The following is a 1,153,433-nucleotide window of genomic DNA, read 5'->3' as shown; positions in this document are numbered from 1 at the left end:
TCATAATGATGGCGGCTGCGCGAAAAGCACGCTGCCGCGCATCATATGGTGATGACACACACGGAGCTGTTAAGTGCCTTTTGCGCACGCAAGACGCCGCGTTTTTTTGCGTGCGCAAAACGCACACGCTCGTGTGAACCAGGACTAAGGGTGTTAGACGAGCAGAATAATATTTAGTGAGATTCGGTAAACCCAAACCCCCAGAGGCCTTAGGAGCATATAGAGTGCTTTACGGGACTCTACAACGTTTAGGATCCCACACGAAGGACAACAGAAGTTTTTGGAGGTCTTTTAAAAAAAGGGCAGGGACATCAATTGGTCAATTGGTAAAGTGCGGAAATAATATAAGATCCTGGGGAGGACCGTCATCTTAACTGCGGCTATCCTGCCAAAGCAGGAAAGAGGAATAGAAGCCCAGTGTAACAGGTCTATTTAAATTTTTTGTTTGAGAGGGAGGAAGTTGGTGCGAAAAAGGGCGGAATAGCAAGGAGTTATATGGACTCCTAAATATGATATTTTGTTTTCCCTCCATCTCAGTTCAAAGTTTAATTGTATAAGTTCGGCCATGGAATATGGAACGCTGATGTTCAAAACCTCAGACTTGTCATGATTGACCTTTAGTCCAGAAACGTGGGAGAATTGGTCTAGAACGTGATTCGGGAGGGACGTCAGGGGGGATGATAATACCAATAAGATATCATCCGCATACAGCGCGCATTTGTGTCTGACCCCTAACCTCAATTCCCATAATGTCTTTATTCTGCCTGATCAGGTGGGCCAGGGGCTCGATCACCAAAGCAAAAAGGATAGAGGTGAGAGGGCACCCGTTTCATTCCCCGGGCTATGGGTATATGGTCTGAGAAAAAACCCTTGATCATCACCTGGGCAGATGGAGTCGAGTAAAGGCTACTTAAAAGAGTAATAAATTTATCGCCAAAGCCCCATTTCCGTAATACAAAAAATAAGTAGTCCCAGGTCAGGGAATCGAAGGCTTTATGCAGGTCTAGTGACAGGCACAATGTTCTCGACCTCTGCGATCCATCCCACAGGGAACGAACAAGGGAGATAAGATCAATGATCTGTCTCGTCTGGTCAGCCGCTTGTCTATTTGGAACAAAACCCACCTGATCAGTGTGAATGTATTGTTCTAGAAAGGCATTAAGTCAGGTAGGCAGAATTTTAGTGAGTATTTTCATATCAACATCAATTATATTGGTCAATAATTCTGACAGGAAGAGGGGTCCATACCAGGTTTGGAGATCACCAAAACGTATGCCTTAAGGGCTTCAGGTCCAGGAGTGCCCCATCTCTCAAATCATCAAACAGGGTGACCAAGTGAGGGGCTAGAACATCTGCAAATTTTTTATAGTAAAGATCAGGGAACCCATCTGGCCCTGGAGATTTAACTGATTTGAGGGATTTAATCGCATCCAAAACTTCTTGAAGCAACATAGGGGCCTCCATATTATCTCTGTGAGGTTCTTGCAATATGGGCAAAGAGATATCCTGAAATAACGCGTCTTCTTTCACCGTACCTAAATGGGGAGCAGATTTATATAGAGAAGAGTAAAATGCAAAGAAATTTTGAGAACCTCTTTAGGGTGTTCTGTGAGATTACCGTTCGGGGTTTGGCCAGGAAAACAATATTTTCTAAAAAGTGGCCCCCAGCCATGGTTTGCCTTCCCTAAAACCCCCTACATACTTTCTAACCAGTTTCTGTTTGATCTCAATTGTCACTGCTGCTCTTCCTGTTTATTTACATCCCTTGCTTCTGTTCCTGTCTGTTTCCTGTCTGTTTCCTGTCTTGTAACCCACTATACCCATGATCCCTTGCTGCATCTGAGGAGACAGTTTACATCCCCCTTCCTCCCTCCACAGCATCTCAGCTATTTGCATACTGCCACGCCCCTCTATGTTCACAGGTCTTTCCCTGCCCTAATTACAGTCATCCAGCTCCCTGCACTGTCACACACACCCAGTAATAATGACACAGGGGGGGTGGAGGTTATATACAGGGATGTTGAGGGTAATAAATAGGAATGATATAACTCCATCATACCTGTATACAACCTATATATAACCCCCATCATCCCTGTGTATTACCTCATCATCCCTGCATATAACCCTGATCATCCCAGTGTATTACCTCATCATCCCTGTATATAACCCCATCATCACTGTATATAAACCCCATCATCCCTGTATATAACACCCATCATCCCTGTGTATAACCCCCATCATCCCTGTGTATAACCCCCATCATTCCTGTGTAATACCTAATCATCCCTGTATAAAACCACCATCATCCCTGTGTATTACCGCATCATCCCTGTATATAACCATCATCCCTGTGTATTACCTCATCATTCCTGTGTATAACCCCTATTATCCCTATGTATTACCTTATCATTCCTGTATATAACCTCCATCATCCCTGTGTATTACCTCATCATCCCTGTATATAACCCCCATAAACCATGTGTATTACCTTATCATCCCTGTATATAACCCCCATCATCCCTGTATTACCTCATCATCCACAGGGATGATGAGATAATACACGGATGGTGAGGTAATACACAGGGATGATGGGGTTTATATACAGAGATGATCAGGGTTATATATAGGGATGGTGGGGTAATACATAGGGATGTTGAGGCTAATACACAGATATGATGGGGTTTGTATACAAACAAGAAGAATTCCACAGCACCGGACCACAAGTGGGTGCACACCACAATAGGACAAGGTCCACGGTCCTCAATACTAGACAATCGAAAAAAGAACAGGGAGGCAGCACCTCCGAAAAAAGACAGCTTTTAATCACCCGTGCGACGTTTCAGTACAACAGTACCTTTCTCAAGCATAGTGAACACATCAACTTGCAGGTATATAAGGACTCACAGAGTCAATAGGAATAAAAAACTAATAAAAACAAAAACATATACATGTGTCCATATAATGTGTAGTAATATAATTTAAAACCACAAATCACAAGAATAGGTGATGCTATATAAATACCCAAAATTGTTAAGGGACTGATGCAACAATAAGCAGTCCAATGTACACAAACAAGTTAATAATTAATAACTCACCCAAGTGTGTGTGTCTAATGAGGTAGATTGTAGAATACTATTTGCAGATGCTGAAAGGACTCACTCCTCGTGGATTGCGGCGTCCATGCATTCTAAATGCGCATGTCACACACATTTTTGAGAAGAAAATCAGTTGCTGAGTTACCTACTCCAAGCAGGCAGCGAAATCCCGCGAGACTACGCAAGTACTTCCTGCGCATGCGTAATGGATCACACTATGTGCGGCGGCCATCTTGGAGACTGGCAAAAGATCGCTGTAAATGACAAAACTAATAATACTGATAATATAGTAAGGAAAAACATGTAGGAGAATGTGGGAATTGTGTCTAGGACCAATAGAAATAACAATTGGTCTACGTAGGATTGCACAATAAATCTAATGTGTGTCAATCCAATATATACACCAACCTAGTCATAAAAAAAATCATATCCAGCATGTGTTACCCATATAAGTATAATAAATGTGTTGTCACAGGAAAGTGATCAAACAATCTTAGCCAATGTAACAAATCATTCGCCCAGTCAATGAATTGTAGTATTTCGGCAAATAATAAAATATAGTGAATGTTGAATACATAAAGAACTCCGGAGACCCGAGGAGGCAGTCCATTCAGCGAGGTATATCTGCCGCAAAACATATATAATAAAAAATAAAAATATATATATTAAAAATTATGACATGCCCATGGGCCGTCAGGCTCACTCACCTCCTGACGCACGCAGCCATGGATCTGTGAGCGCAGGGCCGCATCTCCTCCTCAGGAGATGCCAGCGCTCACTTCCGCTTCTCTCGGCCGGGTCCCGTAGGGTGCGCGCGCACGCTCGTGCCCCCTCTTAATGGGCCAGTGTGCGCATCTGAATTCAGTACAAAATTAGCCCGTGAGCACCCTGGACTATAAGAGGGGACTAGCCACTTCCTGCCTTGCCTGAGCCTTGTTGTCGTTACCCTAGTCTGTCTATGCAAATTGTCTCCTAAGTGTTTTCCAGTTCCCAGTGTTTCCAGTTCCCAGTGTTTCCCGTTCCTGCTACCTGTAAACTGTATCCCGTGCTATCCTGGTCAAGTGCTGTGTTGAGCTGAAGTCGTGCTGTGCTGTGTACCATGCCTGTCCTGCTACACCACGCCTGGCTCCTGCCTGCTGCCTAGTCCCAGCCGAGCCTGTCTTGCTACTGTCTGAGCTACCACAGGTACACTATACAAACTATAGACTGTGACAGGAAACAAAGGGAGAAGTTCTCCAGCTCACCTGACACAAGGATTGGGTGTCGCTGTCAGCGCCTGGATCTTTTTCGTGTCGGCACACGATGCAGGAAGAGAAGTAGCAGAGAGAATATGGTCCAGCGCTTGGTTAGAGGTAAAATAGAAAAAATATTTTCCAAGTTTAATTAAGTAGCGTTTAAAAAGTCCATTGTAGTATGGTCTCGGTGTGTTGGTAGAAGGAAAGGATGATCCTGTTTAGCCTTTAGCCTACGCGTTTCGGACGAGGCACCGTCCTTAGTCTTGGCTGTAGTGTGCAGCCAAGACTAAGGACGGTGCCTCGTCCGAAACGCGTAGGCTAAAGGCTAAACAGGATCATCCTTTCCTTCTACCAACACACCGAGACCATACTACAATGGACTTTTTAAACGCTACTTAATTAAACTTGGAAAATATTTTTTCTATTTTACCTCTAACCAAGCGCTGGACCATATTCTCTCTGCTACTTCTCTATAGACTGTGACCTGTTGGCCAGCTGCCATACCGTTAAGGCGGTATGGCCCAGTGGGTCCACGTACCCAACGTGACAGTAGGCTCAGGCCATGAATCACGCTGGTCAATCCAAGACCATGATGACGTTACAAAAGATGCGGGTGGATTTGCTAGACCTTCGGTCTCGACAGGACCTACTCCTCCAGACTTTGAACATTATTGCACGTCGGCTGGAGGTGCAAGCTGCTGTTCCTCCTACTACACCTCAAGGCAGTACTGATCCTCCGACTACACCTCCTGGCAGTACTGATCCCTGATTTTCTTTGCCACTTCCTGATCACTATGATGGAGATGCGAGGACCTGCCGTGGATTTTTGAACCAGTGCCAGATCCACTTTAGCCTGTATGCAAGGGCATTCTCGTCTGATGACGCAAGGGTCGCTTTTATCGTCTCTCTCCTCACTGGCAGGGCCCTTGCATGGGCGAACCGTATCTGGGAGAGACAAGGACCAGAGACCCGTGACTTCAAGGGGTTCCTACGCACATTTTGCATGGTGTTTGAGGAGCCTGGACAAGTCTCGTCTGCAGCCGCCTCCTTGCTGAACCAAAGCCAGGGAGACACCTCCGTGGGCGAGTACGCCATCCACTTCCGCACCCTGGCGGGAGAACTGTTGTGGAACAATGAGGCCCTGGTGGCTACATTCTGGCAGGTGTCACGTAGGGTCTGTGGACCCACTGGGCCGTACCGCCTTGGCGATATGGCAGCTGGCCAACAGGGCGCAGGTCAATGTCTATAGTTCGTATAGGGTACCTGTGGCAGCTCGGACAGTAGCAAGGCAGGGTCGGCTGGGACTAGGCAGCAGGTAGACGTCAGGCGTGGTGAAGCAGGTCAGGCGTGGTATGCAGCACGGCACGACTTTGGCTCAGCACAGTACTCGACCAGAATAGTACGGAATGCAGGGAACAGGAACACACTAAGAGACCATTGCATAGACAAACTAGGGAAACAACAACAACGCTCAGGCATCGAAGCAGGGGGCCCTCTTATAGTCCAGGGTACTCACGGCCTGATGCTTCTTCAAAGTCCGGTGCACGCGCTGCCCCTATGGGATCCGGCTGAGGTGAGTGGAAGCGAGCGCTGGCATCTCCTGAGGAGGAGACTGGGGCCAGTGATCGCCGACTCATTGCTGCGGCTGTCAAGGGGAGAGTAGCGCTGATGGCCCGCAGCCACGGACATGACAGCAGGGACTGTCTCCTAAGATTAAGGAAGAGCTTGCCGCCCGAGATCTACCGTCTACCCTGGATGACCTCATCCTTCTGGCCACCCGGATTGATAAAAGGATCCGAGAACGACTCCAAGAAGCTCGTCAGGAGGGAGGACTCCCTAGTCCGGTTCCTACTTTGCAGCAACCCCTGCTGTCCTCAGATGCTGATCCTCCTAAGGAGTCTGTGAGGACGGACCAGGTTAAGCTTTCCACCCAGGAGAGACAACGCAGATGCACCTCGGGATTCTGTCAATATTGCGGCCTCGGAGGCCATCTTGTGCGTCTGTGTCCCTAAAAATAGTGTGGGATTTGGTGCACCCACTGCTGGACCAGGGTTATCACCAAATCGCACACTATTTTTCCACTAACTCCCAGGACAGGGGGGCATTCTGGAGTTCTATCCTGGTGTCCTTCCTTTAATAAACCCTAAACCTGTAGGTGTACCCTGAGCTGCTCTCTCAAACAGCTTGTACATTTTAATTCCATACCTCGCCCTCTTGCTTGGCAGGTATTGGCAGAATTTTAGTCTCCCCTTAAAATGTACAAGGGACTCATCTATTGCAATGTTCCTTTCGGGGGTGTAAGGTTCTTGAAATTTGGTGCAGAAATAATCAATATGTGGGGTCATCACTGGGTGGGCACTGTGCATTATCATTATAATGCAAAAATTTCAGAATTATTTCAAAACGTATCCGTATCATTGCCATGCGGTATAATGGGGTGTTGTATAAAATGTCCGTACTCCAGTATTGCCTAATCTCTGGCTTTTTTACTAAGCCCATATGTAGGACAAGGCCCAAAATTTCATCATCTCCACTGCCTCTATGGGGGTCCACCTAGCAAATGAGGACGTTGGGTTTTGGGCTAAAAATTGCTGGTCGTATAAATTAGTCTGGGCCACTATTAAATTAACAAACTCCTCAGAGAAAAAGAGCTTGAAATAGTCAATTTCTGCGAGGCCTACAGTCTCAAATCAAATTCCTAAGCTGCCTATGAAATCTGGAGTGTGAGGCTCATAATTCTCAGGGGGTGGGTTCAACATGGTATCACTCATTTGGGGGGTTGCCTCAGCTGATGTCCTGGGGCATCTTTGTGGAGGTTCCTCATCACTGAATGAGGATGATGATGTCAAGAGGAATGGGGCAATTTCCTCTTCTCCCTCGCTGGCCGATTCAGTGTCAGAGGCCAGGATGGCGTATGCCTCTTCGGCTGAATAGACCCTTTGGGATGATTGGGACATTTTTATTTGGGGCCTATGTAGTGCTTCAACACATGTAATACTCAATTTATTTTTATAGAGGTGGTTGTGTGTGTGTTGTGCTTTTACATGTGTATATGAAATTTATAGGAAAAAAAAAAAACGAAGAGAAGAAAAAGAAGAAAAGAATAAGAAAAATTTAGGAGAAAGAAACTTATTGAACGTCCAATATAGAACTGCAAAATCAATTGAGCTACAACTGTGTCACTACGCTATAAAAAATGTAGTGACCGAACTTCAGTTAACCCCTTAGTGTCCTTGTGGACACAGCCGATTTTTGCAAATCTGACATGTGTTACTTTATGTGGTAATAACTCCAGAATGCTTTTGCCTATCCAAGCGATTCTGAGATTGTTTTCTCGACACATGTTGTACTTTATGATACTGAAAAAATTTTGTCGTTAAATTCAATATTTATTTGTAAAAAAACACCAAAATTTAGAGAAAATTTGACAGGATATCATGGCCCGCCTTTCATCAAACTCTTCAACATATTGGACTAGGACCTTCCCTTATGAGTAAAATAATGGCCCTTTATCGGTCCCCATCCGCCCAATTGAAAATAAATGGTTCCCTCTCTGCGCCATTTGCTATTCATAATGGCACCAGACAGGGCTGCCCTTTATCCCCACTGTTGTATGTCCTCGTTATGGAGCACCTCATGGCCTCGATTCGGAACAGCACGGATATTAAGGGTGTTCTCATAGGCGGGACAGAATACAAGTGTTCTGCGTTTGCTGATGACCTATTGGTTTATCTCACGAACCCGCATATATCTCTTCCCTCATTGATGTCCGAGTTGTCCCGTTTTGGAACAGGGTCCAATTTTAAATGGACTTTTCCAAGTCTGAGGCTTTAAATGTCTCCCTCGCACTCTCGACGTTATCACTCAAAAGTAATTTCCCCTTCTCCTGGCCTGCTAGGGGTATAACATATTTGGGTGTGCGAGTAAGCTCGGATCTCTCACAGTTGTTTACCAATAATTTCTCCCCTTTACTGCCAAATTTCGCACGGACCTTGCCTCTTGGCAAAAAAGGGAATTCTCCTGGCTTGGTCAGATTAATATTATTAAAATGTCACTCCTCCGCAGACTGTTGTATCTCCTGCTGACGATCCCTATCTCCATCCCATCCTCATATTGGCTACGTATCCAACAATGTTTTGGATCCTTCATATGGCCAACGGGTCGTCCCCGACTGAGTAGGACAATCCTTACTCGTTCAAGGGATGGCGGTGGGGTTGGTCTGCCGGACTGTTGTCTTTATTATCTGGCGTCGACACATGCTCGTGTCCTTGACTTTTTTCTTAATCAGGATTCTAAACTCTGGTTCGTTTGGCCCAACAACTTTGTACTTGTACCCTATCTACTCTGCCATGGACCCTGCCTAGGAACAGACCGGCTCCAGCCTCCTTCGTTGTCTTTCATACCCTCTTGGCACTGCAGTCCTCTGGGATAGGGGGCTCCCTCATTGATCCACTGGGTCCATTGACCCCTATTACTGAAAACCCTGCCTTTCCCGATGGGGGGGGGGGGGGCACGTCTCTCCTTCCTGGGCATGTCTTCCACCAAACCCATGTACTTCACTCAGGTTCTATCGGACTCCTCTCTACTCCCATTGACCACTATCTGTCCGGCTAATACGCCTTCATACGCCATCTCCACACTCTATAAACTAGTCCCCTCCCAGTGATCCCCTAGTCTCCCATCCTTTTGTAGGGCGTGGGAGGCTGAACTGAACAAGACATTCTCTGATGCGCAATGGAGACGTTGTTTTTCCCTTTCCCAGAGGCCCTCAATAGCCGTACGAGCGCAGGAAACTAGCTACAAAATTGTCTCTAGGTGGTATTGGGTCCCCACTGCCCTGCATAAACGGTACCCGTCTGTACCGGACACGTGTTGGCACTGTGGTGCATCGGGGTGATCCATATCTCACATTTGGTGGAGTTGCCCCTCCTTGTGGAGTTTTTGGGAGACCGTTGTTAAAATTATTTTGGAAGTCACTGGGTTCTCGGTCCCTAGTTCTCCCGATGCGGCCCTTTTATTTATGTTCACCATGCCACTACATATTTACAAACGCTCCCTAATTAGACACCTTCACCAAATCGGTTATCGCCTGCAAGTGGAAAACGGCTGTCCCTCCTCTGCTGGATGAGTGGTTTCAGGAGGTAGCTTTTATAGTGTATGGAGCACCTTCTGGCTCATTCCTCGGCTGCTTCTTTGAGATACAGGGACACTTGGTCTCAGTGGCTCACGTTCCTCTCCTCTTCCACCTTCCGAACTGCAGTGACTTGAGACACAATGCATATCCTCTTCCATGAGACTTCCTCTGAGCTGGGTCTACATACAGGTGAGTGGGGGTTTACTTGCTCTGATCACATATATAAACTTCCTACAGCTCCAGGGCACGGCAATGGGGGCGACTTGTGCGCCTTCATATGCCAATCTTTTCCTGGGGCTGTGGGAGAGGGACACTGTCCAGCAGACTCCGGGTCATGATTCGGTGCTCCTGTGGTCGAGGTATATAGACGACATTCTATTCATCTGGCAGGGCTCCGCGTCGCATTTGGAATCTTTTCTCACTTCCCTCAATGCGAATGACCTTAACATCAAACTTACATGGCAATATAGTCAGACTCGTGTTGATTTTTTTGGACATCTGTATTACAAAAGATGACAGGGGTTTTATTTCCACTGACATTTTTAGGAAAAAAACCTCCACAAATGCCCTCCTCAATGCCACATCCGCACACTACCCGAAGGTCACCAAGGCTATACCTGTGGGCCAGTTTCTAAGGGCAAGGCGTATCTGCTCCAATGACAGTAACTTTGAGCGACAAGCATCTGATATGACGGCGAGGTTCAGAAATCGTGGCTATAGTCAGAGGGATATTAAAAGGGGCAACCTTAGAGCTAAAAATTCAACTCGTGACGGACTCCTGGTGAGTAGGCCTAAAAAGAGTAACACGGATCAGAATGTTAGATTTATTACCACCTTTAATCCACATTGGACCAAGATTCGCGATATTCTACAAAAACACTGGAGGGTCTTACTTACCGATCATGATTTGGCAGGGATTCTACCTAGTTACCCCCCCCATTACTTGGAGGCGTTCTAAGAACCTGAGGGACCTCCTGACATCCAGTCATTATATCCCCAGTGCCCCCCCTAATCCGTTTGGTAGTAAGGGCCCTCCCTGGGTTTCATTCAATTGTGGTAAATGTTCTGCGTGTAAGTATATTCCACGGGCCTTTAACTTCTACAGTTCAGATAGAGGCAAAGAATACAAAATTGTTTATAACATCACATGCAATACAGCAGCTGTGGTATATTTTGCCACTTGCCTCTGTGACCTCATCTATGTTGGCATGACCAGCAGGCCCTTGAAGGTGAGGGTGTTGGAACATGTCAACAAAATTAAATCAGCTTCTAGTGCACTAGATTTGGATAAACTCCAGAGGTACGTGGAATTGATAGAATTTCCCTAGGGTGTAGAGGTGGGGATGTACGCCTGGCACTATTAAGAAAATAAATGAAATGGATCACGTTACTCAATACTGTGGCATCATTTGGTTTAAATGAGGCCACCAGTTTCAGGCCTTTCTTGTAATTTTCAATTATGCGTGAATTTTATTTTTCTAGGTTTTTTTTTCTTGTTTTTTATATCTATTTTTTATGTTACAGTGTATCCTTTCCAGTGAGTGGGTCTACTTTCCTGTATATTGAAGAAGATTCTGTATGGTCTCAATTTGAATTCAGGAGTGGAGAAGATAAAGATGTCTATTATTCAAGCTTTTCCGATGTATTAAGACCTTCATATTACTGCTCGTGATTGTATTTATTGTATATTTGTACTTTATTAATTTCTTTTCACTTGATGGGCATTGTAGTGTCGTAGTCTTATATATTTAATTGTATTATACAATATTATATTTCTATTTTATTTATTTAGTTTTATTTATTGTTTTTCTTTTGCTTCTGTCTGAGCTTTCATGAGTATTATTAAATTCACAATTATTATATCTTATTTCGGCGACCTTTCTTTTTTTTTTTTTTAATGTCTCACATTTTTTCACTACCGATTAGTTATGCATATGTGTACACCTTTTTGTGTATATATTTGCATGGCGTTTATACATAATTATATGTTGTGTCCTTTATCACTATTTCACTTTATTATGTATTCACTTATAATTTATATATTAAAAAAAAAATTTTTTTCAATAATTTGTATATATATTTATTTCTATTTCACTATTTATTTTATCACAATTAAATGCTTTGATCAATAATTACGGTGCACGTTTTTGTTTTCTCACCTTTATTATTATTTTTGTTCACATTGCACTTTCTTCACTTTGCTTTGCACAGTTCATGCATTTTCGTAATATATGTGCCGCCGTTTATATTAATATATTCATACCACTATATTTTAGATCTGTTCGCTCCATTATTGTTTTTGTAAATTATTTCCTACCTCTCCTGACCTCATAGTAGTTTCCACCTCTGTTGTTATCATCTGTTTAGTCTTGTCTTTGCCATCTCTATTGCCTCTCCTGCGGTGTGTGTACATATGCTCGATCGCGCGTGCGCGGTGGGACCCACATCCGGGAGTGCCGCTTAAGCGTCTGGCGTTGTCATGGTGATGTTGTCATCATGCGGCGCCGGGACAACTGACGCGCGGCGCGTCCTGTGATGTGTGCGTCGCCGGGCGGGCGTGTCGAGCGCCGATTTGCATCCATCACAGGTGAGTCTAACTCCACTTCATTACTTTAAAAACCCTTAGAGTTTTATTACATGTAGCCTCCTGACGAAGCCGGTCTACAGGGCGAAACGCGCGTCGAGGCGTTCACCCATCCATCCGTTTGTGATCTCCTGTATCGCTCCTCACTATGTCCCAGGGTATGTGTTGGCCTCTAGTACTCGCATGATCTCCCCATTGTGTCTAGCTATTTTTAGCCTTATCTTTCCGGCCACTTGAGCCTGTATGTCTTTAGGACTTTCATAGTCTATTTTTGTACATTGTTGTACTAGATAGGCAGCACTGCATTATATGTGGGTTTGATTACTTCATGCCCATGGTTTACTCTTTTTTCCTGTGGGCTACTTGAGCGTGGTCTGGTTATCCTTGGATGGTTGACTCTGTTTGTCCATGGTCTGTTCCATCTGACCTTGTTGTATATATCTCCGTGTATGGTGTATCCTTTTTATTCCATATTATGTTATTGTTGATTATATTTAATAAAGATTTTTTTATACTCTTGTATATTATTTAGTATACTATTTCTTTAAGGGTTATGTCCCTTTTTGGTTCGCTTTTAGGTTGTCTACTTATAATAAGGGACCCCAGTATACGCAGTTTGTTTGGTGTGAGGTTTGTTTAGGTTGTTAAATTATTTTTTTTGTTCTGATCACATATATGCCAGGTATGTAGCTGTTTCCTCTTCTTTATCCATGATAGATCCGGAACTGAAGTCCAAATTCACCATGAACTTCCCCTGTCTCTCCTTTGTCCTTGTTTGTTTTCCTTTCTATGTTTTCCTTCCTTTTTTGTGTCCGTCTTGTATGGTCATTTGCTTCCTGTGAATATGCTTACCTACTATTTCCACTGCATTTTAGGCTGCGTAGGAGGCCGAATTGTTGTATTTGTATTTTAATTATTATTTTCTTTTTCAAGTCATGCTTCTTGCCATTATGCTTATTCAGTTTGCTGTTGTATCTTACGCTATTTACGGGTGGTGATGTTCACCCTTATGTTTGGGCTGTGCCCTAATTTGTCACGTTCTGCTTATTAAGGGGACACATCTTCCCCAATTGTGTTTGTATTGTTTGTATTCAAATCAATAAAAAAATGTGAATATGAAAAAAACCAAACTGAATGTCCGTCACTAAACGGACGCTAACTATAAGCTGTAAATTTATACTAAAACTGTTGCTATGCTATCACATAGCATAGCAAATTGACACTAACTGTCGCTACGCTATCAAAAAATTAGTGAACGAACTTCAGTTAAAAAAGACGGAATGTCCATCACTAAACAGACGCTAACTATAAGCTGTAAATTTATACTAAAACTGTCGCTACCCTATCAAAAATGTAGTGAACAAACTTCAGTTAAAAAAACTGAATGTTCGTCACTAAACGGATGCTAACTATAAGCTGTAAATCTATACTAAAACTGTCGCTACGCTATCAAAAATTTTGTGAACAAACTTCAGTTAAAAAAAACTGAATGTCCGTCACTAAACAGATGCTAACTATAAGCTGTAAATTTATACTAAAACTGTATAAAAAATATATAGCTATAGCTTTTATATATATTTTTTTACAAAACGGACGTCAGTAAACTTCCGCTACTCAAAAAAGCAAAAAGCAAAAAAAAAAACCTGCGTAAACAAATTACCACTGAGGCTGATTATAGACTCAGCACTGAGTGGTGATAGGCAAAAAAAAAGTGTAGTAAAAAAAAAGGCCAAAAAACCTGCGCCAATAATTGAGCACAGATGCCGATCACTGATCAGCGCTCAGCGGCCACAGGATGTAGACAGTGAATTAGCGCGGGTAGAAAAAGATGACAAAAAAACTTGTGTTAAAAAAATTACCACGGATGCTGATCAGTGATGGCGGTCACTGATCAGCACTCAGTGGCCGCAGGGCGCACACAGGGAGATGCAAAAAGAAAAAAATCCTGTGCCAAAAATTGGCGGTCAGTGTTGGCGGTCACTGATCCGCACTCAGCAGCCACAGGACGTAAAAAGGGGAAGAGGGGGAGAGATAAGAAGTTTAGAGACAAAACAAGTGATGCTGCAAAAAAAAAAAAATCAGCAGCAGCACAGATGATGATGATGATGATGACTGTTCACTCAGCAGCAGGAAGCAGTCGGATGCAGACGTCTCAGCAGGATCGCAGCGCAGAAGGCCTCAGAACCAGTAAGCATCAGCTCACGGACCGCAACACCAGCTCTGCTCACCGTTCCTAACCGGATTGAGGTGGGCAAAGCTGGTGGACGACGGTGCTTCAAACACCCAAAATGGCTGCAATTGGTCAGTGCAGATCGACCAATCGTAGCGATTGTGGGCGATGGAATCACCGCCACCTCGTCATCAGTACATGGAAGGCCACCATATCACTGTGCCCTGTGGCACAGTGATTGGCGAAAGCTGCAAACGGCCTCAATTGGCCAGTCTGAATTGACCGGCCAATTGCAGCGAACGCCGATGCGGGGCAGGTGAGCTAACACCCTGGCCCTTGTGTAACGATGGCCTGCTGTTATGAACAGCAGCCATCTTCACTTTGTAACTTTTATTTTTTACACTGTAACCCATCCTTCATTTGTGGTATGGATGCGGCAAATTGCGGGAACACATGGCTTTCCATGACGTATCCATACGACAAATGTCGGGAAGGGGTTAAGAGTTTGGTCTCTAGTTTTTTTTTTAGACGTGAGGCAAGCTGAATGAGTTTTCCTTTAAGGGTAGCTTTTATGGGCCTTCCAGTTGGTAGCTGGGGAAGTGTCAGTCGCACAATTAATTTGGAAGTAGTGTTCAATTTCATTTACAATTTCTTGGGAAATCTGGAGATTTGTCAGAAGGGACTCGTTCAATAGCCATGAACAAGACCGAGGCTTAAGCCAGAAGAAGTCCAGTGTAAACAAAACCAAGTCGTGATCTGACCACGAAATGGGGTGAATTTTGGCATGGAGTAGAATATTTAAGAGCTGAGACGGAAGGAAGAGGTGATCTATGCGAGAGTAAGATGAATGGGCATGAGAATAAAAGGTGTAATCCCTGGTGGAAAGATTCACGGATCTCCAAGCATCAACAAAATCATGGGAGTGTAAGAGTTTGGCTAATTGCAACCCCTGTTTAGGAGGGGGGTATGGAGATAGTACCTGCAATCATTTTATCAAGGAGGTGATCAAGTGCTACATTAGAATCCCCACCTAAAAACACTTTACCAAGGAAATGTGGAAGTAATTTTTTTGAACATGGCATTGAAAAAGCTTATTTGGCCTTCATTTGGTGCATAATAGGAAATAAATGCGACCTTGGTGTCCTGGAGTGTACCATTTATGAGCAAATACCTTCCCTCAGGGTCTGCCACCGTGGTTTGATGTGTGAAGGAAAGGTTTCTTTTGAAAAAGATGCCCACTCCTCTCTTCTTTTCTGCAGCTACTGCTAGATAATACAAAGGATAATGATTATGCATAAATTTAGGACAAGAGTTAGTGAAAAAATCAATTTCTTGTAGAAATACAATATCACAATGCAAGGATTTATGTTTGGAATGCTTGATACTGTTTAGTCAGCGAGTTGAGACCTTGAACATTGTGAGTGACAATTTTAAACATGGATGGAGTGTCAGCCATGGCCAAAATGTTCACAGAAAGCACAATTCCTAGACATTACTGTGGGAGTGACAGCACAGCGTGATCTCGCGAGATCACGCTGTGCTGAGTACAGCTGGACATGAATGAAGAGAAGTGTATAACGCCTATTTAGAACGGATTGGGCCTTCCCGATTGTAAAAAATATTATTTCGCTTCTGTCCACTCCCGTGTAGGGGACTTCTTTCATGGCCACAAACATAAACTTTGGATACAGATTGCACAGACGATCTGCCCCTTAAGCTCGGTCCACACTTCCATGGTCCAAATATTGGGCTGACATTTCCTTGCAATCCATGTCCTACAGTACATATCACACTCTTATGACTTTTAAAATATACACGCTAAGCCCTGATTTTCCCCCGGGTCTCTCTTCTAATCGCTTTATAAGTTTACCCCTTTGCATTTCACACACGTTTTGTCAGGTACTACCTTAGCCACCTTACAATCTCTGCCCCTGGAGGGTCAGGGCTCGCCAAGGGCCCCTTATGATTATACCCAACTTAGACGTTTTTATCTATCAGTAAAATCAAGTACACAGCTCTATAGAGCTCTTTCAGATTTTGATCAATTGTGTCTGGCATCGTCACCGCCCTCCCACTCTGTATCTGAGCTGTATAACCTCCTACTGACAAATCATTCTGATGCGCTCCCCATTTTGTAAGGCTTGAGAAGGAACTGGGAGTCTTTTGATGATTCCCAGTGCCTCCGATGCTTTCAGTTCGCTCATGAGGCACTCATAGCAAACAAGGCACAGGAGACCTCATTTAAAATTACTCAAGATGGTATAGGGTTCCAGTCTTGTTGCATCGTTGGTATCTGAATGTACCCGACACCTGCTGAAGGTGCGGGATGGGAGAGGGGACGATGACACACATTTGGTGGGAATGCCCTACGATAAAAAGCTTCTGGACTCAAATTCTTTCATTGATTACCGAATCCACTGGTATCCCTATACCAAATACACCAGAAGCTCTCCTTCTTTTTATCAAAGAGAGGAAAACTGCAGCACACGTGTATTGAAGGTATTAAAAAGGCACAGGAAGTTTTATTTCACCATGACAGCGATGTTTCAACCCTAGTGTGGGTCTTTTTCAAGCAATTAAACAAAGTGCAATATATATAGTGGATATGACATCATCATTACAATCAATAATGCAAATCCACAAGTGAAACAATTACATAATATAAACAGTTAGATAATAAAAAATGTACAACAATAGACATACAGGCATCAAAAATGAATGGAGTCACTTACATGACTCAAACAGATGGAAGACCGGACTCTTACTCCAAACGTAGCTCACGATCGTAAACACGATCAGCTCCGGACTGTTGGCATTCAACAAGTCCCACTGCGCATGCGCGAACCTCCTCCCCTTCTGGGAAGTTTCTCCGTCGCTTAGAAACCGTAGTCACCTGAGCACACAAGCCAGTGCATGGATTGTAATGATGATGTCATATACCCTATATATATATTTCACTTTGTTTAATTGCTTGAAAATACCCACACTAGGGTCGAAACGTCGCTGTGATGGTGAAATAAAACTTCCTGTGCCTTACTGATACCTTTAATACACGTGTGCTGCAGTTTTCCCTTCCTTAATATAAACATATGTCTCACAGGGAAAATTACTATACGCGCTAGGTCACCAGCAAGTGCGGATTTAGACCTCCCCAATGTCAGAATAGAAACTCCAAAATACATTAGGAAAACACAGAGAATAAGGAGTCATGTACTATTAAAGTATGATTTGCCAAAAGCATATAAAAAATTTAATTTTATTTGACAATACAGATTACATATAGATTAAAAGGTAGACTACAAATCGGACAACTGTATACCTCCAGTAGCGTCGGAGGACAATAAGAAACCACTACTATATAGCACAAGAATGAAGGGAGGAAAAAACCTTCCAACAGAAGAAGCTGTGTGAACTGCTCTAAGGCAGGAGTCAAATAACAGTATATGACACAGAGCAAGAAAGCAAGATAAGGCATCTAAGTAGATCGTAGCACAGGTACAGTCAATCTCACAGTAGCATTAAAGGGAATGTGTTGCCAGCAAAACATGTTTTGTTTTTTTTTTAATTAAACAGTTAGTGTATAGGTGATTAAACATTGTTCTAATTTTTTTTCACGAGTCAGGAAATATTATAAATTGGATTCAATTTATAATATTTCCCAGCACTGGTCACTGGGACTGGAGCTGCCGTATTCCATGTCTGTATGTGTCGTTAATCGACACATACAGAAATGGAAAAAAAAATGGCAGCCCCCATAGGGAAGAAAAAGTGTAAAAATAAAAAAAAGTAACACACAAACACACAAATTAATCCAAACGTTTTTAATAAAGCACTAACATCTTTAACATATTAAAAAAAAAATTGTGGTGACACTGTTCCTTTAAATAAGAGACAAAGTAAGAGATGAGTGCTTCCAGTTACATTAGCCATGCTTGTATGTATATAGGGTGTCAGTCATTAGGTTCAAACTGTCTAAGCCTCACTGAAGCACACAAGATCTTCCCAGAGTATAGGTAAAAAAAAGAGTACGTTTTATAGGACACAAGTAGCATTACTAACCCATGTGGTTCCTATGATCCAGTGACTTCCCAGGTATGGAGAGACCCCAGTTTTCCTTTCTTTGATGTCTGTTTGGAGTTGATGGGCTACAACTCCCATACTGCGTGCACCGGATGCTTGAAGCATTGGTAGAATTACCCTCCATGAATGCTGGAATTGTGATGCGCTGCTGTTCTCTCTTTCTTCTATGTCTCAGCCTGGAAGCTTGTACTCACCAATAATGGATTCAAATAATGGTACGTTACAAATGACTTCACCTAATACCTTCACATGTGGCCGCCCCAGTCCCCGACCATCACTACAGATGGTCGGGTACTGGATCGTACATGGCTCTTCCCGATACCCCTGGTGGTGGTGGGTACCGGGGTAATAATTTGGGTTAGTGCTAGCCGTTTTACTGGCTAACACTAAACCCTGCCTTAGTAATGTACGTCGTCAAACAGACAACTGCCATTATCCAGGCGCGAACAAAGTATTAAAAAAAACAGAGACATAAGAAAATATTTTTATTGAAATAAAAACTCCCACACACAATCCTCGATAACCATTTTATTTAAGCAAAAACCGTAGATCATCACAGTATCATCCACCGAATCTACGACGTAGTCCAATAGGTCCAGTGGAACCTATAAAAAAAATAAAGTTAGGTCTCAAACACACTTCAGTGAAATGCTTCAGTGTGCTATCCGTTTTTTTAACGGATAGCATACTGACCCATTCATTTCTATGGGGCCATACACAATTCCTTTTTTTTTTTTTTCTGCTGGGTTTTCTTGCGGTTCTTGCACGTTTTTGGGCGCGTAGTTAGGACTCCCACTGATTCTGGGAACATTTGGTTGATTTTATGCACCAAAGAATTGATCCAACGCTTCTTTTTTACACCACACGTTTTTTAAAAACGCTTCCGTAAAAAACTAAAGGCTCACTTTCCCATTGATGTAAATGGGAAGCTTATTCAAGCGTTTGACGCTTTTGTCTTTTGACGCATTTTTTGTGTGCTTTTTGCACGTTTTTTGGCACATAATTAGGACTCCCATTGACTTTGGGAACATTTGGCGTGTTTTACGTGCAAAGGAATTGACTCGACACTTCTTTATTTACACAACGTATTTTTTTAAAAATGAGTGTGTAAAAAAAACAGCGTTGTATGTACTTTATAATTTATGTAAATGAAAAGCGTAATCAAGGGTTTTTTATGCGGTTTTGGCACGTAAAATGCGCCAAAAAACCGCGTCTAGTACACGCCATGTGAACCTGTCAACTGAAAAGCTATTCACCACAGGGTCTCCCTCTTGACGTTCATCATTCTTAGCCATTTGATGTGTCCTATAGCTTCTACCAGCTGCCATTGTAAAAGCACTCCCAAAATGGGAGCCGTACAATGCTTAGCAATTTGAAGACACCGTTTCCTGGCTTGTAGCAAAAAATAGGGAGGGGGGGGGGGGTGAGATTCCCTCCCACATTTACAGCAGCTGTAGGTCAGGCTGCTCTGCCTCATTCACCTTGCTGTAATTTTGGGAAGTGCTCCCTCTGGTGGCCAACATAGGAAAACATGTCAAATTATTATTTAATTTTTAATACTTTCCAACTTGAGGAAGAAAAAAAAAGACAGCAAAAAAAAACTTTAAAAATATAATAAAAATAAGTAACTTACTTAAAAAAAAAAAAAATATTCCCTTTAAGACCGATTTTATTTTCAAATAATACTTTGTTTTGTGAAAAGTTCCAACATATTTCCAACAGATACTCTATGGATATTATCCCCTTGAACATGGAATATCTACAGAAGGAGATCTCTGAGAGTATAAGGATTGAGGCACAGGAAGAACTGAAATCAATTTCCAATCAGGACTTTTCCACCTTACAAGAAAAGGTATTGGTTAGTTTGACTAAGCATCGATCTAATATTGAAATAACAAAGCGACAAAAGGGGTATAGGGACCTAGAAGACTACAACAAAGGGTTTATCTATAATTGGCAATCCTCGATTGGAAAACAGGGAGGCCTGGTGAAAAGTTTCCAACTAAGGGAAAAAAGACCAAAAGGCCCTATGATCAACTTTACGGAAACAGAGTCATCAGATGAACCAAGCGGAAGCTCCTCTTTTTTAGGACAAAGATCAACAGTAAGGAGATAAATCTCAAATACAACAGACGAGGAGGACGCAAACATCACAGATGGCGAAAGACCCAGGGTGACCAGGTCAAGGAGGTTACCGACTGGGGTGAACACTCAAATAAGATCGGGTCCAGAGAAGGACCTACACAGACAAGGGAATACCCAAGAATATTTCCCCAATTTAATTATCCCCCACAGATTTAATTTTGCTGAAAAGAGGACTTTGTTTTTGCCTTGGAGCAGAGGTTGATAAGTTTAAATAGGAGATTGATTTAAATGCTTTTATTTTAGAAGATTACATTCTTTTGAGAATGAGAGAAAGAAGGGTATTGTCGCCTGTGTCCCTAGGGAATGTGATTCTGCTGTATTAAGTCTTATTTACACCTAATCTAGTGAAATCAGAAATTAAATCTTTAAAGAATTTATGTGATAACCATAATCTTGTGTTTAGACCCGCAGATAAGGGGGAGCTATCGTTGTTATGGATACTCTGAAATATGTTTCGTAGATAGAAAGTCAACTGAGTGATGTAGGTGTATATGAGAGGGTCTCTGCTGACCCAAAATTCGAGATTATGCAGAGAATAAAATTTCTGGTAGACGATGCGTTTGCAGCGGACGTAATAGATAATAAACTCCATGATTACTTGATAAGTTTGCCCTCTAACACCTATACTATATACCCTCCCTAAAATACACAAAAATATGAAGGAACCACTGGGTCGTCCGATTGTCTCGGGAGTGGGTTCAGTATTTACTCCAATAGCGACTTTCTCTGATAAAATGTTTGGAGAACATGCTGTGGGGGCTCAATCATACGTCCGGGATATGACTGATTTTATTCTGAAATTACAGTACTTGGATGTCCAAGCTCAGGATGAATACTTGTGGCCAACCTTCGATATTATGAGCCTTTATACGACTTAGATCATGATAAGCGGATTGACTCTGTAAGACGTATCTTGATTGACTCTGGCCTGGATGAGGAGGGTAGGAATTTTCTCTTGTCACTACTTGTATTGGTATTACGGAGTAATTATTTTTTATTCCAGGTTAGCCACTATATTCAACGAAGAGGAACTGCGATGGGGTTCAATGTGGCCCTAACGTATGCGAATATCTTTATGAGATTGTTTGAACAAGATTATATATACCCATTCAGCCCTTTTAAATTTGTGAAGGGCTGGATGAGCTATATTGACAACATTTTTTTCTTGTGGTAAGGTACGGAGGAACACCTCAAGGAGTGGCTGAATTTTCTCAATGGTATTAATGGAGAATTACAATTTACCTGTAATGACGGGGTAGAGAGACAGACAGGTGAGCCCTAATCTACCTGCCACTCAGTCCCTGCCTACTTGCACAGCCCGTCCTAGGCAACAGCGTACAACTGGGCGACGGTCCCTACGCTCAATATGTGCATGACAGACAAACAGACAAGGGTACACAGAAGCTAAGGGAAATGGGGCAGTTGCCCACGGCAACACCGTGAGCAACAGGCGTAGTGAACGAGCCGAGTCAAACCAGGAGTGTACGAGGTACCAAACGCAGAGCAGGAGCGTAGTCAGTAAAGCCAGGGTCAAAATAAAGCAAGGTCAATAATAATAGCAGGAGCAGCAGAGCCAGGAAACAGGACAGAATCACAGGCAAAGACAAGCAGGAAATGACGGTATAAATAGACCGAGGGCGGGAGCTAGAACCGTCTGGCCCCGCTGAGCAATACCCCAGCGTGAACATCCCGGGCGGGTACCCAAGTCCTCTCCTCAGGCCCATATCCTCTCCAATGGACCAGGTACTGGAGGGAGCCTTGGACCATCCTGCTGTCCACAATCTTGGCCACCTCGAATTCTACACCTTCAGGGGTGAGAACAGGGACAGGAGGTTTCCTCGAGGTAGCCAAGGACGGGGAGCAGCGTTTCAGGAGGGAGGCATGAAACACGTTGTGTATTCGAAAAGACGGGGGGTAACCCCAGTCGGAAGGAGACAGGGTTAAGGACCTCAATGACCTTGTATGGCCCTATATACCGGGGAGCAAATTTTTTGGACTTGACTTTAAGGCGCACATTTTTTGAAGACAGCCACACTAGATCCCTGACCACAAACAAGGGGTTAGCAGAACGTCTTCTATCTGCCTGAGTCTTTTGTATGCTCTGGGACGGCACTAGGTTCTTCTGAACCTGGGCCCAGACTGTGCACAGTTCCCGATGAACGACATCTACCTCGGGATTGTTGGAACCACCAGGTGACCCAAAATTACAGAAAAAGGGGGAGACCCCTGACGAGTTACTGACCCGGTTGTTAAGGGAAAATTCGGCGAGGGAAATGAAGGAGACCCAATCATATTGACAGTCAGAGATAAAACACCTTAAATATTGTTCTAGAGACTGATTAGTCCTCTCGGTTTGGCCATTAGTTTCAGGATGGAAGGCCGAAGAGAAGGACAAATAGATCAATCTCCAAAATTTTACAGAAAGCTCTCCAAAACAATGAAACAAATTGTACCCCTCTGTCAGAAACAATATTGACAGGAACCCCATGGAGACGCAGGATGTGTTTGACAAACAAGGTAGCTAACGTCTTAGCATTGGGTCGTTTCTTGAGAGGCACAAAGTGGCACATCTTACTGAAGCGGTCTACTACAACCCACACCACCGACTTGCCTTGAGATGGAGGCAGATCGGTGATAAAATCCATGGAGATATGGGTCCAAGGTCTCTGGGGAATGGGCAAAGAACATAGTAAGCCCGCTGGTTGGGACCTGGGAGTCTTGGACCTAGCACAAATTTCACAAGCGGCGACGTAGGCCTTAACGTCTTTAGGCAACCCAGGCCACCAATAGTTTCTGGCAATGAGGTGCTTGGTACCCAGGATGCCTGGATGCCCAGATAGTGCAGAGTCATGATTTTCCCTGAGTACCCTTAGCCGGAATTGCAGGGGAACAAACAGCTTGTTCTCAGGAAGGTTCACGGACGCTGAACCTTGATCAGCTGCAATTTCGGAGACTAAGTCAGAATCAACAGAGGAAATGATTATACCTGGGGGCAAAACACAAGCAGGATCTTCCTCCGAAGGAGGGTTGGCCATGAAGCTACGCAACAGTACATCAGCTTTAATATTTTTAGACTCAGCCCTATAGGTGACCAAAAAGTTGAATCTAGTAAAAAACAACGCCTATCGAGCTTGTCTCGGGTTTAGCCTCCGGGCGGATTCTAGGAAAACCAGATTCTTTTGGTCGGTAAGGACCGTTACCTGGTGCCTAGCCCCCTCCAGGAAGTGGCACCACTCTTCAAATGCCCATTTAATGGCTAAGAGTTTGCTGTTGCCAATGTCATAGTTACTCTCAGTGGGCGAGAAGTTCCTGGAGAAGTAGGCACAGGGACGGAGATGGGTGAGGGACCTGGTACCCTGGGACAAGACAGCACCCACTCCCACCTCGGAGGCGTCAACCTCCACGATGAATGGCTCCATTTGGTTAGGCTGAAAAAGCACTGGGGCCGAGATAAAGCACTTCTTAAGGACCTCAAAAGCCTGGACCGCCACCGGAGGCCAGTGGAGATAAGCACCTTTGCGAGTAAGATCCGTAAGAGGCTTAGCGATGACCGAGAAGTTAGTAATAAATCTCCTGTAATAATTAGCAAACCCCAGGAAGCACTGTAACGCCTTCAGGGAGGCAGGTTGGACCCATTCAGCCACAGCCTGAAACTTGGCAGGGTCCATGCGGAATTCATGAGTGAGAATTTGACCCAAAAATGGTATCTCCTGCACCCCAAACACACATTTTTCGGATTTAGCAAAGAGTTTGTTTTCCCGAAGGGCCTGGAGCACCTTCCTGACATGCTCAATGTGGGAGAACCAGTCCTTGGAAAACACAAGTATGCCATCAAGGTACACTACAAGAAATACCCCCAGGTAATCTCTTAAATCTCATTTATGAAATTCTGGAAGACCGCAGGAGCATTACACAACCCAAAGGGCATGACGAGGTATTCGAAATGACCTTCGGGCGTGTTAAACGCAGTCTTCCACTCATCCCCCTCTCTGATGCGGTTAAGGTTATAAGCCCCCCGAAGATCAAACTTAGAGAACCATTGGGCCCCCTGAACCTGATTAAAGAGATCAGGAATCAAAGGAAAGGGGATACTGGTTCCTTACAGTGACCTTATTCAAGTTTCGGTAATCGATGCACGGCCTAAGACCACCATCCTTCTTCCCTACGAAGAAGAAGCCAGCACCTACCGGAGAAGTAGAGGGGCGAATGTAACCCTTGGCCAAGCATTCCTGGATATACTCTCTCATGGCTTCACGTTCGGGACAAGAGAGATTAAATATCCTACCCTTAGGGAGCTTAGCTCCTGGTACCAAATCGATTGCGCAATCATATTCTCTATGAGGAGGTAACACTTCGGAGGCCTTTTTAGAAAAAACATCAGCAAAGTCCTGAATAAACTCAGGTAGAGTGTTCACCTCCTCAGGGAGAGACATAAAATTAACAGAAAAACATGACGTCATGAATTCATTACATCATTTGGTAAGATCCCCAGTATTCCAGTTAAACGTGGGATTATGCATCTGCAACCAGGGAAGGCCTAAAATCAAATCGGACGATAATCCCTGCATCACCAGTACAGAGCACTGCTCCAAATGCATGGAGCCAACAATGAGTTCAAATACAGGGGTATGCTGCGTAAAATAACCATTAGCAAGTGGAGTGGAGTCGATACCCACTACCGGGACAGGTTTAGGCAAATCAATCAATGGCATAGCTAGAGACATAGCAAATTCCACAGACATAATATTAGCAGAAGACCCTGAATCCACGAAGGCACTGCCGGTAGCAGACCTACCCTCAAAAGAGACCTGAAAGGGAAGCAAGATTTTATTAGGTTTCATATTTACGGGAAATACCTGTGCGCCCAAGTGACCTTCCCGATGCTCACTTAGGCGCGGAAGTTCTTCCGGCTGCTTATTCTTACGCCTAGGACAGTTGTTCACTTGATGCTGGTCATCCCCACAGTAGAAGCAGAGACCATTCTTCCTGCGGCGCTCTCTACGTTGTTGGGGAGACACGGAGGCCCCGAGTTGCATTGGTTCATTCGAGTTTTCCGTGGAAGAACGAAGCAACGGAACCTCGGGAGCCATCATGGAGGAGCCAGAGGAGAAAGCACAAAAACGTTCAAGTCGTTGTTCCCTGAGACGTCGGTCAAGCTGTACTGCTAAAGCCATAACCTGAACTAGAGAGTCTGAAGAGGGATAGCTAACTAAACAGGTCTTTCAGGGCGTTCGACAGACCCAATCTAAACTGGCACCTCAAGTTAGGGTCATTCCACCGAGAAGCTACACACCACTTCCTAAAGTCAGAACAGTACTCCTCAACGGGTCTCTTACCCGGACGTAAGGTCACCAGCTGACTCTCAGCAAAGGCAGTCGTCAGTCTCGTCATATATGAGCCCGAGAGCAGAAAAAAAAAAAGAACAGAGGAAAGTTCAGGGGCTTCAGGAGCCAAGGAGAAGGCCCATTCTTGGGGCCCGTCCTGGAGCCGGGACATAATTATACCCACTCGCTGGCTCTCAGAACCTGAGGAGTGGGGCCTTAGTCGGAAATAGAGCCTACAACTCTCCCGAAAGGAGAAAAAAGTCTTCCGGTCCCCTGAGAACCGGTCAGGCAACTTGAGGTGGGGTTCAAGAGGTGAGGTGGGGGGCACTACCAGGGTAGCATCACGCTGGTTGCCCCTCTGAGCCAGGGCTTGGACCTGTAGGGAGAGGCCCTGCATTTGCTGAGCCAGGGTCTCAAGGGTTGTCCATAGTTGTGTCAGGGACCAGGGTAGAATAGGTATATGGGCCTGTGATTATGTAATGACGGGGTAGGGAGACAGCCAGGTGAGCCCTAATATACCTGCCACTCAGTCCCTGCCTACTTGCACGGCCCATCCTAGGCGACGGCGTACAACTGGGCGACGGTCCCTACGCTCAATATGTGTACGACAAACAGACAAGGGTACACAGAAGCTAAGGGAAATGGGGCAGTTGCCCACGGCAACACCGTGAGCAACAGGCGTAGTGATCGAGCCGAGTCAAACCAGGAGTGTACGAGGTACCAAACGCAGAGCAGGAGCGTAGTCAGTAAAGCCAGGGTCAAAATGAAGGTCAATAATAATAGCAGGAGCAGCAGAGCCAAGAAACAGGACAGAATCACAGGCAAAGGCAAGCGGGAAATGAAGGTCTAAATAGACCGAGGGCGGGGGCTAGAACCGTCTGGCCAGGGTGTGATAGGTTCTCCCACTCCTGAGCCTACCAGACTGAGTGGTAGCAGATCGAGTCACTCTATCAGACCTAGGAGCAGGTGCAGACTGATTAACCACGGGCGTCGAAAACAGAAGCTGTGTCTGGCAGATCCTTTACATTACTCTGGTTTATTCCAGGGAGTATATTCAATTTTTGGACACCAAGGTTTATTTGCAGGAGGGTCATCTGGTGACGGACCTTTTTGTCAAGCCCACTGACAGGAATAGTACATTGAGGTTTGAAAGTCAACATCCCAACCGTTTGATTGAGTCCGTTCCTTTCAGTCAACTTTTAAGAGTGAGGAGAATTGTATCTGAGGAAGATATGCTTGATGAACATCTTGACGATATGTGCAGATGTTTCCTTGAACGGGGTTACCCGAAAAGATTGCTACATGGGTAAAGAGGTAAGGTTAAAACCTATACACGAGATGAAACATTGACTAGGAGACAAAAGATTGGCCATAATACGAGAATTGCGTTTGTGTTCACTTTTTCAAATGCGAGCAAGGAGATAGATAGGATTCTTAATAAGAACTGGTCTATCCTACCACGGTCATTTCAAAATGTTGTGGAATTTAATTCCCCACCATTAATGTCCTTTAGGAGATCAAGAAATATGAGAGATCGGTTGGTTAAAATGGACACTTTGGGTTAAAAAAAATTCACCTACATAAGAAATCGGGTTGCTTCCCATGTTTGGGCTGCTGCAATTGTAACAGTGTGCAAAAGGGGAATAGTTTTGTACACCCAAGAATGGGTAAACGATATTCAATTAAACAGAATTTTACATGTAAACCGGATTATGTCGTTTACCTGCTACAGTGCCCATGTGGGTTACTGTATGTAGGTGAAACTATTCACGAATGTGGGAGCAGACTGAACCAGCATAAATATACTATCCGTAAACGTACAATGGATCTGCCTGTTCCATTCCATTTTGATAGCCATCGACATAATGTCTCCCAGTTAAAGTTTAGTATTATTGATGGAATTTTTATATTGCGTAGAGGAGGAGACAGGGAAGCTATGTTGAAGAGACTAGAGTTACGTTGGATCTATGAATTTGATTGCTTGGAACCCAAATGGTTAAATCGTGAATTTAAAATAGGCTCTCCCTTTTAGCTATTCACTCGAATTGTGCTTATATTGGATTGCTGTAGGTTAGTTTCTAAAAGCGCTTAACTTAAAGAGGCTCTGTCACCAGATTTTTCAACCCCTATCTGCTATTGCAGCAGATCGGCGCTGCAATGTAGATTACAGTAACGTTTTTATTTTTTTAAAAAGAGCATTTTTGGCCAAGTTATGACCATTTTTGTATTTATGCAAATGAGGCTTGAAAAAGTCCAAGTGGGCGTGTTTAAAGTAAAAGTCCAACTGGGCGTGTATTATGTGCGTACATCGGGGCGTTTTTACTACTTTTACTAGCTGGGCGTTCTGACGAGAAGTATCATCCACTTCTCTTCAGAACGCCCAGCTTCTGGCAGTGCAGACCCACAGCGTGTTCTCGAGAGATCACGCTGTGACGTCACTCACTTCCTGCCCCAGGTCCTGCATCGTGTCGGCACCAGAGGCTACAGTTGATTCTGCAGCAGCATCAGCGTTTGCAGGTAAGTAGCTACATCGACTTACCTGCAAACGCCGATGCTGCTGCAGAATCAACTGTAGCCTCTGGTGCCGATGTGTCCTCGCTCGTCCGACACGATGCAGGACCTGTGAGTGACGTCACAGCGTGATCTCTCGAGAACACGGCTGTGTCTGCACTGCCAGAAGCTGGGCGTTCTGAAGAGAAGTGGATGATACTTCTCGTCAGAACGCCCAGCTAGTAAAAGTAGTAAAAACGCCCCGATGTACGCACATAATACACACCCAGTTGGAATTTTACTTTAAACACGCCCACTTGGACTTTTGCAAGCCTCATTTGCATAAATACAAAAATGGTCATAACTTGGCCAAAAATGCTCGTTTTTTAAAAATAAAAACGTTACTGTAATCTACATTGCAGCGCTTATCTGCTGCAATAGCAGATAGGGGTTGCAAAATCTGGTGACAGAGCCTCTTTAAGTTGGGACCTAACGGATCATTCTAAGAAAAATGGTTCGTTATGCTGTTTTTATATATTAGAATAAATATTTTTTTCTTTTTATTATAGATTATACTATGAATGAAGAATATTTGTAAGGATGGAATCCCGGACTGGATTATAGTATCGAACTGAATCAAATGATGCTTATTTCCCTGCCATGTGAACCTCCCGATGAGAGGTCAAAATGAAATTTATCAATAAATATGATTAAATATTAATCAATAAATGATATAGTAATCGATCAATCCTTGATTGCTTTTTATACGGTGGGTAAGTTGAGGAGGCTAGCAATATTTATAGTATTCCTATCCTGGTCATTGATGCCCATAATTATGGGACTGGTAAATTCCCTTAATGGGTTTTGATTTATAACAGGAAATTGTGTAATATGACCATAATGAATTGGTGTATTTATTAATGAAAAAATGGGATTAGCGGGATTGTAACATTGTATGTCCCGTTGATTTATTACCTTTACTCATTTGGATTTCCGTGGGTTTGATACGCGATACCATAGCCCTACTGTTCCTTGTAGATGTTTGGTGTGCAACCAGTGTGCCGAAGGCATCTACGTGATGATGCGATGCACTGACTTGTGTACTCACAGGACCACGGTTTCTAAGCGATGGAGAAGCTTCCCAGAAGGGGAGGAGGTTTGCGCATGCGCAGTGGGACTTGTTGAACGCCGATACTCCGGCGGTGATTATGTTTATAATTCAATACAGGTGTGCTGCAGTTTTCCTTTCTTTGATGTCTGTTTGGAGTTAATGGGCTACATGAATGCTGGAATTGTGATGTGCTGCTGCTGCTCTCTCTTTCTCCTTTTTATGATACCAACTGGCTTCTCAAAATACAAAAGGTCATTGGCGAGCTTCCTCCTTCAGGCAGCAAAACCGGTCATCCCTAGATGGAAGAGTTCTGATCCTCCTACCATAGAGGAATGATACACAGTGGTTTCTCACCTTTACAGAATGGAGGACCTCATAGCACATACTCCTGAATTAAGGGAAAAGTTTGTCCCCACTTGGGGCGCCTGGATTGAGTTCCAGCATTCTGAGAAATTTAGGGAACTAACGCTGCTTTAATATCCGATTGATTCAGGTTCCAGGGAGATGTGCAAGTGAGTCGGTGGTTTTGATCTCTTCTCCGGGGCTTATATTCCTTTTTCATTTGCCCTGAGAGGTGAGGGTCCGTCTTTCTCCGCCATTATTTGCCACTGGAGAGTTCTTCTAACTTGTTAATAATTTTCTAATTTTTCTAGGAATATGTTGAAATACGATGCTGTGACTTCCTTTCCATCCTTCCCTCTCCCTTACTCCCGTATTCCCCCACCCTCTCCTTCACCAGGCATGTTTTCTGCTTCAACAAACTGCTGTTTGATCATACCAGTGCCAAATGATCCTCGTCTGGATGTCTGTTATGTTTTATATTGAAAAATTAATAAAACATTGAATTTGAAAAAAACAGCCAAATACTGCACAAAAAAAACCTGCATCAAAACTGTGTGATCCGTCCTAAAACAGCTAATAAATGTGGAGCACGACATGTGTACCAGAATTATTTACATATTTTTAATAGTAAATCGGCCCCATTGAGTAGAACTCTAAAATTTTTGGCCTTGAGGACAGAGCAATTTTTTTAGATTTCCCTCTTTACATCCCGACGCTCATAACTCTTATTTTTTCTACGACGTAGCTGTATGAGACTTTGTTTTTTGCGGGACGAGTTGTACTTTATGTAGGTACCATTTTTTGGTACAAATACATTATCGTTTAATTTCTATACATTTTATTTTGGCGAAAATGCAGAAAAAAAGCAGTTCCGCAGCAGTTTTAATATTTTATTTTTTTTTTTACACCATACACCGATAATCATAAATAATGTTATACATTTATTGTACAGGTTGTTACGGTCATGGCAATACCAAATATGCCTATATTATTTCATGTTTTGGGACTTATATTTTAAAAAGTTTATTTATTATAAAAAATGTGTGTTTCTGTGTATTTTTTGTACTTTTTTTTATCCTAAAAAAAAATTGAGACTCATTTTACTTTTTTTTTTAATCCCATAAAGGGATTGATCATTTTGATTTTGTAGCTGCAATGTATTGGCATAGATCTATATGCCAGTACATTAGCCTGTTACTGATCGTACACAGGCAGTTGTTAGGGCATACCTCAGTACGCCCTAACAGGAAATATGTTCAGACAGCCCTGTGGTCCTTCAATGGACCCTGGGCTGTCTGGACATACGAGTTGTGGGCTTTGATCGCGTCACAGTTATTTTCTGTGACGCGATCAATGTGCAGTCCCCTCTCCTTGAACGCCGCGATCAGCTTTGATCACGGCATTCAAGGGGTTAACGGCGGAGAGAAGATGTTTCTCTCCTCTCCGCTGTCAGAGCGGGGCCGTGACTGTGTATTACAGCCGTTGCCCCGCTCTTGATCGCGTGCAGGGACGGCTGTCACACAGGACGAGAATGCTCGTCCTAATGCGCGAAGAACCCGCCGCTCAGGACGAGCATTCTTGTCCTGTGTCGGCAACCAGTTAAGGGATTGTGTCTAACATGTCTGGCAAGATGTGCCAAAAATTATACAGTGTCATTATGGTAAAAAAATTGGCGCAACTTCTGACTACCTTGTCACGCTGTCTAAATCTTACACATAATTACCAAATCTGCCCCATTTTCTACTTATTTCCAGAAACAGCTTTTGGAAGAAAGCAGCAATGTGCGATTTTTAATCTCAGCCAAGCAGGCACGTTGAAGATAAAATAGTCGGGCGAGATAATGGTGGCCGGATTAGCGTTCGGATAAGAGCTCTTACATGTGTATGGCGAGCTTATGAAGTGATTAAATTACAGTCCTCGAATACAGTACTGAATCTAATTAGTATAAAATATGCCATACACCCATCAATCGAGAAATACGATGCACAGGGGTTATTTTTGATGTTTTTTTTCCCTTAGGCCTCATGCACACAAACGTGTTTTTGCAAATCTGCGGGTGAATTGTGGACTCATTCATTGCTATGGCAACATGAACACTACCGTCGTTTTCACGGTTCCTTCCAGGACCGCAAATATGGGCTGCAGAAACTCAGGACGTGTCTTATTATGGTACGCAAATTCGCTACGGACTTGCCCATAGAAGTCAATGGGCCCGTGGAAACAATTGAGTGTGACATCTGTAATTTTGCGGAACTATTGCTAAGCGATGATAGGAGGATTTCCTTGCACTACTTTTTTTATACGATACGCATTTTACAGATGACACACGGATGACATTTCATCCGCAAAATACAGACCACGGGTCAGGAATTTGGAAATATCGAACATTTCTTAACATCACCTTTAACCCCTTAGTGACCAACAATACGCCTTTTCACGTTCATCACTAAGGAGCCTTAGGCTAGGCTGACGCCTTTTCACATGAGCCTAGTCCAAGTCCTGCACGGGTCTCCCGTCTGATGACAGCTGGGCTCCTGCTCCAACGCCCGCGATCGACGTTAACTTAGATCGCGGCCGTTTAACCCGTTAAATGCCGCCGTCAATAGCGACTGCGGCATTTATCTTGTTTACAGAGGGAGTGAGCTCCCTCTGTCAAACATCGGCGGCCCGCAAATGAAATCGCGGGTCTCCGATGGGTTGTCATGGCAGCCGGGGGCTTGATAAAAGCCCCCAGGTCTGCCCTGGACATATGCCTGTTAGGACGCGCCAGAGGCACGTCCTAACAGATTGCCTGTCAGATTTACACTGACAGGCAATAATGCTCTGGTATACGAAGTATACCAAAGCATTATAGCAGCGATCTGAAGATCGCACAGTAAAGTCCCCTAGTGGGACTAGTGAAAGAAGTAATCAAAGTGAAATAAAGATTAATAATAAAAATTACAGTAAAAAAATAAATAAAACCATTTTTTTCCATAAAAAGTGGTTTTATTTAGTAAAAGTGTAAAAAGTAAATAAAAGTACACATATGTGGTATCGCCGCGACCGTAATGACTCCATTAATAAAGTTAATATAGAATTTAAACCGCAAGGTGAACACCGTAAAAAAAAAACGCAAAAAACAATGGCGAAATTGCAATTTTTTTTCCATTGCCCCCAAAAAAGTCATAATAAAAATGAATCCATAAGTCCCATGCACCCCAAAACAGTACCAATCAAAACTACGTCTCGTCCCGCAGAAAACAAGCCCAAAAAATCACTACATTGATGGAAAAATAAAAAAGTTACGGCTCTTGGAAAGAGACGATGCAAAAACAAATAATTTTAGTTCATGTGTTTTTATTGTGCAAAAGTCGTAAAACATAAAAAAACCTCTACACATGTGGTATCGCCGTAATCGTACCGACCCATAGAATGAGGGTATGTGCACACACACTATTTACGTCCGTAATTGACGGACGTATTTCGGCCGCAAGTACCGGACCGAACACAGTGCAGGGAGCCGGGCTCCTAGCATCATAGTTATATACGATGCTAGGAGTCCCTGCCTCTCTGCAGGACAACTGTCCCGTACTGTAATCATGTTTTCAGTACGGGACAGTAGTTCCACGGAGAGGCAGGGACTCCTAGCATCGTACATAAGTATGATGCTAGGAGCCCGGCTCCCTGCACTGTGTTCGGTCCGGGACTTGCGGCCGAAATACGTCCGTCAATTACGGACGTTATTAGTGTGTGTGCACATACCCTAAAGGTAACATGTTATTTACGCCGCACAGTGAACGCCGTCAATTTAAAAACGCATAGAACAATGGTGGAATTTCAGGTTTTTTTTATAATCCCCCCCAAAAAGGTTAATACATTTTTTTTTATATGTACCTTAAAATGGTGCTATTAAAAAGTACAACTAATCCCGCAAAAAACAAGTCCTCATACAGCTATGTAGACGAAAAAATAAAAAAGTTATAGCTCTTTGAATGCGACTATAGATAAACGAATAAAATAGCTTGGTCATTAGGGCCTAAAATGGGCTGGTCACTAAGGGGTTAATAGTCATATATAGCTAAAACAAAGGTTGGACAAATCAGCTAGAAATAAAAACACCTTTAGAAACCAGAACATTCTTAGAACCACCCGAGAACATTGAATTCTCTGCAGCCGTCAGCAAATAAGAGATATTCTTTAGGCATCATTTACACGAGCGTAATATACACGCGTGCGACGCACGTGCTTTTCACGCGTGTCGTACGCACCTATATTACTCTATGGTGCAGTGCAGACAGTCCGTGGGTTTTGCGCAGCGTGAGTCCGCTGCGTAAAACTCACATGTTCTATATTTCAGCATTTTTCGCGCATCACGCACCCATTGAAATCAATGGGTGCGTGAAAACCACGCAGGTCGCACTTCCGTGCGAACTGCGTGAATCGCGGCACAGCTGTCAAACTCTGAATGTAAACAGAAAAGCACTGCTTTTCTGTTTACAAACATCCAAACGGAGTGTCATAATGATGGCGGCTGCGCGAAAATCACTCAGCCGTGCATCATACACTGACGACACACGTAGCTGTTAAGTGCATTTTGCGCACGCAAAACGCAGCGTTTTTTGCGTGCGCAAAACCCACACTCTCGTGTAAATCAGGCCTTAGACTGACGGATCTACGAGGCATTTGACATTCCCTGCAGATACATATAGTTGTCTGGTAATAACATTACTCAGGGGATCGCTACTTATGCGACTGGATCTTACAGTATATTGAGCTTCGCCATGAACAGGCTCATGTCTCACACAGCGGCTGCTTCCTCCACTACCACAGGGGGGCAGACATACTGTATACCAGAGCAGGCCGGTGACATCTGCTGGGCAGTGGCCCTTCAGTCACCAGAGTAACTCGCACTGCTCTGATTTCCCGCGGGAGCCCGCGTGCAGCGTTCCCGCTTATTTGTGCGCATCCCGCCGCCAATGCTGTCACGTGCGCTCGCCTCTGGCAGTGGAATAAATCTAGCGGTATTCCTTTTTCATACGTGATATATATATAAAGGTGTTAATAGAGCTCCATGCCAATCACTACATCCGCCATGCTGCTCATACAGTGCCACAGGCGTGAATGGCGCCCCCGCCCCAGTATTGGGCTGTCCTGTGCCTGCGCAGCGCGCCCTCTCCCCACGGCGCATGCACAGGAGTCTCACAAAGACGTGCACAGCTCACATACCCTGCCCGCTGTAGTTTCCCCGTCATAGAGCGGCTCACGGCCGGCCAAAAGGTAAGCGCTCCCGCCGCAAAATGGAGGACGCGGTTTTGGCCGCTGACTGACACAGGTGGCTGTGCGCGCTCTCGGTGAATTGACGCTCATTAAAAGCAGCTGTCGCTTGAGCTCGTAATTCCATGTTCTGTTCTATGTTACTGACAGAATGAGAAATAACGGCGGGGATACGAGAGCGGGCTCGGCGGCAGAAGCCGCTGCTATGAGCATGCGCTGCCGCTGTCATGGCGAACGCCCGTCCGTGTGTGCGGATGCGCGGGTCCATGTTTTGTCGGTAGGGGCGCGCAGCAGTGCGGGAGAGTGAACCAGAGTGCGAGGACGCCTCACGTTACAGCTTCACGCCGCCTCACTATGGTGTGTGGAGAGAGACGACCCGCGGCCTGCTCACCTCTACAGCTGTGCACGGAGCCGGGGGGCGCTCATCAGCGCGCATTCAGCTGTGTAGAGAACTGTACACGTGTTCCTCGTCCGTACTTCATACGTGTAGAGCGCGGTCTGGACATGTTACGGGGCTTTTCTTGCTATGTAAATAAATATTTTACACAGAGCGATTTCAGTGTTAAAAAATTGTTATATTGAGCAAATTTTCCCAAACACCATGAAGTGTAACCGCGTTGAGCGATTGCACGTGAGAATTTGCACGATCGTCATTGAGCAAATATTTTATGATAGCCTAAAAATTTGTGTTGGCATCATATGCCCTCGTGTAAACAGGCGCTGTATCTGCTTGTCGTTAGCTTAAGAAAGACAAGCGATTAAAAATCAGAAAAAAAATGTGTTACATATAAGCAAAAAAAAGCTAATACCCCTGTCAAAGTGACGTCCATCTGTTCTCAATGCAGCCTGGGATCATTCTGCAGCCTATGATTGGCTGCAGCAGTCGCACGGGACGAAACATCATCCCAGGAGGCCGGCCTGGACGGAGAACAGAAAAGAGTTGCTATGACAACAAACCGAAAAAAGTTTTTTTTTTTTTTCTGACTTGCGATATTTGCGGCGGAATCGCAGCTTTTCCAAATATATGCTTGCTATTTGTTGCGGGTTTTACCTGCCCATTGAATGCAACGGCGAAATCGGCAACAGCGGAGCAGCGATTCCGCAGCATAAATTGATATGCTCCGGATTAAAAAATACACATCACATGGAGGTTTATGGAGGTTTTTTTGGCAGATTTTTTTCCTCAGCATGTGGATGAGGTTTGTTAAAATATCCCCTCTATTGCTACTGTAATACGCTGCTGAAAATCTGCAGTGTTTACGCAGCCTTAGGACTCTGTGTTCCCATAATTTGGTGGCATAACAATAAAATGTAAAATAAAGCACTAGTAAGCATTCATTAACGCACCATGACTTAACTGCACATCATGGTCCGGGGGCTGAAGTATGGAGCGGGCTCGCCCTGAGCCTTCTCCATATGCTGGGGGTGTCAGCTGTGTATAACAGCTGACACCCTGCACTAACCGCCAGGAGCAGCGATTGCGCCGTTCTTGGCTGTCTAACCATCCAAGCCATTAGAAAAAGGGGGATGGCCCCCTCCAAAAGCCCATCGCCCCCTCTGCAATGCGATCGCAGGGTGCCTATGGTTGTCATGGCAGTTCAGGGGTACAATGAAGGTCCCCAGGTCTGCCTTTCTTCTGTTAGTATCGCTGGTACAATACACTGCAGTACTAATGTATTGTAATTTTTACATGCACCTATTAACCCCTTCCCGACATTTGACATATCCATACGCCAAAGTCGGGTAGGGGGAAGTATGGAACAGGCTCACAGAGTGAACCCGCTCGTTACGATGCAGGTGTCGGCTGTTTGTTACAGCTGACACTTACACTTCGGAGTAACTAGCTGGAGCGCGATCCCGCTCGTTTAACTCATTAAATGCTGCGGTCAAGAGTGAGCGCAGCATTTTAATCGTTCGAAAGAGGGGGGCGACCACCTCTAACAGCTCATCGCGCCCCCTCGCAACGCAATTACCGGGGGCGATGGTTGCTATGGCTGCCTGGGGGCCTAATGAAGGCCCACAGGTCCGCCATCTTTGTGCCTCCGGCAGGGCTTAATAGATGCCTGTCAGAATCACGATATACTGCAATACATTAGTATTGCCGTATGTCGTGCAAGCTGGTTGAAGTCCCCTAGGGGGACTAATAAAAAATAAAAATCAGTTAAATAAAGTTTGTTTTTTTTAATGTAAAAAAACAAAATTACAAGTTAAAAAAAAAACATTTTCCTCCTAGAGCATAGTAATAAATAAACATAATTGGTATCGCCACGTCCGCAAAAGTCTGAACTATTACAATGTATCATTGTTTAACCCGCACGGTGAACGCCGTACAAAAAAAACGACAGAATCTCTATTTTTTGGTCACCTAATCTCCCACAAATTTTTTTTAATACAAAGTGATCAAAACATCGCATGTACCCCAAAATGGTATTATTAAAAACTACAGCTTATCCCGCAAAAAATAAGCCCTCATACCACTTAAGCGACGGAAAAATAAAGTTCTGGCTCTCGGAATTTGGCGACACAAAATACATTTTCTTTTTTACACTTAGGTTTTTACATGTTAAAGTAGTAAAATATAGAAAAAACAATATATATTTGGTATCGCCGTAATCGTATTGACCCGCCGAATAAAGTTAACATGTTGTTTTAATTGCACAGTGAATTCTGTAAAAACAGCGCACAAAAAACCATGTAGGAATCGCTGTTTTTTTAATTTTCTACCCCACAAATAGTTTTTTTCCCATTTCCTAGTCCATTTTATAGCAAAATAAATGGTGCTACAGAAAACTACAACTCGTCCCGCAAAAATCACGCCCTCATAGTACTATATCGATGGAAAAATAAAGATTTTATGGTTTTTAGAAGGTGGGGAGGAAAAAACTAAAATGAAAATCTGAAAAATGGCTGCGGCGGAAAGGGGTTAAAAACGATATAAACCTTTTGAAAGGGGTTGTTTTTTTTTAAATAAAAATGTCAATCAGTATGTTTGGTGCAACTTTGATTTAGTTTTAATTTAAAATTATTTTTAGTTTTTGAGACAGAGCTGCTTTGTATACAGAACAGCTGTATCTTACACTGAATCCTATACCCGTCAGGTCCGCAGGACTGACAGGTCAAGTGACCGTGAGAGACACGCAGGATCTACCTGTTATCCATCATATCTAAGTACGTAACTTAGACAGGACCCGCAGACACTGAACCCGTCAGTCCCACGGACCTGACTGATTCAGGTCTTCGCGAACGATATAGCTGCTCTGTATACACGATACAGAGCGTCTGAAACTCAAAAAGTAAAAATATTTTTTAATAAACTAATTATAAAGTTTCACCAAACACAGTGATACACCTTTTTATTTAAAAAAAAAATCCCTTTCAAAGGTGTACATAGTCTTTAACAGGAGCCGGTAGAAATGACAATACACTGCAATACATTAGTATTGCAATCTATTGTACCAACGATCTCACGATCGCTAGTTCAAATCTCCTAGGGGGACTAATAGAAATTGTAAAAAAAAAAGTTAAATAACGTTTTCAGTAGTGCAATTTTATTTTTTAAAAATTTGCCATTTTTCCTGTAATGTAAAAAAAATTGGTATCACTGCTTCTGTAAAAGTCTGAAATATAACATTATTTAACTCGCACTGAACAGCGTAAAAAAAATGATACTGCCAGAATCACTGTTCTTTTTCCGTCACCTTAGCGCTAAAAAAATATTAATAAAAACTACAGCTCGTCACGCAAAAAATAAGGCCCCATGCACACGACCGTAAATAATCTCCGTAATTACGGTCCGCAATTACGGACCCATTCAGTTTTATTGGCTGCGGACACCTTTCCGTATCGCTACGAATAGGTGTCTGTGCCGGGAATTATGGAGCATGTCCTATTTTTCGTATTTTACGGGCCGTGCTCCCATACTTTGTATGGGAGAACGGCCCGAAAATGCGGGCCGCTGCTAGCCGTGATTACGGGCACGGCCGTGTGAATGAGGCCTAAGACCTCACACCGCTCAGTCAACGAAAAAATAAAAAAGTTATGGCTCTCAGAATATGGCAACACAAAACAAATTTGTTAGAAGAAATATTTTTTTCTTTGTAAAATATAAAAAAAATCCGATATAAATTTAATATCGTCGTGACTAGCAGAATAAATTTATGTGGATGTTATTGCTCGGTGAAAGCTGTGAAAACGAAACCCAAAAAACCATGGAGGAAACAGTTATTTCCAATTAAACCACAAAAAGATTTTTATTTTCAGTTTCCCAGTACATTATATGGTACTTTAAATGGGTCCAATAAAAACGACAACTCCTCCCACAAAAAATAAGCCCGCTCACAACTCCATTGACATAAAAATAAAAAAAGTTATGGCTTTTGGAAGGCGGGGAGTGAAAAACGAAAAATGTCTTGGACGTTAACGGGGTTAACAATTGTGTGAAAAATGCGGACGCTGATGTCCAGTGTGATCGCGTCACATGTTGTCTGACGTGCGGAAAGACATGCTACTTGTTGACTATGTACCCCCTCATTCAGAAGAACCAATCATAGACTTTTAAGGAGTTGTCTGCTTTCTTTAGATCTATTTTATTAGAAGGATCCCATAATAAGCTGATTGCTGGTGTTTCACTGCAAGGTAGCCAAGATGTAGGTCCCTGTTCACACGGTGTGTATTTGATGCAAAAATGCGACTCAGGGAATGCTTGGTTGACCTTCCCATTGATTTCAGCGTGCCAGACGTACATACACTCACGTAAAACAGCGCGTTGTATTTAAATTACGCGTCGTGTAAAAAAAAAAAAAAAGCGTCATGTCTATTCTTTAGCACGCCGAAAATGCAGCAAAAGTTTCCACAGTCAATGGGAGTCCTAATTACGCACAAAAAGCGTAAAAAAACCACGGAAAATGCATCGAAAACATGTATTTTAACCCCTTCCCGCCGCAGCCATTTTTAAGATTTTCATTTTTGTTTTTTCCTCCCCACCTTCCAAAAGCTATAACGTCTTTATTTTTCCGTCGATATAGCACTATGAGGGCTTGATTTTTGTGGGACGAGTTGTAGTTTTTCGTAGCACCATTTATTTTGCCATATAATGTACTAGGAAACGGGAAAAAAATATTTGTGGGGTAGAAAATGAAAGACACATTATAAGTGCCCTATCTCCTACATAAGGAGATCGGCGCTATAATGTAGGTGACAGTAATGCTTTTTATTTAAAAAAAAAAGATCTATTTTTACCACTTTATTAGCGATTTTGGTTTATGCTAATGAGTTTCTTAATGCCCAAGTGGGCGTGTTTGTACTTTCGACCAAGTGGGCGTTGTAGAGAGGAGTGTATGACGCTGACCAATCAGTGACCAGTCAGCATCATGCACTCCTCTCCATTCATTTACACAGCAGCATCGTGTTCTTACTAGAACATGATCTGCAGCCACATACACAGACATTAACGTTAATCAAGTGTCCTGATAATGAATATACAGGACCTCCAGCCTGGACGTCATGTGTATTCAGAATCCTGACACTTCTGAATCTTTTTTGTGGGATTTCCAGCAAGGGAAACGAAATCTCGTTTACCTCGTAATCTCGCGAGATTACGCGTGGCTTGCTGGAATCTCACAGAAAAGATTCAGAAGTGTCAGGATTCTGAATACACATGACGTCCAGCCGTAGGCACAAATATGGCGGACCTGTGGGCCTTCATTAGGCCCCCAGGCAGCCATAGCAACCATCGCCCCCCCGCGATTGCGTTGCGGGTGGCGCGATGAGCTGTTAGAGGGGGTTGCCCCCCACTTTCTAACGATTTAAATGCTGAGGTTGCTATTGACCACAGCATATAATGAGTTAAATGAGCAGGATCGCGCTCGAGCGCGATGCCGCTAGTTACTCTGAAGTGTCGGCTGTAACAAAAAACAGACACCGGCATCGTATAGAGCGGGTTCACTCCGTGAGCCCGTTCCATACTTCCCCTACCCGACTTTGGTGTATGGATACGTCAAATGTCGGGAAGGGGTTAAAAAGCGCTAGCGTATTTAACACGTTTACACGTCTGGTTGTTTTTTGAGCATCGTATGAACATGCTCGAGTTCAATTCCCCTGTAGTGCCACCACAGAAGAAGTAAAGCATTACATTTTGCCTATTAATATCAAATCTGCACATCTGGGCACCCAATAATGATTAACATTTTCTGTGTAGTGCTTGTACAATGTGAAGAGGACATGGTACGTTGTCTTGTTGAAAGTCCTCCGGAGCATATAACCCAGACACTAAGGCCTCATGCACACATACTTCACCGTTTAAAACTGATCCGTGTGTCCGTTGTGACATCCGTGTAGTTTCTGTTGTCACTCCGCATCCGTTCCGCTTTTAACACACGTGTTTCCGTTTGTCTTCTGTTTTATACAGTCCGTTAAAATCCGTCTTGTGTGTTGAATGCAGGGAACTTTGGCACACCCTGCAGTTGCTTGGCAGCGGATCCATGAAAAACGGAGTGCACACATGTGCCGTCCATTGTTTTGACTGACCCATGGGCTTCAATGGGCGAGACGGACACTGAACAATGGACAGAAGTAGGGCATGTTCTACCCTTAACGGAACAGATGCACGGAACCGTTAAAAAAACAAACTGGAGTGCATGGCCCCATAGAAATTAATGTCCGTGTGCTATCCGTTAAAAAAAACGGATAGCACAAATATCTGAAGTGGGCATGAGGCCCAAGGCATATTCACACGACAGTGAAAAACTCAACTGTCAGTTTTTCATGGCCATTTTGCATCAGTGTGTCTCCAAATTTTCATCCATTTCCAGTCTGTTTTAATGCCTGCTTGCCATCCGTTTTTCCTGTCCGTTAAAAAAAAGGATTGATTTAATTTGTCAATGGTTTTTTTCCCAACCCCCTGAAAACACAACAGTGCCCACTGTAGATAATTCCCACATTGGGCCAGGGCCCACATAGTGCCACAGTGCCCACTGCAGATAGTGCCACAGTGCCCACATATAAAGTAACAGTGTCCACTGCAGATAGCGCCATAGTGTCCCCTGTAGATAGTGCCACACCCCCTATATAGTGTCACAGTGCCCATGTAGATAGCGCCACAGTCTCCCCTGTAGATAGTGCCACACCCCCTTGTAGATAGCACCATCCGCCTCGCCTTTAGATAGCGCCACTGTAGGAGCTGAATCCCTCTGGCGGGGGATTCCTCTTAGACGGAACCCCTGACATCTCTGTCCATATATGGACAGTGACGTCAGGAGAGCGGAATCCTCTCCCAGAGTGGGCCAGGGATTACGCTCATAGATGGAGCCCCTTACGTCTCTATCCGTATATGGACAGTGACGTCAAGAGTGGAATCCCCTGCCAGAGCGGGCCGGGGATTCCGCTCCAGGAGTAACTCCTTGACGTCTCTGTCATTATATGGATAGTGATGCTGGGGATTACTCCAGGAGCAGAATCCCCGGCCAGAGCGGGATCTGGCCGCTGGGGATTCCGCTCCCTCCTAGAGCTATAGTGGTGCTATCTACTGGTGATGGGGGGTTGCTGTCTACAGGCAGGGGGGGTGCTATCTACATGGAGGGGTGATATCTACAAGACAGGAGTCCCCGGCTCAGAGATCTTGTGATTCTCTGGCCGGGGATTTCATTGTTGAAAGCCCCGAATTCAAAGTTAAGGGCTTCCTCAGGCTCAGCGCTCAAAGTAGCGCTGTGTGCGGGGAGTTCTCTGCCAGGATCAGTTTTTACCAGCGGTTGCAAGGATTGTTTCCTGAAAAACGGCCGGTAAAAACGGATCCATTGACTTCTATGGGAGCCATCTGGCCGTGAAAATAGCAAAAATTAGGACATGTCTTATTTTTTGCCGGCCAGTATTCATGGGCCGTTAAAAAAAATGGGCGTGTGAATACACCTATAAAACTTCATTGTTCTGAAAACTTACAAAAACTATACATCGTTATCCGTGGTTTGGACGAAGGAGTGTATGCCATCCTGATCAAAATTACGCCGGAGCAGAGGAAAGATATTTGGGCCAAAGCTTGGCTGTTTTTTGTCAAATACCGCATGCAGTGTCTGTAATTCAGTTATGCACCACTGGGATCGGCCACATCTATATGACTTTTTGCTTTAATTTCAGCTCCGAGACAAATACCATTTATATATGTTCCTTTACCAGTGAAATGCAAGACTGTTTAGTCTCGTATGAGTTTTTAAGTGTGAAGGTTTCTCTACTGTTGTTTTCTTGTTTGACATGTGTTGCACAGGATAAGTATAGCAGCAGGCATGGATGATGAATGACTCAGACCGTTATTGAGTTGGCGGAGGCTAACCGGGTTTTGCGGAGACTAAGGAATCCTCTGTTCTTCACCGGTAACTCCGACAAGGAGGTGTGGACTTGGCAGGTACGATTCCCAGTTCACAGTCCCCAGTAGACATTCAAGCAGCAGATAGCTGGTATGAACAGTTTAATGCTCCAATAAATCCAGGTTGGCAACAGGCGGGCAACGTCAAATCCAGTAATCCTTTTCAGGTGGCAAGGTCAGGCCGGAAGTCTCTTGTCAGAGCCAAAACAAAAGTCAGGACAAACAGAAACACAGGGAATAACTGAAACAAATTCAAGGAAACACCAACATGGCTGATAACCAACCACTTAATTTAATAATAAGGCCACGCGTTTCAACGCTGGACCACCGTCTTCCTCAGGCCAAACATAAAACAAACAGTGATGCTCATTAAAGAGGCTCTGTCACCACATTATAAGTGCTCTATATTGTATATGATGTGATCGGTGCTGTAATGTAGATTACAGCAGAGTTTTTTTATTTAGAAAAACGATCATTTTATGACCTATTTTAGCTTTATGCTAATGAGTTTCTTAATGGACAACTGGGCGTGTTTTACTTTTTGGCCAAGTGGGTGTTGTGGAGAGAAGTGTATGACGCTGACCAATCAGCGTCATACACTTCTCCATTAATTTACACCGCACATAGCGATATAGCTATATCGCTATGTGCAGCCACATACACTAACGTTACTGCAGTGTCCTGACAATGAATATACATTACCTCCAGCCAGGACGTGATGTCTATTCAGAATCCGAGATTACACTGTAAACTCGCGAGATTACACTGTAAACTGTCATTTAAAACGAGATTATGCTTGCCTTGCTGTAAATCTCACAGAAACATTAACGAAGTGTCAGGATTCTGAATACACATGACGTCCTGGCTGGAGGTAATGTATATTCATTGTAAGGACACTGCAGTAACGTTAGTGTTTGTGTATGTGGCTGCACATAGCGATATAGCTATTACGCTGATTGGTCACTGATTGGTCAGCGTCAAACACTCCTCTGTACAACACCCACTTGGTCTAAAAGTAAAACACGCCCAGTTGTCCATTAAGAAAGTCATTAGCATAAAGCTAATATAGGTCATAACTATAAATGATCGTTTTTCTAAATAAAAAACACTGCTGTAATCTACATTACAGCACCGATCATATCATGTACAATACAGGCCACTTATAATGTGGTGACAGAGCCTCTTTAAGTAAACTGAGATATTTGAAAAAGAACCGCCAATGTATAGGGTTCAAAGAGCGGCCATGACGTCATTGCAAGATGAAAACAATATAAATAGCTGTTCAACCATCACATTGATAGAACAAAGCATCAAAGTTATTGCACAAATATTTGCATAGAATGAATACAACCAAAAGTAAATGAAACATCAAAGGTAAAAGTGCCAGAAATTGGTAAAATAAGAAAACCTTTTCTATGTTTCCCTCTAAAGTAATGTAAAAAAGAAACAAAATTGGTATTGCCGTATTCGTAAAAGTCTAAACTATTACAATAGAACATTATTGCGGTTTCTTGGTCAAATTAGCGCTAAAAAAGAATGTAATTAAAAGCGATCAAAAAGTCGTAAGTACCAACAAATGGTACCAATAAAAACTATAGGTAATCCCGCAAAAAATAAGCCCTCACATCGCTCAATCGATGATAAAAATTGAAAAGTTATGGCTTTCAGAGTATGGGGACAAAAATGTTAATTTTTTTTATTTTAGCAAATAGTTTTTTCTTTGTAAGGGCCAGTTCACACTGAGTTTTTGGATGCGGAAACTGCGCCAAAAATCGGCCGAAAATTCCTCCCATTGATTTCAATTAGAGGCGGAGGCGCTTTTTTCCCGCGAGCGGAAAAACCGGCTCGCTGGAAAAAGAAGCGTCATGCCCTATCTTTTGGGAGGCAGAGAAAGCGTATTTTGCGACGTTTTATGCCCGCTGTGCTCAATGGCAGTGAAAATCGGCGTGCAGGTAGAGGAAAATCTGCCTCAAAATTCCAAACGGAATTTTGAGGCAGATTTTCCTCCTGCAAAAAACTCTGTGTGATCCCAGCCTGGCCAAGTAGTAAAACATAATAAAAACTACATTAATTTGGTATCGCCATAATGTTATTGACCAGAAGAATAAAGTTGTGACATTTTTATCGCACAGTGAAAGATGTAAAAAGAAGGCCCCCCCCCCCCCAAAATAATATTTTTCAGTTTTCCAGTACATTACGTGGTACTTTACATGGTGCCAATAAAAACTACAAAAAATAAACCTTCACACCACTCCATTGACAGTAAAATAAAAAAAGATACGGCTCTTGGAAGGCCGGGAGTGAAAAACGGAAAATGTCTGTTGAGTTAAACTCCAGGAAGAGTGAGTTCATACGGTCCTGCAGCTGGAGCCGCGCATCACAAGCAGTGGTGTCCTTTGAAGAGAGGAAACACCTTGGCTGCTCATGTCGGCCCACGGCTGACAGATGTTGTGTGTGTTCTCTCCCCTGCAGTTTCTGAGGTGGTTCCTCTCCTTAGGGCTTGACCACATATAACGGATCTGCTCCATATTTTCCTTTCGGAATTGCGGACGGAAAATATGCAGTGTAATACAGTAGTAGCAAAGTGGCTGTGATTTAACAAATGTCATCCACACGCTGCAGAAAAATTCAGGCCGTCCGCTGCATGTCAACTATTGCTGGAAAAAAGTGAACTGATTTCCTGCATTGTACTACGGAAGCCCTTGGGGAAAAAAACGCACCAAAAAAATGCAGCAAAAATGGCACAGATTGTCTGCTAGTTTCCGCAGCAAATCCGTTACGTGTGGACAAACCCTTAGGTTCCCACAGGTCAGATACGCTGCGTGAACACTGCGCAGCGTATCCAACCTGGAACCTGCAGTACATTCTGTCTGAAAAATCGCATCACATTGTGGTGCGTTTTTTTTTAACAGAATTTCCGGAGCGGAAAGAAGTTCTGGGGAGAAGAGAAAAACTATCATACTTACCCCCTCCCACTTCTCTGCGCGTAGTCCGGCCTCCTGGGATGATGTTGCAGGCCATGTGACGCTGCAGCCTGTTTGCTGCAGCGGTCATATGGGATGAAAAGTCATCCCAGGAGGCCGGACTGCAGGAAGAAGGAGAGACGTCTGGACAAGTATGATTTTTATTTTTGTTCCCGAGTTGCAATTTTTGCGGCGGAATCGCTGCGACTCCGCCGCAAAAGTCGCAACACTTGGCTTTTTGTTGCGGGTTTTGCATCCCTATTTAATTCAATGGGGAAAATCTGCCACAGAAAATCAACAAAAATGCAGCATTTAATTAATTCTATTTAAATTCCGCACTGCAGGACAATTTATTAACGTTGACGCTATGGTTTTTTTCCGCAGCGTGGCCATGAGATTTTCTAAATCTCATCCGCTTTGCTGCTACTGTATATGCTGTGGAATTTCCGCACAGATCTCCATTGCGGAAATTCTGCAGCGTTTACACTATGGGGGAACCTGGCCTTACACTGATTCTGCCTGTGTGATCTCTTCCCTGGGTAACCTCCTCTCCTCCCTGCCAGTATCTCTTACAATAAGAGAAGGGAGAGAGTGCAAATGATGCAAGACCTATTTATAAAGTTGCTTAATTTTGCATTTAGGAAGCAAATGATAATAATAAAAAAAATCTGTGTTTTATTTAGTGTTTTAATTACCAGTCTTGCATATACACTTTATAGTATTTATAGAAAACAACAGTAACTACACTTTCTGTTTATTTTATACAGGTTACTTATCATTTGAATTGCCAGCCCCCAGGAAGGACATCGTCATCTTTGTTCATGGTATGAGTGAAAAATGACTTCTTATTTGAGAAAGAAATAAACCCACTTGTTCAGTAAAGTAAAATGAACAAATACCAGCGTCTAATGGTGCATGTACCCTTAAAAGAGTTTATAAACAAATATAGGTCCGAATTCCAAAAAGCATCCAAAACCCTCACTGTAAGGGTATGTTCACACGGCAGCGTCTGTAACGGCTGAAATTACGGGGCTGTTTTCAGGAGAAAACAGCACCGTAATTTCAGCCGTAATGGCATGTTGAGGCGCTTTTTGCTGCGTCCATTACGGGCGTTAAATGGAGCTGGTTTTCCATGGAGTCCATGGAAAACGGCTCCATTTACGTCTGAAGAATTGACAGGCACTTCTTTGACGCGGGCGTCTTTTTTACGCACCGCCTTTTGACAGAGGGGCGTAAAAAAAATGATCGTGTGCACAGAACATCGTAAGACCCATTCTAATGAATGGGCAGATGTTTGCCAACGCTATCGAGGCGCATTTTCAGACGTAAATCGAGGCGTAAAACGCCCGAATTACGTCCGTAAATAAACCGTGTGAACATACCCTAACAAGTGCAAAAAAAACTTTTATAATTCAGTATTTACTATGGAGAAACCCCTGAAATTTTTTGGCACTCCCGTGGAACTGCTACTTCCATTCCTACCCCAAAGAAGCTTTGTGAAGGGGGGTGTAGCAATTTATAATTATTCAAAAGATAGAAGATATCGAGGCACTCACTAACTTTGCAACAAATTACTTTTATTCCGGATCTTGGTCTAGGATGTGGAATAAGCCTACGGCCGTTTCGCGTGCGTACACTCTTTTTCAAGGTCTTGAAAAAGCGTGTACGCACGCTAAACGGCCATAGGCTTATTCCACATCCTAGACCAAGATCCGGAATAAAAGTAATTTGTTGCAAAGTCGGTAAGTGCCTCGATATCTTCTATCTTTTGATTTCAAGTTGTTTGTGCTGTACTGGTCGATGAGCACCTCGATGGGCAATTTGACTGCCGTGATCCATCAAAGCAGGCCATTGAAAAACTCCATTCAAATATTTACTGGTTCAACAGTGCCAGCCTATTCCTTTTTTCTTCTATCTATTTTATAGTTATTGCCCAGTGCTATAATGTGGTGCAGATTTACGAACTGCTTTGCCAAGGATCTTTAGCCCCTTCACGCTGCAGCCATTTTTCAGATTTTCATTTTTTCCTCCCTACATTCCAAAAGCCATAACTTTTTTATTATTCTGTCGATATAGTCCTATGAGGGCTTTTTTTTTTTTTTTTTTTTGCTGGGTGAGTTGTAGTTTTTCATGGCACCATTTTATTGTACCATATAAAGTCTTAGGAAAGGGGGAAAAAATTATTTGTGGGGTAGAAAATGTCAGCGATTACCCCATTGTTTTTTGCGCTTCGTTTTTACGGCATTCACCGTACAATTAAAATGACATGTTAACTTTATTCTGTGGGTCAATACAATTACGGTGATACCAAATTTATATAGTTTTTTTTAATATTTTACTACTTTTACAAGGAAAAAAACTAACGAAAAAATAACATTTATTTTGTCACCATGTTCTGAGGGCTATAACATTTTTTTATTCTTACATCTATTGAGCAGCATGAGGGCATATTTTTTGCGGGACGAGCTGTAGTTTTCAATGGTACTATTTTGAGATACATGCGAGGTTTTGATCACTTTCTATTTCATTTTTTTGATGAGAGATGAGGCATGTAAAATTATGACATATTGTAATAGTTCAGAGATTTACGGACGCGGCAATACCAATTATGTTTATTTTTTACAACGCTTTAGGGAGGAAAGGTTTTTTTTTTTCAACTTTTAATATTTTTTTTTGCACTATATACTGCAATAGAGGCCGGGCTTAATAGGAGCACGAAGAGGGCAGATCTGGGGGCCTTCAGGCTACCATATCAACCATCGGCACCCCGCGATTGCCCTCGCTTTTGACCGCGGCATCGCGCTCGAGCACTATTCCGCTCATTAGTGTGAAGTGTCGGGTGTCGTAACATACAGCCGACACCCGCTTTGTATGGAGCGGGCTCAGCCTGTGAGCCTGCTCTATACTTCCCCTACCAGGCTATGACATAACTGTATGTCATAAGTTGGAAATGGGTTAAGCAGGTTTCTTTATAATTTGTCCATCCCTACTATGAAAGTAACTGCTCTTCCTGCTGCTTTCTTCTGAGGGACCTCTGACCAGGTTCTGGTTGGGAAATACCAGTTTATAGTATTAACATCTCAAATGCGTCAAGAAAATTACGTAAAACTGCATTTTTTATTAACAATCCACAAGTGATTGGAAATGAGAGCAAACATAAGATCATATCCATATGTTTACACTATGTGCACAGTGCACGTTTGGCGTACGACATGCAATTGCATATGTCTGCCATTGACTTCCATTGTAAAAAAAAAAAAAAAAGGATGCCACACAATTGTTTTTGCTGGTTGACTTGTATTGGGAATCGCAGTTGATTTCCAATCCAGTTAAAAAAAAAAAGTATGCTAACACACACTGCCTAGACATATGGTAAAAGGACACCCAGGGCATACGTCCAGTCAACATAAATCTATGGATATTTTTGGCGCATACGCCGAATGTGCTCTATGAACGGGTTGTAAACATAGCCTAAAGTGCTGGTACATAGTGCAGATTGACACTTCTGATTATAGTGTTTAAGGTTATCTAGTGCTTGTGCCATATTTTAGGGTTACTATTTCCTTGGGGCTACTAGAATACTCTGACGCAGAGTACCGCATATGTATAAATGCTACAGCTTATCATTGGGGAAAAATAAAATCTGCATATATTAAAGGAATATTCTCATCCCAGATATTTATGATCTATCTGCAGGATATGCCATAAATGTCTGATTGGTGGCGTTCCACATCTGGAATCCACACATATCTGAAGAATGGGGGTCCACTGTGTGGCCTTCTGGGGTGGCTGCCGCCTCCATTCAAAGGTGGCCATGCATGTGCGCTGATATTCACTTCTATGTGTGTTACGGACAGCCGCACAGATGTTCCTCTCGAGGCAATTCGGGGGGCACAGATGTGGACCTTGCAAAGATAATACATTTATGAGATAGCCTATGGATAAGCTATAAATTTATGAGATGGGAAAAGCCCTTTAACACCCTGAGAGAGCTAACAAGTGGTTCACGAGCCACTGATTGGGACACCCTGCACTACATTATTACTTTAGATTAAATAAGACTGCTCCTCATACACTTTGGATATTGTTTGCCCAACAGCTATTCCTCCTGACTCCCCCATACACTTGTACGCTTGGCTGAGTGTGCAGGTGGTTTTAATGGAGAGGGTAATAAGCAGCTGTCAAATCCTTCTGACAGCAGCTTATCTCCAGTGTGAACAAAGGATTTGGAAATTTTAGCACGCTTAAAGAGGCTCTGTCACCAGATTATAAGTGCACTATCTCCTACATAATCTGATCGGCGCTGTAATGTAGATAACAACAGTGGTATTTATTTTTAAAAACGATCATTTTTCAGCAAGTTATGAGCAATGTTAGATTTATGCTAATTTGTTTCTTAATAGACAACTTGGCGTGTTTTTACTTTTTACCAACTGGGCATTGTACAGAGGAGTGTATGACGCTGACCAATCCGTGTCATACACTTCCCATTGTTCCAGCCCAGCTTCTTTCACTGCACAATCACACTGTAACAATGGGCTGGGACAATGAGAAGTGTATGACGCTGATTGGTCAGCGTCATACACTCCTCTGTACAACGCCCAGTTGGTAAAAAGTAAAAACACACCCAGTTGTCTATTAAGAAACTAATTAGCATAAATCTAAAATTGCTCATAACTTGCTCAAAAAGAATCTTTTTCCAAAATAAAAACCACTGCTGTGATCTACATTACAGTGCCAGAAAAATCTGACGGCGAAATGTACGTCGGGGTGTCTGGTTGTGGTTTGTGGTCGGTGTACTGAGGGGCAGACATGCAAAATACGGGTTGGTATTCGATATGAATTTGATCTTTGATCATATTTTTACCTCTTCACCTGTACTCCCTATCCAGTGACTACATATTTATGTATTGGCAATTTATGAGGTGTTTTTGTACAGCGTTGTTAATACATATATACTATACTGCCCTATCACATGTATATGTAATTGTGACGTATATGGCCAAGGGACGTCGTTCAGACTTACCCTCTGACGGCCCCGGCCATGGACATCTGTGTTCTCGGCGGAATCTCCCTCCAGGGAGATGCCGGCACTTGCTTCCGGGTTCTGGGACTGTTTCACGCAGAGCGCCCTTAAAGGGCCAGTACGCGTCCAGCTGTCATTAATCAGTATTAGCCCAGAATGCTGCTGGACTATAAAAGGGGCTCTGCCCACTTGATCCTTGCTTGAGCGTTGTTGTATACCTAAAGTTTGTCTTGTAAATGGTCTCCTAGTGTTTTCCAGTTCCCAGTGTTACCCGTTCCTGCTGCCTGTACCCTGTATCCCGTGCTACCGTGCCTCTGTGCCATCTACAGTGAAAGTCAGGTCGTGTCTTCCGATGCATCTACTGAGCCATCTACAGTGAGAGTCAAGTTGTGTCACCGCTACTGTCTACATTGCCTCAGGTACCCTTTCTGGACTATAGACATTGTTTTGTACCTAGTTGGCCAGCTGCTATCCCGCTACGCGATACGGCCCAGTGGGTCCACAACCGCGTCGTGACAGTACGCTCAGGCCATGGGCCCCGCTGGTCAATTCAAGGGCCTATCACCCTTCCAAGCCATGCAGGCAGACCTGCAGGATCTGCGAGCACGACAGAATCAACTTCTTGTGGCAGTTGACTCCATGGCACAGCAGCTAGGGGCGCTAGCAACTTCCTTCTCCACTCCTATTCAAGCTCCTCCGATCGACCCTCCTGCTACAACTCCTGTCAGCTCCAGTTTGGATCCATGGAGATGCAAGTACGTGCAGGGGGTCTCTGAACCAATGCCATATCCACTTCACTCTGCACGTCCGAGCATTTCCTTTGGACGGAGACAGGATCGCCTTCATTATGTCTCTACTTGCCGGCAAGGCCCTGGGGTGGGCGAATCCAATCTGGGAACGACAGGGACCCGAGACTTCCAGGGGTTTGTGCCGTTATTCCGTACCGTATTCGAGGAGCCTAGACGAGTCGTGTCGGCAGCCACTGCTATCTTTAACCTTCGCCAGGAGGACGCCTCCGTGGGCGAATACACCTTCCGGTTCCGGACCCTGGCAGGAGAACTGTCCTGGAACAATGAGGCCTTGGTAGCATCCTTCTGGCATGGCCTATCGCCCGAGATCAAGGACGAACTTGCTGCTCGAGATCTAACATCTGCCTTGGACGACCTGATTCTACTTGCTACTCGAGTGGACATAAGGCTCAGAGAGAGATCTCAAGAAATTCGACAGGAGAGACGGCTTCCTACACTGGCGCCCAACTTCCAGCAACCCCTCTTGTCTTCTACTGCTCCACCCGAGGTTCCGATGCAAGTGGATCGGCTTAAACTTTCCGTTCAAGTGAAACCGCGCAGGCACACCTCAGGACTCTGTTTATATTGCGGCCTCGCTGGCCATGTCGTGCGTCTGTGTCCCCAGAAGCCAATAAACCCCAACGCCTAGGATTGGTTGGAGAGACAACCCTGGGCGATACAGCATTTAATAGTGAACTCTCCTCTAAACTGTTCATTCCTGTGACCATCGTCGCTGGCGAGAGGCCCCATCCAGTCTCTGCCTACTTGGACTCTGGCTCTGCAGCCAATTTCATCTGCCAAGACCTTGTGGATCTTCTTCAGTTGCCCACTGTTCTGCTGGAAAGGCCATTGATCGTTGCCTCGGTAGATGGACTGCCTTTGCCTGACCCAGTTTTGTCTGTGACCAAGCCGTTAAGACTCCAAGTGGGAGTTCTTCACTCTGAACTCCTCTCCGTTTGTCCTGACAAGGCCGTCAACCCTGTGCTGCTGGGTTTGCCTTGGTTCCGTCTACACGCCCCAGTCCTGGATTGGAACTCTGGAGAGGTTCTCCAGTGGGGTCCCAAGTGTCTCGACCGCTGTCTGGTGCAGGTCAATCCCTCTCAGTCTCCTCCGCAACAGTCACTGGCAGGGTTGCCTCCTTGTTACTCTCAGTTCTCAGATGTCTTCAACTAGTTGGAAGCAGAGACATTGCCACCACATAGAGCGTATGATTGCCCTGTCGACTTGGTTCCTGATTCATCCCCTCCTCCCGGTAGTCTGTAGTATACCCTCTTTCCTTGCCTGAGACCCAATCTATGTCAGCCTACATTAAGGACAATCTGGAGAGGGGCTTCATACGTAAATCCTCAATCCCGGCCAGAGCCGGGTTTTTCTTTGTCAAGAAGAAGGATGGATCCCTCCGACCCTGTATTGACTACCGAGGTCTCAACCAGATTACGGTGAAGAACAGGTACCCATTGCCTTTGATTTCGGAACTGTTTGGTCGCATACGAGGGGCAAAAATATTTTCTAAACTAGACCTACGGGGGGGCTTACAATCTAATCCGGATTCGTCAGGGTGACCAGTGGAAGACTGCATTTAATACACGTGATGGACACTACGAATTTCTGGTCATGCCCTTCGGGCTGTGTAACGCCCCCGCGGTGTTTCAAGAATTTGTCAATGACGTTTTTCGTGATCTTCTCTATGTCTGTGTTGTAGTGTATCTCGATAACATTTTGATTTTTTTCCCCAGATCTTGTGACTCATCAGGGTCATGTCCACCAGGTGTTGCTTCGATTAAGGGAGAATCATATTTATGCCAAGCTCGAGAAATGCGTGTTTGAAAAGAAGTCTCTACCCTTCCTGGGCTATATCATCTCCGATCATGGTCTCAAAATGGACCCTGAGAAGGTAAAGGCTGTCCTGTAATGGCCATGCCCCCAAGGCTTAAGGGCCATACAGTGCTTCCTGGGATTTGCCAACTTCTACCTGCTGTTCATTCCCAACTTCTCTTCATTAGCCCCTTCCCTCCGCAGCCATTTTTCGGATTTTCACTTTTGTTTTTTCCTCCCCAAGTTCCAAAAGCCATAACTCTTTTATTTTTCCATCAATATTACCATATGAGGGCTTGTTTTTTGCGGGATGAGTTGTAGATTTTCACAGCACCATTTTTTGTACCATATAATGTAGTGGGAAACGAGAAAAAATATATATGTGGGGTAGAATAGGAAAAAAACAGCGATTCCTCAACATTTTGGGTAGTTTTGTTTCTACGGCGTTCACCGTATGGTAAAAACGGCATGTTAACTTTATTCTGCGGGTCAATACGATTACAGCGATACCAAATTTATATAGTTTTCTTTATGTTTTACTACTTTTACAAGGAAAAAACTTATTGTTAAAAATAAAATTTGAGTTTTGTCGCCACATTCTGAGAGCCATAACGTTTTTTATTTTTCTGTCGATTTAGCCGTGTGAGGGCTTATTTTTTGTGGAGCGAGCTGCAGTTTATATTGGTACCATTTTGGGGTACATGAGACTTTTTGATCACCTTTTATTTCATTTTGTGTGGGAGAAGAAGGGACCAAAAAACAGCAGTTCTGACGTTTTTAATTTTTTACTTTTTACGGCGTTCACCGTGCGGACTAAATAATGATATATTGTAATAGTTCAGACCTTTACGGACGTGTCGATACCAGTTATGTTAGCTTTTTCATTTTTTTACATTGTGCTTGAGGGAAAATGGGAAAAGGGCGGTTTTTTGAGCTTTTAATTTTTATTTTTTATATTTTTTTTGATAAGAAAACTTTATTTTACTGTTTTTTACTTTTTTTTTTTACTTGTCCCCCTAGGGGACTTTAACCAGCGATCGTTAGATCACTTGCACGATATACTGTTTTTAGTCATTTAAATGTCGCGATCGCTAATGAATGCGGCATTTAACGGGTTAAAAAAGCAGGATCACCCTCGAACGGGATCTCGCTCGTTACCCGGAAGTGTCGGCTGTAACACACAGCCAACACACCCGCTCTATGGAGCGGTCTCAGCCCGTGAGCCCGCTCCATATTCCCCCAGCCGGCGTGCGCCGTATATATACGGCGGATGTCGGGAAGGGGTTAATATCTCCCATCTCCACCCTCTCTAAAAAGGGCATGAATGCCAAGGTGTGAAATCCAGAAGCAGAAGTCACATTTAAAACCTTAAAAAAAGCCTTCTACAGTTTTCATTAGAGGTGGATGCTTCCTCTGTTGGTGCCGGTGCACTTTTGTTCCAGAGAGGTTCGAAAGGCAAGACTGTGGTATGTGACTACTATTCTAAGCTGTTTTCTCACGCAGAGCGCAACTACTCGATTGGGGATCGGGAGTTACTGGCCATCAAGCTGGCCCTGCAGGAATGGAGACATCTACTGGAAGGCGCAGCTCATCCTATCCTGGTCTTCACGGACTACAAGAACCTGACCTATCTACAGACTGCTCAACGGCTGAATCTTCGTCAAGCCAGGTGGTCGTTGTTCTGTGCTCGGTTCCGGTTCAAACTCCACTACCGACCTGCTGACAAGAATGTTAGGGCCGATGCCTTGTCTAGGTCGTTTGAAACAGAGGACACTGTGGAGTCCCCACAGAATATCATCAACTCTTCATGCATCTATTCTGTTAACCCTCTGCAAGTTAGAGACATTCCTCCGTGAAGGACTTTTGTACGTCTGGCAGACAGAGGAAGAATCCTTTGCTGGGACCACAGTTCCAAGCTGGCAGGTCACGCGGGGGCCTGTAAGACCCGAGACCTAATTGCCCTTCTGTTCTGGTGGCCCACGCTGCCCAAAGACGTCATGGACTTTGTCTCCTCCTGTACGGTGTGCGCAGCAAATAAAGTTGCACACTCTAGACCAGCCGGTCTGCTCCAACCTCTGCCTGTGCCCGATGCCCCCTGGCAGCATGTTGCTATGGACTTTGTCACAGATCTGCCTCTCTCTGCTGGATGCAGTGTGATCTGGGTGGTGGTGAATTGATTTTCTGAAATGGCTCATTTTGTTTCCCTGACTGGTCTGCCTTCTGCTGCTTGACTGGCCGACCTCTTCATTCAACACATCTTCCGTCTGCATGGCTTCCCTCTGCATATTGTCTCGGATCGAGGGATCCAGTTCACCTCGAAGTTCTGGAGAGCACTCTGCGGCCTCCTCGGTGTAAAGTTGGACTTCTCCTCGGCTTATCATCCTCAGTCCAATGGACAAGTCGAAAGTGTTAACCAGATTATGGAGAACTATCTGCGGCACTTTGTCTCTAGACGGCATGATGACTGGGTACAGCTGCTCCCGTGGGCTGAGTTCTCCTATAATAACCATACTAGTGAGTCCACCACCTCCAGTCCGCACTTCATCGTCTACGGCCAACATCCTCGTATACCTCTTCCTGTTTCTAATATGTCCCAGGTGCCTGCAGCTGACTCTACCTTCAGGGACTTTCTGCAGATATGGCAACAGACACAATCTTCTATTCTGCTGGCGGTGGACCGCATGAAGAGAAAGGCAGACACTAGAAGACGAGAACCTCCCCAGTTTCTTCCAGGTACGAAGATCTGGTTGTCTTCCAGGAATATCCGGCTGAGGGTGCCGTCTTGCAAGTTTGCTCCCAGGTTCCTCGGACCCTTTGAGATTCTGCTACAAATCAATCCTGTGTCTTACAAGCTTCGGCTGCCTCCTACCCTCAAGATCCCTAACTCCTTCCATGTCTCCTTTCTGAAGCCCGTGGTCCTGAACCGCTACTCCAGGACTCCTAGTTCCGCAGTGGCTCCTGGCGGTTCGTCAGGGACTTTCGAAGTGAAGGAGATCCTGGCCACCAAGAAAGTGTGAGGAAGAACGTTTTATTTGGTGGATTGGAGGGTATTTGGTCCAGAGGAGAGCTCTTGGGAGCAAGAGGTTTCTCTCCCGCTCTGGCCCAAAGAAGAGGGGGCGTAAGATGGGGATACTGTAACGTCTATGGCCAAGGGCCGTCGTTCAGACTTACCCTCTGACGGCCCCGGCCATGGACGCTGGCACTCACTTCCGGGTTCTGGGACTGTTTCCCGGAGGTCGTGCGCACCCGCGCGTGCACAGCCTTAAAGGGCCAGTACGCGTCCAGCTGTCATTTATCAGTATTAGCCCAGAATGCTGCTGGGCTATAAAAGGGGCTCTGCCCACTTGATCCTTGCTTGAGCGTTGTTGTATACCTAAAGTTTGTCTTGCAAATGGTCTCCTAGTATTTTCCAGTTCCCAGTGTTACCCGTTCCTGTTGTCTGTACCCTGTATCACGTGCTACCGTGCCTCTGTGCTATCTACAGTGAAAGTCAAGTCTTGTCTTCCGCTGCGTCTACTGTGCCATCTAAAGTGAAAGTCAAGTTGTGTCACCGCTACTGTTTACATTGGCTCAGGTAGCCTTTCTGGACTATAGACATTGTTTTGTACCTAGTTGGCCAGCTGCTATACCGCTACACGGTACGGCCCAGTGGGTCCACACCCCGCGTCGTGACCGTAACGTGATGCATTTTGACTCCTCATACCACTACCACATTTTTATTATGTGTTGTTTTACATCTTGTGTGATGGTCTATGTATGTTTTTATAAAAATATTTTCTAAATAAAGATATTTTTTTATATACTGGTTAGTGCTATACTTGTACTACTGGTCATTTATATTCTGGATTTATTGTCTATATATATCTTGATGGGTATTCTATTTCCAGTGTTGATATATATGGACGTTACTACTGAAACAGGTTTTCTGTCTGGCTTGGAGTTTATAGGTATTGATACATTACAGCGCCGATCAGATTATGTAGGAGATAGGGCACTTATAATCTGGTGACAGAGCCCCTTTAAATCAATCTTCTTTCCCTGATATCTGCTGTCCGGTGAGGGTCGGGACATTCGCATACACTTTAGATAATCAGATGATTTTCCACTAAAGTATATGGGCATCCGTAGACTTTTGACAACATTTTCTGATTAATTATGATAAACTAAAGCTATTGTATTTTTTTTTAAACTCTTTCAGTTGTAAACTAGTTTTTAAGCTTTTAGTCAGAATAATAACATTGAACTCTTTTTATTATAATTTCTGTTTTGAGGAACTGGATGTTACAGGAGATGGCTACATATAGAAAAGCATATATATGTTAATAATTGTTTTCTATTTTTTTTTGTAGGATTTTTTTATAAGCATGTCTGAAACCGTGAAATATAATGATGACGATCATAAGACTGTATTTTTAAAGACGCTCAATGAGCAACGATTAGAAGGTGAATTTTGTGATATTGCCATTGTTGTTGAAGATGTGAAGTTCAGGGCACATAGGTGTGTACTTGCAGCTTGTAGTACATACTTTAAGAAACTTTTCAAGAAACTGGAAGTTGATAGTTCATCTGTCATAGAAATTGATTTTCTGCGGTCTGATATATTTGAGGAAGTTCTCAACTATATGTATACATCAAAAATTGCTGTCAAGAAGGAGGATGTGAATTTGATGATGTCTTCTGGCCAGATACTTGGTATAAGGTTTTTGGATAAGCTTTGCTCTCAGAAACGTGATATTTCATCAGCTAATGCGCATCCTTCATCTCCAAAACATAAATATGCTTATGAGACAAGCCTGAAAATAAGTCGTCAAGTTGTTGAGCCTAATGACAATCAAGATGATGAAGTAGAAGAGATTGGAGATCATGATGATAGTCCTTCAGATGATACCGTTGAAGGGGCTTCTCAGGTACGTGTGGAGGAAAAGTTGCCTACATCTACACTGCGAGTTCAGGAAGCAATCCTCAAAGAGTTAGGAAGTGAAGAAGTGCGAAAAGTTAATTGCTATGGTCAGGAAGTTGAAGGGATGGAGACAACTGAACCTAAAGAGTTGGTAACACAAACCCCACAAGCTCTGACTTTTAATGAGAGCATTAATGAAGTAAAAGATGAGCAAGCACCGGCATGGACCACTGCAACAGGTGATATGAAATTTGAGTATTTGCTTTATGGTCACCGGGAACAATTTGCATGTCAAGCATGTGGTAAAACATTTACTGATGAAGCGCGTTTACGAAAGCATGAGAAATTGCACACAGCTGAAAGACCATTTGTGTGTGAAATGTGTGCCAAAGCGTTCACTACACAGGCTCACCTAAAGGAACACCTAAAAATCCACACTGGTTACAAGCCCTACAGTTGTGAAGTATGTGCCAAATCTTTTATTCGAGCACCAGATCTTAAAAAGCATGAAAGGGTGCATAGTAATGAGAGGCCATTTGCATGTCACCATTGCGATAAAGCCTTTAAACATAAATCTCATCTCAAAGATCACGAAAGAAGACACCGCGGAGAAAAACCATTTATTTGTGCTTCCTGCACAAAAGCATTTGCCAAGGCCTCGGATCTAAAGCGCCATGAAAATAATATGCACAGTGAACAACGCAAGCAAGTGACAACCAGTGCCATACAGAGTGAGACAGAGCAATTACAGGCAGCAGCAATGGCTGCTGAGGCAGAACAGCAACTGGAAACTATAGCTTGTAGTTAAAAATCAAGTATGTTGTTATTGTATTGCTATGTTTACATTACGCTGTTTGGATACAGATATGTCTGCTTCCTGTTTTTAGCAAAAAATGTTAGACAGTGAAGGGCAGAGGAGTCATTATGAGTCTTTTTATAATTGATTTTTACATATTTTAATATGGATGCATAGACCAACATACTTTTGTTTGATCCAACGGAGAAAAAAAAAATGTAGCAAATAAAATACATTCTTTACTTTTCTTTTATTAAAACAAGAAACAAATAGTCATGTACTAACAGTGAAATGTTTATATAGTTTATGGTTGTTTTGTGTTTTAACCATTTAATTAATTTGATTGCTAGTACCAATATTTTTACTGTGTAAACAAGAATCATAGTATTAGAATATGCTTACTAATATTTCAATTCGTTTTGTAAATTTACAAATTGGTACTAAATATAGATAAAATATGTTTAAACTATAAGAAAAATAAAGGCCATAATGAATAAAAAGTAAGTGAATCCTATATGGTAACATGCAGTCTTCTATGTAGGTTTTGACAGAAACATTGACATTGCTGGTGAGATGGTTTCAATTTTGTGCTTTATATTTTGTTATATTGTAACTTTCAAGGTACATAAGTAAATGTCCATTGTGTTTTACAATAAAATTCAAATATGTAGGCAGAAATGACGGATGAGCACGCTAAAAGTTTATTAAGATCTTAGTGTATGGGACATGTCTAAAATCAAAGCCATACTGGGTTGTAGCATGTTTATCATCACAACTACAGTAATCTGGCATGTTGAATATTGTCTGTATGGCTCCATTTAAAGAGGCTCTGTCACCAGATGATCAAATCCCTATCTCCTATTGCATGTGATCGGCGCTGCAATGTAGATAACAGTAATGTTTGTTTTTTTTTTAAAACTATCATTTTTGGCCAAGTTATGAGCAATTTTATATTTATGCAAATGAGCCTTTCTAATGGACAACTGGGCGTGTTTTCTCTTATTTCCAACTGGGCGTGTATTGTGTTTGTAACATCTGGGCGTGTTTACTTGTTTTACTAGCTGGGCGTTGTGAATAGAAGTGGATGATGCTGACATATGATGCTGACAAACACTTCTATTCACAACGCCCAGCTAGTAAAACAAGTAAACATGCCCAGATGTTACAAACACAATACACGCCCAGTTGTCCATTAGAAAGGCTCATTTGCATAAGTATAAAATTGCTCATAACTTGGCCAAAAATGATCGTTTTTAAAAAAACAAAACGTTACTGTTATCTACATTGCAGCGCCGATCACATGCAATAGGAGATAGGGATTTGATAATCTGGTGACAGAGCCTCTTTAAGGGAATTTTCTCAAGACAAACATATATGGATGTTGATTGGATATGCCATGGATACCGGATTAAGGGCAGTCCAACCTCGGGGGCTCCCCTTTTTATCCTTTTTTCCAGGCCACTGTCTTCTGTGGAGAGGTTGCACTGCATTTAATGCTAGAGCTACACTGCAACTTTAGCTGCGAGCAGAGGTTGCATGACCATAGATCGCTATGTTAATGCATTGTCGTGCTGGCTGCATTGCAGTAATAAAAGTGAATGTGGCCACTCGACCCGCCGGTTCCCGCAACCGCGACACGAGAGTCGCAAGAAATCCATAAAATTTTGGATTTATTGCGACTTGTATCGCATTCACTTTCATAATGAAGCATGCACAACACTGCGATGACACTCAGATCTCTGGCCGTCCGACCTGTATCTTCTATAGACTTTTTTTTTTTATTATTGTTCTAAAAACTACAATTACAATACATATAATTCAATTACAACACAGAAAACATACCGTGCTTTATTAAGCACATGTCCAATATCATGTCAGTCCAGCTAATTTTAAGAAGGGGGGGGGGGGGCAATTGTTTGTGGTATGACTCAAAAGCAAGGATGCTTGAAATAAACAAACACCTAGAAAGGATTACACAGTGTAAAGTTTAGAATAACAAGATAATCTATCCAATCGATAGATTTAATCTTTTCTGCCCAGCAAGCCCATTTCTCATTCAAATTAGGCACTTTAGAGACCTATTATTAAAGAGGTTTTCCTATCCGAGACATTTATGACATATCCACAGGATATGTCATGAATGTCAGATAGATGCGGGTCCCACCTCTGGACATCACGCAGTCTTGTCGTCCTTGTCTGCCGAGAGCGTGCACGCCTGTGCGCACGACGCCGCTACTGACTATACTCCCACCGCCATGGAACAGAAGAAGAATTCACATTCTTTTTCTCCTCTTCTGTTCCGTGGCGGCGGCGTTCACGCTCTCCTCTCCATCACTTGTCAGACAGTGAAGGAAACACTGATCTCGCGAGAGAGATCACAGCATAAGCAGCTGTGACTGTCAGTAGCTGATTGTACAGTGTTACAGTGATAGTAATACGCCCACATGCCATTTACACTCCCCATTGACAGTTAAGGGGGTTATTTACATATCGGGCACCAAATATAATGGCACCGATATCTAAATAATGGAGGAGGATATGATTTTTTTTAAAAAGGGAGACAGGGTTTGTGCAGCACTGCCTATTACATGCTGCATATGTATGGGCAGGTGAAAGGTTTTCTTTAATCCTAGGTATAATATCTTATTTCCAATTAGAGGTCACTTCAGATCTAGCAGCTACACAAATCATATTAACCACCCATCTATATTCTGGGGGAGAGATCTTCACAAGCTAAGCCTAACAGAGCAAGTACTGGCATAAACTTAACCTTCGTTTCACATGTCTTAGGCCTCATGCACACGACCGTAGCCGTGTGCACGGCCGTGATTTTCGAGTCGGCCGGCTGCGGACTGTCAGCCGCAGGCTGCCCGCAAATCGCAGGACATGCACATGGCCGCCGCCATTGTTTTCAATGAGCCCGGACCGCAGAACAGGGCCGTAATAAGACATGCCCGTTCTTTCTGCGGTCCGGGCTCCCGGGCCGTGCAAGGACCGCAAAAACTACGGTAGTGTGCATGGCCCCATAGAAAAGAATGGGGCCGCAATTCTCCCGTGGATTTTCGGGGGAATTGCGGCCGCAAAAACACGTTCGTGTGCATGGGGCCTTAGAGATTAAGTTTGAGACTTCCTGCCAGAAACTGTTTTAGAGCACCCCAACCATCGGCAGGGTCATAGTGGCGCAAACATCTGTCTGAGTAGTCCAGGCAAGACCTAGTGAGTCTTGCTGGGGTTAGGTACCAACGCATCTGAAGTTTTCTCAGAGCTTCCATATGATTCTTTAGAATTTTTAATAGGGAGTGATTGCACATGGCACCCCTGTTCTCAGGATCAATGTTTGTCATGGGAAAACACTTTCACTGGTTGCTATAAATAAACATTGCATTTATTCATTATACCGTATACTATACTAGTAGCCGTTTTCAGGATTTTTCCTTTTATCTACAAATCTGTGCAAGGATTATAAATTTAAAGGCAATTTTTTATTTTTTTTTAATCAATGTTTTTATTTCATTTTGAACAAATTTTTAATATTTTTTTTTTAAATTAAAACTTTATTTTACTCTTCAGCTACAGCTTCTATGTATCCTGTATACATGGTAGCTGTATCTTGCCGTCAAAACCGAACCTGTCAGGTCAGCAGGACTGACCGCTTCAGTGAATGCCAGAGACACGCTTTATCGATCATATCTAATTTCATGAACTTAGATGTGATTGATAATAACTGGATCAGTGTTCACTGAAGCCATCAGTACTGCAGACCTGACAGATTCGGCTTTGATCACAAGATACATCTTCTATGTATACAAGATACATAGTCGCTGTATCTCAAAAAGTAAACTTTTTTTTTTAATAAAGAGCAATTCAAAAGTTGTTCAAAATGAAATAAAAATTGTTTATATATAAAAAAAAAATTGCCTTTCAGCTAGATTTAGGCACACAGTTTTGGCTCCCAATCGGATCAATACATATCAAATTGATGTGTAAATGGTCAACTTATCTGATGAAACCAGTCTCCTATTCTATATTGTGGTGTATAAGCAGTGGTGTAACAGATAACTCAGTCATGGGGAGTAACATTTTATTTTGCTCAGATCTGTGTGTGTGAAAGGGCCAGCTCAGACCTACCATATATTGATATTGGTCCAAGTGGCCTAAAGGTTACATGGAACAGTTTTTCAAATCCCTTACAAACGATCAGAGATTTGAAAAATTGGTCTGAGAATCTGATGGAAATTTTCTATCAAAAGCAATCATCGAAGTAGGAGATGCATTGTAAATTTCCCACAAGTTGCATTTGCCGATAACTCGGAAGGCAATCATTTTGTATGTTTTTACAAACTGATTTAAGATCAATGATAAACAAATTGTAATGATAATTGACCAATGTATACAAACCTTTAGTCTAGGGTATGTATTCAAGAGGTGTGTATTACAAGATATTTGTTTGAATTGAGCAGAAGGCATTTTCCCTTTTCTGTGTTGAACATAATGTATGTTTAAACCCAATGATCAGAAATCCCTTTCAGCATGTTCTTTCTAAGTTCTCCAGTGCTTAGTAGGTAAAGTACAAGTAGTTCCAAAACCTTTCATGGTGAACCTCTTCTATTTTCGCTATAACTTTTTTTCTTTATGACTTTTACATGGACTGGTGTATATTTTATGCACATCTAAATTATGAGCAACTCTGTATAAAAGTTGAAATAATTGTAATATTTTCTTGTATTTTTATGTAGCTTGGAGATTTTAATGTATTTAGTTAAAAGGCCTCTTTATTGTAAGTATGAAATGCCAATCTTCAATCAAACTGTAGAACTTGTTTATCTTGTGGCCATAGTTCCTTTTAGACGATGGCTAATTAAGTTCACGTTACAATTTGATTTAAAGCGTTATACTTATCTCCTAAAGTGATGGCATGTTGCGAAGAATCACTTTCTGACTTCTGGGGAACCCAATAATCTGAGGAATGTATAAAACTGCAGCACTGCTTTAGTTCTACAACTTCTTCACTGTTCTTTCCTGCACAGCCAGTGGCTGGGAGCATGGACAACTTTGAAGGGGACGCAGCAATAAAGCAGCCCCTTCATTTTTAGGGTCAGTGGGTTTCCAAGAGGTCGGAATCCCTCCGGTCAGAAAGTTATGGTCTTTAGTTAGATGCTGTATTTTTATGAAATGGAAAGCTTTAAGCTGCTGATGTCTGATTTGTGACACCGTGGTAGATCAAGACACCGTTTTGGAGGAATTGTATACGCTCACATACAGTAGAGTTAAAAAAAATAAAAAATAGCAGTTAGTTTAAAAAAGCAAATAAAGCGCAAAATCATTAATTTTTATTTGCCTAAATGCAAATGCACTGGAAATACTACACATCCAATTCCAAATCAAAACAATAACAACATTTATCCAGTTTGTGTACAGGAAGTAAAGAAAAAGGGATATTAGGCTGTTCAAAAAAATAGCAGTGGCAGCATTTTTATTTAAAAACTCAAAAATGTAATGTATAAACTGAAAAAATGTTTCAGATTTCACTTTATTAAATTAATATTTAGTGGCATAAGCATTGTGTCTGAGAACTGCTTGATATCTGTGTTGCATGGAGTCGACCACCTTCTGGCACCTCTGAACAGGTATTCTAGTCCAGGAAGATTGGACTACATTCCACAGTTCTTTTGCATTTTTTTGTTTTGCCTCATAAACCGTATTTTTTATGTCACTCCACAAGTTCTCTATGGGATTGAGGTCAGGGGCTTGGGCTGGCCACTATTACCTCAATCCTGTTTGTAACAGAGGTGTTGTTCGCTTACTGATGTGTTCTGGATCAATGTCGTGTTGAAACACCTCATTTCGAGGGCATTTCTTCTTCGGTATAAGGCAACATGATCATCTCAAGTATTTTGATATATTCAAACTGATCCATGATTCCTTGTATGAGATATATAGGCCCAACCAACACCATGGTATGAGAAACATCCCCATATCGTGATTTTTGCACCACCATGCTTATCTGTCTTCACAGTGTACTGTGGATTGAATTCAGTGCTCGGGGGTCGGTTGACACTGTCTGTGGCCACTAGACCCAAAAATAAAAATTTTGCTTTAATTAGTCCACAAAATGTTGCGCCGTTTCTGTTTTTTGGGCCAATCAGTGTGTTCCTTGGCAAATTTGAACCTATTCAGGACATGTCTTTTTTTTTTTCAACAATGGGTTGTTACGGGGAGTTCTTGCTGGTAACTTGGCTTCACTTAATCGTCTTCTGATTGTAGCAGTACTCACTGGTAACTTCCGATCTTTGATCTTTCTGGAGGTGATCATTGGCTGAGCCTTTGCCATTTTGGCTATTCTTCGATCCATTCGAACAGTAGTTCCCCACTTCCTTTCAGGTTTTGGTTGCCACTTCAAGATATTTGAGATCATTTTAGCTGAGCAGCCTATAATTTGCTGCACTTCTCTATATACAGTGAAGGAAATAAGTATTTGATCCCTTGCTGATTTTGTACGTTTGCCCACTGTCACAGACATGAACAGTCTAGAATTTTTAGGCTAGGTTAATTTTACCAGTGAGAGATAGATTATATAAAAAAGAAAATCACATTGTCAAAATGATATATATTTATTTGCATTTTGCACAGAGAAATAAGTATTTGATCCCTTTGGCAAACAAGACTTAATACTTGGTGGCACAACCCTTGTTGGCAAGCACAGCAGTCAGACGGTTTTTGTAGTTGATGATGAGGTTTGCACACATGTTAGATGGAATTTTGGCCCACTCCTCTTTGCAGATCATCTGTAAATCATTAAGATTTCGAGGCTGTCGCTTGGCAACTCGGATCTTCAGCTCCCTCCATAAGTTTTCGATGGGATTAAGGCCACTCCTTTGTTGCCTTGGCTCTATGTTTCGGGTCATTGTCGTGCTGGAAGACCCAGCCACGAGCCATTTTTAATGTCCTGGTGGAGGGAAGGAGGTTGTCACTCAGGATTTGACGGTACATGGCTCCATCCATTCTTCCATTGATGCGGTGAAGTAGTCCTGTGCCCTTAACAGAGAAACACCCCCAAAACATAATGTTTCCACCTCCATGCTTGACAGTGGGGATGGTGTTCTTTGGGTCATAGGCAGCATTTCTCTTCCTCCAAACACGACGAGTTGAGTTAATGCCAAAGAGCTCAATTTTAGTCTCATCTGACCACAGCACCTTCTCCCAATCACTCTCAGAATCATCCAGATGTTCATTTGCAAACTTCAGATGGGCCTGTACATGTGCCTTCTTGAGCAGGGGGACCCTGCGGACACTGCAGGATTTTAATCCATTACCGCGTAACGTGTTACCAATGGTTTTCTTGGTGACTGTGGTCCCAGCTGCCTTGAGATCATTAACAAGTTCCCCCCGTTTAGTTTTCGGCTGAGCTCTCACATTCCTCAGGATCAAGGATACCCCACGAGGTGAGATTTTGCATGGAGCCCCAGATCGATGTCGATTGACAGTCATTTTGTATGTCTTCCATTTTCTTACTATTGCACCAACAGTTGTCTCCTTCTCACCCAGCGTCTTACTTATGGTTTTGGAGCCCATTCCAGCCTTGTGCAGGTCTATGATCTTGTCCCTGACATCCTTAGAAAGCTCTTTGGTCTTGCCCATGTTGTAGAGGTTAGAGTCAGACTGATTAATTGAGTCTGTGGACAGGAGTCTTTTATACAGGTGACCATTTAAGACAGCTGTCTTAATGCAGGCACCAAGTTGATTTGGAGCGTGTAACTGGTCTGGAGGAGGCTGAACTCTTAATTGTTGGTAGGGGATCAAATACTTATTTCTCTGTGCACAATGCAAATAAAGATATATAATTTTGACAATGTGATTTTCTGTTTTTTTTAAAAAATATAATCTATCTCTCACTGGTAAAACTATCCTAGCCTAAAAATTCTAGACTGTTCATGTCTTTGACAGTGGGCAAACTTACAAAATCAGCAAGGGATCAAATACTTATTTCCTTCACTGTATGTGTTTCCATCTCCAATCAACTTTTTAATCAAAGTACATTTTTCATTAGAACAATGTCTGGAGCGACCCATTTTACCCTGTATTTCAAAAGGAAATGCACTATAACCAACATGTGCAACATTTGCCACCCTCCTATCTTAAATAAGGGCCAAAATTTACACCTGTTATTCTACTGAATGAATAACTTCACCAATTTAACTCCTCAATGCTATTATTTTGAACAAGCCCCTTTCAATTAATGATTCAATTACTCAGAATGAGCGGCATGCATGTCCTAATTGTTGGCTCTGTTTTCTACTACTCTACTACACTTAAAAGTAAATTATTTGCTATGTAGAAATATAACTTTTACCACAAACATTGATTTATCAGGTTAATGATGTTGGACTGCTATTTTTTTTTACACTACTGTATATGGTAAAATTACTTAAAGGCTATATACACCTTTTTTTACGGGTTCAGTGTCAGCAAGTCCTGCGTGTCTCTGACCCACAGGATCCAACTATTATTGATCACATCTAAGTTATGAACTTAGATGTGATCGGTAATAGCTAAGAAAAACAAAACAAAAAAAACATTTTCAAAGGTGTGCATATCGTTTAAAAACGGTATTAACAAGACATGATAGGTGGCAGATTACAAAATGTTGCTATCATGTTGATTTTAAATTAAAGGGATAGGTGATAGATGTGTTTTATGGGAAACCATAATTAGTTATCTCTCGTCTGTCTTCCAAAAATAAGTGCAATGGTGAAAGTTTTTGGACTGCTGAATTAAAGACATTTTATTTTCCTCTGTACTTTTCCTATCAACAATCATCTGATGGAGGTTTCATATGAATAGTTAGGTGACGGTTAGTGTCTAATCTGCCAATACGAACCATTTAAGTCCGTATGTCAAATGAACACGTTTGGTTATATTCTGTGTGTTTTTGTTTTTTATGGAACTAAATTGGAAAAAATTATCTTATTTACTATTTAAAGCTCATAGTTAGTGCATTAACTATCATCATATTATTGTATACTAGCTAAAATTCTCACATATATTTAGGAATGTTTTTTTCAGATTTCCCTAGCATATATTGTGGTTTCATTTTGATATGGATGCTCTAAATTCCTTGTATATTTTGAAATAAAACTAGATTATTTGCAAATTGTGTCTACTGATTTAATTACATGTATGGTTCATATAATCTCTAGAAGAACATTCTATGTGTTAAGTTATTGCCTAATGTTGCTTTTCTTAATAGTAATATTTATTAATACTTTATGTAAATCTTTCAGTGTTATATTGATTTCCATAGACCTGATTTTAGTGTAATTGAGTGTAGGCATTCACTTTAATGCTGATGGGACCCCAAAAGGATACTGCAAACTAAAATCTCCAGAGATGGTCTGTAGGTCTCCAGCCTAGGGTAATGATTATACACATACCAGAACTACACTTTTACCCCAACTGAACAAAGATATGACACACCAGTAATCATACAGTCTAATAGCAGTCCTCAACCAGGAGTACTCTCCGAGATACATCTTGCCAGATATTTTAAGACTCCTATCTAAGCCTTTTGTTCAATACATTCTGGGAGAATGTAAATCATAGTAACTCATTTAACCAAAATGCACCTACAACAATGCATTTAACAAACTGTTAACTTCCTTAATACCTCTATAACGAAAACCAATTTCTGTCTTTCTAGAGTTCTTACAGTATTTAAAACGAATGTCATCCTACTATGATCCCCTGGTTAAGAACAGAATGGTGTGGAGACCAGTCCGCTCTCAGCCCAAATGGCATAAGAAAATATTGTACTGTTTAGGTAATAGCTATCAAGAAATATAGTGGACTCCTAATTATAGTTTACAAAACCCCATACACCTGCTGCATAAAAGGATTTGCAGATTTTCAAAAGTGCTGCAGGCCCATCTGTTGCAGGTTTTTGCAGCACTTTATAACGATTGCAATGCAAAGGGTGAAATCTGCAAGCACAATTTGCATGTAACACAGCAGATTTTGGTAGGAAATATAATTTTTCTGTGTTGAGAAACAAGTTAGAGAGAATTTTTTTTTCTCATGTCCATTAATAAATATTCTTTGGTCCCTGCATGCATTGTGAGTTTAAGTTCTACCCACCGATATCCAATAAAACAATGAAAGTGCAAGTGTTTAACCTCCTAAAAAGTCAACAGGTTTAACTGGATTACAAATTAATTCCGGGGATGTGACGCTGATGTGACCGATGTCACACGCTGCGCAGGAACTCCGTCGTTAGGCCTGATCTCCCTTAACGTGACACGGTACGATTAGGCCATCGAGCGGGGCTTAGCATTCATTTAGACCACGTGCAAAATATAGTGATGGTAGTGCCTTACACACACCACAGCCCGGGAAAAAGAGTTAGGCCTAATTGTTGAAGGCTTATTCTATTATGATAAAGGAAACAGGCTCTGAATGGGAAAGTCCCTCTTGGGGCGTTTACCCCACATGGTCAGGTAGATGTAGGCTCATAATAGGGCATAATAGGGAATTATTTATGACCCTCTCCAGCTGTGACCCCAGACCATTCCATTGATCAGGCGATCTGCAGAAATCGGTAAGACTTCCAATATTTCTTTTGCTATACCTTGATGTTTAGATTTGTAGTTATGCACATGATGTTTAAAAGCTGACACCGTGGCTATCACCTTTTTCCTAAATTAGGTTGTTTCCTTCCAACCTGCATGGATATATTTGCACATACGCATGTTTTTTATATGACTTCTGGTTATTTATTTATTATATTCATCATCAATTAAAAGTTACGTTTTAACTGTATTTTCATTCACACCCTTGAGATGTATGGCTTACAAATAGCACACAGATTTTCCGACCACCTTCAATACCCAGGATGGGTACTATAAAACTGCAACAGTTTGGGGAAGTCCATTTTTTTTTCTCCAGCATGACTGTGCCCCTATGCACAAAGCGAGGTCCATAAAGACATTGTTTGACGAGTGTGGAGGAACTCGAGTGGCCTGCACAAAGCCCTGGTCTAAACCCCTTGAACACCTTTGGGATGAAATGGAACGCTGATTGCAACCTCGTTCAACATCATTGCCTGATCGCAGAAATTTTGGCTGAATGAGCGCGTTTCCACAAACACACTACAAAATCTTTTGGAAAGCCTTACCAGGAGAGTGGAGTATTGTCTCAAATGGGGGCCAACTTATAGTGTACCCTTTTTCATACTGTAAATCTGAAGGAAAGCTTTGGAAATGAGGACAAAAGAGCATTGTAAAGGGAAAAAAAATACTTTATAGAGGTGCACAAGACAGGAAATTGCTTCAAAATAAAGTCAAGTATTTGAATATCCCAGTTATCACTGTTTGATTGTAAGGAAATGCATTCTGGGTCAACCAACTTTGCAGTACCTAGACAAACGTATTGCTTTTTTACTGTATACATAGCTGTATCGTTCTCTCTCAGCCAATTCCATTCTTTCAGCTTAATTGACTGCTTGGCTAAGCGCAGGTCCTGCATATCCCTGACACACAGGAATCAACCTAATATCGATGACTAAGCCTGTCCATGCCTTGCATGGTTGGCCATTTATTTGAATTGCTGCCATATAAGGCTATGTTTCCCTTGCCAGTGTAATGTATAATGAATAAATCCATAGCAATCCTCAACTACAAGATGTCACGTACTGTACATGGCTTAATCTTTGAGACAAGCATATGCATCTGGCAGGTATCAACTAGATGTAAGCAACGGTAATGAAGGCCAAACTTATCTTCTGCTGGCAATAAAAGCTGAATCCTGGGAGTTCGAGAAGTTTCATTCACAGCAATCAGGTGAATGCCAGGCTGGCCTAATGTGAAGAGTGTTTGACTGGGTGGACCCTAAACACTAAAAATGTGCACAGGGCACTGGAAACGACATTGTAAAGCAGTAGTGGCCGAAAAAAAAATAATCATCCCCCAAAATAAAGTTAACCAGATATTCCATCACAAAAGCTTCCAATCTATTCCAAATGGACAAGGTTGAGTCTATCGTTCACTAGGAATAAAAAGTCAAACAGTTTGGGAAAGCTTTGTACAGATACATTCAGTCACTCCAATGCAAATTAAGGAGAAAAAAAAAATACACTTCCAAGCCCCAACTTGACACATCTAAATGGTGTTAAAATTGGAGTGAGTCAGAGTCCAGAATCAAACGCTCCCTATTCCTTTTCTTCTTTTAGGAGCACATCTTCAATATTCCTCTCAGTTGGAAACATGGAGTTAAAGTCCCTATGGATTATCTTCTCAAGGAGTTTAGAAAATTCAAGCTCTCCTTTCCTGTACATATACTGTTTATGTTCACAGACAATACAGTCTTTATTGGCTTGTTGCAAAGCTTACGATCTTAGCATTGTTAAAAATGGCATACAGTACCACACTCCATTGTAATAATTACTTTCCTGACCGTGTGTAGCGTTGTTCCTTTTATAATCTATAAGATGAAAAATAAGTACGTTGGATCACATTTATGAAATTGTCACTGTTTTTTGTCACCATGAGAAGTATTTGAAGCAGGTAAGGATGTTATTCATTGGAGCCAGCTCACAGTAGGCAAAACACATCTATAAAGCACTCAAATTAACATTAGTCATTATTAGTATGGCTATAATATTATAAATAAAAAGCTAGTTCTAAAATGTTGGTCATATACATGATAGAAAAGGTAGTTTGGTTAAGAGAAACATTGAAAAGGCAGAGCTATTAAATCTGTGCGCAAAAGAATAGTCTAAAAAGATTTTTGCGGGACGAGTTGTAGATTTTATTTTTCCATACTAGCAAACGGGAAAAAAAATATTTTTGGGGTAGAAAATGAAAAAAACATTGATTCCTCCATTGTTTTTTGCGCTTCGTTTTTACGGAATTCTCTGCAATTAAAACAACATGTTTAACTTTATTCTGTGGGTCAATACGATTATGGCGATACCAAATATATGAATTTTTTTCTATGTTTTACTACTTTTACAAGAAAAAATACTAAGTAAAAAATAAAATTTTATTTTGTGTCGCCAAATTCTGAGAGCCATAATTTTTTTTATTTTTCCGTCGATTAAGTGATATGATGGCTTATTTTTTGCGGGACAAGCTGTAGTTTTTAATTCTACCATTTTGGGGTACATGCGAGGTTATGATCACTTTTTATTCCATTTTTTGTTGGAGATGAGGTGACCAAAAAATAGCGATTCTGGCGTTTACATATTTATTTATTTTTTTTACAGCGTACACTGTGTGGGTTAAATAATGATATATTGTAATAGTTCAGACTTTTACGGATGCGGCGGTACCAATTATGTTTATTTTGTTTATTTTTTTTTGCAATGCTCTAGGGGGAAATGGGAAAAGGTGTTTTTTTTTTTTGTTTTTTTTTTAACCCCTTCAGGACTGAGCCTGTTTTGGCCTTCAGGACGAAGCCGATTTTTCAAATCTGATGTGTCACTTTGTGGTAATAACTTCGGAATACTTTTACCTATCAAAGTGATTCTGATGTTGTTTTTTCGTGCCATGTTGTACTTTCTGTTAATGAGAAAATTTGGTGGATAAATTCAATATTTATTTGTAAAAAAAACGCCAAGATTTGGAGAAAATTAGCAAAAATTAGAATTTTTCTACATTTTAATGTATCTGCTTGTAAAACAGAGTAATACCACACAAAATAGTTACTAGTTTACATTTCCCATATGTCTACTTTATGTTTGCATCGTTTTTTTGAACATTCTTTTATTTATCTAGGACGTTACAAGGCTTAGAACTTTAGCAGCGATTTCTCAAGAAAATGTCAAAAGGCTATGTTTTCAGGGACCAGTGCAGTTCTGAAGTGGCTTTGAGGGCCTTATATATTAGGTAAGTCCCCATAAATCACCCCATTTTGAAAACTTCACCCCTCAAAGTATTCAAAACAGCATTAAGGAATTAAAGCAAAGTAGAGGTCAAATTTACAAATTTCATTTTTTTTTGCCAAAATTCATTCAAGGAATTTTTTCAGGGGTAAAGTTAGCATTTTGACCCCACAGTTGTTTTGCTGAATTCATTGGAATTAGTCTGTAAAGGTAAAAATCTACTTTTTTTTCTGAAAAAACGTTGCCATTTTTAATTTTTACAAGGAATAAAGGAGAAAATGCAGCCCATCATTTTTAAAACAATTTCTCCCGATTACGGAAATACGCCATATGTGGTAAAAAAACAAAACCTGCTGTTTGGACCCACAGCGGGGCTTAGAAAGGAAGGAGAGTTATTTGGCTTTTGGAGCTCAAATTTAGCTGAAATGGTGTTCGGGTGCCATGTCACATTTGCAAAGCCCCTGCGGGACCAAAACAGTGGAAACCCCCCAAAAGTGACCCCATTTGGGAAACTACACCACTTAAGGAATCTATCTAGGGGTATAGTGAGCATTTAGACCCCACAGGTCTTTTGCAGAATTTATTAGAATTAGGCCGTGAAAATGAATATCAACATTTCCACTAAAATGTTGAATTCTTTCAATATCACAAAGGATAAAGGAGGAAAAAGCACCCAACATTTGTAAAACAATTTCTCCCGAGTACGGCTATACCCCACATGTGGTCATAAATGTTTCTTCATTAGAAAGTAATTAACCCTTTCCGGACAGAACCATTTTTTTATTTTTCGTCTTTCCCTCCCCGCTTTCCAAGATCCATAACTTTTTTATTTTTCCGTCAATAGAGTGGTGTGAGGGCTTATTTTTTGCTGGACGTGCTGTAGTGTTTATTGGTATCATTTGTTTTTGCGGGACGTGCTGTAATTTTTATTGGTATCATTGTTTTGTACATACAACTTTTTGAGCACTTTTTAAACAGCGATTTTTTGCCATTTTAAATTCTTTATTTTTCACGGCGTTCACCGTGCGAGTTAAATAATTGTATATTGTAATAGTTTTGACTCTTACGGATGCAGTGATACAAATTTTGTGTATTCTTTTAAATTTTATTACATTACTTTAGAGAAAAAATGTGAAAAGATTTCTTTTGGGACTTTAAATATTTATAAAAAAAATTTCACGAATGACTATTTACTTTTGTTTTTATACATTTTATTAGTCCCCCTAGGGCACTTGAACCAGCAATCAGTAAATCACTGGTACAATACACTGCAATACTAATGTATTGTAGTATATTGTCATTTTTACAGGCTCCTGTAAAAGTGCGACCGCTGTTCCTGTCCGTTAGTCCTGGGTGTCAGCTCTAATAAACAGCTGACAACTGCAGCGTATGGCTCGGGCTCAGCACGTGAGCCCGCTCCATATATCACACACCACGCATGTCGTGGTGCGCGAAGGGGTTAATGCACAGCGAATGGTGCAGAGTGAAAATTAAAATTTTCCACTGATATTCCATTTTAGAGCACAATATGTTGTGCCCAGTTTGTGCCACTGAAGAAAAATACCTCATAAAATGTTAACCAGGCTCTCCCAGGTATGGTAATGCCAGATCTGTGGGTGTAAACTCCTGTTTGGGCACGCTGTAGGGCTCAGAAGGGAGGTAGTGGCATTTGGCTTTTGGAGCGCAGATTTAGCTTGTTGGTAGTCCTGTTTGGCGTTTTGCTGGTACTTCAGTTTATAATGTGGGGGCATATGTAATCTGTGCGGAGAACATCCGGGCATAATAAGAGGGTATAATAATGGGGTAAATAAATAATAATCTGCAGATATGTGGCCGGTATTGCACTGATAAATGGTGCCCAATCTTATCCGCTTTTGGAACACTGCACATTTTACATCGCCATATTCTAAGAGCCAGAAATTCTTTTGTTTTTCTTGACCGGAGCTGCGTGAGGACTTATTTGTTGCGGGACAATCTGGAGTTTTCATTGGTACCATTTTGTGGTACATGCGATTTTTTTTTTTGGATTACTTTTTATTCCATTTTTTGGCAAGCAAGGTGACCAAAAACCATCAATTCTAACAATATTTTTTCTTATCTTTTTCTTATGCCGTTCACCCTGGGCTATAAATGACCATTTTGCTTTATTCTGCAGGTCAATATTATTACGGCGATACCATTTGTATATAGGTTTTTTATGTTTTGTAGCGTTTGCGCAATAAAATAACTTATTTATAAAATAATTTATTTTTTGTGTCACCATATTCTGAGAGCCATAACTTTTTATTATTTTTCAGTCAAAAAAAGCTGTGTAAGGGCTTGTTTTTTGCAGGACGGGTTGTAGTTTTTATTGGTATCATTTTTGGGTACATGGGACTTTTTGATCACTTTTTATTGTATATTTTGGGAGCAGTGGTGACCAAAAAATAGTGAGTCTAGCGTTGTTTTTTTAATTATTTTTTTGCGGCGTTCACCATGCAGGAAAAATAATATTATAGTTTTATAGTTGGGGTTGTTACAAACACGGCTATACCAAATATGTGTACTTTTTTTAAAATGTTCATTATTTTCCTTTAATAAAAGGCTTAAAAAAAATAGAAGTGTATGACGCTGACCAATCAGCGTTATACACTTCTCTACATTCATTTATTCAGCACATCGCGATCTTGCTGGATCATGATGTGCAGTCACATACACCCACATTAACATTACTGAAGTGGCTTGAGAGTTAATAGACATCGCTTCCAGCCAGGACGCGATGTCTATTCACAATCCCGACACTTCGGTAACGTTTGTGTGGGACTTACAGCACAGCAAGTGTAACCTCGCGAGATCACACTGTAAACTGTCATTCACAGCGTGATCTCGCGAGATTACGCTTGCTGTGCTGTAAGTCCCACACAAACATTACTGAAGTGTCGGGATTGTGAATAGACATCGCGTCCTGGCTGGAGGTGATGTCTATTAACTCTAAAGACATTTCAGTCACGTTAATGTGTGAGTATGTGACTGCACATCATGATCTAGCAAGATCACAATGTGCTGAATAAATGGATGGAGAGAAGTGTATGACGCTGATGGGTCAGCGTCATACACTTCTCTTTACAACGCCCACTTGGTCAAAAAGTAAAAACACGCCCAGTTGTTTGTTAAGAAAGTCATTAGCAGAAATCTAAAATAGGTCATAACTCCGTCAAAATTGATTGTTTTTGTAAATAAAAAACACTGCTGTAATCTACATTACAGCGCCGATCACATTATGTAGGAAATAGGGAACTTATGTGGTGACAGAGCCTCTTTAACCCCTTCCCTCTTTGGCCACTTTTGACCTTCCTGACAGATCCTCATTTTTCAAATCTGACATGTTTCACCTTATGTGGTAATAACTCCGGAATACTTTCACCTATCCAAGCGATTCTGAGATTGTTTTCTCGTGACACATTGGACTTTAAGTTACTGGCAAAATTTGCTCGATATATTCAGTATTTAATTGTGAAAAACACCAAAATTTAGCCAAAAATTGCAAAAATTTGCATTTTTCTCAATTTAAATGTATCTGCTTGTAAGACAGGCAGTTATAACATCACCCATATGTCTACTTTAGATTGACATAGTTTTTGAACATCCTTTTATTTTTCTAGGACGTTACAAGGCTTTGAACTTTAGCAGCAATTTCTCACATTTTCCAGAAAATTTCAAAAGGCTATTTTTACAGGTGCGAGTTCAGTTGTGAAGGGGCTTTGAGGGCCTTATATATTAGAAATCCCCAAAAAGTCACCCCATTTTAAAAACGTATCCCCTCAAAGTATTCAAAACCGCATTTAGAAAATTTCTTAACCCTTTAGACATTTCACAGGATTTAAAGCAAAGTAGGGGTGACATGTACATATTGCCTATTTTTTTGCAGAAATAAATTTTTAATACAATTTTTTTTATAACACAGAAGATTTTACCAGAGAAATGCAACTCAATATTTATTGCCCAGGTTCTGCAGTTTTTGGAAATATCCCACATGTGTTCGTAGCATGCTACTGGACTGAAGCACCGGCCTCAGAAGCAAAGGAGTACCTAGAGGATTTTGGGGCCTTATTTTTATTAAAATATATTTTATTCACCATGTCAGGTTTGAAGGGCTCTTGCGGTGCCAAAACAGTGAAAATCCCCCAAAAGTTACCCCATTTGGGAAACTACACACCTCAAGGAAATTATCTAAGGGTATAGTGAGCATTTTGACCGCACAGGTTTTTTACAGAAATTATTGGAAGTGGGCCGTGAAAATTAAAATCCAAATTTTTTTCAAAGAAAATGTAGGTTTAGCTAATTTTTTCTCATTTCCACAAGGACTGAAGGAGACAAAGCACTGCAAAATTTGTAAAGCAATTTCTCCCGAGTAAAACAATACCCCACATGTGGTAATAAACGGCTGTTTGGACACACAGCAGGGCTCAGAAGGGAAAGAGCGCTATTTGGCTTTTGGAGATTTAGCAGGAATGGTTTGCGGAGGCCATGTCACATTTACAAAGCCCCTGAGGGGACAAAACAATGAAAACGCCCAAAAATAGACTCCATTTAGGAAACTACACCCATTGAGAAATTCATCTAGGTGTGTAGTAAGCATTTTGACCCCACAGATGTTTCATAGAATTTATTAGAATTGGGCAGTGAAAATAAAAACAATCCTATTTCTTCAATAAGACGTAGCTTTAGCGCAAAATTTGTCATTTTCTCAACAAATAAAGGAAAAAAAGAACCCAACATTTGTAAAGCAATTTCTCCCAAGTACGGCAATACCCCATATGTGGTCATAAACTGCTGTTTGGGCACACGGCAGGGCTCAGAAGGGAAGGAGCGCCATTTGGAGTGCAGATGTTGCTGGATTGGTTTCTGGGCGCCTGTGGGCCGAAAACAGTGGAAACCCCCCAGAAGTGACCCAATTTTGGAAACTATACCCTCAATGCATTTACCTAGGGGTGTAGTAAGCAGTTTAACCCTGCAGATGTTTTGTAGAAATTAGAGTGCACTCGATGTTGTAGAGTGAAAATGGGATTTTTGTCCATAGATGGTGCCAGCTTGTGCCACCATAACAAGACAGCTGTCTAATTATTATGCTGTGTTTTCCAGTTTTAGAAACACCCCTCAAGGCATTTATTAAGGGGTGTAGTGAGCATTTTCACCCCACAGGTCTTTTCCATAAATGATTGCACTGCGGATGGTGCAATGTAAAAATTTATATTTTTCCCTAGATATGCCAATTCAGTGACAAATATGTTGTGCTCAGCTTATGCCACTGGAGACACACCCCAAAAATTGTTTAAAGGGTTCTCCCGGGTATGACGATGCCATATATGTGGAAGGAAACTGCTGTTTGGGCACATTGTAGGGTTCAGAGCGGAGGTAGCGCTATTTGGCTTTTGGAGAGCGGATTTTGCTTGGTAGTAGATTTGTTTGATTATTGCTGGTGTTTATAATGTGGGGGTATATGTAAGCTGGGCAGAGTACATCAGGGGCATAGTCAGGTGGCATAATAATGGGGTAAACAAAACAATAAAATAATCCATAGATGTGTGTTACGCTGTGAGGCAATCCTTTCTGCACAGGCTGGTGTCGCACTGATATTTGGCGTCCTTTCTTATGCCCCTTTTGTTCCACACTCCGCAACTTTGCAGTTTGGGAAATTTTGCTGGGAAAGTATTGTCCTGGTATAATACGAGCACCGTTGCTTCCAGCAGATATGTTTGGACCCTCCCCTTCCTGGTTCCCTAATTTTAGGTCCTTGATAATTTGCCTCTTGAAACACAAGAAATGTTCCCCTCGGGCCGGCACAACTGCATATTTTTTATTTCCTGACTTATTGGAGCCTTAACTAATTTTATTTTTTCATAGACGTAGTGGTATGAGGGCTGTTTTTTTGCGGGACGAGCTGTAACGATTATTGGTACCATTTTGGGGTACATGCGACTTTTTGATCACCTTTTATCCTCTTTTTTTTGGGAGAGCAGTTAAACAAAAAAACGCAATTCTGCCATAGTTTTTCTTATACAGCGTTCACCATGCGTTATAAACTACATGTTCACGTTATTCTGCGGGTCAGTACGATTCTGGCGATACCTAATTTATGGAACTTTTTTATGTTTTACAACTTTTTGCACAATAAAATTACTTTTGTAAAAATAATGTATTTTTTCTGTCGCCAAGTTGTGAGAGCCATAACTTTTAAATTTTTTTGTCGACGGAGCTGTATGAGGGCTTTTTGTTTTGCGAGGCAAGCTATAGTTTTTATAGGTACCATTTTTGGATATGTGCGACTTTTTGATCACTTTTTATTCCAATATTTGTAGGGCAAAGTGACCAAAAACCATAAACTCTGGTATGGTTTTTTACTGTTTTTTTTTTACGCTCTTCAATAAATAATAGGATATTTTAAAACCTCAGGTCGTTACGGTCGTGGCGATACCAAATACGTATGGTTTATTATTATTTTTTCAATAATAAAGGACTTGATAAGGGAAAAAGGGCGATTGTGTTTTATTTTATTACTTGAAACTTTTATTGTTTTCAAACATTTATTTTTTTCACTTTTTTTTTACACTTTTTTTCAAGTCCCACTAGGGGACTTGAAGTTCCAACTGTCTGATGTTTTTTTTCTAATACATTGCACTACCTACCTACCGTTTTCCGTGCTAGGGGTTCCAATGAGCTGCAAACAGCTTAAATGTAGCGATCACGTTTGAACGCTGCATTGAAGAGGTTAATTGCGGGGATCGAAGCTAATTTCGGTCCCCGCCATTACAGCCGGATTTCAGCTGTAAGATACAGCTGAGATCCGGTGATGATGGCCCCGGCTCAGCTTCTGAGCCGGTGCAAAACATTTGTTGTAAGTAACATTTGTTGTAAGTATACGACATTTTGCGGGAAGCACTGGCTTTCCATGACGTATACTTACGACAAATGTCGGGAAGGGGTTTAACGGGTTAAACGAGCGGGATCGCTCTCGAGCGCCATCCTGCTCGTTACTGTGAAGAGTTGGCTGTAACACAGCCGACACCCGCATTGTATGGAGCGGGCTCAGCCCGTGAGCCCGCTCCATACTTACCTTACCCGGCTATGACGTAGCCATACGTCAAATGTCAGGAAGGGGTTAAAGCATACCTAACTTTTCAGTTGACTTAAGAATAAGCTGTCGTGTGTGCATAAGTAATAACACTATTTCTGGCCATTATATGACTTGTATTCTTCATTTTCTGGCAGTTTCAGGCTCTATTTCTAAGGCCTAATTCACACGAGCATGTTTGGTCCGTGATATACGGTCCGTATGTCTGCAGCATTTCCCGGACCGAACACACTGCAGGGAGCTGGGCTCCTAGCATCATAGTTATGTATGACGCTAGGTGTCATTGCCTCGCTACGGGAAAACTGTCCCGTACTGTAATCATGTTTTCAGTACGGGACAATAGTTCCGTGGAGAGGCAGGGACACCTAGCGTCATAGATAACTATGATGCTAGGAGCCCGGCACCCTGCAGTGTGTTCGGTCCGTGAAATGTGGCCGACATACAGACCGTATATCACGGACCGAACACGCTTATGTGAATTAGGCCTAATTCTCAGTTGTCTCAAAGCTAGTGGGCAGAGTCTAACTGCTATTAGGTCTTCTATACACTGCATACAGAGAAGAGGAGAATCCTGCTCTCCTATTACTATCACATATATACAAGCAGCCACAGAAGCATGGAAGAGATTGTACAGCAGTAAAGAACTGTAGCTAAGAATCCAGCACTAGGGTGAAATAGAAATTTTACCAGCAGCCTGTGTCTTTCTCACTGCTCCTGCTTTCTACAACTTGCTCCCCCCTCCATAGACTTGTATGCAGCGTATGTGTTGCTGACAAATTCTCTCTGCTCCATCTTCCGGCTTTCCCCTCTGCTCTCCATAGACTTGTATAGTAGGCAGTGAAGAGACACATCCCCACCTTCTGCAGCCCATCAAATCTGCTCTGTAACCAGGGACGGACTTTGCTTGACAACAGGGGGTGATCAGCAGATTACAGGAAGGGAGACATCTAGTGGCAGTAGCTTCACATAGAATTTGCACGGATAAACAACTTTAATTTTAATAGTAAGTAAATTCAAAGTTGTTCTATATCAGGTGTACTATTAGATCAGCATAAATTGTTTGAAAAGTTAGTGTCCATTTAAGGCTCTGTTTACACCACGTTTTGTGTGTACATTCGGTGTAAACCACCAGGCATATACGTAGACTATGGACCAAGCATATGCCAACAGTGTGCCCTTTTGGCATACATTTGGCCGATATGCATCAGCCTAACTTTTTTAAAAAAAATTGTATTGATAGATAAAAATAATCATTGCTTTTGCTAATAATCAGTTGCTAGTATTATATGCTTTTGCTAACTAAATGTATACTTTGCCTCTGAAATGTTTTTTTTTTATCATCTTGCTAGCTAAGGTTTGTTCTTAAACCTTATTCTCTGAATATCAGACTGCTGGCCTCCTTACCAGGCCTTCAAGGCAGTTCTGATATAAGACTATCAAGTTTACTGGGGACAGACATGATATTCAGACAACATAAAGCTTGTTAATAGAATGATGTGTCATTAGTATGTATTTCTAGTGTGGCCAATAACTTGTAAGACTGTTCCTTGATGGCGGTTAGCCAGAAATTACCCTTTAAAAGGTTAATCTAGGAGTCAACCTTTTAGGTCTATTGTCTAACTTGAGAGGATCTCCATGACCATGTATTTTTTTTATTTCTTATATCTCTCTATCTCTAATTATTGTAATTTTTTTCTTTCTTAATAAACTTTTATTTAATTGCACCGTGAGACAAGAGAGTTTGTTCAAGATTTCTTTATCAGCTTGGTGACCCTGGCAGGAGGATTTTCAGGGGAGACTAGGCGACTGCAGCTGAAAATTCTTACCAGACTCTCCACTTGTACTTTGTATGTTTGGCTTCTGGTACTCTGCCTACAGGCAACATTGCCGATCTGTCTCTCACAGGTGATCTTTTTTTACTTTCCCTTTTAATTGTTTGTCTTTGTGTCTCACTAACTTGGTTGCAAAGTGTGGAGTTGGGACAATCCTCACACATACTGGCTGTCTAGGACATCTGGCTGTGTTTTGGCAAGCGGTCTCGGGCGATCCTGAGATGTTAGTGAAAGGCTAATTTCAGAAGATATTAGGAACACTTGGACTACAGCATTAGTGAGCCAAGTCAAGGAGCACATTGCTTATAGTTCCATAGAACGGAGTCCTTCTGACCTTATCAAACCTGATATCTTTTTTTCAATTGTATGAATTATGTAACTATCATAGTAAATTACACTGTATATAAGTTAGCCTTGCTGGGACACAGTGCCTCAGCAGCAGTGTGATAAGGGACAGGAGGGAGAGGACGGCTGCGTGTGAGTCTTCAGCAGCCAAAGACACTCAAAAATCTACATTATGCAGTGTACATTTTATTACAGAAAATAGGCAAGCAAACACTGAGATTACCTAGCTATGGCAGACTTTTCTTTGTATGTGTTTGAGATTAACCATTTAGTCCAAGCCATTTTTTTTTTTTTTTTTTTTTCGTTTTACACTCTCTACCTCCTATGAGCCATAACTTTTTTTATTTTTCTGTCAATCGAGTGGTGTGAAGGCTTGTTTTTTTGCTAGAGGAGTTGTAGTTTTATTAACACCATTTAAAGTACCATATAATGTACTGAGAAACTAAAGAAAAATTGTATGTGGAGTGGAATTGGAAAAAAAACGGATTCCTCCATTTTCTTTCGGGTTTCTTTTTTATGTCTTTCACCATGCGGTAAAAATGACAAACTTACTTCTGCTGGTCAATACAATTACGGTAATAAATTTATATAGGTTTTTTTTTAATGTTTTACTCCTTTTACAAAGAAAAAAACTGTTAGAAAGAAAAAAATTTTGTTTTTTCCATATTTTGAAAGCTGTAACTTTTTTTTTTTTTCGTTGATTGAGCGGTGTGGGGGCTTATTTTTTGCAGCACGAGCTGTGTTTTTTATTGGTACCATTTTTTGGTACATTCAACTTTTTTTTATAAATTTTTTTATTACTTTTTATTTCACTGCTAAGTTGACCAAAAACTGGTGTTTTTTATATTTTTTCTTTTTACGGTGTTCACCGTCCGCATTAAATAATGCTTATTGTAATAGCTCGTACTTTTACGGATGCAGCGATAGCCATTTTGTTTATTGTTATTTTTTTTTACATCCAGGGAAAAACGGGAAAAGGTGTTTTTTAACTTCTTTTTTTAAAATATTTTTTCACAACTAAATACTTTTATTTTTTTTATTTTTTTTACACATTCTTTTAGTCCACACAGGGGACTTAAACCAGCGATCATTAGATTGCTGGTACAATACACTGCAATACTAATGTATTGCAGTGTATAGTCGTTTCTATCGACTTCTGCCACAGGCAGGGTTTAACAGCGGCAGAGTGAAGGCAGTCCTGTGGGCCTGCATTAGGCCCCTGGGCTACCATGACAACCATCGGCACCCATGATTATATTTTGGGGGCGCCGATTAGCTGTCAGAGGGGGCCGCCCCCTCTCTAAAGCCTCAGATGCTGCGGTCGCGATTGACTTCAGCATTTGAGGTGTTAACCCCTTGAAGACCAAGCTCATTTTGGCCTTCAGGACCAGACCCATTTTTTCAAATCTGACGTGTCACTTTATGTGGTAATAACTTGGGAATGCTTTTACCTATCAAAGCAATTCTGAGATTGTTTTCTTGAGACTTATTGTACTTTATGATAGTGGAAAAATTTGGTCGATAAATTCAATATTTATTAGTGAAAAACACCAAAATCTAGTGAAAAATTGCAAAAATTTGCATTTTTCTAAAGTTAAATGTATCTGCTTGTAAGACAGATAGTAATACCACACAAAATTGTTGATAATTAACATCCCCCATATGTATGTCTACTTTAGATTGGCATAGGTTTTTGAACATCCTTTTATTTTTCTAGGACGTTACAAGGCTTAGAACTTAAGCAGCAATTTCTCACATTTTCAATAAAATTTCAAAAGGCTATTTTTACAGGGGGAAGTTCAGATGTGAAGCGGCTTTTAGGGCCTTATATATTAGTAACCACCAATAAGTCACCCAATTTTAAAAACTTCAGCCCTCAAAGTATTCAAAACCGCATTTAGAAAGTTTCTTAACCCTTTAGACGTTTCACGGGAATTAAAGCAAAGTAGAGGTGAAATTTTCAAATTTCATTTTTTTTTCTCCAGAAATTCATTTTTAATCTAGTTTTTTTGTAACACAGAAAGTTTTACTAGAGAAATGCAACTCCGTATTTATTGTCCAGATTCTGCAGTTTTTAGAAATATCCCACATGTGGTCCTAGTGTGCTAATGGACTGAAGCACCGGCATCAGAATCAAAGGAGCACCTAGAGGATCTTGGGGCCTCATTTTTATTAAAAAATATTTTAGGCACCATGTCCGGTTTGAAGGGCTCTTGTGGTGCCAAAACAGTGAAAATCCCCCAAAAGTGACCCCATTTTGAAACTACACCCCTTGAGGAAATTATATAGGGGTACAGTGAGCATTTTGACCCCACAGGTTTTTTGCAGAAATTATTGAAAGTAGGCCGTGAAAATGAAAATCTACATTCTTTAAAAAAAATTTTAGGTTTAGCTAATTTTTCCTAATTTCCAAAATGTCTAAAGGAGAAAAAGCACCACAACATTTGTAAAGAAATTTCTCCCGAGTAAAACAATACCCCACATGTGGTTATAAACGGCTGTTTGGACACACGGCAGGGCTTAGAAGGGAAGGAGCGCCATTTGGCTTTTGGAGCTGAAATTTAGCAGCAATGGTTTGCGGAGGCCATGTCACATTTACAAAGCCCCTAAGGGACTAAAGCAGTGAAAACTCCATTTAGGAAGGGAAGTGTACCCCTTGAAGAATCCATCTAGGGGTGTAGTGAGCATTTTGACCCCACAGGTGTTTCATAGATTTTATTAGAATTGGTCAGTGAAAATAAAAAAAATCCTTTTTCTTCAATCAGATGTAGTTTTAGCTCAAAATTTTTCGTTTTCTCAAAAAATAAAGGAAAAAAAGAACCCCAAAATTTGTAAAGCAATTTCTCCCGAGTACGGCAATACCCCACACGTGGTCATAAACTGCTGTTTGGGCACAGAATAGGGCTCAGAAGGGAAGGAGTGCCATTTGCTTTTGGAGTACAGATTTTCCTGCATTTGGTTTCTGGGCACTATGTCGCATTTGCAAAGTCTATGTGGGACCAAAACAGTGGATCCCCCCCCCCAGAAGTGACCCCATTTTGGAAACAACACCCCTCAAGGTATTCACCTAGGGGTGTAGTGAGCATGTTAACCCCGCAGGTGTTTGGCAGAAATTAGTGTGCAATCGATGTTGCAGAGTGAAAATTGGATTTTTTTACATACATATGCCAATATGTGGTGCCCAGCTTGTGCTACCAAAAAAAGACAGCGCCTAATTATTATGCTGTGTTTCCCGGTTTTAGAAACACTCTACATGTGGCCCTAATCTTTTGCCTGGACATTTGACCAGGCTCAGGAGTGAAAGAGCACCATCTAAAATTGAGGCCTAATTTGGCGACTTACACAGTATTGGTTCACAATTTCAGAGGCTCTGATGTGAAATAATAAAAGAAACCCCTGACAAGTGACCCCATTTTAGAAACTGCACCCCTCAAGGCATTTATTAAGGGGTGTAGTGAGCATTTTCACCCCACAGGCCTTTTCCATAAATTATTGCGCTGCGGAAGGTGCAAAGTAAAAATTAACATTTTTCTCTAGATATGCCAATTTAGTGGCAAATATGTTGTGCCCAGCTTGTGCCACTGGGGACACACACACCAAAAATTGTTAAAAGGGTTCTCCCGGGTATGGCGATTCCATATATGTGGAAGTAAACTGCTGTTTCGGCACGCTGTAGGGTTCAGAAGGGAGGTAGCACCATTTGGATTTTGGAGCGTGGATTTTGCTTGGTAGTAGTTTTGTTTGGAGTCTTACTGGTGTTTCAGTTTATAATGTGGGGCATATGTGAGCTGGGCAGAGTACATCAGGGGCATAGTCAGGAGGTATACTAGTAAGGTAAAAAAAAAGAATAAAATAATCAATAGATGTGTGTTACGCTGTGAAACAATCCTTTCTGCACAGGCCGGTGTCGGGCTGATAAATGTTCTTCCTTATCCCCCTTTTGGTCCACACTCTGTACCTTTGCAGTTTGGGGAATTTTGCTGGGAAGTGTTGTCCTGGTTTAATACGGGCAACCTCGCTTCCAGCAGATATGTTTGGGCCCTCCCCTTCCTGGTTCCCTAAATTTAGTGCCTTGATAATTCGCCTCTTGAAACAGAAGAAATGTTCCACTCGGGCTGCACAACTGGATATTTTTCTTTCCTGACTTATTAAAGCCTTAACTAATTTTATTTTTTCATAGACGTAGTGACATGAGGGTTGTTCTTTTGCGGCATGAGCTGTAGTTATTATTGGTACCATTTTGGGGTACATGCGACTTTTTGATCACTTTTTATCCATTTTTTTTGGGAGGCAAGGTGACAAAAAAACAGCAATTCTGCCATAGTTTTTAGTTGTTTTTTTTATACATGCATTATAAACTACATGTTAACTTTATTCTGCGGGTCAGTACGATTCCGGCGATACCTAATTTATAGCACTTTTTTATGTTTTACAACTTTTTGCACAATAAAATTACTTTTGTTAAAAGAATGTGTTTTTTCTGTCGTCATGTTGTGAGAGCCATAACTTTTTTATTTTTTCATCGATGGAGCTGTATGAGGGCTTGTTTTTTGCAAGACGAGTTATAGTTTTTATAGGTAACATTTTTGGATACAAGCAACTTTTTGATCACTTTTTATTTCAATTTTTGGAAGACAGTGACCAAAAAAACAGCAATTATGGCAGTATTTTTTAGGTTTTTTTTACGGCGTTTTTATAGTTCAGGTCGTTACGGTCGCAGCGATACCAAATATATATGGCTTATTATTTTGTTCAATAATAAATGACTTGATAAAGGAAAAAGGGGGCGATTGTGTTTTATTTTATTACTTGAAACTTTTATTGTAGTTTTTTACAACTTTTATTTTTACTTTTTTTTTTTGTACAATTTTCTTTAGTCCCACCAGGGGACTTGAGGATCCAACTGTTTGTTTGATGTTCTAATACATTGCACTACCTATGTAGTGCAATGTATTGGAACTGTCAGTTGTTCAATGACAGCAAGCCTGTAAGGCTCAGCCGCCGGGCGGGGCCTAATCGGCTTCCGTAATGGCATACAGGAGGCCATTGTTAGGCCTCCTGCTGCCATAGTATCAGTTGCCAGCCTTGCCATCATATGGCAGGCTGCCGATTTGCTACAAACCGCTAAGATGCAGCGATCGCAATGGATCGCTGCATCGAAGGGGTTAATGGCAGAAATCGGAGCTAGCTCCGGTTCCTGCCGACACATCGGGGTGTCCGCTGTCCAATACAGCAGACACCCATTGCTGATGACGCCGGCTCAGCTTCTGAGCCCGCGCCATCTTGCTGATGGCACCGGAAGCCTTTTAGGCCCCGCTGCCAAGCGGGGCATAGGAGGCTTCCGTTGCTGGCAGACCGGGAGGTAAGTATTGGGCCTCTGATCGCCTTTGCAGCCACCGGCAAACCAGCGATCATGTTGCTGGGGTGCCGGTGGCTAAAAACTCGGATAGGATGCTAGCTCCGGTCCTGGCCGATACATCAGGGTGCCAGCTGTAAAATACAGTGGGCACCCGGCGGTGATGGCGCTGGCTCAGTACAGTTACAAGCAGGGTTGGCCCTAGGATAGATGGCGCCCTGTGCGAAATGATCTTTCGGCACCCCACCCCATCATTAATAAAAAAATGCCCCATAAAAAAATTATTGTGCCCCCATACAGTATAATATATTACAACCCCTTCAAGGACACCGTATTTTGTCCTCTAATTGTGCCCACAGTATTATGCCACCTGTAGTACCCCTACACCGTATAATGTCCGCTTATTTGCCCCCACACAGTATAGTGCCCCCCTGTAGATTTTGCCATATAGCCTCCCTGTAGACAATGCCATAATCCCCCACCTCCTTTTTGTAGATCGTGCCATACAGCCCCCCCACCTCCCCCTTGTAGACAGTGCCCCCAAACAAAACCAAAACTTGTACTCACCTAGGCCCCGTTCCCATGACTAACTGAGCTGCTCTATGACGGGATCCTGTAGCCTAGTACAGAGTTTCCCAACCTTTTCGGACTCGAACCCCCTTACCAAAACTTGTTTCGAGAAAGACAGAAAATGGCTAAGAACAAGCACTCCACTCGTAGGGTATGTTCACGCACGTATTTTGTAAGGCAAAAAACATCTGCCTCAAAATTCCTTCAGCAACTGGCAGGTTGTTTGACCTTTTTTTTGTATTTTTTCTAAAGCTGTTGAAGCGAATGCAAAAGACGCAGGAAAACAAGCTCCAAACGAACACCGCAGGTGTTTTCTGCTTCCTATTAATTTCAATTGGAGGTCAGAGGCGGAAATCACTTGAAGACCATCAGCCCCCTACTCACAGTAAAATGACCATCAGCCCCCCACTCACAGATTCCCCCTGTAGGTAGCACCACACAGGCCCTTGTGGGTAGCGCCAGACAGCCCCCTTGTAGGTAGCGCCAGACAGCCCCCTTGTAGGTAGCGCGCCAGACAGCCCCCTTGTAGGTAGCGCGCCAGACAGCCCCCTTGTAGGTAGCGCGCCAGACAGCCCCCTTGTAGGTAGCGCGCCAGACAGCCCCCTTGTAGGTAGCGCGCCAGACAGCCCCCTTGTAGGTAGCGCGCCAGACAGCCCCCTTGTAGGTAGCGCGCCAGACAGCCCCCTTGTAGGTAGCGCGCCAGACAGCCCCCTTGTAGGTAGCGCGCCAGACAGCCCCCTTGTAGGTAGCGCGCCAGACAGCCCCCTTGTAGGTAGCGCGCCAGACAGCCCCCTTGTAGGTAGCGCGCCAGACAGCCCCCTTGTAGGTAGCGCGCCAGACAGCCCCCTTGTAGGTAGCGCGCCAGACAGCCCCCTGCTAGGGAGTGCCGCACAGCCCCCTGCTAGGGAGTGCCGCACAGCCCCCTGCTAGGGAGTGCCGCACAGCCCCCTGCTAGGGAGTGCCGCACAGCCCCCTTGTAGGTAGTGCAAGGACTACGAAATGACCCTGATAGACATTCAAAAAAGGACAACTGTGCAGTAGCACACAAAATACCCAGCGTTCCCAGCTACCAAATAAATGTGTGGAAATAAACTAAGATATGACTTTTATTTAGTCTAGCTAAAGGATTAATCATTTTAGCTAGATAAAATAAAAGTTATATCTTAGTTTATTTCCACACATTTATTTGATAGCCGGGAAAGCTGGGTATTTTGTGAGCACCTGCATAGTTGTCCTTTTTTTTATGTAGGGCCACACAGCCCACAGCCCCCTTGTAGATTGCAAACCCCCCCTTCCAGTATAGATAGTGCCACTGTAGCTCCCTGAAGGAGCGGAATCCCCGTGTGGCCGGGGATTCCGCTCCTGGAGCGCTCCTTGATGTCTCTGTCCATATATGGACAGTGACATCAGGGGAAACTCCTGAAGCGGAATCCCCGTCCACAGAGTTGCCGACGCTGTGACTGTCGATTCCACTCCAGGAGAAGCTCCTGTCGTCTGTGTCCATGAAGTAATTGGCTTCTCCTGGAGTGGAATCCCCGGTCATAGCGTCTGCAATGCTGTGACCGGGGATTCCGATTCAGGAGTTTCCCCTGATGTCACTGTCCATATATGGACAGAGACATCAAGCAGTGCTCCAGGAGCGGAATCCCTGGCCACATGGGGATTTCGCTCCTTCAGAGACCTACAGTGGCGCTAGTAGATAACAGATCAGAGAGATACCTCCCTGCTCTGCTATAGTGGCATAGCTACCGCTATAGCAGCCACAGCGGCTGCTAGCGGCGCCACCGCCCTCATGCCCGGTGTCGCCGCTAGCAGCCTGCTATGTTTGCTACAGCGGTAGCGATGGCCACTAAGTGAAGAAGCGCCCGGGTGGAAAGGCGACTGCCTAAGGCCGGCCCAGGGTGCAGCTAGCGAGTGGCACCTGACCCGCTGGTAGTTGCAACGGCGCGGGGATACACACACCCCCTGGCACCCCTCTTGCAGTGTGGCAGTTGGCGCCCTGTGAGACCGCACTGGTCGAACGTATCTAAGGCCAGCCATAGTTACAAGTACAGTTACGTGGAAATGCGATAAGACAACAGTTCCCATCACGTAACTACGTGATTGGGCGGGAAGGGGTTAAATGGCCAGGAACAGTGTGATTGCTTTTCCTGGCCGTTATTGCCGGGTATCAGCTGCAATGCACAGCTGAGACTTGCAGAGTATGGAGCGCGCTCCATACTTCTCCCCCTGTACCATGAAGTGCACTTACGTCATGGTGCGTGAAGGTGTTAATAATCATTTCCTATGTACCCAAATGGCAATGGGGGAAACAGTGATAACCCTCTTATTTGTGATAGTTCACTATTCTGCAGTGTTAGATAGTTGAGTCTTTACAGACTTAGATGGGGAGGAGGTGATTATTACCTGAACATTGTTAGTTTTATTCAGAATTTTAGTAACACAATTGTTTGTTTTTTTTTTGTATTAATTAGGCATTTACAGGACCTGATAGGGTAGGATTATCAAATGTTTTGGCTTATCAGATGATCACGGAGAAGTATATAAAATTTACTTTTCTATTGAAAATAATAAATAGTTCACCCCTTTGAACAACAGTCCATCCATATGCAGGAAGTTTTCCCAAAGCAAACTGGTTGTCACATTGGGTTTGTGGACCCACTGGGCTGTACCGCCTTGACTGTATGGTAGCTGGTCAACAGGGCGCAGGTCACAGTCTATAGTTCGTATAGTGTACCTATGGTAGCTCGGACAGTAGCAAGGCAGGCTCGGCTGGGACTAGGCAGCAGATAAACATCTGGCGTGGAGTAGCAGGACTTGCATGGAATACAGCACAGCATGACTACAGCTCAGCACGTCACTTGACCAGGATAGCACGGGATATAGGATACGGGGAACACTGGGAACTGGAACACACTAGGAGACCATTTGCATAGACAAAGTTTGGGTATGACCACAACGCTCAGGCATGGGAGGAAGGGGCACAGCCCTTCTTATAGCCCAGCGTGCTCTGGGTGCAATCAGCTCAATCTCCCACCTGCGTGTGCTTTGGCTTAAGTCTGGACTGAGCTCGCGAGCGCACCCTGGTGGTCATTGTGGAACAGGATGGCCGTATGTGCAGACATATCTGGAGAGAAGGGTGTCAACCGGATGGAAGGAGTTCGTGGTCAGCGACCACGGACGTTACAGTGGTAACACAGAGATACTTAATCAAATACAGTATGTATAAGTCGGGTACATTTCTAGTCCCTTTTAGTCATGTCCAAAAGAAACCTGATGAAGTGTGTGTGTGTGTGTGTGTGTGTGTGTGTGTGTATATATATATATATATATATATATATATATATATATATATATATATATATATATATAAAAGAAAATCAGTTTGCATATATTATATTAAATATACTTCTCAATGTTAATGTATAAATTAAAGTTGTCGTTAAAGTTTTCCATCAGTTGAACTATCTGATAAAGACCAATTAATGATTATGCTGCAAAAATATTATTCTCCACAGGAGGTGTCCAAGAGGGAACAGAAGGCGTGAAAGCCTGATTCTATTAGACTGTGGACAGATAAGGAAGGTAAACTAGTAGTACACAGGGCATTCTTGATGGCATTTGTATTGATGGTGTGTGGCCTCACCTATGCCTCCAAGACTGCAAAGATCGATTTGATAAGATCTAATTGGTATGCCCCAGGTTTTACAGCTGTTGCTGCTATATTCTGTTAGAGCTGTCTGATTTGCCTACAGAAGAGCCCTGGCAGATCCGTGCCAACCTTATCATCATGCCTGCCTCCCACAGAGAGGCTTTCCCAGGTATTATACATTTTCATTCAGCTTCCTAAGATTAAGAATGTGTATAAGTGTGTGTTCATTTTTTCTTATAGTAGGTAAAAAAAAAAAAGGTCTAGCCACATTACATTTAAAGAGGCTCTGTCACCAGATTTTGCAACCCCTATCTGCTATTGCAGCAGATAGGCGCTGCAATGTAGATTACAGTAACGTTTTTATTTTTAAAAAACGAGCATTTTTGGCCAAGTTATGACCATTTTTGTAGTTATGCAAATGAGGCTTGCAAAAGTCCAAGTGGGTGTGTTTAAAAGTAAAAGTCCAAGTGGGCGTGTATTATGTGCGTACATCGGGGCGTTTTTAATACTTTTACTAGCTGGGCGCTCTGAAGAGAAGTAACATCCTCTTCTCTTCAGAACGCCCAGCTTCTGACAGTGCAGATCTGTGACGTCACTCACAGGTCCTGCATCGTGACGGCCACATCGGCACCAGAGGCTACAGTTGATTCTGCAGCAGCATCAGCGTTTGCAGGTAAGATCGACTTACCTGCAAACGCTGATGCTGCTGCAGAATCAACTGTAGCCTCTGGTGCCGATGTGGCCGTCACGATGCAGGACCTGTGAGTGACGTCACAGATCTGCACTGTCAGAAGCTGGGCGTTCTGAAGAGAAGAGGATGTTACTTCTCTTCAGAGCGCCCAGCTAGTAAAAGTATTAAAAACGCCCCGATGTACGCACATAATACACGCCCACTTGGACTTTTACTTTTAAACACACCCACTTGGACTTTTGCAAGCCTCATTTGCATAACTACAAAAATGGTCATAACTTGGCCAAAAATGCTCGTTTTTTAAAAATAAAAACGTTACTGTAATCTACATTGCAGCGCCTATCTGCTGCAATAGCAGATAGGGGTTGCAAAATCTGGTGACAGAGCCTCTTTAAAAAATATATGGTATATGTGAATATTTATGTGGGTACGAGCTGTCACTGATAATTAGCTCAGATCAAGGTACAAATCCAACTAGAAGGTGTTACAAAACACCCAGTAGCTGCACATTTCTTAGATACCTTGTCCAGTGGGAAAGATATAATTTTATGAAGGGCTTGCCACTTTTATCACATTCACTTAGAACATTTTTTTTTGGGCATGTTGTTGTCGTTATCACAATATAAACATTTTTTAAAAAAATTAACAAAGGTTGGGTCCCCAAAGACTTATCAAAATTATCAACTCCATCACCTAGATGTATAGAGCCACCAGGCAGACACAGCCTGAGCCAATGCAACGTGTTTTTCATGAACTTAACCCTTTAAGGACATGGACTAGTTGGCACGTTCAGGACGCAGCACCATTTTTCAAATCTGACGTGTCACTTTATGTGGTAATAACTTCGGAATGCTTTTACCTATCCAAGCAATTCTGAGATTGTTTTCTCGTGACACAGTATACTTTGTTAGTGGTAAAATTTTGTCGATACATTCAGTATTTTATTGTGAAAAACTGCAAAAATTTGCATTTTTCTAAATTTAAATGTATCTGCTTGTAAGACAGAAAGTAATACCACACAAAATAAATGCTAATTAACATTTCCAACATGTCTACTTTAGATTAGCATCGTTGTTTGTACATCTTTTTATTTTTCTAGGACGTTACAAGGCTTAGAACTTTAGCAGAAATTTCTCACATTTTCAAGAAAATTTTAAAAGGCGCTTTTTACAGGGATGAGTTCAGTTGTGAAGTGGTTTTGAAGGGCCCATACAATGCAAACCCCCATAAATCACCCCATTTTAAAAGCTGAACCCCTCAAAGTATTCAAAACTGCATTTAGAAAATGTATTAACCCTTTTGGCATTTCACAAGAATTACAGCAGCGTAGGGATGAAATTTACAAATTTAATTTTTTTTTGCAGAAATTCATTTTTAATCCTTTTTTTTTTTTTGTAACACAGAAGGTTTTACCAGAAAAAAGCAGCTCAATATTTATTGCCCGGATTCTGTAGGTGTTAGAAATATCCCTCCTGTTGCCCTAGTGTGCTAATTCACTGAAACACAGACCTCCGAAGCAAAGGAGCGCCCAGAGGATTTTGGGGCCTTCTTTTTATTAGATATATTTTAGGCACCATGTCAGGTTTGAAGAGGTCTTGCGCTACCAAAACAGTGGAAACACCCTCAAAAAGACATAATTTTGAAAACTACACCCCTCAGGGAATTTATCAAGGGGTATAGTGGGCATTTTGACCCCATGGGTTTTTTTTGCTGAATTTAGTGGAATGAAGCCGTGAAAATGAAAATCTACATTTTTTCCAATAAAACGAATAAATTTTCTATTTTTGCAAGGCATAAAGGAGAAAAAGCACCCCAAGATTTGAAAAGCAATTCTCCCGATTACGGCAATACCCCATATGTGGTGATAAACTGCTGTTTGGACACACGGCAGGGCTCAGAAAGGAAGGCGTGCATCATTTTGCTTTTTGAGCTCAGGATTTGCGGCAATGATTTTTGGGTGCCATATTGTATTAGCAAAGCCCGTGAGGGACCAAATCAGTGGAAACCCCCCAAAAGTTACCCCATTTGGGAAACTACAGCCCTGAAGGAATTTATTGAGGGGTATAGTGAGCATTTTGACCCCGCAGTATTTTTGCTGACTTTAGTAGAATTAGGCTGTGAAAATGAAAATCTATATTTTTTTCTAATAAAATGATGACATTTTTAATTTTTACAAGGCATAAAGGAGAAAAGCACCCCAACATTTGAAAAGCAATTTCTCCCGATTACGGCAATACCCCATAAGTGGTCATAAACTGCTGCTTGAACACACGGCAGGGGTCAAAAGGGAAGGGTCACCATTTGGAGCTCCAATTTAGCTGGAATGGTTTTCGGGTGCCATGTCACATTTGCAAAGTGCCTGCGGGACCAAAACAGTAGGAACCCCCCAAAAGTGACCCCGTTTTGGAAACTACACCCCTTAAGGAATCTATCTAGGGGTATAGTAAGCATTTAGACCCCACTGGTCTTTTGCTAAAGTTATTGGAATTTAGGCCGTAAAAATTGCATATCAGCGTTTTTTCCACTAAAAAGTTGCATTTTTTTCATTTTCACAAGGGATAAAGAGGAAATTTATAAAGCAATTTCTCCAGATTACGGAAATACCCCACATGTGGTCGCAAACTGCTGTTTGGACACATGGCAGGGTTCAGAAATGCAGGAGCGCTATTTGGCATGCAGATTTTGCTGGATTGGATGTGCCATTGGGTGCCATGGCGCATTTGCAAAACCCTGAGGTACCAGAGTACAGTGGAAGCCCCCAAGAAGTGACCCCATTTTGGAAACTACACCCCTCAAGGCATTTATCGTTTGCTTGGACATATGACCGTGCTCAAAAGTGAAGAGTACCATGCGATTTGAGATCCATTTTGGTGATTTTCACAGCATTGGCCCACAATTGCAGGGCTCTGAGGTCAAATAGCAAAACAAACCCCCAAGTAGTCACCCCTATTTTGGAAACGACACCCCTTAAGGCATTTTAGGGGGTGTAGTGAGCATTTTTCCCCCACGTGTTTTTCCATTAGTAATTAATGCACAGTGGATGGTGCAAAGTGAAAATAGCAATTTTCCACTGATATGCCATTTTAGTGCGCAATATGTTGCGCCCTGTTTGTGCCACCGAAGATACACACCTCTTAAACTGCTAAGCTAAGGGGTTTTGCTGGTATTTCAGTTTATAATGTGGGGGCATATGTAATCTGTGCGGAGAACATCAGGGCATAATAAGAGGGTATAATAATGCGGTAAATAAATAATATTTCAGAGATATGTGGCTAGTGTCGCACTGATAAATGGTGCCCCATCTTATCCGCTTTTGTACACTCTGTGTCGCTATATTCTGTGTGTCGCTATATTCTGAGAGCCAAAACTTTTTTTTTATTTTTCAGTCAAAAATGCTGTGTAAGGGCTTGTTTTTTGCGGGACGGGTTGTAGTTTTTATTGGTACTATTTTGGGGTACATGCAACTTTATGATCACTTTATTCCATGTTTTGTGAGGGGTGGTAATAAAAAAAATTGTGATTCTGGTGTTTATTTTTTATTTTTTTTGCGGTGTTCACCGTGCGGGAAAAATAATATTATACTTTTATAGTTTGGGTCGTTACGGATGCGGCGATACCAAATATGTGTACTTTTTTTTTTATTTTAATTTTTTTCCAATAATAAAAGTTTTATTATAGGAAAAAAGGCAGTGTTTGTTTTTATTAACATTAAACTTTTATTTTTACACTTTTTTATTCAACTTTTTTATTAACTTTTTTCAACTTTTTTTTTTGTTCCACTAGGGGACTTGAGGTCCTGCACCTCTGATCTTTACTCTAATGCATTGCACTACCCATGTAGTGCAATGCATTAGAGGTGTCAGTCATTCACTGACAGCAAGCAAGCCTATTAAGTCCCATCTGTGGCTGGGGCCTAATAGGCTATCGTACGTGGCAGACAGGAGGCCATTGTTAGGCTTCCGGTCTGCCGGAGCAGTCATCGGAACCCCGCGATTTCATTGCAGGGTTCCGATCGGCTTGTAAACACCATAGATATGGCTCTCGGTTTTGAGGGCTGCATCTAAGGGGTTAATCGGACCGGTCAGAGGCTAGCTCCGGTCCTGGCCTTGAAGCAGTGATAGTGTTAAGCTATCACTGCTTTAAATCTGTGTCTGCAGACGTGTCTACCGACACAGTGCCCTGTTAATGCTGTGACGTAATAGTCAGTTTGCGTTAACAGGACAACTCCTGTGACAGACTATTACGTCACATAGCGGGAAGGGGTTAAGACAGTGTCACAAATCCAAGCAGCCTTGCATACAAGTAACTTACCGGAGGAAGAGGACTTAGAGGCAGAGGGTTTGTGGCAGTTATAATAAAACTCCACTAATCCACCTACGAGGGAACTCGCCCCAGGCTCACAGTATGAGGTGCTGTGTACAGCCCAGTGACGTACACTAACAAGTCAAACTGACATGAGAAGGTCCATACCAAATTCTGCTGACATCAATCACAATCAAGGTAAAGGAGAAATCCACCTGGATCCACATTTCACACTTCAAAAAGGTCAAACACCCGAGTGAAAGCGAGGAGCCAGGTAGCCAATTCTCCGTACAGTCTCCACAATAAAATGGTTTACCCCAAGTGTGACAGTCAGCGAAGCACAGAAGAGGATGAAGATGTACAGGACTTTTCTATGGCAGTGTTGGGACTCAAACATGTGAGGGAAATACTGAGATTGTTGATAGCAGGTTTTATTTTACTAGTTGTGACCCTATTCATATTGTTTGAGGTTTATAATCATAATATATGTAAATATTTCAGAGTGCTTCAAACTACAAAGTTTTCAAAAGTGTTTTATTATTTGTTGTAATGAGAGGAAGGTCACTAGTTGTCACTCATAAGCAAGAAGTACATGGCAGCTTTGAGGACCCTGAAGTTATGTTATTCCAGTTCGTTCTTTGGCGCAAAATTAAGTGATGCAAATCGCAAATGCCAAAGCTTCATTTACCACCTTCACTGTTGGAATATTCTAAGAATGAAAAAAAAGTCACTTTGTTAGTTATAAAAATTTATGAAGAGCCAATTTCAAAAACATTGGCTTTCGTGGTAAATATACACATTCAATTCACTTTATTATGACCACCAGCTAATATCCAGACTAACCGCTGTGTGCAGCGCGAACAGCAGCTAGACAGGCTGGAAGTAACTCAATATGGTGCGGGTAGGTTGTCTGATGTATCTGGAGCCATGCTGATTGCAGTGCATCCCACATTTGCTGGAGTCTGCTTGGGGAGGATCCATAGGGTGAAAAAGACAATTGAGGTGGTCCCACAGATGCTCAATTAGGTTTAAGTCTGGCGAATTAGGGGGCCAGGGAAGTACTTGGAAATCTTGGTTGGGCTCTTCCAACCACTGTCGGACATTTCCAGTCATGTGACATGTCGCATTGTTTTGCTGGAAGATTCCATCTGCCCCATGGAAGACAAACAGCATGTATGGGTGGACATGATCTGCAACGATGGATTCATACCCAATTCGGTTCAGAGTGCCTTCCACATGGATGAGTGGGCCCAGGGAATGCCATGAAAAAATTCCCCAGACCATAACCCTGCCGCCACCAGCTTCTCTTCCTGCAAGGGTTTTTGTTGCAGGGTTGCAGGGTTTTTGTTCTCAAATGTTTCTCGCCTGACACACCAACGCCCATCCGTTCGGTGAAGCAGAAAACTTAATTCATCGGAGAAGGCAACCCTTTGCCAATCATCGGTGGTCCAATTCCGATACTGCTGTTCAAATGTAAGCCTTTTTTTCCAATGCACCTTTGTTAGCATAGGAGAAGTGAACATGCATCTGCTTCGGAGCCCCATACACAGTAGGCTGAACTGTTGTTTCAGAAATACGTCTGGTAGCCCTCTGGTTGTTTTTTTCTCGGTGAGCTGTTCCACTGTAGTGTGTCGTTTGACCCTCGCGCACCTTCGGCACGTGGTGCTCTGCAGTTTCCATGTCGGTTATTCAAAATGGTGGCATTTGTCCACTCGCGATACACTTTCACCACAGCAGCATGTAAACCGTTCACAAACGGCGCTGTTTGAGAAATACTGCCACCCTTGGCCCGAAAGTCAAGAATCATCCCTTTTTGCAACTCTGATAAATCGCCCCTTTTACCCATGGCAACAATGAGTGATATGTTGCCATGGGTAAGACAGCCTATTGCACACCTTATATATCCACCTAGCCAGCCCACGACACATCATTTCCTTTATGGGCTACGCGTTGAAAGTAGGACGTGGTCATAATAATGTGACTCGACTGTGTATATTCAAGCAACCTCCTTGTCTGGGAAGCAGAATTTTTGCTATGTAATAAACCACTACTGAATATAACAAACTCGCTGTTTTTCTTTTCTTTTAGAAGTATAAATTAATTTAAAAAAAACTAATATAATAAAATATAAAGATTTTGAAATATAGAATTCAGCAGCGCCTTAATACCCGGCAAAAAATGTTTTTTGTTTCTTTCAGAGCCATTAATTTTGCCCAGTGACTTTTAAATTACTGTTCTTCACTGGATGAACATGAAATATATTAAAGCTAGTGAAATATTAATGAAGGCTTATGTTGCTTGTTCATGATGGTACAGCCAAGGCCAGGGTGTTCGACTTTTATAAATCTTATATCATTGGAAGCTTTGCTCTGTTACTCTAAAATTGCTTTTTTGCTACTGTATTCTTTAAATTAACCATCTGACATGTGTCCAGGAAAATCATTTAGGATGTCAAATTGTACCCAGTTTTACATTTCTAGTTTAAAGCAGTGGACACTTATAATTGAATATTGTGCAATTCATTTAGATGGCAGATTTTTAATGTTCTTGCATGTTAACCCGCTAGTGACCACTAATACGCCTTTTCACGTCGGTCCCAAATGAGACTTAGGCTAGGCTGCCGCCTGTTCACGACGGCCTAGTGTAAGTCCTGCACAGGTGCCTGGCTGTCCCAAAACAGCTGGGGTCCTGCTCTAACTGTAGTGACATTAATTTCCTTTGATCACTACGGTTTAAGTCCTTAGATGCCGATATCAATAGCAACCACGTAATCTAAGTGGTTTACAGAGGGACGGGACTCTATCACCCATTGGTGGTGCGCAAATGTGATTGCGGGCCTCCAATGTGTTGCTATGGCAGCCAGGGGCCTAACAAAGGTCACCAGACCTGCCCTGCCTATATGTTATTAGGCCATGCTAAGTATACTAAAGCATTAAATAAGCGATCAAAATATTCCATAGTGAAGTCCCCTAGTGGGATTAAAAAAAATAAGTAATTAATGTGAAATAAAAATTATTAATAAAGGTGCACCGTGAAAAACTTATTTTTTCCATACAAAGTGGTTTTATTTAGTAAGTGTAAAAAAATAAATAAAAATACACCTATATCGCATCGCCACGACCGTAATGACCTGAAAACTAAAGTTAACGTAATTTAAACTGCAAGATTAACGCCATAAAGAAAAACAATGCTAACTACAATGCCGGATTTGCTGTTTTTTCCATTGCCCCCAAAAAAAGTGATAATAATCATTAATCAAGAAGTCCCATGTACCCCAAAATAGTACCAATGAAAACAATGTCTCGTTCCCCAAAAAATCCTTATATAGCAACATTGATGGAAAAATACAAAAGTTATGGCTCTTGAAAAGCGACTATGCAAAAACAAATAATTTGAGTTCAAAAGTGATTTTATTGTGAAAAAGTAGTAAAACATAAATGCCTATACATATGTGGTATCACCGTAATCTTACTGACCGATGGAATAAAGTTAACATGTTATTTACACCGCACGGTGAACGACGTAAATTTTAAACGCATAGAACAATGGTGGAATGGTTGTTTTTTTTTCTATTCCCCCCCCCAAAAAAAAAGTTTATAAAAGTTAATCAAAAATTATATGTATCCCAAAATTGGACCATTGAAAAATACAACTAATCCCACAAAAAACAAGTCCTCATACAGCTATGTAGACGGAAAAATAAAAAAGTTATCTCTTTGAATGCAATGATAATAAAACCCCAAAAAATTCTTGGTCATTAAGGCCTAAAACAGGCTCGTCACTAAAGGCCCTATTACACAGGCAAATGAGCGTCCATATGAACGCTCGTTCCAGATCATTGCCCTGTGTATACTCATTCATTGGCTGAGCTGCATTTTTAGGCCCCATGCACACGACCGTAAATTTTATCCATAATTACGGACCCATTAGTTTCTATTACCATCAGACACCTTTCCGTATATTCACAGGAAGATGTGCGGGCCGTCGAAAGCTTCCGTAAAAAATAGGACTTGTCCTTTTTTTTTTTTTTTTTTTTTGTACATGGACCGTACTCCAATACTTTATAATGGGAGCATGGCCCGCAAATGCGGACGACTGTCTGCAGCTGACTGACGCCATAATCAGACCGGGATTACAACTACGGTCGTCCCCATACGTAAGCAATCATTGTGAAAGTATCAAACGAGTGTAGATCGACAAGCTGTCTCATTTATCAGCGCTCGTTTTCACAGCCCATATCGGGCCGTGTAATAGTACCTTAAGGGGTTAAAACACTAATCCAAAAAATGTTTCTGAATGTTCTGCATATCCTCTGTTTCTAGCTGTACATATATCTCTACTTTGATAATGCAATTTGCAAACCTCCAAAGAGTGTTTTGTTTGTGTCGGTGGGGATTCAGAATGTGTGTAAGACAATTTCTTTAATCGAGGCAGAGATTGCTACGGAAAGTTTAGAGTGCTGTGAAAAGTAGTGTATATTTTGTTTCCATTTAATAAAATGAACATTTTGTTCAACTGAAATGCCGTGGGATAAGTACTGGAAACATAGCATGTGAGCCAGGATTTTAACTTTCATTTAACAATGTAACTGTGGGTACACATGCACGTGCTAAAGCATACCTCCCAATTGTCCCGGATTCCGGGCGGTGTCCCGCTCTCCCGGGCGGCCTGGGGTATGTCCTGCTGTCAAACTAATTCTGAAGCAGGGAACCATCGGCTCCCTGCTTCAGAATTAGTTCAGGGCGGATGAGCAGAGTGAGCTCCTCCGCTTGCCGAGGACTCTGCAGGCACAGCTCTACTGTAAGCGCTGTGCTCGGGGAAGCCCTTGATGTTATTGTCCATATATGGACAGTGACGTCAGTGCTACTCTTGGAGCGGAATCCCCAGCCAGAGTCGGCAACGGGGATTCTGCTCAAGGAGTAGCCACTGACATCACTGTTCATATATGAACAGTACCGTCAAGGGCTTCCCCGAGCACAGCGCTTACAGTAGCGCTGTGCCTGCGGAGTCCTCGCCGAGCAGAGGAGCTCCCTCTGCTCCTCCGCTCTGAACTAATTCTGAAGCAGGGAGCTGATGCTTCCCTGCTTCAGAATTAGTGGCTACTCCTTGAGCGGAATCCCCATTACCGATGATCTGGCCAGGGATTAGAGGAAACACCTGAGGTTACTGTCCATATATGGACATTGACGTCAGTAGCTTCTCCTGGAGCGGAATTCCCGGCCAGAGTTGGCAACGGGGATTCCGCTCAAGGAGTAGCCACTGACGTTACTGTCCATATATGGACATTACCGTCGTGCACAGCGTTTACAGTAGCGCTGTGCCTGGGGAGACTTCGGTGAGCGGAGGAGCTACCTCTGCTCCGCCGCACTGAACTAATTCTGAAGCAGGGAGCTGATGGTTCCCTGCTTCAGAATTAGACTATGTTCACACTGAGTTTTTTGCAGGCAGAAAATTCTGATTTTGATCTGCCTGCACGACGTTTGCTCGTTTTTTGCGGTGTTTTTCGCCCGTGGCCATTGAGCGCCGCGGGCAAAAAACGCAGTGAAATACGCTGTCTCTGCCTCCCATTAATGTCAATGGGAGGTCAGAGACGTAAACGCCTGAAGATAGGGCATGTCACGTCTTTCTCCCGCGAAACGGTTTTTCGAAAAATTTTCGGCCGTTTTTGTGAACTGGCCCCTAGTGACATCGGGGCTTCCATCTAGGAGCGGAATCCCAGGCCTATGCTCTGGTTGGGGATTCCGCTCCTAGAGGGAGTCCCAATGGTGCTATCTTTGCGGGGGGCTGGCTCTATCTTCATGGCGGTGTGGCACTATCTACATGGACATTGTGGCACTATATAGGGGCACTATCTACAGGGGACACTGTGGCGCTAGGTACGTGGGCACTATATACATGGGCACTGTGTCACTATTTGCAAGGGCACTGGTACTAGGGGCAGTTAAGGGGGCATTATACTGTATTGGGCAGCTAGGGGGGCATTATTCTGTATGGGGGAATTTTGGCATTATACTGCATGGGGGCATCTGTATGGGCATTATACTGCATGGTAGAATATGTGTTGGCATTATACTGTATGGGGGCATCTGTGTTGGCTTTATACTGTAAGGTGGCAGCTATGGGGGCATTATACTGTGTGGGGGCAGCTAATTGGTATTATACTGTGTGGGAGGCACTATGGAAGCATGATACTGTGTGGTCTGAATCGGGTGTGTATGGGCGGGGATTGGGTGGGATTAGAGGCTTGGCTTAAAAGAAAAAAAATTGTCCCTCTGTGTTTCTTGAAAGTTGAGAGGTATGGATAAAGTAATAATAATAAGAGATATAGTATTTATAGTTTTATTTCAAAATTATTCCTCTCTCACTACACTGCTATGAAAATGTATATACCATATTTTTCGGACTATAAGACGCCCCCAGGTTTTAGACAGAAAATAGGGGGAAAAAATTCATATTTTACTACTTTTACAAAGAAAAAACTATTGGTTAAAAAATTTATTTGTGTAGTTTCACCACATTCTGAGAGCCATAACTTTTTATATTTTTTCATTGTTTGAACGGGGTGAGTGCTTATTTTTTGTGGCACGAGCTGTCGTTTTTATTAGCACCATTTTTTGGTACATACGATTTTTTTTTAATCACTTTTTATTTAATTCTTTTTAGTGCTATGGGGACCAAAAACCAAAGATATTGGGGGTTTAAATCAGTTCACCGTGCGAGTCAAATAATGCGATATTGTAATAGTTTTGGACTTTTGGACTTTTACGGACGCAGCGATACCAATTTTTTTTTTTTTACTTTTGGAATTTTTTACACTCCTGAAAAAGTTAACTTTTTACACGTTTTATTAGTTCCCCTAGGGGACTTGAACCGGCAATCATTTAGATCGCTGGTACACTACACTGCAATACATGGATGAGTTATGGAAACAGCGTAACTCGCTGAGCTACGCTCTTTCTGTAACTCCCAGTAGTGAATGGCAGTTACAGAAGCAGCGTAGCATGCTACGCTGCTTCCGTAACTACTATTCAGTTCTATGGGAGTTACGGAAACAGCGTAGTTCAGCGAGTTACGCTGTTTCCGTAACTCGACCATGTACGCTGTTATCGTAGCCATCGAGTTCTGGAAACAGCGTAGCGCGCAGTGCTGTTTCCGTAACTCCCATTCACTTCTATGAGAGTTACGGAAACAGCGCTGGGTAATATAGAACGGGGTTTAGGGGGCCCCATTCTATAGATAGGTGCGGGTCCCAGTGGTGGGACCCGCATCTATCTGACATTTAGGACATATCCTGTGGATATGTCCTAAATGTCCTTCATGGGAAGACCCCTATAAATGCTGCACTCGCTATTGACCGCGGCATTTAACTAGTTAAATGGCCAGGAACAGTGCCATCGCTGTTCCTGATCGTTAGAGCAGCGTGTCAACTGTAAAACACAGCTGACATCTGCAGTGTATGGAGCGGGCTTCAAACATCATCCACTCCCCGCTCCATAATGTGTCGGCAGATCATGGGTCGGGAAGGGGTTTAGTAAGAAGCGGTCAGGGGGCCCGGCACTGCCGGATCCCTTGACTGCCAACTATAAGACGCATGGACTTTTTAGCAAGATTTATTCTTGCTAAAAACTGTGGTTTTTTTTTAGTCCGAAAAATACGGTAACCCTTTACAGGTGTCGTCTATTATGCATATTTGTTTTAATCAATGGCTTCTGATCTTGTATGTAGTATTAGACAAAGGGACAGTAAGTGAATATGTAGCAAAGTTTTTGAATATTTACAGCATTCAATTAAGTAAGGGTATGTTCACACGGCTTATTTACGGACGTAAATCGGTCGTTTTACGCCTCGATTTACGTCTGAAAATGCGGCTCGATAGCGTTGGCAAACATCTGCCCATTCATTTGAATGGGTCTTACGATGTTCTGTGCACACGGTCATTTTTTTTACGCCCCGCTGTCAAAAGGCGGGGCGTAAAAAAGATGCCCACATCAAAGCAGTGCCTGTCACTTCTTCAGACGTAAATGGAGCCGTTTTCCATGGACTCCATGGAAAACCAGCTCCATTTAACGTCCGTAATGGATGCAGCAAAAAGCGCCTTAACATGCCATTACGGCTGAAATTACGGTGCTGTTTTCTCCTAAAAACAGCACCGTAATTTCAGCCGTTACGGACGCTGCTGTGTGAACATACCCTTAGAAAGTTATTTAAAGAGGCTCTGTCACCAGATTTTCAAACCCCTATCTCCTATTGCAGCAGATCGGCGCTGCAATGTAGATAACAGTAACTTTTTTTTTTTTTTTTTAAAAACAAGCATTTTTGGCCAAGTTATGACCATTTTTATATTTATGTAAATGAGCCTTTCTTAAGTACAACTGGGCGTGTTTAAAGTTATGTCCAAGTGGGCGTGTATTGTATGTGTACATCTGGGCGTTTTTACTTGTTTTACTAGCTGGGCGTTGTGAATGGAAGTGTATGATGCTGACGAATCAGCATCATCCACTTCTCTTCGTTACCACCCAGCTTCTGGCAGTTCACAGACACACAGCGTGTCCTCGCGAGATCACGCTGTGACGTCACTCACTTCCTCCCACAGGAACTTCATTGCGTCGGATGAGCGAGGACACGCTGTGTGTCTGAACTGCCAGAAGCTGGGTGGTAACGAAGAGAAGTGGATGATGCTGATGCGTCAGCATCATACACTTCCATTCACAACGCCCAGCTAGTAAAACAAGTAAAAACGCCCAGATGTACACACACAATACACACCCAGTTGGACATAACTTTAAACACGCCCAGTTGTACTTAAGAAAGGCTCATTTGCATAAATATAAAAATGGTCATAACTTGGCCAAAAATGCTCGTTTTAAAAAAAACAAAACGTTACTGTTAGGGCAGATACACACGAACGTTGCGTTTTTGCGCGCGTAAACAACGCTGCGTTTTGCGCGCGCAAAAACCATTTGACAGCTGCGTGTGTCATCCGTGTCTGATGCGCGGCTGCGTGATTTTCGCGCAGCCGCCATCATAGAGATGAGGCTAGTCGACGGCCGTCACTGTCCAAGGTGCTGAAAGAGCTAGCTCTTTCAGCACCCTCGACAGTGAATGCCGAACACAATATCGCAAAACCTGTAGAAAAAAAAGAAAAAGTTCGTACTTACCGAGAACTTCCCGGCCGTTGCCTTGGTGACGCGTCCTTGGTGACGCGTCCTTGGTGACGCGCCTCTCTTGACATCGGGCCCCACCTCCCTGGATGACGCGCCAGTCCATGTGACCGCTGCAGCCTGTGCTTGGCCTGTGATTGGCTGGAGCTGTCACTTGGACTTAATTGTCATCCCGGGAGGTCAGACTGGAGGAAGAAGCCGGGAGTTAGCGGTAAGTCAGAACTTCGTTTTTTTTTCTACAGGTTCATGTATATTGGGATCGGAAATCACAGTCCATGGTGCTGAAACAGTTTAACTCTTTCAGCACCATGGATAGTGACTATCTCCTGACGTCGCGTACCGATAATTTTTTTGCCGGGTTCGGCCAAAACGAGTTCGGCCGAACCCGGTGAAGTTCGGTTCGCTTGTCCGGCTTCGCTCATCGCAAAGACACTCCGTTTGGATGTTCGGAAACAGAAAAGCACGTGGTGCTTTACTGTTTTCATTCATCCTTTTCACTGCTGTTGCGCGAATCACGCTCGTCCCACGGAAGTGCTTCCGTGTGGTGCGCGTGATTTTCACGCACCCATTGACTTCAATGGGTGCGTGATGCGCGAAATACGCAGAGTTATTGAACCTGTCGCGCTTTTTGCGCAGCAGACAAACGCTGCGCAAAAAGCACGGACTGTCTGTACTGCCCCATAGACTTGTATTGGTCCATGCGTGCCGCGTTAAAACCACGCGGCCCGCACGGACCGAATACACGCTCGTGTGAATCCCCCCTAATCTACATTGCAGCGCCGATCTGCTGCAATAGGAGATAGGGGTTTGAAAATCTGGTGACAGAGCCTCTTTAACACCCATGTAAAAAAGTAACTACACCATTAACCCCTTCCCATCGCAGCCCTTTTTCAGATTTTCATTTTCGTTTTTTCCTCCCCACATTCCAAAAGCCATAACGTCTTTATTTTTCCATCGATCTAGTACTATGAGGGCTTGATTTTTGCGGGACGAGTTGTAGTTTTTCGTAGCACCATTTATTTTGCCATATAATGTACTAGGAAACGGGAAATAAATTATTTGTGGGGTAGAAAATGAAAAAAACAGCGATTCCTCCATGGTTTTTTGCACGCCGTTTTTACGGAATTCACTGTGCAATTAAAACAACATGTTAACTTTATTCTGTGGGTCAATACGATTACGGCGATACCAAATATATATAGTTTTTTCTATATTCTACTACTTTTACAAGTAAAAACCTAAGTATAAAAAAGAAAATTTATTTTGTGTCGCCAAGTTCCGAGAGCCACAACTTTTTTATTTTTCCGTCGATTTAGTGGTATGAGGTCTTGTTTTTTGCGGGATAAGCTGTAGTTTTTAATAATATCATTTTGGTGTAAATGCGACGTTTTGATCACTTTTTATTTCATTTTTTGTGGGAGATTAGCTGACCAAAAAATAGAGATTCTGGCGTTTACAATTTATTTATTTTTTACGGCGTTTACCGTGCGGGTTAAATAATGATATATTGTAATAGTTCAGACTTTTATGGACGCGGCGATACCAATTATGTTTATTTATTTATTTTTTTACTATTCTCTAGGGGGAAAATGGAAAAGGGTTTTTTTTTGAACTTTTAATATTTTTTATTTTTTTTTACACAAAATGTTTTTTTTATTTAACTCATTTTTACTTTTTTTATTAGTCCCCCTAGGGGACTTCAACCAGCGATCATTAGATCACTTGCACGATATACTGCAATACTAATGTATTGCAGTATATCGTGATTCTGACAGGCAATGGCAGGGCTTAATAGGTGTACAAAGATGGTGGACCTGGGGGCCTTCATTAGGCCCCCAGGCAGGCGTAGCAACCATCGCCCCCCCGCGATTGCGTTGCGGTGGGCGCGATGAGCTGTTAGAGGGGGTCGCCCCCCTCTTTCTAACTATTTAAATGCTGCGGTCTCTGTTGACCGCGGCATTTAACGAGTTAAACTAGTGGGATCGCGCTCGAGCGCGATGCCGCTAGTTACTCTGAGGTGTCGGCTGTAACAAACAGCCGACACCGGCATCGTATGAAGCGGGTTCACTCCGTGAGCTCGCTCCATACTTCCCCTACCCGACTTTGGCGTGTGGATATGTCAAATGTCGGGAAGGGGTTAAACATTAATTATGTAGTACTTTTAGCAGCAAAAATTGCAAATGCTTTCTAACATTGGATATCAGTCTTTTACATCCCTGTTAGGGTATGTGCACACACAAAATCAAAAACATCTGAAAATACGGTTTTCCCTTGAAAACAGCTCCTGATTTTCAGCCGTTTTTTAAGCAAACTCTCGTTTTGCTGTGTTTTTTATGGCCGTTTTTGGAGCTGTTTTTCTATAGAGTCAATGAAAAACGGCTCCAAAAACGGCTCAAGAAGTCATATGCACTTCTTTTTTGCGGGCCTTTTTTTAAGTGGCCGTTTTTCAAAACAGCCACACAAAAAAAACACTCAGAACGCTGTTTTTCCCATTGAAATCAATGAGCAGATGTTTGCGGCCTGAAAAACGGCCGAAAATTGCCCGTGTGAACATAGCCTAACACTCTCTCTTAAGGTGAGAGAGACCGGCCAGAAGAGACTAGTAATCACACAGAATTGATGTTCAAATGAGTCTCTGCCATGAGTGGCAAGACGTATCTTTATTTAAAAGTGTCATGAATTTTTTTGTTTTTTATTAATTTATGTGTTTTTATTTAATACAATTTTATATGTACTTTAGTTATTTTTTCACATGAAATGTTTTTTTTTTAGTAATACTTTTTTAATTTACTGGGGGTTGCCGTGTTTTATTTAATCTGTGTATGTGTCCCTTAGGGAGGATTTACACGAACGTGATATACGACCGTGCAACGCGCGTGATTTTCACGCGCCTCGCATTGACCTATGTTAGTCTATGGGGCCGTTCAGACAGTCCGTGATTTTCACACAGGATATGTCCGCTGCGTGAAACGGACGACATGTCCTATATTTGTGCGTTGTGCGCGCATCACGCACCCATTGAAGTCAATGAGTGCGTGAAAATCACGCGAAGCACACGGAAGCACTTCCGTGTGACGCGCGTGATTCGCTCAACAGCAGTCAAAACTATGATTCAAAACATAAAAGCACCACATGCTTTTCTGTTTACAAACATACAAACAGAGTTTCATAATGATGGCGGCTGCGCAAAAATCACGCAGCCGCACATCATATGGTGATGACACACGGAGCTGTTAAGTGCCTTTTGCGCTCGCAAAACGCCACGTTTTTTGTGCGCGCAAAACGCACACGCTCGTGTAAATCCAGCCTTAACGACACATACACAGATGGAATACGGCAGCTACAGGGCATAGGACATAACTTATGGGAATGTTCATTACGTCCTCTGCCATCTCACTCTGTACTGCGCATGCTCGATGGGGGGGTGCTCGATGGAGCAGCGGTGCTTACTGCTGTTCCTTCAAAGCAGCTGATTGGCGGCTATGAAAGATCAGCGGTACACTATTGTTATCCTTCACAACCGCTGCTTCGTCGAGTGCCCCCCACCACACACACAAACCCCCCCAAATATGCAGGTAAGGTATGTGTGTGTGTGTGTGTGTGTGTGTGTGTGTGTGTGTGTGCGTGGTCTTGTGTGTGGCGCGGTTGCATGTTTGGGGGAGGTTAGTGTGTGTGTGGGGGGGCTCGACGGAACAGCGGTACTCGCGGCTGTTTGGGGGGGTTGTGTGTGTGTGGACAGATGTGCTCGCTGCTGTTCCTTCAAAACAGCTGATTGGCGGCTACAAACGATCAGCGGCACACTATTGTTATCCTTCTCAGCCGCTAATCATCGGCGAGCACTGCTGCTTCGTCGAGTGCCCCCCCACCACACGCACTAACCCCCCCAAATATGCAGGTTTTGTGTGTGGCGCGTTTGCATGTTTGGGGGGTTAATGGAACAGAAAAAAGGGAGGATTCCTCCAGCTCACCTTATCACAGGTATAGTGGTTAGCACACGGATCCTCGTGTCGGCACACGTACTTGCATAGACAAATAAAAAGAAGGATTGAATCCAGGGCTGGAGATTGGTGCATCTGATAAAAACCGGAAACTTCTTCCAAGTTTTATTTTCTTAAGTTTAAAAGCAGTGAAAAAATGATGAAAGCGGGTTCAGTCCAAAGTACAGAGGATGATTAGATGATAGGCTGTAGCCTACGCGTTTAAGACGCCTGCTGCGTCCTTAGTCATGGGGGTTAATGTGTGTGTGTGTGTGTGTGTGTGTGTGTGTGTGTGTGTGTGTGTGTGTGTGTGTGTGTGTGTAGGGGAGGTGGGCTCGACTTATTGGCATACTGATTGGCAGCTGTTTTGAAGGATCATCGGCGAGTACCGCTGCTCCGTCGTTCCTTGCTCCTACTGTGAACCGCCGTGTAACTACATGGCGATTCACAGTAGGAGCAAGGAATGAAGAAGCAGCGGCATATTACTAACTTTTATTTCTTTTGTTTTGCAGGTTCCACTGGACCGTTTGGATTATGTCGCAGATTTGTTGGATTATGTCGATGATCTACTTTTTTTTAAATAAAATGGTGAAAGAGGGTTGTGGGGGAGTTTTTATTTCAATAAAAAATGTTTTTCTTATGTCTGTGTTTTTTTTTTTTAATACTTTATTAGCGCCTTAGTAATGGCAGTTGTGTGTTTGACGACGTTCAATACTAAGGCAGGGCTTAGTGTTAGCCAGTAAAAACGCTGCAACTAACCCACCATTATTGCCCCGGTACCCACCGCAACCAAGGGTATCGGGAAGATCCGGGTACGATCCAGTACCTGACCATCTGTAGTGATGGACGGGCACTGGGGCGGCCGTAGGCTGGGAAGGGCCAAAAACAGTGGCCCTTCCCACCCTGCTAATTCTAGGCTGTTTTATTGTATCTGGCTGGTTATGAAAGTGAAGCGACCGCCATGTCGTTTTTCCTTAAAAAAAATAAATAATAATAAACTGACGAAAACTAGATGGGGCCCCCCATTTTCATAACCAGCCAGATAAAATAAAACAGCCGCAGCGCTGATTTTGATGCGGAAATCAAGTCGGAATCAGCACCATAAAACCTCCGAAATTTCCACGCATTGATTTCAATGAGAGACAGAGGCAGTTTTTTCTCGGGTGGCTTTTGACCGATAACAGGGAAAAAAAGTGTAGTTTCCTTTCTTGCGGCTTCTGCCTCTGACCTCCCATTGAAATCTTTTCGGAGGCGTTTTTCCCCATGGTTCTTGAATTGGCTTCAATGGCAACGGAAGAAAAGTGCAGGCAGTTTAAAATTGTCTTCAAAATTCCTGATGTAGTTCTGAGGCACATTTTTTTTTCTGCCTGCAAAAAACTGTGTGAACAGGGCCTAAGGGTGTATTCACACAGCGCAGTTTTGCTGCGTCTTTCCCGTGTGGCACAATTTTTGCTATGTGGTTTTCGGCTGCGTGGTGAAAATGCGGCAAAACCGCACTATTTGAATACACCCTAAGAAAATTCATGACGGGGTCTTTCCTCTTTACTTTCATAATTCTTAGCCTTTTGGTGTGTCCTAGAGCTCTGCCAGCTACCATTTGTAAAATCACTCCTTGCTTAGCAATTTGAAGACACCTTTTCCTGGCTTGTAGCCAAAAATAGGGAGGGGGTGAGTCTCCCTCCCACATTTACAGCAGCTACTGTAGGTCAGGCTGCTCTGCCTTATTCACCTTGCTGTAATTCTGGGAAGTGCTCCCTCTCGTGGCCAACATAGGAAAACATGTCAAATTATTATTTAATTTTGAATATTTTCCACCTTGTGGAAGAAAAAAAAAATACAGCAAAAAACTTGAAAAATATAATAAAAATAAGTAACTTACTTAAAAAAAATAATTTATTTGGCGACACATTCCCTTTAAGACAATACTAGAGTAAGCGTTACTCTCATACTTACACATATACATTCTACATATGGTATTCTACAGAATCGTCCAATCTCGTCAGTATGAATCTTTAGCCTTACGTTTCAATGGAATACAAACGTCATTGGGTTGTTAACATGTCATTAGCCTTTGTAATCTATTTAGCAGAATATAAAGGTCATTGGTTCAAATACCATAGGTCTTGAAACTTAAAAACAACTTAAAGAGGCTCTGTCACCACATTATAAGTTCCCTATCTTCTACATAATGTGATTGGCGCTGTAATGTAGATTACAGCAGTGTTTTTTATTTAGAAAAACAAATTTCGACAGAGTTGTGACCTATTTTAGAATTATGCTAATGACTTTCTTAATAGACAACTGGGCGTGTTTTTACTTTTTGACCAAGTGGGCGTTGTGGAGAGAAGTGTATGATGCTGACCAATCAGTGACCAATCAGCGTAATACACTTCTCTCCATTCATTTACTCAGCACATAGTGATCTTGCTAGATCACGATGTGCAGTCAAATACTCACACATTAACGTTACGGAAGTGTATTGACAGTGAATAAACATCGCTTCCAGCCAGGACGCGATGTCTATTCACAATCCCGGCACTTCCGTAACGTTTGTGTGGGACTTAATGACACTGTAAATCACGAGATCACGCTTGCTGTGCTGTAAGTCCCACACAAACGTTACCGAAGTGTCGGGATTGTGAATAGACACCGCGTCCTGGCTGGAAGCGATGTCTATGGTCCATATCAATATAGTATACATGTGAAATTTAGGGGACATTACTAAGTGTAGTGTGTAGGGGTCAGGGCTGTGAGTCATACAAAGATGTGAATGCAGTGTGTAAAACATGGAGGTATAGTGTTTGGATAGTGAGGCACAGCATATATCGCCAAATAGCAGCCTATTTAGAATGCCCACACTGTAAGATAGAGCGGGCTGCCCTGCATGCAATGCCAAACACCTGCACACCATGCTCTCCCAGCACCATAAGACATGGCCGCGTCCTGAAAAAAAGTATGTACAGTGTAAGTAACCATGAAAATACATGTGGTATTGGTTGTCGTTTTGGCCAAAACAACGCAAGCACGCAATCTTCGTCACGGATCCCCACACTTGCGAGTCCCTACCTGGAACTTTTCATTCCAAAATCTAAGATATGCAAAAAAATTGGGACATAGAATATAATTAATTGTGATTACGGGCATGGCCATGTGCATGAGGCCTTATTGTCTGTGACCACAACATTTAGACATTTTGTAGTACTACATAATTGATTTTAGCTTATGAGCTACAGCTGAAGTACATTGAGCTGTCACTCAATAGGTAAAATCAGTAATGTCGTACTACATAAATTCTAGGTGTAGCCTCTGTGGTTACTGAGACAGGAAGTCATATGATTGACAGAATAAGACAGTAGGACATTATTTGGAACAGAAGAGGTCATCACACAGGACAATTACTGCATCATGTTACATGGCATGTTTTATCTGTTACTTAAGTAAAATGATGTTTTCTGACTGAATTGAGGCTCTACGTAGACTTCAGTTAGAGATCCAAGCATTGTCAACTGAGCAATATTCAATTCATTAGCTCTTTACTTTAAAACTTGAGCTTATGATAACTCACCTTTGCTAAAATTAATTGAAATAGAAGTTCCTAGGTCGTAAGCCGATGTAATTAAATTGTTTAATTGGTTTTCTACAAGATAATCATAAAATTAGGCTAGCCAGCTTATGGAAGCTTTGTAAGACCAATAACTGTCAAATGAACTGTGATCCTTTACTTCACAGGTTCCTAAACAACCACACATCAACCCGATGTGTTGGCCATGAAATATTTTAACAATGAAAATACAAACCTTTTATTTTCAATACTTTAATCAACACCAACCTCAGAAAATCTAAAACAGTCTAATCAATTAAGCCCCATGGGCACAGCCGGCCGTGGACAGTCACCCGTAAATTATAAGAGCATGGTCGGTAACAAAAAAAATAGGATATGTCCTATTTTTTACAGAGGCTTTCTACGGCCCAGACACCTTCCTGGTAAGATACGGTAAGGTGTCTTTCAGTCATAGAAATGAATGGGTCCGTAATTACGGATAAAATCTACGGTCATGTGCGAGTATTTCACTGACAATCAGGCAAACAGGGAACTTATGTTAGGTTGGGTTCAGATTGTGCATTTTTGCTAGGCATGAGTTTTTTGAATACCCATGATTTTTTAACAACATTTTTCAACTGTACCATGAAATTTAAACCAGCCTACAGCTGAAACATTTAAAAAGCAGAATAAATGAAAAAGATGCACCAAAATAAGCACAAAAATGCACATGTGAAAGTACCCTATGGCTGGGATCGCGTTGTCTATTTTTGTTGCGTTTTTAAACGCAGACAAAAAAAAATACATAATGTGATCCCAGCCTTAGGGTATGTTCCCACACATATGCTGCCGAAAATCTGCACCAGAATCTGTAGAAAAACGCTGGTAAATCTGTCACAGAAATCCGCACCAAATAGTGTTTTTTTACTGCTTATATTGCTGCGGAAACGCTGCGTTTTTCTGCAGCGGTTTTACCTGCGGATTTAGTGTTAAAAATTGGTTATAGCAAAGTATATGTGCACCTGCGGATTTACAGAGGTTTTTACTGCGTTTCCGCTGTGTAAGCGTTGTAAAAACCGCAACAACATAAATCTGTTGCGGAATTTCTGCTCCCATTGAAGTCTATGGGCAAAACAGGCAGCATAAATTGACATGCTGAGGAATTGAAAAATGCACTGCACAACACTTTCCGCACTACTTTTTTTTTTTGGGGGGGGGGGTTTCCGCAACGTGGGCATGAGATTTTCTAAATCTCATTCACTTTGCTGCTACTGTAAATGCTGCGGAATTTCTGCACAGAATTCCATTGCGGAAATTCCGCAGCGTTTACGCTACGTGGGAACCCAGCCTTAGGGTACTTTAAGGGTATGTTCACACGGCCAAATTTCAGACGTATACGAGGCGTATTTTGCCTCGTTTTACGTCTGGAAATACGTCTCAAATACGTCGTCAAACATCTGCCCATTACTTTCTATGGGTAGAACGCTGTATTGTCCACACGACGCGTAATTTTACGCGTCGTACGGCAATTACGACGCGTAAAATTACGCCTCGTAAAAAGAAGTGCAGGACACTTCTTTGGACGTTTTTGGAGCTGTTTTCTCATAGACTCCAATGAAAACAGCTCCAAAAACGGACGTAAAAAACGCAGCGAAAACGGCGTGAAAACGCAGCGAAAAATGCGAGTTGGTCAAAAAACGTCTGAAAAGCAGGGTCTGTTTTCCCTTGAAAACAGCTCTGGATTTTCAGACGTTTTTGTTGACTACGTGTGAACATACTGTTAGGGATCTGCCAGGTACTTCATCTAGGTATACTCCTGGGATTAATCAATCCACACCTGAGGCCAGACCTGTTCGACTGACACCATCTCCCACCAACCAGGGTGGCAGGCTCAGGAGTGGGAGAGCCTATCGCGGCCTGGTCTGTCGGAGTTAGCTCCGCCCCCTGTCCTTTATTACCTGCCCTGTTCTCTCCCTCAGTGCTTGTAATTCTTTTGGATTCCTGGCCCCACTGCTGCTTGCTCCAGCCTGCTTCTGCCGTGCTTCTGCCTTGCTGCAGTTCTGCTTGACCTGCTTTGCTTTGCCCCTGGCTTGCTTCTGTCTCCTTGCCCGCTTGGGTGTACTCACTTCGTCCTGGTCCTGACTGTCCGTTCGCCGCTCCGTTTCCTCGTGGCGTTCCGTGGCTACTGCCCCTTCCCTTGCATGTTCCCTGTTTGTTTCCCTGTGCACTTAGACAGCGTAGGGACCGCCGCCCAGTTGTACCTCGTCGCCTAGGGCGGGTCGTTGCAAGTAGGCAGGGACAGGGCGGTGGGTAGATTAGGGCTCACTTTCCCTTCACCTCCTTCCGGCCATTACATAATTACAAGCCCTTACCTAGTCTACCATTTCTCCTACGCTGACGCTATCATGGACCCCCTTGAGACCCTGGCCCAGCAGATGCAGGGCCTCTCCCTACAGGTCCAGGCCCTGGCCCAAAGGGTCAATCAGGGTGACGCTGCTTTAGTAGTACCCCTCACCTCACCTCTAGAACCCGACCTCAAGTTACCTGACCGGTTCTCAGGGGACCGTAAGACGTTTCTCTCCTTCCGGGAGAGTTGCAGACTGTATTTCCGCCTAAAGCCCCACTCCTCAGGTTCCGAGAACCAGCGGGTGGGTATCATCATATCCCGACTCCAGGAAGGGCCCCAAGAGTGGGCCTTCTCCTTGGCTCCTGACGCCCCTGAACTTTCCTCTGTTGATCGTTTTTTCTCTGCCCTCGGCCTCATTTACGACGAGACTGACAGGACTGCCTTAGCCGAGAGTCAGCTGGTGACCTTACGTCAGGGTAGGAGACCGGTTGAGGAATACTGTTCTGATTTTAGGAAGTGGTGCGTAGCTTCTCAGTGGAACGATCCGGCCCTAAGGTGCCAGTTTAGGTTAGGATTATCTGACGCCCTGAAGGATCTGCTGGTTAACTACCCCTCGTCTGACTCCCTTGACCAGGTTATGGCCCTAGCAGTACGACTTGACCGACGTCTCAGGGAACGTCAGCTAGAACGCTTCAGTGTGCTCCCCTCTGACTTTTCTGCGATCCCCCCCGAGGTCCCTTCTCCTCGCCCCTCCACGGAGGACTCGGAGGTACCTATGCAACTCGGGGCCTCCATGTCCCCTCGACAACGTAGGGAGTTTCGCAGAATGAATGGTCTCTGCTTCTACTGTGGGGACGACAAGCATCTACTGAACACCTGTCCCAGGCGCAAGAATAAAAAGCCGGAAAACTTCCGCGCCTAAGTGATCATCGGGGAGGTCACTTGGGCGCACAGGTATTTCCCGTTAATGTGAAACGCAATAAAATTTTGCTTCCCTTTCAGGTCTCGTTTGCTGGCCGGGCTGCCACGGGCAGTGCTTTCGTGGATTCAGGGTCATCTGCTAATATCATGTCTGCGGAATTTGCTATGTTTCTAAAGATGCCTTGTATTGATTTACCTTATCCTATCCCTGTAGTAGGAATCGACTCAACTCCCCTTGCTAATGGTTATTTTACTCAGCATACTCCTGTTTTTGAACTCCTTGTTGGCTCCATGCATTTGGAGCAGTGCTCTGTACTGGTGATGCAGGGATTATCGTCTGATCTGGTTTTAGGCCTTCCCTGGTTGCAGTTGCATAATCCCACGTTTGATTGGAATACTGGGGATCTCACCAAATGGGGTAATGAATGTCTTATGTCATGTCTTTCTGTTAACTCTATTTCTCCCCGGGAGGAGGTAAACACGCTTCCTGAGTTTGTTCAGGACTTCGCCGATGTGTTTTCTAAGGAGGCCTCCGAGGTGTTGCCCCCCCATAGAGATTACGATTGCGCTATCGATTTGGTGCCTGGTGCCAAGCTTCCTAAGGGTAGGATATTTAATCTTTCATGTCCTGAACGTGAAGCCATGAGGGTGTATATCCAAGAATGCCTGGCCAAGGGTTTCATTCGCCCCTCGACTTCTCCTGTAGGTGCTGGCTTCTTCTTCGTGGGGAAGAAGGATGGTGGTCTTAGGCCGTGCATTGATTATCGTAACCTGAATAAGGTCACCGTAAGGAACCAGTACCCACTTCCTTTGATTCCGGATCTTTTTAATCAGGTTCAGGGAGCCCAATGGTTTTCTAAGTTCGATCTACGGGGGGCATATAACCTTATCCGCATCAAAGAGGGGGATGAGTGGAAAACTGCGTTCAACACACCCGAGGGTCATTTCGAATACCTGGTCATGCCCTTTGGGTTGTGTAATGCCCCTGCTGTCTTCCAGAATTTTATTAATGAAATCCTGAGAGAGTACCTGGGTAATTTTCTTGTTGTGTACCTTGATGACATACTGGTGTTTTCCAAGGACTGGTCCTCCCACGTGGAGCATGTCAGGAAGGTGCTCCAGGTCCTTCGGGAGAATAATCTGTTTGCTAAGACTGAAAAATGTGTCTTTGGGGTACAGGAGATACCATTTTTAGGGCAAATCCTCACTCCTCATGAATTCCGCATGGACCCTGCCAAGGTTCAGGCTGTGGCGGAATGGGTCCAACCTGCCTCCCTTAAGGCGTTACAGTGTTTTTTAGGGTTCGCCAACTATTACAGGAGATTTATTGCCAACTTCTCGGTCGTCGCTAAGCCTCTTACGGACCTTACCCGCAAGGGTGCTGATGTCCTCCATTGGCCCCCTGAGGCCGTCCTGGCCTTTGAGACCCTCAAGAAGTGCTTTATCTCGGCCCCCGTGCTGATTCAGCCCAACCAAGAGGAGCCATTTATTGTGGAGGTTGACGCATCCGAGGTCGGAGTGGGGGCCGTCTTGTCCCAGGGTACCAGCTCCCTCACCCATCTCCGCCCCTGTGCTTACTTCTCTAGGAAGTTTTCGCCCACGGAGAGTAACTATGATATTGGCAACCGCGAACTTCTAGCCATTAAATGGGCTTTTGAGGAGTGGCGGCACTTCCTGGAGGGGGCCAGACACCAGGTAACGGTCCTTACGGATCACAAGAATCTGGTTTTCCTAGAATCGGCCCGGAGGCTTAATCCTAGACAAGCTCGGTGGGCACTATTCTTTACCAGATTTAATTTCTTGGTTACCTATAGGGCTGGGTCCAAGAATATTAAGGCTGATGCTCTGTCACGTAGTTTCATGGCCAATCCTCCTTCTGAGAAGGATCCTGCTTGTATTTTACCCCCTGGTATAATCGTCTCTGCCACGGATTCTGATTTAGCTTCTGATATCGCGGCTGATCAGGGTGCAGCTCCCGGGAACCTCCCTGGGGACAAACTGTTTGTTCCCCTGCAATACCGGCTGAGGGTACTCGGAAAACCATGACTCCGCTCTATCTGGTCATCCTGGCATCTTGGGCACCAAACACCTCATTACCAGAAACTATTGGTGGCCTGGGTTGCCTAACGACGTTAGGGCTTACGTCGCCGCTTGTGAGGTTTGCGCTAGGTCCAAAACCCCTAGGTCCCGACCTGCGGGCCTACTACGTTCCTTGCCCATTCCCCAGAGACCTTGGACCCATATCTCCATGGATTTTATCACCGATTTGCCTCCATCTCAGGGCAAGTCGGTGGTGTGGGTGGTAGTCGACCGCTTCAGCAAGATGTGCCACTTTGTGCCCCTTAAGAAGCTACCTAACGCCAAGACGTTAGCTTCTTTGTTTGTGAAACACATCCTGCGTCTCCATGGGGCCCCAGTCAATATCGTTTCTGACAGAGGGGTACAATTTGTTTCCTTATTTTGGAGAGCTTTTTGTAAAAAGTTGGAGATTGATCTGTCCTTCTCCTCCACCTTCCATCCCGAAACTAATGGCCAAACGGAAAGGACCAACCAATCCCTGGAACAATATTTAAGATGTTTCATCTCTGACTGTCAATTCGATTGGGTCTCATTCCTTCCCCTTGCTGAATTTTCCTTGAATAACCGGGTCAGTAACTCGTCAGGGGTCTCCCCGTTTTTCTGTAATTTCGGGTTTAACCCAAGATTCTCCTCCGTCTCCCCTGGTTGTTCCAATAATCCTGAGGTAGAGGATGTTCATCGGGAACTGTGCACTGTCTGGGCCCAGGTTCAGAAGAACCTAGAGGCGTCCCAGAGCGCACAAAAGATTCAGGCGGATAGTAGACGTTCTGCTAACCCCCGGTTTGTCGTCGGGGATTTGGTCTGGTTGTCGTCCAGGAACTTGCGCCTTAAGGTCCCGTCCAGGAAGTTTGCTCCCCGATTTATTGGACCTTATAAGATCATTGAAGTCCTCAACCCTGTATCCTTCCGTCTGGAGCTCCCCCCATCATTTCGCATACATGACGTCTTCCATGCCTCCCTCCTTAAACGCTGCTCCCCGTCCTGGTCCCCCTCGAAGATACCTCCTGTTCCCGTTCTCACCCCTGAGGGGGTGAAATTCGAGGTGGCCAAGATTATGGACAGTAGGATGGTCCAGGGCTCCCTCCAGTACCTGGTCCATTGGAGAGGATACGGGCCGGAGGAGAGGACTTGGGTACCTGCCCGTGATGTTCACGCTGGGGTATTGATCAGGAGGTTCCACCTTCTCTTCCCCACTAAACCGGGTCCCCTTAGTAAGGGTCCGGTGGCCCCTCATAAAAGGGGGAGTACTGTTAGGGATCTGCCAGGTACTTCATCTAGGTATACTCCTGGGATTAATCAATCCACACCTGAGGCCAGACCTGTTCGACTGACACCATCTCCCACCAACCAGGGTGGCAGGCTCAGGAGTGGGAGAGCCTATCGCGGCCTGGTCTGTCGGAGTTAGCTCCGCCCCCTGTCCTTTATTACCTGCCCTGTTCTCTCCCTCAGTGCTTGTAATTCTTTTGGATTCCTGGCCCCACTGCTGCTTGCTCCAGCCTGCTTCTGCCGTGCTTCTGCCTTGCTGCAGTTCTGCTTGACCTGCTTTGCTTTGCCCCTGGCTTGCTTCTGTCTCCTTGCCCGCTTGGGTGTACTCACTTCGTCCTGGTCCTGACTGTCCGTTCGCCGCTCCGTTTCCTCGTGGCGTTCCGTGGCTACTGCCCCTTCCCTTGCATGTTCCCTGTTTGTTTCCCTGTGCACTTAGACAGCGTAGGGACCGCCGCCCAGTTGTACCTCGTCGCCTAGGGCGGGTCGTTGCAAGTAGGCAGGGACAGGGCGGTGGGTAGATTAGGGCTCACTTTCCCTTCACCTCCTTCCGGCCATTACACATACCCTTACATGTGCTTTTTTTTTGGTGCATCTTTTTAATTGATGCTGCTTTTTGAGTTTTATTGTCTAATTGAGAAAACATGGTGAAATTCTGTGCCTTAATGAGGGTGCATTTAGGCCAGAGCTATACTGAGACTTTGTATAGTGCATCTGATTTTAACTATTGCGCTACAGCTTTAGTTCAAACGAATACATTGAGTTGCATGCATCTTGTGAACAGCAGCTGTCGCTCAAGAGAAAAAATCAATCAGTAGTACTACAAAATTCGAGGTGTAGCCCTGGCCTTACACATGGCTTATAGATTGTTGTTTTTTTTTAATGTAGTTTTTGAGGCCAAAACTAGAAGTGGTAGTTTTGACTTTAACAACTGCATCAAAACGACACGTGAAATCACCGTCCTTAAGGCTAAGTTGCTCAACTTAGATATGATCGGTAATAGGGCCATAGAAGGTATCAGAGGGACACATAAGCGCTAATAGCCAAGCCGCCAGTGCAGTTCACTGATGGATGCGGCTGAAAGTGCCGAGATGCAATCCCAAAAATTAAACGCAATTTTCCATAAAGTATATTCAAAACTTGTTTTGTTAATAAATATGTACTTTTATAAAAAAAAAATAGCTTTACAGTTGACTATGGGCCACTTGGCTAAGGGCCACTTGGGCTTGAAACCGGCCAGCTTCTGTTCTATGCGTTGTCCCTGATTTTATGGAACCTCAATAAAAGCCGCATTTTGTTCAAGATATTGATGCTGGACTTCTTACCTTTTCTGCTACAATTTGGTGCAGTCCTGCACCCTCCGCGCATCTATTGGTTGGTGAGCTGGATAAAAATGAACTGTTTCTGCTTTGTATACTGCAACTGTAAACCGTAATAAAATAGATATAAAGTCAGCGAACCCAGGGAGGAGTCTTTGCCTTGTTCATCTCGTCCGGATAATAGAAGGAGGCTGCACAGACAACTTGATGAGTTCCAAAGTCTTTGATAGTCCAACACGTCAATTAAATCTTTGCTTTTATTTCTATCTATTCACCGTTTAGCCACAACATTAAAACCACTAATCGGTGCAGTGAATAACATTAACTATCTCATTACAATGGCACCTGTCAATGCGTGGGATATATTAGGCAGCAAGTGAAAAGCTAGTTCTTGTCAGTCAGTTGTGTTGGAAGCATGAGAAATGGGCAAGCGTAAAGATCTAAGTGACTTTGACAAGGGCCAAATTGTGTTGGCCAGACAACTAGTTCAGAAAATAGCATTTCTTGTGGGGTGTACCCGGTATGCCACGGTTAGTGTCGGTGGGTATGTGGACCCACTGGGCCGTACCGCCGTAGCAGCTGGCCAACAGAGTACCAAGTCAATATATAAATAGTCCAAGCACAAGGATACCTGTAGTGGTTCAGAGAGTAGCATAGTCTAAGCACAGATGGGACCTTGACAGCAAACACCAGACGTGGTGTAACACAGCAGGCGGAACCGGTGGCACAACATGACTCCAATAGGTTCAAGGCACAGGAACAAATAGTACGGGATACAGGGCACAGGTAGCAGGACACGGGAATAATGGGAACAGGATAACACTAAGGAACCATTTGCAAGACTAACATAGGAAAACACAACAACCCTCAAGCAATGAGCAAAGGGGCAGGGTCCTTCCTATAGTCCAGGGTGATCATGGGCTAATTAATGAAGATTCCCATGTGCGCATTCTGGCCCTTTAAGGCCGGGCAGGAGTGGGCGCTTGAGCGCTGGCGTCTCCTGTGGAGGAGATGCGGGCCAGCGCTCACATATCCATGGCTGCGGCCATCGGGGGTGAGTAATCCCGACGGTCGGCGGCCATGGACGCCACAGTTAGTATCAGTTAGTATCTACCAAAAGTGGTCTAAGGAAGCAAAACTGGTTAACCGGCAATAGTGTCATGGGTGTCCAGGGCTGATTGATGCGTGTGGGAAGCAAAGGCTAGTCCATCTGGTCTGATCCCACAAAAGAGCTACTGTGGCACAAATTGCTAAAAAGTTAATGTTGGGCATTATAGAAAGGTGTCAGAACACATAGTGTATTTACATCATGTGGATGGCCGGGTGCGTATGCGTTGCTTACCTGGAGAAGAGATGGCACCAGGATATACTTTTGAAAAGAAACAAGCTGGCGGAGGCAGTGTGTGATACTCTGGGCAATGTTCTGCTGGAAAACCTTGGGTCCTGGCATTCATGTGGATGTTACTTTGACACATACCATCTACCTAAAAATTATTGCAGACCAAGTATGCCCCTTCAGGCTGGGTTCACACGACCATGTTACGTCCGTAATGTACGGAACGTAATTCGGCCGGAAGACCCGGACCGAACACAGTGCAGGGAGCCGGGCTCCTAGCATCATAGTGATGTCCGATGCTAGGAGTCCCTGCCTCTGCGTGGAACTACTGTCCCGTACTGTAATCATGATTACAGTACGGGACAGTTGTCCTGCAGCGAGGCAGGGACTCCTAGCATCGTACATCTCTATGATGCTAGGAGCCCGGCTCCCTGCACTGTGTTCGGTCCGGGTCTTCCGGCCGAATTACGTTCCGTACATTACGGACGTAACATGGTCGTGTGAACCCAGCCTCATGGCAACAGTATTCCCTAAAGGTTGTGGCCCCTTTCAGCAGGATAATGCTCCCTGCCACGCTGCAAAAATTGTTCAGGAATGGTTTGAGGAGCATAACAGGGACTTAGCTTCCAAATTCCCCAGATCTCAGTCTGATCAATCATCTGTGCGATGTATAGGCAAAACAAGTCCAACCCATGAAGGCTTCACCTTGAATCTTACAGGATTTAAAGGATCTACTGCTAACACCTTGGTGGCAAATACCACAGGACCACAAAATCAGCACAACTAATTAAACTCTTATTGTAAAAAGTTCAGCTGGAGCAGGTAAAATAAAGGCACAGTCCAGTTTACCTTAGAACAAATTATAATATAAAAATTTTACCGCTCATACGTACACCTTAGGTTGACGGTCCAAGTTTTTTTTTCCCAAAGGTATCCTTTTCCCCAATGCTATGCCATAGATGGGATGAAAATAGTTTACAGGACACCAACAGAGTTCTTGTGGCGTTCATGCCTATATACAGTTTATATGCCTAAGTATCTACTATGAGAATATCCTCTGAGAATTTGTCAAATGATGTACTCCTGTATATTTTAATACATTGGAATATGTTCACAAATAACATATTCTGGGAGTGAAATACGTCCCATTAATTTTAATAGGGTTAAGATGAGTTGAGCATTAGTAGTGTTACTAACTTCATTAAAATGTATGGGACAGATTCCAGTTGTAGAAATTTCTGCAATGGAAATCCGCCATGTGTGTACTTTAAGAAGGCAGGGAGACATACCTTCTAGTGGTAACTCATTCATTTCAAAGCCACAATCAACATGGAATCCCATGATCGTACATAAAATATCTTCTAATGTGTCCACTATGGATATTTAAGAACTGTAAGGGTATGTGCACACGATGAGAGGCTTTTACGTCTGAAAAGACAGACTGTTTTCAGGAGAAAACAGCTGCCTCGTTTCAGACGTAAAAGCTCCTCCTCGCATTATGCGAGGCATCTGTGACGCTCGTATATCTTGAGCTGCTCTTCATTGACTTCAATGAAGGACGGCTGAAATTACGTTGCAAAAAAGTGCCCTGCACTTCTTTGCATAGGCAGTCAATTTACGCGTCGTCGTTTGACATCTGTCAAACGACGACGCGTAAATTACAGGTCGTCTGCACAGTACGTCGGCAAACCCATTCAAATGAATGGGCAGATGTTTGCCGACGTATTGTAGCCCTATTTTCAGGTGTAAATCGAGGCATAATACGCCTCGTTTACGCCTGAAAATAGGTCGTGTGAACCCAGCCTAATGCATGCTGCACCATTTTGCAGCCTGTAAAATAAAGTATAAAGACTGTAATAAACTAAAATCCCCCCTGATAACATAACAGTTCTGTCTGAGAGCAAAGCCCCTGACCTTGATTTTCCCAGGCTTACAACCATTAATAAATTCACCGTCTGAGCAATGGCTGGTGACTACGATAAATTACCCCAGAATACTGATATCATATTGAATTCAATGTAGCGTACAAAGAGGCATATGCTGCATAATTGGAAGTATTTCTTTACCCAAAAAAGTATTTACCAAATTTTAATAAAAGTGTCTGTTTAGTCCTAAATAAATGATTTATATTAGTTTTCTTAAAGTGACTTAAAGGCTAATAACACGTTTTATTGCTTCCTAAATAAAAATAAAGTAAGCAACTTTCTAAATAGTCTACATTTAAATTTTCTACGAATGTGCTGCTATAGAGTCTATGTAACTACTTTACCTAGCTGGCTGTGCTGCTGATTTTGACATAGCTCCATCAGCACACTGCGCCTCGCTATGTCAGCCCACTTTGCTCTCCCCCTCATTTCTCTCAGTATTCGAGATTGCAGGGAGGGAAAGGAGGTTGTACAAAGTTGTACAAAATCAGAGTGTAGATAGTTAGGAATTCACACAGCAGGAAAGGGTTAATCACACAGGTTGTGTATCAGTATATATATATGACCCCATTAAATCTCACCAAATTTCAACCCTCTACCTCGAACCGTTCAAAAATTATGAGGGTGTTCCGGAACTTTTGGTGGGCGCTGTATATATATACATATATATATATATATATATATATAGAGAGCATCTATGGCAGACTGTGCAGGGGAAGTGTATGGGGGGGGGGGGCAAACACCTCTCAGCATCAGTGTCTGTCAGGACAAGGAAGAAGAGATACTTCATGGGCTGTAGAAGGATAAATCAGTATAGGAATTAAGCTGTGATAATACATGTAAGCTTGTGAAGGCAGCAGCAACATCCTGGACTCCCAGAACTCACATCCAGCATGTATTACTGGGAGTGACATGCCCAAATGAGAAAAGTCTGAAACTAGGAGACGGTTGCAAACTGCACATCAGGGTGTAACGTCTATGGCCACGGCTCGTTGTTCTGACTTGTTCCTGTATCCCGTATCCTGTTTCCGTGCTATCCTATTCTAGTGCCGTGCTGAGCTGTTGCCATGCTGTGCTACAGTCTACGCTTGCTCTGCTACGCCTCACCTGACATCTTCCCGCCGCCTGGTCCTGGACATGCCTGCCTCACTACTGTCTACGTTGCATCAGGTATCCTCATTGAACTATTGTACTCTGTAGTTTACCTCTTTGGCCAGCTGCCATCCCGCTACGCGGTACGGCCCAGTGGGTCCACGCCCGGCTTCGTGACAGTACGCTCTGGCCATGGACTCCGCTGGTCAATTCAAAGGCATGTCACCCTCCCAAGCCATTCAGGCGGACCTGCTGGATCTGCGAGCTAGGCAGGACCAACTCCTTGTGGCAGTGGACTCTATGGCGCAGCAGCTAGAGATGCTAGTTGCTTCTCTTCCTGCCTCTAAGCAAGCTCCTCAAGCCGATCCCCCTGTTACTCCTCCTGGCAGTTCTGGTCTGGATCCTCGGTTCTCGCTGCCATTGCCCTCTCGGTTCAATGGAGACGCCAGTGCATGTCGGGGGTTTCTGAACCAATGCCACATTCATTTTACCCTGCACTCCTGAGCATTCCCGTCGGACAGAGACAAGATCGCATTTATCATATCCCTTCTGACTGGCAAGGCCCTGGCATGGGCTAATCTTATCTGGGAACGTCAGGGACCAAGACCCCAGATTTCCAGGGGTTCGTACGAATATTCCGGACTTCTTTCGAGGAGCCAGGTCGAATCTCGTCGGCAGCCACTGCCATCTTCAACTTACGCCAAGAGGACACCTCCGTGGGCGAATATATACGATCCAGTTCCGGACTCTGGCAGGAGAGCTATCCTGGAACAATGAGGCCTTGGTGGCATCCTTTTGGCATGGCCTGTCGTACGAGATCAAGGACGAACTGGCCGCTCGAGACCTGCCTCCTGCCTTGGATGACTTAATTCTGCTTGCTAGTCGGGTAGACATAAGGCTGAGGGAGAGATCTCACTTGATTCGTCAGGAGCGACGGCCTAGACAGGCGCCCAGCTTCCAGCAACCCCTCTTGCCCGCTGCTATGAATTTGCCCGAGGTCCTGATGCAAGTAGACCGACTAAAACTATTGGTCCAGGAGAAACAGCGCAGGCACACCTCTGGACTTTGCTTATATTGCGGCCTCGTTGGCCATGTTGTGCGTCTGTACACTCAGAGACCATAAAACCCCAGCGCCTAGGTTTGGTTGGAGAGACAACCCTGGGCGTCAACACATTGAATCAAGAACTCTCTTCCAAACTATTCATTCCCGTAACCATCATAGCTGGTGAGAGGCCCCATCCGGTCTCTGCCTACCTGGACTCCGGCTCTGCAGCCAACTTCATCTGTCAAGACCTGGTGGATCTTCTTTAGTTGCCTACTATCCTGCTTGAAAGGTCGTTGATCGTTGCCTCGGTGGATGGACTGCCATTGCCTGACCCAGTTGTGTCCGTAACCAAGCCGTTGAGACTCTAAGTGGGAGCTCTTCATGCTGAGCTCATCTCCCTGTTCGTCCTGTCCAAGGCCATCAACCCCGTGCTGCTGGGTTTGCCTTGGCTCCGCCTGCACGCTCTCGTCCTGGATTGGAACTCTGGAGAGGTTCTCCAGTGGGGCCTGAAGTGTCTTGACTGCTGTCTGAGTCATATGCAGTCGCCACAGTCTGCTCCTCTTCAGCCATTGACAGGGTTGCCTTCTTGTTTCTCCATGTTCCCCAATGTCTTCAATAAAATGGAGGCTGAGACGTTGCCGCCACACCGGAAATATGATTGTTCGATCGACCTGGTTCCTGAATCGTCTCCTCCTCGTGGTAGAGTGTACCCTCTCTCCTTGCCAGAGACCCAGTCCATGTCGGCCTATATTAAGGAGAACCTGGAGAGGGGTTTCATTTGTAAATCCTCATCCCCGGCCGGAGCGCGTTCTTCTTTGTTAAGAAAAAAGATGGATCGCTATGACCTTGCATTGACTACCGAGGCCTAAATCAGATCACGGTGAAAAACAGGTACCCTCTGCCTTTGGTCTCTGAACTGTTTGATTGCATATGGGGGTCTAAAAAAAATTCTAAACTGGACCTGCGGGGGACCTACAATCTGGTTCGGATTTGTCGAGGTGACGAGTGGAAGACTTCCTTGAATACTCGTGATGGGCACTACGAATACTTAGTTATGCCCTTCAACCTGTGTAACGCCCCCGCAGTATTTCAAGAATTTGTCAATGACATTTTCCGTGATCTCCTTTATGTTTGTGTTGTGGTGTATCTCGATGACATTTTTATTTTTACCCCAGATCCAGTAACTCATCAAAGTCATGTCTGCCAGGTGTTACTCTGTCTAAGAAAGAATCGCCTTTATGACAAGCTGGAGAAGTGTGTGTTTGAGAAGAGGTCTCTATCCTTCCTGGGCTATATCATCTCCGATCAGGGCTTCAAGATAGACCCCAGAAGGTAAAGGCTGTCCTGGAGTGGCCACGCCCCCAAAGTTTAAGGGCCATACAACGCTTCATAGGATTCGCCAACTTCTACCGGCTGTTCAATCCCAACTTCTCATCTTTGACAACCCCCATCTCTACTCTCACTAAGAAGGGTATGAATGCCAAAATGTGGACTCCGGAGACTGAAGCCGCCTTTGAATCCTTAAAAAAAGCCTTCACGTCTGCCTCCATTCTGCACCATCCTGATGTACCCCTACAGTTTTCGTTAGAGGTGGACGCTTCCTCTGTTGGTGCTGGTGCACTGTTGTTCCAGAGAGGATCGAAAGGCAAGGCTGTGGTATGTGGCTACTATTCCAAGCTGTTTTCTTCCGCAGAGCGCAACTACTCGATTGGGGATCGGGAGTTACTGGCCATCAAGCTGGCTCTGCAGGAGTGGAGACATCTACTGGAGGGCGTGGTTCATCCTATCCTGATCTTCGCGGATCACAAGAATTTGACCTACGGACAGACGGCCCAGCGGTTAAATCCACGTCAAGCCAGGTGGTCGTTGTTCTTTGCTCGGTTCCGGTTTGAACTCCACTACCGACCCGCCGACAAGAATGTGAGGGCCGACGCCTTGTCTAGATCTTTTGAAATTGAGAACACTTTGGAATCTCCACAGAATATTATTGATCCATCCTGCATCTTCTCTGTAAATCCCCTGCAAGTTAGAGACATTCCTCTGGGAAGGACTTTTGTGCGTCTGTCAGACAGAGGAAGAATTGTTCGCTGGGGTCACAGTTGCAAGCTGGCAGGTGACGCGGGTGCTCGTAAGACCCAAGATCTAATCACCCGTCAGTTCTGGTAGGCCACTCTACCCAAAGACGTCATGGACGGTATGCACAGCAAATAAAGTTGCTCACTCTAGACCTGCTGGCCTGCTCCAATCACTGCCTGTGCCCGTTGCCCCCTGGCAACATGTCGCTATGGACTTTGTCACGGATCTTCCTTCTTCTGCGAGTTGCTGTGTGATCTGGGTGGTGGTGAATCGATTTTCCAAGATGGCTCATTTCAACCCCTTGACCGGCCTGCCGTCTGCTACCCGATTGGCTGACCTCTTCATCCAACACATATTCCGTCTGCACGGCTGGCCCCTGCATAGTGTCTTGGACCGAGGGGTCCAGTTCTCCTCTAAGTTTTGGAGAGCACTCTGCGGCCTCCTCGGTGTAAAGTTGGACTTCTCTTCGGCCTATCATCCCCAGTCCAATGGGCAAGTTGAGAGAGTTAACCAGATTATGGAGAACTATCTACGTCACTTTGTTTCCAGACGGCATGATGATTGGGTGCAGTTGCTCTCGTGGGCAGAGTTCTCTTATAATAACCACACCAGTGAGTCGACCACTTCCAGTCCATTCTTCATCATCTATGGTCAGCAGCCTCATATACCTCTTCCTGTCCCTACTATGTCCCAGGTTCCTGCAGTTGATTCGACCTTCAGGGACTTTCTACAGATTTGGCAACAGACCAGATCTTCTATCCTGTTGGTGGTGGACCGCATGAAGAGAAAGGCAGATACTAGAAGACTCCTCCACAGTTCCTTCCTGGGACTAAAGTCTGGTTGTCTTCTAGGAATATTCGGCTGAGGGTGCCGTCGTGCAACTTTGCCCCTAGATTCCTCAGACCATTCGAAATCCTGCTACAGATCAATCTGGTATCCTACAAGCTGAGACTCCCCCCTACCCTCAAGATTCCTAACTCCTTCCACATCTCCTTGCTAGTAATGAATGATGATGAAAGATAAAGTCCACCATCCAGACTTCTTTTTAATGAATTCTCCGTAATATAAATAGAAAAGAAAAGTAGATCCGGAGTTTTTTTGTATATAAAATATAGCTTTTACTTGTTTCTCTTAAAAAATTACTTTAGAAAAAACACAATTGTACAGACAATATATAAAAAAATGTACTGAAGTTTTGATGCTCATTCAAAGCCTGTATCCAGTATCGTGAGGTGATACGACATTAACAGCAGTTCATGCGTGTGTATAATGAATAAAGAGTGTTCATCAATTTTCGTGTCTAGAGATCCTTTCAGGTTAGTGACCAACAGGTAATAATAATGGGTGACCAACAGGTACAAGAGTATGGGGCTCAGTGCCCCCCTACCCGTATGGATGTCATCCGTTTTCTCTGACAACCTTTAGAGCTTGCTGTCCGATGGATCAGGAAAAGGCTCTCCTTATCTGTATAAATGATCTCCTCTGTGAACTCTCTTAGTGTAGTTACAATCTCCCAACGCGTTTCCTCACGGCCACATGATTCTTCAGGGGAGAAGGGCCATATCCAGCTAGATCCAAGTTTTCAGGAGTGCTAGAGCAAAATAAACAGGCTGTGTGTCTGCAGGCGTGCTTGCAGTGGCAAGAAATCGTTCAGGTACGTCTGTAGTTCCTTATCTGGCGCCTGTTTCCTGTTTGCTGTTAATGTCGTATCACCTCACGATACTGGATACAGGCTTTGAATGAGCATCAAAACTTCAGTAAATTTTTTTATATATTGTCTGTACAATTGTGTTTTTTCGAAAGTAATTTTTTAAGAGAAACAAGTAAAAGCTATATTTTATATACAAAAAACTCCGGATCTACTTTTCTCTTCACATCTCCTTGCTGAAACCTGTGGTCCTGAACCGCTACTCCAGGACTCCTAGTTCCGCAGTGGTCCCTGGTGGCTCATCTGGGACTTTCGAAGTAAAGGAGATTCTGGCCATCAAGAAGGTGGGAGGAAGGACGGACATTTTATTTAGTGGATTGGAGGGGGTTCGGCTCAGAAGAGAGGTCTTGGGAGCTAGAGGAGAACATCGATGCTCCTGTTCTCGTGAGGAAGTTTCTCTCCCGCTTTCGTCCCAAGAAGAGGGGGGATACTGTAACGTATATGGCCACGGCTCGTCGTTCTGACTTTAACCTCGACGGGCGTGGCCATGGACATCTTACCTCTGTGCAGCGTCGTCCTCCTGTGAGGCGCCGGCACTCACTTCCGGACTTCGAGACTGTCTCCGGAGGGCGCGCGCGCCCGCGCATGCACGGTCTTAAAGGGCCAGTGCACACATTTTGCAGGAAGTCTGCAAACTAGCCCAGGATGCCTTGGGCTATAAAAAGAGCTCTGCTCTCTTGCTCTATGCCAGAGTGTTGTTTGTTACCCATAGTTTGTCGTGCTAATGGTCTTCCAGTGTCTTCCAGTTTCCCAGTGTACCTTGTTCCTGTATCCTGTTTCCGTGCTATCCAGTTCTAATGCTGTGCTGAGCTGTTGCCGTGCTGTGCTACAGTCTATGCTTGCTTTGCTACGCCTCACCTGACGTCTTCCCGCCGCCTGGTCCTGGACGAGCCTGCCTCACTACTGTCTAAGTTGCATCAGGTATCCTCACTGAACTATTGTACTCTGCACTTTACCTGTTTGGCCAGCTGCCATCCCGCTATGCGGTACGGCCCAGTGGGTCCACAGCCTGAAACTTAGTGCATTTTTTTTTTATCTCTAGGTAACCATTAATCTATGTTAAAAAAAAAAAAGAATTCCATGTGAAAGGTGTCCATAGCCTTTCAGAGGTTGCTGTTTGAAACGACTTTATTATGTCAGGGAATTACAATCTGAGTAATCCTCTATTACAGTGTTATTATAGTCACTCATTGCTTTTTGTCATGTTGGGTACGTGGACCCACTGCGCCGTACCGCATTGACGGAATGGCAGCTGGCCAACAGGACGCCGGTCACAGTCTATAGTTCGTATAGTGTACCTGTGGCAGCTCAGACAGTAGCAAGACAGGCTCGGCTGGGACTAGGCAGCAGGCAGACGTCAGGCATGGTGTAGCAGGTCAGGCATGGTATACAGCACAGCATGACTTCAGCTCAGCGCGGCACTTGACCAGGATAGCGCGGGACACAGGTACATGAACAAGGGAACACTGGGAACTAGAAAACACCATGAGACCATTTGCTTTGACAAACTTTGGGTATGACAACAACGCTCAGGCATAGCAGGAAAGGGCTGGACCCTTCTTATAGTCCAGGGTGCTCATGGGCTAATTTGTACTAATTTCAGGTGCGCGCTGGCCCTTTAAGAGCAGGCACGAGCGTGCGTGCGCACCCTACATTACCCGGCTGGGAGAAGCTGAAGTGAGCGCTGGCATCTCCTGAGGAGGAGATGGGGACCAGCGCTCACAGTTCCATGGCTACGGGCGTCAGGAGGTGAGTGAACCTGACGGCCCGCGGCCATGGGCCATGACGCTTTTGCAGTGTACAGTACGTTTGGTCTAATGTGAAGAAATGCTCTGCAGACTTCTATAAACCCGACGTATGCAACATTGTCCTTTTGGCACACAATTGTTTTTTAAATGCATTAAAAAGCCATTTGGACTAAATCTCTATTCACATTGCGTTTATAGTGTATATGCTGTGTATGCGCTGGGAAAATCTTATACACCGAATGTATAATCTGGAGGTATGAAACTGTATGTAATTGTCTTTTTTGCAGGATACCTTTATTAAAAAGCGCAGTCAACTTCACTTTTAAATACAGTTAAAAAAAAGGTATGTCAACGCATACCGCCCCAATGTATGCCAAAAGGACATTCTTTTGGAATATGTTGTGTCCATACATACTTATGGGCAGGTTCACCATATACACCAGAAGCTTTTTCTGGTGCATGCACCAAATATGCACTGCAAATGCAGTGTGAATAGAGTCGATGTTTCTCAATACAAAGGCATCTTGCAAAAAAACAAAACAAAACAAAACACCTTATAACTTGTGGTATACTGAGATCAGTACAAGATAAGTAATGTAATATATTTACAAAGTTACTTAACTTTTTTTGGGGATAATTCTATATGTAAACTGTAAAATAGTGTCCAAAGTTGGATGTACAGATTCATTCTAGTGAATGGAACTTTGTTTGGATGTATGGAAGTTTTCTTGAAAGTATGAGGCCTCCATCACAAATCTGATACAGGGACAAGGCATTTCTAATACTATAACTGAACTGAAGTTTTCTGTATGAATTTGCTTCCTTTAAAGATTATGGAAAAGATTAGGAAAGTGTGATAAAGCATTTATTCTTACAAAACAAAAATCCTAATTCCTTTTAACCCTTTATATTTAGTCCCTTTTTTCCTTCTGCTGATTTGTGTAAATGCACATTTTTTTCACTCCATGCCCGCTGACTGGGCAGGCTCTTCCTGGTATGATGTCAGTGCTGTGCTGTATGCTCTGGGCTAATCAGATCTCTTTCTTCTACCCTCTCCCCATCATGCAGTCGCATACACAGGCTGAGATAGAGAGACTGTAACATGATTCCCCTCCCTGCCCTCCCCTCTCACAGCTTGTGTAAAGCCATGTTCGCAAGGTTAGAATTTGCAGAAACAAATCCATTGTGAACATTCAGGTAAATCCACGGCAGAAATCCATGGCTGAAGCTCAGGAATTTTGCACTGGATTTGCATGCGGATTTACACACAGATTAGTTCTATTGAAGATCAATGGAGCTAATCCACAGCTTTTTCAGCACGAAATCTGTGGTAATAATGAGCATGCTGTGGATTATAAGATTCATGAGGTCTTTATTTTGTGCTGAAATTTTTCTAGAGCATGTAAAATCTGAATAAAAATCCTCATTAAAATGCTTTACTGGCAATTCTATCTACATATATGTGCAGAATCCGCACGTAAATCCAGACAGAAATTCACAACAAGTGAACATAGCCTAAGGGTATGTTCACACGAGGGCGTCCGTAACGGCTGAAATTACGGGGATGTTTCAGCCTGAAAACATCCCCGTAATTTCAGCCGTCACGGCATGTGCAGGCGCTTGAACGCCGCGTCAATTACGGGCGTAATTAGCGCTGCTATTCATTGGAGTCAATGAATAACGGCTCCAATTATGGCCAAAGAAGTGACAGGTCACTTCTTTGGCGCGGGCGTCTATTTACGCGCCGTCTTTTTACAGCGGCGCGTAAATTACGCCTCGTGTGAACAGACAAACGTCTGCCCATTGCTTTCAATGGGCAGATGTTTGTCAGCGCTATTAAGGCGCTATTTTCGGACGTAATTCGGGGCAAAAACACCCGATTTACGTCCGTAAATAGGCCGTGTGAACATACCCTTAAGGCTGAATGCACACGTTGCGTATTACGAGTGGATTTTCTACGCAGATTTTCATACGGCAAATCCGCAGTGTAATACAGTACCAGTAAAGTAAATGAGATTTTAAGAAATCTCATTTACACAATGCAGATTTAATTTTTTTTCTGCACGTAAATTGACCTGCGATGCTTATTTTAAAATCCGCAGCATGTCAATTTATCCTGCGTTTCTGCTTGTGAATGGTATCTGGCTAGTTTTAAAAGAAAACACATCAAAATACGCACTTTTTTCCGCATCAAAATGTAAATACCGCACCTTAAAACGCATCAAAAAACGCACCCGTCGGTGCTTTTTAGCTGCGGAATTACATTCGTACACCTGCGGTTTTCCTCATCAAATTACGCAACGTGTGCATGTAGCCTAAAGTCTCATTGCTGCTACTTCCACTCTAGTATTTACTATTTTAATCTAAATGGATTTTTTTTCGGTGAATGAAGATGTTTTTGAATGTGCAGAAAACTACAGGCTGCTGGAAGGTGAGAAAGATGTCACTTTCGCCGTAATCCTATTTATTACAAAGATTTATATATTCAAATGTACTTCTAAATTATTAATATGGAATAACATGATAGGTACACTTTAAAAGCACACAGCTTTTGCACACAGCTTTTGCTCTTTCTGAGCTTGGTGCAGTGGCGTAACTACCGCCGTAGCAGCAGTAGCGGCTGCTACGGGGCCCGCGGCATGAGGGGGCCCGTGTCGCCCGCCGGCACGGGCCCCCACCATGGCCGGAGGCTCCGCTAGCAGCCGCTATGGCTGCTACAGCGGGACGCCACTGAACACTACGGCAGAGCAGGGAGGTATCTCCCCGCTCTGCCATTAACTGGTTCCCGACCGCTGGCTGAATTTTTACGGCCAGCGGTCAGGGTCCTTAAAACCCGAGCCATAGACTTTCTACGGCTCGGGTTTTAACTTGCTGCCCGCGCGATCGGGCAGCTGAATGTCGGGTCTCCGGCAGTCAGTGACTGCCGGGGACCCTGAGGAGAGGATAGAAGCAGCTTTCGCTGCTTCTGTCTTCTCCGATCACTTGCACACAGCGTTCAATGAACGCTGTGTATAGGAATAGAGACAGCAGCAGCGGCGCTGTCTCTATTCCTCCCGGTGATCATATGACTGGTCACATGATCGCCGAGTGCCGTTAGTGGCAGGCTGCTGCTGGGTCTAACTAGACCCAGCACAGCCCAGTTAGTGACAATCGTCACTATGAGAGGGCTGATTTCCCCTGTAACTGGGGTTGCTGTGCAGCTCCAATTACAGTGGAAAGACATGGTGTGAAAGAAAGAAAAAAAATATATAAAGTTCCCCAAAGGTCTTCTTTGACCTTTGAGGGACAGACCATAGTAATAAAAAAATAATAAAGTAAAGTGCAAAAAAAATGTAAATAATAAATACACATAAAATACCCACCCCAAAAAAAAACGTTCCCCCCCCCGCCAATCATTGTTGTAATGCTAGCGCTGACCCAATTACCCTAATATAGACATGTAATATATAAAAATTTACGGTAGACAATGGCGATCACAAATAAAAGGTCTATTTTAGGGTAAAACTATGTTATTACCAAAAAAAAAATTGCTGAAATGTAAAAAAGCTTATTTTTTTACTATTATTTTCAAAGTTTATGAATAAAAATTCTAAAATAGCAAAAAAGGTGTGTATAAAAACGATAAAAAATGAAACCTGCATTGTCTACGGAAAAGACGTCGCAAAAATCACGTCATTAGCCCAACAAATAAAAAAGTTATAGCCATTTAACTAACATGTGCTAAAAATGGCTAAACGGTGTCTGGTCCTGAAGGCGCAAAATAGAACAAAATACATGTATCCCCTCTCCACAGGATATCCACAGGACAGGGGATACCTGTGTGATCGCTGGCAGTGATAAGGAGAACGGGGGACTGAAAGTCCCCTGAAGTTCTCCATCACAAACCTCGGACTTCCGGGGTCTGTGTCGGCAGCTCCGTAGAAATGAATGGAGCGCCGGTCGTGCTTGTGCGCTTGTGTGACCAGCGCTCCTTTCATTTTTATTGAGCTGCGCAGACGCCGGAAGTCAGAGGTTTGTGATGGAGAAGTTCAGGGGACTTTCAGTCCCCCGTTCTCCCTATCGCTGCCAGCGATCACACATGTATCCCCTATCCTGTGGAGATCCTGTGGATAGGGGATACATGTATCTTGTACGGCACACTGTAGGTCGCATTTTTTTGGGAGGGGGGACGCTGTATGGCGTTCCCTACAGGGGGGAACGTTGTATGGCGTTCCCTACAGGGGGGGGGTGACTGTATGGCATTCCCTACAGGGGGGGAGCTGTATGGCGTTCCCTACAGGGGGGGGGCTGTATGGCGTTCTCTACAGGGGGGGGCTGTATGGCGTTCCCTACAGGGGGAGCTGTATGGTGTTCTCTACAGGGGGGGCTGTATGGTGTTCTCTACAGGGGGGGGCTGTATGGTGTTCTCTGCAGGGGGGCTGTATGGCGTTATCTGCAGGGGGCTGTATGGCGCTATCTACAGAGGGGGGGCTGTATGGCGTTATCTACATGGGGGGCTGTAAAAAAGGCACTATCTACAAGGGGGGGGGGGGGTTGTGTGACACCCAGGGGAGGGGGGGCCCCAGTCAAAAGTTTGCTATGGGGCCCAGTCTTTCCTAGTTACGCCCCTGGCTTGGTGGTTTAAGTGGCTTGTGAACTAAGTGGAGTTCTAAAACCGGATTGTGTTGCTGTAGTTCTGTATTGTGTTGCTGTATTTCTGTGTTTGTGAATCTGTTTTGATTGCTAGCAAATAGAAGATAGCAAAAACTCACACAATTTAAAAAAAAAAATTTGTAAATTTTTTTTTTTTTTTTTCCCTTGCAGATTCGTTCCAGCTGAGCAGTTGACGAGGGGGAAGGGGTTAACTGGACACAGGTGGTATAAATTAGTCATCAGACCTCATTTTGAGCTTGCTCTTTCTGAGCTTGGTGGTTTAAGTGGCTTGTGAACTAAGTGGAGTTCTAAAACCGGATTTGAAAAGAGGAGTTGAAGCCCCAGTAAGTACTCTTCTTTTTCTTTGACAATTGTTCGCTGTTTTGGTGTAACTTGGATAATGGATAGCAAGATTGGAGGTTTTCTTCAGTGCACAGTTTGTCATATGTATACACGACTGGAGCCGGAGTTCCAGGGTGAATATCTCTGTGGCAGATGTGAGCATGTTGTTCACCTGGAAGCTCGTATTAGAGATCTGGAGGAGCAGAATGCAACACTGAGGAGGATAGACAATTTTGAGCGGAGCTTGCTGCTCACAGAGCATGCAGTTAGTGGGTTAGAACTGGAGGGTGAAGACATGGGTGAGCAGGATCAGGTAAGTAGCTGGGTTAATGTAGTTAGGGGCAGTAGAAAGGGGTCAAAGACAAGGAAGGCCGATCCGGTTTCTGGCATTCCAAGCAAAATTGCCAGGTTGGGTGATGATGCGAGGGTGTCAGTCTCAGAAAAGGCAGCCCTAGTGGATACTGATCTCCCTAACAGCCGGGAGAACAGCCCAGCTAGTAGTCGGCGGGATGGTAATGCAGGCAAGCCAAGACAATTGATAGTTGTAGGGGATTCTATAATCAGGAAGACGGATAGAATAATTTGTCGCCAAGACCGCCTCAACCGAATGGTTTGCTGTCTCCCTGGTGCCAGGGTTCGGCATGTGGTGGAACGGGTGGACAAATTGCTGGGAGGGGCTGGTGATGATCCAGCTGTCGTGGTCCATGTCGGTACCAACGACAGAATAAATGGTAGGTGGAGGAGCCTTAAGAATAATTTTAAAGAACTAGGCTACAAGCTGAAGGGAAGGACCTCCAAGGTTGTATTCTCAGGAATACTGCCTGTGCCATGCGCATCACAGGAAAGACAGCGGGAGCTTAGGGAGTTAAATGCATGGCTGAAGTCTTGGTGTAGAGGAGAAGGATTTGGGTTCCTAGAGCACTGGGCTGACTTTTCATTGGGGTACAAACTGTATTCTGCAGATGATTTGCACCTAAATGGAAGGGGGTCCGCTGTGCTGGGGGAGAGAATTCTAGCTGGGGTGGCGGAGTATTTAAACTAGGGCTGAGGAGGGAGGTCAATGTAGAAAAAAAAGGGGTAGCCAGGTTAGAGAGGGGTCAGACTATATTGGTGGGGGGAGAAACAGAATGTGGGGAGAGGACTAGACAACAAGATAAGGAGATCCTTTCGTTACAAAACATCAGTGTAAATAAAAAGGACCGATTAATGTCAAATCACATTTCTGATAATAAAAGTGAAAAACTGACAGGCAAGTTAAAGTGTATGTTCACAAATGCCAGAAGTCTAGCAAGCAAAATGGGGGAGCTGGAGGCCTTGATACTGGAAGAAAATATAGATATAGTTGGTGTTGCTGAAACATGGCTGGACTCTTCACATGACTGGGCTGTAAATCTACAGGGTTTTACACTTTTTCGTAAAGACAGGACAAATAGGAAAGGTGGTGGTGTATGTCTGTATGTGAGAAGTGATATGAAGGCGAGTGTGAAAGAGACAATAGTGGGTGAAGACTGTGAGGAGGTTGAAACCTTGTGGGTGGAACTAGAAAGGGAGGTAAACACTGAAAAAATTACTTTTGGTGTAATCTATAGACCCCCCAATATAACTGAGGAGATGGAAGGTCAGATATATAAACAGATGGAGCGGGCTGCACAGGCGGGTACTGTAGTGATAATGGGAGATTTTAATTTCCGGGATATTAATTGGTGTCATGGTTCGGCTTCAACTGCAAAGGGGAGACATTTCCTCAACCTGTTGCAGGAAAATTTTATGGGCCAGTTTGTGGAAGACCCGACTAGAGGTGAAGCTCTGTTGGATCTGGTCATTTCTAATAATGCAGATCTTGTTGGGAATGTCAATGTTCGTGAAAACCTCGGTAACAGTGATCATAATATAGTTACATTTTACCTATACTGTAAAAAACAAACGCAGGCTGGGAGGGCAAAAACATTTAATTTTAAGAAAGCCAATTTCCCCAGGATGAGGGCTGCAATTCAGGATATAGACTGGGAAGAACTAATGTCAAATAATGGAACAAATGATAAATGGGAGATTTTCAAATCTACTTTGAGTTATTATAGTGCAAAATTTATTCCTACAGGTAATAAGTATAAACGACTCAAATTAAACCCCACATGGCTTACACCTTCTGTGAAAGGGGCAATACATGACAAAAAAAGGGCATTTAAAAAATACAAATCTGAGGGTACAGCTGTAGCCTTTGTAAAATATAAAGAGCTTAATAAAATCTGTAAAAATGTAATAAAATTAGCAAAAATACAAAATGAAAGGCAGGTGGCCAAGGATAGTAAAACAAATCCTAAAAAATTCTTCAAGCATATAAATGCAAAAAAGCCAAGGTCTGAACATGTAGGACCCCTAGATAATGGTAATGGGGAGTTGATCACAGGGGATCAAGAGAAGGCAGAGTTACTAAATGGGTTCTTTAGCTCTGTATATACAACAGAAGAAAGAGCAGCTGATATAGCCGGTGCCAGTGCTGTTAATATATCAGTTGATATACTGAATTGGATGAATGTAGAGATGGTCCAAGCTAAATTAAATAAAATAAATGTGCACAAGGCTCCGGGACCAGATGGGTTACACCCTAGAATTCTTAAAGAGCTTAGTTCAGTTATTTCTGTCCCCCTTTTCATAATATTCAGAGAATCTCTAGTGACAGGTATAGTGCCAAGGGACTGGCGCAGCGCAAATGTGGTGCCTATTTTCAAAAAGGGCTCTAGGTCTTCCCCGGGTAATTATAGACCAGTAAGCTTAACATCCATCGTGGGGAAAATGTTTGAGGGGCTATTGAGGGACTATATACAGGATTATGTGACAATAAATAGCATTATAAGTGACAGCCAGCACGGTTTTACTAAGGACAGAAGTTGTCAAACTAACCTAATCTGTTTTTATGAAGAGGTGAGCAGAAGTCTAGACAGAGGGGCCGCTGTGGATTTAGTGTTTTTGGACTTTGCAAAGGCATTTGACACTGTCCCCCATAGACGCCTAATGGGTAAATTAAGGACTATAGGTTTAGAAAATATAGTTTGTAATTGGATTGAGAATTGGCTCAAGGACCGTATCCAGAGGGTTGTGGTCAATGATTCCTTCTCTGAATGGTCCCCGGTTATAAGTGGTGTACCCCAGGGTTCAGTGCTGGGACCACTATTATTCAACTTATTTATTAATGATATAGAGGAAGGGATTAATAGCACTATTTCTATTTTTGCAGATGACACCAAGCTATGTAATATAGTTCAGACTATGGAAGATGTTCATGAATTACAGGCAGATTTAAACAAACTAAGTGTTTGGGCGTCCACTTGGCAAATGAAGTTTAATGTAGATAAATGTAAAGTTATGCATCTTGGTACCAACAACCTGCATGCATCATATGTCCTAGGGGGCGCTACACTGGCGGATTCACTTGTTGAGAAGGATCTGGGTGTTCTTGTAAATCATAAACTCAATAACAGCATGCAGTGTCAATCAGCTGCTTCAACGGCCAGCAGGATATTGTCGTGTATTAAAAGAGGCATGGACTCGCGGGACAGGGATGTAATAATGCCACTTTACAAAGCATTAGTGAGGCCTCATCTAGAATATGCAGTCCAGTTCTGGGCTCCAGTTCATAGAAAGGATGCCCTGGAGTTGGAAAAAATACAAAGAAGAGCAACGAAGCTAATAAGGGGCATGGAGAATTTAAGTTATGAGGAAAGATTGAAAGAATTAAACCTATTTAGCCTTGAAAAAAGACGACTAAGGGGGGACATGATTAACTTATATAAATATATTAATGGCACATACAAAAAATATGGTGAAATCCTGTTCCTTGTAAAACCCCCTCAAAAAACAAGGGGGCACTCCCTCCGTCTGGAGAAAAAAAGGTTCAAGCTGCAGAGGCGACAAGGCTTCTTTACAGTGAGAACTGTGAATTTATGGAATAGCCTACCGCAGGAGCTGGTCACAGCAGGGACAGTAGATGGCTTTAAAAAAGGGTTAGATAATTTCCTAGAACAAAAAAATATTAGCTCCTATGTGTAGAAATTTTTCCTTCCCTTTTCCCTTCCCTTGGTTGAACTTGATGGACATGTGTCTTTTTTCAGCCGTACTAACTATGTAATACTATGTAATACTATGTAGTCTGATGTGTAAGAAGTAAAAATAGAAATCCTTTTTTATAATATTATTTTGGGAAATGCACAATTTTTATAAGTGAAAATGATCCAAATATAGCCTCCGGGTTCTGTGAAGAATTGTAAAATTTAATTAAAATTTAATTATTATTATCATTGTTTATTTGCATAGATCAGTCATGCATGTGAATATATAAAACTTTATCATATATGTTATTATATTACAATGGCATCTTCCCCAACAGTTTGTATTTTCCTTTTTTCGACTTGCAGACTCTCTGTACATGTCCCCACAGATTGCATTCCACAAGAAACCTTCTTAGGGATGAGTTCATAGATAGTGACCATAGCAAGGCCACAATGTGGCCAAAAACCGCGTTAACATGCAGTTTTTTTAATTTAAATTGATTTTGATGGTCACGCGGTTTACTTGCAAAATCACATAACCATTAACAATCAAATTTAAATCTGCACCGTTTTGCTATGAAACCGCATGCCGCCACAGTTTTCAGCCACACTGTGGCCTCTATGTGTGAACCCTTCACAGGATATCCTATAAATGCCTCCTCTGGGATACTCAACTATTGGGAGAACGGGTTCCACTGACTTAAAGGTGTTTTCCCATGAGAGACATTTATGGCATATCCACAGGATATGTCATAAATGTCAGATAGATGGGGGTCCTACCACTGGGACCCGCACCTATCTCCAGCACGGTGCCCCCTAAACCCCATTTTGCTGCTCTGTGTTGCGGCTGAATCAGGCGAATTACGACCATGAAAATGGTTATATGGTCGTGAGTTACGAAAACAGCGTAGCTCGCTGAGCTACACTGTTTACGTAAGTCCCATAGAACTAAATAGCAGTTATGAAAACAGCGTAGCTCACATGCTACGCTGCTTCCGTAACTGCCATTCACTACCATGGGAGTTACAGAAACAGCGTAGCTCAGGGAGCTACGCTGTTTTCGTAACTCCCAACCATAACCAGGAAGTGGCCGAGAGGCAGCGAGATCAGACAAAGCTAGAACGGGGTTTAGGGGGCCCCGATCTAGAGATAGGTGTGGGTCCCAGAGTTGGGACCCGCATCTATCTGACATTTACGACATATCCTAGGTCTGCTAATGTAGGTTATTTTCGGAGCTGTTTTTTTATGCAATTGTCTAATTGTCTAATCTGCCTAACCCAGGGCTTCAATTGAATAACATCATATTTGTTAAAATAATATGAAGAGGGAACACAATATCATATCATATGCATGTGGATTAATTATCTAAATCTGACATTCCAGTTCTTTAGATGACTACGAGACTAAAGGTCAGTGCACCACACACAGTAATGACATATTAATAATTAATATGCTCAATCTATACATGCATCTAATAAGTAATGTTAAGTCAAGCTAGGGTGTTAAACATTTAAATGTCACAATTCTGGTGCCTTGGTATAATTAGAAACAATTAACTGCTTGCCTACTGTGGTATCTCTGCACTCAACATAAGCTTGTGTTACAACTTAATCTTCTCCATCATTCAGAGAAGATGTGCGCTCTCTGCCTATGTAATGTGATGGTGCTGACAGCTTCAGTAACGTTCCCCAGAGCGCAGTGAGTCAGGGAAGTGCTGGAGCAGGCTGAGCGGTAGAGGTGTAGCTGTATTTCTGGGAACTGTCCGAGGTGCTGAAAGTCACTTCTAGGTACCAGAGGCTCCCTTCCTCCTTGTGAAGGTCTCTTTCCTCCTCAGTCTCTTGCTTCCAAGATAACCATGGTCTATTCTCCAGGTAAATGCATTTTCATCGTGGCCTTTGCATTTCTATTCTCTTTTTTTAGTGCCCCGGTAGAGGAACAAGGCAGTGAAAGGCAGATACAAGAGGAGAAGGGGAGTTAACCTTTTGCAGACTTAGAAGCTATAAGCTTGTGATCTTCCGGACTCCCAGTGGAGGGAGGAGAGCACAGCAGAAAACCAAAAACAAGAAGCCTATCAATATCACGGGAAGAAAGACTGGGACTGCTGCTGGGGAAAGATATCTCTTGCCTGCTCACCAATGTATAGGAGTAAGTCTATCACTAGCTGTGTTATGAGATCTTGGCAAGGGTTAATATGCTGGGAAAATACATAGAGACATCAGATCATAATAAAAATCTATTGTATTTAATAATATTTTATGGGGATTTATGCAGAGCCGAGTTTGTTAATTAACTCTTTGCAGTTGTGTTGGCTCTGCGATAAAGCAATTTGTTTACTTGCAGTCCTATGCAAAACCACTGATAACAAATCATAAGATCACAATAAGTAGGACCGCATGACTAAGTCAGATCTGCTTGTTACGTCTGCGCCCTATAGGTCAGCTTTTTACATCTGTGACCTAAAAAGTTGCACAGAAGATAGATTATATTACTATTGAATAGCAAAGAATTTACACATAATATTCTCAACATTACAATTTGGGCTTGTTATCGGTGAAGGTGACTACTCTGCAAATAAACTTTATTTATTGAAAAGGAGATGAATAAGTACTGTAAAATTTGTATTGTAACTGGTATACAGATAAAATCAATGTTATACAAAACAGGGTTTTATGTGCTTTGCTGGCATTTGTAGAAGACAAAGTTTGCTGCCATTGTCAGGTCACTATGTTTTGTATTGCTGCTTTTATGGCTAATGAGGAGCTTCCTGTAAAATAACTATCTATGGATATCAAGGTCATAATGAATGTTGTTTATTGCATAATAGCATGCTTGTAGCATAGATTTTAGATTAAAACTAATTGTTTGTAGGTAAAGATCTTCTAGATTCTACCACTTTGCACAGTGACTATGTAATCCGTCTTATCTGCAAGCCCAGATGTTTCTCACATTTAAGCACAGCGATTGTGCTTACTTTTTACAGAGTATTTTTTTTACCACTTCACAGAATAACATTTGAAATATGAAACCTCTACATATGGTGCTGCAAACTTTACTTTTTGATGCATGCTCAGAGTCATTTAAAAGAAAAAAAAAACATAAAAGGAAATTACAATTATTTTTTGTTGCTAAAATACATATCATGTGATGGGCTTATATATGCTTTTATTTTCTGAGCCTAACAGTACACTGGTTAAATGGACAGTTTTTTGTTGTTTTTTTTGCTTGCTTATACCTTGTAGGATTGAGATCCCAATGCATAAACATAAGATTCTAGTTATAGCTTTCCCATATTCTAAAAATTGTTGAGCAACCATATATAAACATGTACTATGTCACTATTATTTTGGGCATTATTGGTTTTTAAATTACATATATCAAGATATCACAATAAGTGATCATGAAGGACATTAACTTTGTCTCTATGTGTAGTGCAGTAATGGAAAGTTACAAGAGTGCCCAGTCCTAATGATAGGATAAATTCTAATGTATTAACACTATTGGTATGTATGATCGTGTGCATACAGTTATAGTAACTATTAAAGAAACAATTATGGTGGAAGGCTTTAATTTTTAAAGGGGTTGTTTCAAGACGAGAATTCATTTTTATATTAAAGCTGGCCCGGCAATCAACTGTTATTGCCTTAATATACGCGGAAGGGCAGAGTCTGCTAGAGCGTGCTGTTTGCAGTAGCTCTTCACTCTTGCTCATAGACATCCTAAAAGAGTATATGGATAAGGAATGTCGTAGTAATGAGAAAATCCATCAAAAGCAGGGCTTCTCAATCTTTTTTTTACTGGGGCCTTTACAGCTAGAACATTGTGATGCCTGAGCCTCATCATTAGTCGTAGTCCATGCAAAAAAAGTGCCTCAAATGTGTCACCTGAGACCAGCAGAACAATAGAGGCATACAAGAAGTCAGTTACAGTATTTTGCTGAACCAGAGATTGGTGCAACCATAGAAAGGCATTTGCAGCCAATAATCACTTCTGTCAAAACTGACTCCCCAGCTGTGCCTCACCAACAATTGGGGTGCGACCCACCAGTGATCCCGCTTAATAGTTTGAGAAGTAATGCCTTAAAGTATCGGCCATTGTGATTTGGTCCTAGTGCTCCCATTCATATAGCCAAGGTCATTTAATAAGACAATAGTAACAGGACAGTCCATAAAATACTGAAATTTTTTCTAGTGTCCCTTATTAAAAGAAATGTGTCCGTGATTTTTTTATTTATTTTTTTATCTGGTGAAGTCTATTGTGGCTATAATTATCATCATTTTATAGTGGACAGCAAATGCTTCTAATGTGATCATTCTAATACTAGTATCTGAGCAATAGATGTATTACTTATAATCTTTATCATTAATTTTTTTTTTCATTTTCCAAATGTGTCTGTAAAAGATTTTGTCTGTCTAGCCTTATTGTCCATAAACATTCAAAAAGGATGTTGGTACCCCGATGACTGATATAAGAGGTTAGTCATTTGTATAACATATGCAAATAGATCTGAAGTGACAGTCAGCCATAATGAATAAATCTTCCATCCCACATTTTCTCAATAATACAAGTAAATTGTCAGCAATTATAGTGTCTTCATGTATTCACGCACTATGGATTTTTCACATTTTATTCTGTAACAACATGGAATCACAGTGAATTTAAAAAGGCATTTTAGACACTCAACAGAAAAAGGGCAAACTGCTATGAATAGATCTACATGTGGACACGTATCATGTTGCATCAGGAGTGTGAGGAAACAGATCTTTTCAATTCCATTCATAAATTCTTAATTGGATTGAAGTTTGGACTCTGACTTTTAGGGCATGACCACACATGGCGGAATTCCTCCGCAACTGTCCGCATCGATGCCGCACAGAATCTGCGTTGCAGATTCTGCAGCGGATCTGCACAAAATGTGCAGTACATTGATGCGGACTAGCTGCTGCAGACTGCGGGAAAAGTGCTTCCCTTCTCCCTATCAGTGCAGGATAGAGAGAAGGGACAGCACTTTCCCTAGTGAAAGGAAACGATTTTCATACTTACCGGCCGTTGTCTTGGTGACGCGTCCCTCTTTCGGCATCCAGCCCGACCTCCCTGGATGACGCGCCAGTCCATGTGACCGCTGCAGCCTGTGCTTTGCCTGTGATTGGCTGCAGCCGTCACTTACACTGAAACGTCATCCTGGGAGGCCGGACTGGAGACAGACGCAGGGAGTTCTCGGTAAGTATGAACTTATATGTTTTTTTACAGATACATGTATATTGAGATCGGTAGTCACTGTCCCGGGTGCAGAAACAGTTACTGCCGATCGCTTAACTCTTTCAGCACCCTGGACAGTGACTATTTACAGACGTCTCCTAGCAACGCTCCCGTCATTACGGGAGCCCCATTGACTTCCTCAGTCTGGCTGTAGACCTAGAAATACATAGGTCCAGCCAGAATGAAGAAATGTCAAGTTAAAAAAGCAAGACGTATCCGCAGCACACATGACATGTGCATGACAGCTGCGGACTTCATTGCGGAACTTTGAATCTCCATTGAAGTCAATGGAGAAATTCCGCCATGAGTCCGCCACTGCTCCGCAACAGACAGAGCATGCTGCGGACACCAAATTCCGCTCCGCAGCCTATGCTCCGCAGCGGAATTGTACGCATCGTGTAAACGAACACTGCTAATTTAAAGTGAAAGTCAATGGAGAAACGGCTCCGCTGCGGATTAACGCTGCGGAGTGTCCGCAGCGGAATTTAAGTGGAATTCCGCCATGTGTGAACCCGCCCTTACTGTGTAGCTTTGATTTATAAGGGTTGTTGTCTTCCAGACCGAAGAAGTTTCTTCCCATAAGGGCATGACCACACATGGCGGAATTCCTCCGCAACTGTCCGCATCAATGCCGCACAGAATCTGCGTTGCAGATTCTGCAGCGGATCTGCACAAAATGTGCAGAAAATTGATGCGGACTGGCCGCTGCGGACTGCAGGAAAAGTGCTTCTCTTCTCCCTATTCAGTGCAGGATAGAGAGAAGGGACAGCACTTTCCCTAGTGAAAGTCAAAGAAATTCATACTTACCGCCCGTTGTCTTGGTGACGCGTCCCTCTTTCGGCATCCGGCCCGACCTCCCTGGATGACGCTCCAGTCCATGTGACCGCTGCAGCCTGTGCTTGGCCTGTGATTGGCTGCAGCCGTCACTTACACTGAAACGTCATCCTGGGAGGCCGGACTGGAGACAGACGCAGGGAGTTCTCGGTAAGTATGAACTTATATTTTTTTTTACAGATACATGTATATTGAGATCGGTAGTCACTGTCCCGGGTGCAGAAACAGTTACTGCCGATCGCGTAACTCTTTCAGCACCCTGGACAGTGACTATTTACAGACGTCTCCTAGCAACGCTCCCGTCATTACGGGAGCCCCATTGACTTCCTCAGTCTGGCTGTAGACCTAGAAATACATAGGTCCAGCCAGAATGAAGAAATGTCATGGTAGTAAAAACAATACGCTCCGCAGCACACATAAGATCTGCGGACTTCATTGCGGAATTTTGACTCTCCATTGAAGTCAATGGAGAAATTCCGCCATGAGTCCGCAACCAGTCCGCCACTGCTCCGCAACAGACAGAGCATGCTGCGGACACCAAATTCCGCTCCGCAGCCTATGCTCCGCAGCGGAATTGTACGCATCGTGTAAACGAACACTGCTAAATTAAAGTGAAAGTCAATGGAGAAACGGCTCCGCTGCGGATTAACGCTGCGGAGTGTCCGCAGCGGAATTTAAGTGAAATTCCGCTATGTGTGAACCCGCCCTAAATGTCCCTGTATTTTGTTGCACTTGTTTTGCTCTGTACATCCACAGACAGTTCAGGTCCTGCTTTAGAGAAACACACCTACAGGATAAGTCTCTGTTCATATTGTGTTTGAAATTTTCATTCAGCAAGAACATTTTCCTGAAACATGCCCCAAATGTAGAGCCCTGATGTATGCAACTCTATAAGGTACAGTTGCATATGTTGTCCATAGGCTCCCATGTAAAAAAAAAAAAAAGGAATCAAGACTATGCCTTTCCTATGTAGACCCCTTTTGTGTTTTAAACTTCAACTTATACCACTCCGTCAGTCAAATCATGTTTTCCCAGTGGACCCAGGTTCTGACATAGTAATGGGGCCAATCTACTGAGTACTAACAACCCCATCTGAACCAGACTTTTGGAGCAGATAATTTTCAGATTGGTTCTACCACTTTTTGGCTTATTTCACAATGAATCTATTATTCACTGATAATAACATTGAGGCAATTAAAGAGGTTAGGTGGAGAGGTGGCCATACATGCATACATGTTTTCCCAACTCCCACAAAGTACAACAGAGGGAGTCGCACAGTTTCGGGTCTCCTCATCTCGAGTTCCACACAGAGAAGCAAGGGACCCCCATTTTTCCTATGAGTGGGCATCCCATGTTAGACATTTATGACATATAATGTTGATATTACAGATAGGAATACTTCTTTAAGTTTTATTGCAGCTCTTGGGAGCGGTACAATTAGACAATGTGGCCTTTGGGTCAGAAAAGGTTGTGCACCCCTGTTCTAGATAATAGATTAAAATATAATTCAAGATTGTTTGCAGTCATTTTCCTGCTTGGAGCCCCCTACTGCTGATGTCATCCTCTTAACCAAATAAATATAATAAGGGCATGGGAGAGACCAGGGCAGGGAGGCTCCACCCATATAGAAGCAGTTATACAGGGTGGGCCATTTATATGGATACACCTAAATAAAATGGGAATGGTTGGTGATATTAACTTCCTGTTTGTGGCACATTAGTATATGTGAGGGGGGAAACTTTTCAAGCTGGGTGTTGACCATGGTGGCCATTTTGAAGTCGGACATTATGTATCCAACTTTAGTTTTTTCAATGGGAAGAGGGTCATGTGACACATCAAACTTATCGAGAATTTCACAAGAAAAACAATGGTGTGCTTGGTTTTAACGTTACTTTATTCTTTCAAGAGTTATTTACAAGTTTCTGATAAAGATAGTGGGGCCATTCTTCATCAATGGAAACCTCAAGGCCATGGGATATCTGAAATTGCTACATGATTATGTGTTTCCCTCTTTATGCACTGAAGCTGGCACGTTCCCTGAGTTTTTCCAGCAAGATGGTGCACCACCACATTATGGGTGTCAGGTCCGAGCATTCCTAGATGAACAGTTTCCTGGAAAGTGGATTGGTTGTCGTGGGCCAGTTGAATGGCCCCCTAGGTCTCCCGATCTGACCCCCTTAGACTTTTGTCTTTGGGGTCATCTGAAGGCAATTGTCTATGCTGTGAAGATACGAGATGTGCAGCAACTGAAACTACGGATACTGGAAGCCTGTGCTAGCATTTCTTCTGCGGTGTTGCTATCAGTGTGTGAAGAGTGGGAGAAGAGGGTTGCATTGACAATCCAACACAATGGGCAGCACTTTGAACACATTTTATAAGTGGTCAGAAACTTGTAAATAACTCATGAAAGAATAAAGTAACGTTAAAACCAAGCACACCATTGTTTTTCTTGTGAAATTCTCAATAAGTTTGATGTGTCACATGACCCTTTTCCCATTGAAAAAACTAAAGTTGGACACAAAATGGCCGACTTAAAAATGGCCGCCATGGTCAACACCCAGCTTGAAAAGTTTCCCCCTTCCCATATACTAATGTGCCACAAACAGGAAGTTAATATCACCAACCATTCCCGTTTTATTTAGGTGTATCCATATAAATGGCCCACCCTGTAGAAGATACAGTGGTGCTTGAAAGTTTGTGAACCCTTCAGAATTTTCTATATTTCTGCATAAATTTGACCTAAAACTACATCAGATTTTCACGCAAGTTCTAAAAGAAGATAAAGAGAACCAATTCAAACAAAGGAGTCAAATATATTGGACTTAGTCATTTATTTATTGAGGAAAATGATTCAATATCACATTTCTGTGAGTGGCAAAAGTATCTGAACCTTTAGGATTAGCAGATAATTTAAAGGTGAAATTAGAGTCAGGTGTTTTCAATCAATGGGATGACAATCAGGTGTGAGGGGGCGACCTGTTTTATTTAAAGAACAGGAATCTATCAAAGTCTGATCTTCACAACACATGTTTGTGAAGATCAATTGTTCCAAGTGACATCAGATAGATGTGGCTTCCAGTGGGCTCCTGAGATCTAATATTACACTAAAAATTTATTTCGTGATTCTTCATGTTTATGTTTGAGATTCGTGATTCTTTATTGTTCATGTGAACCTTGTATGCTGTAAAATGGCCAAACACATGACATATTTTTAGAATAATATTAGAGGAGTTGTCCGGTTTAGAAAAACCCATTGACAAATACCCTATTAGTGCATTCTGAGCTAATAGAGAGCAGTCCTGTTTTAGATCTCCATCAATTAACCTGAGTGTAAAGTGGCTATAAAGAGTGTCTCTCTTTCTCTCTTACTCTTGATTCTTTACATGTGACATCATGGCCTTGCAGCAAAGACATTATTTCCAGTGAGTTGATACACTAGACATTGATTCAAAGATTTTATATGCTATTGTGAACCCTATATGCTGTAAAATCACAGCACGCAGTACACATTTTTGGAATGGGGATTGTCTGGTTTAAAAGTCCAGTGTCAAATACCCTATCAGGCGATTATGAGTGAATAGAGTCCCTAAATTGGGACCACCATCAATTTAACCTAAGTGAAGAGTGGCTGCAAAAGTATCTCTCTCTTTTTAAGTGCCCAGCACGTGCATTTTACAGGTGTGTCCACCTCTAGCTTTTCTTGAATTGTGTTAAGTTATACAATATATCATGATACCAATTCAATACAATCCTGCACCATCCAGAAAAAAGAATGTATACGTTAATGTATGCATCCATCCATCAAAAGCATCTGTTGTAGGTTTATGCTTTTTTACATGTTTGTTTAACATCTCACGCCATACATCTCAGGATATGTTGAGTTTAGAGATAAGTTAGGGTCTTTTCACAACTGCTTCAAAGTTTTCTGTTGTACTGCTTTGTCACATTAGCAGAACAACAAGAAAAAGGAAGTGCGGAATCTGTTGCATGAGGGGCACCAACGGTAACCGACAAAACCCATTGACTTTAATTGGCTCCTTTGGCTTTCCATCATGTCTGTTTTGCCAGACAAAATAGCGTTGCATGTTGCGCTATTTTGTCAGCCAAAAATGACAGAGCCTCAAACGCAGATGTAAACCGAGCCCAAGGGAGGACACATTTATATATGGACAGCCCATTGAATTAAATGAGCAGCATGTAATGCTTCATTTTCCCTGTGGTGTCGCTGTTGAAGAATAGAACACTTGTTGCAGATTACTGCTCATTGCTGGGGGTTTAAGCACTCGATTATTATCGAGGGACCTTTCTAACAAATGTGGACAACTCCTTTAATTGCAAAATAATTTGTTATTCTGCTACTAACTCCCTTTGACAGGATTAACACGTTGTGTAATTGTCTCTGATTTTTTTGCAGATATTGATGCAGATTTTTGAGCCAAAGCCAGAAGTGAATCCAGGAGGAAGGAGAAGTATACGTTTTTCCTTTTTCCTATTTGTTTTGAAACCAATTTTGGCTTTGGCTAAAATATTTGCATAAAAATGTGCAACAAATACGCTATGTGTGACTTCACCCATTTCCTTCTGAGCTATTTTTGAACGCAAAGGCTATTTGCATCACATCATGTATATTTCTTCTAAATCTGTTCCATTTTTATCTTTCAATATAATTTTTTTCCTAGGAGAGAAACTTGGAAAAGGACCGGAAGAAGTAAAGCTACAAAATGCCAGTAAACAGATTGTAGAAACTGTAATTTTACAAGCAGTCCAGCAAATATCTGAAGAAGATAAGAAAGAAGAAAATAAACAAAATAGAAGTGTGAATCAAACACTAGCACCAAGAAGAGTCAACGCAAGTCATGCAAAGTAGATGAGCATGGCCATATCTCAAGGCTGCAACCTGTTAGTATCAGAGAAGCTTGCCTCTTCCGTAGTTACAGAAGCACCTGCAGAGCTATTGTACCCTCCAGCAAACCAAAGCATTATTGGAATGTCATAGTTAAAAGCAGAACTCTGCTGTGAAACATTTTTCTGTATATATAAGGAGAACAACTCCCTGATGACTTTGTGCCTCTTAGAACCAGCTAAAAGAAATGTAATAGCTCAAGATTATGAGTTCTAGTTTGATTTGGAAGACTTTCTAGCAAATCCTATATTATAATCTTATAAATTTCATATTTTTGTTTAAATCTAGAGTCCTAGAATTTAGAATTTGTCACATTAATAATCGATTTATTGCAAATATAGTGTCAAGTTGCGACAATCAATATTTGTTAGACTCCATGTCAAAACCGAGACATTTGTATATTTTCCAGAATAAGTATGAATTTATTGTCTTCCATATTTAATTTAGCACCAATCCCATTTGATAAAAAAAACCTTATATTATGTTTTTACTCCAAGAACTTGTCAGGGTGAATCAGTAGTTTGCGAAATGAAAAATAGCTTAAAAGAGATGAATGCCCTCTATCAATGTAACTGGAATACTAATAAATGCTAGCTAATACATGACATTTAACTGTAAATTAATTGCACATACATTTTCCTTTTTTTAATCTCATCCCTCAAGTTGTACCATGAAAGCTAAATGTTTTTCCCATCAGCCATAAATGTATGAAAGGTAGGAATCCTACCTCTGGTACCCCAGCCTATTGGGAGTAAAGGTGCCATTCAGCAGTTGTTCCATCCAGTTATGGTCTATGTAACTGTTGACGCAATCATGGCCCAAAATATATTAGACTGAAATACGTAATGGGTATATCAACTGATACCCCCAGTGAATTTATCCAGATCCAAATCAAAGGTCAAAGGTTATATCGATATATTGGAGAGAAGGAAGACACAGAGACCATGCTTGTATACTCAAATATCCTTCTATGACTTTTATTCATCAAACAATTACAATAATATGTTTCAGAAAAGGAGCAGCTTGATTCCATTCAATCATTTACAATGTGATGTTAATTTTGATTTGATTTAGCCAATAGCATACAATGACAATATGACTTGTCCTGAACCAATCATAGGCTTAGAAGACTTTTTAAATGTAAAACCATGTTTTTCCAAAACCCCCTCCCTTACAGTAAACAAAACTATTTTCCAGACTCTCAAGGATAATAAGGCTATGTTCACATCTGCGTCAAGGCTCCATTCGGAGCTTTCCAACTAGTCGACTACGGTATTCATCCCATCAAAATGACGGAATCCTTGCACAACGGAGACAAATGGAAACCATTTGCACCGGATTCGTCACCATTGAAATCAATGGTGATGGAAACGCAAACCTTTGGTTTCAGTTTGTGTCAGTCAGGGCTCCGTTCCGACGGAAAGCAGCGTCGGAACGGAGCCCTGATGCAGATGTGAACGAAGGCTAAGCTCCTTTTCACACAAAAAAACATAAATATTTATCCATATTCTCCATAGCAAGGAAGACTAAATATAAACATGCAGCTCAAGCAACAAAAAACATAGAATTACGCAGCAGAATATAGTAGCAGCAAGTGGGTGATATTTAGAAAATCTCATCCACATGCTACATAAAATTTCCGTGCAGAAATTGACCTGCGATGCGTATTTTCCGTACTGCAGCATGTCAATTCCTGTTGCGAAAAGTGGACTGAATTACTGGGTTTTTCAGAGGAGATGTCACCATCTTCCAGCATTGAAAAAAACGCAGCAAAATACGCACCATTTTCTGCAGTACAAAACGCAGGAAATGGTGCAGTTTTTCCACAACTGGATTTCTGCTAGTTTCTGCGGAATTGCTACAGAAATTTTCTGCAGCAATTCCGTTACGTGTGGACAAGCCCTTACAGTAGAAGCAAAGTGGATGAGATTACACGCACAGAGATGACGGAGGGGGTAAGTATGAGCGCTTCCATGGTTGTTTCTGCAGCAGGTGCATGGATTTCTCAAAATTCCATTCAGATGAATGGAACTGATTTTCAGTCGCAGAAAATTTCTGCAACAAAATCTGCCTCATTTGATTGCAGCCTTAGGTTCAGTTCACATGTTGACTAAATACTGTGGTTTTTCCCGGAATTTGTTGCGGAAAATCAGCAACAGATACATTGACAGCAAAGTGGATGAGACAAAACAATCTCATCCACATGCTTCGTAAATACCAAGCAGAAAAACTGCTCAGAAATTGACCTGCGGTGTGAAATTTTATTCCGCAGCATGTGAATTGTATTCGTGTAAATGCTGCTTATTTGTTGCAGGAGTTACCCATTGAATTCAATGGGGATGTAAATCGCGCAACAAATAGCAGTGGTTGCATTTTTTGCGGTGGGTTCGCAGTGATTCCGCCGCAAAAAACGTTTGTTTAAATTTAATAAAAATGTCCGAACGTACTTCCCTGGCATTGTCATAGCTATGGAACCTTGTTCCTCTGTCTGTTCTACGTGCTGGCCTCCTGCCATGACGTTTCATCCCATGTGACTGTTGCAGCCAATCACAGGATGTAGTGGTCACATGGGCTGCAGCATTATCACAGGCTGCTAGGAGACTAGAGGTGAGGAGCAGGCACTCGTCCCTATGGCAACGCCAGTGAAGATAAGTTTTATTTTTTTCGTCTGCTTTCCACAGCGACGATTCCGATCCAAAATCTGCACTACATTTTGGTGCGGTCTTTCGACCAAAATTCCTTTCGGGTGTTAGTTCGCATACGCTGCTTACTTTTCTGCAGCGCATCCGACCTGTGTGCACATACCCTTAGAGCAAAAGATCAAAGATGTTTGTGACAGAATTCTGGGGATCTTGTAATACTAAACTTGTCATATCGCTGTAATATGCCTGTCTCTCTTTTAATTTCTTAACCTTTGGAGTCTCTATCAAATGAAGTTGACTGTTAAGGTCCTAGTTAGATTAAGGCCATGTTCACACGCAGTGTAAACACTGCAGAATTTCAGACCAGATTTTTTGTGTGGAAATTCGAAAGCGTATTACAGACTAAGGCCTCATGCACACGACCGTATTTTTTCCCACCCGTAAATACTGGCGTAAATATGGGTCCGGTGTCACACGTATTCGACCCATTTTGCACCAGTATTTACGGACCCGTGCCTGTAAATACGGGTCCGGTGTCACCCGTATTCCACCCGTATTTACGGGCACGTTTTCGATGCAAAATTGCACTGCACTAATCAGCAGCCCCTCCTCTCTATCAGTGCAGGATAGAGAGAAGGGGCAGCCCTTTCCGAAGTAAAAGTAAAAGAAATTCATACTTACCCGGCCGTTGCCTTGGTGACGCGTCCCTCTCTTGACATCCAGCCCGACATCCCTGGATGACGCGGCAGTCCATGTGACCGCTGCAGCATGTAATTGGCCTGTGATTGGCGGCAGCGGTCACATGGGCTGAAACGCCATCCAGGGGTGTCGGGCCGGATGTCGAGAGGGACACGTCACCAAGTATGAACGTCTTTTTTTTTTTTTTACAGGTTGCTCTATATTCTGATCGTAATTCACTGTCCAGGGTGCTGAAAGAGTTACTGCCGATCAGTTAACTCTTTCAGCACCCCGGACAGTGACTATTTACTAACGTCGCCTAGCAACGCTGCCGTAATGACGGGTACACACATGTAGCCACCCGTCATTACGGGAGCTCCATAGATTTCTATGAGCTGCCCGTGCCGTTATTACGGCCTGAAATAGGACATGTTCTATCTTTTTCAACGGCACGGGCACCTTCCCGTAAGAAAATGGGAAGGTACCCGTGGCCAATAGAAGTCTATGAGCCCGTTATTACGGGTCGTAATTACGACCCGTAATAACGGGAGTTTTTACGGTCGTGTGCATGAGGCCTAACTAATCTCATCCAAACGCTGCATATAAAACCTGAAAAAAAACGGTCTGAAATTGAAATTCTAAACAGAATTTCATTTTTCAGCATACTGTTGTGAAAATGCAGCAGAATTTTCGCACAGATAAAACGTTCGGAAATTCCACAGTGTTTACGCAATATGTGAAAATAGCCGGGTGCAGTCATGCATGCCAGATTTTGTTGCAAAAATGCAGCAACATAATCTGACGCCTGTGAATTTTACCTTCAAGGCTGTGTTTCTTAACCCCTTAAGGACGCAGCCTAGTTTTGGCCTTAAGGCTCAGAGCCCATTTTTCAAATCTGACATATTTCACTTTATGTGGTAATAACGTCGGAATGCTTAAACCTATCCAAGCGATTCTGAGATTGTTTTCTCGTGACACATTGGGCTTCATGTTCGTGGTAAAATTTGGTCGGTATATTCAGTGTTTATTGGTGATAAATTGCAAAATTTTGTGAAAATTTGGAAAAAATAGCATTTTTCAGAATTTTAATGCATCTGCTTGTAAAACAGACGGTTATACCACCCAAAATAGTTACTATTTCACACTTCCCATATGTCTACTTTAGATTGGCATCGTTTTTTGAACATTCTTTTATTTTTCTTGGACGTTACAAGGCTTAGAACCTAAACAGCAATTTCTCATATTTTTAAGAAAATTTCAAAATCCTTTTTTTTAAGGTACCTCTTGAGTTCTGAAGAGGCTTTGAGGGGCCTATGTATTAGAAACCCTGATAAAACACCCCATTTTAAAAACTAGACCCCTCAAAGTATTCAAAACAGCATTTAGAAAGTTTTTTAACCCTTCAGGCATTTCACAAGAATTAAAGCAAAGTGGAGGTGAAATTTGCAAATTTCATTTTTCTTGCTGAATTTCAATTTTATTCATTTTTTTTCTGTAACACAGAAGGTTTTACCAGAGAAACACTACTAAATATGTATTGTCCATATTCTGCAGTTTTTAGAAATGTCCCACATGTGGCTCTACTGCGCTCATGGACTAAAACACAAGCCCTAGAAGCAAAGAAGCACCTAGTGCATTTTGAGTCCTCTTTTTTATTAGAATATATTTTAGGCAGTATGCCAGGTTTGAAGAGGTGTTGAGGTGCCAAAACAGTAGGAATCCCCCAATAGTGACCCCATTTTGGAAACTACACCCCTCAAGGAATTCATTTATGGTTGTTGTTACCATTTTGACCGCACAGTTTTTTCACAGCACCTATTTGAATTGGGCTGTGAAATTAAAAAAATGTCATTTTTTCCAATAAGATGTCATTTGTGATCAAAATTTATTATTTTCACAGGGAACAAAATACCCCATTTTGTTGCCCAATTTGTCCTTAGTGCGGCAATACCCCATTTGTGGTAATAAACTGCCGTTTGGGCCCATGGGAGGGCTCAGAAGGAAAGGAGCGCTATATGTTTGTTGGAGTCCAGATTTTGCTGGATTGGTTTTCGGGTGCCATGTTGCATTTGCAGAGCCCCAGAGGTATCAAAGCAATGGAAACCCACAGAAGTGACCCCATTTTGGAAACTACACCCCTCAAGGAATTCAAATATGGTTGTTGTTACAATTTTGTCCGCACAATTTTTTCACAGCACCTATTTGAATTGGGCTGTGAAATGAAAAAAATTTCATTTTTTCCAATAAGATGTCATTTTTTATCAAAATGTCTTATTTTCACAGGGAACAAAATACCCCATTTTGTTGCCCAATTTCTCCTGAGTGCAGCAATACCCCATTTGTGGCGATAAACTGCAGTTTGGGCCCATGGGAGGCCTCAGAAGTGAAGTAGCGCTGTGTGTTCTTTGGAGTGCAGATTTTGCTGGTTTGGTTTTCGGGTGCCATCTCGCATTTGCAGAGCCCCAGAGGTATCAAAGCAATGGAAACCCACTAGAACTGACCCCATTTTGGAAACTACACCCCTCAAGGAATTCATTTATGGGTGTTGTGACCATTTAGACCCCATAGTTTCTTCACAGAACTTATTTGAATTGGGCTGGGAATTTAAAAAAAAATTATTTTTTCCAATAACATGTCGTTTTAGCTCAAAAATTCTTATTGTCTCCATAAATAAAATACTACATTTTGTTGCCCAATTTGTCCTGAGTGCGGCAATACCCCATTTGTGACGATAAACTGCTGTTTGGGCCCATGGGAGGGCTCAGAAGGAAAGGAGCGCTATGTGTTGGTTGGAGTACAGATTTTGCTGGTTTGGTTTTCGGGTGCCATGTCGCATTTGCAGAGCCCCAGAGGTATCAAAGCAATGGAAACCCACCAGAAGTGACCCCATTTTGGAAACTACACCCCTCAAGGAATTCATTTATGGGTGTTGTGACCATTTTGACTCAATAGTTTTTTCACAGAACTTATTTGAATTGGGCTTGGAATTAAAACAAAATTAATTTTTTCCAATAATATGTAGTTTTGGCTGAAAATTTCTTATTTTCACAAGAAATAAAATACCCCATTCTGTTGCGCAATTTGTCCTGAGTGCAGCAATACCCCATTTGTGGTAATAAACTGCCGTTTGGGCCCATGGGAGGGCTCAGAAGGAAAGGACCACCATTTGGCCTACTGGGGATTTTCTCGTGCAAAGTCATGTGTGCAGAAGCCCCAGTACAGTTGAAACCCGCAAGAAGTCACCCCGTTTTAAAAACTACACCCTTAAGGCATTCATCTAGAGGTGTAGTGAGCATTTTGACCGGAGAGATACACCCCATAAACTGTAATGTGGGTTCTCCCGGGTATGGCAATACCCTCAATGTGGCTGTTATCAGCTGCTTGGGCACACAGCAGGGCTCAGAAGGGAAAGATAAGGGGGGATAAGCTGTGCGGAGTGCATCAGGGTAAATAGAATTGGGGTAAATTATAAAACAAGGGATGTATGATAAATGTTAAAACACTTTTTCATAGAGAGCTCTGGTTTTTCGGGACACGCGTTACATTGATATATTGTGTCCTCCCTTATACCCCTCTTATAGCAGACTTTGCACCTCTTTTGACTTTTTCCCTTCTTGCCAGTTTGGGGAACTTCTCCTGGAAAGTGTTGCCCTGGTACGATGCGTGTGGCCTCGCTTCCAGAAGTACTGGGTGCCCCCCCCCCGTTCCTGGTCCCTAAAGATTAGGTTCTTGATAATCACCTCTTGAAATTCCAGGAAAGTTCCCCTCTGGCCTGTACATCGACGTAGCACGTACACATTGTACAATGCCATCTGTATGATGTGCCCGGCCAGCTTCTTATACCACAGCGCATGGCGCTGTAGGGCTTCGGGACTTGATCTGACAAGTCCACCCCTCCCATGTACCTATTGTAGTACAGGATGCAGTCTGGTTTAGGGGTCGCTGTACTGGTACCTCGTACAGGTACATGGGTACTGGTGTGACATCTCTCTTGTCCTTGTACTTGACACACAATATGTTGCTGCTAGAATGTGCCCTGCGCTCACCCCTTCTTGTTTGCCCTGCAGAGTCTTAGGGAGGCCTCTCAGATTTCTTCTAGCAGTGCCGCATGCCACAGGACTGGAAGCGAGGCAGTTGAAGAGTGGGACGCCGGTATAAAAATTATCCAGGTAGAGGTGGTAACCCTGGTCCAGCAGTGGGTGCACCAAATCCCACACAATTTTTGCATTAACTCCCAGTAAGGGGGGGCATTCTGGGGGCTGAGCACTGGTGTCCTTCCCTTCATATATCCTAAACCTGTATGTATACCCTGATGCATTCTCGCACAGCTCATACATCTTCACGCCATACCTTGCCTTCTTACCCGGCAGGTACTCGCGGAATTGAACCCTCCCTTTAAAATCCACCAAGGACTCATCAATAGAAATACACTTCTTGGGGGTGTATGCTTGGGAAAACCGGGCACTGAAACGGTCTAATATTGGTCTCCGTTTATACAAACGGTCAAAACTGGGGTCATCTCGGGGTGGGCACGGCTCATTATCAGTATGATGTAAGAAGCCAAGTATTGCCTGATTTTTTATTTATTTTTAGGTTACAGTTCAGTTTTGAAGTTGCTTTGATGGACCTATATATTAGAAACCCCTATCAAACACCCCATTTTAGAAACTAGACCCCTCAAAGTATTCACAACAGCATTTAGAAAGTTTATGAACCCTTTAGGTGTTTCACAGGAATTTAGAGCAAAGTAGAGGTGAAATTAAAAAATTTTTTTTGTCAGAAAATCCTTTTTATACCATTTTTTTTATAACACAAAAGGTTTTATCAGAGAAACGCAACTTAATACGTATCGCCCAGATTCTGTAGTTTTGAGAAATATCCCATATGTGGCCCTAGTGCGGTAATGGACTGAAGCACCGGCCTCCGAAGCAAAGGAGCGCCTAGTGGATTTTGAGGCATCCTTTTTATTAGGCACCATGTCCGCTTTGAAGAGGTCTTGTGGTGCCAAAACATTGGGAACCCCCCAAAAGTGACCCCAATTTGGAAACTAGACCCCTTGAGGAATCCATTGTAGTTTTCATGGGGTGCATGCGGCTTTTTGATCAGTTTTTATTCTATTTTTAGGTGGCGTGGTGACTAAAAAACAGCAATCCTACTATTGTTTTTTTAATCTATTTTTTTTTACAGCGTGCACCGTGCACTATAAATGACATATTCACTTTATTCTGCGAGGCGATACGATTACGGCGATACCAGATGTTTATAGTTTTTTTTTATATCTTATGGCGTTTACACAATAAAATACGTTTTGTAAACAATCATTCACTTTTTGTGTTACCTTATTCTAAGAGCCAGAACGGTTTTATTTTTCCATCAATAAAGCCGTGCGAGGACTTATTTTTTGCGTAACGAACTGTAGTTTCGAACAGTACCATTTTTAGGGACATGCGACTTTTTGATCTCTTTTTATTCCATTTTTTGGGAGGTGAAGTGACCAAACAATTGTTATTGTGGTACGGTTTATTATTATTTTCTTTTACGGCGTTCACCGCGCGGGATAAATAACGAAATAATTTTGTAGTTCAGGCCGTTACGGACGCGGCGATACCAATTATGTATAGTTTATTTGTTTGTTTATATATTTTTATTAATAATAAAGGACTGATAAGGGAAAAGGGGGGATTTTTACTTTTAAAACTTTTAAAACTTTTATTTTCTTATTTTTACACATCTTTTTTTAACTTTTTTTTAACTTTATTACTTTGTCCCATTAGGGGACTTGAGGGCAGGAGGCCCTGATCGCTATTCTAATACACTGCACTACATGCGTAGTGCAGTGTATTAGAACTGTCAGCTACTCACTGACAGCAAGCATAGTGGGTCCTGACGTTGTCAGGACCCACTAGGCTTCCGTCGATGGCAGAGCCGGACGCCATTGTTTGGTGTCCGGTTGCCATAGCCACCATCGCCAGCCGCTATCGCGTAGCAGGCTGGCGATTGTAGCTTAACCCCTAAAAAGCCGTGATCACTATTGAACACGGCTTTTAAGGGGTTAATCAGCGGGGACACAGCGATCGGTCCCCGCTGTAGGAGCTGTGACAGCTGCTGTACGAGACAGCAGCGTCACAGCTCCTGTATGTGTCGGGAGGACGGCCGAAATGGCCGTTATCCCCGCGACGTAATAATCCGTCGCTGAGCGCTAACGATACAGTTAGCGCGACGGATTATTACGTCGCTGAGCGCGAAGGGGTTAAGTGATGCAGCACAGCAAGCAGGTACTACCTAGATTTATGCAGGCATGCAGTGGTACCATAAATGCTTTCAAATAATTACTATTAGGCTGGATTTACACGAGCATGTGTGTTTTGCGCACGCAAAAAACGTGGCGTTTTACGCGAGCAAAAGGTACTTAACAGCTCCGTGTGTCATCACCATATGGTGCGCGGCTGTGTGATTTTTCCGCAGCCGCCATCATTATGACACTCTGTTTGTATGTTTGTAAACAGAAAAGCACGTGGTGCTTTTCTGTTTTCAATCATACTTTTTACTGCTGTTGCGCAAATCACGCGTGTCACACGGAAGTGCTTCCGTGTGCTGTGTGTGATTTTCACGCACCCATTGACTTCAATGGGTGCGTGATGCGCAAACAACGCACAAATATAGGACATGTCGTGAGTTTTACGCAGCGGACACACGCTGCGTGAAACTCACGGACAGTCTGCACGGCCCCATAGACTAACATAGGTCCGTGCGAGGCGCGTGAATATCACGCGCGTTGCATGGACGTATTACACGTTTGTCTAAATAAGACCTAAGGGTGTTGTGTAGGCTTTTATTATGAATAGAACCCATCATCGACATAAATTTAAAAAAACAATTGCTCATTAAGGTAAATTAAAGGGGTTATCCCATCCGGACAACCCCTGTCCATTTACCCAAAGTAGGGGACCCCCTCTATGTTCCAGAATAATAGACCAGATTCTGGTGGACTTGGCAGGTTCTTGCAGGATGGCACAAGGCCCAATTCATGCAATTTAATAATAACAAAATTAACGACACCAGACACAAAATATGTGGATAAAAAGGCTGCAATGTTTTTTATTAAGGACTACCAAAATATTAATAATTGAATCAATAAAATAATCAATACTTTAACCAAAAATTAAAACCATTATAAATTATAATCACCATAATAATAATAATAATAATAATCCAGTTATAAAATCAGTCCACCCTGGGAGACAAAAACCTCACTAATAAAAAATTGCGACAGCATAAATATTCATAAAATCGGGAGGGAGGGCCGGGACGCTGGTCCAAGGAAATCCGGAACTGACAGCGAAGCTGCGGGAAAGCTGGGTATTTGAAGCAAATTCTTCCCGCTGTTCACACTGAACGGCCAATCAGCGACAGAGTCCAGGTGCTGGACAGAAGTATAGAAACATCCAGAATCACCCAGGTAAGTGGAAATCCAATCAGCGACGGTATCCAGGAGCTGGGCAGACGAACAGAAACTTCCAGAAGGATAGGTAAGTACCAACTGCAAAAAATAAGGGAAAAGGGGGGACGGACCAGACCCCCTAGAAAAAACTAAATATTAAATAAGCCGCAATACAACTAGATAATCGGAATGCCCCGATGCCATCATCGGTCCCGCAAGCAATACTGCTCTGTGGGGCCCTATCATGATGGCACAAGGCCTAATTCATACGATTTAATAATAACAAAATTAACGACACCAGACACAAAATGTGTGGATAAAAAGGCAGCAATGTTTTTTATTAAGGGTTACCAAAATATGAATAATTGTATCAATAAAATAATTAATACTTGAACCAAAAATTAAAATCACCATAATAATATTAATCCAGTTAAAAAATCAGTCAACCCAGCAATAACTGAGAGATAAAAACCCCACAAGCCTTGACTTAGCAAGGCAAGGCCCCCAAAAAACACTGCAGCGACATTTCCACCATATTTTGAAGGCTAAGATTAAATATATCTATTCTGACATCAGATAAATGTACTCTGTAAAACCCAGGCAAAAAACTTTCCAAATCTGTATGCCTGTAGCTAAAACCACCTATGCAGTGAAGATATTTTGCGAACACTCTATTTACGCGTTTCCTGATTCAAGGAAAAAATTATCCCTGTTCGACCATAAAAATCTAGGAATTATTTCAGAGAAAACCAAAACAGTGTCAGGAAACATGCATTTGAATACGGCCAGATCCCTTTTAGTATTCCATAACAGATCCAAAGTTTCAACTTCTCCTAAATCATTACCTCCCACGTGAAAAATAATAACATTAGGGTTAGACCAATAAACAGAAAGCTTCTTAATCTCTCCCATAACTCGGCTCTAAAGGAGGCCCCTGATTCCGCACCAGAAAATATGAACGGTCTTGCTATCAAATGATAAGTTCTCAGTGAAGATTTGTCTTTTAGCGTTCTTTGGAGCCCAATATAAAAACGAATGGCTAAGCATCCAAACAACTAAAGAAGAACCTAAAGAAAAATAAATCAAAAAGTGAGCAATAAATCAGGCCTGACATAAATTCTATATCTTTTAGACTCCCCTCTACCAACTCGTTTTATTACTTCTTCATCTAGACCCAATCTAGCTGCTTCGGTTGCAGCCCCGATCCTAAAGGAGTGTGAAGATATTTTAAATGTAATAATGATAAACACTTTTTTAAAACAGAATTGAACTGGTACTTCGTTAATAGACACAAATTCTCGTGTAATAAAAAGGGGCCTTGAACAACTGGTCTAATATCCAACCAATTTTTTATATTTAAAATTGGACATAAAACAGAACCAGCTAAAGAATATAAAGAAATAAAAGAGCCTCTTTCCAACTGATCAGTCTTTTATTTCTTCAAATGAATAGACATGACAGAAACATCTACTCTAATGTCAGAAACAGGAAAACCAGAACAGACAGACTTATTAGCGGCGACTAACTCACCTATTCTCATAGCTGCAAAAAATGCAACTACAAAAGCTGTTCGAAATAAACATAACTCAAACTTATTAACACAAACTTTCTCTAGGTTCACCCAAAGCTGACCTAATAATTCAAAAGAGATAGGTCTTCTCATATCCGGATGTGCAAAAGCTTTACGATACCCTTTCAACACTTGTTTTACCGGAAAGAAACTAGAAAACGATTGGGTACCAAAAAGCTTCAAAAAGAAAGAAATACCAGCTAAAGTCTTGGACATATACGAAGCAGAACAATTCTTGTGAATTAAGTCAGATAAAAATAATAAGCACAAACTAATATCAACTTGAAAATGATTAACTTGAAGAGAGGAACAAAATTGTGTCCATATTTTCTATGCGGCTGAATAATCAACCCATGTTCTAGGGGAGACAGAAGCCCGAATATTATCAAACACTAGTCCCAGATTAAATCCCCTAAGTGTACAGGGCATTTCGTGCCAACAAGGTCCGCCTCTGGACCCAGCTCCCAAAATCACAACCACTGAGAACGAGATAAACAGTCAGCCAAAACGTTAAGCTTACCTTCAATATAACTAGTCGAAGTAATTTAACAACTAGATCAGATTTAGAAGAAAGGGTATTAATAGCAAAGCAAACACCTTTGTTATCTGAAAAGCAGAACAGGTTTAATTCGGAAATAAGAACCCCAAATTACAATACCTGCAACCACTGGAAACAACTCAAGCGAAACAATATTCTTTGTAACGCCATTCGTGATAAAGGCCACTGCTCTGCAGACCACTTACCCCTCCAATATGCTCCATATACAATACTGTCTGCTGCATCCGTGAATAGCAAAAGCTAATAAAAATCTTGAAAATCAAACTGCCAACAGCTATGTCCATTAACATTTTCAAAAAAATCATACCATAAATTCAAATCTTCTTTCAAATGCTTAGTAATCCTAATATGAGAACCAGGAGATTTAAGCCCTCTAGTGGAGAAATATAATCTTTTAGAGAAAACCCGTCCCATAGGAATTACTCTGGAGGCGAAATTTAACAGACCCAATAACGATTGCATCTCCTTTAAGTATAAAAGAGTATCCGGCACACCAATTTTAAAACAAAGGTATTTTTATTTTGTTTTTGTTTTTAATGCCAGTGGCAGAGTGCAACGTTTCGGTCTAAGTGACCTTCATCAGGCACTGAGCCGTGCTGGAAAACTACATAGACGAGCCGCTATCAGCACCACTAGCGCTCGTCTATGCAGTTTTCCAGCACGGCTCAGTGCCTGATAAAGGTCACTTAGACCGAAACGTCGCACTCTGCCACTGGCATTAAAAACAAAATAAAAATACCTTTTGTTTAAAAATTGGTGTGCCGGATACTCTTTTATACTCATATTTGGGTTGGGCCCCTATCCGTGCAAAACCCCATTCTTCCACGTGGTGCTGTCTTAACATATAGACAAATTCATCTCCTTTAAAGTACATTTCTTCTTCGACAACATACAAGATAATATTGCTCTGATTTTGTCCAACTTAGCCACAACCTAAACGCCATTTTATTAGAATCAATGCCTATACCTAAAAACTCTAAACAAGAACAAGGAAAAACTGTTTTTTCTTCAGCAATTGGGACACCAAAAAAACTTCAAAACACTTTTCTAATAACTTAAAACAAACAATAGAATCAGAGGGACCAACAAATAAAAAGTTGTCAAGATAATGTAAAACTTTACCACCTAATAACCCCGATTCAATTACCCAATGAAGAAAGCTAGAAAATGCTTCAAAATATCTGCAAGACATAGAAAAACCCATAGGTAGACATTTATCAAAGAAAAAATTATTATCAAAATGAAAACCAAGAGAATTAAAAACTCTTGGATGAACAGGTAATATACGATATGCTGAATTTATATCAGCTTTTGCCAAAAGCGCACCCTGATCACAACTTTGTAAAATACTAACTGCCTGATCGAAGGAGGCATAATCCAAGGAAAGAACCTTACTAACCTCATCATTAAGAAACTTCTTTGAGTAAGATAAGCGGTGAATTAATCTGAACTCTCCAGGTTCCTTTGTTGGAACTATACCCAAAGGAGATAATCTAAATTTTTAAAAGGTGGAGCTGAAAAAGGATCGGCAATTCTCCCTAAATCTAACTCCTTCTGAATTTTAACTCTAACAATATCCTTGTACATATCTATTGTTTTTAAATGATTTACCCAATAACAGCCTGGACCTTCATATTGAGGTATTTCAAAGCCTTCTGAAAATCCTGTAAAAATTAAATCAGCTTTCTCCCTGTCGTTGTAATGCTCTAACCACGGGAGAATTCTTTGTATTATCACCGAAGTTGGTGGTTTTGGATAATTGCTCTTTAATATTGAGCTGTTGTTGATTTGATTGTTCCTTTTGAAACACCTTGACATTGGATGAGTTCCCCCACAAAAGGAACACTCATGCTTGTACTTATAATTATGCAACCATTTACAACCATTTACAAGTCGCCTCATTGTAGGCAAAACAAAACCCCTTTTCTCATTGAACCCTGAAGGGGAGTGCTTTGTTTAACCGCCACCGATCTTTGTGGCAACATCAAGTTGATCCAAAAACCAACGTCCTTCACACCCCATTTTATCTTCGGGTGTACTGCTAATTTCTGACGCAAAGCTTGTCATAATTAAACCATGCTAAACCACCAAAATTACGATAAGCCTCCAAAATGATATCAATGTGCTGAAATAAACCAGAACAAAATTCAGGATGACGCTCTCCCAACACAGAAGGATAGATACAGAAAGCCTCTAACCAATTGTTGAAAGATCTTGAAAAAACACGCTTTCTATCCTCATCAACTTTGTCGTCCTTTTTTAGCACTACGAATGACATGATCCTTCGCTGAAGAGAGCAAGGATAATATATCAATAAATTCATTCTTCCAAATACGATCCTTTATGACCACAGTTAAATGAAAACCCAGAGGAGAAATTTCACAGGAAATTGCCTCTTTACAGCAGGTTTCAACAACACCAACACCTTTATCTAATAATGGCAAATATCTATTGTCCTGACCTACAACTAAACTAACAGGAACTGAAGTAACATCCTTACAAACATTAGCACTAACAGAAATAGGAACAACTGGCGGTGTAACCCAAATATTAGAAAAAAAAGGAGAAATCAAAGAAAAATTCATTAAAAAAACCTGAAGACAACTAGACATAACATCAATGTTAACCGGTTGTGGTACATTTTGAATCTCACCACTCCTAGATGATGCCTCCTGGGAAGATCCAGAGGATGAATGGCTGCCTTGAAGTAATCCAGGTACCAGGCCGATATTCTGTACTGGATACTGTGACTGAGGTAAATCCATAGACATCGGTTGCTGCTGGGTCAGATGAACGTCACCACTGTCCAGAAAAGATTGTTGCTGCTGCTGCTGACTTGAAACTGCAGACGAAGATCCTGGAATAGCGACATCCCGAAGAGAAGGCTGGCTTTGCTGACTAGACGTCGGAGCAGCTGCCCGAAAAACAGCTGATCGCCTGCTCCTGCTCCTCGCCGACCACACTCCAGTGCCTCTGGAATGAGAAGAGGGGCTCCAACGTCTGCTGGTAACAGGAGGTGGAGTGTCGGCAGCCCGGGTCCTCCTCTGCCTCTTAGATGGCAGATCACAATGTCCTTCATCAGCGACATAGCTTGAACGTGATGACGCCTCCCGGATGTCATCATCGACGGTGGAAGCAGTCATCTCTGGCGCCAGCTCCTCTTCCTGCGTCAGTGCTGCGAGTGGCTCCGGTTGTTCGCCAGTCTTCTCCATCAACTGACTCTGCCCGAACGATGTGCTGCCGCAGGAAATCCTTCATGACGCTGGTCCAAGGAAATCCAAAACTGACAGCGAAGCTGCGGGAAAGCTGGGTATTTGAAGCAAATTCTTCCCGCCGTTCCAACTGAATGGCCAATCAACGACAGAGTCCAGGTGCTGGGCAGAAGTATAGAAACTTCCAGAATCACTCAGGTAAGTGGACATCCAATCAGCGACGGTATCCAGGAACTGGGCAGACGAACAGAAACTTCCAGAAGGATAGGTAAGTACCAACTGCAAAAAATAAGGGCAAAAAAGGGGGGACAGACCAAACCACCTAGCAAAAACTAAATATTAAATAAACCGCAATACAATTAGATAATCTGAATGCCCCTATGCCATCATGTGTCCCCCAAGCAATACTGTTCTGGGCGGCCCTATCATTACACGGACAACCATTCATTTGAATGATCTACGTGTCATGCTACATTTGTGTGGCTGGCCGCAGCTTCCCCCGGTGATAGCAGCTGATCGCCAAGCCTGAGAGAAGCCCAACCCTTTAAGAAAAGGTGTTGTCTTCATAATATAACCCCTTTAAGACATGTGTATTTCACCATAACACAGATTGAAACAAAGGTGCAATGACCTGTATTGACATGTGCAGGACAGGTGCAGTCTTTCTCAAACGTGTTGAAAATGTCTATGTGACATCAGGATGTGCACAGTAAACAGTGAGTACCATAATTTGAACAGGTTTCCAAGGCATATATCTCTTTATTCATATAGAGAATATGCAATAGTCACTACACACTGCATTTAGGATCCCGGTAAACAAAAGTTTGTAGCGCAGCTCGGCTTCACAGCATTTCCATAGTTCTTAGTATGTTAGTATGTTTCCAAAAAGACACACAATAGCCCACATTTACTAATGCTGCCTAATAGAAAGACAGCGCAAACTTAGACTCCGCAGTGGTGCACGCTGCATGATAATTTTGGTGTATTTGGCATTAACAGTTACACACTTTTCTCTTCCTTATACCAATTTTGATTTGGTTTATTCTGCACCAGAATTTTGTGCCATTTTTTTCTGCGTAGTTTTGGTTCACTTTAGCACATTTCAAGCCACACCTCTTTCCAATAGGCCACTCCTTCTTTTGGAGAAATTTTTACAAGTGCCAAGTGAGATACAGAAGACAAAGAAGTAAATCTGCTCAAATGTATCAAAGTAGCAAGCCAGAAGAAAGAAATATTACGGCGCTTACTGAATCTTTTTGAATTTATTTTTGGTACTTCATATAACAAACAGACACAAGTTTAGGACTATCACAAATCTCCTTCTCTTAGAGTCTGTTATTTTTTTTTTCTGCATTGCTTGCAGAGTCAAATTGATTTTAAACTCCTATACTTGGTATAGTATTACAGTAACACGTACATAAATAGTTTTATGCTTCCCGGTCTACTAAACTGCGCAGGGACCCTAAGGGGCTAACTATTGTTATAAAATAACAATGCATCCTACTGTCTACGTGACTGCATGTAAAGGCCTATTAACCGTTGTCCTGGCTGATAATTACTGGTGGTTAACAATGCACATGAGGAATTGGCACATCATTCAAGGACTCTATGACAAGCACCTTACTCTCAACAAACTAGATACTACATGACAATGGGCCCATATCTATGTCTACCTCTGCAAATGACCATATGTTGATATTGTCAATGACAGGTCATTCTTTTTTCAAACAGAAAAAACATAACATTGCACATTCCTATTTTGTGAGGTGTTTGAAACAAATTTTCTAACTTTAAGGCCTCATGCACACTTCCGTCGGCTGTTGTATGGCCGTTAATGACGCTTCCGTGTGCAGTCCGTTGTTTCACAGACCAAATTAAATGCAAAGGCCGAGACTGTTCCGTCAAAATCGGCAGGAGTAGGACCTGCACTACTTTTGACAGAACGGCCGCATGGTTCCGTTAAAACAACGGAAGTGTGCATGGCCCGATTGAAATTAATGGGTTCAGGGTGTTATCCGTGACAAAAACGGATAGCACCCTGAAGGAAAAAACTGAAGTGGGCATGAGGCCTAAAGAGGAACTGTCACTCTCCTAACATATTCGTTTTAGTAAATAATTGCATTCCCTCTGAAATATTCTGAAGCATCTTTTCATAGAAGTCTTTGTTGTGCCGTTTCTCTATTATTCCAAATAGAAATGTATTAATACATTGACAACTGGGTGTTACCAGTTAGTGGTGTGACCCTAGACAGTCTTATTCAGACGAGCGCATTTTACGTCCGTGTGCTGTCTGTTGAAATAACTGATGGCACACTGACCAATACAAAACAATGGGGCTATTCACACGTGTGTTTTTTCATGCAGCGTGTGTCCGTTGCGTTAACTGACTGCATGTGAGGTCTGCTTTTCCGGAACACGTCGCCCATTGAAGTCTATGGGTGCGTGAAAAACACCGGACAGCACACGGATGACATCAGCACACGGATGAAAAAAATTCAAGAAGTGCCTGAAGAGGAGAAAGACGTGAAAAACTGATGCCACATGAAAAGCACACTGACACAACACGGAAACCACCCTGATGCCACACGGAACTGAAATGCATGTGATACATTTTAAATGGACATACTCATCTGAATAAGGCGTAACACTGCCAGCAAATCAATCAGCAATTTTTTAAGTATTGATCATCTATACTGAGAAGAAATTTGTGTATTTAGATATAAAGGCTACAAATAGTAAATAATAACTTCCTATCTAATATTGTTTGCTTATCTCCTGACTACATACTAACAGAATCACACAGGAGTTTTATAATAATGCATTATTTAGAGGCTTACAATATTGGGTTTATAAAAGAAAGAACAATTGTGCCATCTAGTGTTCAGATGTGTTAAGACAGGATTAATCTGAAGAGTACTATCAATTAATGAAATGAGCAAAATGCATAGACAGCAATCTTCAAACAGTCAGTCAAATATAGATACATAAAGGCAGATATAAACCTTAGACATTTATATTACGATTTTCACCTTCGAACACCATTTTACAGTTTACACATAGATATAATCTATTTGTGGACACTTTGACAAAGTTGCATGATAGTCCAGAGTTAATTTTACAATTCTGCATGCTTCAGATCTTACATATCCCAGGTTTCTTGATGGTTCAATGTCTGCATAGAGCTTGCACTAGTGATTTACATTCTAGGAAGTTTAGTGGCACGGTACAGTAATCTCATAGGGACTAAACGTATGCTTTTTTCACAATTAACATACGCCAATGTATCCATAGACTGTAATGGATAAAGTTATTCCAATCATATGTCCTTTTGGGCATACGTTTAGCCAGTATACGTCGAGATACTGATACCCCAACTGTATTGAAAAGTTGTTGACTGCATTTTCCAATACAACTGTATACAAAAAACACTATACCGTGAGGTACTGTATACTTTTTTTTAATGGCAGACATATGCAACCATATGGCTATATGGTTGCCTATGTCTGTTCATATATATATATATATATATATATATATATGTATATATATATATATATATATACATATATATATATATATATAAAGATATTTAGAGGGCACAAGGGGCATATGCATCTATCTATCTATCTATCTATCTATCTATCTATCTATCTATCTATCTATCTATCTATCTATCTATCTATCTATCTATCTATCTATCTATCTATCTATCTATCTATCTATCTATCTATCTATAATGTCCACCATCCAGCAGCACCAGTCAGGAATAAAGGTGGGTGCACGTCCCAGGAGCTCGATCACTGCTCCCAGATCCCAGATCCTCATCCTCTATCTATCTATCTATCTATCTATCTATCTATCTATCTATCTATCTATCTATCTATCTATCTATCTATCTATCTATCTATCTATCTATCTATCTATCTATCTATCTATCTATCTATCTATCTATCTATCTATCTTCATTTTTTAATAATGCTCTGTCACTGTTTATATGGGTAGTGTATACACTTTTTACCTCTGTGACCCCCACCTTTCAGAAAAACGGAAATTCCCTGATTGCAGTTCAGTAATCTATCCAATTCCAAGGAGCAGGCTTTGATGCCTCTTCTATAAGGGGCTGCTATAATGGATCAGGTGGTCCGGGTTCCAGAAGGTGGGATGGGGCCCCATCAACCTTATCCTGGCCATGTATTTATATGTTAAGTGGTAACACTTCAAATGGCCCTGCCGAATGTAAATAGTGAACGTGCTGAGAATTTAGCCCAAGGCTTCGTTCACATCTGCGTCAGGATCCCGTTCTGACGTTCCGTCTGAACTTTCCGTCAGAACGGAGCCCTGACTGAAACAAATGGAAACCATAGGTTTCCGTTTCCATCACTATTGATTTCAATGGTGACGGATCCGGTGGCAATGGTTTCCGTTTGTCTCCGTTGTGCAAGGGTTCCGTCATTTAGACGGAATGAATAGCGTAGTCGACTACGGTATTGATTCCGTCAACCCTTGCATAATTGAGACAAACGGAAACCATTGGCACCGTATCCGTCACCATTTAAATCAATGGTGATGCAAACGGAAACCTATGGTACGACGGAACGTCAGAACGGGACCCTAACGCAGATGTGAACGAAGCCTTACTCACTCTCTGCTTTACAGGACCTCAGAAAAGCTGTTAACGATGTGTGTTGACAAGCTTTGGAATGCAGCTCTAGACTACCACACCTGCTGTAACTCAGAAACAGTTCAAAATAAGTTCAAATAGTAAAATGAGTAGAATTAAAACAAAAATAAGCCTTTAACCCCTTGAACAATTTTTTTTATTTCGCCACTTCGCATTCCGGTGATCATAATTTTGGTCAACGTAGCTGTACGAGGCCTTGTTTTTTGCAGGACAAGTTGTACTCTATGTAGGTGCCATTATTTGGTACATATACAGTGTTGTTTAATTTATATTAATTTATATTATTTTCATTTTAGGAGATATGCAGAAAAAAGAAATTCCACTAAAGTCTTTATCAGTACTATTATTTTTCTGCGTCCTACCCTGATCATCATAAATTAGGTTATAAATTTACTGTAAAGTTTGTTACGGTTGTGGGGATACCAAATATCAATGACAGATTTTCATCATCCTATGTTATTTGCATTAGTCTCAGAGCCTTCTTTCCAGTGTTCTGTATATGAGCCAGTGGCGTAACTACCGCTGTAGCAGCCATAGCGGCGCCGCTAGCAGCCGCCACGGCTACTACAGCGGTAGCGATGCCACATTTAATGGTACCTGCGTCCTTACGAAGCAGATACTATTGTACATTATGGCAGAGCAGGGAGGTATCTCCCCGCTCTGCCGTTACAATGTTACCCCCTATCCATAGGGTAAGGGGTAACTCGCTGATCGATGGGTGACGACAGCTGGCACCCCCACCATTTATGAGAACGGGATCTCGAACCCCTCGTTTAAATCAAGAGGCAGGTCGCTTCTCTGCTCTGCCGCTCTATTCATTCTCTATGGGAGCAGCAGAGATGGGGCTGTATGGCACTGTCTACAAGGGGGAGGGGACACTATTTACGAGGAGGTGTTACACTGTCTACAGAGGGGGCTGCATGGTACAGTCTACAGGGGGGCTGTATGGCACAATCTACAGGGGGGCTGTATGGCACAATCTACAGGGGGCACTATTTACAAGGGGGACCCAGTCAAAAGTTTGCTATGGGGCCCAGTCTTTCCTAGTTACACCCCTGACATGAGCTATCTGCCTCTTTGCAAAAGTGAAGTCGGTGAACTCAGACTTCCGATGATTTCTTGATTGAAAGGGCTCTATGTAGACAAACAGTGCCCATATGTCCTACGTCACAGAGAAGTCCCCCCTTTATGAAACAGAATTATAAGACAACTAACCCTAATTTCCACACTCCTAACAGAAGGTATTGAATTGTTTTATTCACATAATTCCTAATAATAATGATACCCTTTATTAAAGGCACGTAGCCTATATTCTAAAAACAGCCCATGAGCCCAGAAACTTTATCACTCATACAGATGTAATGGTCAGTCTCTGCTAACAGCAGTAGAATTAATATATTGTCTATACTAGAGGGAAGCGTCTGCAGATCGTATCGCAGAATTGATTCTGAGTTGATGGTATGTTAAAAACATTCAACAAAGCCCCCCCCCCCCCAACATGTTTCACCATGATGGCGTCCTCAGGGGTACAATAGGGCAATGGCGACGGAAACAGCAAGTCTGAGGCTTATAAGTGTTGCTCCCACTCTGGCGAATCCAAGTGGTCCATGTATTTTATCGATGGCCATTCAGGTCCTATCCACTGGCCATTGAGAAGCAATAATGTAGCTCTGCATGCTCTGTAAATGTGGACAGGTATTAATTCATTCGGTATTCATTTAAGAAAGTTTTTACGTCTCTGCATTTTAATCATGAAACCACTTTGACAAAACATATGATATAATTGCATATAACTGTTTTTTTTTGTTTGGATCCTAACAATAATTGTAAAAGGAAATTCCATTTGCTTTTATGATTGAGTGACAGCTGAATTTAGCAATTAAAAGAATTGTTGCCAGTGAATTAGAAAGCTTTGAGGGAGCACAAATACAGTAATCATCCTGAAGCAGAAAAAATACATGAATACACACCTGCATGTTGCTGCATACCTCAGGAGAGACTCCCAATAGGAAAAACTGAAGTAAAACAACCTGTTATAGGGATTCATTCAGATAACAAAAAAACATTTTGCAAATTCAGATTCTTAAGCACATTGGTTTTTAATGCATTTAAAACTCATGGATAAAAAAAAAAAGTAGAACAGAATATCTAATGTGTAGCAATTCATATTTCATTCCATTTAATTTTAATGTAATATATTGCATTAAACGGTTTCCTTACTTAACGTGGAGATCCAGTCAAAATGATCTTCTCTGATATGTCAAAAAATGAAAACATCAAATTGTTGAAGACTTGAACATCACTGATTTCTAGAAGGAAATGTCTCTATGAGGTGCACAGAAAGGAAAGGCAGAGCATTATTTTCTAACATTGGTCCTAAATTAGTAACACCTATATTTGTATATGTATTTATGAAAATACAGTCATGGAGCCACACTGACTATTCACTGCATACAGCGCACAGATGGTGCCATATACTGCCCATATTCATTGTGCATTGCCAAAAGTACCATACTTTTCCCAGCTAGTGACCATATAAAGACACAATAACTAATGTCATCAAACCTTGTGTACATAGAGCCATAGGCAGGGACGTAGCTAAAGGCTCATGTGCCCCGGTGTAAAAGTGGTTCTTGGGCCCACTCAACTTCTATTGGTGGCCGACGACTCGCAGCTGTTAGCCAGGGGTGCTAAGGTCTTAAAACATCAGAGGCTCAAGCCCTAAGACATATATCTTCCCCCAAAAATGTATATATATCGGAGACAACATATCTATAAGACTATGACCCCTATAGCTCTGCCACTGGATAAGATTAGATACAGCGGCTCATCAGACAGTATCACAAATGATAGGATTAGATATAGCAGTCCAGAAGAATATATTGCACATCATAGGCTTAGATACAGGGTACAGCAGACAGTATCATGCATGATTAGGCTTAGATACAGGGCCTGGCAGACAGAATCACACATGATAGGCTTAGATACTGGGACCAGCAGACAGTATCACACATGATAGGCTTGGATACTGGGCACCAACAGACAGTATCATACATGATAAGCTTGGATACCGGGACCAACAGACAGGAAGACACATTATATGCTTAGATACAGGACCCAGCAGACCGTATCACACAGGGTAAACTTAGATACAGGGCCCAGCAGGCAGTATCATACATGGTAGCCTTAGATACAGGGCCGTCAGACAGTCTCACACATGGTAGGCTTAGATACATGGCTCAGCAAACAGTACCCCACATGGTGGGCTTAGATATATGGCTCAACAGACAGTATCACACATGGTGGGCTTATGTACAGGGCCCCAGTTACTACAGTAACAGTGAAAAGACGAGGTGCGGGGGGGGGGGGGGGGCATGGGCCCCCTGGATTCAGGGCCCGGGCGCAATTGCGGCCATTGCGACCCATAGCTGTGCAACAAGACAAGATGAGCCTTGAGATAAATGAGCATCTTAGGAGGTGCTCAACCAGGACTGCAGGGTGCTGCAGTTTAACCTCCAGCACAGCACTTCTGCACAGCCCCGCACACATTTGTGCCTTTAACCCCTTGTCACCACAGACATTGTTTGGTTTTTCATTTTAGTTTTTTCCTCCCTTCCCTTGAAAAGCCATAACGTTTTTATTTTAGTCAACATACCCATTTGAGGGCTTGTTTTTGCGGAACGAGTGGTAGTTTTTAATGGCACCATTTAATGTACCATTATGTGTACTTGGAATCTGATAAAAAAAAAATTCTTGGGTGGAATGGGAAAAAAACAGCGATTCCAAAATATTTTTTTAGGTTTCGTTTTTACGGCATTCACCATACGTTAAAAAATGACAAGTTAACTTCTACAGGTCAATATGATTACAGTGATACCAACATTATATTGTTTTTTTTAATGATGTACTACTTCCATAAGGAAACAACTTTTTGCAAAAAAAGAAAAATGTGTTTTGTGTCGCCATATTAAAAAAAACCATAAAAATATTTTTTTTCCATTGATTCAGCAGTATGAGGGCTTGTTTTTAGCAGGGCAAGCTGTAGTTTTTATTTTGTGTTTTATGAAAATTCTTTATTTTTGAGTACATATGACTATTTGATTCATAATTATTATTTTTTTTTTTACAGTGTTCATCCTGTAGGTTAAATAGTGTTGTATTGTATTAGTTAGAAATTTTACGGACGCAGCAATACGAACTATGTTTTTTTTATGTGTTTTTTTTTACATTACGTAAGGGGAAAAATTGGAAAAGGTTTTTCTTTTCGCTTTTTGTATTTTTTTTTGGAGTCTACTAAAAACTTTATTTAACTATTTTCTTTAATCATCCTATGAGACTTGAACAAGCGATCATTTGATTGCTGGTACAATACACATCAGCACCTATGTATTGCGTGGTATTGTAATTTTTACCGCCTTCTAGTAAGCTCTGCCTCTGTCGGGGCTTAATAGTAGCACCAAGATGACTGCCATGACAGCCATCAGCACCCCAGGACATCAAAGCAGGGAAGGGGGGGGGGGTGATAGGATGATGGAGGGCCTCCGCCTTACTAACGCCCTAAATGCCGCAGATACTGTTGACAGTGGCATCTAAATACGGTTAAACGCTCAGGATCGGAGCTCACTCTGATCCGGGCCGTTAGGCCAGATTCACAAGAGCATGTTCAGTCTGTGATATACGGACCGTATGTCGGCAGTATTTCCCGGAAGGAACACAGTTCAGGGAGCTGGGCTCCTAGCATCATAGTTATCTGTGACGCTAGGAGTCCCTGCCTCGCTGCGGGAAAACTGTCCCGTACTGAAAACATGATTAAAGTATGGAACAGTTTTCCCGCAGCTAGGCAGGGACTCCTAGCGTCATAGACAACTATGATGCTTGGAGCCAGGCTCCCTGACCTGTGTTCAGTCCGTGAAATGCTGCCTACATACGGTCCATATATCACGGACCGAACATGCTCATGTGAATCCGGTCTAACAGCAGAGTGATGGCTGTAACATACAGCCGACAACCATTGAGAATGGACCGCATTAGTCTGGCAGTCTTTGGGGGCATAGCCTATACACATGTGAAGGCATTTACGTCAAAAGGCAAGTTTAGTGTGTATAAGTCAATGTGTGTACACCATATACTTGAATCTGTATTGCAGCTATTAACCCATGCACTTCCATAGGCAGGGATGTAGCTAAAGGCTCATGGGCCCTGGTGCAAGAATTCATCATGGGCCCCCCTACCCCTTCCCAACACCACAAGACCCCTGCCGTGCCTATGTCCAGCCGCCTTGCTCAACAGCCCCGACAGTATAATGCCCCTTATAGCTGTCCCCACACAGTATAATGCTCCCCGTAGCAGCCCACATACAGTATAATGCTCCCCGTAGCTGCCGCCATGCAGTATAATGCTCCCCGTAGCTGCCCCCATACAGTGTAATGCTCCCCATAACTGCCCCCATACAGTATAATGCTCCCCATAGCTGCCCCCCACAGTATAATGCTCCCATAGCTACCCCCACACAGATTAATGCTCCCCATACAGTATAATACCCCCATAGCTGCCCCACACAGTATAATGCCTGCATAGCAGACCCCATACGGTATAATGCCCCCATAAATGCCCCCATACAGTATAATGCCCTCATACAGTATAATGCCCCCATAGCAGACCTCATACAGTATAATGCCCCCCCATAAATGCCCTCATACAGCATAATGCCCCTAATATCTGCCCCACACAGTATAATGCCCCCTTAGCTGCCCTCCCACAGTGTAATGCCCCCATAGCTGCCCAGCATAGTATAATGCTCCTCATAACTTCCCCCAAACAGTATAATGCCGCCATACAGTATAATGCCCCCATTGCAGCCCCATACTGTATAATTCCCCTCATAGCTGCCCCGCACACAGTATAATGCCCCCTTAGCTGCCCCCACACAGTATAATGCCAACATATCAGCCCCACATAAAGTATAATGCCCCCCATAAAGTATAATGCCCCCATAGCAGCCCTATACAGGATAATGCCCCTCATAGCTGCCACCAAATCAGGCCCCCCCTTATACAGTATCATTCCCCCATATGTGCATAATAGAAAAATAATAAAATTACTTACCTACCCCCGTTCCCATGACAGGTGGAGGAGGAGATCCTTCTCCTCCTTTTCCCTGTGTTATGAGTGACTCAGGACAGACAGGCACGATGACATCACTAAATCGCGCTGGTCTGCGCCGAGCCGCTAATGGCTCATGGCACAGTGAATGCTGGAGGAAGGAGCTGTCAGCTCCTTGCTCCAGCATTAAAGCCAACTGTATCTGCATCCTGAGGATGCAAATACAGTTGGAACTGGGACCTCAGTGAGTGGCTCGCGACCCCCTGGAGGTCGCGACCCAGTTTGTAATGTATTGTATCATGCAGTTTGTGTTTGCGGTGGAGAGAGGAGATGGGGACCTGTAATTTAAAGCCCCCCTCTCCTCTCTCCACTGCAAACACAAACAGTACAATACAATACACATACATTACGGGCACCCACTGCAGCCTACCTGGAGTCCTCCATGCTCTTCCACACAGGCTCTTCCTCAGTGGCTGGAACACCACTTGACGTCACGGTCACATGGTGTACTGAGTGTACCATATGACTGTGATGTCTAAAGGAGCCCTGCCCGTAACCAGGAAGTACTGGCATGACGGCACATAATTAGTATTAGCGCACTGTGTGGCAACGGGAGCCCCCCAGACTTAGGGGCCCGGTCGCAAATGCGTCCGCTGCAACCCCTATAGCTATGCCACTGTCCGTAGGCCCCCAGGAATTTTACCATTAACCCCTTCACTACCAATTACCACCAAAGATATTACCACATGCAGCAGAATTTTTCTGCTGTGGACAAGCTCCAAATATCTGCAATGTGTTACCTGTGGGTTTTGACATGGATTTTTCCCCAAACTTGACTATGCATTGCAAAGAGTGAAATCTAAGGCCATATCTGCAGCAAAATTCCACAACATATAGAACATATACTACACTGTATTCTGTGGATTTATTCTACCATATCTGAACAGGATCTATTTAAATCCAAATTTACGTGCGTGGAACGAATCATGACATGGAGGTTGTCATTTCACTATTTGTCTCAGGTAGCAGAAAGGATAGGTACAACCCTTCCCCAGTAAGTGCCTTACTTTGATAGATTCATACTGTGCCTACATAGAGCCAAATTGATTCCACAATGTACCCACATAGTACCAAACGGTGCCCATATAAAGTCATACAGTGCCCACATACTGTAGTGTCATACATGCCCACATAAATCCAAATAGTACCCACATACTGCCCAACAGTGGCTGTGTCAATCCAAACAGTACCCAAATAATGCTAGACAGGGCCCAGAGTGCCATGCTTTGATAACATAGTCATCCAGTGCCTATAAAGTGTCAAACAGTGCCTACATGGAGCCAAACAGTACCCACAGTGCCAAATATTGCCTAGAGTTTCATACTTTGCCCAAATAGTCATACGGTGATCACTTATTGCCATACTTTGTACAGAAAGAGCTAAAAATTGCCCATACAGTGTCAAATAGTGCCCAGAGTATGTTGGAGCCTTTAGGCCTTGGCAGCACAACGGAACACCAGGAACAGCACCTGAGTTACACACATATATAAATAAACAGACTCCTATACAGATACCACATGCACTGCATTGTGTGAAATGCATACATATATATACAGTGAAACCTCCTGAGATTACCACCGCTTTGAGAAGACCCTTACATCCGAACTTTTCTGTGACTGATTTTCTCATCATTATAGTCTGTTTAAGCCTCCCCTCTATAAGCAGACTACCCCTTATTACGACCAAAGACCACTTTTTGAGCAAATTTTGAAGTGAGAATTCCTTTGAAAAGACCACAAATTGAACTTACATTTGCTGTGAATCATCTGGACGCAGGATGCGCCCAGGTTTGCCAGCTGTCCCTTAATTTTTGGATAATTCATACAAATAGGGGACTTTATTCCAGTGTCTGAAAAAAAAAGGATGCTTCCATGATTTGTTTGAAATTAGTGGAGCTTGTACAGATTATTGGGATTGTAATAATCATAATTTTAGAGGTCACAGTACATCTTGCTATTGTGTTCATATTAATATTCTAAGCTATAGACATATATTAATAATAATGTTTATCATTCATTATGGGTCTCTAATTTGTCTGTAAACATTTTTGGCTATGTTGATTTTCAGATAAATTGTCCTAAAAAAAAAAAAGTCAGTTTGGCAACCATGTCTGTGCCATACCATGCTGTATCACTGGACTGGAGAGAGCAGGAGGAGAAGACTTGCATGGCACATCAGAGGAAAATAGCTGCCAGCAATGTGCCGCATCATCGAAGCAGAGAAAACAGGAGGAGGAGCATTACCAGCACCAAGGAGGGGGAGGAGGAAGAGGGAGAGCGAGAGGAAGAGGGTGCAGCACTGAACAGCCTGGGCAATTGCTAAGCAATGGAGCCTGCAGACTGCCACTGAGGTGTCAAGGTTAGCAGTGAGGGTGCGGTATGGAGAGTGGAGCCTGACTGGGGTCTAAGAATGAAGGGAACATTGGTAAGTTTAGGGCGAGCCCTGCTGGTGTACTGTACTGTATAGGAATGAGCGGGGAACCATGCTGGGGACCAAAAGGGGATCCATGCTGGGGAACGAGAATTTGAGGGGTGCCATGCTGGGGACTAGGAATTAGAGGGGTAGCCATGCTGGGGACCAGAAACAAGAGAAGAACAGTGCTTAGAACCAGGAATGAAAGTGGAGCCATGCTGGGGAGTGCCACTGAGATGTCAAGGTTAGCAGTAAGAGGGATATGGAGAGGGGAGCCTGACTGGGATCTACTGATGAGGGGAGCCATGTTGGTGTACTTTACTATATAATAATTAGAGGGGAGCCATGCTTGGAACTAGGTATGTGGGGGAGCCATGCTGGGTACCAAAATTGAGAGGGTGCCACCCTGGGGGTCAATAATTAGAGGGGTGCCATCCCGGGGACTGAGAATGAGAGCGGGAGCCATGCTGGGGTCCAAGAATGAGATGGGATGTCATGCTGGGGATGAGAAACAAGAGAGGAGCAGTGCTTAGGACCAGGAATGAAAGTGGAGCCATGCTGAGGCCTGCCACTGAGATGTTAATGTTAGCAGTAAGGAAGATATGGAGAGTGGAGTCTGACTGGGATCTTAGAAAGAGGGGAGCCTTGCTGGTGTACTGTACTGTATAGGAATGAGAAGGGAGCCCTGCTGGAGATTAAAAATGAGACTGGAGCCATGTTGGGGACTATGAATAGGAGGGGAGCCAATTTTTTTTCAGTTTTCCAGTACATGTTATGGTATTTTAAATGATGTTAATAGAAACTACAGCTCTTCCCGCAAAAAATAAGCCCTCACATCACTCTATTGATAGAAAAATAAAAAAGTTATGGCTCTTGGAAGGCGGGGAGTGAAAAACGAAAATGAAAAAGCAAAAAAGGATGAGTCCTGAAAGGGTTAATGAATTTCTAATTAAAAAAAACCATTTATGATCACATGTGGGTTATTTCCGTGCTCGGGAGAAATTGCTTTACAAATGTTGGGGTGCTTTTTTTCTTTTATCCCTTGTGAAAATTAAAAAATTTTACATTTTAGTGGACAAAAATGTTGATATTCATTTTCACGGACTAATTCCACTAAATTCTGCAAAAAACCTGTGGGGTCAAAATGCTAACTATATGCCTAGAAAAATTCCTTGAGGGGTGTAGTTTCCAAAATGGTGTCACTTTTGGGGGGTTTCTAGTGTTTTGGTCCCTCCAGGGCGTTGCAAACCCGACATGGCACTGAAAACCAATCCAGCAAAATCTGCGCTCCAAAATCAAAAAGGTGCTCCTTCCCTTCTGAGCACTGCTGTGGGTCCAAACATCAGTTTATGACCACATATAGGGTATTGCCGTAATCGGTAGAAATTGCTTTACAAATACTTTGCAGGTTTTTCTCCTTTATTCCTTGTAAAAATGAAAACATTCTATGTTTTCGTAGAAAAAAAGGTGATTTTCATCTTCACAGACTAATTCCACTAAATTATGCAAAAAAAAACTGTGGGGTCAAAATGCTAACTATACCCCTAGAAAAATGCCTTGAGGGGTGTAGTTTCCAAAATGGGGTCACTTTTGGGGGGTTTCAACTGTTTAGGCAACACAAGATCTCTTCAAACCTGACATGGTGCCTAAAATATATTCCTGAAAAAAGGAGGCCCCAAAATCCACTAGGTGCGCCTTTGCTTCTTACGCTGGTGCTTCAGTCCATTAGGACACTAAGGCCACATGTGGGATATTTCTAAAAACTGCAGAATCTGGGCAATAAATATTGAGTTGCGTTTCTCTGGTAAAATCTTCTGTGTTACAGATTTTTTTTTATTACAAATGAATTTCAGCAAAAAAAATGTGTAAATTTCACCTCTATTTTGCCTTAATTCCTGTGAAACGCCCAAAGGGTTAAAATACGTTCTGAATGCGGTTTTGAATACTTTGAGGGGTGCAGTTTTCAAAATGGGGTGATTTATGGGGACTTTCAAATATATAAGGCACTCAATGCCACTTCAGAACTGAACTGGTCCCTGAAAAAAATCGCCTTTTGAAACTTTCTTGAAAATATGAGAAATTGCTGCTAAAGTTCTAAACCTTGTAACGTCCTAGAAAAATAAAAGGACGTGAAAAAAATGATTCAAACATAAAGTAGACATATGGGGGATGTTAACTAGTAACTATTTTGTGTGGTATTACTATCTGTTTGACAAGTAGATACATTTAAATTTAAAAAATGTTAATATTTGACCAAATTTTTTCACTAACATAAAGTACAATATTTAACGAGAAAACATTCTCAGAATCGCTTGGATAGGTAAAAGCATTGTAGAGTTATTACCACATAAACTGACACATGTCAGATTTGAAAAAATCATCTGTGTCCACGAGGCCAAAACAGGCTCAGTCCTGAAGGAGTTAAATCACCGCATATTTTTTATTTATTTTTTTGATACAGAAGACAAAGTGAAAACAAACCTCTACAAAGCGAACTACATTCATAACAATTACTAAACAAAATCATTTTTTATTGCATTATTATTCATCCTATAGTGCACAAATGTGGAGAGTATCATGCACAATTAGTACACAAATTTCCAGTTTGTACTGTCAGGGATCATTACTGTAAAGGATCTGCCAGGCACAGCTTCGGGGTTAACTCCCTTAATTAATCAGTCAGCACCTGAATCTACATCCCTGAGACTGACTCCAGCTTCCACCACTCAGGCTGGCAGGCTTAGGAGTGGGAGAGCCTATCGCAGCCTGGCCAGACTCAGCTAGCTCCCGCCCTCTGTCTATTTATACCTGCATTTCCTGTTCCTCCTTGCTTGTTATTCTTTTTCGTGTGGTTTCCTGGCCCAGCTACAGCTCCTTCGATTTTGTTCCTGCTCCATACTGACCCTGGCTTACTGACTAGTCTTCTGCTCTTCGTTTGGTACCTCGCACACTCCTGGCTTGACTCGGCTCGTTCACCACTCTGGTTGCTCACGGTGTTGCCGTGGGCAACTGCCCCTTTCCCTTGCTTGTATTCCCTTGTATGTTTGTCGTGTTTGTCGTGCACTTACGGAGTGCAGGGACCGCCGCCCAGTTGTACCCCGTCGCCTAGGGCGGGTCGTTGCAAGTAGGCAGGGACAGAGTGGCGGGTAGATTAGGGCTCACTTGTCCGTTTCCCTACCCCCCGGTCACTACATAATAACAAGCCCATACCTAGTCTACCCTGGTCCCTGACACCACTATGGACCCCCGTGAGACCCTGGCTCAGCAAATGCAGGGTCTCTCCCTACTGGTCCAGGCCCTGGCTCAGAGGGTCAACCAGCCTGATGCTACCTTGGTAGTTCCCCTCACCGCACCTCTTGAACCCCACCTCAAGTTGCCCGACCGGTTCTCAGGGGACCGGAGGGCTTTTCTCTCCTTTCGGGAGAGTTGTAGGCTTTACTTTCGTTTAAAGCCTCATTCCTCAGGTTCTGAGAGCCAGCGGGTGGGTATAATTATGTCCCGGCTCCAGGAAGGGCCCCAAGAGTGGGCCTTCTCCTTGGCTCCTGACGCCCCTGAACTTTCCTCCGTTGATTGTTTCTTTTCTGCTCTCGGACTTATTTATGACGAGACTGACAGGACTGCCTTTGCCGAGAGTCAGCTGGTGACCTTACGTCAGGGTAAGAGACCTGTTGAGGAGTATTGCTCTGACTTTAGGAAGTGGTGCGTAGCTTCTCGGTGGAATGACCCTGCCTTAAGGTGCCAGTTTAGGTTGGGTCTGTCGAATGCCCTGAAAGACCTGCTAGTTAGCTATCCCTCTTCTGACTCCCTAGACCAGGCTATGGCTTTAGCGGTACGACTTGACCGACGTCTCAGGGAACGACAACATGAACGTTTATGTGTTTTCTCCTCCGACTCCCCCATGATGCCTCCCGAAGTTCCGTTGCTTCGTTCCTCCCCGAAAGACACAGAGATACCTATGCAACTCGGGGCCTCCGTGTCCCCCCAACAACGTAGAGAATTCCGCAGGAAGAATGGTCTCTGCTTCTACTGTGGGGATGACAAGCATCAAGTGAACAACTGTCCTAAGCGTAAGAATGCAGCCAGAGAACTTCCGCGCCTAAGTGATCATCGGGGAGGTCACTTGGGCGCACAGGTATTTCCAGTAAATAGGAAACGTACTAAGATCTTGCTTCCCTTTCAGGTCTCTTTTGGTGGTAGGTCTGCTACCGGCAGTGCCTTCGTGGATTCAGGGTCCTCTACTAATATTATGTCTGTGGAATTTGCTATGTCTCTTGCTATGCCTCTGATTGATTTGCCTAAACTTGTCCCGGTAGTGGGTATCGACTCCACTCCTCTTGCTAATGGTTATTTTACACAGCATACCCCTGTTTTTGAACTCCTTGTTGGCTCCATGCATTTGGAGCAATGCTCTGTACTGTTGATGCAGGGATTATCGTACGATTTGGTTCTAGGCCTTCCCTGGTTGCAGTTGCATAATCCCACGTTTGACTGGAATACCGGGGAGCTAACCAAATGGGGTAATGAATGTTGTACGTCATGTTTTTCTGTTAATTCTATTTCTCCCCCTGAGGAGGCGAATACGCTACCCGAGTTTGTTCAGGACTTCGCTGATGTTTTCTCTAGGGAGGCCTCCGAAGTGTTACCTCCTCATAGAGAATACGATTGCGCTATTGAATTGGTACCAGGAGCTAAGCTTCCTAAGGGTAGGATATTTAATCTTTCTTGTCCCGAACGTGAAGCCATGAGAGAGTATATCCAGGAATCCCTGGCCAAGGGTTACATTCGTCCCTCTTCTTCTCCGGTAGGTGCTGGCTTCTTCTTCGTGGGGAAGAAGGATGGTGGTCTTAGGCCATGCATTGACTACCGTAGCCTGAATAAGGTCACGGTAAGGAACCAGTATCCCCTTCCTTTGATTCCTGATCTCTTTAATCAGGTTCAGGGGGCCCAATGGTTCTCTAAATTGGATCTACGGGGGGCGTATAACCTTATTCGCATCAAAGAGGGGGATGAGTGGAAGACTGCGTTTAACACGCCCGAAGGCCATTTCGAATACCTCGTCATGCCCTTTGGGTTGTGTAATGCCCCTGCGGTCTTCCAGAATTTCATAAATGAGATTTTGAGAAATTACCTGGGGATATTTCTTGTAGTGTACCTTGATGACATACTGGTGTTTTCCAAGGACTGGTCCTCCCACATTGAGCATGTCAGGAAGGTGCTCCAGGTCCTTCGGGAAAACAAACTGTTTGCCAAAACTGAAAAATGTGTGTTTGGGGTACAGGAGATACCATTTTTGGGTCAAATCCTCACTCCTCATGAATTCCGCATGGACCCTGCCAAGGTTCAGGCTGTGGCGGAATGGGTCCAACCTGCCTCCCTGAAGGCGTTACAGTGTTTTTTGGGGTTCGCTAATTATTACAGGAGATTTATTGCTAACTTCTCGGTCATCGCTAAGCCTCTTACGGACCTCACTCGCAAAGGTGCTGATCTCCTCCACTGGCCTCCTGAGGCTGTCCAGGCTTTTGAGGTCCTTAAGAAGTGCTTTATCTCAGCCCTGGTGCTGGTTCAGCCCAACCAAATGGAGCCATTTATCGTGGAAGTTGACGCATCTGAGGTGGGAGTGGGGGCTGTCTTGTCCCAGGGTACCAGGTCCCTCACCCATCTCCGCCCATGTGCCTACTTCTCCAGGAAGTTTTCGCCAACTGAGAGTAACTATGATATTGGCAACCGCGAACTCTTAGCCATTAAATGGGCATTTGAAGAGTGGCGCCACTTCCTGGAGGGGGCTAGACACCAGGTAACGGTCCTTACCGACCACAAGAATCTGGTTTTCCTAGAATCTGCCCGGAGGCTAAACCCGAGACAAGCTCGATGGGCGTTATTTTTTACCAGATTCAATTTTTTGGTTACCTATAGGGCTGGGTCTAAAAATATTAAGGCTGATGCCCTGTCGCGTAGCTTCATGGCCAGCCCTCCTTCGGAGGAAGATCCTGCTTGTATTTTGCCTCCAGGTATAATCATTTCCTCGATCGATTCTGATTTAGTCTCTGAAATTGCTGCTGATCAAGGTTCAGCTCCCGGGAACCTTCCTGAGAACAAGCTGTTTGTTCCCCTGCAATTCCGGCTAAGGGTACTTAGGGAAAATCATGACTCCGCACTATCTGGTCATCCAGGCATCCTGGGTACCAAACACCTCATTACCAGAAATTATTGGTGGCCTGAGTTGCCTAAAGACGTTAAGGCCTACGTCGCCGCTTGTGAGGTTTGTGCTAGGTCCAAGACTCCCAGGTCCCGACCAGCGGGCTTACTGCGTTCGTTGCCCATTCCCCAGAGACCTTGGACACATATCTCCATGGATTTTATCACCGATTTGCCTCCATCCCAAGGCAAGTCGGTGGTGTGGGTGGTGGTAGACCGCTTCAGTAAGATGTGCCACTTTGTGCCCCTCAAGAAACTACCCAACGCCAAGATGTTGGCTACCTTGTTTGTCAAACACATCCTGCGTCTCCATGGGGTCCCTGTCAATATTGTTTCGGACAGAGGGGTACAATTTGTTTCATTGTTTTGGAGATCCTTCTGTATGAAGTTGGGGATTGATCTGTCCTTCTCCTCTGCCTTCCATCCTGAAACCAATGGTCAAACGGAGAGGACTAATCAATCTCTAGAACAATACTTAAGGTGTTTTGTCTCTGACTGTCAATATGATTGGGTCTCATTCATTCCCCTTGCCGAATTTTCCCTTAATAACCGGGTCAGTAACTCGTCAGGGGTCTCTCCCTTTTTCTGTAATTTTGGGTTTAATCCACGGTTCTCCTCCGTTTCACCTGGTAGTTCCAACAATCCCGAGGTAGAGGTCGTTCATCGGGAACTGTGCACAGTCTGGGCCCAGGTTCAGAAGAACCTAGAGGCATCCCAGAGCGTACAAAAAACTCAGGCTGATAGAAAACGTTCTGCTAACCCCCTGTTTATGGTCGGGGATCTGGTGTGGTTGTCGTCTAGGAACTTGCGTCTCAAGGTTCCGTCCAAGAAGTTTGCTCCCCGGTTTATTGGGCCGTATAAGGTCATTGAGGTCCTCAATCCTGTCTCCTTCCGGCTGGAGTAACCCCCGTCTTTTCGTATACACGACCTGTTTCATGCCTCCCTCCTTAAACGCTGCTCCCCGTCCTTGGCTCCCTCGAGGAGACCTCCTGTTCCCGTCCTCACCCCTGAGGGGGTGGAATTCGAGGTGGCCAGGATTGTGGACAGCAAGATGGTCCAAGGCTCCCTCCAGTACCTGGTCCATTGGAGAGGTTACGGGCCCGAGGAGAGGACTTGGGTACCCGCCCGGGATGTTCACGCTGGGGTATTGGTCAGGAGGTTCCACCTGCGTTTCCCCAGTAAGCCAGGTCCACTTAGAAAGGGTCCGGTGGCCCCTCATAAAAGGGGGGGTACTGTAAAGGATCTGCCAGGCACAGCTTCGGGGTTAACTCCCTTAATTAATCAGTCAGCACCTGAATCTACATCCCTGAGACTGACTCCAGCTTCCACCACTCAGGCTGGCAGGCTTAGGAGTGGGAGAGCCTATCGCAGCCTGGCCAGACTCAGCTAGCTCCCGCCCTCTGTCTATTTATACCTGCATTTCCTGTTCCTCCTTGCTTGTTATTCTTTTTCGTGTGGTTTCCTGGCCCAGCTACAGCTCCTTCGATTTTGTTCCTGCTCCATACTGACCCTGGCTTACTGACTACTCTTCTGCTCTTCGTTTGGTACCTCGCACACTCCTGGCTTGACTCGGCTCGTTCACCACTCTGGTTGCTCACGGTGTTGCCGTGGGCAACTGCCCCTTTCCCTTGCTTGTATTCCCTTGTATGTTTGTCGTGTTTGTCGTGCACTTACGGAGTGCAGGGACCGCCGCCCAGTTGTACCCCGTCGCCTAGGGCGGGTCGTTGCAAGTAGGCAGGGACAGAGTGGCGGGTAGATTAGGGCTCACTTGTCCGTTTCCCTACCCCCCGGTCACTACAATTACCATGTATATTGTTTGCAAAAATATTATCCTTACATATATGTAGTATATATATATATATATATATATATATATATATCAGTGTATTTCACAAAGAGATTGGATCTATGGAACACGAAGGAGTCTGCATGACGGACACGCATATGGAAGACAACGCCCCTGGAATGCAAGAGGAGTGTACAGAAGAACTTACAGCTGAGTAGAGCCAATGGGGCTTAAGCACGTCCCACCTTCCTACAGAGAAGATTTTCTTTATGTTCTTTGTTCAAATAAAGTTAGTTCACTTCCTACTGGACTGAGGGAAAGATGTCTACCAACATTTGTCTGTGTGGTGTACTTTTTTCCATGAATGCATTCAGCTTTCAATTTACAGAGGTGGTTATTCGGTGTGAGATAACAGGGAGAAGGAAGCTACCCTGACAATTGGCGCCCAACGTGATGGGACACACTTGAGGGGATATCGGAATCCGGACAACCGACAATCACAGGGTAAAACAGACGACCCAGGGCTGCCCACTGACGGAGCATGATCACCTCCATAATAAACATGACACGGTAAGTCAGTTGATTTTATAAATCTTCGACTTATCTGTGTTAGTGGACGGTCTTGTGGGAGTCTATAGAACCCTTGTCGATTAGCTGGATTATCTCAGGCGACAGAGGCGACATCCCCGCTGTGTGGTCACGAACCCGTAAGAAATTAGTCGCGGCCGACTAACCATCCTCTGGGTAATTAGGGACTAGATAGAAAATACGCGAGCACAATATACATGTGTGATAAGACGTGGATAGTATTATAACCTGTCCTATACGCGGGCATGCGGGTTGCAACGCACTGATAAGATGTGTGATAAGACGTGGGATAGGCGCACGCGGGGTGCAATGCACTGATAAGACGTGTGATAAGACGTGGGACAGGCGCACGCGGGGTGCAATGCACTGATAAGTCGTGTAATAAATTGTAGGTAATATGTTGGCCAGACCTAGAAACTAGAAGGTTGTAGACCAAAATTGTTATATAAATTACGTGTATAATATAGACTGTTAGAATGGATGGTTTACGGTCCATATTCAAATCATCAGGATCACCCGTACCCGGACGACCTATTCGTATGATTTGGTGAAGCGAATGGAAGTAAGGAATAAGAAAGGTATTGTATGTTATATGTATTAGAAAACACAGGACCAGCCGACGCCCGGTAATGGCCGCCGTACCTCATGTTGAGTGTGTCCTCATTGTGTCTCCCCCCCACCCCTGATGAGGTCACGCCCGGCCCAACCAAATCAGTATGAAATGATAGCTTTGTTAAGTTTGTCATTTCCCTCAGTAACATATGCTGCAGTATTTTTTTGTTTTTTTTCTATTTTAGCTTCTGTCCCAGTGTGCAGGACGCTGTGCACTGGTGAGAAGACACGTCATCATAATATAGAGATGGTGGCCGACAGATTGGACACTGTTACAGATTATGTGTTTAATGTTTTGAACGTAGATAATTAAATGATTGCAGATACGTACGTTGGTTTGCCGGCATTGAAATTGTTAAGATTGTGAGAATAGAAGCTGTGAGGAGTGAGTGTGTGACCCCCTCCTGTAGAATTTGGTGGGGAGGGGGAGGGGGGCTGTGTGCTGTGGGCGGTGTGCTGTCTGCAGTGGTATATTCTATGCTCTTATTGTTAACAGAAGTAATGTCTAAAAACAAAAATTCTTAGTGTTTTGTGTTATGAGGTTAAAATCAGTTTCCTTTTTTTTTTTTTTCTCCTGTGTACAAGAATGTTTCTTATATTTGCGCATGCGCTGTTGTTGATTACAGTTACGCTTCATATTTATGTGTTATGATGTGATAAGATTTAATGTGTTTTGATGTTAATTCAAATGTATTAAACTACAGATATTGTGAGACACGGGGTCTTGAAAATGTATGTGCCCCCACTGTTCCCTATTTTTATATACAGTCTATTGGTTTGCAGTAATTAATATTACCAGATATAATATTTTCCGTTTTATTAAATAACTAATTACAATTGTTTTGTTTTCACACATGAGGCATGTGCTATAGTGCGGCCTAAATGTTATTTTGGAAAATGTGAGATGTTTTACAGGTAAATGGTTGCAAGTCATTTTAAAGATAAAATGTATTTTTGTCAGGAGAAAGTTATTTTTGTTCCAGGCTGTTGTGTATTACAGGGGGTTAAACTAGTGACCCCCAGATAGAGTGCCCGACCTTCTTATGTTGAGATGTAGTTTTGAACTCTGCTACATTTCTTTCGCAGAGTCCACAAAGGGGGGAATGGTGAAGGAACTGATCAGGTACAATTTTGGTTTGTTTTGAATTAATGAATTTGGTTCCAGGAGATCTATAAAATGTGTATGAGACCCCAATGAGTAATTCAGATTAAATGTGTATGACAGTAACCTACATTTTGAGGCATTTCTGTATAGATGGTTCCAGATCCTTCCAGAACGTTGAATTTGGCACTGGGTATGCTGTGCTGTAGTCTCCACCCAATATGAGGTATTATGTAAAAGACCATCCCCCTCCAGCAAATTTACACAGGAGGCAGAGGTGACGTCACTCACAAATGAGTCTTCATAGATTTAGATGGGGGAGAATGCAAAACAAAAAAAAAATATATAAAAATTGTCTGAACATTGTTTATTTTATGCCAGATTTCAGTAACAGATTTTTATTTGTTTTTGTATTAATCAAGTATTTACAGACCCTGATAAAAGTGGAATTCTCAAAGTGTTCTGGATTATCAGATGAGTGTGGAGAAGTGTATAAGATTTGTTTTTATTTTAGAGAATGAAGACGCCACACCTTTGAGATGTTCTATCTATATGTGACATGGGTTTTTAATGTAAATTTGTAATGTAGAGATACTTGATTATGTATAGTATGTACAAGACAGGATACGAGGCACAAGGTAAATCATCCAGAAACCACTCTCACCTTCTTGTGCATTTCAAGGAGCAGAGCTGAAGGTGCTCATTGAGGCTGTAACCTGGCAGAAGGTAAGACGGCCGACATTTACACTGACTCTAGGTACGCTTTTGGCATCGCCCACAATTATGGGCCCATTGGTAGTAGGAATTTTATTGGATCATCGGGTAAGCCAATTGAGAGAGCGAGAGAAGACAGGCCAGACCACAAGGGTATGTGCAGCCAGGTGTCAGTAAATTGGCTTGTCCCTGAATACAATAATGCCACCACTAGGTTTGTAGCAGCCGGCATGATGTGCGCATGGCATGACATAGGTAAAACAGCAAAGGTACCTGTGAATAGTGCAGCCTGGCCAGATTACCCGTCCCAGCGACTGCAGAACATACAACTACCCGAAGTAGAAGTGTATGACAATGTGCTCGTGTGTGTAGACCTGTTCTCAGGGGGGCATGAAGCCCGGCCAGTATCTTCAGGGGAATAGTGTTATCCCAAGTATTGAACTGGTGTTTGTACAATGATAAGATGTCAGCAGTTCTCCAGATGTTGTCCCAAAGTTAGTTTGTTTAATAACTGTATTTAAGAAGTGTTGTGGGAATATTAAATACTGAGGTTAAGTTTATGTAAAGTTCTGGATCAGCCTTAGCATTAGATAAAGGCACAGAAGTGGAATATTCCCATTTGAATTTTTTTTTATTTATTTGTTTTTTGTTGTTGTTATTGTGAAAGGAAAATTTTGTGCAGTGTATATATATATATATATATATATATATATATATATATATATATATATATATATATATAAAAAGAAGAAAAATGAGTTTGCATGTATCACTTCTAGTTATTGCTCAATGTGAACATTTGATATAAAGATATTATTTGTTAATGTTTTTTTTCCAAGTTAATTATTTGATTAAGATCAATTAATGTTTATACAATGAAAAGCTTGTTCTCCACAGGAAGAGTCCAACTCCGAATGGAGGCGTGAGAACCAGATTCTGACAGAATGTGGACGGATAAAGGAAGGTGAACCGGTAACACCCAAGGCACTCTTGATGGCACTTGTATTGATGGTGTATGACCTCACATATGCCCCAAGACTGCAAGGATCGATTTGGTAAGATCAAATTGGTATGTCCCAGGCTTTACAGCTGTTGCTGGTAAATTCTGTTAGAGCTGTTTGATTTGCCTACAGAACAGTCCTGGCAGACCGGTGCCAACCTTATCATACCCGCCTCCCACAAAGAGAACCGACCTTGAGAGGCCTCCCCATGCAATACAAATTAGAGTAAGAAAAATTGGTTTGCGACATTGGTGAGATAAACATGTGGAATCTGTGTATATTTCTGTGGGTAGAAGATGCTCCAGGCAATCAGCTCAGATCAAGTTACAAATCCTGCTGGAAATAGTGACACCAAGTGCAAATGAAATGTACCCAGTAATTACACATCTTCTAGGTGCCATGTCCATTGGAACAGAGAAGTTTTTCTTATATAAAGGTGTTTGTTTGATTTAGTTTAAGGGCCTGACATTGTTATTGTATGTACTTAGAACGACTTTTATATTACGTAGATGATATCACCAGATTAGTATTTATTTTAACAATTGACAAGGGTTGGGGGTCCCCAGCAAGTGCCAGTAAATATGAACTAAAAGACTTTTAATACGATGAACTCCATCACTGAGATGCGGCAGGCGCAGCCAGAGCCAATACAACGCGTTTGTCATGAACTGTCGGCAGTGTCACAATTCCAAGCAGCCGCCCAGACAAGTAACTTACCACAGGAAGAGGATAGATGCGGAGGGTTTGTGGTAGTCACCATAAAACTCCACTAATCCGCCTACGTGGGAACTCACCCCAGGCTCATAGTATGAGGTGCTGTGTACAGGCCGGTGACGTATACTAAAAGAGACGGCGTCTGACAGACGAGAAGGACCAAACCAAGTCCTGATGACATCAGCAAAGATCAAAGTAAAGACCAAAGACCTGAGTGAATCCGTCAGCAGTATCCAGTGTTTTAATAAGTAAGTGACCAGGTGGAGGATAGTAATAAATCCCCCGCTGGACACCACTGTGCAGTCTGACTCGACAGAAGACAGGAGAAGAAGAGGACGATGATATACAGGACTGGCAATGAACTGATGGGACCCAAAGCCTGAGGGTGATAGCATGAGATTGGTGATAGCATTATATTATTAGTTGAGGCCCTATTGTTTATATCGTCTGAGGTTTATAATTATAATGTGTGTAAATATGCCACGGTACTGTGAATTCCAATCTGAGGAGTTTTATGTGGAGGTGTGAGGTGAAGGTCACTAGTTGTTGTCACTCATATGTAAGAAGTACATGGCAGCAATGAGAGCCCGGAGGTTATGTTATCTGGGTGTCTTTAGGTTTGGGGAAGATGCTGCCCATGACCTGTTATATCTGCAGGGGTAAAAGTCCCATTAGGACAGTAAGTGACAGTGCGACAATTATTACCATTAATAAAAATGTGGACTGGATTAATTATATATATATTACAACCAGCAGCGGTTTGTGGATTATACCAAGACAACCATCCTGTATCCTGAGGAGAATAGGGACAGTTAGGACCACTCCGAAACCTTGGAAGTCCAGGTACAAAGGGGGGTTACTCATCAGGAGTAGCTCGTCTCAAGCTGGTGAAGAAATCAAAACCCCTACCCGCCTGGTTTGAGTGGTCAGTGGTAGGTTGATAGGCAAGACTCAGGGATAGAGTAATAATATTTTTAGGGGGGACTGTCAAGGATCATTACCATGTATATTGTTTGCAAAAATATTATCCTTACATATATGTAGTGTATATATATATATATCAGTGTATTTCACAAAGAGATTGGATCTATGGAACACGAAGGAGTCTGCATGACGGACACGCCTATGGAAGACACCGCCCCTGGAATTCAAGAGTGTACAGAAGAACTTACAGCTGAGTAGAGCCAATGGGGCTTAAGCACGTCCCACCTTCCTACAGAGAAGATTTTATTTTGTGTTCTTTGTTCAAATAAAGTTAGTTCACTTCCTACTGGACTGAGGGAAAGATGTCTACCAACATTTGTCTGTGTGGTGTACTTCTTCCATGAATGCATTCAGCTTTCAATTTACAGAGGTGGTTATTCGGTGTGAGATAACAGGGAGAAGGAAGCTACCCTGACAGTACCTTATATTTTCCAAATACACAGTGCATACTACTTCTCACAGAGCACCATAATTGCCTAGATAAAGCTAAAGAGAGCCAACACAGTGCTAAACAGTGCCCAGAGAGTGTTGTGGTTTGTCTATAGTGCTTTAACAGTGCCAAGTTGTGGCCACATAGACAAAGAGAGAAAAGTAATAATTAAAGATGAGCGAATTTCCCGATATTTCTATTGAACTGGCCAACAGATTCGATTCAGTCTGAATACATTTGTTGTGAGTCAAAATTACCCTGAATGCCCTGAAAAGTCATGTATGACAGTCTGAGGTCTTCTTCTTGAAGAATATTTGTGAATGATTTAATGAAGATTGGTGATTTAGTTAATTGAAGTATTATATAGCACTCACTCACAGCAATGGCTGCATGTGCCTGCATAACTATCACATTGACACTGAGTGACTTCTATCTCTCTCTAAAATCTTATCTCTCTATCAAATTATTGTAAATCTATCTATTCTCTTCTCCTCACTATGATACACTCTGACACTAATCCACTTTCTATCTGTATTCTGTGTTACTATCTCTTACTCTCAGTCTGATGTCCTCACCTATCTGTATCCCCACAAGGCTCTAGCATTTAAAAGTTGGGTTATTTATAGAGGCTATTACTCTCCTTTTGAAATTCTTTATTTTATCATTGCATTTTACAAAGAATTAAAACAGTACATAAAATTAAAAAGGTATAAATAAAAAAAGAAAACATTTCCTCCATATTCAAGCTTTAGAGGTGTGAGCCCTCAAGATAGATGGATCAAAGTGGGAGGTCAGTCCAATCATGTTTCACGGAGATATCCCTGTAAGGGCTTATTCAGACAAATGTAAATGTTGTCCGTATGACGGCTGTATTTTTAATGGCCTTCACACGGCTGCATGTTGTTCGATGGGGCTGTTCACACGGCCGTTGTTTTGAAGAACCGTGTGAAGGGCCCGTGAAAAAATTGGACATGTCCTATATTTGTCTTATTTTTGTCCATTTTCATGGATTCCTCAATAGACTCAAGTCGAAGTTAATGGTCGTGCCAGTAACTTCACGGATCACACATATAACTCCTTCCCAAAAGGAAGATAACATTGGACAGGATCAGAAAATATGAAAGTACCCTCCGCCACACTATATCTCCAGCAAATGGGTGATATTCTTGGAAAAATGGAATGTAGAGGTGTGGGAACTCTGTACCATCGGGTCAGCAATTTATAGCCCGCTTCTTGATAGCGGGAGCTAATAGGTGTCTTGTGTGCTAGCGTAAGAATACGAGTCTGTTGTGTGGGGGATAGAGTGGCTATGACTCATGTGACTGTCATCAGTGACTCACACATTAACCCCTAGCTAGGCTAGAGGCATTATGGGAAAGTCCGTGGGCGGCCACCCGAGCGGATGTGATCCTTCTTCTCTGTTTTCTTGTTTTCTTCTGATCTATAAAATGGCAGCTGTCATTTTTAGCGTTTCGTGCGGGACGAAACCCAAAAGTTTTGGATTTGCTAAAATCAGAAACCCTTAGAAAATTTGTAACAAATTCGATTTGTGTAGAATTGATTCGCTCATCTCTAGTAATAATGAAAGTATTTTATATTATTGCTTTCAACCACTTCAGGAATGAGCCATTTTTTGCTTTTTCATTTTTGTTTTTCACTGCCTGCTTTTCAAGAGCCATACAGTTTAAATTTTTTCATCAATAGAGTGGTGTGAGGGATTATTTTTTTTAGTGGGAGGAGATGTACAGGGAAACTGAAAGAAAATTCTTTGTGGGCTAGAAAAAAACTGATTCCTCCATTGTTTTTTGGGTTTCGTATTTACGTCTTTCACGTGAGGTAAAAACGTCAACTTAACTTCATTCTGCGGCTCAATACAATTACGGTGATACCAAATTTATATAGTTTACTACTTTTCCAAATAATAAACTACTTGTTAAAGAAAAAAATTTGTTTTACCACATTCTGAGAGACATAACAAAATTTTTTTATCGATTGGGTGGTGTGAGGGCTTATTTTTTGCAATACGAGCTGTAGTTTTTATTGGTACCATATTTTGGTACATGCAACTTTTTGATTAAATTTGTTTTAGAGCTAAGGTGACCAAAAAACCTTTTTTTTTTTATTTTTATTTTTTTATGGCATTCACCGTTTCCATTACTTTAGAGGAAAATGGGAAAAGGGTTTTTAAAAAAACCAAAAACTTTTAATATTTATTTTTCACTACTAAAAACTTTGTTAAACTGTTTTTTTTTTACACATTTTATTCGTCCCCCTAATACACTGCAATACTAATGTATTGCGGTATATTGTCATTTTTACAGGCTTCTGTTTACTTAACTGTTGGGCTTAACAGAGGCAGGGTGAAGGCAGATCCTTCTTCATTAGGCCCCTGGGCTGCCATGACAACCATCGGCACCCCGCGAGCGCAATGCGAGGGGGACGATGAGCCGTCAGAGGGGGCCGTCCCCTTTGTTTAAGGCCTTAGATGCCACGATCATGATTGACTGCGGCATTTAAGGTGTTAAACGGCCAGGTACAGCATGATCTCTGTTCCTGTCCATTAGTTCTGGGCGACAGCTGCAATACATAGCTGACACTCGTAGCGTAGGAAGCGGTCTCAGCCTGTGAGGCCACCTCATATATCACCCCCCCCCGCACCAGGACATGCTATTATGTCCAGGTGCACAAAGGGGTTAAGCCACTCACTGTTCACCATGTGTTAACTTTATTGTTCAGGTTGCTATGAGATTACTAAATATTTATAATATTTGAGACATATACTGTACTTAATTATCATTTTTTTTATATATTTTCTTTTGCAACTTTTTTAATTGTGAAAGCACCTGAGGGGGCTTCTAGGGCAACAAGGCACCTGGGGGACCACAAGGGCAGCAAGACACCTGGTGTCTTTGTGTCTATTTTTTGGGCAAACATTTACTTTCAGATTTTCTATTTTGATGTGAATTGAAGTTGCACTTTTTAAACTATTTAGAAACTGCAGTGACCAGGCATTATTTTTTTTGCGATATGTTTGTTAACAATTCACACTTTCTGTTTTGAAAAAAATCAAGTCTACAAATTTTTCACATTAGGGCAAATTTTCAAGGCAATTATGCTAGTGTTCTGCTGTATTTTCATTGGAAAGGTTGTCAATCATGCTGCTAGAGTACCAACCACTTTTTCCAACATTGACAATATTTTTGTACTTGAAAAAAGGTATGTGACTGATTTCTACAAGTTTTACACTACTTATCCATGCACTTCACAGTTGAAGAATCACATTAGTTTTTACCACCTTGTAGATAGGGCCACACAGCCCCTCTTGTATAAAGTGCCAGGCAGCCTCCCTTGTAAATAGCGCCACACTGCTCCCCCTCATAAATAGTGCCACACTGCCCCTTTTGTAAACAGCGCCACACAGCCCCCCTTGTAAACAGCACCACACAGTCCCCCCTTGTAAACAGCGCCACACAGCCCCCTTGTAAACAGCATTACACAGCCTCCCTTGTAGAGAGCGCCACACACAGCCCCCCTTGTAAATAGCGCAACACAGCCCCCATTGTTGACAGTGCCACACACAGCCTGCTTCCCCCCTTGTAGATAGCAGCACACTCCATCCGTTGTAAATAGTGGCACACTCCCCCCTTGTAAATAGCGCCACATTTCCCTCTTTTAAATAGCGCCACACTCCCCCTTGTACTTAGCGCCACACTGTAAACAGAGCAGCAAGCCGTAGCCTACCGTTACCGCTCTCCGCTCTGCCTGACATGACTTACCGGAGGAGCCGAGGAGGTCAAGCGCCGCAGGCAGCGGCGGAGTTCCTTCTGACGAGGGTCGGTGACAGCCCGGGAGTGGACCAGTCCAGTCACCTGACCTGAGTCATCAGACCTCATGTTACTGACGTGAGGTCAGGTGACAGGTCAGGTGATTGGACTGGTCCACTTCCTGGCCATCACAGACCCCAGTCAGAATGCCGCTGCATGAACTCCTGGCTCCTCCTAAAGCTTATCGCTGCTGCAGTTGTCTGATATCTGCCATGGTGCCCCCCTTCCCTACCACCTAGTTGCGCCCGGGGCTCATGCACCGCATGCCCCCCTAGCTACGCTCCTGTTTTATGCTTTATAATGGGAGCACGGTCCGTAAAAATGGCCTGCTGTCCGCGGCCAGCCAAGCCTGTAATTACGGGTCGTAATTACAGGCACGGTCATGTACATGAAGCCTAAATTATTATTTTTTTAAATATATATATATATATATATATATATCTATATATCTATATATATATATATATCTATATATATACACTACCGTTCAAAAGTTTGGGGTCACCCAGACAATTTTGTGTTTTCCATGAAATCTCACACTTATATTTATCAAATGAGTTGCAAAATGACTAGAAAATATAGTCAAGACATTGACAAGGTTAGAAATAATGATTTTTATTTGAAATAATAATTTTCTCCTTCAAACTTTGCTTTAGTCAAAGAATGCTCCATTTGCAGCAATTACAGCATTGCAGACCTTTGGCATTCTAGCTGTTAATTTGCTGAGGTAATCGGGAGAAATTTCACCCCATGCTTCCAGAAGCCCCTCCCACAAGTTGGATTGGCTTGATGGGCACTTCTTGCGTACCATACGGTCAAGCTGCTCCCACAATAGCTCTATGGGGTTGAGATCTGGTGACTGCGCTGGCCACTCCATTACAGATAGAATACCAGCTGCCTGCTTCTTCCCTAAATAGTTCTTGCATAATTTGGAGGTGTGCTTTGGGTCATTGTCCTGTTGTAGGATGAAATTGGCTCCAATCAAGCATTGTCCACAGGGTATGGCATGGCGTTGCAAAATGGAGTGATAGCCGTCCTTTTTCAAAATCCCTTTTACCTTGTACAAATCTCCCACTTTACCAGCACCAAAGCAACCCCAGACCATCACATTACCTCCACCATGCTTGACAGATGGCGTCAGGCACTCTTGCAGCATCTTTTCAGTTGTTCTGCATCTCACAAATGTTCTTCCGTGTGATCCAAACACCTCAAACTTCGATTCGTCTGTCCATAACACTTTTTTCCAATCTTCCTCTGTCCAATGTCTGCGTGCTTTTGCCCATATTAATCTTTTCCTTTTATTAGCCAGTCTCAGATATGGCTTTTTCTTTGCCACTCTGCCCTGAAGGCTAGCATCCCGGAGTCGCCTCTTCACTGTAGACGTTGACACTGGCGTTTTGCGGGTACTATTTAATGAAGCTGCCAGTTGAGGACCTGTGAGGCGTCTATTTCTCAATCTAGAGACTCTAATGTACTTGTCTTGTTGCTCAGTTGTGCAGCAGGGCCTCCCACTTCTCTTTCTACTCTGGTTAGAGCCTGTTTGTGCTGTCCTCTGAAGGGAGTAGTACACACCGTTGTAGGAAATCTTCAGTTTCTTGGCAATTTCTCGCATGGAATAGCCTTCATTTCTAAGAACAAGAATAGACTGTCAAGTTTCACATGAAAGCTCTCATTTTCTAGCCATTTTGAGAGTTTAATCGAACCCACAAATGTAATGCTCCAGATTCTCAACTAGCTCAAAGGAAGGTCAGTTTTATAGCTCCTCTAAACAGCAAAACTGTTTACAGCGGTGCTAACATAATTGCACAAGGGTTTTCAAGTGTTTTCTAATCATCCATTAGCCTTCTAACACAGTTAGCAAACACAATGTACCATTAGAACACTGGAGTGATGGTTGCTGGAAATGGGCCTCTATACACCTATGTAGATATTGCATTAAAAACCAGACGTTTGCAGCTAGAATAGTCATTTAGCACATTAACAATATATAGAGTGTATTTCTGATTCATTTAATGTTATCTTCATTGAAAAAAACTGTGCTTTTCTTGCAAAAATAAGGAAATTTCTAAGTGACCCTAAACTTTTGAACGGTAGTGTATGTTAAATTGAAAAAAAATATCTCGGCCCTGAAAAAATAGAAGCAGGATGGGGTTAACTTGCTGAGTGATTGAAAGTCGCTGGCCAGTGACGGGTTGATGCGCCTATATACTCTCAAATGTGTGTAGTCCTTGGTGCAACTGTGACAGAATCTGACAGGAGCTCTGAGCGACAATGACTCTCTCTGAACACTTCTCTAACAGAAATGAAGCGATCAGAGGGACTTGTGCCACCAACCCAGACTCCTGCCCTCCCCTGTACTCTGATTAGTTTGTGAATTCTCATATACCAATCAGAACAATTGCCAACCCAAGACTGTTTTGATTAGTCCTGGGCTGGCAATCCGTGAGTGGCAGCTGTCTGTGATAGCTGCTAATCACAGCTGTCACCGTCTACATTAGTGCATAGTGCTCTGATTGGTCCGTGGGAATTTACGGACCAATCAGAGTGATTGCCGACCCCGGACTGCTAGCTGTACCCCTCTGCTGTCTCTGGCAGCCGAGATTACATCTCCCGTTCTCCCACCACCTCATTTGAATAGGACAATGCTCTGATTGGTCTGTGAGAATTCACGGACCAATCAGAGCGATTGCTGACCCTGGACTGCTCTCATTGCTCCCCGGTCGACTAGCAGTAATGGTCAGCTGTCTGTGACAGCTGCCATCCCAACTCTGTCACTGTGCCCTAAGACACGGTGATGGTTTGATGCCATGATGAATAGATCCGTCATGGATCATTAAGTAACGCTGCTCCATGACGAATATATTCGTCATAGAGTGTTAAGGAGTTAAAGACAATGGAAAAGTCTTATTAGTTCAAATATAACACCCATACGGCTGTATTCGCATTTTCCAATTTTTCCTCATTTTCTGACAAAAGAACACTGCAAAAATTGCTAGAAAAAAAGGAAACGTGGCAAAAATGTCAAGTGTATATATAGCCAAAGGTGTATTCACATGGTGCGGAAACCGCACTGCAAAACCACATGCACTGCGTAAAAACACATGCGTTTTTGCAGTGCTTTTTTTGGCCGCATCATGTCAATATACCCTAACTAGACAAGATTTCAGTTAATCAGTGACTAAAGGGGTTTTGCGGGGACTGAAAAGTATTAGCACTTTAGTATGTGAGTACACTCGCTAATATACATTCTGGTCCCCGTCGCGCTAATTATGAGATTTTAATAGATTTTTGTAGCGCTGGCGGGGGGCCTGAAGTTTAGTTGCACAGTCTTCCTTTATAACGACACGACACTTCTTCATGTGACCGGACCCCGCAGTACCCCGTGTATTCATTGTACTACTGCTACAGCGAGTGAATGGAGTACAGCGGGGCTGGTCACATGACGAAGAGTCATGTCGTCATCAAGGAAGACTGTGCAACTAGACTTCCGGTGCCCAGCCAGCGCTATAAAAATCTATTAAAATATCATAATCAGCGCAACGGGGGACCAGAATGTATATTAGCGAGTGTACTCACATACTGCAGTGAGTACACTCCGAATACTTTTCAGTCCATGCATAACCCCTTTAAGTATTTGATTTGTAATGTGCCTTTTCTTTTTAAGCACCTGTCTATAAATGAATCTCAATCACAATAAAAGCTGACTGTGTGCTGACTTCGAAGATTGGCTATATTGTTCGTGGTCACTTCAAGAATCTTTTTGTTAATTTTACCAAACACTACATGCTGTTAAACTGAAATAAATTGCTGATTCAGAACGTACTTTCTTCATTTGCACATGATCAACGCTAGCTTGTTGATGACTCTGTCATTATAACTCTATTACTATTCTTCAAAACAATGATGCAATCAGATGCCTTTCGTATTTTGATTGGGCAGCAATTTGTCCTTCATGGTAATAACCATATATGTGTAAAAGGTACAAAAAATAAATAAAGTATATTATGCATATGATTCCGTTTTCATGAGAAACTAGAAAGTGACTATAGTGTATTACTCATGCCATTAGTTACCATGTACTCATGCAATAATCTACTTATTGGAATGTATTTAATTAATTCAAAATGAAAGGCAGACTAATCAGACATAAAGAAGAGACTTTTGGTTACAAAATACTTACACAAACTTGTTGAATAGAGTGGCTTACCTGTGGGAGAAACATTCTGCCAAATTTAGCTTTTTATAGCGAGGTTCCAAACGAGTGGTTTACCAGTAGTCATCATTGTGTTGGTGAGTGCTAGGTTACAGAATATCAGCATTGTCCACCCCTTACTTTAAAGCCTTGTTCACACAGTGCAGATTTGCTGCAGATTTTGTATGCATTTTTTAAGCATAGGATTTTTTAAAGAACCTTTTCCTATATTGATGTCTGAATGTCTGAAACCTCTGAATGTCCCCCTGGTCCTTTGTAGAGTTCTTGGAAAGAACAGTTTATGTACTAGTTCTTTGTATTGACCACACATACATTTATACATGTTAATAAGATCGCCCTCTAAGGCGTCTTTTTTCCCTCAAAATTAACATGCCTAATTTCTCTAGCCTTTCATTGTAAGGGACACCTCCCATCCCATTTAATAATCTAATCTCCCACCTTAGAGCCCTCTCTAGTCTCCTATATCCTTTTTACAATTTGGAACCCAAAACTGAATTTCAAACGCAAGATGTGGCCCTACAAGGGATTTATAGAGGGGTAATATTACATTTCAATCCAGGTTTTTATCTCACCCTAAAATTCTATTTGCTTTTTCAGCTGCTGCTTGACATTGAGTGCTGCTGCTTAGCTTATTCGTAACCAAAAAACCCAGGTCCTTCTCTTGTTCCGTTTTTCCCAGTTTAATTCCAATTAATGTACATGCATGAATACTATTATTTCGTCCTAGGTGCATTACTTTACATTTATCAATATTAAATTTCATCTGCCAGGCAATTGCCAATGCTGCCAGTTTATCTAGGTCTTTCTATATTATTTTATAGTCAAGCTGAGTTTTAAGTATCCTACAAAGTTTTGGTATTGTCAGCAAAAACAGACACCTTACTATCCATTCCATCCACAATGTTATTAATAAAGGGATTAAAAAGAATTGGACCTAACACTAGTCCTTGTGGTACTCCGCTGTTGACTTCAGCCCATTTTGAGTAAGTATAATTTATAACGACTCTTTGTTTTCTGTCCCTTAACCAATTCTTTAGCCACGTACATACATGGTCCCCCAGTCCATACCTCTGTAGCTTCAGGACAAGACAATTGTATGGTACAGCATCAAATGCTTTTGCAAAATCCAAATATATTATATCAGTTGCATGACCAACATCCAGATTTACACTTACCAACCCATAGAATCATAGAAAAGCATGTTGGTTAGGCATGACCTGTTTTTCATGAATCCATGCTGTTATCAGTTATTAGATTATTCACCACTATATACTTTTGCAGTTCATCTCTTAGAAAACCTTCAAATATTTTACATACCACAAATATCAGACTTACTGTATGGTAGTTACTCGGTTACACCATTTTACCCATCTTAAATATTGGTTCAACATCAGCCGTCCTCCAATCCTGTGGCACTGATCCTGTTACCAGAGAGTTTAAGAAGATGAGATACAATGATCTGTCCTTTACTGAGCTCAATTCCCTTAATACTCGTGGATGTATGCCGTCTGGGCCAGGGGATTTATCAATATTTCATTTGCTCAGACACAACTGTACTTCCTCCTGTGTTAAAGAGGCTCTGTCACCAGATTTTGCAACCCCTATCTGCTATTGCAGCAGATAGGCGCTGCAATGTAGATTACAGTAACGTTTTTATTTTAAAAAAACGAGCATTTTTGGCCAAGTTATGACCATTTTTGTAGTTATGCAAATGAGGCTTGCAAAAGTCCAAGTGGGTGTGTTTAAAAGTAAAAGTCCAAGTGGGCGTGTATTATGTGCGTACATCGGGGCGTTTTTAATACTTTCACTAGCTGGGCGCTCTGATGAGAAGTAACATCCTCTTCTCTTCAGAACGCCCAGCTTGTGACAGTGCAGATCTGTGACGTCACTCACAGGTCCTGCATCGTGACGGCCACATCGGCACCAGAGGCTACAGTTGATTCTGCAGCAGCATCAGCGTTTGCAGGTAAGTCGATCTTACCTGCAAACGCTGATGCTGCTGCAGAATCAACTGTAGCCTCTGGTGCCGACACGATGCAGGACCTGTGAGTGACGTCACAGATCTGCACTGTCACAAGCTGGGCGTTCTGAAGAGAAGAGGATGTTACTTCTCATCAGAGCGCCCAGCTAGTGAAAGTATTAAAAACGCCCCGATGTACGCACATAATACACGCCCACTTGGACTTTTACTTTTAAACACACCCACTTGGACTTTTGCAAGCCTCATTTGCATAACTACAAAAATGGTCATAACTTGGCCAAAAATGCTCGTTTTTTAAAAATAAAAACGTTACTGTAATCTACATTGCAGCGCCTATCTGCTGCAATAGCAGATAGGGGTTGCAAAATCTGGTGACAGAGCCTCTTTAAGCAGGTAATATTGGGCGGAGAACCTTTATTATTGTCCTCCTGATTATCTGGCTCTGGCAGCTTATCATTGAATACAGAATATCTCAGCCTTGCCTTTGTCCCCTACAAGTATATTCCCATGGTCATGTTTAAAGGGCCAATACTATCAGATATTTTCTTTTTGGCATTAATATATTTATAAAATGTTTTGAGATTCATTTTAATGTGGTTAGCGATTTATTATTCTGTGGATAACTTTGCTAACTTGATTTCATTTTTACATTTCCTATTGAAATCTGTGCAAACCTTGAAAGCTTTTTCTGAGCCCTCAGCCTTCAATGTTTTGAATGCTTTTTGTTTTTGTCTTTCTATATTTAGTACTTTCCTATTCATCCATATTTTTCTCCTTTTAGTCCTAGACATTTTGTTACCAGTGGGTATAAGCTTACTACACGATTCATGTAATATATTTTTAAAAACTCCCTCTTTATCTTCAGTATTGCTATTTACCATTACATGATCCCATTCAACAAGACTAAGTTCTTACCTTAGTTAATTAATTTTGTTTTCCTAAAATTACAGGTTTTTGTAGCTCCTCTTCGTATTGTTTTATTAAATATTATATTTAAACTTATCATATTATGATCACTGTTGCCCAAGTTCTCCCGGACCTCCACATCTGATATTGTATCTGGTCTATAAGATAAGACCAGATCTAGCACATTATTCCTTCTGGTTGGTAATATCTGCTTTAACCTCTTCCCTCCTCCATTTTTCGGATTTTCACTTTTGTTTTTTCCTCCCCACATTCCAAAAACGATAATTTTTTTTATTTTTCCATCTATATAGCCATACAAGGGCTTGTTTTTTGCAGGACAAGTTGTAGTTTTTCATGGCACCATTTATTCTACCACATAATGTACTGGGAAGCTGTAAAAAAAAATACTACATATTCACATTATTCTACAGGTTGATACAATTACGGCGATACCAAATTTATATGTTTTGTTTTATGTTTTACCACTTTTAAAAAAATAAAACTATTTGCTAAATTAAAAAAATCTTTTGTGTCGCAATGTTCCGAGAGCCATAACATTTTCATTTTTCCACCAATTTAGCAATGTGTGGGCTTAAATTTTGCGGGGTGAGCTGTAGTATTCACTGATACCATTTTGTGGTATATATGACTTTTTGATCACTTTTTAATACATTTTTTTTGGAGCGCTAGGGTGACCAAAAACCATCAATTTGCATGTTTTATATATATATTTTTTTACAGCATTCACAGAGCGGGTTAAATAACACTATATTGGGATAGTTTGGACTTTTATGGACACGGCAATACCAGTTATGTTAACTTTTATTTTTTTAACCTTGATTTAGGGAAAAAATGGGAAAAGGGGGGGTTTTTGAACTTTTAATACTTTATTTTTTTGTAACATAGCAAAAAACTTTAACTGTTTTTTACTTTTTTTATTAGCCCCCCTAGGAGACTTGAAGCAGCGATCGTTGGATCGCTTGCATGATATACTGCAATATTGCAGTATATCGTGATTCTGACAGTCTCCATTGAAGCCCTGCCGGAGACAGAGCTTCAAAGGAGTACAAAGATGGCAGACCTGGGGTCCTTTGTTAGGCCCCCAGGCTGCCATAGCAACCGTTATTACAGCCCAATCGCGAATGGGGGAGGGGGGGGGGCGATGGTGTGTTTGAGGGGCGCCCCCCTGATTCTAACAATTTAAATGCCGCGGTCGCAATTGACTGCGGCATTTAAGGTGTTTAACTGGCGGAATCAAAGTGAACTTTGATTCCGCCCGTTGCAGTGAGGTGTCGGCTGCGTGTAACAGCCATCAGCCGCTGTATAAAGCGAGCTCAGCCCATGTGCTCGCTCCATACTTCCCCTTAACCCTTATCACGTACAGTTACGTGATTCGGCAGGAAGGGGTTAAAACAAATATGAGGAAAGTAATACGTAGGGTCTTCTGGAGCCCCATGGTGTCATCATAAAGCAAAAAAAAAACAAAATGAAAAAGTTGTCTTAGCTGTAGGTGAAAAACATGAAGTGTCTGTCACTCAATTGACACTTCATAGGAGAGAAGGATCCATTAAACACACTGTGGTTTTGTTTGCCAGGTCAGTGGTGGTGGTGGTGGTAGTGGGGTAGGTGGCCTGTGTGTCAGTTTTTAAATTGCTGTATATATAATTAAAAATTATTAAATAAAAATAAAAAGGGGGTGAAGATACAGATGGGAAAAATATAGTTAGTTGTAAATCTCAAATTTCTGATGTTTTCTTTTTTCTTCTGCACTCCTGACCCAGTTCTATCCTGGTACTACAACTCAGCTCCGTTTACTTGAGTGAGCATAAATGCAGTTTTCTGCACATCTCAGCCAATAAAGGCTGTAGAGTTCAACCTTGGTTATTTTCCACACAGTCATCACCAAGAGAAGGACTTGTATTGTGTATAAAAATAATTTTATAAGTCATATTTTTAAAAGAATGCTTCATGTTTTGCCCAGTTCTACTAACATTCAAAGAAATTACATTTTTGCATATGCGTGCCCACATACTCTTTTTAAGAAACATACATGCAGAATTAGTATGGGACCAATCCTGTTTGGTATTTCCAGTTTGTATAGATGTATTACTAGACACAATTTATATGAATGCCTAAAATAACACGAGTACATACTGCCTATGCAAGGTAATGGATTTATGTGCAGACTGTGTTCTCACTATTTAAATCCAGTGTACATATAAAACAGATTAGATATTACAATTTCAGATATTGAATGAATAATAAAAGCTGATGATGAAACTGACAAATGCAACAGGAACAACACCTACAGCGTCCTAAGTTCTCATTTCTCAATGCTGTAATTATGCTTTGTATATTGCGTGTAGGATTGTTAAGTGTTTCTCTTTAAGAATGACTGATAGCATTAAAATATAAAAAATATTGGAAAATAGCAAGAGCCCAAACTAATAAGGAAGTATTTGACATAAATCCTTTTACAATTCTTTGTTTTTCCTTTCTAGGTGTCTTTTGATTTATAGGTGGAATCTCATGTGACCACTCTTTTACTTTTGTTTCCAGTTTTTGACCGAAATAGAGAACATTTTCTCTTAACCCACAGAAGTGCTGCTCATTGCTTCTTCGTACAGGTTTATCCATAGCTTGCTCAGAAACTATGCCATCATAGATAGTCCTTACATGAAGTAGATACATACACCTCTCCTTCCTCCCCTTTAATGTGTCTGTCTTGCATGATGCATAGCAGAGCACTTCATACTATTGGTAATTAATCTGTTACTTATTTCGTGCTGCTTTTTGGCAATGATGCATTGCAGAACACACAGAATGTATGGTTGTGACAGACGATTGTTAATAATGAAGCAATGAATATTAGAACTGCTAAATACACCTAGGATTAAAATCCTCTGAACTTAACAATGTTATGAAATCACTGGTTGAGCCATTTCCAAGGTGGAAGTTTATGGAATTGCAGGAATTTATGGAGTTTATGGTTTTCGCCAGAGCCCACCACAAGGTAGGTTGGATTTTGCGGCGTAGAACCCAGGTTGCTTTAACAGAGTTCAGTGTTGGATAATAAGTGCAATGCAGGCAAAACCAGAACAGATAACAAGACAGACAGAGGGTAAACAGAAAGTCTAAATAACAAAGCTAGTGGATATCAGAAATTGCAGAGGTCAAAACCAGCTGGGAACAGAAAGTCCAAATCAGTTAGCAAAGGGTAATCCAGAGACAAACCGAGGTCCAGTTCCAAAAAGTCCAAATAGTCAAAGGTATATGGTATAGTTAGTAGCTTGATCAAACACATGCAGCAAGGCAAATCTCAGGCAAAGAAAACAGAACCAACCCAGCTTTAAATACTCCACCCTTAAATCAGATAGGAAGAAAGACAGAGAAGTGGGATAGGCTCAACAACTAAAACCAAAACTGCCCAGAAGCTAGACTAGTAGTCATGGTAATAGGGACAGGCGTTTCCTAATAATAGACTGTATATCTGGCCACAGGGGTATAAGGAAACAATTTTTATGTCTTGCTAAGTACAGCTGTAGCAAAGTTTTACTTGACATTTTATGAATTGCATACCATGATACAGCAAACTTTATCCTCTTAAAGGGATTATCCAGTTTTTAAATTTGTGCGCAGATGGTTTACATGCAGTAGGATCTATCACTTACTAATGAACTGTCTGTAGCTGAAATATCTCTGTACTTTAGTCTCACATGCAGTCACGTGACCAGGCTCCTGGTTCTTATCTCCTACTTTTGTGAGGTTATGTATTCTGACCATCTGGTTATCTCCCCTCTTCTCCTCCCCTCCCCTCCCTGAAGAATGGTACATCACACATCACATGACTGCTATATCCTTTGCTCCCTGCTCTTCCCCCTCCCTGTCGTATTCCACATACAGTGTCAACAGCAGAACCTACGTTGTGTGTGTGAAGACAGTGAATAAATACAGCCATACCTCCCAACATTTTTTCCCTGTTAAGCCACACCTCTAAACCCCCCCATACACACTCCATTCAGCCCACACAGAATAATGCTACCATAGTGTCCCCACACAGTATAAATCCCCATAGTGCCTCCCACACTGTGTAATGCTCTCACACAGTATAACACCCACAAAGTCGCCTCCGCACAGTATAATGCCCCCATAGCTGCCCCACCACACTGTATAAAGCCCCATAGTGCCTCCCACACACATTATTAGTGCTCAATAAAAAAAAAGTTATTCTCACCTAACTAGACTTTTCAAAGGTGTTCGATACTGTTTCGCATAATAGGTTGGTATATAAAATGAAAATTCTGGAACTCTGGAAAAATATGTGTAATTGGGTTAACAACTGGCTCAGTGATAGAAAACAGAGGGTGGTTAATAATGGTACATCCTCAGATTGGGTCACAGTTACCAGTGGGGTTCCACAAGAGTCAGTATTGGGCCCTCTTCTTTTAAATATGTTTATTAATACACTTGTAGAGGGTTTACAGAGTATAATTTCGGTATTTGTAGATGATACTAAGCTTTGTAAAGTAATGAACCCAGAGGAGTATTATGTAGTACTACAGAGGGATTTGAAGAAGTTGGAGGTTTGGACAGAGAAATGGCAAATTAAGTTTAATGTCGATAAATATAAAGTTATGAACTTGGGCCGAGGAAACAAATTTTACAATTATATATCACATGGTAAAACACTAGGTAAAACAGCTACTGGAAAATATTTGGGGATATTGGTGGACAGTACATTTACCTTCAGCAACCAGTGCCAGGCAGCTGATGCCAAGGCAAATAATAACATGGGATGCATCAAAAGAGGCTTAAATACTCATGACAAGAGTTTTGCCTCTATACAAAACACTTGTCAGACCACACATGGAATATTGTGTACAATTTTGGGCACCTGTGTATAAGAAGGTCATGGCTGTACTAGAACGAGTGCAAAGAAGGGTGACCAAAGTAATTAAGGGAATGGGTGTATTGCAGTACCAAGAAAGGTTATCAAACATACCATCGGCCACCCGGGGCAGCGGGACACCACCTAGAATCCGGGACTGTCCCACTGGATCTGGGATGGTTTGGAGGTATGATTACAGCACCAACTTACACCTTGTAATAAAGGGGCATGCAGGCAGCTGTAAATATAGGCGATGTCTAAAAGGCGGGAGAGGATTCATTGGAACTGCAGTACTTTATATGATAATCCAACCCACAGTCTTGCCAGTATAAAAACTGCAGTACTGCACAGAGCTGGGTAATGAAAATGAAAAATAATTACTGCTGAGCTCTGGTAACCATGAAGACACATTAAGGTACTTTGTATTTTTCATAATCCCGGATAACCCCTTTAAGGAAGGAGCCTATTTTGGACTTCTGAAAGCAGCCCCATTTTTCAAATTGAACATGTGTCACTTTAGGTGGCAATAAATATGAAGTGCTTCTACTTATCTAAGTGATTCTAAGAGTCTGAGTTTTGAGATTATTAATAAATAAACTCCTAAATTGGCCAAATATTTGGCAGCTCTTAAAGTTTAAAAGCTGTCATGGGGTCCGTGGATATTCTGTCACGGGCCAGCAGTGGGTAGTGTAAACCCACGGGATTTGACGTGGGGTTAAACCGGGTAGTGGAATCTAAGGGAATCCCTGGTATTCATCCTTTAACCCCTATACAAGATCTGTATTTCACTGCAGGGGCACCACAGGTTGCTACCCCAGAATAGTCTCTTTTTGTGATAGCCAAAGTAACATGTAGGGCACATTCAGACATGGCGGAATTTTTTCGCTGCAAATGTTGGTGCAGATTTGGGGCAATTACGCAACGAATCTGCACCAACATTTGCATATTTGAAATGTAATTCAGACGTTGCAGAAACACAGCGGATCTGCCACATATTTCAGTTTTTGCATTGCAAAGGCTGAAATATGCAGTGAAATTCAGCTTCTTCTCCGCAACAGACTGAACATTCCGCACCGCAGCCTATGGTCCGCAGCAGAGTTTTCCGCAACATTTGCACGAAGATAACTAAAAAGGTGTGGAAACAAATGGACAAACTGTCTGCAATTTCCACTGTGGACTGTCCGCAGCGGAATTCCACAGCAATTCCGCCACGTCTGAATGTGCCCGTATAGTGACAGTAAGCATGGTTTGGTATAGCAAGTGATCAGGCGGCAAGGTTTGTAACGGGTCACGTAGCAAACCATCAGGGCAGGTGGCAGAGGTTAGTCACGGGTCACTTAACAAGAGGTCAAGGCAGACAAGGATACTGAAAGGTACAGACAGGTCAAAACACAGGAATACAAAAGTTGATACAGCTGAGAAACACTAGGAACACAAGGAACACGGGTATGAACCATATTGCTCTGGGAAGGAAGGGAGGGAGGGCAAGAACCTTTCTAGACAGGGAAAGCTGAGAAATACAGCCGCATTCTGCCATTTTAAGAAAGCGAGGGTCAGCACATGCACTAGGACCTGGAAGCGAGCATCTGCGGCATTGGAGGCTGGCAGTAGAGGAACAGCGATGCCGTGATTAGGTATATATAGATCGGGGAGTGGCTGGCATTACAAAGGATATGTACACCTTTGTAAGCGAATTCTGTTTTATTAAAATAATGTATTTTGAGTTCTTAAGCAACTTTCAAATTCACTTTTATGATTTCGTTTTTTTACTTTTTAAAATACAGCTTCTTGTATCTTGTATAAATAGAAGCTGTATTGTTCTAATTCAGCCGATTCCGTCAGTATAGCTGAACTAACGACTCAGCCGACAGTTGGTCCTGTGTGTTTCTGACACACAAGGTCCAGCGAATATCGATTACATCTAAGTTATGAGTTCAATGGTAGAGTCAGTTCACACGTTGTGTAAATACTGCGGATTTTACGCAACCGAATTTGTTGCGGAAAATCCACAGCTAATACAATAGCAGCAAAGTTGATGAGATAGAACAATTCTCATCCACACGCTGTGTAAATACTGAGAGGAAAAATGCTTAGAAATTGACCTGCGGTGCAGAGTTTTATTCTGCGGCATGTCAATAGTATTTGCGTAAACGCTGCTTATTTGTTGCGGGTATTCCCCATTGAATCTTTTACTTATCCTGAAGTCTGTGTTCCTCCCTCCAGAGCGTCCTCCTGGGATGGTGCACTGTGTAACTGGCACTGTAGGTGACACGATCTACAGGGGTCACTGTATGTAACACTATTTTCTGAGTGCACATGTGCGGCACTATTATATTCTGGGGCACAGTATGTGGTACTATGATAAATTTGTGTTAGTATATACACTACCGTTCAAAAGTTTTGGGTCACCCAGACAATTTTGTGCTTTCCATGAAAACTCACACTTATATTTATCAAATGAGTTGCAAAATGACTAGAAAATATAGTCAAGACATTGACACGGTTAGAAATAATGATTTTTATTTGAAATAATAATTTTCTCCTTCAAACTTTGCTTTGGTCTTGGAATGATCCATTTGCAGCAACTACAGCATTGCAGACCTTTGGCATTCTAGCTGTTAATTTGCTGAGGTAATCAGGAGAAATTTCACCCCATGCTTCCAGAAGCCCCTCCCACAAGTTGGATTGGCTTGATGGGCACTTCTTGCGTACCAGATGGTCAAGCTGCTCCCACAACAGCTCTATGGGGTTGAGATCTGGTGACTGCGCTGGCCACTCCATTACAGATAGAATACCAGCTGCCTGCTTCTTCCCTAAATAGTTCTTGCATAATTTGGAGGTGTGCTTTGGGTCATTGTCCTGTTGTAGGATGAAATTGGCTCCAATCAAGCGCTGTCCACAGGGTATGGCATGGCGTTGCAAAATGGAGTGATAGCCTTCCTTATTAAAAATCCCTTTTACCTTGTACAAATCTCCCACTTTACCAGCACCAAAGCAACCCCAGACCATCACATTACCTCCACCATGCTTGACAGATGGCGTCAGGCACTCTTCCAGCATCTTTTCAGTTGTTCTGCGTCTCACAAATGTTCTTCTGTGTGATCCAAACACCTCAAACTTCCATTCGTCTGTCCATAACACTTTTTTCCTCTCTTCCTCTGTCCAATGTCTGTGTGCTTTTGACCATATTAATCTTTTCCTTTGATTAGCCAGTCTCAGATATGGCTTTTTCTTTGCCACTCTGCCCTGAAGGCCAGCATCCCGGAGTCGCCTCTTCACTGTAGACATTGACACTGGCGGGTACTATTTAATGAAGCTGCCAGTTGAGGACCTGTGAGGCGTCTATTTCTCAAACTAGAGACTCTAATGTACTTGTCTTGTTGCTGAGTTGTGCAGCGGGGCCTCCCACTTCTCTTTCTACTCTGGTTAGAGCCTGTGTGTGCTGTCCTCTGAAGGGAGTAGTACACACCGTTGTAGGAAATCTTCAGTTTCTTGGCAATTTCTCGCATGGAATAATTAATTTCTAAGAACAAGAATAGACTGTCAAGTTTCACATGAAAGCTCTCTTTTTCTAGCCATTTTGAGAGTTTAATCGAACCCACAAATGTAATGCTCCAGATTCTCAACTAGCTCAAATGAAGGTCAGTTGTATAGCTCCTCTAAATAGCAAAACTGTTTACAGCGGTGCTAACATAATTGCACAAGGGTTTTCAAGTGTTTTCTAATCATCCATTAGCCTTCTAACACATTTAGCAAACACAATGTACCATTAGAACACTGGAGTGATGGTTGCTGGAAATGGGCCTCTATACACCTATGTAGATATTGCATTAAAAACCAGACGTTTCCAGCTAGAATAGTCATTTAGCACATTAACAATGTATAGAGTGTATTTCTGATTAATTTAATGTTATCTTCATTGAAAAAAACTGTGCTTTTCTTTCAAAAATAAGGAAATTTCTAAGTGACCCTAAACTTTTGAACGGTAGTGTATGTACGGATATGTTGGAGAAGAGTGGAGCCGAAGACATCTGAGTGGCAAACTCTGCAGAGATGAGTTGTGGCCAGGAGAAGTCATCATGAAGTTTTGGGTCAGATGGAGAAGAAAAGAGAAAGTGAATGAGTACAATTAGACAAAACGTCACCTGTGAATCACAGAATGTAAATGTATATTCTCCCCATGACTGATCAGTATTGTAGTCACGGTATGATCTGCAGTGAGATTCTGGAAGGTACCATTCTTTTTTTGAAACAGCAGCTCACAGCATATACTTACCATTGTTCAGGCCGTACTGGGAGCTGTAGTATCATATGGTACAAATGTATATGGCAGGGGTTAACCTGTTATTGCAAATGATCTCTCTACTGTGCTGTATGTGTGCTGGTGCTGTATATATATGTACTAAGCTTTTTTCTGGTGCTGTATATGTTATGAGCTTCGTTCGGGTGCTGTGCATATGTACTGAGCTTAATTCTAATGGTGTATTTATGTGCGAAGCTTCGTTCTGGTATTGTATTTATATACTGAGCTTGGTTCTGGTACTATATGTACAGTGCTTTGTTCTAGTATTATGTTTATGTTCTGAGCTTGGTTCTAGTGCTGTATTTATGTCATGAGCTTGGTTCTGGTACTATATTTATATATTGAGCTTTGTTTTGCTGCTGTATTTATTTCCTGAGCTTGGTTCTGGTGCTATATTTTTATACTGAGTGCAACGTCCACGGTCGCGGCCCGTCGTCCTTACTCACCCCTCGACGGCTGTGACCGCAGACCTCCGTGTTCTGGCCGGCATCTCTCTCCTAGGAGACACCAGCACTCGTTTCCGCTCTGCTCTGCAGTATCCTCTAGGGTGCGTGCGGACTCGTTACCAGCCTTAAAGGGCTAGCGCGCGCACATGAAAATAATTACAAATTATCCACAGATCACCCTGGACTATAAAAAGGGCTCTGCCCTTTCACTCCTTGCCTGAGCGTTGTTGTGTATTCCCCTGTTAGTCTTAGAAAATGGTCCCTTAGTCGTATCCTGTTCCCACTGTTCCCGTGCCCTGCTACCTGTGTTTATCCCTGTGCCTCTTCTAGTGTTGGAGTCGTGTTGTGCCATCTGCCATGTCTGCTGTCATACAGCACATCCAGTGTCATCTGCCACGCCTGGTATCATCCGCCATGTTTGGCACCATCTACCTTTAAGTTCCATCTGTGCCTAAGCCTCTGCTACTGTCTGGAATATTACAGGTACTCTTGTGCTAGGACTTTGCATAGACTGTTGTTTGGCCAGCTGCTACTCCGCTATGACAATGTAGCCTCTACATACCCATGGATCACGACCGTATGCTCAGGTCATGGACCCCGCTGATCAACCCAAGACCTTGACGACATCAAAAATCATGCAAGCAGACATGCGAGACCTCCGGTCACGTCAGGACCAACTCCTCCAGGTGATGAACACCATTGCACATCGGCTGGATGCGCAAGCTGTAGCCTTCATGGCACCTGCTCCTATTGCACCTGTTGCTCCTGTGGTTAATCCTGCTACACCTCCTGTCAGCACTGATCCCTGATTCTCCCTGCCACTACCTTCTCACTATGACGGAGACGCGAGGGGATTTCTAAATTAATGCCAGATCCACTTCAGACTGCATGCAAAGGCATTTCCTTCTGATGACGCAAGGATTACCTTCATACTCTCTCTCCTTACTGGCAAGGCCCTGGCATGGGCAAACCCCATTTGGGAACGTCAAGGACCAAAGACCCGTGGTTTACAGTGTTTCCTGCAGACTTTTGACACAGTATTTGAGGGACCTGGTAGAGTCTCTTCAGCAGCTGCAGCTCTTTTGACCCTTCACCAAGGAGATGCCTCCGTGGGCGAGAAAGCAATTCGGTACCGTACCCTTGTGGCAGAGCTGACCTGGAAAAACGAGGCCTTGGTGGCTACCTTCTGGCAGGGACTGTCTTCCAATATTAAAGACTAACTTGCCACTCGAGATGTGCCACCTACCTTAGTTGATCTAATTTTTCTGGCTACCCGGATTGACATAAGGATCCAGGAATGGTCCCAAGAGGGACAGAAGATTCCCTAGGCTGGCTCCTACATTTCATCAATCCCTGCTGCCTTCATCAGCTGTTCCACCACCTATGCAGGAGGACTTCGGGACTCTGTCTGTATTGCGGCCTCGGAGGCCATTTTGTGCGTCTTTGTCCCCAGAAGCCAAAAAACTCTAGCGCCTAGGATCGATTGGAGAGACAACCCTAGGTGAATAGTGCTACATAAGAAATACTCTCCCAAACTGTCCATTCCCGTGACTATTGGGTCACTGCCTACCTGGACTCAGGCTCCACGGCAAACTTTATTCTACAAGACCTAGTGGATCATCTCCAGTTGCCCAGAGTCCCTCTGGAGACGCCTCTGGCTGTTGCCTCGGTGAATGGACTTCCTCTGCACGATCCTATCGTGTCTGAGACCAAGCCACTGAAGCTCCCTTCACACTGAACAAATTGCATTTCTCTTGCCTAAAGCCATCAATCCTGTTTTGCTGGGTCTGCCTTGGCTCTGGTTTCATTCCCCAGTCCTTGACTGGAATTCCGGAGAAGTTCTTTAATAGGGCTTCAATTGTCTCCACTGCTGCCTGTTACAGATCCGTTCTGTCCAGCCTCCTCTGCCTCAGACATTAGCGGGATTACCTACTCATTTTACTCAGTTTGCAGACATCTTCAGCAAGAAGGAGGCTGAGATGCTTCCTCCACACCAGTCTTACGACTGTCCAATTGAACTGGTTCCAGATGCTTCATCTCCCCGTGGACGGGTATATCCCCTCTCCTTGCCAGAGACTCAGTCCAAGTCAGCCTATGTCAAGGAGAATCTGGAGAGGAGTTTCATACAAAATTCCTCCTCCCCGGCCAGAGCCGGTTTCTTCTTCTTAAAGGGAATGTGTCGCGAATTAAACCTTTTTTTTAAGTGTCGTTACTTATTTCTATTATATTTTTTTACGTTTTTTGCTGTATTTTTTTTTCTTCCATACGGTGGAAAGTATTAAAAATTAAATAATAATTTGACATGTTTTCCTATGTTGGCCACCAGGGGGAGCACTTCCCAGAATTACAGCAAGGTGAATAAGGCAAAGCAACCTGACTTACAGCTGCTGTAAATGTGGGAGGGAATCTCAGCCCCCCGCCCACAAGCCAGGAAAAGGTGTCTTCAAATTGCTAAGCAGTGTCCGGCAGCCATTTTGGGTGTGATTCTGCAGCTGGCAGAAGTTATAGGACACACCAAAAGGCTAAGGGTATGTTCACACGCTTATTAAACAAAGGGAAAACAGCTCCTGATTTTCAGCCATTTTTTAATCAAAGTCGCGTTTTTTAACGGCCGTTTTTGGAGCTGTTTTTCTATAAAGTCAATGAAAAACGGCTCCAAAAACGTCCCAAGAAGTGATGTGCACTTCATTTTGGTGGGCGTCTTTTTACGTGCCGGTTTTGGAAAACGACCACGTAAAAAACGCCCTGTCGGAACAGAACACCGTATTTCCCATTGAAACCAATAGGCAGATACTTGTAGGCGTTTTGCTTCCGATTTTTCAGCTGTAAACATTGTGTGTGGCCTTACCATTAGGGCTTATTCAGACGAACGGGATATACGTCCGTGCAACGCGCGTGATTTTCACGCGCGTTGCACGGACCTATATTATTCTATGGGGCTGTGCAGACAGTTGCGTGATTTTTACGCAGTGTTAGTCCGCTGCGTAAAAGTCACGACATGTCCGTTCTTTGAGCGTTTTTCATGCATCATGCACCCATTGAAGTCAATGGGTGCGTGAAAACCACGCATGTCACACGGAAGCACTTCCGTGGGACGCGCGTGATTCGCGCAACAGCAGTGAAAAGGATGAATGAAAACAGAAAAGCACCACGTACTTTTCTGTTTACAAACATCCAAATGGAGTGTCATAATGATGGCGGCTGCGCGAAAATCACACAGCCGCGCATCATATGCTGCTGACACACGGAGCTGTTAAGTGCCTTTTGCGCAGGCAAAACGACACGTTTTTTGCATGCGCAAAAAGCACACGCTCGTGTTAATCCAGCCTTAGGCTCCATTTTGTATGGAGCCATAATAGGGCTCCCATAGAGGTACATGAGGCCTCTTCTGTACCTCTGTATTCTTCTGATTTCATATGGAGGCATACAAAGTTTTAATTCTGTTGGATACCCAAAAAAATTGTGCATGCTCCATCAAACTCTGTATGCATGGGGATTATAGCTCCCTACATATCGGCACCCGACCGAGCCTATACGGCAGCTTATAAATCCCGTGAACCGTACGACCACTGTGCAGTGCCGCACAGGCTCTGTGCTCATGTCTCTGCCACGTGCATGAGCCCTAAAGGCAGTTTCTAGTTTCGTAAAGTTTTTAAAGCTTGGCAAAGTACATCAAAATATGTAGTGCTAATGAAGTTTAACAATCACACTTTTCATTCTCTACGTCGCTAGTGACAAGAAATGTACTGCAGTATGTTACAAAAACGTTCACAGTAATTAAATATTTGTGATTCAATGTATTAAAAGAGAAAGTTAAAATAATATATATATATATATATATATATAAATATATATATATATATATATATATATATATATATATATATATATATATATATTACTTAACAGAATGATCGAACTTCTATTAACTTCTTCCAGTTAAAAAGTAGTATCGAACCCTGCAACACAGAAGGATCTATCTTAAGGTGTGATATCAACAGGAGGTATAAGAGAGACATCTTATTATCCAGTTAGGTCAAGAATTATTTGGACAGTGACACAAGTTTTGTCATTTTAACTGTTTACCAAACATATTGAATATTCAGTTATATAATCAATATGGGCTTAAAGTGCAGACTCTCCGCTTTCATTTGAGGGTATTCACCTCCTAATTTGAGGATGGGTTTAGGAATTACAGCTCTAATATGCTGCTGCCTCTTTTTCAAGGGCCCAAAGGTAAATGGACAATTATCACAAAAGCTATTTAATGGGCTGCATGGGCTATTTCCTCATTAATCCATCATCAATTAAGCAGGTAAAAGGTCTGGAGTTGATTCCAGGTGTGGCATTTGCATTTGGAAGCTGTTGCTGTGAACCCACAACATGAGGTCAAAGGAGCTCACAATGCAAGTGAAACAGACTATCGTTAGGCTGAAAAAAATGAAGAAATCCATTAGAGAGACAGCACAAATGTTAGGAGTGGCCAAATCAACAGTTTGGTACATTCTTGAAAAAAAAAAAAGAGCGCACTGGTGATCTCGTGAACTCCAAAAGGCCTGGACGTCAACGGAAGACAACAGTGGTGGATGATCGCAGAATACTTTCCATGGTGAATAAAAACCCCTTTACAACATCTGCCCAAGTGAAGAATACTCTCCTGGAAGTAGGTGTATCAGTATCTAAGTCTACCATAAAGAGAAGACTTCATGAGAGCAAATACAGAAGATTCACCACAAGATGAAAACCATTAACCCCTTAATAACCAGCCTATTTTAAACCTTAACCCCTTCCCGCTCCTGGACGTACTATTAGGTCATGGCAGCTGTATTGTTCGTGCTCCACGACCTAATAGTACGTCACGGGAGTAACGGCAATTTTGGCCGTCCTCCCGACACAGACAGGAGCTGTGACAGCTGCTGTCTCGTACAGCAGTTTCCGCAGCTCCTACAGCGGGGACCGATCGCTGTGTCCCCGCTGATTAACCCCTTAAAAGCCGTGTTCAATAGGGATCGCGGCTTTTTAGGGGTTAAGCTACAATCGCTGGCCTGCTACACAATAGCGGCCGGCAATGGTGACTATGGCAACCGGACACCAAACAATGGCATCCGGATATGCCATCGACGGAAGCCTAGTGGGTCCTGACAAAGTCAGGACCCACTATGCTTGCTGTCAGTGAGTAGCTGACAGCTCTAATACACTGCACTGCAATGTAGTGCAGTGTATTAGAATAGCGATCAGGGCCCCCTGCCCTCAAGTCCCCTAGTGGGACAAAGTTCTAAAGTAAAAAAAAAGTAAAAAAAAGATGTGTAAAAATAAGAAAATAAACGTTTTCAAAGTAATAAAAGTGAAAATCCCCCTTTTTCCCTTATCAGTCCTTTATTATTAATAAAAATAGATAAATAAACAAATAAACTATACATAATTGGTATCGCCGCATCCGTAACGGCCTGAACTACAAAATTATTTCATTATTTATCCCGCGTGGTGAACGCCGTAAAAGAAAATAATAATAAACCGTACCACAATCATAATTCTTTGGTCACTTCGCCTCCCAAAAAATGGAATAAAAAGAGATCAAAAAGTTGCATGTACCTTAAAATGGTAATGATTGAAATGACAGTTCGTTACGCTAAAAATAAGTCCTGGCACGGCTTTCTTGATAGAAAACTAAAAAAGTTCTGGCTCTTAGAATAAGGTAACACAAAAAGTGAATGATTTTTTACAAAACTTATTTTATTGGGCAAACGCCATAAGACATAAAAAAACTATAAACATATGGTATCGCCGTAATCGCATCGCCCCACAGAATAAAGTGAATATGTCATTTATAGCGCACGGTGAACACTGTAAAAAAAGTAGAATAAAAAAGCAATAGTAGCGTATAGCGTTACCTACAGGGGGGGCTGTATAGCATTACCTACAGGGGGCTGTATAGCGTTACCTACAGGGGGTGTCTGTATAGCGTTACCTACAGGGGGGCTGTATAGCGTTACCTAGAGGGGGGCTGTATGGCGTTAACACCATACAGCCCCCTCTGTAGATAACGCCATACAGCACCCACTGTAGTTAACGCCATACAGCCCCCTCTGTAGATAACGCCATACAGCCCCCACTGTAGAGAACGCCATACAGAGTCCCCCCTGTAGATAACACTATACAGCCCCCCCTGTAGATAACGCTATACAGCCACCCCTGTAGGTAACGCTATACAGCCCCCCTGTAGATAACGCTATACAGCCCCCCTGTAGGTAACGCTATACAGCCCCCCTGTAGATAACGCCATACAGCCCCCACTGCAGAGAACGCCATACAGAGTCCCCCTGTAGATAACGCTATACAGCCCCCCTGTAGATAACACTATACAGCCCCCCCTGTAGGTAACGCTATACAGCCCCCCCTGTAGATAACGCTATACAGCCACCCCTGTAGGTAACGCTATACAGCCCCCCCTGTAGGTAACGCTATACAGCCCCCCTGTAGATAACGCCATACAGCCCCCACTGCAGAGAACGCCATACAGAGTCCCCCTGTAGATAACGCTATACAGCCCCCCTGTAGATAACGCTATACAGCCCCCCCTGTAGGTAACGCTATACAGCCCCCCCTGTAGATAACGCCATACAGCTTCCTCTGTAGATAACGCCATACAGCCCCCTGTAGATAACGCCATACAGCCCCCTCTGTAAATAACGCCATACAGCCCCCCTGTAGATAACGCCATACAGCCCCCTCTGTAGATATCTACAAAGGGGGCTGCATGGCGTTATCTACAGGGGGGACTCTGTATGGCGTTATCTACAGGGTGTCTGTATGGCGTTCTCTACAAGGGGGGCTGTATAGTGTTACCTACAAGGGGGCTGTATGGCATTATCTACAGAGGGACTGTATGGCGTTATCTACAGGGGGGCTGTATGGCATTATCTACAGGGGGCTGTATGGCGTTATCTACAGGGGGGGCTGTATGGCGTTATCTACAGGGGGGGCTGTGTGGCGCTATCTACAGAGGGGGCTGTATAGCGTTATCTACAGGGGGACTGTATGGTGCTATCTACAGAGGGGGCTGTATGGCGTTATCTACAGAGGGGGCTGTATGGCACTATCTACAGAGGGGGCTGTAGAGCGTTATCTACAGGGGGACTGTATGGCGTTATCTACAAAGGGGCTGTATGGCGTTATCTACAGGGGGGGCTGTAAAAAAGGCACTATCTACAAGGGTAGATACCCAGGGGAGGGGGGGGCTCCAGTCAAAAGTTTGCTATGGGGCCCAGTCTTTCCTAGTTACGCCCCTGCCTACAAATTTAGGATATATGAAGGGAAGGACACCAGTGCTCAGCCCCCAGAATGTCCCCCCTTACTGGGAGTTAATGCAAAAATTGTGTGGGATTTGGTGCACCCACTGCTGGACCGGGGTTACCACCTCTACCAGGATCATTTTTATACCAGCGTCCCACTCTTCAACTGCCTCGCTTCCAGAAGTCCTGTGGCATGCGGCAATGCTAGAAGAAATTTGAGAGGCCTCCCTAAGACTCTGCTTGGGCAAACACTCAGAAGGGGTGAGAGCAGGGCACAATCTAGCAGCAACATATTGGGTGTCAAGTACAAGACAAGAGAGATGTCCTTCTATTGACAACAATACATGGCCACACCTTTACCCATGTACCGGTACGAGGTACCAGTACAGAGACCCCCAACCAAGACTGCATCCTGGACTACAATAGGTACATGGGAGGGGTGGACTTGTCAGATCAAGTCCTGAAGCCCTACAGCGCCATGCGGTGTGGTATAAGAAGCTGGCCGGGCACCTCAAACAGATGGCATTGTGCATTGCGTACGTGCTACGTCGATGTGCAGGCCAGACGGGAACTTTCCTGGAATTTCAAGAGGTGATTATCAAGAAACAAATTTTTAGGGACCAAGAAGGGGGGGGGGGGTTACCCAGGACTTCTGGAAGCGAGGCCACACGCATCGTACCAGGGCAACACTTTCCAGGAGAAGTTCCCCAAACTGGCAAGAAAGGAAAATGTCAAAAGAGGTACAAAGTCTGCTATAAGAGGGGGATAAGGTAAGACACAATATATCAATGTGATATGTGACAAAAACTAAGGCTCCGTATGAAAGAGTGCTTCAAAATTTATCATACATCCCTTGACTTTTAATCTACCCGAGTTTTACTTACCCTGATGCACTCCGCACAGCTTATCCCCTTCATCTTTCCCTTCTGAGCCCTGCTGCGTGCCCAGGCAGCTGATAACAGCCACATTGAGGGTATTGCCATACCTGTGAGAACCCACATTACAGTTTATGGGGTGTATGCCTCCGGTCAAAATGCTCATTACACCTCTAGATGAATGCCCTAAGGTGTGTAGTTTTTAAAACGGGGTCACTTCTTGGGGGTTTTAACTGTACTGGTACCTCAGGGGCTTCTGCATACATGACTTCGCACCAGAAAATCCCCAGTAGACCAAATGGTGGTCCTTTCCTTCTGAGCTCTCCCATGGGCCCAAACGTCAGTTTATCACCACAAATTGGGCATTGCTGCACTCAGGACAAATTGGGCAACAAAATGGGTATTTTATTTCTTGTGAAAATAAGAAATTTTCAGCCAAAACTGCATATTATTGGAAAAAATTTATTTTGTTTGAATTCCCAGCCCAATTCAAATAAGTTATGTGAAACAACTATGGGGTCAAAATGGTCACAACTGCAATAAATGAATTCCTTGAGGGTTGTAGTTTCCAAAATGGGGTCACTTCTGGTGGGTTTCCATTGCTTTGATACCTCTGGGGCTCTGCAAATGCGACATGGCACCCGAAAACCAATCCAGCAAAATCTGGACTCCAAAGTACAAATAGCGCTCCTTTCCTTCTGAGCCCTCCCATGGGCCCAAACGGCAGTTTATCACCACAAATGGGGTATTTCTGCACTCAGGAGAAATTGGGCAACAAAATGAGGTATTTTGTTCCCTGAGAAAATAAGAAATTTTTATAAAAAATGACATCTTATGGAGGCGCACGCGCGAAGCACCACGAACAGGACGCACCTGATGTGAGTTCCACTCCGGCAGCACTGATCAAGCCGTATTAGCGCTGTTTTACACAGCTCCTTCGCAGCCAAAAAGTCCGGTAATGTGCAGTATGACCCGGACCAACAAATCAAAGCCTCGGGGACCGGCGACTTCAGCTCCTTCACAAATTATACCGGAGATCTTCCACACCACGAGGCAATCCATCATGACCGACCCGGCCGCAGCTCAGGTCAGTGAGAGTTCATCAGCGGTGGATACATCCCTGCCGCCCTCACCTTCAGCGACCACTACTCACACTGACACTGATGATTTATTCAGGAATATTGCAGCATTGTTCCGAACTGAACATCTTACCTCTTGTGAAGAAGTTGGCCTTGACTTTACCAACCTTCTTTCCTGGCTACAGATCAAAGATGTGACGGATCTCCGAGCCTCCCTAAGATACCTTCCCATAAGATACATTCTTGGACGCCTGCTAAAGATCACTCCAGCTGTAGAAGCATTACAACTCCTGGAGATTGAGGGGCTTCAAACCTTAGAGAACTGGTTGGCGTCTTTACCTGCAAGGTATAACCTGGGGACTATCTGTTCTGTATTTTTGTTTCACAAACACTAAATTATTTTACAGGTTCCTTATTTTTGTGGTATTATTTGTAAGCATTTAGTTAGCTTATGCAAGTTTTGGGACAATGACATTGCTGGGCCTTCCACAGTAGTTCATTGTAGTATGGCTCTATTTTCATAGGTTTTCTAACCAAAAGCATTACAGTATCTAGCTACAGTGAGATATTGTGTTTATCCACTCACTCTGTTATTTATCAACACGACACAAGTTTGTTTGTTATCTCTACTGATCCTGACTAGTTCATACTACTTTGGTTTGCACTTGTGCCATTTCCCAAAAGCTGCTGTACTTTTCCTTAAGGGCCTTTTACACCTGCCGCTATTCGGCCGTTGCAGCGAGCGCCGATCAACCAGACATTGTTTGCTCCTGTCACACGGAGCAATGTATGGGGACGAGCGGTCGTAGCTCCGATCGCTCGTCCCCATACGTTATTATTATGTCGGCAGCGTGTCTCCCTGTTTACACTGGGAGATGTGCTGCTGACAATGATAATATTTCACTTTCTTAAAATGATATGATCAGCAGATGATCAAGCGTTTGCTCGTTCATCTGCTGATCGCTGCCCTGTTTACACAGGTCAATATCAGGAATGAGCGTTCTATGAATGCCCAGTGTAAAAAGGCCTTTACGCTTCTAGTTCAACTGTTTGCTATATTTAGGTTCACGATGTCCACAATTAATGCAACCACTTGGAATGTGAAAAGAATGAACTCTCCCACGAAACGGTCAAGACACACAGATATTGCCACCCCACAAGAAACCCACTTTAAAGCGGGCAAACTTCCAAAGCTTCCCTCCGCCTATTTTTTAAAATAGTTCAATGCGTGTCACCACTCTTCTAAAATTAGAGGTGTCAACATAGCATTAAAAAAAATCTAAAATTGCATCTAGCCAACACAGAAAGTACATTTTTATTCTTGAAAGGTCACATAGAAAATACACCTATTGCATTGGTGGCATTATATGCACCAAATACACCTCAAACTCAATATTTCATTGTTTCAAAGAAGGAATATGTATTATTGGGGGCGATTTTAAATTTCACATTAGAACCCCAATTGGACTTATACACTAGATCTTTCCAGAAATCATGCAAAAATGTAAAAGCACTTTATAGAATCTGCCCTGACATGCATCTGAGAGATGTATTGCAAACCATTTCAAGCCCACTCCCCAACTATTCCCCACCCCCTACACAAATTTCCCATCTTTCTGCTACCCCCAATGCTGCAACAAAAATATTGATGTCAACTACAGTTACCCCAAAAATAATACTGTCGTACAGATAGTGCCCATAAAAATAACAGTGCCAGATATATAGTGCCCCAGACCATAGTAATGTCCCAAACAATAAAAGTGCCCATTTTGTTCCCCACACAGTGATAGTGCTTCCTTTTAGGCCTCACAAAGTAATAATGCCTACTTTGTGCCTCACACAGTTAATGCCCCCTATGTAATTCCTCCACACAGCAATAATACCTTTTTTTGTGCTCCCCACAGTAATAGCTGTCACCCTGAAATGAAAAACAAACAACTGATACTCACCTAACCACATTCCCGCAATAAGTGGATTGTGAAGTAGCTGGGACATCTTTAGGCCTGCGGTGGAGAGAGCTTAGGTGTAGTGAGCCCCAGTTGTCTAGGCCCGAGGCAGGTGGCATGCAACAAGATGCAGTGATGTCATCATGCTGCATATGATGGGCTACAGACATTTTGCACGACCAGTGGCCTGGCACAGGTGACACAGTGTTGTCAATGCATCACGCTGCCTTTCCCATGCCCATGTGGACTAATATAGAGAATAGCAGAGCAGGAAGCCGATGGCTGCCTGCACCGTTGTTCTTATTTTGGAGAATATTGAGAAAAGGATAATCTCAGTGTCCTCTCAGAAGGTAGATGGTACTGGCTCTAGATGTTTATGCGATGCTGTGGCATCATCGGTTTGATAGCATAGCACAGAGGAAGAGAATGCAGGGTGAAATCTAAAATTGAAGATGGTGTCTGATTCAAAGCAGACTTGAGGCTGGATTGCAGGGAAGTAAGTACAATATACATAAAAGAAGTCCAGAGCTGGATAGACAATTGGGAAGGAACGTTATGATCGAAAGTTGTGCTTCTACTGGAGGTCTTGTTTAAGATTTTTTTTATTTTGGATAGTCACAAAAGAAAATAAAAATAAAGAAAATGTGTTAATAATATAAACCTGATTTAAATCATATATAATTTACTGATGATATATTCCCCTTAACCTATAGTTATATATTTGGCAAAAGAAAACAAAAAAGATTTACATAAACCTGATATATACAGTACTGTGCAAAAGTTTTAGGCAGTTGTGGAAATATGCTGCAAAGTTAGAAAGCTTTCAAAAATAGAAGTGTTAAAAGTATTTATCAATTAACAAAATTCAAAGTGAATGAACAGAAGAGAAATCGAAATCAAATCAATCAATATTTGGTGTGACCACCCTTTGCCTTTAAAACAGCATTAATTCATCTAGGTACACTTGCACAAAGTCATGGATTTTGTAGGATTATAATCTGGTGTATGATTAACCAATTATACCAAACAGGTGATAATAAGCAATATTTTCAAATGTATGTTGAAACACAGTCATCAACTGTAACAGAAACAGCTGTGTAGGAGACTTAAAACTGGGTGAGGAACAGCCAAACTCTGAACTCTGTTACAAAGGTGTAGTTGTGGAAGACTGTTTCATGAGCACAACAACAAAACACAAGGTATACTGCATCAGCAAGCTCACTCCCAAAGCAGAATGGGGTTTCAAGATATGGTGTGCAAGCTCTTTTGAAGAAGCACAAAGAAACGGGCAATGGTCGGCCAAGGAAATAGTGTGGCAGATCAAAGACACATCATGAATACTTCCCTTCGAAATCTGAAGATGTCCAGCAGTGCCATTAGCTAAGAGCTGGTGGAAACCAGTGGGATCAAGGTACACCCATCTACTGTTTGGAGAAGTCTGGCCAGAAGTGGTCTTCATGTAAGAATTGCGGGTAAAAAGCCATACCTTCGACGTGGAAATAATTAAACTATGTACGAAAACATAGGAACTGGGGTGCAGAAAAATGGCAACAGGTGTTTTGGAATGATGAGTTGAAATATTTGGCTGTAACAGAAGGCAATTTATTCGCCGGAGACTTGGAGAACAATAATGAGTGTCTGCAAGCAACAGTGAAGCACAATGGAGGCTCCTTGCAAGTTTGGGGCTTAATTTCAGCAGATAGAGTTGGAGATTTGGTCAGGATTAATGGTATCCTCAATGCTGGGAAATACAGGCAGATACTTATATCATCATGCAATACCATCAGAAAGGTTTCTGATTAGCTCCAAATGTATTCTGTGCAGGACAACGACCCCAAACATACAGCCAATGTCATTAAGAACTATCGTCAGTGTAAAGAAGAACAAGGAGTCCTGGAAGTGATGATATGGCCCCCAGAGAGCCCTGATCTCAACACCATCGACTCTGTCTGGGATTACATGAAAAGACAGAAGGATTTGAGAAAGTCTACATCCACAGAAGAACTGTGGCTAGTTCTCCAAGATGTTTGGAACAATGTTCTTGACAAGTTCCTTCAAAAACTGTGTGCAAGTGTACCTAGAATAATTGATGCTGTTTTGAGGGCAAAGGATGGTTACACCAAATATTGATTTGATTTAGATTTCTGTTCCGTACATCCACTTAGTTGTTTTTTTTAATCAATTAATAAAATGCAATTAACACTTCTATTTTTTAAATCATTCTTACTTTGCAGCATTTTTCCACAACTGCCTAAAACTTTTGCACAGTATTGTATTTTCTAAAATGAATTAATAAGCGCAATGTGACTGGAATGTATTTTAAGGAAACATTTACTTCTTCGTATCAGGAAATAGGGTAATGAAACATGACATGGAGCTAATTAATTTGGCATTCTATAATCTGTAATATTTTATTAACTCTGAATTATTGAAGTTAGAAAATCACTCTGCGTAATGGGGTTCAGTCTTTATAATATGCCTATGAAAGATTTACCAGTAACTATGAAATATGATATAATATTGCTGTACTTTCGTTGTAGTGACAGAGTTGCTGATAAATATGATGGCTCATCTGCCTCAAGAGGACAATTTAAGTAATATGTTTGTTCAATAACAGATCATGTCACTTTAATATTTATTTTTGCTGGTAAAATAAATTGAGCCCTGCTGAGCTATTTCCTTGCCTTGAGCTTCTCCGGAGCCAGCTGCTACTGAAATGGATAGGAGAATAATCCTATAAATATAAAAAAATACAAACATATTTTAAAATAAGTATTTAACTTTTTGTCAGGATGGAGGAAATAACTCCACATTTTCTTGCTGGTCAGTTTAAGAAAAATGTTTAGGTCTTTATACAATTACAGTGCTAATTTAAGGGCTTGTACTGTACATGATTTGAAAACATGGATGTTATCTTTAAAATACAGTGTCACAACTGTCCACAGGGCTGCCATCAGGAATTTCTGGGCCCCAAAAAGCCAAGATGCCTGCCCCCCCCCTCTATTACGGGGGGTGGGCAACGGAAAGTGTGGCACTCACGTTTGTACGTTATACGCATTAACTGATTTTGGTGCTGATGTTAATTACAGTGAATGAAACTATGGAGCAGTCAGTGACCAGTTAATGGACATTGATCTTTTTAGCCAATACGTATCCGACTGTATGGCATATAGTGGGATACGTCGCCCGGGGAATGGCCCAGGGGAAAATCCTGAAGTCGCTGTCCATGTCCAGGGCTGGAGCCTTCTACTAGCGCTCTGCCCAGGGACAATGGTTCTGTTCCTGATGTCCATATATGTATCAGTGATGTCCGAAGCTTTGCAAAGCCTGAGTACACAGCCCGAGCGTCGGCAATGCTCTGGCCAGGGACGCCGGCCCTGGAGAATCCCCTGACCTCACTTTACATATATGTTCAGCGATGTCAGGAGCTTTCCCAGGGACAAAGTCCACGGATTGAGCACTTGTCATGCTCTGTCTGGGGGCATTGGGAAGCTCCTGACATCACTGTCCGCATAGTAATGTCAGGAGCGGTATACGTTTTTTTGTGGAATCTCTCAGGATGGAATAGCAAAATCTACTACGCTATTCCATCCTTCAAAAATAAGGTATACCGATGTCTACCAGCCCGACGGAGGCTAATAAAACGTAATGGAGACCTATGAATTATCGTTTACGTTGTTTATAGTGTACGATAGGATATTTCCTGTCGTACACGATAAACTTATGGCAACAACATGATGTGAAGGGGGCCTTAAGGGAGGGGGAAGCGCTTTTCAGGATGTAAGGAGAACTAATACTCCGTTCTTACGATGCCATTAAAGTTCAATGTGTGTTAAAACAGCAAAAATCAGAGGCTTTCCCTTTGATTTCTGACGCAGATGCCACAGCGTGTAACAGATCCGCACGAGAATAAGGCCCTGTTCAGACAGAGTTTTTTGCCTTGTCTTTTTGCAACTGTGGCAAAAAACTGCCGAAATTGCCTTCTTATGATTTCAATGGGAGGCAAAGGTGTTTTTTTCCCGCGAGCGGAAAAAAAATGCTCGCGCGAAAAAGAAGCAACATGCTCTTTCTTTGGGTATTTTCGTCTCTGACCTCCCATTGACATCAATGGGAGGCAGAGAAAGCCTGAAGGAATTTCGAGGCAGATTTTTTTGCCTGCAAAATACTGTGTGAGCAAGGCATAAGTCCCATTGTCATTCAAAGTTGCTTATCCTCGGCTTTTCCATGCAAAAATAATAATAATTAGCACGCTACTTATTGTTGTGGTGGATTTCTTGTCATGGTGCGGACAAAAATACATGTGGAAAATTTTTCGGAGCATGTGAACTGGGTTGCGGAAACCTCATATGCCTGGGATGCAGAATCATCGGCATGTCATCGAAATCCGTATCAAATCCAAAATAGGAGACAAGTAAGTGGCCTTATTCAGACATCCATGTTCAGTTTGTGATATACGGACTGTGTATCGGCCATATTTCCTGGACCGACCACAGTTCAGGGAGCAGGGTTTCTAGCATCACAGTTATCTATAATCATAGCAGTCCCTCCCTTCCCGTGGAAACACTGTCCCCGGTCCTATACTGAAAGCATCATTACAGTATGGGACAGTATTCCCGCGGAGAGGCAGGGACTCCTAGCAGCATTGATAACTGTGATGCTAGGAGTCCGGGACCATGAATTGTAGTCGGCCTGGGAAATACGGCCGATACACAGTCCATATATCACAAACCAAATACGGCTGTCCGAATAAGGCCTTAGTCTAGTTACACAGTGTGGTCAAATCCCATTTTTTTGCCACAATTTTTGCTAAATCGCGGCAAAAACGTGATTTGAGTGCACTGTGAGACTATAGCCTAACAGCACTATTTTTTTAATGTTTTGCATCCTTTTTTTTAATGCAATTTTCGTAATCGTGGCACAAATCACACGGTTCTGATGTGATTTTTATATAATCGCGGCAAAACTGCCCCATTTTTGACACGAGTGTGGAAATCGCGGCAAAAAACGCTATGAAAACGAAAAAAAACAAAAACATTTTAACATACTTTATATATTCTACAAGTGGGGTCAGGAGGAATGGGAAGCAGGATGGAGAGCGGGGGACACACCAGCCTGCAGGTCCAGTGGGCTGTGTAGAGCAGGACGTATCTGGAGGGTGGGATCTCCACATGGAGCTTCTGCTTCTCATGCTGCATCTTCCCCTTCTATTATTCCTCTACGATGCTGAAGTTAGTTTCTTATTCGTCCAGTTCGTGAAGTTACAATAGGTCTGTGGGGGGCAGGAGGGTTGCGACGGGGGGCCTGCGAGGGTTGCGATGGGGGGCGACAGTCCGGGGGGCGGTGACGATAGCCTGGCGGGCCCCTTTTCTTCAGCTATGTAGCCGGGCCCCTGACGGGAGTACCACTAGTACTGCCCTGATGGCGGCCCTGACTGTCCATAAGTTGTGTGTATTATTGCAGCTCAGCGATACATATTCACTTTAATAAATCTAGGCTGTAGGTGTGGCCCTGTTTCTACAGGAAAGCAGCCATGTTTTTCTAATCCTGTACAACACCTTAAATTATTCTATGCCCTTGGTGTGCACATTACTTCACTTACTATAGAAGCAATCCGCGCTTCCTCATTCAAGCTGGGACAGAAAGATGCACAATTTGTTACATAGAGCGTTCTTTGGTTACTTGGTCACCCAGGCTAAATAAAAGTATTCATAAGCACCTTTTTGTTTGCTCCTCCCTCTCCTCTTCTCCTCTTAGGCCATATTCACACGAACGAGTGCAAACTTGGACGTGAAAAACGGATCCTTCATAAACTTGAATCTATCGAGGGATCCGTGAAAACTGAAGAAAATAGGACATGTTGTTTGGGATTGTCTTTTCTATTCTGTAATTGTAGAGGTTTTCTGTATTTATTTATTTTTTAAAGCTTGTATTAACAGAAAATGAAAACATCAGAAACGTTATCAGTCTTCCACTAACATTATTGATTCTTGGCTGTTCCACCACTGATGGTTTCCTGGGTCCTTGATGCTTCTTTTTTTATAACTTGGTGTCATAGTGTATTGTCCATAACATTGCCTGTCACATTACCACTGTGTGATGTGACACTGTTATGGATGACAGACATGACTCCAGATTATAAATAGAGGCGCCTCAGGAAACCATCAGTGGTGGACCCGTCAAGAATCAGTAACATAAGTCTATGGTATGTATATCATGCACATACAACATTTATCCCAAAAAAATCCAGAAACCCCTTCAATGAATGCAAGTCTCCCTGTAGATAGTGCCACACACAGCCCCCTGTAGCCTGTAGATAGTGCCACGCACAGCCCCCTATAGATGGGGTTATACACAGCCCCCTGTAGATGGGGACACAAACAGCCCCCTTGTAGATGGCACCACACAGCCCCCCTTGCAGATGGTGCCCCCCTTTGCAGATGGTGCCACACAGCCCCCTTGTATATGGTGCCACACAGCCCACCCTTGTGGATGGTGCCACACAGTCCCCCTTGTAGATGGTGCCACACAGTCCCCCCTTGTAGAAGGTGCCACAATGCCCCCCTTTGCAAATGGTGCCACACAGCCCGCCCTTGTAGATGGTGTCACACAGCCCCCCTTCGTAGATGGTGTGACACATTCTCCCCTTGTAAATACTGCCACACAGCCCCCCCCTTGTATATGGTGCCACACAGCCCACCCCTTGTAGATGTTGTCACACAGCCTGTCCTTGTAGATGGTGCCACACATCCCCCTTGTAGATGGTCTCACAAACCCCCCTTGTAGATGGTGCGACACATTCTCCCCTTGTAGATGGTGCCACACAGCCCCCCCATGTAGATGGTGCCACACAGCCCCCCTTGTAGATGGTGCCACACAGCCCCCCTTGTAGATAGTGCCGCACTGGTATACTGAGTATACTAAATCATTATATCAAATTAGTGCTAGTGAAAACTACAACTTGTTCCACAAAAAACAAGCCCACATATGGCTACGTCGACTAAAAAATACAAAAGTTGTGGCTCTTCTAAATAATTTTTGTTTAAAATTGTTTTTATTGTGCAAAAGTACTAAAAGATAAAAAACCTATACATATTTGAAATCGCCGTAATCGAACCGACCCATAGAATAAAACGTAAATGTTATTTATGCTGCATAGTGAATGTCGTAAATTTATAATGCTAAAAACAATGCAGAAATAGCTGAGTTTTCAATTCCCTCCCCCAAAAAAAAGAATGAATGTAAATTAGTATATTATATGTACCCAAAAATGGTGCCATTAAAAAAATAACTCAACTTGTCCAGCAAAAAACAAGTCCTCTTGGAATGCCACCATAAAAGAATGGAAAAAAATGCCTGGTCATTAAAGCCAAAATAGGCCTGATCGTTAAGGGGTTAAAGAAAATCGTGCAGACTGACAACCACCATGTGCAACTTTTCCTGCTGTCTACATTTATCATTCATTTTAATGTCCAGTGCTCAGTTAACCCCTTCCCGACATTTGTCGTATGGATACGTCGTGGAAAGCCAGTGCTTCCCGCATTTTGTCATATCCATATGACAAATGGTGGACACCTGCTCAAAGGCTGAGTCGGTGCCACCATCCCCGGGTGTCGGCTGCATGTTATAGCTGACACCCTGGGGTAATGGCAAGGACCGAAGTTTGCTCCGATCCCCGCCATTAACCCCTTAAATGCAGCGGTCAAAAGCGATCGCTGCATTTAAGGTGTTTGCAGCTCATCGGCACCACAGCAATGAAATTGCCGGGGTTCCGGTAGCTGCAACGTCAACCGAAAACCTAACACTGGCCTGCCTAGTATGGAAGACTTTCAGGCCCCGACCGGAGGTGGGGCCTAAAAGGCTTTCGTAGTCGTGGGCAAGATGGCGCTGGCTCAGGAGCTGAGCCAGCGTCATCAGCGGTAGATGTCAGCTGTATGTTACAGCTGATATCAACCTGTTATGGCGAGGACCGAAGTTTGCTCCGATCCCCGCCATTAACCCCTTAAATGCAGCGGTCAAAGGTGATCGCTGCATTTAAGGTGTTTGCAGCTCATCGGCACCACAGCAATAAAATTGCCGGGGTGCCGGTGGCTGCAACGTCAACCGAAAACCTAACACTGGCCTGCCTAGTATGGAAGACTTTCAGGCACCGACCGGAGGCGGGGCCTAAAAGGCTTTCGTAGTCGTGGGCAAGATGGCGCCGGCTCAGGAGCTGATCCAGCGTCATCAGCGGTAGATGTCAGCTGTATGTTACAGCTGATATCAACCTGTTATGGCAGGAACCGAATATAGCTCCAATTCCTGCCATTAACCACTTAGATGCAGCGATCAAAAGCGATCACTGCATCTTTGTGGTTGGTAGCAGATCGCCAGCCCTCCATGCTACAGCAGGGTTGCCGACTGCTGCTATGGCAACAGGAGATCTAACAATGGCCTCCTGCTCTGCCATTACAGAAGCCGATTTAGGTAGTGCAATGTATTAGAAAAATAATCTGACAGTTGGACCTTCAAGTCCCCTAGTGGGACTAAAGAAAAGTGTAAAAAAAAGTAAAAAAAAAGTGTAAAAAAAGTGAAAAAAAAGTTGTAAAAAATATAATAAAAGTTTCAACTAATAAAATAAAACACAATTGCCTTTTCTCACTTATCAAGTCCTTTATTATTGAAAAAAGTAAATGAACCATACATATTTGGTATCACCGCTTCTTTAACGGCCTGAACTATAAAAATATAATGTAATTTATCCCACGCGGTTAACGGCGTAAAAAAACCCCGTAAAAAACAATGCCAGAATTTCGTTTTTTTGGTCACTTTGACCTACAAAAATTAGAATAAAGAGTGATCATAGAGTCGTATGTATCCAGAAATAACACCTGTAAAGACTATAGCTCGTCTCGCAAAAAACAAGCCCTCATACAGCTCCGTCGACTAAAAAATGTAAACCTTATGGTTCTTACAACATGGCGACAAGAAAATCTATTCATTTTACAATAAAGTTATTGTGCAAAAAGTTGTAAAACATAAAAAAGTTGTAATGACAGGGGTAGGGAAACGGACAAGTGAGCCCTAATCTACCCGCCACTCTGCCCCTGCCTACTTGCAACGACCCGCCCTAGGCAACGGGGTACAACTGGGCGGCGGTCCCTATGCTCAGTAAGTGCATGAGACAAACAGACAAGGGTACACAAAGCTAAGGGAAATGGGGCAGTTGCCCACGGCAACACCATGAGCAACAAGAAAGGTAAACGAGCCGAGTCAAACCAGGAGTGTACAAGGTACCAAACGCAGAGCAGGAGAGTAGTCAGTAAGCCAGGGTCAGTATGGAGCAGGATCAAAGTGTTAGAAGCTGTAGCTGGGCCAGGAAACCACACGAGAAGAATCACAAGCAAAGGAGGAACAGGAAAGGCAGGTATAAATAGACAGAGGTCGGGAGCTAGCTCCGTCTGGCAAGGCTGCGATAGGCTCTCCCACTCCTAAGCCTGCCATCCTGAGTGGTGGAAGATGGAGTCAGTCTCAGAGACATAGACTCAGGTGCAGACTGATTACCTATGGGCGTATCCACAGAAGTTGTGCCTGGCAGATCCTTTACAAAAGTGCTATAAATTTGGTATAACCGGAATCATACTGGCCCACTGAATAAAGTTAACATGTAATTTATAATGCATGGTGAACGGCGTAAAAAAAATAATGTTAAAAATTATGCCAGAATTGCTGGTGTTTGGTCACCTTGCCTCCCAAAAAATAGGATAAAAAGTGATCAAAAAGTCGCATGTACCCCAAAATGGTACCAATAATAACTACAGCGCGTCCAGCAAAAAAATAGCCCTCATGCCACTTCGTCTATGAAAAAATTTGTTAAGGCTCCAATAAGTCAGGAATGAAAATATATGCAGTTGTGCAGGCCTGAGGGAAACATTTCTTCTGTTTCAAGAGGCGATTTATTGGGGCCCTAAAATTAGGGAACCAGGAAGGGTAGGACACAAACATATCTGCTAGGTGCAACCGTGCCCGTATTATACCAGGACAACACTTTCCTAGCAAAATTCCCCAAACTGCAAAGGTGCGGAGTGTGTACCAAAAAGGGGATATGTAAGGACATAATTTATCAGTGTGACACTGGCCTGTGCAGAAAGGATTGCTTCACAGCGTAATACACATCTATGGATTATTTTATTCTTTTTTTTTTCCACCCCATTATAATACAACCGGACTATGCCCCTGATGTACTCTTCCCAGTTTACATATGCCCCCAAATTATAAACTAAAATACCAGTAAAACTCCCAACAAAACCACTACCAAGCAAATCCACGCTCCAAAAGCCAAATGGGGCTCCCTCCCTTCTGAACCCTACAGTGTGCCCAAACTGCAGTTTACTTCCACATATATGGCATCACCATACCCGGGAGAATCATTTTAACAATTTGTGGCCAGCACAAGCTGGGCACAACATATTTGCCACTGAAATGGCATAACTGGGGAAAAATGTTAATTTTTACTTCACACCATCCACAGTGCAATAATTTATGGAAAAGACCTGTGTGGTGAAAATACTCACTACACCCCTTAATAAATGCCTTGATGGGTGTAGTTTCCAAATGGGGTCACTTCTTAGGGGTTTCTTTTATTATTTCACATCAGAGCCTCTGCAATTGTGAACCAATACTTTGTAAATCGCCAAATTAGGCCTCAACGTCACATGGTACTCTTTCACTCCTGAACATGGTCGAATGTCCAGGCAAAAGATTAGGGCCACATGTAGGTTGTTTCTAAAACCGGGAAACACAGCATAATAATTAGTGAGCTGTCTTGTTATGGTGGCACAAGCTGTGCACCACATATTGGCATATCTATGGAAAAAAATCCCATTTTCACTCTGCAAAATCGAGTGCACACTAATTTCTGCAAAACACCTGTGGGGTTAACATGCTCACTACACCCCTAGGTGAATACATTGAGGGGTGTAGTTTCCTAAATGTGGTCACTGCTGGGTAGTTTACACTGTTTTGGTCCCACAGGGGCTTTGCGACATAGCGCCCAGAAACCAATCTGCACTCCAAAAGCCAAATAGCACTTCTTCCCTTCAGAACCCTACCGTGTGCCCAAACATCAGTTTATGACCACAAAAAGGGTATTAACGTACTTGGGAGAAATTGCTTTACAAATGTTGGGGTTCTTTTTTTCCTTTATTTGTTGAGAAAATGAAAATTGTTTAGCTAAAGCTACATCTTATTGAAGAAAAAGGATTTTTTTTTATTTTCACTGCTCAATTCTAATAAAGTCTATGAAATACCTGTGGGGGTAAAATGCTCACTACACTGCTAGATTAATTCTTCACATGATGTCGTTTCGTGAATGGAGTCACTTTTGGGTAATTTCCACTGTACTGGTACCTTATGGGCTTTGCAAAAGCGACATGATGCCAAGAAATCAATCCAGCAAAATCTGTACTCCCAAAGCCAAATGGCGCACCTTCTCTTCTGTTCCTTGCCGTGTGCCCAAATAGCAATTTATGACCACATATGAGGTATTTCCGTACTCCAGAGAAGTTGCTTTACAAATGTTTGGGTTCGTTTTTTCCTTTATTTGTTGAGAAAATGAAAAATTTTGAGCTAAAGCTATGTCTTATTGAAGAAAAAGGATTTTTTTTATTTTCACTGACCAATTGTAAAGGATTTGCCAGACACAGCTTCTGTGTCTACGCCCGTGGGCAATCAGTCTGCACCTGTTCCTGTGTCTGTGAGACTGACTCCATCTTCCACCACTCAGGATGGCAGGCTTAGGAGTGGGAGAGCCTATCACAGCCTGGCCAGACGGAGCTAGTTCCCGCCCACTGTCTATTTATACCTGCCTTTCCTGTTCCTCCTTTGCCTGTGATTCTTCTATGCTTGTTTCCTGGCTTGCTGCTGCTGCTTGTACTACTCATCCTCTGACTCTCCCATGATGACTCCCGAGGTTCCGTTGCTTCATTCTTCCACGGAAAACTCGGATGAACCTATGCAACTCGGGGCCTCCCTGTCCCCCCAACAACGTAGAGAGTTCCGCAGGAAGAATGGTCTCTGATACTACTGTGGGGATGACAAGCATCAAGTGAAAAACTGTCCTGGGCGTAAGAATAAGCAACCGGAATAACTTCCGCGCCTAAGTGATCATCGGGGAGGTCACTTGGGCGTAAAGGTATTTCCCGTAAAGATGAAACCTAATAAAATCTTGCTTCCCTTTCAGGTCTCTTTTGGTGGTAGGTCTGCTACCGGCAGTGCCTTCGTGGATTCAGGGTCTTCTGCTAATATTATGTCTGTGGAATTTGCTATGTCTCTAGCTATGCCATTGATTGATTTGCCTAAACCTGTCCCGGTAGTGGGTATAGACTCCACTCCTCTTGCTAATGGTTATTTTACACAGCATACCCCTGTTTTTGAACTCCTTGTTGGCTCCATGCATTTGGAGCAGTGCTCTGTACTGGTTAGGCCTTCCCTGGTTGCAGTTGCATAGTCCCACGTTTAACTGGAATACTGGGGATCTTACCAAATGGGGTAATGAATGCATGACGTCATGTTTTTCTGTTAATTCTATTTCTCTCCCTGAGGAGGTGAACACTCTACCCGAGTTTGTTCAGGACTTCGCTGATGTTTTCTCTAAAGAGGCCTCCGAAGTGTTACCTCCTCATAGAGAATATGATTGCGCTATCGATTTGGTACCAGGAGCTAAGCTCCCTAAGGGTAGGATATTCAATCTCTCTTGTCCCGAACGTGAAGCCATGAGAGAGTATATCCAGGAATGCCTAGCCAAGGGTTACATTCGCCCCTCTACTTCTCCGGTAGGTGCTGGCTTCTTCTTCGTAGGGAAGAAGGATGGTGGTCTTAGGCCGTGCATCGACTACCGGAACTTGAATAAGGTCACTGTAAGGAACCAGTACCCCCTTCCTTTGATTCCTGATCTCTTCAATCAGGTTCAGGGGGCCCAATGGTTCTCTAAGTTTGATCTACGGTGGGGGGCTTATAACCTTATCCGCATCAAAGAGGGGGATGAGTGGAAGACTGCGTTTAACACGCCCGAAGGTCATTTCGAATACCTCGTCATGCCCTTTGGGTTGTGTAATGCTCCCGCGGTCTTCCAGAATTTCATAAATGAGATTTTAAGAGACTATCTGGGGGTATTTTTTGTAGTATACCTTGATGACATACTTGTGTTTTCCAAGGATTGGTCCTCCAACATTGAGCATGTCAGGAAGGTGCTCCAGGTCCTTTGGGAAAACAAACTGTTTGCTAAGACCGAAAAATGTGTGTTTGGGGTGCAAGAGATACCATTTTTGGGTCAAATCCTCACTCCTCATGAATTCCACATGGACCCCACCAAGGTCCAGGCTGTGGCGGAATGGGTCCAACCTGCCTCCCTGAAGGCGCTACAGTGCTTCCTGGGATTCGCTAATTATTACAGGAGATTTATTGCTAACTTCTCGGTCATTGCTAAGCCTCTTACGGATCTCACTCGCAAAGGTGCTGATCTCCTCCACTGGCCTCCTGAGGCTGTCCAGGCTTTTGAGGTCCTTAAGAAGTGCTTTATCTCGGCCCCAGTGCTGGTTCAGCCCAACCAAATGGAGCCATTCATCGTGGAGGTTGACGCCTCCGAGGTGGGAGTGGGTGCTGTCTTGTCCCATGGTACCAGGTCCCTCACCCATCTCCGTCCCTGTGCCTACTTCTACAGGAAGTTTTCGCCCACTGAGAGTAACTATGATATTGGCAACCGCAAACTCTTAGCCATTAAATGGGCATTTGAAGAGTGGCGCCACTTCCTGGAGGGGGCTAGGCACCAGGTAACGGTCCTTACCGACCACAAGAATCTGGTTTTCTTAGAATCTGCCCGGAGGCTAAACCCGAGACAAGCTCGATGGGCGTTATTTTTTACTAGATTCAATTTTTTGGTCCCCTATAGGGCTGGGTCTAAAAATATTACGGCTGACGCACTGTCGCGTAGCTTCATGGCCAGCCCTCCTTCGGAGGAGGATCCTGCTTGTGTTTTGCCTCCAGGTATAATCATTTCCTCTATTGATTCTGATTTAGTCTCCGAAATTGCGGCTGATCAAGGTTCAGCTCCCGGGAACCTTCCTGAGAACAAGCTGTTTGTTCCCCTGCAACTCCGGCTAAGGGTACTTAGGGAAAATCATGACTCTGCATTATCTGGCCAACCAGGCATCCTGGGTACCAAGCACCTCATTGCCAGAAACTACTGGTGGCCTGGGTTGCTTAACGACGTTAAGGCCTACGTCGCCGCTTGTGAGGTTTGTGCTAGGTCCAAGACTCCCAGGTCCCGACCAGCGGGCTTACTATGTTCTTTGGCCATTCCCCAGAGACCTTGGACCCATATCTCCATGGATTTTATCACCGATTTTCCTACATCTCAAGGCAAGTCGGTGGTGTGGGTTGTAGTAGACCGCTTAGCTACCTTGTTTGTCAAACACATCCTGCGTCTCCATGGGGTTCCTGCCAATATTGTTTCTGACAGAGGGGTACAATTTGTTTCATTGTTTTGGAGAGCCTTCTGTAAAAAATTGGAGATTGATCTGTCCTTCTCCTCGGCTTTCCATCCTGAAACTAATGTCCAAACGGAGAGGACTAATCAGTCTCTAGAACAATATTTAAGGTGTTTTATCTCTGACTGTCAACATGATTGGGTCTCATTCATTCCCCTCGCCGAATTTTCCCTTAATTACCGGGTCAGTAACTCATCAGGGGTCTCCCCCTTTTTCTGTAATTTTGGGTTTAATCCACGGTTCTCCTCCGTTTCACCTGGTAGTTCCAACAATCCCGAGGTAGATGTCGTTCATCAGGAACTGTGCACAGTCTGGGCCCAGGTTCAGAAGAACCTAGAGGCGTCCCAGAGCATACAAAAGACTCAGGCAGATAGAAGACGTTCTGCTAACCCCTTGTTTGTGGTCGGGGATCTGGTGTGGCTATCTTCTAAAAATTTGCACCTTAAAGTCCCGTCTAAGAAGTTTGCTCACCAGTTTATAGGGCCGTACAAGGCCATTGAAGTCCTTAACCCTGTCTCCTTTCCGAGTGGAGTTGCCCCCGTCTTTTCGAGTGCACGACGTCTTTCATGCCTCCCTCCTTAAACGCTGCTCCCCGTCCTTGGCTCCCTCGAGGAAACCTCCGGTCCATGTTCTCACCCCTGAGGGGGTAGAATTCGAGGTGGCCAAGATTGTGGACAGCAGGATGGTCCAAGGCTCCCAACAGTACCTGGTCCATTGGAGAGGATACGGGCCTGAGGAGAGGACTTGGGTACCCGCCCGGGATGTTCACGCTGGGGTATTGCTCAGCAGGTTCCACCTTCGTTTCCCCAATAAACCAGGTCCACCTAGAAAGGGTCCTGTGGCCCCTCATAAAAGGGGGGGTACTGTAAAGGATCTGCTAGACACAGCTTCTGTGTCTACGCCCGTGGGCAACCAGTCTGCACCTGCTCCTATGTCTGTGAGACTGACTCCATCTTCCACCACTCAGGGTGGCAGGCTTAGGAGTGGGAGAGCCTATCACAGCCTGGCCAGACGGAGCTAGTACCCGCCCACTGTCTATTTATACCTGCCTTTCCTGTTCCTCCTTTGCCTGTGATTCTTCTATGCTTGTTTCCTGGCTTGCTGCTGCTGCTTGTACAACTCATCCTCTGCTTGTTATCGACCTTGGCTTTCCGACCACTCTCCTGCTCAGCGTTTTTTACCTCGCTCTCTCCTGGTTTGACTCGGCTCGTTCACTACTCTTGTTGCTCACGGTGTCTCCGTGGGCAGCTGCCCCGTTTCCCTAGCTCCTGTGTACCCTTGTCTGTTTTGTCTGTCTTGCACTTACTGAGCGTAGGGACCGTCGCCCAGTTGTACCCCGTCACTTAGGACGGGTCGTTGCAAGTAGGCAGGGACTGAGTGGTGGGTAGATTAGTGCTCACCTGTCTGTCTCCCTACCCTGTCATTACACCAATCCTAATAAAATCTATGAAACACTGGTGGGGTCAAAATGCTCACTACACCCCTAGATGAATTCCTCAAGGGGTGTAGTTTCCTAAATGGAGTCACTTTTTTGGTGTTTTCACGATTTTGGTCCCTCAGGGGCTTTGCAAATGTGACATGGCCTCCGCAAACCATTCCTGCTAAATTTGAGCTCCAAGAGCCAAATGGCACTCTTTCCATTCTAAGCCCTGATGTGTGTCCAAACTGTTGTTTATGACCACATGTATTGTTTTACTCTGGAGAAATTGCTTTACAAATTTTGCAGTGCTTTACTCCTTTTAGTCCTTGTGGAAATGAGAAAAAATTAATTTTCATGGCCTAATTTCAATAATTTCTGCAGAGTACCTGTGGGGTCAAAATGCTCACTATACCCCTAGATAATTTCTGCAAGGGGTGTAGTTTCCAAAATGGGGTAACTTGTGGGGGTTTCCACTGTTTTGTCCCCTCAGGGGCTTTGCAAATGCGACATAGCCTCCGCAAACCATTCCTGCTAAATTTGAGCTCCAAAAGCAAATGGCGCGCTTTCCCTTCTAAGCCCTGCCGTGTATCCAAACAGCTGTTTATGACCACATATGGGGTACTGTTTTACTCGGGAGTAATTTCTTTACAAATGTTGTCATGCTTTTTCTCCTTTAGTCCTTGTGGGAATGAAAAAAAATTAGCTAAACCTACGTTTTATTGGAAAAAATTTAGATTTTCATTTTCTCTGCCTACTTCCAATAATTTCTGCAAAAATACTGTGTGGTTAAAATGCTCACTATTCCCCTTAATTTCCTCAAGGGGTGTAGCTTCCAAAATGGGGTAACTTGTGCATGGTTCCCACTGTTTTGGCATCACAAGACCTCTTCAAACCTGACATGTTGCCTAAAATATATTCTCATAAAAAGGAGGCCTCAAACCCTACCAGATACCCCTTTGCTTCTGAGGTCGGTGTTTCAGTCCATAAGCACACTAGGGCCACATGGGATATTTCTAAAAACGTCAGAATCTGGGCAATAAATATTGAGTTGAGTTTCTATTGTAAAACTTTTTGTGTTACAAAAACAAAAATAGATACAATATGAATTTCTGCAAAAAAAATAAATTTAAAATGTCACCTCTACTTTGCATTAATTCCTGTGAAATGTGTAAAGGGTTAAGAAACTTTCTAAATGCTGCTTTTTGAATTCTTAGAGGGTTCAGTTTTTAAAATGGGGTGAATTATTGGGGGTTTCGAATATATAAGACCCTCAAAGCCACTTCACAACTGAATTGGCCCCTGAAAAATAGCCTTTTGAAATTACTTGAAAATGTGAGAAATTGCAGCTAAAGTTCTAAGCCTTGTAACGTCCTAGAAAAATAAAAGGATGTTCAAGAAATGATGCCAATGTAAAGTAGACATATAGTGGATGTTAATTAGCAACTATTTAGTGCGGTATAATTGGTTGTCTTACAAGCAGATACATTTAAATTTAGAAAAATGTATGCAATTTTTCGCAAAATTTTGGTGTCTTTCACGATTAAATACTGAATGTATCGAACAAATTTTGCCAGTAACATAAAGTCCAATGTGTCACGAGAAAACAGTCTCAGAATCGCTTGGATAGGTGAAAGCATTCCAGAGTTATTACCACATAAAGTAATACATGTCAGAATTGAAAAATGAGGCTCTGTCAGGAAGGTAAAAAGTGGCCAAAGAGGGAAGGGGTTAAAAAACTTTCTGTAATGTGTAATGTGGAATGAAAATCTAAAGTCCCAGTTTATTATTTGTGATTCTCTGGGTGTTGCACAATGAACCACCAGGGGTGTAGCTAGGGGAGGGGGGCAAGCGGGGCATGTGCCCCGGGTGCAGTTCAGAGGGGGGCGCCAGCACCACCTCCTCCTGCACTATAATTGTACCTGTGTTGCAAGGACACAGGTACAATTAGAAGCAATGAATGACCGGGCACGTTCCGTGCCCGGCCATTCAGCGCCTCTCCACGAATGAAGCGACTGGTACCTTTTTCCCATGACGCTTCCGTCGATGAAAGGCGCTGACTGACTGGCAGGGAAAGTCATCCTGCCCAGCCAATCAGCGCCTTTCATAGACGCTGCGTTCAACCCCCTGGAGACCTGCGCAGAAGAGAGCAGGTCTCCAGGGCTGCCGGACGGCGTGGGAGCGGGAATAAGGTGAGTTTGAAATATTTTTATTTTATTTTTATTTTTAATTGTAATAGAAGTGTGTGGCAGTATCTGCGGGGGGGACGGACGGACGGGACTTTGTCTGCACGGGGGACTTTATCTACGGGGGGTGTCTATCTACAGGGGGACTATATCTACAGGGCTGGGCTATATACAGGGGGACTATATCTACAGGGCTGGGCTATATACAGGGGGACTATATCTGCTGGGCTATATACAGGGGGACTATATGTACAGGGGGCAATATACAGGGGGGCTATATACAGGGGGACTATATCTACAGGGGGGCTATATACAGGGGGACTATATCTACAGGGGGGCTATATACTGGAGTGGGCTGTCTATAGAGCACCATATACAGGGGTGGGCTATATAGTATATAGCCCCCTGTAGATATAGCCCACCCCTGTATATGGTGCTCCATAGATAGCCCACCCCAGTATATAGCCCCGCCTGTAGATATAGTCGCCCTGTATATAGCCCATCCCTGTAGATATAGCCCAGCCCTGTAGATATAGCCCCCTGTAGATATATTCCACCTGTATATAGCCCACCCCTGTATATAGCCCCCCTGTGTATAGCCCACCCCTGTAGATATAGCCCCCCTTTGTATAGCCCACCCCTGTATATAGCCCCCCTCTGTAGATATCGCCCACCCCTGTAGATATAGCCCCCCTGTGTATAGCCCAGCCCAGTAGATATGGTCCCCCTGTAGATATGGTCCCCCTGTAGATATGGTCCCCCTGTAGATAGCCCACCCCTGTATATATAGTCCCCCTGTATATATAGTCCCCCTGTAGATATAGTCCCCCTGTAGATATAGTCCCCCTGTAGATAGCCCATCCCTGTATATAGTCCCCCTGTAGATTTAGCCCCCTGTAGATATAGCCCACCCTGTATATAGTCCCCCTGTAGATATAGCCCACCCCTGTATATAGTATCCCACAAATAGCTCCCCCTATAGTGCTCCACAGAAAGCCCACCCCTGTATATAGCCCCCCCCTTGTACATATAGTCCACCCCTGTATATAGTGCTCCACAGATAGCCCACCTTTGTATATAGTATATACAGGGGTGGGCTATCTGTGGAGCACTATATACAGGGGTGGGCTATCTAGTGGAGCACTATATACAGGGGTGGACTATATGTACAAGGGGGGCTATATACAGGGGTTTGGGTTCGTTTTTTCCTTTATTTGTTGAGAAAATAAAAAATTTTGAGCTAAAGCTATGTCTTATTGAAGAAAAAGGATTTTTTTTATTTTCACTGACCAATTGTAAAGGATTTGCCAGACACAGCTTCTGTGTCTACGCCCGTGGGCAATCAGTCTGCACCTGTTCCTGTGTCTGTGAGACTGACTCCATCTTCCACCACTCAGGATGGCAGGCTTAGGAGTGGGAGAGCCTATCACAGCCTGGCCAGACGGAGCTAGTTCCCGCCCACTGTCTATTTATACCTGCCTTTCCTGTTCCTCCTTTGCCTGTGATTCTTCTATGCTTGTTTCCTGGCTTGCTGCTGCTGCTTGTACTACTCATCCTCTGACTCTCCCATGATGACTCCCGAGGTTCCGTTGCTTCATTCTTCCACGGAAAACTCGGATGAACCTATGCAACTCGGGGCCTCCCTGTCCCCCCAACAACGTAGAGAGTTCCGCAGGAAGAATGGTCTCTGATACTACTGTGGGGATGACAAGCATCAAGTGAAAAACTGTCCTGGGCGTAAGAATAAGCAACCGGAATAACTTCCGCGCCTAAGTGATCATCGGGGAGGTCACTTGGGCGTAAAGGTATTTCCCGTAAAGATGAAACCTAATAAAATCTTGCTTCCCTTTCAGGTCTCTTTTGGTGGTAGGTCTGCTACCGGCAGTGCCTTCGTGGATTCAGGGTCTTCTGCTAATATTATGTCTGTGGAATTTGCTATGTCTCTAGCTATGCCATTGATTGATTTGCCTAAACCTGTCCCGGTAGTGGGTATAGACTCCACTCCTCTTGCTAATGGTTATTTTACACAGCATACCCCTGTTTTTGAACTCCTTGTTGGCTCCATGCATTTGGAGCAGTGCTCTGTACTGGTTAGGCCTTCCCTGGTTGCAGTTGCATAGTCCCACGTTTAACTGGAATACTGGGGATCTTACCAAATGGGGTAATGAATGCATGACGTCATGTTTTTCTGTTAATTCTATTTCTCTCCCTGAGGAGGTGAACACTCTACCCGAGTTTGTTCAGGACTTCGCTGATGTTTTCTCTAAAGAGGCCTCCGAAGTGTTACCTCCTCATAGAGAATATGATTGCGCTATCGATTTGGTACCAGGAGCTAAGCTCCCTAAGGGTAGGATATTCAATCTCTCTTGTCCCGAACGTGAAGCCATGAGAGAGTATATCCAGGAATGCCTAGCCAAGGGTTACATTCGCCCCTCTACTTCTCCGGTAGGTGCTGGCTTCTTCTTCGTAGGGAAGAAGGATGGTGGTCTTAGGCCGTGCATCGACTACCGGAACTTGAATAAGGTCACTGTAAGGAACCAGTACCCCCTTCCTTTGATTCCTGATCTCTTCAATCAGGTTCAGGGGGCCCAATGGTTCTCTAAGTTTGATCTACGGTGGGGGGCTTATAACCTTATCCGCATCAAAGAGGGGGATGAGTGGAAGACTGCGTTTAACACGCCCGAAGGTCATTTCGAATACCTCGTCATGCCCTTTGGGTTGTGTAATGCTCCCGCGGTCTTCCAGAATTTCATAAATGAGATTTTAAGAGACTATCTGGGGGTATTTTTTGTAGTATACCTTGATGACATACTTGTGTTTTCCAAGGATTGGTCCTCCAACATTGAGCATGTCAGGAAGGTGCTCCAGGTCCTTTGGGAAAACAAACTGTTTGCTAAGACCGAAAAATGTGTGTTTGGGGTGCAAGAGATACCATTTTTGGGTCAAATCCTCACTCCTCATGAATTCCACATGGACCCCACCAAGGTCCAGGCTGTGGCGGAATGGGTCCAACCTGCCTCCCTGAAGGCGCTACAGTGCTTCCTGGGATTCGCTAATTATTACAGGAGATTTATTGCTAACTTCTCGGTCATTGCTAAGCCTCTTACGGATCTCACTCGCAAAGGTGCTGATCTCCTCCACTGGCCTCCTGAGGCTGTCCAGGCTTTTGAGGTCCTTAAGAAGTGCTTTATCTCGGCCCCAGTGCTGGTTCAGCCCAACCAAATGGAGCCATTCATCGTGGAGGTTGACGCCTCCGAGGTGGGAGTGGGTGCTGTCTTGTCCCATGGTACCAGGTCCCTCACCCATCTCCGTCCCTGTGCCTACTTCTACAGGAAGTTTTCGCCCACTGAGAGTAACTATGATATTGGCAACCGCAAACTCTTAGCCATTAAATGGGCATTTGAAGAGTGGCGCCACTTCCTGGAGGGGGCTAGGCACCAGGTAACGGTCCTTACCGACCACAAGAATCTGGTTTTCTTAGAATCTGCCCGGAGGCTAAACCCGAGACAAGCTCGATGGGCGTTATTTTTTACTAGATTCAATTTTTTGGTCCCCTATAGGGCTGGGTCTAAAAATATTACGGCTGACGCACTGTCGCGTAGCTTCATGGCCAGCCCTCCTTCGGAGGAGGATCCTGCTTGTGTTTTGCCTCCAGGTATAATCATTTCCTCTATTGATTCTGATTTAGTCTCCGAAATTGCGGCTGATCAAGGTTCAGCTCCCGGGAACCTTCCTGAGAACAAGCTGTTTGTTCCCCTGCAACTCCGGCTAAGGGTACTTAGGGAAAATCATGACTCTGCATTATCTGGCCAACCAGGCATCCTGGGTACCAAGCACCTCATTGGCAGAAACTACTGGTGGCCTGGGTTGCTTAACGACGTTAAGGCCTACGTCGCCGCTTGTGAGGTTTGTGCTAGGTCCAAGACTCCCAGGTCCCGACCAGCGGGCTTACTATGTTCTTTGGCCATTCCCCAGAGACCTTGGACCCATATCTCCATGGATTTTATCACCGATTTTCCTACATCTCAAGGCAAGTCGGTGGTGTGGGTTGTAGTAGACCGCTTAGCTACCTTGTTTGTCAAACACATCCTGCGTCTCCATGGGGTTCCTGCCAATATTGTTTCTGACAGAGGGGTACAATTTGTTTCATTGTTTTGGAGAGCCTTCTGTAAAAAATTGGAGATTGATCTGTCCTTCTCCTCGGCTTTCCATCCTGAAACTAATGTCCAAACGGAGAGGACTAATCAGTCTCTAGAACAATATTTAAGGTGTTTTATCTCTGACTGTCAACATGATTGGGTCTCATTCATTCCCCTCGCCGAATTTTCCCTTAATTACCGGGTCAGTAACTCATCAGGGGTCTCCCCCTTTTTCTGTAATTTTGGGTTTAATCCACGGTTCTCCTCCGTTTCACCTGGTAGTTCCAACAATCCCGAGGTAGATGTCGTTCATCAGGAACTGTGCACAGTCTGGGCCCAGGTTCAGAAGAACCTAGAGGCGTCCCAGAGCATACAAAAGACTCAGGCAGATAGAAGACGTTCTGCTAACCCCTTGTTTGTGGTCGGGGATCTGGTGTGGCTATCTTCTAAAAATTTGCACCTTAAAGTCCCGTCTAAGAAGTTTGCTCACCAGTTTATAGGGCCGTACAAGGCCATTGAAGTCCTTAACCCTGTCTCCTTTCCGAGTGGAGTTGCCCCCGTCTTTTCGAGTGCACGACGTCTTTCATGCCTCCCTCCTTAAACGCTGCTCCCCGTCCTTGGCTCCCTCGAGGAAACCTCCGATCCATGTTCTCACCCCTGAGGGGGTAGAATTCGAGGTGGCCAAGATTGTGGACAGCAGGATGGTCCAAGGCTCCCAACAGTACCTGGTCCATTGGAGAGGATACGGGCCTGAGGAGAGGACTTGGGTACCCGCCCGGGATGTTCACGCTGGGGTATTGCTCAGCAGGTTCCACCTTCGTTTCCCCAATAAACCAGGTCCACCTAGAAAGGGTCCTGTGGCCCCTCATAAAAGGGGGGGGTACTGTAAAGGATCTGCTAGACACAGCTTCTGTGTCTACGCCCGTGGGCAACCAGTCTGCACCTGCTCCTATGTCTGTGAGACTGACTCCATCTTCCACCACTCAGGGTGGCAGGCTTAGGAGTGGGAGAGCCTATCACAGCCTGGCCAGACGGAGCTAGTACCCGCCCACTGTCTATTTATACCTGCCTTTCCTGTTCCTCCTTTGCCTGTGATTCTTCTATGCTTGTTTCCTGGCTTGCTGCTGCTGCTTGTACAACTCATCCTCTGCTTGTTATCGACCTTGGCTTTCCGACCACTCTCCTGCTCAGCGTTTTTTACCTCGCTCTCTCCTGGTTTGACTCGGCTCGTTCACTACTCTTGTTGCTCACGGTGTCTCCGTGGGCAGCTGCCCCGTTTCCCTAGCTCCTGTGTACCCTTGTCTGTTTTGTCTGTCTTGCACTTACTGAGCGTAGGGACCGTCGCCCAGTTGTACCCCGTCACTTAGGACGGGTCGTTGCAAGTAGGCAGGGACTGAGTGGTGGGTAGATTAGTGCTCACCTGTCTGTCTCCCTACCCTGTCATTACACCAATCCTAATAAAATCTATGAAACACTGGTGGGGTCAAAATGCTCACTACACCCCTAGATGAATTCCTCAAGGGGTGTAGTTTCCTAAATGGAGTCACTTTTTTGGTGTTTTCACGATTTTGGTCCCTCAGGGGCTTTGCAAATGTGACATGGCCTCCGCAAACCATTCCTGCTAAATTTGAGCTCCAAGAGCCAAATGGCACTCTTTCCATTCTAAGCCCTGATGTGTGTCCAAACTGTTGTTTATGACCACATGTATTGTTTTACTCTGGAGAAATTGCTTTACAAATTTTGCAGTGCTTTACTCCTTTTAGTCCTTGTGGAAATGAGAAAAAATTAATTTTCATGGCCTAATTTCAATAATTTCTGCAGAGTACCTGTGGGGTCAAAATGCTCACTATACCCCTAGATAATTTCTGCAAGGGGTGTAGTTTCCAAAATGGGGTAACTTGTGGGGGTTTCCACTGTTTTGTCCCCTCAGGGGCTTTGCAAATGCGACATAGCCTCCGCAAACCATTCCTGCTAAATTTGAGCTCCAAAAGCAAATGGCGCGCTTTCCCTTCTAAGCCCTGCCGTGTATCCAAACAGCTGTTTATGACCACATATGGGGTACTGTTTTACTCGGGAGTAATTTCTTTACAAATGTTGTCATGCTTTTTCTCCTTTAGTCCTTGTGGGAATGAAAAAAAATTAGCTAAACCTACGTTTTATTGGAAAAAATTTAGATTTTCATTTTCTCTGCCTACTTCCAATAATTTCTGCAAAAATACTGTGTGGTTAAAATGCTCACTATTCCCCTTAATTTCCTCAAGGGGTGTAGCTTCCAAAATGGGGTAACTTGTGCATGGTTCCCACTGTTTTGGCATCACAAGACCTCTTCAAACCTGACATGTTGCCTAAAATATATTCTCATAAAAAGGAGGCCTCAAACCCTACCAGATACCCCTTTGCTTCTGAGGTCGGTGTTTCAGTCCATAAGCACACTAGGGCCACATGGGATATTTCTAAAAACGTCAGAATCTGGGCAATAAATATTGAGTTGAGTTTCTATTGTAAAACTTTTTGTGTTACAAAAACAAAAATAGATACAATATGAATTTCTGCAAAAAAAATAAATTTAAAATGTCACCTCTACTTTGCATTAATTCCTGTGAAATGTGTAAAGGGTTAAGAAACTTTCTAAATGCTGCTTTTTGAATTCTTAGAGGGTTCAGTTTTTAAAATGGGGTGAATTATTGGGGGTTTCGAATATATAAGACCCTCAAAGCCACTTCACAACTGAATTGGCCCCTGAAAAATAGCCTTTTGAAATTACTTGAAAATGTGAGAAATTGCAGCTAAAGTTCTAAGCCTTGTAACGTCCTAGAAAAATAAAAGGATGTTCAAGAAATGATGCCAATGTAAAGTAGACATATAGTGGATGTTAATTAGCAACTATTTAGTGCGGTATAATTGGTTGTCTTACAAGCAGATACATTTAAATTTAGAAAAATGTATGCAATTTTTCGCAAAATTTTGGTGTCTTTCACGATTAAATACTGAATGTATCGAACAAATTTTGCCAGTAACATAAAGTCCAATGTGTCACGAGAAAACAGTCTCAGAATCGCTTGGATAGGTGAAAGCATTCCAGAGTTATTACCACATAAAGTAATACATGTCAGAATTGAAAAATGAGGCTCTGTCAGGAAGGTAAAAAGTGGCCAAAGAGGGAAGGGGTTAAAAAACTTTCTGTAATGTGTAATGTGGAATGAAAATCTAAAGTCCCAGTTTATTATTTGTGATTCTCTGGGTGTTGCACAATGAACCACCAGGGGTGTAGCTAGGGGAGGGGGGCAAGCGGGGCATGTGCCCCGGGTGCAGTTCAGAGGGGGGCGCCAGCACCACCTCCTCCTGCACTATAATTGTACCTGTGTTGCAAGGACACAGGTACAATTAGAAGCAATGAATGACCGGGCACGTTCCGTGCCCGGCCATTCAGCGCCTCTCCACGAATGAAGCGACTGGTACCTTTTTCCCATGACGCTTCCGTCGATGAAAGGCGCTGACTGACTGGCAGGGAAAGTCATCCTGCCCAGCCAATCAGCGCCTTTCATAGACGCTGCGTTCAACCCCCTGGAGACCTGCGCAGAAGAGAGCAGGTCTCCAGGGCTGCCGGACGGCGTGGGAGCGGGAATAAGGTGAGTTTGAAATATTTTTATTTTATTTTTATTTTTAATTGTAATAGAAGTGTGTGGCAGTATCTGCGGGGGGGACGGACGGACGGGACTTTGTCTGCACGGGGGACTTTATCTACGGGGGGTGTCTATCTACAGGGGGACTATATCTACAGGGCTGGGCTATATACAGGGGGACTATATCTACAGGGCTGGGCTATATACAGGGGGACTATATCTGCTGGGCTATATACAGGGGGACTATATGTACAGGGGGCAATATACAGGGGGGCTATATACAGGGGGACTATATCTACAGGGGGGCTATATACAGGGGGACTATATCTACAGGGGGGCTATATACTGGAGTGGGCTGTCTATAGAGCACCATATACAGGGGTGGGCTATATAGTATATAGCCCCCTGTAGATATAGCCCACCCCTGTATATGGTGCTCCATAGATAGCCCACCCCAGTATATAGCCCCGCCTGTAGATATAGTCGCCCTGTATATAGCCCATCCCTGTAGATATAGCCCAGCCCTGTAGATATAGCCCCCTGTAGATATATTCCACCTGTATATAGCCCACCCCTGTATATAGCCCCCCTGTGTATAGCCCACCCCTGTAGATATAGCCCCCCTTTGTATAGCCCACCCCTGTATATAGCCCCCCTCTGTAGATATCGCCCACCCCTGTAGATATAGCCCCCCTGTGTATAGCCCAGCCCAGTAGATATGGTCCCCCTGTAGATATGGTCCCCCTGTAGATATGGTCCCCCTGTAGATAGCCCACCCCTGTATATATAGTCCCCCTGTATATATAGTCCCCCTGTAGATATAGTCCCCCAGTAGATATAGTCCCCCTGTAGATAGCCCATCCCTGTATATAGTCCCCCTGTAGATTTAGCCCCCTGTAGATATAGCCCACCCTGTATATAGTCCCCCTGTAGATATAGCCCACCCCTGTATATAGTATCCCACAAATAGCTCCCCCTATAGTGCTCCACAGAAAGCCCACCCCTGTATATAGCCCCCCCCTTGTACATATAGTCCACCCCTGTATATAGTGCTCCACAGATAGCCCACCTTTGTATATAGTATATACAGGGGTGGGCTATCTGTGGAGCACTATATACAGGGGTGGGCTATCTAGTGGAGCACTATATACAGGGGTGGACTATATGTACAAGGGGGGCTATATACAGGGGTTTGGGTTCGTTTTTTCCTTTATTTGTTGAGAAAATAAAAAAATTTTGAGCTAAAGCTATGTCTTATTGAAGAAAAAGGATTTTTTTTATTTTCACTGACCAATTGTAAAGGATTTGCCAGACACAGCTTCTGTGTCTACGCCCGTGGGCAATCAGTCTGCACCTGTTCCTGTGTCTGTGAGACTGACTCCATCTTCCACCACTCAGGATGGCAGGCTTAGGAGTGGGAGAGCCTATCACAGCCTGGCCAGACGGAGCTAGTTCCCGCCCACTGTCTATTTATACCTGCCTTTCCTGTTCCTCCTTTGCCTGTGATTCTTCTATGCTTGTTTCCTGGCTTGCTGCTGCTGCTTGTACTACTCATCCTCTGACTCTCCCATGATGACTCCCGAGGTTCCGTTGCTTCATTCTTCCACGGAAAACTCGGATGAACCTATGCAACTCGGGGCCTCCCTGTCCCCCCAACAACGTAGAGAGTTCCGCAGGAAGAATGGTCTCTGATACTACTGTGGGGATGACAAGCATCAAGTGAAAAACTGTCCTGGGCGTAAGAATAAGCAACCGGAATAACTTCCGCGCCTAAGTGATCATCGGGGAGGTCACTTGGGCGTAAAGGTATTTCCCGTAAAGATGAAACCTAATAAAATCTTGCTTCCCTTTCAGGTCTCTTTTGGTGGTAGGTCTGCTACCGGCAGTGCCTTCGTGGATTCAGGGTCTTCTGCTAATATTATGTCTGTGGAATTTGCTATGTCTCTAGCTATGCCATTGATTGATTTGCCTAAACCTGTCCCGGTAGTGGGTATAGACTCCACTCCTCTTGCTAATGGTTATTTTACACAGCATACCCCTGTTTTTGAACTCCTTGTTGGCTCCATGCATTTGGAGCAGTGCTCTGTACTGGTTAGGCCTTCCCTGGTTGCAGTTGCATAGTCCCACGTTTAACTGGAATACTGGGGATCTTACCAAATGGGGTAATGAATGCATGACGTCATGTTTTTCTGTTAATTCTATTTCTCTCCCTGAGGAGGTGAACACTCTACCCGAGTTTGTTCAGGACTTCGCTGATGTTTTCTCTAAAGAGGCCTCCGAAGTGTTACCTCCTCATAGAGAATATGATTGCGCTATCGATTTGGTACCAGGAGCTAAGCTCCCTAAGGGTAGGATATTCAATCTCTCTTGTCCCGAACGTGAAGCCATGAGAGAGTATATCCAGGAATGCCTAGCCAAGGGTTACATTCGCCCCTCTACTTCTCCGGTAGGTGCTGGCTTCTTCTTCGTAGGGAAGAAGGATGGTGGTCTTAGGCCGTGCATCGACTACCGGAACTTGAATAAGGTCACTGTAAGGAACCAGTACCCCCTTCCTTTGATTCCTGATCTCTTCAATCAGGTTCAGGGGGCCCAATGGTTCTCTAAGTTTGATCTACGGTGGGGGGCTTATAACCTTATCCGCATCAAAGAGGGGGATGAGTGGAAGACTGCGTTTAACACGCCCGAAGGTCATTTCGAATACCTCGTCATGCCCTTTGGGTTGTGTAATGCTCCCGCGGTCTTCCAGAATTTCATAAATGAGATTTTAAGAGACTATCTGGGGGTATTTTTTGTAGTATACCTTGATGACATACTTGTGTTTTCCAAGGATTGGTCCTCCAACATTGAGCATGTCAGGAAGGTGCTCCAGGTCCTTTGGGAAAACAAACTGTTTGCTAAGACCGAAAAATGTGTGTTTGGGGTGCAAGAGATACCATTTTTGGGTCAAATCCTCACTCCTCATGAATTCCACATGGACCCCACCAAGGTCCAGGCTGTGGCGGAATGGGTCCAACCTGCCTCCCTGAAGGCGCTACAGTGCTTCCTGGGATTCGCTAATTATTACAGGAGATTTATTGCTAACTTCTCGGTCATTGCTAAGCCTCTTACGGATCTCACTCGCAAAGGTGCTGATCTCCTCCACTGGCCTCCTGAGGCTGTCCAGGCTTTTGAGGTCCTTAAGAAGTGCTTTATCTCGGCCCCAGTGCTGGTTCAGCCCAACCAAATGGAGCCATTCATCGTGGAGGTTGACGCCTCCGAGGTGGGAGTGGGTGCTGTCTTGTCCCATGGTACCAGGTCCCTCACCCATCTCCGTCCCTGTGCCTACTTCTACAGGAAGTTTTCGCCCACTGAGAGTAACTATGATATTGGCAACCGCAAACTCTTAGCCATTAAATGGGCATTTGAAGAGTGGCGCCACTTCCTGGAGGGGGCTAGGCACCAGGTAACGGTCCTTACCGACCACAAGAATCTGGTTTTCTTAGAATCTGCCCGGAGGCTAAACCCGAGACAAGCTCGATGGGCGTTATTTTTTACTAGATTCAATTTTTTGGTCCCCTATAGGGCTGGGTCTAAAAATATTACGGCTGACGCACTGTCGCGTAGCTTCATGGCCAGCCCTCCTTCGGAGGAGGATCCTGCTTGTGTTTTGCCTCCAGGTATAATCATTTCCTCTATTGATTCTGATTTAGTCTCCGAAATTGCGGCTGATCAAGGTTCAGCTCCCGGGAACCTTCCTGAGAACAAGCTGTTTGTTCCCCTGCAACTCCGGCTAAGGGTACTTAGGGAAAATCATGACTCTGCATTATCTGGCCAACCAGGCATCCTGGGTACCAAGCACCTCATTGCCAGAAACTACTGGTGGCCTGGGTTGCTTAACGACGTTAAGGCCTACGTCGCCGCTTGTGAGGTTTGTGCTAGGTCCAAGACTCCCAGGTCCCGACCAGCGGGCTTACTATGTTCTTTGGCCATTCCCCAGAGACCTTGGACCCATATCTCCATGGATTTTATCACCGATTTTCCTACATCTCAAGGCAAGTCGGTGGTGTGGGTTGTAGTAGACCGCTTAGCTACCTTGTTTGTCAAACACATCCTGCGTCTCCATGGGGTTCCTGCCAATATTGTTTCTGACAGAGGGGTACAATTTGTTTCATTGTTTTGGAGAGCCTTCTGTAAAAAATTGGAGATTGATCTGTCCTTCTCCTCGGCTTTCCATCCTGAAACTAATGTCCAAACGGAGAGGACTAATCAGTCTCTAGAACAATATTTAAGGTGTTTTATCTCTGACTGTCAACATGATTGGGTCTCATTCATTCCCCTCGCCGAATTTTCCCTTAATTACCGGGTCAGTAACTCATCAGGGGTCTCCCCCTTTTTCTGTAATTTTGGGTTTAATCCACGGTTCTCCTCCGTTTCACCTGGTAGTTCCAACAATCCCGAGGTAGATGTCGTTCATCAGGAACTGTGCACAGTCTGGGCCCAGGTTCAGAAGAACCTAGAGGCGTCCCAGAGCATACAAAAGACTCAGGCAGATAGAAGACGTTCTGCTAACCCCTTGTTTGTGGTCGGGGATCTGGTGTGGCTATCTTCTAAAAATTTGCACCTTAAAGTCCCGTCTAAGAAGTTTGCTCACCAGTTTATAGGGCCGTACAAGGCCATTGAAGTCCTTAACCCTGTCTCCTTTCCGAGTGGAGTTGCCCCCGTCTTTTCGAGTGCACGACGTCTTTCATGCCTCCCTCCTTAAACGCTGCTCCCCGTCCTTGGCTCCCTCGAGGAAACCTCCGGTCCATGTTCTCACCCCTGAGGGGGTAGAATTCGAGGTGGCCAAGATTGTGGACAGCAGGATGGTCCAAGGCTCCCAACAGTACCTGGTCCATTGGAGAGGATACGGGCCTGAGGAGAGGACTTGGGTACCCGCCCGGGATGTTCACGCTGGGGTATTGCTCAGCAGGTTCCACCTTCGTTTCCCCAATAAACCAGGTCCACCTAGAAAGGGTCCTGTGGCCCCTCATAAAAGGGGGGGGGTACTGTAAAGGATCTGCTAGACACAGCTTCTGTGTCTACGCCCGTGGGCAACCAGTCTGCACCTGCTCCTATGTCTGTGAGACTGACTCCATCTTCCACCACTCAGGGTGGCAGGCTTAGGAGTGGGAGAGCCTATCACAGCCTGGCCAGACGGAGCTAGTACCCGCCCACTGTCTATTTATACCTGCCTTTCCTGTTCCTCCTTTGCCTGTGATTCTTCTATGCTTGTTTCCTGGCTTGCTGCTGCTGCTTGTACAACTCATCCTCTGCTTGTTATCGACCTTGGCTTTCCGACCACTCTCCTGCTCAGCGTTTTTTACCTCGCTCTCTCCTGGTTTGACTCGGCTCGTTCACTACTCTTGTTGCTCACGGTGTCTCCGTGGGCAGCTGCCCCGTTTCCCTAGCTCCTGTGTACCCTTGTCTGTTTTGTCTGTCTTGCACTTACTGAGCGTAGGGACCGTCGCCCAGTTGTACCCCGTCACTTAGGACGGGTCGTTGCAAGTAGGCAGGGACTGAGTGGTGGGTAGATTAGTGCTCACCTGTCTGTCTCCCTACCCTGTCATTACACCAATCCTAATAAAATCTATGAAACACTGGTGGGGTCAAAATGCTCACTACACCCCTAGATGAATTCCTCAAGGGGTGTAGTTTCCTAAATGGAGTCACTTTTTTGGTGTTTTCACGATTTTGGTCCCTCAGGGGCTTTGCAAATGTGACATGGCCTCCGCAAACCATTCCTGCTAAATTTGAGCTCCAAGAGCCAAATGGCACTCTTTCCATTCTAAGCCCTGATGTGTGTCCAAACTGTTGTTTATGACCACATGTATTGTTTTACTCTGGAGAAATTGCTTTACAAATTTTGCAGTGCTTTACTCCTTTTAGTCCTTGTGGAAATGAGAAAAAATTAATTTTCATGGCCTAATTTCAATAATTTCTGCAGAGTACCTGTGGGGTCAAAATGCTCACTATACCCCTAGATAATTTCTGCAAGGGGTGTAGTTTCCAAAATGGGGTAACTTGTGGGGGTTTCCACTGTTTTGTCCCCTCAGGGGCTTTGCAAATGCGACATAGCCTCCGCAAACCATTCCTGCTAAATTTGAGCTCCAAAAGCAAATGGCGCGCTTTCCCTTCTAAGCCCTGCCGTGTATCCAAACAGCTGTTTATGACCACATATGGGGTACTGTTTTACTCGGGAGTAATTTCTTTACAAATGTTGTCATGCTTTTTCTCCTTTAGTCCTTGTGGGAATGAAAAAAAATTAGCTAAACCTACGTTTTATTGGAAAAAATTTAGATTTTCATTTTCTCTGCCTACTTCCAATAATTTCTGCAAAAATACTGTGTGGTTAAAATGCTCACTATTCCCCTTAATTTCCTCAAGGGGTGTAGCTTCCAAAATGGGGTAACTTGTGCATGGTTCCCACTGTTTTGGCATCACAAGACCTCTTCAAACCTGACATGTTGCCTAAAATATATTCTCATAAAAAGGAGGCCTCAAACCCTACCAGATACCCCTTTGCTTCTGAGGTCGGTGTTTCAGTCCATAAGCACACTAGGGCCACATGGGATATTTCTAAAAACGTCAGAATCTGGGCAATAAATATTGAGTTGAGTTTCTATTGTAAAACTTTTTGTGTTACAAAAACAAAAATAGATACAATATGAATTTCTGCAAAAAAAATAAATTTAAAATGTCACCTCTACTTTGCATTAATTCCTGTGAAATGTGTAAAGGGTTAAGAAACTTTCTAAATGCTGCTTTTTGAATTCTTAGAGGGTTCAGTTTTTAAAATGGGGTGAATTATTGGGGGTTTCGAATATATAAGACCCTCAAAGCCACTTCACAACTGAATTGGCCCCTGAAAAATAGCCTTTTGAAATTACTTGAAAATGTGAGAAATTGCAGCTAAAGTTCTAAGCCTTGTAACGTCCTAGAAAAATAAAAGGATGTTCAAGAAATGATGCCAATGTAAAGTAGACATATAGTGGATGTTAATTAGCAACTATTTAGTGCGGTATAATTGGTTGTCTTACAAGCAGATACATTTAAATTTAGAAAAATGTATGCAATTTTTCGCAAAATTTTGGTGTCTTTCACGATTAAATACTGAATGTATCGAACAAATTTTGCCAGTAACATAAAGTCCAATGTGTCACGAGAAAACAGTCTCAGAATCGCTTGGATAGGTGAAAGCATTCCAGAGTTATTACCACATAAAGTAATACATGTCAGAATTGAAAAATGAGGCTCTGTCAGGAAGGTAAAAAGTGGCCAAAGAGGGAAGGGGTTAAAAAACTTTCTGTAATGTGTAATGTGGAATGAAAATCTAAAGTCCCAGTTTATTATTTGTGATTCTCTGGGTGTTGCACAATGAACCACCAGGGGTGTAGCTAGGGGAGGGGGGCAAGCGGGGCATGTGCCCCGGGTGCAGTTCAGAGGGGGGCGCCAGCACCACCTCCTCCTGCACTATAATTGTACCTGTGTTGCAAGGACACAGGTACAATTAGAAGCAATGAATGACCGGGCACGTTCCGTGCCCGGCCATTCAGCGCCTCTCCACGAATGAAGCGACTGGTACCTTTTTCCCATGACGCTTCCGTCGATGAAAGGCGCTGACTGACTGGCAGGGAAAGTCATCCTGCCCAGCCAATCAGCGCCTTTCATAGACGCTGCGTTCAACCCCCTGGAGACCTGCGCAGAAGAGAGCAGGTCTCCAGGGCTGCCGGACGGCGTGGGAGCGGGAATAAGGTGAGTTTGAAATATTTTTATTTTATTTTTATTTTTAATTGTAATAGAAGTGTGTGGCAGTATCTGCGGGGGGGACGGACGGACGGGACTTTGTCTGCACGGGGGACTTTATCTACGGGGGGTGTCTATCTACAGGGGGACTATATCTACAGGGCTGGGCTATATACAGGGGGACTATATCTACAGGGCTGGGCTATATACAGGGGGACTATATCTGCTGGGCTATATACAGGGGGACTATATGTACAGGGGGCAATATACAGGGGGGCTATATACAGGGGGACTATATCTACAGGGGGGCTATATACAGGGGGACTATATCTACAGGGGGGCTATATACTGGAGTGGGCTGTCTATAGAGCACCATATACAGGGGTGGGCTATATAGTATATAGCCCCCTGTAGATATAGCCCACCCCTGTATATGGTGCTCCATAGATAGCCCACCCCAGTATATAGCCCCGCCTGTAGATATAGTCGCCCTGTATATAGCCCATCCCTGTAGATATAGCCCAGCCCTGTAGATATAGCCCCCTGTAGATATATTCCACCTGTATATAGCCCACCCCTGTATATAGCCCCCCTGTGTATAGCCCACCCCTGTAGATATAGCCCCCCTTTGTATAGCCCACCCCTGTATATAGCCCCCCTCTGTAGATATCGCCCACCCCTGTAGATATAGCCCCCCTGTGTATAGCCCAGCCCAGTAGATATGGTCCCCCTGTAGATATGGTCCCCCTGTAGATATGGTCCCCCTGTAGATAGCCCACCCCTGTATATATAGTCCCCCTGTATATATAGTCCCCCTGTAGATATAGTCCCCCTGTAGATATAGTCCCCCTGTAGATAGCCCATCCCTGTATATAGTCCCCCTGTAGATTTAGCCCCCTGTAGATATAGCCCACCCTGTATATAGTCCCCCTGTAGATATAGCCCACCCCTGTATATAGTATCCCACAAATAGCTCCCCCTATAGTGCTCCACAGAAAGCCCACCCCTGTATATAGCCCCCCCCTTGTACATATAGTCCACCCCTGTATATAGTGCTCCACAGATAGCCCACCTTTGTATATAGTATATACAGGGGTGGGCTATCTGTGGAGCACTATATACAGGGGTGGGCTATCTAGTGGAGCACTATATACAGGGGTGGACTATATGTACAAGGGGGGCTATATACAGGGGTGGGCTATCTCTGAAACACTATATACAGGGGTGGACTATATGTGGAACACTATATACAGGGGTGGGCTATATCTACAGGGGGGCTACATACATGGTTGAGCTATCTGTAGAGCTCTATATACAGGGGTGGGCTATATCTACAGGGGGCTATATACAGGGGTGGGCTATCTGTAGAGCACTATAGGGGGAGTTATTTGTGGGACACTATATACAGGAGTGGTCTATATGGGGGCACTATCTACAGGGGGCTCTATGGCAGGCACTATCTACAGGGGGCACGGGGTGTGTGTGTGTGACACGGTGTATGGTGCTATTATAATTAGAGGTGCAGTGTATGGCGCTATTATATTTAGGGGCGTAGTGTGTGGTATAATGATAACTTTATACTTATTTATAGGTGCAAAAATGTTGGTAAAGTGAGAAGCTGAAGACATGTGAGCGGCAAACTGCAGAAATGGTCCGGGAGAATTCATCATAGAGGTCTGGACCAAATGGAGAAAAAGAACTAGAATCTGAGACGTCACCGGTGAGTCACTTAATGTAAATGTTTATTCTGCCTCTAATCAGTAATGTGGTCACTGTATGATCTGCAGCGAGATGATGGGTGGTATTATTATGATATGATTTATTTTTTGTGAAATGGCATCTCCCAGCAGATCCTTATCATTGTTCGGGCCATGCTGGGAGCTGTAGTTTTACGCCGTACAAACCTATACGGCAGGGGTTGCACTAAATTGAGCTGTATTTGTTCTGGGGCTGTATATACGTATTGAGCTTGCTTCTGGGGCTGTATATATGTACTGAGCTTGGTTCTGGTGTTGTGTATAGAACCATATTGCTTGTGAAATGTACAAATAATTTTATGCTCGCGTTACATAAAAAGAAATGACACGTCATTGATTGGTAGAGAAAACAAACACGGCGAGGGGGAAGGAGATGTCGGGAAAGAGGTTGGGGGGGCGCCAAACTGAATCTTTGCCCCGGGTGCTGGAGAACCTAGCTACGCCTCTGTGAACCACATGGTTAGATCTGGAAATTTGCCGCTGAAGTCAGTTCTGAAATATTTGCTCATCTCTATCCAGGAGTGTTCACCTACAAATTTCTTTCAGTGAGCGGGTGACAGAAATAGCCCCATATCTCTGACAGAATATTGGTGACTGAAAAAAAGCTAGTGTCAGATACTGCAGCTAGCAGAAGCCTGGAGAACAAATGACTTACCGCTTACAAGAGCTTACAAAAGGAATACTGCACAAAGTTATTGGGGTGTATTCACATGTGCAGATTTTGATACGTTTTTGTCCAGGTTTTTGAATGCAGTTTTTGAAGCCAAAACCATGTCTGGATCATGAAGGGAGAGAAATTAATTAATGAGGACATATTGTACTTCTCATCCTTTTTGAACCCACTCCTGGTTTTGGCTTCAAAACTGCATAAAAAAAACCTTGCTATGACCCATAGAGTCAAATCTATGCCAGCTAGGACCTGGCGTACATTTCCATTATAATTTACACCAGTTCTCTGGCGTAAATAATAATTTGTGATGGTCAATGTGACCGTGTTCTTTTTCCAAAGCCACGGCCCCTTTCCACCAAAAGTGGCAAGAGTGGTGCTAAAAGGTCAAAAGTCACAATTTGCACCGCAAATAGAAAGGTTGATACATTAGCCTCATAGGCTTTCTATGGAGCCTGTACACCACTCACTCTGTTTTCCGCGGAGAGCCGAGGAAAGTTGAACAGAAACTAAGGGGTACGTTGCACACCTGAGCGCTTACATAGTTACATAGGTTGAAAAAAAGACACAGGTTCATCAATTCCAACCTTTCTCAATTAATTATACGTCATACATTGCTAGATTAATTATAACCCTCAATGCCATTCGTCAATAAATAATAATCTAACCTGTTTTTACATGCTGACATCGTATTTGCCATTACTACCTCTTGGGGTAGAGCATTCCATAGTTTGATTACTCTAACTGTAAAGAACCCTTTCCTATACTGATGTCTGAAACGTCTTTCTTACACACGCAATGAATGTCCCCTTGTCCTTTGTAGAGTCCTTGGAACTAACAGATTATGTACTAGTTCTTTGTATTGACCACACATATACTTATACATGTTAATGAGATCATCTCTAAAGCATCTTTTTTTCCAAGTCGAACAAGCCCAATTTCTCTAGTCTTTTATTGTAAGCGACTCCTTCCATCCCATTTAATAATCTAGTGTTATGCCTTTGAACTCTCTCCAGTTCTCCTATATCCTTTTTGCAGTGTGGAGCCCGAAACTGAATTCCATATTCAAGCCTGGGCCTTACAAGGAGCTCCTGCCCCGTAGTTTTAGAGATCGGTGGGGATCTCAGCACCCGGATCCCCACTCATCAAAACTTCTAACAAGTGACTATGTTACACCTTAAGCAAGGAATATACAACAGCTAATTTAAACATAGGTGAGAAAAAGTAATTGAAATAATAAAGCATCTAATATATCCCCAGGAACACAGATTAATAACTTTCACTGAAATATGTGCCAAGTGCAGCTTTCAAGCAAACCAATTTTTACAATATTGTTATTTATAAAGCCTTTTAGAATTGAGGTTGATAAACTTGCCCAAAGTGTATACAGTAAACAGCATGTAGTAGGTGCTGTACCTCCCGAATAAAATCCTCACTATCTGTATTATACCTTAAAGTTAGGGAAGTTCCTGTTCACACAGACAGCCCAAATATATTCTAAAAATGGGCCAGGGAATTTGAGGACCCAGATATGCTACAGAAAATTTACAACGGAGAGAGCCTAGTGAGACAGGCAGTAATAAATGATAGGTGGTGTGAATCACATTATAAGTTAAAGGCTATGTACACCTTTGAAAGGCAATTGTTTTTTAAGTTCATAACTTAGATGTGATATATTACAGGTGGATCCTGCATGTCAAAGACATGCAGGACCCACTGTCACTGAACCCATCAAGTCCGCGGGACTGACGGATTCAGTGAATAGCGCTACATATAGCTGTTCTGTATAGAGAATACAGAGCAGCTGTATCTCAAAAAGTTAAAAAAATATTAATAAAAAAACCACCAAACACACTGACTGACCTTTTTATTAAAAAATAAAATAAATTGCCTTTCAAAGGTTTACATAGCCAATTGTGCCATTAATTGCTTTAACTGGTTGCCGACACAGGACGAGTATACTCGTCCTGAGCGGCGAGCACTTTGCGCATTAGGACGAGCATACTCGTCCTGTGTGACAGCCGTCCCTGCGCGCGTCTGTGCGCGCGATCAAGAGCGGGGCAACGGCTGTAATACACAGCCACGGCCCCGCTCTGACAGCGGAGAGAAGAGAAACATCTTCTCTCCGCTGTTAACCCTTTGAACGCCGCGATGACAGCTGATCGCGGCGTTCAAAGAGAGGGGACTGCACATTGATCGCGTCACAGAAAATAACTGTGACGCGATCAAAGCCCACAACTCGTATGGCCAGACAGCCCAGGGTCCAGTGAAGGACCCCAGGGCTGTCTGAACATATTTCCTGTTGTTAGGGCATACTGAGGTATGCCCTAACAACTGCCTGTGTACGATCAGTAACAGGCTAATGTACTGGCATATAGATCTATGCCAGTACATTACAGTTACAAAATAAAAATAAAAATGATAAATCCCTTTATGGGATTAAAAAAAAAAAGTTAAATGAATGTAAAAAAAAATAATGGTAAATAAATAAATAAAAAGTAAATAAAATACACAGAAACACACATTTTTTATAATAAATAAACTTTTTAAAATATAAGTCCCAAAACATTAAATAATACAGACATATTTGGTATCGCCACGACCGTAACAACCTGTACAACAAATGTATAACATTATTTATGATGATCGGTGTATGGTGTAAAAAAAAAAATATTAAAACTGCTGCGCAACTGCTTTTTTTCTGCATTTTAATCTAATTAAAAATGTATAGAAATTAAACGATAATGTATTTGTACCAAAAAATGGTACGTACATAAAGTACAACTCGTCCCACAAAAAACAAAGTCTCATACAACTACGTCGTACAAAAAATAAAAGCGTTATGAGCGTCGGGATGCAAAGAGGGAATTTAAAAAAAAATTGCTCTGTCCTCAAGGCTAAAATTGGCCGTGTCCTTAAGGGGTTAACCTCTTGCCGACACAGGACAACAATACTCGTCCTGAGCGGCGGGTGCTTTCTGCATTAGGACGAGCATTCATAGACAGCTGACCGATCACAGCTGTCCCCAGAGATGGCTGTGATTGGTCAGTCAATCTAGACTGACCAATCATAGCCAAAATGTGAAAAAACCGCCTTCCCCAGCTCCGATCTCCTCATTCCTATCACAGTTGTGAGGAGATCGGAGAGAACAGCTGTACTTTAGTGTGTCCCAGTGTCAAAATCGGAAATAAACCCTCTAGAGGCCTCTATAATCCCCCTGAACTGCTCCTTGACCTTTGGGGAGCTGTTTAGGAGCTGTCAGTTCTTTTGTACTGGTAAAAAAAAATAAAAAAAATGTAAACAAATATTTTAACTGGTTCACGACCGCTGGCTGTGTTTTTACGGCCAGTGGTCAGGTTCCTTAAAATCCAAGCCATAGACTTTTTACGGCTCGGGTTTTAACTTGCTGCCCGAGCGATCGGGCAGCTGAATATCGAGTCTCCGGCTGTCAGTGACTGCCGGGGACCCTGAGGAGAGGCTAGAAGCAGCTTTCGCTGCTTCTGTCTTCTCCGATCACTTTTACACAGCGCTCAATGAACGCTGTGTATAGGGATAGAGGCAGCGGCTGCGCCGCTGTCTCTATTGCTCCCGGTGTTCATATGACTGGTCCCAGCACAGACCCAGCACAGCCCTATTAGTGACAATGTCACTATGAAAGGCCTGATTTCCCCTGTAACTGGGGCTGCTGTGCAGCTGCAGTTACAGTGGAAAAACATGGTGTAAAAGAAAAAAAAATTATATATAAGGTTCCCCAAAGGTCTTTTTTGACCTTTGAGGGACAGACGATAGTAATAAAAAGAAAAGTAAAGTAAAGTGCAAAAAAATGTCATAATAAATACACTGAAAATACCCACCCCAAAAAAAGTTCCCCTCCCGCCAATCATTGTCGTAACGCTAGCGCTGAGCCAATTACCCTAACGCTAGCGCTGACCCAATTACCCTAACATAGACATGTAATATATTAAAATTTATGGTAGACAATGACGATCACATTAAAAGATCTATTTTTGGGTAAAACTATGTTATTACCAAAAAAAAAATAGCTGAAACGTAAAAAAGCTTATTTTTTTTACTATTATTTTCAAACTTTAAGAATAAAAATTCTAAAATAGCAAAAAGGTGTGTATAAAAACGATAAAAAAAAAAAGAAACCTGCATTGTCTACAGAAAAAAACATTGCAAAAATCATGTCGTTAGCCCAACAAATAAAAAAGTTATAGCCATTTAACTATCGCGTGCTAAAAATGGCTAAACGGTGTCTGGTCCTGAAGGCGCAAAATAGCCCGGGCCTCAACTGGATAAAAAAAATATAAAAAAATATATATAGATAGTAGCGTTATATATCACTTCAATGGGAGAAGGCTGCAATACTGTGAATCGCTGCTACATCTTTGATCTTTGTTCACGATACACAGTGAGCAAGTAGAAATGAAGGGGAAGCAGCGCACGTACGAACACTGCACCCCTTCAAAACAACTGATTGGCGGGGGGTCCCAGGAGTCGGACCCCGACCCATCATCTGTTAATGGCCTATCCTGAGAGAGAATTTGCTTCCTTTTTTTAGAACTATTTTGTATAATTTTGAGTCGTGTAAACAACATAACAATGCTTGTAAATTATTTATTGTGTGCACAGAATCTTGTTAAAAGTCCAGTTTAACAGAATTCACAACATAATGCATTAAAAAACGGTATAATTGAACACCGGCTGAAAGCTTTTTTTCCCACTGTATGTCAAAGTGGTCCTAATAGAACCGCTTTCCTTTTAGGTACCTAGATGTGCTCTTTGTACAATAAATAGCATTTGCTAAAGGGAGACCAACCCATTTTTTATTTTTTTTTCCAAATATAGTTTGACTATGACATTTAGAATAATTGGCACTTACGTGAGAACTTTCATGGCTACATGCATATGGATAAAAAGGGACTTGGTTGCTTACTGTGCTAAACAAGACTTAGCATGAGTCAAATGGTATATATGAGAGAAATGTGATCCTCAGGAAGAAAAGTGAGAGTAGGTCTATGGCAGCCATGCCTCTGTATGCAGACATTGAAATGATGTGTTGGGATCAGAGTTCTGAAGTACTGTACGAAATGTCAATGGAATAAATATAATTGAATTATTTAATACTGTATATTAATTTTTAAACATTGTACAGCTACAGATAAAACCCACTAATAATAGTATTGTTCTCCATACTAATGAAATGGGGCACTGACCCCTAAAGTATATTGAAAAAAAATATCTTCTAATTTATAAAATAATTGATACTTTTAGCAAAGTACCATAACATTAATCGGAAACTATAGTCAATGGCAAAATGTCTTTAGATTTTTTTTTTATTTCTCTATTCATCAAAATTTACGATTCTCGAAGAGTCCTCCAATGGCAGCAATGGCAGCTTTTGCAGACATTTGACATTCTAGCTGCTAATTTCTAAGTATTTAAATAAATTTTCCACTCACAAGTACTATAACTCTTCCTAGAGATCTGCTTGGTGTTTAGGACATTCTTCGCTGACCTTACCTGAAGCCCATCTCCCATCTGATATGGTTATTGTGCTGCCAGGCCATCAAACACTGTTCTCCCGCTCCTGGTCTTGTAGAATACCACTCACGATTAACTGACTCTTCAGGAACTTTAAGGTTTATTCACGACCAGCCAGGAGCATTAACACATCTAGCACGTTTCAATGAAATGCTCACAGAGGGGGAGGGCCCCCTCTACTTTTATTCATTTACACCTTGAGTTGTACATCAAATCCTTACCTCGATTGGGTGGCTAACATCAATACCTCTATCCCATTGGACACATAAATGTGTGCACAGGTCGTGATTCTCTAGTGATCTTATCATGGTCAACATCTAATTGTGTACATCAGTGCCACTAGCCCAAACTCCTTTGTCCTGTCCAAAGTCCAACTAATCATTGTTGTTGAAGTAGTCTACCCCCAATCTTGGAATGTGGCTGATTGTATATGTAACCTAAGAATGTAACAAATTGCATAACAGGCGTCTAAAATCGAATTTTCCTCCTCGCTGGTTTCTTCACCAATTAGATTTTGCATTGCTTATGCTTTGGATTGTTGTGCTGCTGGTTGATGGAATTTCTGCCACTGAAGCTCAGACACCAGGGGATGTTAACCTTTCTGGTTCATTATTTCCTGTATGACCTTAATTGTAATTGTATCCGTTTAACAGATATGTCATTAAAAGGGTCATGAGAGTTCATGATGTATCTGTTAGAAGGATAAAATTGTAGACCAACAAAAAAAAACTTGATATGAATGGGGTCTTAGGCTTCTATATCTTGTTTCGTCCCAGTTAGATGCAGTTTACTCTCTTAGGTCAAACACACAAAATGCATGACAAATCATGAAGTTTAAGTTTTTTTACGGCAGTTTTTTGGTGGCATTTACGTTTAAGGGTACGGCCACAGGGAGCGGCCCTGACACGGTCGGAATGCGGCCAACAACTGCGCTGGCACTACATGAATGGCTGTAAAATACCTCGCTAGGGGTATTTCGGTTACATGCTCATGCGCACTGCCGCTCCATTCCTTCTCTATGGGAGCGCCGGAGATAGCCGAGTGCAGTGTTCAGCTTTTTCTGGCGCTGCCATAGAGAATGAATAGGGGGTAAGTTGTAATTTGCAAAATCATGCGGCCACAAAGGGTGTATTAAATCATGGCCGCACGATTTTGCTGATAAAGGGACGGTTTACCCACGTTAACATGTGGCCACTAAGAGGCTGTTTGACAGCTGTACCGAACATGGTGCCGGCGCGGTTGTTAGCTGCGTTGCGACCTTGTCATGGGAAGAATGCCAGAAAAAACACCATACCCAGAGCATGTTGTGTTTTGAAAAAAAAGCCACTGAACCCAAAAACAGCACCAAAATGCCAAAAACAAAAACGACTTTTCAATATGTCATTATAGACCGTAAAGTAACATCTGGCGGCAGTACTTTTTTTTTTTCAAAATACTGTATTGTTTGGCCATTTTTTTTTTAACCCAAACATGAATTTTACAAATGCCAGTGAACTACATACCTTAAGATTAAACTTTACAGTCATATGTGAAAGATACATCATAAATGAGTCATAGCCATTAACAAGATTTGCCATATACAAAAAGTATATGTTGCAAAAAAGGTCAAAGTAATTATAGTATGTCCTGCAGTACAAACATCAAAAAAATTCAAAACAATTATAGTGTGTTCTGCAGTACAACATAATTCTGTATAGCAATGTAAATCATGCATAGTTACAGCATAGAAAGTTTTGCAATCCACAAGGGTAAATACTTTTTTATTCTTCTAGTCTTGCTTGTTGGCTTTTTGTAATTCAGGAAAGTACCCAATTAGCAAGATCAACGTGTATTATAAAGCTTGCTGATCTGCTAAACTGCAGCCAGCAAAAGTGAAGTTAGATACTAAGTAGCAAACTGTTTAATGATTTTCTGTTTTGATACCAGGAGAGCGTTAATTAACCTTTACAGAATTGATGAACCATGGCAAAGATTTCTAATATGTTAAATTGAAGATATTTTTTCATTTGTTGTGAAAAGGAGCTATGAAAGTGTTATTGACCCCTTAATACCAAAGGTATTTGAAACGTTAATGACCGAGCAATTCTTTTAAGTTTTTCCATCGTCTCATTTAAAGAGCTATAACTTTTTTATTTTTCCGTCTACATAGCTGTATAAGGTCTTGTTTTTTGTGGGACAAGTTGTAGTTTTTTAATAGCACCTTTTTGGGTACATACAATTTATTTATTAACTTTTATTAACTTTTTTGGTGGGGGTAATGGAAAATAAACCCTGAAATTTCCCTAGACTGTTGTGCGTCTTAAATTTACGCCGTTTACCGTGTGGTATAAATATCATAATAACTTTATTCAGTGGGTTGTTACGATTGCGGTGATACCAAACGTATATTGTATTTTATGTTTTACTACTTTTACACAGTAATTAATTACTTGTAAATGATTTGGTTTTGTGTCGCCATATTTTAAGAGCCATAACTTTTTTATTTTTCTGCTGACATAGCTGTATGAGGATTTTTTTTTTTCTGGGACAACTTGTAATTTTTATTGGTATATTGGTACCATTTTGGAGTACATACGACTTTTTGATCACTTTTGATCACTGAACAGAAAACAGCAATTCTGGCATTGTTTTTGTTTTATTTTTTCCGACGTTCATCGTGTGGGTTAAATAATGTCATAATTTTATAGTTGTTACGGATGTGGCGATACCAAATATGTGTACAGTTTTTACTTATTGTTTTTTCATAATAAAGCATTTTGTAAGGGGAAAAGTGGGTTTTTTATTTTTTTTTACTTGGGATTTTTATTTATTTATTATAAACTTTTATAAACTTTTTTAACTTTTATTTTGAGTCCCACTAGGAGACTTTACTATGCGATCATTTGATCTCTTTTGTAAAACTTGGCTGGGTAAATGGGCCGCATATAGAAAAAAATTGAAGTTGACGGGCCGCATTACTTTCAAATTTGATGCAATACAAGTTATTGTTAATCAATTAGTTATTTGAACTACTATAACAATACCACATTACTATAATAATACTACATTACTATAACAATACTACATTACTATAATAACATCGCTAGGTTTAAAGTTATCGAAAATTTGCGCGTTTACTCCACCTGCTTATTTTAACAATCCAGTTTTCCAGTTTAAATGTCGCTAAATGCAAACCTTTTTAGATAGTGCCACTGTGCCCTCTGTAGATAAGGCCACAGTGCCCTCTGTAGATAGTGCCACAACCCCCCTAGATTATGCCACAGTGCCCTCTGTAGATAATGCCACAGTGCCCTCTGTAGATAGTGCCACAACCCCCCTAGATTATGCCACTGTGCCCTCTGTAGATAATGCCACAGTGCCCTCTGTAGATAGTGCCACAACCCCCCTAGATTATGCCACATTGCCATCTGTAGATGGTGCCACAGTGCCCTCTGTAGATGGTGTCACAGTCTCCTTTGTAGATAGTGCCACAGTGCACTCTGTATATAAGCCACAGTGCCCTCCGTAGATAATGCCACAGTGCCCCCTCGTAGGTACTGCCACACAGCCCCCCTCCCAGGTAGTGTAACACAGCTCCCCTCCCAGGTAGTGCCACACAGCCCCCTTCCCTGGTAGTGCCACACAGCCCCCCTCCCTGGTAGTGTCACAAAGCCCCCCTCCCTGGTAGTGCCATGCAGCCCCATCCCAGGTAGTGCCACACAGCCCCCCTCCCTGGTAGTGCCACACAGCCCCCCTCCCTGATAGTGCCACACAGCCCCCCTCCCTGGTAGTGCCACACAGACCCCCTCCCTGATAGTGCCACACAGCCCCCCTCCCTGATAGTGCCACACAGCCCCCCTTCCTGGTAGTGCCAGCCAGCCCCAATCCCTGGTAGTGCCACACAGCCCCCTCCCTGATAGTGCCACACAGCCCCCCTCCTTGGTAGTGCTACCCAGCCCCCCTCCCTGGTAGTGTCACAAAGCCCCCCTCCCTGGTAGTGTCACAAAGCCCCCTCCCTGGTAGTGCCACACAGCCCCTCCCCTTGGTAGTGCCACACAGCCCCCCTCCCAGGTAGTGTAACGCAGCCCCCATCCCAGGTAGTGCCACAGAGCGCTCCTCCCTGGTATTGCCACACAGCTTCTCTCCCTGATAGTGCCACCCAACCCCAATCCCTGGTAGTTCCACAAAGCCTCCTCCCTGGTAGTGTCACAAAGCCCCCTCCCTGGTAGTGCCACACAGCCTCCCTCCCTGGTATTGGCACACAGCCCCCCTCCTTGTTCGTGCCACACAGCCCCCCTCCCTGGTTGTGCCACACAGCCGCCATCCCTGTAGGTTGCGCCTTTGTTGCTCCCTCTAGGTGTGAAATCTCCAGCCAGAGCACATGGGTAAGGACATCAGGGGCTTCTCCAGGAGCGGAATCCCGGGCCAGAGAGTCGGCAATGCTCCGGCTGGCCGCAGATAACAGACTCAGGCCGCAGGTGACAGCCGTAGATGACAGCCTTAGGGGCCGCATGTGGTCTGTGGGCCGCGTGTTTGAGACCCCTGTGTTAGGCCTAACAGGCATTCACACAAGGCAGAGCTGGGGGCCTTTATAAGGCCGCCAGCTGCCATAAAAACCAACAGCACCCGATGGGTTGAGAGAGGGAGCCCCCTCCCTCTAAAACCACTGAGATGCCGCGGTCGCTATTGACCACCCTATCTGAGGGGGTTAAACGGGCTCACATGACCGGAGACCACTACTATTGGTCTCCGATCGTTGCCCTGAAGCCTGAGGCTGTTAGCAACAGCCTGGGCTTTAGTAACAGAGCGCCCGATTCAGGGGAAACAGCTTCTGAAGTGCCACTGTGAAAACACGGCGCTTCAGAAGAACTACCCTGAGCGGCCGCCGTATAAACTTTATACGGCGGTCGTTAAGGAGTTAATACTTTAAAATCTTTCAATATTTTAATCACTCGCAAAATAATTTCTTTTTATAGAAGGTTATTTATAACTAATCTTAAATTTGTCCCTCTCCTGCTGAGTCTTCATCACCTTTTAGGCTCAATGCACATGGCTGTATTATGACACCGTACGTAAGCCTTGTATTTTAGAAAAAGGCAATGACGGGATCGGAACATTCCTTTCCATTGAGTCCATCAGCCTGCATCAGTTATGTCAGTTTTTCTTTACAGGATCCATCATTATTATTATTTATTTTTAATGAATAAGGCTGAATTCACTTCTCCTATGCATGCATTCTAACGTACAGCCATTTTGTTATTTCCTGTGGTGTAAAGGACCTAAATGTTAAAGAGCACCCTAGAAACTTGCATTTATGGGAACATAGTAAAAAACATTAACACTCCCGTTATGTTACATGAGTAGTTTCATTTGACTAATTATGAAGATTTGGCCAGAAATTCACTTTAAGTTTAAGTATGGTCATGCATGTATATAGTAGTCATATATACAACTGATCAATACTAATAGACAGTACCATACAGAAATATCATGTAAGGTTTCATTCTTAAATGTATACAAAAAGCAAATAGATCATAAAGGATTACAATTTCAAAGATTTATTTTTTTGTATATTTTAATTGATGGTATCATGTGTTGACCTAGTGTAACGCACAAAATGTATTGATACAATTAATTATTTTGTTACTTATAAAAATTGTTCCGTTATCAACTGCATGAGAAGCTTAGATATAATAATAGGGACATTATTCATATATAAATATCTCAACGACTTACTAAATCAGCTGGTGCTCTGCAGGAAGCTGGAAAGGTACATGATAATTGTATCCCACTAGTAAAATATATTATAAATAAGTAAATTGTTCTATCACAAATCAGAAAGAGTTATTCCTTCATGTTTAATCAGATCAGGAATCCAAACTGCGTCCAGACACACACACATCATATACTGTGATTTATATACTATATGATTAAAAGAGCTGCTGAACAGAAGTATATACTGGGCATTAAATCCAGAAGTCTGCCAGGCTGTAACTCAGTTTTAGTGTATATTCATCAATGTTCCTGGCAGTACTAACTTACTAGATCTGGTTAAATGTGATGTACTGAAAGCTCTCACAACATTCCGTAATTAACCATTTCTTAATATGAAGATTTATTGGTTTCTGATTAAATTTACAAGCAAAATCTAGGTAATTGACAAATTGTTAGATTTTAGGTATTTGTAGATGTTTTATATTGCATTTCTGAAATGCAATAATTATTGATTATTCTACATCAAGCTAACCTGACCCTGGCTAAATAAGAGAAAATGTAGCCACAGTGAAAACATAACAGGGTAAGTCATAGTTCCCCCATGACAATAATGTCAAAAGAGCCCACATAACAGAACCAGCCACAGTGTCCCTATGAGAGAAAGCCAAAGGGTCCCTTTTTGAGAGACACAGGCAGCTACAGTACCACCATTAAAGATAGTCACAGTGCCCCCAAAAGAGAATCAATCAGTGCCCCTCACAACAACATCAGCAAGTAGCATCATAATAGTGTCAACCGCCTTTATATATTTAGTCTTTTGAACATTTCCAGGAACTACTTTGACCATGACTTTGTCTCATACTTGCACACTTTTGGTTGTGTTCTCTGCTTCGTATAATTGTGTTTGATTAGTTGCAATGCCAACGGAAAACCAGATAGCTGGCCTATGCCCCCTGCATATAACTTTTTTCCCCTAACAATACAACTTAATTCAATTCATGGTGAAATGCGTAAGGAGGAATGCTTTGATGAATAAGATTCAGTTATTAGCTACTTTACTAGTACCCAACTTTCCCTGAAAACTGCTTGCACTTTGTATGAGATACACTGCAATCTATGAAGTGATAAGTCTGTAACATTTACTATTTATTCATCTGTTTGGTTATGGCATCAAACATTTAGCACTTATCCAATGTGATATATCTATGTACGCTAGATGCTTATTCAACCTACTGTGTTCAGTATACTTATTGTACATTGTTCCCTAGATTTTACTAAGAACTTAGCCCACTTTGTTTCTTGAGTGCATTTTTATATTCTGTGATTTAATGACTTAACATTTTTTTGGAATTGAAAAATGGGTTTTAGGACTGATGCAACAATTCCCCATTAGACTTTTTCTTCATTTTTATTTTTAAATTCTTATTAGTACATTCTGAGATAGGGAATGGAAATGCTTGACCAATGCTAAATTGATATTATTTACAGTGCTTCCATCTTTCAACTGAATAGCTGATGCATTTGTTCCAGACTAGTTCCAAAGAAATAATTGCCAAAGAATTGCAGCATTTGAAATAGTTTTATCAACCAGTATGCTCCAAGCAACTAGATCAGTTTGGCCCTGGGATAACAGCAGAGAAGTATGAAGGAGGCTTATCTATGAACACAAATGCTTAAGGAGTTGTCTCATGAACATGCCGTCTAAGCAGTTAGAACACGTGGCATCTAAGTAATTAAATAGAGGGGTGCGACCCCCTACAACATCCCATTGCCCCCCCGCGACCGGGTGGCGATGGTTGTCATCGCAGCCTGGGGGCCTAATGAAGGCCTTCATGTCTGCCATCTTTGTGCTCCTATCAACCCTGCCATACGCAGGGCTTAAGGAGGCTCTGTCACCAGATTATAAGTGCCCTATCTCCTACATAATGGGATTGGCGCTGTAATGTAGATAACAATAGTGTTTTTTAATTTGAAAAACTATCATTTTTGAACAAGTTATGAGCAATTTTTGATTTATGCTAATTAGTTTTTTAACCCCTTAGTGACCACTAATACGCCTTTTTACGTCGGTCACTAATGGGCTTTAGGCTAGGCTGACGCCTTTTCACGTCAGCCTAGTCTAAGTCCTGCACGGGTCTCCCGTGCAGGCAGGAGCCTGGCTCTGCTGTCTAATGACAGCTGAGCTCCTGCTCCAACGCCCGCAATCGAAGTTTACTTCGATCGCGGCCGTTTAACCCGTTAAATGCCGCCGTCAATAGCGACCGCGGCATTTAACTTTGTTTACAGAGGGAGTGCGCTCCCTCTGTCACCCATCGGCGGCCCGCGAATGCAATCGCGGGTCTCCGATGGGGTGTCATGGCAGCCGGGGGCCTGATAAAAGCCCCCAGGTCTGCCCTGGACATATTCCTGTTAGGACGCGCCGGAGGCACGTCCTAACAGATTGCCTGTCAGATTTACACTGACAGGCAATAATGCTCTGGTATACGAAGTATACCAGAGCATTATAGCAGCGATCGGAATATCGCACAGTAAAGTCCCCTAGTGGGACTAATAAAATAAGTCATCAAAGTGAAATAAAGATTATTAATAAAAAGTACAGTAAAAAAATAAATAAAACCATTTTTTTCCATAAAAAGTGGTTTTATTTAGTAAAAGTGTAAAAAAAAAAAAAAAAGTACACATATGTGGTATCGCCGCGACCGTAATGACTCCATTAATAAAGTTAATATGTAATTTAAACCGCAAAGTGAACACCGTAAAAAAAAAACGCAAAAAACCATGGCGAAATTGCAATTTTTTCCCATTGCCCCCCCAAAAAAGTCATAATAAAAATGAATCAATAAGTCCCATGCACCCCAAAACAGTACCATTCAAAACTACGTCTTGTCCCGCAGAAAACAAGCCCAAAAAATCACTACATTGATGGAAAAATAAAAAAATTACGGCTCTTGGAAAGCGACGAGGCAAAAGCAAATAATTTTAGTTCAAAAGTGTTTTTATTGTGCAAAAGTCGTAAAACATAAAAAACCTCTACATATGTGGTATCGCCGTAATCGTACCGACCCATAGAATAAAGGTAACATGTTATTTACGTCGTACAGTGAACGGCGTCAATTTAAAAACGCATAGAACAATGGCGGAATTTCAGGTTTTTTTTATAATCCCCCCAAAAGGGTTAATAAAAGTTAATATAAAAATTATATGTACCCAAAAATGGTGCTATTAAAAAGCACAACTAATCCCGCAAAAAAGAAGTCCTCATACAGCTATGTAGACGAAAAAATAAAAACGTTATAGCTCTTTGAATGCGACTATAGAAAAACGAATAAAATAGCTTGGTCACTAGGGCCTAAAATGGGCTGGTCACTAAGGGGTTAATAGACAACTGGGTGTGTTTTTACTTTTGACCAAGTGGGCGTTGTACAGAGGAGAGTATAACACTGACCAATCAGTGACCAATCAGCGTCATACACTTCTCATTGTTCCAGCCCAGCTTCTTTCACTGCACACACAGTGTGATTCTTCTCTATACAACGCCCAGTTGGTCAAAAGTAAAAACACACCCAGTTGTCTATTAAGAAATTAATTAGCATAAGTCTAAAATTGCTCATAACGTGCTCAAAAATGATAGTTTATCAAAATAAAAACCACTGTTGTTATCTAGATTACAGAGCCCATCAGATTATGTAGGAGATAGGGCATTTATAATCTGGTGACAGAGCCTCTTTAACAGGAGCCTGTAAAAAATCACGATATACTGCAAAACATTAGTATTGCAGTATATCATGAAAGTGGTTTGCTGGTTCAAGTTCCCTAGGGGACTAATAAAAACCGTAAAATACAGTTAAAATAAAGTTTTTTAAATATATAAAAAAAAAATATTACAAATTCAAAAGAACCTGTTTTCCCATTTTCCTCCAAAAGCAATGTAAAAAGAAAAATTAACATAACTAATATCACCATGGCCGTAAAAGTCCAAACTATTACAAAGTAACATTATTTAACCTAAAAGAATCCCTGTCTTTTTGGTCATTTTATCTCCCACAAATAAATGGAATAAAAAAATGTATCAAAAAATCTTTTGTACCCCAAAATGGTATCAATAAAGACTACAGCTGGTTCTGCAAAAAATAAGCCCTCACTCGACCGCTCAATCGACGGAAAAATTAAAAAGTTATGGCTCTCAGAATATATTCCGACACAAAATAAATTTTATTTTTAACGATTAGTTTTTTCATAAATGTATATAAATTTGGTATCGCCATAATGGTATTGACACGAAGAATAAAGTTAACATGTCTTTTTTACAGCACAGTGAATACCGTAAAAAACGAAATCCAAAAAACAATGGAGGAATCATTGTTTTTTTTCCATTCCACCCCACAAAGATTCCAGTACATTATATGGCGCAAGAAATGGTGCCGTGAAAAACTACAACTTGTGCCGGAAAAAATATACCCTCATATGGTTATATCGACGGAAAAACAAAAAAAAGTTATGGCATTTGGAAGGTGGGTAGGAAAAAGCAAAAATTTAAAACTGAAAAATGTGTGCGGAGGAATGGGATTAATGGCATGCACTAAATACATATGTAAAGTTTGCAACACATCATGTGGCATATGAAAACTAAAGTGTCTAACATGTCTAGCGAGTTGTGCCAAGTTTATCATACTGTTTATGCCATTGCACAAAATTATTAATCTTATGACACTCTTGATAAATCTCCTACAATATTTTTTGTGCCTTTAGGCTTCGTTCACATGTACTGAGAAACATTATAAAAATTATTTCTGGAATAAAATGGAAAAAAACAGCAATTTCTCCATTGTTTTTTTGGGATAATATAAAGAAACATGAAGGCTGGATACACACACACACACACACACACACACACACACACACACACACAAACACACACACACACACACACACACACACACACACACACACACACACACACACACACACACACACAGCGTTTTGCTGCTATTTCATGCATTTTTGGTGACGTTTTTAGTGGTGTTTTTATTAGCGTTTTTGTAGTGCTTTTTTTGGTGCAGCAAAATGTTACATTTAGGCTGGATTCACACGAGCGTGGCGTTTTTGCGGACGCAAAAACCACTTGACAGCTCCATGTGTCATCCGTGTATGATGCGCGGCTGCGTGATTTTCACGCAGCCGCCATCATAGAGATGAGGCTAGTCGACGTCAGTCACTGTCCAGGGTGCTGAAATAGTTAACTGATCAGCAGTTAACTCTTTCAGCACCCTCGACATTGAATTCCGATCACAATATCGAGCAACCTGTTAAAAAAAACAAAAACGTTTGTACTTACCGAGAACTTCCCTCCCGGCCGTTGCCTTGGAGACTGGAGGAAGAAGCCGGGAGTTAGAACTTACTTTTTTTTTTACACGTTCATGTATATTGGGATCGGAAGTCACTGTCCAGGGTGCTGAAACAGTTTAACTCTTTCAGCACCCTGGACAGTGACTATCTCCTGACGTTGCGTACCGGAAATTTTTTTGCCGGGTTCGGCCAAAACGAGTTCGGCCGAACCCGGTGAAGTTCGGTTCGGTTGTCCGGGTTCGCTCAGCTCAAAGACACTCCGTTTGGATGTTTGTAAACAGAAAAGCACGTGGTGCTTTTCTGTTTACATTCATCCTTTTCCAAGCTCTTGCGCAAATCACGCAGTTCACACGGAAGTGCTTCCGTGCGGCATGTGTGGTTTTCACGCACCCATTGACTTCAATGGGTGCGTGATGCGCGAAAAACGCCGAAAGAACGGACATGTCGTGACTTTTTTTCAGCGGACTCATGCTGAGGAAAAATCACGGACATGTCAGCACGGCCCCATAGACACATATAGGTCCGTGCAACGCGAGTGCAAATCACGCACGTTGCATGGACGTTTTTCCCGTTCGTCTGAATAAAGCCTAACCCCTTTAGTCACCAGCCTATTTTAGGCCTTAACCCCTTCAGGACCCAACCTGTTTTGGCCTTCAGGACACAGCCGAATTTTTCAAATCTGACGTGTTACTTTATGTGGTAATAACTTCGGAATGCTTTAACTATCCAAGCGATTCTGAGATTGTTTTCTCGTGACATGTTGTACTTTATGTTACTGAAAAAATTTGGTCGATAATTTCGGTATTTATTTCTGAAAAACACCGAAATTTATAAAAAATGTGCAAAAATGATCATTATTCTAAATTTAAACGTATCTGCTTGTAAAACAGATAGTAATACCACACAAAATAGTTACTAGTTACATATGTCTACTTTATGTTGCCATCGTTTTTTGAACGTTTTATTTAAATAAATAATAATTCATAGATATGTGGCCTGTGTCGCACTGATAAATGATGCCCGATCTTATCCGCTTTTGGAACACTCTGCACATTTCGTCATATTCTGAGAGCCAGAGCTTCTTTAATTTATCTCCATTGGAGCTGTGTGAGGACTTATCTACGTAGTGTAATGTATTCTAACTGTCATTGTGACGTGACAGTCACACTGACAGGAAGCCTCAGAGGACCGGCCGGAGGCTGCTCCTCCGAGGCTTCCATACATGGCAACCCGGAGGCCATTGTCTGGCCTCCGATTGCCATGACAAGCATCGGCAGCCCCCACAATCACTTCGTGGGGGCTGCCGATGTGCTTCAAACCCCTTAAATGCGGTGATCGCAATCTGTCGCCGCATTTTTGGGGTTAATTGGCGAAATCAGCTGCGATGGTCCGCTGACCGGCAAGACTGGAGTCTCAGCTGTCGGGGACAGCTGACCTCCCGGTTCCAGGACACTGTCCGTTAGGACAGTATGCGCCGGGAACTGCTCCGCAACTGTACGTCCTGATGCAGAAAGCAAACCCTCTGCAGGACGTACAGTTGCGGCGCAGCGCGGCAAGAGGTTAATGACCAAGCCATTTTTTAAGTTTTCCATTGTCCCATTCAAAGAGCTATAACTTTTTTATTTTTGCGTCGACATAGCTGTATAAGGCCTTGTTTTTTGTGGGACAAGTTGAATTTTTTAATAGAACCATTGGGGTACATAAAATTTATTGACTAACTTTTATTAACTTTTTTTTGTTGGGAATAGAAAAAAAACCAGCAATTTCGCCGCACTTTTTAATGTCCTAAATTTACGCCGTTTACCGTGTGGTATAAATAACACAATAACTTTATTCAGCGGGTTGTTACGATTTCAATGATACCAAATTGATATAGATTTTGTATGTTTTACTACTTTTTTTTCTAAATGATTTGTTTTTGTGTCTCCATATTTGAAGAGCCATAACTTTTTTATTTTTCCGTTGATACAGTTGTATGAGGGCTTTTTTTGTTTGCGGGCCGACTTGTAGTTTTTATTGGTACCATTTTGGAGTAGATGCACAGAAAACAGCAAGCTTTGCATTGTTTTTTATTTTATTTTTTATGGCGTTCACCGAGCGGGTTAAATAATGAAATAACTTTATATTTGGGTTCGTTACGGACATGACGATACCAAATATGTGTAACTTTTTTAGTTTTTTTTTAAATAATAAAGCATTTTGTAAGGAGTAAAAGTGGGGTTTTCATTTTTTTATTCTCTTATTGTTTTCTTTATTAACTTTTTTAAACTTTTAACTTTTTTATTAGTCCCACTAGGGGACTACACTATGCGATCCTCCGATCACTTTTAAAATACACTGCAATACTTTTGTATTGCAGTGTATTACTGCCTGTACGTGTAAAACGGACAGGCATCTGCTAGGCCTAGCAGGCATAACTAGTGGCAGACCTGGGGGCCTTTATTAGTCTCGGCTGCCATGGAAACCACTGACACCCTGCGATCCTACTCCCTCCCTCTCTCCAAAACCACTCAGATGCGGCGCCCGCTATTGAGCGCCACATCTGAGGGGTTAAACTGGCGAGATCGATACTGATATCGATCTCGCCCGTTCGAGCAGGACTGCTCCCAGCCCTCAGCTACCGGAGGTAGCTGAGAGCAGGGAGATTTAACGGCTCCCTGCTCTGTTTATTTATTCTGATGCAGCGCCGTGAAAAGGCGTACGCATCGGAATAAAGCCCATTAGTGGCCACCGTAAAAAAGACATATTGGCGGTCACTAACAGGTTAAAGTCTATAGTAAAACATCACAAGCACTACATCCACAGCGGTTTTGTTTGTGGTGTTTGAGGCAATTGTGGTCATTGGCGTTTTTCTCCAAACGCAGCATACTCTGTGTGTGGCGTTTTTTCAGGCATTTTTCCCATAGGCTTCTCTATAGAACTTAAAAAATTGCAAAAATATAGCATGTACAAAATTACACTAAATGAAAAACGCCACCAAAAACGCCATTAAAACCGCAATTCACATTTCAATAACGCTAGCGTACGTGTTTTTCGATGCAGTTTAAATTGCCAGAAAAATTCTGTGTGTGATGGAGGCCTTAATAGTACTTACAAAGACGCAATTAACAACATGAATGACTAATTTCTTCATTTAGTTGTGTGGTAATTAGAGAAGCATAGCCGAGAGTACAGACCACTGACGCAATGACTAATTATCAAATCACCATAGCAACACAGAATTGCAGAAAATGTATGCTGGATGTAGTGCTCCATTAAGTAATCATTTCTTATGCGTGAGATGTTCCAGGGATATGACATAAAAAGTGCATTCATAGAGAAATACTCAGAAACATTCAAAACAAATGTAAGTCGCAGAATCCAACTGAACGTTTCCAGCAACTAATGATTAAAAATTCAATTATGTAATAGATTTGATTTCACATGCATCGCTTTGCTGCATTATTACGTTTCTATTTCTTACCCATTGTCTGTAAGCAAGAAATATACAGTATATTGCAATGCGCTCAAGATATTATAGCATTGTTATTGTACCAATAACTTCTCACTGACTTACATGTACCATAGGGCTCATGCACACAGCTGAGCTATGCAAGGAGCCTGTGCTTCAGTGCATAGAGGCCTTAGGAATCCCTAGCAAGTCGCGCGGCCACCTTGTATTGCCATACAGGCCCTGTTGGGTGTCACATGTACAGAGCTATTCTCCTTTAGAAGCAATGCTAACATGGCACCATTTTATTTCTGTTGGATTTCTATGGAATCCAACATTAAAAACTCTATGCAAATACAGTAAGGGACCATACACTTGTGTAAGTGTTGTATTAAGGATGCCTACAACATAAAGGTTGTACAAAGTTGTAATACGATAATGTGCGTGAGCCCTGATGATAAGCTATGTCTCCGCTGCTATGCATACTCTGACTCTTTTAATGGATTGGTGTTAAAGTCTTAAGCTGGCCGTAAACACGCAACAGCTATTTTCTCGGACTCCCCCATAAACATGAATGATCAGATAGGCCTAGCTTACATGTTGTCTTCCACAATTAGGCTGGGTTCACACGACCTATTTTCAGACGTAATGAAGGGGTTTCACACCTCGAATTATGTCTGAAAAAACGCCTCCAATACATTGGCAAACATCTGCCCATTACTTTCAATGGGCTTTACGATGTACTGTGCCGACGACCTGTCATTTTACGTGTCGCTGTCAAAAGACGGCGCGTAAAATTACAGCCTCGTCAAAGAAGTGCAGGACACTTCTTGGGACGTAATTGGAGCCATTTTTCATTGACTCCAATGAAGAACAGCTCCAAATTACGTCCATAAAAGACGCCCCGCAAAACGCCAGTACATGCAATTACATCTGAAATTCAGGAGCTGTTTTCTCCTGAAAACAGCTCCGGAATTTCAGACGTAATTGTAGTTATCGTGTGCACATACCCTTAGAGGGGTATAAGCTGTTGTCAGACACATTAGGCAGACACATTGTCAGACACATCTCTAAAATAAAGGATCGGCATGTTAAAATCCAAGATGCCAGATCTTTGGCAGTAGACATCTAGCTATATCATACTCAATGGGGCAGATTTACTACTGTGTCTGAGTCCAGAAATTGTGGAAATGTGGGCACGGTTTAGCGGGAAAGGGGTGTAGCTTGGCAGAAAGGGATGTTGCTTAAATGCGCTAATGTGCGCCAAAAATGTGCCAAAGAAATGGGACAAAGATCTGTCTCAAAATAAGGTAAATCAAAAGTGATATAAGCAAGAGAAAAGTCTAACAGGTCATGCAAGATGCGTCAAAATTATCATGCAGCGGGCACCACTGGGAAACATTTGTTTAGTTTTGTGCCTGCCTAGTGTAAGTTTACGTTCCCTAACTATTACACAGCATTAATCAATGTGGGCCATTATATTGTCACTGGATCCTCCTAATATTTATCTAATGTGTACTGTATTTCCAACTTTACAGTTACATAGTAAAATTGTCACAAGACACACATCAATCAAATAAAAACGATTAACTTATTTTGTGTTGAACCAGAGGAAAACCAAATGTTCTTTAAAGTAATGGAAAAATCCCCCATGGCTCTATAAATCTCCATACAGGAGAAATATGAAAAATCGAAAAAATCCTCAAAAAAAGTCGCTCCTTTCTGAGCCTTTGGCGTCTAATGCTTGAAATTTAGTAGGCTATATAGAGGTCTTTAGGAATTTTAACATAAATCTATCTATCTATCTATCTATCTATCTATCTATCTATCTATCTATCTATCTATCTATCTATCTATCTATTTATCCCGCAGTCCCACTCTCCCTCGTTAAGGCCCTATTACATGGACCAATAATCGGGTAAACGAGCATATCTGAACGCTCGTTCTCGATCATTGCCCTATGTAATAAGGGCAACGATCAACCAATAAACGAGCAAATGCTTGTTCATCGGCTGATTTCCTCTGTTATGCAGAATTGAAAATCATCGTTGTCGGCAGCACATCTCTCTGTGTGATCGTAGTAACGAGCGCTTGTCCCTATACATATCCAATCATTGCTCCGTGTGAGCAGTCTCGTTGATCTGCGCTCGTTTACACGGCCCATGTCGGACCCTGTAAAAGTACATTAAAGGTACTTTAGTTAAATATCATATTTTTTATTTATACATCGCCATAAACCTCCATAGTGCTTTACATGCAGTAGCATAATCGATATGTATATTATGCACGAGATACATCAATTAGAAACCCCACAAGCTTACAATCTATAAGGAATAGGGAAAAGAAACAGGAGGTCAGGGAAAGGATTAAGCAGCTCTAGGCATGTCAGGTCGAGGCAGTGTTGGAATACCAGTTTAGGACTCTTTAGGCCAGGTTATATGCGACATCGGAAGAGGTATGTTTTCAGTAAGTATCTGCATGTCCAGTCAATAAAAAATAGCAATAGTTAAAAAAAGAAAAGTATGGTAAATGGATTATGAGTTGTCAGCTTTGGCAACCAGTGTTCAGAAAATAAATTTTTTATGCTAGAAATGGAAGTCATTCAGTCTCTGGCTCATTCCAGCCTGAATTTCATCCAGCCCACACTCAGAAGCTAAATTGTTTTTGGAAGTGAGAAGGGAGCTTTCCTATTCCCTTGGCAGTGGTTGTTGGAGTTTGGACTGGTTGACGGTGCGGCGGTGGACCTATTAAATACACAGCAAGTAGTAATGATAATAGCACAACATAAGCCAGTTTGTTTTGAATTTAGAAAATTGAAAATGTATTTGTTTAAAAAGAAATACATTGGGGATATTGGTAAAACAAGCATACTGGTAAATGTCCCAAAAAGATTATTGATGTTTTAAGACAAAACAAGCAAATATAAACACAATGAAATAACTATACAGTAGAGTCTGTAGCAGGGAATGGCTGTGCTACATTTTTTATGAAGCTAATTAACCCATTTTTACTGACAGATGTGGTAGCCAATGACAAAACTTTTACATTCTCCATTAATCTTTGTGGTTTTGACTTTAATTGACAACGGATAATGGGGTGTCCTGCTACTAAACCTCTGCAAACAGTTGTTTTCACCAGGAAACCTGGAAACGGTTCAATTTCCGTGCTGCAAATAGAATTGCAGCAAGATTCATTACAACAATAAAGACAATGTAGAAGCTGAGTGGATTTGATAAACACCTGATTAAAATGTAATAGATCCTTAATATGGTTTTCACATCATGCACAGATATTTACATGAATAGCATATAGCATATCCACAAGATCAATCTTCCGACTGAATGCAGCCAGCAACTGTTATCTTGCCTTATGGAACGGAGTCAGGGGACCTCCACCAATTAGACATTTATGGCATATCCCGTGGATATCCCATAATTATCTAAAATAGGAAAACCCCTATATAATACAGGGATAAATCATTGATTGCCACAAAAAAACACATAATGTAATCCAGATGTCTCAGATTTATAAGAAGGTTGAACAGAAACTTTAACAAACACAAAGAGGAGTACAGCTCGAGGATCCATATTTATGGATGATTTGTTTTATATCAGGGGGGAAAAGCCCATAGCTTTGATATCAAGATTCTTAATAACTTAGTCATCAAGTACTTAAAAATCATCAAACAAACTACTTGTATTAAAAAAAATAACGAAATATTAGCACTTTTAAAAGAAACGTTAGAAACGCAGTCCAATCTGCGGACAGCATGTTAAACAGCAGAAGTAGGTGAGCAGGTTAATGTGTATTACAGTAGCAAAAGATTTAGTATAACTTTTGATATCTTAAACGCTGCTTAACCTGAGAGCTTAGGAGTCCAGGGGGTGGTAACAACTTATGCTTAGTGATTAACAGCCTTGCCTGTAAGAGTGCGAAGGCAGAGATAGCTGTCAATCAGTGATTACAACCACCCACTGGACTCCTAGGCACAGAATGAGATGAGGTTTTTTATGAATAAATTACAAGTTATACAGAATTTTTGCTGCAAAAAAAAAGAATAAAAAAATAAATAAAAAATAAATAAATAAAATAAATAAATAAAAATAAAAAAATATATATATATAGCTTGCTGCCCACAGTTTGGTCTGCATTTTCAACGTGACAGGTTCTCTTTAGACTGTTGACCAGTGGAAAAAAAAGTGTTGGGTTCTTTGCTGTACATTATTATTGAATATGCTTGAGGACAACTTATACTAATGTAAATGCTTATTTAACGTTATTGAAACTCCTAAGTAGAATAAAATTGACACATTCTGCTCTGGGAATGAAATGTGCTTGGATTTGTCACTTTCTTTCCCACTCATTAGTAAGGGAACAAAGTATTACTAATTTCGGTGGATGCATGCCAGAATGATCCCAACTATGAGGACAAAAAGATGTATTTAGGGCGACATGTGTTTTTTAAAATCACATGTAGAAAACAGTTCACCACAGGCATTGAATCCTGTGTACCAGAGTGTCAGGGAGCACTGGGAACAAAGAGTAGAGAAGTCCAGCACCAGTGGATATCAGTAAAATCTTAGACTTTATTTTATGGCACATGGTTAAAAGCCAAACAGCACAACAGGACATAGTGAAAAAGTCTGCTAGCGCGTTTCAGTCATGCAGAGTTGCCTTAGCCATAGTATAGCTGAGAAGAAGGTTCATTGAGGAATAAATGAAGTACGGCTATTGAACAGGTATATAGCATGAAGTTAATACCCAAGTAAGGACAAGTAGATTCAAAAATACAAATAAGTATGATATAAAAGTAATTGGAAAACATTTACAAGGAATTATAACAATACATGTTTAATAAGATTATTGATCACCTTATGACTGTTACAAATAGTTTTATTAAAAAGTTGAAATATCAAAAATATAAGAAAGCAGCAGACATGTTGATGATATTGTTACTATTGACATCTTCCAAGTGTCTCCTGAGCCTAGTTTTTAACCCCTTAATGACCGAGACATTTAGATTTTTCGTTTTCGTTTTTCACTCCCCGCGTTCCAAGAGCCATAACTTTTTTATTTTTCTGTCAATGGGGCAGTGTGGGGGCTTATTATTTGCGGGAGGAGATTTAGTTTCTAATGGCCTCATTTAAAGTACCATATAATGTCCTGGGAAACGGATTTTTTTTTATTTGCGAGCAGAAATTGGAAAAAATTCAGATTCCTACATTGTTTTGGTTTTCGTTTTTACGGCTTTCACTGTGTGGTACAGACAACAACTTAACTCTAATCTGTGGCTCAATACGATTACAGTGATACCAAATTTATATAGGTTTTTGTATATTTTATTACTTTTAAAACAAAAACTTTTGTAAAAAAAAAATTGTTTTGTTTCACCACATTCTGAGAGCCATAACTTTTTTATTTTTCCTTTAAATTGAGCGTTGAGAGGGCTTATTTTTTGTGGGACGAGCTGTAGTTTTTATTGGTACCATTCTTTGGTACAGAAAACGTTTTGATCACTTTTTATTATATTTTTTTTGCAAGCTAAGGTGACTAAAAAACAGCGATTTTGGTGTTTTACATGTTTTATTTTTTACGGCGTTCACCGTGCGCTTTAAATAACGCTGTATTGTATTAGTTAAGACTTTTATGGACACAGCGATACCAATTTTATTTATTTTTTACATTACTTTAGAGTTGCCAACGCTGTGATCGAAACAAATGCAGGTAAAAAAGTGGATCTTTTTGATGGCGCTGCTGTGTGGTGAGATGATGTGGAACGGAGTCCCGAGTTATTAATAAGTTCAGTTTATTGAAAGTGGCTACGCGTTTCGACGATGAACAATCGTCTTCCTCAGGCCATGTACATATCAGAAAGGACACAACTTATATAACATGTAGGTACAAATTAACATAATTGAAAAAAACCGCCAAATCTGACGGGGTCAAGGTGCGATCTTGACGTCACTCCCGGTTTTTTTACACACTTCCACAATGTTCACATCGCGGGGCTATAATTGCATAATGTATTTCAACATACAAGTTAGATGTTTATTCATAAAATGGGATACAATTAAAAGAATAAAAGAGATAAGTGAAGAATGAATAAAAGACAAAGATGAAAAATATAGCTGAGTTTGGAGTGAACGAAGCCGGGACGCGGCCTCGTTGCCAGGACAACCAAGCAGAGATCATAGCAAATGAGCGAATTGATAGAACACTACTTGCCGTGTGTAAGATATTGAACCCATTGAAAGCTGCTTAAAGGCATGTATTATTTAAATGAAAGAATGCACTTGAATGCCGTATCAGGCATAAGCATTATTATATAGCTGCGCTGATAAAACATTAGGTAACTCAATTTAGCGTGGTTAGCAACCTGGTCCCGTCTTGATTATAACTGGAGTATGCAGCATATTTTTAAGAATTGGAATGTAAATTTTAATTAGAGTATGCAGCATATTTTTAAAAGCTGGGATGTAAATTAATATGAGTGAGTTCGTAGTGGACGAAGCCGGGACGCGGCCTCGTTACCAGGACAACCAAGCGGAGAACATAGACAAGGAACGGATTGGTAGAACTATGCTTGCCGTGGGTAAGATATTAAAAATATTAAAAACCGCTTGAAAGACATATATTGTTTAGATAAGAGAATGCACATGAATGCCGTATCAGGCATAAATTTGGAGATCATTTAGCCTCAAATATTTTCTTAAACGTTTGGGGTGTAGGTTAGTCCAATGATGATTCGGAGATATCATTCAAGCCTCTTGGATGTAAAGTCTGTAATTTAAAAATCCAAAAATGTTCCCTCTGTTTGAGTTTATTAAATCTGTTGGGAATGTCGTGATGTATCTCTTCAATGGGTGTAACTGTAATTTGATTGAATTGGCATTTATGTATGTGAGTGAAATGACGAGACACACTATGTTTCAAAAAACCTGTGTTCACATTAGATCTATGTTTATTTATTCTGGATCTGAGTTGTTGTGTCGTTCTCCCTACATATTGGAGTGGGCATGTACATTCCAATAGATAAATCACATATGTACTACTACAGCTTAGGGATGATTTGATTGGAAAGGACTCTTTAGTAACTATTGATGTGTATGAGTATTTTTTGTTATTGATACTATTACAGCATAGGCATCGTGGGTGGCCACATTTGTAGGAGCCATTGGGTATGGAAAGAAACGTTGCAGCTATTGTTTTGGGTTTGCGAATTCTGCTGGGTGCCAGAATGTTTTTCAGAGTTAGTGATCGTCGAAAAGTGATGCTTGGATGAACGGGTATCGCATCTTTGAGGTAAGGGTCACTTTTTATGATGTGCCAATGCTTGTGCAATATTGACCTGATTGTTTTGTTCCCTTGGTTAAACGTTGTGATGAAATTGGTGTTATATTTATTTACTACTGGTTTTCTCTGTGCAGGGATCAGGCAGGAGTCCTGGGATAATAGTGAAGCTTTTTGTCTTGCATCTTTAATAAGTTGTGGAGGGAAATGCTTCTCTCTAAATCTCCCCTCTAAAATGTTGCACTCTGTTTTAAAATTTTCGTTGGTACTACAATTTTTACGTACTCTTCTAAATTGACCGAAGGGTACATTGGTTAACCACGGGCGATAGTGGGCACTTTTGAAGTCGATATAGCTGTTTACATCGACGGATTTGAAATGGGTTTTTGTGATAAAATGTTTGGTCAAGGTTGTCATAGCTGATGGTTAGGTCCAAGAAATCGATTGAGATGTCAGAAAAAGTGTGCGTAAAAGAGATATCATAACTGTTAGTGTTTAAAAGTTTTATAAAACTGGAAGCTTCGTTTTCTGATCCTGTCCACACGAAGAACAAGTCGTCGATATAACGCCTATATAAAAGAATGTTTTTTTTAAAAGAATGTTCCCCTAAGATGTATTCCTCTTCGAAGGCCCCCATGTACAGATTTGCGTAGGCTGGTGCGAACCTGGTACCCATCGCACAGCCTCTAATTTGATTATAAAAACTGTTATTAAAAGTGAATGTGTTATGATGAAGAATAAAATCAATGCAATTGGTTAGGAAGGAAACTTGATTATCAGGGATTAGGACATTAGATGATAGGAATGATTTGGTTACCTGCATGCCTTTATTATGTGGGATATTGCTATACAAGGAGGTTACATCTGCTGTTAAAAAGTGTATACTGGATGTGGATACGTCAGTTTTGAGATTAAAAAGATCACTGATTAGTTGAGTAGAGTCTTTGAGATAAGATGGTAACGTGAGTACAAATGGCTGAAGGTGTAAGTCTACAAAGTGAGAGAGGTTGCTGGTTAATGAGCCGATTCCTGAAATGATAGGACGTCCGGGGGGGTCTGTGAGTGTTTTGTGGATTTTGGGGAGATGATAGATAAAAGGTATGTTGGGGAAGGGTACATGTAAAAAACTTTTTTCTTTTTTCGTGAGTAGGCCCTCCTGGAATGCTTTCTCCATCATAGACGTATACTTACATATATAGGCGGGAAGGGGATTGGACACTAATTTGCAATAAAAAGTGTTGTCATTTAAAATCCTACTCGTTTCCTCGAGATAATTGACTCTGTTCTGGATCACTATTCCTCCTCCTTTATCGGCAGGACGAATGACTACGTCTTCATTATTTTGCAGGGATTTAATGGCCCTTCTTTCATGTGAGGTTAAATTATCTTGGTAGAGATGGGGAGTCTCTAACGTCCTGAAATCATTACTCACTAGTGTTGAAAAAGTTTCGATGAGGGGACCCTGGTGATAGATAGGGTAAAATTCGGATTTGGGGTAGACTTCCACTGGAATGGCTTTTACATTTGGGGGAGGTGTCTGTGGATCCTCTAATGTAATGGATGGTAAACTAGGTTTCTGTAAAGCAAAGTGTCTGATGAGGGTAAGCTTTCTAATAAAACGGTTGAGGTCCATAAATAAATCAAAATCATTGGATGAGGATGTAGGGCAAAAGGACAGTCCTTTGTTAAGCAGATTTGTCTCATGGGTGTTTAGTGTATAAGATGACAGGTTGAATATTTTTATTGTTTTATTCGGTTTTTCTTTGGGTTCAATCTCGGACATTGGTTTATTTCGTTTCCTGCCTCCTCTCCGTCCTCTGTGTCTGTGTTTAATTTTCTTTTTATGGAGATTTTCTGTATTTTCGGAAAAAAACGGGTGATGGTTTGTGCTTTGGGGCTCATTAAATATGGTAGGAGAATGTCGTTGCTGGTAACTGTGGGGGTTAATGGGGGTCTGGTGAGTTCTGAAGGAAGGCCCAAAAAAGAAGTCGCTGCATAGGTGATGTCAAGTGAGGATGTTGCTAAATCCGTACTGGAGGGGTTGTCTATGAGAGGTAGAGATGTGGAAAGGCACCTACGAGGGCTGGTATGTGTGCCCGGAGGGGAGGACTGGGGGGTGCTGTGCACTGATAATTGAAGTAGGGAAAGTATGCTATCTTCCATGGAATCATTGTGTGAAGAGGAGGGGGAGTCAGGAATGGTCAGCACTTCCATCGGTTCTGGTAAAGAAAAAAACTTGGAGAGGTGATAATCCAAATCAGATGCCCTAAAGGCATTCAAGGGAATTTCGGTAATTAGTCCTTTGTTAGGTAAGGGACCAGGTTGTGTGGAAATGCAATCCTGATCTGAGTGTTGGGGAAGGGATTTAGTTGTCATTAATGAAATGAGTATGGGATGTATCTCAGCAAGAATACTGTTAGGTACTCTTGTCGAGGGGTTATCGTTGATTGATCTCTGATGAGGTCTTGAACTATTCTTGAAGGACCTACTAAAAGTGTTCCCCTCGGCAATGGGTGCCCGAGGCTTGAAGGGGGCCCTGAACCTTGAGGAATTATCAAAAGGTGTTAAAGAGGTTCTATGTGGGGTATTGTATTTGGTTGCGACATTGTCTGTTTTGGATGTCTGTGGTACAGATGATTTCCAATCTCCCAGATCGTTTAGGGTATAATCATCGCGGTCTCTTTTGAGTTTCTTCACCTTTTTTAAAATAATATCTTTTTCATATATATTTATTCTATTACTGGTAGAGGTTTCAAGTTTCAGAAAGTCACGATGTTCAGTGAATTTAAGGAGTTTCTCTTTGATTAACGTAATTTCCAATTTATACGATTCACTAAGTGTATTGCGCTTTTTGAGAAGTCTTTCCAAGAGACCTAGAGGGCATTGGTCTAGAAAAGTCTTCCAGTCATTACTGAAAGGCAAATCAGTGGGATAAGGATTGTTGATGGAAAACCTTAAACCCCTTGGGGCAATATTTTAATTAATATAAATTTGTAAAAAACGGCAGTCTATGCTCTGCAGAGCTTCCTTTTTAAGGGCATCCTCCAGTGACAGATACAGATCGGTCATTAGTTTGGTCAGTTCGGGGGAAGCATCGTTACTCACTGTCTGGAGTGCCCCCATCGTGGTGTCAGTTCCAATCAATTGCATGATCAGGTTTTCTCGTAGGATATTCCTTTCATCTGTGAAATCCAGCATTATGAGTGTTGGTTGTAGAGATGTGGTAAAACGGGATCAAGTACCCACAGCGATATTCCAATAGAAACGGGTAGATCTATACACGCGGCTGCCGGTGCAGGAAAGATTCCTGATGTTGGAGTGCTGATCCCAAAAGGGGGCACTTTGTTGCAGTCCAACCTAAAATGAAATAAGAACAAAAAGACGGCGCCACCTTGTGTAGATCAGTAGGTCGAGGTGAGGAAACAGTGACAAGAGATGTGCTCACCAGAAAACTGAGGTTTCAAAGCGTATAATATCCACAGTGCTGCTGCCAGATCCGAGTCGGTGTCCAAGATGGGACCGCTTAGGTAGAAACAAATGCAGGTAAAAAAGTGGATCTTTTTGATGGCGCTGCTGTGTGGTGAGATGATGTGGAACGGAGTCCCGAGTTATTAATAAGTTCAGTTTATTGAAAGTGGCTACGCGTTTCGACGATGAACAATCGTCTTCCTCAGGCCATGTACATATCAGAAAGGACACAACTTATATAACATGTAGGTACAAATTAACATAATTGAAAAAAACCGCCAAATCTGACGGGGTCAAGGTGCGATCTTGACGTCACTCCCGGTTTTTTTACACACTTCCACAATGTTCACATCGCGGGGCTATAATTGCATAATGTATTTCAACATACAAGTTAGATGTTTATTCATAAAATGGGATACAATTAAAAGAATAAAAGAGATAAGTGAAGAATGAATAAAAGACAAAGATGAAAAATATAGCTGAGTTTGGAGTGAACACCAAGGCCATGCAGCATGTTTAAAGTTTCAAGCAATTGAACTCATTAGACCCCCAAAAAGAGGAGGTGACTGGGGCAATTTAATTCTACGCAAAGAAGCCCAATTGATCCATAGACTGGCATGCATACAACCAGCGGGTTTAAACGAGCAGACTAATTATACGTGTTTTATCTAATATGCAATACCATTCCTCTTTAGGCGGCCAATATTCACCCTGGGTTGCCTTTTTGGTGGGTGGTTTTATTCTGCATAGTGTACTATGTTTGATATGGCCATATTGGCCAGCCAACATATAAAGAGATCTTTTGTCAGAAATTCTAAATGGGAGGGATTCCGTAATCTTGTCTACCTAATATGTGTTTATAAACTAGAGAGTTGCTTTTTGAGGTAGTCCACTTGCGGTGGGTAACTGTCCCGCAAGACATACTTACAAACAAATTATCGTTTTGCTCTTACCTTCCTCTTACTTGGCAGTCCGGGCGATACGTCCTTGGCTTCTACTGCGCCTGCGCGTTCGGCTTGATGCGGTCGATGATGACCCCTGGCTGTCAGCTGACGGCGGGGGGTCACATGGGCAGGTGTCACGAATCGAGAGGGTGCTGTGATTGGTCAGTTCATGTAACGCCGCCAAATACGAGGGGTGGAGTTTTGGTGCTTATAGTAACCCAGCGCCTGCAATGAAGTATGCCGTTGACATCGATACGAGCATCTTCCCGTGACGCACAGCAGAATATCTGCTGTTGAATATTATTATCGCTGGTGATGAGGCCAGAGTGACCAAGATACGGACCCCTGAGGATGAGTATCTGAAACGCGTAGGGTCGTTCATTGTACATGGAATGTCTGCATAGGGGACAGTAGCATTGTGTTACACCCAGCGCTAGGAGATCCGGTGTTTGTTCACGGACACTGGTGCATTTTGGGGATTGTACTACTGTTGTGCCCAAGATAAATGCTGGTTCCAGTGAAACATTGTTACAAACACTGAGATATATTTATCATAATGACTCAGTGTTTCTTGTTTAATACGTTTTTAAATTTTCACGGTGGGGCTTACTTCACAGTGGTGTGTTACCCCTGTTTTTAAAACGAGTTACTATTAAAAGGTATATTTTACTCAGTTGTCACTTCAGTGAACCTTCTAATTTTCTCATATTGTGGGAGCACAATTATATTTATATCAATTTATACAGTGAATTTGTATTTAATCCATACAGTTATTACTTTCATTATATCTGGGTATGGCAGCCTTTGCACTCTCTGATTTAAACACGGAAGGGTGGATGAGTGAGGCAAAAAGTGTCTTTTCTGAATGTGAACTGATGTATACAGCACAGGGTGCATCTCTCAAATCTACCTTTAAAAACCTTAATAGATTACATAAGGATTATACTAGAAGCTGGTGGGAGATCCAGAGTCTGGAAAACTATCTTAAAGGAACAGTGTCATGGCAAATAATTTTTTTTATATGTTAAAGATGTTAGTGCTTTAATAAAAACGTTTTTATTCATTTGTGTGTTTGTGTTTTACTTTTTCTTATTTTTACACTTTTTCTTCCCTATGGGGGCTGCCATTTTTTGTTCCATTTCTGTGTGTGTCGATTAACGACACACACAGACATGGAGTACGGCAGCCACAGTCCCATAGGGACTGCGAACGGCTCCCGTCCCATTGACTGCCGTGTACGGCGTCTGTGTGGGAACTGCGCATGCGCCGCTCCCACACAGTCCTATTCGAAATTGGCGCCGTCCGGCGCCATTTTCCTGTGGACCGGAAGTCGCGGCCGGACTGTAATATTACTACTTCCGGTCGCGGCTTCCGGACTTGTGCACATGGAACAGCGGCAGCAAACGGAGCGGACGGGCCAGAGGGAGCCGCGGCGGCAGGAGCAGGTAAGAGATTTCAATGTATGTTAGTGTTTGTGTGTGTTTACTACTATATGTAAACCTACTACACTGTGGGTTACCTCAAAAAATGGCGACACGCAGTGTAGCAGGTTAAACCTTTCAAACCCCTCGTTTATCCCGGCACTAGCCAGGATAAAGGAGGGGGGGATGCTGAGAGCTCACTAGAGCGAGGGCTTTTAACCCAATGTTGCAATGCTGCAATTTTGGGAACAGCCCCATCTAGTGGCCAAAAATGGGTAGTATTATAAATTAGAAATAATTTATAATATTACATGGCTCGTGCCAAAAAAAAAAATAAAAATTTGAACAATGTTTAATCACCCACACACTAAATGTTTAATTTTTAAAAAAAATACATGTTTTTAGGGCAACACCATGCCTTTAAAAACAATATAGTTCCCAGAGGCCTTAGGGTCCCCATTGTTCCAGCATCAAGATTAAAAACCACTAATATAAAAGAAAGGTGGGAACAGGAGATCACAGGGAGTTCACTTAGGCTGATGCAGATTTTAGTGGAGGAAGAGAAAGTCCAGTTTGACTTTATTAGTGCGGAGCTCAAAAAAGAGATTGAGGCAGCTAAGTCTTTGGTAGATACCCCTGGTTTTGATAAAAAAGACAAAATCCTACAACAAACTCTAGAAAGGTTCACTAATTATTTAAAGGAACGTAAACACTTCCAGTTCCAGAGAGACCTACAGGAATTTAGGGAGAAAAAAGCTTACGACTTTGTTAATACCCAACAACAGCAATATCAACAGACTAATAGGGGGCCGAGGGAAACTGACCCTTCCACATCAGAGAGTGAAACAACAGACTCTGAAAGAGTGGGCCCTTTCTTTGGTGGTAGTGGTGGGAAACAAAAATACAGGGGAGGAGCTAGAGGTAGAAATAGAGGCCGTGCTAGAGCCTCTTCTAATAGTGGCAATAATTTTTTAGCCAACAATCCCCCCATTTCCCGCTACATGCTGAGGGGACAAAACGATTAGTGAAGGGAAGTAATATGGATAGGCTACGAATCATAAACCTATCTGAATACATTTTGAGTGCATCAGAGAGTACGCTATTAGAAAAGGGACTTTCCTTTGTCCCCACAGTAAAGTTTGACTCATTTTCTTGGATAAAGGATCTTAATTTGTTTGCTCGCAAACTCAAATGGATCAAATTCTTCAAACACCATAATAGAAAAAAATGCATTGAATTGGGGTTAGAAGAATCTGATATGGAAGGCCTGGTGGCCTTAGAGGGGTTACTAGAGGAATCTGGTAGAACCCCAGGTTTAGGTCCTTTCACCAATCTTAAATTGAAGAGTAGGAAGCTGCCACCTATAGGAGATTTTACCAATGTGGATTTATTTGTGGAGATGGTGGGAGATGAGATCAAAAATCTTAGTCAGGACAATAGGAGCATAGACAACAACCTGTCCTGGTCCGAACGAGTAGCTCTGACCACTTTAGAGAAAAAACAAAATATTGTTCTAAAGGCATCTGATAAAGGTGGGAACATCGTGGTCATGAGCAGAGATGACTATAAAAAAATGTGTGAGGACATTTTACTCAATCCTGATTGTTACACCATTTTAAAGGACAACCCCACAGCACTGTTCAAGAAAGAGTTGCTGGGCATTCTGAGTGATGCAAAGAGCAGATCTTTGATCAGTGCAAGCGAGTTTGGGTTCCTGTTCCCAAAATTTCCCATCATGGCGTGTTTTTATAGCCTGCCCAAAATCCACAAAGGGTATCCCCCCTTACGTGGCAGACCTATTGTTTCAGGCATTAATAATCTAACTCAAAATGTGAGTACATATGTTGATCAGGTGTTGCGCCCCTTTGTCTTGAGTCTCACATCATATGTACGTGACACTATGGATGTTCTGAAACAGATTGACGGTATCACTTTGGAGAAAGACACACTGTTGGCTAGCCTGGATGTTGAGGCGTTGTATTCATCCATACCTCACAAATTGGGTTGTAAGGCGATCGAGTACTTCCTTGGATCAAGGGGCACTCAGTTTGCAGCCCATAACCAATTTGTTTTGCAGTTATTACAATTTGTTCTTGAAAAAAATATATTTATCTTTGAAGACAAGATCTTTCATCAGCAATGTGGCACTGCAATGGGGAGTCCTGCCGCTCCCACCTATGCAAATTTATTTCTTGGCTGGTGGGAGGAGACAATTGTCTTTGGGGACAAATTTGCTAAATGGACTTCGTCCGTTGGACTATGGATTAGATATATTGATGACGTGCTGCTTCTTTGGAACTCTACAGCAGAGGAGTTCCATAGTTTTGTAGCAGCCCTCAATACAAATGATATAGGGCTAAGGTTCACATGTGAGATCAGTGAAAAAGAATTGTCTTTTCTGGATTTGAAAATTATAAAAACAGGAGAAGGCACAATTCGTACCAAGGTACACCGGAAAGAAACAGCAACCAATAGTTTCTTGCAATGGAACAGTTGTCATCCTTATCCCCTCAAACGTGGCATTCCAAAAGGCCAATTTATGAGAGTACGCAGGAATTGTAGCTCCATGGGTGATTTTGAGTGTCAGGCTCAGGAACTCAAGACAAGATTGAAGGATAGAGGTTTCCCCAAGGGTGTAATCAGAAAGGCCTATGAGGGAGCAAGGGACGCAGACAGGCAATGTCTTCTGGTTCCTAAAAAACGTAAAGAAGAACAAGTTACGAGACTCATAGGCACCTATGATTCTAAACAAAATGATATTATGCAAATCCTGAAAAGGTACTGGCGTATTCTCAGTTCTGATACAGATTTGGTTGATCAGATCACACAGTGGCCCTCTGTCACGTATCGGAGAGGGAAGAACATCAGGGACAGAGTCATGCACAGTTGTTTTGACCCCATTTTACCTAGGGGTACGTGGCTGGATAGACAAATACCAGGCACTTTTAGATGTGGTAGCTGTAAAGCTTGTGACTTCATTCTCAAAGGGAATAGCTTTACCAGTGTTGCAACACAGGAAAAGTACAATATTCGGGATTTTGTCAATTGCAAAACAGCGGGGGTGGTTTACCTTATTACATGCCCATGCCCCCTAAATTATGTGGGTAAAACGGCACGACAATTTCGGCGCCGGATAAGGGAGCATGTTGGAGACATTATCCATGCTAGAGACACCCCAATATCTAAGCATGTGCATGCTAAACACCAAGGCCATGCAGCATGTTTAAAGTTTCAAGCAATTGAACTCATTAGACCCCCAAAAAGAGGAGGTGACTGGGACAATTTAATTCTACGCAAAGAAGCCCAATGGATCCATAGACTGGCATGCATACAACCAGCGGGTTTAAACGAGCAGACTAATTATACGTGTTTTATCTAATATGCAATACCATTCCTCTTTAGGCGGCCAATATTCACCCTGGGTTGCCTTTTTGGTGGGTGGTTTTATTCTGCATAGTGTACTATGTTTGATATGGCCATATTGGCCAGCCAACATATAAAGAGATCTTTTGTCAGAAATTCTAAATGGGAGGGATTCCGTAATCTTGTCTACCTAATATGTGTTTATAAACTAGAGAGTTGCTTTTTGAGGTAGTCCACTTGCGGTGGGTAACTGTCCCGCAAGACATACTTACAAACAAATTATCGTTTTGCTCTTACCTTCCTCTTACTTGGCAGTCCGGGCGATACGTCCTTGGCTTCTACTGCGCCTGCGCGTTCGGCTTGATGCGGTCGATGATGACCCCTGGCTGTCAGCTGACGGTGGGGGGTCACATGGGCAGGTGTCACGAATCGAGAGGGTGCTGTGATTGGTCAGTTCATGTAACGCCGCCAAATACGAGGGGTGGAGTTTTGGTGCTTATAGTAACCCAGCGCCTGCAATGAAGTATGCCGTTGACATCGATACGAGCATCTTCCCGTGACGCACAGCAGAATATCTGCTGTTGAATATTATTATCGCTGGTGATGAGGCCAGAGTGACCAAGATACGGACCCCTGAGGATGAGTATCTGAAACGCGTAGGGTCGTTCATTGTACATGGAATGTCTGCATAGGGGACAGTAGCATTGTGTTACACCCAGCGCTAGGAGATCCGGTGTTTGTTCACGGACACTGGTGCATTTTGGGGATTGTACTACTGTTGTGCCCAGGATAAATGCTGGTTCCAGTGAAACATTGTTACAAACACTGAGATATATTTATCATAATGACTCAGTGTTTCTTGTTTAATACGTTTTTAAATTTTCACGGTGGGGCTTACTTCACAGTGGTGTGTTACCCCTGTTTTTAAAACGAGTTACTATTAAAAGGTATATTTTACTCAGTTGTCACTTCAGTGAACCTTCTAATTTTCTCATATTGTGGGAGCACAATTATATTTATATCAATTTATACAGTGAATTTGGAGCTCAAGTTTAGCAGGAATGGTTTGTGGAGGCCATGTCACATTTACAAAGCCCCTGACGGGACAAAACAGTGGAAACCCCCCACAGGTGACCCCATTTTGGAAACTACGCCCATTGAGGAAATTATCTAGGGGTATAGTGAGCGTTTTGACCAAACAGGTTTTTTGCATAGATTATTGGAAATAGGCCCTGAAAATGACAATCTAAATTTTTTCAAAGAAAATGTAGGTTTAGCTAATTTTTTCTCATTTCCACAAGGACTGAAGGAGAAAAAGCACCGTAAAATTTGTAAACCAATCTCTCCCGAGTAAAACAATGCCCCACATGTGGTAATAAACGGTTGTTTGGAGACACGGCAGGGCTGAGAAGGGAAAGAGCGCTATTTGGCTTTTGGAGCTCAAGTTTAGCAGGAATGGTTTGCGGAGGCCAGGTCACATTTACGAAGTCCCTGAGGAGACAAAACAGTGGAAACCCCACACAAGTGACCCCATTTTGGAGACTACACCCATTGAGGAAATTATCTAGGGGTATAGTGAGCTCTTTGACCCCACAGGTTTTTTGCAGAAATTATTGGAAGTAGGCCCTGAAAATAAAAATCAACATTTTTTCAAAGAAAATGTAGGTTTAGCTTATTTTTACTCATTTCCACAAGGACTGAAGGAGAAAAAGCACCACAAAATTTGTAAAGCAATCTCTCCCGAGTAAAACAATGCCCCACATGTGGTAATAAACGGCTGTTTGGAGACACGGCTTGGCTTAGAAGGGAAAGAGCGCTATTTGGCTTTTGGAGATCACATTGAGCAGGAATGGTTTGCGGAGGCCAGGTCACATTTGCAAAGCCCCTGAGGGGAAAAAACAATGAAAACGCCCAAAAAGTGACACCATTTAGGAAACTACACCTCTTGAGGAATTCATCTAGGGCCGTAGTGAGCATTTTGACCCCACAGATGTTTCATAGAATTTATTAGAATTGGGCAGTGAAAATAAAAACAATCCTTTTTCTTCAATAAGACGTAGCTTTAGCGCAAATTTTTTCATTTTCGCAACAAATAAAGGAAAAAAAGAACCCAACATTTGTAAAGCAATTTCTACCGAGTACGGCAATACCCCATATGTGGTCATAAACTGCTGTTTGGGCACACGGCAGGGCTCAGAAGGGAAGGACCGCCATTTGGAGTGCAGATGTTTCTGGATTGGTTTCTGGGCGCCTGTGGGCCCAAAACAGTGGAAACTCCCCAGAAGTGACCCCATTTTGGAAACTACACCCCTCAATGCATTTACCTACGGGTGTAGTGAGCATGTTAACCCTGCAGGTGTTTTGTAGAAATTAGTGTGAACTCGATGTTGCAGAGTGAAAATGGGATTTTTTCCACAGATATGTGGACAATATGTGGTGCCCAGCTTGTGCCACCATAACGAGACAGCTCTCTAATTATTATGATGGGTTTCCTGGTTTTAGAAACACCCTACATGTGGCCCTAATCTCTTGCCTGGACAGTCGACCAGGCTCAGGAGTGAAAGCGTACCATGTAAAATTGAGGCCTAATTTGGCGATTTACAAAGTATTGGTTCACAACTGCAGAGGCTCAGATGTGAAATAATAAAAATAAACCCCTGGGAAGTGACCCCATTATGGAAACTGCACCCCTCAAGGCATTTATTAAGGGGTGTAGTGAGCATTTTCACCCCACAGATCTTTTCCATAAATGAATGCGCTGTGGATGGTGCAAATTAAAAATTTATATTTTTCCCTAGACATGCCATTCAGTGGCAAATATGTCGTGCCCAGCTTATGCCACTGGAGACACACACCCCAAAAATTGCTAAAAGGGTTCTCCCGGGTATGACGATGCCATATATGTGGAAGGAAACTGCTGTTTGGGCACACTGTAGGGTTCAGATGGGAGGAAATGCCATTTGGCTTTTGGAGCGTGGATTTTGCTTGGTAGTAGTTTTGTTTGGAGTCTTACTGGTGTTTCCGTTTATAATGTAGGGCATATGTAAGCCGGGCGGAGTATATAAGGGGCATAGTCAGGTGGTATAATAATGGGGTAAAAAAAAACAATAAAATAATCCATAGATGTGTGTTACGCTGTGAAGCAATCCTTTCTGCACAGGCAGGTGTCGCACTGATAAATGGTGTCATTTCTTATCCCCCTTTTGGTCCACACTCTGCGCCTTTGTAGTTTGGGGAATTTTGCTGGGAAAGTGTTGTCCTGGTATAATACGGGCACCGTCGCTTCCAGCGGATATGTTTGGGCCCTCCCTTTCCTGGTTCCCTAATTTTAGGTCCTTGAAAAATCGCCTCTTCAAACAGAAGAAATGTTCCCCTCGGGCACAACTGCATCTTTTTTTATTTCCTGACTTATTGGAGCCATAACTAATTTTATTTTTCATAGACGTAGCGGTATGAGGGCTGGTTTGTTGCGGGACGAGCTGTAGCGATTATTGGTACCATTTTGGGGTACATGCGACTTTTTGATCACCTTTTATCCTATTTTTTGGGATGCCAGGTAAACAAAAAAACGCAATTCTGGCACAGCTTTTTTCTTTTTTTTTTATACAGCGTTCACCATGCGTTATAAATTACATGTTAACTTTAATCTGCGGGTCAGTACGATTCCGGCGATACCTAATTTATAGAACTTTTTCATGTTTTACAACTTTTTGCACAATAAAATTACTTTTGTAAAAAGAATGTATTTTTTCTGTCGCCAAGTTGTGAGAACCATAACTTTTTAATTTTTTTGTCGACGGAGGTGTATGAGGGCTTGTTTTTTGCGGGACGAGCTATAGTTTTTATAGGTACCATTTTTGGATACGTGCGACTTTTTGATCACTTTTTATTCTAATATTTGTAGGGCAAAGTGACCAAAAAACAGAAACTCTGGTAACGTTTTTTACGTTTTTTTTTACGCTGTTCACCGCGTGCAATAAATAATATAATATTTTGATACCTCCGGTCGTTACGGTCGTGGCGATACCAAATACATATGGTTTATTATTATTTTTCAATAATAAAGGACTTGATAAGAGTAAAAGGGGGATTGTGTTTTATTTGATTACTTGAAACTTTTACTGTTTTCAAACTTTTATTTTGTGCACTTTTTTTTACACTTTTTTATACTTTTTTTACACTTTTTCTCAAGTCCCACTAGGGGACTTGAAGTTCCAACGGTCAGATTTTTTTTTTTCTAATACATTGCACTACCTATGTAGTGCAATGTATTAGATCTGTCAGTCATTCACTGACAGCAAGCCGATTAGGCTTCGCCTCCCGGCGGGGCCTAAATCGGCTTCCGTAATGGCAGAGCAGGAGACCATTGTGTCTCCTGTTGCCATAACAGCAGTCGCCAGTCCCGATTGCCTGTCAGGGCTGGCGATCTGTTAGTAACCGCTACGATGCAGCAATCGCTTTCGATTGCTGCATCGAAGGGGTTAATGGCAGGGATCGGAGCTAGCTCCGGTTCCTGCCGTTACAGGTGGATGTCAGCTGTACAGTACAGCTGTTTTCCACCGCTGATGACGCCGGATCAGCTCCTGACCCGGCGCCATCTTGCCGGCAGCTACGGAAGCCGATCAGGCTCCGCCGCCGGGCGGATCTTGACCGGCTTCGGTGCTAGGCAGACCGGGAGGCCAGTATTAGGCCTCCGGTTGCCATTGCAGCCACCGGAACCCCGGCAATTTCATTACTGGGGTTCCGATGAGCTGCAAACACCTTAAGTGCAGCGATCGCGTTTGAGCGCTGCACTTAAGGGGTTAATGGCGGGGATCGAAGCTAATTTCGGTCCCCGCCGTTACAGCCGGATGTCAGCTGTAAGATACAGCTGAGATCCGGTGATGATGGCACCGGCTCAGCTTCTGAGCCGGTCCCAAACATTTGGCGTACATGTACGGCAAGATGCGGGAAGTCAGTACTTTCCATGACGTACATGTACGGCAAATGTCGGGAAGGGGTTAACCAAGGGAACAAAACAATCAGGTCAATATTGCACAAGCATTGGCACATCATAAAAAGTGACCCTTACCTCAAAGATGCGATACCCGTTCATCCAAGCATCACTTTTCGACGATCACTAACTCTGAAAAACATTCTGGCACCCAGCAGAATTCGCAAACCCAAAACAATAGCTGCAACGTTTCTTTCCAGACCCAATGGCTCCTACAAATGTGGCCACCCACCAGTGGCGTAACTACCGCCGTAGCAGCAGTAGCGGCTGCTACGGGGCCCGCGGCATGAGGGGGCCCGTGTCGCCCGCCGGCACGGGCCCCCACCATGGCCGGAGGCTCCGCTAGCAGCCGCTATGGCTGCTACAGCGGGACGCCACTGAACACTACGGCAGAGCAGGGAGGTATCTCCCCGCTCTGCCATTAACTGGTTCCCGACCGCTGGCTGTGTTTTTACGGCCAGCGGTCAGGGACGGGTCCTTAAAACCCGAGCCATAGGCTTTCTACGGCTCGGGTTTTAACTTGCTGCCCGTGCGATCGGGCAGCTGAATGTCGGGTCTCCGGCTGTCAGTGACTGCCGGGGACCCTGAGGAGAGGATAGAAGCAGCTTTCGCTGCTTCTGTCTTCTCTGATCACTTGTACACAGCGCTGAATGCGCGCTGTGTACAGGAATAGAGACAGCAGCAGCGGCGCTGTCTCTATTCCTCCCGGTGATCATGTGACTGGTCACATGATCGCCGGGTGCCGTTAGTGGCAGACTGTTGCTGGGTCTTACTAGACCCAGCACAGCCCAGTTAGTGACAATCGTCACTATGAGAGGGCTGATTTCCCCTGTAACTGGGGCTGCTGTGCAGCTCCAGTTACAGTGGAAAACATGGTGTAAAAGAAAGAAAAAAAATATATAAAGTTCCCCAAAGGTCTTCTTTGACCTTTGGGGGACAGACCATAATAATAAAAAAATAATAAAGTAAAGTGAAAAAAAAATTTAAATAATAAATACACATAAAATACCCACCCCAAAAAAAAAACGTTCCCCCCTCCAATCATTGTTGTAATGCTAGCGCTGACCCAATTACCCTAATTTAGACATGTAATATATAAAAATTTACGGTAGACAATGGCGATCACAAATAAAAGGTCTATTTTAGGGTAAAACTATGTTATTACCCAAAAAAAAAATAGCTGAAATGTAAAAAAGCTTATTTTTTTACTATTATTTTCAAACTTTATGAATAAAAATTCTAAAATAGCAAAAAAGATGTGTATAAAAACGATAAAAAATGAAACCTGCATTGTCTACGGAAAAAACGTCGCAAAAATCACGTCGTTAGCCCAACAAATAAAAAAGTTATAGCCATTTAACTAACGTGCGCTAAAAAGGGCTAAACGGTGTCTGGTCCTGAAGGCGCAAATTAGAGCAAAAGACATGTATCCCCTCCCCCTCTCCACAGGACACGTATCCCCTCTCCACAGGACACGTATCCCCTCTCCACAGGACATGTATCCCCTCTCCACAGGATATCCACAGGATAGGGGATACATGTGTGATCGCTGGCATTGATAGGGAGAACGGGGGACTGAAAGTCCCCTGAAGTTCTCCATCACAAACCTCGGACTTCCGGGGTCTGTGTCGGCAGCTCCGTAGAAATAAATGGAGCGCCGGTCGTGCTTGTGCGCATGCGTGACCAGCGCTCCTTTCATTTTTATTGAGCTGCGCAGACGCCGGAAGTCAGAGGTTTGTCATGGAGACGTTCAGGGGACTTTCAGTCCCCCGTTCTCCCTATCGCTGCCAGCGATCACACATGTATCCCTTATCCTGTGGAGATCCTGTGGAGAGGGGATATATGTATTTTGAAGGACACACTGTAGGTCGCATTTTTTTGGGAGGGGGGACGCTGTATGGCATTCCCTACAGGGAGGAGCTGTATGGCGTTCCCTACAGGGGGGGCTGTATGGCGTTCCCTACAGGGGGGGCTGTATGGCGTTCCCTACAGGGGGGGGGCTGTATGGCGTTCCCTACAGGGGGGGGCAGTATGGCGTTCCCTACAGGGGGGGGGCTGTATGGCGTTCCCTACAGGGGGGGGGCTGTATGGCGTTCCCTACAGGGGGGGCTGTATGGCGTTCTCTACAGGGGGGCTGTATGGCGTTATCTACGGGGGGGGGGGCTGTAAAAAAGGCACTATCTACAAGGGGGGGTTGTGTGACACCGAGTGGAGGGGGGGCCCCAGTCAAAAGTTTGCTATGGGGCCCAGTCTTTCCTAGTTACGCCCCTGCCACCCACGATGCCTATGCTGTAATAGTATCAATAACAAATAATACTCATACACATCAATAGTTACTAAAGAGTCCTTTCCAATCAAATCATCCCTAAGCTGTAGTAGTACATATGTGATTTATCTATTGGAATGTACATGCCCACTCCAATATGTAGGGAGAACGACACAACAACTCAGATCCAGAATAAATAAACATAGATCTAATGTGAACACAGGTTTTTTGAAACATAGTGTGTCTCGTCATTTCACTCACATACATAAATGCCAATTCAATCAAATTACAGTTACACCCATTGAAGAGATACATCACGACATTCCCAACAGATTTAATAAACTCAAACAGAGGGAAAATTTTTGGATTTTTAAATTACAGACTTTACATCCAAGAGGCTTGAATGACATCTCCGAATCATCATTGGACTAACCTACACCCCAAACGTTTAAGAAAATATTTGAGGCTAAATGATCTCCAAATTTATGCCTGATACGGCATTCATGTGCATTCTCTTATCTAAACAATATATGTCTTTCAAGCGGTTTTTAATATTTTTAATATTTTTAATATCTTACCCACAGCAAGCATAGTTCTACCAATCCGTTCCTTGTCTATGTTATCCGCTTGTTTGTCCTGGTAACGAGGCCGCGTCCCGGCTTCGTCCACTACGAACTCACTCATATTAATTTACATCCCAGCTTTTAAAAATATGCTGCATACTCTAATTAAAATTTACATTCCAATTCTTAAAAATATGCTGCATACTCCAGTTATAATCAAGACGGGACCAGGTTGCTAACCACGCTAAATTGAGTTACCTAATGTTTTATCAGCGCAGCTATATAATAATGCTTATGCCTGATACGGCATTCAAGTGCATTCTTTCATTTAAATAATACATGCCTTTAAGCAGCTTTCAATGGGTTCAATATCTTACACACGGCAAGTAGTGTTCTATCAATTCGCTCATTTGCTATGATCTCTGCTTGGTTGTCCTGGCAACGAGGCCGCGTCCCGGCTTCGTTCACTCCAAACTCAGCTATATTTTTCATCTTTGTCTTTTATTCATTCTTCACTTATCTCTTTTATTCTTTTAATTGTATCCCATTTTATGAATAAACATCTAACTTGTATGTTGAAATACATTATGCAACTATAGCCCCGCGATGTGAACATTGTGGAAGTGTGTAAAAAAACCGGGAGTGACGTCAAGATCGCACCTTGACCCCGTCAGATTTGGCGGTTTTTTTCAATTATGTTAATTTGTACCTACATGTTATATAAGTTGTGTCCTTTCTGATATGTACATGGCCTGAGGAAGACGATTGTTCATCGTCGAAACACGTAGCCACTTTCAATAAACTGAACTTATTAATAACTCGGGACTCCGTTCCACATCATCTCACCACACAGCAGCGCCATCAAAAAGATCCACTTTTTTACCTGCATTTGTTTCTACCTAAGCGGTCCCATCTTGGACACCGACTCGGATCTGGCAGCAGCACTGTGGATATTATACGCTTTGAAACCTCCGTTTTCTGGTGAGCACATCTCTTGTCACTGTTTCCTCACCTCGACCTACTGATCTACACAAGGTGGCGCCGTCTTTTTGTTCTTATTTCAACGCTGTGATCGGGGATTCCACTCCAGGAGAAGCCCCTGACGTCTATGTTCATATATAGACAAAGACATCAAGCGGAGTTAACCTGGAGCGGAATCCCCGGCCACAGGGGTATTCCACTCCTTCAGGGAGCTACAGTGTCGCTACATACACTTTGCTGCTACTGTAATATGCTGCAGAATTTCCACATGCAAATCAGCTATGTGTGAACATTACCTAACGGAATAGACAAAGCAGTCTACCCAATAAAGAAATCACATGGAGAAAACAGCTCACTACAACATTGAATCCTCTGTGCACAAGTGTCTCAGATAAAACTGGGATCACATGGTTCAGAGTAGAGAAGTTCAGCACCAGAGCATACCATTAAAATCTTCTGCTTTTTTTAAATGGCACATGGTTAAAATCAAAGCAGGATAACAGGACATAGTGCAAAAGTCCACTTACGCGTTTCAGTTACACGGAGGGTCCTTAGTCTCAGAATAGTTGAGTTAAACAAACATTATATATTTAAATGTCCAAACAGCTAACAGGAAGGTTTATTGGAGGTACACATGATGTACGGTGATTGAAAAGGTATTTGGCATCCGGACAATACCCAAGTAAGGACAAATAGCCAATAAGAACATGAGAATCAAACATGATCAGAGTGAATCAAAGTATGATACAAAAGTCATTGGAAAAAGGTATTATTCGAATACATGTTTGATAACAATATTGATCACCTTATGACTGATATAAATAGTATTATTAACCCCTTAAAGGCAGGCCTATTTTAGACCTTAATGACCAAACTATTTTTTACGTTTTTCCATCGTCGCATTCCAAGAGCTATAACTTTTTTATTTTTGCGTCAACATAGCTGTATAAGGTCTTGTTTTTGTTTCTTGTGGGACAAGTTGTATTTTTTAATATCACCATTTTTGGGTACATACAATTTATTCATTAACTTTTATTAACTTTTTTGGGGGGTAATGGAAAAAAACCCATACATTTTGCCACTCTTTTTTGCATCTTAGATTTATGCCGTTTACTGTGTGGTATAAATAACATCATAACTTTATTCAGTTGGTCATTATGATAGCAACGATACCAAATTGATATAGATTTTGTATGTTTTACTACTTTTACACAGTAATAACACTTTTTTCAAAATTGTTTGTTTTTATATCGTCATGTTCTAAGAGCCAAAATGTTTTTATTTTTCACCAATGCAGCTGTATGAGGGCTTGTTTTTTGCGGGACGACTTCGAGTTTTTATTGGTACCATTTTGGAGTACAACTTTTTATCACATTTTTTTGAAGGCAGGATGAACAGAAAACAGCAATTCTGACATTGTTTTTTATTTTATTTTTTACGGCATTCACCGTGCGTGTTAAATAACGTAATAGCTTTATAGGTGGGGTCGTTATGGATGCGGCGATACAAAATATGTGTAATGTTTTCATTTATTTTTATTTTTTTCATATTAAAGTATTTTATAAGGGAAAAAGTGGGTTTTTCATTTTTTAAATTTGGGATTTTTATGTATTTATTATTAACTTTATTAAACTTTTTGATAACTTTATTTTTAGTCCCACTAGGGGACTTCACTATGCGATCTTCTGATCGCTCTTATAATACACTGCAATACTTCTGTATTGAAGCCAGTGGCAGATTAAGTAGACCATAGGGCCCTGGGCTGTTCCCCAAACTTGGGCCCCCGTTCCCCACTGCCGCTCTGCCGTGTCTATAGTGAACACCACTTTTTTCTGCGAGCATTGACAAATGGGTGTTACGATTCCCCTTGTCAAAGGGCTGTGTCCCTACATACTGACAGTCTCCAACCATCGCTGGCAGTATCGCACTTCCTCTTGGCAATGGGAATGGTAACACACATTTGTCTATTAGTCCTACAGACCCCATAAATACAGACCCCAGACCCCTAAATACAGACCCCCTAAACACAGACCCTAGACCTGACCTCCTACACTAATAATGTCCCCAGGCCTCACTCCCTTAAGTAATACAGACCCCAGACCAGACCCCCTAATCTAATACAGACCCCCAGACCAGACCCCTAAATACAGACCCCTAAATAAATACCTCTAAACTAATACAGACCCTAGACCAGGCCCCCTAAAAACAGACCCCATAAACTAATACAGACCCCAGACCCCTAAGTACAGACCCCAGACCTGACCCCCTACACTAATAATGACCCCAGACCTGACTCCCTTAAGTAATACAGACCCCAGAACAGACCCCCTAATCTAATACAGACCCCAGACCAGACCCCTAAATACAGACACCGAAATAAAAACCCCTAAACTAATACAGACCCTAGAACAGGCCCCCTATATAGACCTCATAAACTAATACAGACCCCAGACGTCAAACTAATACAGACTGCCTAAATACAGACCCTAGACCCCTTAAAGGACCAGTGTCACGGCAAAAAAATGTTTTAGATCAATTTGATTTTAGTGTTTTATTAAAACATTTTTTATTTATTTGTGTGTTTGTGTTTTATTTTTTTTTATTTTTCACTTTTTCTTTCCTATGGGGGCTGCCATTTTTTTTCCCATCTCTGTATGTGTCGATTAACGACACATACAGACATGGAATACGGCACATACAGTCCCATAGTGAATGCGAACGGGGCCCGTTCCATCCACTATGCTGTACGCCGTCTGTGTGGGAACGGCGCATACGCCGCTCCCACACAGTCCAAATTGAACTGTGCGCTGTCCGGCGCCATTTTCTTGTGGACCGGAAGTCGCGGCCGGACAGTAAGATTACTACTTCCGGTCGCGGCTTCCGGACTTGTGCACTTGGAGCGGAGGTAGCAGACGGAGCGGACGGACCGGAGGGAGCGGCGGCGGCAGGAGCAGGTAAGTTAGGTCTGTGTATGTACGTGTTTTACTGTGTGTTTACTACTGTATGTTAACCTACTACACTGTGTGTTAGCTCAAAAAATGGCGACACACAGTGTAGGAGGTTTGACCGTTCAATCCCCTCGTTTCTCCCGGCACTAGCCAGGAGAAAGGAGGGGGGGATTCTGAGAGCTCACTAGAGCGAGTGAGTTCTCAAATTTTGCAGCATAAAGCAATGTGGTTGCTTTACCACATGCAATGCTGCAATTTTGGGAATTGCTCCATCTAGTGACCAGCGCTGGGAAATATTATAAATTAGAATCAAATTTATAATATTTCCTGACTCGTGAAAATACATTTTTTTTTTCTAGCGACACATTACCTTTAAACTAACACAGACCCCTAAATATACAGACCCTACAGACCCTAAACCCCTTAAACTGATACAGACCTCAGACCTCCTAAATACAGACCCCAGACCGCTTAAACTACTACAGACACCAAACTTCCTAAATACAGACCAGACCCCCTAAATACAGTCGCCAAACCAGACCCCCTAAATACAGTCCCCAAACTAGACCCCCTAAATACAGTCACCACACCAGACCCCCTAAATACAGACCCCTTAAACAAATCCATCCACTTATACTTACATAGCAACTCACCTCAGTCTTCTCTGTGGAGTCTTGCTGCTGTTCATGGATCTGCGGTCATGTGACCAGCAGGTCCCTAAACAGTAGTAAGAACTTCAGAGATGATGTCATGTGACCTTATGTCTAAAAGTCCTTTTGCAGGACATATACAATGCCGTTACGTCGCGGTTTTTGCCTCAATTAGCGGCAAAAACGCGACAAAACTACATGTTTTTTGGGTGGCCATGGGCCCCCGGGAGTGTCGGCCGCCAGGCAGCACCCCAAAACACCCTATGAAGATTCCGCCATCGATTGCAGCGTATTATTGCCTGTCAGTGTAAAACTGATAGGCACCTGCTAGGCCATGCCTAAGGCATGGCCTAGCAGGCATCCACTACAGACAGACCTGGGGGACTTTGTTAGGCCCCCGGCTGCCATAGAAGCCACCAGCAACCTGCGATCGCCATTGCAGGGTGCCGGCGGGGTGAGAGAGAGAGCCCCCTCCCTCCAAAACCACTTGAATGCGGCACTCTGGCATAAGTACCCTCAACAGTCGCCGAGAAAAGGAGTATTGGCAGTCATTAAGGGGTTAAAATGCTGAAAAATCACACTGAAAAAAATTCACACATATCGTATACTCTGCAGAATTTCTGGACGGATTTTTTGTGCGGAAATTGCGCAGCGTGTTACAGTGCGAAAAGACATGCGAACAGTTGACGTGCTGTATGGATTTTTAATTCGCAGCATGTCAAATTTTTTTGCGAAAACCCTGCACAATTTCCACGCAGATCTGTGACAGAATACTGCGCAATCGAAAATCACGCATACGTTTTTCAGTTCAGTTTGCGGCAAAAAACAAGGCAAAACCGCATCGTGTGAATTCGCCCTCAAGGTTGGAAGGTAAATAATTAAGGCCATGTTCACACAGGGCGGATATGCTGCGTAAAAGTACACAGTGTATCCGACCTGGAACCCGCAGGGAATTCCTGCCGAAAAACTGCACCAGCAATGGATTTCTCCCCCTTTACTCTTCTTCCCTTTCCCCCTCCATCTTCCACTCACCTTCTCTCTTGTTTGTTGGTTTACGCAATCACATAGTTAAAGGCATGTAGCGTAAGGGCGCATTCAGACGTGGCGGAATTGCTGTTGAATTCCGCTGCGGACAGTCCGCAGTGGAATTCTGCAGCAGCCGTTTTTTACATGTGTTTCTATACATTTTTAGGAAACTTAGTTCAGACGTTGCAGAAAATAACTGTGTGGAAATTAGCCTGCGGTGCAGAATTTTCTCTTCACAGCATGCACATTATGTTGCGGAGAAGAAGCGGAATTTGACTGCAGATTTCAGCCTTTGCAATGCAAAAACTGAAATCTGTGGCAATATCCGCAATGTCTGAATTACCTGTTAAATATGCAAATGTTGGTGCAGATTCGTTGCGTAATTGCCCAGAATCTGCACCAACATTTGCAGCGGAGAAATTCTGCCACGTCTGATAATGGCCTTAGGCTACATGAACACATTGTAGAACTTGATGCAGAATTTGATGCTGACAAGCCACATCAAAGCCGCAGATAAACGCAAGTAATTTGCAGGTAAAATCCAAATTACATGTTGCAATTTTTAATGTGTTTTTGGATGCGTATTTTAAATTTTGATGCAGAAACAGGTGCAGACTGTCCGCTGTGGGTTTTGCTTTTTCTTTTTCGAATAAACTTGTCAGATACAATTCCGAGACGGAAGTGAAAGATAAATTGAAATGCTGCAGATTTTAAAATCTACACTGCAGGTCAATTTACAAGCAGAAAAATTCTTCAATGTGTAGATATGATTATTTGAAATCTCCTTTACTTTGCTGGCACTGTACTTTGACAGGCAAATCTGCACGTAATACGCATGATGTGCATGTGGCCTAAGGCATGATTCACACTATCGCTGCTCATCTCAGACGTGAAAAACTGCAGTTTTTCACGTCCGAGGTGCATCCGTGCTCAGCGCTGCGGGACGCGATATCACGCATCCCCCATAGTTGAGAGTCTATGGAGGGATGCGTGATGCGTGAAAAGATAGGACATGTCCTATTTTCGCACGGACCCTTCACACGTTCCGTTGAAACAACGGCTGTGTGAACGGCCACATTGAATAACATAGGTCCGTGGGACGGCCGCTGTTTCAACGGCCGTCCCACGGACGTTTAACATGTTCGTGTGAATCAGGCCTAAGTGTGTAAACTGGAATTTTATATTAGGAATAAATTGTATGTGAACAATCTTTCTTAGCCACTCCTCTCTCATTGTCTTTTCCAAGCTGACTAATCCAAATTCTCATGACTCTAGCCTTGCATATAGCCGGAGATGTTGTATAATATGTCTTTAAGGCCTCCACACAGAAAATTTTTGGTGTTTTAAACTGCATAAAAATGGCTTCTAAAAACGCTAGCGTTATTAAAATGTAGCATGCATTTTTTTTAAGACGTTTTTCATTTGGTGTCAATTTGTACATGACTTTTTTTGGGCGTTTTTCAAATGCTTTAAAGAAGCCTATGGGAAAAACACCATAGCTAGAGCATGCTGCATTTGGAAAAAAATGACACTAACCTCAAAATCGCTTTAAAAAAACTGCCACAAACTAAAACGCAGTAATGTGTAGTGCATTTGATATTTTTCTATAGACTTAAATGTAACATCTGGGTGCACTAAAAACGCATTGAAAAACACCTTCTGTAGAGAAGAATGATCCGCTAGAAAGAAAAGTTCATCTAAAACGTTTCACCACCACCACCACCACTATGGCACCCTTGTGTGGAGATTACCGGGTCTCAGTTTCCTTAGGGTTTATTTTATAAACTTTAGACTGATCTAAAGTTACCAATTCTCTTTTCTGAAGCTTTCAATATCTTTTGTATGATATTGCTCAAGGTAGGATGTCTGGATAAGACTTTTTGTAACCTCCACTCGGTTGTGGACCCTCTGGACTACTCCACAGATGAGAGCAGCAGTTGGCAAAAGACAACAGGCCACATGCTGGTACTTGGTAGCTGGATACAGGCAGGTAACAGGTAGCTGGATACGGGCAGGCAACAGGTAGCTGGATACGGGCTGGCAACAGGTAGCTGGATATGGGCAGGCAACAGGTAGCTGGATACAGGCAGGTAACAGGTAGCTGAATACGGGCAGGCAACAGGTAGCTGAATACGGGCAGGCAACAGGTAGCTGAATACGGGCAGGCAAGAGGTAACTGAATACGGGCAGGCAACCGGTAGCTGAATACGGGCAGGCAACAGGTAGCTGAATACGGGCAGGCAACAAGTAGCTGGACACGGGCACGTAAGCGGTAGTTAGATACAGGCAGGTGCCGGATTACTGGACATGGGCTGGTGCCAGATTTCTGGACACGGGCTCGTGCCGGATAACTGGACACGGGCTCGTGCTGGATAACGACACGGGCTGGTGTCGGATTACTGGACACGGGCTGGTGCCGGATTACTGGACACAGGCTGGTGCCGGATTACTGGACACAGGCTGGTGCCGGATTACTGGACACGGGCTGGCGCCGGATTACTGGACACGGGCTGGCACCGGATTACTGGACACGGGTTGGCGCCGGATTACTGGACAAGGGCTGGTGCTAGATTACTGGACATGGGCTGGTGCCGGATTACTGGATAAAGGCTGGTGGTGGATTACCGAACACAGGCAGGTCCTGGATTACTGGATATAGGCTAGTGCCGGATTACTGGACAAAGGTAGGTGCTGGTTTATTGGACACAGGCTAGTTCGGATTACTGAATACAGGCCTGTGCTGGATTACTGGATACAGGCTGGTGCTGGATTACTGGACACAGGCTAGTGCGGATTACTAGATACAAGCATGTGCTGGATTGCTGGACACAGGCTTGTGCTGGATTACTGGACACAGGCAGGTGCTGGATGCGGATACAGGATAGGGGAAATAGGATACAGGAAACTTCGCAGGATAAGGTGGTTCAATGTTGCTCAGGCAGGGTGTGTCCAGTGAAGCAGACTAATATACCTGGTCAGGGGCGGATTAAGGGTACCATGGGCCCCGGGCACTTTTTCAGGTCTGGGCCGTATATATTTGCAGATTTCTGTTTAGGCGGCCACAGATCTGGCACGGTTTTAATTTAGCTGTAAAAGCAGAATGAGCCATGTAGAAGAAAGAAAGCAGAATACTTTGAGACACTGAAGTGGTCAGGAGCTTTAGAACTTTTTTATTTTTACGTCAATGGAGTGGTGTGTGAAGGATTATTTTTTTTGCGGGAGGAGTTATAGTTTTTATTGCCACCATGTAAAGTACCATATAATGGGTGAATTGGAAAAAAACTGAGATTCCTCCATGTTTTTTTGGGTTTAGTTTTTACTGTATATATTTACCTTCTCTTAAGGTAAAAGTAGATTTAACATATATGTAAATATATACAGACCCAGAACCAAGCTCAGCACATATATACAGCCCCAGAACCAAGCTCAGTACATATATACAACACCAGAACCAAACTCAGTACATATATACAGCACTATAACAAAGCTCAGTACATAAATACAGCCCCAGAACCAAGCTCAGTACATAAATACAGCACCAGAACCAAGCTCAGTACATATATACAGCGCTAGAACCAAGCTCAGTACATATATACATCCCCAGAACCAAGCTCAGTACATATATATAACTCCAGAACCAATCTCAGTATATATATATATATATATATATATATACATATATATATATATATATATATATATATATAGAGCACCAGAACCAAGCTCAGTACATATATACAGCACCAGAACAAATACAGTTCAATACATAGATCATTTGCAAACTCAGTTTAACCCCTGCTGTATAAATTTGTACGACATAAAACGACAACTCCCAGTATAGCCTGAACAATGGTTAGTATATGCTGGGAGTTGCTGTTTAACAAAAAAGAATGCTACCATCCGTCATCTCGCTGCAGATCATACAGTGACTACAGTACTGAACAGTCACAGGGAGAATAAACATTTACATTGAGTGACTCACAGGTGATGTCTCAGATTCTTTTTCGTTCTTTTTCTTATTTCATCTCCATCCGGTCCAGACCTCTATGATGACTTCTCTCGGGCACGGCCCATTTATGCAGTTCACAGCTCAGATGTCTTCGGCTCCTCACTTTTCCAACATTTCCGCACCTGTAAACGAAGATAAAATTCTCATGATGCCACACTCTATGCTTCTAAATATAATAGTATCATACAATGAATATAATAGTACTATACCCTGTACTCCTGAATATAATAGTATTATACACTGCGCCCCTGAATATAATAGTACTATACACTGTACTGCTGAATATAATAATACTATACATTGTACTCCTGAATATAATATTACTATGCACTGTGCTCCTGAATATAATAGTACTATACACTGTGCCCCTGAATATAATAGTACTATACACTGCGCTCCTGAATATAATAGTACTATACACTGCACCCCTGAATATAATAATACTATACACTGTACTCCTGAATATAATATTACTATACACTGTGCTCCTGAATATAATAGTACTATACACTGTGCCCCTGAATATAATAGTACTATACACTGCACTCTTGAATATAATAGTACTATACACTGTTCTCCTGAATATAATAGTACTATACATATATATTGTGAGACAGTGACAGGTAAAGTCATTGAGGGAAGGTATATTTCCCCTAGAATCCTGTCATATGTATCCTAGGCTCCAGGGAATGAGTAGTTCTTGCAATAGAAAGCTCTAGTTTTCCAATCTCGGCTTAAGGAAAAGCCGGAAAAAAGGGCCTGGAGTTGGATTGGAGAAGAGCAGGGCGGGTTCCCCAATCCCTAGTCCATCTCTGTTTGTAGGACAAGGTTGCTGCTCAATTAGCTGCACCTGTAGCCTGTGTATAAAAAGGTGCAGACACAGTGTGTGGGAGTCTCACCCCTGACTCAGACTGGAGACTACTAAGGCTGGAGTAGCCTGTATTCTATGTGAGTAAAGACCTGTGTTACTTTGTGTCCAGTGCCTGGTAGGAAGGCACTCGGTATAGTTAGATAATATCTTGTTTAGTTAGTGCTCAGACGAGCAGGATTTATTTTGTATTTTGCCTTGTTGTACAAGAGGCTGTTTCTTTGACAAGAATAAAAACACAGGCAAAGCCCTGTTATGACTTTTAATGCACGGTGTCCCTGTCTCTGGCTCCAAAGAAACCGCTGTACCAACCTCTCCTGATGCTAAACCCTCACATATGGTGGCCGATGCGGGCACGGTCTTAAAGAGACATACACCTATTTAAAAGGACTTTTGCTGCTCCAAGTGGAAAATCGTTGCTAGGGGCAACAACACAATTTTTTCTCCCCGAGAGTGCTTGGAAGTGTATGTCTTGGGTGAAGGCGGCAACAGGGCTAAAAGAGACTGTTAAAATGGATGAAATACTTAAACAGCTGATTCAGGCTAATATCAACCAGGGGAAGATAAGCACAGCTCTGCAAGAAGCCAGCGCGACTCAGCGAATGGTGCATGAGGAAGCCATGCGTGCACAGGCTGAAACCAATATTCTGCTGGGTGAAGCCCACAGACTGGCCTTAAAAGAACAGCAGCAAATTAATCGCTATTTGCAAGACCAAATTCAGGCCTCAGTGGAGAGGTCAGCGGGGCCTCATGGTTTGCGCCAATCCACCGACGACGTTGAGGCCTATCTCATGGTGTTTGAGCGAGTGGCAGAACGAGAGAAGTTACCTTCAGATCAGTGGGCAGCAGTGGTGGCACCTTTCCTAACCGGAGAGCCGCAAAAGGCGTACTTTGATCTCAATGAGCAGGATGCCAAGGATTACTCCAAGCTGAAGGGTGAGATCCTTGCCCATCTGGGTGTTAATATGAATGTGCGTGCTCGACGGGTGCACAACTGGACTTTCGTGGAACACCTACCTGCGCGATCACAAATGTATGATCTTGTCCATCTTGCAAGGAAATGGCTACAGCCAGAGGAATCAACCCCTGCGCAGATCGTGGAGAGAGTGGTGCTTGACAAATACATCCGCTCCTTACCACCGAAGGTTCAGCGTTGGGTCGGTAAAGGAGATCCTACAGATGCGGAACAGCTGGTGAACCTGATTGAAAGGTACAGAGCTACTCAGGATCTACTCTACTTTGCTGTTCTAACCCCAGGAACAGCAAATCGTGCGGAGCACCCTGTAAGACTGTTCCATTTACTAGAGGGGTGAGAAATGTCTTTAAGGGAGGTGGCTCAGAAGGGGAGCAGACGGAGGGAGGAAATCCCATAGAGACACTGAAGGCCAGACCAGGGTCTCAAGTTGGGTACCGGGGCCGCATACAGTGCTGGCGGTGTTATGGACCTGGGCATATTGCTGCCAATTGTCCCCTGACTACTGAGCCAATGGACTGTGATGCAGCAAGGCGAATATCCTTGTTTGCACGTCCTGTTTGTTCTGCTGAGACTGTTTACGAGACTGAGCAACAAATGTGTGTCGTAAAAGTGGAAGGGTGTACTGTGAGTGCCTTGCTGGATTCTGGGAGTCTGGTTACCCTGGTGCATGCCAGCCTGATAGACCCTGGAACATTCAGCGGACATAGTATAGGGGTCCTGGGCATACATGGGGACACTAAAGAATACCCCACCGCTTTGGTCACTCTAGAGACTTCCTGTGGAACCGCTTGCCATGAAGTGGGTGTGGTCAAGTCCCTGATGCACAGTGTGATCCTGGGGAGAGACTTCCCAGTGTTCTGGGACTTGTGGAGGAAGAAAGATGTAACCTCCACTGTAAATGTTAATGATGGTATTAATGTGTGCGCTGTGATTAGCCCAGAACCCTTTAACGAAGATGCTGAGGTGCCAGCAGTTGGGGTGACCACTGAGCCTGATAAATTTCCTCTGTCTGTTTTTGCTGGTGAAACAGATGCGTAGGAGGAAATTTCTGAGATACCAGAGTTAAATGTATCACGTAACAATTTTGGGACCGCTCAACTTAGCGATCCCACATTGGTAAAAGCCAGGGAAAATAATAAGGTATTAAATGGAGTGCCTCAACATCCAGGGGCTTATAAGTTGTTTCCACACATGGCGGTTAACCAAGATTTGCTGTATCGGATAGATAACGTACGTGGGGAGGTTGTTGAACAGCTGGTGATACCCCAACCGTATCGTAGAACGGTGTTGGACCTGGCTCATAAACACGTGCTGGGTGGACATCTAGGTTGCGAAAAGACAAGAGAGCGTATCTTACAACGATTCTTCTGGCCGGGGGTATATACGGAAGTTCAGAGGTATTGCGAGTCCTGCCCGGAGTGTCAGATAACGGTTCCTATGCCACATTTTAGGAGTCCGCTGGTGCCTTTGCCTATCATTGGGATCCCTTTTGAAAGAATTGCCATGGATCTGGTCGGCCCTTTAGTCAAATCCTCTAGAGGACATCAATATATCCTAGTGGTGTTGGACTATGCCACACGCTACCCTGAGGCAGTCCCTTTGCGAAATTCCTCTTCAAAAGCCATTGCAAGAGAGTTGTTTTACATGTTTTCCCGTACTGGTTTACCTAAGGAAATCCTTACCGATCAGGGAACTCCCTTTATGTCCAAAATCACCAAGGAATTATGTAAACTGCTGAAAATTAAACACCTGCGTACCTCTATATATCACCCTCAAACTGATGGTCTTGTCGAAAGATTCAATAAGACATTAAAAGGCATGTTGAGGAGGGTGGTTAGTAAGGATGGGAAGGATTGGGACTGTCTTCTGCCCTATTTGATGTTCGCTGTACGTGAAGTTCCTCAATCATCCACAGGGTTTTCTCCTTTCGAACTTGTATACGGCAGACAACCCCGTGGTCTCCTGGACATAGCCAAGGAAACCTGGGAGCAAGAGTCCACACCTTATAGGAGTGTAATTGAGCATGTCACGTTGATGCAAGACCGAATCGCTGCAGTCAATGGCGATAGTTAAGGAACACTTGGAGCAAGCTCAGGATGCTCAGAGCAGGGTGTATAACCGAACGGCTAAAGTTAGAAATTTTAACTCTGGTGATCGAGTGTTGGTCTTAGTGCCAACCGTAGAAAGCAAATTTCTTGCTAGATGGCAAGGGCCGTATGAGATAATTGAAAAGGTGGGGGATGTAAATTATAAAGTTTACCAACCAGGTAAAAGGAAGACAGTGCAGTTATACCATGTAAACTTAATTAAGCCATGGAAAGAAAGAGAGACCCTCGTGGCAGTAAGGACCCCCTATAGTCCTAACCCAGATGTGTATGTGTCAGAATCCCTCGCAAAGCCACAGAAACAGGAGACAAAAGAGTTTGTGCAGAGAAACACAGACGTGTTTTCAGAACTGCCAGGACAGACCAGTATAATAAAACATGACATTGTGACCGAGCCTCAGGTTCGGGTCCACTTGAAACCCTACAGAGTCCCTGAAGCTCGTAGACAAGCCATATCTGAGGAGGTCAAGAAAATGCTAGACCATGGGATTATTGAAAAGTCAAAAAGTGAATGGTCAAGTCCCATTGTATTGATTCCGAAACCAGATGGGTCATTGCGTTTCTGTAACGACTTCCGCAAGTTAAATGAGATGTCAAAGTTTGACGCATACCCAATGCCAAGAGTTGACGAGTTAATAGAGAGACTGGGCCATTCAAGGTATTTTTCAACACTTGATTTAACCAAAGGCTATTGGCAAGTACCCCTCACGGAGGGCGCCAAAGAGAAAACTGCGTTCATCACCCCGGATGGTCTGTTTCAATATATTTGTTTACCATTTCGGCTACATGGGGCTCCAGCGACCTTTCAAAGGTTAATGGACATAGTCCTCAAACCCCATCGTCGGTATGCTTCGGCATATCTGGACGACATTATAATCTTTAGTGATGACTGGGAAAGCCACTTACCAAAAGTACAAGCAGTACTAAACTCCCTCAGAGCTGCGGGGTTAACAGCAAACCCAAAGAAATGTTCCTTAGGCTTGGAGGAAGCACGGTATCTGGGGTACATAATTGGGAGAGGGGTGATAAAGCCACAGGTCAACAAAGTTGAGGCTATCCAAAACTGGCCCCAGCCCTCATCCAAAAAGCAGGTCAGAGCTTTTCTAGGAATTGTAGGTTATTACCGCAGGTTCATTCCAAACTTTGCCAGCACAGCAGCGCCCCTGACAGATCTTACCAAGGGAAGTAAGTCTGTCATGGTCAAGTGGGACACGAAGGCTGAAAGCGCCTTTCAAGAGTTGAAACTGGCCCTGTGTAACCAACCAGTCTTAGTCACTCCTGACTTCAAAAAGGAGTTTGTTGTCCAAACTGATGCTTCTAATGTGGGGCTCGGAGCAGTTCTGTCACAAGAGGTGGGTGGTGAGGTACATCCTGTGACCTATTTGAGCAGAAAACTTACCTCGGCTGAGAAAAACTATAGCATAGTTGAACGGGAGTGCTTGGCAATTAAGTGGGCACTTGAGTCCCTGAGATATTATTTATTCGGTCGTCGGTTTAGGTTGGTTACAGACCACTCTCCTCTTACGTGGATGTGTCAAGCTAAAGAGAGAAATGCAAGTGTTACACGGTGGTTTCTTACTTTGCAGAACTTCAAATATACTGTGGAACACAGAGCAGGAAAACTGCAAGGCAATGCTGACGCTTTGTCTAGGACACACTGCCTTGTAGCTAAATGTGTCCGATCCCACGGGCTCGAACAGAGGAAGAGGGTATGTGAGACTGTGACAGGTAAAGTCATTGAAGGAAGGTATATTTCCCCTAGAATCCTGTCATATGTATCCTAGGCTCCAGGGAATGAGTAGTTCTTGCAATAGAAAGCTCTAGTTTTCCAATCTCGGCTTAAGGAAAAGCCGGAAAAAAGGGCCTGGAGTTGGATTGGAGAAGAGCAGGGCGGGTTCCCCAATCCCTAGTCCATCTCTGTTTGCAGGACAAGGTTGCTGCTAAATTAGCTGCACCTGTAGCCTGTGTATAAAAAGGTGCAGACACAGTGTGTGGGAGTCTCACCCCTGACTCAGACTGGAGACTACTAAGGCTGGAGTAGCCTGTATTCTATGTGAGTAAAGACCTGTGTTGCTTTGTGTCCAGTGCCTGGTAGGAAGGCACTCGGTATAGTTAGATAATATCTTGTTTAGTTAGTGCTCAGACGAGCAGGATTTATTTTGTATTTTGCCTTGTTGTACAAGAGGCTGTTTCTTTGACAAGAATAAAAACACAGGCAAAGCCCTGTTATGACTTTTAATGCACGGTGTCCCTGTCTCTGGCTACAAAGAAACCGCTGTACCAACCTCTCCTGATGCTAAACCCTCACAATATATATATATATACAGTGAAGGAAATAAGTATTTGATCCCTTGCTGATTTTGTAAGTTTTTCCACTGTCAAAGACATGAACAGTCTAGAATTTTTAGGCTAGGTTAATTTTATCAGTGAGAGATAGATTATATTTAAAAAAAAACTGAAAATCACATTGTCAAAATTATATATATTTATTTGCATTGTGCACAGAGAAATAAGTATTTGATCCCCTACCAACCATTAAGAGTTCAGCCTCCTCCAGACCAGTTACACGCTCCAAATCAACTTGGTGCCTGCATTAAGACAGCTGTCTTAAATGGTCACCTGTATAAAAGACTCCTGTCCACAGACTCAATTAATCAGTCTGACTCTAACCTCTACAACATGGGCAAGACCAAAGAGCTTTCTAAGGATGTCAGGGACAAGATCATAGAACTGCACAAGGCTGGAATGGGCTACAAAACCATAAGTAAGACGCTGGGTGAGAAGGAGACAACTGTTGGTGCAATAGTAAGAAAATGGAAGACATACAAAATGACTTTCAATCGACATCGATCTGGGGCTCCATGCAAAATCTCACCTCGTGGGGTATCCTTGATCCTGTGGAAGGTGAGAGCTCAGCCGAAAACGACACCGGGGGAACTTGTTAATGATCTCAAGGCAGCCGGGACCACAGTCACCAAGAAAACCATTGGTAACACATTACGCCGTAATGGATTAAAATCCTGCAGCGCCCGCAAGGTCCCCCTGCTCAAGAAGGCACATGTACAGGCCCGTCTGAAGTTTGCAAATGAACATATGGATGATTCTGAGAGTGATTGGGAGAAGGTGCTGTGGTCAGATGAGACTAAAATTGAGCTCTTTGGCATTAACTCAACTCGCCGTGTTTGGAGGAAGAGAAATGCTGCCTATGACCCAAAGAACACCGTCCCCACTGTCAAGTATGGAGGTGGAAACATTATGTTTTGGGGGTGTTTCTCTGCTAAGGGCACAGGACTACTTCACCGCATCAATGGGAGAATGGATGGAGCCATGTACCGTCAAATCCTGAGTGACAACCTCCTTCCCTCCACCAGGACATTAAAAATGGCTCGTGGCTGGGTCTTCCAGCACGACAATGACCCGAAACATACAGCCAAGGCAACAAAGGAGTGGCTCAAAAAGAAGCACATTAAGGTCATGGAGTGGCCTAGCCAGTCTCCAGACTTTAATCCCATCAAAAACTTATGGAGGGAGCTGAAGATCCGAGTTGCCAAGCGACAGCCTCGAAATCTTAATGATTTACAGATGATCTGCAAAGAGGAGTGTGCCAAAATTCCATCTAACATGTGTGCAAACCTCATCATCAACTACAAAAAAACGTCTGACTGCTGTGCTTGCCAACAAGGGTATTGCCACCAAGTATTAAGTCTTGTTTGCCAAAGGGATCAAATACTTATTTCTCTGTGCACAATGCAAATAAATATATATAATTTTGACAATGTGATTTTCTTTTTTTTTTTAAATATAATCTATCTCTCACTGGTAAAATTAACCTAGCCTAAAAATTCTAGACTGTTCATGTCTTTGACAGTGGGCAAGCTTACAAAATCAGCAAGGGATCAAATACTTATTTCCTTCACTGTATATGTGTGTGTGTGTGTGTATGTCTGTGTATATGTGTGTATAGGAGACATCATATCTATAGCACTACGACCCTATAAACTATGGATAGGATTAGATACAGGGTCTCAGCACAGTATCACCCATGATAGGATTAGATACAGTAGATCAACAGACAGTATCCAACATTATAGGATTAGATACAGTAGCTCAACAGACAGTATCACACATGATAGGATTAGATACAGTGGCTCAGCAGACAGTATCACACATGATAGGATTAGATATAGGGACAAGCTCGCTGACATTGCGGTTCCAGCGCTGGACCCAGAAAAGGTAAATATAAGAATTGTTTTGCTTTTTTATGTGTTACTAATTATTTTTGTGTGTTTGTGTTATTTTACAGTTTCGGTTGTTGGACTACGTTGGATTCGGGGACTACTTCAATGATAGCGTTTTATTTTTATTTTCAATAAAATGGTTAATGAGGGTTGTGTTTGTTTTTTTATTTCAATAAAATATTTTTTCTATGTCCTTGTATTGTTTTAAACTTTATTATTACCGCCTTATTAATAGCTGCTGGCTGATTGACAACATCCATTACTAAGGCAAGGCTTAATGTTAACAGGCAGAGAGGCTAACACTAACCCCCATTACCCCGGTACCCACCGCTACCAGTGGTACTGGGAAGAGCCGGGTACGAAACAGTACTCGACCATCTGTAGTGATGGTCAGGTACTCAGCCACAGGCTGGTAATATCCGCCTGGGAAAAGCCTAAAACAGTGACCCTTCCCCCCCTGGTAATGCTAGGCTGCTGCTGTTGTATCTGGTGGGCCCCTCCCCATTTTTGATAACCAGCCAGATACAAGAAAGCAGCAGCAGGTTAACATTACCAGGGGGGAAGGGCCACAGTTTTTGGCCTTTCAGAGCCTAATAATACCAGCCTGCGGCCACCCCATTGCCCGACCATCACTACAGATGGTCAGGTACTGGATCATACCCGGCTTTTCCCGACACCCCTGGTGGGGGTGGGTACCGGGGTAATAATGGGGGTTAGTGATAGCCTCTGTATCGGCTAACACTAAGCCTCGCCTTAGTAATGGACGCTGTCAATCAGCCGGTGACCATTACTAAGGCGGTAGTAATAAAGTTTAAAAAACAAATAAAGACATAGAAAAAATATTTTATTGAAATAAAAACCCCCCAGACAACACTCATTAACCATTTTATTGATAATAAAAATGCCATCTTCGAAGTAGTCCTCGAATCCGACGTAGTCCAACAACCAAAACTGTAAAAAAACACAAACACAACAAAAATGATTAGTAACACATGTGGTAGGCTTAGGTACAGGGCCCATGTGTGATACTGTCTGTCAAGGCAGGCTTAGATACAGGGTCCAGCACAGTAATCACAGTAATCTTATACAGTACATGTGGTAGGCTTACATACAGGGCCCATCAGACAGGATCACACATGGGCCATGTATCTAAGCCTACCATGTGCTTATGTAAGATGCTTAGATACAGGGCCCAGCAGACAGGATCACACATGGGCCATGTATCTAAGCCTACCATGTGCTTATGTAAGATGCTTAGAAACAGGGCCCAGCAGACAGGTTCACACATGGGCTATGTATCTAAGCCTACCATGTGCTTATGTAAGATGCGTAGATACAGGGCCCAGCAGACAGGATCACACATGGGCCTTGTATCGAAGCCTACCATGTGATTGGCTTAGATACAGGGCCCAGCAGACAGCATCACACAATCTGTGATCCTGTCTCATGGGCCCTCTAAGCCTTCAACATCGTAGGCTTAAAGGGATTGTCCAGTCCCTAAACATTGATGGCCTATCCTCAGGATAGGCCATCAATAGCTTATGGGTCGGGGTCCGTCGCCCGGGACCCGCCAATCACCTGTTTTGAAGGGGCCGCAGCGCTGGTACGAGAGCTGCTTCCCCTTCATTTCCCTTACTGGCTCACACTGTGAATCGCTGACACGGATTCACAGTGTGAGCAAGTGACCGGAATGAAGGGGAAGCAGCTGTCGTACCAGCGCTGCGGCCCCTTCAAAACAGGTGATTGGCAGGGGTCCTGGGAGTCGGACCCTGCCAATCAGCTTCAAGCAGGCAGGGATCTTAAACTTACCCTCCTCTTCAGCCTCGGCATATGTCCTGACTCTGAACTACAGGATGGTAGTGACGTAATGCGCTGCGCACCGGAAACAGGAAGGTAAGTACTGTAGTTACTATAGTAACAAGCCTGCGGCTCCCGTTACTATAGTAACTTTTTATTGATGTAGTGCGGCCCCTATAGCTACGCCACTGGTTGGGTGAGCGGTCCCGCTTCACTCCGGTTCTCTGAACCGGCTGTAATTTTAAAAGCCGGTAAGGGAGAACCGGGGCGAACTAGACCCAGTTCCATTCTCGGGCCCCCGGGGACTTGCCCAGATTGCCCTCATTATAATCCGCCCCTGTACCTGGTGATTGACAGGGATAGGCTGGGGAAGGATTTGGGTGCGCACTGACCCTATAAGATGTTGGAAGTGAGCAATCGCCCACCCTATCGTGAGACCCAGCAACACCAGCGGCAGAAGGAAGTGCACATGCATGGCAGTGTGCACAAAAGGTATCCTGGGAGTTGTGCATGCTGGGAGAAGTAGTACGCTAACGAGTGCAGAGCGCTGGTATTACAATTTTGCATGTTATTAGGAAAATGGAATAGTCAGAGGAGTCATGTTCACACGTTCAGGATTCTTTCAGGATTTAGGCATGGATCGATGTTTAAATCCTGACAGAATCCGCTTACATCATAGTTATGTTTGATGCTAGGAGTCACTGCCTCTCCACGGAAATACTGTCCAGTACTGTAATCATGTTTTGAGTACGGAACAGTATTTCCGCGGGAAGGCAGGGACTCCTAGAATCATACATAACTACGATGCCAGTACCTCCGGCACCCTGAACTGTGTTGGGTCTAGGAAATGCGCCCGACAAACGGTCTATAAATCACAGACCAAACACGGTCATGTGCATGAGGCCTAACTCTAGCTGTTCCCTCTTTGATGCATTCTAAACAGGTATCACAAGTCTTCTGAAGGGGTTTGCTCCAATTATCACTAAGCCTATGTTTTGACTTCCTTTCTCCAGAATTGGAATCAGAGGAATTGCTGGACATCTAAAATAAAAGGTAATAATAGAAATCTGATATCCCTGATGAAGCCTCGATGGAAAAATGCATAGAAAAGCGTTGATGGGCTGTTTGAGGTCATGTGACCATTAAAACATTTTGAGGGTAACCTTTTTAATTTGTTTTTTTTTTGCGCTGATTTGTTTAAATCGGATCTCCCATTCTGTCTCTAGTGGTCCATATGACCATTGAGAAATATTGAGAAGAGTTTTGACCATAATTTCCATGTGCAGGGAACAGCTGAGCAGTTAGGATTGGAGTCAGAATTCCATGTAAAGGTTATTAGGTGGCTGCACACAGCCTTCCTATGAATTTTGTTATTTTAGAATGTATCTCCATTTTCTATATGTCCTTTCCTATATGAGTATATTACCATAATATTGCTATGTTTAAGGGACTTGCCTGTTTATCAAATGTCTTTTATTATAAGACTTAATTATATATTCTATGTATTGCTATGTCCTCCCCTTTATCATCTTTACAATGTTAGTTTACAGCCTGTGTCAATACTTTTATTATAAAATCACTATAGTTGAGGAGATTTCCTTTGGGTATGTGGACCCACTAGGCCGCATCGCCGCAGCTGGCCAAACAACAATCTATAAAGTCTATGCAAATCCTAGCACAAGACTACCTATAATAGTCCAGACATTAGCAGATGCTTAGGCACAGATGGAACTTGATGGTAGATAACACCAAACGTGGCGTATGATACCAGGCTTGGCAGATGACACCTGATGTGGTGTATGACAGCAGGCCTGGCAGATGGCACAACACGACTCCAACACTAGAGAGTGCACAGGAATAAACACAGTACGGGATACAGGATACGGGTAGCAGGGCACAGGAACAATGGGAACAGGATACGACTAAGGGACCATTTGCAAGACTAACATGGGAATACAGAACAGCGCTCAGGCAAGAAGTGAAAGGGCAATGCCCCTTTTATAGTCTAGGGTGATCTGGGGATGATTTTATGATTAATTACATGTGTGCGCGCTGGCCCTTTAAGGTTAGTGCAGAGCCGGGCGGATGTGAGCACTGGCGTCTCCTGGGAGGGAGATGCCGGCCTGTATACGGAGGTCTGCGATCATGGCCATCAGGGGGTAAGTGACAGCGACGATCCGCGGACGTTACAGCATCAACCCTTACGCCCCCTCTTCTTGGGTTCACAGCGTGAGAGGAATTACTTAACCCCTTAAAGACCAGGCCAATTTGTGATTTTCATTTTTGTTTTTTCCTCCCTGCCTTCCAAAAGCCATAACTTTTCTATTTCTTCGTTGACATAGCCATATGAGTTCTTGTTTTTTGCGGGACTAGTTGTAGTTTTTCATGGCACCATTTATTGTACTGCAAAATGTACTGGAAATCTGAAAAAATATATATTTGTAGGGTGAAATGGGCAAAAAACAGCGATTACATCATTTTTTTGGGGTGTTTTGTTTTTACGGTGTCCATCAGGCGGTAAAACCCACATATTCACCTTATTCTACAGGTTAATACGATTACAGAAATAACAAATTTATATGTTTTGTTTTATGTTTTACCACTTTAAAAAAAATAAAACTGTTTGCTAAAAAAAACAAATGTTTTGTGTCACCATTTTCTAAGAGCCATAACTATTTTATTTTTCCATCAATTTAGAGGTATGAGGGCTTAAATTTGCGAGCTGTAGTTTTCACCGATACCATTTTGGGGTACATGCGACTTTTTGATCACTTTTTATTCCTTTTTTTTTAAGAGCTAAGGTGACCAAAAAACAGCAATTTGGGTGGTTTTTATATATATATATATATATATTAAATAACGCTATATTGTGATTATTCTGACTTTTACAGACGCGGCGATACCAGTTATGTTAACTTTAATTTTTTTTAACATTGCTTTAGGGAAAAGTTTTTCTTTTTAACTTTTAATATTTTTTTTTTTTGGAACATTATAAAAATCTTTATTTATCTGGTTTTTTTACTTTTTTTTATTAGACCCCTAGGGGACTTGAAGTAGCGATCGCTTACATGATATACTGCAATACTAATGTATTGCAGTATATCGTGATTCTGACAGTGATCGTCCGGCAGGGCTTCAATTGAGTACAAAGATGGCAGACCTGGGTGCCTTTATTAGGCCCCAGGCTGCCATAACAACCACTGTAAATGGCCCAGCGCGCTCGGGGGGGGGGGGGGGGGGTGCAATTGAATGCTCGAGAGGGCGCCCCCCTGATCCTAACAATTTAAATGCTGCGGTCGAGATTGACTGCAGCATTTAAGGTGTTAAATGGGTGGAATCAAATTGAACATTGATTTCGCCCCTTTCAGTGAGGTGTCGGCTGTGTAACATAGCCGTCACCCGCTGTGTACAGAGCGAGCTCAGCACGTGAGCTCGCTCCATACTTCCCCTTAACGGCTGCCGCGTACCAGTACGTGACATGTCGTTAAGGGGTTAATGAGGGTAGGGGCATTAAGGTTTTCTTTTGGCTCCCAGGAACTCTCCTCAGGAACAAACCCTCTTCAATCCACAAAATAAAAAGCTTATAGGAGACAGGGTTTATCTGTTGCAGGATCTCAAAAGGTTCGAGGAGTCTGGGAGCAAATTTGTATGAGGGCACCTTCAGGCGAATATTCCTTGAGTGCAGCCAGACTTTGGTACCCGGAAGAAAAAGAGGCGGCTCTCTTCTTCGTGAATCTGCTTTTCACTTCATGCGATCGTCTGCCAGCAGAATAGAGGACCGGATCTGCTGCCAGATTTGTAGAAAGTCCCCAAATGCAGATTCAGCTGGGGGTACCTGAGATGTAGACAGAACAGGAGGAGGGATTCGTGGATGTTGGCCTTAGACAATGTAGAACGGTGTGGAAGTAGTGGACTCACTTGTGTGACTGTTGAATGAGATCTCGGCCCATGGAAGAAGCTGTACCCAGTCATCATGCTGCATGGAGATGAAGTGACAAAGATAATTCTTTGTGATTTGGTTAATACTCTCGACTTGACCGTTGGACTGGGGATGGTAGACTGAGGAAAAGTCCAATTTCACATCCAGGAGTTTACAGAGGGCTCTCCAGAATTTTGAGGTGAACTGAACCCCCCCGATCAGACACAATATTAAGGGGCAAGCCATGCAAGCGGAAGATGTGCAGAATGAAGGGATTTGCCAGTCGAGGAGCAGAAGGTAGGCCGGTCAGCGAGATAAAATGTGCCATCTTCGAGAACCGGTCCACCACCACCCAGACAGTAATGCATCCTGCTGAGGGGGGAAGATCTGTGATCGGCAGAAGGTGGAGCAGGCCAGCAGGCTTGGAGTGAGCAACCTTGTTAGAAGCACAGACAGTGCAGGAAGACACAAAGTCCACAATATCTTTGGGCATCGTGGGCCACCAGAAATTACAAGCTATCAGATCTCGAGTTTTACAAACTCCCGTGTGACCAGCGAGTTTGGAGCTGCGTCCCCAGAGAAGGATTCTTCTCCTGTCTGCCAAATGAACAAAAGTCCTCCCCGGAGGGATGTCTCTATCTTGCAGGGGATTAGCAGTAACAATGCAGGACAGGTCTATTATACATTGAGGGGTCTCAACAGTGTCCTCGGTTTCAAATGACCTGAACAGGGCATCGACCCTCACGTTTTTGTCAGCGTGACTGTAGTGGAGCAAAAACTGAAAGTGGGTGAAGAACAGCGACCACCTGGCTTGAAAGGGGTTTAGCCGTTGAGCCGACTGAAGATAGGTGAGATTCTTGTGATCTGTGTATATCCGAAGGGGATGAACTGTGCCCTCTAGCAGATGTCTCCACTCCTCCAGTGCCAACTTGATGGCCAGTAAGTCCCGATCCTCAATAGAGTAATTGCGCTCTGCGGGAAAAAAAAGTCTAGAGTAATAGCCACATACTACTGCCTTTCCTTTGAACCTTCTCTGGAATAGAAGTGCACCTGCACCAACAGAGGAAGCGTCCACCTCCAACGAGAACTGCCGAGACACATCAGAATGATGGAGGATCGAGGCTGAAGTGAAGGCACTCTTGAGGCTCTTAAATGCTGATTCTGCCTCTGGAGTCCATACATAGGCGTTCATACCTTTCTTGGTAAGGGGAGAGATAGGAGCCGTCAGTGGCGAGAAATGCGGAATAGACTGCCGGTAGAAGTTAGCGAATCCCAGAAAACGCTGTATGGACCGCAGGCCCTGAGGACGTGGCCATTCCAGAACGGACTTTACTTTCTCCGGATCCATCTTTAGGCCTTGGTCCGATATGATGCAGCCCAGGAAGGGCAGGTAATTTTTTTTTAAAAATGCACTTCTCCAGCTTGGCATACAGACGATCCTCCTTTAATCGCAACAGACCTTGATCGCAACAGACCTTGACGGACATGCGTCCGATGTGTCGTCGGATCTGGGGAGAAGATCAAAATATCATCGAGATAGACCACAACACGGACATAGAGGAGATCTCAGAAGATGTCATTCACAAATTCTTGAAGACCGTGGGAGCGTTACACAGACCGAAGGGCATCACCAGGTATTCGTAGTGACCGTCTCAAGTGTTCAATGCCTTCGTCCACTCGTCAACTCGATGGATTTGGATCAAGTTGTAAGTCCAGTTTAGAAAAGATTCTGGCTCCTCGTATACAGTAAAATAATTCGGAGTTTAGTGGCAATGGGTATTTAGACCACATTAGTCAATGCACGGTCGAAGAGATCCGTCTTTGTTTTTAACGAAGAAGAACCCGGCTCCAGCCGGAGAGGAGGACTGTCGAATGAAGCCCCTCTCCAGATTCTCTTTGATATAGGCTGACATGAACCGGGACTTTGGCAGGGAGAGAGGATATACCAGTCTACGGGGAGTTGAAGCATCTGGAACAAGCTCAATCGGGCAGTCATAGGACCGGTTGCTGAAGATGTCCGCAAACTGAGTATAATGAGTGGGTAATCCTGTTAATGACTGAGGTAGAGGAGTCTGGACAGGATGGATCTGTAACAGGCAGCGGTGGAGACATTTGGGGCCCCATTAGAGAATTTCTCCGGAACTTCAGTCAAGGACTGGGGCATGTAGCCTGAGCCAAAGCAGACCCAGCAACACAAGATTGACTGATTTAGGCAGGATAAGAAACGCAATCTGTTCAGTGTGAAGGGCTCCAACTTGGAGCCTCAGTGGCTTGGTCTCAGACATGATAGGGTCAGGCAGAGGAAGTCCATTGACCGAGGCAACAGCCAGAGGTGTCTCCAGAGGGACTGTCGGCAACTGAAATGATCCACTAGGTCCTGTTGTATAAAATTTGCCGCGGACCCGGAGATCAGATAGGCAGAGACCCAGTGTGTCTTGTCGCCGGACACTATAGTCACACAAATGGGCAGTTTGGGAGAGAATTTTTCATTTAGCGCCGTTCCACCTAGTGTTGGCTCTCCAACCAGCCCTAGGCACAGGAGGTTTTTGGCTTCTGGGGGGCACAAATGCAGAAAATGGTCTTTCAGGCCGCAATACAGACAGAGTCCCAAAGTGTGTCTGCGTTGTTTCCCCCGGACTGACAACTTGAGTCGGTCCACTTGCAAAGGTTCCTCTGGTGGAACAACTGATGAGGGCAGCAGGGGTTGCTGGAAAGTAAGAGCCAGCCTAGGGAAACCTCTTGGGACCGTTCCCGGATCCTCATGTCAATCCGGGTGGCCAGAAGAATGAGATCATCCAGTGTAGGTGGCAGATCTCGAGCGGAAAGCTCGTCTTTAATAGTCCCTGCCAGAATGTAGCCACCAAGGCCTCGTTGTTCCAGGCTAGTTCTGCAGCCAGTGTATGGAACTAAATGGCGTACTCGCCCACGGAGATGTCTCTCTGATGAAGGGTCAGCAGAGTTGCAGCTGCAGAATACTGTACGGTAAGTATGTAAAAAACACTGTAAGTCACGGGTCTCTGGTCCCTGACGTTCCCAAATGGGATTCATCCATGCCAGGGCCTTGCCAGTAAGTAGAGAGATTATCAAGGCGATCCTTGCGTCATCAGAATGAAAGGCCTTTGCATGCAGTCTCAAGTGGACCTGGCATTGGCTCAAAAATCCCCTGTAGATCCTCGCGTCTTCGTCATTGCGAGGAGGTAGTGGCAGGGAGAATCGGGGATCGGCACTGGTACTGACGGAGGTGTAGCAGGAGGAACAGCAGGAGCAACAGGAACAATAGGAGCAGGTGTTGTGAAGACTGCAGCTTGTGCATTCAGACAATGTGCAATGGCGTTCACCTCCTGGAGGAATTGGTCCTGTCGTGACCGGTGGTCTCGCATGTCTGCCTGCATTACTTGTGACATTGTCATGTTCTTGGGTTGACCAGCGGGGTCCATGGCCTGAGCGTACTGTCACGATCCGTGGGTACGTGGAACCATTAGGCCGCACCGCTGTAGCGGAGTAGCAGGGCCAAACAACAGTATACACAGTCTATACAAAGTCGCAGTACAAGAGTACCTGTAATAGTCCAGACAGTAGCAAAGGCTTAAGCACAGATAGAACTTGTCTGTAGATAACGCCAAACGTGGCGGATGATACCAGGCTTGGCAGATGACTCCAGACGAGTTGTATGACAGCAGGCGTGGGAGAAGGCAACAACAACACTCCAAAACAAGAAAGGGCACAGGAGCAAACACAGCATGGAATACAGGATACAGGTAGCAGGGCACGGGAAAAATGGGAACAGGATATGACTAAGGGACCATTTTCAAGACTAACATGGGAATACACAACAATGCTCAGGCAAGGAGTGAAAGGGCTGAGCCCTTTTTATAGTCCAGGATGATCTGGGGATGATTTTGTGATTAATTACATGTGAGCGCTGAGCCATTAAGGCCCGGGCACAAGCGCGCACACCTTAGAGGTTAGTGCAGAGCCGGGTGGATGCGAGTGCTGGTGTCTCCTGGGAGGGAGATGCTGGCCTGTACACTGAGGTCTGCGGTCGCGGCTGTCGGGTGGTAAATGACAGCGACAGTCCTCGGCCACGGTCGTTACATGTGGTAATTGCATTTATTTTGTTTTCATTTATATTTGATGACATTTTATTTTTTAGCATTTTTTTTTACATCTTTTAATATTTTTTTTTATATTTGTTTTTCTTTCTGCTCATTTTTAATAATTTTTTTTGTGTACCTGTTAATAGACCTACTTTTATGTCAGAGCGCTGACATGAAAGAGCAAGAGTTGCATTACCAGCTGTAGACACAAGGGGGCAGCAGCATTCTATAAAAAAACAATGGAGCTAACCTTAAAGTAAATGATCATCTTTTAACACCATGTCATTTTTTGGGGTCCAAATTTTGTTTTGAATTTACAATATATCTCTTTAATGGGCAGAGCTAAGTTTTTTTAATATAGAGATCCAAATCTCTTGCATACAGCGTTAAGTTATAAAATTATTTCTTCCTGCAACTGCCACAAGAGGGAGTACAGGAGCTTACTGCAGACAGTTTTATTATTGAGTTCAATGTCTAAAGGGAAAGTGTTTCACATACAGTTCATGTATACATATATATATATATATACACACACACGCACGCACGCACGCACACACACACACACACACACACACACACACACACACACACACACACACACACATACACACACACACACACACACACACATACTGTATAAAAAAGAAATAAGCACAACTCAAAAAATATAGCTGAAGTAAGTGCTGGCAAGCAGACCTGATCCACAGTTAGTTCAATACAAACAATTTAATTGCAGCACTTCTTCCAAAGATATCCAAAAAAGTGTTTTCTTCTTTATTTAGATCATAAGGTGCAACATTTCAGTCGTCACAATGGGACTTTTTTCAAGCATAGTGATACATACAAATGTGCTGGTATACACCCAGTAAAACATTTACATAATTAATAATCAACGGTGTACAGACAAAAATATACAAAAGTGACATGTTAAAAGATATGTAAATCCATGTAGGGTATACATATAATAACATATTTTACATCATATACATTTCATAATGATGATAAGTGTGAAAAGTGCAAAATATACATTAAAATTATATTATATAAAATTACATATATACATCGGCTGTGCGAAGAGAAAGGTAAGAATCACAATCACCAATGACAAGGAACTAAAAAAATGCAGGTAATGAATTTGTATAGTAATCAGCATTTATATCTACTTACTGCTCATGCTCAATGCTGAGCCAATGTATATGAATAAAATAAAACGAAGACCTCCAACTAGCCAATCGTGTTGTAGATAACAAAATCGGCTACATGGAGGAAATTGGTCATCTAACGAGGAGTGACACAAACTGTCATATGATGAATAAACACGCCCACAGTAGGGGAGGGTCTGGTGTCTAACATGGTGTAGTCTTATACTCGGTGTCATGGTAACTAAGTTACAAATCATGTGACCAGTGATGTCACAGGCGTAACAATAGAAACCAAATACCATTTAAAAAAGTTAGCGCCTAATAACAGAAATAGTTATTAATATGGGGGATCTGAGAGTCACGCAACTGAAGAAAAGGGGCCCATTCCAGTACATGAATACAACAGCAAACAATCGCATACCAGGGATATGAAATGTACAGCACATCTGTGTGATTTAAAGGGCATAATGTTATAAGATTATGAGATAACGCCAGGGACTGGTATATTAAGGAAATCAAAGGGTATATATTGTAGAAATAAATAATTATATTATAAACAGGCAGAACACATAAAAGCTGACAACCACCATTATGTGGCGGCCAGTCTCAGGGTAAATGACCACGCACATCGTGTGCAGGCGGCATGTCAAGGACCTCACAAAACCGCCAACTGAGGGGTGCAAAGCTACCGAGCAGCACTCATCTGTGTAGGTTGTATAAAAATAAAGTCTTGTCACCTATAATATCAGCCTATCAACCTCTTAAATATACCCCCAAAAAATATGCTTATGGCGAGTGGTACTCTCATTCACCTATAAAAATAACACACTGGTAAAAATATAACAAAATGAATAGTATTAGAGATCATGTACTATAACAAAAAATTAAAGACATGTAATATCCAAAAATGTATATACGTTAATACACTTGAAAAAATAAAATAAAAATACTAATATTAGCACAAATAAAAAAATTAGCACATTCGTCATGGATGCTAGAGGTCAAGTCACAACCCAACATATCGTGGGATGTAAAGTTAACTCAACACTGAGACCTTTTGGTTTCAAGCAATCCAGCTGGTAAATCCATTTTACTTCATATTTTTTTATGCACAGGAGGCAATCACCTCCCAGTTTTTGTGGTGGCACATAATCCAACAAGATAAATCTGACATCTTTCTCTGTGTCTCCCAAATCCAAAAAGTGATTTGGGACTGAAAAATCCCTCCGCTTTTTTTAAAATTGTGTTTCTATGGTTGTTGATATGTGTTTTAAAGTCACATGTTGTGTATCCCACATAAAGATGTTTACAAGGACACCATAGAACATATATGACCAATCCGAGTTACAGGTGAGAAAAATATTAATTTTAAATGATTTACCCGTATTGGGATGTATGAAACTTTCAGCTTTATGCATCAAGGAGCAATTAAAGAGAACCTTTCACCTGCCCATACAAGTGCAGCTGAGGGCACCATGTAATAGACAGTGCTGCACAAACCCTGTCTCACAAAAAATAAAATTCCTATCTTCCCCCGTTATCTAGATATCGGTGCCGATATATTTGGCGGCCGATATGTAAATAACCCTCTGAACTGTCAATGGGGCATGTTACTATCGCTGTGACACTGTTCAATCAGCTACAGACAGTGTCACAGCCTCTTGTGCTGTGTGATCTCTCTCGCGAGATCACAGTCTTTCCTTCACTGTCTGACAAGAGCTGGAGAGAGGAGAGGGTGTGCGCGTGCACACAACTCCACTGCCACAGAACAGAAGAGGAGAAGAAGAATGTGAATTCTTCTTCTTCTGTTCCGGGATGGCGGTAGTATTGTCGGTAGTGGCGTCGGAGCTGTTCACGCGCGTGCGCACGCTCTCACTCTTCAGTACTTCTTCTCAATTCACATACTTCTTCTCTTCTGTACCGTAGCCACGGCGGAGCTGTGTGTGTGTGTGTGTGTGTGTGTGTGTGTGTGCGCGCGCGCACATGCTCTCCTCTCCAGCTCTGGTTAGGCAGTGAAGGAAAGACTGTGAGATCACACTGTAATGACGGGGTAAGGAGACAGACAGGTGAGCCCTAATCTACCCACCACTCAGTCCCTGCCTACTTGCACGACCCGTCCTAGGCGACGGCGTACAACTGGGCGACGGGCCCTACGCTCAATATGTGCCTGACAGACAAACAGACAAGGGAACACAGAAGCTAAGGGAAAAGGGGCAGTTGCCCACGGCAACACCGTGAGAAACAAGAGTAGTGAATGAGCCGAGCCAAACGCAGATCAGGAGCGTAGTCAGTAAAGCCAGGGTCAGTATGAAGCTGAGGTCAATAGTAAGGCAGGGTTCACACACCCTATTTACGGACGTAATTCGGGCGTTTTAACCTTGAATTACGTCCGAAAATACGGCTCCAATGTGCCGGCAAACATCTGCCCATTCATTTGAATGGGCTTTACGATGTTCTGTGCCGACGTTATTTTTTTTTTACGCGCCGCTGTCAAAAGACGGCGCGTGTAAAAGACGCCCGCATCAAAGAAGTGCCTGTCACTTCTTGGGACGTAATTGGAGCCATTTTCCATTGGCACCATAGAAAAACAGCTCCAATTACGTCCGTAATGGACGCAGCGAAAAATGCCGGCAACATGCCATTACGTCTGAAATTCAGGAGCTGTTTTCTCCTGAAAACAGCTCCGTGATTTCAGCCGTAATGGACGTGGCCGTGTGAACATACCCTAATAGCGGGAACAGCAGAGCCAGGAAATAGGAGAGAATCACAGACAAAGACAAGAAGCAAATGAAAGTATACATAGACCAAGGGTGGGAGCTAGAACCGACTGGCCAGGCTGTGATAGGTTCTCCCACTCCTCAGCCTACCAGCCTAAGTGGTAGCAGATCGAGTCACTCAGACCTAGGAGCAGATGCAGGCTGATTAACCACGGGCGTCGACACAGAAGCTGTGTCTGGCAGATCCTTTACACACACAGCACAAGCAGCTGTGACACTGTCCATAGCTGACTAGACAATGTCATAGTGATAGTAACACACCCACTTGCCATTTAGATGCCCCGTTGACAGTTCAGGGGGTTATTTACATATCGGGCGCTAAATATAACGGCACCAATATCTAAATAACGGAGGAGGGTAGGAAAAAAAATTAAAGTGAGACAGGGTTTGTGCAGCACTGCCTATTACATGGTACACTCAGCTGCACATGTATGGGCAGGTGAAAGGTTCTCTTTAATGCAATTGACACATGGGTAACTACCCGTTTTTCTAAGCCATAGATAGGGTTGTTGTCCCCTTTTAGATTTGGTTGACAGATCAGTTTTGACCAGTTCTCTCTTCCACTTTTCTCTCCCTCCTCCTTCTCTCTTATTTATATTTTACAAGCTTTGTAGTATTAACCCCTTCCCGATATTTGTCGTAAGTATACGTCATGGAAAGCCAGTGCTTCCCGCAAAATGTTGTATACTTACGACAAATGTTTGGCACCGGCTGAGTCGGTGCCATAATCGCCGGATCTCAGCTGTATCTGACAGCTGACATCCGGCTGTAATGGTGGGGACTGAAATTAGCTTCGATCCCCGCCATTAACCCCTTAAGTGCAGCGCTCAAACGCGAGAGCTGCACTTAAGGTGTTTGCAGCTCATCGGAACCCCAGCAATGAAATTGCGAGGGTTTCGGTGGCTGCAATGGCAACCGGAGGCCTAATACTGGTCTGCCTAGCACGGAAGCCGGTCAAGATCCGTCCGGCGGCGGAGCCTGATCGGCTTCCGTAGCCGCCGGCAAGATGGCGCCGGCTCAGGAGCTGATCCGGCGTCATCAGCGGTGGAAGTCAGCTGTATGTTACAGCTGACATCCACCTGTAACGGCAGGAACCAGAGCTAGCTCCGATCCCTGCTATTAACCCCTTCGATGCAGCAATCGAAAGCGATTGCTGCATCGTAGCGGTTACTAGCAGATCGCCAGCCCTGACAGGCAATCAGGACTGGTGACTGCTGCTATGGCAACAGGAGACACAATGGTCTCCTGCTCTGCCATTACGGAAGCTGATTTAGGCCCCGCCGGGAGGCGAAGCCTAATCGGCTTGCTGTCAGGGAATGACTGACAGATCTAATACATTGCACTACGTAGGTAGTGCAATCTATTAGAAAAAAAATATCTGACCGTTGGACCTTCAAGTCCCCTAGTGGAACTTGATAAAAAGGGTAAAAAAAAGTATAAAAAAGTGTAAAAAAAAAGTGCAAAAAATAAAAGTTTGAAAACAGTAAAAGTTTCAAGTAATAAAATAAAACACAATCCCCCTTTTACTCTTATCAAGTCCTTTATTATTGAAAAATAATAATAAACCATATGTATTTGGTATCGCCGCGACTCTAACGACCTGAGGTATCAAAATATTATATTATTTATTGCACGCGGTGAACAGCGTAAAAAAAAACCGTAAAAAACGTTACCAGAGTTTCTGTTTTTTGGTCACTTTGCCCTACAAATATTGGAATAAGAAGTGATCAAAAAGACGCACGTATCCAAAAATAGTACCTATAAAAACTATAGCTCGTCCCGCAAACAACAAGCCCTCATACAGCTCTGTCGACAAAAAAATTAAAAAGTTATGGTTCTCACAACTTGGCGACATTCTTTTTACAAAAGTAATTTTATTGTGCAAAAAGTTGTAAAACATAAAAATTTATATAAATTAGGTATCACCGGAATCGTACTGACCCGCAGAATAAAGTTAACATGTAAATTAAAAAGGCATGGTGAACTCTGTATAAAAATCTAAAAAAGCTGTGCCAGAATTGAATTTTTTTGTTTACGTGGCCTCCCAAAAAATTGGATAAAAGGTGATCAAAAAGTCGCATGTACCCCAAAATGGTACCAATAATAACTACAGCTCGTCCCACAACACACCAGCCCTCATACCACTACGTCTATGAAAAATAAAATTAGTTATGGCTCCAATAAGTCAGGAAATAAAAAATATGCAGTTGTGCAGGTCCGAGGGGAACATTTCTTCTGTTTCAAGAGGCGATTTATCAAGGACCTAAAATTAGGGAACCAGGAAGGGGAGAGCCCAAACATATCCGCTGGAAGCGACGGTGCCCGTATTGTACCAGGACAACACTTTCCCAGCAAAATTCCCCAAACTGCAAAGGTGCGGAGTGTGGACCAAAAGGGGGATAATTAAGGACGCCATATATCAGTGCGACACCGGCCTGTGCAGAAAGGATTGCTTCACAGCGTAACACACACCTATGGATCATTTTATTGTTTTTTTACCCCATTATTATACCACCTGACTATGCCCCTTATATACTCCGCCCGGCTTACATGTACCCCCACATTATAAATGGAAACACCAGCAATACTCAAACAAATCTACTACCAAGCAAAATCCGCTCTCCAAAAGGCAAATGGTGCTCCCTCCGCTCTGAACCCTACAGCGTGCCCAAACAGCAGTTTCCTTCCACATATATGGGATCGTCATACCCGAGAGAACCCTTTTAAGAATTTTTGGGGTGTGTGTCTCCAGCGTCATAAGCTGGGCATGACATATTTGCCACTGAATGGCATATCTAGGGGAAAATATAAATTTTAATTTGCACTATCCGCAGTGCAATCATTTATGGAAAAGACCTGTGGGGTGAAAATGCTCACTACACCCCTTAATAAATGCCTTGAGGGGTGCAGTTTCCATAATGGGGTCAATTTTCAGGGGTTTCTTTTTATTTTTTCACATCTGAGCCTCTGCAGTTGTGAACCAATACTTTGTAATCGCCAAATTAGGCCTCAATTTGACATGGTACGCTTTCACTCCTGAGCCTGGTCGAATGTCCAGGCAAAAGATTAGTGCCCCATGTAGGGTGTTTCTAAAACCAGGAAACCCAGCATAATAATTAGAGAGCTGTCTTGTTATGGTGGCACAAGCTGGGCACAACATATTGGCATATCTATGGAAAAAATCCCATTTTCACTCTGCAACATCAAGTGCACACTAATTTCTACAAAACACCTGCAGGGTTAAAATGCTTACTACACCCCTAGGTAAATGCTTTGAGGGGTGTAATTTCCAAAATTGGGTCACTTCTGGGGGGTTTCCACTGTTTTGGGCCCACAGGCGCCCAGAAACCAATCCAGCAACATCAGCACTCCAAATGGCGCTCCTTCCCTTCTGAGCCCTGCCGTGTGCTCAAACAGCAGTTTATGACCACATATGGGGTATTGCCGTACTCGGGAGAAATTGCTTTACAAATGTTGGGTTCTTTTTTTTCCTTTATTTGTTGAGAAAATGAAAACATTTGCGCTAAAGCTACGTCTTGTTGAAGAAAAAGGATTGTTTTTATTTTCACCGCCCAATTCTAATAAATTCTATGAAACATCTGTGGGGTCAAAACGCTCACTACACCCCTAGATGAATTCCTCAAGAGGTGTAGTTTCCTAAATGGAGTCACTTTTTGGGCGTTTTCATTGTTTTGTCCCCTCAGGGGATCTGCAAATGCGACCTGGCCTCCGCAAACCATTCCTGCTAAATGTGATCTCCAAAAGCCAAATAATGCTCTTTCCCTTCTAAGCCCTGCCGTGTGTTCAAACAGCTGTTTATTACCACATGTGGGGTATAGTTTTACTCGGGAGAAATTGCTTTACAAATTTTATAGTGCTTTTTCTCCTTCAGTCCTTGTGGAAATGAGCACAAATTAGCTAAACCTACATTTTCTTTGAAAAAATTTAGATTATCATTTTCAGGGCCTACTTCCAATAATTTATGCAAAAAACCTGTGGGGTCAAAACACTCACTATACCCCTAGATAATTTCCTCAATAGGTGTAGTTTCCAAAATGGGGTCACTTGTGGGGGGTTTCCACTGTTTTGTCCCCTCAGGGGCTTTGTAATTGTGACATGGCCTCCGCAAACCATTCCTGCTAAACTTGAGCTCCAAAAGCCAAATAGCGCTCTTTCCCTTCTAAGCCCTGCCGTGTGTCCAAACAGCCGGTTATTACCACATGTGGGGTATTGTTTTACTCGGGAGAAATTGCTTTACAAATTTTGTGGTGCATTTTCTCCTTTAGTCCTTGTGGAAATTAGAAAAAAAATCGCTAAACCTACATTTTCTTTGAAAAAATGTAGATTTTAATTTTTACGGCCTACTTCCAATAATTTCTGTAAAAAACCTGTGCGGTCAAAATGCTCACTACACCCCTAGATAATTTCCTTGAGGTGTGTAGTTTCCCAGATGCGGTCACTTTTGGGGGATTTTCACTGTTTTAGCACCGCAAGAGCCCTTCAAACCTGACATGGTGCCTAAAATATATTCTAACAAAAATAAGGCCCCAAAATCCACTAGGTGCTCCTTTGCTTCTGAGGCCGGTGCTTCAGTCCAGTAGCACACTAGGACCACATGTGAGATATTTCCTAAAACTGCAGAAACTGGGCAACAAATATTGAGTTGCATTTCTCTGGTAAAACCTTCTGTGTTATAAAAAAAAATTGTATTCAAAATTTATTTCTGCAAAACAATATGAAATTTGTACATTTCACCTCTACCTTGCTTTAATTCCTGTGAAATGTGTAAAGGGTTAAGACATTTTCTAAATGCTGTTTTGAATACTTTGAGGGGTGAAGTTTTTAAAATGGGGTGACTTTTTGGGGGTTTCTAACATATAAGGCCCTCAAAGCCACTTCACAACTGAACTGGCCCCTGTAAAAATAGCCTTTTGAAATTTTCTTGAAAATGTAAGAAATTGCTGCTAAAGTTCTAAGCCTTGTGATGTCATAGAAAAATAAAAGGATGTTCAAAAAACGATGCCAATCTAAAGTAGACATATGGGGGATGTTAATTAGCAACAATTTTGTGTGGTATAATTGCCTGTCTTATAAGCAGATACATTTAAATTGAGAAAAATGCTAATTTTTGCAATGTTTCGCAAAATTTTGGTGTTTTTCACAATTAAATACTGAATATATCGAGCAAATTTTGCTAGTAACTTAAAGTGCAATGTGTCACGAGAAAACAATCTCAGAATCGCTTGGATAGGTGAAAGCCTTTCGACGTTATTACCACATAAAGTGAAACATGTCAGATTTGAAAAATGAGGCTCTGTCAGGAAGGTCAAAAGTGGCTAAAGAGGGAAGGGGTTAATATATGAATAAAGATGGAATCTGGGATAAACCTGAAGTTTAAAATAACTATATTAGATATTAAGGACTGGTGGGCTATGCTTGGGCCTGCTTTATGTAATAATATGTAAGTGTTTCCATACTTCCCTGTTTTTTAAGTGATTGCTAAATGTGTATTTTTTTAAAAAGTGAAAATAATAAAATAAAAAATGTAAATAAAAAATGATTTCACAATGGTAATTGCATTCAATTGTGATGATGTCACAATAGTGATTGTTGTGATGATTTTCCAATGATGATTGTTTGTTACAAGTAAAAATATTTTTCATTAAATTGCCAATTATCCTTATAGTATCAATGGTTTACATCTGACAACTAACGCATAAAGATCATAATATGTGGACGTTGTGATCCTTCCAGAATAATAAGAGTAATAAGATATAGAGGTTGGGATGGCTGACCGTCTAGAGTCCTGTCTCAGCTTCCTGCAAGCACAAAAGAGCAAATATGGATCGAGCAGAAAATACAGGGAGAGGTTTGTAGTCAGTGCTGCACATACGTGACTCACGGCAGCTGCTTTTACAAGCAACACAATGTTAACATGCAACACAGGGACATGGTGCATAGGTAATTTAATAATTGTGTAATGATATAATTGATTTAATGTGATATATGATTATTTTTAGAAGATCTATTGAATGACCCATATTTATATTAGTATGGAAACCCCTTTAAGTCATATTTAGTAATCTTCTAATCTCACCCTAATGATTCCAGCAGGCATCCATCATTTTATCATTTGACTCTATGGCTATGGAGATTATTTAAAACCCTGTATCAGCAAAACATAGTTTTGACCCCTATAAAGATATTTTCTGACATTAATCAGCACAGAATTTTGGACCTATTTAGCTTCCACAAGATATCGCCCTCCAACACACCAGGTCTGAAGGTCAGCAGAGGCAGGTAAAGCACCTACATACCCACCAATCCATACTGCAACCAATCCTTAATGCAAATATGAGTATGAAACTGATACCTGCTAAAAGAACAAACACAAGTATGGAATATAATAAACACAAAGTGATTGTTCATGTCTTTTAAACTGGATTCATACATCATGTTTGTTGGGGATTTTCAGTGGAGGATACACACAGGACAATAAGTGATCAGCACCGGATTGAAGGCATGCGGCAGATTTTCAAATCAGCAGTATCCCCTATACGTTTGAGGATAGTATGTATATATATATATATATATATATATATATATATATATATACTGTGTGTATATATCTATATATATATATATATATATATATACATACACAATGGAAAAGCAGCAGCACTCACAATGCAATTCCAAGATGGTCTCGGGTGCAAGCAGGTAATCCCGATCCAGGGGATATACAGTAGATCAATATTGAAGAAAGTCCCACAGCACTCCGTGTTAGTGAAAAAAATGGTGGTTTATTAAGCCAGCACATGCTGGAACTTTTGCCGTCCTGCTATAGGAGCTTTATCAACCATTGATAAAGGTCCTATAGCAGGACGGAAACGTTGCAGCTTGTGCTGGCTTAATAAACCACAATTTTTTTCACTAACACGGAGTGCTGCGGGACTTTCTTCAATGTATATATATATAGCAATCCAAGAAAAGGCAGCACACCGTAGCATAAAGTGAAAAAGAGGGTACTTTATTGCCCCATGTGCGACGTTTCAGCTCCAAGCACTAGAGCCTTTCTCAAGCAAAAGACATGTGAATACACAGCAGTATAAAACAAAGTGCCAAACAACCTAAAAAAACCTCACACCAGAAAGATGGCGTATATTGGGGTCCCTTATTGTAAGTAGACAACCTAAAATTGAACCATAAAGGGACATAGCCCTAAGAAAGATAGTATACTCAAATAATATACACAAATGCAAACAAAATACTTTATTGAATATAATCGAAAATAACATATAATGAAAAGAGAATGGGATACATAATATACAGAAATACAAACAGCAGGGTCAGATGGAATAGACCAAGACAGCAGAGTCAATCATCCAAAATATTGACCAGACCATGCTCCAATAGTGCATATAGTATAATAGTGCACCTATAAATATAGATAGCAAAGTCCACACAAGGTAAATAACTACCAGCTGATGATAGCGATACAAAAAAGCAGACAATGGATAATATCCATGCCCACTATAACCTGCAAGATATGCAAAGGAATGAAGTGTCAAGAAAACTCAAATAGTTTTCAGAAGATCGCCAGAATATAAATAAAACACTGACTGAGACACAATCAAAACAAAAGCTAACAGCTAACACATACCCTGGGACATGATGCAGAGCGCAGAAGGTCAAAGAAGATGAATGGCTGAATGAACGCCTCGACGCGCGTTTCGCCCTGTGACCGGCTTCGTCAGGAGGCTACATATATTAAAACTCTAGGGGTCTAAATAATAAATGGACAAGGTTAGGCTCACCTGCGGCGAGTGAAAATCGGCGCTCGACACGCCCACCGGGCGGCACACGCATCACGGGACGCGCCGTGCGTCATGTGACGGGCGCCACGTGATGAATCATCACCATGGCAACCCTAGACGCTAAGCGGCACTCCCGAATGCCTGCCCCACCACAGGCGCGCGATCGAGCGTCTGTGCAGACACCGCAGGAGAGACAACGCAGAATAGCAAGGAAAAAATTAAAAATAAGAAATTGACAGATAAAGTCATGTGGAGTACCTGCAGAGAAGAGACCAGCTAGCAATATTTATATGTAAGTGAGACAGGTATAATAGATATAAAAAAGCAAATATATAAATATACAAATGTCAGTAGTAGATGCATATATTAAAAATATAGTGTAAAGAATATACAGCAATAATTGACAATTATTAATAATAAACGTTGATAGAAACATACAAAAATAAAGAAGACATCAAAAATAATGGTGATGAAAGTGATAAAGTGAATAATAAATAAAAAAATAATAAATAAAAAATAAAAAAATAAAAAATAAAAAACGTGCACAGATGACATACACCAAAAAGATGGTAATGAAAGTAATGAAGTGCAATAAACTAGATAAATATAAAAAGTAGTAAAAAAAAAATAATAAAAATGTGAATATAAATATATGAATATGAATCGAAGTGAAAAGAGTGAAATAGTGTTATAATATATGAACCATACAGAATAAGTTAAAATATAAAAATAAATATATTTACATGAAGAGTATAAATATATACACATATATATATATATATATATAAAAAACACCTCTCATGAAGAGCACAAGTATATACACATAAATATAAAACAAAAGCATCATACAATACATACATAAATTCATATAAAATCACATACAGTCTCACAAATAGAAAACAAAAACTGGATGATACAATATACAATATACAGAGTCAAATACATACATTTAAAATATAATAATAAACGTATAAGACTCCACGGTACAGATAATAGTGATAAATATACAGACAAATATAGAGCCAAATATATAGAATTCTCAATTAACATAATTACACATTATTATCTTCTCCAGTCCTGAATTCAGATACAACCAGTCTTCTCCAATATACAGGGGAAATATGTCCACTCACTACAAAGAACTCACTGAAATACAAAAAATAAATATTAAAAACAAGAAGAAAACCCTAGAGGAGATAAAATTCACGCAAAGTTACAAAAAGGGCCTAAAACTGGTGGCCTCATTGAGGCCAAATGGCGACACAGTATTGAGAAGGGTAATCCATTTCATTTCTTTCCTCAATAACGCCAAACGAACGTCACCGCCTCTACAACCCAAAGAAACTCTGTCTATTCCACGTACCATGAAACCCTTTGGATTACAAGAATGGAACTCACGAAAATGGCGAGCAACTGGCGAGCAAGTGGCTTACGTTTGCAGGTGTTTCCAACCTTAGACACAGAAGATCCCACATTTGTCACAAAATGGGAAGACTCCCTTACAAAATGCTCACGCACGCTTATTGAGTTGCTCATTGGGGCAGATCGTAGAGCCCTTGATTGTTTGGAAAAGGAAATCGATTCCCTCAAAGAAAAAATTCAGCAGTCCCTTGGTAAAGAGGAGCTTGAAGCTTTCGATAAAGCATTGGAGGAGGAATTAATCAAATGGGAAAGAGAGATACAAGATCTCAAAATTAGAAAGTTTCAGCGCGATCTGAGTGACTTTCAGTCTAATAAAATCTACCGCTGGCATTTCAAAAGAGATAGAGCTCGCTCCCTGTCCCGTTCTGTCTCCTCTACCTCCCTTGTATCAGAAGAGGAATGTGGCGGTTTTTTAGACAAACCTCAGGCCGCAGGAGACGGAGACCCTATGTTCAATCTCAGAACACCGGCAGTCAAAAGAAAGACCAGGGGGGTGTTCAACAGGGACAAGAGAAACAGGAGGCTCTGAAGGTAATTAATCTTTCTTCCCATACCCTGTCATCTCCCCAGATTAATGTCTTACAAAGGGGTTTATCTTTTTCCCCTACGGGTAGATTTGATCTTTTTTCTACCATTAAAGATCTGGCTCTGTTTTCCAGGAAACTAATTTTTAAGAAGCACTTTGGCAAAAGGGACTGCAGTGTCTTAATGTGTTCCCCGGCGGAGCAACAGGCATTTGATGCCCTTACTTCATTATTGGAGGAGCAGGAGGTTAAGACTGATCCCAGACTTCCCATGCATCTGTGCCGTCGTTCTCAACATTTCCCCCCCTTCACATTATGCCCTTCTGTGGATATTTTTTTCAAACTAGTTAAAAAAGATCTGGAAGCTATTTCTGACTCCAGAACATCTTACAATCTTAACTACAAAGAAAGGCAGGCTATCTTGGAACTAAAAAAACTGAAGGATGTGATTATTAAACCAGCTGATAAGGGGGGTAATGTTGTATTATGGCCGGCACAGATGTATGAATGTGAGGCCTTTCGCCAACTCAATATGAGCCACTGTTATCGTAGATTACCATCAGATCCGACGTTAGCTTTTAAAGGGGAGTTGGACACGTTGCTACAAAGGGGCGTGGATGCACAAATTATCAACTCTAAATTGAGGGAGGGTCTATCTGTAGATTTCCCTATAAAACCCACATTCTATCTATTGCCAAAAGTGCATAAAAATGCCACAAACCCCCCCGGTCGTCCAATAGTATCGGGGATTGGAGGTCTATGTGAGAACATCTGTAGATTTGTGGATTTTTATTTGCAGAAATGTGTAGAAACTTTGCCGTCATACATTAGGGATACCACAGACATGTTACAACGTCTTGATGGATTACATCTTGAGGATGACATGTTTCTGGTTACATGTGACGTGGAGTCCCTGTATACGTCTATATGCCACGACCATGGGATACGAGCATCAAGATATTTCTTGCAGATGACTAATCATGACCCGGATCTTATTGAATACATATTGTGTCTTCTCACGTTTGCATTGACGCATAATTTTTTCGTATTCAAGGACCGTCTCTTCCTACAGCTCCAGGGTACAGCAATGGGGGCGACTTGTGCACCCTCATATGCTAACCTTTTTTTGGGGCTGTGGGAGAGGGACACTGTACAGTACATTCCGGGCCATGATTCAATTCTCCTATGGTCGAGGTATATAGACGATATTCTATTCATTTGGCAGGGCTCCACGTCTGACCTCGATTCTTTCCTTACTTCCCTTAATTTAAATGACATTAATGTGAAGCTTACGTGGCATTATAGCCAGACTCGTGTTGATTTCTTGGATATCTGCATTACCAAAGATGATAGTGGTTTTATTTCAACCGACATCTATAGGAAAAAAACCTCCACTAATGCCCTCCTCCATGCTACATCCGCTCATTATCCGAAGGTTACAACGTCTATACTGGTGGGTCAATTTTTAAGGGCTCGGCGTATCTGCTCCAATGACAGCAACTTTGAGCGCCAAGCACTGGATCTGACAACAAGGTTCAAAAATCGCGGCTACAGCCAAAGGGTTATCAAAAGAGGTTATCTTAGAGCTAAGAATTCAACTCGCGATGGACTTCTGGTAAGTAGACCGAACAAAAAGAACAGTATTGATCAGAAGGTTAGATTTATTACCACGTTTAATCCCTACTGGACAAGAATTCGTGATATTTTACAGACACATTGGAGTGTTCTTCTCACCGATCGTGACTTGGCAGGGATCTTACCCAGTTACCCCTCTATCACCTGGAGGCGATCCAAAAACTTGAGGGATCTTCTTACAGCTAGCCACTACATTCCTAGTGCTCCCCTTAATCCGTTTGGCAGTAGGGGACCTCCTTGGGGTTCATATAATTGTGGCAATTGTGCTGCATGTAAATATATCCCACGTGTTTTCAACTTCTACAGCTCTGACAGAGGCAAAGACTATAAAATTGTTTACAATATCACATGTAACACAGCATCTGTGGTTTATTTTGCCACTTGCCCCTGTGACCTTATTTATATTGGCATGACCAGCAGGCACTTAAAGGTACGGGTGTTGGAACATGTCAGTAAAATTAAGTCTGCTTCTAGTGCTATAGATTTGGAAAAACTTCAGCCAGTTGCTCGCCATTTTCGTGAGTTCCATTCTTGTAATCCAAAGGGTTTCATGGTACGTGGAATAGACAGAGTTTCTTTGGGTTGTAGAGGCGGTGACGTTCGTTTGGCGTTATTGAGGAAAGAAATGAAATGGATTACCCTTCTCAATACTGTGTCGCCATTTGGCCTCAATGAGGCCACCAGTTTTAGGCCCTTTTTGTAACTTTGCGTGAATTTTATCTCCTCTAGGGTTTTCTTCTTGTTTTTAATATTTATTTTTTGTATTTCAGTGAGTTCTTTGTAGTGAGTGGACATATTTCCCCTGTATATTGGAGAAGACTGGTTGTATCTGAATTCAGGACTGGAGAAGATAATAATGTGTAATTATGTTAATTGAGAATTCTATATATTTGGCTCTATATTTGTCTGTATATTTATCACTATTATCTGTACCGTGGAGTCTTATACGTTTATTATTATATTTTAAATGTATGTATTTGACTCTGTATATTGTATATTGTATCATCCAGTTTTTGTTTTCTATTTGTGAGACTGTATGTGATTTTATATGAATTTATGTATGTATTGTATGATGCTTTTGTTTTATATTTATGTGTATATACTTGTGCTCTTCATGAGAGGTGTTTTTTATATATATATATATATATATATATATATATATATATATATATATATATATATATATATATATATATATATATATGTGTATATATTTATACTCTTCATGTAAATATATTTATTTTTATATTTTAACTTATTCTGTATGGTTCATATATTATAACACTATTTCACTCTTTTCACTTCGATTCATATTCATATATTTATATTCACATTTTTATTATTTTTTTTTACTACTTTTTATATTTATCTAGTTTATTGCACTTCATTACTTTCATTACCATCTTTTTGGTGTATGTCATCTGTGCACGTTTTTTATTTTTTATTTTTTTATTTTTTATTTATTATTTTTTTATTTTTTTATTTATTATTCACTTTATCACTTTCATCACCATTATTTTTGATGTCTTCTTTATTTTTGTATGTTTCTATCAACGTTTATTATTAATAATTGTCAATTATTGCTGTATATTCTTTACACTATATTTTTAATATATGCATCTACTACTGACATTTGTATATTTATATATTTGCTTTTTTATATCTATTATACCTGTCTCACTTACATATAAATATTGCTAGCTGGTCTCTTCTCTGCAGGTACTCCACATGACTTTATCTGTCAATTTCTTATTTTTAATTTTTTCCTTGCTATTCTGCGTTGTCTCTCCTGCGGTGTCTGCACAGACGCTCGATCGCGCGCCTGTGGTGGGGCAGGCATTCGGGAGTGCCGCTTAGCGTCTAGGGTTGCCATGGTGATGATTCATCACGTGGCGCCCGTCACATGACGCGCGGCGCGTCCCGTGATGCGTGTGCCGCCCGGTGGGCGTGTCGAGCGCCGATTTTCACTCGCCGCAGGTGAGCCTAACCTTGTCCATTTATTATTTAAACCCCTAGAGTTTTAATATATGTAGCCTCCTGACGAAGTCGGTCACAGGGCGAAACGCGCGTCGAGGCGTTCATTCAGCCATTCATCTTCTTTGACCTTCTGCGCTCTGCATCATGTCCCAGGGTATGTGTTAGCTGTTAGCTTTTGTTTTGATTGTGTCTCAGTCAGTGTTTTATTTATATTCTGGCGATCTTCTGAAAACTATTTGAGTTTTCTTGACACTTCATTCCTTTGCATATCTTGCAGGTTATAGTGGGCATGGATATTATCCATTGTCTACTTTTTTGTATCGCTATCATCAGCTGGTAGTTATTTACCTTGTGTGGACTTTGCTATCTATATTTATAGGTGCACTATTATACTATATGCACTATTGGAGCGTGGTCTGGTCAATATTTTGGATGATTGACTCTGCTGTCTTGGTCTATTCCATCTGACCCTGCTGTTTGTATTTCTGTATATTATGTATCCCATTCTCTTTTCATTATATGTTATTTTCGATTATATTCAATAAAGTATTTTGTTTGCATTTGTGTATATTATTTGAGTATACTATCTTTCTTAGGGCTATGTCCCTTTATGGTTCAATTTTAGGTTGTCTAAAACAAAGTGCCAATCAGAAATTACAAAATTAGTAATTAGTTACATACATTATCAAAATGCAGGATAAATGTGAAAATGACATTCATTATGTACTCCCATAGGAGTGAATTAGATGCAATAGTGACCAAACAGTAGTAAATATAAACATATCCAACAGGAACGTGTAAGTAGTGTAAAGTATCAATAACCATCGATACCTACACCTGTGAAATAAAAGTGAAAAATAGTGTTTAAAATGATATCACCTGAGGAGACTACATCATAGCGCCGCACGAGGCGCTTCTGCGCATGCGCGGAAAATGGCTGAATACTATGGTGTTCCGGTTGTGTAGCACGAATTCGCGCATGCGTACTAAGTCGATAGATAATGCGGGCGCCATCTTGAGAAATGGCAAACAAGAGGGCACATACGCAGTCTTCAACCACCAAAGAGAGGGATAGCACCGACACTTATATGCGTACAGGACCCCTGTACTTTATGTACTTCCTAAAATTCACAAGACGTTGACCAACCCCCCAGGTCGTCCTATTGTGTCTGGCACAGATTCCATTTTTTGCCACATTGCCAAGTTTCTGGATAGAATCCTCAGACCCTATGCCTTAGAGGCTAGTTCATATATCAGGGACACTTCTGATTTTCTGAAAAAATTAGGGGAGGTCTCTGTGTCGAGAGCGGAAAGCATTTTACTTGTGTCCTTTGATGTCACTAGCCTGTATACGGTTATAGATCACACCAGGGGGCTGAAAGCTGTCAATTTTTTTTAGATATGTCAAATTTTACATCTGATTGTTGCATATTTCTCTTACAGCTCCTGGAGATAATACTTAGACGTAATTACTTTTTGTTCGGGGATGATTTTTATTTGCAATTACAGGGCACGGCGATGGGGTCCAATATTGCCCCTACGTATGCCAATATCTTTATGCGTACTTTGGAGGAGACATTTGTCTATACATCGCGCCATTTTGAACATGTTGTCAAATGGTGGCGATATATTGACGATGTCTTTCTGATATGGACCGGTGATCTTGCACAACTAAAGGAGTTTCATACTTACCTGAACTCAATAGATGACGGTGTTAAATTTACCGTAGTTTACTCTGACACAGAAATACAATTTCTTGACGTACTGGTTAGGCTTAAGGATGACATCTTTACTACTGAGCTCTTTGTCAAACCAACTCACTGTAACAATTTGCTCCCTTACTCAAGTAGTCACCCACGGAGGATGGTAGAGAGTTTACCCATCAGTCAGTTAATGCGGGTCAAAAGAGTTGTCAGTGATATTGCCACTGGACATGATGATCGATCATTTCAAGAGACGAGGTTACCCGACAAGACTTCTAAACAAGTATAGATCTATGGTTACGGACCTAGATAGAGAGACACTCCTTGAGTTAGGACGTTCTCGCTCTGGTATACAACGTATACCTTTTGTATCAACCTATACTGAACACAGTAAGGACATTGCTAATGTCATTAGACGTCAGTGGCCTACGTTGGGAAATTGTCTCCCTCAGGTTAGTGAATTTACTAATCAACCTTTATTTTCGTACCGTAGACCCCCGAGTCTCAAGGACAAATTAGTCAGAGCAGATGTGGGTCCAATTAAAGCAAGAAAACAAACGTTTTTGACTAAACTTAGAGTTGGCTGCTTTCCGTGTTTATGCTGTGTCAATTGCAAACTAATGCATAAGGGCTCCCACTTGGAGCACCCCACCACAGGCAGACTGTTTCAGATTAGACATTATCTTACATGCAATAACGATTTTGTTATCTATGTTCTCCAATGTCCCTGAAAATTACTTTATGTGGCTGAAACCACCTTGGACCTTAAAACTAGACTCAATCAGTATAGGTACACCATTAGGAAGAAGAAATTGGACCTCCCTGTATCTAAAGACTTTGCCGAATTTGGTCACACTGAGCAACAAATGAGATTTTGGATCTTAGACCACATCCCGCCACTTAGAAGGGGAGGTGACAGGACCAAACTCCTGAAAATTAGGGAGTTAGAATGGATAGGGAGGCTCGATACTCTAAAACCTAAGGGTTTGAATGTGGATTTCGCATTGGGTGGATTAGTATAGGTCCCCCTGACACTGACTCTCAGTGGAGATATGGGTTAACATCAATTTCCGTGTATATATTTATATATTTGACATGATGATTGTATTTTACTTGATTGATATTAATTGTTCTTTTCTATTTTAGATGATGTCCCATCTATCAGGATATCACCCCTGTGGACACATTGAATCATTGCTTCTTATCTTCTATATGGCTGGTTACCCTGCGATTGTGTTTTACTGTACTAAATTTTAATTATCTGGATGCTATCTAATCATGAGTGAGTAAGGAGTTGGCTATAGGCATACATAGTCTCGTTTGCCTGGACCCTATGTGACACTTGTGCTCTCCAACACTTCTTCCTACACGCTCACGAATATGGCAGGGACTTTTGGGAGCGCACTACTACACATATGTGTGACATTCACGCATATAAGTGTTGGTGCTATCCCTCTCTTTGGTGGTTGAAGACTGCGTTTGCGATTTTCTAACCTCCTACTGTCCCTTGCGCTATATGAGTGTGATTTCCCCCTATTGGATTGTAGCCATCTTTTGTGTACGGGTCCCGGTGATTTAATTACACTTTAGTGCCTACCTCCCTATACTATCCTCAGTGGGTATGCATTCATCTTTCGCTATTAAAATTGTTTCATGTAAATTGGCACTTACTTAGTGGTTCGCCGGGGTATGTGCCCTCTTGTTTGCCATTTCTCAAGATGGCGCCCGCATTATCTATCGACTTAGTACGCATGCGCAAATTCGTGCTACACAACCGGGACACCATAGTATTCAGCCATTTTCCGCGCATGCGCAGAAGCGCCTCGTGCGGCGCTATGATGTAGTCTCCTCAGGTGATATCATTTTAAACACTATTTTTCACTTTTATTTCACAGGTGTAGGTATCGATGGTTATTGATACTTTACACTACTTACACGTTCCTTTTGGATATGTTTATATTTACTACTGTTTGGTCACTATTGCATCTAATTCACTCCTATGGGAGTACATAATGAATGTCATTTTCACATTTATCCTGCATTTTGATAATGTATGTAACTAATTACTAATTTTGCAATTTCTGATTGGCACTTTGTTTTATACTGCTGTGTATTAACATGTCTTTTGCTTGAGAAAGGCTCTAGTGCTTGGAGCTGAAACGTCGCACATGGGGCAATAAAGTACCCTCTTTTTCACTTTGTGCTGCCATTTTTTGGATTGCTGTATTACTGGGAACTTGGTCTGTCCCCATGGGCTTGCACCCATGCACCCACATCGCTAAGCCGGTGCTGCTGGATCTTCGGTTTCGCTGTGTGTATATATATATATATATATATATATATATATATATATATATATATATATATATATATATGTGTGTGTATGTGTGTGTGTCATCCGGTTTCAGTTTCCTCTGGCACCATAAGGGCAGGTTCAGACGTGGCGGAATTGCTGTGGAATTTCGCTGCGGACAGTCCGCAGTGGAATTCTCCAACCGCCATTTTTTACATTTGTTTCAATACATTTTTAGGCAAGTTAGTTCAGACATTGCAGAAAACTCTGCTGCGGACCATAGGCTGCGGTGCAGAATTTTCCCTCCGCAGCATGCACTGACTGTTGCGGAGAAGAAGCGGAATTTCACTGCGGATTTCAGCCTTTGCAATGCAAAAACTGAAATCTGTGGCAAGTCCGCTGTGATATCTGCAACGTCTGAATTACCTGTCAAATATGCAAATGTTGGTGCAGATTCGTCGCGTAATTGCCCCAAATCTGCACCAACATTTTCAGCGGAAAAACTCTGCCACGTGTGAACGTGCCCTAATACTTGCATTATGCTTTTCCCCCTTTTATATGCACTTTGATTCTATGTATGCACTGCCATGCGCTGTGTAATATTTTCTGTAGACATTGCATTCTGTCTGTCCATGTGTCATGCCTGTGATACACGTGGCTTATCAATGTCACACTGTCTTCGAATACACAGACAGTCTTGACTACACAAGCATTGTTACATGATTTGCTGTCTTATTATATAGCACATGATACAATTGCAGGCTTAGCTTTAATAATGTTACACTTTCCAAGGCTGTTGCACCCAATGAGGCTCTGATTTGCTGTCTCAATTGCATGGGAATTGGCTGAGGCTGCTAGTGGTGTTGTGTAGAAAAAAAATAAAAAGACACATTAGCGTCGCCTTCTCCCAGGGAGCTGCAGCTGCTGCTCCTCCTCCAGCATCACCATTCACTGACTGGACTATTACAGACTTCTTGCCTTCTCCATACAACCCTTATACATCGCTTGCTGGAATCAAAGGAGCTCACGCCAGATCAAGAGGAAGCAGCACTCGTACCAGCTCCCTGCTCAGCTCCAGCCGCCTCATTCCATGCAGGATTAGCCAGGCATTGGCTTCATTATTGGTTTACATCGGCTGCTACGCTGTGTCCACCAGGTACGACTATGTATTACTGCTCATTGTACGATCAGAGGCTGCAGTCCCATAGTCCTAGCCGCTCATGTCATAATGCAAGCGAAGATTTCAGCACCTGTCGCTGTCCACTGCTGCTCATTAATGTAGTATAGTGCCAGACCAGGCTCCGCAAACTCTGCCTGCACTCCCGCAATATCATCATATTTTATTGTGTGCATATATATGTATATATATATATATATGTATATATATATATATATATATATATATATATATATATATAGCTATATATATACAGTGTCCAATGCTCACTCATTAGCAGCGCTTGTATACGCTGTAACTGTTCTTTCTATGTTTTATGCCTTGTATTGTAAGGACAGCAAGGCCATTGGTGTGCATATCTGTATTACAGACTATATATATATATATATATATATATATATATATATATATATATATACATATATGATACGCTGGAAATGACTGTTGTGCACTAAGCCATAGTAAGAATAGTGAGAATAGTGAGCAGAGTTAGTTGGTATGGATATGAGCTCTGCAGTATGATGCCACCACATTTGCAATCTAGTCTATTCGCAGCTTCTGTTTCTTCTTGTGTCTGGATTACATGAATATAGGAGGCTGCATGTTATTCCAATGACAAGTATTTGAATGGCTGTCTCAGGCAATGAAGCATTTGCATTTTCTATAATTCTGAGCATGCTCTACAGTCAGATTATAATAGAAGCTGTGATGTTGGGTTACCAGGCTGCAGGCGTGCATTGCTCTCTATGTGTTTGCCCTGTGGCAGTAATTGGATAATGTCAAGATCTCCGGAGTTGACCCCAAAGGATTGTATTGCTGTAAAGCAGGAAGAATTACAGATGAATTTGTAACTGTAATGTTAAACACGGAATAAAGTTGCGGGTCTCATAGGTATCGTTGTAACTATGGAAGCTGCCTGTTCTATTCTAGCTGAGTACGTCTCACGATCGATCATGTATGTTCATATTACCTACGCTGAAATCATTGTGTGTGTGTGTGTGTGTGTGTGTGTGTGTGTGTGTGTGTGTGTGTGTGTGTGTGTGTGTGTGTGTGTGTGTGTGTATATGTATACCCAAACACATATTTTCGACACAAGACCTGTACAGATTTAGCAACTCATCACTTTAATCTCTCCATTGTTATATGGCTGTAAGGAATTGCATGCAGGGCTGTAAATTAACGTATCCCACATTTGTGGTCATAAATCAGAAAGCTACTTCCCTTACAGCATTACACAGACATGTAAGGGGTGACTACAACTACAAAGGTGGAAAATCATAAGCAAGCTTTATGAAGTTTGAACTTATACCAACTGTGAACGGAGTGTGGCACTGGAGATCCCTGGGCGATCTAAACAATTAAAAAAACAAACCCAGAGGCTTCTTGAAGCATCTAACAGTGGCCTGGAGTATGTCGTGCAATGATCAGAGATCTAATTACTAGATGAGGTGTCTTTTTTTAACATCATATGACACCTAACACTGGCCTTCCTCTAGTAACACTGACACTGGCAGAAATCATGTGCAAACTCAGCAAGATAATTCTGCAAACACACTTAAGGCCGTCAGCATGTCAACATTTTATAAAGGTTTTGTAATAATATGTTACATCTTCTCAAACTGCACATAATCTCATGCAGGGCATTTCAAGATAAAAATTGATTCAGATAAGTTTATATTTTAATAAAATGTTGTTCTATGTACAGTATCCTATCTATCTATCTATCTAGCTATCATCTATCAATCTATCTATCTATCTATCTATCTATCTATCTATCTATCTATCTATCTATCTATCTATCTATCTATCTATCTATCTATCTATCTATCTATCTGTCTGTCTGTCTGTCTGTCTGTCTGTCTGTCTATCTATCTATCTATCTATCTATCTATCTATCTATCTATCTATCTATCTATCTATCTATCTATCTATCTATCTATCTAGCTCTTATGCACCTATTGTTAACAGCTTGAGCTCGCTTGACATTACAATCTTTTGTTTTGTTAGGAAGCTTTCAGTATTTCTTCCCTTCAGTTTTCAGCTGCACTGAAGTTAGGACACTGACCCAAGGTCACACATTGCAGGTCTTATAGGGAAATTGTATATTGAGCTAAAAGGTGCAGACACTGAATTTTAATTGGAAAAACCTGATAATCTCAGACAATCTGACTACCTCCATTGTTTCCAAGAAATTATTTTCTTCACTGTTAAAAAGCAGATTGAAAAGCTTTGTCTACCTAACCTTTCAGTTATTTACATATTTTATGATACTATAAAAAAAGGCCCTTTTACACCGGCCAATAATCAGCCAGTGCAGCGAGCGGCGGTCAATGAGACATCGTTGATCGGCGCTCGTTTGCTCCTGTCACACGGAGCTATGGATGGGGACGAGTGGTCGTTACTTCGATCGCTCGTCCCCAAACGTTATCATCATGTCGGCAGCTCGTCTCCCTGTTTACACAGGGAGATGTGTTGCCGACAACGATAATATTGTGCTTTTTTAAAACGATACGACCATCAGATGATCGAGCGTTTGTTCGTTCATCTGCTGATCGCTGCCCTGTTTACAATTATCAAGAACGAGCGTTCTATGAACGCTTGTCTGCCCGATAATCGCCCAGCGTACAACCCCCTTAAGCAATGTAGAGTGGTGCGATTTAAATTACATATAACGATGGCCATTATATTAATGGATCTAATAAAACCTGAAATTCCAGCAATATTATATCAAACACTTTTTATTCAGTTATTTCAGTTTAGATGCACAAAATAACTTAAGTAAATAGTAAAGTGGATTTTATGCTGAACCTCTCTTAAACTGCATAGATGAAACATTTTTTTTATTTTTTATATAATATCAACATATTCTGAGAGTAAACTTTCATCTGTCCCTATCCCCAGTCTCCTATCTTGTGCTCGCACACACTCCAGGACCAATTTGATAGGAAACCTAGTATATATTTCGAAACATTGGAGACAACTGATTTATTCAAAGGAAAACAAAACAGAGGCAAAAATGCAAATATCTGGTTTGATTCAGTGGTTTCTACATGCATTAGAATTAGACTTGTAGAAATTTGCCCAGAACTGGCGACGAAACATAATGGCAGAGGTTTATTAGTATTATCTAGGAAGCATACATTTAGAAGTTGGCAGAAGTGAATCAAATGGTGCCATATTTGTAGAAACGGCACATGTGGCAATATAAATTTGGTGCTTACTAGATACACAAATTTTGATACACATTGCAACATTATTATGTCACATTTTACTTAGTAAATTTTCCCGTAATCTGTATAAAATAAACTTCCTGTGTCATACTCGATAGAAATAATTGGTATGAATACAGTATCATGGTATTTACAGTACTTTTTAATAGCTTACCTAAGTATAATGATCTTTGTGTGTAAGGAGTGTGAAATGAAAAGGCAAGCTATATATATATATATATATATATATATATATATATATATATATATATATATGATCCATCATACAGCATTATGTGTTGATAGACTCATGGGGAGATCATAGGGAATTTTGTGTTCATAATTGCTTTAGTGCAGTCAAGTATAATCTGCATGGACATCCCTGTCCATCAAACCTGTGATGCTAATGTGTCTGTAATAAATTGCTTGCTAAAGACAAGTTGAAATGAAAATTTGTGCGCCTATACAGTATTTAAAACACTAAGAGATTCAAGGCAGCTTTGTCACTCACTTTAGTGGAAACCTAGTTTGTTTCTACATATAAGATATGTGTAAAAATACTAAACTGACCGAATAATAGAGCAGGATCAGTCCTCAGTAAATTGTAATGTAATAACTGTACATTATGTCATGATAACAATAACAATAGAAGTGATAATAATGGTTATTCCTGACCAACTGAGGTATCAAGAAAGCCATACAGACTTCAACTTGAATGGCTCACAACAGGTGCTTTTTAACTCAATAATGACCAAGTGAAGAAATTGAGCTTCTTGGTGTTATATTTCATTATGTTATGTGTACTGCATGAATGACATACTCTACTGTATACGGTATAAAACACAGGTCACCGCTGATTCAATATAAACCCTTACATTCTGATTTTATATTCTATTGTTTATATGCATCATTTCAAATGTGATCACCTGATTTACAGGTGGAAAATACTTTAAGGTAGCATCAACTTTGACAGTAACGGCAATCATTAGGAAGCAAAAACGATTCAGGCTATCTCAGGCATTGCATGTCTTTGTCATACTAAGTTTTCAGGTCTTGCCGAGTGCCCAAGGCCTCATATGTCTAGGACCAAAAATGACCTACTAAACTGTTAGCAAATCTAGACAATGTTAGTAGCGATGCCAACTAGTTCATTAATTGGCCCTGATGTACAGAATTTATATATATATATATATATATATATATATATATATATATATATATAATTTTTTTCATAAAACAGTAGTGAATGTGAATATCTCATATAATACTTTATATGGGTAAACTCGACTTCTAGCAGCCTGCAGTTTCTAGATTCTGCTGTCATTTGGATCTATATCACAATGTGCCAAAATATGTATTGGACCATTTTTTACATAGTTTTACAAAAAGTATTTTCTTTTGGATTGTGTGAGGAAAAAAAAAAAGTGACATGCTCCAATGCAAACTGAATTATGGAGAATATTTTTCCCTGGATAGCGCATCTAAAGTAGAAATTCGTACCTCATGGTGCACATGTACAGTGTAAAGTAGGCAGGGGGGGAAGGAGAGGAAGGTAAAATAGCGGCATTTTCTCTTTCTCAGTGTTTTAGTGAAACAACATGATGCTGAACAATAATTTCTCACTCAGCAGGCATGCGGGGAGAAAATGGGCATTCTCAGAAGACATGCAGAGGGATGGAAAAAGACCCAAAACACGTTAGACATACAATGTCCGAGTGCACCATATCTTATATATATATATATATATATACACACACATCTGTAGCTGTTTAATGAATGATTGGGAATTAGAGATTTCCATGGGACAGTAAGGGCATGTTCACACGTGGCAGAGTTTTTCCGCTGCAAATGTTGGTGCAGATTTGGGGCAATTACGCAACGAATCTGCACCAACATTTGCATATTTGACAGGTAATTCAGACGTTGCAGAAAACACAGCGGACTTGCCACAGATTTCAGTTTTTGCATTGCAAAGGCTGAAATCCGCAGTGAAATTCCGCTTCTTCTCCGCAACAGACAGTGCATGCTGCGGAGGGAAATTTCTGCACCGCAGCCTATGGTCCGCAGCAGAGTTTTCCACAATGTCTGAACTAACTTGCCTTAAAATGTATTGAAACAAATGTAAAAAACGGCTGCTGGAGAATTCCACTGTGGACTGTCCGCAGCAGAATTCCACAGCAATTCCGCCACGTGTGAATGTGCCCTAACACTGTTTAGTAAGGGGAATATATTATATTTTTACTGAGATGGAATGGCATTCCAACTGCATCAGCTCTAGTTACTTGTATAAATATGTTGCCACAAATAGGCCATTCAGTGACAAAATCAGATATGGTTTGATCATTTTTTTTTTCACATTGAATCATCAATGAATCATCCACAGCTTTAGTGTACGCGTCAGTATGACGAGAAGATGAGAGTTGACACATACTTTATTTGCTTTCTATAGAATGTGACTATAAAGGTTTGGACATGGGCTGGAATATTTTGTCATATGGGGTCTGCTCAAAACATTAAATAGTCTCAGAAATCAGTAATTAGGGGATTGTGTTACATTTGCCAATATGTAAATATATAATATGTAAATACTTTTCATCAGTACCTATTTTTACACTTGTTATACTGTATACAGTTCTGAATTGTGGGATGTGTACAATTTCAGGATCGGATACTTCTCTTTTATCTTCACAACTGTGTTTGTTGCTTGCTTTTTAAGTTAGAACTTTGCATAATATTCACTAACAGTAAGGAGTAAAGTTGGTTTTACAATAGAGGTAGATGCCTGTGTTGGCATGTGGCCTGAGGATTCTTGTCATTGATGAAGTAAACTGCCTGGACAAAATATAGGGCATCATTATTTAACCTGCACTTAGGAGATGTAATACAGCAAACCTAACAGATCCGACAATAGTTGGTAAATTCTAGTGCGTACAAAATGTTTTTATTGTATGTGAGTCTACTATCCTATGTCTCGTGTTTTGTTCTACATATTTGCCTGGTGTTTTCTCTGTGTATGTTTTCACTTACCTACTGGCACTGGCATGTCAGTGGTAATTCTATGCTAGTGTCTTATTAATATAGCTGAATCTAATCGCTAAGATGTCACTTCTTAATGTAGCAAAACCTTCAAAATGATACTAGTATTTAATATTAGCAGATAATAGACTATTGACACAATCTGCAGTAAAAAGGTAATGACGTACCAACTCATTGTAGGCAATAAGGCTGTCTGCAGTTTTCTTTTCTTGTGCCTTAAACATCCATTTTGTTAATTTAATAAAAGCTAAGAAGAGATCTATAGAATTAATGTGTTTAGCCAAGAACCTCAACCTTATTCCACTCCCAATAAAGTAGAGGGAAGAAATGATACAAATCTCTTTTCCAACTGTATGTGGTAATGTACATGAACATTTTACTCTCTAGTTCATTCCCTAAAGGTATAAGGAAACTACGGTACATGGCTGTAGGCGGACATTACTGATTTATCACATTTATTAGAAAAATATAATGGTGTGATATGTATTTTCTGGTACTGGCTGCATCTAGGAATCTTTGTTTCAAAAATGTACCTTTAAAATAATTTGAAACAGTAGCACATTCCAGGGAGACTCACATTTTCTTCTTCATCGACTATCACATGCTATTAATTGATAAAGATGAGCTCTGTTGCGCATAGACTAATGTAAATTGCCAGCTTGAAATTTGCATAGCTTTCTTGGATTCTTGTTTAAGGGACCCCTTTCAAGACGCACACATTTCAATTTGACTGAAGGTGAACATAATTTTACTAAGCAAAGTATATCACTCTCCGACATTTACTAACAGGGGTCCCATAGGCTCAGATCTGGTGTGTTGCATACAGTTCCTGGCCTGAAGGGTTGTTTTAGGCTATGTTCACATGGGTCGGATTGGCCATAGGCACCTATTTATTGCAGGATCCGCCTAAGAAATCCGAGGCTTATTTTCTATTTCTACTGCGGATGTACAGTTTGATACACTACGGAACCTTACCGGGATTAATTCAACAGCTATTTATTTTCAAAGTTCTCTTTTTCCAAACAGAAGTTTTCTGCAAAATGTGAATGGGAATTTCTGGTTACATCTGACACGAGTGAACTGGGGCTTATCTGTTGATGGGATTAGTTGTGGCATAAAGGAAAACAAAGTAGTCACCATGGATCTTTATTCCCGGACTACAGGTGGCTACACACTAGTAAAGCAGTCAGCTGAGCCCTCTTTTGGCATGACTCTCTTATAAACATGCATGCTCTGGTCAGATGAGCTAGCGTGTTTATATAAATGAGGAAAGGTAGATAAGTCGATGCCAGAAACTACCATGGAAGCATTTCCCAGGGATGGAGGATTGGACATTTTTAAATCCAACATGCTCGATCCTTCGTGCTGCCACCAAACACAATAGATTGTTGGCCAATTGCTCCGAAATCAGTTAGTTTGGACAACATTTACCTAATCTATGGGTCTAGCTTAACAAAGTTAACAAATCAATGGTGGCTGTATTCTACCCTCATTATTACCTGTGCAGGTACAGCGAGAGCTAAAGGAGCCCTTCAGTGCACAGACATATAGTACAATGGCACCATAATGTAGATCTCTACTTCCCAGACTCCAGAAACTATGTTTTGAGGCAGAGAGGCAAATAGGTGTTCACTGCAGCTAAACACACTTTTTCAAGTTTTATTGGAGGTGTATTTTTATAGCTTTTTTTATTATAGATATGAAATAGAAAATTCTAAAGGTTATTAGAAAGCTGTAAGACATAAAGCCAAACACAGCCTGTTATATTGTGATTGAACAGCAATACCTACAAATAGAATGTCTATCAATGTACGGATTTCACAGGGAGATGACTACCATCAAATGGGTTTGAACAGAGAGTTTCCAATGGGCTGACAATTTTGTCATAATTAATGGGGCATCAGATGTCTCCTCTTTTTCCCTTCTGATTGTTGCAGCCTTAGATATCTTTCTTTGCACTGTTCTATTGTTGGTAAAGTGATGAGAATCCACCATCACCAGACAGAGTTTGTTTTACAGCCTTCATTTTTGAGTTCATTCATGAACAGCAGCCTGCAGTCTGCACATGGAATTTGACAATGGCAGAAAATAGGAGATGTGTATGACCAAACTGCTCATGGGGCTACTGAAAGTTAGCCCAATAATAAATATATTCTGTTTTTTTCTATTTAAACAATTTTCTAAAAGATACGAGAAGGTTTCACAAAATGACAACAATAACCAGCCAAAATGGCGCGTGCAATATTTGCTTCTTGTAATGATATAGACCTAGCTGAACAAGTCCCTGTAACCAAGTCTTGGTCTCTGACAACCAAACATCTTTTATTAAGCAAATTATGTTCTCTGGCTTCAGACAAAAAGTTTTCATGTGATATATGGGGATGCGTTTGGATTTGCAGAGCAGGACAGCAGTGACTGCAAATGTAAAAAAAAAAAAAGGATATGGATATGATACAGGAATCAGGATGCTTATTATTTATTCTATTTTCTATTCTATTCATTATATTTATTTAGTGCCAATATATGCCACACTCCTGTACACAGAACTTACAAGGACATAGAAACTTCACGCATGTGGTTTATGTTCAGATTGAAATCCATGGCTTCAGTGCTTTAAGGCGATAGTGCTAACTATACTGCCACGGAATAGAGATGGAGCACGTTTGTATCTGCTACTACTCTCATCGTTTCAGAATGGGGTTATTTAGGGTCTAGTCTATTTATTTAGGCTCTATTAGCAGGTAATGCTTTGACATTTTCACATAAAAGGAGTTAATTTTACATTTCTTTACACGCATTATGAATGAAATAAGCATGTAAGTTGTAAAGAAATGCTTTCTGTAGGTGCGGACATAGACTGACGAGGTTCCATAGAAATAACAAAATGAAGTGTTCTAAGGGTGGTTAATGTGGCCATGCCATCCTGGTAAGAGGAAGGTCTGGTGCTACTTAATTCTCATACCCATCTTTTGCAGAAAAAAGGGTCTTGTAGCCCTCGGGCTGCTTTCACATTCCTGAATTTGCTCATGTGGATGTCTCAGTAAATAATTTTTATAGATTTTTCTAAAAATTAGAATTAAGTATGTTTTTGGTACAACTTTAGACATTCTGAATTATGATATTATAATACATGATAAACATTTCTATAATATGTATGTTATGGAAATAACAGTTAACTTTTGTTATGTGTCACAACAAAGTTTTTATTGAAATACCCTACATGGCTTCTAGAAACCGATGTGAACATGCCTGGTATCCTCAGGACTGGGTTTTAGCTGCTTCATCTGCACCCCATATAGCTATGCCCCTTCCCAGTATTATGCACAGTACCTGAAATTCATACCGTACGATTAGGCCCCATGTACATGACCATAAAATCGCCCGTAATTACAGGTCGTAATTACGGGTACGGTCGTGTGAATGGGGCCTTACCATATATTTCTGGTAACGGATAAAGAATCCTGTGTGACTGTGCAGTTTGTTCAGATAGATATGCCAGAAGTGACAGCCTGATTGGAAACGCATTTTATATAAATAGCGCTGTTATTTTTTCTCCCTGAGACAACATGTTGCCATAGCTACCAGCAGGATGGTATATTAATTCTAGACATTTTCTTCTAAATAAATTGTTGGGTATTTTAGGCTGTATAATATTAAATAAAAGTTCAATTTGATAAGATTGTTCCCACTTTTATTGTTTTTTTTCACTGTTCATTGAAAGCGATGGCATATCTCTAGGATATGCCAACACTTTGTAATCGGGGAAGACCGACTGCAGAGAGACCTTCACCAATCCTCAGAATGAAGGCTCCTTCAGAGTTTTTTTTCCTGCGCTCGTGAGCTCTGTCGCAGTGACCTGCACATTGGGTGGAGTAAGCACCGCTGTGTAGGAGAAATGCAAAAGTGACTGATCTCGGTCCCTACATTTTTGTGATCAGTGGGGTCCCTTGAGGTCGTTCCCCTATCGATCATAATGTTATGATATATCTAGTGATTTGCCATAATATTAGAAGTTGAGAATACTCAAACAAGTGACTTTTTGCAGATCCAGAGAACAAGATGATAAGACTGATAATTGCCTGATTCCTTCCCACACCCTGCATATGCCAGCAGTGCTAGGCAAGGTTGGGCATAATTTTTCTTGTCGTACTCTTCTCCAGTGCTGGTGACAAGAAGGATTTACATTGGTCACATAATTTGTGGTCATTTTCAATCCTGAGTCCTTGAGTCCAGCTGCCCGTCATTCTGCATGTAGCTCATATGTGCTATTTATAGGTCAATTTTAAAATGTGCAGTGAAACTTTAATTATTACATGAGTACAAAATGATGGAGTTTTGCTAAGACAGATGTAGGACTCAATGTTGGCGTCATTTAATAAGACCTCTAATAGCACCCACCAACCAGTAAATGCTTCTAATCATTTGTAAATGCAGCACATAGCATTTCCTCTTCTCCTTGGTGTTTCCTTCCTGGATAAGTTGTCTGCTGTGTGATTCGATTACATTTCTGAGCACTCAGTAGAACCTGAGGTTAGCAAGGAAGACGTGGTAATATGTAAAATAGGAGAAAGAGTTGCCATGCATATTTATTTTCACAAAAGAACAATCTTGCATCCATGTGAAGGATTCAATGTTATTTCAAAAAATTTCATATAGTGGGGGGCATAAAAGATATTAAAAATAAAAAATGAGGCCCCTTTCAGGTGCTGCTTGACAACGCCACACTCATTAACACCTTCAGCAGGAGGTTCTAGTGCACCCATCCGTTTTTCATGACCATATTTATGTGCAGGTTCTCACCACCCATTTAAATGGGGATTGCACCAAATCAGAATGGACCCCTCTTTGGAGGGCCCCATAGCAGCAGCATTGGCCCTCTTTATGGTATGTACGCCCTTGATTGTATATCATGTATTAGGGGATGTTTACACAGGGCGGATACGCTGCGAAAAAGTACACAGCCTATCTGCCCTGGGAATTCCGGCCCGAAAAAATGCACCAAATTGAGTGCAGTTTTTTGGTCGGAATGTCATCAGGTAGAAAAAAAATGCTTACTCGTAGTCATGGCGATGCGTCCCTCTGACGTCCTGCAGCCCAGCCCCCTGGGATGACGTTACATTCCCTCTGACGTCCTGCAGCCCAGCCCCCTGGGATGACGTTACATTGGATATGACCGCTGCAGCCTGTTACATGGGATGAAATGCCCTACCTGGAGGCCGGGCTTGGTGCAGAAACATAGAGATCTGGGTAAATATTGTATTTTTTAATACTGTCTTTTTTTTTTTCCTGTGTTCCGGTATAAAAATCTCAACATCTGCTGTTTATTGCAGGTTTTACCTCTCCATTAAATTCAATCCGTAACACAAAATCAGTGATTCCGCAGCATAATTTGAAATGCTGCGGATTGAAAAAACGCATCGCACGTCAATTTATGAACGGTTTTTGGGCTGATTTTTTTACGCAGTGTATGGATGAGATTTGTTTAAATCTCACCCACTGTGCTGCTACTGTAATACGCTGCGGATGTTCCGCAATGAAATACATTGCGTAAAATCCACAGTATTTATGCTACATGTGGACATACCCATATACTTCAATATGGCAAATGGATTATTCTCAGTGCAATATACATTATAGTTCATCATCTATCTACTATCCAACAATTTGTTATAAGTCTGAAGTCCGTTAACTTTTTTATTTAAGATTTTATGTCTAAATGCCTATACACCTTTATCTTTGCTTGAATTTGGTTAAGGCCTCCAATTTCTCATGAAACCAATTCAATACAATATCGCGACATGCTAACAAAACTCTTGACAGGCTGCAATTCATATCACAAACACTGGGTGGTTACAAGTAGATATATATAGCATGGACATCTCGTGACAAAGTATTACAAAATCATATTATTTTTTCGAAGCTGGTCATCTCATGCCGCACATCTTGGGATATGTTGAGCCAAGAGCAAAAGTAAGGAAGTACACAACTGTATGAGTATCATCATGGTAATAGCCTAATATTAAAGGTAAATCACTTGACCTTTTCCATCATAACGAGGCAAGGATTTGTGTTAGCTAATATATTATTTAGTGATTGTATTGATCTTTATTAGCACAACTGTTATGTAATTACAGAACACACATTTTACGTTCCGTGCACTATATATCGTTCAGTTATTAGTATGCTCCAATGGTCTTCTATATGGAGCCTAAGGCGATCATTATCCACTTAGATGGAAACTGAATTCTAAAATGAATAACTGCACCATGTAATTGGGAGAACATCTAATCTATGTACATGTATTCACCACTCTGATTTATTGGTGGTCCTATGACACTTTATATCTGTTTTCAGGGGCATTGATCTCAGTGTCAATATTATTAAAGCCATCCTTTATTTATTGTATGGGTGATCACTTTCTTCTTTTCTGCTTCTAATGTTTTTCTATTACTATATCATAAAACACAGGGAAAACACTCCTTTATTTTTGTATTAGTAAATGATTATGTTTTTCCTTTTTCTGCTATATTGCTTTATAGAAATATTCATATTTACATGTATTGCCTGGTAAATGTGTTGTTTTACGTGTATTTGTATTAATGCATTATTCTTCCTGACATCATTTTACCTTTACATCTTGATCTACAAAGAAACCACCTTATGAAAATATGTCAGCTCACTTTTGTGTCAAATGTTGAATTGTAAACCATTAAAAGCGTTATTGTAGTACAGCTAATAAATTATGATTATTGTTTTTCACAATGATTGTTGACAGTTATTGTTGGCATTACCAATCTCCCTGACAATGGAGATCTCTTTTGCAAGCTGACAAAATCATTTGGATGAATTAACATTTGAATGACAGTTTAAATAGACTCTGGAAAATAGCATTTGTATACAGACCAGTGTTTGTTTAATGAAGCCTCAATAATAATATGTAATCAGGCCCTGTTCATACCGAGTTTTTTTTCCGCAGTTCTTGCCGCGGAAAAACGCTGGAAAAAACACCTTGCCTTCAGGTAGAGGCATTTTTTTCCCACGAGCGAAAAAAAACGCTCACGGAAAAAGAAGCAGCATGCCCTATTTTGAGGTGTTTTCCGCATCAAAATCAATAGGAGATGGAGAAAAACGCAGCGAATGGCCGCGCCGTTCTTTGACGCGTTTTTTACGTGTTTTATGGCAAAAAATGCTCTTGTTTTTTTCCTTTGCCTGTTGAAGAAAGAGGTAAAAAACGCCTCAAAAAACGCTGCAAAAAAACGTCTGTGGTGCAAAACCACTTAAAAAAAAACGGAGCTGATTTTTCCAGGCAGAATTTTCTTAATGGACTGTAGATTACACAATTTAAATACTTCTCCTCTTAATTTCTTGTGACGTGTTAAATGTAAAATGAAGACTGGCTTTTTTACCTAGATATTTGGCCAATGTCATGGTCAATGCGGAATGCACTTTAATGTAGTAAAAGTAATAACTGTATAATACTCCTAAATGCCTGTAAATAATATTTAACCCCTTGGAGACACCGCCAATTTTGGTCTTGTGGACACAGCCCATTTTTTTAAAATCGGACATGTCAATTTATGTGGTTATAACTTTGGAATGGTTTTATGCATCGTGGTGATTCTGAGATTGTTTTCTTGCGACACTGTACTTTGTTAGTGGAAAAATGTTGTCAATAAATTCAGAGTTTACTTGTGAAAAACATCAGCATTTAGGTAAAATTTGCAGTTTCAAAATTTTAAATCTATCTGCTTGTAAGACAGACAGTTATACCACACATAATAGTAACTAGTTAACATTTCCCATATGTCTTCTGTGTTGGCATCGGTTATTGAACATCCTTTTATTTTTCTAGGACGTTACAAGGCTTATAACTTTAGCAGCAATTTCACACATTTTCAAAAAGATTTCCAAAACCTATTTTTTTAGGGACCAGTTCAGTTCTGAAGTGGCTTTGGGGGCCTCATACATTAGAAACCCCATGAATCACCCCATTTAAAAAAAAAACTGCACCCCTCAAAGTATTGAAACAGAATTTAGAAAGTTTCTTAACCCTTTAGGCTTTTTACAGGATTAAAAGCAAGTGAAGGTAAACATTTACAAATCACATTTTTTTTTGTTGCAGAATTTCAATATTAATCCATTTTTTTTCTGTAACACAGAGGGTTTAACCAACTCAAAATTCATTGCCCAGAATCTGCAGTTTTTAGAAATATTCCACATGTGGTCCTAGTATGCTACTTGACTGAAGCACAGGAATGAAGGAGCACCTAGTGGATTTTGAGGCCTCCTTTTTATTAGAATATATTTTAGGCACAATGTCAGGTTTGAAGAGGTCTTGTGGTGACAAACCATAGGAAGCACCCCCAAAAATACCCTCCCAATGAATTTATCTAGAGGTATAGTGAGCAATTCGACCCCACAGGTTTTTTCCAAATGTCATGCAATTAGGTTGTGAAAATCAAAATCTCCATTTTTTTTCTCAGAAAATTAAATCTTTAGCTCAGTTTTTTTGATTTTTATAAGGTATAAAGGTGAAAAACACCCCAACATTTGTAAAGAAATTTCTCCCGAGTACAGCTATACCTGACATGTGGTCATAAACTGCTGTTTACGTACACAGCAGTGCTCAGAAGGGATGGAGCGCCATTTGGCTTTTGGGGCTCAAATTTTGCTGTAATGGTTTTTGGGTGCCATGCCGCATTTGCAAATATGTTTTCTTCCAATAAAACGTAGAATTTTTTCATTTCCACAAAGTAAAAAGGAGAAAAAGCACCCTATTTGTAAAGCAATTTCTCCCGAGTACGGCAATACTCCATATGTGGTCATAAACAGCTGTTTGGACACATGGCAGGGCTCAGAATGGCAGGAGCAATATTTGGCATGTAGATTTTGCTGGATTGGTTTTTGGTTGCAATGTTTTAGGTGCCAGAGCCACTGAGGTACCAGAATAGTAGAAATCTCTCTATTTTGGAAATTTTGTGTGAGCAATGTGACTCAACAGGTGTTTCATAGATTTTACTAGAATTAGGCTGTAAAAATGCAAAAATATTTTTTTACAAAAAGATGTCGTTTTACCTCCCAATTTTTCCTTTTCACAAGAGTAATAGGAGAAAAAACACCACAAAATTTGTTACTCAATATCTCCCGAGTATGACAATACCTTATATGTGGTCATAAACTGCTGTTTCGGCACATGGCAGGGCTCAGAACGGAAAGAGCGCCATTTGGCTTTTGGAGCGCAGATTTTGCTGGCTTGCTGTTCGAGCACCATGCCACATTTGTAAAGCCCCTGAGGTACCATAGAAACCCCTGACAAGTGACCCCATTTTGGAAACTACACACCTCAAGGCATTTATCATTTGCCTGGGCATATGACAGGGCTCAGAATTGAAAGCGCACCATGCGCATTTGAGGTCTATTTTGGCGTTATTACAGCATTGGCTCACAATTGCAGGGCTCCGCGGTCAAATAGTAAAACAAACCCCCCAGAAGTGAACGCATTTTGGAAACTCCACCACTCAAGGCATTTGTTAAGGGGTGCAGTGAGCATTATAACCCCACAGGTGTTTTTTATTAGAAATTAATTCATAGCGGATGGTGCAAAGCGAAAATTAAATTTTTTCCATATATAATTAATTTCAGTGCCCAATATGTGGTGCCCAGTTTGCGCCACTATGAAAAGACAGCTGTCTAATTATTATTCTGTGTTTCCTGGCTTTAGATACACCCTACACGTGGCCCTAATCTTTTGCTTGGACATATGACAAGGTTCAGGATTGAAAAAGCGCCATGCGCATTTTGGCGATTTATGCAGCATTGGCCGACAATTGTAGGACTCTGAGGTCAAATCGTAAATCAAACCCCTAAGAAGTGACCCCAATTTGGAAACGACACCCCTTTAAGAAATGTATCAAGAAGGGCAGTTAGCATTTTTTTCTCACATGTTTTTTTTTCCAGGAATTCATGCGCAGCGGTTAAAGCAAAGTCAAAATTTTTATTTTCCGTTGATATGCCATTTTAGTGCACAATATGTTGTGCCCAGTTTGTGCCACTGAAGACAAATACCTCATAAACGGTTAAGTGTGTTCTCCCGGGTTCAGCAAGGACACATATGTAGACGTAAACTGATGTTTGGGAACACTGTAGGGAGAGTGGGAGAGAAAGGATTTTACCTGGTAGTTCTGTTTGGGGTTTTATTGGTATTTCAGTTTATAATGTGGGGGCATATGTAAGCTGGGCAGAGTACATCAGGGCATAATAAGGTGGCATTATAATGGGGTAAATAAATGATAATCCATAGATGTGTGGTCAGTGTCACACTAATAACTGGTGTCTAATCTTATCCCCATTTTAGAACATATTCTGCACCTTTTGTGTCACCATTTTATGAGAGCCAGTACTTTTTATTTTTTTATCGACGGAGCAGTGTGAGGGCTTATTTTTTGCGGGACTAACTGTCGTTTTTATTGCTACCATATTGGGGTAAATACGATTTTTTGATCACTTTTTATTACATTTTTGGGGAAGCAATGGGACCAAAAAAAAGCAATTCTGGTATGTTTTTTCATTCTTTTTTTTACGACATTCACCAAGCTATAAATGACATATTAACTTTATTCTGCGGGTCGATGCTATTATGGCGATACCAAATATATATCGTTTTACAGCGTCAGCACAATATAATCACTTTTTTTAAATCAGAGCTTCGACAAGGTTGTGTAAGGGCTTGTTTTTTGTGGGACGGCCTGTGGTTTTTATTGGTAACATTTTGGGGTACAAATTTTGGGGTGCATGCCACTTTTTGATCACTTTTTATAACATTTTTAGGGAGGTGTGGTGACCAAAAAACAACAATTCTGCCATTGTGTCTTCTTTATTTTTTTTGCGGTGCTCACTGTGCGTGAACAATAACTTTATAGTTTTATAGTTTGTGTTGTTACCAATCCGGGGATACCAAATATGTGTACTTTTTAATGTTTTTCTTTTTTTTCCTATAATAAAAGGCTTATTATGGGAAAATAGCCATTTTTTGTTATTTTAACTTTAGAATTTACTTTTATACAACATTTTTATTGTCTCACTAGGGGACTTGAAGGCATGAAGCCCTGATCGCTATTCTAATACAGTGCACTACCTACGTAGTTCAGTGTATTTGAGCTGTAAGTTATACACACAAGGCCTAATAGGCTTCCGTACTTGGCAGACCAGGAGGCCATTGTTAGGCCTACAGTTGCCATAGCAACCATCAGCACCCCTGCAATTGCAATCGGTTACAGACCACCTAGATGCCACAGTCGCAATTGACCATGGTATCTAAGGGGTTAATCAGTGGGGATCGGACCTCTGTCCGGTCACTGCCATTACAGCAGTGTCAGCTGTAATATACAGTTTCTGAGCCTGCTCCATCACGGTCACGTAGTTACAGGACGATGCGCTAACCCCATGGCGGCAGCGTTGTAAGGGTCCTATTACACGGCCCGACGTGGGCCTTGTAAACAAGCGACGATCAACGAGACAGCTCTTTGATCGGTGCTTGTTTGCTCCTTTCACAAGGAGTCATGTATGGGGATGAGCGCTCGTTACTGCGATCACACGTCCCCATACATTTCTAACATGTCGGCAGGATATTTTATTCTGCAGAAACTATACGAACAGCCAATGAACATGCGTTTGCTCGTTCATCGGCTGATCGTTACCCTGTACAGGGCAATGATCGACAACGATGTGAGTGCTCATTTGCCCGATAATTCGCCCGTGTAATAGGGCCGTGTACGTGAGATGTCGCCGAAGGGTTAAATAAAAATCACATTATGATGTCAGAATCAGATGATTATACAAAGATGTATTAGCCCTACATAGGCCTCTTCCTGCTGCTCTTTCAGAAAGTTCCTTCTCCACTGATTGACTGATATGTAGTTCTCCCTCTTTTTTTTAAAAAAAAGAGAATCTTCAGCAACTGCACTGTGTATTAAAAACAGTACCGTATCCCTGCTGCTGCAAAACAACATATAGAAATGAACAGCTCAGATGCTGTAGTCCTTTATTTTTTTTTATTTTTTTTTAAAGAGTGTTGTTTCATATCTGCCCTTACTCTTCATAAAGCAGTTCTGCAGCAGCTGAGGTATATTTGATAAAGAATAAAGTACCCCCTACTGTAAATTACAGTATAAAAAATATTAAAAAGTCATCTCAGAGTTCCAGGATTTTGGACAGATTTTTAATTTTGTTTTTTATTAGCTGAGATGCAGTTTTATTTTTGTGTTTTCGTTTGTTGCTGAAAACCAATTACACATCAGTTTATGGGCAGATGGCTGGACATTCTTGTTAGGAATATTTGGGTACACTATGGAAATCATGGATCCTTCAGTAACGGAACGTTGTCCCAGTGCTGAGGCAGAAAAGCATCCCTACATTATCATATTAGAAACACAAGTCTTGACTGATTTTCTTACTGCTATACTCCAGACAACATAAGGCATATGTTATTCAATGGTTCCTTGTTTGACTCATTTATCCATAGATGATTACCATGAATGGCCAAAGGTGTTTTTTACTTTTTTTGCAATTGTAAGGCAAGCATTGTTCTCACTCTTGGATAGTAGAAGTTTTTGCCTTGCTACTCAACAACCTACTCAACATGCTAAGGGTCCTTTTACATGGGCCAATATGGGCCATGAAAACAAGCGCAGATCAATGAGACAGCTCGTTGATCGGAGCTCATTTGCTCCTTTCACAAGGAGCAATAAATGATTGTGTGGGGATGAGCGATCGTTACTACGAGATGGTGAACGAGCATTCATATGAAGGTTCGTTTGCCCGATTATTGGCCCGTGTAAAAGGTCCTTAAAGGAGTTTTCCACTGCCAGACAGCTGATGACCTATGCACCAGATAGTTTATCAGTATATCATTGGTGCAGGTCCGACAGCCGGACACCACACCGTTAAGCCGCTCCAGCTGCCTGCGGGCACAGGATGTTGTTGTCCATTATGCAATGTATGGAGCCGGAAGCAGCACTGCAGCTCGGCCGCTATTCAGTGGTCGAGGCCAACTGCTTCTGGCATGTAGGTCCAGTGCTCGGAGGCAGCCGGAGCAGCTTAACGGTCTGGGTTCCAGGTGTCGGACCCCCACAGATCATGTACCGATGACCTATCCGGTGGATAGGTCATCAGTTGTCCAGTGGAGGACAACCCCTTTAAGAGAAGATTCACAAATGTTCCAAGTTTTAGCGATGTAATGATAATGGATTATATTTTGCTTTGATGGAGTCCTAAAAATGGTGTTTAACACTTCCAGACCGATACATGTAAAAATCACAATCTTGGTAACAAAGATCTCATGTAATGAAGGCCAGGGGAAGAGAATTGTGACATACACTCTCATGCTAAACAATATTTTCATATTGCAATTACAAATGAATATAAACTTGTTTTTTTTACATACAATACATAAATATCATATTTACTGTGACGGTTGAATAGATTTTTAATTGAATATGCTCTAAACAGATGTGGTAAAAAGAACCCACACCGTGTACCCCCCTAAAATAATAAGCACATGCAGTAAATACATTTTTGTTTACAGTACTATATTAAAAAATCCACTGCAGACAATAATGAGCTAAAGATTTCAAGTAAAAAAATATGACTAACAGTAGCAAATACACATCAGTCTAAGCCAGAGGTGCACAAACTTTCTTGTCTGGGGCCCAAGTTGTCAGATTGTGCCATTTCTGAGGGCCGCAATAAAACTTAATGGGGTATACTGATCAAAGTTTGTCATGTAACATTTTGGATTTGCATCAACACAAATGAGCCGCATTCTGCTTTGCTACTTTTATATAAGAATATTTATGTACAATAATGATTATAAAATTCTGTATGCTGTAATATAGTAAAAATCTTTTGACCAGGTGATCAGCTCACCATATGTTCTCGTTGAGAGAAAGCCAGGGTTATTGTTTCATGGTATGATATGAACAAAATGATGTGTCTGCCAAAAGTGTGCTGTCACAGCAGTTTTGCAACAGAGTTACTAACCTGGTGAGCTGCAAGGGATGCGGAGGGAAACATTTAATCACAGCGCCATATTCAGCATTCATAAGCATTGACTTAATTCATAATTTTTACATAACTCACACCTGAGGCAAAAGCAGAAGAACACAACTGAGGCCACCACTAACAGATGCAGAACACACTCATTGATAGCTTTGGTTATTCTGTGTACTGATTTTGAGATTTTGAAGTTACCAGGTAAGTATATGTCTTTGGTTTATCTATTTCTATGTTGGTGCTTTCGGACTTAAGTTCTTTATATTTTATGTCCAAAACCACTAGATAAATTGATTTAGATGTGCATAGATGTATAGTAGTATACAGAGTCCCTCAACTCCATGTTCCACGTAGGGTCATTTTAACACTTTGGTAAGACCAGTTCAAATGTATCATGAGCAGGCCCCCCTCCTGCACATTGTTCATTGTTTTACAATGTCTACACATTAAATTTTTTGACACATTGTTGGGAAGGATTTGGACTTACAGGTGATGTCTTTTCTGATTGGAGACCTTATTTGTCCCTTGTCTTCTCTACCTGACCCAGACCCCCATGATGATTTCCTACAGCCATGACTTGATAGTGCTCCTGAAAACAAAATTTCCAGATAGATAGTTACCCAAACAGTAATAGTGGCCCAGACGGTAATAGTGCTCTCTTTTAGGCCCCACACATTAATAGTGCCCCCTTTTAGTCCTGACACAGTAATTGAGCCTCCTTTTAGGCCCCCTACAGTAAAAGTGCCCCTTTTTAGGCCCCACACAGCAATAATGCCCCCCTTTGTGCTCCCTACAGAACAATAATACAATATTCATGCCCCCACATACACAATGAATGCGTTTTGTGTTCCCCTAGAGTAAATTAAATGTATTTAATAAAACCACAATAAATATTTGCATAACACCATTCCCACGAAGAGCAGAGTGGCTGGGGTCTCTTCAGGCCCGTACCGGTAGCTGCCTGGCGCAGGCAGAAGATGCGCAAGGATGCAGATACTGTCTAAAGTAGTGCAGCTATCAGGGGACCTGGTGCAGTAGCAATATTTGGGCCTATGATAAAAGCGTCCTTAATGCTTCCATATGACACTGTATTATTAAGATATTCTCCCCTAGAAGCATAACTCAGAGGTTAGTTTAAAAGTAGAAATAATGCACGACACTCACCCTTAAAGATCAATTGCAGCTGTTTATTTGCAAATTCAAAGCCATTTCACATCCTCCAGGTGCTTTCTCAAGGCTTTCTGGGATCAAGCATGCTCACGCTTAAATAAACCCCCAGACATGCGTCAGCAGTAACAATTAGAAATTGTTTAGAAATAGCAAGAAAAAAGAAAACTCCTGGCGGAGGTGCTCCTCTGTTCATGATGTCTATCTGGAGGCCTCAGTTGGTGAAGACAACTCAGATTGGATGAAAAAAATATATCTGCAAGGAGGGAAGGTGTAGTGATATATACAGCGGTTGTGCATGGCACTATCTACAAGGGTGTGTGTGTGTGTGTGTGTGTGTGTGTGTGTGTGTGTGTGCGTGCGTGCGTGCGTGCGTGCGTGCGTGCGTGCGTTTGTGTGTGTGTGTGTGGCACTGTCTACAAGGGGGTTTCTTTGGCACTGTCTACAAGGGGTTGTATGTGTTGCACTATCTACCGGGGGCTGTGTGCCATTATCCATATATGGACAGGGAAGTGAGGTACAGTGACGCACTGTGGCATTATGTACAGGGGGTTTGTGGCACTATCTACAGAGGGCACCATGGTACTATCTACAGAGGGCACTATGGCATTATCTACAGAGGGCACTGTGGAAATTTCTACATGGGCTGTGTGTGGCACTATCTACAAGGGGGTGTGTGTGGCACTTTATACAAGGGGTTGTATGTGTTGCACTTTCTACAAGGTGGTGTGTGTGGCACTATCTACAGGGGGCTGTGTGGCATTATCCATATATGGACAGTAAGGTCCAGTGACGCACAGAGGGCACTGTGGCATTATCTACAGGGGGTTTGTGGAACTATCTACAGAGGGCACTGTGGCTCTATCTACAGAGGGCACTGTGGCATTATCTACAGAGGGTACTGTGGAATTTTCTACATGGGCTGTGTGTGTGGCATTTTCTACAGGGCACTGTATATATGGGGGCACAAACTAGGGGCCTAACTTCTATATGGGGACATAAAGGGGGCCTAACTTTTATATTGGGGCACAAACAGGGGGCCTAATTTCTTTATGGGGACATAAATAGGGCCTAACTTCTATATGCGGGCACAAACTAGGGGCCTAACTTCTATATAGGTGCACAAATTGCCGTTGCATGCCGTTTTACTGCAGCTGTGAGTTCCCCTGGAAAGGGGCCCACTAAGTCTGTGTCACCCAAGGACCCACATAAACCTGGAGCCGGCTCTGGTCCTAGCACCTCTATTCTAATAATCCAATTAGCTTCACATCTCAGTAGGCTGACATACCTGTCACTGCCATCTAATGGAGTGAACAATTGCTGTAATCCCACCAATGCTATAAGAGTTTTGGATTGACCGATGCACATCCCTCATATGGCTTATCAATTTTAGTTCTTCCTTTCCTGTGCCCAGAGAGTGCATATGTACGCAAAATCTCTTAAATAATGGGCGGATGATATAAAAGAATTTACTGGGACAAAAAATTGCATACATAATGTGATCAGATTTACAAGTCATAAGCTGTGAGATATTGTAAGAATTGCTCCTACACGCACTACTTTACCTGTGCACATATATGTACAATAGGTTATACAACTCAGAGGTTATACAAAGCGTAATTAACCCATGTGCATGAACCTTTACTGTTTCTCATTCAGATTATGAAATCTACTTCCAGAACATTACATGCCAAAATTCCATCTTTTAGAGGAAAATAGTCATAGAAGATCACAGTTTCTCCTGATCTAATAGAAATCAAAGAAATGGTATAGCAGATACTAGCAGATTTTTTTGTCATATGCGATGGTTAAACCTGTTGTATCCCCGCTAGCATCTACTCTGATTGAAGTTACGTGCTTACAAAACACATTTGCTTTTTAATATTAGTTTTTTTGTAAAAGTAGTAAAAGAAAAAGAAAAGAATATCAATTTGGTATATCCGGAATCATATTGACCCACATAATAAAGTTAACATGTTATTTTTACTGCTTAAAATTTAGGAATTGCTGTTTTTTTTCCATTCCACCGCCCAAAATAATATTTAAAAATTTCCCATTACATTATATGGTATATTAAATGGTAGAATTTGTCCAACAATGAAAAAGAAAGGCTTTGCATACACCTTTGTCGACGGCAAAAGAAAAAATGTATGGCTTTTGGAAGGCGGCGAGGAAAAAAGAAGGCGGCAAGGAAAAAAGAAAATGTTGGTGTTTTTTAACCATTTTTCCAGAAATATAATATTATCATGTAATACCTAAGAAATAAAATTAGGTTCGATAGCCCAAACTCTAGGCTAGCGAAGGAAATGTCTGTTGTCATGTTATAGTAACTATGTAACGCATCTCCTGTTAGTATAGGTTTAAGAATTATTCTAGCCTTTGAAGCGATGGTCCCTTACCCATTTTCAAAGGCAACTTGATAAAGTAACTTATATTATGCTGATGTTTATCTCGGCTTCTATGCGAAAAGCAAGAAAATTTTGGCTGCATCCTCATATAATCTATAATGGCAATGAGCAAGTATTTTTGCCACCATGATGCACAGAGCACATCTCCCTCTCTCTCTCTCTCTCTCTTTCTCTTTATCTCTCTCTGTCTCTCTCTCTCTCTCTCTAGGTGTAATGGCCGGAAGGAGGTGAAGGGAAAGTGAGCCCTAATCTACCCACCGCCCTGTCCCTGCCTACTTGCAACGACTCGCCCTAGGCGACGAGGTACAACTGGGCGGCGGTCCCTACGCTGTCTAAGTGCACAGGAAAACAAACAGGGAACATGCAAGGGAAGGGGCAGTAGCCACGGAACGCCACGAGGAAACGGAGCGGCGAACGGACAGTCAGGACCAGGACGAAGTGAGTACACCCAAGCGGGCAAGGAGACAGAAGCAAGCCAGGGGCAAAGCAAAGCAGGTCAAGCAGAACTGCAGCAAGGCAGAAGCACGGCAGAAGCAGGCTGGAGCAAGCAGCAGTGGGGCCAGGAATCCAAAAGAATTACAAGCACTGAGGGAGAGAACAGGGCAGGTAATAAAGGACAGGGGGCGGAGCTAACTCCGACAGACCAGGCCGCGATAGGCTCTCCCACTCCTGAGCCTGCCACCCTGGTTGGTGGGAGATGGTGTCAGTCGAACAGGTCTGGCCTCAGGTGTGGATTGATTAATCCCAGGAGTATACCTAGATGAAGTACCTGGCAGATCCCTAACACTAGGTACTCTTAAGGGGGTTTTACACAGGACGATTATCGGGTAGACGATCATTCATAGAACGCTCATTGCCGATAATTGCCCTGTGTAAACAGGGCAGTGATCAGCATATGAACGAGCAAATGCTCGATCATCTGCTGATCGCATCGTTTTAAAAAAGTCAAATATTATCGTTGTTGGCTTCAGATTTCCCTGTGTAAACAGCGAGACGCGCTACTGACATGGTAATAACGTATATGGGGACGAGCGATCGGAGTAAAGACTGCTCGTCCCCATACATAGCTCCGTGTGACAGGAGCAAATGAGCGCCGATGAACGATGTCTCGTTGATTGGCGCTCGCTGCACCGACCGATTATCGGCCGGTGTAATAGGGCCTTTACACCACCCGACGTGGGCCGTCTAAACGAGCACCGATCAACGAGACAGCTCGTTGTTCGGTGCTCGTTTGCTCCTTTCACAAGGAGCTAGTATGGAAACGAGCGCTCGTTACTGCAATCTCTCTTCCCGGTACATTTCTATCATGTTCGCAGCACATCTCCATGTTTGCACAGGGAGATGTGCTGCCGACTAAGATAATATTTTCTGCTGCATAAACGATACAATCAGCTGATGGACGGGCATTTGCTCGTTCATTGGCTGATCGTTGCCCTGTTTACACAATGTGAACGCTCGTTTGCCTGATAATTGGCCCGTGTAAAAGGGCCCTCTCTCTCTTTATCTTCATCTCTCTAACTTTATCTCTCCTTCTCTCCTTTTTATCTCAATCTTTCCCTTGTGTTTATCTTACCTGAAATGCAGTTGCATGTCCTTTTGCCGGTGTAACTAAGTGGCTGTTATCGGTGAACCAGGGAAGACTTCCAGTTATGCATCTTAAGACCATCAATAACACAGTAAAACATCTGAGCTCTTGAACTAATTCCCTGCAAGACTCTGCCTGACTAATGACCTTTAATCATAACCCTCTGTGCTCTTGTCAATATTAAGTTAGATAAACATCTGTTATATCTGAAATCCTATCTTTTAAAACTGTGAAGTAAATGTACGGGGACTGCTTCAGTCAATCATGAGCAGATGCTCAAGAGAAGTAATTCATTAAAGTTTGTATCAAATATATTCTCTTGCCAAAAAATACATAGTTAGGGTTCCCATTTGATATAATGTTTCAACTCTGGTTTACCAGTTACCAATGGAACATGTCAATGCTAAACAAGACAAAATTACTTTGTAAAATTTACAAAATATAACGAAATAAAAGTTTTTCGGTGCTCGTTAAGGTTAATTGATCAGCAGATGAGTCTTTTAATCTATCACACGAAAACCATAGTAATTCTTTGATAATTAGAAGGGGTACACAATCCACTGAATCACTTTCAGACCTATGCTGACAACAATGGCACCTGATGGGAGAGAATTGTCTGGAGACTTAAGAAAGAAAATTATTTCATTGCACAGAAGAGGACAAGGGTAATGTCACGAGGTGGGGTGTGGACCCACTGGGCAGTACCGCATAACGGGATGGCAGCTGGCCAAACAGGTATGGTACAGAGTCTATAGTCCAGAAAAGGGTACCTGAGGCAATGTAGGCAGTAGCACGGCAGGCACGGCAGGGACCTGGCAGCAGGCAGACGTCAGGCGTGGTGCAGTAGAACAGGCATGGAGATGCAGCAAAACACGACAACAGTTCAGCACGGCAGTAGACCGGGATGGTACTGATAGCACGGGAAACAGGATACAGGATCCAGGTACTGGGAAGCTGGAAGACACTTAGGAGACCATTTGCAAGACAGACTAAGGGAAACAACAACAACGCTCAGGCGAGGATTAGAGGGGCAGTGACCCTCTTATAGCCCAGGAATTCAGGAGTTTATGATGAAGATGATTTCCAGGTGCGCGCGCTGGCCCTTTAAGAGCAGGCACGTGCACACCCTCTGGGATACAGGCTCGATACCCAGAAGTGAGTGCCGGCACCTCACAGGGGGACGACGCAGCACAGCAGCAGGACGTCCATGGCCGTGGTCGTCGAGGGGTAAGTTAGAACGACAGAGGGTGGCCATAGATGTTACAGGGACATAAAGATAAGCAAATCATTGTTATTAAGTCAGAACAAAGTAATACAGATATTCCAAATAGGTGGCCTTATGACAAGCTCTCTTAATCGTTCAGGCCGTTGTAAGCTTTCACCTCGTTGCTGAGAGAAGCGCAGGAGAATTACCAAGCAAGTGCCTCTACCATCTAGATATAGAAATAGATATAGAAATATGTCACAGATTTATGCTGTGGACTGTATTTTATGTACATGTATATATTTATTTATTTCTATAAACAGATGCAGCAGAGCTAGCAAATATACTTAATTATTTTACGCCAGTCAGTCACCATGTCGATATGTGTTAGAAGATCCCTTAAATCCTAATTATCGTAACCTTACAAACTAAAGCATGTTTTACAATTCCATTATATGGCGACAGTTTATTTTATGTGTTCATGGTCCTTTAAAATTTCTTATTTTAAAACATTTCTAAACGGACTGATGGACAAGCCTGTTAAATGACATGATCACCCTGTAGAGAAGTGTCCAGTGAGCTGATAACACTATTTTCTGCTCCATCTGAAGCATCTGCTTACTCTGAGCTTGCCCTGAGGACACCTGCGTTACACTCTGAAAGGTACAGTACCTAACCCACAATTCCCATCTGCCGAAGGAAAATTAATTGTACTTGCTGCTGTTTGTTTGCATTCTCTTTCTAGGGTGAGATAAGTTACAAGCACAAAGATATTAAATATTTTACCAAATAGAAATCCAGAAATTATATAATGCTGCGCAGATTCTGTGACTGAGGCCCCTAATGGGCCCTCCAATGCAGATATGAACAGCCCCTTGTCTCTTACCTTTTCACCCTACTATAAGTTTATGTTTTCAAAATATTAGAAGAACCAATTAGAAAATCACTAATGTCATTGTATTAAGATTATATGTGCAGTCGGAAAGCAAAACAGCCTAGAATTGGACACAATTACATTTTTAGGACCCTGGACAAATGTCAGTTACTTAATTGGAATCAAATATTCCTTGTAATTATAAAAAAAATTATAATAATAGTAATCTTTATTTATACTCAGCAGCACTTTTCAATTCAGAGGGTACATGTGAACACAAAATCTAACATTACAGAGTAACAAGTAAGTAACAATTAAAACAAGAGGAGTAAGGACCCTGCTCGCAAGAGCTTACAATCTATGAGGAAGACACATAAAGCTGCATGAGCCAGTCACCCATCTGTGCAGATAGACATATGAAGTGTATTAGTGTGCATGGAGTATGAGAAAAATTGCTAAATTAAATTAAGATATCGGGAGAAATAATGTAGAGGGCATGCTAAAAGGTAGAGGAATCAAAATAGGAAATGTGATAGGACTCACTAAATGTTTTTAGGGCATGCTTAAAACTGTGGATGTTGGGAATTTATTTGATTGTCTGGGATGGCACATTCCAGAGAACTGGTGCAGTACAAGAAAAATTCTGGAGACAGGAGTGGGAGGTTTGCCTTATAAAGGTTATTAGTCTAAGATTATTTTAGAACGTATAACTTGGAGAGCCGTTGATGAGGATGAGGAAAGAGATGTAAAAAGGTGCAGCACTGTGGAGAGCTTTGTGAATGAGAGTTTGAATTTAATTCTAAATGGAATGGGTAACCAGTGCAATGGATGGCACAGGGTAGAGTATAGTGGCTGGATAGAAAGATAAGCCTAGTTACTGCATTCAGGATAGATTGGAGAGATTGGTGAAAGGATGAGCGATTCGTTTTGAGTTTCAGTGGTCAACGTGAGAAAGAATCAGAGCAACAATTAGAGTTTTTGCCATTTCCACAGTGAGGAATGTTCAAATTTGGGAGATGTTTTTGAGCTGTAAGTGACATGAGCCTGTAAGTATATAGGTAGTACAAAGGTAGTAAAGGACAGATTTTAGTCAAACATAACCCCAAGACAGCGGGCGTTCTGTCTAGGAGTTATGGCAGTGCCACACACTGAAATGCAGTCATCAGGTTTAGGTAGGTTAATAGATGGGGGAACATAAGGCCTCATTCACACGACAGGTTTTCCCGGCCGGGCGCCGGCCGTTCATAAATCGGACGGCACCCGGCTGCATTAGGAATAATAGACCCCTAATGGGGCTATTCACACGACCGATTTTTTGACGGCCGGAAAAACCGACCGTCAAAAAATAGGACATGCTCTATTTTCGGCCAGGTACCCGGCCGCCCGGCTCCCATAGAAGTCTACGGGGCCGGGTAATACACGGCCATCACCGGAATGTGTCCCGAGCGATGACCGGGTTTTCCGTGGCTTGCGCTCTATCTCCTCCTCCTCACAGAGCAGAGTGCATGTGAGGAGGAGGAGTTGATGCCATTCGGACGAATGGCTGTACACTGTGTGGCAGGGTCGGGTGTACAGCAGGTGGAAGGGAGCGCTGCGCTGGCTCCCTTCCCCTGCTTGTTTTAAAAGCGCCCTGGCCCGGCGACACCTTCCATGGTGCCGCTAGCAGCAGCAGCTGCTGCTGCGGCTGCTACTACTGTAGTGACGCCACTATAGCAGAGCAGGGAGGTATCTCCCCGCTCTGCTATGTGCTAGCCGCACTTTAGCTCCTTGAAGGAGCGGAATCCCCGTGTTTTCGGGGATTCCGCTCCTGGACAGAGCGCTTGATGTCTCTGTCCATATCTGGGCAGTGACATCAGAGGAAACTCCTGAAGCGGAATCCCCGAACACATGGGGATTCCCCTTCAGGAGTTGCCGATGATGTCACTGTCCACATCTGCATGGCCCGGAACGGATGCAAAACTTTATGCAAACCGGCCGGGCAAAATGGACGATTTTACCGGCCGATACTCGGGCTCGGGTGGGACCCGGTCGTGTGAATCCCGCCTAAGAAGATCAGTTATTGAAATAAAAGCAAACAAAATATCAAAATAAAACGGGAAGATCATTGTGCTTATTAAGGCTAGAAGACATAGAGTAGCAGAAAACTTTAACCCTGTAGTTATCACCCACTGTTTTTTTCTAAAAAGTTTTTCTTTTTGCATCGCTGCTTTAGAGGTTTCTACTAAATTGTGGGTAAGGAGAAGATAGAAGTGGTTTATAACCGCTTCTGTCTACTCTTTTGAAGTCTACAGCCAGCAGACCATTGCACAGAGAATCATACTGACTGCACCAACTTCTTTCCATATTGCATCCTGGTGCCATCTCTTCCCTAGGTAAACACACAAATGGTCGTCCACATTATGTCATAGAAAACATGATCCATCAGATCAGGCCACCTTCTTCCACTGCTCTATGGTCCAGTTTTGTTGCTCACATTCCCATTGTAGGCTCCTTCGACGGTGGACAGGGGTCTGCATAGACACTCTGACCGGTCTGTGACTACGCTGCCCCAAACGCAGCAAGCTACAATTCACTATGTTCTTTCAACATTAGCCAACATTAAGTTTTTCAGCAATTTGTGCCATGGTAGATCTTTTGCAGGATCGGACCAGACAGCTAACCTTTGCTACCCACGCACATTACTAAACCCTGTTCCCTGGTTCCCCCGATTGTCCTTCCCTAGACCACTTTTGATCGGTACAAACCAGTGCATACTGGGAACACTCAAGGCCTGTCGTTTTGGAGATGCTTTGGCACAGTCGTCTAGCCATTATAATTTGGACCTTGTCAAAGTCATTCAGATTCTTATGATTGTCTATATTTCCTGCTTCCAACATATCAACTTCAAGAACTGACTGTTCACTTGCTGCCTATTATATCCCTTTGACAGGCGCCATTGTAACGAACGAATAAACGTTATTCACCTGTCAGTGGTTTTAATGTTATGGCTAATCGGTGAATACACATATACACTACTGTTCAAAAGTTTAGGGTCACTTAGAAATTTCCTTATTTTTGAAAGAAAAGCACAGTTTTTTTCAATGAAGATAACATTAAATTAATCAGAAATACACTCTATACATTGTTAATGTGCTAAATGACTATTCTAGCTGCAAACGTCTGGTTTTTAATGCAATATCTACATAGGTGTATAGAGGCCCATTTCCAGCAACAATCACTCCAGTGTTCTAATGGTACATTGTGTTTGCTAACTGTGTTAGAAGGCTAATGGATGATTAGAAAACACTTGAAAACCCTTGTGCAATTATGTTAGCACCGCTGTAAACAGTTTTGCTGTTTAGAGGAGCTATAAAACGGACCTTCCTTTGAGCTAGTTGAGAATCTGGAGCATTACATTTGTGGGTTCGATTAAACTCTCCAAATGGCTAGAAAAAGAGAGCTTTCATGTGAAACTCGACAGCCTATTCTTGTTCTTAGAAATTAAGGCTATTCCATGCGAGAAATTGCCAAGAAACTGAAGATTTCCAACAACGGTGTGTACTACTCCCTTCAGAGGACAGCACAAACAGGCTCTAACCAGAGTAGAAAGAGAAGTGGGAGGCCCCGCTGCACAACTGAGCAACAAGACAAGTACATTAGAGTCTCTAGTTTGAGAAATAGACGCCTCACGGGTCCTCAACTGGCAGCGTCATTAAATAGTACCCGCAAAACGCCAGTGTCAACGTCTACAGTGAAGAGGCGACTCCGGGATGCTGGCCTTCAGGGCAGAGTGGCAAAGAAAAAGCCATATGTGAGACTGGCTAATAAAAGGAAAAGATTAATATGGGCAAAAGCACACAGAAATTGGACAGAGGAAGATTGGAAAAAAGTGTTATGGACAGACGAATCAAAGTTTGAGGTGTTTGGATCACACAGAAGAACATTTGTGAGACGCAGAACAACTGAAAAAGATGCTGGAAGAGTGCCTGACGCCATCTGTCAAGCATGGTGGAGGTAATGTGATGGTCTGGGGTTGCTTTGGTGCTGGTAAAGTGGGAGATTTGTACAAGGTAAAAGGGATTTTGAATAAGGAAGGCTATTACTCCATTTTGCAACGCCATGCCATACCCTGTGGACAGCGCTTGATTGGAGCCAATTTCATTCTACAACAGGACAATGACCCAAAGCACACCTCCAAATTATGCAAGAACTATTTAGGGAAGAAGCAGGCAGCTGGTATTCTATCTGTAATGGTTTTTATTTAGAAAAACGATCTATTTTCACCAAGTTATGACCTATTTTAGCTTTATGCGAATTAATTTCTTAATAGACAACTGGGCGTGTTTTTACTATATGACCAAGTGGGCGTTGTGGAGAGAAGTGTATGACGCTGACCAATCAGTGACCCCTCAGCATCATACACTTCTCTCCATTCATGTACTCTGCACATAGTGATGCTGCGTTGTTCACTATGTGCAGCCACATACTCACACATTAACGTTACTGAAGTGTCTTGACAGTAAATAGACATCGCATCCAGCCAGGACGCGATGTCTACTCACAATCCCAACACTTCGGTAACTTAAACCACTGCTGTAATCTACATTACAGCGCCGATCACAAGATAGGGCATTTATAATGTGGTGACAGAGCCTCTTTAAGCTTATTTGCAAAGTTGTTTAATTTGTAATTTTATATTTATTGGAGCAATAAAAGCAAAATGGTTTGCAAGGTGGACATAGTCTTTAAAGTGATCTTTGTCCTTGGAGCGACATTTTGATTGTTAAATTCGAGTGTACTTTTGCCAATTTTTATGCACAGTACTCTATATGGGAAGAATGCAAATAACATGGATTTTATTTAGGATTATTTTAAACCTTTTATTAAAGATTTGTATTTAAATTCTATTGACCAGTAGAGAACAAGTTAGAGGCAGAAAGGAAGAGATGTTTGTATAAGAAGAAAATGGTTGGGAATGTATGTAGGTGGGCGTGCTGAGTGGCAGAAGTGACAGAAAATGTAGATTTTGCTAAGTGTAATGGAAAGTACTCTGTCTTCGGTCAAAACAGGTTGAGCAAATTTTAACAGGGGAGACTTAAAATAATGGTATACTTTCATTCCAGGAGCAACACCAATGTTGTCCGTAGCTTGTGTCTGGTATTGCAGCTCAGCCCCGTTTTCTTGAATGGGAGTGAAATCCCAGGTGTAGCCTATTGGCTTCTTAATAAGCCCATTACTTGTCTACATGGAGATTCCGTAATAGAATTACCATCCGTCATTGGTAACATATAAAGTATTGTTTAAACATCAATTATTCTGTTTATGGAAACCAGTATTTGATGGTCATTCCCATCTTATATACCTGTTATAAGCCATTACTTTATGATCAGTAGGGGTCTCACCTCTCGGATAGGGAATTTAGATTGTAAGTTCCACTGGGGACAGTGAAGCTCCTCTTACATGGCCCGACATGGGCCGTATAAACGGGTGCCGATCAACAAGACAGCTCGACAACTTTAACAAGAAGCTAGTATGAGGACGACCGCTTGTTACTATGATCGCTCATCCCCTTACATTTCTATCATGTCTGTAGCACGTCTCTCTTTTTTCACAGGGAGATGTGCTGCCGACAATGATAATATTTTCGGCATTTAAAACTATACAATCAGCCGATGAACGAGCGTTTGCCAGATAATTGGCCGGTGTAAAAGGGCCCTGACTGATGACGGCTCATTTGATTAAATCATAAATGTGTATTTAGTGAATGGCAATACAATCACTGTGCAGCATTTTGTAGGGCTGCTAAGTGTGCTTCAAGAAAAAATGGATTTTTTAAGTTATTTAAAGAAAGATATCCTTGAAGCAGATAAGATTGCCTACTTATCACAGTTTGAGGAAGCGTTTGAAATTAGCCTCCTGTAGGTGGCTTTTGACTTCCCAGAATTGTAATCATTAATGTGGAAAATGTGTGCACAACATCTGATGTAGAGCAGTACCAGATTTAAATCATCCGTTGTTAATTGCAAGTCCAGACCAACATCAATTATATGGAAACTTTCATGCTATAATTACAGCTTCATTGGCGCATATACTCAGTTCAAACAGTATTAACATAAATAGTGGTTGATTTATATATAGAGATAAGTGAATAATTTCTAAACAAATCAAATTCAGTCCAAATTTACCAAAAGTTTCAGATTTGGCGAAAGACGAAACTTTTGGGGTTTGCGGTGCACAAAACACCAATTTTACAGATTATAAATAGGGGAGAAGAGGAGATACAAAAAAATACAATACTCACTTGGTCTACCGTAGCAACGCTTTCCTGCTGGCCTCCTAAGATGATGTAGTTTTGTCCCAAGTGACCACTTCAGCCAATCATAGCCATAGTGGACATCAAAGAGTCAGACAGGGCAATCAGGGCACTTGTAATTTGCAGCAAATATATTTGGAGTAAATCGAATTGGACTGTCGATTCAATAGAACCGGCTGTCACAAACACCACTCCCGGCACACATGACTTGGATGCTATAATAAAGGGGAACTCTGCTTGTCCACATTCACCCTTACATACGCCAATCGCAACAGGCTAACAATGAGTTAAGCGCACCCCAAAACCAGTTCACACATCCACACAAAACGCTGCCATCACTTGCCGTATTAGGTCATCAAGAGCCTCCTTCTGGTAATGCACGCGTTCACACAGGCACACACAATCTAAATAGCATTCAACAGGTTACGCTCTTCGAGGTTGTGGGTAGGTTTAGAGCAGCAAGGAACAAACTTATTAATTTTAAGATTTAATATACAATGTACAGTGCTTACAGAAAAGGTTACAATAATGATGTAACAAAAACGACATACATATAAGCAAAACAGTTACAAAATAAAAGGGACTAAAGCAAAGAATAACAGACCTTTTACGTATTTGAACAACAACCTAAAAATAGAGTCAAAACCAAAATCAACAAATTATATATTTTATTGATACATAACAAAACAATAAATACAAATACTCTCATATTAAAATCAAGGATGACTACGACAGTGTGGAAGAAATGGAGGCCAGACAACTGTATATGATGGGCTATGTAATGGCATATGCATGAGGTGAATAGTACATACGTACAAGAGTAAATAAATAAATTACTAACACCTGGAAAACCATCAGAGGGTATGCACTTGTTCAGAGGACTATACAAGGTCCCAAGTCATGATATAAAGTACAACCCTTGGTTCAATTTGGCACCTATCTCACATAGGTTACTAATGGAGAAAACACATGCAACTGGATGTTAATAGCGTACCCATATTGTGTAGCACTGTTATCTGGCGTCACACCCAAAAGGGGAGTAGTTGCCGATGGTAACCAATCAGATTTCACCTAATTTTTCAGACACTTTTTGGAAAATGAAAGTAGCAACCGAATTGGTTGCTATAGGCAACTACTCCAATTTTCCTTTGCACCAGTTTTGATATACCTCCCCTTTTGTCTTATACCTGTTTCATTGTCACAATGTTCATGGATGTGGATTATGGTGCTCAGAAAATAGAAGTATAGAGAAATATGCTAAATGCTTGAAGTAAGGGTAATTATACTGCCTAGAAAAGTATTGGTGGCATAGTTAGTAATATATAGCTAGTACAACATTTCGTAGCTCTGTAGAAGTCTTGAAAGGCATGAGTTGGGGTATGGTACATGAAAAATAGGGAGGATAATTGAAGTTCAAAGTATAGTGAGAAAATAGGATAAGACACTGAGCTTGACACAAATGGGTTAATTCTATGCATGGGTTGGTTTTTGTGCCAACCCAGTGCTAAGTGTCGGTTTTGTATTCAGATAGTACAGTATGTGCAAAGTAAGTACAGAATGTACTATGTAATAGTCTGGTTGACAGGCTTTATTGCATACTGTACATTATGGTATCCATGTGTGATTTATACACGAGACTATAAAGGAAATATGGGCCAGTTTGTGGACCCAGAATAGACTTTACTTTTTTTTACCCAGGAGCTTTTCAGTCAATCACATAGAGTTAAAGTATTATACAGAGTTCTACTTATTTTGTGTATCTTTGTATTCATTGTTTAATAATAGCAATATTACATTTCTTATTATTAGAAAAGCCCTTTAGTATCTGCTTCTGTTGTTGTAGTTGTTGTTTTATAGTAGCACAAGTCTGTAAAACTAATTTTATTAAGACAACTCTGGCAAATATATTCTAGGTTAAAGATATTAACTAAAAATCGAACGCTTCATTTGAACTAAAATTTAGGCTTTTCTGCTCTATAAAGAATTTCTTAGTACACATAAGATGATAGCTTTCCCATGTAGAATGATTTCTAGAACCCTTCGAAAATTACATACTCTTCTTTCCCTTTTTACAAATATGCCAAGATTAATTTTATGCTCTATAGAGCACAGCTAGTGAGACAGCGAAGCAGAGTGACATTTCACACAGCCTGAGTCAACTCGCTGCTATGCCTGCTGGGAAGCATTGCAAAAGCTAAAACTGTAGCACAGAAGTCAACGACTGGTGATCAAAATAGGTTATATAAGCATTTCTCAAGCTCTTCTCCTTTATTGCAAACGAAAAGAAGGAGGCTTTCACATTATTTAGCCAAACCAGTTTCTTCTCTCCCACATGAAGCACTAAAATAGAAATCTCTCAAAATGGCATAATGAACAGTATGGGTAATAACCATCCACAGATGAAATTTTTATTACTATCATTGCTATGTACAGATGTAGCAGAACACAATTTATCATTTAACTATGTCTTTTGTGGACTGTGATAACTCACTGAGTTATGTTATGTCATTAGATTTAGTTGTAGTCCCATGGCAAACCACTGACAGCACACTGTAATATCATGATCATTTAAATGACAGCTCAGCTACATCAGCATGTGCATGTAAAAAAATAAATAAAAAAAGACCAGTGCAGACTCCGTTATTAAGTGAAACAATAAGATTGGGTAGGTAGATTGCAAGCTAGTGAAAGTTTTCAAAAAACAGAATTTAATAGAGTAAGAGTTGACTTGGATATGGAAAAAATGGCATTCCTTGTGTCCACAAATGGTTATTCAGAGTGAGTTGAAAGTGCGAGCCTGCGAAAACAAATGAATAAGAACCAAAGCAACATTTATAAATATTTTTACACCATTAATTGCATTTTAATTCAGCATGATCGAAACTAGAGATAGGTGTGGATTATAGATCCCAATTAATCACATTGCAATTTCTTAACTACAAAGCAGTTCTTCCCCACATTCAGGACCCATCGGCTAATACAATATAAAAGGGAGCCATTTCGAGCACCTATAAGGAGTTTTCAGTTGCCCCGCACCCTTCCATCAGAACCAAATGGCATCATCCAGGACAATTTGGAGTTTTTTTTCTTTTTTTATGTTTTCTCAATGCGTAAAGACAAATTAACTGAAATAAGTGACGTCATATAAATAAAATAGATCAATATTAGTAGTTAATATGTTATGTGAACCACATAACACATCAGGGGCTCCTCCAGGAGCGGAATTCCCGGCCATAGTATTGCCGACGCTCTGGCTGGGGATTCCGGCATAATAAAGTTTCTAACGTGACAGTCCACAAATGGACAGTGTCGTCAGAGGCAGCTCCAGGAATGGAATCCCCTGCCAGGGTGTTGCGGATGCCCTGGCCGGGGATTCCAGGATCTTAAAGCTCCTAATGTCCCTATCCATACATGGACAGTGACGTCAAGGGTTTTCCCAAGACAGAGTCCCTGACCAGAGCGCTTGTGATGCTCTGGCCGGGGACTCCAGCTTTGTAGTTCCTGACATCACCATCCATATATGGACAGTATAGCAGGAGCTTCCCTGGGCACAGTGCTTCAAGTAGCACTGTGTATGCCTATACAGTTGGAAATGTCGCTACCTTATGTCGAAAGGTATAAGTCACGATTTATACCTCCGATGTAAGGAAAAAAACGTGATGTGAACCAGGCCGTAATATCCCTTTATCTTCCAACTGCTGCCTTATACTGTAGCTCTGCACTGGAGGCAGGTATGACATGTATTCCAGAATTAAGAATGACCGCAAAATGGAATACATGACAGCAAGCTTGAACAACCTGCTAGACTGATTCTGTGCTGTTTGGGCCCCATAGGACAATTTTTTTTCCCCAACGGACCTGATATAGTGATATGCCCATTCCTTCCTCTGTATTTATATGTAAGGTCAGCACAGCTTTTGTATTCTTTTTTTCTCCCCCACCTGCCTCCAGTTCTTTCTAGTTCTTACCTATTATGAAACACGTTTATCTGTCATATGATATCATTCTGTATTATTTAAAAAACTACTCAGCAATACGTTCTTTGAGAAACAGAAGAATGCTTATCCATCGCTTTATAGGTCTTTACTTATTTAGTCAACAGCATTTAGTACTGTTACTAGCCTGTAACTACAGGCTATGTTTATTCCATCATATGTTTTTGTTTTTATTGAAAATATTATTTTTGCTGTTTTTTCTATTGTGAAAATTTAATAAAACAGACAATAAAAAAAAGATATGTCAAGAAATTAAAGAGTATATCATTTTGAACCTATTATATTTTGAAAAAAGGAATAATTTCAAGGGTGGACATTCACTTTAAAGGGGTGTTCTGGTCTTCCCCTTTGTCCTGCAGTAACTGACACAGCAACATCCATGTCTGTGTGGCTGTAGGACTGCAGATTAGCCCAAATAAGTGAATAAAAAGAGTGTCCCTGTGTCAGGTACTTTGCTCCAGCGATTACCGCAGACCATTCTTTCTGCTTACTAACTAATGTTATATTCTGGAAAACCCATTAAGTTAGGCCCCATGCACACGACCGTAAAACTCTCTGTAATTGCGGACCGTAATACCTTTCCATATCGCTATGGATGGGTGTCCGTGCCGTAGAAATGTTCAGAAAATGATAGAACATGTCTGTTCCTTTGCATTTTACTTTGTATGAGAGCACGGCCCAAAAATGCCAGCTGTGCCTGCAAACATTGGGCCGTGTGCATGTGACCTTAATTATGATTATTTGGAGCAATTGCAATTTGATTTTAAAATATGTAACCACTTCATTCCATATTTTGTGACTTTGTATCACTAAAAATTTGTATATTCTCAATTTCATTTTAAGAAAGTCTCATGCTAAATTTCAAAATGCTGCTTATTCTGTCTTTGCCCACCAGTTATTAGGATCACTTTGGTTATGAGTTACTTTTATACTTTCTTATGAATTTAGAAAGATCTCACATTTTATTGTATTTATTTTTTAAATTCAGTGTAGATTCTACATATTATATTACCATTTATTCATAAAACTTTATGGTCTGTTATCTTTTTTGACTTTGTGGTATGGTATATGCAAACTTAGCTTAAATTGAATTGATTAAAAATATGATTTTTTTTTTACCATGACAGGATCATTTAAAAAAAAAATAATTCTGTCATTTCTGGCTGAGACCCATGCACACGATCATAGTTTTCATCTGTAATTACGGACCATAATTACAGACCCATTCATTTCTATGGGCTACGGACACCTTTCCGTATTTTTACAGATGGGTGTGAGTGCCGTAGAAATGATAGAACATATCCTTTTTTTGTCCGTAATTACGGCACGGACTCCCGATAGACATCTATGGGTGCTTCCGTAATTACGGAAGTTTTTTGTGGATCCGTAAATATGAATGCATTACGGATGTACTACGGACCATATTTACGGACACCCTCCTGTATATGCGGATTACTTATAGATGACTATGGCAGCTACGGGGCCCGCGGCGTGAGGGGGGCCCGAGTCGCCTGCCGGCACGGGCCCCCACTATGGCCGGAGGCTCCGCTAGCTGCCGCTATGGCTACTACAGCGCGACGCCACTAAACACTATGGCAGAGCAGGGAGGTAACTCCCCGCTCTGCCATTAAAGGGGTTGTTCCTACAAAAGACATGTATCCCCTATCCACAGGATAGGGGATACATGTGTTATCGCTGGCAGCGATAGGGAAAATGGGGAACTGAAAGTCCCCTCAAGTTCTCCATCACAAACCTCGGGACTTCCGGGGACTGTGTCGGCAGCTCCATAGAAATGAATGGAGTGCCGGTCACGCTTGTGCGCATGCGTTACCAGCGCTCCTTTCATTTTTATTGAGCTGCGCAGACTCCAGAAGTCAGAGGTTAGTCATGGAGAACTTGGGGGGACTTTCGGATCCCCATTCTCCTTATCACTGCCAGCGATCACACATGTATCCCCTATCCTGTGGATAGGGGATACATGTCTTTTGTAGGACACACTATACGTCGGATTTTTTTGGGGGGGGGGGCTGTATGGCGTTACCTACAGGGGGGGCTGTATGGAGTTACCTACAGGGGGGGCTGTATGGCGTTACCTACAGGGGGGCTGTATGGCGCTATCTACAGGGGGGGCTGTATGGCGCTATCTACAGGGGGGGCTGTATGGCGCTATCTACAGGGGGGCTGTATGGCGTTATCTACAGGGAGGCTGTATGGCGTTATCTACAGGGGGCTGTATGGCGTTACCTACAGGGGGGCTGTATGGAGTTAACTACAGGGGGGCTGTATGGCGTTACCTACAGGGGGGCTGTATGGCATTACCTACAGGGGGGCTGTATGGCGTTACCTACAGGGGGGCTGTATGGCATTATCTACAGGGGGCTGTATGGCGTTATCTACAGGGGGCTGTATGGCGTTATCTACAGGGGGGCTGTATGACGTTATCTACAGGGGGGGCTGTATGGCGTTATCTACAGGGGGCTGTATGGCGTTATCTACAGGGGGCTGTATGGCGTCAGCTACAGCGGGATGTATGGCGTTCTCTACAGTGGGGGCTGTATGGCGTTATCTACAGGGGGGCTGTAAAAAAGGCACTATCTACAAGGGGGGGTTGTGTGACACTCAGGGGAGGGGGGGCCCCAGTCAAAAGTTTGCTATGGGGCCCAGTCTTTCCTAGTTACGCCCCTGGACTACGGGTCCGTATTTACGGATGGATGAAAAATACGGTTGTGTGCATGGGGCCTGAGAGTTGAGCATGTATAGGATGTAGCTAGGGGTAAGTTGGGAACCTACAGTACAGTTTATAGATATAGTCTCCTACTACAGTTTCTTGGGTACCTTGCACAATTCTATAGCTGCTGTAATGACGGGGGGTAGGGAAACGGACAAGTGAGCCCTAGTCTACCCGCCACTCTGTCCCTGCCTACTTGCAACGACCCGCCCTAGGCGACGGGGTACAACTGGGCGGCGGTCCCTGCGCTCAGTAAGTGCACGACAAACACGACAAACATACAAGGGAATACAAGCAAGGGAAAGGGGCAGTTGCCCACGGCAACACCGTGAGCAACAGAGTGGTGAACGAGCCGAGTCAAGCCAGGAGTGTGCGAGGTACCAAACGAAGAGCAGAAGAGTAGTCAGTAAGCCAGGGTCTGTATGGAGCAGGATCAAAATAGAAGGAGCTGTAGCTGGGCCAGGAAACCACACGAAAAGAATCACAAGCACCGAGGGACAGGAAGGGCAGGCTTAAATAGACCGAGGGCGGGAGCTAGCTGAGTCTGGCCAGGTTGCGATAGGCTCTCCCACTCCTAAGCCTGCCAGCCTGAATGGTGGAAGCTGGAGTCAGTCTCAGGGATGTAGATTCAGGTGCTGACTGATTAATTATGGGAGTTAACCCCGAAGCTGTGCCTGGCAGATCCTTTGCAGCTGCTTTCTCATGGCTCCTCTCTTTTAACAGAGAGCCTACTGTCAATGGCTTTTTTATTGCAGTCAGTTACCTATCAGCAAAAGAGTTGACTTGGCTAACCACAGCAACTAGACCATCCATAATATAAAAAATAATATGATTAAATAATGCAAATTATAAACTATTGTTTCACAGTATTATATAAATAAAGCTTAACTATTGTATAATGAAAAGTAATGCATTTTTCTAATATAATTCCACATTATGTTTAAGATCTCTGTTTACAATCAGTGATTGGGAACACTATTGCTTAAATTCAGAGGCAGGAACTACCTTAAAGATCTTTACTTTGCACAGCTGATTGTTTGCTTCAATAGTGTTCAGCCTAGTTAATAATTTGAGGACTGGAAGCTTATGGGTATGTTCACACAGGGCGTATGCGCTGCGTAAAAGCACACAGCGTATCCACCCTGTGCGCCGCAGGGAATTCCGGCCGAAAAACTGCACCAAATTGTATTGCATCATTTCGTTTAGAGCTCCATTTTATTTTTATACAGCATATGCAGAAAAAGATTTAAACCATAAAATGCTGGCTACCTTCAGCTGCAGCTAGAGGGAGCATGGGAGCTGACTGAATACTGTTATATATTGAACCCAATAAAAAAAAAAAAGTAAGCTCGCTCTCATGCATCCTCTAGTGGCCACTGTGGGTAGCTAGAATTTTTATGTCCATGTAGGGGATTTGGAGCTCTGTATCAGGAAAATATAGCTCCAAATGTTATAAAGAAATACTAAGAAATTAATCTGCACAGAAATTAGGACCTAAAAAAAATATATAATTATGAAAGGTGGAAGCTTATTTTAAGCTTAATTTGTGCTTAGAGAAAAAAATATACAAGAGCTTTAACTATCATTGAATTCTACTTTTAATAGAGAAATAAAATAAATGGCCCATACTTTGCTCTATTTCAGTATAAAATGTATCTTTTTTTAAGGACTTGAGAGCTCCTGGGCTCTATTCCAAAACCCTAAAATTAGTCCTCAACTTTTGTATTTTTAAACGTAAGCGTAGACTGACGTTCAGAGAAGATAAGAAAATTAATAAGAAGGAAATACTTGAATTGACATGAAAAAATTAAACAGAGAAGTCTTGATGAGTATGAACATAGAAAGAATCACACAGTAAGAACGTGAATAAAGAAATGTCTTTGTAGCTATGGCACTTATTACAATCTTTTTCTTGTTAGGTAACCATCTCTTGTTAAGCAAATATGACAGTACAATAACATAAAAAATTCAAGACACCAGTTTATGGACTTGTCAGACTTCCAAGTATGCTTAAATTAGTAAGATGCTTAGCACATGCGCTATTAAGCTGAAAATCAGCAATTAAAGGGGACATTGAAAAGGGTTTTCCAATATACGACTTTTTTTGACATTTTAATCAGACAGGAGGGAATTACCGACTACTGAATCCATGTTCTTATGGAAAGCAAGAGCCTCTCATTATTTTTCCTAAATGGAGAGTTGGCCATAGATGCCTTAAAGAGGCTCTGTCACCAGATTTTGCAACCCCTATCTGCTATTGCAGCAGATCGGCGCTGCAATGTAGATTACAGTAACGTTTTTATTTTGAAAAAACGAGCATTTTTGGCCAAGTTATGACCATTTTTGTATTTATGCAAATGAGGCTTGCAAAAGTCCAAGTGGGCGTGTTGAAAAGTAAAAGTACAACTGGGCGTGTATTATGTGCGTACATCGGGGCGTTTTTACTACTTTTACTAGCTGGGCGTTCTGACGAGATGTATCATCCACTTCTCTTCAGAACGCCCAGCTTCTGGCAGTGCAGACACAGCGTGTTCTCGAGAGATCACGCTGTGACGTCACTCACTTCCTGCCCCAGGTCCTGCATCGTGTCGGACGAGCGAGGACACATCGGCACCAGAGGCTACAGTTGATTCTGCAGCAGCATCAGCGTTTGCAGGTAAGTAGCTACATCGACTTACCTGCAAACGCTGATGCTGCTTCAGAATCATCTGTAGCCTCTGGTGCCGATGTGTCCTCGCTCGTCTGACACGATGCAGGACCTGGGGAAGTGACGTCACAGCGTGATCTGCCAGAAGCTGGGCGTTCTGAAGAGAAGAGGATGATACTTCTCTTCAGAGCGCCCAGCTAGTAAAAGTATTAAAAACGCCCCGATGTACGCACATAATACACGCCCACTTGGACTTTTACTTTTCAACACGCCCAGTTGTACTTTTGCAAGCCTCATTTGCATAAATACAAAAATGGTCATAACTTGGCCAAAAATGCTCGTTTTTTAAAAATAAAAACGTTACTGTAATCTACATTGCAGCGCCTATCTGCTGCAATAGCAGATATGGGTTGCAAAATCTGGTGACAGAGCCTCTTTATGTCAAGTGGAGTTATGAAACCTATACGATTGCACAGGGTGCAACATGGAGGGTTTTCCACTTGGCTAATCCTGCCATTGTTTAAACCAGTATTCTTATTTTGCACCTCCCCACAAGCTGTTTTTTTATTTTAGAATTTTTGGATCCTGACTTAGCAAAGTGTAATGTTTGCTTGGGTGGATGATCATGTGCATGAACGAGCACCTGAGTAGATATCCAGGTAGGTAATTCACACAAGTGCAGGCATCTTGCCATTCTGTTTGGATGAGTGAGCATACATCTGACTGGAGTGCATGCATTTCTGACTCTTGCTGGCAAGATGAGTAAGTGGTCTCCAGGTCATGGCTATCTGGTTGAGTGTGCAACTCCCTGTCGACAGCTGCCTGGATGGCAGGGCAAGCATTTACCATATATAGGGAAAAGAGTTAAAAGATTAGTGTCACACAGGGTCTCATCTAACCTAACGGTCTTATTAGACTGGCAGATGTACTTTCATAAACTAGCAACGAGCGATGATTTAGCGAGTCGTTTGCGTTTGAAAGATGGTCTATTACATGCGACAATAATTTCTAAAGATTTTCTCTGTTCTGTCGTTACCGTGGGCGCATTACATACAAAGATTATTGAGGTTGTAGGTAGATGGCAAAGGACTGATCTGATAATGACTGGAAGATTTCTGATTAGACGGAGATGTGGCAGCGACAAATAATAATCTTTCACCCAGAAAGATGTGGCCGATACGCAGAAACCCAACGATTTATCGTTTGATCGTTGCACGCTATTACACATGGTTATCTCTTACATTTGTGCGATTATGCAAGAATTCGTCCAATAATCGCTTAGTCTACTAAGGCATTAAGGCTAGCCCTGCTGAGCTACAAGACAAACGTTTTTCCACCAAAGATCCCTTTAAGTATTTAGACATCAGAGAAGCCTTGCGCACATAGCATAGTCCAGCTGATGGACTGTATAGAAGAAGAACAACCATAAGTAAAAATTTACATTGATAAAATTGTTGAATTTCCTTTCATATTGCTTTCATGTAAATTCTAAGAGTCATTATTTATTTTAAAGAATAGCTGCCTTGCCTTACAATCTATAGTTTATTGTCTTAGGGGCTGTTCACATCAGCGTTCGGGTTCCGTTCATCGGTTCCGTTTAAACTTTCAGTCAGAGGAACCGATGAGCGGAAAGCCGAACGAAAACTATCGCTTCCGTTTGCATTACCATTGATTTCAATGGTAATGCTTCCATTTCAGTTAGTTTCAGTTTGTTTCCATTCTGTAAAGTTTCCATTTTTTTCACGGAAACAGTAGCGCTGTCGACTGCACTATTGTTTCCGGAAGCAAACTGAAACCAACTGAAATGGAAGCATTACCATTGAAATCAATGGTAATGCAAACGGAAGCGATAGTTTCCGTTCGGCTTTCCGCCCATCGACTCCTCTGATGAAAAGGTTGAGCGGAACGGATGAACAGAACCTAAACGCTAATGTGAACAGACCCTTAGTCAGGGTTACATTTTTAAACAGATATAATTAAACAGACACTTCACCCTCTTTTAACTATACTTTTCCCACTTGTTCCATAAACAATATGTCGCAAAACATTACAAAAAAACGAAAAAAAGTTTTAAGTATTTCTTTTTTAATACTGTTTCAGTTAATCCCCAAGTACCCTGCCAATTCACTGCTGGAATACAGTACATCTATAAAATAGCTTTCTCTCCACTCAATAACTCTGTTTAAAGGCTATATACACCTTTGAAAATGTTGTGTTTTTTTTTGTTGTTTTTTTTATAAAACAGTGTATCAGTGTGTTTGGTGCAACTTTGTAATTACTTTTTATTAAAAATGATTTTTACTTTTTCAGATATAGCTGCTTTGTATCTTGGATACACAGCAGCTGTATCTTGCACTGAGACCTGATTCCGTCAGGTCAGCGGGACTGACGGGTTCAGTGACAGCGGATCCTCCGTGTCCAGGTTCCACCTGTTATTAATCACATCTACGTTATAAACTTAGGTTTCAGCGCACGATCTGCTGTGTATCCAGGATACAAAGCAGCTGTATCTGAAAAAAAATAATAATAATATCGTTTTCAAAGGTGTTTTCATGGCCTTTAAAGGGGTTGTTTCATGAAGAAAACTCCTTTCCATATGCCCTATTAACACTATGGAAAAAGTTAATTTTAAAATGTCATAAAATACATTCCTTGTAGTGTTAATGAAATCTATTTGCCCTTCTATTTTCTATGCAAATGAAATATTTCACCTTGAACTGGGGATATTTTGGCTATGCACTTTTAAAGCCATAAATATTTTAGTGAATCTACTTTAACTTTCTTCTACTTTCAAGATTTGTGTTTGTGCACATTTATGCTTTGCTGGTAAAACCCTAGGTTGTGATTTACAGAGGAAAACATAATTACATTTAAACTTTGTTTCAAGATTTCTCTGAATCTAATAGGTCAGCATCACAAAGGTTTCTAAATACTGGGTCGTAGTTATGTGCTCATTCATAAATCCTTCTATTTTCCCAGTGTGCTTTGCCCTGCAGCTGTGATAATAACTGTAATAAGCTTTGGGAGATATTGTCTCAGATGCCTCATTTAGATTAGCAGTGTAGCACATCACCAGATGGAGCCTTTATAGAACTGAGGGAAAGTACACAATCATATTTGGACAATGCTTTCTGGGATTCCGGAAGGGCAAGTTGTAATTCATGCCTTGTATCTGTAGAATGAACTTATTTACGTATGTTTTGTGCATATACAGGGGGGGCCATTTATATGGATACACCTAAATAAAATGGGAATGGTTGGTGATATTAACTTCCTGTTTGTGGCACATTAGTATATGGGAGGGGGGAAACGTTTCAAGCTGAGTGTTGACCATGGCGGCCATTTTAAAGTCGGCCATTTTGTATCCAACTTTAGTTTTTTCAATGGGAAGAGGGTCATGTGACACATCAAACTTATCGAGAATTTCACAAGAAAAACAATGGTGTGCTTGGTTTTAATGTTACTTTATTCTTTCATGAGTTATTTACAAGTTTCTGACCACTTATAAAATGTGTTCAAAGTGCTGCCCATTGTATTGGATTGTCAATGCAACCCTCTTCTCCCACTCTTCACACACTGATAGCAACACCGCAGAAGAAATGCTAGCACAGGCTTCCAGTATCCGTAGTTTCAGTTGCTGCACATCTCGTATCTTCACAGCATAGACAATTGCCTTCAGATGACCCCAAAGATAAAAGTCTAAGGGGGTCAGATCGGGAGACCTAGGGGGCCATTCAACTGGCCCACGACGACCAATCCACTTTCCAGGAAACTGTTCATCTAGGAATGCTCTGACCTGACACCCATAATGTCACCCATAACTTGTAAATAACTCATGAAAGAATAAAGTAACGTTAAAACCAAGCACACCATTGTTTTTCTTGTCAAATTCTCGATAAGTTTGATGTGTCACATGACCCTCTTCCCTTTGAAAAAACTAAAGTTGGATACAAAATGGCCGACTTCAAAATGGCCGCCATGGTCAACACCCAGCTTGAAAAGTTTCCCCCCTCCCATATACTAATGTGCCACAAACAGGAAGTTAATATCACCAACCATTCCCATTTTATTTAGGTGTATCCATATAAATGGCCCACCCTGTAGATTAAACATATCTGTAACCGGATACATTGAAGGAATTCTCATTGCATTACTGACTAAAGGGCCTTTAACAGCGAGCGGCAATCGACGAGACATCATTGATCGGCGCTCGTTTGATCCTGTCACACGGAGCTATGGATGGGGATGAGCCGTCGTTACTCAGATCACTCGTCCCCATACATTATCATCATGTCGGCAGCGTGTCTCCCTGTTTACACAGGCAGATGTGCTGCCGTCAGCGATAATATTTTACTTTTTTAAAACTATACGATCAGCAGATGATCGAGCATTTGCTCGTTCATCTGCTGATCGCTGCCCTGTTTAAAAAGGACAAATATCGGCAACGAGCGTTCTATGAACGCTCGTCTGCACGATAATCGCCCAGTGTAAAACCCCCTTAACCCTCCAATAAAGACTATCTATTGGTATGGATTGTTATCTATTTGTTCCTATTTGGGTCATTATACTAGTTACAGATGGCAACAGTGTTAAATGATAATCCTTAGTGATACGATAGTAGAGAAAAAGCCAATGTGCTGGATATTTTATCTTGAATTGTCGTACCCTAATTTTATCTAGAAGGTCACATCACAAAATTACACATTTCATTTTTTATGTAAACATAAATCAGGAATGACATATAAAATAGGTACAAGTGTGAGATGTGCTGTCAAGGAACCTGCTATCTAAAAAAGAAACGTCATATGTACATGTTTTAGTAATAGCTTTCTAAAGGTCCTTTGACACGGGCCAATGATTGGGTGAATGAACGTTAATGTGAATGCTCATACCCGATCATTGCTTGTGTAAACAGGGAAAAGATCAGACGATGAATGAGCAAGCGCTCGTTCATCAGCTGCTCGCATCTCTTATACGATCCAAAAATGGTCACTAATTGGCAGCACATTTCCCTGTGTAAACAGAAAATGTGCTGCCAACATGATGCAAATGCATGAGGACGAACGATCGTAGTAACGATTGTTCGTCCCCATCTATTACCGACGATTGCTCCTTGTGAATGGAGCTAACGATTGCCTATCGACATACTGTATCGGGCCATCTTAAAGGACCTTTATGCAAACATGTCAACAATACAGATTCCTAAGGTCCAGGACGTTTTTCTTTTTCAGAACTTAGCTTTCAATTAACGGACTTTTCTGGTTTAAGGGTCGAAAAATGTGCCAAATTCTGGAGCAGTTTTGCGAAATTTGGCGCAATTTTGATGTTTCCACCTCACTAAACACGTTTTAAAAGTGTTCTGAAAAAGGTGCATGACTAAGTGGGGAAGGAGTATGGTTTGCCAATAAAGGGGCGTTACCTAACATGCGTCAATGCGCACCGAAAATGCACCAGCAAACGGCAAACACCTTCTGGCACAAAATAAGCCAAATCAAAACTTGTATAAGAACGAGAAAAGTGTCTAACAAGTCATGCAAGAAGCGCCAAAATTATAATGCAGCATGCACCACTGTGATAAATTAGTATTTTGTACCTGTACAGTCCTAGTATGGCTGTCAGCTCTATGACAGCCTACAGTAGACTGCAGAATAATACATTAAAGCAAACTATTAGGGCATGTTCAGACGTGTCGGATAATTTCCACAACAGATTTTGCGAATGTTTACAAATTTTGTTGCAGATTTTGTCATAGATTTCAGCCTATGTATTTCAAAGACTGAAATCTGCGGTGAAAATCCGCTGCTTCTCTGCAAATGAATGAACATGCTGTGGATTTGGAAATTCGGAGCACGCTCTGTTTTCATTTTGTAATTTTTTTCGCTACATGTGACAGGGTTTTGAAAAGCCTATCCATTTGTATTGTACTGTAAATGGCGGCGGATTTGCGATGCAGTATCCGCACCGCAAATCCGCAGTTAATCCACCACGTCTGAATTTCCCCTTTAGAAAGATTTGTGCAGTTGCTGATGTATTTTGCTCACAGAGCATTGCCTAGACGGAATACAACTGTATCCATTTCTCAGCTGAGAGCAGAACTAGGTTTGTACAGGTTTGTTGCCTCTGAATGTAAACAAGAGTGTTGTCATTCACTGACAGCAAACAAATACTGTATCTTAACCCGTTAGTGACCGCCAATACGCCTTTTAACGGCGGCCACTAACGGGCTTTATTCTGATGCATATGCCTTTTTACGGCACTGCATCAGGATGAGTAAACAGAGCAGGGAGCCGTCAAATCTCCCTGCTCTCGGCTGCTAGAGGCAGCGGAGGGCTGGGGGCGTCCCTGCTCTGCCGTGTGAGATCGATATTAGTATCGATCTCACATGTTTAACCCCTCAGATGCGGTGCGCAATAGCGTGCTCCGCATCTGAGTGGTTTTGGAGAGAGGGAGGGAGCTCCCTCTCTCTCCCACCGACACCCAGCAATAAGATCGCCGAGTGTCTGTGTCTTCTATGGCAGCCGGGGGCCTAATAAAGGCCCCCAGGTCTCCCTGTCATGAATGCCTGCTAGATCATGCCTCTGGCATGATGCCAGAATTATTGCAGTGTATTATAATAGCGATCGGAGAATCGCATATTAAAGTCCCCTAGAGGGACTAGTAAAAAAGTTTCATAAAGTTAATTTAAAAAAAAGTGAAAAAAAATGAAAAACCCACCTTTTCTCCTTACAAACTCCTTTACTATTAAAAAACCAAAATAAATTAAAAAAGTTATGCATATTTGGTATCGCCGCGTCCCTAACGACCCCGACTATAAATCTATTACATTATTTAACCCGCACGGGGAACGCCGTAAAAAATGTAATAAAAAACGATGGAAAAAATTGCTGTTTTCTGTGAATCCTGACTTAAATTTTTTTTTTGAAAAAGTGATCAAAAAGTCGCATCTACTCCAAAATGGTACCAATAAAAACGACAAGTCTTCCCGCAAAAAAAAAGCCCTCATACAACCGCATCGGCGAAAAAATAAAAACGTTACTGCTCTTCAAACATGGAGACACAAAAACAAATAATTTTGAAAAAAAAAGCATTTTTCCTGTGTAAAAGTAGTAAAACATACAAAAACTATACAAATTTGGTATCGTTGCAATCATAACAACCCGCTGAATAAAGTTATTGTGTTATTTATATCACACGGTAAACGGCGTAGATTAAAGACGCAAAAAAGTGTGGCGAGATTTCAGGTTTTTTTCTATTCCCCCCCAAAAAAAAGTTAATAAAAGTTAAATCAACAAATAATATGTCCCCCAAAATGGTGCTATTAAAAAATACAACTTGTCCCGCAAAAAACAAGACCTTATACAGCTATGTCGATGCAAAAATGAAAGAGTTATAGATCTTGGAATGCGACGATGGAAAAACGTAAAAAATGGCTTGGTCATGAAGGTTTAAAATAGGCTGGTCATTAAGGGGTTAAAAATGGTGAAGAATTAAGACACAATGTAGATGAAAAAGTTGAAGAGTTTTTCATTTGTCCATAAAATTGGAAAACCCCTTTATCTTCTGTTACACTACAAGTCAGTTTACAATATTTTATGGGTTACGTTAATAAAAGGGTTTTCTGGGGATAGAAAAATCTTTTAAATTAGCTCAAAATGCTAAAATACTAAACTTTTAAATATACCTACTCACTATTCCTCCATTGCCACTGTTTGGGTCCCCTACCATACCACTGTCTATGGACCTGAAAAATTACATGTTGTCCAATCACAGTCCACTATGGGAGCACTACTATGCATGACAAATCTCTGCAGTGGGACATGATTGGCTGGACCACTCACACACTGCGTTGTGTTAATGGATGGAACATTATTAGATGTGACAGAGATGTAGCGAGGGAACCAAACGTGCGTGGAGTGGAGAGGAACCCTATACGTAAGTATATTGGCAAATTTAGTATTTTAAAAAGTAAAATTTTCAATGTCTTTTGTTCTCTAAAAACAAATCCGTAAATCATATCAATTACTTAAATTATATGTTCCACAAGAATATCACCTCAGAGATAATGCAAAAAACTTTTGCAAGCATTTATCTCATTTGCCTTATCCTTTCTGTTCTCTTTGATTGTTCCCCAAACCCTACTTCATCAATCTCTGGTTCCATTTCTTGCACTGATATTTGGCCAACAAATCAGAAGCATCTGCATGAAAGTTAGAATAAATCTGTATTATGGATCATTTGGTGCCACATGCCACATCTTTTTCTCACAGATTTCATATGTATCTGTAGGAAAAGCCTATGTCTGCTCTATATAAAATCGAAGGTATACAAAGGTACAGTATGGGACCAAATCAGGGTATGAGCGCTATATCACGGGTTCATGCAACACGGATCCTTAACCCCTCGCTGACATTTAATGTAGTGTTAGGTCATAGCCGGCAAGTGGGAGTATAAAGCGGGCTCACAAGCTGAGCATACGCCATGCTCAGTGGGTGTCGGCTGTATGCTACAGCCAACACCTCACTGCAACGGCTGGGTCTCGGATATAACTCTGATCCCAGCCATTTAACCACTTAGATGCTACGATCAATAGCATCTGTGACAACTAAACCGCTGTAAAGAGTGGGCTGGCCCCCTCCAACAGCCCAAACCCCCTCCCCGCACTACGCGATCGAGGGGTGCCAATGGTTGTCATGGCAGCCTCGGGGCCTCATGAAGGCCCCAGGTTTTCCATCCTTTTGCTTCTATTAAGCCCTGCCAGAGGAAGGGCTTAATAGGAACTGGTAAAAAAAAACAATACACTATACTGCAATACATAAGTTTGGAATCCAATGATTGCTAGCTCAAGTTCCCCAGGGGGACTAATAGAAAAGTAAAAAAAAAAAGTTAAATAACGTTTTTATAATATACTAAAAATTATTTCAAGTAAAAAGAAAAACCTTTTCCCATATTTCCCCAAAAGTAATGTAAAAAAACATAATTAGTCTCACCGAATCTGTAAAAGTCCTAACTATTGTATCATTATTGAATCCCCAGGTGAATGGCGTAAAAAAATTGAAATGCCAGAATTCCTGTTTTTTTAGTCACCTGGTCTCCCACAAAAATTGGAATAAAAAGTGATCAAAAAGTCTTATGTACCCTAAACTACAGCTCGTCCTGCAAAAAAACAAGCACTCACACTGCTCAATCGATGAAAAAATGAAAAAGTCTGAGAATACGGCGACACAAAACAATTTTTTTCTTTGTAAAAAAAGGAAGACATTAAAAAAAGACATATATTTGGTATCGCCAAAATCATATTAACCAGCATAATACAGTTAACATGTAGTTTTTACCGCACAGTAAATGCCGTAAAAATGAAACCCATAAAACAATGGCAGAATCACTGTTTTTTTCCCCCATTCCCCCCTACAAAGAATTTTTTTCTAGTTTCTTAGTACATTATATGGTACAATAAATGGTGTCGGGAAAAACTACAACTCGTCCCGCAAAAAACAAGCCCTCACATGGCTATCGATGGAAAAATAAAAAAGTTACGGCTTTTAGAAGGGGGGAGGAAAAACCAAAAATGAAGAACAGAAAAATGGCTGCGGCGCAAGGGGATAATTTGGCCATGTGCCCAATGGGCCATTAGTCTGTATCTGTGCTTTACAACAGCTGTGCTTTATACAGGAACAAAAAGGAACAAAAACCCTTGTTTTGTACTGGTAATGCAAGTGATGACGTCATAATTTCTGTGCTTGATGATAACTTTTTCTGTAATTGTAACAAACCTCCATATTCAATTCTAACAATAAACATGAGCCACATTTATTTTATAAATGACTCTATAAACCTTTATTTTGCATATTGAGAAAGGTATTAATTGTAACATATTGTGCAAATGGAAAACACTTGTAACCTTGTAGCCGAAATAATAGAATGTTTCATGCTTTAAAATTCTAATTGTTTTCAGTATCATTATTACTAAATTAAATATGATTTCCTGTAAGGAATAGAAATGTCTACAAAGTATCATTTGATTATAAAGCGGCTTTAGTTGGGTTCACCTGTATCTCTTATATAATTTATATGGCTGCAACAAAAAATGATAATAAAACAGCAACTTTTTCCCTGTAACGTTATCTTTGTGGCTTCCAAAAACATCTGATTTTACAATATACAACTGCTGGATATATTAATATATATATATTAACAAATTATTTGTAAAATGTATTTTATGACTGATAATATAAAAAAAACGTGCAAAATGGTAAATATGTCTGGTTAATCTCTTGTTGAGTGAAAATGGCTAATTAAATTTCAAGGAATTTGTACATATAATTGAAAGCGCTTGAAATCTATCACAAACTGAGCACAGATAATGGCTCCCAAAGCTGCGATAGAAAAGGGAATCACTTGCTGTGGATTCCTTTTTTGTTATATATGGAAAGTCAATGCCACTAAATAGGTTCAGTTGTTGGAAGTCAATGAAAAGACATAAGTAAATGAGGACTGCAAGTACATTCAAAGAAATGTGTTTGTTTTTTTTTCCTGCTTTGCCATCCTGGGTGGAAAACAACTCTTCTCATTTAGAAATAGAAAAATATTATTTTAAATAGCTAATTGTTCAATTGAATTTTCCATATTCAGGCTTCTACAGTAGCTGTTTATTGCATGCCATAAAACAAAAACAAATACTGAATTATGCGGATGTAGAGTAATGTGCAAAATGGCTCACAAAGACAACCCCAGTAAATAGTCCTTATAAGGGCATATGAATGTCTTAGTGGGAGATCCCTCCCTCGGGAACCCTCTCTATGACCCAGAGTGAGGACCCCCTAAGTGAAAGCAGCTTCCAATCAGACGGACCCGGCCCGTCCATGTAATGCATGATTGGCTATTGATATGAATAGCTAGAATGTAATACAACATTTGCCCTGCAGTGGTCGCTCCAAGGAAAATGTATGATCAGTAGTAACTTCCCATGGCGGTTAATTCAGGAGCCGAACCCGCAGTGATCAGCTGATCACCAGGGTGGCTATCTTTAGAGTGGGGGCTGTATTCATGAGATAACTCCTTTTATGTATTTTGACCATATTGTCATTAGCAGCACCAACTCTGAATAATGTCTTGTATTGAATTGTATTGATTTTCATTCGTTTTCAGTGAATTATTCTTAAAAATGCATGTTGGTATTTTCTCACTTCAGAGAAGGTTTGAAAAAAAATCTAAGGGTATAATATATGAGTAATATCCATCCAATTGGCAATTAAGTGTTTCACCCTCAACCCTAAAATTAAGCACTGATTTCTGTTTTTTCTAACTCAATGGACATCTACATGCCCAATTTGCCAAAACGGCAAATTCCACAGAACAATATTTAAAATAATCCATTTCTATTTCAACATTATAAGTGAAATATACTCACAAGGAAACTTGGTGTTGTATAATATCTTGCACCATATTCCTCAACAGGATTGTGCATGTGCACTACTACACACTACACTACTATCACAGTCTGGTCCGTTTTAGTAAACATCACTCACTGTGCTTAGAATATCACACATACACTATATGGCCAAAAATATGTGGACACTTGACCATCACATCTATGTGAGCTTGCTGGACATCCCAGATACTTTCTGCCATTTAGTATATGAAAATATATGTATATTTGAGGAACTATATTATTGAATTTATTAACACTCAAAACTCAAAAAGATATAGTAAAAAAAACTCTATACTTCTTTTCTATGCCATTTTATATTGTGCCATATTATATTGTTCATATGAGTAAATGGTTTCTAAAATTCTTGCAGCTGTTGAGTTTATTGATCTGTTTGTTTTATCACTCACATTCCCCCAACCTGGTGTCATCAACTGCAGTTACATGTTCATCCCCCACGGGTGCATGCTAGTGATATAATCAAATACATTGTTTACCTTTATTTCTTACTTGAGTAACAATTCTTATCATTGACAGTATTGTTTGATATATATTTTCTTTTATCCCGTAGCTGTTTTCTGGTTATTCTGTTTTTGGCTTTATTTTACTCTATTTTAGTTCATTCTTGATCCTGTAGTCCAGAACCCCGACATACTTATGCAACTTCATATGATTTGATAATAAATCATCCTGTGCTGACATCATTCCATTAGATTTTAAATATAGGTTTTTCTCTAGATCTTGCATCCTTTTTATTTTTTGGTCTGTTTTGGGGCGTATCTGAGGGCTGTGATTTATGAGTTTCTGGTACATTTCTATGTGCAGAAAATTTTACTGAAGACCAAACCCCTGCTTATAATCCAAGCTCATGGATATCCGTGACTATCGCTTTTTACACAGAAGTTCCTCTTCCTCACAACTGGAAAACTGATCTTGGAAAGTGTAAACTGGGTTCAGCATGAGAAGAACATGGGCTTTTATTTTAAATTGAAATATGTTAGTCCCTATTCTCCAAACAGCATTGTGTTATGGATTATAGATCACATATTGCGACATTATACAAAATCAAATAAAATTAAGTATGTAAAAAATAAAGTGCAAACTCACTAAAAAAAATAAAATAAAAATAGTTGGTGCAAAAATTGAACATGCGTTAAGACATATTAAATTATGTACAAAGTTGGTCAGATGGTGGAAATCGTAAGGCTCATGTGCACAAGTATATTATGGCTCACTACAAACTTTAAGTTGTACGCATCCCTTATGCAGTGCACGTAGACGTCTATGATTTCATACAGAGATTTTGTTCTGTCAGATTCCATAAGAATCCAACAGAAAAAAATGTCGGCATGCTCCATCTAACGGCGTATTCTCTCCAATAAGGACTTTGTGTGCCCCCCGTACAGCCTCTGTGCACAAGACTCTGACATGTACATGATATCTAAGAACCCCTGTTTAAACATTCTTCAGATTTGACCCAGGCTATATAGTAGCTTTCACTTTATCTAATGGTTTTATTTATTTTTTGAAAATTATTAAGTATATAGTACATATTATCATTTGGCTAAAAGAGGAGTCTTATGACTATGAAATGAATGTTGTAAAGAATGCATGTTGTATAGTACCAAGGTATTGTAGCTCAACTTGCTGGCTTATGGGCTAAAAACGTCTAAGGGTATATTAAGTTGTGTCAGAATACCAAGGAACATCTTGAATCTGGGAGACGAGCTCTGGATTCCAATGCATGTTTCCATGGTTATATAGATTTTAATGACTGTCAGTTATTAACAACAAGTGCTGCGAATGGTTAAGCAGCCATGTCATCATCTTCCATGTCCTTGTTCAAGTCGGCAGTCATTCAAGTAAGTGACAGTACTCAGGATAATGATGCTTTTCAGAGCAGAAAAGATGAGGTTTGAATTCAAATTCTATATGACAAGAAGTTCAGGCAAATATTTTGTGTTTCTCTCTCTTTTAGTTCTGTGGCTGGTAACATGTCATTACATGTATTTTATCTTTTCAGAACAATTCAATAATATCTAAAAACAAAATGTTCTGTATAATGACAAGTAGCATTATTGCAATTAAAATCCTCCAAAGTCAAGCCTTAGTTTACCAATTTTGTCTTTCCCTAGTACGTGTTTACTGTCTCTTAACCCCTTCTTGTATTTGGGCATACGCATATGCCCTCAGCGGGAGCTATTGCCCATATGTATACAAACATGTATGCCTGAGTGATGTTCCCTTTGCGCCCCTCCAGTGAACCCCGGCATTGGTTTTGACAAGTTTTACTTCTTTACAAGGACAGCCTGGGGCATAAATGACGCCCCCAGGGCTGTTCTATTACCTGTTCACATCACGTTTTATGGCCTACACTTGACGTAAACGCTGGGAAAATCTCTCTCGACATACAGGCTGTGATGAATACCTAACAGTTGTAGCATCTTAACAGTAGTAGTATCCGTCAACCATAGACTACAATGCTATCCATTTAATGAATATGTCGTGAACTCTCGTGACCACTTTTAATGATGTATCTATTAAATGGATACCATTATAGCCTATTGGTGACAGATGCTACTGTTAGGGATCTGTCACAGGCATCCGTCACCCATAGGCTGTGATGGCATCCGTTTAACGTATACCGCATGATAAGCTGTTGAAAAGCCTATGACATATATGTTAAATGGATATGTGTAGCATGTGACATACGTCACTCATAGGCACCCATGTTAAAAAAAAAACTATTATACTTATGTTTTGGCCACTCTGGATATATGACTGTTTGTCATATATCCAAAGTAGCCAAAAACAAAGCAAAAACTACTAGTCTACAGTATAGCTGTTCTATTTTACAAAAAAAAAAGTAACAATGAAGTAAAAGAAAAGAAAAGAAAGTCCAATTAAGTGGGAGAGCTGTAAAGAGATATTCTTGCTCTAAAACTACTCTGTAAGACTGCATACGCTACACTTTATTCACATGAATGCACAATAATACATTTAGAATAATACAATCAATTAAACCATACATTCAGGCAAAATGTAAAATTCACTGAAGGGAATTTATTAATACTGACATTTCATACGCCTTAATATGAAGAGCGCTGGAGTAAAATGTGCCCAATTTATTAAGTGGTGGACGCCTCTTAATAAATTAGGCGCATCTCTCGTTGTCTGGGCTCCACATAGTGAAATCTCCGCCAGCTGGCAGCTGGCGTAGATTTCTGCTATATTTTATTTCCATGTAAATTATAGTAAATGTGTTGAGCCGCTTCTGGTCCTGCCCCTTCCACTAAGCACCACCCACTTTTTAGAAAAGGTCGCAATTATTTCCACAAATTGCGACTTTTGTGCTGTTTGTGATATTTCTACACAAGAAAACTGGCTTATAAAAGTTAATAAATCCCCCCCCCCCCCACTGAATTGCTGAATTCTTATGTCCATTAATTCTGTATAGTCTTTCTCTTGTAATTTCACTTGTTTATTCTCCAGATTTCTTCATCTTTCAGTTTCTTCAACATAAAGTAGCTTCCTGACACCTACCACTATACATTTCTGATAAGGCTAATTCCTCTTTCACACAGTCACCCAGGCGGTTCTCCTTTGGATTGGGCAGAGAAGTGATTGATTAATTTATCCTCTTAGAGTGGGAAACATGATCCGGTATCAGTGACTATATGTCTATTAGGGACATGTTAGACCAGAGCCTCTATCTATCTATCTATCTATCTATCTATCTATCTATCTATCTATCTATCTATCTATCTATCTATCTATCTATCTATCTATCTATCTATCTATCATCTATCTATCTATCTATCTATCTATCTATCTATCTATCTATCTATCTATCTATCTATCTATCTATCTATCTATCTATCTATCTATCTATCTATCTATCTATCTATCTATCTATCTATCTATCTTAAAGGCAGTTCCATTGTGCCATTAATGAGAGAGGAAGTAGCTAGCTTCTCCTACCTGATAAAAATCAACATAGCTGTAAGTTTAGGACATAACTGCATAAAAAGAAATGAAAGATATTGGATTTTGAACAAATAACTGTAGCACTTGTATTGCACAGCCTAAGAGCTTTAAATGTTACTTATATGAAATAAACAAATGCAGCAGTATGGACTATGAGTATAAATGTGATTTGGTTATTCTTAAAAAGATTTGAGTTTACTAATGATTTTTATTTTATGAGTTCATACTTAATAATATAAAAGAAGACCTTGTTTGGATATCACAACTAATGAAACAGGAGGCCGAAGGATGGACGCATCCTTCGGCCTCCTGTTTCATTAGTTGTTTAGCACAATGTCTTCCCACAGTGTTTTCCTGGACCTTGGCAATCCTGCTGAGTTTTAATTGGTTAATACCAGACTTTTGTCAGATTGTGCTTATATATCATGCAATCAGTACATCTAATTTATGATTAATGAATGAAATGTCCTTGAGGGTTCAGCATCTTAAAATTCTCCTCCGTATGTTGTGAACACTGGGTACATGTAACTCAGAGGTCTGCTGAATAGTTGGGTGATCAGGTAGCAATGATAACCCAGTTTATCGCCAGACTGACACATTATTCTTCTGATTACTATACACCTTCACACTGTATTATTATTATCATTTAAGGCTTAGTTCACATCTGCGTCAGGGCTCTGTTCTGGCGTTCTGTCTGAGCTTTCCGTCAGAACAGAACCCTGACTGAAACAAATGCAAACCATAGGTCGACTATGGTATTGATTCCGCCAAAACCACGGAACCCTTGCACAACGGAGACAAACGGAAACCAATTGTAATGACAGGGTAGGGAAACAGACAGGTGAACCCTAATCTACCCGCCACTCAGTCCCTGCCTACTTGCAACGACCCGTCCTAAGCGACGGGGTACAACTGGGCGACGGTCTCTACGCTCAGTAAGAGCAAGACAGACGAACAGACAAGGGTACACAGAAGCTAGGGAAACGGGGCAGCTGCCCACGGAGACACCGTGAGCAACAAGATTAGTGAATGAGCCGAGTCAAACCAGGAGAGAACGAGGTACCAAACGCTGAGCAGGAGAGTGGTCAGAAAGCCAAGGTCAATAACAAGCAGATGATGAGTAGTACAAGCAGCAGCAGCAAGCCAGGAAACAAGCATAGAAGAATCACAGGCAAAGGAGGAACAGGAAAGGCAGGTATAAATAGACAGTGGGCGGGAGCTAGCTCCGTCTGGCCAGGCTGTGATAGGCTCTCCCACTCCTAAGCCTGCCATCCTGAGTGGTGGAAGATGGAGTCAGTCTCACAGACATAGGAGCAGGTGCAGACTGATTGCCCACGGGTGTCGACACAGAAGCTGTCTGGCAAATCCTTTACACCAATTGCACCAGATTCGTCACCATTGAAATCAATGGTGATGCAAACCGAAACCTGTGGTTTCTATTTGCTTCAGTCAGGGTTCTGTTCTGACGGAAAGCTCAGACAGAACGCCAGAACGGAGCCCTGGCGCAGATGTGAACGAAGCCTTAAATGTATTAAATTCCAATTTATTTAAAACCAATCCTTATGGAACATGTAAAAAAAACCTGATGCATTTTGTTATATCTAATGTAGGGAATAAATATATGGTGTTTTTCATATCTCGTCGGGCCTCTCAGGCCCTGCACAAGGCATAACACAGTTTAGGATCATATTTATATAAAGTTGCCCCCACTTACCATTGCTGGTCTGCTTTATTTGTTCTCACTAGTTGAATATATGTTCCTACTTTGAGTGCATGGCTGCAATTCTGGTATTGACAAAGTGTAATACAATGTATCCGTTTTTCCTGGAATGGTCCTTTCAAACTTATTGGATATATACATAGTCGAGTCACATTATTATGACCATCAGCTAATATCCAGAGTAACCGCCGTGCCTCAGGTATCTGGAGCCATGCTGACTGCAGTGCATCCCACATTTGCTGAAGGGTGCGTGGGGGAGGATCCATAGAGCGAACAAGATGATCGAGGTGGTCCCAAAGATGCTCAATTGGGTTCAAGTCTTGCAAATTAGGGGGCCAGGGAAGTACTTGGAAGTCTTGGTCGTGCTCTTCCAACCACTGTTGGACATTTCTAGCCATGTGACATGTCGCATTGTCTTGCTGGAAGATTCCATCTGCCCCAGGGAAGACAAATAGCATGTATGGGTGGACGTGATCTGCAACGATGGATTCATACCCAAATCAGAGTGCCTTCCACATAGATGAGTGGGCCCAGAGAATCCCATGAAAAAGTTCCCCAGACCATAAAACTGCCGCCACCATCTTGTGTTCTTCCAGCAATGGTTGCAGGGTGTTTGTTCTCTGATGTTTCTCACCTGATACGCCAAAGTCCATCCGTTCGATTAAGCAGAAAACGTGACTCATCGGAGAAGGCGACCCTTTTCCGATCATCGGTGGTCCAATTCTGTTACTGCCGTGCAAATTGAAGCTTTTTTTTCTGATGCATCTTTGTTAGCATAGGAGCAGTGATCAACCGTCTATTTCGGAGCCACATACTCAGTAGGGTTCGCTGAACTGTTGTTTTAGACACATGTTTAGTAGCCCCCTGATTGATTTTTATTGTGAGCTGCTCCACTGTAGCGTGTTGTTCGGCCCTCGCGCACCTTCGTAGCCGACATTCACCTCGCACATCAATGGCACGTGGTGCTCCGCAGTTCCTATGTCGGTTATTCCCAATGGTGCAATTTGTCCACTCACGATACAATTTCACCACAGCAGCACGCGAACAGTTCACAAATTGCGCTGTTTGAGAAATACTGCTACCCTTGACCCAAAAGCCAATAATCATCCCTTTTTGCAACTCTGATAAATCGCCCCTTTTAAAAAAAAATTTAAGTGGTTGAATACAGTCCTAGAAGACATCAGAGCGTCAGACACAAGTTTCCAGGGCAATAGGGGCACTTTTTATTTGCAGCACACTTATTCAGACTGAATCGAATCTGAGGGTTGATTCTACCAAATCGGACCCAAAACGAAATTTGCTCATGACGTTAGCAGCAGAACCTTTAAGTCCTGGAAGTTGTGAGGTGGGGCCACCATGGATTGGACTTATTTTACCAGCACATCCCACAGATGCTCAATTGCATTGAGATCTCGGGAATTTGGAGGCCAAGTCTTAAACATCTTGAACTCTTTGTCATGTTCTTTAAACCATTCCTGAACAAGTACTACAGCTATGTTCACAGCTATGTTCTTTTCCATCATGTTTCCATTGCTTTTTAAGGGACAGCAAGCTATGCTATTCTATTCACTAAAAAATAAGGCTAATGGAAATTTGAAAGATTCATTATAATTCAATGGGAGTAAAAAATAAAAGGTATCATAACTATCATTACGGATCATATCGGATGTAAAAACAGAAAACATGACACAAGTGTAAAAAAAAGCCTTAAAAAGTCCACTGACTTTAGGGAATAATATTGTGGCAATGTTTAGGTAGGTGGTACGTGTCAAGCAAACAACTACATGAGTGCAAGAACCAAAGGTTTCCTAGCAGAACATTGTCCAAAGCATCATACTGCCTCCGCAGGGTTACCTTCTTTCCATAGTGCATCCTGGTGCAATCTATTTCCTAGGTAAGTGATGCACACACACCCGGCCATCTACATCATGTAAAATAAAACTTGATTCATCAAACCAGGCTACGTGCCGATATTTACTAACCCATTGTAGGCTCTTTCAGACTTGTACAGGAGTCAGCACGGGCACCTTGACTGATCTGCGGCTACGCATTCCCCATAATGGAAAACACTAAGAACAAAGGAGTCATACACTATTGGGATGAAGTTTGCCAATGGCATAGAAAAATAAACTTTATTAGGACAATACAAATGACATACAATTTAAAATTTGACTGCAAATCCAAGACCTGTACACCTCCCAAGTGGCATGAAAGAACATAGAGGAACCACCTCTTATAAATGCAGCTACGAGAAGAAAGAGGTCTTTATAACAGATAATGCCATATCAGCTAGGGCTCAAGCAAAAAAATATAATTAAATATGATTGAGGCCTCATTTACACGAGCGTGTGCGTTTTGCGCGCGCAAAAAACGCTGCGTTTTGCGCGCGCAAAAGGCACTTGGCAGCTCCATGTGTCATCCGTGTATGATGCGCGGCTGCGTGATTTTCGCGCAGCCGCCATCATAGAGATGAGGCTAGTCGACGCCCGTCACTGTCCAAGGTGCTGAAAGAGCTAACTGATCGGCAGTAACTCTTTCAGCACCCTCGACAGTGAATGCCGAACACAATATACACCAACCTGTGAATAAAAAAAGACTTTCATACTTACCAAGAACTTCCTGCTTCCCCCAGTCCGGGCTCCCGGCCGTTGCCTTGGTGACGCGTCCCACTCTTGTCATCCGGCCCCACCTCCCAGGATGACGCCGCAGTCCATGAGACCGCTGCAGCCTGTGATTGGCTGCAGCCTGTGCTTGGCCTGTGATTGGCTGCAGCTGTCACTTGGACTTAACTGTCATCCCGGGAGGTCGGACCGGAGTTATCGGTAAGTCAGAACTTTTTTTTTTTTTTACAGGTTCATGGATTTTCGGAGCGGAAGTCACTGTCCATGGTGCTGAACCAGTTTAACGCTTTCAGCACCGTGGACAGTGACTGTCTCCTGACGTCGCGTACCCGAACATTTTTTACCGGTTTCGGTCAAAACGAGTTTGGCCGAACCCGGTGAAGTTCGGTGCGCTCATCTCGAATTTGACACTCCGTTTGGATGTTTGTAACCAGAAAAGCACGTGGTGCTTTTCTGTTTACATTCAGGAGTTTGACAGCTCTTGCGTGATTTTCGCGCATGCAACGCAGGACCGTCAGTGTGGCATGCGTTGTTTTCACGCACCCATTGAAGTCAATGGGTGCGTGTTGCGTGAAAAACGCAAGAATATAGAACATGTCGTGAGTTTTACGCAACGCACTCACGCAGCGCAAAATTCACGCATCGTCTAAACAGCCCCATAGACTATTATAGGTGCGTACGACACGCGTGAAAAGCACGCGCGTCGCACGCGCGTATAATACGCTCGTGTAAATGAGGCCTAAGTATCAGTAAGGGCAAAAAGCCAAAATATGTAATTTGAATGAATTATATCATATATCCAGCCAGACTCATGGTAACATTCTAAGTAAATAATTATATGTTGGACTCAAGTGCTTCCATAAGCCCACATCAAGCAAGACAGGTCTTCCCAGCAAGATCTCATTGGCCAACCCGTATCAGCTGACTGGATTAAACAGTGTATTTAAGGTAGAAAGACTAGGTAGAAGATAGTATACACCTCTGAAAAAGACATCCACGCGAAACGCGCGTCGGGGTCTCTCCGTACTCGGGAAGTCACTGAACTACAGGAACCATATGGGTTAGTAATACTTTATGCTGCACCCTATACCTTTTTACTTGCCTTTTTTTCTTGTGGCTTTACTTGCTGGGAAGACCTGTCTTGCTTGATGTGGGCTTATGGAAGCACTTTTTTGTCACTACTTGAGTCCAGCATATAATTATTTACTTAGAATGTTACCATGAGTCTGGCTAGATATATGATATAATTCATTCAAATTACATATTTTGGCTTTTTGCCCTTACTGATACTTAATCATATTTAATTATATTTTTTTGCTTGAGCCCTAGCTGATATGGCATTATCTGTTATAAAGACCTCTTTCTTCTCGTAGCTGCATTTATAAGAGGTGGTTCCTCTATGTTCTTTCATGCCACTTGGGAGGTGTACAGGTCTTGGATTTGCAGTCAAATTTTAAATTGTATGTAATTTGTATTGTCCTAATAAAGTTTATTTTTCTATGCCATTGGCAAACTTCATCCCAATAGTGTATGACTCCTTTGTTCTTAGTGTTTTCCATAATTATTTTGGAGTCTCTATTCTGACAGTAGGGAGGCCTAAATCCGCACTTGCTGGTGGTCTAACCTTGATAACCACTTTCCTGTTGAGACATATGTTTATAGCATTCCCCATAATGCACAAGCTGAAGTGCACTGTGTTCTGACACCTTACTTTCATTGCGAGTATTAATGTTTTAAGCAATTTGTTCTTTTGTGGGATAGGACCAGATGGGCTAGCCTTCGCTCCCCGCGTGCATTATTGATCCTTGGGCCCCCACGACCCTGTCGCTGAATCCCCGATTGTAACCTGATTGCCGCTTTGGAGATGCTTTGACCCAGGTGTCTAGCCATCATAATTTGGTCCTTGTCAAAATCTCTCATATTCTTAAACTTGCCCATTTTTCCTGCTTCCAACAAATCAACTTCAAGAACTGACTGTACACTTGCTGTCTAATATATCCCACCCCTTGACAGGTGCCTTTGTAATGAAATAACCAATGTTATTTACTTCACCTGTAGTAGTTTTAATGTTATTGCTGCAAGGTGTACTCAAACATAGGTATTAGGTCACTCCTCAACCGTCTTCTTTTCAAATGAAATAACCCCGATTTTAATAACCTTTTCTGGGTACTATAATCTTTCTGGGTACTGAGACTCATGAGACCACTTATCTGTTCCATGCACTAGCTCTATAGCTCCTTGTCACATCCCTCTCTGTTTAGGCACACTCCTGCCTTTATTTTTAATCATTTTTATGGGTCGCAACATTAGGGTGCAGTCACATGTTGCATATTTGCCATGTACTTCTGCAGAGTAAAAAATGTCCAACTGGAAAAATATTCCACAGCTCGGATAGATTTCTCAATTTCTTACGTTGCAGAATATTTTTCCCATAGGCTAACTGTGTGTAGTTTGCCACAGCGTAAATACAAGACAAAGACGCTACGTGTTACTGCACTCTAAAAATTCAGAGCAGCCAAATGACATCAACTGCCTTTTACTATATATTTCTGCTCCGTACTGTGGCCTCAGCAATAAGATTTTGCAGGACTTTCTTAATGCCCAACTGGGCGTTTTTTAGCTTTTGACCAAGTGGGCATTGTGGAGAGAAGTGTATGACGCTGACCAATCAGCGTCATACACTTCTCTCCATTCATGTACTCAGCACATAGTGATCTTGCGAGATCACAATGTGCTGTCACTTACTCACATATTAACTTTACTGAAGTGTCTTGAGAGTGAATAGACATCGCTTCCAGCCAGGACCCGATATCTATTCACAATCCCGACACTTCAGTAACGTTTGTGTGGGACTTAATGACAGCAAGCGTAATCTCGCAAGATCATGCTGTAAATGACAGCACAGGGTGATCTCGATGTGCTGTGTGAGTAAGTGACACACAAACGTTACCGAAGTGTTGGGATTGTGAATATACATCGCGTCCTGGCTAGAAGCGATGTCTATTCACTCTCAAGACACTTCAGTAAAGTTACTGTGTGACTAAGTGACAGCACATCGTGATCTCGCAAGATCACGATGTGCTGAGTACATGAATGGAGAGAAGTGTATGATGCTGATTGGTCAGCGTCATACACTTCTCTTAACAACGCTCACTTGCTCAAAAGCTAAAAAACGCCCAGTTGGGCATTAAGAAAGTCATTAGCATAAATCTCAAATAGGTCATAACTTGGTCAAAATTGATCGTTTTTCAAAATAAAAAAACACTGCTGTTATCTACATTACAGCGCCGATCACATTATGTAGGAGATAGGGCACTTATAATGTGGTGACAGAGCCTCTTTAAATGAACTGTGCCTGAAATGATCTCAGGCTCTAGATTGAGCTTTGTCCGCTCTAAAAACTTCTATGAACATGGCTCTGCCTTTCTTCTTGGTATGTAACTTTTGACTGTATTGTTTTTGAGTATTGCACCTGTTTGTGGATCATACTTTGTCACATAGCAACATGGGGAGCTTTGTTTAAGCCTATTGCTCCATTTTCACAGAACAGGTCACTTTTTTATGCAGCAAAATTGATGCTGCTTGATGAAAAAGGGTCATGGTCACAATGGAAAGGGCCAAACAACAATGGTGCATGGCTCACCAAACACAGAATCACATTACTCTAATGCAATGAGGTAATACAATATGAAAGCGACCTTTTAGAGATGGTAGGATCAATTTGCCAAATCAAGATGCACAGGTATGATTTGCATTTTAGCGAATCCTTTAACTAGAGAATTTTTAAAGGTTTGCTCATCTCTACATATGGTAGAATAAAGCTGCCAGCTTTGAGTTTTACAGCGAATCAATTGTTCTGCATTTCAAAGAATCAATGATGTTCATAATTTTTAAATATTCACATATTTCCACACCTGCCATATCTAGGCAAGCCCTTTTCCAAATGGGGGTATGCTGGCAATGAGCTGATTCCTGCAGTTGAAACTCCCGATGATGATCTGTTATCACTGGGGGTAAGTGGTGTCTGCACATCTACCTAGTAGTGACCACTAATGGAAAAATGTGGAATTACATTCAAATGAAAGGGTGACCATATAAAACATGGTCCCGCTGAGTCTTCCAGAGTGAGAGATGCTTTTTAAAGCATCTCTCTATTCTGGCAGGGTAGTACCGAGTCGAGGACCCCTCTTTATGATGCAGACGTTGTCCCAATGGGATAGCACCTTTAAGGATTACAATGTGTAATATGGAAAGAGTTTATCCTTACTTGTGTCATCTTTTTTCCCATTTGATTTTGATCAAGAAATAAATTGCATGCATTTTATCTACTGGGCACATTAGAAAATATTTTTACTTTTCTTTCTTTCATTACCATGCCTGTCTTTCTGAATTCTATTTTAAAATGTGATTACACAGCAACATCTAAAGCTTTCAGATATTCTACTTTTGTAGACATAAAGCAAAGAATAATAATTTATCCAGAACTGATGTTTTTCACTATTTGATGTATTCCTTATCAAGCGATTTCGAAATCACAGAACTGTGTTAACAATGACAAGATCTGAAAAGAGGGAGATTTATTGACACGGTTACAGTTTAGATGATAAATGTAGACGTTCAGGCTCAGATGTATAAAGATGGCTTTATCATTACAAAATCGGAATTACACTGCATAATTTAAGAGAAAAAACTTAATAGTAGATGGTAATAATTAATCTTTTTTTTGTTTGACTATTTCCATAGTACTGTAACTTGCTTTTTCTTGATTCTAAATTTTATTTCAATTCTTTAACCGTTACAATATTATATAATGAAAAACAGACACTTTACTGCGTACTGTACTTTACTACATACTGCGGAGTTGTAGGCACTACATGTGATCTGGTATGGTGCCTTAGTACTGTACCGTAGTACGAAGGGATTCATTCCTAGAAGCAAGATGGAATTTGACACAATGTTTTTCCTGTATAACTCAATAAAAAAATCTTCTGCATCCAATATGAAATTGGAGGCATATGGAGATACGGTATGCACTCGGAACTTGTACGGAGCCAGATTACCTTGAAAAATAAGTTATATCATCGGAAATGGTCTACTTATATGGCTAACATTGCAGTTTCATCTGGGGCTGACACACAGCTTGCCTAGACAGCTAGTAAATGTCCCATATTTCTCTTCATTATGTAGATTTCCTTTATGTCTTTTATGATGGACTGGGGAATAAGACATAATAAAGAAAGCGTTAGCCATGAGTTAGTCTATAAATATAACAATGAAAATGAGCGACGTTAATCACATTATACGCTTATTTCTTTTGTTCGGGTTTGTAGAACACCCACTTTATGGTCAGAGCCACTCTGCAAAATGTTATTTGTAATTCAATTTCCATACACGTTTTTGAAGTACAGTAAAATTGCTGTGCTGGGTATTGATTTATAACCAACACACTTCCTTTCTTCCATTGTTAAGGCTACATAGGGACACAATGATTGCTTGGCAGCAGCATCCGACCTCTCTTGAGACAAAAACAAAAGAACATAGCATTTACATTTCTTGTTTAATTGCGTGGTTTTCTGCAAAATTACTTATGGACTGTGTAGAATGGAGTAACATCTTGAAGTGGTCTATTTGAAGAAATACTGTATTTAGCACACAGCATATTTTTTGTTTTAACATTGCACACCAGTTTGAAAAGTTCACAGTAAGTGACCCATTTAGTAAAGGTTAGTTTCCTAAATGCCACACATTTATTTCCCTTCTGTTTAGAAGCTACACAGTGTAAAAAGCATATAATATAAATTAGCTTTGTGCCAAAATAAAAGGTTGTGCTAATAATTTTATGATGGACACAGTAATAGATGACATATTCAGTTCCTTGATAATAATTCAGGCATACTTGGGTAATTTTCAACAGTACAGTGTAACAGTACGCTATAAAACAAAAAGAAAAACATCACAGAAAAAAAAGCTTATTAAATGGGAAATGTACAAATTCCAATTCACTTGTACTGCACATTTGGTATAATTTTGTACACCTGCATCATAATACTCCACATATGCTGACACTTATGAACTAACGTCTACACTATCATCTCAACATGTAATGAAAATGTATTACTCCCACGTATTACAGTACTTCCTTCTCTCTGTTTTTCTTTTTCTTAAACTGATGGCTAGATGCCCCACCATCACCTCTTCCCATGCGTATGAAATCTCGTTCCTGATCATTGCCCTGTGTAAACAGGGCAACGATCAGCCAATGAACGAGCAAATGCTCGTTCATCGGCTGATCGTATCATTTACACAACAGAAAATATTATCGTTGTCAGCAGCACATCTCCCTGGGCAAACAGGGAGATGTGCTGCCGACCCTATGGAAATGCATGGGGACAAGCGATCGTAGTAACAATCACTCGTCCCCATATATTACTGATCATAGCTCCTTGTCAACGAGCTGTCTTGCTGATCGGCGCTAATTTTTACGGCCAAAATATGACAACTTATATGTCCCAATTATCAAAACAATTGTCTTATTAGGTGCCTAAATTTTGTCAACTATGGCTAGCTTAACGGGTTAGTCTGGCTTAGAAAACCCACTTTTAAGTATCCTGGTAGGGAATTCTGAGTGAATAGAGGAGGTTTCTTTATCAGGACCTCACCTATTAGCTAGAACTGAGAGAGGCTATAAACAGTGTTTCACAATCTGGAGGACTTTGTCTTAATGGGTCCTGTGTAATGCTTAATTTCCACTGTGGTGGTGCTGCAGGGGAATTGAACACTTGCTGACAGATTACTCTACAAATTACAGCTAATCACTTGGGGCCCAGCAGAAGACACAACATTAAGGGGGTCAAACTGTGCATTTGCTAAGGACCCTTCCCCCAAAGGAGCTCCCTGTTTCAGCGCTACCAGGCTCGAAATGACCCATAGGTGAGCCAGTGAAACCCCCATTGGGTCCACTGAACTAGGATTGTGCTCAAGGAGCAGTAAGCATGACTGCAATAACTCACCGCTCCCCACTCCTCTACATAGCATCTTCACATATACAGTCTGTCACGATCTGGGGGTATGTGGACCCACTAGGCCGCTCCGCCATAGCGAAGAGGCAGCTGGCCAAGTCACAGTCAATTTTGTCACGATCTGTGGTTGTGTGGACCCACTGGGCCGCACTGCCATAGTGGGATGGCAGCTGGCCAAACTACAGTGTACCAAGTTAATATATATACAGTGAAGGAAATAAGTATTTGATCCCTTGCTGATTTTGTAAGTTTGCCCACTGTCAAAGACATGAACAGTCTAGAATTTTTAGGCTAGGTTAATTTTACCAGCGAGAGATAGATTATATAAATAAAGAAAATCACATAGTCAAAATTATATATATTTATTTGCATTGTGCACAGAGAAATAAGTATTTGATCCCCTACCAACCATTAAGAGTTCAGCCTCCTCCAGACCAGTTACATGCTCCAAATCAACTTGGTGCCTGCATTAAGACAGCTGTCTTAAATGGTCACCTGTATAAAAGTCTCCTGTCCACAGACTCAATTAATCAGTCTGACTCTAACCTCTACAACATGGGCAAGACCAAAGAGCTTTCTAAGGATGTCAGGGACAAGATCATAGACCTACACAAGGCTGGAATGGGCTACAAAACCATAAGTAAGACGCTGGGTGAGAAGGAGACAACTGTTGGTGCAATATTAAGAAAATGGAAGACATACAAAATGACTGTCAATCGACATCGATCTGGGGCTCCATGCAAAATCTCACCTCGTGGGGTATCCTTGATCCTGAGGAAGGTGAGAGCTCAGCCGAAAACTACACTGGGGGAACTTGTTAATGATCTCAAGGCAGCTGGGACCACAGTCACCAAGAAAATCATTAGTAACACATTACGCTATAATGGATTAAAATCCTGCAGTGCCCGCAAGGTCCCCCTGCTCAAGAAGGCACATGTTCAGGCCCGTCTGAAGTTTGCAAATGAACATCTGGATGATTCTGAGAGTGATTGGGAGAAGGTTCTGTGGTCAGATAAGACTAAAATTGAGCTCTTTGGCATTAACTCAACTCGCCGTGTTTGGAGGAAGAGAAATGCTGCCTATGACCCAAAGAACACCATCCCCATTGTCAAGCATGGAGGTGGAAACATTATGTTTTGGGGGTGTTTCTCTGCTAAGGGCACAGGAGTACTTCACTGCATCAATGGGAGAATGGATGGAGCCATGTACCATCAAATCCTGAGTGACAACCTCCTTCCCTCCACCAGGACATTAAAAATGGCTCGTGGCTGGGTCTTCCAGCACGACAATGACCCGAAACATACAGCCAAGGCAACAAAGGAGTGGCTCAAAAAGAAGCACATTAAGGTCATGGAGTGGCCTGGCCAGTCTCCAGACCTTAATCCCATCGAAAACTTATGGAGGGAGCTGAAGATCCGAGTTGCCAAGCGACAGCCTCGAAATCTTAATGATTTACAGATGATCTGTAAAGAGGAGTGGGCCAAAATTCCATCTAACATGTGTGCAAATCTCATCATCAACTACAAAAAATGTCTGACTGCTGTGCTTGCCAACAAGGGTTTTGCCACCAAGTATTAAGTCTTGCTTGCCAAAGGGATCAAATACTTATTTCTCTGTGCACAATGCAAATAAATATATATAATTTTGACAATGTCATTTTCTTTTTTTTTTTTATATAATCAATCTCTCACTGGTAAAATTAACCTAGCCTAAAAATTCTAGACTGTGCATGTCTTTGACAGTGGGCAAACTTACAAAATCAGCAAGGGATCAAATACTTATTTCCTTCGCTGTATATAGTCCAAGCACAAGGGTACCTGTGATAGTCCAGACAGTAGCAATGGCTAGGCACAGATGGGATCTTGATGGCAGGTGATGCAGACGAGACAGATGACACCAGACGTGGTTTAACACAGCAGACGTGGCAGATGGCAGAACTCAACTCCAACACTGTAGCAGGCACAGGAACACCTACAACACGGGACACAGGATACAGGTAGCAGGGCACGAGAACAATGGGAACAGGATAACACTAAGGGACCATTTGCAAGACTAACAGGGGAATACGAACAACGCTCAGGCAATGAGCAAAAGGGCAGGGCCCTACTTAAGTCCAGGGTGATCATGGGCTAATTAATGATGTTAAACATGTGTGTGCACTGGCCCTTTAAGGCCGAGCATGAGCGTGTTCGCGCACCCTATGGGACACAGCAGAGTGGAGCGAAAGTGAGTGCTGGCATCTCCTGGGGAGGAGATTCGGGCCAGCGCTCACAAGTCCATGGCTGCTACAAATGCACAAGTCTATACAATGAGTTCACAGCACGAAAGTACCTGAGATAGTCCAGACAATGGAAGAGGCTTTAACACGGATGGGGCTGGATGTGGCAGGTTGCGCCAGACGTGGCGGATGTCAGTAGGTGCAGCAGGTTGTGCCAGAGGTGGCAGACGACAGTAGGTGCAGCAGGTTGCGCCAGACTTGGCAGATGGCAGTAGGTGCAGCAGGTTGCGCCAGATATGGTGGACGACAGTATGTGCAGCAGGTTGCGACTCCAACACTAGACAGGCTCAGGAACAAAGCACAGCACGAGATACAGGGTACAGGTAGCAGGGCACGGGAACACTGGAAACATGATAACACTATGGGGCCATTTGCGATACAGACATGGGAAGACTACAACAATGCTCAGGCAAGGAACGAAAGGGCCCTATTTTATAGTTCAAGGTGATCTGGAGCATAATTAATTAATTAATTACATATGCGTTTGCTGACACTTTAAGGCCAGGAACCAGTGTGCGCCCGCCCTCTAGTGGACACTATGGGACAGAGCGCCCGCATATGATAATATCTCCGGGGAGGGAGACGCCGGCAGATAGAGAGAGGTCTGCGGACGGAAGATCAGTGGAGGTTGCGGTCCGTGAACCGTGGCCGTAACACAGTCTACTAAAATATATTCACAAAACTTGAAGTTCAATGAACTGTATAATGGACTCAACCTGCTGCCTCTAGATCATGGAAGTCCTTGGCAACTTCTAATATTTCAACAATTTACAGTCGGGTATATATTATCCCCAATATATATTATCATTAATTCATTCATTGGTTGAATGAATAGATTTATTGAAACAAATATTGTCACCATGATCAAAGTCCTGCATGCCAAATATGGATGTTATCTTTACTTCAAGACAAAGATGAGAATGTGTAATAGTAAATACAGAAATATACTTGAGGCCAAACTGAAAAAAGAAGTAGTATTACAAACTGGTAATTACTTTATATAAATGTAAAGACAGAATAATAATCCTTCCAGAAAAATAAGTGTTAAAAAGTTGACAAAATGAATCTAGTGTCTGAAACTGCAGCAGTTTATTGAACAGACTACCTCCAATATGTTTGCATCCAAAATCCAGCCCACCACCCTGCTCCTGAGCCGAGTGAAGTGGGTAACACAGTCTGCCTGAAAATACTCACATATGCTTGCGGTGAACACCAACTCCAAGAAATAGTGAATCATTCGCTTTATGCAAAGGCTGCCAGAAAATAAAGTGAATAGAACTTATTTAAAAAACAAAAAATCTTGCATAGCAAAAATAATTTTAACTATGAAAATCTAAACTCATCAATAAAGTTGGGATTCTGGGATCATTAATAAGGGTGACTCTTTCATGCTCTTGGGAGATTTCTATAATTTGGATTCTCTCAACAAATAACTTTTTAGGTGCTACTTAAATCTCTGCTCAGTGCTAAAGGTTTCCAGGAGAATTACAGAATACCTAGATTGGCATTGGTGAGAAGTCCATCTCATATACACTAAATGTTGTGGTCAGACATGCATTAAATACAAGGTAGACTATGGCTTGTCACTAGCATATAATTCTATACTATTAATACCTCTGGGTGTATTGCATTAATGCATACATGTCTATTATGGCTCTGTGTAAGCTCTGAATTACATGGAGCTATAATACAGCACTCATAGCAGTCTATGGGAATATACTGTATATCCGTAAGACTCGTATTCCAAAGAGAAAAAAAAAATCTGGATGACGTATGACAGCGTTATTCTCTCCTAGAAGCATTATTTCTAGGGGAGAATATCTCCATGATACAGAGTGGAGCCGTATGGAGTGTCATTTAACCTCAAGATTGAATCGGATATCATTTCATGTGTTTCTGAGGCACAATGAAGACGTGTCAAAACCCACTGAGCTGGTGAAACTGAATAAAAGAGAAAATATATGTTTCCCGTAATAATTGTACATAAGCTCGGTAACTACGGTACTTTTTTAATCCACTTCAATGCAGCAACCATCCAGCTGTACTATATCCATGTAATTACTTTTAATGGAGCCATATTTTTTGGTCATGAAGAGATGTGAAGATGTACCTCCTCACTTTCACCCTCGGTATAATTCATAACATTTAAAATCCTTTAGGGGAATTTATCAACCTTTCTGTGACAGTTTTCTGGTGTAGAAAAGTTGCAAAAGGGGTGTGGTTTGCCTAAAGGGGCAGGGCCATTGCGGCCAAACAAATTTATTATAAGTTTACGCCAGAAAATTGACGTAAATTATAGTCGAAATTTATAGCTAGGAGCTAGTGTAAATTCCACTCTGTGGGGCATAGCAGGGTCGCTATACCTTACACCCAGATCGGAGTGACACCCCCCATAAGACTACCCCCCCCCCCTTGGACATTTATTATGAGGTGTTTGCCTCTTAATAAAAGTGTTGCATCTTACTCCAACTCTCTTTATATTAAGACTGGCGTATGAAATGTCCATCTTAATAAACCCCCACCCCCTTGTGTTGTTTTTATTTTATCTTTTTGGACAGAATATGTACCCTCCATGATCATGAAGAGCAGACTGGCCAATTGCTCCTGCAGTAACACATGGTAACAATTCCTGCAGCTTTAGCTCCGAGAATGTAATTCTGGGTCTGAATCTTAGCAACATATATTTAAGTATTAGATTCTGTTTCTACATGTTACATGATGTAGGTGACAGATCCATTTTGATTCTTTTTCCAATAAATTCTGGCAGATCCCTTTTGACCTCCATCAAGTTCTGGAGGTTTAGTATGTAGGAAAAACAGTCTATTGCATCAAAGTAGCAACATTGTTGGACTAGCCAAAAAAGTAGAAATGCTAGAGGATTTCCCTCTAACATGACACAATCTTTAAAGGGGTTGTCTGGGCATTTTTTTATTCATGGCCTATTCTTAGAAGAGGTCATCAATATCAGATAGGTAGAGGTCCACCTCTCGACACCCCCACTGATCAGCTGACTGTTTGGCGCCACAGCCTTTTCCCAGTTTATAAGCACAGCGCTGTACATTTATTTAGCGACTGTGCCAGGGATTACAGTTCTGGTCCCATTCTGGGGCCTTCAGTCAGCTAATCAGTGGGGGTGATGGGAGTCGGACCCCCACCGATCTGATATTGATGGCCCATCCTAAGGATAGGCCATGAATAAAAAATGCTCGGACAACCTGTTTAACTAATAGGCTCAATTTTAGATTAGTATATATGTCTAGCATGCACTATACAATTTCTAAACACCTGGCATGAGCCAATGTAAGGCAATTTAGTTGTGAGCTTTGTTTCCCCTGTTTAAATTTAAGGGACACTGTTTGTTTCTGTTCTCAGGAGGACTATGTTTGCCACGTTTGGGTGCGTGGACCCACTGGGCCATACCGCCTTGACGGTATGGCAGCTGGCCAACAGGACGCAGATCACAGTCTATAGTTCGCATAGTGTACCTGTGGCTGCTCGGACAGTAGCAATGACGGCCTCGGCTGGGACTTAGGCAGCAGGCAGACATCAGGCGTGGTGTAGCAGGACAGGCGTGGAATACAGCACAGCACGACTACAGCTCAGCACGGCCCTTGACCAGGTAGCATAGGATACAGGTACAGGAACGGGGAACACTGGGAACTGGAAAACACTAGGAAACCATTTGATAGACAAACTTAGGGTACGACAACAATGCTCAGGCATGGAAGGAAGGGGCTGGGCCCTTCTTATAGTCCAGGGTACTCATGGGCTAATTTTGACATTAAACTCGCGCACCCTACGGGACCCGGCCAAGGTAAGCGGAAGTGAGCTCTGGCGTCTCCTGAGGAGGAGACTGGGGCCAGCGCTCACAGACTCATGGCTAGGGCCGTCAGGAGGTGAGTGAACCAGACGGGCCGCGGCCATGGAGATGGCAATGTTTACTTATGTATTCCCATATAAAAGTTTATATGAACACAGTTTTGCGGATTTACCATTCAAAATGTGCCAGAATTCTGTGCCACATTTACTAACTGTTTTAGACACTTTTTGCCCCTTGCTCGACAAGAGAGGGGCTTATGGGAAAGGGCGTGGTATGGTGAAAAGGGGCATGGCTTTAAATGCGCCACATTGCGCCAATATTTATATTGGAAAGTGTGAGGTATCGAGGTATGGTGAAAAGGGGCATCTTTCAATGTGCCACGTTGCGCCCATATTTTGGCACTAAAAGTTGGTCTAAAATAAGCCAACCAAGAGGTGACATATTGTTAGAGAGAAGTTAGACAGAAGTGTTTACAGTTGCGCCAAATTTATCATACAATATGAACCACTGTGAGAAATTTGGCGCATCTAATCTAGTTCTAAGCTGTCTAAATGTAAGACAGTATTAATAAATCTTCCCCAGTGTGTATATAGATATTAATGCACACACCATGTTCATGTACACTGCCATACAAACACAGCCTGTGTTTGCGGCTGTTAACTTAGGCGTCATGCATACAGCACATTTGCGTACAGAGTCTGTATGAAGGCACATAGAGTCCCAGTTCCTCGAAACAATAAGCCATCAGTACTTTGTGTGCCACCATATGGTAAGCAATGCTCGGGGAGAGTACCTCCATTATTCAGCAACCAAAGAAGCATGCCACTTTTTTTTCTATTGGACACATATGGAATTAGACAGAAATCACATCCGTTTGAAATCAGAGGTATAAAAGACTATCACTATGGGTGCTGAATTATCGCTCTGTACTACTCAGAGATTCTTCAGAGCTGGAATTGGCCCTATATTACATTTAGTGATCAGTTATATGAGCTCTGTATATAAGAACTATATAATATCATATATTGGAAGGGACAGTTATGTTGTCTTGGGCAATATAATAAAATATGAGGAGTGTGTAAACCATGTGTAAACACCCATGGCCATGGGCCGTCGGGATTACTCACCTCCCGACGGCCGCAGCCATAGATCTGTGAACGCTGGCCCGCATCTCCTCCTTAGGAGACGCCAGCGCTCACTTCCGCTTCATTCTGCGGTATCCCGTAGAGTGTGTGCGCACGCTTGTGACCAGCCTTAAAGGGTCAGCGCGCGCACATGAATTTAATATGTAATTAGCCCATACTCACTCTGGACTATAAGAAGGGCCCTGTCCCTTCCCTCATTGCCTGAGCATTGTTGTGTTTACCCGTGATAGTCTTTGCAAATGGTCCCTTAGTGTTTTCCAGTTCCCAGTGTTCTCGTACCTGCTACCTGTATCCTGTGCTACCTTGTTCCTGTGCGATAGAGAGTTGGAGTCGTGTTGAGCCGTATACTATGCCTTCTGTGTTACACCGCGCCTAGTGTCTGCCTGCTGCCAAGGTCCCATCCCAGCTTACCATCGCTACTGTCTGAATTACCACAGGTACCCTTATTCGAATTATAGACATTGACTTGTATCCTGTTGGCTAGCTGCCATCTCACTACCCTGGTCCACATACCCACAGATCGTGACACCATGGCAAGTGTAATTGTGCTACATGCAGACTTGTCTTATACTAAGCTTTTTTTTTTGGGGGGGGACGACTATCCTCTTCTTACAGTCATCAAACATAATTCTCTACTTAACTTTAGGATTCTTAAGCCAACGCATCTTCAACCATTTCATTTTCTTCAAGTAAACTCTCTTTAGTTTAAGTCCTTGAGGAAAAAAAATTTGCTTCTGCAATTCACTGTAAAGTTTAGTCAGTAACATTTTAATAAGACTGCCAGAAATAGATGAATGCTTCCTGCTTTCTTCATAGAGCATGCAAAGTGTTGTGCTAGGATTTCTTCATCCATGAAAGATGGCTTTGTGAAATACTTGATAAATTATGCATGATTGATGGTGGGTTATGACTTACACAATCAAGTGTCTTGATTCCGCAGGGCACAGAGTGAGCTCTCATTTTCAGACCATTACCAGGATTGGTTCAGCTCTTACTGTTGTCATGGATACAACAAATCCTTCATCTACCTAATTATTTTAACAATAGGTGCTCAGTATACTATACATAGTGATTGCAACAAAACTTTTCATTTCAACAGAAACATAATTATTCATATTTATTTTAAACATATAATCTGAGTCATAATAATAGGTCTAATGCTGTTCTTGCACATCAGATAACGCCATCCCTTGAGCTTCTAATTTCACATTAGCCATTTTGGGAATGTTGTAGTATTCACTTCAAGATGCCCAAAAATTTTTATTCTCTATGGAGAGGATGCATGTAAAATGAAATTATATTAATTATAACATGGTATATCATGCAGCATAAACGTTGTTATTGTTCTCAGTGTGAATTATTTGATTTCCTGAATTAGGGCATTCATCTGAATGGGCACCACATACTGCTACATTATCCTTGCAGGGCAACATGGGCCACACAGAGCTTCCCTCAGCGACACCTGCTGATTGCTGGGGGTTGGAGAAGCTGGACCCAAGACGATCAGTGGATTGCTGGTGTAGCGTCACTCTAAGATGTTGTCCATATGAGACAATACCTTTAATGGGCTTCTGTCTTCAAACATTTACACTGTAAGTACACATAGGATGTCATTAAAGAGCCTTTTTGTATGTTTTTGAAAAAATAATTCGATCTAATTTAAAAATATATTTTATTGCGGCTCTCTTGAATGTCCAAGGTATTGAATTACAGCTTCCATTACATACTGCTTCGTCATGGAAATTCATATTCACCCCTGGATATAGAGTATGTCATTGTTTATAACCTTATCTGGACAGGTCTAAAATCTCAGCAACATAGAATTGATCAGATATGTACCGAATACACTATCTTAGAATTGTATGTTTCTGGGGGAAAAAATGGGATTAAAAAGTAAGCAACATTATTTAAATTTATTTAAAAAAAACAACTAAACTAAACGCTTATCAGTGTGGGTCTGACTGCTGGGTCTCCCACATGGACAGTCCCTCCTTATTAAAATGAATAGTAGTTACAGTATCTAAACTGCTGAAGAAAAACATATGGCACTCCCATAACCCCTATACATTTCAACAGTGACTGCAAACTATAGTATGGAGTATTAGCCTTTGTTAAATGGCTTAAATTTATGATTATTTGTTTTTCTTAAAAATTATTACATAGCAGTTTGCACATAATGCTACTATGTATTCATGCATTTAGCTCAGTAGTGGTAAAGCAGAAACATTGAAGTGGATCTCCTGTCTCTTTTATAGCGGATCTCTCAGATATTTAGGGCTTGTCGAAAAGTAACAGAAGTGCTGCAGAAAAATTCTGCAGCAGTTCCGCAGAAACTAGCAGAAATTACGCTGTGGAAAACCGCACCATTTCCTGCAGTTTTTACTGCAGAAAATAGTGCCGATTTTGCAATTCAGTTCACTTTCCTCAGCAGAAATTGACATGCTGCGAAACGAAAAATACGCACCGCAGGTGAATTTTTGCTAGGAAAATTCCCGCGGAGTGTGGATGAGATTTGTTAAATCTCACCCACTTTGCTGCTACCGTATTCTGCTGCACATTTTCTGTCTGCCTTTCTGGACGGAAAATATGCAGCAATTCTATTACGTGTGGACAAGCCCTTATGCTGTCCTGTCTGAGGACAGCACACACAAGTAACAGACACGCTGATTTAGGCGTGCTGTGACTTATTAGGTAATGTGACATAGTTTCTGATTGACATTTTTCTCCCAATTACTGTGCATAGGTAGAAAGTATCAATCAGCGGGTAAAGGGTGGGGTGAGGCAGGGGGAGCATGAATATATGAATATACTTGGACTCAAGCTTGCAGCACTGGACGCAAGTATAAATTCTTAATACCCAATAACTACTTAACATTACCTAATAAGTGACAGCACGCTACAATTGGCATGCCTGTCACTACTGTATGCTGCACTCAGACAGGGCAGCATAAATATCTGACCGATTTGTTTTTAATGAAGATTTGTTTTGTATTTAGATTTGATTTACATAATACAATATAAGCTAAAAAGAATATAAAAAAGCAAAACAACAAAAAAACCTTACATTGTATATGTATTTGGAGTCTAATAACAGACCAGTAGAAAAACTGTGCTGATGTCTAGTGTAGAAGTTTTCAGTCTCTCTTCACCCATGTACAATGAAAGGAGGGGGGATGTCGTCTTAAACATAGTACACTCTGCTGCCATGACTACAGATGCAACCATGCTGGCAGCTATTTTTATAAAGGTATTTTGATAAGGTTCAGAAGGCAAGTGTTTTTTAATAACAAAACTAAACATGAGAAAAAGGGGGTATAATCTAAAATTAGTTGGGGGGAAATTTAGGAGCAATGTCAGAAAATATTATTTTACTGAAAGAGTAGTAGATGCTTGGAACAAACTTCCAGTAGATGTGGTTGGAAAATAAACAGTAAGTGAATTTGAATATGTCTGGGATGTATATATATATATATATATATATATATATATATATATATATCTAATGTGTTATGCCGATGGTGGTGCTCAAGACCGCAATAGCAGACAATCGCTATCACATGGGTGAAGCAAACATCAATACTGACACAAAACAAAAGGCACAAGTTACTCACCAGTTGATGCGCTGTACCGAATACTGAAAAGGTAGTAGAATATGGAGATGATGCTTAAATGGGGTGGATGGTTGATGAATAGCATGCAAGCAGTTAATAGATGAATAGACAGTGGACAAGAATTAACAGCATCCGACAGGAGGGTAAGACAAAAGCTTGGCAGCAGAGCAAACGCACAGGAAATGCAAACAACCCAGTGGAAGTACTGATCCCAGGACACACATTAACCACTATACAAAAACTAGATCTCTCAGAGGACCAACAGGACCCACAGTACGAACAAACACATAGACAAGAACTAAGTAGAATCTGGAAAGTGTTCAGCACATGCCAGAAACAGTATAACCAGTTCCTAGGTAATCCAGGCCTTAAGTATATATAAGCCCAAGAAAAGTACTCTGTACTAATTAATTAGGCAAAGCTAAATTATGACCAAATCCAGACTCAGACCAAAGGCATTGCCTAGCAACGCCCAAACACAGAGATAACGGAAATAACTGATTAGCAGCAGTCCTGCTGCTAATCGTAACATAATGAAAAGGAAATAAAATTAGGACAGACTAGATGAATCGTGCGGTCTTTTTCTGCTATCTATCATCTATCTATCTATCTATCTATCTATCTATCTATCTATCTATCTATCTATCTATCTATCTATCTATCTATCTATCTATCTATCTATCTATCTATCTATCTATCTATCTATCTATCCATCTATCTATCTTTTCATCTATCCATCTTTCCATCTATCCATAAATCTTTTAGCAGCTAGCACAATTACTGGGCAAATAAAGTGTCAGGACTGAATTTAACTATGTGTACCCTAAATGTTATCAGTTGTGACACCTTTCTAACTCCCTGGAGATCTGCTTTAATAAATCATCTCACTCTCCTTGTTAACCTGTATTGATATTTTATTCTTCCTTTGTAAATTGGGGAACACTCAGTGGACATCAGAACTACATTATTCAGAGATGCTATTACACGTAGGCATTATTTTATTTGCATCCAGATGACATGGATATAAAATAGTCTTATTGCAATAAGAATGGGCAATCTCTGATGAGAAGTAAAGGTTTCAGGTAGAAATAGCAATCTGTCTTTACCATTGATACAGAAGAAAACAGGATATGTTGCATTTTCCTGCTGCTCTTCTGTAGTATTTTATTCTGCTGTCATTATAATGCAGCATCATGAAATTACGGTACATATAAGTGAATGAAATGATTTATTTCTTGATTTTTTTTAAACTGCAGCTTTAATGGGAAAACAAGCTAGGAAATACAAATGTAAAGGGGTATTTATAGGAATGTGTATTCAGTAAAGTATTGTTTATTTTTTTTTTACTGCGATTTAAATTTTTTTTTTTTTGCGTGGAACAATAAGGATGTTGCTTTCTGTTGTACCATTACTTTGTGAGAGAGTACTCCTTGTTGTACAAAGCTATAATATGGCACTCAAGGAAGTGCATAGGTCTAGAACCATTATGTACCTCTGTATGCCTTATACAAAATCCGACAGAAAAAAAGATTGTGGTATGTTCTATTAGATGCTAGATTACATAAGCATTATTCCCTAGAAGCATTGTTCCGTAATATAGTGACATACAAAGGTTCTTATAAATGACCCTTAAGGCATCTCTGTCAGGTCTCCTATGCTCCCCTATATTAGGACAGTATAGGATAGAGGGGGAAATAATGATATTATCAGTTTGTAAGAGGGTTGAATTGAAACAACCAAAGCTGTATTGAAAATCAAGTTTCAAAAACAACACTTTCAAGGAGGTACAAAGGCATGCACATGTAAGGGGGTACTGCCAACCAGAAACCAGCATAAATAACAGATTTCAAGAGAGCTTAAAGAGACTCTGTCACCAGATTATAAGTGGCCTATCTCCTACATAATCTGATCGGCGCTGTAATGTAGATAACAACGGTGGTTTTTATTTTGAAAAACTATCATTTTTGAGCAAGTTATGAGAAATTTTAGATTTATGCTAATGAGGTTCTTAATGACCAACTAGGTGTGTTTTTACTTTTTACCAACTGGGCGTTGTAAAGAGGAGTGTATGACGCTGACCAATCAGTGACCAATCAGCGTCATACACTTCTCATTGTTCCAGCCCAGCTTCTTTCACTGCACAATCACACTGTGCTGTGGATCATGCTGGGCTGGAACAATGAGAAGTGTATGACGCTGATTGGTCACTGATTGGTCAGCCTCATACACTCCTCTGTACAACACCCAGTTGATAAAAAGTAAAAACACACCCAGTTGGTCATTAAGAAACTAATTAGCATTAATCTAATATTGCTCATAACTTGCTCAAAAATGATAGTTTTTCAAAATAAAAACCACTGTTGTTATCTACATTACAGCGCCAATCAGATTATGTAGGAGACAGGGCACTTATAATCTGGTGACAGGGCCTCTTTAAGGGTAGAGACAGTATATCCTCGTCTGGCCTTTTGGAAATGATGCAGGCAGGAAAAGGGGAGATGATTATTGAGAATCACAGTTTGCTAAATGATAAACAAACTTGATAGAATAAGGGCCTGTTCAAATCACTGTTGCCCTTCCATTGAGGTGCTCCGTCAGAGGTTTCCGTTGGGTTAACCCCTCAATGGAAAGGCAAACGGAAACCTAAGCTTCCATTTCCCTCACCATTGACATCAATGGTGACAGAAACCTAGATAATGGTTTCCGTCTGTCACCGTTGTGACAGGATTCCATTGTTCTTGACGGAACCAATAGCGCAGTCGACTGCGCTATTTATTCCGTCACAACGACGAAACCCTGTCACAACGGTGACAGACGGAAACCATTATCTAGGTTTCTGTCACCATTGATGTCAATGTCAATGGTGAGGGAAATGAAAGCTTAGGTTTCCGTTTGCCTTTCCATTGAGGGGTTAACCCGACGGAAACCTCAGATGGAACACCTCAACGGAACACAGACGGTGATGTGAACACAGCCTTAGCACTAAAAGTGGTGTCCATTATTGGCTTCATACTCACAAGTTTTTTCACAGGCTATGCAAAAATTTCCTATGTTTTCCGAGCAATCTGCTGGGCACTATGCCAGCATGCCACATCCAATAACTCTGTATAAAGGTCAATGATATATTAAAACCACTATATGAAGATATCTAATAATAATCTGCACAAAGGTTAATGACACCGAACGATAAAGGTAATAAAAATAAGTTTAGGAAATTCTTTGAAGTAGCAGAAGAAATCAAATATAAAATCAAATAAAATGTTAAGTTATATCAGTCAATTGATTACATAGCTTCTATGGTTTCACTGGAAAAGATGAATGGGTTTCTCTAAAACTATTTGCAATCCATGACAACCACACTGTGAGGATATTATATCATATAATATCATATTGTATCGTATCATATTGTTTTCTATCATATTATTTATTCTTGGTCAGGCTGCTATTCCAACAGGTATTCTATTAAACTGTTGTGCTAGTTTCCATTTATTATTTTATTTATTCTGTTTATTATTTATTTACATTTACAAATGTAAATCTAAGGCTTTGTTCACATCTGCGTCAGGACTCCGTTCATGTGTTCTGTCTGAGCTTTCCGTCAGGGGAACTCATGAACGTAATCCAAACTGAAGCAACGGAAACCATAGGTTTCCGTTTGCATCACCATTGATTTAAGTGGTGACGTATCCGGCACAAATGGTTTCCGTTTGTCAACGTTGTGTAAGGGTTCCGTTATTTTGACTGAATGAATAGCGCAGTCGACTACTGTATTGATTCGATCAAAACAACGAAACCCTTACACAACGGTGACAAACTAAAACCATTTGCACCGGATCCGTCACCATTGAAATCAATGGTGATGCAAACAGAAACATATGGTTTCCGTTTGGTTCAGTTTGGATTCCGTTCATCGGTTCCCCTGATGGAAAGATCCGATGGAACCCATGAACGGAGTCCCAGCGCAGATGTGAACGAAGCGTAAACTTGATGTTTCCACTTTTGTAGTACATTATTAAGGCCTTATGCACACATATAATGGAGCTGTAGTAGGGCTCCCATTTAAGTGCATGGGACCTCTACTGCACCTCTGACGGACTCTATACAGCCACGTGTCTCTGTACTACGGAGCCATACAGTCTCTGTGCACTGCCATACAGGCTCTATGCACATGGCCCTGCTGGATTCACACATGCAGATGTGTCCTTTTTTCGATGTGATGTACCACTAAGGCCTCATTTACACGAGCGTGTGCGTTTTGCGCGCGCAAAAAACGCTGCGTTTTGCGCGCGCAAAAGGCACTTGGCAGCTCCGTGTGTCATCCGTGTATGATGCGCGGCTGCGTGATTTTCGCGCAGCCGCCATCATAGAGATGAGGCTAGTCGACGTCCGTCACTGTCCAAGGTGCTGAAAGAGCTAACTGATCGGCAGTAACTCTTTCAGCACCCTCGACAGTGAATGCCGAACACAATATACACCAACCTGTGAATAAAAAAAGACTTTCATACTTACCCAGAACTTCCTGCTTCCCCCAGTCCGGGCTCCCGGCCGTTGCCTTGGTGACGCGTCCCTCTCTTGTCATCCGGCCCCACCTCCCAGGATGACGCGGCAGGCCATGAGACCGCTGCAGCCTGTGATTGGCTGCAGCCTGTGCTTGGCCTGTGATTGGCTGCAGCTGTCACTTGGCCTGAATTGTCATCCCGGGAGGTCGGACTGGAGGAAGGAGCCGGGACTTATCGGTAAGTCAGAACTTCTGTTTTTTTTTACACGTATATGTATATTGTGATCGAAAGTCACTGTCCATGGTGCTGAACCAGTTTAAGTCTTTGAGCACCGTGGGCAGTGACTGTCTCCTGACGTCGCGTACCCGAACATTTTTTGCCGGGTTCGGTTAAAACGAGTTCGGCCGAACCCGGTGAAGTTCGGTGCGCTCATCTCTAATTTGACACTCCGTTTGGATGTTTGTAACCAGAAAAGCACGTGGTGCTTTTCTGTTTACATTCATCCTTTTGACAGCTCTTGCGTGATTTTCGCGCATGCAACGCAGGACCGTCAGTGTGGCATGCGTTGTTTTCACGCACCCATTGAAGTCAATGGGTGCGTGTTGCGTGAAAAACGCAAGAATATAGAACATGTCGTGAGTTTTACGCAACGCACTCACGCAGCGCAAAATTCACGCATCGTCTAAACAGCCCCATAGACTATTATAGGTGCGTACGACACGCGTGAAAAGCACGCGCGTCGCACGCGCGTATAATACGCTCGTGTAAATGAGGCCTAAGTTTGTGATTATGGTGATCCTAAAGATAACTATTTACCACCAAAATATTAGTTGCTTATTTTTAGAAGCCCATACCTCAGTGGAGATAAATTTTAAATGATCCTCCTCAAGCCACATTCACACTTGGTATACAGTATAGAAAGAGCCATGAGCTGCTTTGAAGAGCATTTCCCCGTAAAAACAAAACAGCAAATTATCTATAAGGGTTCATACCCATGGCCGTATTACAGCTCTGTGCAAGCTCTGAGTTGTACAGAGCCGTGATATGAACCAATCAAAGTCTATGGGGCCATACTATATTTATACTAATTTCATACGGGGGCATACAGAGTTTTTTTCTGATGGATTTTTCCATCACATTGCTTCTAGGGAAGAATACTTTTATTATACAGTGCTGTACAGAGGCACCATATGGTGGCACATGGAGTGCCTATGGCTCATAATACAGAGTGAGGGTTGCCACACAGATTTTCTAGTGTCTTAATTGGCTAATCTGCCTAGTTTTACACAATATGGGCAAGAAGGCTATATCACTGTATAAATAGGCAAGCTGGTGGCTGTCAACCCAGTGTGGGAATTGATATTTACATTCAAAGGTCAGTTGCCCCTACTGTGAGGTGACGTCCATGTATACTGCATAAGTCCTTGATTCCAATAATTCTATTGTTAGTCCGATACCAACTATCATATGAATCCATTATAATCTGTTTCTGGCGTTTTACAATAAAATACTATAAAGAGAAGAAACAAAAATGATATAAAGGTTCATATACGGTGTATTTCAGAGAAAAACCTTGTGCAGTTTCTATAGCAACATCCAATGTTATAAAAGAAGAGATTGCTTCTGCCTGAGTGAAAGAGTAATCTACAGTGAACTATACACAGTTATAATATGGTGCATGGACAATACCTTGACAAATTTAGGATTTAGCTCGAAAGAGACAGGGAGCCTTTAGTAAGAAGCTGAAAGAAGTACATGCAAAATGGCCTATACTACATGAAATAACATTACTGTAAGAAGAAATACAAGAAAACAGGAAAAGGCAAAGTCAGAAAACATTCAGGGATTGTGTATATAATAGTATCTATCTATCTATCTATCTATCATGTACTAGTATATACTGGTTCACATAAGGTTCATTAATAGAACATTATGCAACTTAGTTACTATTCAAAGGAGTCAGGATTGAGTTTTGGAAGTTTCAAGGAAGTTTATGAATCTGGGTTAGGCTCTGGTCGGTGAGATATACTAGTACGTATCAATATTTTTCATGATAAAATGAATACATAAAAATATAAATGACCTTAAAATTGCAATTTGTGTCTGGTTTGAAGTAAGACCAGCTCTTTTTATGATAATCCATACCTCCTTTTTGTACGCTGGTGGTATAAAGTCGCTTTAGTATGGTGAATACCACCGCTGTGTACACCCCTGCAGAATATGTTGACACTGTATAAGTAGTGTGTAATTCAATACATTAGAAAGCTCTCTAAATTTGTGTGCTTATATTGTCATAATCATATCTGAATTTACGTAAGTGTGAGGCTGGGTTCACACGAGCACATTACGTCCGTAAAGGACGGACGTATTTCGGCCGCAAGTCCCGGACCGAACACACTGCAGGGAGCCGGGCTCCTAGCATCATAGTTATGTACGACGCTAGGAGTCCCTGCCTCGCTGCCGGACAACTGTCCCGTACAGTAATCATGTTTTCAGTACGGGACAGTAGTTCCACGGAGAGGCGGGGACTCCTAGCGTCGTACATAACTATGATGCTAGGAGCCCGGCTCCCTGCAGTGTGTTCGGTCCGGGACTTGCGGCCGAAATACGTCCGTCCATTACGGACGTAATGTGCTCGTGTGAACCCAGCCTAACACAAAGACAAATGATAAATAACAAATTTAATAAACAGCTTCAGTAAATTAATGGGAAAAGCTTTGCAGTCAACACGAGCCAATGTTCACGCAGTCTTTGTGCTGCTGCATCTGCCCACGTTCTCTTTCCTTTTTATCTACTATCCACAGTGGATTTCCTGCTCATGGAAGAGATTTCCATTGCTATTGCAGTGATTATTTCTTTTTATCAGTAGAGGACTGAACATGTAATAAAAAGGACTATTAATAGCAGAGCAGCAGATAATTGTTATATACTGTGACCGATATTCTTCAACATTTTCCAGTATTGTGTGACACCCTTTAAACTGATAAGGCTATATTTACATCACACTATGTCGGCATTGCTTTTTTTTTTTAATGTATGGGAAAGTGCAGCAGACTGCCCATTCCTATACAGTGGGCCAAAAATAAGACTGCACAGTGTATGTTTTTTTTTTTAACATTGTGGCCAATTGCTAACGAATACTGTATTACTAATATTGTATGGCTATACAGTGGCACATGTTGTAGGAAGACATTGGGGAATACGCTTGAAGTTATAGCAGAAAAACGTTGAAAACTCTGCTAAAAGCTGTGTGTCAAACCGGCCTTAGGTGGTGAAAAAATTAGGGGGAGAAAGTCCAAGGAGATAACATCCAACTGAGTAGGCTTTACATGAGGACACACATTAGGCCATAATCACACACACAGTTTTGATGCAGTTTTTAATGCATATTCTAATCACTTTCAATTTTTTGGAGCCAAAGCCAGAAGTGGATCCAAAAGGAAAGAAAGGTATAAAGAAAAGACTAATGCATCTCCTTCCTTTTGTGTCCACTTCTGTGTTTTTCTCAAGAAACTGAGACAAAGATTGCCACAAAAACTGCATCGAAACAGCCGCGATACAGCCAATAACTGCGCTAGCACCATGTTTGGCGCTATTTTCAAATTGCCTGTTAATGGCCACACATTGTTGCGGGTAGAACGACCCTTTACCTGCAAAAACGTGCGGCCATTAATTAATACACCCTTTATGGCCGTACAATTTTGCAGTTAAAGGGCTGTGTTTCCTGATACAACGCGTGGCCATTAACAGGCTATTTGTCAGCCGCATCAAACATGGTGACGGCACGGTTGTTGGCCGCATCGATGCTGTGTCAGTGTTGCTCCGTGTGGCCTTACCCTTCAGAGAATAAATTGTAGTATGTCTACTAGTGATATGTGAGTACATCTCAAAGATCTTTGTACAAAAGGGTTGAAGAAGGGAGCCTAAAATTTGGTGTTGTTTCAAATTCCCTCAACCTAATCCATCTTTTGGGGGTCTCAAAAATGTGGCATGCTACATTTCTTTTCCAGCTTCAGTCTGTTAAAGGACGCCATTGAATTGTATAAGATTGAAGTCACACGCGGCAGATTTTGTTGCAGAAATTTTCTACGACTGAAAATCAGTTCCATTTATCTAAATGTGATTGTTTGTACAGTAGGTGCATGGATTTCTGCATTTCAATTCAGATGAATGGAACGGATTTTCAGTCGCAGAACATTTCTTCAACAAAATCTTCCGCATGTGACTGCACCCTAAGGCCATGTTGACACAGTGCAGATTTGATGCAGATTTTTCATGTTTTTTTTTAAAGCCAAAACGAGAAACGATACCTGTACAGAAGAAACATATAAAGTAATGGCTGCTCTTCTGGATCCGATTCCGGTTTTGACTTGTAAAAGTGCACGCAAAATTTGCCGCAAATCTGCACTGTGTGAGCAAGGCCTTACAGCTGGTAGAAAATGTATTGAAAATCATTAAACACTAACCATCAGTTATTACTTTTTTTCCGGAATGTACGTATTAGACAATGAATCTATTTAGGAGCAGTACCGATAATTATGCAGTTGTTCGTTCATTTATTCATTGAAGTAGCTGTTAAGTGAATAACAAAATGCAGCTGAATATCAGCATTTCCCATTATAATTATCATGTAAATATCTGCAATTGAGGGGGTAATATAGATTAAACACCAATGTGTAAGACATAACAATTGATGCCAAAAATAGAAGCATTTACCATGTTGCCTGATAATGGTGGTGACTCCCTGTGTGAATGAGTGCAAGCTTGCAAAAGGACAACAGGAATTCGTCAAGCTTGTATAAATAAACTGCCAATAAATTATTTAAGTGAATGTGAAGTATAACAACAGTAAGGCTGGGTTCCCATGTAGCGTAAATGCTGCGGAAATTCCGCAGCATTTAAAGTAGCAGCAAAGTGGATGAGATTTTGACAATCTCCAGTCCACCCTGCGAAACCACAGCAAAAATTTTAATAATTTGACCCGTGGTGCGGAATTTAAATCTGCAGCATGTCAATTTATGCTGCATTTTCGTTGCTTTTCTGTTGTGGGTTTCCCCCATTGACTTCAATGGGGTTGCAAAACCCGCTACAGAGAGCCAAGTGTTCCAACTTTTGCAGTGAAATCTCAGCGTTTCTGCCGCAAAAATCGCAGCTCAGAGAAGAAAAAAAATCATACTTACCCAGAACTCCCTGCTTCTTCCTAAAGACCGGCCTCATGAGATGACGCTTCATCTAATGTGACTGTTGCAGTCAATCACAGACTGCAGCGGTCACATGGGCTTTAGTGTCACCTAGGGAGGCCACATCAGACAGCCACAGAGGGACGCGTCACCATGACAACAGCCGGGGTAATTATGGGCGTTTATTTTATTTTATTTCCACGCTGCTTACCACAGCAGAAATTCCGGCCAAAAAAACACAATGTGGTGACGTTTTTCAAACAGAATGTGCTGAGGGGGTAGGGTACCAGTTCGGATACACTGCATGGTTTTTACACAATGTATCCGACCCATGAGAATCCGGCCTAACAATAGTATAGTAATATAAATCTAAGGTCTTGTGCACACGTTTTGTGAACGGATTCTGTATAGAGGAAAGCAGAGACCCTTTGTTGCTCCGTACTATGGCATCATAGGCAAACCATGTGCCAACAAATCGGGCCCCTGAAAGGCACTGTATGAAGAAGATATTATTGCCTAGAAACTAAATCTCCGTAATGTGGAATCCCATGGAACATACTATGATTTTTTTCGTTCAATTCCAAATCAACCTGACAAAAAAACCCTCTGTATTTCTCCATATGAATGCCAAGGCATATGGAGGTACAGTATGGCCCCATAGACTTCTATTCCGAGCTTGTACAGAGCCATATTAATGCTGTTCGCATAAGCCCTTGGTTTAGATTTACATTTGAATACATTTTTTTATTTTTTTTGTGAAGGGGGATAGTTTCCCTATTATTTCACAAACAAAGAATTTTGTGAATTCTTTCAAACCTGTTGAAAGCAATTGAATGTATTGATGGATGTATTTCATTACTTTTTTTTTAAATAAAAACATAAGTAAAGAAATTAGCGTTTAGCCTCCCAGGGAAATTATATTTTAGCCTCCCAGGAGTTGGAGCCAGAGGCGTAGCTAGGGGTTAAGCACAGGGGGGGGGGGGGTAGGTACATATCTGAGTGGTCCACAACACAATGGGCCATCCCTAACGCATGTTTACAACTGAAGAGGCGCATTATAATTATATACCAGCCATCATCCCTGTATGTAACCCCATAATCACTGTATATAACCCCCATCATCCCTAAATATATACCAGCCATAATCCCTCTATATACCAGCCAACATCCCTGTATATAACCGCCATCATCTCTGTATATAACCCCTTCATCCCTGAATATACCAGCCATCATCCCTGTATATAACCCCCGTCATCCCTGTATATACAAGCCATCAACCCTGTATATAACCTCTAACATCTCTGTATAAAGCAGCCTGGCTAGTATATACAGGTAAAATGGGGGTTATAAATGGTGATGATGATGGCTGGTATATACAGGGATGATGGGGGTTATATAAGGGGATGATGTCTGGTATACACAGGAATGATGGGGTTTATGCAGGGATGATGGCTGGACTATCCATCATCCCTGTATATAACAACCATTATCTCTGTATATAACAATCATAATCCCTGTATAAAACAATCATAATCCCTGTATAAAACAACCATAATCCCTGTATATAACAACCATCATTTCTGTATATAAACCCCATCATCCCTGTATATACCAGCCAGGCAACCCCTGCCGTATAGATTTGTACGGCGTAAAACTACTGCTCCCAGCATGACCAGAACAATGGTAAGAATATGCTGGGAGTTGCTGTTTAAAAAAAAATTATAATCATACCACCCATCATCTCGCTGCAGATCATAAAGTGACTACAGTACTGATTAGAGGCAGATTAAACATTTACATTAAGTGAATCACTGGGGACGTCTTTTCAGATTCTAGTTGTTCTTTTTCTTCTCCATCCGGTCCAGACCTCCATGATGACTTCTCCCGGCCACAGCCCATTTCTGCAGTTTGCTGCTCAGATGTCTTCAGCTTCTCACTTTTCAAACATTTCTGGACCTATAAACGAAGATAAGATTCTCATGATGCCACACACTACGCCCCTAAATATAATAGCACCATACACTGTGTCCCTGTTTATAATAGCACAATACACTGTGTCCCTGATTATGATAGCACCATTCACTGTGTCCCACACTCACACACAGTGCTCCCTGTAGATAGTGCCCCCATCGATCCCCCTGTAGATAGTACCCACATACATGGGGGGGATGGGAATAAGCCTTTAATGTTTTCAGCTAATGGATTTTTGTTTTATTAATATGTTTTCCAGACCATTCTCAATTTGTTCACGATCTCGATTTGTTCACCGACCATTTTGTTTTTTTTTGGAGAATAACAGCTTTGTGAAAATGAGAGCAGCTAAGAACTGGAGGTTTTGCCTATAGCAACCAATGTGGTAATTTCTTTCATTTTCAGAACTACTTCGACTTAATAAAAGCTGAATTCTGATGGGTTGCCATGGGCAACACCTCTAGTTGTTGTCAGTATGAGTTTCATACATGAAACCATATATGTGTAGTTTTCGAGCATGAGTAATTTTGTAGAGGAGTTAGAGTACCCACACACGTTGCGTATTTGTTTCAGATTTTACACAGCGTATCTGCACCATTTCCACGTTGCTGCAGATTTTGAGGCAGATTACACCTCTTCTACATTGAACAGAGTGAAATGTGCAGTGAAAATCCAGAACAGAATGAGCATGGTTAGGATTTGAAGACCTGCAGCATGCTCTCATTTCCAGGCAAAAAATGTTCAGCAGCATGTGGATGAGAGCTTTTAAATTGTCATCCACTTGCCTATAATAGTCTTCCGCTGTAGATTTTCCAACCACAAATCCGGACAGAAAATCTGCAATAAATGCGCTACGTGTAAAGGGGATCTTAATCTTACAATATTCTCTCCACTGATTCTCCAAAATGTTAATCTTGCTATGATTTGCATTGAATCCACTCTATTATCCCTACTCTTTAGTGACTTTCCCCTATGGATTCCATAGTGGGTGGGACACTTGAAACGGAAAAAGAAGTGTCAATATACAGTACTTTTCATACATGACTTATTTTAGTTCAATCCAAAAGAAATTTAGAAAAAGTTAAAATGGCAAGGTTGCCTTTTATTTTGCAAGTACTTTTGAAAATTTTACCTATGTAAAAAAAGTTGTAATAAACAAAACAAGGGAAAAAAACGTATATTTTATGTCCAATGAAAACTCTTTCAGCTACAGTAAGGCTGGGTTCACACGACCTATTTTCAGACGTAATGGAGGCGTTTTACGCCTCGAATTACGTCTGAAAAAACGGCTCCAATACGTCGGCAAACATCTGCCCATTACTTTCAATGGGTCTAACGAGGTACTGTGCCGAAGACCTGTCATTTTACGCGTCGCTGTCAAAGGACGGCTCGTAAAATTACAGCCTCGTCAAAAGAAGTGCAGGACACTTCTTGGGACGTTTTCTCATAGACTCCAATGAAAACAGCTCCAAAAACGGCCTTAAAAAAACGCTGATAAAACGCCGCGAAAAACGCGAGTTGCTCAAAAAACGTCTGAAAATCAGGGGCTGTTTTCCCTTGAAAACAGCTCCATATTTTGAGACGTTTTTGACTCTACGTGTGAACATACCCTAATTCACTCTGTGTCCAAATATTAAATGAAGTAGCTAAATGTCTCCTTCACCAATTTCTCCTTCACCATCTAAACCACCAGTCCGCAGATGAATTACATCTATCAACTAAAGCATACAGTTACTTCTTAATGTCCCTGTACATGAGGAAACTCAATCAATCCCATGATTATTACTTCCTGTACCGAAACAGCATTGGCAGTAGTATTCAGTCAGCATCTGTTTAGTGAAAGGAAGTTACATTTTGACTCATAGAATCAGGTGTACAATTTGCAATACACAAAAAGTCACTGTTAATCTGACTGCTGACAATCTTTTGCGTCCAAATATTACTCATTGTCACACTAAATTATCCCACTAAAACCCACAATGTATATTAAATGTAGAGTTATAATATGAACTCAAGCCCATTGATCATACTGGGTCGTGCTCACTTGATGAGCTTTTTGTTATAGGTGATAGATATCCAGTGGTAGTTGGGATATGGGATACCCATAAAAAACATAGTTGCTCATATATTTTATTAATACCAATTAATGCCCTGGAGATAAAACATTTATCCAATGTAATCTAAAAGGAATTGTCTTGTTTGGATGACTTCTCATTTTACAGAACCTTCTCAAGCCCATTGATCATAGTGGGTTTTGCTGCTGGAAGTCCTCGTGATTAGTTGTTTGTCATAGGGAACTGCAGTGTCAGGGGTGGTTTTCCCCCTCATGTCTTCTATAAGGAAAAAAGCTTAAATGGATGGATACCCATCAAAAGCAATGCTTGGTAATTTATTTCAGTGGGTGCCCTGCGGTCCAGTATTTAGGCCCTATCCAAAACAGGGTTGCCAACCTGATTTTTATTTCTTTCCTGGACTTATCCTAAGATCACAGACAGCCAACATATTTTATGGACAACTGCAAAACAAAAAAGTGATATATGTATATAGCTCAGTAACTATGAACTGTAAAATTATAATAATTACTCCTACAATACCCTGCACAAGCTCCTTCAGGTTAAAAAAAATCACGGACGCATCAATTTGTTTTTACAAACACTGGAAAATAATGCATTTCTAGCAACTGTTTACTCTATATGGCTTTAGATAATAGAGGGAGTCCCGAGTGGGGTATTCCGCTTTATTAACTAAACATGACTAGGAGTTGCACATTAACCCATTATGACTCCCTAAAGCTCTTTTTTTTTTAGAATGTTTTGTGTATTCAAATTGCATTCCATTCTATTCTAAGCAATATTCTAGAATTCCTATTGACTTAGATGACACATCAGTCAGAAAAGCTGTCATGTCACTGATTGTGTCATTTTGTATGCATCCAGCAATCCAAATAGTACTTTCTACTGCGACATAGACCTATCAGTAGGATTGCTGACATGCCGAGATACAAAACTATTACAATTCGAGTCTTAGATCCTGGTACAAAGACCAAAACAACAAACATTTCAGTAATTTCAGATGGTTGATCTCAGTAATGCACATACTTAGACCTTTTTATTTATTTTTTTATTATTATTTTTATCATCAACCAGTGGCTTTACTTCCTCTTTGAACTATTACATGTCAATTCTAATACCGCATGATAGAAAATATATTATTTATTTGTTTCCAGCAAGGAAAGTCCTCTAATTGAAAAGTGGAAAATCTTCAAGCTTTATACCGGAAGCGACCATTTTTTTTTTCCATTGATAATTCAACGCTTAAATAGGAATTCTGTGTCTCCATGGTAACTTGGTTCTGTAGACTTTGTGCACAGTAAAAAAAACCTGTATGTAATGCATTCATGTTGATATGAAGATGAAGAAATTTGAGTGATGATGTAAATGCAATGGCTTTCCTCCCAATTCTCTGAAAGCTATGAACAGTCTGTATATTGTCATTGCTGATTTATCTTCCTTTTCAGTGCATAAAATAACATGGAAAAGCTTTGAATGTAAGTAAAGGATTTCCTCCTTCTGCAGTTATAGTTACTGGTTATATATACTATTGAACATACAGCACAGGACACTATGATAAATGATTGTCTTTCAAGTCTTGTTTTTACTCAACCCCTATTTTGTGACTTACGCTATTGACATTTTATTTATGTTACACTCATAACATGTTTTTATTATTATTGTATCCATAGAGGTGCCATCTTCTGCCTTCATTACGTATTCATAATGTTATATAATGTTTATGTTATGTATTCTTTACGTTACATACATTCTCTTGCAGCTTTAGACCTCAGAAGCTTGTAGGGTGGCACCCAGAGTTTTCTGCGGCTTCGTACTACCTTCATATGCCTCCGATTTCATATGTGACATGCTTCATCAGGTGCCGTATGTGGACGATATAGCTTAGCTTCCATACACCGAAAATCTCCATACATATGACACCTGGAGCATGCCACGTATGAAATCAGGTGCATATGAAGGTAAGAGGCCCCATGCATGGCCGGCCTTGGATACGTTCGACCAGTGCGGTCGCACAGGGCGCCAGCCGCCACACTGCAAGAGGGGCGCCAGTGGGTGTGTGTATCCCCGCGCCGTTGCAACTACCAGCGGGGATACACACACTAACTGCAGTCGCCTTTCCGCCTGGGCGCTTCTTAACTTAGTGGCCGTCGCTACTGTTGTAGCAGCCATAGCGGCTGCTAGCGGGGACACCGGGCATGAGGGCGGTGGCGCCGCTAGCAGCCGCTGCAGCTGCTATAGTGGTAGCGACGGCACTATAGCAGAGCAGGGAGGTATCTCCCTGCTCTGCTATCTACTAGCGCCACTGTAGCTCCATGAAGGAGCGGAATCCCCATGTGGCCGGGGATTCCGCTCCTGGAGCGCTGCTTGATGTCTCTGTCCATATATGGACAGTGACATCAGGGGAAACTCCTGAAGCGGAATCCCCGGTCACCTTAGTACACATTATACTGTGTACTACAGGTGGCATAATACTGTGGGTACAATTAGAGGACAAAATACTGTGTTCTTGAAGGGGTTGTAATATATTATGAAATATTATTATTATACTGTATGGGGGCACTAAAGGGGCATTATAATTTTTTTATGGGGCTTTTTTTTTTTAATGATGGGGTGAGGCACCGAAAGATCATTTCGCACAAGGCACCATCTATCCTAGGGCCGGCCCTGGCTCCATGCACCTCTAATAGGGCCATCTGCATGACACTGACTCTCAAAACCTCAAAATCCAAGAGAGACCGCTAGTTCAACAATATCTCTCTATATCTTTCCATATTTATTGTCGTCCAAGTAGCTGAGAAAGGAAGATTTGTCTCGTAGTGGTCACATATTGTATTCTTTACTTGCCTAACAAAATAGCATCTCTGAAAGAGACACAAATACATATATATTTTGCTTAACTGTGTAGAGTCAATTTTTTTTTTCAGGAAATCAGCAAAAGAAAACCACTGGTGGCCATTAACGTTGTAGACCCTGCCAGACAAATTCCCACATCTCAGCTTTTTTCTACTGTTCTGCGCCTATGCATAATACAAATAATATAAATCTTTTTTTTTATTTGCCACAGGCAATAAATTATTATGCTATTTGAATCACTGAAGAATTTTGAGGAAAAATCGATTTTCCTCCATACAGAAGTTAGTTGGAAACCACAGAAGCTATTGTTGAGCCAAAGTACTCATATTTTTACGATAAAGAGATAAAGTCAGATCATGTCAGCTGTCATATTTCAGAGCCCATTGTATGACATAGTCAACAACATTTAAAAATTTGCTCCAAGGCCTGTGTATGTACGGCTGTGTTCACACTGCGTTTAAGCCATTCAGTCAGCATTATGCTTATACTTTGGCAAATTCTCCCGATGTATATGTCTAAAGTGCCCATAAGCATTTATTAGTCAGACATATAGTAAAAGAGTGTACTTTTATTGTATAATTGGCCTGTATATGGATACCTTTATCTCAACTGTATTGAAAAGCGTAGTCAACTGTTCTTTTACCAGTACAACTGTATGCAGTAAAAAACAGATACCGCATTGTTTACTTTGTTTACTATGGGAGTTAATGGCAGATATATGAACTGTAAAGGCATACGGTTACATACATCTAGAACTTACGTTTAGCAGCACGCTGCACATGTTCTCGCTAAACATAATGACTGATCGCAGTGGGTACTTAGGCTATGCCTGCAATTCTTCACTGTACTGGAGACACATACAGCACTACAGTTTTATTATTGAATGGCTAAAGTAAAATATTTTTGAATTTTAAATATACCCCTGTAAAACAGAACTATAAAACTATATCACAGTAAAAGGTGTATTTAATGGAAAAACTGAATATTTTTGTGCTATCGATTAATATTACAAAAACAAGTAAATCTTCAGGGACACCATCTATCCATGTAAATCTTGGGGACTGTTGTCTTAGGTTAGGGACATTTAAGCTGGCCATACACTTTAGATTGCTATCAGCCGAATGATCGTTCAGCCAACAGCTATTCCTTCTGACTCCATTACACACATCTATGATCGACTGAGCTGAATATGCATGTGTTACCAGTAGGGGGAAAGGAGAAAGTCGCTGCCAGAATCCTTTGGCAATGGCTTATTTTCTAACAAACATAAGGATTAAGTATATTAAAATTCAACATCCTGACATCTGACATCGGGGGAGAGTCAGGACACCGCCATACCAATTAGATGGTCTCCCTCCTCCCATAAAGCTGAAAAGATCAACTGCAGCTTTGAGGTAGACATTTACAAAAAGTCGTACTAAACACCCAAGAAGCTGTGAAGGGGACCATAGTTCTGTGGCCTGGGTAAAGGATTAGTCCACCATTTGGCAGTCTCCATCATAACTCTTTGCTACTGAATTCTTTTCTAAATCCGTAAGTCCAGCAGCTAAAACTTCCAGCTAATATCATCGGGGGAAGCTGCTGAGGGCCAAAATATCTGCATATTAAAAGAAATGATGGACAATATAATACATGGTCACGTCAAGTCCTCCAGAGCAAATGCCACATTATCTAGTGCCCCTTTCAGCTAATGCAGAGACCATGAAGTCCATGATCCGTAATAGGGCATATGAAAAGTGGTTGTCGCTTTTGGCAACTTCTTTGATTGATGATAATTTAAGTAGGCATCTACTACATTCATGTCTTTACGATCAGCTCAAGGTTTAGTTGACTTTATTGTTGTTATAACTGCTATTTTCTTAATAGTTAATTTAAGTATCATCTTTAATTTACTCTACCTAGATAGGAATCTTTAGATCTTGTATTTTTTTTTTTTATCTAAAGCCATAGTATCGTCCAAGGTTGCTGATATTTTTTGCAGCTCTTGCAGACTTGAATCCTTCATCACCTCCCCAAATGATTAGAATGTCTAGTTTACAGGCTGATTGTGTATGAATTACGTAACCTCGACAAACTAAAAACCCTTTTACACAGGCCAATTATCGGGATAACGATAACTGTCTAAACAGGGCAATGATCAGCCGATGAACGAGCAAACACTTGTTCATTAGCTGATCATATTGCTTCTGTAGCAGAAACTATTATCGTTGTCGGCAGCACATCTCCCTGTGTAAACAGGGAGATCTGCTGCCAACATGATAGAAATGTATGGGGACGAACGATCGTAATAACAGTCCTAATAATAATAATCGTCCTCATACATTACTGATAATAGCTCCTTGTGAAAGGAACAAACGAGTGCTGATCAACGAGCTGTCTCATTGATCGGCGTTAGTTGTTACGCCCAAAATGGGCCAGTATAAAAGGACCCTAAGTTGCCAATCTTAGTAATTCCATTTTCTGCCATGACTGGGGTATGTGGATCAGAAGGGCTGGCCTTAGGGGTGTGCGACATGTGCGAGTACACAGGGTTCTGCACCTTCCCAGCATGTAGGGGCGCCACTGGGCTCTGCCTCTGCTCTGTCCTCTGCTCTTAGTTACGCACATGGAGTAAACAAGAGTCAAAGCAAAGCAGAAGAGGGAGCTCCACCCACAGCTGGTCCCTGCAAATAACCTGTGAGCCTGTCAGCAAGGAGAGATGGTAAGTGTCTTTGTGTGTCTATGTGTCTCTGTATATAAGTCTCTGAGCTTGTATGTGTATATGTTCCAGTATGTGTGTATATGTGTGTGTGTGTGTGTGTGTGTGTGTGTGTGTGTGTGTGTGTGTATACAGTTAGGTCCAGAATTATTTGGACAGTGACAAGTTTTGGCATTTTGGCTGTTTACCACAACATGTTGAATATACAGTTATACAATCAATATGGGCTTAAAGTACAGACTCTCAGCTTTCATTTGAGGGTTTGAATTTATTATGCAGCTGCTTCTTTTTCAAGGGACCAAAGGTAATTGGACAATTATCTGAAAAGCTATTTAATGGTCTGCATGGGCTATTCCCTCATTAATCCATCATCAATTAAGCAGGTAAAAGGTCTGGAGTTGATTCCAGGTGTGGCATTTGCATATGGAAGCTGTTGCTGTGAACCCACAACATGAGGTCAAACGAGCTCTCAATGCAAGTGTAACAGATCATCGTTAGGCTAAAAAAAAATGAAGAAATCCATCAGAGAGATAGCACAAATGTTAGGAGTGGCCAAATCAACAGTTTGGTACATTCTTGAAAAAAAACAAAGAGCTTGTGAACTTCAAAAGGCCTGGACGTCCATGGAAGACAACAGTGGTGGATGATCACAGAATCCTTTCCATGGTGACGAAAAACCCCTTCACAACATATACCCAAGTGAAGAATACTCTCCTGGAAGTAGATGTATCAGTATCTAAGTCTACCATAAAGAGAAGACTTCATGAGAGCAAATACAGAGGGTTCACTACAAGGTGCAAACCATTAATCAGCCTCAAAAATAGAAAGGCCAGATTAGACTTTGCCAAACAACATGTAAAGAAGCCAGCACAGTTCTGGAACAACATTCTTTGGACAAATGGAACTAAGATCAACCTGTACCAGAATGATGGGAGGAAGAAAGTATGGAGAAGGCTTGGAACGACTCATGATCCAAAGCACACCACATCCTCCGTAAAACATGGTGGAGGCAGTTTGATGGTATGGGCCTGCATGGCTGCCAAAGGCACTGGGTCATTAGTGTTTATTGATGATGTGACTGAAGAAAGAAGCAGCCGGATTAATTCTGAAGTGTTGAGGGATATACTTTCTGCTCAGATACAACCAATTGCAGCAAGGTTGATTGGACGTCGCTTCACAGTACAGATGGAGAATGACCCAAAATGTACTGCGAAAGCAACCCAGGAGTTTTTTATATTTATATATTTATTTGCCTCTGTGTGTGTGTGTGTGTGTGTGTGTGTGCCTGTGTGGGTATAGTTATCAGAGTGTGTTATCTGAGGTGTTACATACGACTGCAGGTAACACTACTACATTATCTGTACTCAGAGAGTTATCACTGTGTTATTGGTGGTGTTACATAAGACTGCAGGTAACACTACTACATTAGGATTTATTCACATCTGCTCTAGGGCTTAGTTCTGACGTTCCATCGGAGCTTTCCGTCGGAACGGAGCCCTGACCATCACCATTGATTTCAATGGTGACAGATCCGGTCCCAATGGTTTCCGTTTGTCTCAGTTGTCCAAGGGTTCCGTCATTTTGACGGAATCAATAGCGTAGTCGACTATGATTTCTGTTTGTGTCTGTTAGGGCTCCGTTCCGACGGAAAGCTCCAACGGAACATCAGACTGGAGCCCTAGCGAAAATATGAATGAAGCCTTATCTGTACTCACTATGTGTGTTATCTGTAGTGTTACATAGGACTGCAGGTAACATCTACTGTATTATATATAATCAGAGAGTTATCACTGTGTGTTAGCTGTAGTGTTACATAGGACTGCAGGTAACACTACTACATTATCTGTACTGAGAGAGTAATCACTGTGTTATTTGTGGTGTTACATAGGACTGCAGGTAATTTTTTTTACATTATCTGTACTCTGAGAGATATTACTGTGTTATTTGTGGTGTTACATAGGACTGCAGGTAACATCTACTGCATTGTTTGCACTGTGTATATATGTGCCTGTGTGGGTATACATGACTTTTAATGCATTACATAAACAATGGCTAGATCTCTTATCTTGACTTTTTCAATGACTTCTCAATGGCTTTTGTTGTGTGATATCACGCTGCAGCAACAAGTTATCAGAATTAAGTTAAAGGTGGCTACATCCGTATATGGGTCTGTATGTGAATGTGTCTTTGTGCTTGTATATATGTGCCTGTATGTATTTGTATATGTTCCTGTCTGTGTATTTATGGGGCTGTGTGTGTAACACCTTTATTTACATACCTAACTGCCACCCACACCTCTCTTTTTCTAAACCAGTAAGAAATATTGTAATCATGTGTCTGCTATTCATTGGAGAGCTGGAATTGTGTTTGTACTAGCTGTGCAGAGTCTGTATGTTAGGTATGACTCCTCAAAGGAACTTATCATTAGATTTTGCATGTCACTCTACTGCTGGGGAATAGCGTCCTATAAATGCCCATCTCTAAACTGTCTGTGTTATCATTATGTCTAAAATGAAGATATAATAATACGTGCACAGAAGGTATATTACCGGAGAAGAGTCTTGAGATCCAATTACATCCTGCACATGCGCAGTGCTCAGATGCAGTTGAGACCATTACACCTGGACCAGGGGCGTAACTAGGAAAGACTGGGCCCCATAGCAAACTTTTGACTAGGGCCCCCCTCCGCTGGGTATCACACATCCCCCCCCTTGTAAATAGTGCCTCTCTATAGATTCCACCACACAGCGCACCCTATATATTGCACCATACAAAGCCCCCTGTAGATAGGTCTTACAACCCCAACCCTCTCTGTAGATAACGCCATACAGCCCCCTGTAGATAACGCCATACAGCCCCCTGTATATGACTCCATACAGACCCCCCTGTAGATAACGCCATACACACCCCCTGTAGATAACGCCATACAGACCCCCCTGTAGATAACGCCATACAGACCCCCCTGTAGATAACGCCATAGAGTCCCCCCTGTAGAAACCGCCATACAGAGTCCCCCTGTAGATAACGCCATACAGAGTCCCCCCTGTAGATAACGCCATACAGACCCCCCTGTAGATAATGCCATAGAGTCCCCCCTGTAGATAACGCCATACAGAGTCCCCCTGTAGATAACGCCTACAGAGTCCCCCCTGTAGATAACGCCATACAAAGTCCCCCCTGTAGATAACGCCATACAGACCCCCCCTGTAGATAACGCCATACAGAGTCCCCCCTGTAGATAACGCCATACAGAGTCCCCCTGTAGATAACGCCATACAGAGTCCCCCCTGTAGATAACGCCATACAGAGTCCCCCCTGTAGATAATGGCATACAGACCCCCCTGTAGATAACGCCATACAGACACCCCCTGTAGACAACACCATACAGACCCCCCTGTAGATAACGCCATACAGACCCCCCTGTAGATAACAGCATACAGAACCCCCCTGTAGATAACGCCATACAGACCCTCCCCTGTAGATAACGCCATACAGACCTCCCTGTAGATAACACCATACAGACCCCCCTGTAGATAACGCAATACAGACCCCCCTGTAGATAACGCCATGCAAACCCCCCTGTAGATAACGTCATACAGAACCCCCCTGTAGATAACGCCATACAGACCCCCCTGTAGATAACGCCATACAGACCCCCCTGTAGATAACGCCATACAGACCCCCCTGTAGATAATGCCATATAGACCCCCCCTGTAGATAACGGCATACAGACCCCCCCTGTAGATAATGCCATACAGACCCCCCTGTAGATAACGTCATACAGACCCCCCTGTAGATAACACCATACAGAACCCCCTGTAGATAATGCCTCACAGACCCCCCCTGTAGATAACACCATACAGAACCCCCCTGTAGATAACGCCATACAGACCCCCCCTGTAGATAACGCCATACAGACCCCCCCTGTAGATAACGCCATACAGACCCCCCTGTAGATAACGCCATACAGACCCCCCCTGTAGATAACACCATACAGAACCCCCCCCGTAAATAACGCTATACAGACCCCCCCTGTAGATAACGCCATATAGACCCCCCCCCCCCAAAAAAAAAAAACGGCCTATAGTTATTCCCCCTATCCACAGGACACAGGATAGGGGATACATGTGTGATCGCTGGCAGCGATAAGGAGAACGGGGGACCGAAAGTCCCCCCAAGTTCTCCATGACTAACCTCGGACTTCCGGAGTCTGTGCAGTTCAATAAAAATTAAAGGTGCGCTGGTCACGCATGCGCACAATTCATTTCTATGGAGCTGCAGACAGACCCCGGAAGTCCGAGGTTTGTCATGGAGAACTTCGGGGGACTTTTGGTCCCCCGTTCTCCTTATCGCTGGGCGTCCCAGCGATCACACATGCATCCCCTATACTGTGGATAGGGGATGCATGTCTTTTGTAGGAACAACCCCTTCAGTGGCGTCGCGCTGTAGCAGCCATAGCGGCTGCTAGCGGAGCCTCCGGCCATGGGGGCTGCTATAGCGGTAGTTACGCCACTGACATTGACTCATCTCAGGACTCTTATCCAGTGATTTATAGCTTCTTTTTGGACAAAATGCTAAAATTAACAGTTTTGAGAAGGTCATGTTTAGGACGGTAAACCCCAGTAATATAATAACATGGTGGTGGTTTAGTTCCCTAAAATCTAGTGACAGGTTCTCTTTAACACCCTGGCGTATAGTCACGTACATGCACGGCATGGAAAAGCAACCATCCGCGCATTTCGCCATGCATGTACGTGATTGTGTCTGTGCGGGAGCCTGGCTGTGGATGACAGCCCGGCTCCCGCTGCAACGGTTAGGATTGGAGAAACCTCCAATCCTGAATGTTTAACCCCTTAAATGCCGTGGTCAATAGCGACTACAGCATTTAAGTGGTTTGACAGAAGCAGAGGGCTACTTCTGTCACCGATTGGTGGCCCACAAACTCGATCGCCGATGGGTTGTCATGGCAGCCGGAGGCCTAACAAAGGCGCCCATGCCTGCCCTGGCTATAAGCCTATTAGGCCATGCCATAGGAATGGCCTAATAGATTGCCTGTCAGTTTTACAAAGCATTAGATTTGTGAGCATAAGATCACATTGTAAAGTCCTCTAGTGGGACACAAAAAACCATGAAAACAGTTAAATAAAGTTTATTAAAAAATGAAAAAAAATATTACAGTAAAAATGAAAATAAAACCACATATTTACATAAAAAGTGGCTTTATTTATTAAAAGTATAAAATACTATTATACTAATAATAATATTTAATAGTGTTTCAATTGTGCAAAAGTAGTATCGTCACACCAGGTAAGGCTTTGTTCACGTCTGCATCAGGGCTCCATTCTGTCTGAGCTTTCCATCGGAACGGAGTCCTGACTGACTACGGTATTCATCCGGTCAAAATGACGGAACCCTTGAACAACGGAGACAAACTGAAACCATTGGCACCGGATCCATCACCATTGAAATCAAGCCCCGATTGAATGACGGAACGGAGCCCTGACGCAGATGTGAACGAAGCCTTAGGGACAGAAATAAACTTAAAAACGCACTAAGCAAGGCCACTCACTGATACAGGAGCAGGTTAAAACACCACTTCCCAGCAGGATGCAGACAGGCCAAAATTGCTCACAGGTACAGATACTGATAAAACAGCCACTCTCATGCCTACTATTCATGAGGGGGGTGGCTGCTTAGTATAGCCATTGCACACAGATAAGGCTTCTATAAGTGTGCCAGTCGCACGGTTGTGTGTAGTGCACCATGCTGGCTCATAGCCTATTAGTTACGCTCATTGTAATCCATCAGGCAGGCTGCCCAGCACATATCAGGCGCACCACAGCAAGCGCTGACAGACTATTCTCCCCCAGCATTCACAAGGTCTGCATCCTGAGTAGTAAAACATTAAAAAAAGCTATATATATTTGGTATTTTCGTAATTGTACTGAACCATAGAATAAACGTAACATATTATTTACACCGCATAGTGAATGGCGTCAATTTGAAACCCGAAAAACAATGCTGGAATAGATTTTTTTTTGCAGTCCCTTGCCAAAATGTTTTTTTATAAAAGTTAATCAATATAATATATATAAACCCAAAAATGGTGCAATTGAAAAATACAACCCTTCCCGCTAAAAACAAGCCCTCATATGGCTATGTCGTCTTAAAATTAAAAAGTTATGACTATTGAAAGGCGGGAGGAAAAAACAAGAAAGAATGCTTGGTCATTAAGGCAAAAATAGGCCTGGTCCTTAAAGCGACCCTCCGGTCCCGTTACAACATTTTAAATATGATGGGGTATATGGAGTAATATTACCTGGTGCTCTCCAGTTGCGCCCCTCTGCTGTGGATCCATTGCTTTGGGTTCCCTTCTGTGCTGTCCCAACAGGGCTGCAGCACTTCTTAGACTATGTGTAACGTCGATGGCTGCGGCCAGTCATTCTGACTTATCCTCCGACGACCACGGCCATGGACACGTGAGTTCCCTGCAGCGTCTTCCTCCTGTGAGACGCCGGCACTCACTTCCTGGATCTGAGACTGTTTCCCGCAGGGCCAGTGCGCGCACAATTGCAGGAAGTCTGCAATAAGTCCAAAATGCTGCTGGACTATAAAAAGGGCTCTGCTCTCTTGATCTGTGCCTGAGCATTGTTGTGTACATAAAGTTTGTCTTGCAAATGGTCTCCTAGTGTTTTCCAGTTCCCAGTATTACCCATTTCTTCTGCCTGTACCCTGTGCTACCGTACTACCGTGCCTCTGTGCTGTCTAGAATCGAAGTCAAGTTGTGTCTTCCGCTGCATCTACTGCGTCACACCCCGCTGGGTGTCCGTCTACTGCCGGAGCCTAATCTTCAGCCTGAATCACTGCTACTGTCTGCATTGCCTCAGGTACCCTTTCTGGACTATAGACTTTGTAAGGTACGTGTTTGGGGAGCTGCTATCCCGCTACGCAGTATGACCCAGTGGGTCCACACATTGCGCCGTGACACTACAAGTCTGAGAGACTCCCACTTTTCTAGGATTGGCCAGAGCTGCTTACGTGAGCAGTTCTGGCCATTCTGAGAACAAAGGGAGTGCCTTAGACTCCGTTTGTGAAGCGCTTTGGCCATTTTGGGACAACACAGAGAGGACCCCAAAGCTGCGGATCCATGACAGAGGGGCGCAACTGAAAGGCACCAGGTAATATAACTCCATATACCCCATCACATTTATAATTTTGTCTTGGGACCGAAGGGTCGCTTTAAGGGGTTAAACTGGCAGAACCATTGTTCTGTTAGTCAAGAAAAGATATTACCCAGTGACCACTAGTTATCTTGAAGTGTAAACTCTACATAAGAATACCTAATTCTTATCTTCAGTGCACCTACGAGTTTAATTTGTGGGGGAGTTGTAAATTATACTTACGCCTCATGCACACGACCGTTGTGCCATTCCGGACGTTTTTGATGGCATCCTAGTGGCACCCGATAGTCTTCACGAAGCCATTCACTTTAGTGGTGAATCGGGTCCGTGAAAAATGATCCGAGTCTCCGATCCGAGGAAAGATAAGACATGTTCTATCTTTCATCGGATCACTGATGAGGCTTTAATTCCAGGAGTCTGATTCCAACAAAGACATGCATACATTAACAAACAAAAGCCAGATTTTGAAAAAAAGCTGCTGTAATGAAGTCAATCTAAAATGTAATCAAATGTATTACCTTGCTAAGGATTATTTCTATATTCCCTAAACCAACATTAACTTTGCCATGCTATCCCTAGTCCTTAGAACGTAGCCTTTGACAAATGTTCCTTTTTTGCTTTCAGAAGAAACCATTTTTTTCAACACTGTCTGACGTTATCTTACATCAAATTGTATTTCACAAATTAACTAAAAGGCCTTCCGCACAAAATTGCTCTTGGCTTGTAAAGTGTTCTCCAAAGAAATACATACTGTAAAACTATTCAGCTGGAGACAGGAACCATCTTATTGAATGTAGGTCATGAGCAGCGCCTGAGTTCTATGTAAATGCTGGAATTATTTTTTCAAATCATAAACTCAGTATGAAATAGCTGTGATCTGGAGAGGATCATGGTTCACATATCTGAAGTATTCACACAGTGATGATTATCTTGCAAGTTTACTGGAATAGTTGTTGAATTACATTGCTTAGAATGCAGATTGGCAAATGCACCTGCATCATCTGAACAGTCATACCATGAATATGTAAAATAGGGCCATTTGCTTAAAGGGAAACTCTTTCTTGAGAAATTACCCAATTTAATATTATTTTTGGAACCACTTCTTTTTAAGGGGTTGTCCTATCTATTTGGACATATGTACGGCATAGAGGGGGTACTCTTACTCAGGACTTCTTTTATGAACCAGAGCAAATTTCTGCTGCAAAGATTTGCTTTAGGGGCTGAATACAACCATATGTTACATGCTTGGCCATTCATTTAAATGTGGCATGTACTATTACATTTCTCCGGCAGTGTCCGCTATATGTAAAACGAGCAGCTGTATAAAGTTTCCTCCAGCGATAACAGTTGATGACTGGAGATTCGAGATGGGACAGATGGGGCAACCCCTTTAAGTACCCTGCTGGTTACTAGTGTATTGCCCTCACTTGTAAAAAGGGGCAGTTACTGGTAACATATTTTGTGATAAACTTGCATTCCAAAGACTCTTCACATATGACTGCATGACAATAAACATACTTGTCTTTGTAGTTTGTATTGTCAAGTGGCTAACTATCAAAGTCCTTGTTCATCTTCTTAATTTATATTCAACAGACCATAAGTAGTCCCGGCACAAAAAAAATCACAATCACAAAGCTGATCTTTTCTTGAACTGACCTGTAATTTTTACGGTAACATTCTTGTGATTGATTCGTGTCTAAGTAACTTATGAATTAGAGGGAATGAGATTGGAAATGCTTAACCTATCAGTAAACATTGTATTCCAGTGCCATGATCTGGCTCTCTGTATAACATTATAGTCTGGGCTAGTGAGCCAGGAGAACTACATTCCCCCTCCCAGAATTTTTTCAGAATTTTTTTTGACTAGATAAACAAGGTTTCACTTTCATTTAGACGTCCTTACACATAAACACACAAAAACGAAAAAATTGGTCATGCAGGCAGTTTTGGGTATTGGTAAAGTTTCTATGGGTGCAAAACATCTTAAAAAACACAACACTACGGGCTTGTCCACACGTAACGGAATTACTGTGTATTTTCCGTCCGGAATTGCGGATGGAAAATACGCAGCAGAATACAGTAGCAGCAAAGTGGGTGAGATTTAACAAATGTCATCCACACAATACGGAAAATTTTCGAAGAGAAATCCACCAGCAGTGCATATTTTTCATACCGCAGCATGTCAGTTCCTGCTGTGGAAAGTGGACTGAACTGCTGCGTTTTTCAGAGGAGATGTTACCATCTCCTAGTATTGAAAAAACACAGCAAAATCTGCACCATTTTCTGCAGTAAAAACGGCAGGAAATGGTGCGCTTTCTCCACTGCAGAATTTCTGCTAGTTTCTACGTAATTGCTGCGGAAATTTTCTGCAGCAATTCCGTTACGTGTAGACAAGCCCTTAGAGCGTGATGCATTTTGGAAACAAACACCACTGGGCTCAAAGATGCCAAAAAACAAACTATGCTGTGTCTAAGGAATTCATACTGTACTATTGTCTACAAACAAAACTTTGGCAACCAAAAAAACTGCCGAAAAAATGCCATGACCTGCCTAAGTAGAGTCGTGTGTTAGTGCACCTTCCCTTATCCCTACCAATCCCTTCACCCCCACCTTTAGGAAAAAGACACGTGACACCGAGGTTGGATGTGAAATGGCCACAGCAGCCGTTTTATTAATTTCACAGTTTTAAAACCAAATTAAATCCGAAACATTCGGATAACTAATTAGGAATCCACCAGAGAATTCCTCCTAATAATTCACATGACCCAACATGGGTCAGAATCATAAATAACAATTTAACGTTAACATTAGACCGAGCAGGGGCAGTCCTTGAAGCCATTTTAGATATTCCTTTTTTACACACCTCGAGTTAGCCATCTGCAAACCACCAATTACCTCCAGCCGTAAACCAGCTCGGAGGCACCACTGACCTCTGCAGATGGCTCCAACCACCAGAAGTCCACTTCAAGGGGATAACACCCGATGAAGCCTTCAAGTGCTATACCGACCACTAGAAGTCCACTTCAAAGGGATAACACCCGATGAAGCCTTCGAGTGATATACCTTCCACCAGAAGACCACTTCAAAGGGATAACACCCGATGAAGTCTTCAACCATGTACCTTTTTTGGGGGACGCATACCCCCGATGCGACCCCCCCACCAATTTTGTACTGACTGGCCTCAAGGACTCCCCCCGCCAGCTGCCATGACACCAGGACCTACTCCGAATGAAAAGAAAAAAAAAAAAAACATGTTAAATAAGCACACAATAAAATTGCCACACTCATAAACAGAATTAATAAATACCACAAGGGATAACACCAAATGGGAGGGAGGGTGGGAGCTTACTTGTGTGAGTGTTACTTCTCCCGCTGCTTCCGGCTCACTGCCGAAAAACAGCGGGAAGCTCCGTAACGGCCCCCTAACTCCTCCCTGTCCCTCCTCCACCTCTAACTTTCCCTACGAAGTTAACCCTTTCCCTCCTAGGGCTGTCATGGAGGCTTCCCTCCTAAGCCCTGCAGGCTGCGTCCAGCCTCGTCTTGACCTGCCTAAGTAGAGTCGTGTGTTAGTGCACCTTCCCTTATCCCTACCAATCCCTTCACCCCCACCTTTAGGAAAAAGACACGTGACACCGAGGTTGGATGTGAAATGGCCACAGCAGCCGTTTTATTAATTTCACAGTTTTAAAACCAAATTAAATCCGAAACATTCGGATAACTAATTAGGAATCCACCAGAGAATTCCTCCTAATAATTCACATGACCCAACATGGGTCAGAATCATAAATAACAATTTAACGTTAACATTAGACCGAGCAGGGGCAGTCCTTGAAGCCATTTTAGATATTCCTTTTTTACACACCTCGAGTTAGCCATCTGCAAACCACCAATTACCTCCAGCCGTAAACCAGCTCGGAGGCACCACTGACCTCTGCAGATGGCTCCAACCACCAGAAGTCCACTTCAAGGGGATAACACCCGATGAAGCCTTCAAGTGCTATACCGACCACTAGAAGTCCACTTCAAAGGGATAACACCCGATGAAGCCTTCGAGTGATATACCTTCCACCAGAAGACCACTTCAAAGGGATAACACCCGATGAAGTCTTCAACCATGTACCTTTTTTGGGGGACGCATACCCCCGATGCGACCCCCCCACCAATTTTGTACTGACTGGCCTCAAGGACTCCCCCCGCCACAGCGAAACAGGCCTTGACCACCTTAAGCCTGTGAGTTCCGCCACACCACCACCGCCCTTTCAATTCCTTCTGCTATTGCCAAGCTCCACAGATCAATCCCAACCTCGGTCAAATGAACCCCATCGCTCCTCCAGTAGTTCCCCACTCCTGACTCCAAGTCCCTGTGCCGAACACAAATGCCCCCGTTTTTGGCTACAAATCGGGACACCGCGCGATTAACCTTAATGCGAGCCTTATTGACTCTTTCCACTGACCTAGCCAGCCGCCAATGTTTTCTTGGGACAATGTCCGACCACACAATTACCAACCTGGGATAAGAAACCCACAAACACAACATATCGTGTTTAATATCCCGCACCAACTCACGAAAAGGGCGGACACCCAAATCGTTCCCACCCACGTGCAAGACCAAGATCTCCGGGACCCTATCAAGCCGGGCATATGTCTGGAATTCCGCTAACACCCTACTCCACGACATACCTCTAAATCCCAGCCAATGCAAAACCGCATCCTGTCGCGGAATGCGCAACTGGCGACCGTCCGGGCGGACGTCCGCCCTCAAAGCCCCCCAATGCACGTAAGAGTGGCCCAGCAACCACACCAAACACGGAGGCGGATCTGAAACGGAAAAGCAAGTTAAATACCACCACACAAAACATTCTTATAAGTGCAAACGGCAAAACTCATAACAGATGGGGGCGGACATAAGACCTAAATCTGTTGGACTCCCAACGACCGATGCGCCGCACCCCCTCATCATCCAACCCCCAGCGCCCTGCTTCCGTTGCTGCGCCAATCCTGAAGGAATGAGATGAGTACGCGTCCGCCGCAACACCGACCGCCGCCAAGCATTTTTTGAATACAGCTCTAAATTGAAATCTAGACAAAAATAACCCGTCCTCGTGACATAGCAATGGCAACTCCGGAGACCCCACTTGTGGCTTAAAACCCTGCCTGCACGCCACCGGGCACATAGCCGAACCCGGGAGAGCGAACAACACTATCAGCTTCCCCTTTCCTAATTGGTCAGTCTTTGACCGACGCAACCATACCTCCAACCGATCTGTATATAGGCTCACGTCTCTCAGTCTCAACCCCCCAGCTTGCTTGGTACTCGGCGAAACCAACTCGCCGATTCTAAATGCCCCAAAGAACGCCAAAGAAAAAGCTAACCGAAACAACCTCATCTCGGCCGAAGAACGACAGACCGATGCTAATGATCCGCCCAAAGAGCTCAGCAGAGAAAACGACACAGGCCTTCTACGATCCGCCTCGACCCTACCTCGGCGCAAACCCTTCAAAGCCTGCCCCACTAAGAATTCCTTAGACACATCCCTAAAGCCCCGTAACTTGAAACCAAACGCCACCGCCGACATGAAACGGTTAACCTTTGCCAATGAAAACCCCGCCTCCCAGGCGTCCCCTAACCAGTACAAAAGTGCCACCAACCTGTCTCTATCCGTGTTGACATCACCCAACTCTCTTACCCACTCCTCCCACTGCCTCCAGCAAGCAGAATAAGCACTCCACGTTGAGCGCGCCAAAGACCTTTTCACCAATCGTTCTACGGGACCGAGACCAGATCCCAAAGATGTTCCGGGCAGACCAAACCGAGACGTTCCGCTCCCGGTGCCAATTGCCGAAACCGGTCCCACTGCGAGCGAGAAAGAGCATCAGCGATACAATTCCGTACCCCCGGCACGTGCACCGCCACCACCCACGCGTTCAATGACAAGCACACCAACACTAAATGTCGCAACAACTGAATTACCGGAGGAGAGGACGCCGTGATGTTGTTAATGGCCAGCACCACCCCCATGTTGTCGCAGTAAAAACGAACCTTCTTATCCCTGAGCCTGTCCCCCCAGATGGTCGCCGCAACCACGATGGGGAACAGCTCGAGCAGGGCCAGATTCCGCGTGAGTCCACTGGACACCCAGCTAGCCGGCCATTGACCCGCGCACCACGGACCCCCCCCATAAGCTCCAAAACCGCCCGCTCCAGCTGCATCCGTAAAAATATTCAAATCACTCGTATCCTGCGCTGGAGCCATCCATAGCGACCGACCGTTATACTGGCCCAAGAAGTCATCCCATACCTGCAAATCAGCCCGATGCTCCTCCTTGAGCCGTACGAAGTGATGTGCCGCACGCACTCCCGCCGTAGCCGCCGCCAACCGTCTACCGAACACCCTCCCCATTGGCATAATCCGGCAGGCGAAATTCAACTTCCCCAGCAACGACTGAATCTCCCGCAGCGTAATTTTCTTTAACTTGCAAGCCCGACGTACCTCCTGACTCAAAGCCCCCAACTTATCCATCGGAAGACGACACTCCATAGCCACCGAATCTATCTCAATTCCCAAAAAACAAATCGTCGTTACCGGGCCCTCAGTCTTTTCTGGCGCCAAAGGGATCCCAAAATCCCTCGCAACCTTCTGCAGTGCGTGAAGCAGATTACCGCAAACGGGCAAACCCCCCGGGCCGACGCACAAGAAATCGTCTAAGTAATGTATCAACGAATCGACCCCGGCTACACCCTTCGTCACCCACTCCACGAAGCTACTAAAAGCCTCGAAGTACGCGCAAGAAAGGGAACACCCCATCGGAAGGCACCGATCCACGTAAAAAGCCCCATTCCAAAAACAACCCAACAGCCGTTGGCTTTCTGGATGAACTGGCAACAACCTGAACGCCGCCTCGATGTCGGTTTTTGCGAGCAGCGCGCCTGGACCCGCAGCACGAACTAACCCCACCGCTTTATCGAATGAGGTATACACTACGGAGCACAACTCATGATCAATCCCGTCATTTACCGACAAACCCTTGGGAAACGATAAGTGCTGAATCAACCGGAATTTTTGGGGCTCGCGCTTTGGAACAATACCCAATGGGGACACGACTAAATCCTTTATTGGCGGATCAATAAAAGGCCCCGCCATGCGGCCTAACGAAACTTCTTTAAACAACTTTTTTGACACGACCTCAGCATGCAAGTAGGCCGATTTAAGGTTCCTCCGCGTAACCGGGACCTCATAAGGAGGCGGAGGAATAATAAAACCAACACTAAACCCTTCGTAAAGCAACTTCGCCGCAGCCCTATCCGGATACTCATTTAGATAGGGGGCCATCCTTTCCACCCTCACCGGTGACAACCCCTTGACCAGCCGAGGAGGACTGGTTCCCTGACCTCTTTTTTCGCATACATTTTGCCGCCCCATGGGATGCACCATTACACTCCGAACACACGTGCTTGAACTTGCACGTGGCCCCAAACTTACACTGGCCATCGTTGAATTGCCAGCAGAATCCCAACTTTGCCCCACCGCCCTGTCCGACCTGACTGGACTGGCCCCCTTGGCCAACGCTCCCGGGAAAGGGCTGCCTAACCGGAGCCGTGACCCTTAACCAGAGAGCAATATCCTTCTGGTCCCACTGAATCGCCGGCCGAACCGCTTTTCGCTGACGGAATTGCTCATCGTATCTGAGCCAAGCCTGCCCCCCGTACACCCGATGAGCCTCCCCAATGGCGTCAAAATAACAAAACAACGCCGAACAATTTTCCGGCGCCTTTTCTCCTATTACACTGGCTAAAATGGCGAACGCCTGCGACCAATTAACGAACGTCTGCGGGATAAGCCTATACCGCCGACGCTCCTCCTCGTCCTTCTTGCTCTCATCCCGCTTGCTCCTATCCAAATTGAATTTAGCAAGCGGCAGAAGAGAAAAAATCTCAACGTATTCGTCCTTCCAAATACGCTCACGCACCTCCTGCTTTAAGTGCGCCCCCAACGGACCTTCAAAGCAAACATACACCTCCCCGCGAGCACGATCATCAATACGCACCCGATCGCCGTCTTTTTGGGCCTCGGTCTGTACCGACACCGCGACCGCCTCCGTAGCCGCCATTACGGGACGCGCCTGTAACAGTCCCACTTCCCTGGGGCCTTCCCAAACTACCGCCGGGGACACCTCCGTAACTACTGGCGCCGCCGCCCTATCTAGACGCCCGACCAGCTCCCGCAAGCAACCCACCAAGTCCGCTAGACCCGCGCCGTCGCGCCCGCCCGCGCCACTACCGGCCACCGATGCGACGCTAGCAGCCCCCCTGCCGACACCCGACATAAAAATCGCTGGATACGACAAAGATGGAGTTATGCACTCACCGGGCTGCACAGGCGCTGTGTTCCCGTCAGCCGGACCATCCTGCCCTCGCCGATACACGTCTATTTCACCGTCTTCCAGCTCCTCTCTCGCCGACGACTGGCCATCCCACCGACATCTCCGAACCGGGGATGATGACGCGCTGGCAGATGGGCCGGCAACCTGCCGCCCGACCGCTGGGATCCAAACTTCCGACCGGACCTGTTGCCTCGACGTCGCTGCAGGTCTAGGCGTCCGTCTCGACGATCCTGATGAAGCCTGCCCCCTGGCCGGAGCATCACCAGGCGGGGCGGCCGTAACCAGTCTTCCCGATCTTGCATCTGATGGGGGGGGGGTGACAGGGAGCCCGGCCTGCGACTCCCTGAGAACCGCCGGACCCCGTCGCGGCCTGGGATTCCTGCCAGGACGCAGGGCCTGGGAAGGGACGGTCCTCCCAGCTGCCTGGCCTGCAGCGTCCATATTAGGGCTCCCCCTGCGACGCCGTGTCCGCGGGACCACCTCAGGGCTGAGGCGTTCTGGAGGTCGGGACCGCCGGGAGCGACGGGCAGACCCGGCCTGAGTCGCCGTCACCCCCGGCGACGCTCTCTGCCTCCTCTGAGCAGGAGCGGGTGTTGTAGACTCCCCCCCCGCCGCCATATTACTGCCAGGAAGGGGGCCGGGGGAGGGGAGCCTGTCCCCCACTGCAACAGACCTCATATGCCGTGCCTGACGTGGCGAATCGGCGTCGGGGATCATTGTAAGTGCAGCCACGGTCTCCTCCAACCAACCGGGACCGTGGTGCACAGCAGCGGCACGCAGCCGCGCAAGAATCTCAGCCTCAGACATGCAGTACAGAGCGGGGCAACGGGAGCTTACTTGTGTGAGTGTTACTTCTCCCGCTGCTTCCGGCTCACTGCCGAAAAACAGCGGGAAGCTCCGTAACGGCCCCCTAACTCCTCCCTGTCCCTCCTCCACCTCTAACTTTCCCTACGAAGTTAACCCTTTCCCTCCTAGGGCTGTCATGGAGGCTTCCCTCCTAAGCCCTGCAGGCTGCGTCCAGCCTCGTCTATATAAACACACAAAAAATCTGACCTAGACGTGTGCGTGTGAATCCAGCCTTAAACCACAGTTTATGGCTTATACACTTAGATAAGTAACTATATCCATAAAATATCTTTTTATGTCATCTATCATATTCACACCTTAACAGTAGAAGTCAATATCAGTCCCTTTAACTGATCTCACCATGCCTACTGTCACATCTAGAATGAATTCGCTTGTTTAAGCCTTTGAAATCCAAAAAGCTTTACTCTGAGATATTTCACCTCTAACACATAAAACTCTTGTTTCCATACCTGAACAGAGAAATATTGTCTGTCGGTGTTCAACATACATCCCATGGAGTTCTAAGACTAGTGCAGACTATTGTGGAGGGTGAATTTGCCACTGAACATTATCTACTTTTTTTTATAACTTGCGCCGCCTATCATTTTACATTTCCCTATCATCTGACACAGAATTCAATAGATATAGAGTGTGTGTGTGTGTGTGTGTGTGTGTGTGTGTGTGTGTGATGAATAGAAAGATACACTACATGGACTAAAGTATAGGGACACCTACACATTACACCTACAGGAGCTTTCATAATATCCCATTCTAAATCCATAGGCATTAATATGGTGTTGGTCCCCCCATTTGCAGCTAAAACTGCTTCCACTCTTCTGGGAAGGCTTTCTACAATATTTTGAAGTGTGTCTGTGGGAATGTTTGCCCATTCATCCAGAAGGATTAATTTGTGAGGTCAGACACGGATGTTGGATGAGAGGGACTGACTCGCAATCTCCATTCTAGTTCATCCCAAAGGTGTTCAAAGGGGTTGAGGTCAGGGCTCTGTGCAGGCCAAACAAGTTCTACCACACCAAACTCACCCAACTATTCCTTTATAGACCTCGCTTTGTGCACTGGGGCACAGTCAGGCTGGAACAGAAAAGGGCCGAACCCGAAACTCTTCCCACAAAGTTGGAAGCATACAAGTGTTCAAAATGTTTTGTTATTCTCAGGGCCGCCATCAGGAATTTCAGGGCCCCCTACAGCTACATTTTCTGGGCCCCCCTACCGTGGCACCGCCTGTTAACGGTACTCCGTCCAGTACTATATCATGGTACCCAGGGCCGCCATCAGGGGGGGTATTATGGGTACTGATGCGAGAGGCCCGGCCAAACCTAATTGAAAGGGGGGCCCGGCAAACTGCCGCGACTTGCCTTTGGTAGAAAAAAAACAGGCCCCTGCAATGGGGCCCGTTTTTTTCACCAAAAGAATGTCATGAGCTGCGGGCCCCCCTTTCAATTAGGTTTGGCCGGGCCTCTCACATCAGTACCCCTAATACCCCCCTGATGGCGGCCCTGGGTAGCATGGGGGCCGTCAAACACCGCCGCCTGTGCGACCGATCACGCGCACCCGCAAACTCCCGCGCATGCGCACCGGCGACCGGCTGGAACCGCGCACCGAATTTTGAGGCAGATTTTGACCTGCCCACACTATCTTGCCGCGTTTTTTGCCCACGGCGATTGAGGACAGCAGACAGAAAACGCAGCGAAAAATGCATTTTCTGCCTCCCATTGATTTCGATGGGAGGTCAGAGGCAGAACCGCGGCAAGAAAGGACGTGCTGCTTTTTCTTTTTTCCGCGACTGGCTCCCATTGATTTCAGATTAAATCAATGGGAGGCGGTTTTGGAAGTTTTTTGGTGCTGATTCTGACGCAGTGTCCGAGTCAATATCAAGGCCCAAAAACTCTGTGAACTGGGCCTTATTGTTAGGGCTTATTCAGACGAACGTGTAATACGTCCGTGAAACGTGTGTGATTTTCACGCGCCTTGCACGGACCTATGTTACTCTATGGTGCCGTGCAGACTGTCAGTGATTTTCACGCAGCGCGAGTCCGCTGCGTAAAACTCACGACATGTCCGATATTTGTGCATTGTTCGCGCATCACGCACCCATTGAAGTCAATGGGTGCGTGAAAATCACGCCCAGCGCTTCCGCAGCCGTATAAACTATGAATGAAAACAGAAATGCACCACGAGCTACAAACATACAAACAGAGTGTCATAATGATGGCGGCCGCGCGAAAATCACGCAACCGCGCATCATACGCTGCTGACACACGGAGCTGTTATGGACCTTTTGCAAGCGCAAAACGCCACGTTTTTGCGCGCGCAAAAAGCACACGCTTGTGTAAATCCGGCCTTAGGGTAGGAACACACTAGGCATGAACGCTGCGGATTTTATGCAACACATTTTATTGTGTAAAATCCGCAGCGTATTACAGTCGCAGCAGAGTGGGTGAGGTTTGAACAAATCTCATCCACACGCTGCAAAAAAAATGGACCTGCAGTGTGACTGCAGTCGCATGTCAATGTATTCTGTGGAATCGCCGCTCCTCTGTTGCGGAAATGCTGCGGTTCTGCCGCAAAAATCACAAATGAGAAAAAAAAAAAAAGGCACTTTTTTAAATTTATAAAAAAGTTTAGACTTACCCCGGCCGTAGTCCTGGTGACGCGATCCTCTATTCTTAGCGTAGCCCCGCCTTCTGTCATGACGTTTCATCCCATGTGACTGCTGCAGCGGTCACATGGTCTACAGCGACATCCCAGGAGGCGGGGCTACGTTCAGAAGAGAGAGATGCGTCGCTTAAACTACGGCCGGGGTAAGTCTAAACTTTTTTTTCCCTGCAGGATTCCCGCAGCGGACACGCCTCACGAAACCTGCGCCACTATTTGGTGCGGTTTTGCTGGCGGAATTCCCTGTGGCTCCCGGGATAAGCTGTGTCGTTTTACTCAGCATATCCGCCTAGTGTGTCCCTTATGATGTCGCTCCTGGAGCTGCTGCCGCTCTCTAAATAGGCAGTTGGTCCAGTAGAATTTGGAATTATTTTTTTTTGTGAACCAGCTTAAAAAAATACAAAACTTTTGTGTTAGGGCCTGTTCACATCACCGTTCGCTTCCGCTCCGGGGTTCCGTCTGAGGTTTCTGTCGGGTGAACCCCGCAACGGAAAGTGAAAGTGATAGCACAGCTTCCGTTTCCATCACCATTAGCGCAGTCGACTGCGCTATTAATTCCGTCCGAAAACCAGCCGGAATGGTGACGAACGGAAACCATTAGCGATGTTTCCGTCACCATTGAGATCAATGGTGACTGAAACGGAAGCTGTGCTGTCACTTTCACTTTCCGTTGCGGGGTTCACCCGACAGAAACCTCAGACGGAACCCCGGAGCGGTGGTTCGTCACCATTCCGGCTGGTTTTCGGACGGAATTAATAGCGCAGTCGACTGCGCTAATGGTGATGGAAACGGAAGCTGTGCTATCACTTTCACTTTCCGTTGCGGGGTTCACCCGACAGAAACCTCAGACGGAACCCCGGAGCGGAAGCGAACAGTGATGTGAACAGGCCCTAACACAAAAGTTTTGTATTTTTTTAAGCTGGTTCACAAAAAAAAATAATTCCAAATTCTACTGGACCAATTGCCTATTTAGAGAGCGGCAGCAGCTCCAGGAGCGACATCATAAGGGACACACTAGGCGGATATGCTGAGTAAAACTACACAGCTTATCCCGGGAGCCACAGGGAATTCTGCCAGCAAAACCGCACCAAATAGCGGCGCAGGTTTCGTGAGGCGTGTCCGCTGCGGGAATCCTGCAGGGAAAAAAAAGTTTAGACTTGCCCCGGCCGTAGTCCTAGTGACGCATCTCTCTCTTCTGAACTTAGCCCCGCCTCCTGGGATGACGCTGTAGACCATGTGACCGCTGCATCAGTCACATGGGATGAAACGTCATGACAGGAGGCCGAGCTGCGCTAAGAATAGAGGATCGCGTCACCAGAACTACGGCCGGGGCATGTCTAAACTTTATCAATTTAAAAAAGTACCTTTTTTTTCTTCTCTTGTGTGATTTTTGCGGCAGAACCGCAGCATTTCCGCAACAGAGGAGCAGCGATTCCACAGAATAAATTGACATGCTGCGGCTTAAAAAGCCAAAGTCACACTGCAGGTCCATTTTTTTTGCAGCGTGTGGATGAGATTTGTTAAAATCTCATCCACTCGGCTGCGACTGTAATACGCTGCGGATTATCCACAATAAAATATGTTGCATAAAATCCGCAGTGTTCATGCCTAGTGTGTTCCTACCCTAAGGCCGGATTTACACGAGCTTGTGCTTTTTGCACGCGCAAAAAACGTGGCGTTTTGCGCATGCAAAAGTTCCATAACAGCTCCGTGTGTCATCAGCGTATGATGCGCGGCTGCGTGATTTTCGCGCAGCCGCCATCATTATGACACTCTGTTTGTATGTTTGTAGCTCGTGGTGCTTTTCTAATTTCATTCATAGTTTATACGGCTGCGGAAGTGCTGGGCGTGATTTTCACGCACCCATTGACTTCAATGGGTGCGTGATGCGCGAACAATGCACCAATATAGGACATGTCGTGAGTTTTACGCAGCGGACACACGCTGCGTGAAAATCACTGACAGTCCGCACGGCACCATAGAGTAACATAGGTCCGTGCGAGGCGCGTGAAAATCACGCGCGTTGCACGGACGTATTACACGTTCGTCTGAATAAGCCCTAACAATAAGGCCCAGTTCACAGAGTTTTTGGGCCTTGATATTGACGCTGCGTCAGAATCAGCACCAAACAACTTCCAAAACCGCCTCCCATTGATTTAATCTGAAATCAATGGGAGCCAGTCGCGGAAAAAAGAAAAAGCAGCACGTCCTTTCTTGCCGCGGTTCTGCCTCTGACCTCCCATCTAAATCAATGGGAGGCAGAAAATGCATTTTTCGCTGCGTTTTTTGTCTGCTGTCCTCAATCGCCGCGGGCAAAAAACGCAGCAAAAAAACGCGGCAAGATAGTGTGGGCAGGTCAAAATCTGCCTCAAAATTCTTTAAGGAATTTTGAGGCAGATTTATTTTTGCCTGCAAAATACTGTGTGAACAGGGCCATACATAAACAACACTTTGAGATAATTTACTCACTGTCAGAAGAGCTGCTCCCACTCCAGTCCTCTTCCGGCGATGTCTTCCAGGGGAGGTCTTCGGTCCAGACGTCCAGTCCTTCACCTCCAGCCAGGCTCCAGGTAAGTTTTGTCCATGTGGGTCCGCGGCTGCGCGCGCTTCGTTCGCGGGTGCGCGCGCGGCCGGTCGCGGGTGCGCGCGCGGTCGATCGCGGGTGCGCGCGCGGGCGGTCTCCAGTGCGGGCGTTCGTGGATGCGCACTCGCGAGTGCGCACGCGCGGGAGTTTCATGTGCGCGCGATCGGGTGCGCGCGCGCGGGCGGACGGTTTGACGGCCCCCCATGACGAGGGGAGGGGGCCCGCAGCCGCAGCAGCAGCAGCTCACGACATAATTTTGGTGAAAAAAATGGGCCCCATTGCAGGGGCCCGTTTTTTCCTACCAAAAGAATGTCGAGGCAGTTGCCGGGCCCCCCTTTCAATTAGGTTTGGCCGGGCCCCTCACACCACTACCCCTAATACCCCCCTGATGGCGGCCCTGGTTATTCTGCAGCATTAAGACTTCCCTTCACTGAAACTAAGGGGCCTAGGCCAATCCATTGAAAAACAACCCTATAGCATTATGCCTTCTCCATCAAACTTTACAGTTGGCACAATGCAGTCAGGCAAATAACATTCTCCTGGCATTTACCAAACCCAGACTCGTCCATCAGACTGCCAGAAAAAGAAGGATTTCATCACTCCACAGAACATGTTTCCACTGCTCCAGAGTCCAGTGGGGGCATGCTTTACACCACTCCATCCAATGCTTGGCATTGTGCTTGGTGATGTAAGGCTTGCATGCAGCTGCTTGGCCATGGAAACCTATGTCATGAAGCTGCCAGCGCACTGTTTTTTTGCGGTTGTTTATGCCAGAGGAGGTTAAGAACTCTGCAGTTATTTACTCTGCAAAATTACTTTTATGCGCTATGTGCCTCAGTACTCGGCGACCCTGCTCTGTAAAATTATGTGGTGTGTGACTTCATGACTGAGTTGCAGTGGTTCCTATTCCACTTTGCATTAATACCACTCACAACTGATCAAGGAATATCTGGGAGGGAAGAAATTTCACGAACTGACTTGTTGCAACGGTGGCATCTAATTACAGTACCACTCTCGAATTCAATGAGTTCTTTAGAATGACCCATTCATTCAAAAATGTTTGTAAAGGCAGACTGTATGGCTTGGTGATAGATAGATAGATAGATAGATAGATAGATAGATAGATAGATAGATAGATAGATAGATAGATAGATAGATAGATAGATAGATAGATAGATAGATAGATAGATAGATAGATAGATAGATAGATAGATAGATATGAATGATCAGTCCTGCAGCTATGTCTTAAAGGGGTTTTACATAGGACGATTATCGGGCAGACGAGCGTTAATATAACACTCTTTCCCGATAATTGCGATAAGCAGATGCTGGTCGTATCGTTTCAAAAAACTAAAAGATTATAGTTGTCGGCAGAACATCTCCCTGTGTAAAAAGGGAGACGCGTTGCCGACATGATAATAATGGATGGGGTCGAGCGATCAGAGTAACTACCGTTCGTCCCCATCCATAGCTCCATGTGACAGGAGCTAGCCTTAGGCTGGATGGAAGTTTGTTTTTTTTGGCACCCCCCACCAGTCATAAGAAAAAAGGGATTATATATATAATACAGCTTTAATTCTTGCACAACTTTTTTGAAGGAACTATGCAGGGAGGTTGTTCCAAACATCTTGGAGAACTAACCACAGATCTTCTGTGGATGTACGTTTCCTCCAACCCTTCTGTCTCTTCATCTAATCCCAGACAGACTCTTTGATGTTGAGATCAGGGCTCTGTGGGGGCCTTACCACTGCCAGGGCTCCTTGTTCTTCTTTACGCTGAAGATAGTTCTTAATGACATTGGCTGCATGTTTGGGGTTGTGGTCCTGCTGCAGAATAACTTTGGAGCCAGTCAGATGCCTCCTTGATGGTATTGCATGATGGATATGTATCTGCCTGTATTTCTCAGCATTGAGGACACCATTAATTTTTACCAAATCCCTAACTCCGTTTGCTGAAATGCAGCCTCAAACATGCAAGGAACCTCCACCATGCTTCACTGTTGTCAGCAGGCACTCATTATTGTACCGATCTCCAGAGCTTTGGCGAACAATCATCCTTCTATTACAGCAAAATATTTCAAATTTTGACTCGTCAGTACAGAGCAACTACTGCCAGTTTTCTGCACTACAGAAAAATATTTTTTGTGCGTAGCTGAGTCACTTGGCCTTGTTTTCACGTTGAAGGTATGGATGCGGTATAACTACCTTGTGTCTTGTTGCTATGCTCAGTCTTGCCATGGTGTACCTGTGACATGAAACTGTCTTCCACGACCTTACCTTTGTAGCAGAGTTTGGCTGTTCCCTACCCAGTTTTAAGCCTCCTACACAGCTGTTTCTGTTACAGTTACTGACTGTGTTTCAACCTACATATGAAAATGATGATCATTATCACCTGTTTGGTATAAATGGTTAATTATACACCTGACTATAATCCTCCAAAAATCCATGACTTTGTGCAAGTCTACCTAGAAGAATTGATACCGTTTTAAAGGCAGAGGTTGGTCACACCAAATATTGATTTAATCTCGATTTCTGTTCATTCACTTTGTATTTTGTTAACTGATAAAAAAACTATTAACATTTTAATTTTTTAAATCATTCTTACTTACTATAATATGTTTCCACAACTGCCTAAAACTTTTATACAGTACTGTATATACTTTGTGACTGCATTAAAATGCACAATGCAATGGTGACAATGGACCACTCTTTTGATTGGTTAGATCCACACAGGTCATCATCCGACATTAAATGTTTATTGGTATTCCAATATGACAGTAATGTCAGATATATATTTTACATCCAGTGACTCACAGGTAACGTCTTCTCTGATAAAAGTCATTCTCTTTTATTCCATCGGTCCCAAACCGCCATCACAACTTCTACCAGGTACAACTTTTATCTGCAGCGTTTACTACCCACGTGTCTTTAACTCCTCACATCTGCTGCACATCATTGTGCTTTCGACCTACACAAACTTCTTATCATGCTTCCCTCTTTAAAAGAGACACTGACCTATATATAAATCTAGCCTGCTGCCCCGCTGAGCATTCACCAGGCTATGTAAAAAATATGTCTGGGGGCACACATGATGGCCGAGTCACAATAAAAAATACAACTCTGAAAAGTACAACTCCCAGCATGACTTAACAAATGTTGAGAGCATACTGGGACAATAGCACCACACATACTCAGCCACATAGGTAGTAAATGCAGGATGGAACAGGGGAGGCATCGAACCCTAAACCTCATAATAAATTAATAGTCCATAATAAATTCAGACCTCAGGACAGACCCCAAAATGTTAATTTTAATCCTAGACCAGACCAGCAATATTTACATCGTCACATAAATGTCATGCATATCAACAACACAGCATACTATAACTTGCTTTAGGCCTCATGCACACGGCCGTGACAATAATCACTGCCCGTGATTGCGGGCATGGCTGGCTGCAGATGGCCGTGGACTGCCACCCGCATTTTCAGCCCATGCTCCCATACATACTAGTCCTTCTCAATGAATTAGAATATCATCAAAAAGTTAATTTATTTCAGTAATTCAATTTCTATAATTTTTTTTCTTTTAATGTTGATGATTATGGCTAACAGTTAATGAAAATCCAAAATTTAGTCTCTCAGAAAATGTGAATATTGGGTAAAAGTTGAAGATTGTAGACTCATGGGGTCACACTCTAATTAGCTAATCAACACAAAACACCTGCAAAGGTTTAAAAGCCTAAGCGTTTAAAAGGACTGGTCTGTTGCTCAATGGTCCAAAGTCCTGTTTTCAGATGAGAGGAAATTTTGCATTTCATTTGGAAATCAAGGTTCCAGAGTCTGGAGGAAAAGTGGAGAGGCATCAATCCAAGTTGTTTGCGTTCAAGTGTGAAGTTTGCACAGTCAGTGATGGTTTGGGGGGCCATGTAATCTGAGGGTATTGGTCCACTGTGTTATATATCAAGTCCAGAGTCAGCGCAGCCGTCTACCAGGACATTTTAGAGCACTTTATGCTTCCCTCTGCTGACAAGCTTTATGAAGATGCTGATTTCATTTTCCAGCAGGACTTGGCACCTGCACACACTGCCAAAAGTACCAATACCTGGTTTAATAACCACAGTATCACTGTGCTTGATTGGCCACTAAAATTGCCTGACCTAAGCCCCATAGATTCTGGTATCGTCAAGAGGAAGATGAGACGCCAGACCTAACAATGCAGACGAGCTGAAGGCCGCTATCAAAGCAACCTGGGCTTCCATAACACCTCAGCAGTGCCACAGACTGATCACCTCCATGCCACGCCGCATTGATGCAGTAATTCATGCAAACAGAGCCCCGACTAAGTATTGAGTGCGAGTGCATAAACTGTACAGACTTTTCAATAGGCCAACAATTCGGTATTAAAAATAATTTTTTAAATTGGGCTTCAAATTAATTATTCAAATATTCTGAGACACTCAATTTTGGGTTTTCATTAACTGTTAGGGTATGTTCACACGTAGTGACCAAAAACGCCTGAAAATACGGAGCTGTTTTCATGCGAAAACAGCTCCTGATTTTCAGACGTTTTTTAACAACTTTTTCGCTGTATCTTTTATGGCCGTTTTTGGAGCTGTTTTTCAATGGAGTCAATGAAAAACGCCTCCAAAAACGTCCCAAGAAGTGTCCTGCACTTCTTTTGACGAGCCGTCATTATACGCGCCGTATTTTGACAGCGACTCGTAAAATAAAGGCTCGTGGGAACAGAACATCGTAAGTCCCATTGAAAGCAATGGGCAGATGCTTGTAGGTGTATTAGGGGCGTTTTTTCAGGCGTAATTCGAGGCGTAAAAAGCCCCGAATTATGTCTGAAAACAGTGTGTGTGAACACACCGTTAGCATCAATATTACAAGAAAAAAAATTCTGGAAATAGATCACTCCTTGTGTAGTGAATCTATATAATACATGAGTTTCACTGAGAAGGACTAATAGTATGGGAGCACGGCCTGTAAATAGCAAACGATAGGACATGTCCTATCTTTTGCTGCGGCTTTCTATGGCCCGGACACCTTCCCGTAAATATACATGAAGGTGTCCGTGGTCAATAGAAATGAATGGGTCCATAATTACCAACCGCAATTACAGCCCGCAATTACACACAAATTCTACGGTCGTGTGCTTGGCTCCTTACACAGTCCCATCAGGGGCTCTGAGTGCTACCTCTGCATCCCCCTATTGTATAACTCCTGATCCCAGAGTTATAAAAGTGAATACAGGGAACACTCTAGAAGCATCCAATCCTGGTTTTTTTTTATATACAGGTATATATACAAAAAAATCAAGAAGAGACCAAATATAGTAGAATAAAAAACAGACTTTGTTGAAACAGAAAATGATTATCATGACTACATTCTCTATTGTGACATGACTGTATTTATAATATTTGGTTGCTTCTTTAACATTTACTAAACATCCTTGTTTCCTGCTACTGTATATTTTATATCTACTATTGTACAAGACAAGGAGAATTGGAAGACATGGCTAGTGCCTGCACACCAGAAGGGGTAGTCATAGTAATGCAGATCTACTACACTGAACTGTCAATCACACATCTGAGCTATGTTTAACATTCACTCTCTGGCATTTAGGAATTCAGTTTTCATTTAGTGGTAATACAAATATTCTTCATGATGTATTCTGTATCTACTTTCCTGATATCATTAAAGCAGCCCTGTGTAGGAGTATATTTGAGGGTATATTTTTTAATGCTTATGCAGTAGTAGCAGCGGTTGTCATGCTGTCATTTTTGTTGCTATGGAATTTTTTTTATGCGTGCTCCAGTAGAACATGATCTGCCAGCTTAACGCTCACATATATTTGATGAAGATGTTTATTTTGAGACTGACATCATTTGAAAGGTGGGCGTGGCCACGCCTACCAGCTCCAGGTGAGATGAGAGAGCAGATAACAACTCACCTGGAATGAATTTACCTATGAAAGGTAAGCAAATCTTGCAATCGCTAGCATATGAGATACAATTAAAGTGCATTGTGTATCTGGAGTGTGTTGCGAGTACATATTTGTTAGCATTGTGTTACTACAGATGTATAATAACATAGTGCACGTTGAACTCCTGCTGTTTATTAGAACTTTAAGGGAACACTGTGATTCATAGAACCGTGCTGTAGGGTAGGTACTGATTAAGAGATTGCATGCACTAAATGGTGCAAAATGTATAGCATTCTGTAGGTGTACTGCTATGTAGAAATTGAATATGTCATTTGTTTAGGAGGACAAAGATACGACCTTTGTCGGCCAGTATAAATATTCTCGTTATGGGGATTTTGCATGTCAAATATGTGCTGTAAAATCATTAATATGTGTTCTCATCTGGACTCGATTTAACAAGAAATGTAATGAATTGTGATATAATCTATATAAAAAGTTGAGTTACTTTAGGAACACATTGTATTACTTATTACTGAATCACAGCTTGTATTATAATTCAGAGCGGCAGTCACAATTTTATAGGATGCTGAGCTTAAGGCCAGGGCTACACTGATACTTTTCGTAGTTCTACTGATTGATTGTAACTATTGAGTGATGGCTGCAGTCCAAATGAATACATTGAGTTGCAGGCAATCTTGTGGACTACAGCTGTCACTCAATCAGTAGTGCTACAAAAAGTCTCAGTGTACACCTGGGATAAATTGGATATTTTGCTAACCAATCAGACTCTATTTTCACCTTTAAGCCGGGTTCCCACAGGACGCATACGATGCGTTAAAAAAACACGCAGCCTATCCGACCTGGAACCCACAGTGCATTCCATCCAAAAACCACAACCCATTGTGGTGCATTTTTTCCGGATGGAATTTCCGCTGCGGAAAGCAGCGGTAAAAAACGCTCATACTTGCGTAACCTGTAGTTATGGCGACACGCGTCCCTCCTGTGCAGTCCGGTCCGGCCTCCTTGGATGACGCTGCAGCCCATCTGACCGTTGCAGCCTGTGATTGGCATCAGCAGCGGTCACGTCTTCACGGGAGGCCGGCTCAATGATGTCATCCAGGCCGGCCTCCTGGGATGATATATCATCCCATGTGACCACCGCTACAGCCTGTGATTGACTGCAGCGGTCACATGCAGGGCCGCCATCAGGGGGGTATTAGGGGTACTACTGTAGGGGGCCCGGCCAAACTTAATTGAAAGGGGGGCCCGGCAACTGCCGCGACTTGCCTTTGTTAGAAAAAAACAGGCCCCTGCAATTAGGCCTGTTCTTTTCACCAAAGCAATGTCGTGAGCTGCGGGCCCCCCTCTCATCAAACACCGCTGTGAGCTGCGGGCCCCCCTCTCATCTAACACTGCCGCGAAACACCGCGCGCGACCGCGCGCGCGAACGACCGCAAGCGCGCGCCGGCGCACTCGTTACCGCAAACGCGCGCTCACGCGCGAACGACCTGGGGAAGGCTGGAAAGCAACCCGCTCGTGCCCGCCGCCGAGAGGGATGCGGTGCGCACGCACCAAAAGTACAGCGACCAATCAACTGGGAAGAACAGCGGCGCACAGTCTAATTACCTGCTGGCCCGCCTCCGACTCCTCGTCCTCCTCCTCCGCCTCCTCGTCCTCCTCCTCGGCCTCCTCGTCCAGCGCCTCCTCGTCCGACTCCGCCTCCGCCTCCTCCTTCTTCTCCTCCTCCAGAGCGTAGCTGCGTAAGGAGAGGGGGAGGAGTCCAGTTCTTGCGCGACGGCAGGAGTTCTTCGATCCCCGCAATTTTCTGGAGCCTGGAGGTGAAGGACGACATCTGGACCGAAGACATCGCCTGACGAGGACTGGAGAGGGAGCAGCTCTTCTGACACAGTGAGTAAAGTGTCTGAAAGTGCTGTTTATGTATGGCCCTGTTCACACAGAGTATTTTTGCAGGCCAAAAAAATCTGCCTCAAAATTCCTTAAAGAATTTTGAGGCAGATTTTGACCTGCCCACACTATCTTGCCGCGTTTTTTGCTGCGTTTTTTGCCCGCGGCGATTGAGGACAGCAGACAAAAAAGGCAGCGAAAAATGCATTTTCTGCCTCCCATTGATTTAGATGGGAGGTCAGAGGCAGAACCGCGGCAAGAAAGGACGTGCTGCTTTTTCTTTTTTCCGCGACTGGCTCCCATTGATTTCAGATTAAATCAATGGGAGGCGGTTTTGGAAGTTTTTTGGTGCTGATTCTGACGCAGTGTCCGAGTCAATATCAAGGCCCAAAAACTCTGTGAACTGGGCCTTATTGTTAGGGCTTATTCAGACGAACGTGTAATACGTCCGTGCAACGTGTGTGATTTTCACGCGCCTCGCACGGACCTATGTTAGTCTATGGGGCCGTGCAGACTGTCAGTGATTTTCACGCAGCGTGTGTCCGTGTGTCCGCTGCGTAAAACTCACGACATGTCCAATATTTGTGCATTGTTCGCGCATCACGCACCCATTGAAGTCAATGGGTGCGTGAAAGTCACGCCCAGCACATGGAAGCACTCCCGCAGCCGTATAAACTATGAATGAAAACAGAAAAGCACCACGTGCTACAAACATCCAAACAGAGTGTCATAATGATGGCGGCTGCGCGAAAATCACGCAGCCACGCATCATACGCTGCTGACACACGGAGCTGTTATGGACCTTTTGCATGCGCAAAACGCCACGTTTTTTGCGCACGCAAAAATCACGCGCTCGTGTGAATCCGGCCTTAGGGTAGGAACACACTAGGCATGAACACTGCGGATTTTATGCAACACATTTTATTGTGGAAAATCCACAGTGTATCACAGTCACAGCCGAGTGGATGAGATTTGAACAAATCTCATCCACACGCTGCAAAAAAAATTGACCTGCAGTGTGGCTTTTTAGGCCGCAGCATGTCAATTTATGCTGCAGAATCGCCACTCGTCTGGTGCGGAAATGCTGCGGTTCTGCCGCAAAAATCACAAAAGAGAAAAAAAAAAGGCACTTTTTTAAATTGATAAAAAAGTTTATACTTACCCCGGCCGTAGTCCTGGTGACGCGATCTTCTATTCTTAGCGCAGCTCCTGGAGCTGCTGCCGGTCTCTAAATAGGCAGTTGGTCCAGTAAAATTTGGAATTATTTTTTTTTGTGAACCAGCTTAAAAAAATACAAAACTTTTGTGTTAGGGCCTGTTCACATCACCGTTCGCTTCCGCTCCGGGGTTCCATCTGAGGTTTCTGTCGGGTGAACACCGCAACGGAAAGTGAAAGTGACAGCACAGCTTCCGTTTCAGTCACCATTGATCTCAATGGTGACGGAAACATCGCTAATGGTTTCCGTTCGTCACCATTCCGGCTGGTTTTCGGACGGAATCAATAGTGCAGTCGACTGCGCTAATTGTGACGGAAGCTGTGCTGTCACTTTCACTTTCCGTTGCGGGGTTCACCCGACGGAAACCTCAGATGGAACCCCGGAGCGGAAGCGAACAGTGATGTGAACAGGCCCTAACACAAAAGTTTTGTATTTTTTTAAGCTGGTTCACAAAAAAAAATAATTCCAAATTCTACTGGACCAACTGCCTATTTAGAGACCGGCAGCAGCTCCAGGAGCGACATCATAAGGGACACACTAGGCGGATATGCTGAGTAAAACTACACAGCTTATCCGCCCCGGTAGCCGCAGGGAATTCTGCAAGCAAAACCGCACCAAGTAGTGGTGCAGGTTTCGTGAGGCGTGTCCGCTGCGGGAATCCTGCAGGGAAAAAAAAGTTTAGACTTACCCCGGCCGTAGTCCTGGTGACGCATCTCTCTCTTCTGAACGTAGCCCCGCCTCCTGGGATGACGCTGTAGACCATGTGACCGCTGCAGCGGTCACATGGGATGAAAAGTCATGACAGGAGGCCGAGCTGCGCTAAGACTAGAGGATCGCGTCACCAGGACTACGGCCGGGGCAAGTCTAAACTTTTTTATAAATTTAAAAAAGTGCCTTTTTATTTTTTCTCATGTGTGATTTTTGCGGCAGAACCGCAGCATTTCCACAACAGAGGAGCAGCGATCCCACAGAATACATTGACATGCGACTTAAAAAGCCAAAAGCCACACTGCAGGTCAATTTTTTTTGCAGAGTGTGGATGAGATTTGTTCATATCTCATCCACTCTGCTGCGACTGTGATACGCTGCGGATTTTCCACAATAAAATGTGTTGCATAAAATCCGCAGTGTTCATGCCTAGTGTGTTCCTACCCTAAGGCCGGATTCACACGAGCGCGTGCTATTTGCGCGCGCAAAAACATGGCGTTTTGCGCATGCAAAAGGTCCATAACAGCTCCGTGTGGCAGCAGCGTATGATGCGCGGCTGCGTGATTTTCGCGCCATCATTATGACACTCTGTTTGTATGTTTGTAGCACGTGGTGCTTTTCTGTTTTCATTCATAGTTTATACGGTTGCGGAAGTGCTGGGCGTGACTTTCACGCACCCATTGACTTCAATGGGTGCGTGATGCGCGAACAATGCACAAATATAGGACATGTCGTGAGTTTTACGCAGCGGACACACGCTGCGTGAAAATCACGGACAGTCTGCATGGCCCCATAGAGTAACATAGGTCCGTGTGAAAATCACGCGCGTTGCACGGACGTATTACACGTTCGTCTGAATAAGCCCTAACAATAAGGCCCAGTTCACAGACTTTTTGGGCCTTGATATTGACTCGGACACTGCGTCAGAATCAGCACCAAAAAACTTCCAAAACCGCCTCCCATTGATTTAATCTGAAATCAATGGGAGCCAGTCGCGGAAAAAAGAAAAAGCAGCACGTCCTTTCTTGCCGCGGTTCTGCCTCTGACCTCCCATCGAAATCAATGGGAGGCAGAAAATGCATTTTTCCCTGCGTTTTTTGTCTGCTGTCCTCAATCGCAGCGGGCAAAAAACGCGGCAAGATAGTGTGGGCAGGTCAATATCTGCCTCAAAATTCGGTGCGCGGTTCCAGGCGGTCGCCGGTGCCCATGCGCAGGAGTTTGCGGGTGCGCGCGATCGGTCGCACGGGCGGCGGTGTTTGACGGCCCCATGACGACCCCCATGCTACCCAGGGCCGCCATCAGGGGGGGTATTATGGGTACTGATGTGAGAGGCCCGGCCAAACCTAATTGAAAGGGGGGCCCGCAGCTCACAACATTCTTTTGGTGAAAAAAACGGGCCCCATTGCAGGGGCCTGTTTTTTTTCTACCAAAGGCAAGTCGCGGCAGTTTGCCGGGCCCCCCTTTCAATTAGGTTTGGCCGGGCCTCTCACATCAGTACCCCTAATACCCCCCCTGATGGCCGCCCTGGGTACCATGATATAGTGCTGGACGGAGTACCGTTAACAGGCGGTGCCACGGTAGGGGGGCCCAAAAAATTTAGCTGTAGGGGGCCCTGAAATTCCTGATGGCGGCCCTGGTCACATGGGATGCAACGTCATCCCAGGAAGCCGGAGTGCAGGAAGAAGGAGGGCATTCTGGGTAAGTATGATTTATTTTTTTCCATAGTTGCGATTTTTTCGCTGCGAATACACTTGACTTTCTGTTACAGGTTTTGCATCCCCATTGAATTCAATGGGGAAAACCCGCAACGGAAAATCAACAAAAATGCAGCATGAATTGACATGATGCGGAATTAAATTAAAATTAAAATTAATTCCACACCACAGATGAATTTATTAAGGTTTACGCTGCAGTTGTTTTCTGTAGAATGGCCATGAGATTTTCTAAATCTCATCCACTTTGCTTCTACTGTAAATGCTGCGGACTTTCCGCACAGAATTCTGCAGCTTTTACACTTGGTGGGAACCCGGGCTTAATTTTATCGCACAAACGGTTCTCGACTGCAGTCCAAAACTTATGTTTGGAGGATTGCACTTCCCCCAGTCCATGTGCAATAGGCAATCGAAATCCCAAACTGTGTACGCTGAGTCCTCCTGGGTCCCATAGTACTACAAGGAAGCATCGTTTCCCTGACACTGACTTCTCCGATATTCCCACAGGACAAAAGATCTATACCTTAAAGATGTCTGTAAGATATAGTGCAACCCTTATGGGATAAATTTCACTCAACGTTGTTTATTCTATATTTACAAAGTCTAAAAGAATTTAAGCGTTTCAAAAAGATAAAAGCATGCGGCATGCCAAAACTCCTGCCCAACCCTGGATTTCGCCCTTCCGGCTTCCTCCGGGGTATGCTCTTATTCTGTGGGAATATCGGAGAAGTCAGATTCTGGGAACTGATGCTTCCTCTGTAGTACTACAGGACCCAGGGGAATTTAATGTACACAGTTTGGGACTTCGATTGCCTATCACACACGGGCTGGGGAAGTGCAATCCTCCGAAGATAAGTTTTAGACTGCTGTCAAGAACCATCTGAGCGGTAAAATTTATCTTTTCTTGTGTCAATTTTGGGTCTTGTGGATTTCACCCCTTTACCTGCTCCGGTTTGGACTTTTGAGAAGTATGCAGAAGGACTCTAGTATATGTTTTCAGTATTTTTCCCTTTAGGCTTGCTTCACGTGTTCGGTCCGTGAGACACAGGCCGTATGCCGGACACATTTCCCAAACCAAACGCAGTTCAGGGAGCCGGTCTCCTAGCATCATAGTTATCTATGGTGCTGTGAGTCAAAGTCTCCCTGTGGGACTATCGTCCCGTACTGAAAACATGATTACAGTACGGGCCTGTATTCCCGCGGGGAAGCAGGGACCCCTAGCATCATAGATAACTATGATGCTAGGAGTCTGGTTACCTGGACGGTGTTTTGTCTGGAAAATACGGCTCAGCATACGGTCCATATCTTACAGACTGAACATGGCCGGGTGAAGCAACCCTTAGAGCTTGTCCACACGTAGCTGAATTGCAGCATTTTTTCCATCCTGAATTGCGGACGGAAAATACGCAGCAGAATACAGTAGCAGCAAAGTGGGTGAGATTTAACAAATCTCATCCACACGCTGCGTAAAATTTCTGAGCAGGAGTTAACCTGCGGTGCATATTTTTCGTACAGTAGCATGTCAATTCCAGCTGCGGAAAGTGGACTGAATTGCTGCGGTTTTCAGAGGAGATGTCACCACCTCCCAGCATTGAGAAAAACGCAGCACGTTCCACACCATATTTTGCATTAAAAAAAACGCAGGAAATGGAACGTTTTTTTCCGCAGCGGAATGTCTGCTAGTTTTAACGGATTTGCTGCAGAAACTTTCTGCAGCAATTCCGTTACATGTGGACAAGCCCTTACAGGCACAGAGCATTACAATATAGGAGCTAAGCTACATGAGGCTCACATGTCTGTCAACAAGTCTGTCTCCTATAGCAACCATCATGTTATGAATAAGAGCCATGTGGGCTCAAAATGTGTATTCTGGGATACATGGATGTATTTTACCTGATTGCTCAATAAACAAAAGGGTTTTATGCTACAAGAATTCTGGGCACTCTTCGAACTATGAATGCAGCTGTGGACTATAAGGCTGGGTTCACACGACCTATTTTCAGATGTAAACGAGGCGTATTATGCCTCGTTTTACGTCTGAAAATAGGGCTGCCATACGTCGGCAAACATCTGCCCATTCATTTGAATGGGTTTGCCGACGTACTGTGCAGACAACCTGTAATTTACGCGTCGTCGTTTGACAGCTGTCAAACGACGACGCGTAAATGGACTGCCTCGGCAAAGAAGTGCAGGGCACTTCTTTGCCACGTAATTTGAGCTGTTCTTCATTGAACTCAATGAAGCACAGCTCAAGATTTACGAGCGTCTCAGACGGCTGGCAAAATACGAGGAGGAGCTTTTACGTGTGAAACGAGGCAGCTGTTAACAGTCTGTCTTTTCACACGTAAATGACTCTCATCGTGTGAACATACCCTAAGGGCTCATCATGCACATGACCGCATTACTTTCATAGAGATGCATGGGGACTTTACTGTACCACTATTTATACGGAGGCATACAGAGCTTTTTTCTGTTTAAATCTGACAGAAAAACAATTGTGTCATGTTCCATCGGATGCCATATGTATGGAGGTATGCTCTCCTAGAAACATTGCTTCTAGGGGAGAATATCCCCAGACATTTAGTATAATACAGAGCGTGCTGGACTATAAGGGTATGTGCACACGCACTAATTACGGACATAATTCGGGCGTTTTTGCCCCGAATTACGTCCTAAAAAATGACGGCGCGTAAATAGACGCCCGCGTCAAAGAAGTGACCTGTCACTTCTTGGGGCGTAATTGGAGCCGTTATTCATTGACTCCAATGAATAGCAGCGCTAATTACGTCCGTAACTGATGCGGCGTTCAAGCGCCTGCACATGCCGTTACGGCTGAAATTACGGGGATGTTTCCTCCTGAAACATCCCCGTAATTTCAGCCGTTACGGACGCTGTCGTGTGAACATACCCTAAGGCTGGATTCACACGAGCATGTTACGTCCGTAATGTACGGAACGTATTTCGGCCGCAAGTCCCGGACCGAACACACTGCAGGGAGTCGGGCTCCTAGCATCATAGTGATGTACGACGCTAGCAGTCCCTGCCTCGCTGTGGGACAACTGTCCCGTACTGTAATCATGTTTTCAGTACGGGACAGTAGTTCCACGGAGAGGCAGGGACTCCTAGCATCATGCATAACTATGATGCTAGGAGCCCCGCTCCCTGCAGTGTGTTCGGTCCGGGACTTGCGGCCAAAATACGTTCCGACCTTTACGGACCTAACATGCTCGTGTGAATCCAGCCTTATGCTGGGCTCTGCAATAAAAGAAAAAAGCAACAAAGTTACTTAAAGGGACAAGGAGAACGGGGAACTGAAGGTCCCCGAAGTGCTCCATGAGAAACATGGGACATCCAGGGTCTGTGTCCGGCAGCTCCATATAAATTAATGGAGCGCTGGTTGAGCTTGTGCGCATGCGTTACCGGCACTCCATTCATATCTATGCAGCTGCCGGACACCCGGATGTACCCAGGCTTCTTATGGAGCACTTCGGAGGACTTCCGGTTCCCCGTTCTCCTTATCGCTGGGGTCCCAGAGGTCGGACCTACAGCGATCACACATGTATCCCCTATCCTGTGGATAGGGGATACATGTGTTTTGTGGGACAACCCCCTTAACTGTTGCATTGAACTGTTATTATAAAGTTTAGAAATCTTTATTTCTTTCACATGTTAATATAAATTCTTGAGTTGTACTCCTCTCTCACATTGTGAACAATTTAAACATGTATGCTTCTAATTTCAGAGGAGAGATGGTCAGATCACTGTATGGCCCCTGGACACGCTGCAGATTTTTTTGCTCGCTGCAGAAACAACCCCATTCATATTAATGGAACTGATTTTCAGTCACAGAAATGTCTGCAACAAAATCTGCCACGTGTGCACGAGGCCTTAAACTAGAAAAGTGAGTACAGGGCCAGCATCAGAAGGACCCACTCCTGCCTGCCCTGCTGTGTTTTGACGTCCTATATAGTTTCTCCTACACAGTACAGTGGGGGAGGGCTCCTCCCGACAAACCAATGTTAATTAACCACTTCTATGACTGTGCTCGGAGCAACCTATATATATTGAATTATTTCACCGTTTCTATTTATTTCACAATTTATCAATAATACAGCAGAGGAACGACTACTATAATTGTGGTGGTTTTCATTTTCGGATAAAATACTCTTTAAACAAGAGCTATAATATTTTAATATGATTCCATAAAAACAAATACATTCAGCACATTTTTTTCGTTCAGGAATTCCCTATATTAAATATCAGCCATTCTAGGTAATGAATCTTAAGAAAAAATAATATAATTTAGAGAAATTTAGCATGTCAATTTTTAGCAGTAGAGAATTGACCATGTACTGAACATAAAAGCATAAAAATTCAACTGGGAATAGAGCGGTTATATGAAAATGAAACACTACTAGAAGTTACATTAATCTGAGTTAGCACACTTTGAAGCTTCACCATTTAATAGACCAAATTGCCATTCGGGCATAAGGTAATTTGTTGCATAATCTCTTAAAGCTGCTGAGGTCTCTTTCTTTAAAAAAATATTTGAAATGAATACTTGTTTTACATATTGTAATTATGTCTGTACGCAGGACAGTAATTATTGTATTATAATAATTGTATATAGAGCTGCTCCTAGTACAAGCTTGCAAAATATTGATCCTCTAGGGAATCAATCGTTGGAGATTTCTTGCATATAGTCCACAACAAGAAATTGTCATGTCAGCCATATAAAATATCAAGCAGGTACACGTTCTGTGACTGTAAAGAGTATGTGGATGATATCATCAAAGTGTTACTCTGTAATATGTAATGGTTAACATATGATGGTCAAATATGATTGTAATGGTTTGTGATGGCCACACAGGGACATATTTAACCCCTTCCTGCTGCAGCCATTTTTCAGATTTTAATTTTCATTTTTTTTCCTCCCCACCTTCCAAAACTATGAGGGCTTGATTTTTGCGGTATGATGCACATTTTTTGCGGAACGAGCTGGAGTTTTTATTGGTACCGTTTCGGGGGACATGCGTGTTTTTGATCACCTTTTAGTCAATTTTTTTAAAGGAGATGAGGTTATTATAATGGAGTCTATTAAAAGGGTTTCCCATCTGTCAGATGTTTGTTTCCAAATGTCAGAAAGATGCAGGTCCCACCTCTTGGACCCGCACCTATCTCTGGAACAGGACCCCATAAATTCCGTTCTACCTCTCTGTGCTCCGGCTGACTCATGTGATTCCCGACCATGAAGAAGAAAACAGCGTAGCTCGCTGAGCTACACTGTTTCCGTAAGTCCTATAGAACTGAATGGTAATTATGGAAACAGAGTAGCTCGCATGCTATGCTGTTTCCGTAACTGCCATTCACATTTATGGCATATCCTATGGATATGCTATAAATGTCTCTGACGGGAAAACCCCTTTAAATATCCAATAATAACCTGTACTTGTGTATACTGTTTTGTAATCCCCCAAGTGAATTTAAAAATAGATGGGGCTGATATAAAGAACTTCTACTACTGGCAAATGAACATATTGTAGCATGACAAGATATGTTCACCATTTAGTGTCTAGTGACATCTAAACATCTTATCAGTGCACTGCTCAGATTTTCTGTCCAAACATGATATGATGTTTTTATGTGTTGAACGCAGATGAGTGAAAAAGCTTTCTACAGAACTTTACCCACTATGCAAATATAAGTTTCACTAGACGATATGAGGAAAGACGCTATGCAAAACCATACACTAAAATTGTATTTCCATGCAAATTGTGTGTAAATCACCATATCACAATTCAAACTGCTGAAGAATCTTGACATATCTGACATATCCTGACACGAGAGGATATTTTTTACGCAAATGTGACAGAATTCTGGCAAAATTGTGCCAAAAAAGTGACGTACATGAAGTGCACCGAATTTATTACCTGTTTTAAACACTTTTTGCTCTTTCCTCAACAGTTTTGAAAAATGTCTAGGAAAAAGGGTCTTGACTAAGAGGAGTTTTGAGGTGGCATTAGGGCATGACCACACGTGGCGGAATTTCACTTAAATTCCGCTGCGGACACTCCGCAGCGTTAATCCGCAGCGGAGCCGTTTGTCCATTGACTTACACTTTAATTTAGCAGTGTTAGTTTAGACGAGGCGTAAAATTCCGCTGCGGAGCATAGGCTGCGGAGCGGAATTTGGTGTCCGCAGCATGCTCTGTCTGTTGCGGAGCAGTGGCGGACTCATGGCGGAATTTCTCCATTGACTTCAATGGAGATTCTAAGTTCCGCAATGAAGTCCGCAGCTGTCATGCACATGTCATGTGTGCTGCGGATGCGTCTTGCTTTTTTAACTTGACATTTCTTCATTCTGGCTGGACCTATGTATTCCTAGGTCTACAGCCAGACTGAGGAAGTCAATGGGGCTCCCGTAATGACGGGAGCGTTGCTAGGATACGTCAGTAAATAGTCACTGTCCAGGGTGCTGAAAGAGTTAAGCGATCGGCAGTAACTGTTTCTGCACCCGGGACAGTAACTACCGATCCCAATATACAGCAACCTGTAAAAAGTTCATACTTACCGAGAACTCCCTGCTTCTGTCTCCAGTCCGGCCTCCCAGGATGACGTTTCAGTCTAAGTGACGGCTGCAGCCAATCACAGGCCAAGCACAGGCTGCAGCGGTCACATGGACTGCCGCGTCATCCAGGGAGGTCGGGCTGGATGCCGAAGGAGGGACGCGTCACCAAGACAACGGGCGGTAAGTATGAATTTCTTTGACTTTCACAAGGGAAAGTGCTGTCCCTTCTCTCTATCCTGCACTGATAGGGAGAAGGGAAGCACTTTTACCGCAGTCCGCAGCAGCTAGTCCGCATCAATTTCCTGCACATTTTGTGCAGATCCGCTGCAGAATCTGCAACGCAGATTCTGTGCGGCATTGATGCGGACAGTTGCGGAGGAAATCCGCCACGTGTGGTCATGCCCTAAGGCAGAGAAAAGTGTCTAACATGTCTAGCAGGATATGCGAAATTTCTCATACAGCATGCAGATGATAAATCTGTCAGTCTGATTTTTTTTCCTGTTTAAGGCTAGGTTCCCACGTAGCATAAACGCTGCAGAATTTCCGCAATGGAATTCTGTGTGGAAATTCCGCAGCATTTACAGTAGCAGCAAAGTGGATGAGATTTTGAAAACCTCATGCCCACGCTGCGGAAAAAACAACGCAGCGAAAACTTTAATAAATTGATCTGTGGCGCGGATTTAAATCTGCATGTCAATTTATGCTGCGTTTTCGTTGCTTTTCTGTTGTGGGTTTTCCCCGTTATGTTTAATGGGGATGCAAAAATAACAACAATTGTTGTGACTTTCCGCTGCAAAAGTCGCAACTCGGGGAAAAAAAAAGTATATACTTACCCAGAACTCCCTGCTTTTTCCTCCACTCCGGACTCCTGGGATGAGGTTTCATCCCATGTGACTGCTGCAGCCAATCACAGGATGCAGCGGTCACATTGGCTGCAGCGTCATACATGACAACGGCCGTATGAATGGTTTTTTCTTTTTTTTTTCTACCGCTGCAGTTTTTTGTACGGAATGTACCGCGGGTTCCAGGTCAGATACGCTGCATAGTTTTACCCATGGGTATGCTCCCACCCAAAGGGTACGCTGTAGATTTTCTGCATCAGAAAATTTGCTGCAGAATCTCATAAAAACATTGGTAAGGCTAGATTTTTATTGGCATTTTTTGCAACGTTTTTTTTGCAGCGTCTTAGAGCGGCCAGATGTTACATAATAGTCCGTAATAAAATGCACTACACACAACTGCGTTTTGGTTTGTGGCATTTTTGAGGCAATTTTCTGGTCAGCTGCATTTTTTTCCAAATGCAGCATGCACTGGGTATGGCATTTTTTCAAGCGTTTTTCCCATAAGCTTCACTACGGGCATACCTCCCAACTGTCCCGGATTCAGAGGGACAGTCCCGGATTACAGGCGGTGTCCAACTGTCCCGGGTGGCTAGGCGTATGTCCCGCTGTCAACTGTATCTGCGTCCTCAGGTGGGTCTAAAATTGTAGGGGGACATGAACCTAAGACCTCCCCCGAAATACACTATGTATAGGCACTAGAGAATGCTGCTTGCTGAGGCTCCCTTGCTAATACTAGAGAATGCTGCTTACTTATTTGTGCTTGTTACCTGGGCCAACAATGTCAAGTCCTTCCCTAATTTGTTTTACCCCTTATGTTTAGGGTATTTATTGTGCTTATTACTTGAGTTTAGCGCTAAACAATTTGCTATTTGGATATAATCAGAATGCTAAAGGTGATTTTAGACGGGCCCATATTCTGCCGTTAAAATGAGCACTGATCGACAATACAGGTTGTCGATCGGCACCCATTTGCTCTATTCAAGCAGGGTAATGATCACAAGTATGTGGACAAACGAACGTTAATACGATCGTTTGTTCCCATACATTTGTATCTAGTCGGCAGCACATTCCCTCTTTACATAGGGAGATGCGCTGCCGTCAAGTGACCGTATTTTGGGCTGCATAAAAGACGCGATCACTTGCCGAATGAAAGTGTGCTCTGTTATCGGCTAATCACTCTGCCCTGCTTACACAATTTGCCTGTGTAAAAGGGCCTTGACGAATTACTACATTTGCTCCAGTTTTTGTTTTTTTTCAAGAAAGAAAAAAAACGTATATAAAGTAGACCGATAAAAGAGCCACTAATTATTTTTACATTTCACTACTTGTGCTGTGGTTTACAACTCAACATATATATTAAGGGTAATATGAAACATAATAATGGCTTCAATATCATAAATCACATAATAAGTAAGAGTTCCATCAATTTTAAGCTCAGTGACTTAGGGAACTTTTTTCCACTTAAGGTTGTTTGTACCTTGAACCCAATGCTACATGAAAGGTAAAAAGCCAAAGCAGACAAAGGCGCCATGCACAGGACCGTGCATTGCGGTCCGCATACTATCTGCAATTTTGGAGCCGCAATTGCAGATAGTATAGGACACATTCTATTCTATGGGCCAATACACAAGACCGTGCTTTCCACTATATGTGCATTGTCCGGGAGCCCAGACCGCAAAAAAATAGGACAAGTAATTTTATGGGCCGCATTTGTGGTCTGGGCTCCTTAAAGTCAATACACATCTTGTGTGTGCACGGTCCGTGATTGCGGATGGCCCACGGATGACACTCCTCGTGCTGTCCGTGCCGTAAAAGTCCCTCTTTCCCATAGAGGTGACCAGTACTATAAATAACATGTCATAGTTCGGGGCCCTGTCACAGATTTTGCATTAGAGCCTAAAAACTTCAAGTTACCATGTCTCTAGGAGTTCAATCCTATTGGCCAACTGATTTCTCACTTGATAAATGATATGTTTTGATTCATTAGAAACAGAAACATTGATGCTAGTGTGTACAGAGTTTTACAAACTGATCTCTGCTACATATTGTATGGGAAATTACATTGTAGGGACTGATACTTTATATGGGATTATTGATTATTGATTACCTACCTGAATGTAAACTTAGTGTTCTAGAGGGATACTGGCTGTAAGGTATTGTAAGAGGTTATGAAGGTATATTACATATATGATGGTATGGCACTCTCTATTGGGATATTGGATGTATGGTGCTATGGTGGGATTTCTGGAGGTGATTTGAACTGTGCTACTACCTGAAGCTATATGCTGGCTAGACATTCATGGTCTGCTTCTACTTTTTGATCCTAAGTGCCTACACAAAATGGTGTTATAAACTCCCCCATCCTTTCTCTGCTACATCCTATATGATGCCGCAGAGGTAGCATTTCTTTCTTTCAATTGTTTTTTTAAATTAATTTTCAAATCGGCAAGAAACTGGGTTTACAGACATTTCAAAGGATCAAAAAAAATAACAATTTTTACACCATAGTCCGAACAGAAAGCAAACAAGGAAATTATATATAATGCAGCCTATTAATATCTTATCTGTCTCCACGTGTATATAGCATAGGAAGTGAAGGCGAATGAAGAGGGTTAGCATAGGCTGTATGCAACACAAGGTGTTGAAATGTCTTGAAGTAAGTCAAACATAAAGAGCAAAAGGGGAATGATAGGGATGGGAATAATAGAAAGGGAAGGAGGAAGGGGGGAGAGAGAGAGAGGGATGATCAAATATAATTACACTGGCTAGTTTCTAGTACAGGAAAGATATAATATTAGTATGTAACAGTCGTGGAACTTCCGAAGACAAGGAAATCACTGGGAATCTGAAGCAAGTTTGATGAATTTTTCTGAGGCATGGAAAGAAATTCCTGAGAAGCAAGCATGGGAGCAGTTAGAGAGGGCCGCTGTCTCTTCTATATGATAGATTTGGTCTACTTTAATCATCCATTGCTTTAATGTAGGTGAATGAGTCGATCTCCAGTTTGGGGAGATTAAAAGTTTTGCTCCAGATAGAAGATGTTGGATCAGTTTATTGGACCGTTTACAAAGATTCGGGATAGGAATATTCAAAAATATAGTGGATGGTGCAATTTGGTCTATTGTGTTACATATAGATCTGATGAGGTCTAAAACAGATTCCCAGAAACTCCTTATCTCGGGGCATAGCCACCAAATGTGAATATAGGAGCCCCGATCACTCAGGCATCTCCAGCACGTGTCTGGGATGGATGGAAACCAGAGGTGTGTTTTTTCCGGTGTGGTGTACCATCTGGATATGATTTTGTAAGTGTTTTCCTGTATTCTAATACATTGGGATGGACCATGCGAGTTTCTGCATAGCGTATTAATTTCTGGTATAAAGAGAGTCAGAGAAAGATCCTTCTCCCAAAGCGACACATAGGATCTTTTCAAAGGTACTTCACCAGTCAGTAATATTTGATATATCTGGGATAGGATTTTCTTTGGGTATTTGGTTTGTCCCAAAAGAGACTCAAAGGCAGTCAAAGATTGATCCAGGGAACCACCTTTAAGATATGGGGAAACCGCCTTTTTCAGGGACATGTATTATAGGATATGTAGTTTCGGGAGATGATAGTTGTCTGTCCCATCTATCAAAAGTGAGTCTAAAGTGTCGTGAAGCTTAGTGGAGGGATTGTCATATTGCCCTCTTGGACCTTCTAGATATAGGTCAATCAAGTCAGATACCAAGGTTAATGGAGATGGGGACGGGATTAATTTGTGTCGATTTAGAGAAAAGATCTTGATTACATTTTTCGTGAGATCATTCTTAACCGCAAGCTCAGAGACACTTTTAGGGGATGCGAGTAACATAACTCTAAGAGGGACAGGAGTGAGGGATTCCTCAACTGTGATCCATAATTTAACTTCTGGTTTACGGAACCAGTCTACTGTTCGCGAGAGAGTAGCTGCGTGGTAATAGGTTCGAAAATCGGGGGCCCCTAAGCTCTTAGGTAGGGATAATGTAGCCGCAGTGATTTTAGGATGTGCATTATTCCATATATAGTGAAAAAGCATGGATCTTAACTTTGAAAAGAAAACTTGTGGAACAGATATAGGTAGCATTTGGAACAGGTATATAAATATGGGGAGTATCAGACCTTTAATTAAATTCTTCCTACCCATCCAGGAGATAAAAGGAGCCATCCAGGAGGTTATGATATTTTTAGAGGCCAATAGGAGTGGATAATAGTTTAAGGCTAGATGATCTGGCCAGTGTTTGCAGAGTTTAATTCCCAAGTATGTGATGTATTTTGGGGGCCATTTGAAGGGATACCTAGACACAAGCAGACTAATCATGGCGGTAGAAGACGTTGATCCCCAAGGCTTCGGACTTCTCCAAATTAATTTTGAAGTTAGAGAGAGTGCTAAACTCGGAAAATATGTAATCGACCACCGGGAGTTCCGTTATCGGTTTGGACATAATAATGAGTAAATCATCCGCAAACGCGGTCGTTTTGTGTTGAGTGGATTGTGTAGTGAACCCCCTAATGTCAGGGTGTTGTCTGATTTTCTGGATCAACGTCTCCATCACCAGGACAAACAGAAGCGGTGATAACAGACAACCCTGTCTGGTACCATTTAAAATGTGGAAATATGGGGACAGCGTCCAATAATCCGGATTCTAGCTGATGGGTTCGTATACATTTGGAGAATCGTCTGACTAAAAAACGTTGGGATACCGAAGTGTGCTAAAGTCCTCTCCATGAAGGTCCAGTCCACCCTGTCGAAGGCCTTCCCTGCGTCAGTGCTAAGAAACACTAATGATTGCCTCCTCACTTTGGCCAGTTGCATTAGGTGTAAGAGTCGCAAAGAATTATCTTTCCCTTCCCTTTCCTGTACAAAACCAACCTGTTCTGGAGCAATAAGAGTTGGAAGAAGTGGACCTAACCTGTTAGCGAGAACCCTCGCAAAGATTTTCATGTCTGTATTTAGCAGGGAAATAGGGCGGTAATTGCTACACATTTCTGGATCCTTTCCTTCTTTATGGATAAGTGTTATATGTGCCTCCAACATTTGCTTAGGGAAACTGGATCCAGTCAAAATATTATTACAAAGGCTAAGCAGGTGAGGAAGCAACTCCTTCTGAAAGGTTTTATAGTAATGTGTTGGAAGACCATGCCTGGGCTCTTACCTGAGGGACACTTCGACAAGATGGACTGAAGCTCCGAGGCCGTGATCGGTGCGTGTAGGGTGGTTTGCTGCGATGGGGAGAGTTGTGGCAGTTTCAAATTTGTAAGAAAAAGGTCAATGTCTCTTTTTCGTCTATTTTTTCGCCGTCTGTTTCTTGAAGTCGTATTTGATAAAGGGAAGAATAATATTGCACGAATGCCTCTGATATTAACTTAATGTCGCTCGATTTTGAGCCATTAGGGAGATTTAGGGAATGAATATACGATCTAGTTTTCCTCTTTTTGATTAACGAAATCATGAGTTTGGAGACCTTGTCTATGTGAATGAATAATTGATTTTTCCAATTAGAGTAAAATTTGGCTGAGTTTTTATTCAATAAATCTTTAACGGATTGGCGCATAGATGTAAGCAAGGCCAAAGTATCAAGGGATTGTGATTGTTTATGTTTCGTCTCCAACTCAGTAATTTCTTCGTATAATATCGCTATTGTTCGTTTCCTTAGTTTGCTATGGTAAGAACCTATAGAGATCAGTTCTCCTCTGATCACCGCTTTGTGGGCTTCCCATATCACCGAAATGGATGAGTGTTCAGAAGTATTAGTTTGGTTATAGGAGGTCAGGGAGGTTGCAGTACGTTTCCTAGTCTCTTCATAGTTTAGAGGAGGTAGGAGCTGGGGAGGAGCTATTACTAACGGTTGTGGATGTTAATATAACTAAAATAAGAACAGTGAATCCAGTCACTGTAAACATTGTATGATAGGGAAAAAATCGTCATATGACATGAGAGAACTCTAGAGGAATTTCAGGGTGAGAAACATTAATAGAAAAGCAGGTTACCAAAGTCATCAAGTGAGAAAGAACAATAAACAAAAATATGACAGTGAGAGTGCTGGGTATCACCAGTCACACTCACGTAACCTACATTATCATGATCAGGAAGAACTCCTTTGAAAACAATTTGAGTCTCATACAGGAAATACATTAGATAAAAATGAAAATGATAAGTTAACATAAAACCTCATTGAAGCTCGACCTTAGTGGACTGGGTCAAGGCAGAGAGTCTTTAACCATTAACTGCATGGAGAAAAATTAGACATAAAGGAATTTTGTCAACATTCGGTACAGATTTTAAAGGATATTACTTCTCTCAGCTTCTCAGGATTATTTGAGAAGGATGTCCAGCATGGAAGACTTTTCAAGTCAGGTTGGGTCAGATGATGAAGGTCTGATTCTTTGGGATTTCGGTGTATGGACCGTTTCCCATGGTGTCAGTTGAAGAAGGGGCTGCAGGCGTGACGCCCTATGAAGTGACTTCAAGTCAGGGTATTCATCCAGAGCAATGCCCAGATCTGTGCTAATATTCAGGATATCTTTTGAGGTCCTGGCAGTATATCATTTGCCGTTAGCAGAAATCGATTGTTTAAATAGAAAAAGCCAACGGAATTGGAATTGTTTTTGTCTCAGCGCCAACGTGAATGGTTTCAGAAGTTTCCGTTTGTACAACGTAGAAGGTGCAAGGTCTTGGTAGATGGAAATCTGTGCATCTCCATATTGGAGGTGTTCGGAAAGACAGCTTTTTTGCATAATAGAGTCCTTGATCCTATAGTCTAGGATTCTGAAAATTACATCCCTCGGCAGTTCTGTCGGAGAAGGTTTGGGCCAAAGTGATCCATGTGCTCTCTTGATTGCAAGGTTTGGGATCTTGGCGGGATCTAGAAAGTCCTGGAAAATTTCAGCTAGGACTTTGGGGAGCACTTTGTTGGCAAATGACTCAGGGAGGCCCTTAATTCTAATATTGTTCCTTCTGTCACAATTTTCATGATCCTCAAGGATTAAATACATTTTGTTAATGTGTTCTTCTTCTGACGGGAGGCAAGCAGTTGGATTGGTGGAGGAAGCAATAACCGCCTCTTGAGTTTTTTCGAGTGCATCAACTCTGTTACCTACTTGCAAAAGTTCTTGTTTGATGTCGGATAGGTCATTAGCTAGTAGTTCTAAGGCTTTAGCCAAGATCCTATTCATGAAGGACCTGGAGACTGGTAGTTCCCTCACTTCAGTGGTCTGTTCATCTTCGCTAGGTTGTTCTGAACCTGAATCTCCATTTTTAGTGCAGTCTTTTCGGAGTGAAGATGGATTAGGGGGGTTAGACTTCCCATCTGTTTTTTTGAAGAATTTATCCATGTCTGCTTGTGTAGGTTGTATTTGCGTTCGAGAGCTTAAGCCTTGATTTTGATTTTTGGGGCCTATTTTCACCAAGATGAAAGCGTAGTGTCTGTGCAGATATATTCCTCTAGTTGGTCCTCTACGGTCACGGAAACCAGCAGAGGTAGTATTTAATAGCACAGATGGCAGTCTGGCTCATGACACTGCTCTGTGTAATAAGCACTATGGGTGATATGTTATGGAGTAGCAGGAAGAAATAAGCCCCAAAATTTGCTTATGAAGGAACTTAGGTCAATAAAATGTTCAAAATCTTTCAAAATGGTTAATAGCCAATAGACAAACACTCCATTTTCCTATGTTAAAAAAAACACTGGCTATATATATATATATATATATATATATATATATATATATATATATATATATATATTATTATTATTATTTTTAATTCTGAGGTTAATCTAAAAAAGAAAGAGTACAGAATGATCTGTTAATATGAAAATAAGGACAATTTGTAAAGAATAAGATAAATGGTTTTGACTTTATGAAGAATAAATGGTACTTAATGTACTGATCAATGTACTTTATGTGGAAAACATCCTTACTATGCCGTTAAATCTCGTATTACTGCTGAGGCTGTTATCAATCTCATACAGTTTTCTGGTATTCAACAAGCAGAGGATGCCACTGGCAACGGTGACGTAGATCTTCAGCATTATTTTAGGAAATCCATTCTCTGTTCCGTGTAACAGGCAAGATGCAGTTCTTTTATGATTCACATATCAGGACAGATTGGGAAAAAGCATACAAAACACAAGCTTACACATGGCACATAATGACTTCATATTGATGGCTGAAAATAGCGCAATTAGCAGGGCTCCATTTAAAGGTCTGATCACTGCTGCTTCCTGTTTAGTATCAAATTAAATCACAGTTGTATCATAAAGGACAAATCGTAGAACAGATACAAAAGAAAAGACATGGAAAACCAATTCTAATGCTCGGATATATCCGCCAATCACTAATCAATGGTGTTTAAATATTTTTCCTAAAATTTTGTGAAATGTGTCTTGGCAGGTATCCTATAATGAAAATGTATCCTAGTTATAAGCAAGCATTGAGGGATCTTGTTAAGTCTAGGAATTTGTATCTGGTATGTTTTTACTTATATTCGCTGCTATAAACAGTGAATACAATTCCACATTATTTGCAGTGCCAGGGCAAATTGTCATATCTTTCAATGAAAACATCTAGTGGCATTCTGTGATTATAACAATGAGCTGCAAACACATTTTTTCTTGCGTTGTTACCATCCATTTCTACAGATTGCTTGTTAGTGGGTGGCATTGGCGGACATGCTTTTCTGTAGATGATGACATTAATGGACCAAAACTGTCAGTGACAGCCAGAGGATAAAGAATAAAAGGAGTTGGCTGGAGCTGAGTAATTCATTTGCAAGCTGCTCTGAAATATGATCAGTAAATTCACTAATCTTACTGCACAAGGGATCTGGTGAACTACTATTTTCTATAGAAAGCTTGTAAGGAACAGCATTGCCCCCTTGAGCAGCAGGTATTTACATATTATTTATTTAAGGACAATGGACAGAGCCATGCAAATCGTTCCTTAGATTTAAACAAGGCAGAATTGTACTTCATAGCATTTCAATGATGGACTATTTGGTTTCTTGCATCCCATCATTGAACAACCTTACTGATTATATTGTCTTGTTGATCCCCAAGCCCAACTCTTAGGCCCCATTCACACGAGCGTGAATCAAGTCCTTGTGCTGTGCCTTGAAACAACGCACAGCACACGGATCCATTGATTTCAATGGCGCCATTCACACATGCATGATTTTTCACGCAGCGAGAGTCCGCTGCGTGAAACTCACTGCATGTCCTATATTGGTGCGTTATCATGCACCTACGCGCCCATTGAAGTCAATGAGCGCGTGAAAACCACGCAACGCACACGGATGCACATGCGTGTGCGTTGCGTGATTTGCCCATCAATTCAGTTGAAAATAATAATAAAAAAAGAAAAGATGTGCTTTGCGAGTGCGTGAATAACGCGTGACACTCACAAAGCACACTGATGCATAACGCAACACACACGGACCAGATTCACGTGCGTTTTTCACGCGTGAATCGGATACGCTTGTGTGAATGAGGCTTGAAGTGCAAAGATCTTGCAGTAGTGAAGACTAAGTAGCAGTTGCTACTAAGTGAAGCAGTTGCATGCACGTTGAAATAAATTTTTATACAATTTTAGTCAGTATCTGTTCTATAAACCACTGGTTCTGGATGCATATACAGCTATAAGCGGAATTATCTGCATGGCTCTACTCATCACTTTATGATAAGAAAAATACCCCTTGTTTCGGGATTTGGGAAGTAATTGATGACCTTAAGGTTTCTTTAGGGCATATTTGCTAATATGTTAACAGGGCATCATTGGGGCATATTCATTGAAGTATGAACATAAATAGGGCGCACGCTGTGCTGATGAATACAGTGCAGCTACTGAGTTGCGTCAGGTTTCCCTGTCCTAAGCCCAATATACAATGCTACATTTCACAGTTTTATACTGGAGGGGGGGTGCTTTTTTATTACTTTCCCCCTACCACAACAAAACCTCTCTGGTTATTGGGTTTATAAGAAGCTTTAACTGTATAACGTTGCTATAGTGGCAAAAATGTGCTGGCTGTTTACATAACACTGACAAAAACTTTAATGCAGTAAATGATAATGGTATTTATATTTCTGACGTTGCCTAGAAATACAATTCTATGATACTAAACCGGGCCATTCCATGCACCTTCTTCACGCTATGCCCTTTTTTTTAACCTCTGTAATTGTATAATAGTGACTACGTAATTATCTTTCAGTCAAAAAATTCCCCAGTCTTTGTGTTTGTGTAGCCTACCAGGAATATAGAGACTTTTCAGTTATAAAAAAATGGGAGGATGTGCCAAGCTAGTAGATTCTACAGTTATGACAAATACATTGCAATAAATAATGGAAACTACATCAAATGATAATGATATGACTGTACTTAACCATAAACATATAACAATTGTGCTGACAGCCACATATATGTGAACAAGTGTTTTATTCTACTAAAGAGGTCACATTTAATTAAGATAATTGAAAAATAGTTTTTTTTGTATGTTTTTTATTGGAATATAATACAGATAACACAGAATATAAAGATAAAAAGGAAAGAAAAATCAAGAAAATAAATAGAAATCAATATAATGATTTTAGGCTTCGTTCCCATCTGCGCCGTTCCGACTTTCCGTCTGAGTTTTCCGTTGGGACCCTGACTGACACAAAAGGGAAACCATAGGTTACGCTATTGATGCTGTCAAAACGACGGAACCCTTGCACAACGGAGACAGACAGAAACCATTGGCACTGGATCCGTCACCATTGAAATTAATGGTGATCGAAACGGAAACCTATGGTTTCCGTTTGTGTCAGTCAGGGCTCCATTCACGGAAAGCTCAGATGGAACGAAGCCTAAGCTACAAAAATGTGCATACAGAGCTGCAACGTTTCGGTAGGCAAGCCCATGCTTGACAAAGGTGGGTTTGCCTACCGAAATGTTGCACTTCTTTTGATGTACCTGTCTGAATAAATCTACAGCAACTTTTTTACACTGCTAAAGAGTCTCTGTCGTGCTGTGTCCTCCTTGACCAGATAGATAGATAGATAGATAGATAGATAGATAGATAGATAGATAGATAGATAGATAGATAGATAGATACTGCAGGCATCAGCAATTATACAGCAGGTTTTTCCAATTGTTAAGACAAGTACAATCAATATATTGTGTATGTAGGAAGTGTGAGCGTGTTAATTTATTATATATCTATGTAAGAAGTGAGCGTGGGTGCTATATTTTTTGCATTTGGTTGGCCCATGGTAAAGGTGTTGAAATTACTTGATTAGGGCAATCAGATCTGGGGGGGATGGAGGGAGAATACTGTGTCCAAGATTTTCTGACATTTATTATGGGTTCCCCCTCTTAAGGCCATTTGTTTTTCATTAATCATATAATAAATCATCTTTCCTTTGACTTCTAAAAATTCAAAGGTAGGATGTTCTAATGTGCAATTATTCACTTTGTCACTAGAAAGAAAAAATATAATTTTATTTTTTGGGGGGACTCCCTCTAGTTCTTTACCAAGTAGTGACTCCCAAGGATTTTTAATTAAATTGTGTCCTGTAACTGCATGGACTATACAGTACATGTTGGAACTAAATGCCATCTGAGTAGTACCTTAATGGACATTTCTAACATGAGGATCTTAATGTAGCTTCTAATCATACTTTCCCAGATTTTACTCCATTGCCACTGATGCTCCTATTTATTTGCAACCAAGCCTGAAAAAGGGTATTCAGCTGAAACGATGCTACACAGTGGTGTTTTTGTCTAACATGGACGCCTAAAAAAATAAATGTGAAGGATGTCACATAAATTTGGAGTGCTGACCCTTTTCTTCTGCTCTCGCATACTGGTGGTTAAGAGGTTTGGCCACCAGGGTTTGTGCACCCATCATAAAAATTATTAATATTTAATGGGTTTTTCCAGCCGATAAAAATGGAAGGCCTATCCTCAGGATAGGCCATAAATGGCTGATGGGTCACGGTCAGAATCCCAGGACCCCCGCGGTTCAGCTGTTTTGAAGGGGCCGCAACGCTCGCACGAATAGGTGAATAAGAGAAAAGGCTGCAATACCTGTGAATTGCCACTAAATATGTGTCGACGATTCAGTGTGCAAGAAGAAATGAAGGGAAAACAGCGCTCGAACGAGACCTTCAGCCCCTTCAAAAGAGCTGATCGGCGGGGGTCAAGGGAGTCGTATCCTCACCCATCAGCTATTGATGGCCTATCTTGAGAATAGGCCATCAAATTTTATCGGCTGAAAAACCCCTTAAAGAAATTGCTGCCTGATCCCTTATGAAGACTTTGACTCTTTTGTGTGTCTGAAAGGGTAGAACCTAACTCTTCCACCCAGCAAGTGGTATAGACTAGGGAGCTAGGAGTTGGTAAGATAGTAGATTCGAATAAAGAAAATAAATAAGACCAGGAACATGGTGGTCGGTTTTGCATCTGTGCTTGAAACAAGGAAGGGACAAAGATTAAGTAGTCTTTTTGAGGAGGAGACATGCTGAATATTTTACATTGTCCCAGAGTCTAACAGAGTTGTGGATTATAGGGTTAGTTATGCATGGATGGTCTTTTTGAGGGGTCTAGAGGACAGCTGATAATATACATAGGCCACAGTCTGGTGTCTAAAATGTAAACCATAGAGGAACTTCTGAAGTACAGTAGCTTGGTATTTTTTTAGGAGGGCTAGTTGGACTACTTATCAATATTAATAATGTCTTGGACCCCAAGACGCCTTTTTAAAAGATATATATGTAATAGGGTTCTGATGATTCAAGGGATAGAGCCATTCCATATAAATTTTATTAGAATGCGTTGGGCTGTGCGTAGATAGTTTCCTGGAATGAGGATGGGTAGAACTCGAAAATAGTATAGTAATTTTGGGAGAAGTGAATTGTTTTTTAATTTTGGGAGCAGCATCCCTTTTACTACTGCAATCCGGCCCAGCCACAAAATATGGGGAGACACCGGCAATCACTTCCGGGTCCTCGGACTGTATCCTGCAGGGCATGCACGGCCTTAAAGGGCCAGTACGCGTCCAGCTGTCATCCATCAATAATTAGCCCAAATGGCTGCTGGACTATAAAAATGGGCTCTGCCCACTTGTTCCTCACCTGAGCGTAATTGTATACCTAAGTTTGTCTTGCAAATGGTCTCCCAATGTTTTCCAGTTCCCAGTGTTACCCGTTCCTGCTGCCTGTACCCTGTATCCCGTGCTAATGTATCTACAGTGAAAGTCAAGTCGTGTCTTCCGCTGCATCCACAGTGCCACCTGCTGAGAAAGTCAAGTCGTGCCTCCAATACTGTCTACAGTGCCTCAAGTACCCGTTCCGAACTATAGACATTGTTTTGTACCTTGTTGGCCAGCTGCTGCCCCGCTACGCGGTACGGTCCAGTGGGTCCACACCCCGCACCGTGGCAGTACGCTCAGGCCATGAACCCCGCTGGCCAAGTCAAGGGCCTGTCATCCTCCCAAGCCATGCAGGCAGACCTGCAGGATCTGCAAGCACGACAGGATCAACTCTTTGTGGCAGTAGACTCCATGGCACAGCAGCTAGGGGCGCTAGCTACTTTCTTCACCGATCCTATTCAACCTCCTCCGATTGACCCACCTGCTACACCCCCTGGCAGTCCCAGTTTGGACCCTTAGCTCTCACTGCCATTGCCACCTCGGTTCCATGGAGACGCAAGTTCGTGCAGGGGGTTTCTGAATCAATGCCAAATCCACTTCACTCTGCAAGCCCGAGCATTTCCTTCGGACGGAGCCAAGATCACCTTCATTACATCTTTACTTGCCGGAAAGGCCCTGGCATGGGCGAATCCAATCTGGGAATTACAGGGATCCGAGACCCGAGACTTCCAGGGGTTTGTACGGTTGTTCCGTTCCGTATTTGAGGAGCCTGGACGAGTCTCATCGGCAGCCACTGCTATCTTTAACCTGCGTCAGGAGGACGCCTCTGTGTGCGAATACACCATCCAGTTCCGGACTCTGGCAGGAGAATTGTCCTGGAACAATGAGGCCTTGGTAGCATCCTTCTGTCATGGCCTATCGCTCGAGATCAAGGACAAACTGGCTGCTCGAGATCTCCCAGCTGCCTTGGACGACCTGATTCTACTGGCTACCCGTGTGGACATAAGGCTCAGGGAGAGATCTCAAGAGATTCTACAGGAGAGACGGCTTCCTAGACTGGCGCCCAACTTCCAGCAACCCCTCTTGCCTTGTTCTTCTGCTGCGCCCGAGGTTCCGATGCAGGTGGATCGGCTTAAACTGTCCGTTCAAGAAAAACAGCGCAGGCGCACCTCTGGACTCTGCCTATATTTCGGCCTCGCTGGCCATGTCGTGTGTCTGTGTTCCCAGAGGCCAATGCCTGGGATTGATTGGAGAGCCAACCCTGGGCGCTACGGCGTTTAATAGAGAACTCTCTTCCAATGTTTATTCCTGTGACCATCGTCGCTGGCGAGAGACCTCATCCGGTCTCTGCCTACCTGGACTCTGGCTCTGCAGCCAATTTCATCTGCCAAGACCTTGTGGATCTTGAATTGCCCACTGTTTTGCTGGAGAGACCGTTGATTGTTGCCTCGGTAGATGGACTGCTTTTGCCTGACCCAGTATGGTCTGTGACCAAGCCATTAAGACTTCAAGTGGGAGCTCTTCATTCTTAGCTCATCTCCCTGTATGTCCTGTCCAAGGCCGTCAACCCCATGCTGCTGGGTTTGCCTTGGCTCCTTCTACACGCCCCAGTCCTGGATTGGAACTCTGGAGAGGTTCTCCATTGGGACCCCAAGTGTCTTGACCGCTGTCTGGTGCATGTCCATCCATCCCAGTCTTCTCCACATCAGTCATTGGCAGGGTTGCCTCCTTGTTACTTTCAGTTTGCTGATGTCTTCAACAAAAAGGAAGCAGAGACATTGCCACCACATCGAGCATACAATTGCCCTATCGACTTGGTTCCTGATTCGTCTCCTCCCCGTGGTAGAGTATACCCTGTCTCCTTGCCAGAGACCCAGTCTATATCAGCCTACATTAAGGAGAATCTGGAGAGGGGCTTCATACAAAAGTCTTCATCCCCGGCCGGAGCTGTGTTTTTCTTTGTCAAAAAGAAGGATGGATCCCTTCGACCCTGCATTGACTACTGAGGCCTCAACCAAATCACGGTGAAGAACAGGTACCCATTGCCGTTTATTTTGGAACTCTTTGATCGCATAAGGGGTGCGAAAAATTTTCCAAGCTAGACCTGCGGTGGGCTTACAGTCTAATCCGGATCCATCAGGGTGACGAGTGGAAGACTGCATTTAACACACGTGATGGACACTACGAATATTTGGTCATGCCCTTCGGCCTGTGTAACGCCCCCGCAGTATTTCAAGAATTTGTCATTGACATTTTTCGTGATCTCCTCTATGTCTGTGTTCTGGTGTATCACGATGATATCTTGATTTTTTCCCCAGATCTTGTGACTTATCAGGGCCATGTCCGCCAGGTGTTGCTTCAATTAAGGGAGAATCATCTTTACGCCAAGTTGGAGAAGTGCGTGTTCCAAGAGAAGTCTCTACCCTTCTTGGGCTATATCATCTCTGATCAGGGTCTCAAGATCGACCCAGAGAAGGTCAAGGCTGTCCTGGAGTGGCCACGTCCCCAAGGCTTAAGGGCCAGACAACGCTTCCTGGGATAAGCCAACTTCTACAGACTGTTCATTCCCAACTTCTCTTCTTTGACAGCCCCCATCTCCACCCTCACTAAAAAGGGTATGAATGCCAAGGTATGGACTCCAGAGACAGAAGTCGCATTTAAAACCTTAAAAAAGGCATTCACGTCAGCCTCTATTCTTCATTATCCTGATGTATCCCTATAGTTTTCGTTAGAGGTTGGCGCCTCCTCTGTTGGTGCTGGTGCACTTTTGTTCCAGAGAGGTTCGAAAGGCAAGACGGTGGTATGTGGTTACTACTACAAGCTGTTTTCTCCCGCAGAGCGCAACTACTCGATTGGAGATCGGGAGTTACTGGCCATCAAGCTGGCCCTGCAGGAGTAGAGACACCTACTGGAAGGCGCAGCTCATCCTATCCTGGTCTTCATGGACCACAAGAACTTGACCTACCTACAGACAGCTCAACGGCTGAATCCTCGTCAAGCCAGGGGGTCATGGTTTTTTGCACGGTTCCGGTTCGAACTCCACCACCGACCTGCCGACAAGAATGTGAGGGCTCATGCCTTGTCTAGGTCATTTGAGACAGAGGACACTGTGGAGTCCCCACAGAATATTATCGATCCTTCCTGCATCTACTCTGTTAACCTTCTGCAGGTTAGAGACATTCCTCCGGGAAGAACTTTTGTACGTCTGGCTGACCGAGGAAGAATCCTTCGCTGGGGTCCAGTTCACCTCAATGCTCTGGAGAGCACTTTGCGGCCTACTCGGTGTAAAATTGGACTTCTCCTCAGCTTTACCATCCTCAGTCCAATGAACAAGTCGAAAGGGTTAACCAAATTATGGAGAACTATCTGTGGCACTTTTTCTCCAGACGACATGATGACTGGGTGCAGCTGCTCCCGTGGGCAGAGTTCTCTTATAATAACCATACCAGTGAGTCCACCACCTCCAGTCCGTTCTTCATAGTCTACGGACAACATCCTCAAATACCCCTGCCTGGCTCTACTGCTGGCGGTGAACCGCATGAAGAGAAAGGCAGCTACAAGAAGATGAGAACCGCCCCAGTTTCTTCCAGGTACTAAGGTCTGGCTGTCTTCCAGGAATAACCGTCTGAGGATGCCATCTTGAAAGTTTGCCCCCAGGTTCCTTGGACCCTTTGAGATTCTGCTACAGATCAATCCTGTGTTGTACAAGCTTCAACTGCCTCCTACCCCCAAGATCCCTAACTCCTTCCATGTCTCCTTGCTGAAACCCGTGGTCCTGAACCGCTACTCCAGGACTCCTAGTTCTGCAGTGGCTACTGGCGGTTCATCCGGAACTTTCGAAGTGAGGGAAATCCTGGCCACCAAGAAAGTGGGAGGAAGGACGTTTTATTTGGTGGATTGGAGGGGATTTGGTCCAGAGGAGAGGTCTTGGGAGCCAGAGGAGAACATCGATGCCCCCGTCCTGATGAAGAAATTTCTTTCCCGCTCTGGTCCCAAGAGGAGGGGGCGTAAGAGGGGGATACTGTAATGTCTATGGCCGGGGGCTATCGTTCAGACTTTCAGACTTACCCTCTGACGGCCCCGGCCATGGACATCTGTCTTCCCGGCATCAGCTCCCTCCAGGGAGACGCCGGCACTCACTTCCGGTTCCTCTGACTGTTTCCCACAGGGTGCGCGTGCCCGCGCATGCACGGCCTTAAGGGTCAGTATGCGTCCAGCTGTCACCCATCAGTAATTAGCCCAAATGGCTGCTGGACTATAAAAAGGGGCTCTGCCCACTTGTTCCTAGCCTGAGCATTGTTGTATACCTAAGTTTGTCTTGCAAATGGTCTCCCAGTGTTTTCCAGTTCCCAGTGTTACCCGTTCCTGCTGCCTGTACACTGTATCCCGAGCTATCGTATCTACAGTGAAAGTCAAGTCGCGTCTTCCGCTGCATCCACGGTGCCACCTGCTGAGAAAGTCAAGTCGTGTCTTCCCCTGCATTCACGGTGCCACATGCTGTGAAAGTCAAGTCGTGCCTCCGCTACTGTCTACATTGCCTCAGGTACCTGTTCCAAACTATAGACATTGTTTTGTACCTTGTTGGCCAGCTGCTACCCCGCTACGCGGTACGGCCCAGTGGGTCCACACCCTGCGCCGTGACACACAGTAGCAACAATAAAATTATTCCCATTGGTTTTTTAATGATTGACTTATATTCTTCAGAGGATATTCATAGACTTGGAATTTTGGAAATGGATTTATCCGCAGATACAAGTCTTTGTATAGGAGAATCGCTTCAAAATTAAACTACATTTGCCATTTTTCTGCCCAAACCTCCTGCTTCCCCAAATCCCTCTTTACTATTATATTATCCTCCTCTGAATTGATTACTTTTTAGAGCTTAGTATCATCTGCAAATAATGAAATTATACTCTGTAAACCCTCGACAACGTAATTAATAAACATGTTAAAAAGAGGAGAGCCCAATACTGACCCCTGTGGAACCCCACTGGTAACTGTGACCCAATCTGAGGATGTACCATTAATAACCACCCTCTGTTTGCTATCACTGAGCCAGTTGTTAACCCAATCACAAATATTTTCCCCAGTCCCAGAATTTTCATTTTATATACCAACCTTTTATGCGGCACAGTATCAAACGCCTTTGAAAAGTCTGGATAAACCACATCCACTGCCTTACCCAGGTCCAGTATAGAACTTGCCTTCTCATAGAAGCTGAGCAGATTAGTTTGAAAGGACAGGTATCTCAGAAACTCATGCTGATGCTGCGTTAACAGTTTATATTCATTGAAAAACTCCAGGATAGCATCTCATAGAAAACCCTCAAATATTTTACCCACAGCTGAGGTTAAACTTACTGACCTATAGTTTCCAAGCTGACGTTTTGAATACTGGCACCATATTTGAATATTGACCCTGTCATGATAGCATCCTTAAGGGGTACCCGTCATTTCATCCAAAATCCAACTTAGTTTATAATCTAGTAGTTGTTATGTTACCTGTGTAATACTGTTGGTTTTTATCGTTCCATGTTGTATTTTACAGTGTCCCCGGTGCCAGAATCATTTGTCAATACATGCATTCTTCTTTTGAACGGGAGAGTTTTAGAATTCTAAATCGACGTCCGATCCCTTACTACCCATAATGCATAGCGCCTTCTCGGGAGCGCACATTATCACTGTCTAACCTCAAGCTGTCTGGTCCGAAACTCCTCCTCTCTGTTAGCAGGCATTGACAGAGAGGAGAGTCGGACCATACAGTCACAGTACACTACAGCACATTGAAGCGCTCATCACCTTCACAATAGTCAGAGTGATATACACGCCCATTTCCTGTTTTCCGTCCCAGCTTGTCTGTAACTAGAGACGGAAGGAACCTGATGACGGGGAGTGGACTGCGAATAGTTCAGTAGTGAGACACCAAGTGGCAGTGTGTTCAGAGTGATTTTTCACAACAGATTGGGTATTAATAATATGTTACACTTTTGATTGTGGTAACTGGGTCTAAAAAATTAGCACAAGTTACTTGAAATGTAAGTGACCATTTCAATATTAGAAATAATGGAGAAAACTAGAAAATGGGAAGGAGGCATACATTTTCTATGCAGTCCTGGGCCCACGATATCCTTGACAATGGGATTCCAGAGCTCGTCCAGTCAATATGTTTTATATCCTATTACTATAACTATGGCCCCCTTTGTGACACCAACTTACCCCACCAATAAAATACACTGTGACATTAGGTTGGATAAATTCGGCCACAGCAGCCATTTATTAACAAAAACATACATAAAATAACAATCCTTTTGTATAAATAAAACAATGAGAAAGGAGAGTCCTTGGAGCTACAAAAATCTGGCGCCAAACTGCCCACCATATAGTATATTTACCCCCAGCCGTTTCCCCACAGGCTCAGGAGCACCGTTATAAACCACAGTTGGCTTGTAATGAGTGTGAACCACTCCCCGGGAAACCACCCAACAGGAGCCCAAAATAAGCCAGACTATGAAGCAATTGTATAATTTGGGAGGGACCATACCCACGATGATACCCGCCATACCAATTTACCACCAACTCCAAGGACCCCCGATCCGCCACCCAAACATACTCAGAACACCTTTAAGTATGAGAGCCCCCACCAATAAACAAGACCCGCTCTATCCCCTCCTGGATCCGCAGGGCCCAAATGTCAAAGCCGACGGCGTTCAGATGATCCCCATCCCCAACCAGAAATTTCCCAGCCCGTCTTCAAAATCCTAATGGCAGAAGAACATGCCGTCACTCTTAACTACAAAACTCGAGACAGCCCAAATAATTTTCCCTCGGGCCTTGTTGAGACGCATCACGGAACGAGCATGCCTCCACACTTTACGAGGGACAATTTCGGACCACACTACTATCACCCCGGGAAAACAGGACCAGAGACGCTGCAAATCGTACTTTAAATCCCTAATCAATTCCCGGAAGGGCCGTGTCCCCAGGTCATTACCCCCAACATGTAGAACCAATACATACGGCACCCTGTCTAGCTGGGCATAACTATGGAAGTCAGGGAGAACCCGATTCCAAAACATACCTCTAAAGCCCAGGCAAAAAATTATGACAGCAGACCTCAGAAAACCCAATTGTATCCCATTTCGGCGGACATCAGCCCACACAGCACCCCAGTGCACATAAGGGTCCACTAGTATCCACACCACCCTAGGGGTGCGATGTACAATGAAAAGATGTAAAAATTAATAATGGGGGAGGGACACAAAGACATGGATTCAAACAAAAAACTTGTACAATCACACAAAATGAGGACGGACATAAGACTGAAATCGCCTGTACTCCCAGCGACCTATCCATTTTACTACCTCTGGCTCTAATCCCCAAGCAGCCGCCTCAGTAGCAGCCCCAATATGGAAGGAGTGAGGAGAAAAAGCAGACCTGTCCAACCCCATAGCAACTACGCATTTACGAAAAACTGGTAGCGAGACAAAAAGGAACCATCCGCATGACACAAAAGCTGCCCCCGAGCATCTCTCCTAACAGTACCATAGCAAGAAAAACAAGAGACCAGTCACATACGTGCCGCAGGAACCGCCCCCAACACCACCCATTTCCCCCTATCCCCTTGATCCGTTTTTGACCGCCTAATCCAAAACTCGACCCTTCCGTCAAATAACAGCACATCCGCCGCCTGCAACCCTCCCGCCCTACCAGTACTAGGCGCCACCAGTTCCCCCACCTGCAGGGCCACAAAAAATGCACACGAAAAAGCCAATCTGTACAAAGTCACTTAAAATTCAGGGAAACAAACTCCAAGCAACACTCCCATAACCGTTCCAACATCAAGAAAGAAACCGGATGACGCTCATCTGGCACAACCCCGCCTCTACGGTACCCCCTCAGGGCCTGGACCACCAAGAAACCTTTTGTGACATCTCGAAGACCTCACATTTTAAAGCTGAAGGGTAGAGCTGATACAAAACGCGTTACCTTGGACACGATCGCTGTCCTCCTCAACCCCTGACTGCCCTCCTAACCACGCCTCCCAGTCCTTCCACGTCGCATCGTACGCCGACCACATACCAGGCACTTGAGAAGACCATACTAATCCTCCTGCTGCTCGTAAACCAGCCCCCAAAGTCGGTCCGGGCAGGCAATCCCCTCCAAGTCCGCTTCCGGAGCCAGTCGCCAGAACCGGTCCAGCTGCAGGCGAGAAAGAGAATCTGTGATGTCATTCTGCACCCCGGGTACATGTACTGCAACGATCCACGCATTAAGGGATAAGCAGCGCAACACCAATTGACGCAACAGTCGCACCACCTGAGGTGAAGACGCCGATACATTATTAATGGCCAACACCACCCCCATATTATCACAATGGAAGCGCACCTTGCTATCCTGGAACCACTCACCCCAAATCTCATTCGCCACTAAAATAGGGAAAAGATCCAAGAGAACAAGGTTCCTCGGTAATCCAAGTTCGACCCAGTCCGCCAGCCACCACGCCGCACACCACTGTCCCTTACATTATGCGCCGAACCCGATGCTACCAGAAGCGTCAGTAAACAGCTCCCACTCAAAATTATCTACCACCGGGGACATAAGAAGTGACCTTCCGTTGTAAATCTGCAAGAACTCCAATCAAATGGCCAAATCCTCCCTGTGCTCCCTGTTCAACCTCACATAATGATGCGGCACCCGAACGCATGCCGTCGCCCCTGCAAACTTCCTACAGAACACCCTCCCCATGGGAATAATCCGGCACGCAAAATTAAGTTTGCCTAGAAGGGAATGTAACTCCTTGAGCACTATCTTCTGCAAGTGTCTAGCTCTCTCAATATCAACCTGCAGGGACTCTAACTTGTCAACCGGAAGGCGGCACTCCATTTTAAACGAATCAATGGTGATAACCAGAAAAACTAAGAAATTCGGAGGGCCCTCCATCTTATCAGCTGCCAGCGGAACACCAAAATGAGCTGCTACCCACTCCACTGTGTGCAGTAGAGTAGAACACACCGACGAACCCGTGGGGCCGACACACAGGAAGTCGTCCAAGTAATGGATAACCGACCGGACACCCGCAACGTCACACACCACCCACTCCAGGAAGGAGCTGAAGGCCTCAAAGTAAGCACAGGAAATCGAACAGCCCATTTTTCTAAGCTGTCTTCCTGATAATGGCGCTCAATTCCCCCACTCACCCTATATATCCCCTGACCATGCCCCTTAAAGTCACCCCCCTAACTCATCCCTAACTCACCCTCCTACTCCTCCCACTTAAAAATTAACCCTTTCCTCCCTGTCCCCCTGGTCATCGAGGCATCGCCTGAGGCTTTCAGCCTGTGTCCGGCCATTACTTTATCCACATCTGAATGGGGTCTTGGCATTCATGCTGTAGGGATTTACAGGACTTGTGATAAAAGTCTTAAATGAAGTCATGTGTAATGCAACATAACTTACTAATGGCCAATATTTATTTGGAATTGTTTTGTTGTCTCCAGCCTTCCATAACACAAGTTAGTATTATCCACCTGTTTGATAAAAGTTCAGTCCAGCAGGGGTTATTATTTAGCAGTGGGGTCCAAGAGTATGTTGTTGTACAAGGTTTGAAAGAGAAACTCATTTCCCTCAGCAGACTGTGCACAGACAAATAGATTTGTAGGTCACATCTTGAGCACCTCTAGTATTTCATGACTTTGAACGGTAAATGCACATTGGCTATGGAAAGCGGTGTCTTCATTTGTGTAGGATTTAAATTATACATAATGCACTTCAGAAAGCTTTAGAGCACTTTGCAGACACAAAGCCTTCTTTCTTGCTTTTGTTTAAAATGACAAAAAAATATGTAATTTGGTTTTTTTCGTCTGTGAGCTACATTGTATCATTTTTTAACTACAAATTCCAGAATTCAGGAATGCCAGCTTGTAGGTTTACCCAATTGACCAACTACTACTGGACATTATAGTTGGTAGAGAGGACTATGGAGCGGCCGGGATCAAAGATAACTTTGATCCCGGCTATTTAATCACTTAGATGCCATCAATAGCAACTGCATCATCTCAGCCATTAGAATGAGGATGGGACCCCCCTCTGTCACTACATTGGCCCTCTCATGACTCAGTAATGGGAGCTGGTAAAAATTACAATACACTGCAATACATAGGCATTTCAATGTATTGTATCAGTGATCAAAGTTTGCTTGTTCAAGTCCCCAAGGGGGAATAAAAAAAAGTTAATTTTTTTTTTGTAATGTACAAAAAAAAATAATATTAATAGTTAAAAAAACCTTTTTAGCATTTTCCCCCTAAAGTATTCTTATTTGGTATCGCCACATCCGTAAAAGTCCGAACTATTACAATATAACATTATTTAACCTGCAGGATGAATATCTTAAAAAAAAATTTGGAATTCAAATTAAACAAAAACAGAAATGCTATTTTTTAGTCACCTTAGTGCTCCAAAAAAATGGAAGAAAAAGGTTTCAAAAAGTCGTAAGCACCCAAATATAGTACCAATAAAAACTACAGCTTGCCTCACAAAAAACAAACCGCTCCATTGATGGAAAAATAGAAACTAAAGCTATAAAACAATGGAGGAATCACTGTGTTAGTTCCAATTTCACCTCACAAAGAATTTTTTTCAGTTTCTCAGTAAATTATATGGTATATTAATTAGTACCATTAAAAACGTCAACTTGTCTCGCAAAAAATAAGCCCTCGTACGACTATGCCGATGGAAAAATAAAAAAGTTATAGGTTTTAGAAGGCGGGGGGAAAGAAACGGAAAATAAAAAACAAAAAAATGGGTCCCTGCATATGTTATATAAAATTCAGTGCATTTGATTAGAAAATGTATCTTCTTAAGTTTCTCAAGCGTGACTGACTAGAAAGCTGCTCTACTGGTCAGATCAATGGCACTCTGCACTTAATGGCATGTGGTCCCTATTTCAGAAAATGAAGCACTATGATCTTGGACTATGACCGGATGCTGATATTTGCTCATTGACTATGCATTTGTGGTTTAAGTTACTGTTTGGGTTGTGTGAAATCATAATTTCGCTAATCTTATTTTATCGTGCTATTTAATCCTTCTCTTTAAATGTATGAGAACACTTTATGTAGGAACAATGGACATTTGAAACTTGTAAAAATATACCCTTCATATGTCTATAACAGATGACTGCATATATTAGAGTGCCAGTCTTGTGCAGACAAAATATATCTACATTTCTCTTCCACATGATACTTTACAAAATTACTGTAAGAAATGTTATTACTAGGTATATGATAATTCTTTAAAGCAGGCCTGTCTTCTCTCCAGTGAATGTAGACAGCGTTGTTGGTAATAGCTGCCTCGTATTATATTTACTGGAATCAGCTGTCACATTTAGTCACTTGTGTTCCCTAATGTGTCTGAGTGATATATAATTTCACTTAAAGGGGAGGAAAGGAGAGCTAAATAATTTATGAGCAGTGAAAAGGTCTTTGTGATAGATATTTTTTATGATATATATTTTTTTGTGAGGAAGGTACATAAGATGCTGATAAGCTTCCTATTAATCTTATCTTGATAAAAATTAAAACTAAATGTATAGAAGTATATGTTTTTTTTATTTAAATGTTTGACTTTAGACAAATGACTCACTATAAAATAAACTTTCAGATGTCTTGACAAGTATTCCCACCTTTGGGCCTCATGCACACAGAGCTGTAGGCACTCTGTGTGCCACTTTCTGGTGCCTCTGTATGGCTCTATATTACTGAGATATTCTGCCAATACCACCATAATACTGTATCCAATGGAACATACCACTAGTGTTATATCTAGGTATGGTATGGCCCCATAGACTTCTATGACTGCCATGTTACGGCTCCGTACAACTTAGGTCTTGTATGGAGCTATAAAATGGCCATGTAGATGATTCACACATGCCATTTTTGTTTTGCCATGGTTTTTGTAACAAGTTTTGACAATTTTTTTTAACAGAGTAAAATAATTGACTAATTAAAAAAAGGCATTACAAATTGCAGAAAAAAGGTGACAAAAACTACAGCAAAATTGTAACAAAAGCAGCACGTGCAAATACAGCCTAAGGGCATGTTTAGACGTGGCGGAAATTGTTTTGCTGCGCGTCAGTTACGCAACGTATCTGCCTCAAAATTTGCATATGTGAGGGTTCATCTAGACATGGCGGATGTTGCAGTAGACTTGTCACAAATTTCAGCCTTTGCATTGCATTGCAGTCCGCAGTGAAAATTTTCTGCATGCTACGAAATGTATTATTCCACAATGCACTGTGCAAGCTATTTTCCACAATGTCTGCATTAATTAAACTAAAAAGCTATAGAAACCATAGAACTAAATAAATAAAAGTCTTGTGCGGATTTCCACAGCGGCATAAGGAATTCCCATGTAAATCTGCCACGTCTGAACATGCCCTAGACTGTAAGCTGGACTCGATCATAAAAAAGATTGTCCAGCACTTGTTTCCAGGACAGAACTACAAAATAATCTGGAATCTTTATATATATATATATATATATATATATATATATATATATATATATATATATATATATATATATATATTTATATATATATTTATATATAAATATATATATAAATATATATACATGTATATATAAATATAAATATATATTGTGAGACAGTGACAGGTAAAGTCATTGAGGGAAGGTACATTTCCCCTAGAATCCTGTCATATGTATCCTAGGCTCCAGGGAATGAGTATTTTTTGCAATAGAAAGCTCTAGCTTTCCAATCTCGGCTTAAGGAAAACCCGGAAAAAGGGCCTGGAGTTGGATTGGGGAAGAGCAGGGCGGGTTCCCCAATCCCTAGTCCATCTCTGTTTGTAGGACAAGGCTGCTGCTCAATTAGCTGCACCTGCAGCCTGTGTATAAAAAGGTGCAGACACAGTGTGTGTCAGTCTCACCCCTGACTCAGACCAGAGACTACTAAGTCTGGAGTAGCCTGTATTCTATGTGAGTAAAGACCTGTGTTACTTTGTGTCCAGTGCCTGGTAGGAAGGCACTTGGTATAGTTAGATAATATCTTGTTTAGTTAGTGCTCAGACGAGCAGGATTTATTTTGTATTTTGCCTTGTTGTACAAGAGACTGTTTCTTTGACAAGAATAAAACACAGGCAAAGCCCTGTTATGAACTTTAATGCACGGTGTCCCTGTCTCTGGCTACTAAGAAACCGCTGTACCAACCTCTCCTGATGCTAAACCCTCACAATATATATATATATATATATATATATATATATATACATGGTGGAATGAATGGAAAAAGCAACTCCACTATAATGTTTTCATTTTTTGTTTTACACCATTTACCTAAATTGACAAAAAAACTTTATTATATCCGTTTTTATGATTGCGGGGAAACCCAATATGTGTATGTTTATCACTGTTTAATAATTTATATTAAAAAATATGTTTATTGTACTTTTATTTTTTGTGTTATTTTATTTAATCATAAACTTTTTTTTTACTATAATGTAATGTCATAAGTCTATATGTGAAATCTGCATCCATCTGTTAGGGAGCACCTAAGCATTGCCCTAACAGGATGGCTCTAGTGTTGTCCAGAGGGCGATGGTCCCAGGGCCGGCTTCTTGTTTATTTAAGCCCTTGGGATATAGAGACACAGTGAACCCCACTACACCTCAATTTTTTTCACCCATCCGGTATACCATCTACAAATAATGCCACCAATAATAAGAATATGTTTTCCTGCTGATTATACAAAAGGCAAGCAAAAACACCATGTGTGAACGTACCCTTAGGCCTGATTCACACGAACGTGTTAAACGGCCGTTGAAACAGCGGCCGTCCCACGGACCTATGTAAGTCAATGTTGCCATTCACACAGCCGTTGTTACAACGGACCGTGTGAAGGGTCCGTGCGAAAATAGGACATGTCCTATCTTTTCACGCATCACGCATCCCTCCATAGACTCTCAACTATGGTAGATGCGTGACATCGCGTCCCGCAGCGCTGAGCACGGATGCACCTCGGACGTGAAAAACTGCAGTTTTTCACGTCCGAGATGCGCAGCACTCGTGTGAATCAGGCCTAATGCTGAGTTCACACGTAGAAAATTTGTTATAGGAATTTCAGGAAATGAAAATCCATTCTATAGATCTGAATAGGGTCTGTTTTAGCAGCATGTGCATGTGGTGCAAGACCTATACAGATAAATAAGACAATTTCTGCAACAAGTCTGCCATGTGTGAATACATCCTAAGGGTGTATTTATTGTTTCTTTATTTTTGCGTCGACATAGCCACATGAGGGCTCATTTTTTTATTGCACCATTTTGGGGTACATATAATGTATTGTATATCTTTACTAAAAAGTTTTCTGATGGGGTAGAAAAGTAAACAGCAATGCTGCAATTACCATGCGGTATGACATGTTAACTTTACTCTGGGCGTTGATCAATTACGTAGACACCAAAGTTATATTGTTTTTCTATGTTTTACTACTTTTATACAAAAAGAACATTCCAATACCTTTTTTTTTACCCGTTGCCATAGCCATATGAGGGCTTGTTTTTTGCGGGATGAGTTTTATATTTTAACCCCTTCCCGACATTTGCCGTACATGTACGTCATGGAAAGCATTGACTTCCCGCATCTTGCCGTACATGTACGCCGAATGTTTGGGACCGGCTCAGAAGCTGAGCCGGTGCCATCATCACCGGTTCTCAGCTGTATCTTACAGATGACATCCGGCTGTAACGGCGGGGACCGAAATTAGCTTCGATCCCCGCCATTAACCCCTTAAGTGCAGCGCTCAAACGCGATCGCTGCACTTAAGGCGTTTGCAGCTCATCGGAACCCCAGTAATGAAATTGCCGGGGTTCCGGTGGCTGCAATGGCAACCGGAGGACTAATACTGGCCTCCCGGTCTGCCTAGCACCGAAGCCGGTCAAGATCCGCCCGGCGGCGGAGCCTGATCGGCTTCCGTAGCTGCCGGCAAGATGGCGCCGGGTCAGGAGCTGATCCGGCGTCATCAGCGGTGGAAGTCAGCTGTACTGTACAGCTGACATCCACCTGTAACGGCAGGAACTGGAGCTAGCTCCGATCCCTGCCATTAACCCCTTCGATGCAGCAATCGAAAGCTATTGCTGCATCGTAGCGGTTACTAGCAGATCGCCAGCCCTGACAGGCAATCAGGACTGGCGACTGCTGTTATGGCAACAGGAGACACAATGGTCTCCTGCTCTGCCATTACGGAAGCCGATTTAGGCCCCGCCGGGAGGCGAAGCCTAATCGGCTTGCTGTCAGTGAATGACTGACAGATCTAATACATTGCACTACATAGGTAGTGCAATGTATTAGAAAAAAAAAATCTGACCGTTGGACCTTCAAGTCCCCTAGTGGGACTTGAGAAAAAGTGTAAAAAAAGTATAAAAAAGTGTAAAAAAAAGTGCAAATAATAAGTTGCAAGTGCAAGTAATCAAATAAAACACAATCCCCCTTTTACTCTTATCAAGTCCTTTATTATTGAAAAATAATAATAAACCATATGTATTTGGTATCGCCGCGACCATAACGACCTGAGGTATCAAAATATTATATTATTTATTGCACGCGGTGAACAGCGTAAAAAAAACCGTAAAAAACGTTACCAGAGTTTCTGTTTTTTAGTCACTTTGCCCTACAAATGTTAAAATAAAAAGTGATCAAAAAGTCGCACGTATCCAAAAATGGTACCTATAAAAACTATAGCTCGTCCCGCAAAAAACAAGCCCTCATACACCTCTGTCGACAAAAAAATTAAAAAGTTATGGTTCTCAAAACTTGGCGACAGAAAAAATACATTCTTTTTACAAAAGTAATTTTATTGTGCAAAAAGTTGTAAAACATAAAAAAGTGCTATAAATTAGGTATCGCCGGAATCGTACTGACCCGCAGAATAAAGTTAACATGTAGTTTATAACGCATGGTGAACGCTGTATAAAAAAAACGAAAAAAGCTGTGCCAGAATTGCGTTTTTTTGTTTACCTGGCATCCCAAAAAATAGGATAAAAGGTGATCAAAAAGTTGCATGTACCCCAAAATGGTACCAATAATAACTACAGCTCGTCCCGCAACAAACCAGCCCTCATACCGCTACGTCTATGAAAAATAAAATCAGTTATGGCTCCAATAAGTCAGGAAATAAAAAAATATGCAGTTGTGCCCGAGGGGAACATTTCTTCTGTTTCAAGAGGCGATTTATCAAGGACCTAAAATTAGGGAACCAGGAAAGGGAGGGCCCAAACATATCCGCTGGAAGCGACGGTGCCCGTATTATACCAGGACAACACTTCCTAGCAAAATTCCCCAAACTACAAAGGCGCGGAGTATGGACCAAAAGGGGCATAAGAAAGGACGCCATTAATCAGTGCGACACTGGCCTGTGCGGAAATGATTGTGTCACAGCGTAACACACATCTATGGATTATTTTATTGTTTTTTTTTACCCCATTATTATACCACCTGACTATGCCCCTTATATACTCCGCCCGGCTTACATATGCCCTACATTATAAACGGAAACACCAGTAAGACTCCAAACAAAACTACTACCAAGCAAAATCCACGCTCCAAAAGCCAAATGGCGTTTCCTCCCATCTGAACCCTACAGCGTGCCCAAACAGCAGTTTCCTTCCACATATATGGCACCGTCATACCCGGGAGAACCCTTTTAGCAATTTTTGGGGTGTGTGTCTCCAGTGGCATAAGCTGGGCACGACATATTTGCCACTGAATGGCATATCTAGGGAAAAATATAAATTTTTAATTTGCACCATCCACCGCGCATTCATTTATGGAAAAGACCTGTGGGGTGAAAATGCTCACTACACCCCTTAATAAATGCCTTGAGGGGTGCAGTTTCCATAATGGGGTCACTTCCCAGGGGTTTATTTTTATTATTTCACGTCTGAGCCTCTACAGTTGTGAACCAATACTTTGTAAATCGCCAAATTAGGCCTCAATTTTACATGGTACGCTTTCACTCCTGAGCCTGGTCGACTGTCCAGGCAAGAGATTAGGGCCACATGTAGGGTGTTTCTAAAACCAGGAAACCCAGCATAATAATTAGAGAGCTGTCTTGTTATGGTGGCACAAGCCGGGCACCACATATTGTCCACATATCTGTGGAAAAAATCCCATTTTCACTCTGCAACATCGAGTTCACACTAATTTCTACAAAACATCTGCAGGGTTAACATGCTCACTACACCCCTAGGTAAATGCATTGAGGGGTGTAGTTTCCAAAATTGGGTCACTTCTGGGGGGTTTCCACTGTTTTGGGCCCAGAAACCAATCCAGCAACATCTGCACTCCAAATGGCGGTCCTTCCCTTCTGAGTCCTGCCGTGTGCCCAAACAGCAGTTTATGACCACATATGGGGTATTGCCGTACTCGGGAGAAATTGCTTTACAAATGTTGGGTTCTTTTTTTTTTCCTTTATTTGTTGCGAAAATGAAAAAATTTGCGCTAAAGCTACGTCTTATTGAAGAAAAAGGATTGTTTTTATTTTCACTGCCCAATTCTAATAAATTCTATGAAACATCTGTGGGGTCAAAATGCTCACTACGCCCCTAGATGAATTCCTCAAGAGGTGTAGTTTCCTAAATGGTGTCACTTTTTGGGCGTTTTCATTGTTTTTTCCCCTCAGGGGCTTTGCAAATGTGACATGGCCGCCGCAAACCATTCCTGCTCAATGTGATCTCCAAAAGCCAAATAGCGCTCTTTCCCTTCTAAGCCAAGCCGTGTCTCCAAACAGCCGTTTATTACCACATTGTTTTACTCGGGAGAAATTGCTTTACAAATTTTGTGGTGCTTTTTCTCCTTCAGTCCTTCTGGAAATTAGTAAAAATAAGCTAAACCTACATTTTCTTTGAAAAAATGTTGATTTTTATTTTCAGGGCCTACTTCCAATAATTTCTGCAAAAAACCTGTGGGGTCAAATCACTCACTATACCCCTAGATAATTTCCTCAATGGGTGTAGTCTCCAAAATGGGGTCACTTGTGGGGGGTTTCCACTGTTTTGTCTCCTCAGGGACTTCGTAAATGTGACATGGCCTCCGCAAACCATTCCTGCTAAATTTGAACTCCAAAAGCCAAATAGCGCTCTTTCCCTTCTCAGCCCTGCCGTGTCTCCAAACAACCGTTTATTACCACATGTGGGGTATTGTTTTACTCGGGAGAGATTGGTTTACAAATTTTACAGTGCTTTTTCTCCTTCAGTCCTTGTGGAAATGAGAAAAAATTAGCTAAACCTACATTTTCTTTGAAAAAATTTAGATTGTCATTTTCAGGGCCTATTTCCAATAATTTATGCAAAAAACCTGTTGGGTCAAAACGCTCACTATACCCCTAGATAATTTCCTCAATGGGTGTAGTTTCCAAAATGGGGTCACTTGTGGGGGGTTTCCACTGTTTTGTCCCCTCAGGGGCTTTGTAAATGTGACATGGCCTCCGCAAACCATTCCTGCTAAACTTGAGCTCCAAAAGCCAAATAGCGCTCTTTCCCTTCTCAGCCCTGCCGTGTCTCCAAACAACCGTTTATTACCACATTACGGGAGAAATTGCTTTACAAATTTTATGGTGCTTTTTCTCCTTTAGTCCTTGTGGAAATGAGAAAAAAAATCGCTAAACCTACATTTTCTTTGAAGAAATGTTGATTTTAATTTTCACGGTCCAACTTCCAATAATTTCTGTAAAAAACCTGTGCGGTCAAAATGCTCACTGTACCCCTAGATAATTTCCTTGAGGTGTGTAGTTTCCCAGATGGGGTCACTTTTGGGGGATTTTGACTGTTTTGGCACCGCAAGAGCCCTTCAAACCTGACATGGTGCCTAAAATTTATTCTAACAAAAATAAGGCCCCAAAATCCACTAGGTATTCCTTTGCTTCTGAGGCCGGTGCTTCAGTCCAGTAGCACGCTACGGCCACATGTGGGATATTTCCTAAAACTGCAGAAACTGGGCAACAAATATTGAGTTGCATTTCTCTGGTAAAACCTTCTGTGTTATAAAAAAAATTGTACTAAAAATTTATTTCTGCAAAAAAATATGAAATTTGTAAATTTCACCTCTACTTTGCTTTAATTCCTGTGACATGTGTAAAGGGTTAAGACATTTTCTAAATGCTGTTTTGAATACTTTGAGGGGTGAAGTTTTTAAAATGGGGTGACTTTTTGGGGGTTTCTAATATATAAGGCCCTCAAAGCCACTTCACAACTGAACTGGCCCCTGTAAAAATGGCCTTTTGAAATTTTCATGAAAATGTGAAAAATTGCTGCTAAAGTTCTAAGCCTTGTAACGTCATAGAAAAATAAAAGGATGTTCAAAAAACGATGCCAATCTAAAGTAGACATATGGGGGATGTTAATTAGCAACAATTTTGTGTGGTATAACTGCCTGTCTTACAAGCAGATACATTTAAATTGAGAAAAATGCTAATTTTTGCAATTTTTCGCTAAATTTTGGTGTTTTTCACAATTAAATACTGAACATATCGAGCAAATTTTGCCAGTAACTTAAAGTCCAATGTGTCACGAGAAAACAATCTCAGAATCGCTTGGATAGGTGAAAGCATTCCGGAGTTATTACCACATAAATTGACACATGTCAGATTTGAAATATGAGGCTCGGTCAGGAAGGTCAAAAGTGGCTAAAGAGGGAAGGGGTTAATGTTACCATTTGGGGTATAATGTATTGTGTAGCTTTTATTAAAAAAAAAAATGGGATGTGGGTAAAAACACTGCAATTCTGACTTTGTTTTTTGGGTTCTATTTTTACAGTGTTTACTGTTCAGTATACATGACATGTTACTGTTATTCTGTCAAGTATTCATATAAGGGGAAAGGGAAAGAAGAAGTGTGTGTTCTGTTAAATAATAAATAACTTTTATTGATTAGTCTAAAATGAAACAAATAGGATTAAAATACCTGATGTGCAAGAGTGGGTATGTGTGAGTGACCACCAAACTCACATACCCCAGGCCGATTTATTCCAACATGTAATCTGCCAAGTGGATTAGGCTGCTATGTAAAAGCAGGGAAGCTGTCTGTCGTGTGCCTTGTCAGTTGACACTTTGATCCAATAAAGCAAAGCCCAAAGGATGAATGGGACTTTGCTATAGTAGATACATTCGTTATGAACTTGCTAGCAGACAGACCCCGATGATCAGCTGGGTATGAGCGCTATCCACTACACCCGGTTCGGGTGCCGTATCAATTGACACTATGATTCAATAAAGCAAAGCCCAAGAAATGACTGGGACGTTGCCATAATAAATGCATGAATTATAACCTTTGCAGGGGACAGGCCCCGAAAGTCAGATGAATATGAGTGCTGTCAACTCCACCCAGACTGGGCAGAGAACGTAGCAGAGGGATTCCTGGTTATGCAGTGGGAGGGACAAAGGAGTTGTCCCGTATGTGAAGGAGCAGCGCTCAATTGGCTGTCAAGTACAATTATGGTAATATTACATTTATAGCTTTTTTTATGTTTTTCCTACATTTACAAATTAAAAAAACTTTCTAAAGACGGTGGGGAGAGGAATAGAGAACAGGATAAGGAGATCCTTTTGTTACTAAACAGCAGTGAAAATAAAAAATGCCCAAATAATGTCAAAAAATCACATTTCTGATAATAAAAGTGAAAAACTGAAAGGCAAGTTAAAGTGTATGTTCACAAATGGCAGAAGTCTAGCAAGCAAAATGGGGAGCTGGAGGCCTTGGTACTGGAAGAAAATATAGATATAGTTGGTGTTGCTGAAACATGGCTAGACTCTTCACATGACTGGGCTGTAAATCTAGAGGGTTTTACACTTTTTCAGAAAGACAGGACAAATAGGAAAGGCGGTGGTGTATGTCTGTATGTGAGAAGTGATATGAAGGCAAGTGTGAAAGAGACAATAGTGGGTGAAGATTGTGAGGAGGTTGAAACCTTTTGGGTGGAACTAGAAAGGGAGGTAAACACTGAAAAAAATAGCTTTTGGTGTAATCTATAGACCCCCAATATAACTGAGGAGATGGAATGTCAGCTATATAAACAGATGGAGCGGGCTGCACAGGCGGGTACTGTAGTGATAATGGGAGATTTTAATTACCGGGATATTAATTGGTGTCATGGTTTGGCTTCAACTGCAAAGGGGAGACATTTCCTCAACCTGTTGCAGTAAAATGTTATGGGCCAGTTTGTGGAAGACCCGACTAGAGGTGAAGCTCTGTTGGATCTGGTCATTTCTAATAATGCAGAGCTTGTTGGGAATGTCAATGTTAGTCAAAACCTCGGTAACAGTGATCACAATATAGTTACATTTTACCTATACTGTAAAAAAACAAACACAGGCTGGGAGGGCAAAAACACTTAATTTTAAGAAAGCCAATTTCCCCAGGATGAGGGCTGCAATTCAAGATATAGACTGGGAAGAACTAATGTTAAATAATGGGACAAATGATAAATGGGAGATTTTCAAATCTACTTTGGGTAATAATAGTGCAAAATTTATTCCTATAGGTAACAAGCATAAACGGCTAAAATGAAAACCCACATGGCTTACACCTTCAGTAAAAAGGGCAATACATGACAAAAAAAAAAGGGTATTTAAAAAATAAAAATCTGAGGGTACAGCTGTCTTTTTAAATTATAAAGAGCATAATAAAATCTGTAAAAATGTAATAAAATTAGCAAAAATACAAAATGAAAGGCAGGTAGTCAAGGATAGCAAAACAAATCCCAAAAAATTCTAGTATATAAATGCAAAAAAGCCAAGGTCTGAACATGTAGGACCCCTAGATAGTGGTAATGGGGAGTTGGCCACAGGGGATCAAGAGAAGGCAGAGCTACTAAATGGGTTCTTTAGCTCTGTATATACAACAGAAGAAAGAGCAGCTGATGTAGCTGGTGCCAGTGCTGTTAATATATCAGTTGATATACTGAATTGGATGAATGTAGATATGGTCCAAGCTAAATTAAATAAAATAAATGTGCACAAGGCCCCGGGACCAGATGGGTTACACCCTAGAGTTCTTAAAGGGAATGTGTTGCCAGAAAAACATGTTTGTTTTTTTTTAATTAAACATTTAGTGTGTAGGTGATTAAACATTGTTCAAATTTTTTTTATTTTTTTCACGAGTCAGGAAATATTATAAATTAGATTCTAATTTATAATATTTCCCATTGCTGGTCACTAGATGGAGCTATTCCCAAAATTACAGCATTGCAAAATTGGGTAAAAAGCCCTCGCTCTAGTGAGCTCTCAGCATCCCCCCCTCCTTTATCCTGGCTAGTGCCGGGATAAACGAGGGGTTTGAACGGTCTAACCTCCTACACTGTGTGTCGCCATTTTGTGAGCTAACACACAGTGTAGTAGGTTTACATACAGTAGTAAACGTACACAAACACGAACATACATTGAAATCTCTTACCTGCTCCTGCCGCCGCGGCTCCCTCCGGCCCGTCCGCTCCGTCTGCTGCCGCTGGTCCAAGTGCACAAGTCCGGAAGCCGCGACCGGAAGTAGTAATCTTACTGTCCGGCCGCGACTTCCGGTCCACAGGAAAATGGCGCCGACGGCGCCAATTTCAAATTGGACTGTGTGGGAGCGGCACATGCGCAGTTCCCACACAGAAGGCGTACACAGAAGTGGATGGGACGGGAGCCGTTCGCAGTCCCTATGGGACTGTGGCTGCCGTATTCCATGTCTGTATGTGTCGTTAATCGACACATACAGAAATGGAACAAAAAATGGCAGCCCCCATAGGGAAGAAAAAGTGTAAAAATAAGTAAAACACAAACACACAAATAAATATAAACGTTTTTAATAAAGCACTAACATCTTTAACATATGAAAAAAAAAATTGTGATGACACTGTTCCTTTAAAGAGCTTAGTTCAGTTATTTCTGTCCCCCTTTTCATAATATTCAGAGATTCTCTAGTGACTGGTATAGTGCCAAGGGACTGGCGCAGGGCAAATGTGGTGCCTATTTTCAAAAAGGGCTCTAGGTCTTCCCCGGGTAATTATAGACCAGTAAGCTTAACATCCATCGTGGGGAAAATGTTTGAGGGGCTATTGAGGGACTATATACAGGATTCTGTGACAAAAAATAGTATTATAAGTGACAGCCAGCACGGTTTTACTAAGGACAGAAGTTGTCAAACTAACCTGATCTGTTTTTATGAAAAGGTGAGCAGAAGCCTAGACAGAGGGGCTGTTGTGGATATAGTGTTTTTGTACTTTGAAAAGGCATTTGAGACAGTCCCTCATAGACGTCTAATGGGTAAATTAAGGGCTATAGGTTTAGAAAATATAGTTTGTAATTGGATTGAGAATTGGCTCAAGAACCGTATCCAGAGAGTTGTGGTCAATGATTCCTACTCTGAATGGTCCCCGGTTATAAGTGGTATACCCCAGGATTCCATGCTGGGACCATTATTATTCAACTTATTTATTAATGATATAGAGGATTGGATTAATAGCCCTATTTCTATTTTTGGAGATGACACCAAGCTTTGTAATATAGTTCAGTCTATGGAAGATGTTCGTGAATTGCAAGCGGAATTAATACGCTGAGTGACAGCCGCATTTTCGGGCCGTGCTCCCATACAAAGTACGGGAGCACGGCCCGCAAAATGCGAAAGAACGGACATGTTCCATAATTCCCGGAACATTTCCACGGCACGGACACCCTTCCGTAGTGCTACGGAAAGGTGTCAGTGTTCAATGAAAGTGAATGGCTCCGTTTTTGCGGACCGCGATTGCGGTCCGCAAAAACTGAGGTTTTTTACGGTCGTGTGCATGGGGCCTAAGTGTTTGGTCATCCACTTGGCAAATGAAGTTTAATGTAGATAAATGTTAAGGTATGCTTCTGGGTACGAACAACCTGCATGCATTATATGTCCTAGGGGGAGCTACACTGGGGGATTCACTTGTTGAGAAGGATCTGGGTGTACTTTTAAATCATAAACTAAATAACAGCATGTAATGTCAATCAGCTGCTTCAAAGGCCAGCAGGATATTGTCGTGTATTAAAAGAGGCATGGACTCGTGGGACTGGGATGTAATATTGCCACTTTACAAAGCATTAGTAAGGCCTCATCTAGAATATGCAGTTCAGTTCTGGGCTCCAGTTCATAAAAAGGATGCCCTGGAGTTGGAAAAAATACAAAGAAGAGCACCGAAGCTAATAAGGGGCATTGAGAATCTAAGTTATTAGGAAAGATTAAAAGAATTAAACCTATTTAGCCTTGAAATAAGACGACTAAGGGGGGACATGATTAATTTATATAAATATATTAATGGCACATACAAAAAATATGGTGAAATCCTGTTCCATGTAAAACCCACTCAAAAAACAAGGGGGCACTCCCCCCGTCTGGAGAAAAAAAGGTTCAACCTGCAGAGGCGACAAGTGTTCTTTACTGTGAGAACTGTGAATCTATGGAATAGTCTACCGCAGGAGCTGGTCACAGCAGGGACAGTACCTTCCCTTTTCCCGTTCCTTGGTTGAACTAGATGGACATGTGTCTTTTTTCAGCCGTACTAACTATGTAGCTATGTAACTATGTAAAAAAAAAAAATGTAAAAAAATTATGTTGTTGTGTTGCTGCCTACAAAACTCCATTAACATTTTAATTTTTCCGGCAATAGAGCTATATGAGTATTTGCTTCTTGTGGGATGACTCGTAGTTTTCATTGGTACCATTTTGGTCACTTTTTATGAATGCAAAAATAGGAATTCTACCTTTTTTTTAAAAAAAATTACACCAATCACCATGCAGGATAAATAATAATTCCAATTTTATATGGTTTTATTTTTTCTTGGTTTTTTTTATCATAATAAAATATTTTTCATTATAAAAAAAGATTTTCGTGTTGTTTTACTGTCTTAACCCCTTCCCGCTCCTGGACGTACTATTACGTCATGGTAACTATAGCGTTCGCGCTCCATGACCTAATAGTACGTCTCGGGAGTAACGGCGGTTTCGGCCGTCCTCCCGACACATACAGGAGTTGTGACAGCTGCTGTCTTGTTCAGCAGCTGTCACAGCTCCTACAGCGGGGACCGATCGCTGTGTCCCCGCTGATTAACCCCTTTAGAGCCGCGTTCTATAGAGATCGCGGCTTTTTAGGGGTTAAGCTGCCATCGCCGGCCTGCTACACGATAGCGGCCGGCGATGGTGACTATGGCAACCGGACACCAAACAATGGCGTCCGGCTATGCCATATACGGAAGCCTAGTGGGTCCTGACAACGTCAGGACCCACTATGCTTGCTGTCAGTGAGTAGCTGACAGTTCTAATACACTGCACTACGCATGTAGTGCAGTGTATTAGAATAGCGATCAGGGCCTCCTGCCCTCAAGTCCCCTAGTGGGACAAAGTAATAAAGTTAAAAAAAAGTAAAAAAAAGATGTGTAAAAATAAGAAAATAAAAGTTTTAAAAGTATTAAAAGTAAAAATCCCCCTTTTTCCCTTATCAGTCATTTATTATTAATAAAAATATATAAACAAACAAATAAACTATACATAATTGGTATCGCCACGTCCGTAACGGCCTGAACTACAAAATGATTTCGATATTTATCCCGCACGGTGAACGCCGTAAAAGAAAATAATAATAAACCGTACCACAATCACAATTGTTTGGTCACTTCATCCCCCAAAAAATGGAATAAGATGAGATCAAAAAGTCGCATGTACCGAAAAATGGTACTGATCGAAACTACAGTTCGTTACGCAAAAAATAAGTCCTCGCACGGCTTTATTGATTGAAAAATAAAAAAGTTCTGGCTCTTAGAATAAGGTAACACAAAAAGTGAATGATTGTTTACAAAACGTATTGTATTGTGCAAACGCCATAAGACATAAAAAAAACCTATAAACATCTGGTATCGCCGTAATCGTATCGCCCCGCAGAATAAAGTGAATGTGTCATTTATAGCGCACGGTGAACGCTGTAAAAAAAATAGAATAAAAAAACAATAGTAGAATTGCTGTTTTTTAGTCACCACGCCACCTAAAAATAGAATAAAAACTGATCAAAAAGCCGCATGCACCCCAAGAAAACTACAATGGATTCCTCAATGGGTCTAGTTTCCAAATTGGGGTCACTTTTGGGGGGTTTCCAATGTTTTGGCACCACAAGACCTCTTCAAACCGGACATGGTGCCTAATAAAAAAGAGGCCTCAAAATCCACTAGGTGCTCCTTTGCTTCGGAGGCCGGTGCTTCAGTCCATTACCGCACTAGGGCCACATGTGGGATATTTCTCTAAACGGCAGAATCTGGGCAATACGTATTAAGTTGCGTTTCTCTGATAAATCCAATTGTGTTGTAAAAAAAATGGTATAAAGAGGATTTTCTGACAAAAAAAAAATGTAAACTTCACCTCTACTTTGCTCTAAATTCCTGTGAAACACCTAAAGGGTTCATAAACTTTCTAAATGCTGTTGTGAATACTTTGAGGGGTCTAGTTTCTAAAATGGGGTGTTTGATAGGGGTTTCTAATATATGGGCCCCTCAAAGCAACTTCAGAACTGAACTGTATCCTAAAAAAATAAATAAATGAGGCAATACTTCGCTTCTTACATTATACTGATAATGAGCCGTGCCCACCCCGAGATGACCCCAGTTTTGACCGTTTGTATAAACGGAGGCCCCTATTAGACCGTTTCAGTGCCCGGTTTTCCCAAGCATTCACCCCCAAGAAGTGTATTTCTATTGATGAGTCCCTGGTACATTTTAAAGGGAGGGTTCAATTCCGCGAGTACCTGCCGGGTAAGAGGGCAAGGTATGGCGTGAAGATGTCTAAGCTGTGCGAGAGTGCATCAGGGTATACCTACAGGTTTAGGATATATGAAGGAAAGGCCACCCCCAAACCAGACTGCATTCTGGACTACAATAGGTACATGGGAGGGATGGACTTGTCAGATCAAATCCTGAAGCCCTACAGCGCCATGCGGTGTGGTATAAGAAGCTGGCCGGGCACATCATACCGATGGCTTTGTACAATGCGTACGTGCTACGTCGATGTACAGGCCAGACGGGAACTTTCCTGTAATTTCAAGAGGTGATTATCAAGAACCTAATCCTTAGGGACCAAGAAGGGGGGGGCACCCAGTACTTCTGAAAGCGGGGCCACACGCATCGTACCAAGGCGGCAACACTTTCCAGGAGAAGTTCCCCAAACTGGCAAAAAGGGAAAAAGTCAAAAGAGGTGCAAAGTCTGCTATAAGGGCGATAAGGGATGACACAATATATCAATGTGACACGTGTCCCGAATAACCAGAGCTCTGTATGAAAGAGTGTTTTAAAATTTATCATACATCCCTTGGTTTATAATTTACCCCAATTTGACTTACCCTGATGCACTCCGTACAGCTTTTCCCCCCTTGTCTTTCCCCTCTGAGCCCTGCTGTGTGCCCAGGCAGCTGATAACAGCCACATGTAGGGTATTGCCATACCCGGGAGAACCCACATTACAGTTTATGGGGTGTAGGTCTCCGGTCAAAATGCTCACTACACCTCTAGATGAATGCCTTAAGGGTGTAGTTTTTAAAAAGGGGTCACTTCTTGCGGGTTTCAACTGTACTGGTACCTCAGGGGCTTCTGCATACATGACTTCGCACTAGAAAATTCCCAGTAGGCCAAATGGTGGTCCTTTCCTTCTGAGCCCTCCCATGGGCCCAAACGGCAGTTTATCACCACAAATGGGGTATTGCCGCACTCAGGACAAATTGGGCAACAAAATTGAGTATTTTATTTCTTGTGAAAATAAGAATTTTTGAGCTAAAATTACATATTATTGGAAAAAATATATATTTTTTTTCATTCCCAGCCCAATTCAAATAAGTTCTGTGAAGAAACTATGGGGTCTAAATGGTCACATTACCCATAAATGAATTCCTTGAGGGGTATAGTTTCCAAAATGGGGTCACTTCTGGTGGGTTTCCATTGCTTTGATACCTCTGGGGCTCTGCAAATGCGACATGGCACCCGAAAACCAAACCAGCAAAATCTGCACTCCAAAGAACACACAGCGCTCCTTCCCTTCTGAGGCCTCCCATGAGCCCAAACGGCAGTTTATCACCACAAATGGGATATTGCTGCACTCAGGAGAAATTGGGCAACAAAATTGAGTATTTTGTTCCCTGTGAAAATAAGAAATTTTGATCACAAATGACATTTTATTGGAAAAAATGAAATTTTTTTCATTTCACAGCCCAATTCAAATACGTGCTGTGAAAAAACTGTGCGGTCAAAATGGTAACAACTACAATAAATGAATTCTTTGAGGGGTGTAGTTTCCAAAATGGGGTCACTATTGGGGGATTCCTACTGTTTTGGCACCTCAACACCTCTTCAAACCTGGCATGCTGCCTAAAATATATTCTAATAAAAAAGAGAACTCAAAATGCACTAGGTGCTTCTTTGCTTCTAGGGCTTGTGTTTTATTCCACGAGCGCAGTAGAGCCACATGTGGGACATTTCTAAAACTGCAGAATCTGGACAATACATATTTAGTAGTGTTTCTCTGCTAAAACCTTCTGTGTTACAGAAAAAAAAATGAATAAAATTGAAATTCAGCAAGAAAAATGAAATTTGCAAATTTCACCTCCACATTGCTTTAATTCCTGTGAAATGCCTGAAGGGTTAAAAAACTTTCTAAATGCTGTTTTGAATACTTTGAGGGGTCTAGTTTTTAAAATGGGGTGTTTTATCAGGGTTTCTAATACATAGGCCCCTCAAAGACACTTCAGAACTCAAGAGGTACCTTAAAAAAAAGGCTTTTGAAATGTTCTTAAAAATATGAGAAATTGCTGTTTATGTTCTAAGCCTTGTAACGTCCAAGAAAAATAAAAGAATGTTCAAAAAACGATGCCAATCCAAAGTAGACATATGGGAAATGTGAACTAGTAACTATTTTGGGTGGTATAACCGTCTGTTTTACAAGCAGATGCATTTAAATTCTGAAAAATGCTATTTTTTCAAAATTTTCTCTAAATTTTGCAATTTTTCACCAATAAACACTGAATATATCGACCAAATTTTACCACGAACATGAAGCCCAATGTGTCACGAGAAAACAGTCTCAGAATCGCTTGGGTAGGTTTAAGCATTCCGACGTTATTACCACATAAAGTGAAATATGTCAGGTTTGAAAAATGGGCTCTGAGCCTTAAGGCCAAAACTAGGCTGCGTCCTTAAGGGGTTAATATGGTGGAAATGGAGCTAACTGTATGTTACAGCTGATACTTGATGGAGTGGGCTCAGCTCCAGAGCCCACGTCTTGTGAACACCTTACATGTACTGAGGCTCGCGTTAAGTACCTCCCACCCATGCCGTATAAATATGTTTTGTGTTATTTATTTCATCAAGTATATTACAAAAAAAGTATTTCTTGTATTTTTTTGCCATCGTTATTAATTTACAAAAGTTAACGTTATCAGAAAGATACTTTACTTTTTATCGTGCCATTTAGGAAATCTTACTTTCTATATTTTTTCTCTATCTGTAATGTACTGGCAAATATCTATATATCAGTACATTATGCTTTTGAATAATACTACTACTGAGGTATAAAGGCAGAGAAAATCCTTTCATACATAACAGTGCAGCCTGTGGCTCACTGGTAGCGTACACGCCTCCCATTCAAGGAAAGGCTGAGAAATAATGATATACATAGAGTTGTCCTCCTAGCACCTTCAAAGAAGAGAGACCTGACCAGACAGCGCCTCCCCCAATGTCAGATACATCGTCAGAGCAGTGTTTGGAGGAGAGCAGTGAATGTATTTTACTTAAACACATAAATAATTCCGCCATTATGACAATAATGTACATTTTAGGGAATAAATGGAATCGAGCTTCACTTGGTTATGAATGTCTTAGCACCTTCAGCGAAGAGAGAAGTGACCTGAGGGTCCTTCCCCAATGTCCGATACATGTCGGAGTAGTGTTTAGAGAAGAGAGAAATAAAGCAGACCCTTCTGCAATGTATGTAGTCTATTGTTGAGTGACCATAGATAAATATGGTCACTCAACTGACCATAGATACACACGAGCGCTTCAGCGGCTTCGTGCTGGCGATTGGTGGGGGTCTCAGTGCTCGGACCCCCACCAATCCAAACTTCTAACATGTCACTATGTCAGAAGTTTGTCAAACATTTAGCTACACTTTAAGATTTTTCATCGAGTGAATATCCACCTTTGAATACAATTATCAAAGCAAACTGCAATGCTTGGGGATTTCTGCAGAATTGTGAATGCAGCTTTGGAGTCTAACACAGGCTGTACATGATCAGAACAAGATAAATAACTTCACATATAAAATATATGTAAATATATGATTTGCATTTACTAAAAGATTTGCATTTGCTACACAAGATTTCGAATCTTTTGATAGACGGGATGTATGCATCAATAAGTATGTTGGAATATAAAACCACTCAGAACAATTCAAAGGTGACTGAGTGGGAATTATATAATAATAATAAACCACAAATGGCCATTTAAAGCCACTGGGGAAAATCTTAAAGTAAAGTAGATCTGATATCCATTTATATAAAAGTCCACAGAGACTAAAATTGATCATTTAGCCCTCTATGTGGCAAAGTTATATTGTAGGATTGTTCAGTTAAGAGTCTATAGCATATCTCTAATCATTAATGTGGTGGAATAGTTTTATTTTGGGCTGCAGAAACAATTATTAAACATCGTTTTTACCTTTTAACATAGTCCGAGGTTACAGGCTAAAAGCATTGTGATGCAACTAATGTAATAGACTTAAGTAATAGCATAACATCTAGCTGTGTTCTAATAACGCTTCACATAAACGTAAACAGGCTGTCAATGCTCAATTATTTATGGGAAATTGAAGACCATTTAAAATCATTACTATTTAAATTCTATTCAGCCATTTCTTAGTTATATTCGTCTTTTGGAAAGCTGGGGGACAACCAATGTGAGCTCCATTACTGCTCTTACAGAGGTTGTCACCCATCAATCCCACACTTGTGATTGGTTTATCTGCCTAGTTTTGCAGCAAGACAGGAATGCATCACTACGTGGTTTAGGAGATTTGAAATATGGGTGACAATTTAAGAAGTGTAATGGCAGTCATTCACAGTTGGTACGTTTTGTATTTAAAGGGCAAAATCAGTAAAGATGATCTTCTAATGTCAAAAAACATGTGAGAAGATCACATTGGTGAGGTCTGTGATCTCAGACCACCATAAACCCCTTTGGCACTGCTTAAAGATCTCTGTTACTAAATACCTGACACAATATTCTAAGCCTTGTCGGTGTGCGCAGATTATTGGCCCATCTTTACGAATACTGTTTAATAGTTAGACAGCATAAACCTAGGCCAGACAGGCACAAAATGCACCAAATTTATCTCAGTGGTGCATGCTGTATGATAATTTTGGCTGTTAGAATGACCTGTTAGACACTTTTCTCTTCCTTATACCACTTTTGATTTGGCTTATTTTGTGCCAGTTTCTTTGGCGCATTTTAAGCTCCAATTGGCACAATTAAAGCCATGCCTCTTTCCTACTAACCCACACCCCTATTTGGGAACACTTTTTAAAAAGTGTCTAGTGAGAAGCAAATATCAAAATTGCACCAAAATGGATCGCATTTTTCAACTATTTCTAGACCCAGAGACAGTAGTAAATCTGCTCCATTTTGTCAGGATTCCAATATCCGAAATCCATGAGTAGCATTAAAAGGGATTTAAACTTTCTAGCCCCTTAACGCATTGTCATGTACATGTAAACATTTGAAGGACAATTTTTTTTTTTTAATAATAATAAAAAGTCTAAATAGTTTTTTATTAAAAATTAGTTTTACTTTTTCAGATACAACTGCTTTGTATTCTCTATACAGAGCAGTTGTATCGTTCGCTATCACCTGAATCCGTCAGTACCGCGGACCTGACGGGTTCAGTGTGAGCGGGTCCTGCGTGTCTCTGACACACAGGATCCACCTGTAATCTATCACATCTAAGTCATGAACTATGATAGATTACAGGTAGATCCTGCCTGTCAGAAACACGCAGGACACACTGTCACCGAACCCGTCAGTCCCGCGGACCTGACGGGAACAGGATTTAGCACTAGATACAGCTGCTATGTATAGAGAATACAAAGTAGCTGTATCTCAAAAAGTAAAATTTTTGGGGATAAAAACTATATAGAAAGTTTCACTAATCACACTGACTGCCCTTTTTATTAAAAAAAATAAAATTAAATTGCCTTTCAAAGGATTACATATTCTTTAAGGGAAAGTATGGAGCACGCTCCATACTGAGCGGGTGTTGGCTGTATGTTACAGCCGACACCTCACTGCAACGGGCGGAATCAAAGATCCCTTTGATTCCGCCCCTTAACCCTTTAGATTCCTCGGTCAATAGCAACCGCGGCTTTTAAACTGTTAGAAAGAAGGGGGTGCCGACGCGATCGCGTGGTACCGATGTTTGTCATGGCAGCATGGGGGCCTAATGAAGGTCTCCAGGTCTGCCATTTTTGTGCTCATATTAAGTCTTGCCAGAGGCAGGGCTTAATAAGAGCCTGTAAAAAGCTTGTAAAAACACGAGCCTGTAAAAATCATGATATACTGCATTACATTAGTATTGCAGCATATTGTGCAAGCGATCCAAAATGGTTCCAATAAAAAACTACAGCTCGCCTGCAAAAAATAAGCTCTCGTACCAATGAAAAAATAAAAAGTTATGGCTCTCAGAATGTGGCAACAAAAGACAAATGTTTTTCAAAAATAGTTTTTTCTTTATAAAAGTAGTAAAACATGAAAAAACTATATAAATTTGGTATCGCCGTAAACAACTCAACCCTTAGAATAAGTTCACATGTCATTTTTACTTCACAAAATCCAAAAAAACAAGAATCAAGTCCTCATACGGCTATGTCAATGAAAGAATTAAAAAGTTATGGTTTTTGGAAGAACATAAAAAAACAAAAATTGGCCTAGTCATTAAGGGGCTAGAGAATTCATTTGGAAATGAGTGGTGGTCTGAGACTTGATCATCTTGACTAAAATTCCTCTTCAAGCATCTGCTGGTTTAAAATTATATATGGCTAAATTCAATATTAAAAGATTTCATACTTTGATTATCCAATACTGCCTGCTATTTCCTCCATAATGTGCTGGATTCTGAGAAATATCTTGGAGGAACACTTTAAATTAACATACTACCTCTTTTTTATTACTATATTGAATACAAATCATGCCATAGAAAGCCCACTTGACAGTGTCATACCATGAACACTTACATACAAATAAATCTATGCATGCACACTAGATACCTACATGTTCACATGCCTATGCTCACAATCTATATGTACGCAAACTACATGTACGCAAGCACACATACACACACGTACATATACACATACACTCATGCAAATATATGCAAACTCGCTATATTCATGTATGTAGCTGTCCCACTCAGCATGTAGACAAGGAAATCTATTGATGTTCCGTTGGGGAAAACTATTGATATTCCCCCTCCCCCACCTTCTCTCACCGCCACCAGATGTGATAAAGAGTTTTGCGGCATTCCCCTTCCAAAGAAATAAATAAACAAGGTTTGCATGGGTAAATAAATATGGCCATGCATGTATGGCAATGAAATTAATATTTTCGAAAATTATTTTTATAGGTTGATTTATATTCATTAACCACAAAATTATGCAGTGTATTTTCCAGGCTGTTATTTGGATTTGGAACCAGATGGTATAAGCTAGATTTAAATATTAAAGTAATGTGTGAGGAAAAAAATGTAAGCTTATGTTCTACCTGATTTGTATTGTAGTCTGATACAGTTATTTTTACCACTAAGACTCAAACTAGATGGCAACACAACTGCAATGTGACTTTATTGTCTTCAAAGGAGTATTCCATGAGTTCAATACTGATGGATTAACCTTCGGATAGGTCATTAAAATATGATCAATGTGGGTCCGTCTCCCATTACCACTGCCGATCATCTGGACATTTAAAGGAAAAAAAAGTCACAAGCGTGTTGGAAATTCCATAAGGAGTCACATTGATATAAAAAAAATACCAGCAATTCCTTAGTTAATATTTTCTTTCTTCTCTCTTTTTTTTGTGATTGCTTTATTCTTAAGTACGATGTATGCTTTTTTTTTTTTTTTCTTTTAAATAAATTGTATTCCATTTCTTCAAATAATATCTATAAAAATGTCTTGGTCTCCCAAACATTTTGTATACAATTAACAAAGTTACAATACTTTATCTGTAAAGCACCTTCCCCCCTCCACTCCTCTCCCTCCCATTCCATGGGTTTGCCGTCCTTTCACCCACAATCTTTTAGGAAAAGTTCATTATCTTTCAATACATTTATAATTGTCTGGTTTCCATTTCTGAGAACAATTTATTAATCATTCCCCTCCATTTTTTTCCCACTCTTCTTTTCCCCTTCCATCCAAAGCTCTCCATTCTAAGTATATTAGCGATTTCAATATGCCATATTGTAATCATAATTCTTAAATACATAAAGAATTCTACAGTTCTTTAAGATCAGTTATCTTCTTCCTCTTCCTCCTCCTAACAATCCTGTGTCTAGTTGTAAGTCAACTGACTGCAGAAGGAATCTTCTCCTTTCCCCATCTGGAAAAGGAGACTAAGAATACTGAACCCTTCCCTATAGCAAGCCCCCCAGTCGCCTATCAGCCAAAAATTGTTCTTTGAAGGATTTCGACAAGACTGTTTTTTTCAGGAGCATGCAGAAGATTCTGTAGACTGAAATTTACTTGTTACTAGATATGTTTAATATTATAGGAATACACAATAAAGTATTTATTGCAGTGCGTGTGTGTGTGTGTGTGTGTGTGTGTGTGTGTGTGTGTGTGTGTGTGTGTGTGTGTGTGCAAAACAGCAGATAGTCTGTGCACACATGAAGAGTGAAACATTTCTGTGGCAATATTTCGAAGAATAAACAGTAATTATTAGGGTTGCATTTTGGAGGAGGTAATATTGTTAAGACATTTTATGAATTAATTAGTATTAATATTTTTATTTCTTTTTATTACAGTACAGTCTAACATCACTGATCTTGCCAACGCATTTCACTTCACATCTGCACATCAACAATGAAAATCTGACACAAAAGAGGTATGCGTGCTCTTTATTTTTTATGTAATAATTAAATCTACTGCAAATTTTCCAATTTATTTTTGTGTTTTATCTGGCTATATTTAAGGATGTTGATCCTCTAGTCACAGTAAGTGTGCTCACTACATTAGTATAGTGCTCTTTACATGATTAAAGGGAATCAGATTTGACCCCCATTAACACAGCTAAAAAGGTGCTGGGGAAACAAGTTCAAACATCACCATGTTTGCTTTCATAAACCAAGTATACCGGAGAAAATTATCTTTTATTCTATCAAGCGCTATATGCTAGGGGATCATTAAGTATTCGCTGGGAGTTCTTTCATCTGTGTAGTGTCCTGCTTTATTGGCCGCAAACGCCTCCCAAACTTGTGCGCTCTTGATTGAGGTCTCCTGCCTAATCTGGTGTCCTTTCCAGAAGATGTCAATCAAGAGCAGAGGGGTTTAGGAGAAGTTGCCAACGATAATTCTAAAGACTTCAAAAATTAAATAACGCCAAACAAACACTTAATGATTAATTACCATACGGTGTGTGAAAATATAATTTTCTCCTGTATACTTAGTTTATGATAGCAAACATTTGGATGATTGAACTTGTTTCCCCAGAACCTATTTAGCTGTGTTAAGAATTTATGGGGGTCAAACCCCCTGACAGATTCCCTATAAACCTCTACTGTATAACATTTTTGTGTAAATAAATTGATTGATAAGACCAAACAGTAAAAAATAATAAAAATAATTTTTTTTATCCTGTACTGGTCCCTAAACGTTTGCTGCCATAGGCACTTGCTTAGAATTATATGTGTATTTTGGAGTTTATGTATTATATATATGTATTTTGGAATTTACTATACAAGTTATATTTTTTAGTCACTGTACAATCAGTATGCTGGGGTCTTAATATTTTATAAATGCATGTAATCAGAAATTAGATATGTGAGTTTTTATTTTATTATATTAAAGCATATTAAGTAAGAAGGTTAAAAGAGCTGTCCAGGATTAGAATTTTATTTTTTTTAGCTGCAATATCACACACTGCTCATAGACAAGAGTGGTGCTGATTCTAAGCTGCTCCTCCAAAATAAAGAACATTATTTTATAGAAAGTGAAATTATTATCTGAAGATGACCCTAATATTTATAGGGATGTCATACACCCTCATAAATTCCTTTCCCACAATAAGTCAAATAGAAGTAAAAACATAAGCACTGTTTCTAATACCCAAGGCTATTGATGCTGTAATTATTTTTGAGGTGCTATATTTCATGCTATAATTTGCCCATGTGGAAATATATTTTAGGATTGTATTAAAATTTTTAAGGTATTGATTATATTGATGCTTTTTCATTATCTAAATTAAATTAATCTTTGACTCAGCCGAGTACTTTATAATTTCTGAGAACATATAACATTTCAAATTTATTGCAACCTCTCCCGCAATATATATAATTATTAAGAAAGATGCTGGAGCAGTAATGGAATTCTAAAGCATCAGAATCTAGGTCATTTTTTGTGTGTAATTGAACGATATTCATAAATCCAAAGTGGTTTATAAATATACATTAAGTTTTGCAGAAATTTAATAAACAAAGTTATCATGAAACATGACATAAATGCTCCAGTCACGTACAATGATCATATATTTCTGATAACAGCGGGTCTTCAATAGTTGATGCAAAATGTTTTACTGCACAAAACAAATTTATAATAAAAACCATAAGGGCACATAATATATTTAAATAGGCCAGAATTATTAGCTATCAAATAATGACTTTCTTCTCACAGTGCTTCCACCTACTCAGCTTCCTTCACTTCTGTAAAGCAGCTATATTTGGCCATAAGAATTTTTACCTGCTGGTGAAGATACCTCATAGGGTTCACAGACAAAGCAGCCGGCAGAAAGTTTACTTTGCATTTTAAAGGCTACTATTTACCAGCCAAGGCAATCAAATAGGTACAGCAGTAATACAGTGCTGCACATATAGAACATGATGTGCTTTTTTCAATTGAATATGTTCAAATTGAAAGCATATGTAGCATTTACTGCCACCGTTTTTGTTAAAACCTCGTTACATTGTATATAGCTATTGTACGATGAATGCTACATAATCGGCAAGGACAAACAGCTGCAAATGGCGAAACGTAGCAGTCATTGCCCAACCACCCCACGACACGGGAAAAAATGACTGATCACCAGCATCATGGAGAAAGGGAACAATCAATAAATGTACATGACTTCTAACCGGATGAGTATTATAATGCTCAATGAGATGTTCTGATTTCCCTGTCAATAGCCTATTTAATACGATAGTCAGTCTTCTAACTGTATTTACTGGAATACCCCGTATAACACTGTGCAGCAGAAATATCTAACATTTTTACAACATATACAGTAGTACTACCTTCCGATCTCTCTATATAAATGTGATATGCACAGATAGTGCTGTCCCCTAATCTTTCTGGTATGAGGTCATCCTGCAACCTATCTCATTCATTTATACAGCTTTAAGACATTAGAAAAAAAAATCTTGACGGGGGAGTGAGCCAGTGATAAAAAAAAAAAACGAATCATACATCAAAATATGTTGTATATGTTGTATATGTATGCCCTTACAGTAGTGCACAGTTAGTAACAGCAATATTCTGCGCTACTCTCAGCCATTTATCAGGCTGTATTCAATGAACGCTCCCGAAGATGTACTAAACAAGAAAAATAAACCTATGCAGAACATTTCACGGATTGCTGTCTTCATATTTTGATATATGTTTAGTAACTACACAGGTTATGAGGAGGTGCACCCAAAATGATTTCAAGTGTGTTTTGCTGTGCCCCACTCCCATACAGTATTTCACAGTGTAACTGCTAACTGGCAGGATTTTACTGTAAGGGGCGGTCTCATCACAGAAAACTCCTTTCATCTGAAAGTCGACATGGCTTTAGCTCCAAAGACAGCTGATTTTGCCATGGGAAGTTGGCTGGCTGGCTATGTATTGGCTGTCCATGTAAAATATACATAGCTCAAGTCCGCCAGAGTGAGAGCCGCTGCTTGTCACTAGCTCTCTGCTCTGGCTTATAAAGGGGGTCCGGAGCGGGAAATCCGCCTCCATGACATTCATATGCCCTAATAGGGCATATAAACAGGAATTTTCTTGCTCGAGCAACCAATTTAAATTGGGTTTTCCTGCCATAGACATTTATGTTATATCCACAAGTATAAAATAAATGTCCTTTGAGCACCATTACGCAAGGTGTGGTGGATGCCGCAAAGTTGAATAGAGAGGTAGCCAAATATGTGTGGCTCTGGCTCTCTTTTCAAGTTAGAAAAACAATCAAACCAATATTTATGAAAATATTTGTTTAAATGGCAGTGTTTTCAGAAAGGCCTCACCTTTAGTTACGACTTATTACTGCATAGAGGGAGTTCTACAACAGATTCTTATATGTTAAAATGGGAAGGAGAGTTGGGTAACTCATTTTCCTCAGAGCAGTGGATTACAGCTGCTAACTGGATTTTCAAGCATTCTAGATTGAGCTAGTAAAGAAAATACATTTAACGTGGTACTTAACCTCCTTCCAGATTTTCCCATTTTGGAGGGGGCCGTTCCAATACATGCTGGAGAGGATGTGAGAATAAAGGTTCCAAATTACATATGTGGTGGGCCTGTCCAACTATTAGTTTACTATGGAAGGAAGTTTTTCAACTGATCTCTGAAATTTCAGGCATACCTCTTACGGGGTCCCCAGAATTAGCTATATTAGATATCGGCCTGGAAGAAATTACACATATGGTTAGATTAATATCTCACCATATTCTTATAGCTGTGAGAATGTCAATAGCTAAAATGTGGAAGTCTCCTATATCACCTTCCTTGTCAGAGGTCATTAGACAAGTAAACATAGATTGTAGCCATGAAACTTCTTTATCTTATTACTTTAGTGCTCCTCAAACTAAGGTGGCAGAATGGAATTTATGGAAGGAATCAAAATATTTGAAGTAATTCGTGACTGTATATTTGTGGAGACACAGTATGTACAGGATTTGTTTTCTGTTATGTTATTGATGACACTCTTTAGGCCTTCTCCTATTGGGAGACCTTTGGGTGCTGACTTTTTGATGCATTTGTTTTCTGTATGTGTTTGGAAAATCTTAATAAAATTTTTATTGATTTAAAAAAAACAAAAAAACAATCAAACAAGCTCCATATCCTATGGATATACCATAAAAATTCTACAAATACATGTTACATTAAATAACAACTGATTTCAAACAAGAACAAGTAAACCAACCAAACATCTTCAGTGTGAAATAATGTTAAATAACAGTGATATTGCGCAGACATATAGTTAACTTGTTCAATGCATTCTACAATGTCCAGCACCTGTTATATAATATCCTTACCTTAAAATCACGTGATATGTGAGTTAGACTAATGTGTCTGCTGCTAATAATAAATAGTTCCTATATAGCTAGTAATAATATAGTTATGGCTCTGGTTCCAAGTGTCAGAGATACTAAGAAACCCCTCTGTGATAACATGACGCGCCATGTACCAGTGATGCTGTGCAAGTGTGCCATGTTTACCCTAGACTCAAGTCAAGCTCTTTTAGGGTATGTTCACACACTCAGGATACACTGTTGCGGAATTTATTCTCCCCATTGAAGTCTACGGGCCAAACACGCATCATCTCCGCATAGAACCTGCTGCTAAATTGACATCCTGCGGAATTGAAAGTCGCACCGCATAAAAGTTTCTGCGTTTTTTTTCCACAGCGTGGGCATGGGATTTTCTAAATCTCATTCACTTTGCTGCTACTGTAAATGCTGCGGAATTTCCGCACAGAATTCCATTGAGGAAATATTGCAGCGTTTACACTACATGGGAACCTAGCCTTAAACTTATGGCAGAGAACTTATGGAAGGTCCATACCAGGTACAATCCTACCTTGCCACCTCATTAATATGTATAGAATCTAGAGATTGAGGAGTAGAAAAAAAATTGTAAATTTAGGTTTTTGAACCTGGTTTTCTCCTTATGCTACTAACTAATGACTCGTTCTGTTCTTTGTGCTGCCAGCTTCAGATTTCTAGGAAGTCATTTCTTGTTCCATACATGCAGCTGACTTCCGTTCTCATGTTACTGTAAATGACAAGCAGCAAGCTTGTGGAGATAGAAAGACTTCACATTGTGAGTGTTTATAGCTACCATTCGCTTTAGTATCCAGGAATATGAAATACTGGGTGGAGAATATTGCTAAATAGTATATTACCTATTATTATCACATAATAAATATTAAGTGGGGTTACTGAGAAATGTAAAAGAAAACGTTATTTTATTTCAATAAATTGATGGTGCCAGCATGTAGGGTCAGCTGTTAAAAAAATTTAGATTCAGATTTCTACCGATCCACTTTCAGTTGCATAGGTGACAGTTAACCCCTTAATAACTGCCCATACGCCTTTTTTTTTTTCAAATATATTTTTTATTCAAAGCCAGAACAGTTACAAGTATGCAATGTGTGTCACACATACAATAATACGTACATCAAATAGCAATGTGTCCCAGCTTCAAAATTATTTTCCATTTTCCTTGTCATCATTAAGTTACAAAGTAATTAATAATACAAAACAAAGCCAACAATTCCCTTCCCTCCCCCCAACTTCTACCCCATCTCGGTGAACATTTTCTTAACTAGCCACCAGAATGCCTAGCGTGCCCTGGATACTCTGTGAACTATACCATGATGTGTGTCGAAATGTGCGCATGAACACCCCTATCTCTGCTGTGGGATAATGTTGCTCGATGAATGTACGCCAAGTTTTAAAAAATTGTTCTGTAGACCTTTCTTTGTGTCTTTCTAGGTCCGTTTTATCATATCCCAATAAAGTCTTGAGAGTGGTCACGACCTCCGCAATTTCCGGTACCGATGCCTGTAACCAGTGGCGCAAGATGCACTTCTTGATAGCCAATAATGCCATATGTACTCCTTTCCGGGCCACTATAGGTGGTCCCTCCCCCCCTGGATCCAAAGGGATATAGTGAAACAACACTGCCTGTGGGTTTGCGTGCACCTCTTCCCCCCAGGTGTCTTTAATAAATTGTAGAGCCCGATCCCAAAACGTGCGAATTTGTGGGCACAACCACATCCCATGAAGTAAATTAGCTTTGTGTAAGTCGCATTTAGGACAACTACGCAGATAGTGTGCTGGAGCGTCCCTATAGGATAAATTAAAGGCGTATGTCGCTCTGTGCATAAGCCGGAAGTGCATCTCACGCCACTGTTCATTTACCATGACCTTCCTCACCCTCTCCCATCCATCTCGAATTTTGCTGGAGATTTCTGGATCCTCCAGCTCCACCTCCCACGTTCTAAAGCAAGAAGTACTAAAGGAATCAAGATGAGCATTCCGAAGTTTACCATATAAACTTGCAAGACTTCTCCCCGTACCACCCTGCGGCACCAACCCATCAAATGCTCCCCGTATCTCCACTCCATCAATATTGCAGACTTTGGTTTTACATAACCCTGTTACTTGAGCATATTGCAAATACTGGTTTCCCCTCAAATTATATTTGCTAGAGACCTCCTGCCACGTAAGCCATCTCCCCTCCTCAACATTCATGAGTTGGCCCAGGACATTGATCCCTTCATCTCTCCACTGCGAAAACAATTTATTCTGACTCCCCTGTGGGAACATGGGGTTATCCCACAACGGCCAGAATTTAGAAAGACCATACGGAAGACCAAAAAGCTTCCGCACCGCCTTCCAGGCACCGATTGTATCTTTCAGCAACAGACTTGACTTAACATTATTAGGCAGTTGAGCATACGGCAGATGTAGCAGGGCCTGCAGCGGAACCGATCCCGCCAAATCCTGCTCCAGCTGAACATTGGAGTACATATTAGTGTTATGTATCCAATCCCCTATATGCCTGCAGATGGCCGCTAAATTGTAATATCGTATAAGTGGCAACTGAATGCCTCCATCCACTTTGGGTAGAGCCAATTTTTTATATGCAATCCTAGGTCTCTTCTTTTGCCACAAGAATTGTAAAAATGCTGTCTGTAATTTCTGGTTATCTAGATGCTTGATCAATATGGGTATGGTTTGCATTGGATATAGCAGACGAGCAAAGCTTATAATTTTTAAAAGAGCAGCTCTCCCAAACAATGACAATGGCAATGACGCCCATCGATTTAGTTCCTTATGAATTTTTTCAAACAAGGGTGAATAATTTAGCTTATAGAGGGAAGAGGGAAATTTGCCTATTTTAATCCCCAGGTATGTGATATAAGATCTGGCTATTTCCACCGTACCCTGCAAGGGTGGTCTTGCCCCTGATTCCTTCAAGTAAAGTAATTGTGTTAGGGATCTGCCAGGTACTTCATCTTGCTATACTCCTGGGATTAATCAATCCACACCTGAGGCCAGACCTGTTCGACTGACACCATCTCCCACCAACCAGGGTGGCAGGCTCAGGAGTGGAAGAGCCTATCGCGGCCTGGTCTGTCGGAGTTAGCTCCGCCCCCTGCCCTTTATTACCTGCCCTGTGCTCTCCCTCAGTGCTTGTAATTCTTTTGGATTCCTGGCCCCACTGCTGCTTGCTCCAGCCTGCTTCTGCCGTGCTTCTGCCTTGCTGCAGTTCTGCTTGACCTGCTTTGCTTTGCCCCTGGCTTGCTTCTGTCTCCGTGCCCGCTCGGGTGTACTCACTTCGTCCTGGTCCTGACTGTTCGTTCGCCGCCCCGTTTCCTCGTGGCGTTCCGTGGCTACTGCCCCTTCCCTTGCGTGTTCCCTGTTTGTCTTCCTGTGCACTTAGCCAGCGTAGGGACCGCCGCCCAGTTGTACCTCGTCGCCTAGGGCGGGTCGTTGCAAGTAGGCAGGGACAGGGCGGTGGGTAGATTAGGGCTCACTTTCCCTTCACCTCCTTCCTGCCATTACATAATTACAAGCCCTTACCTAGTCTACCTTTTCTCCTACGCTGACACTGTCATGGACCCCCTTGAGACCCTGACCCAGCAGATGCAGGGCCTCTCCCTACAGGTCCAGGCCCTGGCCCAGAGGGTCAATCAGGGTGACGCTGCTTTAGTAGTACCCCTCACCTCACCTCTAGAACCCGACCTCAAGTTACCTGACCGGTTTTCAGGGGACCGTAAGACGTTTCTCTCCTTCCGGGAGAGTTGCAGACTGTATTTCCGCCTAAAGCCCCACTCCTCAGGTTCCGAGAACCAGCGGGTGGGTATCATCATATCCCGACTCCAGGAAGGGCCCCAAGAGTGGGCCTTCTCCTTGGCTCCTGACGCCCCTGAACTTTCCTCTGTTGATCGTTTTTTCTCTGCCCTCGGACTCATTTACGACGAGACTGACAGGACTGCTTTAGCCGAGAGTCAGCTGGTGACCTTACGTCAGGGTAGGAGACCGGTTGAGGAATACTGTTCTGATTTTAGGAAGTGGTGCGTAGCTTCTCAGTGGAACGATCCGGCCCTAAGGTGCCAGTTTAGGTTAGGATTATCTGACGCCCTGAAGGATCTGCTGGTTAGCTACCCCTCGCCTGACTCCCTTGACCAGGTTATGGCCCTAGCAGTACGACTTGACCGACGTCTCAGGGAACGTCAGCTAGAACGCTTCAGTGTGCTCCCCTCTGACTTTTCTGCGATCCCCCCCGAGGTCCCGTCTCCTCGCCCCTCCACGGAGGACTCGGAGGTACCTATGCAACTCGGGGCCTCCATGTCCCCTCGACAACGTAGGGAGTTTCGCAGAATGAATGGTCTCTGCTTCTACTGTGGGGACGACAAGCATCTACTAAACACCTGTCCCAGGCGCAAGAATAAGAAGCCGGAAAACTTCCGCGCCTAAGTGATCATCGGGGAGGTCACTTGGGCGCACAGGTATTTCCCGTTAATGTGAAACGCAATAAAATTTTGCTTCCCTTTCAGGTCTCGTTTGCTGGCCGGTCTGCCACGGGCAGTGCTTTCGTGGATTCTGGCTCATCTGCTAATATCATGTCTGTGGAATTTGCTATGTCTCTAAAGATGCCTTGTATTGATTTACCTTATCCTATCCCTGTAGTAGGAATCGACTCAACCCCCCTTGCTAATGGTTATTTTACTCAGCATACTCCTGTTTTTGAACTCCTGGTTGGCTCCATGCATTTGGAGCAGTGCTCTGTACTGGTGATGCAGGGATTATCGTCTGATCTGGTTTTAGGCCTTCCCTGGTTGCAATTGCATAATCCCACATTTGATTGGAATACTGGGGATCTCACCAAATGGGGTAATGAATGTCTTATGTCATGTCTTTCCGTTAACTCTATTTCTCCCCGGGAGGAGGTAAACACGCTTCCTGAGTTTGTTCAGGACTTCGCCGATGTGTTTTCTAAGGAGGCCTCCGAGGTGTTGCCCCCCCATAGAGATTACGATTGCGCTATCGATTTGGTGCCTGGTGCCAAGCTTCCTAAGGGTAGGATATTTAATCTTTCATGTCCTGAACGTGAAGCGATGAGGGTGTATATCCAAGAATGCCTGGCCAAGGGTTTCATTCGCCCCTCGACTTCTCCTGTAGGTGCTGGCTTCTTCTTCGTGGGGAAGAAGGATGGTGGTCTTAGGCCGTGCATTGATTATCGTAACCTGAATAAGGTCACCGTAAGGAACCAGTACCCACTTCCTTTGATTCCGGATCTTTTTAATCAGGTTCAGGGAGCCCAATGGTTTTCTAAGTTCGATCTACGGGGGGCATATAACCTTATCCGCATCAAAGAGGGGGATGAGTGGAAAACTGCGTTCAACACACCCGAGGGTCATTTCGAATACCTGGTCATGCCCTTTGGGTTGTGTAATGCCCCTGCTGTCTTCCAGAATTTTATTAATGAAATCCTGAGAGAGTACCTGGGTAATTTTCTTGTTGTGTACCTTGATGACATACTGGTGTTTTCCAAGGACTGGTCCTCCCACGTGGAGCATGTCAGGAAGGTGCTCCAGGTCCTTCGGGAGAATAATCTGTTTGCTAAGACTGAAAAATGTGTCTTTGGGGTACAGGAGATACCATTTTTAGGGCAAATCCTCACTCCTCATGAATTCCGCATGGACCCTGCCAAGGTTCAAGCTGTGGCGGAATGGGTCCAACCTGCCTCCCTTAAGGCGTTACAGTGTTTTTTAGGGTTCGCCAACTATTACAGGAGATTTATTGCCAACTTCTCGGTCGTCGCTAAGCCTCTTACGGACCTTACCCGCAAGGGTGCCGATGTCCTCCATTGGCCCCCTGAGGCCGTCCAGGCCTTTGAGACTCTCAAGAAGTGCTTTATCTCGGCCCCCGTGCTGATTCAGCCCAACCAAGAGGAGCCATTTATTGTGGAGGTTGACGCTTCCGAGGTGGGAGTGGGGGCCGTCTTGTCCCAGGGTACCAGCTCCCTCACCCATCTCCGCCCCTGTGCTTACTTCTCTAGGAAGTTTTCGCCCACGGAGAGTAACTATGATATTGGCAACCGCGAACTTCTAGCCATTAAATGGGCTTTTGAGGAGTGGCGGCACTTCCTGGAGGGGGCCAGACACCAGGTAACGGTCCTTACGGATCACAAGAATCTGGTTTTCCTAGAATCGGCCCGGAGGCTTAATCCTAGACAAGCTCGGTGGGCACTATTCTTTACCAGATTTAATTTCTTGGTTACCTATAGGGCTGGGTCCAAGAATATTAAGGCTGACGCTCTGTCACGTAGTTTCATGGCCAATCCTCCTTCCGAGAAGGATCCTGCTTGTATTTTACCCCCTGGTATAATCGTCTCTGCCACGGATTCTGATTTAGCTTCTGATATCGCGGCTGATCAGGGTGCAGCTCCCGGGAACGTCCCTGGGGACAAACTGTTTGTTCCCCTGCAATACCGGCTGAGGGTACTCAGGGAAAACCATGACTCCGCTCTATCTGGTCATCCTGGCATCTTGGGCACCAAACACCTCATTACCAGAAACTATTGGTGGCCTGGGTTGCCTAAAGATGTTAGGGCTTACGTCGCCGCTTGTGAGGTTTGCGCTAGGTCCAAAACCCCTAGGTCCCGACCTGCGGGCCTACTACGTTCCTTGCCCATTCCCCAGAGACCTTGGACCCATATCTCCATGGATTTTATCACCGATTTGCCTCCATCTCAGGGCAAGTCGGTGGTGTGGGTGGTAGTAGACCGCTTCAGCAAGATGTGCCACTTTGTGCCCCTTAAGAAGCTACCTAACGCCAAGACGTTAGCTTCTTTGTTTGTGAAACACATCCTGCGTCTCCATGGGGCCCCAGTCAATATCGTTTCTGACAGAGGGGTACAATTTGTTTCATTATTTTGGAGAGCTTTTTGTAAAAAGTTGGAGATTGATCTGTCCTTCTCCTCCGCCTTCCATCCCGAAACTAATGGCCAAACGGAAAGGACCAACCAATCCCTGGAACAATATTTAAGGTGCTTCATCTCTGACTGTCAATTCGATTGGGTCTCATTCCTTCCCCTTGCTGAATTTTCCCTGAATAACCGGGTCAGTAACTCGTCAGGGGTCTCCCCGTTTTTCTGTAATTTCGGGTTTAACCCAAGGTTCTCCTCCGTCTCCCCTGGTTGTTCCAATAATCCTGAGGTAGAGGAGGTTCATCGGGAACTGTGCACTGTCTGGGCCCAGGTTCAGAAGAACCTAGAGGCGTCCCAGAGCGCACAAAAGATTCAGGCGGATAGTAGACGTTCTGCTAACCCCCGGTTTGTCGTAGGGGATTTGGTCTGGTTGTCGTCCAGGAACTTGCGCCTTAAGGTCCCGTCCAGGAAGTTTGCTCCCCGATTTATTGGACCTTATAAGATCATTGAAGTCCTCAACCCTGTATCCTTCCGTCTGGAGCTCCCCCCATCCTTTCGCATACATGACGTCTTCCATGCCTCCCTCCTTAAACGCTGCTCCCCGTCCTGGTCCCCCTCGAGGATACCTCCTGTTCCCGTTCTCACCCCTGAGGGGGTGGAATTCGAGGTGGCCAAGATTATGGACAGTAGGATGGTCCAGGGCTCCCTCCAGTACCTGGTCCATTGGAGAGGATACGGGCCGGAGGAGAGGACTTGGGTACCTGCCCGTGATGTTCACGCTGGGGTATTGATCAGGAGGTTCCACCTCCTCTTCCCCACTAAACCGGGTCCCCTTAGTAAGGGTCCGGTGGCCCCTCATAAAAGGGGGAGTACTGTTAGGGATCTGCCAGGTACTTCATCTTGCTATACTCCTGGGATTAATCAATCCACACCTGAGGCCAGACCTGTTCGACTGACACCATCTCCCACCAACCAGGGTGGCAGGCTCAGGAGTGGAAGAGCCTATCGCGGCCTGGTCTGTCGGAGTTAGCTCCGCCCCCTGCCCTTTATGACCTGCCCTGTGCTCTCCCTCAGTGCTTGTAATTCTTTTGGATTCCTGGCCCCACTGCTGCTTGCTCCAGCCTGCTTCTGCCGTGCTTCTGCCTTGCTGCAGTTCTGCTTGACCTGCTTTGCTTTGCCCCTGGCTTGCTTCTGTCTCCGTGCCCGCTCGGGTGTACTCACTTCGTCCTGGTCCTGACTGTTCGTTCGCCGCCCCGTTTCCTCGTGGCGTTCCGTGGCTACTGCCCCTTCCCTTGCGTGTTCCCTGTTTGTCTTCCTGTGCACTTAGCCAGCGTAGGGACCGCCGCCCAGTTGTACCTCGTCGCCTAGGGCGGGTCGTTGCAAGTAGGCAGGGACAGGGCGGTGGGTAGATTAGGGCTCACTTTCCCTTCACCTCCTTCCTGCCATTACAAATTGACTCTTTTGCGCATTGACTTTATAGCCTGAGAATGACCCAAAGTATTTTAGCTTCTCCAGCACTCCCCCCAAATGATCCCCAGGCGATTTCAGAAACAACAGAAGATCGTCAGCAAAGCATGTTAGTTTGATCTCCTGACTGCCAACCATAATCCCTTCAAAATCCCTAGAGGACAAAAGATGTCTCGCTAGCGGTTCCAGGGCCAAGTCGAACAGCAATGGAGACAGGGGGCATCCCTGTCTTGTTCCCTTCTGTAAATGTATCGGTGCTGACAGAAAACCTGCAGTGAACACCCTAGCTAGAGGTTCTGAATATAATGCTTCCAGGTAATTCCTGAACAATCCTTGTACCCCAAATCTATCTAGAACTAACCTCAGCCAATCCCAGTGGACATTATCGAAGGCCTTTTCGGCATCTAGCGTTAAAAGTGCTGGCGAATCATGTCCCTCCATGTTAGAAGTCCTCATTGCGTCTTGTACCGCCAAAACCGTGCGTATGTTTTTGACCGCCGACCTCCCCTTGACAAACCCCACCTGGTGTGGCCCAATCAAATTCGGGAGAAACATAGCCAGCCTGTCTGCCAGTATCTTCGACAATATTTTAACATCCTGATTTATCAAAGAGATTGGTCGATAAGACCCCGGGTTAGCCGGGTCTTTCCCTTCCTTATACAAGACTTTGATATAAGCTACATTGCCCGATTTCAAGAATTCCTTATTTAACAGCATATGATTATACACCGGCAATAAAATGGGCGTGACTTCCTCCCTCATAAGTTTGTAAAAATCGCTAGAAAATCCATCTGGCCCTGGCGCTTTGTTATTCGTCAATGATTTAATGGTCGATATGATCTCTTGTTCCGTGATCAATGCATTTAATGCTTCTCTATCAGAGTCCGAGAGAGACGGTAACGTTAAGGAATCCAGAAACTCCCTCCCCTCAGTCCTCTCCGAATTGTCCTGTGCATATAGCGCAGTGTAATAATCTCCCAGTATATCATTGACGATCTTTGGATCTTTCTGTACTTCCCCGTTCCCATCTCTCAACCCCCCTATGTGAGTCGGGCGAAATTGTCCTTTCGCCATTTTGGCCAGCAGGGAGCCTGATTTGTTCCCATATCTGAAAAAATGCGCAGTTGTTTGTTCTCTCTGGAACCTTTCTTTTTTATCCAGCCACCTTTCAAACTCTGCCTTAGCCGTGAGCCAGTCCCCCCTAAGCGCTAGTGTCGAATTTGCCAAGTACGCTGTGTATTTCATGCGAAGATTCCTACTAGACTCGTTGTAATGCTTGTTGGTTTTTCGTTTAAGCGACGCCACATAAGAAATGATCCTCCCCCTCAGCACTGCCTTGGCTGTGTCCCAAAACAAGTGGCTGTTCTCTCTATGAGCTTGATTTTCCTGACTATATTCCCCTAACCACCCCTTCAAGCATGATTGAAAGGATTCATCAGTTGCCAGAAACGACGGAAACTTCCACAATATATCCGACCCCCTTTTAAATGTATCTGCCAAGATCAGAGAAACCGGTGAATGATCTGAAATCACCAAGTCCTCTATTCGAGCACTAAGGATCCTAGAGAGGAGCACCGGAGAAGCCATAAAATAGTCAATACGCGACCATGCGGTATGCGCATGAGAAAAATGAGTGAATTCTCTACCTAATGGAAATTGTGTTCTCCATACATCTACCATGCCCGTGGAAGACATTAATGGGGCCAAGACCTTATCGTGTGTTCTTTCAACCAACACCCTACCATCTCCCCTTCTCCTATCCTCTGTTGTGCATAAGACTGAGTTAAGGTCCCCTCCCAGCAGAATCTGAGGTTCTTTATCCGCTAAAAGTTTTCCTTCCAGAAATTTAAAAAAGACCCGATTGTTGTCATTTGGTGCATATATACAGTACAAACTCACTCTCCCCATGGCGCCCTCTAAGATCACATGCAAATATCTGCCCCTCTCATCCCGCTCATAAGTAATCACAGAACATTCAATTCTTTTGTGTATGAGCAGTAAGACGCCCGCCTTGCCATTAACTGCTGGAGAACCCATTACTGTGCCCACCCATAATTTACTCATTCTCTGGAAATCACGTTCCAATAGATGGGTTTCCTGTAAAATCGCTATATCCGCTTTCAGCTTTTTCAGGTGGCGAAGAACCATCATGCGTTTATGTGGGGACTGCAGCCCCTTCACATTCCATGTTATTACCTTAGGCATCTCACAGTAATGGCAAAGCAAACCTCATCCACCGAGACAGTTTCCCCCCCTCCTTCCCCCTCCCTAAACATAAAACAGAATTGAACCCCCAACAACAGATCATTACTAATTTCAGACTTCTCTTTTTTCGCACATTTTAGCGTGAAATCTCTGTACATTCCACCACTAGAAACCCCTTGGTATACCATGAACTCCCTGCATACCCGGAAAGTATCAACAGCGCCTTACACTCCCACCCGACTCCTTGCAAAAATTTCCTCAAGCCTCACTCAGCTCCCCTACCATTACCATCAGTAAACCTCAACCTCCGATGCACCGATAGGTATAACAATTTTGTCTCAAACAATGTGGGACTTAAAATAACATGAGTCTCCTTCCATCACCGCCTGGGCAGCTCCCTTCAATCCGGGGAAGAAGAGGTGAGACCCCTCCTGATACTCCTGTTTCTGGAACGTCCCCTGCGAGGCAGTCCGTCCCTGTGTGTCTGGCTATCACCATTGTTGTCTTTGGACAAGCTTTCCACAAATTTAGCCGCCTCCCCTGGAGAAGAAAATGATTCCACCCCACCACCGGGTTCGAAGATCCTGAGAATGGCGGGAAACATCAAAGAGAACCGAATGCGTTTCTGGACCAGTAGAGAGCACACCGTGCTAAAAGCCCGCCGCTTACGTGTAACCTCAGCCGAGTAATCTCCAAACATTAAGATTCTGCTGCCTCGCACTCTCACTTGTGCCGATGACCTTCGGTAGGCCTGTAACACATTCGTTTTATCCACATAGTCCAGGTACTTCACAATGACTGGTCGCGGCCGTGCTGGGGCGCCATCTTGGGTCACACTTCGCACCGGTCCCACTCTTTGAGCTCTCTCCGCTCTCAGCGGGGCTGGCAACCCCAGCGCCTGAGGCAACTCCACCGCACACAACTTTAGCAGCTGGCCTGCTGGTATAGACTCTGGGAGCCCAATAATACGTAAATTGCTCCTCCTCGAGCGATTCTCCAGGTCATCCACTTTATCAACCAGCTGTAGATTGCAAGCTATCACCTTCTTCACCTCCTCCTGTGTTCCCGCTAGCTCATCCTCCAATAAACTGAACCGTTGTTCCAAATCGTTAAGTCGTTCCGCCTGAGCTGAAACATCCGACTGAATTTGGTGCAATAATTTCGACACCGTCGCCTCCAGAGAAGCTGTGATATCTGGGGCTATAAGTTTCGCTACTTCCCTGGCCAAGACTCGACATGAAATGTCCATATTGTGAAACATAGTCTCAGGCTCACCTTCTTCCCCATCTGGCTGCACCAGAGGAGGTTGTGATGCCGAGCGCGAGCTCGTACTCCTCGTGTTCCTGGCCGGCTCAGGCGCCATTTTCCCCAGCGGCAGCATGTCGTCAGTCTGCAGGGCCTGTGATTTTAATCCTGGGGTCCCGGTTTTCACCAGATATCTCTCCATACGCCGGAGAGAAGCCTGTACGTAGGGTTGTCTGCCAGCAGCCTCAGATCAGGTATCAAAGCCTCGGGACCCCGGTTTTTGAGTCGGGTTAACGGAGCTCTCCTTACTCGCGTCTACTCATGTGCGCGCCGGAACCGGAAGTCCCCATACGCCTTTTAACAGCGGCTATTAAGCGTATTTATGCCATAGCGCCACCTTTTCACAACAGTGTGTTATAAATCCATCACAGGGGCCGGACTGTGTAATGACAGCCAGGCTCCTGCTCTAACGGTCGGGATCAGAGTTACCTCAATAGCGACTGCGGCATCTATGTGATTTCAGAGGGAGGGCGCTCGCTCTGTCATTCCTGTAACGTCCGTGGTCGCTGACCACAAACTCCTTTCATCCAGTCGACGCCCTTGTCTCAAGAGATGTCTGCACATACTACCGTCCTGCTCCTCAGTGACCATCAGGGTGCGCTCAGGAGCTCAGTCCAGACTTAAGAAGCCAGAGCGCACGCATGTTGGAGATTGAGCAAATTGCTCCAGAGTACCCTGGGCTATAAGAAGGTCCCAGCCCCATCCCCCACGCCTGAGCGTTGTTGTCGTATTTCAAATCTGTCTTGCAAATGGTCCCCTAGTGTTTCCTGCTCCCAGTGTTCCCTGTTCCTGTATCCTGTAACCTGTATCCTGTTCTAGTGCCGTGCTGAGCTTTAGCCATGCTGTATACCACGCCTGTCCTGCTTCTCCACGCCTGACGTCTACCTGCTTCCTAGTTCCTGCCAAGCCTGCCTTGCTACTGTCCGAGCTGCCACAGGTACCCTATATGAACTATAGACTCTGTCCTGCGCCCTGTTGGCCAGTTGCCATTCGGCAAAGGCGGTACGGCCCAGTGGGTCCACGAACCCTACTTAACAATTCCATTGTCCCCCTTTCGTTGTGATCAGGGGCAACGGTTTTCATGGCAGCCAGGGGTCTAACAAAGGCCCCCAGGTCTGCCGACAATGTATGCCTCTTAGGTCCTGCCTAATAGGATGCCTGTCATTTTAACAATGACACGTATAAAACATTTCAATAGAGAAGTATTGCAGTGTATTATAATAAGACTGCATACTGAGGTCCATAGGAGGCTTTACAAAAAACTTGAAAATCCCCCCAAAAAAAAGATGAAAAACAACTTTTTTCCCCTTCCAAAATGCTTTAATATGAAAAAAACAAACAAAAGAAAACCAGAAAAAAATCCTACACATAATTGGTAGCACTGTGTCCGTTACAACCGGAACTATAAAACTCATTATTTAACCCGCATAGTGAATGCTGCAAAAAAAATTCCGGAATTGCTGTTTTTTCTTCATCCTGTCTTCCAAAACAACGCAATAATAATTGATCAAGAAGTCGTATGTGCCCCCAAAATAGCACCAGTAAAAACTACAAGTCATCCCTCTAAAAATAAGCCCTCATACAGCTAGTCAATGGAAAAATAATATGATGAAAGAAAACAAATACTTCAGAAAAAAATCGGTTGTTTACTGTGCAAAAGTAGTAAAACACAAAAAATTATGTTTTTTTTTTTAATGTGATGATGAAAAAACTGAAAAAAATCGCTTGGTCCTTAAGGCCTAAAATAATGAGCGTCTTCATTATACATTAGAGAACCTACTTCATCCTTACCATTCACTGGGAAGTGTTAAAGATGCTTTAAGATTGCACACAATTGAAATTTTTTGTTCGCCACCACTTTAGAAAAATGGAGACTGTTTAATAAATTAGTAGCTCATTTCCCACCTTTTGGCTTGTGGGGGAAACCTTCATACATACCGTATTTTTCGGACTATAAGATGCAGTGTTTAGCAAGAATAAATCTTGTTAAAAAGTCCCTGCGTCTAATAGTCCGCAGTCAAGGGACCCGGCATCGCCGGGCCTCATGACCGCTTCATTACTTAACCTTTTCCTGACCCATGATGTGCCGGCACATCATGGAGCGGGGTGGGGTTGATGTATGGAGCGGGCGAACGCGCTGAGCCCGCTCCATACACTGCAGGTGTCAGCTTCTGACACGCTGCTCTAACGGCCAGGAACAGCAATTTCGCTGTTCCTGGCAGTTTAAAGGGGTTGTGCCATAAAACACATGTATCCCCTATCCACAGGATAGGGTATACATGTGTGATCGATAAGGAGAACGGGGACCCAAAGTTACCAAGAGCGCTGCATGAGAAGCTGTGACTTCCGCGTCCTGTGTCTGGCAGCTTCATAGAGATCAATGGGATTCTTCTGCGCATGCGCGAGCGGCTCTCCATTGATCTCTCTGGAGCTGTGGAACAGATAAGCCGGACACAGAACCCAGATGTCCAGGCTTCTCATGTAGCGCTTTGGGTGACTTTCGGTCCCCTGTTCTCCTTATCGCTGGGGGTCACAGCGGTCGGACCCCCAGAGATCTCACATATAGCCCCTATCCTGTGGATAGGGGCTACATGTGTTTTATGGCAGACCCCTTTAACTAGTTAAATGCCGCGGTCAATAGCGACCGCGGCGTTTATAGGGGTTTTTCTATGAAGGACATTTATGACATATCCACAGGAAATGTCATAAATGTCAGATAGATGCAGGTCTCACCTCTGGGACCCGCACCTATCTCTAGAACGGTGCCCCCTAAACCCCGTTCTAGCTTTCTGTGCTCTCACGGCCACTTGATTGCACGTGGAGTTCATGAAACAGTGTAACTCGCTGAGCTACATTGTTGCCGTAACTCCTATAGAACTGAACAGTAGTTACGGAAACAGCGTAGCTCGCATGCTACGCTGCTTCCGTAACTGCCATTCACTACTATGGGTGTTAGGGAAACAGCGTAGCTCAGCGAGTTACGCTGTTTCAGTAACTCCACATGTAACCAAGTGGCTGCTGGTTCAGGTCCCCTAGGGGAACTAGTAAGATGTGTAAAAAAAGAAAAAAAATAGTAGATACATTTTCAGGAGTGTAAAAAAAATATATATATATATATATTAAAAGTGAAAAAAAAAAAAAAACTTTTTCCCCAAGCACAATGTAAAAAATAAAATAATTTGGTATCGCTGCATCCATAAAAGTCCCATCTATTACAATATACAATTATTTAACTCGCACGGTGAGTTTAAAAATTGAAACCATCAAAATAGTTTTTTGGTCAACTTAGCGCTTAAAAAATAAAAAAATGGTGCCAATAAAACTACAGCTCGTCCCACAAAAAATAATCCCTCACACCGCTCAATCGATGAAAAAAATATAAAAAAAGTTTTGGCTCCCAGAATGTGGTGAAACAGAATAAATTATTTTTTAAGAAATAATTTTTTTCCTATTTTCTGTTGTCTAAAACCTGGGTGCGTCTTATGGTCAGGTGCGTCTTATAGTCCGAAAAAGACGGTATGTTTGTGTCGAAAGTCATTTTTTCAATTAAATAGTTAAATGTTAGTGACTTTTACCCATCTTCTTCTGCCAAACACAGGCAAGCTCTAAGACAGGCCAGTAATATGTGCTACCAAAACGTCTATAGTGCAGAAAGTGGTCGGGTTAGTGTGCAAAAATATTTGTTTCATTACTACTAAAATAATAGCTTTTATATAATATGTTGCTATATATGTTGCTGTGTAAATTTGTGCGCATCCCCATATTGAATTAAGAGGCAGTCATATTTTATTTTTTACTCAAATTATATGCTTTTATTGTAAAGGATCTGCCAGGCACAACTTCTGTGTATACGCCCATGGGTAATCAGTCTGCACATGGTTCTATGTCTCTGAGACTGACTCCATCTTCCACCACTCAGGATGGCAGGCTTAGGAGTGGGAGAGCCTATCACAGCCTGGCCAGACGGAGCTAGCTCCCGCCCTCTGTCTATTTATACCTGCCTTTCCTGTTCCTCCTTTGCTTGTGATTCTTCTCGTGTGGTTTCCTGGCCTTGCTGCAGCTTCTAGCTATTTGACCTTGCTTCATACTGACCCTGGCTTACTGACTACTCTCCTGCTCTGCGTTTGGTACCTCGTACACTCCTGGTTTGACTCGGCTCGTTCACCTCTCTTGTTGCTCACGGTGTTGCCGTGGGCAACTGCCCCATTTCCCTTTGCTTGTGTCCCCTTGTCTGTTTGTCTGTCGTGCACCTACTGAGCGTAGGGACTGTCGCCCAGTTGTACCCCGTCGCCTAGGGCGGGTCGTTGCAAGTAGGCAGGGACTGAGTGGTGGGTAGATTAGGGCTCACTGTCTGTTTCCCCACCCCCCTGTCATTACATTTATGCTGAAAAATTCAGTTATATCTATAGATGCCAATGGCCAATTCATTGTGCTGATTTACCAATATATATTAGTTAATAAAGATATGCATTGATCTCTAAGATTCAGTGTTTATATTCCATGAATAGTCACCTATGCTAGTACAGAAATTCCCTCAAAAATGTTTTAGGCTATGCAAACTTGCATGAAATTGTAGAAGTTTTCATCCAATACCAATTAGGAAGGAGCGCACAGAAGACATGTTATGAACAAAATTTTTGTCTTATAAAATTGGAAATTCCTTGCTTCACTGGCCTCCTTCTGTGTAAACATCTTACATAAGACTTCAGTGCACTCAGCTGTCATGGAATTTATTCTCAAATTAAAGCATTATGTGGAACATTTTCTACAGTATTTATTGTGCTTTGCTCTCTGATCATAGCTTTTATAGACATCTAAATAATAGCTCTGTACCTAGCACCCGAGATTCCAAAAATTCAGCCAGTGCCCACAATGGTCCTAAACTAAAATTTAATCTGGAATAATTTGACAGTCTAAAATGTTCAGAATAAGTCACTGTACACACTGATAGTATATTCCATTCATTAAATTCTAAAGTCACCGCCTGAAAAGAACGATTAAAAGTATTTTTATTATTGATTAAATTCTAAAACTGGCTCTAAAAGCCCAAATATAATAAATACAGGCACAAGCAAGTGGTCTGAGAAATGAGAAATGTCTGTGGGTGATAGGAATCCACTCATAGACCACGATCTCTCCTTAATTATAAAATAGATACACTGAAACCACTTGCTGCAGAATATTCCTACGCGTTTCAGTATCACAAATTTTAGTGATGCATCATCAAGGATTAAGTATTAAAGCCAGTTAGCACTTTTTTTGTGCCAATTCAACCTCCCGACGTGTGCACGACACTAATGTAATGGCCGCACACGCGCCGGCGAGACACCGGCCATACAAAGGCTTCAGCCCTCCTCCTCTGTTGACGTCATCTCGGCCAGCCGCCAATCCGAAATCGACACGTCACTTCTGATGTCCTGGATGGCGGCAAGCCTCCATTTTCCCAGCCAATCTGAGGCAGCCAGATGGCAAAGCTTTCCTAGTAACCCTGGGGATCCCAAAGCGGATATATACACATCTTAGGATAAATACAGTAGGTAAGTATTGCAGAAACTCATAGAAAGCCATATAACCACGATTAAAAAACCTAAAGATCATGAATCCATTAGGACATAGGTTAATAAGGACACTTAAGAAAAGCACAATTCATTCTGATTTGGATATATCAAACGCAGATATCTAATGAGGTACGTATTTTGAAGTTAATCCCCTGCAGCCAAGTTGATTGACATCGCTCTACAAAGGGGGGAGGGGGAGCGATATTAGATGTAATAGTCCCCCAAAAGAAGAAAACATGTTCTATTTTAACAGATTACAAGCCACAGCTATAGCGATATGTAGTACAGAGGATCAGCCAGAACTAGGAATACACAATTGGTGCATTTAATCACCTGTAGAGAACGATGTCCTCAAAGGAAGCAGGAATAGGAGATCTGTTCATTTAGACCTGATGGATTAATGGACTGCACCCGGAAGATCTATTGTGCTTCCTTTTGTAGGATCTTCCTGTCCAAGTTACCACCTCTCACTGTCGGTCTAATGTGCTCAACACCTTGAAACTTAAGGGTCATAGCATCCCCCTTGTGACATTCCCATACATGGCGTGACATCGGGGGGTCATCTTTCCTTCTAATGTCTCCTACATGATCACAAATCCTTATTCTAAATTCCCTTTTAGTTTTGCCAATATATTGTAATTGACATCCACATGTAATTAGATATACAATCCCCTGGGTTTTACAATTAATACAGTCAATAAAGGATCTTCCAGGTGCAGACCATTTTCGCAGTGCACATGCCGCCGGAAAAACTGCACCACAATTTCGTGTGATTTTTCGGATGGAATTCCCTGCGGCTTCCAGGACGGATACACTGTGTACTTTTAGGCAGCATATTCGCCCTGTGTGTTTCTACCTTCGAGTGGCTAGGGAGGACCTGGGTAGGATATTTGGGGCGGTTGTTAGTCCAGACGTTATGTTTTCTACCGTGTGCTAGTCCAACATCTCCCTAGCTAAAGATGAAAAATCAGCTGTGGGGCAGCAAGGTGGGCCATGATCTTTTTTCTGCTGTCTATGTTCGTCTCTGTGAGGACAATTATACATTAAAATGTATAAACATTCTATTAGGCCTCATGCACACGACCGTAATGGTTTTTACTGGCAGTAAATACGTATCTGACAGCTACGGATACACATCCGTATTCGTCCGCAATTGCGGAAGCACCCATAGACTCTCCTGCCGGAATTCCGAACAAAAATAGGATATATTCTATATTTTGCATATCATTTCTACGGCATGGACATGCATACGTAAATATACGGAAAGGAGTCTGTGGCCAATAGAAATGAATGGGTCCACAATTTCATCCGTAATAACATATTATTGTGACATCTACATCCATATGACATTTTCTGGGTCATCTAAAGCATTGCCAACGCTGGTTTTGTTGTATAACTGTACTTTTATATTCCAGATAGCCATGATACCTCATAACACTACACTTAGCAGATCTTGCTGTTAAACTCAAACATAAAGTAACCCACTTTAGATGAAGTTCCTTTTTACATGTCTGTTATGTTTGATTGACTATGACATGAGTTTCATTAGACTGGGTTAGGCTGTAGCAGGACAAATTACTTCAATCTCCTGAAATAATAAAATCTGACATAACAGGGACATTTTGCTATTCATCTACAATCATTTTGGTTTCAATGATTTAGAAACACAGAAAAGCACAGGAGAGCACATAAAAGCTCTAAACAGTAACATGGACAAGGTTTGGATTTTCTATCCATTTGTGAAAGCCTAATGTGTTTCCACTCAGCTTGGCACATTTATGTACTTTCTAACCATTGTCTTTGTATTTATTTCATTACTTAAACTGTAACCAGAGACCATAGAAACATTTTAACATAAATAGAGTGGAATATATACAGTAAGTATTGGATCTTTGAGGACACATTATTATATTTGGGTTTGCAATTATGTCCCTTATATAAAACTTTGATTTCAAACAAAGAAAGAAAACAGTTTCCCATTGAATGTTATCAAAAGAGTATTAAACCTCTCCTTACACTGAATAGAATTACTAAATTTCAGCCTAGGAGGTATCATTTTAGTCCCTATTCACATATTGCTTTTCATCGAGGTCTAGAAAGCTCCAGACGTACACACTGGACACATCTATAGGGCTCCATTAGCCCAACAGAGGTCAAAACAGTGTCCCTTTGGAATCCGTCAGGCTGGTATACCTTGGTATACATTTTTTTGTATGTGTGGAATAGCATAGTTGACTACGCTATTGCATAGGGCAGGACTCAGCAAAAATAACGTATACTGCATTTTATACCATGGGAGCCTAGGGGTAACTTATGTCACTTTATGACATACAACACAGGCATCAATTTAACTTATACGTCATGTGCTTTTCAAAAGCTTTTCATGACGTATGTATTAAAGGAATACAATAATAGTCTATGGGCGACGGATGCTTTTCACAGATGCCTAACAGTGGCAAATATCTACAATCACAGCCTACGTATAATGTACAGTATGCGTTGGGAGCTTTTCCTGGCGAATGAGTTAAACGTATGAAAAAAACGACATGTAAATGGGGCCTTACTTTGCCCTTGGGTGTATTCTGTTAGACGTGTCCTTCCATTAGGTTTGTTATGTTTAGAGTTATCTAACAAGATTTTGGGATTTGATAAATATCCCTAACTGGAAGCACTACAGAGTGCTAAACTAGCCACCCTACCCTTAAAGCAACCCTCTGGTCCGAGGATAACCTTTTTAAATATGATGATGTATATGGAGTAATAATATCTGATGCCCTCCAGTTATGCCCCTCTGCCATGGATCCGGCGTTTTAGGGTCCCCTTTGTGCTGTCCCAAAATGGCCACAACGCTTCTTAGACTACGAGTCTGAGTCACCCCCACTGTTCTCGTATTGGCCAGAGCTGCTCACATGAGCAGTTCTGTTCAACCCGTGAACAGAGGGAGTGTCTTAGACTCAGTCTGAGAAACGCTGTGACCATTTTGAGATAACACAGATAAAAAGGCAAAAAACCACGGCGCCACTTGGTGTGGATCAAAGAAGGTGGAGGTGAGAAAAAAGGAGGATAATAAATGCTCACCGTGAGGTTATGAGAGTTGAATTTGAAGGGGTCCACAAGATAGCTGCTGCCAGATCCTGGCCGGTTACCGAGGTGACCGCTTGGGTATACTGAATGTACGGAGGAAAATATGGATCTGTATTGGCGCTGCTGAGTGGTGAAGACAGGATGAATCCAGAAGTCGGGTGATAGTAAAATATTGGTATTTATTGCTATGCAACGCGTTTCAACGCCGAACTGGCGTTTTCGTCAGGCATGGGGAACACAGAAAAAAAGGGGACATGTATATATACACACAGAAGGGGTCATCTGATTGGAGCCCATTCAGACTGGGCAAAAAAACCGCCAAAAACTCAAGAAGGTCAGAGTTCAAACGGTGCAATCAATTCTAATGACATTTCATAGTAATTACACAGTAAAACACATTAAGAACCATAGGAAAGGTAAAAGGTGAGTTGTCACTGTAGGGAACTCTCAGTTTATTCATAAATAAAAGATGTGTGTAAAATATCGGGTGATAAAAACATTATATGTGAGGGACGGCAATGTTTTGTTATTGCATGGTAAACTGATAAAATCAGAAGGGAAATAAATGGTGAGCAAGTACTGCATGTTTTGTTTTAGGTGGTTTGTTTATTTATTTATTTCTTTTATTTCAATCGTGGGACGTTTGTATAACTAGGATATGAGAAGTTACGTGTGCGGATTGGGTTTGTTACCGGTTGTCAAGGAGACCACCTACGCTACGGTGGCCGGTGCGGTCCAAAGCGAGATGGAACGCACGGTGAACCGCAAAACGCCAGAGAAAGCTGGTCTATGCAGCAAGAACAGTAGGACAGGAGAGGAGAATGTGTTGCCGTGAAGGGATAGGTAGATAATGAAACATAATGTGAGTAAAGAAATCTAATGCTTTCAATGACACAGTATAACGGTAGTTTGTTTCAATGTTTGTTTTAATCATTAGAATTGGTTTACGTCTCTTGGGACAAATGGAAGGTTAGGGGGGGGTGTGAAGTTGGCATAGATGAGTGTTATTGGGGGCAATGTCTAAAAGGGTGGTTTCTTGCCTGGATGGACAATGCATAACGTATATATTGTATTAATATTAATATTAACTCTTATGGTTGCTGCGAGGAAGCCCTAATAGCAAAAATTGGGACATTGCGGTTTAGGACATGAAAACGCAAATGCAAATGGGGGGGGGGGGGAGGGTGGGGGGAAAAAAGTGGGGGTGGTGGCTGTTGGTGGGAAATACGGCAACAAATTGTGTCAGCCGGGTCTCGTAGTTACATATTTGGATCGTTGTACTGTACTGTATTTTTGGAGAGATCCATAGGTATCCCGAGGTTTGTCTGAGGGATGTTTGAGAATTAGTCTAAAGATGACTCTGTGATGTCGTTTAGACCAAATGGGTGTAGTGTGTTCATTTTAAAAATCCAGAAATTTTCTCTTTGTTTTAATTTGTTAAATCTGTTTGGGACGTCGGGGTGAATGTGTTCAATGGGTGTTACTGTAATTTTATTGGCCTTGCATTCGTGTGTCTGAGAAAAATGACGAGATACACTATGTTTGGGGTACCCAGTGTTAATATTGAAACGGTGATTATTGACTCGGGTTCTTAGGCATTGGGTGGTTCTACCAATATACTGTAGTTGGCACGGGCATTCTAAGAGGTAAATGACATATGAGCTGCCGCAGTTAAGGAGTGTTTGAATTTTGAATGTCTCGTTGGTGACAGTGGAAGTGTAGTTGTATTTTTTGTGGCTTATGGAGTTACAGCAAAGGCAGCGTGAATGTCCACATTTGAAGGAGCCTTTGAGGTTAGAAAGAAAGTTTGTATGTGTTGTCAGATGTTTCTTTGTTCTGCTTGGAGCAAGTATATTTTTGAGGGTTAGGGAGCGTCTGAATGTAATATTAGGTTTGTCTGATAGTGTGTCTTTTAAGTGCGGGTCATTTTTTAGGATGTGCCAATGTTTGGAGAGAATGTTTCTGATCATTTTGTTGCCTCTATTGTAGGTGGTGATGAAGTTGATTTTGGAGTTACTAGGGCCAGACTTGGGTTTCACCGTAGGGGGATTTAGACAGGAATTTTGTGTGAGTTCAGAGGCTTTGGATTTAGCACCTTTTATAAGATTTATTGGAAAATATTTGTCTTTGAATCTTTTTTCTAAGATTGCGCATTCTTTGTTGAAATCCGTATCTGTGCTGCAGTTCTTCCTAATTCTCCTAAATTGGCCAAAAGGGATGTTTTTGAGCCAGGGGCGGTGGTGGGCGCTTCTGAAATCGATATAACTATTGACGTCTACTAGTTTAAAGTGTGTACTTGTCGTGAATTTGTTGATGTCATTGTCGTACTTGATGGTGAGATCCAGAAAATCTATGGAGGTGGGGGAAAAGATGTGAGTGAATGATAGGTCGTAGTTATTATTGTTTAGGGTTCCCATGAAGCGAGCGGCTTCCTCTTCAGTACCTTTCCATACTATAAACAGGTCGTCAATGTACCGTTTGTAAAGCAATATGTTGTTTTTATAGGGGTGTTCACCGTTTATGTGTATTTTTTCGAAGGATCCCATGTAGAGATTGGCGTAGGAGGGTGCAAAACGGGTGCCCATAGCACAGCCTTTGATCTGGTGGTAAAAATTATTATTAAAGCTGAAGATGTTGTGTTTGAGGATGAAATCGATGCAGTTGGTTAGAAAATCTAACTGGGATTCGGGGATTGTGTTGGTGGATGAGAGGAAAGAAAGGGCTACTTCAATGCCTTTATTATGAGGAATGTTACTATACAATGTGGTAACGTCTGCTGTTAAAAAACTGATTGGGGATGTTGAACGGTCAAAATTTAGGTCATTTAAATCTCTAATTAGTTGTGTGGAATCTCTGAGGTAGGATGGTAAGGTTAGGACAAATGGTTGGAGATGAAGATCAATGAAGTGTGAAAGGTTGCTTGTGAGGGAGTCTATTCCCGAGATGATGGGGCGTCCGGGCGGATCGATTAATGATTTGTGGATTTTAGGAAGGTGGTAAATGAAGGGCATGTTCGGGAATGGGACAGTTAGAAAACGTTTCTCTTTTTTATTTATCAGTCCTGATTTGGCAGCTGACTCAATAAGGTCTTTATATTCTTGTGTATAAAGGGATAGTGGGTTGGTGGTGAGTTTTCTGTAGAACGTGATGTCGCTTAGGATTCTTGTGGTCTCTTCAAAATACTTGTGTCGGTCCTGGATAACTATGCCCCCCCCTTTGTCAGCTGGGCGAATTATGACTTCTTGGTTTTTTTGGAGATTTTTCATGGCTCTTCTCTCGTGGTTAGTTAGATTGTCAATATACTGAGATGGAAGTTCTAGTGTTCTAAATTCGTTACTGACCAGGGACGAGAATGTTTCAATCATTGGGCCCTGGTGGTGGGTCGGGTAAAAGTTGGATTTGGGGTGGACTTCCACTGGGATGGCTGAGGGTGTAGGAGAATCTATAGGTAATTCAATTGTTGGGCCTGGTTTAGTGGTGTATTTGGTCATAGCGAAATGTCTGGTGAGTGTAAGTTTTCTTACGAACCTGTTGAGGTCCATAAAAAGTTCAAAGCTGTCAATTGGTGCCGTGGGGCAGAACGAGAGGCCCCTATTCAAAAGGCTGTGTTCAGAACTGTTTAGAATGTGTAGTGATAAGTTGAACAATTTTATTGTTGGACCAGATTCCTCTTTTTGTTGAGTGATGGATGTTGTTTTGGTCTGTTTTCTGCCTCCTCTCTGTCCTCTAGGTCTATGTCTAATTTTCTTTTGGTTGAAATTTTTTGTATTCTTGGGAAAAAGTGAGTGATGGTTTGGGCTTTGGGACTTGTGATGTATGGAATCAGAATGTCTTTGCTCACTACGGTGGGAGTTAGTGGCTGTCTGACCAACTGGGAGGGGAGTCCTAAAAAAGACGTTGTTGCGTATGTAAAATCAAGAGCAGATGTGGCCAGGTCTAAATTGGGGTTTGTAAACCCCTGGGTTGTGTTATGGTCCTCTGGTGGACTGCGGAAGTGGTCCTCAGGTGAAGTCGGATTGGTGAAAAAGGGGGTGTTGTGTACTGATAGTTGGAGTAGGGATGAGAGACTGTTGCCGTCGTCCTCATCTATGTTGTCTATGGAGTCATTGGTCAAGGATAGGGGGGACTGGACGGTGGAGGGTGGGGGGACTTCCATAGGTTCAGAAGTAGAGGGTAGTCTAGATAAATGTATAGCTAGGTCAGAGGATTTAAAGGCATTCATAGGTACCTTAGGGCTGAAAGGTCTATGTGAGGAAGGGTGAGAGGGTAATTGGGTGGGGTTCAGGGTGGGGACTGGAGTTGTGTGGTGACAAAAGGACTTGGGGACTTGGGGAGTCTCTGAAAGATTCCCTTGTTTGTTATGTGGTGCTGTCTCGTTTGTTTGGTTGATGGGTCTGGATTTGGAGTTGTTCCTGAAGGACCTACTATAGGTCATGACTCTATTCTGTGGGGTTGCAGGATTTGATTTGCCCAAATAGTTCCTATTTTGGGTATGAGTATGGTCGGGTACAATGGCATCTTTGTAAGGGATAGGTATGGTGCTGGATTTCCAGTCACCTGCAGGATTGAGGGCATAATCAGCCTGATCTCTTTTTAATTTTTTCACTTTTTTTGAAATGAGATCTCTTTCATAAGTGATGAGTCTCCTGCTGGTGGATTCCTCTAACTTGGAGAAATCACAATGATCACTGAATTGTGATAGTTGCTCCTTGATCATAAGGATATCAGAAAGGAGGGCATTACTAAGCATGGTGCGTTTAGCGTGCAACCTTTCTAGGAAACCTAGATGGCATTTATCTATAAAAGACTTCCAGTCAGTACTGAAAGTGAGGTCTGTGGGGTAAGGGTTAGTGATAAGTAACCTTAGACCTCTAGGGGTGATGTTACCAGAAATATACAATGATAAAAACTGACAATCGATGTTCTGCAGGGCCTCCTTTTTTAAGAGGTCTTCCAACGATAGGTATAAGTCAGTCATCCTTTGAGTTTCTTCAAGTGATAAATTGTTACTCACTATGTGAGAGTGTCCTGGCAGGGTGTCAATCCCAATGGTTTCACGGATGAGTCGTTCGCGAAGTAAGTTCCTTTCGTTGGTAAAATCCAGCATCGTGGTTTGTAGATTCCAGACGCTTGTATGGTGTTCCAAGGAGTTGATTTGAGATGTGGTAGATCCAAAGTAGCGGCTGCCAGTGCAGGAGTCGACTTTCCAACCAAAGAACTCCGGTGGAGAACACCAGGAATTGGTGGTGGGATGCTCCTGGTATCGGAGTATCGGCTTGGCAAAGCGGATAAAATCCGATCTGAAGTAGATAAAAAGGCAAAAAACCACGGCGCCACTTGGTGTGGATCAAAGAAGGTGGAGGTGAGAAAAAAGGAGGATAATAAATGCTCACCGTGAGGTTATGAGAGTTGAATTTGAAGGGGTCCACAAGATAGCTGCTGCCAGATCCTGGCCGGTTACCGAGGTGACCGCTTGGGTATACTGAATGTACGGAGGAAAATATGGATCTGTATTGGCGCTGCTGAGTGGTGAAGACAGGATGAATCCAGAAGTCGGGTGATAGTAAAATATTGGTATTTATTGCTATGCAACGCGTTTCAACGCCGAACTGGCGTTTTCGTCAGGCATGGGGAACACAGAAAAAAAGGGGACATGTATATATACACACAGAAGGGGTCATCTGATTGGAGCCCATTCAGACTGGGCAAAAAAACCGCCAAAAACTCAAGAAGGTCAGAGTTCAAACGGTGCAATCAATTCTAATGACATTTCATAGTAATTACACAGTAAAACACATTAAGAACCATAGGAAAGGTAAAAGGTGAGTTGTCACTGTAGGGAACTCTCAGTTTATTCATAAATAAAAGATGTGTGTAAAATATCGGGTGATAAAAACATTATATGTGAGGGACGGCAATGTTTTGTTATTGCATGGTAAACTGATAAAATCAGAAGGGAAATAAATGGTGAGCAAGTACTGCATGTTTTGTTTTAGGTGGTTTGTTTATTTATTTATTTCTTTTATTTCAATCGTGGGACGTTTGTATAACTAGGATATGAGAAGTTACGTGTGCGGATTGGGTTTGTTACCGGTTGTCAAGGAGACCACCTACGCTACGGTGGCCGGTGCGGTCCAAAGCGAGATGGAACGCACGGTGAACCGCAAAACGCCAGAGAAAGCCGGTCTATGCAGCAAGAACAGTAGGACAGGAGAGGAGAATGTGTTGCCGTGAAGGGATAGGTAGATAATGAAACATAATGTGAGTAAAGAAATCTAATGCTTTCAATGACACAGTATAACGGTAGTTTGTTTCAATGTTTGTTTTAATCATTAGAATTGGTTTACGTCTCTTGGGACAAATGGAAGGTTAGGGGGGGGGGTGTGAAGTTGGCATAGATGAGTGTTATTGGGGGCAATGTCTAAAAGGGTGGTTTCTTGCCTGGATGGACAATGCATAACGTATATATTGTATTAATATTAATATTAACTCTTATGGTTGCTGCGAGGAAGCCCTAATAGCAAAAATTGGGACATTGCGGTTTAGGACATGAAAACGCAAATGCAAATGGGGGGGGGGGGAAGGTGGGGGGAAAAAAGTGGGGGTGGTGGCTGTTGGTGGGGAATACGGCAACAAATTGTGTCAGCCGGGTCTCGTAGTTACATATTTGGATCGTTGTACTGTACTGTATTTTTGGAGAGATCCATAGGTATCCCGAGGTTTGTCTGAGGGATGTTTGAGAATTAGTCTAAAGATGACTCTGTGATGTCGTTTAGACCAAATGGGTGTAGTGTGTTCATTTTAAAAATCCAGAAATTTTCTCTTTGTTTTAATTTGTTAAATCTGTTTGGGACGTCGGGGTGAATGTGTTTAATGGGTGTTACTGTAATTTTATTGGCCTTGCATTCGTGTGTCTGAGAAAAATGACGAGATACACTATGTTTGGGGTACCCAGTGTTAATATTGAAACGGTGATTATTGACTCGGGTTCTTAGGCATTGGGTGGTTCTACCAATATACTGTAGTTGGCACGGGCATTCTAAGAGGTAAATGACATATGAGCTGCCGCAGTTAAGGAGTGTTTGAATTTTGAATGTCTCGTTGGTGACAGTGGAAGTGTAGTTGTATTTTTTGTGGCTTATGGAGTTACAGCAAAGGCAGCGTGAATGTCCACATTTGAAGGAGCCTTTGAGGTTAGAAAGAAAGTTTGTATGTGTTGTCAGATGTTTCTTTGTTCTGCTTGGAGCAAGTATATTTTTGAGGGTTAGGGAGCGTCTGAATGTAATATTAGGTTTGTCTGATAGTGTGTCTTTTAAGTGCGGGTCATTTTTTAGGATGTGCCAATGTTTGGAGAGAATGTTTCTGATCATTTTGTTGCCTCTATTGTAGGTGGTGATGAAGTTGATTTTGGAGTTACTAGGGCCAGACTTGGGTTTCACCGTAGGGGGATTTAGACAGGAATTTTGTGTGAGTTCAGAGGCTTTGGATTTAGCACCTTTTATAAGATTTATTGGAAAATATTTGTCTTTGAATCTTTTTTCTAAGATTGCGCATTCTTTGTTGAAATCCGTATCTGTGCTGCAGTTCTTCCTAATTCTCCTAAATTGGCCAAAAGGGATGTTTTTGAGCCAGGGGCGGTGGTGGGCGCTTCTGAAATCGATATAACTATTGACGTCTACTAGTTTAAAGTGTGTACTTGTCGTGAATTTGTTGATGTCATTGTCGTACTTGATGGTGAGATCCAGAAAATCTATGGAGGTGGGGGAAAAGATGTGAGTGAATGATAGGTCGTAGTTATTATTGTTTAGGGTTCCCATGAAGCGAGCGGCTTCCTCTTCAGTACCTTTCCATACTATAAACAGGTCGTCAATGTACCGTTTGTAAAGCAATATGTTGTTTTTATAGGGGTGTTCACCGTTTATGTGTATTTTTTCGAAGGATCCCATGTAGAGATTGGCGTAGGAGGGTGCAAAACGGGTGCCCATAGCACAGCCTTTGATCTGGTGGTAAAAATTATTATTAAAGCTGAAGATGTTGTGTTTGAGGATGAAATCGATGCAGTTGGTTAGAAAATCTAACTGGGATTCGGGGATTGTGTTGGTGGATGAGAGGAAAGAAAGGGCTACTTCAATGCCTTTATTATGTCATAATTCGCCCAGCTGACAAAGGGGGGGGCATAGTTATCCAGGACCGACACAAGTATTTTGAAGAGACCACAAGAATCCTAAGCGACATCATGTTCTACAGAAAACTCACCACCAACCCACTATCCCTTTATACACAAGAATATAAAGACCTTATTGAGTCAGCTGCCAAATCAGGACTGATAAATAAAAAAGAGAAACGTTTTCTAACTGTCCCATTCCCGAACATGCCCTTCATTTACCACCTTCCTAAAATCCACAAATCATTAATCGATCCGCCCGGACGCCCCATCATCTCGGGAATAGACTCCCTCACAAGCAACCTTTCACACTTCATTGATCTTCATCTCCAACCATTTGTCCTAACCTTACCATCCTACCTCAGAGATTCCACACAACTAATTAGAGATTTAAATGACCTAAATTTTGACCGTTCAACATCCCCAATCAGTTTTTTAACAGCAGACGTTACCACATTGTATAGTAACATTCCTCATAATAAAGGCATTGAAGTAGCCCTTTCTTTCCTCTCATCCACCAACACAATCCCCGAATCCCAGTTAGATTTTCTAACCAACTGCATCGATTTCATCCTCAAACACAACATCTTCAGCTTTAATAATAATTTTTACCACCAGATCAAAGGCTGTGCTATGGGCACCCGTTTTGCACCCTCCTACGCCAATCTCTACATGGGATCCTTCGAAAAAATACACATAAACGGTGAACACCCCTATAAAAACAACATATTGCTTTACAAACGGTACATTGACGACCTGTTTATAGTATGGAAAGGTACTGAAGAGGAAGCCGCTCGCTTCATGGGAACCCTAAACAATAATAACTACGACCTATCATTCACTCACATCTTTTCCCCCACCTCCATAGATTTTCTGGATCTCACCATCAAGTACGACAATGACATCAACAAATTCACGACAAGTACACACTTTAAACTAGTAGACGTCAATAGTTATATCGATTTCAGAAGCGCCCACCACCGCCCCTGGCTCAAAAACATCCCTTTTGGCCAATTTAGGAGAATTAGGAAGAACTGCAGCACAGATACGGATTTCAACAAAGAATGCGCAATCTTAGAAAAAAGATTCAAAGACAAATATTTTCCAATAAATCTTATAAAAGGTGCTAAATCCAAAGCCTCTGAACTCACACAAAATTCCTGTCTAAATCCCCCTACGGTGAAACCCAAGTCTGGCCCTAGTAACTCCAAAATCAACTTCATCACCACCTACAATAGAGGCAACAAAATGATCAGAAACATTCTCTCCAAACATTGGCACATCCTAAAAAATGACCCGCACTTAAAAGACACACTATCAGACAAACCTAATATTACATTCAGACGCTCCCTAACCCTCAAAAATATACTTGCTCCAAGCAGAACAAAGAAACATCTGACAACACATACAAACTTTCTTTCTAACCTCAAAGGCTCCTTCAAATGTGGACATTCACGCTGCCTTTGCTGTAACTCCATAAGCCACAAAAAATACAACTACACTTCCACTGTCACCAACGAGACATTCAAAATTCAAACACTCCTTAACTGCGGCAGCTCATATGTCATTTACCTCTTAGAATGCCCGTGCCAACTACAGTATATTGGTAGAACCACCCAATGCCTAAGAACCCGAGTCAATAATCACCGTTTCAATATTAACACTGGGTACCCCAAACATAGTGTATCTCGTCATTTTTCTCAGACACACGAATGCAAGGCCAATAAAATTACAGTAACACCCATTGAACACATTCACCCCGACGTCCCAAACAGATTTAACAAATTAAAACAAAGAGAAAATTTCTGGATTTTTAAAATGAACACACTACACCCATTTGGTCTAAACGACATCACAGAGTCATCTTTAGACTAATTCTCAAACATCCCTCAGACAAACCTCGGGATACCTATGGATCTCTCCAAAAATACAGTACAGTACAACGATCCAAATATGTAACTACGAGACCCGGCTGACACAATTTGTTGCCGTATTTCCCACCAACAGCCACCACCCCCACTTTTTTCCCCCCACCTTCCCCCCCCCATTTGCATTTGCGTTTTCATGTCCTAAACCGCAATGTCCCAATTTTTGCTATTAGGGCTTCCTCGCAGAAACCATAAGAGTTAATATTAATATTAATACAATATATACGTTATGCATTGTCCATCCAGGCAAGAAACCACCCTTTTAGACATTGCCCCCAATAACACTCATCTATGCCAACTTCACACCCCCCCTAACCTTCCATTTGTCCCAAGAGACGTAAACCAATTCTAATGATTAAAACAAACATTGAAACAAACTACCGTTATACTGTGTCATTGAAAGCATTAGATTTCTTTACTCACATTATGTTTCATTATCTACCTATCCCTTCACGGCAACACATTCTCCTCTCCTGTCCTACTGTTCTTGCTGCATAGACCGGCTTTCTCTGGCGTTTTGCGGTTCACCGTGCGTTCCATCTCGCTTTGGACCGCACCGGCCACCGTAGCGTAGGTGGTCTCCTTGACAACCGGTAACAAACCCAATCCGCACACGTAACTTCTCATATCCTAGTTATACAAACGTCCCACGATTGAAATAAAAGAAATAAACAAACCACCTAAAACAAAACATGCAGTACTTGCTCACCATTTATTTCCCTTCTGATTTTATCAGTTTACCATGCAATAACAAAACATTGCCGTCCCTCACATATAATGTTTTTATCACCCGATATTTTACACACATCTTTTATTTATGAATAAACTGAGAGTTCCCTACAGTGACAACTCACCTTTTACCTTTCCTATGGTTCTTAATGTGTTTTACTGTGTAATTACTATGAAATGTCATTAGAATTGATTGCACCGTTTGAACTCTGACCTTCTTGAGTTTTTGGCGGTTTTTTTGCCCAGTCTGAATGGGCTCCAATCAGATGACCCCTTCTGTGTGTATATATACATGTCCCCTTTTTTTCTGTGTTCCCCATGCCTGACGAAAACGCCAGTTCGGCGTTGAAACGCGTTGCATAGCAATAAATACCAATATTTTACTATCACCCGACTTCTGGATTCATCCTGTCTTCACCACTCAGCAGCGCCAATACAGATCCATATTTTCCTCCGTACATTCAGTATACCCAAGCGGTCACCTCGGTAACCGGCCAGGATCTGGCAGCAGCTATCTTGTGGACCCCTTCAAATTCAACTCTCATAACCTCACGGTGAGCATTTATTATCCTCCTTTTTTCTCACCTCCACCTTCTTTGATCCACACCAAGTGGCGCCGTGGTTTTTTGCCTTTTTATCTACTTCAGATCGGATTTTATCCGCTTTGCCAAGCCGATACTCCGATACCAGGAGCATCCCACCACCAATTCCTGGTGTTCTCCACCGGAGTTCTTTGGTTGGAAAGTCGACTCCTGCACTGGCAGCCGCTACTTTGGATCTACCACATCTCAAATCAACTCCTTGGAACACCATACAAGCGTCTGGAATCTACAAACCACGATGCTGGATTTTACCAACGAAAGGAACTTACTTCGCGAACGACTCATCCGTGAAACCATTGGGATTGACACCCTGCCAGGACACTCTCACATAGTGAGTAACAATTTATCACTTGAAGAAACTCAAAGGATGACTGACTTATACCTATCGTTGGAAGACCTCTTAAAAAAGGAGGCCCTGCAGAACATCGATTGTCAGTTTTTATCATTGTATATTTCTGGTAACATCACCCCTAGAGGTCTAAGGTTACTTATCACTAACCCTTACCCCACAGACCTCACTTTCAGTACTGACTGGAAGTCTTTTATAGATAAATGCCATCTAGGTTTCCTAGAAAGGTTGCACGCTAAACGCACCATGCTTAGTAATGCCCTCCTTTCTGATATCCTTATGATCAAGGAGCAACTATCACAATTCAGTGATCATTGTGATTTCTCCAAGTTAGAGGAATCCACCAGCAGGAGACTCATCACTTATGAAAGAGATCTCATTTCAAAAAAAGTGAAAAAATTAAAAAGAGATCAGGCTGATTATGCCCTCAATCCTGCAGGTGACTGGAAATCCAGCACCATACCTATCCCTTACAAAGATGCCATTGTACCCGACCATACTCATACCCAAAATAGGAACTATTTGGGCAAATCAAATCCTGCAACCCCACAGAATAGAGTCATGACCTATAGTAGGTCCTTCAGGAACAACTCCAAATCCAGACCCATCAACCAAACAAACGAGACAGCACCACATAACAAACAAGGGAATCTTTCAGAGACTCCCCAAGTCCCCAAGTCCTTTTGTCACCACACAACTCCAGTCCCCACCCTGAACCCCACCCAATTACCCTCTCACCCTTCCTCACATAGACCTTTCAGCCCTAAGGTACCTATGAATGCCTTTAAATCCTCTGACCTAGCTATACATTTATCTAGACTACCCTCTACTTCTGAACCTATGGAAGTCCCCCCACCCTCCACCGTCCAGTCCCCCCTATCCTTGACCAATGACTCCATAGACAACATAGATGAGGACGACGGCAACAGTCTCTCATCCCTACTCCAACTATCAGTACACAACACCCCCTTTTTCACCAATCCGACTTCACCTGAGGACCACTTCCGCAGTCCACCAGAGGACCATAACACAACCCAGGGGTTTACAAACCCCAATTTAGACCTGGCCACATCTGCTCTTGATTTTACATACGCAACAACGTCTTTTTTAGGACTCCCCTCCCAGTTGGTCAGACCGCCACTAACTCCCACCGTAGTGAGCAAAGACATTCTGATTCCATACATCACAAGTCCCAAAGCCCAAACCATCACTCACTTTTTCCCAAGAATACAAAAAATTTCAACCAAAAGAAAATTAGACATAGACCTAGAGGACGGAGAGGAGGCAGAAAACAGACCAAAACAACATCCATCACTCAACAAAAAGAGGAATCTGGTCCAACAATAAAATTGTTCAACTTATCACTACACATTCTAAACAGTTCTGAACACAGCCTTTTGAATAGGGGCCTCTCGTTCTGCCCCACGGCACCAATTGACAGCTTTGAACTTTTTATGGACCTCAACAGGTTCGTAAGAAAACTTACACTCACCAGACATTTCGCTATGACCAAATACACCACTAAACCAGGCCCAACAATTGAATTACCTATAGATTCTCCTACACCCTCAGCCATCCCAGTGGAAGTCCACCCCAAATCCAACTTTTACCCGACCCACCACCAGGGCCCAATGATTGAAACATTCTCGTCCCTGGTCAGTAACGAATTTAGAACACTAGAACTTCCATCTCAGTATATTGACAATCTAACTAACCACGAGAGAAGAGCCATGAAAAATCTCCAAAAAAACCAAGAAGTCATAATTCGCCCAGCTGACAAAGGGGGGGGCATAGTTATCCAGGACCGACACAAGTATTTTGAAGAGACCACAAGAATCCTAAGCGACATCACGTTCTACAGAAAACTCACCACCAACCCACTATCCCTTTATACACAAGAATATAAAGACCTTATTGAGTCAGCTGCCAAATCAGGACTGATAAATAAAAAAGAGAAACGTTTTCTAACTGTCCCATTCCCGAACATGCCCTTCATTTACCACCTTCCTAAAATCCACAAATCATTAATCGATCCGCCCGGACGCCCCATCATCTCGGGAATAGACTCCTTCACAAGCAACCTTTCACACTTCATTGATCTTCATCTCCAACCATTTGTCCTAACCTTACCATCCTACCTCAGAGATTCCACACAACTAATTAGAGATTTAAATGACCTAAATTTTGACCGTTCAACATCCCCAATCAGTTTTTTAACAGCAGACGTTACCACATTGTATAGTAACATTCCTCATAATAAAGGCATTGAAGTAGCCCTTTCTTTCCTCTCATCCACCAACACAATCCCCGAATCCCAGTTAGATTTTCTAACCAACTGCATCGATTTCATCCTCAAACACAACATCTTCAGCTTTAATAATAATTTTTACCACCAGATCAAAGGCTGTGCTATGGGCACCCGTTTTGCACCCTCCTATGCCAATCTCTACATGGGATCCTTCGAAAAAATACACATAAACGGTGAACACCCCTATAAAAACAACATATTGCTTTACAAACGGTACATTGACGACCTGTTTATAGTATGGAAAGGTACTGAAGAGGAAGCCGCTCGCTTCATGGGAACCCTAAACAATAATAACTACGACCTATCATTCACTCACATCTTTTCCCCCACCTCCATAGATTTTCTGGATCTCACCATCAAGTACGACAATGACATCAACAAATTCACGACAAGTACACACTTTAAACTAGTAGACGTCAATAGTTATATCGATTTCAGAAGCGCCCACCACCGCCCCTGGCTCAAAAACATCCCTTTTGGCCAATTTAGGAGAATTAGGAAGAACTGCAGCACAGATACGGATTTCAACAAAGAATGCGCAATCTTAGAAAAAAGATTCAAAGACAAATATTTTCCAATAAATCTTATAAAAGGTGCTAAATCCAAAGCCTCTGAACTCACACAAAATTCCTGTCTAAATCCCCCTACGGTGAAACCCAAGTCTGGCCCTAGTAACTCCAAAATCAACTTCATCACCACCTACAATAGAGGCAACAAAATGATCAGAAACATTCTCTCCAAACATTGGCACATCCTAAAAAATGACCCGCACTTAAAAGACACACTATCAGACAAACCTAATATTACATTCAGACGCTCCCTAACCCTCAAAAATATACTTGCTCCAAGCAGAACAAAGAAACATCTGACAACACATACAAACTTTCTTTCTAACCTCAAAGGCTCCTTCAAATGTGGACATTCACGCTGCCTTTGCTGTAACTCCATAAGCCACAAAAAATACAACTACACTTCCACTGTCACCAACGAGACATTCAAAATTCAAACACTCCTTAACTGCGGCAGCTCATATGTCATTTACCTCTTAGAATGCCCGTGCCAACTACAGTATATTGGTAGAACCACCCAATGCCTAAGAACCCGAGTCAATAATCACCGTTTCAATATTAACACTGGGTACCCCAAACATAGTGTATCTCGTCATTTTTCTCAGACACACGAATGCAAGGCCAATAAAATTACAGTAACACCCATTGAACACATTCACCCCGACGTCCCAAACAGATTTAACAAATTAAAACAAAGAGAAAATTTCTGGATTTTTAAAATGAACACACTACACCCATTTGGTCTAAACGACATCACAGAGTCATCTTTAGACTAATTCTCAAACATCCCTCAGACAAACCTCGGGATACCTATGGATCTCTCCAAAAATACAGTACAGTACAACGATCCAAATATGTAACTACGAGACCCGGCTGACACAATTTGTTGCCGTATTTCCCACCAACAGCCACCACCCCCACTTTTTTCCCCCCACCTTCCCCCCCCCCCCCCATTTGCATTTGCGTTTTCATGTCCTAAACCGCAATGTCCCAATTTTTGCTATTAGGGCTTCCTCGCAGCAACCATAAGAGTTAATATTAATATTAATACAATATATACGTTATGCATTGTCCATCCAGGCAAGAAACCACCCTTTTAGACATTGCCCCCAATAACACTCATCTATGCCAAATTCACACCCCCCCCTAACCTTCCATTTGTCCCAAGAGACGTAAACCAATTCTAATGATTAAAACAAACATTGAAACAAACTACCGTTATACTGTGTCATTGAAAGCATTAGATTTCTTTACTCACATTATGTTTCATTATCTACCTATCCCTTCACGGCAACACATTCTCCTCTCCTGTCCTACTGTTCTTGCTGCATAGACCGGCTTTCTCTGGCGTTTTGCGGTTCACCGTGCGTTCCATCTCGCTTTGGACCGCACCGGCCACCGTAGCGTAGGTGGTCTCCTTGACAACCGGTAACAAACCCAATCCGCACACGTAACTTCTCATATCCTAGTTATACAAACGTCCCACGATTGAAATAAAAGAAATAAATAAATAAACAAACCACCTAAAACAAAACATGCAGTACTTGCTCACCATTTATTTCCCTTCTGATTTTATCAGTTTACCATGCAATAACAAAACATTGCCGTCCCTCACATATAATGTTTTTATCACCCGATATTTTACACACATCTTTTATTTATGAATAAACTGAGAGTTCCCTACAGTGACAACTCACCTTTTACCTTTCCTATGGTTCTTAATGTGTTTTACTGTGTAATTACTATGAAATGTCATTAGAATTGATTGCACCGTTTGAACTCTGACCTTCTTGAGTTTTTGGCGGTTTTTTTGCCCAGTCTGAATGGGCTCCAATCAGATGACCCCTTCTGTGTGTATATATACATGTCCCCTTTTTTTCTGTGTTCCCCATGCCTGACGAAAACGCCAGTTCGGCGTTGAAACGCGTTGCATAGCAATAAATACCAATATTTTACTATCACCCGAGATAACACAGAGGGGACCCTAAAATGGCGGATAGATGGCATAGGGGGGCAACTGGAGGGCACCAGGTAATATTACTCCATATACCCCATCACATTTATAATTTTGTCCTGAGACCGGATGGTCGCTTTAATTCCCCATGTACAGTATTCTTATGTAGTAAGAATCTATATTCATTTTAGTGTCAGATTACCCTACAGCATAATCTCCATCCCTCAAGAGCACAGTCCCTGGTGGTGAGTGGCATGGCAACTTTGGTGCCTGCTGTATGCGAAATAGGTTTTCTAGAGCAAAATAATTTTCTAGATAGCAAGGCTAAGATTGCAGAAAAGATAAATTAATAAACTTATCATATTACTTATTAATTTTTCCTTTCACAGACTCCTGCATGCACTTTCTTCTGACACATACACATTGTGCATCATGCATCTAAAATGCAGCCATGATGGACCATTAAAATCGGATTTTTTTTTACACTAATGACCATGAGGAATCTGAAATTATGGAAATGTACTTGCACCTTTGCTTCAGCAATTGAACAAGGCCTTCATTATAACTAACTTGTGTCCATAAAAAGACAGAATGATTATAATCATCAGATGCAAAGTTGGTCAACCATCATATTTAGATTTCCCAATTTAGTATTTAGCAATACAGTGCAGCCCCATTCTTTACTGTTACCGATTATCCATCAGTTCCACAAAAGGATGATATATTGAAGTTCATAGTATTATTGAGAGCCTAGTTTAGTTGCATTGTGCAGAATGGACATGTAAACTACCCTGATTCCTGTCTATCCACTGTTCCTGGATGCAGCAGAGCCTGGTGGCCTGGTCAGACTTGTGAACTATGAAACTCCTTTATCAATGCTTCTGATTGAAATAAACTCAGAAGTAATGGATTATATACAAATTATGAACTCCGCTTTTATTTTTCATTATTGGAATGTTTAAGATTGATATAATTGGGAAGACTTGCTGGAAATTGGGAATAAAACAGTTGGAGAGCTTTCTTTCCTGCTTGTCAGGGAAGGAGCAGAGCCTTTGCAGTATCATGGCAGTATACTGAGAAGACTTATTTTGCTGGAGAAGTAAGAAGGAACTATATGTCAGCTGCCATATGGGGAAGGAAACTGAATCTGCTCAGTGCCTCTAACCCAGCAGCATAGATTAGCAACAACACCAAGAAGGATATAGAGCCGCAGAAAATGATGTGAAGGGTGTTTTCCTATGCTAGAAACATTGCAAATAACTTTAAAACAGCAATAAAAAGCATTTCAGGACTTTTGGTATAAAAATGATTCATTGGATAACCCCTTCAATCTTTTGATCTGTGCAATTTATGTGAAGGGCTATAGCTATAAATTCTAGGTCAAGAAGGTAATTTTAAAACGTGCTACTACTTATGGGTTGTGACTGTTATTATTGAGGTTAGTGTAGGAAAACAACAGTGTATGACCGCAAGTCTGTAAAAAGTTACAAGATAGTAAAATGTTTCCCCTGGTCACTTTTTAGGGCAATCTGCTACATCGGTTAACATTTTAGAAATGCATGTTACATAATTTCTTAACATCCATATTTACTTAATAGTTCCTTACATTTGTGTGGCTTTTTTCCTGCTTTATTTTTAGTAGTAATATGTGAATAGATTAATGTGTTGCAAATCACAAATAATATGCATTGTGAATATTTGCAACATTTTCTAATTATGTAATGAATATTTGAACATGTTTAAGGTATACATCTATGCAGGCTTGAAATAGTAAGTGAAATAACAAGTTTCTATGGTAACTTAGCATTGAAAGATTGCCCCAATACAATAGATATTTCTGTTTCAAAAGATGTACAATATTAGTCATTGTCAAATGTCAGCATCTGAAATTCCTATCAGTAAGTATCATCTTTATTTTACATATTTGTCATTCATTTTTCGTAAATGCAGCGATAATAGTAGATAATTAATCGGTTTCATTTGAAGATATAATCAATTACCAATTTTGAAGAGACGAAAACCAGTTTTGAGAATCATTACTTAGCCAGCTTGTAAACAATTGTACTAAAATCCGTGTTATTAAAATAAACAATTAAAATCTCTCAGCTTGTCCAATAAAAGTCTCCTCTGAAATGGTCCTTTCCTATTGATTATATGTCGCTGCTAGAATTGAACATGTGGCCTTTGGAGTATTTTCCCTCCACATGTAGGATAAGAATCACAATTCACATAACATCTCCAGCCAATCAATGATCTGGATATAATGGCTGCAGAATTTTAATTGGCCGCCTTGATTATATTTGCTACGAAAGAAAAACACTTTGACATTCATGTAGATAGAGCACAGCAAAGACATGGGTTGTCAGCACTTTTCATTAAGTAAAGCAAGATCAAATTATCCTCTATAATAAATGCCATTTTAATTGACTATTGGTAGTAGTATTCATGTCAAGCAATCTTGTGCATTAGGATTGTATTAGGAAACTACTTGTCGAAAAGGATTGGAATAAGATGAATTTGTATCACATAGTGATCATGATAAAGAACACAGGACATAGTTTCACATTAAAAGGGTTTTTTCCAAGAAATATATTTATAGGAGATTAATGTTTGACCTATAGGACGTCCCACTGTTCATGGGGGTTCCAAGTCTGCCATTACTCTTCACTCAATTGTAGTAAGAATAAGTTTAAATACAGCAGAAATCCAGGTGTGGGACTCCTAGTGATCAAACATTTATCACCTATCCTGTGGATAAATGTGTCTGGTGGGGAAACCCCTTTAAATCGAGATATATAGCATAGGTATAGTAAGAAGGTTAAATGGGTTGTCTTGTAAATAATGTTTCATCGAAACCAATAAGATTTTCTTGTTTATTGGGAGAAACTGATTAAAATTGGTTGAAAGCAAATGTGGAGTTGCTCTTAGCAACCAATCAGATTTTAGCTCTAATTTTTTAGAGGTCCTTTGGAAAATGAAAGCAGTGAGTTATTTGGTAGCGGTGGTGATGATGACAGTGCTGCAGTCTGTATGCATTGATCCCCCAGTACAATACTGTGTCATAAAGGATCTTAGAAAAGATCTGTCAATCACACTGATCTCAGACTCATTTGGCTCTCTCGTATTCCATATGCATTTGTTGTGGAAGTCAATGGCTCAAAATATGTTAGGCTGAAATTTAGACGAGTATTCCAACAAACACTCACGCCAGAAACTTTATCCAGTATCCTAATCAGGAGATGTCATACCGATATATATCGAGAGAGGAGAAATAACACACAGACGCTGCTGGTATGCTTAACATACTCCTCTGGGGGTTTGTTGCCAAACTCAATTACAGTAATATTCAAAAGGAGTGTAGGCTTGAGGTTAACCAATCAGAGGCAATGTGACAATATTTCTTATTCAGCTAATAGCAGACCATAAGAATATTTCTAATAAATAATTAGAATTCTTCATTAAAATGCTGACATCAGGTAACACCTGGAGACAAACATACAATGGAGTGGTGTTAACTATTCTTTCCCAAGAGGGATTTTGTTGCGATAACGACAAACAGTTGCATTTTATGTCTGGGCGTTCAGCCAACCCGCTAGCCATGGATGTATGAAGACCACACAATAAACACATAAAAATAACACATTTCTTTGAGACTGGAGCAGAACTATATTTAGGGAGGTCATTAAAATAATGGAGAATACATATCTTAGTAATTCGGATTCCTGCTATTGTTGGTTACACTACAGATACAAATAGAAACTTATTTTCTATATTTTAATTGCAGAACAGTACTACACCTCAATGTTACTTACTTCTTACTAATCATAAAAATGATCGTGTTCTAAAAATCAGTTTTATCTCCTTCGTTTTACCACAGAGGTGAAAAGGATTTTTGTAACATCAACAGTGGCACAACCCCATACACTTCCGCAATGGTTGCGCCTTGGATTGCAGTTCTCCGCAGCCTGGTCCCATTCACTTGAATAGGACCAGAACCGTAATCCCAGGCAAAGCCACTACAGAAGAGTACAGCGCCATGCCTGGTAAACTGTAAAGAGTCGGCAGCTTTCGGCAACGTGGCCCCTTCATTCAGTATCTAAAGGACCGTGTGGATTATGGTTAAGTACGCATAGCACCATATACTCTGTTCATTTGAAGTGTTGCTTTTTTCTACCATATATATATATATATATATATATATATATATATATATATGTGTGTGTTACAAGGAAAGTTGGATAACTTTGTAAATACATTGCTTTACTTATTTTGCATAAATCCTGAGTTACGGCATTTGTTACAATCCAAAACTGCATTTACAATTCTGTTTATCGCCATTGGAGATAGTCAACATGCTTGTTGTTAGACACGTCCCTAACATCATAGCTGGGCTCCTATAACATTGTGGGGTAGTTACTGTAGTTTTTTTCCCCGCTGAATTCACCTGCACATGGTCTAACGCATCTCATTTTCTTTAAAATGCAAGTTTTTACATCAACCATGATTATTCAATCGCTATGTGTGTTTGCGCTTTTCCCTCTGTACACATAATTTTATTTATGGTTCACAGGAAAGTTTTCATATGCAGGCTATTCATCCAAATGAATCACTAAACCTGATTGCACATAAAAATATTGACAATCAGAGTCTTGTTTGAGACCAAAAATCCAAGGTCCATCAATTCTTTGTCTATAATTCTCGTTGCTTTTTACATCTGCACCACTATTTTTGGAGAGGAGCGTTATGATCATTTAGTATTCACCCACGATTATATTTCAGTCGACCAGCAAGTCCTGTCTTGTCAATTTGGATGGGGTTACATAGTTAGTACGGTTGAAAAAAGACACATGTCCATCAATTTCAACCAAGGGATGGTAAAAGGGAAGGGAAAAAATTCTACACATTGACATAGGAGCTGATATTTTTTCATTCTAGGAAATTATCTAAGCCTTTTTTAAAGCCATCTACTGTCCCTGCTGTGACCAGCTCCTGCGGTAGGCTATTCCACAGATTCACAGTTCTCACAGTAAAGAAGGCTCGTCGCCTCTGCAGGTTGAACCTTTTTTTTTCCCGACAGAGGGAGTGCCCCCTTGTTTTTTGAGGGGGTTTTACATGGAACAGGATTTCACCATATTTTTTTTGTGTGACATTCATATACTTATATAAGTTAATCATGTCCCCCCTTAGTCGTCTCTTTTCAAGGCTAAATAGGTTTAATTCTTTTAATCTTTCCTCATAACTTAGATTCTCCATGCCACTTAATAGCTTCGTTGCTCTTCTTTGTACTTTTTCCAACTCCAGGGCATCCTTTCTATGAACTGGAGCCCAGAACTGAGCTGCATATTCTAGATGAGGCCTCACTAATGCTTTGTAAAGTGGTAATATTATATCCCTGTCCTGCGAGTCCATGCCTCTTTTAATACATGCCTATGAAGCAGCTGATTGACATTGCATGCTGTTATTTAATTTATGATCTACAAGTACACCCAGATCCTTCTCAACAAGTGAATCCCCCAGTGTAGCTCCCCCTAGGACATATGATGCATGCAGGTTGTTGGTACCCAGATGCATAACTTTACATTTATCTACATTAAACCTCATTTGCTAAGTGGACGCCCCAACACTTAGTGTGTCTAAATCAGCTTGCAATTTACAAACATCTTCTATAGACTGAACAATACTACATAGCTTGGTGTCATCTGCAAAAATAGAAATAGTGCTATTAATCCCATCCTCTATATAATTAATAAATAAGTTGAATAATAGTGGTCCCAGCACTGAACCCTGGGGTACACTACTTATAACCGGGGACCATTCAGAGTAGGAATCATTTACCCCAACTCTCTGGATACAGTCCTTGAGCCAATTCTCAATCCAATTACAAACGATACTTTCAAAACCTATAGTCCGACTCCTTAGTTTACCCATTAGACGTTTATGAGGGGCAGTGTCAAATGCCTTTGCAAAGTCCAAAAAGATTATATCCACAGCGGCACCTCTGTCTAGGCTTCTGCTCACCTCTTCATAAAAACAAATCAGGTTGGTCTGACAACTTCTGTCCTTAGTAAAACCGTGCTGGCTGTCACTTATAATACTATTTTTTGTCACATAATCCTGCATATAGTCCCTCAATAGCCCCTCAAACATTTTTCCCACGATTGATGTTAAGCTAACTGTTCTGTAATTACCCAGGGAAGACGTAGATCCCTTTTTGAAAATAGGCCCCACATTTGTCCTGCGCCAGTCCGTTGGCACTATACCAGTCACTAGAGAATCTTTAAATATTATGAAGAGTGGAACAGAAATAACTGAACTAAACTCTTTAAGAACTCTAGGGTGTAACCCATCTGGTCCCGGGAACTTGTGCACGTTTGTTTTATTTAACTTAGCTTGGACCATATCTACATTCAGCCAATTCAGTATATTAATTGATGTATTAACAGCACTGGCACCGGCTACATCAGCTGCTCTTTCTTCTGTTGTATATACAGAGCTAAAGAACCCATTTAGTAACTCTGCCTTCTCTTGATCCCCTGTGACCAACTCCCCATTACCACTATTAGGGGTCCTACATGTTCAGACCTTGGATTTTTTGAATTTACATGCTTGAAGAATTTTTGGGGATTTGTTTTATTATCCTTGGCCACCTGCCTTTCATTTTGTATTTTTGCTGATTTTATTACTTTTTTGCAGATTTTATTAAGCTGTTTATAATTTACAAAGGCTACAGCTGTACCCTCAGATTTTTATTTTTCAAATGCCCTTTTTTTGTCATATATTGCCCTTTTTAGAGAAGGTGTAAGCCATGTGGGGATTCATTTTAGTCGTTTATACTTGTTACCTATAGGAATACGTTTTGCACTATAATTATACAAAGTAGATTTTAAGATCTCCCATTTATTATTTGTCCAATTATTTGACATTAGTTCTTCCGAGTCTATGTCCTGAATTGCAGCCCTCATCCAGGGGAAATTGGCCTTCTTAAAATTAAGTGTTTTTGCCTGTGTTTGTTTTTTACAGTTTAGGTAAAATGTAACTATATTGTGATCACTGTTACCGAGGTTTTCACGAACATTGACATTCCCAACAAGCTCTGCATTATTAGAAATGACCACATCCAACAGAGCTTCACCTCTAGTCGGGTCTTCCACAAACTGGCCCATAAAATTTTCCTGCAACAGGTTGAGGAAATTTCTCCCCTTCGCAGTTGAAGCCGAACCATGACACCAATTAATATCCCGGTAATTTAAATCTCCCATTATCACTACAGTACCCGCCTGTGCAGCCCACTCCACCTGTTTATATAGCTGAACTTCCATCACCTCAGTTATATTGGGGGGTCTATAGATTACACCAAAAGTCATTTTTTCAGTGATTACCTCCCTTTGTAATGCTGCCCACAAGGTTTCAACCTCCTTACAATCTTCACCCAATATTGTCTCTTTCACATCATATCCTTAATATCACTTCTTACATACAGACATACACCACCGCCTTTCTCTCCAAAACAGTGCAAAAACCCTGTAGATTTAGGGCCCAGTCATGTCAAGAGTCTAGCCATGTTTCAGCAACACCTACTATATCTATATGTTCCTCCAGTATCAAGGCCTCAAGCTCTCCCATTTTGCTTGCTAGACTTCTGGCATTTGTGAACATATACTTCAACTTGCATTTCAAATTGTCACGTTCGGTATCAGAAATGTGATTATTTGACATTATTTGTGCATTCTTATTTTCATTGCTGTTTTGTAACAAAAGGATCTCTTTATCCTGTTGTCTCGTCCTCTCCCCGTAGTCTATTTCTCCCCCCACCAATTTAGTCTGACCCATCTCTAACCTAAATACGCCTTTATTTTCTACATTGACCTCCCTCCTCAGCCTTAGTTTAAATACTCCACCACCCCAGCTAGAATTCTCTCCCCCAGCACAGCGGACCCCGTTTCATTTAGGTGCAAATCATCTGCAGAATACAGTTTGTACCCCAATGAAAAGTCAGCCCAGTGCTCTAGGAACCCAAAGCCTTCTCCTCAACACCAAGACTTAAGCCGTGCAATGTCCATGCCAATCATTTTACCTCATGCACCATGAGAACTGATGGCTCCACACACCTCTTGGCACATATTATACCAGTCAGTTATAGCATGGAAACACTTTCCTGTTAGAGCCACTGCTGTGTTCATGGGTATTTCCAGTACAAAAAGAACACCAGGTCTAAAATTTCGCACAAACTCAGATACACAGTGCAATTTGTTGTTGATGTCCCTATAATGGAAGAATGTGTTTTACTTTCTGAACAAAGCGTGTAGTTTAGCACCCTTTACCCTTTTCATTTTTCTGCCATGACACTTCCACATCGATGACAAGGATCTGCATCTTTTGGTGCATTAATAAGATTGTTTTTACGTAAAAATGCAACTACAGTTTCTTCTGTCATGATAAAACTTCTATGGAAATCTTTCAACAGCATTATGGAGCGTAAAATGTGATACAATGATTGGTAAAATGTGCTACAATGATGGGTAAAATGTGCTACACACTTAAACACTCCAAACACCGGCTATGAACGCTTAGTAACTAACAGTTGTTTTCCTGGTAGACTGAACAAGGGATGCAGGAGAGTAATGGTAGACGGTTTGGCTGAGGAAGTGTAGCAGTTATTGGTAGACCATACCTGTGTGGCGGAGGTAGTGTAGCACTTATTCTCCTGGTAGACTGAATACTGAAATACTGACCACAATTTGCAAGCGTGAGGCCTTACTTAACTTTTTATGTAGATTAATTACATATGCAATACATAAAATGATATTCAAAGGAGACAAATTGTGGTGCAACTACATCTACGTATGTGAGTATGCTTTTCTAAATCCCATTAAACCAGGGGAGCACAACCTTTTTTGGTTCGAGGGCCACATTGTCAGATTGTACTACTCCTAAGGTCTGCAATTCCACTTATAGGGGTGTTCCTATCTGAGACATATTGACTGTATATTCCATAAATGTCTGATAGGTAAGTAAGGTTCCACTTCTGGGATTTTTACTTATTGGGAGAATGGGTTCCCCTACTCCCCCGCTTGCGACTCCAGAGGAAGACTCAAGGTGGGAATGCTTAAGCACAGTTCTCTCCAATGTTGAATATAGGAGTTACTCCAAAAAACTACAATGGACTGAGCTGCATTCATACATTCTTACATACATACATACATACATACATACATACATACATACATACATACATACATACAAACATACATAGCCACCTCTCTACCTCATCTTTTCCTCTCTGAACAGAGAGGAGTCCCCAAATATGGGGAGATGCCTGGGAGTGGCACAGAATGGCATCGTGGGCCACATGTGGCTCCCGGGCCTAAGGTTGTGCACCCCTGCATTAAACCAAACATCAAATACTTGTAATCACAGAAACAACAGAATTACGTTTTGAGAATGTTTAACAAAATACAAATGTTTCAAATGACTTACACTTTGCGCAACACATTTCATTAAAAATATATTTTACATATTTACAACTTCATTAGGTTACAGCTTTGGTTTACTTCAGGATAGAGCTGATAAGCCGTAAAACGTCATGACCTCAAGTTTGTGATAAATCCTAAATGACTATTGCCTATTGCCTTTTTAGAAGATTTAACAGCATATCGCACTGTACATGATATAAAATGTTAACTGATAAATAATTTTATTTGCGCATTTTAATACAACAAACAGTTTGAATGTGAAAATGTAATTTACTTAAAACTCCCTAATTGATTATAATGTTGATTATAAATTATATCAATAGACCCCTCAAATTTCATACAAATTTGTAATGATCTGTATTTTGCCATGAAAAGGCAAAAAACGTTAAAGAGCAATTAAACACCAAATATTGCATTATGGGAGAAAAATTCAGCCTTAAAGGTGTTTTTCAGGGATAACCAAAACATTTGCCTCTGCCCAAAATGCTAAAATAATAAATTTACTTAAATAAGAATTAAAAAATTACTTAAAGAATTATAAATATTTTAAAAAATTTACTTAAGTAACCGTTAGAATTCCTGAGTGTTCCTTTGCTGCCTCTGTACGAGTTCCTTACCACATCTCTATTTACATGTCTGCATGATGACATGTTGTACATAGGAATGACACATTACATGAGTGGGCCGATCAGTCACGGAACCCTCATTGTTATGTCACTAAGGATAACATATCCCTGCAGTGACCTGTGATTGGCCAGACTGCTCATGTGACAGTCGTCATGCAGATAAACAGATGCAGTGGGAGACCTAACCTGTGGAGATGAGGTAACGGTAAAGCGTTCTAAAGCTAAGTACATTGAGAAGTTTTGGGCAGAGTGAAGTATGTTTAAATGTATGCTTTTTTTTTTTATTACCTCAATTTATGACCAATAGCCTACAAAAGTTTAAGTCTACAAAACCTATGTAGATAAAAATCTTATTAAATCTGTACTCTAAAACTAAAAGTTGTCTTATATGGCTCCTGAAAAACTGGAGGCATTGAGATCCCGAAAGGTACATTATGTAGCAAGTTACTTCCATTTTGCATGGTTACCAATACGATGGAATACAAAGCAGCTGTATCTGAAAAAGTAAGAACATTCCTAAAATGTATTTAGGAAGTTGCACCAATCAAACTGATGCACAAGTTTATATATATATATATATATATATATATATATATATATATATATATATATATATATATAAATAAAACAACGATTTGAAAGGTCATACATAGCCTTTAGGGCATGACCACACATGGCGGAATTCCTCCGCAACTGTCCGCATCAATGCCGCACCTAATCCGGGTTGCGGATTACGGCTGCGGATCTGCACAAAATGTGCAGAAAATTGATGCGGACTAGCTGCTGCGGACTGCGGGAAAAGTGCTTCCCTTCTCCCTATCAGTGCAGGATAGAGAGAAGGGACAGCACTTTCCCTAGTGAAAGTAAAAGAAATTCATACTTACCGCCCGTTGTCTTTATGACGCGTCCCTCCTTCGGCATCCAGCCCGACCTCCCTGGATGACGCGCCAGTCCATGTGACCGCTGCAGCCTGTGCTTGGCCTGTGATTGGCTGCAGCCGTCACTTACACTGAAACGTCATCCTGGGAGGCCGGACTGGAGACAGAAACAGGGAGTTCTCGGTAAGTATGAACTTATATGTTTTTTTACAGATACATGTATATTGAGATCGGTAGTCACTGTCCCGGGTGCAGAAACAGTTACTGCCGATCGCTTAACTCTTTCAGCACCCTGGACAGTGACTATTTACTGACGTCTCCTAGCAACGCTCCCGTCATTACGGGAGCCCCATTGACTTCCTCAGTCTGGCTGTAGACCTAGAAATACATAGGTCCAGCCAGAATGAAGAAATGTCAAGTAAAAAAAGCAAGACGCATCCGCAGCACACATAACATGTGCATGACAGCTGCGGACTTCATTGCGGAACTTTGAATCTCCATTGAAGTCAATGGAGAAATTCCGCCATGAGTCCGCCACTGCTCCGCAACAGACAGAGCATGCTGCGGACACCAAATTCCGCTCCGCAGCCTATGCTCCGCAGCGGAATTGTACGCATCGTGTAAACGAACACTGCTAAATTAAAGTGAAAGTCAATGTAGAAACGGCTCCGCTGCGGATTAACGCTGCGGAGTGTCCGCAGCGGAATTTAAGTGCAATTCCGCCATGTGTGAACCCGCCCTTAAAATGACGGTTAAACAAGAGATATCTGAGTGCCATTACTATAAAGGAAAATACATTCCCTAGTTTTCTTGTTTTCTCATATATGCATGTTGAAGGGTGTTCTATGGCTAATGCATGAAGAAAAAGAAAATCCCAACAAACCTTGTATATAATTTTGAAACTTCAACCTTAAAGCAATTGTCGGAGATTCCTTTTTCTAGAAACAGTGCCATTTGTCCATATGATATGCAAGAAAGGAGGTTATTGACTGTTTTGAAGAAATAAATGTTATTGGGAGGCCATATTTTTTAAAAGGATATATGGCTTTAGCTTTGATAGCCATTTCTACATGTGCTCCTGGCTGCAGCCAGATGCTGTAGAAGGAGAGTTGGGAAGTTGTGTTAGATGGTGAAACCTTTACTATATTTGATGCTTCACATGCCATAGAATAGTCAAATAGAGAAAATAATGAAACAACCAATGAATCTCACTTGTGTATAATTATGCTGGGTCAAGTGCCCATGATCATGTATGGAAAGTCTTGCGCCATTATACAGACTACTGGTAAACCTCCAAAGGAACGAGGGAGAATCACACTACAGTCTGTGTCAATCAAAGGAGATAGTTGCATCCAGTAGAAATGGATGAACATAGTTATCAGGCTGGCTTGTAAATGGGAAATGCCAAGCACAGTATCAACCAGAAGGTGATATCAAAGTCAGGAAAGGTTGATAACCTAAGACAATTTTTTAAAAATATAAAAGACAAAGAATAACTAGGATTCACAAGGTACAGATGTAGCCAAGTTTACCTTGACTGTGATAACTTGCTGCAGCGTGATATCACACAACAACAGCCATTGAAAAAGTCAAGTTAAACTTTCTTGACACTGTGTATTTAATGCGTTAAAGGAGTTATGTGGGGACCGAAAAGTATTAGCAGTATACTGACTGCAGTATGTGAGTTCACTTGCTAATATACCTTCTAGTCCCCCTACTCGCTGATTATGAGATTTCAATAGATTTGTATTGCGCTGGCGGGGTACCGGAAGCCTAGGGGCACAGTCTTTCTTCATGTCGACATGACTCTTCTTCATGTGACCGGCCCAGCTGTACTACTGCTGCAGCGATTACATAGAGTACAGCGGGGTCGGTCACATGATGAAGAGTCATTTAGTCATGAAGAAAGACTGTGCCACTAGACTTCGGGCCCCCGCCAGCATATAAAAATCTGTTAAACTATCATAATCAGCGCATCGGGGGACCGGAATGTATATTAGCAAGTGTTGTCACATACTGCAATGAGTACACTGCTAATATTTTTAGGTTCTCACATAACCCCATTAAAAGTCAAGATTAAGATGGCTACATATCTAGTTGTCACAAATTATTCCAGGAACAGGAAATAGCGACATTGAAACTTGGAAGCAGAAACTAGGACCTAGAAACACAGAACAGAAATGCAGGTTTAAAAACTTGGAAGAGAAACACAGAATAAGGGACCTGGGACCAGGAGCCACAAATGTAGTAGCAGGATCAGTTTTTTGCAATTGCATGTGAACAGAGGCTAACAGAGTATCAAGAGACAAGAAAAAACAAAATGTTCCTGCTGTCTCAGAAAACACATATCAACAACAAGACTACTGGGAATGGGGTGAGGGTAGGGCTCATCATATAGTGATGAGGAGCAAAATACGGACCAGACGCAAAAAAAAATCACAAAGACAAAGGTATTTCTGAGCAACTCAGATAAACCCTAGGAATAGATGACCTAGGCACTGGAAAGCTAGTTTTTTCAAGGTCTTGAGGAGAAGCAAAATTATAATAAGAGAGTAGTTTTAACCAAGCACCTGATGTGAATTCCCCAAAAGAGTCGATGCCAGAGAGGTAAAAACAGCACCAATATTATTACAAACACAATACAAAATACTATGCAGAATTTTTCAGTGCACTGTAATATAAGGTATACAAAAATATATAATCACTATATTATCCATAGTACAGCTGGAAAAAATTAAATAGCCAAATTATTTCTTATATCTTAGGCTTCGTTCACATCTGCGTTGGGGTCCGGTTCTGACGTTCCGACTGAGGTTTCCGTCAGAACGGGACCCTGAACAGACACAAACTAACACGAACGGAAACCAGAGGTTTTCGTTTCCATCACCATTGATTTCAATGGTGACGGATCCGGTGCCCATGGTTTCCGTTTGTGTCTGTTGTGCACTGGAACCGTAATTTTGCCCGAAGCAATAGCGTAGTCGAGGCATAACAGTCATGGTGATAAAATATGTTTCCTTCTGAAATTCATATAACAGGACCCATCGTAGAGATTAAAAACAAGATATCTGATTAAAGGAGAGGGGCTCTATTTTGGGCTCATAGGACTTTAATTTTACTTCTGGGGGATTGAGGAAAACAAATTCAGTATTTTACAAGATGTCTAGCTTGGCTATCCTAGTTATTTTACATCATTTTGTGTGGGATTATTGTGGTTAATAACAACAGCCTAATGGAAAATGTAATTTTCTTTCTGGAATTAGAATTTGGTATGCTATATTAGCATCATAATATTTTAAGAGATTCACATTTTACACTTAAATTCTTGTTTATAGCATGAAGCTTGGCAGCAGGAAATTTAACATTTTCCAACAAGCAGGTTGGAAACTAATTCTTTATGGTATGACCATCCAACATAGAACATTATCTTATTCTGAACCTTTTAGTTATTGCCAGTGGTCTAAATAATCAAACCACTTACTTCTAATCGGTGGTAGTTCCACTTCTGGGACCCACCTATCAACAGCTTCTAGGAGGAAACAAGATGGTCACAGATGCACGCAACTGTCTCCAGTGTAGTTGACAGTGGCATAACGATCATGTTCGCAGGAGGCCCGCTCCGGATCCCCTCAGGCTGCCACATCAGGCAATGGCATACAAGGCCTGTGTCTCGGCGCATACAAGGTCCTGACGCAGGGCTGCGTCTAGTAGGGAGCACAATGGGGCCATGCACACTCTTGGTGTGCCCCTGGTAGTTGATGGAAATTACGGAATATCTGAGCGTTTCACAACTCCCTTAAATTACAATGGAGAGAACCAGACACATGCGCGGCCACCTCGTCTTCTCCTCTCTGGAATGCCAACCTATAAGACATTTTTCATAGCTTTTGAGGGCAATGGGAAAAGGTTTTTGTTTTTTTAGCTTTTAATATTTTTTTTTAAAAACCCAGTATATATATATATATATATATATATATATATATATATATATATATATAAATAAAAAACTTTTTTCAACTGTATTTAACTTTTTCTATTGGTCCCCAAGGAGACCTGAACCAGCGATCTTGCATCGCTTGCACGATATACTGCAATACTAATGAAGTGTAGTATTTCGTGATTTTTAAAATCTCCTACTAAGCCCTGGCAGGACTTAATAGGAGCACAGAGATGGCAGACTTGGGGCCTTTATTAGGCACACAGGCTGCCATAACAACCAATGGCACTCCACAATCACGTTGCATATTATTTATAGCAGGATTTTATTATAACCATATTTTTTTCAAAATTTTGGTGGTGTTCTTATTTATTTTTGATGTGACTATCCATATATTGTATATAAAAAAATCTTGAAGTTTTCAACTGGCCACATAGTAGGCTGATATTTCCTGTGTTCTGTAGCACACGTGTCAGCTTTGCAATTTCGGTTAAGATAGGGTCAGTATAGGGCGGGGGAATTTATGACAACTCTATTTTTACTGCTGGGAGCCTAGATAAGGCATCATAGCAGCATTGTACACTAAACACACAGATAAGGATCTGTATGCATCTACTATAACACTCTTGGTCTCTGGGGAAGAGGTCTGTACTCCATCACTTCCTGGAGACTAACAGTCTATTGATACTTCTCTGTCAATTAACTCCGATTCTTTGCGGCTGCCATAAAGCACAAACTCTGCTGCAAATAAAATGTGTTTCTCCAATATGGCCGCCATAGGATATAAAAATAAAAATCAATATCTACAACATAAAAAATCAGATAAATAATAAAACATTATTTATTTTCTACATATTGAAATCCAATTAATGAAACTTGAATTAAACACATGAGACATTCAATTGAAATACAGAAAAATTATCAATTTTTACAGGCAAGGCAGATGACAACAAAGCTTATTCTAAAGTCACAAAAAGGCATGAAAAAGGCCTTTCTTCAGCTGGAGCAGACTGAAGAGGGGCTAGCTTTCCTTATAAAAAGGGCCAGAGGCATTGCTGCCCCATTGGCCCAAATTCAAAGTTGTACCAGAGGCCCCCCACCTGCCATGTGCTATTTATAATACTAGAGTTTTCTTATGTGGCAGAGGGGCTTTTGGACATCCTCAGACACCAGGGCTTATGTGCAACTGCAAAAAGGGGTTGTCAAAATAATTATTTTTAATTTAAAAGGGTATTCCAGTTTCAACAAATAAATGTTTTTTGTTTTTTGTATAATGAAAACTTAAATTAAATTATTTAGGTAAAATTTCCAATATACTTTCTGAATCAATTCATGCCGTCATTCAATAGGAACCTTCATTCTTTAACTTCAGGGCATCACAAAGGTGCACGGCAGAGATCATAAAAAAAGACATGAAGAATTGATACAGAAAGTATACGGTAAAATTGCATATATGTTCATTACACAAAAATAACATATTTGCTGAAACTGAAAAAATCCACTATTAAGTACAGTGCACTGTCATTACATACAAAAAAGAAATATATCATATATGACAACTATAGGACACACAAAGAGGTTTAGAGAAATTTGGAGATATACATATAACCCACAATGTACAAACCGCTGCTGTGTGCTGCAGTATATCGTATAAAATAGAACTTCGTTGTCTACTATAAAAATCCAAATAAGACTGACAGCTTTATACACAGCTTAGCGAATTTGAGACTATGTATACTTTTTGGTCACATTTGCTGAAGGCGAAAGCCAGCAGGTTGAGTGATGGCCTATGTGTGAATATATGTGAACAGTTTGTATTTCATTTGTCATTTAAACAAAACTTAAAGTGATGTTCCCAAAGTATCAATAGTAACAGTCCATAAATTGACTATGAATAAACTGCCACATTCGTTCTCAGTGTTTAATAGCTTCATTCCGCTCAATCTTAATCATTGCATATGTAAATTACACATACATCAAAAATCTCTACGTCTCTGGCTGTTGCTATGATAAAGCTAAAATATGTATTAATATATTAATAAATGAGGACTTCAGCCTGATTACACTTCAACGAAACTGGGAGCCATGACACGCACTAAACCTTGATATTTCAATTTTGTAATTGGCATCTAAATAACTTTGGTAATGATGTACATGAACACATCGAAGATAATCAGACCCCAAGCAATCTTTAATCTTTTCTGAAAAATTAAAAATAATAACAAAAATCTAGCCAGTAAAAGAAATAATTAATTCAGTTAATATAAAATATAGCATTGTAAAACATTCTGTGGGGAAGGGGAGGATATTTATTTTGTGTGATTTTTTTTTTCTTCATTATTTCTGCTATGGTTCAAGGATGTTGGTTGTAAGCCAGAGGCAGTTTCAAGTCCTTCCCATGTACTCATTTAGTTTAATGTTGAAGTTGCACCCAACGGGCAAAGTGTCATCATCTATGTATCTCAGTAATATTCTTTACAACAAAATGCTAGAAAAATGGACTGATGGAAGTCGTAAAGATTTGCATGTGTGAACAGCTGTACACAGTTTATTAATAGTCTTATGTATTTGTGTTTGTATGTATGGGTCTATCTATCTATCTATCTATCTATCTATCTATCTATCTATCTATCTATCTATCTATCTATCTATCTATCTATCTATCTATCATCTATCTGTAGCAGCCACGACGGCACATCTCTCTCCTCCACTCATACTCACCTCTTCACGGTACTGCTGCATTCACTCCAGGCTGCGGTTTGACCTCCGTCCACACAGTGCCAGTCCAGCTACATCTACTGTTCCTGGTACTACTGAGGACAGCTCACACTACTAGTTACTTAACTCTCTGCACCTGCTGTCCTTGGCTCTGGAGTAGCAGCATGCACTAATTGGTCATCTTCAGCACCTGTTGCTTTCCTATATAAAGCTCTCACTCTCAGTTTGACTTTGCTAGAGCAATAAGGATGCTCCCTCTTAAAGTCTGGTTCTATGTTTGCTCTTATTGATCTATTGGACTGTATCATCGTTTATTCTTGTTTGCCCCCTACCTACCGACCCCGGAACGTGACCCGTACTATTCTTCGGTACAACTACCGCTACGAATCCGAGACTATACACCTAAATAGTAAGTGCGCCATTTGACACTTCTATTCCATTGGTTATTTATCGCCTGTTGTATCGGGAGACTATTTCGGGGGTTCAGCAATCAGGGGATTCCACGCCCTGAAGAACATGACCCTATACAAGGGTTGCAGGGTGAAAATCTGCTCCCCAGTCTAGACACCAGAAATCCCGTACGCTATATTGGATAGAGACCATCACACTATCTATCATCTCCGTCACATATTTATATTCTATCTGTCATATCACTCACATATCTATATCTATCTATCTATCTATCTATCTATCTATCTATCTATCTATCTATCTATCTATCTATCTATCTATCTATCTATCTATCTATCTATCTATCTATCTATCTATCTATCTATCTATCTATCCATCTATCTCATAGTATTATTGCCTGTCAGTGTAAAACTGACAAGCATCTGTTAGGCCATGCCTCTGGCATGGCTCAACAGGCATTCACCTAAGGCAGACCTGGGGCCATTGCTGCGATAAAAACCATTGACACACAAGCGATCGCATCGTGGGTGTGGTGATGGAGTGAGAGAGAGATGCCCCTCCCTATAAAACCACTGAGATTCGGCAGTCGCTATTGACCGCCGCATCTAAGGGGTTAAACGGGCAGGATCACATGACTAGAGACCACTGCTATTGGTCTCTGATCGTTGCCCTGAATCCCGAGGCTGTTAGCAGCAGCTTTGGCTTCAGGAGCAGAGCGTCCGATTCGCGGGAAACAACTTCTAAAGTGCTGCCGTGAAGGGTTTGTTAAGGGGTTATTAATCTATTTAGCTGTTTCTTAATATCATCTGTTTCTTGGGAACCACCAAAGGACCAGACTAATTAAGATCACATCTAAGTTCAACTTAGATATGATCTATATTATGGTGATCCTGTGTGTTCGAGATACCCAGGATCCGCTCTCAGCCAAGTCATCACTTCACTTCACTGACGCATTCGGCTGGTAGCGAACGATACAATTTCTATGTATAAAGGATACTTAGAAGCTGTATAGAAAAATAAGAAAACATTTTTTATAGAAGTTAATTCAAGAAATGTTTTTAAGCACCTAAAACATAGATTAAAGTAAGACAAAATGCTCATAAAAGTGTACATGGCCTTTAAACATACTTTGTTTCTATATAGCTGCACTACAAATCAGATTTCACATGCGGGAGTCTGGGAAATATTGATAACAACCAATATGGCTGCCAATACAATTCTAGTGGTATATTGTTAGGGATCTGCCAGGTACTACGTCTAGGTATACTCCTGGGATTAATCAATCCACACCTGAGGCCAGACCTGTTAGACTGACACCGTCTCCCACCAACCAGGGTGGCAGGCTCAGGAGTGGGAGAGCCTATCGCGGCCTGGTCAGTTGGAGTTAGCTCCGCCCCCTGTCCTTTATTACCTGCCGTGTTCTCTTCTTCAGTGCTTGTAATTCTTCTGGATTCCTGGCCCCTCTGCTGCTTGCTCCAGCCTGCTTCTGCCGTGCTTCTGCCTTGCTGCAGTTCCGCCTTACCTGCTTCGCTTTGCCCCTGGCTTGCTTCCTTCTCCGTACTCACGTTGGTATACTCCACTTCATCCTGGTCCTGACTATTCGTTCACCGCTCCGTTTCCTCGCGGCGTTCCGTGGGCTACTGCCTCTTCCCTTGCGTGTTCCCTGTTTGTTCTCCCGTGCACTTAGACAGCGTAGGGACTGCCGCCCAGTTGTACCCCGTCGCCTAGGGCGGGTCGTTGCAGGTAGGCAGGGACAGGGCAGTGGGTAGATTAGGGCTCACTTTCCCTTCACCCCCTTCCTGCCATTACATAATTACAAGCCCATACCTAGTCTACCATTCTCCTACGCTGACGCTATCATGGACCCCCTCCAGACCCTGACCCAGCAGATGCAGGGCCTCTCCCTACAGGTCCAGGCCCTGGCCCAGAGGGTCAACCAGGGTGACGCTGCCTTAGTAGTACCCCTCACCTCACCTCTAGAACCCGACCTCAAGTTACCTGACCGGTTCTCAGGGGACCGTAAGACGTTTCTCTCCTTCCGGGAGAGTTGCAGACTGTATTTCCGCCTAAAGCCCCACTCCTCAGGTTCCGAGAACCAGCGGGTGGGTATCATCATATCCCGACTCCAGGAAGGGCCCCAAGAGTGGGCCTTCTCCTTGGCTCCTGACGCCCCTGAACTTTCCTCTGTTGATCGTTTTTTCTCTGCCCTCGGACTCATTTACGACGAGACTGACAGGACTGCCTTAGCCGAGAGTCAGCTGGTGACCTTACGTCAGGGTAGGAGACCGGTTGAGGAATACTGTTCTGATTTTAGGAAGTGGTGCGTAGCTTCTCAGTGGAACGATCCGGCCCTAAGGTGCCAGTTTAGGTTAGGATTATCTGACGCCCTGAAGGATCTGCTGGTTAGCTACCCCTCTTCTGACTCCCTTGACAAGGTTATGGCCCTAGCAGTACGACTTGACCGACGTCTCAGGGAACGTCAGCTTGAACGTTTCAATGTGCTCCCCTCTGACTTTTCTGCGATCCCCCCCGAGGTCCCGTCCCCTCGCCCCTCCACGGAGGACTCGGAGGTACCTATGCAACTCGGGGCCTCCATGTCCCCTCGACAACGTAGGGAGTTTCGCAGAATGAATGGTCTCTGCTTCTACTGTGGGGACGACAAGCATCTACTGAACACCTGTCCCAGGCGCAAGAATAAAAAGCCGGAAAACTTCCGTGCCTAAGTGATCATCGGGGAGGTCACTTGGGCGCACAGGTATTTCCCGTTAATGTGAAACGCAATAAAATTTTGCTTCCCTTTCAGGTCTCGTTTGCTGGCCTGTCTGCCACGGGCAGTGCTTTCGTGGATTCTGGCTCATCTGCTAATATCATGTCTGTGGAATTTGCTATGTCTCTAAAGATGCCTTTTATTGATTTACCTTATCCTATCCCTGTAGTAGGTATCGACTCAACTCCCCTTGCTAATGGTTATTTTACTCAGCATACTCCTGTTTTTGAACTCCTGGTTGGCTCCATGCATTTGGAGCAGTGCTCTGTACTGGTGATGCAGGGATTATCGTCTGATCTGGTATTAGGTCTTCCCTGGTTGCAGTTGCATAATCCCACGTTTGATTGGAATACTGGGGAGCTTACCAAATGGGGTAATGAATGTCGTATGTCATGTCTTTCTGTTAACTCTATTTCTCCCCGGGAGGAGGTAAACACGCTTCCTGAGTTTGTTCAGGACTTCGCCGATGTGTTTTCTAAGGAGGCCTCCGAGGTGTTGCCCCCCCATAGAGATTACGATTGCGCCATCGATTTGGTGCCTGGTGCCAAGCTTCCTAAGGGTAGGATATTTAACCTTTCATGTCCTGAACGTGAAGCTATGAGGGTGTATATCCAAGAATGCCTGGCCAAGGGTTTCATTCGCCTCTCGACTTCTCCTGTAGTTGCTGGCTTCTTCTTCGTGGGGAAGAAGGATGGTGGTCTTAGGCCGTGCATTGATTATCGTAACCTGAATAAGGTCACCGTAAGGAACCAGTACCCACTTCCTTTGATTCCGGATCTTTTTAATCAGGTTCAGGGAGCCCAATGGTTTTCTAAGTTCGATCTACGGGGGGCATATAACCTTATCCGCATCAAAGAGGGGGATGAGTGGAAAACGGCGTTCAACACACCCGAGGGTCATTTCGAATACCTGGTCATGCCCTTTGGGTTGTGTAATGCCCCTGCTGTCTTCCAGAATTGTATTAATGAAATCCTGAGAGATTACCTGGGTAATTTTCTTGTTGTGTACCTTGATGACATACTGGTGTTTTCCAAGGACTGGTCCTCCCACGTGGAGCATGTCAGAAAGGTGCTCCAGGTCCTTCGGGAGAATAATCTGTTTGCTAAGACTGAAAAATGTGTCTTTGGGGTACAGGAGATACCATTTTTAGGGCAAATCCTCACTCCTCATGAATTCCGCATGGACCCTGCCAAGGTTCAGGCTGTGGCGGAATGGGTCCAACCTGCCTCCCTTAAGGCGTTACAGTGTTTTTTAGGGTTCGCCAACTATTACAGGAGATTTATTGCCAACTTCTCGGTCGTCGCTAAGCCTCTTACGGACCTTACTCGCAAGGGTGCTGATGTCCTCCATTGGCCCCCTGAGGCCGTCCAGGCCTTTGAGACCCTCAAGAAGTGCTTTATCTCGGCCCCCGTGCTGATTCAGCCCAACCAAGAGGAGCCATTTATTGTGGAGGTTGACGCATCCGAGGTGGGAGTGGGGGCCGTCTTGTCCCAGGGTACCAGCTCCCTCACCCATCTCCGCCCCTGTGCTTACTTCTCTAGGAAGTTTTCGCCCACGGAGAGTAACTATGATATTGGCAACCGCGAACTTCTAGCCATTAAATGGGCTTTTGAAGAGTGGCGGCACTTCCTGGAGGGGGCCAGACACCAGGTAACGGTCCTTACGGATCACAAGAATCTGGTTTTCCTAGAATCGGCCCGGAGGCTTAATCCTAGACAAGCTCGGTGGGCACTATTCTTTACCAGATTTAATTTCTTGGTTACCTATAGGGCTGGGTCCAAGAATATTAAGGCTGATGCTCTGTCACGTAGTTTCATGGCCAATCCTCCTTCCGAGAAGGATCCTGCTTGTATTTTACCCCCTGGTATAATCGTTTCTGCCACGGATTCTGACTTAGCTTCTGATATTGCGGCTGATCAGGGTTCAGCTCCCGGGAACGTCCCTGGGGACAAACTGTTTGTTCCCCTGCAATACCGGCTAAGGGTACTCAGGGAAAACCATGACTCCGCTCTATCTGGTCATCCTGGCATCTTGGGCACCAAACACCTCATTACCAGAAACTATTGGTGGCCTGGGTTGCCTAAAGACGTTAGGGCTTACGTCGCCGCTTGTGAGGTTTGCGCTAGGTCCAAAACCCCTAGGTCCCAACCTGCGGGCCTACTACGTTCCTTGCCCATTCCCCAGAGACCTTGGACCCATATCTCCATGGATTTTATCACCGATTTGCCTCCATCTCAGGGCAAGTCGGTGGTGTGGGTGGTAGTAGACCGCTTCAGCAAGATGTGCCACTTTGTGCCCCTTAAGAAGCTACCTAACGCCAAGACGTTAGCTTCTTTGTTTGTGAAACACATCCTGTGTCTCCATGGGGCCCCAGTCAATATCGTTTCTGACAGAGGGGTACAATTTGTTTCTTTATTTTGGAGAGCTTTTTGTAAAAAGTTGGAGATTGATCTGTCCTTCTCCTCCGCCTTCCATCCCGAAACTAATGGCCAAACGGAAAGGACTAACCAATCCCTGGAACAATATTTAAGGTGTTTCATCTCTGACTGTCAATTCGATTGGGTCTCATTCCTTCCCCTTGCTGAATTTTCCCTGAATAACCGGGTCAGTAACTCGTCAGGGGTCTCCCCGTTTTTCTGTAATTTCGGGTTTAACCCAAGGTTCTGCTCCGTTTCCCCTGGTTGTTCCAATAATCCTGAGGTAGAGGATGTTCATCGGGAACTGTGCACAGTCTGGGCCCAGGTTCAGAAGAACCTAGAGGCGTCCCAGAGCGCACAAAAGATTCAGGCTGATAGTAGACGTTCTGCTAACCCCCGGTTTGTCGTCGGGGATTTGGTCTGGTTGTCGTCCAGGAACTTGCGCCTTAAGGTCCCGTCCAGGAAGTTTGCTCCCCGATTTATTGGACCTTATAAGATCATTGAAGTCCTCAACCCTGTATCCTTCCGTCTGGAGCTGCCCCCATCCTTTCGCATACATGACGTCTTCCATGCCTCCCTCCTCAAACGCTGCTCCCCGTCCTGGTCCCCCTCGAGGAAACCTCCTGTTCCCGTTCTCACCCCTGAGGGGGTGGAATTCGAGGTGGCCAAGATTATGGACAGTAGGATGGTCCAGGGCTCCCTCCAGTACCTGGTCTATTGGAGAGGATACGGGCCGGAGGAGAGGACTTGGGTACCTGCCCGTGATGTTCACGCTGGGGTATTGATCAGGAGGTTCCACCTTCTCTTCCCTACTAAACCGGGTCCTCTTAGTAAGGGTCCGGTGGCCCCTCATAAAAGGGGGAGTACTGTTAGGGATCTGCCAGGTACTACGTCTAGGTATACTCCTGGGATTAATCAATCCACACCTGAGGCCAGACCTGTTAGACTGACACCGTCTCCCACCAACCAGGGTGGCAGGCTCAGGAGTGGGAGAGCCTATCGCGGCCTGGTCGGTCGGAGTTAGCTCCGCCCCCTGTCCTTTATTACCTGCCGTGTTCTCTTCTTCAGTGCTTGTAATTCTTCTGGATTCCTGGCCCCTCTGCTGCTTGCTCCAGCCTGCTTCTGCCGTGCTTCTGCCTTGCTGCAGTTCCGCCTTACCTGCTTCGCTTTGCCCCTGGCTTGCTTCCTTCTCCGTACTCACGTTGGTATACTCCACTTCATCCTGGTCCTGACTATTCGTTCACCGCTCCGTTTCCTTGCGGCGTTCCGTGGGCTACTGCCTCTTCCCTTGCGTGTTCCCTGTTTGTTCTCCCGTGCACTTAGACAGCGTAGGGACCGCCGCCCAGTTGTACCCCGTCGCCTAGGGCGGGTCGTTGCAAGTAGGCAGGGACAGGGCGGTGGGTAGATTAGGGCTCACTTTCCCTTCACCCCCTTCCTGCCATTACATATATTTAACCAGGTTTCCTAGCTTTCCCATTGGCAAATATGAAGTTATTCAATACATACATACATACATACATACATACATACATACATACATACATACTTTGTTTCTATATAGTTTTAGCGCATTAGCAGATTTTCAATTCAGAAATATGAAAAGTTTAGGTAACAACATCATTGGGAGCAGTAATGACGACCATATAGGCTTTTACCTCCAACTCCCCAAAAAAGATAGTTATGCTACATATGATTTTCCCAGATATAATGCATAATGTAGCATCAAAGTAAGACTTGACTTTATATAACAATATCATATTATTGTATGTCCCACAGACCCTGACAATTTATTATTAATACTATAATCTGCATTCCTTGTTTATTCAGTCAGAATTAGGAAGGTTAAGCCACAGTTAAATGTTGAAGAACTTCTCAGAGTAGTTTAAATTGCAAACTGTGATAGCTATTGATAATCTTATTAAAAGCATAGCAAAAGCCGAAAATGCAACTAGTGTGAAGATAATCTAGGAAGACGTGTGTGGAAAATGTGTCACTATGCAACAAAATGCAATACTGGAGATTAGTAGAACATTTGGAAGCAAGTCGTCAGATGTGTCCTATTTAAAGATGTGATCAAGAAACTGTAAGCCAGAAGATTTGGTTAATTAACACACGTGGCACTAACTCTTATCTTGTTTTACTTAAACCTTATAGCATTAAAATTATTATTATTATTATTAATATCAGTATTTATTATATTATTATCATTCTTGTTTATTTATGGGATAATGTACCCCTACTGTAAACTATAAGAATATTAGAAGTCAATGAGTGATCTTAAAAAAGTTCAGAAAAAACATTATAGTAGGGGATGCCTTATTCCTTAAAATACAACAGCTACAGTACATGACGTAATTTCGAAGATGAAGCTGGAGTGTCATGCCAATCTGATTAAATAATATGAACGTCCTCTTCAAAATGAAGCCCGGTAGCAGTTAAAGTGTGTATTATAGTGGATTTCACAGTTCTCACATTAAAGTGCCATCCACAGTGCTCATAAAAAGTGCCAGACACAATGCCCTTTATACAGTGCCTGTCAGAAATGCATTTATACAGTTCCAGCCATAGATACCCAGATATTGTGCCATCCACAATAGCCTTCATGCAGTGGCAGAGAGAAATAATTCCATACAGTTCCAGCCACAGATGCCTCTGAATTGTTTAAGCCACAGTACCCTTCATACAATGCAGAGGTGTAGCTAGGTTCTCCAGCAACCTGGGCAAAGATTCGGATTGGCTCCCCCCAACTTCTTTCCTGACATCTCCTTCAGCACGACATGTTTGCTTTCTCTACCAATCAATGAGGTGTAATTTTTTTTCACAATTATTTTTATGTAACTCGAGCATAAAAGCATTTCTACATTTTACAAGTCATATAGTTCCATAAGGTAGTTTAATGTAACAATAAGTTAAAAGAAAATAAATGAAAGAGGCCACACACAGCCCCCATGTAGATAGCGCCACACACAGCCCCCCTGTAGATAGCGCCACACACAGCCCCCTTGTAGATAGCGCCACACACAGACCCCCTTGTAGATAGCACCACGCACAGCCCCACTTGAAGATAGCGCCACACACAGTCCCCTAGTAGATAGCGCCACACACAGCCCCTCTCTTGTATATAATGCCAAACAGCCCCCTGTAGATAGCTCCACACACAGCCCCCCTTGTAGATAGTGCCACACAGCCCCCCTTGTAGATAGTGCCACACACAGCCCCCCTTGTAGATAGCGCCACACACAGCCCCCCTTGTAGATAGCGCCACACACAGACCCTCTCATCTATATAACGCCACACAGCCCCCTGTAGATGGCTCCACACACAGCCCCCTGTAGATAGTGCCACACACAGCCCCCTGTAGATAGCTCCACACATAGCCCCCTGTAGATAGCTCCACACACACCCCGTGTAGATAGCGCCATAAACAGCCCCCTTTAGATAGGGCCACACGCAGCCTCCACTTGTAGATTGCGCCACACAAAGCCCCTGCTTGTAGATGTTGCATACAGCCCCCTCGTACTTAGCGCCACACTGCCCCCTCATACTTAGTGCCACACTGCCCCCCTCGTAACTGAGTGCCAGACTAACCCCCTTTGTACTTAGGGCCACACAACCCCCCTCCCCCTTGTACATAGTGCCACACAACACTCCCTTGTACTTAGTGCCACTCAACCCCCCCTTGTACTTCATGCCACACAACCCCCCTTCCCCCCTTGTAGTTAGTGCCACACAACCCCTCTTCCCCCTTGTACTTAGTGCCACTGAGCCCCCCTCCCCCTTGTACTTAGTGCCACTGAGCCCCCCTCCCCCTTGTACTTAGTGCCACTGAACTGCCCTCCCCCTTGTACTTAGTGTCACACTGCCGCCAAAGTGGGGAGCGGTAGCAGTAGCCTACCGCTTCCACTGTCCGCTCTGCCTGACGTGACTCACCATTAGGAGGCGGCAGGAGGTCTTGCGGCAGCGTTTTGACAGGGGTCGGTGCCGGCCCGTGAATGGACCAGTCTAGTCACCTAACCTGATTCATCTGACCTCATGTCACTGAAGTGAGGTCAGGTGACTGGACTAGTCCAATCCCGGGCCGGCACCGACCCCAGTCAGAACGCCACTGCAAGACCTCCTGCCACCTACTAACGCTGAACGCTGCCGCAGCATTCCAGCATGCAGGGCGCCTGTCAGCATCGATCAGCTGTTTTGATACAGCTGCTCTGCGGCGACCCCCCCTTCCCTACATCAGAGTTGCGCCAGGGGCACATGCCCCGCCTGCCCTCCTAGCTATGCCCCTTTACAATGCCAGTCAGAAATGCGCTCATATCCAGTTTGCTAAACCCAAACTCAACCGCCAGGCTGCCGGATAGAGAAGAATGATTCATCACTCCACATAACACTTTTCCACAGCTCCAGAGTACATTGGTGGCGTGCTGTACAACATACAGCTGAGGAAATAAGTATTTGATCCCTTGCTGATTTTGTAAGTTTGCCCACTGTCAAAGACATGAACAGTCTAGAATTTTTAGGCTAGGTTAATTTTACCAGTGAGAGATAGATTATATTTAAAAAAAAAACAGAAAATCACATTGTCACAATTATATATATTTATTGGCATTGTGCACAGAGAAATAAGTATTTGATCCCTTTGGCAAACAAGACTTAATACTTGGTGGCAAAACCCTTGTTGGCAAGCACAGCAGTCAGACTTTTTTTGTAGTTGATGAGGTTTGCACACATGTTAGATGGAATTTTGGCCCACTCCTCTTTGCAGATCATCTGTAAATCATTAAGATTTCGAGGCTGTCGCTTGGCAACTCGGATCTTCAGCTCCCTCCATAAGTTTTCGATGGGATTAAGGTCTGGAGACTGGCTAGGCCACTCCATGACCTTAATGTGCTTCTTTTTGAGCCACTCCTTTGTTGCCTTGGCTGTATGTTTCGGGTCATTGTCGTGCTGGAAGACCCAGCCACGAGCTATTTTTAATGTCCTGGTGGAGGGAAGGAGGTTGTCACTCAGGATTTGACGGTACATGGCTCCATCCATTCTCCAATTGATGAGGTGAAGTAGTCCTGTGCCCTTAGCAGAGAAACACCCCCAAAACATAATGTTTCCACCTCCATGCTTGACTGTGGGGACGGTGTTCTTTGGGTCATAGGCATAATTTCTCTTCCTCCAAACACGGCGAGTTGAGTTAATGACAAAGAGCTAAATTTTAGTCTCATCTGACCACAGCACCTTCTCCCAATCACTCTCAGAATCATCCAGATGTTCATTTGCAAACTTCAGACGGGCCTGTACATGTGCCTTCTAGAGCAGGGGGACCTTGCTGGCACTGCAGGATTTTAATCCATTACGGCGTAATGTGTTACCAATGGTTTTCTTGGTGACTGTGGTCCCAGCTGCCTTGAGATCATTAACAAGTTCCCCCCATGTAGTTTTCGGCTGAGCTCTCACCTTCCTCAGGATCAAGGATACCCCACGAGGTGAGATTTTGCATGGAGCCCCAGATCGATGTCGATTGACAGTCATTTTGTATGTCTTCCATTTTCTTACTATTGCACCAACAGTTGTCTCCTCCTCACCCAGCGTCTTACTTATGGTTTTGTAGTCCATTCCAGCCTTGTGCAGGTCTATGATCTTGTCCCTGACATCCTTACAAAGCTCTTTGGTCTTGCCCATGTTGTAGAGGTTAGGGTCAGACTGATTAATTGAGTCTGTGGACAGGAGTCTTTTATACAGGTGACCATGTAAGACAGCTGTCTTTAATGCAGGCACCAAGTTGATTTGGAGCGTGTAACTGGTCTGGAGGAGGCTGAACTCTTAATGGTTGGTAGGGGATCAAATACTTATTTCTCTGTGCACAATGCAAATAAATAGATATCATTTTGACTATGTGATTTTCTGTTTTTTTTTTAAATATAATCTATCACTGGTAAAATTAACCTAGCCTAAAAATTCTAGACTGGTCATGTCTTTGACAGTGGGCAAACTTACAAAATCAGCAAGGGATCAAATACTTATTTCCTTCACTGTATTTGTTGAATGGTATTGTGCTTGGTGATGTAAGGCTTGCAGCTGCTCAGCCATGGAGACCCATGCCATGAAGCCGCCACACAGTTTTTGTTTGGATGTTAATGCCAGAGGAGGTTTGGAACTCTGAAGTTATTGGGTCAGCAGAGCGTTGGCGACTCTTATGCACCATGCGCTTCAGCACTCAGTGACCCAGCTCTGTAAATTTATGTGGTTTGCCACTTCATGGCTGAGTTGCTGTGGTTCCTAAACGCTTCTGCTTTGCAATAATACCACTCACAGCACATCGAGGAATATCTAGGAGGGAAGACATTTCATGAACTTGTTACAATGGTGACATCCAGTACCATGCTGAAATTCAGTGATCTCATTAGAACTACCCATTCAGTGCTGGACTTTTAATTTTACGAGTGGTAATGGTACAGAATGAAACACCTGAATTCCATGATTAAGACCTGTGTCCCAATACTATTGTTTATATAGTATATCAGTCTTTTCTTTATACTTTTCCTTCTTTTTGGATCCACGACTGGGTTTGGTTTAAAAAACTGCAGCAAAAACTTCATGTATGATTCCAGCCTAAAGCTGTAGGCAGCCAACCTAGAATTACATTTCACTGACACCAGTCCTCCCCCACCCTGCACTTTATCCTCTGTATGTGTCAGAGAGTATTTACAACACTCTCCCATATAAATCAAGATGTTTTTACTTACAAACTCTTTCAAATATTGGGGCAGATTTACTACTGTGTCTACAACTAGAATGTGTGAAAAAAAAATTTACACATTTCCTTTTGGACTAATTTAAGAACAGATGTTTGCGCCTAACTAGATACATTTAAAAGTGTCTAAATGAGGGGAGTGGCTTAGTGGGAAAGGGGCATGGCTTAAAATGTGCCAAAGTACACCAAGCAAAATCTAAGCCAACCAAGAGTTAGTATTAAGGAAGACAAAAATGTCTAGCATGTCTAGCAAGATGTGCCAAATTAATCATACAGCGTGCCCCACTGTGAAAAATTTTGCGCATCTGCAAACTGCCAGTCTAAGTTTACGTTGTCTAAATCTTAGATTTCTTAGTAAATATACCCCAATATGTTTTAATAAATCTGTTTAATTACAAAAAATAGCGATACATTACCTTTAAATGTATTTTATTATAGTATTTTATATAGTGCAGCAGCAAACTATGATAATTTTTTTCCAATTATCATTTTTTCTCTAACTCCAATCAATCCTCAAGCCTGCCAGAGCTTGTCCTGTGTCCCTAGACACCCAGAGAGTACCCAGTGTAATTTTATTAGAATAACTTTCTATCTATAGCTATATACATCTATATGACTTACAATATGCTCCTGAAAATAGAACTTTATGCAAATACACTATAACCAGTGTTTGTTGACATCTAAGCATCGTACATTTCTGTATGTTGTATATTTATTATGGAATTACTAACCAGACTTGTTTAATGTGGCCTTTTTTACCGCAATGCCCCCCACCCACCCACCCTGCTTGTATGCAGTGTGTAAGTGTCCTTTAATTTATCGGTTGTTTTCATAAGTAAATAGTGTCTATATGGCTCAGCCCTAGAAATTGCTTCTGCAAATAATTGCTATTGCTAATCAATATTTATGAGGGGTTTTTAACGCGTAATATGAGGATTTATTCACTGCCAGGCCTTGTGCCTAAAAACAAAATGGAAACGAATAATTCATCTCCCTTTATACTGTGTGCACAGCTCAGTTGTGATGGCAGGAAAAATTTAGGAGCACGGTTGCCATAGCGCCAAATTACTGTGCTCATTTAGGCACGTTGTAATGCTGGAGATTACTAATTTTACAAGTGACTAACACAGCACAGGGATAATACTGGATAATTGTACATTTGCTTCTAAAAACTGTCACACTTACTAAATTTAGTCAAAAGTGCTTCTCTTGTTATCATTGTTGCCTGCGTCCCTAATAAACTGCATCTTGTTTACCGACTTGTCATGTGTATTTTATCTTTTGACAAAAAAGGTAACAAAATGTATCTTAATTAGATGGAAGCAATTATAATAAATGTCTATTTAACTAGCCTTGAATTACAGACAGAACAAAACAGGAATTCATACAATATTCTTAGGCTAGCAAGAACAAGATCTTCATTAAAACCAATAATTAAAGATGTGAAACTAATTAGCCAGAATCACCGCTGGCAGCCGCTTATCTGTGCGGGAAAAAGGAACGGGCATGTTGAATCCAAGATACCCGATCCCTCTTTCCTCCAACATTTGCTGTTGGGAGAGAGTCAATGGGCCCCTATACACATTAGATGGCCTGATGATCCCGCCAAACTCAGCGGGTTCAGCCAACTTTTATCTTATTTGTATAGCCACCTTTACTTAATGATACATTTAGAAACAATTACGTTTCTGTGTGATGTAAATATATAGAAATTTAGATTTAAAGAGGCTCTGTCACCAGATTTTGCAACCCCTATCTGCTATTGCAGCAGATAGCCGCTGCAATGTAGATTACAGTAACGTTTTTATTTTTAAAAAATTTGCATTTTTGGCCAAGTTATGACCATTTTTGTATTTATGCAAATGAGGCTTGCAAAAGTACAACTGGGCGTGTTGAAAAGTAAAAGTCCAAGTGGGCTTGTATTATGTGCGTACATCGGGGCGTTTTTACTACTTTAACTAGCTGGCCGTTCTGACGAGAAGTATCATCCACTTCTCTTCAGAACGCCCAGCTTCTGCCAGATCACGCTGTGACGTCACTCACAGGTCCTGCATCGTGTCAGACGAGCGAGGACACATCGGCACCAGAGGCTACAGTTGATTCTGCAGCAGCATCAGCGTTTGCAGATAAGTCGATGTAGCTACTTACCTGCAAACGCTGATGCTGCTGCAGAATCAACTGTAGCCTCTGGTGCCGATGTGTCCTCGCTCGTCTGACACGATGCAGGACCTGTGGAAGTGACGTCACAGCGTGATCTGGCAGAAGCTGGGCGTTCTGAAGAGAAGTGGATGATACTTCTCGTCAGAACGGCCAGCTAGTAAAAGTAGTAAAAACGCCCCGATGTACGCACATAATACACGCCCAGTTGTACTTTTGCAAGCCTCATTTGCATAAATACAAAAATGGTCATAACTTGGCCAAAAATGCTCATTTTTTAAAAATAAAAACGTTACTGTAATCTACATTGCAGCGCCGATCTGCTGCAATAGCAGATAGGGGTTGCAAAATCTGGTGACAGAGCCTCTTTAATTCCTTCTCCTTTCCTCATACAAAAATGATTCATTCTGTAAGAATTCCATGCAGACATTAATGATGCAAATTGTAATACCAAAACCCTGGTATGATAGTTTTATAAATTGTCCTATAAAATTTACTGTGTTCAATTTGTTATGAAGTTTAAAAGTGATCAGAATTCAGAATACAAAATGAACCTACAATTAATATATTAGGAATTTTTTAAACAGCAATTCTCCAAATACTGTAGTGTTAGGGTATGTTCACACGCAGTGCTTTCAGACGTAATTCGGGTGTTTTACGCCTCCAATTACGCCTGAAAAAAACGCCCCTAATACACCTACAAACATCTGCCCATTGCTTGCAATGGGTTTTACGGTGTTCTGTTCCCACGAGGTGTAATTTTACGCGTCGCTGTCAAAATACGGCGCGTAAAAAGACACCCGCGAAAAAGAAGTGCATGTCACTTCTTGGGACGTATTTGGAGCCATTTTTCATTGACTCCATTGAAAAACAGCTCCAATAACGGCCGTAAAATACGCCGCAAAAAACTTGAGTTGCTACAAAAACGTCTGAAAATCAGGAGCTGTTTTCGCTTAAAAACAGCTCCATATTTTCAGACGTTTTTGGTCACTGCGTGTGAACATACCCTAATTATCAAATTCACTCCTCTGGATAAAGAATCCAGACCCATTTTCTTAAGCACCCTTCCTCCTTAACCTGCACACCTCCAAACAGGAGGTACATTGTAGGCTCTGTTCACACCATTTTGGACAACTATGCGTCTACCCAGACATTTACTGTAACGCCATTTGGCATATGTTTCCCTAATTTACTTGTGGGTACCTTATTGGTGCACTGTACTGATGTAATGTGAACATAGCTTTCGAGATGACTGTTTACACTTAAGCCACTTTCACACATCAGTATTTTGGTCAGTATTTTGCATCAGTATTTGGAAGCCTAAGGCCCCATGCACATAAACGTAATAAACCTCCGTTATTTCACTTCCATTGAACGTGGCCACCTTTCAATATTGCTACGGATGGGTGTCCGTACCGTAAAAATGTTCCGAAAATTATGGAAAAAGTCAGTTCTTTTGCATTTTGCGGGCCGTGATTCCATACTTTGTATGGGAGCACCCCACAAAAATGCGGGCGGCAGTTGGCGGCGGGCTGTGATTACGGGCACGGCCATGTGCATGGGGCCTTAACCAGGACTGGAGCCTTCACAGAGAAAAGTATAATGCAAAGATTTGTACCTCTTCTTTGTTTTTAGCCTACTCTTAGTTTTGGCTTCAAAAAGACACAAAATATGGACGTATGAAAGTGTATTTGTAAATATGTGTAATATGGATCCACAGAACAGAAGTATTGCATATCATATTGCATCATTATGTCATTAATATTGCATCAGTATCTGTAAGGGTATGTTCACACGCAGTGGGAAAATACATCTGAAATTACGGAGCTGTTTTTAGGCGAAAACAGCTCCTGAATTTCAGAAGTTTTTGCAAGTACTCGCGTTTTTTGCGGCGTCCATTACGGACGTAATTGGAGCTGTTTTGCAATGGAGTCAATGAAAAACGGCTCCAAAAACGTCCAAAGAAGTGTCCTGCACTTCTTTGACGCGGGCGTATTTTTATGCGCCGTCTTTTGACAGCGACGCGTAAAATTACACCTTGTCTGAACAGAACATCGTAAAACCCATTACAAGCAATGGGCAGATGTTTGCAGACGTAATGGAGCCGTCTTTTCAGGCGTAATTCAGGCGTTTTACGCCTTGTACTGATGGACTGTCTTCTAGGGAGACAGTGCTTTTGAAAAACATATGCAATACTGATATAATACGGATATACATATGCTGTATATTGAACACTCTCCATAAACTTCAATGAGTGTTTTACTTCCAAAAAACAGATAAAAGTAGTGAATGCTGCATTTTTAAAATACGTGCATATTTTATACGCCCATGTAAATAAATAGCCTTATAGATTACAATGGCTCTCCATTATGGACAAAAATAAAACTGACAGAATCGTGATAAAAAATATACACTCGTGTGAAAGTGACCTTATTAAAATTGTTGCCAATCTCACTTCTACATATGCACATACGTTGGTTTCTCCTTTAAGGAGTATAAGTAGTTATGCGGCATCCACTTTATCATGTGAGATATTATCAAACTTCTTCCAAGCGTCACCCAGCATTTTACACCTCAGCACTGTCAGGAGAAATCTATATGTACTAGAGTAAAGGAGATGAAACTTGACATATGTGGCTTGGCTGTCATTTCTTATAGGGGTCGTAAAACAGGTCAAGCTTCTAGTGCTAAATTATTGCAGACAAAACATCATTACCCCACACCATCCCATTCATCAACAACAAATATTTCATAGATTTGCATAAAATGTCAAAGAATATGTATAGAATCTTAAACAATTCAGTTCCCAGTTACACGCTGATATGAAATTCCATGTTCATATCTATAGTGAAATTCCCTTACTTTTTGAAGCCTCCATCCTACATTTTCTGCACCCACTAGCCGTGTTTTTTTTCTTTATTTTTGTCTTCTCGATCAGGAATTTCCTGCTTTCATTGCTAAGACCCGAGTGAATACTACTAGTTACTACACAGCGACGGTGGCAGGTCACGACACAGCCATAGATCACTGTTTACACCTTTAGGCCTCATTCATACATTGCAAATTTGGTCAGTATTTTCCATCAGTAAACTGGAAAGATTTAGGGTATGTGCACACACACTAATTACGTCCGTAATTGACGGACGTATTTCGGCCGCAAGTCCCGGACCGAACACAGTGCAGGGAGCCGGGCTCCTAGCATCATAGTTATGTACGATGCTAGGAGTCCCTGCCTCGCTGCAAGACAACTGTCTCGTACTGAAAACATGATTACAGTACGGGACAGTTGTCCTGCAGCGAGGCAGGGACTCCTAGCATCGTACATAAGTATGACGCTAGGAGCCCGGCTCCCTGCACTGTGTTCGGTCCGGGACTTGCGGCCGAAATACGTCCGTCAATTACGGACGTAATTAGTGTGTGTGCACATACCCTTATACTTTTGCTTAAAGGGGTTATACTATCAGGTACATTTATGACATATCCACAGGATATGTCGGATAGATGCAGGTCTCACCTTTAGGACCCGCACCTATCTCTAGAACGGAGACCCCTAAACCTTGTTCTACCACTCTGTGTTCCCGCTGAAGCGTGTGATTTCTGACGCTGAGCTACACTGTTTCCGTAAGTACCGCAGTAGTAAATGGCAGTTACGGAAACAGCGTAGCATGCCAGCTTCACTGTTTCCGTAACTGCCGTTCACTACTATGGGTGTTATGTAAACAGCGTAGCTCAGCGAGCTATGCTGTTTTCATCTAACATGGTCGGAAATCACATGCTTCAGCGGGAACACAGCGTGGTAGAACAAGGTTTAGGGGTCTCCATTCTAGAGATAGGTTCAGATCCCAGAAGGTAGACCCGCATATGTCATAAATGTCCCTGATAGTAAAACCCCTCTAATTCTGACCAAATCTGCAATGTGTGAATGAAACCTCAGGCCTTGTTCACACAGTTTTTTGCAGGCAGAAAAATCTGCCTCAAATTTTGACCTGCCTGCAGGCCGTTTGCCACGTTTTTCGTGGAGTTTTTCGATTGCGACCATTGGGCACTGCGGGCAAAAAACGCAGCGAAAAACGCTTTCTCTGCCTCCCATTGATGTCAATGGGGTGTCAGAAATGGAAACGCCTGAAGAAAGGGCATGTTGGTTTTTCCCGTGAGCGTTTTTTTCCTCTCGCGGGAAAAAACGAATCTGCTTCCCATTGAAATGAATGGAAGGCGAGATTTTTGCCGCGGTTTCCGATGGCAAAAAATTATTGTACAAAATAAAGCGAAATAAAAAATGGCACCAAAAACATGTGTAAAAAATGGCATTAAAAATTACAAAAACGCTTGCCATCTTTTTTACACACATTTTAAAACGCTGAAAAAAAAGTGTGCGTGAAGGAGGCCTACTGAGAATAGATCCCATTTATAATATCTCAGCACCTTCTAGTGGCTGACACCTATTGACATTCAGCTGTTTTAACAATCCAGGAGACTGGAAATATGTAGAGACATTTATGTGACTTTAATGTCACCCAAAACCTACATGCGTGATTCCAGCATTTCCGGTATTCTTGAACCCCATCGAGGGCATTTTTTATCCTTACACTTCAATTTTAACAAGCAACTGCACCAAAAACGGCAACTGTATATTTGACCTGTGCTGCCGTTATTGGTGTAGTTTTTTAATGTGTTGCGTAAATGGAGGCGATCACTTACACTTTCTTTTCTGTGTTCTAAAGTGCATCTAAAAAAACGTCATGCGGTTATTATGGCGTTTATCATTTTGTGACATTTTGTACAGACATTGTTCCTGCCATTTTTAATTTCTATAGAGTAGCCTAAGGAAAAAAATTGAAAAAAAAACACCATGCTGAGAGCAATACCACTGCCCCTAAGGGTATGTTCACACGGCAAATGAAAAACGGCCATAAAATACGGAGCTGTTTTCAAGGGAAAACAGCCTCTGATTTTCAGCTTTTTTTGCCTTTTTTATGGCAGTTTTTGGAGCTGTTTTTAAATTGACCCAATGAACAACAGCTCCAAAAAACGTCTCAATAAGTGACATGCGCTTCTTTTTTACGGGCCGTTTTTTCATGCGCCGTTTTTAAAAACGGCCATGTAAAAAACGCCTTGTGGGAATGAAATGCCGTTTTCCCATTGAAATCAATGGGCAGATCTTTGCGTTCAGCACCGGTATTTTCAGCAGTTTTTTTGGGGCGTTTACAGCCCAAAAAATGGCTGAAAATAGGCCGTGTGAACATACCCTAAGGGCTTGTCCACACGTAACGGAATTGCTGCAGAAAATTTCTGCAGAAATTCCGTTGTAAATAGCAGACTTTCCGCTGGGGAAAAACCACACCATTTCCTGCGTTTTTAACTACAGAAAACGGTGCATATTTTGCTGCATTTTTCACAATGTTGGGAGATGGTGACGTCTCCTATGAAAAACGCAGCAATTCCGTCCACTTTCCGCAGCAGAGATCGACATGCTGCGGTCCGAAAAATAAGCACCGCAGGTCAATTTCTACTCTGAATATCTACGCTGCGTGTAGATGAGATTTGTTAAATGTATTTACTGTATTTTTTCCGTTCGCAATTCCGGGTGGAAAAAACGCAGCAATTCCGCTACGTCTGGACGACCCCATAGTAAAAAACCCGCAAGAGTAAGATGATGCTAATTTATTAAGGGGTGGGAACGACTCAATAAATTTGTTGCATCTACTGCTGTGCGTGCGCCAGGAAGGGAGATGTGTGCGTGCGTGCGTGCATGCGTGCGTGTGTGCGTGTGCGTGCGTGTGTGTGCGTGTGTGTGTGTGTGCGTGCGTGCGTACGTGTGTGTGTGTGTGCGTGTGTGTGTGCGTGTGTGTGTGCGTGTGTGTGTGCGTGCGTGTGTGTGTGTGTGCGTGCGTGCGTGCGTACGTGTGTGTGTGTGTGTGTGCGTGTGTGTGTGCGTGTGTGTGTGCGTGTGTGTGTGCGTGTGTGTGTGTGTGCATACGTGTGTGTGTGTGTGTGCGTGTGTGTGTGCGTGTGTGTGTGCGTGTGTGTGCGTGTGTGTGTGTGTGCGTGCGTGTGTGTGTGCGTACGTGTGTGTGTGTGTGTGTGTGTGTGTGTGTGTGTGTGTGCGTGTGTGTGTGCGTGTGTGCGTGCGTTCGTGCGTACGTGTGTGCGTGTGTGTGTGTGTGTGTGTGTGCGTGTGTGTGTGTGTGTGCGTGTGTGCTTATGAATATAATGTAATATGAATCTTTGACATGAATACACAATTACATTTTTACTAATGTTTACATGGCACATGTATATAATTTATATAATCTGTAAACCTTTCTTAGTGCACACATCTTTACGCCGGAATCATCCTGATACCACAGCTGGTAATACACAGTTCAATAAAGCAACATTTGCTATTAGCCATATTTTTATGCACATTGTTGTTGTTATATTTATGCATGGAAGATATGTCTTATAATTGCGTGTTCGCAAAATTAAATGGATCAATGCATTAATCTAACAGCTGTGTATAAGTCTAAACAGACTCTATTATACATTGGGACAACAGCTATTATTCATGTGTTTCAATGTGAATGTGCAACTATGTATAAGCTAGCATGAATAAATAGTTCTCATCATTAGTAGCAATCTACAGTCAAGTGGAGTATGGTAGTGGAGGTGTATGGAACATTAATCAATATTATATCTCAGTATAGTGCTAAAGTGTAAGGGTATGTTCACACGGCTTATTTACGGATGTAATTCGGGCGATTTCCGCCGCGATTTACGTCCGAAAATGCGGCTCGATAGCGTCGGCAAACATCTGCCCATTCATTTGAATGGGTCTTACGATGTTCTGTTCCGACGGTCATTTTTTTTACGCCCCGCTGTCAAAAGGCGGGGCGTAAATAGACGCACGCGTCAAAGAAGTGCCAGTCACTTCTTCAGACGTTAAATGGAGCCGTTTTCCATTGACTCCATGGAAAAACAGCTCCATTTACATCCGTAATTGACGCAGCGAAAAAGCGCCTCAACATGCCATGACGGCTGAAATTACGGAGCTGTTTTCTCCTGAAAACAGCCCCGTAATTTCAGCCGTAACGGACGCTAGCGTGTGAACATACCCTTAGACTGGATTCACACATTCATCTTTAAGGCTGAATTTACACACAGCTTTTGGTGGCGCTTTTCAAGGCTTTTTTTTTTTGTCTATAATACAATATGAGAGACACAGCGTTTTGGTTCATGGCCCTTTTTTGGTGCATTTTTGGGGACAGTGTCGTTCTTTTCAAATGGAATGCCATTTAGTGAGAGCAATAGACGTAATGTTTTGTGTACATAATCTAATAGTTGCTCCTAATTAAGGGCATTGTCTCATCACACACAACCACTTTCATATGGGGACGAGTGCAGCAATCAGTGGATCGCCATTGATCCAGGGTCCGCCAGCCAGACATTTCTCCTGCAGTGGCCAGGTAGTATTACCATTCCAAATGGCAATAGAAGATAATTGATAGGCACTACATGTAGGTTAATGCTTTCTCCAAGCTTTCAAGTGGTAGGGTCTGTTGAGTTTGCTCAATAAAAAATGCAGTGACAGTCTTTCAAGAATCCAGTTCATAGATTACTCGCCCTGTTCAATGTCTTGGGGCCTTGAGAAAGCATCGGGACATATGAAACGGCCATTGACTGGAAAGCTGAGTTGAGGTATCCTCATGTGAATCAGGTCGCTGCCGATTTATCTACAATAAAGTACTGAATGGATTCACTTCTGCAAGTATGTCATTTTAGCTCTATGTACTAGAAATGCAGTATGAAGGTATGTTCACACACAAACTCAAAACCGTCTGAAAATACGGAGCTCTTTTCAAGGGAAAACAGCTCCTGATTTTCAGATGTTTTTTAAGCCACTCGTGATTTTCGTGCCGTTTTTTACGGCCGTTTTTGGAGCTGTTTTCTAAAGAGTCAATGAAAAACGGCTCCAAAAACATCCCAAGAAGTGACCTGCACTTCTTTTTCATGGCAGTTTTTTTACGCGGCCGTTTTGAAAAGTGGCCGCGTAAAACACGCCCCTTTGGAACAGAACGTTGTTTTTCCCATTGAAATCAATGGGCAGATGTCTGGAGGCATTCTGCTTCCGATTTTTCAGCCGTTTTTAGGGACATTTACAGCCCGAAAAACGGCTGAAAACACTGCGTGTGAACATACCCTAAGGGTATGTGCACACACACCAATTACGTCCGTAATTGACGGACGTATTTCGGCCGCAAGTACCGGACCGAACACAGTGCAGGGAGCCGGGCTCCTAGCATCATAGTTATATACGATGCTAGGAGTCCCTGCCTCTCTGCACGACAACTGTCCCGTACTGTAATCATGTTTTCAGATGAATGTCCACCATGTAATGCATGTACGACTCGTGTCCGCCAGAACTCTTATAAATCGTCTCTCTGTCCTAGCTCTCTATGATGTATATATATATACCTTAAAAGGACATATGGACAGGAGGTGAAAGGGATATTCTGGTTTGTAAATGTAATATAAATAAAGTGTATGGGATAAACACGGATAAACACGTCTTGGGGTTTTTGCACCTGATATTTTAGGTCCCTAGCAACATTCTTGGCTGCTAGTGCTGCATCGATGGGTCGCTTAAAAGACCCAGCGAAGCACCAGAAAGTTATGGGCGGGCCACGCCTATCAGCCATTAAGAGAAGTCGGGAGAGGGGCTCACGGGCTGAGCTCGCTCCATACTCAGCGGGTGACGGCTGTGTTATACAGCCAACACCTCACTGCAACAGGCGGAATCAAAGATCACTTTGATATCGCTCGTTTAACACCTTAAATGCTGCGGTCAATCGCGACCACGCCTTTTAAATTGTTGGAATCAGGGGGGAAACCCCCTCGAACATGGCATCGCGCCCCTCCCCCCCCCCACAACGGGATCAGCCAGGGATTATGAGATTGTTATGGCAGTCTGGGAGCCTAATGAAGGCCCCCAGGTCTGCCATCTTTCTACTCCTTTGACACTCTGCCTCTGGAAGTGCTTCAAAGAAGACTGTCAGAATCCCGATATACTGCAATACATTAGTATTACAGTATATCATGCAAACGATTCAACGATCGCTGGTTCAAGTCCCCTAGGGGGACTAATAAGAAAAGTAAAAAACTGTTAAATAAAGATTTTTATAATGTTCCAAAAAAATATGAAAATATTAAAAGTAAAAAAAAAACCCTTTTCCTATTTTTTCCCTAAAGCAATGTTAAAAAAAAATAAAAGTTAACATAATTGGTATCGCCGCGTCCATAAAAGTCAGAGCTATCACAATATAGCGTTATTTAACCCGCTCGGTAAATGACGTAAGAAAAAAAATATAAAAATATATAAAACATGCAAATTGCTGTTTTTTGGTCACCTTAGCTCTCCAAAAAAAGGAATAAAAAGTGATCAAAATGTCGTGTGTCCCCTAAAATGGTATCGGTGAATACCCCAGCTTGCCCCACAAAATTTAAGACCTCACACCTCTAAATTGATGGAAATATAAAAAAGTTATGGCACATAAAACAAAACATATAAATTTCGTATTGCCGTAATCGTATCAACCTGTAGAATAAGGTGAATATGTCGTTTTTACCGCCTGATGGACGCCGTAAAAACAAAACCTCCAAAAAATTGGTGTAATCGCTTTTTTTTACCCATTTCAGCCCACAATTTTTTTTTCAGATCCCCAGTACATTATGTGGTACAATAAATGGTGCCATGAAAAACTACAACTAGTCCGGCAAAAGACAAGCCCTCATATGGCTATGTCGACAAAGAAATAGAAAAGTGACGGCTTTTGGAAGGCGGGGAGGAAAAAGTTAAAATGAAAAAAACTCAGGTTGGCCTGGTCTATAAGGGGTTAAGGCTTTGGCCTTTTCCTTTGTTTATTTTCACTTTTGGTTTTGGCTTTAAAAAAGACTGTGTGAACTAGGCTGGGTGTAGATGTGCCAATTTTGTTCTGCATTTACATGTAGAGATATGTTTCTATGATAAAAACATGAAACATTGTCCAAAGGTAAAAAGATACTAGTCTGTCGTCCCAATTTTTGATCACTGTTTATACTCTAAAAAAGTTCAGACACTTTTGAATATCACGCATCAGAATCCTTACTTCATAAGGCGTCATATTTTCAAGTCGAAGACAACCATGATGAAAGAGGAGATCAATGGTGCACTATGACGTTTCTTTAAACTACGATTATACATATGTAGTGGAGAGGAGTAACATCGCATGTATAATCGCACTACACCCAACTAAAATTCCTCATTAGCATGGCTTCTTCTTGGGGCAGGATTTCCTGTTCTGATTCCTTACATGTTATCCTCTACACGTTACTTGGTGTTTTTTAGGTCAATATTGATATTTTATTGTCTATTATGTTAAACCCACGAACAGAGAGTGGAATTGTGGGTAGTAGCAAAAGTTTCATAATAGATGACAGAAAACTGATTGCTAATGAATACCTAATGGAAGATTACATTTAGTAACATATAAAATAAGAAACTGAAATTGAGGCATTTGCTGTTTTGCAATAAATTTTTATCCGGTAGTAAATCAAAAAAGATATGAAACAACATCTTACAATTTGACAAAGATGACAACATATGTGAGAAAGTTACTTGTAAAGTGTAACTCATACTTTTTAACTTCTAAAAAGTTTCACTCCGCGTCCAATATTTATGTTTAGCAGGTCCTGCCAAATGCATATGCAGCTGCATGTCTACTCAGTTGCCTATATAGGCCATTGACTGTTGTATTAAATAAAAGTGTACCACACAGACGACTTCGCTCAGGGCTGGCCTTAGGATTCATGGTGCCCCGTTTGAAATTATCTTTCGGGGACCCACCACATTATAAAAAAAATGCCCCATAAAATATAATGCCCCCCACAGTATAATGCCCTATATAGTGCCCCCTACACAGTATAATGCCCCTTTAGTGCCCCCATACAGAATAATAATAATAATATTTAAAAATATAATATATTATAACCCCTTCAAGGACACAGTATTTTGTCCTCTAAATGTGCCCACACAGTATTATGCCCACTAAGTGCCACACACAGTATATTGCCCCCTGTAGTGCCCCTACACAGTATGTCAGCTTAGTGGCCCCAACACAGTATAATGCCCCCCTCCCCTGGCTGCCACACAGCCCCCCCCATTTGTATATAGTGCCACCGTGTAGATTGTGCCATACAGCCTCCCTATAGACAGTGGCATAATCCCCCACCTCCTCCTTGTAGACAGTGCCTTAATCCCCCACCTCCTCCTTTGAGATCGTGCCATACATCCCCCCCCCCGTGTAGACAGTGCCCCCAAACAAAAAAAATTGTACTCACCTTGCCCTGTTCCCACGACGAACAGAGCTGCTACACAACGGGATCCTTGCATAGGCCAGAGTGATCCTGTAGCCTAGCACAAAGTTTCCCAACCTTTTCGGACTCTAGGCACCCCTGGAATAATAAAATTTCCTCAGGACACCCCTACCAAAAATTATTTTGAAATAAAAACAAGCACTACACTCTTAGGGTATGTTCACACAGCGTTTTTTGTAAGGCAAAAAAAATCTGCCTAAAAATTCCTTCAGGAATTTTGCGGCAGATTTGAAATTGTCAGCGGGTTATTTGCCTTTTTTTTTTAAGCCGTTGAAGCTAATGCAAAAGACGCAGGCCAAACGAGCGCCGCAGGTATTTTTTGCCTCCTATTAATTTTAATTGGATGTCAGAGGTGGAAACCACTTGAAGACCATCAGCCCCCACTCACAGTAAAATAATCATCAGCTCACCACTCGCAGTAAAATTACCATCAGCCCAGCACTCATAGTAAAATGACCATCAGCCCGCCACTCACATATTCCCCCTGTAGATAGTGCCACACAGTTCCCTTGTAGGTAGTGCCACAGAGCCCCCTGTAGGTAGTGATTTAGGTAGTGCCACACGGGCCCCTTGTAGGTAGCGCCACACAGGCCCCTTGTAGGTAGTGCCACATGGGCCCCCTTGTAGGTAGTGCCACATGGGCCCCCTTGTAGGTAGTGCCACACAGACCCCCTTGTAAGTAGTGCCACATGGGCCCCCTTGTAGGTAGTGCCACAGGGGCCCCCTTGTAGGTAATGCCATACAGGCCCCTTGTAGGTTGTGCCACACGGGCCCCTTGTAGGTAGTGCCACTCAGCCCCATTGTAGGTAGCGCTACTCGGCCCCATTGTAGGTAGCACCCCCCCTCTTCCTGTAGATAGCGCCACTGTAGCTTCCTGAAGGAGCGGAATCCCCTTCGGCCAGGGATTCCGCTCCTGGATGGAGCACTTGATGTCTCTGTTGGAACATCCATATATGGACAGTGACGTCAGGGGCTCCTCCTGGAGTAGCATCCCCAGTCACAGCGTCGGCAACGCTGTGGACTGGGATTCCGCTTCAGGAGTTGCCCCTGATGTCACTGTCCATATATGGACAGAGACATCAAGCGCTCCTTCGGGGAGCTACAGTGGCGCTAGTAGATAGCAGAGCAGGGAGATACTTCCCTGTCTTGCTATAGTGTTCAATAGTATCTGCGGCCCAAGGACGCAGATACTATTGAATGTGGTGTCGCTATCGCTGTAGCAGCCGCATCGGCGTTGCCAGCCATGGGGGGGGCCTCTCCTGACGGGCAGCACGGGCGCCCTCATGCGTGGTTTTGCCGCTAGCAGTCGTTATGGCTGCTACAGCGGTAGCGATGTCAGTGAGAGAAGACGACTCAGCAGCTGCCTTTTCAACTGGGCTCTTCTGAAACAAGCAAGGGAAGGGAGCCAGTGCAGCGCCCCCTTCCACCTGCTGGAGTGATGCGACCTGTGCAATGGCACAGGTCGCACACTCCTAAGGCCGGCCCTGACTACGCTTTTCAATACAGTTGTGGTTGCAGTATCCCAGTCAAACAAATGCCAAAAAGAACTTTGCTCATTATGGTCTATAGGCACATTGGCATATATGTCGGGAGATTTTCCTAGCGTATACATCAACTGTACACTACAAACGTGAAACCAGATGTTGTGGCTGTAATAAGGATACATGTTCACATGTGGCAGATTTGTTGTAGCATTTTCTACAACTGAAAATCTGTTCTTTTCATCTGAAGGGAGTTGTTTCTGCAGCATGTGCCCGTATATTTACAAACCCCATTCATGTGTAGAGAACAGTCACAGAAATCTTTGCAACAAATATGCCACATGTGAACAAACCATTAGGCTTCCATCACACAGAGTTTTTGTCTGGCTTTTTAAACTGCCTGAAAATACGCATGTAAATACACCATCGCAACATGGTTTTTTTATGGCGTTTTTACATGCGTTTTGGGTGGCTTTGTTACTTAGTGTCATTTTGTACATGCGTTTTTGCTGGTGGTTTTGGATTTTTTTTATAGAGAAGCCTAAGTATAAAAATCGCAGAAAAAAAGGCACCCCAGGAGCATGTTGCGTTTTGAAAATAAAGCCACTGACTCTAGAAACACTACAAAAATGCCACAAACCAAAATTCTGTGTATGTAGTCTCTCTCACAATTCACCATAGGCTTTAAAGTAACATCTGACGTAGCATTTTTCTTGGGGAAAAAATGAGTGAAAAGGAATTTGTGAATTCAGCCTAAGGGCAGATTCACACGAGCGTTGCGTTTTTGCGCGCGCAAACAACGCGGCGTTTTGCGAGCGCAAAAACCATTTGACAGCTGCGTGTGTCATGCGTGGCTGATGCGCGGCTGCGTGATTTTCGCGCAGCCGGCATCATAGAGATGAGGCTTGTCGACGCCCGTCACTGTCCAAGGTGCTGAAAGAGCTAAATCTTTCAGCACCCTCGACAGTGAATGCCGAACACAACAGCGAAAAACCTGTAAAAAAAAAAGATAAAGTTTCTACTTACCGAGAACTTCCCGGCCGTTGCCTTGGTGACGCGTCCTTGGTGACGCGTCCTTGGTGACGCGCCTCTCTTGACATCGGGCCCCACCTCCCTGGATGATGCGGCAGTCCAAGTGACCGCTGCAGCCTGTGATTGGCTGCAGCCTGTGCTTGGCCTGTGATTGGCTGGAGCTGTCACTTGAACTGAAGTGTCATCCCGGGAGGTCAGACTGCAGGAAGGAGACAGGAGTAATCGGTAAGTTAGAACTTCGTTTTTTTTTTACAGGTTCATGTATTTTGGGATCGCAAGTCACTGTCCATGGTGCTGAAACAGTTTAACTCTTTCAGCACCATGCACAGTGAATGTCTTCCGACGTCGCGGCCCGGAATTTTTTTTGCCGGGTTCAGCCAAAACGAGTTTGGCCGAACCCGGTGAAGTTAGCTTCGGTTGTCGGGGTTCGCTCCTCGCAAAGACACTCCGTTTGGATGCTTGGAAACAGAAAAGCACGTGGTGCTTTTCTGTTTCCATTCATCCTTTTGACAGCTGTTGCGCAAACACGCAGTTCGCACGGAAGAGCTTCCGTGCGACCTGCCTGGTTTTCACGCACCCATTGACTTCAATGGGTGCGTGATGCGTGAAATACGCAGAGTTATTGAACCTGTCGCGTATTTTGCGCAGCGAACAAACGCTGCGCAAAATACACGGACTGTGTGTACTGCCCCATAGACTTCTATAGGGCATTGCGTGCCGCGCGAAAACCACGCGGTCTACACGCTGCCAAATCACGCTCGTGTGAATCCCCCCTAAAGCTGAATAAAATGGGTCTAATACTGCAGCCATGTAAAAAGGGATCTTACGTTTATTTTTTTGATACTAGATTTCTTTAGAAGTTAGCCCACTATGGAATTCACCTGCTACCCTTGCATAGCCAGTATAGCTATAAAAAAATATATGCCAGCAGTCCAAAACCGCCGCTCAGGGAGAATACTGTAAGTGAATGTATACTGTACACAGTGGCGTAGCTATAGGGGTCGCAATAGTGACCGGGCCCTGAAGCCAGGGGGACCCGCCGCCCTCCGCACCACATATATGAAAAGTTACTATAGTAACTGGGGCCACGGGCCCCTGTTACTATAGTAACTGACAGTACTTACCCGCCTGGTTCCGGAGTGCAGCTGTGTGCGCCGTGCACAACATCCCGACCCTGGATATCGTCAGGACCTCACATGGTAGGCTTAAATACAGGACCCATGTGTGATCCTGTCTGATGGGCCCTGTATATAAGCCTACCACACGGTAAGCTTACACCGCGTTCCAAATTATTATGCAAATGTTATTTATCGCTGATTTTCCTAAATAGTCGATGCAAATGACAGTCAGTATAATCTTCAAGCCATCAACCGTTGGCGTTTAATGCGAATTTTATTGAACAAATCTCCTAATGATAACAGATTTTTTTTTAGAAGTAAAAAACTCAAAATGCACTGTTTCACATTATTATGCACAACAGAGATCAAAACATTTTAAAGGTTGTAAAGAGAACTAAAATGGTAATTTGTTGAATTTGCAGCATCAGGAGGTCATATTTATAGAAATCAAAAGCTCTTTCAATCAAAAAAAACATAACAGGCCAAGTTACATGTTAACATAGGACCCCTTCTTTGATATCACCTTCACAATTCTTGCATCCATTGAATTTTTGAGTATTTGGACAGTTTCTGCTTGAATATCTTTGCAGGATGTCAGAATAGCCTCCCAGAGCTTCTGTTTTGATGTGAACTGCCTCCCAACCTCATAGATATTTTGCTTTCAAGGTTTTTTTCATGCATTGTAGAGCAAGCAAATATGAACTAATGGTTTGTCTGTTTATCACATATGATACTAAAATATTCAAACTGGAAAATCAATTTTTTGCTTGTAAATATTTGACATATCACTTTTAGATTTGGTTTTGTTATTAAAGTTTGTAGCATACAGATTGGTTCTGCTTTTTGAACAATATAAAACAAATTTTCAGTTAAGTGGAAATATTTCTAAAAGCAGTGAGTCCGATCATTGTTTCCATTCTCTAATTCAATATAATGGATGCATGTGCAGCCCCCTCTCAGCTGGGAATGGGGTAACAGGCACTTCCAGTTTTTGGGGGTCACTGTGATCCTAGCAGTTGGATCCCCATTCATTAGGCATTGATTACATCGGCATACACAGACAGCAGTGCCCCCCTCCCCTATGCAACAATATCATTATAAGCCCCGTCCTTTCGAATAATTCAGAACAGGGCACCCCCTTATGTCTCTCTAACATCCACCAGTAATTGTAGGCCATAATATTCATTGCAATCAACTGGGTCCCATGAGCAACCACATCCTAACTGCTACTATTTGGATCCATGCACTGTCCTTATTGCTAAGGTAAATTGCTGGGGCACATGACCAGAAGTTTTGTCATTGGGGCATAGGCACAGAATCTCTTTTCATTGGCAATATGTAACTTCAAACACTAACTTGAAAAAAAATAAAACAAATTTAGAGCTTGAGGAATTTATTTGATTTTTTTTAAACAACTTTGCAAAGTGATATAATTCTCCAATAATAATCTATGTTACTTTATATTTGTAGCAGAGTGTTATTTTATGGTAAATTTCACACCTTGCAATATATTTAATAAATCAGCTCCTCAGGTAATGAGCCACTTTGCTGAGATTAATCTTTATAGGACAGCAATACAAAATGATGTAATCTAACACAGGAAAAGGTACACCACATAAACATACTCCATAATCTCCAGAAGTTTATAGAAATGAAAACATAAAGCATTCCAAGGAAGACTTTGTGTTCTACATCTCCTACGTCCTAGAAGCCATTTAATTTATATAAGTGATTATTCTTTGTTAGGGCACTTGTCATGTTTTATTTTACTTTCTGTTTACATCAGTACTAAAAAGATATGAAGAACAATATATAAATTCTGTACGAATACCGGGTCTTGATGTAAGTGAGCAGGGTGATGGATGAACGGAAGACTTTGTTATTTAATCATAAGCTCATAAAAATACAGACAAGGATGAAACACAGACAATGCTTGACCCTGGAGAATATTCTTAATGGGCATTTCCAGAGTAAACCTGTGTGTTGTTTCTGCAGTGTTCACATGGGGAGTAATAAAATAAAATTAAGGCAATAAGGATAAATAAATCCAATAACTGAGCCAGCAGAATGCACTTCTCACTTCACTTTACTCTCTATGTAAAAAATAGTTTTCTTGAACTTCAAAACTATAAAACAATCGTCTAACATCTATCCATCTATCTATACAATGATTAGCCATAACATTGAAACCACCTGCTTGCCAATGTCACTGGTGAGGATGTTGCACTCTGTAATATCGGATTTGCTAGAGCGGGTCTCAGGATGTTCCAAGATACACTTAGCACATCGAGAGTCATGAGAAGAAGTTTGGTTGGGTATAATTTATATTAAGATTTCCCCCATTAACAGAACACCCCAAGATCTAAGAAGTTGAACATAAAAACAACTTCTGTTCTGGAATTGGTATTAAAGAGGCTTTGTCACCAGATTACAAGTGCCCTATCTCCTACATAATGTGATCGGTGCTGTAATATAGATAACAACAGTGCTTTTTATTTTGAAAAATTATCATTTTTTAGCAAGTTATGAACAAATTTAGATTTATGCTAATTTCTTTCTTAATGCCCAACTGGGCGTTTTTTAACTTTTGACCAAGTGGGTGTTGTAAAGAGAAGTCTATGACGCAGACCAATCAGCGTCATACACTTCTCTCCATTCATACTCAGCACAGCGTGATCTTGCTGCACAAGATCACGCTACTGCTGTCATTCATAGCGTGATCTTGTGAGATCAAGTTGTGCAGCGATTAAGTCCCACACAAACTTTACCGAAGTGTCGGGATTGTGAATAGACATCGCGTCCTGGCTGGAGGCAATGTCTTTTCACTGTCAAGACACTTCAGTAAAGTTAATGTGGGTGTATGTGACAGCACAGCATGATCTCGCTAGATCACGCTGTGCTGAGTATGAATGGAGAAAAGTGTATGACGCTGATTGGTCAGCGTCATACACTCCTCTTTACAACGCCCACTTGGTCAAAAGTTTAAAAAAACGCCCAGTTGGGCAATAAGAAAGTAATTGGCATAAATCTAAAATTGCTCATAACTTCCTAAAAAATTATTGTTTTTCAAAATAAAAAATAGTGTTGTTATCTACATTACAGAGCCGATCACATTATGTAGGAGATAGGGCACTTAAAGAGGCTTTGTCACCACATTATAAGTACTTCCCGATGTTTGGGAACAAAATAGGTGCCAAATATAATAATTTGATAGTGTTAAAATAATATATGACATATCAGCCGAATATTTCTTATATTAAAGCTTATCTACCAAGGGCTGTGCATATTTTATAGCTGGACAAGATGTTTGACTCAGGGAATTACGCAAAGATAAAGGAACTACGTATGCACAATTATGTGTAATAATCAGTATAAAGCTTTTGAGAAAAAGGCTTTGGTTGCTTGGAATAGAGACTTTACATGGCAGGGTTTGCCTCATGGGTTGTCTGATAAGATCCTCCGGGGTTGGTTTAAATCAACCATGTAATTAAACCTGAGATTTGAAAGTAAATTATATGTAGAGGTTATATAGTATTTAATTTTTGAAAGGAAGGAAATAATCCAATAAATATCTAGATCTATCCTGAGTGGGGAGATAATAAACGAAATTTAGTACATGCGATGTGGGAATGTAAAAGTATTAGGCAATTCTAGGATGAAGTTTTCCGCCTAATAGAAAGGTACATCGGAAAAGTAAAAAGCAGCATGTGCTACTTCATGATGAAAGGGAAGACTTTAGGATATTCCTTAGGCAAATAGAAAACAGCCTCCATTTGGTCTTATCAGCTGCAAAAAGAGTAATATTAAATAAATGGATATATAAATATCCCCTCCTCCCACATAAGAGCAATTTTAAGTAACCCTTACAGAAAAACTGATTCCTTTGAAGCAGCTCAGTCAGGGCAAGCCTAGCCAAAGAAATAGAGAGAGATGGTCTCCATTGAGAATATACAGATTGGGCTATCAAAGCAGCTCTGACCCATTGAGGCAGGGACTCCACAAGCCCTCTGCAATTGTCCTGCAGTATCTAGCACCATAACGTTAGCATTAGATCCTTTAAATCCTGTAGGTTACGAGATGGGACCTCCATGGATTGGACTTGTTTTTCCTGCACATTCCACAGATGCTCGATTGGATTAATATCTGATAGATTTTGAGGCCAAGTCAACACATTGAACTCTTTGTACTGTTCCTCAAACAGTGTGGCAAGGTGCATTATCCTGCTGAAAGAGACTCGGACTCTCTCAGTGACTTTAAACGTGGTACTGTTATAGTATGCTATCTTTGCCAGAAGTCAGTTCATAAAATTTTGATGTGCTGAATCTTCCAAGGTCAACTGTAAGTGCTATTAATGTGAAGTGGTAGCATCTTGAAGTAACAGCAGGTCAACCATAAAGCGGTAGACCATGAAAACGCAAAGAGCTGAAGCATGTGGTGCATATAAATCACCTATCCTCGGTTGCATCACTCACTACAGAGCTCCAAACTGCCTCTGGAAGGGACAACTGCTCAAGAACATGGTTGAACAGCTGGACACAAATCTAAGATCACCATCCACAATGCCAAGCACTGGCTGGTGTGGTGTAAAGCACTTTGCCACTGTACTCTGGAGCACTGGAAACGTGTTCTCTGGCGTGATGAATCACATTTTAATAGCTTGCAGTCAGATGCACGAATCTGGGCTTGGCAGATGATAGGAGAACACTACCTACTGGAATGCATGGTGCCTACTGTAACATTTGGGGGAGGAGGGATAATGGTCTGGGGCTGTTTTTTAGGGTTTGGGCTAGGTCCCTTATTTCCAGTGAAGGGTATGTTAATGCTACTGCATATAGAGAAATTTTAGATAATTATATGCTTCCAACCTTGTGTGAACAGTTTGGGTTCGGCTCTTTTCCGTTCAAGAATGACTGCGCCCTGTGCACAAAGTAAGGTCTATAAAGACAAGGTTTGATGAGTTTGTTGTGAAGAAACTCAAGTGGCCTCCACAGAGCCCTGATCTTAACCACAGCGAACACCTTTGTGATGAATTGGAACGCCGATTGTGAGCCAGACCTTTCCATCCAACATCAGTGTCTGATCTCACAAATGCCCTTTTGGCTGGATGGGTATAAATTCCCAGACAAACTACAAACTCTTGTGGAAAGTCTTCCCAGTAGAGTGGAGACTTATAGCTGGAGAAGGGGGCCCAAATAAATATTAACCCCCAAAATGCTGCTCTATGCTGTCAGTGCAGTAACAAACTCACTGTTACTTATAGGAATACACGTATAAAGTATACATAAGTGAAAAACAGCTTACTGTAATTTAATAAATGACTACAATCTAATTCTTTCAATTATTATTAGTTTTTTCTTTTTGGGATGTATAAGAAAAAAAGTACAACCAGAAATTGTTTATGAATAATACAATTAAAATCTACAATTATTGGAATACCTTGTTTCATGTCATGTATAGCTCAGCTTGATGTTCTGAACCCTGTGAGATATAAAAGCTTTGGAAAAGAGCTGAAACGGACACGGAAGAAACTTAATATTATATCTGTATCTGAACAGAACATAAATCCCTTGGACCTGTGAATGGTATATTTTCTCTGCTGGAAATCATCTATACCTTGTTATTTTGCCTGGTGCAGGGTGTTCATTTAACTGCATGATTTCAAATTAACAACATTTGCTTAATGAATAGGCAGCTGCTTAGTGGAGTAAATGACTCATACAGGGATATTTATTTATTGTTCAGGTCTATTATTCAAGAACATTGATCAGAATGAAAAAGGAAGCAGCTGTTTTTTGTTTTTTTATTCTACCAAAGGTTTGAAAAGTTTACATCCTAAAAAATGATAAATTTGATGAATCAGCTGCTCATCAGTAAACATTGGTTTTACTCTATCCTCTATTTTTAGGGAGAACTACCAAAAATATTTTGTAACTGACCCTTGACTGCACAGTAACGATACAGAAAACGTTTCACTCCCTTATTCCTAATTTGTCATATGATAATTGGAGGAAATTTAAGTAGCAAAAGGCACTAGAATGCTGTCACATTGTGTCCAAAAAGTTGAGTACATGGCATACACTAAATTTATTATGTGTTTTAAGACCCTTTTTGTGTCTACATCAATAGTTTTAAAAAAACTGTCTAGAAAACAACTGCTGGACTGTTCTATAATTTTGCATTTTTACCCTTGAACAACACACATCCAGCTTATAACGATCAAATGTCGATCACATCTAAGTTCCACAGTAAAGATTTTAAAAATACAAAATAAATAGCTACAACATTTAAAAAAAAAAAGACAAACACATTATTTCTATTTTACAGACTTCCATCTAATTAATGAAAAGATAATTAAATGACACCTTCCCTTTAAATAAAGCTAGAGATATAATTTAAATAATACTGTTAAAAGAAGCCTACACTTTATACAAAATACATCCTGAAATCTCTAATACAAAAATTGGGACAAAGGAAGATATGCCCCAATACATGTGGGACCAGCACTATAAATGAAATGAAAAGTTAATTAAAAATGAATTTATTTTCATCATTATTTAAAACCAGAGGTTTTATAGAGTAAGATGCTGGAGAAGTTAAATCCAGACTATTGTTTGGCTCAGTACGTTCTTCCTTTATTTCCAGCTATTCCTAAATGAGAGCTGATTTGTTACTTGAGGAATCATTAATTTTACTTCTTCCTGTAGGCTTTTTGTAAATTGTGAAATCAATCCTTACTGACAAAGACTAAAGATAGTATGTGGTTTGCACAGTCTGCACATTTGTATATGTCAGGTAGCCTTTTTATCTTATTTGGTAAAACAATTTGAATCTAAACTTTTCACTCAGATTACTGATTCATGAAGCTTTATAAATACAATTACAAGTTTTATTCACTCATAAATGAAACTCATCTACATTACGTTTCAAATCAATAATGTAGAAAATAATTGGATTCCTTAATGAAACGTGCAGGCTGCAATGTGGGAATATCAATAAATAAAACAATTATCTAGCCTGTACATAATGGGGGAAATTTATCAAACTAGTGGAAGGAAAAGGTGGAGGAGTTACCATAATAAACAATCAGATTCCAGCTCTCACTATCCAGAGGCCTGATGGGAGTATCATTTTTTTATGCAATAAGGGCGGGTTCACACGTGGCGGAATTTCACTTAAATTCCGCTGCGGACACTCCGCAGCGTTAATCCGCAGCGGTGCCGTTTGTCCATTGACTTACACTTTAATTTAGCAGTGTTCGTTTAGACGAGGCGTAAAATTCCGCTGCGGAGCATAGGCTGCGGAGCGGAATTTGGTGTCCGCAGCATGCTCTGTCTGTTGCGGAGCAGTGGCGGACTCATGGCGGAATTTCTCCATTGACTTCAATGGAGAGTCAAAATTCCACAATGAAGTCCGCAGATCTTATGTGTGCTGCGGAGCATATTGGTTTTACTACCATGACATTTCTTCATTCTGGCTGGACCTATGTATTTCTAGGTCTACAGCCAGACTGAGGAAGTCAATGGGGCTCCCGTAATGACGGGAGCGTTGCTAGGAGACGTCTGTAAATAGTCACTGTCCAGGGTGCTGAAAGAGTTAAGCGATCGGCAGTAACTGTTTCTGCACCCGGGACAGTGACTACCGATCTCAATATACATGTATCTGTAAAAAAACATATAAGTTCATACTTACCGAGAACTCCCTGCGTCTGTCTCCAGTCCGGCCTCCCAGGATGACGTTTCAGTGTAAGTGACGGCTGCAGCCAATCACAGGCCAAGCACAGGCTGCAGCGGTCACATGGACTGCCGCGTCATCCAGGGAGGTCGGGCTGGATGCCGAAAGAGGGATGCGTCACCAAGACAACGGGCGGTAAGTATGAAATTCTTTTACTTTCACTAGGGAAAGTGCTGTCCCTTCTCTCTATCCTGCACTGATAGGGAGAAGGGAAGCACTTTTCCCGCAGTCCGCAGCAGCTAGTCCGCATCAATTTTCTGCACATTTTGTGCAGATCCGCAGCAGAATCTGCGACGCAGATTCTGTGCGGCATTGATGCGGACAGTTGCGGAGGAAATCCGCCACGTGTGGTCATGCCCTAATAAGTACTTTATCGTGCATTGCTAAGTCCGATATCCAAAGTTTTCCTCATTGGCTGCTCTGATCTCTCTTCCAGCAGAGAGCCTTTTACCAGGGCAAAAATACAGAGAATCAGATTGGGCTCTGTGCATAGGGTTTCAACTGGTCATGTCTGAATCCCCTGTCTAAACATCCAGCAGGACAGATCGGAGCAGTAGAAGGTATAAGCCATGGACATGCCCAAAGGAAACTAAGTAAATATTCTGAAAGTGGCATAAATCAGAAACATTTAGGAGGAAGGTGACATCTATTATTGGGATCCTGTAGAAGAATGGATGACAGAGCTGAATGTGGCTATTCAGCTCTGACATTATCGCCAAAGTGACTTTCTATGTGAATAGTTGATTTAAAGTGTCACTAGAATAATGTCTGTAGCTGCATCTCCTGCAGGAATAGTGTAGTTGCCTGGGCAGCTGTATCCCCTTGTCCAATGCTACATCTGACGCTTCCAACTGCACATTTCGGCAGGAGATGCAGCTATAGACATTAGGAGAAAAAGAATAATTATGCATATTTTTTTTTCGTTAGCCCTTTTTGGATTCTTGAGGCAGATTTTAAAATGCCAGCGTTTTGCCATTTTCTTTTTGCTGTGCTTTTTGTGGTGTTGTTTTTTTTAGGGGTTTTGTAATAAATGATTCCAATGCAAAAACCGCTGTGGCTTTTGGTCAAAATTGCAGCAAACATGGCTTGAAACGAGCTGCATATTTTTTTTCTGCCTTCCATGGATTTCAATGGAGAATCAGAGGCGGAAACTGCTTCAAGAAAGAGTGTGCCTTTTTTTTTCCACGAGTGGTAAAAAGACGGCGAAAAAACCAACCACTTTGCCTCCCGTTGAAATCAATGGCGAGATTTGAGGTGTTTTTCGGCGCTGATTCTGACATAGTTTCCTCGCCAAAATCAACACCACTGGGCCTAACTGTGAGTTCATCCACCTCCTATGTGCCATTTTTTTCCGAGATCTGCACCCCTGTAGCTCAGTCATATTTTCAGGCTACAAGAGCCAGAATGGGCAGTCCTGCACTGGGCACCACGTGACCGCCAGCTTTCCCAGTAAAACTACCTTTCCCAGGTTTACCCTGCTCCTGTGTGCTTCCTTTGTGTCCCACACTATCACCATCTGCACCCTGCACCTCCTGTGTCTATGGTATTAGATTGAAGGGGACCCGAGCCCAAAGCACACACAGCAGAGATGGCCCTCAGTACAGGCTTGACAGCACTGGCCATGACTCTGCACACAGCGTTATTCCAGACCTGTATGCGATAAGGACAGCCGCAAGCACATTCTTGCTGTCAGCACTAGTCATGCCTCTGTGGACGGCAGGAAGGCTGAGCTACAGCCTCTGATAACTCGGCAGTCACAGAATATATAGGGAGACACCTACGGTGATGCACTTACTAGTGGTCTTTGACCAGAGGAAATTCATTACTCATGTGGTAGAGATTGGCACAGGAGGATGAAGTATGTCTGGCATGTACCTGGCTTGAGAACCTTGGTTCTAGAACCTTCAATAATATCTCTCGAAGGCTGTTATTCAAAGATAAAAATGTTTGGTACTCTGTATATATGTACTGTAATAGTAATAAGAATAGTAATAAGACTATATAGGAGATAATTTTTTTAATACATATGCAATACTTATTACTCTGAGGACAATCTAGACAAATTCTGACAAATTACTTCTAATGCAAAACTGGATATTGAAATTAGGAAGAAAGTTGTAATAAAAAGTTGTTGTTTTGTTTAACTGGTGTTGTTCATATTTACACTTTCCTGTTAAACAGCGGAGGACATGTTTGATGAGTTAACCCCATTTAATCCTGCACCATTCAATTTGTTTGTTTTATTTCAATGGTTTAAAGTGCCTAATGCATTCTCTTCATGATAGCTGTCATCTATTATTTACCAACAGCATTAAATGGCTTTTCCTGTCTCCGACAAAATATTAAGGAAGATTGAAACAGTGAGGGAGATTGCTTGCATACACACGGAAAAGATTTGCTGCTCCTAATTTCCTCGCTCTTGTTCTGATGGGTGTATGAAAATAAAGCCACACAATTAACATGATAAATATTTATAATTATTTCATTAAAGGCACACATACATAAAGGAAAATAGCGTGAAGTGCACTATATGGACAAAAGTATTAAGATACCTACACATTACACCCACAGTAGCTTTTATGACATCCTATTCTAAATCCTTAGGCATTACTATATAGTCGTCCCCCCCCCTTGCTGCTAAAACAGCTTCCACTCTTCTGGGAAGACTTTCCACAAGATTTTGGAGTGTCTGTGGGAATTTCTGCCCATTCATCCAGCACAGAATTTGTGAGATCAGACACTGATGTTGGGTGAGAGGATCTTGCTTGCAATCTCCTTTCTAGTTCATAACAAAATCTTACGATGGGGTTGAGGTCAGGGCTCTGTGTGGGCCAGTCAAGTTCTTCCACACCAATCTCAGTCAACCATGTCTTTATAGTCCTTGCTTTGTGCACTGAAGCACAGTCAGGCAGGTAACATTTTCCTGACAGTCGCCATAATGGTCCATCAGACTGCCAGATAGAGAAGGGTGATTCGTCACTCCACAGAATACATTTCCACTGCTCCAGAGTCCAGTGGTGGCGTGCTTTACAGCACTCTATCTGACGCTTGGCATTGTGCTTGGTGATGTAAGGCTTTCATGCAGCTGCTCGGCCATGGAAACCCATAAAGCTCCCAGCGCACAGTTTCTGTGCTGATATTAATGCCAAAAGAGGTTTGTTAGCGGAATGTTAGCAGCTTTTATGCTCTATGCGCCTAAGCACTCGGTGACCCCGCTTTGTAACTTTACATAGTATTTACGAGTTGATGTGGTTCCTAAACGATTCCACTTTGCAATAATACCATTTACAGTTGATTGTGGAATATCTGGGAGGGAAGAAATTTCACAAACTGACTTGTTGCAGTGGTGGCATCCTATTACAGTTCCACGCTCAAATTCAGTGAGCTCTTTGGAACAACCCATTATTTCACAAATGTTTGTAAAGACGACTGGATGGCTAGGTGCTGGATTTTATACACCTGTGGTAATGGGACTGACTGAAACACCTGAATTCAATGATTAAGGGGGGATTCACACGAACGTGTATTCGGTCCATGCGGGCCGCGTGGTTTTCACGCGCCACGCACAGACCAATACAAGTCTATGGGGCAGTACAGACAGTCCGTGCTTTTTGCACAGCGTTTGTCAGCTGCGCAAAAAACGCGACATATTCAATATTTCCGCGTATTTCGCGCATCACGCACCCATTGAAGTCAATGGGTGTGTGAAAACCACGCAGGTCGCACGGAAGCACTTCCGTGCGAACCGACTGAAACAGCGCACCAGCTGTCAAAAGGATGAATGTAAACAGAAAAGCACCACGTGCTTTTCTGTTTCCAAACATCCAAACGGAGTGTCTTTTTAGATGAGCGGACCCGGACAACCGAACCGAACTTCACCGGGTTCGGCCGAACTCGTTGTGGCCGAACCCGGCAAAAAAATTTCCGGTACGCGACGTCAGGAGATAGTCACTGTCCAGGGTGCTGAAAGAGTTAAACTGTTTCAGCACCATGGACAGTGACTTCCAATCCCAATATACATGAACCTGTAAAAAAAAAACGAAGTTCTGACTTACCGATAACTCCCGGCTTCTTCCTCCAGTCTGAACTCCCGGGATGACAATTCAGTCCAAGTGACTGCTCCAGCCAATCACAGGCCAAGCACAGGCTGCAGCGGTCACATGGACTGCCGCGTCATCCAGGGAGGTGGGGCCCGATGTCAAGAGAGGCGCGTCACCAAGGACGCGTCACCAAGGCAACGGCCGGGAGGGAAGTTCTCGGTAAGTACGAACTTTTTCTTTTTTTTTAACAGGATGCTGTATATTGTGTTCGGCATTCACTGTCGAGGGTGCTGAAAGAGTTACTGCCGATCAGTTAGCTCTTTCAGCACCTTGGACAGTGATGGGCGTCGACTAGCCTCATCTCTATGATGGCGGCTGCGCAAAAATCACGCAGCCGCGCATCATACACGGATGACACACGCAGCTGTCAAATGATTTTTGCGCGCGCAAAACGCCGCGTTGTTTGCGCGCGCAAAAACGCAACGTTCGTCTGAATCTGCCCTAAGAGGTGTGTCCCATTACCTTTATCCAAATAGTGTATGTACTGACTGGAATGCACTGTGAGATATATAATGGTATGAGTCCCTGAAATTTCTAAAGGTATTAGGGAATTGATACATATGCAATTTTCGAATATAATATTATAGGTTCATCAAATTGGAAGCTATACTTTCCACATGTGTTCTTTCATTCAGAGCCCTACCTAAAATTTCAACTTAAATAAGCATACAAAGTGAATTATGTAGCTTAGTCTAGGTTTTGTCATATCTATATTTTATTACATTTCAACAGTATCATATACAATTAAACAAATATAAGATGTCATGAGAGTAAGTTCACACATAGCGAATAAGATGCAGAATTTCCATCCGGCTTTGCAGGCAGAAAATCTATAGCATATAACAGTAGAATCAAAGTTAATGAGATTTATTTTTTTTTAAACTCATCCTAGCCTGCGGAAGAATTCTGCACAGAACGTGTGCATACGTGCGGATTATAAATCAAGAGCATGTCAATTTATGTTGCAGAATCACAGCACATTTGTTGCAGAATTTCCCCTTTGAGGGGAAGTCAAAACCTGCAACATATACCAATTGTTGCGGAATTTGCGTTGATTATACCGCATATTCGCGGTATTGTACACAGACCAGCCTGGGCTGCAGGGACACGTTCTGCCGTAAAAAATCTGGCGAAAAATTTGCACCAAACTAAGCACAATTTAGTGTGTTTATTCCAGTGAATTTCCCTGCAATTTCTGGGTCGAATACACTGCACGCTTCTCCTGACAGGATATACAGTCAGTGGCCACTTTAATTGGTATGCCTTTCCAGTACTGGGTTGAACCCCTCCGTCATCAGAAGAGCCTCAGTTCTTTCTAAAGCTACTGGATGCAATCCTTAGGGATTCTGGTCCTTGTTGACATTATGGCATCATGACGTTGCTCCAGATTTGTTGGCTGCATGCTCATGCTATGAGTCAGTTCTGTCTTATTGAGGTATGATGACTGTGCAAGTCATTGTAAAACATTTAACCCACTGACATGTTTGTGGAACCAGATTGAACTAATGGCCCACATTTACTAAGACTGGTGTATTTTACGCCAGTCTAATTATTGTTTAAGTGATTTGCATTAACTTTATTAAAAGACACCCACCTCGTATCACAAAATGTGCTTTTTGGACTGTCTAAAAGTCAGAAAGTCAATTCTACGCCTGCTATGGACAGGTAAGGAAATGCACTAAAATATTTACTATTTCTGGCTTTATTCATAATAAGTTTGGCTAAAGCTACATTTTAAAATGTGGTAAGTGACGGGAAAGGTCACAGCTTTTTGCGTAAATTTGCAGCACACCATGATTTGAAACTTTTTTTTTGGCACAGATTAACCTGAAGATTGGAATCAATAACATAGAAAATCTTCCCCAAATGTGTTCTTACATGAAGTGATATCCTACTGGAATAAGCCATTAGTGTGGGTAGACTGTAGACATAAAGGGTCAGTGAGGCTCAGTTGGTATTAATGAGGCTAACGGGCATCAAGAAATCATTTCCCATTTCTACACCACACCCATCTTAAACTGTTGACATAAGACTAGATGAGTCCATGGATCCTTGGACCCGGCATGGTGCAGCAGAATTCAGTTTTTTTTTCAACTGTTAGATTTGAAGAGCATGTGCTGCTGTAGCCTCAATTTCCAGTTCTGAGCTGAGAAGTAGTGGAGTCCAGTGTGGTCTTCTGCTGCTATAGACCATGCATTTGAAGGCTTGATGTGCTATGCATTGTGAGAGCCTCTTTTGTATAAGGCTGGGTTCACACGAGCACATTAACGTCCGTAATGGACGGACGTATTTCGGCCGGAAGTCCCGGACCGAACTCAGTGCAGGGAGCCGGGCTCCTAGCATCATAGTGATGTACGACGCTAGGAGTCCCTGCCTCTCTGCAGGACAACTGTCCCGTACTGTAATCAGGTTTTCAGTACGGGACAGTAGTTCCACGGAGAGGCAGGGACTCCTAGCATCGTACATAACTATGATGCTAGGAGCCCGGCTCCCTGCACTGAGTTCGGTCCGGGACTTCCGGCCGAAATACGTCCGTCCATTACGGACGTTAATGTGCTCGTGTGAACCCAGCCTAATACTTCTGCAACACATGGATATTTGAATGTTACATTCATGTACGCTTGAATCAGTCTGGCCTTCCCCTCTGACATCTCTCATTGTTTTCAGCACAATCTTCTGTAAGCTTTACAGGTCTGTATATGAAAATCCAAGATTTATCGTTTCAAAGACATTGCATTATGAATTATTCTTAAAGATCCCATTTTTCTCCAATTCTGAGGTAAAACCTGAACAACAATTGCATCTTCCAACCATATGTACATGTTTTTTGTCACTGTCACACTGTCTTATACCGTGAATACAGTGGCTTCTAGGTTTATATACATTAGGCTGAAATAATAGAAAAGTACAAAAGCTCATACTTACTGTCATACGTGTTGTGCCGACGACCACAGACACACGAGCTCATGCCGGCGCCTCCCTTCTCTGAGACGCCGGCACACTGTAATGTCCTCGGCTGCTGCCCTTAAAAGTCCAGCACCCGCACCAATAAATAGATCCCTATCCAATCCCTACTCTCCCTGTGTCATGCCCATGGCCGCGGGCCGTCAGGCTCACTCACCTCCTGACGCCCGCAGCCATGAAACTGTGAGCGCTGGTCCCCGTCTCCTCCTCACCAGACACCAGCACTCTCTTCCGTTTCTTCCAGCCGGGTCCCGTAGGGTGCACGTGCACGCTCGTGCCCGCTCTTAAAGGGCCAGCGTGCGTACCTGAATTAATGTACAAAATTAGCCCATGAGCACCCTGGACTATAAGAGGGGCCCAGCCCCTTCCTGCCTTGCCTGAGCCTCGTTGTCATTACCATAGTCTGTCTAAGCAAATGGTCTCCTAGTGTTTTCCAGTTCCCAGTGTTTCCCGTTCCTGCTACCTGTAACATGGTATTCCATGTTACACTGGTCAAGTACTGTGTTGAGCTGACGTCATGCTGCCCTGCTCCACCATTCCTGGCGCCTACCTGCTGCCTAGTCCCAGCCGGGCCTGCCTTACTACTGTCTGAGCTACCACAGGTACACTATACAAACTATAGACTGTGTCCTGTTAGCCAGCTGCCATACAACGTGACACCCTGCTATATAAAAAGGACTCTGCCCTCTTCCTCCTTGCCTGTGCGTTGTTGTTGTCTTCCCATATTAGTTTAAGCAAATGGTCCCTTAGTTGTATCCTGTTCCCAGTGTTCCCATATCTTGCTTCCCGTATCCTGTAACTGTATTTTTTCCTGAGCTGAAGTCTAGTGTTGGAGTTGTGTTTGTTCCATCTGCCACATCCTGTGTCATCTACCACGTCCTGTGTCATCTGCCACGCCAAGTGTCATCTGTGACACAAATCATCTGTGCCAAAGCGTCTGCTACATCTAGTTTCTGTCTGGACTTTCACACAGGTACTCTTGTGCTAAGACTTTCATTGACTGTTGTTTGGCCAGCTGCCACTCCGCTATTTCGGAGCGGCCTAGTGGGTCACATACCCTCGAATCGTAACAGTACGCTGGAGCCCACTGGTCAACCTAAAATCGCGAACCAGCTGATGCAAGCAGAAATGTGTGACTTCCAGACACGCCAGGATCAACTCTTATGGGCTGTTAACTCCGCCATTAACTGTTTGAATAGTCCTTCTGTTCCTCCTCTGGCTGCTACCACAGCTCAACCACCTGCTATTCCTCCTGCCTGTCCTGGATCTACAATTTTGTTGCCTCTACCTCCTCGCTACGACGGGGGTCCTAAGACCTGTAGAGGCTTTATCAATCTGTGTATGATCCATTCCAAGTTACATGCCCATCTCTTCCCCACTGACGAGGTGAAGGTCGCTTTTATTACTTCTCTCCTCTCTGGCAAAGCCCTAGCATGAGCGAACCCCATCTTGGAACGAGAGAGTCCGGACTTCACTGATTTTCTAGTGTTTCTTGAGACTTTTCGTACGGTGTTCAAGGAATCGGGTCGAACATCTTCTGCAGCTGCCTCACTGCTGACCCTGAAACAAGGGGAGTCAACTGTTGGGGAGTACGCCATCTACTTTCGTATGATAGCAGCGGAGCTACGGACGTAGCCATCTTTAACTTGACTCTGATAACTTGCTGCAGCGTGATATCACACAACAAAAGCCATTGAAAAGTCATTGAAAAAATCAAGATAAAGGATCTTCCCATATCCTGTAACTGTGTTTGTTCCTGAGCTGAAATCTAGTGTTGGAGTTGTGATTGTTCCATCTGCCACATCCAGTGTCATCTGCCACGCCAAGCGTCATCTGTGACGTGAATCATCTGTGCCAAAGCGTCTGCTACATCTCGTCTCTGTCTGGACTTTCACACACGTACTTTTGTGCTAAGACTTTCATTGACGGTTGCTTGGCCAGCTGCCACTCCACTACGGCGGAGTGGCTTAGTGGGTCCACATACCGCAGAACTGTAACAATAATACTAAATGTTAGTTCATGAACACTGACCTCTAATACACTAAGCTGCCTACAGTGGTGTACTTGGCCTAGAGACAGGAAATGTGACTGATATGGAGCCCATGGTAGAAGGTGGCCCTCCAGTGAACTTCTTCCTCCGCTTGCAGATCACTTTCTTGGTGGCTACCTACAGATGTCACTAGTGAGAGCTCATTGTATATGCAGCTTCCATTGAGTTTGCCACTAGCTGTATAAATCCATATAAACTCCATGCAGCCATAATTATATAATTTGTCAAGGCAGAAAAACAGTTCCCCAATAGAGATATATTATGAAATTAATCAGCATAATTTTGACCCTAAATACCAATTGGTGGGTATTAACTAAGATGTAGTACATTTTCTATAGCTCTCTTTGGTCAGTGGGGTTATGGGGCTCTTTGTTTTTGGTGTACACTCATGTCCTCTTATAAACTGCACACTCCAATGACTTCTGTGAAAGGAGAAGTGCAATTCCCCTGCATGCAGTAACTTCCGCCCAACTTCCTCAATGATGTCATCCCTTGTGGCTCTCTATATGTACAATTTGCAGTATGCCAAGACAATCTTAGCTTTCACAACACGCTTGACAGGTGGAGAGTCACAAGTTGCACAACACTTATATAAATGTGTAAGGCATATGTATTCCTGTGTATGGCATCTTGCATTGGCACACTTTGCGCTTGTCACAACGGTGAGAAAATTCAAATATACGAGATTTTACCTCTGAAAGGGTAGGTGCACACGTGACAGAAATATCCACCACAAATCCTGTGGACTGTATGCATATGCAACTGCCTAACCAAGTGTAGTGTAGAAAATATAATAATATAAACCGACACCTATCGATGCATACGTGTACATATATATTTATTTGTTTTATTTTGTTTTTAATATATTTTTTTATAACAAAGTATTAATACACAGAAAGTTAACAATCACCATAGCCAAAGTCGAAAAAGAAAAGCCACAGGCCGAAACACACCGCCTCCTGCAACCACAACAATACCTGGGAGAGAGGGAGGGTGAAGCTTCACTTCATGAGCTTACATGCTCCCCTCTATTAACATAACCACCAACACTACTACCTATAGGCTAAAACGAAAACCCTGGAAGAAGAGTGAGAAGGGAGGTGTGAAAGGGGGGTTAGAGCTGCAACATTTCCGAAATTCTGAAAAGTTAATTAAATAAACCCTACCTGGCAATAGTCCCAGGCCCAGCGGTGGTGAGAAAATTAAAATATACGAGATTTTACATCTGCAAGCTTAGGTGCACACGTGACAGAAATGTCCACCACAAATCCTGTGGACTGTATGCATATGGAACTGCCTAAATAAGTGTAGTGTAGAAAATATAAAAATATAAACCGACACCTATTTCTTTTGAATGTGGAGTTGACCTGGGGGTCGGCCACAGCTTTATTTGTAAATAATTAAAATAACTTTAATATAAAAATAACTTTCTCTACAAATAACTTTATTAACCAAATCAATTACCTAAAACAGAGGGCAATGAAACCTGCATGCCAGCCTATCCCTAAGGGCACGTAGGTAATAAACAAACACCCACCATAAAGTGACAGTGTAAGTCCCTTAATTACACGGCTCACCGACCCCAACAAATACAAGGCCTGCTCAACCCCATCTTGCAGTCCAGACAAAAAGATGTCCAGCAACAACAAGCATCTGTTGCCCCCTCAAACTATCTGTGACGAATCACGACACCACCTCCGGCCGTTACAAACCTTGACACCCTGGTGTTCAATAGACGTCTGCCCCTCTCTATAGAATTAGCCTCCGAGCCCCATGCCACACTAGTCTCGGAATAATCTCCGACCACACCAACGCCAGACGGGGAAAGAAAGAAGAAAATCTCTCCAGATCGGAGTGAATCAATAAGATCAGCTCACCCAACCTGATCGAGCACAGATCATTTTCACACAGATGCACCACCAAAACCGTCGACCCCAGCCAGGGCCGACTTATCTCCACCACCTCGGGCAGTGCCTGCAAACAACACAGACCTTGGAGACCTCTCCAATGAATCTCGGCATCCAAAGACCCCAATGCCTGTGCTCCTGGCCGAATAGCAGCTCGGCGTGCCGCCCAGAACACAGAGGAACAAGGAATTATAGACTTCAAAATAGTAACAGTAAATTGAACGACCCATGGGCAAACACGTCATAATAAAAATATCCGTCCAAAGTGCAACCTAATAAATGAAAACAGTCCGCGTGAACCGTCAGCAAACTAAAAGCGGACACCATATCTGACTTCGCTATAAGGGCGCCCGAACCCGCACGACACACCAAATCTACCACCCGATCAAAAGAAACCTACGACACAGTCGCAATATCCTTGTCAATGCCATCATTCACCAAACTTCCGCTGGGATAAGAGAGATTATGAATGCTCCTCCTTTGGAACTACACCAAGTGGGGACACCCTAAGGTTAGGAAACAGGGAATCACGAAAGGGGCCTGCCATTCATCTCAACACCACTCCCTTCAGACTTTTTCCCTAATCGCCTACGGAAATATTGAAGCAGATTTTAGGTTTCTGGACAAAACAGGAGTGGCCTGCAAAGTGAAAGGGCTAAAACAACAAAAGAAAAACCCCAAAAAAACCAAACCTAATAAGGGCAGTCTCCGCCATCTTGGGGTACCGGTCTAGCCATGGGAGAATCGCGCACACGCGCACCGGCGTCCTCTCCCCTACCAAGATCCACGGGGCGAGAGGAGACCTACTAACGCCGTGAGCATCTAACAGCAGAATGGGTTCCCCCACAATTTAAGCACTCGTGCTTAAAGTTACAAGCCCGATAGAATCGACATTGGCGCTCAATAAATAGCCAGCAAGATGCTGCCTTGCGCATGCCCCCCCCCAACACCACCGCTTGAACCCGATGCTGCGGGGCCAGAAGAGGCGGGGGTGGCTGGCTGAAAGGGCCACTGCGACATCGTGAGGCTCAACCCGACATCAGCCAATTTTTGTTATCCCATCCAACATCCGGCCTCTGAGCCTGCCTGCTCCGAAACTCTTCATCATACCTGCACCACGCGGCACCTCCATGCGACTTATGTATATACACTAAAAATGGTGTCCAAATAAACAAACAACTAACCGGCACACTCAGGCCGCTTAACATTAAAAACACTACCCAAAACTGTAAAGCCTGAAGCCAATCATTAAACGTCTTAGTGACCTTTGGTTTACTCAATGCGCCCGTCTCAAAGCGCCACTCCTTGTCGACTGTGGACGAAATGACTGACAAAAGAGACCATATATCAACATAATTGTTCTTAAAAAAATTTTTTAGAGGAAGACCACAGTTTGTATTTTAATTCCTAGAGGCAGAGACACTATTTTTACAGAACATTGCCTGTTTCTTATTTTGAGACTTATTTTTTTAATGCCTTGGGGAAGAGAATCCTCGGAAACAAAACCTGAAATACTCTGAAAATCCATTGTGCTGTTCAGGGAGATCAAACAGTACTGAAGGGGAAACAAAATCCTCTTGAACTTAAGATTTAACCTCTTTGTGGTTTCCTGTGTAGCGTTGTAAGTAGAACAGAAATCTGTGTCCTCAGAATCTCATGAAATATACATCATTATTTTTCTTCCAATAAATCCATGATAGTACCATCTGTATGTTCAGTCATCTTACTGCAAATGAAGAGACTTAATAACAGAATAGACAAAATGGGTCCTGGCAGACTCCTAACACTATGGCATTACTGGCAAGGGGTATCTGAGTTGTTGTATAACACAAACATGATATATCTTATATCTACAGTGTTGATTTTTCAGTACAAATATTCTAGTATACACGTTTCATAAAATATTCATGATCTCAAATTCTAGCTTATAAAGCATTTATAGGATAAAATTTTTTTTTACAGCCGGCACTTTTGTCAATGAGCTTTTGAGGTCAGTTCAGTCAAAATCTTAAATGGAAAATAACTAGAGTACTAACTGACTTTAAAATGGTTGACATCATCCAGAGTTAAATACCATCTAAGCAACTCAAAATTAATAATACGTCAATAAATAATAAACCTTTATTATTATTATTTTTAATAATAATAATTATATAATTAACCCCTTCCCTCTTTGGCCACTTTTGACCTTCCTGACAGAGCCTCATTTTTCAAATCTGACATGTTTCATTTTATGTGGTAATAACGTCGGAATGCTTTCACCTATCCAAGCGGTTCAGAGATTGTTTTCTCGTGACACATTGGACTTTATGTTACTGGCAAAATTTGCCCGATACATTCAGTATTTAATTGTGAAAAACACCAAAATTTTGCGAGAAATTGCAAAAATTATTATTTTTCTCAATTTAAATGTATCTGCTTGTAAGACAGGCAGTTATAACACACAAAATTGTTCCTAATTAACATCCCCCATATGTCTACTTTAGTTTGGCATCGTTTTTTGAACATCCTTTTATTTTTCTAGGACGTTACAAGGCTTTGAACTTTAGCAGCAATTTCTCACATTTTCAAGAAAATTTCAAAAGGCTATTTTAACAGGGGCCAGTTCAGTTGTGAAGTGGCTTTGAGGGCCTTATATATAAGAAACCCCCACAAAGTCACTCCATTTTAAAAACGTCACCCTATAAGTATTCAAAATAGCATTTAGAAAGTTTCTTAACCCTTTAGACGTTTCACAGGAATTGTAGCAAAGTAGAGCTGAAATTCCATATTGTTTTGCAGAAATTAATTTTTAATCCATTTCTTTTGTAACACAGAAAGTTTTACCAGAGAAATGCAATGCAATATTTATTTCCCAGTTTCTGCAGTTTTAGGAAATATCCCACATGTGGCCCTAGCGTGCTACTGGACTGAAGCAGCGGCCTCAGAAGCAAAGGAGTACCTAGTGGATTTTGGGGTCTTATTTTTTTAGAATATATTTTAGGCACCATGTAAGGTTTGAAGGGCTCTTGCGGTGCCAAAACAGTGGAAATCCCCAAAAAGTGACCCCATTTGGGAAACTACACACCTCAAGGAAATTATCTAGTGGTATAGCGAGCATTTTGACCGCACAGGTTTTTTACAGAAATTATTGAAAGTAGGTAGTGAAAATTAAAATTCAAATTTTTTCAAAGAAAATGTAGGTTTAGCGATTTTTTTCTCATTTCCACAAAGGCTAAAGAAGAAAAAGCACCCCAAAATTTGTAAAGCAATTTCTCCCGAGTAAAACAACACCCCACTAGTGGTCATAAATGGCTGTTTGGACACACGGCAGGGCTTAGAAGGGAAAGAGCGCCATTTGGCTTTTGGAGCTCAAATTTAGCAGGAATGGTTTGCGGAGGCCATCTCACATTTGCAAATCCCCTGAGGGGACAAAACAGTGGAAACCCCCCTCAAGTGACCCCATTTTGGAAACTACACCCATTGAGGAAATTATCTAGGAGTATAGTAATCATTTTGACCGCACAGGATTTTTGCAGAAATTATTTGAATTAGGCCGTGAAAATGAAAATCGAAATTTTTTCAAAGAAAATGTATGTTTAGCTATTTTTTTCTCATTTCCACAAAGTCTAAAGGAGAAAAAGCCCCATAAAATTTGTAAAGCAATTTTTCCCGAGTAAAACAACATGCCATACGGGGTCATATATTGCTGTTTGGACACACGGCAGGGCTTAGAAGAGATAGAGCGCCACTTGGCTTTTGGAGCTCAAATTTAGCAGGAATGGTTTGCGGAGGCCATATCGCATTTGCAAAGCCCCTGAGGGGACAAAACAGTGGAAACCCCCCACAAGTGACCCCATTTTGGAAACTACACCCATTGAAGAAATTAAGGGTATAGTGAGAGTTTTGACTCTACAGGTTGTTTGCAGAAATTATTGGAAGGCCTGAAAATGAAAATCTAAATTTTTCAAAGAAAATGTAGGTTTAGCTAATTTTTTCTCATTTCCACAAGGACTGAAGGAGAAAAAGCACCACATAATTAGTAAAGCAATTTCTCCCGAGTAAAACAATACCCCACATGTGGTCATAAATTGCTGTTTGGAAACACGGCAGGGCTTAGAAGTGAAAGAGCGCTATTTGGCTTTTGGAGATCACATTTAGCAGGAATAGTTTGCGGAGGCAATGTCACATTTCATTGCCGGGGTTCCGATGAGTTGCTAACACCTTAAATGCAGCGATTGCGTTTCAGTGCTGCATTTAAGGGGTTAATGGCAGGGATCGAAGCTAATTTCGGTCCCCGTCATTATAGCCGGACGTCAGCTGTAAGATACCACTGACATCCATCGATGATGGCACCGGCTCAGCTTCTGAGCCGGTGCCATGCATTTGGCGTATGGATACGGCAAAATGCGGGAAGCACTAGCTTTCCATGACGTATCCATACGTCAAATGTCGGGAAGTGGTTAATTAGATTATATATTCAATATGGAAAATGAGCTAAGTACCCTTTAAAAGTGGTCACCATAACTGGCAGACCCATCATTGCTAGGCAACCTGAAGAAAAAGCCGTTTCAAAAGCTGGTTATCTGGGACTTAAATTGTACCTAACTTTTTAGGTGACTTTTCAGAATAAGCTGTCTTATATTGTACACATGAGAAATAACAATATTTCTGGCCATTATATGAATTGTATATGGCATTTTTTAGCGGTTTTTCCATCTGTAGGATCTTTCTCCAATTCTCGATTTACTCTGAGCTAGTGGATGAAGCTTGTCTCCCATACACAGCACATATGGAGAAGAGGAGAATCCTGCTCTCCTATCTATATGCAGCAGCATAGAGGAAATTGTATAGCAGTAATAAGCAGTGTAGCTGAGAATCCAGCACTGGGGTGAGATGGAGCACTTACTAAAAGCTGCAGCAGCATCTCTGTGTCTTTCTATGACTTTCTTACCAGGAATCTGCTGCAGCATGTCTGTGTGTGTCAGTCTGCTCCCTTGTTCTGCCCCCCCTCCCTTCTCAATATACTTACATAGGCAGTGTCTGTGTCTCTATCACTGCTTCCTCCTCCTGCTCCTTCCTTCTGCTCACCCCTCCCCTCTTCATAGAATTCTATGGGCGGTGAGTCTGTGTCTCCTCTCTGCTCATACTCCCTTCTTCTGCTTCCCCTCCCCTCTCCATAGACTTCTATGGGCAGTATATCTGTGTCCCTCTCACTCTGCTTCCTCCTTCTGCTCCTCACCTCCCTTCTCTATAGACTTCTATGGGCAGCATGTCTGTGTCTCTTTCTCTTACACTGCTCCCCCTTCTGCTCCCCCTCTCCATAGACTTCTATTGGCAGTGTGTCTGTGTCTTCCCCTGGCTCTGCTCCCTCCCCCTGCTCCCCACTCCCCTCTCCATAGACGTCTATGGACAGTGTGTATGTGTCTCTCACTCTATTCCATCCTCCTGCTCCCTTCTCCATAGACTTCTATGGGCAGCGTGTCTGTGTCTGTCTCTCTGCTCCTGCTCTCCCTCCATATGCTTCTATTGGCAATGTGTCTGTGTCTCTCACTTTGCTCCCTCCCAGTGCTCCCCACTCCCCTCTCCATAGACGTCTATGGACAGTGTGTATGTGTCTCTTACTCTATTCCAGCCTCCTGCTCCCTTCTCCATAGACTTCTATGGGCAGCATGTCTGTGTCTGTCTCTCTGCTCCTGCTCCCCCTCTCCATAGACTTCTATGGGCAGTGTGTCTGTCTTCCTCTCGCTCTGCTCCCTCCCCCTGCTTCCCACTCCTCTCTCCATAGACATCTATGGACAGTGTGTATGTGTCTCTCACTCTATTCCATCCTCCTGCTCCCTTCCCTATAGACTTCTATGGGCAGCGTAACTGTCTGTCTCTCTGCTCCTGCTCCCCCTCCATATGCTTCTATTGGTAATGTGTCTGTATCTCTCACTCTGCTCCTTCTTTCTGCTCCCCCTCCTCTTTCCATAGACTTCTATGGGCAGCGTAACTGTGTCTGTCTCTCTGCTCCTGCTCCCCCTCCATATGCTTCTATTGGTAATGTGTCTGTATCTCTCACTCTGCTCCTTCCTTCTGCTCCCCCTCCGCTTTCCATAGACTTCTATGTCCATCAGTATATCTGTCTTTCACTCTGCTTCCTCTTCCTGCTCTCCTCTTTCCTCTCCATAGACTTATATGGGCAGTGTCAGTGTCTTTCTCTTCCTGCTTGTTCCTCCTGCTCCCCCTCCCCTCATCATAGACTTCTATGGGCAGGCAGTGAAGAGACACACATCCTGCAGTCCGTCTCCTTTGCTCTGTAGGGAAGGATTTTGCTTGACAAAAGGGGTGTACAGCGGAAGAGACCTGGTGGCAGTAACTTCACAGAGAATTTGCATGGAAAAAACAACTACATTTTAACAGTTAATAAAATACAAAGTTTATGTATATCAGGTATACTATTTGCTTAGCATAATTTGTTTGAAAGTGTCCATTTAATGCAGAAAACAAAGCTGATAGTATAAAAATATATTTTGTTAAAAGTTGGAAGAATGTGGCAGAGAAATTGTATTATTGGTGTGATTTGTTAACCACTTCCTGTCACAGCACTGGCTATTCTCGTCCTAATAGACTGTGTCACTTCCCATTAGAACTTGATTAACCATCTTCCTGTTCCTCCTCTTACAGCATTATAGTGCTTCTCCTTCTCTCTGTCTTCTCACTGCTGATGGTAGGCTTGGCATTTGCCAGTAATAACTAAGCTAATAGGCTTGGTTACCAGCTTGTGATCATCATGGTTAAGTCTTTTAAGGCTGATCACAGTGCTGTCAAAGTGAGGGGTCTCCTTTTGTCACTTGCCTGCCTGCCATAACAATAGGATCACTGGCTCTGATTAACTTTTTATATGAACAGTCTGGCGCCTAACAATACCCCTAGGGCTGGCTGGTAATAATACCTTAGTTATTATTGCCAGTACATTTTATATGCACAGGCGATAATGTGATAGAAATATGACATCTCATCATAGCCTTAAAAAAGGCATTTAGGGCATGGCTTTCATATGGTACTCTAAGCAGCTCAAAGGCAGATCTTCGCGGCACAGACCATTCCCAGCCTTTTCTCCCCAGTCAAAAACTGACTCCACTCATCACCATGGGATGCAAAAAGAATAAGTCCACACACCAAAGCACCACTATAGAGCCTAAAACCAGAGTAATTCACTGCTTCTTTGAAGCCCTGTCTCGGCCAGGAGATACTGCACCCTCTCCCAAAATGTAGGCAGCGACAGCCTTCCCATCATTCTGCAAGCCCGCTCCTGCCTCGGGTCTCACCTTCCTCACTGCTTCATCAAGACTCCTCTCAATCCAGCATGGAGGATTCTGATGAATAACCAACCCTAATAAAAATTCAGCAGGTACCCTAAATTTTTGCCCACCGGAGAAGAATTCAAATTAAATGTCACCCCCCCCCCCCGGAAGACTCCTATAGAAAGTAAGAGGCGATGGGTGTCCTTTGTCCTTATTGCTATATATATTGGTGATGGAACACTTAGCAGTAGTCCTATGGACCTACCCTAAAATTAAGGGGGTTCAGTGTAGCTCTGCTCATCACAAACTCTCTATACTTGCAGATGATCTGCTCCTCTATCTCTATTCTTTGGAGATCTCTCTAATTTTAAAGTAACCACCCACATATACAAATTACTTAATATAAATTTTCCACCCTCCATAATCTCTTCTCTTTGGGTCTCACAACCCCTCAAATTGATTGATTCTCACATTTAATGTCTGAGCATACATCCCTTCCGACCTGGATAGACTCTTCGATCTCAATTTTACCGCTCTTCCCCTCCCGCTAAAAAAAAAATCTTAAATCTTGGAATGGACTTTCACTCCCCTGGTTCAGGAATGTCTGTTCTAAAGATGTCAAATGGAGAAGGGAGAAAAAGAGGCAGAAATGATACGGCGCTCCTCTAAGGTATTACTGTTTTACACTTTGTTGTAGCACATTGTGAGGTATTTGCAACTCACCTGGTCAGGTTGTGCAAGTATAGGCTGTTTGGTGTTGCACCGTTTTTTTTAGGATGCCGGCTGCCCCCCGCTGCTATCCCTCGGGTAGAATGCCCTGTTCCCGGGGAGAATGAATCATTAGGAGAAGGCAGGAAAAATTTGCAGCTTTAAGGGTCACGGCGCCTGGCAAGTAATTCCACATAGATGTTTTTTCTCTTTGTAAGCGTTTATTGCAGGTCATTTAAGGTGACCGCTTTAATTTGAAAAAAAAAATGGCAGAATAGCTTTTTTTCAAGCTTTTTGCTATTATGAAAAAATTATAAATATTACTAATATTACTGTAACTGTAAGACCTAAATGATGCATGAAAAATCTACAACTTGTCCCACAAAAACAAGGACTCAAAAAGCGAAGTAAATGTACAAAAGTTATGGCTGACAGAATACAGAAAGGCAAAGACAAAAAATGTCTTAAGCCCAGGATTAACTTGGTCCTTAATAGTTTAAGAAGTATAATTTATATTGAGTATAACAAGACAAAGTGATGTAAATGGAAGATACATACTAAGTAATATTTACTTTATTTCCTGTGGAAAGTTCTGTTCATTCCATCTCTCTGTATATTCTGCATATCATAGGAAGACTTTCAGCAACAGGGGAGTTAATCTGTTCTCTAGCTGTTAAGGATGATGCCTAAGCTGTCATTGTAATATTTAATGCAATCCCTATCTTCAGTCTGTTGTATGAAATTGGAAGTGACATATAACCAAAACCACTGGAATTTTACATAATACAGTCAGACAGAATGTGTTCCAATGGTTGTGTCATGCTTCATATAACAGATATACCTCACGAGTGCATGAAGCAAGAGGATATTTAAAAAATAATTCGCTGCTGAAGCATGTTTGGTTCCCTTAACAGCCAAATGGCTATACTATGATTATACTATGCCCCTAACATGATTGTTCCTACTCTATAATTCAATTAATATAACCATTACACTGTGGTGAGCTCAAACTTCTAGATACTGTTTCCATACATCATATTATTTCCTTTGTTTCATAATTTATTTCATTATTAAGAACTAGTAACCTTTTGTTAACATTTGCCTTCCTCCTTTTTTATTGAAAGGCTATGGTCATGTTTTGTTCAATCAAGTGCCACAAAACAGTACTCACTCGGATACGGTCTAACGCAAGCCCCCTCAAAAATGAGAATTGTGCTCCAGGATTTGCATAGGCTTCCGCGACATACATGCCGGTGCAAAAAAAAAAAAAAAAAAAGCTAACTTTAGCCACCCCACAAGGGAGAACCAGGTTGCAGGGTGGTAAGGAACCTGATGGCCACACAAACTCCCCATAGGGGACACATAAGGGCACTGCACTCTGAGAAATCCAGTGACATGCAAAGTGAACACACAGTGCAACACAAATAATACATAAATCAGAGGCGTAGCTAGGTTCTCCTGCACCCGGGGCAAAGATTCAGCTTGCCCCCCCCCCCCCCCAACTCTTTCCCGACATATTCCTTCCCACTCACCATGTTTGCTTTCTCAATCAATGAGGTGTAACTTTTTCTTCACTTTTATTTTATTGTAGCCATTTGTACATTTTACAAGAAGTATAGTTCTATGTGCGGTCCTTGTTTTGCGGATCCGTAATATGCAGCCATATAAATGGCAACGGACATGTGCTTGAGGCCTTAGGCCCACTTCAGGTTTTTTTCATCAGGGTGCTATCCATTGTTTGAAGTGACAGGACCCTGACACATTCATTTCAATGGGTTCATGCACACTTGCGTTGTTTTAACGGAGCCGTGCTGCTGTTCCTTCAAAAATAGGGCTGTCCTACACCTGCCCATTTTTGACAGAACAGTCTCGGCCTCTGCATTGATTTGGCCCGTGAAACAACGGACTGCACACAGAAGCCATCCGTGTGAGGTCCGTGATTCACGGAACCGTCATTAGCGGCAGTACAACGGCCGACGGAAGTGTGCACGAGGCCATACAGTCAAATCCTTCCACCCCACTTAAACTATTTATACAGAACCCCCTCACCCCACACATAATATTTACAGTCAAATCCCCCTCCCACACAAAAACTATTTATAAACACACACACACACACACACACACACACACTGTATACATACGCACACACACACACACACACACACACTGTATATACACCCACACACTGTATACACACACACACACACACTGTATATACACACACACTGTATACACACACACTGTGTATATACAAACACACTGTTTATATACACACACACTGTATACACACACACAGTATATATACACACACACTGTATACACACACTGTATACACACACACTGTATACACACACACACACTGTATATACATACACACTGTATATACACACACACACGCACACTGTATACACACACACACTGTATACACACTGTATATACACACACTGTATATACACACACACTGTATATACACACACACACACACTGTATACACACACTGTATATACATACACAAACTGTATACACACACACACACACACTGTATACACACACTGTATACACACACACTGTATACACACACACACTGTATATACACACACTGTATATATATATATATATATATATATATACACACACACACCCCTCCCCCTACTTGCACATACACGGCTGTACTTATCAGTCCGGAGCTCCGTGGAGGGATCTTCATGTTTTCAGCGGTCACATGTTGCAGGCAGGAGGAGAGCTGTGTGTAAGACTGCTCCTCCCCAGCCCTCTCTTCCTCCATCCTCCCTGCCTGATTGCTAGCTGGGGCTGAACACTTCAATGGTGTTCTCCTCACAGGCAGAGTGTATGGCCAGCTGCATTATATGACGTCACATGTGACGTATAATGCAGCCGCCCGGAGCAGGAGAAGATCGTGCATTACATTTACACAGCTCCCACTCTTGTCCCATGCGATTCCCATGGCACTAAATGTCTATGGGGGTACCGGCCCGGAGCGCACATGCCTCCACTCCCCAGGTCGGTGCCCCCCCTTCCTTCCCTTGTAGTTGCGCCCGGGGCAGATGCCCCGCCTGCCCCCCTCTAGCTACGCCCCTGCATAAATATGTCATGAATGATCGGCCCAGCCTAATGGCTGGCAATATAAAAAATCCTTGTATTAAAGCTTAGCCAAAAGACCAGGCTAAAGAATTGAAGTACTAGCGCAAGTGCACCAACAAAGCAAGTGGGATTACCATACCAAAGTAATTTTCAGGTGCCCATTTGTTCTCCAATCCAGAGGCTAGAGATGAGAGAATTGACTGAAATTCGTTTAGTGTGGGAGTCTATCAAATTGGCCATCCGATTCGGTCCAAATAAATTAGATGCAAATCGCAAGTACCCTAACTGCCATGAAAACTTGTGTCTCACTCTGATGTCTTCTAGGACCATATCCAACCCCTTTCAAGGTCTTTAACGCAAAGCCAGCGCTAGTAATGTTAAAGTGACAGCAACATATATGGGTATAAGTAAATAACTGCAGTGCATTTTGGGAAGGCTGCCTGCAAGGCGTTATGAGTAAGCTAGTCTGAGGCCATGTGATCTGTGAAATGGCGGCCGGAGCTTATTATTTGCCTCGAACCCCGAAAGTTTCGGTTTCATCTGTAAAAACCACTATGCTACCACATGCAATGGACCTGTCCCACAAACCTTCAATAGTCTAAGGTTGGTTACCTGACTGACTCACTGATATATTTCCAGCAAACTGAGTCCATCAAGGGATTCCTCCCAGGCAAGCAGTAAGGGTATGTTCACACACACTGTTTTCAGACGTAATTCGGGCGTTTTACGCCTCGAATTAAGCCTGAAAAAAACGGCTCCATTACGCCTACAAACATCTGCCCATTGCTTTCAATGGGTTTTACGAAGTTCTGTTCCCACGAGGTGTAATTTTACACGTCGCTGTCAAAAGACGGTGCGTAAAAAGACGTCCGCGTCAAAGAAGTGCATGTCACTTCTTGGGACGTTTTTGGAGCCGTTTTTCACAGACTCTATTGAAAACAGCTCCAAAAACGTCCGTAAAAAACGCTGCGAAAAATGCGAGTTGCTCAAAAAACGTCTGAAAATCAGAAGCGGTTTTCCCTTGAAAACAGCTCCGTATTTTCAGACGTTTTTGAGTTTGCGTGTGAACATACCCTAAGTGTGAACCACTATACTCAATACAGATGGTGCTTCCAGTTGGTCGCTTGATAGTCAGGTTGTGGGAGTCATTCCGTGGGTGATACAGATTAGTGCTAAAGGAACATTCTACAGATGTTCTAATATAAAGTGGTCTGTTTGATAACATAAACTGTTCAAAACCAAACTCAACTTAAATTATGTTAAACAGTAAATCATTATCATACATTATGTAACTCGTTAAATCTTTGCCGAATCTACATTTTCTTCCGTTTTCTTCTGCAGGCTCAGGTTGCCTAGCAACTACTTGACCACTATTTGAATACTTATTTACATGCAGCTACACGTTCTGGTGGTCACAGAAGCTCTATCTGCTTTATTAATACATTGCAGCATTATCTTAAACAGGTTTGTTAATCTGTGCACTAAAGCTTGGGGGATACAAAGTGTACCAAGTGTATATCCACTATAGCCAAGACATTCTCTTATATTGTAATATTAACTTTGTGTTACATTTCTGATCTCCGGAACATGCTTGGATTGAAATTTGGTTTACTTATGTATCATCATAATAATAGTCAATATTCATATGTAAATATATACACCATTTTATGTTATTTACTATCCAAATCAGGGGTTCACAATTTGTCTGAGGGCCACATTGTCAAACTGTACCACATTGCAAAGGGCTGTAATAAAACTTAAAGGGGTATTCCTATCTGAGACATTTATGTTACGTATACAGCAATACAGAAAATTTCATTAATGTCTGATAGGAGCGGGCTCGGGGGCTCCACTGACTCTCATCTATTGAGAACACAAAAACAGCTAAGTGTTTCACAACTCCCATAAACTAAAATGGAGAGAGTAGAACTCATCTCTGGAGTGCCAAACAGGTGATCAAGAGAACCTAATTGTCCCAATATATGGGGGTCCCAGAGATGGACCCCTCATCCATCAGATATTCATTGTATATTCTATGGATGGCACTCTTGCCATGCAGCCCTGGGGTCCTGGGTTCGAATCCGACAAAGGACAACATATGCATGGAGATTGTATGTTCTTCCCGGATTTGTGTGGGTTTCCTTCAGCTACTCCAGGATCCTTCAACTCTCCAAAAACGTACTGATAGAAAATACCAGTCATACACCGCCCCCTCTAGACTGCACTAGGCATAGCACAGTAACAATTTTGCCTAGAGTGTTTTTTTAAGTTAAATTTAATAAGAACTCAAACAGCCGTGTCTTTCTGAACCAGCATGTCTGTGTCTTATTGTTGGGGGCATTACAGACCGCAGGTTGTCCAAATGCATAAATGGTGTATTATTAACCCAATAAAAGATCACAATTTTCTCTACCAACTTACCTCAGTCTTGCTTGTCTGGCTTATATATCTACGTATTCTGGCGTAACAAGCTGCAGTATTTGCAGAACTATCATTTACTTGGCTTTACATGGCAGATGAAAGTGGCAAATGACTCATTAGTCGTGGCCTTTAACAATGATATTGAAGTCAAAAGAATTATTATGGAGCATACAGATATATGTACGAACAGGTGACAAAACACTTATCTCAATCATATTGTCTTAAATAACTTGATGTCTGAAACATTAATTAGACATTAATATACAATTACTTCAGGTTACGAGGTTTCCGTTTGGAGTTTCCCATTATTTGCTATGATGCAGACTTTTGACACTATAAATAAACATTGGCAAACCTATAAATTATTCATATCTAGAATCATGCGGTGCCGTATGTAATGCCTTCCTGTGTGCAGAGTAACTCTTTTATCAATATTTAATTTATAGGACCAGAGGTTTTTCTTGAAGGACAGTATGATAAAATAAAGTAGCCAGTATATTATGGTTAGAAATAGATTCTTACATGGTCCTATATGTTTTATAAATCTTGTACAAGTGCAAGGGATTACAGATGTCCATGATTCTATCCAAGCCGGATGTGAAGAAAATATATTCTCTACTGTGTATAGTTTATGTTACGAGTAAAGTCTCACATATAAACATATTCCTGAGGTAAACAATTCATCTTTGTGAGCAATCCGTTGAAAAACTATGTTAAGGATTTGGGAGAAGAGAGCCGGCCGTATGTTGGATAGTGCCCTGTCTGATGCCTCCTGTTTGTGCCCTGCCCCATATGGTGTAATGTCAAACAGTGTACAAGAAACTATATCAAACTGACTGATTATAAGCACCATACTGCATGGTGGACAAATAACAATACCATGCAGTTACCTAAATAATAGTGTTATGCCGCCTCACCATCATATACTGCATATATTATATACTATACTATCAGACAGCAGCACAGAAAATAACAAATAAAAGACCGACATAAATTAATACACCATCATAGTCTACTACATTTCAAATAACTAAAATATAACCAAATAATAAATAAAAAAATCATCTTATTTATAACATAATCTTTGCAAATTTATAGGTCTTTGCAATTTGTGCCTCAATGTACTATTTGTTCGATATAAATTCAATACATATGTTATATTGCACACAATTGACTTACCCTTAGACACTAAAGGGTTACTGTGTATCTGGAGCTTTTCTTGAACACTCTAGCTGCTTTCATTGCAGTATACACCGCCCCACCTAGATAGCCACACTATATAAACCCGTTGACTGCCAGCATCAGTGAATAATAGCCATGACTAAGAACACTGCAAGTGTTCGAAACGCGTAGGCTCCCAATACCTACCTAAAACTGCTTTGCTACCATGTCTGTTTGTTTGTTTGTTTGTTTGTTTGTTTGTTTGTTTGTTTGTTTGTTTGTTTGTTTGTTTGTTTGAAATAGGCAAGGGAGGAAACCTCCAGCTCACCAGCTTGTTGCGTCTCCTGACTCCTCGCTCGGAACCCCGCTACGGCTGGCGGTACAAGCAATAAAGAAACAGTGGAATGATCCAGCGCTGAGTCCAGTCGAAAATTAAAAAGGAAACGGTGTTCCCATCTTTATTGGGGTGAATGATTAAAATTGTAGGGAGACGCAGTCCCAGGAAGTAAGTGAGTAGGCAGTGGTGCCCTAGCCTACGCGTTTCGAGCAGCTCCTTTGCTCTTAATCATGGCAAAGAAATGTGAGGACACAGGCCGCCCTGTCTGCTTGATAAGCGTAACTAATGAGTACGCAGAAAGACAGGTGAGAAGTTAACCCTGGTTTCTGATTACCACCTCCGGTGTAATACACCATGCAAGAAGACTGCGTATATAGGTATAATCCAGGCGGTGTGTATCATATATGGACAAAGTGACAGCTATATCTGGGCAAGCTAGTCAAAATGTACTTAGTTGAATACAATAACATAGGTTAAGTAATCCATACAGCAGGCAAGGCACCTGTGTCCCCACAATCCTCACAAAGTATATCACAGTTGTTATGAATTCGATATACAGAAAAAACAGCACATATTAACGATTTAGCTAAGTTCCAAGTATTACATCTCCAAACAATTGTGCAAGCTGTTAACATATACACAGTGTGAGCATCCAAATAAATCGAAAACATAGTTAAAACATAGACGGGAATGTGATTCCTGATATAAAAATATGAATTGATTTTCACATATATGACCTAATAGTGTTGAGTAAGCTATATAAATGTAAGAATTGCAAATTATATGTGCATTTGAGTTCATCTCAAGAGCTTAGAGAATCTTGTCCAGTTTCATACGTATTTGATTGGAAATAGTTGGACAGCCTACATTGAAGTAAGGTCTGAATAAAGGTGTAATGTGCACTTGCGTTTTATCATAGGTGTATACCAAAATTTCTCACGATAATACCTATGTTGATTCATTTCACAGTGAGAGAGATTATAGCACGTACTTGCACTTTGTTGAGTATAGTTGTTTTATTACTGGAATTAACTCCTTAATGACCGGGCATGTTTGTACCTTAATGACCAAGCCAGATTTGTCAAATCTGGTATGTCTGACTTTATCAGAGAATAACTCTGTGAAAGTTTTGAATATCCAAGTAATTCTGACATTGTTTTTTCGTCACATGTTGTACTTTATTTTAGTGGTAAAAGTAGACTGATACGATTTGCGGAAATTAATTAAAAAATAGAGAAATTGAAGAAATTTTGTAAAAATGATCATTTTTCCCTATTTTTAACTGCAATATGTCACATATGTACACACATACTGCACAATTTTTTTAATTAAATATATATTTCCATCTCTTTACTCTATTTTGGCAGCACTTTTGAAAAAAAAAATTTTTTTTTGAGCAATTTGGAAGACTTACAAATTTTGTAATAATTTTATACATTTTGAAGTACATTTTGTTTTCCTGCACCAAGCCAGGTTTTCAGAGGCTCATAGCTGTCAGAATGGTGGAAACCCCCACAAGTGACCCCATTTTGAAAACTACACCCCTTAAGGTATTTATTAAGGGGTGTTGTAAGTATTTTGACCCCACAGTTTTTTTGTAAGAATTCATGCAAAGCAGGCGTAATAAAATTAAATTTCACTTTTTTCATAAAAGTATCACTTTGAAGACCGATTTCTGTGTAAAGTGACCATGAGAATGAAGAAACACACCCCAAAATCTATCACCCTGTTTCTCCTGTTTTCAAAAATGCCCCCATTGTGACCCTTATGCATTGCTTGGACACACGACAGGGCCCGAAAGGGAGGGAGCACCCGGAGGCTTTCAGGACTCCTATTTTGCTTGAAAATGTTTTAGGCCCCACTGTATATTTGGAGAGGTTTTGAGCTGCCAGAACGATAGAAACTCCCCATAAACGACCCCATTTAGAAAACTAGACCCCTTAAGGTATTTATCTAGGGGTGTAGTGCGTACTTTGACCCCACAGTTTTTTGCTAAATTTAATGCATAGCAGGTGAAAAAAAAACAAAAAACACTTTTTTCATAAAAGTATCACTTTGAAGACCGATTTCTGTGTAAAGCGACCATGAGAATGAAGAAACACACCCCAAAATATATCACCCTGTTTCTCCTGTTTTCAAAAATGCCCCCATTGTGACACTAATGCATTGCTTGGACACACGACAGGGCCCGAAAGGGAGGGAGCACCCGGAGGCTTTCAGGACTCCTATTTTGCTTGAAAATGTTTTAGGCCCCACTGTATATTTGGAGAGGCTTTGAGCTGCCAGAACGATAGAAACTCCCCATAAACGACCCCATTTAGAAAACTAGACCCCATAACGTAATTATTTAGGTGTATAGTAATTATTTTGACCCCACAGTTCTTTGCTAAATTTAATGCATATCAGGTGAAAAAGAAAATAATTTCACTTTTTTCATAAAAGTATTTGTTTGAAGACCGATTTCTTTGTAAAGCGAACATGAAAATGAAGAAACACACCCCAAAATCTATCACCCTCTTTCTCCTGTTTTCAAAAATACCCACATTGTGGCCCTAATGCGTTGTTTGGACACACGGCAGGGCCCCAAAAGAAGGGAGCACCCGGAGGCTTTCAGGACTCATATTTTGCTTGAAAATGTTTTAGGCCCCACTGTACATTTGGAGAGGCTTTGAGCTGCCAGAACAATAGAAACTCCCCATAAACGACCCCATTTCGAAAACTAGACCCCTTAAGGTATTTATCTAGGGGTATAGTTAGCATTTTGACCACACAGGTTTTTCGCTAAATATATTGGAATTAGTCTGTAAAAATTAAAATGTACTTTTGTTTCTGAAACAACATAGAAATTTTTATTATTTACAAGGAATAACGAAGAAAATGCACCCCAACATTTGTAAAGCAATGTCTCCCGATTACGACAATACCCCATATGTGGTAATAAACTGCTGTTTGGACCCACAGTAGGGCTCAGAAGGGAAGGAGCGCCATTTGGATTTATGATTTTGCTGGAATGGTTTTCGTTGCCATGTCGCATTTGCAATGCACTGGAGGGACCAAAACAGGGGAAACCCCCCAAAAGTGATCCCATTTTGGAAAAACCTTCAAGGAATTTTTCTAGGGGTATAGTGAGCATTTACACCCCACGGGTCTTTTGCAGAGTTTATTAGAATTAGGGCGCGAAAATTAATATCAAAATTTTTTCCACTAAAATGTTGAATTTTCTCATTTTCACAAGGGATAAAGGAGGAAAAAAACAACCATTTTTTATAAAGCAATTTCTCCCGAGTACGGAAATACCCCACATGGGGTCATACGTTTTTTCATTAGAAATGAATTAACCCTTTCAGGACTGATCCAGTTTTTGCTTTCTTATTTTAGATTTTCCCTCCCCGCTTTCCAAGAGCCATAACTTTTTTATTTTTCCATCAATAGGGCGGTGTGAGGGCTTATTTCTTGCGGGAGGAGCTGCAGGTTTTATTGGTACCATTTTTTGGTACATAAAAAGTGATTCAAAAGTTGTATTACATTTTTCTTTTAGAGCGAAGGTGACAAAAAAAAACTGAGATTTTGGCGGTTTCAATTATTAAATTTTTTTAAGGTGTGCACTGTGCAAATTAAATAATGGTATATTGTAATAGTTCGGACTTTTACGGACGTAGCGATACCAATTTTGTTCATTTTTTTACATTACTTTAGAAGAAAAATGCGAAAAGGTGTTTTGTTTTTTTAACTTTCAAAAAAAAAATCTCACTACTAATAACTATAATTCTTCTACACATTTTATTAATCAATCCCCTTAGGGGACTTGATCCAGCGATCATTGGATCGCTGGTACAATACACTGCAATACTAATGTATTGCAGTGTATTGTTATTCTTACCGGCTTCTGTAACAGCGCGATCGCTGTTCCTGCCCGTTAGTACCGAGGGGGCCTGCTGTAATACACAGCCGACACCCGCAGCGTATGGAGCGGGCTCAGCATGTGAGCCGGCTCCATACATCAACCACCGCACCATGACAGGCAATTAAGTCATAGTGCGCAAAGGGGTTAATGCGCAGCGGATGGTTCAAAGTGAAAATTGCAATTTTCCACTGATATGCCATTTTAGTGCATAATATGTTGTGCCCAGTTTGTGCCACAGAAGACAAATACCTCATAAAACGTTAAGCGGGTTCTCTCGGGTATGGCGACGCCGTATGTGTAGGCGCAAACTGCTGCTTGGGCACGCTGCAGGGCTCAGAAGGGAGGGACACCATTTGGCTTTTGGAGCGCAGATTTTGCTTGGTAGTTTTTCTGTTTTGGGTTTCGCTGGTATTTCAGTTTATAATGTGGGGACATATATAATCTGTGCGGGGTACATCAGGGTATATGTAATCTGTGCGGGGTACATCAGGGCATAATAAGAGGGTACAATAATGGGGTAAATAAATAATATTTCATAGATATGTGACTGGTGTCGCACTGATAAATGGCGCCCGATCTTATCCACTTTTGGAACATTTTGCATCGCCATATTCTGAAAGCCAGAACTTTTTTATTTTTTCACCACCGGAGCAGCGAGGGCTTATTTGTTGCAGGACAATCTGTAGTTTTCATTGGTACCATTTTGGGGCACTTGTTTTTTTTTTTTTATCACTTCTTGTTCAATTTTTTTGCAATCCTGAGCAAAAAACAGGAATTCTGACACCGTTTTTTAGGTTTTCTTTTTGCGGCGCTCACCGTACGCTATAAATGACATTTTTACTTTATTCTGGGGGTCGGTACGATTACGGCGATACCATATGTATATAGGTTTGGTCCTTTTTTTTAGCGTTTGCACAATAAAATGACTTATTTATAAACCCAAAAAATTTCTGTGTCGCCATATTAGTCAAAAAAGCTGTGTAAGGGCTTGTTTTTTGCGGGACGGATAGAAGTTTTTATTGGTACTATTTTTGGGAACATGCGACTTTTTGATCACTTTTTATTCTTTATTTTGGGAGGGGTGGTGACCAAAAAAATTGCGATTCTGTCGTCGTTTTTTATTGATTTTTTTTGGGGTGTTCATTGTGCGGGAAAAATAACATTATAGTTTTATAGTTGGGGTCGTTACGAACGCGGGGATACCAAATATGTGTACTTTTTTAACGTGTTCATTTTTTTTCTATAATAAAAGTCTTATTATAGGAAAAAAAAGCATTTTCTGTTTATATCACTTATAACTTTTATTTTTACACTTTTTTTTAAACATTTTTATTACTTTTTTTTAACTTTTTTAACTTGTCCCACTAGGGGACACTTAGACTTGCAGCTTTGATCGCTGCTAGAGTACATTACACTACACACGTAGTGTAATGTACTCTAACTGTCATTGTGACGTGACTGTCACACTGACAGGAAGCAGAGGAGGAACGGCCGGAGGCTGTTCCTCCGAGGCTTCCGTGCATGGCAACCCGGAGGTCATTATCTGACCTCCGATTGCCGTGACAAGCATCGGTAGCCCCCACGATCACTTCGTGGGGGCTGCCGATGTGCTTCAAACCACTTAAATGCGGCGACGGCAATCCGTCGCCGCACTTAAGGGGTTAACTGCCGAAAGCAGCGGCGATGGTCCGCTGTCCGGCAAGACTGATGTCTCAGCTGTCTAGGACAGCTGTCAGCGCGGGTCTGTCACTCTGTGTTTACACAGAGTGACAGTTTGAAATGCGGACGAAAATGCACGTCCTGGAGCGGGAACTAGCAGCCGACCAGGACGTACATTTTCGTCCTTGGTCGTGAAAGGGTTAAATAATTCCGGGGGGTATATGTGGAATGAATCAATGTCGGAAAAACCTTCTTGAAATTTGGAGTATACTATACATTATGTAAAAATGAATAATACATATTCATTTCAAGAAATGGTTCATGCAGCCAGTGGCGCTGTCCAGGGTATGTGGTGCTGAATATACTGCAACTCCAATGTTTTCCTGCTGAGAGAAAACCTCATCATAAATGTTGATAGTGAGGAATATGGAGTGTACTGTACAAGGTAATCTGCCATGTCATATTTAATAACTTACTTTCTTAATAAGATCTCACCAATGAGAGCACTTCCAATTGTTGTACTTGATCTCCAGGAATAAACAGTATTATGCTAGCTACCGGTAAATCAGATTTATTTGCAAATAATTGAGCTCGCATTTTTATTTATTTAATGAAGTAACTGTCCATAATAGATGGTGCTGAATATGATCTAAACTATCACCATAATTAGTCCTCTACGTTAAAGTAGCTACATGTCAAAAAAAAATATTTTTTTTTATCATATATGATACACACCGCCTGGATTATACCTATATACGCAGTCTTCTTGCATGGTGTATTACACCTGAGGTGGTAATCAGAAACCAGGGTTAACTTCTCACCTGCCTTTCTGCGTACTCATTAGTTACGCTTATCAAGCAGACAGGGCGGCCTGTGTCCTCACATTTCTTTGCCATGATTAAGAGCACAGGAGCTGCTAGAAACGCGTAGGCTAGGGCACCACTGCCTACTCACTTACTTCCTGGGACTGCGTCTCCCTACAATTTTAATCATTCACCCCAATAAAGATGGGAACACCGTTTCCTTTTTAATTTTCGACTGGACTCAGCGCTGGATCATTCCACTGTTTCTTTATTGTTTGTTTGTTTGTTTGTTTGTTTGTTTGTTTGTTTGTTTGTTTGTTTGATTTAAATTTTATGCCCAATAAAAATAGGAACATGATTCCTTTTTAAACACAACCACAGCGCTGGATCAACCTTTCTTGTTCTATACTATACAGTGCCTTAGTAACATTGCAACACAAAGCTCAAGTAAATACCATCATACCGTGCTGAAATTAATATCAACATACAGTGACTAAATAACAACTCCACATTTAAAATCTTATAACAGTCCTATACAATGTCTTAATAATATTGCTATACAAGACTCATGGTAGTTACAAGCCTCGGATGCGAGGCTATTAGCGGCACATCGTTCAGTAAGGGACGGTTGATGCGCCCGTAAGGCCAGCCCTTTGGGGGCATATGAAACACAAATGTGTGTTATTTACAGTTCAAACTAAAGCGTCAATATCTTCAAGGGGAAAGGGGAAGAGAGGCTTATAAGTGTAAAGCTCTGTTCACATCACACTATGGGTATACGTCTAAGGTGTACGTCAGCAATATTTCCCAACGTATACCTCCAACATTTGCAACTGCATAGCCATACAGAGGCATATTTCGGTCATTGACCACAATGGCAAAATAAAAATATACCATGCTGCGCTTTCCTATAAAAGCCGATGCATACCACCCTCACGGCTGAATTGGGGCCTATGGCTACGTCTGGCATATGTTCTGGGAGCCTCCCCAGCGCATAGGCTGAACGTGTTCACATATTATGATGTGAACACAGCCTAAAGTTACTAGGAAGGGGGAAAAAAAAGAGGAGGTGTGGAATGAATAGAGGAGGCTAAAACTATAGGAAAAATAAAGAGATTGAAGAAAAGAAAATATTGCAATGACTGACTCTAGTCTGGAAACCCACAGATTATGGTTCCAAAAATGTCTTGCATTTGGTGGTGGTGCCTGCCTTTTAGCCATGATTTTTGTAATAGAATAATAACTTTTTTTGAAAGATATAATTTTGAATGTAGTTTCAAAAATATTGTTTAATTATGTGGGGTTTTTTAAGGCTAATAGTGTCAAATAATCCATGAAGTCCATTAATTGCCATATGTACATACAAAATAAAGCAGAAAATGCACTAAAGTATATTTTAAATTAAAAGTAAGTAGAATATGCTCAGTGGGGGAACTAGCAGTTAGATATCCCTTGATCAGAAAATGATGGTGATATGCCATTATCTTCTGTCATTGGAAAATTCCTTTAATGAAATAATTGTAGAAAGGAAGAATAGGGAGGAAAGTGTAGTTATATAAAATATTACTAGTAATCATCATCATCATCATCATTGGGTGGTTAAAGTGTACCTGTTTCAGGTGATTTTTCAAAACAAGATGTCGTGTGTGTACATAAAGATTCTCAGTTTTCCCTGACCTAGTGGGTGGAGTCTAACTGCTATAATGTCTGCTGCACACAGCACTCAAAGAGAAGAGAACATCCTGCTCCTTAATCTCTTTGCAGCACTCCTTCAGAAGCAGCAGCAGCATGGAGGACATTACACAGCAGTAATTAGCAGTGTAGCTGAGAATCCAGTACTGGGGTGAGATAGAGCACTTACTAAAAGCTGCAGCAGCATCTCTGTGTCTTTCTATGCCTTTCTCTCTCACTTTGCTCCAGCACCCTCCTGCCCCTTCCTCTCTCCATAGATTTATATGGGAAGCTGTAACCTGATCCTTTAGTGAGCTTTTCTTGAGGAGACAAAAAAAGCAGTAAATTCAGAGTAAGTTAACAGTTAGGAAGGCAGTTAGGAAGGGGGAGGGAAGGAAAGATATATATTACAAAGTTTCTTATATTCGCTTGTACTATTGATTTATGGAAAGTTTGTTCAAAGTGCAGTGTCCATTTAACCCCTTTACGCTCAGTGACGTACTACCCCTTAAAAGCTGCGTTCAATAGCATTTGCGGCTTCTTAGGGGTTAAACCACCATCGACGGCCCGTTACACGATAGCGACCGGCGATGGTGGCTATGGCAACCGGACACCTAACAATGGCGTCCGGCTATGCCATCTACGGAGGCCTAGTGGAAGCCTAGTGGGTCCTGAGAGCTCTAATACACTGCACTACGCATGTAGTGCAGTGTATTAGAATTGCGATCAGGGCCAACTGCCCTCAAGTCCCCTAGTGGGACAAAGTAATAAAGTAAAAAAAAAGTAAAAAAAAGTTGTGTAAAAATAAGAAAATAAAAGTAAAAATCCCCCTTTTTCCCTTATCAGTCCATTATTATTAATAAAAATACTCAAATAAACAAATAAACTATACATAATTGGTATCGCCGCGTCTGTAACGGCCTGAACTACAAAATTATTTCGTTATTTATCCCTTGTCGGCTTTCTTGATGGAAAAATAAAAAAGTTATGGCTCTTAAACTATGGTAACACAAAAAGTAAATGATTTTTTACAAAATTTATTTTATTGTGCAAACGCCATAAGAAATAAAAAAAAACTATAAACATCTGGTATCGCTGTAATCGTCTCGCCCCACAGAATAAAGTGAATATGTCATTTATAGCCCACGGTGAACTTTGAAAAAAAATTGAATAAAAGAACAATAGTAGAATTGCTGTGTTTTAGTCACCACGCCCCTCAAAAATAGAATAAAAACTGATCAAAAAGCCGCATGCACCCCATAAAAGCGACAATGAATTCCTCAAGGGGTCTAGTTTTCAAAATAGGGTCACTTTTGGGGGGTTTCTACTGTTTTGGCACCACAAGACCTCTTCAAACCGGACATGGTGCCTAATGAAAAGGAGGCCTCAAAATCCTCTAGGTGCTCATTTGCTTCGGAGGCCGGTGCTTCAGTCCATTACCGCACTAGGGCCACATGTGGGATATTTCTCAAAACTACAGAATCTGGGCAATAAGTATTGAGTTGCATTTCTCGGGTAAAACCTTCTGTTTTACAGAAAAAAAAATGGAATAAAAAGGATTTTCTGACAAAAAAATATATATATGTAAATTTCACCTCTATTTTGCTTTAAATTCCTGTGAAACACCTAAAGGGTAAATAAACTTTCTATATGCTGTTGTGAATACTTTGAGGGGTCTATTTTCTAAAATGGGGTGTTTGATAGGGGTTTCTAATATATAGGCCCCTCAAAGCAACTTCAGAACTGAAATGGAACCTAAAAAAAAAAAAAAAAATGAGGCACTACTTTGCTTCTTACATTATACTGATAATGAGCAGTGCCCACCCCGAGATGGCCCCAGTTTTGATCGTTTATAACCGTTTTAACGAAGACCCCTATTAGACCGTTTCAGTGCCTGGTTTTCCCAAGCATACACTCCCGAGAAGTGTATTTCTATTGATGAGTACTTGGTACATTTTAAAGGGAAGCTTCAATTCCGCCAGTACCTGCCGAGTAATAGGGCAAGGTATGGCGTGAAGATGTATAAGCTGTGCGAGAGTGCATCAGGGTATACCTACAAATTTAGGATATATGAAGGGAAGGACACCAGTATTCAGCCCTCAGAATGCCCCCCATTACTGGGAGTTAATGCAAAAATTGTGTGGGATTTGGTGCACCCACTGCTGGACCAGGGTTACCACCCCTACCTGGATTATTTTTATATCAGCGTCTCAATCTTCAAGTGCCTCGCTTCCAGAAGTATTGCGGCATGCGGCACTGCTAGAAGAAATCTGAGAGGCCTCCCTAAGACTCTGCTTGGGCAAACACTCAGAAAGGGTGGGAGCAGGGCACCTTCTAGCAGCAACATATTGTGTGTCAAGTACAAGACAAGAGAGATGTCCTTGTATTGACAACAATACTGTAATGACGGGGTAGGGAGACAGACAGGTGAGCCCTAATCTACCCGCCACTCTGTCCCTGCCTACTTGCAACGGCCCGTCCTTGGCGACGGCGTACAACTGGACGATAGTCCCTACTCTCACTATATGCACGACAGACAGACAGACAAGGGTACAAAGAAGCTAAGGGAAAAGGGGCAGATGCCCACGGCAACACCGTGAGCAACAAGATTAGTGAACGAGCCGAGTCAAACCAGGAGTGTACGAGGTACCAAACGCAGAGCAAGAGAGTAGTCAGTAAAGCCAGAGTCAATATGAAGCAGAGGACAAATAGTACAAGCAGCAGCAGCAGAGCCAGGAAACAAGCAGAATCACAGGCAAAGGAGAAGCAGGAAATGAAGGTATAAATAGACAGAGGGCGGGAGCTAGCTCCGTCTGGCCAGGCTGTGATAGGCTCTCCCACTCCTCAGCCTCCCAGCCTGAGTGGTAGACGAAGGAGTCACTCTATCAGACTTAGGAGCAGGTGCAGACTGACTAACCACGGGCGTCGACACAGAAGCTGTGTCTGGCAGATCCTTTACAAATACATGCCCACACCAGTACCCATGTACCCATACGAGGTACCAGTACAGAGACCCCCAAACCAGACTGCATCCTGGACTACAATAGGTACATGGGAGGGGTGGACTTGTCAGATCAAGTCCTGAAGCCCTACAGTGCCATGCGGTGTGGTATTAGAAGCTGGCCATGCACATCATACAGATGGCATTGTACAATGCGTACGTGCTACGTCGATGTACAGGCCATATGGGAACTTTCCTGGAATTTCAAGAGGTGGTTATCAAGAAACTAATATTTAGGCACCCAGTACTTCTGGAAGCGAGGCCATCCGCATCGTACCAGGGCAACACTTTCCAGAAGAAGTTCCCCAAACTGGCAATAAAGGGAAAAAGTCAAAAGAGGTGCAAAGTCTGCAATAAGAGGGGGATAAGGAAGGACACAATATATCAATGTGACACGTGTCCCCAAAAAACCAGGGCTCTGCATGAAAGAGTGTTTTAAAATTTATCATATATACCCATGAGAACCCACATTACAGTTTATGAGGTGGATGTCTCCAGTAAAAATGCTCACTACACCTCTAGATGAATGCCTTAAGGGTGTAGTTTTTAAAATGGGGTCACTTCTCGGGGGTTTCAACTGTACCGGTACCTCAGGGGCTCCTGCATACATGACTTCGCACCAGAAAATCCCCAGTAGGCCAAATGGTGGTCCTTTCCTTCTGAGCCCTCCCATGGGCCCAAACAGCAGTTTATCACCACAAATAGGGTATTGGCGCACACAGGACAAATTGGGCAACAAAATGGGGTATTTTATTTCTTCTGAAAATAAGACATTTTGAGCCAAAACGACATATTATTGGAATTTCTTTTTATTTTTTTTAATTCACAGCCCAATTCAAATAAGTTCTGTGAAAAAACTATTGGATCTAAATGGTCACATCACCCATAAATGAATTCCTTGAGGGGTGTAGTTTCCAAAATGGGGTCACTTCTGGTGGGTTTCCATTGCTTTGATACCTCTGGGACTCTGCAAATGCGACATCGCACCCGAAAACCAATCAAGCAAAATCTGCACTCCAAAGAACACACAGCGCTCCTTCCCTTCTGAGGCCTCCCATGGGCCCAAACGGCAGTTTATCGCCACAAATGAGGTATTGCTGCACTCAGGAGAAATTGGGCAACAAAATGGGGTATTTTGTTTCCTGTGAAAATAAGACATTTTGATCAAAAATTACAACTTATTGGAAAAACTGTCATTTTTTTAATTTCACAGCTCAATTCAAATACGTGCTGTGTAAAAACTGTGGGGTTAAATGGTAACAACAACCATAAATTAATTCATTGAGCAGTGTAGTTTCCAAAATGGGGTCACTTTTGGGGGATTCCTACTGTTTTGGCACCTCAACACCTCTTCAAACCTGGCATGTTGCCTAAAATATATTCTAATAAAAAAAGAGGCCTCAAAATGCACTAGGTGCTTCTTTGCTTCTGAGGCTTGTGTTTTAGTCCACGAGCGCACAAGAGCCACATGTGGGACATTTCTAAAAACTGCAGAATCTGGACAATACATATTTAGTAGTGTTTCTCTGGTAAAACCTTCACTTCCACTTTGCATTAATTCCTGTGAAATTCCTAAAGAGTTAAATAAACTTTCTAAATGTTGTTTTGAATACTTTGAGGGGTCTAGTTTTTAAAATGGGGTGTTTATGGGGGTTTCTAATACATAGGCCCCACAAAGCCACTTCAGAACTGAACAGGTACCTTAAAAAAAAGGCTTTTGAAATGTTTTTAAAAATATGAGGAATTGCTGTTTATGTTCTAAGCCTTGTAACGTCCAAGAAAAATAAAAGAATGTTCAAAAAATGATGCCAATCTAAATTAGACATATGGGAAATGTGAACTAGTAACTATTTTGGGTGGTATAACCATCTGTTTTACAAGCAGATGTATTAAAATTCAGAAAAATTCTATTTTTTTCTAAATTTTCTCTAAATTTTTAAATGTTTCACAAATAAATACTGAATATATCGACCAAATTTTTACCACTAACATAAAGCCCAATGTCTCACGAGAAAGCAATCTCAGAATCGCTTGGATAGGTTTAAGCATTTCGGAGTTATTACCACATAAATTGAAATATGTCAGATTTCAAAAATGGGCTTTGAGCCTTAAGGCTTAAACTAGGCTGCGTCCTTAAGGGGTTAAAGAAGTTTTACATCCCAGCAACCATACTTTCAAACATAGCTCATCTGTACTTTGCGTTGGCACTGGGTGACAACAGAAATAGGACTATTAGCTTGGAAGAAGTCACAATATGCCACTCCTCATATCAGGCTGCAATACTAGTTTGAAGTTTCTTAAATTAAATTTAGTTGGGGAACTTCTTTATTTAAAATAAATGTATCTTTATCAAGAGAAACCCCCCCCCCCCATACCCATTAGATTTGTGTCAATTGGTTTGTTTTCCTCCGAGAAGAGAAACACAGACAAGTGTGGAAGCTGCTTTTCCCCTTCAATCTGCTTAGAACTTTGTTGCCTCGTACAAGATTTGGTTTCCCTCTCCCAAACTGAGTGATTTGATATTCTTCTAAGAAAAAAGACACATAAGGGCTCATTCAGACAAGCGTAATCCTCGTTCGTGTGCTTTCTGTTGAAATAACCCATTAATTTCAATGGGGCTATTCAGACATGCGTGAGTTTTCACGCAATAAGTGTATGTTATGTGAAACTCACTGCATGTCCTACTGTATATTGGTGTGCTTTTGCGCACATTGTCACCCATTGAAGTCTATAGACGACATCCGTGTGCTGTCCGTGTTTCACGCACCAAATGCAAAGGAATGTAAAAAAAAAAAAAAAAAAAGTGCTTGTGAAAACACGTACCACACGTAAAGCACGTAATTCGGATACGCTCATGTGAATGTAGCCTTAGTATGTTGAATCGCTGTTATCAGCGGTGTCATTACTGAGGGTGGTCATGGTGATCAATAGCCATATTTAGGCCACACATACTACGACAGGGGTCTCAAAGTCGGCCAGGTAAATTGACAAGCCGCATTGCTTTCAAATTTGATACAATACAGAATTATTGTTATATCAATTAGTTATTTGAACTACTATAATAATACTACATTACTATAATAATACTGCTAGGTTTAAACTTACTGGAAATTTGAAAGTTCACTCAGCGTTTTTTTTTTTAACAATCCAGTTTTCCCGTTTTGTCGCTAAATGCAGTCTGGCTGCTCAGTTGGCAGTGTTTGGCCGACACAAGAATGTCAAGATTGGGCAGCCACTTTTCAGATACTGCCACAGTGCCCTCTGTAAATAATTCCACAGTGCCCTCTGTAGAAAATGCCACAGTGCCCTCTGTAGAAAATGCCACAGTGCCCTCTGTAGATCATGCTACAGTGCCCTCTATAGATCATGCCACAGTACCCCCTGTAGATCATGCCACAGTGCCCCCTGTAGATCATGCCACAGTGCCCTTTGTAGATAATGACACAGTGCCCTCTGTAGATAGTGCCACAGTGCCCTCTGTAGATAGTGCCACAGTGCCCTCTGTAGATAGTGTCACAGTGTCCACTGTAGATAGTGCCACACCCCCCTAGATAATGCCAAACACTGCTCTCTGTAGATAATGCCACATACAGCCCTCTGTAGAAAGTGCCACAGTGCCCTCTGTAGATAGTGTCACAGTGCACTCTGTAGATAATGCCACAGTGCCCACTGTAGATAGTGCCACACACCCCTTTGTAGATAGTGTCACACATACACTCCCTATAGATAGTGGCATACCCCCCCCCCCCCTATAGATAGCTCCATTGTGGCTCCCTCCAGGAGTGAAATCCCCAGCCAGAGCGCTGCTGGAGAAGCCTCTGAAGTCAATGTCCATATATGGATAGTGACGTCAGGGGATCCTCCAGGATCTGATTCCCCGGCCAGAGCATTGCCGACTCTCTGGGCGGGAATTCCTCTGCTGGCAGAGCCTCTGAAGTCACTGTCCATAAATATGGACAGTGACTTCAGGGGCTCCTCCAGCAGAGGAATCCCCGGCCAGAGCGTCGGCAACACTCTGGCTGGGGATTCCACTCCTATAGGGAGCCCCAATGGAACTATCTACAGGGAGGGCGGTGTAGCGCTGTCAACAGTGTGGGGTGGGGGGCGCAACCTACTTGGGGGGTTTCAATATGTACAGGGGCTGTATGGACATTGCTCACCTACCACCAACGATCCAGTAGCGCCGGAAAGAGACTGCGCTCCTTCATAATGTCATGAAGGAGCGCCGGCACGCTCTTACTTCAGCCTGCCCTCTCCTCTCCCAAGGAAACTTTGGTGCCCTGCGGGGTGTTTGAGACCCCTGTTAAAGAAGATCTGTCCCTAGTTTAGTAATGCCCAATCTCTTAGATAATCTAATAGCTGCTGTCACACTGATAATGCTAGTGAAAATTGTGCCCCAAAACGTATATTATTTTAAAATTTATGAGCTTTTTTCTGAATATGCAAATGAGGCTATACTAAACGAGTCGGCGTCAAAACCAGCGATTCTCCTGAGGTGGAGCTACCTCCCAGCCTCTGACGCTGTCCTATCAGCATAACGCTGCTACACACAGTGTGAGAGACTGAGGCTGGAGGGAAGGGGGGTCCCTTCAAATAGCCATATCTCAGGCTGTGGACCACCTAGAACAGTGGTTCTAATCTTTCATATGGCACCAGGATCGCAGTTCTAGCTGTGAAGCAACCGGAGGTATCACCAGTTAAAATCAGTCGGGAATGGAAGCTGTATACTATATGATCACACTGTGGTGCTGGGCAGGGAAGGGGGAGAAGCTATATGACGCTGATTGGACAGCGTCATACAGGAAACATTACACCGCCCAGAGTGAAAAGAAAGAGTAACCTCCTATTTGGCAAGCATAGCCAAATTAGCATATTTAGAAAAATGCTCATAACTTTGAAAATAATGAACGTTTTTAAAAAAAACAAAACACTGTAGTTATCAGCATGACAGCGCCTATTAGATTAGTTAGGCGATATGGAATTAATAAACTAGTGACTGATCCTCTTTAACTAGAATATATTCAGTTATGGACTGTTTAGTAGATATATGTCCAGTATATGTGCAAGTGCAGTATAAGTATACAAAGAAATAGTAACCACCTCATTTAATACAGTGTGTCCTGTATGACAATAGCACTATTTGTTTTATGAAATGGAAAATGTCAATTAGAAGATCGGAAGTAAAATGAATTCTTATCAATTAGCGTGAACATTAAGCTGCTTAGAACAGAAGGTCTCCCTCTGTTATTGGAAAGATATCAAATCAGCACAATACAATATCAATCTCATGCAAGTGTGAAAGGACATTAGAAAATCTACTAGGAGCAAATTAATTGCAGTTGAATGAAAACCTTACACGCTGCAAAACAAATGACTTATTGTATATTACCTTTATATATAAAGTCTGTGAAATCCTTGTTTAAATAAAGACTTTTATATTATGGGTGAAATACATTTTATGTGCTGATATATTGGATATATTGGTTTATTTGACATTATTGTATACTGGTGCCAGGCTTAATCTCAGTGTGGCCCTCCCAAATGTACTGTTGTCTTCACATTGCCTGCTTTCCTGTAAGTTTCATACCTTAGCATGCAGAAGTCGGCCTCCCTTAACGTTTAGTACAGTAAGTCTTATTGTTAGTCCCTTTTTATAGTAAAGACTATTTATTCTCTTTGTTGCAACAGCTAGTTCTTTTTCATGAAAATAATTAACCCTAGACTCATTATTAGCTTAATCAAATAGCAACATGATCTTTTTTTTATTTTTATTTTTTATATATATCTCTGGCTGCTTTGTATCTTAAACACTATAAAACTGTATCTCCTTCTCGTCCACACAATAATGGAGAGTAAAATTCATATTTTTTTTTAGAATTATCTTTTAAGTATTTATTAACCACATACAACAATACCCTGTATTCTCCTAGCCCTTGCTGGGTGCTAGTATCCTGACTTGCATCTTCAGAAAAGTGACAAAAACAGTCACAAAGAAGTAAGTTTAATGGGTCTGGCTGTTGTCATCTGCTTCCTGCTGTACCAGTTGCTTGGCAATGTCTTGAACAACTATGGGTGCTGACTAGCAAACAGAACTCATACTATTTATTTATTAAATTATTTATTAGGTTGTCACCTTAAGAAATGACAAAAACACCTAATGAATTTTTTAAAATAAGAAACTACATTTTCTGTAAAAGTGAGGGTAGTGGTGTTATAGGTATTCTGCAGTAAATAAAACTAATTAAATATCTTCCTACTCTTGATTATTAAAGGTAAATGGTATCGAGGTAAAAGGTATCAAGTATGCTGGGCAAAAAGGGTCTGACATTAAAAGCTCAATAATTTTTAGTGCCCAGATAAGGAGAGGCTCATTCTCATAGTTACAGAACTAAGCCTGATCATCAGGGCCGGCGTCCGCACCCGGTGAACCCGGGCAAGTGCTGGGGCCCACTGTCCTTGGGGGGGCTCACTTGGCCGCCGGGTGCTGACGCTGCCGTCGTCATAGCATCACTGTCCATATATGGACAGTGATGTCATGAGGAGAGAAGGAGTCCCAGGCAGAGCGCTGGAAGTGGCTCTGCTCCGGGACTCCGTCTCTGGGAAAGCCCCTGACATCACTGCCCATACATGGACAATGTTGTTAGGAGCAGAGCAGTGTCCCAGGCAGAGTGCTAGTAGCGCACTGCCCGGGACTTTGGCTCTGGGGTTGCCCCTGACATCATTAGTCGTATATGGACAGTGATGTCAGGGGCTTCCCCAGAGCCGGAGTACTGGAGCAGAGCCTTCATTAGCCCTCTGTCCGGGACTTCAACTCTGCTCCGGACATCACTTTCCATACATGGACAGTGATGTCAGGATCAGAGCTGGAGTCCCAGACAGAGTGCTAGTAGTGCTCTGCTCGGGACTATAGCTCTGGGGTTGCCCCTGACAACACTGTTCATATGGACAGTACCGTCAGGGGTATCTCATGAAGCGGAATCCCCAGCCAGAGCATCGGCAATGCTCTGGCTGGGGATTCCACTCCTAGAAGGAACGCCAAATGCGCTACCTACAGGGAGAGGGGTTTGTGTGGCACTACCTGGGAGGGGGGTTGTGTGGCACTACCTGGGAGGAGTGGGCTGTGTGGAACTACCTGGGAGGGGGCTGTGTGGGACTACCAGGGAGGGGGGCTGTTTGGCTTTAGCAGGAAGGGGTGCTGTGTGGCACAACCTGGGGGGGTGCTGTGTGGCACTACCTGCGAAGAGGGGGCTGTGTTGCACTACCTGGGAGGGGGGCTGTATGGCATTATCTGGGAGGGGGGCTGTGTGGTACTACCTGGGAGGGTGGCTACAGAGGGCACTAAATTTATGGGGGTATAAACAGGGCCTAAAGTTTATATAGGGAAACAAAGTGACATTTTCTGCCATTTTACTGCCGCCATGAGTTCCCCCGCAAACCTAGCACTAATTGTAACTTATTGTAACATCTTTTTATGTAAATATCTACTGCCTTACATGCTGTGCTAAGCACGTAATGAATGACATGTCATGAAGATTGATCCTCTATTGGCATACTGCATATCTATATAATCAGTTAAATCAATATTTGTTCCCCCCCCCCCCTTGTAGATATTAAAGAATAATACTAATCAGACAAATAGATGAAATACCCCAGACAACACATATAAGGTTGCCCAGGATTTCGCTAAACCAGTATACTGTTTACAGTTATCAATTGGCTTAATAGGAATAAAACATCTTGTAAGTGTCAAAAACATTCCATATTTTAAAATTCCTTCTCATTTTTCTGTCAATTCTGAAGCCAAAGGAAGAAAACAACTATGTTGTTGACTTATATTCTCCACATTTATATTTGTGTTTTATTTTCCATAGAAAGCCCTTGAAATTCACTTTGCAACTTATTCAGATATGCAGATTCTCGTCTCTGAATAATATCACAGATGTTTACTTAGACCCATTTTAAAAGTATAATGACTTAGTAAAGTTTACTGTTATAAGCGATGGTTGGCACACTGTAAGAGGTAGCTTAATTTTATGCCCATTACACTGTATGAAGTGTTATCATTAGTAATAATGCCAGATGAAAGGACTTGTCCAGTATCACCAAAAAACCGGCTAATAGGGGGAAATGCCATCAAATAATAAAAGAAGCATAACTTACCTGTTAAGTCCTGTTCCGCTCCAGCGGTGTTCCCGGCTGGTCTCTGTTTACTGAGCTGCAGCGATGACATCACATCAACACATGTGACCACTGCAGTCAATCACTGGTCTCACCACTGACTGCTGAGGTCTTGTGTGTCAATGTGACCCAATCGCTGAAGCCCTGTAAACGGTGTCCGACCAAGAGAACAAGCGGCAGCACTGGAGTGACAGGGGATTTAATAGGTTGGTTATCTGCAGCTCTTACCAAATATAATATATTCATTATGTAAAAATGGATTCACTTTAAGTTAAAGGAACACTTCAGGCAAAACTGACAAACTGTGTAATGCTAAGTGCGGGTTCTGAGGAGGTGGTGGTTCATGACACAGGAATTCTCTCCTTGGTATAGTTTATATCCTTGAGTTCATGCACCTCCTGTCAGGCCCCGGACTAGACATGGCATAATGTATAAGTTTTGCCCAGAGTGTTCCTGTAAACATTTTAGCTTTTCTACTAACATGCTAGGTCAATGATGGCAGTTTTGGTGCTGTGATCTTGTAGATGGAGCTCAATCCAAGAATAAAGTTCAATGGTATTTAGCTGTATTGGCTTTAGAAGTACATGTGTCATAAGTTACTCGGCCTCCTCTTTACAGCCATTTACTGTATATCATATGCTTTTATGGGTTGCTCTGGATTGTTATAACAAAAACTTTGACAGGGATGGGTGGATGCTATTTATTATAATGACTGTTTTTAGAACATGGACTGAAGACAAATCCCGTAGACATTTTGATGCAATTAGATGACACTCTATTATTCTATACTCTATACTACTAAACTATATTATAGTATAATATCATATGCTATACCATACTATGACTGTATATTTCATGGGTGTTACTGAATCTTTAAATGCTTGACATGGCAATTCTATGGCCTGCTCTACCCTTGGTGGTTGATGTGTGGTGGATAGCGTAGACAGGCAAAAAAAGGCAGTAACGGGCAAAAAAAAAAAACAACTTTCTTAGGCTACGTTCACATCTGCGTCGGGACTCCGTTAATGGGTTCTGTCGGACCTTTCCATCAGGGGAACCCATGAACGGAATCCAAACTGAAACAAACGGAAACCATAGGTTTCCGTTTGCATCACCATTGATTTCAATGGTGACGGATCCGGTGCAAATGGTCACCGTTGTGTAAGGGTACCGTAGTTTTGACTGAATGAATAGCGGAGTCGACTACGGTATTGATTCCGTCAAAATGACGGAACACTTAAACAACTGTGACAAACGAAAACCATTTGCTCCGGATCCGTCACCATTGAAATCAACGGTGATACAAACGGAAACCTATGGTTTCCATTTGTTTCAGTTTGGATTCCGTTCATGGGTTCCCCTGACGGAAAGGTCCGACTGAACCCATGAATGGAGTCGCGACGCAGATGTGAAGCCTTAAGAGTAAAGTGACTGATTTCTCACTGTGGTTAAACTGTTATATTTGTAGTTTGGACTATGTCTGACTACTTTTGTAAGTTTATAACGCAACAGTATTCAATCAAGTTCTCTTTCCATGGCAAATTTATTTTTTTATTACATAAACTAACAGAATGTTGTTTACTCCACTTTTGGAAAATAAATTACAGCGCCTTACAGATTAAATATAAACATCTAAAATGTACATATAACTTAGACATTTTACTTATCTCCTTTCCCCTCTCTCATCTAAAGATAAATATATGATTCTGATGGTTAACAGAGAGCAGTGAATTGTGGGAGCTCTACATTGTTATGTCATATTCCTGAGTAGAATGAAGTCACAGTCTGTTTCCAAGGCCACCCGGGAGAAACACAAAATCAGTTATGGATATAAAAGCAGAAAACCACAAAAACAACAGAAAATTCACACAAAATACGTGCATAATTTCTGAATCTTTTCATCAAGTTTTAAACAATAAATTATCAAATAAGGAGAGACGTCAGAATAACTTTAACTAAATTTAATTTATTCAGGCCCAATACGAAAACACCATGCAACGTTTCGGCTTCACCTGAAGCTTTTTTTAAGCAGTGAAATGTTGCATGGTGTTTTTGTATTGGGCTCGAATAAATGCAATTTTTGGATGGTATGAGGACGTTCCTCCTCCTTTTTTTATATGTATCTGTGAATGACCGAAGACTGGCTCATTGGAACAGACTATTGCACCTTACTTTCTTTCCGAATTGAGACATTTAGTGCTGCTTCTCACTACACTGTTTGGAATCAAATTGTGAAATGTCAACATGTTTACTTAAATATTCTGATATTGCATATCAGAAATATTCCAAGTATTTCATTAACCATAGGTTGTCAAACACTGCGGAATATGCCAGAGGCTATATAAATTAAGCATATTTATATATGTGACTGTCACCCAGACATTCTGCAGGTTGTCCCACAACCCCAAACTCAATGCTGTCAATCGTTTTTTTTATAGCGTGCAACTGTGATAAGGAGACAACATGTAACAATATGATTTTGGAGTGAGATAACGGGAACACTACTTTAAACCTGGCAATTGCTCCATAAGAGGAGTAATCATATCAGTGGGACACTTCATCCACTCTAAAAAGAGCCACACTGTGATTACCCGAGCTGCAGGAAACAAGCCGGCGTCACTCAATGCTCCGCTATATCTTTGGAAGCTCAGAAATGGTGCTCAATACCCCTGGAAGCTAGAATGCTCCACTGAAAATAATGCTGATCAAAGGCATGTAAGCATGTCATATTTCAGTCTGTTTTATTCATGCTGTGCTAAGGAAGAGATCTCATGGAAATGCCTGTCCCATCTCCGTCTGCTGTTTCAAGGTGCTGGTTTCTTTTATCTCCGATGGCAAATTCTCAGTAGCTGTTACTTTGTGATATAAACATTTGCTTATTAAAAGTTCTAACAGTTCTTACATAACTTGTCAAGTTATGTTAACCAATGCATTGTAATTGGGTCATTCCAGCAGTGAACTTTACCTACCAGCCTTAGCATTGGTTCAGAAGGGAAAAGATCTGCTTTACAAATGTAAATTTGAGAAATGTTTGTACTGCTGCGTTAAAACAAAAGGATTAACTTCAAGCTCATGGGCCTTAATGCAAAATTTGTAATAGGGACCCCAAATAACGATCCTCATATGGAGCACAGGAACCTTTTGGGCCATCACCGGCTCCAGTGCCAGTGGGCGACCACAACCTCTGCACCCCCTATAGTTACAGCCCTATTTCCAACAATGATACTATTCTAGAATTCCATGTTTGTTGCATTTGTGATGGAGCCTTGTCAGAGCATTTCTATGAAATAGTAGAAGTCGTCTGATGAGCAATGGAAAGAAAGAATTGACTAGATGTGATGACCATACTTGTGAGAGATAGGTTAATTACAAAAAAATCTATACCATAGTTATTGGTCTAACAATCCATATAGCATAAACACATTTTTTCTTTTGCTTTTTTTTAATGTAACATGTGCATGTGTTCTTTTCTTGTAAATTAGAATATATACACTTTCTTAACATGTTTGTTTTTTTATAGGCCTTGGTTTAGAACCTGACCACTGGCTACAATAAATAGTCAATGACTTTGGAATATCCTTCAGCTCAACTATGAAAGGATTATCAAGCAGCCGTAGCCATCATCATGGGGTTGTATGTGACTCAGTTTGTGAGTCCCTCCCTCACCATACAGATAGAAAGCCATATTTGCTGAACCCAGTAGATCCTCATCCTGCGGATCACCCTTACTATGCTCAAAGGAACTCCTACCCAGTAGAATGCATAATGCCCTATGGGGATCAGATTGCCAGTAGTACATTTCCAAGGAGACACTACAGTTCCCACCATGAGCTTAAAGATGAGTGCGCTCTAGTACCCCATGGACCTGTTGGAAAAGGTAACCGGCTTCCTACCAACCTCTTGGACCAATTTGAAAGGCAGATTCCTATCAATCGGGATGGATATCACACCTTGCAATACAAAAGGAGTGCAGTGGAACATCGCAGTGACAGTCCTGGTAGGATACGGCATTTGGTTCACTCTGTTCAGAAACTTTTTACGAAATCACATTCTCTTGAGGGCCCAACGAAAGGAAATTCTAATGGAAACAAAGCCAGTCCAGAAGAAATGCAAACTGTGAGATATGGCAAGCGAAGTAAAAGCAAAGAGAGGAGAGCTGAACTGAAACCTAGAACAAACATTGCAGGGTGGTGGAGTTCACAGGATAACTTAGACAATGATGTTTGCATGTATCATGGTCCCACTGCTGTCATGACTATGGGGAGATGCCCTGACCGCTCCGCTTCTCAATATTTTATGGAAGCATACAATACTATTAGTGAACATGCATTAAAGTCATCAAGAAGCAATAATGATGTGAAATGCAACACTTGTACAAACCTACCTGTGAGTATACCTGTAAGTTTGGACAGCCAGATGTTAAAGAAAGGTTCTTGGGCATCCACACTCACAGTAAGCAAGGCACGGGAAGTTTACCAGAAACCTGCAATAAATATGGACCAAGCATTGGTGAAGTCTGACTCATGTCATCAAGAGAGGTCATTCCAGTACCTGCAGGTAGGCTTACAATACCTTGTTGTTTAGTCACTTTCTGCCTGTAAAAATGTATTTGCTGAGTTCTTGTTAGATACTGTAAAGCATGCGTTATCACTGATCTAGATAAATATCATTAGTAAATTGAAAAATGCTGATTATCTTTACTGTCTGCGGTTATAAATTATTTAGTATTAAAGGATAATTGCACTTTGCAAATAGTCTTGATTAAAAATCCCTATATTTTTGTGTATTCCTCTGCAGACTTATGTATCCATGGTAACTGACTACAAACAAACTCTGTGTAGTCTGATCCTAGAGTAATACTCTCATCCATCTGGAAAATTACAGATGTACAGTAAATAACAAATCACTGCAGTATCGAACTACACTCAGGGCCTGTTTGCAGTTGATTTCTTTAGAGACACATGGATCTGCATAAAGCTGAATACACAAAACGGTAGAATTCTTTTATCTCAAACCTATTTACAAAATTGCTTAATTTTTTATTTTAGATGCACTGAAGCAATAAAAATGTATTTCAAAAGATTTTTAAAAGTATTTTCTTCTTATATTTTCACATATTGCATTTGAAAATCACACATTTTTCAAGGCTTGTTTTTTTTTTTAATAAACAATGCAGCATGCCCTATTTGTTATGATTTTTTTCAATTTCTCCCCCCATTTACTACAATGGGGGAACCTGCAGAATTGGTAACCACAATGCTGTGCTGTACCACAATTACAGTTTTCCCTTTTCTAGTACTGTTTCCTTAAACTGTAATCTAAACTGCAATTACATAAAAAATGCAACAAAAACACATGTACCAACATACAATTTTGCCAGATTTTTTTTGTGTCAGTTTTCACCCTGCGGTTTTGATCCGCACTAAAATGTATTTTATCCATGCAAATTATGTGTGAAGTTACTGCAACGAGGTGTCTCCCTTCCTGTAATCTGCTGTCCACCCCTGTTGTCAAGAAAAGTCTGTCAGTTGTTACGAAACAGAATTGACGAACTGCAGAATGTCGGGGAGTCTCACTTCACTGCTTTTCCATACAAGTCTATGGAAAGGGGAGGGGGAGCAGGAGGAGGTAGCAGAGAGAGAATGAGTCAGACACGCTGCCTATACAAGTCTACGAAGAAGGGAGGGGTGAACAGGGGGAGGAAGCAGGAGCAGAGTGAGAAAGACAGACGTGCTGTTAATATTTCAATGTCACCCCAGTGCTGAGTTCTCAGCGATTCTGGTCTGTGCTGAAGTATAATCTCCTACATGCTGCTGCTTTTATATATATATATATATATATATATATATATATAAGTGTGATGGATAGAGATAGGAGAGCAGCATTCTCCCCTTCTATGTGTGCAGTGTATGGGAGACATGATAGCAGTTAAGCTCCGCTCACTAGCTCAGAGACAGCTGAGAATTAGAGATAAAGCCTGCAGAGAAGAAAACTGATAAATAATGCAGGATACGAGTCATATAATGGGCAGAAATAGTTCTTCCTCATGTACACACATATGACAGCTTATTCAGGTCAGGTACGCTTTAAGGACTCATGCAATCGTTTGGTACGGACCCTTAATAGGGCTTTTATACAGGTGCAAGAGGCCTCTAATTTTACATGTAATTTATAGTATTGGTATTCTCTAATGTTGCAAAGGAAACATTGGGCCACCACAGGCACCAGATACTAGGTGCGACTGCAACCTCTGCATTTCATATATTTACGCCATTAAAAATGCACACAATGATATCACTGCACAAGAATAACTGTTACAGTTATGCCACAGAACCGGATAATGCACATGATGTTCCACCACAAACATAATAAACACAGTAATGTCACAGCATAGGGGTAATTATCAAAGTGAAGTTACCGAACAGTATTAACCCCTTGACACATTATCACGTACATGTACGTGATAAGTGTCATAGGGAAGTATGGAGGGTGCTCACAGGCTGAGCGCCCTCCATAACCTGCGGGTGTCAGCTGTGTTTTACAGCTGACAGCCCAGACTAACGGCCGGGAACAGCGATCGTGCTGTTCCTGGTCGTTTAACCCATCAAATGCTGCGATTAGTCGTGACCGCAGCATCTAAAGCATTGAAAAGAGGGGGGTGGCCCCCTCCGACAGCTCATTGGCGCCCCCACACCGCGATTGAAACTACAACTCCTCCTGAAAACAATAAGCCCTCACACCACTCCATTGACAGAAAAATAAAAATGTTATGGCTCTTGGAACACGGGGAGTGAAAAATGAAAACGAAAAAATGAAAAATGGCTCGGTCCTCAAGGGGTTAATAGTCACTATGATGGTACAGTTTAATGATGGTACATGTCACAGTACATAAATAATAACTGCAGTCATAGGATAGGGTATATTGCACGTAGTGATGTCACAGTATCGGAATTATGTCTACAGTGCTATTACAGAACAGGGGAGATGTTACAGATTATTGCTAATGATCATAGTGATGTTAAATCTAAAGATGGTAAATTCACCGCCTGAAAGAACGATTAAAATAATTTTATTATCAATTTGTTAAAAAATGGCTCAACCAGCCACTACTTCCAGAAAACAGGCATAAGCAAGTGCTAGGTGAGAAGGGAAGTGCCCCGGGTAATGGTATGTTTCTAGCACCCAGGACTAACTCTCCCTGTTTATGATATATAGATTCGCTACACTCTTGCCAAAAATTTCAATGTATCAAGATCCTACGCATTTCAGTATTGCCACCCAAGCGATACCTCATCAGGGATTGACATACATAGATAGTTTAATTATAAAGGTAGAACACTGGATAGCACTGTTTACGTGCTGATTTTAACCTTCAGCCGCGTGTACGGCTCTGATATACTGTCCGCACACGCGCCGGAGAAATCATGGGCTTTTAAAGTTAGGAGCCCGCCCTTCAGATGTCGTCACCGGGGCCAGCCGCCAATCCAAGTTCGACACGGCACAGCTGTGACGAGCAGGAGGCGGCTTGCCTCCTTCCTGCCGACCAATCAGGGCGCCAGGACAACGAAAGTGTCCATAGTAACCGGGGGACGCTAGACGCGGCTCCTGATATACCGATCAACAAAACACAGAATGAATGGATAGCGATCATGTTCCCCTCCTGTATTGTCCACCACTGTCCCAAACAGGTAAGCACAGTGAAGGAACAGGGGGGACATAACGCACTCACCAGGGGCAAATCTCGGGGCAAGGACTGTCAAATAAATGACTGCGTTGCCCAGCACCGTAGATATATAAAACCAGGGAGTTTTCAAAAAACGAACAGGGCAACAGCCCTAGATATCATAAATCAGTTTGTCTATACATGACCAGTCAGGATTAGTATTTACTACATGGTTACAACCAAAGTCAGCAAGGGGGCGCTGTTCTAAAAATCACGGAGAATGTCATATAGTGACATCCTTCGTTGCCCAGCAACGCCCCGTCAGTAGATCAGCTAGGGAGCCCGGGCATACCGAGATTAGAGAAAACAAGAGTAGGAAATTTGTTCATTCAGGCGATGAGGGTTGATGGTCTGCATGCGGAAAATCCATTCCGCCTCTTTTTGTAGAATCTTTCTGTCAAGATTCCCTCCTCTCAGGAGTGGTCTAACATGTTCGATTCCCTGAAAACCCAGAACTGTGGCATCCCCATCATGGCATGACCACACATGTCGCGCCACCGGGGTGTCCACTTTCCTTCTGACATCCCCTATGTGGTCGCAAATCCTCCTCCTAAACTCCCTGCCAGTCTTCCCCACATATTGTAGGCCACATTTACATGTGATAAGATAGACAATTCCTTTCGTCTTGCAGTTAATGAATGACCTGTTGTCAAATGTTCTTCCGGTTTTAGTGCTTGTAAATTTCCTACTGCACAATACAGACTCGCACGCTTTACATGTCCCGCATCTAAAGGTCCCTTCAGTACTCTTCAGCCAAGTATTGATCTGAGTCTGCGGTTGTGAGTGGCTGTGAACAAGACGATCCCTCAGGTTGCGTCCCCTCCTATATGTTATCAATGGGGTATCCCCCACCAGGTCCCCTACGTCCGGGTCAGCTTTTAGAATACCCCAAAATCATTTAAGGACTTCCCTCACCTCCCTATTAGCCGAATCGAAGGTACCTATCATCCTGATGGATTCCTCCTCCATTTTTTTCGGTTTAGGGTTTAGGAGGTCATTCCTATTGCAACCCACGGCATTCTGAAATGCCCCTTTTAGCACATTCCTGGGGTATCCCCTATGTCTAAATCTGCTCTCCAGCTCCCGTGCAGAGACCCTGAAGTCGGCAATAGTCGAGCAATTTCGGCGTGCCCTGAGATATTGGCCCTTAGGTATTCCTCTTTTGAGGTTTGTCTGGTGACAACTTTCCCATCGCAGCAGACTGTTCGTTGCCGTTTCCTTACGGTACATGTTCGTCTGTATAGTCCCAGAATCCGTCTTAGAGATCAAGATATCTAGGAACGTAATTTTAGTATCCTGGATTTCAGAAGTAAAAAAGAGACCCAGCTCATTAATATTCAAGACCTCAACAAATTCCTGAAACTCCTCCTTAGTGCCAGTCCAGAGGATCAGGACATCGTCGATGAATCTGATCCAGAGCAATATATAGGTTGACCATCTATCCATTGATTCACTGAACACAACTTCCTTTTCCCACCATCCCAAGTAAAGATTGGCAAAGGTGGGGGCACAAGGGCTGCCCATGGCCACCCCACGGAGCTGATGGTAAATCTTTTTATCAAATAAAAAGAAGTTGTGTTCTAGGATAAATCTCAACAGGTCAATGATGAACTCATTATGGGCCTGGTACTGTGTTCCTTTGTCCCTCAGGAAATATTCAACAGCTCTACATCCATGATTGTGAGGGATGGAGCTGTATAAAGACTCTACGTCTAGGGATGCCAACAGCACATCATGATCACAGCGTATACCCTCCAGCCTTCTCAGCGCATCCATGGTGTCCCTCACATAGGATGGCAGGGACACCACAAATGGTCTAAGGACCTGGTTCATGTACAGGCTGGCATTCTGCGTCAGGCTGTTGATCCCAGACACAATAGGGCGGCCTTTCAGGGGAATTACCCCTTTATGCACCTTTGGGAGACTGTAGAAGGTTGCTGTCTGTGGGTGTTCCGTCAGCATAAAATTCATTTCCCTGTCGTTTATAAGGTTGCCCACTTTTGCCGGGCCAAGAATATTCTTAAGCTTCTCTCTAAAAATGGCGGTGGGGTTGCTGGTTAGCACCCTATAACAATTTCGATCACTCAGGATGCCATCTCACATCCTGCTATATTGTGATCGATCCATTATTACTATATTCCCCCCTTTGTCAGAGGGCTTAATTATGATGTTGTCATCCCTTTCTAGGGATAATAAACCCGCCATTTCCTTGCTAGACATATTCGAACAGTGCTCTCTCTGGTTTATCAGTTTTAATTGGTCCTCCCCCACCTTGACAAAAACGTTGGCACCCGACAAACCTCAAAAGAGGAATACCTAAGGGCCAATATCTCAGGGCACGCCAAAACTGCTCGACTATTGCCGACTTCAGGGTCTCTGCAAGGGGGCTGGAAAGCAGATTTAGACACAGGGGATACCCCAGGAATGTGCTAAAAGGGGCATTTCAGAATGCCCTGGGTTGCAATAGGAATGACCTCCTAAACCATCAGGATGATAGGTACCTTCGATTCGGCTAATAGGGAGGTGAGGGAAGTCCTTAAACAATTTTGGGGTATTCTAAAAGCTGACCCGGACGTAGGGGACCTGGTGGGGGATTCCCCATTGATAACATATAGGAGGGGACTCAACCTGAGGGATCGTCTTGTTCACAGCCACTTACAACCGCAGACTCAGGTCAATACTTGGCTGAAGAGTACTGAAGGGACCTTTAGATGCGGGACATGTAAAGCGTGCGAGTCTGTATTGTGCAGTAGGAAATTTACAAGCACTAAAACCGGAAGAACATTTGACAACAGGTCATTCATTAACTGCAAGACGAAAGGAATTGTCTATCTTATCACATGTAAATGTGGCCTACAATATGTGGGGAAGACTGGCAGGGAGTTTAGGAGGAGGATTCGCGACCACATAGGGGATGTCAGAAGGAAAGTCGACACCCTGGTGGCGCGACATGTGTGGTCATGCCATGATGGGGATGCCACAGTTCTGGGTTTTCAGGGAATCGAACATGTTAGACCACTCCTGAGAGGGGGGAATCTTGACAGAAAGATTCTACAAAAAAAGGCGGAATGGATTTTCCGCATGCAGACCATCAACCCTCATGCCTGAATGAACAAATTTCCTACTCCTGTTTTCTCTAATCTCGGTATGCCCGGGGCTCCCTAGCTGATCTTCTGACGGGGCGTTGCTGGGCAACGAAGGATGTCACTATATGACATTCTCCGTGATTTTTAGAACAGCGCCCCCTTGCTGACTTTGGTTGTAACCATGTAGTAAATACTAATCCTGACTGGTCATGTATGGACAAACTGATTTATGATATCTAGGGCTGTTGCCCTGTTCGTTTTTTGAAAACTCCCTGGTTTTATATATCTACGGTGCTGGGCAACGCAGTCATTTATTTGACAGTCCTTGCCCCGAGATTTGCGCCTGGTGAGTGCGTTATGTCCCCCCTGTTCCTTCACTGTGCCTACCTGTTTGGGACAGTGGTGGACAATACAGGAGGGGAACATGATCGCTATCCATTCATTCTGTGTTTTGTTGATCGGTATATCAGGAGCCGCGTCTAGCGTCCCCCGGTTACTATGGACACTTTCGTTGTCCTGGCGCCCTGATTGGTCGGCAGGAAGGAGGCAAGCCGCCTCCTGCACGTCACAGCTGTGCCGTGTCGAACTTGGATTGGCAGCTGGCCCCGGTGACGACATCTGAAGGGCGGGCTCCTAACTTTAAAAGCCCATGATTTCTCCGGCGCGTGTGCGGCCAGTATATCAGAGCCGTACACGCGGCTGGAGGTTAAAATCAGCACGTAAACAGTGCTATCCAGTGTTCTACCTTTATAATTAAACAATCTATGTATATCAATCCCTGATGAGGTATCGCTTTGGTGGCAATACTGAAACGCGTAGGATCTTGATACATTGAAATTTTTGGCAAGAGTGTAGCGAATCTATATATCATAAACAGGGAGAGTTAGTCCTGGGTGCTAGAAACATACCATTACCCGGGGCACTTCCCTTCTCACCTAGCACTTGCTTATGCCTGTTTTCTGGAAGTAGTGGCTGGTTGAACCATTTTTTAAGAAATTGATAATAAAATTATTTTAATCGTTCTTTCAGGCGGTGAATTTACTAATTAATGAATATTTATGAACGACATCACATATCAATACTACAGTGTATTTAAATCTAAAGATGGTTTTACACAGGCACATTTTTGGCCAGTAACAAGCGCCAATCAACGATAACAGCATGTTGATCGGTGCTCGTTCCTCCCAATACATTTTGCATCTTTTAATCAAAATTAATAATGAAATGATGTTCAGAGTTGGAGTTACATCTTAGGCTCTATACTAGTGTTTTTAGGTTTCTGTCAGGAGTTCTGTTGTTTTTGATGACAAGAGCAGTTCATGCTCTCAAAAATACCAGAACCCTAATAGAAACCTAAAATACCCCATTATAAAGTTACCACATTTAGTTTGGAAATGGATCCGGAATAGCTGCCATGGCTAATGGTTAACAGGAACAAAGCCTTAAAAAGTAAAAGATTTTCAAACTAATAAAATATACAAACAATGGTCCTACGTTCAGAGCTACAACCATAAAGGCTTTGAATAAAGGGGGAATTGGTGGATGCAATCCTACTAGGGGGCTACATATGCAAAAATGCATAGTTTAGGCCTAGTTTACATCATGTTTTAGCCCTAGATTTAGCGTGTTGGGAAAGCTCCCGAGATACACGCTAAATATGTCCATATGTCTTCATTAGCCCAACAAAGGCCAAAAGAGTGTCCGTTTGGCCTCTGTCGGGCTGGTATACATCAGAATAGGCTGGTTTATGTCTAAAGGCTAAAATTGTATAGTAGTCTAGATTTTACATCCTGTCGGATCCTGCAAAGAAACGCATACCTCACAGTATACTTTATTTTACATGGGGGCCTCTGGATGACAGATAGCACTGTATGGCATCCTTCACATGCCTCCACTAAATGTATGCGTCGGTAAGCTCCAGTGATGCAACTGTCCATATATACACAGTTATGGCTGGTGCTGCCTGACACTGCAGAGGTTGCCCTGCCCACCCGCATGGCTGCCCTATCCCCTGTGACCAAAATACCTTTACAGCCGGAGGAGCCCCCAGGGTGCCTGGCTGCTATATGTGCCTGTGGAAGCTACATTGCTGGAACTTCCCTGGAATAGCCCTAGTGATAAGGCCACCACGCGGGGGGGGGGGGGGCGTCTGTAGTCCCCAGCTACAGCACTTCATCACAAAGCTCCTGACATAACAGTCCATATATGGACAGTGAAGTCAGGAGCTTTCCCATAGCCAGGGTCCCCTGCCAGAGCACTTCCAAAACTCTTGCTGGGAGCTCTGGCATTGCAAAGCTCCTGACATCACTGTCCATATATGCACTTTTTTAAATGTTTTTATTTTCTGATTGTATATATGTTTTTAGCTGTTTGCATTACATATGAACAGCCGTTTCAGAGATTTGCTTCACAGCAGGTACCTAGACATAAGAAATTGAGACTGAAAATGTCCTATTGAGTGTTGTGATCATTCACTGTATCAGGTGCAGTAGTCACTTAGCAGGGAGAAGAGGCTGAGCTGCCCCATCACCTTTTGTTAAAGGGAATGTATCACAAATATTATTTTTTTTACTAATTAAAACCAGTTAGTGAAACATATTTTCTTTTCCTAATCTGTTATTATTTTTTTATAGTTTTTTTTATTCTATTTTCTTTACATAATTATGGGGCGGTCACCTTGCTTGATCAGTTCTCTACTCTTGTAACAGAATTTAGAGGTATGCTTTACAGCAGCCACATGGACCATAGGACTCTGGAGTTGAATTAATGACTTCGCTAGGAGCGTTTTCTAGGCATGCTCTGTAACCTGTGCAGAGGTCATTGTGCAGGTAGGGGGAGGAGGTATAATAGAGGTATTACATTTCATTGTAATCCTAGGTTGACAATGATATGACTGATAAGCTTGCCCTGTTGTACATAGCACAAGCGTTGTGCTAACAACAATTTTTAATTTGTTTTCATATAAATAGTGAAATTTAAAAAATCTTTTTAACATAAATACTTGCTTTAAACAATAGGTCATTTTCTAACTATATACTATAAACCCTTTATTCGTGTTTTTTTTGTTTTGTCTTGTTCTTTTTTTTTTTTAAATGTGAAAACCTTTTATTGAAAACTGCCACCTCACCATCTAGTTTTTCTACCAAATTGGACCCTTTGATCAAGATTTAATGGATGGAGGCCACACTTACTACCTGCCTTCCAGCACATATAGATTCTTACAACATCTGAACTTTTGTTGCCTCTCACTGTGACACTTTTGTAAGTCAACAATCAGTTTCTTTTTCGTTACGTTCACCGATTTAGTTAGATTTGGTTATTTGTTTCTTTTCTTTGTGTGAGCCTGCCCTATTTATCACAAACTGGTTTCTGTGGCAATGAAGCAGAATTACACGCTGAGTCTTCTACTTTCGAAGACTGAGGAATATTCAGCTTGCTCTGCATGCCAATGAATGATTATTGACATTGCTCCTGAAGGTTGGCATCCATTGAGCTATTATTCTCGAAAAAACATGCAATCTCAATATATAAGGAGAAGCCAGGGAATCAGGAAAATGATATAGTCCTCGTTTTTTTTGGCTGTAACATCTAACAAGTTAAGGTTGAGTAATAACTGGCGAGGACACTAAATTACATGTGTTAGACAGTCAGTACTGAGCAGTCATTAAGCATTGTTCTCTCGTTCTGTGATCTCATTTCATTAATTATTTGCGTGCTAAAAGAAAGCTTAAGTTACAAATATAGTGTTTTGTGAGTGATTGTTAAACACTCTCCTCCAGTCCATGTGTTTACTGCGATAGTCATACACTTTGAAATGGCAGAACGATGAGAAAAACCTAGATCTTTTTAGCTGCCTAAAGCTGAAGAGATGATGAATATAATTTATCATAAAGAATGTTTATTTGCATATACAAGACGAAAGGTAAGTCAATGCAACTTCCTTTGCATGTATAATATTTAATGCTCGTCCTAGGTGTCAGATAGCCGGACTACAATGATGCTAGAGGAGTATATTTCACCTATGACATTGTTAATGTATTTATACCACACAATTATTTTGGTTACTTTTCAATCATTTTGTTAGTTGCAATCAGTTTTGCACTTGCCTTTATATGTGATATTATACAGTAGATTTATGCATATTTAGACTTCAAATGATGAATAATAATTCACATTTGTGTCTTGAATTGACTTTTCTAACTCTAATTTGATTCTGTCTCATCGGATATAATATCATTACATCTGATTTCTGGAAGTTAAATGCATTTTGAAGTCATAAAGAATTGTTTATGTGATGACACAATAATAATCGAAATAATATATTTTTCATTTAATTAAAGATGTATATGTGAGATGTGAAATATCTACGTGTAAACTTGAAAACCTCATCGTCATATAATGCTGTATTATAATGTCTTTCATTTTTGTGTGTGACACCTCATACTAAATGAAGCAGCCTGTAGGTCTTTAGTGTTGTCGAACAACAAATACCAGAATACATTGCCTATACTAATAGAATTTAAAATATATATATATATATATATATATATATATATATATATATATATATATTAATATAATTTAATATATATATATATATATATATATATATATATATATATATATATATATATATATATATATATATATATATATATATATATATGTATAATTTTTCTCTAACTTAAGACTTGTTCTTCCCAAACTCATGATCCATAAATCTAATGGTAGCATAGGAAGCATAATGTTATTGCAAACGATATGGAGCTAAAATGTATCTATCCAGAATGTGGAGAAATGCATTGTTTTTTCATTATGTGTTACAATGCGCCATGTTCTACAGAATCCTTTAGTTCTGCAGTAGTCAGAAGCATTGCTGTAGTTACTGTATCCCAAAAAATTTCGTTTTCAGAGTATATTCTAGCAGAAAATAGCTTTAGATTGGTACACACTGTACAAGATCACAAAATAGTGCTACACTCGACACTCGGCACTCGACAGCATTAGCAGACACATCTCCTCAGTTGATATAATATTTACGTAATTATAATTATGCAGACCTAGTAAATTACACTTGATTTCCTGAAAAATGAGGCCTGAAATAAAATGGTTTGTGCCATTGTGAATGATCTAATTTCTGTAATAAAACACAAACCTCTAGGTAAATATTATTGGAAATGAGCAGTCATTGTAGAGATATACGATTTCAATTTTAAAAGGCCTCACTCTACTGAAAATCTGAATGTGATGTACCCACGATTAACCCTTTTATCGCAATCAACCCCTTCCCATATCATACACACAGGAATTTCTTAGGCAGATCCCTCACATTAGGGAGCTAAGGGGCCCCAGGTGTCAACATTTTTACTTCTTAATCCTGCAAAACCACTATTCTGTTAGGGAAAGAAAATCAGAAAAAATCTCCAGTATGATGACCTTGGGAAAAATCCATATGGCTCAACTTCCTGAATCTAGTGAATGTGTATGAGTATGACGCTACGTGGAAAGGGATATTGAGGTTGATTGCTGTCATGCTTGAATTTTCAGCTTTGAGGGGAGTTAGACTTTAAGGCTTGTTTAATAAGGCAATAAAAATGCCAAGGGCCGACCTATGCATCTCTGTGCTGATCCCTGACAATAGGTTTAGGAATGTTACATCATAACTGGCATAATACTTTAATCTTCAGGTGATCACAGTGTATCATCAATTTCAGTTGCTCATAGTGCAATGTCATTGCACATCCTTGTTACATTGCTAGGTTGTAAAATATCATCCTTTATTTAATAAATCACATGTGCTGTTAGTTGAAATGGTATTGTATAGCATCATTGTTTGCCAATGTCATTAAAAGATAGGATGCTTTTGTAAAAAAAATTCAGGCCATAAAAAACTGGACAGTTCCATGACTTTACACAAGGAGTAATGAACCATTTCATACATTGATTTTTTCACACGTATGTAACCTAAACTGGATTGATACAGTCGTTCTGGGAGTCCCAAGTTATCACGGGCAAGACCATAAACCCTGATAGTCCGATATAATTTCTACTATGACTACGTCATAAAGCCAACCCAGTTAACTAAGGTCAGATAGATCCAACACATTCTTATAAATAATAGACCTTCAGCCGTTTTTATTACTAACCAAGTTTCTGTATCATGGATCAAAGGTGTTACTTCTGCCTCATTTCACTAGTCTTTACCATTAGACAGACATTTTGTCAATGTGCTCAAAGTTTGTTATCATGGCAACAACTTGTACTTTATTGACTGTCTCTTTAGATGCATAAAGTGTTAAGGAATGTCAGCTATTCCTCATCATTTCAAATGTATAAACTAAATCGTATCTCACAAAACTTTCTTTGATATATATTATTTCAGGGGTTATTTAATGTAAATTACTATTTTCCTTGTACTACCAAAGTTATTTATTTCAAGCAATGGTTACATTTTTTTTGTTAGATGTGTTCTTCAAGAACAAGGGCACTTTAAGGGCATGGCCAGACGTGGCGTATTTCTTCCGCCACTGTCCGCATCAATGCCGCACATAATCTGCGTTGCAGATTCTGTTGTGGCTTTGCCTAAATTGATGCGGATTAGCCGTTGCGTATTCAGGTGAAGAGTACTTCCCTTCTTTCTATCAGTGCAGGATAAAGAGAAGGGACAGCCCTTTCCCTAATAAAAGTAAAAGAAAGTCAAACTTACCCGGCCGTTGTCCTGGATGACGCGGCAGTCCATGTGACCGCTGCAGCTTGTGATTGGCCTGTGATTGGCTGCAGCCGTCACATGGACTGAAATGTCATCCAATGTCATCCCGCGAGGCCGGACTGGAGGAAGAAGCAGGGAGTTCTCTGTAAATATGAACTTCTTTTTTTTTTTACACGTTGATCTATATTGTGATCGGTAGTCACTGTCCAGGGTGCTGAAACAGTTACTGCCGATCGTTTAACTCTTTCAGCACCCTGGACAGTGACTATCTCCTGACGTCGCCTAGCAACGCTCCCGTAATTACGGGTGCACACACGTAGTCACCCGTAATTCCAGGAGCCCAATAGACTTATATGGGCCTGCCCGTGCCGTAATTACGGCCCGTGATTACGGGCATTTTTACGTTTGTGTGCATGGGGCCTCAGTCTGGCTATAGACCTCGAAGCCATACATATTCAGCCAACATAGAAATAAATTGAGTTTTTTATTATAATATATTAAAATATATGTTTTGAAAACCAAGTGATGTGACAATCAGGCACAAAAATACTTAAAATCAACACAAGAAGGCTGTTTCATTATTACACATATTGAAAATAGTTTTCTAAGAACTGAACAGAATAACACAATTTATTCTACATATTTTAAAACTAAAAATTAACCCCCATCACCAATGCAGGAATTACACTATGCCCGCTATAAATCTGAGCAAGGTCTACAAGTCTTTAATAGTCTTCCTATGGCCCTCTAGACAAGCAGTAGTGGACCCATGAACTCTTATGCACTTTAGGGCTATCTTAACTATTACCTTATTGGTCCTATAACTGTAAGGACCCAATGTGCATGAAGCGACTATGGGTACAGGCCCATAGGCACTCTGTTCGCTGCCATATGGTGCCTTCATGAGGCACAGTATCCTCTACTAGAAGCAATGCTTCCAGAGGAGAATACCTCTATAAAATGGCCTGCAGTGTACAGAATCCAAGAGAATAAAACTCAACCCTTGTATACAATTTTAGGAACATGGAGAAACAAAATGTAGAAATAAAGAGCATGGCCCTACATTTACATGTTGACCTAGAACAATAGTATAAAAGGTTATCTGATTTTCTTATAATTACTATATTGCTTTGTAGCATTGGGTAGTTTTTATAATGCACAATTGTTCACATTTTCTTCCTGATACATTCGTTTTTATATTCTAGTGAAGGCTTTTACCAGCTGTCATACAATAAGACTTAGAAACAGTTACTAGAGCCGTACATCAAGCCAGCAAGTGTTCCATTTGGCATATTCATGAGGATCAATGCATGTGACTGGCAATAATACATGAGAGAATTTTATTTTTAAATCTGCACATTCGTATTGTAGCCAGAGCCCTGCGCTCACATTTCAATGCCCCCTTTGTGTCAAGGGCGAGAGACAGATTGTTGAAGTAGCTGACATATCTTTCAGGAAATTCGCTCTCCCCTTCTTGCATTCATTTTCAGCTGCACAACACAAGGAAAAAAAGAAAACAAGTTAGCAGTCGCTCAAATAACTTCCCATGTGGATGTTTGGAGGTTTTTTGATCTCCATAACCAATGTGTTTTCTCTTAAACAAAGTGAAAATGAGCAGTTTATCTTTTTTCTGTATTATTCAAGTGGTTAGATTTTTCCTGATTCTTCTATTGAACCCGTCCAATGGCCAGAAATTTAATTCCTTGCCCTTTTTTAGGATGAGTTCTGTATGTATTCGCAAGTTGTTCTTTTGCTGAATTCTACATATAAATCAATAGAATTACCACATAGAATAACAAAAAAGAAGCATGGGTAAAAGTCCAGTGGATAGGGGATACATATCTTTTGTAGGACACACTATAGGTCAGATTTTTTTGGGGGGTTGGGGCTGCATGGCGTTACCTACAGGGGGGCCTGTATAGCGTTACCTACAGGGGGGTCTGTATGGCGTTACCTACAGGGGGGCTGTATAGCGTTACCTACAGGGGGGCTGTATGCCGTTACCTACAGGGGGGCTGTATGGCGTTACCTACAGGGGGGGCTGTATGGTGTTACCTACAGAGGGCTGTATGGCGTTACCTACAGGGGGGCTGTATTGCGTTACCTACAGGGGGGCTGTATGGCGTTACCTACAGGGGGGCTGTATGGCATTACCTACAGGGGGGCTCTATGGCGTTACCTATAGGGGGGCTGTATGGCGTTATCTACAGAGGGGCTGTATGGCGTTATCTACAGGGGGGCTGTATGGCGTTATCTACATGGGGGGCTGTATGGCGCTATTTACAAAGGGGTCTGTATGGCGTTATCTACAGGGGGTCTGTATGGCGTTATACAGTGAAGGAAATAAGTATTTGATCCCTTGCTGATTTTGTAAGTTTGCCCGTTGTCAAAGACATGAACAGTCTAGAATTTTTAGGCTAGGTTAATTTTACCAGTGAGAGATAGATTATATAAAAAAAAAAAAATCACATTGTCAAAATTATATATATTTATTTGCATTGTGCACAGAGAAATAAGTATTTGATCCCTTTGGCAAACAAGACTTAATACTTGGTGGCAAAACCCTTGTTGGCAAGCACAGCAGTCAGACATTTTTAGTAGTTGATGATGAGGTTTGCACACATGTTAGATGGAATTTTGGCCCACTCCTCTTTGCAGATCATCTGTAAATCATTAAGATTTCGAGGGTGTCACTTGGCAACTCGGATCTTCAGCTCCCTCCATAAGTTTTCTATGGGATTAAGGTCTGGAGACTGGCTAGGCCACTCCATGACCTTAATGTGCTTCTTTTTGAGCCACTCCTTTGTTGCCTTGGCTGTATGTTTCGGGTAATTGTCGTGCTGGAAGACCCAGCCACGAGACATTTTTAATGTCCTGGTGGAGGGAAGGAGGTTGTCACTCAGGATTTGACGGTACATGGCTCCATCCATTCTCCCATTGATGCGGTGAAGTAGTCCTGTGCCCTTAGCAGAGAAACACCCCCAAAACATAATGTTTCCACCTCCATGCTTGACAGTGGGGACGGTGTTCTTTGGGTCATAGGCAGCATTTCCCTTCCTCCAAACACAGCGAGTTGAGTTAATGCCAAAGAGCTAAATTTTAGTCTCATCTGACCACAGCACCTTCTCCCAATCACTCTCAGAATCATCCAGATGTTCATTTGCAAACTTCAGATGGGCCTGTACATGTGCCTTCTTGAGCAGGGGGACCTTGCGGGCACTGCAGGATTTTAATCCATTACGGCGTAATGTGTTACCAATGGTTTTCTTGGTGACTGTGGTCTCAGCTGCCTTGAGATGATTAACAAGTTCCCCCCGTGTAGTTTTCAGCTGAGCTCTCACCTTCCTCAGGATCAAGGATACCCCACGAGGTGAGCTTTTGCATGGAGCCCCAGATCGATGTCGATTGACAGTCATTTTGTATGTCTTCCATTTTCTTACTATTGCACCAACAGTTGTCTCCTTCTCACCCAGCGTCTTACTTATGGTTTTGTAGCCCATTCCAGCCTTGTGCAGGTCTATGATCTTGTCCCTGACATCCTTAGAAAGCTCTTTGGTCTTACCCATGTTGTAGAGGTTAGAGTCAGACTGATTAATTGAGTCTGTGGACAGAAGTCTTTTATACAGGTGACCATTTAAGACAGCTGTCTTTAATGCAGGCACCAAGTTGATTTGGAGCGTGTAACTGGTCTGGAGGAGGCTGAACTCTTAATGGTTGGTAGGGGATCAAATACTTATTTCTCTGTGCACAATGCAAATAAATATATATAATTTTGACTATGTGATTTTCTAGTTTTTTTTTTTATATAATCTATCTCTCACTGGTAAAATTAACCTAGCCTAAAAATTCTAGACTCTTCATGACTTTGACAGTGGGCAAACTTACAAAATCAGCAAGGGATCAAATACTTATTTCCTTCACTGTATATAGGTGATAATTGTCGATTCTGGGACAACCCTTTAAATGTTGGGTCCACACTGGTTACATAGTTAGTACGATTGAAAAAATAAATATGTCCATGGTGATTTTCTTTATGTTGTTTTGTACTGAAAAGAATATTTGAAGGATCCAGTGGCAAAATGCATCAATCAGGATCAGTATTTGGTGTACTATTAGTTTGTTTGACTGCACTTCTGCCACTTCATTATTTGAATCCATGGGGTTACATAGTTACATAGTTTGTACGGTTGAAAAAAGACACAAGTCCATCAAGTTCAAACAAGGGATGGGAAAAAGGAAGGGTTGGTATTTTTCAAAGAAAAAAAAAAATGCCTGCGTAAATAGATCCTATGTCTCTCAATCCTATGATACAACAGGATACTGAAAACTGATTGAAAACCTGATGTGAACTGATATTATTTTATGCATCAGCTGACCAATCAGTTTGGATCAGCAAATGTGAAGAAATGTGACTGTTGAGATCAACGCTATTGTGAGCGCTGTTTTAATTACAGTTGAATTTTGCATACATAAACTGGAACGTATTTTATAAGGGATGTTTTATTTAGATGTGATACAATATGAAACAATACTTCTGATCTGATTTAATGGGCAAAAAAAAGTCTGCAAAGAATAAACAGAGCAATGGATATTATCTAAACTGATGCACTGAAAATTTCTAATGTAAAGAAATGTAATTTGTGTAGGAATTTGCCATAAGGCGACTATGCTGCTCACATTTCATTTAAATGTTTTTTCCCCATTTATTTTCTGTAAATTACATACGGATAATGTATTCCTTACTTTGAATTATTAGAATATTCAAAGTCAACAAGGAGTCCTGCGACCATATAAAAGCACAAGGCGACAGGCTGAGTGTATTTATACCGGTCACAGTACTCTCACGTGACTTCTCATTTTCTTTATAATTTTTAGTAGGGGGTACAATATTCCTTTTTACTTTTTTTAGATACAGCTACTCTGTATCTTTCGCTAAATCCTGTTCCTGTTAGGACCGCGGGACTGGCGGCTTCAGTGACAGCAGGTACTGCATGTATCTGACACGCAGGATCCACCTGTAATCTATCACATCTAAGTTCATAACTTAGATGTGATAGCTTACAGGTGGATCCTGTGTGTCTGAGACACGCTGGATCCGCTGTCACTGAACCCGTCAGGTCCGCGGGACTGACGGATTCAGGTCATAGCGAAAGACACAGCTTCTGTGTATGGAGAATACAGAGCAGCTGTATCTTAACAAGTAAAAATAATTTTTAGTAAAAATCTATTTACCAAGTTTATCAACACACTAATACACGTTTTTTTGTTTTTTTTTTAAAAAACAACACTTTCAAACATTTACATAGCCTTTAAAAAAACAAATCTTTGAGGAGTAAGGTGAGCTATATGTGTAACGTCTATGGCCATGGTATGTCGTTCTAACTTAACCCTCGACGACCGCGGCCATGGACGTCCTGCTGCTGTGCTGCGTCGTCCCCCTGTGAGGCGCTGGCACTCACTTCCGGGTATTGAGCCTGTTGCTCGTGCCCGCTCTTAAAGGGCCAGAGCGCGCACCTGGAAATCATCATCATCAACTCCTGAATTCCTGGACTATAAGAGGATCACAGCCCTTATCCTCGCCTCAGCATAGTTGTTGTTTCCCTTAGTCTGTCTAAATTTCTTCCAGCTTCCCAATGTTCCCTGTACCTGTATGCTGTATCCTTTTTCCTGTGCTATCAGTACCATCCTGGTCCACTACCGTGCTGAACTGTTGTCAGGTTTTGCTGCATCTCCACGCCTGTTCTACTGCACCACGCCTGACGTCTACCTGCCGCCTGGTCCCAGCCGAGCCTGCCGTGCTACTGCCTACATTGCCTCAGGTACCCTTTTCTTGACTATAGACTGTACCATACCTGTTTGGCCAGCTGTCATCCCGCTACGCGGTACGGCCCAGTGGGTCCACACCCCGCCCCGTGACAGTATGCTCAGGCCATGGACCCCGCTGGTCAATTTAAGGGCATGTCACCCTCCCAAGCCATGCTGGCGGACCTGCAGGATCTCCGAACAAGACAGGATCAACTTCTTGTGGCAGTGGACTCCATGGCGCAGCAGCTAGGGGCGCTTAGCTGCTTCCATTCCTGCTTCTATACCAGCTCCTCCGACCGACCCTTCTGCTACATCTCCTAGCGGTTCCGGTTCAGATTCCCGGTTCTCGCTGCCATTACCTTCTCAGTTCCATGGAGACGCAAGTTCGTGCAGGGGATTTCTGAACCAATGCTATACTCATTTTTCCCTGCACGCCCGAGCATTTCCGTCGGACAGAACCAAGATCGCCTCCATCATGTCTCTACGTGCTGGCAAGGCCCTGGCATGGGCGAACCCAATCTGGGAACGACAGGGACCTGAGACTCGAGACTTCCAGGGGTTCGTGCGGTTGTTCCGTACTGTTTTTGAGAAGCCAGGACGTGTCTCTTCGGCAGCCACGGCTATCTTCAACCTTCACCAAGAGGACACCTCCGTGTGCGAATACACCATCCAGTTCCGGACCCTGGCAGGAGAACAATGAGGCCTTGGTGGCATCCTTCTGGCATGGCCTGTCGCCCAGGATCAAGGACGAACTTGCTGCCCGAGACCTACCACCTGCCTTGGACGACCTGATTCTGCTGGCTACTCGGGTAGATATAAGGCTCAGGGAGAGGTCTCATGAGGTGCAACAGGAGAGACGACTTCCTAGATTGGTGCTCAACTTCCAACAACCCCTCTTGCTTTCATCTACTGCTACGTCCGAAGTGCCGATGCAGGTGGATCGCCTAAAATTGTCTGTACAAGAGAAACAGTGTAGGCGCACCTCTGGACTCTGTTTATATTGCGGCCTCGCTGGCCATGTCCTGCGTCTGTGTCCACAGAAACAAAAAAAAACAACGCCTAGATTTGGTTAGAGACACAAGCATGGGCGCTACTGCATTTAATCGTGAACTCTCTTCCAAACTTTTTATTGCCGTGATCATCATCGCTGGCGAGAGGCTCCATCCAGTTTCTGCCTACCTGGACTCTGGCTCTGCAGCTAATTTCATTTGTCAAGACCTTGTGGATCTTCTCCAGTTGCCCACTGTCCGCCTGGAGAGACCATTGGTCGTAGCCTCGGTAGATGGACTGCCTCTGCCTGACCCAGTTGTTTCTGTGACCAAGCCATTGAGACTTCAAGTGGGAGCTCTTCACACTGTGCTCATCTCCCCGTTTGTCCTGCCCAAGGCCATGAACTCCTTGCTGGGGGGTTTGCCTTGGCTCCGTTTGCATGCCCCAGTCCTGGATTGGAACTCCGGAGAGGTTCTCCAGTGGGGTCCCAAGTGTCTCGACTGCTGTCTGGGTCATATCCATCCACCGCAGCCTTCTCCGCATCAGTCATTGGCAGGGTTGCCTCCTTGTTTCTCTCAGTTTGCTGAAGTCTACGACAAGAAGGAAGCAGAGACCTTGCCGCCTCATCGTGCATATGATTGTCCGATCGATTTGGTTCCTGATTCATCCCCTTTCTCCCTGCCAGAGACTCAGTCTATGTCGACCTACATTAAGGAGAATCTGGAGAGGGGCTTCATTCGTAAATCCTCATCTCCGGCCGGAGCCGGGTTCTTCTTTGTCAAAAAGAAGGATCGATCCCTTCGTCCCTGCATTGACTACCGAGGCCTCAATCGGATCACGGTAAAGAACAGGTACCCTTTGCCTTTAATTTTGGAACTGTTCGATCGCATACGGGGGGCAACATTTTTTTCTAAACTGGACTTGCGGGGGGCCTACAACCTGATTCGGATTCGTCAGGGTGACGAGTGGAAGACCGCATTTAATACTGGGCACTATGAATAACTAGTGGTGCCCTTCGGCCGATGTAACGCCCCCACAGTGTTTCAAGAATTTGTCAGTGACATTTTTCATGATCTCCTCTATATCTGTGTTATGGTATATCTCAATGACATTTCGATTTTTTTCCCCAGATCCAGTAACTCATCTGAGTCATGTCCGCCAGGTGTTGCTTCGTTTAAGGGAGAATCATCTTTACGCCAAGCTGGAGAAGTGCATGTTTGAAAAAAGATCTCTTCCCTTCCTGGGCTACATCAGCTCCGATCAGGGCCTCAAGATGGACCCTGAGAAGGTAAAGGCTGTCCTGGAGTGGCCACGACCCCAAGGTTTAAGGGCCATACAACGCTTCCTGGGATTTGCCAACTTCTATCGGCTGTTCATCCCCAACTTCTCGTCATTGACAGTCCTCATATCATCCCTCACAAAAAAGGGTCTGAATGCCAAAGTGTGGACTCCGGAGGCTGAAGCCCCATTTGAGACCTTGAAAAAAGCCTTCACGTCAGGCTCTATTCTTCACCACCCTGATGTGTCCCTACAGTTTTCTTTAGAGGTGGACGTTTCCTCTGTTGGTGCTGGCGCACTTTTGTTCCAGAGAGGTTCTAAAGGCAAGACTGTGGTATGTGACTACTATTCCAAACTGTTTTCTTCCGCAGAACGCAACTACTCGATTGGGGATTGGGAGTTACTGGCCATCAAGCTGGCCCTGCAGGAGTGGAGACACCTACTGGAAAGCGCAGTACACCCTATCCTGGTCTTCACGGATCACAAGAATCTGACCTATTTACAGACGGCTCAATGGTTGAATCCTCGTCAAGCCAGGTGGTCGTTATTCTTTGCTCAATTCCGGTTCAAACTCCACTACCGACCTGCCGACAAGAATGTGAGGGCCGATGCCTTGTCTAGGTCATTCGAAACAGAGGATACTGTGGAGTCCACACAGAATATTATTGATCCTTCCTGCATCTTCTCTGTGAACCCTCTGCAGGTTAGAGACAGAGGAATAATCCTTCGCTGGGGTCACAGCTCCAAGCTGGCAGGTCACGGGGGTACTCGAAAGACCCAAGACCTAATCACCCGTCAGTTCTGGTGGCCCATGCTGCCCAAAGACGTCATGGACTTCGTCTCCTCATGTACAGTATGCACAGCAAATAAAGCTGCCCACTCCAGACAGCTGGTCTGCTCCAGCCACTGCCTGTGCCCAATGCCCCCTGGCAGCATGTTGCAATGGACTTTGTCACAGACCTCCCTCTCTCTGCGGGTTGCAGTGTGATCTGGGTGGTGGTGGATCGATTCTCTAAAATGGCTCATTTTGTTCCCCTGACTGGCTGACCTCTTCATACAACACATCTTCCGTCTGCACGGCTTGCCCCTGAGGGGTCCAGTTCACTTCAAAATTTAGGAGAGCACTCTGCGGTCTACTTGGTGTAAAGTTGGACTTCTCTTCGGCCTATCATCCCCAGTCTAATGGACAAATCGAGAGGATTAACCAAATTATGGAATATTATCTGCGGCACTTTGTTTCCAGATGACATGATGACTGGGTGCAGCAGCTCCCGTGGGCAGAGTTCTCTTATAATAACCATACTAGTGAGTCCGCCACTTCCAGCCCGTTCTTCATAGTCTACGGCCAACATCCTCGAATACTACTATGTCCCAGGTGCCTGCAGCTGACTCGACCATCAGGGACTTTTTGCAAATATGGCAACAGACCTGATCTTCTATTCTGCTAGTGGTGGATTGCATGAAGAGAAAAGCAGATACTAGAAGACAGGATCCTCCTCAGTTTCTTGCAGGTACGAGGGTCTGGTTGTCCTCAAAGAATATCCGGCTGAGGATGGTGTCCTGCAAATTTGCTCCCAGGTTCTTCGGACCCTTCGAGATCCTGCTACAAATTAACCCGGTGTCTTACAAGCTGCAGCTGCCTCCTACACTCAAGATCCCTAACTCCTTCCATGTATCCTTGCTGAAGCCTGTGGTTCTGAACCGCTACTCTAGGACTCCTAGTTCTGCAGTGGCTCCTGGTGGTTCGTCAGGGACTTTCGAGGTAAGGGAGATTCTAGCTACCAAGAAGGTGGGAGGAAGGACATTCTATTTGGTGGGTTGGAGGGGATTCAACACAGAAGAGAGGTCTTGGGAGCCAGAGAAGAACATCGATGCCCCAGTCTCCCGGAGGGTGCACGTGCACTCTCGTGCCCGCTCTTAAAGGGCTAGCGCACGCACCTGGAAATCATCATCAACTCCTGAGTTCCTGGACTATAAGAGGGTCACCGCCCTTCTTATCCTTGCCTGAGCATTGTTGTTGTCTCCCTTAGTCTGTCTTGTAAATGGTGTCCTAAGTGTCTTCCAGCTTCCCAGTGTTCCCCGTACCTGTATCCTGTATCCTGTTTCCCGTGCTATCAGTACCATCCTGGTCTACTGCCGTGCTGAACTGTTGTCGTGTTTTGCTGCATCTCCATGCCTGTTCTACTGCGACAAAACCTGACGTCTACCTGCCACCTGGTCCCAGCCGAGCCTGCCTTGCTACTGCCTACATTGCCTCAGATACCCTTTTCTGGACCATAGACTCTGTACCATACCTGTTTGGCCAGCTTCCATGCCGCTACGCGGTACGACCCAGTGGGTCCACACCGCACCCCGTGACAATATATCTACTACTGATGAATATGAAACTTAAAACAAAACGTCTTCAGCAACTGAGGTTATTATGTTATTTTGCAGCAGCTGGAAATAGGACTGTATACTCACTGCAGCTGCTGAAAAAACTCTTTACCTAAAAAGTGAGGGAGCACTAAATGCCAGTTTATTAGTGGTTGGCACAGGAGAAGGAACATCCTCCAAAATTGATCTGCAATAGACTGCTTCTGCAAGAAGAAATAAGTAGTACCTATGTTCTGATATGCGAGTGTAATGTTAACACAAATAATATTTGCAGGCATGTTAAAGGAAATTTTCAATTGACTTGTATTATAGAATGCCAATTAGTATTCCCAACAAAAGAGTGTCCTAAATGATTACACAAAATGCACAACCAATTCGAAAGAATCATGCAGGACAAGAAGAAGTTAATGAAGCAATAAAAACAAATATATTGTTTAACCATTAAGACAAGAATTTCTAAAAATGTATTACAAGTTAAATAAAAATGAGGACACACACAGACTAAGAAAAAGGTGGACTACCCTGATGCGTTTTGGTAACCATATATACACAATGGAAACAACCATGTCTCAGAAGTAAATGGAAATTGATGCAAAAGATGTCAATGAAGGTGATATGGTAATAACCATGCCTGACGTGCGTTTTGCAATGAATGCTTTCCATTGACTTGTATTATATAAATTATTTATGTGAAAATTCAAAAGTAACCTTGGTATTGTATTCTGTAGAAGAAACGGAGAGCATTATAGAATGTTAGTTAAATGCTAAAAACAAAAAAAGGTATAAAACATATTATATATTTTCTGTGTAATCTGTGTAAGTAGTGGCATTCCCCATTACATAAGGCGAATCATTATTTTTGTAATCTGCACAGAAATTTGGTTATAAGCTTCACATTATTATTGCTTATTCTTTATTTACAGGTTCCTCAAGATGAATGGAGTGGATATACCCCCAAGAACAAAGAGGAGATTCCATGTCGACGAATGCGCAGTGGCAGCTACATCAAAGCCATGGGAGATGATGACAGTGGAGACTCCGACACAAACAGCCCAAAGCCATCTCCAAAGATTGCAGCGCGAAGAGAGAGCTATCTTAAGGCTACCCAGCCATCACTCACAGAACTCACTACTCTCAAGTAAGACAGTTTTCTAGACTTCTTTGTAAGGTATGTCCTGTGGGACAAGATATGTCTCTCATCCAGACACACTAAATTTGGCACTTTTGACAAGAAAGCCTTTCAATTTAGATATTGATTATGTAAGGCTCAGATTTAATCCTATATATAGATAGATTATCACCTATAACCCAGAAGCCCAAGATGATTTGGATAAAATTTCTCATATCTTAAAATTGATCACGTTCTTCCTTTTATTTTTCCATTTTAAAGGACTATGGTTGTAGTTTTATAGGATGCAAAGGGTGAGAGCTTCTTATTCTGTCAGCAGTATTCATCTCCTGTATGTTGATCCATTGACAGATTTAAAATGACAGTAATAGATCAATCTCTATTCAACCTGCCAACATTCTGTATAGCACCAGCATATTCTGCAGTACTTTACAATTATGGAAGAAAAAAAGATAAATGACAAGTGATCCAAACAAACGAACAATGATAGAGAGACGTCCCTGCCCATAAGATCTTACAAACTAAATGAAATGGGAGGAGAGACATAATAAGTAGATTATTTTTTTTGTCTCGAGGACCAAGCCCTTGTGTTGGCAATGGGGATATAAATAAAACTGCATGAACCTGCCACTCAGCCAGTATCTGAACCGACATGCATATAAAGTGCAGGGTGATGCGGAAAGTTTAGCTAGTTAATGACATAGAGAGGACAAGTCAGGTTGTGTATGGACTACGGGTTGTGGTTATGTGACATGGGCATCCTTGAAGAAAGAAGTAATTCTACTATAATTCTGGGATTATGAGAGGCACAATTTTAGGGTAAATTTGGCCAAAAAATATTTATACCACTAACCTTCACAGGTCCTGATGGAACCCTTGTGTGACATAATATCATTGGTCACAGATAGAATGTACTTCTGATAAAATGCTAACTTGAAAAAAAGATACTCCTCTAGACGGGCGCTCAGGTGTGCATTTTGAACTGGTATTTTCACAAAATCGTCGGAGTTTAAAACAACGATTTTATTTAATATACTGTTAAAATAATAAATATTCAGTTGCTGCAACGCGTTTCAACCACGCACTGTGGTCTTCATCAGGCAAATAAATTTTACTAGAATACATCACAAGTCCCTCACAAGTCAGCTATCACATTATATAGATTTACATTTGCAAATCCTAGTAACAAAACTTCCATCCCATCTGAAGGACTCCACGAGTCTCATCAGAGAGTTACAAGGATACAGCTGGAAAGAAAATTATGTTCTAATAACATTAGATGTCACTTCCCTATATTCGAATATTGATCATACCCTTGGAATAAAGGCCACAAAAATTTTTTTAGAACACAGAGGCTTGCTACTAAAAAAACAAAATGATTTTCTATTGGAAGGATTAGATTTTATTCTCACCCACAATATTTTTAAACATAATTCCAAATTATATAAACAGATTAGAGGCACAACTATGGGGACGAGAGTTGCCCCTAGCTACGCCAACCTATTTATGGGGCACTTTGAATCAACACATATAGAGAATGACCATATATATATCGGAATAAAATAGTCTATTATAGAAGATACATTGATGACCTCTTTCTAATCTGGTCTGGTACTGTGGAGGAAGCGACTAGCTTCATAAATATTTTAAATAAAAATATGTGGGGAATACAATTTACACAAAATATATCCAAAGAAAAAATAATATTTTTAGATTTAGAAATTAGTCATTCTGACAACAAATTTTTAACAAAAACACATTTTAAAGACATTTTAAAGACACAGACAAAAATAGTTTTTTAAATGTCAAAAGTGCACATTACAAAAAATGGATAACAAATATCCCACACAGCCAGTACAGGAGAATAAGAAAGAATTGTTCTTCAGTTAATGGATATAAAGAACAATCCAAAATCCTCAAAGTAAAGTTTGAGGAGAAAAAATATCCCCAAAATCTCCTTAAATATGCGTATCAAAGAAATCTAGATACGTCTCAAGAAGCATGCCTGGTGGAAAAAGCACATATAGAACATAATAAAGATGTCTTAAAGAAAAAACACTCCAATAATTTTATTACAACTTTTAACCAAGATCATAATATCATAAGGAATACATTACAAAAACATTGGAATGTACTTCTAAGTGATCCAATTTTAAATAAAATCATCCCTACAAAACCAGGGATAACATTCCGTCGAGGGAGAACCATCAAAAATATATTAGCACCCAGTAGATTGAGGATGAATACCCCCATCCCTACCCCTGATCATAATTATAAACCCGTAGGGATTCATAAATGTGGGAAGAGAACTTGTTTATGCTGTCTCAATATTAACACAGGGAAAACTCAGGTTATGTCAAACGTAACACAAGAAATATTCGAAATCGACACTCACATAAGTTGTGAAACCGACTATGTAATATACATGATTGAATGCGAGTGTGGGTTGCAATATGTTGGAAGAACAACCCAGACATTAAGAAAAAGATTGAATGGTCACCGTTTTAATGCCAAAAACGGTTTCCTAAAACACAGTTTATCAAGGCATTTGCTGTATAATCATACATCTGATTTTTCTAAAATAAAAATCTCTCCAATTGAGCAAGTGAATCCCAAAATACACAACAGAATTTCTACCTTGAATAAAAGGGAGTCATTTTGGATATTTAAATTTGGTACTTTGAGCCCAAATGGACTCAACGAAAAAATAGATCAAGTTTAGATTGAAATAGGAGTAATCATTTCTTTCTCAAAAAATTGAATATTATATGTCCAAACAAAATGGAAAATTAATAGAGTTTGTATGAATTAATGTGTAGCACTTTAAATTATTACTCCTAAAAAATAGAAAGTTTTTTTCAAAATGAATAGGGTGGAATTGTACAAACAAATGAAAATAAAACTAATTTAGTTTTTGATAAGGAAATGCTCTGCAGTAACTTATGAAGAACAGAGGTACTCTGGGCTCCCGACAACTAAAAGATTTAACGAATATGACTGAATGACAATAGAGCTGGAAGAATTATCTATTACAATGCAATCACATTTGAATCTAAAACAATAGGATAGAACTGAATCTAATATAACTATAAAGAGTAAACAAGAACCATTGATCACAATGTGTACATTCCCTTTTAAATCAGCAATATATAAAAAAACAGGAGCGGCCGGCTCCCGACAATTGAAAAACTAAAGTATTCAAACGAACAACAATAAAATAAGAAGTATCTTTTATAGTAATAAAAATATATTTTTCAAAAGACAGCATCAAACTCGAAATAATCATAAAGAATAAATATAAACCATTGAGTAAATAAAGATTACTCATATTATCTGCACACGGCGAGTACGCATGAACGGCAACTCCTGAAGCATACAGTTCTATGTACATAAACATATATATAAAAAATCTATTTTCTCTTACAACAAACTCGAAAACATCTATTGTTTGGTAGAAAGTAGATGGTCTCAAATAGAAAATAATAGAAATAGGAATTAAGAGAAAATTAGAGGAAAATATACACGCACCTGTGTTGAAACGCCCATAATGAACCTTCACCTTGACTGTTTAACCTGGATATGAATGATATGATAAGAGTATATAAGATGATGTATTCTAGTAAAATTGATATGCCTCATGAAGACCACAGTGCGTGGTTGAAACGCGTTGCAGCAACTGAATATTTATTATTTTAACAGTATATTGAATAAAATCGTTGTTTTAAACTCCGATGATTTTGTGAAAATACCAGGTCAAAATTCACACCTGAGCGCCCGTCTAGAGGAGTATCTTTTTTTCAAGTTAGCATTACTTCAAAACCACGAGGAAATGAATTCCTGAAACGAATTCACCCCATGCGGTTATGACTCCAGAGGCAAGCACAGTGTGACCAAGTGTCTACAAGCTACAAAGTTAAGTTGTGCTGGCGACATTGCACAACTTACTAAGGTGAGCTCAATTCATATCAACATTAATTTCCAATATATATCAGAACGATATCACCTTAGAGGAGCGCCGTTTTCTCTCTCTTTTTTATCTTTTTCTTAAGTACTTCTGATAAAATGTTAGAGATTACGTTGCTAACAATTCCGTAATCTGTTGCTGTTAACGTGACACAGGCAAAAATTAACAATTGTTAAAACTGACACACTAGAGGTTTTTAACATACTGTATCAGGACCTTCACTTTGTGTCATGTGTTCCTCCAAAAATTGGCTTCATAGGTATTCTTTGTACTTTAAATAGCTGTGTGCTACTACAGAGGTGTATAAAGCCCCTGGGCCCCAGGGCAAGATCTGTAAGAGGGCCCCCACCTACTATGTGCCCATTATAGTACTCCTATCTTGTTATAAGGTAGAGGGTCCTTTGGGCCCCCTTGGTCATCAGGGCCGGGTGGGCCTGCTATCTCTGCACACCCTATAGTTATGCCTCTGTGCTACAGATATAACAATCAGATGTGCAGCAGAAACAGTTATATCTACACAAACTATTTACACTACAAGGGTTATCTGAAAAACAGTCTATTGGAGGAACAAATTATATCAAGTAAAGGTCCTGGTATGTAAAATGCCCCTAGTGGGTCAGTTTTAACAATTATTCATTTTTGCTACGGGTGTCGCTTTAAATTACTCCCTCTTGTAACACAAACAATGCAAACAAAGCAAAATTGTCTTAAGTAATTTTCATTTTCTGGGGTTGTCCTTTACACAGTGCTCTATTTATAGCTGGTGCTACCACCGGCAATGAGAGTACACCCCCATATTGCAGATGTTCTAACACTGTCCCTCTATAAGGGGCAACAAATCGCATAACTAATGCAAATAATATATAAGCTATGGAATTCTGTTCATGTAAAATAAAATGAACTATTTTAATGCAAGTGTAAACTGCTATTGTGTTAGTGCAGTTGCTGCTCTACAAAGTTGGAATGGTCCATGAACTTCAAGTTACTATGGCAGTATTGTGGTAATGTCCAATATTATAATATTTAGACAAGGTGTGGGGAATTCTGGGAACATTTAAACATGATCTATGGCATTTCAATGTAGTTATAAAAATATTGGTTTGATTGTAATAAGCGCCTAGAGGTTTGCTTTCATTTATTTTCATTTCAAGCCCCCATAGCTCATATCTCATACACTTTTATTATATTTTTAGATGATAATTTGTGCTCATAATTATGTCAACTCTCTGTGCAATTACATAACAGTAATTACAGCTTGTTCTGCTTCCCGTGAACTATTACAAAACCAAGCAAAATCAACACTTGTCTAAATCTGATAAAATAGCGTAGAAAATAAATAAGTGCTAAGACATCAAGGTTAAAAAGTGCAAAGGTAATATGGAAATCTAAGCAAAGTGAACATAACACAAATGATTGCCACATGTAAGACTGGATATCACTCAAGTTACAAGAGTTTTGGGGGTACTGATCTTGGCAGTCTAAGTAGTCCTGCCCCAGTGGCGGTTGTCCAGAGTAGCGCAGAGCCACTGAACCAGGTGGGCATAGTACCCTGTGTTCAGGCAAAATTCAGATTATTAGTTATGCCCAGAATATTTCTTTAAAGCAATTTTACTGCTTTATGTGTAATTTTATAAATTTAATGATACTGGGAAAAAATGAGCTTACACCTGAATTCATTTTACTGTCACAAATTTTTACTTTTGTTTTTGTTGTTTACATATTTTTTACCTATTTTACCTGACATCAAGCTGGCATTTGAAATATAGACCAGTTTTATTACATGCAAATACAAAGTTAATCATTTAAATATTTCCTACAAAATAGAAATTATTGATATCATTCTAGAAAATATTGCAACTATATTTAAAGGGGTTAAGTCACTAAATACATTGATGACTAGGATATGCCATACTTAGGGATCACTAGAACAAAATGTCAATAGTGCTAGGAAAGTGCCACAATTGGCTTCTGCTCTGCTTTTTATGGAAGCCTCAGTGTAATGGATTTGCCTGACACAGCTTCTTTGTCGACGCCCGTGGTTAATCAGCCTGCATCTGTGCCTAGGTCTGTTAGAGTGACTCGATCTGCTACCACTCAGGCTGGGAGGCTGAGGAGTGGGAGAACCTATCGCAGCCTGGCCAGACGGAGCTAGCTCCCGCCCTCTGTCTATTTATACCTTCATTTCCTGCTCCTCCTTTGCCTGTGATTCTGTCTGTTTCCTGGCTCTGCTGCTCCTGCTTATACTATTGACCTCTGCTTCAAATTGACCCTGGCTTTACTGACTACTCTCCTGCTCTGCGTTTGGTACCTCGTACACTCCTGGTTTGACTCGCCTCGTTCACTACTCTTGCTGCTCACGGTGTTGCTGTGGGCAACTGCCCCATTTCCCTTAGCTTCTGTGTACCCTTGTATGTTGGTCTGTCATGCACTTATTGAGCATAGGGACCGTCGCCCAGTTGTACGCCGTCGCCTAGGACGGGCCGTGCAAGTAGGCAGGGACTGAGTGGCGGGTAGATTAGGGCTCACCTGTCTGTCTCCCTACCCCGTCATTACACTCAGGGTCTGCCAATTATAGTCGGTGGTCAACCATATGGCCTCTGAAAAAATCCTAGTGGACCCAAAGTGTGTCAAAGTGGCACGGCACTATCCTAGCGCCACTGATATTTTGTTCTAGCAATCCTAGTGATTTACCATCAATCTATTTAGTAACATAACTCCTTAAAGAGGCAGCATTCTTGTCTTATGCATAGTATAATGATATACTAATGATATGTATCTAGTTAGTTTGGTTAAACCAGTGTAGTATACAAATGTAATTGTATAATAATAAATAATAAAACAATTTAAATAAAGTAGCCCACATCACCTAGTGATCACTGCCACTGTTCAAAATTGTACTGACCCTTAACAGTTTTTTTATTGTGTGTGGAGTGAGGAATGACACAATTTATTTGACACACCATCAAGATAATTTACTATAAAATAAAAAGATAGCAAGAAGAGTTATTGAAGACGGTTAGGAATTTTAACAGACTAGGACACATTTAAAATTTAAAAAATATATATTTTATCAACAGTTTTCTGACATTAAAATGACACAAAATTTCCCAGGCATACAGTCTGCTAAATGCACAAAATCAGCATATATAAATATGACATCTATAGATTGAGGCATACTGACTGAAACATGAAATGCTGCATATACATCACAAAATGAAAAAACCAAGGATGAAAAGACCATACGTGCAACCTCTGCAGCTTCATAGTGGCCCTGTATACTTGTATGGGTCTACGCTTCCTATCTAAGTCTGACAAATACTGGTGGATTGATACAGTGGTCAGGGATTTTCTGGAGACCCATAAAGGAGGTGGTCTACGGCTAGCGGCCCGCTGTCATAAAACTAGCAGTTGGAAATCAAGGAGCTCATGCACTTTTTCTTTCTCAGAAACCCCCTGTTATTGATGTCTGCTCTTGAGTAAGCTACTGTGACATCACAAATGTCTTTCTGTCAGATAAGCACTGCTGTGACATCACAAGTGAGCTTCCCTCAAGTACGCTGCTGTGACATCACAAGTGAACTTTCCATAAGTCTGTTTTAGTCTGTTTTAGTCAGGCAAGTTACTATGACATCACAGACAGTTTCAGTTAGGTAAGCTCAGTGGCGGATATACCAAATATACCTGCAAATTAGCAGTAGGAAATCAAGGGGCCCAAATACTGTTCTTATTGTTGTCTGCCCCTAAATAAATTTTTCTACGACTGGTCTGTTCTAGTAAAGGTTGTCTGAATGACTTTTACGGCAAGAAAGGTTACATTCACTGTCACATGTGTTCGGTGAATGCATGTGACAAATTAAACCACGCCTCCAAACAGAGAACTGTCCGACGTAAGAAAGCATGACAACCATATAAATGCACAAATGCCTACACTTCTTTCAACTTAATTCAGTTCTTATCAATGTATCTCAAAATCTATAAAAAAATACTGCATAACTTTTCATTATATAGTGAATAAGTTTAATTACATAAAACCACAGTTTTAAAACCGAGTTAATAAAAAAGTGTACAAGGGAGATTCAATAAAACAAATAGAGGCATTACTCACCAGACAGATCCCTCAACGTTCCAGTGTAGCTGTTCCGGTTCTCTCCGCCGCTGTTTGTTGATATGGCTGCAGCAATGATGTGCCTATCTATACCCACTTGATCGCTCCAACCAATGACTGGCCTCGGTGGTCCTGTGCCGTATACCCACTGAATCGCTGTCTTTTAAATGACTTCACTCAATACTTCTCAAACCATGAGGGGAGCATTACTGGTGAGGCGCCCACCACATGGTGGTGAAGGGCAGCTGGGGAGGCAGTTTTGACAAAAGTGCTTATATACTTCTCAGGCCTATCTCTGTTTTCACCAATCCCTGATATAGCAACACGACTCCTTTTATGCTTATTTTAATGTTATGCTGGGTTTAGGAGAAAAAATAAAAATAAATTTAGCAATATTTTAACATGGACTTCAACAACTGGTGGTAAGGCCCATGTATTCCCATACATGCATGATAAAGCCCATATTCTGGTTGGTGAAGAAAACGTTGAGAAGTCTTGATGTAGTAGAGTCATACTATAAAACCATTAAAGACTATCCAAAGACCAACATATACTGTGTATTTATATATATATATATATATATATATATATATATATATATATATATATATATACATAACTGTGTATGTATATATATATATATATATATATATATATATATATATCCTTTGGGTCAAATACTCCCAAAGGACTGATTCTCTGATAGTAGCTGCCTATAACATGTATTGATTTTCTATAAAAGCAAAAAAGTATAATAGCAATTATATGAGCACTGTATATCATATTTTTAAAATAAAGACATTTCCAACTCCGCATCCTCACCTCTCTTTCATATGTATGATACCATCTATGAAAAATTTAACGTAAGTCACTTAAGCACAAAATTCAGTTTAGAGAATTGTGACTTGACATTGGGATGAGCAGTGTAGTGTGGAGATTGGGGATATGCAATGTCAAATAGTAAATGGACACCACAGGCTCTTCATGAAGATTTCACATTCAGCAGACATTTTACCAAGGCTTTATAATAATCCAAAATAATAATTCCTAATACACTGTGATTGTTAAGCTTTTGTAATGGGCTTAATTAGAGAGATCAACATATAATATTTCACGCTGTGTGCATTCCTATTTCGCTTGCCAGAAATCATATTAATGTTTAATTAGAATATCTGTAGTGAGTCATTTGTAACCAAGCAAAGGGTAGATTTAGATCAGTACCATTTATTAATTTTTAAGTTAAATCCTTTGCGGTCATTAAGACAGTGAATACACTGAGGAGATCTTTGTTGAAAAAGTAAAGAATACACAAACCAGAATTTTATGGGGGAAATCAATAATTATTTAAGGCCATCATGATAGTCATTTTTAAACTCCTTTTATATGCGTAATGTGATGTTTTTAATATACAGTATATCTGTGCATAAGTACCATTCATGACTTTCCACTTACATAACCAAAGCAAATGACCGGTTTTAAATAAAAGGCTAGTAATACCTTTTCTTGAAACTTACCCTAAGACTAGCGAGGGTTAGCCTTTAATTTTATTGGAGTTCATGATTTTAGAGATCTCTTTGTGGAGTTGAACACATATAATATATCTTGGCTGGGGAGGAAAAGTGTTATAAAAGTGACCTATTTCACTTACAGTATGTTAGTGTAGGATCCTCTTTATCCGAACCCTGGGGTACTTTCTTGGTACTATTGAACAGCAAATCTGATGGTTTATCTGGGGTAGTTCTAAGCTACATGGCAAAAAGGATGTGGATACCTGAGCATCACGTCCACATGCACATGATGAATGTCTTAATACAAGACCATAGCTTATATTATTCAATTGGTGTTCCGTTTGCTACTCTAGCAGTGTCAATGATTTTGGCCTGGCCTATTCAGTCATGTCAGGATCTCCCACAACAGAAATGTGTGACAGTGTGACTGCCCAATCCTGCCGGAAGCAGGAGCCTTAAGGTATCTTTTCACTGAAACCATAAAACAGCCCAAGTTTATTATTCCTTCTTAACCAAACTTTGCAGTCGGCAATATGCATTTAGGTACGAAGTGTCCGCCAGCATTCTCTCAACCCGGATTTATCCATCAGACTGTTCTATAGTGAAACATGATTCATCACTCTAGAGAATGTGATATCCTATTTCCAAAGCTCATTGGTGGTGTACTTTATACCACTCTAGTGGATGCTTGACATTGTGCATGGGGAACTCAAACGTGTGCATGGCTATTCAGACATGGAAATTAAAGCCATGAAGCTCTTAATGAATTCTTCTTGTGCTGACAAAGTTTGCAGAGACTGTTTGGAACCAAGTTCTGTTGCAACCAAGGCAGATTGATATTTTTTAAGGTTTTAGAAAGAACACAAAGCAAAATCCACAAGTACCATTATTATAAAGTAAATATGGCAATATTAATACCCAATAAAAGGCGAAAAGCGGCAGAAGACAGATATAGTAGTAATAAAACATGCATATCATTATTAAGTATGTGTGAACTAAATGAAAGAAGTAGATTAATATGTGATATATAAAATCTACAATCTGTGTACCATAAGATAATAATGTGGGGCATGAACGGCTAAACATTTGGGTGGAGCCTAAGTTAGATGATCTACATGGAGTTTAGGGACAGGCACTAGTGGTGCATATAGGACACTGCTAAGTTTTTGCATGACCCTTTGTCTCAGATGCCTCAGTGCCTCCATAATAGTGATAGCAGCCACAATTAGTTACTTATTGCACTTACTCCACAGTCATGTCATCTTTATTTATGACTCTGCTGCTCCTTCCCTATGTTCTTCTTTGATTTAGAGTTTTAGGTTAGCTGTCACCAAGATCCACCAGCTAATAGTACAAGTTGAGACTCACAAGTCGCTATATGATTTGTTAATAAAGGGCAGTTAATAACTGTATTAAGTTCAACACGTTCTAGTCTAGATTGGGTCCACACTAGTAGGGCTATATTTTTGGTCCAATCGTATATATAGACAAAGTCACAGCACTCCATAAAGTTGAAGTTTTGTTAAAATGTTCCCAACAAGAAAATAATTACTTTATTAGAAATAAATTCCTAACACAGTATATTCCATAAAAATATTTGGCAAATTGATATTACATTTTAGGAGATACAACATTTAGATGTTTTGGATCTCTTGGACCTTGATCACTCGTATCTCAATAGCTCATAGGAGAAGACTCTCATCTTGTTAGTGGTGGGGATGGGATATTTTGTTTTTTAATACATATGTAGGTAACTTAAAAGGACTAAACCTTTCTATAATCCAAAATTATTTAAAATAATTGGAGAAAACTAAGGCATTTATTAAATTGATTTTCTAGTGTTCTTGAGTATATCAGTGCTTAGTTAATAAAATATATGTTGGAAGAAGTTTTTTTATTATCTTTATCACCTTCTTTGTTCTCACATAACTTTAAGTAGAGAAGAGGTGTTGCGTATTTTATTATATTTAAAACCAAAGCTGGATGTGTGCAAGAATGGAGCTATTTATGATGATTTACATGGAAAGGCTAATTCAGCAATCATAAGAAAGGACGTAATTGCTTTTAATGGAAAATTAAATATTGAATTGAAGAAGAATTGAGCTATTGGCCATGGTAACCAGTCACATCACTATTTGAATTTTCTAGACTGCCCTAGAAAAGTGAAAGATTAAACTCTTAAGGATGCAGGCCGTTATTTTTTTGTTGACTTATCCATATGAGTACTTTTTTTTGCAAGATGAGTTGTATTTTTTAATGGCACCATTTTAGGGTACATATAATGTATTGTACTATTTTAAGCAGGGGACGGTGTAAAAACAATAATTCCGCCATTTTGGGATTTCGTTTTTAGAGCGCTCACCGTGTGGTATAAATGTTAACCGTAATCTGAGGGGGAAGTATGATTACAGCTAAATCAAATTGATATAGGTTTTTTTTTATGTTTTACTACTTTTGCACAATATAAAAACATTTTTCGCAAAAGGAAAAGGCTTTTATGTCGCCGCATTTCAAAAACCCAGAATATTTTTCTTTTTCCATTGACGGAGTTGTATAAGGGCTTATTTTTTTCAAGACAACCTGTGTTTTTTTGGTACCATTTTTGAGGTACATATGACTTTTTGATCACTTTTATTCATCTTTTGAGAGGCGGAATGATGAAAAAACAGAAATTCTGGAATTGTGCTGTTTTTTTCTTTACAGAGTGCTTTTGTTTTGACAATATTTATTAATTACTTACATTCATTAGTCCCACAAGGGGACTTGAAGATGTGATCCTTTGATTGCTTACATAATAAACTGCACTACTAAGTAGTGCACTATATTATGCCTGCCAGTCAGTATCTTACTGACAGCAGCCTTTTAGGCCCTGCTAACATCATGTTAGACATAGGTTGTTAGGCCCCCTGCTGTCATGGCAACCCATCGGCACCCTGCAATCACGGGGGGCACCAATGGGGTGACATAGGAAGCCCCCTACCTCTGTCAAACTCCTGAGATGCTGAGGTCACTCGGCTGTTTCTGTCAGCTCCATAGACATTGAATATGGGATCAGGGTGCATGATCAATAATGCTCACTCTACTCAAGCTCCTCCTCACTGCAGAGGGTGGTCAGTGGGGGTCCAAGTAGTGGGGCCCCATCGATCAAACATTAATCATATCCTTTGTATAGATGATAATGTTATTCTTGGGACAACCCCTATAAATATATATATATTACAATGCATGTTATTTTTTCTTTTGTGGCATTAATTTGCATATTCTAGTTTCTAATTGATATGCACCTGTTTCTAAATTAAACTAAATTTCAGGTTGTCAAGTGTAAAATCAAATACTGTTTATCACCCTTGCCGAGATCTCACTTAGCAAACCTACTGTCTAGCATTTATGCATAAAACACCAATTTTTCAACTGTATGAATTTATTTTACTTCTCTGTGAGGGCTTCTGGCTCATGCTGCTAAAAAAAAAAATGTCCAGATTGATCATGGAAAATAAAAATGGCTCTTATTGTGGCATTATGAGCCAGCACATGATGTATTGATGCTCGAGACAGGAACATGCTGTAAAAATCAGCAGCCCATCTTAGCATCTCTAATTCTGCTCATTTGCTACAAACAGTTTTATAATTATTTACAGTAATACAAGAGAGATATAACGATTGCTTACCTTGTATTTTTTGTTATATATTTTTATGCTATATTTTGTTGGAAAATAAAGAGATTTAAAGGGGGAGTTACTCACATGGGATTCATTGAATTTAGAATCGGAGACATAGTTTTCCCTTTTCATGGTTATAAAGACATGGTTCTATATAGATACATTCCCATTCCTTCTAACAGAGAAGGGTAGTATGACATGGACAGAATGGATCCTAATCAAGCTCACATCAGCCATGGGGAAGATATATGATGCCACTCTTTACTGGACCCCTTTTCCATTGAAAACAATAAGCAAAATACTACTTGGGGGTTTTCCTCTTTAAAGGCCTAGTGTAGCGTCAATGGCTGTGGACCACTAGGATCTCCCCTCCCCTGGCAGCCTACTCACCGCTGGCGTCACCCTCCTCCTCCCCAGGGATGCCGGCGCACTCTGCCTCCTGCTTCTGGTTCCCGTAAGGTGCGCACGTTCTGGTGGTGTTTGTGTCCAGTGTCCGTGACGAGTCCATGACCAGTTCAGCTTCTGATAAATCCAGCACAAGCCAGCTTCCAAAAATTCAGCACAAACCAGCTTCTGATAATCCAGCACAAACCGGCCTCCAGTAATCCGGCACCAGCCTGCCATCATGGTATCATCAGTGAGTCCCAGTGGACACTACAGTTTGCTTAGGCCATGGACCCCGCTGGCAATCCCAAGACAGCAGTTCAAGTTATGCAGGATGATATATGAGACCTCCGATTATGCCAGGATCACCTATTGCAGGCAGTACATACCATCGCTAGTCGCCTGGACATCGCTCCTATGCATATAGCCGGTTGTGCAGGTTGACTGGGTAACATCTTCAGACCAAGAGCGGCAGCATAGACATGCAGCTAACCTATGCATGTACTGTAGAAGAAAAGGTAATTTTGTGCGGCAGTGTCCACAAAAGCCGGGAAACTCCAGCAGCAAGAGTTGATAGGAGGGACTATCCTAGGTGAGCCTATGTCTTCCATAAAATTCTCTCCTAAACGCTCGATTACTGTCTTTATCTTCGCTGGTGAAGCCTCACATTCTGTCTTGGCCTATCAGGTTTCTGGAGCGACCGGGAACTTCATACACCAGGCCGTAGTAGACCGTCTCCACTTGCCCACGACTCCTCTAAAGAAACCACTAGTGGTGGCTTCCGTGAATGGTCATCCGCTGCCAGACCCAATCCTGTTCATCACTGAAACATTAAAGTTACAAGTGGGTGCTCTACACTCTGAACAGATAGCCTTCTATGTTTTACCCGTGGCTACAAATCGAATTTTGTTGGGACTACCCTTGTTTCGCAAGCTCGATCCAGTGCTTGATTGGGATTCTTGAAAAATTCTTCATTGGGGACCTCGCTGTCACTTCAACTGTCTGCCTGTGGTTCGTCCTGTCCGACCTCCAGTGTCTCAGTCCCTTCCTGGTCTACCTCGGCAGTATGCCTGCTATAATTTAAACACATATTCAGAAAATCAGTGTTAAATGACCCAAACATTTTCAAAATAAAATAGTTTTTATTGAGACATGATAAAAATCCAAAATACCGTTAATAGCATCAAAAATGGATTAAAATAGTCCTCACAGTAAAGAAAATACTGAGTGGGCTACTGGCCATAACATCTATACCATACAGAAGTACATTGTAATAAACAGCCATGGTGAGTCACATAACAAAAATAAACAACTGTGAAATAGACAATCAGAATCGATTGGCAGAACTGGCAAGGTAGCCAAAAAATAATAGAATAGAAGTTGACAGACCATGCAGATATACAATGGGGTAAAGAGTAGAGACGTGCCAGGAGCCCACTTATACCCACTTACACACTTCTGCATATGTGTTTAAACTATGACTTTGGTGTTTGACCAAATTATTCTATTGAGGCACTTTTTTGGTGTTTCTAGTATGCCTGCTATGCAGATGTGTTCAGCAAGAAGGAGACTGAGACTCTACCGACATATCGTCCATACGACTGGCCGTTCGAGTTACTTCCTGGAACTTCACCTCCTCATGGACGGGTATATTCTCTCTCTCTACCCGAGACCCAAGCCATGTTGGCATACTTCAAGGAGAACCTCAAGAGGGGGATTTTTAGGAAGTCAACTTCTCCAGCCGGAGACAGATTTTTCTTTGTTGAGAAAAAAGATGGATCCCTCCGGCCTTGCATAATCAGCGGTAAGGGCTACTTGTTTTTAATTTTATTCAAACCACGGTCAAAAACATGTACCCCTTACCACTGATCTCTAATGTATTCACAGAGCCAAGATTTTCACTAAGCTGGATCTTCGTGGGGCTAATAACTTGATACGTATCCGGAAAGGTGACAAGTGGAAGACTGCATTCAACACCAGAGACGGTCTCTATGAGCATCTTGTGATGCCCTTCGGGTTATGTAATGCTCCAGCTGTGTTCCAGGAATTCGTGAATGACATATTCCGGGATCTATTGTATGTCTGCATGGTGGTTTATCTGGATGACATATTGATCTACTCACCTGATCTGATGACACACCAGAAGCATGTTCGCCAAGTCTTGTCATGGTTAAGGGGAAATAACCTATTTTCCAAATTGAAAAAAAGCACCTTTGAAAAGAAATTCGTACCCTTCCTGGGTTATATTGTTTTGGATCGTGGACTCCAGATCGATCCTGAAAAAGTAAAGTCCGTTCTTGATTGACCTGCTATACAGAGGTTTCTGGGCTTTGCGAATTTAGACCATCAGTTCCTCCCTAATTTTTCTTCGCTTACTGCTCCCATCTCTGCCCTCACCAAAAAGGGGGTGAATGCAAAGATTTGGACCCCGGAAGCCAAATCTGCATTCACAGAGCTAAAAAAAATCCTTCCCTTCATTCTACGTCATCGAGATGTCTTCTGGCAGTTCTCGTTGGAGGTTGACACCTCGTCCATTGGTGCTGGAGAACTTCTCTCCCAAGGGAAAAGCTGTCCCCTGTGGATTTTTCTCCAAACTCTTCTGTGCTGTGGAAAGTAACTATTCCATTGGTGATCGTGAGCTCCTAGCTATCAAGCTGGCTCTAGAAGAGTGGAGACATCTATTGGAGGGTTCCACACATCCAGTTGTCATTTACACTGATCACAAGAACCTCACCTACTTACAGTCGGCACAATGTCTGAATCCACGTCAAGCCAGGTGGCCTCTGTTCTTTTCCAGATTCAATTTTAAACTCCATTTTTGCCCAGCTAACATAAATGTCCAGGCAGACGCTCTATCCCATTCATTTGAAACAACCGCCCATGAAAAGGACCCTCTGCATATTATTGAACCCTCAGATCACAGTTGGTCCTCTACAGATCAGAGACATTCCTTTAGGGAAAACTTTTGTCCCTCCTTGTCTGGGGCCACAACTCCAAGTTGGCAGGTCATTCTGCAATTCATAAGACTCAGGACTTCATTGCTCACCACTACTGGTGGCCCACACTACCTAAAGATGTTCAAGACTATGTATCCGCATGTACCTGTGCCCAAAACAAAATTTCTCATTCCAAACCTATGGGCCTACTCCAGCCACTGCCAGTCCCTGAAGGTCCTTGGCAGCATATTGCTATGGATTTTGTTACAGATCTTCCTTCCTCTGATGGCTGCACCACTAGTTGTTGATCGTTTCTCCAAAATGGCACATTTCATTCCTCTGTCTGGCCTTCCCTCATCTCCTTGCCTGGCAAGTAATTTTATTCAACATGTGTTTTGCCTGCATGAACTACCTCTCCACATTGTCTCTGACCATGGTGTCCAGTTCACCTCCAAATTCTGGAAAGCTCTGTGTAAAATTCTGGACGTGAAATTGGATTTCTTTTCTGCGTACCATCCGCAGTCCAACGGTCAAGTTGAATGTATTACCCAAGTACTTGAAAACTATCTCCACCATTTTGTATGGGCTCAACATGACAACTGGGCACATCTGCTCCCGTGAGCCAAATTTTGATATAATAATCATGCAAGTGAATCCATGACTACTTCACCATTTTTTATAGTTTACAGTCAACATCCTCGTGTGCCTCTCCCAGTGCCTGGTACCTCCGAAGTTCCTGCAGCTAATGTTTCCTATGGAAGTTTCCCTCAGATTTGGCAACAAACCAACTCAGCGATCTTGCAAACGGTGGCTCGAATGAAGAAATACGCTGATAGGAAGAGAAGGCTGTCTCCTCCATACTCTACCAGAGTTAAAGTCTGGTTAGCCTCAAAAAATATTTGCCTAAAAATTCCTTCCTACAAATTTTCTCCTAGTTTTCTTGGTCCCTTTGAATTCTTACGATAAATGAATTCCGTGTCTTACAAACTACATCTGCCTCCTACTCTCAAGATTCCCAACTCCTTCCATGTTTCTCTCCTGAAACCTGTGGTCCTCAACCAGTACAGTAAATCCTCTAATTCTGCGTCTGCTCCCAGGGGTTCTTCAGATGTATTTGAAGTCAAGGAGATTTTGGACTACAAGAAGGTTGGAGGGCAGACTTTCTACCTTGTGGACTGGAGGGGCTTTCGTCCTGAGGGAAGATCTTGGAAACCTGGAGAGAACATTGATGCCCCTGCGCTCATAAAAAAAATTTCCTCCTACGCTCTGGCCCTAAGAAGAGGGGGTGTAAGTGCGGTACTGTAGCGCCGAAGGTATCTCCCCTCACCCGGCAGCCACGGCCGTCAGGTTGTGTCTACTCACCACCAGCGTTTCCCTCCTCCCCAGGTGATGTCGGCACACACTGCCTCCTGCTTCTAGTTCCCGTAGGGTTGTGCACGCGTGCTCTGGTGGTCTATTAAAGGGCCAGCCTGTACCACTTAAGTCTTCCCAGCCTATCCCTTGGCTATATAGTTCGACCTGCCCTCTGCCCCAGTGCCTGAGCAATGTTAGTTCTAACCCAGAGTTAGTCTGTGAAGGTCTCGTATCCAGTTCCCTGAAACTTTTGCCCGTGACTAACCAGTATCCGTGTCCAGTCCTGTATCTTGAGTCTAGTGTCCGTGACGAGTCCAGTATCTGCGACGAGTCCAGTATCCGTCCAGTGTCTATGACGAGTCCAGTGTCCGTGACTAGTCCAGTGTCCGTGATGAGTCCAGTATCTGCGACGAGTCCAGTATCCGTCCAGTGTCTATGACGAGTCCAGTGTCCGTGACTAGTCCAGTGTCCGTGACGAGTACAGTGTCTGTGACCAGTTCAGCTTCTGATAATCCAGCACAAGCCATCTTCCGATAATTCATCACAAGCCAGCTTCCAGTAATCTGGCACCAGCCTGCCATCAATGTACCATTGATCTGTGACTATCCTATAGTCGTCTGGCCAGCAACTACTCTGTTACGCGGAGTAGCCCTGTGGGCAGTGGCATAACCACAGCGGTAGCAGCCGTAGCAGCTGAGGGGGCCCGTGCCACCAGCCGACACGCCGCCCCATATGCCCGGTGGCGCCGCTAGTACCGGAGGGAGCCCCGGTGCTAGCGACAGCCAAATACATGCATTAGCGCTGAATGGCCGGGCATGTTCCGATCATTCAGCGCCTTACAATGATGCTGATTGGCTAGCGGTGCGATGATGTAATCGTGCCGCTTCCATGCTTGAAAGGCGCTGATTGATGGGGCAAGTCATTCTGCCCCGCCAATCAGCATCATTGAACAACGCCTCATTCAGCTCCAGAGACCAGTTCAGAAAAGAGCAGGTCTGCATTGCCAGTGGACAGCGTGGGAACGGGATCATGTGAGTATGTAAAGTTTTTCGTTTTATTCTCATATAACTGTGAGTGGCATTATCTATAGTGGGGGCTCTATCTACAGGGGTGGTCATCTATATGTGGGCCACTATATACAGGGGGGTCTATATGTGGGGATGTGGGGAACTAGCTACAGGGGTGGTCTGTATGTGGGGCACAATCTACAGGGGGGTCTATATGTGGGGATGTGGGCCACTATATACAGCGGTGGTCTATATATGGGCCACTATATACAGGGGGGTCTATATGTGGGGATGTGGGCCACTATATACAGCGGTGGTCTATATATGGGCCACTATTTACAAGGGGTCTTTATGGTCTTTATGTGGGAATGTGGGCCACTATCTACAGGGGTCGTCTATATGTGGGGATGTGGGCCACTATATATAGAGGGGTCTATATGTGGGCCACTATCCATAGGGGGGTCTATATGTGGGGATGTGGGGCACTATCTACAGGGGGGTCTATATGTGGGGCATTATATACAGGGAGAGCTATATATGAGACACTATACAGGGGTGGGCTATATGTAGAGCACTATCTATAGGGGAGCTATTTTTTTTAGGGCACTTTCTATAGGGGTGGGCTATATGTGGGACACTATATACAGGGCTGGGTTACCTGTGGGGCACTAGCTACAGGGTGGCTATATGTAGGCCACTGTCTACAGGGGTGGGCTATATGTGGGACACTATATACAGGGGGAGCTATATGTGAGACTATATACAGAGGTGGTCTATACGTGCAGCACTAGCTATAAGGGAAGCTATATGTAGGGCAGCATGGTGGCTCAGTGGTTAGCACTATTGCCTTGCAGCTCTGGAGTCCATATGTGGGCACTATCTACAGAGGGCTGTATGTGAAACACTGTCTACAGGAGTTTCTATGTAGGCCACTATCTACAGAGCCTCTATGGGGGGTCACTATCTACAGGCGGCTATGGGGGCACTATCTGCAGGGGGCACCGTGTGTGTGTGTGTGTGTGTGTGTGCGTGCGTGCGTGCGTGCGTGCGTGCGTGTGTGTGTGTGTGTGTGTGACAGTGTATGGAACTATTATAATCAGGGACACAGTGTATGGTGCTTTATTCTATTTAGAGGTGTTGAGAATTTTAACTTCGTTTATAGGTGCAGAAATGTTTTAAAAGTGAGAAGCTGAAGATATTTGAGTGGAAAACTGCAGAAATGGGTCATGGCCGGTAGAAATCCATCATAGATGTCTGGACCGGAGGGAAAAGAAAATAACTAGAATATGAGACGTCACCAGTGGGTCACTTAATGTAGATGCTTATTCTGCCTCTAATCAGTACTGTAGTCACTGTATGATCTGCAGCGAGATGATGGTGTTATGAATAGGATATGATTTTTTTTTTGTGAAACAGCATCTCCCAGCATATCCTCACCATTGTTCGGGCCATGCTGGGAGCTGTAGTTTTACGCCGTACAAATCTATACGGCAGGGGTTGCACTAAATTGAGCTGTATTTGTTCTGGTGTTGTATATATATACTGATCTTGGTTCTGATGCTGTATGTATGTACTGAGTTTGGTTCTGGTGCTGTATATACATATGAGATTGGTTTTGGTGCTGTATATACACTACCGTTCAAAAGTTTAGGGTCACTTAGAAATTTCCTTATTTTTGAAAGAAAAGCACAGTTTTTTTCAATGAAGATAACATTAAATTAATCAAAAATACACTCTATACATTGTTAATGTGCTAAATGACTATTCTAGCTGCAAACGTCTGGTTTTTAATGCAATATCTACATAGGTGTATAAAGGCCCATTTCCAGCAACCATCACTCCAGTGTTCTAATGGTACATTGTGTTTGCTAACTGTGTTAGAAGGCTAATGGATGATTAGAAAACACTTGAAAACCCTTGTGCAATTATATTAGCACTGCTGTAAACAGTTTTGCTGTTTAGAGGAGCTATAAAACTGACCTTCCTTTGAGCTAGTTGAGAATCTGGAGCATTACATTTGTGGGTTCGATTAAACTCTCAAACTGGCTAGAAAAAGAGAGCTTTCATGTGAAACTTGACAGTCTATTCTTGTTCTTAGAAATGAAGGCTATTCCATGCGAGAAATTGCCAAGAAACAGAAGATTTACTACAACGGTGTGTACTACTCCCTTCAGAGGACAAGTACATTAGAGTCTCTAGTTTGAGAAATAGACGCCTCACAGGTCCTCAACTGGCAGCTTCATTAAATAGTACCCGCAAAACATCTACAGTGAAGAGGCGACTCCGGGATGCTGGCCTGCAGGGCAGAGTGGCAAAGAAAAAGCCATATCTGAGACTGGCTAATAAAAGGAAAAGATTAATATGGGCAAAAGCACACAGACATTGGACAGAGGAAGATTGGAAAAAAGTGTTATGGACAGACGAATTGAAGTTTGAGGTGTTTGGATCACACAGAAGAATATTTGTGAGACGCAGAACAACTGAAAAGAGGCTGGAAGAATGTAAAGTGGGAGATTTGTACAAGGTAAAAGGGATTTTGAATAAGGAAGGCTATCACTCCATTTTGCAACGCCATGCCATACCCTGTGGACAGCGCTTGATTGGAGCCAATTTCATCCTACAACAGGACAATGACCCAAAGCACACCTCCAAATTATGCAAGAACTATTTAGGGAAGAAGCAGGCAGCTGGTATTCTATCTGTAATGGAGAGGCCAGCGCAGTCACCAGACCTCAACCCCATAGAGCTGTTGTGGGAGCAGCTTGACCGTATGATACACAAGAAGTGCCCATCAAGCCAATCCAACTTGTGGGAGGGGCTTCTGGAAGCATGGGGTGAAATATCTCCCGATTACCTCAGCAAATTAACAGCTAGAATGCCAAAGGTCTGCAATGCTGTAATTGCTGAAAATGGAGCATTCTTTGACGAAAGCAAAGTTTGAAGGAGAAAATTATTATTTGAAATAAAAATCATTATTTCTAACCTTGTCAATGTCTTGACTATATTATCTAGTCATTTTGCAACTCATTTGATAAATATAAGTGTGAGTTTTCATGGAAAACACAAAATTGTCTGGGTGACCCCAAACTTTTGAATGGTAGTGTATGTAATGAGTTTGGTTCTGGGGAATTATATATGTGCTGAGGTTTGTTCTGGTGCTGTAGTAATGTACTGAGGTTGGTTCTGGTGCTGTATATATGTATGGGCTTGGTTCTAGTGCTGTATATATGTATGAGCTTGGTTCTAGTGCTGTATTTATGTTCTGAGCTTGGTTGTATCACTGTATATATGTCAGAGCTTGGTTCTGGATCTGTAATTATATAGTATATATTTATAATAACAAAATTGCAGGGCAGATTGGATTGTTCTCAATTCATTGTATATTTCATAGGAACCTGTCTGGTAGTTTTAACCCCTTGAACCGCCACCATGCGGTAATACACGACCTGTCAATATTTCCAAACATTCCCTTGTATGTTTTTTTCAGATGCAGCAAAATCCTTAATATCCACTTTTAAAACGACGCACACTATATGCTTTTTACTCATTAGAGGGTCATGGAGCGGTGCCACTATCCTGAAGAGTCACATAGTCCTGCCTCCAAACCAACCTTTCCATGTTTGAGTGACATCTCCCTGACTGATACAACTTTCTTGGATGCACCATTGCCTTGTGGCACTATACACGAGGGGGGCTATGTGGCACTATACACAAAGGGGGCTGTGTGGCACTATACACAAGGGGGAGCTGTGTGGCACTATACACATGGGGGAACTGTATGGCACTATTTACAAGGGGGATGGCTGTGGCTCTATCTACAGGGGGCGGAGTGTGGCGTTATCTACAGGGGTCTGTGTATGGCACTATCTACTAAGGGGGGGAGGTGCTGTACTTTCTACTAAGGGGGCTGTGTGGCACTATATACAAGGGAGGAGACTGTGTGGCACTATATACAGTGGGAGCTGTATAGCACTATATACAGTGGGGGCTTTATGGCGATATCTACAGGGGGGCTGTATGGCACTATCTACAAGGGGGAGGTGGGGGCGCTATCTACAAAAGGGGTGTGACACTGTCTATAGGCGGCTATATAGTACTGTCTACAGGGGGGCTGTATGGCACATTCTACAGGGGGCACTATTTATAAGGGGGCTGCTTGTGGCACCTGGGGGCCCCGATCAAGAGTTTGCTATGGGGCCCAGTCTTTCCTAGTTACACCCCTGCCTGTGGGTCCACTTTCCCAGTGGACGTTACTCCTCCAATATGAGATTTATCTCCTCATTTGCTACAAAAGCATGGGAACAGACTTGAAGGTAAAACAGATCTCATAAGGGACACAGTATAAAAAGAGAAGGGGAAAAATAAACACATATTTACTAACAAACTACTTATGAATGTAAAAATGTAGATATAAAAACAACTGTAGTTCACAGCCATAGTTAAGGATATATCAGGTTATGTTTCTAGTACCAGCACTCCAGTTCCTGTTTATTGTGCTAGATAAGATTAAAGTTTATATTGTTACAACATAAGGCTATTTATAACACTGAGCCAGTATTTTATCTTCATCTAGACATAAGAGCATTCCCCCTGAAGTCCAAGACAGTAGAAAGGCTTGTGCTGTTAATGCTGTGTTTGGCTTTCAGAAGATTACCTAGATTTATATGTTAAATATGGCAAAGACACACAATAATAAGTACAATAACATGTCAAATAATGGAATAGTTAAATAGTTTATAAGGTTGAAAAAAAGACACAGGTCCATCAAATCCAGAGGAAGGCAAAAACCCCCATGAGGTGGATGTTAATTGCCTCATTAGGGGTAAAATTCCTCCCTGAGCCCAATATGGCAAACAGAATAAATCCCTGGATCAACATCCCATTGTCAGAATCTAGTACCCATAACTTGTAATATTATATTTTACAGTAGAAAGAAAAAAGGTATGATCCAGCACTAAGTGAAGAAATCTCAGGACTTTAGTTTATAAATAGTAAAGGGTAGCTAAACGTTTGACAAACTTCTGATATGTCAAGCCTAACAGACAGAAAGCGGCAGAGCACTCACACAAGCGCTTCAGCTGCATCGTTCTAGCGATTGGTAGGGGTCTCAGTGCTCGGACCCCCACCAGTACAAACTTCTGACATGTCACTGCGACATGTCAGGAGTTTGTCAAATATTCAGCTACACTTTAAAACTCCACCCAGCACATAAAGACAAGGGACCAGTACGCTTACGCGTTTCAAATGCCAACTGCCTTTTTAGTCATAGCCGCTACTGTGGAAGACGCCTGGGCCATGGCGAGGTCCGTGCACTGGATCAGTGAAGACGCTGGACACCGGTGAGTTGGAAAAATATTTTCATTTTACAATATTATATTTTTCAAGAAAGGCATCAAGGCCCTTCGTGAACTTGCTCAATGAACCAACCATCACAACATCCTGTGGCAGAGAGTTGAAAAGTCTCCCGTCTATGATGTAGAATGAACCCTTCCTAATCTCCCACTGTATCTCTGGTGTGGCACGTGGCACAGGTAGTATTTCTGAAAATACTACATTTAAGGTCCTTGCCAAGAGCTTACTACCCAAGTCTGTGAAATCATGTTTAGAATCTTCCACCTACCTCTAACTTTGTCATTGGTGCGAATGTGGACTATAATCGCTGGGTCTTCGCCATCCGATCCCAATAATCTGTCAACCCGATCCGCGATATGTGAAACCCGAGCACCCAAAAGACAACACGCTGTTCAGCATTCCCGGTCTTTGTAACAGATTGCTCTATCTGTACCCCTAATAATTAATTCCCCCACGACGAGCACCTGTTTGGCCTGCCCTGTACTTCTAAATCTAAAGCCACTGAATATTTGTTGCAGGATTTATAAATACTCCTCCACTGAATCTTAAGTCACACTTAAGACACTGCGCACTTGAGACCAATGCACACTCTCAAGCACGAACATTCACAAGCTCCCATCCTCACTTTAGTTGCTTGTTTTAAATAGGTTTTTGCCACTTAGCTCTCTTTCAAATCAATCCTCTGGTTGCAAAAAACCTTAATTTGCAAAAATGATATCTTCAATTAAACTATGAGTATTCAGTCATATCCACTTTTCTGTAGATGCAGGGACTACAGTTAGCCTTTTTAAATAAATGTTTACATGTACGCTTCATGGTTGAAGCAAATCTGATTTCATAGAAATAGACATCCCCCCCCCCCCCCCCCCCCCCCCGCAGCTTGCCATTTTTAAACAGTTGTTCCTGTAATTTTAGCCGACCTGATACTACCATATAATGCAAAGATAATACTACTATATACAGCCCACATAATGCCACAAAAAAGCGCCCATATAATATGCTGTATCAAAAAAATACTCCCATATAGTACCCACATAACACTGCAATGCAATTGAATAATACTAAAGGGTTTTAGTTTGCGCAAGGGATTTTAGTTCTCAGGGGGCCCCAGGCACTAGTCCAGTTTGTCACACCATAAGTCCAGCTCTAGGTGGAAGACATGTGAACACCCCTGCCAACTAGTGGGTTTAGCCATTTTAAAGAAACCGATTGCTAAAGTGCATAAAATCAAGCATACAGCGATACAATCTCCACAGACAAAAATTAGCAGTAGGATGGATCATAAAGAAGAGTTCAGTGACTTTTCAACATCCAGCTGAGCAATTTTCTGTCATGTTGTATCTGCCCCAGTCAACTGTAAAGGCCGCTATTGTGAACAAAAATGTCTATGATGAAAAAAAGATGAACCATAACCATGAGGCCAAATGCTTGCGGAAAGGGACAGAATGGGGCAGATTTAATAAGACTGTCGTTTCATACAACAGTCTTAATACAAAGATCGTTGGAGTAAAATGTACCTATGGTGCACGCCTCTTAATAAACAAGGCACATCAGTGGCTGTCCATGCACCTGAAAGGCTGCAAGCTGGCGTAAATTTCCATTAGAATTTATGCCAGTTTCTAACTTAAATTATAGTACATTTTTCAAAAGAATTGTGTACCTGCAATTTGAGCCAGCAGCTTAAAATTAGCCCTTTCCTGTTTTAGCATGACCATGCCAATGTGCCCAAATCAATATCCATAAAAAGTGTAGTTTGGATATCATTCATATGCCAACCTCAATAATCTGGCTAAATAGGCAAAGTTCCCTAAAACCCTGATCCAAAATCTAGCAGAAAGCTTTTCCATAAGAAGTAAGACTGCATCAAAGAAGAACCAACTGTAGTAATCCCCATTGTTTTGGAATGAAATAACAACCATGTATGTGATGTGCATGTGTCCATATACTATTGGCTATGTAGTGAAAGAAAGATATTCTCAAGTGATGCCCACCAATGAGTCAGCAACTAAAACATAATGATTTCTGATTTGGGATAATCATAACTTTGTCATTTTAATCAATCAGTATCTATAAATGAATATAACTCTTCTGGTGTGGGATAGGGGAAGTTATTTGTTTTGATACTATTTATTATGTTCCATTTTTTATATACTAGTAAGACTATAAGAAGCTATTGGGGATATTTGCGGTTACTTCTGGAGGCATTTGGAATTCATGGTACGGCGCATCATAGTATAATGGCCCTATAGTCTTCTCCCTCTGCATTGGTATTTACCTCTGGTTGTACTGTACATCAAACATTTTTAACATAACTAATGGGACTCGACAAGGGTGTCCTTTATCTCCACTCATCTTTACCTTGGTGATGGAGCCGTTGGCTATTTCCATTAGGTCATCTGTTGCTATTAGTGGGATAACGGTGGGGGATATATCTCATAAAATTGGCTTATTTGCGTATGATGTGCTCATTGCTATATCTGACCCTGAGACATCTCTATTAGAGGTCACTAAGATATTGGAGGCTTTTAGTGCAATTTCGTATTATAAGCTTAATGTTACTAAGTCTATGGTTTTGAGTATGAATATTTCTCGTCTTCTCTTGGACTCTCTCCGGAAGAAATTTCCGTTTGTTTGGGTTGAGCACTCTTTCTCATACTTAGGAATACAACTTACCTACCCCACCTCTCTTTTATATAAATATAATTATATACCATTGGTATCTGCGATAGAAGCAGACTTATCCAAGTACATGAAGTATGAGGCATCATGGGTAGGGAGAATCTCTGCGGTTAAGATGATGATCCTCCCAAAAATACTATATCTATTTAGAAATTTACCTATTCTGCTATCGGTATCTTATCTTAAAAGACTTCAAGGTATAATTAATTAATAAATATATATGAAAAAACTCCCGCCCTAGAGTAGCTGCAGAGGTATTATACCAGCCAATTGTTAAAGGGGGTTTGGGTCTCCCGAACTTGGCACATTATTATTATGCAGCAATTTTGGATCAAGCCAGAATGTGGAAGACTAAAGTTCCTATGAAACATTGGATTTCTATGGAAAAGGAATTACTTAATGGATCTTCTGTAGAAGCGCGCATGTGGCTATTGTCCACTGGTGCTAAAATATCGAAATCTTCATTTTTAACGATTGATGCAGGGCTCCAGGTCTGGAAAAAATTTACTGTTATTCACCCTATAATCCCGGTGAGATTTTATGATCTTCCTCTTCGACTGCTTCCGCTTCTGATACTTGATATTGATATCCAAAATTGGCTGTTGTCCGGCATTGAGTGTATTTCTGAGATGGAGCGAACTCATCTAATGGCATTTAATTATATATGTCTGAAGTACAACATACCCCGTAGAATACGTCATTTGTTGAGTACATTGCCTCCTCTGATTGATTCCCCTAAAACGCCTTTTGAATTGTCATTCACTAATCTGGATAAAACATGCAAAGGGATATCAAAAATGTATAAGGTATTGTGTGAGGGTTTGCTTCGGGAGTAATTTCCTTGTCTGGGGCATTGGGAGAGAGATCTGGGAATCCCTATAAGTACGCAGGATTGGGAAGCCACTTTCAATCTAGCTTGCTCTCTTTCTAAATGCGCTACACATTTAGAAGCGTCTAGGAAAATAATGTATAGGTGGTATTACACTCCTAGTCGTTTGTCTCGAATATATCCAACATCATCAGACAGTGGCGGATTAAGTAGACCATGGGCCCTGGGCTGTTACCCAAACTTGGGCCCCCCTTCCTCACCGCCGCCCTGCCGCGCCATAACTATTTTTAACACTACCTTTTTGGGCAAGCATTAACAGTGTTACGATTTCCCTTGTCACACTGTGCAGGGACACAACCTCCTGACAAGGGGAATTGTCTATCAGTCCTGGACTGCAGAAATACTTTTTGTGAAATACAAGGATTCCTATAATAAACATGTCAGGAGAGGTGACAGATTCTCTATAAATCTAGTGACTCACAGGTGACGACGTCTCAGATTTTAGTCGTTTTTTTCCTCTTTTCTTCTCCATCCGGTCCAGCGCTCATGACGACTTCTCCCGGCCATGACTCATTTCTGCAGAATTTGCTACTCAGACGTCTCCTCACTTTTCCAACATTTCCACACCTATAAACGAAAATAAAGTTATCATGGTGCCACATACTGTGCCCCTAAATATAATAGCACCAAACACTGCGCGCCTGAATATAATAATACCACACACTGTAAAACACCACATACACACAGCCCCCTGTACATAGTGCCACACACAGCCCCTGTAGATATTACACACCCCCATAGATATCGCCATACACAGCCCCCTCTATATATCACACATCCCCCCCCCCGTAGAGAGCGTTACACACAGCCACTATAGATAGTGCCATACAGCCCCCTGTAGAGAGCGCCACACAGCCCTCCCCCTCTTGTAAATAGCACCAAAAAGCCCCCCCTATAAAGAGCGCCACACACATACCACTGTGGATAGCACTACACAGCCCCCCCTTGTATATAGTGCCACACAGCGCTCCCCCTTGTATATAGTGCCACACAGCGCTCCCCCTTGTATATAGTGCCACACAGCGCTCCTCCTTGTATATAGTGCCACACAGCGCTCCCCCTTGTATATAGTGTCCCCAGGGTTATGTACACATTTAAAAACTTTATATTATAATATATATATATATATATATATATATATATATATATATATTAGTATGTGTGTGCATCAGTGTGATTGATTTTATTAAAAAATATTTATACTTTTTGAGATACGGCTGCTTTGTATCCTGTATCCGTCAGGTCAGCAGGACTGACAGGATTAGTGACACGCAGGATCCACCTCAAATCTATCACATCTAAGATTATAATTTAGCGCAGGGCCCGTTTCACTGATCCCGTCAGTCCTGCTGACCTGACGGATACAGGATACAAAGCAGCTGTATCTCAAAAAGTGAAAATATTTTTTAATAAAACGTAATTACAAAGTTGCACCAAACACACATTTTTATTAAAAAAAAATAAAACCGACGTGATTTTTGCAACGTTTTTCTGTAGACAATGCAGGTTTCGTTTTTTAGCGTTTTTATACACACCTTTTTTGCAATTTTAGAATTTTTATTCATAAAGTTTGAAAATAGTAAAAAAATAAGCTTTTTTACGTTTCAGCTATTTTTTTTTTGGTAATATAGTTTTACCCTAAAATAGACCTTTTATATGTAATCGTCATTGTTTACCGTAAATTTTTATATATTACATGTCTATATTAGGGTAATTGGGTCAGCGCTAGCGTTACAACAATGATTGGCGGGGGGAACGTTTTTTTGGGGGTGGGTATTTTATGTGTATTTATTATTTAATTTTTTTTTGCACTTTACTTTACAATTTTTTTATTACTATGGTCTGATCCTCAAAGGTCAAAAAAGACCTTTGGGGAACTTTATATATACTTTTTCTTTCTTTTACACCATGTTTTTCCACAGCAGCCCCAGTTACAGGGGAAATCAGCCCTCTCATAGTGACGATTGTCACTAATAGGGCTCTGCTGGGTCTAGTTAGACCCAGCAACAGTCTGCCACTAACGGCACCCGGCGATAATGTGACCAGTCACATGATCACCGGGAGGAATAGAGACAGCGCCGCTGCTGCTGTCTCTATTCCTGTACACAACGCGCATTCAGCGCTGTGTACAAGTGATCAGAGAAGACAGAAGCAGTGAAAGCTGCTTCTATCTTCTCCTCAGGGTCCCCGGCAGTCACCCGACATTCAGCTGCCCGATCGCGCGGGCAGCAAGCTAAAACCCGAGCCGTAGAAAGTCTATGGCTCGGGTTTTAACGACCCGTTCCTGACCGCTAGCCGTAAAAATACAGCCAGCGGTCGAGAACCAGTTGGGCAGGAGGTTAAGCCAACTAACCTCAGCACCGGTGACCGCCCGCCCGGCTCTTCTCTTGCTGCTTTGGAGTAACAGAACAGCCGTCCGTCGCTGTTCTGTTACTCAATGGCGGCGGCCCGCACTTGTCAGGGAGGCGTGTCCTACCCCTTTCCCGGCCAATTCCCTGCTCCTCCTCCTCATCTTCGGCAGTTAGCAGCGCTAGCGCGCTGAATATATTTGTAAGATGATGTGCGGTTCGGGCTGCCATGGTCCCCCTGGAAGCCTCGGGCCCCGGGCGGCCGCCCGAACCGCCCATATGATAATCCACCACTGTCATCAGATAGGTGCTGGAGATGCCTCACTTCTAAGGGTACCATCCTCCATACTTTCTTGGAGTGTACAGTATTGTCCAGCTTTTGGAAGCAAGTAGAAGATTTCTTACGATCTCTTTTAGGGGTTGACATTCAGCTCGCCCCTGCTCTTTCCCTACTGTATGTGGGATTGGTGGATTTCTCTCCGGGTGTCAGAAACGTACTTTTTCATGTATTGCTGTCTGCAAAAATATTGATTGCAAAATACTGGAAATCTACAAATGTGCCTAGTATGAGTGAAGTGATTTTATATGTTAACAATAATTGTGTTATGGAACGCGCTTTAGCCTCTATTCAAGGGTCCTACGCTCGTACTTCCTTATTGGATCAATGGACTGACTCTACTTACTCCGACATAATCTTATGATTACCTTCGTCGAATATGTGGTCAATTTGCCGTGTCTGGATCGGGAGTTTTGTTTGTTTGTTTGTATGTTTCTTTTTTGTTTTTCTGTAAAAAAAAATGTGATTCTTATCCCAATGCTTTGTTTGCAATGTTTCATTGCTGTATGTAATGATTAGATGTATACTGGATCAATAAAAATCTGTTTGTTAAAAAAGAATCTACATATAAAGCGATAGAAGTTACGTTTTTGTATATTTTTTTTAATCATTTTCAGCCATTACAAAAAAAGAAAAAAACATTTTCAGTGCATACTGTTTTATGGGCAGAAGTTAAAATAACATGAGCATCTGAAGATATTCCAAGAACCATTCAACAGGACATAAATATAACACCTTACTATTTCTCAAATGATATAGAAAGGTTAATTGCAGTGCAGGAGTCTGATGGTGCATATTATGTGATCAGCATCTGTCAGGTATTGAGGCAAAGGTTCATACTTAGTACTTGGATCAACGTCATATGCTGATCAGGACTATTATTCACTTCCCCCCAGGGAATGTTCCTGAATTAGAAGGTCTCACATGTGTTCTTCAAGGATTAAATGTATCGGATTAGATGTATGATGATTGCTCACTATTAGATCAGTCAGGTGTTTCAGTGATTTTTCCAAGACACTTAACACATCTGCTTAAAGGGGTTTTCCCATAATCATTATTTATCACCTATCCACAGGATAAGTGATAAATATCTGATCAGTGGGGCTCCAGCCACTGGGACCACCACCAATCACGAGAACGGACTTACGTTGCCATTTCTGAGAGCCCCATAGGAATGGAGCGGTAGTGCGTATGCTCGGCCGCGGCTTTATTCATTCTATGGGTATACCAAAGATAGCGCTCGGCAGTTGTAGTTTCTATTGGCAGTATTTACAGTACCATATAATGTACTGGGAAACTGAAAAAAAATCTTTGTGGCATTGAATTAAAAACAAACTGATTCCGCCATCGTTTTTTGAGTTTCGTTTTTACGGCTTTCATCGTGCAGTAAAAGCAAGAACTTAACTTTATTCTGCGGCTCAGTACAATTATAGTGATACCAAATTTATATTGTTTTTTTTATTTTACTACTTTTACAGAGAAAAAAGTATTTGATAAAAAAAAAAATTTGTTTCACCACATTCTGAAAGCCGTTACTTTTTTATTTTTCCATTGACATTGCCATATGAGGGCTTGTTTTTATGCGGGATGAGTTTTAACTTTTAATTATTTAAGCCCTTCCCACAAATAGGCTTTATGGTACGTCCTTTTTAGCGGTGCGTTACCGCAAATGGGCGTACATGAAAAATCGCAGGGTGCCGATGGTTGCTATGGCAACCAGAAAGCCTAGCAACGGCTTCCTGGTTCGTCAGGTACAGAAGCCTATTAGGTTCTGCCAAAGGCAGGACATAATAGGCCATGTTCAGACGTGGTGGAATTTTTCAGCTGCAAATGTTGGTGCAGATTCGGGGCAATTACGCAACGAATCTGCACCAACATTTGCATATTTGACAGGTAATTCAGACGTTGCAGATATCACAGCGGACTTGCCACAGATTTCAATTTTTGCATTGCAAAGACTGAAATCCGCAGCGAAATTCCGCTTCTTCTCCGCAATGGAATGTGCATGCTGCGGAGGGAAAATTCTGCACCACAGCCTAAATTCCACACAGTTATTTTCTGCAATGTCTGAACTAACTTTCTTAAAAATGTATAGAAACAAATGTAAAAAACGGCTGCTGCAGAATATATATAGTTTTTTTTCTATATTTTACTACTTTTACAAGTAATAAACTAAGTGTAAAATTTTTTATTTATTTTGTGTCGCCAAATTCTGAGAGCCATACATTTTTTTTTTTTTTGTCGATTAAGTGGTATAAGGGCTTATTTTTTGCAGGATAAGCTGTAGTTTTTAATGATACCATTTTAGGGTTCATGCAACGTTTTGATCACTTTTTATTCAATTTTTTGTGGGAGATGAGTTGACCAAAAAATAGCAATTCTGGCATTTATAATTTCATTTTTTTTACCGTGCGGGTTAAATAATGATATATTGTAATAGTTCAGACTTTTTCGGATGCGGCGATACCAATTATGTTTATTTATTTATTTTTTGCTATGCTCTAGGGGGAAAATGGGAAAAGGGGGTTTGCAGTATATCGTCTTTCTGGCAGGCTTTTATTAAGCCCTGCCAGAGGCAGGGCTTAGTAAGAGCACAAAGATGGCAGACCTGGGGGTTCACTCTGTGAGCCTGTTTCATACTTCCCCTACCGAGCTATGACCTATGGGTACGTCAAATGTCGGGAAGGGGTTAAAATATTGGCCCACCGGCTAGTCTAGCACCGATGACCATGTCTCGTTGAAAGATACTTAGATCACTTGATTTTCCCATTCTAATGTGGAAACACACTGAAAGTGATCCACGGAAAACTTGTATTTAAACATACCCTGAATGGCCACATTAATAAAAAAATAAAATAAAACATTTTAATAAAGTATATACTTATACTTTATTAAACTCATTTTAACTTTTTTTTTTTTGTCCCACAAAGGGGACTTGAACAATATACAGTAAATGTATTGATTTGGGCATGATAGATACCAACAGCTGCAAAATTGTGTGCCACCTGATTTACACTTCTAGGACTTGTGTCATACGCAAGTCTGCTGTAGCCAGGAGTTTACATAGAGCAAATGAAGCCCCATAGAAAAAGTCTAACATGCTAGTGTGAGTGAACTCATAATAAAGTTTGGTAAAGTTAGATCTAACTCTGCTATGTTACAGTATATAAGCTGATTCAGGCTGCTATCCAAGGTCCTGAAAGGGTTTATGAAGTAAATAAAGTTTTATGTAAATACCATGTTGATGAAAAGGTGTTTCTAATTTTACTAAATAATATTGTATGGTGTTGCTACAAAAAAGGGGAAATGGCAGCAAATCGTTATTATGTCTCTTGGCATGTACTGCATTTAAAAGTACATTATAGCGCATATATAGGGGAGGTTGGACATTTTTATCGCTGCATTTACCCAGTCCAACCATTCCCTATCTATTAAACATGGACGATTTATTGGGGGGAATTTATCAACAGCTGTACGCCAGTATGATGGCATTAACAAATACCAAATTATAGCACACACCATATTTGCACAATCATTTTCTGAGTAGTTGCCATTTTAAGCTACCTCTGCCACTTTAAAAAAAGAGGAGGTGGCTTAGAGTAAGGCGCGGGCAACCCGTGGCCGCCAGTCTTAATAAAGTCCCCCCACGGTGTTTACTAAAATATTACGGAAAGATTGCTTTCCTTTTTTTATTTATAGTGTAAATTCAGAATACAGAAAAAGAAATGCCTGATGTTCCATGTTTGCTTCATGATTTCCCTAAAACCAACTTTTTGTTTTGCAGTCAGAATGTAACATAATTTTAATACTGTAATATACTCTTGTTATAGGACATCTGATATGAGTGCAAGAATCTAATTTAAGGGTATGTTCACCTGCAGTGTTTTCAGACGTAATTTGGGCATTTTACGCCTCGAATTACACCTGAAAAAACGCCCCTAATACGCCTACAAACATCTGCCCATTGCTTTCAATGTATTTTATGGTGTTCTGTTCCCACGAGCCTTCATTTTACGCGTCGCTCTCACAATACGGCGCGTAAAAAGACGCCCGCGAAAAAGAAGTGCATGTCACTTCTTGTGACATTTTTGGAGCCGTTTTTCATTGACTCCATTGAAAAACAGCTCCAATAACGGCCATAAAATAGACCGCGAAAAACGCGAGTTGCTACAAAAACGTCTGACAATCAGGAGCTGTTTTCGCTTGAAAACAGCTCCGTACTTACAAACATTTTTGGTCACTGCATGTGAACATACCCTTATTGTGACACAATTACCACGTGATTTTATAAAAACAAATGATTAACCTCAAGTGCGGTTATAAAAGTAAAAGTAATTCTGACAGTTAAATATTGATCTGTGGCACAATTTGCTTCTTACATTATATACATTACATATAAGTGCATGCAAATCTATGTATAGCAAAATGTTGTCATTCACAAGTAAAAGCTGCCGAAATACATTATATAGAGGCATTAGAACTTAGAGGTGTAGGTCTCAAATGCAAACTCCGTAACAGGTCCTCGCCATATAATGTGCCATTTATATTTCTGGTGACTTCTTATGCGGCAGAGAGGCATTTGGTCTCCCACAGGTGCAACTTCTACTCCTGCACCCTCTATAGCTACGCTACTGGCATTATATCTACACTAGAATAATATAATACATGATCCCAATTATATTTTACAAATTGATCTCTTTATCCAACAAGTGGATAAACAATTGTATAAATAATAAAGTTTTTGGATTAACCCATGAAAAAATACATATGTGCAAATCATAAGAACAAGAATCCTTTGTAGACATTGAGCTAGCAAGGAATTCTGGGGGATTTCAGCAATGAAGCTTGGAGCGTAGTGAATGTAGCTTTAGACTATAATACCGGCGGTTGTAAGATTATGGTCAGCACTGGTATGAACGTGGTGCTCTGTGGTAGCAAATAATCTCCAATGTACTTTATAAAAGGAAAACATGTACCTAAATTATCATATCCCATTAACAGTAGATCACAAAAGGTTCTTTTTGCTTATTTTCTTTTATTCTTACATACATACATACATACATACATACATACATACACTACCGATCAAAAATTTAGGGTCACTTAGAAATTTCCTTATTTTTGAAAGAAAAGCACAGTTTTTTTCAATGAAGATAACATTAAATTAATCAGAAATACACTCTATACATTGCTAATGTGGTAAATGACTAGCTGCAAACGTCTGGTTTTTAATGCAATATCTACATAGGTGTATAGAGGCCCATTTCCAGCAACCATCACTCCAGTGTTCTAATGGCACATTGTGTTTGCTAACTGTGTTAGAAGGCTAATGGATGATTAGAAAACACTTGAAAACCCTTGTGCAATTATGTTAGCACCGCTGTAAACAGTTTTGCTGTTTAGAGGAACTATAAAACTGACCTTCCGTTGAGCTAGTTGAGAATCTGGAGCATTACATTTGTGGGTTCGATTAAACTCTCCAAATGGCTAGAAAAAGAGAGTTTTCATGTGAAACTCGACAGTCTATTCTTGTTCTTAGAAATGAAGGCTATTCCATGCGAGAAATTGCCAAGAAACTGAATATTTCCTACAACGGTGTGTACTAATCCCTTCAGAGGACAGCACAAACAGGCTCTAACCAGAGTAGAAAGAGAAGTGGGAGGCCCCGCTGCACAACTGAGCAACAAGACAAGTACATTAGAGTCTCTAGTTTGAGAAATAGACTCCTCACAGGTCCTCAACTGGCAGCTTCATTAAATAGTACCCGCAAAACGCCAGTGTCAACGTCTACAGTGAAGAGGCGGCTCCGGGATGCTGGCCTGCAGGGCAGAGTGGCAAAGAAAAAGCCTTATCTGAGACTGGCTAATAAAAGGAAAAGATTAATATGGGCAAAAGCACACAGAAGATTGGAAAAAAGTGTTATGGACAGACGAATCGAAGTTTGAGGTGTTTGGATCACACAGAAGAACATTTGTGAGACGCAGAACAACTGAAAAGATGCTGGAAGAGTGCCTGACGCCATCTGTCAAGCATGGTGGAGGTAATGTGATGGTCTGGGGTGCTTTGGTGCTGGTAAAGTGGGAGATTTGTACCAGGTAAAAGGGATTTTGAATAAGGAAGGCTATCACTCCATTTTGCAACGCCATGCCATACCCTGTGGACAGCGCTTGATTGGAGCCAATTTCATCCTACAACAGGACAATGACCCAAAGCACACCTCCAAATGATGCAAGAACTATTTAGGGAAGAAGCAGGCAGCTGGTATTCTATCTGTAATGGAGTGGCCAGCGCAGTCTCCAGATCTCAACCCCATAGAGCTGTTGTGGGAGCAGCTTGACCGTATGGTACGCAAGAAGTGCCCATCAAGCCAATCCAACTTGTGGGAGGGCCTTCTGGAAGCATGGGGTGAAATTTCTCCCGATTACCTCAGCAAATTAACAGCTAGAATGCCAAAGGTCTGCAATGCTGTAATTGCTGCAAATGGAGCATTATTTGACGAAAGCAAAGTTTGAAGGAGAAAATTATTATTTCAAATAAAAATCATTATTTCTAACCTTGTCAATGTCTTGACTATATTTTCTATTCATTTTGCAACTCATTTGATAAATATAAGTGTGACTTTTCATGGAAAACACAAAATTGGCTGGGTGACCCCAAACTTTTGAACGGTAGTGTATATATATCTATACATATATACTGTATATATATATATATATATATATATATATATATATATATATATACATACATACATATATATATATATATACACACACACACACACACACACACAGGGCTGCAGGGCTATTGTGATGCCACTCCGTAGCATCTCATCTGTTTGCAAATGGAAGTGAGATACTTCAAGGCCTCATGTTGCTTCGTGACAAGAACACATCCCATGCCACCATGCAGTTCTCGCTTCACACAAAGAATAGAACTGAAATAAGGTGTAAAGTTTTATAGGAATTAAAATCATTCAGCTGAACAGTATGTGAGCTACTTGTTTGAGACAAATACAGTATTACGTCAAAATTTTATTGAGGTTCCTTCAAATGTTGCACTCCTACAATATGATGCTAAGGTACAAGCAAAAATGTGCACCTCTAATAAAGTAATGCAATCTAATAATCAAATATTAATACATATTTTATCTTTTACAACTATTGCCTTGCTTCTAAAATATCATACTACTAATGTTTTGCTGCTGTCCAAGGACTGAATTTGAGGCATAAGAGTTTGAAGAGGCTATAGAGAGAATATAGTTTTTCTCACAGCAGTATCTTTATGTCTAATATCAGTGTTCTTGCATGCAAGTGTATTGGTGGACTGGGTAACGCTACTACGGACTATGCCAATAATGTTGTGAGGGCGCGGTCACCACCTGGCCTAGATCCTGTTGACAGTGCCATTTTGATGTAATGGGTGGTAATGGAAGCCAGGGGTGACACCCCACAGGAACTTTGGTCCAAAAGAATGGCACACAGTTCAAATGTGCAGCTTACTCTGTACTCAGGCATTGCGAACTTGTTGGTTTCAAATATCTACTAGTACACAGCTCAACAAGCTTACGGTTACAGTCTCACACACAGGGGGCACAAACTTGAACGTTTCAGATTTACATATCATGCATGTGGCTGTGGCAGATTGGTGGTATTTATTCACTTATTTAGTTGCCCAATGGGCACAATTCTTAGTTACAGTCTCTTGCAAATTACTATGTATAATGGTTGACTGTGGTGACAATGTCACTGGTTCACTTTTGGCCTTTTCTGCTGCGTCACCACCTACAACCCAGTCACTGACACGTACCTTCTTTCCTCACCACAGTCATATGCCTAACAGTATTTGGTGCCAAGGAAACGTACTTTTGTAGACTCCAGTTGGCCCTTCCTCCAGAATGTGCGAGCGTGCAGAGTTAATCTTCAAGGGACCTGCCACCTTAGTAATGGCGTCTGGGGCCATACTTCTCCGCCCTTCAAGGGAGCACCACCACAGCCTGCTAACAACAGCATCTTCAATATAACACTGCACATCCTGGTCATGCGACCACAGGTTCTATCTACATAACACACAACAGCACAATATCAAATACTATTGTATTTTGATACTATTGCTGAACTAGGGGGCAGCAACACACTATATTTACTGCTGCTGCTAAGACCAACATACAGACACATGATTGGTCTTCAACCTGCTAAGAAATTACATAAAGAAAAGTACAGTCATACATTCACATTTGGTGCCCCAAGCATACCTTACATCTCATCCTGGGTTTAACTGATGCAGTACTCAGAATCACACTGCAACTGGAACCTGAAACAAAAAACATTTGTTGCCTATCTACACATGGTGGTCTCGCCCACCATACTCTTCAGCGCCCAAACTTGCCCAAAAGTCTCTGGGGCCTAGTATTTCTGACGGGGCTTTTTCACACCTTTACACAAGCTCATGAGAAAAAGTAAAACATAATTTATAAACTTAAATTCAAGTTTTAAGCAGTTTTTGGTGAATGTCTCCAGGTATTTAAGGAAATTCATTAAAACCAATTTCCTAAAATGATTCCCATAGAAGAACAAATATGCGGAAAATAGATTTGCAATGGCTGTTCTCAGAATACAGGCTTTTCTTATACCACCTGTATTGTGTAAGTAGAGAGAGGAGGTGTATTCCAGTAATGTATACAGAACAGTCCTTCCGATCCCTCCATTCACAAAATATAAGCCTATATTCTGTGGACAACACTTGCGAAATCAGGGACAGGGAATTTTATTGCATGTAACTTCTCTCCCATGGGACCTGATTTGTTCCTACTTGTAATAGGGTCAATTCAAATTGCAGACTTATCTGGGAATTGCTGATATTGCAGTTCTCCAATATATCTCCACTAAATCTAATATGGTAATAAAAGTGATCAAAGATAAAGCTTCACTGTAATGAGCCCAATAGACATAAAGCGTTTGAGGCAACTTGTGTTTGTGAAGATTATGTTTTTTCTTTACTTTGTATTAGCCCAAGTACTGACCACTATATCAAGCCATATAAAATGGAGCTCAGTTACCGTAGTCTCCCCCTGATTTGCTCCATCAGTATGTGGATCTGACTTCCCGTTTTGTTATGGGATATTCCCCAGTTTTTTATTAAAAACTGTTATCATGGACAGATAAGTAAAATTTACTAGATTCCATCAGTTTGAATTTTTTTGGGCTGTTGAATAAAAAAATATTCTTCACCTGCTTAGCAATAAAACAAAGCCAAATAAACAATTTAGGCATTTTAGATGCTGCAGATATTGATAAGTGAGGTGCTTTATTTAATTGCCTGGCTCAGGCTTTATTTTTCCTATAAAACATAACATCTGGCGCCGTCAGGTCCTTTGGCACACCTCCTATCTCTGCTGAATGATCATGATTAGTATCTACTCTGTTTATTCACTAGCCACCTTCAAGTGTTCTTGGGATTGTGCCATCTGGTCCTGGGATTTTCTTGTAAGCATCATACAATTCCTTGTACTTTTTATTTTTGTGAATAGAAGTCTTGTTGAGAAACTTTTATGATATTTCTGAAGCACTTATTCATTAACAAGGTTTAAGTAGTCCCGGAGGGACATTAGCTTGCGCTCTTATATGATCTGTATGAAATTGACATGAAATATGCAGTAGAAGTCACAGTTCATTTTGAGAGTAGTGTAATTCAGAAAATGATGACATTGTTTTTTTGTGACTTAATATTCAAACTCAACATTATTGAATGATGAGCAGGATTTTTATTTCATTTCAGGGTCACAAAACTAAAAATAATACTTAGTCAAATATGAAAAGATGATTTGTAGGATTGAAGGTCCCTTGCAGATTATGAATCCTCTTTTCTGACAGCCCCTTTTTACCTTTGATTAAGTGCCATAGGTTTAACAAATGTAGCTGGATTTGATAGCCAATAACCAATTGTGGCATTTGCACTAGGATAAAAAGAATTGTGCCATCATGTCAGTTTCAAAAATTTGAACAGTGTTTTTTTCAGGTCTTCAGGCTTCTCAATTGAGTATTCATGACTTCTATTATAGTGTATTCAATCGTGTTGTTGGTTGCCCTCTTCATCCTTTACTTTCATGTGAGCATTAACATTTTCCAGTAATTTGGGTCTTCTCAAAATATGTCCACAGAACCATAACTTCAGTCTGGTGAGTTCTGCTTCAAGCGTGAAAGTAGACTTGAATTTGCAAACTTGTTTGTTTTTCTCCACTTCTACAGTATTTTCCCGTTCAAATCCAAAGGCACAATTACTTTTTTTTCTTTTCACGTATTGATCATCACAACAAAAGGTTGCCCGTTCTAAAAGAAGAAGGGTAAAGGTGGCCATACCCCTTAGACTAATGTTTGCCAGACTTGCTGCTTTTGGCAGGACTTGGCGACCATCTATTGTGTAATAGATGTTTGGCTAAAGTTCCTAGGCAGATGTCGGCGGGGGGGATCAGCATGTTGAATTTCAATTTCAAGGGTGTGTCTGGTAGAAGCTTATTCTCCTCTCCTGTCCATGTGTATGGGGAGGTTGGAAGAAATAGCTGTCAGTAGAACGAGCGTCCAGCAAACAGTTATTGAACAGCTTAATAGTTCAGGTAACAATTGATGCAGGTTAACACCTTAGATGTTGTGGTCAATAACAACCGGGGCATCTAAGGCATTAGAAAAAGGAGGAGACCCTCTCTGACAGCTCATTGCCCCATCCCGCAGTGCGATTGTGGGGTGCCAATGGTTTGGATGGCAGCCTGGGGACCTAATAAAGGCCCTTAGAGCTATCATCTTTGTACTCCTAATAAGCCCTGTCTCCAACAGAATCGTTATATACTGCAATATATTATTATTGCAGAATATCAGTGCAAGGGATCCATAGATCACTGGTACAGTTTTTTTTCCTATTCCACCCCACAAAGATTTTTTTCCTGTTTCCTATTACAATATATGGTACAATACATAGTGTCATGAAAAACTACAACTTGTACCGCAAAAATCAAGCCCTCAAATGGCTATATAGACAGAAAAATAAAAGGAAGTTGGGGAGGAAAAAATAAAAATACAAAAATGGGCTGTGGCGGGAAGGGGTTAAAAGCAAAAAAAATATATGTTTTTAGGTGAAATTGGGTGTGTTTAACAAATAAACACAATATTACCCACTTCAGATCCCCTAAAACTCTGTTCTGATTTAGATTGACATATAAATTAAAGAATAATGCTACAGAAAACCTGTCACAGTAAGGATCCTGTATAAGGGCATGGACCCCTTGATGTCATTATAGATTTGACTTATGGCTAAACCAGAGCATAGAGTCTAAGGGATTTTAAAATTTGCACCTGAAAGCATGATGTATGATGTCACTGCTGTCTCTTGTAGGTTTGTGAATAATAAAATCTTAGGTGGCATATGCCTAGGTTGTTGCATAGCAACAATCCACGAATGCACTGGGTGACCACCACAAATCTCTTCCAGTCCATAGATGGATGGAACCAGGTTATTTTTGCATCCATAACAAACAAAATGTGGGTGCTTTAAACTTTTCAAGTACAACTTCTTTCCCGAGGTTGTTATGAATATCTTATCCTACATAGCTTGTGGGAGTCCAGAAGGCTATTTATTAAAATCAGAATCCATGGCTTGTCGGTCTCACTGGGGACACACTTACATATTTTCCCTTTAGCTTTAACTTTCTAGTTTAGTACCAGGCAGAATAACAATAACTCATATACATTATATATTCTATATCGTATGTATATAGATGCACTGTCCTAATAGTGTCCATCCTGTTTATTACAGAAGAAACAGGATAATCAGAAAAAAATAAAATGACTGATGTTCTCCTGATACATGCAAATATAATTACATTCATTGCACAATAATATTTTCCCTTTCATGCAAAGAAAAGTAGAAACAAAATCAGATGTAAGATCCTTTATTATTCACTGTGCAGACGGCCAGGTGCATTGTACACAATATAATATACAACAAAAAGCAGCATCTCTTGCATTAGCCAAGTTTTCTTGAATGATATCCTGGACATTTTGCTTGTAGCTATGTATAAGAATGTTCCATTTAGGGAGATAATTACTAGCAGCGAAACGGGGATGTGTGGCAAATGACGTATTCAATAACACAGCATCATGTTCTATATTGCAAGTGGACCTGACACTTAACCAAGAATATTTCCATAATTGCCGTGTAAAACAAGCAGTCCTACAGAAATGGACTAGTGAGGGTATGTGATGGCTACATTTCAGAATGAGTGATATATAACATTATACTGGCCAGTACTCCCTATCTTTTTAGTATTGTAGCTTATTATATGCCCCACTACATACACTCCACCAACCCCCTCCTATAACATTTCCTCTTAGCACTGGCGGCAGAAATCTATTTCTTTCCAGGCCACCCAACGCACCTTATTAAAACCATCCATCATTGAAATTTGTATTTTTATTCTCTGTTTTTACACTAGTTGCCCCCAAGACTCAAAAAGCCGCATATACATTTCCACAATAACAAAACTTCCGCCTAGAGGCACTGTATGCATTGAAACAGCATTTATAGACTTGTTTTTGCCAACAAGAAAGTAGATGAAACCATTCAGTTCTCCAAAGAGAGTCTAACTTTACTATTGCATTTTGTAATGGGTATTACTTCCTTCAGGATATATATTTTTTTATATATATATTTTCCAGTACATTGCATGCGATTTTGTATTACCCTCAAAGTAACAACTGACATATTACAAGCAGGGACATTATAGTGTACGGTACGGCAACAAGTCATAGCTGTAATGTTTTCTGATCTGAAAATGAACATGTTCTATAGCGTGACAGCTGAGAAAGACACTTTGTTCTTTATATTGAAAGAATGGGAATTTATCTTCTTAATGTATCTGATTTAGTTCGAAAGACATGTGCATGACATCAGTGGACATGGTTAATATGACATTTGTACATACAGCTTATAAACCACTGAATCGACAACAACCAAATATTGGTGGCGGCACACAAAAACTTTAAAGTAAATGGTCACCTGTTAGCCCCTTCTTTATCTAAAAATTCCAAAGTTGTCTGCGATTTAATTTCACAATATATCTACATGGGTATCTAAGCTCCATTTTTTTTATTATTACAGAAATTAATATTCCCTAATAACCTCCACTCGATTCAAATAATAAGTTCTACTTGCTGCAGCCACCTCTAGGGGGGGTTAAGCGTTTACTGCACACAGCTCCTCTTGAATTCAATAATGATAATATATGCAATATACTCCACTGGTGTGGCAGACAAAATGTTATCAGGTTTTTATTACACATATTTTTTAAACATTCTTGTGGTGTTTTTTATTTTATTTTGTTTTGTTTGTTTTTTTGGACTATTCACATACAATAAATCTTTATTATTACAGTTTGGCTACTAGAGCAGTCACAATAAGCTGATATTTCCTGTTCTATGCAGCTCAGTTGTCAGCTTTGCTGTATATACAGGCGCAGGGTGAGGAGAATAATCTCATTATTATTAGAGGGTGGGATAGTTAATGACAGCTCTATTGTATTACCTAGATAACATAAGATAGCAACACTATATAGCATACACACAGATAAGACTCTCTATACATCTTCTCTGGTCTTTGGGGTAGGAGCTAAACTCCATCACTTTCTGGAGACTGTAAAAGTCTATAAGATTTGTCTGTCAATTGACTCCCATTAATCTCAGCTGCCATAAAGCGCACACACACTGCTGTACTGACTACACAGGAAGTACAGGTAGGACGTGCGTGTCTCCAACATGGCCTCCCCAGGGAAGGTTTTACAAATAAAAAATAAATAGCTACAACATTTTTAAAAAAAGAGCAAACACTGTTTTTTATAATCTATATACTTATATATTTTATTTTATTTTTATTATTAGATTTGACACATTCCCTTTGTATAAACAATTGCTATTAAAATCAAGTAAACCTTTTGATTCAGCAGACCAAGTCAATAAATCTTTGATAATTTCCTATTTAATTATACTGGCAAACAGAGTTTGATTAGTACACAAAGAGTGAGGACACATGTAGGGGCGTGCGGTGGGCGCGGACAACATATTGTTAGTCAATTGCCATACGATTTTGTAGTTAATACTGGAGTTTAACCCGCAAAACCATGCAGCCATTAACATTGATTGGCAGCTACCCATTGTTATAAGGTTAATGGGCACTTATTTCCAGGAAAAAAATCTATGTGTTACAAAAAAATATTATTTTTCCAAGAATAGCGTAATTATGACATTCAGACAGTGGCTATACCACTATATCAGCCATAGCGTCTGCTACAGGGCCTGCAGCATGAGGGGGCCCTTGCCGCCCGGTACATAACATAACATTTATGTGCCGGAGCAGGCAACACGGGCACCCTCATGCCCAGTGGCCATGCTGGAAACAGGCATCCGGGGCGCCCTGGTGCTAGCAACAGCCACATTCAGTTGTATCTGCGTCCTCAGGACACAGATACAGATAAATACTATTACATAGCAGATATCTAGTTCACTGCTTCGCCATTCACTAGGCCACAGGCCCCAATAGGCCTGCAGCCTATAAGACGCTGGGACAGGATCCCTGCGCAGGCTGACGCAATGACGTCACTGGATCACGCCAGCATGCGCAAGATTCCCGTCTCGGCGTCTCATAGACTGCAAGCCTAACATGGCAGAGGAGGCTGTGGAGCAGCTCCATTCATCGCGGCAATGGGGCTAGATAAGTACAAGTTTTTATTATTTGTTTAGGGGCTGTGTGGCACTGTCTACAAGGGAGGCTGTGTGGCACTATCTAAATGGGGGGCTGTGTGGCACTATCTAAATAGGGGTTTGTGTGGCACTATCTATAAGGGGAGGCTGTGTGGCACTATCTACAAGGGGAGGCTGTGTGGCACTATCTACAAGGGGAGGCTGGGTGGCACTATCTGCAAAGGGGGCTGTGTGGCACTATCTACAAGGGGGCTGTTTAGCACTATCTACATGGGAGCTGTGTGGCACTATCTACAAGAGGGGCTGTGTGGCACTATCTACAGGGGGACTGTGTGTGACACTATCTACAAGGGGGATGTGGCACTATCTACAGCAGTCTGTCTGTGGCATGATCTACAGGGGGTGTGGCACTATTTACAGGGCTGTGCGTGGTATATCTACGAGGGGGCTGTTTGGCACTATCTACAGGTGGTGTGGCACTATCTACTGGGGGACTGTGTGTGGCGCTATCTACAGGGGTCTGTGTGTGACACTTTCTACAGGAGTCTGTGTGGCACGATCTACAGTGAGCTGGGTGGCATTATCTACAGGGTGGTGTGGCACTATTTACAGGGCTGTGTGTGGCATATCCACAAGGGGTGCTGTATGGTACTATCTACAGGAGGTGTGGCACTATCTACAGGGGGACTGTGTGAGGCACTATCTATAGGGAGACTGTGTGTGGCACTATCTACAAGAGGGGGCTGTATGGCACTATTTACAAGGGGGCTGGGTGGCACTATCTAGAAGGGGCTGTGTGGCATTTTCTACAGGGGACACTGTGTGGCACTATCTACAGGGGACACTGTGTGGCACTATCTACAGGGGACACTGTGACACTATCTAAAGGGGACACTGCGTGGCACTATCTACAATGGTCTGCGTGATCACTATCTACAGGGGGCTGTGTGTGGCACTCACTACAGGGAACTGTACATTGCACTATCTACAGGGGGCTGTGTGCCACTATCTACAGGGGGCTGTGTGCCACTATCTACAAGGGAGGGTGCGTGGCACTATCTACAAGGGAGGGTGCGTGCCTCTATCTATAAGGGGGGCTGTCTGACACTATCTACAAGGGGGTGTGGCACTATATACAAAGGGGGTGGCACTATCTAGAAGAAGGGCGTGTGGCACTGTCTATAGGGGACACTGTGTGGCGCTATCTACAGGGGGCACTATTTACAGGGCTGTGTGTGGCATATCCACAAGGGGTGCTGTATGGTACTATCTACAGGAGGTGTGGCACTATCTACAGGGGGACTGTGTGAGGCACTATCTATAGGGAGACTGTGTGTGGCACTATCTACAAGAGGGGGCTGTATGGCACTATTTACAAGGGGGCTGGGTGGCACTATCTAGAAGGGGCTGTGTGGCATTTTCTACAGGGGACACTGTGTGGCACTATCTACAGGGGACACTGTGTGGCACTATCTACAGGGGACACTGTGACACTATCTAAAGGGGACACTGCGTGGCACTATCTACAATGGTCTGCGTGATCACTATCTACAGGGGGCTGTGTGTGGCACTCACTACAGGGAACTGTACATTGCACTATCTACAGGGGGCTGTGTGCCACTATCTACAGGGGGGTGTGGCACTATCTACAAGGGAGGGTGCGTGGCACTATCTACAAGGGAGGGTGCGTGCCTCTATCTATAAGGGGGGCTGTCTGACACTATCTACAAGGGGGTGTGGCACTATATACAAAGGGGGTGGCACTATCTAGAAGAAGGGCGTGTGGCACTGTCTATAGGGGACACTGTGTGGCGCTATCTACAGGGGACACTGTTTGGCACTATCTTCAGGGGGCCTGTGTGTTACACTATCTACAAGGGAACGTGGGATCGTTATTAATGGAATCTCATAAAATAGTGGGGGGAGGGGTAGATAAGTTACCTCCCCCAGCCCACCCTCCCCTATTTTATGAGATCACATTAATGTAATCTACCATAGATCTATATTAATGGGATCTCATAAAATAGGGAGGAAAGGAGGAATGTATGAAGGCATAGCTGTAACATAATAAAAGAGGCTATACTTCCCCCTCCCTTTTACACTTTAAAAGTGAGCAAGAACAAATGGAAACAAGTCCTTCCTGTTCCTGTGTTTTGAGTTTCAGGTTAGTTTTTTATTTAACTATTATGAGTATGAAATAACATAATTAAGTGATAAAACATGTTAAAATATTAGTGCGTATCTGTTTGTCACATTTTTCGTAACCCTGTAACTAAAGGTTAATAAGATTACACTTGGCAGCCTAGCTGTATTTTTACATTGCACACAGAACTGATAAATGTTCATTGTCAAGAGGGCATGGGTGGTGGGGGTTTCGTTCATTGTGGGGGAGGGGGGCAGTCAAAAGTTTGCTATGGGGTCCAGTCTTTCCTAGATACGCCCCTGCATTCAGATATGTATTTATTTTGTTTTACAGAATCTCAAATGAGCACTCTCCAAAGCTTCAAATACGGAGCCACAGTTACTTGAGGGCAGTGAGTGAAGTTTCCATTAATAGGAGTATGGACACCCTTGATCCATCAACCCTCCTCCTTACATCTCCTAAATTCCGATCTAGAAATGAGAGCTACATGAGAGCCATGAGCACAATCAGTCAGGTGAGTGTTGAGCTCCCAACCAGTTCACAATTCAGAAAAATGGTGGGATTAGAGCTCAGTATTGATCTGGAGCTTGTGAAATGTGCATCCTGTCATTCCATCTTCAATATTTTCAGAGGAGATTATAAGCATTCACAGTGGGAGAAAGAAGAGACTCCACTGTGTCATTAGAGAATATGTAAGCTCTCCAACCAGTGATTATATGTTAGCTAAGATTAGGTGAAGAGTACAAACATTTAGAGCGTTATTTATTAACCTTTCTACGCCAGTTTTCTGGCATAGAAAAGTTGCAAAAGAGTCCAAAAACCGCAATGTGCGCCACCCTTGCCACTTTTGTGATAAGGGTCATGGTTTTGGGAAAATAGAGTGTGGCTACTGCGGCCTGGCATATTTCTGATAATTTACGCCAGAAAATTGGAGTAAATTATATTGGAAATCTACACCAGCTCCAGCTGGCACAGATTTCGCTCTATGGAGCATAGCAAGGTAGAGGCCTCATACCTTGCCTCCCCTGATCAGACCTGACACCGCCCCCCAACGAAATAATTAAAAAACATATATATGTACATACATATCTTCTCCCCTCCGGCTCACTCATCGCTCCAGCGCAGCTCATACAATGTAATGACACTAGGCAGCGCCAGGACATTGTATTCGATACACAACTGATGACATTGCAAGCTCTGCGTCGCATATAAGGCAATATAAATTCTGCTCAGCGTCAGGACCTTGTATGAGCCGCGCTAGAGGTTTGAAGGGACCCAAAGGGGAGAAGATGAGCGGTGAGGTATGTTTTTTTAATGTTATAGGTGACTAGGGAAATGTATGGCGCCTATAAACACTACAATACTATGAGGCTTTCGCCTCTTAATAAATGTGTCACATTTTTCTATCTATTAAGTCTTAATAAATTACCCCCTTAATGTACAAAAATGTTAAGTCTTGAGAGTAAACAATTTTAGACCTCACAGATTTATTGAAATTTACTATATCTAGTTTGCATATATGAAGAAAATCTATTTGTAAGGCTCTTATTACACTATTCCCTTTTCAGTTCAGGAAAAGCTTCAGCGGCTGATAAAAGTAGTTTAAAGCATTCTCTGAGTATTCAATGCTTGATTTCAACTAGCAAACAGTTAGAGTGATGGAAGATATCTGTGTGACAATCGTAGCTCGAAAGACGTTGTATTCTAGAGGGGAGTTTTCATCTGCCTGCTTCTTCAATACCTCCATCTATTGTAGCTCTTATCAAAGCTGCAGTATAGTAGTAAAGAAGAAAAACACAGTTCACTTTTTGATGAAATGAACGGTCTGATAAAATGTCTATATAATGCTTTTAACCACTAAAGAGAACACCGAGTTAAAACTCCTTTGTTCTAGAAATCCCAGGGCTGTAGCAATTTTAGCCCGGAATGCTCCAGATTTGTTTTTATTCAATTCTCCCCTATATTAACATAAAGACAATAAAATAACATCATACAATTAAATCTTCACTATATACCTAACAAGCAAAAGTAGCATGTTATATATGTGATCACAGGTTCACAGACTAGATAAGGGTTCCCTAATCTTTTTCATCTTGTGAGCCATGTAAATTGTAACATTGTAAATTAATCCAGAACCATTAAATGTTGTCGTACAATATGGTCTAAAGAATTGTTCTTTCTTCTGGTGGCAAGAACCCCCTCCCATTGTCCCCCTTTTTCTTGGTGCAAAGCAGTATAAATCCTAGAGCTCCAATGGTTGTACTCTCTACTCTACTCCCTACCCCTGCTTGTCAACCATGCGAGCAGTCACATTGATTTGACTCATCAGCATCATATGGCTCAGAAGCTCCAGGTTTGGGAATAGAACAATATTTAGATACACTTAGCTGGAAAAATGGTGGGAAACACTTGCGTTAAACCATTAAGTTTTTTTGCTGCACCAGAGGAGCAGAACAAGGGGAACCAACAGAACCTTCCAGTTGCCAACAGCACCCATTGACATAGGATCTGTCGGCTTTCCGTCGGAGTGTTTGTGATTTTACCGGACACAATAGCGCAGCATGCTGCGCTATTGTCTCCAGTAAACTCTGGTAAACACTGCCGAATCTGCAACGGATGCCCCTAATGGAGCCTGCGACGCAGATGTGAACAGAGCCTAACATGCCAATAGTAGAGTATACAGTTGAATACGTAGAAGTATACAGATGAACACATCTGGCAGACCATTTCAAACAATCCCACTGAACGTAATAACGTGGTGTCAACGTGGCTTAATTCTTTAAATAAACGTGAGGAGATCAAGCCACTGAAAACTGTTCCATTAACACCTGGAGCTACAGTAAATAAATACATAAGGGAGTCTAAGTTCTTTGTTGTATTGATTGAACAAGATGCTTGAAACCAGAGATTCTGGTCCATGGTGATGTGATATCCACAGCTGGACTTTGTGCTTTGAATCTTCCATTCTAATATATATATATATATATATATATATATATATAGATATATATAAAATGAGCTCTCTTGAACTGAGAACATTTGACTGGGTGTGCCGGATGTTGGAGTACAATGAACTCACTGTTATATCTACAGAAACAGCCAAAAATAATGTGTCCATAGGAACATGGCACATTATCCTACTGGAAGTACCAAATCTACACTGTGGCCATAAAGGGATGCACATGCTCAGCAATATGTATGGTCAGTATGTCAGCATGATATTTAAACCAAGCTCACTTGGTATCAATGGGCAGGGGTGCCAAGAATTAATTTGCCACAGCATTATTCCACCACTACAACAAGACTGAACTTTGGACATAAGCCAGAATGAATCCATATATTGATGTAATTCGCCAAAAAATTGACCCTAACATCTGCATGGTGCAGCAGATATCAAGATCGGTCAGACTAGACAATCCGCAATAATCATCTACATTTTTTTAAGTCATGTGAACGGCCGTGTGCATGTGCATCGCTTACCGGCGGAAAAGATGACACCAGGATGCACTATGCAGGATGCTCTGGGCAATGTTCTGCTGGGAAACCTTGGGCCCTGGCATTCATGTGGATGTTACTTTGACACGTTCCAGCTACCCAAACATTGTTGCAGACCGAGTACACCCATTCATGGCATTGTAACCTTATGTATCATAATATATAATATATTAACACATAATATTAAATTCTAAGGGTAAGCAAAAAAAGAGAAGAAATATTATGGGAAAGGTAAAGAAAGAAAAAAGTTGTGTTACCGTGTTAAGCAAATTAATAATTAACAAATATTGCATTGCTTTCTCTGCTTAGTAGAACTTAAATCTTTGTAGGCATTTACCAGTGAGTAGGACACTTCTATATTGATGTAGAAGTACTGAGTTTGTAATATATAGCACGGCTTCATTTTCATTTAGTAGAACTCATTGTAGTATCATAGTTTACTATTTTTCGTTTTACATAGGACAGTAGGTAACTCTAGTTAATATAGTATAATAAACATATAAAACATACTATAAAATAGGTTATACAAGCCTGTATTTATTATAACTTTTCTGTATTTTTAGGTCAGTGAAATGGAAGTCAATGGTCAGTTTGAATCAGTGTGTGAATCGGTTTTTAGTGAACTAGAATCTCAGGCAGTGGAGGCGCTGGATCTTCCAATGCCGGGTTGTTTTCGAATGAGAAGCCACAGCTATGTTAGAGCAATCGAGAAAGGATGTTCTCAAGATGATGACAGTGTGTTGCTTCGACCATCATCACCTCCACGCACAACGACTACAGTGAGGACAATCCAGAGCAGCACCGGTTAGTACTAGTCTAATTTATTTAAAGCAATGGTTTGCTATTCAAATTGTTTTATTTGGGTCTTGGGTGGAGAACTACTGTGTATACTTCTTGTTGTCATAAACATTTGATTTTCCTGTGATGGCAGGAAGGAGGTGAAGGGAAAGTGAGCCCTAATCTACCCACCGCCCTGTCCCTGCCTACTTGCAACGACCCGCCCTAGGCGACGAGGTACAACTGGGCGGCGGTCCCTACGCTGTCTAAGTGCACAGGAAAACAAACAGGGAACACGCAAGGGAAGGGGCAGTAGCCACGGAACGCCACGAGGAAACGGAGCGGCGAACGAACAGTCAGGACCAGGACGAAGTGAGTAACCCGAGCGGGCACGGAGACAGAAGCAAGCCAGGGGCAAAGCAAAGCAAGACAAGGGGAACTGCAGCAAGGCAGAAGCACGGCAGAAGCAGGCTGGAGCAAGCAGCAGTGGGGCCAGGAATCCAAAAGAATAACAAGCAATGAGGAAGAGAAAACTGCAGGTATAAATGGACAGGGGGCGGAGCTAACTCTGACTGACCAGGCCGCGATAGGCTCTCCCACTCCTGAGCCTGCCACCCTGATTGGTGGGAGCCGGTGTCAGTCTAAGAGGTCTGGCCTCAGGTGTCGACTGATTAACCCTGGGAGTCTCCACAGACGTAGTGCCTGGCAGATCCATTACAGTACTCCCCCTTTTATGAGGGGCCACCGGACCCTTACTAAGAGGACCCGGTTTAGTGGGGAAGAGAAGGTGGAACCTCCTGACCAATACCCCAGCGTGAACATCTCGAGCAGGTACCCAAGTCCTCTCCTCCGGCCCGTATCCTCTCCAATGGACCAGGTACTGGAGGGAGCCCTGGATCATCCTACTGTCCACAATCTTGGCCACCTCGAATTCCACCCCCTCAGGGGTGAGAACGGGAACAGGAGGTTTCCTAGAGGGGGACCAGGACGGGGAGCAGCGTTTAAGGAGGGAGGCATGAAAGACGTCGTGTATGCGGAAGGATGGGGGCAGCTCCAGACGGAAGGATACAGGGTTGAGGACTTCAATGACCTTATAAGGCCCAATAAATCGGGGAGCAAACTTCCTGGACGAGACCTTAAGGCGCAAGTTCCTGGACGACAACCAGACCAAATCCCCGACGACAAACTGGGGGTTAGCAGAACGTCTACTATCTGCCTGAATCTTTTGTGCGCTCTGGGACGCCTCTAGGTTCTTCTGAACCTGGGCCCAGACAGTGCACAGTTCCCGATGAACATCCTCTACCTCAGGATTATTGGAACAACCAGGGGAGACGGAGGAGAACCTTGGGTTAAACCCGAAATTACAGAAAAACGGGGAGACCCCTGACGAGTTACTGACCCGGTTATTCAGGGAAAATTCAGCAAGGGGAAGGAATGAGACCCAATCGAATTGACAGTCAGAGATGAAACACCTTAAATATTGTTCCAGGGATTGGTTGGTCCTTTCCGTTTGGCCGTTAGTTTCGGGATGGAAGGCGGAGGAGAAGGACAGATCAATCTCCAACTTTTTACAAAAGGCTCTCCAAAATAAGGAAACAAATTGTACCCCTCTGTCCGAAACGATATTGACTGGGGCCCCATGGAGACGCAGGATGTGCTTCACAAACAAAGAAGCTAACGTCTTGGCGTTAGGTAGCTTCTTAAGGGGCACAAAGTGGCACATCTTGCTGAAGCGGTCGACTACCACCCACACCACCGACTTGCCCTGAGATGGAGGCAAATCGGTGATAAAATCCATGGAGATATGGGTCCAAGGTCTCTGGGGAATGGGCAAGGGACGTAGTAGGCCCGCAGGTCGGGACCTAGGGGTTTTGGACCTAGCGCAAACCTCACAAGCGGCGACGTAAGCCCTAACATCTTTAGGCAACCCAGGCCACCAATAGTTTCTGGTAATGAGGTGTTTGGTGCCCAAGATGCCAGGATGACCAGATAGAGCGGAGTCATGGTTTTCCCTGAGTACCCTCAGCCGGTATTGCAGGGGAACAAACAGTTTGTCCCCAGGGGCGTTCCCGGGAGCTGCACCCTGATCAGCCGCGATATCAGAAGCTAAATCAGAATCCGTGGCAGAGACGATTATACCAGGGGGTAAAATACAAGCGGGATCCTTCTCGGAAGGAGGATTGGCCATGAAACTACGTGACAGAGCATCAGCCTTAATATTCTTGGACCCAGCCCTATAGGTAACCAAGAAATTAAATCTGGTAAAGAATAGTGCCCACCGAGCTTGTCTAGGATTAAGCCTCCGGGCCGATTCTAGGAAAACCAGATTCTTGTGATCCGTAAGGACCGTTACCTGGTGTCTGGCCCCCTCCAGGAAGTGCCGCCACTCCTCAAAAGCCCATTTAATGGCTAGAAGTTCGCGGTTGCCAATATCATAGTTACTCTCCGTGGGCGAAAACTTCCTAGAGAAGTAAGCACAGGGGCGGAGATGGGTGAGGGAGCTGGTACCCTGGGACAAGACGGCCCCCACTCCCACCTCGGAAGCGTCAACCTCCACAATAAATGGCTCCTCTTGGTTGGGCTGAATCAGCACGGGGGCCGAGATAAAGCACTTCTTGAGAGTCTCAAAGGCCTGGACGGCCTCAGGGGGCCAATGGAGGACATCAGCACCCTTGCGGGTAAGGTCCGTAAGAGGCTTAGCGACGACCGAGAAGTTGGCAATAAATCTCCTGTAATAGTTGGCGAACCCTAAAAAACACTGTAACGCCTTAAGGGAGGCAGGTTGGACCCATTCCGCCACAGCTTGAACCTTGGCAGGGTCCATGCGGAATTCATGAGGAGTGAGGATTTGCCCTAAAAATGGTATCTCCTGTACCCCAAAGACACATTTTTCAGTCTTAGCAAACAGATTATTCTCCCGAAGGACCTGGAGCACCTTCCTGACATGCTCCACGTGAGAGGACCAGTCCTTGGAAAACACCAGTATGTCATCAAGGTACACAACAAGAAAATTACCCAGGTACTCTCTCAGGATTTCATTAATAAAATTCTGGAAGACAGCAGGGGCGTTACACAACCCAAAGGGCATGACCAGGTATTCGAAATGACCCTCGGGTGTGTTGAACGCAGTTTTCCACTCATCCCCCTCTTTGATGCGGATAAGGTTATATGCCCCCCGTAGATCGAACTTAGAAAACCATTGGGCTCCCTGAACCTGATTAAAAAGATCCGGAATCAAAGGAAGTGGGTACTGGTTCCTTACAGTGACCTTATTCAGGTTACGATAATCAATGCACGGCCTAAGACCACCATCCTTCTTCCCCACGAAGAAGAAGCCAGCACCTACAGGAGAAGTCGAGGGGCGAATGAAACCCTTGGCCAGGCATTCCTGGATATACACCCTCATGGCTTCACGTTCAGGACATGAAAGATTAAATATCCTACCCTTAGGAAGCTTGGCACCAGGCACCAAATCGATAGCGCAATCGTAATCTCTATGGGGGGGCAACACCTCGGAGGCCTCCTTAGAAAACACATCGGCGAAGTCCTGAACAAACTCAGGAAGCGTGTTTACCTCCTCCCGGGGAGAAATAGAGTTAACAGAGAGACATGACGTAAGACATTCATTACCCCATTTGGTGAGATCCCCAGTATTCCAATCAAACGTGGGATTATGCAACTGCAACCAGGGAAGACCTAATACCAGATCAGACGATAATCCCTGCATCACCAGTACAGAGCACTGCTCCAAATGCATGGAGCCAACAAGGAGTTCAAAAACAGGAGTATGCTGAGTAAAATAACCATTAGCAAGGGGAGTCGAGTCGATACCTACTACAGGGATAGGATAAGGTAAATCAATACAAGGCATCTTTAGAGACATAGCAAATTCCACAGACATGATATTAGCAGATGAACCAGAATCCACGAAAGCACTGCCCGTGGCAGACCGGCCAGCAAACGAGACCTGAAAGGGAAGCAAAATTTTATTGCGTTTCACATTAACGGGAAATACCTGTGCGCCCAAGTGACCTCCCCGATGATCACTTAGGCGCGGAAGGTTTTCCGGCTTCTTATTCTTGCGCCTGGGACAGGTGTTCAGTAGATGCTTGTCGTCCCCACAGTAGAAGCAGAGACCGTTCATTCTGCGAAACTCCCTACGTTGTCGAGGGGACATGGAGGCCCCGAGTTGCATGGGTACCTCCGAGTCCTCCGTGGAGGGGCGAGGAGGCGGGACCTCAGGGGGGATCGCAGAAAAGTCAGAGGGGAGCACACTGAAGCGTTCTAGCTGACGTTCCCTGAGACGTCGGTCAAGTCGTACTGCTAGGGCCATAACCTGGTCAAGGGAGTCAGACGAGGGGTAACTAACCAGCAGATCCTTCAGGGCGTCAGATAATCCTAACCTAAACTGGCACCTTAGGGCCGGATCGTTCCACTGAGAAGCTACGCACCACTTCCTAAAATCAGAACAGTATTCCTCAACCGGTCTCCTACCCTGACGTAAGGTCACCAGCTGACTCTCGGCTAAAGCAGTCCTGTCAGTCTCGTCGTAAATGAGTCCGAGGGCAGAGAAAAAACGATCAACAGAGGAAAGTTCAGGGGCGTCAGGAGCCAAGGAGAAGGCCCACTCTTGGGGCCCTTCCTGGAGTCGGGATATGATGATACCCACCCGCTGGTTCTCGGAACCTGAGGAGTGGGGCTTAAGTCGGAAATATAGTCTGCAACTCTCCCGGAAGGAGAGAAACGTCTTACGGTCCCCTGAAAACCGGTCAGGTAACTTGAGGTCGGGTTCTAGAGGTGAGGTGGTGCGCCCAACCCCTTGGGCCAGGGCCTGGACCTGTAGGGAGAGGCCCTGCATCTGCTGGGTCAGGGTCTCAAGGGGGTCCATGATAGCGACAGCGTAGGAGAAATGGTAGACTAGGTAAGGGCTTGTTATTCTGTGATGGCAGGAAGGAGGTGAAGGGAAAGTGAGCCCTAATCTACCCACCGCCCTGTCCCTGCCTACTTGCAACGACCCGCCCTAGGCGACGAGGTACAACTGGGCGGCGGTCCCTACGCTGTCTAAGTGCACAGGAAAACAAACAGGGAACACGCAAGGGAAGGGGCAGTAGCCACGGAACGCCACGAGGAAACGGAGCGGCGAACGAACAGTCAGGACCAGGACGAAGTGAGTAACCCGAGCGGGCACGGAGACAGAAGCAAGCCAGGGGCAAAGCAAAGCAAGACAAGGGGAACTGCAGCAAGGCAGAAGCACGGCAGAAGCAGGCTGGAGCAAGCAGCAGTGGGGCCAGGAATCCAAAAGAATAACAAGCAATGAGGAAGAGAAAACTGCAGGTATAAATGGACAGGGGGCGGAGCTAACTCTGACTGACCAGGCCGCGATAGGCTCTCCCACTCCTGAGCCTGCCACCCTGATTGGTGGGAGCCGGTGTCAGTCTAAGAGGTCTGGCCTCAGGTGTCGACTGATTAACCCTGGGAGTCTCCACAGACGTAGTGCCTGGCAGATCCATTACATTTCCAACTTCTGCTGTGACTTATTATTGAAAAAATGTAAATGGCTGGGTAGAATTCCAAGCTACCCACTACTGATAACATACATATGTACAGTGCCAAGGTTAGGAGAAAAGAGTTATGTCATCATTGTCAAATATCAGGGCAATTTATTTATCTATCTATCTATCTATCTATCTATCTATCTAGGGCTCACCTTATGTTGGATGGTGCCCAGTGTCTTTCGTTGCAGCCTACCCATATGTTGCACTCTAATGCAGTGTACAAATAACTATACTATACTGTGCATAATTATATGCATTTTCCATTAAGGTGCCAAAATAACAGTGCAATATGTTGACCAAATAACAATTCAATACAGTTGTCTAAAAAAACAATGCTAAGTGGTGCTAACACCCCTATAAACTGCAAAAAAATTATCATGTTTCTAATATTTTTGTTATTATTATTATCATAAGTAAATTCTACTGTGCCCAAATAATATAAACATACAGTGACTAAATAACCTCTCCATACATAATAGAATCTAATAACAATGCTGTGCCATGTCTAAATAATACCACTATACAATTAATATTGAGGTTCATGGTTCCAAGCAATCTATGGCGCCCTCTTCATCAGTGACAAAAAATGCATCTTGTAAGATTGCAGAGCTTTCAAATCACTAAGGCCAGCCCTCTATCTATCTATCTATCTATCTATCTATCTATCTATCTATCTATCTATCTATCATCTGTCTATCTATCTATCTATCTATCTATCTATCTATCTATCTATCTATCTATCTATCTATCATCATTATCTATCTATCTATCTATCTATCTATCTATCTATCTATCTATCTATCTATCTATCCATACATTATGTTACTTTAAAGCAATAAAAAATGAAAAAATGTGTTGACTATAACAAGGTACACTGGTGAATAACAAAATTTCATTTTTCTGTGTTGATTAATTTCATAATATATCTTTATAATGGTTGGAGTTAGTTTTTTTTCTGTTGCAGAGCTTCCCTTTAAGGTGCTAAAAAGTTAAATGATAAAATTCCGGCTGCATGCAGCCTCCACTAGGGGGTGCTCACTGTATAGGGATTTTTACAGCTCCCTTTAAACAAAATAATCCTTCTCTACAGTGTTGGCTGCAGTCAACCAGATTATCGTTTAATCCTAACTCTTTGTTTGGGATTTAAAGCTTTGAAAATTAGATTATAAAATTAATCAGCACAGAATTTTGGACCTAAAAATTAAATGATGTTCAAAGGAGGTAAACGTTTAAATTTGAAATCCAGTTTCCTAACAATTTATTTAGTGAGCAATAGATAATATTGCATAGGCAATGGGTAAATAAACAGGATTTTCTTCTAGTACATAAAGGTATATTATGGATATTGAATGCTGTGCAAACCTCTAAATACGCTGCCCCTAAGGTTACTTATACAGGAATACTACTTGTACTCCAGATGTGATTCTACAATACAGTTATAAGCCATAAAAAAGAAATGCATAAAAAAATGGAAAGAAAAAATAATAATAGCTAGATGTTCAAATAAACGACATCAACACCATTTATTTTAGAGAAAGAACAGGTCATAATCCTAATGACCTGAAAGGTTGCTGCTTATTGATCCATGTCTATGGTAGAGTTAAAATTTCAGCACAGATCGGCAATCAATAAGTTAGCTGAAGGTGAAGAGGCAAAGGCAGAAGTAAATGGAAGCTATGAAACGCGTCAGTGCAATTTCTCAAATGATGGGTTTGATCACTTTATTTATTAAGTCCTTTAAAGAACTTGTTTTCCCCTTCACCAGCAGATACGATTATGAATTATCCATAATTAATGAGGGACCGAGTCTATTTTCTCATTTGCATCCCCTTAATCATAGAGTGGTGACAGCAAGGACAAGCCATGGCAAAAACATTCAACATGGAATTTAAAACAGATGTTGTTTTGGTACTCTGTGATACTGAGAGGATACGTGAATGATGCTGGCATTGCTCAGAATAACTTGTTATTTTATGTCAGTATTGGGGTGACAAGTTGATAATAATTATTCTATTCACATCCAGAGTCTGCTATATATGCAAGATTTGTGACCAAGGCCATTTGACAGAATTTGCACTTTCATTACAGAAAGAAATGCTAATATTTCCAAAATGAAAAGCTAATTACAGGATTGGAAAGAATTCTCTGATGTTTTAAAAAAATCTGTTTTTGATAATTGAGTAACAGATGTCTCAAAAACTGAAATTTAAAAATTTGATAGCATAACCTACTCCCTATAGCTTTACTCACTCGGATGTTCTGCTGGGAAGAGCTCTAAGGTGTCTTCTGCCTCAGAGTCCTTCATTCAGCAGCCAAAAAGAGCAACTGGAAACAACATGAACTGGGATTGTCATGGATGAGATCCACTTAGTGTCTGATATCTGACTCTTTAGGCTCAAGCTAAAAAGAAATCCAAAGGTAATTCCTGGTGGGAGAAGGGAGCCCACACCAATTTCTGTACTTGTCAACTATAGTTGAGTAAGCGAAATAAGTGATTATCGAAAAAAAAAAAATATTTCACTAAACATTCAGTTGTTGATTTAAATTTTCCTTTAAAATATAAATGTCATGAGATGCATGTCTATAAGATGCCCACTAGCGGTTAAGGCATTGGGCATGCAAGGAACCTAATCTATAGCATCTTGAGCCATAGATTTGTGGTGGTGGACCCCTCCTGTTGTCATGCTTGTTTTGACAGTCTGCCAGTTGGCAGATCTCCCCCAGTCAGCTTTACTGAATGCACTTTTTGAGCCTACGGTGACTAGGAAGAATGCTGTGAGCATGCTCAGTTCAACTAGTCATGGATAAAATACATTATTTTTACTATCACTTAGCAAGCAATTTTTAGTAAATTATATATTGTACATTCCTAAAAATGTAAAATGTGCACAGGATATAATAGATAGATAGATAGATAGATAGATAGATAGATAGATAGATAGATAGATAGATAGATAGATAGATAGATAGATAGATAGATAGATAGATATGAGATAGATATTAGATAGATAGATAGATAGATAGATAGATAGATAGATAGATAGATAGATAGATAGATAGATAGATAGATAGATAGATAGATAGATAGATAGATAGATATGAGATAGAAATTAGATAGATAGATAGATATGAGGTAGAAATTAGATAGATAGATAGATAGATAGATAGATAGATAGATAGATAGATAGATAGATAGATAGATAGATAGATAGATAGATAGATAGATAGATAGATAGATAGATAGATAGATAGATATGAGATAGAAATTAGATAGATAGATAGATAGATAGATAGATAGATAGATAGATAGATAGATAGATAGATAGATAGATAGATATGAGATAGAAATTAGATAGATAGATAGATATGAGGTAGAAATTAGATAGATAGATAGATAGATAGATAGATAGATAGATAGATAGATAGATAGATAGATAGATAGATAGATAGATAGATAGATAGATAGATAGATAGATAGATAGATAGATAGATATGAGATAGAAATTAGATAGATAGATAGATATGAGGTAGAAATTAGATAGATAGATAGATAGATAGATAGATAGATAGATAGATAGATAGATAGATAGATAGATAGATAGATAGATAGATAGATAGATAGATAGATAGATAGATAGATAGATAGATAGATATGAGATAGAAATTAGATAGATAGATAGATAGATAGATAGATAGATAGATAGATAGATAGATAGATAGATAGATAGATAGATAGATAGATAGATAGATAGATAGATAGATAGATAGATAGATAGATAGATAGAATTTTCGAAAATCACAAGGAAAAAAATATCACAATAGCCAAAAACATTTTCTGTTTTCCTTTACCCCTAGTAGAAAATGTTCATTTCTTTGTGGCTTTACTTGGTGATGCGTGGGTGTGTTAGAATTATTTGAAGGTGTTGTGCTGCAAATGTGTTTTCTTCAGAAAAGATCCTTTGGTAATAGTGGATATTGTAGTTGTAATTGTGTTGTAGGCTTCTCACTTCCAATCATATAGATAAATGATTGCAATGACTATACTGACTTTTGTTTTCCTTGAGTAATGTACAATGCGGTTGAAAGTGTGTTCTGGGAATAGAGCATGTTTTTTCATGTCTAAATGTATTCTACATAAATGCTGTTACTTACCACTATATAATATTTAAAATCAATGTCACTGTCTCCTGCTCTGGAAGCAGCAAGTGATCTGAACCTCATCAGCCTCATTATTGTGTAAGAACCTGGACCCACCGGAGGACCCTATGACTGTATAGCATATACAAAAAGTTTCTTATCTGCAGAGGCTATGTGACATAACAAGTCACTGAGAGGTGCTGATCTCTGCTTAAATACTCTGGACAGGGTGATGGCACCTACCCAACATACGTTTGTGATTGATACACTACTTCCCTAAATATCATTAAGAATGTTCCATCATGAATGTCACATTAGAGGTGAACTCCCAAATAATGTTATCATTGCTAATATAATATGCTTTAAAGGGGTTGTCCAGAATTAGAAAAAATATTTGCTTTCTGTCCAGAAAGAGCGTCTTGTCTGTCCATGGGCTGTGGCTGGTATTGCAGTTCAGCCACATTGACTTGAATAGTAAGGATGATTCAATGGTTCTAATAACCACAGTAACATGAAGGGCACAGAAATGCAAACATACAGAACATACATACATACATACATACATACACATAAACATACATACATATAAACATACTACAGTATATACATACTTTATACATGCAAACAATATATACATACTACTGTTTTGAATATTTAATGTATACTTAAAAAAACAATATATCTGCAAATAATAAATAGCTGTTGTTAACATGCACAAGTAATTTAGTATTACTATAACGTCTCTTGAAATTTAGGAGCTTTGAGAATATCAGATTCTAGTTTGTGATACATGGCTTTTTACTTAGTCGTTTGACGTTACAATCCACTATGACACCAGCCATTTGTGTAATTAATATTGCTCACAATGATCAAGGCGAGCTGTAAAGTTTGTTACCAAATGAACAAGAACAATATTGTACATATATTTTGCCTTTAACTCAGGAGACCCCTTTGCTGCCTCAATAAAAAGAAGGAAAACTCCTGATCATTTCCTTTAAAAATTTCTGATCAAAGTTGTTAGGCCCTTTTCACACTTTTTACGTTTTGCAGTGTCTGTCAGATTCCCTGTAAACCTTCGATGTATACCTCAAACGGATGCCCCTATAAAGGGAATAGTGGCATCTATCGACTATAGGCTCCATGTCGAAAAAACATATACCGCAATCTTCTGCACTATGCCAAAAAGCAAAACAAAAAGGTATACCAGCTCAATCGAGGCCAAAAGTACACTCTTTTGGCCTTCATCGGGTAAGTGAGAACATATAGTAAACAGGCGCAGTGTAAAAGTACCCTAATACTAAATGTAGTCACCGAATATTTATCCTTATTTGTTTAGAGTTTTTGCTTGTTTGTTTTGTTTTGATGAGACAACTATCAGCACTAAAATGAAATGAGACGTTCTAATGTACAATCCTGAATATAGTTCCAGTTTTATGTACAGATCTCTTTTAATAGAGGGAGAGGGGCTGGGTTATGGGAGGTTATGAGCATTGAGAGTAACTGGCACAGAAATCTATGAGATGGGCTGGGCTTAGGGATTTGTGAAGAGTGACAGACACAGAGAACTATAAGAGCGCAGAACTAAAGGAAGGGACTTCTGAAAACTAACAGGAACAGAGAGTGCTGAGAATGCAGAGCTAAAGGAAGGGACTTCTGCAAACTGACAGGAACAGAGAGTGGTGAGAGTGCAGAGCTAAAGGAAGGGACTTCTGAAAATTGACAGGAACAGAGAGTGGTGAGAGTGCAGAGCTAAAGGAAGGGACTTCTGCAAACTGACAGGAACAGAGAGTGGTGAGAGTGCAGAGCTAAAGGAAGGGACTTCTGAAAATTGACAGGAACAGAGAGTGGTGAGAGTGCAGAGCTAAAGGAAGGGACTTCTGAAAATTGACAGGAACAGAGAGTGGTGAGAGTGCAGAGATAAAGGAAGGGACTTCAGATAACTGACAGGAACAGAGAGTGGTGAGAGTGCAGAGCTAAAGGAAGGGACTTCAGATAACTGACAGGAACAGAGAGTGGTGAGAGTGCAGAGCTAAAGGAAGGAACTTCTGAAAACTGACAGGAACAGAGAGTGGTGAGAGTGCAGAGTTAAAGGAAGGGACTTCAGATAACTGACAGGAACAGAGAGTGGTGAGAGTGCAGAGTTAAAGGAAGGGACTTCTGAAAACTGACAGGCACAGAGAACAGTGATTGGGGCTTGGCTAAGGGAAGGAACTCATGAAGAGTGACAGGCACAGAGACAGTGAGACAGGCTGGGATAAAGGAAAGGACTTGTGAAGAGTGACAGGCACAGAGACAGTGAGGTTATGAGCATTGAGAGTAACTGGCACAGAAATCTATGAGATGGGCTGGGCTTAGGGATTTGTGAAGAGTGACAGGCACAGAGACAGTGAGAGGAGCTGGGCTAAGGTAAAGTATTCATAAGACAGAAAACAGTGAAAATGGCTGGTCTAAAGAAAAGGACCCTTGAAGAGTGACAGGCATAGAGGCAATGAAATGGGCTTGTCTAAGGGAAAGGACTCATGAAGGGTGGGAGGCACAGAGAAAGTAAGAGGAGCTGGGCTAAGGGAAGGGACTTGTGAAGAGTGACATGCACAGTGACAGTGAGGGAGGCTGGACTAAAGGAAGGACTTGTCTAGAGTAATATGAACAGAGAACAGTGAGAATGGCTGGGCTAAGGGAAAGGACTCGTGGGGAGTGACAGACAAGGAGAGCTGTGAGATGGGCTGGGCTAAAGGAAATGACTCATGGAGAGTGACAGGCACAGAGAGCAGCGAGAGGGGCTGGACTAAAGGAAAGGACTTGTCTAGAGTAACATGAACAGAGAACAGTGCGAGGGGCTGGGCTAAAGGAAAGGACTCATGAAAAGTGACAGGCACAGAGAACAGTGAGAGGAGCTGGGCTAAGGGAAAGGACTCGTGGAGAGTGACAGGCAGTGAGAGGGGCTAGGTCAAAGGAAAGGACTCCTGAAGAATGACAGGCACAGAAAACAGTGAGAGGGGTTGGGCTAAAGGAAAAGATTTATGAAGAGTGACAGGCGAAGAGAACAGTGAGAGGGGCTGGACTAAGGGAAAGGACTCATGAAGAATGACAGGCAAATAGAGCAGTGAGAGGGGCTGGGCTAAAGGAAGGGACTTGTGAAGAGTGACAGACATTAAATGCTGGTTGTGAAAAGTAGAAGCAAAGGGCGGTTGTATGATGTCATTCTGCAGGCTTGAAGTGACTGCGACCAAAATTAGCAGCTGCAGCACTGCTAACATGGGGGAAATTGACACTGGAGAGACATTTATTTTAGTTCACAGGAATAGGTGGAAGGACTGACCCACTGATTGCCCACAAGGATGCATGGGCACAGACAAGATTTCATTTTCCACTGGAGATACACTAAGGTTTGGTGCAGTAATGTGGGGTTAGGGGCTCAAGTAGTAATCAGTTCTGGGACCATAGATCTGTAGTCATTAAATGGGTCGCACTTTCTGTCCTGGTTTAACAGAACAGTAGCAAATTCTAATGTCAATGCTGAAATAGTGTCTAAGTGGTATTTACTACAGTAATAAACCAAATTGTAATTATATAAAATCTAAATATCCTAAGCATCCAGCTGTGAGTGCATGTGAGGTGACTCCTCATTGTATTGGTGGCTTTAATTATGAGACAAAATGCTTTTCCTGCCTAAGCCCTCTCCAATCCTCTTCATTATTTCCCACTTTTTATGGATCAATTCAAAGCTTGTATTTTCAACATGATTTGATTGTGGTGACTGATATTGTTCTGCTGCGGTAACCTTTCCTACAGATGGTGTTTTGTAGATCCTAAATATGCAGGTCTTGAAATAAGCATTACAAATAGCACAGCTGTATATTATAAAAACTGAATAGAAAAATACACAAAATTCTAAATTCTATGTATTAAAGTGACAGGAGAGAATGGAGAGAATGGATTGATCATTACTGTGATCATTACTGTGATCTGATTCAGTGCAAAAGGAAATTATTATTTGTTTCCTTATAAGCAATAATATTCCCCCAACCCCCAGAGGCCATATCGTTCAAGTCACTCTGACTGCAAATATTATTGCAATGTATGGGGATTATTTCAATTTTTTATGTCAAACCAGAGGCTCTGTCACCAGATTTTGCAGCCCCTATCTGCTATTGCAGCAGATAGGCGCTGCAATGTAGATTACAGTAACGTTTTTATTTTTAAAAAACGAGCATTTTTGGCCAAGTTATGACTATTTTTGTATTTATGCAAATGAGGCTTGCAAAAGTCCAAGTGGGCGTGTTTAAAGTAAAAGTCCAACTGGGCGTGTATTAGGTGCGTACATCGGGGCGTTTTTACTACTTTTACTAGCTGGGCGTTCTGACGAGAAGTATCATCCACTTCTCTTCAGTACGCCCAGCTTCTGGCAGTGCAGACACAGCGTGTTCTCGAGAGATCACGCTGTGACGTCACTCACTTCCTGCCCCAGGTCCTGCATCATGTCGGACGAGCGAGGACACATCGGCACCAGAGGCTACAGTTGATGATTCTGCAGCAGCATCAGCGTTTGCAGGTAAGTAGCTATATCGACTTACCTGCAAACGCCGATGCTGCTGCAGAATCAACTGTAGCCTCTGGTGCCGATGTGGCCGACACGATGCAGGACCTGGGGCAGGAAGTGAGTGACGTCACAGCGTGATCTCTCGAGAACACGCTGTGTCTGCACTGCCAGAAGCTGGGCGTTCTGAAGAGAAGTGGATGATACTTCTCGTCAGAACGCCCAGCTAGTAAAAGTAGTAAAAACGCCCCGATGTACGCACATAATACACGCCCAGTTGGACTTTTACTTTAAACACGCCCACTTGGACTTTTGCAAGCCTCATTTGCATAAATAAAAAAATGGTCATAACTTGGCCAAAAATGCTCGTTTTTTTAAAATAAAAACGTTACTGTAATCTACATTGCAGCGCCTATCTGCTGCAATAGCAGATAGGGGTTGCAAAATCTGGTTACAGAGCCTCTTTAAACAAAGAAATACAGTATGTCCCCATTTTTATGCTTTATGCACCAGTGTGATAGTACACAAACTAAGTAACCTATGGCTACCAATAATGCATCTCACCAATTAGAGAGGCTCATGTGCTGATGATCGTAGGCGCGCCAGAGATGAGCTGGTCTGACGCTGTCCGCTCTGATTGGACGGCGTCAGAGCGGCAAGGTTCACTCCCCCTTGGGAAGTGAGCGGTGTTAACTGCCCACTTGACAGTCAAAAGCCTAATTTGCATATTGTGCACCAAAACTTGCGACACCAATAGCTCAGGTAGGGTGGGGGCAAGAGAAAAAAAAAGGCGCTAGAATCGGAAATGTCAGCTACAGTTTTTGGGCAGATGACAGGTCCCCTTCAAGATGTGTACCAGATTACAACTCAGACGAGACACTACTGAAGTGCTGAGATCAAACTGCGTAGCAAAAGATTTCTAATTAACACTCACAAAGAATGTTATAAAAATTCTATGGGGGATCTTCATACAAAATTCATATATTTCACTACAAAGCCTTTCTAAGCTCTAAGAATAACAGTGGCGCAGAATAAGAAGTGATCTAGAAAATATGTGTTGTCTTCCAGAACAATCAAAATAATATGTCTCTAAATAAACTGTGTTACATCTCCAACATGACACCGATTCCCTACTGCTATAGAAACAATGCCTCTGTTTTCATGCCACTTTACATTTAGTTAGTGTAGCCTTTGTGCTTTTGAACCTTGTCAGTTCTATTTACTGATATACATACAACTGTGTCTGCTTCCCTGGTTTTGCCTTCGTTGACCCTCGCCTGTATTTGATATTCAGTATAGCATTGTAACTTTGTACTGTATGCATAGTAAGCATTTCTTTCATCATTTATTGTTCTACGGCTTTTCAGCCATTGACATCATTTATGAAGCAGTGTATTGTTTTATATAGTTCCAAGTCAGATCCTGTGCATTATGTTCTGCATACAGCACTGTTGTTGCATGGGTTATGACAGGTTCCAGAAGCTATCAAACATACCAATATAATTATAAGATAGTGACGATTGTTCGGTGCCATCACTCCAGTGGCACACCTGCAATAGAGAAAGTCCACTCCTCTGAACTGGGGGTCATGGAGACGGTAAGGCTGGGTTCACACGAGCATGTTACATCCGTAATGGACGGAATGTATTTCGGCCGCAAGTCCCGGACCGAACACACTGCAGGGAGCCGGGCTCCTAGCATCATAGTTATGTACGATGCTACGAGTCCCTGCCTCGCTGCAGGACAACTGTCCTGTACTGTAATTGTAATGGATTTGCCTGACACAGCTTCTTTGTCGACGCCCGTGATTAATCAGCCTGCATCTGTGCCTAGGTCTGTTAGAGTGACTCGATCTGCTACCACTCAGACTGCCCCATTTCCCTTAGCTTCTGTGTACCCTTGTCTGTTGGTCTGTTGTGCACTTATTGAGCATAGGGACCGTCGCCCTGTTGTACGCCATCGCCTAGGATGGGCCGTGCAAGTAGGCAGGGACTAAGTGGCGGGTAGATTAGGGCTCACCTGTCTATCTCCCTACCCCGTCATTACAGTAATCATGTTTTCAGTACGGGACAGTAGTTCCACGGAGAGGCAGGGACTCCTAGCATCGTACATAACTATGATGCTAGGAGCCCAGCTCCCTGCAGTGTGTTCGGTCCGGGACTTGCGGCCGAAATACGTTCCGTCCATTACAGACGTAACATGCTCGTGTGAACCTAGCTTAATTGTGATCTGGTCCATGTTTTATATCTTGGCTTATGGTTTCTGTGACTTACCATGCGTTTTGTTGTCAAGCTTTTTTGCATCTTGTGTGCATTCTGCTGCCATAGAGACTTCCACTTTTATGTTACCTAGAATTTCACCCCTACTGGCAGTGTCTTTTTGTGGAGTACTGAGACTGTCTGTATTTGCCAACATCTCTATGTAGGTGTTAACTGGGTATTGCCATGATTTGTCTAAATAGATTGCAAATGTTAGTCAGAGTTGGAGTTTTACTGTAAGGTAAAATATTTCTCAAGCTCAATATTCACAGATGAAAAAATCTCCCATAAGTCACTGTTCCTCTGCAGTATCCACATTCTCCCCATGTTATGCTCATTAAAAGTTCTCACCTCCAAGCAGCTATGAAATGGGCTCACCTTCATATACTAAGCTGTGATGTCCTCATTATGATGCTTTTATCTGCTGTCACAAATGTTAAAAACATGTTAGGATCTACAAGATAAACATTGTCATCACATTCATATCCTCGATTGCCACTTTTGCCTATTTGGAAAGAGAGGATAAAGTATGTTCCATTGTCTAATAGCATGGTTGATAACTGTGGTGAACTAAGGTTTTGAAGCCATTTAGTCAGCGTGATTTCTAAAGATTTATATATTGCATTTTATACATATTTATCTTTAAAGTTACACTAATGTCTTCAATGTTTCCATGTAAACATTCACTTTGTCTTCTCCTATATCCTCTCCTCTAGCGCTATGGCAAGTGAGCTGGCTTGGCGAAATATGTAGGTTTTTACTTTCATTGTCTCTGGTTGGGATGCAGCTTGCTGTAAGAGCAACCTTCCCCACTGCTAGACTAAGCTCTGCCACATTCCAATATTTGCAAGTCCATTTCATGAGCTCGCAGAAACTGTAACAGACTGACAAATACGTGTTTAGTCTGTTTTGCCTGTGCAAAAATGAAAATCATTTTAGTCAAATATATAACATGGGTCTAATATACTACTGACAATGGAAAACACAAATGGATTTTTGGATGTCATTAACTTCTCGCCTAGATCATTAGGATAAATAAAGTAACAAGTGACTTGCTGTCATTCGCATTGATACGTCACTGAACTGTAACTGTTGCTATGAAACCTAACATCAAAAATAGTAATGTTCTTGTGATCTCGGAAGGTAGAATGCTAATGCTGTGCTGTTTGTTGCAAACAATATGCCCTGCATATGAAGCAAGCTCTTAGCAATTAAACTGGAGCAAACAAATCTTCAAAGAGCGCTGATTTACAGTACAATAGCGGAGGAAAACAAAACTGATTAAAACCTACCTTTTGATGTGAATATATATTTTCCATGACTGACATTTCCGCTGTCACTTTAGCTGTCTAAAAACAAAACTCGTTCATATATGTAGGCAGGTCAGGCTCAGTTCGCTTAGTCTTTTTATAGAAAAGATAGGGGAAAACTTCTGGCACAATTAATCCGATTGTTGTGCTCTAATCCTGCCATAATATACTGGACATAGCTCGTAGGCGCTGCGTACTTTATGAACAATTTGTGCTTACATGCAGCTGCCATCCCCCTTTCTTCTCGACTCTTAAACCCCACCCCACCCCCCACCCCCCTTTCCCTTATTTCACACTTTTTTTTCATCTCCTTTCCCCTATATACTGTTTCCCCCTGGTGACCAGATGCTTCTTGGTCTTCTCCCTTCCACCTATCTCTACTTTTTCCCTTCTCCATTCCGCTATACCCATCAGATGCCACCACTCACTCACCCCCCCCCCCCATCCCCTCAGCGCCCTTTACCCAGAGCACCATGTCATCCTGTCTCTCCTCCCCATCCCATCAGTCACAACCCTGCCGTTCATCTGGGTACCGGTCACCCATTCCGTTAGCGCTACTCAACGAAGCGCACTACTTAAGATCTTCTTTGCACGCTCGCTCTCTCCCCCGCTAATAGTTTTACATAGCGATCCCTGGCCATACTACACATATCACTATTTTTCATCCTGCATCAGGTTACTGCCATTCCAGCCCAATTGCAATGTCTTTTATATAATGCTTCAGCACCTCTCATTTAGACATAGCTACTGACAGCTATTGTCTCATTCTGATTTTATTGTTTGCCAACTATTTTGATTTTAATATGTCAGATTTTATCTTTCCTTTCATTATTCTCTTATCACCATACTATTTAAATTGGCTATTTATTATTTACTTTTTTCCCTTACAACAGTTTAGCATGTAGCACATATTGAAGTGAGGTTTGTAACCATCATTGACTGCTTCTCCCGTATTGGTGTTATCACCGGTCAGTCAGACTCTTGTTCTGACCAGTATGACGTCATGTTACTCCTGTTTTTTGGCGGTTTTTCCAAATAATTATATCTGGTTAGTGCTGTATTTAAACCCATTGTGTTTGTATTAGCCTGATGAAGACGCCAGACCAGCGTTGAAACCTGTTGCCAGTACTCTGCTATTGTTTTATGAGGCAAAACAAAAACCCTCATTTCTATTACAAATATTGTGCGATTTATCTGGATGTCAGCACTGCTGGATTTCTCCCTGTGTTTCTCATTCTTTTTATCCAACAGCAGAAATGGCCTTGAAAAATATGTTTAAGGTTGGCTGCTATAGAAGAAAAACACAAAGCAACAAATCGGTTAATACTTCCAAATGGCAAAAAGTTTCCATGAGTGTACATTTTTATTGTTTTATTTATAGCAACAGTAGGAGGCACTAACTGGAACAGAAATAGGGCATTCAAGATTTTGTATAGGTTCATTTTTTTCTGGTTTACTTTTACAGAACATCTTTTTGTCAATTTGTCACTTTTTGTGTTTTACAATTTCCATGTACTTGCTCATGATACAGTATGTGCATAGAGGATTTTTTTTATGCGCTTGAGGTTCCCCTGCCTAGAGACCAGGGAGCCCAATCAGGAAAAAATTATTGATTGTCTGAAAACCAACGACAGTACAGTCTCCTGTAATGCAGCACACTAAACAAATCTATCTGGATGGCAGAAGAAATGCATAGTCCTCTGAACTCGGGTTAGATGAGAGTGATAAATGCGCCTGTCTCATGATGATTGGACTTTAAATATATAGGTCTAATTATAATAAACTGATCATAAGGTATCCAGCTGATGGGACCTATTGAGATCAACTGTAAGGGCATGGCCACACGTAGCGGAATTGCTCTGGAATTCCTCTGCGGACACTCCGCAGCGGAAATCCGCAGCGGACCCGTTTCTCCATTGCCTTCCACAGCTTTGTGGTTGGGTTTGTTTGCACGTTGCGGACAATTCCGCTGCGGAGCATAGGCTGCGGTGCGGAATTTGGTATCCGCAGCATACAATGGTTGTTGCGGACGTGTAGCGGACTTGTTGCGGACTCATTGCAGAATTTTTCCATTGACTTCAATGGAGATTCTAAGTTCCAAAATGAAGTCCGCAGATGTAATGTAGATGTTATGTGTGCTGCGGAGCGTATTGGTTTTTTAACTTGACATTTCTTCATTCTGGCTGGACCTATGTATTTCTAAGTCTACAGCCAGACTGAGGAAGTCAATGGGGCACCCGTAATTATGGGTGACTACGTGTGTGCACCCATAATTACGGGTGACTACGTGTGTGCACCCATAATTACGTGTGACTACGTGTGTGCACCCGTAATTACGGGAGCGTTGCTAGGCGACGTCAGTAAATAGTCACTGTCCAGGGTGCTGAAAGAGTTAAGCGATCGGCAGTAACTGTTTCAGCACCCTGGACAGTGACTACCGATCACAATATGCAGCAACCTGTAAAAAAGATAGAAGTTCATACTTACCAAGAAATCCCTGCTTCTTCCTCCAGTCCGGTTTCCCAGGATGACGTTTCAGTCTAAGTGACGGCTGCAGCCAATCACAGGCTGCAGCGGTCACATGGACTGCCGCGTCATCCAGGGAGGTCGGGCTGGATGCCGAAAGAGGGACGCGTCACCAAGACAACGGCCTGCACTGATAGAGAGAAGGGAAGTACTTTCACCTCAATACGCAGCGGCTACTCCGCATCAATTTATTGCCCATTTTGGGCAGATCCGCAACAGAATCTGCAACGCAGATTCTGTGCGGCATTGATGCGGACAGTTGCGGAAGAATTCCGCCACGTGTGGCCATGCCCTAAAATGTGGATGAACTCAGCAGAAAATGCTTCATTCCCCTGCAGCTCCACCACAGGACAAAGGAAGCATTGCACAGTTTTCATTAAAATCAATGGGTTGTCAGATATGCTGGATCCTCCAGAGAGGCAAAAACTCTGAATGGGGTAACCCCTCTATTAACTCAAAATTTCCTAATAGGGATTTTAAAAATGGATTTTGACAACCCCTTAAATACCATGTTATCAACAGAATGCTGTACGTATTGTACTTATTTAAAGAGAACCTTTCTCCTGCCCATACACGTGTAGCTGAGTGCAGCATGTAATAAGCAGGGCTTCACAAACACTGTCTAACTTGAAATTATTTTTCTAACTTTCTCCATTATTTACATATCGGTGCCGTTATATTTGGCGTCCGATATGTAAATAAGCCCCTGAACTGTCAATGGGGCGTTTCTATCTAACTAAATGGCAAGGGGGCATTATAGTCTTCGCTCGGACACTGTCCAATCAGCTACGTACAGTGTCGGGGCGGCTTGCGCTGTGTTCCCTCCCGCGAGAACACACACAGACTGGTAGTTCCGCAGAGAGCGTGCACACATGCATGAGGACATGCGCGCACGCTCTGCGCAGAACCCAGAGTGTTACACTTACTAGAAGCAACAGTGTCTCTCTGCCCCTGTCTTTCTGCAATTGCTCCCTCCTTTTGCCACTACCCTCTACATAGGCCGGTGCTGTAACCTGATCTTTCAGTGAAGCTGAAAATTGGTCTGATCTCTGCTTCTCTCAAGAGGAATCTTAGCAGTAAATGGTCAGTGCATGAGACAAGGAAGGGGGGAACAAGAGTCTGATACAGTAAATGGAGAAAGAAGCATTTTCTCTAATAATAATAATAATAATATTATTAACAATAATAATAATAAATAATAAAAAATCATATAATAAAAAAATCATATCATAATAATAATTTTTCTTTATATAGCGTCAATATATTCCGCAGCACTTTAGAATTCAGAGAGAACATGTGCAGAGAGTAACAGACTTTAGAAAACTTAATTAACAAGTCAAACAAGAGGAGTGAGGACCCTGCTCACGAGAGCTTACAATCTGTGAGGAAATAGGGGAGACACAAAATGTAAAAAGTGCTTGTTAAGTACAATGGTCCAGCGATCTTTTATACATATGGGGTAGTACGCTTAAAGCTGTATGAAACAGTCACCAGCCAGTATCTGTGTATGACAGACATGAAGTGCATTACATTAGGGTACAAGGAGTGTGGGGGATACTGCTGAATGAGGGGGTCAAGTTCTGATGACTAAAGTAAAAGGGGGGGCAGGGAAAGGAGTCAGATCAGGGAATGATATAGGCCTGTTTGGAGAGGGAAGAGTTTGGTGAGGGGAAGACTGATTAGTAATGAGTTACAGTAGTCAAGACAAGAATGAATCAGAGCGACAATGAGAGTTTTAGCTGTTTCCACGGTAAGAAAAGGGCGGATTCTGGAGATGTTTTTGAGGTGAAAGGGACAGTAGCATGTAGGTGATGGAATGTGTGAAATAAATAACATGTACAGTGGATATAAAAAGTCTACACACCCCTGTTAAAATGCCAGATTTTTGTCATGTCAAAAAATCAGTACAAGATTAATCATTTCAGAACCTTTAATGTGACCCATAATCTGTACAAATTCCATTGAAAAACAAACTGAAATCATTTAGAGGGGAAAAATAAAAATAACAAACCTACAATAATTTGGTTGCATAAGTGTGAACACCCTCTTATAATTGGGGATGTGGTTGTGTTCAGAATTAGCCAATCACAATTAAACCCATGTTAAATAGTGGTCAGTACACAGCTGCCATTATTTAAAGTGATTCTGAGTAACCCCATATAAAGTTTAGCTGTTCTATTAGGATTTTCCTGGCATTTTCCTTGTTGCATGTGACAGCAAAAGCTATGGTCCGTAAAGGGCTTACAACACATCGAAGGGATCTGATTGTTGAAAGGCATCAGTCAGGAGAAGGGTACCAAAGAATTTCCAAGGCATTAGATATACCATGGAACACAGTGAAGGCGGTCATCAAGAAGTGGATTACATTTGGTACAACAGTGACATTACCAAGAACTGGACGTCCCTCAAAACTTGATTAAAACACAAGACGAAAATTGGTCCGGGAGGCTACCAAGAGGCCTACAGCAACATTAAAGGAGCTGCAGGACTTTCTGGTAGGTACTGGTTGTGTAGTGCATGTGACAACAATCTCCCGTATTCTTCATATGTCTGGACTGTGGGGTAGGGTGGCAAGTCGGAAGCCTTTTCTAACAAGGAAAAACATCCAAGCCCAGCTATGTTTTGCAAAGACCTACATCAAGTCTGCCAAAAGCATGTGAGAAAACGTGTTATGGTCTGATGAGACCAAGGTTGAACTTTTTGGCCATAATTCCAAAAGGTATATTTGGCGCAAAGCCAACAATGCACATCACCAAAAGAACACCATACCCACAGTGAAGCATGTTGGAGGCAGTGTTATGCTTTGGAGCTGTTTTTCTGCAGCTGGAACTGGGGCTTTAGTCAAGGTGGAGGGAATTAGGAAAAGTTCCAAATATCAGTCAATATTGGCACAAAACCTGCAGGCGTCTGCTAATATGCTGACGATGAAGAGGAATTTCACCTTTCAGCACGACAACGACCCAAAGCATACCTCCAAATCAACAAAAGAATGGCTTCACCAGAAGAAGATCAAAGTTTTGGAATGGCCTAGCCAGAGCCCAGACCTGAATCCCATTGAAAATCTGTGGGGTGACCTGAAGAGGGCTGCACACAGGAGATGCCCTCACAATCTGACAGATTTGGAGCGCTTTTGCTAGGAAGAGTGGACAATAATTGCCAAGTCAAGGTGTGCCATGCTGATAGACTTCTAACCAAAAAGACTAAATGCTGTCATAAAGTCAAAAGGTAATTCAACAAAGTATTACTTTAAGGGTGTGCAGATTTATGCAACCACATTATGTTTGTTCTTTATTTTTATTTTTCCACCCTAAAAGATTTCAGTTTGTTTTTCAATACAATTGTACAGATTATAGGTGACATTAAAGGTGGAAAAAGTTCTGGGTTGACTTTGTAACATGCCAAAAACCGGGTATTTTTACAGGGGTATGTAGATTTTTTATATCCACTATAATATGGAATGTTTGTTGAAGCAACAGTGACCATAGGAAGTCTTTTCATTATTGCCTCACCACATTCTGTCAGCCATAACTTTTCATTTAGATTTCTATATAGCTGTTCGAGGACTCGTTTTTTACAGGACGAGTTTCAGACATTTTGGAATACATATGCAATAATGTTTAATTTATATGAATTTATATAATGGCAAAATGCATGAAAAATGCAATTATGGCATAGTTTTTTTCATGCTGTTTACCGTTTATAATTGACAATATAACTTTATTGTACAGGTAATTCCAAGCAAAAGGATGCCCAATATGTATAAGTTTTTTTACTGTTAAATAATTTTTATTCAATAAAAATGTTTTATTTAAAAAAAAATATGTTTACTGTATTTGGTTTTATTGCAGTGAAATGTAATTTAAACAGTAACTTTATTCATTTATTTTTATTTTTAAATAAAATTTTGGCCCATTAGGGAACTTTTACTTGAAAACTTTTTTTTTAGAACTGTAATGTAATGTTATTTGTCTATATGACGTTACATTACAGCCTGTGCGTATAAAAGGTATGCCCTAATAGGGACTTATATTGGACAGCCCTGGGAATATTTTAGGCCTTAGGGTCAATTATAAAACCATCAGCCAGGCAATCACTATGCCGTGGCTTGCCATGAGATGACAAAGGGTACTCCCTTGCTTTGTCAGCACCGCGATCAGCATTGATTGCAGTATTGAATGGGTTGAATGTCCTAGATGTGAGTTTTCTCCTATTCCGGCCATTAGTGCTGGAGGGCGGCTGCCAATCACAGCCATCCACAGGCTGGATTATGAGCTTCTATGCCCCGCAAAATCCCCATAACTTACATGTACATTGAGTTGCCATAAGGGGTACCTTCCTGTAACGTACATGTAAGTGATGATGCTTGAAGGGGTTAATACAAAACATCCTTCTCTATCTGCTTTGGGGTAAACATGTAAATTCATGCTCTAACAGGACATATGGACTAAGGGTTGTCTAGTGGATCCCTTTAAACGTAGCTCGTGCATTAGAACATGGAAATAATACAAAGAATAGGGCATTATGATTATTTTAGTGGGTTTGCCAGACCAGAAAATGTACTTACAAGTAGGTTTTTGAGCACCACAAGAAGCCTATACAGGTTATAAACCTGACAGTAGTTATTTTCTTAAGAAAAAGAACATAACAAAAAAGTATCTGACTTTGGTATATGTTAATATCAGGCAATATAATTTCTGTTATAAAAATACAATTGGAATAAAAACAGTTTTGTCTGCTACAAATTGTGTTATCAGCGATAAAATCCATTGTATTAGAGAATGTGCATTGCACAACTCTGCAGAGATGAATGTGACGAGACAATTAAAATGCATTTCTGCAAAGGTTCTTTCTATCTGAGTCATAACAATGTGGGTTCTCTCCTGCTCAATGTGTTCATGCCTTGAATCTGGTGCTATGAGTGGGTGTAAGCAGAATATAAATAACCTTCCACAATGGAAGAATTACAGTGGTGAGCATGTGCATTCAAGTAGGTGCAGAGAAATGGACCTGCTGACCTGGGGTGAAGGTTTAGGTATTGCCACTTTATGTAACGCAATGTCATAGTAATACATCTTCACAACATTGTGTTGTACTCCTCTTTCATCCGTTGCGCACAATAATTACTCATAAACCACTGCTATATGAATAATACTAGCAGGATGTGGGAGATGATAAAGAAAATGTTAAGTAAAGTACATAGATTCTACTGTTGGCAATGAAAAGATCCACAGGAAACTATATGACATATATGAAATATGTGTCTTAAAAGGGTTGTCCACTACGGGACAACTAATTACCTATCCACAGGATAGGTCATCAGTGTATGATTGGTGAAGGTCCGACACTCGGACCCCACACCGATCAGCTGCCATGTTTTGAAGGTATGCAGTAGTTAGAGCCGGAAGCAGAAGGCTCCAACTACTGCATAGCGGCCGTTCTGCAGAACTGCAGCTCTGCTCCTATTCACTTGAATAAGAGCAGAGCTGCACTACTGCAGCTTGGCCGCTATTCCGTGACCAGAGCCATCTGCTTCTGGCATGGACATCCGGTAGCCGGAGAAGCTGATCGGTGCGGGTGTCAGACCCCCATCGATCATACACTGATGACCTATCCTGTGGATAGGTCATCAGTTGCCTGGTTGTGGACAACCCCTTTAATGAATGGTTGAAATGAGCAGTATATATGGGACTGTGTAAGGTATAGCAGTGTACTCTACTTTTCTTAGTAAATAAGGGCAGCAGCTCCATAACCAGTACCTGTTTACAGTGAGAATTATTTAATTTCTATTTTGACATTCCCACTGGGCTACTTCAACATTGCACTCCACCCCATATCTGGATTGGTAATCTAAAACCTCTGGCATTTCCTAGAATGGATGATGTTTCTGTAATGGTATGGATGGATTGGGCTCAAAGGTTTTACCTACAATAACCCTCTGAGCGCACCTACAGTCAGTTCAGCCTGCTAGCGTACATTACACACAATTCTACTCCCACCTCTCCACTGCCCTCTCACAATGCAGAAATAGATAGAGACTACCAGCTTCAGGTCGTGCCAATGCTGCTGGGATCACAGGACTTTATTATCTAGCAAGCTGCCTCTACGAACATACTGCCTATAATTCCCTGTTTGGGAAAAATAAGTTATATTTGCCACCTCTATTTCTCTCTCAGCAAGAAGAAAGTAATAGGCTGCAGTGATTAGTGTCTCCCCCTACTCTGCCATAAAATGAAATGAATGGAAGTTTCAGCCTGCAAGTGAAGGAAACTAATAAAAAACAGAGCACTCATAGAGAAAATAAACTTACACACTGAGGAGTATATAGATACAGGGGAAATTATCAACTTTTCGACACCAGTTTTCTGGTGTCGAAAAGTTGCAAAAGGGTCCAAAAAGTTGCAATTTGCATTGCAAATTGCGACTTTTGGCCTTTTAATGCTGCCCTCCCCACTTTTTTTAAAAGGGGCGCGGCTTTCCAAAAGCGGGTGGGCCACAGCATCCCGACAAATTTATTATAATTGACGTCAGAAAACTGGCTTATTATAGTGGAATTCTCTGCCGTAGATTTCCCTCTATCTTGCGTAGCAAGGTAGCAGGAGAAGTTAAATGGAGTGCAGTCGAGCATGCAACCTGCCGTTCCATTCAAAGTCTATTACACTGACAGAAACTGACAAACACATCGGCTGGACCCACACCGATCTACCATTTGTCACCCATACAGTGGATAGGTGATAATTTCTTATAACCAGAATATCCCTTTAAATGCTGTTTAATATGTCGGGTTGCCTTGGCAACAAGCACCCACTGACGATGTCAGGCTTGGCAGTCTGTTTAAAGGAAAATCATCCTGCCATGCCTTGCCTGTAAGTTAAGTTACATCCTTTGTTTGGCTATTGTTCCTTTTGCAATTTGACTGTTCCTGACTCTGATCCTGACCCTGACCTCAGCCTTGTTACTGGGTTACACTCCTGTCTCGCCTTTTGCATTTGTCGCTTGGTTCCTGTGGTTCTACTTATGGCCTTAATGCTGACTACGGTTCTCATTCTCCGGCTTGCTATTTCCTGACTACTAATCCGCTGACAACCCCTGGCTATGTTCTGGACTTCGCTACAGCAAGTCCGCACCCAATCAAGGACTATTCAGGGGACCCCAATCTGGGAAACTGACCGGGAAAGTCCATCCCTCTTAGTTTAAGGGTGAAGAACGTCAAGTTTCCTTAGACTTCGCCCCCAGTCTAGCGCCGCCAAACCAGTTGCGGCTTAGAATATCCACTTCTCTAAGGAGAAACGTAACAGTATCTGCATGCCATGGCTTCCAAAGCGATGCAATGTCTACACCCCTACCAGTAGACATCTAAGAACTTGCACGCTGTCACTGCACTCCAGGGAATAACGTCTTACTAGGACGATTCCCAATCCGCACCTCCTGCAACATCTGCATAATCTGTGTTAAAAGCAGACAATGTGGTAGCTACCCCTCCTGTTTCTGCCATCTCGGTGCCGTTACTGCATATACCTGCTCCTCCCTGGTTTAATGGGGACCCTAAGGACTGTCGTGGTTTCATCAACCAGTGCACCTTGCTAGAGAGGCTCTGGCTTAGGACTCCCCTTTATGGGAGCGTTGTGATCCAATGGTCCAGACATATCCTAACCCACAAAATAGTGTCAAATTCCACAGTAAAATATTTACCTGCAAATGTTTGCAATTTTTTTATGTTTTCATGTTTCTCCATGTTAACTATGTCTAGCCTGCAATTTTTTTTTAATGTAGCTCCTGCCCATAGCTCAAAGTTGAATGTGGCTCGCAAGGTACAAAAGGTTGGGGACCTCTGTTTAAGAGTTTGGTTTTGCATAAAACTAAACATTTAAAGTCAGTATATAGCCTAAAATCAAAAATTTTGTTTTTCTTTAAATTAGACTTCTTTACAACTACTCAAGTATCACTTATTTGATACCCCCAATTTCTCGTATAGAGGGGGATTGCTGCATGCATTACAAAATTCAAATTAAATTTACAGAGGGAAATGTAAAATATTAGCACGATTATTCTCAATGCTAAGCCTGAATTCATTCTCTGTCCTGCATCTGTTTTGGTTTGGCAGCCCACAAACTTCATCAACAATGGATTTACTCTGAAATAATGCAATATTGAACCACCTGTGAGTTCAGCAGAGACATATCACACTCACGATGTGAATATTCTGCCAGCCTATACTTTTCTCATGGGTAAACAAAAGAAACACCTGCCTTGGCCTGCTGATGATCCATAAGAGTGCCATGTTGTAAATGTCACAAGCAGGCAGCTAGAATGGAATTCAGGAGGCGAATTTTAGATGATAAATAGTCACGTGTCATATCGACCTGATATTGTATCAGTCTGTTCATTACTCCATTTCCTCCAATGTAGGATTGTTGCATGGATAAGAGTATCTTCACACGGCCTATTTTCAGCTGTTTTTCGGGCCGTATACGCCCCGAAAAATGGCTAAAAATACGGAGGCTGAACACCTCTAAACATCTGACCATTGATTTCAATGGGAAAAATTGCATTTTGTTCCCACGGGACGTTTTTTCACGCGCAATTTGTAAAAAAAAAAAGTGCATGTTACTTCTTGAGCTGTTTTTGGAGCCATTTTTCATTGGCTCAATAGAAAAACAGCTCCAAAAACGGCCGTAAAAAACGCATCTAAAAAAGCCTGATGCATAAAAAACGGCTGTAAATCAGAGGCTGTTTTCCCTTGAAAACAGATGCGTATTTTACAGCCATTTTTTGTTTTGTGTGTGAACATACACTAAATGTTGATAATGTTGTATGGTTGATAATAGTGGTGCCCAACAGGGGGGAGCAAAACTGCTAAATAATTGCAAAGTGACGTTCTACTATCATTACTCTGTGGTAGTTACATTCATTAAAAAACTGAAAAACACAGCAATTATCTTACAAGAATCGAATGCGAGTCAAACAAAGAAAGGAATATGAAATGAATATTTGTTATATAGTGTTATACATTAGTGGTCTTACACTATGCTGCTAAATAATCCTTAATCTGTATGTTTCTTGGATGATTATCTTTAACCCTTTAGTGACCAGCCTATTTTGGGCCTTAATGATGAAGCGATTTTTTTTTTTTTATTATTTTGAGCGTTGTATTTCAATCTAAACAATTTTGTATTTTTCCAAAAACATAGCCATGTGAGGGCTTGTTTTTTTTGCAGGACAAGTTGTATTTTTTAATGGCACCACTTTGGGGTGGATATAATTAGTTGATTAACATTTCTTACATTTTTTTGGGGGGTTAAGGGAAAAAAACGTTAAAAAAAAATAAATGTCACCATTCTTTTTGGCATCTTAAATTTACACAGTTTACTGTGTGTAATGCAGCTGTTTGAGGGCTTATAATTTGCAGGATGACTTTTAGTTTTCATTAGTACCGTTTTGGGGTAAATACAACTTTTTGATCGCTTTTTATGGCATTTTTTTGGAAGGCAGAATTAACAAAAAACAGCAATTCTGGCAGTTGTTTTTTATTTTATTTTTAGGGCGTTTACCATGTGGGTTAAGTAAAGTATTAGTTTTATAGTTCGGGTCATTATTGACGTGGTGATAACAATTAATTGTAGCTTTTTTTATTTTTTTCATAATAAATAAATTTTGTAGGGGGAAAAAGTGGGTTTTTGTATTTTTTTACTTGGAATTTTTTAACTTTTTTTTAGTCCCACTATCGGACTATTTACAGTTTTATAAAACACTGCAATACTTATTACTGCAGTGTATTCTGATGTCAGTGTAAAACTGACAGGCAGTCTATTAGGCCATATCTTTGCCATTGCCTAATAGGCATACACTAAAGTCAGACCTGGGGGCCTTTGGGGGCAGACACTGAAGGCAGAACGGGGTGATGATGCAGTGACAGGAGCCCCCTTCCTATGAACCCACTTAGATGCCGCTGTCGCTATTACCTGCAGCATCTATGGGGTTAAACGAGTGGGATCAAAGAAAACTTCAATCCCACCCATTATAGCAGGAGCCTGGCTGTTTTTTGACAGTCTGACGCACTGTTCCTGGCCGTTTAACCCCTCAAATGCTGTGGTCAATCGCGACCGCAGCATCTACAGCGTTTTAGAGAGAGGGAGGCCCCCTCTGACAGCTCATCGGTGCCCCCATAACGCGATCGTGGGGTGCAGATGGTTGTCATGGCAGCCCAGGGTCCTAATGAAGGCCCCAAGGACTGCCTTCACTCTGCCTCTGTTAAGCCCTGCCTGTGGCCTGTAGCAGGGCTTAACAGAAGCCGGTAAAAATGACTATAGACTGCAATACAGTGGTATTGCAGTGTATTGTACCAGCGATCCAATGATTGATGTTCAAGTCCCCTAGGGGGACTAATAGATTGTCTAAAAAAAGTTATATAAAGTTTTTAGTAGTGAAAAACAAATTGTAAAAAAGTAAAAGTTCAAAAAATTCCCATTTTACCATTTTACCTCTGAAGAAATGTAAAAAATTGTAAAAAAAGTAAACAAAATTGGTATCGCTGTATCCGTAAAAGTCTGAACTATTTCAATATACAATATAGCATTATTTATTGGAAACGGTGAACGCCGTAAAAAGAAAAATATATAAAACACCAGATTCACTGTTTTTTGGTCAACTTAGCGGTGAAAACTAATGTAATAAAAAGTGATCAAAACGTGGTATGTACTAAAAAAATTGTACCAATAAAACACTACAGCTGTGTCGCAAAAAATAAGCCCTCACACGGCTTAATCGACCGCAGAACACGGCTGTAATAAGACATGCCCATTCTTTCTGCGGTCCAGGCTCCTGGGCCATGCACGGACCGTGGAAACGACGGTCGTGTGCATGGCCCCATAGAAATGAATGGGGCCGCAATTCTCCCATGGATTTTCGGGGGAATTGCGGCCTCAAAAGCACGTTCGTGTGCATGGGGCCTTAAACATTAAAAAAAAACCTATATAAATCTGGTATCGCCGTAATAGTATTGACCAGCACAATAAAGTCAATTTGTCGTTTTTACCACACTGTGAAAGACGTACAAACAAAACCCAAAGGAAAATAAAGGAATCAGAGTTTTTTCCAATTCCACCCTACATAGAATTTTGTTTCAATTTCCCAGTACATTATATGTACTTTAAATGTAGCCAATAGAAACTACATGGCTCATAGAAGGCGGGGAGTGTAAAACGAAAATTAAAAAAACAATGGCTTGGACTGTAAGGGATTAATATAATTTCAGCACATTGTAAGACTTGGGCCAATAACTGGACTGCACATGGCCAGCTATCCAGTGCTTCTCACAATTATATTAAAGGGTTTTGTCACTAGAGGAAATTATGGTATATTGATGGGATATGTCATCATTTCCTAACCCTTTACTGACTCTCCAGGCCACAGGAAACTACAACACAGTCCCATTCACTTGTACAGAGATGTATTACTGCACAGTGGGCGGCCACAAATACCGCTGTACGGGAGAACTGCCAGTGGGATATTCATCTCTATGTTTTAAAGATCAGTGGAGGTCTAGGAAGTCGGACCCTCATCAATCAAAATGATATGGCATATCCTAAAAATAATCCTGATCCTAACATAGGAATGCCTCTTTAACAGGGTGGAGAATCTCCTTAAAACGATGTCATTATTCTCTCCTCTCAGGGCTCTCGTCTTGTTGGCAAGGTATGAAAATTATAGATGTCTTAGCACACATAAGGGCTGATGAGACATCTGTGCTTGTATGGGTGGGTCTAACAGCTACTTCATTAACCCTTAACGACATGCCACGTGGCAGCCATCAAGGGGAAGTATGGAGCTGGGACACGGGCTGAGCACGCCTTATACTCAGTGGGTAAGATGATTATTTATTGACAAATGGCAACGACGTGTAATTGATTGAGAAATGTTGAACTTGATGAACCTGCGTCTTTTTTCAACCTATGCAACAGGTTTTTTCTGACTGTAGACTCTTTTTCCTTTTCTTCTCCATCCGGCCCAGACCACCATGGTGACTTCTGTTTGGACCCTAGAGAAGACTCCTAAATTAATGCAGACACCTGTTCTCACAGTCAATGTAGGTCCCTGCGATCAGACTCAATGGATATGCCAAAAATGTCTATGGCAGGAATACACCATTCATTGCCTTATAAAAATTGATGTTAAGGCTTATTCACACGCTGCAGTTTTGTCACAGGTTTTTTTATGAGGCATAATAAAATTTACAGACATGCACACATCCAATTACTTACATACAAACAAAGAGATATACAGACATACAGACACACAAACAGTACATACCTACCTAAGTACAAATGTATACACACCCATACATACAGACCTACACCCATACAGACACACTTACAAGGACATACACACACATGCCTAAGTACACATGTATACACACCCATTCAGGCACACATGCACATACATACATACATACATACATACATACATACATACATACACCTAAGTACACATATGTATACTCATACATACAGACATGCAGGAATACTAGTAAACATATGTATACGCATACATACAGACATGCAGGAATACTAGTAAACATATATACTAATACATACAGACATGCAGGAATACTAGTAAACATATGTATACTCATACATATAGACATGCAGGAAAACTAGGGGTACGGTCACACGTACCGGATTTGCTGCAGAAATTTTTTGTAATTGTCTGCAATGAAAACACGGAACAAAATGTTAAAATCTCACCCACTTTGCTGCTACTGTAATATGCTGCAGTTTTTCTGCCTGCAAATTCGGATGGAAAATCTGCAGAAATTCCACTATATTCCCCATATATTCCATTTCCCATATATTACAGCCATGCATATTGCCAATCATTAAAGGGTTAATACTTTAGAACACTGTGGGTGACATCATAATGAATGAGCCAAACAACTGTAGTAACCATGACAATTGTGCTGATATAATATACGCATATTTGATGCACCGGAGTGCCTGGAGCATGACTGTCCTACAAAAGGTCTACGTGGATGAAATTTGGAGGTTCTAAAGGGGAAGACCCTTCACCCAAGATCACTACTTCATCTTCAGGGGACGAACATCCTCTTTGAAGGGGTTATCCTCCCTATGCATATATATGCCCTGTTAGGTCATATAAATGTAATAGAGGAGGGTCCCCAGCAGGGGCGTTGCTAGGGTCATAAAAGATCAGGGGAGCAAGCCCTGAGACATATATCCCCCCCCCCCCCCTGAAAAATAGATAGCATATCTATAAGACTAAGGCTCCTACAGATACACCGCTGGATAGAATTGGATACATTGTCTCCGCAAATAGTATCACACACGATAGGCTTAGATACAGGGCCCCAGCAGACAGTATCACACATGATAGGCTTAGATACAGGGCCTCAGCAGACAGTATCACACATGATAGGCTCAGATACATGGCACCAGCAGACAGTATCACACATGATAGGCTCAGATACATGGCCCCAGCAGACAGTCTCACACATGATAGGCTTAGATTCAGGGCCCCAGCAGACAGTATCATACATGATAGACTAAGGGCTCATTCAGACGAGCGTGATTCTCATCCATGTGTGTTTTGTGATTTGAAACAACGAACAGCACATGGACCCATTGATTTCACATAATTTCACACATGCATGAGTTTTCAAGCAACGAGTGTCCGTTGCGTTAAACTCACTGCATGTCCTATATTAGTGTATTTCATGCACCTAGCTGCTCATTGAATTCAAAGGGTGCGTGAAAACCACATGGACGACATCCATGTGCAAAGCACACTGATGCAAAATGCAACGCACACGACCAGATTTGCGCGCGTTTTTTACGCACGTAAATCTGTCACGCTCATGTGAATGTAGCATTACATACAGGGCCCCAGCAGTAAGTATCCTTGTACTAACCCACAGGGGCAAATTTGGCATCTCTAGGGCCCCAAGCAAAGTTATGTCTCGGGGCTCTAATCAAAGACACATGTAGGGTGTTCCCCACGCAATGCCCCCTGTATATAGTGTCACAACCCCCTGTATGGGTCTACACACAGTCCCCCTGCCATACATCCCACTTGTAGATAGTGCCATATCTGGCTAGTTATCAAAAATGGGGGGGGGGCTCACGACGTTTGTTTCATTTAAAAAAAAAATTACGTGGGGACCCCCCCATTTTTGATAACCAGCCAGATAAAACACAGCAGCAGGCTAGCATTACCAGGGTGAGAAGGGCCACTGTGTTTGGGCTTTCCCAGCCTAATAATAACAGCCTGCGGCCGCCCCGATGCCTAGCCCGACCAGTGATGGTCGGGTACTGGATCGTACCCGGCTCCCCTGGTGGCGGTGGGTACCGGGGTAGTAATGGGGGTTAGTGTTAGCCTCTGCACTGGCTAACACTAAGCCCCGCCTTAGTAATGGATGCTGTCAATCAGCCAGTGGCCATTACTAAGGCAGTAGTAATGAAATCTAAAAGAAAATTCAAAGACATAGAAAAAATATATTTTATTAAAATAAAATAAAAACACATAAATAACCATTTAATGAAAAATTAAAAAGCCATCTTCGTTGTGTGATACTGTCTGTTGGACCCTGTATCTAAGCCTACTACTTGATAGGCATAGATACAGGGCCCCAGCAAAAAGTAATCTTATACAGTATACCTGCCTTGTGGTAAGCTTAAATACATGGTCCAACAGACCATGTATCTAAGCCCATGTGTGATGCTGTCTGTTGGACCCTGTATCTAAGCCTACCACAAGGCAGGCTTAGATACAGGATCCCAGCAGGCATTAATTATATTAGACTTACCCAGCTCTTCGGTGCAGCGGATGTCCCGACACCATCCAGCGTTGTGACGTCATACGCAACGCACACCGTCGTGACGTCATGACGCGAGAAGATGTCAGGATATCCACTGCGCTCGGGAAGGAGGGTAAATATAGTGGTATTACTACAGTAACAGGGCCCGTGTATTTTATGACATAGGCCCCAGTTACTATAGTAAATTTCTATAGACATGGTGCGGGGGCCACATACCCGGACACTGTCGCGACAGTTGCCCGGGGCACCGGGCCAAAGATCTGGGACTTGGGCCTCGGAGGTCCGTTGCTAGCAACGCGCATGGTCCCGAGGGAGATAGGGAACATTTTTCCAGCCAACTAGATCAGCTGAAGATTAATGGGGTGACATCACAGCTATATCTCCCTCTCATCCAGTACTTGCTGCTTCATTTATGTGGCCTGGAGAGGCTTCATTTTGCCTTTACCTTGTTGAATACTGTATAACTGTTTTACCTGTAAGACTATTGTAATTTGCATACTATCGTGTTTATTTATATTTGTGCAAATACGTTTAAATGTACAAATTCTGTAATTATTTTGCTAATTACATGTTGGCATTAACCTTCTAAGCCCAGAGGAAGGGCAATCCTCAGCCATAGTTCCCTAGAGGTTTCCTCCACAGGGGGTTTTCCTCTCCTGAGTGCTGAAGGGTGACTCTTAGTGAGTCGGGGGTTTGCCATGTTCAGTGTAGTCATGTAAATTGAAATCAAGGTGAGACCATTTATCACACAAATAAAATGTTTTGTATCTTTCTTTTTTCATTCTTGGTTTGATTCATTTTTTTGTGGGAGTCAGGGTCCACATATCACATTGCCATGAAGCCTCCCACACAGACCAATGACCTATCCTGTGGGTGCATTTTTGCTTCAGTGGTTTCCGCCGCTTGGGAAAATAGAAGGGAGCAGAAACAACAAGCGTCACCAATGTTCTGATTTGAAGCAGTGGTTAACATGGGAGGATGGATAGAGCTTCGTAAAGACCATATTGAGGATTAATGTAGTAATATGATTCAGCCTTTTATATTCACAGGGATGAATCTTCTGAATATACCCTATTTGGGAAATCTGAGTTAATGGAGAGGGGGGTCTTCTGTTCAGGATCCTCATTTCTAGGCCAGAATGGAGAGAGAATACAAAGAGTGTCTATTGCTCTGGAGGACCTGTCCGGTCCTGCATTACATAGACAACCGATTGATTGATTTATATGTGCACTGTGTAATACTTTATTTCTCCTGTGGTGGTGCTACAAGGAAATTGAACACTTACTGCCAAGTTTCCCCACAGATTATGGCTGATCGCTGGGGCTCCCAGCAGGGGGACACATTGTGGTCAAGTGACCGTTCTAACAAGTAGGGATTGTCCAAAGTGAAGCTCTACTTTAAGAGTATTTTAGGTTTTGTCGATACGGTTTTGTTTCACCTTTTCTAGCTTCTTAAGTAATTTTTTGATACATTTTCCAGAGATTGGGCCCACTGTCAATGTTATCCACTACTTGTTCTGAAATCCCACCTATCAGAACCTGCAAACACAACTCTATGACAGTCTTCTAGCAATGCAACACAAACAATTATTTTATATGCTCATCTATCCAACGGTATGTGCTGCCATCTTCTGGAAGTATAAGAGAATGAAGTTTTCCCATCCATTTATTTTTTTTATAGGTTACTTATCTTTCAGGAGAATTTCAACATTTGCCAAGCATTAGATATATATATGAAATGTGTATTAACGTGTGTGTGTGTGTGTGTGTGTGTGTGTGTGTGTATGTATATATATATATATATATATATATATATATATATATATATATATACATCGTGAGACAGTGACAGGTAAAGTCATTGAGGGAAGGTATATTTCCCCTAGAATCCTGTCATATGTATCCTAGGCTCCAGGGAATGAGTAGTTCTTGCAATAGAAAGCTCTAGTTTTCCAATCTCGGCTTAAGGAAAAGCCGGAAAAAAGGGCCTGGAGTTGGATTGGAGAAGAGCAGGGTGGGTTCCCCAATCCCTAGTCCATCTCTGTTTGTAGGACAAGGCTGCTGCTCAATTAGCTGCACCTGTAGCCTGTGTATAAAAAGGTGCAGACACAGTGTGTGGGAGTCTCACCCCTGACTCAGACTGGAGACTACTAAGGCTGGAGTAGCCTGTATTCTATGTGAGTAAAGACCTGTGTTACTTTGTGTCCAGTGCCTGGTAGGAAGGCACTCGGTATAGTTAGATAAATATCTTGTTTAGTTAGTGCTCAGACAAGCAGGATTTATTTTGTATTTTGCCTTGTTGTACAAGAGGCTGTTTCTTTGACAAGAATAAAAACACAGGCAAAGCCCTGTTATGACTTTTAATGCACGGTGTCCCTGTCTCTGGCTACAAAGAAACCGCTGTACCAACCTTTCCTGATGCTAAACCCTCACATATGGTGGAAATGCGGGCATGAGGAAGCCATGCGTGCACAGGCTGAAACCAATATTCTGCTGGGTGAAGCCCACAGACTGGCCTTAAAAGAACAGCAGCAAATTAATCGCTATTTGCAAGACCAAATTCAGGCCTCAGTGGAGAGGTCAGCGGGGCCTCATGGTTTGCGCCAAACCACTCGTGCAGCGGTACAGACATCTCTGCAGAAGATGACATCCACCGACGACGTTGAGGCCTATCTCATGGTGTTTGAGCGAGTGGCAGAACGAGAGAAGTTACCTTCAGATCAGTGGGCAGCAGTGGTGGCACCTTTCCTAACCGGAGAGCCGCAAAAGGCGTACTTTGATCTCAATGAGCAGGATGCCAAGGATTACTCCAAGCTGAAGGGTGAGATTCTTGCCCGTCTGGGTGTTAATATGAATGTGCGTGCTCGACGGGTGCACAACTGGACTTTCATGGAACACCTACCTGCGCGATCACAAATGTATGATCTTGTCCATCTTGCAAGGAAATGGCTACAGCCAGAGGAATCAACCCCTGCGCAGATCGTGGAGAGAGTGGTGCTTGACAAATACATCCGCTCCTTACCACCGAAGGTTCAGCGTTGGGTCGGTCAAGGAGCTCCTACAGATGCGGAACAGCTGGTGAACCTGATTGAAAGGTACAGAGCTACTCAGGATCTACTCCAAGAACTACCGCCTGGATGTTCTAACCCCAGGAACAGCAAATCGTGCGGAGCACCCGGTAAGACTGTTCCATTTACTAGAGGGGTGAGAAATGTCTTTAAGGGAGGTGGCTCAGAAGGGGAGCAGACGGAGGGAAGAAATCCCAGAGAGACACTGAAGGCCAGACCAGGGTCTCAAGTTGGGGACCGGGGCCGCATACAGTGCTGGCGGTGTTATGGACCTGGGTATATTGCTGCCAATTGTCCCCTGACTACTGAGCCAATGGACTGTGATGCAGCAAGGCGAATTTCCTTGTTTGCACGTCCTGTTTGTTCTGCTGAGACTGTTTACGAGACTGAGCAACAAATGTGTGTTGTAAAAGTGGAAGGGTGTACTGTGAGTGCCTTGCTGGATTCTGGGAATCTGGTTACCCTGGTGCATGCCAGCCTGATAGACCCTGGAACATTCAGCGGACATAGTATAGGGGTCCTGTGCATACATGGGGACACTAAAGAATACCCCACCGCTTTGGTCACTCTAGAGACTTCCTGTGGAACCGCTTGCCATGAAGTGGGGGTGGTCAAGTCCCTGATGCACAGTGTGATCCTGGGGAGAGACTTCCCAGTGTTCTGGGACTTGTGGAGGAAGAAAGATGTAACCTCCACTGTAAATGTTAATGATGGTATTAATGTGTGCGCTGTGATTAGCCCAGAACCCTTTAACGAAGATGCTGAGGTGCCAGCAGTAGGGGTGACCACTGAGCCTGATAAATTTCCTCTGTCTGTTTTTGCTGGTGAAACAGATGAGCAGGAGGAAATTTCTGAGATACCAGAGTTAAATGTATCACGTAACAATTTTGGGACCGCTCAACTTAGCGATCCCACATTGGTAAAAGCCAGGGAAAATACTAAGGTATTAAATGGAGTGCCTCAACATCCAGGGGCTGATAAGGTGTTTCCACACATGGCGGTTAACCAGGATTTGCTGTATCGGATAGATAACGTACGTGGGGAGGTTGTTGAACAGCTGGTGATACCCCAACCGTATCGTAGAACGGTGTTGGACCTGGCTCATAAACACGTGCTGGGTGGACATCTAGGTTGCGAAAAGACCAGAGAGCGTATCTTACAACGATTCTTCTGGCCGGGGGTATATACGGAAGTTCAGAGGTATTGCGAGTCCTGCCCGGAGTGTCAGATAACGGCTCCTATGCCACATTTTAGGAGTCCGCTGGTGCCTTTGCCTATCATTGGGATCCCTTTTGAAAGAATTGCCATGGATCTGGTCGGCCCTTTAGTCAAATCCTCTAGAGGACATCAATATATCCTAGTGGTGTTGGACTATGCCACACGCTACCCTGAGGCAGTCCCTTTGCGAAATTCCTCTTCAAAAGCCATTGCAAGAGAGTTGTTTTAGATGTTTTCCCGTACTGGTTTAGCTAAGGAAATCCTTACCGATCAGGGAACTCCCTTTATGTCCAAAATCACCAAGGAATTATGTAAACTGCTGAAAATTAAACACCTGCGTACCTCTATATATCACCCTCAAACTGATGGTCTTGTCGAAAGATTCAATAAGACATTAAAAGGCATGTTGAGGAGGGTGGTTAGTAAGGATGGGAAGGATTGGGACTGTCTTCTGCCCTATTTGATGTTCGCTGTACGTGAAGTTCCTCAATCATCCACAGGGTTTTCTCCTTTCGAACTTGTATACGGCAGACAACCCCGTGGTCTCCTGGACATAGCCAAGGAAACCTGGGAGCAAGAGTCCACACCTTATAGGAGTGTAATTGAGCATGTCACGTTGATGCAAGACCGAATCGCTGCGGTCATGCCGATAGTTAAGGAACACTTGGAGCAAGCTCACGATGCTCAGAGCAGGGTGTATAACCGAACTGCTAAAGTTAGAAATGTTAACTCTGGTGATCGAGTGTTGGTCTTAGTGCCAACCGTAGAAAGCAAATTTCTTGCTAGATGGCAAGGGCCGTATGAGATAATTGAAAAGGTGGGGGATGTAAATTATAAAGTTTACCAACCAGGTAAAAGGAAGACAGTGCAGTTATACCATGTAAACTTAATTAAGCGATGGAAAGAAAGAGAGACCCTCGTGGCAGTAAGGACCCCCTATAGTCCTAACCCAGATGTGTATGTGTCAGAATCCCTCGCAAAGCCACAGAAACAGGAGACAAAAGAGTTTGTGCAGAGAAACACAGACGTGTTTTCAGAACTGCCAGGACAGACCAGTATAATAAAACATGACATTGTGACCGAGCCTCAGGTTCTGGTCCACTTGAAACCCTACAGAGTCCCTGAAGCTCGTAGACAAGCCATATCTGAGGAAGTCAAGAAAATGCTAGACCTTGGGATTATTGAAGAGTCAAAAAGTGAATGGTCAAGTCCCATTGTATTGATTCCGAAACCAGATGGGTCATTGCGTTTCTGTAACGACTTCCGCAAGTTAAATGAGATGTCAAAGTTTGACGCATACCCAATGCCAAGAGTTGACGAGTTAATAGAGAGACTGGGCCATTCAAGGTATTTTTCAACACTTGATTTAACCAAAGGCTATTGGCAAGTACCCCTCACGGAGGGCGCCAAAGAGAAAACTGTGTTCATCACCCCGGATGGTCTGTTTCAATATATTTGTTTACCATTTGGGCTACATGGGGCTCCAGCGACCTTTCAAAGGTTAATGGACATAGTCCTCCAACCCATCGTCGGTATGCTTCTGCATATCTGGACAACATTATAATCTTTAGTGATGACTGGGAAAGCCACTTACCAAAAGTACAAGCAGTACTAAACTCCCTCAGAGCCGCGGGGTTAACAGCAAACCCAAAGAAATGTTCCTTAGGCTTGGAGGAAGCACGGTATCTGGGGTACATAATTGGGAGAGGGGTGATAAAGCCACAGGTCAACAAAGTTGAGGCTATCCAAAACTGGCCCCAGCCCTCAACCAAAAAGCAGGTCAGAGCTTTTCTAGGAATTGTAGGTTATTACCGCAGGTTCATTCCAAACTTTGCCAGCACAGCAGCGCCCCTGACAGATCTTACCAAGGGAAGTAAGTCTGTCATGGTCAAGTGGGACACGAAGGCTGAAAGCGCCTTTCAAGAGTTGAAACTGGCCCTGTGTAACCAACCAGTCTTAGTCACTCCTGACTTCAAAAAGGAGTTTGTTGTCCAAACTGATGCTTCTAATGTGGGGCTCGGAGCAGTTCTGTCACAAGAGGTGGGTGGTGAGGAACATCCTGTGACCTATTTGAGCAGAAAACTTATCCCGGCTGAGAAAAACTATAGCATAGTTGAACGGGAGTGCTTGGCAATTAAGTGGGCACTTGAGTCCCTGAGATATTATTTATTGGGTCGTCGGTTTAGGTTGGTTACAGACCACTCTCCTCTTACGTGGATGTGTCAAGCTAAAGAGAGAAATGCAAGAGTTACACGGTGGTTTCTTACTTTGCAGAACTTCAAATATACTGTGGAACACAGAGCAGGAAAACTGCAGGGCAATGCTGACGCTTTGTCTAGGACACACTGCCTTGTAGCTAAATGTGTCCGATCCCACGGGCTCGAACAGAGGAAGAGTGTATGTGAGACAGTGACAGGTAAAGTCATTGAGGGAAGGTATATTTCCCCTAGAATCCTGTCATATGTATCCTAGGCTCCAGGGAATGAGTAGTTCTTGCAATAGAAAGCTCTAGTTTTCCAATCTCGGCTTAAGGAAAAGCCGGAAAAAAGGGCCTGGAGTTGGATTGGAGAAGAGCAGGGCGGGTTCCCCAATCCGTAGTCCATCTCTGTTTGTAGGACAAGGCTGCTGCTCAATTAGCTGCACCTGTAGCCTGTTTATAAAAAGGTGCAGACACAGTGTGTGTGAGTCTCACCCCTGACTCAGACTGGAGACTACTAAGGCTGGAGTAGCCTGTATTCTATGTGAGTAAAGACCTGTGTTACTTTGTGTCCAGTGCCTGGTAGGAAGGCACTCGGTATAGTTAGATAATATCTTGTTTAGTTAGTGCTCAGACGAGCAGGATTTATTTTGTATTTTGCCTTGTTGTACAAGAGGCTGTTTCTTTGACAAGAATAAAACACAGGCAAAGCCCTGTTATGACTTTTAATGCACGGTGTCCCTGTCTCTGGCTACAAAGAAACCGCTGTACCAACCTCTCCTGATGCTAAACCCTCACAACATGTATATACAAGAGTAACCAGTAAATATAATATTCACAGGGTTTGCAGACATAATTTCTCAGAAAGGAAGACAGTAGAGAAAGTGTGTTATTCCAAGCAGGTGCATAATTATTAAACTAGTGATTTTAACTGCTTTAAAGTGTACCATCAATTCTACAGAAGATGATTATAGTGCAGGCTTTTGCAAATTAATTATTTTTTTATACGGATTCTGCTTCTATATAACAGCACAGACTGGCCACGTGCTGTGCTACGGCCGGCTTATAACGCTGTAGGAAGAGGGAGAGCGTCCTCCTCTGTCTCCCAGGCTTCCGTCTCTGGTACGGGAACCATTATTGTAGATTCACATTACATTCTACATTGCCGGCACCCCAAATGGATACTGAAGTCTTTGAGACAGATCAGGAATCTGTCTTCTACTGCACAAATATAAGTAGCCCACAACATGAATCACATATGGTCTGTGCTGCTATTTAGACGCAGAATCTGCTAAACATGATGTTATATGGAAAGATGATTCTTTTGCAAAATCCTGCTCTATAATTGTTTTCTATGTAAGTGGAAATACACTTTAGATGTACATTAATAACTATAATCACACAAAACTTGTTATAACATAAAAACATTACCATACTATAAAACCTACTAGAATTCTCTATATGCCTTCAAGTAAAAAAAAGCTACAAAGAATTGGCTTAAAGCAACAATACATAAAGGCTATGTAAACATTTGAAGACTTTTTATTTTACTTTATTCTTTTCTAAAACACTGTATTTTACTGTTTAGTGCAACTTTTTAATTTGTTTTTGTTAAAAAAAAAAAAAAAAAAACTTTTGCAGGCACAGCTTCTACTTATCCCGGATACATAGAAGCTATATCTAAAAAAGTTACAAAAATAAATTAAGAAAAACAAATTACAAAGTTGCACTGTTTTAGTAAAAAAAAAAGTTTTCAAAGGTTTACGTAGCCTTTAAAAATAGCCTCTTACTCGCATTCCCCATGCACAGTGACAGAGATTGCACAGCACAGTTACAAAGAAGACTTGGGAACATTTTTAGCTATCCACACAGACTTAAAGGGTATGTTTACCTTAAAATGCAATTTTACATTTTATACACAGATAAAATTTACGCAAAAAGTTTGGTAACTTTGTAAGTACATTGAATTATTTATCTTGTACTGTTCCTGAGTTACAGTCTGGTTATAGCAAAGAGCTGCATTCACAATTCTGCTGATTCTCATTGGCAACATTACATAATCTTGACATCAGACATATCCCTAACAGTTTAGCAATGGGACAGTTTTTTCTATATCAGGTTACTTTATATGCCTGGTGGAAATCACCAAACCGAGCTCTATACAGACATTAGGCCAGCTAGGAGTTTTGGGAGATTTCAGCTCTGAAGTCTGCAGAGCTGTGAACAGAGTTCTGGACAATACACAGGCTGTAACTCAGAATCAATACAAGATTAGTAACGTAATGTATTTACAAAATGTCTCAACTTTTTATAAAGAACAGGGCAATGTTTAGATATGCATTATGGCTTTCGTTTATAACTGAAGCCACAATATTGTACTAGATCGTTCATACACTGGGTTCCAATGGTGCCTGACGGACTTCATTGACTTATATTGAGGTCTGCCGGAGTTGCACTATGGTTTCTGTTATTTTGATGTATAGAATAGTGCTGCCATCAAATCTGATGTTATTGCCAAAGAAGGTTCCGATACATACAGTATGTGAACAGAGCCCCACTGTAAACTTTAACCCCTTAGTGACCACTAATACGTGTTTTAACGTGATTCACTACTGGGCTTTAGGCTAGGCTGACGCCTTTTCACGTCAGCCTAGTCTAAGTCCTGCACGGGTCTCCCGTGCAGGCAGGAGCCGGGGCTCTGCTGTCTGATGACAGCTGAGCTCCTGCTCCAACGCCCGCGATCGAAGTTTACTTCGATCGCGGCCGTTTAACCCGTTAAATGCCGCCGTCAATAGCGACCGCGGCATTTAACTTTGTTTACAGAGGGAGTGCGCTCCCTCTGTCACCCATCGGCGGCCCGCGAATGAAATCGCGGGTCTCCGATGGGGTGTCATGGCAGCCGGGGGACTGATAAAAGCCCCCAGGTCTGCCCTGGACATATGCCTGTTAGGACGCGCCGGAGGCACGTCCTAACAGATTGCCTGTCAGATTTACACTGACAGGCAATAATGCTCTGGTATACGAAGTATACCAGAGCATTATAGCAGCGATCGGAATATCGCACAGTAAAGTCCCCTAGTGGGACTAATAAAATCAGTCATCAAAGTGAAATAAAGATTATTAATAAAAAGTACAGTAAAAAAATAAATAAAACCATTTTTTTCCATAAAAAGTGGTTTTATTTAGTAAAAGTGTAAAAAATAAATAAAAGTACACATATATGGTATCGCCGCGACCGTAATGACTCCATTAATAAAGTTAATATGTAATTTAAACCGCAAAGTGAACACCGTAAAAAAAAAACGCCAAAAACTATGGCGAAATTGCAATTTTTTTCCATTGCCCCCCAAAAAAGTCATAATAAAAATGAATCAATAAGTCCCATGTACCCCAAAACAGTACCATTCAAAACTACGTCTTGTCCCGCAGAAAACAAACCCAAAAAATCACTACATTGATGGAAAAATAAAAAAATTACGGCTCTTGGAAAGCGACGATGCAAAAACAAATAATTTTAGTTCAAAAGTGTTTTTATTGTGCAAAAGTCGTAAAACATAAAAAAACCTCTACATATGTGGTATCGGCGTAATCGTACCGACCCATAGAATAAAGGTCACATGTTAATTACGTCGCACAGTGAACGGCGTCAATTTAAAAACGCATAGAACAATGGCGGAATTTCAGGTTTTTTTTATAATCCCCCCCAAAAAGGTTAATAAAAGTTAATATAAAAATTATATGTACCCAAAAATGGTGCCATTAAAAAGCACAACTAATCCCACAAAAAACAAGTCCTCATACAGCTATGTAGATGAAAAAATAAAAACGTTATAGCTCTTTGAATGCGACTATAGAAAAACGAATAAAATAGCTTGGTCATTAAGGCCTAAAATGGGCTGGTCACTAAGGGGTTAAAATCATGTCCAAACGTAGAAAAATAATTTAATGTTGCAGTTGTTGTCGTCAAAGATGTCTCTAGATCAGACTCAAAAGTCCATTTCTAATTTGAAATATTGAAAGATACGTTACATTATTCTCACAATAAAGTTTCATTAAAGTGTACCATAACTTCTCAGGGGACTTTTCAGAAAAAGCTGTCATATGTGTGTACATGAGGAATAACACTTTTTCTGGCCATTATATGACTTGTATATTCTGCAAAGAAAAAAAAAAAAAAAAAAATATATATATATAGAAAAGCTGCAGCAGAAGCGTCCCCATGTGTGTCTCTACTCTCTCATTCTGCTCCTCTCCATAGACTTCTATGGGCATCTGTAACCTGATCCCTTAGTGAGCTGATGATCCATCTCGGATTTTAGCAGTGAATTGAGAGTGAGTGAACAGAGTTTCCAGCGGTGCTCGAGATGTGCCGAACGTCTGCGGAGAAAATCGCATTTGTCAGCAGACTTCCTCCATTACAAATTTATGCTGAGAACTTACAACTCACCTTCACCGAGACAAACAAGTGTATTTCACCTTTCTCATCTCCGCAATATCGAATAATCCAAAACGCTTCTTTGATACTTTTCATTCCCTCCTTAGTCCTAAAGTGCAGATACCGATCACAGATCTCAGTGCTGAAGACCTGGTCCCTTATCTTAAAGTTAAAATTTACAACATCCGGCATGATATTATTTTCCAGTCTCCTAGTGACCATTGTACTTAACAAGCACTTTTTACATTTTGTGTCTCCCTTATTTCCTCATAGATTGTAAACTCTTGCGAACAGGGTCCTCACTCCTCTTGTTTGACTTGTAAATTAGTCTTGTCAATATGTAATGACTGATATTGTCTGTACATGTTCCTTCTGAATTGTAAAGTTCTGCGGAATGTGTTGGCGCTATATAAATAAAGATTATTATTATTATTTTCGCTTTAACTATTGAATTGTGCAAAGTTTGTTGAAAGGTTACCAACCATTTATATATGGACATCACCAGTGTGAATTTGCCTTTAGGCATAGAAGGTCAGTGCTTATAGGCAGATCTGCTGAGAGGGCACCTGATTTAGAGCACTGTACCCTACCTCCACATAGTTGTGGGCAGGGGAAGAATTTTTGGGGATTTTTATTGATTTTATTAAGGGCAATAGCACTCACATTTTATAATTACTATGTCTGGCATTATTACACTAATAATATGGATAGTGTTGGGCAATATAGCTGCCATGTTATTTTATATATAGCATATATAAATATATATATTCTTTATAAAAAAAATTGTCTTAATTACTTAATTGAAATATTACGTGCCCTCGATACCCTGAAATAATAAAAAATGTCTAGCATTTAAGATGGATATTACAGCTGCCATTATATACACACACTATGGCTGGCATTAAATAAACATTATTGTGGTTTTTATGACATATGCACTGTGACTGGCACTAATATATCAAAACTATGTCTGGTATTATTATATGGGTACTATGGCTGGTGCTGTTATTTGAGCACTTAATGTCAGTATTATTTAGACACTGTAAGGTCATGCTATTTGGTAAGTGTATTACAGTATTAGGCACTGCATTTGGACACTGCATAACACTTTTATGTGGACATTGTATGGCTGCAATAATTTGAAAACTTGATGGTGTTATTTGTGCTTTGAATAATAGTATTAAATGTACACCTTATGGTAGGAGTATTTGGGAATGTGTGGCTGTATTATGTATGCGCTGGATTGAGTGTGCGGAAGTATAGTATTAAGCAGTGTGTGGGAGTATAGTATTAAGCAGTGTGTGGAAGTAGAGGGAGTATAGTATTAAGCAGTGTGTGGGAGTATAGTATTAAGCAGTGCGTGGGAGTAGAGGGAGTATAGTATTAAGCAGTTAGTGGGAGTACAGTATTAAGCAGTGAGTGGGAGTAGAGGGAGTATAGTATTAAGCAGTGTGTGGGAGTATAGTATTAAGCAGTATGTGGGAGTAGAGGGAGTATAGTATTAAGCAGTGTGTGGGAGTATAGTATCTAGCAGTGTGTGGGAGTAGAGGAAGTATAGTATTAAGCAGTGTGTGGGAGTAGAGGGAGTATAGTATTAAGCAGTGTGTGGGAGTATAGTATTAAGCAGTGTGTGGGAGTAGAGGGAGTATAGTATTAAGCAGTGTGTGGGAGTATAGTATTAAACAGTGTGTGGGAGTAAAGGGAGTATAGTATTAAGCAGTGAGTGGGAGTAGAGGGAGTATAGTATTAAGCAGTGTGTGGGAGTAGAGGGAGTATAGTATTAAGCAGTGTGTGGGAGTATAGTATTGAGCAGTGTGTGGGAGTAGAGGGAGTATAGTATTAAGCAGTGTGTAGGAGTATAGTATTAAGCAGTGTGTGGGAGTATAGTATTAAGCAGTGTGTGGGAGTATAGTATTAAGCAGTGTGTGGGAGTAGAGGGAGTATAGTATTAAGAAGTGTGTGGGAGTATAGTATTAAGCAGTGTGTGGGAGTATAGTCTTAAGCAGTGTGTGGGAGTAGAGGGAGTATAGTATTAAGCAGTGTGTGGGAGCATAGTATTAAGCAGTGTGTGGGAGTATAGTATTAAGCAGTGTGTGGGAGTAGAGGGATTATAGTATTAAGCAGTGTGTGGGAGTATAGTATTAAGCAGCGTGTGGGAGTAGAGGGAGTATAGTATCAAGCAGTGTGTGGGAGTAGAGGGAGTATAGTATTAAGCAGTGTGTGGGAGTATAGTATTTAGCAGTGTGTGTGAGAGTAGAGGGAGTATAGTATTAAGCAGTGTGTAGGAGTAGAGGGAGTATAGTATTAAGCAGTGTGTGCGAGTAGAGGGAGTATAATATTAAGCAGTGTGTGGGAGTATAGTATTAAGCCGTGTGTGGGAGTATAGTATCTAGCAGTGTGTGGTAGTAGAGTGAGTATAGTATTAAGCAGTGTGTGGGAGTATAGTATTTAGCAGTGTGTGGGAGTAGAGGGAGTAAAGTATTAAGCAGTGTGTGGGAGTAGAGGGAGTATAGTATTAAGCAGGATGTGGGAGTAGAGGGAGTATAGTATTAAGCAGTGTGTGGGAGTATAGTATTAAGCAGTGTGTGGGAGTAGAGGGAGTATAGTATTAAACAGTGTGTAGGAGTAGAGGGAGTATAGTATTAAGCAGTGTGTGGGAGTATAGTATTAAGCAGTGTGTGGGAGTAGAGGGAGTATAGTATTAAGCAGTGTGTGGGAGTATAGTATTAAACAGTGTGTGGGAGTAAAGGGAGTATAGTATTAAGCAGTGAGTGGGAGTAGAGGGAGTATAGTATTAAGCAGTGTGTGGGAGTAGAGGGAGTATAGTATTAAGCAGTGTGTTTGGAGTATAGTATTAAGCAGTGTGTGGGAGTAGAGGGAGTATAGTATTAGGCAGTGTGTGGGAGTATAGTATTAAACAGTGTGTGGGAGTAAAGGGGGTATAGTATTAAGCAGTGAGTGGGAGTAGAGGGAGTATAGTATTAAGCAGTGTGTGGGAGTAGAGGGAGTATAGTATTAATCAGTGTGTGGGAGTATAGTATTAAGCAGTGTGTGGGAGTATAGTATTAAGCAGTGTGTGGGAGTATAGTATTAAGCAGTGTGTGGGAGTATAGTATTAAGCAGTGTGTGGGAGTAGAGGGAGTATAGTATTAAGCAGTGTGTGGGAGTATAGTATTAAGCAGTGTGTGGGAGTAGAGGGAGTATAGTATTAAGCAGTGTGTGGGAGTAGTCTTAAGCAGTGTGTGGGAGTAGAGGGAGTATAGTATTAAGCAGTGTGTGGGAGTATAGTATTAAGCAGTGTGTGGGAGTAGAGGGAGTATAGTATTAAGCAGTGTGTGGGAGTATAGTATTAAGCAGCGTGTGGGAGTAGAGGGAGTATAGTATTAAGCAGTGTGTGGGAGTAGAGGGAGTATAGCATTAAGCAATGTGTGGGAGTATAGTATTAAGCAGTGTGTGGGAGTATAGTATTAAGCAGTGTGTGGGAGTATAGTATTTAGCAGTGTGTGTGGGAGTAGAGGGAGTATAGTATTAAGCAGTGTGTAGGAGTAGAGGGAGTATAGTATTAAGCAGTGTGTGGGAGTAGAGGGAGTATAGTATTAAGCAGTGTGTGGGAGTATAGTATTAAACAGTGTGTGGGAGTAAAGGGAGTATAGTATTAAGCAGTGAGTGGGAGTAGAGGGAGTATAGTATTAAGCAGTGTGTGGGAGTAGAGGGAGTATAGTATTAATCAGTGTGTGGGAGTATAGTATTAAGCAGTGTGTGGGAGTATAGTATTAAGCAGTGTGTGGGAGTATAGTATTAAGCAGTGTGTGGGAGTATAGTATTAAGCAGTGTGTGGGAGTAGAGGGAGTATAGTATTAAGCAGTGTGTGGGAGTAGAGGGAGTATAGTATTAAGCAGTGTGTGGGAGTATAGTATTAAGCAGCGTGTGGGAGTAGAGGGAGTATAGTATTAAGCAGTGTGTGGGAGTAGAGGGAGTATAGCATTAAGCAATGTGTGGGAGTATAGTATTAAGCAGTGTGTGGGAGTATAGTATTAAGCAGTGTGTGGGAGTATAGTATTTAGCAGTGTGTGTGGGAGTAGAGGGAGTATAGTATTAAGCAGTGTGTAGGAGTAGAGGGAGTATAGTATTAAGCAGTGTGTGGGAGTAGAGGGAGTATAGTATTAAGCAGTGTGTGGGAGTAGAGGGAGTATAGTATTAAGCAGTGTGTGGGAGTAGAGGGAGAATAGCATTAAGCAATGTGTGGGAGTATAGTATTAAGCAGTGTGTTGGAGTATAGTATTAAGCAGTGTGTGGGAGTATAGTATTAAGCAGTGTGTGGGAGTATAGTATTAAGCAGTGTGTGGGAGTAGAGGGAGTATAGTATTAAGCAGTGTGTGGGAGTATAGTATAAAGCAGTGTGTGGGAGTATAGTATTAAGCAGTGTGTGGGAGTATAGTATTAAGCAGTGTGTGGGAGTAGAGGGAGTATAGTATTAATCAGTGTGTGGGAGTATAGTATTAATCAGTGTGTGGGAGTATAGTATTAAGCAGTGTGTGGGAGTATAGTATTAAGCAGTGTGTGGGAGTATAGTATTAAGCAGTGTGTGGGAGTAGAGGGAGTATAGTATTAAGCAGTGTGTGGGAGTATAGTATTAAGCAGTGTGTGGGAGTAGAGGGAGTATAGTATTAAGCCGTGTGTGGGAGTATAGTATCTAGCAGTGTGTGGTAGTAGAGTGAGTATAGTATTAAGCAGTGTGTGGGAGTATAGTATTTAGCAGTGTGTGGGAGTAGAGGGAGTATAGTATTAAGCAATGTGTGGGAGTAGAGGGAGTATAGTATTAAGCAGTGTGTGGGAGTAGAGGGAGTGTAGTATTAAGCAGTGTGTGGGAGTATAGTATTAAGCAGTGTGTGGGAGTAGAGGGAGTATAGTATTAAGCAGTGTGTAGGAGTAGAGGGAGTATAGTATTAAGCAGTGTGTGGGAGTAGAGGGAGTATAGTATTAAGCAGTGTGTGGAAGTATAGTATTAAGCCGTGTGTGGGAGTAGAGGGAGTATAGTATTAAGCAGTGTGTGGGAGTATAGTATCTAGCAGTGTGTGGTAGTAGAGTGAGTATAGTATTAAGCAGTGTGTGGGAGTATAGTATTTAGCAGTGTGTGGGAGTAGAGGGAGTATAGTATTAAGCAGTTTGTGGGAGTAGAGGGAGTATAGTATTAAGCAGTGTGTGGGAGTAGAGGGAGTATAGTATTAAGCAGTGTGTGGGAGTATAATATTAAAGGGAATACACCCAGTAGCAGCCTCCTACTTCCGAAAATCTGGCAATCATGTGACCAGTCATTGTACCAATAGAGGTAGCGGCCTCTTATTTTATACACTGCGCTGTCTAAGTGAGTACAGAGAAGATAGAAGCTACAAAAACCGTGTTTGAATGCCGGGCACCCAACATTCAACTACCCAATCGCTCGGTCCTCGACCGGTTAAAATAAAATTGTCTATCTTGTCAAAGATACAAGTCAGAATATCACATTGTTGGAGTCCATAAACTTGGACCATCACCGATTTCCACAGCATGTGGACTGGGGCACTCTAGAGAACCTTGACTCCTTCTCCTCAGGCTTCATTTACTAAAAATGTCTGACACATGTTAAAGGGGATGTCTAACCAGAACTATCCCATTTAGTGAGACTGCTGGAACACGCCAGCTCTACGTCATGTAGTACTACTACATTTTGCCAACTGTCAATGGGCAGCCAAGTGATCTATAGTTGCATGAGTGCTCCAGAGTAAAAGGCATTTTTTACAGTGGCTTTCTGCTATAGCTAATAGAGAGGGGCTCCATGTAGGAAACCCTTTTATGACAATAGGGAATCAGGATAGTGTTTTTTTTTTTATTAGTCTTCAAATCTTTTAAGCAACCCACTATTGATTTGAATGCTGTGTTGGCACCAGTGGTTTTCTGACACTCTATAACAGTCATTCCCAACCTTTCCCATGGGGGAACCCCTGACATTTCTTTTCACTCTTGGGGAACCCCTGCTCCCATTCCTACCTCAAAGTAGTTTTGTGTAGAGGTGGGTAATGCATTTTTTTGGCTAAGATTTATTGTATAGTATTAAGCAGTGTGTGGGAGTATAGTATTAAGCAGTGTGTGGGAGTATAGTATTAAGCAGTGTGTGGGAGTATAGTATCTAGCAGTGTGTGGTAGTAGAGGGAGTATAGTATTAAGCAGGTTGTGGGAGTATAGGGAATATAGTATTAAGTAGTGTGTGTGAGTATAGTATTAAACAGTGTGTGGGAGTATAGTATTAAGCAATGTGTGGGAGTATAGTATTAAACAGTGTGTGGGAGTATAGTATTAAGCAGTGTGTGGGAGTATAGTATCTAGCAGTGTGTGGTAGTAGAGGGAGCATAGTATTAAGCAGTCTGTGGGAGTATAGTATTAAGCAGTGTGTGGGAGTAGAAGGAGTATAGTATTAAGCAGTGTGTGGGAGTATAGTATTAAGCAGTGTGTGGGAGTATAATATCTAGCAGTGTGTGATAGTAGAGGGAGTATAGTATTAAGCAGTGTGGGAGTATAATATTAAGCAGTGTGTGGGAGTAGAGGGAGTATAGTATTAAGCAGTGCGTGAGAGTAGAGGGAGTATAGTATTAAGCAGTGTGTGAGAGTATAGTATTAAGCAGTGTGTGGGAGTATAGTATTAAGCAGTGTGTGGGAGTATAGTATTAAGCAGTGTGTGGGAGTATAGTATCTAGCAGTGTGTGGTAGTAGAGGGAGTATAGTATTAAGCAGTATGTGGGAGTAGGGGGGCGTGGCTTGGCGCGCAACGGGAGCAGTCGCATGACTTGAGAGCTCCGCTGTGGTTCCGTGCTATATTGATCCTGTGACTATCCTGATCGTTCCTTACCTTCATCATTACGTCCCGGAGATCCAGGCAGCAGTCGGGTGGTAAGAGTGGAGTTATGGGCCCCACGAGAGGTCAAACGGCCGCGGAAAAGCTACAGAGTTATGTCCGGGAAGAAATCAAAGATGGCGGCCGTGCTTCCCTGCAGCAGCGCTCAAAGGGCAATGAGACGCCTGGTGGGTCGACATCTTCCTCAGCGGTGGTGGAGGAGACAGAACCGGAACCTACTCCGACAGAGGTGATGAACAAACTCCTGGCAGCCATATCAGCATGCAAGACCTCGTTGACCGGTAAGATGGAGGAGGTGAAAATTGATATAGGCCTCATAAGGCAGGATATGCAGACCCTGAGAGAAAGAGTGACACATGTGGAGGACAGAGTGTCTGGGGTGGAAGACAGGATGGCGGCCATACCGCGTGCGATTACAGATCTGGCATCCATGACGGAGTTATTAAAACAAAAAAATGATGATCTGGAAAATAGGCTGCGTCGGAATAATATCCGGATAATAGGAATGCCTGAGAAATCGGAGGGCCAAGATCCGGGCGAATTCATATCTAAGTGGTTGAAAGAGATAATGCCAGATGCACCTTACTCGCAGGCCTTTGCAGTAGAAAGGGCGCACAGAGTGCCGGCAAGACCGCCTCCACCGGGGGCCCCTCCGAGGCCGATGTTGGCCAGGTTGCTTAATTGTAACGACAGGGACATGATCCTGCGTCAAGCCCGCCGACTGCAAGGTATTAAATATAATGGCGTTGCTATATCCATATTCCCGGATTTCTCGGCTGATCTGCAAAAGCGCAGAGCTACGTTTATGGCGGTGAAAAGGCGGCTGAGGGATCTCAATATCCCATATTCTATGGCGTATCCTGCAAGGCTGCGGGTAGTGGATAACGACCGTTCTATCTTTTTTAACTCTCCGCTGGAAGCCGACGATTGGGTGAGAGGGAGGAGATCGCCCCGCCGCGTGTGACCCCTTTGGAGGGTGAAGATGGAAAGTGCTGGAATTTAAGATGATGCTGGAGTTTCTCATGCGCCTGATGCAGGCTAAAAGGTTTCTTTTTGCTGGTTGATCTCCTGTGTTTAAGGAGGGATCCCAATGTTATGGTACACCCAATTTGAAGTCTTATCCGGCGGGTGAATGGTTCCGGAGGCCCTGGAAAAGGGGCATTCTTCTCCGCCCCATTTCATTTGAATGGACTGTCGGGACTTTCAATCTGTTACCATTCGGTTCATGGAGCTTGGCCTATAGTGGGAAGGAGTGATCCGGCCGAAGTAAGAAGGGGCCCCAGTTGAAGGACTGCAGGAGTGATCCGGGTATATGCGCAGGACGCATATTACGTTTAAATATTGCTGATATATTGTTTACACTGCTGCTGGATTTATTATCCTCCTGTACGAAGTTATGGAAAAGGCTTAAGATGCATTATGGTGTTTGAAGGTGTAGATAGGGAAGGATACGTTAATGCTGCCTAATAGCACGGGGCCTTCCCCGTTACTCTTTGGTGCCACGAGGAGGGCATGATTCGGCAATGGCCTATGTGTCATCTCGCATTGTCGATACAATTTACTGTTTATATGTTAGTTTTGTCGTTTATGTTTTTAATGCCGTATTTAGGCGAAAGTATACTCATTTATGAATGCAAATGTCTAAAAAGTCATACAGTACACAGAAGGTGGGGAAAGGTCACTAGGGAAAGTATATGGATAATATGCAGGAGTAGGGAGCCATCTTCCCTCCGAGGCAGACATAGCTTCCGGCCTCATTAATGGCGTCTATATCGATTGTGTCTTGGAATGTACGGGGGCTGGGTACTCCGAGGAAAAGGGCAGCCATTTTTGCATGTATCCGTAAATTTAATCCCTCTATAATATGTCTGCAAGAGACGCATTTAATCCCAGACAAAGCGAGATTATTGCGTAGACCTTGGATCCAATGGTCTTCACACTCTTTCCATACGTCCTACTCCCGGGGGGTATCGGTATTAATCCACAAATCCCTGAGGTGGGAAGCGGTTAAAGTTAAAGTGGATAAGGAAGGTAGATATGTGTTTATACATGCTTACATCGACACTATACCATTTGTATTGTTGGGCCTATATGTTCCTCCTCCGGCAAATATACGAATTTTACATGAGGCTGCCGCATTTGCTGCCGCTTACCCACAAGCTACGGTACTGGGCATGGGGGACCTTAACATGGTCATGGATCCCAAATGTGATAGATTTAGAGGAGTGATGGATGGTGGGGATACATCGGTGTCTCCAACAGAGTTGAATTTGCTATTTCAAGAAATGGGTTGGTTAGATATATTTAGGTGCAAACATCCGAATGTAAAGGTGTACTCATGTCATTCTATCGGTAGGAATTCCCTGTCTCGTATAGATTATATCTTTGGGAACGCTCTAATGGTCCCGATGGTAACGGATGTGTCTTATGAAGTAAGGGGAGTGTCAGATCACTCTCCGATGGTTGCACGTTTCATTCACCCAGGGCCTGTGAGGACTGGTAGCTGGAAAATTCATCCATTCTGGCTTACCCTGATAGGGCCGCAGGATCGCATACCAGATCAACTGGAGGTTTTTCAGGACACTAATAACTCGTGCGATAATCTTAATATTTTATGGGATACCCTGAAGGCCTACCTTAGAGGCTGCTTGAGATCTACAATCTCCTACATAAAAAGGGAAGCGGCAAAGGAAGAGGGTCAGTTGGCACAGCAATGTAAAACACTGGAGGGCGAGTATATAGGAAACCCATCTGAAGCGAATAAACATGCATGGCTGACGATGGGCCGTAAATACTTATTATTATTACAAGAAAAAGCTGATAGGAAATTGTTTTTTGCTCGGCAGACCTATTTTGAATTGGGAAACCAATCAAGTAAATTGCTGGCTCATTTAATACACCACAGTTCTCAGAGCTCAGCAATATTAAAGGTTAAAGACAGTCAAGGCCGTGAGCTGACTGATACTCCTAGTATAGCGGCTCGATTCACTCAATTCTATAGGGACTTATATTCCTCACAGTCTTCGTATGATTGGTCCGAGTGTGTATCATACTTGGAGGACTTGGAATTCCCGCAGTTAGATGAGGCAGGCAGGGATATGTTAGAACTCGATATCACGGAAGACGAGGTTACGCAGGCATTAAGGGATATGTCAAAGGGTAAGGCATCGGGACCAGACGGGATTCCATTGGAGGTGTATCTTCGTTACTCTGACCAGCTCATTCCCCCAGTATGCTCTATGTATTCTTATGCCCGGAGGGAGGGGAAACTACCGGACAGTTTCTATGATGCCACAATTGTAGTGTTACTAAAACCTGACAAAGACCCTAGTGAATGTAGTTCTTACCGCCCTATTTCATTACTGAATCTAGACTACAAGATACTTGCAAAGGTACTGGCAAATAGATTGAACAAGGTGATATTACAACTCATTCATTCGGATCAGGCAGGCTTTATGCCGGGGAGATCCACATCTGATAATATACGCAAGGTTCAAATTTTGACTCAAATAGGAGAGGCACTAAAGGAGGACTGGGCAATGGCATCTCTTGATGCGGCCAAGGCCTTCGATTCTGTTGAATGGGCATATCTGTTTGAAGTATTACAGAGGTTTGGTTTTGGCCCGATATTCATTAAATGGGTAAAAATCTTGTATAAGGATCCGAGGGCACAAATTTTGATTAATGGTATAATGTCCCCTTATTTTCACCTCGGTAGAGGTACCAGGCAGGGGTGCCCTCTCTCCCCGCTTTTGTTTGCAATAGCTATTGAGCCTTTAGCGATACGTGTAAGAACGCACTCAGAATATAGGGGAATAGTGGTGGGAGGACGAGAGGAGAGGATTAGTTTGTACGCCGATGATGTGATATTGTATATGTCATACCCGAAAGACAACTTGGGGTTAGCTATTGCAATCCTGAACCAATTCGGTAGATTTTCTGGCCTACACGTTAATTGGAATAAATCATTTTTCATGCCTTTGAAGGAAGTGGGGTGGGCGGAAGCTGAGCATGGCCTGCAGGTAGTGTCGTCCTTTAAATATCTGGGTATTATCATAAACAGAGATCATAGGTATGATCGAATCACCAACATACTGCCTCTGTTAGACTATATCAAGCTCAAATTCAAGGTGTGGGGGGCACTTCCACTGGCAGTGACGGGTCGTGTAAATTTAATTAAAATGGTTATTCTCCCAAAATGTCTGTATGTTCTGCAGCACGCAGCCATACCGGTATATAAGGCCTTTTTTAAAACCCTACATGCATTATTCCCGGCTTTTATATGGGGATCCAATAGATCCAAACTTAGTTTGGCTACTCTGCAGAGACCCAAACAGGAGGGGGGAATGGCACTACCGGATTTGTTTATGTACTATCTAGCTGGGCAGTTGAGATATTTACAGCTATGGACTGGGTCGGACCCGTTACCAATGAGGGAACAGCACCTCGCTACATATTTGCATCTAGTGCACCTTTGGCCAGTGATAGAAAGCTCCCCGAGAACTTATAAAAGAATGCTCCCAATCCACAAGGTGGCCGTGCAGGCATGGACGGCGGCCAAACAAATGTATGCATATGCGGATGTACAAGTGGACATGCCATTATGGGATAACCCCCTTCTTTCACATCTAATGGAGGGGCAGGCCCCATCTTTTTGGGATGGATTTGAGGTACGTAGAATTGGGGATGTGTATAAGGATAATGTCCTTAAATCCTTTGCGCAAATGCAAGAGGACTTCCAAATTCCTAGGAAAAGTTTTTATAGATATCTGCAGCTGCGACATGCTCTCGCAAGTCAATACCCTAGGTCAGATCACGAATTCTCACGATTCCCTTTGATTGGAGTTTTTAAATCGCAGGGCCCCCGGGGGCTGATCTCTGCGGTCTACACGGCCCTTATACATGCTAAACTGGCCAATGTCAAATTACCGGTAAAAGATAAATGGGAGAGCCTGATATCAGATCTGACAGAGGAGGAATGGGAGGATGTACTTTCATCTCCTGTGTCTGTGTCACCGGCGGCAAATAACAAAATGATCCAATTAGCTATAGTTCATCAGAGTTACCTCACGCCGGTGAGACTGCATAGAATGGGCAGATATCCTAGCACTGAATGTCACAGGTGCCGTTTTCCCAGATCTGATTTCTGGCATATGATTTGGGATTGTCCAGTGGTAGCTGCCTTTTGGGGGGAGGTGTTGAAAGTGGTTGAGGAAGTGGTGAAGCAGCCGATCCCCTTTTCACCTAAGATTTGTCTATTTGGGGTGCTGCCTGAAGATCAGTGGCCATTTCACATGCGTATTTTATTGCACGAAGTGTTGTTTATGGCAAGGAAGACCATCGCACTTCGGTGGATGGATCAGAGACCTCCTAGGGTGACGAAATGGAAATCGCTGATCAATTCCATTATACCATATGAGCGAGTATTATATAAGAAAAGAGGGTGTGTTGGTAAATTTTATAAAATATGGCAGATTTGGTGTGATTCATCATGTACCCTGTATACTCCGCATAGATTTACAGACCTGAGGGACCAGTTGCTGCAACATTGAGGAGGACGAGTGTTGCATGTCTGGTTACTTATCAGATCTCTATATTTTGTATGGAATAAATCAAACTGGCCTGGGAAAGTATTGTGCCCGTTGGGATGTTATTGTGTTGTTTCCGAGGGCTAACTATGTGATCTATTGGGTTATGACATGTTAAAAACCATCATAGCTACTATGCATCTGTGTTAAATGTGTATGAATACATAAATGTGTTTATTTCCTGTCATGTACTATGGACGTTTGTATTGTACAATTCTTTCAATAAAACGAGTTTAAAAAAAAAAAAGCAGTATGTGGGAGTAGAGGGAGCATAGTATTAAGCAGTGTGTGGGAGTATAGTATTAAGCAGTGTGTGGGAGTATAGTATTAAGCAGTGTGTGGGAGTATAGTATCTAGCAGTTTGTGGTAGTAGAGGGAGTATAGTATTAAGCAGTGTGTGGGAGTACAGTATTAAGCAGTGTGTGGGAGTATAGTATTAAGCAGTGTGTGGGAGTATAGTATTAAGCAGTGTGTGGGAGTAGAGGGAGTATAGTATTAGGTAGTGTGTGGGAGTATAGTATTAAGCAGTGTGTGGGAGTATAGTATTAAGCAGTGTGTGGGAGTATAGTATCTAGCAGTGTGTGGTAGTAGAGGGAGCATAGTATTAAGCAGTCTGTGGGAGTATAGTATTAAGCAGTGTGTGGGAGTAGAGGGAGTATAGTATTAAGCAGTGTGTGGGAGTAGAGGGAGTATAGTATTAAGCAGTGTGTGGGAGTAGAGGGAGTATAGTATTAAGCAGTGTGTGGGAGTATAGTATTAAGCAGTGTGTGGGAGTAGAGGGAGTATAGTATTAAGCAGTGTGTGGGATTATAGTATTAAGCAGTGTGTGGGAGTAGAGGGAGTATAGTATTAAGCAGTGTGTTGGAGTAGAATGAGTATAGTATTAAGCAGTGTGTGGGAGTATAGTATTAAGCAGTGTGTGGGAGTATAGTATTAAGCAGTGTGTGGGAGTATAGTATCTAGCAGTGTGTGGTAGTAGAGGGAGCATAGTATTAAGCAGTGTGTGGGAATTTAGTATTAAGCAGTGTGTGGGAGTAGAGGGAGTATAGTATTAAGCAGTGTGTGAGAGTAGAGGGAGTATAGTATTAAGCAGTGTGTGGGAGTATAGTATTAAGCAGTGTGTGGGAGTAGAGGGGGTATAGTATGAAGCAGTGTGTGGGAGTAGAGGGAGTATAGTATTAAGCAGTGTGTGGGAGTATAGTATCTAGCAGTGTGTGGTAGTAGAGGGAGTATAGTATTAAGCAGTGTGTGGGAGTAGAGGGAGTATAGTATTAAGCAGTGTGTGGAAGTATAGTATTAAGCAGTGTGTGGGAGTATAGTATTAAGCAGTGTGTGGGAGTATAGTATTAAGCATTGTGTGGGAGTATAGTATTAAGCAGTGTGTGGGAGTATAGTATCTAGCAGTTTGTGGTAGTAGAGGGAGTATAGTATTAAGCAGTGTGTGGGAATATAGTATTAAGCAGTGTGTGGGAGTATAGTATTAAGCAGTGTGTGGGAGTATAGTATTAAGCAGTGTGTGGGAGTATAGTATCTAGCAGTGTGTGGTAGTAGAGGGAGTATAGTATTAACCAGTGTGTGGGAGTTTAATTTTAAGCAGTGTGTGGGAGTAGAGGGAGTATAGTATTAAGCAGTGTGTGGGAGTAGAGGGAGTATAGTATTAAGCAGTGTGTGGGAGTAGAGGGAGTATAGTATTAAGCAGTGTGTGGGAGTATAGTATTAAGCAGTGTGTGGGAGTAGAGGGAGTATAGTATTGAGCAGAGTGTGGGAGTAGAGGGAGTATAGTATTAAGCAGTGTGTGGGAGTAGAGGGAGTATAGTATTAAGCAGTGTGTGGGAGTATAGTATTAAGCAGTGTGTGGGAGTAGAGGGAGTATAGTATTAAGCAGTGTGTGGGAGTAGAGGGACTATAGTATTAAGCAGTGTGTGGGAGTATAGTATTAAGCAGTGTGTGGGAGTAGAGGGAGTATAGTATGAAGCAGTGTGTGGGAGTAGAGGGAGTATAGTATTAAGCAGTGTGTGGGAGTATAGTATTAAGCAGTGTGTGGGAGTATAGTATTAAGCAGTGTGTGGGAGTATAGTATTAAGCAGTGTGTGGGAGTATAGTATTAAGCAGTGTGTGGGAGTAGAGGGAGTATAGTATTAGGCAGTGTGTGGGAGTATAGTATTAAGCAGTGTGTGGGAGTATAGTATTAAGCAGTGTGTGGGAGTAGAGGGAGTATAGTATTAGGCAGTGTGTGGGAGTATAGTATTAAACAGTGTGTGGGAGTAAAGGGAGTATAGTATTAAGCAGTGAGTGGGAGTAGAGGGAGTATAGTATTAAGCAGTGTGTGGGAGTAGAGGGAGTATAGTATTAATCAGTGTGTGGGAGTATAGTATTAAGCAGTGTGTGGGAGTATAGTATTAAGCAGTGTGTGGGAGTATAGTATTAAGCAGTGTGTGGGAGTATAGTATCTAGCAGTGTGTGGTAGTAGAGGGAGTATAGTATTAAGCAGTGTGTGGGATTATAGTATTAAACAGTGTGTGGGAGTATAGTATTAAGCAGTGTGTGGGAGTATAGTATCTAGCAGTGTGTGGTAGTAGAGGGAGCATAGTATTAAGCAGTCTGTGGGAGTATAGTATTAAGCAGTGTGTGGGAGTAGAGGGAGTATAGTATTGAGCAGAGTGTGGGAGTAGAGGGAGTATAGTATTAAGCAGTGTGTGGGAGTAGAGGGAGTATAGTATTAAGCAGTGTGTGGGAGTATAGTATTAAGCAGTGTGTGGGAGTAGAGGGAGTATAGTATTAAGCAGTGTGTGGGAGTAGAGGGACTATAGTATTAAGCAGTGTGTGGGAGTATAGTATTAAGCAGTGTGTGGGAGTAGAGGGAGTATAGTATGAAGCAGTGTGTGGGAGTAGAGGGAGTATAGTATTAAGCAGTGTGTGGGAGTATAGTATTAAGCAGTGTGTGGGAGTATAGTATTAAGCAGTGTGTGGGAGTATAGTATTAAGCAGTGTGTGGGAGTATAGTATTAAGCAGTGTGTGGGAGTAGAGGGAGTATAGTATTAGGCAGTGTGTGGGAGTATAGTATTAAGCAGTGTGTGGGAGTATAGTATTAAGCAGTGTGTGGGAGTAGAGGGAGTATAGTATTAGGCAGTGTGTGGGAGTATAGTATTAAACAGTGTGTGGGAGTAAAGGGAGTATAGTATTAAGCAGTGAGTGGGAGTAGAGGGAGTATAGTATTAAGCAGTGTGTGGGAGTAGAGGGAGTATAGTATTAATCAGTGTGTGGGAGTATAGTATTAAGCAGTGTGTGGGAGTATAGTATTAAGCAGTGTGTGGGAGTATAGTATTAAGCAGTGTGTGGGAGTATAGTATCTAGCAGTGTGTGGTAGTAGAGGGAGTATAGTATTAAGCAGTGTGTGGGATTATAGTATTAAACAGTGTGTGGGAGTATAGTATTAAGCAGTGTGTGGGAGTATAGTATCTAGCAGTGTGTGGTAGTAGAGGGAGCATAGTATTAAGCAGTCTGTGGGAGTATAGTATTAAGCAGTGTGTGGGAGTAGAGGGAGTATAGTATTAAGCAGTGTGTGGGAGTATAGTATTAAGCAGTGTGTGGGAGTATAGTATCTAGCAGTGTGTGATAGTAGAGGGAGTATAGTATTAAGCAGTGTGGGAGTATAATATTAAGCAGTGTGTGGGAGTAGAGGGAGTATAGTATTAAGCAGTGTGTGAGAGTATAGTATTAAGCAGTGTGTGGGAGTATAGTATCTAGCAGTTTGTGGTAGTAGAGGGAGTATAGTATTAAGCAGTGTGTGGGAGTACAGTATTAAGCAGTGTGTGGGAGTATAGTATTAAGCAGTGTGTGGGAATATAGTATTAAGCAGTGTGTGGGAGTAGAGGGAGTATAGTATTAGGTAGTGTGTGGGAGTATAGTATTAAGCAGTGTGTGGGAGTATAGTATTAAGCAGTGTGTGGGAGTATAGTATTAAGCAGTGTGTGGGAGTATAGTATCTAGCAGTGTGTGGTAGTAGAGGGAGTATAGTATTAAGCAGTGTGTGGGAGTAGAGGGAGTATAGTATTAAGCAGTGTGTGGGAGTATAGTATTAAGCAGTGTGTGGGAGTATAGTATTAAGCAGTGTGTAGGAGTATAGTATCTAGCAGTGTGTGGTAGTAGAGGGAGCATAGTATTAAGCAGTCTGTGGGAGTATAGTATTAAGCAGTGTGTGGGAGTAGAGGGAGTAGAGTATTAAGCAGTGTGTGGGAGTATAGTATTAAGCAGTGTGTGGGAGTAGAGGGAGTATAGTATTAAGCAGTGTGTGGGAGTATAGTATTAAGCAGTGTGTGGGAGTAGAGGGAGTATAGTATTAAGCCGTGTGTGGGAGTATAGTATCTAGCAGTGTGTGGTAGTAGAGTGAGTATAGTATTAAGCAGTGTGTGGGAGTATAGTATTTAGCAGTGTGTGGGAGTAGAGGGAGTATAGTATTAAGCAATGTGTGGGAGTAGAGGGAGTATAGTATTAAGCAGTGTGTGGGAGTAGAGGGAGTGTAGTATTAAGCAGTGTGTGGGAGTATAGTATTAAGCAGTGTGTGGGAGTAGAGGGAGTATAGTATTAAGCAGTGTGTAGGAGTAGAGGGAGTATAGTATTAAGCAGTGTGTGGGAGTAGAGGGAGTATAGTATTAAGCAGTGTGTGGGAGTATAGTATTAAGCCGTGTGTGGGAGTAGAGGGAGTATAGTATTAAGCAGTGTGTGGGAGTATAGTATCTAGCAGTGTGTGGTAGTAGAGTGAGTATAGTATTAAGCAGTGTGTGGGAGTATAGTATTTAGCAGTGTGTGGGAGTAGAGGGAGTATAGTATTAAGCAGTTTGTGGGAGTAGAGGGAGTATAGTATTAAGCAGCGTGTGGGAGTAGAGGGAGTATAGTATTAAGCAGTTTGTGGGAGTAGAGGGAGTATAGTATTAAGCAGTGTGTGGGAGTAGAGGGAGTATAGTATTAAGCAGTGTGTGGGAGTATAATATTAAAGGGAATACACCCAGTAGCAGCCTCCTACTTCCGAAAATCTGGCAATCATGTGACCAGTCATTGTACCAATAGAGGTAGCGGCCTCTTATTTTATACACTGCGCTGTCTAAGTGAGTACAGAGAAGATAGAAGCTACAAAAACCGTGTTTGAATGCCGGGCACCCAACATTCAACTACCCAATCGCTCGGTCCTCGACCGGTTAAAATAAAATTGTCTATCTTGTCAAAGATACAAGTCAGAATATCACATTGTTGGAGTCCATAAACTTGGACCATCACCGATTTCCACAGCATGTGGACTGGGGCACTCTAGAGAACCTTGACTCCTTCTCCTCAGGCTTCATTTACTAAAAATGTCTGACACATGTTAAAGGGGATGTCTAACCAGAACTATCCCATTTAGTGAGACTGCTGGAACACGCCAGCTCTACGTCATGTAGTACTACTACATTTTGCCAACTGTCAATGGGCAGCCAAGTGATCTATAGTTGCATGAGTGCTCCAGAGTAAAAGGCATTTTTTACAGTGGCTTTCTGCTATAGCTAATAGAGAGGGGCTCCATGTAGGAAACCCTTTTATGACAATAGGGAATCAGGATAGTGTTTTGTTTTTTATTAGTCTTCAAATCTTTTAAGCAACCCACTATTGATTTGAATGCTGTGTTGGCACCAGTGGTTTTCTGACACTCTATAACAGTCATTCCCAACCTTTCCCATGGGGGAACCCCTGACATTTCTTTTCACTCTTGGGGAACCCCTGCTCCCATTCCTACCTCAAAGTAGTTTTGTGTAGAGGTGGGTAATGCATTTTTTTGGCTAAGATTTATTGTATAGTATTAAGCAGTGTGTGGGAGTATAGTATTAAGCAGTGTGTGGGAGTATAGTATTAAGCAGTGTGTGGGAGTATAGTATCTAGCAGTGTGTGGTAGTAGAGGGAGCATAGTATTAAGCAGTCTGTGGGAGTATAGTATTAAGCAGTGTGTGGGAGTAGAGGGAGTATAGTATTAAGCAGTGTGTGGGAGTATAGTATTAAGCAGTGTGTGGGAGTATAATATCTAGCAGTGTGTGATAGTAGAGGGAGTATAGTATTAAGCAGTGTGGGAGTATAATATTAAGCAGTGTGTGGGAGTAGAGGGAGTATAGTATTAAGCAGTGCGTGAGAGTAGAGGGAGTATAGTATTAAGCAGTGTGTGAGAGTATAGTATTAAGCAGTGTGTGGGAGTATAGTATTAAGCAGTGTGTGGGAGTATAGTATCTAGCAGTGTGTGGTAGTAGAGGGAATATAGTATTAAGCAGTATGTGGGAGTAGAGGGAGCATAGTATTAAGCAGTGTGTGGGAGTATAGTATTAAGCAGTGTGTGGGAGTATAGTATTAAGCAGTGTGTGGGAGTATAGTATTAAGCAGTGTGTGGGAGTATAGTATCTAGCAGTGTGTGGTAGTAGAGGGAGTATAGTATTAAGCAGTGTGTGGGAGTAGAGGGAGTATAGTATTAAGTAGTGTGTGTTAGTATAGTATTAAACAGTGTGTGGGAGTATAGTATTAAGCAGTGTGTGGGAGTATAGTATCTAGCAGTGTGTGGTAGTAGAGGGAGCATAGTATTAAGCAGTCTGTGGGAGTATAGTATTAAGCAGTGTGTGGGAGTAGAGGGAGTATAGTATTAAGCAGTGTGTGGGAGTATAGTATTAAGCAGTGTGTGGGAGTATAATATCTAGCAGTGTGTGATAGTAGAGGGAGTATAGTATTAAGCAGTGTGGGAGTATAATATTAAGCAGTGTGTGGGAGTAGAGGGAGTATAGTATTAAGCAGTGCGTGAGAGTAGAGGGAGTATAGTATTAAGCAGTGTGTGAGAGTATAGTATTAAGCAGTGTGTGGGAGTATAGTATCTAGCAGTGTGTGGTAGTAGAGGGAGTATAGTATTAAGCAGTATGTGGGAGTAGAGGGAGCATAGTATTAAGCAGTGTGTGGGAGTATAGTATAAAGCAGTGTGTGGGAGTATAGTATTAAGCAGTGTGTGGGAGTATAGTATTAAGCAGTGTGTGGGAGTATAGTATCTAGCAGTTTGTGGTAGTAGAGGGAGTATAGTATTAAGCAGTCTGTGGGAGTATAGTATTAAACAGTGTGTGGGAGTATAGTATTAAGCAATGTGTGGGAGTATAGTATTAAACAGTGTATGGGAGTATAGTATTAAGCAGTGTGTGGGAGTATAGTATCTAGCAGTGTGTGGTAGTAGAGGGAGCATAGTATTAAGCAGTCTGTGGGAGTATAGTATTAAGCAGTGTGTGGGAGTAGAGGGAGTATAGTATTAAGCAGTGTGTGGGAGTATAGTATTAAACAGTGTGTGGGAGTATAGTATTAAGCAGTGTGTGGGAGTATAGTATCTAGCAGTGTGTGATAGTAGAGGGAGTATAGTATTAAGCAGTGTGGGAGTATAATATTAAGCAGTGTGTTGGAGTAGAGGGAATATAGTATTAAGCAGTGTGTGAGAGTATAGTATTAAGCAGTGTGTGGGAGTATAGTATCTAGCAGTTTGTGGTAGTAGAGGGAGTATAGTATTAAGCAGTGTGTGGGAGTACAGTATTAAGCAGTGTGTGGGAGTATAGTATTAAGCAGTGTGTGGGAATATAGTATTAAGCAGTGTGTGGGAGTAGAGGGAGTATAGTATTAGGTAGTGTGTGGGAGTATAGTATTAAGCAGTGTGTGGGAGTATAGTATTAAGCAGTGTGTGGGAGTATAGTATTAAGCAGTGTGTGGGAGTATAGTATCTAGCAGTGTGTGGTAGTAGAGGGAGTATAGTATTAAGCAGTGTGTGGGAGTAGAGGGAGTATAGTATTAAGCAGTGTGTGGGAGTATAGTATTAAGCAGTGTGTGGGAGTATAGTATTAAGCAGTGTGTAGGAATATAGTATCTAGCAGTGTGTGGTAGTAGAGGGAGCATAGTATTAAGCAGTCTGTGGGAGTATAGTATTAAGCAGTGTGTGGGAGTAGAGGGAGTATAGTATTAAGCAGTGTGTGGGAGTATAGTATTAAGCAGTGTGTGGGAGTATAGTATTAAGCAGTGTGTGGGAGTATAGTATTAAGCAGTGTGTGGGAGTATAGTATTTAGCAGTGTGTGATAGTAGAGGGAGTATAGTATTAAGCAGTGTGTGGGAGTAGAGGGAGTATAGTATTAAGCAGTGTGTGGGAGTAGAGGGAGTATAGTATTAAGCAGTGTGTGGGAGTAGAGGGAGTATAGTATTAAGCAGTGTGTGGGAGTATAGTATTAAGCAGTGTGTGGGAGTAGAGGGAGTATAGTATTAAGCAGTGTGTGGGATTATAGTATTAAGCAGTGTGTGGGAGTAGAGGGAGTATAGTATTAAGCAGTGTGTTGGAGTAGAATGAGTATAGTATTAAGCAGTGTGTGGGAGTATAGTATTAAGCAGTGTGTGGGAGTATAGTATTAAGCAGTGTGTGGGAGTATAGTATCTAGCAGTGTGTGGTAGTAGAGGGAGCATAGTATTAAGCAGTGTGTGGGAATTTAGTATTAAGCAGTGTGTGGGAGTAGAGGGAGTATAGTATTAAGCAGTGTGTGAGAGTAGAGGGAGTATAGTATTAAGCAGTGTGTGGGAGTAGAGGGAGTATAGTATTAAGCAGTGTGTGGGAGTATAGTATTAAGCAGTGTGTGGGAGTATAGTATTAAGCAGTGTGTGGGAGTATAGTATTAAGCAGTGTGTGGGAGTATAGTATCTAGCAGTGTGTGGTAGTAGAGGGAGTATAGTATTAAGCAGTGTGTGGGAGTAGAGGTAGTATAGTATTAAGCAGTGTGTGGGAGTATAGTATTAAGCAGTGTGTGGGAGTATAGTATTAAGCAGTGTGTGGGAGTATAGTATTAAGCAGTGTGTGGGAGTATAGTATTAAGCAGTGTGTGGGAGTATAGTATCTAGCAGTTTGTGGTAGTAGAGGGAGTATAGTATTAAGCAGTGTGTGGGAATATAGTATTAAGCAGTGTGTGGGAGTATAGTATTAAGCAGTGTGTGGGAGTATAGTATTAAGCAGTGTGTGGGAGTATAGTATCTAGCAGTGTGTGGTAGTAGAGGGAGTATAGTATTAACCAGTGTGTGGGAGTTTAATTTTAAGCAGTGTGTGGGAGTAGAGGGAGTATAGTATTAAGCAGTGTGTGGGTGTAGAGGGAGTATAGTATTAAGCAGTGTGTGGGAGTAGAGGGAGTATAGTATTAAGCAGTGTGTGGGAGTATAGTATTAAGCATTGTGTGGGAGTAGAGGGAGTATAGTATTAAGCAGTGTGTGGGAGTAGAGGGAGTATAGTATTAAGCAGTGTGTGGGAGTAGAGGGAGTATAGTATTAAGCAGTGTGTGGGAGTAGAGGGAGTATAGTATTAAGCAGTGTGTGGGAGTATAGTATTAAGCAGTGTGTGGGAGTAGAGGGAGTATAGTATTAAGCAGTGTGTGGGAGTAGAGGGACTATAGTATTAAGCAGTGTGTGGGAGTATAGTATTAAGCAGTGTGTGGGAGTAGAGGGAGTATAGTATGAAGCAGTGTGTGGGAGTAGAGGGAGTATAGTATTAAGCAGTGTGTGGGAGTATAGTATTAAGCAGTGTGTGGGAGTATAGTATTAAGCAGTGTGTGGGAGTAGAGGGAGTATAGTATTAGGCAGTGTGTGGGAGTATAGTATTAAGCAGTGTGTGGGAGTATAGTATTAAGCAGTGTGTGGGAGTAGAGGGAGTATAGTATTAGGCAGTGTGTGGGAGTATAGTATTAAACAGTGTGTGGGAGTAAAGGGAGTATAGTATTAAGCAGTGTGTGGGAGTAGAGGGAGTATAGTATTAATCAGTGTGTGGGAGTATAGTATTAAGCAGTGTGTGGAAGTATAGTATTAAGCAGTGTGTGGGAGTATAGTATTAAGCAGTGTGTGGGAGTATAGTATCTAGCAGTGTGTGGTAGTAGAGGGAGTATAGTATTAAGCAGTGTGTGGGAGTAGAGGGAGTATAGTATTAAGTAGTGTGTGGGAGTATAGTATTAAACAGTGTGTGGGAGTATAGTATTAAGCAATGTGTGGGAGTATAGTATTAAACAGTGTGTGGGAGTATAGTATTAAGCAGTGTGTGGGAGTATAGTATCTAGCAGTGTGTGGTAGTAGAGGGAGCATAGTATTAAGCAGTCTGTGGGAGTATAGTATCTAGCAGTTTGTGGTAGTAGAGGGAGTATAGTATTAAGCAGTGTGTGGGAGTACAGTATTAAGCAGTGTGTGGGAGTATAGTATTAAGCAGTGTGTGGGAGTATAGTATTAAGCAGTGTGTGGGAGTATAGTATTAAGCAGTGTGTGGGAGTATAGTATTAAGCAGTGTGTGGGAGTATAGTATCTAGCAGTGTGTGGTAGTAGAGGGAGTATAGTATTAAGCAGTGTGTGGGAGTAGAGGGAGTATAGTATTAAGCAGTGTGTGGGAGTATAGTATTAAGCAGTGTGTGGGAGTATAGTATTAAGCAGTGTGTAGGAGTATAGTATCTAGCAGTGTGTGGTAGTAGAGGGAGCATAGTATTAAGCAGTCTGTGGGAGTATAGTATTAAGCAGTGTGTGGGAGTAGAGGGAGTATAGTATTAAGCAGTGTGTGGGAGTATAGTATTAAGCAGTGTGTGGGAGTATAGTATTAAGCAGTGTGTGGGAGTATAGTATTAAGCAGTGTGTGGGAGTAGAGGGAGTATAGTATTAAGCTGTGTGTGGGAGTATAGTATTAAGCAGTGTGTGGGAGTAGAGGGAGTATAGTATTAAGCAGTGTGTGGGATTATAGTATTAAGCAGTGTGTGGGAGTAGAGGGAGTATAGTATTAAGCAGTGTGTTGGAGTAGAATGAGTATAGTATTAAGCAGTGTGTGGGAGTATAGTATTAAACAGTGTGTGGGAGTATAGTATTAAGCAGTGTGTGGGAGTATAGTATCTAGCAGTGTGTGGTAGTAGAGGGAGCATAGTATTAAGCAGTGTGTGGGAATTTAGTATTAAGCAGTGTGTGGGAGTAGAGGGAGTATAGTATTAAGCAGTGTGTGAGAGTAGAGGGAGTATAGTATTAAGCAGTGTGTGGGAGTAGAGGGAGTATAGTATTAAGCAGTGTGTGGGAGTATAGTATTAAGCAGTGTGTGGGAGTATAGTATTAAGCAGTGTGTGGGAGTATAGTATTAAGCAGTGTGTGGGAGTATAGTATCTAGCAGTGTGTGGTAGTAGAGGGAGTATAGTATTAAGCAGTGTGTGGGAGTAGAGGGAGTATAGTATTAAGCAGTGTGTGGGAGTATAGTATTAAGCAGTGTGTGGGAGTATAGTATTAAGCAGTGTGTGGGAGTATAGTATTAAGCAGTGTGTGGGAGTATAGTATCTAGCAGTTTGTGGTAGTAGAGGGAGTATAGCATTAAGCAGTGTGTGGGAGTATAGTATTAAGCAGTGTGTGGGAGTATAATATTAAGCAGTGTGTGGGAGTATAGTATTAAGCAGTGTGTGGGAGTATAGTATTAAGCAGTGTGTGGGAGTATAGTATCTAGCAGTGTGTGGTAGTAGAGGGAGTATAGTATTAACCAGTGTGTGGGAGTTTAATTTTAAGCAGTGTGTGGGAGTAGAGGGAGTATAGTATTAAGCAGTGTGTGGGAGTAGAGGGAGTATAGTATTAAGCAGTGTGTGGGAGTAGAGGGAGTATAGTATTAAGCAGTGTGTGGGAGTATAGTATTAAGCAGTGTGTGGGAGTAGAGGGAGTATAGTATTAAGCAGTGTGTGGGAGTAGAAGGAGTATAGTATTAAGCAGTGTGTGGGAGTAGAGGGAGTATAGTATTAAGCAGTGTGTGTGAGTAGAGGGAGTATAGTATTAAGCAGTGTGTGGGAGTAGAGGGAGTATAGTATTAAGCAGTGTGTGGGAGTAGAGGGAGTATAGTATTTAGCAGTGTGTGGGAGTAGAGGGAGTATAGTATTAAGCAGTGTGTGGGAGTATAGTATTAAGCAGTGTGTGGGAGTAGAGGGAGTATAGTATGAAGCAGTGTTTGGGAGTATAGTATTAAGCAGTGTGTGGGAGTAGAGGGAGTATAGTATTAAGCAGTGTGTGGGAGTAGAGGGAGTATAGTATTAAGCAGTGTGTGGGAGTATAGTATTAAGCAGTGTGTGGGAGTATATTTTGACCCATCATAATTTATTTAAGGTTAACTTTTTACCTTTATGTCCATAAAATATGTATTTGTACACGTTAAGAGGTTTAAGGTAGCCGACATTTCTGAGATGTACTGGGCATCTAATATTCTTTATACTTACATAATTCTAATTCTGTCAAATAAATGTATTCACCTATTAATTGCCATATCTACCAAATTAAGCAGTTCTTGAGTGGCTGGTACTAATAATATTCCTCTATCCAGTGTGCTAAGGACTTTAGAAGTGCTACATGTGTCACTTACAATATTTGAACAGTTGCTGCAGGGGAACAGCAGCCGGGCAATCTGTTCTAGTAACTGGAGTTCCTAATATTGGGCCACCACAGTTCCACCATTTGGAGAAAAGCTGTAAACTGTGAATATTATACATCACCGGCTTCTTTAAAAGAGTCTTTCAGCACAATGAAATGATAAAATCTCTTATACAGTATCTTAGTAGCTGTAGAATCCAGGAAACACCCTACAGCTGGCCATAAACTGGCACACCCCTAAGCTGGAATTCAGGATTTCCCTTGGTGATAATAGTAACAAATAATGAAATATCCCAATGTTTTGCCTACATTCCAACCATATTATAATACAATAGCAATAATCTGTCTAGTGAGTGTATAGGAATAAAGACACATTTATTATTAATGGTTATATCTTGAGTATAACTATCTCTTTGTATTATTTGCTGATATCAGTATTAACAGAGGCTGTTTCATTGTAGTTTATACACTAGTACATCACTTAATTTACTTTACTCCAAATCTGCTACATTAGAATGGAAATGTTACCACAAAACTACTAAAACACATGTATTAGAACCTAGTAAAAAAAAAAATTACTTAAATATGCATATATAGTTTAGATAAGTAATGTTAGTTAATACTGTGAGTGGTCAGTATGTAAGACTACAGTATATAAGTTAACAAGCATCTTTAATCACTTAATATAATAGTTTGCCTGATGTAGATCAACTTTGTAAATTAATTACAGTTAAAATGTAGGTGTTTCATCCATGCAAATTATGTGTGAAGTTACTGCCACTAGGTGTCTCCCTTCCTGTAATCTGCTATCCACCCCCTGTTATCAAGCAAAATCTGTCCCTAGTTACTGAGCAGAACTGATGGACTGCAAAAAGTGGGGGTGTATCTCTTCACAACCTGCCAATAGAAGTTGATTAAAAGGGGAGGGGAAGCAGAGAGGAGATACAGGCTGCTGGTAAGATTTCTATCTCACCCCAGTGCTGGATTCTCAGCTACACTGCTCATTACTGCTGTATAATCTTCTAGATTGCTGCTGCTCTGCTTTTATATATGTGACAGATAGAAATAGGAGAGCAGGATTCTTCCCTATGTGTGCAGTGTATAGAAGACATGATTGAAGTAAGAGCCACTACTTTTATATTTTTTGCTGACTTCCTGTCTGAGGTATTGTTTTTTGCATTTCTAAATGTGTTTTTTATATTTTCCCTTATCGGTACATATAAAATAGCATTTAATTTATAAACTCTGCCATCTATTTTCTACATCTTTCCCCAAATGCTATAAATTTAATTTTAATTTTATTGTACAGGTAGCAAAGATTAAGAGGACACCAAATAAATATATATATATATATATATATATATATATATATATATATATATATATATATACACTACCGTTCAAAAGTTTGGGGTCACTTAGAAATTTCCTTGTTTTTGAAAGAAAAGCACAGTATTTTTCATTAAATTAATCAGAAATACACTCTATACATGGTTAATGTGCTAAATGACTATTCTAGCTGCAAACGTCTGTTTTTTAATGCAATATCTACATAGGTGTATAGAGGCCCATTTCCAGCAACCATCACTCCAGTGTTCTAATGGTACATTGTGTTTGCTAACTGTGTTAGAAGGCTAATGGATGATTAGAAAACACTTGAAAACCCTTGTGCAATTATGTTAGCACCGCTGTAAACAGTTTTGCTGTTTAGAGGAGCTATAAAACTGACCTTCCTTTGAGCTAGTTGAGAATCTGGAGCATTACATTTGTGGGTTCGATTAAACTCTCAAAATGGCTAGAAAAAGAGAGCTTTCATGTGAAACTCGACAGTCTATTCTTGTTCTTAGAAATGAAGGCTATTCCATGCGAGAAATTGCCAAGAAACTGAAGATTTCCTACAACGGTGTGTACTGCTCCCTTCAGAGGACAGCATACACAGGCTCTAACCATAGTAGAAAGAGAAGTGGGAGGCCCCGCTGCACAACTGAGCAACAAGACAAGTACATTGGAGTCTCTAGTTTGAGAAATAGACACCTCACAGGTCCTCAACTGGCAGCTTCATTAAATAGTACCCGCAAAACGCCAGTGTCAACGTCTACAGTGAAGAGGCGACTCCGGGATGCTGGCCTTCAGGGCAGAGTGGCAAAGAAAAAGCCATATCTGATACTGGCTAATAAAAGGAAAAGATTAATATGGGCAAAAGCACACAGACATTGGACAGAGGAAAATTGGAAAAAAGTGTTATGGACAGACGAATCGAAGTTTGAGGTGTTTGAATCACACAGAAGAACATTTGTGAGACGCAGAACAACTGAAAAGATGCTGGAAGAGTGCCTGACGCCATCTGTCAAACATGGTGGAGGTAATGTGATGGTCTGGGGTTGCTTTGGTGCTGGTAAAGTGGGAGATTTGTACAAGGTAAAAGGGATTTTGAATAAGGAAGGCTATCACTCCATTTTGCAACGCCATGCCATATCCTGTGGACAGCGCTTGATTGGAGCCAATTTCATCCTACAACAGGATAATGACCCAAAGCACACCTCCAAATTATGCAAGAACTATTTAGGGAAGAAGCAGGCAGCTGGTATTCTATCTGTAATGGAGTGGCCAGCACAGTCACCAGATCTCAACCCCATAGAGCTGTTGTGGGAGCAGCTTGACCGTATGGTACGCAAGAAGTGCCCATCAAGCCAATCCAACTTGTGGGAGGGCCTTCTGGAAGCATGGGGTGAAATTTCTCCCGATTACCTCAGCAAATTAACAGCTAGATATATATACACTACCGTTGAAAAGTTTGGGGTCACACAGACAATTTTGTGTTTTCCATGAAAACTCACACTTATATTTGTCAAATGAGTTGCAAAATGACTAGAAAATATAGTCAAGACATTGACAAGGTTAGAAATAAGGATTTTTATTTGAAATAATAATTTTTTACTTCAAACTTTGCTTTCGTCAAAGAATGCTCCATTTGCAGCAATTACAGCATTGCAGACCTTTGGCATTCTAGCTGTTAATTTGCTGAGGTAATCGGGAGAAATTTCACCCCATGCTTCCAGAAGGCACTCCCACAAGTTGGATTGGCTTGATGGGCACTTCTTGCGTACCATACGGTCAAGCTGCTCCCACAACAGCTCTATGGGGTTGAGATCTGGTAACTGCGCTGGCCACTCCATTACAGATAGAATACCAGCTGCCTGCTTCTTCCCTAAATAGTACTTGCATAATTTGGAGGTGTGCTTTGGGTCATTGTCCTGTTGTAGGATGAAATTGGCTCCAATCAAGCGCTGTCCACAGGGTATGGCATGGCGTTGCAAAATGGAGTGATAGCCTTCCTTATTCAAAATCCCTTTTACCTTGTACAAATCTCCCACTTTACCAGCACCAAAGCAACCCCAGACCATCACATTACCTCCACCATGCTTGACAGATGGCGTCAGGCACTCTTCCAGCATCTTTTCAGTTGTTCTGCGTCTCACAAATGTTCTTCTGTGTGATCCAATCACCTCAAACTTCGATTCGTCTGTCCATAACACTTTTTTCCATTCTTCCTCTGTCCAATGTCTGTGTGCTTTTGCCCATATTAATCTTTTCCTTTTATTAGCCAGTCTCAGATATGGCTTTTTCTTTGCCACTCTGCCCTGAAGGCCAGCATCCCGGAGTCGCCTCTTCACTGTAGACGTTGACACTGGCGTTTTGTGGGTACTATTTAATGAAGCTGCCAGTTGAGGACCTGTGAGGCGTCTATTTCTCAAACTAGAGACTCTAATGTACTTGTCTTGTTGCTCAGCTGTGCAGCGGGGCCTCCCACTTATCTTTCTACTATGATTAGAGCCTGTGTGTGCTGTCCTCTGAAGGGAGTAGTACACACCGTTGTAGGAAATCTTCAGTTTCTTAGCAATTTCTTGCATGGAATAGCCTTCATTTCTAAGAACAAGAATAGACTGTCGAGTTTCACATGAAAGCTCTCTTTTTCTAGCCATTTTGAGAGTTTAATGGAACCCACAAATGTAATGCTCCAGATTCTCAACTAGCTCAAAGGAAGGTCAGTTTTATAGCTCCTCTAAACAGCAAAACTGTTTACAGCGGTGCTAACATAATTGCACAAGAGTTTTCAAGTGTTTTCTAATCATCCATAAGCCTTCTAACACAGTTAGCAAACACAATGTACCATTAGAACACTGGAGTGATGGTTGCTGGAAATGGGCCTCTATACACCTATGTAGATATTGCATTAAAAACCAGACGTTTGCAGCTAGAATAGTCATTTAGCACAATAACCATGTATAGAGTGTATTTCTGATTAATTTAATGTTATCTTCATTGAAAAAAACTGTGCTTTTCTTTCAAAAATAAGGACATTTCTAAGTGACCCTAAACTTTTGAACGGTAGAGTATATATAAACGAGAGAAATCCCACTTCTTGCACCCATTACCATGTTGGAATCTGTCACAGAGTGCTGCCTGCTTACCTCTGCCTATATATATATATATATATATATATATATATATATATATATATATATATATACACATAGTCATGATTTTAAAAAAAGTTAGGAAATGTTAAATTTGAAAAAAATAATTGAAGAAATTAGAATAAATTTAGGAAATTCTTAGGTTTGTATGCGGAAGAAGCAGATATGGGTTTGCAGTGGCTAATGACCGTTTGTAGGCAACGACTAACCACATTGGTAAAGATAGCAATAAACATTCCATTTTTGTCAGTGGAAGTCTGTCAGCCAATCTTTAGACTTTCTCCAAAGCTATATGGTATTAGCAGGGTCGATTCTAGCTTTTCTGCTGACGGACGCAAAAATTGAAATGGCTCCCACAGATCTTGATTGACATCCCCATGGCTGTTCTAGATCACTAGCAGCGTCACACAAAAAAATCATACCACCCATTATCTCGTTGCATATCTACAGTGACTACAGTACTGATTAGAGGCAGAATAAACATTTACATTAGGTGACTCACAGGTGACGTCTCCATCCGGTCCAGACCTTTATGATGACTTCTCCTGGCCATGGTCCACTTCTGCAGTTTTCCGCTCCGATGTCTTCAGATTCTCACTTTTCTAATATTTCTGAACCTATAAACAAAGATACAATTTTAATGGTGCCACACACAACGCCCCTAAATATAATAGCGCCATACACTGCACCTCTAATTCTAATAAAACCATACACTGTGTCCCTGATTATAATAGCACCATACACTGTGTCCCACACACACATACACACAGTGCCCCCTGTAGAAAGTGTCCCCATAGAGCCCCTTGTAGACAGTGCCCCACACAGAACCCCCTGTAGACAGTGCCCCACATAGAGCCCCCTGTAGACAGTACCCCACATACATAATGCCCCCTATAGTGCCTGCTGTAGATACTGCCCCCCATAGAGCCGCAGTAGATAGTGCCTCCCAAAGATAGTGCCCTACATAGATCACCTTTAGATAGTAGTCCCTGTAGAAAGTGCCCCACATACAGCCCCCTGTAAATAGTGCCTCACATATAGCACCCTGTAGATAGTGCGCCGCATTTAGCTCCCTGTAGATAGTGCCCCACATATAGCCCCCCCTGTAGATAGTGCTCCACATACAGCCCCCCTGTAGATAGTGCCCGACTTATAGCCCCGTCTGTAGATAGTGCTCCACATAAAGCCTCCTGTAGATAGTGCTTCACATATAATTCCAACCCCCTGTAGATATTGCTCCACATATAGCCCCCATCCCCTGCAGATAGTGCTCTACATATAGCCTCCTTTACCCCCTGTAGATAGTGCTCCACATATAGCAACCACATACAGCCCCCCTGTAGATAGTGCTCCACATATAGCCCCACACACTTTTAACAGGGAAAAAATCCTTTACATACTCACCTAAACCCAGTGCTGTCCTCTTGCAATGCAGGCCTGCTCTCTTCTGAGCAGGTCTGCTGGGGCTGAACGACGCAAGCGGCGCAATGACGTCATCGCACCGCTTCCGTCGTTAAAAGGCGCTGAGTGGCAAGGCAAGTCATTCTGTCTGGCCAATCAGCACCTTTCAACATTGCATCGTTGAAAGGCGCTGATTGGCAGGCTGCCTTGCCCTGTCATTCAACGACACAAGCAGTGACATTGCGCAGGTTAGCTCATTGAAAGGTGCTGAATAGCAGGGCACGTTCCGTGCCCTGCCACTCAGTGCGTATGCATGTAATTGTATCTGCTTCCTATAGCCGCAGGTACAATTATAGTGTAGGATGGGGTGGCGGCGACTGGATTCAACGGCGCCCCCACCCCTTCAGAGAGGCAGCAGGCCGCCTGAGGCAAGATGCTAATCTCGTCTCATGGACGGTGTGGCCCTGGATATTAGAGATATCTAGCAATTGCTTATTACCCATGCTCTATTGAAGTAACCTGCATGTTGAGCCAAACTAAATGTTGGGGGATTAGATAAACAGTGATTTGGCTGAAGGTAATCCTATGTCTGTGTGTATCTTAAGTTTTCACGATGGAATCGTTTTATTCAATATCCTTAAAACAGTAAATTAATACTATATGAACCCTTGTTTGTGCTGAGCATTCTGTATTACCAGAACTTTACTTCACTATTTAAATTGTATATGAATATGTGTATACAAATGTGTATAATATATATTTACATTGTAAGCTCCACTACCAAGTATCTGATTTGGGGAGGAATACTCCAGGCAAAACTGATGCACTGTGTTCAGGGCCACCATCAGGAATTTCTGGGCCCCATACAGCTAAGATGTCTGGGCCCCCTCCATTACCAGGGGTGGACAACGGAAATTGTGGCGCTCATGTTTGTACGTTATACGCGTTAACCAATTTTGGTGCTGATGTCAATTTCAGTGATCAAAACCATGGAGCAGACAGTGACCAGTTAATGCTGTGGATTTTGTTCAATTTAGCCAAAATGTATCCCACTGTATGGCATATAGTGGGATACGTCGCCCGGGGAGTGGAGCTTTCCCAGGGCTGGAGTCCCTGGGAAGATCTTCTACTAGCGCTCTGCCCAGGGACTCAGGGTCTGTTCCTTATGTCCGTATATGTTAGGCTTTGTTCACATCTGTGTCGGGACTACGTTCATGGGTTTCGTCTGACTTTTCCGTCAGGGGAAGCCATGAATGGAAACCAAACTGAAACAATCGGAAACCATAGCTTGCCATTTGCATTACCATTGATTTCAATGGTAACGCATCAGTTGCAAATGGTTTCCGTTTGTCTCCATTCTATAAGGTTTCCGTTGTTTGGACTGAATCAATAGCGCAGTTGAATGCGCGGTTTTGATGCATTTTTTTTAACTGCACCTCGAACGCTACATGTGAATATACCCTCCCCCGTAAAAAAATTATAACTAAACTTTTCCCTCACATAACATCTACAGCAAAGCCCCCCTACCCTACACAAATGAATTACAAGGGTCTCTTCACATGTCGAGGTCAGATCAAATTTTTTGCAACAGTTTTTGTAAAATTGCTTTATAACCATGTCATTTGCCATTGTTTTGCGAATATCTCTGCAAATAAAACAAAATGCAATATGACCGTAACTTGTGAATATATGCTAAATAAATTCCAACACACATGGCATTTACAGTAAAATCCCCCCTCCCTCAGAAAAATTATTTAAAGGCTACAGCCGCTACACCTTTGAAAACTTTTTTTTTTATATAAAAATGTGTATCAGTGCGTTTTGTGCAACTTTGCAATTACATTTTATTCAAAATAATTTTAAATTTTTGAGATACAACTGCTTTATATCCTGTATACAGAGCAGCTATATCGTGTGCTGAAACCTGTATCCTGACACGCAGGATTGAGCTGTTAGGCCGGGTTCCCACGGGTCAGATACGCTGAATAAAAATCACGCAGCGTGTCCGACCTGGAACCTGCAGGACATTCTGTCCGAAAAATCGCACCACATTGCGGTGCGGTTTTTCAGACGGAAATTCCTCTGTGCAAAAACGCGCTCATACTTACCCCCTCCACTGACGTCCGCTCCAGCCTCCCTGGATGACATTGCAGGCCTTGTGACGCTGCAGCCTGTGATTGGCTGCAGCGGTCACATGGGATGCAACGTCAAACCAGGAGGCCGGACTGCAGGAAGAAGGTCGGTCTTCTGGGTAAGTATGATTTTTTTTTTTCCAGAGTTGCAATTTTTGCGGCGATTACGCCACAAACGTCACAACACTTGGCTTTCTGTTGCGGGTTTTGCATCTCCATTAAAATGGGGAAAACCCGCAGCATAAAATCAACAAAAATGCAGCATAAACGCAGCATAAATTGACATGATTTAAATTCCGCACCGCAGGTCAATTTATTAACGGTTATGCTGCGGTTTTTTCTCCTCCTTTTTGCTTCTACTGTAAATGCTGCGGAATGTCCGCACAAAATTCCGTTGCAGAAATTCTGCAGCGTTTAGCTACGTGGGAACCCGGCCTTACCGATCACATCTAAATTATAAATGAGATGTGATCGATAAGAGCTTGATCCGACCGATGTCATTGAACCCGTCAGTCCCGCTGACCTGACGGACTCAAGTCTCAGAACAGGAGATAAAGTCGCTGTATCTCAAATAGTAAAAATATTTTTTAATAATATGTAATTGCACAGTTGCACCAAACAGACTGAGGCCTCGTTTACACGAGCGTGATATACGTGCGTGCGACGCGCGTGCTTTTCACGCGTGTCGTACGCACCTATATTAGGCTATGGGGGCATGCAGACAGTCCGTGAGTTTTGCTCAGCGTGAGTCCGCTGAAAAAATCTCACGACATGTCCTATCTTTGTGCGCTGTTCGCGCATCACGCACCCAAGTCAATGGGTGCGTGAAAACCACGCATGCCGCACGGAAGCACTTCCGTGCGAACTGCGTGATTCGCGCAACAGCTGTCAAACTCTGAATGTAAACAGAAAAGCACCACGTGCTTTTCTGTTTACAAACATCCAAATGGAGTGTCATAATGATGCCGGCTGCGAGAAAATCTCGCAGCCGTGCATTATACACTGATGACACACGGAGCTGTTAAGTGCCTTTCGCGCACGCAAAACGCAAAGTTTTTTGCGTGCGCAAAACGCACACGCTCGTGTAAATCAGGCCTGATAGATATTTTTATTTAAAAAGAAAGTCTTCAAAGGTTTACATAGCCTTTAACCCCTTCAGGACCCAGCCACTTTTGGACCAAATGACAGAGCCTCATTTTTTAAATCGGACGTGTCACTTTATGTGGTAATAACTCTGGAATGCTTTTACCTATCCAAGCGATTCTGAGATTGTTTTCTCGTGACATATTGTACTTTAAGTTAGTGAAAAAATTTGGTCGATATATTCAATATTTTTGTGTGAAAAACACCAAAATGTAGAGAAAATTTGCAAAAAATTAGCATTTTCAAAATTCAAATGTATCTGCTTGTAAGACAGATGGTTATACCACACAAAATAGTTACTAGCTAACATTTCCCATGTGTCTACTTTATGTTTGCATCATTTTTTGAACGTCCTTTTATTTTTCTAGGACATTACAAGGCTTATAAGTTAGCAGCAATTTCTCACATTTTCAAGAAAATTTCAAAAGCCTATTTTTTTAGTGAACAGTTCAGTTGTTAAGTGGCTTTGAGGGCCTTATATATTAGAAACCCCCACAAATCACCCCACTTTAAAAACTTCACCCCTCAAAGTATTCAAAACAGCATTCAGAAAGTTTTTTTAACCCTTTAGGCGTTTGACAGGAATTAAAGCAATGTAGCGGGGAAATCTACAAATTTCATTTTTTGGGCAGAAATTCAATTTTAATCCATTTTTCCTGTAATACTGAAGGTTTTTACCGGAGAAGCACAACTGAATATTTATTGCCCTGATTCTGCAGTTTTTAGAAATATCCCACATGTGGCCCTAGTGTGCTACTGGACTGAAATACCGGCCTCAGAAGCAAAGGAGCATCTAGAGCCTTTTAGGGCCTTCCTTTTCTTAGATTATATTTCAGGCACCATGTCAGGTTAGAAGAGGTCTTGTGGTGCCGAAACAAAGGAAACACCCCAAACAATACCCCATTTTGGAAACTAAACTCCTTGAGGAATTCATCTAGGGGTGTAGTGAGCATTTTGACCTCACAGGTGTTTCATAGATTTCATTAGAATTGGGCAGTGAAAATGAAAAATTGCATTATTTTCCAATACCATGTAGCTTTACCTCAACATTTTTAATTTTTTCAACAAATAAATGAGGAAAAGCACCCCAACATTTGTAAAGCAACTTCTCCAGAGTACGGAAATACCCAACATGTGGTCATAAACGGCTGTTTGGGGAAGCGGCAGGACTCAGAAGGGAAGGCATGCCATTTAGCTTTTGGAGCGCTGATTTTGCTGGTTTGATTTCTCGCCACCATGTCGCATTTGTAAAGCTCCTAAGGTACCAGTACAGTGGAAACCCCCCAAAAGTGACTCCATTTAGGAAACTACACCCCTTGAGGAATTCATCTAGGGGTCTAGTGAGCATTTTGACCCCACAGGTGTTTCATAGATTTCATTAGAATTGGGCAGTGAAAATGAAAAATTACATTATTTTCCAATAAGATGTAGCTTTACCTCAAAATTTTGTTTTTTTTTCAACAAATAAATGATGAAAAGCACCCCAACATTTGTAAAGCAACTTCTCCAGAGTACAGAAATACCCAACATGTGGTCATGAACAGCTGTTTGGGGAAGCAGCAGGACTCAGAAGGGAAGGCACGCCATTTAGCTTTTGAAGTACAGATTTTGCTGGTTTGATTTCTCGCCACCATGTCGCATTTGTAAAGCTCCTAAGGTACCAGTAAAGTGGAAACCCCCCAAAAGTGACTCCATTTGGGAAACTACACCCCTAGAGGAATTAATCTAGGGGTGTAGTGAGCATTTTGACCCCCCAGGTGTTTCATAGATTTCATTAGAATTGGGCAGTAAACATGAAAAAAATTCATTTTTTTCCACTAAGACGTAGCTTTAGGTAAAAATGTTTTATTTTCTCATCAAATAAAGGAGAAAAATCACCATAACATTTGTAAAGCAACTTCTCCAGAGTACGGAAATACCCCATATGTGGTAATAAAGTACAGTATGAATACACATCCGGGCTCAGAAGGGAAGGAGCACCATTTGGCTTTTGGAGAGCAGATTTTGCTGGATTGGTTTTTCTGCACCATGTCGCTTTTGCAAAGCCCCTTAGGTACCAGTACAGTGGAAACTCCCCAAAAGTGACTCCATTTGGCAAACTACACCCATTGAGGAATTCATCTAGGGGTGTAGTGAGCATTTTGACCCCACAGGTGTGTCATATATTTTATTAGAAATGGGCAGTGAAAATGAAAAATTACATTATTTTCCAATAAGACGCAGCATTAGTTAAAAAATTTTCATTTTCTCAACAAATAAAGGAGAAAAAGCACCATAACATTTGTAAAGCAACTTCTTCAAAGTAGGGAAATACCCCACACGTGGTCATAAACTGCTATTTGGACACACAGCAAGGCTCTAAAGGGAAGGAGCGCCATTTAGTATTTGGAGTGGAGATTTTATAAGATACGTTTTTTGACACCATGTTGCATTGAGCTATAGTACCAGTACAGTGGTACCCCCCGAAAAATTACCCCATTTTGGAAACTAGATCCCTCAAAGAATTGATCTAGGGGTGTAGTGAGCATTTTGACCGCACAAGTGTTTTGCAAAAATGAGTAAACAATAGATGTTGCAGATTGAAAATTGCTGTTTTCCACAAATATGCCATTTCAGTGCCCAATGTGTTGTGCCCAGCTTGTACCACCGTAGACACACATCCCATAAATTGTTAAGCGGGTTCTCCAGAATACAGTAATACCCCATATGTGGTCATAAATTGCCGTTTGGGTACACTGCCAGGCTCAGTTGGACCACCATTTGGCTTTTGAAGCGCAGATTTTGCTTGGTGTATTAGTGGTATTTCAGCTTTTATAATGTGGGGGCATATGTGAGCTGGGCGGAGTACATCAGGGTATATGTAAGCTGGGCGGAGTACATCAGAGTATATATAAGCTGTGCGGAGTACATCACGGCATATGTAATATGCGCGGAGTACATCAGGATATATGTAAGCTGTGCGTAGTACATCAGGATATATGTAATCTGTGGAGTACATCAGGGTATATGTTATATGTGCGGGTACATCAGGGTATATGTAATATGTGCGGGTACATCAGGCTATATGTAAGCTGTGCGGAGTACATCAGGGTATATGTAAGCTGGGCGGACACACAGCAAGGCTCTAAAGGGAAGGAGCGCCATTTAGTATTTGTAGTGGAGATTTTATAAGATTCGTTTTTTGACACCATGTTGCATTGAGCTATAGTTCCAGTACAGTGGTACCCCCCCCCCCCCCCAAAAAAAATTACCCCATTTTGGAAACTAGATCCCTCAAAGAATTGATCTAGGGGTGTAGTGAGCATTTTGACCGCACGAGTGTTTTGCAAAAATGAGTAAACAATAGATGTTGCAGATTGAAAATTGCTGTTTTCCACAAATATGCCATTTCAGTGTCCAATGTGTTGTGCCCAGCTTGTACCACCGTAGACACGCATCCCATAAATTGTTAAGCGGGTTCTCCAGAATACCCCATATGTGGTCATAAATTGCCGTTTGGGCACACTGCCAGGCTCAGTTGGACCACCATTTGGCTTTTGAAGCGCAGATTTTGCTTGGTGTATTAGTGGTATTTCAGCTTATAATGTGGGGGCATATGTAATCTGTGCGGAGTACATCAGGGTATATGTAAACTGGGCGGAGTACATCAGGGTATATGTAATCTGTGCGGAGTACATCAGGGTATATGTAAACTGTGAGGAGTACATCAGGGCATATGTAAGCTGGGCAGAGTACATCAGGGTATATGTAAGCTGGGCGGAGTACATCAGGGCATATGTAAGCTGGGCGGAGTACATCAGGGTATATGTAAGCTGGGCAGAGTACATCAGGGTATATGTAAGCTGTGAGGAGTACATCAGGGCATATGTAAGCTGGGCAGAGTACATCAGGGTATATGTAAGCTGGGCGGAGTACATCAGGGTATATGTAAGCTGGGCAGAGTACATCAGGGTATATGTAATATGTGAGGGTACATCAGGGTATCTGTAAGCTGTCAGGAGTACATCAGGGCATATGTAAGCTGTGCAGAGTACATCAGGGTATATGTAAGCTGGGCGGAGTACATCAGGGTATATGTAAGCTGGGCGGAGTACATCAGGGTATATGTAAGCTGGGCGGAGTACATCAGGGCATAATATAATGATGTAATAATGGGGAGAATGAAGAATCCATGGATTGGTGTGGTACGCTTTGAACCAATCCTTTATGCACAGGCCGGGTTTATTGGGTATTATACAGAATATCTGCGCTCCACTGTTGCCTTATATTTGACTTCTTCACTAGCCCTATAAGCAGCACAAGGCCCTAGTTTCCTCATCTATGCTGCATCTACGGGGTCCACCTGGGGGGTCCAGCAAATGACGATGTGGGGTGTTTAGTGAAATTCTACTGGACCTAAAAATTAGTCTGGGCCGTCAATTAGAATCATTTTGCATCATTGCGTTTTGAGAGTCATAACGTGTTATTTTTTTTCCTTAGGGCGTGTGTGAGGGCGCCTTTTTTGTGGAACGAGCTGTAATTTTTATTGGTTCCATTTTGGGGGACATGAGATTTTTTTATCACTATTTATTCCATTTTTTGGGAGATGAGGAAACCCAAAAACAGCCATTCCAGCACGTTTCTTTTTTGTTTGTTTTTTACAGTGTTCACCGTGCAGTATAAACAACGTGTTAACTTCATTCTGCGGGGCGATACGATTACAGCGACACCAAATTTATATCGTTTTTTTACGTTTCACTGCGTTCCCACAATAATAATACTCTTTTCTAAAAAAATCATGTTTTAGTGTCACCATTTTCTGACAGCCGTAACTTTTTTATTTTTTAGTTGATATCGCTGCGGGACGGCTTGTTTTATGCGTGGCGAACTGTAGTTTCTATTGGTACCATTTTGCGTTACTTGCAACTTTTTGATCACTTTTTATTACATTTTTTTTGAGACATGACCAAAAAATAAAATGCGGTCATTGTTTTTTATTAAAATTTTTTACCGTGTTCACCGTGCGGTAAAAATAATGTGATATTTTTATAGATCAGGCCGTTCCGAACGCGGCGATACCTATTATGTATAGTTTTTTTTTCATATTTTCATGTTTTTTTTAATAATAAAGGAGTTGATCAGGGAAACAGGGCAAGTGTTGTTTTTATTATTTATTTATTATTTATTAACTTTTATTTATTTATTTTTCTTTCACTTTTTTTTTTAAATTTTTTCTTTTTTCTTTTACACTGACCTGGGGACTTGAAGATCTGGTCTGCTGATCCCTGGTACGATGCCCTGCACTACTTATGTAGTGCAGTGCATCGTAACTGTCATTTTTCATTTGACAGTTAGCCGATTAGGTCCTGCCTCGGGCAGGACCTAATAGGCTACCGTCCCTGTGCAACCAGGAAGCCTAGTAACGGCTTCCTGGTTGCCATAGCAACAATCGCCACCCGCGATCCACCGCGGGGGGGCCCGGGGGTTACAGAGGGAGCTCCCTCCCTCTGTAAACCACTTCAATGCGGCGGACGTCATTGACAGCCGCATTGAAGGGGTTAAATGGCTGCGATCGGCGGTAACAGCCATCGCAGCCATTGCAGCGGCATGTCAGCTGTGTATAACAGCTGACAGCCGCTGAAGATAAAGCGCGCACAGCTCCTGTGCTCGTTTTATCTGCAGGGCGTAACTGTACGCCCGTCTGCGGGAAATCACTTGATTTCGGACGTACAGTTACGCCCAATCGCGGGAAAGGGTTAAATAGAATCCCCGCATGTCGGCCGCATTTCCCGTACCGAATACAGTGCAGGGAGCCGGACTCCTAGCATCATAGTTATGTTCGATGCCAGGAGTCCCTGCCTCGCTGCGGGAAAACTGTCCTATACTGTAATCATGTATTCAGCACGGGACAGGGGAGGCAGGGACACCTGGCATCGTACATAACAATGATGCTAGGAGTCCGGCTCCCTGCACTGTGTTTGGTCCGTGAAATGCGGCCGACATGCGGTCCGTATATCACGTACCGAACACGGTCGTGTGAATTAGGCCTTAGGGTCAGTTCACACGTAGCGTAAATACTGCAGTTTCTCCGCAACAGAATTAGTTGCAAAAAATCTGCAGCAAATACAGTAGCAGCAGAGTGGATGAGATAGAACAAATGTCATCCACAAGCTGCGTAAATAGTGAGCGGTAAAAACGCTCAGAAATTGACTTGCGGTGCAGAATTTTATTCCGCAGCATGTTAATTGTATTTGCGGAATCGCTGCTTATTTGTTGTGAGTTTTCTTCATTGAATTTGAAAAAATGCAACTCATAAAAAAAAAAAAAAATCTTATAGTTACACAGGAGTCTGGGATTCTTCCTCCCTCCAGCGCGGCCTCCTGGGATGACGTTTCATCCCATGTGACTGCTGGCGGGCCGGCTAAATGCTGCAGTTTCCACAGTGGATATTCCGGGCGAAAAACTGCACCATAGTTTGGTGGGGATTTTCGGTCGGAATTCCCTGCGGCGCACAGGGCGGATACGTTGCATGTTTTTACGCAGCGTATCTGGCCCGTGTGAACTCAGCCTAACAGTTAAGTTCCGCCTCCCCCAAGAAAAATTAATAATGAATCCCTTCTCCCATACATAGCATTCACAGCCAAGTAACACCCTCCCGACAAAAACGTTTTACACAAAATCCCCTCCCCCACACATAGCATTCACAGCCAAGTCCCACCATCCACCACATATAGCAGTTTACACAAAATCCCTCCCCCACATATAGCATTCACAACCAAGTCCTACCCTCCCCCACAAAAAACGTTTTCTACAAAATCCCCTCCCCCACACATAGCATTCACAGCCAAGTCCCACTCTCCCCCACATATAGCATTTGACACAAAATCCCCTCCCCCACATATATCATTTACCGTTAAGTTTCCCCATCCCAACAAAAACGATTTGTAAAGAATCGCCCACACATAACATTACAGTTCCCTCTTACCTGTCCTGGAGGAATCTTCCTCAGCAGTTACAAGCTGCATGCAGGAGGGGGGAGCTGCATGGCACTGCTCCTCTCCAGCTCTTCCAACTTCCTCCGTCTTCCCTGTCTTGTGGGCGGCTCCCTCCACACATGAGACGGAGCTTCTGTTTCCTGCTCAGGCAGCATCTTCCTCTCAGGGCCCCAGCGTAAGTTACTTCAGAGTAAAGAACGTCCCGTTACATTGCAGGGTCCGTTCCTTTCTCCAAGTAGCTAACGCTGGGGCCCTCAATGAAATGTTTAAAGTAGCGGACAGGCCCCTTATTTTCATCCTTGTTGCCGGGCACCTGACAGGTGTACCAGCAGTACTGCCCTGATGGTGGCCATGACTGTGTTATGCCTAGTGCAGGGCCTGAGGGGGCAATACATGAAACAGGGATTCTCTAATCAATGCTCTTTGAATCCCTATGTGATGCATCGCCCCTCAGGCCTTGTGCTAGGCATAACGCAGTGTATCAGTTCTGCCTGAAGAGTTATAATAATAATAATAATAATTGAAATAAAAGTTTGGGGATGTGGTGCACTTATGTGGTGTCTTTTAGCACTCATCTTTGTCATTTCTAGCTCTTTTCTTGTTTATACCCTCTCATAGTTTTTCTGACAAACTCTTAATAATAAGATTATAGTCTGTACTGTACCGTCCCACGTGGCACGGGACTAATATGCTTTATTATAATTTGTGTACAGTGCTGCGGAATATACTGGTGCTGTATAAATAACTGTAAATAAGGGTTAACTTAGTGGGTCATTTGCCCGCTCTACATCCTTATGAAGAGTAACATTTTGCATAATGAAGGAAGAGCTTGGCTTTACTTCAATAGTCTTGAAAGAACTGTTTTTCCATGTAAATAATAACAATAATAATAATCTTTATTCATATAGCGCCAACATATTCCGCAGCTCTTTGCAATTCAGAGAGCTTTCGATACCCTCCACCTTGTATTTACAATATTTTGTATGCACGTAATTTGTATTCTAGCTATATGTGAAGACTAAAACAATATATCTACTATAATAATAATAATACAATATCAGCTTGTTTCTTTGGGTCTCTATATGGCCTGTTAAAATATTTATAATCCAGTAGAGGGCGCAGTACAACCAAAAGTTAATTGGAAGTTAAATAGTCTGAGGTGAATATGAAGAGAAGACCAGAGCAAAGTTCAACATACAACATAGTGCACAGAGCAACAGCCATTTAATAAACTATATATATATATATATATATATATATATATATATATATATATATATATATATATATATATATATATATATAAAAATACACGCATGTATATGTGTCTTTTATAAACAGTATATGTATATCTTCCTAATACCAGATGTGTATATATATATATTTGTGCACGCCTCATCCACATGTTTCGGATACTTTTTTGTGTGAGAAAAAGTGTTTTATACGCCATTCTTTTCGATTCTATTGTACCAGAACACTGTCAAAATTGCATTTCTAATTAAGTCCCAATGTACATTAGTACATTCCGTATCTTTATTATTGCTCTCTATGAACCCTTGTTAGCCCCTTTAGGTTTCACAGACAAAACAAGAAAAAAAGTGTAGTACCGTGTAAGGCTATGTTCCCCCCCTGCGTCAGTGTGTTCCGTCGTTCTGCTCCGTCAAAGGAGCAGAACAAGGGAATAACGGAAGCAAAGGTTCATTGCACAATGGACACCACGGACACCATTGTCGGCCGACGGAACCCATTGACTTTAACGGGTTCTGTCGGCTTTCCCTCAGAGTGTCTGTGATTTTATAGCAAACAATAGCGCATTGTTTCCGGTAAATGCGCTGTTGTTTCCGGTAATTCCTGCCAAATCTGCAACAGAGGACCCTAGCGGAGCCCCCAGATGTGAACAGGCCCATAGTCAGAAAAAATGATGCAATGTTAAATACTTTTGTGTCAAAAAAGACAAAAGTATTGACAAAACAACAATGTAACTTCCACATGCAACAATCAAGTGCAAGAATGAAATTATTAATTGCGCTTTTCAGTAATATTTCGCATGCATACTGCCTCGAATTAGAACCATTTTAACATAAGCGTCTCAACCTCAGGTTAGGCTTTTCCTTCAATGCCCAAAAATGTGTCCGATTAACATCTAAACCCTTTGAAAGCAAGAACTGAGTTAAATGGTTAATGTGTGCCTCCCTTAGGGCGGGTTCACACATGGCGGAATTGCACTTAAATTCCGCTGCGGACACTCCGCAGCGTTAATCCGCAGCGGAGCCGTTTCTACATTGACTTTCACTTTAATTTAGCAGTGTTCGTTTACACGATGCGTACAATTCCGCTGCGGAGCATAGGCTGCGGAGCGGAATTTGGTGTCCGCAGCATGCTCTGTCTGTTGCGGAGCAGTGGCGGACTCATGGCGGAATTTCTCCATTGACTTCAATGGAGATTCAAAGTTCCGCAATGAAGTCCGCAGCTGTCATGCACATGTCATGTGTGCTGCGGATGCGTCTTGCTTTTTTTACTTGACATTTCTTCATTCTGGCTGGACCTATGTATTTCTAGGTCTACAGCCAGACTGAGGAAGTCAATGGGGCTCCCGTAATGACGGGAGCGTTGCTAGGAGACGTCAGTAAATAGTCACTGTCCAGGGTGCTGAAAGAGTTAAGCGATCGGCAGTAACTGTTTCTGCACCCGGGACAGTGACTACCGATCCCAATATACATGTATCTGTAAAAAAAAATGAAGTTCGTACTTACCGAGAACTCCCTGTTTCTGTCTCCAGTCCGGCCTCCCAGGATGACGTTTCAGTGTAAGTGACGGCTGCAGCCAATCACAGGCCAAGCACAGGCTGCAGCGGTCACATGGACTGGCGCGTCATCCAGGGAGGTCGGGCTGGATGCCGAAGGAGGGACGCGTCATAAAGACAACGGGCGGTAAGTATGAATTTCTTTTACTTTCACTAGGGAAAGTGCTGTCCCTTCTCTCTATCCTGCACTGAATAGGGAGAAGGGAAGCACTTTTCCCGCAGTCCGCAGCAGCTAGTCCGCATCAATTTTCTGCACATTTTGTGCAGATCCGCTGCAGAATCTGCAACGCAGATTCTGTGCGGCATTGATGCGGACAGTTGCGGAGGAATTCCGCCATGTGTGGTCATGCCCTTATGTGCACTGGCAATGGTCAACAACAGGTTCTACTTTAAAAAAAAAACGTTTTGAATATTTTCCTGAAACAGCGCCACTCCTGTCCATGGGCTGTGTCTGGTAAAGCAGAGTATCCCCATTCAAGTGAATGGGGCTGAGTTGCAATACCAGATACAGACCATAGACAAGGGTGGCGCTGTTTCAGGAAAACAAGCAGACCCATCAATCAGTTTATATGCTGATAAATTACCAAAGTCTGACACAGCAGCTAGAAAGCTCTGTACTCCTGGCACAGCGTGCAGTTTTGGAGTTGTTCTGGCATTCCCTCTGGACCTGTTATAAGGAGGAAGTAAATGTAATGCTGAGTTCACACGTCGTGGATTTGACGCAGATTTTACACTTTGCAATGCAAAAGGGTGAGATCTGCATCAAAATCGCAACAAAATCTGCGACAAATCCGCAACGTGAGAACTCAGCCTCAATGTATCCGTAGGTTTTCCATTTCTGCAATGATGGAGTGAAGAGGAGGAATGTTACTGTACTTCTACGCACTGTTACCACCTACAACACAAAAACCTAATCTAACCCAGCAAAAAAATGTGCTCAGCAAAACTTGCAGTGGATTCTATTTACTTATGCATTCCTGAGACTGTCTTGTCCCTGTGGGTTTATGGAATGCTTTGATTTGCTCATGTGGTGAGGAAGCAGACTACATCCTTCCAAAAAAAAAGTGGGCATTGACCATAAAAAAGACCTACTGGGAAACTGCAGGATATGTAAGGTGAGCTATACAGTCCTTCAGTGGTTTTATGATCACAAGGAAGGCTGTATTTTAAAGGTCAATTGGATGTATCTGAAATGTGTTTAATATTCTTTCCTGGATCTCTTAGTTTTCCTAAGATCAGCTTTCCCATGACTTCCTTGTGTCTTAAGTTCACATACAGGAATACCATTCTTGCTATGAAATATTCATTATGTAATGTCTTTGAATGGTAAGCAATAAATATTTTTTCCCGATTTTTTGTTAGAAGCATGTATATTTATTTAAGGCTAAGGCATTAGAAGTGAATTATATTTATCTATAAAGTAAACTATTCTGTATTTTAAATTGCAGAAAGAACTGGTCTGGTTTCAAAACAAAGTGCATATGGATAAATAGTAGAGAGTCGTTTAGAATACTGCAGTGATCATAGCAGCAGAGGATAAATGTGTTGGGTTTGTTGGAGGCAGTGACCAGTCCGGGGCTGTGGTAGTAAGGGCATGCCCCCACGTGGCGGATTTCCTCCGCAACTGTCCGCATCAATGCCGCACAGAATCTGCGTTGCAGATTCTGCGGCGGATCTGCCCAAAATGTGCAGTAAATTGATGCGGACTAGCTGCTGCGGACTGCGGTAAAAGTGCTTCCCTTCTCTGTATCAGTGCAGGATAGAGAGAAGGGCCAGCACTTTCCCTAGTGAAAGTAAACAAATTTCATTCTTACCGGCCGTTGTCTTGGTGACGCGTCCCTCTTTCGGCATCCAGCCCGACCTCCCTGGATGATGCGGCAGTCCATGTGACCGCTGCAGCCTGTGATTGGCTGCAGCCGTCACTTAGACTGAAACGTCATCCTGGGAAGCCGGACTGGAGACAGAAGCATGGAGTTCTCGGTAAGTATGAACTTCTATTTTTTTACAGGTTGCTGTATATTGGGATCGGTAGTCACTGTCCAGGGGGCAGAAACAGCTACTGCCGATCGCTTAACTCTTTCAGCACCCTGGACAGTGACTATTTACTGACGTCTCCTAGCAACGCTCCCGTAATTCCGTGAGCCCCATTGACTTCCTCAGTCTGGCTGTAGACCTAGAAATACATAGGTCCAGCCAGAATGAAGAAATGTCATGTCAAAAAAGCAAGACGCATCCGCACCACACATAACATGTGCATGACAGCTGCGGACTTCATTGCGGAATTTAGAATCTCCATTGAAGTCAATGGAGAAATTCCGCCATGAGTCCGCAACCAGTCCGCCACTGGTCCGCAACAGACAGAGCATGCTGCGGACACCAAATTCCGCTCCGCAGCCTATGCTCCGCAGCGGAATTTTACGCCTCGTCTAAACGAACACTGCTAAATAGAAGTGGAAGTCAATGGAGAAACGGCTCCGCTGCGGATTAACGCTGCGGAGTGTCCGCAGCGGAATTCAAGTGAAGTTCCGCCACGTGTGAACTCAGCCTTACTAGATGGCTGTATGTGATATAAACAGTGCCTTGATGTGATGAGGACATGAAAAAGTAAAGGCAGGCACAGGCATGCTCAGTAAAATAGGATAAATATGCAAACATTTTATATATACAGTATATCACAATAAATAATCTTTACATCCTGGTTTTCGTCTCTTTTGCTATGGGCAAAATTGGTACCTTGTTTTAGATTCACATGGAAACATATTTTTTTTAATTGATTTTATTATACTCCCGTTTTTTATTATTATTATTATTATTATTATTATTTTTATTATTATTATTATTATTGGTCCATGGGTCACTTTGTATGAACCGGTTAGGTCAAGTTAGGGTATGTTTAGAAATTGCAGACTTGTTGCAGATTTTCGGAATGTATTGCACACAGAGAATCTGCAACTTATGTATAGTACAAAGTAGCATACTATTGCATGGGGTTTTACAATACCCCATTCACACGTAGCAGATTTTTCCGCTGCAGATTTTTGTGCATGCTGCATTTTCAAATCTGCTGCGGAATACATCCACAGTTTTTGAATATAGCCTTATTGACCACTAAAGGACACATCCATCCTAGTGGGTTTTTCTGTAGTCTGCTTTTGTGAAAACAACTGACAGGTCAGTCCACGAATCCCATTTATTTCTATGGTAGAAACTGCTGCAGACAAAGTTCATTAGCTTACAGTAATCAAAAGGCATCCTCTAAAAAAACGCTAGTGTGAACTTGCCCTTAACTATAAATATGTAAGTGACAAGTTTTAATATTATTTTAACCAGTATTTCACCCTAAAATGACTACAAAAAGGAATACATATTATGAACATATTAAATAAGTCATTGTGTTGGTCTCTTTTGTCAAATGTCTATGTTTTTGGGACAGATGGTTGTCAACCAAAAATGACTAGTCTTCAAATCTGCCATGTTATGCAGCAATATAAGATTTAGGAGTTCGGGAAAGCTGAGTTCCAATTTCTATAAGAGCCTATAAATGTTTATACGTAAAGTTCATTTACAGTTGGCAGAAATGGCGCAGTGTGTCAAAAAATCGAAATGGTGCATAATGGCATAATACACTTATCGCTACTAGTCCCACTTTTCTTCCTTATGTCACCTCATGGCTGGCCTACATTTACACCAACATTTTGCAACAAAAATTAGTCTATAACTAATTTGGTGCAACTTTTTCTAAAATATTTTCACAAAATACTCAACAATGGCACAAGTGGTTTATAAATTTAATCTTTTGGTGGGGGAGGGAGTCTGTTATACCACTATTCTGGTGCATTTCTCTAGATACAGTAAACATTCCCCATAATGTTTTCTTAAGTGTAGACCAGGGGTGCATAACCTGCGGCCCAAGGGACACATGCAACCCGCAATGCTGTTTTGTGCGGCCCCCAACTATTGGGACACAGTCAGGCTTGTTTGTGTCTCAATTATTCAGAAAGACACGGCTGTCAAAAAACAGCTGCATCCGCCTAATGCAGAGAACTGTGCCTTCTTTAGATGGCAGCTCCGTTCTCTTATACACATTAACACAGATTTTGAAAGATACATGTGAGAGCCTTTTGTGGTTTCTCACATGTATCTTTCATGTCAGAGAAAAGCGGCGAGACTCCCATCCTCTGGACACTTGGAATTCTCAGATGTGGAACCACCACCTATCAGACATTTATGACATATTCTTCTGCTATGCCATAAATGTATAAGATGGGACTACCCCTTTAAATTGTATTTTGGCCCTTGGGAGTGTTACATTCTGACAATGTGGCCCTCGAGCTATAAAAGGTTGTGCACCCCTAGCTTGGATTGATCCACCCTTAACAGTATTGTCAAATGCAAACAAATACAATGGGGACGATTTACTATTGTTGTTGCGCCAGAGTTCTGACCTAAGTTGTGCCTTTTATTGGAATGTAGAAACATTTATTATTGATTTGCGGCAAAAGGAACAGATGTTTGCGCTTCACTACACACTTTTGAAAAGCGCCTAGAAAGAGAGAGTGGCTTACCAGGAAGATGGCGTGGCTTAAAATGAGCCACCGTGCACCAAACTTGCACCAAAATTTGAGTGGAAAAAACTGGCGGAAACTAAGCCAACCAAGAGGTTGTAAAAGGAAGAGAAAGGTGTCTAACATGTTACCTCTAGTAAATCGACGTTCACATCTGCGTCAGGGCTCCGTTCCGACGTTCCGTCTGAACTTTCCGTCGGGAACGGAACCCTGACTGACACAAACTGAAACCATAGGTTTCCGTTTCCATCACCATTGATTTCAATGGTGACAGATCCGGTGCCAATGGTTTCAGTTTGTCTCCGTTGTGCAAGGGTTCCGTAGTTTTGACGGGATGAATACCGTAGTCGACTACGCTGACAAACTGAAACCATTGGCGGTGGAAACGGAAACCTTTGGATTCAGTTTGTGTCAGTCAGGGCACCGTTCCGACGGAAAGCTCAGACCAAACGTCGGAAGGGAGCCCTGACGCAGATGTGAACATAGCCTCACCTAGAAGACAACTTAAGAAATTCTTGTGCTTGATAATAAATATACCTAACAATCGATTATGCTTCTTAGGGTATGTTCACACGTAGAGTCAAAAACGTCTAAAAAATACGGAGCTATTTTCAAGGGAAAACAGCCCCTGATTTTCAGATGTTTTTTGAGCAACTCGCGTTTTTCGCTGTGTTTTTTGCGGCGTTTTCGCAGCGTTTTTTAAGGCCGTTTTTTAAGCTGTTTTGATTGGAGTCTGTGAGAAAACGGCTCCAAAAACGTCCCAAGAAGTGTCCTGCACTTCTTTTGACGAAGCTGTAATTTTACGAGACGTCTTTTGACAGCGACGCGTAAAATGACAGGTCGTCGGCACAGAACATCGTAAGACCCATTGAAAGTAATGGGCAGATGTTTGCCAACGTATTGGAGGCATTTTTTTCAGACGTAATTCGAGGCGTATAAGGACTCCAATACGTCTGAAAATAGGTCGTGTGAACCCAGCCTAAGGGTCACGCAGCCTTAGTCTAGGTTGAAACTTAAAAGGTTAAACCAACTTTTTAAAATTTTTGGGGAACAGCTGCAAATGTCCTAAAAGAAAAATAGAATCATTACTCACCATTTCTTTCCCTCGAGTTAATATTCCAGCGGTACTACTGGTGTTTGTCTACATGCGGGAAGCAAGTGACCGCTGCAACCAATCAGAGGCCTCAGCGGGTACTTTTCGTATTCCTGGCATGAACGCTCATCAATGGATGCCATGATGCCAAGAACACAACACATCACCTCTGAAGAGTCTTATAGCCTGCATCAGTCACATGCTGCTCACATGTAAACAAACACCAGAATGACTGCCGGAGCGTCATCGTTGGATCGCCGGGGAATAGAATAGGTGAGTACGGGTACTTTTTTTCCTTTAGGACATTTTCAAATATTCCAAAAAAATTTAACAAGTCGGATAACCCCTGTAAATCCTGATTCAATTTGTTACAATTAGAAGGCATTTCATGGCTTTGGCAGACAAGGTGGAAATGGTAAACATCAGTAGTCTGTAGGTTGGAGCAGCGCACTACAGGCCTGTACTCCACCACTCATGTATGACAGAGAGAAAAGGGCCGGATTTACTGTAATGATATGTTTGGAGTGGGTGGCTGAGCAGTGAGGTAATGTGAGTTATTGTGTTCCCAGGAGCTGAACTTTACTTCGGGCTCAGAAGGCATGTAAACCAGACACAGCTTTTGTTTGCATTCTTAGCTGAGAGTCAAGGAAATAAATGTTCACGTGGTTGTTAGACCATCTGCTGTATTTGCACGGAGCTTAACTTCAATAAGACGTTTCGTACAAACCTGAATTTTCCAATACAGTCAAAACTTATTTTAGTGATTAAGAATAAAAAAAACTTTTTGTAAGAAGCAATGCAATGAATACTATATACAAATATTAACATAAATGGAATAGTTTTGTACTGGAAAAAATAATCACATATAAAAAAGTTCTCAAAAAGTTCCACGGCATATTACAGATTAATCGGGTACGGATCAATAATTTGTTGCTCCTAGAATTTTATGGGCCCTTATTGTGACTGCGTGCCTCAGATATTGTGCCTCCGTGTACTACATGAAGGTATGTCGCTCACAGTACGCTCCATTCTGTGCCCTGTTATAGTGGTATTCTTCCTAGTGGAGAAAACTGTACCTCACGGAGGCACCATACTGCGGCACCCACAGTGCCTATGGATTTGTAATATAGACCAGTAGGGACTACATGTCTCGTCATATAGGTTCAGTGGCCCTTAGGGTGTAGTATTTTGCAAACCACCTTTGATGTGTTCACAGAAACAAGCTGATCTATTATGGATCCCTCAATAACTTAAAGAGGCTCTGTCACCAGATGATCAAATCCCTATCTCCTATTGCATGTGATCGGCACTGCAATGTAGATAACAGTAACGTGTGTTGTTTTTTTTTTAAAACAATCATTTTTGGCCAAGTTATGAGCAATTTTATATATATGCAAATGAGCCTTTCTAATGGACAACTGGGCGTGTTTTCTCTTATTTCCAACTGGGCGTGTATTGTGTTTGTAACATCTGGGCGAGTTTACTTGTTTTACTAGCTGAGCATTGTGAATAGAAGTGTATGATGCTGACGAATCAGCATCATTCACTTCTCATCGTTACCACCCAGCTTCTGGCAGTGCACAGACACACAGCGTGATCTCGCGAGATCACGCTGTGACGTCACTTCCTCCCACAGGAACTTCATCGCGTCGGACGAGCGAGGACACGCTGTGTGTCTGTGCCCTGCCAGAAGCTGGGTGGTAACGAAGAGAAGTGGATGATGCTGATTCGTCAGCATCATACACTTCTATTCACAACTCCCAGCTAGTAAAACAAGTAAACACACCCAGATGTTACAAACACAATACACGCCCAGTTGGAAATAAGAGAAAACACGCCCAGTTGTCCATTAGAAAAGCTCATTTGCATAAATATAAAATTGCTCATAACTTGGCCAAAAATGATCGTTTTAAAAAAAAAAAAGTTACTGTTATCTACATTGCAGCGCCGATCACATGCAATAGGAGATAGGGATTTGATCATCTGGTGACAGAGCCTCTCTAAAGCCTGATGCAAATCATTACGTGTCAATCATCATTGCCATTCATACGGTTTGAATCCATAATAATACCTACCCAGTGTAAAAGCATCAAATGATAAAACCATTTATTTAAATTAATAATCCATACATAAAAATCATTCTTTCATTCGTGAAGTTGTAGAAGTTGTGAAGCTATTATAATATATTGTAAATATGATACCATTTCTGTTAATAAATGGTGGCATAGCTACAAAAATGCTAAGAGGTGTAACTTGAAACTCCTGGACACTAAGAGGTTAATCACACAAACAGCATAATCGGCCGCGTGATGGATGTTTTTTTTAACGGCTGCATTAAAATCAATGTACTTCTATAGGGCTATTCACACAGGCAATGTTTTAATGTACCGTGTGAACGACTCAAGTCTGTGAGAAATCTGTGAAATTGGGTCCCGAACGGATGTAAATCGGCCGTGAAAAACAGCTGTTTTTCACGGCCAATTTGACACTGGTTCGTGTATATAATCTTTTATGCAAAATTTGTAACAGGGCCCTCCAACTGCCTTGTGTCATTTATATTACTGATGCCTCCTGTCACGTTGGATTCGTGGACCCACTGGTCCGCACCGCCTTGACGGTATGGTAGCTGGCCAACAGGGCGCAGGTAACAGTCTATAGTTCGTATAGGGTACCTGTGGCAGCTCGGACAGTAGCAAGGCAGGCTCGGCTGGGACTAGGCAGCCAGCAGGCAGACGTCAGGCGTGGTGTAGCAGGACAGGCGTGGTATGCAGCACAGCACGACTACAGCTCAGCACGGCAATTGACCAGGATAGCAAGGGATACAGGATACAGGTACGGGAAACACTGGGAACTGGAAGACACTAGGAGACCATTTGCATAGACAAACTTTGGGTACGACAACAATTCTCAGGCATGGGAGGAAGGGGCTGGGTCCTTCTTATAGTCCAGGGAACTCATGGGCTAATTTTACATTAAAGTCGTGTGCGCTCGCTGCCTCTTTAAGAGCGGGCACGAGCGTGCGCGCGCACCCTACGGGACCCAGCTGAGGTGAGCGGAAGTGAGCGCTGGCGTCTCCTGAGGAGGAGACCGGGGCCAGCGCTCGCAGACCCATGGCTGCAGCCGTCAGGAGGTGAGTGAACCTGACGGCCCGCGGCCATGGACATTTGGGCCCTCTCAGGCACCAGGGCCGGGTGCCACTGCTTTCTCTGCACCCCCTATAGCTACGCCCTTGATTATGGCAATGAATGAAGTGTCCATCCAATGCGCATAGCAATTTTTGAAAACACCAATTATATTGTGTAAATGCGGCTTTACATCAAGATGTTATTTTGCATGATAAGGGAAAGAGCAAAGCATTACTGGATTGGATTGAGAAAGCTGGTTCTATTAGTACTAGTATAGTCCTCACACAAATTAGATGTATATACCTTTCCCTGGGGCATTCGTGTTCCCTGTGTAATGCTGGGGTAAAGAAGCAGATAAATACACCCATTGCTGTACTGAGTACAGACTCTACATAATTACACATCATTGGTATTAGCCTTTATCATTGACGTACTGACAGATAGGCACTTCCTGCCTAGTAACTTTTTGATCATTTTTCTTAGATCTACTTTAGATCTGTCTTGATTTATGTTCCTGTACTGGCATATAAAGATTACTACAACGTGTTGTACAATATAATCCAGCACCAATGGTGCATTAATAGTTATTCTGATTTATTGGTGGGTCATAGAAAAGTATACATAACTCACATCTAGGGACTTTTTAGGAAGGTAATATATTACAACTATGTGCTACAATAACTTTAAATCGGAGGAATTTTCTATTTGGCTATCTTTACTCTTCTGCTTCTAGTCTTGCGAAATTCCACATTGTATTGCAGCTCTTTGGTGGAAACAAGTCCCGGATTATCAGACTTTTGGTATTACAAAGTGCTGGATTAAAGTATTAACTATATATGTATGTGGACCTATATACAGTTAGGTCCAGAATTATTTGGACAGTGACACAAGTTTAGGCATTTTAGCTGTTTACCAAAACATATTGAATATACGGTTATATAATCAATATGGGCTTACAGTGCAGACTCTCACCTTTAATTTGAGGGTATTCACATCCTAATTTGAGGAAGGGTTTAGGAATTACAGCTCTTTAATATGTAGATGGACAAAGGTAATTAGACAATTATCGCAAAAGCTATTTAATGGGCTGCATGGGCTATTCCCTCAATAATCCATCATCAATTAAGCAGGTAAAAAGTCTGGAGTTGACTCCAGATGTGGCGTTTGCATTTGAAAGCTGTTGCTGTGAACCCACAACATGAGGTCAAAGGAGCTCACAAGGCAAGTGAAACAGACCATCCTTAGGCTGAAAAAAATGGGGAAATCCATCACAGAGACAGCACAAATGTTAGGAGTGGCCAAATCAACAGTGTGGTACATTCTTGAAAAAAAAGAGCGCACTGGTGATCTCGTGAACTCCAAAAGGCCTGGACGTCCATGGAAGACAACAGTGATGGATGATCGCAGAATGCTTTCCATGGTGAAGAAAAACCCCTTCACAACATCTACCCAAGTGAAGAACACTCTTCTGGAAGTAGGTGTAGCAGTATCTAAGTCTATCATAAAGAGAAGACTTCATGAGAGCAAATACAGAGGGTTCACCACAAGGTGCAAACCATTAATCAGCCTCAAAAATAAAAAGGCCAGACTAGACTTTGCCAAATAACATCTAAAGAAGCCAGCCCAGCTCTGGAACAACTTCCTTTGGACAGATGAAACTAAGATCAACCTGTACCAGAATGATGGGAGGAAGAAAGTATGGAGAAGGCTTGGAACGGTTTATGATCCAAAGCACACCACATCCTTTGTAAAACATGGTGGAGGCAGTGTGATGGCATGGGCATGCATGGCTGCCAAAGGCACTGGGTCACTAATGTTTATTGATGATGTGACTGAAGACAGAATCAGCCAGATCAATTCTGAAGTGTTCAGGGATTTACTTTCTGCTCAGATTCAACCAAATGCAGCAAGGTTGATTGGACGTTGCTACACAGCACAGATGGACAATGACCCAAAACATACTGCAAAAGCAACCCAGGAGTTTTTTATGGTAAAGAAGTGGAATATTCTGCAATGGCCAAGTCAATCACCAGATCTCAACCCGATCCAGCATGCATTTCACTTGCTTAAGGCAAAACATAAGTCAAAGACCCACAAACCAGCAATAACTGAAGACAGCTGCAGTAAAGGCCGGGCAAAGAATCACAAAGGAGGAAACCCAGCATTTGGTGATGTCCATGGGTTCCAGACTTCAGGCAGTCATTGCTTGCAAAGGATTCTCTACAAAGTATGAAAAGAAACCATTTTATTTATGGTAATGTTAATTTGTCCAATTACTTTTGAGCCCCTGAAATGAGGAGGTTGTGTAAAAAATGGTTGCAATTCCTAAAGGTTTCACATGATATTTTTGTTCAAGCAGAGCCCAAATCATGAAGATTGTGTCACTGTTCAAATAATTCTGGACCTAACTGTATATATATATATATATATATATATATATATATATATATATATATATATATATATATATATATACATATATATATTTATATGACAAATTTATATTTGCAAATTTGTCACATTTGAATGTTTCAGATCATCAAAATACTTTTAATATTGGACAAAGATAACCCAAGTAAATACAAAATGTTGTTTTTAAGTGATGATTTCATTTATTGAAGGATAATTCTGTTCAGCTCTACCTAGCCCTATGTGAAAAAGTAATTTCCCCCCTTAGCTACTAAATCAACCAGTTTGGCAGGGTTCACACTGTGCGTTTTTGTTGCATTTTTTGTTTTGTTTTGGTAAATAACCTCCCATGTCTCTCAATGGGAGATCATCAACCAAAACAAAAAAAAAATGCAACAAAAACGCACAGTGTGAACCCAGCCTTAACCAAATTCAGTTTACACTTTGGTTCAATTTCAATAGCATGATTACTGACAAACTTGCTGAATCTAAACATCACTGAAATAGAATCTTTCTGGCATATCTACAAATGGAGAAAACTTGGAACAGTGGTGAACCTTCCCAGGAGTTGTCAGTCTACCAAAATTTCATGAAGAGCATATTGATGACTCATCTAGGAGGTCACAAAAGAACCCAGACGAACATCTAAATAACTGCATGACTCACTTTCCTCAGTTAAAGGGGTTTTCTACCTTCTGATAACTGATCACTTATCCACTGGATAGGTCATCAGTATGTCATCGGTGCGGGTCCGACACCTGGACCGCGCACCGTTAAGCCGCTCCGGTGGCCTGCGGTCACAGGATGTTATGGCACATAATGCTATGTACGGAGGCGGAAGCAGTTGGCTCCGTACATAGCGGCCGTGATGCAGAACTGCAGGTCTGCTCCTGTTCACTTTAATTTTTTAGCAGAGCTGCAGTACTGCAACTCGGCAGCTATTCCGTGGCCGGAGCCAACTGCTTCCAGCATGTATGTCCGGTGTTCAGAGGCACCGGACCAGCTGATCTGTGCGAGGTCTAGGTGTCGGACCCCCACAGATCATGTACTGATGACCTATCTGAAAGGATAGGTCATCAGTTGGCAGAAGGTGGAATACCCCTCTAATGTCAATGTACACTATTCCCCAATGAGAAAGACACTGGGCAAAAATGGCTTCTATGGGAGAGTCTCAGACGCAAACCACTGCTGACCAAAAATAACACAAAGGCTCGTCTTGCATTTGCCCAAAAATATCTTGGTGACCTTGAAGGCTTTTGGGATAATATTCTGTGGACTGATGAGTCAAAAATTTTACATTTTGGAAGACATGGATCTTCCAAAAAGTTCCACACCGCATTCCACCATAAGAACATGATACCATCAGTCAAACATGGTAACAGTAGTGTGATGTTCTGGGGCTGCTCTCATTCTGCATGATCTGGATGACTTATCATAATTGATGGAACAATGAGTCAGAAAATCCTGAAGGAGAATGTCCACCCGCCAGTTCAATCGCAGTTTTGTTTTGCAGCAGGTCAACGATCCAAAGCACACAATCAAGTCCACCTCTGAATGTCTCAAAAGAAACAAAATTAAGGTTTTGGTGTGGCCGGGTTCTGACATAAATACCCATTGAGATGCTGTGGCAAAACCTTAAGCGGCATTACATGCTTGAAAACCCTCCAATGTAGCCAAATTAATTAAATTCTGCAAAGAAAAGTCAGCCAAGATTCCTCCATGGCAATGGAAAAGACTCATCGCAAGTTATTGCAAACGTTTGATTGTAGTGGTTACTGCCATTGGTGCACAACCAGTCATTAGGTTTAGGGGGCAATTACTTTTTAACATGTGTTATATAGGTTTTAAATAAATCTTTATCCTCAATAAATGGAATAATCATTTAAAATTTGCATCTTGTGTTTACTCGTGTTGTCTTTACTTTGTATAACTATTACTTGGATGATCTGATTCAGATGGGTCCATGAAGGGTCGGCCTGGCCCACCAGATTACCAGGATCCTCCCGTGGGCCCAGACACTGACTCAATAATGGGTCTTAAAAGGTCTAGTAGACGACAACCCCATTTGGAGATTACTTGTGAGTCAATCACTTGCCACTAGGGTCTATTTCTTATGGGTGATTCACAAATAACCTATTACACATTATTGACAATATGTCCTGTGTGTACAATGATAACAACAAGTGGATGTGCACATATTTTGGAGGGATGGTGGGTGGGCCTTCAGATTCATTGCCTCTGGTGCGCCGAATGGACCCCAGGCCCACGCTGGGTCCATACACTAATATTATACTTGTACAACAGTAGACACATATTTCTCTTTGGCCTAGGCCTACTAAATATTTGCAATAAATGCACTAATTAAAAACAGTTTGTATTTTATTTACTATTCTTTACTCTTTTATCAGTTCTTATATCCACTCAGCTTTGTTACATAAAATGCACTAACAGATGACTTTGACACCCAGGTGCATGAGCTCCTATTTTTTGGAACTGAAACAATAGTGATCATTACAGGCAGTGGGGGTTTACTGGGTTGAAACGTCTTCAGTTGGTATTATCTATGCCCTTGGGGACAGAAAATTAGACTTCAATAAGACCTCTTTTGTGCTAATACAATACTGTCAGATCTCAGGAATTTTGAGCCTCAGCCATGTCTTATTTATCAGTAGGATTATAACAAGACTACAAAATATAGAAAAACTAGATGTACTGAGTGTGCTTTACCTCTATGCTCTGCTGATCTTATACTCTACAGTAAGTAAATCATCCACAATGAAGAAGTCGACTGGTGACAGATAGGAAACAGATTTTATTGCTCTTGTCTGGTTTTCTGATTATCCTCATTTGCTCCATCAGATGCTCCGCTTTAACACATGTTAAGGTTATTAATTGTTTTAAGTTGGATATGTTCATTCATGGCTCCATTCATGGGTTTAACCAAAACGGAATGACCTAAATGACTTCACTCCAAGGGGCATTCTCCCCATATTTACTCATGGTGTTAAGCTAGATCAACATTATTAGATCAAAATCATTCGGTGGCATCTGCCAAAGATCTAATGTGTATCGGGGCTACCCGACTCTCCACCAACCGCAGATGTCAGGAGAAAGAAGAATCAGAGATGTTGGATTTCAACATGCCAATCCTTTGTTGCCACAGGAGTGGGGTCTTGCAGTGGCTTATCCATTCCCACCCCTCATTGAAATACAAATGCACACTCAGTCAAGTGTGCATGTTATGAGACAGCTGGAAGAGATAGCTTTTGGCCAAACAAGTGTAAGGCTACATTCACACGAGCGTGTCCGATTTGTGTGCGCAAAAAACGGACTGTATTTCCTGCATTTCATGTCCGTGTGCCATTAGTGTGGATGGAAATGTGGCATCAGTGTGCTTTTCACATCCGCGATTATCCTCGGCAAGCACTTCCTTTCCCTTTTTTTATTTCTCTGCATATGGATGTCGTTCATTTGCTGTCCGTGTTTTTCACACACCCATAGACTTCAATGGGCGACAATGTCCGCAAAAACGGACCAATATAGGACATGCAGTGACTTTCACGCAACGGATACACACTGCGTGAAAAATCATGCATGTCTGAATAGCCCTATTGATTTGCAAAGGCCCGTGTGCTGTCCGTTATTTCAACGGACAGCACATGGACACGGAACACACTCGTCTGAATGAGCGCTTAGGGCTTATTCAGACGAACATGATATACGTCCGTGCTACGCGCGTGATTTTCACGCACGTCGCACGGACCTATGTTAGTCAATGAGGCCGTTCAGACAGTCCGTGATTTTCGTGTGATCCGCGCTACAGTAGTCAAAGCTATGAATGAAAACAGAAAAGCACCACGTGCTTTTCTGTTTACAAATATAAAAACAGAGTGTCATAATGATTGCGGCTGCGCAAAAATCACGCAGCCGCGCATCATATGGTGATGACAAATTGAGCTTTCAAAAGTATTAGGCTGGGTTCACACGTGGCGGAATTTCACTTAAATTCCGCTGCGGACACTCCGCAGCGTTAATCCGCAGCGGAGCCGTTTGTCCATTGACTTCCACTTTAATTTAGCAGTGGTTGTTTAGACGATGCGTAAAATTCCGCTGCGGAGCATAGGCTGCGGAGCGGAATTTGGTGTCCGCAGCATGCTCTGTCTGTTGCGGAGCAGTGGCGGACTCATGGCGGAATTTCTCCATTGACTTCAATGGAGATTCTAATTTCCGCAATGAAGTCCGCAGCTGTCATGCACATGTCATGTGTGCTGCGGATGCGTCTTGCTTTTTTAACTTGACATTTCTTCATTCTGGCTGGACCTATGTATTTCTAGGTCTACAGCCAGACTGAGGAAGTCAATGGGGCTCCCGTAATGACGGGAGCGTTGCTAGGAGACGTCTGTAAATAGTCACTGTCCAGGGTGCTGAAAGAGTTAAGCGATCGGCAGTAACTGTTTCTGCACCCGGGACAGTGACTACCGATCCCAATATACAGCAACCTGTAAAAAAATATAAGTTCATACTTACCGAGAACTCCCTGCTTCTGTCTCCAGTCCGGCCTCCCAGGATGACGTTTCAGTCTAAGTGACGGCTGCAGCCAATCACAGGCCAAGCACAGGCTGCAGCGGTCACATGGACTGCCGCGTCATCCAGGGAGGTCGGGCTGGATGCCGAAAGAGGGACGCGTCACCAAGACAACGGCCGGTAAGTATGAAATTCGTTTACTTTCACTAGGGAAAGTGCTGTCCCTTCTCTCTATCCTGCACTGATAGGGAGAAGGGAAGCACTTTTCCCGCAGTCCGCAGCAGCTAGTCCGCATCAATTTTCTGCACATTTTGGGCAGATCCGCAGCCGTAATCCGCAACCCGGATTAGGTGCGGCATTGATGCGGACAGTTGCGGAGGAAATCCGCCACGTGTGAACATGCCCTTATTGAAAACAGAAAAGCACCACGTGCTTGCCTGTTTACAAACATACAAACAGAGTGTCATAATTATGGCAGCTGCGCGAAAATCACGCAGCCGCGCACCATATGATGCTGCCACACGAAGCTGTCAAGTGCCTTTTGCGCGCGCAAAACGCACACGCTTATGTGAATCCGGCCTTAGGCTGACAACTATCTAATGTGTAGGACGAAAGCTGTCTCTCTAGTGCCACCTATAGGTGGTTACACTGTAAGTCGATGATTACACAGCCAATACAGTCAATTGAGCAAGTGTTAAATTTTTATAATATGTAAATTAATAAAAATGTATTCTTAGTAAATACTCACAAAGCCCAATCCCAGTTTTTAAAACAATTGGTTTAAAACTGACATATAGTTTTATATATATATATTGAGATTTGAAATCTATTATTAGCTTTATAACAGGCTCAAAAATGCAGCATTATGCCTATAATACAAGTAGTGTTTGAGGGAAGGTGTAGTCTGCTATTGCCCAGGGTCCAAGGGCTGAAGCTTCGCCCCAACTAGAGTAAATTAGTTAACAACACAAAAGGTAAAAAATACTTTTTATCTTCCGATCTCTTAAACTTGCTAATGCTAGAAATCTCTTTGATATGTCGACCCTTCTTTTATGGCAGGTAATTGTATTTGCCGTACCACATACACTAAATGGCCCCTTTATGGGAGACACCCATCTAGTTGCACGTTGGACCTCCTTTGGCCTTCAGAACCACAGCAAACCATCGTGGCATAGATTCTACTAGGTGTTGAAATCGTTGTGCCGGCATATTTGCCCACGTGGACGGGATAGCTTCTTGCTTTTGCTACTAAAGTGTCAGTCTGCCACATGCCCTATAACAGCTGCCATGATGGGTCGGCCATAATAGTTAGGTAAGCTTTACTGGTCAAACGTCCATCCACAGGTATCAGATGACCCAGGGTGTGCCAAGAATACATTCCCCACACTATTACTCCACCAGCCTGAACTGTTGACACCTGACAGGAAGGATTCATTGATTCATGATGCTTGTGCCAAATTCTGACCCTCCATCAGCATGGTGCCACAGAAACCTGGATTTATCTGACCAAGCAATGTTTTTCCACTGCTCAGTGATCCCATTTTTGCACACTTTTGCCTTTTCTTTACCCTGAGGGTATGTTCACACGCAAACTCAAAATTGTCTGAAAATACAGAGCTGTTTTCAGAGAAAACAACCTCTGATTTTGAGGCGTTTTTGAAGCTGAAAATGAAGCTTCTTTTAATTTGGAGCTTCTTTTGAGGTGTTTTTTTGAGGCGTTTTTCATAGTGTTCAATGGAAAATCAGCTCCAAAAAACGGCTCAAGAAGTGACATGCTACTTCTTTTTACGGAGCGTCTTTTTACGCTCTGTTTTTTAAAACAGAGGCGTAAAAAGACGCCCCGTATGAACTAAATGCTGTTTTTCCCATCGATTTCAATGGACAGATGTTTGTAGGCGTTCAGCTTCCGTAAACGCCCCGAAATACGCCTGAAAACACTGAGTGTGAACATACCCTTAGACAGTAATGCCACTGGCACTGGTCGTCTGCTGTTATAGCCCATCCTTGCTAAGGAACGATGAGTTGTACGTTCAGACATGTTAGTTGGAGCACCAGCGTTGTATTCGGCTGCAATTTGCTTCACTGTGCACGGCCTGTTTATCCTCTGACCTCTTTTGTCGACAAGTTGTTAACGTCAACAGGATCCCCTTTCTTTGATCACACCATTCTCTGTATACTCTCCAAACTGTTGCACGAGAAAACCCCACAAGGTTGGAAGTTTTTGAACTACTGGTCCCTACTATACTAAACTAGTCTAGCACCGATGAGCATGCCTTGCTCGAAGTCGCTCAGAACACTCAATTTTCCCATTCTAATGTGGATTTACACTGAAATGGACAATTGAAAAGCTTGCTCACTTGATTTTATGCTGCACTTCAGGGTCACGTGTCTAATTTTCATAAAGGGAAGCTCCAGGTGTCCCTAATAAAGTGTGCATTCTGTGTATATTGCTCAATTAAATAAGGACAGTAAAATGCATATGGTTAGCACTAATGCTTTACAGAATTGGGGTCATAAAGTTCGAATCCCATCAGGGCAACACCTGCATATAGTTCCTATATGCTACCCATATTCGTGTATTTCATGTGGATACTCAGTTCTCCACTCCAAAAACATGCTTAGATTACATGGCTTCTTATGAAATTGTGTTTATATGTCTATGGTGGAAGACAGGCACCAATGTGGGTCCATGCTGGTAACATGGCACCAGAATACCAATTGTAGATTATTAAATTGGTCCAGAGGAACAGTATACATGTAAAGGATCTGCCAGGCACAGCTTCGGGGTTAACTCCCATAGGTAATCAGTCTGCACCTGAATCTACGCCTCCATCTTCCACCACTCAGGATGGCAGGCTTAGGAGTGGGAGAGCCTATCGCAGCCTGGCCAGACGGAGCTAGCTCCTGCCCTCTGTCTATTTATACCTGCCTTTCCTGTTCCTCCTTTGCTTGTGATTCTTCTCGTGTGGTTTCCTGGCCCAGCTACAGCTCCTAACTTTTTGATCCTGCTCCATACTGACCCTGGCTTACTACTACTCTCCTGCTCTGCGTTTGGTACCTCTTGCTCTCCTGGTTTGACTTGGCTCGTTCACCACTCTGGTTGCTCACGGTGTTTCCGTGGGCAACTGCCCCTTTCCCTTTGCTTTGTATTCCCTTGTATGTTTGTCTCGTGCACTTACTGAGCGTAGGGACCGCCGCCCAGTTGTACCCCGTCGCCTAGGGTGGGTCGTTGCAAGTAGGCAGGGACAGAGTGGCGGGTAGATTAGGGCTCACTTGTTCGTTTCCCTACCCCCGTCGTTACAATACACTAATTTGTGAATGGTGGGGCTTCTTCTCTGTCTTACATCGAATATACACATAAGATAGCTGTCGACTGAACATGCAAGTTCATGTTTATTTAAATGGGGCAAGTGGAATAAGCCACTGTCAGAGATCTCTGGCAGTGGCTTATGTCTCGCAAGAACAAAGGATCGGTCCTGCTAAAATCCAACATGTCCAATCCTTCTTTGCCCCAGTATCTGCTGTTAGCGGAGAATTGTGAGGACACCATACACATGAGATTGTCGTCCAATCCCGTTAAAATTGTTGGGTTTGAACGACTTTTATTTTATGTGTATGGCAAGCTTTATACTGGCTTAAGACATAGGCTGGGATCACACACCCTATTTACGAACGTAATTCGGGCATTTTTGCCTCGAATTACGTCCGAAAATACGGCTCATATATATAAACCCAGGGGTGTGACGCCAGACAGCACAAATCTATTGGTAAGTTGCTTATACTATATATCCACATATACTTTTTATGTAACCATGTGTTTGGGTCTGGTGCTGACTGCATCTTTGCCTTCAAATGATTACTCAGACCTGGGACTCTGCATATTATCTAGAACACATTCCATGTCTCCTGGGTTTATCTATCTCATACACTATGTAGAGCACTGAATGTGCTTTCATGGTTGCAGTTACTCCAAGCCTTACTCATGATACTTCCAAAACACATATATGTTTATTTATTATCCAACTATTGACAACGGTCTGGCCTCATCTGCTTCACACTGTGGTAATCATCTTTGATTTTAATGTGTGTTTTTTATATTTTGTACCAATAAAATTATATATTTTCAGTATAACCGTGGGTTTTGACTATTTTTAGGTTTTCATTCTGCTTATGTTATGAGTCACCGCTGACGTCACCCGTAGTCATGGGTGTTTTCTAATATATGCCCTCCCCCCCATATAAATATATTATATATGACCTACTGATATCTATTTAGTTTCTTTATAGAGGGGTATTTAGGTTGTCCTCCATATTGGTTAAATATAGTGCATTCTGTATAGCTAAATATCTTTTTCTTAAACCCTAACAATTGCAAAATATCTACATAGATTGTTGTACACCTACAATTTATATAAGTGATAACACTAACCCTTTTCCATATTTTCAGTACACATTTTTCAGAATAACTTACATAACCAACATAATTTTACGTGCCACAAGATATGATGACATCCCTCTGTTTATACATTATACACAGGTGGCCATAGACATGAGGCAATCTTATTTCTATGTCTGCCATTGAGTAAAACAAGGATAGGTTAGTTTGAATTACATCACATCCTATTGTTATAATATAAGTGGTGCCATTATCTGACTTCAATGTGTGCGTGATGCGCGAAAAACGCCCAAAGAACGGACATGTCGTGACTTGGACGCAGCGGACCAACGCTGCGTAAAAATCACGCACATGTCTGCACGGCCCCATAGACTAATATAGGTCCGTGCGACGCGCATGAAAATCACGTGCGTTGCACGGACGTATATTGCGTTCGTCTAAATAAGCCCTTATAGTTAGGATATTATAATGCCCAATCTTATTGTTTTCCAGTGTCTGGCAGCCTCTTATCTCCCTCTAGAAAATCTGCATGTTAGGGTATCTTCACACGCTCTATTTACGGACGTAATTTGGGCGTTTTACGCCTCGAATTACGTCCGAAAATACGGCTCCAAACCGCCAGCAAACAATACGGCTCCAAACCGCCGGCAAACATCTGCCCATTGAAATCAATGGGGTTACAATGATCTGTGCACACAGACTTTTTCTTTATGTAAAAAGACGCCCGCATCAAAGAAGTGCATGTCACTTCTTGAGACGTAATTGGAGCCATTTTTCATTGACTACATTGAAAAACAGCTCCAATTACGTCCGTAATTGACGCCGCGAAAAAAGCGAGGACGAGCAATTACGTCTGAAATTCAGGAGCTGTTTTCGCCTGAAAACAGCTCCGTAATTTCAGGCGTATTGGACGCTGCCATGTGACCATACCCTTAAACTGAGCTATACAAGCAAATAACTAAAGACAACTGTCAGCTGAAAAATAGTTTAACTGACAACATCTTACACTTATGACAGTTTTTTGTTTTGTTTTTTTCATGAGTAATCCTTTGCTTACTTTGAGATGAGCAGCACCAAAAGTTTATGGCAGCCCCTTATCTCTCTCAGATAAATAATAGGCATGTCCAGCTGAGTAGCTGTCTTTCAAGTAATCATTTGGCTGACAATTATTTTATGTTTATTATGTATTCTAGTCAGCTTTACTCGCATCTCTGTCCTGGGCCCCAATGCAAAATCTATAACTGGGCCCCCACCTACCATATATCCTTACTGGTGTCTTCTTATGCGGCTGATGGGCTTTTGGGCTTCCTCAGGCTCCAGGGCCCTGGTGCGACTGCTACCTCTGCACCCCCTACAGCTATGCCCCTGGTCGGAGTCGGAAATACCAAACCTCTTTACATTATTTATCTTTGCTATTTTCTTCTACGTTTTCATATCCTATATGTGATATAATGTAGAACAATGGAAACAGAGCGCTGTTTTATTCTCTTGTGGATATAGGGCAGCTGTAATAGAGTTATTTTCGTTTTCCTGTGTATTTTAAGGTGTCAGTGCAGGGTGTTACAGAAACTGGCGAGCTGTATTCTGGTGACTTCAGTGAGATTGTGGGAGTATGTTTATGCAGGATCTGTGTGTAAGGCGATCCTCCACTGAAGTTCTGACAAGTTCATGTTCTCAAGACTTTTTGTTTCCTAAATCAAATGCAGGACAGATGTAATTTCCTGCCTGTAGTCATTTCCCCATCTTGACAGGCAGTCAGTGCGCTCAGATTGCATTTACAGTAGGTGGGATGCAGATATGCGCAGCTTCCTTCTGTGCTGCACTGACAAAAGGGAGGATTATTTATATTGTGCTGGTAGACCAGGTTGCTTGGCTCACTGCAGAGTACATAGCACGGATTACCTACAGGGCAGTACCCCACCAGAACACGTCCATTTTTACACGCTGTATGCCCGTGCTGTGGCTTTTGTGCAGAAATGCTTTGAAAAGTTGCCAGTGCATGTTCTTTTCACATAAGAAGACAATCTGCTGCTTCCCATGTGTTTGTAAAGCACTAAAACTGATATTCTGGAGTGCAGCTACTTAGTGAAACACTTGTAAATTGTCTTTCATGAGATAGATAGAAATACGATAGTTAATAATATAGGCCAATTATCGTCAGGATTCTCTCGTTTTCAAGCAATCGTAAAAATAATAATTGGGCAGGAAAAGATGAACAATGGACAATAAAATCTTGTTTAATCATCCCGCCATAAAAATCATCATTTTAACGGCATGTTCAGACGTGGCCGAAATTCTGCTGCTTCTCTGCAACAGACTGTGCATGCTGTGGAGTGTAAATTCTGCGCCGCAGCCTAAATTCCGCACTGTTGTTTTCCGCAATGTCTAAACAAAGTTACCTAAAAGGCTATAGAAACCAAAGGAAAAAAAGGCTGCTGTGGATTTCCACTGCGGCGGCCTGTCCACAGTGGAATTCCGCCACGTGATATTTGACAGGTAATTCAGATGTTGTGGATATCACAGCAGATTTGCTGCAGATTTAAGCCTTTCAGGCCTTATTTACACAAACGTGTTTCACGTCCTTGATACGCGCGTGAAAATCACATGCGTCGCACGGACCTATGTAACTCAATGGGGCCATTCAGACAGTCCGTGATTTTCACGCAGCGTGTGTCCGCTGCGTAAAACTCACGACATGTCCTATACTTGAGCGTGTTTTGCGCATCACGCACCCATTGAAGTCAATGGGTGCGTGAAAATTACGCGCAGCACGCGGACGTACTTCCGTGTGCTGCGCGTGATTCGCGCAACAGTAGATCAAGAAATGAAGGGAAAAATAAAACCACCTCCTTCATTTCTTTTTCTAAACCTCAAAACCGCGTGTCATAAGGATGGCATATGCGTGAAAATCACGCAGCCACGCACCATTCACTGATGAGACACGGAACTGCAACGCGCAAAAAATGCTTGTGAATTTTGCCGCAAATGCTGAGATCCGCAGTGAAAGTCCGCTTCTTCTCCGCAACATAATGAGCATGCTGCGGAGGGAAAATTCTGCACTGCAGCCTAAATTCCGCAGTTATATTCCGCAACGTCTGAACTAAGTTTCCTAAAAATGTACAGAAACAAATGTAAAAAACGGACTGTCCGCAGCGGAATTCCACAGAAATTTCGCTACGTGTGAATGTGTGAATGGATTGAACGGGGGGCACGGACAAAAACTCTGTTCATCTTAATGGTTGGTCCTCACTGCTTCATTTGACAGATGTATGGCGCTGGAAGTACCCATCTGAAAAAAGGTACTCTTATTACTCTTCTACCAATAATACGTTCTCTAGAATTGATCTTGCCATGGCGTCCCGGGATCTTTTGCCTGCAGTCCCCTCTATAGACATCACACCTAGGGGTATTTCAGATCATTCAGCTCTCATATTGATGTTTTTAGCTGGTCCTCCAGCAGACTCCAGAATTTGGAGATTACGTCCAGAATGGTTGACCTCTCCGGAGGTCAGATCTGAGGTGCTATCCTCTCATGATTTATATTGGGAACATAATTCTTCCTACCCGGACCCCTTGGTAGCATGGGGTGCCCTTAAAGCCACGGTGAGAGGTGCCTTTGCGGCAGGGGTAGCTAAGTGGAGGGCGGTGTCCCGGGAGAAGGAGAGGTTTCTGGTGGTGGAGATTCAGAGGGCTGAAAGTGAATATATTTTAGATTCCAGACCAGCTACAAAGAGTCAATGGGCCAGGACCCAGAGGGACCTACGTACACTGCATATTGAACAAATGAAAAAGCGTGTGTTATCTACTGAGGCATCAGTGTTTGAATTTGGGGATAAGAACGGGAAATTATTGGCATACTTGGCAAGGTCGGAGCGCCCATGTTCCTCTATTCCGTCTATTCTCTCCTCTGCAGGAATGTTATTTACTGCCCCCCAGGATATAAACAAAGTGTTTAGTGATTTTTATGCTGCATTGTATAGTTCTAGATGTAATGGGCCCCAGGAAGACATAGAGCACTTCTTGCAATCACTTCCCCTGTGGCGTTCATCTGCTGCGCAGGCGCAGGAGTTGGACAGCCCGATTACCGACGAGGATATCGCAACTGCTATTCAGGTATTGCCTTCTGGTAAAATTCCTGGACTCGATGGCTTGGGGGTAGATTGGTATAAGGATAGTGTGGAGATTTTGGTGCCAAGACTTCAGGATGTATACTCCACTGCTCCTGAGGTGGGAGTCTTACCTGCCTCTATGAGAGAGGCTCTTGTTGTGGCGCTGTTGAAGCCGGGGAAGGATCCCACTTTGCCAGACTCCTATCGTCCTATCTCGCTTATCAACTCAGATGTTAAAATACTAGCCAAAGTATTAGCAACTAGATTGAACAATGTTATATCATCCCTGGTTCATCCTGATCAGACTGGCTTTATGCCTGGGAAGGGTATAGACATTAATATCCACAGGTTGTTTCTTAATATTGATGCTGCACAACACGATGATACCCCTGGTTTTGTTCTCTCTCTGGATATGTATAAAGCCTTTGACTCGCTCGAATTGCGTTATCTTTGGATACTCCTTTCCCACTTAAATTTTGGACCGAGATTTATTACTCTTGTACGCCTTTTCTATGAAAAACCTATCGCTAGAGTGAGAACAAATATGGATGTGTCTAAAGCCTTCCCTCTGGGACATGGTACTCGTCAGGGATGTCCCCTTTCCCCTCTACTATTTGCCCTTGCGATTGAGTCCCTGGCTTTGGTCATGAGGCATTCCGTTTCCATAAAAGGTATTCTTCGAGGTCCTATAATTGAGAAAATTTCCCTGTATGCTGACGATGCATTGGTTTACCTGGCGGATGATTGTCCTTCGCTGGTTTCTTTCTTACAATTAATTGACACATTTGGGGTTTTTTCGGGATTATTGGTTATTTGGTCCAAGTCGGTTATGTTTCCTCTCTCTGCTGGCTATTGTTCCTCCCTGTCCCGTTACAAATATTGTCTCAATTTACTTATCTTGGGGTGCGGGTTTCCCTTAATCTCCTGCACTTAACCTGAACTTAACCTGCGTCCGTTGGTAGTCTCTAGGGAAAAACAGCTAAATACCTGGAAGAATCTTCCCCTCTCCCTATATGGAAGAATAAATCTTTTTAAAATGATATATCTCCCTAAATTTATATATATATATACTCCATGTTTGTCCAATTCTATTGTCCAAACAATTTTTTAGACACCTTGATGGTATCTTACGCTCGTTCGGCTGGCAGGGGGGCACCCCCAGGTTTAGTCTTAGTCTATTGCAGGCCCCTAAAAGAGTGGGGGGAATGGCAGCGCCTAACCTCTATCTCTACTACTTGGCATCGCAGTTAGTGCTGGCACACTGGTGGATTGACATAGATTTAAGTAATCCCGCCACTGCTTTAGCAGGAGCACTTATGACTTCTTATGAGAGTCTTACCAACCTGTTATATAGGTTTAAACCCCTGTGTCATGCGCTGCTCCCATTGCAAACTATAGCTAGTGCCTGGAAAAGGGCACACGTCTTACTAAGGGACGTAACAGGTCCATCTCACTCTCCTAGGACCCCATTGTGGAACAATCCATGATTATCTCATCTAATGTCATTACCGGGGGTGGGGATGTGGGCTGGGGTAGGAATTCGGTTCTTAGGTCAATTGTACTCTGCAGAGAGTGGCTTTGAGTCCTTTTCTGAGCTTGAGGAGAGGTGTGGGTTGTCGGGAAGGTTTTTTTTCACTATCTCCAATTACGCCATGTCTGCCTAGCCCAGTTTGGTTCTACTACAACTTCCTTGGGGTTTTCTAGAGTGGAGGACTTGCTTGGCACCCCGGACATTCCCAAGACTCTCACTCACACGTATGCCTTGTTGTTGTCTACAATAAAACGGCCTTTTGACAGGGCATTTCGGGGTGGAGGAGGGATAATCCTGATTTGGCTGAAGAGGAGTGGAAGGAGGTGGAGGTTTCGTTCCTTGACTCTGTTGTCAGTGCACGGGATTTCCTGATACAGTCGAGATTTATACACCGGATATATTATACCCTGGTTAGACTTCTGAGTATTGGGGCGTCCGGGTCAGATAGCTGTTTTAGGTGTCAATCTGCTGTTGGCACATATCTCCAATGTATATGGTTGTGTACAAGGGTTTCACAATTTTTGTCTGCGGTAGTGGAGTTCCTTCATGATAACTTTGACTTTCCTCGGCTCCTCGACCCTAGGGTGTGCTTTTTGGGCATAATGAATGAGACTGTACATGGCCATTACGATAAAATATTGTTTCGCTTTGTTTTATTTTGTGCTAGGAAGGTTCTGATTATGGCATGGAAGGCCACAACCTGTCCGAATCTGGAGCATTGGGTCCAGTTAGTAAATAAATACGTACCTATGTACCAAAAACTGTATCTTAACAGGCGCTGCCCTGACAAGTTTGAGAAGATTTGGTCTAGATGGTTGGAGGCCTCGGACACTGCCGTTTAATGTTTGTTTTCCCTTCTGGATGGAATGGGAGCAATGCGGGATGACTGGAGTGCTTGGGTGAATGGTGTTTGCATGTATGTTCTTTTAGTTGTTCTTAGGCATCTACTGTGGTCACATCTTCTGCTCCTTGTTGGCAGCTAAGTATATCCTGTATTGTGATACTCCTTCATCTGTTCACTGCCTTATCTGTACTTTGAATGTCTTGTAACCATGGTGCCTTGTTATTCCAACCAGTTTACGGGTTGGTACTTATGTTGTATTTACTTGTACTTTTGTACTTTGAAAATTAATAAATAAAACCTTTAAAAAAAAAGAGGCTCTGTCACCAGTTTATAAGTGCCCTATCTCCTACCTAATGTGATAGTCGCTGTAATGTAGATAACAACAGTTTTTTGTTTTGTTTTTTAAATGTTTATTTTTGACGGAGTTATGACTATTTTTCATTTTATGCTAATGCCCAACTAGGCGTTTTTTTACTTTTGACCAAGTGGGCGTTGTAAAGAGAAATGTATGGCGCTGACCAATCAGCGTCATACACTTCTCCTCATTCATGTTCAGCTGTACTCACAGCACAGCATGATCTCGCGAGATCATGCTGTGCCATCACTTACTACCACATTAACTTTACCAGAGTCAGCGCCATACACTTCTCTTTATAACGCCCACTTGGTCAAAAGTTTTAAAAAAATGCCCAGTTGGGCATTTAGAAGAAATTAGCATAATACGAAAAATAATCATAACTCAAAATAAATGTTTTTTGTTTTTTTTATACTGTTGTTATCTACATTACAGCGACTATCACATTAGGCAGGAGATAGGGCACTTATAAACTGGTGACAGGGCCTCTTTAACTCAGCCCATTTTTCAAATCTGACATATTTCACTTTATGTGGTAATAACTCTGGAATGCTTAAACCTATCCAAGCAATTCTGAGAATGTTTTCTCATGACTTTGGGCTTTATGTTAGTGGTAAAATTTGGTCGATATATTCAGTGTTTATTTGTGGAAAAATAGCAACATTTTGAGAACATTTTAAAAAAATGTAATTTTTCTGAACTTAAATGTATCTGCCTGTAAGACAGATGGTTATACCACCCAAAATAGTTACTAGTTCACATTTCCCATATGTCTACTATATGTTGGCATCATTTTTTGAACATTCTTTTTTTTTTCTAGGACGTTACACGGCTTAGAACATAAACAACAATTTATCATATTTTGCATAAAATTTCAAAAGCCTCTTTTTTTTAGTTCAGTTCAGTTCATTTCTGAAGTGGCTTTGAGGGCCTATATATTAGAAACCCCCATAAACACCCCATTTTATAAACTAGACCCCTCAAAGTATTCAAAACAGCATTTAGAAAGTTTATTAACCTTTTAGGTGTTTCCCAGGAATGTAAAGCAAAGTAGGGGTGAAATGTAGAAATTTCTTATTTTTGACAGAAAATCCTTTTTCTTCCATTTTTTTCTGTAACACAGAAGGTTTTACCAGAGAAACGCAACTCAATATTTATTGCCCAGATTCTGCATTTTTTTTTTTTAAATATCCCACATGTGGCCCTAGTGTGGTAATGGACTGAAGCACCGACCTCAGAAGCAAAGGAACACCTGGTGGATTTTGAGGCCTCCTTTTTATTAGGCACCATGTCCGGTTTGAAAAGGTCTTGTGGCGCCAAAACAGTGGAAACCCCCCAAAAGTGACCCTATTTGGAAAACTACACCCTTCAAGGAACTTATCGAGGGGTATAGTGGGAATTTAGACCCCACAGGTTTTTTGCTGCATTTTCTGAAATTAGGCTGTGCAATTGACACATTTTTCCGATAAAAGGTACGAATTTTTAATTTTGACAAGGAATAAAGGCGAAAAAGCACCCCAACACTTGTAAAGAAATTTCTCCCAATTGCGGCAATACCCCATATGTGGTCAATAACTGCTGGTTGGACAAATGGCATGGCTCAGAAAGGCAGGAGCACTATTTGCCATGTAGATTTTACTGGATTGGTTTCTGGGAATCATGTCGCATTTGCAGACCTTCTGAGGTACCAGTGCAGGGGAAACCCCTTAAAAGTGACCCCATTTTTTAAACTAGACCCCTTGAGGAATCCATTGTAGTTTTCATGGGGTGCATGCAACCTTTTGATCAGTTTTTATTCTATTTTTTAAGAGGCGTGGTGACTAAAAAACAGCAATTCTACTATTGTTTTCTATAAAAAAAAAATTACAGCGTTCACCGTGCACTATAATTGACATATTCACTTTATTCTGCGGGGCGATACGATTACGGCGATACCATATGTTTATAGTTTTTTTAATGTTTTATGGCGTTTGCACAATAAAATACTTTTTATAAAAAAATCTTCTACTTTTTGTGTTGCCATATTCTAAGAGCCAGAACTTTTTTATTTCTCCATCTATAAAGCCCTGCAAGGACTGTTTTTTTGCGTAACGAACTTTAGTTTCGATCAGCGCCATTTTCAGGTATATGCGACTTTTTGATAAATTTTTTGGGAGGTGAATTTTGATTTTGGTATGGTTTATTATTTTTGTCTTTTATGGCATTCACCGCGTGGGATAAATAACGAAATACTTTTGTAATTCAGGCAGTGTTGGTGATACCAATTATGTATAGTTTATTTGTTTATTTTATTTTTTTAATAATAAAAGGACTGATTAAGGAAAAAGGAGGATTTTTGCTTTTATACATATGTTTTTAATTTCAACTTTTTTATTTTGTCCCACTAGGGGACTTGAAGGCAGGAGGCCCTGATCACAATTCTAATACAAAATAGTCCAGCTATAGCGTATTAGAGCTATCAGCTACTCGCTGACAGCAAGCATAGTGGGTCCTGACTTTGTCAAGACCCACTAGGCTTCCGTAGATGGCATAGCCGGAGGCCATTGTTAGGCCTCCGTTGCCATAGCAACCATCACCACCCGCTATCATGTAGTGGGCCGTCGATGGTGGTTTAACCAGTAAGAAGCCGCAATCGCTATTAAACGCGGCTTCTAAGGGGTTAATCAGCGGGGTTAATCAGCGGGGTCCGCAATTACGGACGATTTTTACGGTTGTGTTCATGAGGCCTTATTCAGGGGCTTCATAGCAAAGGAAGTAAATTATGCACTCACAACTTTTCAGTGTTTAGTTTTAATTTATTTTTCTAAACAAGGTATTATTTTTTTTATTCCACTGTAAAAATTTGGACTATTTGGTCAGGTCCATTACATAAAATCTCATTTAAAATCCATTTTAATTCCAGGTTGTTATGCAACAAAACAAAAAAACAATGGAGAGGTGAAAACTTTCGCAAGGCCTTGTATTAAGGCTTATAGATATCATAGGGGTGCCCTGCTCATTATGCCCCTCTACAAGACAACAGTCGAGCAATCCATGTATTACATGGACAGACATTTTTCTGAATGGTTATCATGTAAGGGCGGGTTCACACATAGCGGAATTTCACTTAAATTCCGCTGCGGACACTCCGCAGCGTTAATCCGCAGCGGAGCCGTTTCTCCATTGACTTTCACTTTAATTTAGCAGTGTTCGTTTACACGATGCGTACAATTCCGCTGCGGAGCATAGGCTGCGGAGCGGAATTTGGTGTCCGCAGCATGCTCTGTCTGTTGCGGAGCAGTGGCGGACTGGTTGCGGACTCATGGCGGAATTTCTCCATTGACTTCAATGGAGAGTCAAAATTCCGCAATGAAGTCCGCAGATCTTATGTGTGCTGCGGAGCGTATTGTTTTTACTACCATGACATTTCTTCATTCTGGCTGGACCTATGTATTTCTAGGTCTACAGCCAGACTGAGGAAGTCAATGGGGCTCCCGTAATGACGGGAGCGTTGCTAGGAGACGTCTGTAAATAGTCACTGTCCAGGGTGCTGAAAGAGTTACGCGATCGGCAGTAACTGTTTCTGCACCCGGGACAGTGACTACCGATCTCAATATACATGTATCTGTAAAAAAAAATATAAGTTCATACTTACCGAGAACTCCCTGCGTCTGTCTCCAGTCCGGCCTCCCAGGATGACGTTTCAGTGTAAGTGACGGCTGCAGCCAATCACAGGCCAAGCACAGGCTGCAGCGGTCACATGGACTGGAGCGTCATCCAGGGAGGTCGGGCCGGATGCCGAAAGAGGGACGCGTCACCAAGACAACGGGCGGTAAGTATGAATTTCTTTGACTTTCACTAGGGAAAGTGCTGTCCCTTCTCTCTATCCTGCACTGAATAGGGAGAAGAGAAGCACTTTTCCTGCAGTCCGCAGCGGCCAGTCCGCATCAATTTTCTGCACATTTTGTGCAGATCCGCTGCAGAATCTGCAACGCAGATTCTGTGCGGCATTGATGCGGACAGTTGCGGAGGAATTCCGCCATGTGTGGTCATGCCCTAATACTACCCCGCTGCAAATATCTGGCTGGCCGTGGCTTTGCCTAGCAAACTTAACTGATTGCCGTGGCTGCTCCAGTTTTAATGGGTTTTCTCTGATAAGTCAAATCATTTAATCTCATGAAGAATCTTTTGAAAACTTAGATTGCGAGTAGTAAAAATATATGACCCTTATATTTACTAGCTCAAATGAACAAGCTGAATTTTTTTTTACCCTTTTATATTCTAGTGTTAATATGATATGCAGAATGGAGCTCAATGACAAGTAATTGACCGTAGCGATCATAAATAAATACTGTCTAAAGAAGCAATTTATCAGTATCCAGTAATGTAGAAAGCAACATGGATTCTACTTAAGAAAGACCACTGACTGAACCTACTAGCTATTTATTATATAAGACTCTACATGTTTACTAAGTTACTAGTTACTACAACTTAGTATAGGGCTAAGGCCTAGTTCACACAGAGTTTTTTTGCAGGTGGAAAATTCCTCCTGCAAAAACTGCTCCAGGCGTTTTTTGCACAGTAGTTTGACAAAAACGTGTCAAAACACACGTCGAGGCGTTTTTTTTTCCGTTTCCCACTGATTTGAAATGGGGTTTTGGAGGCGGAAACCGCCTCAAGATAGGTCATGTCACTTCTTTTTACCGCGAGGCGGTTTGTCCGCTCGCGGTCAAAAAACGCCTCCCATTGAAATCAAAGGGAGGCATTTTCGGACGTTTTTTGACGACTTTTGCGGAGTGGTTTCCACGCTAAAAAGTTCATCAAAATACTTCGTGTGAACGGGGCCTAATAAGGCTCCACTGTGAAATCACAGGTCAAATGACCTCAGTTTTTTCTTATCGTGGAAAAGTCAAGCAACATTTGCAAGTCGCCCCAGACTTTCTTGCCATAATCTCAACCTGGAACTCAAGTCTAAACTGACACAGGTAACAGTTTATTTAACGGACTTTAAAATCTATATGGCAAGGCAGTCTGGATTATTTAGAATTACTAATGGTTGATATATTGCATATTAGTCAACTGAACATACTTGATGAGAAAGAGAATTCTTTCATTACAGATGTAGCAGAGCTGGGTTTGTGAGATGTGGGTTTACATACGAGTGCAGGAAAACTGATGTGATTTATGGTAAAAAAAATAAATGGTTAAATGACAAATTCAGCTTTGCTATATTACTGTATTATATCGTGATTAACATGGGGTTTATGTCGAATAATGATCAAAAAGTCCATGTTTTGATAAGAACACTTTAAAGTGGCCGTGTCATGCAGTTCTTTGGGTTAACAGTTCTATGTTCACAATGCCATCCCATTCTGACCACATTTTTTGCAGATCTATGTCCAACCTGTGTAGCAATATATGGTTTGTTACTTGATGGTACAAACAATAAGCTTAGATACCTGAATGTTCGCCAGCACTTTTTATTTACGGTATATAATGTAGTCTTGTTAGTCATTTCCGCATACACTTTTTCAGTTAGGATCAGAAGTGGATTGGAACGTGTTTTTGCGGCCGCAATTCCCCCGAAAATCCACGGGAGAATTGCGGCCCCATTCTTTTCTATGGGGCCATGCACACGACCGTAGTTTTTACGGTCCGTGCATGGCCCGGGAACCCGCACCGCAGAAAGAACGGGCATGTCCTATTACGGACATCTTCTGCGGTCCGGGCTCATTGAAAACAATGACGGCGGCCATGTGCATGTCGTACGATTTGCGGGCGGCCCGTGGCTGACAGTCCGCAGCCGGCCGACCCGAAAATCACGGCCGTGCACACGGCTACGGTCGTGTGCATGAGGCCTTAACCGTTTATCTATATAACAAACAATACTTCATATATTACTGCAAAAGCAATTCAATAAAGAAGGGGAAGGTTCATGAAAACATTGGGATTATAAAGTTGAATGTTTGTCATTTATGTTGTAAAATATGCCGGTTTGCAGCTGTAAATGTTTAGCATTTCTTTTACATGTACTACATACTTTATGCCACCCAATCGCTATCAATCTCTGTCTGTAAATATTAGACATGTGCATAGTCCCTGGTGTTTTGGGTTTTGGGTTTCATTCAGATTCCATCACCTTGTTTTAGTTTTTAACACTGATTTTTGTTGTGAAGTTTTGGTGTGGTACGTTCTGATTTCATGCAAAATATTAGAACTCAAAACTCAAAATGTGTTTCCACTGTTTTTTGGTTTGATTTGGAGTTTTCAACTTTATAATTTCCAGAGGGAACGGTGTACACTGCCAAAATAATTCATTCATACAGTGCATAAATAATTCTGTCTTACAGAGCCAAAATAATTTTGCTGTACAAAGCTCAAAGAATACCATCATAGTCCCTGCATAATTCTGCAATCCAGTGCTCAATTAATACATGAGTCCAAATAATACCGCCATGTAGTGCACATATAATACCACTATACAGCGTTCAAGTAAAGCAGCCGTACAAAAAGTCAAAATACAGTAAAAAATGGGCCAAAAGTCTTCAATATTTATAGACAAATACTTAAAAAAAAGGGAAGTAAAGGAAGTTTTTGTACATTTACATTGTATTCCTATCTCAGACATATATGGCATATCTATAGGATATGGGGGGCCCCATCCCCGCCTGGTGAGATGGCCGCTGGCCGTTTTCTAATCCTGGACAAAAAATGTAAGCTCTAAAGAATTATTCTTCTTAGTTTGCTGTCATGCATGAGGCCCCGGTATGTGTAGAATGGACAGTGAGTTCATGAAATACACCAAACTATGAAAGAATGGCTGTAGCTACAAGCTGACTGTACTTTAAAGGATGCAGCTTGTGTACTATAGAGGGACATTGTGTAACCTGTTGCCAATAACATCCTCTTAGTCATAGTAAGCTTATGCTTTTGTCTGCTGCCATATCAACTATTGCTCTTAGGCAATGATCCACATGTGCTAGCTTCAGCTGTCAAACTTATTGGTCCCCTGCCAGATCCAGCAACCGCCAACTGTAAGAGAAGTAACAAAGAAAAGCACATGTTGATATAAGAGTTAGAAAATGTTTCCCTCAAACACACCCATCCTTACAGAGCAACGGTTATTCCTGTGAAGGGAAGAATCCTGCTGATGGTCTCCTGATAAACGTGCACAGCAGATGGGCAGATGGCTCCATTCACTAAACTGAACTCATAGCAAGGTGACTTATGAGAGAGTCTTAGGTGGCGTTCAGAGGTGGCGGAATTGCTGTTGAATTCCGCTGCGGACAGTCCGCAGTGGAGTTCTCCAGAGGCCGTTTTTTTTCCATTTCTTTCTATACATTTTTAGAAAATTACTTTGCGGAAATAAGACTGCGGTGCAGAATTTTCCCTCCGCAGCATGCTCATTCCAATGCGGAGAAGAAGCGGAATTTCACTGCGGATTTCAGCCTTTGCAATGCAAAAACTGAAATCTGTGGCAAGTCCGCTGTGATATCTGCAACGTCTGAATTACCTGTCAAATATGCAAATGTTGGTGCAGATTCCTTGCGTAATTGCCACAAATCTGCACCAACATTTGCAGCGGAAAAATTCTGCCACGTCTGAACGTGCCCTTAGGGTATGTTCACACGCAAACGCAAAAACGTCTGAAAATATGGAGCTGTTTTCAAGGGAAAACAGCTCCTGGTTTTCAGACATTTTTTAAGCCACTCGCGATTTTCGCTGCGTTTTTTACGCCTGTTTTTGGAGCTGTTTTCAATAGAGTCTATGAAAAACGGCTCCAAAAACGGAACAAGAAGTGACCTGCACTTCTTTTTCGCGGCTGTTTTTTTACACGGCTGTTTTTCAAAACGGGCGTGTAAAAAAAACGGCCCATCGGAACAGAACGCCATTTTTCCCATTGAAATCAATGGGCAGATGTTTGGAGGCGTTCTGCTTCCGATTTTTCGGCCGTTTTTGGGGCGTGTGAACATACCCTTATTACTCTCTGCCTGTATCTGGAGGTGGCTAAAGGGAAAATTATGGTCTATATTCACAATGGCTGAAATGTGCTCGATTTCCTGAGAATGTTGAAGGGAATGCATGGGTTTTGTTGCTCCGATTGGACCTATCTCAATGCTAAGGGTATGTTCACACGCTAGACTAAAAACGTCTGACAATACGGAGCTGTTTTCAAGGGGAAACAGCTCTTGATATTCAGACATTTTTTAAGCCACTCGCGATTTTTGCGGCGTTTTTTATGGCCGTTTTTGGAGCTGTTTTCAATAGAGTCAATGAAATACGGCTCCAAAAACATCCCAAGAAGTGTCTTGCACTTCTTTTTCACAGCCATTTTTTTATGGGGCCGTTTTTCAAAACGGCCGCGTAAAAAAACGGCCCATCGGAACAGAACGCCATTTTTCCCATTGCAATCAATGTGCAGATGTTTGGAGGCGTTATGCTTCCAATTTTACGGTTGTTTTTCGGGCGTTTACGGCACGAAAAATGGCCGAAAATAGTCCATGTGAACATACCCTTATTGTCAAACTACAACTCTCAGCATTCCCTAACAGCTTGCAATTTGCTGTATTTCCCTGGAATGCTGAAGGGAATGCAAGGGTTTTGTTTCTCTGATCAGACATACTGTATCTCAATGCCTATTGTATTGTCAAACTACAACTCTGAGCATTCCATAACAGCTTGCAGCTGTCAGGGCATGCAGGGTGTTGTAGTCTCATATCAGCTGGGAAGCCACATGTTCCCACAACTGCTAAAGGTTGTTTTCTTCTGGAGAGTTATTCAAGAACAGTCATAAGAATGACAAGCACATTGTTGACCGTCTAAAGGCGTTTCCAGTCTTATTAAACGTAATATACTTTGTGCTTGTTTCATTTTCTCACCATTTTGAAAACCACTGCTTGCTGCCAGTCAACGAAGGCATTCTTGCTTACATCCAAAAGATGGTAGCCAGTACAGACCTGATACATCTCACAGCTGAGACTAGTATTTCTCCACTCCAAGTTTTCCCCCACAGATGATAATTTGAGGATATCCCAAAAAATAACTAAAAATATTCCACATACAGAAGACCTAAAACAAGGTCTAACCTAAAGTGTATGAACAGCTTAAAGTGGTTATCTGGGGACCAAAAAGCATCAGCAGTGTACTCACTGAAGTATGTGAGTACACTCGCTAATATACATTCTGGTCCCATACCGCTCTGATTATGAGATTTGAATAAATTTTTATAGCGCTCGGGGACCGAAAGTCTAGTTGCGCAGTCTTGTGACCGACCCCGCTGTACTCTATGTACAAGCAGAAGCAGTAGTACATCGATTATATAGAGTACAGCGGGGCTGGTCACATGATGAAGAGTCGTGTCGCCGTCAAGGAAGACTACGCAACTAGACTTCCGGTCCCCCACCAACGCTATAAAAATCTATTAAAATCCCATAATCATCACAACCGGGGACCGGAATGTATATTCGCGAGTGTACTGCCATACTGCAGTGAGCACATTGCTAATAATTTTCGGTCCCCACATATCCCCTTTAACTAGAATGAATCCCCAGTACAAGTGACCAATTGCATGACAGATATATTATATACATTACGGCTGGTGTCCTGAATTTACAGCTAAAGATTGCTACATCAGTTCTTATTGTTTTTACACGGTCTATGTTGATCATGGAGATTATCAGGTTAAGGCTAAATTCACACCACTTCTGTAGTGCATGGTCAGAGTATACACCATGAAAATCTTGTAATGAATTCACTGATATGCCAATAGATTTTAATGGACAAATGTATACCAAAATTGGTATTCTTTTGGCATACATTTGGGCAATATACATCCAAAACTGTATTAAAAAGTGCAGTTAACTGTATGCAAAAAAAAAAAACATTAATTCATGTGGTATACATTTGTTTTCTTGTCAGTCTATGGCGGGCATGTGTATATGTACAGGTTCAGTTGCATACATCCAGCCATACAGCATGACTGTTACAAATGGTCTTATGTTAACACCAAATGCGGTGGGAGGGCGGGGGGTTAGCGCATATATATATATTTGTGTCATGCAAGATCAAATTATATTTCCATAGATTTGGATGAAAATATTCTGGGTATATTTCGTAGAATGAATAATACAATTGGCATAGATTCGATGTTTCTTAAGAACCTGGCTGCAGATAAACTGGATACTTCATTGACTTCTGTAAAAGAAGAAGTCTAAATCCATCAATGATGTCATCACTCAACTACATTGCCCAGCATGCCAAGCTGCCAGGCAGTGCATGGAGGCGCTATGAGAGCTTTCTGTGCTCACGTGCAATATTTGTTTGCTTGGATTTTCCTTTTGTCGCCCTGTCACCTACTCATCTCCACATGCTTTTATATGTAATACTGATTTACCCCCGCAAGGGTGTGCTTCAACAATTCCTGCCTAATGAAAACCCCTAATTATACCTCTTGTCATTACTTTCTTTAACAGACTGTCTTCAGAAAACTGGTTAACATTCCTGCATTCTTGGGTCCTGTTCACACAATTAGCTGTGAAAATTCAGACAATGCGTTTTGTGCGGCTGTTGTCAGGACGTTTTGTAATTAAAGAAAAAGTTCTAGGAAAACTGTACTGTGTGAAGAAGGCCTTTTAGGAAAAATTCCACTCTTAAAACTTCCAATTTGTTAGGCCTTTTTTTTTGTTTATTTTTACAGCCAAAACAAGAATTATTTAAAAAAAGAAGACGTTTCTTTCCTTTATACTTTTCCTCTCTTCAGGATCCTCCCCTGACTTTGACTTAAAATAAAGGATTAAAAAAAACTGCACCAAACTGCACAGTGCGGACCTGACACCAAATAAGAAGACGCTTCGCAATAGTTATTCTCCTCAAAGTTTCAGGGGAATTCTTATTTTCTGGAGGCCCATTTAGCAGACACAGCCTCTTAGAGGGCACATTAACGGAATTACTATTTATATATCATTTAAAGCATTTCCAAAGGTGGCGTTTTACTTCACGAGCAGTTTGTATACAGAAGTTACAAGTGTCATTTTGTGCCATGAATCACAAGACCTATGTTCTACTAGCGGACTTTTTCTAATATCCTCCTTATGTCTGTTTAAAAAAAGGAAAATAAAAAATTTGCATAATTACAACACAAAATCCAAAAATATTGAAAAATAAAGCACAGTATTGTGTGTTCCCAGTCCTATAATCCATATAGTAGACTGTTGATTCTGCTGCTGTATACTCTTTGAAGCCGAGTCCGTTCACTATGCTTAATCACCCAAGAAGTTTGAATACATCCCACCAATAGTCGTGTAAGAATGCGTCTTTTGAAGTAACCGTGACGACTTCTCTCACTCCCACAGAGGCAGCAAGAAACCACCAGACGTATTCATTCCGGCAGACTGGATTCCTCCGGTTAATATTTGATAGCAAACGTTTGATATCCTACCATAAAGAATGCACGTGGATAACCAAAAGTTAAATTTGAAGGCCTTGAAAATTTGTATTCAGGCGAGTCTTTGAAAATCCATATAGAAAGAATATAGCCGAAATCTGTGTATAGCTCAGCCTGCTGGGAAGAAATATCCCTCCTGTTCTGGACTATTCATGCTGTATTTATTTGAAAGGGGATTAAGTCCTAGGGTGCCCTGACAGGAAACGTCATGTGATTAAGAAGAGGGCTCAGTCACAGCTTAGACAAACTGTAAGCACAGGGAGGAAATGATTTCTGCTCCACTTGATGCATTTTGGGTGAGTTATAACCATAGGGTCATTACATTCAACCTTAAGAGTAAAACTTTTCCACTTTAAAGAAAATTGCTTTATAAATTACTGTAGGGAGAAATATCTTAAAGGCACACAATGCATCATTGAGACAAGAGAACACTAAAGGGGAGACTTAGTAATACTGGCATAACTTCCTAACATTGAACCAGGTATAAGGAAACTTTTATAAATGAGTTGCACTTGGTGAGACTGAGAGGCCACAACCCATTTTACCAACACAAATGAAAACTTTAATTTGAACCAGGAAAAGTGTCATCACCCTTGACACATATGCCATTCATTCGAATACAGGTATGCCAGTAAGTAAATCTGCCCCAATAAGACACGTTTCCAAAAGGGGTAATTTTGCCTTAGTTTTCCCCCAGTATATTAATTTAATGCCTATTCACATATGGCATATAAGTCTATAGAAATTATGGAGATAGCCGAGTCAGAGATTAAAAAAAGAAAGATACACTCATGAGTGGCCACCTCTTCTGGGTTGGAAAGAGTCACCAAATGGCCATAAAGGTGGTGGAGGGAACGTATGTAAAAATTTCTGAGGTTTTTCAGGAGAGATACGTAAAATAAAGCAGTTTTCATTGGGCAGACACTTTCCTGTACTTCCAGACATTCATCTTATTGGGGAACGCTATAATCATTCATCCCTCAGTCTAAATCGGCTGCTTAGGCCTTGTTCACACAGTACAGGTTTATATATTTTATTTCACTTATCTAATTGCTGTCTACCAGCTACTTTTCTGTCCCATCGGTACAGATACAAAAGTACTTTGACTTGTCCAAATAACTAACCTTTAAGAACATCGTCAATATATTGTATACTTGCTCCCTGTTTATAAATGTTTTAGTGTATCTTACTCCATTGTGTACAAATTGCACATCCTGTAGTCTCTACAAGACACTTGGCATGCAGCGACATGTGGACATAGCTCTCTTTTGTTCTCACTATGAAACATGTAGATGTTTATTTGAAGTTGGTTTCACATTTGCTTGGATGTGGAATATTTGATCAGTGTTGTTGAATTCATTTCAGGCCCCTCTGACAGCAAGTTGTAATACAATGGTAAGACAAGCGCAAACACAAATCCATTCAGAATTCCTTTTAAAGGAGATGTCCCATGCAAGAATGCTGAAAGCACACCTTGTACCTTTTATGATACCTGAGTCATTTATAACTGGGAAAATGACAGTGACAGCATGTCTGTGCCTGACATAAGCTATAAATGAGCCCGTCTATGGTTTAGTATACTTTGATGTATACATCCGTCTCATACTTCGCTAAAGATTAGGAATGAACGAACCAATTTGAAGAAGCAATCCGGTGGAAAATGTCTCCCCACTCCGTTTAAAAAACCTGATTTAGTGAAAGTAGTGAGGTTTATTCCCATACTGAGCACTTTATTTTACTGTTAGCCGCTCAACTCTAGACTGCCGTTCAGTCTCGTGACCCATACTCTGTCCACCCAAATCCTATAACATCTGCTGTGTGGACTGGAGTTCACGCTCTCATTTCAAATCTATGAGAAAGCAGGTACATCCAACATCAGGGCTCTCATATTTTTGCATTGAGAGACTGACTTCCACTCCACACAGCAGACACAGAGTGGGGATCAAGTAACGCAGCAGTGGCCAGGAATGGAGCAGCTAACAGTAAAATAAAGAGGGCGGTAAGGAAAAAAAAACTCACTATCTTTTATTTAATCACGTTTTTAAATATAGGGGGGAAAGAATTCAGAGTCACAGATTTCAGCCAAGGTTCGGCTATTCACAGATACATTTCATACTCGCATATAATGAAGATTCTAAATCCATGGTGTCCCAGTCTGATTTTCACGTGTTAGGGAGGGAGAGAAATGTATATATAGGGACGGACAAAATGTACAAAATCAAACTTTTATAACAATTGGTATAATATTACGTACAGCCTTAGGCCTCATGCATACTACAGTTTTCTGCTCCATACAACCGTACGGAGCTGTAATGTCTAGAGAGGGCTACTATATCTCCGTATGCCTCTGATTTTATATGGAATCTAACAGAAAAACAAATTGTGGCATGCTCCATCAGATGTCATATTACAGAGCTGCTTTCTTTGCTAAAATCACTGCTTATACAGAGCATGGGAGAATATGTGTATAATCCGATGCCATAGGAAAGCACCACGTGGCAGCATACAGAGTGCCTATGGATTCATAGTATAGAGCAGCAGGGACACTGTGCGCCTCCTTACAGGCACTGTGCACTCTGCTCTGCCATGTCCATTAGGCCTTATATAAGTAAAAAAAGACTGATAAATAGATGCTGCGCCATTTTCACGCTCCACTGCCTACCATTGGATCCCTATCATTCCGCTACAGCAATATGTCGACTTGTGTATTAGGACATGAGGCTTTTAAGGTGGTGAAGCAATGGCCCTTGCATAAATATGCACATGATGTTGAGTGCTCAGCACGGAAAAAACGTAGCGCACAAAGAACAAAGGTTGGGACCTACTTTTGGGGTCTGAAGGAAGGGTTGTCTACATACTATTATTTTTGAAACGTTGCAAAGTAAGAAATACAATACATTGTGAAGAAGCTAAAGGATTTACAATGCACTTGATAAACATTAAAGTTTAATATCTCAAAAGAAGATCTTTCTCAGACATATTCTATTAGACATTTTACTTAGGGTAACAATGATGTACAGTTTATACTGTAATGATTATATCTGTCGACTTCTAAGTGGGAGTCAGGACAATCTATGTCAACACAACCTCAGCTCATCTTCGTCCTTCTCTGTTCAGAAGTAGCAGGAAGACAATACTCTAAATGATGTCATATTACACATAGGGTTGAAGAAGTGTTAAATTGGTTATCTTTTCTTTTTCAGTATCTTCATGTATTACAACATATAAAAAGACACCTCCTCCAGTACCACCCCGGACAACAACAAAACCTTTCATCTCCATCACTGCTCAGAGTAGCACAGAATCTGCCCAAGATGCCTACATGGATGGACATGGACAAAGGGGGGATATGATAAGTCAGTCAGGGCTCAGTAATTCTACTGAGAGTCTGGACAGTATGAAAGCACTTACAGCCGCTATTGAAGCTGCCAACGCTCAGATTCATGGCCCAGCAAGCCAGCATATGGACAACACCATGACCGTAAACTCCACGTCAACTGTTTCCACCATCACTGCAGACGACAGGAAAAAGAATCTGTTCAGGAAAAACTTATCCATTGGAATACAGGTAATCCAGCCATTCTTCTACATACCCCAAGGAAACATTGATTATTTCATCAGAACTACAGAATTAGGGACTTATCACAAACAAATTCTGAATGTGTTCTAGTCCCAGTTCTGTAGCAAGCTATGTATACGACAATGAGTAATAGAAGGATTATGCTAGTATTAATCATATTAAAAAATACATTTATGTCAAAATGATTTATACATTCCATCATAGTGGATTATTGACGTTAAATTAACATAACAGCTCGAAGTTAAGAATATTATTTCAATATTGCTAAAAAATAATAAATAATAATAATAAAAAGTAATATTCAATATTACTAAAAACATCCAGCAGATAATGGGGGATGGGGACTGCTGAAAAGCAACCAATCAGATTTCAGCTCTCATTATTCCCAGGCTCTAGTGACCTATTTGGTTGCTAAAGGTATTTCTTTACTTTGTAGTAGCTTTGCTAAAATTCCCCAATTGTTGGTTGTACCTGCTGAACAAGAAAACATTAATGGCAACAAATTGCCATGAAAACCTAAAATAAAGCAGATATTAGCAGGGCACTATAGGATCTGGGATAAGGGATGGAGCGTGTATTTCACCTAAAATGCTATTAATATTTAGCTAAAATGTAATTATGTCATTATAATGTTTCTGCGTTTCCAACAGTGAATTTCATTATAAAGCAATTTTTTTTTAAAATGATGATCCCGTTTTAAATACATTTGCAGATATGTTATTTATTGGGTTTCTAAGAAGCATAAGTTTAAACTTGTTCTTAAAGAGGCTCTGTCACCAGATTATAAGTGCCCTATCTCCTACATAATCTGATCGGCGCTGTAATGTAGATTCCAACAGTGGTTTTTATTTTGAAAAACGATAATTTTTGAGCAAGTTATGAGCTAGTTTAGATTTATGCTAATGAGTTTCTCAATGGACAACTGGGCGTGTTTTTACTTTTTACCAACTGGGTGTTGTACAGAGAAGTGTATGAGGCTGCCCAATCAGTGACCAATCAGCGTCATACACTTCTCATTGTTCCAGCCCAGCATGATCCACAGCACAGTGTGATTGTGCAGTGAAAGAAGTAAACACGCCCAGTTGCTAAAAACACAATACACGCCCAGTATCCATTAGAAAGGCTCATTTGCATAAATATAAAATTGCTCATAACTTAGCCAAAAATTATCGTTTTTGAAAAAAAACGTTACTGTTATCGACATTGCAGTGCCGATCACATGCAATAGGAGATAGGGATTGCATAATCTGGTGACAGAGCCTCTTTAAAGCTTGAAGGATTCTTAATAACAAATTTGACTTTGAGAGTGTAAGAATCAGTACAGATACGAAGGAAAACCCAAATTACAGTAGAATTAACCACTACATTTATCCCTAAGGACGTGGTCCCATGTAGTGGCGTCCACATGTGGCCGAAGCCTCGCTCACTTGCCATGGCCGGATATTATGGCAAAAATTGACGCACGATTTTGCCGGATATTATGGCAAATTCAGGTAGCCATTGGCAAATGCGCAGGGTTTTGGTCGCAAGCAGACACCGCTACGTGGGACCGTACCCTGAGTGATCCTAAAGCTCTGCATTATTCTTATAATTGGTATTTCATGTTAGGAGTAGAATAATTGTTTGAAAATGTGAATCTGAAAGCTAGCTTAAGAGTCTTCAGATTCATGCACAATAGTCACAGGATGTATAGTGGAGTACGGCTCAGTAATTGGAGCTTGTATTCTTCTGATGGCACTAGAAAAGCAGCTACAGGGAGTCCTGCTGTCCCCAAGTACCACAATTACTCCAACTTCGCGTTAATGTATATTCACACAGTGCAGTTATTTGGTGCAGTTTTTTGGGGCAGCTTTTGAAGCCATAACCAGGTGTAGCTTAAAAAAAGTGGAGATGTAGAATATTTCTCATATACTTCACCTCCCTTTACGCTCCTGTTTTTGGCTTCAAAAACGACATTAAAAAAACTGCACCAAAACTGCATTGTGTGGCAGAAGTAAATTAGTCAATTGCTTCAGCACAGCCTACTTTATTCTTGTTACAGTTTAATTTATTTTGTATTGTTGTTGCATTTTTTCATTAGCTTATATGTTTATAATGTCATTTGTTAAAATGTTACATGTATATATATTTAAACCTTCCATTCTATATAAAGTAAAAATATCTATTACAGCTTTCAGGTGAATTCCATAATTCCAACAACACCCATCTTCTAGCTTATTAATTTGATCGGAGATATGCCTTAGGGTTCGTTCACATATAGCACAAACACTGTAGAATTTCCAAACTTATTTTATGTGTGGAAATTCCGCAGTGTATTGCAGTAGCAGCAAAGTGGATAAGATTTCAACAAATATCATCTACATGCTGCGTATAAAACCTGCAGAAAAAAACGGTTGGAAATAGACATTCTAGTTGGAATTAAATTCTGCAGCATGTCAATTGTTGCGATAACGCAGCATAATTTCCACGCAGAAAATCTTGCTGGAAATTCTGCATTCTTTACGAGACGTGTGAATGTACCCTTAGGCCCTCTTCACACAGAGTTTTTTTACACGTTTGTTGACGCGGAAACCGCCCAAAAAACTGACGAAAATGCCTCCCATCGCTTTTAATGGGAGGCGGAGGCGTTTTTTTCCCGCGAGCGGAAAAACAGTCTCGCGGGAAAAAGAAGCGACATGCCCTATCTTCGGGCGTTTACGTCTCTGACCTCCCATTGACATCAATGGGAGGTAGAGAAAGCGCTGTTCGCAGCATTTTTGCCTGTGGCGCTCAATGGCCATGTTCGAAAAACGCAGCAAAAAATGCAGCAAACGGCGTGCGGGCAGATCAAAATCTGCCTCAAAATTCCAGACGGAATTTTGAGGCAGAATTTTCTGCCTGCAAAGAACCCGGTGTGAACAAGACAAAGTGCAAGCCCTCTCATCTATAACCAGGTCCTGCTGCTGAAATAAGCTGTTACCGGAGGAAGCTGTAGGTAACCACACATTTCATCTGCCAAACCCAATGTAGTGTTTTATGGTGTCCAATAAAATGGATAGACGACCATGTTATACATGACCATGCCAAAGCACGAAAGAGTGGGAGCCGCTTTGTGCAAAGGATCTCCACTCTGTCTAATAAAGAAAGGACCTAAGGGGTTGTCCTATTAGGAACACGTCTTTATCCTATTAGGACATATAGACATCATAGAGGGGGCTCTTGATATGGAGGGCTCAACACAACCATGGGTGCCATGTAAAACAACATTTCCACTGCAGCTAAAATGTTTGGCCAACCGCATATTCCTAGGCCAACATTGACTAATTGACAGATGCTGGACCCAAGCTGATCGGCAGAAGGTTTGCATTTAGAAAAGGGGTTTACCGTGATGGGACAACTCTTTTAACAATTGTCATTTACGGCTGTGCCTTTAACAATTATAGTTAGGTCCATAAGTACCTCTAGGTAGCCATATGTTTGATGCATTAGCTATCTTCCGCAAAACAAGGTGGACTTTATCATTAGGATAGTGTCTGGATTTGTGACTGTAGACTTAGGGTATGTTCACACGCAAACGCAAAATACGTCTGAAATTACGGGGATGTTTTCCGTTGAAAACAGTACCTGAATTTCAGACGTAACTGCAAGTACTCAAGTTTTTCGCGGCGTCCATTACGGACGTAATTGGAGCTGTTTTTCAATGGAGTCAATGAAAACCAGCTCCAAAAACGTCCAAAGAAGTGACATGCACTTCTTTGACGCGGGCGTATTTTTACGCGCCGTCTTTTGACAGCGAAGCGTAAAATTACACTTCGTCTGAACAGGGCATCGTAAAACCCATTGCAAGCAATGGGCAGATGTTTGCAGACGTAATGGAGCCGTCTTCTCAGGCGTAATTCGAGGTGTAAAACGCCTGAATTATGTCTGAAAATAGGTCGTGTGAACATACCCTAAGGGCTTATTCAGACGAACGTATAATACATCCGTGCAACATGCATGATTTTCACGCGCCTCGCACGGACCTATGTTAGTCAATGGGGCCGTTCAGACAGTTCGTGATTTTCACGCAGCGCGTGTCCGCTGCATAAAACTCACGACATGTCCTATATTTGTGCGTTTTTCACGCATCACGCACCCATTGAAGTCAATGGGTGCGTGAAAATCATGCGCAGCACACGGAAGCACTTCCGTGTGACGCGCGTGATTCGCGCAACAGCAGTAAAAACTATGAATGAAAACAGAAAACACCACGTGCTTTTCTGTTTACAAACATGAAAACAGTGTCATAATGATGGCGGCTGCGCGAAAATCACGCAGCCACGCATCATACGCGGCTGACACACGGAGCTGTTAAGTTCCTTTTGCGTGCGCAAAACGCCACGTTTTTTGCGCGCGCAAAACGCACACGCTCGTGTGTATCCGGCCTAATGGTCATACTCCAAGTTTAAAGGGGTTTTTCAGTCCCTGAAAATAGAAGGCCTATCCTCAGGATCGGATAGCCAGGTATAGATAAATCTATGCCAGCCAGTAATGACCACTTGACACAAAACATTTTAATAGACACATGTATTAGTAATGATTTGCTTTGTATTTTTCATGCCACAGAATCCTAAACACACATGGTCTAGTAATACTAATAAACATCATATTAACTGCTAAATATTGTTTTTCAGGTTGATGGACCAGAAGAAGCCGCTGCCGCAGAGCAACGGGAAGCAGCCTACAGATATCAGTCCGTAGGAATTCAAGTAGAAGAAGAAAGAGCGTAAGGACCCAAGATCATATCCCTTATTACTATGCAGTAGTAAAATATTGCATTTGTGTCCAGTGCATATACTTTAGTTAGCGAATAGTTATGAAATCCCAGTTTTTTTGTAAATACTAAAGTCACACTTGGCTTACATTTAGAGAGTAGAGATTAAGGGACAGATTTACTAATACTGGCGCTTCACACATAGTCTTAATAAATTTGATGCACTTTCACTGCGTCACAGAGTGACATTTATGCCAGCCAGGAGCTGGCATAGATTTCCAGCAATAATTTCCACTTTCTGGGGAAAATTATAGTAAACGTGTCAGACCACAGGTGCCCCTGTTCCTTTTCGATAAGCTCTGCCCACTGTTTAGAAAAATGTCACAAACTGCATAAAAGTTGCAAATTTGGCCGCAAATTGTGAATTTTCTGCCATTTACGGTTTTTCTATGGAAGAAAACTGCTGTAGAAAAGTTACTAAATTCCCCCCATAGTTTGTATAACATGACTGAAGTGTTTCATAACTGGACGCATACCAATGAGTAACATAAAATGTATCTAGCTCATGATGCAGCTTGTTCCAAACTTACGTAATATGAGGAATAATGCTCCCACAACTGTCAAATAAAAAGCATAGTAGAAGTTAGCCATAAATCCGGGATCATTATGATCTGCATCCTCATCATTTTAGTCTCACAAATCTTCTAGATGTCTAAAACCCTTGTATATACACAGTATATATGGGGTTACTAATACAATCACTGAGTAATGAGATCAAAACTCAATTGTGGTAGTCACAAAATCAAAATCATGTTCACAAAATCAGTTTATAATCTATTCAGATGTTAAAGGGGTTCCCTTTTATTAATGCATAAGAAAAAAGTTTTGATATGAGGCGTGTTTTAGACTACTTCAGACTTCGAAGCCTCAGGTCCCATTACACACAATGGAGCAGAGATTTCCTATTCAAAATGCACCAAAATTCAGACTCAAATAAAGCCAGAATCCTGGGAGTGCGCCAAATTTATCAACTGTTTTAGACAGTTTATTCAGCGCGCTTGATAATAAGGGTGTCGCTTAGAGGAGAACGGGGGTGTGGTCTAGTGGGAAGGAGCTTGGCTTAAAATATGGCACCAAAATTGTGCCAACATTTGGCGCCAACTAAGAGGTTACATAAGGAAGAGAATAGTGTTTAATGTGTCTAGCAAGATGCGCCAAATTTATCATACAGAGTGCACCACTTTTATATTTTTGGCGCATCTTCTGACTGCCTTGTCTACGTTTACGCTGTCGAAATATTAGAAAACATTTGTAAATCTGCCCCTATGACTTTTAAAACCCCCGACGGACGAGGAGCGTGATCTTTGCCATTCTCTAGGCAGCGATGCCTGTTGTAATTGTACAATTCCTGCCTAGAGTACTTTATATCTCTCCTGTGCCCATAAATTGCAATGAACTTCTTTGAACAGGCAGATTCATTCTTCTTGTGAAGATGAAAGCACAACTTTTGCCCAAGTTCAACATCACCGTGAATTATTTCAGTTCTCCTCTGGTTACCGTTCTGCGTCAAAGCAGGAAGTGGTGCTTGCCCTGTCAACAACAATGTGAGAAGTAAAACTTCTGTTTTATTTACTGTGAAATCTCCTCAGCCAGATAGATACAGCATTGTGAACAGTGTAGGTCAATGTCAATAAGGTTCCAGTCAGACATGCCCATCACATACCCAACCAAAAGACCTTACTCCTATTGAGAGTCATATAGTCTTCTTCATCAGGTTTAGACCAGGATTGATAGACACATTGGTTCCTCGTGAGTGAATACATTTGGACATTCCTGTCCTGATTGGTTAATAGGTGGTCATCTACATACGTTCAGTCTCTCCTGGATAAAATTCTGTAGCTCCTCGGTGCTCCTTAGCAACAAACGGCAAACCGCCACATTGTTAGGAAGGATGAATGCTGACAACGTTTGTAGTCTGATGCTAAAGAGCAAGTGAGGAGCAACTGACGTAATTACAGTAGCAAATCCCATATAGACGGAACCTACACTGTATTCTTTATTCTGTTTGTATTTCTATTCTACCCTTTGGGTAATTACAGGACATGCTAATATTTAGTCTAATAAACTACTAAAAATGTAGGCAAAATGTGACAAAAGATAATACGATGCATTAGTTGTCCTCCATGGAAGGCTACCCCCACTGATATTAAATGAAAGGAATGTCACAGCTTGTTTTGTCTCATGGCCTTTTAACCCACTTCTTGACCGGTCACTCATCGCTGCCCCCAGTTCAGTTCTCCCATGGGAGGATCTCAGTGCTCTGTACCATGTAGTGCTAATGGACTTTAGATACATGCTGTTCTGGAGCTGGTGGACTGCATCCTCTTTGGTAAACAGTATATGATATAGTTATCTTAACAATATGATTATTTTTTTTTTTTCATTTTAATATAAAAATTACTATTAATTACTATTACAATCATTTATACTTTCCTACTGAGCTCGTACATTCATAAATATGGTGCACATTTTAATCACCATATTTTCTGACTTCTCTGCTTACCTGTTATGCCCATTATATCATGTGAAATTAAAGGATTTAACTAGGCTGGAAAGCAGAGATCGATTTACAGCTATACACTAATATACTACTATTACCCAAAATGTTCCATGCCCAGCCAGGGCAATATGAAGGACAGGGGAAGGGAAGTCCATTTCCCAGTGGCTACTCTCCTGATACTATCAGTTGAATTACAGGCAACATTTATGGTGTCTGCTTTCTGTCAATGAAGAGAGGAGAAGGACTGTTGTAATGTCCATCAACACATCATAACAGCCCCTCTCTCCATTCAGAGCATGCCGGCACAGGAAACAGAGTCTGTATTCTGCTGATGGTACCAGGGAGAGCAGTCACAGGGAATTTGATCTTCCCTATTACCTAAATTAGTGCCGGTTGTAAAGAGAGTGATTAGGGTGATAGCAGCATATTAGAAATAACGGATAATGCAATTCCTAATATATAAGTGACAATCAACAAAGGTGAATCATTACTTTAAATAGCCTAAAGCAAGAATATGGACAAGGAAAATTGTTTATCACTTTGGCAGTACTAAAAGAATGGAGAGGAAAAATATTAAAAAATTGAGACTAAGTGGTTTCTTGCTTCTTCAGTCCATGTACGGCTCAGTTCACATATAACTTTATAATAACGTTTAGCATATGCGCCAAGAAAGCTACCGGCGCATATATCGAACTTATCCATATGGCCCGATGCACCTGGCATGTGCCAAAAGAGTGTCCTTTTGGCATACACCGGGCCGATAGGCTTCGGCATACCTTTATTTTCACTGCCTAGGAAAGTGTAGTTGGCTGGCTACTCTTTCCTATATAGGGGCATACAGTAAATTAACAAAAATGTATACCTTACTCTGGGAGGCTATATATACACATAACAGCTTTCTCTCAGAGGTATATATCGGGAAAACAAAAACTATATGTGAACAGAGCCTAAAGTCCCTTTTACACGGGCCAATGATTTTAAACAGGCAGATGTGCTGCCGGAATGATGGAAATGTATGGGGACGAATGATCATAGTAACGGTCGGTCGTCCTCATACACAACCAATAATTGTTCCTTGTGAAAGCAGTGTCTCGTTGATCGGCACTCGTATTCACGGCCTATATCGGGCCATGTAATAGGACCCTAAGGCTCCCATTTTAATACCGAAATGTAGAATTTTAAATAGTTTGGTTTATTTGAATACATTACAGATTAAATGTGATTTGTGTTGCTTTATCTGGCCAAACTTCATTATTCATGACTATAGGAGTTTTCCCATTTATGTAAATTAACCTTAAATGGGTTGTCCGGTTTCTGCAAATTAACTTTATTGTTTGTATAATTAAAAGTTTTAAAAATTTCCAATATTCTTTTAGTATTAATTCCTCCTGGTTTTTAAGATCTCTGCTTTCTGATATTCAGTAGGAACATTCAATGTTTTAAATTCAAACATGTGTTTAATTCAAATATGTGTTTTAATTGTTCTATGTTTTTTGTGCAAAAAAAAAACCTGTCCTGCTCCTACAGCAGCACAACTCATTACAAGAGAGAACTCTGATACACGAATATGAGTATGTTCACATGTGGCAGATATTTTGCAGAAATTCCTGCTTTAGATCTGCTGCATGTGAACATACCCTTAAAGAGCCCTGCGTCACTCAATTGGGCATGATTAGGTATCTATGGTGCTGTTACTCCAGTTGAGCAGAACTGCATGGGGTCTGTTTTTTTTTTCTCTGAATACTCATAGTTAAATACGAGTACAATACGCCCTTATGAATGAGGCCCAAATCAGATTGGACTACAGACAGCTGAACTTTGGTACAATAAGTTCCTCTGAATGAGACCTTAGGTCAGCTTCACAGGGACATTTCAGTGCTTTTGAGAAATGCAACTCTCATATTCAAAAAAATATGCTAAAACTGCAAATGTACATGTGAATTTTGGAGTGATAGTGTTACCCACAGTTCTTAATATTATATAGGCAAATATGGTATGTGCCTAGTTGGGCACAAGGGTATGCCCACCCAAATATGCCTTATGAATAAATTAATTTTCATTCGTTTTAGGCCTCATGCACACGACCGTAGCCATGTGCACGGCCGTGATTTTCGGGTCGGCCAGGGGCGGGGTGTCACCCGCGAGCCGCCCGCAAATCGCGGGCCGTGCACATGGCCGCGGCCATTATTTGCTATGAGCCTGGACCACAGAACATGGCCGTAATAAGACATGCCCGTTCTTTCTGTGGTCCGGGCTCCTGGGCTATGCACGGACCGTGGAAACCACGGTTGTGTGTATGGCCCCATAGGAATTAATGGGGCCGCAATTCTCCCATGGATTTCAGGGGAATTGCGGCCGCAAAAGCACGTTTGTGTGCATGGGGCCTTATACAAAATGAAACAGTAGTACCCAACCAAAACTTACCCTTTAAAGTATTTTTCCGGCAGCTCCTACTACCATACGATGCGTGCGTTCTACATTGCGTAGTACTTTTTCTAACCGCAAATTTCTCTATTCAACATTCTCCTGTGCAAGACCAAGCAGGGATATGGAACTGTCCATCCTAAACTTACTGATCTGTAAATTCTAAATATTCACCTTTTCAAACAAGATTCTTCAGATTATACATACATTTCATGGTGAAGCTTTTATTATATCAATAGTTTAACCATTTCCTTTCTAAATTGATCATTTTAGAGGAAACTGTGGAAAATTCCTTTGTTTGTCTTCTAAGTAGACTGAATAAACGTGACTATAGATGTGCAAACAATCCGATGAAGAGCTCTAATGCTGATAATGTGCGTGTCTACCATAACAAAATGATCACATTGGTTGCAGATCGTTGTTTACCCCTACCCCTAATACAACCAACTAACACATTGCAGCTCTTCTTCTTCTTCTTCCCATAAGACAAATATAACTAGTTTACCCAAGTAATCTAACTGCAGCCGCCATGTTGCGTGCAGGAGGCAGCCCCATCACTTGGCGCCAAGCTCCAGCTTTGGGCGAAACATGTGACTGTATAGGTATGCATTATCTATGAGCGAGAGGGAGCACCAAGAGGATCTCTCAGTGACAACAGAAGATCACACAAGATGATAAAAATCTGCTGTTGTCATCTGATGCATTCATGGAATGTTGCTATGCAACTGTCCTAGGAAAGAATTTAGCAGACCTCTTATTGTTACAGTACTGCCTTAGTTGAAACAGTACTGCCTTAGTTGTCATGATTTACAGTAAGAAACCACACTGGGATTTTAACCAGTTTTCTTTTTGCAATCATAAGCAATAGAGTAATGCATACTGTTACTTTTCTATAGGGAAATAGCAAATAACTTGTGCATGAATAATGTTAAGGGTTAAAGGTGTTATTCCATGAATCATACAAAGGTAACATGGGGTCCTGAGTAGTGAAGGTATATACTGTGTGACATCAACAGTATGCACTCTCTTAGAAACAATAAAACTACAATAAAATCGTACAATAAAGAGAGGGTTCATATATGTCATAACTAACTAGCTGATATGGAGTCTCCTCAGCTTTACTGCCATGCTACTGCAGAGACTCTGCTCCTTCCCTGACAAGCAGGGCAGTAAGCTATTTCTATTGGCTGATCTGCAGTGAACAGAAGATCATTATGCAGAGAATTGGCTGTGGGGAGATGGACTGAGCATTCATGCCCACCAGAATTATTAGGTGGATGTGCACATTTCTACACACTAGGAATACCAGGTGGCAGCATACTATGTAAGTAAATGCGATAACTCTTCACTGGATTATTTTTTTAACAGCATGTAAAAGGAAACATTATTCATTTTTATGATCTATACAATGAAAATGATATTAAATGATGGGGCAACCCATTAAAATAAAGAAAACATAGGCACTGGCACTTTTTTTCATATATCAGTGTGCCTGGCCTAAATTGTAGACTCACCTTTGGTCAACTTGCACTTGAACATCATTGGATTGCATACATAGTCATTCAGTAATATATGTTTAACCTTGAACACCTGTGCTGAATAATTTCTTACCATATTGTCCCCTGCATGGATAGAGTTATATGATACAATTCTGGATGCCTGCAGCTGCCAGTAAAAGGAGCTTGTATTGTTTATACTTGAAACTCAATATTAACCACTGCCTATAACCGTTTTACAATGCTTACTAAGAGGTAATATTCTGGAGAATACACCTTTTCACGGCGCATCGTAATAAACACGGCTAGGGTGTCCCGTTTTGGGAGGAGTGGGTGTTTGGCTCCTACTCCTACAGCCCGGATCAGAGTTACCACCGATCCCAGCTGTTTAACCCCTTATATGCCGTAATTAATGCAATCATGGGACGCCCATGGGTTTTTATGGCAACCAGGAGCCTAACAAAGGTCCCCAGGCCTGCCATGGCTTTATGCCATATTAGGTCCTAGCAGTTTTACACTGACGGGCAGTAATGCTTTACTATACTAAGTATACAAAAGCATTATAAAAGCGATCAGCACATCCCATAGTAAAGTCCCCTAGTGGGACTAAAAAAATTAACTAGTGTGAAATAAAATGTAAAAAGAAAAAAGGTGTACTTTGAAAAAAGTATTTTTTTTGTAAAAGTGTAAAAAAAAAAAGTACACGTATCGTCGCGATCGCAAATAATAAAGTTTACACAACATTTAAACCACATGGCAGACCGCATAAAAGAAAATGCAAAAAATAATGCTGGAATTGCTTTCCCCGAAAAAAAGATTAATAAAAGTGAAACAAAAATTCCCATGTACTCCATAATAGTACTAATGAAAACTACACCTCATCCCTCAAAAAACAAGCCCACATATGGCTACATCAACGGAAAAATAAAAAAGTTATGGCTCTTGGAATGCAACAATGAAAAAACAAATAATTTTAAAAAAAAGTTTGTATTGTTCAAAAGAAGTAAAACATAAAATACATGTATGGTATCGCCGTAATTGTACCGACCATAGAATAAACATCAATAAACATGTTATTTACACAACGTATATTTAAAATGCAAAAAAATGGCGACATTGTAGCTTTTTTTCCCATATCCCCCAAAAAAAAAGTTTAACCCAAAATGGTGCTGTTAGGAAAGCCTGTAAGGGCTTTGTTGTGTTGACGGAAAAAAAAAAAATGGATGGCTCTTTGAATGCAACGATTGCACTGTACACTTTTTAAAGGGTCGCAAAGTTATAAAAATCTTCAAATACCTTCAATTATTTATATTTCACCATTCTCTGTATAGTTTTCCTTGCTCTAGTCTTTTGTTTATTTGTGGTAACTATTGGATACAACCAATGGTCCTGCAGCGGTGGCCGCGCTTGATAATTCTATTAGGCTGGCTGTGTTCTCAGAAGCGCGTATTGTTTGATTAATAGCTCCCAGCCCAGCCACAATATTGCACCACAATAGACTTGAATAGGACGACTCTGGCGCATGCACAGTAGTGTTTACTACTCACATATAATGGCAATATCTTCTGTATCCTTTCATTTGCGTCCTACATCCATTCTCCTCCTCATTCATAACGATGCATCAATAATGACAATTCTCCACTGTATCCATTAATACGCCTGTACATCTCCTCTCTTCGGTCACTCGACAGATTAGCCTATTGTTCTCTGTTGTCATCCCGCTGGCTCCTGGTAGTTTTCGTTATCCTTTGAGACGTGGCAGCCTCCTTGGCGAAATAGCTCCAGGGTCTCGCAACTGACAGAAACTTTGTATAACACTTTGTCTACCATCTCATTTGCAACCACTGATATAAGAGAGCCCTTATCAGGACTGTCACAGTGCGCTTGCTCCAAAGCATGTTATCTCTATATGTAAATATACAAATTTCAGTGTCCAGTTTGGAGCAAGGACATCATGACTGCTGTATTCCTGTTACATACGGTAGCAGCATCGGGAGCCCGCACAGCACCAATTACTGGTTATGTGCAAGAAGGATTAGTACCACCCACAAAAGAAGAAAATTCGGGAAGCGAGGAGTGGAACCATGCGGTGAAAGATGGAAATTCACTTTACCCCTTTATATCAAGGACCAATTTTATAAAAGGTTCTAACTTCTAAGCAATAGGGAGAGAAATGTAAAAATATGCATAAAGAGACACTCCGGTCCCAGGAAAACATTACAAATGTGTTGGTGTATGTGGAGTAATAATATCTGATGCCCTACAGTTGCGCCCTTCTACCGTGGATCTACCGTTTTAGGGTCCCCTCAGTGTTGTCTCAAAATGGCCGCAGAGTTTCTCAGACTGAGTCTAAGACACTCCACCTGTTCACTAATTGGACGGAACTGTTTACATGAGAACAGTGGGAGTGTCAGACTCTTAGTCTAAGAAACGCTGCGGCCATTTTGGAACAGCACAGAGGGGACCCTAAAACAGCAGATCCATGGCAGAGGGGCACAACTGGAGGGCATCAGATATTATTACTCCATATACACCACCATATTTAAAATGTTGCCCCGGGACTGGAGGGTCGCTTTAAAGGCTATGACAGGATAACAGAGAAGAGGCAGCAAATTTGGCCTTCCCGTTGCTTCTCTGCTCTATTTAGGTATGTTCTCACGCGGCAGGTTCGGTGCAGACATTTCTACAGATGAAAAATCTTAGATACATCTGAATGGCGCTGTTTCTGCAGCAAGTGCATGTGATTTTTATTAATCTTATTCAAATATATGGGACAGATTTTTTTGCCGCATGTGAACTTATTTAATTACTTCTACTTATAAAGGCAACAATTCCAACGACAATAGTGAACTAGGATTCACACTCTCATACAACCATCCCATTCCCTGGTTAAACTTGATGCCTTTTTTCTAACTATACCGTGTAAGGTATATATTTAGGAATTGGTATTTTTACAATTCCCTAAGAAATAAGGGTAGGTTCACCAAAGGTCACCAAACCTGCGCTCCAAAGCCTATAAAGCTCATCAAAGACAGGTTGCTCCACAAATGGATATTTTTTATTATTTTTTAACATCCTGTGGTGGCTTGTCTTCTATTCTGTGAAGTCATGCAAGAAAATGGATGACTCAGATTGCTACAAAAGTCTTCGGCACTGGATGTATCATATCTGGAGCGATGGATAATTACTTCAGACTTACGGTAACTGCTTTCTGAAATGGAGCTTACAACTCACTCTTATGTCAGGCCGATGGCATGTAAACTGGCGCACTCAGATTATCCACAGTGACATTCAGGTGACTGAAGAATCTTCAAATACATGAAAGAGATCATTGTTGTCCTGTTAGAAAAACTTTCATTTAAAGCAACAATAGATGCACAGATGGAGCAGAGCTGTGGGTTGTGGGAGCATGCATGTTGGCGCTTGTTATTTCAGCATTAACCCTTTCAGTAGCATTTTCATAAAATACATCGTACTAATATACTGTATATAACTTAGTCTTGGGCTATCGTACTCAGCACACATATATTACATAAAAGTAAAATAAACAAGTCAATTTCTCTCATTGTGCAATTGAATTGTTCATTGTGAATTGAATGTTATAATAGACGACGACTGTAGTAAACATCATTCTCTGTCAACAGGCCCTTACTATGTCAACACGTTACTCTGTGTCCATTGTGGCACAAAATACATTCTATTTCATTGTTATAAACTTGTGTTATTGATAAAATGTGGTATTGTTTTAGAAATAAATAAAGAATAAACCCTGGGCAGGAGATCAAAGGACCAATCAACCATAGATGAAGTACTGAGCCGAGTGACCAACTTGTACAGAATGCATAAACATGTAACTAGATGGAATACAAAGTGCCCGATAAATATACACTAAAATGTGTGTAAGTGATAACTGGAGAGAAAATCAAGAGAACATAGGTCGTGGCAAAATGGGGCTCACCAGAGGAAATTATTCTGGGGGACCACCCTCCAGCTATACAAAACATGTCCACATTTACACACACACAGTGCACAATGAAGTCAAACAGGTTGTGAGAAATGGATCCTAGTGGCAAGTGACTGGCTCGAAAAACACTTCCAAAGTTAAGGATCTGCCAGGCACATCAGTCTGCACCTGCTTCCATCTTCCATCACTCAGGATGGCAGGCTGAGGAGTGGGAGAGCCTATCACAGCCTGGCCAGACGGAGCTAGCTCCCGCCCTCTGTCTATTTATACCTGCCTTTCCTGTTCCTCCTTGCTTGTGATTCTTCTCGTTTTGTTTCCTGGCCCTGCTGCAGCTTCTTGTACCATTTGACCCTGCTTCATATTGACCCTGGCTTACTGACTACTCTCCTGCTCTGCGTTTGGTACCTCGTACACTCCTGGTTTAACTCGGCTTGTTCACTACTCTCCTGCTCTGCGTTTGGTACCTCGTACACTCCTGGCTTGACTCGGCTCGTTCACCTCTCTTGTTGCTCACGGTGTTGCCGTGGGCAACTGCCCCTTTTCCCTTGCTTCTGTGTACCCTTGTCTGTTTGTCTGTCGTGCACTTAAAGAGCGTAGGGACCGTCGCCCAGTTGTACCCCGTCGCCTAGGGCGGGTCGTTGCAAGTAGGCAGGGACTGAGTGGCGGGTAGATTAGGGCTCACTTGTCTGTTTCCTTACCCCCATCATTACATCCAAATAGATTTTTTTTTCTGATGGACCATCGGGTCTTATTATTGTGCTAGAGCCTAGACCCACCAAAGGATCCTTTGGTAGTCTGGTAGACAAGTCCAGCAAGAGTGCAGGAAAGAAATTGTAAATTGTCCAGTGAAGAGAGAGAGATTAAGAACACCTGTTACATGCCGCTCCCTGCTCCACCTATGCATATTGCCGATGAGTACGCCGCACTGACCTGGACTCTTGTCTCTGCCTCCGTTTCTGCCTCTGGGTTTGTTGTTTCTGGTTGAACTTCTGGTTGTGACCCACAGCTCTGTCTAACTACTTTCCTGCGCTGCAACTTACTGCTAATTGGTGACTAATCTGAAGAGTGTAACCTGGGGATCTGTATGGTAAATGTCCAAACTTCCTTGCGGGGGTTACTGGTAAAGTACGGGAGAATCCCTTAAGGTTGGCATACATATTAGGCCTACATCGACTGAACTCTAAGATTTCGGCAGGACCGTCCGACCGTCAAATGTGTATTAGATGTTCAACCAACGTTCATTTGGCAGATGTCAGGGAAAAAAGGATCAGGCATGTTGAACTTCAAAATACCTGATCCTTTGTTCCAACGGGATAGAAGCTGCTGCAAGAGGTTTCTTGCAGGAGCTTATTACCCTCTCCACATTGAGAATACATGCACGCTTGGCTAAACTGAGCGTTCATAAGTATGGCGGGGTCAGGAGGAATAGTATGGCCACCTGTGGACTCTACACCTCACTTTAGTCAGTGCAAGGTATGCCACTTCTCAAGATATGCCTTTCTAACAATAGGTATGGAGCCTGTGCAAGGAGTAAAATTACCTATACACTGTAATGTCCGTGGCTGCGGGCTGTCAGCTCCGTTCCCCCCCCCCCCTGAAAGCCGCAGCCACGAGTCGTCAAGCGCTGGCCCCAGCCTCCTTCTCAGGAGACGCCAGCGCTCGCGTCCACTCACCTCAGCCGGATCCCGTAGGGTGCGCACCGGGCCTTGTAGATGAACTTTGACCCGTGAGTACCCTGGACTATAAGAGGGGTCCAGCCCCCTAGTTCTATGCCTGAGCGTTGTTGTGTTCCTTAGTTTGTATATGTGATGGCCTCCTAGTGTGTTTCCTGTTCCTGTTCCAGTGCCTGTTCCTTGCATTTCCATACCATACTGGTTGAGCACTGTGCTGTGCCAAAGTCGTGTCGTGCTGTATCCACGTCTGACCTGCTTCACCTCGTCTGACGTCTACCTGCTGCCTAGTCCAAGCCGAGCCTGCCCTGCTGCTGTCTGAGCTGCCACATTTACCTATAAGAGCTATAGACTTTCACCTGCTCCCTGTTGGCCAGCTGCCTTAACGCCAAGGCAGTACAGCCCAGTGGGTCCACAGACCCTTCGTGACATACAAACTCCTATGTCCTATGAGAGGTTGATTAATGACTAGTGAGTCTGATATTTCTTTTTGTGCGTTTAGTCATCTTTTGATTACAAAAACCTCTTACCGCTCCTGATATGTCAAAAAAAGAGAAAAAACAAACAGCTAAAAAGGCAATTATAGGATCAGATTATAATCTCTTTTCGCCTATCTGGAAGAATGTATGAAATTATTTGGGTTTAATGATTGACTGGTAACCGGATTTTTATAAGTATTTTCAATTACAATCTGCTTTAATTAAACAAGGTCTTAGCATTAGACCTTCTTTTTCAAACTTTCTTGGTATTGGTAATTGTTGTTTTTTTTTAAACTATTATTTAGTAAGGGTATGTCGAAAATGTATGAGATACTACAAAAGAAGAGAATGGATAATGACCTTGCACTGATCCGGAATGGGTGGCTCACTCAAGGACTGTAATTCCATCTCAGATCTGGAGAGGGATAACATCTTATCTAATGTGCAAACTATTTCTACCTCTGTTTCATATAGATTCTCACAGTTATTAATACTATATCGCTGTATATATATACTCCAATGCTGTTATATAAGTTTAAATATGTATAGTTTTCGAAAATGTAGGAAATGTAAATCCCACCCAGGCTCCTTGAATCATCTGCTTTGGAACTGTCCCAGGTTAAGACGCTATTGGGAATTTGTTGCGATAAAAATTAATTATATACACTCCTCAACATTGAAATTGCAACACCAGGAAGGACAAGCCGTAAGGTTATGCAAATCGAGCACCTAGCTCCAATCTGTGGCATGTAAGAGGGACATAAAATCCAGATTGAGAGCAAAGATTTTTAGCCACATGATACCTCAAAAATTGGATCAAGTGGTGTGGGATGATTGTGCGATGCCTCCTGTTCGTTGACTTGCCAGTTATTGCCACTTGTCGCAAACTGAGAGTGGGACAGAATCCTTGAACTGAGAGACCTTGGTTTATCACTCTGGAAGATCGCTACGCTCCTGTATGAGATATCAGCGCTTTTTAACGTTGGAGGTTGGGAAAACAACAACAAACCAGAATGATAGCAAGAGGTGCGCGGAGGCGAACCTCTGCACAGACGGAACGTCTAATTGGAGGAATGGCGTGTAGTGATCCATTCTGTACTGCAAGCGAAATTGGACGTCATATCCCAAGTCTAGGGCGGCAACGAGTGTCGACACAAACCATCAGAAGGCGTTTGCACGACATTGGGCTACGAGCCAGACGTCCAGCTACAGATGTTCCATTGACCACACAACACCGCTCTTAAAGTCTGTCATGGTTCACAGCAAGACAGCAATTGAGGCTGGAATGGAGGTCTCCTCTTCAGCACTGTTGTCTCGGAACGTAATGATAGCCGGAGACTGGTCTGGAGACGATGTGGACAACGCCATGAAGAGGCCTGCACAAGGTAATGTCACACCGGTCCTACTCCTGGTATGTGGGGTGGCATAATCTATAGTAGCCGGACTCCTCTAGTCTTAATTTCAGGTACACTAACAGCTCGGCGTTACATTGATTTGTTTATGGAACCAGTGGTATAGCCATTTCTCAAGTGTCCCAGAGGCCATTTTTCAACAGGATAACGCAAGGCCACATGTTGCTTGTGCTACTGTGAGAAGCCTGCATGGCCTTAACGTGCTACCATGGCCTGCATGATCTCGGGACTTGTCTCCCATCAAGGACCTCTGGGACATCATTGGTCGACAATTGCAAAGGGAGCAGCCAGCAGCCAATCTTGATGATTTGCGCACCCAAGTGTATTCAGCGTGGCATAACATTCCTCAGACCACCATTAATAACCTCACTGATAGCATGCCAAGACGTGTAAGTGCGAGTATTTCTGCGTGTCGAATAAATCAAGATGTTTGGAATATTTTATTTCCATTTTTTTTATCATTTGCATATCATTAACATGTCTATCGATCCTGTGACTTTCACAATTACAAAACTTTTCCTTCTTGGTGTTGCAATTTCAATGTGGAGAAGTGTAATTCTGTTAACCTACCTGTTAGGGTTAAAGTATGGACAGGTCCTCCAGAGTGAGAGACATCTTTGTAACCGCTCTCCACTCTGGTCAGAGATGATGACTGAACAAAGGCCGCCCTCTATTAATTAAGAATCCACTAATAGAGTGTGTGAAAATGGGTTTTCTAAATGAGACAACCCCTTTAAAAGATCTTCTGCTAATGCCTTAGTGCCGGATACCACAGGACATCTTCAGAGATATTGAAGAGTCTATCCCTCGATGGGTCAGAGCTGTGTGTTGGCAATGTTAGATCAGTGTGCCAAAGTGATTTAACCCTTTAAATCACACTCTTGGTGCCATTAATTTAACTGATTTCCATAGTTACTGAACAAGTAAAAAACAAAAACATTCCTTGTAAATAAGAATGAAACCAACTTCAGCTTCGTATCTGGCTGTGGTTGGCTTGTTACTACACTCCTCAACAATGAAATTTCAATACCAAGAAGGATAATCGAGGAAGTAGCAGGTGTCGCTAAGATCTGCAAATGATCAAATTTTCAAGCACCCAGCTCCAATCTGTGGCATGTGTGAGGGGCATAAAGGCCAGATTGAAAGCAAAGTTTTTTTAGCCACATGAAACCTTAAAAATCAAGTGATGTGGGATGATTGTGTGATGTCTCTTGTTCGACGACGTGCCAGTTATCGCCACTTGTCGCAAACTGAGAGGGGTAGAATCCTTGAGCTGTTAGGATACATGCACACATTGCGCAAATTGCTGCAGAAAATACGCATAAAAACGCAGGAAATTCGCATGTAAAAACCACACCTAATCATGCATTTTTCTCTGCATTTTTAGGTGGGGTTCTTACATTTTCATGCGTAAATTTGTGCGTTTTGATGCTGTAGGTTTTGGTGTGTTTTTCTTTAGAACTAGTCAGATACAATTCGCAAGCAGAAACGCAAAACAAATTGACATGCAGCAGATTTTAAAATACCGCAGGTCAATTTACGTGCGGGAAAAAAACTACAGCGTGTACATGAGTTTTCTTGAAATCTCATTTACTTTCTTGGTGTTAAATTACGCTGCGATTTGCCGCATGCAAATACGTGCAAATACGTGCTGCAAATCTACACGTAATACGCATCGTGTGCATTTGGCCTTACATGTTGTGTAATTTGCTGCGGAAAATGCGCATCAATACCGCAGGAAATTCACAAGTGAAAACCGCACCTAATCGTGCATTTTTCGGTGCGGTTTTTCCATGTTGATGCTGAAATAGGTGTGTTTTTCTTTAGAACTAGTCAGATACAATTCCCAAGCGGAAACGCAAGATAAATTTACATGCTGAGGATTTTAAAATATGCACTGCAGGTCAATTTAGGTGCAGAAAAAAAAAGCAGCGTGTACATGAGATTTCTTGAAATCTTATTTATTTTGCCGGTATTGTATTATGCTGCGCATTCGACCTTAGTGTTATGCGTGTTGTGCTATACGTAATGTTTAGGTCTGAATATTGAATACTATTCAGAGCACTATAAGGGCTCATTCAGACGAACGAGAATAACGTCCATGTGCTGCGCAGGAAAATCACGCAGCGTGTGTCCGTTGCGTAAAACTCACTGCATGTCTTATATTGGTGCATTTTTCACGAACCTATCGCCCATTGAAGTCAGTGGGTGCGTGAAAATCACGCACAGCACACGGATGCACATCCGTGTGCTGTGCATGATTTACGCATCAATTCAATTGAAAATAATATTAATAAAAAAAAGATGTGCTTTGCAAGTGCGTGAATAACGCATGACACTCGCAAAGCACAGATGCAATAACGAACACACACGGACCAGATTCATGTCCCTTGGGAAGAACAAAGTTGCCAGAGACATGCGGGATAAATGGAGTTAATGTTTTGGATAATCTAATTTTTTTTAAATTCCTTTTTGCCTTTCGACGGCTGAGGTTGGGAGGTCTGGGTGGTATGAGGTGCCCCGTCGGGCTACATTTTATTTCTTTTTTCAAGATGTTTATGTATAATATATAATAAAATAAAAGATTGACCTGTTACAATAAATCAAATCGATGTATTGTTCAGCATTGAGCCAATACCAAATAATACAGACCCACAGGTAGTTAGCTGATCACCACAGGTCCATCAGTGGATATTGCAGGGGAAATATAGTATAAAAAAATGTACCATAAATGTAGGGACAGGTCCCGGTGTATGTGGGCCCTTGGGCGAGTCCTCTTCATAGGATGTTTACTCAGATTCCCATGTGTCCCCCAAACGCAAATCCAAACCCAGGTATTGACACTGGCCCTGCACAGATTCAACCATAACCAATCAACATTATCTAAACCTTTTCTAAATACATACAAGAACAGATTTATTTTTTATTTATGAATGTAATGTTTTTTTGCTACAACATTTACTTTACCATTAGTATAGATTATAATGAACATAAACTGATATAGATGGGGCAGACATAATAACAAAATGGCAGTAAATGTAGCCGACCAGTGGAACAAATTTCAAATTAATAATTTTGTTTCCATTTTTGAACTGATTATGACTATAAATTCCCAACATTAGCAAAATTATCTGCATATCTATATTCAGCTTAAAGGGAACCTGTCACTAGATTTTAGGTCAATAAATCACCAGTATGTAATTATACTGCTGGGGTTTAGCATCCAAAATATGCCCTAATATATCATTTTTGTCTAAAAAGACGTTACGGCGTGCACTGTATGTAAATTACCACAGAAAATTCTTGACATGAATCTAGCGGCATCCTGCACATGCTCAGATAAGACCGAGGCCTGTATATCTAGACTCCTCTCAGGACTCATCGCTGGTAATTTTCATACAGCGTACACCGTATTATAACTTCTTTTTAGACAAAATGCTAAAACGGACAGCTTTGAGATGGGCATGTTTAGGATTCCAAACCCCTGCAGTAAAATGACATGTCCTAACTAAGTATATAACAAGGGATTTCTAAATTTATAGACTTCGCTTCCCATACTTTTCCATAAAAATATTAATACTAGCAATATAATATGTATATATATATATATATATATATATATATATATATACATATATATATATATACATATAAGTATATATATATATATATATATATATATATATATATAGATATAGTAAAGCATATATTTCAGGGTGATATGGTAAAGATACAACAGTCTTTAGTACCCATTACTTCTGATTTCACTGTTGCTACATCAAGGCCCACGTGCGTACTCTGCAGCTTTATTGACTTGACAAGTATGCAGCACTGTAGCTTTAATGATTCTATGGTAGACCAAAGCTATAGGTCAGATTACAGTGAACTATGTACATTCCCTCTACCTATGTTCCCACGCCTTCAAAGAAACGGATTTATCTGTTAGTGACAAACCTGACTTATCAAAAGTGGAATGCAATTGTGATGTCATCTTTTGTATCACTGATAAATGTTTTCATTTACAAGATGTAACCTTAGCTACATAAAAGTCAAGTGCAATGCACAAGGGGTCGGATACTAATAAAATGCACAGCACATCCTGTAATGTTTATTGTGCAGAGAATGTTGTTTGTATGAAATCAAGCAGGTTCAGACATGAATCACAAATATTTGATCCACTTTCAGTAACCTGCAGAAGTTTTCTGTTTACATTGTAATGGTATGCTTCAACCTGCACAGTCCATGCCGCATAGATTTTTGCATGCATAATAAAAATCGAACGTTTTCTCTGCAAATACCTAATTAGTGGTCATTTTCTTACGTAAAACCATATTTAAAGGGGTTTTCTAGTTTAGAAAATACATTTTCACATACCCTATTAGAGAATTTGAAGTTATTACAGGGGGTCTCCTTTTTCCGGATCCTCATTTCTTGGCCAAAGTGGAGAGCGGCTAAAAAGAGTGTCTCTTGCTCTGGAGGAACTGTCCTGTCCTTCATTACATAGACAACCCATTAACTTGAATGGGCAGTTTGTTATGCCTAATTTCCCCTGTGGTGGTGCTGCAGCAAAATGTAACACTTCCTGCAGGTATCTCACCACTTTACCGCTAAACGCTGGGGATCCCAGCAGACTTTGTGATTTGCTTATTGTAAAAGGACCCTTCTAAGCCTTCGTTCACATCTGCGTCAGTCGACTACGCTATTGATTCCGTCAAAAAGATGGAACCCTTGCACAATGGAGACAAAAGGAAACCATTGGCTCCGGATCCGTCACCATTGAAATCAATGGTAATGGTAACGGAAACCTATGGTTTCTGTTTGTGTCCGTCAGGGCTCCATTCCGACGGAAAGCTCAGACGGAACGGAGCCCTCACGCAGATGTGAACGAAGCCTAACAAGTAGGGATTATCCAAAGAGGAGAACTCCTTTAAATGAATCATTTGTTTCCTGTTTTCTCTGTAATTATAATTTCTTGACTCGTGACCATGTCACGTGATATAATAAACATGCCTCAATAAAAGTAGCGAACCGGCTATATGCAATTTGATTTCCATACATTAAAAGAGAGTCATGTGGGCAAATAACGGTGTGCACATAATTTGTGTTATTTGGTTACATATGGATACCTACATGACCTGGGGAAAGAATACCTTAGTATATTATTATAGATGTTTTCTATTAAAATAAATGGAAACCTTAAGAGAATGCATTGTAATTCCTAGATCTCAGTGCACATGTGGGCTGTGATTTGGTTGCCTGAACCTAACTGTACGAGATCCTTCTCCTTATAAATTATTCCAAGTGGGTGCATAAAAACAGTGAATGACTGTGGGTATAAAGCTGGCCATACACATAAGATAGCTGGCAGCTATCACCCTGAACTCCGCATAAAAATGCATGCCCAGCCGAGAGTGCATGCTTGTTTCAATGGGGAGAGGGAGACAATCTGCTGCCATAGGTCTTCTGAACAAAAGGGTCAGGCATGTTGAAATCCAATATGCCCAATGCTTGTTTCCCCAGTTTAATTAGTCTGGACAGAATTGTCCACAATTTGAAACCACTTTATGGATATGGACAAAGAAATGCAATTTTATTACAGTCCTGAGAACTTTTAGTTGTACTTCTAGTTATGAGGTACTGACCACTGACTTGTATGTAAAACATCCTTTCTTCTACAAAAGCCAAGCGGGGATAACATTCATTACGACATATTACTATTTGTAAAGATGTGTTATAAACTTGTATTTGGCAGAATGCAGCAATATTAAAGGACTTCTCTGTATATTCACTGTATAACTTTTCATGTTATCCTTTTGTCAAAGGTTGCGTAGACTGACCCGATCAAACAGTGTTACTGCTGCTGTGCAAGCAGATTTGGACCTCAGGGAGCATTTTGAATGTCCAGTGGAGCTGGCTGACCAGGAATTTCAGTATAGTCGGCCACTGACCAAACAGTATTCCAGAGATGCATGTACCTCCACAGTCAGCATCCAGGGCTCAGGCAACCATTACCATGCCTGCGCAGTGGAGGAGGACTTTGATGCTGATTTTGACCCTTCCATACTACCTCCACCAGACCCTTGGATTGACTCCATTACAGAAGATCCACTGGAAGCGGTTATAAGATCAGTTTGTAATAGAGATGGACATTGGTTTTTAAAGCTTCTTCAAGCAGAAAAAGATAGAATGGAGGGTTGGTGCCAACAAATGGAAAGAGAAGAACAGGAAAATGATCTACCTGATCCCAGTAAGTACTTTATTATACATGATAAAGCAAGTAAGGCCTAGTACATAGTGCACAAATATGGAATATATGTTTGTATATGTTGAGTTGACCTCTGGTGGATGACATGAAGACACAGATACCGCTTCTCTTTTACTTTCTATGTTATACAATCTCTCAGAAAATACTTATTCCCCCGGCAGATATCCAGCAGGCAGGGAGTCTTTAGGACAATGATCCCTGGGAAAAAGTAAGCAAAATAGTTCTTCTTCAGAAGTAAAAAACTTTTTCTCTAGGAAGCTACTCTGTAGGTCAATGTCCGACACCTTATAGAGCTTTGAAACAAGTGTTGGATTATCAGCCAAACCAGAGACACCCATCTGTAGACAGCATTGACTTTCAGGGTAGCTACCCACAGGGGCCCTGTTAAACAATAAAAGACAAACATATTTACTTGAAGGTACAGACATATAGTGACACGTCAGGGCAGCTGTTTTAATTTTAATATCTACATTTTGTAAAATACCTACTAGATAGAGCGTGTTGCCTGATAAATGTCCACTACAATTAATAACAAGGAAAAGCATGTGTTCCTCCTAAATGAAAAATTACAGTAATTTGCAGATCAAATAAGTTTTTTTTACATTTGAATTGGAAGTTTAGAATTGTCATTCCTTTCTGATAATTATACTAGTTTTGTCTGTGACTTGCCTTCTGGTTTGCAGCTAAAGGGCCTTTTACACCGGCCGACATTCGGCCGGTGCAGCGAGCGCTGATCAACGAGACATTGTTGATCGGCGCTCGTTTGCTCCTGTCACACGGAGCTATGGATGGTCATTACTCCGATCGCTCGTCCCCATACGTTATTATCATGTCGGCAGCGCGTCTCCCCGTTTACACAGAGAGATGTGCTGCCAACAACGATAAGATTTCACTTTTTTAAAACTATACGACCAGCATCGTATACGACCAGCTGCTGATCGCTGCCCTATTCACACAGGGCGATTATCGGGAACGAGCGTTCTATGAATGCTTGTCTGCCCGATGTAAAAGAGCCTTTAGCCTCATGCAAGTAAATGGGACTAAGCGGCAATACCACATACATACATTGGACAAAAGTGGTGCTGTTTCTGGAAGGGTGCATCCATGTTTTGTTTTAGTCTCATACAATCCTTTTCATTAAAGTGAGCCACTGCATGTAATAGAACTAAATGTGAGTAGAAATAAAGGGGAATGCAATGTGAATGTAAAGGGGAATATACTTTTAAAATAATGCATTTACTTTGAATTCTATATGTTACCATTTGCTACAATTCAGTACAATTTAATATTCTATGTGCAGCAGAATCAATCCATCATGTATATGTAAAGAATATTGAATGGCCATGGCTTATTTGGTTCCATCTGCCTTATGAACAAAGGGGATATAAAGGGGTTGTAGCCATTTGCTGATAATTATGTCAACATAACCAGCACTTTATTTATATGGAACCATTGGCCTGTCCAGTCACAAGCGGAGACTGCAGTTATAGAGCAGAGCAACTTATTAGCTAGTATTTAAATCATGGAAGATGTGTATTTCTTTCATTGAATCATCTACTTACTGTTATCCTAAAAAAAAATCCCTTCCTCAATATTTCTAATTATGACTTTTTTTTATATTTGCCCTCTCATCCTATAACTTTTCATTAACTTTAATGACTATACTGTTCTTTAAATGACCAGAAGGAAAATGTGTTAATTCACATTGCTAAAAATGCTACAGCACTGGCCAACCCTAATCTGGACAAATACTCCTCTCCTTACCATGAAAAGACGTTATACTCTATCAGGAGCTGACACTTCTTCTTCACATGTGTCCCAAAAGTCTCCTTCCCCCTGTTGCCTTCTTTTTTGCCCTGATCATTATCAATGCCCTCTGACACCATTGGCTGTTTTCTACTAATGGAATTCCGTTCTGCTTGTCCTACATTACTCCAGCACCATCTGTCAACTGAAACCTTACCACCTAGATAACTAGCTCTGGTCTAAACTCTCGGCGATGTCAACACTTATTTACACATATGATCAGTTTTTTTAAATTTTCAGAATTTTACTTGCTGCCCGTTGCATGTATTTATTCCAGTATTTACATGCTAAATAATAGTAGAAGAAGCCTGTTCAGGACTGACATTTGATTTATTGTTGCTTTTATATCATATAGGGAATTTCATACATTTAATATTATTGTCTATTTGTATGTACATGAAGACAGTCCAGGCCCAGTCTTTAAAGAAGCATGGGGGCGAGAAACTATAATAAATGCTATATTATACACATACACATATGCACAGTACTGCGCAAAAGTTTTAGGAAGTTGTGGAAAAATGCTGCCAAGTAAGTATGCTTTCAAAAATAGAAGTATTAATAGTTTTGTTTTTTTTAATAATTAACAAAATACAAAGTGGCTGAACAGAACAGAAATCTAAACCAAATCAATATTTGGTGTGACCACCCTTTGCCTTCAAAACAGAATCAAGGTACACTTACCCAAAGTCATGGATTTTGTAGGATTATAGTCAGGTGTATGATTAACCAATTATGCCAAACAGGTGATAATAATCATCATTTCCTTATGCAGGTTGAAACACAGTCATTAACTGTTTCAGAAACAGCTGTGTAGGAGGCTTAAAACTGGGTGAGGAACAGCCAAACTCTGCTACAAAGCGAATGTTGTGGTAGACGGTTTCATGTCACAGGTCCACCATGGCAAGACTGGGCAAAGCAAGAAGACACAAGGTAGTTATACTGCATCAGAAAGGTCTCTCCCAGGCAAAGATGTCATAGCAGACTGGGGTTCCAAGATGTGCTGTTTAAGCCCTTTGAAGAAGCACAAAAAAAATGGACAATGTTGAGGGCTGTAGTGGTCGGCCAAGTAAAGTGCAGCAGATCAAAGACACATCATGCTTACTTCCCCTTGAAATCAGAAGAAGTCCAGCAGTGCCATCAGCTTAGAACTTGCAGAAACCAGTGGGACCCAGGTACACCCATATACTGTTCGAAGAAGTCTGGCCAAAAGTGGCCTTCATGAAAAAATTGGGGCTAAAAAGCCATACCTTCGATGTGGAAACAAGGCCAAGCCACTCAACTATGCACCAAAACATCGGAATTGGGGTGCAGAAAAATGGCAGCAGGTGCTCTGGACTGATGAGTCAAAATTTTAAATATTTGACTGTAACAGAAAGCAGTTTGTACGCCGAAGGGCTGGAGAGCGGTACAATTATGAGTGTCTGCAGACAACAGTGAAGCATGGTGGAGGCTCCTTCCAAGATTGGGGCTGCATTTCAGCAAATGGAGTTGGGGATTTGGTCAGGATTAATGGTGTCTTCAATGCTTAGAAATACAGGCAGATACTTATTCATCATGCAATACCATCAGGGAGGGGTCTGATTGGCTCCAAATTTATTATGCAACAGGACAACGACCCCAAACATACAGCCAATGTCATTAATAACTATCTTCAGCGTAAAGAAAAACAAGGAGCCCTGGAAGTGATGACATGACCCCCACAGAGCGCTGATTTCAACATCATCGAGTCTGTCTGGGATTACATGAAGAGACAGAAGGATATGAGGAAGCCTACATCCACAGAATATCCGTGGTCAGTTCTCCAGGATGTTTGGAACAACCTCCCTGTCGAGTTCCTTCAAAAACTGTGTGCAAGTGTACCTAGAAGAATTGATTCTGTTTTGAAGGCAAAGGGGGGGTCACATCAAATATTGATTTGATTTCTCTTCTGTTCATTCACTTTTCATTTTGTTAATTGATTTAAAAAAAATGAACACTACTATTTTTGAAAGCATTCATATATATATATATACATATAAAATCTATTTTATCTATACATAAAACACAATTGTGGGTCTCAGAGATTTTGTGTTTATATCATGCTTTCTGTCAGGATGGGTTTCTGGACGTAACTAGATACATATGTAAGCATTCCGTCTTTAGAGCCATATGAAGTTTTCACATAGCTGAAAGACATTAACTTTTCATTGTTAACAGTAACCTTTCTTTCCATCCCTGCTACACTACAGGAGTTAAAGCATTTCATTTAAAAAAAAAAAAAAGGACATTTCCTAAGAAAACATATGGTCTGCTCACAGCAAAACTCAGGAACTTTTGCAGTACAAGCATTATTTATCATATTAAGCTGCAAGTTATTTTACCTCTTCCCACTGGGTGGTCCTCAAGTAAGGAATAGTTTGGCTGAGGTAGAATGTACTCTAGAATTATACATGAGAACTTGTTGCTGGGGTTTCCAGACAGTGGGAAAGAAGCTGCTTGCAGCTGATCCTTCACCCTTTTGGATTTTGTTTAAAGGGTTTTCAAGGCTATAAGAATGACTCCCTAAGGGCTTGAAGTGTAAGAATAAAAAAATGTTTTATTGTACCTAACTTATTAATACGGCTTCATTCCTGTGCCATTTCTTCCTGCTATTCCCAGTCCTCTCTGCTTACAAAATGTATGTAGTAACGTAACAAGACATCGTCATAAGCAGAGAGGACCAGAACACGGGCAGCAGTGGTACAAAGTGGTATTGTAAATCATGCGTTAGAGCAGTAACTTTCATATAGCTGACATGTTCGCAAAAATAACCCCAACAGAAAGAAGCCATAATCCCTACAAGAATATTAATGTGACTGCCCTTGCCCTTGAGCTATATGAAACATTGGTAGGGGCCAAAAAAATACTCACCACTGCCGCATTCTCCTGTGACTCTTCCTCTGTCTCTCAGCTTGAGAATAGACACTGGTAAATGATGTCACCAGCTGTGCCAGTCTGACTTGTCCACTTGTGATGACATCTAATTATAGACATCACCATAGTGTATGGAGCATCTCAGACTACTGCATACCCCATGTAGCCACTGCAGAGAAGTGCTTATTTGAAGTCATCGATGGTCATGACTACCATGATCCTATTGAGGAAAGGATGAATTCTATTCAGTCCTGATAGCATATGAAAAGCAGCTGTCACACCAAACAGTCACTTTAACAACCCTTGACTATTGATGTAACCTTTGATTTACTTATGGCCCTTTTAGGAGGCAATTTTAAAGTGGAAATAAAAGATTCAACAAATGTAAACACTTTTGTAAAAGTAACATTTTAAATTTGTTGCCATTTAATTCATAAAATAGCTACATGGAATGTCAGAGAGTATGCACAGTAACATTTGTATGGACAGTGTGAGAACGCAAACATAAAGATATAAAAATAGTAACCAGCTGTATGGTCCAATACAGAGTAAGATGGCAGAACTGGAAATTCTACCCCAAAAGCTACATAAATCTTACTCATGTAAAATGTTAAGTATGGATAAGTATTTAAGATTTGCAGATTTCTCAATGAAAGTAACTAACAGCACACAATGGGGGGCAGGGATTACTATGACAGCTATCAAATAGCCCAGATCACTTCCTAACATGTGCTGCTACCCCCACGCTAGGTAATAAAGGGATGTTTGTCTATGTGAACATTCTGCTATATGCCCAAGTTCCAGAAGTTAAAAAGACAGAATTGGCCTTGCTTATATTTTCAGTACTAACCCATATTGGCCACATATGTTGTATTGACGTTCTTTAAGATTAAAACCCCAGCTAGTCAGAGTGTAGTTTTACTACAGGGTCCCGCTACAGAAAATCTGCATTGTATTGAATCTCTTTTCCTTGAACTGCTGCAGCTAACATGAAGCCAGACCACTCCCAGTAAAATGATCCAGGCCCTTGTAGGACAAAGCCGCCCTTGTGTGAAACAGCTGCTTCATGGAGCTAGCTCATTACAACTTGACAACAGCCTGTAACACTGCGGGGATCTGTGCGCCATTATCTCACTGGCAGCTAAACTGCTTGATAAACTCAATAGTTAGGATTCAAGGCTAGAAACACAAACTGTATGTGTATGTGTGCAAAACATATGTACATATGTGCCGGTGTATCATTTTGGGAGACCATTTTTTTTTTCATTCGTGGAAAATAGAATCTTTGATAAACGTTTTTCCAGACAAAAATTTGTAAAAGAAAAAATAAATAAAAATTTTTTAAAAAAGTTTTTGATAGCAGGAGGCAATAAGAAACTACGGCTGCACACTAAGAATCCCTATGTGAAGTTACTGACCAGTCTGAGTCTTAGATGTCAGAAGATGAGGCTCTCACCTTCCTTTGCTTGGAGACTGAAGAGCCTTCTGTCTGTCTTGAAAGCACAGCAGTCAGTTCAGACTTGCAAAGATAAAAGCATTCTTGACATTATTAGCTTCCTAGTAACAGCACAGTGAGGAGATTTACTGACAATGCTTAACCAGATACCATTCCATTTCTGTTGTTATCCTCTGCAGCTCACAAAGTAAGGAATCAATTATGTCTTTCTTTAATCTAATTGCTGCCATAGAATAAGGAAAGGGTTTCTTGTGAGTCTACAGGTGCACATTCATTTATGGCGCATACCTCAACGCATACAATAGTAAAGATTCCACAGCACAACATGTATTGGTGTATGTCATTTTGCTTATATTATTTATTTCCCAGTGTTTATATAGCGCCAACATAAAATAGGGAACTCCAAGCAGATGTTGTCCTTGGTATCATTCGAGCCCAGGGCCCCAGTACTGCAAGGCAAAAGTGTTAGGCCAATTTCGCAGACGTAGTCTTGACGCGTTTTTGTTGGAATTTTGGGTGCATTTGTTTACGGCGATAAATGCTGTGGCCAGAGGTTGGTTTGACGTCTATTGTGAAACATAAGAATTGCTACATACATACCGTTTTGGAGCATGTTCTAGGTATGGTGTATTTTTCTCCATAGTCGTCTCAATAGAACTTCAAAAACGCCAGCAAAAATGCCAATAAATAAGAAAAAAACAAACATATGGAGACGCATTAGAGATTGTTTGGGGAACTACATATGTGCACTGTGGAATCGTCTTTTTTCCGTATCGCAAATTGTGATCTTTATTTCATAGTACTTTATTAATATTCTGTGTTTAACCATAATCTATAGCATAATACACAAAAGGCCAAAATTGTTTTAGGTATAAAAACGATTTCCTGTGTTATATTGAACCCTGACCCAGAAGTCTTCTGATCTACTTTATATTCTTGTGTAAGTATAGAATACTTAGGAGACCTCTAATCTTACATTTCATAGCCCAGTGATATGGCAGTGTGTTATATAGAAATAACGTGTTTTAGACATAGTATGCTACAGTAGTAGTGTGCGATAGTAGTGCTATCTCACATGGATGGTTAAACTGCCTGGTAGCTACTCACTGGGTACACCTCCAGAATGTAAAATCAAATATAACACACACTCTAGGACCATTCCATTAAGTGATCACTGAGCATACCGGCTCTACTGTGACAGGTCCATGGCATCTACACTTTCTTCAACATGAAGGCGTAACCAACGTACAACCACAAGATCAATGCCAAGTAAATTCTCCGGGCAACACTTTATGAAAACATTAAACTGTTCTCTGTACTCTTGCAGTCTTAGAGAAGATTCACAGTGCCGTTGGCTGTGCCCAGCTCCTGATGTCACAGAAATTCTACCAGTTCAGAGAACTGTGCGAGGAAAACCTGGTATGTAAAGCCCATCTCTCACACAATAATATCACCAATTTATTGCTTCCTGTGTGTATTGAATTTCATAAAAAATATCAAAAATGTTGATAAATACATGCAGCTGACCTGGCATGCTTATTCCTTGGGAATTTTCTGCACCCTTTTATTTTGTCTGGCTCAACATGCTTTCAAAACTACAGAAAGTTTTCTTGTTTGTAATCCCCCTCATTACAATTCCCTGGTGAACATCAATGGCTTGTATTGTATACAGAACATTGTTTGTGTTTCCATATGTACATTTGCCCAGACATGCTAACTCCAGTGCTAGCATGAGTAATTGTATTCCAGTAATGCACTGATATAACATGCCTCTCCAGTTATTAGGTATTAGCACTTCTGATGACCTAAATCCCAGTAATTGCTGTCATTACTCTTCTTCACCTCATATCTGTCATAGATGATGTTAAAATGGGTAAAATGGTGCCGCAGCTTACCAATGACTCCAACCTCAGTATATATTTTTGTAATGTTGTCTTTTCTTTCAAGGGCACCTTGGTGAGCTGGGCAGATGGATAATGCTTTGCCATTTATATTGTTAGTCAGAGGTTGATAGATATGCTAGAGTCAGGACATTCTTAGAAAGCACCCATAAAGCCAAATGTCAGAATCAATCAGTTGGTTAAGTCGATGTTGGACAATATCACTAAAGGACAAAGTAGGGGAGGACTCTATCCACAACATTCAGAATTAATCAAATTCTTCCAGTTAAACTACTACTCCTCCCATTCAGTAAACTTATGTATTCTTTATCTGAGTTTTTCCATGAATTTCTCAGAGTTGGTAGTTGGAGTTTGCAAAGAACTTTACCAAGAAGTACAAGGACAAAAACTTACTGGGCTGGAAAAGATACAGTGAAAACTTTTTGAGATGACCGTCCAAAATTTTAAAAATTCTCTTCTAGAGGGGAAAGCCTCTCAAAGAGAATGACGAATACGTATAGTGTATAATGGAACTGAAAATCTGATCTAAATAATGAAGTGGTCTTCACAAAGAGGTGGTCTTTTGGAGAGAACTGTATATGAACAACCCCTGCCTATAACGGGGACCCATAAAATGGCACCAATTCTTGCCGTAAAAAAAAAATATATATATATAATTGCATACTTTGATTAAAAGATTTGTTTATTATAAAAGCCAAATAACTAACATGCCAATTGAAATCTTATGAGAATTCCACTAATGGCTTTGGGTGGAGTTTCCAGCAGTGTCGAACCAACGAAATTCTCTAAATAATCTGAGATCAGTGGGTTCTCTTGGCTGGGTGTCCTGTTTTAATTTCCTATTATCAGAAAACAAGGAGATTAGACCTCAGAACTGTTCCATGTTGCTACTATATTAATGTTAATGAGGCAAGGGAACATGCAGAATTATAGGTCTAGCTTTGAGGTACGTTGGTTTCACACAGAGCTTCATAACTGGACTGGCACTAAACAGTTAGTAAGAATTACACACAAGATAATCAATTTGATCAATCATTAAATCAGTCTGTGGCACTTAGTGATATTTATCCATTTAATCTATAGAAGAACTAGCCAGATCAGCCTTTTAATAAGGTTTGAAGATGCACACACAGGTCAATAAGAGCTTCCTCTGCAGTATTCCTGCTGTCATCCTCTAACTGCATTGGATAACTTTTGTGTCATCTCGCATCCTATACTAGTGAAATGGAACGTATAGGGGTGAGCATACTACTGTGGTCCTGAGGAGACACCTGCCGAACATTTGCAGCACAGATGCTGAGCTCATGGTGTGATTTCCATAATAACATGATTTGATGAAGTTCTGAGTTCCTGCTTCGAATCTGAATCTCCATGATTTTCTTCTATTATGACAAACACAGCACATGTCCAGTCCAGTACCTCATGATGTCAGGAGCTTCATATTGTAGCCATCATCACTACATCGTGGTAATACGATGGTATCTCAACTTGTAGAAGTATTAGAAGGGTGCAGGAAGGTTAGGAAAAATTGGTGGAAGAACCACTTTAAAAATAGAAAAGTTATCTAATTTACTCTACACACCAGGTTATGTAACTTGTCGCTCTCTTCATGAATTAGGACTACTTTTGTCATACTGAGGTCTTTGATTCCAAAGCTTTCTTGAATCAAAGACAATAACTTTCATAATTTAAGTGACTCTACTTAGTAGACAATCATGGGAATGGAAAGAAGTGATTTAACAATCGCATTACTCAAATGATTCCTACAGCCACACCATTAGATATGTTTATTTGAAGTGGTTGTCCCATGAAGACCACCCCTGTTAGACAAATCCGGTTGTATGACTTCTCTAACCCCCGGTGTCCAGCTGTTATAGAGTGCCCGCCCTCTATGATGTTCATCTGGAGAGGAGATATCCTGATGCAACAACCCCTTTAACCTAACTAGACCTTGTTATATATTTTTACTGTGAAACTCTCTCAGAATTATGTACGGCTGGCCAATTTATCGAGTACATATGACTTGTCCTCTTCTGTGTCATTCATTAAATAATATAGAGCTTTAACAGAAAAGTACCAACATAATCCCTATTGTGTTTGTATTTGGCAGAATCCTAATGCACACCCAAGACCTACTTCTCAGGATTTAGCTGGGTTCTGGGATATGCTACAATTGTCCATAGAAAACATTAGTATGAAATTTGATGAACTTCATCAGTTGAAGGCCAATAACTGGAAACAGATGGACTCTATTGATAAAAAGGTAAGTAGCATAATACATCTTGCTGTATAACATTTACAACAATAAATTACAACTTTGAGCAGATTCCTATATTATCAGAATACAACCATCGGGATTATATAACCTGTTAAGCACTGGTAGGATTAAGCCCTGACTGACATACAGAACAAGGCTCGTTTCTAAGTGTTCTACCGGTTGACTGGTTCTCAGTATGGCTGAAATGAATTGTTTGCAATGGCATTTTATTCTGTTGAGAAAAAATAGTCTTGTAGTATATTTCGGTGTAAAGCGCAATCATCAATTTACTTGCACATTCTAGGAGGTGCTACCAAGAAAATTAAGGAAGCACAGAAAACACCACTGAACCTGCTATTCACTACAAAAAACAGCAACAAAAACTGCAAAGGAACCTCTGCCATCCTTCAAAACTAGGACACAATATACCCTTAACTTATTACGTGTAATTATTTATATCTTTTTGGTGGGGTGTTCATTCTCAGGTAATATTTTAATATTTTCCCTACAAAATGAATCATTTGCCGATTGTAAAACATTTCACTTCAGATGCAGATCTGACAAGGTCTACACCTTTAATTTGTGATCTCCTTTTAACAAACTACCTGTCAGGTTTCCACTGATAACTGTCCAGCAGCCGCCTCTAAATTTGTGAATTCTATCTCTTTAGGTGGTATAAGGTGATATTATTGTAATTATTATTGTAAAAGATCACAATTTTGGGTACATTTAAAATAACTCTTACCTTGGAATAAGGATGTCACTGTAAGGAGCTAGCATCTAACTAGGTTTTGAACTGTTCATATTCGGCATGCTAAAGAAGTAAACCATTTACTATTATCTGAAACTAAGTCCCACAATTGTTGTGATCTAGTACGAAGGCACTTTACATTCTGGGCTACTCCGAAAGACCAAAACAAACATCTTTTAAGGAATAAAGAAACTATTAAGACTTGCTTCAAACATACTTAAAGTAAACTCATGAAAGCCATCACTTACCTGTGCTCTTTTATTAGTGAATTGAAGATTTTAATTATTAAATTCTTATAATTTCTGTGGCCTCTTTTGGAATATTAGGCTTTCTTTACACCACATTTGACCAATATATTTTATTTAAAAATTGTTTTTATTAAGATTTTCCAAAAGCATATAAAGACATTTCAAAGATATGGTATTTTGTTATATATAAGTCATACATTGCAGAAGAAATATATGTTACATCAATACATTCTCCAACCCGGAAGTCAAGTCGAGAAAGCATAAAGAAAATTACATAAATCAAGTATCATCATGGCTAATAAATGATTTGGAACAAGTACCAATTCACATAACTTTCTTGATCAAAAAGGGGGGGGGGAACATGGAACAGGAATGAAGGAAAGTAAGGAAGGCGAAGTCGGGGAGGGGGTAGGTTCTGGATTTTTGTTCAGCTGATATCAATGTCGCTGAAGATAACAAGAAGTACAAAGCATATTATGGATAATATATGAACATCTAGAGTGAGACGACCACGTCTTGACCAATATATTTTAAATGTCTTTGGGAATTCTGATATAATGTTTAAGACCCTCATCAATTACCCAGAGTCGAGACCATCTATAAACATCTCTTTACATGGGCCAATTATCAGGCAAACTAGCGTTCACAGAACGCTCATTCCCCATCATTGCCCTGTAAACAGGGCACCAATCAGCTCGTTCATCGGCGGATTGTATCGTCTATGCAGCCAAAAAGATTACCATTGCCGGCAGCACATCTCCGGCAATGGTAATATTGGTAAGACGTGCTGCCGACATGATAGAAATGTATGGGGACAAGCGATCGTAGTGATGAGCGCTCGTCCCCATACATATCTCCTTGTGAAAGGCGAAAACAAACACTGATCAACGAGCTGTCTCGTTGATCGGCGCTTGTTTACACGGTCCATCACGTGTCAGAGGACCCTTACTCTAGTGGACCAGTTCATGTCCATGCATTACCCAGGCAGCCCATTGATTGATTTGAGCACATGGTGCTGGCCTTTCCTATAGATTAGACCCTGTGATAGACTTATTGTTGGGGGACTATTATAATAAAATGGGATTGTACAAAGTGGACAGCTCTTTTAAAAAATAGTAAACTGTAAAAAAAACTGTCTTATATGCAAAACCAATTCTATACATTAATTCACCTAGATTAGATCTATCTGCTCCTTCTTCTAGTATACTTCTAGTTCTGTCGTAAAGAATGGTGTAGCAAGCTACATTATTGTGCTCTTTAAAAAAAAAAAGTATCCCTATGTCTACCGGTTAAATGTAGGCTAAAAGCACACACTTTTGGCATATGCTGACCCCATAGAAATCTATAAGAGCACTACATTATAAATTGGTATACTAATGTATACTTAAAGGGGTTTTCCACTTTCTGAAAACTGATGACCTATCCACTGCATCAGTATATGATCGGTGCGTGTCCGACATCCGGAGCCCACACTGATTCGCCACTCCAGCTGCCTCCGAACACCGGACGATGTTGCAGGAAGCAGATGGCTCCGGTCAAAGAATAGCGGCCGAGCTACAGTATTGCAGCTCTGCTCCTATTCAAATTAATAGGAGCAGAGCAGCAGTTCTGCCAAACGGCCGCTATGCAATGGTCGGAGCCATCTGCTTCCGGCTCCAACTACTGCATCCCGTTCCAAACATCCGGTTCACGGAGGCTGCCGGAGTTGTGGATCGGTGCAGGGTCCGGATGTCGTACACGCACCGCTCAAATACTGATGACCTATCTGGTGGATAGGTCATCAGTTTTCAGAAAGTAGACAACACCTTTAAGTAGTACCACAAACATGGTGTGAACAAAGCCTAAATAGGCAAAGAGAAATGGAGAGTAAAAACAGATGTGCTCCATTGGGTGTAGCAATAACATGATGCAGAATGGAGACTTTCATGATATTGAGGTAACACCAGGCCTAACACCTGAATGAAGAAATCTGTGCAACCTGTTTCTCAAGTATGTTCCAGTTTCTTCTGTTTGCTGGGCCAAACAACCGGACAGAAAACTTTTTGGTCATCTTAAGACAGGAATGTCAAAGTAAGGTCACATGTTACATTTCAATGGATAGCTTTAAACCATTATTATAAAGGCTCATAGAATATGTATTAGATTATATTCACTTCGACACAAGCAAGCTACATAAACAACTAACCTAATAACTATGGTGTAAGAATAAGGTTTAGAACAACCTGTATAAATTATGTGACTAGATTACATGATTTGTTTTGTATGGTACTACTGTAATACAAGAAAATTATTCAATACTTAGCTGAGATTTGTTGGTGCTACCTCTCCAGTCTCGGATCGACCTTTGCAAGACATTCGAGTACAGTCATCAAAATAAAGCTTTTTCAAATCCATGCACATGCTGCAGAAACAACCCCTTCCGATGTATGACATGTTTATAACAAATGTGCCACGTGTGAACCTGCCCTTAAAAATACTTTCCCCATGTTGAACATTTTTCCCGCACACACATTTACAACATCAATGCAGGTTATTATTTACAGTAAATTGCTTGGGGATCCGTCTATAATTTTGTACTAACATGTAGAACTTGGATTCTCATGTCTGACATAGGGCATCATAGATTTATATAAAATATTTCAAATATAGCAGTAACCACTTACAAAGTGAAACATATAATAACATACTATATAATAAATCACAAATTTCCACATAGGTTCAAGGTACTCCATTATTGGAAATTAATATATGGTAAATTTTGTTGTTTTCTAATAAATTTCTATAATAAGTCGGGGTGTTTTATGATGTATGATAAATTTTAAATTTTGTTGCCTGGTATTGGAAACAGTCAACAAGCGTGTCAACAAGCTTGATGAAGATTAATTCTATATGCATTCCATATGTGAACTACAAGAAAAAGTATTAAATGAATAGCTTTAGGTCCAAATGAGCGAGAATATTAATTTTGTGGCTATTTTTGAATTTATTATTATTTTTAAGCTAAGTACTGCATATTTTAAAGTCCAAGTTGGCTTATATAACTGGCAAAAAAAATTCTATAATGGCAAAAACCACCTCAAATAGATTCTCCCTTGTAAGCACCACATGTAGCAAGGATCGAGCCTGGACCCCTCACCAGGTTTCAACAAGAATATAGAGTTTATAGCAAGTTCTCATATAGTCCCTAAAAAAGTGAACACCCTACTAAACAATTGCTAGGAGATCCATCTCCGCTTTTAACCTTCTAAGTTTTTTACCTCTTCTATAGTTTGTTGTTTAGGTTTAATGGTCCATTACAGTGCCTCCACAGCAAATTGATCAACAATAATAATAATCAAAAAAAATAAGAATACTGTGAGTAAATGAATGTGATATAGCCTTTTCTACCTCACTGGAAGTAATAGTCTTCCATCATGACAATTTATACTCCGATAGGTTGATGGCAATTATTTCAATAGTGTTAGGAGATATTCAAATGAAAGTGCCAGAGACATGCTAGAAATTACCCATGTTCCTTACACCATGACAATACATTACAATCAGCATATCGTACAATTATGGCCCTGCTACATACATGTGAAAAATCACTATACATTTGGGTATTAGGCTGGGTTCACACGACCTATTTTCAGGCGTAAACGAGGCGTATTATGCCTCGATTTACGCCTGAAAATAGGGCTACAATCAGGGGCGTAACTAGGAAAGACTGGGCCCCATAGCAAACTTTTGACTGGGGCCCCCCCTCCCCTGGGTGTCACACAACCCCCCCCCTTGTAGATAGTGCCTTTTTTACAGCCCCCCACTCTGTAGATAACGCCATACAGCTACCCCCCTGTAGATAACGCCATACAGCCCCCCTGCAGAGAACGCCATACAGCCCCCCCTGTAGAGAATGCCATACAGCCCCCCCCTGTAGAGAACGGCATACAGACCCCCCTGTAGAGAACGGCATACAGCTCCCCCCCTGTAGGGAATGCCATACAGCCCCCTCTGTAGGGAACGCCATACAGCTCCCCCCCCTGTAGAGAACGCCATACAGCCCCCCCTGTAGGGAACACCATACAGCCCCCTGTAGGGAACGCCATACAGCTCCCCCCCCTGTAGAGAACGCCATACAGCCCCCTGTAGGGAACGCCATACAGCTCCCCCCCCTGTAGGGAACGCCATACAGCCACCCCACCCCTGTAGGGAACGCCATACAGCGTTCCCCCCCCTGTAGGGAACGCCATACAGCGTCCCCCCTCCCAAAAAAATTCGACCTACAGTGTGTCCTACAAAATACATGCATCCCCTCTCCACAGGATCTCCACAGGATAGGGGATACATGAGTGATCGCTGGCAGCGATAGGGAGAACGGGGGACTGAAAGTCCCCTGAACTTCTCCATCACAAACCTCTGACTTCCGGCGTCTGCGCAGCTCAATAAAAATGAAAGGAGCACTGGTCACGCATGCGCACAAGCACGACCGGCGCTCCATTCATTTCTACGGAGCTGCCGACACAGACCCCGGAAGTCCGAGGTTTGTGATGGAGAACTTCAGGGGACTTTCAGTCCCCCGTTCTCCCTATCGCTTCCAGCGATCACACATGTATCTCCTATCCTGTGGAGATCCTGTGGAGAGGGGGATACATGTCTTTTGCTCTATTTTGTGCCTTCAGGACCAGACACCGTTTAGCCATTTTTAGCACGTGTTAGTTAAATGGCTATAACTTTTTTATTTGTTGGGCTAACGATGTGATTTTTGCGACGTTTTTTTCTGTTTCATTTTTTATCGTTTCATTTTTTATCGTTTTTATACACACCTTTTTTGCTATTTTAGAATTTTTATTCATAAAGTTTGAAAATAATAGTAAAAAAATAAGCTTTTTTAAATTTCAGCTATTTTTTTTTTTGGTAATAACATAGTTTTACCCTAAAATAGACCTTTTATTTCTGATAGTCATTGTCTACCGTAAATTTTTATATATTACATGTCCATATTAGGGTAATTGGGTCAGCGCTAGCGTTACAACAATGATTGGCGGGGGGAACGTTTTTTTTTGGGGTGGGTATTTTATGTGTATTTATTATTTACATTTTTTTTTAACTTTACTTTATTATTTTTTTATTACTATAGTCTGTCCCCCAAAGGTCAAAGAAGACCTTTGAGGAACTTTATATATATTTTTTCTTTCTTTTACACCATGTTTTTCCACTGTAACTGGAGCTGCACAGCAGCCCCAGTTACAGGGAAAATCAGTCCTCTCATAGTGACGATTGTCACTAATAGGGCTGTGCTGGGTCTAGTAAGACCCAGCAGCAGTCTGCCACTAACGGCACCCGGCGATCATGTGACCAGTCACATGATCACCGGGAGGAATAGAGACAGCGCCGCTGCTGCTGTCTCTATTCCTGTACACAGCGCGCATTCAGCGCTGTGTACAAGTGATCAGAGAAGACAGAAGCAGCGAAAGCTGCTTCTATCCTCTCCTCAGGATCCCCGGCAGTCACTGACAGCCGGAGACCCGACATTCAGCTGCCCGATCGCGCGGGCAGCAAGTTAAAACCCGAGCCGTAGAAAGTCTATGGCTCAGGTTTTAAGGACCCTGACCGCTGGCCGTAAAAATACAGCCAGCGGTCGGGAACCAGTTAATGGCAGAGCGGGGAGATACCTCCCTGCTCTGCCGTAGTGTTCGGTGGCGTCCCGCTGTAGCAGCCATAGCGGCTGCTAGCGGAGCCTCCGGCCATGGTGAGGGCCCGTGCCGGTGGGCGACACGGGCCCCCTCATGCCGCGGGCCCCGTAGCAGCCGCTACTGCTGCTACGGCGGTAGTTACGCCACTGGCTACAATACGTCGGCAAACATCTGCCCATTCATTTGAATGGGTTTGCCGACGTACTGTGCAGACGACCTGTCATTTACGCGTCGTCGTTTGTCAGCTGTCAATTTACTGCAATTATTTAACTCGCACGCTGAATGGCGTAAAAAATAATAATGTAAACACCAGAATCAATGTTTTTTGGTTGCCTTAAAAAATTAAATAAAAAGTGATCAAAAAATCGTATGCACCAAAGAATGGTGCTAATAAAAACTAATGCTCGTCCTGCAAAAAATAAGCCCTCACACTGCTCAATCGATGAAAACATATAAAGGTTATGGCTCTCAGAATGTGGTGAAACAGAACAATTTTTTTTATTTACAAATTATTTTTTCCTATTTTCTGTTATCTAAAACCTGCGTGCGTCTTATAGTCTGAAAAATACGGTAGTTATCTAATGTAAAGTTTAAGAGTCTATGATTTTTTTCATAACTTTTTGTTACTTTATGCAGTTTAGGAAAATATTAACAAGCGGAATAGCTGCCTGGTATCCATGACACCCTGTCTAGGTGATTATTATATGAGGACATTGAGACACATTGACTGAAGTAGTCACAGAAAGATCTGGGTTCAGGGTATACAAAATAGATTAAATTAAAAAAATAGCATATTAAAAATGAAAAAACAAGAGAGGCTTTTATATTGACATCCACTGATATTCAAACCCCATTCACATACAGAGTAGAAAATACGCATCCAATTTTTCAAATCTGCAGCATGTCCTATCTGCAAATTTCCACTGCGGATTTCACCCTTTGCAATGCAGCGGGTGAAATCTACAACAAAACATGAATGTTGCAGATTTTGGTGTGGATTTTAAAGCTGGTTTAACAATGTAAGCGGTTTGTTAACCCGGCTTTACACAGTGACAGTTTTGCCATGAGTTTCTGAGAAGCTAATTCAAAAGTGACAACCAGTACGCTAGATTTCCTGCTGACACTCTTGCCAAAATGGAGAAAAAAAGAAAATTATTTTTGACTGCTTTAACTTCTAATTTACTAACGTATGGCTGTTTAGACATTTTGGGAGGAATTGGCTCTATTCACACTGTGGTTGAGACATACACCTATACAGTTGCATACATCTGTCATCAACTACCATTGTAAAAAACAAAACATCTGATCCTCAGTATATGTTTCTTTGCGGGATCGCCGTGTATTAAATATTGTAGTCGATTATTCTTTTTAACACAGTATAAAAAAGATATACTGATGTATACCGGACAAAGTATGCCAAAGGGACAATCATTTGGTATTTATTTCAATATGATAGCCTATGGGTACATCAGGAGATTTACCCTGCATATATGCCGAACAAGCACCACAGCAAATGCTAGCGAACACCAAACAAGCACATAAGCCAAACAAGCATCACTGACATGGTGTGAACATAGTCTTAGGCCTCATGCACACGACGGTAGTGTTTTTTAATGTCCGTAAATACTGATCCGTAGTCATTCGCATATCTGGCATGCTGTCCGCAAATACGGTCCGTAGTGCATCTGTATTTACGGATCCTCAAAAAAAGGAGGGCTACAAATGATGTCACCAACGTGACCCAACCCCTTGAAAAGGTCACATGATTGATGAGGCACCATTTTCTTGGGGAATCCCCTGCCATCGCATAGCAACGCTTCTGCAATTAAGGATGGAAACAGATGCACATTCGTAGCCGTCTGCAATTTTTGGGCTAGTCCGTGCTGCAATTGCAGACAGGAAAAGGACATGTTCTATATTTTGCGGATCCTTTCTAAGGCCCAGAAACACATCCGTAAATATACGGAATGGTGTCCGTGGCATATAGAAATTAATGGGTCCACAGATTATGGGTAATTACTGATCTGAAATTACAGATAAAAACTACGGTCGCGTGCCTGGGGCCTTACGTACATAGGTTTCACTTAGCCATAGTACTGCCTTATATTCGAGTTAGCAATACGACTGCAATACCTGGATCCTGAACCTAGATCACCACGGAGGCCAGTTATAAACTGCGGAGTTCATGTGTTTCAGAGCATACAGTGTGGATATCACATGTTGCAGCGCCCTACACAGCCAGTGGTCGGGAGCATCACTTTGCATGGAAAATTTTGAATGGGAGGCAGCGCTAAAGCCGCATTGCAGCTGCAGGGTCCTAGCGATATGCCATTACTTTATGAGACAGGAAAACCCATTTATTTCTAAGGTGTCACATTGCCATGTTACTGGTCCATACAAGCTGTGATTTGTACGTTGCAGTACGACAGCCACTTGAATGAAGCGATACTGCATTGCCCAGTACAGCCGGCGGCAGGGAGCGCCTCTGTGCTGGATAAATTGTGAAGCGGACACAGCACAGAAGCCCCTTTCTTCTCAGGATCGGTGGGGTTCCGGAAGTTGGGCCCCACCGGTCAAAAAGCGATGGCATACCCTAGCGATATGCCATCACTTTATCAGAAGGAAATAACCCTTTACGGTTGTTTGAGCTGAGCTTTCGTGCCTAGTGAAGAGCTAGAACTGTGATCCAGTAGAAAACAAATAAAAATGTATATTTTATAGTAGTAATATTTAGTTTTGTTAAAAAGTTTATATTTTTTTTAATTGCTGTTTATCAGCACACAGCTCAGTACAACCTTACTTTACCTTATTCTTAGCCTTAGTTTTCACATACACCAGAAAATACAAAACAATAACTTTTTTCATTTTCAAAATTCTGAAACATTTATGGATTTTACAGCTGATCTAATCCATTTAAGACCTGAGTGTGAGAAAGTTGGATATTAACAATTTGACATCCAGTGTCATCTTGTTCTTTGTGTTTTTTTCTTGTTAAGTCAGCTTTTTAAATCGAGCCATGATTTCTATAAACAGCCCTAGGCTAAAAGTTATACTTTTGTGTCACTGCTCTATCCACTTGTAACCTTACAGTTGAACTAGCACGACCTTGTTAGGACACTTTCAAGCACATTTTGTGCTCACCCTGTGACACTCAGGTGCCTGGATTATTGCTTTGCTGATGTAATTTGTCTAGTAAACTGTCCACATTACCGTTTTCTTACATTACATTTTCATTGCTAAAAATATTTTTTTTTTCAAAGTTTTGCCATATAACTTCCTTTTATTATTTAACTTATGAAAAATTATTATTTGCCCCTTTTGTGTCATTTTATCCTTAGACTTTAAAGCCAGAAAGTAGTTTTAAACTAAATATTAAGGCATTAATGCAATGTCGCAATATGAACATGGGCCATGAAAACAAGCACCGATCAATGAGACAGTTCATTGATCGGCACTCGTTTGATCCTTTCACAAGGAGCAATGATCGGTTATGTCTTTACTATGATCGTTCATCCCCATACATTTCTATTATGTCGGCAGCACATCTCCCTGTTTACACTAGCTGACTAGCGACCATTTTATTGACCGCGTCAACTAGCAGATCAGCCAATGAACAAGCAAATGCAAAATAAGACTCTGCACTTTAATATTAGTTTCACTCGAGCGTAATATAAGTGCATGTCCATGATGCTGTTAATTCAGGCCATCAGACCAGCGGTCAGGCCAAGATTTGTAGCCATAATACATGCCTAAGGCCAGATTCACAACGACGGAACCCTTGCACAACTGAGACAAACGGAAACCATTGGGACCGGATCCGTCACCACTGAAATCAATGGTGATGTACCTATGGTTTCCGTTTGTGGCAATCAGGGCTCTATTCTGACGAAAACCTCAGACAGAACATCAGAATAGAGCCCGAACGGATATGTGAACAAAGCCTTACCTGTGTACAGTATAATCGGTCAACACAGTGTACACTCAAAAAGCGTATTGTACAGATTACAACATGTGTTATTGAAAACTGCGCTTTAATAGCTCACTCATCTGTGGATACACGTATTGGCACGCTGCCTTATTTTTGTACTCCTTTATTAGATTCTTGCATTAAACTGAGTTAGTTATAGCTCATGTGTGCCAACAATATGCATATAGACTTGATTTATTTTAATACAAGCCGAGCAGCTTTTACTGTCTCCTCGCTGCAAACTGCTGAATGATGTCATTGATTATTAACCTTATTTGACTGTTGTGAAGCCATAGCTGCTTTATATTAATAGAAATCAGGAAAACCATACATCTGTATTTACTTACATGCCATGAAACATATGTAATCTTTGGTTATGTACAATCCTTTCCAAACTTTAGCATAATACTCTACAAGCCAACCAATCCCTTTAGCAGACCAAAGCTCTTTTTTCTTTTAAAAAAAAAAGGGAGTAACCACTTTGTGTGAGATGTATATACATGTATGTTAAGATCTGGGGCGCTCTTCTGCATGCTCCTTACACTGAAGGGTTAATTTGGCTGTCCCTATGACTGCTTGCAGAACTGTCAGGGAGAAAAAATAAGGTTCTCACCTGTGAATATGCATATCCAACAAAATAGTGGACCCTATAGAGCCATTGCTTATTTAGTCCGAGAAAGAAAATCACAGGTAATCTCCTTGTTTTCTCAATGTTGGATGCCGTATGGGCATTTTTTATTTATTTATTTATTTTTTAACCTACCAAAGTTCTGTAGTTTACTTGTGTCCCTTCCCTGGGTTGAAGTTGATGGACATATGTCTTTTTTTCAACAATACTATGTATCTATGTAACCAGAGCTAAGGACAGAAAGCAGTTTTCTAGTATAAGGACTTTGCCATTCCCTTTGGTAATTTAACATGTGAATTAAAAAATATGCCCCTTATCGCATTCAAAAAGAGGGTCAAATAACTAGACAGTTTCTTATGCCTAACTCATCATGTAAGACATTGCCTTTTATAGTGAGTGGTATTCATTATGCTGCGTGCTACAGCATACCCTGTACTTCCTAATATTTGTAATTCACTTTTTGCCTAAAATCAACTGAAAATCACTGTGTTGCACCATCTGATTGTAGTCTTGTAAATAAATGACCTTCACTAACAACACCTATACCAAAGGAAAGTTATAGTAAGCTGTATTGGCAAGTTTAATGATTGTATCAATGGTTATTCTTTAATGCCAAAATATGCGGGTATACAGAAGAGGCCATATATATATGAAAGAAGATCCCACAGCACTCCAATATGATGAAAAAAATGGTGGTTTATTCAATCAGCACAAGCTGCAACGTTTCTGTCCTGCTATAGGACCTTTTTCAAGCATATTTATTGAAAAAGGTCCTATAGCAGGACTGAAACGTTGCAGCTTGTGCTGATTGAATAAACCACCAATTTTTTTCATCATATTGGAGTGCTGTGGGATCTTCTTTCATATTTACCCATATCCCCTGGATCGGGACTACCTGCCTGCACCCTATACCATCTTGGAACTGATCTTTGAGTGCTGCTTTTTTCTGTGTGTATATATATATATATATATATATATATATATATACACACACACACACACACACACACACACACACTTTAGAAATGGCCATAATTACTTATTATGACTCCAGAATGAATAGATGCATATAATCTGTGTGACATATTGGCAAGTTTGTAATGATGTGTCCTCAGCTAAACAATGATACTCTGAATAGTTCCAAAAGTGAAAGAATTAATACCCATCGGACATTTCTTTACAGTATTGTAACATCAGTATCACGTCTACATTTGGTGATTGATGACAATGCTAAGATGCGTGATAAATAAAGCCTTTTGATGTATTTAATATATATGTTGTTGTTGTTTTTCCTGTTGTTCATCTTCCTATCGGAAATTATGTTCTCCTACTGTTTACCACAATCATAAAGAGCTGGCTACATTTCCCTCTTTGAGTGGAGATATTTAATACTAAAACTAATGGAAGTCACCCAATTGTACATAGTCCATCAAGAAATCAAGTAAGATGTATGTATAGCCTGCCATGCCATTCATGAGAATCTTCTACCTCCTTTTATGTAAAATTTTCACATCTCTCACTCTGGCAGACTTGTCATGAACATGTATTACATGGTCGCCCATTCATTTGAGTGAGCAATGTAATACTACATTATCTGTGCGGTGGCCGCTGCGGGGGAAGTGGCCTATGACACATGATTAGAAATTTTAAAAAACAAACCCTATGTCATCAGCCTTATTGTAAGATTGGGTTGTTAAATTGGGACATTACCTTTAACTGTTTCTTTGATGCTACTCATTCGTTTTGACCTGACCCAAGTATTGGGTTCACGAAAACCTTTGAGAAGCTACAAGGAAAAAGACGTGAATTTTACATGGGGCACAGGTTCTAGATGTTGATGCTAGCAACAAAAAATGTGTTGCCTGTCCACTCACATTAGTGTTTTAAGGCCCTTATTTTTGCATCATATTCCGTGATGCTCACCACGTAGCGTAGTAACTGATATAGTGTACACAAGTGGTTATGTGCAGGCAGCCGAAAGTTAAATGTCTTATGTTTTAAATGGATTGATGTATTTTGATTCTTTTTATTACAAAGTTGACAATTTATAATAAAAAAAAAAATCAATTCAAACAGTATTCAGGAGGGTGGGGCACACACAATATTCCAAAAAAATAGTAAAAGTGAAGATATAAACATGATCCTGGACATAGCTATGCCAACCATAATGAAAACAATAGACAATGGCGCATGGATTATTTTCTAACAGGATTGATGTGTCATTTACTGGTATCTGTGCCTAACGCCTCATGCACACGACCGAGTATGCCGTCCGAGTCCCTTCAGTGATCCGAGGAAAGATAGGACATGTTCTATCTTTCCTCGGATCGGAGACTCAGACCATTTTTTACGGACCCGATTCACCTGTCAAAGCGAATGGGTCCGTGATGACGATCGGGTGCCACTCGGATGCCGTCAAAAACGGGCCCAAGTGGCACAACGGTCATGTGCAATAGGCATTACTGTTTCAATCCATTTACTAAGTGCATATAGAATAAAGAACCAGAGAGAGAAAAGCTTTCATGGCTTGTAATGAGAATCTGTATAATGCAATGAACCTTCTGCTTTAATCAGGAGAGAAGGGTCCCTCCTCCCGTGCCAAAGAAGCCATCGAAAGGTCAGGCCCCACTGGTCCGGGACAGATCTTTGGAAAGCACAGAAAGACAGCGACATGAGGCCCGGAAGCGGCTGATGTCTGCAAAGCGTGCTGCGTCTGTCCGACAGAATTCAGCTACTGAGAGTGCGGATAGCATTGAGATCTACATCCCAGAGGCTCAAACCAGGCTATGAAGCCATCACAAGCAACACTGGGGGGATATTATATATCTATATATATTTATGACACAAAGTTACATATATAATATATCCTCTAGTTTGGTTTGGAAACACAATCATGTGTATATGTTATTTTGTATTTTTCTTCTCTTTCTATACTCTCTCTTTTACTTCAGTCATTTCCACCTTGCTATCATGAAGTCCCTCTTTCAGATTGTGCTGTAAGCAGTCAGTTCTCTGAAGCTATGACCCTGCATCTCCCCTTCTCACTCATTTTACCATTATGATGATCTATAGACAAGTCATTTTAACTGGACCTTCTTTTATTTTAAGAACATAAAATAAAGGAAGAATAACTCCTTTGTATAGAATTCCTCATTGTGCCCTATTTTATTTACCTTTTGTCTAGAGCTACAGTAGTCTGTAATCTAGTGTACAGCAATAGAAAATTGTAGGGTATACAGTACTGTGGACTCTGATGTCTTCCTATTCTAAATGTGAAAAGCATGGGCTCGAATTCCCAACTTCTTTTCTATGTAGAGCAGATGGAGCACTTTATTGTAGGCCACAGACGCACCCCTCCCCAAAGGCAACAGGTGACAGAGGAGAATAGCTGTACTTCCAAGGGACAGGCCGGCAGGTAACAGATCTGTTCACAATATATGACTTTGACACATGCCTGCGTGATACACTATGAAACTTATGCTATTACTAGAGTGCACTTAAACAGATTCTTTCACAGTGAAAAATGATTTTTACAGATTTGTTTTGTAATTTAATAAAATCAAATGTTCAGCTTCCGACTAAAATAATTTTGGAGGGAAGGCAATAATGTGGAGAGTTAGATTTAGGATTAAAAGTGCAACATTTGTTTGAGCTATAGGTACACACATCGGTTGCTGTAAAGGGCCAGGAACTTTTTTTACTCCTTGAAGGGATTTCCTACCTTTATTCTGCACCCCATGCTTGAGATCAGGTGTCCCCAATTTACTCATATAGTCTTGACTTCTAGAAACCTTTCAGTAACACATAACTGTGCAGGTGACAGATCTCTCCTTCCTTATTGGAAGCATGTTCTGGAAATGAGCTTGTCTGGATCAGTCCACCCCACAATTTAGGCACTGTTCACATCTGCGTTGGGGTCCCGTTCTGACGTTCCGTCGGAGCTTTCCGTTAGAACGAGACCCTGAACAGACACAAACTGACACAAACTGGAACCAGAGGTTTCAGTTTCCATCACCATTGATTTCAATGGTGACGGATCCGGTGCCCATGGTTTCCGTTTGTCTCTGTTGTGCACCGTATCTGTCGTTTTGACGGAAGCAATTGTGTAGTCGACTACGCTATTGCTTCCGGCAAAACCTCTGGTTTCCGTTTGTATCTGTTCAGGGTCCCGTTCTGACGGAACGTCAGAATGGAAACCAAAAGCAAATGTGAACAGAGCCTAACAAGAAAGCATAGTGACTGCAGTAAAGCATTTTGGTTGGTTGCACAGACTTCTGTAGTGCTATTCAAGCAGAAGCGTGGAAAAGGCTTCAATACACAGCTTAATTTATTTGCAGGACAATCTGAGATATTTATAACTGTAGGATACTCCTTTATATTAGTAGTAGTAGGAGACCTCTGAGAGATTTATACACTTACAAATGGAATGCGATGGGAAAAAATATTGTGTAGCTACAGCTTCTAGAAGACAAGACATCTATAGAAGAGTAAATCAAATACCAGACCTAAACTACCACCCAAATGGAAACCAACAATATTGCTGGCTGCAGTCAAGTTGGATCTTAGATATTTCTCCTTCTTCAATATAGAAAATACCACATAAAGCCATTGCTCGCATTGACATATTTCAGCCCATCATATACCATTAGTGTTTAGTTTATCAAATACAATGAATGACAAATAAATTTTTAAAAGACTACATTATTGTTTTATTAAACTTTTTGAAGATTTTTTTAATCGTTTTCGTTCTTCGATTTTTGTACATATTTTGCTAGGTGCCTGTGTCTAAAGTAGTCCAGTAATAGATAATGTTTTAAAATATATATATATAATGATGCACTTTACCTTAATATGGACAGAGAACAGGAGCTCAGGAGATATAACCACGCTGTGATCTTCATCATTAGAGTTTGCTTTCAGGCATAGCATAGGATTTGAGCACATAATATTAATCCATGATAAAAATCCCAACATACATGGTATGTGTCATACAAGAATAAGAGTAGGAGATACGCATTTAAAAATATGACATCATTATAGATTACCAGACAGGACATAAATCAGTTTATGTAGAAATGTATTGGCCACTATTCTTTAGATATAAAAATCTATTATATGCCATTATAAGCAGGAGCCGAACAGCTTTTGAGGACGTATTTATAAATGTCATTAATACACTACATAAAGCTACTCTATATATCACCTAAACTATACAAATGATATATTAAAACATTTAGATATTATATATTTACGGAATGGTACCTATGAAAGTGGGAAATTATGTACAGAAATGTATAAGAAATGTTATTGTAAAGACACCAGCAGCAGTTTCCATAACTGGAGATTTCTACTACAGCTTTCACTTGCCTATGGAAATGATAAAAATGAGCAAAACCTGCACAATTGCTTAACTTTAGAGAAAAAATTTGCATTCTGTGATATCAATATAGTAATATACAACTTCATCCCTATTATCCTATGAGAGGTAAATAATTAATGAAAACATAGGTATAGTTAGGTCATATTTAGGTTGGACTTTCTTATTCAACATGTAGGTTGGATTAGCGAGAACAGTCATTGAGCCTCATTTATCAAAACTAACAGAGAAAGCATAGCAACCAATCAGAGTTCAGCATCCATTTCTTAAACTGCTGTAGAAGAATGAAAGCTGCTCTGTGATTGGTTGCAACAAGGACAGTTTGGATAAATAAGGCCCATGGGTGTATCTTATTTAGGAGAGATTTACTAAGCAAAATGCACCAGAATTCTGGAGCAAATTGCACCAAAAAACGTGGCCCACAAGCCAAACGCCAAATTTATTATGTGTTTTGGAAACTATTGGCATCTTGCTCTACAGTTTTGAAAAGTGTGCAAAAAAAAGGGCATGGCTAAGAGGATTAAAAAATATGCCAGATTTATCAACAATGTGCACCATTTTTGGAGCAAAATATTAATGTAAAATCCGCTGGCCAAAAGGTGACGTAAGGAAAAGTATCTAACATGTCTAGCAACAAGCGCCAAATTGATCATACAGTGTGTACCATTGTAATAAATTGGGCAGAGTTTCTGCTGTCTGCTCCGGTTTAAATTTAGGACAGAATTAATACGTCTAACTCTGGTTTATTAAAACGTGCAAAAATAAAAGCTGCTCTGTGATTGGTTGCTATGGGCAACAAGGCCAGATTTCCTATTAAACCGTTTTAATAAATCAGACCCACTGGTGTTTTCATCAGCCCAAAATAACTAAAATTAAAAAAGCTAAGTAACGTTACAAACTATTTTTTCTCCATTTATGCATCATCTACAGACGTGCATAAAAGGTTGCGCATTACTGAGATGTGACAGATTATGTGCATTAGTTGCATAAAAGTATTGAGATGATACAAATGCTAAACTAATATTCTAATACATGGGTAAACCTGCTTGGTTTGCACATGGACAGATCGGACACGCATTGGTACTCCACAGAATTGGTTGGATTTTGCAGTGCAGGTGTAGCCGTTCTTGTTTCTCATCTCTACTTTGGGTGGGATTGATATGCTATATTTGCCCATACCCAAGGAGTGAAAAAACTAAAGCACAGAAAAGCGTCCAATTTAATAAAAGTAGTCCGTACATCCCCTCATTATTGTTGAGGGATTGGCCAGTTTTGCACACTATAAGAAATATATTGATGTTCCTCAGCCACTGTCCGTTTACCTGGGGATTCCTGGTATGTGTGCTTTTTACTGGAGCAATAATGGAAACTAGACTAAGCAGTATCTTACGATACCTTTGGAAGTACGTAAGTGCTTATATTATGGTTGAGGGGTTTTCCCCTTTGGACAGCTCTTTTTCATGCAGGGATGGGCATTTGGCAAAGGGTTGTCTTTAGAATGGGTATCCTAGAGTAATGTTTTAATTAATAGGCAAAACTCATATATACTGCTAAATTTACCAAAACTTTGAGAAAGTACTTTCTGTATTCTCACAATGTGATCTATAAACGCTCGTCTGCCCAATGATCGCCCAGTGTAAAACCCCCTTAACTCTGCTTTCAGAAATAGGAAACTTTTAATCCCAATCAGACTGGCTGTAGTTTTATGTAAACTGTTGCTTTTACATACACTAAGTTAATATTAAATTTAATTGATTGGTTGGTTGATTTATGTGTGAGAAACTACAGTCACACAAAATAGATGTCCGATAGATATAAGTTAGTGCACTTTTAAGATCTGCCTTCTGCTTCATACTCTCAAGCATCTCAATTCTTCATAAAATTTTTGTAGGCAATTTTGAAACACAAACAGAACTCGCAATTGATGCCAATCAGCCCAATGTTTTTGCAAAGAAATGTAACTCCTACTTAATATCCCACCAAAGAGTCTTTGAAATATCCTCATTACAATTCTTAGTTGCATTCACATAACATTATAGACAAATATAGTATAATGTATACATACAAATTGGTGATATGAGTTGTATTCAGTACTGAGAGTTGTCTAAAAATGGAGTATTATATTTTTTGCAGATGTTGCCATAACTCTGAACCTTTTTTTGTAATGAATGTTGATGAATAAAAATGAAATTTTTAATATTTAAATGGAAAAAATGATTTATTTATATTTCACTTTATTTTAATTGTATTGTCAATGTTTGAATGTGCACCTCTGAATTATATTTAAAATTGTGCATCAATTCTTCTATTTTTTTCCTTTTTTTATTTTGTATTTGATTGCATAAAATAAAACCATACCTGGAATGTGACAAGTGTCATATCTGCATTCCCAGTTGTGAGTTTAAAAGTGTTTTGTTTATTCCAATTAAAGTTTTAAAAACTGAAAGCATTTTGATAGATGTGAACGAGCATTTGTATGCTTTTATGGACTAGAACTTTCCTCAAGTCACCTTCCAAGTTTGGTGCGTGGACTGAATAATTGTAAATAAATTAATGTTTCCCATAATGTAAAAAAAATAGAAAAGCAAAAAAAGACAAAATGAAATAAAATGATTAATGCATTGATTGTAATGGTTGTGGATATTTTGACAGTGATACCATAAAACAACCAGAAAACCAGACTACTTGAGGAATGCAACATGGGACAAAATTTGTCAATTAAGTATAAACACTTACAAGAACTAAAACAGTAATAAAGGACACAGTCACCAAATATGGATCTAATGGCCGCAGTGTTTATTAAGGCCTTTTGCACACGACTGTGTTTCGGAGCCATAATAGGGCTCCTATTCAAGTGCATGGAGCCTCTACTGTACCTCCATATGGTCCGAATCCAATGGTAAATAGAGAGCTGGCTCATGCACCTGCAGAGAATTTTCCAGAACCTCACCTTAAAAGATAACTTGGAAGAGAACATTAAAACACAAACAGAATACCTGGTCTAAACTTAGTCCTCTCATTCCATCCTTAGCACTTTCATGGCAACATTCCAGGTGCTCTATTCCTGCAATGTAACTACTATTTCAAGGAATTGACCACTTTCTAATGAAATTTCTAAAATGCTCTAAGTTGTGTTTTGACAACTGTAAATACCCCCAATCTCTCACCCCAGCGCTTCATTTCAGGGCTCACTGCTACCCCCTAGAAACGCTTAGTAAACAGTGAACGGAGATTATCCTGGCCATAGCTTTCAAATATTGGTCAAATAGTGGTCAGGTGATCTGTCAACGCGTGCGCCTCCCCGGCTGCCTGCTCTTCTGTGCTGGCGGTGAACTATAGCTGAACACGTAGATATAGGCAGCAGAATCTTCCTTATTTGTGCATGCGCTAAAAGCATTCAGCGCTGGCGCAGAAGAGCAGGCAGACGGCGAGGCGGTCACGTAGCAAAAATCACCTGATCACCCTCATCGTTGAAAGTTATGAACGGGATAGTTGCACCGTCCACTGTTTACTAAGTTATTCCAGAACAAGCAGGGGGCCATGAATGAAGCGCAGGGGTGAGTGATGGGGATGTTTACATAGTTGGCAGCGTCAGTACACAGCAAATTAGGGCATTTAAAAAATTCCATTAGAAAGTGGGCAACCCCTTTAAGATTTTGAATGCTATTGTCCTTGCACAGTACTGTTTAAAAAAAATAAATGACATAATAAAAATGCTTTGCCCTGGGTGTCTGTTCTGTTCTGGTAAATGTGTAATATGCAACCAAGGTAAGTAAAGCTTAGAAAGGATGATACAGTACATTGCACATTCAATTTGCTTATTTTACATTTAAAGGGGCTGTTTACTTTCTCACTAATATTGAAGGGTTTCTTTACTGTAAGAGCAGTGAGACTATGATACTCTTTGCCATAAGGAAGTTGTGATGGTGAATTCCTTAAAAGAGTTTAAAAGGGGCCCAGAAACCTTTCTTGAGGGCAATATTATTACAAGTTATGTTCTCTAGATTACTGGAGATGGGTCGTTGATTCAGGGATTTATTCTGATTGCCATATTGGAGTTGGAAAGGATTTTTTTCCCCTAAAATGAAGAAAATTGGTTTCTGCTTCATGGGGTTTTTGCCTTCCTCTGGATCAACATTGCAGGAGAATAGACTGATCGGGATGGACATGTTTTTTTCAACGATACTTTGTTACTACCACTTCTGAAATACCCTTGCAGTACTGCAATTCACAACTGTTAACTTCAAAACAAAACAATTGGGCTCACATACTATCACAGGTGCTAAACTACAGACCAAAACCCCTGCGCTATAATTCATTATAATTTTGTGGCAAAGAAAAGTTAAGGACACTAATAAAGTACGCTCAATTCCACTAGTTAAGCTGTCCATTCACATTAAATGTATGTCGACCGTAACTGCTGATTTCGGCAGAACCGGCCGACCATTTAATGAGTATGGTAGTCTCCGAACTCTCCCCCGATGGCACATGTTGGGAAAGAGCCGGGTTGGGCATGTTGATTTTCAACATGCCCGATCCTTTTGTTTGTTAGCAGATAAGCCACTGCCAGGAGTCTGGAAGCAGCTTTCTCCCTATAGAAAACACATGCATGCTCGGACAACCTGAGCATGATTGTGAATGGGGGAGTCGGGAGCAATAATGTGAATGGCCAGCTTTACTGTATGTATTCATTCAATAGCATTTATCAGAATCATTAGAACTTTCTGATAGACATTGATGATTGAGGAGTACATTAGACAAATGTTTTTAATTTGTGATGTAAATGAGTAAAATCTTCTATTTATGCCTACAGTAAATAGTCTGTAACAGCAATTTAATCAAGTTATGTAGAAATTAGATAAACAATACTGACTGTCCAAATTATTTGGAACAAATCACACCTTTGAAGCTATTCAGCCCGTGTAGCCATACTACCAGGCCATAAGGATCTGTGAATAGGCTTCGCTAGTGTACCAGCTTTATTGGTCATTTACAAGGTAATCTGGACAGGAAGGCTCACTTTACACACAGAATGTCATGGTAAAAATAAAAATCGTTCTAATGCACTTAATGTGGAGAAATAGTTCTTTTCATTTTACTTTTACATTTCCATCATTACTTTTCAGGAACTCAAATCCCACGAACATCAATATTAATAAGATGAGATTTTAAAAACCATTTTCTTTACAGCGTACCTGTATTTTCAAAAAAAGTTTGATATGTCAGAGACGTATCAGAAGTTTTGATTAATGCCGGTCGGGGTTTTGAGACCAACACGTTGTTGAAACAAAGGAGTAGATGTACACCTTCGGTTCGTTCCATCTGAGCCGTCTTCAGCCTAAAAAGGATTGCCGATAAAAGCCGAATGTGCAGACACCACTGTCGCTGAAACAAAGGTGCAGAACCACTCAGCTTTGCTCCTCCGGCTATGATCAGAACTCTTTGTTAGGCTGAATATGACTCACATAGAACATCAATGAGCGGTCTTCAGTCTAATGAAGTACAGCTACTCTTAAAGGCTAGGGCTCCACACGAACTTTGCAAAGTTGCTCTCCAGAATTTACTACAGTTACGATGCAATATGCCATTAAAATCTGAACAGGAGTGTTTCTAACCACTGTGACCCCTGCTGATCGTTAGGACAAAGTGGCAGCGGTGCTAAGAAAGCGTAGTACCACTTTGTATTCTGTCACCATCTGCTTTTTCCAAAGGTCACATAGCCGGCCCATTACAGTCAAAGTCGCACCATGCGGCACTGAGAAAACAACTTTGAAGCTATTGGCAGGAACCTGCATTCCCTGCGTCACATGTGTTCCTAAAATTGATATATCCTTTGTCCTCTTAGCCCTTCTAGCTCTAGCAGTGGAGTTTGATGAAGAGGGGTGAGAAAAATAATATGAAAAAAAAACCTGCAATTTACTTAAAGGAGTATTCCGATTACAACAAGTTACCCCCTATCCGTAGGGTAAGGGGTAACTTGCTGATCGGTGGGTGTCCGACAGCTCAAACCCCCACCGTTTATGAGAACGGGGAGTCCGAATTTGCCCGAACCTCAAGTTTGAACCGAGCGGCAGGTCGCTCATGTGAACTGCCGCTCCATTCATTCTCTATGGGAGCACCGGAGATAGACGAGTGCAGTGTTCGGCTTTTTCCGGTGCTGCCATAGAGAATGAATGAAGCGGCAGTGCGCATGAGCGACCTGTCACTCGGTTCAAACTTGGGGTTCGGGCAACTTCGGGCTCTCCGTTCGCGTAAATGGTGGGGGTCCGAGCTGTTGGACACCCACCGATCAGCAAGTTACCCCTTACCCTATGGATAGGGGGTAACTTGTTGTAACCGGAATACTTCTTTAACAGTGTCTTACCTTAAGAATGCATGAAATTGGTTGCATTATCGTAACAGCCTCATTATGCATCAAGATTGATCACTATTTGTTTGTTGGCAAGCTCATTTACCCATTGACCTGACTGACAATGTTGAAAAGTTTACCATAGGAACACGAAGTTATCAAACACAGCGGTCAATGAACATAACTATGGATCTAAACAGGTAGGTTCCTTTTTATTGGACTAGAGGTAAAAATTCACTTGTATCCACACATCACCATGTTTAAGCATCTAAAAGGGGTTGTTTCAGAAAAATCAGGAGCGCTCGGCTAACTCCGTCAGTCCCATAAAGAATAAATGGAGCGGTGGATTGGTGATAAATTATTTATGATTCAGATGCTGGAAAATCCATATTAGAATGGTCAGACGAAATGATATTAATAAGCCAATTGCTCTCTATACTTCTGCATATTACATAGATTCATTATGTACATTCATCCAGGAATTAATATACTTCTATTACAGTCAAACACCTTATACATAAAGCAATGCCAACTCAGCACTCATTTTATAAGTGCTCATAGTTTAACTGCAGCAGGGCAGCCCATGTTTATGATGTTTGAACTGAGCATGAGCCAACTGGAAAAGTATTCATTCCAGAGAACAAGAAGTGGCTGCAGAAATGTGGAGTGGTCAGCCCGGGACAATTTTACAGACACGTAGATCCTTATTCCTGGCGAAGAACCGGGCTATGTTGGCGTGAAGACTACTGAGGTAATTGGGTAATTTATCCCAAGAGATTTTGAAAAAAAAAACGGAAGATTAATCACATGCCAAAATCCCGCTGCTACTGCAGCTACCAGCTGTGAAAGAATGGATGCCAAAGAGTGAGCACATTAACGAATGCCTAAGAAGGACTGGATGTTTATGATTGAGCGTGCCTACAAGGGAATGCCAGGAGTCTCCAGTGGAGGAATGGCAATATCTAGGAAGTCTGTGAAAAGACCATTTAGAAAAATACCTGTTTAGCGCTAGGAGTCTTAAATTACAGAGAAACTCAATACTCATAACCTACTTTTCAGGTCAAACTTGTTTTAGCACTATATATTTGGGGAACCCTAAAAAAACGTACCAGTATAGTATTTGCTGATCACCTTTGCTCTACCAGAGGTTTTAATTTATCATATTAAAAAAACAGGCCTGAATTTATTTATTTTTACATACTTCTAAGAAAACTCCTATTAAGCTATGTAAATATCGTCTGCAATGAATACAGTCTGGATTATGGTACAAAGTCTTTGAGTTTCTAGAAATCTTCCATGGGCAACTGTCTGTTTCAATTTAGGAATAATAACAAAAAGTTCTGTGGGTAGATTGTGCGTTTCTGTGTCTCGGAATACCATTGAGTGGTTATGTCTGGTTGGAATAGCGTGTTCTTAAGCAAGAGTAAGGCCAAAATGGTGAGTATTTACGATATAAAACGGAATAATAATCCATTCTGGTCCCTGAGATCACTGTTTCAGAGGGTTTTTTGCCAACATTCAGACTAAGGTTACACACAAATGTTTTGTTGCTAAACTTCAAAAGTTGTGGGACATTTACAGTCCATAGGCATACCCCAAGTCATCTGAAAATGTGTATCACTGTCTGATTCGCTAATGATTTTATTTTCCATTTGCTGGATGGGATTTTTAAGTCATTTGAAAAGGTCATGGCATTTTTCCACTATAAAGCAATATAAAATTCATTCAAAAGTTGCATTAAAATTTTATTTTCACATAACATTTTTGGTATTATTTGCTCGACGAATAAGAGCAAAACAAGACAAACATTAAAAATCGAGCTAATGCAACGTAAAAAAAGTGGGTGAGCAAAAGTTACATACCTGGTATCATATACATGTAATAAAAAATGTCAAGAAAAAAATGAATCATTGTGTGTAAAAGAACTGATCAGAGAACGATAATAGAAGTATACGGCCCTGTTATTCAGGAATTTTGAGGCAGATTTTGAACTGCCTGCATGTATTTTTCTGCGCTGTGTTGCGGTGATTTTCGCCCACGGCCATTGAAGCTAATGCAAGGACCGCGGGCAAAAGACGCTGCAAAAAAACGCTCAGAACTGAAAGATGCGGGTTTGTTCTGCCTCCCATTAATTTCAAAGGGAGATCAGAGGCGGAAACCGTGGCAAGAAAGGACATGCCGCCCGGGAAAAAAACTCCTCTGCCTCCCATTGAAATAATTGGGGGGGGGGGGTTTTCGGACATTTTTTGGGGCTGATTCAGACACGGTTTCCGCGTCAAAAAACTCAGTGTGAACTGACCTTAATCCTTTGTGGTCCTCCTCAGGAAAATGAATACGCTTATAAAGATGTCCCCATGCCATTAGCCTATTGGTTTAAATCAGGGGCGTAGCTAAAGGCTCATGGACCCCGATGCAAAGATACTTCTTGGGCTCCCCCTCCACAAACTTCTCATGGCCGACGCCCCGCAGCTTTCAGCTGCATCGTTGGGTCTCCTAAGTGACCAACGATGCAGCACTAGCAGCCAGGGGCGTCACTAAGTTCCTGAAACGTCATGGGAAATAGCCCCAATACATATACTCCCCCAAAAAATGTCTGTGCGTGTAGGTATATGTGTGTGTGTATATATGCAGACAGTATCACACATTATGGGATTAGATACAGTGGCTCAGCAGAAGAGTATCCCACATGATAGGATTAAATATAGGGCCCAGCTCTCTGACATTTCGGCTCCAGCGTTGGACCGAGCAAAGGTAAGAATAATAATTGTTTTGCTTTTTTAGGTGTTACTAATTATTTTTATTTTATTGTGTTTGTGTTTTTTTTTACAAGTTCAGGTGCTGGACTACTTCGGATTCGAGGACTACTTAGATGACGGCTTTTTTTTTTATTCTCAATAAAATGGATAACGAGTGTTGTGTGTGGAATTTTTATTTCAATAAAATATTTTTCCTATGCCTTTGTATTTTTCTAAACTTTATTACTACCACCTTAGTAATGGCCGCTGGCTGATTGACAACATTCATTACTAAGGCGAGACTTAATGTTAGACATGAAGAGGCTAACACTAAATCCCATTATTACCCCGGTACCCACCGCCACCAGGGGTACAGGGAAGAGCCGGGTACGATCCAGTACCCAACCATCTGTAGTGATGGTTGGGCACTGGCTCGGCCGCAGGCTGGTATTATTAGGCTGGGAAAGGCCAAAAACAGTGGCCCTTCCCACCCTGGTAATGCTAGCTGTATCTGGCTGGTTATACAAATGGGGGAACCCCACATCTTTCTTTCAAATTTTTTTTGTATTTATTTTAAATGACGTGGGTTCCCCCCATTTTTCATAACCAGCCAGATACAATAAAGCAGCAGCAGCAGCCTAGTATTACCAGGGCGGGAAGGGTCACTGTGTCTGGCCTTTCCCAGCCTAATAATACCAGCCTGCGGCTGCCCCATTGCCAGACAGTCACTACAGATGGTCGGGTACTGGATCGTATCCGGCTCTTCCCGGCACCCCTAGTGGAGGTGGGTACCGGGGTAATAACAGGGGTTAGTGTTAGTCTCTGCACCGGCTAACACTAAGCCCTGCCTTAGTAATGGACAGTGTCAATCAGCCAGCAGCTATTAATAAGGCAGTAGTAATAAAGTTTAAAAAAAAATACAAGGACATAGAAAAAATATTTTATTGAAATAAAAAAAACCTACACAACCCTCTTTAACCATTTTATTGATAATAAAGAAAAAATAGCTGTCATCGAAGTAGTCCTCGAATCCGACGTAGTCCAATGACCGAACCTTTAAAAAAACACAAACACAAAAAAAAACATTAGTAAGGGCCTGTTCACATCACCGCTGACCTTCCGTCTGAGGTTTCCGTCGGGTAACCCCACAACGGAAAGGCAAACTGAAACCTCAGCTTCCGTCGTACAAGATCTGCACCCCCTTAAAAATGGCTGATTGGCGGGGGTCCCGGGAGTCGGACCCCGACCCATCAGCTCCAGACAGTATTATTAACGCACAGACAGTAATATTAATCTTACCATCCTCTTTGGCTGCAGCGGAGGTCCTGACTCCATCCAGGCTCGGGATGCTGTGCGCAGCGCATAGCTGCGCACAGTGCTGTGACGTCAGAACCGCCGCTGCGCTTCAAAAGGAAGAATGTATGCACTGTCAGTTACTATAGTAACGGGGGCCCATGTAGTTTATTACATAGATGTGGTGCGGGGGGCCGCATGCCCCCTGGCTTCGGGGCCTAGTCGCAATTGCGACCGATGCGGCCCCTATAGTTACGCCACTGGTTTAAATTCCTTTTTGATGGTACAGTGCCATCCGCTAGATGTGATGGAGAACTTAAATGATCAAGAATTGTATGTTGGTAACTGCCCTACAGAAACTGTAATATTCACACTTCATACACTGCAATTTTCTGCGCAATCATATCAAACCAAAATATTATCATGTGCAGGGCTGAACAAATACACTAGAAACTATAACTTTTTGGCTTGTTTCATGTGGATAGCTATGAGAATTATTATTCCAGGGCCACTAACAATCCATTTGGCTCCTGGGTTAGTCTAATGGCTCCAAACCTTTTCAGTATTTTGGCCATTCCTGATACACTATATTGACAAAAGTATTTAGATTCTCAAACATTACACCTACCGGAGCTTTTATGACATGCCATTTTAAATCCATAGTCATTAATATGGAGTTGGTCCTCCCTTTGCAGCTAAAACAGCTTCCACTCTTCTGGGGAGGTTTTTCTACAAGATTTTGGAGAGTCTGTGGGAATTTCTGCCCATTCATCCAGAAGAACATTTGTGAAGTCAGACATTGATGATGGACGAGAAGGCCTGGCTCGCAATCTCCGTTCTAGTTCAGCTCAAAGGTGTTGGATGTGGTTGAGGTAATGGCTCTGTGTGGGCCAGTCAAGTTCTTCAACACACCAAACTCACCCAACCATGTCTTTATGAACCTTGCTTTGTGAACTGATGCACAGTCATGGTAAAACAGAAAAGTGATTACCGTATTTTTCGGACTATAAAACGCACCCAGGTTTTAGAAAACAGAAAATAGGAAAAAAATGATTTGTTAAAAAATAATTTATTCTGTTTCGCCACATTGTGAGAGCCGTTTTTCTTTTTTACACATTTTGTTAGTTCCCCTAGGGGACTTGAACCAGCGGCCACTTGATTTCATGTGGAGTTACTGAAACAGCGTAACTCGCTGAGCTACGCTGTTTCCCTAACTCTCATAGTAGTGAATGGCAGTTACGTAAGCAGCGTAGCATGTGAGCTACGCTGTTTCCGTTACTACGGGAGAGTACAGAAAGTTAGAACGGGGTTTAGGGGGACCCGTTCTAGAGATAGGTGCGGGTCCCAGAGGTGGGACCCACATCTACCTGACATTTATGACATATCCTGTGGATATGTCATAAATGTCCTTCATAGAAAAACCCCTATAAATGCTGCGGTCGTTATTGACCGCGGCATTTAACTAGTTAAAGGGGTTTGCTATAAAACACATGTATCCCCTATCCACAGGTTAGAGGCTACATGTGGGATCGCTGGCGGTCCGACCACTGAGACTCCCAGCGATAAGGAGAACAGAAGACTGAAAGTCCCCCAGAGTGCTACATGAGAAGCCTGAACTTCCGGGTTCTGTGTCCGGCTTATTTGTTCCGCAGCTCCATAGAGATCAATACATAGCCGCTCGCGCATGCGCAGAAGAATCCAATTCATCTCTACGAAGCTGCCGGACACAGAACGCGGAAGTCACAGGTTGTCATGTAGCGCTCTTGGTGAGTTTCGGTCCCCGTTCTCCTTATCGCTGGGGGTCAGGCCCCCAGCGATCACATATGTATCCCCTATCGTATGGATAGGGGTTACATGTGTTTTATGGCACAACCCCTTTTATCCTCGAGGAACAGCGAAATTGCTGTTGCTGGCCGTTAGAGCAGCATGTCAGCTGCTGACACCTGCACAGTGTATGGAGCAGGCTCAGCGCGTGAGCCCGCTCCATACATCATCACCCCCCCCCCCCCCCCCGCTCCATGATGTGCCGGGAACGTCATGGGTCAAGAAGGGGTTAAGTAATGAAGCAGTCAGGGCGCCCGGCGATGCCGTGTCCCTTGACTGTGGACTATAAGACGCAGGGACTTTTTAGCAAGATTTATTCTTGCTAAAAACAGCGTCTTATAGTCCGAAAAATACGGTACTTAAACTGTTCCCACAAAGTTGGAAGCATACAATTGTCATAAATGTCTTACTATGTTGCCGCATTAAGATTTCTCATCACTGGAACTAAGGGCCTAAGCCAACTCCTGAAAAACAAACCCATCGCATTATCCCTCCTTCAGAAAAGTTCACAGTTGGCACAATGCAGTAATTCAGGTAAGTGTATATTCACACGGCTTAGCAAAATACGTCTGAAAATACGGAGCTGTTTTCAGGCGAAAACAGCTCCTGATTTTCAGACGTTTTTGTAGCAACTCACGTTTTTCGCTGTGTATTTTACGGACGTTATTAGAGCTGTTTTTCAATGGAGCCAATAAAAAACACCTCCAAAAACGTCCCAAGAAGTGTCCTGTACTTCTTTTTCGCGGGCGTCTTTTTACGCGCTGTATTTTGACAGTGACGCATAAATTAACACCTCGTGGGAACAGAACAACGTAAAACCCATTGAAAGCAATGGGCAGATGTTTGTAGGCGTAATGGAGCCGTTTTTTCAGCCGTAATTCGAGGTGTAAAACGCCCGAATTACATCTGAAAACAGTGCGTGTGAACATACCCTTAAGCTTCCTGGCATTCGTCAAACCCAGACTCGTCCATCAAATTGCCAGATAGAGAAGCGGGTTTCGTCACTCCACAGAACACATTTTCACTGCTCCAGAGTCCAGTGGTGGCGTGCTTTATATCACTCCATCTGACGCTTGGCATTGTGCTTGGTGATGTAATATATGAGTAAAATATAACATTTATTTATAACTCTCTAAAAACAGGGGTACAATCACCACTGTGAAAAAGCCCCACCGTGTGTATAAAAAAGTATTAAATAATAAACACTGAGTTCTAATTCAATTGTGAACCTCCTATAGCTCAGTGTTCAACAAGAATATCAATACGGAATCAGCATTTGAAAAATGGGCATAACAATAGTCTTGACCCTAATTCACACTAGAGTCCGTGATAACCGCACCGGAAGCTCCAAGTGTTAAGGTATACAAACAATGCTAGTGTTCCCAATGCTAAAAAATTCCTATTCACAACCGACCCACGCGTTTCAATACTCATCATCAGGGGTCTGTAGCTTGGTCACTCTGGCCGGGATGCCAGCGATATTTAGTTCAGCAGCAGGTATTCTGCTGTACTCCACGGAAGCATGTTCGCATAGATGTCAGCGGCATCTATGCGAGCTAAATATCGCTGGCATCCCGGCCAGAGTGACCAAGCTACAGACCCCTGATGATGAGTATTGAAACGCGTGGGTCGGTTGTGAATAGGAATTTTTTAGCATTGGGAACACTAGCATTGTGTGTATACCTTAACACTAGGAGCTTCCGGTGCGGTTATCACGGACTCTAGTGTGAATTAGGGTCAAGACTATTGTTATGCCCATTTTTCAAATGCTGATTCCGTATTGATATTCTTGTTGAACACTGAGCTATAGGAGGTTCACAATTGAATTAGAACTCAGTGTTTATTATTTAATACTTTTTTATACACACGGTGGGGCTTTTTCACAGTGGTGATTGTACCCCTGTTTTTAGAGAGTTATAAATAAATGTTATATTTTACTCATATATCACACCAGTGAATCCTTTAAAATTGTTATGTTGTGGGAGCACAATTGAATATATCTTTGAAATACAGTGAATTATGCTTGGTGATGTAAGCCTTGCATGTAGCTGCTTGGCCCTTGAAACCCATGCCATGAAGCTCCCGGGGCACAGTTTTTATGCGGATGTTAATGCTAAAGGAGGTTTGGAACTCTACAGTTATTGAATCAGCAGAGCGTTTGTATTTTTTATGCACAATGCGCCTCAACGCTCGGGGATCCTGAGTTGTAACTTTACGTGGTCTGTAACTTCGTGGCTGAGTTGCTGTCGCTCCTAAACACTTTCACTTGACAATAAAGAATGAAACACCTGAATTCAATGATGAGAAGATTTTTAATTCTTTCGTCCATATAGTGTGAATTGTATAGACACCTCTGGTGAGATCAAACACACAAAATCAGTAATGCATATTCCTTTGTAGGCAGCGTCAGACTGGCGCACCAGAGTACCAGAGGATCCTCCGATGGGCCCAAGCTCTGAAACAATAATGGGCTCATAATGCAAAAGGGCCCAAAAGTTCAAGCAGAAGTAAACTATTTGGAGCGGACTTTGGATCCAATCACTTGCCACTAGGATCTATTTCTTATTAGTTGATTCACCAATAACATATTACACCTTTTTGATGATATGTCCTATCTGTGCATCAGCAAATATTATAGTGCAATTAAAAGTAAACATGCACATATTCTGTATAAATGAATGGTGGCCGCAGAATTATTTCCTCTGATGGGCCAAAGGAACCCCAATCCGACCGTGTTTGTAGGTCACAGTTTCCTGGCATCAAGTTGTGCAAATTTACATGTGAAATATATAAAGGTGCACGATTAGCACCTGTTCACATCACGTTTGCCTTCCATTTGGCCTTTCTGTTCATCTGGTCCGTCAGAGATGGGAAGTATCGTTAATACCATTCATGCACACTACGCTATTGTCTCCGTCAAAAAATCTGACACCTAGCGAAACGGACGCAAACTGAAACCAAAAAAACACCATTAAAATCAATGGGTTTTCAAACGGAAATGATACTTTCTGTTTGTCTTTCCGTTTATCTGTTCCTCTGACGGGAAAGATAAACGGAAAGACCTTAAACAACGGTGATAAACAGAAACCATTTGCACCGGATCCGTCACCACTGAAATCAATGGTGATGCAAACGGAAACCTACGGGTTCCATTTGTTTCAGTTTGTATTCCCCTGATGGAAAGGTCAGACGGAACCCATGAACGGAGTCCCAATGCAGATGTGAACGAAGCCTTAGTCTGAAACCCACAGGAGTAAAATGCGACTAATTTATTCAGAGACGCACGCCTCTTAATAAATTTGTCGCATATTAAGCTGTCCACACACCAGAAAGCACTTTAAACTACTGTAAATTTGTCAAGCTTCGGGTAGCCTTGCCCCCTTTGCCACACCAACTTTTTGTAAAAGTGGTGGGTGCGGCATAAAAGTACAAAAAGTTAAAAAATTTGTGCACCTAAATTTGCTACTTTTTTTTATGCTAGAATACTGGTGTACAGTCTTTAGTACATTTCCCCCCCAAAAAATTCACATTCTAGCTATTTTGTCATAAAATCATAGAAGCCAAGACCATAGTTAAAAGCAACCATTGATGAAAACCATAGTTTCCCATGTGAATTCTCACCTGTAATCATGATGTCTGATATCACTGTAGTCAGTAAAATATCAGGCATAATGTGCCTTGGCACAATCCAGGAATGTACTGGGTGACAACAACAAACCTGCCTAGGCTGCTTCCTGATATGATAGAAGGCTATATCACATATAGCTATAGCACACATTTAGGACTTATAGCCTAAATCCTCACCAAATCCAGTAAGGCCCTGTTCAAAAAGGACAGAATTTTCAGCTGGCAGAATTTTAATTCGCCTCACTAAAAAAAAAAAAAAGTGACCTGTCACATCTTCCAGGGTTCCATTGGGTATTTCACCGCAAAAACAGCATCAGGTAGCCACAGGCAGATTATCCCCATTAAATGGGGTTCATCTACGTGATGAAATATGTCTGTTTGTAGAGCAAAACCACAGCAGAAATTATCAGCCACGGAATCTTAGCCAAATCCACATCACATTTTTCAGGATAAATCTGTTGTGTGAACATAGCCTAACATTCCACATCCACTGTAAGTGAACATCCAGCGGATAAAATCTGTGCAGTATAATATAACGAACGCTCTGCAGATCTTTAAATCCTATAAAAAGCCTATCATCTCTGCCCCTTCCTGTAAGCGGCTGGAGTTTTCACACTGCTTGCGACAGGCATGCTGCTGCACCAGGCACACACTGAAGCTTCTCATGTGTCTTAGGCTTCATGCCCACTTTAGTCTTTTTCTTCAGGGTGCTAGCCGTTTTTCAGACGGCTAGCATCCTGACCCATTCATTTTAATGGGGCCATGCACACTTCAGTTTTTTTGACGGTCCCGTTGCTCCATTCCAAAAAAAGTAGAGCATGTCTTACTTTGGTCCGAGATTCCGTGACCGTGAGGCCCATGCAAGTCAATGGGGCTGTCAAAAAAACTGAAGGCACACGGAAGGCGTCCGTGTGTGATGGAGCCGTTGCCTAGCAACGTCCTGGCGGGCAGAGGTACACATATAGACAGATACAGCACTGCACTAATCGGCAGCCCCTTCTCTCTGTCAGCACTGATAGAGAGGAGAGGCTGCTGATCAGTGCTGGAACGCAGCGATATTAAGAAAAATAAGTTACATACCGTTGTCTTGGTTACGCGCCGCTCTTCTGACATCCAGTCCGACCTCCCTGGATGACGCGGCAGTCTATGTGACCACTGCAGCCTGTGATTGGCTGCAGCGGTCACATGGTCTAAAACATAATCTCAGGAGGCCGGACTTGAGAAAGAAGCAGGCAAGCAGGGGGTTCTGGGTAAGTAGTAACTTTGTTTTTGCTGCGGGTTTTTTTTTAAATAAACCATTAATCTATATTGTGAGCGCCGCGCATGGTATTCCCTGTCCAGCGGTAGTCTCTGTCCAGGGTGCTGAAAGAGTTAAAGGGCTGCACTGATCGTCAGTAACTCTTTCAGCACCCTGGACAGTGAGTACCATGTGCGGCACTCACAATATCGTGTACATAGTGTGGACGGGTTTCAGTTTCCTCTCGGAAACTGAAACACGGAAGTGTACACAGAGTACACACGGGAAGCACAATGTTCCAATCACGGACACACGGATCCGTGAAAAACGGCCGTGAACACGGTGATGGAAGTGTGCATGAGGCCTTAGACCTGCATCTGTGTCACTCCAGCACCCTGAACTCAATCTGGAATAGTCGAACTATAGCTTCCAACTCTGGCCACACCTATGTATGTAATGGGTGTTACTAGTTGGGGGGGTGTCCTTACATAGTCTGACATTGTTTAATCAGTGCTTACACTCTCAGACAGTGTAGGGACATGCCCATTTGACAAGGGTAATGGTAACAACCAAATGGCAATTTATTCATACATTTCAAGGAGAAATAACAGAAACAGCACAACAAACAGTTCCACAAAAAGATGCTCCAGAATATGAGAAAACAAGTATTCACTAAAACAGACATGTCAAAAGCACTGACAGGTCCTCTTTATTTTATTATTTAGATGTTAGTCTGTAGAAAAGAAAAAGTGTTTTGTTTTTTTAAATCTGCCCTGGGAGCATTCATTTTGGAGAACTCACTTTCTTTCGGTATTTAACGTGTATATATAGGGCAGCAGGGTACATTCACTTTATGGCAGCTGAATAAATGTGTGCCAATTAACCAAAAAATGTCAGAGTATTAGTCTGCAGGAAGTGATAGAGTACATACCCCTCCCCCAGAAAAGATGGAGTGACAGGGAGATGAAAGCAGAGCCTAAGGCTTCGTTCACATCTGCGTTGGAGTTCCGTCAGACTTTTCCATCAGGGGAACCCATAGCTTTCTGTTTGCACTACCATTGATTTCAATGGTAACGCTACCGTTGCTAATGGAGACAAATGGAAACCATTAGTAACAGAAGCGTTACCATTGAAATCAATGGTAACGGAAAGCTATGGTTTCTGTTCGTGGGTTCCCCTGACGGAAAGGTCTGACGGAGCCCATGAACGGAACCTCGAAGCAGATGTGAACGAAGCCTTAGTTGTGTATATAGTGTTGCTATTCTGCCTTATCTGTTTATTTAAATAATTTATATAGAGGCAACATATTCCGCAGCGTTGTATAGTGATTGTCATCACTCACATCGGTGCCTGTCCCCATTGTGGCTCACATTCTGAATTCCAAATTAACCTCTCAGTATATTTTCGCAGTGTGGGAGGAAACCGCAGTACCCGAAGGAAACCCACACAAACTACATGCAGATGTGGTACTTGGTTGGATTTAAACCCAGGCCGCCAGCTCTGCAAGGCAACAGTGCCAACCACTGAGCCACTGTGTCTCCAGCAGTTCAACATAGCGATCATTAACTTACCCACCCTCTATTGACACTGAGATGACTCTGCTCATTCTGTCCCATGATCTGTAGAAAACAGCTAGTGTCCGCCTATTAAGTCTGCTCTAGTGGACAGTGTAAAAACTGGAAAAATGCAAGAAATTTTGTGCATAGTTGCAAGAAGAAAAAAAAACGGTCCCAAATTTGAAAACAATATTTATAATAAAAAAAAATTAAATTATAATTATCATTTTCTGATTATATATTCCCTTTAACCCATTGCCGCAACATGATGTAACTCTAGGTGCTACGCTGTGTCAGCTACCACCTCGCAGTAACAGCCGAGATCGGATCAAAGGATGGAGGAATCACTGTACATTATATGATACAGTAAATTGTGCCATTATAAACTACAACTCGTCCTGCAAAAAGTAAGCCCCAATACAGCTACACTGTGTGCACAATTATTAGGTAAATAGTATTTTTGAGGATTCATTTTATTATTGAACAAGTACAGTGCTTTCGGTCAATCCAAAACGTTAATAAACCTCAATATTTAACCCCTTCCCGACCAAAACAACTTTCAGATTTTCATTTTCTCCTCTCCACATCCCAGAAGCCATAGCGTCTTTATTTTTCCGTCGATATAGTACTATGAGGGCTTGATTTTTGCGGGACGAGTTGTAGTTTTTTGTAGCATCATTTATTTTGCCGTATAATGTACTAGGAAACAGGAAAAAATTATTTGTGGGGTAGAAATTAAAAAAAACAGTGATTCCTCCTTGTTTTTTGCGCGCCGTTTTTACGGAATTCACTGTGCGATTAAAACAACATGTTAACTTTATTCTGCAGGTCAATACAATTACGGAGATACCAAATATGTATAGTTTTTTGGGTGTACAAAGATGGCGGACCTGGGGGTCTTCATTAGGTCCCCAGGCAGCCATAGCAACCATCACCCCCAACCAACGGAAATTTATTCCGCAGCACGTCAATTGTATAAGCAGCTTATTTGTTGCGAGAATTATCTCACAACAAATAGCAGTTGTTGTGTTTTTTGCGGTGGGTTTGCAGCGATCTCGTCGCAAAAAATGCAACTCAGAAAAAAAAAGCCTGTTGCTTACCCAGAAGTCTGTGTTCCTCCCTCCAGCGCGGCCTCCTGGGATGACGATTCATCCCATGTGACCTCTGCAGCCAATCACAGGCTATAGCGGTGGTCACATGGGATGAAACATCATCCCAGGAGGCCGGCCTGGGTGACATTAGAAGGCCTGCCTCCTGGGATGACGGCATTCTCCTGGGATTAATCATCATCCCAGGAGCTGGTTCTGCAGTTTTCCGCAGCGGACATTCTGAGCGAAAAACTGCACCACAGTTTGGTGCAGTTTTCCGCCCGGAATTCTGTGCGGCGAACAGGACGGATACGGTGCGTGCTTTTACTCAGCGTATCCGTCCTGTTTGAACTCAGCCATAGTGTGCAGAATTAATATATGACTAAATAAAAAAGGAAAAGGTTCCCATCTCACTAGTTTATTTTCATCTGTTAACCCCTTCCCCCCTGCATGCAATTTTTTTTTAGTTTTTCCATCGTCACATTCAAAGAGCTATAACTTTTTTATTTTCACGTTGACATGGCTGTATGAGGAGTTGTTTTTTTGCAGGATCAGTTGTATTTTTTAAAGGCACTGTTTTGGGGTATATAGAATTTTTTTATCAACTTTTATTAACATTTTTTTTTGGGGGGGGGGAATATAAAAAAAACAGTAAAGTAAAGTAATTTAGAAATTTACTGTGCGGCGTAAATAACATGCTACCTTTATTCTATGGGTCGGTACAATTACAGCGATATCAAATATGTATAGTTTTTTTAATATTTTACTACTTTTGCAGAGTAAAATCACTTTTTATTATATAACTAAAATAATTTTATTTTGCATCGCCGCTTTCCAAGACGCATAACTTTTTTATTTTTCCGTCACTGTCGCCATATGAGGGCTTATTTTTTGCAGAACTTCATTGCTACCATTTTGGGGTACATGGGACTTATTGATTAACCTTTTATTAATATTTTTTTGAGGGGAATAGCAAAAAAATAGCAATTTTGACAGTTTTTTGTGGATTTTTTTTACGGCGTACACCTTGCGGTTTAAATAATATGCTAACTATTTTTTGGGTCATTCCGATTGCGGGGATACCATATATGTGTAGTTTTTTTTATTTTTACACTTTTACTAAATAAAACCTTTTTTTTATGGCAAAGAAATGTTTTTATTTTTTTTAATGTGTACCTTTTTATTCATCTTTATTTCACATTAATTCTTTTTTCAGTCTCACTAGGAGACTTCACTATGCGATCTTTAGATCGCAGATATAATGCTTTGGTGTACTTTGCATACCAGTTCATTATTGCCTGTCAGTATAGAACGGACAGGCATCTATTAATACGTGCCTCTCGCACGTCCTAATAGGTATATAGCTAGGGCAGGCCTGGGGGCCTTTGTTAGGCCCCCGGCTGCCATGGCACCCCGTCGGATGCCTGCAATTGCATTTGCGGGCCGCCGATGGGTGACAGAGGGAGCTCCCTCTCTCTGTAAACAACTCAAATCCGGCGGTTGCTAATGACCGCGGCATTTGAGGGGTTAAACGGCCGCGATCACAGTAAACTTTGATCTTTACCGTTGGAGCAGGAGCCCGGCTCCAGCCTGCACTGGGCACCCGTGCAGGACGTTGATTAGGCTGCCGTGAAAAGGCGTGAAAAATTAAAAAAATAAAAATAAAGTTATGGCCGTGAAATGCGGAGAAGAAAAAACAAATTTTAAAAATGGCTGTGGCGGCAAAAGGGTTAAATAGTATAAAGTAGGCAGGCAATTAAACCTCTAGATACACATGGATTCATGCACACAATGTTCTTTGAATGTTAATATTCCCACAAATCCAGTTTACATAGTATCAAACATATCTGTACTGTCATTCCTAAGAATCCTAAGAATGTACAAGTAGTAGATAAAGAGAATCAACTCAACGGAACAGAATGCATTGCATTGTTGCAGAGTTCATTTTTGCGCATTTGCTAAAATAAACAGAATGCCCCAGGTTATACAGAAATAATAATATTACCCAAATTTGCTGCATCCCCTATAACAATAAATAAAAATATGGCGCTAATTCTCATACAATGGGCTTTGTTACTTCTCCCCCAGAAAGTCCATAATGCAGAAGCCATGGAACGTAACAGCAAAGCACAAGTTTACGAGTATGTTCACACTATGTTTCTTTTCATGCAGATTTCGGCGCGTATTCAGCGCCAAAACCTGCCACCTATTGATTTACAATATGAACCAATAAGCTATTATGTCGCTTATTGATGCGGAAAAGCCAGTGGTTTTCAACATGTGTTTTAGCGGTATTCACTGGGGGCTAAGTGGAGCGGATCCTCTCCACATAAACTGGAAATCAAAGTATAAAATCCGCCTCTCTATTCATGTAAATCTATTCATGTGAACATGAACACGTAATAGGTACCGACATGGGCCGTGTAAACGAGTGCCGATCAATGAGACCGCTCGTCGATCGGCGCTCGTTTGCTCCTATCACATGGAGTATGATTGGATATTGACGATCACTTGTTACTACGGCCGCTCGTCTCTATACATTTTCATCATGTCGGCAGCGTATCTCCCGGATTACAGAGGGATGTGCTGCCGACAACGATGAGTTTTAATTCTGCATAAAAGAGCAGATCAGCCAATGAACAAGCGCTTGCTCGTTCATCGGCTGATCGTTGCCCTTATTACACAGGGCAATGATCAGGAATGACAGCAGGAGTTGCACATCACAGAACTCAATGACAATTGCACAGACCTACACCAGTCAAGAACAACGTCAACTAAAAAGTGTGGAGAAGAAGAAGGTTTATACCTCTTCATCCATTTCTGGCTTTGGCTCAAAAAAATACTGCCACAACCTCTGCATCAAAACGGTGTGTACGATCCTGGCCTAACTCCCACATTTGCACAGTATTTTAGAGCAGAATATACCAAGAATAAGTAACAAGTCAATGTTTGAGATGCCTTTTGTTAAAGAGGCTCTGTCACCACATTATAAGTGTCCTATCTCCTACATAAGGAGATCGGCACTATAATGTTGGTGACCGCAGTGCTTTTTATTTTAAAAAACAATCTATTTTTACCACATTATTAGTGATTTTAGATTTATGCTAATGAGTTGCTTAATGCCCAAGTGGGCGTATTTTTACTTTAGACCAAGTGGGCGTTGTACAGAGGAGTGCATGACGCTGACCAATCGGCATCATGCACTCCTCTCCATTCATTTACACAGCGCATAGGTATCCTTTTTAGATCAGTATGTGCTGTCTTATACTAACACATTAACGATACTGAAGTGTTTAGACAGTGAATAGACATTCCACTCGATGTCTATTCACAATCTCTGCACTTTGTTACTGTTTCTATGGTAGTTACGGCCGAGGAAGTGTGATCTCGTTGTAACCTGTAAATCTCATTGGCACTATTTACTCATCTCCTGTATAGAGCTACATTACCGTAGTCAGAGGACAGCCTTACATTTAGGCCTCCTGTACATGCTGCAGAAATATCTGTAACTACAAACCAGTTCCATTCATCTGAATAGGATTGATTCTGCAGCAAGCACAAAATCTGCACCGTGTGAAGGGGGCCTTACTCTCTGTGCAGAAACGTTCTTAATGAAATCACCATTTAAAGCCGGGTTCCTACATAGCGTAAACGAATAAATTAAATTTAAATCCGCAGTCAGCGTGTCCATTTATGCGGCGTTTTCGTTGCTTTTCTGATGTAAAACCTGCAACAAATAGCCAAATGTTGTGACATTTGCGGCATAACCGCTGCATGTTAAAAAGACCATCATTAGGGGGAAACACCTCCTTTACTGGATTATAAAAAGGATTCAGCTTTAAGAGCACATGGTATATACAGCACCAGTGGCGACAGGTTTCTGGCAATATGTGGCTGTCATAAGATCCACTGAATAGCCATATGGCTCCTTAGAGGAGAGAAATATATCCTACTGCAAAATCACAGCATACAGAAAGTTACCGAAGGAGACCCATGACTTCCAAAAGATCCAGCGTAACCCCTAATGCTTTTGTCTGGATAAGACCACGTTCACACGGCAGGATTTGAAAGCCAAAACACAGCAGAGGTGAATATCTTTCCATTATAATTTTATATTTATGTTCCACTTCTTGTTTTGGCTTTCAAATACGGACTTAAATTCTGCCGTGTTTAATAGACCTAAGACATTAATCCCTATTTCTTAACTCCAGTCCTAAGGACCACTAGTTGGTCACACTGAGGATGTCCTATATCAGGGGTTGGGAACCTTTTTTCTGCCAAGGGCCATTTGGCTATTTATAACATCATTCGCAGGCCATACAAAATCATCAACTTGAAAATGAGCCGGCTATATTTGGTAAACCGTTTAACTCACCCCTAATGTGATGGCTGGAACTGCTTCTCTTTGGTAAGGTGTGTGGCGTTCGCCGGTATTGATGATGATGTGTCGGTAAGTCTGGAGCGGTAGACTCTTTGGTAAGTTTTGAAAAGAACTCGCAGCAGTAAGTTGTTCCGACTTAGGGAATTGTTCACACTGCTTATTTTTGGCCGAAAAATCGGAAGCAGAACACCTCCAAACATTTGGCCATTGATTTCAATGGGAAAAACGGCACTCTGTTCCGATGGGCCGTTTTTTTTTTACGCGGCCGTTTTTAAAAACGGCCGCGTAAAAAAACCAGCCACGAAAAAGAAGTGCAGGTCACTTCTTGGGATGTTTTTGGAGCAGTTTTCATAGACTATATTGAAAAAAGCTCCAAAAAGGGCCGTAAAAAACGCAGCGAAAATCACGAGGGACTTAAAAAAAAAAAAAGTCTGATGACTGGACTGTGCCGGCCCGGGAGTGGACCAGTCCGGTCACATGACCTTGCGTCACTGACTCCGGTCAGGTGACCGAACTGATCCACTCTCGGGCCGGCACACACTGACCTCACGCAAACCGCCGCTGACGGAGCCAAGTAGCAAATGATGCGGCGGCAGCGTGGTGAGTGAGGCCGGACCAAATGGTCCCAAACGTTCCCCACCCCTGTCTTATAAGATATCTTAAAAACAAGACCTGTTGGGATTACTTGAGGGCTGTAGTTGCTTATAGGACGTCACTCAAGACTCTCTTGAATTTAAAAGGGAAAGTCGGCTTTTGACACGTTGGTATTAGTAAATACTTGTATACCCCATGAAATAACATAGCATATTTTCTTAGTGGTCGGCGTTGAACTGTTCCTCCGTTATTACACCTGGAAATGTACAAGTAAAATGGACGATACGATTTCCCTAGTCAATGGGGCATGTCTCACATATTGACGCTGTCCAATCAGACTGTATAGCTGCAAACTCTTTTGGCAAGAGGAATAGTAACTCCCATTTACAGGAAGAATAAAGAAAAAAATAAAAAATAGGGCACAGATGCAAGTGAATTTGGCATAAGTACTATATATATATATATATATATATATATATATATAGATGGTTAAAAAAAAAAAAACCCGGCACGTTGAAGTCCATTGACGTATAGGACATACAACACTGGAGTTGAGGGTATTAGTAACAGGCAGTATCGGAAGGGGTCAATACTGGGCATACCCTTTAGGAATGCACATCTACACAGTTTACCAACGTTTTTGCTGAGAAGAGGTCACATGCAGTTTCTAAATGTGGCACATGCTATGAAAAACGTTAGTGTTTTAAGGAAGGGATCTATAAGATGATGCACATATAGACTTAAATCAGCAGGCACAGCTCAACGGTTTCTAAATGCCACTTCCACAGTTGTCTGACTGATTGGCAGTCAACATAATATAAACATGCTCCCCAGTGGATTTGGCTTGAAGAACAGTTTACTAATCTTCATATATAAAAAAATACATAGCAGCAGAAAATGCATAGTAAATGACCTATAGATAAAGCGATTGCTGAGAGACACTCATGAGAACATCATGGCTAGAACATGATGCGTTCCGACAGCTGACTGCCCCAAGTGAATGAGATTGGTTAGAGCCCTCTCTGAAGCTCCAGCCTATAGGGCCCAAGGACATACTATGGCACGGTTTTGTGTGGAGCCATATAGGCCACTCTAATTTCATATGGAGGAAGAAAACAAATAACCCACACAAGTTATAGCTGTAATAATTGTTCTGTCATTAACCCCTCGACATGACATATATGTGACAGTCACCAAGGTGGAATTATGGAGCACGCTCACCTGTGGGTATCAGCTGTATTTTACAGCTGACACCCCACTGCAAAGGGCGGAATCAATGATCACTTTGACTCCGCATGTTTATCCACTTAGATGCCATTATCAATAGTGACTGGAATCTAAATAGTTAAAATAAGTGGGCGGCCCCCTCCGACTGCCCCCCCCCCCCCACTGCAATACGATAGCGGGGTGCTGATGATTGTTATGGCAGCCTGGGGGCCTAATGAAGGTCCCCAGGTCTGCCGTCTTTGTACTCCTATGAAGGACTTCAAAGGAGACTGTCAGTATACTGCAATACATTAGTATCACAGTATATCATGGAAGCTATCCAACGACCGGTGGGTTAGTCCCCTAGCGGGACTTTAAAAAAAAAAAAAAAACATTAACTGTATTTAAATCACATTTTTTTGGAATCAAAGAAAAATATACTAAAAAAAGGTTTAAAAATTTTTTTTTATTACACATGTTTAACCCGCTCGGTGAACGCCGTAAACATTTAAAAAAAAAAACAAAAAAAAAAAAAAACTCCAATTGCTGTTTTTGGGTCACTTAAGCTGACCAAAAAAATAGTTGCAGTTAAGCGTAACTAAACTTACTAACTTCTGAGATGTCATAGTGACATGTCAGAAGTTTTGATCGTTGGGGATCCGAGCACTGAGACCCCCCTCCGATCTCTAAAATGAAACGGCAGAAGCGCTCGAGTGAGCGCGGAGCCGCTTGGTTTCTGATAGGCTTTTCTCGGAAAGCCGATGTAGTAGTGCACAGGCTCAATAGAAAGTGAATGAGCCCGTACACTGCTACGTTGGCTTTCTGAAAGAAAGCGAATCAGAAACTAAGTGGCTCATCGCTCACCTGAGCACTTCTGCCGCTTCATTCTAGTGATCGGTGGGGGTCTCAGTGCTCGGACCCCCGCCGATCAAAACTTCTCATGTGACGGACATCTCAGAAGTTTGTTGAAAGTTTAGTTAGTTACACTTTAAAAATGATCACTATGTCGCATGTACCCCAAAATGGTACCAATAAAAACTACAGCTCGCCCTGCCAAAAAAAAAAAAAAAAAAGCTATCATAACCCCAAAATAAAAATATCAAAAATAACGTTATGGCTCTCAGAACGTGGTGAGACAAAATAATGCTTTTAACAAATAGTTTTCTTTATAGAGAAGTGGGAAAACGTAAAGAAAATAAATATATATATATAAATTTGATATCGCCATAATTGTAACGTCCCGTAGAATAAAGTTAACAGGTCGTTCTTACCGCACAATGTACATACAAAACAAAAAAAAAAAAGTTATGGCTTTTGGAAGGCGGGGAGGAAAAAAACCAAAAATGAAAATTGCCTGTTTGCAAGGGGTTAAGACATACATTTTTGATCGGTGGGGGTCCGACCCATTGATCCTGAGAATGGGCTTAGCTGGCCAACCCTGGGCACCCCATATGAATAGAGCAGCACTGCGCATGCTCGTCCACCATTCCATTCATTTGGAACGGACTGCCGAGCGCCATCTCCAGCATCCTGTGGATAGGTGATAAACATGGAATTATGGGAAAACTCCTTTAAGGGGATAAGCTTGGCCAATAGTAATAATTATTTTTTTGTCTAGATGGATTATTTTTAACTTGGCAAAATGTTACAAGTTAGGCTTCGTTCACATCTGAGTTGGGGTCCCGTTCTGACGTTCCGTCTGAGGTTTCCGTCAGAACGGGACCCTGAACAGACGCAAACTGACGCCAGAGGTTTCCATCAGGTCCATGACGCCAGAGGTTTCCAGACCCGTCGTTTTGCCGGAAGCAATAGCGTAGTCGACTATGCTATTGCTTCCAGCAAAACGACGGGTCCAGTGCATAACAGACACAATCGGAAACCATGGGCACCGAATCCGTCACCATTGAAATCAATGGTGATGGAAACCTCTGGCGTCAGTTTGCGTCTGTTCAGGGTCCTCAGAACGTCAGAACGGCACCCCAACTCAGATGTGAACAGAGCCTTATTGCGTTGATTATTATACCCAGATTTGATTCATTTCATAGGTTTATAAATGGGTCTATAAAAACAATACAAAACATCTCAATGCTATAAAAGAAAGCAAAAAACACACTGCACTGTGATTTGTTATTTTCTATATTACAAAAAACATACAAAACAAGAAATAATAATACATGTCAGAGAAACAAACTTTACATAGCAGTTAATATTCCAGATGGGAACAGTATCCAGTTACATGGTATTCTCATTCCATCCCTAGGTAACAAAAACACACATTTTTTTTACATTACCTTAAAGAAAATATTTTATTATATACTGGGAAAAAAAATTAAAAATAGATGTGGTAGACAGTATGTGAGCATTTTCTGCTGCTCTGGAATGATAAAAGGTCTATCCGTTTCATTCTAAATATTGCACAGTTTGAAAGGTACCAAAAATTATTAAAAAAAAAAAAAAAAAAAAAAAAAAAGTCACAATCTTGGGAAACATCTCACATTTAAGCAAAATCTACCAAGAAACGTAAAGCATGTTGTTTCTACAGTAGCTCTATCTTTAGGAAGATTGGAATGAAATACAGTATAGTTAGGATGTAGGTGTAATTATATAATATATACAATTACACAAACACTTGATATCTGCTCTCCTTCACCCCTGAGATTTGTTTTAAATTACTGAAAAGTTTGAAAACAAAATAAAAAGACCATGGCGACTTTCTGAACTTAAGATCCATGAATGGCAATGAAGAACTTCACTAAAGTCAAAGGCTGTAGTCAAGGAACAAGAAGTAACCAAAAAAATAAAAAATCATTGAAAGGGGGTAAGACCTCTGTGTCAAGAGAGCGTCACTTTCATAATCCTGTGTGCAAATAACACCAATATAAAAAAAAAAAAAAAAAGTTTCTATTAATGCAACCGGTCTTTGATATCGACTTGGGCAGTTCGAAAGGAAATGTTCAGAACACTTTGGACAAGTGAAGATTTAGGACATGAGTTTTGACTGCAGCTCCATCTCTGCCGCTTGTTTGAGGGCAACATCAACCAACAACTGGAAACCACTGAAATCCTGATTGTGATCCGGTGGGGTCGGCGGAGGAGTGTTGAAAAGTCCACTCTGTGCATTTGTGTTTTGTCCTAGTTTTATAGTGTCTTCATGGCAGACAAGTGAGGTTTCTGTTAATTTGTTGGCCTCAGATTGCTGCTGATCGGGGAATTGTCCAGCATTCAATACATGGGTGAAGTTGAAAGGCGCATCATTTAGTGATGTTACAGTGGTATGACAGATGACCGAGGGGCGAGCCAGAAGAGATTGCTGAGAAGACAGTTGAGAGGCCAGTAACTTCCCCGAGTTCTGGTTGGATCCCAAAGAGCTGAAATGAAAGGAGTTTTCATCTATAGTGGGAATGTAGGGCTTCGCCCCTGTTGGAGAGTCCATTTGTATAACGTCGGTAATTTTGGCTCCCTTCCGTGAAATGGTGAACTGGTTAGGGTCTTTTCCATCTTTTCTTAGCATATCAGGCAAAAGCCTACGTCTTGCATTGATGAACCAGTTACAAACCTACAAAGAAAAAAAAAATAATGACTTTCGTTCACTAGATTGGTGTTATGCTGCACAATACAGGAATTGACATGACATTTAGTTACCGGAGAAGAATGGGAATTCTTTGGCGTTCAGCTGTTGCTGAACAACTCATGGCAGGCTAAGAATCCTAGGAGATGAAGTTTAACAACTGTAGCGGGAAAGCTGCCCAGCCCTGCTGTAAATCAGGGATGGGAAATGCCGTATGGCTTCTCTCTCTCATCTTAGTATTGCAGGATCTGGATTTCTCAACACATCTCACACAGTTCTAGAAATTGTTACACCCAAGCAAAAATATGCACTTGGTTGCGGAGGGAATTTTAGGAGATAAAATGTAAAAAAAAAACAAAAACTAAAAAATGAAGTACATAAAGTTCTTACTGCAATGTGAACCCACGGTGCCTGTACGTGCCATTATTTTAGTCATATCCAACTACAGAAGTGTCTGGAAGCTCCGTCACTTCTGCTAATTGGATTTAATTGTTAAACTCAGAAACGTCCACATGCAGATAAGAGATACTATACACCGGAATCAAAACATTTTTACTAAAACAAAGGACTAGCTGTCCCAGTCTAATAACGCCTGAGGAATGTTACGTCTAGGAGACGGCTGAGAGCTTTCATTTCTCTAATGTTCACATGTTATTTCCCATACCTTAGGCGAATGGTGGGAAGTTTCGCTTTGAAACAAGATGCTGTTTGTCTTCTAGCAGAGACGGAGGTGACTCACTAGACGGTTGAACTTCGTGTGCTACCGGGCAGATCTACAGTTACCTCACACCAACCTGGACAACATTAACCCCTGCCATGCAAGCGCACAAAAGACCAGCAAATCTCTACATGGGCTTAATGGCTGCGGACACTTGAATTTTCTTTATTGTGTATGTTCGATGGGGTGAACAGAGGACAGATCCTTATGGAGCGTAAGAGTGTTCCGTATTAGTAACGAATTACAACACAGTGGCCTGAGCAGGGCCTAAAGCCTGCTCTCATAGTGGCCCATTACTGCTTATTGGCAAAGATGCAACATGTGGCAACCACAAATATTTCATTTATAAGAAATAAAATAAAAAAGCACAACCTCGCGCACACACACACACACACACGGTCGCAGTAGTGTAACAGAACACAAACCGAAAAAGAGCAAGTCTTCCCTGCATGGAGCGATTTCAGGATATATAAATATTCATAATACATCAACTTTCCAGGAGATACAAACCTCAGGATTTTAAAGACCTCCGACAGACTATGTACAAAACCTTACAGGCACAGGACTTGTCAAGTATGATCTATCATCAAGAAGTATTTTCAGAAGAGGTAAACTGGGCTACAATTTACATGGGGACCCCCCCCCCCCTATTTAATAAGGAGGACTGCCTCTATCTCACATCTACTGGTTTACTGGTCAGAGGACGTGATGTTTCCTGGGTGCACTGCGGGGATCCAGCCCACACCATTCTGACAGTTCTGCATGGACTTTCCACACTCCGTTTTCAGAGATTGGCCTGTTATTTGCCTCAAATTACAAAGTTCTGCAGCACGGAAACACTTTTGCAAAAGTTTTCGTAAAGTAAGCCATTTACTAATGTAAAAACGTACTTTATTGTCTCTATAGGTATACATTGGACGTTGCGGAAGCACCTATTACCACAATAAACCATAAAATGGGACTTACAGCAGAAAGCTATAAACCTACAAAATGAACAACCCCCCTCAGAGGACTAATCGCAGTCACATATTTCAGTATCATGTTGCTTGAGCATACCTGTAGTGTGGAGAGATGTGTCTGCCGGGACAGGAGCGCTTTCTCTTGTTCTGAGGGGTAGGCGTTATAGCGATGCTCATATAACCAGTCGCGCAGAATCTGGACTGACTCTTTTGGTAGGTTTCCACGCCTCCTTCTCTTTCCTGAGCCAGCAGTGGAGGAGAGATCCAGTGGAATATCCATACCATCATCATCCTCAGTCTCACTGCCTGATAGTGGAACTAAACCTAGGAAAATACACGTCAACGTTAGCTTGTGGTTAAACACCATTGCTAATATTACTTCAAGCACATCTTCAATCCAAGTAAAATGTGTTCCTTAAAAAAACACTTTTTGGGGGGGGGGGGGAATTGGTGCTTTCATCCAGTCACTTACTACAGGTACAATTGCCATCTGTCTGCCTAGTTGTGGTGACGTGAAGTTACATGAGCGCAGTATCTAATGGCATCAGTGCTATATGGGATCTTATGTGTTTATTTAGAGAGTCATATAGTATTCCTGGAAACCTCTGTAAGTGGTCCGACTTCTAGAATCTACTGTATTTTGCCCACCCCTGAAAGAATTTATTGTTACCACGTTGCATCAGCCAATGGGGAGCTCAGAGCTGTCCACTTTGTGCCCTATGAAAAGGCATTGGTGGAAAACATGATACCCAGATTTAGATTGTGAAGTCAAACACTGGCATCGAATAGCGTGTACATTTTTTCTTAAAACGTGATATTTTTATCGTGAAGCCGACGCAAGTAACTTAAATCGTATTTATGGATCGTGTTCCAGCAGCTTAGACTTGACACACATCTATTTCCTTCGGAACCCTTGAACTCCTGCTATATCGGTTCTCATTCCCGGCATCTCTCCCTACGACACGGCTTGGTTTACCTTTATTCGTCTATACAATGCGAGACAAACATCAATCCATCACGGTGGATCGTCAGCAATGTATTGTGTAGCAGAATGAACGTGACAGACACGGTCCTCATCACTGCCTGCCATCCCCGGTCCGAACACTACACAATGTGGAATAAGGGTATGTTCACACGGCCTATTTACGGACGTAATTCGGGCGTTTTTGCCCCGAATTACGTCTGAAAATAGCGCCTCAATAGCGCTGACAAACATCTGCCCATTGAAAGCAATGGGCAGACGTTTGTCTGTTCACACGAGGCGTATATTTACGCGCCGCTGTCAAATGACGGCGCGTAAATAGACGCCCGCGTCAAAGAAGTGACCTGTCACTTCTTTGGCCGTAATTGGAGCCGCTATTCATTGACTCCAATGAATAGCAGCGCTAATTACGGCCGTAATTGACGCGGCGTTCAAGCGCCTGCACATGCCGGTACGGCTGAAATTACGGGGATGTTTTCAGGCTGAAACATCCCCGTAATTTCAGCCGTTACGGACCCCCGCCGTGTGAACATACCCTTAGAATGAGCAGGGACACAAACTAGGACTGAATGGGAAAAGCCAAGAATTCTCTAGAGCAAACTGAATAAAACTCTTCATTTGAAAGTCAAACAGGTTTATAAATACAGAATTATGATGTATTAGTAGAAAAGTTTATTCAGTGCCAGCACTCAAAACGTAAAAGTATAACAAATAAGTGCTCCCGTGCCTTTATCAAATCTCTGCAACACGGTTAATAGAGGATTATATTAGCGCAGGACTTTCCCTTTCTGAGTAACTGTTATGTCACTTTATACTGACACAGACCTGACAGATCATTCAAGAGCGCTGCGGAACAGAAACCTGGGGGGGGGGGGGGGCAGCGACTTCACTGTATAATGGGAGCGCAGCGACAAGAGTTTAGTCATGACAGAACATTTAGTCAGGTCTGGCTCAGCCACATGAAGAGGACTGCTTATACTTACACTGTCCCAGGACAAAATGTACTAGTATGTAATGTGTGTATATATATATATATATATATATATATATATATATATATACACACACACACACACAATGAGAATCCCCTTGATCCCTGACCTAACTCAAGACAAAGATTAGATCTTATATATTTATTACACAGAATCCAGATTACTACATAAAGAATAATTCTGAAGATGTAATCATTGTTCGCCTATAAAACAAGAAAAAAACAACAACATAAAGTGGCCTTCATGGAGTAAGGAACTGCCAAACACTAAAACCAGTACCTGGATAAGTAAACCCATATAAAAGCTACAAGTCTATCCCAACAGGAAACTGCTCAGACTGAAAACACAAGTAGTCCCAGCTCTTATCAGTTGGGTAAGTAAATAGTGTAGTTAAAACCGCGGTGCTTGGGGAACCTGTCATTTGTCATTGTCACTTGTTCTGGTTAAAACCACCCATAAGCGTCTATGTAACATGCGGCTGCGGTAAAGCCCGAGCTCGATACCTGCTACTTCTACATTACTTCACATACGTGGGTTCTCAATATTTTAGGTTTTCATGCGTTATCGCAAAACTTGTGTCAACAGAAAACGTGTATTGAGGCGAGTTACAGAGACTTGGGATATGTTCACACGGCTTATTTTCGGGCCATAAAATCAGAAGCAGAACGCCTCCATTTCAATGGGAAAAACTGTGTTTCCGACGGCGCGTTTTTTTACGCGCCGTTTTGAAAAACGTCCGGGGAAAAAGAAGTGCATGTCACTTCTTCAGACGTTTTTGGAGCCATTTTTCATTGAGTCTATAGAAAACCAGCTCCAAAAACGGCAGTAAAAAAACACTGCAAAAAAGGTCTGAAAATCAGGAGCGGTTGTCCCTTGAAACCAGCTCTGTATTTTCAGATGTTTGAGTTTCCGGGTGCACATACCCTAAATGTTGCTAAGAGCAGTGAACAGGTGGGATTGTCAGGGCACAACGTGCCAAATCTCCAAAAAAAATGGGTCAGTACTTTTCCCCTTGTTGTGGTTAAATTGGCAAAGGGCCTCCCTTAATATGTTTGAGGTTTTTTAAGCAAACTTATACCAGCATACCAAATTCTCTTATGAGGCATCAATAACGCTTGATATTCAGTGAACCACATGAGCCTCCATAGTAAGCAGAAGACTGGTTTTATGTGGCAGGGCTGGCATCCATAGCCCACCGATGGTTTAGAATGTATAACAGGAGAAGAAATCCACCGCGAATTTAGCTGCGGAATCAAAGCGGATTTAATGTCATATACTGAAGGGGTGAAATCCGCAGTCAAAATCTGGGACATAATTTGCATGTTGTGGCTTTATAAATCCATAGAATGCCCTCAACTCCGCACGGATTTTTTTTTCCACCACACGTGGATGTGGTTTTGAAAACACCATCCACATGGATTGTACTTTGCTGTGGATTTGCGATGCGGAATATGCGCCGCAAACCTGTAGAAAATACGCTACATCTGAACTTGGCCTTAGTGGGCTAGATTAGCTTGCCTTGCATAGGCTTGAGAAATCCATGGGGGGGGGGTAATCTGGCCCTACAACTTCAAAGAGTGATCTTTTAATCTCACAACACCAAGCTCATGATCGTTTACATCCTTTTTTTTTTTTTTTAAAGCCTTGATTTAAGTTAAATAAAGTGGACTAACAAACTAGTGACACTGACAGACATCAGTACATTATGGTTCTTAGGGGGGGTGGTTAGAAAAGCAAAGCACGTGGCGATTGTGGGAACATTATACAACACATAGGGTTGTGTGTTTGTGTAACTACATGGGGTGGGAGAAGAACCTTAAATATTTGGTTTACACCCAAACCAGATAAAGCCACTATATGTTCCTTATACCCATCACCCACTTAAGTGGTGGCATTGCCCTTAGATTATTGGAAGTAAATATTGCTGCATTCATTTCTATGCCAATTCTTTTTTTTTTTTTTAAATTGAACAATTTTGTAGATAAAACGTTTTACAACCGTAGAAGACAAAGACCTATTGAAGAAAATGTGCAATCCCCTTCTCCAGACACAGGAGATCTGCGTGCCCGGCTGGAGGGGTCATTCATGTCGAAAGGGGAAAATGTCCGTTTTATAGTTGGCAACCAACAAACAGGAATCAAAGGGACTTTCCAAAAAAATCACTTCTCAAGTTCCCCTTTAGGAATCTTAACGACGACTTGATAAAAGGATCTCAATGAATTCATGAAATACACCTACATTTACCAATACCATGGTAAAAAAGAAAAAATCTGAAAGAATGGGTTATTTCACAGAAGAGCTTGGAAGGCATCTACTATATTGAAGAAGAAATCTTAGAGTCAGGCAGCACGATCCTTGCACCAATCTGAACAAAAGCTCCAAATGGCAGGGGGATGGGGAGCAAATCTTTTGTTTCGACTGCTTGAAAAAGTTTCAAGCATCTGCAAGCACTTTGTCACATCCTGATCTGTCAGCAGCGCTGCCCCCTCCCTGTCACCCTGTTCCTCTCCTTCCAACGTGCCCTGCTGTCTTCTATGTGAACAATGCTGAGCACACACAATCCACTCACATGGCACCTCCAGTCAGCTCTTTTACTAATGTGCAACTCACTAACATTTTCTCAACTCTGCATTCCCTAAAGGCGGAGAACAGTCAACTACAGGGTGAAAATAAAGTGTGGAATTGTCCCACCGCTCAACACTAAGTCCTGGTGGCCTTTACTGGTTCCCTTCCAGTGAAGATGATCCAGAAGTCCTGCCATTTGTTGTCATCAGAGGGTTTCCTGCACCTCCATAGCAGAAGTGGAGTGCCCCATACTCAGTGTCAGGCTAGGCTGGAGCACATGGTGCTCACAGGAACAAAGGAATTCAAACTTGTGAGGCTGGGAGGCGAGACTTGCTCCATCTGGCTCCCAACTCTCTCCAAACTTTTACTAAAGTGGTTAACAAGACTGAAAAAGCTCATAATCAGCAAAATGGTTGTCCTAAAAAGTTATGTAGCCCTTCCCTCAGGAATGTAAGTCTTCTCTCCAAACAAAGACTTTCCCAGGAAGCTCAGTCTGGTGGAGCAATAAACTAATAGGAGCTAAAACCCCGGGTAGAGTCAGGCAGGAGCCCCGTGGTGGGGGAGCTGGAGCCACCATGGCAGGACATGTGGCTGGAGTGACCTCCTCCTCGTGGAGAAAGTTTCTTTGTTCCACAAGTGAGGCTCAGCCATGCTGCACTTTTCCTTTGTGTGCAGCTCTGACCTGACTCTCCGCATCAAACTTTTATCGATCACAACAAACTCGGAGAAACCTAAGAAAACCTCCAGTCAGTGACAGCACAAGAAGCCGCGCTCACAACTTACTCCAAGCCCGCAAACAACTCATCAAGACTTAGTGGACACCAATGCCACCAGACAAAGGGCACCTGGGCAGTCAGTAAACCTGCTGGGCACTGGGGTTACCCAGTATAGAGAGCCAGACTGAACACGCTCAGGTTGACAGCGTGCCAACAACAGCAGCAGCACGGGGAAAACAAACGTCCAGACAGCAACAGTCTGCAGAGGCGCCCTACTACATGGCAATGCATGGCACGGCACCCACCTTTCTTCGCCTTCATCGCGTAGCACACAGCCGGGTCCTAATGACAATGCAGTGCGGAGGCCGGCGGCGTGTCCCGGGATGTCCCGCACGCGATCACTGCTGTGGAAGTTTCCGCCGTGTGTGGCGGCGGTGCACAGTGAGGCAGCAGAGGTGACGGGAGGTAGAAGATGTAGTGTCCCGCTGCTCCCCAGCCCACACTCACACTAGTAATGAGTAAGAAGCAGCTCTGCTCTCATCACACCCTCCCAGTGACTGTCAGACACAAGGGGAGGAGAGACGACGAGATGGCTTCCCCCCTTTTCTCCAGACACGGCGCACACAAGCTGCGCCAGGGGGAGCTGCTCTCACTCATTCAGCCGCTGCCGCTTCCTGTTATGCTCCCAGACAGACGTTTGATCATTAAACTGCAGAGGCGGCTCCTGATTTCATTCTTCTCTCCTTTGACAGCTGCCTCTCTCTTGTGTCTCCTGTTGCTACGGGATGATCCGGCCTCCCCTCCCTGCTCCCCATACACCGCACGCTGCGCTCACAGGACGAGGCAACTTCGGCCCCAACTTTCCTCAGGTTAACTCCTTGTGGCCCGCAGCATCACCTGGGCGGCATACAGCCTGGAAGAAAGTACCGCAGCGCACTGCTATTCATGTGTGATGTCCGGATGCAGGGAGAGCATGGCTGTCAGGCTGGGCGCACAGCGCAGTGACATGTACATACCTGTGAATGCTTTACTACAGGCAGCTGTTTCCTCCTCAGCACTACCATTGTGTAAGACAACAAGTACCATGTGGGTTAACCCTTTCACCAGAGCCGTCATTCACCACAACATCCCACCCACACTTCACTGCCATGTATTGCACAACATGAGAACCGTGCACACGCGGTCATATCGGCCGCTGACAGATGTATATCTCTACTAGAAACCAGATGGAGCTGAACCTTCGACGTAAATGAACTGATAATACGTGTGGCGTTTCCTGCTTTGTTTCCCACCCCCGACCCGAAAAACACCTTCAGGCTAAAAATAGTTCTGGCCACACTAGTGAGGTCATTCAAGATAACTGCTTCCTGAGCGGTTTACTTCACTGATACAATGTGCTGCCATTTCACTTTTCATTCCCTTCAGAGTGGCTGTCACTATAGCGATGACGTCACCGAGGCAAATAACTGCCGCTTGACTGACACTGACTTGTGTGGCGTCACGTGGTATGAGCGCTCTCTGTCAAGTCCCTTCCCGCGCAATTTCACGTTCTATAACCCATTGTATCTCCAACCGTCTGTCCTACTCAGTCCTGTTGTCAGTGACCTGTGAGCAGCAAGAAGGAGCCCGCACCTGAGTTGTTGTTGTCGTTTCAGGACAATAATATCAAGGCAGCATTTCATATGGTGCTCTACCTTCTGTGAAAGCAGCCTAGGCTGGCTTCACACATAGCATTTTGCTGCGTTTAGGTCAAAACGTATACACATATTTTGGTATGTGGTAGTTTTTTCAAAAGGCAGCATGCTCTCAGTATTGTTTTCCTTCAAAACCGGTAGGAATAAAAGGCTTGTACAAAATGACACTAAATAAAAAAAACTCCATCAAAACAAGTAAAGACACCATAAAAACGCTTGTTATGTTTAACATTTAAAGCAGCAAAGTGAAAGGCCTCATGCACACGACCGTAGCCATGTGCACGGCCGTGATTTTCAGGTCGGCCGGCTGCGGACTGTCAGCCGCGAGCCGCCCGCAAATCGCGGGCCATGCACATAGCCGCGGCCATTATTTTCAATGAGCCCGGACCGCAGAAGACAGCCGTAATAAGGCATGTCCGTTCTTTGCTACCGCACCTAATTGTGGTAAAACCATGTGCGGTTTTTCCATGTGGTTCTAACCTCAACCGCAACGTGTGAATGGATCTTTAACCCCTTAAGGACCCGGCCAATTAGAGTTTTTTCATTTTCGTTGTTTCGTCCCCCCCCTTCCAAAATCCATAATTTTTTTTATTTCTACGTCTATATAGCCATATGAGGGCTTGTTTGTTGCGGGACAAGTTGTCGTTTTGCATGGCACCATTTATTGTACCACATAATGTACTGGGAAGCTGGTGAAAAAAAATTTGTGGGGTGATATCGGCAAAAAACAGTGATTACGTCATTTTTTTTGGGGGGGGGTTTGTTTTTACGGTGTCCATCAGGCGGTAAAAACGACATATTCACTTTATTCTATAAGTTGATATGATTACGGCGATACCAAATTTATATGTTTTGTTTTATGTTTTACCACTTTTAAAAAAATAAAACTATTTTCTAAAATAAAAAATGTTTTGTGTCACCATATTCTGAGAGCCATGACTATTTTATTTTTCCATCAATTTAGTAGTGTGTGGGCTTAAATTTTGCGTTGCGAGCTGTAGTTTTCACCGATACCATTTTGGGGTACATGTGACTTTTTGATCACTTTTTATTCCATTTTTTTTTGAGAGCTAAGGTGACCAAAAAACAGCAATTTGTTTTATACATATTTTTTTACACGTCGCTCGCCGCGGCGATACCAGTTATGTTAACTTTTATTTTTTTAACATTGCTTTAGGGAAAAAATAGGAAAAGGTTTTTTTTTTAAACTTTTAATATTTTTTTTTTGGAACACTATAAAAATCTTTATTTAACTGTTTTTTACTTTTCTTATTAGTCCCCCTAGGGGACTTGAAGAAGTGATCGTTGGATCACTTGCATGATATACTGCAATACTAATGTATTGCAGTATATTGTGATTCTGACAGTCTCCTTCGAAGCCCTGCCGGAGGCAGGACTTCAAAGGAGTACAAATATGGCAGACCTGGGGGCCTTCATTAGGCCCCCAGGCTGCCATGACAACCATATTCACCGGCCAATCGCGTAGTAGGGGGCGCAATGGCGTGTTTGAGGGGGCACCCCCTGATTCTAAAAAAATTAAATGCCGCGGCATTTAAGGTGTTAAATGGGCGGAATCAAAGTGATCTTTGATTCCGCCCTTTGCAGTGAGGTGTCGGCTGTATAACACAGCCGTCACCCACTGAGTTTGGAGCGAGCTCTGCCCGGAGCCCGCTCCATACTTCCCCTAAACGGCTGGCACTTACCAGTACGTGACATGTCGTTAAGGGTATATTCAGATGTTGCAGTTGGTGTTGTTAAAAACACATCTGAAAACCACATTTCATTTTCATTTGATGTGTTTTTCAGTGCAGCTTCACAGCAGTTTTTACTGCCTACAAACCACAACAAATCTGTTTCCGAATTTATGCCCCCATTCAAATCTATGGGCCAAACACGCAGCATAAAGGTAAGGTCACACGGAGCGGCCCTGACACGGTCGCAACGCGGCCAACAACCACTCCGGCACCATGTTCGGTGTGGCTGTCAAATAGCCTGTTAGGTGCCACACGTTAATGCGGGTAAACCGTCCCATTATCTGCAAAATCGCGCGGCCATGAATTAATACACTGTTTATGGCCGCACGATTTAGCAAGTTACCCCCTATTCATTTTCTATGGTCGGAAAAAGCCGGACACTGCACACGGCTATCTCCGGCGCTCCCATAGAAGAATGAATGGAGCTGCAGTCCGCATGAGCGACCTGCCGCTCGGTTCTAACTTGGGGTTTGGGCAATTTCGGGCTCCCCGTTTTCGTAGATAGTGGTCGGACACCCACCGATCAGCAAGTTACCCCTTACCCTACGGATAGGTGGTAACTTATTGAAACCGGAATACCCCTTAACACGGTATTTGACAGCCGCGCCTAACATAGTGCCAGCGCGGTTTGCTGCGTCGCGACCGTGTCAGGGCCGCTCCTTGTGGCCTTACCCTTAGGGTATGTGCACACGATAACTGCAATTACGTTTCAAATTACGGAGCTTTTTTCAGGAGAAAACAGCTCCTGAATTTCAGACGTAATTGCATGTACTGGCGTTTTGCGGGGCGTCTTTTACGGATGTAATTTGGAGCTGTTCTTCATTTGAGTCAATGAAAAACGGCTCCAATTACGTTCCAAGAAGTGTCCTGCACTTCTTTTGACAAGGCTATAATTTTACGCACCGTCTTTTGACAGCGACGCGTAAAATGACAGGTCGTCGGCACAGTACATCGTAAAGCCCATTGAAAGTAATGGGCAGATGTTTGCCGACGTATTGGAGCCGTTTTTTCAGACGTAATTCGAGGCGTAAAACGCCTCCATTACGTCTGAAAATAGGTCGTGTGAACCCAGCCTAAATTGACATGCTGCAGAATTGAAAGTCACACCACAGAACACTTTCTGCATGACTTTTCTGGGGTTTTTTAGCGCTGCGTGTAGCTGAGATTTTCTAAATCTCATTCACTTTGCTGCTACTGTAAATGCTGTGGAGTTTCCGCGCTGTGGAACTTCCACAGCTTTTAAAATGTCGATGTGCGGTTTTACCGCAGTTTGATGCGTTTTTAGTGCGGTTGTGATTTTTTTCGATGTCGTTTTAACCGCACCTTAACCGCAATGTCGGAGTACACTTAAGGCCTTGTTCGCACAGTGCAGATTTTGTATGTATTTTTTAAGCCAAAAACAGAATTGGATCCATAAAAGCCGACCTAGAAGGCCTTCCTTTATATATTTCTTCTGTTGGTTCCGTTCCTGGTTTTGTCTTAAGGAAATACCTACAAAATTGTGTGAACAAGGCCTTAAAGGGTAACTAAAAGTTCAACAAACTTCTGACATGTCATAGAGACATGTCAGATGTTTTGATCGGTGGGGTGGCACTGAGACCCCCACTATTCGCTAAAACGAAGCTGCAGAAATGCTTGTGCTAAGCCGCTTAGTTTCTGTTCGGCTTTTTCCAGAAAGCCGATGTAGCGGTGTACGAGCTCATAGACTTTCAATTGAGCCCTTACACCGCTACATTGATTTCCGGAAAAAGCCGAACAGAAACGAAGCACTCACACGAGTGCTTCTGCAGCTTCGTTTTAGCGATTGGTGGGGTCTCAGTGCTCGGACCCCCATCCATCAAAACTTCTGACATGTCAGAAGTTTGTTGAACGTTTAGTTACTCTTTAAAGAGGCTTTGTCACCAGATTTTGCAACCCCTATCTGCTATTGCATCAGATCGGCGCTGCAATGTAGATTACAGTAACGTTTTTATTTTTAAAAAACGAGCATTTTTGGCCAAGTTATGACCATTTTTGTATTTATGCAAATGAGGCTTGCAAAAGTCCAACTGGGCAGCTCCGTGTGTCATCCGTGTATGATGCGCGGCTGCGTGATTTTCGCGCAGCCGCCATCATAGAGATGAGTCTAGTCGACGTCAGTCACTGTCCAGGGTGCTGAAAGAGTTAACTGATCGGCAGTAACTCTTTCAGCACCCTCGACAGTGAATGCCGATCACAATATCGAGAAACCTGTTAAAAAAAAAGAAAAAGTTCGTACTTACCGAGAACTTCCCTCCCGGCCGTTGCCTTGGTGACGCGCCTCTCTTGACATCGGGCCCCACCTCGCTGGATGACGCCGCAGTCCATGTGACCGCTGCAGCCTGTGCTTGGCCTGTGATTGGCTGGAGCTGTCACTTGGACTGAATTGTCATCCCGGGAGGTCAGACTGGAGGAAGAAGCCGGGAGTTATCGGTAAGTCAGAACTTCTTTTTTTTTTTACACGTTCATGTATATTGGGATCGGAAGTCACTGTCCAGGGTGCTGAAACAGTTTAACTCTTTCAGCACCCTGGACAGTGACTATCTCCTGACGTCGCGTACCGGAATTTTTTTTGCCGGGTTCGGTTCGGTTGTCCGGGTTCGCTCATCTCAAAGACACTCCGTTTGGATGTTTGTAAACAGAAAAGCACGTGGTGCTTTTCTGTTTACATTCATCCTTTTGACAGCTGGTACGCGAAACAGTCGGTTCGCACGGAAGTGCGACCTGCGTGGTTTTCACGCACCCATTGACTTCAATGGATGCGTGATGCACGAAATACGTGGAGATATTGAACATGTCGCGCTTTTTGCGCAGCGGACAAACGCTGCGCAAAAAGCTCGGACTGTCTGTGCTGCCCCATAGACTTGTATTGGTCTGTGCGTGGCGCGTGAAAACCACGCGGCCCGCATGGACCCAATACACGTTCGTGTGAATCCCCCCTAAGGCCGGGATCCCACGGGTCAGATACGCTGTGTAAAAATTACGCAGCGTATCCAACCCGGAACCCACAGCACCTTCCGTCCGAAAAATTGCACCACGTTGTGGTGCGGTTTTTCGGACAGAGTTTGTGCTGCGTAAAAAAGGGCTTATACTTACCCCCTCCCTGCTTTGATGTCTGCTCTGGCCTCCTACGATGACGTTGCAGGCCATGCGACGCTGCAGCCTATGATTTTTTGTTTAGGTGGAATTTTCATAGGATATGACAGCTTTAGGATGAATTCACACACAGCGTTTTTCATGGCGTTTTTATTGCATTACATAGACCTTCGTTTGTGGCTTTTTCATGGTCATTGGTGTTTTCTCACAATGCTGCATGCTCTTTTGGCTTTTTTCCCATAGGCAAAAGCAAAAAATGAAAAGAGCATGTAAAAAATGGACACTAATGAACACTAAATAAAAAACGCCACCAAAAACTCTGTTGTTTTAACATGCATTTTTTTTTCATGCAATTTAAAACGCCAGAAAATACCTATGTGTGAAGGAGGCCTTAGGCACCGCAGGTCAATTTTTTAGGCCGGGTTCCCAAGTAGCGTAAACGTTGTGGAACTTCCGAAATGGAATTGTGTGCGGAAATTCCGCAGCATTTACAGTAGCAACAAAGTGTATGAGATTTTGAAAATCTCATGCCCACGTTGCGAAAAAACCGCAGCGTAAAAGTTAATAAATTCACCAGCGGTGCAGAGTTTAATTCCGCAGCATGTCAATTTATGCTGCGTGTTTGTTGATCTTCCATTGCGGGTTTCATGCAAAACCCTCAACAGAAAGACAAGTGTTGTGACTTTTGCGGCGTAATCGCAGTGTTTATGCCGCAAAAATCGCAACTTATCCAGAATGGCCTCCTGGGATGACGTAGCATCCCATGTGACCGCTGCAGCCAATCACAGGCTGGGGGAGTCCGGAGCAGACGTGAGAGGATTGAGTGTGTAAGTATGAACAGGTTTCTTCCGCAGCGGATATTCCGTCCAAAAAACCGCACCACAATGTGCCATTTTTCGGACTGAATGTACTGCGGTTTCCAGGTTGGACACGCGTGATTTTTACGCAGCGTATCCGCCGCATGGGAACCCGGCCTTAGTGCTTACCAGGCACAATGCCGAACACGTATGCAGCGGCTGTGCCTGGGATTGCAGCTCAGTTGCATTCACTTGAAAGGGACCAGAACTTCAATCTTAGGCACAGCCGCTACGGAAGTGTACGGCACTGTGCCTGTATACTGGGAAAAGGCTGCGGCGACGAATTCCGCGGCTCAATCAATCAGCTGATCATGGGGGTACCAAAAGTTGGACCTCCACCAATGTGATATTGATGCCATATCCTAAGGACAGGCCATCAATATAAAATAGCCGGACAACCTTATAGCCTATGGGTGACCAATGGCACTTTAAGGGTATGTTCACACAGGCTATTTTCAGGCGTTTTTCGGGCTGTAAACATCTCGAAAAATGGCAGAAAAATTGGAAGCAGAAGGCCTACAAACATCTGCCCATTGATTTCAATGGGAAATGCGTTCTGTTCTGACGGGGCGTTTTTTTTACGCCTTATTTTCAAAAAGCGTAAAAAGACACCCCGTAAGAAGTGCACGTCACTTCTTTCGTCTTTTTCCATTGACTCTATAAAAAAACAGCTCCAAAAACAGCCGTTAAAAACGCTGCGAAAAACGCGACTTTGATTAAAAAAAGTCTGAAAATCAGGAGCTGTTTCCCCTTGAAAATAGCTCCGTATTTTCAGACGTTTTTTGTTAAGTGTGAACATACCCTGCAAACAAAAAACGGCTGTAAAATACGGAGCTGTTTTCAAGGTAAAATCGCCTCTGATTTTCAGCAACTTTTTATGCATCAGGCGTTTTTTGATGCGTTTTTTACGGCCGTTTTTAGGGCTGTTTTTCTATTGAGGCAATGAAAAATGGTTCCAAAAACGGTTCAAGAAGTGACATGCACTTCTTTTTTACGGGGTGTTTTTTTACACGTCGTTTTTACAAACGGTCGCGTAAAAAAACGCCCCGTGGGAACGAAACGCCATTTTTCCTATTGAATCAATGGGCAGATGTTTAGAGGCATTCAGCCCCCGTATTTTCAGCCATGTTTCGGGGCGTTTACGGCCCGAAAAATAGCCTTAGACCTGTTTGCAGACGGGACGGAAAACACTGCAGTATTTCTGCATGCGTTTTACTACGACTTTGTGTTATTAATGTGATTCCTGTAAAAACGCAACCGCATCGAAAAACATCAAATCGCAATAAAAACGCACGCGGCCTTTTTTTATGCGTTTTAAGTGCACCTCAACCGCAACATCTAAATGTACACTTAAAGGTCCATTCAAACGTTGCGGTTGAGGTGCGGTAAGAACCGCATCCGAAAAACGCACACAGTTTTAACGTGATTTGGTGCGTGTTTTACAGCAACCGCATCAAAAAGCGTAGTAAAAAAAATGCATGCATTTTTCAGATGCGGGTTTTTTATGCATTTTTAACCACACCTCAACTGCAAATGTGTGAACGGACCCTTACACATGCAGGTTTTAAACCGGTTTTTGGATGCAGTTTAAGGGTATGTTCACACGTAGTCAACAAAAACGTCTGAAAATCCAGAGCTGTTTTCAAGGGAAAACAGACCCTGCTTTTCAGACGTTTTTTTACCAACTCGCATTTTTCGCGGCGTTTTTCGCGCCGTTTTCGCTGCATTTTTTACGTCCGTTTTTGGAGCTGTTTTCATTGGAGTCTATGAGAAAACAGCTCCAAAAACGTCCAAAGAAGTGTCCTGCACTTCTTTTGACGAGGCTGTATTTTTACGCGTCGTCGTTTGACAGCTGTCAAACGACGACGCGTAAATAACAGGTCGTCTGCACAGTACGTCGGCAAACCCATTCAAATGAATGGGCAGATGTTTGCCGACGTATTGGAGCCGTATTTTCAGACGTAAAACGAGGCATAATACGCCTCGTATACGTCTGAAATTTGGCCATGTGAACATACCCTTAGCCAAAACCAGGTTTGAATCATTAAAGGAGAGAAAGTATAAGGCGAAATTCACACGAACGTGTGCGTTTTGAGCGTGCAAACAACACATCATTTTTTGCGTGTTGCAGTTCCGTGTGTCATCAGTGAATGCTGCGTGATTTTCGCGCATATGCCATCCTTATGACACGCGGTTTTGAGGTTTAGAAAAAGAAAGGAAGGAGGTGGTTTTATTTTTCCCTCCATTTCTTGATCTACTGTTGCGCGAATCACGCGCAGCACACGGAATTGCGTCTGTGTGATTTTCACGCACCCATTGACTTCAATGGGTGCGTGATGCGCAAAAAAATGCTCAAATATAGGACATGTTGTGAGTTTCACGCAGCGGACACACGCTGCGTGAAAAACCTGGAATGTCTGAATGTCCCCATTGCCTTACATAGGTCCGTGCGACGTGCGTGAACTACGCTCGTGTAAATAAGGCCTAAAGGATGTATACTCTTATCCACTCCTGGTTTTTGCTTAAAAAAACTGCATCAAAAAACCTGATCAAAACCTGCACGTGAGAATACACCTTAGGCATTCGTCACCCATAAAATAGTATGGGATCTGTACAACGTATCCTTCATGAAAGGTGACATCCCTTACTTAGGCCCCATGCACACGACCGTAGATTTCACGCTTAATTACGGACCCATTCATTTCTATGGCCGACAGACACCTTCCCGTATATTTACGGGAAGATGTCCGTGCCATAGAATGGCTCCGCAACAGATAGGACATGTCCTATTTTTTGCTTTTTACTTACCATGCTCCCATATTTTATATGGGAGTGCGGCCCGCAAATGTCGCTGTCCGCAGCCGCCTGTGCCCATAATCACAGATCGTGATTACAGGCACGGTTGTGTGCATGGGCCCTCAGGGTGCATTTACATGAGACGTCTTTGACGGCACGGACAAAACCACATTAAAAGCGTACATGGTTTTACTACGAATTGCCGCGGTTCCGCAGTTCGGTTTTTCGGCTGGTAGGCTTTTATGACTGTACAATGTAAAATAAATGTGTTTCACCTGTAGACACTGCATGGCCAAAAAAAACGCATTCACACCTGTGCGGTTTAAAATGCGTTTTTTTATGTGGTTTTGAACGCGAGGTCAAAATTGTCTTATGAAAATTCACCCTAAGGCCTTGTCCACATGGAGGCAAATTCACGAGGAGAATTTACGCTTGTAAAATGCATTCCATTGTTTTGAAAGGGAAACGGGCCGTTGCTCATATGTGGCATAATTTTCAGCACGAGGAATTGAAAACCGTGTGGCTTAAAAAAAGAAGTGCGTGTCACTTCTTGACATGGTTTCCGCTATTAATATCACTGCAAAACTAGAGAGATTTGGCATTCAGAACTGTGGAAAAGCTGCCGAGAACCCTAAGGCTATGTTCACACGCTTACTAAAAAAACATCTTAAAATTTTGAGCTGTTTTCAAGGGAAAACAGCCCCTGATTTTCAGCAATTTTTTTATGCATCAGGCGTTTTACCGTAGTGTCGGGATTGTGAATAGACATCGCGTCCTGGCTTGAAGCGATGTCTATTCACTCAAGACACTTCAGTAACGTTAATGTGTGAGTAAGTGACAGCACAGCGTGATCTCGCAAGATCATGCTGTATGTGAGTACAAATGGACATGAATGGAGAGAAGTGTAGGACACTGATTGGTCAGCGTAATACACTTCTTTACAACGCCCACTTGGTCAAAAGCTAAAAAACTCCCAGTTGTGCATTAAGAAAGTCATTAGCATAAATATAAAATAGGTCATAACTTGGTCAAAATGTATAATTTTTCTAAATAAAAAACACTGTTGTTCTCTACATTACGGCGCCGATCACATTATGTAGGAGATAGGCCACTTATAATGTGGTGACAGTGTCTCTTTAAGGAAGTTCAAACAAGAGGTTCCCATTTGTAGTTTACTATGTCCATACTGCAGGACAACTTCTTCAACCTAAAATAATCTCTATTTGCTGTGCAGTTAAATACAATCTTTAGTTCTCTGTTATCAGCCATAAAAGGCTGAGTAGAGACTGCTGGATTGTTTGTCAATGGCATCATGGACAAAGTGCGGTAGACTCCCTGCATACATAAGGATGGGTTTACACTGTGCTTGTTAGTTGCAATTTTTTAACATGCAATTTTTTATTTGGGTAGTTAAACTCTAAATGAAGGTCCTTCAACCAAAAGAAAAAAACCTTTAAATGTTAAAAACGCAACAAAAACGCAGTGTGAACCTAGCCTAAGCGTCCACCATTGAAAATACACTTTTACAGCAATTTTGTGCATTTTTCAATGCAGTCGTAGTAAAAAAACAAACGTATCAAAAAATGCCGTAAATCGCTGTAAAAACGCATCGTTTTCTAATGCGGTTTTAACCGCACCTCGACCTCGCAAATGTCTAAATGGACCCTAAGGCTCTATTCACAAGACAGGCTTCAAGTATCGACCGATAGTTTTTCTCCGCCGTTTTACATCCGTTTTGTTTCCATTCAGGGCCGGGTTTCCGTTTTTAACGGATGATTTTGACCCGTTTTGCATCCGTTTTTTTCCATGTCCGTTTTACAAACGGATGAATTTAATTTGTAAAATTTTTGCCACACACTTCCCTCTGTAGATACTGCCACAGCCCCCCTGTAGGTAGTGCCACACAGACCCCTGTAGGTAGTGCCACACAGCCCCCTGTAGGTAATGCCACACAGCCCCCTGTAGGTAATGCCTATGGTATATAATCCATTTCATTCCTGCATGAACCTCATCCCTGCTGTAGCTGCATTTCAAAAAGCTGAAACTTTTATTTTATGGTCCTCTGCTTTCCGGTCTTCCTATATAGTCTAATGTTATCTCAAAGTTTTGTCAAAGTGTTTGATCGTCGTTAAGTTTTATGATCATCCAGACCTGCTAGTTTGTTTGTTTATCTCTGCATAGCTTTTCACCTCATGTGTCTAGTTGATTTGATTAATAGCTGAACGAGCTTAATTAGGCCTAGATCTGAGCATCTACTCCCCTATAAATTTAGATGTAGCATATGGGGAAGGCACTCGTGCAGGGGGGCACGACGTCAGAAGTCCTCTAAGTGTCATACTGTCAAAGTGTCCTGGCAGTTATACAGGGTCAGATAAGCTGCATTACCAAACCAGACAAACTAGCCCACGCTCTCAATATTAGATTTCTAACTATCTGTAAACAAACCTGTTTGCCACCGCTCTCATCATTATAGCTGCTCTTGGTTTTCAATCCTACCGCCCATTTCAGGGTATGTTCACACGGCCAAATTTCAGACGTATACGAGGCGTATTATGCCTCGTTTTACGTCTGAAAATACGGCTCCAATACGTCGGCAAACATCTGCCCATTCATTTGAATGGGTTTGCCGACGTACTGTGCAGACGACCTGTTATTTACGCATCGTCGTTTGACAGCTGTCAAACGACGACGCGTAAAAATACAGCCTCGTCAAAAGAAGTGCAGGACACTTCTTTGGACGTTTTTGGAGCTGTTTTCTCATAGACTCCAATGAAAACAGCTCCAAAAACGGCGCGAAAAACGCAGCGAAAAATGCGAGTTGGTAAAAAAACGTCTGAAAAGCAGGGTCTGTTTTCCCTTGAAAACAGCTCTGGATTTTCAGACGTTTTTGTTGACTACGTGTGAACATACCCTAAGACTTGCCCAAAAACAGTCCGCATCAGTCCTTCTCTCCTGGCCTCACCCATGTACAGCTCCCATTCACTATTCACTTTCCTCAGTCAACTTAACCCATCTCATCCCACTGCCCAACATAAAAAACGCTCTCATAAATCACAGACCATCTGCTGTCTCTCTCCATTCTCCTGCTACTAGCTGCAGGGGACATCTCTCCCAACCCTGGGCCTCCCTTTTCTTCTGCCAAGCTCAACCACTTACCTACCACACATAGAAACCCTGCAAATCTTCTTACCATTCCTTGTATGTCTTATCCTGTCTCTTTTAACTGTGCTCTCTGGAACTCTCGGTCCATGTGCAACAAACTCACCTTTATTCATGGCTTATTCCTTTCTAACTCTCTCAACCTCCTGGCTCTTACAGAAACATGGCTACACCTGTCTGACACTGCTTCCCCTGCTGCTCTATCTTATGGTGGTCTCCAGTTCTCTCATGCCCCCAGACCTGAGAACAGGCAGGGTGGAGGAGTAGGTATACTTCTTTCCCCACACTGCACTTTCCAGGTCATTCCCCCGGTCCCCTCACTCACATTTCCCTCTTTTGAAGTCCACACCCTCAGACTCTTTCACCCTTTTCCCCTCCGAGTGGCAGTTGTCTACCGCCCACCGGGCTCACCCCGCCAATTCCTGGATCATTTTGCTGCCTGGCTTCCACAATTTCTATCCTCTGAAACACCCACTCTCATCATTGGTGACTTCAACATCCCCATTGATAACCCAATCTCCCCATCTGCCTCCCAGTTTCTATCTTTAACCTCGTCCCTAGGTCTGTCACAACTTACTAACTCTCCTACACATGAAGACGGGCATTCGCTTGACCTGGTCTTCTTCCGGCTCTGCTCAGTTTCTGACTTTATTAACTCTCCTCTCCCGCTTTCTGACCACAATCTTCTCTCCTTTACTCTTAATATTCTCTGCCTCCTCATGTCATCCCTACGTATCAGACATACAGAAATCTGCATGCCATTAACACTGTGAAACTCAGACAGTCTACAGTCCTCATTGTCCCCTATCTCGTCCCTCTCCTGTCCCAATCTAGCTGCCAAACTTTATAATAACACTCTCAAAAATGCATTGGATGAAGCAGCCCCCACTACACTCCGAACCACCCGACAAAGACGACGACAACCCTGGCACACGCCTCAATCCCGCTTTCTTCAGCGGTGCTTGAGATGTGCCGAACGACTGTGGAGAAAATCGCATTTGGATGCAGATTTCCTCCATTACAAATTTATGCTCAAAACTTACAACTCTGCCCTTCACCGCGCCAAACAAGTCTACTTCACTTCTCTCATCTCCACACTATCTAATAATCCAAAACGCCTCTTTGATACTTTTCACTCCCTCCTTAGTCCTAAAGTGCAGACGCCAATCACAGATCTCAGTGCTGAAGACCTGGCCAATTATTTTAAAGTTAAAATTGACAACATCCGGCATGATATTATCTCCCAGTCCCCTAGTAACATCGATCCCCTTCCCCCCCGCACTCCCTCTTCTTCACTCTCAGCATTTGACCCAATAACTGAAGAAGAAGTCTCGAGGCTCCTCTCTTCTTCTCCTCCTACTACCTGCCCTAGTGATCCTGTCCCCTCACACCTCCTCCAGTCCCTCTCCCCAGCTGTCACTAGTCACCTCACTAAAATATTTAACCTCTCTCTTTCCTCTGGTATCTTTCCCTCCGCTTTTAAACATGCCATTATAAACCCATTATTGAAAAAACCAACACTTGACCCATCCAGCGCTGCCAACTACCGACCAGTCTCTAATCTGCCCTTCATCTCCAAACTCCTGGAACGCTTGGTCTACTCTCGCCTTATCCACTATCTCTCTGCTAACTCCATTCTTGACCCCTTACAATCTGGTTTCCGCACTCTACACTCCACAGAAACTGCCCTTACTAAAGTCTCAAATGATCTCTTGGTGGCTAAATCGGATGGTAAATCCTCTCTCCTGACTCTTTTGGATCTCTCTGCAGCCTTTGACACTGTAGACCACAAACTCCTACTTAACATGCTCCACTCTATTGGCCTCAAGGACGCGGCTCTCTCTTGGTTTTCCTCCTATCTCTCTGACCGCTCATTCAGTGTGTCATTTGCTGGTTCCACTTCTTCTCCTCTTCCCCTTGATATCGGGATTCCTCAGGGATCAGTCCTAGGTCCACTCCTTTTTCTCTCTACACAGCTCCTATTGGACAAACCATCAGCAGATTTGGCTTCCAGTACCATCTCTACGCTGATGACACCCAATTATATACCTCTTCCCGTGACATCACCCCTGCTCTAATACAGAACACCAGTGATTGTCTGTCCGCTGTCTCTAACATCATGTCCTCTCTCTATCTGAAACTGAATCTTTCTAAAACTGAGCTCCTTGTGTTCCCACCATCTACTAACCTCCCTAAACCTGATGTCTCCATCTCTGTGTGTGGCACTATCATAACTTCTAAGCAGCACGCCCGCTGTCTCGGGGTTATTTTTGACTCAGATCTTTCCTTTACTCCTCACATACAATCACTTTCACGCTCCTGTCATTTTCACCTCAAAAACATCTCCAGAATCCGCTCTTTTCTTACGGAGGAAACCGCCAAAACTCTCATTGTTGCTCTGATTCACTCTCGTCTTGACTACTGTAACTCATTACTAGTCGGTCTTCCCCTCACTAAACTCTCCCCTCTCCAATCTATCCTCAATGCAGCAGCCAGGCTCATCTTTATGACCAACCGCTACACCAACGCCTCTAATCTGTGCCAGTCACTGCACTGGTTGCCCACCCCCTTCCGAATAAAATTCAAACTTATTACTCTCACCCACAAAGCTCTCCACAGTGCTGCACCTCCTTACATCTCCTCCCTCATCTCTGTCTACCACCCTACTCGGGCTCTACGTTCTGCCAACGACCTTAGATTAAAATCCTCCATAATCCGAACCTCCCACTACCGTCTCCAGGATTTCTCTCGTGCTGCACCCGTCCTCTGGAATGTGCTACCCGAGACAATCAGATTAATTCCCAATATCCACAGTTTTAAACGTGCCCTGAAAACACATCTATTTAGACAGGCCTATAACATTCCCTAATCTGACTCCTTTCCATGGCCCTCCATTTAGATTAGTCATCAGAATAAGATTCCCTCACACTCCTTCTCTTCATGTCCGTCATACACGGATACTGGCTGGTGACCGGCTCATGCAGCTTTATGTTACCACCGCATGTGTATAAAAATGGCCGGACCATTGTACAGAACAAACACTGTTACACTTTGTGTCTTCCTTATTTCCTCATAGATTGTAAGCTCTTGCGAGCAGGGTCCTCACTCCCCAGGTTTGAATTGTAAATGAACTTTGTCACTATGTAATGTCTGATATTGTTTGTTTCATGTTCCCTCTAAATTGTAAAGTGCTGCGTAATATGTTGGCGCTATATAAAGATTATTATTATTATTATTATTAGTGCCACACAGCCCCCTCTAGGTAGTGCCACACAACCCCCTGTAGGTAATGCCACACAGCCCCCCAAAGGTAATGCCACACAACCCCCTGTAGGTAGTTCTACACAGAGACCTTTTACATAGCACCGCCGCCCCCGTTATAGAAGTCCCTGACTTCAATGTCCATATATGGACAGTAAAGTCAGGGACATCTAATGGAGCAGAAACACCAGCCACAGGGTTGGGGATTCCGCTTCAGAAGTCCCTGACGTCACTGTATCCATATATGGACAGTGAAGTCAGGGACTTCTCCTGGAGTGGAATCCCCTATCCCCGGCCACAGCTTTGCCGAAGCTGTGGCCGGGGATTCCGCACCTACAGGGAACAAAAAAATACCCTCCTCCTTTTCACATGCACTACGCACTGTGAGGAGGAGGAGAGAGAGCGACGGAAGACACGGCCGTCACTCAGAACACATTCCAGTGATGGCCTTGTATTACCCGGCCCCATAGACTTCTATGGGGGCCGGGAGAACGGCCGAAAATAGGGCATGTCCCATTTTTTGACGGCCGGGTTGTGTGAATAGTCCCATTTGGGGTCTATTGTTCCTACTGCGACTGGGAAACCCTCTCGTGTGAATAGGACCTTAGGCCGGGTTCCCACACAGCGTAAACACTGTGGAATTTCCGCAATGGAATTTTGTGCGGAAATTCCGCCGCATTTACAGTAGTAGCAAAGTGCATGAGATTTTACAAATTTCAGCGAAAAAAAAACGCAGAAAAGTCTGCAGCATGTCAATTTAGGCTGGGTTCACACTACCTATTTTCAGGCCTAAACGAGGCATTTTACGCCTCGATTTACGCCTGAAAAGACGGCTTCAATACGTCGGCAAACATCTGCTCATTGCTTTCAATGGGTTTGCCGACATACTGTGCCGACGACATTTAATTTTACGCGTCGCTGTCAAAAGATGACGCGTAAAATGACTGCCTCGGCAAAGAAGTGCAGGACACTTCTTGGGGCGTAATTTGAGCCGTTTTTCATTTAATCCAATGAAGAACAGCTCCAAATTACGCCCGTAATTGACGCCTCGCAAAACGTGAGTACGAGCAATTTACGTCTGAAATGCAGGAGCTGTTTTCTCCTGAAAACAGCTCCGTAATTTCAGACGTAATGGTCGTTTATCGTGTGCACATACCCTTAGGGTATGTAAAGGCGAAGAAAAAAGGGACCAATAGCAAGGCGCTGCTATACTATTTTGTATTTTTATTATATAGCATGTCCTGCGTCGAAACGCGTAGCCTGTATTCCATCATATAATAAAAATACAAAATAGTATAGCAGCGCCTTGCTATTGGTCCCTTTTTTTCTTCGCCTTTACCTTATCGTTGGCGGTGAATTTCCGTTCACCGGCTTTTGGACCTGGGCAGCAGCTTTACCTCGGATCTGGCTGTACACACCCTGGGTGTGTCTCCTTTCCACGCATCTCCACAACGGTGATCTGCATGGAGATTTGTTCTATACCCTTCAACAGTGTTGTGCCTGGTCAGCATAACTTCTCTAGGTGAGCGTAAATTGCCCTAGCATTGTTTTCCTATGACCGTTGAATAATTGCACTATGTGGCGCCGTGTGTTTTTTCTCTTTGTTTAGTACCTTAGGGTATGTGCACACGATAACTGCTATTACGTCTGAAATTACGGAGCTGTTTTCAGGAGAAAACAGCTCCTGAATTTCAGACGTAATTGCATGTACTCGCGTTTTCCGGGGCGTCTTTTACGGACGTAATTTGGAGCTGTTCTTCATTGGAGTCAATGAAAAACAGCTCCAATTACGTCCCAAGAAGTGTCCTGCACTTCCTTTGACGAGGCTGTAATTTTACGCGCCGTCGTTTGACAGCGACGCGTAAAATGACAGGTTGTCGGCACAGTACATTGTAAAGTCCATTGAAATGAATGGGCAGATGTTTGCTGACGTATTGGAGCCGTTTTTTTAGACGTAATTCGAGGAGTAAAACGCCTCCATTACGTCTGAAAATAGGTCGTGTGAACCCAGCCTTATACTGCATTTTCAGAGCAGAGATGCTGCGTGTTTGGCCCATAGACTTTAATTGGGCTAAAATACGCAAGTTGAGTTGTGGCTTGTGTAGCGGAAACGCAGTAAAAAAAAAACGCTGGAAATCCGCAGGTGCACATAAAGTTTGCTAAAATGAATGCTTGGCACTAAATCCGCAGGTAAAACCGAAGCGTTTCCGCTGAAATGTGCAAAGCAAAAACGCACTGTTTGCTGGAGATTTCTGTGATAGAATTAGCTGAGGTTTTTGAGATGCTGTTGCAGATTTTGTTGCGGAAATTCTGCAGTGTATCCTGCCTGTGGGGACATAGCCTAAGGGTATGTTCCCACACACAAAATACGCTGCAGATTTTCTGCCTCAGAGTCTCTAGAAAAATGCTGGTAAATCTGTCACAGAAATCTGCAAATAGTGCGTTTTTCCTGCTCATATTGCTGCGGAAATGCTGCATTTTTTTACACATCAGTTTTACCTGTGGATTTAGTGTTAAACATTGCTTATAGCAAAGTATATGTGCACTTGCGGATTTCCAGGGGTTTTTACTGCGTAAACAACATAAATCTGTTGCGGAATTTCTGCTCCCCATTGAAGTCTATGGGCCAAAAACACAGCATCTCCTCACAGAACACGCAGCATAAATTGACATGCTGAGCAATTGAAAAACGCACCGCACAACACTTTCCGCACGACTTTTGTGCATTTTTTTCTGCAGCGTGGGCATGGGATTTTCTAAATCTCATTCACTTTGCTGCTACTGTATGTAATGCTGTGGAATTTCCACACAGAATTCCGCAGGGTTTACGCTACGTGAGAACCCGGCCTTAGTCTCTGTTCACATGTGCGTGGTAGAGCCTCCAGCTCAGCTATGTACATATCCTAAGCATGTCTGTACCCCACATGCTACATATAGGTGAGTGACATGAGCTCCGTACTGCAGCTTGTGTGTGTAATGTGACGCGGCCACACTGCTGACAGACCAGCTCCTGAGGTGTTGTGTACTGCCGTGACCTGCTGTGTTGTGTACTGCCGTGTTGTGTACTGCCTTGACCTGCTGCTCGCTCCTCCAATCACATTATGATACAGCGCAGTGTCCTCGGTGACAGGGAGGAAGGAGGAGACACTGGCTCTGTGTGCCAGTTGGTGAAGTCATACACTGGATGTGATGGGAGACGTGGCTGCTGTGTGGGTTTTACATGATTCTCATGTTGTTGGTGGTGGCTCATATCCGGCCTTATGGAAGGGGGCCAGACGCATTCAGCCTGAGTCACTGAAGCTGGCCGGGGGAGGGGAGACCTGATTTTTGCCTAGTTCCGCCTCCACCTTCCCCCACTCATTTACTGCTCTCGGGCAGCTGAAAAACAGAAACTGCTTTTGTTTGACCGCCAAGCTGCAGCTTGTGAGGGTTGTAAGAGTGAGACATTCCTGCCAGGCAGTCCCCTCCTCTAGCTGTGCTCCCTCACTGCACATTACCTATCTCCCCCAGAGCTGAGGAGCTGCCCCCACACCCTGCCGGGGATGTGGTGCTGAGGTGAACGTTAGCTGCACTCCTCCTGGTAACCTGCAGTGGGTTGTTGTTCTGTTCTTCCTGTTATGATCAATATTCACCACGTGACAGCAGCACATTACATATTCGTGTACTCTCCATCTACCCCTGCTGGGATTTGTAGTTCCACATGTGGCCCTCTCATCTGTTGCTCTAGTGTACAACTTTTTGTTTTTATTTTATTGTGTTTCCTTGACTTCTCTGTATCCTGAATCATGTGTTACCAGTCTGGAGCACCAGGCATCGCCATCAAGCGTCAGGGTGTATTTACATGAATCGTTTTTGTCGTGATTTGTGGTACGATTTTATGAATCGCTGGGAAAACGGCAGCTTTTTTTTTTACATTGTGTGTTTTTAGGGTGATTACAAAAATCGACGTGTAAAACAACTCCTGTAAATACACCCATAGAGTATGTATATTCAGACGGTGCAGCGGTTAATTATGTTAAAAAATTATATTTTGCAAGACCACAGCATATGAAAAACCGCATGCGTTTTTGCCTCTATTTGGTGCGTTTGTCGATGAGGTTGCGAACGGCATCGAATAACACAGCACATCGAAGTAAAACTGATAAGAAGTTATTCAGCAGTACGGCTTCGTTCACATCTGCACCGGGGTCCCGTTCTGTTGGAACGGAGCCTGACTGACACAGACGGAAACAAAAAAGGTTTCCATCGCCATTGATTTCAATGGTAACGGATCCGGTGTCAATGGTTTCCGTTTGTCTCCGTTGTGCAAGTGTTCCGTCGTTTTGAATACCGCAGTCGACTACGCTATTGATTCCGTCAAAACGACAGAACCCTCGCACAACGGAGACAAATGGAAACCATTGACGCCGGATCCGTTACCATTGAAATCAATGGCGATAGAAACCTTTTTTGTTTCTGTCTGTGTCAGTCAAGCTCCCGTTCCGACGGTACGGACCCTGGCGCAGATGTGAACAAAGCTTTTTGTACTTCACAGAATAAATTCTGGGGTTGAAAGTACTAATGTTGGGTTGTCAATACATGTCACCTGCAGAGTCGGGGTCACCACAGAAGTGAGTTGTTACCCACTTCCTCTTGTGTCTGTTGTTGGGCACTGACCCAAACCTATTTAGGCACTGCCATGACAAAAAAACACATTCATTCAGGAGAATAATACTTATTTATACCTGTAACATTTTATTTTAATTGGATTATCACCAAAGATTACAGCTCTATGATCGGCCAGATCGTGGTGGAGTTGGTGGAATTATCTTCATGTTAGTAGAATTTCCTGAGCGATCCCTAGAAGACCTCAGACAGTTCTGGCTTCTCGCCCCTTAGGTTGCACAGGCATGTAACACTGTAGGCAATGTAGTCTGCTTTACATGACAGGTCTTTGTGCCTTGGTTTTTGGGGCTGACTAATCCTCTGAATCGCAGAGTCTCAGCAGGCGAGGATTGAGGAATCACGTCTAGAATGTCTCTCATACTCACCGGCCTTTAAACAAAAAAAAGAACCCTTATGGAGCGGAAAACAACTGCAGGCATGAGGTGACAGTAGAAGAGAAGTAATGACTCAGCTTGTTGTAGGAATCCGCCGTCAGTCTTCACTTCCTGGAAGTTCCGCTGTCATTTCAGTGTCAGAAAGGCAACAGTGACTAGTTCTATGCGCACATCAATCAATTCTCACTGTGGAAGAACAGACAAGTCATTGCTGAAGTATGAGAAAACTTTCCATTTACAGTAATAATATCCAAGGAGCACGGACTATAGACGATCATCCGCAAATACAGTTATGATAAAAATGCTGTCAAAACAACCAAGAGAGAACAATTGAATGCAGAAAGTCTCGCTGCACTATACAGTGAGATAATGAGAATAAAGCCGGCCAGAGTTCTAAACATTTTCAACTCAGCCAATGAGCACTCCGATTTTCTTTCTTGTAGCGCTAGGGGAAAGGGGTATTATTTCTACTTTTGTTATCTCAACAATGTTCGATTTTTATTTTTTTTACTATAATCTCAAATTGCTACAATCTTTTTTAGAGTAAGATAACACGTAATATTGTGCAATCGCAATGTGTTTCTTCCCCCCCTCGTATTATGGCCACGATACCTGGACCCTTCATTGTTCTACTGAACTGAACTTCGGAAAATCCGCACATAATACGCATCGTGTGCATATGGCCTAAAACACAAAGTGCATGGGTTAGAAACCACTTTGGACAATCCTTTGAGAGTTGAATGTCAAACCCAGTGATTGGCACTTTTGTCACCAACAGATACAGTTAAGGGAGTAGACCACAACCAGAAAGAATATCGCTGTAAAGTAAACCAGTCATTAGTTGCCATTAGAAAGAGAAAAGTGTCAACAAGTCTAGCAAGATGCGTCAAATGCTTGTCTGGTCTAGCTTTATCCCTTCCAACTTTAACCTGTTGGCGCATAATCACGTACATGCACGGCACAGAATGCACCCATTAGCACATTCTGCTGAAAATGTACGTGAAGGAGATCGTGCTGGCAAGGGAGCTGTGCCCGCACGATCGCCGCGGGAGCCCAGCTGTGACTGACAGGATTGGAGAAACCTCCAAACTAGGTAGTTTAACACCTTAAATGCCGCGGTCAGTGGGTTGCATGGCAGCCAGGAGCCTAACATAGGCTGTATGCTAATTAGGCCGTGCCAGAGGCATGGCCTAATAGATTGGCCGTCAGTTTTAGGCGGGATTTAGATGAGCGTGTGCGTTTTGCGCGAGCAAAAAAAGCGGCGTTTTGCTCTCGCAAAAGGTATTTGACAGCTCCGCGTGTCAGCTGCGTATGATGCGTGGCTGCGTGAGTTTCACGCAGCCGCCGTCATTAGGACACTCTGTATGTTTGTAAACAGAAAAGCACGTGGTGCTTTTCTGTTTTCAATCATACTTTTTACTGCTGTTGCGCGAATCACGCGCATCACACGGAAGTGCTTCCGTGTGCTGCGCGTGATTTTCACGCACCCATTGACTTCAATGGGTGCGTGATGCGCAAACAACGCACAAATATAGGACATGTCATGAGTTTTACGCAGCGGACACATACTGCGTGAAACTCACGGACAGTCTGCACGGCCACATCGACTAACATAGGTCTGTGCGAGGCGCGTGAAAATCACGTGCGTTGCGCACACATATTACACGTTCGTTTTAATAAGCCCTTACACTGATAATACTTTGGTATACTAAGATTGCATGGTAAAAAACCCTAGTGGGACTAATAAAAAAAAATTAAAACCGTTAAATAAAGTTTCATTAAAAAAAAAAGATTATAGTAAAAATTCAAATAAAACCACGTTTTTCCATAAAAAGTGGTTTTATTTACTAGAAGGGCAAAAAACAGAAAACACACACATATATGGTATTGCCGCGATCATAATGACCCCAGTAATGAAGTTAACGCATTAATTAAACTGCCGTGTGAACGCATTACAAAATAACACAAAAACAACGGCAACATTTTTAAATAAAAGTTAATCAATAAGTCCCATGTACCCCAAAATGATACCAATAAAAACTACATCTCGTCCCACAAAAAACAAGTCCTCATATGGCGACATTGACCTACAAAATAAAAAGGTACAGCTCTTGAATAGTGGCGATGCCAAAACAAATAATTTTTGTTTAAAAGTGTTTTAATTGTGCAAAAGTAGTAAAACATTTTTTTTAAAAAAGACATATTTGGTATGGCCGTAATCGTACTGATCCATAGAGTAAAGTTAACATGATATTTACACCGCATAGGATGCAGCGTAAATTTAAAAAACAAAAAACAATGCGGAATAGCTGGGTTTTTTTTCAATTCCTTCACTAAAAAAATGAATAAAAGATAAGCAATATAATATATACACCCCAAAAATTGTGCAATTGAAAAAATAACTCGTCCCGCAAAAAACAGGCCCTCATATGGCTATATCGACATAAAAATAAAAAAGTTATGACTCTTGGAAGGCAGGGAGGAAAAAACGAAAAAGAATGCTTGGTCCTTAAGGCCCAAATAGAAATTGTCTTAGGCGGGATTCACACGACCGGGTCGTTCCCGAGCCCGAGTGTCGGCCGGTAAAATCGGCCATTTTGCCCGGCCGGTTTGCATTAAGTTTTGCATCCGTGCCGGGCCGGGCAGATCCGGACAGTGACATCAGCGGCAACTCCTGAAGGGGAATCCCCATGTGTTCGGGGATTCCGCTTCAGGAGTTTCCCCTGATGTCACTGCCCAGATATGGACAGAGACATCAAGCGCTCTGTCCAGGAGCGGAATCCCCGAAAACACGGGGATTCCGCTCCTTCAAGGAGCTAAAGTGCGGCTAGCACATAGCAGAGCGGGGAGATACCTCCCGGCTCTGCTATAGTGGCGTCGCTACAGTAGTAGCAGCAGCAGCTGCAGCTGCTAGCGGCGCCATCCACGGTGTCGCCGGGCCAGGGTGCTTTTCAAGCAGGGGAAGGGAGCCAGCGCAGCGCTCCCTTCCACCTGCTGTACACCCCGGCCCTGCCACACAGTGTACAGCGATGCCATTCGTCAGAATGGCATCAACTCCTCCTCCTCACATGCACTCTGCGCTGTGAGGAGGAGGAGATAGAGCGCAAGCTCCAGAAAACCCGGCCATCACTCGGGACACATCCCGGTGATGGCCGTGTATTACCCGGCCCCATAGACTTCTATGGGGGCCGGGTACCCGGGCGAAGATAGAGCATGTCCTATTTTTTGACGGCCGGTTTTCGTGTGAATAGCCCCATTAGGGGTCTATTATTCCTAATGCAGCCGGGTGGCGGACGATTTATGAACGGCCGGCACCCGGCCGGGAAACCCTGCCGTGTGAATGAGGCCTTAAAGAGGCTCTGTCACCAGATTTTGCAACCCCTATCTCCTATTGCAGCAGATAGGCGCTGCAATGTAGATTACAGTAACGTTTTTTTTTATTTTTTAAAAAAGAGCATTTTTGGCCAAGTTATGACCATTTTTATATTTATGCAAATGAGGCTTTCTAAAGTACAACTGGGCGTGTTTAAAGTTAAAGTACAACTGGGCGTGTATTATGTGTGTACATCGGGGCGTTTTTACTTCTTTTACTAGCTGGGCGTTGTGAATAGAAGTGTATGATGCTGACGAATCCGCATCATCCACTTCTCTTCACAACGCCCAGCTTCTGGCAGTGCACAGGCACACAGCGTGCAGCAGCATCGGCGTTTGCAGGTAAGTAGCTACATAGACTTACCTGCAAACGCCGATGCTGCTGCAGAATCAACTGTAGCCTCTGGTGCCGATGTGTCCTCGCTCGTCCGACACGATGCAGGACCTGGGGCAGGAAGTGACGTCACAGCGTGATCTCTCGAGAACACGCTGTGTGTCTGCACTGCCAGAAGCTGGGCGTTGTGAAGAGAAGTGGATGATACTTCTATTCACAACGCCCAGCTAGTAAAAGAAGTAAAAACGCCCAGATGTAACACACACAATACACGCCCAGTTGTACTTTAACTTTAAACACGCCCAGTTGTACTTTAGAAAGCCTCATTTGCATAAATATAAAAATGGTCATAACTTGGCCAAAAATGCTCGTTTAAAAAAAAAAAAAACGTTACTCTTATCTACATTGCAGCGCCTATCTGCTGCAATAGGAGATAGGGGTTGCAAAATCTGGTGACAGAGCCTCTTTAAGGGGTTAAGGGTATGTGCACACAGGGCAGATACGCTGAGTAAAGTACGCAGCGTATCCCTTCTAGAAGCCACAAGGAATTTCGGCCGAAAAACCACACCAAACTGTGGTGCAGATTTTCAAACGGATTCTTCGCTGCGGAAAACTGAGTTGGCAAAAAAAAAAGCCAATACTTACCCCCCGGGCTGCACAGAGGGACGCATCACTATGGCACCGCATGGGTGGGTAAGTATTTTTCTTTATTATTAAATTGAAGCGAAAGAAAAAAGTTGTTTTTACTGATTCATGATTTTTATGGCAGAATCGCAGCTTTTCTGCCACAAAAAAATGCAACATTTGCTATTTGTTGTGGGTTTTACTTCCCCTTTATGATCACTTTTTATCCCATTTTTATTGGGAAGTGAGGTGACCAAAAAAATAGCAATTCTGGCATTGTGAATTTTTTTCCTACGGCAGGTCAAATAATGTGATGTTTTAATAGTTTGTACTTTTACGGACTCGATGATATCTATTATGTTTACTTTTTTAAAAAAAATTACTTTAGGGGAAAAATGGGTAAAGTGTTTTTTTTATTACTTTTAACCCCTGGACAGGACACAGCCTGTTTTTGGCCTTCAGGACACAGACGATTTTTTCAAATCTGACGTGTTACTTTATGTGGTAATAACTTGGGAATGCTTTTACCTATCCAAGCGATTCTGAGATTGTTTTCTCGTGAAATATTGTACTTGATGTTAGTAAAAAAAATTGGTTGATAAATTTAGTATTTATTTGTGAAAAACACCAAAATTTTGAGAAAATTTGTAAAAATTTGCATTTTTCTTAATTTAAATGTATTTGCTTGTAAAACAGATATTAATCCCACACAAAATAGTTACTAATTAACATCCCACATATGTCTACTTTATGTTTGCATTGTTTTTTGAACGTCCTTTTATTTTTCGACTTTACAAAGCTTAGAACTTTAGCAGCAATTTCTCACATTTTCAAGAACATTTCAAAAGGCGATTTTTACAGGGCCAGTTCAGTCTTGAAGTGGCTTTGAGGGACTTCTATATTTGAAAGTCCCCATAAATCACCCCATTTTAAAAAATGCACCCCTCAAAGTATTCAAAACAGCATTCAAAAAGTTTCTTAACCCTTTAGGTGTTTCACAGGAATTAAAGCAAAATAGATGTGAAATTTACTAATTTTATTTTTTTTTGCCAAAATAAATTTGTAATAAATACATTTAGTACCACAGAAGGTTTTAGCCAAGAATTGCAACTCCATATTTATTACCCTGATTCTACAGTTTTTAGAGATATTCCACATGTGGCCCTAGTGTCCTCTTGGACTGAAACACGGACCTCAGAAGCAAAGGAGCACCTAGAGGATTTTGGGGCCTCCTTTTTTTAGAATATATTTTAGGCACCATGTCAGGTTTGAAGAGGTCTTGTGGTGCCAAAACAGTGGAAAGCCCCCAAAAGTGACCCCATTTTGGAAACTGCACCCCTCAGGAAAATTATCGAGGGGTATAGTTAGCATTTTAACCCCACAGATTTTTTGCAGAATTTAGTGGAATTCGGCCAGGAATATGAAAATCCACCTTTTTTCTGAAAAAACGTAGAAATTCTTTAATTTTTACTAGGAATAAAGGAGAAAAAGAACCCCAAAATTTGTAAAGCAGCTTCTCCCGATTACTGGAATACCTCATATGTGGTAATAAACTGCTGATTGGACCCACAGCAGGGCTCAGAAGGGAAACCGTGCCATTTGGATTTTGGAGCACAGATTTTGGTGGAATGATTTTCGGGGGGCATATCGCGTTTGCAACGTCCTGGAGGTACCAAAAAAGTGGAAAACCCCCAAAAGTGACCCCATTTTAGAAACTACACCCCTCAAGGAAATTTGCCGAGGGGCATTTTGACCCCACAGCTGTTTTGCTGACTTTAGTGGAATTAGGCCGTGAAAGTGATTGTCAACATTTTATTCGAAAAAAATGTCTATTTTTTTTATTTTTACAAGGCATAAAGGAGAAAAAGCACCCCAACATTTGAAAAGCAATTTTCCCCGATTACGGCAATACCCCATACGTGGTCATAAACTGCTGCTTGGACACACGGCAGGGGTCAAAACGGAAGGAGAACCATTTGGAGCTCAAATTTAGCTGGAATGGTTTTCGGGTGCCATGTCACATTTGCTAAGTGCCTGCGGGACCAAAACAGTAGGAACACCCCAAAAATGACCTTATTTTGGAAACGACACCCCTTATGGAATCTATCAAGGGGTTTAGTAAGCATTTAGACCCCACTGGTCTTTTGCAAAATTTATTGGAATTAGGCAGTAAAAATGAATATCAGTGTTTTTTCCACTAAAATGTTGAATTTTTTCATTTTTACAAGGGATAAAGAGGAAAAAGCACCCCAACATTTATATAGCAATTTCTCCCGAATACGGCAATACCCCATATATGGTAATAAACTGCTGTTTGGACACACGGCAGGGCTCAAAGGCAGGAGCGCTATTTGGCATGCAGATTTTGCTGGCTTGGTTTTTGGGCGCTATGTCGCATTTGCAAAACCCTGAGGTACCAGAGTACAGTAGAAGCCCCCAAGAAGTGACCCCATTTTGGAAACTACACCCCTCAAGGCATTTAACGTTTGCCTGGACATATGACAGAGCTCAGAAGTGAAGAGCAACATGCACATTTGAGGTCCATTTTGGTGATTTTCACAGCATTGGCCCACAATTGCAGGGCTCTGAGGTCAAATAGCAAAACAGACCCCCAAGTAGTGACCCCTATTTTAGAAATGTCGCTGCAGAACACCCCTTGAGGCATTTTAAGGGATGTAGTGAGCATTTTGCACCCACAGGTGTTTTTCCATCAGTAATTAATGCAAAAATTGCAATTTTCCACTGATATACCATTTTAGTGCACAATATATTGTGCCCTGTTTGTGCCACCGAAGACACACATCTGGTAAACTGCTAAGCTGGTTCTCCCGGGTATGGCGATGCCATATATGTGGACGTAAACTACTGTTTGGGCACGCTGTAGGGCTCAGAAGGGAGGGAGCGCCATTTGGTTTTAGGAGCGCAGATTTTGCTTTGCAGTTCTGTTTGGGCTTTTGCTGGTATTTCAGTTTATAATGTGTGGGCATATGTAATCTGTGCGGAGAACATCAGGGCATAATAAGAGGGTATAATAATGCGGTAAATAAATAATATTTCAGAGATGTGTGGCCGGTGTCGCACTGATAAATGGGGCCAGACGTTATCCGCTTTTGGACACTCTGCACATTCTGTGTCACCATATTCTGAGGCGTTCACCGTGCAGGACAAATAATAATATATTTTTATAGTTTGGGTCGTTACGGACGCGGCGATATCAAATATGTGCACTGTTTTTAACATTTTCACTTTTTTCCAATAAATAAAAGGCTTATTATAGGAAAAAAGGCAGTGTTTGTTTTTATTAACTTGAAACTTTTATTTTTACACTTTTATGACACTTTTTTATGAACTTTTTTCAACTTTTTTTTTTTGTCCCACTAGGGGACTTGAGGTCCTGCACCTCTGATCTTTACTCTAATGCATTGCACTACCCACGTAGTGCAATGCATTAGAGCTGTCAGTCATTCACTGACAGCAAGCCTATTAGGTCCCGTCTGTGGGTGGGGCCTAATAGGTTATCGTACGTGGCAGACTAGGAGGCCATTATTAGACCTCTGGTTGCCATAGCAGCGATCGGATTCGTCACGATAACATCGTGTCAATCGCTACAAACCACTAAGATGCCGCGATCGCGGCATCTGAGGGGTTAATGACGGGGATCGGAGCTAGCTCCGTTCCCTGCCGTTACAGCACGGTGTCAGCTGTAACATACAGCTGACACCAACAGGTGTCATAGGATGCAGCGTAAATTTAAAACACAAAAAACAATGCGGAATAGCTGGGTTTTTTTTCAATTCCTTCACTAAAAAAATTAATAAAAGATAAGCAATATAATATATACACCCCAAAAATTGTGCAATTGAAAAAACAACTCGTCCCGCAAAAAACAGGCCCTCATATGGCTATATCGACATAAAAATAAAAAAGTTATGACTCTTGGAAGGCAGGGAGGAAAAAACGAAAAAGAATGCTTGGTCTTTAAGGCCGAAATAGAAATTGTCTTAAAGAGGCTCTGTCACCAGATTTTGCAATCCCTATCTCCTATTGCAGCAGATCGGCGCTGCAATGTAGATAAGAGTAAGGTTTTTTTTTGTTTTTTTTTTAAACGAGCATTTTTGGCCAAGTTATGACCATTTTTATATTTATGCAAATGAGGCTTTCTAAAGTACAACTGGGCGTGTATTGTGTGTGTACATCTGGGCGTTTTTACTTCTTTTACTAGCTGGGCGTTGTGAATAGAAGTGTATGATGCTGACGAATCCGCATCATCCACTTCTCTTCACAACGCCCAGCTTCTGGCAGTGCACAGACACACAGCGTGTTCTCGAGAGATCACGCTGTGACGTCACTTCCTGCCCCAGGTCCTGCATCGTGTCGGACGAGCGAGGACACATCGGCACCAGAGGCTACAGTTGATTCTGCAGCAGCATCGGCGTTTGCAGGTAAGTAGCTACATCGACTTACCTGCAAACGCCGATGCTGCTGCAGAATCAAATGTAGCCTCTGGTGCCGATGTGTCCTCGCTGGTCCGACACGCTGCAGGACCTGGGGAAGTGAGGTCACAGCGTGATCTCTCGAGAACACGCTGTGTGTCTGTGCACTGCCAGAAGCTGGGCGTTGTGAAGAGAAGTGGATGATGCTGATTCGTCAGCATCATACACTTCTATTCACAACGCCCAGCTAGTAAAAGAAGTAAAAACGCCCAGATGTACACACACAATACACGCCCAGTTGTACTTTAACTTTATGAACTTTTTTCAAATTTTTTTTTTTTGTCCCACTAGGGGACTTGAGGTCCTGCACCTCTGATCTTTACTCTAATGCATTGCACTACCCACGTAGTGCAATGCATTAGAGCTGTCAGTCATTCACTGACAGCAAGCCTATTAGGTCCCGTCTGCGGGTGGGGCCTAATAGGCTATCATACGTGGCAGACTAGGAGACAATTATTAGACCTCTGGTTGCCATAGCAGCGATCGGATTCGTCACGATAACATCGTGTCAATCGCTACAAACCACTAAGATGCCGCGATCGCGGCATCTGAGGGGTTAATGACAGGGATCGGAGCTAGCTCCGTTCCCTGCCGTTACAGCACGGTGTCAGCTGTAACATACAGCTGACACCAACAGCTGATGTCGCAGGCTCAGCTTCTGAGCCTGCGCCATCTTGAAATTGCGGCCGGACACCTTTTAGGCCCCGCCTCTGGGCGGGACCTAGCAGGCTTCCGTACTCGGCAGACGGGAGGTCATTGTTAGGCTTCCGGTCTGCCGGAGCAGTCGTAGGAACCCTGCGATTTCATTGCAGGGTCCCGATCCGCTTATAAACACCATAGATGCAGCTCTTGGTTTTTAGGGCTGCATCTAAGGGGTTAATCGGCCGGATCGGAGGCTAGCTCCGGTCCTGGCCTTGAAGCAGTGATAGCATTATGCTATCACTGCTTTAAAACACTGTCTGCAGACGTGTCTGCCGACACAGTGCCCTGTTAATGCTGTGACGTAATAGTCCGTCAGTTTGCGTTACCAGGCAACCCCTGTGACGGACTATTACGTCACATAGCGGGAAGGGGTTAATGTTTAATTTTTTTGTGCATTATTAAAATTTAACCATTTATTTTTACTTTTTTTTGTCCCCTTAGGGGACTTCAACAAGCAATCGTTTGCTGGTAGAATACACTGCAATACCTATGTATTGCAATGAATTCTGCTATTTATGAAAGATGGGCCCTCAGGCTGCCATATCAACCATTGGCACCCCGCGATCAGAGGGGCCCACTCTCTTTCTAACGGCTTAGATGCTGAGGTCGCTATTGACCATGGCATCTAAGTGGTTACACAACCGGGATTGAAATTCTCTCTGATCCCGGCGTTGCAGAGAGATGTCAGCTGTAACATACAACCGACACCCGCTGAGTATGGAGTGGGTTTGGCCGTGAGCCCGCTCCTTACTTCCCTGTTGCGGCTGTGACGTACAGTTACATCACATGTCGCCAAGGGGTTAATAAATCTCCCCAACTATTCGCATATTTATTTGTCAATTTGAACAAAAATCTATGGACAGGTCAGCATATAAGAAAAAAAGAGTCTTTTACAGCTCTTGCACACGACCGAGATCGGGCCGTGAAAAATGGTCCGTGTGTCAGCCGGATTTCCCGGCCCGACCACGGTACAGGTGAACGGGACTCCTGGCATCATAGACATTTATGATGCTAGGAGTCTCTGCCCCCTCACGGAACTACTGTTCCATACTGTATAATTTTGTTCAGTACCAAACAGCAGTTCCGTGGGGAGGTAAGGACTCCTAGCATCATAAATATCTATGATTCCTGGTGTCCTGTTCACCTGTACCGTGGTCGGGCCAGGAAATCCAGCCGACACACGGACCGTTTTTCATGGACCGATCTCGGTTGTGTGCAAGAGGTGCGCTCAACTTGGGGGTTTATTGCTGCAACGAAACGCTGCATTATTGCGAAATCGCCGCGAATCTGGAATTTTTCAGTGATTTTGCAGTAATCCCGGTAATAATCTGTGATTTGAACACTCCGTGTGAATATACCCCAACATATACTCGTTCTGTTTTCCGGTTTTAGAACTGTGCACAATTGTAAGTACTGCCTCTCATCAATGTCTTGTTAGGAATGTCAATTGAAAAATCCTTAACATGATTTGTCTAGATGAACAGTCAGAGTCGTGTAAAAAATGTCTTTTGTGCATAATTTATGTGGCTGAGAAATGTCATGCTTTGCCTAATAATATCTATGAGTTAAGGCCCATGTAACAAGCAGCTAATCGGCCAGAATTGGAACACTATCGAGCGATTGTGCACAATAATACAGTGAAATACCCTCAATCTGCCTCGTGCTGACTGGACAGCATCAGGGGCAGGGAAGCTAGCTCCACCCCATTGGCTTACTACAAGAAATTAACATATAGGGAGCAACACAACAGTGGGTCATATCTCTGGAACAGCGGGTCAAGGAAAACCACACTATTCAGTCAGTTAACCTCTTCAATTTATTTGACCAGGGCTGGGGTTAGGGGGGAAAACTGGGTAATTGCCTAGGGCCCCCATCCCTAAAGAGGCCCTCTCCTTTAGCATTGCTGTTCAGCTGCCCGTCCTTGAAAGCGGACGAGCAGCTGAAAAGCAGTAACAGATTCTGTACCAAAGAATCAGCACGGATGAGTGCCAAGTCGCCGGATCGCCGATATCACTGATCCGGCGGCGTTCTTCCGTGCTGATTCTATAGTAGAGACTCTACCTGACTGTGTACTGTGTCTTCCTTCCTGCATCATGACATCGTGGACGCGTCAGGACACAGTAAGGGTATGTTCACACGGCCTATTTTTAGACGTAATTCGGGTGTTTTACAACTCGAATTACGCCTGAAAAGACGGCTCCAATACGTCTGCAAACATCTGCCCATTGCTTGCAATGGGTTTTACGATGTTCTGTTCAGACGATGTGTAATTTTACGCGTCGCTGTCAAAAGACGGCGCGTAAAAATACGCCCGCGTCAAAGAAGTACATGTCACTTCTTGGAACGTTTTTGGAGCCGTTTTTCATTGACTCCATTGAAAAACAGCTACAATAACGTCCGTAAAAGACGCCGCAAAAAACACGAGTACTTGCAAAAACGTCTGAAATTCAGGAGCTGTTTTTGCCTGAAAACAGCTCCGTAATTTCAGACGTATTTTGCTACTGCGTGTGAACATACCCTCAACTGGCGCCCGGCGGGAGTATAGCAGGCAGGAGCAGAGGAGGTAAACTTATACATAGGCAGCACACTGCCATAGAATATTATCTCCAGGGTCTGATTTATATATTTTATTTTGTGGTCAAAGTGACTTAAATCTGGGGTTTGGTTATGATCAATGAGGAGGTACATATAATATGTGTGTATCATACAAATATCATACAGACATATTATATGTAACTCCTCCTTGGTTTTCCATCAGAGACATTTATGACATATCCACAGGATATGTCATAAAAGTCAGATAGATGCGGGTCCCACCTCTGGGACCCGCACCTATCTCTAGAAAGTGGCCCCCTAAACCCCGTCCTACTGCTCTGTGTTGTGGCTGAAGCGTGTGATTTCCGACCATGAATTACAGAAACAGTGTAGCTTGCTGAGCTACGCTGTTTCTGTAGCTCCCATAGTAGTAAATGGCAGTTACGGAAGCAGCGTAGCATGCGAGCTACATTGTGTCTGTAACTACCACTCAGTTCTATGGGACTTACGGAAACAGCGCAGCTCTGCGAGCTCTGCTGTTTTCATCTAACATGGTCGGAAATCACACGCTTCAGCGGGAACACAGAGCGGTAGAATGGTGTTTAGGGGGCCCCGTTCCAGAGATAGGTGCGGGTTCCAGAGGTGGGACCCGCATCTATCTGACATTCATGACATATCCACAGGATATGTCATAAATTTCTCTGATGGAAAACCAAGGAGGAGTTACATATAATATGTCTGTGATGGGAAAACACCTTTAACCCCTTAATGACCAGCCTATTTTGGACCTTAATGACCAGGCTATTTTTTACGTTTTTCAATCGTCGCATTCCAAGAGCTATAACCTTTTTATTTTTGCGTCGACATAGCTGTATAAGGTCTTGTTTTTTGCGGGACAAGTTGTATTTTTTAATAGCACCATTTTTAGGTACATATTATTTATTGATTAACTTTTTTTGGGGGGGAATAGAAAATAATCTGACATTTCGCCACTCTTTTTTGCATCCTAAATCTACGCCGTTTACCGTGTGGTATAAATAACACAATAACTTTATTCAGCGGGTTGTTACGATTGCAACGATACCAAATTTGTATAGTTTTTGTATGTTTTACTACTTTTACACAGTAAAAACGCTTTTTTTTCAAAATTATTTGTTTTTGTGTCTCCATATTTGAAGAGCCGTAACGTTTTTATTTTTTCGCCGATGCGGTTGTATGAGGGCTTTTTTTTTGCAGGAAGACTTGTAGTTTTTATTTGGTGCCATTTTGGAGTAGATGCGACTTTTTTAGCACTTTTTATCACATTTTTTTAAAGTCAGTATTCACAAAAAACAGCAATTTTTCCATAGTTTTTTATTAATTTTTTTACGGCGTTCACCGTGCGGGTTAAATAATGTAATAGATTTATAGTCGGGGTCGTTACGGACGCGGCGATACCAAATATGTGTAACTTTTTAACTTTATTTTGTTTTTTTAATAGTAAAGCATTTTGTAAGGGGAAAAGCTGGGTTTTTCATTTTTTTTCAAATTAACTTTATTAACCCGTTAGTGACCGGCCCATCGTGTTTCTACGTCGGTCACTGACGGGCCTTATTCCGATGCCATAAACTTTTTACGTCGCGGCATCGGAATAAGTAAACAGAGCAGGGAGCTGTCAAGTCTCCCTCCTCTCAGCTGCCAGAGGCAGCTGAGGGCTGGGAGCGTCCCTGCTCTGCCGTGTGAGATCGATATTAGTATCGATCTCACAGGTTTAACCCCTCAGATGCGGTGCTCAATAGCGAGCACCGCATCTGAGTGGCTTTGGAGAGAGGGAGGGAGCTCCCTCTCTCCCCCACCGACACCCGGCGATACGATCGCCGAGTGTCTGTGTCTCTAATGGCAGCCGGGGGTCTAATAAAGGCACCCAGGTCTGCCTGGAGTGAATGCCTGCTAGATTATGCCGCAGGCATGACCTAGCAGATGCCTGTCCGTGTCAAACGGACAGGCAGTAATACACTGCAATACAAAAGTATTGCAGTGTATTATAAATGCGATCGCAGAATCGCATATTATAGTCCCCTAATGGGACTAGTAAAAAAGTGAAAAAAAAGTTTAACCCCTTAATGACCAGGCCATTTTGCGCGTTGACCAAGGGTTATTTTTTGTTTTTTCACGATCGCATTCCAAGAGTCGTAACTTTTTTTTTATTCTGTCGACATAGCCGTATAAGGGCTTGTTTTTTGCGGGACGAGTTGTATTTTGTATTTGCACCATTTTTTGATGGTTATAATATATCGATTAACTTTTATTAACTTTATTTTAGGAGAGAATTGAAAATAAGCAGCTATCCCAGCATTGATTTTCATGTTATAAATTTACGCCGTTTACTATGCAGTGTAAATAACATGTTAACTTTATTCTATGGGTCGGCACGATTAAGGGGATACCTAATATGTAAACTTTTTTTATGTTTTCCTACATTTGCACAATAAAAACCCTTTTAGAAAAAAAATGACTTGTTTTTGCATCGCCGCATTCCAAGAGCCGTAACTTTATTTTTCCGTCAATGTGGCCGTATGTGGGCTTGATTTTTGCGGGCCAAGGTGTAGTTTTCATTAGTACTATTTTGGGGTACATAGGACTTATAGATTAACGTTTATTTAATTTTTTATGGGGGGAATGGGAGAAAAGAGAGAATTTTGCCGTTGTTTTTTTTGGCCTAATAGGCATTTGCTGAAGGCAGACCTGGGGGCCTTAGTTAGGCCCCCGGCTGCCATGGAAACCCGACAGCGCCCCGCGATTACTTTGCGGGGGCGCCAATGGTGTGACAGAGGGAGCTCCCTCTGTCAAACACATTAGATGTCGCTTTTGACAGCGGCATCCAATGGGTTAAACTGCCGGTATCGGAGCGCGCTTCGATCCCAGCAGTTGCGGCAGGAGCCAGGCTGTGTATAACAGCCGTGCTCCTGCCGCTGATCGCGTGGGTACACTGGCAGCATCTACGCGATCAGTGAACGGATATATCTGTCCTTTTGCAGGAACTAACTTCGTCCTTCGTCGTTTTAGGGGTTGTCCGGGAACAAACAGCTGATGACATATCTACGGGATAGGTCATCAGTATATGATCGGTGGGGGTCTAACAACTGGACCCTGCACCGATCGGCTGCTCTGACTGCCTCTTGGCACAGCAGATGGACTGGAGCTGTCACTTTCACTTTCCGTTGCGGGGTTCACCCGACGGAAACCTCAGACGGAACCCCGGAACGGAAGCGAACGGTGATGTGAACAGGCCCTAACACAAAAGTTTTGTATTTTTTTAAGCTGGTTCACAAAAAAAAATAATTCCAAATTCTACTGGACCAACTGCCTATTTAGAGACAGGCAGCAGCTCCAGGAGCGACATCATAAGGGACACACTAGGCGGATAGTGGCCCCGCCTCCTGGGATGACGCTGTAGACCATGTGACCGCTGCAGCAGTCACATGGGATGAAACGTCATGACAGGAGGCGGGGCTGCGCTAAGAATAGAGGATCGCGTCACCAGGACTACGGCCGGGGTAAGTCTAAACTTTTTTATAAATTAAAAAAAGTGCCTTTTTGTTTTTCTCATGTGTGATTTTTGCGGCAGAACCGCAGTATTTCCGCAACAGAGGAGCGGCGATTCCACAGAATAAATTGACATGCTGCAGCTTAAAAAGCCACACTGCAGGTCCATTATTTTTGCAGCGTGTGAATGAGATTTGTTCATATCTCATCCACTGTGCTGCGACTGTAATATGCTGCGGATTTTCCACAATAAAATGTGTTGCATAAAATCTGCAATGTTCATGCCTAGTGTGTTCCTACCCTAAGGTCGGATTTACACAAGCGTGTGATTTTTGCGCGCGCAAAAACTTGGTGTTTTGCGCATGCAAGAGGTCCATAACAGCTCCGTGTGTCAGCAGTGTATGATGCGTGGCTGCGTGATTTTCGCGCAGCCGCCATCATTATGACACTCTGTTTGTATGTTTGTAGCACGTGGTGCTTTTCTGTTTTCATTCATAGTTTATACGGCTGCGGAAGTGCTGGGCGTGACTTTCACGCACCCATTGACTTCAATGGGTGCGTGATGCGCCAACCACGCACAAATATAGGACATGTCGTGAGTTTTACGCTGCGTGAAAATCACTGACAGTCTGCACGGCCCCATAGAGTAACATAGGTCCGTGCGAGGTGCGTAAAAATCCCGCGCATTGCACGGACGTATTACACGTTTGTCTGAATAAGCCCTAACAATAAGGCCCAGTTCACAGAGTTTTTGGGCCTTGATATTGACTCGGACACTGCGTCAGAATCAGCACCAAAAAACTTCCAAAACCGCCTCCCATTGATTTAATCTGAAATCAATGGGAGCCAGTCGCGGAAAAAAGAAAAAGCAGCACGTCCTTTCTTGCCGCGGTTCTGCCTCTGACCTCCCATCGAAATCAATGGGAGGCAGAAAATGCATTTTTCGCTGCGTTTTTTGTCTGCTGTCCTCAATCGCCGCGGGCAAAAAACGCGGCAAGATAGTGTGGGCAGGTCAAAATCTGCCTCAAAATTCGGTGCGCGGTTCCAGACGGTCGCGGGTGCGCATGCGCGGGAGTTTGCGGGTGCGGTGTTTGACGACCCCCATGCTACCCAGGGCCGCCATCAGGGGGGGTATTAGGGGTACTGATGTGAGAGGCCCGGCCAAACCCAATTGAAAGGGGGGCCCGCAGCTCACGACATTCTTTTGGTGAAAAAAACTGGCCCCATTGCAGGGGCCTGTTTTTTTTCTACCAAAGGCAAGTCGCGGCCCTGGGTACCATGATATAGTGCTGGACGGAGTACCATTAACAGGCGGTGCCACGGTAGGGGGGCCCAGAAAATTTAGCTGTAGGGGGCCCTGAAATTCCTGATGGCGGCCCTGCAGTGACATACGTCACCCATAGGACCCATGTTTAGAAAATCCCTTGGGATGGAAAAGCATAGTTTATTACACTATTCCATCCTCAAAAAAAAAAGTTATACCAACATATACCAGCCCGATGCAGGTATTTTGTCCTCCGTCGGGCTAATGAAACTCTATAGACATGTTTAGTGTGTACGTCAGGAGCTCTGCCGACGTATACACTAAACATAGGACCAGAACGTAGTGTGCACAGAGCCTTACTCTGTTTTTTAGAGACTGAAATATCACATTTCTCAACCATGACAATTTGCATAGAAGTTCAACTGTTTTTGAAGAACAATTATTTTGTTTTTGTTATAAATAATTTTTTGCTTTCTATACAATGAGTTTTGGCCCATTTGACCTACCTCTAGCCCTCACATACATTTAGTATTGTCGCTGCATATCTCATGTAACTGCTGAGATATTTAGCTCCATGTTAATTGAGGGCTTAGGACAGGACAAAGCTGTCCGTCTCTTCACATTCTCCATCTGCAAGCTTACATACAAAAAGGAAAACAAATGGGCTTCTAAAACCACTTAAAATAACCCCCCTGTCCTCCTGCCCTAAGACAGCACAGCTGTAAAAACCCTTGCAACAGGTAAACCATTTCTATACTTAGCCAGAAATTGCAATAGAGGCACATAAAACTAGAGTTGTTAGTAAAGACGGCAATGCCTTCTTTAGAATAATTATTTAGAAGACAGAATATTTCTGGCAATTTAAACGACATAAAAAAATGCTTATTAATTTCATCAATTAATACGCCAGAGTTATTAAATTGTAAGGTGTTTTTTCTGGCGTTTTTGGTGTCATTTTGTATGTTTTTTTTCCTGGTGTTTTTTTTAAGTTCTATAGAGATGCCTATGGGAAAAATGCCTTAAAAAACGCCATACACAGAGAATTTGGGATAAAAATGCCAAAATTAGCTAAAACAACGACCCAAATCAAAACATAGTTGCATGTACTGCTTTTTATATTTTAATATACAGGGTGGGCCATTTATATGGATACACCTAAATAAAATGGGAATGGTTGGTGATATTAACTTCCTGTTTGTGGCACATTAGTATATGGGAGGGGGGAAACTTTTCAAGCTGGGTGTTGACCATGGCGGCCATTTTGAAGTCGGCCATTTTGTATCCAACTTTAGTTTTTTCAATGGAAAGAGGGTCATGTGACACTTCAAACTTATCGAGAATTTCACAAGAAAAACAATGGTGTGCTTGGTTTTAATGTTACTTTATTCTTTCATGAGTTATTTACAAGTTTCTGACCACTTATAAAATGTGTTCAAAGTGCTGCCCATTGTGTTGGATTGTCAATGCAACCCTCTTCTCCCACTCTTCACACACTGATAGCAACACCGCAGAAGAAATGCTAGCACAGGCTTCCAGTATCCGTAGTTTCAGTTGCTGCACATCTCGTATCTTCACAGCATGGACAATTGCCTTCAGATGACCCCAAAGATAAAAGTCTAAGGGGGTCAGATCGGGAGACCTAGGGGGCCATTCAACTGGCCCACGATGAACAATCCACTTTCCAGGAAACTGTTCATCTTGGAATGCACGGACCTGACACCCATAATGTGGTGGTGCACCATCTTGCTGGAAAAACTCAGGGAACGTGCCAGCTTCAGTGCATAAAGAGGGAAACACATTATCATGTAGCAATTTCAGATATCCTGTGGCCTTGAGGTTTCCATTGATGAAGAATGGCCCCACTATCTTTATCAGAAACTTGTAAATAACTCATGAAAGAATAAAGTAACGTTAAAACCAAGCACACCATTGTTTTTCTTGTGAAATTCTCGATAAGTTTGATGTGTCACATGACCCTCTTCCCATTGAAAAAACTAAAGTTGGATACAAAATGGCTGACTTCAAAATGGCCGCCATGGTCAACACCCAGCTTGAAAACTTTCCCCCCTCCCATATACTAATGTGCCACAAACAGGAAGGTAATATCACCAACCATTCCCATTTTATTTAGGTGTATCCATATAAATGGCCCACCCTGTATACTGTAACCCCTTCCCGATCACCCCATGTAATGTAATTTATCCCGCACGGTGACCGCCATAAAAAAAATATTTAAAATAACGATACCGGAATCGCTATTTTTAGACACTTCAGCTCCCAAATAATTGCATAAATAGGGATCAAAAAGTCGCATGTACCCAAAAATGGTACCAATAAAAACTACAGTTTGTTTCGCAAAAAACAAGCCCACACACGGCTTTCCTGATAGAAAAATAAAAAAGTTGTGGCTCTTAGAATATGGCGACACAAAAACAAAAGAATTTTTTTAAAAACGTGATTTTATCGTGCAAACACCGTAAAACATAAAAAAAAAACCTATATACATATGGTATCGCCGTAATCTCATCGACCCGCAGAATAAATTAAATATGTAATTTATAGCGCCCGGTGAACGCCGTAAAAAAAAAAAGAATAAAAAACAATAGAAGCTTTGACAGCCTAATTACACTAAATTCAGCAAAAAAACCTATAGGCTCAAAATGCTCACTATACCCCTAGACAAATTCTTTTTAGGGCTGTAGTTTCCCAAATGGGGTCACTTCTGGGGGGTGTCCACTGTTTTGGTCCCTCAGGGGCTTTGCAAATGCGACATGACACCTGAAAACCAATTGAGTAAACTTGAGCTCCAAAAGCCAAATAGATTTTTATTTTTACGGACTAATTCCACTAAATTCAGCAAAAAACCTGTGGGGTTAAAATGCTCACTATACCCCTTGATGAATTCCTTGAGGGGTGTAGTTTGCAAAATGGTGTCTTTTTGGGGGTGTTTCCACTGTTTTGGCACTACAAGACCTCTTCAAACCTGACATGGTGCCTAAAATATATTCTAATAAAAAGGAGGCCCCAAAATCCTCTAGGTGCGCCTTTGCTTCTGCGGTCTGTGCTTCAGTCCATTATCACACTAACTTTCTAAATGCTGTATTGAATACTTTGAGGGGTGCAGTTTTTAAAATTGGGTGACTTATGTGGGTTTCTAATATATAAGGCCCCCAAAGCCACTTCAGAACTGAACTGGTACCTATAAAAATAGGTTTTGGAAATTTTCTTGAAAATGTGAGAAATTGCTGCTAAAGTTCTAAGCCTTGTAACGTCCTAGAAAAATAAAAGAATGTTCAAAAAACGATGCCAAACTAAAGTAGACATATGGGAAATGTTAAATAGTAACTATTGTGTGTGGTATTATACTATCTGTTTCATTTTTGCACATTTTCTAAAGTTTGGTGTTTTTCACAAACAAATACTGAATTTATTGATCACATTTTTCCACTATCATAAAGTACAATATGTCACGAGAAAACAATCTCAGAAACGCTTGGATAGGTAAAAGCATTCCTGAGTTATTACCACATAAACTGACATATGTCAGATTTGAAAAAATTGGCTGCGTCCACAAGGCCAAAACAGGCTCAGTCCTGAAGGGGTTAATGTAACATCTTACCACAGTAGAAAACACATCAAAAAAATGGCATTTAAAATGCCACAAAAAAGCAGCAAAACGCTGTGTGTGAATCCAGCCTAGTAGTGGAGTGTCACCATTATTTGCCTTGTATTTCTGCAGCGGAAAAATATGCTGCAGAAAACTTTAACCCGTTAGTGTCTAAGCCTTTTTTGGCCTTAAAGGGGTTGTCCAGGAATACATTTTATTTCAATTTTAACTTAATTAGACATATTTAATAACATTTCTAATAGTCTCTATTTACATGTGCCAGCGTTACCCTGTTCTGATCTGCGGTCATGTGACCGCACCCAGGGTAAATTTTTTATTTCCTGTGACGTACCGTGTCTTTGCTCAGCCAGTACTTCTGGCTGAGAAAGGCACGGCGCGTCATCAACTACATTTCCAGGCAGTGGGCCGGGTGGATGTTACATGAGCTCTTCAGAGCTCCGCCTCCTCTGGTCCCGCCGCCTGTAGACCTAGTTGATGACGCGCTGTGTCTTTACACCGCAGGAAGTGCAGGCTGAGCAAAGACACGGAGCGTCATCAATCATAGTACACGCCCCCTACTCCTGTCTCGTCATCCACGCCTCCTCCTTCACTCTTGGAGCTCTCGCACTCTAGTGCATGTGAGGAGGAGAAATAGCGGAATCCCTAATCCCCGGCCACAGAGTTGCCGAAGCTGTGGCCGGGGATTACGCTCCAGGAGAAGTCCCTGACTTCACTGTCCATGTATAGATAGTGAAGTAAGGGACTGCTCCTAAAGCGGAATCCCCGGCCACAGCATCCGATGATGTGGCCTGGGATTCCGCTCCAAGAGAAGTCCCTGCCTTCACTGTCCATATATGGACAGAGTGACGTTTGGAACTTCTGAAGCGGAATACCCACCGCTGTGGCCGGGGATTCTGATCCAGGAGAAGTCCCTCACTTCACTTTCCATATATGGACGCAGTGACGTAAGGGACTTCTGAAGGGAATCCCCACCGCTGTGGCCGGGGATTCCGATCCAGGAGAAGTCCCTCACTTCACTGTCCATATAGGTGTGATTGTACAAGGGGGCTGTGTGGCATTACCTACAGGGAAGCCGTGTGGCATTACCTACAGGGGGGCCGTGTGGAATTACCTACAGGGGGGCTGTGTGTCATTACTTACAGGGGGGCTGTATAGCATTGCTTCACTGTAAGGCCCTGTTCACACAGAGTTTTTTTGCAGGCAGAAAATTTTGATCTGCCTGCACGCCGTTTGCCACGTTTTTCACAGCGTTTTTTGCCCGCGGCCATTGAGCGCCGCGGGCAAAAACGCTGCGAAAAACGCTTTCTCTGCTTCCCATTGATGTCAATTGGAGGTCAGAGGAGTAAACGCCCGAAGATAGGGAATGTCGCTTCTATTTACCGCTCGCAGGAAAAAGACGCCTCCGCCTCCCATTGAAATCAATGGGAGGCATTTTCGGCCGTTTTTTGACACGGAAACCGCGCCAAAAAATGTCCGAAAACGCCTCCATTTCATTTCAATGGGAGGCGGAGGCGTCTTTTTCCTGTGAGCGGTAAAAAGAAGCAACATGCCCCATCTTCGGGCATTTACATCTCTGACCTCCCATTGACATCAATGGGAGGCAGAGAAAGCGTTTTTCATTGCGTTTTTGCCTGCGGCACTCAATGGCCGCAGACAAAAAACGCGGCAAGCGGCGTTCAGGCTGGTCAAAATCTGCCTCAAAATTCAAGACAGAATTTTCTGCCAGCAAAAAAACTCAGTGTGAACAGGGCCTAATACAGGATCTCTTGGAACAGATCCAGCAGCAGGTGAGGAAAACATGCTGACTGGATTATGTGTACCAAGATGTCTGACAGGTGAAGTGGGCAGACTGAGGCTATGTTCACACGATTAACAAAATACGTCTGAAAATACGGAGCTGTTTTCAAGGGAAAACAGCTCCTGATTTTCAGACGTTTTTTGAGCAACTCGCGTTCTTCGCGACGTTTTTTACGGTAGTTTTTGGAGCTGTTTTCAATAGAGTCCATGAGAAAACGGCTCCAAAAACGTCCCAAGAAGTGTCCTGCACTTCTTTTGACGAGCCGTCATTTTACGCGCCGTATTTTGACATTGACGCGTAAAATGACAGCTCGTCTGCGCAGAACATCGTAAGACCCATTGCAAGCAATGGGCAGATGTTTGCCGACGTATTGGAGCCGTCTTTTCAGGCGTAATTCGAGGCGTAAAACGCCTCCATTACGTCTGAAAAGAGGTCGTGTGCACATACCCTTACATTTATCAGGCTGTGGAAGGGGTGGGGGAGGGAGATGGGTGCCTGTACTTAGATCAGGGATAGATGGAGGCACAAAGGATAATGATGATTATTAGGGTATGTGCACACAACAACGCCAAATACGTCTGAAATTACGGAGCTGTTTTCAGGAGAAAACAGCTCCTGAATTTCAGACGTTTTTACAAGTGCACGCGTTTTTCACAGCGTCTTTTACGGACGTAATTGAAGCAGTTCTTCATTGGAGTCAATGAAAAACGGCTCCAATTACGTCCCAAGAAGGGTCCTGCACTTCTTTGACGCGGCCGTAATTTTACGCGCCGTCTTTTGACAGCGACGCGTAAAATGACAGCTCGTCTGCACAGAACATCGTAAGACCCATTGCAAGTAATGGGCAGATGTTTGCTGACGTATTGGAGTCGTCTTTTCAGGCGTAATTCGAGGCGTAAAACCATTACGCCTGAAAATTGGTCGTGTGCACATACCCTTAGGCCGGATTCACACGAGCATAAGCGTTTTACGCAGGCAAAAAACGTGGCGTTTTGCATTCGCAAAAGGCACTTAACAGCTCCGTGTGTCAGCCCCGTATGATGCGCGGCTGTGTGATTTTCGCGCAGCCGCCATCATTATGACACTCCGTTTGGATGTTTGTAAACAGAAAAGCACGTGGTGCTTTTCTGTTTACATTCATAGTTTGACAGCTGTTGCGCGAATCACGCCCGTCCCACGGAAGTGATTCCGTGTGCCATGCGTGGTTTTCACGCACCCATTGACTTCAATGGGTGCGTGATGCGCGAAATACGCACAAAGAATGGACATGTCGTGAGTTTTTCGCAGCGGACTAAGGCCTCATTTACACGAGCGTGTGCGTTTTGCGCGCGCAAAAAACGCTGCGTTTTGCGCGCGCAAAAGGCATTTGACAGCTCCGTGTGTCATCCGTGTATGATGCGCGGCTGCGTGATTTTCACGCAGCCGCCATCATAGAGATGAGGTAGTCGACGCCCGTCACTGTCCAAGGTGCTGAAAGAGCTAACTGATCGGCAGTAACTCTTTCAGCACCCTCATCAGTGAATGCCGATCACAATATACACCAACCTGTGAATAAAAAAAGACGTTCAAACTTACCATGAACTGCCTGCTTCCTCCAGTCCGGTCTCCCGGCCGTTGCCTTGGTGACGCGTCCCTCTCTTGTCATCCGGCCCCACCTCCCAGGATGACGCGGCAGGCCATGAGACCGCTGCAGCCTGTGATTGGCTGCATCCTGTGCTTGGCCTGTGATTGGCTGCAGCTGTCACTTGGCCTGAATTGTCATCCCGGGAGGTCGGACTGGAGGAAGGAGCCGGGACTTATCGGTAAGTCCGAACTTCTGTTTTTTTTTACACGTATATGTATATTGTGATCGAAAGTCACTGTCCATGGTGCTGAAACAGTTTAAGTCTTTGAGCACCGTGGGCAGTGACTGTCTCCTGACGTCGCGTACCCGAACATTTTTTGCCGGGTTCGGTCAAAACGAGTTCGGCCGAACCCGGTGAAGTTCGGTGCGCTCATCTCTAATTTGACACTCCGTTTGGATGTTTGTAACCAGAAAAGCACGTGGTGCTTTTCTGTTTACATTCATCCTTTTGACAGCTCTTGCGTGATTTTCGCGCATGCAACGCAGGACCGTCCGTGTGGCATGCGTTGTTTTCACGCACCCATTGAAGTCAATGGGTGCGTGTTGCGTGAAAAACGCAAGAATATAGAACATGTCGTGAGTTTTACGCAACGCACTCACGCAGCGCAAAATTCACGCATCGTCTAAACAGCCCCATAGACTATTATAGGTGCGTACGACACGCGTGAAAAGCACGCGCGTCGCACGCGCGTATAATACGCTCGTGTAAATGAGGCCTAACGCTGCGTAAAAATCCTGCAACTGTCTGCACGGCCCCATAGACTAATATAGGTCCGTGCAACGCGCGTGAAAATGACGGGCGTTGCACAGACGTATATCCTGTTCATCTGAATAAAGCCTAAGTGTGTAAGACCGTGTGCAGGGAGGTAGCTGCCTGGAATTAGAGCAGGGAAGGACCTGTGAACATAGAGGGGCGTGGCAGTATGCAAATAGCTGAGATGATTTGGAGGAAGGGGGAGATGCAAGCTGTCTCCCCAGATGCAGCAGGGGATCATGGGTATGGTGGGTTACAAGACAGGAAACAGCCAGGACCAGAAGCAAAGGATGTAAACAAACAGAAAGAGCAGCAGTGACGATTGAGGTCAAACAGAAACTGGTAAGAAGTTTAATAGGGGGTATTAGGGAAGGCAAACCAAGGCTAGGGGCCACTTTTTAGAAAAAAAATAAATTCCTGGACAACCCCTTTAAGGACCAGAACATTTTTTTCAAATCTGACATGTATCACTTGAAGTGGTAATAACTTTGAAATGCTTTTATTTTTTCAAGCGATTCTGAGATTGTTTTCTCGTGACAAATTGGACTTTAAGGGCTTATTCAGATGAACGTAAAATACGCGCGTGCAACGCGCGTGATTTTCACGTGCGTTGCCCGTAGCTATATTAGTCAATGGGGCCGTGCAGACATGGCAGCGTTTTTTGCGCAGCGTTGCTCCGTTGCAAAAAACTCACGACATGTCCGTTGATTCAGCGTTTTCAACGCATCACGCACCCATTGAAGTCAATGGGTGTGTGAAAACCACGCATGTCGCACGGAAGCACTTCCGTGCGAACTGCGTGTTTGCGCAACAGCTGTCAAAAGGATGAATGTAAACCGAAAAGCACCACGTGCTTTTCTGTTTCCGAACATCCAAACGGAGTGTCTTTGCGATTAGCGAAGCCGGACAAGCGAACCGAACTTCACCGGGTTCGGCCGAACTCGATTTGGCCGAACCCGGCAAAAAAATTATCGGTACGCGACGTCAGGAGATAGTCACTGTCCATGGTGCAGAAAGAGTTAAACTGTTTCAGCACCATGGACAGTGACTACCGATCCCAATAAACATGAACCTGTAAAAAAAAAACGAAGTTCTGACTTACCGATAACTCCCGGCGTCTTCCTCCAGTCTGACCTCCCGGGATGACAATTCAGGCCAAGTGACAGCTCCAGCCAATCACAGGCCAAGCACAGGCTGCAGCGGTCACATGGACTGGCGCGCCCTCCACGTATTACACATAGTACTGACACCCCATGTACTATTCACAGCACTGACCCCTATTCATCACATTTATTTATTTATTTATTTTTATTACATTATTACACAGTTCTGACAATTTCATACATACATATTTATTTTTTACCATCCATTCACACCCTAGCACTACACTGACACTCATTTATCGCACACCTTTGAGCACTTAGTTCGCAACTCCCCTCAAGACTAGTGGGAGGGGCTATCACTATTTAATGCACACTCCTTCTGCAGCATTCTTTGACCCGTCTGCGTCCTGATGGGAACGGGTTTTCACCCACCCACCTACCTAGTAAGTATGGCCTTTTTTGTGGTTTTGATGATATCCAGGGAGGTGGGGCCCGATGTCGAGAGGCGCGTCACCAAGGACGCGTCACCAAGGCAACGGCCGGGAAGTTCTCGGTAAGTACGAACTTTTTCTTTTTTTCACGGCATTCACTGTCGAAGGTGCTGAAAGAGTTAGCTCTTTCAGCACCTTGGACAGTGACGGGCGTCGACTAGACTCATCTCTATGATGGCTGCTGCGCGAAAATCACGCAGCCGCGCATCAGACACGGATGACACACGCAGCTGTCAAATGGTGTTTGCGCGCGCAAAACGCCGCGTTGTTTGCGCGCGCAAAAACGCAACGCTCGTGTGAATCCAGCCTAAGGTAGTGGTAAAATTTGGTCGACACGTTCATTGTTTATTTATGGAAAAACACCAAAATTTTTAGGAAAATTTCAAAAAATTTTGAATTTTTTTTAACATTTAAATGTATCTGCTTGTAAGACAGATAGCAATACCACACAAAATAGTTACTAGTTTACATTTCCCTTATGTCTACTTTGTTTGCATTGTTTTTTGAACGTCCTTTTATTTTTCTAGGACGTTACAAGGCTTAGAACTTTAGCAGCAACTTCTCATATTTCCAAGAAAATTTTAAAAAACTTATTTTAGGGACCGGTTCCGTTCTGAACTGGTTTTGAGGGCCTTATATACTATAGATCCCCTATAAATCACCCCGTTTTAAAAACTGAACCCCTCAAAGTATTCAAAACAGCATTTAGAAAGTTTCTTAACCCTTTAGGCGTTTCACAGGAATTAAAGCAAATTAAAGGTGAAATTTACAAATGTAATTTTTTTTGCAGAAAATCAGTTATGATCCATTTTTTTCTGTAACACAGGTTTTACCAGAGAAACGCAACTCAATATTTATTGCCCAGATTCTGCTGTTTTTAGAATTATCCCACATGTGGTCCTAGCGTGCTACTTGACGGAAACACCGGCCTTCCGAAGCAATGGAGCACCTAGTGGATTTTGGCGCCTTATTTTCATTAGAATATATTTTAGGTACCATGTCAGGTTTGAAGAGCTCTTGTGGGGCCAAAACAAAGAAAACGCCCCAAAAAAGACACCATTTCGCAAACTACATCCCTCACTGAATTTATTATGGGGTATAGTGGTCATTTTGAACCCACAGGTATTTTGCTGAATTTAGTGTAATTAGGCTCTAAAAATGAAAATCTACGTCCGTACGTGGGAGACCAGGAAGCCACTGTTGGCCTCCGGTTCCCATAATAACAATCGGCATCTGTGCGACCACATCGGAGTGATGCCGGTCTCCTGGAAAGAACTAAGATGCCGTGATCGCTTTTGATTGCGACATCTAAGGTGTTAATGGCAGGGAACCGGAGCTAGCTCCATTCCCTTCCGTTACATTAGGATGTCAGCTGTAACATACAGCTGACATCCTTCAGGCTGATGGCGCAGGCTCCGCTTCTGAGCCCGCCTTTTAAGCCCCGCCTAACAGGCCGTCGTACTTGGCAGACAGGGGGCCATTGTTAGGCCTCCTTTTGCCAATAACCGATCGGCTAGTGTGGCCGGGTAACCATGCTGCAATACTGAAAACGGAACACAAAATAGGACATGTTCTATTTTTCAACGGACCCTTCACATACATGCGATACATCCGTCCGAGTCGTGGCCGTTGTTTTAACGGCCATCACACGGACATATTCTATATTCACCTGGGTTTGGTCTCAGGCTGAGTTCATATGGGGCGGATATGCTGCGTAATAGCACGCAGCGTATCCGCCATGTGCGCCGCAGGGAATTCCGGTCGAAAAACCGCACCAAACTGTGGTGCATTTTTTTGGCCGGAATGCCCGCTGCGGAAAACTGCAGTACTTAGAGCAAGGCCTTATTCACACAAACGTGTATTACGTCCATGATACGCGAGTGAAAATAACGTGCGTCGCATGGGCCTATGTTAGTGAATGGGGCCGTTCAGACAGTTAATGATTTTCCTATACTTGGCCGTTTTTCGCGCATCACGCACCCGTTGAAGTCAATGGGTGCGTGAAAATTGCGCACGCCACACGGAAGCACTTCCGTGTGCCGCGCGTGATTCGCCCTACAATTGTAAAATAAATGAATGAAAACATAAAAGCACCTCCTGCTTTTATGTTTGCAAACATAAAAACAGAGTGTCATAAGCATGGCATATGCGTAAAAAATCACGCAGCCACGCAGCACATACTGATGACACGCAACTGCAACATGCAAAAAACGCAGCGTTTTTTGCACGCGCAAAATGCACACGTTCGTGTAAATAAGGCCTAAGCCTTCTAGCAGGCCAACCTCCTGGGATGACGTTTGATCCAAGGAGACTGCCGCAGCCTGTGATTGGCTGCTCAGCGGCAGTCACCTGTGATGAATCGCCATCCCAGGAGGCCAGCCCTTTGACGTCATCCAGGCTGGCCTCTTGGCATGACGTTTCATCCCATGTGACTGCCGCTACAGCCTGTGATTGTCTGCAGCGATCACATGGGATGAAACGTCATGCCAAGAGGCCGGCCTGGAGGAAGAAACACAGACTCCTGGGTAAGTATAGGATTATCTTTTTTTTTTTAGTTGCGCTTTTTGCGGCGGAAACGCTGCAACCCTGCCGCAAAAAACGCAACAACTGCTATTTGTCGCGGGTTTTACCTCCCCATTGAATTCAATGGGGCAAACCTTCAACAAATAAGCAGCATTTACGCAAATACTATTCACATGCTGCGGAATAAAATTCTGCATCACAGGTCAATTCCTGAGCGTTTTTTCCGCTCAGTATTTACGCGGCGTGCGGATGAGATTTGTTTTTATCTCATCCACTTTGCTGCTACTGTATTTGCTATGGATTTTCCGCAACAAATTCCGTTGCAGAAAATCCGCACTATTTTCACAAAAAGTGTAAACTGTTAGGGTAGATTCACCTGCGGCAGATTTTGTTGCAGAAATGTTTGCAACTGAAAATCAGTTCCGTTTATCTGAATGAGGTTATCTCTGTAGCAAGCAAGTGAATTTCTGCAAGTTCCATTCCGATAGAGGCAGGCTGCGCTATTGATTCCTTCAAAACAACGGAACCCAGTCACAACGGTGACAAACGGAAACCTTTAGCAATGTTTCCATCACCATTGAGATCAATGTGAGGGAAACGGAAGCTCTAAGGTTTCGGTATGCCTTTTCCGTGGAGGGGCTAACTCGATGGAACCCCTCAAAGGAAGGGCAACGCTGATGTGAACAGGCCCTAAAGCCTTCTTTTATATATTTCTCTATATACATATTTCTATTTTTGTTTAGGTTCCGTTTCTAGTTTTGGCTTAAAAAATACATGCAAAATCTGAAGTAAATCTGCACAAGACCGAATGGAACAGCTCCGTATTTTGAGACGTTTTTGAGTTTGTGTGTGAACATACCCTAATAGGGACATGGATCTCTTCCAAGGAGTTAAAGGGAATGTGTCGCTGGAAAAACTTTTTTTTTTTTTTTAGTTAAACATGTAAGTGTATAGGTGATTAAACATTGTTCTCATTTTTTTAAATTTTTTCACGAGTCAGGAAATATTATAAATTAGATTCTAATTTATAACATTTCCCAGCGCTGGTCACTAGATGGAGCAATTCCCAAAATTGCAGCATTGCATGTGGTAAAGCAACCACATTGCTTTATGCTGCAAAATTTGATAAAACTCACTCGCTCTAGTGAGCTCTCAGACTCCCCCTCTCCTTTATCATGGCTAGTGCCGGGAGAAACGAGGGGATTGAACGGTCAAACCTCCTACACTGTGTGTCGCCATTTTTTGAGCTAACACACAGTGTAGTAGGTTAACATACAGTAGTAATCACACACTGAAACACGAACATACATAGAAATCACTTACCTGCTCCTGTCGCCGCCGCTCCCTCCGGTCCGTCCGGTCCGTCTGCTGCCGCTGCTCCAAGTGCACAAGTCCGGAAGCCGCGACCGGAAGTAGTAATCTTACTGTCCGGCCGCGACTTCCGGTCCACAAGAAAATGGCGCCGGACGTCGCACAGTTCAATTTGGACTGTGTGGGAGCGGCGCATGCGCCGTTCCCACACAGACGGCGTACAGCATAGTGGATGGAACGGGCCCCGTTCGCATTCACTATGGGACTGTATGTGCCGTATTCCATGTCTGTATGTGTCATTAATCGACACATACAGAGATGGAAAAATAAATGGCAGCCCCCACGGACAAGAAAAAGTGAAAAAATAAAAAAAGGAAAACGCAAACACACAAATAAATAAAACAATTTTTAATAAAACACTAAAAGAAAATTGATGTAAATTTTTTTTTTTCGTGACACTCGTCCTTTAATGTAGAGCAGTCAGGTTTATTGTGTCTTTTGTGCCTGTCTGTTATTGAACCTGTACTTTTCATAGGTAAATCTTAATTAACAACTCCAAAGATCTCAGTGATGTAAACAACTAAGTAAATGTATTTGAAAGAAACTATGGGGATGATCGAGCCTTTTGAAATGCAAGCGATCTGCTGAGAGGAACTGAGGACAATTGGAAACACAAACAAGCCTTCTTGCATCAGTTATGTCACTCTACCACATGGAGGAATGCGGAGTAACTTGAGCTTTCAAAGAGTATCACTTTACCCCCTCCGCAGCATGGAAAACATGTGCAGGATTCTGAACACACTGATCTCTGCTCTATTTCATTTTCTTACTGGGTTTTACATTTTCATCTACAAGAAAAAAGGAACTGAAAGACACCAAAGAATATTGTTTGTTAAAAGCAAGCACAAAAACAGAGTCATCATGTAGGTCACCCTGGCTGACATCTTCTTAACAGATGCATTGCCAGAAATCTTTTCCCTTCAGGCATTTCACTAAGTTAAATGCTGGAAAATCATCATTCACAAGAAAATGGATGCAATTGTTACTTCCGTATAAAACAAGCGATGAACAACAGAAGAGGTCACTGTCACACATTATGGTGGCTGTGGTGCAGTATAGGGCTGGGTTCACATGGTGTGCTTTTGTGACGTTTTTAATCATGCGGTTTTTTTGTTGTTTTAGTTGGTAAACTCCCATTGGGAGACGTAATACTTTTATCAACCAAAACTCCAAAAAATGCATGCTAAAAATGCGCCATGTGAACCCAGCCTAACATGCTCACTGCAAAAAAAGGGATCCGAACAGGGAAGAGAGGTAGAAAAAAAACATTAGGGACCATGCACATGGCCATATATAATATGGGGCCCATAGAACGCTATGCTGTACATCTGTATGCGTCTGATTTTATAGTTCTACTGTACTGCATAGGATGTCAGGGCATGCTGGGAGTTTCAGTTTTACAACAGCTGGAGAACCACAGGTTGGAGACCACTGCTGCATGGTTTTATGAAATCCCATTCACACAGTTCTTCGAGTATGCTGCTTTTGGTTTAGGTGAGGTTATGTCTCAGTTGTCTCTGGACTATGAGGAAAACCGCAACATCAAAAACCACATGTAAAATCCACAATCATGACTTTTATATGCAGCACCACAACACAATTTTCCAAAGATAAAGGGGCAGATTCATTATGCTTGCTGCACCTCGGTTCAGTCTAGTCGTTCACCTGTTTTTGTGACGCACATTAATTGCATGTGATTTATTATTTGTGCGTCCCAGAAAGAACTGGGTTTTGCGCCATAGTCAACACAACAAAAATAGGCGTAATTTTGGCTTATTCTAGTTTGCGACACGTTTTATTAATTTTTATATTTAATATTTGTTGTAAAATAAACTAGTTCCAAGTTAAACAGAAGTGTCCAAAGATGCGCCAGATCTCCACTATAATTTACGCAAGTTTCTTTTGTAAATTATAGTAAATGTGTCAAACCACTTGGGGCCCCGCTCCTTCTGCTAAACCCCGTCCACTTTCGAAACAAAAAGTGCAAATGGTAGAAAGTCCCAAATTATTACACAAATGTGATGGGCGAATTTTTGAGTACTTTGAACTGGCGTAAACCTCTATATAAATTCCACCCACATAGTGCTATAGGTGTGATATATGTGGTTTTGCCGTAGTTTTACTGCAATTGAACTCCATTTGATCCCACTACTTTCTACAGGTGAGAAAGCAGCAGCACAAATCACTCTTTTCCTAAGGGCTTATTCACACGACCATGGAAATCGACTGTGTGATGGACCTATTTTTAACGGCCGTCACACAGCTGCATAAAAATCTATGTACTTCTATGGGGTTATGTACATTGCCGTTGTTTTAACGGACCGTGAAAAAATTGAATATGTACTATTTTCTGTGAGGGATCCGTGAAAACTAGTCCCGCACGGATGCAAAAGACTATGACGACGTCTCAAGAGAGGCGTACGGATATGCTAGACCTCCGGTCTCGACAGGACCAACTCCTCCAGGCGTTGAACATTCTTGCATGTCGGCAGGAGGCACAAGCTGTCGTTCCTCCTACTACACCTCTTGGCAGTATTGATCCTCAGACTACACCTCTTGGCAGTGTTGACCCGCGTGTTTCTTTGCCACTTCCTGACCGCTATGATGGAGAAGCAAGTACCTGTCGTGGATTTCTGAATCAGTGCCAGATTCACTTCAGCCTGTATAATAGGACATTTTCGTCTGATGGCGCAAGGATCGCTTTCATCATCTCTCTTCTAACTGGCAAGGCTCTTGCATGGGCGAACCCTATCTGGGAGAGACAAGGACCAGAGACCCGTGACTTCCAAGCCTTCCTCCGGACTTTTCGTATGGTGTTTCAGGAGCTTGGTCGGGTCTCTTCTGCAGCAGCTTCTTTGATTAACCTACGCCAAGGAGACACCTCCATGAGTGAGTACGCCATCCACTTCCGCACCCTGGCGGGAGAGCTGTTATGGAACAGTGAGGCCCTGGTGGCTGCATTCTGGCATGGACTAGCTCCTAAAATTAAGGACGAACTTGCCACTCGGGATCTGCCGTCTACCCTGGATGACCTCACCCTTCTGTCCACCCGGATTGATATACGTATCCGAGAACGTCTCCAAGAGGTTCAACGGGAGGGAGTCCTTCCCAGTTTGGCTCCTACTTTGCAGCAACCCCTGCTGTCCTCAGGTGTCGATCCTCCTAAGGAGTATGTGATAATGGACCAGTGTAAGTTATCCACCCAGGAGAGACAACGCAGATGCACTTCTGGACTCTGTCTTTATTGTGCCTGTGTCCTCAAAGATCCCAAAGCCTAGGGTTGCTAGGAGTGGCAACCTTGGGTAAGAATGAACTACCGTCTAAATTGTCCATACCTGTGACCATAGTGTCCGGTGTGAGAACGCATCAGGTCTCTGCGTATCTAGACTCTGGTTCTGCCGCTAATTTCATCCGTAGAGACCTGGTGGACCTTCTGCAATTGCCCACCACCCCTCTGGAGAGCCCATTGACAGTTGCCTTAGTAAATGGACTACCTCTGCCAGGCCCAGTTATAACTTCAACCAAGCCACTGAGGCTCCAAGTAGGGGCCCTTCACTCCTGGACTGGAATTCTGGAGAGGTTCTCCAGTGGGGCCCTGAGTGTCAAAGCCGTTGCCTGGTGCAGATTCGTTCGGTTCAGCCTTCTCTGTCTCATTGGTTATTGGCAGGATTGCCGAGTCATTATGCTGCATTTTCGGACGTCTTCAGCAAGAGGGAGGCGGAGACATTGCCTCCACATCGGGCATATGACTGCCCTATCGAACTGATTCCTGGTGCATCCCTTACCCGTGGTAGGGTATACCATCTCTCCTTGCCAGAGACTCTGACCATGTCCGCCTATGTGAAAGAGAACTTGGAGAGGGGCTTCATACGAAAGTCTTCCTCCCCGGCAAGAGCCAGGTTCTTCTTTGTCAAAAAGAAAGATGGCTCTCTTCGTCCTTGCATCGACTACCGAGGACTCAACCAGATCACGGTGAAGAATAAATATTCGTTGCCACTGATCTCTGAACAGTTTGATGGTATACGTGGAACCCAAATATTTTTTAAACTAGACCTGCATGGGGCTTACAATCTAGTCCGGATTCGCCAGGGTGATGAATGGAAGACTGCATTTAACACCCGTGATGGTCACTATGAGTATCTAGTAATGCCCTTCGGTCTGTGTAATGCTCCAGAGGTCTTCCAGGAGTTTGTTAATTAAATTTTCCGTGACCTCCTCTATGTTTGTGTTGTAGTCTACCTTGATGACATCTTGATTATTTCTCCAGATCCTATGACGCATCAGAGACCTGTCCATCAAGTTCTGCCTACGGTTAAGGGAGAATCGTCTGTATGCCAAGTTGGAGAAGTGCGTGTTTGACAGAGATGCTCTACCCTTCCTGGGCTACATCGTCTCGAATCAAGGTCTCGAGATGGATCCTGAGAAGGTAAAGTCTGTCCTGGAATGGCCACGCCCTCAAGGCTTGAGGGCCATACAGCGATTTTTAAGATTTCAAACTTCTCCTCACTGACTTCTCCCATCTCTAACCCCACTAAGAGGGGTAAGAACGCCAAGGTATGGACTCCCAAGGCAGATTCCGCATTCAATAGCCTGAAGAGTGCCTCCACGTCAGCCTCTATCCTCCATCATCCGGATGTCTCTCTGCAGTTCTCGTTGGAGGTGGATGCATCCTCTGTCTGTGCTGGTGCACTCCTGTTCCAGAGAGGTCCCAAGGGCAAGTCAAGGGTATGTGGATATTTTTCTAAGCTCTTCTCTTCCGCAGAGCGCATCTCCTAGTTTGGGGATCGGGAATTACTGGCCATCAAATTGGCTCTGGAAGAGTGGAGACCTCTACTAGAGGGCGCAGCTCATCCAATCCTAATTTTTACTGACCACAAGAATCTGACCTACCTCCAGACGGCCCAACGGCTAAACCCTCCTCAGGTCAGGTGGTCACTGTTCTTTACCAGGTTCCAGTTCAAGCTCCATTATCGACCGGCCGACAAGAATGTGAGGGCCGATGCCTTGTCCAGGTCTTTCGAGATGGAAGACACCATAGAGAGTCCACAGAACATTATTGATCCGTCTTACATTGTCTCTGTCAATCCCCTGCAAGTTGGGGACATTCCTCCAGGGAGGACTTTTGTGCGCCTGGCTAATCGTGGAAGAATCCTCCGCTGGGGACACTTCGCTAGACTGGCAGGTCACGCGGGGGTACGTAAGACCCCGGGATCTGATTGCTCATTGTCACGGACACAGGGTTTGTGGGCCCACTAGGCCGCTCCGCCGTAGCGGGGAGGCAGCTGACCAGGTCACAGTCTAAGCAGAAGTAAATGGCAGACAGTAATGCTTGGGTACCTGAAATAATCCGGGCGGTGGCTGTGGCTTCAGCACGGATGGAGGCAGGTGCACAAGTGGCACCAGACGTGGCGAGCAGTATCCGATGAAGCGGTAGACACTTGACGTGGCAGATGGCACTTGACGTGGCAGATGGTACTTGACGTGGCAGATGGCACTTGACGTGGCAGATGGCACTTGACGTGGCAGATGGTACTTGCCGTGGCAGATGGCACTTGACGTGGCAGAAGACACTTGACCGCAGGTAGGCACAGGAACAATACGGAATACAGGAACGGTAACAGGGCACGGGTAACAGCTGGAACGGGAGACACTAAGGGACCATTTGCGAGACAGACTGGGAAAGACTAACAACGCTCAGGCAAGGATTAGAAGGCCAGGGGCCTTCTTATAGACCAGGAAATCGTGGCAGTTGATGGTGATGACGATTTCCTAATTGCGCGCGCTGGCCCTTTAAGGCCGGGCGCGAGCGCGCGCGCGCACCCTACGGGACCCAGCCGAATGGAGCGGAAGTGAGCGCTGGCATCTCCTAGGAGGGAGACGGAGGCCAGCGCTCACAGATCCATGGCTGCGGGCGTCGGGAGGTGAGTAAACCCGACGGCCCGCGGCCATGGACGCTACAGTATCCCCCCTCTTACGCCCCCTCTTCTTGGGGCCAGAGTGAGAGAGGAACTTTTTAATAAGAGTAGGGGCGCTGAGGTTCTCTTCTGGCTCCCAGGACCTCTCCTCAGGACCAAACCCTCTTCAGTCCACCAAATAGAAAGTCCTTCCTCCTACCCTCTTGCGGTCCAGGATCTCCTTTACCTCGAATACATCAGAAGGACCGCTGGGAGCAACTGTGGAACTAGAAGTCTTGCTGTAGCGGTTCAGGACCACTGGTTTCAGGAGGGACACATGGAAGGAGTTAGGGATTCTGAGGGTAGGAGGGAGCCGCAGCTTATAGGAGACAGGGTTAATTTGTTGCAGGAACTCGAAAGGACCAAGGAACCTGGGAGCGAACTTGTATGAAGGCACCCTCAAGCGAATGTTCCGAGAGGACAGCCAGACTTTAGTCCCCGGAAGATACTGAGGCGGCACTCTTCTCCTAGTATCCGCCTTACGCTTCATGCGATCTACCGCCAGCAAAATAGAGGACCGGGTCTGTTGCCAGATTTGCAGGAAGTCCCCATATGCAGAGTCAGCTGCCGGTACCTGAGATGAAGTTGATACAGGAAGAGGGACTCTGGGATGTTGACTGTACACGATGTGAAACGGAGTGGAAGTGGTGGACTCACTTGTGTGGTTATTATATGAAAACTCAGCCCATGGAAGAAGCTGTACCCAGTTATCGTGTTGAGAAGAGATGAAGTGGCGGAGATAATTTTCCATGATCTGGTTGATCCTCTCAACTTGCCCATTGGACTGGGGGTGATAGGCAGAGGAAAAGTCCAATCTCACATCCAGGAATTTACAGAGGGCTCTCCAGAACTTAGAGGTAAACTGAACCCCCCGGTCGGACACAATGTGAAGAGGCAAGCCATGCAAGCGGAAGATGTGCTGAATGAAGAGACTCGCCAGTCGGGGAGCAGAGGGTAGGCCGGTCAGCGGAATAAAATGTGCCATCTTAGAGAACCGGTCCACCACCACCCAGATGGTATTGCCTCCTGCTGAGGGAGGAAGGTCTGTGACGAAGTCCATTGCGATGTGCTGCCAGGGGGCACTGGCTACAGGCAGAGGTTGAAGCAGGCCGGCAGGCTTGGAGTGAGTCACTTTATTAGAGGCACAGACCATGCAAGCAGAGACAAAGTCCAGAACATCCTTAGGCAGCGTGGGCCACCAGAAGTGACGAGCGATCAGGTCCTGGGTTTTACGGACACCGGCGTGCCCAGCTAGTTTAGAACTGTGTCCCCAGCGGAGAATTCTTCTCCTGTCTGCCAACCGAACAAAAGTTCTCCCTGGAGGGATGTCTCTAATCTGCAGAGGATTGGCGGTGACAACGCAGGATGGGTCTATGATCGTCTGAAGGGACTCCACCGTGTCTTCCGTCTCAAATGATCTGGACAGGGCATCGGCCCTCACATTCTTGTCAGCGGGACGGTAGTGGAGCAGAAATTGGAAACGGGTGAAGAACAGTGACCACCTGGCTTGACGAGGATTCAGTCTTTGAGCGGACTGAAGGTAAGTGAGGTTCTTGTGGTCGGTGAAGATCAGGATGGGGTGAGATGTGCCTTCTAGAAGATGTCTCCACTCCTCCAGAGCCAATTTGATAGCCAGTAGCTCCCGATCTCCAATGGAGTAATTGCGCTCAGCATAGGAAAACAGTCTTGAGTAGTAGCCACATACAACTGCCTTTCCTTTGGAGCTCCTCTGGAACAGAAGTGCACCTGCACCAACAGAGGAAGCGTCCACTTCCAGTGAGAACTGCCGAGATACGTCAGGATGATGGAGGATCGAAGCTGAAGTGAAGTCTTTCTTGAGGCAAATGAATGCGCACTCTGCCTCTGGAGTCCATACCTTGGCGTTCACACCCTTCTTGGTAAGGGTAGAGATGGGGGCCGTCAGAGAAGAAAAGTTCGGAATAAACTGCCGGTAGAAATTGGCGAAACCCAGGAACCGCTGTATGGCCCTTAGGCCTTGAGGACGTGGCCATTCCAGGACAGACTTTAACTTCTCAGGGTCCATCTTAAGGCCTTGATCCGAGATGACATAGCCCAGGAAGGGCAAAGACCTCTTTTCAAAGGTGCATTTTTCTAACTTGGCATACAAGCGTTTCTCTCTTAGTCGCAGGAGAACTTGACGAACATGTCTCCGATGGGTCATCAGATCTGGGGAGAAAATTAGAATATCATCGAGATAAACTACAACACACATATAGAGGAGATCTCGGAAGATATCATTAACGAACTCCTGAAATACTGCGGGAGCGTTACACAGTCCGAAGGGCATCACTAGGTATTCGTAGTGCCCAACGCGGGTGTTAAATGCAGTCTTCCATTCGTCACCCCGGCAAATCCGGATTAGATTATAGGCCCCCCCGCAGATCTAGCTTGGAAAAAATTTTGGCTCCTCGTATGCGATCAAACGGCTCGGAAATAAGTGGCAGCGGGTATTTTTTCTTGACCGTGATCTGATTGAGACGACGGTAATCAATGCAGGGTCGGAGAGATCCATCTCTCTTTTTAACGAAGAAGAAGCCTGCCCCGGCCGGGGAGGAAGATTTTCGAATAAAACCCCTCTCCAAATTCTCCTTGATATAGGCTGACATCGATAAAGTCTCTGGCAAGGAGAGAGGATATACTCGTCCACGGGGAAGAGAAGCATTGGGAACCAGTTCAATGGGACAGTCATAATTCCGATGTGGAGGCAACGTCTCAGCCTCTCATTTGCAAAAGACATCCGCAAAACTGGCATACTGAGAAGGTAGATCGGAGAGTGACTGAGGCAGAGGGGGCACAACAGGACGGACCTGTGACAGGCAATGGCTATGGCATCTGGAACCCCATTGAAGAACTTCTCCAGAACTCCAGTCTAGTGTCGGGGCGTGAAGACGGAGCCATGGCAGACCCAGCAGGATAGGATTGATAGCCTTAGGTAGTACGAGGCAGGAGATCTGTTCTGAGTGAAGAGCTCCGACCCGTAGTGTCAACGGCTCAGTGATGAGCATGATCGGATCAGGCAACGGTAGACCATTTACAGAAGCAACTGCCAGGGGTCTCTCCAGACGGACTGTGGGTAGTTGAAACCGATCCACTAGATCCTGGTGGATAAAATTAGCAGCCGCTCCAGAGTCAAGATAGGCGGAGGAAGGATGTGATGTCTCTCCGGTGACGATGGCCACAGGTATCGATAATTTGGAAGAGGTTTTAACGTTTGGAGACGTTCCACCTAGAGTTGCCTCTCCAATCAACCCTAGGTACTGGAGTTTCCCGGTTTCTGTGGGCATTGGCGCACAAAATGACCCTTGAGGCCACAATACATACAAAGTCCAGAGGAGCGTCTGCGCTGCTTCTCCTGTTCAGACAACCGGACTCTGTCAACCTGCATGGGTTCTTCAGGTAGCGCACTAGGAGTGGACAATAGTGGTCTCTGGACTGATGGTGCTGGTCTGTGGACCGGCTCTACTGACGAACCTCTAGATAGCGCTCCCGGATTCTCATATCAACCCGGGTGGCTAACAGGATAAGGGCATCCAAGGTAGAAGGAAGGTCGCGTGCTGCCAGTTCGTCCTTGATGTGAGAGGACAGTCCCTGCCAGAAGGTCGCCACCAGTGCCTCATTGTTCCATGCCAGCTCGGCTGCTAGGGTACGGAAGGAGATAGCATACTCCCCTACTGTGGAGCCTTCTTGCTTGAGGGTCAAGAGAGTGGCTGCGGCAGAGGATGTTCGACCCGGGATACAGGTCCTTGTTGCTCCAAGATTGGGTTCGCCCATGCGAGGGCCTTGCCAGCGAGGAGGGAGATAATAAACGCCACTTTGGCCTCCTCGGAGGGGAAGAGATGAGGCCGTAGCCTAAAATGCACCGTGCATTGATTAAGAAATCCTCTACATGCTCTGGGGTCACCGTCGTAGCGAGGAGGAAGAGGCAGAGGAACTGTGGATCCGGAACAAACAGGGGGAGCAACAGGCAGTGGCACAACAACAGCTTAAGGAGGAAGAACCGGAGGTGGAACAGCGTGGCAGTTGATGGTGATGACGATTTCCTAATTGCGCGCGCTGGCCCTTTAAGGCCGGGCACGAGCGTGCGCGCGCACCCTACGGGACCCAGCCGAACGGAGAGGAAGTGAGCGCTGGCATCTCCTAGAAGGGAGACGGAGGCCAGCGCTCACAGATCCATGGCTGCGGGCGTCGGGAGGTGAGTAAACCCGACGACCCGCGGCCATGGATGCTACACTCATCATTTCTGATGGCCCACGCTGCCCAAGGACATTATGGACTTAGTTTTTTCCTGTTCTGTATGTGCAGCCAACAAGGCCGCTCACTCCAGACCTGTTGGTCTGCTCCAGCCCTTGCCTGTGCCCAATGCTCCCTGGCAGCATATAGCTATGGACTTTATCATGGACCTGCCTCTCTCTGCTGGATACTGTGCTGTCTGGGTGGTGGTGGACCGATTTTCGAAGATGGCCCACTTCGTTCCTCTGACCGGTCTTCCTTCTGCTCCTCAGTTGTCCAAGCTATTCATCCAACACATCTTCCGCCTGCACGGCTTGCTGCAACATATTGAGTCTGATCGGGGGGCTCAGTTTACCTCGAAGTTCTGGAGAGCCCTCTGCGGATTCCTCGGTGTGAAGTTGGACTTTTACTCAGCCTACTATCCTCAGTCCAATGGTCAGGTCGAGAGGATCAATCAGATCTTTGAGAACTACCTATGCCACTTCATCTCCAAGCAGCATGATGACTGGGTGCAGTTGCTTGCATGGGCTGAGTTCTCCTACAATAATCACACCAACGAGTCTACAAGGAATACACTGTTCTTCATTGTCTACGGCCAGCACCCACGAATTCTTCTCCCGGTGCCCGATACTTCCGAGGTACCAGCAGCTGACTCCACTTTTAGAGACTTCCTTCAGTTGTGGCAGCAGACTCGATCCTCCATCCTAATGGCAGTCGACCGCATGAAATGGAAGGCTGACACAAGGAGAAGAGAATCTCCTCAGTTTCCTGGCACAAGGGTCTGGCTGTCCTCTAGGAATATTCGACTGAGGATGCCGTCGTGCAAATTTGCTGCCAGGTTCCTCGGACCATTCGAGATCCTGCAGCAGATCAACCCTGTTGCTTACAAGCTTCGGCTGCCTCCTACCCTCAGGATCCCCAACTCCTTCCATGTCTCCCTCCTGAAACCGGTGATTCTGAACCACTATTCCAAGACTCCCAGCCCTGTGGTTGCCTCCAGCAGCCCTTTGGACACCTTTTGAGGTCAAGGAGATCTTGGACACCAAGAAAGTGAGAGGAAAAACTTTTTTTTTTGGTGGATTGGAGGGGGTTTGTTCCTGAAGAGAGGTCCTGGGAGCCAGAGGAGAATCTCAATGCCCCTACTGTTCTGAAAAAGTTTCTCTCTCGCTCTGGTCCCAAGAAGAGGGGGGATAAGAGTGGGATACTGTAATGTCCATGGCTGCGGGCCATCAGCTCCAACCTCCTCCTGACAGCCGCGGCCACGAGTCGGCAAGCGTTGGCCCCAGCTTCCTCCTCAGGAGACGCCAGCGCTCGCGTCCACTCACCTCAGCCGGATCCCGCAGGGTGCGCGCGCACACGTGCCCGCTCTTAAAGGGGCAGCGTGAACCCGTGAGTACCCTGGACTATAAGAGGCGTCTAGCCCCCTGTTTCTATGCCTGAGCGTTGTTAATGTTTCCTAAGTTTGTCTATGTGATGGCCTCCTAGTGTGTTCCTTTTTCCTGTCCCAGTTCCTGTTCCTTGCATTCCATACCATCCTGGTCAAGCACTGTGCTGTGCCAAAGTCGTGTCGTGCTCTATCCCATGTCTGACCTGCTTCACCTCGCCTGACGTCTACCTGCTGCCTAGTCCCAGCCGAGCCTGCCTTACTGCTGTTTGAGCTGCCACAGGTACCTATACGAACTATAGACATTGTCCTGCGCTCTGTTGGCCAGCTACAATACCGCCAAGGCGGTACAGCCCAGTGGGTCCACAGACCCTTCGTGACAGTACTATTGTATTCTGGGACACGGTGTATAGTACTATTGCATTCAGGCGCGCAATGTGTGATGCTATTATATTCAGGAGCATAGAGTGTGATACTATTATATTCACCAGCACAGTGTATAGTACTATTATATTCAGGAGCACATTGTATAGTACTATTATATTCAGGAGCACAGTGTATAGTATTATATTCAGCAGCATAGTGTATAGTACTATTATATTCAGGAGCACAGTGTATAGTACTATTATAATCGGGCACAGTGTATAGTACGATTATATTCAGGGGCACAGTGTATAGTACTATTATATTCAGGGGCATAGTGTGTAGCACTATAAGGGTATGTTCACACGCCTCGAATTACGCCTGAAAAAAACGTCTCAAAACCGTCTGCAAACATCTGCCCATTGAATTCAATTGGTCTTACGGTGTTCTGTGCAGACAAGTTTTTTTTTTACGCGCCGCTGTCAAAAGACGGCGCGTAAAAAGACGCCCACCTCAAAGAAGTGCATGTCACTTCTTGGGACGTAATTGGAGCCGTTTTTCATTGACTCCATTGAAAAACAGCTACAATTACGTCCGTAATGGACGCTGCGAAAAATGCGTGCACTTGTCAAAACGTCTGAAATTCCGGAGCTGTTTTCTCCTGAAAACAGCTCCGTAATTTCAGACGTATTTGCCGTTGTCGTGTTTGCCGTTGTCGTGTGCACATACCCTTATATTCAGGGGCACCGTGTATCATACTATTTAGTGGCATAGAGTGTGGTATCATAAGAATTTTATCTTCGTTTATAGGTGTGGAAATGTTAGAAAGGTGAGGCGCCGAAGATATCTGAGCGGAAAACTGCAGAAATGGGCTGTGGCCGGGAGAAGCCATCATAGTTCTGGACCAGATGGAGAAGAAAAGAGAAAAAGAACGAAAGAGAATCAGAGGCGTCATCTGTGAGTCACTCAATGTAAATGTTTATTCTCCCTGTGACTGATCAGTACTGTATGATCTGCAGTGAGATGATGTGTGTATCGTTTTTTTTATGTGAAACAACAACTCCCAGCATATCCTAACCATTGTTCCGGCTATACTGGGAGCTGTCGTTTTATGTCATACAAACTTATATGGCGGGGGTTAGACTAAATTTTCAAATGATACGGAGCTGTATTTGTGCTGGTGCTGTATATATGAACTGAGCTTGGTTCTGGTGTTGTATATATGTACTGAGCTTGGTTCTGGTGCAGTATATATGTACTGAGCTTCGTTCTGGTGCTGTGTTTATGAACCGAGCTTGGTTCTGATGTATTTATATACGAAGCTTTGTTCTGGTGATGTATATATGTACTGAGCTTTGTTCTGGTGCTGTATTTATGTACTGAGCTTGGTTCTGGTGTATTTATATACTGAGCTTGGTTCTGGGGTTGTATTTATGTAGTGAGCTTGGTTCTGGTGCTGTATGTATATATGTACTGAGCTTGGTTCTGGTGTTGTATTTATGTACTGAGCTTGGTTCTGGGGCTGTATATATGTACCTTATCTTAAGGTAAAAGTAGATGTTAAATATATACAGTAAAAACTAACCCCCCCCCCCCCAAAAAAAAATGGAGGAATCTCAGTTTTTTCCAATTCAACCATTAAATGGTACTTTAAATGGTGCCAATAAAAACTACAACTCCTCCCGCAAAAAATAATCCTTCACGCACCATTCCATTGACGTAAAAATAAAAAGTTATGGCTCTTGGAAGGCGGCGGGTGAAAATGAGAAAAAAAATGGCTTGGACTTTAAGTGGTTAAGCAACAGAGACTGGTTCTTTATATTTACGCACAACATATTTATTTTTTTCCAGAAACCACACACAATTTAAAGCTCCTGATGTCTGTAGTGTCTCAGTATTCTTCTTTCTCTCTTCTGTATTGCTTATTCTGCTCTTACAGCTAATTCAAAACCGTGTCAGGCCTGTGTCCGCCTAAACAGAAATCTGCAAATAGTTCAGGGGGGGGGGGGCAGAGTTGAAAATGTGCCCGGGGCCAACAATACCATTACCGCCACTGATTATTACCTATCCACAGCATTGGGGGATAATTTTTTGTATTCTGGGGGCCCCGCCACTGGGACTCCCACCCCTGCAGTGTTGAGAACGTTGAATGGAGCAGCGGTCGAGTATGTGCACTCTCTTCTCTCCAACTCTTGCATTGTCCGCAGCAGTGACACTCCCCCTTGCCAGTTCAGCAGACAAGTACAAGACTGTGTGATCTCTCACGAGAGATCAGTCTTGTCCTTGTCTGCCGAGAGCTGAGAGTGTGCGCGCCCTGTTGCTGCCTTCACCCAAGACATACACTTCCAAGCACTCTCGGGGAGAAAAATTGTGTTGTTGCCCCTAGCAACGATTTTCAACTTGGAGCAGCAAAAGTCCTTTTAAATAGGTGTATGTCTTGGATGAAGGCGGCAACAGGGCTAAAAGAGACTGTTAAAATGGATGAAATACTTAAACAGCTGATTCAGGCTAATATCAACCAGGGGAAGATAAGCACAGCTCTGCAAGAAGCCAGCGCGACTCAGCGAATGGTGCATGAGGAAGCCATGCGTGCACAGGCTGAAACCAATATTCTGCTGGGTGAAGCCCACAGACTGGCCTTAAAAGAACAGCAGCAAATTAATCGCTATTTGCAAGACCAAATTCAGGCCTCAGTGGAGAGGTCAGCGGGGCCTCATGGTTTGCGCCAAACCACTCGTGCAGCGGTACAGACATCTCTGCAGAAGATGACATCCACCGACGACGTTGAGGCCTATCTCATGGTGTTTGAGCGAGTGGCAGAACGAGAGAAGTTACCTTCAGATCAGTGGGCAGCAGTGGTGGCACCTTTCCTAACCGGAGAGCCGCAAAAGGCGTACTTTGATCTCAATGAGCAGGATGCCAAGGATTACTCCAAGCTGAAGGGTGAGATCCTTGCCCGTCTGGGTGTTAATATGAATGTGCGTGCTCGACGGGTGCACAACTGGACTTTCAGCAGACCTATTTCAGCAGAAAACATACCCCGGCTGAGAAAAACTATAGCATAGTTCAGCAGACCTATTTCAGCAGAAAACATACCCCGGCTGAGAAAAACTATAGCATAGTTGAACGGGAGTGCTTGGCAATTAAGTGGGCACTTGAGTCCCTGAGATATTATTTATTGGGTCGTTGGTTTAGGTTGGTTACAGACCACTCTCCTCTTACGTGGATGTGTCAAGCTAAAGAGAGAAATGCAAGAGTTACACGGTGGTTTCTTACTTTGCAGAACTTCAAATATACTGTGGAACACAGAGCAGGAAAACTGCAGGGCAATGCGGACGCTTTGTCTAGGACACACTGCCTTGTAGCTAAATGTGTCCGATCCCACGGGCTTGAACAGAGGAAGAGGGTATGTGAGACAGTGACAGGTAAAGTCATTGAGGGAAGGTACATTTCCCTTAGAATCCTGTCATATGTATCCTAGGCTCCAGGGAATGAGTAGTTCTTGCAATAGAAAGCTCTAGCTTTCCAATCTCGGCTTAAGGAAAAGTCGGAAAAAGGGCCTGGAGTTGGATTGGGGAAGAGCAGGGCGGGTTCCCCAATCCGTAGTCCATCTCTGTTTGTAGGACAAGGCTGCTGCTCAATTAGCTGCACCTGTAGCCTGTTTATAAAAAGGTGCAGACACAGTGTGTGTGAGTCTCACCCCTGACTCAGACTGGAGACTACTAAGGCTGGAGTAGCCTGTATTCTATGTAAGTAAAGACCTGTGTTACTTTGTGTCCAGTGCCTGGTAGGAAGGCACTCGGTATAGTTAGATAATATCTTGTTTAGTTAGTGCTCAGACGAGCAGGATTTATTTTGTATTTTGCCTTGTTGTACAAGAGGCTGTTTCTTTGACAAGAATAAAAACACAGGCAAAGCCCTGTTATGACTTTTAATGCACGGTGTCCCTGTCTCTGGCTACAAAGAAACCGCTGTACCAACCTCTCCTGATGCTAAACCCTCACAGCCTTTATAGGGCACATGGATAGGGGTTGTCATCCTGAAAAAAAGAGTATGTAGTAATCTCCTAAGTTCTCTGTGTTGACGGCTGCAACCAGCTAGAAATTTATCTATTCATGCTTATGTCTACCGCTATAGAAATATGTAAAAATAAAAAGTACTTCGTGGTATTACCATCTCATACATTTATAATATGTCCGATAGATGCGGGTCCCACCTTTGGGACTCGCAACTGTCTCTAGTACGGGGCCTACTGACCAATATCCTACACGCTGCCGCTGGGCTCCGGCCAATGCCCGATGAGGTGGCCGGGTTTTCCGGAAACAGACAAGTGCGTTTTGCTAAGCTGTGTCCGGAACTCCCATAGAAGTGAATGAAAGTTAATGAAACCACATAGAATAGTGAGCTACGCTGTTTTGGTACCTCCCGTGTTATCCCTTTAACACAGAATTTTGGACAGAAAAACAGCAGGTTATTAAACAGTGAGCATCCATATTGCAAAGGAATTACAAGAAAAGAGGGTTAGGGCATGTTGATTTTCAGCATGCCTGATGTAACACACTTACCTCGCCATGTTCCAGGGCCATCTCTCCGTGCCTACTGCCACCTCAATGAATGTCTTGAATGATGTCGGGCAGCAAATGCGCACTGCACACGGCCGTCCCACCAGTCAGATTGCTAGTCGCCGTGTTTGAAGCACCAGCACTCTGGCCTTTGTGCCAGTTATTGTTATTAGTTTCCCTACAAGGTTTAGCTATTACCTGAGCTAGTATCTACATTTGTGGCCTGATTTTTGTCCATGACTTCTGTTTTGGATTTTCCTGTGTACTACATACCCAACACTGCTACATCACTGTTGCCAAACCCTGAATTATCTAACTACCCTCCCGAACTCTAGAATTGTACCTCGTACCCAACTCTGTTACATTATCGTTGATCCCTAATTACTTTAGTCTCCAACCTCCCAATTATTTGTCTGGTCCTTATCCGCTGGCGCTATCCAGAGAATCACCTGGCTAGCTAGTGGCATCCAAGTCCTCGAGAAGGCTGGCTGCCTCCACCCTAACCTAAGTTGTATGACAAGAGGGTGCTATTATCTGCTATGGGTCAATTGTGCTTCCTCGTTGATTCGTGCTATGGTCATTGTAGGAACCAGACCGTAACACCTGATCCTTTATGCCATCCTCTGCCAGTGACTTATTCTCATTTCCCCATTGATAAAAAACATGCGCAATCGTCTCGGCTGTTTATGGTGTAGTTGGGAGAAGTATCTGCCATCCAGCTGCTATCTCAAGTGTATTGCCAGCTATATCATATTTTTTTTCTCTTCGTAATGTAGAGCAAATGTTAATCTGTGAGGCTACTTACATGGGCATATAAAATACACATGTATTTAAAAAATGCAGCGTGCACTACTTTCATTGGTATTCTATACTCTCAAAGTCATGTTCTCATTCCATGGATGTGATTGTGACTCATCCATCTACAAAAGCGACTGAGAAACTTCAGCAAATAAGTCACCAGAGTAGAATTTGTCTGCAGTCATGTGGTGTGACTCACTGCAGTTCTATTGCAGGTGCTATATAAATAATAAACTAAAACTTACAAACTTGTACACTTGCTTTAAGCCATAGCAATGACACTATTAATGGTTTGTGAAGCTGTCAGGAGCATTACTGCCATTCGGATGGCCCCTAGCAAAGACTTCGCCTTTGCATGATATGTAATTGCAGTTTTTTCTTTTTCTGTATGGCCGTATTGACAGTAACAAACACTGTTACACTTTGTGTCTCCCTTATGTCCTCATAGATTGTAAGCTCTTGCGAGCAGGGTCCTCACTACCCAGGTTTGAATTGTAAATGAACTTTGTCACTATGAAATGTCTGATATTGTTTGTTTCATGTTCCCTCTAAATTGTAAAGTGCTGCGTAATATGTTGGCGCTATATAAATAAAGATTATTATTATTATTATTATTATTACAGGTAAATCACGAGCTTCCAATGCTGAGGGACACTTCTGATAAAGAAACCGTATAAATTGTCTAGAAAAGTCAGAAGGAATTAACAGTTTTGTGCGTTTATACAGGAAAGTTTGGGGATAAGGTGGCAGCGCCATTTGCACCTCAATGGATTTATGATGGATGAAGACGTGGTTCATATTCATGGGGATATGCATATAGTTGTGTGAGCAGGGACAATCATGAATGATCTGCTGGTGTCTGAGTATATAGTCAGTAAGGTAATGCTGAGGGGGGTAAAAGAAGACAAGGAGGATGTATCTTGTACTAATAGGATAAAACATCGCCGAGCATATCCATGATGTCCATATTTCTGTCCACCTTTATATTCAGAGTCATTTTTTTCAGCATACATAGAAGAAGCAGCCCCTACTCATCTGGAGTTTAGGATCTCTGTAATTTAGTGGAGCAACCTAAGGCCATGTTCACACGGCATTTTAATAGCTAAAAAATTCTAGACTGATTTCAGGAGAAAACAGCCTCTGAAATTCAGGCATTTATTTTTCAGTTTCGCAAGCGTATTTGAAGCGTTTTTGAGGCATATTTTCCGACCGTTTTTTGCAGCATCAATAGGAAAAATCAGTTTGTAAAATGGATCAAGAGGAGACATGTCAATTTTTTTATGAAGCGGATTTTTACGCTGCGTTTTTTTAGTTCAGTGGCGTAAAAATATGCTTACTATGTACTGCACAGTGTATTTTACTGCGTAAATCCAAGGACTACTGGCTTTCTCCTGCATCGCTCTTCATACCTGTATTTCTTGCTACTTGTGAAATATACGTATGAACGTACCGATAACGGATCTGGCCAACAGGTGCAGCAGCAGAGGACGCCGTCTATTGAACTCTAAACTTTTTACGGTATTGTGCCCTTGATTCACAATTATAAAAGGTGTGCATTTCAGCCATAGACACCACCATTATCCAGCTCCCCATACAGTTTTACACTATTTTTCTATTTGAATAAATATACCCTAGACATGGTGGATTTTTCTTAGATTTTCAGTTAGGAAAATCCACTACAGCTTCCAATACAATAGATGTGAATGGGGTTTCCAAACGCCATTCAAATGCAGCAGAGAAAAAACTTGCATGGAATTTAGGACATTTTTTAAAATCTGCACCATGCCTTTTATGTTGCAGAATTGGCACACATTTCAAACTTTACAATGCAAAGGGTTAAATCTGCTGCAAATCTGCGTAGTTTTTCTAAACTTACTCTAAGGCCCCGCTCACACGTTTCAGATTTGACACGGATTTCGGCACGAATCTGCATCCCAAACTGAACTTTCAGGATTGGGATTATGTAAAGGGAAAACAAAGGGGGAGCAGCCCTAAATCATACATCCATCTGAATAGGGTTGTTTCTGCAGTAAGCACATGGATCTCTGCAAGTTACAATAGAACTGATTTTCTATCGCAGAAATTTCTGCAGCAAAATTTGAACCGTGTGAATGCATCCTTAGGCCCGGATCACACACTCAGTTTTGTTACACTTTTTGATGCAGTTTTTGAATCAGTTTTTTCAGCCAAACACAGGAGTGGACACACATGAAAGAGATGCATCGGTCTTTTCTTTATACCTTTTCTTCCTTTTGGATCCACTTCTGGCTTTGGATTAAAAATATTACCCAAAAACTGCACCAAAAACTACATTAAAACTGCCTGTGTAATCCTGGCCTTAATACGGTCATTCCTGATCCCATTATCCATGTACCAAGTATGTAAACACTGGACACTGCAGTCTCCGCAATCCATAGTATCTAAGATGGCGGCGGTCATCTTCGATATTATGGACGTGGAGACAGTTGCCGTCCAGTGTTTACATACCCGGTCAATAAGCATTAGGCGGCTGCAAGTGACTAGCTTGGGTAAGGAATAACCCCATTAATACTTTAATGTAACACTACATAAGAGTTTGTGACATATTAGGACATTTTACTAAAAAGTGTCCAATCCATTTTAGGTGGCAGAAGATCTAATGTGTATGGGGTCTCCCGATCGTCTGTCGGGGAGAAGAAGCTGAGCGTGCATGTCTATGGTGGATTTCGGCTAAATAGCAGCTGTTGCACGTTTATGACCAGCTTTAGTCTTTTGTGGAATCTATAGTGGCCCTCTTGTTGCAACAGAAAACTATTGTCGGGCTACCTTAGATTGTGTTGGCTACTAGTAAACCAGAAAAACATCAGTCACACTGCTGCCTGGGCTCATTTATTACAGAGTCGGGGGCAGGGTATGCTACTTTGTGGCTGGATTATACATATACATCTTTTACTAAATGAACATATTAAGATTTTTAAATGCAAATGTATAAAGCGACATTCTATTACTGCGCTGCTTGTTTGATGCTTTGTTTCTGTATCCTGTCTTAAAGCTTATTTAGACAGTAGTACTTCTACTTTTCGGCTAGTCCAGCAAATGAATGAATAAATACACAAAATGATCTAAAGAGAACATTCCCCTCCCCCCCCCCCCCAGACCTGCCATTAGTGAGAATTGAGAAGTGACGGTTCTTGTGTTCCCTGTAAAATAAATCCCACTGTAGGGGTGGTCGGCCTCATACTCTAGACCTTCACATGAGCAGATTTCTGTCTGAACGGAGCTCTGGAGTTCTGCACTAGATGTTTCCACAAGGTATTTTTATAGTGGTGACAATAAGTTGTGAATTTTTACTTCTCTACAACCGTTTCCCTTGTGAAGGTCTGTTCCTGGTGCCATCAAAACATCAGAATGCATTGCTCTGCAAGTTCCCTCTACCAAACATGTTCCATTTGTGGTACAGGGAACATTGTACTCTAAGGCCCCACGCACACGACCGTAGGTTTCATCCGTAATAATGGACCTATTCATTTCTATGGCCGACGGACACCTTCCCGTATATTTATGGGAAGGTGTCCGTGCCGTAGAAACGGTCCATAAAAAATAGGACATGTCCTGTTTTTTTAGTTTATGGACCGTGCTCCCATACTTTATAATGGGGGCACGGCCAGCAAATGCGGACGGCCGGCCATGCTTCTAATCAAAGACCTTGATTACGGGCACTGTCGTGTGCTTGGGGCCTAAATTTGTAAAACATTAGTAGGTGGTTTATAGCACAGAATATGCAATTTAGGTTTAAAGGATTTTTCCGTTTTCTTTTTTTCCTTGTTAACAAATAGTAAAGTATTACTCTACTTACTAATATACCTGATTTGATTGCGGCTCTATTCAAAGCTGCAGAATATCCCCTTCTACCATGTTCAAATATGGCTGAAGGTGACGCTTATGCTGATGATATCAGTCCTCAACGTTAACATGGTATAGTCAAGTGACCGTATCGCCCATGGCTTGTCTGCACGTGTGCGGCAATACACAATAGACATATTACAGACCAAAGTGCCACTTACATTGTGCTGCAGGTTAGTATATATTAGCAAGCACATTTCTTGAAAATAGTGAAGAATTGAAACACTAAACACCTTTGGGTAAAACACTAAACCCCTTTTTGTATATTCACACGAGGCAGATATTTTGAAAAAATGTTGGTGACTCATGTGAACGGGACTTGCAAAAATCCATGCACATACTGCAGAAATAACCCCATTCAGATGTCTGGTATTCAATTTCAGCCACAGACATTCTTGCAATAAATCTGCCACGTATATACTAGTATACCCTTTATTTGCTCTGTGTTTTGATTGTAAATGCTTGCAGACGTGGTTTACCTACTATATTAACTCTTCATTATACAATAAATTACTATTAGGCGCTGTTCACATCACTTTTTTTATTTCCGTTTAACGTGTATGTCGGGAAAGTTCCTGTCGTACACACTAACCGTGTCCATAGGGCTTTATTGTCAGACGGAAGCTAAAAAAGTGTCCTTTTGGCCTCCACCTGGCCGGTATACATAAGTACACTGCAAAACAAGTCTACTACGCTATTCCATCCTGCAGAGTCCAGTAAAGAAATGTGTACATTAAGCACATACTTTTTTTTTTTTACTTGGCAGCCTATAGTTGACAGATGCCACTGTATGGTATCTGTCACAGATGTCCATTAAATGGCATCTGTTTAACGTACACATCATAAAAAGCTATTGAAAAGCTCATTACATATCACAGCCTTCGTTTAACGTATATACATTGGGAGCTTTGCCTTGCATATGCGTTAAACGGAGACAAATAAGAAGATGCGAGCATCGCCTTACAAAACTCAGTGAGTCCCAATGGCGATATCTACAAGGGGGTGTGTGTGGCGATATCTACAAAGGGGGTGTGTGTGTCGATATCTACAGGTGGGGTGTGTGGCACTATCTACAGGGGGCTGTGCAGAACTATCTACAGGGGGCTGTGTGGCACTATCTACAGGGGGCTGTGTGGCACTATCTACAGGGGGCTGTGTGGCACTATCTACAGGGGGCTGTGTGGCGATATCTACAGGTGGGGTGTGTGGCACTAGCTACAGGGGGCCATGTTGCACTATCTACAGGGGGCTGTGCGGAACTATCTACAGGGGGCTGTGCGGAACTATCTACAGGGGGCTGTGCGGAACTATCTACAGGGGGCTGTGTGGCACTATCTACAGGGGGCCGTGTGGCACTATCTACAGGGGGCCATGTTGCACTATCTACAGGGGGCTGTGCGGAACTATCTTCAGGGGGCTGTGTGGAACTATCTACAGGGGGCGGTGTGTGGCACTACAGAGGGCACTGTGGCACGATCTACAGAAGGTACTGTGGCACTATCTACAGAGGGCACTGTGGCATTATCTACAGATGGCACTGTATATATGGGGGCATAAACTGGGGGCCTAACTTCTATATGGGGGCATAATCAGGGCCTAACTTCTATATGGGGGCAAAAACTGGGGTCATAACTTCTATATGGGGGCATAAACAGAGCCTAACTTTTACATGGGGGCACAAACTGTCATTTTACTGCAACCGTGAGTTCCCCCGCAAAGGGGCCCACTAAGTCTGTGTAGCCCAAGGGCCCACATAAACCTGGAGACGGCCCCGCATAGAGCTCTACAGGGGTCTTGATTATATTTTAGCATTTAAAAAAAGTGCAATTTTAATGGAAACATTTTTAGAATTGCTTGTATGCGACACCGTTATTTCTGTAGATTGTAGAAACCTGATTGCTTTATTCATAGGTTACATAGCGCAGTATATGCGCCATTGATGGCTAATCTCACTGCTCAAATGAACGAACAGTTCTCCATGCACTTCTGTCATTCTCATTGTTTCTTTTATTGAGCCGAGTCATTTACTTCTCCTGGAGTGCTAGCGACATTTCCAACATATAAAAATATACTAATGAGCGGAGAGGAAGTCATTACATTCAAGAAATCATTTTCTTACGTAAATATTAATCTATTTGCTACATTAAATATTATAGGTCAATTACTTTTTCTGCAATGAAATCATATGGTTAATGTCCCTAGAAAGCAAGTAAACCAGAATTATGCATTTGAAAGACTACACATTACTGGCCTGAAAAAATATACATTAATAAATCGATTTTCAGAACTAACTTAGTCTTCTAATTGTAAAACATTCACATATTTGAAGACAGACAATATTTGAACATATGAAGTATATGAAGTATATGTAAACCTATGTGTTAGAACTTACATTTTGCTTACTTATGACCAGTGGTTTTTATAGAAGAGAGGGGGTCTCATAGTGGTGCTGGTTTTTGACACCTTGGAAAGAAGGACCTGTTATTTGTTTCCCCCTCAACTCACTTTTTATGATCCTTGGGCCAATTCCCCACCACCTTGTTTACTAACAATACAGTTCCTCTGGAGAGATGAGTCCTGCAGAGGTTTTTGCCACTCAGTAGCAGCCAAGGCTGGGCCCACTATGTGCAGTGTGCCCATTGCAACTGCATGGTGTGCCTCTATGGCATGTGCTCCCTTGCCTATGACTCGTACTAGCTTTTGCACTATTATCTTTGTAACCTGAGGCAGGGTGATATTCTTATGGTTTCTCCAAAGATGCCCATAGAGAGTCTGCTGGCTCACGTAGATCTGGTAGTTTGGACAACAGGTTGCTGAACCAGAAACCCCAAGAAAATATCAGATGGTGTCTTTCATTGAGGTTGGTTAATGGTGCCCTATGCCAAAAAGTGCATGGCTCATTGCAAAATGGGTTTGCCTATTTTGAGGAACAGGCATTTTTTTTTTTATAAGCCAGGCCAACAAGAGCAAATTCACTAGTAAATGTAAAAAAAAAAAAATCCAGTTTCCCCCTGATATCCGTCAAGTGTCAGCCTCTGGATCAAATAGTTGTGTAAAAAAATTCTCCTAATAGCTTGTTAAAACTGTCAAAGTTTTTATTGTGGTAGGCTTTCAGCTAATGTCTATGATCAGCTTTATGACTGCTATCTCACCTTGTGACCTTGAATCCCTGAGGACCACCAACGTGTCATTTTGTGCAGAGTAATAACTATATAATAGTCTTAAAAAAATGTTACATTAAAATGTTACTGTCCTGAAGTGTTGAAAAATAGATTTGAAAAGTTACTAAGGCCTCATGCACACGGCCATGCCCGTAATCACGGCCCGCGATTGCGGGCACGGCCTTTAGTAAGCACCATCATTATCCGTGGTGCAGTACACAGAATGTTTCCACTCACATGTACAAGGACCTATGGAGTCCTGGGAAGTCTAACAGTAATGAGTGTGGGAGGAAACCAGCGCAAGCTCAGCCAGAACATACAAATTCCATGCAGATGTTTCACAGGTTGGATTTGTACTCACAATCCCAATTCTGCAAGGCAACAGTGCGAGAAAACCCCCAGCGATTCATGGCTAAGAAAAAAACGAATCAATATCTGACCTGCATCAGCATTAGAGCTCTGTATTACAGACCTATAGGCACTCGCAATGATAAAAGGGGCTCACAGAGGAATAGTATAGTCCCATAACAGGCTATGGGCGCTGTATTATGGATCTCCATCACACACATCTGTAATATAGCCAGGTATATGAAACTTTATAGATACTTTCAAATCATGTAAATGGTGATTGTAAGAAAAACCCAATTATATGGAATAACAAGGCATATATCCTCATTCCCATCTTAGCGAAGTATTTCTGCTAACTAGTTCAGATACCTAATAAGTGTATACTAGAGGTAAGTTGTGCAGGAATGGAAGGCACATGGGCCTCTTGGGATGTTTATGGCAATAAAGGGATAATATGACTCTGGATAGGCTTACATATGCAGTGATTTGCTTGCACATTTGTGCAATAAGGTAAACAGGATTTTGACAGCACTTAAGGGTAAATGCAGGCATTTAAAGGGGTTGTCTGAGGTTACCAAAATAGTTATTTTTATTTTACAGACAGAGCTATTCTCTATAGGGTGTGTCTGGTATTGCAGCTCAGATCAATTCACTTGATAGGAGCTAAGCTACAAGACCAGACACAACCCATGGACAAGAGTGGCGCTGTTTCTGGAAACTATTCGACCCTTTTTCTTTTCTCAGACAACGCGTTTGCTACATGCCAAAGATAGCGCTGTGAATATCCAAGGCAGTTTCATGTCTTTTTTTCAACGTTTTTTTTTTTTAAATTTATCTTTGTAAAATAAAATGTAACATGTACTTGAGCTATTGCTTCTGATTCACCATCGGCTAGACTTCATTATAATCTGAAGTCTTAATTTCTGACATATTCACTATAAATCTGTTCCACTGCTGAGATTTCGGACAGTAAGGCCCTGCTTTGCTTCCCTCTAGTGGTAAAATAGTGTAATGTTTACTGAAGTTACCATGAGGTGTAATAATGCAATTATAAATCATTGTGCAATCTTTCTTGCCTGTCTTGATATGTGTGTAACCACCTTTTACCGTATTGATGTTTCACATGTTAATAACATTGTACAAAATAGTTTTTTCCTAATGCATTATATAATTCAAGATGCAAATTTATCTAATTTCAGGGGATGTTATGATCCTTCAAAGTATGAATGGGTGTTAAAGGGGTTTTCCATGACCGGACAAGTGATGACCTATCCCCAGGATAGGTCATCAGTAGATCATCGGTGGGCGTCTGACACCCGGACCCCGCACCGATCACTTGCTAAACACAGAAGGACGATATATCTGCATTTGTCAGGTCTATAGGAGTCCATGGACCCGTTTCATAACACTCAGTTGTCCACAAATTGGCCTCACTCTTTGTACAACATTGTTAGTAGGGACTTCCTGACCACATTGTGTCTGACAGGTGTACAGTTTACTTCTAGATTCTGGCCTGTTCTTTGTAAACGGCTAGACATTTAGCTGGATGTCATCTATGCGTATCATGTGCAAACCAATGGCCAGACTAAACGTATCAACCAGATATTTGAATGTTTTTTTGAGGAACGCTGGCTGGATCTGCATCCCTGGCCCAGATTTTCATGCAATAATTTTCTTCTAGAAGTTCGCCTTTCTACATTGTGCAAGCTATACATCTGAAGGCTCCCATTACCCCTTTGCCCTGCTTCTGAAGTCCCTGCAGCCATAACTTCATATTCCCAGTTGAAACAGACATGAAAAGAACTTGTTCAAGCCAAGACTCGCTACAAGAAATTTGCCAGTAGGAAATGTAGGACTTGTCCCCAGTAACAATCATGAGCCAGTGTAGCAGTAATCCAGATACAGTGAAGGAAATAAGTATTTGATCCCTTGCTGATTTTGTAAGTTTGCCCACTGTCAAAGACATGAACAGTCTAGAATTTTTAGGCTAGGTTAATTTTACCAGTGAGAGATAGATTATATTAAAAAAAAAAAAACAGAAAATCACATTGTCAAAATTATATATATTTATTTGCATTGTGCACAGAGAAATAAGTATTTGATCCCTTTGGCAAACAAGACTTAATACTTGGTAGCAAAACCCTTGTTGGCAAGCATAGCAGTCAGACGTTTTTTGTAGTTGATGATGAGGTTTGCACACATGTTAGATGGAATTTTGGCCCACTCCTCTTTGCAGATCATCTGTAAATCATTAAGATTTCGAGGCTGTCGCTTGGCAACTCGGATCTTCAGCTCCCTCCATAAGTTTTCGATGGGATTAAGGTCTGGAGACTGGCTAGGCCACTCCATGACCTTAATGTGCTTCTTTTTGAGCCACTACTTTGTTGCCTTGGCTGTATGTTTCAGGTCATTGTCGTGCTGGAAGACCCAACCACGAGCCATTTTTAATGTCCTGGTGGAGGGAAGGAGGTTGTCACTCAGGATTTGACGGTACATAGCTCCATCCATTTTCCCATTGATGCGGTGAAGTAGTCCTGTGCCCTTCGCAGAGAAACACCCCCAAAACATAATGTTTCCACCTCCATGCTTGACAGTGGGGACGGTGTTCTTTGGGTCATAGGCATCATTTCTCTTCCTCCAAACACGGCGAGTTGAGTTAATGCCAAAGAGCTCAATTTTAGTCTCATCTGACCACAGCACCTTCTCCCAATCACTCTCAGAATCATCCAGATGTTCATTTGCAAACTTCAGATGGGCCTGTACATGTGCCTTCTTGAGCAGGGGGACCTTGCGGGCACTGCAGGATTTGAATCCATTACGGCGTAATGTGTTACCAATGGTTTTCTTGGTGACTGTGGTCCCAGCTGCCTTGAGATCATTAACAAGTTCCTCCCGTGTAGTTTTCGGCTGAGCTCTCACCTTCCTCAGGATCAAGGATACCCCACGAGGTGAGATTTTGCATGGAGCCCCAGATCGATGTCGATTGACAGTCATTTTGTATGTCTTCCATTTTCTTACTATTGCACCAACAGTTGTCTCCTTCTCACCCAGCGTCTTACTTATGGTTTTGTAGCCCATTCCAGCCTTGTGCAGGTCTATGATCTTGTCCCTGACATCCTTAGAAAGCTCTTTGGCCTTGCCCATGTTGTAGAGGTTAGAGTCAGACTGATTAATTGAGTCTGTGGACAGGAGTCTTTTATACAGGTGACCATTTAAGACAGCCGTCTTTAATGCAGGCACCAAGTTGATTTGGAGCGTGTAACTGGTCTGGAGGAGGCTGAACTCTTAATGGTTGGTAGGGGATCAAATACTTATTTCTCTGTGCACAATGCAAATAATTTTTTTATATAATCTATCTCTCACTGGTAAAATTAACCTAGCCTAAAAATTGTAGACTGTTCATGACTTTGACAGTGGGCAAACTTACAAAATCAGCAAGGGATCAAATACTTATTTCCTTCACTGTACATCCATCTGAAGTTTGGTGCTCGTGTCCCTGCTCATCCCGAACTCATTCCATGTGTCACTGTTGAAATCGGGGAACCACAATTGTTTACTTTCCCATCGACATATGAGAGCTTGATTATTGCAGAACGAGTTGTAGTTCTCAATGACACCATTTTTGGGTACATATAATATATTGATTAACTATTATTCATATTTTGGTGGGGGAATGAAAATATAACCTGGAATTTCACAATTGCTTATTTTAAAATTTTTAATGCCTCTCACACTGTGGTTCTGCTTTTGTTTGTTTTTTTACTTTTACTAAATAAATGCACGCTTAATTGTAAAAAACGTTGTATTTTATTTACTTTCTTTTCCCAGTAATGAACTTCAATATGCAATCATCTGATCACTTAAACATTACATTGCAATACTGCTGAATTGCAATATATTATGGTTGTCAGAGTACGGCTATGTTCACATGCAGTGACCAAAAACGTCTGAAAATATGGAGCTGTTTTCAGGCGAAAACAGCTCCTGATTTTCAGCCGTTTTTTTTTAACAACTCGCGTTTTTCACGCCGTATTTTACGGACGTTATTGGGGCTGTTTTTCAATGGAGTCAATGAGAAACGGCTCCAAAAACGTCCCAAGAAGTGACATGCACTTCTTTTTCACGGGCGTCTTTTTACAGCGACGAGTAAAATTACACCTTGTGGGAACAGAATGCCGTAATTCCCATTGAAAGCAATGGGCAGATGTTTGTAGGCGTAATGGAACATACCCTTACGCTGACAGGCATTCTATTAAACCATGGGGATGCCGATGGGGTGGCAGAGGGCGCTTCCTCCCTCTGCCATACCACTTAGGTGATGCGGTCGCTACTGGCATTGGCATCTAAGGGGTTAAACATTAAGCCGTAGCAGTGGTATGTCAGCTCTATATTAAAAAACTACTTCTCGCTCATCCTGTAAATGTAGGACACAGTGTGAGAAGGGCTAATACCAATAGGTAGTTATTTGTGCTGTATATTAGAATATAATTCAATATAAAGTACAGTATTACAATATATATATATATATATATATATATATATATATATATATATATATATAAAAATATCATAAGTAGAGGATCTTTGTAACTTAACGTTGACTTTAATGTAATGGTAGATAAGGAAGAGGATAATATGATAATGATAATTTCAGGCAATATTATTATATAGCATCTTCTTATTCATGCAAACCCTTGAAACTGTCCACGGCTCATCTGGCACGTTCTAGGGCAATATCTTGTGACTTAAAGAGGCTCTGTCACCAGATTTTGCAGCCCCTATCTGCTATTGCAGCAGATCGGCGCTGCAATGTAGATTACAGTAACGTTTTTATTTTTAAAAAACGAGCATTTTTGGCCAAGTTATGACCATTTTCGTATTTATGCAAATGAGGCTTGCAAAAGTACAACTGGGCGTGTTGAAAAGTAAAAGTACAACTGGGCGTGTATTATGTGCGTACATCGGGGCGTGTTTACTACTATTACTAGCTGGGCGTTGTGTATAGAAGTGTCATCCACTTCTCTTCACAACGCCCAGCTTCTGGCAGTGCAGCACTGTGACGTCACTCACAGGTCCTGCATCGTGTCGGCACCAGAGGCTACAGATGATTCTGCAGCAGCATCGGCGTTTGCAGGTAAGTCGATGTAGCTACTTACCTGCAAATGCTGATGCTGCTGCAGAATCAAGAGTAGCCTCTGGTGCCGACACGATGCAGGACCTGTGAGTGACGTCACAGTGCTGCCCTGCCAGAAGCTGGGCGTTCTGAAGAGAAGTGGATGATACTTCTATACACAACGCCCAGCTAGTAAAAGTAGTAAACACGCCCCGATGTACGCACATAATACACGCCCAGTTGTACTTTTACTTTTCAACACGCCCAGTTGTACTTTTGCAAGCCTCATTTGCATAAATACGAAAATGGTCATAACTTGGCCAAAAATGCTCGTTTTTTAAAAATAAAAACGTTACTGTAATCTACATTGCAGCGCCTATCTGCTGCAATAGCAGATAGGGGCTGCAAAATCTGGTGACAGAGCCTCTTTAAGGTCCATTTACACGGGCAGATATTCTGCCCATTAAACGAGCGCCAATCGACAATACTGCATGTCAAACGGCGCTCGTTTGCTCCATTTAGAAGGAGCCATGATTGCAATTCTGGTGACGAGAGATCGTTGATACTATAGTTCTGCCCCATAAATGTAGCATCTTGTCGGCAGCACATCCTCTGGATAGACAGGGAGATGTGCTGCTGACTAGTGATTATCTGATCCGATCAGCCAACGAACGAGCATTTGCTCGTTCATCACTCCTTGTTTACACAGGGCACGTAGGCCCTCTGTGTGTGCTGTACACGGCCTTCATATGCCACCATTTTACAGAGGTATTCTTACCTGGAAGCAATGCTTCAATCCAAAAGAACTAACTTTAGTATGCCTATGTATGTAGTGGCAGGCATACAGAAGTACAACATGGCTGCCATATTATGACTAGGTACAACTCGGGGCTTATACAAATGAAAACATTAGGACTACCTATTTTTTACTTGAACAGTAATAAATGTTTTATGTGCCACTAGAAATTTAATTAAAGTGCACAAGTACTCAGATTTAGCTTTAGAATATAGAACAATGTGATCAAAAACTGATAGTAGTCAGTACAGAATTTACTGAGATTATGTGGGAGATTTGTCGCTAGCGTCAGAAGATGCATGAGTTTAGGAGTCACTGAAAATGGGGCAAATTGTACTACGGACGCCTTTCTTCCTGACTTAGCCATGCCTCTTTTTCTCAAAACTTTTCACAGCGCTATTATGCCAAAAATGCGTAATAAATTTGGCACATTTGGAGCAATTTATGATTGAAATCTGGGGCATTTTTCTTTAAAGGCTATGTAAATGTTTGAAAGTGTATTAGTGTGTGCTAATAAACTTTGTAAATACATTTTATTAAAAATGATTGTTACTTTTTAAGATACAGCTGCTCTGTATTTTCTATACAGAGCAGCTGTATCATTCGCTATTCACTGAATCCGTCAGTCCCGCGGACCTGACGGGTTCAGTGTAAGCGGGTCCTGCGTTTGATCCACCTGAAATTGATCACATCTAAGTTATGAATTTAGATGTGATAGTTTACAGGAGGAGACTGACGGAATCAGCGAATAGTGAACAATACACACTAATACATATTTTTTTTAAAAACAAATCACTTTCAAAAATTGACATAGCCTTTAATACTCTCCCATACATTTACCATTATAGCAAAGGTCTTTTTACTGTATTGAAACACTCATTAATGGAAATTTGATTTTGTATTAATGTAAATAACATTTGTATAATGATATATAGGCACTCTGCATCACTGCCTTCCGAAGCGATCTATCACAGCTGACTAGTACCCATGTAGCTGCAAGTGGAGGTCAACAGGGATGGAGTATGGAGGTCATCAGTATTTTTGCTATTCAGAGGTACTGAATGTAACTGGCTGTATTTAAAGAGGCTCTGTCACCAGATTATCAAATCCCTATCTCCTATTGCATGTGATCGGCGCTGCAATGTAGATAACAGTAACGTGTTTTTTTTTTTTCAAAACGATAATTTTTGGCTAAGTTATGAGCAATTTTATATATATGCAAATGAGCCTTTCTAATGGACAACTGGGCGTGTTTTCTCTTATTTCCAACTGGGCGTGTATTGTGTTTTTAGCAACTGGGCGTGTTTACTTCTTTCACTGCACAATCACACTGTGCTGTGGATCATGCTGGGCTGGAACAAAGAGAAGTGTAGGACACTGATTAGTCACTGATTGGTCAGCGTCGTACACTCCTCTGTACAACACCCAGTTGGTAAAAAGTAAAAACACGCCCAGTTGTCCATTGAGAAACTCATTAGCATAAATCTAAACTAGCTCATAACTTGCCCAAAAATTATCGTTTTTCAAATAAAAACCACTGCTGTTATCTACATTACAGCGCCGATCAGATTATGTAGGAAATAGGGCACTTATAATCTGGTGACAGAGCCTCTTTAATTGGCGCGGTTAGCCTTATCTTTGGGAACTCTGGATGGCACTGCAGACTACTGTGGATGGCATTGTTTGGAGGGGATTATTTAGGGGAAACAGTAAATGGCACTGTTGTGAGGACAAAGTGGATAGTATTGATATGGAGGTCACTGGTGAATGGTGAACAGCTTCTGGTCCTGCTTGTATTGGGTCTGACACCGTTATGTGGGGCACTGTGACATCATAGGGAAAAATTTCTGCAGGATCCCTACTGCAGCCGCTGAGGCATAGTAATATCCTGCATAAAACAAACCCAAGCTGCTGCAGAATCTCATTTTTAAGTGAAAGATTCGTCAGTTACTGATTGACTGACAATGAGTTTTTTGCTTCCTTTAAAGAGGTTCTTTTTTAAGAGGATGGGATGTCATTGTGTGCGCATACTAACGATTGTAGGCAAAAATGTCACTCAGTATGAAGAAAGATCTACTTTTGACTTTTTTTTAAAACAGAATTAGATAGAAAACTATTGGTGGAATTTATCTACTTTTCTGCGCCAGTTTTCTAACGCAAAAAATATGCAAACGACTCAAAAGTCACAAAGTGAAAATTGTGACTTTTGGGTCGTTTACACCACTCTTGCCTCTTTGCTAAAAAGTAGGCAGAGCTTAGTGAAAGGGAATGGGACCGACCGCAGCCCGACAAAATTATTTTAATTTACAACAGAAACTGGTGTAAATTATAGCGGAATTGTATACCAGCTTCTAGCTGATCGTACATTTAAATAAAGTAAAGTAAAAAAAAAATAATCTTACCTCACCACTCCGATTTTCTCCTCCCCCCGATCTCCTCAGGCTCCCACATCAGGCTGCGGTGTATACAAGGCCCAAACGCCAGGTAGCATCAGGGCCTTATATGCGACGCACTACACGACATCCTGACGCTGGACGTTGCATGCAGCTTCGTCTATTATGGCATCAGGACCTTGTATGTGCCACGGCCTGAAGTGGGAGCCTGCGAAGATCCAGGAGGAGAAACTGAGCGGTGTGGTGAATATATATATTTTTTTCACTATATGTCCAATCAGGGAAGGATGGGGCCGGGCAGTGCGAATGCAATTGTTATGGCCAGACGAAAGATGCGACAGAATTATTAAGAGGTGTACGTACGCCTCTTATTAAATGTGTGACATCTCACTCTATATTCATAAGCCAGTCTTTATTAAGACTGGCTTATGAAAGGCCAGTCTTAATAAATTCCCTCGTATGTCTTGAACAACACTGTAAAGTCATTCAGTTCCTAGATATTATTGATACTACAGCAGGTCAGTTGTAGAAGCCTTGAAGCTCTTCTGACAAGGATTACAAATCAGACATTCAGAGACGGTGACTCAGGACCCGATGACACCTAAATGCATATTGCCAAATAGTCCAACAGCAGAACAGGCTGGGCTGTCATCAGTAGCCAACCCTGTGCGAGCAGGACAACAATGGAAATAGTCTCCAGAATTCCAGAAGACTTGGCCTGAGGTGAGAAGACCTGACACGACACATAAAACCTCACTTTACAGCAGCCTGAAAGCTTAACTTTCATCATTGAAGGACACCATTTTTGGATTGTTCTGTTAAGAAAAAATAGGAATTGTTCTAATCTTATCTGTTACTTTCCTGAGATTATTATCTAATGTCTGGATTACAAGAGAACGCCCAATTTATATAACCTAATAAATAAAACTGATTGTGGGAGTTCCCGCACCCATGTGAGAGGACATTTGTCATTCGATGTAGTCCAGCTAGTCTTACTCTTAGGCCCTATTCACACGAACGTGTCCGTTTTCCTTGCGTTGCAGTTCCGTGTGACATCCATGTACGGTCTGCGTTTTTTACACGCGTATGTCATCCGTATGCCACGCGTTTTTTACGTCAGCAAAAAAAAACTGAAGGAGGTGTTTTTCTTTTTCTCAGAATTTCTTTAGCAACTGTTGCGTGAATCACGGACAGCACAAGGATAATGTCCGTGTGCTGTCTGTGATTTTTACGCACCCATTGACTTAACATAGCAACGCAACCCTCTGCTTCCCGTGCAGCCCGGCCTCCTGTGATGACGCTGCAGCAGTAACATGGGATAAACGTCATCCCAGGAGGCCGGGCTTCACACATAACAGAGGGACGTGTTGCTATGACAAAGCCGTGGTGGGGGGGGGGTAAATATTGTTTTTTTTCATTAATTTGAAACAAAAAAAAGGTTTTTTTTCTAGTTTGCGGCGGAATTGCAGCGTTTCCAATTCAAATATCGCAACATTTGCTAGTTGTTGCAAGTTTTACCTCCCATGAAATTCAATGGGGAAAACCCACGAGAGTGCAGCGATTCCGCAGGTCAATTTATGAAAGTTTCTTCAGCGGATGTCATCTGCAGCGTCTGGAGGAGATTTGTTCAAATCTCAACCACTTTACTGCTACTGTAATACGCTGCAGATTTTCTGCAATGAAAACTTGCAGAAAATCCACAGCTAATCTGCCAAGTGTGAACATACCCCAAATCTGTTCCATGCATATGAAATGGGGTTGTTTCTGCAACATTTGTTTGGATTTTTACATGTGAACATACCCTAATAAGAACAAGTCAGCATCAGCAAACAATGATACAATAGAGTGCCTGGCTGTAAAGGTGGCCATACACATTAGATTTAAGTAGGGTGATGGTTAAGCAATAGTTGAACGAACATGAACGACCGTTGCACCGACACAGCCATACACATTTTAGTCCATATTGGCCATTACAGTCGCTCAAACTGGCCATACGTGGTCAGTGAGACGGGGGTTAGGATGAATAATCTTTCAGTGTTGAACATCCTTTCACGGAACAGTCAAGTACTAATTGATGAAAATTGTAAACACAAACAACTTTTCTCCAGACGATGACTGTCATGTCATGTCATGGGTCCGCTAAAACGATCGTTCATTGTTCGATTTCACCTGACAAACATTCTGTTTTGGTTGAAATCGTCAGTTTCTAGCTACTTTAGACTAATGTGTATGGCCATTTTAAGAGATTAGAATCTAGATGGATAATATAAATCAGTCTCTTTCCCCAGTGGGGCTAACAACCTAATTTCTCATGCGCTTTCACAAACATAGGAAGATTCACAGGAATTCTATTTAAGTGAACCAATACGTTCAAAAAACTTTTGACATGTCATAGTGACATGTCAGAAGTTTTGATCGGTGGAAGTCCGAGACCCCCACTGATCGCTAAAACCGAAGCTGGAGAAGCGATCAGGTGAACACTGTACCGCTTAGTTTCTGCTCGACCTTCCTCGGAAAGCCGAATGAGCAGTCTATGGACTAAAACTTTCGATTGAGCCCGTACACCACTCGCTCAGCTTTCTGAGGAAAATCTGAGCAGAAACAAAGTGGCACAGTGCTCACCAGAGCTCTTCTGCCACTTCGTTTTAGCGCTCAGCGGCGGTCTCAGTGCTCGGGTCCCCACCGATCAAAACTACTGACATGTCACTATGACAAGTCAAAAGATTTTTGAAAGTATAGGTACACTTTAACTTTTCATTATGTTTTTGTAACGTGGGTAGAAGCCAGACACACGGCGAAAGTACATAGATTACTCCATGCCGTTGCCTTGGTCAGTTTTGGGCTCAAAAACACAGAGACATGTCCAAAAAAAACCTCATTATTTAGTATGAAATATATCTTATTGTCCATACATTACATAAAAACAAAAAACCTACACATGTTACTTTTCTACACGAACATAATAACCTGAAGAATTAATTTAAGGTTATTTAGCATAAAACATGAACGGTATAAAGAATAAACAAAAAAACAATACGGAAAACAGTTTTCTTTGGTGCTGCAAGGTAATTGAACACTTGCTGCTGGGTTCACCCATAGACGACAACTGATCGCTGGGGGTCATAGCAGCAGGACAGGCTGGGATTAATTTTGTCATCGGGTAAAGGGATTGTTCAAAGCTGGGACCCCCTTATATAAAACACCACCTCCACTTATAATTGCAGTAGGGAACGCACTCAGGGCCCATTCTAGCTTTTCTGCTGCCTGAGGCGAAAATTGAAATGTCGCCCCCCCTCCCCCCCCCAGATTTTGATTGACATCCCCCTGGCTGTCCTACATCACTACCAGCTTCCTCAAACTTCTGCGGATGCGCCGTTGCCATGTACTCCCATGGCATGCACGGTGATGAAATCGGGCAGGGTACACCACGCTGCACCGTGCGTGCCCAAGTAGTACAAGGCGATGGGGCATCCGAGAAAGTTGTATTAGCCAGTGGGATGTCAATCAAACATGGAAAGGTGAGTTTGGAAGCAGGACTATGTGACTCTTCAGGATAGCGGCACCGCCCCATGACCCTTTCATAAGTAATTAGCATATAGTGTGTCCCATTTTAAAAGTTGATTTTATCTGAAAAAAACATACATTTGGAAATATTGTCAGGTCATGTAATACTGCATGTTGGCGGTTCAAGGGGTTACAACTACCTGACAGGTTCCCATTAAATATACAATGAATTGAAAACAACTCCATCTGCCTTGCAATTTTGTTATTATAAATATATTCTATATAGTTACGGCTTCAGAACCAAGCTATGACATATATACGGCTCCAAAACCAAGCTCAATACATATATACAGCACCAGAAACAAGCTCAGTACATATATACAGCACCAGAACAAAGGTCAATACATAAATACAGCCCCAGAATCAAGCTCATACATATATACAGCCCCAGGACAAAGCTCAGTACACATCTACAGTACCAGAACAAAGCTCTCTACATATATGCTTAAGTACAAGAGAATCAGTCGGCACTGCTAGGACCAGTAGTCCTTCTGGACATTCGGCAGTACACTGCCCACAGAGGCGCAACAGGGGCTGCGGTATAAGTATAGGGAGGTGCTGGGCTTCGTAGGTAAGAGCATATGTAACGCAGGGGGAAGACGAAGACTGTGTCAGGCAACAGCCGTTTCGCGTAGAACGCTTTCTCAAGCCCTCTCTACATATATACAGCACAAATACAGCTCAATTTAGTGCAACCCCTGTCGTATAGGTTTGTACAGCGTAAAACTACAGCTCACAGCATGGCCCGAACAATGATAAGGATATGCTGGGAGATGCTGTTTAAAAAAAATAATCATATCACCCATCATCTCGCTGCAGATCATACAGTGACTACATTACTGATTAGAGTCAGAATAAACATTTACATTAAGTGACTCACCAGTGACGTCTCAGATTCTAGTTGTTTTGTTTTTTTTCCCTCCGGTCCAGACCTCTATGAAGACTTCTCCCGGCCACAACCCATTTCGGCAGTTTGCCGCCCAGATGTCTTCAGCTTCTCACTTTTAAAACATTTCTGCAACTATAAACGAAGATAAAATTCTCAACGCCCCTAAATATAATCGCGCCATACACTGCACCTCTAATTATAATAGCACCATACACTGTGTCCCTAATTATAATAGTACCATGCAATGTGTCCCGCACACACACCGTGCCCCTGTAGATAGTGACCCCCATAGAGCCTCTGTAGATAGTGCCCTACATAGAAGCCCCTGTTGATAGTGCCCCACATACAGCCCCCTGTAGATAGTGACCCCCATAGAGCCTCTGTAGATAGTGCCCTACATAGAAGCCCCTATAGATAGTGCCTCACATACAGCCCCCTGTAGATAGTGCCCTACAAAGAAGCTCCTGTAGATAGTGCCCCACATACAGCCCCTTGTAGATAGTTCCCACATATGGACTCCAGCGGTGCAAGGCAATAGTGCTAACCACTGAGCCATCGTGCTGCCCTATATATTGCTCCCCTTATAGATAGTGCTCCACATATAGCCCACCTCTGTAGATAGTGCCTCATGTATAGCTCCCCCTGTATATGGTGTCCCTTATATAGCCCACCCCTGTAGACAGTGCCCCACAGGTAACCCACCCCTATATATAGTGTCCCACATATAGCCCACCCCTGTAGATAGTGCCCTACAAATAGCTCCACCTGTAGAGGGTGATCCACATATAGCCCACCCTTGTAGATAGTGCCTCACATATAGCCCCCCTGCCGCAGTGCCTCACATTCAGCTCCTCCTGTATATAGTGTCCCACATATAGCCCACCACCATTTACTTCAACCCAGCCCTGTATTTAGTGTCACACATATAGCCCACCCCTGTAGACAGTGCCCTACATATAGCCCCCTTGTAGATCGTGCCCCACAGGTAACTCACCCCTATATATAGTGTCCCACATATAGCCCACCCCTGTAGATAGTGCCCTACAAATAGCTCCCCCTATAGAGGGTGTTCCACATATAGCCCACCCCTGTAGATAGTGCCTCACATATAGCTCTCCCTGTATATAGTATCTCGCATATAGCCCACCCCTGTAGATAGTGCCCTACATATAGCTCCCCTGTATATAGTGCTCCACATCCCCACATATAGATCCCCCCATTGTAGATAGAGCCCGCCCTGTAGATAATGCCACTCACAGTTTTATTAGAAAAAAACAACTTTACATACTCACATGATCCCGTTCCCACGCCGTCTGGTGGCAACGCAAACCTTCTCTCTTCTGAGCAGATCTGTTGGGGCTCAACGACGCAAGCGGTGCGAATCGCGCCACTTGTGTCGTTGAAAGGCGCTGATTGGCAAGGCAGAATTACTTGCCCCGCCAATCAGCACCTTTCAACAATGGAAGCGTCATCTCCTCGCTAGCGTCGTTGAAAAGCGCTGATTGGCGAGGCAAGTTATTTTGCCCTGCTAACCAGCGTCATTCAGTGCTTATGCATGTAATTGTATCAGTGTCCTATCGACGCAGGTACAGTTAGTGCAAGAGGGGTGACGGCGGCTGGTTTCAGTGGCGCTGCCTGAGACGAGAAGCCTCAGGCCCTGAACGCACTGATTTAAGGCAGTGGTAATTTGACAGAAATGTAAAATGCATTAAAGACAATATTTCCAGTGATTACATCTATTTTTTTCACTATTACATGACCCAGACAATATTGTTACATTTGTTGCTTGTACTATGTTAATACTGTCTAAATTATAGAATATACAGAATGTTAAAACATATAGTAACATCAATGGTGAAACAAGCTGTGTTTACACCTGGGGCTAAATGATGGAACCACTTCCATAACTATAGGCCCCAACATAGAAATATGACTTTACTACATGCCATGGAGAGCTGGATAAAAGTATTGCTGGATTTCCATGTTTGCAGTTAAAATGCAGACATACACAGATTTTTTTTATTTGTTTTTACTGGTCATATTGAATTGAATATCCGTGTCTATCAATCTAGAAATATTTTACCTTTGTGGTTAACAGGTTAAGACTTTCCATTAAAGATACACCAACACCTGACCAGTCCTTCTATTATTATGATTGTAAGTTTAGTATCTGTACATGTGGGGAAGAGATAAGGAGCACTTAAAAGTCATAATGTCCTCCTGGTATCTTAGATAAAAGGAGAATATCCCATTGTTTGATAACAAAGTACGGTGTACTTACCTGACAAGTTATTCGAACCCCGAAACACATTGTTTTATTGCACCTAATAAAACTGATAAAAGAATACATGACTACATATCTTTGGAGCAGCGACGGCTAAGAAATCCCATTTTTTAGGCAATGCTCCCTAGGAAAATGTATGCAAATTAGCTTTCCTGCAGGAGGAAGAAAATTAGAAACTAGTTATGTTTCAAGGCTGTTTAATGGGTCAGATATTGACTTACAGAGTAGCTACCTATAGGTGAGAACTCCAATCCTGGGCGTTAAACCCCTTAGATGCCATGGTCAATAGCGATCGCAGAATTTAAGTGGTTTGACAGGGGCTCGATCTCTCACCCATTGGCGGCCTGTGATCACAAGAAAGGCCCCATACCTGCCATACTGTATAACTATGAGGCCATGCCAGGGGAATGGCCTAACAGCTCTTGCACATGACCGACGTCGGGCCATGAAAAACGGTCCATGTGTCAGCCAGTGTTAAACTGTTGGGCCGTAAAAAACGGTCCATGTGTCGGGCCAGTGTAAAACTGTTGGCAATCTATTACAGCTCTTGCACACAACCAGGGTCGGGCTGTGAAAAATGGTCAGTGTGTTGGCCGGTTTTCCTGGCCGACCGCAGTACAGGTGAAGGTACAGGTGAACGGGACTCCTGGCATCATAGACATTTATGATGCTAGGAGTCCCTGCCTCCCCACAGAACTGCTGTTCGGTACTGAACAAAATGATACAGTACGGAACATCAGTTCTGTGGGGAGGCAGAGACTTCTGGCATCATAGACATTTATGATGCTAGAAGTCCTGTTCACCTGCACTGTGGTCGGGCTGGGAAATCCGTCCGACACACGGACCTTTTTTCACAGCCAGACCCTGGTCGTGTGTAAGAGCTGTAATAGATTGCCAACAGTTTTACACTCACAGGCAATAATACTTTGGTATACTGAGTACTTTTAAAAGTACACTGAATAAATTAAAAAATGATTACATTAAGGGAAATAAAGTTTAAAGAAGCTCTTTCACCAGATTATAAGCGCCCTATCTCCTACATAATGTGATCGGCGCTGACCACTCAGCGTCATACACTTCTCTCCGGTCATGTCAATTTGTACTCAGCATAGCGTGATCTTGCGAGATCACGCTGTGCAGTCACATACACCCACATTAACTTTACTGAAGTGTCTTGACAGTGAATAGACGTTGCCTCCAGCCGGGACGAGATGTCTATTCACACTCCCGACACTTCTGTAAAGTTTTTGTGGGACTTACTCACACAGCACAGCATGATCTCGCTACATTTCTCTTTACAACGCCCACTTGGTCAAAAGTTAAAAAACGCCCAGTTGTCTATTAAAAAACGAAATAGCATAAATCTAAAATTGTTCATAACTTGCTCAAAAATTATCGTTTTTCAAAATAAAAACCACGTTTATCATACATCCTATTATCAAAAACAAACAGAACAGTAAAGTTAACATGTTATTTAAAGTGCATGGTAAACTCCACAAAAAACAACGGCAGAATTGTTGTTTTTTTCCGTACCCCAAGAAAATAATAAGAGTTAATCACTCAGTCTCATGTACCCCAAAATAGTAGCAATGAAAAGTACATCTCATCCCACAGAAAAACAAGCTACATCGACGGAAAAATAAAAAAAAATTATGGCTCTTGGAATATAATGAGAAAGTGAAAAAGAATGCTTGGTCAAAAAAGGTCAAAATAGGCCTGGTTATTAAGCGGTTAAAGAAGTAATCTGGGTGAAACTGATCCACTGTGTTATGGCCAATTTACACGGGCCAAAGATCAAGCAAGCGAGCGTTCGTACGAATGCTCGTTCCCGATCTTTGACCGTGTAAGGGTATGTTCACACGAGGGCGTCCGTAAGGGCTGAAATTACGGGATGTTTCAGCCTGAAAACATCCCCGTAATTTCAGCCGTACCGGCATGTGCAGGCGCTTGAACGCCGCGTCCATTACGGCCGTAATTAGCGCTGCTATTCATTGGAGTCAATGAATAACGGCTCCAATTACGGCCAAAGAAGTGACAGGTCACTTCTTTGACGCGGGCGTCTATTTACGCGCCGTCATTTGACAGCGGCGCGTAAATATACGCCTCGTGTGAACAGACAAACGTCTGCCCATTGCTTTCAATGGGCAGATGTTTGTCAGCGCTATTGAGGCGCTATTTTCGGGCGTAATTCGGGGCAAAAACGCCCGAATTACGTCCGTAAATAGGCCGTGTGAACATACCCTAAACATGCAAACGCTCGTTCATCGGCTGGACAGACCTTCTACGCAGCCTATAAAATCATTGTTGTTGGCAGCACATTCCACTGTGCCCTACCATAACAGTGCACCACGCCCCTGTGATATGGAAGATACACGTAAGCAGCCACAAGAGGTCGCTCACATGTGTTTTTCTAGTCCTGCTCTAATGATCAGTGCAGGGAAGAGAGAATAAGGTCTCTTGCACACGACCGTTGTGCCACTCGGGCCATTTTTGACGGTATCCGAGTGGCACCCGATCACTTTAGCGGGTGAATCGGGTCCGTCAACATGTCCTATCTTTCCTCGGATCACTGACGGGACTCGGACGGCACACACGGTCGTGTGCATGAGGCGTAAAGCTACCATCTAACGACAGCACTCTGTTCTCTGCACCAGAAGGATGTGGCTGTCCTTTGACAGCTTTCTGAATCATCAGGACACCGGCAAGCCTGCCTGTGTTCCAATGGTGGTTTGGGGACTGTCTGTTTCCCTTGGTCCGCAGGTTGTGCACCCCTGATCTAGTCAGTGTTATTCCCTTAGTTATGCTTAGGTTGGTACACAAGAGACAGGCACTCCTACCCTGAAATAAGAATGATATGACAGCCCATATTCGAACATTGCAAAATCCTCTTCTTAGGGGTTCAATTCGTTTCAGAGTAGGACAACTTTGCCATGCGCTTTAGGTTCATGGTGGTAATAACAATAATCTATCAATAACTTGATTTATCGAACAAGCTCTCTGGACATAAGATCAGATGTTATAGAAGGACTACACAGCACGTAATGGCCTGGCATCCTGTGCCCCCAGCTGCTCAATGTGTGGGCTCTGGCCACAGGTGTACGTCACTTTACCAGAGAGGAAAAGGGACATTAGCGATTCCTTACTACCACATTGTGTACATAGCCTATTCTCTGTGTGTGGCCATACTCAGTCATGCATCAGCTTACACAATAAAATGTTCCTTGAAGAAACGCTACATTCAATAACAAGCGAACAGATCTGGTTTTCTATTCAGTTCAAAGGCTAAACAGAACTGAATTCTAAATACACCGCGGAATGACATATATTCTAGTTGTCTCTATATTTACTGCCATTAATCATCTCATGTGTTCACAAATTATACCAAAACCAGAGAATATCCACAAAGGAAATGTATAACTAAATTATAAAAAATGTCAGAATAGATTAGGTTTAGTGTGTTTAACCCCTTGAGATCTGTTCCAGCTTTAGTAAAACGTTTTAACTCTTTGCGCTGACCATTTTTTTTTTAGAAAAACCTGGCATTTTGTTAGAAAATAGTACATGTATGTAAGGCTGCTGTTACATGCTGGCATCTGCCTGCTGTCTGTAGTTGTCCCACCAGCAATATCATGGGCAGTGTCAGACTGGCATTGTTTTATGGGAACATGGGCATGTCTACTTTTAATTACATCTTAAAGCAGTTGTCCAGTCCCAAAAAATTGATGGCCTATCCTTAGGATAGGCCATCAATATCTGATCGGTCAGGGTCCGACTCCCGGCAACCCCACCGATCAGCTGTTTTGAAAGGGCCGCAGCGCTGCTTCCCCTTGGAGAAGGCTATAATACTGTGAAGCGCCGTAGTGTGTCGGCGATTCAGTGTGAGCAGTAAAGTAAATGAAGAGGAAGCAGCGCTCGTACAAGAACCACGGCCACTTCAAAACAGCTGATCAGCAGGGATGCCGGGAGTCGGACCCCCACCAATCAGATATATTATAATAAGGACAAGCCATACATTTTTTGTTACTGGAAAGCCATTTTAACGTATGTTGTTACCACTGTCGAACAGGTAACATCATTATTAAGTTGTAGAATTCTAAGATTATTTATGAATTCAACAATAAGGGTATGTTCACACTGCTTATTTACGGACGTAATTCGGGTGTTTTACGCCTGGAATTACGTCCGAAAATACGGCTTGAAAGCGTTGACAAACATCTGCCCATTGAAAGCAATGGGCTGACGTTTGTCTCTTCACACGAGGCGTATATTTACGCGTCGCTGTCAAAAGACGGCGCGTAAATAGACGCCCGCGCAAAAGAAGTGTCATGTCACTTCTTCAGACGTAAATGGAGCGGTTTTCCATGGACTCCATGGAAAACCAGCTCCAGTTACGTCCGTAATGGACGCGGCGTTCAAGCGCCTGCACATGCCGTTACGGCTGAAATGACGGGGCTGTTTTCTCCTGGAAACAGCCCCGTAATTTCGGCCGTTACGGACGCTGCCGTGTGAACATACCCTAAAGATTGTGCCAAGCTTTAAGCGATGGCCTCCAAAACAGCTTCAAGTGGGGTTGTCTTCTGGTAGTCTGACTGATCATGTGTGGAAATGAATTGCAACAGAAAGTGCCTGTCACTTTGTGACTACATTGGTCCCCACGCTTTTGCACATTCATTTATAGTGCTTAGGCCCCACGCACACGACCGTAGATTTCGTCCGTAACTACGGACCCATTCATTCCTATGGCCGACGGACACCTTCCAATATATTTACGGGAAGGTGTTCGGACCATAGAAAGGCTCTGCAAAAGATAGGACGTCCTATTTTTTGCTTTTTACGGATCGTGTTCCCATACTTTATATGGGAGCACAGCCCGCAAACGTGGGTGGCTGTCCGCACCCGTAATCACGGACTGTGATTATGGGAACGATCGTGTGCATAGGCTCTTAGGCCTGTGTTGCCAAGCAATTGTAATAGTTTCCTGGGTACCTAATATTCTCTATCTATACCTTTTGTCTAGGGCAGCTCATAAAATCCCATGACTTTCAATAACACTTTCGGGCCATATTCACAAAAACGTATTTCTTGTCCGTGTGCGGTCTGTTTTAACAACGGACAGCACACTGACCCATGCAATTCAATGGGGCTATTCACACGTTTGTTTTAAGCACAGGGCGTATGTTCATTGTGAGAAACTCACAGCATGTCCTATTCTGGTCCGTTTTTGTAGACCAGTTTCCCATTTAAAGGGACAGTGTCATGATATTTTTTTTAAAATTAGTGTTTTTATTTAATAAAATATATAGACTTTATTTTTTCACACATTTTTTTCCCTTGAAAACAGCTCCGTATTTTCAGACTTTTTTTTAGTAAGCATGTGAACATACCCTTAGCCTTTTGGTGTGCCCTATAGCTTCTGCCAGCTGCCATTTGTACAATCACTCCCAAAATGGGAGCCATAAAATGATTACCAATTTGAAGACACCATTTACTGGCTTGTAACCAAAAATAGGGAGGGGGTGATATTCCCTCCCACATTTACAGCAGCTGTGAGTCAGGTTGCTTTGCCTTATTCACCTTGCTGTAATTCTGGGAAGTGCTCCCTCTGGTGGCCAACATAGGAAAACATGTCAAATTATTTCGTTTTTAATACCTTCCACCATGTGGAAGGGAAAAAAATAAATACAGCAAAAACATAAAAAATAATAGAAATAAGTAACTTACTTAAAAAAAAGTTTTAATTTGCGATACATTCCCTTTAAGTCTATGGGTGCATGAAAAATTAAACAGCACACACACACACAACATCCATTTGATGTCCTTTTCATGGACCAGTTGATAAAGAAAAGCAGAAAAATACAAAAAGTGGTAGTATTATCAGGACCTTCCCCGCTCCCTTAGCTGTTCTTTACATTTCACCCCAAAATAAACAGCTTAGGACAAAAACCAGAGGAAAAAAATGTGACCGTGACGAAATACAGAACCAAAACTCGAGGCGTTTGCACATCTATTTGTGGGCATGTAATTAAAGGGAATGATAAAGCCAAACTACGTTTGGTGCCAGCCACAAAATGAGTGGATATTTTGGCCACCAGATGTCTTTATTTCACTGGTCACATGGCCTTAGTCTATTATACTACTTATACTTCGTCACAGGATAATATCATACATAATGAAAACCAGAGGCATGCAGAAAGTGCTACAGGAGTAAACTAGTTGGCTTTAGATGTAATGTGCCAACGACACATTGATATTGCAGTATTCATTTGATGAAGTTATTTCTTGCTTCTACGGCGATTACTTTGCCCTTTCCATCTTTATAACCTCCCATTTTGTCTTTTCCCTCCAATATGTCAAAAGTTTGTCCCATATAGTGCTGTACCATGCGATCCTTAACTGCGTAGTGTTTATTGTATATGTAAAAGCTTTCTGCTGCATCGGTCAGCATGTGTAAACAAATATACCCTTAAAAAAGTACTCCCCCAGTTTTCTTCTCCACCCACCAATTGAAAATGGGATTAAATGCAATGTAGTGATGTATATTGGGTAACCGGTTGCTTTATTTAACCAGTATCGACTTCGTCCCTGGCATCAGGTGATATCCATTCTCCTGTAGGTACTAGAAGTCATTGTCTCAGTGCAGGTCTATGAGGGCCTCAACGTGAAGCTTTATTCAGACAAACATGTGAAATCGGCTGTCTTTCACGGCCGATTTGCACCCATGCGGGGCCCGTTTTCACATATGTCTATTGTGGGATCCGTGAAACCGGACAAAAATAGGACGTCCTACTTTTTCACGGGCCTGTCACACGGTCCGTTAAAACAGTCGTGAACAGCCCCATAGAAATACATGCAGCCGTGTGATGGCCATTACAAAAAATGCCGTCACAGACGATTTACACGTTCGTCTGAATAAGACCTCCAGTTTCTACAGCAGACGCTATGGGATATGAAGGGAGATGACATGACCCAACGGTGGCCAGGATTGGAGCAGCTACTAGTAAAAATAAAGAACCGTTAACCAATTACTACATTGCATTTAATCCGGTTTTTAAACAAGTGGGGTGGTGGCTTAAAAGAAAATAGTGTTTATTTAATGACTTTCAAAAAAAATAAAACAATGGGGGGGGGGATTAATTCGGTCTTGGGTCCCATGCACACGATCATGCCCGTAATCATGGTCCGTGACCATGGGGCAAAAACGAATATATATAACTATACGGGAAGGTGTCTGTCGGCCATAGAAATGAATGAATCCGTAATTACGAATCACGTTCGTAAAAAACTAAACCAGACAGGCAGAAACTGCACCAAATTTATCACCGTGGTTTACGCTGCATGAGAAATTTGGCGCATCTTGCTAGACAAGTTGCACTTTTCTCTTACCTATGCCACCACTTGCCTGGCATACTTTGCATCAAAATTTTGCAGCCAAAAAAGGGGCACATAAATCTTTTTTACGACTCCTCTTAGCCACGTCTAGTTTTCTGGACACTTTTTTAAAGTGTCTTGGAAGGAGCACAAGTGGTCTAAAACACTAAATAAACTTGCCGCACAGCGTGTATGTGTTTTTTGGCAAATTTTGCTTTGTAAATTTCTCCCATCTATCTAAAGCTTAGAGGCCCAAGCGCTCTGAGCAACAAATTAACCATTTCTTCACTTGACATCTGTAACATTCATAGAGTTGCAGCACTTTGTCCTGGTTACATATTTACTTCTGGTATCTCCGGTCATCAGGATTTCTGTTTGCACTGCATCTGTCTTGGATAACGCAGCAATTCCTGTGACATGAGTAAGGGAAATCGCTCACATACTTCTGAGGAACCATTGTGCATAAATAGAATAGGGGTCCAAACTGCTGCAGCTGTCCACTAGCTTTAACAAACCGCCGCAGCCAGGATAGCTGAAAGTCAAAAGTGAAATATTGAAAAAAAAAAAATGTGGGCTTAGTTTTGTATTGCATTTTTTTTTTTTAGGCAGTTAGTATAGTTTCTCCTATAGACCTCTATTGTTTGTTTTTTGCCTGATCCAATAGATACGGACGATGTGCCTTGCATTTTTTACTAGCCGTTTGTTAAAAATGCAGGTACACAATATTTATAAAAAAAAAAAAGCCACAAAAAAAAAAAAAAAAAAAAGCTACAAAAAGCACATGTACCATAAAGAGGGAAATTAAAAAAGGTACGTTAACCCCTTAATGACCGGGCCTGAAAAGACCTTGATGACCAGCTACATTTTTCTATTTTTGCCTCTGGCCTTTCAGCAGCCATAACTTTATTTTTTCATTGATGTTCCTGTATGAGGCCTTGTTTTATGCGAGAGAAATAGTATTTTTTTTCCCCCCGCAGTATGTGGGTAAAAATACTTTTTTTTTACGGCTTGAATATAGGAAAAAGCGATTCTTGGCATGTTTTTTCTTGTTTATTTTTATCCCGTTCACGTTTCACGCTAAATAACCTGTTAAATTAATTCTTCAGGTTATTGCGGTCATGCAGATACTTAATATGTGTAGGTTTTTTGTTTTTATGTGGGGAGCAATAAAATATATTTTATGCAAAATAATGACTTTTGGGACTTATTTTTTTGTTAATTTTTTTTTAAATCCAATTAAAAAAAAGGTAAACTTTAATTATAACTTTCTTTTTTACTTGTAATGTATTAGCATACTCCTGTATGCCAATGCATTACACTGTGCCACTATGACACAGGCTGCTGATCGGGCAGCACATAGTGTGCCCGAACTGCAGGCAAACGGGACAGCCAGCCCTGGGGTCCTTTGTAGGTCCCCAGGGCTGACTGCAGAGGGATTCCCTGGTGTTTGAGCGCATCACCGGGATTCCAGTGATGCGATCAAAGAGGGGAATTCCCTTTGATCATGCTGCGGTCATGGACCGTGACAATCAAAGGGTTAAATAGCTGGGGTCCGAATGTTTGCCGACCCCAGCTGTGTTCAGGAGGCTGCTCTGAGATCAGGAGCTGTTAGTTACAGCTCCTGCTTAGAGGATGAGCGCTCACACGAGCTCTCATCAGCTTGATCTACAGCGACACCGAAAGACATAGTTGTAGACTGGGGACCTGCACCGCCTGACGTCAAATGACGGTGGGCGGTTGGGAAGGAGTTACGGAAGCTGTTAGGAGTTTATGAACATCTCAACTTTGATAAAAAGAGTCCTGTTTTTTCAGACCAGCCTGTGATGGTGCTACTCTCATCTCTGTTCCATAGAAGCCATACCATGCACTGATGAAAACCAACAAGCCTGCAGCTTCATTGTAGTAGTTCTATCAGGCCAAAATCACACACCACAGAGGAGTGGACACAAAAGAAAGGAGATACAACAGTCTTTTCTATATACATCTATATCTTTTGGATCCACCTCTGGTTTTGGCTAAAAAAAAATAAAAAAAACGGCCCAAAAACTGCATCAAAACTGTGTTTGATCCTGGCCTTAAAGTCATAATACTGCACAGAGGCTTATAGAAGACAAATACCACTCAAAACACAAAGTCTGATAAAAACACTTTTATTTTATAAAAACGTTGAAATATTGCAACTGATCTGAAAATAAAAGTGTATCCGTTTGCCCTATTAAACATGCTGATGTGTATTCCCCGATGGGGCACCCTGGTGTCCTCAATACTTAGTGTGCGACAGTCTATAATATCCCGAATATGACGAGTGTGCAGTGCGGCAGCCGCCGCATAGAATGTGTGACCTGCAGCAGGTGAAACAACTCATGGTTTAGCATATTGGAAGTGAAGAGGTACAATGACATTTTCACTTGAACCATCACCACTTGGCGCATCATTTGTTTCCACTCTGCCAGACCACATCAACATACGATTTGATACAGTTCTTTATTTCCATTTTATTTATTTGTTTTTTTTACAAAATTGCAAAAAATCCAGCTTGAGTCAAAAAACAGAATCATTTGGTCTGCTGTGCAGCAATTCTTTATACTTCCTAGTAAAATGTTACAATTACATCTTCTGTGTCCAGTTTGCTTATAGATGTGCGTACGCCATACTGGCTTGGAATAAATCCATAAATACACATAACAGGTTTACAGAGATACAAGCATGCACAGATCTACCAGGAGAAGGAACTCCGAAAACAGGAAGCTAGAGAGAAGAGAAGAACGGAGACCAAAGCAAAGACTTAATCATCCTTGTCCTTCGCGCCATGTTTCAGGATGCGTGTAAACTCAATGTAATTAAAGTTGCCCTTCTTGTCAATTGGTGCTTCTCGGAAGAGCTCGTCCACCTCCTCGTCTGTGAATCGGTCTCCCATTGTGGTCAGCAGCTCTCTCAGATAATCTTCTGATATATGACCTACAGGCAGACAGATCAAGCGGTCAAGCTCAAATTCACACTTTCCCTCCAACTCAACTCCGTTTTTACAAACCCCATTCAGGTGAATGTAACAATCCCAGAAATCTCTGCAACTAGACTGACACTGTGTGAACTTCATTCATAAAAAGACCTGTCCATTTCAGTAAGTACTTTATTCCCCACAACAGAACATTGTTGGAGTGTCTTGTTAGAACTCTGTGTTGTGCTGTTCCTCTGTTATTCCTCCTAGAAATGTATAAATAAATGGAGTACTGGGTTCTACTGTTGCCCTTGTCCTGCACAGTCTCACTTAGTCAACACATCCAACTGGTAAAACCTATTTATTCATACATTTCTAGGAGGTATAACAGAGGACGGGCACAGAACTTCTTTTCCTAAGAAAAAATTCCCCAGAACGGTTATTTCACAGGAAATATAATTATTTATAAAACACATATCAGGAGGGGTGACTGGTCCTCTTTATAACAGAAGAGCCCAACAATGACCATACTGGTTGGCCCACATTTGCAGTACGGGGTGGAGATATAATAGAATAGTTTGTTTCTTTGTATGGTCAGGTGCCCAGACGCTATTTCACAGTAGCACAAAATCTGTAACATACAAATATCTGGCCACCTTCAGTCTTCACATACCTTGTCCCTCTTCATCAAAGCACGCAAACGCATTTCTGATCACATCTTCTGGATCCGTACCATTCAGCTTTTCTCCAAACATGGTGAGAAACATGGTGAAGTTAATGGGTCCAGGGGCCTCATTCATCATGGCTTCCAAATATTCATCTGTAGGGTTCTTACCTTAAAACAGAAAAGGAGAATTTATTTCCCAATTTCCAGAGAAAATCTTTAAAAAGACTGTTCATTGTTAATCATTACACATGACCAACCTTGTAAATATAATACATGACTAATCGGTTACGGTTTGAGTTACCACCTGTTTACCAGGCTTCAGAGCTGAAATCTCTCAGAGGTCATTGTTGGCTCAATGCCTGCACAAGGCACTGTACAATATCAGATTTAAGAAAACCTAAAAGCTGGACACAAACAGGTCAATTTACCCCAATCTGACCAATGTCTTCAAAGAAGAATAAATAGCAGGAGACCTGCCAACTTTCAGTCATTTTCCACATGATAAAATCGTTCCCAATCATTCAATCATTGTATATGTGCAAGGTTCTCCTGTAAGACAGCTGATTGCAGGCTGCTAAAGCAAAGGGGTTACCCAGATTCTTCAAATTATTTTTAGTAATGGCTGCAAACTTGAAGTGTAAAAAACAAAAATCATCAGTACTTACTTCTCTTTTCCCCTGCCAATCCAGCGCTGGAGGTGCGGCAGCCCACCCGGTGATTGTTTACAAGCGGCTAACATGTAAACGCTGCAGCCAATCAGGAGGCATAGTGATCATGTGTTGTATTCCTGGCATAAAACCAGAAATGATTCATCACCGCTAAGCCCCTCGGATTTACTGCAAAATTTACATGCTACCTGCTTGTGAACAATCATCGGGAGGGCTGCCGGACCGTCAGCGCTGAATCACTGGGGGAAAGTGTAGGAGAGTACTGGTTGTTTTTTACTCTAAGGAAATTTGCAATCATTACTATAAAAAAAAAAATATTTTTGAAACCCAGATAACCCTTTTTAGTAACCAACACAAAAATAATTGAACATTTCCAGTTGCACTCTTCACAATTATTATTACATGTATGGATAACTTAAAAGACGTACAGCAGAAACACAACTTTCCATCACTAATCTGGTTCTGAACATCTTTTATGTATATTGTAGTCTCTTCCCTGCAGTCCAGCCTCCTGTCCTTCTGATCAGACACCATCTTGAATTTTAGATGTCACCGTACCACACTATCAATCCCATGATGCCTCAGCTCAGCATCACATGAGCAGCTAGAGCCAGTCCAAACTTTGCCTGCTGGGGAGGACAGTGTCCTTATGCTTCTTTCTATATTCTCCCAAATAAAATCAGAGATTACAGGTATTGAGAGAGGCTGAGCTGTGATCTTCTTCATTATAACTATGACAGGAAACTCCCTAAAGATCATCAGTAACTGTGATGGGCGTTTGTCCCTCCCCATGGAGTCCCTGTGCAGAACAGTCCATACAACTTCATCATACAGCAAGTTCTGGTGCCTGTAGTAGTGACACAGTATTAGCCCCATTGACTAAAGTATGATAAGTGCGTCACCAAAGCCTGATTCAGACTGTTACTATGCAATGGCCCCAATGTGATATTTTACTGTCAAGCAAGAAATAAACAGGTAAGAGATCGACACATGGAATTCCTTAATGGCACTTCTTGGAAACTTGTTGAAGTCGCTCTTTAAAACGGTTAGGGATATGTTTGTCCTCCATGCCAAACAATTGCTGTAAATCCTTCCTTTATAAAGTGGGAGCTGTTCTGATAATAAACGTGCAGGGCTACAGGGACATCCAATATCCCTGCCCCTGCGCTTCAGATACTCTGACCAGAATATAGCTACCAGTTGTGTTGCAATTGGCTCGGTAAAACGACATTTCCTTGTTTCAGGAGCAATTCTGTTCATAACTATTTAACCAGTTCAGGACCGGGCTATTTTGAGCCTTCAGGACCAGACACCGTTTAGCCCTTTTTAGCACGTGTAGTGTACATGGCTAGAACATTATTTGTTGGGATAGCGCCGTGATTATTGCGATGTTTTCTTCCGTAGACAATGCAGGTTTCTTTTTTTATAATTTTTATACACATCCTTTTTGCGATTTTAGAATTTTTATGCTTAAAAGGGAATGTGCCAGCAAAACAACATGTTTTTTTTTTTTTTTTAGTTAAACAATTAGTGTATAGGTGATTAAACATTGTTCTAATTTTTTTTATTTTTTTCACGAGTCAGGAAATATTATAAATTGGATTCAATTTATAATATTTCCCAGCACTGGTCACTAGATGGAGCAATTCCCAAAATTGCAGCATTGCATGTGGTAAAGCAACCACATTGCTTTATGCTGCAAAATTGGGAAAAAAATCCCTCGCTCTAGTGAGCTCTGAGAATCCCCCCCTCCTTTATCCTGGCTAGTGCCGGGAGAAACGAGGGGTTTGAACGGTCTAACCTCCTACACTGTGTGCCGCCATTTTTTGAGCTAACACACAGTGTAGTAGGTTTACATACACTAGTAAAACACACTGAAACACGAACATACATACAAATCACTTACCTGCTCCAGTCGCCGCCGCTCCCTCCGGTCCATCCGCTCCGTCTGCTGCCGCTGCTCCATGTGCACAAGTCCGGAAGCCACGACCGGAAGTAGTAATCTTACTGCCCGGCCGCGACTTCCGGTTCACAGGAAAATGGCGCCGGACGGCGCGCATTTCAAATCGGACTGTGTGGGAGCGGCGCATGCGCCGTTCCCACACGCACGGCGTACACCGTAGTGGATGGAACGGGCCCCGTTCGCAGTCCCTATGGGACTGTAGCTGCCGTATTCCATGTCTGTATGTGTCGTTAATCGACACATACAGAAATGGAAAAAAAATGGCAGCCCCCATAGGGAAGAAAAAAAAAGTGTAAAAATAAAAAAAAGTAACACAAATAAATATAAACGTTTTTAATAAAACCCTAACAAAACTGATATATAAAAAAAAATTTGGGTGACACTGTTCCTTTAAAGTTTGAATATAATAGCAAAAAATAAATAAAAGCTTTTTTACTTTTCAGCTACTTTTTTTTGGTAATAACAGTTTTACCCTAAAATAGACCTTTTATTTGTGATCATCATGGTCTACCGTAAATTTTAATATAATACAGGTCTATATTAGGGTCACTGGGTTAGGGCTAGTGTTACGACAATGATTGGCATTTTTTTGGGGTGGGTATTTTATGTGTATTTATTAGTAAGACCCAGCAGCAGTCTGCCACTAACGGCATCCGGCGATCATGTGACCAGTCACATGATCACAGGGACCAATAGAGACAGCGGCGCGGCCGCTGCCTCTATTCCTATACACAGCATTCATTGAGCCCTGTGTAAAAGAGATCGGAGAAGACAGAAGCAGCTTCTATCCTCTCCTCAGGGTCCCCGGCAGTCACTGACAGCCGGAGACCCAACATTCAGCTGCCCGATCGCTCGGGCAGCAAGTTAAAAGCCACGCCGTAAATAGTCTATGGCGCGGGTTTTAAGGACCCCGACCGCTGGCCGTAAATACACAGCCAGCGGCCGGGAACCAGTTAACAGGAATGAAATTCCCCAATAAATTGATTAGATGCCTTGAAATAGGGCTGGGCAATCAAATTAATGCGATTAATTCGCCCTTAAGGACTCTCACGGTTCGGTCACTGCCTGGTCTGCCACGTTCTGTCTCTGCTTCACCATGTAACTGCTGTTCTGTACTGAACAAAATGATACAGTACGGAACAGTAGTTCCGTGGGGAAGCAGAGACTCCTAGTATATAGCCCCACCGCCATGTAGATAGCACCCCTTGCAGATCGCACCAGCGCCCCGCCCCTCGTACCTTGTAGATCGCGCCCCGTCCCATGTAGATCGCGCCCCGTCCCATGTAGATCGCGCCCCACCCCTCGTAAGTTGTAGATCGCGCACACCCACCCTCGTACCTTGTAGATCGCGCACACACCCCTCATGCATTTTAGATCGCACCACCACCCCCCTCGTACCTCGCACCACCCCGATCTACGTGGAGGTGCTATCTGCAAGGGGTTGTGGCACTATGTCACTGCACGTGGGCACTGATGCAAAATGGACATGAAAAACTGACCATTGATCAGTTTTTAATGGCCATTTTTTTCCCACGGTCGTGTGATTGTAGCCTAAATGTCTATGATGCCAGGAGTCCCATTCACATGTACCGTGGTCGGGCTGCGAAATCCGGCTGACATACGGACCGTTTTTCACGGTCCAATCACGGTCGTGTGAATCTGGCAATGTCGGAGACTGGCTGAGCTGGTGACGGGCAGAGAGGGATGTTAGTGCTCGCAGCGTATCATTGATTATAGATTGTTTACCCGTTCCCTGCCGGGAACACAGAAGTTATAATCAATTATATAGACATTTTTCCAATTGTAATTATGATAAAATAAAAAGTATTTACAGAGGTTAAAAGTTGTGAAGTTACGTGCAATCATTATAGCAATATATGTTAAAAAGTTATTTATATAAAGAAAGTTTATTAAATGATCTCTTGGTAAAACTGTTAAATAAACAAAACTAAAAAAATAAGAAAATTGAGATTCAAAATCAAAAATCGCCTAAACTGTTGAAAAAAAAAAAAAATCTAGATTTGATTTTTGGACAAAATCAGCTAGTCCTACCTCAAAACTAGTACTTTATTTTAATTCCTGCCACCTTTTTCAGTTAAATATGAATCTCAACCATCAATATTCTATTGGGTATGGAATTACTTACCAAGGGATGCAAGCATATCGTGCAAATCCTCCTTATCAATAAAACCATCCCGGTTCTGATCAATCATATTGAAGGCTTCTTTAAATTCCTGGATTTGGGACTGGTCAAACATAGCAAATACATTGGATGTTGCGCGCTGGGGGCGCTTCTTGGTGGTTTTTGTCTTTGCTCTTTTGCTTGACATCTTGGCGGTGGTATTAGTCTGAAAGGAAAACAAACGATGAATTAGCGAATCTCTTATTACAGTCCAATAACATAAAAAGGGTCAATTGCTAAATAAGGGCTCATTCAGACGAGCGTATATAGTCAGTTTGACGGCCGTCACACGGACTCATGCACTTAAACGGGGCATGTGAAGGGTCCGTAAAAAAAAAAATAGGACAAGTCTTATTTACCTGCGTGTCACACATCCCTCCATAGACTCTGGTCTATGGGGGATCCGTGACAACACGCCCCACACGGGGCAGTTTCTCACGTCCGAGGTTAGCTACGCTCGTCTGAATGTAGCCTAAAGGAGATCGCTGCAGGTTCCTCTCAGGGGTTCAGTTTCAAAACAAATGTGTTAAACCAGCGAGCAGGACAACTACCCCTCCTTTATACGGGTACCTGAGCTGCAGAATACTACAGCCCTGTTACTGGGGTAGGGAAGAAGAGCAGTATCTACAGCGGATTGTGACAAACCCCAGGAATCCGCAACTGACAGCTAAGGCGGTGTACACATCAGCGTTGGTTTCCGTTCATGGGTTCCCTTGAAGAACGGAAAAGGCAAATGGAAACCATAGCTTCTGTTCTGATTACCATTGATTTCAATGGTAATGCCTCCGTTGCAAATGGTTTCTGGGGAAGTCGACTACACTGTTTCCGCAAAAAAAATGGAAACCTTACGGAACGGAAACAAATGGAGACCATTGGCAACAGAAGCATTACCATTGAAATCAACGGTAATGAAAACAGAAGCTATGGTTTCAGTTTGCCTTTCCGTTCATGGGTTCCTCCGACGGAAATCTGCAACGGAAACCAACGCTGATGTGAACAGGCCCTGACGTTTTGGGTTCTTGAAGTCAGGGAGTTCATTGCATGACCTTTATAAAAAAACAAAAACTGCAGCCTACAGTATTACATTACGTCCACTCCGTATCATGGCTATCTGCAAAACTAAAATCCAGGGCTGCTGCTGCGTGGAATACTTCTTATTGTATGTAGTGAACATTTTACACCTCCCCACAAATATCAGCCCAGGAACTAGTCTGCCTCATAATATAAACTACAAATCAGCACAACTTCTAAACCGGTAACAGATATCCTACGTGAACACGCTTAGGCTACATTCACACTTGTGTCTATAATGAAAACCACATCACATTGGCAGCTTTATGACAACTAAATAAGAGTCTAGAAGGGATTTTTTTTAACGCATTACTGACATTTGACATCACGGTCTCATAGTCCGTAAGGGGGACAGAGTACGGAGCAGGCTCACAGGCTGAGCCCGCTCCATAGTCAGAGTACTGACCAACATACAGCGGACTACTGCATTGGCTGGGATTGGTGAGAACTCCGATCTTGGCCGTTAGAAAGTTTTCTCCCGTTCCACCCCACAAAGAATCTTTTCCAATTTCCTAGTACACTAAATTGTGCCATTAAAAACTACAAATTGTCTCGCAAAAAACAATCTCCTCAAACAGCTATGTTGGCGGAAAAAAAAATAAAAAAAAAATGTTATGGCTTTTGGAAGGCGGGAGGGAAAACAATAAATGGCTGCGGGGGAGGGGTTAAATAACATTTAATAATAATTGTATAATGAAGTTACTAATATAGTTTATATTTGGATTTCGCACCAGTTTTAAGACGCCTGTTTGCTGTCAGTGAATGTTGCAATTCACTGGCTACAAGCACATTTTTATTTCCATCAAGAGTCTGAAGTGGCACCTAGACCTAGTCCTACTTTTACACAGCAACGGATCGATGCAGGGTTTCAAGTATGAGAAATCCTCTCTGAGCTGAACACAAATATAGCACTGGGGCAAGAGTTCAACCCCCGCAAAAAATGTACAAAAAAAAGTTTCTATTCACAGACAATGATGAGAGATCTTGGTGAGGATTTAAATGATGAAGAATATCAGAATGCAGCATTTATTTACAGAGCAGAACAACCCAAACTATGGCAAACTGCAATCTTGGTCCACACTTTTTACATTGGTGAAAAAACAATGTAGTGGGTCCAGTAACGACACTAGAAAAAGTCAGAATAAAAGCTTTAGGAGACCGTGACACTATTCCAAGAGCCAACTTGACTTTTAGTGGCCGGTAAAAGAACGGTCATAGACATGACTAGAAAACAAGCAATCCTACAAAAGAAGCTCCATACCCACAGCTGCACCACCATCATACACACCGTGCCCCATGCCAGTCTATCATCCTACAGCTGAAGGGTCTGTTCTACAAGAGAGAACTTTACCTGACTCATCTCCACACGACAATGGCAGCCGGGACGGACTAGATCTTCATATAGTCATCTAAAAGGTCACATTCCTGCCACGTAACGCAGCATCCGAATAAAACCCAGCTTTATATATTGTATGATCTCATCGAGGGATCTCAGGTCTATTTTACGCAGCCACTGCTCATCCGGCGAGAATTCACATTATATATTGCTACTGGATCGCCTTTACCTCCACTAGAAGACCTGGGAATGTAGAGGGTCAGCTCAGTGCCAGTCATTTTCATAGGGCTGCACATTTCAAACAACTATCTGCGACAACCTTCTCTTGAACAGACGACCTCTGTACTGCAATATCCGATCACCGATGCGCGGACAGATTAGATGAAAGTCCACCAAACTCTACAATTTCGGCTCAATTAGATGCCTATCTGATGTGTATAGGTTTGTTCCGACCCTCCCCCGACAGCAGATGTCGGGGGAAAGACGCACTCGGCAATAACGCTTTGGAATACGACGTATTAGAAAGCATTACATAAGTGATCCATGGGTTCCATCTTCTATGGAGTTCAAAAAGACGTCATAAAATAACCCCACCCCAAAATGAAATTGCTATGTAGTATCAGCACAATCAAAATAACCTGGAGAAAAAAAAAAATGATAACCTATTTTAAGTGCATCACGAAGGGTAAAGAAAACCGCAAAAACCAATGACGGAATTGCCTTTCCAGACCCATTTCTCACATAAATTTTTCTATAAAAAAAAAAATAAAAATAAAAAATCAAATAAATTAATAAGCAAAAAACATGCGTTTATTTAGCAAAACTAGTAAAACTGAGAAAATATATATGAATTTGGTATCACCAAAATTGTATTAAATCAGAACAAAGTTATCGTTGAAGGTCTTCGGCCGAGCGACGTCCGGCGCCATTTTCTTGTGGACCGGAAGCCGCGGCCGGACAGTAAGATTACTACTTCCGGTCGCGGCTTCAGGACTTGTACACTTGGAGCGGAGGGAGCGGCAGGTAAGTTAGGTCTGTGTATGTTCGGGTTTGTGTGTGTTTACTACAGTATGTAAACCTACTACACTGTGTGTTAGCTCAAAAAATGGCGGCACACAGTGTAGGAGGTTTGACCGTTCAATCCCCTCGTTTCTCCCGGCACTAGCCAGGATAAAGGAGGGGGGGATTCTCAGAGCTCACTAGAGCGAGTGTATATTCTCAAATTTTGCAGCATAAAGCAATGTGGTTGCTTTACCACATGCCAATGCTGCAATTTTGGGAATTGCTCCATCTAGTGACCAGCACTGGGAAATGTTATAAATTAGAATCTAATTTATAATATTTCCTGACTCGTGAAAAAAATTAGAACAATGTTTAATCACTTATACACTAATTGTTTAACAAAAAAAAAACAAAACATTTTTCTAGCGACACATTACCTTTAACATTTTTTTTCTACCTCGCTCCGTTATTTAGATATCAGTAGATTTGGCGCCCGATATTTAAATAACCCCCTGAACAGTCAACGGGGCGTGTACTGGCAAGGGGGCGTGTTACTATGGCTGTGACACTGTCCAATCAGATATGGACAGTGGCACAGCAAGAGCGAGGAATGAGAGTGTGCGTGCGCGCTAACTCTTCAGCTTTCAAGATTAGTCTTCTCTTGAACTGGCAAGAGGGCCTGTCACTGCTACGGACAGTGTAAGAGTTGAGGAGAGGAGAGCGCTCTCTCATCTCTTGCGAGAGATCAGTCTTGTATTGTCTGTCGAACTGGCAAGGGGGCGTGTCACTGTGGTGTTTGCTTACATGCGGGCAGATTTTGACCGCTGTAGCCAGAGGCCTTAACGGTCATGTGTTGTTTTCCTGGCATGAATGCTCAGCGATGGGCGCCATGCTGGGAATATGACATTACCGCTGCGCCCTCTGATTGGCTGCAGCGGTCACATGCAAGCACGTAAGAAAACACCAGGGAGACTGCCAAATGTTTGTGTAAAAAAAAAAAAAAAAAACTAAGAATCCGGATGACCACAGCATATACTAGTCCTTCTCAATGAATTAAAATATCATAAAAAAGTTCATTTATTTCAGTAATTCAAAAAGTGAAACCCTTATATTCTATATATTCATTACACAGAGAGTGATCTATTTCCAGCATGGTTTTCTTTTAATGTTGACTATTATGGTAACGGTTAATGAAAACCCAAAATTTAGTGTCTCAGAAAATTAGAATATTATATAAGCCCAATGTCAAAAATTATTTTCAATACTGAAATGTCGTCCTACTGAAATGTCCAGTCTATGCCCTCAATACTGGTCGGGGCTCCTTTTGCATGAATTACTGCATCAATGCGGCGTGGCATGGAGGCGATCAGCCTGTGGCACTGCTGAGGTGTTATGGAAGCCCAGGTTGCTTTGATAGCGGCCTTCAGCTCGTCTGCATTGTTGGCTCTGGTGTCTCATCTTCCTCTTGACAATACCTCAGAGATTCTCTATAGGGTTTAGATCAGGCGAGTTTGCTGGCCAATCAAGCGCAGTGATACTGTGGTTATTTCACCAGGTATTGATACTTTTGGCAGTGTGGACAGGTGCCAAGTCCTGCTGGAAAATGAAATCAGCATCTCCATAAAGCTCATCAGCAGAGGGAAGCATGAAGTGCTCTGTATTGATATAACACAGTGGACCAACACTGCTGCTCAGTGGTCCAAAGTCCTGTTTTCAGATGAAAGTACATTTTGCATTTCATTTGGAAATCTCGGTCCCAGAGTCTGGAGGAAGAGTGGAGTTGCGTCAATCCAAGTTGCTTGCGGCCCAGTGTGAAGTTTCCACCATCAGTGCTGGTTTGGGGAGCCATGTCATCTGCTGGTGTTGGGCCTGCAGTTCTTCAGCACGGCCGCTATGCTATGTATGGAGCCAACTGCTCCATACATAGCATTATGTGCCATAACATCCGATGCCCGCAGGCCACCGGAGCGGTTTATCGGTGCAGGGTCCGGGTGTAGGACCAGCACCGATGATATACTGATGACCTATCCGGTGGACAGGTCATCAGTAGGTGGACAACCCCTTTAATAGGTGAAATGCTGGTGACTGGTTTCCCTTTAAGAAAACAAGCTCCCAGTAAATGAGGGATTGTTACTCCTGGAGCCCTCTAGTGGTCTGTTCCTGTCAATACATCATTGTACCCAGTAATGTGCACATATAGACGTTCTGCTCTGTACTCCAGTCTGTCACTTATTTCCTTACACTAGATTTCTTGTACGGTCACATCTTGACAGCTTTAACATGCGGAGCCCTCAGCCGACAACATTGCTGTTTCTCTTCCTGGGTTTTAATCCTCATCCATAGTCTACTCTATTGTTCTCTCCTCATCACATTATCCACAACCCATCTTATGTTTACAGCCCGCCTAACATAACTTGGCACATGTAAAGAGGTTTTCTTTTGATTCCAAGCCTCTAGATCCTCCTCCTTAAACGGCATGCAGACAGCGGAGCACCGTGAAGGGGCTGTAGGACCGTTTGCGGAGTCCCTATAATTCCGGATTACAGAGCTGTAGGCACTCCGTAGTTCCCTGTATGGATCCTCAGCGTGGCATCGTATCATGGAGGTATATTTCCCTAGAAGCAATGTTAGAATATCCCTCGGTTATGGCACAACTCTTTTCTCACTAATTCTGTATCAAATTGTGAGAAAAAAAAAACCTTCTGCTGGAAACAGTAGTGCAGCCTGACCCCACAGACTTCTACGGGTGCTGCTTTATGGCGCTGTACAAGGTATAAATCACACAGAGCGGAGGTCGAGCCACGTACATGAGGCCTCAGCAACACCTACAGAATTACCGTTGATCAGTACAACATAGACCCCAAACTCTCTTGGAGGGGGGGGGGGGGGGGGGTGTCATACGGTTTCTCTGATAATTACATCATCTCCATTAGACAAAAAACGAAGCAAAAGTTAGAATTCTATAGTTCTTGCGTGGCTACATTTTCCCCCTACAGGCATACATTGTAACTTTCCGCAGCGTATTTTTAAACTGCAGAAATACAATGCAAGTCCGCCACATGTGAGTGCACCTTGAGGATGTGTTCACACTTGGCGGATTTTCCGCAACGTATTTCATTGCAGAAAACCTGTAGCGTATTACAGTAGTAGCAGAGCGGATGAGATGTGAACAAATCTCCTCCCCATGCTGTGGAAACAAAACTGCAGCGACAACGGTAATAAATTGACCTGCGGTGCGGTTTTTGAACCCGCAGAATGTCAATTTGACCCATGCAATTCAATAGCGCTATTCACACATCTGTGTTCTTTCAGAATGCCTGTAGTGAGAAATTCACAGCATATCTTATTCTGATCCAGACAATACTTGTCCATTAAAGAGGCTCTGTCACCACATTATAAGTGCCCTGTCTCCTATATAAGGAGATGGGCGCTGTAATGTAGGTGACAGTAATGCTTTTTATTTAAAAAACTAATCTTTTTTCACAACGTTAGGAGCGATTTTGGTTTATGCTAATGATCTTTCTTAATGCCCAAGTGGGCGTACTTTTACTTTCGACCAAGTGGGCGTATTTTTACTTTCGACCAAGTCGGCGTTGTACAGAGGAGTGCATGACGCACACCAATCGGCATCATGCACTCCTCTCCATTCATTTACACTGCACTAGCGATATAGATATATCACTATGTGCAGCCTCATACACAAGCCCTAACATTACTAGTGTCCTGATAATGAATACACATGACCATCCAGCCTGGACGTCATGTGTACTCAGAATCCTGACACTTCTGAATCTTTTCTGTGAGATTCCAGCAACGGATACGAAATCTCGCGAGATCTCGGAGCTAAACGAGATTTGGTTTCACTTGCCGGAATCTCACAAAAAAAGATTCAGAAGTGTCAGGATTCTGAGTACACATCACGTCCAGGCTGGATGGTCATGTGTATTCATTATCAGGACACTGTAGTAATGTTAGGGCTTGTGTATGAGGCTGCACATAGTGATATATCTATATCGCTAGTGCAGTGTAAATGAATGGAGAGGAGTGCATGATGCCGATTGGTGTGCGTCATGCACTCCTCTGTACAACGCCGACTTGGTCGAAAGTAAAAATACGCCCACTTGGTCGAAAGTAAAAGTACGCCCACTTGGGCATTAAGAAAGCTCATTAGCATAAACCAAAATCGCTCCTAACGTTGTGAAAAAAGATCGTTTTTTTAAATAAAAAGCATTACTGTCACCTACATTACAGCGCCCATCTCCTTATGTAGGAGATAGGGCACTTATAATGTGGTGACAGAGCCTCTTTAAAGTCTATGGGTGCTTGAAAAACAGCACGCAGACCATATCCGTTTGTGGTCCATTTTTTCCATGCATAAGTTGCTAAAGAAACGCAGGAAAAAAAAAAAAAGAAAAAAAGTGCTTGCAGAGGAGAAAAAACAAATGGAAACCACACTGACCGTCATGTGCACGAAAAACTGCCCTTTTTTTGAAGACGCAAAACGGACACGCTCGTGTGAATATGGCATTACTTCTATCTGTTCTTGGGAAAGATAAATAACCCGTATGTCCAGCATTACAACTCCCCCAGTAGTGATCACCAAGACTTTCTAAATTCTTGAATAGGAAGAACAGGGATCCACTAATGCAGAATTGGGCACGATGTCATTCAATACTGTAGGCCAGATGGGTGGCAAGCCCTGGAACACTGGTCATACACTTTATATAGGAGGACAACACATCCTCTAGTAGTCAGGACTCCTGCAACTGTCGTACTGAGCCGGAATACGGCACCTACAGAAGTCTACGAGGCCCTACATATAACTTATTTCATGCAGAGGTTTATTCCATCAGATTTATACAGAACTGGACTGAGAAAAACGGTGCCACGTTCCATCACATGGCATGTTGTAGGGACTCATTGTGCTGGCATACAGGCACAGTGCCCACTACTCTGCCCTGTGGGCGAAGACTTAGACATGGGCGCACAGTGATAATACACACCTACAATTTGGCAGCGGATTACCTTGTAATATCGGGGGTAATCAGAATGGGGTTACTCTATGGGGGGGGGGGGGGGGGACGACGACGACACATGTAATGTGTAAATATTTTTAAGTGCCCATTATAGGGTAACACTACTGGTGATAACCGGCACGAATAGATTCCAACTGCAATAGTCAGAGTCATGGCCTGGCCAATAAATAGTTGGAAGGAATGGCAGCTGCGGTCCCTAAATTAGTGATCAAGGACTTCATTCCCCAGGATTACATTAGGAGGCGTTAGTATAGCTGTGCTCTGTTCTATATTGGGAGATCATTCTTAGAGCATGTTCACACGTGCAGGTTTTGGTTTTTTTTTCCAGCTGTTTTTTTTTTTTAGAAAGCACAAGAAAAGCCACTGGATCTTCTAAAGCACTTCTAGGACTGCAGATCTTAGCAAAACAATCGCCATAGTAGTCATATGGATAATCTGTGTACGTGTGAACGCGGCCTCATGAACCATCCCGCAGAAAATCAGAACCCGTATGACAGAGGCGCTCAGAGGTCGGATCTTCAGATCAGCAATGTGTAGAAGTCCTGGACATCTGCAGGGACCGGGACCAGGACTATACAGCCCTATCAGGAACATCTGCATTCAGTCTGCTTGACTTTCTAATGATCTCAATATGTCAGATCCTAAGCGAAAGAGTGGGTGTAACCGCCCTCAGTCCATTACACTAATAAATCAGCGGCGCCCGGCTTCTGACACGTATTAAAAAAAAAGAGAGCGATATGTGACCATAAGTGGAAACGTAAGACCACGGCACTACTGACTGCTAGGGAGGCGCCCACTGATAACACACTTGAGGCGGTGTACCCCCGGATCTCAGGGTACTGCCCATCAGAGACAGGAAAACTAAAGGGAAGGAAGCTGCACCATCTAGATAAGAGATCTGCCCAGACCACAGACACGAAAGACAGCGTAGAAATACCCGAGACTTGCTGGAGAAGACATCTCCCAGCACAGACAATGTACGCCAACATCCTATATAAAGATAATTGTTACCTCCGCCACATACACAAGAGATTCTGCCCGAGGCCTCCTAGTCAGGACAGTGTTGAAGACAAGATGGGAGTTTCTTAGGATTATGTGGGACTATACAATAAACGCCACAACGAGATGTCATTCTGCAGACCGCCAAAACTTTTAGAGTGCCAGAGAAGACAAGGAGACATTGTCAAGAAGATTTCACACATAGATCCTGCCACATGATGGAATGACAATATACAGTACACAGTGGAGTGGTCTGGCTCTCTAGACTCCCAATATGCTCTCAGGATATGCTAGGAGTTGTAGTAAGAGCCACAGCTCGGAGAGCAGGAGTATAGACATAGAGATGTAGTGGAGCGGAGTTTGTTTGGCATCACCATACCCGCAGTCCAATATAGAACCGCTGATGACGCATCTTTAGAAGTTGTGCTAAATAGCAAACACAGCTCTGCTACATCTGTGTATAGAGGCGCCACTAGAGCGGTGTCCCCATGATTTATGTTACAGCCGCTATGTCTCAGGCCAGGATGACGCAGTCCTCCCGCCCGGTCCTCTTCCAGGCAATGTACGTAGATGATCAGAGCACTGACGCTGTGCCCTCCCGGATGACGGGCGTAGTAAGTGCCGCTCGTAGGCCAGGTGTAGACACGACCCCCGCCTTTACACTGTACCGCCGCATACATCTACTACACTGGAATCCTATAGAACATTACAGCGGTATCACTCACCGTACGTTGAGAAGAAAAGAATGAAGATGACCGGAGCTGTAATCCCTCACACAGACGTTATCACCTCAACCTCCGACCAACACCCCTCAAGCAACCACTCCTCCAGATAGTCACTTCCGCATTTCTTGCCACAGGGAGCGGATGGACCGTACCACTCTACAACACGGGGGAGGCGTATCCAACAAACCCCCTCTCCTACAAAACATAAGGCTTCTATCAAACGGACTTTATTTGCTTTAAGACGTATAGGTGGACGCTCATCATTTACAGAGTATATGACATATAACACGGGAATAAGATGCGTGACCGGCTGAGGAGTTGGTGCAGACCACAGCGCTGGGTGGGACACATTCCAAGCGGGATGACGTCATGAGACATTGGCTGACATATGTCCTTGTATGGAAGCAGACGCTCAGCTCTCGCGGGAATTTAGATGAGCTGGGCCGCTGCCATGCTGAGAGCTGCTATACCAGGGCTGCGGGTGTGAGGGGCAGCTGTGCCTCTTCTCAGTCACTCCGGTCGGTGCCATATTTAACTTTAGTTTTGAACAATGAGCAGCTGTCTGGGTGCAGATACAGAACATGCTGGAGGCTACAAGCATTCATGTTCCTGTCCGGGTTATACAGCGGGTATGTCGCCGCTGAACACTAGATCCCAGTATTCATATAGCATTATTTTATACTGATCCTGTGTTGTAGTCCAGGGCTGCAGTCATAGTTCTGCCATCTTAACCCCTTAAAGAGACTCTGTCACCACATTATAAGTGCCCTATCTCCTACATAAGGAGATGGGCGCTGTAATGTAGGTGACAGTAATGCTTTTTATTTAAAAAAACGATCTATTTTCACAACGTTAGGAGCGATTTTAGTTTATGCTAATGAGCTTTCTTAATGCCCAGGTGGGCGTACTTTTACTTTCGACCAAGTGGGCGTTGTACAGAGGAGTGCATGACGCTGACCAATCAGCATCATGCACTCCTCTCCATTCATTTACACTGCACTAGCGATATAGTTATATCACTATGTGCAGCTACATACACAAGCCCTAACATTACTGCAGTGTCCTGATAATGAATACACATGACCATCCAGCCTGGACGTCATGTGTACTCAGAATCCTGACACTTCTGAATCTTTTTTTTGTGAGATTCCGGCAAGTGAAACCAAATCTCGTTTAGCTCCAAAATCTCGCGAGATTTCGTTTCACTTGCCGGAATCTCACAAAAAAGATTCAGAAGTGTCAGGATTCTGAGTACACATGACGTCAAGGCTGGATGGTCATGTGTATTCATTATCAGGACACTGTAGTAATGTTAGGGCTTGTGTATGAGGCTGCACATAGTGATATATCTATATCGCTAGTGCAGTGTAAATGAATGGAGAGGAGTGCATGATGCCGATTGGTCAGAGTCATACACTCGTCTGTACAACGCCCACTTGGTCGAAAGTAAAAGTACGCCCACTTGGGCATTAAGAAAGCTCATTAGCATAAACCAAAATCGCTCCTAACGTTGTGAAAATAGATCGTTTTTTTAAATAAAAAGCATTACTGTCACCTACATTACAGCGCCCATCTCCTTATGTAGGAGACAGGACACTTATAATGTGGTGACAGAGCCTCTTTAAAGAGGCTCTGTCACCAGATGATCAAATCCCTATCTCCTATTGCATGTGATCGGCGCTGCAATGTAGATAACAGTAACATTTAATTTTTTTTAAAAACAATAATGTTTGGCCAAGTTATGAGCAATTTTATATTTATGCAAATGAGCCTTTCTAATGGACAACTGGGCGTGTATTGTGTTTGTAACATCTGGGTGTGTTTACTTGTTTTACTAGCTGGGCGTTGTGAATAGAAGTGTTTGTCAGCATCATATGTCAGCATCATCCACTTCTATTCACAACGCCCAGCTAGTAAAACAAGTAAACACGCCCAGATGTACACACATAATACACGCCCAGTTGGAAATAAGAGAAAACACGCCCAGTTGTCCATTAGACAGGCTCATTTGCATATATATAAAATAGCTCATAACTTGGGCAAAAATGATAGTTTTAAAAAAACCAAAAAAAACGTTACTGTTATCTATATTGCAGCGCCGATCACATGCAATAGTAGATAGGGATTTGATAATCTGGTGACAGAGCCTCTTTAACCCCTTCCCTCTTTAGCCACTTTTGACCTTCCTGACCGAGCCTCATTTTTCAAATCTGACATGTGTCACTTTATGTGGTAATAACTCCGGAATGCTTTCACCTATCCAAGCGATTCTGAGATTGTTTTCTCGTGACACATTGGACTTTATGTTACTGGCAAAATTTGCTCGATATGTTCAGTATTTAATTGTGAAAAACACCAAAATTTAGCGAAAAATTGCAAAAATTAGCATTTTTCTCAATTTAAATGTATCTGCTTGTAAGACAGGCAGTTATAATACACAAAATTGTTGCTAATTAACATCCCCCATATGTCTACTTTAGATTGGCATCGTTTTTTGAACATCCTTTTATTTTTCTATGACCTCACAAGGCTTAGAACTTTAGCAGCAATTTCTCACATTTTCAAGAAAATTTCAAAAGGCTATTTTTACAGGGGCCAGTTCAGTTGTGAAGTGGTTTTGAGGGCCTTATATATTAGAAACCCCAAAAAAGTCACCCCATTTTAAAAACTTCACCCCTCAAAGTATTCAAAACAGCATTTAGAAAATGTCTTAACCCTTTAAACATTTCACAGGAATTAAAGCAAAGTAGAGGTGAAATTTACAAATTTCATATTTTTCTGCAGAAATACATTTTTAATACAATTTTTTTTATAACACAGAAGGTTTTACCAGAGAAATGCAACTCAATATTTGTTGCCCAGTTTTTGCAGTTTTAGGAAATATCCCACATGTGGCCGTAGCGTGCTACTGGACTGAAGCACCGGCCTCAGAAGCAAAGGAACACCTAGTGGATTTTGGGGCCTTATTTTTGTTAGAATATATTTTAGGCACCATGTCAGGTTTGAAGGGCTCTTGCGGTGCCAAAACAGTCAAAATCCCCCAAAAGTGACCCCATCTGGGAAACTAGACACCTCAAGGAAATTATCTAGGGGTGTAGTGAGCATTTTCACCGCACAGGTTTTTTACAGAAATTATTGGAAGTAGGCCGTGAAAATTAAAATCAACATTTCTTCAAAGAAAATGTAGGTTTAGCGATTTTTTTTCTCATTTCCACAAGGACTAAAGGAGAAAAAGCACCGCAAAATTTGTAAAGCAATTTCTCCCGAGTAAAACAATACCTCACATGTGGTAATAAACGGTTGTTTGGAGACACGGCGTGGCTGAGAAGGGAAAGAGCGCCATTTGGCTTTTGGAGTTCACATTTAGCAGGAATGATTTGCGGAGGCCATGTCACATTTACAAAGCCCCTGAGGGGACAAAACAGTGAAAACCCCAAACAAGTGACCCCATTTTGGAAACTATACCCCTTGAGGAAATTATCTAGGGGTATAGTGAGCATTTTGACCCCACAGGTTTTTTGCAGAAATTATTGGAAGTAGGCCCTGAAAATAATAATCTACATTTTTTCAAAGAAAATGTAGGTTTAGCTAATTTTTTCTCATTTCCAGAAGGACTAAAGGAGAAAAAGCACCACAAAATTTGTAAAGCAATTTCTCCCGAGTAAAACAATACCCCACATGTGGTAATAAACGGCTGTTTGGACACACGGCAGGGCTTAGAAGGGAAAGAGCACTATTTGACTTTTTGAGATCACATTTAGCAGGAATGATTTGCGGAGGCCAGGTCACATTTGCAAAGCCCCTGAGGGGACAAAACAATGAAAACGCCCAAAAAGGGACTCCATTTAGGAAACTACACCTCTTGAAGAATGCATCTAGGGGTGTAGTGAGCATTTTGACCCCACAGATGTTTCATAGAATTTATTAGAATTAGGCAGTGAAAATAAAAACAGTCCTTTTTCTTCAATAAGACGTAGCTTTAGCGCAAATTTTTTCATTTTCTCAACAAATAAAGGAAAAAAAGAACCCAACATTTGTAAAGCTATTTCTCCCGAGTACGGCAATACCCCATATGTGGTCATAAACTGCTGTTTGGGCAAACGGCAGGGCTCAGAAGGGAAGGACCGCCATTTGGAGTGCAGATGTTGCTGGATTGGTTTCTGGGCACCTGTGGGCCCAAAACAGTGGAAACCCCCCAGAAGTGACCCCATTTTGTAAACTACACCCCTCAATGCATTTACCAAGGGGTGTAGTAAGCATTTTAACCCTGCAGGTGTTTTGTAGAAATTAGTGTGCGCTCAATGTTGCAGAGTGAAAATGGGATTTTTTTCCATAGATATGCCAATATGTGGTGCCCGGCTTGTGCCACCATAACAAGACAGCTCTCTAATTATTATGCGGTGTTTCCCGGTTTTAGAAACACCCTACATGTGGCCCTAATCTTTTGTCTGGACATATGACAGGGCTCAGAAGTGAAGAGTACCATGCGGAGTGGAGGCCTAATTTGGCGATTTACAAAGTATTGGTTCACAACTGCAGAGGCTCAGATGTGAAATAATAAAAAGAAACCCCTGATAAGTGACCCCATTATGGAACTGCACCCCTCAAGGCATTTATTAAGGGGTGTAGTGAGCATTTTCACCCCACAGGTCTTTTCCATAAATGAATGCGCTGCGGATGGTGCAAATTAAAAATTTATATTTTTCCCTAGATATGCCATTCAGTGGCAAATATGTCATGCCCAGCTTATGACGCTGGAGACACACACCACAAAAATTGTTAAAAGGGTTCTCACGGGTATGACGGTGCCATATATGTTGAAGGAAACTGCTGTTTGGGCACGCTGTAGGGTTCAGGGCCGAGGGAGCACCATTTGGCTTTTGGAGAGCGGATTTTGCTTGGTACTATATTTGTTTGAGTATTGCTGGTGTTTTATAATGTGGGGGTACATGTAAGCGGGGCGGAGTATATAAGGGGCATAGTCAGGTGGTATAAAAAAATAAAAATAATCCATAGATGTGTGTTACGCTGTGAAGCAATCCTTTCTGCACAGGCCGGTGTCGCACTGATAAATGGTGTCATTTCTTATCCCCCTTTTGGTCCACACTCCGCGCCTTTGTAGTTTGGGGAATTTTGCTGGGAAAGTATTATCCTGGTATAATACGGGCACCGTCGCTTCCATCGGATATGATTGGGCCCTCCCTTCCTGGTTCCCTAATTTTAGGTCCTTGATAAATCGCCTCTTGAAACAGAAGAAATGTTCTCCTCGGGCACAACTGCATATTTTTTTATTTCCTGACTTATTGGAGCCATAACTAATTTTATTTTTCATAGACGTAGCGGTATGAGGGCTGGTTTGTTGCGGGACGAGCTGTAGTTATTATTGGTACCATTTTGGGGTACATGTGACTTTTTGATCACCTTTTATCCTATTTTTTGGGATGCCAGGTAAACCAAAAAACGCAATTCTGGCACAGCTTTTTTTGGTTTTTTTTTATACAGAGTTCACCACGCATTATAAACTACATGTTACCTTTATTCTGCGGGTCAGTACGATTCCGGCGATACCTCATTTATAGAACTTTTTTATGTTTTACAACTTTTTGCACAATAAAATTACTTTTGTAAAAAGAATGTATTTTTTCTGTCGCCAAGTTGTGAGAACCATAACGTTTTAATTTTTTTGTCGACGGAGTTGTATGAGGGCTTGTTTTTTGCGGGACGAGCTATAGTTTTTATAGGTACCATTTTTGGATACGTGCGACTTTTTGATCACTTTTTATTGTAATATTTGTAGGGCAAAGTGACTAAAAAACAGAAACTCTGGTAACGTTTTTTACGGGTTTTTTTTACGCTGTTCACCGCGTGCAATAAATAATATAATATTTTGATACCTCCGGTCGTTACGGTCGTGGCGATACCAAATACATATGGTTTATTATTATTTTTCAATAATAAAGGACTTGATAAGAGTAAAAGGGGGATTGTGTGTTATTTGATTACTTGAAACTTTTATTGTTTTCAAACTTTTATTTTTTGCACTTTTTTTTACACTTTTTTATACTTTTTTTACACTTTTTCTCAAGTCCCACTAGGGGACTTGAAGGTCCAACGGTCAGATTTTTTTTTTTCTAATACATTGCACTACCTATGTAGTGCAATGTATTAGATCTGTCAGTCATTCACTGACAGCAAGCCGTTTAGGCTTCGCCTCCCGGCGGGGCCTAAATCGGCTTCCGTAATGGCAGAGCAGGAGACCATTGTGTCTCCTGTTGCCATAACAGCAGTCGCCAGTCCCGATTGCCTGTCAGGGCTGGCGATCTGCTTGTAACCGCTACGATGCAGCAATCGCTTTCGATTGCTGCATCGAAGGGGTTAATGGCAGGGATCGGAGCTAGCTCCGGTTCCTGCCGTTACAGGTGGATGTCAGCTGTACAGTACAGCTGACTTCCACCGCTGATGACGCCGGATCAGCTCCTGACCCGGCGCCATCTTGCCGGCAGCTACGGAAGCCGATCAGGCTCCGCCGCCGGGCGGATCTTGACCAGCTTCGGTGCTAGGCAGACCGGGAGGCCAGTATTAGGCCTCCGGTTGCCATTGCAGCCACCGGAACCCCGGCAATTTCATTACTGGGGTTCCGATGAGCTGCAAACACCTTAAGTGCAGCGATCGCGTTTGAGCGCTGCACTTAAGGGGTTAATGGCGGGGATCGAAGCTAATTTCGGTCCCCGCCGTTACAGTCGGATGTCAGCTGTAAGATACAGCTGAGATCCGGTGATGATGGGACCGGCTCAGCTTCTGAGCCGGTGCCAAACGTTTGACGTACATGTACGGCAAGATGCGGGAAGTCAGTACTTTCCATGACGTACATGTACGTCAAATGTCGGGAAGGGGTTAAAGAGGCCCTGTCACCAGATTATAAATGCTCTGTCTCCTACATAATCTGATCGGCGCTGTAATGTAGATAACAACAGTGGTTTTTATTTTGAAAAATCATCAATTTTGTGCAAGTTATGAGCAATTTTAGAATTATGATAATTAGTTTCTTAATGCCCTACTGGGCGTTTTTTTACTTTTGACCAACTGGACTTTGTAAAGAGAAGTGTATGACGCTGACCAATCCGTGTCACACACCTCTCCATTCATGTCATTCATAGCGTGATCTCGCGAGATCGCACTGTGCCGTGAGTAAGTCCCACAGAAACTTTACCGAAGTGTCGGGAGTGTGAATACACATCGCGTCCTGGCTGGAGGTGATGTCTATTCACTCTCAAGACACTTCAGTAACGTTAATGTGGGTGTATGTGACAGCACAGCGTGATCTCGCGAGATCATTCTGTGCTGTGAATACAAATGGACATGAATGGAGAGAAGTGTATGATGCTGATTGGTCAGCGTCATACACTCCTCTGTCGGTCAAAAGTTTAAAAAAAAAATAATTGAACATTAAGAAAGTCATTAGCATAAATCTAATATTGTTCATAACTTGCTAAAAAATTATAGTTTTTCAAAATAAAAAACTCTTGTCTGCATTACAGCGCCGATCAGATTATGTATTAGATAGGGCATTTATAATCTGGTGACAGAGCCTCTTTAAGAACGTGGGCTAGTTGGCATGTTCAGCCCCATTTTTCAACTCGGACGTGTCACTTTATGTGGTAATAACTTTGGAATAAAAGAGGAAAAGCACCCCAACGTTTGGAAAGCAATTTCTCCCGATTACGGCAATACCTCAAATTTAGCTGGAATGGTTTTCGGGTCCCATGTCAAATTTGCAAAGTGCCTGCGGTGCCAAAACTGTAGGAACCCTCCAAAAGTGACCCCATTTGAAAAACCACCCCTTCAGGAATCTATCTAGGGATATAGTGAGCATTTAGATCCCACTGGTCTTTTGCAGAATTTATTGGAATTAGGCTGTAAAAATGAATATCAACATTTCTTCCACTAAAAAGTTGAATTTTTTCATTTTCACAAGGGAGAAAAAGCACCCCAACATTTGCAAAGCAATTTCTCCAGTGTACGGTAATACCCCATAAGTGGTCATAAATGGCTGTTTGGACACACGGCAGGACTCAGAAAGGCAGGAGCGCTATTTGGCATGCAGATTTTGCTGGATTGGTTTTTGGGCACCATGTCGAATTTGCAAAACCCTAAGGGTATGTGCACACGATGAGAGACTTTTACGTCTGAAAAGACAGACTGTTTTCAGGAGAAAACAGCTGCCTCGTTTCAGACGTAAAAGCTCCTCCTCGCATTATGTGAGGCGTCTGTGACGCTCGTAAATCTTGAGCTGCTCTTCATTGACTTCAATGAAGAACGGCTCAAATCACGTTGCAAAGAAGTGTCCTGCACTTCTTTGACGAGGCAGTCATTTTACGCGTCGTCGTTTGACAGCTGTCAAACGACGACGCGTAAATTACAGGTCGTCTGCACAGTACATCGGCAAACCCATTAAAATGAATGGGCAGATGTTTGCCGACGTATTGTAGCCCTATTTTCAGGTGTAAATCGAGGCATAATACGCCTCGTTTACGCCTGAAAATAGGTCGTGTGAACCCAACCTAAGGCTACCTGAATACAGTGGAAGTCCCCAAGAAGTGACCCCATTTTGGAAACAACACCCCTCAAGGCATTTATCATTTGCCAGGACATATGACCGTGCTCAGAATTGAAGAGTAACATGCACATTTGAGGTCCATTTTGGTGATTTTCTCAGCATTGGCCCACAATTGCAGGGCTCTGAGGTCAAATAGTAAAACAAACCCTCAAGTAGTGACCCTTATTTTGGAACCTACACCCCTCAAGGCATTTTAAGGGGTGTAGTGAGCATTTTGCCCCCACAGGTGTTTTTTCATTAGTAATTAATGCGCAGCAGATGGTGCAAAGTGAAAATTTCAATTTTTCGCTGATATGCCATTTTAGTGCGCAATATGTTGTGCCACCGAAGACACACACCTAATAAACTGCTAAGCTACTTCTCCAGGGTATGACCATGCCATATATGTGGACGTAAACTGCTGTTTGGGCACGCTGTAGGGCTCAGAAGGGAGGGACGCCATTTGGATTTTGGAGTGCAGATTTTGCTTGGTAGTTTTTCTGTTTGGGGTTTTGCTGGTATTTCAGTTTATAATGTGGGGGCACATGTAATCTGTGCGGAGTACATCAGGGCATAAGGGGGTATAATAATGCGGTAAATAAATATTTCATAGATATGTGGCCAGTGTCGCACTGATAAATGTCCAATTTTATCCGCCTTTGGATGCTCTGCACATTTTGTGTTGCCATATTCTGAGAGCCAGAACTTTTTTATTTTCCAGTCAAAAAAGCTCTGTAAGGGCATGCGGGACGGGTTGTAGTTTTTATTGGTACTATTTTGGGGTACATGGGACTTTATGATTACTTTTTATTCCCTGTTTTGGGAGATAAAAAAAATTGTGATTATGGCATAGTTTGTTTGTTTTTTTTGCGGTGTTCACCGTGTGGGAAAAATAACATTATAGTTTTATAGATTGGGTCGTTACGGACGCGGCAATACCAAATATGTGTACTTTTTTTTAACAGTTTAATTTTTTTCCTATAACATAATACTTATTATAGGAAAAAAGGCAGTATTTGATTTTATTAACTTGAAACTTTTCTTTTTACACTTTTATTCAACTTTGTTTTTTATTCTCCCACTAGGGGAATTGACGGCCTGCACCTCTGATCTTTACTCTAATGCATTGCACTACCCACGTAGTGCAATGCATTAGAGCTGTCAGTCATTCACTGACAGCAAGCCTATTAGGTCCCGTCTCTGGGTGGGGCCTAATAGGCTATCGTATGTGGCAGACCAGGAGACCATTGTTAGGCCTCCGGTTCTCATAGCAACGATCAGCAGCCTCACGATCACATCATGTCAATGGCGATCGCTACAAACCACTAAGTTGGCGTGATCGCTTTTGATCTAAGGGGTTAATGGCAGGGATCGGGGCTAGATCAGTTCCCTGCCATTACAGCACGGTGTCAGCTGTAACATACTTCTGACACCAGCGGCTGATGTCGCAGGCTCAGCTTCTTAGCCTGCGGCATCTTGTTACTGCGGCTGGACGGATTTTAGGCCCCGCCTCCGGGTGGGATCTAGCAGACTTCCGTACTTGGCAGACAGAAGGCCATTGTTAGGCCTCCGGTCTGCCGAAGCAGTCATCGGAACCTCCGCAATTTAATTGCGGGTTTCCGATCTGCTTGTAAACACCATAGATGCAGTGCTCGCTTTTGAGCACTGCATCTAAGGGGTTAATCAGCCGGATCATGGGCTAGCTCTGGTCCTGGCCTTGAAGCAGTGATAGTGTTAAAGGGTTACTCTCATCTACAAAAATTTAGCTATTAAGCTCACCCTTCTAAAGATAATAATTTTTCTAATGACCTGTCTGTAGCCCAGCGATGTCGTTTTTGTGATATTCTTGATTGAAGTCGCTGTCAGTCCCTCTTTGTTTGTAGCTCGTGGTCTAGGGATCCGGCCACCACTATTTACCTTTATCAACATATGTCTCATGGGACTATAGAGTATAAGGGCTAAGTCACCAGCAGGTGCGGTTTTTATTATTGAACTCCCCAGTAGCAATAGAAACTCCAATCAATATTAGATAGAACACAAGAGGAAACGGAGTCAGAAACTATTTACCTTTAGCGGTGGCCGCGCATGCGCAATGATTTCCTCTCCGTCCTTAGGAGAGGATATAATTTCTCTCATGAACGCGCATATCGGCGCGTGCGCAGTAGATGCAGGGCAAGACACCTGTCATGAGAAGTCTGCGGTCCGCTGAAGGTACTGCATGCACAACTGTATATATTATGCTGAAATATTACATACAGTGGACAGTTTGTCAGCTGTTCGGTGTACGTAATCAGATAAAATGGCATGCTTAGATACAATTGCCAATGTGTGAAATATTATCAAGGCAAGTGTATCTAAATATAAAAGATTATATGCTTACATACACGACCTGATTATTTGTTTTTGGACCAATGTTGGCACACCTTTATCTTATAACCTGCTATAACGTGTGTGAGTTTGTGTATATGTGTGTGTGTATATGTGTGTGGGTGTTTTGTTTGTGTGTGCGAGTATATATGTGTGTAGGTGAGTATAAGTATTGGTATTGTTCACATTGCTAACTTTTATTTTTATTTTGTTGCAGATTTTGCGCAGTAGATGCAGGGCTAGACACCAGTCGTGAGGAGAAGGTACTGCATGCACAACTGTATATATTATGCTGCAATATTACATACAGTGGACAGTTTGTCAGCTGTTCGGTGTACGTAATCAGATAAAATGGCATGCTTAGATACAATTGCCAATGTGTGAAATATTATCAAGGCAAGTGTATCTAAGTATAAAAGATTATATGCTTACATACACGACCTGATTATTTGTTTTTGGACCAATGTTGGCACACCTTTATCTTATAACCTGCTGTAACTTGTGTGTGTGTGTGTGTGTGTGTGTGTATGTATATATATATATATATATATATATATATATATGTGTGTGTGTGTAGGTGAGTATAAGTATTGGTATTGTTCACATTGATAACTTTATTTTTATTTTGTTGCAGATTTTGCTGAACCGATTGCACTACATCTTTGATTCGTTGGACTACTGCGTAGTTCAACATTTTCTAAAAAATGTTAATAAAATGGTTAACGAGGGTTTTGTGGGGGATTTCTTATTTCAATTAAAAAAAATTGTATTTGTGTTTTTTTTTTAAACTTTATTAGTGCCTAGATAATGGCAGTTGGCTGATTGACAGCGTCCATTATTAAGGCGGGCTTAGTGTTAGCCGGTGCAGAGGTTAGCACTAACCACCCATTAGTACCCCGGTACCCACCGCAACCAGGGGTGCCGGGAAGAGCGTGGTACAATCCAGTACCCGACCATCTGTTGGGATGGTCGGGCACTGGGGCGGCCGCATGCTGGGAAGGGCCAAAAACAGTGGACCTTCCCACCCTTGTAATGCTAGGCTGCTGCTGTGTTGTATCTGGCTGGTTATGAAAATGGGGGGACCCCACATCTTTTTTATGAAAAAAAATTAACAAATTTAACAATAGACGTGGAGTCACCCACATTTTTAATAACCAGCCAGATACAACACAGCAGCAGCCTAGCATTACACGGGTGGGAAGGGCCACTGGTTTTTTCCATTCCCAGCCTAAACACCAGCCTGCGGCCGCCCCAGTGGTCCACCATCACTGGTTCGTACCAGGCTCTTCCCGATAACCGTAGTGGAGGTTGATACCGGGGTAATGGCTGTTTACTGCTAGCCTAATGGACAGCATCAAAAAGACAACTGTCATTATGCATGCGCTAATAAAGTATAAAAAAACAGATATTCGAAAACTTTTTTATTGAAATAAATAATCCACCACAGAATGAAACAAAAATTGTAGATCATCGCAGTAGTCCACCGAATATGGGGTAGGCTTACATACAGGGCACATGGGTGAGACTGTCTGTCATATCAAGTATCTAAGCCAACAAAAAGTTAGGCTTAGATACAGGTACACAGCAGACCCAAATCTTATACTGTATAAGATTACTAGAAAAAAAAGAATAACATATTCACGTTCCCACGACGGCTGTAGGATGCTTCTCCTCCTCTGCACTATCCCATGAGTGATTAGGTGCAGAACAGGCGTTATGACATCACTACATCACACCTTACTGGGCCGAGCCGCTCACGGCTCCAGCATTCAACCCACCTGAATCTGCGTCCTGCCCACGCATGTTCAGTTGGAAAAGGGACCAGCGCGGTCAGTGCTGTGTGGCAACGCGTTATCCAGGGAGGTAGGAATGGATGTCAAAAGAGGTACGCGTCACCAAGACTTCCGTGTGCCTTCAGTTTTTTTGACGGACCCATTGACTGGTATGTGCCCCACTGTCACAGAATCTCGGAACAAAGTAGGACATGCTATACTTTTGACGGAACGGAACAAAAGGGAGCATTACAAAAACTGAAGTGTGCATGGCCCCATTGAAATTAATGGGTCAGGTTGCAGGGTGATCGCGGTCAAAAAAAACTGCTAGCACCCTGAAAGAAAAAACGGAAGTGGGCATGAGGCCTTAGGGGTCAGGTCGCAACCGGGACCAATGCGACTCCTATAACTACACCACTCTACACAGCGGCAGTTAGCAGCGCTAGAGCGCTGCAGATTTTTTAAAGATTATGTGCGGTTTGGGCAGCCACTGGCCCGCTGGGAGCCTCGGGCCCTGGGCGGCTGCCCAAACTGCCCATATGATGATCCGCCATTGTATCTAGCCATACCATGTGTTATGCTTAGATACAGGGCTCATGTGTCCTAACGTGTTAGACGCTGTATCTATGGCTACCTCAAGGCTTGCTCAGATAGAGGACCCTAGCAGACCGTAATATTACAGTTACCCTCCTCTGCTTTGGCTGTAGGTGCAGTGGATGCCCTGACCCCATGCCGCATTTTTACTTTGTGAGTGGCGCACAGCGTCGTGGCTTTTTGACAGAATTCATCATTATAATTTATATATAAAATATACTCTTACATACATATCCCATTATATGGTTTGACACATTGGCACTAAATTTGACATGTGATCAGATTAGTTACATTTATCAGCAGACTGTTTGTCTACTGTCCACAATTTCTATGCCTTAAATTTCCTTTGATTAGTTACACCCACCACAATCTAAAAAAAATTTAATACGTTTAGTTATAACCAATTTATAACTTCTACTTCTAATTTTATTCCATATTTTTTTTTTCTTTTTCTTTTTCTCTAATAAGATGCCTTCGTGTATTATTAGAGGATGTGGAAACACATGGAAGAACAAAGATAGAAAAGTGATTATGCACGTTTTTCCTAAAAACCCTTCTCTCATAAGACGTTGGCTTGAACAAGCAGCAGGACATTTTCCAAACATTGATGAATGGGTTGAAAAAATTAATGAAGGAAAAAAATGTGATCATTATCGAATGTGCTCCAAACATTTTGATAATATGTCATATCACCATGATGGGGAAAAACGAAAACTACGTTTTGATGCTTTGCCAAGTATTTTTCCTAGTGTTTCGAGCAGCCATGCACAAAAACCATCTAGCTCAACGAATCTGCTAGCCAGTAATGAGGTAACAGATTGTAATCTTGATTTGAACAACACTTTTTTGGAAAGTAGAGCCCTAAAAAGAAAGAGACTGAGTAAGCATTCAGAATCTACAGTTATTGAAGCCACTAGTAATAGTTTGGATACAATTTTTGTTCAAAGGAAGACGATTATGGTAGGAGACAGAATCATCCAAAATATTGTGTCCTTTGACAAAATCACGAAAGATTCTTTGACGCTTACTAACAAGAAAGACATTGGAATAAATACGGATGTATTCACTGGTAAAAAACATCAAGCTATTATGACGGATTCAAACTTAGGAAAGAAAAGTATTGGAATACAAACAATGAAGCCAAGATGTAAAACAAAAGGAATACAGTGCGACTTACTGAAAGACTCTGATAAAATTAGCTCAGTTGTTTCGTCATTTAACTTAGAGTCTGATATTTTATCTTTGCTATGTAAACATTTCAAATGAAGAAAAAAGTGAAAGCAATAAGGAAAAAATACTACATTCCGAGATAAGTAGCTTATTTCCTGAAAAATCTAGCATTACGCAGAGTTTAATTGACGTCATGAAAATTATATCACCAGAAGATACAACTTCAATTGGTATTTTGAATCAACCATCAGTATCTACTAATTTGGATAAAAATCTAATTACGCCATCAAAATTTAATTTCAGTTCAGAATTCATGTCCCCAATAACCACAAGCACTGTTGAAAGATCAAATATTAAGTTCACTACTTCCACGCCAATAATGAATTTGCAAAAAGAGTGTTCCCAAAAAAAAAAAGATTGATTTAACAATGTCATCTAAGCAACAAACAGCTTGTAAAAAATTGCCTTTGGACAATAACAGTACTGAGGATGACTCAATGGAAGAATTGGAAGACAACAAAGAATCGGAATATATTCCTATTAAATCAGAGGAGGAAGAGGATGAAGATTTAGACTCTACTCTAAATGAGATAGAAGAGGATATTGAGCCACTTGTTGACGTTCCAATAGTTGTGGACTAATATAAAGAAATTTCAGATCTCTGTGAAAATCCAATTGATGATCCAAAATTTATAGTATTTCAATCTTGTTTTTGAAATACTCATTTCTATGATACCTTGCTAATACCGACATTTATATATGAAAAAATTGACTCATATACAGATTAACTCCTTAACGCCGAAGGACGGATATATCCGTCCTTAGCAGCTGCTAGTTCGCGCAGGAGGACGGATATATACGTCCTGTGATGGCGCGGGTACTGAGACTGTACCCACGCGATCAGTGGCAGGAGCACGGCTGTTCTACACAGCCTGGCTCCCGCTGCAACTGCCGGAATCGAAGCGCTCGCCGATTCCGGCAGTTTAACCCATTAAATGCCGCTGTCAATAGTGACAGCGGCATCTAATGTGTCTGACAGAGGGGGGAGCTCCCTCTGTCACCCGATCGGCGCCCCCGCAAACAAATCGCGGGTCGCCGTCGGGTTTCCATGACAGCCGGGGGTCTAACAAAGACCCCCAGGTCTGCCTTCAGCATCTGCCTGTTAGGCGATTCCGGAGGCATGACCTAACAGGTTGCCTGTCAGTTTTACACTGACAGGCAATAATGCTTTGGTATACGAAGTATACCAAAGCATTATATATGCGATCGGCACATCGCATAGTGAAGTCCCCTGGTGGGACTAAAAAAAAAAATGTAAATCAGTTAAATAAAGTTTGTGAAAAAAAAAATAAAAAATTACAGTCAAAGTCAAATAAAACTACTTTTTTGGCCCAAAAAGTGGTTTTATTTAGTAAAACGGTCAAAACAAATCACACATACACATACATGGTAGCCCCGCGATCGTAACATCTTGACCAATAAAATGAACATATTAATTAAACCGCCGGATGAACGGCGTCCAAAGAAAACGCAAAAAACGACGGCAAAATTCTCTCTTTTCTCCCATTCCCCCCATAAAAAATAAAATAAAAGTTAATCTATAAGTCCTATGTACCCCAAAATAGTACTAATAAAAACTACACATTGTCCCGCAAAAATCAAGCCCACATACGGCCACATCGACGGAAAAATAACGTTACGGCTCTTGGAATGCGGCAATGCAAAAACAAGTAATTTTTTTCTAAAAGGGTTTTTATTGTGCAAACGTAGAAAAAACATATAAAACCTTTACATATTTGGTATCCCCGTAATCGTGCCGACCCATAGAATAAAGTTAACATGTTATTTACGCTGCATAGTAAACGGCGTAAATTTATAACGTGAAAATCAATGCTGGAATAGCTGCTTATTTTCAATTCTCTCCTAAAATAAAGTTAATAAAAGTTAATCAATATATTGTAAGCATCTAAAAATGGTACAATTACAAAATACAACTCGTCCCGCAAAAAACAAGCCCTTATACGGCTATGTCGACGGAATAAAAAAAGATTTACGACTCTTGGAATGCGACCGTGAAAAAACTAAAAATAATCCTTGGTCATTAACGTGCAAAATGGCCCGGTCATTAAGGGGTTAAGCAATACAGTACTGCTATCAATGTGTATGTTATTTAGAATACTTTTGTTTTGTTCAATTGCAACATTTGTTATACCATAATAAATATGAATTATTGATTAAAAATAATAGTGTCTAATCAATTATGTTTAAAATGCTTTCTTAACCATTACATTAACATGACATAAAAAAAATTAATACACTTGTAACCAAATAACTGAAATTATTATTTATTGACAGACATCAATTCACATTTATAAACTAGAAATTGAAAATCAAAGTCACTATTTGTAAGAGGAATATCCTGATAATATTGAAATCCAGTATACCTCCCATTTGGATCTGGAAATTTTTCTCTGATTTTTAAACCACAGGATGGTATAGTTCTTCTATTATGTTTTCCAATAAATCCGTAAACCCATGTAGTAAACGCACGGTATGCTGCAAAACGTAGACATCTGAATGACAAACATACAGAAATGTTAGCTGATAATGTAATGAACCCAAAAAAGTTATTATTTTTTACAATTATTATTTAGTTGCCTATATGTTAAAAATTTCATTTGCAACATTGCCTTCATTTATACATATTTTTTACTGTTAGAAGCACTTCTTCTTTTTTAATAACAAACCGTGGGTTAGAGTGATCCAAGGAACGACCAGTATAGTTGGTAGTAATAGTTAGGATTCAAATGAGATCGACCTCATCAAGGCAAATAGATAAAAAAAATTTATTTTGTGTTATGCATTGAAGATTTGTTTCCATCAAATCTTGTAAAACATCCACTTCACAACAGGATAAACTTTCCGTAACAGTCTTCATTTGTCTGCAATTACGACAAGTACACCATTCTAAGTTGGTAAGCCTGTTTTCCGGATCTGGTTCAGAAGTTGGCCTTTGTTCTCCCGGTGCCCATGTTGGATCATTCTGGAAACAATAATCCTCACCAGGATGGGCTTCTCTAACTCGTCTCAGCCTTTGTCTTAGTTCACATATTTCCTATAAATAGAGTTTTAGAAGATATATAATATCTGGATATAATTCTATTAAAACAAATATATCAAATAGCATTCCTCCCTGGATTATAAAGAATGAAACAACTAATAAACGAAATGAAAAATTTCACTGCACACTACAATTATGAAAAAATACATTTTTTTATTTCTTTATTTTGAATAATAAAAAAAACCATCATACCTCATCATCATGCTCCAATGGTTCGATGTCTAAACTCTCATCCTCTTCAATTTCCTCATTTGCAGAAATCTGTATTTGGAGAAAATTACATATAATTGTTTTTATTTCAACAATAATAAAGAAATATTTTTGTACTAAAAAAATTATACCTGTAATGAGGACATTGTCTCGTCCAAATCCAGTAAATCATTTTCAACATTTTCTTCATTGTAGTCTATTGAAGTAGCCTTTAAAAAAATAACAAATAACAAAGAATTCATTTTATTTTATTTAGATAATTATTAAAATTAAAATAAGAACCTTTATTTTTTAGCTAGATAGTGTAACGTCCATGGCCGCGGGCCGTCGGGTTTACTCACCCCCTGACGCCCGCAGCCATGGATCCGTGAGCGCTGGTCCCTGTCTCCTTCCAAGGAGACGCCAGCGCTCACTTCCGCTCCGTCCTGCTGTGTCCCGTAGGGTGCGCGGGCCAGCGCGTGCACAAAAGGATCGTCATCATCATCAACTGCCCGGATTTCCTGGTCTATAAGAAGGCTCCAGACCTTCTGATCCTTGCGTGAGCGTTGTTAGTCTATCCCAGTCTGTCTCGCAAATGGTCCCTTAGTGTTTCCCGTTCCAGCTGTTACCCGTGCCCTGTTACCTGTTCCTGTATTCCGTATTGTTCCAGTTCCTGTGCCTACCAGCGTTGGAGTCGTGTCTTTTGCCACGTCCAGTGTCTTCTGCCATGTCCAGTGTCTTCTGCTTCATCGGATACTGCCCGCCACGTCTGGTGCCACCTGCCGCACCAGCCTCCATCCGTGCTGAAGCCACAGCCATCGTCCGGACTATTTCAGGTACCCAAGCGTTACTGTCTGCCATTGACTTTCGCATAGACTGTGACCTGGTCAGCTGCCTCCCCGCTACGGCGGAGCGGCCTAGTGGGTCCACATACCCTGTGTTCGTGACAGATAGATACATAGATAGACCGATAGATATATATGAGATACATATCAGATACATATCAGATATAGGACAGATATGAGATTGATAGATATCTAATAGATAAGATAGCTTGATAGATATATTTGATAGATATATTACATAGATAGATTGATATCATAGATAGATAGATAGATAGATAGTAAGATCGTAATAATTTTATTGAAAAACTAACTATCTCCCTGCAGCATAGGACAGGGAGAAGTTACATTACAACTAGGAGAATTGTAAGGGAAGGCAAGTTGGGTCGGGTGTTTGTCAAAATGGGGGGGGGGGGGGTGATGGTGTAACACGAGGGCGGGGGGAAACGGGTTTACAAAGGGGTGTGGGGCAGGGGGTTGCAAAGGGAGGTGGCATAGTTCCAGCACGAGGGGTATTATGAACTGATCAAGAGGGGGTGCAGTCAGGGGCTGCTCAAGGTTTCTGTTGGCCCTTGGGCACCTTTGCGGCGGCAGTATAAAGGCAGAAACATAATGGCTGAAGGATGTAACCATGGATAACTTGCCATTCACATGTAAGTCATGGGCCAAAGAATCTAGTTTCTGCGATGTGTGAATCTTGATGTAGCTGTTACACGCAGGTTGTGATTTCTGGAAGACCTGGTATCTGTAGGCTTCAGTATTTCAGTACCTGTCGAAATTAGAGGTAAAAGTTACGTTAATAAACTGCCTCTACCAATACCACCTAGAATGGCCCATAAAAGATCACAAACCACCCAAAAAAATGTTTAGGCCAACCTTTCAACTCCCTACACAGTAATCCCTCCCTATGCAGACAGTATCATACATGATACTTAGATACATGGCCCAGCAGACAGTATCACACATGGTAGACGTATATACAGGGCCACGGCAGTAAGTATCCTCGTACTAACATATGTCCACCCCCCAAAAAAATATGTATATATATTAGTGTATATATGTTAGTGACTGCCTCCATTTTTGTTCTTTGCACTCCTCCCATTCTGCCCTGGGTGATTTTAATTAGTTCAATGCTGGATCCAGGTGGGCAAACACTTTTTGATCAAAATGTGCACTAAGAACCTCCCTATTATAAGTAGATTTAGCTTTAGTGCATATTTATTTATATTTAGTGGTTTAGGTGGCATTAGTGTCGCAGTGTGCTGTCACCATTCTTTTTCTGCTATGTGTGTATATAATAAATATATATATATATATATATATATATATATATATATATATATATATATATATGAGATAGCATACCTGTAGCACTTTGACCCTATAGCTATGGATAGGATTACATACAGTGGCTCAGGAGAAAGGATCACACATGATATGCTTAGATACAGGGCCAAGCTCGATCACACATGATATGCTTAGATACAGGGCCTAGCTCGACATTGCGGCTCCAGTGCTGGACCCAGTAAAGGTAAGATAAAAACTGTTTTACAAATATTTTTTATTTGTTTTTTTACATGTTTGGTTGTTGGACTACGTTGGATTTGAGGACTAATTAGATGACGGCGCTTTCTTCTTGTGTTGGGGGTGCTTTATTTCAATAAAAATTTGTATCTTTGTATTTTTTTTGAAAGTTTTATTCCTACCACCTTAGTAATTGACGCTGACTGATTAACAACGTCCATTACTAAGGTGGTACTTAGTGTTAGCTGGTGCAGAGGCTAAGACTAACCCCCATTATTACCCCGGTATCCACCGCCAACAGTGTTGTTGGGAAGAGATGAGTACGATCCAGTACCCAAACATCTGTAAAGATGGTCGGGAACTGGGTCAGCCGCAGGCTGGTATTCTTAGACTGGGAAAAGAAAAAACCGTGGCACTTCCCACCCTTGTAATTCTAGGTTGCTGCTGCTGTGTTGTATGTGGCTGGTTATGATAAATTGGGTGGAACCCCACGTCTTTTTTAATAAATATTTCCAAAAAATGTAATAAATAAAAAAAATTGACGTGGGGTCCCCCCCATTTTTCATAACCAGCCAGATACAACACAGCAGCAGCAACCTAGCATTACAAGGGTGGGAAGGGCCACTGTTTTTGGCCCTTTCCAGCCTCATAATACCAGCCTGCGGCCGCCACAGTGCCCGACCATCACAACAAATGGTCGGGTACTGGATCGTACCTGGCTCTTCCCGGGACCCATGGTGGTGGTGGGTATCGGGGTAATAATGGGGGTTAGTGTTAGCCTCTGCACCGGATAACACTAAGCCCCGCCTTAGTAATGTACGTGGTCAATCAGACAACGGCCATTACTAAAGCGGTAGTAATAAAAGTTTAAAAGAAAAGACAAAGATATAGATGAAATATTGTATTAAAATAAAGCACCTCCCAACACAACACTCATTAACCATTTTATTGTAGAAAAAAAGAGCCGTCATCAAAGTAGTCCTCGAAACCGAAGTAGTCCAACGACCAAACCTGTAAAAAAAAACACAAACAAAAAAAAAGTGAATAAAATATGTCGTAGGCTTAGATTCAGGGCCATGTGTGATACTGACTGTTATACCATGTATAGAAGCCTAACACAAAGTTGGCTTAGATACAGGGCCCCATCAGACAGTATCATACATGGCCATACATACATACATACATACATACATACATACATACATACATACATACATACATACATACATACACACATACATACATGACCCCATATAGTAGTTAGTCCGTTGTCTATACTCCCAGGTTTGGTGACTTCGCTCCAATGAAAAGAGGAAAAAGAAAAAAAAAACTCCCATAAGACGTTCCCACGAAGATCTGAACGGTCCCGTCACTTTTCTTCGTACTGCTACTTTACGCCGCTCCCATTCACAATAACAAAGCGGTGGGCGCAGATGACGTGATATGATTACGTCATCTGCGCCACAACGCATTGTTACTGTGAATGCTAGCGGTGCCAAGTAGCAGTAAGATGGAAAGTGACGGGACCGTTCAGATCTTTGTGGGAACGTCTTATGTGAGTTGTTTTTTTTAATATCTTTTCTGTGGTTCGCCGGGTGCTGATGCAGGACTGGTGCGGCGACTAAACTTATTACATGGGGGGGTGGCGCAGCTTAGCTAGAGGGGGAGAAGTGGTTTGCCGCAACGGGATGAAGAGTGTTGCAGAGAAGGGTTGCGTGGTATTTAAATTCCCGGTGTGTTCGTCTCAATCAGGCTTACCATGAGTCGAACATTCTCCCAATGCTGCTAGAACTACAGTATCTAGCAACGTCGGGAGCGCGCACACTGCAGAGCAGAGCGGCTTTATTGACATCGAGCCGATCACGCCCCTTTTTATAAAAGATAACCAGCACTAGCTGAGTTATCAAGTTTAAAAAAAAAATAGTTCGGGAATTAATTTTTAAAAAATTTGAACACCAAAGGTTTTATTATTTAATTTCAGCTTAGAATGTCTTAAAAAAAAAATTTGACTCAACTTGGGAATAACCCTTTAAGCTATCACTGCTTTAAAACTTTGTCTGCAGACACAGTACCCTGTTAATGCTATGGTGTAATAGTCCGTCAGTTTGTGTTAACAGGACAACGCCTGTGACGGGCTATTACGTCACGTAGCGTTAAGGGGTTAAGAGCAAAAAACCAAGAATACTTTGCTGGTTGTGTACACACACGTTTGCTATGGTGAGTTGCATTCTGGGAAGTGATTTCTTTACACCAGTCTGTACAGTAATCTGATTTTGAAAGAGGGTCATCACCGGACCTCCTTCCTAACATTGATGTTTGGCCAATTGAGAGAACAAAATAAGCCGAGACCAGTTAACCCTAGCCTTGCTTATAAGATGGCACAGGCTGATGGATGTGTGATTCACACAAGAGGCACCAGAAGAGTTCTTCTAATGCAGTTTATTGTAAGAAGCCAGATAGACTCAATAAGTAATGCAGTACAGATTTGCGCTACGTGCTCTTCGCCTAATGTGTGACATATCATCCTGTATCTTTAGCGACTACATTGTGGCAGCAGCTGTAGATCATACAAGTAGACATGAGACGTCCAGGTAAGGTGGAGTTATTTGTTACACATCAGTCTTACACAGTCCAGGATGGAGCCTCACAATCTAAATGGTGTAAATTACAGCTGGATCTCGCCATAAGGCCGGATTCAGACGAACGTGATTTGCGTCCGTGCAGCCCGCGTGGTTTTCACGCGGCTCGCACGGACCTATACAAGTCTAAGGGGCAGTGCAGACAGTCCGTGAGTTTTGCGCAGCGTGAGTCCGCTGCGTAAAACTCACGACATGTTCTATATTTAGGCGTTTTTCGCGCATCACGCACCCATTGAAGTCAATGGGTGCGTGAAAACCACGCGCACCCCACGGAAGCCCTTCCGTGGGACGCGCGTTATTCGCGCAACAACAGTAAAAGAATGAATGTAAACAGAAAAGCACCACGTGCTTTCCTGTTACAAACATCCAAACGGAGTATTAAAGATGGCGGCTGTGCGAAAAGTACGCAGCCGCGCATCCATATGAACAGGACACATGGAGCTGTCACGCTGCTGCCACGCACGCAAAACGCATGCGTTTTGTGCGGGCGCAAAACGCTCACGTTCATCTGAATCCAGCCTAACTCTGTGGGTCAGTCATTTATCCTTTCCCCAATCTAGTACTCAAAGTGTAACTAAACTTTAAAAAAATGTTGACATGTCATAGTAACATGTCAGAAGGTTTGATCAGTGAGGGTCAGAGCACTGAGATCCCCACCGATCGCTAAAATGAAGCATCAGAAGGGCTTGATTTAGCGCTGTGCCGCTTAGTTTCTGGTTGGCTTTCCTCGGATAGCCGAGCAAGTGGTGTATGGACTCATAGTCTTTCTATTTAGCCCATACACTGCTCGCTTAGCTTTCCGAAGAAAGACAATCAGAAACAAAGCGCCACAGCGCTTACCCGAGCACTTCTGCTGCTGCGCTTAAGTGACCGGTGAGGGTTTCAGTCGGGCCCTCACTGATCAAAACTTCTGACATTTTACTATGACTTGTCAAAAGTTTTATTAAGGTACAGTTAAGTTTTATTAATAGCCTAGGACCTAACTGCCGATCCCCCGCATGCCCACCTCCGCAGCTCCTGGAATATCACTCATGACTCCTGCCACTCTCTGCAATATACTTGTCTACAGCAGCAGTCTCCTTCACTTTGTATGGCAGGGCGGTTCCTTAGCCTTTTTGGGGACCAGGGAAAGGGTTAATGGTGGGGCCGGCCTGCACTTTCCAAAAATCATCAATCTTGTGAGAATTCTACGGTAATTCTAGACAAAGAAGGAAATAAATGAATGCCATAAAATGTTTACCATTCACCAGGGGCGTAACTAGGAAAGACTGGGCCCCATAGCAAACTTTTGACTGGGGCCCCCCCTCCCCTGGGTGTCACACAACCCCCCCCCCCCTTGTAGATAGTGCCTTTTTTACAGCCCCCCCTGTAGATAACGCCATACAGCCCCCCCTCTGTAGATAGTGCCATACATCCCCCTGTAGAGAACGCCATACAGCCGCCCCTGTAGATAACGCCATACAGCCCCCCCTGTAGAGAACGCCATACAGCCCCCCCTGTAGAGAACGCCATACAGCCCCCCCTGTAGAGAACGCCATACAGCCCCCCCTGTAGAGAACGCCATACAGCCCCCCCTGTAGAGAACGCCATACAGCCCCCCCTGTAGGGAACGCCATACAGCTCCCCCCCTGTAGGGAACGCCATACAGCTCCCCCCCTGTAGGGAACGCCATACAGCCACCCCCCTGTAGGGAACGCCATACAGCGTCCCCCCTCCCAAAAAAATGCGACCTACAGTGTGTCCTGCAAAATACATGTATCCCCTCTCCACAGGATAGGGGATACATGTGCGATCGCTGGCAGCGATAGGGAGAACGGGGGACTGAAAGTCCCCTGAAGTTCTCCATCACAAACCTCGGACTTCCGGCGTCTGCGCAGCTCGATAAAAATGAAAGGAGCGCTGGCCACGCATGCGCACAAGCACGACCGGCGCTCCATTCATTTCCACTAGCTGAGTTATCAAGTTTAAAAAAAAAATAGTTCGGGAATTAATTTTTAAAAAATTTGAACACCAAAGGTTTTATTATTTAATTTCAGCTTAGAATGTCTTAAAAAAAAAATTTGACTCAACTTGGGAATAACCCTTTAAGCTATCACTGCTTTAAAACTTTGTCTGCAGACACAGTACCCTGTTAATGCTATGGTGTAATAGTCCGTCAGTTTGTGTTAACAGGACAACGCCTGTGACGGGCTATTACGTCACGTAGCGTTAAGGGGTTAAGAGCAAAAAACCAAGAATACTTTGCTGGTTGTGTACACACACGTTTGCTATGGTGAGTTGCATTCTGGGAAGTGATTTCTTTACACCAGTCTGTACAGTAATCTGATTTTGAAAGAGGGTCATCACCGGACCTCCTTCCTAACATTGATGTTTGGCCAATTGAGAGAACAAAATAAGCCGAGACCAGTTAACCCTAGCCTTGCTTATAAGATGGCACAGGCTGATGGATGTGTGATTCACACAAGAGGCACCAGAAGAGTTCTTCTAATGCAGTTTATTGTAAGAAGCCAGATAGACTCAATAAGTAATGCAGTACAGATTTGCGCTACGTGCTCTTCGCCTAATGTGTGACATATCATCCTGTATCTTTAGCGACTACATTGTGGCAGCAGCTGTAGATCATACAAGTAGACATGAGACGTCCAGGTAAGGTGGAGTTATTTGTTACACATCAGTCTTACACAGTCCAGGATGAAGCCTCACAATCTAAATGGTGTAAATTACAGCTGGATCTCGCCATAAGGCCGGATTCAGACGAACGTGATTTGCGTCCGTGCAGCCCGCGTGGTTTTCACGCGGCTCGCACGGACCTATACAAGTCTAAGGGGCAGTGCAGACAGTCCGTGAGTTTTGCGCAGCGTGAGTCCGCTGCGTAAAACTCACGACATGTTCTATATTTAGGCGTTTTTCGCGCATCACGCACCCATTGAAGTCAATGGGTGCGTGAAAACCACGCGCACCCCACGGAAGCCCTTCCGTGGGACGCGCGTTATTCGCGCAACAACAGTAAAAGAATGAATGTAAACAGAAAAGCACCACGTGCTTTCCTGTTACAAACATCCAAACGGAGTATTAAAGATGGCGGCTGTGCGAAAAGTACGCAGCCGCGCATCCATATGAACAGGACACATGGAGCTGTCACGCTGCTGCCACGCACGCAAAACGCATGCGTTTTGTGCGGGCGCAAAACGCTCACGTTCATCTGAATCCAGCCTAACTCTGTGGGTCAGTCATTTATCCTTTCCCCAATCTAGTACTCAAAGTGTAACTAAACTTTAAAAAAATGTTGACATGTCATAGTAACATGTCAGAAGGTTTGATCAGTGAGGGTCAGAGCACTGAGATCCCCACCGATCGCTAAAATGAAGCATCAGAAGGGCTTGATTTAGCGCTGTGCCGCTTAGTTTCTGGTTGGCTTTCCTCGGATAGCCGAGCAAGTGGTGTATGGACTCATAGTCTTTCTATTTAGCCCATACACTGCTCGCTTAGCTTTCCGAAGAAAGACAATCAGAAACAAAGCGCCACAGCGCTTACCCGAGCACTTCTGCTGCTGCGCTTAAGTGACCGGTGAGGGTTTCAGTCGGGCCCTCACTGATCAAAACTTCTGACATTTTACTATGACTTGTCAAAAGTTTTATTAAGGTACAGTTAAGTTTTATTAATAGCCTAGGACCTAACTGCCGATCCCCCGCATGCCCACCTCCGCAGCTCCTGGAATATCACTCATGACTCCTGCCACTCTCTGCAATATACTTGTCTACAGCAGCAGTCTCCTTCACTTTGTATGGCAGGGCGGTTCCTTAGCCTTTTTGGGGACCAGGGAAAGGGTTAATGGTGGGGCCGGCCTGCACTTTCCAAAAATCATCAATCTTGTGAGAATTCTACGGTAATTCTAGACAAAGAAGGAAATAAATGAATGCCATAAAATGTTTACCATTCACCAGGGGCGTAACTAGGAAAGACTGGGCCCCATAGCAAACTTTTGACTGGGGCCCCCCCTCCCCTGGGTGTCACACAACCCCCCCCCCTTGTAGATAGTGCCTTTTTTACAGCCCCCCCTGTAGATAACGCCATACAGCCCCCCCTCTGTAGATAGTGCCATACATCCCCCTGTAGAGAACGCCATACAGCCGCCCCTGTAGATAACGCCATACAGCCCCCCCTGTAGAGAACGCCATACAGCCCCCCCTGTAGAGAACGCCATACAGCCCCCCCTGTAGAGAACGCCATACAGCCCCCCCTGTAGAGAACGCCATACAGCCCCCCCTGTAGAGAACGCCATACAGCCCCCCCTGTAGGGAACGCCATACAGCTCCCCCCCTGTAGGGAACGCCATACAGCTCCCCCCCTGTAGGGAACGCCATACAGCTCCCCCCCTGTAGGGAACGCCATACAGCCACCCCCCCCTGTAGGGAACGCCATACAGCCACCCCCCTGTAGGGAACGCCATACAGCGTCCCCCCTCCCAAAAAAATGCGACCTACAGTGTGTCCTGCAAAATACATGTATCCCCTCTCCACAGGATAGGGGATACATGTGCGATCGCTGGCAGCGATAGGGAGAACGGGGGACTGAAAGTCCCCTGAAGTTCTCCATCACAAACCTCGGACTTCCGGCGTCTGCGCAGCTCGATAAAAATGAAAGGAGCGCTGGCCACGCATGCGCACAAGCACGACCGGCGCTCCATTCATTTCTACTGAGCTGCCGACACAGACCCCGGAAGTCCGAGGTTTGTGATGGAGAACTTCAGGGGACTTTCAGTCCCCCGTTCTCCCTATCGCTGCCAGCGATCACACATGTATCCCCTATCCTGTGGAGAGGGGATACATGTCCTGTGGAGATCCTGTGGAGAGGGGATACATGTCCTGTGGAGAGGGGGATACATGTCTTTTGCTCTATTTTGCGCCTTCAGGACCAGACACCGTTTAGCCATTTTTAGCACGTGTTCGTTAAATGGCTATAACTTTTTTATTTGTTGGGCTAACGACGTGATTTTTGCGACGTTTTTTCCGTAGACAATGCAGGTTTCTTTTTTTATCATTTTTATACACACCTTTTTTGCTATTTTAGAATTTTTATTCATAAAGTTTGAAAATAATAGTAAAAAAATAAGCTTTTTTACATTTCAGCTATTTTTTTTTCGGTAATAACATAGTTTTACCCTAAAATAGACCTTTTATTTGTGATCGTCATTGTCTACCGTAAATTTTTATATATTACATGTCTATATTAGGGTAATTGGGTCAGCGCTAGCGTTACAGCGATTGGCGGGGGGGGGGGAGTTTTTTTTTTGGGGTGGGTATTTTATGTGTATTTATTATTTACATTTTTTTTGCACTTTACTTTATTATTTTTTTATTACTTTGGTCTGTCCCTCAAAGGTCAAAGAAGACCTTTGGGGAACTTTATATATTTTTTTTCTTTCTTTTACACCATGTTTTCCACTGAAACTGCAGCTGCCCCAGTTACAGGGGAAATCAGCCCTCTCATAGTGACTATTGTCACTAATAGGGCTGTGCTGGGTCTAGTTAGACCCAGCAGCAGTCTGTCAGTAACGGCACCCGGCGATCATGTGACCAGTCACATGATCACCGGGAGGAATAGAGACAGCGTTGCTGCTGCTGTCTCTATTCCTGTACACAGCGCGCATTCAGCGCTGTGTACAAGTGATCAGAGAAGACAGAAGCAGCGAAAGCTGCTTCTATCCTCTCCACAGGGTCCCCGGCAGTCACTGACAGCCGGAGACCCGACATTCAGCTGCCCGATCGCGCGGGCAGCAAGTTAAAACCCGAGCCGTAGAAAGTCTATGGCTCGGGTTTTAAGGACCCGTCCCTGACCGCTGGCCGTAAAAATACAGCCAGCGGTCGGGAACCAGTTAATGGCAGAGCGGGGAGATACCTCCCTGCTCTGCCGTAGTGTTCAGTGGCGTCCCGCTGTAGCAGCCATAGCGGCTGCTAGCGGAGCCTCCGGTCATGGTGGGGGCCCGTGCCGGCAGGCGACACGGGCCCCCTCATGCCGCGGGCCCCGTAGCAGCCGCTACTGCTGCTACGGCGGTAGTTACGCCACTGCCATTCACAATGATCTGTTAAAGAATAAACCAGTAAATAATCAAATGAACAGTGTGGGGGACCCCAAATACTCCACCAGTACCAGCACTGCACAGCCCGGAGTAATTTTTTTACTAGAAGTCGGACCAACAGCGTGGGGTCTAACGATGAAAAACATCTCTGATGTTTTTAACTTTCTTCTTAGCAGACGCCTATCTCAGACCTCAGTGCTGAACACCTATTTCAAAGTTAGGGTATGTTCACACGGCTTATTTTCAGCCGTTTTTCAGGCCCTATCCGCCGTTTTTTTTTTAAGCAGCCGTTTTGAAAAACTCTGCGTAAAAAAACACCTGAAAAAAAGAAGTGCATGTCACTTCTTGAGACGTTTCTGGAGCCGTTTTTCATTGACTAGAGAGAAACAGCTCCAAAAACGACAGTGAAAAACGCTACTTAATTAAATAAAATTTTTAAGGGAAAATAAAAATTTCAAGGGAAAACAGCTCCGTATTTTCAGACGTTTTTTGCTAAGTGTGTGAACATACCCTTAGATTTGACAATAACGTGACAATTGGTTTTCAATAACATATCTACACTAATGACACCCAATTATATACCTCTTCCCGTCACGCCTGCTTGTATGGCAAAATACCAGTTGTCTGTCAGCTGTCTTTAACCTGATGTCCTCTTGCCATCTGAAACTAAGGGGGGAAATTTTCAACCTTTCTACGCCAGGGGGCGGGGCTACAGCGGCCCGACAAATTTATTGTAATACACACCAGAAAAAAGGCGTATATTATAGTGGAAATATTTTCACTTTGTGGTGCGTATCAAGGTAAAGGCCGTTTTTAAAAAAACGCCCTGTTAAAACAACGCCGTTTTTCCCATTGAAATCAATGGCAGATGTTTGGAGGCGTTCTGCTTCTGATTCTTCAGCCGTTTTTCAGGTCGTTTACGGCCTGAAAAACGGCTGAAATACTACGTGTGAACATACCGTTAAAGTGTTCCTTTAACTTTATACTACCCTACTGAACCCCTTTAAATGCTTAGAAAAATAAATAAAAAGTAAAAAAAACAAAAAAAAAACGCTTGAACCCATTAGGTATGAAAAGCAAAAAGCCTAGCTAGTGTCCATCAGTTACTGTACAGGTTGCAATCTTTCCATTTTTATGCAACAAAATTGCATTGCAGTTTTTTTTTTCCATTCCCACTTTAGGCTAAAAAAAAAACTGCATCAAAATGCATAGTGTGATCAGGTTCTAAGTAAAGGACAATAAGTGGTAACATACATAAAATTGTGTATGTGCCAGCAGAGGGAGCTCCTGTCAGTGATAAGTGCTGCTTTGTAGAGTTGGACTGCAGTCTGACTAATATGCATTTAGTAATACATACACCTTCCCAGTATGCACAACAAATATGTCTTAGGCCCCATGCACAGGACTGTAAAAATTCTCCGTAACTGCGGACCGTAATATGGTCTGCAGTTACGGACCCATTTAGTTCTATTGGCCGCGGACACCTTTCCGTATCGCAACGGATAGGTGTCCGTGCCGTAGAAGTGTACCGTTAAAGATAAAACATGTTCTAGCTTTTGCTTTTTACGGGCCATGCTCCCATACCTATCCATTGGACAGATCATCAGTATATAATTGGTGCGTGTCCGACATCCTGACCCCGCACCAGGCCGTCACTCCGGCTGCCTCCAGGGACCTGACGATGTTGCCGGAAGCAGATGGCTCCGGTCAAAGAATAGTGGCCGATCTGCAGTATTGCAGCTCTGCCCCTATTTAAGTGAATAGGAGCAGAGCTGCAGTTCCGCCGAACGGCCGCTATGTGGTAGTCGGAGCCATCTGCTTCCGGTTCTAACTACTACATACCGTTCTAAACATCCGGTGTACGGAGGCATCCGGAGTTGCGGATCGGTGCGGAGTGTCGGACAAACACCGATCATATACTGATGACCTATCTGAAAGTGGACAATCCCTTTAAGCAGAGGCGTAGCTAGGTTCTCCAGCACCCGGGGCAAAGATTCAGTATGGCGCCCCCCCCCCCCAACATCTCCTTCCCCCTCGCCGTGTTTGTTTTCTCTACCAATCGACGTGTCATTTATTTTTATGTAACGCAAGCATAAAAACATTTGTACATTTTACAAGCAATATGGTTCTATACACAGCACCAGAACCAAGCTCGGTACATATATACAGCCCCAGAACATATACAGCTCAATTTAGTGCAACCCCTGCCGTATAGGTGTGTACGGCGTAAAACTACAGCTCCCAGCATGGCCCGAAGAATGGTAAGGATATGCTGGGAGATGTATTTTCACCAAAAAAAAATCATATTATAATCACACCACCCATCATCTCGCTGCAGATCATACAGTGACTACATTACTGATTAGAGGCAGAATAAACATTTACATTAAGTGACTCACCGGTGATGTCTCAGATTCTAGTTATTTTTCTCCATCCGGTCCAGAACTCTATGACGACTTCTCCCGGGGACAGACCATTTCTGCAGTTTGCCGCTCACATGTCTTCAGCTTCTCACTTTACCAACATTTCTGCACCTATAAATAAGTATAAAGTTATCATTATACCACACACTACGCCCCTAAATATAATAGCGCCATACACTGCACCTCTAATTATAATAGCACCATACACCGTGTCCCACACACACACACACTGTGCCCCCTGTAGATAGTGCCTGCCATAGAGCCCCCTGTAGATAGTGCCCCATATAGCCCACCCCTGTATATAGTGTCCCACAAATAACTCCCCCTATAGTGCTCTACAGATAGCCCACCCCTGTATATAGCCCCCCTGTAGATATAGCCTACCCCTGTATATAGTGCTCCACATATAGTCCACTCCTGTATATAGTGCTCCACAGATAGCCCAACCATGTATGTAGCCCCCCTGTAGATATAGCCCACCCCTGTATATAGTGCTCCACATATAGTCCACCCCTGTATATAGTGTTTCACAGATAGCCCACCCCTATATACAGGGGTGGGCTATATCTACAGGGGGGCTATATCTACAGGGGTGAGCTATATACAGGGCTAGGCTATATACAGGGGGACTATATACAGGGGGGCTATATCTACAGGGGGGCTATATCTACAGGGGGGGGCTATCTATGGAGCACCATATACAGGGGTGGGGCTATATACAGGGGGACTATATCTACAGGGGGGCTATATACTGGGGTGGGCTATCTATGGAGCACCATATACAGGGGTGGGCTATATCTACAGGGGGCTATATAGCCCCCCCTGTAGCTATAGCCCACCCCTGTATATGGTGCTCCATAGATAGCCCACCCCAGTATATAGCCCCCCCTGTAGATATAGCCCCCCTGTAGATATAGTCCCCCTGTAGATAGCCCCCCATGTAGATAGACACCCCCCCCCCCCGTAGATAAAGCCCCCCGCGTGTAGATAAAGTCCCCTCCGTAGATACAGCCACACTTTTATTACAATTAAAAAAATAAAAAAATAAAACTATTCAAACTCACCTTATTCCCGCTCCCACGCCGTCCGGCAGCCATGGAGACCTGCTCTCTTCTGCGCAGGTCTCCTGGGAGTTGAACGCGGCGTCTATGAAAGGCGCTGATTGGCTGGGCAGGATGACTTTCCCTGTCAGTCAGTCAGCGCCCTGTCAGTCAGTCAGCGCCTTTCATCGACGGAAGCGCCACTGGTACAAAAGGTACCAGTCGCTTCATTCGTGGAAAGGCGCTGAATGGCCGGGCACGGAACGTGCCCGGTCATTCATTGCTTCTAATTGTACCTGTGTCCTTGCGACACAGGTACAATTATAGGGCAGGAGGAGGGGGCGCTGGCTAGCTACGCCCCTGCTTTAAGGCCCATTTACATGGGCAATGATCAAGTGAACGAGTGTTCCAACATGTATGGGATCCATCAGGGTTTCTTCAAGGTTTCTGTCCTTTTAATGGCAAGAACAGTGCTGCAGTTGGAGTTTCCAATGCAGATGTGAACAGAGCCTTAGTCATGGAATAACAGTTGGATAAGCAACACCTATCTTTCCCAATTCCCCAATAATCATATAGCAGCACAGGGGGCTTGAAAATGTCTGATTTCATATAATGAATTTCACAGGTCAGAATTAGGGCTAGTCCACACGCGGCGTAAATACTACAGATTTTCCGCAACATGTTTAGTTTCTGAAAATCTGCAGCATAATACAGTAGCAGAGGAGTGGATGAGATTTCCACAAGCTGCATACGTGATATGCAGAGATTCCGCACACAAATTGACCTGCAGTGCGTTTATTTTAAGCCGCAGCATGTTAATTGTAGTTGTGGAATCGCCGGTAATTTTTTTTGCGGGTTTTCCCCATTGAATTCAATGGGGATCTAAAACCTGCAACAAATAGTCAAGTGTTGCGACATTTGCGATGGAATCACAGCGATTACGGCGCAAAAATTGCAATTTAGAAAAGAAACAAAACATTATACTTACCTTTGACGTTCTGCAGGCCGGCCTCCTGGGATGACGTTTCATCCCATGTGACCGCTGCTGCAGCCAATCACAGACTGCAGCGCTCTCCTGGGATGAAACGTCTAATTCCGCAGTTTTCCGCAGCGAACCTTCCGGGTGAAAAACCACCAAAATTTGTTGCGGTTTTTCACCCAGAATTCCTGCAGCCACCAACCACCTTTACGCAGTGTATCCGTCCCGTGTGAACTTACCCTTACTGGTGGATTTAGTAGAGAAACTATGCTGTGCTATTCAAGATGGGGCCCATTTACTGTTCTGAGGAACATTTAGTCATCTCACCTAAATTGCAAAAACAAATGACTTGTTTCTTTTTTAAGATTATTCAAGCAGCTTTCAAAGGGGTTGTACAGGATTAGAAAAATGGCTGAAACAATGTCGCACTTATCTATGGGTTGAGTCTGGTATAAGGGTAGGGCCACACAGAGCGGCCCTGACACGGTTGCAACGCGGCTAACAACCGCGCCGGCACCATGTTCGGTGCAGCTGTCAAACAGCCTGTTAGTGGCCGCATGTTAACGCGGGTACACTGTCCCTTTATCTGCAAAATCGTGCGGCCATGAATTAATACACCCTTTATGGCCGCACGATTTTGCAGATTACAATAACTTACCCCCTATTCATTGTCTATGGCAGCGCTGGAAAAAAAGCCGAACCGCTCACATAGAGAATGAATGGAGCGGCAGTGCGCATGCGCATGTAACCGGAAAAAAAACCCTTAACAAGGTATTTGACAGCTGCTCCTACATAGTGCCAGCGCGGTTGTTGGCCGCGTTGCGACCGTATCAGGGCCGCTCTGTGTGGCTGTACCCTTACAGCTCAGCTCTATTTCTGTTTATGGGGTTGTCCTGCCATAATAGGAACGAACTATCGACAGGTGTGGCACTGCTTTTGAAAGTTAGCAGCCATGTTTTTCTAATCCTGTATAACCGCTTTAAGGGTATCTTCACATGGGCTATTTTTAGCTGTTTTTCGGGACGTAAACGTCCCGAAAAACGGCTGAATAATCGGAAGCAAAACGCCTACAAACATCTGGCGATTGATTTCAATGGGAAATACGGTGTTCTGTTCCGACGGGGCGGTTTTTTAAGCCTTATTTTCAAAAAAATGGCGCATAAAAAGATCTAAATTGAAAGAGTGTGGATCAGCGTGATCGAGAGAAGTGCATTATTTCAACCAGAGTTTGTGCTGTAGAAGCCAGCAGAGATGCATCTTGCACTGTATAACATTTTTTATTATATTTAAAGTTCTGATAATCTGAGAACATATACAAAGGGAAAACAAAGAGTTAAATTTGTGGCCCCTTCAACACCGTGGTTTTACTGTGCCTTGGGTGGAGGGATATCAAAAAAGGAATTAGGCCCCATGCACACAACCCTTTTTTCATCTATTCGTAAATACTGTCTGTAGCCACCCGTAACTTGTCCGTATTTACGGAACGGTATCCGCAAATATGGTCCGTACTGTATCTGTATTTTATCCGTATATACGGATCCGTAATATAAAAAGCGCGGAGGCTGCATATGATGTCACCAACATGTTGCATAGCAACGCTTCCGTAAATACGGACGGTTTACGGATGCACATCTGTAGCCGTCCGTATTTATGGAAGCGGCCATAGGCTTCTATGAGAGAGTCTGTGCCGTAATTACGAACAAGAATAGGATAGGTTCTAGAATTTTTTCAGCATGAACACCCATCCGTAAAAATACGGAAAGGTGTCCGTGGCCAATAGAGATAAAAAATACGGTCGTGTGCATGGGGCCTTACTAGCATGAAATAACTGGAAACTGCTATAAAGCACTAGATGCATGATCTTATTTAACATCTGTTTCCTTCACCTTCTACTACAGTGACAAGGAAGTGGGGTTGGCATCTTACAGTAGCTACATCATCTGCATTGGACGATTGTTTTATGGTGCTGAACATCCCTGACTCCGAATTGTTCTCTCCCTCTTTGACATCCATTTATACCCTTATAATCCTTTTTTGGGAGACAAGTGAAATTAAAGGCCAATTATTGGGCAAACGCTTGTTCATTGGTTTATTGTAGCGTTTATGCTGCAAGAAATATTATCGTTGTCTGCAGCACATCCCCCTATAGTAACGAGCGCTCGTCTACAAACACAGCTTCTTGTAAAAGGAGCAAATGAACGCCGATTGATCGGCGCTCGTTTACACGTCCCATGTCGGCCGTGTAAGAGGACCCATAATCTTGTACTTTAAAGGATATGTAAACCTTTGAACTCATTTTTAATAAAACAATGTATTATATGATTTTAAGCAACTTTTAAATAGTTTTTTTATTAAAAACATTCTTTTTACTTTTTTAGATACTTATTCTATGCATCCTGTAAACATAGAAACGGTATCTTGCCATCAAAGCCGAATCCGTCAGGTCAGTAGGACTGACAGCATGGCTGAAAGCTGGTTCTGCGTGTCTCTGACTTGGAGGATCCAGCTGATATGGATCACAGTTCATGATTGCTTCATAACAGTGGGAGCAATCCAGTAGGAAAAGAGCCAGACAGAAGCTCCAGGTGTCACGTAGGGTTCGTGGACCCACTGGGCCGTACCGCCATGGCGGTATGTCAGCTGGCCAACAGGGTGCAGGTCACAGTTCACAGTTCGTATAAGGTACCTGTGGCAGCTCGGACAGTAGCAAGGCAGGCTCGGCTGGGACTAGGCAGCAGGTAGATGTCAGGCGTGGAGCAGCAGGACAGGCATAGGTACAGCACAGCACGGCTACAGCACAACACAGCACTGGAACAGGATAGCACGGGATACAGGTCACAGGAACACTGGAACTGGAAAACACTAGGAGGCCATTTGCAAGACAAACTAGGATACGACAAACAACGCTCAGGCATGGAAGCATGGGGCTGGGACCTTCTTATAGCCCAGGGAGCAATCAGCTTAATTACCCACATGTGTGCGCTTTGGCTTGTCAAGTCTGGACTGAGCTTGCGAGCGCACCCTGGTGGTCACTGCGGAACAGGATGGCCGCATGTGCAGACATCTCTGGAGAGAAGGTCGTCGACTGGATGGAAGGAGTACGTGGTCAGCGACCACGGACGTTACACCAGGAAATATGAAAGGAGGCTCATTGAGCTACAAACGCTGAATCTCTCTTTGTATCAGCTGCGAACATATCCTCCATGCGCATAATATGATTAAATTCAGCCACCCATTGTGTTTTGGATGGGGGAATGTCCGACTTCCAAGCTCTGGCTATGATTAACCTAGTGGGCAATAGAAAGTGGCATAGCAGATTTATTTTAAACAGTTTGATGGGACCATAAATCGAGGAAAGAAGAGCCATTTAAGGTGTAATATGGATATCAATGGAGTACAGATAAATTAATAAGGAATGAACATCATTCTATACAGACAGATCCTCAGACAGCTCCACCAAGTATGTTCCATAGTACCCCTGTCAGCCCCACATTGCCAACAAAAATCTGATTGGGATGGAAAAGCAATGCAACAAGACCGGGGGTTTTATACCATCTGGTGAACATTTTATAACTGTTCCCCTGTAATTTACAGGAAATTGCGAGTTTATGCGTCAAAATAAACACCTTATCCCAGTCAGGAGCAGAGAAATACTTTGCCAATTCCTGTTCTTATGCTGCTACGTAATTGAACAGGGGAGTGTGGAGTCCCCGGCAGGAGGACATAGATCACAGAGACAGTATGTGCTGGTGCTGAATTCTGAGAACACAGGACTTCAAAAGTTGAAAGAGGGCAAATTAACGCTATCTTATTCTCTTCTCTAAAGAATTCAGAATGGCAGGGATAGATATACAGTGCTAAGAGACGTCAAAGTATTTATGGGCCCTGTCCCATCCCTCTCAAGGTCGGCTCCAGGTACCTTTAATCCACCTAATCAAATGCTTTTTCCGTATCAATAGGGAGCAGGCAGGTGTTTTGGCCAATTAGGTGGGTGGAAATGAAAGTGGAAATAGCTTCTTGAACCACAGCCATTCAAATTGAGTCATTTAAAAGGTTATCATTTAGCCACCAGGTATACCGCCCGGTGGGACCCTGTGGAGGTAAAATAAAGCTCAGGACAGGGGAATGGTCCAAACAAAGTAATACATCAGGGAACATTTTGGAGAGTTTTCTAACAAAGAGTGGGAGAGGAATATTGATTCAATCCGTGTGTAACTATTATGTACTTCTGAGTGGAAGCTTTAGTCCTTTTCGAGTTGCAAGGTTTGCCACTAGCCTCATATCTGCTCATTGTCTCTGTAATCTACGAACCCCCGTCTCGGAAACAGAGGACCTACCTAGGAAAGAGTTTAGAGCTGGGGTGTGGGCTGTGAAACCAGGTTAGATAATATCTGTTTTTACAATTAGGGATACTATTAGCTTTAAAATGGGTTTATTGGATAAAGAGGAGAGACACTCTCTTCTTGTTAAAGTAACAAGCAATTTGGCTCTGCATTTCTGGCTCATTCACGCCTTTGGCATTATATGCCCAAAATGTAAGAGTGGCCATACCTATATCATACAAAATTGAAATCGGCTACTGACACCTGGTTTCAAAACCGTCTTCATAGGGTAACCTTGGGAGAGAAACACAAGGGTAGGAGCAGACAAAGACAACAACAAAAAGTAAAAAAAAACCATATAAACACTACAATATCTGTAGGGCCAAGATGCCTAACAAGGCCAAGCTAAAATGGCCGGAAACCGGGTCCCTATGTGGGGGTAGACGAATCCAGAAGCCATATATTCTCTATGCACCCCAGCCAAATAAAGAACATTGTAAGGCAGTCCACAATATAAGAAAAAATATTAAGGCAAACAAATTGTCATAAGGATTTTATCATAAACTACAACCAGCGCTGAAAAGTACAATAATTACATGGTATTGTCAAATAAGGCACCGTCTGGGCAGACTTAAGGCGTTGATCATCGTTGATCGGCACTCGTTTGCTCCTGTCACACGGAGCTATGGATGGGGACGAGCGATCGTTACTCCGATCGCTTGTCCCCATACGTTATTATCATGTCATGTCGGAGGTGGGCTGCCGACAACAATAATATTTTACTTTTTTAAAACAATGCGATCAGCAGATGATCAAGCCTTTGCTCGTTCATCTGCTGATCGCTGCCCTGTTTACACAGGGAGATTATCGGCGATGAACGTTCTATGAATGCTTGTCTGCCCGATAATCGCCCAGTGTAAAACCCCCTTTAGAAAGTAAAATATTATAAGCATTACTGCTTCTGAGCAAAAAGAACCATGAACTGAGTCCAGATTGCAAGATAAGTGATGAAGTCCAGGAGGATAACCTTGTTCTTGAGGCCCAACAACATGAAGCATCCTCAGACCACAGAAATTTCATTCAGGATGTACACAAACTCCCGACATCAGAAAAGAGAGGTAATGTAATCCAGCAAATAGAAAGCAAGCTTAAGGCAAAGCTCATGCATCCCCACCATGTTAAGGGCTCTTGCGTGCCGCTTTCTTCAATTTGATTTGCTGCAATTTCTCCCTTTGCGGCAAGCTCGTAATTTGATGAAAGATTGGCCAGTCAGGCAGCAATATCAGAGGTAGCTCAGAAATCCCCAAGGAAATTAGGCAGGTCCACAGGGGATCTCAATGTAGTCAATTTCCCATGGGCAGCAGATAATTCAAAGGTAAACCCCCAACAGTAAGGGAACCCTTTATCTCTCAGTAGACTCAACAAAGGGCGCAGTGCTCACCTAAGCTTCCATAATGGAAATCAGGGAGTCATTGTATACAATATCTTTCTTCTGGCGAGTTGTCTTTACTATGACCTCCTTTTCTTTAAAGAAATGGACTCTGTAGACCATGTTTCTGGGATGTGCATTGTCTGTGGACTTTGGGCTGAGTTCTATGTAATTCTATCCAGCAGCATGGGATCAGCAGACGTATAACCAATCAATAGTAATCTAAAAGGAGAAAAAATAGAAAGCACGGCGCCACATGGTGCAGATAACCCAGGGAGGACTACTAGGCAGATGAGACAAGTAATATGCTCACCTATAGTAGTTGTGCTAATTCAGGCAACACTGATGTCAGCAGGAAATATAGCTCCAGATAGTATGCTGCTGCCACGGTCTGATCTTGTATAACCAATCAGGCCACTAAAGATGTTTGTGCCGTAGACTCCAGGTCAGGAGTCGCAATAGACTCCGCTAGGCCTCTCAGTCTGAGATCGTTTCGCCTATGGCGATTTTCAATGTCACCTAAGGGACCTAGTATATCAGCAATTTAGAATGAGTGATATATATCTGCAAACAATGTCCTGGTGATAAATGTTACAGCTATGGGCTATGTGGACCCACTGGGCCGCTACGCAGGCTTGTGCCGGACTATCGGACGCAGGCTTGGGCCGGACTATCGGAAACAGGCTTAAGCCGGACTATCGGAAGCAGGCTTGTACCAGACTATCAGAAGCAGGCTTGTGCTGGATAAACGAACTTGAATACTGAAGTCGTCCCGGACACTTGACTTGACACAGACACCGGACACGGATAGTGTAGTCGTTTCGGACAATGGACACGGATAGTGCAGTCATCTCGGACAACGGATACGGATAGTGCAGTCATCTCGGACACTTGACTGGGCTTGGACACCAGACATGGATAGTGCAGTCGTCTCGGAAACTTGACTTGGCTCGGACATCAAACACAGATACGGTATACAGGATACAGCTAGGGCACCTTTGCTGATAAACACTGGGAAAGACACAACATTGCTTAGGCAATGTGGAAGTAGGCAGGGTTCCTTTTAAAGTCCCGGGTATGCTGGGATAGGTTGGAGATGAATTTCCTGGTGGGCACACTGGCCCTTTAAAACCGGGGACAAGCATGCGCACCCTACAGGCATCAGCCGGAGGAGAGAGCAGTGTGTGCCGGCGTCTTAGGGGAAGGAGATGCCGGTAAGGCTTCAGAGTCCTGCAGTCGTGGCTGCCGGTGAGTGGGAAACACTGGCGGCCAGCGACTACGGGCTTTACAATAAATGTATAATTGCTTGGGGCCCCACCACTGGGACTCTCACCAATTACTAGGGGTTCCAACTTACATTCCTACTCACTGCACTGTGCAGTAAAGAGAATCTTAAATGGAGTGGCGTTCGCACATGTGCGCTGTCACTCCATGCAATATCTATGGGGCCAACGGAAACAGCCAAGCGCAACACTTGGCTGTTTCCTTTGGCCCCATTGACATTGAATGGAGCAGTTGCTGAGATTCTGACCCACGGCAATCAGATATATGATGATAAGCAATTAATTTTATCTCTCAGGGAAAACCTCTTTAATATTCAAGTAAATTATCTCCCCACAGTCCAATTACCACTATGGAAAACCTGAAAATGTTTTTAACCCTACAGAACCCCTAGACACATTCCTACCTTACAGAAGCTTGGTGTAGGAGCAGGTAAAGCATTTTAGAATTTTCTATTCTGGCTGCGATTTGTTGCCTGCTTTACCTGCTCCCATTCTATGCCGTTCATTCTCTAAGGGTATGTGCTCACACAAAATCCAAAACATCTGAAAATACGGAGCTGTTTTCAAAGGAAAACAGCTCCTGATTTTCAGACGTTTTTTAAGCCACTCACGATTTTGCCACCGTTTTTTATGGACGTTTTTGGAGCTGTTTTTCTATAGAGTCAATGAAAAACGGCTCCAAAAATGTCCCAAAAAGTGACATGCACTTCTTTTTCGCGGGCATCTTTTTACGTGCCGTTTTTGGAAAACGAGACGTAAAAAAACACCCGGTCGGAAAAGAACACCGTATTTACCATTGAAATCAATAGCCAGATGTTTGGAGGCGTTCTGCTTCCAGTTTTTTTCATCCGTTTTTCGAGGCATAAATGCCTCGAAATATGCCTGAAAACCCTTCGTGTGAACATACCCTAAGGGTAAGTTGATACGCAGTAGGAAAATATGTCTGAAAATACGGAGCTCTTTTCAGGAGAAAACAGCTCCTGATTTTCAGACGTTTTTGTAGCAACTCGCGTTTGTTGTGGCGTTTTTTTACGGCCGTTTTTGGAGCTGTTTTTCAATGGAGTCAATGAAAAACGCCTCCAAAAACGTCCCAAGAAGTGTCCTGCACTTCTTTTAACGAGCCGCCATTTTACACGCCGTATTTTGACAGCGACGCGTAAAATAAAGGCTCGTGGGAACAGAACATCGTAAATCCCATTGCAAGCAATGGGCAGATATTTGTAGGCGTAATGGAGCAATTTTTCAGGCATAATTTGAGGCGTAAAATGCACGAATTACGCCTGAAAATACTGCGTGTGAACATACCCTAAAAGTGACAGGTATTGCTTCTGCCTTCTGGAAACCCTGACTAGGCTAAGAATCACTGGCTAAGGGCTTATTCAGACGAACGTATAATATGTCCGTGCTACGCGCGTAATTCTCACGCGCGTTGCACGGACCTATGTTACTGAATGGAGCCGTTCAGACTGTCAGTGAATTTCACGCAGCGTATGTGCGCTGTGTGAAACGCACGACTTGTCCTATATTTGGCCGTGTTCCGCGCTGCATGCACCCATTGAAGTCAATGGGTGCGTTAAAACCGCGCACGGCACACGGACGCACTTCCGGGTGACGCGCGTGATTCGCACTACAGTAGTCAAAACTATGAATGAAAACAGAAAAGCACCACGTGCTTTTCTGTTTACAAACATACAGAGTGTCATAATGATGCCGGCTGCGCGAAAATCACGCAGATGCACATCATATGCTGATGACACACGGACCTTTTGCAGATCTTTTGCGCGCGCAAAACGCCGCATTTTTTGTGCACGCAAAATGTACACGGTCGTGTGAATCCGGCCTTATGGTATGCAATTTATATGTTAGCTACACTAGATTCCCGATGTAACTCTATGGAATATATAGACTGTTTAATTTATGGCTCATTACTGATCACTTATATAATTGGTAAAGTTACATCAAGTATACGGATAAGCTGTATACCACACACATAATATATATTGTGCCTTTACAAAACTGATGTAAAGAGCAAAGGAAAAATAAAATGTCAAAAATAGATTTCTGCATATCACCTTGTTCAAGATACATGACAGATCTTTAAATGTTTCCCCTGACATCATCCCTCCTCTCTTTCAGCAGCTGTTGCTGTACATCCAGTGACCTCTTTAGAGGTGCAAATCAGAATAGGAAGAAAGCCTCTGGAATTTTTCTCTTTTGAATACATATACTGCGGATTTTGAAGCAATTAAAGTTTATTATAATTGGCAACACTGTTACAAAAACTTCCCGTAGCCCAGATTACAAGGGCAATTTTTAGTAGTGCGATTAAACAGATTAAAATATTTGCATGATTGGGCCTTTGTAACTTTACACCATCATGTGGGATTGTCAAGTGTGATTAATCACTAAGGCCTCATGCACACGACCGTGTTTTTGCGTCCGCAATTCAACCGCAAATCCACGGGTAAATTGCGGACCCATTCATTTCTATGGGCCCATACACACTATCCGTGTTTTCACGGCTCTCCGCATGTCCGCACATCCGTGCCGCAGAAACTACGGACATGTCCTATTATGGGCCGCAAATGCGGTGCGGACATGCCAATAGAAGTCAATGGGCCCGTGGAAATTGCGGATACACCGCCGTGTGTCATCCGCAGTTTTGCGGATTTGCGGAAGTGTTGCTAGGCGACGACCGGGAATGAGTTCTGTCGTCATCATGTTTTACCTAGGCTTTTTATTTTTCATCCGCATTTTGCGGATTACATACGGATGAACTGCGGAGGACATACGGATGAACTGCGGATGACATTTCACGGAACACGGTCCTGGAATTTGCGGACCAGAAAAACACTACGGTCGTGTGCATGAGGCCTTACTCTTTGTCCCCAAATTCACAGTCTGGTCATATCAGTGCCGAGGACTTATCAGCAAGCATCAATGGAGGCTGATAGCATTATTAGATATACAAGATAATTGGAAGTCACGTAATACATACTTGTATAGGAAGTAGAACACAAGAGAAAGAAGGAGTCAAAAACTATTGAAAAATATATAAATTGCCAAAGGCATAGAAAAATACACATTTTATTGGACAATACAAATAACATGATTAAAAATTAGACTACAAATCAGAAAAACTGTATATCTCCAATGGTATAGGAGGGGAACTAGGGTCACAGTAGTTGAACAAATAACACCCCTTGAAAAAGCCATCCACGCGAAACGCGCGTTGGGGTCTCTCCACACCTGGGAGTCACTACATACGTGGAACTAGATGGGTTAGTACTAGCGCTGGTTTTACTGCAAACTTAACACCTGTAATACTATCTACATATCTATCGATACACTTATTTTCTGACTGTGCTCAAGACAGGCTCAGTCTAAATACCCTATGTCTATTTAGATAACAGGTGTGATTATATGGAGATTTTCTCCGTTTACCACTGTGTTTCTTCTTCACTAACTGTTATTAGAAGTATCGTTTTTGATGATATGTAGTAATACTGTGTATGTCTGTAGACAACCTTCGTTCTTTTTGTATTAACTACATTGTAATTACCTAAAGCGACTGATAGAAGTTGTTCTCTGTACTGTTATTTGTTCAACTACTGTGACCCTAGTTCCCCTCCTATACCATTGGAGATATACAGTTTTTCTGATTTGTAGTCTCATTTTTAATCATGTTATTTGTATTGTCCAATAAAATTTGTATTTTTCTATGCCTTTGGCAATTTATAGATTTTTCAATAGTTTTTGACTCCTTCTTTCTCTTGTGTTCTACTTAATATTGATTGGAGTTTCTATTGTTACTGGGGAACTCAATAATCCGCACTTGCTGGTGACCTAGCCCACATATTTTATAGTCCCATGAGACATATGTTGACATACTTGTATAGGAAGAGAACCTTCAAGGGGAAAAGCCAACATACCCTACTAACCCCAAATATACTGCTAGAACTTTTTTGCTGTTATAGCGGTATTCCCATCTTAGAAAGTTATGGCATATCACTAGGATATGCCAAAACATTATCATCATCACTGGGCTTCCAACCAATGCCGAAAACAAAGGCACAAACTAAATGGGTCTGTCTTGGGGTATGTTCACACGTACACGTCCGATACGCCTGAAATTACGGAGCTGTTTTCAGGAGAAAACAGCTCCTGAATTTCAGACGTAATGGCATATGCAGGCGTTTTTTGCAGCGTCCATTACGGACATAATTGGAGCTGTATTTCTATGGTGCCAATGGAAAACGGGTCCAATTACATCCCAAGAAGTGACATGCACCTCTTTGACGCGGGCGTCTTTTTTACGCGTAAAAAAAATGACCGTCGGCACAGTACATCGTAAAACCCATTCAAATGAATGGGCAGATGTTTGCCGGCGCTCTGGAGCCGTATTTTCGGACGTAAATGGAGGTTAAAACGCCCGAATTACGTCCATAAATAGGGTGTGTGAACCCAGCCTTGTTGTTCCATGCATAGCATTTGTCCGGAAGCATCAGGCTATGTTCACACGCTTAGCAAAAAACATCTGAAAATACGGAGCTGTTTTCAAGGGAAAACTACTCCTGATTTTCAACCGTTTTTTAAGCAACTCGCGTTTTTCGCTGCGTTTTTTATGGCCGTTTTTGGAGCTATTTTTCTATAGAGCAAATAATCAAAAACGGCTCAAGAAGTGACATGCACTTTCTTTTCGTGGCCTTTTTTTACACGTTCGTTTTTGAAAACTATGCTCCGTGAAATCAATGGGCAGATGTTTGGTGGCGTTCTGCTCCTGATTTTTCGGCCATTTTTTCGGCTGTTTGCAGCCAGAAAAACGGCCGAAAATAAGCCGTGTGCACGGTATGCAGGGAAAATTAGTAAAGGAGCTGCAGCATTTAACCCTTTCATGACTCGGTGTGATTTGGGCCTTCATTTTTTTACTTTTTTATTAAAAAAATTTATTATTTTATTTATTTATAAAAAATGTTTTACATTTTACTGAATTTATGTATTAATTTTTTTCATTTTTTTTTTTCTTTAGGGGCACAGGTTAGCAGGAAGCACATTATCTATGTGTTCCATACTTCCCCATACACTGATCACTGAAAACAGTGATATAATGGTAGCAGCCCATTAGATGACTCTTTCCAGTGATCTGTATCGCATCTTCTCTGCGTGTCTCCAAGCCCTTTCTACAGAGGGAATTCCATTGTCATTAATGATGTCACAGTATGTTTCTGTTTTTTTGTGACAGGAAACTGATTATTTCTGGAATGTCACAGTACAGGATTGGGCTGTTAGTGTGACAGTCCAATCCTGCCAATGGCACTGCACGCAACAGGCTTCTGGCACAGGGACCAGTCCATTAGCCCATTAATTTACG

At 42.3% G+C, this 1,153,433-nt stretch overlaps 5 protein-coding genes and 1 long non-coding RNA gene across 13 annotated transcripts; 3 read left to right on the top strand and 3 right to left on the bottom strand.

The window, feature by feature from the left end:
• The first annotated feature begins 34,794 nt into the window (after nt 1-34,794).
• On the top strand, nt 34,795-60,438 carry ZBTB14 (zinc finger and BTB domain containing 14). Its single transcript, XM_075828360.1, has 4 exons — nt 34,795-34,969; nt 43,221-43,358; nt 47,050-47,106; nt 58,261-60,438. Exons 2-4 carry the CDS (start codon nt 43,251-43,253, stop codon nt 59,617-59,619), a joined length of 1,524 nt encoding a protein of 507 aa, XP_075684475.1. The 5' UTR covers nt 34,795-34,969; nt 43,221-43,250; the 3' UTR covers nt 59,620-60,438.
• Nucleotides 60,439-358,316: 297,878 nt separating this feature from the next.
• Nucleotides 358,317-956,950, top strand: DLGAP1 (DLG associated protein 1). Of its 4 annotated transcripts, none has more exons than XM_075826387.1 (12): nt 358,317-358,583; nt 547,491-547,570; nt 692,732-693,768; nt 718,102-718,316; nt 766,049-766,229; nt 769,774-770,014; nt 901,458-901,822; nt 906,487-906,578; nt 926,394-926,818; nt 934,318-934,409; nt 937,002-937,154; nt 950,989-956,950. In XM_075826387.1, the coding sequence occupies exons 3-12, from the start codon at nt 692,803-692,805 to the stop codon at nt 951,202-951,204; spliced, it is 2,946 nt and encodes a 981-aa protein (XP_075682502.1). In that variant the 5' UTR covers nt 358,317-358,583; nt 547,491-547,570; nt 692,732-692,802; the 3' UTR covers nt 951,205-956,950. The 4 variants fall into 4 exon arrangements, with proteins under 4 accessions (XP_075682502.1, XP_075682504.1, XP_075682503.1 ...); XM_075826389.1 differs by lacking the exon at nt 950,989-956,950 and adding an exon at nt 937,453-938,263; XM_075826388.1 differs by lacking the exon at nt 358,317-358,583 and adding an exon at nt 486,213-486,343.
• LOC142651543 (uncharacterized) lies at nt 916,127-924,482 on the bottom strand. 2 transcript variants are annotated; one of them, XR_012847642.1, is made up of 3 exons: nt 924,321-924,482; nt 923,298-923,420; nt 916,127-916,385 (listed from the first exon to the last, which is right to left on the bottom strand). It is a non-coding gene; the product is annotated as an uncharacterized LOC142651543 (long non-coding RNA). The 2 variants fall into 2 exon arrangements; XR_012847641.1 differs by having other exon boundaries at nt 916,127-916,354.
• Nucleotides 956,951-981,791: 24,841 nt separating the features above from the next.
• Nucleotides 981,792-991,655, bottom strand: TGIF1 (TGFB induced factor homeobox 1). Of its 4 annotated transcripts, none has more exons than XM_075826386.1 (3): nt 991,562-991,655; nt 985,024-985,250; nt 981,792-983,237 (listed from the first exon to the last, which is right to left on the bottom strand). In XM_075826386.1, the coding sequence occupies exons 2-3, from the start codon at nt 985,204-985,206 to the stop codon at nt 982,662-982,664; spliced, it is 759 nt and encodes a 252-aa protein (XP_075682501.1). In that variant the 5' UTR covers nt 985,207-985,250; nt 991,562-991,655; the 3' UTR covers nt 981,792-982,661. The 4 variants fall into 4 exon arrangements, with proteins under 4 accessions (XP_075682501.1, XP_075682500.1, XP_075682498.1 ...); XM_075826385.1 differs by having other exon boundaries at nt 991,492-991,646; XM_075826383.1 differs by lacking the exon at nt 991,562-991,655 and adding an exon at nt 991,198-991,467.
• A 99,585-nt stretch (nt 991,656-1,091,240) lies between these two features.
• Nucleotides 1,091,241-1,107,859, bottom strand: LOC142651539 (myosin regulatory light chain 2, smooth muscle minor isoform). Its single transcript, XM_075826382.1, has 4 exons — nt 1,107,694-1,107,859; nt 1,097,489-1,097,690; nt 1,092,718-1,092,879; nt 1,091,241-1,092,064 (listed from the first exon to the last, which is right to left on the bottom strand). Exons 2-4 carry the CDS (start codon nt 1,097,670-1,097,672, stop codon nt 1,091,892-1,091,894), a joined length of 519 nt encoding a protein of 172 aa, XP_075682497.1. The 5' UTR covers nt 1,097,673-1,097,690; nt 1,107,694-1,107,859; the 3' UTR covers nt 1,091,241-1,091,891.
• Nucleotides 1,107,860-1,108,063: 204 nt separating this feature from the next.
• Nucleotides 1,108,064-1,122,288, top strand: LOC142652489 (uncharacterized). The gene is made up of 3 exons (XM_075828133.1): nt 1,108,064-1,108,322; nt 1,118,874-1,118,919; nt 1,121,491-1,122,288. Exons 1-3 carry the CDS (start codon nt 1,108,297-1,108,299, stop codon nt 1,122,286-1,122,288), a joined length of 870 nt encoding a protein of 289 aa, XP_075684248.1. The 5' UTR covers nt 1,108,064-1,108,296.
• Nucleotides 1,122,289-1,153,433: the final 31,145 nt, after the last annotated feature.

Source organism: Rhinoderma darwinii, chromosome 5 (genome assembly GCF_050947455.1).
Source record: "Rhinoderma darwinii isolate aRhiDar2 chromosome 5, aRhiDar2.hap1, whole genome shotgun sequence".
In the NCBI taxonomy this organism is placed as follows: Eukaryota; Metazoa; Chordata; class Amphibia; order Anura; family Rhinodermatidae; genus Rhinoderma; species Rhinoderma darwinii.
Note: the sequence above shows the minus strand (reverse complement) of the source record. Positions and strands in the feature narration are given on the sequence as shown.

Coding starts and splice junctions, on each gene's coding strand:
- ZBTB14 (XM_075828360.1), top strand. CDS start 43,251: ATGACTCAGACCGTTATTGAGTTGGCGGAGGCTAACCGGGTTTTGCGG. Junction 43,359..47,049: donor AGGAGGTGTGGACTTGGCAG/GTACGATTCCCA, acceptor TATTTTATACAG/GTTACTTATCATTTGAATTG. Junction 47,107..58,260: donor CATCGTCATCTTTGTTCATG/GTATGAGTGAAA, acceptor TTTTTTTTGTAG/GATTTTTTTATAAGCATGTC.
- DLGAP1 (XM_075826387.1), top strand. CDS start 692,803: ATGAAAGGATTATCAAGCAGCCGTAGCCATCATCATGGGGTTGTATGT. Junction 693,769..718,101: donor GGTCATTCCAGTACCTGCAG/GTAGGCTTACAA, acceptor CTTTATTTACAG/GTTCCTCAAGATGAATGGAG. Junction 906,579..926,393: donor CAAGTAGAAGAAGAAAGAGC/GTAAGGACCCAA, acceptor CTTTTGTCAAAG/GTTGCGTAGACTGACCCGAT.
- TGIF1 (XM_075826383.1), bottom strand. CDS start 991,297: ATGACGGCTCTGGTGAAAGGGTTAACCCACATGGTACTTGTTGTCTTA. Junction 985,251..991,197: donor CTGTAGTAAAGCATTCACAG/GTATGTACATGT, acceptor GTATTTTCCTAG/GTTTAGTTCCACTATCAGGC. Junction 983,238..985,023: donor CACATCTCTCCACACTACAG/GTATGCTCAAGC, acceptor TTTTCTTTGTAG/GTTTGTAACTGGTTCATCAA.
- LOC142651539 (XM_075826382.1), bottom strand. CDS start 1,097,672: ATGTCAAGCAAAAGAGCAAAGACAAAAACCACCAAGAAGCGCCCCCAG. Junction 1,092,880..1,097,488: donor CGATATGCTTGCATCCCTTG/GTAAGTAATTCC, acceptor TTCTGTTTTAAG/GTAAGAACCCTACAGATGAA. Junction 1,092,065..1,092,717: donor CTTTGATGAAGAGGGACAAG/GTATGTGAAGAC, acceptor GTCTGCCTGTAG/GTCATATATCAGAAGATTAT.
- LOC142652489 (XM_075828133.1), top strand. CDS start 1,108,297: ATGTTCCTGTCCGGGTTATACAGCGG. Junction 1,108,323..1,118,873: donor CTGTCCGGGTTATACAGCGG/GTATGTCGCCGC, acceptor ATTTTGTTGCAG/ATTTTGCGCAGTAGATGCAG. Junction 1,118,920..1,121,490: donor ACACCAGTCGTGAGGAGAAG/GTACTGCATGCA, acceptor TTCTCTAATAAG/ATGCCTTCGTGTATTATTAG.